Source organism: Schistocerca gregaria, chromosome 3, assembly GCF_023897955.1.
Source record: "Schistocerca gregaria isolate iqSchGreg1 chromosome 3, iqSchGreg1.2, whole genome shotgun sequence".
NCBI classification, from domain to species: domain Eukaryota; kingdom Metazoa; phylum Arthropoda; class Insecta; order Orthoptera; family Acrididae; genus Schistocerca; species Schistocerca gregaria.
Genome location: NC_064922.1, coordinates 80,652,874 through 81,806,306, shown reverse-complemented (window position 1 = coordinate 81,806,306; position 1,153,433 = coordinate 80,652,874). Strand labels below are relative to the sequence as shown.

The 1,153,433-nt window shown below is 44.7% G+C and overlaps 1 protein-coding gene and 2 non-coding genes across 3 annotated transcripts; 1 reads left to right on the top strand and 2 right to left on the bottom strand.

The window, feature by feature from the left end:
• Window positions 1-290,137: 290,137 nt before the first annotated feature.
• LOC126354208 (transient receptor potential-gamma protein) lies at window positions 290,138-1,137,888 on the bottom strand. Its single transcript, XM_050003666.1, has 24 exons — window positions 1,137,674-1,137,888; window positions 1,050,039-1,050,321; window positions 1,047,967-1,048,040; window positions 1,046,021-1,046,201; window positions 1,007,892-1,008,034; window positions 692,257-692,458; window positions 646,668-646,838; window positions 613,567-613,801; window positions 596,106-596,264; window positions 539,394-539,533; window positions 537,004-537,134; window positions 514,313-514,446; window positions 496,437-496,572; window positions 493,989-494,184; window positions 469,472-469,666; window positions 435,327-435,368; window positions 428,713-428,896; window positions 425,823-425,959; window positions 425,563-425,747; window positions 390,662-390,949; window positions 390,499-390,574; window positions 382,042-382,134; window positions 381,922-381,987; window positions 290,138-296,312 (listed from the first exon to the last, which is right to left on the bottom strand). Exons 1-24 carry the CDS (start codon window positions 1,137,886-1,137,888, stop codon window positions 296,064-296,066), a joined length of 3,915 nt encoding a protein of 1,304 aa, XP_049859623.1. The 3' UTR covers window positions 290,138-296,063.
• Trnap-ugg (transfer RNA proline (anticodon UGG)) lies at window positions 527,636-527,707 on the bottom strand. Its single transcript has one exon. It is a non-coding gene; the product is annotated as a tRNA-Pro (tRNA).
• Window positions 698,273-698,346, top strand: Trnaa-agc (transfer RNA alanine (anticodon AGC)). The gene has a single exon. It is a non-coding gene; the product is annotated as a tRNA-Ala (tRNA).
• Window positions 1,137,889-1,153,433: the final 15,545 nt, after the last annotated feature.

The following is a 1,153,433-nucleotide window of genomic DNA, read 5'->3' as shown; positions in this document are numbered from 1 at the left end:
TTGTTTTCACTGCAAGTCAACCTCCAACAATTATTGTATCATCAGTTGCTTCGTTGTCTTCATGCGAGAACCATTCACAGCCAAAACCTGGACAATCCGGTAAGGTAAGATCATTTCAGAAGTCTTGGTTGATCAAATATACATGGCTAGTATATGAAGCATCTACCGAAAAAGTTTTGTGGGAAACCTGCAGAGAGGCATATTCTAAGAACCTATTAAAATTTTCTTCAAGAAAAAAAGGCATTTACTTCCTTAGGGTTTTATAAGTGGAAAAAGGCTTTGGAAAAATTCCGTCTTCACAAAAATATGTTTATGCGTAAAGGTGTTCCTAAACTAAACTAAACTCTATCTCTCATCGAAGTGTGGCCTCCCAACTGAATGAACAGTTAGATAACGATATGAAGAAAGGCCGTTTAGCTCTTGAGACAATTTTTACTACTATGCAATTTCTATGCTGACAGGGACTAAAAATTAGAGGGCACAAACATGTAAACACAAATTTGTCTCAATTGTTGGAACTCCGAAAGAATAACATACCTGATTGCTTAGGGCGTTCGGGGTATAAGTGGACATCCCACGATAATCAAAACGAGATCATTGATCTACAAGGAAAGTCTGTGCTGAGAAAGGTATTGGCGTCAATCAAGAAGACTGAACATTTTTCTGTTATCAGAATGAGATTTTCACTCTGCAGCGGAGTGTGCACTGATATGAAATTCTTCGCAGTATCCTCTCTTTCAGGAGAGCTAGTTCTGCAAGGTTCGCAGGAGAGCTTCTGTAAAGTTTGGAAGGTAGGAGACGAGATAGTGGCAGAAGTAAAGCTCTGAGGACAGGGCGCGAGTCATGCTTCAGTAGCTCAGATGGTAGAGCACTTGCCCGCGAAAGGCAAAGGTCCCGAGTTCGAGTCTCGGTCGGGCACACAGTTTTAATATGACAGGAAATTTCATTTTTCTATTATGTTTGACTTAACATGTAATCCTAGGATTTATGAACAAGTGTAATTCTGTATTTGTATTGTCAAAGATTCCTTAATCATCAATACAGACTGTATTGGCTTGCACGATACCCCGAACACTGAATCACAAGCTTTGTTTAGCATTTTAAAAGACGTTTTGTTAGTCTTGATTTGTCAATGGATAACTTAGGACGACAGTGCCTCGAATATGAGAGGTAAGTTGATAGGACTAAAAAAGTTAGTTTTGGATGTACAACGAAAAGCACGTTATTGTACACTGCACTGCTCACAGTTTAGAGTAGACAGTTCTAGACATCCTCCGCCATCTTAAGTCTATCAGGGATATTATGGCTTTAACCAAGGGCTTAATAAACATCATAAAGGAATCAAACAAATGGATGGGACTTTTCAGAAGCATACGCTGTGAGAATGCCAATGACCAAGCTGGTGTACGATCCCTTTGCCCGATTCTATGGACTACGCGAGCTTGAGAATATTGATAAACTTGGAAGAACTTGAAACATTTTCTGCAGAGGACAAAACAGAGGCAGGTTACAAATGTGCAGGCTCCCTTGAGTCCATGTTACAATTAAAGACTTATTTCTTTTTACTTCTTTATTGCCATGCAATGAACTCAGATGAGGGCATTAAATTTTTTCATTAACATCCTCTACTAAGTGTTGCTGATCTGGAAAGAATATATGAGGGTTTGATTTGTATGTTTAATGGAAAGCGTGATCATTTTAAACACTTTTGGGAATTGTGTTTAAAAGAAAAACCTTCACAAGCTGATGAGCCTTTGCTTCATTGGAATCCAAGTATACCTAAGAAATATGAAAAAAACAAAGCCAGCTCACCTCGCATGGTCAAAACCCCAAAGGAATACTACAAAGCTATTTACATTGAAGTTTGTGAAACCAGGGCCGGCGCAAGCCCAAGTGCCGCCCTGTGCGAGCTGCTAAATTGCCCCCCCCCCCCCCCAATTTTTTTCTTTTACAAAACGTTTGTGGAATTTTATTTAAACAAATCTGTAAGAAATGTATGCAATCAATCGCAATTTTTGTTTTTACTTTACAGCTCTACCTAGGTTTCGGCCACTGAGTGGCCAGCTTTTAATATGTCCTTACATCTAAACAGTCATGTTGACAGTTACGGTATAGAAGTAAACGTAACTCAAAGCATTGAGAATAGTCACACTATGCCTGGAATCTATGTAGATCTGGGGAAAAAAATTACGATTGATTGGTGACATTGTCTATAGATTTGTACAAAACAGATGCTCGGCACCAGCTAAAAAATGGAGCCAAACATAATTGAAGAAATCTAGCTAATTTTAATAAGCCTTGTGAAGTTACAAAAATGTTCAGATGTGTGTGAAATCATATGGGACTTAACCTTTAAGGTCATCAGTCCCTAAGCTTACAACTTCTTAACCTAAATTATCCTAAGGGCGCACGCACGCGCTCTCTCTCTCTCTCTCTCTCTCTCTCTCTCTCTCTCTCTCTCTCTCTCTCTCACACACACACACACACACACACACACACACACCATTGGCTGTGAACAGATAATGTATTCAACGGAAAACAAAATATATTTACAATTTGACGATAATTTGGTTTGAACAATAATATTTACAATAACTATTTAATGTTGAACAAAATAAGAAACAACACAGTAAATAACCAAGACACTGCTCATAATATAAAAATTAAAAAAAAAGTACTAGATAAGTCGAACCACTTTGGATTTTGCTTGTGCAAACTCTTTCACACGATCTGTGTAATTTAAGTCCTCTGCAAGCTCGTGTTCAATCGAGATTGTTGCAAGATCATTCAAACGAGTTAGGCTCATCGTTGATCGGAGGTATGTCTTTATCAATTTCAGCTGTGAGAAACTCCTCTCTCCACTCCAAACTGTCACTGGGAGTGTTAGGAGAATTCTCAGAGCAATGTAAACATTATGATCTTGCAAAATCGCTGCGAGGTTTCTACACTTTGTGTACAGGCTGTCAGGTTGTGCTTTCTACGTCTCACCGATGTCGTAGAGAAAATCAAAATAATCACAATGAGATTTCAGTTGACTGACTATCTTATCCAAAGATATGGTTACTATATCTAATAGCTAATAGCAGAATTCAATCCTGTAACGTTTTGTTGGGTCATCTATTGTCTTATCTCTTCCTTCATAGGTAAAGTATATTGACTTCTTACTTTGTCGGCAGGAAACATCCGTGGTAACGTTAGATCATCTAGCTATAATTCTGTAGCCAAGTCTTTGGAACCAGTCTTTGAAGGACACAAACTTTTCTTCTGTTCTGCAGGTGTCAAAATATGCTTCGTTTTTTCAAGCATTTCCACGGCCTCAGAAATATTTATGTCAGTGGCCTGGAGGGTATAACTGACTACACTGATGTGAAGCAGAACGTCATACCAGATTACCAGAGAAGTGAGAAAGCTGTAACTTTTTATATGATTCGCAAGTGACGCTGCTCCGTGAGCGGTCATGCCATCGAAGTCTTTTGATATCTGAACCAGTGCATTATAAACACCCCCAATTTGAAACCTCATCGATGCGACTTTCCCACCTAGTATCACTAAGTGGCTTCAGCGACAGGTTAGGCAGATACTTCAAGACATCCCAACGTCTAACTGAGAACGAGAAGAACTCATGCAAGCTATTCACTGTCTAAAACATGGAAACAGCGTATTTAGAAGACAAAGCAGCATCGTTTACAACAAGGTTCAATGAGTGATTGCTACATGGTAGATAAAATGCTCTCTTGTTCATGTCTGGAGACCAGACTTACTTCGTTTCATGTTTGCTCAATTGTCGTATCCTTGCCCTCTCATATTACACAATAGGATTTTTTTATCTTCCGAAAACTTGAGCACGACCTGTGTCAAAATGGAGCTTGAAGTGTCGGGCACTGGAAGGAATCCCAGGAAATGCTCCCGAATTCGGACATCGTATATCCCAAAACGTCCCACAACTGTCATCTGCTCAACTTTTGAAATATCTGGTGTGCAATCCAGAATTATACTGTAATACTTTGCATATTTCACCATTAATAGTGTGTTGTTGGTTATAGATGATCCAATAAGGTGCATTATTTCATACTGTGTTTGTTTTCCAAGATAATGATTACCCTTGTTCTCACCTTGCTTTGCTCTGTGCAGGTGCTCCATCACAGTGTCGAACTTTTCGAATAATTCAACGAGTTTAAAGAAGTTTTCATTGTCAGGCTGAAAGAGTGTATCTCAAAGGCAGACATTGCCGACCCAGGAAATGAATTATTGCTATTAAGCGCTCAAGAACATTTTTCCAATGTTCGCTTTCAGTATTCAGACTCCTTTGATGATGGGCGTCGACAGTTTGTGACTTTTTCAGTCCCTTTGAAAACACGATCCACGTTTTATGTGCATTCAAATGCTCGGTAGACTTCCCGTGACTTTCGAGATGCGAAGCAAGGTGCCGCCAGCCGCTTATACCGTTCTTTGCAAATTTTTTCTGTAGATGACGAAAAACGTTTGCAACATAAGCCGAACACAGTTTCCTTGTTCTTTGAGTACACCAACCAATGTCTATCTGCTTTCCTAAATTCTTCAAAGAATAGCTGTAGTGCACAGGGCTGAAACGCCGGTTGTCCGCGTTTTAGGACATTCTTCAGCTTCCTTAATGCGCTCGGGAGGACCTCGAATGACCAAAGACGTTCGAATGCAGTCGGTAATACACTACTGGCCATTAAAATTGCTACACCACGAAGGAATGCAGACGATAAAAAGGTATTCGTTGGACAAAAATATTATACTAGAACTGCCCTGTGATTACATTTTCACGCAATTTAGGTACACAGATCCTGAGAAATCAGTACCCAGAACAACCACCTCTGGCCGTAATAACGACCTTGATAACGCCTGGGAATTGAGTCAGAGCTTGGATGACGTGTACAGGTACAGCTGCCCATGCAGCTTCAACACGATACCACAGTTCATCAAGAGTAGTGACTGGTGTATTGTGACGAGCCAGTTGCTCGGCCACCATTGACCAGACGTTTTTAGTTGGAGAGAGATCTGGAGAATGTTCTGGCCAGGGCAACAGTCGAACATTTTCTGTATCCAGGAAAGCCCATACAGGACCTACAACATGCAGTCGTGCATCATCCTGCTGAAATGTAGGGTTTCGCAGGAATCGAATGAAGGACACAGCCGCGGGTCCTGACACATCTGAAATGTAACGTCCACTGTTCAAAGTGCCGTCAATGCGAATGCGAACAAGAGGTGACCCTGGATTCACCCGAAAAAAAAAAAATGACATTTTTCCATTCGTGAACGCAGGTTCGTCGTTGAGTACACCATTGCAAGCGCTCCTGCCTGGGGTGCAGCGTCAAGTGTAACCGTAGCCATGGTCACCGAGTTTATAGTCCATGCTGCTGCAAACTTCGTCGAACTGTTCGTGCAGATGGTTGTCTTGCAAACGTCCCCATCTGTTGACTCAGGGATCGAGACGTGGCTGTACGATCCGTTGCAGCCATGTGGATAAGATGCCTGTCATCTCGACTGCTAGTGATACGAGGCCGTTGGAATCCAGCACGGTGTTCCGTATTACCCTCCTGGACCCACCGATTCCATATTCTGCTAACAGTCATTGGATCTCGACCAACGCGAGCAACAATGTCGCGATACGATTAACCGCAATCGCGATAGGCTACAATCCGACCTTTATCAAAGTCGGAAACGTGATGGTACGCATTTCTCCTCCTTACACGAGGCATCACACCGACATTTCACCAGGCAACGCTGGTCAACTACTGTTTGTGCATAAAAAATCGGTTGGAAACTTTCCTCATGGCAGCAAGTTGTAGGTGTCGCCACCGGCGCCAACCTTGTGTGAATGATCTGAAAAGCTAATCATTTGCATATCACAGCGTCTTCTTCCTGTCGGTCAAATTTCGCGTCTGTAACACGTCATCTTCGTGGTGCAGCAATTTTAATGGCTAGTTGTGTAATTTCGGCCATCTTCCGGGGATCTGAGTCAATTATGCCTTCCAGGTTAGGCTCGTCTTCAGTCCCTTCTGCTGTGGTGAGTATCTCGGCTGATCTTCCTCTGGTATTTTCCGAATCGGGTCGCCTAATTTCAGTCCTGCCTGATGTTTTAGTCTGGTTGCTTTCGTAACAAAGCAAGTCTTGAGTCCAGCCGAGGTCTGTTGATCATGTTGTGGATGGCCCACTATCAGCATTGCTACTGTATGCGGTGGTCGTAGTACTGTGTTCGTCAACTTCTAGGTCATATCCGGAAGATAAAAATGTAGTTACAGTAGCTACACCAGTTTCAGTAATTTCAGGATGTATTTTTCCACCCTCACCACTGCTAGGTCGTTCTCTCTTTGGCATGAAATATCGTTATAGTGCATCCTTTTGCTTCTTATCGTCACCTTCCTTCAGCGCCCGCCTTTTCCTATATTCACTGCCAGACAGTCTTTTTCTAACGTCGGTCATGTTTCGATCCAGCCTGTAAAGAACGATTACGTGAAACTAACTGTTGATGTCAGTGTACTAACTTTATTTGCAACACACTTTGCAGACAATTTCTTGATATTCCACTGCACGTAAACGGAAGATTATATTACTGTTGGATACACTGGTCAGCAGATGAAGTCGCAATAATTGAGCCGCGTGAAATTGAATTTCAGGCGGAATTTCACTACAGACGTAGGTGAAATGGTCAAAGAGTAGGGCGGAAAACAACGGGGAGAGGAAGAATAAGAATAAGGAGATGGAGTAAGATAATAATGCAATAAATACACACCCGTGCATCGATGGGTACTAATGCTAGTCGAAATATATTAACTCACTGCACAGCAGTTGTTCATTTCAAAGAACTGACACTCGACATCTGTCGTAATTTCCACATGTCACTTCTTTCATGTCTGATTATGGAATAAGGGGTAACAAATTAGTCGTCGCAGTATCACTTCACTTTTCTTCGCTTTATTTTGATTCTAGCTATTTGGACGACACGTGCTTATTTGCCGACTTGCCAATTTTTGAAGTAACAGATCATAAGAAAAATAAATTTTCCTATTCTGGAACCTTGAAGGAGAAAAATTCTAAATTATGAGTAACGTGCACGCGCAATACTAATTGTATGTTATATGAAAAGCCCTTACCTATTACATCCGAAGTTGCATCAATTCGGACGCACTAATTCTTCTGTTCTTACGAAATGCAATGAAAGTGCTTCTGACCAGTCCTGACTCCCTCGGCCAACTGCCGAAACGAATTCTGTAGTTTTCGTTGTAGAGAACGCAGCAATACCTATTGCCTTGAAAGGCGAAGTGGTGACGCAGCATTGCCAGAAACTAGGTCACGTGACGAGGTACAATGAGGCTACGGTTAAACAAGCGCCCAAGAATAAGAATAAGCAAAAAGCTCACAATAAGTATGTGGCCGATGATATGGATAAATGTACTATCAGGCAGCAATTTCTATGGCATTACGAACAATAGAAAGAAATACGAACTTTACGAAAACTGCACAACTTTTGTCAAACAGAAATGAGCTTCAGAGCTAGCGAGGAAACGCTTAGAAGCAATGTTCTGTCCGTGGATTTTCGTTTTAGGTGTCAAAATTAACGTTTTGTTTTGTGCGGACGAGAGGTCAGTGTTGCTAAAATACCATACTTTCTCAAGTTTTCATCAGAATCAAAGCGACCAGTAGTTTACTAAGATGAAACATGTATTCACACACATTATACAGTAAATAAATGTTGGCAAAGAGATAGTGTGCGATTAGTATTGTCAAACAAAAGTGTCGGTCAGAGTTTAATTGTTGTTCATGCAGGCGGAGACAGGTGTTTCATGGCTCAAAAACCAAAACGGCCGACTATCACTCAGAAATGGATAGCAAAAATTTTCAAAAATACATCGAAACCCAACTTACGCCAGGCTTATTAGCAATGTCTTCATCCCTTGTAATTACTCGTAGCGTATTTACCCATTCGGAATACTTCTATCGATTGTAGGTGTTGGATATATTTGACTGTAGTAATGTTCAACCATTTTTTTCCCATAATGCGGGAAGAATAAAACAATCGGAAACTGCCATTGAAGGGCTTAGCAAAATTGCTTCAGGCTTAACATGTAACCGCAGTATCGAACGTTGCATTTCGTCTTCTGCAAATTTAGTTGTGAGTTAACGCACGACGCGTAACAGGGTGGCAGCGCACCACTCATAAGCATACTGGCGTGTACGCCAGACAGCTTCCCCCTCTCTCTCCCACCGGTGTAAACACGACGGTGCTGCCACAGTGGCGAGGAAGAATTAGTCCTCCTCCCTCCCCTTGTTCAGCAGGGGCGGCCGGCAGGTACTCGAGGCGCCACGTCACAGTTCCCGAAGACGCTACGTCCGAGGTTTGGTTCCAAATCCCCTCTTGGTCATGATGTTGAGTTTGTCCTAAAGAAAAGGGGGGCCGGCAGGTTTGCCGCCTCGTGCGGCTGCACGTTTTGCACGTGCCTTGCGCCGGCCCTGTGTGAAACGGTGCAATCTTGCATTGCTGAGCGGTTTGCTTCAACTGGACTCACACAGGTCATTGCAGATGAACAAGAGTGCTTGCTTTTAACAAACAGAGGTGAAACAAATTTCGAAAAATCAACTGAGTTTGTCAAAAATGACCTAGACATTGAGAGACTGCGCTTACACTTTAATATGTTACCGGTGGCTGATATCACTAATAAAAAGCAACTGGTCTTAAAAAACATACATGATGCAAGAAAGTACATTACACAAGAGCCAGCAGGTGTAGAAATGTTATGTGAAACAGTGAAATGCATTAAGCTTCACCAAGTAGTTCCAATTACGACAGTAAAAGCAGACCGCTCATTTAGCGCCCTTAGACGTCTGAAGTCGTATCTCCGATCAACAATGGCACAGAAACAATTGAACAACTTGGCTGTGCTTCATGTCCACATAGATGTTTTGGATGAATTGGATATCTGACCAGTCATGAACATATTCAGTAATGCAGTCAGACGGTCGACATCTGCACCTTTCTAAAGATGGTTCAAATGGCTCTGAGCACTATGGGACTCAACTGATGTGGTCATCAGTCCCCTAGAACTGAGAACTACTTAAACCTAACTAACCTAAGGACATCACACACAGCCATGGTCGAGGCAGGATTCGAACCTGCAACCGTAGCAGCAGCGCGGCTCCGAACTGGATCGCCTAGAACCGCACGGCCACCGCGGCCGGCCTTTCTAAAGACACTGTAGCCTTAATAAAGGCATTTACAGTAATATTAAAAATCTTTATAAAATAGAGAATAAAATACATACATAATGTTAAGTTTTCAGTTTCGAAATATTAGTACTATTTAGTATGGTATTACTATAGTAGTTATTTTCAAATACTTAAATATTTTTATGGTGTAAGACCCAATTAAAACCCGTTATTTATATACTTTTTGACTGAAAGTATACTGTATTAACTTTATTAACTGTATTAAAGCATTAGCTTTGAGATTTGTTTTTATTTTACGAGTCCTGAGCGTTATTCAAAGTAAGTTTAAATGAGCTATTTCACTAATTAATTAGAGTGCCATTACTGTGCGACAGTATTATTATATGTTTTATTGTTTTAATGCTAGCTTAGAATTTATTTAAATATAATTTCAGTTTTTTCAGAGCTATATATTCACTGCTCTGTAATAGTCTACAAGAATAATTATTAGTGGAAATTAAACTAGCTTTTTACGAAAATACCGTGGTTGTTTGTTTTGTTTCTTTTTTTCAAAGCCAAAAGGTGTCGCGCTTGTCGAGTTTCCCGGAGTGTTGAGAGTCCAGTTTCCGGGGTTCTAATGTTGATCATATGACTAAAGTGCTTAAAAAAGTTTAAAACTCACTATTTTTCATCTAAAATTTAGAAAATTTCCCGGGGCAAGACCACCAGTACTCCCCCAACATTTTTTATAAGTCGCCGTCCCTGATCGTTCTTGACTGTACTGTTCAGCTTGGCTTCGCTCCACGTGAAACGAAATCCAATGAGTTTCAAGCAAACGAGGAGTAATACATAGTGTAATGTTTACATCAGGTTTATTCGTATAATGAACGGAGTATAGCGACCAACGCATTTTGGGCGCACTATATAACAATGCCGGCGTGGCTGAGCCGACTTTTCTTTCTTTTAAGTTTAATTTTAAAATGCAAGGCCTGGTCGCATCTGGAAAGGAAATTAGGACGTAGCTCGGTAGAAGAATGAAAAACTTGTGACTTCCGCATATTAGAACTTTTACTTAACACAATACAGAGATAACTCGATTACATGCGCCTCTCTCGCACAAGCTCATAAGACCGACAGATACCGAGATGGATGACAGACAAATCAGGTACATAAAATTTTTACACTTCAATAATCTTACTCAGATAATCATACCTCCCTACAACATCGTTGCTGCACGGGGACGACTCGAATATTTGTTTATATGTGTAGGCCATTTAAAGAAACTACTCAACTGCCCCACCCCCTCCCCCCTCATACAGCGGCGTCATCCATATCACTGGACGTCGATGCACAGTGGTGGTACAAAAAAAGGTTCAAATGGCTCTGAGCACTGTGGGACTTAACATCTGAGGTCATTAGTCCCCTAGAACTTAGAACTACTTAAACCTAACTAACCTAAGGACATCACACACAGCCATGCCCGAGGCAGGATTCGAACCTGCGACCGTAGCAGTCGCACGGTTCCGGACTGCGCGCCTAGAACCGCGAGACCGTGGTGGTACATCAAGCTATTTGTACCTTTTCTGCACTTTTAAACTCTTGGCTTTTAAATCCTATGCCTGTTACTACGTCTTTTATAGTGTTGTCCCTTTTAGTTGCTGTTTTAACCTTGTGCCTCGCGGTGCATTCCTAACTTAGTCTGGGCGCTAATGGGCCAAGTTTTCTTCCGGAACGTATCATTACAAAATATAATGAGAGGGTTAGTTTTGATTAACGTAAACTTTACAAATTACCTTTACTACTATTCACAAAAAAAATTAAGCAGTGCGTCAACAGGCGGAATTGAATTCAGTCGGTAGTTTGATTATTGGAATCTAACTGCTGCTGGTGCAGCATTGTCCAGCGCGTGCATCTCACGTGACGTGTGCTGTGCGCGCATTGAGTTTGTTAACGCTGCAGTCAAATTGAACTCTAAATTTGGGAGCTACAGTATTCACTCCAAGTCAATAAAAGTGTTCATCCCGCCCGCATCTCGTGGTCGTGCGGTAGCGTTCTCGCTTCCCTCGCCCGGGTTCCCAGGTTCGATTCCCGGCGGGGTCAGGGATTTTCTCTGCCTCGTGATGGCTGGGTGTTGTGTGATGTCCTTAGGTTAGTTAGGTTTAAGTAGTTCTAGGGGACTGATGACCATAGATGTTAAGTCCCATAGTGCTCAGAGCCATTTTTTTGTTCATCCCGTTACTGCAACGTGGTGCGCTAAGGCTTGTGCGTAGTGGAACCATCGATACTGTGGCGAGGAGGTTCATCGTTAATGGCCGAGGCATTTGTTCCTGTCGTAATCAAAAGTTTTCAGTCCTTGAACCAAGTTGACGCTATCAACTTCTTGAAGACACTTGAACGTGTTAAAAGTAAATCTCTAGTGCCTCTGCTCGTTTCCATGCCCCCTCTGTGTCAGATTGTCTCGTCGATACAAGAGTCCATCGAGGATAAAAACGTTTTACACGGGAACCACGAAATTACAGGTTTCAAAACTTCACAAAATGTTCGTACCACATTTACACTTATTAATTCACATATGTAGTCCTGGAAAAAATATTCATCCTTACATAGTCTTTACATTTAATCATTGCTACGATAAGCTAAGTATTTACATTTTAAAATACGCTGACACGCCATTTTAGCGTATTTCTTACACTTTAAACATACATTTTCATATTGCATTTATATTTCCTTACATGCATGTTATACAAAATTTTATATAAACACTGTACAGAAATTACACATACAAATTAGGAATACCTCTTGTGATTATATGTCGCATAACATCTTTCAGTTTTTACGCGATTACTTTTATCACATTTTACTATCGGGCCTTTTGATTGTTCATTTGTGAGCAATCTGCATTCATAGTTTCATCTTACTCTGATATTACACACTTCGTCGTTTTTTCAGTCTCATTTTCCCGTATTGACAAAATATTAGCTTACTACATTATCACATGATGTGCACCTAACGCCAGTATCCATCGTTACAGATGCGAAGGAAGAAAAGCTTCGCGAAAGGCCAGCTCAACTCCGCTTAGCTACGCCTCTGAAAGTGTACTAGAATGTGCCTAGTGGTCTACAGGAGATATTATGGACAGCAAGGAGAGTGTTCAGTCTAACTCTACCATCACGAGGGAACTGCCCGCTCAGGGGGCTCGCCGCTCTTTGGCAGGTTTGTGCTTGGCTACCAGAACTTTTCCCCTTCCGTGTTGTATGTCTATCATCTTGCTATTCTTTTTCCCCTCCCTAGGAAAACATGTCTGGGATATTATTGGGAATGTTCTGCATTCTGTCGCTGACCTGCGAACAGTCTCAACTTTCTTTTTGGCTCGCGTTTCCCTTCTTTGTTTCCTTTCTCTTCTCGTTCCTCCATTTCGGCATTTGAGGATCTTCTTTCTTTCTTCTTCTTCTTCTTCTTCTTCTTCTTCTTCTTCCTCCCTGTGCATTCGTTAAGGCTGGCCCACGCGTCTGAAGCATAAAAGGTGACTGGATAACGCGTAATTCCCAGTCCCGCGTCGACAGGTAGGATTCGCACGTACCCCCTGGTACAAGCCAGGCCTAGGGAAGGGTGATTACCTGAGATGTAACCTTCCCAGATTGCCCATTGGTCCCTCCGTCAGGTGTTCAGGAGGTGTGACCTGAGGTGTGAACAATCACCAAAGGCCACCTTGTGAAGGAGACTCCCAATTGGAAGGAGCACGCCACCAGAGATGCTCGCAATCGTGGGGATTTCCTCATGATGAGTCAATCGCCCTCTCCATCGATGTCGACGAAACGTAATGAGGCTACTGATTTGAAGACCTTTCCCACTGTACGACAGACAGTCCTTCGCAATCCGTTTATTATTCAGAAAGGTGTTGATGCCATTGCAGGCTCTGTGAAATCTTGCTCCAATTTACGGGGATGGCTTCTGATTCTCAAACACTATTGCTGCCTCGCTTCTCCACAGCTACCATGTTCGTGTCGAGGTGCATAGAGTTTTGACTTCTTCCCGTGGTGTAATTTACACCAGGCTGCTTGACGGTCTAACCAATGCTGAAATACAATCTTACCTCTCCGATCAGGGTATTATTGCTGTCCATTGTGTAACGGAAAAGGTCGATTCCACCTTGATGCTCACTCGCACTCTTTTCCTCACTTCTGATAGGGTGGTGCTGCCATCCAAGATTAAAGTACCCTATGAAATAATCACAGTCTGGCCGTACATTCCGAATCCAATGCGCTGCTACCAGTGTTATTGGTTCAGTCACACTAGAACGTCTTGTCGACACCCAGCCACATGCGTAACCTCTGGCAGGGATGCTCACGAGGGCGAATGTCCACCTCCTTCTCCCCACTCTATCAACTGCGATGGCGGCCATGCCGCCGCCTCCTGGGATTATCTGGTGTATCTAGATGAGCACGCTGTTCCAGAAATTTTGGTAAAGGAAACAGTGCCTTATCCAGTAGCTTGCAAGATACTGGCTAGTCACAGACCCTGCGTTTTCCGGTCTGGCACTTATAGTTCAGTTCTTCTTACCCCTCGCTCCATGAAGGACATGGCCACACAGACATGCAACAACAAATTTGGCTCTGAGGTTGTGAAGTCGCCCAGTGTCAAGGTAGCATCGCCGTCCCCCCGTCCCACTGTGCAACAAACTGTCAAACTCTTTCCTAAAGGGGCGAAGCTACCCACTACACAATCGACAGGCAGGAAAAGACAGAAGGAGTATTCCTGAGAAGACTTCCTCCATCCTTCCAGCCAAACAACACCCAAGTCTTCCTCTAATCAGAAGTCCGCTAAAGACAAATGGTCTTCTCCTTCACCAACTCGAATATCCTGCTTGATGGTGTCACCACGTGGTCTCGCCAGTGAACGCCACCGACCGTTTTTCAGCGTTGTACTCCACAGACTGACTGCACAAGCACGCCAGTGCTTTTGTGGATCCCATGGAGCAGGATCCTCCTGCTTCTGTGCCATGTAGTAGCGACTCTCCACCGGCTCTCCCTCGGCAGCCACCGAATTGACACCCCTACATGTCCTCCTCTTCATGACTGTCCTCCAATGGAACATTCGTGGCCTTCGGTCCCACAAAGAGGATTTATGGATGCTTCTAGCATCGCAGCATCCCTTTCTACTCTGCGTTCAGGAAACGAAATTGCGCCCTCAGGACTGCTTCGAGCTTTCACATTACTTACCAATTCGTTTTGACCTTCCCCCTGAGGTCCGCATCCCATCTCATAGGTGCGTTATGCTGTTCATAAGGGACGACCTTAATAACCAACCCATCTCCCTGACTACCAGCCTTCAAGTTGTTGCCGTTCGCCTTTTCCTTCCGCATCTGACTTTCTCACTCTGTACCATTCATCTACCTCCATCCTTCGATGTCACCAGGGCAGACTTCCTTCAGCTTATTGGGCAGCTACCTCCCCCATTTTTGCTCCTTGGTGACTTTAATGCACATAATCCCCTTTGGGGTTCTCACAGGTCCTGCCAGAGAGGTGCCCTCTTGGCTGATCTTCTTAACCAGCTTAACCTCTTCTGCCTTAACACTGGAGCACCCACTTTCCTTTCTGACTCCTCGCACATCTATTCCCATTTGGTCCTATCCTTTTGCACTGCACAGCTTCCCCATCATCCTTAGTGGTCCGTTCTTTCTGATGCCTACTCGAGCGATCATTTCCTGTGTGCTCCTCTCCATCTGCTGACTCCTACCCCATCCACATGCATGCCCAAATGACAGGTTACTAAGGCTGACAGGCAACTTTACTCCTCCCTGTTGACCTCCACAGAAAAAGATTTCCTCAGTTGTGATAACCAGGTGGACTACCTCTCCAACGTTATCCTTACTGCTGCAGAACATTCCATTCCCCGCTCATCTTGTTTACCACATCCTGTCCCAGTCCCTTGGTGGACTGAGACATGCCACGATGCAATTCACGCTTGGAGACAAGCTTTCCGCGTTTTTAACCGCCACCTTACGCTGGAAAACTGCATTAATAATAAACAGATGCGTGAAAAGTTACGTCGAGAAAGAGCTATTTGGATTTCATTCACTAGATCTTTTAACAGTTCCATACCTCCCTCTGTCATGTGGGCCAGCCTCTGATGGCTCTCTGGAACCAAGCTGCATTCCCCCATTTCTGGCCTGACAGTAGTTGCTAATTGTATCGTGGATCCTGTTGCTACCTCCAACACCTTGGGCCGCCATTTTTCGGAAATTCCGAGCTCTTCCCACTATCACTCTGCCTTCATCCATAGGAAACGAGTGGAGGAGGCTCGGGCGATAATCCTTCTCTTCCGAATCGCGAGTGCTACAATGCCGCCTTCACTATGAGGGAACTAGATTATGCTCTCAATTGATCTCGGTCCTCCGCCCCAGGGCCAGACGCTATCCACATTCAGATGTTGCAGAACCTCTCTCTTGCAGGCAATTACTTTCTGCATAACACATACAAAAGCATCTGGGATGAGGGCTCATTTCCTGGATGCTGGCGTGAAGCCACCGTCATACCCATACCTAAATGTGGTAAGGACAAAAACCTTCCTTCTAGCTACCGCCCCATGTCTCTTACAGCTGTGTTTGCAAGGTGATGGTACGCATAATTCATGCCCAGCTGGTGTGGTGGCTCGAGTCTCGCCATTTACTCACGAATGCACAGTGTGGATTTCGAGTGCGGTGTTCTGCAATTGTCCATCTCGTTACTTTGTCCACTCATGTCATGAATGGTTTTCTGTGGAAATCCCAGACTGTGTTTCGATTTGGAGAAGGCCTACAACACCTGCTGGAGAACTGGTATCCTCTGTACTCTTTACACTTTACACGTGGGGCTTCTGTGGGCGCCTGCCCTGTTTTTTTTTTTTTTTTGCATTTTTTTGAATTTTCAAGGTGCATGTGGGTTCTGCCTAGTCGGACACCTTTATTCAGGAAAATCCTATGCCTCAGCGTTCCGCCGTGAGTATCATCCTCTTTGCTATTACCACTAACCCTATCATGGCCTGTCTCCCACCAGACGTCTCCTGCTCCCTTTTTGTCGATGATTTTGCCATCTATGGCATTTCTCCACAGACCTGTCTCACTGAATGGCGTCTTCAGCGCTGCCTTGATCGCCTTCACTCCTGGAGCATTGACAATGGCTTTAGCTTTTCCACTGACAGAACTATCTGTATGAATTCTGGCACCGCAAATGGTTTCTCTCACCATCTCTACATCTTGCGCCTGTTGCCCTTACATTCATTGACACTACGAAATTCTGGGCGTCATACTTGATAGGAAACTCTCTTGGTCCTCTCATGTTCCCTACGTGGCAGCCCACTGTATACAGTCCCTCAATGTCCTACATGTCATCAATGGTACTTCTTGGTTTGCCGATCGAACCACCCTCCTCCTTTTGTACCGGTCACTTGTCCGTTCGAAACTCGACTATAGGTGCTTTTTTTGTTTATGTGTCTGCACGCCCATCCCTTTTACGCCGTCTCAACACTATCCATCATCATGACATCCATTTGGTCACTGGCACCTTTTACACCAGCTCAGTTGCGAGTCTGTATGTTGAAGCTGCTAAATACCACTGTCCTACGGCCGTGACTTTCTCCTTAGCTGGTATGCATACTGTTTGTCTGCCATGAGTTGCCACCCTACCTATACCTCCTCCTTTGGTGATTAATTAGATCATCAGTATGGGGCTCGTCCCTCTTCTGTTACCTTCTGGAGTCCACTTTCGCCAAGCTATGCCGGCTTAACTTCACGCTACCAGCAACTTTCCCCATGGGTGTGAACCCTTCACCATCTTGTCTTCGTGAAGTGGCCATGTTAACCTTGGCCTTCATTCACTTCCTAAGGACACTACTCCAGCCTCGATCTATCGCCTTCAGTTTCACGATCTTTGCATGGTACTTAGCAATAGTACTTTTGTATACACTGATGGCTCTTTGACTGATAGTGGAGTCAGGTGTGCCTTCATCATTGGCAGCTGTGTCTTTTGATATGGGCTTCCGGCACACTCCTCAGTATTTACATCCGAGCTTTTCACCTTGTATCAGGCCACGGAGTACACCTGGTGGCATGGCCTTCCCAATTGTGTCCTCTGCTCAGACTCACTCAGCACCCTCCAATGTGTCTGTGTGCTGTACACTGCTCATACCTTAGTGCAGTGGGTCCAGGAAAACTGTCCCTTGCTCACTCTTGGTGGAGCCAATGTCATGTATCTGTAGGTCCCTGGTCATGTTGGTCTGCTGGGAAACGAGACTGCTGACGCTGTTGCCAAATCTGCAGTCCTCTATTCCCTCCGATGATCTCTGCCTTGCCGTCTGTCAGGAGGTGGTGTCCCTTTGGCATCACCAATGGTCCTCCCATCACAGGAATAAGCTTCAGCTTATTAAGCATCTCCCGTCGCCTTGGAGGACCTCCGCGGCCCTCCCGCCAGGAGGAGGTTACTTTAACTCGGCTGCGTATTGGGCACTGCCATTTTAGTCATCTTCAGTTGCTCAGTGCCGCTGCCCCACCACTTTGTACGCATTGTGCCCAAATTTTAACTGTCCTCCACTTCCTCCTGGAATTCCCTTTTTTACCAGTTTATGTTCCAGCTTGGGTTTGCCATCTGATTTATCAGCCGTTTTAGAGAACGACACGTGGGCTGTCGACTGCGTTTTGCGGTTTATTCGCCGAAGCAATATGGCGAAGGTTATTTAATTTTTAGTTTTGAACTTCCTTTTTTTTAAACCCTTTCTCCACAGGCCTTTTTGAGCTGTCTCCTATTCAGTCCATTGGGATTGACATGTAGTCGTTTCCTTCATCTCTGTGTTTGTGTTCTATAGTTTTGACTTGGCACGTATGACTAAGTTGTTTTTTGCACAATAAAACAAAACAAAACAAACGACGCAATTACTGAGTGCATCATTGCATGATTGTCTACTGGTGTTAATCCACCTACTTCGTGATTACTATCTACTGATACGTTCTGACATTACACTCCCTGTGGGTCCAGGGGTTAGAATAGGCCTGAGGTATTCCTGCCTGTCGTAAGAGGCGACTAAAAGGAGTCCACACCTTTCAGTTTTTATGTGACGGTTCCCTGTCGGGTTTTACCTCCATTCTTGAAAATTTTCCCGAAGAGCGTGCCAACTGGGGAAGATGCCTTGTATGGTGCGTTGTGTCCATCGTGCATTGAAATATTTAGCCAACTTTCTCGCCATCGCATTTCAGTCCCACTCATTCTCCATCTCTTGGGCCAGGAGGCCTTCCTGGGAGCATTTTCCACTGTGCACTATCGCTTTCTGCATCGACGATGACTATGAACTTCTTTGCGCCTGATTTCCAGCAAGGTAGCCAGTCCACCGTGGTGGCACCAACCACGTTGGTTGTAGCCTCCTGACCACACAGGGATCGCTCTGCTGATGCCTGTGTGTATGCCAAGGGGTAGATGCCCATCTGGGACTCCTGGCAATGGCCATCCTACTAGGTGGCCTTTGCTGTGGCTGGATGGTGCCCGTGTGGAGGGCCCCTCATCAGACTGGGTGGCAACAGGGTGGATGGCACATGATGAAGCATAGTCCATCATTTCTTGCTGGTGGTGAAACACCACCAGTCTCTAAGCGTTCATGAGCTCAATTCAACGCACAGAAGTACGACGCCAAATCGTTCCCCTCCATGGTCACACCATGGGAGGAACATCAGGCAAAGGACGGCAGCAGATCTTGTTCGCCCCAGTAGCTTGTTTGTTTGAGAGCTGATGGGGACTCTTTCATGACAATGAAACATCAGTTTTTTGTTGAGCATATAGAGCAATGGTTGGGGAGGTGGAAAGCTTGTCCAAAATGAGATCTTGGTTAGTCTTGATCAAAACAGCATCCTCTGCCCAGTCATGTGCGTTACTTGCTTGTGACAATTTGGGGGATGTTTCTGTAACCATCATGCCCGATAAGAACTTAAATATGGTCCAGGGTATCATATTTCACAGGGACCTTCTTCAGCAATCTGACGATGAGCTGCGCGCCAATTTAGAGCGGCGAGGTGTACATTTCGTCCAGAGTGTCCATCGGGGTCCGAGGGATAATCAGGTTGCTATTCTTTGCTTCCGTGCATGATACATTGTCTGAGAAGGTCTAGGTGATGGTCTACCGCTGTGATGTAAATCCCTATATCCCTCACCCAATGTGGTGCTTTAAGTGCTGCAAGTTCGGCCATATGTCTTCCCGCTGTACTTCCAGTGTTGCGTGCCGAGATGTAGGCACCCGTCACATCCCAATACTCCATGTGCCCCGCCTCCCATCTGTGTCAACTGCGGAGAGCACCATTCGCCTTGCTCGCCTGACTGCAGGATTATCCAAAAAGAAATGAAAATCGTGGAGTAGAAGACCGTTGACCAACTGACCCACACTGAGGCTAAGAGAAAATTTGAACGCCTGCATCCTGTGTGTACGACATCGTCTTACGCTGCTGTTACAACAGTTCTGTCACAATGAGCTCCAACAAAGCCAGTCACCCCTCAGAGCCGGGAGACCACACCTGCACTCTTGATGGTCGGGGACATTTCCCATCCTGTTGCTCCTGCACCACCTACTTCGGAAGCAACACCCCCTCAACCATCGGGGACGTCCATCCCCACTTCTAAGCCATAGAAGCGTAAGTCTTCCTCGGCTTCTCTCGCTAGGAAGTCGTCTCTTGGGTCACTCCCTTCCCAGGTTTCTGCTAGCGGCAAAGATGATAGTCACCAGTGGCTGAAGAGCCCAAAAGCAGCTGGTTGTAGGGCTTCACTCTCATCCTCAGTCCCAGAGATTGAACCAGTGAAGTCCTACCAGGCAGGGAAACCCAAGGAGCAGGGAAAGAAACCCAAAAAGAAAGCCCCTAACAACCAAGGAAATTGCGTCTGAGGATGGGTGGAGATTTCGGCGTCCGCTGAGGACCTAGATCTCATCAGACCCTCAGATACAATGGATATAGGCTACTCAGGCAACATTGGTTGCAGCAGGTGACTCTTAGGCGTACCTCATTGAATGTTCCATGCCATCCCAGTTTCACGATGACGTCATCCTCCAGTTGAATTGCGGCGGTTTTTTTCACTGCCTGGCTGAGCTACAGCAAAGGTTAAGTTTTACACCTGCTATCTGCATTGCCCTCCAGGAAACCTGGTTTTCAGCAATGTGGACTACAATCGAGTGTCAGGTGGATTTTGCATTTAAGTCCCAAACTCGGTCTGTAGTGAACCTGTGCCCCTTCAAACCCCTCTAGAAGCTGTGGCTGTCAGAATAAGGACGATGCAGGAAATAACTGTCTGCAGTGTATATCTTCCTGCAGATGGTGCAGTACACCTGAATGTATTAGCTGCTGATCGATCAACTCCCTAAACCTTTCCTACTTTTTGGAGATTTCAGTACCCATAACTCCTTGTGGGGTGGCTGCATGCTTATTGGCCGAGGCAGAGATGTCGAAACTTCACTGTTTCAGTTCGACGTTTGCCACTTAAATTCTGGGTCAGCCACACATTTCATTGTGGCTCATAGTAGTTACTCAGCCATTGATTTATCAATTTGCAGCCTAGGACTTCTCCCATCTATCCACTGGAGAGCACATGACGACCTGTGTAGTAGTGGCCACTTCCCCATCTTCCTGTCACTGCTCCAGTGTCAGGCCCACGGACGTCTACCCAGATGGGCTTTAAACAAAGTGGACTGGGAAACATTCACCTCTGCTGTCACCGCTGAATTTCCCCCACACGGTAACATCGATATCATGGTTGAGCAGGCGACTACAACAACTGTTCCTGCGGCAGAAAACGCGATCCTTCGTTCTTAGGGTGCCCGAGGCATAAGGCAGTCCCTTGGTGTTCGCTGGAAGTCGCTGAAGCAATTAAAGAGCGGCGTAAGCAGCACCCTTCCCTGGAGCACCTCATAGCCTTTAAACGGCTCCGTGCCCTTGTTTGCCAACTTATCAAACGACGGAATCAGGAGTGTTGGGAGAGAGACGTCTCGACCATTGGGTGCCATACATCATGTTCCCAACAACAACGTGTGTTAACTACCGACGCAAACGTGATTGCCAAGCACTTTGCTCAGCACTTAGCTCGAGCCTCTGCATCGCAGAACCCCTCCCCCCCCCCCCCCCCCCCCCAGCCTTCTGCATTTTCAAACACCGGCTGGAAGCGAACGTCCTCTCATTCATTACACACCACACTGAATCCTATAACGCCCCATTTACAGAGTGGGAGCTCCTCAGCGTCCTTCCAACACAGCTCCTGTGCCTGACCGGATCCACAGCCAGATGATTACACATGTCTCATCTGACTACAAGCGGACATCTCGTCGTCTTGAACCGGATCTGGTGCAATGGCGTCTTTCCACAGCAATGGCGGGAGAGCACCATCATTCTGGTGCTCAAACCCAGTAAAAACCCGCTTGATGTGGATAGCCATCGGCCCATCAGCCTTGCCAACGTTCTTTGTAAGCTGCTGGAATGTATGGTATGTTGGTGGTTGGGTTGGGTCCTGGGGTCATACGGCCTACTGGCTCCATGTCAAGGCGGCTTCTGCCAGGTTCGCCCTACCTCTGATAATCTTGTGTCTCTCGAGTCTGCCATCCGAATAGCCTTTTCCAGACACCAACACCTGGTTTCCGTCGTTTTTGACTTATGTAATGCATACGACACGAATTGGCGACATCATATCCTTGCCGCATTGTATGAGTAGGATCTCCAGGGACCACACCCGTTTTTCATCCAAAACTTCCTGTCGCTCAGTACTTCCTGTGTCCAGGTTGGTGACTCCATATCCAGTCTAATGGGGTCCCACAGGGCTCTGTATTAAGTGCCTCTCATTTTTTTAGTGGCCATTAACAGTCTAGCAGCAACTGTGGGCCCTCCATCTCACCTTCTCTGTATGCAGACGACACCTGCATTTTGACCTGCTGCTCCAGTACTGGTGTTGCTGAGCGTCGCCTACAAGGAACCATCCACAAGGCGCAGTCATGGGCTGTAGCCCATAGCTTCGAGTTTTCAGCCGCAAAGTCGTGTGTCATGCACTCTGTCGGCGTCGTACTGTTCATCCGGGCCCATAACTTTACCTTCATGACGATCCACTCATTGTAGTGCAGTCGCATCGATTCTTAGGACTCGTTTTCAGCTCTCAGTCGAATTGGGTTCCTCTTTCTTCGTCAGCTTGCAGCACCTCAATGCTGTACATTGCCTGAGCAACAGTAATTGGGGTGAAGATTGATCTACGCTGCTGCGGCTCTACAGAGCCCTTGTCCAATATCGAAATTACTATGGGAATGTGGTTTATGATTCGGCAGCGCCATGATCGTTGCATTTACTCGACTTTATGCATCACTGTGGAGTTCAACTAGTGACAGGATCTTCTACTACGAGTCCAGTGACCAGTGAACTGGTGGAGGCTGGGGTCCCTCCATTGCAGATCAGACGTGCACAACTGCTCGCCACTTACGCTGCTCACATTCATAGTTCTCCTGAGCATCCGGATTACCGTCTCCTTTTCCCGTCTGCGGTACTCCATCTCCCGCATCGGTGGCCCAGGTCAGGGCTAACGATTGCAGTTCGCTTGAGATCCTTTCTCTCCGAACTGGAATCCTTCCCTTTACCACCTCTACGCCTCCGTGTGGTACGCTTTGGCCGCAACTTCGTCTGGACCTTTCAAGTGACCCTAAGGACTCCGTTAACCCTGCGGCTCTCCACTGTCACTTCCTCTCGATTCTCGACGTGTTCCAGGGCTCTGAAATGGTTTGCACCGACGGCTCGATGACAGATGGTCGCGTTGGCTCTGCATACATTCACGGCGGTCATATTGAACAGCATTCTTTCCCAATGGCTGCAGTGTATTCACTGCAGAGCTGGTGGCCATTCCTTGTGCACTTCCGTTTATGCCACGTGGAGTCTTTTATTTTATGCACTGGCTTCCTGAGCAGCCTGAAAACTATTGACGAGTGCTACCCTCGTCATCATTTGGTAGCGTCCATCCAGGAGTCCATCTCTGCCCTGGAACGGTCCAGTGCTTCAATTGTGTTTGTCTGGAACCCTGGTCACATCAGAATCCCAGGAAATGAACTTGCTGACAGGCAGGCCAAACAGGCTACACAGAAACTACTTCTGGAGATGGGCATCCCCGCAACTGACGTGCATTCATTATTACGCAAAGTTTTTTAGCTGTGGGAGACGGAATGGTAAAATCTCAGTACGGACAACAAACTGCGACTCATTAAGGGGACCACGAATGTGTGAAAGTCTTCGGTGTGGGTCTCTTGGAGGGACTCCGTGGTTCTCTGCCAGCTCCGCATTGGCCATGCGTGGGCGACCCACGGCCACCTCCCTCACCGTGAAGACCCACCTCAGTGTCGGTGAGGCGCTCGGTTGACAATGGCCCATATTCTTTTGCTGTGTCCTTCGTTTTCTGCCCTGCGACTTCATCTCCGGTTGCCGAACTCGTTATCATTCATTTTACTAGACAACTTCTCGTTGGCTGATTTGGTTTTACGTTTTATCCGTGAGGGTAGGTTTTTTGTCATTCGATCTGAGTTTTGGCGCATGTCCTTTGTCCCTCTGTATCCTCCACTCTAGTGCTTTTAGGGTGGAGGTTTTAACGTGTTTCACGATGGCTGGCTTTCCCTTTTTACACTACTGGACATTAAAATTGCTACACCACGAAGATGACGTGCTACACACGCGAAATTTAACCGACAGGAAGAAGATGCTGTGATGTACAAATGATTAGCTTTTCAGAGCATTCACACAAGGTTGGCGCCGGTGGCGATATCTACAACGTGCTGACATGAGGAAAGTTTCCAACTGATTTCTCATGCGCAAACAGCAGTTGACCGGCGTTGCCTGGTGAAACGTTGGAGGTATGCGTACCATCACGTTTCAAATGTTCAAATGTGTGTGAAATCTTATGGGACTTAACTGCCAAGGTCATCAGTCCCAAAGCTTACACACTACCTAACTTAAATTATCCTAAGGACAAACACACACACACACCCATGCCCGAGGGAGGAATCTAACGTCCGCTGGGACCAGCCTCACAGTCATCACGTTTCTGACATAGACCAAGGTCGGATTGCAGCCTACCGCGGTTGCGGTTTATCGTATGGCGACATTGCTGCTCGCGTTGGTCGAGATCCAATGACTGTTAGGAGAACATGGAATCGGTGGGTTCAGGAGGGTAATACGGTACGCCGTGCTGGATCCCAACGGCCTCGTATCACTAGCAGTCGAGATGACAGGCATCTTATCCGCATGGCTGTAACTGATCGTACAGCCACGTTTCGATCCCTGAGTCAACAGATGGGGACGTTTGCAAGACAACAATCATCTGCACGAACAGTTCGACGACGTTTGTAGCAACATGGACTATCAGCTCGGTGACCATGGCTACGGTTACCCTTGACGGTGCATCACACACTGGAGCGCCTGCGATGGTGTACTCAACGACGAACCTGGGTGCACGAATGGCATATCGTCATTTTTCGGATGAATCCAGGTTCTGTTTACAGCCTCATGATGGTCGCATCCGTGTTTGGCGACATCGCGGTGAACGCACATTGGAAGCGTGTATTCGTTTTCGCCATACTGACGTATCACCCGGCGTATGGTATGGGGTACCATTGGTTACATGTCTCGGTCGCCTCTTTTTCGCGATGACACGCTTTGAACAGTGGACGTTACATTTCAGATGTGTTACGACCCGTGGCTCTACCCTTCATTCGATCCCTGCGAAACCCTACATTTCAGCAGCACGATGCACGACCGCACGTTGCAGGTCCTGTACGGGCCTTTCTGGATACAGAAAATGTTCGACTGCTGCCCTGGCCAGCACATTCTCCAGATCTCTCACTAATTGAAAACGTCGGGTCAATGGTAACCGAGCAACTGACTCGTCACAATACGGCAGTCACTACTCTCGATGAACTGTGGTATCGTGTTGAAGCTGCATGGGCAGCTGTACCTGTACACGCCATCCAAGCCCTGTTTGACTGAATGCCGAGGCGTATCAAGGCCCTTATTACGGCCAGAGATGGTTGTTCTGGGTACTGATTTCTCAGGATCTGTGCACCCAAACTGCGTGAAAATGTAATCACATGTCAGTTCTAGTATAATACATTTGTCCAATGAATACCCGTTTACCGTCTGTATTTCTTCTTGGTGTAGCAATTTTAATGGACAGTAGTGTATTTTCGTGGTCGGCCAGCGACTGTAATCTGCTTCCTTGTATTTCTGTCTTCTAACTGTTTCTTGCATCTCTCTGTTGTTTTCTTATCCTTGTTCGTTGCCTTTCCTTCGTTCTTGTGGTCTTTCCTTTCGTTCCGTTTTGTGTTACACGTCTCGTCTGTTTTATTCTCACACTTGTGGCATTGTTTTATTAGGAACAAGGGACCGAGACCTCGTAGTTTGATCCCCTTCCTCCACTTTTAAACCAACCAATCTGACATTACAGTATCGTGTTATACAAGTGTCGTCATCGACTGCACTCCCGTATCAGTGACTTTTATTTCCTTTGCTATATATTACTCTTGTGTATTGTGTTGTTTCACGACGTCTTTGTGAGAATTGTGTCAGTGAACAAGTGTAAAGCAATGCTGAGGAAACTTGTGTTCGTGTGCAAGTGTACTTCAATAACTCCTGCTTGGTGCCCTTCTCAGTAACATGGACCTGTAATGCTTGGTCTAATCACTTTTCATTTCGTTGCACAAGACTGTAGTTTAACCTCTTTGTACATCTGATTTACTGTAGTTTTTTTTCATGGACACATTCACACACATTTTTTCATACATATAATTACTTATTTTCGCTGTGGTCCTTATTGTTTGTTCCAAACACCTAACTATTGTGTTTTCTATTTTACACAGGACGTGACTCTGCGTCGTTCGCTGGATGGACACTTAAATACTGAGTGCATAGTTGCTCACCAGCTACTAATGCACTAAATTCCAATATACATATGTTCATTTTCTATAAGTTCATTCTTTACCGATTTTTTTAAGTTGTAAGGGTGCACGTGTTCGTACTGCGATTGTCGTTTTGACTTGTCTTTCTGCACCTAGAAAGAAAAGTGTCGTCGTAGGCGAGGTAGTAGATTCAAGACTTGTTTATATTCCCTCATTCCTCATGTAGGTATCCCCTTGGTGTAGCGTGTAAATAGCCATTCACATAAACGTAAATAACTTGCACATAGTATCATAGTGTGTTGCTAGTTCTCTGTAGATAGAGTGTACTTTGTCCTTTGTATATATATCCCTTAGCTTAGTTCTTCCTAATTTCCTCATCTTAGTTTAGTTATGTTTTGTAGACTTTTCATTTATCTAAATGCAAATTGCTTGGCGTTTCTTTTCTGGCGGCGATCCCTCGGCCTACGGCGCTTCTACAGCTGTGCACCTTGCGGCTACTCGCCGTGCGGGTATACCTGCCCCAAGGCACGTAGAGGCGCCCAGTGCGAACGAGAGGAATGACTCGCGGGCACGTGATGCCTAAGAGGTACGCTGCCGCACGCATGCCTCTCCTTGCGTGTTTGGCAAGCACAGCGGCGTGGCGACGAGCCGCAAGGCGCCAAAGTGTAAACGCACCTTCACGCTGTACTGCGCGCATGCACCGGCTTGCACCACTCGTTGGGTGTAACGAGTTGCACGCAGGTAGTGTATAGTTAAAGCTTCGTCGTTATGTGAGTGCCGTAGTCGCGTATGAAATGAAAAAGTGTTGGTAGCTGTACGGGTTGCGGCGACAAAATAAAAAGACAAAATAAAAAAAAGGAAAAAGAAACGTGTTTGGATCCGTGACTGCATAAAGAAAAGAAGTCAGCTTGGACGCTCACCGATCTTGCTGAAACAAGTTCTAGTCTAAGACACTAAGTTTTCTTAATAATCTGTACTACAGTTTGTAAAGGAGAAGTACTGCAGTGACGTTTTAAATAAATAAATATTGAACAATTAATATTGAATGAATTTCCAGATGTCTATAGCCTTTTCCCTTGTCAACTCCCTCCCTCCCTCTCTCTCTTTCCAAGCATTATTCCCGACTTGCGGAGTCTGCTGTTTTGCTACATCTCCTCCATTTCTTTCTGTCGTTTATATCTTCTGGTCTTAAGCCAGCAACGTGCATGTCTCTTTGCCGGTCTTGCTGGTGGTCTTGTTCCTCCTGGGTTGATGTAGAGAGATGCTTTTGCAACTGAATTGTCTTGGTTTCTCATGACGTTGCCGTAACAGCGGAGACAGGCTTCCTTCGCTTTGTCTGTGATCGGTGCGACACCAAACCTTTGCCGGACGTCTGTATTTTTTATGTGGTCACATCGTGTCAGCTGCATGGACAATCGAAGCCTCTTCATCTCCACGGTGTGTAACATTTCCTCCTGTTGTTTCGTCATAGAGCGACACTTAGTCCCATACATTGCTGCTGGGAGTACCATGGTCTTATATACTTTTGCCTTTAGCTACTGAGGTATCTTTTTATCGCAGAGGACTCCAGTGACCTGTCTCCACTTGAGCGAAGCTACATTCACCTTCATCCTTAAAAAATAATCAGCCAACTCTATCCGTGGAATTTTAGCCTTGTAGATGTGGGCTGTTCCGCAGCTAAATGTTTCACATGTCTGCGTTTCTCTTAATTCATTTGTGCATATACTCGTATAATTTTAATTGAATGGATTTTGCCCTGCAGCTCAGTTATTGCCTATGAATTCATGTTCAGATCGCGAATGAGAGTCTCAAGCGCAGCAACAAGTCAGAGCTTGTTTCTGTAGTCAACGTCATTAAAATGCTACAAATACCCATGCATAACATTGATACCCAAAAAGCGAAGCATTTCCTCCGTTCCCCACTTAATATTTCAGTTTGTTTACTCTCTACCGACACACCTAACCACAATATTCATCCAACTACAGTAGCGTCGCCAAGTTGAAGCAAGCCGAAAATGTGTAGTTTCACCAAAGAGTTGCGCACGCGCAGTGGTCGGTTGCTTCAGTTGCGTGCAATCAAGTAGTGTAAACTGGGCTTTGAAAGCAGATTCCCACCACCATGCGGCAACGCAACGGCAGCGGCAGCGGCAACGGCAGCGGCAGCGACTAACGTTTCCCGCCGTGCCCCGAAGGCACGCGGAGTTGGCGTTCCCATCTGGAAGCGGCAGGTGATAGCGGTAGCCAATGACAGACAGCTGCTGAGATATGTGTGGGGAGCCACTGAAAGGCGTTTCAACGTGCACATTCGAGACGGGTCCATTCGTCAATATGGCTCGTAACGGTGACTTAGAATCTGCAGTTGCAGTACACATACACTCCTGGAAATGGAAAAAAGAACACATTGACACCGGTGTGTCAGACCCACCATACTTGAACCGGACACTGCGAGAGGGCTGTACAAGCAATGATCACAGGCACGGCACACCGGTCACACCAGGAATGGCGCTAGCTGCGCAGCATTTGTGCACCGCCGCCGTCAGTGTCAGCCAGTTTGCCGTGGCATACGGAGCTTCATCGCAGTCTTTAACACTGGTAGCATGCCGCGACAGCGTGGACGTGAACCGTATGTGCAGTTGACGGACTTTGAGCGAGGGCGTATAGTGGGCATGCGGGAGGCCGGGTGGACGTACCGCCGAATTGCTCAACACGTGGGGCGTGAGGTCTCCACAGTACATCGATGTTGTCGCCAGTGGTCGGCGGAAGGTGCACGTGACCGTCGACCTGGGACCAGACCGCAGCGACGCACGGATGCACGCCAAGACCGTAGGATCCTACGCAGTGCCGTAGGGGACTGCACCGCCACTTCCCAGCAAATTAGGGACACTGTTGCTCCTGGGGTATCGGCGAGGATCATTCGCAACCGTCTCCATGAAGCTGGGCTACGGTCCCGCACACCGTTAGGCCGTCTTCCGCTCACGCCCCAACATCGTGCAGCCCGCCTCCAGTGGTGTCGCGACAGGCGTGAATGGAGTGACGAATGGAGACGTGTCGTCTTCAGCGATGAGAGTCGCTTCTGCCTTGGTGCCAATGATGGTCGTATGCGTGTTTGGCGCCGTGCAGGTGAGCGCCACAATCAGGACTGCATACGACCGAGGCACACAGGCCAACACCATTCCTAGGCCGCCAAGGAAACTTGCTGTTCCAACATGACTATGCACGTCCGCATGTATCCCGTGCCACCCAACGTGCTCTAGAAGGTGTAAGTCAACTACCCTGGCCAGCAAGATCTCCGGATCTGTCCCCCATTGAGCATGTTTGGGACTGGATGAAACGTCGTCTCACGCGGTCTGCACGTCCAGCACGAACGCTGGTCCAACTGAGGCGCCAGGTGGAAATGGCATGGCAAGCCGTTCCACAGGACTACATCCAGCATCTCTACAATCGTCTCCATGGGAGAATAGCAGCCTGCATCGCTGCGAAAGGTGGATATACACTGTACTAGTGCCGACATTGTGCATGCTCTGTTGCCTGTGTCTATGTGCCTGTGGTTCTGTCAGTGTGATCATGTGATGTATCTGACCCCAGGAATGTGTCAATAAAGTTTCCCCTTCCTGGGACAATGAATTCACGGTGTTCTTATTTCAATTTCCAGGAGTGTATTTCAACCACTCGGCACAATCACTAAAATACCATCACAATACTCATCTCCATATCCCATTAACGTTATCACAGCAAAAATAGACATAAAACCACAGCCACCCACCGTAGTGGTACAAGCTGTCATGTCTACAAACACCACAAATGAACAGTTTGGAAGGGTGTACGATGATATAAAGAAAATTGTTCAGATTGCTAAAGGAGCAAAAATTTAACATGTAATGAAAGACTGCAATTTGGTTGCAGGGATAGGAAGATGAAATAGTAGAACATGGGCAAGGGGGAACGAGTGAAAGGGGGAGACGTCTGGAAAATTTTACATGGAGCGTGATTTAATCATGGCTAACAGTTTGTTCAAGACCCACGAAAGGAGGATGTGTACGTGGAATACAGTAGACTTTTCGAAATCAGATTTTAAATCCCAAGACATTTCGAGGTACAGATGCAGTCTGACGATAATTTATTGCAGACTGCAACGAAAGAGACAGCTACATGCAGCGAATTAAGAAATGAAACCTGAAGAAGTTAAGACACATAATTAGTCGACAACCATAAAAGGGATCATTAGGCAACGATTGATTGAAATAGAGGGAGGAATACACTACAAGACGAATGGGAACCTATGAGAAAAAAGTACTGAGAGCAGCAGAAGATAACAATGGGGGAAGAGGTACAGTAGAAACTCTTGCATAACATACTACGACAGTACTGGGCACTACTCGCTGTAGACTGAATGGTTAGCTCGAGCCCCCGTGTGCTATGGCACCAATATGTACATTTGTTGTACTCAACACTCAGCTTAATTGACCTGCTCAGAGATGTGGCTGGTCTCAATGTTTAGCTATGTTTTGCGTCATAGTGTCCCAGTTCACACCTGTCATAAACTCAGCTTTCAAACTAACATTAAAAAACAATGCAGGCAGGTATCGCGGTGAAATTGAAAAATATTGAGTCACTCACGTTGGTCCACAATTTGAACAAGCACTTTATTTCTATTTTTCCATGAAAGTCTTCAATATAGTCACTAAACACTTAAAATGCAGTCTGAGGGGCTTTTACGTAAGGGTGGCCGTTAGTAACTGATGCTACAATACTTAACTATAAAATCCGTATGTCGCAATCACGGTACTCGACAGTCTGTTCACTGTTCACAAACGACACTGTTTTCTTCTGTCCTGGTCCATTATATTGCGCTCAACTTAATCGTTTTCGAACGTCACTACATACATACTTGTCCCCGAGTGTGGATTCCTACCCACTGCTACCCCCAGATGGGCAAAACGTCGGGCTCTTAGCGTCGATCAAACTTCACTGCCGCTGTCCTCAAAGATGGCCGCCCTATGCACCCTCGAAGCAAATTCCTAACTCAAAACAATTACGAATATTCTAAAACGAAACACAAAAACACACATGCTACATTGAAAAATATGGAAATTTCCAGTTTTGTATCTGCCACCGTTTTTTCACAAATAATTTTCTTGTGGCGTGATTTTGCTTTTCCCGGATTTTTGATACCAAAAATAAACAAACAAATAAAAATACTTAATTACTCACCTATATCTTTAAACTTTAGAATGCTGCCGCTAGTTTCGTCTTTTTAAATTTTATTTATTACCAAAAACACAGTATCTCTGTATCGAATCCCATATTTCGACATCTCATTCAAAAATAGTACATATTCTGCTAAATCGCCTATGATTGCTCGATGCGGCTCTACTAGTTGCATCCGTAAACACCTTGTTCATGTTAACCGGCCAAAGCATTGCCGAGATATTAGCTTTTGAACTTTCATAAATTTACAATTTTTAAGACAACAATAACTTTTAGACTATTATATATTTTTGTGGCGCGTCTAGATGATTTAGCTTTACATATTTTTCTCTCCGTGAGTGCCAACTCGCATCTCCATGTCACTCTTAGTTTAGTTTTTATCAATTTTTCTCTGGCATATAAATTTATCCAATCGCGAAAACACGGCCATACACGCCCCTGCCAAGCTTATGCTCGGGTTTTTCCGCCACCACGTAAACGCTAGCCACTCGCCAGGGCCCCGTAGCAACCGCCAGCCACGTGCTCTGCGGCGGGAAACTGCCGCTGTAATCTCCCCCGCACAGCTTGTACGGTCACAAGACGATATGTTGACTACAGTTAATAACAGGAGAAAATATAAAACAGGAGTAAATCGAGTAGGCAATAAGAAATGGAGACGTCTAAAAAATTACACTGACAGAAAGTACAAAGTCGTAAATCAGCAAAGGCTTTTCAGTTGTATTTGGAAAAGAGAGATGGTGCATGTAGGAAAATTAAATTAAAAAAAAAGCAAAGCTTTGGAGCAGAGATAAGCAACTATACGAATATCAACAGCTCAGATGGCAAGCCAGAACTAAGCAGGTAAGAGAAGGCTGAAGGAATGTGTGCATGGGGCGGCGGTGTCTATTGGTCTGTTGTGTATACAAACTAAACTAAGTACAATGTTAGGATCCTATGAAATTTGTGAATACGTGATGCAGTACTGATCATACAACTTATCTCAGTAGATAACTGAAAAAAGGAAACCCTGCGTTTATGGCATTTGTAGATTTAGAGAAAGCTTTTGAGAATCTTGTCTGAAATACACTCTTGGAAGCTCTGGAGATATCAGCGATAAACACAGGGACTCAATATTATTTACAGCTTGTACAGAAACCAGACTGTAATTGTAAAACTTCAAGGATTTGAAAGGGAAGCAGTAATTGAGAAGATTGAGGTAAAGCAGATGTAAAATATAGACTCGTAATAGCAAGAAAAGCATTCCTGAAAAAGGAAATTTGTTGATACCCATTATAAATGTAATTGTTGGGAAGTATTTTGTGAAGTTAGACTTGTATGTAAGTGAAATGTGGACACTAAACACATCTGTCAAGAAGGCAGTGGATGCTTTCGAAATGTGGTGCTGAAGGAAAATGCTGGCTATTGGGTATGTATATCGTATAATTTAACTAATGAAGACATGCTGAATCAAACTGAGGAGAAAAAGGAAATTGTGGCACAACTTGTCTAAAATAAGAGGCTGGTTGACAGGACATATTATGAGGCATCAAGTTTGGTGACGGGAACAAAAATGTTAGCAGATTCGAATGGATGTAAGATGCTATAGTTAGGTAAAGATGAAGAGGCTTACACATAATAGACTACGGTGGAACGCTGTATCAACACAGTCTTCTAACTGAAGACCGCAACAAATAAACTGACGAACTGTGTTAGTCTTAACCAAACCCTGCTGCTGCCAGGAGCACCTTTGATTAACCATGTCAGTTGTGCATTTATTTGCAGATTATTCTTTAAGTAGCAGCTAGTGCGTATCACTTGTGAAGTATTTGTGTATACTTTCCTCTTACTGCACACAGTTTTATATTAGGAAAAAAGTTCCAGAGTCTCCAGACACTAAAGACAGTGTACAGTATATTATATTTGGCACTTTATGCCAAGGTGTTTCACAAGGATGCGATCAAGTTTGGAAATAGAAACTGACTTATCACAGGATATTATATCGTGCCTGTAAAGAATATTTTAGCGATGCTTAGGGAATAATTGGCAAGTTGGTATTATACATGTCGTTCTAAAGTATTCTAAATGTTGCAAACAAACAAAGTGTCTGACGGCGAAATGACATAATTAATACTTGTTGATACGTAGCAGTTACGTCTTATGACATACCAGCAAAATAGTTTCCGTTTAATCAATGTAGGTCTACATAGGATATTGTAAATATTAACGTGTTTCATGTCGCTGTGCTACCCATTTCACACGATGTTCAATGGTTTTAAAATGATGATCGGCGGCATCAGTTCGACCTGGGCAAACCGCGCCGCTGAGGGCATTTCCGTGGCAACCACGGCGCTGCCCCGTGCTCTGACTCGCGGCTGCACCAGTGGAAACCGGCCTTGCAAGGTAGCTGCCGAACGTACGCACTTGTGTCCCCACATCTATTCGCTACTACATGTGATGCGTCTCATTCGCGTACTGTGTGTTTAAACAGTACAGTGCCAAATTAAAAACATTCTCGCGCACGGCGAGGGTAGTATTTTCTGAGCTTCTCAGCTCCGTAAACATACAATAAACCGCCCCCCCCCCCCCCAGGAGGTCCACAACTCTTGTGGATACGTGCTTGGCGAGCACGGGACCCCCAGCTAGAGCAGCTCTCTTTCCTTTCCGGGCAGCATACCTTCCTTTTCCACATCCTTCCCCATCCCCCATCCTCCCCCCCCCCCCTCACATCCATCTCTTCCCTTCTCCCCTATGGGAGCATGTTTCGTGCCTACGTCCGGAGACGGACACTTGTAACTGTAAGACACACTCTCTTCTTTGCTTTCTATGCTGGAAAGTCTCTGTTTGTCCTCCTCTTTCCCTTGCTTCTTCCCTTTACCCTCTTTTCCGCTCCGCTTGGGCGTTTGAGACCTCCGTTCTCTCCTTTTCTTTGTTCCTCCTTTTCTCTTTCTTTCCTCCCTGTGCGTGTCTGAACGCCGGCCCTCGCGTTTCCACACGTAGCCGGCGACGGGGTAACGCGTAATTCCCCGCCCCGGGTAGACAGGTAGGACACGTACGTACCCCCTGGTAACTGCCAGTCCCAGGGGGCGGTGATTACCTGAGCAGGTACTTCCCGAACATGCCGACTGGTTCCTCCGTCAGATTCTCGGGAGGTGTGACCTGAGGTGTGAACAGTCACCTAATGCGGGAGTCCCCTCAGAGAGGGCCCCCACAAGGAAGGAGCGCGCCATCGGAAACCCCGGTAATCGTGTGGGATACTTCCGCAATGGATTCCTTTACGTCTACCATTTCTGCTCACAAGCAAAGTTAGATGAGTCTCAACCACGGACAATTCTTCCATCAGTACCACAGTTCCTTGTCGTTTCTCGGTCGGACGACGGTCGAAACTTCTCCACAGTCAATCCTTTCATTATTCAGAAGGGTGTCGACGCGATTGCAGGTCCTGTAAAGTCCCGATTACGAAATGGCACCTTGTTCTTAACAGTCAGTGACCTCCAGGCACAAAAATTGCTGCAAACTCCACTGCTACACATCTTCCCTGCCTGGGTGGAAGTGCACTGCACTTTAAATTCGTCACGCAGGGCGATTTATACACGCTCACTCGGCGGATTGTCCAGCGAGGAAATTGAAAACTACCTGCCTGACCAGGGCGTAATGGCTGACAAGGACTGGGTACCAACACGTACTTTCTTCTTCACATCTGACAGAGTTCAACTTCCAACGAACATTAAAGCAGGCTATGAGATAATTTCAGTTCACCCTTACATCCCCAACCCTATGCTTTGGTATCGGTGTCAGTGGTTTAATCTCACCAGCCAGCCATGTCCCAATCCGGCCAAATGCACTACGTGTGGCAATGATGCCCATGAGGGTGCTTGTCCACCTCCATCCTCTCGTTGCCTCAACTGTATGGGTGACCACGCAGCTTCCTCTATAGATTGCCCCATTTTCTAAGATGAACGGCTTATTCAGAGTGAAGGAAAAGGTGTCTATATTTGCTGCTCGTAAGTTATTCGCCAGTCGAAAGCTCACTGTACCTCCAGCAGGTAAATATAGTACTGTCCTTGCATCTCCAAAGCCTACTAAGAAGGTAGTCACGCATTCTTATCATCTCACTTTTAGTGCCACGTTAGTCATATTGGCCAGCGCAAAGATTGCCCATTAAACCTCCCCACTACTACCTGCTCGATCTACAGCTCATCCTTCATCAGCTCCTGCTAAAACACGAGCCCCAAAACCAGACACCTGGACTTCCAAAAAAAGAGCCTACTTGCGAAGATTTTTTATGTACCCAGACTTCACAACCACTGATTACTCCCTCATCTCAACTTCCTGTTTCCAAGAAGGCTCATAAGAAATCAAGTTCCTCTCCTTCTCCGCCATGGCGTGTCTCATCTACAGCGCCACCTGGCGGTAACCACCCTCGGCCGTCTTCCGTGCCACCAAGGCCCACTGCTGGCGACTGGTCTGCTGGCCAATCGCTGGTGCCAGGAGCTGCAGCCCAACAACCTATGGATCAGGATCTTCTGCTGCATGCCGTTCCATGCTGTCGGCTGCCGGCTCTCAGCAGCAACCGTGGTGATTCTTCCCTTTTCTGTCCACCCTATGTCCATTATCCATTGGAATATCTGCGGCATTAGAGCCAATCCGGATCAATTTTCGATCCTCTTACGATACTACTCACCAGTCATCTTCTGTCTTCAGGAAACAAAGCTGCGTCCCCACGATCACTTTGTTTTCCCTCATTTCCAGTCAGTCTGGTTTGATCTCTTCTCTGTTGATGGCACTCCAGCACACAGGCGACTTATGATTCTTCTCCATGATACTGTCCATTATCATCCAATCCACTTAAACAGTTCCTTCCAAGCTGTTGCTGTCTGTCTTTCCCTTTCTGGATACACCTTCTCTCTTTGTACTGTATACATTCCATCATCCACACCGATGGCAAGAGCTGATCTCCTTCTTCTCCTTGGTCAGTTCCCACCTCCCTATTTGGTGGTTGGGGACTTCAATGCCCACCACCCGCTTTGGGGATCTCCACGTCGTTGCCCGCGAGGCTCTCTGTTGATTGAAGTCTTCCACCAATCGGATCTTGTTTGCCTAAACACTGGGGAACCTACATTTTTGTCTGCCTCCACAACAAATTTCTCTCATTTGGACCTTTCAGTCGGTACTGTTCAGCTCTGAATGTTTCGCTCTTGCTGATACACACTTGAGTGACCATTTTCCATGTGTCCTGCCACCTATGCGCCCGAGACTGGAAGTTTGCCCAAGCCGGACACTTTCTTCGTTTCTAGCGACTTTCGATGACCGTCACTTTCCTAGCGTCAACGATCAGGCCACTCATGTTACAAAAGTTTTTCTTACAGCCACGGAACGTTCAACACCTCGCACCTCCGATTTGCCCCGGCGCCCCCCACTTCCTTGGTGGGACGAGGCGTGCCGTTACGCAATACGCGAGCAGAGACGTGCTCTTCGCGTTTTCCGCGACCATCCTACTTTGGCCAACTGTATCCACTATAAGCTGTTACGTGCGTGTTGCCGTCGCGTCATCCGCGATAGCAAGAAGGCAAGATGGGACTTCTTTACTAGCTCTTTTAACACCTTCACTCCCTCCTCGAATTCGGCGGTTATCTGGCGCGCCTAGTTTCTTCCCGATCTCTGGGGTCACCGTCGTGCATGATACCTTAGTGGACCCAGTCGCAATTTCTAACTCACTGGGTCAACACTTTGCTGAGATTTCGAGCTCTTCAAATTACCCACCAGCCTTTCTGCTGAAGAAATTTGCAACGGAAGTGCGACCTCTAGCTTTATCCTCTCAAAATAGCGAAAGCTATAATACTCTTTTCTCCATGCAGGAACTCCAACACGCATTCTCTTCTTCTCGCTCTTCCACCCCAGGACAGGATGGTGTCCACGTCCAAATGTTGCTGCATTTATCATACCATAGTCTGCGTTATCTCCTTCGCCTTTATAATCGAATTTGCACCGACAGTACTTTTCCCAGAAGATGGCGGGAAGCTATCGTCGTTCCTGTTCCGAAACCTGGGAAGAACAAACATCTCCCCTCTAGCTATCGCCCCATTTCTCTCACGAGTAGTGTATGTAAGGTTTTGCAGCGTATGGTGAATTGCCGTTTAGCCTGGTGACTGGAGTCCTGAAGCTTTTTAACACCTGCCCAATGCTGTTTCCGAAAGCATCGTTCTGCAGTTGACTATCTTGTTGCTCTCTCCACTTATATCATGAACAATTTTCTCACGAAACGCCAAAAGGTAGAATAATTTTTTGATCTGGAGGACAGGTATCCTCCACACACTGTTCTCTTGGGGCTTTCGATGTCGGCTACCCCTTTCTATTCGTGAATTTATGACCGAGCGCACATTTAAAGTGCTGGTGAACACAACTCTCTCCCGTGTTTTCTCCCAAGAAAACGGGGTGCCCCAGGGCTCCGTGCTAAGTGTTGCACTCGTACTGTTTGCTATCGCCATAAATTCAATTATAGATTGCCTCCTTCCCGATGTCTCGGGCCCCCTCTTTGTGGACAATTTTGCGATCTACTACAGCTCTCAACGCACCAGCCTTCTTGAACGCCGTCTTCAAGGATGTCTCGATCCCCTCCAACCTTGGAGCATCGAAACCGTCGTATGGAGTTTCTTCAGCCTTCTCTACGTCTAGACCCTGTCGACCTTCCGTTCGCGGACGTCGCTAAATTCTTGGGACTTATGTTTGACGGAACACTGTGCTGGTCTTCCCCCTTTTACTATCTTTCGGCTCGCTGTCTGCGATCCGTCAACACCCTCCGTGTTCTGAATGGTACCTCCTGGGGAACGGATTTAGTGGTCCTTCTCCGCCTATGTCGCGCCTTAGTGCGGTCGAAACTGGACTATGGAAGCATAGCTTACTCCTATGCTCAGCCGTCTATTCTTTGGCGTCTCGACTCTGTCCACCATCGTGGATTACGTTTATCGTCTGGAGCTTTTTGCACCATCCCTGTGGAAAGCCTTTATGCTGAGACTGCTGAACCTCCGTTGTCCAGCCAGCCAGCTGTCCTGAGTCGTTATTCTAGCCATCTGTCTTCCATGCCTGCTAATCTGGCCCATGACATTTTTTTCGACGCCTCTTTGGATTTAGGGTATGCAGGCCGCCTTTCCTCTCTACTACCACCAGGAGTCCGCTACTGTCAACTGCTACATTCTCTTTCCTTCCACTTTCCTAAAACCTTCTTGACAACTGGGGTACAGCACCGCCTTGGTTCCACCCCCTGACCTGCCTGCTCTGTGACCTTTGTCACCTTCCCAAGGATGGTACCCCTTCTCTCATTTATCGTCGGGCATTTTCTGCTCTATGCGAACAAATGAAGGATGCCACATTTATTTACACTGGCGGCTCAAAAACATCATTTAGTGTTGGGAGTGCCTATATTGTTGACGACACCCCTAATAGATTTCGGCTTCCCGACCAGTGTTCGGTTTTTACTGCGGAGCTTTACTCTGTTTTCCAGGCTGTCCAATACATGCGTTGCTATCAGCGGATACAGTATATTATATGCTCAGATTCGCTCAGCTCTCTCCTCAGTCTCCAAGCTCTTTACCCTGTCCACCCTCTGGTCCACCGGATTCAGGACTGCCTCCACTTGCTCCACTTGGGGGGCGTCTCTGTGGCATTCCTCTGGATCCCAGGACACGTTGGTATCTGTGGAAACGAGGCGGCCGATATAGCGGCCAAAGCTGCAGTCTCACTTCTTCAGCGTGCTGTTCGCATGGTTCCCTTCGACGATCTACAGTGTGTTTTCTGTCGTCGTGTTGCTCTTTTATGGAACATACATTGGTATACACTTCCCAGTTATAAATTACGGGACGTGAAAGCTCTTCCCTGTGCTTGGACCACCTCCTCCGGAACTCGACGTCGGGAGGAGGCAATTTTAACTAGACTCAGGATAGGGCGCTGTCTTCTTAGCCATCGACATCTTTTAAGTGGCGGTCCTCCCCCGCATTCTCCCCACTGCTCTCAACTGTGGACGGTGAGACACCTTTTACTTCAGTGCCCCTATTTTACTGCGCTACTCGCCCGTTTACAGCTGTCGCCTGATATATCTTCCATTTTAGCGTCCTCGAGTTTATCAGTGTCAGCGAGATGACGTCGGTCATTTGAAGCTCTTTTTTGGGGAAAACAACCACCAGTTCCATAGTGGTTTTCTAAGCTTTCCGTCAGCATTTAGTTTCCCCACATTTTGAGTTTCGCACCCATTACTGCCGATTTTATATATATATCCCAAAGCCACAGAACAGGAGCTAATGACCGTAGCAGTTTTGGACCCTAAAACCATAACAAAAAAATGCAATAAAATCTTATGTAACTAAAACTTACATAACTTACATCCTAGTAAGGCAACACACATGACATAGCCAAAAACGAACTCCTTCCTTAATACTAAACATCAACCGTAATACGTATATTCAAGTGGACAGTAGGTCATCTCTTATATACACTTATATACGTTCCTCCGAACCGTGCTTGATCAGAGTCAGATTCTGTTTAGTGTCCACGAAAATCTTTGTGTGGGTAGAGCCCTTTTTCGTTACCACGGTTTAAGTCTGTTAACTTATAGGCTCCTGGGTGAGGGATTTTTGAAATGAGAAATGGCAGTTGCCACTTGCGATTCAACTTACCACACCTACACCATTTTGGATGGGCCCTAAGGCCCACACGGTATTCTACAGTATGTCCTACTTTCTTATAATGCACTTGTGTTCTGTACTCTGCCTTTTTTCAGTGCTCACCAGTGTCCGACGTATTTTGTCCTCATCCGTTATTTCCGTCCTAGGAACCATGGGTAGTGGTTTTTCCCAATCGTGATGGTGGTGCTGGTGGTAAGTTACTATGGGACCAAACTGCTGTGGTCATCGGTCTCTTTCCCAATCGCCTATTGTCTTTCGTCAAACAGCAATTCCGTAGGTGCAAACCTGGTTGAGCTATGTGGGAGAATGGAATAACGTTTTCGATCCACCATGTGTGTTAGCGAGGGGTGCAAGTACGGATAAACCTATTAAATTCCTTAAATAGCTTCTTTATGGCACTAGCCTCTGAATGAAACTTGGATACAGCTACATGCTTAATGCTGGGAGTGTTCATGGACTCTTTCCAATGGTTACCTGTAAAGTATGACGTGTTGTCCATCAACAGTAATCCCAGCTTGCCTACTCCGTGTAGAAAATCCGTCGTAATTCTTCTGATGATGGAGCTCATAGTCACTGATCGCTCAGCACACAATTTGATTAACGTACAGAAAACTTCTCATAGTGCAAAAACATATCGTACATCTCGTTTCCCTTGCAGGTACGGTCCAGCTGTGTCCAATGAAGCTATCTGCAAAGTTGCTTTCAAGCAATATCGGGTGTTGTACAATTAGTTTTGACTTAGCTCAGCCTTCTGACACACAGCACATATCCGAATTGTCTGCCAAACTTTTCGTCTTAATTTGGATAGTAACAATAAGTGCTTATCTTACTAAGGTATTAGTTACACTATAGTGTCCCCAGACATTGTGAGTATATATAACAGAATTGTTAACGTGATTCTCTGGTAGCCGGCCGATGTGGCCGAGCGGTTCTAGGCGCTTCAGTCTGGAAACGCACGACCGCTACGGTCGCAGTTTCGAATCCTGCATGAACGTGTGTGAATCCTTGGGTTAGTTAGGTTTACGTAGTTCTAAGTTCTAGGGCACTGATGACCTCAGATGTTAAGTCCCATAGTGCTCAGAGCCATTTGAACCATTTTCTGGTAAATACACACAAACATCACTGGCTCTGCTCCAAGTGGTGTCGGTGAAACAGCACAACTTGGTAAATCATAACTTTTTTTTCACCTGTCATTATTGTTCTGCAGCAGTTTTAGCCTTAACTTTCGCCAGCTGGGATCCTTCTGTTGTAGTTACTCTTTTACACAATCTAACGTAGTATGGCTGTTGTGTTTTATCTTTCATCATCGGAACCCTGATTACTGAATTCCAATAATTCGTCTAGACCTTGTGGAAGCCTCGATAAGGCATCCGCAATTACGTTTTTGTGACCTTTGAGACACACAATTTAAAAATTCGATTCCTGTAAATACCACAACCACCAAGCGATCCTCCTGTGTAAGAGTCTACAAGTCAGAAGGAAGGACAAAGACTGATGGTCGCAATACACCTAGGTAATCTTTCCCCACAGGTAATATTCGGACTTTTTGAAGGCCCATATTTCAGCGAGCCATTCCAATTCAGTCATGAGATATGCTCGTTGAGCTTCAGATAGGTTCCTACCAGAAAAACTAATTAGCTTGGAGGTAAGGTCCCCACTCGTATTAGTAATTTGAAAAAAAAAAGCTCCAATACAAGTGTCTTATAGCAACGAGCTTCTTAGGGTCTGGAAGTATGCCTTGAGGTGATATTACGTGTTCCTTACTGCAATGTGACTCCATTAGGGTGTGACCTCGTATTCTAAAATCCTATAAAAGGCTTGAGCCAAGCCTTAAGTGTTCTGACCATGTGAGTTAGCAATCAGTAAAACATCAACATACACATTGCAGTTCAGGTTCTAAGATTCTATCTAAAGCAGAAATAAATACGCCAGCACTGACGTTTAAACCAAAAGGGAGAACACAGAACTCGGGGCATCTGCCGTCACATGGAAAAGCATACTTAACGGCTATCTTCATGTACTGCGATTTGCCCTTATGCGGCCCTGAGATCTATTATGGTGAAATATGAAATTTTAGAACGTGATCTTCTAGGTTGTCAGGCTGCATCCTGACAGGGACAATAATTTTATTTATTGCTCGTGCGTCGAGCACGAGGCAGGCCCTACCGTCTGATAAGTAATGGCCAGAATGGGGCTACATCTCTTTCCTTACAGCCTCCTCCTCGGCCTATGGTATAGGCTAAAAAGAAAAGCAGACGGTTTTGCTTGTATATACCTCCATTTAGTATTTGTGTCCATTGATTACACCAGTGCGTCGTTCAAAAAGATGAGCATAGCGCATTATAAGTTCCTGCAGTTCTTCCTTTGGTTCTCCTGTAAGACACGCAGACTCACTCACCTTGGTGGGCACGATCTGAGGGCCTATTTTCTCTTCCTGTGATTGCTCAATTAGTTGTGCATTTATAAATATGACGATAGGATAGAAGAATTGTATTCGACGTCAGCAGTGTGTTTTGGTTTGCTTTCGTTCACAACGAAATGACATTTCCCTTTACCAATGTCAGTTTCTGCTTGATACTTTTTAAAGGTGTCCATGCCAATAAGGCAGTTTACTATTAGCCTTTCAGCCGCAAGCAAATCCACAGTAAAGAGAAGGTATCAATTTGAAGAGGAATCCATGCCTGCAAGTTTATGCCTCTAGACCTGATATAAGCTGTTTGTATTTCACAATTTTGTACTGCAAGCATGGTATGTGTCCTCGTTTTTGTAATTGGTCAAAGAGACGCCTCGAAATTATATTCGTGTTACTCTAGTGTCCTGTACTATGAGTACCCTTAAACCAAGTGTTTGTGCATCGAATGGAGGCCAATCGCGACGAGTTCGAGTTTCCCAGATCACCATGAGCACGGACCACCTTGTTAGGGTAATCTCATGTTCTGGTTGCGCCAGTTAGTATCTTGCGCGACTCTCGATTCGAAATTTCGCTGCGCTAACGACCACAATCTATTGCTTATGACCTGTAGATTAAAACTGAAGAAACTGCAAAAAGGTGGAAATTTAAGGAGATGGGACCTGGATAAACTGAAAGAACCAGAGGTTGTACAGAGTTTCAGGGAGAGCATAAGGGAACAATTGACAGGAATGGAGGAAAGAAATACAGTAGAAGAAGAATGGGTAGCTTTGAGGGATGAAGTAGTGAAGGCAGCACAGGATCAGGTAGGTAAAAAGACGAGGACTAGCAGAAATCCTTGGGTAACAGAAGAAAAATTGAATGTAATTGATGAAAGGAGAAAATATAGAAATGCAGTAAATGAAGCAGGCAAAAAGGAATACAAACGTCTCAAAAATGAGATCGACAGGAAGTGCAATATGGCTAAGCAGGGATGGCTAGAGGACAAATGTAAGGATGTAGAGGCTTATATCACTAGGGGTAAGATAGATACTGCCTACAGGAAAATTAAAGAGACTTTTGGAGGTAAGAGAACCACTTGTATGAACATGAAGAGCTCAGATGGAAACCCAGTTCTAAGCAAAGAAGGGAAAGCAGAAAGGTGGAAGGAGTATATAGAGGGTCTATAGAAGAGCGATGTACTTGAGGACAATATTATGGAAATGGAAGAGGATGTAGGTGAAGATGAAATGGGAGGTACGATACTGCGTGAAGAGTTTGACAGAGCACTGATAGACCTGAGTCGAAACAAGGCCCCGGGAGTAGACAACATTCCATTGGAACTACTGACAGCCTTGGGAGAGCCAATCCTGACCATCTGGTGAGCAAGATGTATGAGACAGGCGAAATTCCCTCAGACTTCAAGAAGAATATAATAATTCCAATCCCAAAGAAAGCAAGTGTTGACCGATGTGAAAATTACCGAACTATCAGTTTAATAAGTCACAGCTGCAAAATACTAACACGAATTCTTTACAGACGAATGGAAAAACTAGTAGAAGCCGACCTCGGGGAAGATCAGTTTGGATTCCGTAGAAATGTTGGAACACGTGAGGCGATACTGACCCTACGACTTATCTTAGAAGCTAGATTAAGGAAGGGCAAACCTACGTTTGTAGCATTTGTAGACTTAGAGAAAGGTTTTGACAATGTTGACTGGAATACTCTCTTTCAAATTCTGAAGGTGACAGGGGTAAAATACAGGGAGCGAAAGGCTATTTACAATTTGTACAGAAACCAGATGGCAGTTATAAGAGTTGAGGGACATGAAAGGGAAGCAGTGGTTGGGAAGGGAGTGAGACAGGGTTGAAGTCTCTCCCCGATGTTATTCAATCTGTATATTGAGCAAGCAGTGAAGGAAACAAAAGAAAAATTTGGAGTAGGTATTAAAATTCATGGAGAAGAAATAAAAACTTTGAGGTTTGCCGATGACATCGTAATTCTGTCAGAGACAGCACAGGACTTGGAAGAGCAGTTGAACGGAAAGGACAGTGTCTTGAAAGGAGGATATAAAATGAACATCAACAAAAGCGAAGCGAGGATAATGGAATGTAGTCGAATTAAGTCGAGTGATGCTGAGTTAATTAGATTAGGAAATGAGACACTTAAAGTAGTAAAGGAGTCTTGCTATTTGGGGAGCAAAATAACTGATGATGGTCGAAGTAGAGAGGATATAAAATGTAGACTGGCAATGGCAAGGAAAGCGTTTCTGAAGAAGAGAAATTTGTTAACATCGAGCATAGATTTAAGTGTCAGGAAGTCGTTTCTGAAAGTATTTGTATGGAGTATAGCCATGTATGGAAGTGAAACATGGACGATAAATAGTTTGGACAAGAAGAGAATAGAAGCTTTCGAAATGTGGTGCTAAAGAAGAATGCTGAAGATTAGATGGGTGGATCACGTAACTAATGAGGAAGTATTGAATAGGATTGGGGAGAAGTTCGTTTCACAACTTGACCAGAAGAAGGGATCGGTTGGTAGGACATGTTCTGAGGCATCAAGGGATCACCAATTTAGTATTGGAGGGCAGCGTGGAGGGTAAAAATCGTAGAGGGAGACCAAGAGATGACTACACTAAGCAGATTCAGAAGGATGTGGGTTGCAGTAGGTACTGGGAGATGAAGAAGCTTGCACAGGATAGAGTAGCATGGAGAGCTGCACCAAACCAGTCTCAGGACTGAAGACCACAACAACAACAGCCGCTATTCCAGACGTAATGTTGAGTGTATCGATTAGACCCAGGCGGCGCGGCGGATTATCATGTTGCCCGGTTGCGTTCTGCCCCTGCAACTGCCCGTTCGGGTCCTGCCGCCTGTCGGCAGCTCATTCTGCTTTTGCTGACCATAACCTCTCTGGCCATTAAATCCTGACCGACTGAAATCTGTCCGTTGTTATTTTTATATCGTCGCTTGAATTTTGCTCCTTTTCCGTTACCATATTGGTTGAAGTTGTTGCTGTTGCGAGGGTATATGCCTGCCAACCGCGATAGTTGTTAGTGCCATTCCCGGTGTGTTGTTCGTTAGTACGTACAAGGTCTGCCTGCACACTATCACTTTGTAGTTGTGCACGTATCTCTTCGAAATAAGATCTACGGAATCGAGAATTGGGAGAGAATTCTCTATAACGTGCTCGGGAGTGGTCATTAATTTCTCACATATGTTAGCCTGTAGGCGGCTTTTCTAATTTTTAGGTCATCTCCACGTGATATCTGGTTTTTAGAGTAACGGGTTTTCTTTACGAGGGTCACTCCAAAAGAAATGCACACTATTTTTGTAAAACAGTTTTCATTCTGCATGTGTGAAAGTTTTACAGTGTGAAGATGCATCCTTCCCGCTTATTTTCAAACTTAGTTCAACCTATTCCCGTGAGTGGCGCCGTCACAGCATGTCTTCGAGATGGCTGCTACACTCGACGTTCGTTAGAAACAACGTACTGTCATAGAATTCCTGTGCTGTGAAAACGAGACGGTGGGAAACATCCTCAAGAGACTGAACAAGGTGTATGGAGATGCTGCTGTCGATTGCAGTACAGTTAGTCGGAGGGCTAGCAGGTTACGTGATGAAAGCCGGCACGGTAATATTGAGGATTGTCCCCGCAGTGGCAGGCCTCGTACTGCACACACTCCAGACAATGTGCAGAGAGTTAACGAATTGGTGATTGCTGACAGACGCATCACAGTGAACGAATTGTAGCGCTACATTTGGATGGGGGAAGGAAGTGTTTGCAGAATACTGAAAGTGTTGGCGTTAAAAAAGGTTTGTGCCAGGTGGGGTCCCAGGATGTTGACAGTGGCTCACAAAGAAACAAGAAAAACGGTATGCAGTCAACTTTTGGAACAGTACTAGAATGGCGGACATGAATTTCTTGGAAGAATTGTGATAGGTGATGAAACATGGCTCAATCATTTTTCACCAGAGACGAAGAGGCAATCAATGGAGTGGCATCATGTAAATTCATCCAAGAAAAAAAAATTCAAACCGACGCCTCCAACTGGAAAAGTTATGGCTACGGTGTTTTTCGATTCCGAAGGACTCCTGCTTGTTGGACATCATGACAAGTGGAACCACCATAAATTCTGATGCATATGTGACGTCACTGAAGAAACGTCAAGCTCGACTCAGCCGTGTTCGACCACATCGGCAAAACCAAGATGTTTTGCTGTTGCACGACAATGCATGGCGACATGTCAGTCGAAAAACCATGGGAGCGATCACAAAACTCGGGTGGACAACACTGAAACACCCGCCTTACAGTCCTGACCTGGCTCCATGTGACTATCATCTCTTTGGAAAACTGAAAGACACTCTTCGTGGAACAAGGTTTGAAGATGATGACTCCCTTGTGCACACTGCCAAGCAGTGGCTCCAACAGGTTGGTCCAGAATTTAATAGTGTGCATTTCTTTTGGAGTGACCCGCGTAGATACTTCTCGAAGTATCTTCTGAGCCCTCCGTCTTTACAGCTGAATGGTGCCAGGTTAAACATTTCGCGCCTCACTCTCTCTTGTAGCACGATGGACCAGAACTCGTTTAAGAATACCGTTTCGAACTGTTCGTACGTGTGATATTTTTGCCCCGTGTCAGTGGCCCACCTGTGTATAACCTATCATAAAGCGTATCTTCTGCTATTCGGTCCAATTCCTTGGGAAAACGTTCCGAAAGGCTCTTGTGAACACGACTGCGTTTGTTTGCTTACCTTAGGAAGAAAAACTCGGAAATTGCCTGTGTCGTAATAAGCCTTCAACCATGAGCAAAGTAGAAAGGCATGCAGCACTGCCCGTTGCGGGAGTGGCATTGTTTTAATGTATCGGTTCGTATTCCGAATACCTCTGCGTGACAGAGACACAGGGACACTGCACTAAGTTGGCTGCATGTTACAGTTGTATTCTATTTCACCTCACATGTGCGGATGGACGTTGCGATTATCTATCTTGTATGCTGATACCTGATAACTGCTGCCTCTCCTTTTCAATGTTACTGACGATGTTAGTCCGCGATTTTTCCTCAACTGCTTGCAACTTCTGATCAATTTCAGTTCTGCCTTATGTACCTTCGTTGCTTCCTCGAACACATCTACATCACCCTTGTGTTGCTAGACTACCTTCTGCGCCAGGGTACTGCCATGATCTAGGATACCAGCCTCAGCTCTATCCCTTATTTCCTCAATATGTTTATCTATCCGTTCTTGCTCCTTTCTCATGAAATGTGTGTTTAAACTGGTGCTATTTAGTTGCAATACAGGTTTCGCACCTGTTCAGGTAACATTGTAAGCCGTTTGTACTACAGCAAGGGTACCTACGAGTGTATTTATATTCTGGCACAGTAGTGACTCCTCCTGCTGCGGTTTTGCCTTAACTTCAGATATCTCTTTCACCTTTCCCACAAACTGTTTCCGTGTCTTGCCCACTGGTGACATTTCTTGGCTTCAGTTATCTGTATCTTCTGACAAATCACTAAGCAATTGTGTTTTTAGGTCTTTCCCCCATACAAAAGTTTACCCAATAATCCGTTTTAAAAGATCAGCTAGCAAATCTTTTGCCAAGTCATTGAACTGTTGTGTTACGTCGGTTTTGAAAGCATCAAGAATGTGTTTATGCTGTTCAAATAATTCCTTTCGTGTATGCGTCTATTGTTTTGAAAACTCATTAAATTTTCATTTAGTTGTTTTGAAAAATCGTTGAATTTGTCATCAATACTTTGCTTTAGTGTTCGATTTTGCTCATTAATTTGTTTCATTTTGTTGTTTTGAAAAATCATTGAAGCTTTGTTTGAATAACAGTTATAAAATTTGCACCGTGGTCAGGGATTTCGGTGTGAGCGGCGCACTCTGTTCAGTCACGTTTGCATTAGGCGTAAGTGTGGCAGGCAAAGAATGATTTAATTAAGTCCGAGCTGCTGCGCCTTACATTTTCACCAGGGGAAAAAATACTCCCTGGACAAAATTAGGACCCTGTCTCATCTATTGTCATCATTGTATCATTTCGAATGATCGTAACATTATCATGTGTCCATTTTAATTGAAAAATGTAATTGGTCCTCACTGCGAACGCCATTTTCAGTTTTGATTTAACTTGTTGCCACGTCCATTTCGGCGACAATGTGCCCATTGTGTGTACTCATTTATTGATATTTATACGAAATGACAAAATAAATGAATATTTTTGAAAATGAAATATTCTGTTTGTAACAGTGAGAATACCGAAACCTATCAAAATACAATGTTGGCGTAACTCAATTGTACGCATACATTTATAGCGCTGAAATTAATTTTCTGTTCAAATGTGTACATATTTTACGAAAAAACAGAGAAAGACTACAGTTAGTATAATAGAAAATGTACAAATTTATATAATTATTTTACGTTTTTACAAACGTGCAAGCTCTCCCTATGGCAACGTCCTACTGTGGGTCGCTAGATATATTGGTGAGGGGGAGAGATAATTTGGATTGTCCAGATGTGCATTAATTATGCTAATGAACGTCTAGCCGCACAAGGAATTGTTTGCCCAGAACGTACGCGGGTGCGTGCTAAAAACGTTGTGGTAATTCTGAAACATTACTTAAATGTTAGTTCCTTTAGGTTTTGGTGTACGGCTTTTCTCCCCAACGATGTACGCGTGGCTGCGGCGGCTTTTCTTTCTTTGAGTTGACAATGTCTCCGAAGAGCTGAATTTTAAAGTGCAACAACTCTATTACATACATGTTTCTCGCACCAGGTCAGAAGACCAACAGACACATAGATTGGTGAAAAAAGACAAATGATGTACATAGAAACTACTAAGTTTTACCCTTCAACTATCTTACCTAATCATAACTCCGTACAATATATGTGCCACATGAGGATAGCTCGAATATTTATACTGTATGTGTAGGCCATTTAAAGAAACTACACAGCTGGTGCCTGGTTTGGCAAGCTTTTCGAATGGCTGTGAGCATTTGTGGGGCACAATGGGTGATGAGGTATGGTGTGTTGTGACTGTAGAAAATTTTAATTTTTATTCTTGCTTTTGTGACCATAATAAGAGTCCAGGCTCCATAGGCAAACAGCCATCTGACATTAAGAAATAGTCCACCAGGGCGTACGGACAAGATAAGCGGCGGAGGCTGCCAAGTACGGCTTGTTGATCAAATGACTTAGTGTTTGATTTCCTGCCAGAGAAAGCACCACGAATCAAACTTGCGCAAAGGAAGACGCAAACACCTGGGCGATAATACAGCAACAAAGAGTGTCAGTCACGTGCGGAAAAGACTCGTGTGGAGCCAAATTAAGTAGTGTGCAGCTAGAAACGAAAGTGTCGTGTGGAACCGAAGGCATTCTTGTGCAATCGGATCACTTAGAAACGAAAGGGTCATGTCAAACAAATTAACTCGTATGCCCCCAAGTACATGAGAAACGAAATAAGAGGCCAGGCAGCGGAATAGCTAGAATCAGAGATTCAGATGCACATTCAGAGCCAGTGCCGGCAGTTTGGAGATTCTGCAGAGAGACGCCAGCGGGGCCGAGTAGGCCAGTAGCAGCCAATACAACTGATTGAGACTTCAACTACGAGAAGACGGTGATAAACTCTGGTGGACACTCAGGAACTGCAGGTCAAGTAGGACTTTTGGAGTTTCATTGGAATATTGTTGAACAGGGGCTGTCAGTCTTTGTCTCAATTACGTAGAGAGATTTCAGTGCTAACCAAGAACAAGTGATTGCTTTTTACTTGTTTCTTATATGTACCGGCAATTAGCTCTGAAGTAGCAAGTCCGAATAAATAGACGAAATCTTACTAAGGGGTTTATGGTCCACCACCTCACATAAGTATATGTGAGAATGAACTTGATAGAAACTAATCAGTTTTTTCTGCCTATTGCAATTATGTAACCTATTTTCAGGAAACTCATTTGCTTCAAACCAAGGAGATTCTCCCCCTCCCATATAAAGGTTGACAGCAATTTATAACCAACCCATTGTCGTTAACGTCCCGATTGCGCTGCGCAGTTCGCACTTAAGGCCTGGCCGGACGGAATGCGGCCCGGCCGTCCGGCCTGTGGCCTCGAACCGCAGCCGGCAGGCCGCACTGTTGAATCGCTCGTTACTGTACGGCGGCGGTCACACAGAGTGCGGCTGTGACGCACCGGCAGCCGGCCTGACGCACCGGCCGCCGCCGGGTTGTCACACATTACAGATTCGCCGCAAGCCGGAGCGGCTGCTTGCCGCTGTTGGCGCACGCAGCTTTCCACAGTGTAACAGCTGACGCATCAAGAGTCGCTGCCTGTGTGGCGTCCCTGGCCCTGACTGGCCCGGCCTCCTGCTGCGCCGTCCGCCTCAGCGCAGGCCGGGTTCTGTCTGGCCAGGCCTTTACTTCATTCTGGTATAGTGAGGCTGTGCCTGGACGCAACAGATGTGACACACTGTTCTTTTCTTAAGACTTCCGGCTCTTGAGGAAGATGGTGGGCCTCTTTATTATTGGTCGTTCAGACACAACACAGTGGAAGTGTGTGCCCACACCTCTCTGCTGTGTCATATGGTGGTGCATTGTTGCCATACACTTCCACCAACTCAGCATAGATTATTGTGTCATTCAGACGCAGAAAATGAATTACGACACAATACTCCACTTCATAAAAAGGCTGCACAGTTTTGTTTAGGCTCTTATAGTGGCATGCAGTGGTACTGTGGCTTGAGGATTTCACTGTGAACCAGGGCTGCAAATGTGGTTCAAATGGCTCTGAGCACTATGGGACTTAACATCTGAGGTAATCAGTTCCCTAGACTTAGAGCTACTTAAACCTAACTAACCTAAGGAGAGCACACACATCCATGCCCGAGGCAGGATTCGAACCTGCGACCGTAGCAGCAGCGCGGTTCCGGACTGAAGCGCCTAGAACCGTTCGGTCACAGCAGCCGACGCTACAAATTTGCCTACAAAAAAAAAGTGTAAATTTGTTTTGCCAAGGTGACAATTCTAATTTTGGCTACTATTCGTACAACGGTAGAAAAATTAATAATCTAGTGTCAGTCTTAAGGTCCGTGTTGTATAAGTGAACGTGTGTATTTTTTAATAATAAAAGAGCAAGAGCTCAGAAGCAAGTCTAAGTAGTGTTTCCTGTTACGTATTTCTATGCCCCACACATCAGTCTGCGATAGGTGACTAATTTACCTTTGTTTACATACAGGAATTTCCGTTATTCTAATTCGTAGGTCTGATAGTAAGTGGCCTTCCACACGTGCATATTCATAACATCTTGAAGCATGTGTTGCAGTACACTTAATCATTGTTATTATATTGATTCAAAATAAAGGAGACAATGTAGCTTTTGCAAAACATAGATTTACATTATTTGATACTTTTCACCTTTGTAGACATGACTGCATGCTACTGTATGAAATGAGTTCCGTATGTGAAATAATATTGACGTAGCTGTGCAGAAGTAGTAACGTCTTCGTAAAAGTGATTGGTTATTACCTTCCTTGCAAGCCATTAAAGTGTGAGGTACGTACGAGCCATGTCTTAACAACTATGAAAAGTGGGTTAGCGGGCACAAAACACAGCAAAAAAATGTTAAAGTGTGTGTGTTCTAAAATGTTGTCTTAATAGTAAGTTTTAGAATCAATGGAAATGAGATGAAATGCCTATATACTAAAAGTATCAAATATTCTCACTCAACCTAGGAACATGTCTGTAAGAAAACTGGCCCTCACCTAACGCTGAATGGATCGATTTTAAAGAAACAACCTGCAGGTTTATGTGGGAAAACAATTGCAAGCCCGTACACCATAACACACAACTACTTGGTAATACAGTTTTGTTTCTCCACTATTGATGTAAACACTTCTTAAAACAAACTAGTATTCAAGGTGCAAGTACTGACATTTTGTGACCTCTTCGAATACACACTGGACTCTTATTTGGGAGGACGCCAATGAGTCCCGTCCCGCAGTCCTTACAGAGGTTTTCCGTAATGTCCCGAAGTCGATTTAGGCGTATGCCAGAATGGTTCCTTCGAAACGGCACTGCCAGTTCCACCACCACCCTTCCTCAATCTGAGCTTGTGTTCTGTCCTCATGACATTGTTGCCGACGAAACATGTTCTAGGCAACGAGTATAAAAATGGATGTGGCACCTTATAAAGAAGAAAAGATTTTATCCTGTAGTGATACTGATATTTCATTGCATCAAAGTACATCAGAGTGTAGTACATCAGAGTGTAGTAATTTGATAAGTGTTGCGCAAATGAATAACAAAGATACATTATTGGAATTATTTTCCACATTCGGCAGAATGTTTGAAAACTACCGCAATGTACCTAACTGCTCATTGGTTATTTTAAAAAAAATACTGGTTCAGTGATTGTTACACCAACTGGAGTTGTACTCTTTTGTACAGCGTATTTTTTGTTGACCGTGTGTGACAAGTTAAGGCCGTGTGTTGGATGTGAAATCAGAATTCTGTACCAGTAGCTGTCTGCCCCTGGCAGTGCACCACCAACAACGTAACCTTTGAAGTCCTTCAGTTGATTTAGAACGTGTAGCTGCCGGCACGCTGGCCTTGGAAAATGGGAGGTATTCTGGTTGCTGGCATTGTCTAGTTTAAAAACTTTTCACATATAATTAATCACATCAGATGTTTGTAATTAAGTTTTGCACTCAAAATGGTGTCTCCTTTAGGCTGACCAGACATCCTAGTATTGCTGGGACAGTCTCGTTTTTCACATAAATGTTCCAGTGTATCGAGAAAATAATTCGGAACTTATAACTGCCCTAGTTTTGAATCGAGAAACGAAATGTGTGCAATAATTTTTCTCATTTAATGAAATATTTGTCTAAACAAATTTCCTAGAAGAAGAATATTATAGAAATATATATTTCCACAACATATACTGCATTTGGTTTAACCCATCTTATGCCTACAGGAAGCAACTGTTACCTATTTCCCACCTTCCACCTAATGTCCCTCAGATAACCAAACCAGAACCAGAGGAGGTGTAAAGGAGCATTACTTAAAGCATTGCTCCTAATGGGAACTGCAGCCGCATGAAAAGTTACTTTTGTGAAGAATGTGGGGAGACGGCGTGTGTTAGCAGTACTTATTGAATAAATTGTTTGGCGTGTATGCACGATTATCCTAACAACCTGCAATCAAAAGAAAGGGAGGCGCATTGTTGGGAAAACTTCACTCACTCAAGGACAGTATTCCAACTCTACTGTTTCTTGGAACAACTGACAACAGTTCTGGCTTAAAAGTGAAAGGCGGCACATGATCCACTGTGTGAACAAAGTTAGTACATTCTATTGTTAAAGTTAGTACGGTCTACAGGGTGTACATAAAGTGTAGGAACACTTTCAATTATTTATTTCACAAGAACCAAACATTGTACAGATGTCATACATGTGTCTTTTTTTTCATGTATGCCGCCACAGCGTAGGTTCGTAATTTGCCGATAGTCAGCGCTAGCCGCAAACATGGCGAGTTCAGGTGCGGATTGAGCTTTCTGTGTGTTGAGTTCGACAAAAACTAGTGCGCTACAGCTGTTCAACGGATGCTTAGAACCAAGTACGGTAAGAAGCCACCACCAAGGAAGGCCATTTACCAGTGGCACAACAAATTCGTTACGACGGGTTGTTTGTGCCCGTTAAAGAGGAGTGGACGTCCCAGTGTGAGTGAATGTGGAGCGCGTACAAGAGACATTCATGACTCCAAAGCAATCGATGCGTCGTGCATCCTGTGAACTCGAAACGGTTCCAATGGCAGTGTGGAAAATGACGACAACAAAGGCAAGCGTGTTGAGTTTTGTTTGCAGTGGCAACAACTGAATGACGATGGCATCGTTGATCGCTTACTTTTTAGCGACGAAGCCATTTTTCACACTAATGGGAAAGTGAACTGGCATAATTGTCAAATCTGAGGTACAAAGCATCCACACGAATGCACTGAATTAGAGCGTGGTTCCCCAAAGGTCCCTTGTTACGTCGAAAACTGTACTGGAAATTCCTACTTAGACATGTTGCAGCAATGGCTGAGGCCTCAAATGTAATCGTCCTCTTCACCTTTAAGCGGGATGGGTCTCCATCCCATTTTCATCGTGAAGTTCGTGGTTACCTGAACACGGAGCCGCCGCATCAGTGGATCGGCCGTGCCACAGAAGGGGACAGCTGTTCCGCCACAGAAGGGGACAGCTGTTCCATGAAATGGCCTCCCCAATCACCAGATCTCACTCCATGTGACTTTTTTTCTGTGGGAAGACATGAAAGATCTGGTGTATGTACCGCCTCTACCACGCGATGTAGCAGAGCTCCGGGAGAGAATACGGGAAGCGACTGCCACAGTCGACGATGCCATGCTGGACGGGTATGGCAAGAATTCGATTGACGTTTGCTGGGTCACTCATGGTCTGCATATCGAATCGGAGTTTCTCTTCAAAATGCAATATGTATGACATCTGTACCATGTTTAGTTCTTGTGAAAAAGATAATTGAAAGTGTCTCAGGACTTCATGTACACGCTGTATTGGTTATGCTCTTCACGGGTACGCTGCTGGATATTATCGTCTTTACTACACGATATTTCGGCGGTCTATCTGGCCGCTATCTTCAGGTGCGATCGCTGAGTACACAGTCACGCCGGAACTGAATGAACATATTTTTTTTTTCTTTATTGATTTTCGATTCCTCCCAGAGGAGGAGGAGGAGGGGGGGGGGGGTGGCAGCAGCGTAGTATGTGCTCTGCAGCTTACAGAAGAGTTGAAAACATAACGAAGAGACAACAAAACAATAAAAACAGGCGATAAAACGGCGACTGATAAAACTGTAACATGGCGAAAAGTATGCTGATTAAAACACACAGTAATTAGATAGGCACAATTAAAAATCACAGACAATATGGTTTCTGTCCGCAAGACATAAAAAAAAAATACCCACCGAGCGACAGTATGGTGTCCGTTCGCAACACTTGTAAGCGGGACGCACCACACTGAACACTCACATAAACACTGCAGGACACGAATGCTGATGGGGGGTGGGAGGAGGGGGAAGGAAATTAACATCAGAGACGGCGGCTCCTTTATACCCAGGATCCAGGCCACTGCTCCTGCGCGAGAAGCGAAGAACTGCTAATTAAGATGTAGCGGGTGGAAAACCAGACCGTTGTTGTTGTATATCAGATAAAATAGGATTCCATATCTTGCTTAAAGGAAAACCTTTGTCTCTATTAATGTCATCAGATATATTTCGATGGATTCCTTGAGCACACAATCCCAGTAACGAGAAGCCGGAGCAATAATCTGCGTCTCATTAAACGACATGTTATGCTCTTCATTGAGACAATGTTCGGCGACGGCTATTAGACGCCGGGAAAATCTACGGAATCACATATTACGTTCCAGTGGCGACCACTGAGGCATTCCATTGGCGGTGCCACAAAAACTTGGTTTAGTAGAATCGAGCGTATTACGGAATTTTATCAATAATTCATGTATTTCATAAGATGTTATATCAAACAAAACGTATAGAGAAACAGAAATAAGCACATATTACAACAGCGCCCTTCTTATGCACAGTATGATTTTGATATTTTCCTGGAGAATATGATATCAACCGTTTGTATAAGAAAGAGAGAGAGAGTGGTTCCTTGAACTATCTTTTTCGCCTGTCTGCGTGAGATATAAAACGCAATACTAACTCCGAAGCTCTTTGCCGCACACACAAATGCACGCGCGCTCACACCTATCAGCAGAACAATTCTTCAGTGCTCGCAGGGTACGTGCGATCAGTTTTACGTAGCAGTAGGTTTGCAAGAGATACCGAAGGAGATCGAGCCTGAACTAACACGATAACGACATTGCCAATCTCAGCTGACAATCGCGCTCTAGCCGTTAGGCTAGGCGCAAATTGAGAAGCGTGCAGCACGTGTGACGTGACACGACACTAGAGTGCGACACGCGCGGGTCCAGCGCATATTGTGAGCCGTACACCATACTTCGCACGCGCTGACTGGCGACCCTCTGCGCTGACTGAACCGAAGCGCACGCAAACTCTTATCCTTCTCAAACGATTTTACAGAAACTATTCTCTGAAAATATATGATTTTTGCCTTACTTGTAGCGTTATATGTCAACTTCGTGGCAAGTGACCATCACCTCGCTAATGACCATTCTTACTGCGATGTACACATTTTAATAAGACATTACTCAAAACTCAAAAAGTGTGCAACGAAAATTAGGGGTCGCTATGATTTTGCGTTTGGTGCGAATTACTCCATATGCTGCTGCGTATGAAATTTAGCTAATATGCTGAATTTTTGTTTAGACTTGGGAGGAGATCTCTACCTGCCTCCGATCTCGAGAAAATGGATCCCATGTAGCGTGCTCACTTCCGATCTCACGCCCGCGAGAATGAAAAACTCGCAACATCTCTCGTATCTCCTATAACGCTCGAGACATCGAAACGAATGTTTGGCGAATGATAGCACACAAGGAGGAGAGTGTTTTGCCAATTATTAAACACACGGAACTTTCTTATCTATGGCAACATATCACTACTTATACTTCTCTTTTTATTTATTTTACTCCAGTGACTGTAATTTTTTGAGAGATATCGACAGCTAGCGAAACAAGAGCTTCCTTGTATGAAAATAAACATGAAATTTCTTCTTTTATGTTACTGCAAACCGATACTATGAGGTTTTTCGTAAGCTATTGAGCTCTGTAATTGCCAATTACGTTTTTAACGAGGCCCTACGTTTCGGAATTCTGTCTCATTAGCTGCTGTGAGATGAGTTTGGCAAATTACATTGTGACAAAGGAAGTACAATTAAACCAGTCACCAAGAAAAATGTGGCCTTTACTCATAAATGGTGATGCTTCTTCGAATGAGAAAAGGTTAACAACTCACACAAAGACAGATTGACAATTCTGTTGGAATTTTGGTGGAATCCCCGTAACCCATCGTATTTTTAACACTGAGCGACTGGAATGGAAACTTACCAAAGGATTTTATTCCTTCTGTTGATCTGAGCAGTATTAGAATAATGACGAGCGGTCCTTCAGGCGGAATGATAGGCACATGCCAGATACTGTTTACTCACCTAGGGCTTGCCAAACTGACAATGCGTGATCGCGAATAAAATAGTTGTTATTGAGCCCGCATCTCGTGGTCGTGCGGTAGCGTTCTAGGTTCCCACGCCCGGGTTCGATTCCCGGCGGGGTCGGGGATTTTCTCTGCCTCGTGATGGCTGGGTGTTGTGTGATGTCCTTAGGTTAGTTAGGTTTAAGTAGCTCTAAGTTCTAGGGGACTGATGACCATAGATGTTAAGTCCCATCGTGCTCAGAGCCAGCCAGTTGTTATTAGGAAAAATAAACAATTGATCTGTCGCACAGCACAATGGTCAGTGTATTGTCAGCAGCGAAGGATAAAGCGCGTGACAGGAATGCACAAGTTAGCCATGAAATGGAGTTCGAAAAACATTGTCATGAAAGTAGATCTGCCTTTGTCAGCAACCACTTCAACAAATTAAATGTATCTAATCATAACACTCTTTTAGGATATTCCTACTTACGTAATAATACCGACCACTTTCTTCATTTGTGTAGCCTGTTCTTGTATAATTAGTTTATTAATGCTGATAATTCCACTGCAACAATTGATATGCTCTTTCTCATCACAGCGAACCAATTAAAACATTGTTATTTGTGACTGCTTTTCGACTGTTTCTAGCTTGCAGTGGAAATGTGATGTTCATATGCATTTAGTACAGTGTGCCGTATTACATTATTACATTTATATCAGAGTAATCACAGTGAAACTTCTATAATTAAGATCTTGGACGCTTTTTACCACAAGAGCAAAGGGATCCTGTGGAGATTATCCCTCTCTAAATTTTTGTAACAGATCGTACAGATACACTAGCTTACTAGGCAGCGAGAATATAACCTTGCTTTACTTTCCTTCCTTGATTCTTAATCACATAATTTTATAATATTCCTTGCTTCCTTATTCACTACCTTCTGTCCCTTCTTGCGATCTGAAAACATCACGGAGGCATATGGTACAATTCCAGCGGCCAATGGCTATCAGTTACTGAAGTACACATTTTTCTTGAAAACAAAACAAAATTGTGCAGATATAAACAACAGAAAAGTATAACGTGCTAACAAAGAAAGGTGGAGCGTTTGAATGGCGAAAAAACGAAACACTATCCATGTTGTTGTTGTGGTCTTCAGTCCTGAGATTGGTTTGATGTAGCTCTCCATGCTACTCTATCCTGTGCAAGCTTCTTCATCTCCCAGTACCCACTGCAACCCACATCCTTCTGAATCTGCTTAGTGTAGTCATCTCTTGGTCTCCCTATACGATTTTTACCCTCCACGGTGCCCTTCAATACTAAATTGGTGATCCCTTGATGCCTCAGAACATGTCCCACCAACCGATCCCTTCTTCTGGTCAAGTTGTGTCACAAACTTCTCTTCTCCGCAATCCTATTCAATACTTCCTCATTAGTTATGTGATCTACCCATCTAATCATCAGTATTCTTCTGTAGAACCACATTTCGAAAGCTTCTATTCTCTTCTTGTCCAAACTATTTATCGTCCATGTTTCACTTCCATACATGGCTACACTCCATACAAATACTTTCAGAAATGACTTCCTGACACTTAAATCTATACACGACGTAAACAAATTTCTCTTCTTCAGAAACGCTTTCCTTGCCATTGCCAGCCTACATATTATATCCTCTCTACTTCGACCATCATCAGTTATTTTGCTCCCCAAATAGCAAAACTCCTTTACTACTTTAAGTGTCTCATTTCCTAATCTAATTCCCTCAGCATCACCCGACTTAATTCGACTACATTCCATTATCCTCGTTTTGCTTTTGTTGATGTTCATCTTACATCCTCCTTTCAAGACACTATCCATTCTGTTCAACTGTTCTTCCAAGTCCTTTGCTGTTTCTGACAGAATTACAATGTCATCGGTGAACCTCAAAGTTTTTCTTTCTTCTCCATGGATTTTAATACCTACTCCAAATTTTTCTTTTGTTTCCTTTACTGCTTGCTCAATATACAGATTGAATAACATAGGGGAGAGACTGCAACCCTGTTTCACTCCCTTCCCAACTAATGTTTCCCTTTCATGCTCCTCAACTATTATAACTGCCAGAGATAAGTCGTAGGGTCAGTATTGCCTCACGTGTTCCAACGTTTCTACGGAATCCAAACTGATCTTACCAGAGGTCGGCTTCTACTAGTTTTCCTTTGGTCTGTAAAGAATTCGCGGTAGTATTTTGCAGCTGTGACTTATTAAACTGATTGTTCGGTAATTTTCACATCTGTCAACACCTGCATTCTTTGGGATTGGAATTATTATATTCTTCTTGAAGTCTGAGGGTATTTCACCTGTCTCATACATCTTGCTCACCAGATGGTAGAGTTTTGTCAGGACTAGCTCTCCCAAGGCCGTCAGTAGTTCCAATGGAATGTTGTCTACTCTGTGGTCCTTGTTTCGACTCAGGTCTTTCAGTGCTCTGTCAAACTCTACACGCAGTATCGTATCTCCCATTTCATGTTCATCTACATCCTCTTCCATTTCCGTAATATCGTCCCCAAGTACGTCGCCCTTGTGTAGACCCTCTATATACTCCATCCACCTTTCTGCTTTCCCTTCTTTGCTTACAACTAGATTTCCATTTGAGCGCTTAATATTCATACAAGTGGTCCTCTTTTCCCCAAAGGTCTCTTTAATTTTCCTGTAGGCAGTATCTATCTTACCCCTAGTGAGATAAGCCTCTACATCCTTACATTTGTCCTCTAGCCATCGCTGCTTAGCCATATTGCACTTCCCGTTGATCTCATTTTTGAGACGTCTGTATTCCTTTTTGCCTGCTTCATTTACTGCATTTTTATATTTTCTTCTTTCATCAATTAAATTCAATATTTCTTCTGTTACCCAAGGATTTCTACTAGCCCTCCTCTTTTTACCTTCTTGATCCTCTGCTGCCTTTACTACTTCATCCCTCAGAGCTACCCATTCTTCTTCTACTGTATTTCTTTCCCCCATTCCTGTCAATGGTTGCCTTATGCTCTCCCTGAATCTCTGTACAACCTCTGGTTCTTTCAGTTTATCCAGGTCCCATCTCTTTAAAGTCCCAGCTTTTTGCAGTTTCTTCAGTTCTAATCTGCAGCTCAAAACCAATAGATTGTGGTCAGAGCCCACATCTGCTCCTGGAAATGTCTTACAATTTAAAACCTGGTTCCTAAATCTCTGTCTTACCATTATATAATCTATCTGATACCTTCTAGTATCTCCAGCATTCTTCCATGTGTACAACCTTCTTTCATGACTCTTGGACCAAGTGTTAGCTATGATTAAGTTGTGCTCTGTGAAAAATTCTACCAGGCGGCTTCCTCTTTCATTTCTTAGCCCCTAACCATTTTCACCTATTACGTTTCCTTCTCTCCCTTTTCCAACTACCGAATTCCAGTCACCCATGACTATTAAATTTTCATCTCCCTTCACTATCTGAATAATTTCTTTGATTTGATCAAACATTTCATCAATTTCTTCGTCATCTGCAGAGCTAGTTGGCGTATAAACCTGTACTACTGTAGTAGGTGTGGGCTTCGTATCTATCTTGGCCACAATAATGCGTTCACTATGCTGTTTGAAGTAGCTTACCCGCATTCCTATTTTCCTATTCATTATTAAACCTACTCCTGCATTACCCCTATTTGATTTTGTGTTTATAACCATGTAGTCACCTGACCAGAAGTCTTGTTCCTCCTGCCACCGAACTCCACTAATTCCCACTATATCTAACTTTAACCTATCCATTTCCCTTTTTAAATTTTCTAACCTACCTGCCCGATTAAGGGACCTGACATTCCACGCTCCGATCCGTAGTACGCCAGTTTTCTTTATTCTGATAACGACACCCTCTTGAGTAGTCGCCGCCCGGAGATCCGAATGGGGGACTATTTTACCTCCGGAATATGTTACCCAAGAGGACGCCATCATTATTTAATCATACAGTAAAGCTGCATGCCCTCGGGAAAAATTACGGCCGTAGTTTCCCCTTGCTTTCAGCCGTTCGCAGTACCAGCACAGCAAGGCCGTTTTGGTTATTGTTACAAGGCCAGATCAGTCAATCATCCAGACTGTTGCCCCTGCAACTACTGAAAAGGCTGCTGCCCCTCTTCAGGAACCATACGTTTGTCTGGCCTCTCAACAGATACCCCTCCGTTGTGGTTGCACCTACGGTACGGCTATCTGTATCGCTGAGGCACGCAAGCCCTCCCCAGCCTCCCCCCCCCCCCCCCTCCAACGGCATGGTCCATGGTTCATGGGGCAATAAAATTCAGTACACAGTAAGGCAAAATTTATCGTATTAGCAATACGACCACTGCTGATATGCGCCGTTCCTACACTCGTGGAAATTGAAATAAGAACACCGTGAATTCATTGTCCCAGGAAGGGGAAACTTTATTGACACATTCCTGGGGTCAGATACATCACATGATCACACTGACAGAACCACAGGCACATTGACACAGGCAACAGAGCATGCACAATGTCGGCACTAGTACAGTGTATATCCACCTTTCGCAGCAATGCAGGCTGCTATTCTCCCATGGAGACGATCGTAGAGATGCTGGATGTAGTCCCATCCAGTCCCAAACATGCTCAATGGGGGACAGATCCCGAGATCTTGCTGGCCAGGGTAGTTGACTTACACCTTCTAGAGCACGTTGGGTGGCACGGGATACATGCGGACGTGCATTGTCCTGTTGGAACAGCAAGTTCCCTTGCCGGTCTAGGAATGGTAGAACGATGGGTTCGATGACGGTTTGGATGTACCGTGCACTATTCAGTGTCCCCTCGACGATCACCAAGGTGTACGGCCAGTGTAGGAGATCGCTCCCCACACCATGATGCCGGGTGTTGGCCCTGTGTGCCTCGGTCGTATGCAGTCCTGATTGTGGCGCTCACCTGCACAGCGCCAAACAAGCATACGACCATCATTGGCACCAAGGCAGAAGCGACTCTCATCGCTGAAGACGACACGTCTCCATTCGTCCCTCCATTCACGCCTGTCGCGACACCACTGGAGGCGGGCTGCATGATGTTGGGGCGTGAGCGGAAGACGGCCTAACGGTGTGCGGGACCGTAGCCCAGCTTCATGGAGACGGTTGCGAATGGTCCTCGCCGATACCCCAGGAGTAACAGTGTCCCTAATTTGCTGGGAAGTGGCGGTGCGGTCCCCTACGGCACTGCGTAGGATCCTACGGTCTTGGCGTGCATCCGTGCGTCGCTGCGGTCCGGTCCCAGGTCGACGGTCACGTGCACCTTCCGCCGACCACTGGCGACAACATCGATGTACTGTGGAGACCTCACGCCCCACGTGTTGAGCAATTCGGCGGTATGTCCACCCGGCCTCCCGCATGCCCACTATACGCCCTCGCTCAAAGTCCGTCAACTGCACATACGGTTCACGTCCACGCTGTCGCGGCATGCTACCAGTGTTAAAGACTGCGATGGAGCTCCGTATGCCACGGCAAACTGGCTGACGCTGACGGCGGCGGTGCACAAATGCTGCGCAGCTAGCGCCATTCGACGGCCAACACCGCGGTTCCTGGTGTGTCCGCTGTGCCGTGCGTGTGATCATTGCTTGTACAGCCCTCTCGCAGAGTCCGGAGCTAGTATGGTCGGTCTGACACACCGGTGTCAATGTGTTCTTTTTTTCCATTTCCAGGAGTGTAGTTGCTTATCTCTGCTCCAAAGCTTTGCTTTTTTTTTAATTTAATTTTCCTACATGCACCATCTATCTTTTCCAAATCCAACTGAAAAGCCTTTGCTGATTTACGACTTTGCACTTTCTGTCAGTGTAATTTTTTAGACATCTGCATTTCTTATTGCCTACTCAATTTACTCTTGTTTTATATTTTCTCCTGTTATTACCTGTAGTCAACATATCGTGTTGTGACCGTACAAGCTGTGCGGGGGAGATTACAGCGGCAGTTTCCCGCCGCAGAGCACGTGGCTGGCGGTTGCTACGGGGCGTGGCGAGTGGCTAGCGTTTACGCGGTGGCGGAAAAACCCGAGCATAAGCTTGGCAGGGGCGTGTAGGCCGTGTTTTCGCGATTGGAGAAATTTATATGCCTGGTGTGTCCGCTGTGCCGTGCGTGTGATCATTGCTTGTACAGTCCTCTCGCAGTGTCCGGAGCAAGTATGGTGGGTCTGACACACCGGTGTCAATGTGTTCTGTTTTCCATTTCCAGGAGTGTATGTGAGCATATGGCTGGGCTACTTTTCCGCTCCCCTCCTCAAATTTCCCACGATGTTAGCGAGGCAAGCGCGACGCGCGGTGCTAGAAACTGTGCCTCAACCACAACGCCGCGCGACCTGGCGCAGGCGCGTGTCGCGTCCCAGTCGCGTCGCGTCGCAATTTGCGCGGTCCCATTTGAACCTGTGATGTTACAAAAACGCGGGCTGCGTTGCGTCGCGCCACACGCGCTTTAATTTGCGCCTAGCCTTCGCAGCGCGCGTGTTTGTAACATCACAGGTTCAAATGGGACCGCGCAAATTGCGACACGACGCGACTGGGACGCGACACGCGCCTGCGCCAGGTCGCGCGGCGTTGTGGTTGAGGCACAGTTTCTCGCACCGCGCGTCACGCCTGCCTCGCTAGCACCGTGGGGAAGTCTGAGGCGGGGAGCGGAAAAGTAGCCCAGCCATATGCTCACATCGGAACAGCGCATATGAGCAGTTGTAGTATTGCCCATACGATAAATTTTGCCTTACTGTGTACTAAATTTTATTGCCTTTGGGTAGCGTTTCGTTTTTCGCCATTTAAACGCTCCAACTTTCTTCGTTAGTACGTTACACTTTTCTGTTATTTATATCTGTATAGTTTTGTGTTGTTTTTATTCTGTCAAGAAAAAGGCATACTTCAGTAACTGATGAGCCATTCGCCACTAGAATTGCATCATATGACTCCGCGAGCAAGGAATATTATAAAATCATGTGATTAAGAATCAAGGCAGGAAAGTAAAACAAGGTTATCTTCTCGATGCCTAGTAAGCTAGCGTATCTGTACGACGTGTTACAAAAATTCAGAAAGGGAAAATCTCCACAGGTGTGATCCCTTTGTACTTCTGGTAAAAAGCGTCCAAGATCTGAAGTATAGAAGTTTCACTGTGATTACTCTGATATGGATGTAATAATGTAATACGACACACCGTACTACATGCATGTGAACAACATATTTCCACTGCAAGCTAGAAACAGTCGAAAAGCAGTCACAAATAACAATGTTTTAATTGGTTCGCCATGATGAGAAACAGCATATCAATTGTTGCATGGACATTATCAGCATTAATAAACTAATTATACAAGAACAGTTTACACAAATGAAGAAAGTGGTCGGTATTATTACGTAAGTAGGAATATCCTAAAAGAGTGTTATGATTAGATACATTTAATTCGTTGAAATGTGCTGCTGACAAAGGCAGATCTACTTTCATGACAATGTTTTTCGAACTCCATCTCATAAGGCACACATGGCTAACTTGTGCAATCCTGTCACGCGCATTATCCTTCGCTGCTGACAATACACTGACCATTGTGTTGTGCGACAGATCAATTGTTTATTTTTCTCAATAACAACTATTATATTAGCGATAACGCATTGTCAGTTTGGCAATCCCTAAGTGAGTAACCAGTATCTGGCATGTGCCTATCATTCCGCCTGAAGAAACGCTCGTCATTATTTTAATACTGCTCCGATCAAGAGAAGAAATAAAGTCGTTTGGTTAATTTACATTCTAGTCGTTCAGTGTTAAAAAAAACCATGTGTTACGGGGATTCCACCAACATACCAACAGAATTTTCATATGTTTTTGTGTGAGTTGTTAACTTTTCTCATTCGAAGAAGCATCACCATTTATGAGTAAAGGCCACATTTCTCTTGGTGACTGGTTTAATTGTACTTCCTTTGCCACAATGTAATTGCCAAACTCATCACAGAGCAGCTTTTGAGACAGAATTCCGAAACGGAGGGCCTCATTAAACAAGTAACTGGCAACCACAGAGCTCAATAGCTTAGGAAAAACCTTATAGTATGGGTTTGCAGTAACATAAAAGAAGAAATTTCATGTTTATTTTCATACTAGGAAGCTCTTGTTTCGCTAACTCTCGATAACTCTTAAAAAATTACTGTCCCTAGAGTGAAATAAATAAAAAATGAAGTATAAGTAGTGATATGTTGTAAGAGATAAGAAAGTTCCTTGTATTCAATAATTGGCAAAACACTCTCCTCCTTGTGTGCTATCATTCGCCAAACTTTCGTTTCGATGGTTCAAATGGCTCTGAGCACTATGGCACTTAACATCTGAGGTCATCAGTCCCCTAGAACTTAGAACTACTTAAACCTAACTAACCTAAGGACATCACACACATCCATGCCCGAGACAGGATTCGAACCTGCGACCGTAGCGGTCGCGCGATTCCAGACTATAGCGCATAGAACCTTTTGGCCACCCTGGCCGGCTCGTATCGATGTCTCGAACGGTTTAGGAGATATGAGAGATGTTGCGAGTATTTCATTCGCGGGCGCGAGATCGGAAGTTAGCGCTCTACATGGGATCCATTTTCTCGAGATCGGAGGCAGATAGAGATCTCGTCCCAAGTCTAAACAAAAATTCAGCATGTTAGCTAAATTTCATACGCAGCAACATATGGTGTAATACGCATCAAACCCAAAATCATAGCGACCCCTAATTTTCGTTGCCAACTTTTTGAGTTTTGAGTAATGTCTTATTAAAATGTGTACATTGCAATAAGAATGGTCATTAGCGATGTGATGGTCACTTGCCACGAAGTTGACATATAACGCTACAAGTAAGGCAAAAATTATATATTTTCAGAGAATAGTTTCTGTAAAAATCGTTTGAGAAATATAAGAGTTTGCGTGCGCTTCGGTTCAGTCAGCGCAGAGCGTCGCCAGTCAGCGCGTGGAAGTATGGTGTACGGCTCACAATATGCGCTGGACCCGCGCGACCCGTGCGTGTCGCGCTCTAGTGTCGTGTCACGTCACACGTGCTGTACGCGTCTCAATTTGCGCCTAGCCTTACGGAATGATTTATGTGGCCCGCTTTGCTTTGAGTTGTGCTTGCTGATTGTTTCCTTTTCTTATTTTGTAAAGAGTGCAGAGAGCAATCTAGCTGTGTCACGGGGTTCGAATGCGACTCTCACAACACCAGATGGAATGAGCCATCCATATGTTCTATGTTACCAGGACATAGGCTGCCATCCCTGTGAGAGGGAGGGCTGACTTGTCCCCCCATTCCCCTCCACTCTCCTCGACAGTCAGAACTCCTCGTTTGTTTTACTTCGCGGCCGACTGCCAGAGAAGTGTTTGCTACAAAATGAGTGCCACAACGAGAAATAATAGAGCGTGTATAAATTATTCCAACTTGTAATCTGGATTTTGCGAAGAAAATTTAATTAAACTATCAATATTTAAAACTAAAAAGTCACCAAAAGCAGGAACTACATGACTTTGGGAAGACAGCTTCAAAATAATTAATAGGAACGGTACTGGAAATCCATTCGTCGCTTCTTCTTGTTGACAAATACATCTGTCACTCTCAAATTGAAATCTTCAATGTTACACACTAATGACTTTTCACAGGATAGCTTGCCTAAGGCGCTCAGTCGATCCTCTTTCACGGTGTTTCGTAAGAACATTTTAATTCTCTTGAGTACTGAAGAGCACTTCTCAGCCTCTGATGTCGAGATAGGAGTCGTGATTAGCAGATTCAAAACGTAACAGTCTCGTCGAATGTGTCATGAAGTTCATCCTCTAGAATCAGCAAAAGAAACGGAACTGTGCCAGAAACTGCTCTCAACACAGACTTAGCATAGAAGACTTGCAGCCCACTCTTCAACTACCTTTTTTCTAGAAATGTATCTGCGTCTGTAATTTCAAGGTATCTGTCTGAAAAATTTGTGTTGTATTTGTGAAAGTGATTTACATCAAACGAGTTGGCTGAAATGAGGTGTATAGTTAACTGAAAACAATTTTATTTCAAAAATCGCACACTTCCAGAGCATCTGTTTTTTTATGTCCATCAAGATTCCGTGGCTTCTTAGAGGGCATTGTTTCGTCGTTTTCGAAACTAATCTCGTTAAGGATGGAGTCGATGTCGTCTCTGATATTTAGCATTACCGCTTCAAAGTTCTGGATGTCTTGGTTTGTTTTGGTCGGTTCGGTTATCTTCTTCGGAAACTGATTAAAAAGTACGTCTGTATGAGGAACTGTCTTATAGAAAAATGATAGCCAGAAAATGAATTCGTTACCTTGCAGTTGTTGTTTGTATGAACCAGCCTTTTTAATAATAGTGTTTCCAAAAACATCTTTTACTGCTCGCGAATGGTAATTCCACATCGAACCAGCCTTTTTAATAATAGTGTTTCAGTGTAATAAGATATTACCTGTTTCCAAAACATCTTTTACTGCCCGCGAATGGTAATTACATATCGTGACACACACACAGGACAAGCTTTTTAGAATAATGCTATGCAACAATTGTGCCGAGTTAGAAAAGAAAGATGACATACCAGATAGATGGGCAAAAAAGACGCGGGATTTGCGATTAACACAGGCTGCCGTAGACGTAACAAGGTTGAACTGCTGCACATAACACTGAATGTAGTTTTCATCTGGGTACTTGTCTTTAATTAATTTCTGAAACCCCGTTCGACTTGCCATTCATGACATATTATTACAACATAATCGGCATGTTTTATTTCTTTACGAACTTCATCAAGGTTCACTTCCAACATGCATTGCAATAGTTTGTTCTGAACAGTCTTAGAAATGCCTTTAAACACTGATGCTTGGTTGAAATGAATTAGCTCACGAAAAACCCCCTTATTTTGAGAGGCATCGTCGCCCCTGAGAGCCAGTTCCAAAGCACCGCAAAACCGAATATAGTTTACAATTAAATTCAGTATATACACACATCAAAGAAAGTTTTGCATCTCCCCAGTTCACATAATGCCTGAAGACGAAGACAGACGTTGACTGTGGATATTGTATCACGGACACAGTCCCTTTGACTGTGCAGGAATGTCACTAAACCTGCCCAAAGATGTAAACAACCATGCATGAGCAGCGCCTATTAGACGGAGGGGTCCGACAGCTGATCAGGCACACGGCTCGTGTTATCTGTAGTTCAACCATGCCTAGACGGTCAATACCGCAGTTCGATCACGTCCGCATTGTTACTTTGTGCCAGGAAGGGCTCTCAACAAGGGAAGTGTCCAGGTGCCTCAGAGCGAACCAAAGCGATGTTGTTCGGACATGGGGGAGATAGACAGGAACTGTCGATAACATGCCTCGCTCAGGCCGCCAAAGGGCTACTACTGAAGTGGATGACCGCTACCTACGGATTATGGCTCGGAGGAACCCTTACAGCGATGCCACCATGTTGAATAATGCTTTTCGTTCAGCCCCAGGACGTCGTGTTATGACTCAAACTGTGCGCAATAGGCTGCATGATGCGCAACTCTACTCCTGAGGTCCATGGCGACGTCCATCTTTGCAACCATGACAACACGCAGGGCGGTACAGATGGGCCCAACAACATGCCGAATAGACCGCTCTTCACCAATAAGTGTCGCATATGCTTTCAATCAGACAATCGTGGGAGACGTGATTGGAGGCAACCCAGTCAGGCTGAACGCCTTAGACACACTATCCAGCTAGTGCAGCAAAGTGGATGTTCCCTGCTGTTTTGGGGTGGCATTATGTGGGGCCGACGTACGCCGCTGGTGGCCATGGAAGGCGCCGTACGATACGTGAATGCCATCCTCCGACCGATAATGAAACCGTATCGACAGCATATTGGCGAGTCATTCGTCTTCATGGACAACAGTTAACGCCCCCATAGCGCACATCTTGTGACTGACTTCCTCCAGGATAACAACATCGCTCGACTGGAATGGCCAGCATGCTCTCCAGACATGAACCCTATTGAACATGCCTGGGATAGATTGTAAAGGACTGTTAATGGACAACGTGACCCACCAACCACTCTGAGGGATCCAAGCCGAATCGCCATTGAGGAGTGGGTTGGGTTGTATGGGGGAGGGGACCAGACAGCAAGGTCATCGGTCTCATCAGATTAGGGAAGGACGAGGAAGGAAGTCGGCAGTACCCTTTCAAAGGAATCATCCCAGCATTTGCCTGGAGCGATTTAGGGAAATCACGGAAAACTTAAATCAGGATGGCCGGATGCGGGATTGAACCGTGGTCCTCCCGAATGCGAGTCCAGTGTGCTAGCCGCAGAGCCACCTCGCTCGGTGAGGAGTGGGACTATCTGGACCAGCAGTGCCTTGATGAACTTTTGGATGGTCTGCCTTGACAAATGCAGGCATGCATCAATGCCAATGGACGTACTACTGGGTATTAGAGGTATCGGGGTGTGCAGCAATCTGGACAACCACCGCTGAAGGTCTCGCTGTATGGTGGTACAACGTGCACTGTGTGGTTTTCATGAGCAATAAAAAGGACAGAAATGATGTTTGTGTTCATCTCTATTCCAATTTTCTGTACATGTTACGGAACTACCGGAACCGAGCTGATGCAAAACTTTTTTTGACGTGTGTATATATTCTTTTCTACATGTTTGTTGTGGATGTCAATTGTTTATATTGCGAATCTAATTTCTGTTGAATGTTGGTTTTGCCTAGAGATGAAAGACCAAGTACATTACTCATGTGTCACTTTGACATTTCATGTACTTTCATTTTATACAATATATGCCTCATGAACCATGGACCTTGCCGTTGGTGGGGAGGCTTGCGTGCCTCAGCGATACAGATGGCCGTACTGTAGGTGCAACACAACTGAGGGGTATCTGTTGAGAGGCCAGACAAACGTGTGGTTCCTGAAGAGGGGCAGCAGCCTTTTCAGTAGTTGCAGGGGCAACAGTCTGGATGACTGACTGATTTCGCCCTGTAACACTAACCAAAACGGCCTTGCTGTGCTGGTACTGCGAACGGCTGAAAGCAAGGGGAAACACCAGCCCTAATTTTTCCCAAGGGCATGCAGCTTTACTGTATGGTTGAATGATGATGGCGTCTACTTGGGTAAAATATTCCGGAGGTAAAACAGTCCCCCATTTGGATCTCCGGGCCGCGACTACTCAAGAGGATGTCGTTATCAGGAGAAAGAAAACTCGCATTCTACAGATCGGAGTGTGGAATGTCAAATCCCTTAATTGGGCAGGTAGGTTAGATGTAGTGGGAATTCAAAAATGGTTCAAATGGCTCTGAGCACTATGGGACTTAACATCTGTGGTCATCAGTCCCCTAGAACTTAGAACTACTTAAACCTAACTAACCTAAGGACATCACACACATCCATGCCCGAGGCAGGATTCGAACCTGCGACCGTAGCAGTCACGCGGTTCCGGACTGAGCGCCTTAACCGCGAGACCGCCATGGCCGGCATAGTGGGAATTAGTGAAGTTCGGTAGCAGGAGGAACAAGACTTCTGGTCGGGTGAATACAGGGTTATAAATACAAAATCAAACAGGGGTAATGCAGGAGTAGGTTTAATAATGAATAATAAAATAGAAGTGCGGGTAAGCTACTACAAACAGCATAGTGAACGCATTATTGTGGCCAAGACAGACACGAAGCCCACACCTACTACATTAGTACAAGTTTATATGCCACCTAGCTCTGTAGATGATGAAGAAATTGATGAAATGTATGATGAGATAAAAGAAATTATTCAAGTAGTGAAGGAGACGAAAATTTAATAGTCATGGGTGACTGGAATTCGTCAGTAGGAAAAGAGAGAGAAGAAAACATAGTAGGTGATTATGGATTGGGGATAAGAAATGAAAGAGGAAGCCGCCAGGTAGAATTTTGCACAGAGCATAACTTAATCATAGCTAACACTTGGTTCAAGAGTCATGAAAGAAGGTTGTACACATGGAAGAATGCTGGAGATACTAGAAGGTATCAGATAGATTATATAATGATAAGACAGAGATTTAGGAACCAGTTTTTAAATTGTAAGACATTTCCAGGGGCAGATGTGGGCTCTGACCACAATCTATTGGTTATGAGCTGTAGATTAAAACTGAAGAAACTGCAAAAAGGTGGGAATTTAAGGAGATGGGACCTGGATAAACTGAAAGAACCAGAGGTTGAACAGAGATTCAGGGAGAGCATAAGGCAACAATTGTCACAAATGGGGGAAAGAAATACAGTAGAAGAAGAATAGGTAGCTTTGAGGGATGAAGTAGTAAAGGCAGCAGAGGATCAAGTAGGTAAAAAGAGGAGGGCTAGTAGAAATCCTTGGGTAACAGAAGAAATATTGAATTTAATTGATGAAAGGAGAAAATATGACAATGCAGTAAATGAAATAGGCAAAAAGAAATACAAACGCCTCAAAAATGAGATCGTCAGGAAGTGCAAAATGGCTAAACAGGGATGGCTAGAGGACAAATGTAAGGATGTAGAGGGTTACCTCACTACGTGTAAGATAGATACTGCCTACTGGAAAATTAAAGAGAGCTTTGGAGAAAAGAGAACCACTTGTATGAATATCAAGAGCTCAGATGGAAACCCAGCTCTAAGCAAAGAAGGGAAAGCAGAAAAGTGGAAGGAGTATATAGAGGGACCATACAAGGGCGACGTAGTTGAGGACAATATTCTGGAAATGGATGAGAATGTAGATGAAGACAAAATGGGAGATACAATACTGCGTGAAGAGTTTGACAGAGCACTGAAAGACCTCAGTCGAAACAAGGCCCCGGGAGTATGCAACATTCCATTGGAACTACTGACAGCCTTGGGAGAGCCAGTCCTGACAAAACTCTACCATCTGGTGAGCAAGATGTATGAGACAGGCGAAATACCCTCAGACTTCAAGAAGAATATAATAACTCCAATCCCAAGGAATGAAGGTATTGACAGATGTGAAAATTACCGAACAATCAGTTTAATAAGTCACAGCTGCAAAATACTAACGCGAATTCTTTACAGACCAATGGAAAAACTAGTAGAAGCCAATCTTGGGGAAGATCAGTTTGGATTCCGTAGAAATATTGGAACACGTGAGGTAATACTGACCTTACTATTTATCTTAGAAGAAAGATTAAGGAAAGGCAAACCTACATTTCTAGCATTTGTAGACTTAGAGAAAGCTTTTCACAATGTTGCCTGGAATACTCTCTTTCAAATTCTAATGGTGGCAAGGGTAAAATACAGGGAACGAAAGGCTATTTACAATTTGTACAGAAACCAAGTGGCAGTTATAAGAGTCGAGGGGCATGAAAGGGAAGCAGTGGTTGAGAATGTAGTGAGACAGGGTTGTAGCCTCTCCCCGATGTTATTCAATCTGTATATTGAGCAAGCAGTGAAGGAAACAAAAGAAAAATTCAGAGTAGGTATTAAAATCCATGGAGAAGAAATAAAAACTTTGAGGTTCACCGATGACATTGTAATTCTGTCAGAGACAGCAAAGGACTTGGAAGAGCAGTTGAACGGAATGGACAGTGTCTTGAAAGGGGGATATAAGATGAACATCAACAAAAGCAAAGCGAGGATAATGGAATGTAGTCGAATTAAGTCATGTGATGCTCAGAGAATTTAATTAGGAAATGCGACATTTAAAGTAGTAACGGACTTTTGCTATTTGGGAAGCAAAGTAACTGATGATGGTCGAAGTAGAGAGGACATAAAATGTAGACAGGGAATGGCAAGAAAAGTGTTTCTGAAGGAGAGAAATTTGTTAACACCGAGTAGAGATTTAAGTGTCAGGAAGTCGTTTCTGAAAGTATTTGTATGGAGTGTAGCCATGTATGGAAGTGAAACGTGGACGATAAACAGTTTGGACAAGAAGAGAATAGAAGCTTTTTAAATGTGGTGCTACAGAAGAATGCTGATGATTAGTAGATCACATAACTAATGAGGGGGTATTAAATAAAATTGGGGAGAAGAGGAGTTTGTGGTACAACTTGACAAGAAGAAGGGACCGATTGGTAGGACATGTTCTGAGGCATCAAGGGATCACAAATTTAGCCTTGGAGGGCAGTGTGAAGGGTAAAAATCATAGAGGGAGACCAAGAGCTGACTACACTAAGCAGATTCAGAAGGACGTAGGTTGCAGTAAGTACTGGGAGATGAAGAAGCTTGCACAGGATAGAGTAGCATGGAGAGCTGTATAAAACCAGTCTCAGGACTGAAGACCACAACATCAACAACATGCCCAATATGAGTTAGTCTGGTACTAAGCGATGAACATCTTCCCCAAATAACACACAAGGAAAAGAAAAAACACCGTTGCTTTCTTCACAGCCACAAATCAATTTGTTCTTTTGGTAAATTGCTGCTGCAAATTCAGATTGAGGAGGGGCCTACCTAGTGTTTTTTCTCTGAATTTTTGCACTGTGAGTCCTGTCGCTAAATAGCATTTTTAATTACTCATTTATTTTGTTCATGTTTGCTATTTTCACAGTCAACTGAATTTTCCCCTACAAATAACACTGTGCACGCAGCTATGTACAGTCAGTTACCTGATCTTACAATAACGACAACATGTTTGTACAGAACTGTATTACACGAACACAACGAATATAAACAGAAATACTATAATGTTGTTTGGAAAACACATGTTCAACAGGTGTTGAATATGTTAGTCTTTTTTGTTCTGTACCAATAGCCCTGTTGTTGTGTTAGTTTCAAAATCTATGGGCATAATTGTATTCAAATCATATGCAGCTATTTATAACAATATTTAAGTGTCTTATTTCTGCATTCGTTTTAATTAAGCATTAATTTGCGTTTAGGAATGCATAAAGATTGTAAAACTGGATTACAAGAAGATTGCGCCCCCCCCCCCCCATGTATTTTAACATGATCGCTAGATGGGAGATCATGCTTCTGTAGGTTCTTCACTTTACTGCTCTCTGGTGGAAGGGACGTAAAGCGCTGAGACGGACCAGCTGTGGAAACCGACAGCCGAGCCTTTCACACTGCTCTTACGAGGCCAGACGGTGCCAATCTGCAGTTGGCTCCAGGCTTCATACATCTACCACGAGAGGGTGCATGGCAAAACGCACCTCTTCAAATCAGAAACTGTATACTTCAAAGCGATGTTTTATGCGCAATTCGCATAGATTTCTCTTCTCTCCTATTTCATACACGTAGTGCCACGGCACAGCTGCACTACCACGTACCACTGGTACGTTCTACTGTTTGTAGCAATAGCTCGCGTCATGTAAGGACAACACAAACCCAAAAGCATGTAAGTTATTTTGGAATAAAACTTTACAATGCTCTGCCAGCGTGCATGAAGGAAATAATAGATGAAGTTAAATTTGAGACTGAGCTTAAAAATTACCTTTTAAGCAAAACTTTCTATTACGTAGATGAGTACTTTGATTGTGTGTAAATTTACTGCCAAAAGTTTTAATTTAAATGTCTCAATTTGTACTTTTAAAAAATGCCTTGAAAGTGGTATTACATTATTATGTCTATTGTAGTTGTACTAGTATGATAACTTTGTTGTGACAATTCCTACATCATGTAAATGATTTACAGGAAGATAATAAACTGAAATGTAATGTTGGAAAGCGACCCTATTGTCAGCCGTTCTGCGCATCCCCCACAATTAACTGCTAGTAGCCAGTAAGATTCATTCTCTTTCCGAGCGGCCAGACGCATTTCCAGATGAAAATGTCATGTGACAGCAATAAACGTGAAGTTCCTCACAGGCAACTTTAGTTAAACTGCGTGCCTATGGAGTATGTATCGTCTGAGTCATGCTACTGGTTTCGTGATTTCCTGTCAGAAAGATGTGGCAACGTAGCATGTAGTAATCGAAAGAAAAAAAAAAGTGTGTGAAATCTTATGGGACGTAACTGCGAAGGTCATCTGTCCCTAAGCTTACACACTATTTAACCTAAATTATCCTACGGACAAACACACACGCCCATGCCCCAGGGAGGACTCGAACCTCCGCCGGGACCAGCCGCCCAGTCCATGGCTGCAGCGCCTGAGACCGCTCGGCTAATCCCCGGGGGGCATTCGACAGAAAATCATCGAGTAAAACAGAAGTGATATATCTGGCGTTTGCAAGGAAGTGTTATAGGCGCTCCTCTGTTCCTGATCTAATAAACGATTTAGGAGACAATCTGAGCTCAGTCTGTGTCTTGCTGCTGCAGGCAACTGCATTAAACGCTGCCAACATGCCATACCGGAGGTATCGTCGTACCCGCACAACAGTCTACAAAACCATAGAAAACATTGAACTTACAACTTCAGGAGACAAGAAAAATCGCATTCCTGTGAAGAGTGTTGCAGCCCACGCGCTCGTCGATGGATCTTGTGTATTTATGGGGTGACCACTTAATTTTAGCTTGGACATAAATGATGCGTTCTCACATGGAAATGGAGGGATCAACGTTGCCATGGTAAGAGATGGTAGCGGAGTTCCTAGTGTACCTGGTCTTGAAAGTTTTAATGATAGAGATGTAATGCCTGTCGTACTTATCATATGTTTGAAATTGGTAGTAAAGATTTTGGTAAATCAGCTTATGACTCAACATCTGCACTTGTCTTGTATACTCGTAGCAAAAGAAAAATTAATCAAACTGAATCTGTATTTATTTGGGTTAAAGGTAAAGGTGTATGTGAATATTTAAAATTTGTTGCTGATTGAAACAAGTGACACAGAAGCAAATGGTTCAAATGGTTCTGAGCACTATGGGACTTAACAGCTGAGGTCATCAGTGCCCTAGAACTTAGAACTATTAAAACCTCACCAACCTAAGGACATCACACACATCCATGCCCGAGGCATGATTCGAACCTGCGACTGTAGCGGTCGCGCGGTTCCAGACTGAAGCGCCTAGAACCGCTCGGCCAACCAGGCCGGCTGACACAGAAGCAGCATGAAGCACGTCAGTTATAAGATGCACAATGAAGAGGAGGAGGTAGTTCTACAGTGTATTACGTTGATGAAACATCGGTGAATCACAGTCATTCCAGGAATAACTGCTGGAAAATGAGTGATGGTACTCGCGGTGTTAAGATTCCCTTAGGAAAAGGTTCTAGGATACGTACTCTGACTTGCTTCCTGAGAGTAAACTTGTATTTAGATGTAAGTAAAACAGTAGTGACTACTATTCGGAAATCAATGCTGTCACTTTCAAGAAATGATTCACTCAACAATTCTTGCCATCCTAGCTCCGAGGTCATTCTTTGTAATTAATGTGCCAATTATCATTCAGCTGTTACAGAGAAATGGTCTAGTACGAGCACCAGGAAAGGGGATATTGTGCTCTGGATAAAAAATAAAAATATTCCGGACAATATAAGGCAGACTCGTGCTGACCTCTTCCATCTCGTTAATTTTAAACGTCACGCGACAGAATGTACAAATTTGACTTTCTTGCGTGTGAATGTGGTCACACAGTGTTGCGTTTACCCACAGTATAATCTGACAGAATTAATTTTCGCACAGGTTACAAGCTATGCGGAGAAAAAACAAAACATTCAAGACAACAGACACTGAAAGGCTTGTGCTTGAAGCAACAGACAGCATCCGACTTCAGCGTGCATCATGTGAAAAAGTTTCAGAAATAAGACTTTCACAGGGAGGTGAAGATGGATAAAAACCATGAATGTATCATCCTAAATTTGCAATCAGATGGTTCGGACATTGACATAGATAGTAGATGGTATTACAATGTAAACTCTGATACAAAGGAATGATCTTTCTTGGCCGGCAGTTGTGGCCGAGCGGTTCTAGGCGCTACAGTCTGGAACCGCGCGACCGCTTCGGTCGCAGGTTCGAATCCTGCCTCGGGAATGGTTCAAATGGCTGTAAGCACTATGGGACTTTACATCTATGGCCATCAGTCCCCTAGAACTTAAAACTACTTAAATCTAACTAACCTAAGGACATCACACAACACCCAAGGGTTTTTTTTTGTGCTATTTACATCCATCATCCAGTGTCACCAGAGCAAACTTCCTCCAGCTTATTGGGCAACTCCCTCACCTCCTTTTGCTGCGCACCATCCCCTTCGGAGTTCTCCTAGAACGTGTCAGAGAGGTGCCCTCTTGGCTCACCTTCTCTGTACACAGGAACAACCATATTACTTTCAGACTCCATGCACACCTGTTATCATTCGAATGTTTTGTTCTGTAGTGCCCAGCTTGCCCATCATCTCAAGTGGTCCATTCTCTCTGACATGTACTCGAGCAACTATTTCCCATGTGCTATCCATCTACTGATTCCTACCCTACCTGCATGCACACCCAAACGGAAGCTTTCTAAGGCCAGCTGGAGGCTTTACTCCTTCCCTGCGACCTTCAATGAACCCCATTTCCCAAGTTGTGGTGACAAGATAGATAACTTTACAAACGTTACCCTTACTACTGCAGAATGTTCCATTCCTCGCTGTTCTTCTGTGCTGCACTGTGCTCTTGGTGGGCTGAGGCGTGCTGCAATGCAATTTTGTGTGCAGACACATGCTCTCCGCGTTTTTGACAGTCATCTTACAAATGACAAACTGCATTAGTTACAAACAGTTGGGTGCTCAGTGTTGTCACATTCTTCGTGATATCAAAAAAAGCTAGTTCTTTTAACAGTTACACCCCTCTTTCATTATATGGGGCAATCTCCGATCAAGATCTATTCCCCAATTTCTGGCCTGAGAGTGACAGGTGATGTCATGGTGGACCCTATTGCCATCTCCAAAATCTTAGGCCGCTATTTTGATGAGATTTCGAGCTCCTCCCAGTATCACCCACCCTCGCTCCCTTCCTTCATCGGAAATGAGTGGAGGATACCCTTCTCTGCTTAGAATAGCGAGTGCTACAGTGTTGTCTTTACTCTGAGGGAGCTAGCTTGTGCTCTTGCTTCATCCCGATCCTCTGCCCCAGGGCCGGATGATGTTAACGTACAGATGTTACAGAACCTTTGTCCTGCAGGCAAGCATTTCTTCTTTCATACGTACAATCACATCTGGGTGGAAGGCATTCCCAGGTGCTGGTGTGAAGCCACTGTCATACCCATACCAAGGCCTGGTAAGGACAAACGCCTTCCTTTTAGTTATTACGCCATTTCTCTCACCAGCTGTGTTTGCAAGGTGATGAAACATATTATTATGCCCAGCTGGTATGGTGTCTAGTCTCGCAGTTTACTAACAACTGCATAGTGTGGGTTCAGAGTGCACTGTTTTGCAATTGGCCATCTTGTCACTTCATCAACTCATGAATGGTTTTCTGTGAAAATACCAGGCTGTGGCCACTTTTTTCAATTTGGAGAAAGCCTACAATACCTGCTGGAGGACTGATATCCTCTACACTTGGAGCTTCCATGGTGGCATGCCTTATTTTCTTCAGGAATTTGTAAAGACAGTTTTCAAGGTACATGTGGGTTCTGCTTGCCAGACACCTTCATCTAGGAAAACGGTGTGCCTCAGGGTTCTGTCCTAAGTGTCGTCCTCTTTGTTATTACCATTAATCCTCCTGCTGGGCATCTCCAGTTCCTTTTTCGTTGACGATGTTGCCATCTATAGCACTTCTCCATGGACTTGTCTCCTTGAGTGGCGTCCTCAGTGATGTCTCTATCGTCTTCTAGTCATGGAGCATAGACAATGGCTTTCACTTTTTCACTGACAAACAGTTTGAATTTATGGCATCACAGTTTGTTTCTTCCATCGTCTTTTCATCTTGGACCTATTGCTCTTTCATTTGTTGGAAATATGATAGGAATCTTCCTAGGTCCTCCATGAATTTTACCTGATCGACTGTATTCAGTTCATCAGTGCCCTGTGTGTCCTCACCAATACTTCCTGGGGAGTGAATCGGACAACTCTCCTTTGTTTGTACCGGTCCTTTGTCTGTTAAACTCGACTACGGGTGTTTCACTTATGCAGATACATTGTCCATCTTACATGTGGCCTCAATACGATCCACCATTGTGGCATCCGTTTGGCCACTGGTGCCTTTTACAATAGCCTGGTTGAGAAGTCTTTGCAGAAGCTGCTGAACTACCGCTGTCATACTGCTCAGCAGGCACGCATGCAATTTATGCTGTGCATGGCCACCTTCCTATGCTTCCTCCTTCCAATGAATCTTTTGATCATCAGTATGGGGCGCGTCCTTTTCCTCTGTTACCTCATGGAGTTCGCTTTTGGTTCTTACTTCAGCAGCTTAACTTTAAGCTACCTATCCCTTTCCCAATGGGTGTGAACCTTCACCATCCTGGCTTCACACAGTGGCCCATGTTCATCTTGAACTTCATTGGCTTCCTACGGAAACTGCTCCATATTTGATCTATCACTGTAAGTTTCTTGACCTTTGCACGGAATGTAGTGATAGTACCTTTGTGTACACTAATGGCTCTTGCACTGACCACACTGTTGGGCATGCCTTCGTCATTGGCACCGACGATTTTCAGTAACGCTGCTGAGTACAGCAGAGCTCTTAGCCATGCATTACATGGCTCAGGCCATGCATTACATCAGCAACACAAGTTTTTAAATTGTGTTATTTGCTCTGATTATCTGAGTGCCCTTCAGAAGGTCTGTGTGCTGTACGCAGTCCATCCCATAGTGCAGTGGGTCCAGGAAAGCTTTCACTTGCTCACTCTTGATGGAGCCACTGTTGATGTTTATGTGGATCCCTGGTCATGTCAGTCTGACAGGAAATAAGACTACAGTCCTCGTGCCTCAGCCTGTCCCCCTCTGAGGATGTGTGTTGCCATTTGTCTACAGGTGGTGTCATTTTCACATTGCCACTGGTCATCTCTTCATGGGAACAAGCTCTGGCGAATTAAACTTTTCCCATTGGCTTAGGTGACTACCTACCGTCCCTCTTGCAGTGAGATCACTTTAGTTAGGTTGTGTATTGGCCACTGCCTATTTAGCCATTGCCATGTAAGTGGTGCTATCCCACCACTTTGTGCTCATTGTCCTGCTGAATCTTTGACAGTTCACTCTTTCCTTACAGAACACTTGTTTTTTTTTTTTTTTTTTTTTTTTAAAAAAACTTGTTCTTATTTGTGTTTGCTGCCTTTAAGCGAATGTCATGCAGGCCGCCAATCATGTTTTACTTTTTATAAATCATAGTGATATGGCGAAGCACATTTAATCTTTAGTTGAAGACGTGTTTGTTAAGGTTTATTTTATTGATCTTTCTCAAAGTACCTGTTTTTAGCTGTCTTTCTTCCATCAATTGGGCTTAATGTGTAGTTGCTTTTAACTCTAGTTTTACAGTTCTGACATGACCCTAGTTGCTTTTGCACACTAAAACAAAACAAAAGATCCTGTCTTTTACTTGTCAGTATTTTCCACATATTTTCGTCCTCATGAATTCTGCTGAAAATCTTATTTCTTACTTTATCAGTCCACCTAATTCTCAAAATACTTCTATAGCATCACACCTCAAGTCCTTAGATTCTCTTCTTTTCCAGGTGTTTCACAGCCTATGTTTCACTTCCATACAATGCTGTGCTCCAAATGTTCAGTCTGAAAAATATCTTCATCAAATAGTGATGGGTTTGATAGTAGTAGACTTGTTTTGGGCTGGAATGCCCTTTATGCCTGTGGTGGTCTGCATCTGTCCATCATATGTTACTTTGCTTCTAAAATAGCAGAGTTCACTTTGTATGCTCTGTGGTTCCCTATTTTGATATTAAGTTTCACTAACTTCATTTCTGCTACTTCTCATTACCTTAGTCTTTCTTCAATTTGCTCTCAGTCCATAATCTATGCTCAGTAGACAGTTCATTCCATTCAGTACTGACAAGAATTCTTCCTTGCTTGCACTGGATGGTAGACACACATGTTACTGCACAATATAGTGAATGTGTATGGTAAAGGTAGAAAAATGGGTGTCGAATTTCAAATACACAGGTATACAGATACGTCAGACAATGCCTATCTGGTGCTTAGTCTTTCCAAAAGCAAAACTGGTCATCGCTTAAGATGAGACCTGATTGTTTTACATATTTTATACTGTGTAAATTATCTCCAGGAACACTGAAATGGGAATGTAACAGCTCTTATAGATATCAAACGATACATGTTACTGAGTAGCAACTGTAGACACTGTGATGTTACTAGAGTGAATTGTACCATTTTTTATATTTCTTCAGATAGTTTACACTGAAGCAAGAACCCATTCAAAGTACGTAGTGACGAATCCACCGGGGCAGAGAAAAGGCAGAGTGCAAGATTTCGATAAGATTATTCTGTTACAAGGGGGTATTTTTGCTTACATCTATTGGAATTAATACAGTTGTGAGTATTGGAAAAGATTGAATAATACCCTAGGTAATTTTTTTGGCACTTGCCATGATTTTTCCCTGTGTTCATTGCTAAGGGTTTGTGAATTAGAAGTGACCATGTTTTGTATCTGGTAAAAATGGGGAACACCTTCGACTGTCAAGTAAAATTTGATACAGCTTTACTGCAGTGGAGTTTGCGCCGCCACCTCGCGGTTTTTGCGCCGCCACCTCGCGGTTTTTGCGCCGCCACCTCGCGGGGTTTGCGCCGCCACCTCGCTGGGTTTGCGCCGCCACCTCGCGGGGTTTGCGCCGCCACCTCGCGGGGTTTAAGTTCTTGAATGACCCCAAACCCAGCATTGTGCATACATAAACTTTATATTTCTTAGTGCTTATAGTCAAACTGCAGTAAATTTCTGATCTTTGTGTGAAAGTCAGATAGTGCTAGTACTCAGTTTATCAATGTATGTATGGTAAAGATAAGACATGTTTGTAAGGAATGGAATTCAAAATGGTAGTTGCCTATTCATGTTTAGCTTTTCTCCAGTAGCTAGAAAAGAATGGGATGCTGCAGTGATGTGGCATTAAGGGGGTCGTCGTTAAAACCCCATGTGACCATTTAGATTAAGGTTACCTGAACCACTTCAGGCAAGCACTGGTACAGTTCCTTTTAAGAACACACTGCAGGTTTCATTGTCGAATCAGAGTTTGTGTTCTGTGTTTAATGAACTTGTTGCCAACTGGACATTAAACCCTGATCTCCCTTCCTTTCTTTTCCTAAATAGCTTAAGGTAAATACCAGACGATTTATTAGGGAACGATACAACTGGTTTACTTCCCATTGTCATCCAGTCACCTTTTACTTGATATTTAAAGATTTTAAATACTAATCTTCCTTTTATTTTAAGTGATCGGTAACTCTGCTGTAATATTTAAAAATTTAATCATCCACTCATAACCGTTTTCTACAGCTGTAAGTAAAACTGCTGCTGAAAAATAGTATTATATGAAAACAGTATGGATCACTCCAGCGTACTATGTTACAATATCCATTGGTATTAATAACCTTAGTTACCCGACTGTTGCTGATACCGCTGACAATGTGTCCTATATAATAAACACTGGAAATTTTCTCACAGCCATGTAACTCTATGTGATACCTACATTCATTATGCTGTTGTAAGGCCATTACAAGTTCTGGAAGTCAGGGAATTTCAAACATATCGGGGAAATTTGTAAAAACACTGGAAAAATCTCGTTTTTGTCTCAGAAGATGAAATGATTTGTTTACTGAGATGTCACACATTGTCATCGGCTGGGTGCAGCTGAGTACGTGAGCTGCTTCCCTACTTCCTCATTCTTACTGCTTCTTCCCATTGTACCACAGCTTGCAGTCAGTGCTGCCACCACTTCTTATTTCTAGCCTTGCAGCTGCCAGCGAGAGGCAGGGAGGTATGAGGAGTGGTTCGTTTGGATCTGATTCTCAGAGACTGTTGATGCAGTGGCCGGAGACAGCGGCCATGTGTGCAAGAGTTGTATCTGAATGATTGTGTGAATGTGTGTGCGCTCTCATTTTCTGACAAAGGCTATGGCCAAAAATTTAGTTGCGAGAGTGAGATTGTCTTTTCTGTGTGCCTGTCTGGAGCTCAGTAATCACCTTTATGGTGAATTGCTACCTACCCTCATTACTATTAACCTTCAGAGTATTCACACAAGTTATCTATTGCTCGGATTGATCACTGCAGTCTCATTTCATTGCCATCGTGTCTGTGAGATGTAAATAGCTGGCAACGCCAATGGGCTTCCATGATGGGGCCATTTCTGTGGGTATCTCTAACGGATTGGGCCTGCCAATCTGAAGCCCATAATTTCCCACTAATTTGCAGACCCTGCCTGTCGCATCTAGTCTCGTAGATCAGCATGCAGGTCAGGTCCGTTTGTGTGTGGCATAATTTGGCAGATTTTCATGGTTTATCCATGGACTCAGCACTGCAGTTCTCCTTGCTAGACCAGAAGCCACTGGAAATGGATTTCAGGAATTGTGACTGCCTCACAGCAAGAACATAGTACAGTTCGGTGTTTTACGGCCATTTTATTTATTCTAGTACATTTTGGCACTTTGGAAGTAGTCTACATATTAGAACATATGGATGATAAGAGGAAGAAAATTGTGGCAGTTTGTACACTGTTTTCACGATTTTATGAAAGGAAAACCACATAGTGTCTTCAAAATAATAAACATAACACAGTGGGCAATATCCGACAATAACAAACATAGTAAAACCAACATTTTATTGGCTGTCAATTATAATGTTGGTTTACAAAAATTTTCCCTGACTTATACACTTCTTTCTGAGGTTACTTCTGAATTTATTTTAAATCTTGTCTTGCGACTCCAATATGTATTTTTGTCACCACATGTGTTTAGTTTTATTGAAATGAAATAACATTAGTGGTATATATACACACACAATTTGGCTCACTTTCTCCATTTAAAATCAGTTCATTGCAAAAGATGTTGAGTTAGTACTTAAGATTTTTACTCACATGTTTGGAAATACGAAGTCTACTTACATCTTCACTTAACCTTGAGATCACAAAATTTGTCCCTCTAGGGGCCAACAGCTCTTCTGTGAGTACGTGTGTGGACGAACAGGTCCTTGAGCTGTTGCAGCTTTTGTTCTTTTCTGGGCTCCTTTCCCTTTCTCCTTTTTCCTTTCCCTTTCTCCTTTTTCCTTTCCCTTTCTCCTTTTTCCTTGCCCTTTCTCCTTTTTCCTTGCCCTTTCTCCTTTTTCCTTTCCCTTTCTACTTTTTCCTTTCCCTTTGGACCTTCCTTTTCTTTCTTGGTGGTGGTCTTTATGTCAGCATGGTTATTCTCATGAGTTTGCTCTGTCTTGTGATTTTGGTTGGTTGTATTTCCTCCTCCTTTTTCGCTTTTCTTTTGTGGTCCCCGTCAGGGGTTTGACCTCCATCTCCAAATTGGAAATCTGTAGTGTGAGCCAGTTGCGGAAGAACTACCTCCCTAGCATCTTCGGTATGGGTTCCTCTCCCCTTCCTCCTCAGCTTCTTTGTCTCAGCTGGACTCTGACCACACAATAATCCAGTGGAATTGCAGTGGACAGTATCGCCACCTGCCAGAAATAAAATGCTTTGTTTCATCTTACTCTTCATTCTCTCTTGCTGTTCAAGAAACTCACTTTCATGATGTTTAGTGTTATTGGGTGTTCTGTTGAAACTATGCCGGACCTGGGATAGCATCTGGAGGTGTCTGCACTTTGGTTCACACAGATTTCATTAGTGACTGGATTTCCCTTCGTGGGTTTTGCATTTTTGTCGTGAATTCATAGTACACCCTGATCCAGAACTTTATGTAGGCGACCAGCTCCTAGATGTTGCAGCACATTTGTTTCTTGGGCCTTTTTTTTAATACGAAAAGCTGATGTGGCTGCCCCATGTTCGCTTCTTGAGGACTACATGCATGCAGAAGCGTAGTGCCCTCTGCCTCCTGGCCCTCGCATCTTGGGGTGCAGACGGTGCTACTCTTCTCCATATTTACCATGTTCTGGTCTTGTTTAGACTAGATTATGGCTCTGGGGCTCCTTCCACTCTGAAAATAATTGGCCCTGCTCACAATTGTGGGATGTGTGTGGCCACTGGTATCTTTCTCACTAGTTCCGTTTCCCCCTGTGGGTCCGGGGGTAAGAATAGGCCCGTGGTATTCCTGCCTGTCGTAAGAGGTGACTAAAAGGAGCTCAACTGTTTTGGCCTTTAATGTGATGGTTCCCATTGGGGTTTGACCTCCATTTTTCCAAATTCAACAGAAATACGAGCCTTTTGGGGAAGAACACCTTACGTGGTGCACCATCAGTCCTCTGTGCCCTAAGACCTTGTCACTCTTTATCGTCTTGGCGTCGTCACTGCACCCTCCATCTCTCATTTTGGGCATACACCCCTGATGGTTTGTGTATGTTACATCACTAGTATGTCCCTATCTACACCCACGATACCTATGGACTTCCCATGGCACCCGAAATCCAGCACGGTAGCCAGCCTGTTGTGGTGGGGTCATCATGTACCCTCTATGTTGTAGCCCCCTGACAACACAGGGATCGTACTGCCGATGCCTGAGCTGACACCTCCCCATGTAATCCAAGGAGTAGATGCTTGTCTCTCGGGGGCATTAGGACTCCCGGCAACGGCCATCCTGCCAGGTGGCCTTTGCTGTGGCTGGGTGGCGCCCGTGGGGAGAGCCCCTGGTTGGAGTGGGTGGCATCGGGGTGGATACTCCGCAATGAAGCGGATGAAGTCTCAATTTTTAACGCTGTGGCATATAACCCCAAATTGTTGCCTTCCCTCGCCACGTCCTGGGAGGGTCGTCGGGCTGCGGACAGACAGAAGCCGTATTCGCCACAATACCTTGTGTGCAGCAGAACTGATGGTGATTCGTTTTTGGGGACTAAGCCTCTGTTCTTTGTGACCCATCTTGAAGATAAGTTTGGGAAAGTGGCGTCTATTTCCAAAATGCGGAGTGAGGCCATTTTGATACAAGCATCTTCAGCTGCACAGTCAAGGGCATTACTCACCTGTGAGAAGCTTGGTGACATCCCCGTCAACGTCACTCCCCACAAGTCACTAAATTTGGTCCAGGGGATTATCTTTCATAAAGTTCTTCTGCTACAGTCTGATGACGAGCTACGGGAGAACCTGGCACGACGAGGGGTACACTTCGTTCGTCGTGTCTTTAGGGGACCCAAAGACAATAGGATCGCTACCGGTGCTTTCATCCTGGCCTTTGAGGGCGACTGCCTGCCCGAGAAGGTCAAGGTCATGATCTACTGGTGATATGTCAAGCCCTTTGTCCCGCCCCCTATGCGATGCTTCCAGTGCTGGAAATTCGGACACATGTCTTCCAGATGCACTGCCAGCCCCACGTGTCTAGATTGTGGACAACCTTCGCATCCCAATTCTCCGTGTGCTCCGCCTCCTACCCGCATTAACTGTGGGGAGCATCATTCTCCCTGCTCGCCAAACTGTGCAGTCTACCAATGAGAGCGGAAGATACAAGAAATTAAGACCCTGGACCGTTTAACTTATGAAGAGGCCAGGAAGAAATTAGAACGGCTCAACCCCACACCTGTGTTGAGGAGTTATGCTGCTGTAACACTGCTGCCACCAGTTCCTGCAAAGACTCCTTCCACGTTACACCTGCCCCACCACAGGTGGGGACCACGCTCTCTTCCACTGCTCCCAAAACACCCGGGAGGAATGCAAACGGCTTTCTTTTGCTTCTCGCCACCCTGAGGCGCATAACACCCCGTTTAGTTTGTGGGAACTCCAAAGCGCCCTGGCGCAGTGCCCCGATACAGCCTCTGGGCCAGACGGCATCCACAATCAGATGCTCAAACATCTGTCCCTGGACTGTCAGCGATGTGTTCTTGCCATCTTCAACCGCATATGGGGCAATGGTGTCTTTCCGACACAGTGGCGAGAAAGTACCATCATTCCGGTGCTGAAGCCTGGTAAGGACCCGCTTAATGTGGATAGCTATTGGCCCATCAGCTTGACAAATACTCTGTGCAAGCTCCTGGAACGTCTGGTGAGTCGACGGCTGTGTTGGCTGCTCGAGTCTTGGGGTCTTCTGGCTCCGTGCCAGAGCGGCTTCCTTCAGGGCCGTTCCACCGCCAATACTTTGGTCTTCCTTGAGTCTGCAATCCGCACTGCATTTTCCAGGCGCCAACACCTCATCTCCGTCTTTTTCGACCTCTCCAGAGCATGTGACACGACATGCAGGCACCATATTTTCGCCACGTTCCACAGGGCTCTGTATTGAGCATGCCCCTCTTCCTTGTGGCCATTAATGGTGGCCTTGCAGCAGCAGTAGGGTCGTCTGTCTCACCCACGTTATATGCTGACGATTACTGCATCTTTTTCAGCTCCTCCACCATTGGTGTTGCAGAATGTAGGTTGCAGGGAGCCATACGCAAGGTGCAGGCATGGGCCCTAGCCCATGGGTTTCAATTTTCTGCTACGAAGACTTGTGTCATGCACTTTTGTCGGCGTCGAACTGCCCATCCCCACCTTGAGCTCTATCTTCAGGATGCCATGCTCAGGGTTGTTGACACTTACCGTTTTCTGGGATTGCTGTTTGATGCCCAGCTTACGTGGCTTCCACATATTCGTCAGCTCAAGCGTCAGTGCTGGCAGCATCTGAATGCCCTCCGCTGCCTCAGCAACACAACTTGGGGTGCAGATCGTAATACGCTGCTGCAGCTCTACAAAGCCCTCGTGCTGTCCCGACTCTACTATGGGAGTGGGGTGTATGGCTCAGTGTTGCCTTCAGCATTGCAACTGCTGGACCCTGTTCACCATTGTGGGGTTCGATAGGCAACAGGAGCATTCCGCACCAGCCCTGTTCATAGCCTCCTTGCTGAGGCTGGTGTTCCTCCGCTTCGTATTCGGCGTCTACAACTGTTAGCGAACTATGCTGCCCATGTCCGTTGTTTGCCCCGTCACCCTAACTACCGTCTCCTTTTCGCTAATATGGCAGTCCATATCCCACACCAGTGGCCACGATCAGGCCATACAATTGGGATCCGTGTTTGGTCGCTCCTCTGTGAACTCGAGTGTTTGCCTCTTCCGTCTGCTTAGCAGGTCCGCCAACATACACCACCTTGTTGTATTCGTCGGCCGCAGCTTCGGCTGGAACTTTCCCGATGGCCAAAGGATTCGGTTCCTCCTGCAGTCTTGCGCCGCCATTTCCTTGCTCTCCTCGGTGCATACCATGACTCTGAGGTTATCTATACCGATGGCTCGATGGTCGATGGCCGTGTGGGGTACGCTTACACTCATGCGGACTATGTCGACGAGCGCTCCTTGCCGGAAGGCTGCAGTGTTTACACCGCAGAACTGACAACCATTTTTCGTGCCCTTGAGCCTATTAGTACCAGTACTGGAGAGTCATTCGTCATTTGCAGTGACTCGCTCAGTAGTCTGCAGGCTCTTGGCCAGTGCTACCCACGCCATCCCATTGTTGGTGCCATCCAGGGGTCCATTCACACTCTTCTACATCTACATGACTACTCTGCAATTCACATTTAAGTGCTTGGCAGAGGGTTCATCGAACCACAATCATACTATCTCTCTACTATTCCACTCCCGAACAGCGAGCGGGAAAAACGAACACCTAAACCTTTCTGTTCGAGCTCTGATTTCTCTTATTTTATTTTGATGATCATTCCTACCTATGTAGGTTGGGCTCAACAAAATATTTTCGCATTCGGAAGAGAAAGTTGGTGACTGAAATTTCGTAAAAAGGTCTCGCCGCGACGAAAAACGTCTATGCTGTAATGACTTCCATCCCAACTCGTGTATCATATCTGCCACACTCTCTCCCCTATAACGCGATAATACAAAACGAGCTGCCCTTCTTTGCACCCTCTCGATGTCCTCCGTCAATCCCACCTGGTAAGGATCCCACACCGCGCAGCAATATTCTAACAGAGGACGAACGAGTGTAGTGTAAGCTGTCTCTTTAGTGGACTTGTTGCATCTTCTAAGTGTCCTGCCAATGAAACGCAACCTTTGGCTCGCCTTCCCGACAATATTATCTATGTGGTCCTTCCAACTGAAGTTGTTTGTAATTTTAACACCCAGGTACTTAGTTGAATTGACAGCCTTGAGAATTGTACTATTTATCGAGTAATCGAATTCCAACGGATTTCTTTTGGAACTCATGTGGATCATCTCACACTTTTCGTTATTTAGCGTCAACTGCCACCTGACACACCATACAGCAATCTTTTCTAAATCGCTTTGCAGCTGATACTGGTCTTCGGATGACCTTACTAGACGGTAAATTACAGCATCATCTGCGAACAACCTAAGAGAACTGCTCAGATTGTCACCCAGGTCATTTATATAGATCAGGAACAGTAGAGGTCCCAGGACGCTTCCCTGGGGAACACCTGATATCACTTCAGTTTTACTCGATGATTTGCCGTCTATTACTACGAACTGCGACCTTCCTGACAGGAAATCACGAATCCAGTCGCACAACTGAGACGATACCCCATAGCTCCGCAGCTTGATTAGAAGTCGCTTGTGAGGAACGGTGTCAAAAGCTTTCCGGAAATCTAGAAATACGGAATCAACTTGAGATCCCCTGTCGATAGCGGCCATTACTTCGTGCGAATAAAGAGCTAGCTGCGTTGCACAAGAGCGATGTTTTCTGAAGCCATGCTGATTACGTGTCAATAGATCGTTCCCTTCGAGGTGATTCATAATGTTTGAATACAGTATATGCTCCAAAACCCTACTGCAAACCGACGTCAATGATATAGGTCTGTAGTTAAATGGATTACTCCTACTACCCTTCTTGAACACTGGTGCGACCTGCGCAATTTTCCAATCTGTAGGTACAGATCTATCGGTGAGCGAGCGGTTGTATATGAGTGCTAAGTAGGGAGCTATAGTATCAGCGTAATCTGAAAGGAACCTAATCGGTATACAATCTGGACCTGAAGACTTGCCCGTATCAAGCGATTTGAGTTGCTTCGCAACCCCTAAGGTATCTACTTCTAAGAAACTCATGCTAGCAGATGTTCGTGTTTCAAATTCTGGAATATTCCATTCGTCTTCCCTGGTGAAGGAATTTCGGAAAACTGCGTTCAATAACTCCGCTTTAGCGGCGCAGTCGTCGATAACAGTACCATCGGCACTGCGCAGCGAAGGTATTGACTGCGTCTTGCCGCTTGTGTACTTTACATACGACCAGAATTTCTTCGGATTTTCTACCAAATTTCTTGAACAGCATGGTCGTTCGGTGGTGTTCATATGGACCCCGGGCCACAATGGAATCGCGGGAAACGAACTTGCCGACGAGATAGCCGAAGAGGCAACCTGCAAACAGACGTTGGAGATCGGCCAACCGGCAATTGATCTCTGAAAGATTTTGCACCGTCGAGTCTTTGGGATGTGGGGAGACGAATGGCGCACCTAATAAGCTGCGGCAGGTAAAGAAGACCACGACTGTGTGGGGTTCCTCCATGCGGGCCTCTCGCAGGAATTCTGTTGTTCTGTGTAGGCTCCGCATTGGTCACTCTTGGCTGACGCATGGTCATCCGCTGCGTCGAGAGGACCCCCCCTAATTGTCGCTGTGGTGCAACCATGACAGTGGTGCATCTGTTGTTAGAATGTCCTCTTAACTGCTCTCAGGTATGCTTTTAATCTCCAGGGTGATTTATCATGTCTTTTAGGTGACAATGTCTCTATGGCAGATCGGGATTTACATTTTATTCACGCAAGCGGCTTTTATAGCTCCATTTAATTTTATTACGTCACCCTCTTTTGAGCTGTACTTTTAATTAGTTTTGTGTTGTAATTCAACTCATTCCTAATCTTTTAGGTGGAGGTTTTAACGTGTTGCAGAGTGGCTGGCTCATCCTATTATATTCGTGATCAGCCAGCTATGATCCTCTGCTGTACAGTTTTAATTCTTTGTGCCTTTCTTCTCTATGTTGTTTTTGTTGCTGTGCTCTGTTTTCTGTTTCTTTATTATTGACCGTGGGGATTTTCTTCCCTTGGAATTTTTATCTTGTGCTTCGAATGACAAATGGATGGTTTCACTGTGCTCTGTGTGTTTATGAAACAAGGGACTGATGACCTATGCAGTTTGGTCCGTTTAATCCTCAACCAACCAACCAACTAGTTCCGTTGACAGTCCCTGCGCAGAAGCAGGGATTCCCTGTCTACAATACAATGAAGTCAACTTCTGGTTTCTTATGCAATCACCATTCACAGATTCCCTGTCCATCCTGTGCCCTCTTCTCTTTGCAAACGAGGGACGTCTCCTTCCTGATCACCACCCATGAGAGGATTGCCGGTTGGAATGTGTCTCACTTCCCTCTCTCAGGATCTCCATCTCTGTTCTCAGGATCTCCATCTCTGTTCACTGAAACGTGCCCGGTGTATTTCCTCTCACACCCTCCTTGGATGGTACCTAGATCACAGATTAGGACCGACCTATTCCAGGGTCCTGAGATCTTTGTCGCCCACATGGTCTTCCTGCGTAAGTTCCATCCTTGCAAAGTTTCAGGGTGCTACCATCTCCTACACTGGTGGTTCTGATATGATAGATAAAGCAGAATATACCTTCACGTCTCCACTGACTTAGAACACCATTTATTCCCGGAATCATATAATATGTTCACAGCAGAGCTGCTAGCTGTTACCAGGGCCCTCCATTTTGTTACTCAGGCCTCCCTCCACAGTGTTTTAATATGTACCGACTCATTGAGCAACTTGCTACTCTCGTCATCCTTTGGTCTCTGCTATCCATGACCTCTCCTCCCTAGTCCATGCCACTTACTCAGCTTTCTCTTGGTCCAAAGTCATGTGGATATCAAGGAATGAACTGGCTTACCATTTGGTTAAATAAGCTAGTACCCACCCTCCATTCCCTTTCATGGCTCTACCTGTGGATATGTAGATCTACGTCATATCTCTCTTTTCCCAAAAGTGGAATGACATCTGGTGTGCTGCTGGTTGAGTAATAAACTCCAGTCAGGGAGACTACTGCACTTTGGTGCTCTTCCTTCTGTTCCTCTCAGGTATAGTCCACTGCTTTATACCATCTACACATTGGTCATACCAGGCTCATGCATTATTTCCTCCTGTGTAATGAACCACCCCCACAATATGGTTGTCAAGCCAGACTCATAGTATCCCACATATTGATATTGGTTGAATGTTCCCTTCTTTTAGCCCTTCGTTCTAATTCTTAATTTTAATGTTAGCAGTCAATTCACGGATGGTTGAAGTGGTCCTCAGTTTCCTCTGTGAAAATGGTTATTTCCAGATATATTTGTAAGGTTTTGTTCTACTCTTGGAGCAGAGGCAGTGTGATTGTGTTTGGGACCTCTCTTCATGTTTTCCGGGTCCACTCCCCCATGGAAAGACCACTCTTTTTTTTTTTTTTTAGTTTTTAGATTTGGTCTTATCTTTCATGCATTTTACTGTCTGTGTTTTGTTTTATATTTGATCCCCTGGCTGGATCCATCTATGTTTAGTGGACCCTCTTTCCTCTGAGTAACTTTGGATTTGTGGGACTGATGATCTTGCCATTTAGTCCCATAAACCCTCTCAGTTAATTAATTAATCAATCAATCAATCAGTCTCAAAATTTGTCAAGGAAAATGCTAAAACGTGTGGAAATGAGGAAATTTCACTTGGGCAAACTTGTGACAACCTTGATACAATACCATCATCACCCAACATACAGACTGACTGTAAGCAAGCTCGTCACCATTGGCATAGCCATTTATTTTGCTAAATGTAAAGTCATCTTGCAAAGTATCGTTACACTTATCATTTCCAGTATTTGATACCCTGTACATTATCTGAGCATTCTCTCGCAGTTTTTCCGTAATTGTAGGACCTATCTTCCCCACCACCTCAGTTACTAGTGGAGTTGTGCTCTGATTCACACCATACACAAATAAGTTAAGAGCAAGAGGTGTCTCTTGCACTGAGTGTACATTCTGATTATTTGACCTTTTTGTACAGTCAACTGTTCCAGCTGCAGTAATTTCCTTGTGCTTTAATATGCTCTCCTCCATAAAATATACCCCAAAATGATTACTGTAGTTCCAATATCTGACACTTTTATAAGCTAACAGTTTTGTTTCCTTTGATGTGGAAGGTTTTTTCAGTCCATAGCTATACACATCTTTACTATGAATTCTGAGCACAACTAGGCAAATAACTGACTTAAAACATACTTACCTAATAGCTGCCTTGTTCATATTGTCTTGGCATTGATTTATAACAGTCTGTCAAATGCAACGAAGCAAATCATCTACAGTAAAGTTTTCTAGAAATCTGCATCGTTTTCCCCCAGTGCTGATTCAGTGGAGAGCTTGGTCATAGAAGTCTACATTTTGACTTTTTAGGAATGGTTCCATCTTGAGATTCATCTAATTGTTCTGGGAGTTCATACCACACAATGATCTTTTTTCTTCTTCTTCATTTTAGGGTAGAGGAAGTAGTCAATGGGTGCCATGCTAAGAGAATACTGGAGGTGAGGCAAAATTGTATAAATCCAAAGTAGTAATGTGTGTGACTGTCACGCAGTTTTTCTGCAACACTTCGTCTGGACAGGTTCCGTAACATTAGATTTTTGTAATATGCCCTTGTGATGGTTTGCTCCTTCATGGGCATAATGTGTTATAGTTGTACACAGCAGTCCCAAAAAAGACAACTTCACCTTGCCCAATGATGGATGGGTCTTTGCCTTTTTCAGCAGTGGTGAACCCACATATTCACATTCCTGCAATGCTTCTGTGTCTCCCGATCATACAGATGCAGCTAGCATTTGTCAGCCGTGATCAAGTGGCTGAAGATGCCATCCAGATCGCCCTTACATAGCTGCAATATTTCCGCTGTGTATTAGTTGGGAATAACTATAATTTGGATTGTCCAGATGTGCAGCAATTATGCTAATGCATGTCTAGCCGCACTAGGACTTGTATGTCAGGAACTCATACAGGTATAGATGCGTGCATGTTAAGAACGTTGTGGCAGTTCTGAAATGTTAATTCCTTTAGTGTTTGGTGTTACAGAAGGTACAGCCAAACATTCAGGAAACATTCCTCACACACAAATAAAGAAAAGATGATATGTGGACATGTGTCCAGAAACACTTAATTTCCATGTTAGAGCCCATTTTAGTTTCGTCAGTACTTCCTCAATTCACCGCCAGTTGGCCCAATTGAAGGAAGGTAATGTTGACTTCGGTGCTTGGGTTGACGTGCGACTCATTGCTCTACAGTACTAGCATCAAACACATCAGTACGTAGCATCAACAGGTTAGTGTTCTTCACGAACGTGGTTTTGCAGTCAGTTCTATGTTTACAAATGCGGAGTTGGCAGATGCACATTTGATGTATTGATTAGCACGGGGCAATAGCCATGATGCGGTACATTTGTATCCAGACAGATTTCCAGAACGGAGGTGTCCCAACAGGGAGACGTTCGAAGCAATTGATCGGCGTCTTAGGGAGCACGGAACATTCGAGCCTATGACTCGCGAGTGGGGAAGACCAAGAACGACGGGACACGTGCAATGGACGAGGCAATTCTTCGTGCAGTTGACGATAACCCTAATGTCAGAGTCAGAGAAGGTAACGTTGACCACGTCACTGCATGGAGAGTGCTACGGGAAAACCAGTTGTTTCCGTACAATGTACAGCGTGTGCAGGCACTATCAGCAGCTGATTGGCCTCCACGGGTACACTTCTGTGAGTGGTTCATCCAGCAATGTGTCAATCCTCATATCAGTGCAAATGTTCTCTTTACGGATGAGGCTTCATTCCAAAGTGATCAAATTGTAAATTTTCGCAATCAACATGTGTGGGCTGACGAGAATCCGCACGCAGTTGTGCAATCACTTCATCAACACAGATTTTCTGTGAACGTTTGGGCAGGCATTGTTGGTGATGTCTTGATTGGGCCCCATGTACTTCCACCTACGCTCAATGGAGCATGTTATCATGATTTCATACGGGATACTCTACCTGTGCTGTTAGAACATGCATCTTTACAAGTACGACACAACATGTGGTTCATGCGTGATGGGGCTCCTGCACATTTCAGTCAGTGTTCGTACGCTTCTCAACAGATTCGGTGACCAATGGATTGGTAGAGTCGGACCAATTCCATGGCCTCCACGCTCTCCTGACCTCAACCCTCTTGACTTTCATTTATGGGGGCATTTGAAAGCTCTTGTCTACGCAACCTCGGTACCAAATGTAGAGACTCTTCTTGCTCGTATTGTGGATGGCTGTGATACAATACGCCATTCTCTAGGGCTGCATCAGCGCATCAGGGATTCCATGCGACGGAGGGTGGATGCAGGGTATCCTCGCTAACGGAGGACATTTTGAACATTTCCTGTAACAAAGTGTTTCAAGTCCCGCTTTTGCTGTGTGTTTCCATTCCATGATTAATGTGATTTGAAGAGAAGTAATAAAATGAGCTCTAACATGGAAAGTAAGCGTTTCCGGACAAATGTCCACATAACATATTTTCTTTCTTCGTGTGTGAGGAAAATTTTCCAGTAAGTTTGGCGGTACCTTTTTGTAACATGTATGCTTTACTTGTAACTTCATATATCAGATTCATTGTGATGTGCCCATCATTTAGTTAATGGTCATACTTACTGGGATATTTACGTAGAAAACCGAGCGAGGTGGCGCAGTGGTTAGCACACGGGAATCACATTCGGGAGGACGATGGTTCAATCCCATCTCCGGCCATCCTGATTTAGGTTTTCCGTGATTTCCCTAAATCGTTTCAGGCAAATGCTGGGATGATGCCTTTAAAAGGGCATAGCCGATTTCCTTACCAATCCTTCCCTAACCTGAGCTTGCACTCTGTCTCTAATGACCTCGCTGTCGACGGGACGTTAAACACTAACAACCACCACAACCTCCACCACCACCACCACCACCACCACCACCACCACCACCACTTAAGTAGAAATAAACACTGCACGAAAATAAAAAAAAAAACTATGCAATGGAAAATAGTGGTCGAGATGATTTGCGTCTGGTGCAATATTATGTAATATGTTCCCGCGTATGAAATTTAGCTAACATGTGGAATTTTTCTTTAGTTGTGGTTGGAGGTCTCTATCGCCAAACTCTAGAAAATTGACCTGATGTAACGCACTCATTTGCGACTGCACCGTGGCAGCGGTAAAGCCAGAGTGAAATACCCACAACATTCGTCATATTTCATAAACTGTTTGAGATATTGACATGAGATTTTGGCAGATGTAGCTGTCTGCTTATTATGCAAAACTTCATTACCTTCCACTAACTACAGACTTTCCCGATGGAAGAAAGTAATTTTTATGGCCATCGATAGTGTGGTTGAGGAGACTCCAACACTTATCAATAACACGTGTCAACAATAAACACAGAAGCCGATAACACAACCGACAACCAAACATCGTAGGCTTCGAAATTCAAGGAGGGTGTGGGAGTATAGAAGCATTCCACCACAACTGGCCTTCGAGAGCGAGTTAGAAAATTTTTGCGGTTTCTGAGAAACCCCACCTTGAGTTAAGGGATAATACTATGTTAGGTGAGAACGAGAGCATCTTCTGCATTCTGCCTGGTCACCTACGAAGCATGAGGTAGTGCTGGAATATTATTTCGTTCTTTTTAAAAAGTAAATGACATTCCAAGCTATATTCTTTCTCTTGCTTGTCTCTTCCTACACCTGAACTGCAACTGCGCCTGTCATTGCAGGTTGGTTGGACCAGCTGGCTGCCCAATACTGTCTTAAGTTAAATGCATCTGTAATGCTGCGCCTCCCATGTTCCATGGTCCTTGCCATGGACCTTGCCGTTCGTGGGAAGGCCTTCATGACTCAGCGATACAGAAAGCCGTAACGTAGGTGCAACCACAACAAGGTGTGTCTGTTGAGAGGCCAGACAAACGAGTCGTTCCTGAAGAGGGGCAGCAGCCTTTTCAATAGTAGCAGGGGGCTAAATTCTGGATGATTGACTGATGTGGCCTTGTAACAATAACCAAAACGGCCTTGCTGTGCTGGTACTGCGAACGGCTGAAAGCAAGGGGAAACTACGGCCGTAATTTTTCCCGAGGGCATGTATCTTTACTGTATGGTAAAATGATGATGGCGTCCTCTTTGGTAAAATATTACAGACGTAAAATAGTCCCACATTCGGATCTCCGGGTAGGGACTACTCAGGAGGACGTCGTTATGAGGAGAATGAAAACTGGCGTTCTACGGATCAGAGCGTGGAATGTCATATCCCTTAGTAGGGCAGGCAGGTTAGAAAATTTAAAAAGGGGAAATGGATAGGTTAAAGCTAGATATAGTGGGAACTAGCGAATTTCAGTGACAGGAGGAAAAAGATCTCAGGTCAGGTGAATACAGGAGTATAAATACAAAATCAAATAGGGGTAATGCAAGAGTAGCTTTAATAAGGATAAAAAAGGAGTGCGGGGAGCTACTATGGACAGCATAGTGATGCATTATTGTAGCAAAGATAAAGAGGAAGCCCACGCGTACCACAGTAGTAAAAGTTTATATGTCAACTAGTTCCACAGATAACGAAGAGATTGAAGAAATGTATGATGAGATAAAAGAAATTATTCAGGCTGTCAAGGGAGACGAAAACTTAAGTCATCAGGGACTGGAATTCGATAGTAGGAAAAGGAAGATAAGGAAAAATAGGTGAATATGGAATGGGGGTAAGCAATGAAAGAGGAAGGTGCCTGTTTGAATTTTGCATAAAGCATAACTTAACACTGGCTAATACAGTTTAAGAATCATGAAAGAATGTATAAGTGGAAGAGGTCTGGAGACACTGAAGGGTTTCTGATAGATTATATAATTGGTAAAACACAGATTTAGGAACCAGGTTTTACATTGTAAGAGGAAGATGTTGACTCTGGCCACAATATATTGATTATGAACTGTAAATTAAAACTGAAGAAACTGCAAAAAGGTGGAAATATGAGATGAGACCTGATAAACTGAAACGACCAGAGGTTGTAGAGAGTTTCAGGGAGAGCGTTAGGGGACGATTGACTAACACGGGGGAAAGAAATACAGAACAAACACAATGGTTAGCTTTGAGAGGTGAAATGGTGCAGGGAACAGAGGATCAAGTAGTTAGAAAGACGAGGGCTAACAGAAGATAAATTGGGTAACAGAACATAACAGAAGATAAATTGAATTTAATTGATGAAAGGAGAAAATATAAAAAAATTGTAAATGAGGCAGGCGAAAACGAATACAAACGTCACAAAAATGAGATCAACAGGAAGTGCAAAATGGCTAAACAGGGATGGCTAGAGGACAAATGTAAGGACATAGAGGCTCGTCTCATCTCACAAGGGGTGAGGTAGATACTGCCTACAGGAAAATTAAAGAGACCTTTGGAGAAAAGAGGACGACTTGTAAGAATATCAAGAGTTCAGAAGGCAAACCAGTTCTAAGCAAAGAAGGGAAGGCAGAAAGGTGGAAAGAGTATATAGAGGGTGATGTACTTGAGGGCAATATTATGGAAATGGGCATAGATGAAGATGAAATGGGAGATACAATACTGTGTGAAGGGTCTGACAGAGCACTAAAAGACTGAAGTTGAAACAAGGTCCCGGGAGTAGACAACATTCCATTGGAATTACTGATAGCCTTGGGAGAGCCAGACCTGACAAAACTCTACCATCTGCTGAGCAAGATGTCTGAGACAGGTGAAATGCCCTCAGACTTCAAGAAGAATATAATAATTCCAATCCCAAATGAACAAGTGTTGACAGTTGTCAAAACCACCGAAATACCTGTTTAATAAACCATATCTGCAAAATAATACCGCGAATTCTTTACAGACGAATGGAAAAACTGGTAGAAGCCAACCTTGGGGAAGATCAGTTTGGACTCCATAGAAATGTTGGAACATGTGAGCCAATACTGACGCTACGACTTATCTTAGATCAAGGAACGGCAACCCTACGTTTCTAGCATTTGTAGACTTTAGAGAAAGCTTTTGACAGTGTTGACTGAAATACTCTTTCCAATTCTAAAGGTGGCAGGGGTAAAATACAGGGAGCGGAAGGCTATTTACAATTTGTACAGAATCCAGATGGCTGTTATTAGAGTTGAGGGGCATGAAAGGAAAGCAGTGGTTGGGAAGGGAGTGAGACTGGGCTGTAGCCTATCCCCGATGTTATTCAATCTGTATATTGAGCAAGCATTAAAGGAAACAAAAGAAAAATTCGCAGTACCCGTAGGAATTAAATTCCATGGAGAAGACAAAAAAAATTGAGGGTCTCCGTTGACATTGTAATTGTGGAGACACAGCGAAGGACCTGGAAGAGCAGTAGAATGGACAGGGTCTTGAAAGGAGGATATAAGATGAACATCAACAAAAGCAAAACGAGGATAATGGAGTGTAGTCGAATTAAGTTGGGTGATGCTGAGGCAATTAGATTAGGAAATGAGACGGTTAAAGTAGTAAAGGATTTATTGCTATTTGGGGAGCAAAATAACTGATGATGGTCGAAGTAGAGAGGATATAAAATGTAGACTGGCAATGGCAAGAAAAGCGTTCCTGAAGAAGAGAAATTTAACATCAAGTATAGGTTCTAGTTTCAGGAGGTCTTTTAGAAAAGCATTTCTATGGGTGTAGCTATGTATGGAAATGAAACACGAACGATAAATTGTTTGGACAAGAATAGAAACTTTCGAAACGTGGTGTTACAGAACGATACTGAAGATTAGATGGGTAGATCGTGTAGTTAATGATGAGGTACTGAATAGAATTGGGGAGAAGAGTAATGTGAAGCACAACTTTACTACAAGAAGGGATCGGTTGGTAGGACACGTTCTGAGGCATCAAGAGATCATCAATTTAGTAATAGAGGGAGACCAAGGCATTAATAAACTAAACAGATTGAGAAGGATGTAGGTAGCAGTAGTTACTAGGAGATGAAAACGCTTGTGCAGGGTAGAGTAGCATGGAGAGCTACATCAAACCAGTCTCTGGACTGAAAACCTCAACAACAAAGCCATGGTCCCGCATTATCGCTCAGTTTATGTGCGTGTAACACAGCAGAAAATGTCTCCTTATGATCACACTCAAAGGCGCCGACTCCATGGGGCCTGAGCCCTCTCAAAAAATCGTTTGGGTGGGCGGAATCCTCCCAATAATTTGAGAAAATTATTAGTTACATTATGCTTTATAAAACCACAAAATTATGTTGGAATTTATTATTTTCCTTGTTTGACGACATTTACCTTATAAAATACATTCAGTAATGAGTTAAAATAAGTAATTTTTGTTGTAGTAAGCAGGTTAACTGAAAACGAGTAGTGTGAATCATGATAGTGTTACGGTGGTGGGGCCACACCTGGAATTTGTCTCGGTGCGCGAATCTTCAGGTCAGGTAAAGTCTGGCGCCGGCAGGTCATCAAAAGGACTGGAACAGAAGTGACTGGACCGCTCCGCCTAGCGTCGCCTTGGCACTTCGAGATATTACAACGCCGCAGCTATATAAAGCCCACCCTGCTGTCGCAGTCATTCAGTGTGGATAGTTTCGTTCAGTGCATGCTGCAGACGTGTTTAGTGTTCTGACTTCAGTGTCTATTGGACTATTTTATATGACTATATTTTAGTCGTTTACTGTAGTCTCTTAGTGTACTGTGAATTAAGTTTGCAATGGATAAATTTGTTACCAAAAAAGTGTGCTTGGAAGTTGTTTTCACTGCAAGTCAACCTCCAACAATTATTGTATCATCAGTTGCTTCGTTGTCTTCATGCGAGAACCATTCACAGCCAAAACCTGGACAATCCGGTAAGGTAAGATCATTTCAGAAGTCTTGGTTGATCAAATATACATGGCTAGTATATGAAACATCTACCGAAAAAGTTTTGTGGGAAACCTGCAGAGAGGCATATTCTAAGAACCTATTAAAATTTTCTTCAAGAAAAAAAGGCATTTACTTCCTTAGGGTTTTATAAGTGGAAAAAGGCTTTGGAAAAATTCCGTCTTCATAAAAATATGTTTATGCGTAAAGGTGTTCCTAAACTAAACTAAACTCTATCTCTCATCGAAGTGTGGCCTCCCAACTGAATGAACAGTTAGATAACGATATGAAGAAAGGCCGTTTAGCTCTTGAGACAATTTTTACTACTATGCAATTTCTATGCTGACAGGGACTAAAAATTAGAGGGCACAAACATGTAAACACAAATTTGTCTCAATTGTTGGAACTCCGAAAGAATAACATACCTGATTGCTTAGGGCGTTCGGGGTATAAGTGGACATCCCACGATAATCAAAACGAGATCATTGATCTACAAGGAAAGTCTGTGCTGAGAAAGGTATTGGCGTCAATCAAGAAGACTGAACATTTTTCTGTTATCAGAATGAGATTTTCACTCTGCAGCGGAGTGTGCACTGATATGAAATTCTTCGCAGTATCCTCTCTTTCAGGAGAGCTAGTTCTGCAAGGTTCGCAGGAGAGCTTCTGTATAGTTTGGAAGGTAGGAGACGAGATAGTGGCAGAAGTAAAGCTCTGAGGACAGGGCGCGAGTCATGCTTCAGTAGCTCAGATGGTAGAGCACTTGCCCGCGAAAGGCAAAGGTCCCGAGTTCGAGTCTCGGTCGGGCACACAGTTTTAATATGACAGGAAATTTCATTTATCTATTATGTTTGACTTAACATGTAATCCTAGGATTTATGAACAAGTGTAATTCTGTATTTGTATTATCAAAGATTCCTTAATCATCAATACAGACTGTATTGGCTTGCACGAGACCCCGAACACTGAATCACAAGCTTTGTTTAGCATTTTAAAAGACGTTTTGTTAGTCTTGATTTGTCAATGGATAACTTAGGACGACAGTGCCTCGAATATGAGAGGTAAGTTGATAGGACTAAAAAAGTTAGTTTTGGATGTACAACGAAAAGCACGTTATTGTACACTGCACTGCTCACAGTTTAGAGTAGACAGTTCTAGACATCCTCCGCCATCTTAAGTCTATCAGGGATATTATGGCTTTAACCAAGGGCTTAATAAACATCATAAAGGAATCAAACAAATGGATGGGACTTTTCAGAAGCATACGCTGTGAGAATGCCAATGACCAAGCTGGTGTACGACCCCTTTGCCCGATTCTATGGACTACGCGAGCTTGAGAATATTGATAAACTTGGAAGAACTTGAAACATTTTCTGCAGAGGACAAAACAGAGGCAGGTTACAAATGTGCAGGCTCCCTTGAGTCCATGTTACAATTAAAGACTTATTTCTTTTTACTTCTTTTTTGCCATGCAATGAACTCAGATGAGGGCATTAAATTTTTTCATTAACATCCTCTACTAAGTGTTGCTGATCTGGAAAGAATATATGAGGGTTTGATTTGTATGTTTAATGGAAAGTGTGATCATTTTAAACACTTTTGGGAATTGTGTTTAATAGAAAAACCTTCACAAGCTGATGATCCTTTGCTTCATTGGAATCCAAGTATACCTAAGAAATATGAAAAAAACAAAGCCAGCTCACCTCGCATGGTCAAAACCCCAAAGGAATACTACAAAGCTATTTACATTGAAGTTTGTGAAACCAGGGCCTGCGCAAGCCCAAGTGCCGCCCTGTGCGAGCTGCTAAATTGCCCCCCCCCCCATTTTTTTCTTTTACAAAACGTTTGTGGAATTTTATTTAAACAAATCTGTAAGAAATGTCTGCAATCAATCGCAATTTTTGTTTTTACTTTACAGCTCTACCTAGGTTTCGGCCACTGAGTGGCCAGCTTTTAATATGTCCTTACATCTAAACAGTCATGTTGACAGTTACGGTATAGAAGTAAACGTAACTCAAAGCATTGAGAATAGTCACACTATGCCTGGAATCTATGTAGATCTGGGGAAAAAAATTACGATTGATTGGTGACATTGTCTATAGATTTGTACAAAACAGATGCTCGGCACCAGCTAAAAAATGGAGCCAAACATAATTGAAGAAATCTAGCTAATTTTAATAAGCCTTGTGAAGTTACAAAAATGTTCAGATGTGTGTGAAATCATATGGGACTTAACCTTTAAGGTCATCAGTCCCTAAGCTTACAACTTCTTAACCTAAATTATCCTAAGGGCGCACGCACGCGCGCGCTTCTCTCTCTCTCTCTCTCTCTCTCTCTCTCTCTCTCTCTCTCTCTCACACACACACACACACACACACACACACACACACACACACCATTGGCTGTGAACAGATAATGTATTCAACGGAAAACAAAATATATTTACAATTTGACGATAATTTGGTTTGAACAATAATTTTTACAATAACTATTTAATGTTGAACAAAATAAGAAACAACACAGTAAATAACCAAGACACTGCTCATAATATAAAAATTAAAAAAAAAGTACTAGATAAGTCGAACCACCTTGGATTTTGCTTCTGCAAACTCTTTCACACGATCTGTGTAATTTAAGTCCTCTGCAAGCTTGTGTTCAATCGAGATTGTTGCAAGATCATTCAAACGAGTTAGGCTCATCGTTGATCGGAGGTATGTCTTTATCAATTTCAGCTGTGAGAAACTCCTCTCTCCACTCCAAACTGTCACTGGGAGTGTTAGGAGAATTCTCAGAGCAATGTAAACATTATGATCTTGCAAAATCGCTGCGAGGTTTCTACACTTTGTGTACAGGCTGTCAGGTTGTGCTTTCTACGTCTCACCGATGTCGTAGAGAAAATCAAAATAATCACAATGAGATTTCAGTTGACTGACTATCTTATCCAAAGATATGGTTACTATATCTAATAGCTAATAGCAGAATTCAATCCTGTAACGTTTTGTTGGGTCATCTATTGTCTTATCTCTTCCTTCATAGGTAAAGTATATTGACTTCTTACTTTGTCGGCAGGAAACATCCGTGGTAACGTTAGATCATCTAGCTATAATTCTGTAGCCAAGTCTTTGGAACCAGTCTTTGAAGGACACAAACTTTTCTTCTGTTCTGCAGGTGTCAAAATATGCTTCGTTTTTTCAAGCATTTCCACGGCCTCAGAAATATTTATGTCAGTGGCCTGGAGGGTATAACTGACTACACTGATGTGAAGCAGAACGTCATACCAGATTACCAGAGAAGTGAGAAAGCTGTAACTTTTTATATGATTCGCAAGTGACGCTGCTCCGTGAGCGGTCATGCCATCGAAGTCTTTTGATATCTGAACCAGTGCATTATAAACACCCCCAATTTGAAACCTCATCGATGCGACTTTCCCACCTAGTATCACTAAGTGGCTTCAGCGACAGGTTAGGCAGATACTTCAAGACATCCCAACGTCTAACTGAGAACGAGAAGAACTCATGCAAGCTATTCACTGTCTAAAACATGGAAACAGCGTATTTAGAAGACAAAGCAGCATCGTTTACAACAAGGTTCAATGAGTGATTGCTACATGGTAGATAAAATGCTCTCTTGTTCATGTCTGGAGACCAGACTTACTTCGTTTCATGTTTGCTCAATTGTCGTATCCTTGCCCTCTCATATTACACAATAGGATTTTTTTATCTTCCGAAAACTTGAGCACGACCTGTGTCAAAATGGAGCTTGAAGTGTCGGGCACTGGAAGGAATCCCAGGAAATGCTCCCGAATTCGGACATCGTATATCCCAAAACGTTCCACAACTGTCATCTGCTCAACTTTTGAAATATCTGGTGTGCAATCCAGAATTATACTGTAATACTTTGCATATTTCACCATTAATAGTGTGTTGTTGGTTATAGATGATCCAATAAGGTGCATTATTTCATACTGTGTTTGTTTTCCAAGATAATGATTACCCTTGTTCTCACCTTGCTTTGTTCTGTGCAGGTGCTCCATCACAGTGTCGAACTTTTCGAATAATTCAACGAGTTTAAAGAAGTTTTCATTGTCAGGCTGAAAGAGTGTATCTCAAAGGCAGACATTGCCGACCCAGGAAATGAATTATTGCTATTAAGCGCTCAAGAACATTTTTCCAATGTTCGCTTTCAGTATTCAGACTCCTTTGATGATGGGCGTCGACAGTTTGTGACTTTTTCAGTCCCTTTGAAAACATGATCCACGTTTTATGTGAATTCAAATGCTCGGTAGACTTCCCGTGACTTTCGAGATGCGAAGCAAGGTGCCGCCAGTCGCTTATACCGTTCTTTGCAAATTTTTTCTGTAGATGACGAAAAACGTTTGCAACATAAGCCGAACACAGTTTCCTTGTTCTTTGAGTACACCAACCAATGTCTATCTGCTTTCCTAAATTCTTCAAAGAATAGCTGTAGTGCACAGGGCTGAAACGCCGGTTGTCCGCGTTTTAGGACATTCTTCAGCTTCCTTAATGCGCTCGGGAGGACCTCGAATGACCAAAGACGTTCGAATGCAGTCGGTAATACACTACTGGCCATTAACATTGCAACACCACGAAGGAATGCAGACGATAAAAGGGTATTCGTTGGACAAAAATATTATACTAGAACTGCCCTGTGATTACATTTTCACGCAATTTAGGTACACAGATCCTGAGAAATCAGTACCCAGAACAACCACCTCTGGCCGTAATAACGACCTTGATAACGCCTGGGAATTGAGTCAGAGCTTGGATGACGTGTACAGGTACAGCTGCCCATGCAGCTTCAACACGATACCACAGTTCATCAAGAGTAGTGACTGGTGTATTGTGACGAGCCAGTTGCTCGGCCACCATTGACCAGACGTTTTTAGTTGGAGAGAGATCTGGAGAATGTTCTGGCCAGGGCAACAGTCGAACATTTTCTGTATCCAGGAAAGCCCATACAGGACCTACAACATGCAGTCGTGCATCATCCTGCTGAAATGTAGGGTTTCGCAGGGATCGAATGAAGGACACAGCCACGGGTCCTGACACATCTGAAATGTAACGTCCACTGTTCAAAGTGCCGTCAATGCGAATGCGAACAAGAGGTGATCCTGGATTCACCCGAAAAAAAAAAATGACATTTTTCCATTCGTGAACGCAGGTTCGTAGTTGAGTACACCATTGCAAGCGCTCCTGCCTGGGGTGCAGCGTCAAGTGTAACCGTAGCCATGGTCACCGAGTTTATAGTCCATGCTGCTGCAAACGTCGTCGAACTGTTCGTGCAGATGGTTGTCTTGCAAACGTCCCCATCTGTTGACTCAGGGATCGAGACGTGGCTGTACGATCCGTTGCAGCCATGTGGATAAGATGCCTGTCATCTCGACTGCTAGTGATACGAGGCCGTTGGAATCCAGCACGGTGTTCCGTATTACCCTCCTGGACCCACCGATTCCATATTCTGCTAACAGTCATTGGATCTCGACCAACGCGAGCAACAATGTCGCGATACGATTAACCGCAATCGCGATAGGCTACAATCCGACCTTTATCAAAGTCGGAAACGTGATGGTACGCATTTCTCCTCCTTACACGAGGCATCACACCGACATTTCACCAGGCAACGCTGGTCAACTACGGTTTGTGCATAAAAAATCGGTTGGAAACTTTCCTCATGGCAGCAAGTTGTAGGTGTCGCCACCGGCGCCAACCTTGTGTGAATGATCTGAAAAGCTAATCATTTGCATATCACAGCGTCTTCTTCCTGTCGGTCAAATTTCGCGTCTGTAACACGTCATCTTCGTGGTGCAGCAATTTTAATGGCTAGTTGTGTAATTTCGGCCATCTTCCGGGGATCTGAGTCAATTATGCCTTCCAGGTTAGGCTCGTCTTCAATCCCTTCTGCTGTGGTGAGTATCTCGGCTGATCTTCCTCTGGTATTTTCCGAATCGGGTCGCCTAATTTCAGTCCTGCCTGATGTTTTAGTCTGGGAGCTTTCGTAACAAAGCAAGTCTTGAGTCCAGCCGAGGTCTGTTGATCATGTTGTGGATGGCCCACTATCAGCATTGCTACTGTATGCGGTGGTCGTAGTACTGTGTTCGTCAACTTCTAGGTCATATCCGGAAGATAAAAATGTAGTTGCAGTAGCTACACCAGTTTCAGTAATTTCAGGATGTATTTTTCCACCCTCACCACTGCTAGGTCGTTCTCTCTTTGGCATGAAATATCGTTATAGTGCATCCTTTTGCTTCTTATCGTCACCTTCCTTCAGCGCCCGCCTTTTCCTATATTCACTGCCAGACAGTCTTTTTCTAACGTCGGTCATGTTTCGATCCAGCCTGTAAAGAACGATTACGTGAAACTAACTGTTGATGTCAGTGTACTAACTTTATTTGCAACACACTTTGCAGACAATTTCTTGATATTCCACTGCACGTAAACGGAAGATTATATTACTGTTGGATACACTGGTCAGCAGATGAAGTCGCAATAATTGAGCCGCGTGAAATTGAATTTCAGGCGGAATTTCACTACAGACGCAGGTGAAATGGTCAAAGAGTAGGGCGGAAAACAACGGGGAGAGGAAGAATAAGAATAAGGAGATGGAGTAAGATAATAATGCAATAAATACACACCCGTGCATCGATGGGTACTAATGCTAGTCGAAATATATTAACTCACTGCACAGCAGTTGTTCATTTCAAAGAACTGACACTCGACATCTGTCGTAATTTCCACATGTCACTTCTTTTATGTCTGATTATGGAATAAGGGGTAACAAATTAGTCGTCGCAGTATCACTTCACTTTTCTTCGCTTTATTTTGATTCTAGCTATTTGGACGACACGTGCTTATTTGCCGACTTGCCAATTTTTGAAGTAACAGATCATAAGAAAAATAAATTTTCCTATTCTGGAACCTTGAAGGAGAAAAATTCTAAATTATGAGTAACGTGCATGCGCAATACTAATTGTATGTTATATGAAAAGCCCTTACCTATTACATCCGAAGTTGCATCAATTCGGACGCACTAATTCTTCTGTTCTTACGAAATGCAATGAAAGTGCTTCTGACCAGTCCTGACTCCCTCGGCCAACTGCCGAAACGAATTCTGTAGTTTTCGTTGTAGAGAACGCAGCAATACCTATTGCCTTGAAAGGCGAAGTGGTGACGCAGCATTGCCAGAAACTAGGTCACGTGACGAGGTACAATGAGGCTACGGTTAAACAAGCGCCCAAGAATAAGAATAAGCAAAAAGCTCACAATAAGTATGTGGCCGATGATATGGATAAATGTACTATCAGGCAGCAATTTCTATGGCATTACGAACAATAGAAAGAAATACGAACTTTACGAAAACTGCACAACTTTTGTCAAACAGAAATGAGCTTCAGAGCTAGCGAGGAAACGCTTAGAAGCAATGTTCTGTCCGTGGATTTTCGTTTTAGGTGTCAAAATTAACGTTTTGTTTTGTGCGGACGAGAGGTCAGTGTTGCTAAAATACCATACTTTCTCAAGTTTTCATCAGAATCAAAGCGACCAGTAGTTTACTAAGATGAAACATGTATTCACACACATTATACAGTAAATAAATGTTGGCAAAGAGATAGTGTGCGATTAGTATTGTCAAACAAAAGTGTCGGTCAGAGTTTAATTGTTGTTCATGCAGGCGGAGACAGGTGTTTCATGGCTCAAAAACCAAAACGGCCGACTATCACTCAGAAATGGATAGCAAAAATTTTCAAAAATACATCGAAATCCAACTTACGCCAGGCTTATTAGCAATGTCTTCATCCCTTGTAATTACTCGTAGCGTATTTACCCATTCGGAATACTTCTATCGATTGTAGGTGTTGGATATATTTGACTGTAGTAATGTTCAACCATTTTTTTCCCATAATGCGGGAAGAATAAAACAATCGGAAACTGCCATTGAAGGGCTTAGCAAAATTGCTTCAGGCTTAACATGTAACCGCAGTATCGAACGTTGCATTTCGTCTTCTGCAAATTTAGTTGTGAGTAAACGCACGACGCGTAACAGGGTGGCAGCGCACCACTCATAAGCATACTGGCGTGTACGCCAGACAGCTTCCCCCTCTCTGTCCCACCGGTGTAAACACGACGGTGTTGCCACAGTGGCGAGGAAGAATTAGTCCTCCTCCCTCCCCTTGTTCAGCAGGGGCGGCCGGCAGGTACTCGAGGCGCCACGTCACAGTTCCCGAAGACGCTACCTCCGAGGTTTGGTTCCAAATCCCCTCTTGGTCATGATGTTGAGTTTGTCCTAAAGAAAAGGGGGGCCGGCAGGTTTGCAGCCTCGTGCGGCTGCACGTTTTGCACGTGCCTTGCGCCGGCCCTGTGTGAAACGGTGCAATCTTGCATTGCTGAGCGGTTTGCTTCAACTGGACTCACACAGGTCATTGCAGATGAACAAGAGTGCTTGCTTTTAACAAACAGAGGTGAAACAAATTTCGAAAAATCAACTGAGTTTGTCAAAAATGACCTAGACATTGAGAGACTGCGCTTACACTTTAATATGTTACCGGTGGCTGATATCACTAATAAAAAGCAACTGGTCTTAAAAAACATACATGATGCAAGAAAGTACATTACACAAGAGCCAGCAGGTGTAGAAATGTTATGTGAAACAGTGAAATGCATTAAGCTTCACCAAGTAGTTCCAATTACGACAGTAAAAGCAGACCGCTCATTTAGCGCCCTTAGACGTCTGAAGTCGTATCTCCGATCAACAATGGCACAGAAACAATTGAACAACTTGGCTGTGCTTCATGTCCGCATAGATGTTTTGGATGAATTGGATATCTGACCAGTCATGAACATATTCAGTAATGCAGTCAGACAGTCGACATCTGCACCTTTCTAAAGATGGTTCAAATGGCTCTGAGCACTATGGGACTCAACTGCTGTGGTCATCAGTCCCCTAGAACTGAGAACTACTTAAACCTAACTAACCTAAGGACATCACACACAGCCATGCCCGAGGCAGGATTCGAACCTGCGACCGTAGCAGTCGCACGGTTCCGGACTGCGCGCCTAGAACCGCGAGACCGTGGTGGTACATCAAGCTATTTGTACCTTTTCTGCACTTTTAAACTCTTGGCTTTTAAATCCTATGCCTGTTACTACGTCTTTTATAGTGTTGTCCCTTTTAGTTGCTGTTTTAACCTTGTGCCTCGCGGTGCAATCCTAACTTAGTCTGGGCGCTAATGGGCCAAGTTTTCTTCCGGAACGTATCATTACAAAATATAATGAGAGGGTTAGTTTTGATTAACGTAAACTTTACAAATTACCTTTACTACTATTCACAAAAAAAATTAAGCAGTGCGTCAACAGGCGGAATTGAATTCAGTCGGTAGTTTGATTATTGGAATCTAACTGCTGCTGGTGCAGCATTGTCCAGCGCGTGCATCTCACGTGACGTGTGCTGTGCGCGCATTGAGTTTGTTAACGCTGCAGTCAAATTGAACTCTAAATTTGGGAGCTACAGTATTCACTCCAAGTCAATAAAAGTGTTCATCCCGCCCGCATCTCGTGGTCGTGCGGTAGCGTTCTCGCTTCCCTCGCCCGGGTTCCCAGGTTCGATTCCCGGCGTGGTCAGGGATTTTCTCTGCCTCGTGATGGCTGGGTGTTGTGTGATGTCCTTAGGTTAGTTAGGTTTAAGTAGTTCTAGGGGACTGATGACCATAGATGTTAAGTCCCATAGTGCTCAGAGCCATTTTTTTGTTCATCCCGTTACTGCAACGTGGTGCGCTAAGGCTTGTGCGTAGTGGAACCATCGATACTGTGGCGAGGAGGTTCATCGTTAATGGCCGAGGCATTTGTTCCTGTCGTAATCAAAAGTTTTCAGTCCTTGAACCAAGTTGACGCTATCAACTTCTTGAAGACACTTGAACGTGTTAAAAGTAAATCTCTAGTGCCTCTGCTCGTTTCCATGCCCCCTCTGTGTCAGATTGTCTCGTCGATACAAGAGTCCATCGAAATTACAGGTTTCAAAACTTCACAAAATGTTCGTACCACATTTACACTTATTAATTCACATATGTAGTCCTGGAAAAAATATTCATCCTTACATAGTCTTTACATTTAATCATTGCTACGATAAGCTAAGTATTTACATTTTAAAATACGCTGACACGCCATTTTAGCGTATTTCTTACACTTTAAACATACATTTTCATATTGCATTTATATTTCCTTACATGCATGTTATACAAAATTTTATATAAACACTGTACAGAAATTACACATACAAATTAGGAATACCTCTTGTGATTATATGTCGCATAACATCTTTCAGTTTTTACGCGATTACTTTTATCACATTTTACTATCGGGCATTACCCTTTTGATTGTTCATTTGTGAGCAATCTGCATTCATAGTTTCATCTTACTCTGATATTACACACTTCGTCGTTTTTTCAGTCTCATTTTCCCGTATTGACAAAATATTAGCTTACTACATTATCACATGATGTGCACCTAACGCCAGTATCCATCGTTACAGATGCGAAGGAAGAAAAGCTTCGCGAAAGGCCAGCTCAACTCCGCTTAGCTACGCCTCTGAAAGTGTACTAGAATGTGCCTAGTGGTCTACAGGAGATATTATGGACAGCAAGGAGAGTGTTCAGTCTAACTCTACCATCACGAGGGAACTGCCCGCTCAGGGGGCTCGCCGCTCTTTGGCAGGTTTGTGCTTGGCTACCAGAACTTTTCCCCTTCCGTGTTGTATGTCTATCATCTTGCTATTCTTTTTCCCCTCCCTAGGAAAACATGTCTGGGATATTATTGGGAATGTTCTGCATTCTGTCGCTGACCTGCGAACAGTCTCAACTTTCTTTTTGGCTCGCGTTTCCCCTTCTTTGTTTCCTTTCTCTTCTCGTTCCTCCATTTCGGCATTTGAGGATCTTCTTTCTTTCTTCTTCTTCTTCTTCTTCTTCTTCTTCCTCCCTGTGCATTCGTTAAGGCTGGCCCACGCGTCTGAAGCATAAAAGGTGACTGGATAACGCGTAATTCCCAGTCCCGCGTCGACAGGTAGGATTCGCACGTACCCCCTGGTACAAGCCAGGCCTAGGGAAGGGTGATTACCTGAGATGTAACCTTCCCAGATTGCCCATTGGTCCCTCCGTCAGGTGTTCAGGAGGTGTGACCTGAGGTGTGAACAATCACCAAAGGCCACCTTGTGAAGGAGACTCCCAATTGGAAGGAGCACGCCACCAGAGATGCTCGCAATCGTGGGGATTTCCTCATGATGAGTCAATCGCCCTCTCCATCGATGTCGACGAAACGTAATGAGGCTACTGATTTGAAGACCTTTCCCACTGTACGACAGACAGTCCTTCGCAATCCGTTTATTATTCAGAAAGGTGTTGATGCCATTGCAGGCTCTGTGAAATCTTGCTCCAATTTACGGGGATGGCTTCTGATTCTCAAACACTATTGCTGCCTCGCTTCTCCACAGCTACCATGTTCGTGTCGAGGTGCATAGAGTTTTGAATTCTTTCCGTGGTGTAATTTACACCAGGCTGCTTGACGGTCTAACCAATGCTGAAATACAATCTTACCTCTCCGATCAGGGTATTATTGCTGTCCATTGTGTAACGGAAAAGGTCGATTCCACCTTGATGCTCACTCGCACTCTTTTCCTCACTTCTGATAGGGTGGTGCTGCCATCCAAGATTAAAGTACCCTATGAAATAATCACAGTCTGGCCGTACATTCCGAATCCAATGCGCTGCTACCAGTGTTATTGGTTCAGTCACACTAGAACGTCTTGTCGACACCCAGCCACATGCGTAACCTCTGGCAGGGATGCTCACGAGGGCGAATGTCCACCTCCTTCTCCCCACTCTATCAACTGCGATGGCGGCCATGCCGCCGCCTCCTGGGATTATCTGGTGTATCTAGATGAGCAGGCTGTTCCAGAAATTTTGGTAAAGGAAACAGTGCCTTATCCAGTAGCTTGCAAGATACTGGCTAGTCACAGACCCCGCGTTTTCCGGTCTGGCACTTATAGTTCAGTTCTTCTTACCCCTCGCTCCATGAAGGACAGGGCCACACAGACATGCAACAACAAATTTGGCTCTGAGGTTGTGAAGTCGCCCAGTGTCAAGGTAGCATCGCCGTCCCCCCGTCCCACTGTGCAACAAACTGTCAAACTCTTTCCTAAAGGGGCGAAGCTACCCACTACACAATCGACAGGCAGGAAAAGACAGAAGGAGTATTCCTGAGAAGACTTCCTCCATCCTTCCAGCCAAACAACACCCAAGTCTTCCTCTAATCAGAAGTCCGCTAAAGACAAATGGTCTTCTCCTTCACCAACTCGAATATCCTGCTTGATGGTGTCACCACGTGGTCTCTTACCCTGGCCAGCCTCTATCTCGCCAGTGAACGCCACCGACCGTTTTTCAGCGTTGTACTCCACAGACTGGCTGCACAAGCACGCCAGTGCTTCTGTGGACCCCATGGAGCAGGATCCTCCTGCTTCTGTGCCATGTAGTAGCGACTCTCCACCGGCTCTCCCTCGGCAGCCACCGAATTGACACCCCTACATGTCCTCCTCTTCATGACTGTCCTCCAATGGAACGTTCGTGGCCTTCGGTCCCACAAAGAGGATTTATGGATGCTTCTAGCATCGCAGCATCCCTTTCTACTCTGCGTTCAGGAAACGAAATTGCGCCCTCAGGACTGCTTTGAGCTTTCACATTACTTACCAATTCGTTTTGACCTTCCCCCTGAGGTCCGCATCCCATCTCATAGGTGCGTTATGCTGTTCATAAGGGACGACCTTAATAACCAACCCATCTCCCTGACTACCAGCCTTCAAGTTGTTGCCGTTCGCCTTTTCCTTCCGCATCTGACTTTCTCACTCTGTACCATTCATCTACCTCCATCCTTTGATGTCACCAGGGCAGACTTCCTTCAGCTTATTGGGCAGCTACCTCCCCCATTTTTGCTCCTTGGTGACTTTAATGCACATAATCCCCTTTGGGGTTCTCACAGGTCCTGCCAGAGAGGTGCCCTCTTGGCCGATCTTCTTAACCAGCTTAACCTCTTCTGCCTTAACACTGGAGCACCCACTTTCCTTTCTGACTCCTCGCACATCTATTCCCATTTGGTCCTATCCTTTTGCACTGCTCAGCTTCCCCATCATCCTTAGTGGTCCGTTCTTTCTGATGCCTACTCGAGCGATCATTTCCTGTGTGCTCATCTCCATCTGCTGACTCCTACCCCATCCACATGCATGTCCAAATGACAGGTTACTAAGCCTGACAGGCAACTTTACTCCTCTCTTTTGACCTCCACAGAAAAAGATTTCCTCAGTTGTGATAACCAGGTGGACTACCTCTCCAACGTTATCCTTACTGCTGCAGAACATTCCATTCCCCGCTCATCCTGTTTACCACATTCTGTCCCAGTCCCTTGGTGGACTGAGACATGCCACGATGCAATTCACGCTTGGAGACAAGCTTTCCGCGTTTTTAACCGCCACCTTACGCTGGAAAACTGCATTAATAATAAACAGATGCGTGAAAAGTTACGTCGAGAAAGAGCTATTTGGATTTCATTCACTAGTTCTTTTAACAGTTCCATACCTCCCTCTGTCATGTGGGCCAGCCTCTGATGGCTCTCTGGAACCAAGCTGCATTCCCCCATTTCTGGCCTGACAGTAGTTGCTAATTGTATCGTGGATCCTGTTGCTACCTCCAACACCTTGGGCCGCCATTTTTCGGAAATTTCGAGCTCTTCCCACTATCACTCTGCCTTCATCCATAGGAAACGAGTGGAGGAGGCTCGGGCGATAATCTTTCTCTTCCGAATCGCGAGTGCTACAATGCCGCCTTCACTATGAGGGAACTAAATTATGCTCTCAATTGATCTCGGTCCTCTGCCCCAGGGCCAGACGCTATCCACATTCAGATGATGCAGAACCTCTCTCTTGCAGGCAATTACTTTCTGCATAACACATACAAAAGCATCCAGGATGAGGGCTCATTTCCTGGATGCTGGCGTGAAGCCACCGTCATACCCATACCTAAATGTGGTAAGGACAAAAACCTTCCTTCTAGCTACCGCCCCATGTCTCTTACAGCTGTGTTTGCAAGGTGATGGTACGCATGATTCATGCCCAGCTGGTGTGGTGGCTCGAGTCTCGCCATTTACTCACGAATGCACAGTGTGGATTTCGAGTGCGGTGTTCTGCAGTTGTCCATCTCGTTACTTTGTCCACTCATGTCATGAATGGTTTTCTGTGGAAATCCCAGACTGTGTTTCGATTTGGAGAAGGCCTACAACACCTGCTGGAGAACTGGTATCCTCTGTACTCTTTACACGTGGGGCTTCTGTGGGCGCCTGCCCTGTTTTTTTTTTTTTTTTTGCATTTTTTTGAATTTTCAAGGTGCATGTGGGTTCTGCCTAGTCGGACACCTTTATTCAGGAAAATCCTATGCCTCAGCGTTCCGCCGTGAGTATCATCCTCTTTGCTATTACCACTAACCCTATCATGGCCTGTCTCCCACCAGACGTATCCCGCTCCCTTTTTGTCGATGATTTTGCCATCTATGGCATTTCTCCACAGACCTGTCTCACTGAATGGCGTCTTCAGCGCTGCCTTGATCGCCTTCACTCCTGGAGCATTGACAATGGCTTTAGCTTTTCCACTGACAGAACTATCTGTATGAATTCTAGCACCGCAATTGGTTTCTCTCACCATCTCTACATCTTGCGCCTGTTGCCCTTACATTCATTGACACTACGAAATTCTGGGCGTCATGCTTGATAGGAAACTCTCTTGGTCCTCTCATGTTCGCTACGTGGCAGCCCACTGTATACAGTCCCTCAATGTCCTAAATGTCATCAATGGTACTTCTTGGGTTGCCGATCGAACCACCCTCCTCCTTTTGTACTGGTCACTTGTCCGTTCGAAACTCGACTACAGGTGCTTTTTTTGTTTATGTGTCTGCACGCCCATCCCTTTTACGCCGTCTCAACACTATCCATCATCATGACATCCATTTGGCCACTGGCACCTTTTACACCAGCTCAGTTGAGAGTCTGTATGTTGAAGCTGCTAAATACCACTGTCATACGCCTGTGACTTTCTCCTTAGCTGGTATGCATACTGTTTGTCTGCCATGAGTTGCCACCCTACCTATACCTCCTCCTTTGGTGATTAATTAGATCATCAGTATTGGGCTCTTCCCTCTTCTGTTACCTTCTGGAGTCCACTTTCGCCAAGCTATGCCGGCTTAACTTCACGCTACCAGCAACTTTCCCCATGGGTGTGAACCCTTCACCATCTTGTCTTCGTGAAGTGGCCATTTTAACCTTGGCCTTCATTCACTTCCTAAGGACACTACTCCAGCCTCGATCTATCGCCTTCAGTTTCACGATCTTTGCATGGTACTTAGCAATAGTACTTTTGTATACACTGATGGCTCTTTGACTGATATTGGAGTCAGGTGTGCCTTCATCATTGGCAGCTGTGTCTTTTGATATGGGCTTCCGGCACACTCCTCAGTATTTACATCCGAGCTTTTCACCTTGTATCAGGCCACGGAGTACACCTGGTGGCATGGCCTTCCCAATTGTGTCCTCGATCTATCGCCTTCAGTTTCACGATCTTTGCATGGTACTTAGCAATAGTACTTTTGTATACACTGATGGCTCTTTGACTGATAGTGGAGTCAGGTGTGCCTTCATCATTGGCAGCTGTGTCTTTTGATATGGGCTTCCGGCACACTCCTCAGTATTTACATCCGAGCTTTTCACCTTGTATCAGGCCACAGAGTACACCTGGTGGCATGGCCTTCCCAATTGTGTCCTCTGCTCAGACTCACTCAGAACCCTCCAATGTCTCTGTGTGCTGTACACTGCTCATACCTTAGTGCAGCGGGTCCAGGAAAACTGTCCCTTGCTCACTCTTGGTGGAGCCAATGTCATGTATCTGTAGGTCCCTGGTCATGTTGGTCTGCTGGGAAACGAGACTGCTGACGCTGTTGCCAAATCTGCAGTCCTCTATTCCCTCCGATGATCTCTGCCTTGCCGTCTGTCAGGAGGTGGTGTCCCGTTGGCATCACCAATGGTCCTCCCGTCACAGGAATAAGCTTCAGCTTATTAAGCATCTCCCGTCGCCTTGGAGGACCTCCGCGGCCCTCCCGCCAGGAGGAGGTTACTTTAACTCGGCTGCGTATTGGGCACTGCCATTTTAGCCATCTTCAGTTGCTCAGTGCCGCTGCCCCACCACTTTGTACGCATTGTGCCCAAATTTTAACTGTCCTCCACTTCCTCCTGGAATTCCCTTTTTTACCAGTTTATGTTCCAGCTTGGGTTTGCCATCTGATTTATCAGCCGTTTTAGAGAATGACACGTGGGCTGTCGACTGCGTTTTGCGGTTTATCCGCCGAAGCAATATGGCGAAGGTTATTTAATTTTTAGTTTTGAACTTCCTTTTTTTTTAAACCCTTTCTCCACAGGCCTTTTTGAGCTGTCTCCTATTCAGTCCATTGGGATTGACATGTAGTCGTTTCCTTCATCTCTGTATTTGTGTTCTATAGTTTTGACTTGGCACGTATGACTAAATTGTTTTTTGCACAATAAAACAAAACAAAACAAACGACGCAATTACTGAGTGCATCATTGCATGATTGTCTACTGGTGTTAATCCACCTACTTCGTGATTACTATCTACTGATACGTTCTGACATTACACTCCCTGTGGGTCCAGGGGTTAGAATAGGCCTGAGGTATTCCTGCCTGTCGTAAGAGGCGACTAAAAGGAGTCCACACCTTTCAGTTTTTATGTGACGGTTCCCTGTCGGGTTTTACCTCCATTCTTGAAAATTTTCCCGAAGAGCGTGCCAACTGGGGAAGATGCCTTGTATGGTGCGTTGTGTCCATCGTGCATTGAAATATTTAGCCAACTTTCTCGCCATCGCATTTCAGTCCCACTCATTCTCCATCTCTTGGGCCAGGAGGCCTTCCTGGGAGCATTTTCCACTGTGCACTATCGCTTTCTGCATCGACAATGACTATGAACTTCTTTGCGCCTGATTTCCAGCAACGTAGTCAGTCCACCGTGGTGGCACCAACCCCGTTGGTTGTAGCCTCCTGACCACACAGGGATCGCTCTGCTGATGCCTGTGCTGTTAAGCCCCATGTATGCCAAGGGGTAGATGCCCATCTGGGACTCCTGGCAATGGCCATCCTATCAGGTGGCCTTTGCTGTGGCTGGGTGGTGCCCGTGTGGAGGGCCCCTCATTAGACTGGGTGGCATCAGGGTGGATGGCACATGATGAAGCATAGTCCATCATTTCTTGCTGGTGGTGAAACACCACCAGTCTCTAAGCGTTCATGAGCTCAATTAAACGCACAGAAGTACGACGCCAAATCGTTCCCCTCCATGGTCACACCATGGGAGGAACATCAGGCAAAGGACAGCAGCAGATCTTGTTCGCCCAAGTAGCTTGTTTGTTTGAGAGCTGATGGGGACTCTTTCATGACAATGAAACCTCAGTTTTTTGTTGAGCATATAGAGGAATGGTTGGGGAGGTGGAAGGCTTGTCCAAAATGAGATCTTGGTTAGTCTTGATCAAAACAGCATCCTCTGCCCAGTCATGTGCGTTACTTGCTTGTGACAATTTGGGGGATGTTTCTGTAACCATCATGCCCGATAAGAACTTAAATATGGTCCAGCAATCTGACGATGAGCTGCGCGCCAATTTAGAGCGGCGAGGTGTACATTTCGTCCAGAGTGTCCATCGGGGTCCGAGGGATAATCAGGTTGCTATTCTTTGCCTTCATCTTGGCTTCCGTGTGCGATACATTGTCTGAGAAGGTCTAGGTGATGGTCTACCGCTGTGATGTAAATCCCTATATCCCTCACCCAATGTGGTGCTTTAAGTGCTGCAAGTTCGGCCATATGTCTTCCCGCTGTACTTCCAGTGTTGCGTGCCGAGATGTGGGCACCCGTCACATCCCAATACTCCATGTGCCCCGCCTCCCATCTGTGTCAACTGCAGAGAGCACCATTCGCCTTGCTCGCCTGACTGCAGGATTATCCAAAAAGAAATGAAAATCGTGGAGTAGAAGACTGTGGACCAACTGACCCACACTGAGGCTAAGAGAAAATTTGAACGCCTGCATCCTATGTGTATGACATCGTCTTACGCTGCTGTTACAACAGTTCTGTCACAATGAGCTCCAACAAAGCCAGTCACCTCTCAGAGCCAGGAGACCACACCTGGACTCTTGATGGTCGGGGACATTTCCCATCCTGTTGCTCCTGCACCACCTACTTCGGAAGCAACACCCCCTCAACCATCGGGGACGTCCATCCCCACTTCTAAGCCATAGAAGCGTAAGTCTTCCTCGGCTTCTCTCGCTAGGAAGTCGTCTCTTGGGTCACTCCCTTCCCAGGTTTCTGCTAGTGGCAACGATGACAGCCACCAGTGCCTGAAGAGCCCAAAAGCAGCTGGTTGTAGGGCTTCACTCTCATCCTCAGTCCCAGAGATTGAACCAGTGAAGTCCTACCAGGCAGGGAAACCCAAGGAGCAGGGAAAGAAACCCAAAAATAAAGCCCCTAAGAACCAAGGAAATTGCGTCTGAGGATGGGTGGAGATTTCGGCGTCCGCTGAGGACCTAGATCTCATCAGACCCTCAGATACAATGGATATAGGCTACTCAGGCAACATTGGTTGCAGCAGGTGACTCTTAGGCGTACCTCATTGAATGTTCCATGCCATCCCAGTTTCATGATGACGTCATCCTCCAGTTGAATTGCGGCGGTTTTTTTCACTGCCCGGCTGAGCTACAGCAAAGGTTAAGCTTTACACCTGCTATCTGCATTGCCCTCCAGGAAACCTGGTTTTCAGCAATGTGGACCCCTGCTCTGACTATAATCGAGTATCAGGCGGAGTTTGCATTTAAGTCCCAAACTCGGTCTGTAGTGAACCTGTGCCCCTTCAAACCCCTCTTGAAGCTGTGGCTGTCAGAATAAGGACGATGCAGGAAATAACTGTCTGCAGTGTATATCTTCCTCCAGATGGTGCAGTACACCTGAATGTATCAGCTGCTGATCCATCAACTCCCTAAACCTTTCCTACTTTTTGGAGATTTCAGTACCCATAACTCCTTGTGGGGTGGCTGCATGCTTATTGGCCGAGGCAGAGATGTCGAAACTTCACTGTCTCAGTTCGACGTCTGCCTCTTAAATTCTGGGTCAGCCACACATTTCATTGTGGCTCATAGTAGTTACTCAGCCATTGATTTATCAATTTGCAGCCTAGGACTTCTCCCATCTATCCACTGGAGCACATGACGACCTGTGTAGTAGTGGCCACTTCCCCATCTTCCTGTCACTGCTCCAGTGTCAGGCCCACAGACGCCTACCCAGATGGGCTTTAAACAAAGTGGACTGGGAAACTTTCACCTCTGCTGTCTCCGCTGAATTTCCCCCACACGGTAACATCGATATCATGGTTGAGCAGGCGACTACAACAACTGTTCCTGTGGCAGAAAACGCGATCCCTCGTTCTTAGGGTGCCCGAGGCATAAGGCAGTCCCTTGGTGTTCGCTGGAAGTCGCTGAAGCAATTAAAGAGCGTCGGCGATATCCATAGCGGCGTAAGCAGCACCCTTCCCTGGAGCACCTCATAGCCTTTAAACGGCTCCGTGCCCTTGTTTGCCAACTTATCAAACGACAGAATCAGGAGTGTTGGAAGAGAGACGTCTCGACCATTGGGTGCCATACATCACGTTCCCAACAACAACGTGTGTTAACTACCGACGCAAACGTGATTGCCAAGCACTTTGCTGAGCACTTAGCTCGAGCCTCTGCATCGCATAACCCCGCCCCCCCCCCCCCCAGCCTTTCGCATTTTCAAACACCAGCTGGAAGCGAACGTCCTCTCATTCATTACACACCACACTGCATCCTATAACGCCCCATTTACAGAGTGGGAGCTCCTCAGCGGCCTTGCACATTGCCCCAACACAGCTCCTGGGCCTGACCGGATCCACAGCCAGATGATTACACATGTATCATCTGACTACAAGCAACATCTCGTCGTCTTCAACCGGATCTGGTGCAATGGCGTCTTTCCACCGCAATGGCGGGAGAGCACCATCATTCTGGTGCTCAAACCCAGTAAAAACCCGCTTGATGTGGATAGCTATCGGCCCATCAGCCTTGCCAACGTTCTTTGTAAGCTGCTGGAATGTATGGTATGTTGGTGGTTGGGTTGGGTCCTGGGGTCATATGGCCTACAGGCTCCATGTCAGGGCGGCTTCCGCCAGGTTCGCCCTACCTCTGATAATCTTGTGTCTCTCGAGTCTGCCATCCGAATAGCCTTTTCCAGACACCAACACCTGGTTTCTGTCGTTTTTGACTTATGTAATGCATACGACACGAATTGGCGACATCATATCCTTGTCGCATTGTATGAGTGGGATCTCCAGCGACCACTCCCGTTTTTTATCCAAAACTTCCTGTCGCTCCGTACTTCCTGTGTCCAGGTTGGTGACTCCATATCCAGGAGAATGGGGTCCCACAGGGCTCTGTATTAAGTGTCTCTCATTTTCTTAGTGGCCATTAACAGTCTAGCAGCAACTGTGGGCCCTCCATCTCACCTTCTCTGTATGCAGACGACACCTGCATTTTGATCTGCTGCTCCAGTACTGGTGTTGCTGAGCGTCGCCTACACGGAGCCATCCACAAGGCGCAGTCATGGGCTCTAGCCCATAGCTTCGAGTTTTCAGCCACAAAGTCGTGTGTCATGCACTCTGTCGGCGTCGTACTGTTCATCCAGGCCCATAACTTTACCTTCATGACGATCCACTCATTGTAGTGCAGTCGCATCGATTCTTAGGACTCGTTTTCAGCTCTCAATCGAATTGGGTTCCTCTTTCTTCGTCAGCTTGCAGCACCTCAGTGCTGTACATTGTCTGAGCTACATTAATTGGGGTGAAGATTGATCTACGCTGCTGCGGCTCTACAGAGCCCTTGTCCAATATCGAATTTACTATGGGAATGTGGTTTATGGTTCGGCAGCGCCATGAGCGTTGCATTTACTCGACTTTATGCATCACTGTGGAGTTCAACTAGTGACAGGATCTTCTACTACGAGTCCAGTGACCAGTGTACTGGTGGAGGCTGGGGTCCCTCCATTGCAGATCAGACGTGCACAACTGCTCGCCACTTACGCTGCTCACATTCATAGTTCTCCTGAGCATCCGAATTACCGTCTCCTTTTCCCGTCTGCGGTACTCCATCTCCCGCATTGGTGGCCCAGGTCAGGGCTAACGATTGCAGTTCGCTTGAGATCCTTTCTCTCCGAACTGGAATCCTTCCCTTTACCACCTCTACGCCTCTGTGTGGTACGCCTTGGCCGCAACTTCGTCTGGACCTTTCAAGTGGCCCTAAGGACTCCGTTAACCCTGCGGCTCTCCACTGTCACTTCCTCTCGATTCTCGATGTGTTCCAGGGCTCTGAAATGGTTTGCACCGACGGCTCGATGACAGATGGTCGCGTTGGCTTTGCGTACATTCACGGCGGCCATATTGAACAGCATTCTTTCCCAATGGCTGCAGTGTATTCACTGCAGAGCTGGTGGCCATTCCTTGTGCACTTCCGTTTATGCCATGTGGAGTCTTTTATTTTATGCACTGGCTTCCTGAGCAGCCTGAAAACTATCGACGAGTGCTACCCTCGGCATCATTTGGTAGCATCCATCGAGGAGTCCATCTCTGCCCTGGAACGGTCCAGTCCTTCAATTGTGTTTGTCTGGAACCCTGGTCACATCAGAATCCCAGGAAATGAACTTACTGACAGGCAGGCCAAACAGGCTACACAGAAACTACTTCTGGAGATGGGCATCCCCGCAACTGACGTGCATTCATTATTACGCAAAGTTTTTTAGCTGTGGGAGACGGAATGGTAAAATCTCAGTACGGACAACAAACTGCGACTCATTAAGGGGACCACGAATGTGTGAAAGTCTTCGGTGTGGGTCTCTTGGAGGGACTCCGTGGTTCTCTGCCAGCTCCGCATTGGCCATGCATGGGCGACCCACGGCCACCTCCCTCACTGTGAAGACCCACCTCAGTGTCGGTGAGGCGCTCGGTTGACAATGGCCCATATTCTTTTGCTGTGTCCTTCTTTTTCTGCCCTGCGACTTCATCTCCGGTTGCCGAACTCGTTATCATTCATTTTACTAGACAACATCTCGTTGGCTGATTTGGTTTTACGTTTTATCCGTGAGGGTGGGTTTTGTCATTCGATCTGAGTTTTGGCGCATGTCCTTTGTCCCTCTGTATCCTCCACTCTAGTGCTTTTAGGGTGGAGGTTTTAACGTGTTTCAGGATGGCTGGCTTTCCCTTTTTACACTACTGGACATTAAAATTGCTACACCACGAAGATGACGTGCTACACACGCGAAATTTAACCGACAGGAAGAAGATGCTGTGATGTACAAATGATTAGCTTTTCAGAGCATTCACACAAGGTTGGCGCCGGTGGCGATACCTACTACGTGCTGACATGAGGAAATTTTTCAACTGATTTCTGATACACAAACAGCAGTTGACCGGCGTTGCCTGGTGAAACGTTGGAGGTATGCGTACCATCACGTTTCAAATATTCAAATGTGTGTGAAATCTTATGGGACTTAACTGCCAAGGTCATCAGTCCCAAAGCTGACACACTACCTAACTTAAATTATCCTAAGAACAAACACACCCACACACCCATGCCCGAGGGAGGAATCTAACGTCCGCTGGGACCAGCCTCACAGTCATCACGTTTCTGACATAGACCAAGGTCGGATTGCAGCCTACCGCGGTTGCGGTTTATCGTATGGCGACATTGCTGCTCGCGTTGGTCGAGATCCAATGACTGTTAGCAGAACATGGAATCGGTGGGTTCAGGAGGGTAATACGGTACGCCGTGCTGGATCCCAACGGCCTCGTATCACTAGCAGTCGAGATGACAGGCATCTTATCCGCATGGCTGTAACTGATCGTACAGCCACGTCTCGATCCCTGAGTCAACAGATGGGGACGTTTGCAAGACAACAATCATCTGCACGAACAGTTCGACGACGTTTGTAGCAGCATGGACTATCAGCTCGGTGACCATGGCTACGGTTATCCTTGACGGTGCATCACACACTGGAGCGCCTGCGATGGTGTACTCATCGACGAACCTGGGTGCACGAATGGCATATCGTCATTTTTCGGATGAATCCAGGTTCTCTTTACAGCCTCATGATGGTCGCATCCGTGTTTGGCGACATCGCGGTGAACGCACATTGGAAGCGTGTATTCGTTTTCGCCATACTGACGTATCACCCGGCGTGATGGTATGGGGTACCATTGGTTACATATCTCGGTCGCCTCTTTTTCGCGATAACACGCTTTGAACAGTGGACGTTACATTTCAGATGTGTTATGACCCGTGGCTCTACCCTTCATTCGATCCCTGCGAAACCCTACATTTCAGCAGGACGATGCACGACCGCATGTTGCAGGTCCTGTACGGGCCTTTCTGGATACAGAAAATCTTCGACTGCTGCCCTGGCCAGCACATTCTCCAGATCTCTCACTAATTGAAAACGTCTGGTCAATGGTAGCCGAGCAACTGACTTGTCACAATACGACAGTCACTACTCTCGATGAACTGTGGTATCGTGTTGAAGCTGCATGGGCAGCTGTACCTGTACATGCCATCCAAGCTCTGTTTGACTCAATGCCCAAGCGTTATCAAGGTCGTTATTACGGCCAGAGGTGGTTGTTCTGAGTGCTGATTTCTCAGGATCTATGCACCCAAATTGTGTGAAAATGTAATCACATGTCAGTTCTAGTATAACACATTAGTCCAATGAATACCCGTTTACCGTCTGTATTTCTTCTTGGTGTAGCAATTTTAATGGACAGTAGTGTATTTTCGTGGTCGGCCAGCGACTGTAATCTGCTTCCTTGTATTACTGTCTTCTAACTGTTTCTTGCATCTCTCTGTTGTTTTCTTATCCTTGTTCGTTGCCTTTCCTTCGTTCTTGTGGTCTTTCCTTTCGTTCCGTTTTGTGTTACACGTCTCGTCTGTTTTATTCTCACACTTGTGGCATTGTTTTATTAGGAACAAGGGACCGAGACCTCGTAGTTTGATCCCCTTCCTCCACTTTTAAACCAACCAATCTGACATTACAGTATCGTGTTATACAAGTGTCGTCATCGACTGCACTGCCGTATCAGTGACTTTTATTTCCTTTGCTATATACACTCCTGGAAATTGAAATAAGAACACCGTGAATTCATTGTCCCAGGAAGGGGAAACGTTATTGACACATTCCTGGGGTCAGATACATCACATGATCACACTGACAGAACCACAGGCACATAGACACAGGCAACAGAGCATGCACAATGTCGGCACTAGTACAGTGTATATCCACCTTTCGGAGCAATGCAGGCTGCTATTCTCCCATGGAGACGATCGTAGAGATGCTGGATGTAGTCCTGTGGAACGGCTTGCCATGCCATTTCCACCTGGCGCCTCAGTTGGACCAGCGTTCGTGCTGGACGTGCAGACCGCATGAGACGACGCTTCATCCAGTCCCAAACATGCTCAATGGGGGACAGATCCGGAGATCTTGCTGGCCAGGGTAGTTGACTTACACCTTCTAGAGCACGTTGGGTGGCACGGGATACATGCGGACGTGCATTGTCCTGTTGGAACAGCAAGTTCCCTTGCCGGTCTAGGAATGGTAGAACGATGGGTTCGATGACGGTTTGGATGTACCGTGCACTATTCAGTGTCCCCTCGACGATCACCAGAGGTGTACGGCCAGTGTAGGAGATAGCTCCCAACACCATGATGCCGGGTGTTGGCCCTGTGTGCCTCGGTCGTATGCAGTCCTGACTGTGGCGCTCACCTGCACGGCGCCAAACACGCATACGACCATCATTGGCACCAAGGCAGAAGCGACTCTCATCGCTGAAGACGACACGTCTCCATTCGTCCCTCCATTCGCGCCTGTCGCGACACCACTGGAGGCGGGCTGCACGATGTTGGGGCGTGAGCGGAAGACGGCCTAACGGTGTGCGGGACCGTAGCCCAGCTTCATGGAGACGGTTGCGAATGGTCCTCGCCGATACCCCAGGAGCAACAGTGTCCCTAATTTGCTGGGAAGTGGCGGTGCGGTCCCCTACGGCACTGTGTAGGATCCTACGGTCTTGGCGTGCACCCGAGCGTCGCTGCGGTCCGGTCCCAGGTCGACGGGCACGTGCACCTTCCGCCGACCACTGGCGACAACATCGATGTACTGTGGAGACCTCACGCCCCATGTGTTGAGCAATTCGGCGGTATGTCCACTCGGCCTCCCGCATGCCCACTATACGCCCTCGCTCTAAGTCCGTCAACTGCACATACGGTTCACGTCCACGCTGTCGCGGCATGCTACCAGTGTTAAAGACTGCGATGGAGCTCCGTATGCCACGGAAAACTGGCTGACACTGACGGCGGCGGTGCACAAATGCTGCGCAGCTAGCGCCATTCGACGGCCAACACTGCGATTCCTGGTGTGTCCACTGTGCCGTGCGTGTGATCATTGCTTGTACAGCCCTCTCGCAGTGTCCGGAGCAAGTATGGTGGGTCTGACACATCGGTGTCAATGTGTTCTTTTTTCCATTTCCAGGAGTGTATTACTCTTGTGTATTGTGTTGTTTCACGACGTCTTTGTGAGAATTGTGTCAGTGAACAAGTGTAAAGCAATGCTGAGGAAACTTGTGTTCGTGTGCAAGCGTACTTCAATAACTCCTGCTTGGTGCCCTTCTCAGTAACATGGACCTGTAATGCTTGGTCTAATCAGTTTTCATTTCGTTGCACAAGACCTAAGTTTAACCTCTTTGTACATCTGATTTACTGTAGTTTTTTTTCATGGACACATTCACACACATTTTTTCATACATATAATTACTTATTTTCGCTGCTGTCCTTATTGTTTGTTTCAAACACCTAACTATTGTGTTTTCTATTTTACACAGGACCTGACTCTGCGTCGTTCGCTGGATGGTCACTTAAATACTGAGTGCATAGTTGCTCACCAGCTACTAATGCACTAAATTCCAATATTCATATGTTCAGTTTCTATAAGTTCATTCTTTACCGATTTTTTTAAGTTGTAAGGGTGCACGTGTTCGTACTGCGATTGTCGTTTTGACTTGTCTTTCTGCACCTAGAAAGAAAAGTGTCGTCGTAGGCGAGGTAGTATATTCAAGACTTGTTTATATTCCCTCATTCCTCATGTAGGTATCCCCCTTGGTGTAGCGTGTAAATAGCCATTCACATAAATGTAAATAACTTGCACATAGTATCATAGTGTGTTGCTAGTTCTCTGTAGATAGAGTGTACTTTGTCCTTTGTATATATATCCCTTAGCTTAGTTCTTCCTAATTTCCTCATCTTAGTTTAGTTATGTTTTGTAGACTTTTCGTTTATCTAAATGCAAATTGCTTGGCGTTTCTTTTCTGGCGGCGATCCCTCGGCCTATGGCGCTTCTACAGCTGTGCACCTTGCGGCTACTCGCCGTGCGGGTATACCTGCCCCAAGGCACGTAGAGGCGCCCAGTGCGAACGAGAGGAATGACTCGCGGGCACGTGATGCCTAAGAGGTACGCCGCCGCACGCATGCCTCTCCTTGCGTGTTTGGCAAGCACAGCGGCGTGGCGACGAGCCGCAAGGCGCCAAAGTGTAAACGCACCTTTACGCTGTACTGTGCGCATGCACCGGCTTGCACCACTCGTTGGGTGTAACGAGTTGCACGCAGGTAGTGTATAGTTAAAGCTTCGTCGTTATGTGAGTGCCGTAGTCGCGTATGAAATGAAAAAGTGTTGGGAGCTGTACGGGTTGCGGTGAGAGTTAATCTCGGTTTGCATTAAATCGCTGTAAAAGACAAAATAAAAAAAAGGAAAAAGAAACGTGTTTGGATCCGTGACTGCATAAAAAAAAGAAGTCAGCTTGGACGCTCACCGATCTTGCTGAAACAAGTTGTAGTCTAAGACACTAAGTTTTCTTATTAATCTGTACTACAGTTTGTAAAGGAGAAGTACTGCAGTGACGTTTTAAATAAATGAATATTGAATAATTAATATTGAATGAATTTCCAGATCTCTATAGCCTTTTCCCTTGTCAACTCCCCCCCTCTCTCTTTCCAAGCATTATTCCCGACTTGCGGAGTCTGATGTTGTGCTACATCTCCTCCATTTCTTCCTGTCGTTTATATCTTCTGGTCTTAAGCCAACAACGTGCATGTCTCTTTGCCGGTCTTGCTGGTGGTCTTGTTCCTCCTGGGTTGATGTGGAGCGATGCTTTTGCAACTGAATTGTCTTGGTTTCTCATGACGTTGCCATAACAGCGAAGACAGGCTTCCTTCGCTTTGTCTGTGATCGGTGCGACACCAAACCTTTGCCGGACGTCTGTATTTTTTATGTGGTCACATCGTGTCAGCCGCATGGACAATCGAAGCCTCTTCATCTCCACGGTGTGTAACATTTGCTCCTATTGTTTCGTCATAGAGCGACACTTAGTCCCATACATTGCTGCTGGGAGTACCATGGTCTTATATACTTTTGCCTTTATCTACTGAGGTATCTTTTTATCGCAGAGGACTCCAGTGACCTGTCTCCACTTGAGCCAAGCTACATTCACCTTCATCCTTAAAAAATAATCAGCCAACTCTAACAGTGGAATTTTAGCCTTGTAGATGTGGGCTGTTCCTCAGCTAGATGTTTCACTTGTCTGCGTTTCTCTTAATTCATTTGTGCATATACTCCTATAATTTTAATTGAATGGATTTTGCCCTGCAGCTCAGGTATTGCCTATGAATTCATGTTCAGATCGCGTATGAGAGTCTCAAGCGCAGCAACAAGTCAGAGCTTGTTTCTGTAGTCAACGTCATTAAAATGCTACAAATACCCATGCATAACATTGATACCCAGAAAGCGAAGCATTTCCTTCGTTCCCCACTTAATATTTCAGTTTGTTTACCCTCTACCGACACTCCTAACCACAATATTCATCCAACTACAGTAGCGTCGCCAAGTTGAAGCAAGCCGAAAATGTGTAGTTTCACCAAAGAGTTGCGCACGCGCAGTGGTCGGTTGCTTCAGTTGCGTGCAATGGAGTAGTGTAAACTGGGCTTTGAAAGCAGATTCCCACCACCAGTGCGGCAACGCAACGGCAGCGGCAGCGACTAACGTTTCCCGCCGTGCCCCGAAGGCACGCGGAGTTGGCGTTCCCATCTGGAAGCGGCAGGTGATAGCGGTAGCCAATGACAGACAGCTGCTGAGATATGTGTGGGGAGCCACTGAAAGGCGTTTCAACGTGCACATTCGAGACGGGTCCATTCGTCAATATGGCTCGTAACGGTGACTTAGAATCTGCAGTTGCAGTACACATATTTCAACCACTCGGCACAATCACTGAAATAGCATCACAATACTCATCTACATATCTAAACTCCCATTAACGTTATCACAGCAAAAATAGACATAAAACCACAGCCACCCACCGTAGTGGTACAAGCTGTCATGTCTACAAACACCACAGATGAACAGTTTGGAAGGGTGTACGGTGATATAAAGAAAATTGTTCAGATTGCTAAAGGAGCAAAAATTTAACATGTAATGAAAGACTGGAATTTGGTAGCAGGGATAGGAAGATGAAATAGTAGAACATGGGCAAGGGGGAAGGAGTGAAAGGGGGAGACGTCTGGAAAATTTTGCATGGAGCGTGATTTAATCATGGCTAACAGTTTGTTCAAGACTCACGAAAGGAGGATGTGTACGTGGAATACAGTAGGCTTTTCGAAATCAGATTTTAAATTCCAAGACATTTCGAGGTACAGATGCAGTCTGACCATAATTTATTGCAGACTGCAACGAAAGAGACAGCTACATGTAGCGAATTAAGAAATGAAACCTGAAGAAGTTAAGACACATAATTAGTCGACAACCATAAAAGGGATCATTAGGCAACGATTGATTGAAATAGAGGGAGGAATACACTACAAGACGAATGGGAACCTGTGAGAAAAAAGTACTGAGAGCAGCAGAAGATAACAATGGAGGAAAAGGTACGGTAGAAACCCTTGCATAACATACTACGACAGTACTGGGCACTACTCGCTGTAGACTGAATGGTTAGCTCGAGCCCCCGTGTGCTATGGCACCAATATGTATATTTGTTGTACTCAACACTCAGCTTAATTGAGCTGCTCAGAGATGTGGCTGGTCTCAATGTTTAGCTATGTTTTTCGTCATAGTGTCCCAGTTCACACCTGTCATAATCTCAATTTTCAAACTAAAATTAAAAAACAATGCAGGCAGGTATCGCGGTGAAATTTAAAAATATTGAGTCACTCACGTTGATTCACAATTTGAACAAGCACTTTATTTCTATTTTTCCATGAAAGTCTTAATATAGTCACTAAACACTTAAAATGCAGTCTGAGGCGCTTTTACGTAAGGGTGGCCGTTAGTAACTGATGCTACAACACTTAACTATAAAATTCGTATGTCGCAATCACGGTACTCGACAGTCTGTTCACAGTTCACAAACTACACTGTTTTCTTCTGTCCTGGTCTATTATATTGCGCTCAACTTAATCGTTTTCGAACGTCACTACATACATACTTGTCCCCGAGTGTGGATTCCTACCCACTGCTACCCCCAGATGGGCAAAACGTCGGACTCCTAGCGTCGATCAAACTTCACTGCCGCTGTCCTCAAAGATGGCCGCCCTATGCACCCTCGAAGCACATTCCTAACTCAAAACAATTACGAATATTCTAAAACGAAACACAAAAACACACATGCTACTTTGAAAACTATGGAAATTTCCAGTTTTGTATCTGCCACCATTTTTTCACAAATAATTTTCTTGTGGCGTGATTTTGCTTTTCCCGGATTTTGGATACCAAAAATAAACAAACAAATAAAAATATTTACTTAATTACTCACCTATCTCTTTAAACTTTAGAATGCTGCCGCTAGTTTCGTCTTTTTAAATTTTATTTATTACCAAAAACACAGTATCTCTGTATCGAATCCCATATTTCGACATCTCATTCAAAAATAGTACATATTCTGCTAAATCGCCTATGATTGCTCGATGCGGCTCTACTAGTTGCATCCGTAAACACCTTGTTCACATTAATCGGCCAAAGCATTGCCGAGATATTAGCTTTTGATCTTTCATAAATTTACAATTTTTAAGACAACAATAACTTTTAGACTATTATATATTTTTGTGGCGCGTCTAGATGATTTAGCTTTACATATTTTTCTCTCCGTGAGTACCAACTCGCATCTCCATATCACTCTTAGTTTTGTTTTTATCAATTTTTCTCTGGCATATAAATTTCTCCAATCGCGAAAACACGGCCTACACGCCCCTGCCATGATAATGCTCGGGTTTTTCCGCCACCGCGTAAACGCTAGCCACTCGCCACGGCCCCGTAGCAACCGCCAGCCACGTGCTCTGCGGCGGGAAACTGCCGCTGTAATCTCCCCCGCACAGCTTGTACGGTCACAAGACGATATGTTGACTACACGTAATAACAGGAGAACATATAAAACAAGAGTAAATTGAGTAGGCAATAAGAAATGCAGATGTCTAAAAAATTACACTGACAGAAAGTGCAAAGTCGTAAATCAGCAAAGGCTTTTCAGTTGGATTTGGAAAAGATAGATGGTGCATGTAGGAAAATTAAATTTAAAAAAAAAGCAAAGCTTTGGAGCAGAGATAAGCAACTACACTCCTGGAAATGGAAAAAAGAACACATTGACACCGGTGTGTCAGACCCACCATACTTGCTCCGGACACTGCGAGAGGGCTGTACAAGCAATGATCACACGCACGGCACAGCGGACACACCAGGAACCGCAGTGTTGGCCGTCGAATGGCGCTAGCTGCGCAGCATTTGTGCACCGCCGCCGTCAGCGTCATCCAGTTTGCCGTGGCATACGGAGCTCCATCGCAGTCTTTAACACTGGTAGCATGCCGCGACAGCGTGGACGTGAACCGTATGTGCAGTTGACGGACTTTGAGCGAGGTCGTATAGTGGGCATGCGGGAGGCCGGGTGGACATACCGCCGAATTGCTCAACACGTGGGGCGTGAGGTCTCCACAGTACATCGATGTTGTCGCCAGTGGTCGGCGGAAGGTGCACGTGCCCGTCGACCTGGTACCGGACAGCAGCGACGCACGGATGCACGCCAAGACCGTAGGATCCTACGCAGTGCCGTAGGGGACCGCACCGCCACTTCCCAGCAAATTAGGGACACTGTTGCTCCTGGGGTATCGGCGAGGACCATTCGCAACCGTCTCCATAAAGCTGGGCTATGGTCCCGCACACCGTTAGGCCGTCTTCCGCTCACGCCCCAACATCGTGCAGCCCGCCTCCAGTGGTGTCGCGACAGGCGTGAATGGAGGGACGAATGGAGACGTGTCGTCTTCAGCGATGAGAGTCGCTTCTGCCTTGGTGCCAATGTGGTCGTATGCGTGTTTGGCGCCGTGCAGGTGAGCGCCACAATTAGGACTGCATACGATCGAGGCACACAGGGCCAACACCCGGCATCATGGTGTGGGGGAGCGATCTCCTACACTGGCCGTACACCTCTGGTGATCGTCGAGGGGACACTGAATAGTGCACGGTACATCCAAACCGTCATCGAACCCATCGTTCTACCATTCCTAGACCGGCAATGGAACTTGCTGTTCCAACAGGACAATGCACGTCCGCATGTATCCCGTGCCACCCAACGTGCTCTAGAAGGTGTAAGTCAACTACCCTGGCCAGCAAGATCTCCGGATCTGTCCCCCATTGAGCATGTTTGGGACTGGATGAAGCGTCGTCTCACGCGGTCTGCACGTCCAGCACGAACGCTGGTCCAACTGAGGTGCCAGGTGGAAATAGCATGGCAAGCCGTTCCACAGGACTACATCCAGCATCTCTACGATCGTCTCCATGGGAGAATAGCAGCCTGCATTGCTCCGAAAGGTGGATATACACTGTACTAGTGCCGACATTGTGCATGCTCTGTTGTCTGTGTGTATGTGCCTGTGGTTCTGTCAGTGTGATCATGTGATGTATCTGACCGCAGGAATGTGTCAATAAAGTTTCCCCTTCCTGGGACAATGAATTCACGGTGTTCTTATTTCAATTTCCAGGACTGTATACGAATATCAACAGCTCAGATGGCAAGCCAGAACTAAGCAGGTAAGAGAAGGCTGAAGGAATGTGTGCATGGGGCGGCGGTGTCTATTGGTCTGTTGTGTATACAAACTAAACTAAGTACAATGTTAGGATCCTATGAAATGTGTGAATACGTGACGCATTACTGATCATACAACTTATATTAATAGATAACTGAAAAAAGGAAATCCTGCGTTTATGGCATTTGTAGATTTAGAGAAAACTTTTGAGAATCTTGTCTGAAATACACTCTTGGAAGCTCTGGAGATATCAGCGATAAACACAGGGACTCAATATTATTTACAGCTTGTACAGAAACCAGACTGTAATTGTAAAACTTCAAGGATTTGAAAGGGAAGCAGTAATTGAGAAGATTGAGGTAAAGCAGATGTAAAATATAGACTCGTAATAGCAAGAAAAGCATTCCTGAAAAAGGAAATTTGTTGATACCCATTATAAATGTAATTGTTGGGAAGTATTTTGTGAAGTTAGACTTGTATGTAAGTGAAATGTGGACACTAAACACATCTGTCAAGAAGGCAGTGGATGCTTTCGAAATGTGGTGCTGAAGGAAAATGCTGGCTATTGGGTATGTATATCGTATAATTTAACTAATGAAGACATGCTGAATCAAACTGAGGAGAAAAAGGAAATTATGGCACAACGTGTCTAAAATAAGAGGCTGGTTGACAGGACATATTATGAGGCATCAAGTTTGGTGACGGGAGCAAAAATGTTAGCAGATTCGAATGGATGTAGGATGCTATAGTTAGGTAAAGATGAAGAGGCTTACACATAATAGACTACGGTGGAACGCTGTATCAACACAGTCTTCTAACTGAAGACCGCAACAAATAAACTGACGAACTGTGTTATTCTTAACCAAACCTGCTGCCAGGAGCACCTTTGATTAACCATGTCAGTTGTGCATTTATTTGCAGATTATTCTTTAAGTAGCAGCTAGTACGTATCACTTGTGAAGTATTTGTGTATACTTTCCTCTTACTGCACACAGTTTTATATTAGGAAAAAAGTTCCAGAGTCTCCAGACACTAAAGACAGTGTACAGGATATTATATTTGGCACTTTATGCCAAGGTGTTTCACAAGGATGCGATCAAGTTTGGTAATAGAAACTGACTTATCACAGGATATTATATCGTGCCTGTAAAGAATATTTTAGCGATGCTGTAGGGAATAATTGGCAAGTTGGTATCATACATGTCGTTCTAAAGTATTCTAAATGTTGCAAACAAACAAAGTGTCTGACGGCGAAATGACATAATTAATACTTGTTGATACGTAGCAGTTACGTCTTATGGCATACCAGGAAAATATTTTCCGTTTAATCAATGTAGGTCTACATAGGATATTGTAAATATTAACGTGTTTCATGTCGCTGTGCTACTCATTTCACACGATGTTCAATGGTTTTAAAATGATGATCGGCGGCATCAGTTCGACCTGGGCAAACCGCGCCGCTGAGGGCATTTCCGTGACAACCACGTCGCTGCCGCCGTGCTTTGACTCGCGGCTGCACCAGTGGAAACCTGCCTTGCAAGGTAGCTGCCGAACGTGCGCACTTGTGTCCCCACATCTATTCGCTACTACATGTGATGCGTCTCATTCGCGTACTGTGTGTTTAAACAGTACAGTGCCAAATTAAAGACATTCTCGCGCTCGGCGAGGGTAGTATTTTCTGAGCTTCTCAGCTCCGTAAACATACAATAAACCGCCCCCCCCCTCCCCCAGGAGGTCCACAGCTCTTGTGGATACGTGCTTGGCGAGCACGGGACCCCCAGCTAGAGCAGCTCTCTTTCCTTTCCGGGCAGCATACCTTCCTTTTCCACATCCTTCCCCATCCCCCAACCTCCCCCCCCCCTCACAACCTTCTCTTCCCTTCTCCCCTATGGGAGCATGTTTCGTGCCTATGTCCGAAGACGGACACTTGTAACTGTAAGACACTCTCTCTTCTTTGCTTTCTATGCTGGAAAGTCTCTGTTTCTCCTCCTCTTTTCCTTGCTTCTTCTCTTTACCCTCTTTTCCGCTCCGCTGCGGCGTTTGAGACCTCCGTTCTCTGCTTTTCTTTGTTCCTCCTTTTCTCTTTCTTTCCTCCCTGTGCGTGTCTGAACGCCGGCCCTCGCGTTTCCACGCGTAGCCGGTGACGGGGTAACGCATAATTCCCCGCCCCGGGTAGACAGGTAGGACACGTACGTACCCCCTGGTAACTGCCAGGCCCAGGGGGCGGTGATTACCCGAGCAGGTACTTCCCGAACATGCCGACTGGTCCCTCCGTCAGATACTCGGGAGGTGTGACCTGAGGTGTGAACAGTCACCTAAGGCGGGAGTCCCCTCAGAGAGGGCCCCCACAAGGAGGGAGCGCGCCATCGGAAACCTCGGTAATCGTGGGGGATACTTCCGCAATGGATTCCTTTACGTCTACCATTTCTGCTCACAAGCAAAGTTAGATGAGTCTCAACCACGGACAATTCTTCCATCAGTACCACAGTTCCTTGTCGTTTCTCGGTCGGACGACGGTCGAAACTTCTCCACAGTCAATCCTTTCATTATTCAGAAGGATGTCGAAGCAATTGCAGGTCCTGTAAAGTCCCGATTACGAAATGGCATCTTGTTCTTAACAGTCAGTGACCTCCAGGCACAAAAATTGCTGCAAACTCCACTGCTACACACCTTCCCTGCCTGGGTGGAAGTGCACTGCACTTTAAATTCGTCACGCAGGGTGATTTATACACGCTCACACGTCGGATTGTCCAACGAGGAAATTGAAACTACCTGCCTGACCAGGGCGTAATGGCTGACAAGGACTGGGTACCAACACGTACTATCTTCTTCACATCTGACAGAGTTCAACTTCCAACGAACATTAAAGCAGGCTATGAGATAATTTCAGTTCACCCTTACATCCCCAACCCTATGCTTTGGTATCGGTGTCAGTGGTTTAATCATACCAGCCAGCCATGTCCCAATCCGGCCAAATGCACTACGTGTGGCAAGGATGCCCATGAGGGTGCTTGTCCACCTCCATCCTCTCGTTGCACCAACTGTATGGGTGACCACGCAGCTTCCTCTATAGATTGCCCCATTTTCTAAGATGAACGGCTTATTCAGGAAATCAGAGTGAAGGAAAAGGTGTCTATATTTGCTGCTAGTAAGTTATTCGCCAGTCTAAAGCTCACTGTACCTCCAGCAGGTAAATATAGTACTGTCCTTGCATCTCCAAAGCCTACTAAGAAGGTAGTCACGCATTCTCATCATCTCACTTTTAGTGCCACGTTAGTCATATCAGCGAGCGCAAAGATTGCCCATTAAACCTCCCCATTACTACCTGCTCGATCTACGGCTCACCCTTCATCAGCTCCTGCTAAAACACGAGCCCCAAAACCAGACACCTGGACTTCCAAAACAGAGCCTACTTGCGAAGATTTTTTATGTACCCAGACTTCACAACCACTGATTACTCCCTCATATCAACTTCCTGTTTCCCAGAAGGCTCATAAGAAATCAAGTTCCTCTCCTTCTCCGCCATGGCGTGTCTCATCTACAGCGCCACCTGGCGGTAACCACCCTCGACCGTCTTCCGTGCCACCAAGGCCCACTGCTGGCGACTGGTCTGCTGGCCAATCGCTGGTGCCAGGAGCTGCAGCCCAACAACCTATGGATCAGGATCTTCTGCTGCATGCCGTTCCATGCTGTCGGCTGCCGGCTCTCAGCAGCAACCGTAGTGATTCTTCCCTTTTCTGTCCACCCTATGTCCATTATCCATTGGAATATCCGCGGCATTAGAGCCAATCCGGATCAATTTTCGATCCTCTTACGATACTACTCACCAGTCATCTTCTGTCTTCAGGAAACAAAGCTGCGTCCCCACGATCACTTTGTTTTCCCTCACTTCCAGTCAGTCTGGTTTGATCTCTTGTCTGTTGATGGCACTCCAGCACACAGGCGACTTATGATTCTTCTCCATGATACTGTCAATTATCATTCAATCCACTTAAACAGTTCCTTCCAAGCTGTTGCTGTCTGTCTTTCCCTTTCTGGATACACCTTCTCTCTTTGTACTGTATACAATCCATCATCCACACCGATGGCAAGAGCTGATCTCCTTCTTCTCCTTGGTCAGTTCCCACCTCCCTATTTGGTGGTTGGGGACTTCAATGCCCACCACCCGCTTTGGGGATCTCCACGTCGTTGCCTGCGAGGCTCTCTGTTGATTGAAGTCTTCCACCAATCGGATCTTGTTTGCCTAAACACTGGGGAACCTACATTTTTGTCTGCCTCCACAACAAATTTCTTTCATTTGGACCTTTCAGTCGGTACTGTTCAGCTCTGAATGTTTCGCTCTTGCTGATACACACTTGAGTGACCATTTTCCATGTGTCCTGCCATCTATGCGCCCGAGACTGGAAGTTTGCCCAAGCCGGACACTTTCTTCGTTTCTAGCGACTTTCGATGACCGTCACTTTCCTAGCGTCAACGATCAGGCCACTCATGTTACAAAAGTTATTCTTACAGCCACGGAACGTTCAATATCTCGCACCTCCGATTTGCCCCGGCGCCCCCCAGTTCCTTGGTGGGACGAGGCGTGCCGTTACGCAATACGCGAGCAGAGACGTGCTCTTCGCGTTTTCCGCGACCATCCTACTTTGGCCAACTGTATCCACTATAAGCTGTTACGTGCGTGTTGCCGTCGCGTCATCCGCGATAGCAAGAAGGTAAGATGGGACCTCTTTACTAGCTCTTTTAACACCTTCACTCCCTCCTCGAATTCGGCAATTATCTGGCGCGCCTAGTTTCTTCCCGATCTCTGGGGTCACCGTCGTGCATGATACCTTAGTGGACCCAGTCGCAATTTCTAACTCACTGGGTCAACACTTTGCTGAGATTTCGAGCTCTTCAAATTACCCACCAGCCTTTCTGCTGAAGAAATTTGCAACGGAAGTGCGACCTCTAGCTTTATCCTCTCAAAATAGCGAAAGCTATAATACTCTTTTCTCCATGCAGGAACTCCAACACGCATTCTCTTCTTCTCGCTCTTCCACCCCAGGACAGGATGGTGTCCACGTCCAAATGTTGCTGCATTTATCATACCATAGTCTGCGTTATCTCCTTCGCCTTTATAATCGAATTTGGACCGACAGTACTTTTCCCAGAAGATGGCGGGAAGCTATCGTCGTTCCTGTTCCGAAACCTGGGAAGAACAAACATCTCCCCTCTAGCTATCGCCCCATTTCTCTCACGAGTAGTGTATGTAAGGTTTTGCAGCGTATGGTGAATTTCCGTTTAGCCTGGTGACTGGAGTCCTGAAGCTTTTTAACACCTGCCCAATGCTGTTTCCGAAAGCATCGTTCTGCAGTTGACCATCTTGTTGCTCTCTCCACTTATATCATGAACAATTTTCTCACGAAACGCCAAAAGGTAGAATAATTTTTTGATCTGGAGGACAGGTATCCTCCACACACTGTTCTCTTGGGGCTTTCGATGTCGGCTACCCCTTTCTATTCGTGAATTTATGACCGAGCGCACATTTAAAGTGCTGGTGAACACAACTCTCTCCCGTGTTTTCTCCCAAGAAAACGGGGTGCCCCAGGGCTCCGTGCTAAGTGTTGCACTCGTACTGTTTGCTATCGCCATAAATTCAATTATAGATTGTCTCCTTCCCGATGTCTCGGGCCCCCTCTTTGTGGACAATTTTGCGATCTACTACAGCTCTCAACGCACCAGCCTTCTTGAACGACGTCTTCAAGAATATCTCGATCCCCTCCAACCTTGGACCATCGAAACCGTCGTATGGAGTTTCTTCAGCCTTCCCTACGTCTAGACCCTGTCGACCTTCCGTTCGCGGAAGTCGCTAAATTCTTGGGACTTATGTTTGACGGAACACTGTGCTGGTCTTCCCCCTTTTACTATCTTTCGGCTCGCTGTCTGCGATCCGTCAACACCCTCCGTGTTCTGAATGGTACCTCCTGGGGAACGGATTTAGTGGTCCTTCTCCGCCTATGTCGCGCCTTAGTGCGGTCGAAACTGGACTATGGAAGCATAGCTTACTCCTATGCTCCGCCGTCTATTCTTTGGGGTCTCGACTCTGTCCACCATCGTGGATTACGTTTATCGGCTGGAGCTTTTTGCACCAGCCCTGTGGAAAGCCTTTATGCTGAGACTGCTGAACCTCCGTTGTCCAGTCAGCCAGCTGTCCTGAGTCGTTATTCTAGCCATCTGTCTTCCATGCCTGCTAATCTGGCCCATGACATTTTTTTCGACGCCTCTTTGGATTTAGGGTATGCAGGCCGCCTTTCCTCCCTACTACCACCAGGAGTCCGCTACTGTCAACTGCTACATTCTCTTTCCTTCCACTTTCCTAAAACCTTCTTGACAACTGGGTGACAGCACCGCCTTGGTTCCACCCCCGGACCTGCCCGCTCTGTGACCTTTGTCAGCTTCCCAAGGATGGTACCCCTTCTCTCGTTTATCGTCGGGCATTTTCTGCTCTATGCGAACAAATGAAGGATGCCACATTTATTTACACTGGCGGCTCAAAAACATCATTTAGTGTTGGGAGTGCCTATATTGTTGACGACACCCCTAATAGATTTCGGCTTCCCGACCAGTGTTCGGTTTTTACTGCGGAGCTTTACTCTGTTTTCCAGGCTGTCCAATACATGCGTTGCTATCAGCGGATACAGTATATTATATGCCCAGATTCGCTCAGCTCTCTCCTCAGTCTCCAAGCTCTTTACCCTGTCCACCCTCTGGTCCACCGGATTCAGGACTGCCTACACTTGCTCCACTTGGGGGGCGTCTCTGTGGCATTCCTCTGGATCCCAGGACACGTTGGTATCTGTGGAAACGAGGCGGCCGATATAACGGCCAAAGCTGCAGTCTCTCTTCTTCAGAGTGCTGTTCGCATGGTTCCCTTCGACGATCTACAGAGTGTTTTCTGTCGTCGTGTTGCTCTTTTATGGAACGTACATTGGTATACACTTCCCAGTTATAAATTGCGGGACGTGAAAGCTCTTCCCTGTACTTGGACCTCCTCCTCCCGAACTCGTCGTCGGGAGGAGGCAATTTTAACTAGACTCAGGATAGGGCGCTGTCTTCTTAGCCATCGACATCTTTTAAGTGGCGGTCCTCCCCCGCATTCTCCCCACTGCTCTCAACTGTGGACGGTGAGACACCTTTTACTTCAGTGCCCCTATTTTACTGCGCTACTCGCCCGTTTACAGCTGTCGCCTGATATATCTTCCATTTTAGCGTCCTCGAGTTTATCAGTGTCAGCGAGATGACGTCGGTCATTTGAAGCTCTTTTTTGGGGAAAACAACCCCCAGTTCCATAGTGGTTTTCTAAGCTTTCCGTCAGTATTTAGTTTCCCCACATTTTGAGTTTCGCACCCATTACTGCCGATTTTATATATATATCCCAAAGCCACAGAACAGGCGCTAATGACCGTAGCAGTTTTGGATCCTAAAACCATAACAAAAAAATGCAATAAAATCTTATGTAACTAAAACTTACATCCTAGTAAGGCAACCACATGACATAGCCAAAAACGAACTCCTTCCTTAATACTAAACATCAACCGTAATACGTATATTCAAGTGGACAGTAGGTCATCTCTTATATACACTTATATACGTTCCTCCGAACCGTGCTTGATCAGAGTCAGATTCTGTTTAGTGTCCACGAAAATCTTTGTGTGGGTAGAGCCATTTTTCGTTACCACGGTTTAAGTCTGTTAACTTATAGGCTCCTGGGTGAGGGATTTTTGAAATGAGAAATGGCAGTTGCCACTTGCGATTCAACTTACCACACCTACACCATTTTGGATGGGCCCTAAGGCCCACACGGTACTCTACAGTATGTCCTACTTTCTTATCATGCACTTGTGTTCTGTACTCTGCCTTTTTTCAGTGCTCACCAGTGTCCGACGTATTTTCTCCTCATCCGTTATTTCCGTCCTAGGAACCATGGGTAGTGGTTTTTCCCAATCGTGATGGAGGTGCTGGTGGTAAGTTACTATGGGACCAAACTGCTGTGGTCATCGGTCACTTTCCCAATCGCCTATTGTCTTTCGTCAAACAGCAATTCCGTAGGTGCAAACCTGGTTGAGCTATGTGGGAGAATGGAATAACGTTTTTGATCCACCATGTGTGTGTTAGCGAGGGGTGCAAGTAAGGATAAACCTATTAAATTCCTTAAATAGCTTCTTTATGGCACTAGCCTCTGAATGAAACTTGGATACAGCTACATGCTTAATGCTGGGAGTGTTCATGGACTCTTTCCAATGGTTACCTGTAAAGTATGACGTGTTGTCCATCAACAGTAATCCCCCTACTCCGTGTAGAAAATCCGTCGTAATTCTTCTGATGATGGAGCTCATAGTCACTGATCGCTCAGCACACAATTTGATTAACGTACAGAAAACTTCTCATAGTGCAAAAACATATCGTACATCTCGTTTCCCTTGCAGGTACGGTCCAGCTGCGTCCTATGAAGCTATCTGCAAAGTTGATTTCAAGCAATATCGGGTGTTGTACAATTAGTTTTGACTTAGCTCAGCCTTCTGACACACAGCACATATCCGAATTGTCTGCCAAACTTTTCGTCTTAATTTGGATAGTAACAATAAGTGCTTATCTTACTAAGGTATTAGTTACACTATAGTGTCCCCAGACATTGTGAGTATATATAACAGAATTGTTAACGTGATTCTCTGGTAGCCGGCCGATGTGGCCGAGCGGTTCTAGGCGCTTCAGTCTGGAACCGCACGACCGCTACGGTCGCAGTTTCGAATCCTGCCTCGGGCATGGACGTGTGTGATATCCTTGGGTTAGTTAGGTTTACGTAGTTCTAAGTTCTAGGGGACTGATGACCTCAGATGTTAAGTCCCATAGTGCTCAGAGCCATTTGAACCATTTTCTGGTAAATACACACAAACATCACTGGCTCTGCTCCAAGTGGTGTCGGTGAAACAGCACACCTCGGTAAATCATAACTTTTTTTCCACCTGTCATTATTGTTCTGCAGCAGTTTTAGCCTTAACTTTCACCAGCTGGGATCCTTCTGTTGTAGTTACTCTTTTACACAATCTAACGTAGTATGGCTGTTGTGTTTTATCTTTCATCATCGGAACCCTGATTACTGAATTCCAATAATTCGTCTAGACCTTGTGGAAGCCTCGATAAGGCATCCGCAATTACGTTTTTGTGACCTTCGAGACACACAATTTAAAAATTCGATTCCTGTAAATACCACAACCACCAAGCGATCCTCCTGTGTATGAGTCTACAAGTCAGAAGGAAGGACAAAGACTGATGGTCGCAATACACCTAGGTAATCTTTCCCCACATGTAATATTCGGACTTTTTGAAGGCCCATATTTCAGCGAGCCATTCCAATTCAGTCATGGGATATGCTCGTTGAGCTTCAGATAGGTTCATACCGGAAAAACTAATTAGCTTGGAGGTAAGGTCCCCACTCGTGTTAGTAATTTGAAAAAAAAAAAGCTCCAATACAAGTGTCTTATAGCATCGAGCTTCTTAGGGTCTGGAAGTATGTCTTGAGGTGATATTACGTGTTACTTACTGCAATGTGACTCCATTAGGGTGTGACCTCGTATTCTAAAATCCTATAAAACGCTTGAGCCAAGCCTTAAGTGTTCTGACCATGTGAGGTAGCAATCAGTAAAACATCAACATACACATTGCAGTTCAGGTTCTAAGATTCTATCTAAAGCAGAAATAAATACGCCAGCACTGACGTTTAAACCAAAAGGGAGAACACAGAACTCGGGGCATCTGCCGTCACATGGAAAAGCATACTTAACGGCTATCTTCATGTACTGCGATTTGCCCTTATGCGGCCCTGAGATCTATTATGGTGAAATATGAAATTTTAGAACGTGATCTTCTAGTTTGTCAGGCTGCATCCTGACAGGGACAATAATTTTATTTATTGCTCGTGCGTCGAGCACGAGGCAGACCCTACCGTCTGATAAGTAATGGCCAGAATGGGGCTACATCTCTTTCCTTACAGCCTCCTCCTCGGCCTATAGTATAGGCTAAAAAGAAAAGCAGACGGTTTTGCTTGTATATACCTCCATTTAGTATTTGTGTCCATTGAATACACCAGGGAGTCGTTCAAAAAGATGAGCATAGCGCATTATAAGTTCCTGCAGTTCTTCCTTTGGTTCTCCTGTAAGACACGCAGACTCACTCACCTTGGTGGGCACGATCTGAGGGCCTATTTTCTCTACCTGTGATTGCTCAATTAGTTGTGCATTTATAAATATGACGATAGGATAGAAGAATTGTATTCGACGTCAGCAGTGTGTTTTGGTTTGCTTTCGTTCACAACGAAATGACATTTCCCTTTACCAATGTCAGTTTCTGCTTGATACTTTTTAAAGGTGTCCATGCCAATAAGGCAGTTTACTATTAGCCTTTCAGCCGCAAGCAAATCCACAGTAAAGAGAAGGTATCAATTTGAAGAGGAATCCATGCCTGCAAGTTTATGCCTCTAGACCTGATATAAGCTGTTTGTATTTCACAATTTTGTACTGCAAGCATGGTATGTGTCCTCGTTTTTGTAATTGGTCAAAGAGACGCCTCGAAATTATATTCGTGTTACTCTAGTGTCCTGTACTATGAGTACCCATAAAACAAGTGTTTGTGCATCGAATGGAGGCCAATCGCGACGAGTTCGAGTTTCCCAGATCACCATGAGCACGGACCACCTTGTTAGGGTAATCTCATGTTCTGGTTGCGCCAGTTAGTATCTTGCGCGACTCTCGATTCGAAATTTCGCTGCGCTAACGACCACAATCTATTGCTTATGACCTGTAGATTAAAACTGAAGAAACTGCAAAAAGGTGGGAATTTAAGGAGATGGGACTTGGATAAACTGAAAGAACCAGAGGTTGTACAGAGTTTCAGGGAATGGAGGAAAGAAATGGAGGAAAGAAATACAGTAGAAGAAGAATGGGTAGCTTTGAGGGATGAAGTAGTGAAGGCAGCAGAGGATCAAGTAGGTAAAAAGACGAGGACTAGTAGAAATCCTTGGGTAACAGAAGAAAAATTGAATGTAATTGATGAAAGGAGAAAATATAGAAATGCAGTAAATGAAGCAGGCAAAAAGGAATACAAACGTCTCAAAAATGAGATCGACAGGAAGTGCAATACGGCTAAGCAGGGATGGCTAGAGGACAAATGTAAGAATGTAGAGGCTTATCTCACTAGGGGTAAGATAGATACTGCCTACAGGAAAATTAAAGAGACTTTTGGAGATAAGAGAACCACTTGTATGAACATGAAGAGCTCAGATGGAAACCCAGTTCTAAGCAAAGAAGGGAAAGCAGAAAGGTGGAAGGAGTATATAGAGGGTCTATACAAGGGCGATGTACTTGAGGACAATATTATGGAAATGGAAGAGGATGTAGGTGAAGATGAAATGGGAGGTACGATACTACGTGAAGAGTTTGACAGAGCACTGATAGACCTGAGTCGAAACAAGGCCCCGGGAGTAGACAACATTCCATTGGAACTACTGACAGCCTTGGGAGAGCCAGTCCTGACCATCTGGTGAGCAAGATGTATGAGACAGGCGAAATTCCCTCAGACTTCAAGAAGAATATAATAATTCCAATCCCAAAGAAAGCAAGTGTTGACCGATGTGAAAATTACCGAACTATCAGTTTAATAAGTCACAGCTGCAAAATACTAACGCGAATTCTTTACAGACGAATGGAAAAACTAGTAGAAGCCGACCTCGGGGAAGATCAGTTTGGATTCCGTAGAAATGTTGGAACTCGTGAGGCAATACTGACCCTACGACTTATCTTAGAAGCTAGATTAAGGAAGGGCAAACCTACGTTTCTAGCATTTGTAGACTTAGAGAAAGGTTTTGACAATGTTGACTGGAATACTCTCTTTCAAATTCTGAAGGTGGCAGGGGTAAAATACAGGGAGCGAAAGGCTATTTACAATTTGTACAGAAACCAGATGGCAGTTATAAGAGTTGAGGGACATGAAAGGGAAGCAGTGGTTGGGAAGGGAGTGAGACAGGGTTGAAGTCTCTCCCCGATGTTATTCAATGTGTATATTGAGCAAGCAGTGAAGGAAACAAAAGAAAAATTCAGAGTAGGTATTAAAATCCATGGAGAAGAAATAAAAACTTTGAGGTTTGCCGATGACATCGAAATCCTGTCAGGACTTGGAAGAGCAGTTGAACGGAAAGGACAGTGTCTTGAAAGGAGGATATAAAATGAACATCAACAAAAGCGAAGCGAGGATAATGGAATGTAGTCGAATTAAGTCGAGTGATGCTGAGTGAATTAGATTAGGAAATGAGACACTTAAAGTAGTAAAGGAGTTTTGCTATTTGGGGAGCAAAATAACTGATGATGGTCGAAGTAGAGAGGATATAAAATGTAGACTGGCAATGGCAAGGAAAGCGTTTCTGAAGAAGAGAAATTTGTTAACATCGAGCATAGATTTAAGTGTCAGCAAGTCGTTTTTGAAAGTATTTGTATGGAGTATAGCCATGTATGGAAGTGAAACATGGACGATAAATAGTTTGGACAAGAAGAGAATAGAAGCTTTCGAAATGTGGTGCTACAGAAGAATGCTGAAGATTAGATGGGTGGATCACATAACTAATGAGGAAGTATTGAATAGGATTGGGGAGAAGTTTGTTTCACAACTTGACCAGAAGAAGGGATCGGTTGGTAGGACATGTTCTGAGGCATCAAGGGATCTCCAATTTAGTATTGGAGGGCAGCGTGGAGGGTAAAAATCGTAGAGGGAGACCAAGAGATGACTACACTAAGCAGATTCAGAAGGATGTGGGCTGCAGTAGGTACTGGGAGATGAAGAAGCTTGCACAGGATAGAGTAGCATGGAGAGCTGCACCAAACCAGTCTCAGGACTGAAGACCACAACAACAACAGCCGCTATTCCAGACGTAATGTTGAGTGTATCGATTAGAGCCAGGCGGCGCGGCGGATTATCATGTTGCCCGGTTGCGTTCTGCCCCTGCAACTGCCCGTTCGGGTCCTGCCGCCTGTCGGCAGCTCATTCTGCTTTTGCTGACCATAACCTCTCTGGCCCTTAAATCCTGACCGACTGAAATCTGTCCGTTGTTATTTTTATATCGTCGCTTGAATTTTGCTCCTTTTCCGTTACCGTATTGGTTGAAGTTGTTGCTGTTGCGAGGGTATATGCCTGCCAACCGCGATAGTTGTTAGTGCCATTCCCGGTGTGTTGTTCGTTAGTACGTACAAGGTCTGCCTGCACACTATCACTTTGTATTTGTGCACGTATCTCTTCGAAATAAGATCTACGGAATCGAGAATTGGGAGAGAATTATCTTTAACGTGCTCGGGAGTGGTCATTAATTTCTCACATATGTTAGCCTGTAGTCGGCTTTTCTAATTTTTAGGTCATCTCCACGTGATATCTGGTTTTTAGAGTAACGGGTTTTCTTTACGAGGGTCACTCCAAAAGAAATGCACACTATTTTTGTAAAACAGTTTTCATTCTGCATGTGTGAAAGTTTTACAGTGTGAAGATGCATCCTTCCCGCTTATTTTCAAACTTAGTTCAACCTATTCCCGTGAGTGGCGCCGTCACAGCATGTCTTCGAGATGGCTGCTACACTCGACGTTCGTTAGAAACAACGTACTGTCATAGAATTCCTGTGCTGTGAAAACGAGACGGTGGGAAACATCCTCAAGAGGCTGAACAAGGTGTATGGAGATGCTGCTGTCGATTGCAGTACAGTTAGTCGGAGGGCTAGCAGGTTACGTGATGAAAGCCGGCACGGTAATATTGAGGATTGTCCCCGCAGTGGCAGGCCTCGTACTGCACACACTCCAGACAATGTGCAGAGAGTTAACGAATTGGTGATTGCTGACAGACGCATCACAGTGAACGAATTGTAGCGCTACATTTGGATGGGGGAAGGAAGTGTTTGCAGAATACAGAAAGTGTTGGCGTTAAAAAAGGTTAGTGCCAGGTGGGGTCCCAGGATGTTGACAGTGGCTCACAAAGAAACAAGAAAAACGGTATGCAGTCAACTTTTGGAACAGTACTAGAATGGCGGACATGAATTTCTTGGAAGAATTGTGATAGGTGATGAAACATGGCTCAATCATTTTTCACCAGAGACGAAGAGGCAATCAATGGAGTGGCATCATGTAAATTCATCCAAGAAAAAAAAATTCAAACCGACGCCTCCAACTGGAAAAGTTATGGCTACGGTGTTTTTCGATTCCGAAGGACTCCTGCTTGTTGGACATCATGACAAGTGGAACCACCATAAATTCTGATGCATATGTGACGTCACTGAAGCTCGACTCAGCCGTGTTCGGCCACATCGGCAAAACCAAGATGTTTTGCTGTTGCACGACAATGCATGGCGACATGTCAGTCGAAAAACCTTGGGAGCGATCACAAAACTCGGGTGGACAACACTGAAACACCCGCCTTACAGTCCTGACCTGGCTCCATGTGACTATCATCTCTTTGGAAAACTGAAAGACACTCTTCGTGGAACAAGGTTTGAAGATGATGACTCCCTTGTGCACACTGCCAAGCAGTGGCTCCAACAGGTTGGTCCAGAATTTAATAGTGTGCATTTCTTTTGGAGTGACCCGCGTAGATACTTCTCGAAGTATCTTCTGATCCCTCCGTCTTTACAGCTGAATGGTGCCAGGTTAAACATTTCGCGCCTCACTCTCTCTTGTTGCACGATGGACCAGAACTCGTTTAAGAATACCGTTTCGAACTGTTCGTACGTGTGATATTTTTGCCCCGTGTCAGTGGCCCACCTGTGTATAACCTATCATAAAGCGTATCTTCTGCTATTCGGTCCAATTCCTTGGGAAAACGTTCCGAAAGGCTCTTGTGAACACGACTGCGTTTGTTTGCTTACCTTAGGAAGAAAAACTCGGAAATTGCCTGTGTCGTAATAAGCCTTCAACCATGAGCAAAGTAGAAAGGCATGCAGCACTGCCCGTTGCGGGCGTGGCATTGTTTTAATGTATCGGATCGTATTCCGAATACCTCTGCGTGACAGAGACACAGGGACACTGCACTAAGTTGGCTGCATGTTACAGTTGTATTCTATTTCACCTCACATGTGCGGATGGACGTTGCGATTATCTATCTTGTATGCTGATACCTGATAACTGCTGCCTCTCCTTTTCAATGTTACTGACGATGTTAGTCCGCGATTTTTCCTCAACTGCTTGCAACTTCTGATCTATTTCAGTTCTGCCTTATGTACCTTCGTTGCTTCCTTGTGTTGCTAGACTACCTTCTGCGCCAGGGTACTGCCATGATCTAGGATACCAGCCTCAGCTCTATCCCTTATTTCCTCAATATGTTTATCTATCCGTTCTTGCTCCTTTCTCATGAAATGTGTGTTTAAACTGGTGCTATTTAGTAGCAACACAGGTTTCGTACCTGTTCAGGTAACATTGTAAGCCGTTTGCACTACATCAAGGGTACCTACGAGTGTATTTATATTCTGGCACAGTAGTGACTCCTCCTGCCGCGGTTTTGCCTTAACTTCAGATATCTCTTTCACCTTTCCCACAAACTGTGTCCGTGTCTTGCCCACTGGTGACATTTCTTGGCTTCAGTTATCTGTATCTTCTGACAAATCACTAAGCAATTGTGTTTTTAGGTCTTTCCCCCATACAAAAGTTTACCCAATAATCCATTTAAAAGATCAGCTAGCAAATCTTTTGCCAAGTCATTGAACTGTTGTGTTACGTCGGTTTTGAAAGCATCAAGAATTTGTTTATGCTGTTCAAATAATTCCTTTCGTGTATGCGTCTATTGTTTTGAAAACTCATTAAATTTTCATTTAGTTGTTTTGAAAAATCGTTGAATTTTTCATCAATACTTTGCTTTAGTGTTCGATTTTGCTCATTAATTTGTTTCATTTTGTTGTTTTGAAAAATCATTGAAGTTTTGTTTGAATAACAGTTATAACATTTGCACCGTGGTCAGGGATTTCGGCGTGAGCGGTGCACTCTGTCCAGTCACGTTTGCATTAGGCGTAAGTGTGGCAGGCAAAGAATGATTGAATAAGTCCGAGCTGTTGCGCCTTACATTTTCACCAGGGGAAAAAATACTCCCTGGACAAAATTAGGACCCTGTCTCATCTATTGTCATCATTGTATCATTTCGAATGATCGTAACATTATCATGTGTCCATTTTAATTGAAAAATGTAATTGGTCCTCACTGCGAACGCCATTTTCAGTTTTGATTTAACTTGTTGCCACGTCCATTTCGGCGACAATGTGCCCATTGTGTGTACTCATTTATTGATATTTATACGAAATGACAAAATAAATGAATATTTTTGAAAATGAAATATTCTGTTTGTAACAGTGAGAATACCGAAACCTATCAAAATACAATGTTGGCGTAACTCAATTGTACTCATACATTTATAGCGCTAAAATTAATTTTCTGTTCAAATGTGTACATATTTTACGAAAAAACAGAGAAAGACTACAGTTAGTATAATAGAAAATGTACAAATTTATATAATTATTTTACGTTTTTACAAACGTGCAAGCTCTACCTATGGCAACGTCGTACTGTGGGTCGCTAGATATATTGGTGAGGGGGAGAGATAATTTGGATTGTCCAGATGTGCATTAATTATGCTAATGAACGTCTAGCCGCACAAGGAATTGTTTGCCCAGAACGTACGCGGGTGCGTGCTAAAAACGTTGTGGTAATTCTGAAACATTACTTAAATGTTAGTTCCTTTAGGTTTTGGTGTACGGCTTTTCTCCCCAACGATGTACGAGTGCCTGCGGCGGCTTTTCTTTCTTTGAGTTGACAATGTCTCCGAAGAGCTGAATTTTAAAGTGCAACAACTCTATTACATACATGTTTGTCGCACCAGGTCAGAAGACCAACAGACACATAGATTGGTGAAAAAAGACAAATGATGTACATAGAAACTACTAAGTTTTACCCTTCAACTATCTTACCTAATCATAACTCCGTACAATATATGTGCCACATGAGGATAGCTCGAATATTTATACTATATGTGTAGGCCATTTAAAGAAACTACACAGCTGGTGCCTGGTTTGGCAAGCTTTTCGAATGGCTGTGAGCATTTGTGGGGCACAATGGGTGATGAGGTATGGTGTGTTGTGACTGTAGAAAATTTTAATTTTTATTCTTGCTTTTGTGACCATAATAAGAGTCCAGGCTCCATAGGCAAACAGCCAGCTGACATTAAGAAATAGTCCACCAGGGCGTACGGACAAGATAAGCGGCGGAGGCTGCCAAGTACGGCTTGTTGATCAAATAACTTGCGCAATGGAAGACACCTGGGCGATAATACAGCAAGAAAGAGTGTCAGTCACGTGCGGAAAAGACTCGTGTGGAGCCAAATTAAGTTGTGTGCAGCTAGAAACGAAAGTGTCGTGTGGAACCGAAGGCATTCTTGTGCAATCGGATCACTTAGAAACGAAAGGGTCATGTCAAACAAATTAACTCGTATGCACCCAAGTACATGAGAAACGAAATAAGAGGCCAGGCAGCGGAATAGCTAGAATCAGAGATTCAGATGCAGATTCAGAGCCAGTGCCGGCAGTTTGGAGACTGCAGCGAGACACCAGCGGGGCTGAGCAGGCCCCTAGCAGCCGATACAGCTGATAAAGACTTCAACTACGAGAAGACGGTGATAGACTCTGGTGGACACTCAGGAACTGCAGGTCAAGTAGGACTTTTAGAGTTTCATTGGAATAGTGTTGAACAGAGGCTGTCAGTCTTTGTCTCAATTACGTAGAGAGATTTCAGTGCTAACCAAGAACAAGTGATTGCTTTTTACTTGTTTCTTATATGTACCGGCAATTAGCTCTGAAGTAGCAAGTCCGAATAAATAGACGAAATCTTACTAAGGGGTTTATGGTCCAACACCTCACATAAGTATATGTGAGAATGAACTTGATAGAAACTAATCAGTTTTTTCTGCCTATTGCAATTATGTAACCTATTTTCAGGAAACTCATTTGCTTCAAACCAAGGAGATTTTCCCCCTCCCATATAAAGGCTGACAGCAATTTATAACCAACCCATTGTCGTTAACGTCCCGATTGCGCTGCGCAGTTCGCACTTAAGGCCTGGCCGGACGGAATGCGGCCCGGCCGTCCGGCCTGTGGCCTTGAACCGCAGCCGGCAGGCCGCACTGTTGAATCGCTCGTTACTGTACGGCGGCGGTCACACAGAGTGCGGCTCTGACGCACCGGCATACGGCCTGCCGGACCGGCCGCCGCCGGGTTGTCACACATTACAGATTCGCCGCAAGCCGGAGCGGCTGCTTGCCGCTGTTGGCGCACGCAACTGCTCTGTGGTCACACTGGAAGCAGCGGCGAGAGGCGGGTTTTGTCTTGCAGCTCGTAGTGCATGAATCATGGACACAGAAAGACTTATATAGGAGGTGAGACAATACAACTTTTTTGTAAGATACCGGCGATCATGATTCGGAGGTAGAATACTTAAGCCCCCGATATAATCTTGAAAGAAATCTGATTTCTCAGAAATAGTGTTGTCACTGTGACGTCCTTAATTCCCAATATCAACTACTGTAACCTCGTAGTATGGATCAACGATCGCCAGGAGATCCAGGGAAAAGAATTGTTTGTAACAGAAGAACTGGTATCCAGTATCCTTCGGGCCTTTTAACCTGATATGCTTTACGTCTAAGCTTCCAAGGCAGTTCAGAAACCCCCAAAGTTCTAGAAATCCTTCTTCAGATTTCTTACACATCACTGTTGTAAGAGTAAGTAAATTCTTGGGTTGTAGAACAGTCCATATTGCGTGGCACACTTGTTTCACAATTTCTGAGACTGTTGAACGTCCTAACCGAAAAGAAAAAGCTATCGTCTGGTAACTGTCGACTGTAGTCAAGTATCTGGAAAAGATTAAAATAAGTTATGCCAATCGAACGAATAGATAAGTTAACGACCAAATATATGCTCGTTTAAATTTAATGACAATGTTATGAATACAATGAAACAAAACAATCTATTAAGTAGAAAGTTCTCTCTAGCAGGACATACGGAATTAGACGCTACTATCATTTGCTTTATTCGTAAATAAATTTACCACTCCACTCGTAACTACGTTGTGGGATAGCACTTTCTTCCTCCGAACCTTTCATATGATACAGCAAAACTGAAATGGAATAATTTATATGACTTCTATTTGAAGCACAAAGAGCCCACAAACGTTAAAACTTACCTCAAACAAATGGCTTGTCTGTGCCTTGTATCAATTGGCTTTGTTGTGCACTTCTCGGTGCTTACCTTTTTGTCAGGCGATGCAGTTCCTCGAAACATTCTCGCGACATACGAAAATATTTGAAGAACCTATCTTCGTCAGACTCTAGATCAATACACAGACGATGGTATTCTCCTAAGCTTTCTCTCTTGCTATTAATGTCGTGCACCCAACATCTCATCTTGGTGCCATTTCGTATCCCTAGTGCGAGCTACTCACTTCTTCCTTTCTCTTTTTTTTTTTTTTAAAAAAAAAGAAAAACTCGGACACAGATAACGTGTCCCGCTTTCAAATCGTCTAACGCCAAGACAATCGCGCTACGCATGCAAGCTTAATAATGGGATCCGGCCCCTTCCACAGTGTAACAGCTGACGCATCAAGAGTCGCTGCCTGTGTGGCGTCCCTGGCCCTGACTGGCCCGGCCTCCTGCTGCGCCGTCCGTCTCAGCGCAGGCCGGGTTCTGCCTTTACTTCATTCTGGTATAGTGAGGCTGTGCCTGGACGCAACAGATGTGACACACTGTTCTTTTCTTAAGACTTCCGGCTCTTCAGAAAGATGGTCGGCCTCTTTATTATTGGTCGTTCAGACACAGCACAGTGGAAGTGTGTGCCCACACGTCTCTGCTGTGTCATATGGTGGTGTGCATTGTTGCCATACACTTCCACCAACTCAGCATAGATTATTGTGTCATTCAGACGCAGAAAATGAATTACGACACAATACTCCACTTCATAAAAAGGCTGCACAGTTTTGTTTAGGCTCTTATAGTGGCATGCAGTGGTACTGTGGCTTGAGGATTTCACTGTGAACCAGGGCTGCTAATGTGGTTCAAATGGCTCTGAGCACTATGGGACTTAACATCTGAGGTCATCAGTTCCCTAGACTTAGAGCTACTTAAACCTAACTAACCTAAGGAGAGTACACACATCCATGCCCGAGGCAGGATTGGAACCTGCGACCGTAGCAGCAGCGCAGTTCCGGACTGAAGCGCCTAGAACCGTTCGGACACAGCAGCCGGCGCTACAAATTTGCCTAAAAAAGAAGTGTAAATTTGTTTTGCCAAGGTGACAATTCTAATTTTGGCTACTATTCGTACAACGGTAGAAAAATTAATAATCTAGTATCAGTCTTAAGGTCCGTGTTGTATAAGTGAACGTGTGTATTTTTTAATAATAAAAGAGCAAGAGCTCAGAAGCAAGTCTAAGTAGTGTTTCCTGTTACGTATTTCTATGCTCCACACATCAGTCTGCGATAGGTGACTAATTTACCTCTGTTTACATACAGGAATTTCCGTTATTCTAATTCGTAGGTCTGATAGTAAGTGGCCTTCCACACCTGCATATTCATAACATCTTCAAGCATGTGTTGCAGTACAATTAATCATTGTTATTATATTGATTCAAAATAAAGGAGACAATGTAGCTTTTGCAAAACATAGATTTACATTATTTGATACTTTTCACCTTTGTAGACATGACTGCATGCTACTGTATGAAATGAGTTCCGTATGTGAAAGAATATTGACGTAGCTGTGCAGAAGTAGTAATGTCTTCGTAAAAGTGATTGGTTATTACCTTCCTTGCAAGCCATTAAAGTGTAAAGTACGTACGAGCCTTGTCTTAACAACTATGAAAAGTGGGTTAGCGGGCACAAAACACAGCAAAAAAATGTTAAAAGTGTGTGTGTTCTAAAATGTTGTCTTAATAGTAAGTTTTAGAATCAATGGAAATGAGATGAAATGCCTATATACTAAAAGTATCAAATATTCTCACTCAACCTAGGAACATGTCTGTAAGAAATCTGGCCCTCACCTAACGCTGAATGGATCGATTTTAAAGAAACAACCTGCAGGTTTAGGTGGGAAAACAATTGCAAGTCCGTACACCATAACACACAACTACTTGGTAATACAGTTTTGTTTCTCCACTATTGATGTAAACACTTCTTAAAACAAACTAGTATTGAAGGTGCAAGTACTGACATTTTGTGACCTCTTCGAATACACACTGGACTCTTATTTGGGAGGACGCTAATGAGTCCCGTCCAGCAGTCCTTACAGAGGTTTTCCGTAATGTCCCGAAGTCGATTTACGCGTATGCCAGAATGGTTCCTTCGAAACGGCACTGCCAGTTCCACCACCACCCTTCCTCAATCTGAGCTTGTGTTCTGTCCTCATGACACTGTTGTCGACGAAACATGTTCTAGGCAACGAGTAGAAAAATGGATGTGGCACCTTATAAAGAAGAAAAGATTTTATCCTGTAGTGATACCGATATTTCATTGCATCAAAGTACATCAGAGTGTAGTAATTTGATAAGTGTTGCACGAATGAATAACAAACATAGATTATTGGAACAATTTTCCACATTCGGCAGAATGTTTGAAAACTACCGCAATGTACCTAACTGCTCATTGGTTATTTTTAAAAAAATACTGGTTCAATGATTGTTACACCAACTGGAGTTGTACTCTTTTGTACAACGTATTCTTTGTTGACCGTGTGAGACAAGTTAAGGCCGTGTGTTGGATGTGAAATCAGAATTCTGTACCAGTAGCTGTCTGCCCCTGGCAGTGCACCACCAACAACGTAACCTCTGAAGTCCTTAAGTTGATTTAGAAGGTGTAGCTGCCGGCACGCTGGCCTTGGAAAATGGGAGGTACTCTGGTTGCTGGCATTGTCTAGTTTACAAACTTTTCACATACAATTAATCACATCAGATGTTTGTAATTAAGTTTTGCACTCAAAATGGTGTCTCCTTTAGGCTGACCAGACATCCTAGTATTGCTGGGACAGTCACGTTTTTCACATAAATGTCCCAGTGTATCGAGAAAATCATTCGGAACTTATAACTGCCGTAGTTTTGAATCGAGAAACGAAATGGGTGCAATAATTTTTCTCATTTAATGAAATATTTGTCTAAACAAATTTCCTAGGAGAAGAATATTATACAAATATATATTTCCACAACATATACTGCATTTGGTTTAACCCATCTTATGCCTACAGGACGCAGCTGTTACCTATCTCCCACCTTCCACCTAATGTCCCTCAGATAAGCAAAACCAGAACCAGAGGAGGTGTAAAGGAGCATTACTTAAAGCATTGCTCCTAATGGGAACTGCAGCCGCATGAAAAGTTAATTTTGTGAAGAATGTGGGGAGACAGCGTGTGTTAGCAGTACTTATTGAATAAATTGTTTGGCGTGTATGCATCCTAACAACCTGCAATCAAAAGAAAGGGAGGCGCATTGTTGGTAAAACTTCACTCACTCAAGGACAGTATTCCAACTCTACTGTTTCTTGTAACAACTGACAACGGTTCTGGCTTAAAAGTGAAAGGCGGCACATGATCAACTGTGTGAACAAAGTTAGTACATTCTATTGTTAAAGTTAGTACGGTCTACAGGGTGTACATAAAGTGTGGGAACACTTTCAGTTATTTATTTCACAAGAACCAAACATTCTACAGATGTCATACATGTGTCTTTTTTTTCATGTATGCCGCGACAGTGTAGGTTCGTAATTTGCCGATAGTCAGCGCTAGCCGCAAACATGGCGAGTTCAGGTGCGGATTGAGCTTTCTGTGTGTTGAGTTCGACAAAAACTAGTGCGCTACAGCTGTTCAACGGATGCTTAGAACCAAGTACGGTAAGAAGCCACCAACAAGGAAGGCCATTTACCAGTGGCACAACAAATTCGTTACGACGGGTTGTTTGTGCCCGTCAAAGAGGAGTGGACGTCCCAGTGTGAGTGAATGTGGAGCGCGTACAAGAGACATTCATGACTCCAAAGCAATCGATGCGTCGTGCATCCTGTGAACTCGAAACGGTTCCAATGGCAGTGTGGAAAATGACGACAACAAAGGCAAGCGTGTTGAGTTTTGTTTGCAGTGGCAACAACTGAATGACGATGGCATCGTTGATCGCTTACTTTTTAGCGACGAAGCCATTTTTCACACTAATGGGAAAGTGAACTGGCATAATTGTCAAATCTGAGGTACAAAGCATCCACACGAATGCACTGAATTAGAGCGTGGTTCCCCAAAGGTCCCTTGTTACGTCGAAAACTGTACTGGAAATTCCTACTTAGACATGTTGCAGCAATGTCTGAGGCCTCAAATGTAATCGTCCTCTTCACCTTTAAGCGGGATGGGTCTCCATCCCATTTTCATCGTGAAGTTCGTGGTTACCTGAACACGGAGCCGCCGCATCAGTGGATCGGCCGTGCCACAGAAGGGGACAGCTGTTCCGCCACAGAAGGGGACAGCTGTTCCATGAAATGGCCTCCCCAATCACCAGATCTCACTCCATGTGACTTTTTTTCTGTGGGAAGACATGAAAGATCTGGTGTATGTACCGCCTCTACCACGCGATGTAGCAGAGCTCCGGGAGAGAATACGGGAAGCGACTGCCACAGTCGACGATGCCATGCTGGACGGGTATGGCAAGAATTCGATTGACGTTTGCTGGGTCACTCATGGTCTGCATATCGAATCGGAGTTTCTCTTCAAAATGCAATATGTATGACATCTGTACCATGTTTAGTTCTTGTGAAAAAGATAATTGAAAGTGTCTCAGGACTTCATGTACACGCTGTATTGGTTATGCTCTTCACGGGTACGCTGCTGGATATTATCGTCTTTACTACACGATATTTCGGCGGTCTATCTGGCCGCTATTTCAGGTGCGATCGCTGAGTACACAGTCACGCCGGAACTGAATGAACATTTTTTTTTTCTTTATTGATTTTCGATTCCTCCCAGAGGAGGAGGAGGAGGGGGGAGGGGGGTAGCAGCAGCGTAGTATGTGTTCTGCAGCTTACAGAAGAGTTGAAAACATAACGAAGAGACAACAAAACAATAAAAACAGGCGATAAAACGGCGACTGATAAAACTGTAACATGGCGAAAAGTATGCTGATTAAAACACACAGAAATTAGATAGGCACAATTAAAAACCACAGACAGTATGGTTTCTGTCCGCAAGACATAAAAAAAACACCCACCGAGCGACAGTATGGTGTCCGTTCGCAACACTTGTAAGCGGGACGCACCACACTGAACACTCACATAAACACTGCAGGACACGAATGCTGATGGGGGGTGGGAGGAGGGGGAAGGAAATTAGCATCAGAGACGGCGGCTCCTTTATACCCCGGATCCAGGCCACTGCTCCTGCGCGAGAAGCGAGAAGCGAAGAACTGCTAATAAGATGTAGCGGGTGGAAAACCACACCGTTGCTGTTGTATATCAGATAAAATAGGATTCCATATCTTGCTTAAAGGAAAACCTTTGTCTCTATTAATGTCATCAGATATATTTCGATGGATTCCTTGAGCACACAATCCCAGTAACGAGAAGCCGGAGCAATAATCTGCGTCTCATTAAACGACATGTTATGCTCTTCATTGAGACAGTGTTCGGCGACGGCTATTAGACGCCGGGAAAATCTACGGAATCACATATTACGTTCCAGTGGCGACCACTGAGGCATTCCATTGGCGGTGTCACAAAAACTTGGTTTAGTAGAATCGAGCGTATTACGGAATTTTATCAATAATTCATGTATTTCATAAGATGTTATATCAACAAAACGTATAGGGAAACAGAAAAAAGCACATATTACAACAGCGCCCTTCTTATGTACAGTAAGATTTTGATATATTCCTGGAGAATATGATATCAAGCGTTTGTATAAGAAAGAGAGAAAGTGGTCGCTTGAACTATCTTTTTCGCCTGTCTGCGCGAGATATAAAACGCAATACTAACTCCGAAGCTCTTTGCCGCACACACAAATGCACGCGCGCTCACACCTATCAGCAGAACAATTCTTCAGTGCTCGCAGGGTACGTGCGATCAGTTTTACGTAGCAGTAGGTTTGCAAGAGATACCGAAGGAGATCGAGCCTGTACTAACACGATAACGACATTGCCAATCTCAGCTGACAATCGCGCTCTAGCCGTTAGGCTAGGCGCAAATTGAGAAGCGTGCAGCACGTGTGACGTGACACGACACTAGAGTGCGACACGCACGGGTCGCGCGGGTCCAGCGCATATTGTGAGCCGTACACCATACTTCGCACGCGCTGACTGGCGACCCTCTGCGCTGACTGAACCGAAGCGCACGCAAACTCTTATCTTTCTCAAACGATTTTACAGAAACTATTCTCTGAAAATATATGATTTTTCCCTTACTTGTAGCGTTATATGTCAGCTTCTTGCCCATCACCTCGCTAATGACCATTCTTATTGTGATGTACACATTTTAGTAAGACACTACGCAAAACTCAAAAAGTTTGCAACGAAAATTAGGGGTCGCTATGATTTTGCGTTTGGTGCGTATTACTCCATATGCTGCTGCGTATGAAATTTAGCTAACATGCTGAATTTTTGTTTAGACTTGGGAGGAGATCTCTACCTGCCTCCGATCTCGAGAAAATGGATCCCATGTAGCGTGCTCACTTCCGATCTCACGCCCGCGAATGAAATACTCGCAACATCTCTCGTATCTCCTAAAACGCTCGAGACATCGAAACGAATGTTTGGCGAATGATAGCACACAAGGAGGAGAGTGTTTTGCCAATTATTAAACACACGGAACTTTCTTATCTATGGTAACATATCACTACTTATACTTCTCTTTTTATTTATTTTACTCCAGTGACTGTAATTTTTTGAGAGATATCGACAGCTAGCGAAACAAGAGCTTCCTAGTATGAAAATAAACATGAAATTTCTTCTTTTATGTTACTGCAAACCGATACTATGAGGTTTTTCGTAAGCTATTGAGCTCTGTAATTGCCAATTACGTGTTTAATGAGGCCCTACGTTTCGAAATTCTGTCTCATTATCTGCTGTGAGATGAGTTTGGCAAATTACATTGTGACAAAGGAAGTAGAATTAAACCAGTCACCAAGAAAAATGTGGCCTTTACTCATAAATGGTGATGCTTCTTCGAATGAGAAAAGGTTAACAACTCACACAAAAACAGATTGACAATTCTGTTGGAATTTTGGTGGAATCCCGGTAACCCATCGTATTTTTAACACTGAGCGACTGGAATGGAAACTTACCAAAGGATTTTATTCCTTCTGTTGATCTGAGCAGTATTAAAATAATGACGAGCGTTCCTTCAGGCGGAATGATAGGCACATGCCAGATACTGTTTACTCACCTAGGGCTTGCCAAACTGACAATGGGTGATCGCGAATAAAATAGTTGTTATTGAGCCTGCATCTCGTGGTCGTGTGGTAACGTTCTAGATTCCCACGCCCGGGTTCCCGGGTTCGATTCCCGGCGGGGTTGGGGATTTTCTCTGTCTCGTGATGGCTGGGTGTTGTGTGATGTCCTTAGGTTAGTTAGGTTTAAGTAGCTCTAAGTTCTAGGGGACTGATGACCATAGATGTTAAGTCCCATCGTGCTCAGAGCCAGCCAGTTGTTATTGAGAAAAATAAACAATTGATCAGTCGCATAACACAATGGTCAGTGTATTGTCAGCAGCGAAGGATAATGCGCGTGACAGGAATGCACAAGTTAGCCATGTGTGCCTTATGAGATGGAGTTCGAAAAACAATGTCATGAAAGTAGATCTGCCTTTGTCAGCAACCATTTCAACAAATTAAATGTATCTAATCATAACACTCTTTTAGGATATTCCTACTTACGTAATAATACCGACCATTTTCTTCATTTGTGTAGCCTGTTCTTGTATAATTAGTTTATTAATGTTGATAATTCCCCTGCAACAACTGATATGATCTTTCTCATCACAGCGAACCAATTAAAATATTGTTATTTGTGACTGCTTTTCGACTGTTTCTAGCTTGCAGTGGAAATGTGATGTTCACATGCATGTAGTACAGTGTGTCGTATTACATTATTACATTTATATCAGAGTAATCACAGTGAAACTTCTATACTTCAGATCTTGGACGCTTTTTACCAGAAGCACAAAGGGATCACACCTGTGGAGATTATCCCTCTCTAAATTTTTGTAACAGATCGTACAGATACACTACCTTACTAGGCAGCGAGAATATAAACTTGCTTTACTTTCGTTCCTTGATTCTTAATCACATAATTTTATAATATTCCTTGCTTCCTTATTCACTACCCTCTGTCCCTTCTTGCGATCTGAAAACATCACGGAGGCATATGGTGAAATTCCAGCGCCAATGGCTCATCAGTTACTGAAGTATACATTTTTCTTGAAAACAAAACAAAACTATGCAGATATAAACAACAGAAAAGTATCACGTGCTAACGAAGAAAGCTGGAGCGTTTAAATGGCGAAAAAACGAAACACTATCCATGTTGTTGTTGTGGTCTTCAGTCTTGAGACTGGTTTGATGTAGCTCTCCATGCTACTCTATCCTGTGCAAGCTTCTTCATCTCCCAGTACCCACTGCAACCCACATCCTTCTGAATCTGCTTAGTGTAGTCAGCTCTTGGTCTCCCTATGCGATTTTTACCCTCCACGGTGCCTTTCAATACTAAATTGGTGATCCCTTGATGCCTCAGAACATGTCCTACCAACCGATCCCTTCTTCTGATCAAGTAGTGCCACAAACTTCTCTTCTCCCCAATCCTATTCAATACTTCCTCATTAGTTATGTGATCTACCCATCTAATCATCACTATTCTTCCGTAGCACCACATTTCGAAAGCTTCTATTCTCTTCTTGTCCAAACTATTTATCGTCCATGTTTCACTTCCATATATGGCTACACTCCATACAAATACTTTCAGAAATGACTTCCTGACACTTAAATCTATACACGATGTTAACAAATTTCTCTTCTTCAGAAACGCTTTCCTTGCCATTGCCAGCCTACATATTATATCCTCTCTACTTCAACCATCATCAGTTATTTTGCTCCCCAAATAGCAAAACTCCTTTACTACTTTAAGTGTCTCATTTCCTAATCTAATTCACTCAGCATCACCCGACTTAATTCGACTACATTCCATTATCCTCGTTTTGCTTTTGTTGATGTTCATCTTACATCCTCCTTTCAAAACACTATCCATTCCGTTCAACTGCTCTTCCAAGTCCTTTGCTGTCTCTGACAGAATTACAATGTCATCGGTGACCCTCAAAGTTTTTATTTCCTCTCCATGGATTTTAATACCTACTCCAAATTTTTCTTTTGTTTCCTTTACTGCTTGCTCAATATACAGATTGAATAACATCGGGGAGAGACTGCAACCCTGTCTCACTCCCTTCCCAACCACTGTTTCCTTTTCATGCTCCTCAACTATTATAACTGCCATCTGGTTTCTGTACAAATTGTAAATAGCCTTTCGCTCCCTGTATTTTACCCCTGCCACCTTTAGAATTTGAAACAGAGTATTCCAGTCAACATTGTCAAAAGCTTTCTCTAAGTCTACAAATGCTAGAAACATAGGTTTGCCCTTAATCATGCTTCTAAGATAAGTCGTAGGGTCAGTATTGCCTCACGTGTTCCAACGTTTCTACGGAATCCAAACTGATCTTCCCCGAGGTCGGCTTCTACTAGTTTTCCTTTGGTCTGTAAAGAATTCGCGGTAGTATTTTGCACCTGTGACTTATTAAACTGATTGTTCGGTAATTTTCACATCTGTCAACACCTTCATTCTTTGGGAATGGAATTATTATATTCTTCTTGAAGTCTGAGGGTATTTCGCCTGTCTCATACTTCTTGCTCACCAGATGGTAGTGTCTTGTCAGGACTAGCTCTCCCAAGGCCGTCAGTAGTTCCAATGGAATGTTATCTACTCTGGGGCCCTTGTTTCGACTCAGGTCTTTCAGTGCTCTGTCAAACTCTTCACGCAGTATCGTATCTCCCATTTCATCTTCATCTACATCCTCTTCCATTCCCGTAATATCGTCCCCAAGTACGTCGCCCTTGTGTAGACCCTCTATATACTCCTTCCACCTTTCTGCTTTCCCTTCTTTGGTTAGAACTGGGTTTCCATCTGAGCTTTTGATGTTCATACAAGTGGTTCCCTTATCTCCTAAGGTCTCTTTAATTTTCCTGTAGGCAGTATCTATCTTACCCCTAGTGAGATAAGCCTCTACATCCTTACATTTGTCCTCTAGCCATCCCTGCTTAGCCATATTGCACTTCCTGTCGATCTCATTTTTGAGACGTCTGTATTCCTTTTTGCCTGCTTCATTTACTGCATTTTTATATTTTTATCTTTCATCAGTTAAACTCAACATTTCTTCTGTTACCCAAGGATTTCTACTAGCCCTCCTCTTTTTACCTACTTGATCCTCTGCTACCTTCACTACTTCATCCCTCAGACCTACCCATTCTTCTTCTACTGTATTTCTTTCCCCCGTTTGTGACAATTGTTGCCTTATGCTCTCCCTGAATCTCTGTACAACCTCGGGTTCTTTTAGGTTATCCGTGTCCCATCTCCTTAAATTCCCACCTTTTTGCAGTTTCTTCAGTTCTAATCTGCAGGTCATAACCAATAGATTGTGATCAGAGTCCACATCTGCCCCTGTAAATGTCTTACAATTTAAAACCTGGTTCCTAAATCTCTGTCTTACCATTATATAATCTATATGATACCTTTTAGTATCTCCAGGCTTCTTCCATGTATACAGCCTTCTTTTATGATTCTTGAACCAAGTGTTACCTGTGATTAAGTTGTGCTCTGTGCAAAATTCTACCACGCGACTTCCTCTTTCATTTCTTTGGCCCAGTCCATATTCACCTACTACGTTTCCTTCTCTCCCTTTTCCAACTACCGAATTCCAGTGACCCATGACTATTAAATTTTCATCTCCCTTCCCTATCTGAATAATTTCTTTTATTTCATCATACATTTCTTCAATTTCTTCGTCATCTGCAGAGCTAGTTGGCATATAAACTTGTACTACTGTAGTAGGTATGGGCTTCGTATCTATCTTGGGCACAATTATGCGTTCACTATGCTGTTTGTAGTAGCTTACCCGCACTCCTATTTTCCTATTCATTATTAAACCTACTCCTGCCTTACCCCTATTTGATTTTGTGTTTATAACCCTGTAGTCATCTGACCAGAAGTCTTGTTCCTCCTGCCACCGAACTCCACTAATTCCCACTATATCTAACTTTAACCTATCCATTTCCCTTTTTAAATTTTCTAACCTACCTGCCCGATTAAGGGACCTGACATTCCACGCTCCGATCCGTAGAACGCCTGTTTTCTTTATTCTGATAACGACATCCTCTTGAGTAGTCGCCGCCCGGAGATCCGAATGGGGGACTATTTTACCTCCGGAACATGTTACCCAAGAGAACGCCATCATCATTTAATCATACAGTAAAGCTGCATGCCCACGGGAAAAATTACGGCCGTAGTTTCCCCTTGCTTATAGCCGTTCGCAGTACCAGCACAGCAAGGCCGTTTTGGTTATTGTTACAAGGCCAGATCAGTCAATCATCCAGACTGTTGCCCCTGCAACTACTGAAAAGGCTGCTGCCCCTCTTCAGGAACCACACGTTTGTCTGGCCTCTCAACAGATACCCTACCGTTGTGGTTGCACCTACGGTACGGCTATCTGTATCGCTGAGGCACGCAAGCCCTCCCCAGTCTCCCCCCCCCCCCCCCCCCCCCCCCACCAACGGCAAGGTCCATGGTTCATGGGGCAATAGAATTCAGTACACAGTAAGGAGTTTTTCGCCATTTAAACGCTCCAACTTTCTTCGTTAGTACGTTATACTTTTCTGTTATTTATATCTGTATAGTTGTTTTTCTTCTGTCAAGAAAAAGGCATATTTCAGTAACTGATGAGCCATTCGCCACTAGAATTGCATCATATGACTCCGCGATGTTTTCACATCGGAAGAAGGGAGAGAGGATAGTGAATAAAGAAGCAAGGAATATTATAAAATCATGTGATTAATAATCAAGGCAGGAAAGTAAAACAAGGTTATCTTCTCGATGCCTAGTAAGCTAGCGTATCTGTACGACGTGTTACAAAAATTCAGAAAGGGAAAATCTCCACAGGTGTGATCCCTTTGTGCTTCTGGTAAAAAACGTCCAAGATCTGAAGTATAGAAGTTTCACTGTGATTACTCTGATATGGATGTAATGATGTAATACGACTCACCGTACTACATGCATGTGAACAACATATTTCCACTGCAAGCTAGAAACAGTCGAAAAGCAGTCACAAATAACAATGTTTTAATTGGTTCGCCGTGATGAGAAACAGCATATCAATTGTTGCATGGACATTATCAACATTAATAAACTAATTATACAAGAACAGGCTACACAAATGAAGGAAATGGTCGGTATTATTACGTAAGTAGGAATATCCTAAAAGAGTGTTATGATTAGATACATTTAATTTGTTGAAATGTCCTGCTGACAAAGGCAGATCTACTTTCATGACAATGTTTTTCGAACTCCATCTCATAAGGCACACATGGCTAACTTGTGCAATCCTGTCACGCGCATTATCCTTCGCTGCTGACAATACACTGACCATTGTGTTGTGCGACAGACCAATTGTTTATTTTTCTCAATAACAACTATTTTATTTGCGATAACGCATTGTCAGTTTGGCAAGACCTAGGTGAGTAACCAGTATCTGGCATTTGCCTGTCATTCCGCCTGAAGAAACGCTCGTCATTATTTTAATACTGCTCCGATCAAGAGAAGAAATAAAATCGTTTGGTTAGTTTACATTCTAGTCGTTCAGTGTTAAAAAAAACCATGTGTTACGGGGATTCCACCAACATTGCAACAGAATTGCCATATGTTTTTGTGTGAGTTGTTAACTTTTCTCATTCGAAGAAGCATCACCATTTATGAGTATAGGCCACATTTCTCTTGGTGACTGGTTTAATTGTATTTCCTTTGTCACAATGTAATTGCCAAACTCATCACGCAGCAGCTATTGAGACGGAATTCCGAAACGGAGGGCCTCATTAAACAAGAAACTGGCAACCACAGAGCTCAATAGCTTAGGGAAAACCTTATAGTGTCGGTTTGCAGTAACATAAAAGAAGAAATTTCATGTTTATTTTCATACTAGGAAGCTCTTTTTTCGCTAACTCTCGATAACTCTTAAAAATTACAGTCTCTAGAGTGAAATAAATAAAAAATGAAGTATAAGTAGTGATATGTTGTAATAGATAAGAAAGTTCCTTGTATTTAATAATTGGCAAAACACTCTCCTCCTTGTGTGCGTGCTATCATTCGCCAAACTTTCGTTTCGATGGTTCAAATGGCTCTGAGCACTATGGGACTTAACATCTGAGGTCATCAGTCCCCTAGAATTTAGAACTACTTAAACCTAACTAACCTAAGGACATCACACACATCCATGCCCGAGACAGGATTCGAACCTGCGACCGTAGCGGTCGCGCTATTCCAGACTATAGCGCATAGAACCTTTTGGCCACCCTGGCCGGCTCGTATCGATGTCTCGAACGGTTTAGGAGATATGAGAGATGTTGCGAGTATTTCATTCGCGGGCGTGAGATCGGAAGTTAGCGCTCTACATGGGATCCATTTTCTCGAGATCGGAGGCAGATAGAGATCTCATCCCAAGTCTAAACAAAAATTCAGCATGTTAGCTAAATTTCATACGCAGCAACATATGGTGTAATACGCATCAAACCCAAAATCATAGCGACCCCTAATTTTCGTTGCAAACTTTTTGAGTTTTGAGTAATGTCTTATTAAAATGTGTACATCGCAATAAGAATGGTCATTAGCGATGTGATGGTCACTTGCCACGAAGTTGACATATAACGCTACAAGTAAGGCAAAAATCATATATTTTCAGAGAATAGTTTCTGTAAAATCGTTTGAGAAAGATAAGAGTTTGCGTGCGCTTCGGTTCAGTCAGCGCAGAGGGTCGCCAGTCAGCGCGTGCGAAGTATGGTGTACGGCTCACAATATGCGCTGGACCCGCGCGACCCGTGTGTGTCGCGCTCTAGTGTCGTGTCACGTCACACGTGCTGTACGCGTCTCAATTTGCGCCTAGCCTTACGGAATGATTTATGTGGCCCGCTTTGCTTTGAGTTGTGCTTGCTGATTGTTTCCTTTTCTTATTTTGTAAAGAGTGCAGAGAGCAATCTAGCTGTGTCACGGGGTTCGAATGCGACTCTCACAACACCAGATGGAATGAGCCATCCATATGTTCTATGTTACCAGGACATAGGCTGCCATCCCTGTGAAAGGGACGGCTGACTTGTCCCCCCATTCCCCTCCACTCTCCTCGACAGTCAGAACTCCTCGTTTGTTTTACTTCGCGGCCGACTGCCAGAGAAGTGTTTGCTACAAAATGAGTGCCACTACGAGAAATAATAGAGCGTGTATAAATTATTCCAACTTGTAACCTGGATTTTGCGAAGAAAATTTAATTAAACTATCAATATTTAAAACTAAAAAGTCACCAAAAGCAGGAACTACATGACTTTGGGAAGACAGCTTCAAAATAATTAATAGGAACGGTACTGGAAATCCATTCGTCGCTTCTTCTTGTTGACAAATACATCTGTCACTCTCAAATTGAAATCTTCAATGTTACACACTAATGACTTTTCACAGGATAGCTTGCCTAAGGCGCTCAGTCGATCCTCTTTCACGGTGTTTCGTAGGAACATTTTAATTCTCTTGAGTACTGAAGAGCACTTCTCAGCCTCTGATGTCGAGATAGGAGTCGTGATTAGCAGATTCAAAACGTAACAGTCTCGTCGAATGTGTCATGAAGTTCATCCTCTAGAATCAGCAAAAGAAACGGAACTGTGCCAGAAACTGCTCTCAACACAGACTTAGCATAGAAGACTTGCAGCCCACTCTTCAACTACCTTTTTTCTAGAAATGTATCTGCGTCTGTAATTTCAAGGTATCTGTCTGAAAAATTTGTGTTGTATTTGTGAAAGTGATTTACATCAAACGAGTTGGCTGAAATGAGGTGTATAGTTAACTGAAAACAATTTTATTTCAAAAATCGCACACTTCCAGAGCATCTGTTTTTTTTATGTCCATCAAGATTCCGTGGCTTCTTAGAGGGCATTGTTTCGTCGTTTTCGAAACTAATCTCGTTAAGGATGGAGTCGATGTCGTCTCTGATATTTAGCATTACCGCTTCAAAGTTCTGGATGTCTTGGTTTGTTTTGGTCGGTTCGGTTATCTTCTTCGGAAACTGATTAAAAAGTACGTCTGTATGAGGAACTGTCTTATAGAAAAATGATAGCCAGAAAATGAATTCGTTACCTTGCAGTTGTTGTTTGTATGAACCAGCCTTTTTAATAATAGTGTTTCCAAAAGCATCTTTTACTGCTCGCGAATGGTAATTCCACATCGAACCAGCCTTTTTAATAATAGTGTTTCAGTGTAATAAGATATTACCTGTTTCCAAAACATCTTTTACTGCCCGCGAATGGTAATTACATATCGTGACACACACACAGGACAAGCTTTTTAGAATAATGCTATGCAACAATTGTGCCGAGTTAGAAAAGAAAGATGACATACCAGATAGATATAGATGGGCAAAAAAGACGCGGGCTTTGCGATTAACACAGGCTGCCGTAGACGTAACAAGGTTGAACTGCTGCACATAACACTGAATGTAGTTTTCATCTGGGTACTTGTCTTTAATTAATTTCTGAACCCCGTTCGACTTGCCATTCATGACATTTGCATCGTCGTAACTTTGAGCTATTAGTTTTGCTCGATCACTGCCGATTAATGGCTCAATTTCTTTCAGAATACTCTCAGCTGTAGTATCAGCATTCTGACTTTCTGGATTAACAACGTTCCACAACCTTTCGACAGCTTTTCCCTCAAGAACATAACACAAAACAATAACCAATTGAAATTCGCAAGACACACATGTGCTTTCGTCTGCGATTATTACAACATAATCGGCATGTTTTATTTCTTTACGAACTTCATCAAGGTTCACTTCCAACATGCATTGCAATAGTTTGTTCTGAACAGTCTTAGAAATGCCTTTAAACACTGATGCTTGGTTGAAATGAATTAGCTCACGAAAAACCCCCTTATTTTGAGAGGCATCGTCGCCCCTGAGAGCCAGTTCCAAAGCACCGCAAAACCGAATATAGTTTACAATTAAATTCAGTATATACACACATCAAAGAAAGTTTTGCATCTCCCCAGTTCACATAATGCCTGAAGACGAAGACAGACGTTGACTGTGGATATTGTATCACGGACACAGTCCCTTTGACTGTGCAGGAATGTCAGTAAACCTGCCCAAAGATGTAAACAACCATGCATGAGCAGCGCCTATTAGACGGAGGGGTCCGACAGCTGATCAGGCACACGGCTCGTGTTTTCTGTAGTTCAACCATGCCTAGACGGTCAATACCGCAGTTCGATCACGTCCGCATTGTTACTTTGTGCCAGGAAGGGCTCTCAACAAGGGAAGTGTCCAGGTGCCTCAGAGCGAACCAAAGCGATGTTGTTCGGACATGGGGGAGATAGACAGGAACTGTCGATAACATGCCTCGCTCAGGCCGCCAAAGGGCTACTACTGAAGTGGATGACCGCTACCTACGGATTATGGCTCGGAGGAACCCTTACAGCGATGCCACCATGTTGAATAATGCTTTTCGTTCAGCCCCAGGACGTCGTGTTATGACTCAAACTGTGCGCAATAGGCTGCATGATGCGCAACTCTACTCCTGAGGTCCATGGCGACGTCCATCTTTGCAACCATGACAACACGCAGGGCGGTACAGATGGGCCCAACAACATGCCGAATAGACCGCTCTTCACCAATAAGTGTCGCATATGCTTTCAATCAGACAATCGTGGGAGACGTGATTGGAGGCAACCCAGTCAGGCTGAACGCCTTAGACACACTGTCCAGCTAGTGCAGCAAAGTGGATGTTCCCTGCTGTTTTGGGGTGGCATTATGTGGGGCCGACGTACGCCGCTGGTGGCCATGGAAGGCGCCGTACGATACGTGAATGCCATCCTCCGACCGATAATGAAACCGTATCGACAGCATATTGGCGAGTCATTCGTCTTCATGGACAACAGTTAACGCCCCCATAGTGCACATCTTGTGACTGACTTCCTCCAGGATAACAACATCGCTCGACTGGAATGGCCAGCATGCCCTCCAGACATGAACCCTATTGAACATGCCTGGGATAGATTGTAAAGGACTGTTAATGGACAACGTGACCCACCAACCACTTTGAGGGATCCAAGCCGAATCGCCATTGAGGAGTGGGTTGGGTTGTATGGGGGAGGAGACCAGACAGCAAGGTCATCGGTCTCATCAGATTAGGGAAGGACGAGGAAGGAAGTCGGCAGTACCCTTTCAAAGGAATCATCCCAGCATTTGCCTGGAGCGATTTAGGGAAATCACGGAAAACTTAAATCAGGATGGCCGGATGCGGGATTGAACCGTGGTCCTCCCGAATGCGAGTCCAGTGTGCTAGCCGCAGAGCCACCTCGCTCGGTGAGGAGTGGGACTATCTGGACCAGCAGTGCCTTGATGAACTTTTGGATGGTCTGCCTTGACAAATGCAGGCATGCATCAATGCCAATGGACGTACTACTGGGTATTAGAGGTATCGGGGTGTGCAGCAATCTGGACAACCACCGCTGAAGGTCTCGCTGTATGGTGGTACAACATGCAATGTGTGGTTTTCATGAGCAATAAAAAGGACAGAAATGATGTTTGTGTTCATCTCTATTCCAATTTTCTGTACATGTTACGGAACTACCGGAACCGAGCTGATGCAAAACTTTTTTTGACGTGTGTATATATTCTTTTCTACATGTTTGTTGTGGATGTCAATTGTTTATATTGCGAATCTAATTTCTGTTGAATGTTGGTTTTGCCTAGAGATGAAAGACCAAGTACATTACTCATGTGTCACTTTGACATTTCATGTACTTTCATTTTATACAATATATGCCTCATGAACCATGGACCTTGCCGTTGGTGGGGAGGCTTGCGTGCCTCAGCGATACAGATGGCCGTACTGTAGGTGCAACACAACTGAGGGGTATCTGTTGAGAGGCCAGACAAACGTGTGGTTCCTGAAGAGGGGCAGCAGCCTTTTCAGTAGTTGCAGGGGCAACAGTCTGGATGACTGACTGATTTCGCCCTGTAACACTAACCAAAACGGCCTTGCTGTGCTGGTACTGCGAACGGCTGAAAGCAAGGGGAAACACCAGCCCTAATTTTTCCCAAGGGCATGCAGCTTTACTGTATGGTTGAATGATGATGGCGTCTACTTGGGTAAAATATTCCGGAGATAAAACAGTCCCCCATTTGGATCTCCGGGCCGCGACTACTCAAGAGGATGTCGTTATCAGGAGAAAGAAAACTCGCATTCTACAGATCGGAGTGTGGAATGTCAAATCCCTTAATTGGGCAGGTAGGTTAGATGTAGTGGGAATTCAAAAATGGTTCAAATGGCTCTGAGCACTATGGGACTTAACATCTGTGGTCATCAGTCCCCTAGAACTTAGAACTACTTAAACCTAACTAACCTAAGGACATCACACACATCCATGCCCGAGGCAGGATTCGAACCTGCGACCGTAGCAGTCAAGCGGTTGCGGACTGAGCGCCTTAACCGCGAGACCGCCATGGCCGGCATAGTGGGAATTAGTGAAGTTCGGTAGCAGGAGGAACAAGACTTCTGGTCGGGTGAATACAGGGTTATAAATACAAAATCAAACAGGGATAATGCAGGAGTAGGTTTAATAATGAATAATAAAATAGGAGTGCGGGTAAGCTACTACAAACAGCATAGTGAACGCATTATTGTGGCCAAGACAGACACGAAGCCCACACCTACTACAATAGTACAAGTTTATATGCCACCTAGCTCTGTAGATGATGAAGAAATTGATGATATGTATGATGAGATAAAAGAAATTATTCAAGTAGTGAAGGAGACGAAAATTTAATAGTCATGGGTGACTGGAATTTGTCAGTAGGAAAAGAGAGAGAAGAAAACATAGTAGGTGATTATGGATTGGGGATAAGAAATGAAAGAGGAAGCCGTCTGGTAGAATTTTGCACAGAGCATAACGTAATCATAGCTAACACTTGGTTCAAGAGTCATGAAAGAAGGTTGTACACATGAAAGAATGCTGGAAATACTAGAAGGTATAAGATAGATTATATAATGATAAGACAGAGATTTAGGAACCAGTTTTTAAATTGTAAGACATTTCCAGGGGCAGATGTGGGCTCTGACCACAATCTATTGGTTATGAGCTGTAGATTAAAACTGAAGAAACTGCAAAAAGGTGGGAATTTAAGGAGATGGGACCTGGATAAACTGAAAGAACCAGAGGTTGTACAGAGATTCAGGGAGAGCATAAGGCAACAATTGTCACAAATGGGGGAAAGAAATACAGTAGAAGAAGAATGGGTAACTCTGAGGGATGAAGTAGTAAAGGCAGCAGAGGATCAAGTAGGTAAAAAGAGGAGGGCTAGTAGAAATCCTTGGGTAACAGAAGAAATATTGAATTTAATTGATGAAAGGAGAAAATATAACAATGCAGTAAATGAAGTAGGCAAAAAGAAATACAAGCGCCTCAAAAATGAGATCGACAGGAAGTGCAAAATGGCTAAACAGAGATGGCTAGAGGACAAATGTAAGGATGTAGAGGGTTACCTCACTACGTGTAAGATAGATACTGCCTACTGGAAAATTAAAGAGAGCTTTGGAGAAAAGAGAACCACTTGTATGAATATCAAGAGCTCAGATGGAAACCCAGCTCTAAGCAAAGAAGGGAAAGCAGAAAAGTGGAAGGAGTATATAGAGGGACCATACAAGGGCGACGTAGTTGAGGACAATATTCTGGAAATGGATGAGAATGTAGATGAAGACAAAATGGGAGATACAATACTGCGTGAAGAGTTTGACAGAGCACTGAAAGACCTCAGTCGAAACAAGGCCCCGGGAGTATGCAACATTCCATTGGAACTACTGACAGCCTTGGGAGAGCCAGTCCTGACAAAACTCTACCATCTGGTGAGCAAGATGTATGAGACAGGCGAAATACCCTCAGACTTCAAGAAGAATATAATAACTCCAATCCCAAGGAATGAAGGTATTGACAGATGTGAAAATTACCGAACAATCAGTTTAATAAGTCACAGCTGCAAAATACTAACGCGAATTCTTTACAGACCAATGGAAAAACTAGTAGAAGCCAATCTTGGGGAAGATCAGTTTGGATTCCGTAGAAATATTGGAACACGTGAGGCAATACTGACCTTACTATTTATCTTAGAAGAAAGATTAAGGAAAGGCAAACCTACATTTCTAGCATTTGTAGACTTAGAGAAAGCTTTTGACAATGTTGCCTGGAATACTCTCTTTCAAATTCTAATGGTGGCAAGGGTAAAATACAGGGAACGAAAGGCTATTTACAATTTGTACAGAAACCAAGTGGCAGTTATAAGAGTCGAGGGGCATGAAAGGGAAGCAGTGGTTGAGAATGTAGTGAGACAGGGTTGTAGCCTCTCCCCGATGTTATTCAATCTGTATATTGAGCAAGCAGTGAAGGAAACAAAAGAAAAATTCAGAGTAGGTATTAAAATCCATGGAGAAGAAATAAAAACTTTGAGGTTCACCGATGACATTGTAATTCTGTCAGAGACAGCAAAGGACTTGGAAGAGCAGTTGAACGGAATGGACAGTGTCTTGAAAGGGGGATATAAGATGAACATCAACAAAAGCAAAGCGAGGATAATGGAATGTAGTCGAATTAAGTCATGTGATGCTCAGAGAATTTAATTAGGAAATGCGACATTTAAAGTAGTAACGGACTTTTGCTATTTGAGAAGCAAAGTAACTGATGATGGTCGAAGTAGAGAGGACATAAAATGTAGACAGGGAATGGCAAGAAAAGTGTTTCTGAAGGAGAGAAATTTGTTAACACCGAGTAGAGATTTAAGTGTCAGGAAGTCGTTTCTGAAAGTATTTGTATGGAGTGTAGCCATGTATGGAAGTGAAACGTGGACGATAAACAGTTTGGACAAGAAGAGAATAGAAGCTTTTTAAATGTGGTGCTACAGAAGAATGCTGATGATTAGTAGATCACATAACTAATGAGGGGGTATTAAATAAAATTGGGGAGAAGAGGAGTTTGTGGCACAACTTGACAAGAAGAAGGGACCGATTGGTAGGACATGTTCTGAGGCATCAAGGGATCACAAATTTAGCCTTGGAGGGCAGTGTGAAGGGTAAAAATCATAGAGGGAGACCAAGAGCTGACTACACTAAGCAGATTCAGAAGGACGTAGGTTGCAGTAAGTACTGGGAGATGAAGAAGCTTGCACAGGATAGAGTAGCATGGAGAGCTGTATAAAACCAGTCTCAGGACTGAAGACCACAACATCAACAACATGCCCAATATGAGTTAGTCTGGTACTAAGCGATGAACATCTTCCCCAAATAACACACAAGGAAAAGAAAAAACACCGTTGCTTTCTTCACAGCCACAAATCCATTTGTTCTTTTGGTAAATTGCTGCTGAAAATTCAGATTGAGGAGGGGCCTACCTAGTGTTTTTTCTCTGAATTTTTGCACTGTGAGTCCTGTCGCTAAATAGCATTTTTAATAACTCATTTATTTTGTTAATGTTTGCTATTTTCACAGTCAACTGAATTTTCCCCTACAAATAACACTGTGCACGCAGCTATGTACAGTCAGTTACCTGATCTTACAATAACGACAACATGTTTGTACAGAACTGTATTACACGAACACAACGAATATAAACAGAAATACTATAATGTTGTTTGGAAAACACATGTTCAACAGGTGTTGAATATGTTAGTCTTTTTTGTTCTGTACCAATAGCCCTGTTGTTGTGTTAGTTTCAAAATCTATGGGCATAATTGTATTCAAATTATATGCAGCTATTTATAACAATATTTAAGTGTGTTATTTCTGTATTCGTTTTAATTAAGCATTAATTTGCGTTTAGGAATGCATAAAGATTGTAAAACTGGATTACAAGAAGATTGCGCCCCCCATGTATTTTAACATGATCGCTAGATGGGAGATCATGCTTCTATAGGTTCTTCACTTTACTGCTCTCTGGTGGAAGGGACGTAAAGCGTTGAGACGGACCAGCTGTGGAAACCGACAGCCGAGCCTTTCACACTGCTCTTACGAGGCCAGACGGTGCCAATCTGCAGTTGGCTCCAGGCTTCATACATCTACCACGAGAGGGTGCATGGCAAAACGCACCTCTTCAAATCAGAAACTGTATACTTCAAAGCGATGTTTTATGCGCAATTCGCATAGATTTCTCTTCTCTCCTATTTCATACACGTAGTGCCACGGCACAGCTGCACTACCACAGAAGCCGCCCCTGGTACGTTCTACTGTTTGTAGCAATAGCTCGCGTCATGTAAGGACAACACAAACCCAAAAGCATGTAAGTTATTTTGGAATAAAACTTTACAATGCTCTGCCAGTGTACATGAAGGAAATAATAGATGAAGTAAAATTTGAGACTGAGCTTAAAAATTACCGTTTAAGCAAAACGTTCTATTACGTAGATGAGTACTTTGATTGTGTGTAAATTTACTGCCAAAAATTTTAATTTATATGTCTCAATTTGTACTTTTAAAAAATGCCTTGAAAGTGGTATTACATTATTATGTCTATTGTACTTGTACTAGTATGATAACTTTGTTGTGACAATTCCTACATCATGTAAATGATTTACAGGAAGATAATAAACTGAAATGTAATGTTGGAAAGCGACCCTATTGTCAGCCGTTCTGCGCATCCCCCACCATTAACTGCTAGTAGCCAGTAAGATTAATTCTCTTTCCGAGCGGCCAGACGCATTTCCAGATGGAAATGTCATGTGACAGCAATAAACGTGAAGTTCCTCACAGGCAACTTTAGTTAAACTGCGTGCCTATGGAGTATGTATCGTCTGAGTCATGGTACTGGTTTCGTGATTTCCTGTCAGAAAGATGTGGCAACGTAGCATGTAGTAATCGAAAGAAAAAAAAAGTGTGTGAAATCTTATGGGACGTAACTGCGAAGGTCATCTGTCCCTAAACTTACACACTATTTAACCTAAATTATCCTACGGACAAACACACACGCCCATGCCCCAGGGAGGACTCGAACCTCCGCCGGGACCAGCCGCCCAGTCCATGGCTGCAGCGCCTGAGACCGCTCGGCTAATCCCGTGGGGCATTCGACAGAAAATCATCGAGTAAAACAGAAGTGATATATCTGGCGTTTGCAAGGAAGTGTTATAGGCGATCCTCTGTTCCTGATCTAATAAACGATTTAGGAGACAATCTGAGCTCAGTCTGTGTCTTGCTGCTGCAGGCAACTGCATTAAACGCTGCCAACATGCCATACCGGAGGTATCGTCGTACCCGCACAACAGTCTACAAAGCCATAGAAAACATTGAACTTACAACTTCAGGAGACAAGAAAAATCGCATTCCTGTGAAGAGTGTTGCAGCCCACGCGCTCGTCGATGGATCTTGTGTATTTATGGGGTGACCACTTAATTTTAGCTTGGACATAAATGATGCGTTCTCACATGGAAATGGATGGATCAACGTTGCCATGGTAAGAGATGGTAGCGGAGTTCCTAGTGTACCTGGTCTTGAAAGTTTTAATGATAGAGATGTAATGCCTGTCGTACTTATCATATGTTTGAAATTGGTAGTAAAGATTTTGGTGAATCAGCTTATGACTCAACATCTGCACTTGTCTTGTATACTCGTAGCAAAAGAAAAATTAATCAAAATGAATCTGTATTTATTTGGGTTAAAGGTAAAGGTGTATGTGAATATTTAAAATTTGTTGCTGATTGAAAGAAGTGACACAGAAGCAAATGGTTCAAATGGTTCTGAGCACTATGGGACTTAACAGCTGATGTCATCAGTGCCCTAGAACTTAGAACTATTAAAACCTCACCAACCTAAGGACATCACACACATCCATGCCCGAGGCAGGATTCGAACCTGCGACTGTAGCGGTCGCGCGGTTCCAGACTGAAGCGCCTAGAACCGCTCGGCCAACCAGGCCGGCTGACACAGAAGCAGCATGAAGCACGTCAGTTATAAGATGCACAATGAAGAGGAGGAGGTAGTTCTACAGTGTATTACGTTGATGAAACATCGGCGACTCACAGTCATTCCAGGAATAACTGCTGGAAAATGAGTGATGGTACTGGCGGTGTTAAGATTCCCTTAGGAAAAGGTTCTAGGATACGTATTCTGACTTGCTTCCTGAGAGTAAACTTGTATTTAGATGTAAGTAAAACAGTAGTGTCTACTATTCGGAAATCAATGCTGTCACTTTCAAGAAGTGATTCACTCAACAATTCTTGCCATCCTAGCTCCGAGGTCATTCTTTGTAATTAATGTGCCAATTATCATTCAGCTGTTACAGAGAAATGGTCTAGTACGAGCACCAGGAAAGGGGATATTGTGCTCCGTATAAAAAATAAAAATATTCCGGACAATATAAGGCAGACTCGTGCTGACCTCTTCCATCTCGTTAATTTTAAACGTCACGCGACAGAATGTACAAATTTGACTTTCTTGCGTGTGAATGTGGTCACACAGTGTTGCGTTTACCCACATATTGCTGTCAGTATAATCTGACAGAATTAATTTGCGCACAGGTTACAAGCTATGCGGAGAAAAAACAAAACATTCAAGACAACAGACACTGAAAGGCTTGTGCTTGAAGCAACAGACAGCATCCGACTTCAGCGTAGGCACACTGTGTGCATCATGTGAAAAAGTTTCAGAAATAAGACTTTCACAGAGAGGTGAAGATGGATAAAAACCATGAATGTATCATCCTAAATTTGCAATCAGATGGTTCGGACATTGACATAGATAGTAGATGGTATTACAATGTAAACTCTGATACAAAGGAATGATCTTTCTTGGCCGGCAGTTGTGGCCGAGCGGTTCTAGGCGCTACAGTCTGGAACCGCGCGACCGCTTCGGTCGCAGGTTCGAATCCTGCCTCGGGAATGGTTCAAATGGCTGTAAGCACTATGGGACTTTACATCTATGGCCATCAGTCCTCTAGAACTTAAAACTACTTAAATCTAACTAACCTAAGGACATCACACAACACCCAAGGGCATGGTTGTGTGTGATGTCCTTAGATTAGTTAGGTTTAAGTAGTTCTAAGTTCTAGGGGACTGATGACCTTATATGTTAACTCCCATAGTGCTCAGAGCCATTTGAACCATTTGATCTTCCTTGGTTTTAAAGTCTCACGATTTCAAAACGTTTTTGTCAATATATCAGTTGCGTACACTGTACATGAGAACTTCCTAGCTTTCATTGGTTGGGAATATGTAGCCTGTGAAGTTCAGACTATAATGTTCAACACATTGCCCAAGGAGAAGTTAAGCTTTTCCCAGCCTGTTGTGTTACATGCGAGAATGCGGCTGGTTAAACTCGTCGAGGACTCCAGTATTTGGACATGTAAGGGCCTGTCATTTTCATGGTACGAATTGGAAAATACCTTAAAATGAAAGGGAGGTTTACCTTTCGAGATATCGGTGGTTTTCGACGTTACCGGTCAGCATTCCGTCGAGTTATTGAGAGAACACAGTTGTCAGTTTGTTCTATGGATCCAAAATGCGTCCTCCCACTGTAATGTCGAAACTGATAATGCCTGTTGACACCGAAAAATATAACATACTGACAATTTTTACGACAGTCTTTTCCACTAGTGTTTTTTACACATACTGATTTACACTGAACAGCAGTGAAACACACCCACATACGAGGATGATAAACATGTAAAATGTTACATGGAGTAAAAGCAGTTTTCAAACAAATATAATCATTTCGGTTTAAGCTTGAAGTTAATTTTGTTACGTATTACATTTTTACTTATAATACAGTCCAAATCGCAATAAATGGCAATTATTGCAACTATTTTCGATAATCTTGTCGTTACACAATGGTCGTTTTGTGAAAAATCGTTCTTGACGCCTTCACAAAGCTATATCAGCCGTTCACGCCTTCCGACGTCACACAGATAATTGTTGTGGAGCCGTGGACACTAAGCTCAACACTCATGTAGACGAATGATCGAAATCGGTTTGAAAATGTGTTATTCCCTCGTATCTGAACGTACAAGACGATGTGCCAAAGGCAAACGAACCAGATGGTTGCCCACAGGAGCACAGTTCGACAACACGGACTTGGTTTGCCCGCTCTCTGCTGCCACGTATGCTCTAACCTCATCCCCTACACGGCTTCCCTCTCGCTCCGCCTCTATGCGCGGAAGCGCCGTCTTACGTAAAGCGGGCTATAGTGAATGCCAATATTAAATTAAGAAAGTGTGGTGTCTGGTGACAATGCCCAAGCAGAAGCGTTCATTTAATCAAATATTAAAGAATGAGTTTCCGTTTTTAAAAGTAAGTGCCATAAACGATAAAACTGAGCGTATAGTATGCAGATCAGTGTTTTCAATAGGTAGCAGGAGATCAGTGTTTTCAATAGGTAGCAGCAGAAGTGACACAAACGATCACGTCCAAAAATAAAGTACAGGGAAGCGTTGTCGGCATCTAGAAGTAGTAAGAACATGAATTGTATAAAAGAAACAGTCCAGGAATGCCCGAATTAAAACTGGCAGCTGAAGATGGTACGTTTGCGTATCGTGCCATCTATCAAAATCGTAGCTTTCGATGAAACGACTTCTCTGATTCCCAAGCTTTTCAACAGGCCTAAATATTGTGTTAGAACTAAAAGTGAAGCAGTTGTTGTTAACTGTTTGCCACTCATGCTCTTCCAGTAATAGCAAACAAATTACAAAAAGTAAAATTTGTTTTCATAATGGCTGATGCATCAGATCACAAAGCAATGAAAACGATGCCATAGTGGGTTGATAATACATTCCTGGTTTTGGCATAAAAGAAAATTTTTGAATATTAGCGATGTTCCAAATGAAACAGGTGATACACAGATTCAGCGTATTGAGAAAATTTTGACCAAATGTAGTTTAATGGATAAATTTATTGCATTCTCGGCAGACAACGCAAATACCAATTTTGAAGGAGCCAGCTGTAATGGAACACAGAATGCCTGAAGAAACTTTAAGCAAAATTAAACAAAACACTTTTTGGTGTGGTGGTTCATGGTGTGGGTTACTGTAGTCATTTCGTAGTTCATGAACCACGGGCAACGTATGAGTGGCCAAGTAAGTGGTCCTGACAGTCGGGATACCAGTTACTTTGGAAGAAGGCTGGGCATCTCGGACATATTCTGAGTCGTGGTCACCTTTGTGCTCATACGGCAAAGACTACCAAATCCACCGGTTAGTTCCTCAACCGTTAGGGGTAAAACCCAATCGGACTCGGGGCAAGTAAGGCTAGCAACCTGTTTCCCTGGTACTTTAAATACGATGCTGGCAACAATCAGAGCAAAATGCCTCGGACCTTTGGAGGTGACGGAGTCCCACCTCTAACTGACAAACCAGGGACTCCTAAGACACCACTTGGCAAACAAATGGTAATGAGATGGGGAGCTTTTAATATCAATGGGGGCTACTCAGGGAAGAAGGTAAAGCTGGCAGAGGCTGCAAGTAAGATGGGGCTGGACGTTTTAGCTGTTAGTGACATTCGGTTAAGGGGTGAGAAAGAAGAGGAAGTGGGAGAATACAAGGTCTACCTGTCAGGAGTCAAAGCAGGAAAGAAATGGAACCCAGCGTAGTTGCAATAAGGTATGTAAACGAACGACTGATGTGGATAGATTTGACAGTGTCTAGCAAGAAAATGAGGATTGTGTCAGTATATTCGCATTGTGAAGGGCAGATCAAGATAAGATGGATAGTTATTATGAGGCACTCAGTGATGTAGTTGTTAGAGTAAAGGACAAGGACAGTGTTCTGCTCATGGGGGATTTTAATGCCAGGATTGAAAATCGAACAGAAGGGTATGAAAAGGTTATGGGTAAATTTGGAGAGGATATGGAGGCCAACAGGAACGGGAAACAACTCCTGGATTTCTGTGCCAGTATGGGCTTAGTAATCACAAACTCCTTTTTTTTAAACATAAGAACATTTGCCTATATACTTGGGAAGGCAGGGGAACCAGATCTGTCATTGACTATATAATAACAGATCACAATTCAGAAAGGCTGTGAGGGACACACGTGTATTCAGGGGATTCTTTGATGACACTGATCATTATTTAATCTGCAGTGAAATTGGGATTGTGAGACCGAAAGTGCAGGAGGTCAGGTCCATATGTAGGAGGATAAGAGTGGAGAAACTTCAGGATAAGGAAATTAGACACAAGTACATGACAGCAATCTCATAAAGGTACCAGTTAGTTGAAAGTAGTCAATTACAGTCATTGGAAAAGGAATGGACAAGGTACAGGGACACAGAACTAGAAGTGGCTAAAGAATGTCTTGGAACAGTAGTGTGTAAAAGTAGGATGAAGCAAACAGCTTGATGGAATGACACAATCAAGGAAGCCTGTAAAAGGAAAAAGAAGGCATATCAAAAATGGCTACAAACTATAGCTCAGGTAGACAGAGAAAGTTATGCTGAAGAAAGAAACAAAGCCAAACAGATAATTGCAGCATCCAAGAAGAAATCTTGGGAAGACTTTGGAAACAGGTTGGAGACTATGGGTCAAGTTGCTGGAAAACCATTCTGGAGTGTAATTAGCAGTCTTCGAAAGGGAGGTAAGAAGGAAATGACAAGTATTTTGCAGAGGTCAGGAAAACTGCTGGGGAATCCTGTGGATGCCTTGGGCAGATGGAGGGAATGTTTTGAAGAGTTGCTCAATGTAGGTGAAAATACGATCAGTAATGTTTCAGATTTTGAGGTAGAATGGGATAGGAATGATGATGGAAATAGGATCACATTTGAGGAAGTGGAGAAAATGGTCAGTAGATTGCAGTGCAATAAAGCAGCTGGGGTGGAGGAAATTAAGTCAGAACTCGAAATACGGTGGAATGGCAGGTCTTAAATGGCTACTCAGGATAACTGAAATGGCTTGGCAGTCGGGACAGATTCCATCAGACTGGACAAAAGCAGTAATCACACCAATCTTTAAACATGGAAACAGAAAAGATTGTAACAACTACAGAGGTATCTCTTTAATCAGCGTTATGGGTAAAATCTTCTCAGGTATTGTTGAAAGGAAAGTGCGAGTATCAGTTGAGGACCAATTGGATGAATATCAGTGTGGGTTTAGGCCTCTCAGAGGTTGTCAGGACCAGATCTTTAGCTTACGCCAAATAATGGAGAAGTGTTATTAGTGGAACAGGAAACTGTATCTATGCTTTATAGATCTAGAAAAGGCATATGACCGGGTTCCTAAGAGGAAGTTATTGTCTGTTCTACGAGATCATGGAATAGAAGTCAAACTTTTGCAAGCAATTAAAGGTCTTTACATGGATAGTCAGGCAGCAGTAAGAGTTGACGGTAAATTGAGTTAATGGTTCAGAGTAGTTTCAGGGGTAAGACAAGGCTACAACCTGTCTCCACTATTGTTCGTATTATTTATGGATCATAGACTGGCTGGGTGAGATCAAGACATGTGAACACAAAATAAGCAGTCTTGCATATGCGGATGACTTAGTTGTGATGGCAGATTCGATTGAAAGTTTGCAAAGTTATATTTCAGAGCTAGATCAGAAATGTAAGGACTATAGTATGAAGATTAGCATCTCCAAAACGAAAGTAATGTCAGTGGGAAAGAAATATAAGCGGATTGAGTGCCAAATAGGAGGAACAAAGTTAGAACAGGTGGACGGTTTCAAGTACTTAGGATACATATTCTCACAGGATGGCAACACAGTGAAAGAACTGGAAGCAAGGTGTAGCAAAGCCAATGCAGTTAGCGCTCAGCTACGATCTACTCTCTTCTGTAAATAGGAAGTCAGTACCAAGACTAAGTTATCTGTGCACCGTTCAATCTTTCGACCAACTTTGTTGTATCGGAGCGAAAGCTGGGTGGATTCAGGTTACCTTATCAACAAGGTTGAGGTTACGGATATGAAAGTAGCTAGGATGATTGCAGGTACTAGTAGATGGTAACAATGGCAGGAGGGTGTCCACAATGAGGAAGTCAAAGAAAAACTGGTAATGAACTCTATAGATGTAGCAGTCAGGGCGAACAGGATTAGATGGTGGGGTCATGTTACACGCATGGGAGAAGCAAGGTTACCCAAGAGACTCATGGATTCAGCAGTAGAGGGTAGGAGGAGTCGGAGCAGACCAAGGAGAAGGTACCTGGATTCGGTTAGGAATGATTTTGACGTAATAGGTTTAACATAAGAAGAGGCACCAATGTTAGCACTGAATAGGGGAACATGGAGGAATTTTATAAGGGGGCTATGCTCCAGACTGAACGCTGAAAGGCATAATCAGTCTTAAATGATGATGATGATGACTTTTTGGTGTTGGCTGTGGTGCTCATGTTTTGCACAATAGTGTTCACTCGGCAGCAGATGTGTGCCAACTGATGTTAAGGTAAGTTTGTTCAAAAATTGCAGATACATTGATACATAGAGTTTTGGGACCCATGCCTTAAACGAATTCTGTGAGTTCTGGTATTAAATATCCATGTTAAGACACAGAAAAACACGTTGGATGCCTCTTCTTCCTGCAGAGAGTCCTGAAAACGGCCGTGTTAGTTTTGATACAGTCAAAGGCAAATCTTAGGATGAAATGTATAATTTGTATATGATTACTGATTACTAATATTACATGGTTTTTAGGATTAATAAATTTTACCTGCTTAAGATAGTGACTAAATGTTCGATAAAATATATTCAGGCTATTGTACAGGGTGTATGCATTCCAGGAAAACCACGAAAAAACACGGGAATTTTTTCATCCGGGAAAACCGTGTGAATTTTTTAGTCTTCTGGTACTCACATAGTAACACATTTTTCTGTCTGATGTCAGCAGCCGGAATGTGACACAAGATAGGTAACCAGTGTGTGGGAATAGTTCGTACTGACCTACTGACAGTGTGCATAGATTGGTTAAGTTGTGCATCCATGGTTTTCATATATGGACTACTAAGCCACACACATGAACAGTAGACCTAATCTGCTGTTGAGTGTACCAGTCTGAGTGCAGTTACTCAAAGTAACTCAACTCGGACACAGAGCTTATGGAGAATGTTGTTTCTGCTTTTGATCTTAGTAGATGTTCGTGCCAAAGGCAAATGCCCTGTGTAACACAATCCCAAGGCATTTTCAATCAATGGTATGATGAAGTCTGTACCCTTCAAATAGACATAAAGGGTTCTGTGTGCCAGTCTATTAGACAGATGAAAACTTGAAATTTCTGTGTTATTTGAGTTAGTTTGTAACCGCCATTTATGGATGTTTTAGCTCAAGATGTCAAGATCAGAAGTAGGATTTCTTCAGTTGTTTACAATTATTGTGTTGGGTGGCTATTACCCAGTCATCTATATAGCCAAATTTTAAGCGCTGTATTGAAGAAATATTAGATACATATAAATTAAACAAGGGAGGAGTGAGGACAGAGTCATGTGTAAAGCCATTATTCAATACCTTTGGACATTAAGTGTCTTTTTTGTAGTTAAAGCAAATGACTTTCAAAGCTAACATTTTGTTGATTAGTTTTGTTGTTCATCTGCATGGAATAAGTTGTAATACTTTGACACAAATATCTAAAGCCAAGAAGCAGAGGCAGGCAAATAAAGCCAAAGATGTCCTGGCTAAAGTGAATATCACAAGACATGAATAACTAGTGAAATTCTATTATTCTGCTAGTTGAAGCATGGAACATGAGTCTGGAAGTGGTAGGGGAGCCAGAAAATCTGAAAAGAGAAGTTTGAAGGCTCAGTCTAGATATAATTGTAGTTAGTGAAGTGAAACTGGAAGAAGGTAAATTCATGTGACCAGAAATGTTTGTCACAAGAAGAAAAGTAGGGCAGAGAAGTAGCTACTGTAAGGACAGCAGACACAAATATCTGAAGCCAACAAAAATAGCTCAGTTATATCTGCCAATGTCACAACCAGAAGAGGAAGAGCTAAAGTATATGAAGATGTGCATATGTATGGGCCATAAAAAATCTATTAATCATGAATGATTGGAATGCTGTAGCTAGGGAAGGCAGAGTTACAGGTGAATATGAGCTTGGCGATAGAAATGACAGAGTAAACTGACAAATTCAATTAGTCCATAAAGTTTAGCTATTAACTGCGCAAAACTCACAAGGCAACGTGAAAAAGCATGGGAACATGGGAAGATTCTAGCTCATTACTTTGTGGGGGGGACAGATTCCAGAATCAAACACCGGATTGCAGGGTGTATTTAGGGGCAGATATAGACTCAAATCATTATTAATTGATCACAGTTAAGTAATGATGAAGTATAGACTGAAGTTTAAGAGAATTGTCTGGGAGAATCACTGGGAAATGCCACAGCGATACTAAGAAGAAGAATGTGTATTTCAAGTTCTTTGAGGCAATAAATAGCGTGATAATGAATACCACAATAGGCATGTCACTTGAAGACGACTGGACATATATGAAAAGAACAGTCACAGAAGTTGGACAAACAAATTTAGGTTACAAGGGAGGTAGTTGTGAAGAAACCTTCAGTAATAGAAGAAATACATCAATTGTGAAAGAAGGAAGTACAAAATGTGAAGGGAAAGATGTACATATGTCAATATCAGTGCCTTACATGTAAAATAAATAGGAAAGCAGGGAAGTCAAGGCAAAACAACTCCAGAGAAAATGTGAAATGGTTATTTGAAGGACTGATTCTGCATATTAAAAATGCAGAGCAACCTTTGATTAAATTAAAAGCAAAGGCATCAACATGAAGAGTGCAAAATAAATCCCACTGTTGAAGTCAGAGGCATGAGCTGATAGGTGTAAAGAGTACAAGGCCACTACATGGGGTAGGGTGTGTCTGATGACATGATAAAAGAAGAGTTAGAAGACATAGATGATCCAGTGGTCAAGTAAGACTTTATGAAAACTTCAGGAGACCTGCAATCAAATAAGGCTAGAGAAATAAATAACATTCCATTGTAAGTGTCAAACTCATGGGGTGGGGTTGACAACCAGACAGCTGTTACAACTGCTCAGTAGAATATGAGTGCAGATACATACATTCAAATGCACACATTCTGAAGGTAGTAAGGGGAATTGGGTGCAAGAAGTATCATAGTATCACCTTAGCATGACATGCTTCCAAGTTGCTGACAAGAGTAATGTACAGAAGAATGATAAAGAAATTTGAGGATCTGTTAGGTAACAAAATGTTTGATGTTAGGATACGTACAGGCACCAAGCAAACAATCCAGACATTACACTTGATAATGGAAATGAGACTTCAGAAAAATCAAGACATATTCATAGGATTTCTGACACTGTAAAATGGCGTGAAATGTTTGAAAGTCTTATGCAAATAAGTGTAACCAATAGGGAAAGGTGGGTAATATGCAATATATACAAGAACAAAGAAGGGAAAAATAGGACTGGAAGATCAAAATCAAAGTGCTTGGATTAGAAAGAGGAAAACACACTATTAAATTTACATATTAAAGCAGCAATAACAGAAATAAAAGGAAAAATTCAGGAGTGAGATTCAAATTCATGGTGAAAGAATATCTGATAAGATTTGATGCTGAACAAAAATGAAATTAGTGATAAATCTGACATCAAATCCGGGGACAATGAAGTAGGTGAAGTGAAGTAGCTTTGCTGTCTCGGAAGCAAGATGACGCCTATTGAATGAAGCACCAAGGACAAAAAGGAGACTACCACAGGGTACCACTGGTCAAAAGAAGCCTCCTAGTATCAAATATTAGACTTAACTTAAGGGAATGTATGTGTAACTGGTCCAAAGTTTTGAAACTTTTTTTTGTCACCATATAATTCTGTAGCATGTTAGAAATATTGTGTCCAATTTTCAAAGTTTAATTCAAGCTACAAATGATTGAAAATCAATTTTGTTTTAACCTGTGGTTATCACATAGGATTGGTTGGAGATAATACACACTGTCTTGAATATGCATTTATTAATCACTGATACTTAACAGACATTGCAGTAGTACAAGTTATGCGTCGAAAGTCAAGACTAGAACAAAGCAGTCCAAAGAGCAAAACAAAAGTCACAAAGATAGGTCCTTAGCCAGATTACACATAGTGTTCACGAGTGGCTTGTGGTCTGTATAGATAATGAAAGGTCACGCCTCGAGATCGCTATGGAAATGTTTAATCGCCTCTTTCACAGTGAGGAGCTCACAGTTAAAAGCCAACCACTTGCACTCGATCTTAGTCAGTTTCTTGGAAAAGCAGCAGATGCATTGGGTGGAATCGGCGGTGTGTTGTTGTAAAACGGCACCCACAACTGAGTCACTGGCATCAGTCGTGATCGAGACATGGGCCTCAGGGTCAGGGTGGGCGAGTGTGACGGCTTTGGCGAGGGCAGTTTAAAGGTTACCAAAAGCATCGAGCATGGGTTTGGTCCAATCCAGCTTCCTTTTCTCAATGGTGTTTTTCCCGGAGAGAGCGCCGGTGAGGGCCACTTGGACGGAGGCAGCTTGAGTAGTAAGGCCACGGTAAAAGCTTGCCATACCCAGAAAGTGAGGAAGCTGAGCATAATCCTCAGGGAGAGGAAGATCAAGTATGGTTTCGACACGAGAACTCATCTATCGGAGGCTGTCGGCAGAGACAATGTGGCCTAGGAAGGTAACTGATGTGGAACACAGTTGAGATTTATCACGGTTGTTCACCACACTGTTGACAGCAAGTGTCGAACAGACTGCATTGAGATGAACTTGATGCTCTTCAGCGAAGGAGGAAAAGATCAGTATATCATCTAAGTAAGCAGAGAGTGCAAAATGGAATCAATGAACCGCTGCCACGCCTGTGCAGCATTTTTCAATCCATAAGGCATGTAACAGTATTCAAGTAGGCCAAAGTGTGTGACAATGGCCATCTTCGGAGCAACTGGTGGATGCATAGGGATCTGATGATATGACTTGGAACACTCTAAAATGGAGAAACAATTAGAACCACGGAGTCATTGAGTGAAATCCTGGATATGTGGGATTGGGTAGTTATCAACAATGGTGGAAGCATTAAGGGACCTGTAGTCTCCGCACATGCATAATAAGCTGCTGTCCTTTTTTGGAACAAGGTGAATAGGTGAAGACCAGTTGCTGTCGGAGGGATGGAGGACACCCAAAGCTGACAGATCCTGAACGACCTCCTTCACGAACAGAAGTTTGGAAGTGTTAAGGCACCTGGCCTTATAACAAACAGGTGGGCCATTGGTGGTGCGAATCCTATTACAAGTGCCATTACTGTTGGCTGATAATCGTGTAGGAGGGTGAGCAATAGGGGTCGAGAAGCTTTTTGCAGATGACGTCGGTTCACTGACCTCGGTGAACCGGTGCGGCATAGGCGGGGCGTCGGCTGAAGTCGGCGATGAAAGATGTGATGCAGGAGTGGAGCATGCAGATGTGTCTTGTAGATTCGTCCACAGTGGTGGGAAAACAATAGCAGGTGGTGCAATGAACGATACAGGGGTAGATTGTTGAGAAGACGCTGTAGAGGCGCGTGATGGACCACCTCGTTGCGCGTCTGCAGATAGGCGATGTATGGTGTGCTGTGCATGTGACAATTCAACTGAGAAAGAGGCAATGCGGGGGCATAAGGCATTGTTCTGGGTGTGGAGTTCATCGATTTGTGAGTGCACATCTGACAGGTCAGAGAGCTGTGTAGTAATGTGCTCAATCAGAGATGCACGTGTGGTAAGGAGGAAGAGAGCAAAGTCGTGCTGAACTTTGAACTGTATAGCCAGACGCATGGAGGAGTGCAGCGGCCTGCAGGTCTGCTGAAAGTTCTTAATGGTGTAGAAAATCCAACCCGATCACAGGTTCATCCACATCGGCAACGTTGAAGGTCCAAGAGTAGGTGTGAACCAGTGAGAGATGAAGCGACATCTTGATGGAGCCACGGATCACAATAGGAGAACAATCGGTGGCGATTGAGGCAAGGGTAGAAGGTGATAGTGTGTTGGCAGTGTGCTCGGCCAGGATTATTCTAACATTGTCGGCAGTGCCGACGAGAAAGCAGATGCCCGTTGGTATGTCCGTGGCAGAGTGGCATCGCATTGCTGAAGCGAATGGTGCAATGTCGGATGATAGGCGCTGTGAAGGAACGTGGTGTGATGTGGTGCATAAACGTGCTCACTGGTCTCATTTGGATAGGGGCAAGGCAGACGGCAGTTGTGGGTGGCGTCTCCGTAAGTAGTGTGGAACCGGCACAGTGGGTAGGCTGGTTGGTGGGGCGGTGCGGTGTGGGAGAGGTCCACAGCTGACTGCGTCAGGGCCGGTAACTGATCGGGTTGCCGGTTAGGTGAAGTCGGCGGCTGTTGGGAGCCCACTAGCAGTACCTCCTGTAGGCCACTGGGTGGCAGCTCCTGAGTGGCAGCTGAGGTGCCATGGCAAGCGTGCTTGCCTCTGCTGATAAGGCGCAAAACCGGAGGTGCAGGCATGCCAACTGAGAGTGGTGGAGATGCCGTTTGTGGCAGGCAGTGTCGGTGATGAATGCTAGCATAAGGCTGATCCACCGTGCGTAAACAAACCTGTAGTGGGTCAGTGATGTGACAGTGGAAGTTGCAGATCCGAAGGCATCTTCACCATCTGCGACATCCAAAGTGCGGTGTCAGTAATGCTCAATTGTCGACTAATGCACGTAGGCACCGCCAAAGCTGCGAAGGGGTGTGGGTCATCAAAGTTGTTGTTGTGAATAATGTGGTGGATAGCCTGCGCCAGAAAGCGGGGAATGCGCTCGATACATTGTGCTTACACCGTCGAATATTTCTGCAAGGCAGGTGGTGAGAGAATCGAGTCACTGACGAGGTCCACATGAGTGTGGAGGTTGCTCACCAGGCAGACAAAACGGGTGTCGTCATTCGAAAGGCTGTGAATTTTCAGCAGGTGATCCACAAAGATGAACCAAGTCTTTGAGTTATCTTTTTGCAAAGCAGGTAGCTTAGGAAACTTGCTGGGTAACACATGGTGAGGCAGCACTGGCAGATGGTGATTGGTGCTAGCAGAGCAGGATGTCTCCGACACCTGAAGTGTGTTAGCGGGGAACGGTGCATTGGCCGAGGTCTGTTTGGGGTGGTGGCTGCATACAGCACACAGTGCAGAGAGAGTGGGTGTAAAAGTTGGCACGGTGTGTCCAATCTGCAAGTCCAATGAAGAAAACGGCACAAGTGTAATGGCCGGTGCCATTGCAACTGTGGGCAGGAGGTGCTAGCAAAGAAGCCACGGGGTGGCTGACCCGGTAACTGGTATAGGCGTCACAACGAGCGCTGTTATGAAAGTGAGCGAAAGGCATATTAAAATGTGCTACGCCATGCATAGAAATGTTTGATTCACAGTTCCGGAACTTCGTCGGCATGTCAAACCATCCTGAAGGTAATGACGTAGATGAAGGATAAACCACAATGTCTTTAACTGGAAGGTCATCCATGTTGTCGTTAGGCGGCGTGCACTGTCCATGTTGTTGCTGTTGTTGTGCTGCCACGCTAACCACCTAGCTGGTTAAGGTTAGGTGGCTGCTGGCATGGCTGGGCGTAAATAATTGTTCAGTTTTAACCAAATTAGAAGTAGGTACACTTGTCCACTCATGGTTCCAAGCATAGTTAATGGGACCCGTTACACTTGCACTGAAAGACACCGGTATACCCATTGTGGTGTAAACAGTGTGGACTGGCACATGAAGTTCATAAACGATAAAAACAAACACAAAATAACTCTTGATGAGCCAATGACGGTGTCGGGGTCACCACTGTGGTTATCACATAGGATCAGTTGGAAATAACATACACTAAGTATCAAATAGGCATTTATTAATCACTGATACATAATAAACATGGCAGTAGTACAAGTTATGCACCAAAAGACAAGACTAGAACAAAGCAGTCCAAAGAACAAAAGTCACAAAGATAGGACACTCTCTGCCAGAGATGCCACGAACCCAAGTCCAGTGCCATATCCCCTCACTACATGACCCAGTCCTTGTTGGTGGTATTTTATTATTTCCTGTCATCGGAGAATACATCTGTAGTACAGAAGACTGTGAGCTCTTTTCTAAATAAATTAATTGAAATGTACTAAGAAATGCACACATGATGGAACACGAAAAATCTGAACAAAAGCTTTATTAACTGCATGTTGAAGACATGCTCAAAGACAAATTTTACCTATGTACTATTGTTAAAATTTCCTCATATGATGCTCATCTGGTGTTCAGTGATGGTAACACCGAAAGAATCAGGATCCTTATAAGATCAATGATGTGTGTGTTGCTAATTATGATATTTCAGTGAAGGATATTGCCAAAAGGCCACATGAGAAGGATCAGACTAAGAGAAAAGAACTATGCAATGACCAAATAAATCAAATGTACAGTTTGTGGCCAACATTAAGATACTTTATTCTGCATTTCCCAGAACTTACAATTTTCAATTTTTTTGCCGAGCCTTGCAAATTAAAAAGTGATATTTGCTACAGACTTTTCATATATTATAACAAAACTTCCTGTTGCATAAATTTTTTTAAAGTGTAGTATTGTCAAATAAATTTACATTTTTCTGAAATAATAATTGCTGTGTATCATACACATAAATTTAATAAAATGCGGGAATTCTAAGACTTAAATTAAAAACAATGGATCACAGATTTGTTTAGCTAATTACTAGGAATAACCTACCACATATTGACAGTGATAAGTAAAGTAATCTTAGAGGATATGTTCCTGATGCAATAGTATGTGTTCTGAAACTATCCAACAAAAACCTGATCGAATTATTTGACAAGAAAGTTGAAAAAAATCCATATCATAGCCACAATTCTCATTGCTCCTCATATTTTATCACTGGTTCTGTCTGAGGTTCAATGACCATATACAGATCAATATTTTCAAAAGCTTTCTCTAAATCTACAAATGCTTTTATGGTTTAATTCAACAATGGAAAATCCAGGATGGAATGTGACAAGGTAACTATATTATGAAAAATTTTCTGGCAGTTTTTTCGTTGCGTCTATCTGTGACTCAACATCTCTGTTATTATGGTGAGTAGCAAGAATCCTTTTCAGCCTAGATTCTAAGATAATTTCTAGGGTCAGTATTGTCTCTTGTGTTCCAACATCTCTGTGAAACCCAAACTGATCTTCACTGAGGTCAGCCTCTTCCAGTTTTTACATTCTTTTATAAATAATCTGTTCAGTATTTTGAAAGCATGACTTATTTGACTGGTGGTTGGGTAAAAATGATACATGCCAGCACCTGTCCTCTTTGGATTTGGGTTTATTATATTCAACGTGAAGTCTGAGGGTATTTAACCTGTCTCATATATCTCAGACACGTCCACCCCAGTAGCTGAGTGGTCAGCGCGACAGAATGTCAATCCTAAGGGCCCGGGTTCGATTGTCGGCCGGGTCGGACATTTTCTCTGCTCAGGGACTGGGTGTTGTGTTGTCTTAATCATCATCATTTCATCCCCCATCGATGCACAAATTGCCAAAGTGGAATCAAATCGAAAGACTTGCACCTGACGAACAGTCTGCCTGACGGGAGGCCCTAGTCACACGACATTGTTTCTCAGACACTAGATGGAGTAGTTTTGTCATGGATGACACTCCCAAGAATATAATAAACTACAGGGGACTTAGTTTGACTTGGGTCCTTTTTGAACTATGCTGGAGCTTCTATTTTTGAATGAGTTTACTATTTCCTTGATTTGAAATTTGGGGAGGGAAGGGGGTGCTGATGGGAGAGAGTACATCACTTAATTTTATGGGAGTTACTTCCTCAGTAAGTCTAATCTTAGTTCGTACTGAAATTTTATTGTTACTGATTGGTTCAGAATTTGCATTTGCTCTGACTGTAACCACATTGTAATCAATGAATTTAAAGTTACTTGATAAGTTTATTCAAACAATTCTTTCCCATTTAGAAAATGTGAGACCAAGACAAGAGACATGAAGACAATCACGCAATATTCTGCCCTTCATACAAAGCCTCTAATGGGACCAATTGCTAATCCAGTCTGAGACTTTAATTATATACAGGAAAACATAGATCTTTGATAAGGAAAGCATTCAAATACGTAATATGTCAGAGACACAAATTAGGCAAAATGCAAAGATTTATTCAAATAAGAAATGGGCTTAGCATGTTGGGATATTCTACAAAACCAGTGACAAAATGAAGTGTTGAGTACTTTCAGTTATAAGACAATAGGGTGAAATAAGACTGTGGCCTGTAGTTGAAGAAGTGTCATGATGATCTCTCCATTGGCAAAAGATTCCGGAATAGTCCCCCATTTGGATCTCCGGGAGGGGACTGCCAAGGGGGAGGTTACATGAGAAAAAGATTGAATAATCAGCGAAAGGATAATGTTCTATGAGTTGGGGCGTGGAATGTCAGAAGCTTGAACATGGTAGGGAAACTAGAAAATCTGAAAAGGGAAATGCAGAGGCTCAGTCTAGATATAGTAGGGGTCAGTGAAGTGAAGTGGAACGAAGACAAGGATTTCTGGTCAGATGAATATCGGGTAATATTAACAGCAGCAGAAAATGGTATAACAGGTGTAGGATTTGTTATGAATAGGAAGGTAGGACAGAGAGTCTGTTACTGTGAACAGTTCAGTGACTGGGTAGTTCTAATCAGAATCGACAGCAGACCAACACCGACAACGATAGTTCATGCATACATGCTGACGTCGCAAGCTGAAGATGAACAGATAGAGAAAGTGTATGAGGATATTGAAAGGGTAATACAGTATGTAAAGGGGGACGAAAATCTAATAGTAATGGGCCACTGGAATGCAGTTGTAGGGGAAGGAGTAGATGAAAACGTTACAGGAGAATATGGGCTTGGGACAAGGAATGAAAGAGGAGAAAGGCTAATTGAGTTCTGTAACAAGTTTCAGCTAGTAATAGCGAATACCCTGTTCAAGAATCACAAGAGGAGGAGGTATACTTGGAAAAGGTCGGGAGATGCGGGAAGATTTCAATTAGATTACATCATGGTCAGACAGAAATTCTGAAATCAGATACTGGATTGTAAGGCGTACCCAGGAGCAGATATAGACTCAGATCACAATATAGTAGTGATGAAGAGTAGGCTGAAGTTCAAGACATTAGTCAGGAAGAATCAATACGCTAAGAAGTGGGATACGGAAGTTCTAAGGAATGATGAGATACGTTTGAAGTTCTCTAACGCTATAGATACAGCAATAAGGAATAGCGCAGTAGGCAACACAGTTGAAGAGGAATGGACGTCTCTAAAAAGGGCCATCACAGACGTTGGGCTGGAAAACATAGGTACAAAGAAGGTAGCTGCGAAGAAACCATGGGTAACAGAAGAAATACTTCAGTTGATTGATGACAGGAGAAAGTACAAACATGTTCCGGGAAAATCAGGAATACAGAAATACAAGTCGCTGAGGAAAATGGCTGCAGGAAAAATGTGAAGACATCGAAAAAGATATGATTGTTGGAAGGACAGACTCAGCATACAGGAAAGTTAAAACAACCTTTGGTGACATTAAAAGCAATGGTGGTAACATTAAGAGTGCAATGGGAATTCCACTGTTAAATGCAGAGGAGAGAGTAGATAGGTGGAAAGAATACATTGAAAGCCTTTATGAGGGTGAAGATTTGTCTGATGTGATGGAAGAAGAAACAGGAGTCGATTTAGAAGGGGATCCAGTATTAGAATCGGAATTTAAAAGAGCTTTGGAGGACTTATGGTCAAATAAGGCAGAAGGGATAGATAACATTCCATCAGAATTTCTAAAATCATTAGGGGAAGTAGCAAACGACTATTCATGTTGGTGTGTAGAATATATGAGTCTGGCAACATACGATCTGACTTTCGGAAAAGCATCATCCACACAATTCCAAAGACGGCAAGAGCTGACAAGTGTGAGAATTATCGCACAATGAGCTTAACAGCTCATGCATCGAAGCTGCTTACAAGAATAGTATACAGAAATGGGAAAGAAAATTGAGAATGTGCTAGGTGATGATCAGTTTGGCTTTAGGAAAAGTAAAGACACGATAGAGGCAATTCTGACGTTACGGCTAATAATGGAAGCAAGGCTAAAGAAAAATCAAGACACGTTCATAGGATTTGTCGACCTGGAAAAAGCGTTCGACAATATAAAATGGTGTAAGCTGTTCAAGACTCTGAAAAAAGTAGGGGTAAGGTATAGGGAGAGACGGGTCATATACAATATGTACAACAACCAAGAGGGAATAATAAGAGAGGACGATCAAGAATGAAGTGCTCGTATTAAGAAGGGAGTAAGACAAGGCTGTAGCCTTTCGCCCCAACTCTTCAATCTGTACATCGAGGAAGCAATGATGGAAATAAAAGAAAGGTTCAGGAGTGGAATTAAAATACAAGATGAAAGGATATCAATGATACGATTCGCTGATGACATTGCTATCCTGAGTGAAAGTGAAGAAGAATTAAATGATCTGCTGAACGGAATGAACAGTCTAATGAGTACACAGGATGGTTTGAGAGTAAATCGGAGAAAGACGAAGGTAATGAGAAGTAGTAGAAATGAGAACAGCGAGAAACTTAACATCAGATTGATGGTCACGAAGTCAATGAAGTTAAGGAATTCTGCTACCTAGGCAGTAAAATAACCAATGACGGACGGAGCAAGGAGGACATCAAAAGCAGACTCGCTATGGCAAAAAAGGCATTTCTGCCCAAGAGAAATCTACTGATATCAAATACCGGCCTTAATTTGAGGAAGAAATTTCTGAGGATGTACGTCTGGAGTACAGCATTCTATGGTAGTGAAACAAGGACTGTGGGAAAACCGGAACAGAAGAGAATCGAAGCATTTGAGATGTGGTGCTATAGACGAATGTTGAAAATTAGGTGGACTGATAAGGTAAGGAATGAGGAGGTTGTACGCAGAATCGGAGAGGAAAGGAATATGTGGAAAACACTGATAAGAAGAAGGGACAGGATGACAGGACATCTGCTAAGACATAAGGGAATGACTTCCATGGTACAAGAGGGAGCTGTAGAGGGCAAAAACTGTAGAGGAAGACAGAGATTGGAATACGTCAAACAAATAATTGAGGATGTAGGTTGCAAGTGCTACTCTGAGATGAAGAGGTTAGCACAGGAAAGGAATTCGTGGCGGGCCAAATCAAACCAGTCAGTAGACTGATGGGGGGGGGGGGGAAAGAGGACTGTGGATTCTTTGCACACACAGACAAAAATTATTTCTGCAAAGCTATGTCCACACAATGCCTCTTACCTCACACACACACACACACACACACACACACACACACACACACACACACACACACTTGGCAATAAAAGTGCACGTTAAAAAATCAACAGAATTCCTATACTGTACTGTATGTATACATGCTCTTGTGTCCACATGTCAACAGAATTCCTATACTGTACTGTATGTATATATGCTCTTGTGTCCACATGTTGCCTCATTGGAAGTACAGTCTGCCTTACAATCTCTCTTTGTGTGGCAGTTTCTGCTGAATTTCTTGGATAAAAGTGGCCGAAAAGTGAACAGCTGGGTGACCAAGGGGAAAATAGTATCTAAATAAGATAGATGCCACACGGCATGAAATATAAAGTGACAGTAATGTTCTGTTTGCAAATTTCAGAAGAATGTCTTGGCAAGATTTTGTTTTTCTGCTTTGGGAACTTACTGATAATACCTCCACACAAGATACTGTTATGTATAGTGAAATGTCTTAGTTTTAAGGCTGGAAAAAACACTATAGAACAACTCCTACAACTGTTTAAGCTATCTGCTTTGCATTTTGGAACAAAGCATTGCAGTGATTAGTTCTATAAATTGAAAATAGTCGAGAGATGTGGTTAGCAGAACTGTTCATAACTGTTACAGGCTTGTCATCTTAATTATAGAGTCCTGGGAAGTTACTAAAAATTACAGAGTAGACATTTTATAATTTGATGTTTTAAAAAATCAGAAAAAGTACTGCTTACTTTTTGCTAATCATATGCTGCTATAATGTGTTATAGATTTTAATGATTTTCTTCCTGAGTATGTAGTATGCCTGTACAAATGATTTGTTCACCACACTTATTAAAGTCAATTATTCTGATTGTATCAAAGTTCTGCGCATATCAGCTTAAAGGATAGTGACAGAAGTACTTACTAACCAAGTGACATCACAAGTTCAAGGCATTTGTCTATAAGCTGTTGCACTTTTTTTTTAACCATGTGATGTCACTAGACGCACAGTTCATCTGTTTATCCATACTTAAATAATCACCGAGCGAGGTGGCGCAGTGGTTAGCACACTGGACTCGCATTCGGGAGGACGACGGTTCAATTCCATCTCCAGCCATCCTGATTTAGGTTTTCCGTGATTTCCCTAAATTGTTTCAGGCAAATGCCGGGATGGTTCCTTTGAAAGGGCACGGCCAATTTCCTTCCCAATCCTTCCCTAACCCGAGCTGGCGCTCCGTCTCTAATGACCTCGTTGTCGACAGGACGTTAAACACTAACCACCACCACCACTTAAATAATCCACGCTGTGTTGACATTTTTACAGTAATGTCTCTCTCCTTCAATTGTGCTGTGAGTAGATTATTATAGACCAATGAAATTTTTGGTTAATTTGTGACATTGGTGGTTTTATTCATATTCTTAGAATTAAAAAATGCTGTATATATAGTGTTAACAGCTAAGGGTTTTTAGTTGTTTTGTGAATAATGCAAGGAGTTAGACTTCTTTTGTTCCTTCAGCAACTGTTAATAATTCCATAAAAACAAACCTGGTACAAATGATACTGTGAAATTGAACAGTGCAAATTATATTAGTAATATGAGCAGAGACTATTTACCTTATGTCTAGTCAAGCCCATTCTTTGCACTGGGGATATCACATCTCAAATTTACATTTGAATAATCTTTAAAAATGGAGATCCATATGGTTAGTCTTTGTCTCTGTTCATCTGTAAATTTCAGTGTGAGTTCTTCAAGGTCAGCAATCATTGCATATAAATCACCTTATAGTATAACAAACAGTGGAAAATCCAGGATGGACCATAGCAATATTATGAAAAGGGTAGTTGCTACTTACCAATTAGTGGAGATGCTGAGTTGCAGATAGGCACAAGAAAAAGACTGTCAGAAATTAGCTTTCAGCCAACAAGGCCTTCATTGAAAGTAGTCAACACACACACACACACACACACACACACACACACACACACACATGCTCACATAAATGCAACCCACAGACATGTGGCCACAGTCTGTGGCAACTGAAGTCAGACTTGTAGCGTAACAACAACAGTGTACAAAACAGAACACACACTGGCCCCAGCTAATCACAAGGGAGTGTCATCTTGCAAACAATGCTTCCCCCAAGGGGCTCATGGTTCTTTCATGAGTTTCATGAGTTTGTGTGCAGTGCACATGGAGCCCCAAGCTATTGCGACCCAATCTTCCTTTTCTGATTGCATTTTCTTCCCCGTGCTCCTCCTTCTCTGCCCTCGATCCTTCCCCACTGCTGACCTCCTTCCTTTCTCTCAGTGGTCTTCCTTACGTTGACCTGGATATCCACCTAGTTTTGTGGATACCTTCTGATTTTGTTGCACTTGCCTTTTCTATTTCATTCTTCCATTGTGACATGTTTGGTTCCACTTTGGGGTTTGGCCCCCACTACCAAATTTTCTCTCTTTAGTGTGAGTCATGTGGCAAAGAACGCCCTCATTAGTTATTCCTCTTGCTGTGTGGTTAGGTGCAACATCATGGACTACGCGGTCCCTCCAGCTGGAGGTTCTAGTCCTCCCTCAGGCATGGGTGTGTGTGTTGTTCTTTGCATAAGTTAGTTTAAGTAGTGCATAAGTCTAGGGACAGATGACCTCAGCAGTTTGGTCCCTTAGGAATTCACATACATTTGAACATGTGATTCCTCTCCTCTCCCATTCCCCTTCTCCTCTTCCTTCCCCACTGTAGCTTCCCTCCAACCCACTAGGTCACCAGCATATGTCAGTCCATGTGGTGGGGCCATTGTGCATCCATCTCGCTGAACCCCCTGACAACACACAGGTCATATTTCTGATACGTGAGCTACTACCATCCCATGTGTGCCAAGAAATGCTTGCTTCTCATTCTGGAGCATCAAACTGTCTAGCAATGGCTGCTGTGCCAGACGGCCCTTGCTGTGGCTGGGTGGTGTCCTTGAGAAGAGGGCCTGATCAGAGTGGGTACTATCAGGGTAAATAATTCACATATGAAATGTATTAAGCTTCACAAAACTGGCTGTTCTTCTGTGCTCATGTCTTTGGTTGGCAATGCTGCTTCTTATGACCTTGTAACCTTCCCTTCCCTGGCTACACCCTAGAATAAGGGGCAGGCGTGGGGTGAAACATGTTCCTCACTACCTGGTCTGGTCTGCACAAGGACTGCTGGAGACATGTTCACCACTATCACCAATCCATTATTTTTTGTGCAAAACATCAAAGACAGGTTTGGAGAAGTCTTTCAGTAACATCTAGTTGGGTGCGCTCTTGCTCAGAATTTCTTCCACCACCCAGTCTGCAGCCCTTCATACTTCTTATCATCTTGGCAACATCCTAATATCCATTACTCCTCACCAGTCTTTGAATATGGTTCAGGGAGGTATTTTTGATAAGAACCTCATCCTTCAAACAAATTATGAGCTTCAGACCAAACTGAACAAAAGATCTGTTACCAAAGACTGGGAAGTGGCACAGGTCACACCAATATTCAAGAAAGGTAGTTTGAGTAATCCACTAAATTACAGGCCAATATCATTAACGTTGTTATGCAGCAAGATTTTGGAACATATACTGTGTTCTAACATTATGAATTACGTCGAAGAAAATGGGCTATTGACACTCAGTCAACATGAATTCAGAAAACATCATTATTGGGAAACACAACTAGCTCTTTACTCACATGAAGTGTTGTGTGCTATTCATAAAGGGATTTCAGATTGATTCCACATTTCTGGATTTCCGGAAAGCTTTTGTCACTGTACCACACAAGCGGCTTGAAGTGAAATTGTGTGCTTATGAAATATCTTCTCAGTTATGTGACTGGATTCGTGATTCCCTGTCCAAGAGGTCACAGTTTGTAGTATTGATGGCAAGTCATCAAGTAAAATAGAAGTGATTTCTGCCTGGAGAAATGTCACAGTTCTTCAGCTCCCATCAGTGATGGGGCTCTGTCTCGGGACCACTTCCTCCACCATCTCCCAGGCCAGAGACTTGCTACCACAAATTGGCCATGGGAACCACCGTCTACACACCCGAAGGCCACCTGCTTTTGCAGCTCAAGATCTTGTAGAAGTCTTCTCTCCCTCCAAGCCCTGGCTGTGTCGACCTATGAAATTGTAGAATAAGAAACATAAGCCCCAGAACAAGGCCACCCAGTGCCTCCAGAGGTGCCACCTCCTCACCTCACAAACTGAGTCTTACCTCTTATTCATGGATGTCATCCCATCCTTGGTGGTGATGGATTGTGACTTGGTGGCATGATTGGCTCCAGCCTGTTTGCCTTCCATTTTTATCCCTGTTCTGTGCTTATTCAAGGGGACCATAGTGGACACTATCATCACCTTGCAGAGTTGCAATCTCATATTTCCTTTTGTCAGTATCTTGTGTCATTCTCCAGGAATCTCATTTTTTTGAGACTACACTCATCAACTCTTCATGGGTTCCGTGCTTTCTGTCTGAACTGAGTCGGCCCTTTTACGACTTCCAATGGTGTTTGCACAGTGGTCCTTATGGATGTTGTTATCACATGGATCTCCCTTCATACTGTATTGGAAGCAGTTGCTGTCTGGGTCCAGTTGGAATCTTCTGTTGCAGTTTGGAATCTCTGTTTCCCTTCTGACAGGTCATCTACAGCTGCTGCTGTAACTGCTCTCATTCAGCAACTCCCCATCCCTTCTTCCTCCTTGGGGATTTTAATGCCCATTACCCTTTGTCAGGCAGTGCTTTTTCCTGTAGCCAAGTGCTCCTCACTGACTAATTTCTTGCGGACCATGACATGTACTTTCTTAATGATGGTTTTCTACTTATTTTAGTGCTGTATATGGCACTTTTTCTGCCATTGATCTTTTGCTCACTTCCTCTCCCTTTTTCCCACCCTTATACTGGTTGCCACATGATGAACCCTATGACAGTGACTACCATTGATTCTCTCATTCCCTTCCCACCTCCAGATGCTGGGCTTTCCATAATGTTGATTGGCCTTTGCATACCTCCCAGGTTGTATTGAGGAAGTCACTTGTGATCTATTTGATAAGATAATTCGTGCTGCCGGCTTTGCCATTCCCAACTCAACAGACCCTGTTTGCCATTGGCCAGTTCCATGGTGGAGTACAACTTTTGCCACTGCCACCCACAGTCACTGTTGTACCTTGTGGCATCTGTCTACATTACTTTCTCTCTTCCCTAGGTTATTCTGTTCCTTCGTCACTGGTGCGGGCTACACTCTGCACCTCCAAGGTTGTCAGCAGCAGTCTTCTGTTATGGGCCTTGCCTTTCCAGGTAGTCTTTGTCAGATTCATCAGTTCTCATAGAACACCTCACAACCCATTTTGTGTCAGTATCAGCATCAGCCTCCTATCCAGCTGCCTTCCTCCTCCGGAGACAGTGGGCTCGAGCTTTTCACTTCACCCCTGTAATGTGGAATCCTACAGTGAACCTTTTACTGAATGGAACTTCTTTTGGCTGTCTTTTCCTCCAATGATTCAGCTCCTGGTCCTGATTCCATCCATAGCCAATTGATTCACCACCTCAGTCTTCCACAGTGACAATATCTCCTCCCCTCTCAATGGATAGAAAGTATTGTGGTTTCTGTCCTTAAGCCCAACAAGGATCTGTTGTCCCTGATAGTTACTGGGCCGTTAGTCTGACCAGTGCACCCTGTGAGTTATGTGAAGGGATGGTGGCTTGTCAACTCAGTTGGGTCCTCAAATCTCAGGACCTTTAATCTTCTTAACGGTGCAGCTTTGAGCAGGGACAGTCTCCAATGGATCATCTGCTTCAGTTGGAAACTGTAGTTCTGCAGACCTGCCCTCAGTGCTGCCATCTTGTCACAGTTTTCTTTGATTGTGGTAAGGCATATGATACATCTTGGCATCATCACATCGTACTTATGCTCCATGATTGAGGTCATAGGTGCCCCCTACCAATTTTTATTCACAGAAATGTACCACCCTCAACTTAAGTGGAGAGAATTGAAAACCAAGCCAGTGTGTGCATGTGGAAGCATACCAGATGACACTCAGGGACTGTTGTTCCACAGAGGTCACCGAATGGGTGCTAGCCCAAATACAGAAATCATCCACATACATAATCATATGGAAATCTACCTCAAATGAATGTCCTTCCCTACCTTGCTCACTCCTCTTGGGACACAGATCGTTCGACTTTTCTCTGCCTTTATCAGATATTAGTTGTGTCATCTGGACTACAGTTGTCAAGTTTGTGGGTCAGCTGTCCCTTCCACACTGCTTGTCTTGAACCCAGTGAATCATTGTTTTCTCTGACCCCAGCAGGGGCCTTTTGGCAGCCTTACATTACTCTTTTTTTGCTAAGTTGTGGGCCGACTCTTGAGAGCTACACCCTCCACCCCTTCCATTCTCCCTCCCCGTTCATTTAATAAGCTTCATGCAATAACACAGACTCTCACCTCATGGCACTCTTCCCTCTGTGTCTCCTGGTGGGTATCTACCTTCCTCTGCTGTCTGCATATAAACTGTACTAGGTTGACTCAAGACTTTTTACCCTGCAATGAGCCTCCCTCCCCCTTTGTAATTTGAGGTTCCCTCCTCACAGTGATCCATATTTTCTTGGACTGCCCATGGCTTTTGGCCCTTTGCACTAAATATGCCTTCCCACTTTCCTTGTCCCGGGTGCTTGCAGCTAACGCTCGCATGTTGCACATGTATTTGGTTTTCTTCATGAAAGTGGTTTGTCCTCCCAGCTTTAAGGCCTTCAATTTCCCTTTGCAGTTTGAGTCCCTCAGTTAGCAGTGGCACTGGTTATGGAGGCCTTGGCCTTGACTCTACACGGCTGGGTCCTCCATCCCTCCCCCCTTCTGACTATGTTTTATGTGGTCTTTTGTGCCATTTTATTGTCCTGAAATTCTTGTTACCTATTTGTTTGTCCATTTTCCCATCCTGTTAACTACACTGTGATGTTTGCGTTTGTTCCTTGGTTTCTGCCACCTGTAATGAACCATCCTCCTCCAACATTAACTTTTTTTATATAGTAACGGATGCCATGTAAACTATCAATTCTTGCACTGGTTAAAATTATCTCAGCTGTTTCACTAAAGGAATTAATATGATTTTGTCAGGCTAAAATGTATAAAAAAGAAATTAAAGTGTTACAATTAATATGTACTTCTTTTAAAAGTAATTGAAATTACAAAATTTGTGCGATACTTAAAATTCATATTATTAATCGTGCAATATAATGCTAATTATTAAATTTGTTTCTGGATTTATTTATGAATTAATGATATATTTTAATGATGATTGATCTTTTGTTTTGTAAATTCTTTTGCTTTGTAAACTCTTTGGAATTGTGTGAGTGCCACAAAATGTAAGTAGTGGCAGGCATGCCTCAGATGGAAATGCACGTATTTTGCTGAACTTGTTGACAATGATGTAATTACTGTTTTTTTTTTTTAATGTGGAAATTATAAAGTCGGCACGATTTGATGCGAGCATGTACTGCTAGGATCTGGGCCAGGATGACAACAGGCACGAGGATGTAGAGTGGAGGCCGATGTGAGCATCTGTTGCCAGGCTCTGGATAACGTGACAGCAGGGGCGACACGGTGGATCAGTGGCCGATGTGAGTGTCTATTGCCACGACCTTGGCCAGGTTAGCACCACGCATGAGGAGGTGTAGCAGTTTGCTGGTGTGAGTTTCTATAGCCAGGACCTGGGCCAGTGTGGCACCAGGCGCAAGGAGGTTGTGTGGATGCTGATATTTATGTCTATCGCCAGGTCCTTGGCGAGGATGGAAGCAGGTGGGAGGAGGTGGCCCGGTGGCCAATGTATGTGTCTAATGCCAAGACCTGGTCCAGGGTGGCAGCAGGATCGTGGAAATGTACCATAGCTGATGAGAGTGTCTATTGCCAGAACATGGGCCATGGTGGCAGCAGGAGCAATTTGGTGGCACGGAAGCCAATGTGAGATTCTAATGCCATGACCTGGGCCAGGGTGGCAGCCGGTGTGGGGAGATGGTACAGTAGCCGATATAGCGCCTATTCCGAGGACCTGGGACAGGGTGGCAGCAGGTGTAAGGAGGTGGAGTGGTGGCCAATGGGAGCATCTATTGCCAGGACATGGGCCAGGGTAGCAGCAGGTGGAGCGGTGGTTAATGTGAAAGTCTATTGCCAAGACCTGGGTCAGAGTAGCAGAACGCGTGAGGAGGTGGAGCAATGGCTGATGTGAGTGTCTATTGCCAGGATTAGGTAGGATTTTCTTGAATATAAATGATGAGGTAAGATAATGGAAAATAAATTATGAGGTAAGAAATATGTGAAGATATAAGTACAGAAAGCATGCTTTAATAGCACTTTTTTGTGTGTGAACAAATGTTGAAATAAGAGGAAAAATCTATGGAAAGAAGTTTTGGTTTGGACTGCAGCACCAAATGTTACACTGAAGACAAACCCTGTCCTTTCCTTTTGTGTATGTGCGGATGGATATGTGTGTGTGTGCGAGTGTACACCTGTCCTTTTTTCCCCTTAAGGTAAGTCTTTCCGCTCCCGGGATTAGAATGACTCCTTACCCTCTTCCTTAAAACCCACATCCTTTCGTCTTTCCCTCTCCTTCCCTCTTTCCTGAAGAAGCAACTGTTGGTTGCGAAAGCTTGAATTTTGTGTGTATGTTTGTGTTTGTTTGTGTATCTATCGACCTGCCAGTGCTTTTGTTTGGTAAGTCACATCAACTTTGTTTTTAGATATACTAATGTTTTCTGTATTATTGTGTCTTTAATAATATTTTCTGTACCTTTGTAATTGTATTTTCCTGTTATAAAATTGTAATTGACACCAGTTCATCAAATTAAGTAACTTGTAATCACTCATTTGAGTGCACACATTTCTGTTGGTCATATTATATGCACAATATGTGAAATGTTGCGACTGTTAGTGTAATTCAGCAAGAGACTGGTTAACAGCATTGCTGGTTGTAAGGACAATTCCAAAAGCTTTCTGAGTGCATAAGTAGTGAATTATGGACTTGCTATATTGTCCGCAAAACTCTTCGATGGAGATTGTGCACCTGCACAGCCGCAACAGATGGCTGCTGGCCATCTCTACAAGGACTGCAAGGGTCTGCACCTTTGATGGCCCACCGATATCATACTCTCTACCAGGACTACAGTGGGTCTGCTCTGTGATGATCTACCTACCAATATTCTTCAAAAATTCGAATGACTCTGTTGTGGCCCATTACCTGTTTGCAAGTCAAGAGTCAGCACTGTCTTTCCATTGGAAGGACAACACTAATTTTTCAAGACTGCATGGAAATCCTCTATTTCTATGTGCATACTCTTTTACTGCTCAGACTTTGAGAAAAAAAGAAAAGAAAACTGTAGTTACTATTGTGATGAATGATCTGGACTGTCTTTATGAGAACAAATTTTGCTTTGGGCCAACATTACCATCAATAAGTGTGTGCGTTTGATATCTTTGTTATTGTAATTATGAAAAATTTTATCAAATTATTGTTGGCCACTGTCCAAAACAATTTGTAAAATTTTTTGTGGGGAGCATGGGGGCTATGTAAGTAGGCTGTTTAGGTTTTTATGTTGGTAATGCCATGTAGCGCTCTGTATGAAAATCACTCACTGTGCTGTGTGTAGCCTGTGCCTGGTTTGTATTGTTGGAATATTTACTATTGAAGTGTTGGGTAGCAGAATGTGAACAGTGTGTAGCGTTGCACAGTTGGAAGTTAGCCACCAGCAGTGGTGGATGTGGGGAGAGATATGACAGAATTTTAAGAGCGGACGATCTGAATGTGAGTCCGCCGGAAAGAGTAAATTTTTAATACTGGATGTTATGAAGTGATTTTATATATATAGACTTTTGAACATTATTAAGGTAAATAAATTGATCGGTCTCTATCAAAATCTTTCATTTGCTGATTATGCCTATCAGTAGTTAGTACCTTCAGTAGTTAGAACCCTTTATTTAGCTGGCAGTAGTGGCACTCGCTGTATTGCAGTAGTTTGAGTAACGAAGATTTTTGTGAGGTAAGTGATTCATGAAAGGTATAGGTTATTGTTAGTCAGGGCCATTCTTTTGTAGGAAGTTTTGAAAGTCAGATTGCGTTGCGCTAAAAATATTGTGTGTCAGTTTAGTGTTGATCACATTAAGTAAAGAGAGTAATGACTAAGTATGTCCAGTTTGACTCCACTGTTTGAAAATCAAATAACGTAGAGCTTTATCATCACAGTAATACATTAATTTTTCAAAGGGTATGTTTCAAGTTGTGTGCAGGTGGCACTGTGGCCGATGTGAGCATCTATCACCAGGACTTGGGGACAAGATGGCAGCAGGCACGGGAGGTGGAGCGGTCAATGTTGTGACTGTCTATTGCCAGAACCTGGTCAACGGGAAGTAAGAGTCTGCTGTGAGGACCTGGGCAGGTTTGCAGCAGTTGTGTGGAGGTGGCACAGTGGCCAATGTGAGCGTCTACATCTAAATCTACATCTACATCTACATCCATACTCTGCAAGCCACCTGACCGTGTGTGGCGGAGGGTACCTTGAGTACCTCTATCGGTTCTCCCTTCTATTCCAGTCTCGCATTGTTTGTGGAAGGAAGGATTGTCGGTATGCTTCTGTGTGGACTCTAATCTCTCTGATTTTATCCTCATGATCTCTTCCTGAGATATACATAGGAGGGAGCAATACACTGCTTGACTCTTCAGTGAAGGTATGTTCTCAAAACTTTAACAAAAGCCCATACCGAGCTACTCAGCATCTCTCCTGCAGAGGCTTCCACTGGAGTTTATCTATCATCTCCGTAATGCTTTCACAATTACTAAATGATCCTGTAACAAAGCACACTGCCCTCCAATGGATCTTCTCTATCTCTTCTATCAACCATATCTGGTACTGATCTCACACTGCTGAACAGTATTCAGGCAGTGGGCGAGCAAGCATACTGTAACCTACTTCCTTTGTTTTCGGATAACATTTCGTTAAGATTCTTCCAATGAATCTCAGTCTGGCATCTGCTTTACCAAAGATCAACTTTATGTGATCATTGCATTTGAAATCACTCCTAATGAGTACTTCCCCCATGAACCATGGACCTTGCCATTGGTGGGGAGGCTTGCGTGCCTCAGCCGTACAGATAGCCGTACCGTAGGTACAACTACAATGGAGGGGTATCTGTTGAGAGGCCAGACAAACGTGTGGTTCCTGAAGAGGGGCAGCAGCCTTTTCAGTAGTTGCAAGGGCAACAGTCTGGATGATTGACTGATTTGGCCTTCTAACAATAACCAGAACGCCCTTGCTGTGCTGGTACTGCGAATGGCTGAAAGCAAGGGGAAACTATGGCCGTAATTTTTCCCGAGGGCATATAGCTTTGCTGTATGATTGAATGATGATGGCATCCTCTTGAGTTAAATATTCCGGAGGTAAAATAGTCCCCCATTTGGATCTCCGGGCGGGGACTACTCAAGAGGAGGTCATTATCAGGAGAAAGACAACTGGCGTTCTGCGCATCGGAGCATGGTATGTCAGATCCCTTAATCAGGCAGGTAGGTTAGAAAATTTAAAAAGGGAAATGGATAGGTTAAAGTTAGATATAGTTGGAATTAGTGAAGTTCGGTGGCAGGAGGAACAAGTCTTCTGGTCAGGTGACTACAGGGTTATAAACACAAAATCAAATAGGGGTACTGCAGGAGTAGGTTTAATAACGAATAGGAAAATAGGAATGCGGGTAAGCTACAACAAACAGCACAGTGAACACATTATTGTGGCCAAGATAGATACATAGCTCACACCTACTACAGTAGTACAATTTTATATGCCAACTAGCTCTGCAGATGACGAAGAAATTGAAGAAATGTATGATGAAATAAAATAAATTATGCAGATAGTGAAGGGAGACGAAAATTTAATAGTCATGGGTGACTGGAATTGCAGTGTAGGAAAAGGGAGAGAAGGAAACATAGTAGGTGAATATGAATTGGGGCTAAGAAATGAAAGAGGAAGCCACCTGGTAGAATTTTGCACAGAGCACAACTTAATCATAGCTAACACTTTGTTCAAGAATCATGAAAGAAGGTTGTATACATGGAAGAATGCTGGAGATACTAGAAGGTATCACATAGATTATATAATGGTAAGACAGAGATTTAGGAACCAGGTTTTAAATTGTAAGATATTCCAGGGGCAGATGTGGACTCTGACCACAATTTATTGGTTATGAACTGTAAATTAAAACTGAAGAAACTGCAAAAAGGTGGGAATTTAAGGAGATGGGACCTGGATAAACTGAAAATCCCAGAGCTTGTTCAGAGTTTCAGGGAGAGCATAAGGGAACAATTGACAGGAATGGGGGAAAGAAATACAGTAGAAGAAGAATGGGTAGCTTTGAGGGAAGAAGTAGTGAAGGCAGCATAGAATCAAGTAGGTAAAAGGCAAGAGCTAGTAGAAATCCTTGGGTAACAGAAGAAATATTGAATTTAATTGATGAAAGGAGAAAATATAAAAATGCAGTAAATGAAGCAGGCAAAAATGAATACAAACGTCTCAAAAATGAGATCGACATGAAGTGGAAAATGGCTAAGCAGGGATGGCTAGAGGACAAATGTAAGGATGTACAGGCTTATCTCACTAGGGGTAAGACAGATACTGCCTACAGGAAAATTAAAGAGACCTTTGGAGATAAGAGAACCACTTGTATGGACATCAAGAGTAATTGGAAACCCAGTTCTAAGCAAAGAAGGGAAAGCAGAAAGGTGGAAGGAGTATATTGAGGGTCTATACAAGGGCGATGTACTTGAGCACAATATTATGGAAATGGAAGAGGATGTAGATGAAGATGAAATGGGAAATAAGATACTGCATGAAGAGGTTGACAGAGCACTGAAAGACCTGAGTCGAAACAAGGCCCCTGGAGCAGACAACATTTCATTGAAACTACTGACCGCCTTGGGAGAGCCAGTCCTGACAAAACTCTACCATCTGGTGAGCAAGATGTATGAGACAGGCAAAATACCCTCAGACTTCAAGAAGAATAGAATAATTCCAATCCTAAAGAAAGCAAGTGTTGATCGATGTGAAAATTACTGAACTATCAGTTTAATAAGTCACAGCTGCAAAATACTAACACGAATTCTTTACAGACGAATGGAAAAACTAGTAGAAGCCGACCTCGGGGAAGATCAGTTTGGATTCCGTAGAAATACTGGAACACGTGAGGCAATACTGACCTTATGAAGAAAGATTAAGGAAAGGCAAACCTACGTTTCTAGCATTTGTAGACTTAGAGAAAGCTTTTGACAATGTTGACTGGAATACTCTCTTTCAGATTCTGAAGGTGGCAGGGGTAAAATATAGGGAGCGAAAGGCTATTTACAATTTGTACAGAAACCAGATGGCAGTTATAAGAGTCGAGGGACATGAAAGGGAAGCAGTGGTTGGGAAGGGAGTGAGACAGGGTTGTAGCCTCTCCCCAATGTTATTCAATCTGTATATTGAGCAAGCAGTAAAGGAAACAAAAGAAAAATTTGGAGTAGGTATTAAAATCCATGGAGAAGGAATACCAACTTTGAGGTTCGCCGATGACATTGTAATTCTCTCAGAGACAGCAAAGGACTTGGAAGAGCAGTTGAATGGAATGTACAGTGTCTTGAAAGGAGGATGTAAGATGAACATCAACAAAAGCAAAACGAGGATAATGGAATGTAGTCAAATTAAGGCGGGTGATGCTGAGGGAATTAGATCACGAAATGAGACACTGAAAGTAATAAGGGGATTTAGCTATTTGGGGAGCAAAATAACTGATGAAGGTCGAAGTAGAGAGTATATAAAATGTAGACTGGCAATGGCAAGGAAAGTGTTTCTGAAGAAGAGAAATTTGTTTACATTGAGTCTAGATTTAAGTGTCAAGAAGTCATTTCTGAAAGTGTAGCCATGTATAGAAGTGAAACATGGACGATAAATAGTTTGGACAAGAAGAGAATAGAAGCTTTTGAAATGTGGTGCTACAGAAGAATGCTGAAGATTATATGGGTGGATCACATAACTAATGAGGAAGTATTGAACAGGATTGGGGAGAAGTTTGTTTCACAACTTGACCAGAAGAAGGCATCGGTTAGTAGGACATGTTCTGAGGCATCAAGGGATCACCAATTTAGTATTGGAGGGCAGCGTGGAGGGTAAAAATCGTAGAGGGAGACCAAGAGATGAATACACCAAGCAGATTCAGAAGGATGTAGGTTGCAGTAGGTACTGGGAGATGAAGAAGCTTGAACAGGATAGAGTAGCATGAAGAGCTGCATCAGACCAGTCTCAGGACTGAAGACCACAACAACAACAACACCTAATGAGTACTCCCAGATAATTTATGGAACTAACTGCTTCCAGTTCCTGACCTGCTATTTTGCTAATTATGCCTATCACTAATTAATGCCTTCAGTAGCCAGGATTTGGGTCATGGTGGCATCAAATGTGGGGAGATGGTGTGATGGCAGATATGAGCGACCATTGCCAGGGCTTTCGCCAGGTGGGCAATGGGTGTGGGGTGGTGTAGCAGTAGGCAATGTGATCGTCTATTGTCAGGATCTGGGCCAGTGTAGCAATAGGCGTGAGGAGGTGTAGCGGTGGGTGGCTTATGAGTGTGTCTACTGCCAGTGCTCGGGACCAGGTTGGCAGCAGGCACGAGGAGGTGGAGCGTTCCCCGATGTGAGTGTCTACAGCCACTATCTGGGCGAGGGTAGCAGCATTCTCGAGGAAATAAATCGGAGGCCGATGGAGTGTCAATTGCCAGGACCTGGGCCAGGGTGGCAGCAGGCGCAAGGAGGTAGCGTTGTTACTGATATGTGTGTCTATTGCCAGGTCCTTGGCCAGGGTGGCAGGGCGGGAGGAGGTGGCGCAGTGGCCGATGTGAGTGTTTACTGCCAGGACTTGGGCCTGGGTGGAAGGAAGTGTGGGGAGGTGGTGTGGTGGCAGATGTGAGCGCCGTTAGCTGGGCTTGATCCAGGTTGGCAGCTGGTGTAGGGAGATGGAGCAGTGGCCAGTTTCAGCAATTATTGCCAGTAGGTGGGCTAGGGTGGCAGCAGGCACGAAGAGATTGCGTGGTTGCCAATGTGTGTGTGTGGGTGTATTGCCAGATCCTTGGCCGGGTTGGAAGGAGGCAGGAGTGGGTAGTGCGGTGGCTGATGTTAGTGTTTATTTCCAGGACCTGGGTCTGGGTGGAAGCAGGTGTGGTGAGTTGGAGTGGGGACCAATGTCAGCATCTATTGCCAGGACCTGTGTCAGGGTAGCAGAAGGCAATAGGAGGTGGAGCGGTGGCTGACGAGAATGTCTATTGCCAGGAACTGGGGCGGGTTGGCAGAAAGCGCAAGGAGATTGCGTGGCTGCCGATGTGAGCGTCTATTGCCAGGTCCTGGGCCAGGGTGGCAGCAGGCAATATGAGGTGGAGTGGTGGCTAATGTGAGCGTCTACTTCCAGGATCTGGGCAAGGGTGGGAGCAGGAGCGAGGAGGTAGAATGTTGGCCGATGTGAGTGTCTATTGCCAAGGCCTGGGCCAGTGTGGTAGCAAGTGCGACGAGGTGGTTTGATGGCCAATGTGAGTGTTTATTGTCAGGACGTGGGCCAGGGTGGCAGCAGGTGTGGGGAGGTTGAATGATGGGAAATGTGAGCGACCAGTGCCAGGGCCTGGGCCAGGGTGGCAACAGGTGTGGGGAGGTCCAGCAGCGGCCAGTGTGAGTATCTATTATGAGGACCTGGGCCAGGGTGCCAGCAGGCACGAGGATGTTGCATGTTTGCTGATATGTGTGTGTGTATATCGCTAGGTCCTTGGCCAGGGTTGAAGTAGGAAGGAGTAGGTGGTGCAGTGGCTGATGTTAGTGTTTATTTCGAGGACCTGGGTCTGGGTGAGTGCAGGTGTGGTGACATGGCGTGGTGGCACCTGTGAGCGTCAATTGCCAGGGCCTGGGCCAGGGTGGCAGCTGGTGTGGTGAGGTGAAATGATGGCCAATGTCAGCGTTTATTGCCAGGACCTGGGCGAGGGTAGCAGATGGTGTATGGAGGTGGAGCACTGGCTTATGTGAGTGTCTATTGCCAGGACATGGGCAAGAGTGGCAGCAGGAGCAAAGAGGTGGTACGGACGCTGACGTGAGATTCTATTGCCATGACCTGGGCCAGGGTGTCAGCCTTCACGAGCAGTTGGAGCAGTGACCAATGTTATCGTCTACTGCGAGTACCTCGGCTGGGTGGCGGCAGTTGTGTGGAGGTGGCATTGGTGCCAATGTGAGCGTCTATTGCCATGATGGCAGCAGGCACAGGCCACGGTGATGTGAGGATCAACTGTCAGGATCTGAGCCAGGGTGGCAACTGACGTGAGGAGGTTGCGTTGTTGCCAATGTGTGTGTGTATCACCAGATCCTTGACAAGGGTGGTAGCATACAGTAGTAGGTCACACGGTGGCCGATGTTAGTTAGTGTTTATTGCCAGGACCTTGGTCTGTTTGAAAGTAGTTGGGCGGAGGTGGCGAAGTGGCAGATGTGAGCGTCTATTGCCAGGGCCTGGGGCAGTGTGGCAGCAGGTCTGGGGAGATGCAGCAGTGGCGAATGTCAGCGGCTATTGCTAGGACGTGGGCCAGGGTAGCAGAAGGTGCAAGGAAGTGCAGTAATGGCTGATGTGAGTGTCTATAGCCAGGTCCTTGTCCAGGGTGGCAGCAGGTGGGAGGAGGTGGCATGGTAGAAGATGTGAGTACTTATTCCGAGGACCTGGGCCAGTGCGGCAGCAGGTGTGGGGATGTGGAGCTGTGGCCAATGTGAGCATCTATTGCCAGGATGTGGGTCAGGGTGGCAGCAGGTGTGGAGAGGTGGAGTGGTGGCCAATGTGAAAGTCTATTGCCAGGACCTGGGCCAGGGTAGCAGAATGCACGAGGAGGTGGGGCAATGGCTGATAGGAGTTTCTATTGCCAGGCTTAAGTAGGATTTTCTTGGAAATATATGATGAGGTAAGATAATGGAAAATAAATTATGGGGTAAGAAATATGTGAATATATAAATACAGATAGCAGGCTTTAATAGGATTTTTTGTGTTTGAACAGATGTTGAAATAAGAGGAAAGATCTATGGAATGAAGTTTTGGTTTGTACTGCAGTACCAAATGTTATACTGAAAACAAATCCTGTCCTTTCCTTTTGTGTTTTTCTGCTATGTGTTTGTGTACCCTTTTGTATTTGTGTTTTTCCTGTCTTTATGTGCTTACCTAACAAGATTTATGTTTTGGAATTTTTCTAATACTAAGAAGGGAACCTCCCCATTGCACCCTCCTCAGATTTAGTTATAAGTTGGCACAGTGGATATTCCTCGATAAACTGAACACAGATCAATCGAGAAAACAGGGCTACGCTCCCTCCCAGAGGCTGGGAGGCCTGTTGCGACAAAAATGCATAAGTACTCACACTACGTGCTCCGTCAATAGGGCCCGTCGCCTAGAAGCAGTGTTGTGCCGCGACCTAGGTTTTTGAGGTGCAGGGGCCTTTGGCAGAGTGCAAGCAGCTACAGAAACGGGAACCGATTCTGGACGAAGCGAAAGGGGGGCAGTACGCACTCGGACAGGTTCAGACGCCGATGTCACCGTCACATCAGACACTTTCTGTGACGACACAAGTACACGTTCGACAGGAATAGAATCGGACAGGTCAGACTGTACGTGTTCCTCAACACGAGAAGCATCCTTTTGAACAATGACAGCGTCTGAGGAGACCGCGTTCGCCACTACGTCAGAAACAACAACCGTACCGGAGTGGGTTATGAACCCGCCATTGTCGACTCGGACAGAATGTCCGACTGTGGAAAAGAAGCAATAGCAACATCAGCAGACTGAGACACGACCGGCACGACCGAAGCGGCATCGACGAGAGGGACAACAGGAGTTACATCCATTGCAACAGGGGTGTCAACAGGGCGGGCAGGCGAATTGGGTGCACCTAATGCAACCCCCTCCCACATCGTCTGTGCGTCACTGAGTGGCAACTGTACCGGACCCCTACAATGCGGACAATGCTGTCGAAAGTGGTCCGTTTCATTACAGTAGGAACAAGTTTGCGGTTGTTCACTATATGTAATAAAACCACGATGACTGCACAATCATTCTAACACTGCAAATACCGTTTTTGACCTGAAAAGGGTGCGCAGACGGCCACTTTTCTTTAATAACTGACAACACAGTTCCATAAGGGCCACGACAACGCGAGATAGTCTCGTTCTTAACCTCAAATGGAAGGATGAATACACGCAAATTGCTAACACCAAAGCCTGCATTCGAGATGTTAACATTACTAACACTTCCGTCTGCATGTTTAAATTTCCGGACACCATCATTTACGTTCACTATACTGTCACAAAGGTCGGAATTACTCAACTTTACAAACAGAGCATTAAAAACGTATCCAATTGCAAACCGAGTACATTACTGTCAGTTAATTTTAAATCATTGATTAGCCAATGGTGAATTTCAAACGCGGACGGACGAGTTACACTGCGATCAATTTCACACTGAATGTTGTTTTCACGATCTTTGGAATCCCTTAATACTCACAGTTCTGATGAAAACAGGTCCTTGGCCAGAGGGCAAAGGATGTGGGGTGGTTTAGCAGTGGCCAATATGATGGTCTATTGCCAGGGCAGCAGTAGACGTGAGGAGGTGTAGCGGTAGCTGATGACGGTGTCTATTGCCAGGCCTTCGGCCAGGATGGCAGAAGGTGCGAGGATGTCGCGTGGATGCCGATTTGAGCGTCTATCGCCAGGTCCTGGGCCAGGGTGGCAGCAGGCGTGAAGAGATGGCGCGGTGGCCGATGTGTGCAGCTATTACCAGGACCTGGGTTAGGGTGGCAGCTGGCACAAGCAGGTGGAGCAGTGGCCAATGTGAGTGTCTGTTGCGAGGACCTGTGCAGGGCGGCAGCAGTTGTGTGGAGATGGCACAGTGGCCGATGTGAGCGTCTATTGCCAGGACTCGGGGCCAGGTTGGCAGCAGGCACGGCGAGGTAGCGTGGTGGCTAATGTGAGCGTCCACAGCCAGTTTCTGGGCGAGCTTAGCAGCATTCTCGAGGAGATAGATTGGAGTTTGATGTGAGTGTCTATCACCTGGACCTGGGCCAGTGCGGCAGCTGGGGCAACGAGGTGGAGCAGTGGACGATGTGAGTGTTTATTGCCAGGACCTGAGCCAGAGTGGCAGTAGGCATGAGTAGGTTTCGTGGTTGCCAATGTTTCTATCGTGAGGTAATAGGCCAGGGTGCAGCAGGCGTGAAGAGGTGGTGCGATGGCCGATGCGAACATTTATTGCCAGGACTGAAGCCAGGGTGGCAGCAGGCGTCAGGAGGTTTTGTGGTTGCCAATGTGTGTGCCTATCGCAGGTCCTTGGCCAGCGTTGCAGAATGTGGGAGAAGGTAGTGCGGTGGCCGATGTGAGTGTTTACTGCCAAATCCTGGGCCTGGGTGGAAGCACGTATATGGAGGTGGCAAATATGAACGTCAATTGCCAGGGCCTGGGCCAGAGTGGCAACAGGTTCGAAGAGGTGAAGTGTTGGCTGATGTGAGCATCTATTGTCAGGACCTGGGTCACCCTATAAGCAGGCACGAAGAATTGAGGCCAATTTGAGCATTTACTGCCAAGACACGGTGCAGGGTGGCAGCAGGTGAGAGGAGATAGAGCAGTGGCTGATACAAGTGTCTACTGCCAAGACCTGGGCTAGGACGACAGCATGTGTGAGGAGGTGGCGCTGTGTACGATGTCACCGTCTCTTGCCATTACCTGGCGCAGGGTGGCAGCAGTCATTATTAGGTGGAGTGGTGGCAGATGTGAGCGTCTATTGCCAGGACCTGTGCCAGGGTGGCAGCAGGCGCACAGAGGTCGTATGTTGGCCAATGTGAGCATCTATTGCCCGACCCTGGGCGAGGGAAGCAGCAAGTGTGGGGTGGTGGCATGGTGGCAGATATGAGCATCTATTGCCACAGCGTCATCCAGGGTGGCAGCTGGTGTAGGGGGGTGGAACAGTGGCCAATGTGAGCATCTATCAAGACCTGGTCCAGTGTTGCAGCAGATGTGAAGACGGGGCATGGTGACCGTAGTGAGCAATTATTGTCAGGACCTGGGCGAGGGTGGCAGAAGGTGTGAGGAGTTTGCGTTGTTGCTGATATGTGTGTCTACCATCTCGTCCTTGACCAGTGTGGCAGCAGGAGCAAGGAGGTGGCATGGGGGCTGATGTGAGTTTCTTTTGCCATGACCTTGACCCGAGTGGCCGCTGGTGTGGGGTGTTGCCACATTAGCCAATGTGAGCGCCTATTCTGAGGACCTGGGCCAGGGCGGCAGCAGGCCATACGAGGTGGAGTGATGTGAGTGAATATTGCCAGAACCTGGCCCATGGTGTCAGCAGGATGGTTGAGGTGGTGCGGTGGCCAAGATTGGCGTCTATTGACTGTATTTGAGCCAGTGTGGCAGCAGGTATGAGGATATGAAGTGAAGGACAATGTGAGCCTCTATTGCCAGGACCTGTGCCATGATGGTTTCAGGCGTGACGAGATGGCGCACTGTCTGATGTAAGCATCTATTGCCAGGACGTTGGGCCAATGTGGCAGAATGCGCAAGGAGGTGGCACAGTGGTTGAAATGATCTTCTATTGCCAGGATCTGAGCCAGGGCGGTAGCAGGCTCGAGGAGGCGGAGAGATGGCTGTGTGCATCTATTGTGATGACCTAGGCCAGCAGGGATGAAGAAAGCTAGTGGAGGCCAATTCGAGCGTCTATTGCCAGTCTGTGGGCCTGGGTGGCAACAGGTGTGGTGAAGTGGAGCGATGGCTAAAGTGAGCGTCTGTTGCCATGAGCTGGGGCATGATAATAGAAGGTGCATGTAGATGGAGCCATGGCTAATGTGAGTGTCTATTGCCAGGACCTGGGCCAGTGTAGCAGAATGAATGAGGAGGTGGAGTGGTGGCTAATGTGGGTGTCTATTGCCATGCTTAGGTAGGATTTTCTAGGAAATAAATTATGAGGTAAGATAATGGAAAATAAATTACGAGGTAAGAAATATGTAAACATATAAATACAGATAGCATGTTTTAATTGGATTTTTTTGTGTGTGAACAAATGATGAAACAAGAGGAAAGATCTATGGAATGAAGTTTTAGTTTGGACTGTAGTACCAAATGTTACACTGAAAACAAACCCTGTCCTTTCCTTTTGTGTTATTCTGTTATGTGTTTGTGTACCCTTGTGTATTTGTGTTTTTCCTCTATGTGTTTAGCTAACAGGATTTATGTTGTAGAATTTTTCTACTACTAAGCTACATTCATATGATGAGGAATACTGTTATCTTCAAATATAATTTGTGTTAATAATATGTTATTACTTTGTAAAGATGCTTAGACATTAATTTTGAATGCAATTCTGATCTTTTATGTATTTACCTATGTCATAATTCCTGTAACACTGATGTGTATGTTTATTTCTATACTTTTGTAAAGCCTGTATTACTACAAACGTTATCCGTATCATTATATTTTTAATGATGTTTTCTGTACTTTCGTAATTGTATTCTCATGTTATAAAATTGTAATTGACACCAGTTCATCAAATTCAGTAACTTGTAAGCTTTCATTTCAGTGCACACATTTATGTTGGTCATAATATATGCACAATATGTGAGACGTTGGGACTGTTAGTGTTTGCACATGTGTTAATAATACAGCAAGAGACTGGTTAACAGCATTGCTCATTCTAAGGACAATTCCAAAAAATCTGTGAGTGCATAAGTAGTGGTTTATGGACTTGCTATATTGTCCGCAAGACTCTTCGATGGTGATTGTGCATCTGCACAGCGGCAATAGATGGCTGCTGGCCGTCTCTACAAGGACTGCAGTGAGTCTGCACGTTTGATGGCCCATTAAGACCATACTCTCTTGTAGGAATACAGTGGATTTGCTCTGTGTGGACTGAAATACCAATATTCTTAAAAAATTTGAATGATTCTGTTGTGGGTTTGCTCTGTTATGGCCAATTACTGGTCTGCATGTCGAGTCAGCACTGTCTTTCTGTTGGAAGGACAACACAGTAGTAGGGGTATGATAGATACTGCCTACAGGGAACGTAAAGAGACCTTTGGAGAAAAGAGAACCACTTGAATGAAAGTTAAGAGCTCAGATGGAAACCCAGTTCTAATCAAAGAGGGGAAAGCAGAAAGATGGAAGGAATATATAGAGGGTCTATACAAGGACAATGTACTTGAGGACAATATTATGGAAATGGAAGAGGACGTAGATGAAGATGAAATGAGAGATTTGATACTGCCTGAAGAGTTTGGCAGAGCACTGAAAGACCTGAGTCGAAACAGGGCCCCCGGGGTAGACAACATTCCATTAGAACTATTGATGACCTTGGAAGAGTCAGTCCTGACAAAACTCTACCATCTGGTGAGCAAGATGTATGAGACAGGCGAAATACCCTCAGACGTCAAGAAGAAAATAATAATTCCAATCCCAAAGAAAGCAGTTGTTGACAGATGAGAAAATTACCGAACTATCAGTTTAATAAGTCACAACTGCAAAATACTAACACGAATTCTTTACAGACGAATGGAAAAACTAGTAGAAGCTGACCTCGGGCAAGATCAGTTTGGATTCCGTAGAAATATTGGAACACGAGAGGCAATACTGACACTACGACTTATCTTAGAAGCTAGATTAAGGAAAGGCAAACCTACGTTTCTAGCATTTGTAGACTTAGAGAAAGCTTTTGACAATGTTGACTCGAATACTCTCTTTCAGATTCTGAAGGTGGCAGGGGTAAAATACAGGGAGCGAAAGGCAATTTACAATTTGTATAGGAACCAAATGGCAGTTATAAGAGTTGAGGGGCATGAAAGAGAAGCACTGGTTGGAAATGTAGTGAGACAGGTTTGTAGCCTCTCCCCTATGTTATTCAATCTTTATATTGAGCAAGCAGTAAAGGAAACAGAAGAAAAATTTGGAGTAGGTATTAAAATCCATGGAGAAGAAATAAAAACTTTGAGATTCGTCGATGACATTGTAATTCTGTCAGAGACAGCAAAGGACTTGTAAGAGCAGTTGCACGGAATGGATAGCGTCTTGAAAGGAGGATATAAGATGAACATCAACAAAAGCAAAATGAGGATAATGGAATGTAGTTGAATTAAGTCGGGAGATGCTGAGGGTATTAGATTAGGAAATGAGACACTAAAAGTAGTAAAGGAGTTTTGCTATTTGGGGAGCAAAATAACTGATGATGGTCGAAGTAGAGAGGATATAAAATGTAGACTGGCAATGACAAGGAAAGCGTTTCTGAAGAAGAGAAATTTGTTAACATGGAGTATAGATTTAAGTGTCAGGAAGTCATTTCTGAAAGTATTTGTATGGAGTATAGCCATGTATGGAAGTGAAACATGGAAGATAAATAGTTTGGACAAGAACAGAATAGAAGCTTTCGAAATGTGGTGCTACAGAAGAATGCTGAAAATTAGTTGGGGGAGATCACATAACTAATGAGTAGGTGCTGAATAGAGTTGGGGAGAAGAGAAGTTTGTGTCATAACTTGACTAGAAGAAGGGATCGGTTGGTAGGTCATGTTCTGAGGCATCAAGGGATCACCAATTTAGTATTGCAGGGCAGCATGGAGGGTAAAAATCGTAGAGGGAAACCAAGAGATGAATACACCTAGCAGATTCAGAAGGATGTAGGTTGCAGTAGGTACTGGGAGATGAAGAAGCTTGCACAAGATAAAGTAGCACGGAGAGCTGCATCAGACCAGTCTCAGGACTGAAGACCACAACAACAACAACAAGTGATTCATGGAAGGCATAGGTTGTTGTTAGTCAGGGCGATACTTTTGTAGGGATTTTTGAAAGTCAATTGCGTTGTGCTAAAATTTTTGTGTGGCAGTTTAGTGTTGATCAGAATAAGTAAAGAGAGTACGTCCAGTGTTGATCAGCTGTTTGAACATCAAATAATGTAGCACAGTAACTCAGTAAGTTTTCAAAGGGTATGTTTCAAGTTGTGTGGAGGTGGCACAATGGCCGATGTGAGTGTCTATTGCCAGGACTCAGGGCCAGGATGCCAGCAGGCACAAAGAGATGGAGCGGTGGCTCATGTGAGTGTCTACTGCCTGCATCTGGAACAGGGTGGCAGGACGTGTAGCGGTTGCTGATTTGAGCGTCTATTGCCAGGACCTGTGCCAGTGTGGCAACAGGGGCGACGAGATGGAGCGGTGTACGATCTGATTGTTTATTGCCAGGACCTGGGCCATGATGGCAGTAGGTGTGGGCACGTGGAGTGGTGGCCAGTGTTACTGTCTATTGCCAGGTCATGGTCCAGGGTGGCAGTATGCGAGAGGAGGTGCAGCAGTTGCTGATGTGTGTGTCTATTGTCAAGACCTTGGCCAAGGTGACAGCAGGTGCGGCGGTTAGGAGATTGCCAGTGTGTGTGTCTATATCGAGGTCTTGGACCAGGACTGCAGATGGTGTGCGGAGGAGGCATGGTGGTCGATGTGAGCATCTCTTGTGAGGACCTGGTCAGGGTTGCAGCAGTTGTGTGGAGGTGGCACAGTGGCTGATGTTTGCGTCTATTGCCAGGAGTCGGAGCCAGGATGGCAGCAGGCACAACGAGATAGAGCAGTGGCTGATGTGAGCGTCTACTGCCTGGATTTGGAATAGGGTGGCAGCAGGCACGAGGAGGTAGAGTTTAGGCCGATGTGAGGCTTGTTTCCAGGACATGATCCAGTGTGGCAGAAGGGTGACACGTTGGAGCGGTCGCCGTTTGAGTTTATATTGCCAGGAAGTGGACCAAGGTGGCAGCAGCTGTCGGGAGGTGACGTGATGTCAGATGTGAGCGACCATAGCCAGCCCTGGGCCATGCGGGCAGCAATTGTGGGGAACTGTAGCAGTGGCTATTGTGCTTGTCTATTTCCTGGACCTGGGTTAGGCTAACAGTAGGCGTGAGGAGGTGTAGCGGTGGTCAATGTGAGCGTCTACTGCCAGGACTCAGGACCAGGGTAGCAGCAAGCGCGAGGCGGTAGTGTGGTTGCTGATGTGAGTGCCTATCACTATGTCTTGGGCCTTGGTGGCAGCAGACATGAGGAGGTGGCGTGGGACCTGGGATAGGGTGGCAGCCGGCATGAGCAGGTGGAGCAGTGGCCAACGAGATCACCTATTGCGAGGACCTGGTCCAGGGTGACAGCAGGTGTGGGGAGGTTGCGTGATTACAGATGTGAGCGACCATTGCCAGGGTCTTGGCCAGGGTGGCAGCAGGTGTGGGGAGCTGGGGCAGTGGCCAGTGTCAGCGTCTATTGACAGTACCTGGGTCAGGGTAACAGAAGGTGCGATGATGTGGAGTGGAGGCTGATGTTTGCATCTATTGCCAGGACTTGAGCCAAGGTGGCAGAATGCGTGATGAGGTGCCACAGTTGTTGATATGACCATCTATTGCCAGGACCTGAGCAAGGGTGGCAGCAGGTGAGAGGAGGTGGAGCGGTAGCTGATTTAATTGTCTACTGCCAAGACCTGGGCTAGGGCGACAGCATGTGTGAGGAGGAGGTGCTGTGTCTGATGTGAACACCTCTTGCCATTACCTGGACCAGGGTGGCGTCAGTCACGATTAGTTGGCATCTATTGCTAGGTCCTGGGTCTCCTGCCAATCTGTATGAGGTCCAGGCGATAAACAATTTCATGATCCGCCGCGCCACCTCCTCCCCACTGCTGCCACCCTGGCCCAGGATTGGGCAATATTCGCTCACATCGGCCTCCACTCAGTCTCCTCGAACTTCCTACCACCCTTGCCCAGATCGTAGCTGTAAACGCTCACAGCAGCCACTGCTCCACTGTGTCGTGCCATCTGCCAACCTGGCAGGGGCGACACAGTCGATTGGTGGCCAATGTTAGTGTTTATTGCCAGGACTCGGTGCCAAGTTGGCAGCAGATGCAATGAGGTGGAGCGGTAGCTGATGTGTGCATCTACAGCCAGGGCGAGGGTGGCAGCAAGCTCGAGGAAGTAGATTGGAGGCGGTTGTGAGCATCTATTGCAAGGACCTGGGCCAGTATCGCAGCAGGGGCAACGAAGTGGAGCAGTGGCTGATGTGAGTGTTTACTGCCAGGTCCTGGTCCAGGGTGGCAGTAGGTGTGAAGAGTTGGCGCTGTGGCCATTGTGAGCACTGAAAATAGACGCTCACATTGGCCATCGCGCCACCTCCTCTTGCCTGATGCCACATTGGCCAAGGACCTGGTGATAGACACATACATCGGCAACCACACAACCTCCTCGAGCCTACTGCCACCCTGTACCAGGACCAGGCGATAAACACTCTCATCAGCTACCGCGCCACCTCCCGCTTGCTGCCACCCTGGCCCAGGACCAGGCCATAGACACACACTTGGCAACCAGGCAACCTACTCTTGTCTCCTGCAACCCTGGCCCAAGTAGCTACGCTACAGATCAGTTTGCAAATAAAAACTTTATTTATGAAAATAAACAGTACAATCACCAACAAACTTTACATATTCACATACACCTTTTCCTTTAACCCAAATAAATACAGACTCATTTGCAGATAGTTTCCTCCTGTTACGAGTATATAACGACAATGCAGAAGGTGAGACATATGCTGATTTACCAAAATCCTTATTAGCTAGTTCTGAAATATGGTAAGTACAAAAAGCAATAATGTCTCTGTCCACAAAACTTTCAAGTCCTGGAACATTTGGTACTCCTGTACCTCCTTGAACAATGGCTACGGTAAACCATCCTTTGCCATGACCAAATGAATCATTTATATCTAAACTAAAATTAAGCCTGCAACTGCAGAAAACAGTACAATCACCAACAAACTTTACATATTCACATACACCTTTACCTTTTACCCAAATGAATTGAGATGACCTGGGCCTGCGTAGAAAGGACGGCACAGTGGTCAATTGGAGAGTCTTTTGTGAGGACCTGGATAGGGTGGCAGCAGTTGCGTAGAGGTTGCCAGGGTAGCGTCCGGGATAACGCGCCGCTGGCAGCCAGAAATATTCTAAGTCCGAATCAAGGTCACGCGTGTTCGGACTTGTATATGTCACGCTGCTGCTGCTGCACAGGCAATCGCATTGAACACTCCCAAGATGCTGTACAGAAGATGCCGCCGCCGTTCTAAACAGACAGTCTACAAGACCATCGAGAACATCGAATTTGCTACAACTGCTGGAGACAAGAAGAATCGTATTCCAGTTAAGTCTGTCGCTGCTCAAGCCCTGCTGGACGGCCATTCTGTTTTCTGTGGTTGCAGACTTAATTTTAGTTTAGATATAAATGATTCATTTGGTCATGGTAATGGATGGTTTACCGTAGCCATTGTTCGTGGTGGTACAGGAGTACCAAACGTTCCTGGACTTGAACATTTTGTGGACAGAGACATTATTTCTTTTCGCACATACCATTGTACTGTATATTTTCATAAATAAATTCTTTCTATTCAAACTGATCTGTAGCGTAGCTACGTACTGGTTGATTGTGGCAGCAGGAGTGAGGAGGTGTACCGTGGCTGACGTGAGTGTTTATTGAGATGACCTGGGCCTGCGTGGAAAGGACGGCACAGTGGTCAATTGGAGAGTCTTTTGTGAGGACCTGGATAGGATGGCAGCAGTTGCGTAGAGGTTGCCAGGGTAGCAACAGGCGCGAGGAGGTATAGTGGTGGCTGTTGTGAGTGTCTTTTGCCCATACCTGGGCTTGCGTGGAAGCAGGTATGAGGAGGTACTGTGGTGAAAGATGTGAACGTCTATTGCCAGGACAGGAGCCAGAGTGGCAGCAGTCGTGAGGAGGTAGTGTAGTTGCTGATGTGAGCGTCTATCACCAGGTCCTTTGCCAGGATGGCAGCAGTAGTGAGGAAGTGGAGCTTTGGCTGAAGTAACTGGCTATTGACAAGACCTAGGTCAGGATGGCATCAGGCACAAAGGCGCTGTTGCCGATGTGAGCATCTATTGTGAGGACCTGGGTCAGGGTGGCAGCAGGTGGGAGGAGGTGACCTGCTGGCCGAGATGAGCCTCTATTGCCAGTTCCTGGTCCAGGATGGCAGAAGGAGCAAGAAGGTGCAGCGTGATTGATGTGAGTGTCCATTGCCAGGACCTGGGCCTGTGTGGAATCAGGTATCTGGAGGTCACATGATGGCAGATATGACTTGGCAGGACCTAGGCCAATGTGGCAGTAGGAGCAAGGAAATGGCATGGGCGCTGATGTGAGTTTCTATTGCCATTACTTGGGCCAGGGTGGCACCCGGTGTGGGGAGGTGGTGCGGTAAAGGATGTGAGCACCTATTCCGAGGACACCTGGCCAGAGCGGCAGCAGGCAAGATGAGGTGGAGTGGTGGCTGATGTAAGCGAATATTGCCAGGACCTAGCCCAGGGTGGCATCAGGATGAAGGAGGTGGCGCAGTGGCTAATGTTAGCGTCTATTGACAGTATTTAGGCCAGCGTGGCAGCAGGTAAGAGGAGGTGATGTAGAGACCAATGTGAGCCTCTATTGCCAGTACTTGAGCAAGGGTTGTAGGAGCCGCGATGAGGTGGCGCGGTGGCTGTTGTAAGCATCTATTGCCAAGACCTGAGCCAGGGAGACAGCAGTTGTGAGGAGGTTGCGCAGTGGCTGGTGTGAACATCTATTGCCAGAACCTGGACCATGGTGGCAGCATGCGTGAGGAGGTGGCACAGTGGTTGATATTATAGTCTATTGCCAGAACCTGGGCCAAGGTGGAAGCACGCACGAAGAGTTTGAGTGGAGGCCAATTTGAGCGTCTATTGCCAGGACATAGGCCAGGGTGGCAGCAGTCATGATTAGGTGGAGTGGTGGCTGATGTCTGCTGCCAGGACCTTCTAACAATACCACCTCTTGCAAAGTAGATTAGAAATCAAGTTAATAATGTTGCTCACTCATCATATGTTTGCTTTATTGGGCAACAACAAAACTATTGACTTTGGATGGTATTGTCAGAATCGAAATGATGAGGTCACCGTAAATGAGTCATTAAGTTGGCATTTATCTTGAATGCATTCCCACGTAGATTTCGTCGAAGTTGTTATGGCTCATCTTGTTGATTCTAGGGTGATTCCACTTTGCCTGCTAGAAGGCCCGGATCTGTGTTTTAGCAATATTTGAAGATCTAACAAATGTGTTTTTCAGGAAATTCTTAATGATCAAACAATCCCTGACTGGAACAATGGGATGATAGAAATAATTTTTGACTTGTGTTCACAGTCCACATTTTTAATAAACTTCCTGTAAATTCACATATACTACTTCTTAATTGTCACATCATCAAGAAAACAGTTATGCATCGATTTTCACATATTTAATTTCCACTTTAACCAAACACAAGACTTGACTGTTCTTTTACTAAGTGAAATAACAACATTACTTCTGCAAAGTGAAACAAAGACTGCTTTGTGCGCATTCATGGCAAAATGATTACAAGTAAGTCAAAGATTATGACAGTCTCACAGAAATGAATGTACACAAGAACTATATCACTGTAATATATTGATACATCGGAGTATGTATACATTAATAAAACCAAATGTGAATATTGTCACAAAAATATGTCTGTTACTTCGCAGAAAAGTAGTTCGATATTATTGGTATCGAGAACTGGAATTGAAGTGCTGTAAAGGTCACGTAAATAAAGAACCATTACAATACCCTATACCCTCCCCCCCCCCCCCCCCCTTCCACACACAAATACACCATTCCATGCACAAGCTGCATGGAGTTGTGTGTCCCAAAAAACAAAGGTATTAAAAGAAATTATTCTCTAATTGGTAATAAGTTGCAATAAGTATTATGAAAATAATGATTTTTGGAAATGTTCAGTGTACCTACAAAACTATTCAACAGCCATTATATACACACACAAAACATTAGAAATGATAATAGTACATCAATTTAGATCAGTCTGTCATTCAATAATCCACAATATTTTGCATGTAAAACAAAGTCAATAAATTATTCATTTTTAATCCTTTCCTCACAAATCCTATTCTTTTAATTTTTTCCCAACATAATTGTTTGACTGTACACATCTCCAATCCTTTAAAAATATCACACACTATCCATTTCACGACTATCAATCTTGCTCTCATGGTCTAGTCTCTCTTCGATAGGTAGGTCAATAAATCCTTTCTTTCCTATAGTTCCTTTTTCTGCTAGTGTGTTATATTGGTTACTCAGGCAGTTAGTCTGAAATTATTACATGAGTCTTAATTCTTAGTTCATTTAAACTTTCTATACAAATATACATACTATACATGATAAAATTATATCACTATGAACTGTTGAACCTTTGTAGAAATTCATAGAGACAGAATGGAAAATCCCAACATTACAAAGATTTGTTACTCACACACGCAAATTCTATATACTACAACACATCATATGAAATTGATCATTTCAAAATATTACTTCAGAAATTTTTTTACTTATTCTATAATCTACTCTTTAACAAACTAAACAAGATAATCTTAGTTCTATGTAAAATTACCAAAATATTATTTAATGATGACATGTCAATGGCAAGTTATCATATTTTTTTTAAATAAAATTACTTCCATAGCCCACTTATCCAAGGTCCAATCACAAACCTCATTCACTTAAAGACAGACTCTCAGTTTCTCTGCCCTCTCATTATTAATTCTCATCAGCAATATGTGACAAAATTTGAACAACTGTCTATCATTCTTATGTTCCCATCACACACAGTCTCTTCATTATGTCACAGTGCCAGGATGGAAACAGGTGTGGGGAGGTGGCATGATGGCAGATGTGAGTGACAATTGCCAGGGCCTGGGCCAGGGTAGCAGCAGGTGTGGGGAGGTGGAGTGGTGGCCAATGTCAGCGTCTATTGCCAAGAACTGTGCCAGGGTAGCAGAAAGCGCAAGGAGGTGGAGCAGTGATCAAAGTGAGTGTTTTTTGCCATGACCTGGCCTAGGATGGCAGCAGGAGAAAGGAGGTTGCGTGGTTGCTGATGTGAGTATCTATCGCCCTGTCCTGGGCCAAGGTGGCAGCAGACATGAGGAGGAGGCGTGGTGGCTGATGTGACGATCTACTGCCAGGACGTTGCAGCCAGCACGAACAGGTGGAGCAGTGGCCGATGTGAGCATGTATTGCAAGGACCTGGGCATGGTGGAAGCAGTTGTGTGGAGGTGGCACAGTGGCCGATGTGAACGTCTACTGCCAGTACTTGGGGCCCTTGTAGCCATAGGGCGAGGAGGTGTAGTGCTGTCCAATGTGCATGCCTATTGCCAGGACCTGGGCCGGCGTGGAAGCAGGTGTGGGGAGGTGGCACGGTCACTGATTTGAGCGTCTATTGCCAGGACCTGTGCCAGGGTGGCAGCAGGAGCAAGGAGGTGGCACGGTGGCCAATGTGAGTTTCTATTGCCATGACCTGGGACAGGGTAGCAACCAGTGTGGGGAGGTGGTGTGGTGGCAGATTTGAGCATTAATTGCCAGGGCCTGGGCCGTGGTGGTAGCAGGTGTGAACAGGTGGCGTGGTTGACGATGTGAGCATCTATTACCAGGACCTGGGTTAGGGTGGCAGCCGGCACAAGCAGGTGGAGCAGTGGCCAATGTAAGCGTCTATTTCCAGAACTCAGGCCAGGGTGACTTGAGGCACGAAGAGGTGGAGTGTTGGCTGATGTGAGCGTCTACAGCCACTATCTGGACGAGGATGGCAGCATTTCTGAGGAGGTAGGTTGGAGGCCGATGTGAGTGTCCATTGTAGGGACTTGGGCTAGGGTAGCAGTAGGTGAGAGGCTGTGTAGTGGGTACTGATGTGAGTGTCTATTGCCAGGATCTGGGCCAAGGTGGCAGGAGGAGTGAGGAGGTTGCGTGATTGCTGATGTGTGTGTCTATATCGAGGTCCTGGACCAGGATGGTAGCAGGTGTGAGGGGGTGCCGCAGTGGCAGAAATGACCATCTACTTCCTGGAGCTGGGTTAGGATGGCAGCCGGCATGAGTGGGTAGAGCAGTGGCCAATGTGAGCATCTATTGTGAGGACCTGTGCAGGATGGTACCAATTGTGTGAAGATGGCACGATGGCTGATGTGAGCATCTATTGCCAGGACTCGAGGCCAGGTTGCCAGTAGGCAAGGAGAGGTGGAGTGGTCTCTGATGTCACTGCTTATTGCCAGGACCAGGGCCAGGACGGCATCAGGTGCTAGGAGGTGGAGCAGTGGGCAATATGAGCATTTATTGCCAGGAACTTGGCTAGGGTAGCCGTAGGTGTGAGGAGTTGTAGCAGTGGCCGATGTGAGCATTTATTACCATGACCTGGGCCAGGGTGGCAGCATGCGTGAGGAAGTGGCACAGTCGTTGATTTGATCATCTATTGCCAGAACCTGGGCCAGGGAGGCAGCAGGCTCAAAGAGGTGGAACGGTAAAAGCAGGCACGAAGAGTTGCAGTGGAGGCCAATTTGAGCGTCTGTTGAGAGGGTGGCAGCAGCTGAGAGGAGGTGGAGGGATGGCTGATATATATGTCTACTGGCAAGACCTGGGATGGGGTGACAGCATGTGTGAGGAGGTGATGCTCTGTCTGATGTAACAGTCTCTGCCCATTCCTGGACCAGGGTGGCAGCAGTCAGGGGCAACGAGGTGGAGTTGTGGCTTATGTAAACGACTATTGCCAGGACCGTGCCAGGGTGGCAACTGGCACAAGGAGGTTGTATGTTAGCCGATGTTAGCATCTACTGCCCGGACTTGGGAGAGGAAGGCAGCATGTGTGGGGAGGTGGAATGGTGGCAGATGTGAGCATCTATTGACGGGCTGATCCAGGATGGCAGCTGGTGTAGGGAAGTGGAGAAGTAGCCAATTTGAGCTTCTATTGCCAGGACCTGGTCCAGGGTAGTGAAGTTGCACAAAGCTGGAATGATGGCTGATGTGAGTGTCTATAGTGCATACCAGGGCCTGCATGGAAGCAGCTGTGGGAAGGTGGCATGGTGGCAGATTTTTTTGTTAAATCGTCAATGTAAGGGTGTGACTGTTACAGTAAACTGGCAGTGGTGCATTACTCACCCTTAGAGATGTCGGCATTGGTCGTTAGGGGAGATTTATGAAAATGAATTTCCTACCAGTGTTACTCTTGTAGCGTGTAAGTTAAAAGTATTTCTGCATTGGAATAGTAGAGCCAATTTATACAAGAAGAATACTATGTTGTACCTCAAAATCTACATTGTACCTCAAGAATTATATTGTACCTCAAGAACTATATTGTATTTGTGTTAACTGAATAACCAAGGAAATAAAATTCATCACCATACGTGTTTTTTGTTGTTACTATTTACAAGAGCCCTATTCCCTATTGCATTACGTATGTACATAAAGGCTGTGCAGGTCATAATGAAATTAGTTTTGCTCAAGATGAGTGCTATTAAGGAGATGAAGTTGAAGATAACAAAATAAATAGAATGGTTGCATGGAATTAAGCCTATCCTGCAGCACGAATTGTGTTATGGGAGCAGGAGGCATGTGACCATGTCTGCTTCCAAAGATATATAGCAGACTTTTCCAAAATGATATCTCCCATGCTTGAAGAAAACCACAGACATAGCCTGTGGTTAAAACTGTACACTATCAAAGTGGGAAAAGGGTTGAAAAAACAACACAGAGGTTGTGCGGTAAAAATTCATCCAGTGGAATTATATGCTAACTACTGTGGACCATTATACATCAATAAACCAGTTTACTTCATATCTAAACATTTGCCAGTCATCTAGTCACTAAGAACACTAGCATGACACAATTCCCATAACAATCTTTGATGGGTGTTTCCAGAGCAAGCCTTATCTGTTATGTTTTGATAATGATCATATTTCTGGAAATGTACCAAGTCCTCTCTACAACCCATATAAGCTTGTAATAGAAATTGTGAAATGCCCTGTATATAGGGCAATCTATAGATTTTATGTTTTGCTTGCAGTGATGAGTTTGAAACCACTTGAATTTCAAACTGTCATTACAGTGAATAGTTTAATTGCAGTACTGCAACTATTAACAGCAGTACACTAGATTACGAACCAGTATTGTCTTATTGACTCTACATTCTTAAAATCATTTTTCACAAATTACTGTATCATAGGACAGACATAATTTCACTACCTCTTCATATTGGTTTACGGCAATGACTAAAACAAAAAAGTGAGATTGTAAAACACCATAACAACTATCACAATGTGTCTATAATAAAATCACCCGAAAATTGTGCAGCTTGTCTTGCACAGAGATATTTTGTTGTAAAATTACCACAAGGAGCTAAATGCACATTAATAAAACAAACTTAGAACAGCACTTTGTGGTCACCTTACAACAGATTGCATTTGTGTAAAATGTATGTGACAATACTAAAAATGAGCCAGCTGGAAGAATGGTGTGGTGTTTCTGACAAAAAGAACCACAATGCCATTTATTTATATATATACACTCCTGGAAATTGAAATAAGAACAACGTGAATTCATTGTCCCAGGAAGGGGAAACTTTATTGACACATTCCTGGGGTCAGATACATCACATGATCACACTGACAGAACCACAAGCACATAGACACAGGCAACAGAGCATGCACAATGTCAGCACTAGTACAGTGTATATCCACCTTTCGCAGCAATGCAGGCTGCTATTCTCCCATGGAGACGATCGTAGAGATGCTGGATGTAGTCCTGTGGAACGGCTTGCCATGCCATTTCCACCTGGTGCCTCAGTTGGACCAGCGTTCGTACTGGACGTGCAGAGCGCGTGAGATGACGCTTCATCCAGTCCCAAACATGCTCAATGGGGGACAGATCCAGAGATCTTGCTGGCCAGGGTAGTTGACTTACACCTTCAAGAACACATTGGGTGGCACGGGATACATGCGGACGTGCATTGTCCTGTTGGAACAGCAAGTTCCCTTGCTGGTCTAGGAATGGTAGAACGATGGGTTCGATGACGGTTTGGATGTACCGTGCACTATTCAGTGTCCCCTCGACGATCAACAGAGGTGTACGGCCAGTGTAGGAGATCGCTCCCCGCACCATGATGCCGGGTGTTGGCTCTGTGTGCCTCTGTCGTTTGCAGTCCTGATTGTGGCGCTCACCTGCATGGTGAAAAACACGCATACGACCATCATTGGCACCAAGGCAGAAGCGACTCTCATCGCTGAAGATGACACGTCTCCATTCGTCCCTACATTCACGCCTGTCGCGACACCACTGGAGGCAGGCTGCACAATGTTGGGGCGTGAGCGGAAGACGGCCTAACGGTGTGCGGGACCGTAGCCCAGCTTCGTGGAGACGGTTGCGAATGGTCCTCGCCGATACCCCAGGAGCAACAGTGTCCCTAATTTGCTGGGAAGTGGTGGTGTGGTCCCCTACGGCACTGTGTAGGATCCTACGGTCTTGGCGTGCATCCGTGCGTCGCTGCGGTCTGGTCCCAGGTCGGCGGGCACGTGCACCTTCCGCCGACCACTGGCGACAACATCGATGTACTGTGGAGACCTCACGCCCCACGTGTTGGGCAATTCGGCGGTACGTCCACCCGGCCTCCCACATGCCCACTATACGCCCTCGCTCAAAGTCCGTCAACTGCACATACGGTTCACGTCCACGCTGTCGCGGCATGCTACCAGTGTTAAAGACTGCGATGGAGCTCCGTATGCCACGGCAAACTGGATGACACTGACGGCGGCGGTGCACAAATGCTGCGCAGCTAGCGCCATTCGACGGCCAACACCGCGGTTCCTGGTGTGTCCGCTGTGCCGTGCGTGAGATCATTGCTTGTACAGCCCTCTCGCAGTGTCCGGAGCAAGTATGGTGGGTCTGACACACTGGTGTCAATGTGTTCTTTCTTCCATTTCCAGGAGTATATATATAACTATTTTGGTTAAATATTCATAGTTAATTGACATCTGTAATACAATGGGCAATGTGTATATTGAAATAAGAAACTGGAGTAAGTGATGGGATTACTTTACTTGGTACATAACTATATTGGCGGGTGGGTATCCCAAGTATCAACAGCTTATGACGGAAAGCTCTTTGGTTAAATTCTCCGGAGCTAAAATAATCCCCCATTCGGATCTCCGGGCAGGGACAACTAAAGAGATACCAAAATCCAAAAGCATTAATGTAAGAAGGATAGCAACATGGAACATCAACTCACTTCTTAAATGTGGTAAACTGGAAAACTTGAAAATGGAAATGAAACGAATGGATATTGATGTACTGGAAGTCTCTGAGATGGCCAAACGCTCGCGACTTTTGGTCAGGGGATTACAGAATCATACACACTGGAACAGCACAAGACAATCCCGGGATTGCAGGAGTGGGAATTATCCTCAATAAAGAGATGGAGTTAAGAGTAAAAGGATTTGTTCAACACAGTGAGACGATAATTTATGTCTGATTGGAAACTAAACCAAGAGACACAATCATAATCCAGGTATACATGCCAACTATGAGGCACAAGGATGATGAAATCGACATGATGTATGACCACCTTGAAGAAGTAATTGGCAGAATTAAAGGAGCTGAAAACCTTGTCATCATGGGAGATATGAATGCCGTTGTTGGGAAAGGTAAAGAAGATGATGTGGCAGGGAATTTTGGATTAGGATTAAGAAATGAAAGAGGGGATAAACTTGTAGAATTCTGCCAAAGAAATAAACTTTGCATTACAAATACCTTCTTTAATCATCATCCAAGAAGAAGATATACTTGTAAAATGGCTGGTGACATTAACAGATATCAAATTGACTTCAAATTAGTGAAGCAAAGATTTAAAAACCAAGTTTAAGGACAGCAGTTCATATCCAGGCTGTGATGTGGAAAGTGACCACATACTTGTTGTGATGAAGACTGAACCAAAATTCAAGAACATTAAAAAAAAGAAGTACATATAAATGGGATTTGATAAACCTGAAAAACGAAAATACCCTGATGCACTATCAACTAGAAACAGACAAGAAAACAAATACACAGGGCTGCAATGACATACAAAGCAGCTGGGAAAAAATAAAAACTGGTATTTTAGAAGCAGCAGAAGAAGTAATAGGAAAAGAAAGGACAGAGAAAAGGAAGGAATGGATCACTAATGACCTACTAAATATGATGGAAGAAAGAAGGAAATTAAAAAATACCTTGATGATCTCTGTATTTCAGTTGAGGAAATATCGACAAAGCCTATAAATGTGTGAGGCATTGCTTTGGAGACAGAAGAAACAAGTGTAGGGCTGTGATGGATGAAAATGCCAATATGTTGGATGACAATGATGAAGTTGCAAGAAGATGGAAACAATATATAGGAAAACTGTACAGCAGACCAGACCTGTCTGAAAACATCATGGAAGAAGAAACAGAAGTAGATGCACACAACATAGGTGAACCTATATCAAAGGAAGGGTTTGAACTAGCTCTGAAAAAATTGAAAAACAACAAATCGCCTGGTATAGACAATATCTCAGCCGAACCTCTGAAATCTGGAGGAGCAAAACTGAATCAGGAGTTGTATAGTCTTGTTTTCAACACGTATGAGCAGGGTAAAATTCCTACAGACTTTGAGAAATTCATTATGATCCCCATTCCAAAGAAGGCAAATGCTACAAGATGTGAAAATTATAGGACGCTCAGCCTAGTTACTCACGTCTCTAAAATATTAACCTCAATTATCCTAAAACGCATAGAACAAAAAGTCGAAGCTACACTCTCCGAAGACCAGTTTCGATTCCGGAAAGATAGAGGAACCAAAGAAGCAATATTTGCTCTAAAACTAATAATAGAGAAACGACTAGATAAGAACCTGAAAACATACATAGCTTTCATAGATGTAGAGAAAGCCTTTGATAATGTTGAATGGAATAAGATGTTTGAGGTACTCAAAAAAAGTAGGAATAGACCATAAAGATAGAAAAATGATATGGAACCTGTACAAAAACGAGACAGCAGTTGTCCGTGGACGGACAAAACAAGAAGAGGTGCAGATACGGAAAGGTGTCCGACAAGGTTGTGCGCTATCCCCTGTTATCTTTAACGTATACATTGTAGAGGTGCTGAAAAAAGTAAGGGAAAATTCACAAACAGGTGTAGTAATTCGCGGCCAACGAATAGATATGATAAGATATGCCGATGATATAGCTGTCCTGGCTGAAAGTGAAGATCTTGTGGTCCTACTGAATAGAATGGATAAAGTTATGGGTGAAGAATATAATATGAGAATTAATAAAGCAAAAACAAAAGTAATGGCATGCGACAAAGAAGATGAAGTGAAAGTCGAAGTTCATGTAAGCAATGAATTGCTTGAACAATTTGATAAATTTACTTATCTGGGCAGTAATATTACCAGAGATGGAAGGAGCAAGGCAGAAGTGAGAAGTAGAATAGCTCAAGCAAAGGCTGCTTTTAACAAGAAGAAAAACATATTAACATCTAAGAGCATCAGCCTTGAAATCAGGAAAAGATTTTTGAAATCATATGTGTGGAGTGTGGCATGCTATGGGTGTGAAACATGGACTCTCAGGAAAGAGGAAGACCAGAAGCTAAATTCTTTTGAAATGTGGTGCTATTGACGCATGCTCAAAATAAAATGTATTGACAAAGTCACAAACGAAGTGGTTCTGGAAAGAGCAGGTGAGAAGAGAATCTTCTGGAGTTTCATTATTAAAAGAAGAGTGCAATTTACTGGCCATCTATTAAGACATAAAGGACTCCTGAACACAATCATAGAGGGATATGTCGAGGGAAAAAGACCAAGAGGAAGACCATGACTGAGGTACATGGATCAAATAGTGAAAGATGTGGGATGTAACACCCATAAAGAAATGAAGAGAAAAGCTGAAAGACACACAGAATGGAGACAAGCTGCCATTGTAGCTGTTGCAAACCAATCCTTGGATTGACCACTACAGAAGAACTATATTGCCTGCATATCGATTTAAAATACATTGCAGTACCAGTATCATTTGAGTCTACCACAGCTTCTCTGCAGCAGTACTATTGCAAGTCAGAGCAGCAGTACTGTTGTAAAACAGAAGCAGAGAATGATGTTTAAATCACAAATACTTACATAAACAGTGTTCTTCTCTTAAACACATTATGACGACTTATGAGCAAAACACACACACACACACACACACACACACACACACACACACACACACACACACACACACACACACACACACAAAAGAGAGAGAGAGAGCCAATTCGATAAATAGACCAGCTCTTGCTGCATGGCTCACAACATGTTAGGATTTTCACATCCTCCACAGAATGTTCTGTCCTAATTTTCGTTTTGGTATTCTCCTGACATATGGCACTGACAAAATTACTTTATTCTACCAACCAAGAATGTCCAGCCTGGTGCAAACATCTCTTGTTGTCATAGATAGTTTTAAAGACCAATCAAAACATTTATCACAACCATTCTGCCAACCACCTGCCCAGAGTACATTGAGCAAGTATGACACACTGGGTACAGTGAACTGTGCCAAGAGAGGTGCTCCATGGGAGAGTTAAATGTGTTTTCATTATTTTTATATGCATCAACAATATCCTAAGAACAGAACTGATACTAAATACCTAATTAATCAAAACAAATCACAAATAGAAATGAATAAATGTTAAACAGGCAATTATACACAACACCAAGGAACAGTTAAGAGTGATTACAACAAATAGTATCAGCATTTAACACATAAACAGTAAGCAAATAATTATAAAATACAACTGCTATGTCATTATGTAACATATATCAGGAACAGTTATTAATATCTCACTGAACAATTGTAAGTTATGAACTACATAGTCCAGTATATGCATAGTCATTGAGAATGTAAAAAGGGCTAAAGCAACTGAACTTTTATTCTTGTCTTAAATGTGTGTTGCTAATAAAATTACAATGATCTTTGTTTAACTCACAACAATTATTTATGTGGAAGACAAGTGTCAGTTGTTACACAAAGCTGTATCATTCTACTTTTTGTACAATGGATTATGAATTAATTACATACTACACAACAGAAAGTGTAGCTGCGATCATAAAATATTCTCATGACTACAAAATAAAAGCAATTACAATGAACAAGTTGGTGGTGCTGAAATACAAAAGAAGAATTAAACAGGATTAAAAATAACTGAATTTTATAGGTCTTACATGTATTGGCAACAAACTGAAAGCAGGGTGTGTTGAATTTGCTACATATCTTGACAATAATAGAAAAAGTGCCAAAGCTTACATAAGGTTATAATAGATGAAACAGTGGGTAACCGATTAAAAAATTACATGGAATACAAGAAGGTAAAATTTACAAAGAAGAAGTTATACGAACATAACAGAGAATTGCAAGATATATGAAAGTACATAAAAAATGTTAAGTTAATGTTACACTAATTTTTGTATTTATGACTTTATTGGCATATGTAAAACTTAATCATCAACTGGGTGACCAAATGATATACTGGGAAACCACTTGATGCAATAACTGCAGCATCTCTGCATTTGAGCAGACTTTTTACACTGTTTATACCACTTAAAAGCTACATATAATACTTTAAATATCCACTGTTTAGGTCATGTAGTACCAATATTAGATTATTTATTTCATGTTCCGTAGACCTCGTATTGTGAGCACGTCACATGAGATGTGGAACAAGTCAAACACACAAAACAACAAACATGTAACTTGTTTTCCATTGTTTAAACGGAATTTTGGATTTACTATTATTTATATTTACACAACTGACAAAAAAGAAAAATAAATGAAAAAAAAATTATCTGCAGATGAGAGGTGGAGGATGTATCTTGCTTGGCAACTTGAGAACTGCTGGTCATTAAACTGTCACTGTCCTTAAGGTGCCCATTCTAATATGTCTTACTGGCTGGCTCATGAAACAGCAGGGAGGGACTTCCACATTTGAGGTGGTGGCCTACTACTTCCATCTTAAACTATATTTCTTCTTAGCTGACTACCTGCAAGTCACACAAAAGTAACAGTCAGCTGGTACTTAAGATTGCATTCACCCAAACAGTCACCATGATGCTATGATGTGCCGTGAATAAATACAGAGGGGAAGTGTGGTCGATATGCCACAGTGTGTACATGGTGATAACCATGAACTATTCTTTGTATATTTGTCGCCTCTGGCCCTCTCTATAGGGTGCCTAGGAAGTTGTTTTCTTGGATAGCTAGACAAAAATTAAAGCAAATCTTGTTAATGGAGTTTATTACAGTAAATTAAATATTTACAGCAATGGGTCATTGTAGGTGCATGGTGAAAGACCCCAGATATGTTAAAGTTTATACATATATATATACACACACATATATATATATATATGAACATGATTTTGTTTCACTCTCTCATATGTAGAAGGATGGTTAAGATGTATGCTCAAATTAGGAAGTATTATGGGTGTTATGTATTATATGTGAGTTTAATAAGAGAATACTTAACAACAGTATTAAGTATTATTATTGAAAAGAAGTGGAGCCAAGTAAGGAGGATTTTCTTCATGTTTTGACATTCACTAGTGTCTTTGAATTCAGCTGCCTTCATCCACAATTGTAATGTAAGAGAGGAAGATGAATAGCGTAAATTCATACATGCAGAACATTTCTAATAATGCAATTGCACTATACTTTAAATAATTTTTTTTCAATTTTTTACCCAGCCAGGAATCGAACCCAGGTCCCCTAGGAAAGCAGTCCATCACGCCAGGACCTGTGCCAGTAGGCAGTAGGGACGAGCAGGTTGCGTGGTTGCCAATGTGTGTCGTCTATCGCCAGGTCCTTGGTCGGTGTGACAGAATGCAGGAGGAGGTGATGCGGTGGCCAATGTGAGTGTTTACTGCCTGGACGTGGGCCTCAATGGAAGCAGATGTGGGGAGGTGGTATGGTGGCAGATGCGAGTGTCAGTTGCCAGGGCCTGGGCCAGGGTGTCAGCATTTGCGAGGAGGTGGCACAGTGGTTGATATGATCATCTCTTGCTATTACCTGGGCCAGGGTGGCAGCAGTCATGATTAGGTGGAGTGGTGGCTGATGTGAGCGTCTATTGCCAGGAGCAGTGTCAGGGTAGCAGCAGGCGAAAGGAGGTTGTATGTTGGCCAATGTGAGCATCTATTGCCCGGACCTGGGCGAGGGAAGCAGCAGGTGTGGGGTGGTGGCCTGGTGGCAGATGTGAGCATCTATTGCCACGGCGTCGTGGTCCAGGGTGGCAGCTGGTGTAGGGAGGTAAAGCAGAGGCAAATGTGAGCTTCTATTCCCAGTACCTGGTCCAGGGTAGCAACACGTGTGAGGTGGTGGAGCGGTAGCTGATGTAAGTGTGTATAGCCAGGACCTAGGTCTGGATGGAAGCAGGTGTGGGGAGGTGGCATGGTGGCAGATGTGAGCATAAATTGCCATGGTCTATTGCCAGGAGCTGTGTCAGGGTAGCAGCAGGCGAAAGGAGGTTGTATGTTGGCCAATGTGAGCATCTATTGCCTGGACCTGGGCGAGGGAAGCAGCAGGGGCCAGGGTGGCACCATGTGTGTGGGTTGGAGCGGTGGTCAATGTCAGCTTCTATTGCCAGAACCTGTGTCAGGGTAGCAGAAGGTGCAAGGAGGTGGAGCAGTGGCTGATGTAAGTGTCTATTGCCAGGACTTGGGGCAGGCTGACAACAGGCAAGACGAGGTGGAGCAGTGGCTGATGTGAGCGTCTACGGCCAGGATCTGGAACAGGGCAGCAGCAGGAGCGACGAGGTAGAGTGGAGGCCGATGTGAGCGTCTATTGCAAGGGCCTGGGCCAGTGAGGTAGGAGGGGCGATGCGGTGGATCCTTGGCCAATGTTAGTGTTTATTCCCAGGAGCTGGTCCAGGGTGGCAGCAGGTACAAGGAGGTTGTGTGGTTGCTGATGTGAGTGTGTATCGCCTTGTACTTGGCCTGGGTGGAAGCAGGCACGATTAGGTGGCACGGTGGTTGATGTTAGTGTTTATTGCCAGGACCTGGGTCTGTTTGGAAGCAGGTGAGGGGAGGTGGCATGGTGGCAGATGTGAGCGTCAATTTCCAGGGCCATGGTGGCAGCAGTTGTCAGGAGGTGCAGTGGTGGCCAATGTCAGTGTCTATTGCCAGAACCTGGACCAGGGTATCAGAAGGTGCAAGAAGGTGGAGCAGTGGCTGATGTGAGTGTTTAGTGCCAGGAATTGGACCATGGAGGCAGACAGGAGTTGCTAATGCCATGACCTGGGACAGCGTGGCAGCCGGTATGGGGAGGTGGCATGGTAGCCGATGTTAGCACCTATTCCGAGGACCTGGGCCAGGGTGGCAGCAGGTGTGGGGAGGTGGAGTGGTGGCCAATGTGAGCGTCTACTGCCAGGACCTGGGTTAGGGTGGCAGCCGGCACGAGCAGGTAGAGCTGTGGGCAATGTGAGTGTCTAGAGGACTTGGCAGGGTGGCATCAGTTGTGTGGAGGTGTCACAGTGACCAATATTAGCGTCTATTGCAAGGACTCATAGCCAGGTTGGCAGCAGGCGTGATGAGGTGGAGCAGTTCCTGATGTGAGCGTCTACTGCCAGGATCCGGGCCAGGGTGGCAGCAGGCTCGAGGACGTAGAGTGGGGGGGGGGGGGGGGCATGTGAGCATCTATTGCCTGCTCCTGGGCCAGGGTGGCAGCAGGTGTGAAGAGGTGGCACGGTGGCCCTGTTAAGCATTTATTGGCAGGACCTGGGCCAGGGCGGCAGCAAGTGCGAGGAGGTTGCGTGGTTGCCGATGTGTGTGTCCACTGCGAAGTCCTTGACCAGTGTGGCAGCAGGAGCAAGGAGTTGGCACGGGGGCCGATGTGATTTTCTGTTGCCATGACCTGGACCTGGGTGGCAGCAGGTGGGAGGATGAGGCCCGGTTGCCAATGTGAGCATCTAATGCTAGGACATAGTGGAGGGTGGCAGCAGGAGCGAGGATGTGTAGCGTAGCTGATATGTATGTCTATTGCCGGGACCTGGGCCAGGGTGGCAGCAGTAGTGGGTGTGTGGATGGATATATGTGTGTGTGTGTGCGAGTGTACTCCTGACCTTTTTTTCCCCAAGGGAAGTCTTTCCGCTCCCGGGATTGGAATGACTCCTTACCCTCTCCCTTAAAACCCACATCCTTTCGTCTTTCCCTCTCCTTCCTGAAGAGGCAACCATCGGTTGCGAGGGCTAGTGGTTCACTGTGTGTGTTTTGTTCATTGTGCCTGTCTGCCGGCGCTTTTGCAACCGATGGTTGCTTCTTCAGGAAGGAGAGGGAAAGACGAAAGGATGTGGGTTTTAAGGGAGAAAGCTAGTAATTCTGTGTGTGTGTTTGTGCGTTTTGTTCATTGTGCCTGTCTGCTGGCGCTTTCTCGCTTGGTAAGTCTTGGAATCTTTGTTTTTAATATATTTTTCCCATGTGGAAGTTTCTTTCTATTATATATATATATATATATACAGGGTGATTCAAAATGCATGTAAATATTTTAAGGGTGTATTTGTGAGGTAAATATAAGACAAAAATGTTCTATACAATTTTTGCTATACTTGGCTTATTACAGAGTTATGAACAAAACATGATAATACATTCAATACAACGTAAAGTATTTACTTCCCAGAGTTCACAGTTTAATTACAGTGCATTTGGACTAAAAACGCAAACTGGTAAATAAACGTGACGTAACAAACTGAAACAATTCCTCGCGAATACTGTATTACTTTAGTTCCTGTTGATTGAACTAAATCAATGCAAAATAACTAAGGAAAATACGTGAAGAATTTACAGACTGTACTGTACTGTATTTGCACAAATCTTAATGCAATTCATGTTCAAAATGCTGTCCCTGAACTTGCAGACAGACCCGCGCTCGTCGCCGCAATGATCTCTGCACATTACACAGTCCGTTCAACTCTCCACGAATAATTTCACAACCACCTTCAATTCTTTGTTGTAGCACTTCTCTGTTCGGTACTCCAGAAGAATGCACCAATGTCTTTAGTCGGCCCCATAAATAAAGGTCTAAAGGGTTCAGGTCAGGTGATCTGGCTGGCCAAGCAATTGGTCCTCCGCGACCTATCCATCGATGTGGATACGCATCATTGAGGTACGCCCTTATGTTGCGGCTGTAATGGGCAGGAGCACCATCGTGCATAAACCACAAGGTGGCTCGTGTTGCAAGAGGGACATCCTGTAACAATCCAGGCAATTCCCCCTCCAAAAATTCGCGGTAAGCGTGCCCAGTCAGCCTTGGAGGTAGAACATGAGGTCCGAGTAAGTCATTCCCCACAATACCACACCAAATGTTTATGGAGAATTGATGTTGATATCCACGCACAATTCTCGCGCCAGGATTCTCGACAGCCCACTGGTGCATATTATGCGAATTGATTACACCCGAATGAGTAAACATGGCCTCATCTGGGAATAATATCCGCCGAATGAACATTGGATCATTCAAATGACGCTCTTGTAACCACTGGCAGAATTGCTGACGGCGAGGATAGTCTGCAGGTGTCAATTCGTGCACTTTGTGCAGGTGAAATGGATGCAACTGTTGTCTCCGAAGCAGCCGCCATACAGTAGATTGTGGAAGTCGTACAGCTGCACTAATTTGTCTCGTACTGATGGCTGGATCTTGGTCTACCAGGTCCAAAACATGTTCCTCGACGTTCACTGCATGCTCAAGTGGTCGACCTGAATGTGGCCCAGGGCGAATGCCATACTCCCGCATACGTCTGTCCACAGATACAAACGTCTGATGACTTGGTAACCGTCGTCTTGGAAACAGCTCACTGTACCTTCGTCTTGCTGCAAGTGCGTTTCCATCTGCTGCACCATACACAAGGTGCATATCAGCATACTCACTGTTTGAGTACATCATGTGCACGAAACCTGTAGCCTTCCGACGATGACTGAACGACAGGAAGTACGTTGCTGTTACCAACAACATCAGCGCCATCTTCTGTACAGTAGGAGTAAACAGCAATTGCAAACACAAACAAACACTAATCATGCAGTTTCGAATCAACTGTTGGGAGATACGTATGTGCATTACGTACCAGAATATGGCATCCTGCTGCTTGCACTGACGTCGTTTTGATACGGACATCACTTTCGTATTTTAACGATAACTCTGGAATTAAACGTTTATGGAAAAACATTTATAGAACATTTTTGTCTTATATTTACCTCACAAATACACCCTTAAAATATTTATATATATATATATATATATATATATATATATATATATATATATATATATATATATATATATATAAACAAAGATGATGTGACTTACCAAACGAAAGTGCTGGCAGATCAATAGACACACAAACAAACACAAACATACAAACACACAAAATTCAAGCTTTCGCAACCAACGGTTGCTTCATCAGGAAAGAGGGAAGGAGAGGGAAATATGAAAGAATGTGGCTTTTAAGGGGCAGGGTAAGGAGTCATTCCAATCCTGGGACCTGAAAGACTTACCTTTTGGGGGCACACACACACATATCCATCCGCACATACACAGACACAAGCAGACATTTGTAAAGGCAAAGAGTTTGGGCAGAGATGTCAGTCGAGGTGGAAGTACAGAGGCAAAGATGTTGTTGAAAGACAGGTGAGGTATGAGCGGCGGCAAATTGAAATTAGCGGAGATTGAGGCCTTGCAGATAATGAGAAGAGAGGATATACTGAAGGGCAGGTTCCCATCTCTGGAGTTCTGACAGGTTGTGTTAGTGGGAAGTACCAAGAAAATCCGGACAGCGTAACACTGTGCCAAGATGTGCTGGCCATGCACCAAGGCATGTTTAGCCACAGGGTGATCTTCATTACCAACAAACACTGTCTGCCTGTGTCCATTCATGCGAATAGACAGTTTGTTGCTGGTCATTCCCACATAGAAAGCATCACAGTGTAGGCAGGTCAGTTGGTAAATCATGTGGGTGCTTTCACACATGGCTCTGCCTTTGATCGTGTACACCTTCCGGGTTACAGGACTGGAGCAGGTGGCGGTGGGAGGGTGCGTGGGACTGGTTTTACACGGGCGTGGTTACAAGGGTAGGAGCCAGAGGGTAGGGAAGGTGGTATTGGGATTTCCTAGGGATGAACTAAGAGGTTACGAAGGTTAGATAGACAGAAAGACACTCTTGGCGGAGTGGGGAGGATTTCATGAAGGACGGATCTCATTTCAGGGCAGGATTTGAGGAAGTCATATCCCTGCTGGAGAGCCACATTCAGAGTCTGATCCAGTCGCGGAAAGTATCCTGTCACAAGTGGGGCACTTTTGGGGTTCTTCTGTGGGAGGTCCTGGGTTTGAGGGGATGAGGAAGTGGCTCTGGTTATTTGCTTTTGTACCAGGTCGGGAGGGTAGTTGCGGGATGCGAAAGCTGTTTTCAGATTGTTGGTGTAATGGTTCAGGGATTCCGGACTGGAACAGATTTGTTTGCCACGAAGACCTAGGCTGTAGGGAAGGGACCGTTTGATGTGGAATGGGTGGCAGCTGTCATAATGGAGGTACTGTTGCTTGTTGGTGGGTCTGATGTGGACGGACGTGTGAAGCTGGCCACTGGACAGGTGAAGGTCAACGTCAAGGAGAGTGGCATGGGATTTGGAGTAGGACCAGGTGAATCTGATGGAACCAAAGGAGCTGAGGTTGGAGAGGAAATTCTGGGGTTCTTCTTCACTGTGAGTCCAGATCATGAAGATGTCATCAATAAATCTGTACCAAACTTTGGGTTGGCAGGCCTGGGTAACCAAGAAGGCTTCCTCTAAGCGACCCATGAATAGGTTGGGGTACGAGGGGGCCGTCCTCGTACCCATGGCTGCTCCCTTTATTTGTTGGTATATCTGGCATTTGAAAGTGACAGAAAAGATTTCGAAATGCAACAGTGACAATAACAAACGTAACTGTTGGGTTCAAATTCATGATATGAATATAATAGAGGGAAACATTCCACATTTCGAAATCTTTTCTGTCATCTTTTTTTTTTTCTTTCTGTTTTTGCAAGTATTTTCACTTTGTATTCACCTTCTCATTTTTACCGAATCTACCATACAATTTTATCCCGCCTATATGTACTCAATAATACGTAACCAACTTCCAAACGATAAACAAAAGTTTTTTTCCGCTTTCAACACTACCGCTGCTATAAAATCCATCGTTTACAGTTCACAAACAGTTCTTTTCACCTATCAAACAGCCATTTCGGCTAGTTCCAATAACTTTCGCTTTTTTTCCATTTCCGTTTTCCCCACATCACTGCTCATTATTAGCCGCTTCCCACAGGTTTTAACGCCATTATTTCTTCGGCAGACAATTGTTAGCCTCATTTTGAGAATCTGTCACCACAGAACCACTCCTTTAATACATTTACACGCAGTGTTTTCGAAATTTTCCCGTATTGTCCACCCTTTAACGTGTTTTGGCGGTAACACAACCACCTAACCTTTGTGCATATCGTTGTCTACCAACCCAAGTTCACCACAGGATCAACATAGCCCAGCATTAACCACACTTCATCGCCTTTTTCACACCAGATCTCAGTTGCTTTCTCGTTCACCTTTATCTCTTCCCATATACTTTTATTTTCATTTTCATTTCAGCCTCATGTTACACTTTCCACCTTCTAATACCATGTCACCGTCACAACATCCCCAGAACGACCCCATTAAGTGTTATTGACATTCACTCTGCAAACATGCCTTCGCCATAGCCAGATTGCGCTCCCATACTTTAATTTCTCAGGCTTGTCTGCCATTTGACGTTACCCCCAAAGGCCTCACACTTAAAGTTCCCATCTCTGGCTCTAACCCATCTTTGCATCAGTCCCTATACCAATTCCAAACTGAACAATCCATTGCCCTCACCCACCTAATCCTTTACCTACACATCAACTCAGCCAATGAACACACCTGTCAACTCCTATCCTTAATAAAAGTCCTCAATCTTCCCTCTCCCACACCCACACCAGCTGTTCAGAGCATCCTCCTACAGGCCAACCGCAAATTAGAACAGCACGCCACACTCCACCTCAAAAAACTATCCAATCTACTGGTTTTCCAACTCCGGAAAGGCAACTCACTCACCCTTCACAACCTTTCCAGCAAATCTCAACCTCCTCTCATTGCACACTGACCCTGTCTCTCCCATCAACTCAATCTACCACTTCCGGCTCCACTCCCCCCAAAATCTCAAAATTCCAATCAACACAATCTGGAACCACAACACAATAATCCAGTAGTTAACCTTTCCTCCAAACCTCTCTCCCAATCCGAAACCTCTGTTCTACCCAAAGGCCTCACCTTCACCTCCACACCCAGATTCAACCAAACAGCCCTTGTCAAAGATTTACTGTCCTACACCCATACTGTCTGCTGGAAATATCACTTTGCCACGAAGAAAAATGATCCTAGTCCTTCTCCTAATGATCCAACTCCCCAAGACACTATCCAAATTGAACCCTGCCTGGAACAGTTCCGTCCTCCGCCACAGCGGGACCCACCTCCTCTTCCTCAAAATTACCCTCTCCAAACCTTCCAGGAATTTCTGACTTCCAGCCTTGCCTCTCAATCCTTCTTAAAAAACCTTAATCCTACTCCCAACATCACCACTGCTAAAGCCCAAGCTATCCATGATATGAAGGCTGTCCGATCCATCGTTATTCTTCCGGCAGACAAGGGTTCCATGACCGTGGTACTTGATCGTCAGGAGTATGTGGCTGAGGAACTGCATCAGCTTTCAGACAACACTACATACAAAGTTTGCCAAGGTAATCCCATTCCTGATGTCCAGGCGGAGCTTCAAGGAATCCTCAGAACCTTAGGCCCCCTACAAAATCTTTCACCTGACTCCATCAACCTCCTGACCCCACCAACACCCCGCACCCCTTCCTTCTACCTTGTTCCTAAAATTCACAAACCCAATCATCCCGGCCGCCCCATTGTAGCTGGTTACCAAACCCCCACAGAATGTATCTCTCCCTACGTAGATCAACACCTTCAACCCATTACATGCAGTCTCCCATCCTTCATCAAAGACACCAACCACTTTCTCGAACGCCTGGAATCCTTACCCAGTCTGTTACCCCTGGAAACCATCCTTGTAACCATTGATGCCACTTCCTTATACACAAATATTTTGCGCTAATATTATATCCCGTGAATGAAATGCGAACAGCCAAACCACACACGAATAGTGACAAAGTCAAATTCCTATGAATCCCAAGTCCTTGTAACATTATGTGATTGCCTTATCATTTTAAATCATTCACTAATCGAGCAGTCGCTCGGCAACAGCTACAGTTAGCAAATAATGTTGCGAGAATGTAAAAGGTGAACGACCTGTGACGTAACTTGTTTATTGTCGAAGCGCCGTCAGAGATGCAGTAAGTTATTGACTTTGAAAACCGCGGCGCGAAAAACGGACAGAAGAAGAACACTTTTACACATTTCTTTTCTTATGTACGAGATATTCTCGATGAACAGTTACTCATTCTTCTCCTGTCTCTTGTAACTTGTGTCGGACGCACGTGTCTTGCCGCCGTATTATTATCGTTAAAAATAATATTATTTTAGTGTAAAGTAAAGTGAAATACTAAAAGTGCAATACTGCATAGCAGTAAATTTATTGTGCGACGTGTATGTGAAAACGTCAAAGGAATCATTGTCAGTACCAGAAGAGAAGTGCCAGTCAAAAACGGCATCCATGTTAAATCTTTCATTGCAGTGTAAGTTCTTCTATTAATTGCCATAAATTCAGATTTAAATGTAATTGGTGTATGGACTATTTATTTAGTGTAGAATCTACGTCTCACTCCTTCATGAAGTTATTTAATTTTCTTTATGTTTCTGCCAAATACAGAGTTCACAGTCACGAATTCTTTCGTCGAAATCGGACGGAAGTTGTATGCGGCGAAATATTTTCTCCGCGCCACATTCTACTGGTAAATGCATGATAAACTACGGTCCCTTCGGAAATTCATGTTGAGCTATCCAAGAGTAATTATATTTTGAATAGGCATTTACTCTCCTCTGCAATGCAACTTCCGACTGATCAGACGATCCAACAAGAGGTTGCAACTTCCGACTGATCAGACGATCCAACAAGAGGTAGCCGCACACGGTCGGCGTTCGCAAATATATTTCCACCGCTGATTATAGCTATATGTTGCAGCATAAAAGAAACATATTGTTATAATTAGCGACTACGAATGGGGACGTTTATAACGTATGTTTATGTATACACATTACGTAAACATATCGTTATAATTGGCGCCCGAACAGAAAAAAAACTCAAAGGAATAAAAATTTATATAAGATACGCATTGTGGGAATATTCATAAAGAATTGTAGCTAATCTTGTGCTTTTTATTTGTTACATGGCATCAAACACCATCCAAGTAAGTTTCCATTGAGCGAAAGAAACGAGATATTCCGAGTAAATTACGGAAGAGTGATTTTTTTTGGAACAGAATTTGTGCGAAAATCTACTTGCAACGCCCAAGGCAGTCATCAGCAACGTACGTTAAAATTTCGTTAGCCATAGCCAAGCTTCCTTAATTTCATCCGACATTAATCAATTTGTGAGGATCTTTAGTAGTTGCAGTAAAAATTTGCTTTGATTCAGTAGATTGCATTTAGTAGATTGGTAATTTCTTTACGTGTTGTTTAAATTCCATTGTTGTGTACTGCATATCACTTGTTTTTAAATGTCCGCTGCCCGTTCACGCATCTGACCAGCCTTAGTTTTCAGTTATTTTGACCAGTGTGCAGCCATACTTTCTTTTCGGTCCAGAATAGTCTCTTGTTCTCGTGAAGTGCAACTCCCGACATTCCGATCTTGTGACGTAGCAGTGACAACCGACTCGCAACCTATAAATTATCTCTGTCGACAGCTGACGGCCGTAGCTCAAACGAACTTTATTGACTTACTGTTTGTAAATAAGTGAGCTATGGCAGACGATAAAACGTCATCGCTAGATTCAAATGAACAGAACGAAACGAGTGAAGTGTCACGTCGCTTACGGTCCCGCAGGGTAATTAGTAGGGCTGAGACACCAACCGAAACAATTGTAGAAAGCGAAGTGGGAAATCTTATGGACTTTGGTGCCTCACACCATAATGTTACCTGTACTGAACTAAACAATGCCAGCATAGTTTCTGCCATTAGTACTCGTAGCCATATACCGGTTACAAAGGAGGCTGGTGAAAGCAATTCAGGGGTAGTGAGAGACGATGTATTCAAACAGCTAGTGAGTCAAATAAGTCAAATGATGCAGGACGCAAATCGCCAAATGAAAGACGAAAATAGACAAATGTTAGCCTCGCTTGAAGGTAAACTTTCTACAGTAATTGAAGATAAATTTTCTACAGTAAGCGAAGAAATAAAAACTGTTAGAGAAAATGTAGCCAAAGAAGTAGCAAAGCAAGTTAAGGATGCTGTTTCTCAAATGCGAAGTGGAATAATTTTCGAACTAAATGACACTTTAGCTACCATGCAAAGCGAGACAGCTGACATCCGAAACGCAACCAAGAATCTTGACTCCACCGTAACCACGGTTAATCACAGATTAGACAGAGTAATTACGCGGGTAGAAAAACTAACCGAGGGAATGTCAAACTTGACTCTGGAAACTGAAACGAAAGTAAAGGAGAGGCTAGATAGTCATGAGAGAGAATTTAGAGAAAAGTATGAGAACTGGATTTCTGGAAAGGACAAATTTGTTGAAGATAAAATTAACAAAGACCTAGTAGAGACTGTGAAAGCAATCACTCTTGGTATCTTGTCAGCTAAGCTCCGGAGATACCGTAATGTCTGAACTCGGTAGCATTAGGCGTACCCTTCAGCAAGAATTACCAAAGTGGAAGCAAGAGGTAACGGAACAGCTAAATAGCCTGAAGGCACAAGTGAGTAGTAGTTTCCGAATACAGAGACCGAATTATCCTAACTCGTTAGCCTCAGAGGAAGAAGATGAATTATTTCGGCAATTCCGAGTACCTGTTGTATCTAATGAACACACTTCACCACCACATATTCCAGTTAGTCACCGAAACCAAGAATCTGATTCAGTAGTAAAAATGATGAAGGAAGAAAGCATGATAAAGCATCGAGTTTTTCAAACCTTTAACCCGGAAAAACGAAATATCCACCCAATTGTTTTTCTTCGTGGATTCTCTGGCATTTTTCCAAATTCGTGGTCTGACAGACAGCGTATCCAATTTGTTACCGGATATATAGGTGGCGAATCGGCAATATGGGGAACCGAAACGTATGAGGAATTTGAGAACTGTTTCCTCAGCAAATTTTGGAGCGAAGGTGTTCAGAAGCGCCTTCGTAAAGAAGTCTATAATGCAGAACAATTCTACCCCAGGAATAGTAGCCTGAGAAAGTACTTCGAAAAATATATTGGCAAAATCAGGTATTGGGATAACCCTATCAATAGTAAAGATGTAATTATGATTCTCAAGTCTAAATTACCCATTTCGATTCGTGAAAAGCTGATAGACATACCACATGATGATCCAGATACCTTTCTGTCGATATTAGATTCTCTAGACCTGATCTATGAGGACATGAGAGCTAACAAACGGCGGATTACTTCGCACAATTCTTGACCACAACATTACGAGAGTAACGGCTATGAAAAGCCAGGGAACGGTTACAAAAATAGTAACGATTGGCAAAACGGAAATAAAGGCAATGGGTATCCGCACAAAAGGAATAGACATAATCAACACAACCGATTCAATCCCGTGTATAACACGACTGGTAACCAGTACGGCAATCAACCGTACAAGCAGAAGTTTGGAAATAGTTTCAGTCAAAAAGGTTGGCAACAGCAGAGCGGATCGCAATGGAATGCACCGTACTCGCGCAGCCAACACTCAAATTACGAGCAGCAACAAACAGCTGATAACGCCCACTCATACCAATACACCTCCGCGCCTGGTAAAAATCAAGCGCAGGGAATATACAGAAACACCCAGTTTAACGGCAAACCACAGTGTGAAGGTGGATTTCACAGTAACAATTCCGGAAATAATAATAGTAATAAAAATCATCAGACCCCGCGAAGGCATTACAATCCCCCTGTATTTTTCGCAAACGCGGAAGACAGTAACACGTATTGGACACCAGAACAAACGCAGCAACATTTTGACACAAGGTTTGTGCAGAACAGTAATTTTGTTCCTCAGTGTTCTCACAATGTCAGATTGGTCGAACTTTCTAATGATGAAGGCCAATCAAAACCACACAAGCAGGAAAACTAAGTTCAGCATCTGAAAGCTCCCTAAGTGATGCTGTGAGACAGAATGGGGGCGACCACTTCGACGGAGAGACTAACCATAACGTACTTCTACTGAGATACAATGACGGGATTGACATGAGACAAGAATTATTACAAGAGGAAGAGACGACTGACGGTGATGAACCGATATATGACCAAGTTCAAGCTATGACAAAACTTCCTATAGCCGGAATTTTGACGACTGTAATCCTAGATACAGGTGCAAATATTAATGCTATATCCTTATGTTTCTATAAGCAAATTAGTACATTAATCAAAATTCCAACATTACCCGTCCAAGGATGTTCAATAACAGGCGCCATCGGCTCCCAGACACAAAAGGTCAGTATACAAGCTTGGGTACCACTGGAGATTCGATCAATACCCATAAAATGTATTTTCCTCGTTGTCAAGAATTTGGCAGTGCCATGTCTCTTGGGAATGGATTTTCTACGACGATATAGAGCCCGAATAGATCTTTATATAGGCATTTGCACACTGTTAGTACAGCAAACAGAAGTTGCACTGGAGTTAGTGAAAGAAAGAGTAAAAAACTTTGGCACTTGTAATAGCATTAGATTACAAAGGATAGGCAGAAAACCTCCTTGTCGTAATCATTTCAATTTGTTTTATGGTAACTGTGATACATTTAATGATACAATAACAGACAGTGCCTTACCCTCTCAGCAGGAAATAACCAATAAGACTACAGAATCAACAGTTATCCGAACCTCAGCGACAGGAATTATTCAGTTTGTTGTCACACTATATCAACGTGTTTTCAAAGCGACACGGTATTATAAAAGACTATGAATATACTATGGAAGTGGTACCGCACCAAACTTTCTGTCGCTCGACATATCCCATACCGTATGCAAGAAGGGAAGCAGTTCGTAATGAAATTAAGAAAATGCTGAACTGGAAAGTCATAGAGTATTCTAATTCGCCATATAGTAGCCCCTTGTTGACGATTTTGAAACAGGATAACACCGTACGACTCGTACTTGACGCACGAAACATAAATAAAATTGTTGTGCCAGTACGAACGAGACCTGAAGCGATTGAAGAACACCTTCAGAGATTTTATGGAATTAAATATTTGAGTAGCATAGATTTGAAAATGTCATTTTGGCAAGTGAGACTAAATCCTAACTCACGAAAGTATACGGCATTTATCTTCGCCGGCAGATCCTATCAATTTCAGGTCATGCCTTTTGGATTGAATGTTAGTTCTGGAGTATTCATCTCTGCCTTAGATCATGTTCTTGGTCCAGATCTTATTGATGAAGTCACTCTCTACGTTGATGATCTTTAATTGCCACTAAAACCTGGGAGGGCCACGTTGAACTAATATAGAAAGTGTTTCATCGATTCCTGGAATACGGAGTCACCGCCAACTTGCAAAAGTCACACTTTGGCCGAGCCGAAATCAAATTCTTAGGACACGTCATTTCATCTGACGGATCCGTCCTGATCCGGCTAAGCTAAGTGTAATTAAAAATTTTCCTATCCCATCTTCAAACATTCTTCACAAGATTTTTACCAAAGCAAGTAATGAACAACCCTGATTTATTGAAACTGTTAAAGAAAAATACTCAGTGGAATTGGACTAACGACTGTCAGAAGGCATTCCTTGATATCAAGGAAGCTTTGTTAAATAGCAACATTCTTTATCATCCAGATATGGAAAAGGAATTTTGTGTGTCATCTGACGCAAGTTTTCAGGGATTAGGTGCATGTCTCTTCCAGATCCATGAAACCAATGGAAAACCAGACATCAGAGTTATTAGTTTTGCTAGTAGGGTTCTTACAGACACTGAACGATCCTATTCTGTTACTGAGTTGGAAGCTCTTGCAGTAGTTTGGGCTTTCAAGAGATTCAACTACTACATCAATGGCAAGAAAATCAAAGTCTATTCTGATCATCAGGCTCTTAGTTTTCTTCTGACGTGTAAACTCCTACATCCCCGCTTAACGAGGTGGTGTCTTTTCTTACAGGAATATGACTTCGAAATAATCTACATAAAAGGCAAAGATAACATTATTGCGGATGCTCTATCTCGCATGCCTGAAGGCTCTTCGGACAGTACTGAACTTTTGGAACAAATGTCAAATTACAGAATTCTTTTGATGAAGGATCCAATAAATCGGAAATATTTTCTTGATCTTTGTAACCAGATTGTACAATTGCAGGAAACTGATCCAAAATGGAGAGGTGTGAAACAGATCCTCGAAACTAATCCTACCCATCGCATGTGCAAATATTACAAATTGCATAATCAAGTTCTTTTCCACCGAACATCACTGTCATCAGAAAATTGGCTAGTATGCATTCCGCAGGAATATGTAGAACACTTACTCTGGTATACACATATTTCGTGGGGACACTTTGGTCCAGAAAAGTGTAAGCGTAAAATAGCAAAGTACTGTTACATCCCTAACCTTCATAGCAGAATTCACAAACTCTTGAAACACTGTATCACTTGTCAAAAAGCAAAACCTTTTAATCTTTCGAATGTACTACCTTTGAATCCTATTATCACAGAGAAACCTAGACAAATAGTAGGCATAGATTTGGCAGGACCCCTCCTACGAGGTCGTGGAGGACTAAGGTACCTTGTAGCTGTCATTGATTTATTTACCAAACATTTGAGGTTGTACGCTATGACATCTGCAAACACTCAACTAATCATCAGTCGTTTAGAACGTGACTACTTTCCTAGATTCCGAAAACCTGAATCAATTCTCTCAGACAATGGGTCTAACTTTGTCTGCAAAAGATGGAGACTTTTCCTTGCTAGTCATCAAATTAGGCAAACCCTTGTCTCCAAGTTTAGACCGCAGTCGAACCCGACTGAGCGGGTGTTCAAGGAGTTTAATCGTTTTATTCGTACTTGTATACCAAATCAGCAGACTCGCTGGGTTGACTTTGTGTCACCTTTCGAGGAAATTGTGAATAATCTACCACACCTGTCTACTGGTTTCACTCCGAGTGAGTTGATGTCTTCTGACCAAGAGAAAAATGAATGCGTCAATTCAATTCCTAAATGTAACAACACAAGCGCTAGTTTAGACGCCAGAATAAGACAAGCTCTAACAACGTTGACCACCCAAGCCAATTTACGCAAGAAGGCGTATGACAAACATATTAATAAGGTGTTAACTTATAAAGTAGGCGAAAAGGTCTTGCTAAAAACACACTTTAAACCATCGTTGCTCTTACGCAAAAATCGAAAATGGCAAAGTCTTTTTGAGGGACCTTACGAGATCCTTCGTACACCGCACACAGGTTGTTATCTGATTTCTGATCCCGCAAATGGAAAAATAAAAGGGTTATATCATCAGTCTGATCTTAAAGAATATCATGTTGCAGAATAAGTCAAAAGGAAAGCTTTATAATGGGAAGAGAAGGTTAGCCGCTAGTGACTAAGTGACAACTGATATGACTTCGTAAAAAATGCTTAGAATAAATTACACGACAGTGAGTCTGTCTTGCTATACAGCAGAGAATTTAAAATATGTTATCTTGAGCCATAATTTAAGTACAGGAAAGCTGAAAGTGATCAACTCCAAGAACTCTAGTTTTTGAGATTTAGTCTTAAGGAGATAATATTTAAGAGAAAAATGAAATATAAAGCGAAGGACGTGCGTAACAAGACGGCTTCTGCGATATGAAATGCCAAACAAGTGAAAATAAAACATAGTATGTAAGAAATTTTTTTTAAGTTCAGGGAGCAATGATCGAGAAATGAAATTTGTTTTCGTCAAGGACAAGGGTCGCTTGACAATTATTGGTTCCTGATCCCACTAAAAAGGAAAACAAGTAACTAGTTTCTAAGTCAGCTATGTCTAGATTAAATTCTAATGTACATAGAAATCCGGAACAGGTTCATCTCTGCATTAAAATAACGTAATGTTTACGAAGCATGTGAGTTACTTGTAAGTACCAACATGACCACGAAAGCGCTATCCTTCAGCTAGGTAAACAAAGTAGCATTAATAGTAATTGCAATACGCAGGTCAGATACATTCAAAGCCATAAGTGAAATAAATACCAAGTACAAGAGCGTAAGTGACAAGGCCAAAGCAATGATGACTTAAGGTCATATATAGAGGTCAATGCTGTGTAGCGCAAGCAGGCGTCAACGCGAGAATAAGACCGCCGGCAAAACAACGCAACTAGTTCTTAAGCGCAGCGCTTAGGCAGACGTACGGCGCAAAGAAAAATTAATTTCTAAGTCATAAGGAACAAGGAGTTGTTTGCTAGATTTCTTCTTCTATGTACTATTATACATATGCCTTTCTTCTGAATTTGTGTAAATATCCAAACCTGCCTAAACCCGTCCCGTAGACTTGACGTCACAGATTGAGAAATGCGGTTGACGTGGAAGGCTGGTTTGGCATACGATTTTCAAAAGGAAACGCGTGAACGAAATAGGGAAAAGCTAGTTTTGAAATGTCTTTATTTTTCCTTTCAAAGTCAATCCGAGACGCAAACCGAGATCGCGATAAGGAATTTGAATATTTTCTTGAATGGTGTTCTGTTCTCATGAGAGAGGGCGATCAAATGTGACTGGTCCTCACATCTAGTAAAAAGAGAATTTTTGTTGAAATGACAGTGATAACTTTAATAAATCTAATGAATAGAAAGAACGATTCAAATGAATTAAAATAACAATAATAATAATTGCCAACAGATCGGAGAAACTAATGTAGTGTGACTGTGAACTAAAAGCATAATTAGTCTTAGAGAAAGATGATGAACAATGTAAAGCGAAATGTTATAGATAGTTACCAACAAAGTAACAGAAATTGAAATGGACATGATAATCAAAGCTTTCAACCAGCAACCTTCAAAGTGAGACAAACTATTTGATTATAAACTGTAAAAAAATTGTGTACATAGTAGCGTATAAGTGAAGGCTTAAATGCTGTGGAAGTCTGCCACAGAGACGAAGCAATGCATCGTTGTTATAAGTAAGTGATAATTTCATTCACGATGAAGATAAAAAGTGTTAAACGTGCAGATAGGCCGACGGACAATGACAGGACGGTTGTGTAACCGAAGGCGGTGACGTGATTACGTGCAGTGCATCGGAAACCATGTGTGTTAGCTGCTTTGCAAATTGCGAGCGCTAGCCTACCTTAAAATCTTCAAAATCGGCTGGAAAATGTGGAGGTAGGGATGGTTTCAATGGAGTCTCTGTCCCTGGTAATCCTCGTCCCTCCGCACCAGCTCAGCAAACCACAAAATACCACAACGCCATCGACGCAACGTGTTCACTGAACCGTGCACGGAAAAGCTGAAATACCGCCAGGAGGCTAGTGAGCGCCTCTAGTTGCGTTTCAGCTCTAACAATCAGCCAGTGCCAACGTCTATCGACGCAACAAACGCGTTAAATTTAAAGTGATGTACTAGCACAATTCTCCCGCTGCAGTTCGACGAAACGGACTTTCGATGAAAGCTGCTCCCAAAATAAAAGACTCTTATATGAGTTCACAACATATCACATACTATGCTAATGTTATATCCCGTGAATGAAATGCGAACAGCCAAACCACAAGCGAATAGTGACAAAGTCAAATTCCTATGAATCCCAAGTCCTAAAATTAGATTTAAGCTTAGTTCTTAGACTAATGGGTATTAATATTTTTTGTTACATGTAACGTGTGTACGTAACGTGCGAGTGAGACTCGCCCACCAGAGCTGATGAAAAGTTTTCTACTCGGAGAACTCAAAGGAGCGATCCAACTTCTCAAGGGATAAGCTTCACCTGGAGCAGAATCAAATTTTAACTTACCTGTCAAATACACAAACAATGAAAGCGTAAAAATCATGACAACTAGTGAGCAATGGAAAATGGACACGTGTGAGAAATTCCATGTGCGAGAATTATATGTGTATAAAAATGGACACTTGTGAGAAATTCCATGTGTGAGAATTGTGTGTGTATTAAACGATGAATCCTGTGTGTTTTCTTTCAGGAACAAAGAGCCTATGAGCTCTGGACAATGACTTGAGGCCACAAAGACGGTCGTTATGAACTCTGTAAAAAAAGACTGTAATGAGTATAATGTATAATCTCCATTGTAAACTTTGTAGATTTATTGTCTTAGTTTTAAATTTTTTTTGCGTATCTTTACCTTAAGAATTGTCTTAGTCTATGAATGAGAGATCACCATATTTGTGTAATCCTAATAATCAAATGACAGCAACACTATGTTAGATCAATGTAAATCTGTAAAGTACTCAATCCCATAATGTTAACGGCGACATGTGAATCTTGGTAATCTCCTTGATTTCCAAGATTCCCATGGAAGACAATGTAACATTATGTGATTGCCTTATCATTTTAAATCATTCACTAATCGAGCAGTCGCTCGGCAACAGCTACAGTCAGCAAATAATGTTGCGAGAATGTAAAAGGTGAACGACCTGTGACGTAACTTGTTTATTGTCGAAGCGCCGTCAGAGATGCAGTGAGTTATTGACTTTGAAAACCGCGGCGCGAAAAATGGACAGAAGAAGAACACTTTTACACATTTCTTTTCTTATGTACGAGATATTCTCGATGAACAGTTACTCATTCTTCTCTTGTCTCTTGTAACTTGTGTCGGACGCGTATGTCTCGCCGCCGTATTATTATCGTTAAAAATAATATTATTTTAGTGTAAAGTAAAGTGCAATACTGCATAGCAGTAAATTTATTGTGCGACGTGTATGTGGAAACGTCAAAGGAATTATTTTTATTACGAGCAGAGAAGAGCCAGTCAAAACGGCATCCATGTTAAATCTTTCATTGCAGTGTAAGTTCTTCTATTAATTGCCATAAATTCAGATTTAAATGTAATTGGTGTATGGACTATTTATTTAGTGTAGAATCTATGTCTCACTCCTTCATGAAGTTATTTAATTTTCTTTATGTTTCTGCCAAATAGACAGTTCACAGTCACGAATTCTTTCGTCGAAATCGGACGGAAGTTGTATGTGGCGAAATACACTCCTGGAAATGGAAAAAAGAACACATTGACACCGGTGTGTCAGACCCACCATACTTGCTCCGGACACTGCGAGAGGGCTGTACAAGCGATGATCACACGCACGGCACAGCGGACACACCAGGAACCGCAGTGTTGGCCGTCGAATGGCGCTAGCTGCGCAGCATTTCTGCACCGCCGCCGTTAGTGTCATCCAGTTTGCCGTGGCATACGGAGCTCCATCGCAGTCTTTAACACTGGTAGCATGCCGCGACAGCGTGGACGTGAACATTATGTGCAGTTGACGGACTTTGAGCGAGGGCGTATAGTGGGCATGCGGGAGGCCGGGTGGACGTACCGCCGAATTGCTCAACACGTGGGGCGTGAGGTCTCCACAGTACATCGATGTTGTCGCCAGTGGTCGGCGGAAGGTGCACGTGCCCGTCGACCTGGGACCGGACCGCAGCGACGCACGGATGCACGCCAAGACCGTAGGATCCTACGCAGTGCCGTAGGGGACCGCACCGCCACTTTCCAGCAAATTAGGGACACTGTTGCTCCTAGGGTATCGGCGAGGACCATTCGCAACCGTCTCCATGAAGCTGGGCTACGGTCCCGCACACCGTTAGGCCGTCTTCGGCTCACGCCCCAACATCGTGCAGCCCGCCTCCAGTGGTGTCGCGACAGGCGTGAATGGAGGGACGAATGGAGACGTGTCGTCTTCAGCGATGAGAGTCGCTTCTGCCTTGGTGCCAATGATGGTCGTATGCGTGTTTGGCGCCGTGCAGGTGAGCGCCACAATCAGGACTGCATACGACCGAGGCACACAGGGCCAACACCCGGCATCATGGTGTGGGGAGCGAACTCCTACACTGGCCGTACACCTCTGCTGATCGTCGAGGGGACATTGAATAGTGCACGGTACATCCAAACCGTCATCGAATCCATCGTTCTACCATTCCTAGACCGGCAAGGGAACTTGCTGTTCCAACAGGACAATGCACGTCCGCATGTATCCCGCGCTACCCAACGTGCTCTAGAAGGTGTAAGTCAACTACCCTGGCCAGCAAGATATCCGGATCTGTCCCCCATTGAGCATGTTTGGGACTGGATGAAGCGTCGTCTCACGCGGTCTGCACGTCCAGCACGAACGCTGGTCCAACTGAGGCGCCAGGTGGAAATGGCATGGCAAGCCGTTCCACAGGACTACATCCAGCACCTCTACGATCGTCTCTATGGGAGAATAGCAGCCTGCATTGCTGCGAAAGGTGGATATACACTGTACTAGTGCCAACATTGCGCATGCTCTGTTGCCTGTGTCTATGTGCCTGTGGTTCTGTCAGTGTGATGATGTGATGTATCTGACCCCAGGAATGTGTCAATAAAGTTTCCCCTTCCTGGGACAATGAATTCACGGTGTTCTTATTTCAATTTCCAGGAGTGTATTTTCTCCGCGCCACATTCTACTGGTAAATGCATGATAAACTACGGTCCCTTAGGAAATTCATGTTGAGCTATCCAAAAGTAATTATATTTTGAATAGGCATTTACTCTCCTCTGCAATGCAACTTCCGACTGATCAGACGATCCAACAAGAGGCAGCCGCACAATATATTTCCACCGCTGATTATAGCTATATGTTGCAGCACAAAAGAAACATATTGTTATAATTAGCGACTACGCACGGGGACGTTTATAACGTATGTTTATGTATACACATTACGTAAACATATTGTTATAACGTCCAGGGCATCGCCAATGGAGCACTTCCTTTCACGCTGGTCACCTGCCACTCTACCTAAAACCTCTTTCCTCATTACCTTAGCCAGCTTCATCCTGACCCACAACTTCTCTACTTTCGAAGGCCAGACTTACCAACAATTAAAGGGAACAGCAATGGGTACGAGGATGGCCCCCTCGTACGTCAACCTATTCAGGGGTCGCTTAGAGGAAGCCTTCTTGGTTACCCAGGTCAGCCAACACACAGTTTGATCCAGATTTATTGATGACATCTTCATGATCTGGACTCACAGTAAAGAAGAACCCCAGAATTTCCTCTCCAACCTGAACTCCTTTGGTTCCATCAGATTCACATGGTCCTACTCTAAATCCCATGCCACTCTCCTTGACATTGACCTCCACCTGTCCAAAGGCCAGCGTCCCTCCACATCAGACCCACCAACAAGCAACAGTACCTCCATTATGACAGCTACCACCCATTCCACATCAAACAGTCCCTTCCCTACAGCCTAGGTCTTCGTGGCAAACAAATCTGCTCCAGTTCGGAATCCCTGAAACATTACACCAACAATCTGAAAACAGCTTTCGCATCCCGCAACTACCCTCCCGACCTGGTACAAAAGCAAATAACCAGAGCTACTTCCTTATCTCCTCAAACCCAGAACCTCCCACAGAAGAACCCAAAAAGTGCCCCACTTCTGACAGGATACTTTCCGCTACTGGATCAGACTCTGAATGTGGCTCTCCAGCAGGGATATGACTTCCTCAAATCCTGCCCTGAAATGATATCCATCCTTCATGAAATCCTCCCCACTCCACCAAGAGTGTCTTTCCGCCCTAACATCTTAGTTCATCCCTATGAAATCCCCAAACCACCTTCCCTACCCTCTGGCTCCTACCCTTGTAACCACCCCCGGTGTAAAACCAGTCCCATGCACCCTCCCACCACCACCTGCTCCAGTCCTGTAACCAGGAAGGTGTACATGATCAAAGGCAGAGGCATGTGTGAAAGCACCCACGTGATTTACCAACTGACCTGCCTACACTGTGATGCTTTCTATGTGGGAATGACCAGCAACAAACTGTCCATTTGCATAAATAGACACAGGCAGAAAGTGTTTGTTGGCAATGAGGATCACCCTCTGGTTAAACATGCCTTGGTGCACGGCCAGCACATCTTGGCTCAGTGTTACACCGTCCGAGTTATCTGGATACTTACCACCAACACCATCCTATCCGAACTCCGGAGATGGGAACTTTCCCTTCAGTATATCCTCTCTTCTCGATATCCGCCAGGCATCAATCTCTGCTAATTTCAATTTGCCACCACTCATACCTCACCTGTCTTTCAACACTATCTTTGCCTCTGTACTTCCACCTCGACTGACATCTCTGACCGAACTATTTGCCTTTACAAATGTCTGTTTGTGTCTGTGTATGTGCGGATGGATATGTGTGTGTGTGCGAGTGTATACCTGTCCTTCTTTCCCCTAAGTGTGTGTGTGTGCGAATGTAACCTGTACTTCTTTCCCCCTAAGGTAAGTCTTTCCACTCCTGGGATTGGAATGACTCCTTACCCTCTCCCTTAAAAACCACATCCTTTCATCTTTCCCTCTCCTTCCCTCTTTCCTGATGAAGCAACCTTAGGTTGCAAAAGTTCGAATTTTGTGTGTATGTTTGTGTTTGTTTGTGTGCCTATCGACCTGCCAGCACCTTCGTTTGGTATATAAAATTACCGATTTTATTAGATCTTATAGTAATGCTCATAAAAATTTTAAAATTTTCAACCAGTGTGGATTATATTTTAAAAAATTAGTGAGCAAAAAATTTGACAATGTGAATTTTTTCCCATTCTAACTCCCCTTAGTGTTAAGGGGCACCAGTGTATCTCTAATCATAGGCAAGTGCAATGTGGTAGGAGGAATTCCCTGTCCATGAATTATACGATCTAAGTAGTTCAGTTTTTGATCTAGGTAGTTCAGTTCTTCCTGCACGACAGAGCACTTTTCTCTATTGCACTTCAGGCCAGCTACAGAAAGAATGCAAAACAAGCAGTCTAAATTTGCTACATGTTCATCAGGTGTTCAATCCTATGGCTGAAATATCATCCAAATAGTTTATACAAGAAGGGACTTCTGTTGTTAACTGTTCCAGGAACCACTGAAAAACTGCAGAAACTGAAGCACTCCCAGACTGTAGTATTCTGAACTGGGAAAAAACCTAAGTGAGCATTCATCACAAAGTACTGCTTGCACTATTCATCTAGTGGTAACTATAAATACGCCTCATGCAAATTCAGTCTTTGAAAAGTATCTACCCTGTCCTAGTTCATCCATCACTTCCACCAGACATGGAAGAGAAAAAGAATCCACAACAATTGGTGGCACTATTGTTCCTTTAAAATTGACACACAGATGTAAACCACCTGATGGCTACTTTTTAATAATATCTCTACCTATCGCTTGTGCCAGTCATGAATTCAAGTGTTGCTGTTTATGCTCCTTTCCAGCTGCCTGGCCAGCCACCCAGAAACACATCCTCTGGCAAACCCAGGGTATCCTGGTCATTAGTAAAGATCGTCAGACTTACGCAGCAATCTCTTAATGCCTTTCAGTCTTGTAGCCATACCAGTTATTATCCTGCGTTCTCCACTGCCGCAAGACTAAAATCTCTCCTAGTCCTCATACCATGATTATGACACATAAACTTTGGTTCATCCCTGTCAGAAACAGCTTGTGATACTCTGTGCCACAACCAGTCTCAGTAGTTTCAATCTGCTATCATTCTATGCTCATGTCTTAGACCTACCGGGCTGTCGTAGCTAACAGTAGACATAGTTATGCCCGATGTTAATCTTTCTGTCCATTTAACCTACTCCCACAATACTAGTCTTAGGTCTTTTATGTGATATCTGCCTAAAGTAACTGATGTGTTACCACACACACACAGCTTTCTAATGTTACCCAACAATTCTCAAACTCGACTTTTAAGAGTCCATTAACAAATTATTTGCTAAAGAAGATGGACAAATCACTCTTGATCAGACAATTGTGCATCTCATTGAGTGGAATGATAAATATTACATGCACTGAGTGGAATGATAAAGATTACATGCACTGAGTGTTATTCCCAGTGCTACAACTGACTCTCTAACTCGAATCCTTGTTTGCTTTATTGTAGGATCTTGTATGCCCATGGCTATCGTAAATATTTTAAGGCATTACCTTAGCCATTACCTGAGCAACAGCCATTGGGTGAATATCATGCTTAATACCTAGTCATACATCAGGTGTGGACCTCCAGGTTGTGAAGATGTGGAAATTAGTGGTCTGTGTTGTAACAGTGATGCTCCCCGTAAATGGTCAAATTTCCTGTTTTGGCATGAGGTCATGCTGGGTCACTGTAGTGGATAATTGTGTATTAAAGATTATTTGTATTTGAACATTAAAAGTCATGCATATCAGGCAGAATGGTTATTTGCCATTTTTATTAAGAAACATAAATGAATATACATTTTTATAAACCACATTCACAGATATTACCTAATTGTCTTCATTTGTTGAACAAAGCCAATTATGTGGCATGTTTGTTAATAACCATGCTCTGTTGCTTTTAAATAGCTGTGCACACTGAATTCTCCCTGGGCTCTCCACTGATGTGACCCCCCGGGGGCTCAACATTCATTTGCTGGGTTCCTTAGCTGAGGACTGGTAAGTGCCACTAGCCCGTCACTGTAAGCTTTGGGCATTCTTCAGGGATCACCATGCAGCTCAGTGCTGGAATGTTGTGTGTTTCAGAGACCCGGGGTCTTGGCTTCACCACCTGGACTGTGAGGAAGCTACACACCTCTATAAAGAAACAACTTAAGTTCAAAGTGAGCTACGTGCTGAATCCCTAGGGAATGGTCTCATCAAACAACTGCTCCTGCAGGACAGGTGTACCGTCAGGTTGTACCTACACCCACTCTTCAAAGAGAGCTCATTTGGTTAGTCCTCCCAAGTAATGGTCTCAGAATCATAGTGAAGAGCACTTTTGTACCATAACACATTCATTGTAATCAAGAGAATGGGAGGAACCATTGAGATGGTTCCCCTTTCTGTTTTCACAAGACATTGAAGGGTATTGCTGGGTCCTAAAAAAAAGTGTCAAATGACTCCATAGTGGAACACTACTAGATCAAACTACTAATTCAGACCAAGTATTTAAGCTTCTGGGATGTAAGACCTTAGGTGACTACCCACTCAAAACTGAGTTGCATAACACCCTTAACTTTTGTAAGCTGCTCTTATAAAATAGAGATGGATGATGCAGAGTTATGTGAGGAATGGAAAAATATGGGTGTCATGGAAGTCTAGAACTATATGAGGAGAGTCAATGGCACACTGGAAAAATCTGCAACATTTATTCTAACTTTTAGCACTCCAGAATTACCTGAGTATGTACTCGCATGCTATATCCATCTTAAGTTTCAACTGTTTGTTATTAACCCATTACAAAATTTGGCAATACCACTATGTGCTGCAATGGGAAGGCTATGTGTGGAAATTGTGAAATCTCAGCTCACAAATCAGGCAATTCTTGTACACTTCCTCCAAAATGTATACACTGCTCTGGGATCACCCAGTACAGAGCAGAAAGTGTGAGGTATACAATGAGGAAAGGAAAGTTCAGGAGTTGAAAGTCACAAGGTGCATACCTTGTGGTGAAGCTAAAAATTCTTTCAAAGCTATGCAATCTTTGGTTTTTGCTATTTCATTTGCACTGCCCTTAAGAAGGCAATTGCCGTGTGTGATGCTTTCACACAAACTCGGACCACAGACTCAAGTATGAGCACATGCACCTGCCAGTGTACCTGTGTGGGGGGGTGGGGGGTGGGGGAGCTACACTTGAACCAGAAATCATTTAGAAGCCATTGGCAGTGGGCCTACAACCTAAGCCACATACTGCTGCCCACCATCAGAAGCCTACTAAGCAATTACCTCAGCTCAAGCAACCAGCTTGTCCAATAAGTGCGGAAAAATGTCCCTCAAAAAGTAGTTCAAAGTCAACGAAAGTGGCATTTAAACCTTCAGATCAGTGATCTGTCTTCCTCTCAGATGTAGACTTTATTGTTGAGGATATGGATTTCTACTTGGAGAAACTGGAGAATCGGGCACTGGCCTCCCAGGTAAATCATCATCACCTCTGAGGGAGAAAAATGAGGCCAACCATTGCTAATCAATGGCTCTCACAGAGAGTTCTGTGTTGCAGTGGAATTTAAATGAATACCAATCACATTTGGAAGAATTACATCTCCTGGTCCACGAGAAACTGTTCTGCATCTTCTTGCAAGAAACTAATTTTAAAGACACCAACACACCTGGATTGAGGAATTACCACCCCTACAGGAAGGACAATATTACTGGAGACAGGGCTAAAGAGGGAGTGGCTGTTTCCATTAATGACAAATGCCGCTCCTTTCCTGTCCCTCTTACCACAGCCATACGAGCAGTTGCTGTGAAAGTTCTAGCACCATTAACATCACAGTGTTCCCTTTATATCTTCCACCTGATGATCCTTTGGATGCAGACACTCTGATGGAACTCTTCCACGCATTTCCATGACCATTCCCCCTTGTTGGGAATTTCAATGCACAAAATGTGTTGTGAGGCTCAGCTACCACTTGCTCCATGGATTGAATTACTGAGCAACTCATTCATTCTAAGAATATCTGCCTTTTGAACTCGGGTCAGATGACACAGTTTTCCATGGATACGGGGTCTTTTCAGCCACTGACCTTTGTTTTTGCTCCCCAGCTATTGCAGACTTAGTTCGGTGGTAAGTGGTTTCAGATTTACGTTCTAGTGACCACTTCCCAGTGCTGATGTGTCTTCCAACTCAGACAGTGGTCGACAGAAGGACACTAAGATGAATGATTCAAAGGGCAAATTAATTGCAGCACAGTTCTCAGACCATTTTTGGTCCATATCACTTGTGAGATCCAACTGGCTGCTCCAGAGTCCATCCTCCGGTCTAGCAACCACTTCAATGACGGCCTGTACCTTGGTGGAGTGACAACTGTCACTTGGCAATCAAAGCCAGATGAATAGCTCTGCTGAACTTCAAACACAATCCACCCACAGAAAACCTTAATGCCTTCAAATCTGCAAGAGCACACGTGAGGCAAGTGATAAAAGAATGAAAGAGGGATTTCTGGAAGGAATTCATGACATCCATTAACTGATCCACTTCCAATGCACAAATTGGGGAATTAATAGGGTGTATTTCAGGGAAGAACAGCACACATCGCCTTACAGCCTTATAAAGAAATGGGGTCTTGGTGGACATGCCTCAAGTTATGGCTCAGGTTTTAGCTGAATGCTTTTTTACAGTCACTGCATCATCTAGATAAGTTCCCACACTTCAGGTGTTCTGTAGGACTGCAGAGATGAGAAAGCTCAATTTCTTCTTGCATAGGTAGGAAGTCTACAACCTTCTATTCTCCATGTGGGAACAGGAATCAGCTCTGTCTGTAGCTAGAGACACTGCTCCAGGACCTGATGAGATTCATTCTGCCATTCTCCATCATCTGTGCCCTGAAGCAAAAGGACAGCTCCTCTCTTGTTTCAGTTAGATATGGAATGATGGACAGTACTCCATGACTTGGAAGGAGGCAATATTAATTCCATTATAGAAACCAGGCAAGGACCATTGTGCTCCTAACAGTTACTGGTTGTATGGGTTAGACTCTTGAATGCATAGTCAACTGTTGCCTCGATTGGCTGCTTGAATCCTGAGGTCACCTGAGCCACTCCCAGTGTAGAGATGGTGATACAGGACTCCTTCTTACACAAAAAAATGGTTTGTGTGCTTTTTGACGTCAGAAAAGCATATGACACTACCTGGAGGCACAAAACCCTTCACTAACTTCTTGAGTGGGGACTACATGGACGTCTGCCACACCTTATCCAATCCTTCTTCGAGGACCAGTGCTTTTGATATCATGTTAGTGATGCTTCATATGAATGATATGTTCAAGAGAATAGCCTCCCCCCCCCCCCCCCCCCCAGGCAGTCACATGGCTTGCCATTACTGTCAATGGCATTGCCCCTGCAGCCAGGAGCCCTGTCCAATGCTATTGTTTGTAGATGATTTCACATTCTTCTTCTCTTCCTCTGATCTTATAATGACAAAGAGGCAGCTACAGCTGAACATCAGGAGGCTGGGCCAAGACTGGTTTTTGGTTCTCACCAGAGAAGACTAAATGTGTCAATATTAACTGTGCCTGTTCAAGTTTTAATCAACCAGTGCTCACATGAGGGGACAATATTTTACATTTTCAGGAAAGTGTGCACTTTTTGGGATTATTATTTGACTCAAAATTAATGTGGCTCCCACACCTGAAAGACCTATGAACAAACGGCTTCCAGTCTTTGAATATTTTGAATTGCCTGAGAGGAAAATCATGGAGAGCTGACAGGTCTTGCCTCCTGCAGTTTTATATGGCATTTGTTAAATCATGTTTAGATTATGGCAGCATGGTCTATGGATCAGCCCCTGAACCACCACTCTGGATCAGTGATGTATCCTTTTGGCTCAGCAGGCACTGAAAATCTGTGTCACATCAGTCATTGACAGTTTGTGCTGTGTTCCAACCCAACTTTGAATGGCTGTTCAGGAACTGGCCCCCTGCGACCAAGTTATTCTGGATACATGCTACTGACCATCTCAAGGATCTGCATCTGTCAGATCTACGAATACACAGCCAAGGATGGAACATGTTGTCTCTTTGTTGTCTTCAGATGCCCAAAGTGATTTTAAGCTTGATGCGACACAAGAAAACTCATACTTCAGATTATGTTTTCATGAGTGGGTTTTCTTCCATTTTATTGTTGTTTGCACAGGTGGATCACAGCAAGAGAATGTCCTTGGAAATGCAGAGAAAACAGGTACGGAGACTGTTTAATATTGTGAGACGTAAAGTACAATGGGCTAAATATCGCGAGGCCCTTGTCAGTTACAATCTTGCAATAAGACAAGCAAAGGAGGCATCCTGGAAGGCATTCTGTGAGGAAGTGGAAGGCATGGCTGCACAAGCCAGACTTCACAAGATTCTCACTAGAATACCAAGTAATCCAGGAGGTACATTGAGGAAGAAGGATGGGGAATATACCAAGACAGCACATGAGATGCTGGAATTGCTCCTTGAAACTCACTTTCCTCAATATGCTCTGCCTGATAACACAGACCAGTATGTGACCCCAGAGAGACAACGGTTCTCAGACACTCAAAGAGAGGACTGGGAATCGGGTAAGGAGTGTGTGAACTTCAACAAAATCCAGTCGGCAGTAGGAACATTCCAGCCATTCAAGTCACCTGACCCAGATGGAATTTTTCCAGCTCTCATGCAACAGGCACGAGGAAAGCTTATAAGAACCCTATGCAGGCTATTTAGGGTTAGCTTAGCAGTAGAAATCATTCCCAATGTTTGCAGGGCAGTGAAGGTTGTCTTCATTCCAAAGCCAAGGAGAATTGATCATACCAAGGTCAAGGATATGAGACCAATCTGTCTGTCCTCCTTCATTCTCAAAACATTGGAATAACTGGTTAATGTATACGTTTGGGAGAGGAGGGTCCCTCTACACATGAACCAACACGCATACGAACAAGGTAACCATGTGAGACAGCTCTCAACCAACTTGTCGGGAAGGTGGAAAAAGCAGTTCACTTCCAAGAAACAGCCCTCTGCATCTTCCTGGATATCAAGGGGGCCTTTAGTAACACAACCTTCGATTCCATGGTAAGGGCAGCAGAGGTGCATGACCTGGGGACCACTAGATGTAGGTGGACCAGAGCCATGCTTAGTGGAAGGCAGGTAGAGGCTACCATGATGAATGAAAAGATGGTAATTAAGACCACTAGAGGCTGTCCACAAGGAGGAGATTTGTCTCCTCTATTGTGGAATCTAGTAGTAAACGAACTCATTGAGGAACTAAATTCCAGACAATGCTTCTGCCAAGGATACGCAGATGACCTTGTCACAATAATACTTGGCAGATTCACTGACACAGTCAGGAATATGGCACAAGGAGGGTTGGACATTGTGCAAAAATGGTGCATTAAACAGGATCTGAGAGTTAGTCCTAAGAAGACTGCTGTGGTGCCATTTACAAAGAGACATATTCAGCATGCAAGTTGGAATCTAAAGCTCTTCGATGAAACTCTATCTGTGAAGGGGACAGTGAAATATCTAGGTGTAACCTTGGATGAGAAGCTAACTTGGACCCCTCATATTAAGAGTATCTGCTCCAAGGCAAAACACACCTTAGTGAGTACTAGGACGGCTTGTGGCAAAAACTGGGGCCTGAGCCCCAGGGGTACGCACTGGATATACACCACAGTGGTTAAACCTAGGATTTCTTGTGGGGCCGTAGTGTGGTGGAAGAAGGTAGAATAGCGGGTTGCTGCTAAAGAACTTGCTAAGGGGCAGAGATCGGCCTGCTTAGCCATAATGGGTGGAATTAGCAGCACACCAACTGCTGGAATGGAAGCCATGCTGGATATGCCTCCACTTCACCTTTGGGTTAAGATGGAGGCAGCAGCTGGGGCATACAGACTTAAAACTGGCCAAAACTGGGTCTCATTCGGATATCCAGAATCACATCCTAACATAGTGAGTGAGGTAAATATAGGTAAGGCTGGGGAAATGCCTGCTAACTATATGATAACTCCGAACTGCTTCAACAAGCAATACAACAGAATAATTGGAAGTAGGGAGCAGTGGGAGAAAACAGTTTGACACCATATGGGGGACATCATTTGGTGCACCGATGGGTCAAAAACAGATCAAGGCATTGGGGCAGGGTTGTACGGGGTTCTGCCAAGACTGCAGAGCAGCATCTCTCTAGGGAAACTGGCCTCTGTATTTCAAATCGAAATTACTGCAATCAGGGCATGTGTGGAGGAAAATATGAGTAGGTGCTACAATGACCATAGCATCTATATCTATTCAGGCAGCCCTGAAATAATTGGCAGCTCCTGCAACAAGATCTAGATTGTTGCTGATTGCCACAGGGCTCTGGTGGAGCTAGGGGGAAGCAATAGGGTGTACCCAGTGTGGGTCCCTGGATCTGTGGCAATGAACAAGCCAACAGATTGGCTAGGATGGGGGCAACAACTCCATTTATTGGACTGGAACCTGTCTTGACAATCACCAAAGCAAGCAGTAAAGGAAACAAAAGAAAAATTCGGAGTAGGTATTAAAATCCATGGAGAAGAAATAAAAACTTTGAGGTTTGCCGATGACATTGTAATTCTGTCAGACAGCAAAGGACTTGGAAGAGCAGTTGAACAGAATGGATAGTGTCTTGAAAGGAGGATATAAGATGAACATCAACAAAAGCAAAACGAGGATAATGGAATGTAGTCGAATCAAGTCAGGTGATGCTGAGGGAATTAGATTAGGAAATGAGACACTTAAGGTAGTAAAGGAGGTTTGCTATTTGAGGAGAAAAATAACTGATGATGGTCAAAGTAGAGAGGATATAAAATATAGACTGGCAATGGCAAGGAAAGCGTTTCTGAAGAAGAGAAATTTGTTAACAGCGAGTATAGATTTACGTGTCAGGAAGTTGTTTCTGAAAGTATTTGTATGGAGTGTAGCCATGAATGGAAGTGAAACATGGACGATAAATAGTTTGGACAAGAAAAGAATAGAAGCTTTCGAAATGTGGTGCTACAGAAGAATGCTGAAGATTAGATGGGTAGATCACATAACTAATGAGGAGGTATTGAATAGAATAGGGGAGAAGAGAAGTTTGTGGCACAACTTGACTAGAAGAAGGGATTGGTTGGTAGGACATGTTCTGAGGCATCAAGGGATCACCAATTTAGTATTGGAGGGCAGCGTGGAGGGTAAAAATCATAGAGGGAGACCAAGAGATGATTACACTAAACAGCTTCAGAAGGATGTAGGTTGCAGTAGGTACTGGGAGATGAAGTGGCTTGCATAGGATAGAGTAGCATGGAGAGCTGCATCAAACCAGTCTCAGGACTGAAGACCACAACAACAACAACAACAACATGATCAAATTAGAACTATGGAACTGGCTTAGGAAACAGCATGTAGGATACTGGACCAAGGTCCATAAACAAAAACATGGTAAGGTAATAATGCCCAAGCCATGTTTTAAAAGAAATTCTGTAATCCTGGGATTGAACAGGAAAGAGATCAAACTCATGACTGGACTGATGAGTGGCCACGGGAACTTCAAAAAACACCTATACACATTGGGTATAATGGAAGAGGACCCTAAATGTAGGATCTGTGATGAGGGTGAAGAAACTGCATCCCACCTAATGTTTGAATGCATGGCATTGGAGAGTAAAAGATACAGAATATTCGGGACAACTAGACCTGAAGAAATTGTGTCTAACAAAAACTAGTAGAGGGACTCCTTGCACTATTTAAGGGCACTGGTTGGCTATACTAGATATACAGGGAGCAATACCGCACAACTAATCTAGTTTCGGTGTGGGCATTGGCGGGTTAGACCTAAGCTGTTTTAGCTCGCCTGTTAAAATCAAATCAAATCAAGAGAATGTCCTTGTTTGTTCTGCTGTTATCACTGTTAGGATTTTCAAAGTGCATCTTCTTGAACACATTACAAATTATTATGCGGGTTATATGGGATTATGATGGCACTGGGGAGGATTCACAGATATCACTGTGCTAGGTGTCTTGTCTGTTGCCACTCACTTAGTGCACTACAAACACTTCACCAAATGTATCCAGTAGATCAGATTGAACCAGCTTATCCATGACTCCTTACAGTGGCTCCAACACTGTGACAAGGAGGTGGTAGTTTGCTGGGTACCTGGCCACAGCAGGATACAGGGAAATAACACAGCCAACAAAGCAGCCAGGGAAGCACGTTGTCTGTCAATTTTCCACCCCGTTCCACATCATCATCTCATTTTTGGACAGGTACATCATGCATCAGTGGGAGACTGAATGCTTGCAAGTGACAGAAAACAAAATGTGGTCACTCAAATTGCCCACACAGACAAGGCGGACTTTGTTTCAGCCTCACGGCTGGAAGGAGGTTCTTCTTTCCAGGCTGCACATCAGACATAGCCCATTAACACATGGCTTCCTTTCTAGCAAAAGGATCCACCACTCTGTTGAGGTTTGTGGTGTGCCACTTTCAATTTTGGCAACATGTGTCTTATATACTGATATCAGGGCTGTCCTCAGACTCGACGGCGATCTTCGCTCCATTCGCAATGATACTGATTCCAGTGTTACAAGAGTGGTGAAATTTTTTGAAATGTTGGACCTCATCCCTAAATTGGTGGGGAAAGGAGGGAGACTTAAGTGCATTATAAACTTCTCTGCATGTGGGATAGTCTTCATCCCCAACTACGAGACTGGCAAGCTGACTTGTCATCAGGGCACTGATGATCTTGGTATTGTGTGCCTCTCACCTAAAATCATCATCCACTGATATGAGCCCCATTGTTGACTATAACAGTCACCTGTAATCTGTGAGGCCAACTCACTAAGCCTGTTGCCCCCCCCCCCCCCCCCCCACCCTTCAACCCACCCCCCTACAGCAGCACCAGTCCAGTCAATTTCCTGCTGTGTGGTGCACTGCTCAGCCACGGTCCAACTGACCCTCTTTACTACGCTGCCATCCAGCAGCTTTGACAGCAGTTGCTCTCACTTCGACAGTGTTGCATCAGCAAACACACATCGAGATCTAACTTGCAAGGCCAATTCTCGCCAATTTTGTTTAATTCTGTAACAAGTACTATGTGGCTATTGATCTACACAAATAATAGAACCAAATTAATCAGTTTAAACAATTTAATCAGTTTAAACAACTATCACAAATGATTTGTAAACCATGCCCCACCCCCAAGGTCCTACATTACCGTAAATGTTGGCAGAGCTTCCATGGGAGTCATTTAAATTTGAATTTAATTTTATAATTTTTAACTCATTTTCAGGATCTGTATAACAGCTTTGATGGAAGGGGGATGAAATGTGTGTGGTGTGCAGTTTAATTGAGAGAAAAGTGGTTTTTCAAATTTTTCTTGAATTTTTCATTTTAAGTATATGTCATATGAAAATATGACATAGAGTACAGCCTTTTTGGTAAGACTGTGGCTTAGCCTGAGTTGATACAGTACCAGATGTTTTGCATGACACCCACACTCAGTCCATGTGAGTATCGATCCACAATAACACTGCTGACAAGGAACATTATGTTTCAGTACCACTGACAGAGGAATGCCCACTGAAGCACCATCTGCCCATCAGCAGGATGACTGCAGGGTGGGGTGTGGTCACGTGGGGTGCACCGGACAAGTTGGTGAGGGTGTGTTAGTATTGAGAACGTTGTATTGCTTGACAGCTCGGTCCGCAACTGGATATGTCCACTAGTTCTCCCTTTTGGGGCACAGTGCCTCCCAGTTTAAGTGCAACAGCATCCTGTTATCATAGCAAGTTTGAGTTTAATATACCCCTCAGGCAAAGGCTTTTCGAGAAATAAAACCTCCACTGGTGACTGGAATGAGGTCTTCTCCCAACACCACCGGACACTTGCTTTCTGCTCATTTTCCACCATGACCAACTCCAGCATGTACAATACTTAAATGATATAAGAGAAAAACTACAATGAGTAGGAATTTTTGTAAGGAAAAAGAAGCAAAATTCAGAAAACACTTGAGACAAGTATGTGCTCTCTCCTCAGTTATATTCAGTGGTTACATCCAGAAAAGTCTTGACCAAGTTTGCGAAACAACTCCTGAGGGATCAGAATTAATGGACAGAAGATAAACATACTGTGTTATGCAGATGATATTGCTGTATTCATGGAAACGAAATAAAATCTAGGGAAGGTCTTCAGCACAATGAAAATGAGCTTCCGTGTAGATTAATACTGCGCACTAGACTGAGACTCAAACTAAGGACCTTTGACTCTCTAGGGCAAGTGCTGTACCAACTGAGCTACCAAGCACAACTCATGACCCTTCATCACAGCTTTACTGCTGCCGGTAGCTCATCTCCTACCTTCCGAACTTCACAGAAGCTCTTCTGCAAGTCTTGGAAGATTAGCACTCCTGGAAGAAAGGGTTTCCTTAACCTCATTGGCCCAGGGAAAGCTGAAATGTGGCAGGAATATGTAGCAGGACTATGCAAGAGAAATTAACTTGTAGGCAGTGTTACAGAAACTGTGTAATATTAAATGAATATGAGATAGGAGATATGATGCTGTAAGAAAAGTTTGGCAGAACACTGAAAAACCTGACTCAAAGTAAACCCCCTGGAGAAGAGTAATTTGCTCATAATTATTGAAATTCATGGGTGAGACAGCCATGATAAAACTATTTCAACTGATGCACATCAGTATGAAGTAGGGTAGACTGCTACTCACCATGTAGATATGATGTTGAGCGACAGTCATCTACAACTGAAAGTTAACTGTTGGGTATTATTAAGCTATCAGATAAAGTTCTTCATCAGAGATAGAAACACACACACACACACACACACACACACACACACACACACACACACACACACACACACACACACAATAATTCCAATTCCAAAAAAGATAGTGCTGACAGGTGTATTACAAAACTTTCAGTTTATTTATCATCTAACTTCTTGAAATGCTAAAAATATGTAATGGTATATAAAGATAACAAAAGTATGTGGAGTATAACATAAATATAATACAAAAGTTTACAAATGAACATCTAGTGTATTTATGTAATGCATCAACTGGGGTTGCCAGCAGGAAGCCTTCTGGTTTACCATCATAATGATGTTTCAGAGTATTCTTTTTTTAATGTGTCTAATGGTCCGTAGTACTCTGCAGTTGCAAAGTGGGAACAGCTGCTTACCTCACTGGAGAAAAATTTAATACCACAAAATACTGATATGATTTTTTTTACAGAAAAATGGAAAAAGCTTGTAGAGTCTGACCTTGGGAAAGATCAGTTTGGGTTCTGGAGAAATATAGGAACTGTTGAGATAAAATTGCCCTACAACTTATCTTAGAAAAACCACCAAAGAAAGGAAAACCTATGTTTACAGCATATGTAGTTTAGAGAAAGCTTGTGGCAGTGCTGACTGCACTTCACGCTTTGAAATTCTGAAAGCAGCTGGGGTAAAATACCTAGAGCAAAAGATTATCTATAACTTACAGACACCAGACTGCAGAGTAGAGGAACTTGAATGGGAAGTAGTAGTTCAGAAGGGAGTGAAACAGGATTGTAGCCCATCATAAATTGGCAGAAGTAAAATAGATGAGAATGTCATAAAGATAGGCGTAGCAATAAAGTAGATTAAATAAAACTGAGTTGATGAACCTTTGCCTACTCCGAGCCATGTTTTCAGGCTATAAGTGTAAAACAGTATTCAAATAGGCTGGACGGTATAATGATGGCTCTTTTGGGAATGTTGTCTTTGAACATAGGAATGTGGTGGTATCGTTTTGATTTTCGACACCCGTTAAGCAGTTGGTGAAGCCCTGAATGTGAAGGATGGGATAATTGTTCATAGTAGGATGGGCATTAAGTTCCTGATAGTCAATAGACAACCAAACAAACCATCCTAAATCATAATGTGAATGGGAAAAGAACTGTTACTGTCTGAAGGGTATGCAATGCTCACACCCAAAAACTCATTAATAACCGCTTTAGCATGACAATTTGTTTTAGTGAGGTGTTTGGTTTTGTAACATGTGGGAGTACCTTCTGTCATCATTACCTTGTGGCAAATACTGTTAGTAATAGCACTTAGTTGTGCAGCTCAAGTATGTGAGATAGGAACACAATTATCATCTCACAAAAGGGTTGGCGTGAGGAAGAAAAATGCTTTGAGGAAGGATGCCACTGACCTTAGCTTGTTGAGGTGCAGGCCACAACAGAGGGCATGATGGTGGTATGTGTCAGCTGTGAACCGGTGAGGCTATTGAGTCTGTGTGTAGCACGTGCCAATTTCTGTGACGTGTCATCGACAGGGATGTGAGCTCAGCATGACATCAATCTTGGCACTTTGAGTAGTGAGCTCAATCTGTGTGTTGGTGAGGTGAGTCATTAGTGTTGCACACTTTTATAGAGCTGGGAGAAGCTGATCAGATCTCAAGGAAGATATAGCAGCAGAAGGATGAAAGAAGTCTGGTATGTGAGTGCACGTTGCATGGTGAATCAGGCATGCTGTTTGCAGGTTTTTTAGAAAGTCAGTACTAAGAACTTGATCACTGACATCTGTGACATGAAATTTTCAAATGAACTGTATCTGTAGCAAAAGCTGGAGCCAGAGTTCCACTGCACCACGAACACAGATATGCGAGCTGTTAGCTGTGCCAAGAGGAAGTTTCACAGAAATTAACTGAGTGGGAGAATAAGAGGATGGGATGACCCTGGTGTCTGGAGCAGACAAGAAAGTTCATGTTACTGTAGTGGTCTAAGATGCATGTTACGATTACCATATTTGATGACTGTTGTCCGAAGCAGCACCCTGCAGGAGCGTTGTGAGCTGTGGCACCTAGACCAGCCTGTGCATAGAGTTTGTGTAGGTGCAGGGAGGGTGGGAATTTCTCTTTGTGTCACCGAAGGCAACGTTGAACCCTCAGAGTTGGTATTCTGGGTATGGGGTATGGCGGTCATCATCTGCACCATCTGTTGTGCTGTGTTGTGATTCACTTGTCTACCTGGGCAGCGAGTTGGCAGGACTCATTGACACATGGCAGGTCATCTCTCGCACAGCCTTTACCCGCCAAGCGCAACAGTGGAGCATGGGGAGTCGATGAAGTGCTGCCAACTTTTTCATTCACAGAAGTGTTTGTAGTTTGAAGTAGCTGCCTGTGTCTGATAATTGTGTAGGCATGGTCTGCTATCTGAAAATTGCCCTCCAAAGGGTCACTGGAGTGAGAGGGGAGCTGCAGTTGAAGTTAGTATGGAAGTTTGATGAGCTGTTATGTCCAGAATGCAATGTCAGATATGACTTCAGGTCCCATTTGTACACACTGGTGCCTCCACAGCTGAGAAGGCGATCTTATGCTGATGTGTTCTTCATGGGTTGTGCAGTGTTTAGCTTCTGTCAGAGGATGCAGTAGACATTTGATGTGACTTGCCTTTGTCGTAGCATACTGGAGCTGTGCTGGTGGTCTCAGCAGGATGCCACTGATAAGATCTGCATGATCATGTAAGTGACCAACTAAGCAAATAAACTGAGCATCATCATCAGGACCCCATACAAATCTGGCAGGATGTCAATCAGGGTGAACCAAGCCTCAGCTTTTTTTTTTTTTTTTCAAGGCAATTTAGGAAATCTTCTCATTGGAGCATGTCGCATAGCATGTGTTGCACAACACAACAAGCGTTGATGACAAAGCTACTGGCATGGACAGAATGACTGTGGTCACTGATGGATGAGGTTGTAATGCAGAAGGCCAGACAGTACCTTGCATCACGAATCTGGAATAACTGATCAGCATCTGTTGTGGGTAACATGCTGATGGATGTGGTAGGTGTATCGAGATGAAAGGTTGTGGGATGAATTTCTGTTTCAAAAAGCATAAGCCACAATCTGGGGCAGCAAACAGAATGTGGTAGCCACCTTATGCCGTCGTTTGGAGGAGAGCTGTAGCATGCACGTCCCGACATTGTCATCCAGATGAGGTTAAGTTCATTGCATGAAGACCAGTGTGAAAAGTGGATTCATAATCAAGAGAATTTGGTGCTTGCACTGTTGACATTGCCTGTGCATCACAGTCAAAGCCTGACATGTAGGAATGAAAAGCAGGATCCAAAGCATTACATAACAGGCAATCAGTTGTCTGTTGGCCAGTAACGAGTAATGGTAACACTTGAAACACAATGAATAATTTACAAAAAAATCCGAATTCAGGGTCGCCACTTGAATTTTCTCTTTCTATGCTCAATGGTGATAAGAAAAGGCACCACATTCGATACAGAATTCCTTTTATCGTCACAGAAACACAACATGTAATTAGAAGCACATGCAATAGTTAACACATGAGAGCAGAGAGTACAGTTAAAGATCATAGCTTAACATAGGAGTAGTCTGTTTGATTATCAACAGTCACCACAACTCCTATGACTTAAATTTTTAGGTAATGTCTTACTGAAAAATAAACTATTTCTGAAAAATAAAGTATTACAGAATATGGTATAAGAAATCATTAGAAACAATTAAACACTGGTACCGTATTTACTCGAATCTAAGCCGCACTCGAATCTAAGCCGCACCTAAAAAATAAGGCTCGAAATAAAGGGAAAAAAAATTTCCCGAATCTAAACCGCACCTGAGATTTGAGACTCGAAATTCAAGGAGAGAGAAGAGTTTTAGGCAGCACCTCCAAATAAACAAAGTTGGTCCATTGTAATATGAGACACAATTTAGGTGGAATGAATGACGATACAGCTACAGTAGTTTGGTTCTAGTCGTAAGCTGAGCAGTTAAGCTTTACCAGGTAGCCAATGCTATGCGTCAGGCGCTCCTTCCGTATTTATACGGGTACCCTTCCTTTTTCACGTGCTTCGTCTGGTTTGAATCGATTGCTAATTTTGCTTAAGTCTGATAAGTGCCGTTTTCTTTGTTATAGGTGTTTACGTCACTCTAAGCTGAAAATGCATTACTGTAGTGTGTCATGCATAGTTTGAAGCATTCTGATAGTGCGTGTTTACGGCCTGTCGCCGCTCGCGGCATGGCTTGCTTATGTGCGCGCTACCGCCGCTTACAATTAAGAAAACAAGAGAGAGTGATCGTCTCATTAGCGAAACAATGGCAAGAGACTGCTATTTGTTGTTACTTACACTGCTGCTTTCTTTGATAATGATTAACAAGAACGAAATAATAGACTGCGTATGATAGAACATGTTCTGAACGAGAGTGGCGAAAATTATTCTCCGTTTGAAAATCTTTGCGGCGGCTTCTTTAGTACATCAAATTCTGCACAGAAATTAGCCATCTTAGATTTAAAAATCTAGTCAGTTGCCGTGCTTCATTTCTGACTGTCTCATAAGACAGGCATAAGAATAATACGAATATAAACATTACACGATTCCTATATTCTTTCGCGTTTGCTGTTGTCTCACTCTACTTTCGTAGTTTATTAGGCGGACAGGTTTTTAATGAGATAGCAGCAAACACGAAAGAATACATGGCAAAAAATTTATATTCGTATTATTCTTATGTTGGATTACTGTATGTGATTCACATTTCATCAGGTTCCTGTTAGCAACCATCTTTTCTCACAGGTAGGAAAAAATTCAGAACGTAGAGTTGGCCTTATTAGCAAACATCCCAGTCTTGCCAGTCGGATTTTCGTAGTACATTGAAATTCTGCTACATTCGAAGATGAACAATACGGAATTTGTATTTACTCCGTTGGATAATGTATGACAATGCAGTGGTCAAAACTCGGGGCGGCGAAAAAAAACTCGTCCTCCACCTATTTTTTTAAATTTATTTACTGAAGCAGATGTTTTGGCGCCAGTATTTATCTTTGTGCCTACAAAGCATGCCTGTATAGCGCTACGTATATTCGACGGCACAAGTTAGTTGTGGCGGCACCTACCAACATTTTTAAGAACTTCCGCTTGCTTTGCACTCGATTCTAAGCCGCAGGCGGTTTTTTGGATTACAAAAACGGGAAAAAAGTGCGGCTTAGATTCGAGTAAATACGGTAACTCCAGGTTGGAATATCAACAATGTAGGAAAAGACAGATTGCTACTTACCATAAAATTGACAGATTAAGCTGCACACATGCACAATTAAAAGTTACACTCACGCAAACTTCTGGCCACAGGCTTAATCAGAAAAAGAAAGAAGCACACACCATTCATTCACAAAAGCAAGCACATTTCATGCATACAACCACCAACTGTGGCAACCTGGACCAGACTGACAGCATTCTGATGCAAGCACATTTCATGCATACAACCACCAACTGTTGCAACCTGGACCAGACTGACAGCATTCTGATGATGTCTGTGGCTGAAAGCTTATGTGTAAGTGTCTTTCAGTTGTGCCTGCCTGCAACTTAATGTGTTATCTTCATGGTAAGTAGCATCTTATCTTTTCCTACATTATAAAAAAAATTCATTAATTCATTCATTTCATATAAGCCATCTTTGGTCCATGTTATTTCAACTGTCTTGCTTTATGAGTTCTGATGTTTGCCCAGTGTTCCTGCATTCATTCTCAGTGTTGCTCCTTTGTCTCCTGGGTCCAAGCTTTTCCTGTTTTTAGTTTTGGCTTTTCTTGGAAACCCTGTGATGCCATGAGTTTCTCCTCGAATGAAACATACTCCAAGATGTCATCATGGGTGATCCCCACTTCTTTAAGATCTTTCTCCACCTCTGTGAACCAGGCCCATTTTGTTTTCTTCTCTTGAAAGTAGGTGAGCATACAACTGGTGAATCTTTCACAGCTCATTGGGGTCATATATCCATAAAACATAAATCTTCTGAAAATAATTAATAATTTTTCAAAACTTTAAAATACAAGCTACATGATTAGATACCAATATTTCCAGAAGGAAGGTGTAAGCACCCCCTTCCCATCCACCAACTATTGTGAGGGTTAATAAGTTCCATGGAATTCTCTGTCTGTGGCTTATTGTCCAGCTCAAAGAGTGACACAATGTTCACACTATTATGAGAAGCGCACTTAGCAATGTGCCTTACGTCGTCAATTATAGAACTGAGGTTACAGTCCAAACTGTTACCTGCACCCCTTACTGTACGTAGATTATCTTCTTGTCCATTATGTTTCACTAAGTCTAAAACACAGGTGACATAATTGAGCAATGTGGCTTATGCCATCAATTATAGAACTGAGGCTACAGTTCAAACTACATACCTTACTGAAAGTAGGTGTGATGTATATATCTGTTCATGTTCTGCTAATTCACAGATTCACAGTGTGTTTGTCTGATATATCCACCCTGTGACTAGTCGCTAGTGTGAATAACTGTCATAGTACGTGAGCTTCATCCATTAGATGGCAGCTCTATTCATGCAACAAAGTATCTTTTGTGCAGTTGCTGAGTCATACGTGTCACCACACACTACACCTTCCTCGCCTTGTGCATTCTCATTCTTTCCTACCCCCCCGCCCCCCCCCCCCCCCCCCAATCCCACGCTCCTCCTCCACACCCCGCCGCTTCAGTAATCAGTAATCGATATTCAATAATCAGTGTCACCACTGCAATGGGCGTATACTCTTTACACTTGGGTTTCTATGTGCTTATATGGGTGAACCTACAGGTATGTGTGTTTACTAGAAAGAAGAACAAGAGCTTGAAAATTAGTGATAACTGTTTCTATTAAATATTAAATGTTTCTGTGCCCAATTCACCATGGGTAAGTGGTTGCCTTTCCCTTATTTTACATATTTTTCCATCCATGAATTTCGATATTCATTAAAAGAAAGGTAACATCTAATGCATTTTGTGATAAAATTTTCAAAATGATAATTATTTAGTGCAACATGTTGCATAATTTAAATGTATCTAATCTTTTAAGCTTAAAAGTAACGGCAGTTTAGTTATTGTGCTGGAAGAATATGTGACTAAATTTGTAAATTATTTGGGGGCATACTAGGTGCAAAATTTATTACACAGAGCAGCCACCTCTTCCAGCAACAGTGGCTCTAAACTGGCTGGGCATCAAATCAAACTGAGAGAAGGAGGCATGTCATCCCACCTTGCTTCAACTCTGTGGCAGGGTTCATCAGTCATAATAGCTGACACGTGTCAGCAATTGACAACCAGACAGCTTTGCCAGGTGAGAGAAGTGGCAATGTGCTCGCCGGTGCAACAGTCAAATACCCTCAGCACTGGGGTCACTCAGAACAGCACAAATGACACAGAGTCTCGAGATATTTCTTCAAAAGGTAATGTCGTAGAGTCCTCGATGATAGGGATGGCCACCACCCTTAACACGTCCGAGCACTAGTTAGATTATCAGCTGTGTTAACTGGATCCGATCACACTTTGTAACCAGTGGCATCTCATACGTTGTGCCGAGTGTTGGAACTGTACAAAATGACAAATGCAATCTGACAGTGTTTGTTCTCCTCGGAACCTCCACACATAGATATATTCATTGTGATGTTTGATGCAGAATTGAGTCCCACCTGAAAAGATGACACTTCACCTCTTCCATGTCCACTGTTATCGTTATCAGGTGCAGTGCCTCTCTCTGCTGACACTGAGAGAAGCCACAAAACTGGTCGCTGTCCAGACGGTCTGTGCTGCTCCAGAAGTCATCCCATTGTCCGTGTGGATATTTGCCTTGTTGCAAACGAGCCCATTGCCTAACTTGTGGTACCAGATGGTTGTAATTAAAGTGCAGCTACTCACAGACATCCAGTGTTGGCTGTAATTATTGTATGGCAGCAAAACTAGAGCATTAATGTGGAACCAAATTACGCTGGAAAAAAATTTGTTACACTTTCAGCTGTCAGGTGCAAACCTGGCACTGTACATTGTTTGCGTGAAGGTATGACACCTAAACTGTCATTTGACAAGTCATAAGATGAGTGAACAGTATGGCTGTCGAGAAGAGAGATCGTGCACTGTTAGTGAAACTGCTTTGTGTGAACAGAAGTAATTAGAGTAGTGCATTGTAGAGTATTGCTGACTGTAAGGTCTGAGGAGAGGCCCAATGTCTTTAAATGCTTTAAATAACATGATAATTAAATCTGAAAACAGGTGAGCTTAGTGTGAGACCTGGTAGACGAAGGCGTCCTGTTCCGGTGGAAATTTTTGACAAGGTTGCTGTTGATGTAGCTGATCGTGTAGCATGTGTCCTGGGTAGCACTAGTATTTGTGCAATCTCACGTGAATCCATCCTGTGATCAACAGTACAGAAAGTTTTGTGATCTATTTTACTCTAGTACCTGTACAAGACCTAGATGATGCAGCAATTGGAACCTCACAATCATTAGCAACATTCTGAAATTGATTTCCGATTTCTGGCACAGACTGAAGTTGATAACATGTGGCTGGGCAATATTCTATTAGGGACGAGGCACATTTTATTCTAAAGGGTGCAGTGACTAAAAAGAACTGCCAAATTTGGGGTACTATTGAACCATGCATTGTGCACAATGAGCCATTGCAGTCACCGTATGTGACTGTGTTGTGTGGGTTCACAAGCATCTGTGGTCTTGGTCCATTTTCCTTTGAAGAGAATGCACTCAGATGGCCTGTCAGGTGCACTGTGATGTCTGCACATTTTTGAGACCCACTTATACAGCATGTGTTGAAGGAGTGCAACTGTGTCAAAACCACTGTTTTTGTCAAGATGAGGCAACACCTCATGTTATCTTTCCACAGAAGGATCTGTTGAATGCAACCTTGCATGAACATGTTATCTCCAGGGGTTTTCCAGGTGCAAGATCTGAATCCAGGTGGATTTTGGCTCTGGGGATGTCTAAAAGAGACACATTTGGTCTCTACCTGATCTGAAGGCCAATATACAGGAAAACATTGTTCAGATTCCACTGGAACTGCTGTGAGAAACTGCTGAACAAATTATGTAAGTGGCAGTTAGTAATAAAGTCAACATTATACGTGTCTCACTTGTTTTATGTTTTCTGCCCACTTTTCTTTCTTAATTTATTACATATGGAAATATTTATGTATGATTTTCTTGCATTCACAGCACCAAACTTGCACCCCACAGTTAGAATTGTAACTAATTATTTTCAGCATAAACTGGATCCAAATTAATGCATTAGAATACCTACCAAGTTTTGTTGTCATATCATAATTTCAGGTCACTCTGCCCCTCTGTGAGTAGCTTGACTTACAATTATAATCAACTGGTATGTGACACGGCCATATGATCCTGAACAGCTGAGCAAATGATACATCTGTCCTATTGGACACTAGTCACAATGGGCTGTTAAGATCCTGTGTGGCATGAAGTATGGCCCTTCTGAAGCCATAGCTTCTATATTTACATGAGTCGTGGGATCCAAACTGACATGACAAACAATATCGTGAAGCAATAAGCCATTGTTTTAATAGGCCAGAATCCTACTGCAGTGGAATTCTAGTGTACTGGTGAACATTTCTACTAGTTAAATGAGACATATCAATGTCTTTTCACACCATGAAAATTAGAATGCTAACTCACTGCAATCTTTCCTTATATACAGAACATAGGTGGCATTACTCCTAATTACTTTGTGCATTTGTGATGAAATCCTCATCATTTCAATGTAGTACACTTCATGCCAATTTGACATTTGTTTTTGCTTCCTTCATAGTGTTGTAATTTTGATGGCTGTGAGTGTATATAATATCAGACAACAATTTAGTTTCTGTCTAAAACTAAAGAAGTAAGGAAATGGAGCACACAGTTCCTTAAACACCAGTCATGTTTGTGAAAAAAATATCACATTACAATGTGTTTCAATAATTATTATGTTGTTTTTTAATTTCACATACATTTATAGAATCAATTTACTTCCATCATTAGTATACTGTACATGTATACTTTTATTTCAGTCATAGGTTCAGGAAAGGCTTCATATTTACACAAATAAGTGGTGATTAAATTTGATAGATGAATCACTCCATACAAATTTCTTAAATATTGTGAATACCCTATAGACACCTAGTCTTTAATGAGATTATTCTTAGCAATAGCATGATAAAAATCAGTATGCAAGCAGGTGATGTTTCTCATAAAAGAAAGGGATTCTGTGCTGCACAACACCCATTTTCCAAAAGTGTGTGTCATTGAATGAAAACACAGGAATAGATGTGATTTCTTTTATTTTCCATAGCAAACACATTACTTGTAGAAGCCTTAAAATGTTGGCGCACACAATGATCAAAGTTGTGCTTTCATTCACCGAAATTTTTCATTAACTGTGTATAAAAGCTAAAGTCAGATGAAATGAATAAATATGAATCTTTATTTGCACAAACATTATAGTATTTAATATCCTTTGAGCTATATTACAATGTTCTCTGTGATAACTACAACAAGTTATCTGTCTACAGACTTCAGAATTAGCACTCTATCACTAATTGTCTGTTGTTATGATAAAATATTTTAAATAGTATAGTAGGACTAAATTTCCCAAGTTTGGTTGCTACTCCAGATTCAATTTTGGAGTTATTTGTAATAACAATGTGTTATGCCACGATATAATACATGTGTCTATATTGTGTGACATGATATAATAAGGCCTCTTCTGTCATTTAATGAGTATATCACTAAAACAAACTATATACAAAAGTTAGTTCTAATCATGCATACTGTTAACTTTTATCTCTGGTTATAAAGGTATTCATTAGACGTGACAATGGTCCCCTACCTTTATATGTATGTAACACATAGTAATAAAAGTATTTCTTCTTTGGACATTTCAGACTCACATTTGTGTGAGAATTGCTGATATCAGTTCAAACTGTAATTAAACATCTAAAGCAATATTTTACACATAAAACACAGAGTCCTGAACATAGGCCTATTTCACACCTAGCTTCTTTTTAGTGAGACATACAGAGATATTAGCGTAAAATAAATCTATTACTATTTGATTCCACTGGAATTGATACAATAATCAGCAAGGCTCCATAAGCCCCTCTCTGCACAATCACAATCACTTGTTATGCACAAAATAATGAAATCCTGGCACAGTGATAACATGAAACTGAGTAATATGAGTAGAAACTTTGTATGCAACTGAACCAACTTGGGAATTTCTACATTAAGAGTTGATGAAATAGAACTTCCCCGTGAGAGATGTACACTTCATTAACAGAACTGAAGATACACATTCAGTATAAAGGTTCAACATAAAACAAAACAAACTCTTTTTTGTTCAAGAACAAACATAAGCTCAGTATAAACCCAAATCAAGAAAAAACAAGGTATGCCAAATCCTGTTTTTATGATCTGACAAGAAGATATTTGAATACCAGATGTTGCAATTATAAGAAAACATGTCTTGGTTGCAAGTGTGAATTGTAATGTTCAGAGTAATTATAACATTCTGAGATGAAATGGATAATTTTAAGTTGATGTTTTCAAGTGGTATGAAATGAAAGCAGAAAACACAAACACACACACAAAATTTCTAGCTTTCGCAGCCGAGGGTTGCTTCTTCAGGAAAGAGGGAAGGAGAGGGAAAGACGAAAAGATGTGGGTTTTAAGGGAGAGGGTAAGGAGTCATTTAAATCCCGGGAGTGGAAAGACTTACCTTGGGGGGAAAAAAGAACAGGTGTACACTCGCACACACACACATATCCATCCACACATACACAGACACAAGCAGACATTTGTAAAGGCAAAGAGTTCGGGCAGAGATGTCAGTCGAGGCGGAAGTACAGTGGCAAAGAAGTTGTTGAAAGACAGGTGAGGTATGAGCGGCGGCAACTTGAAATTAGCGGAGGTTGAGGCCTAGCGGATATCGAGAAGGGAGGATATACTGAAGGGAAAGTTCCCATCTCCGGAGTTCGGATAGGTTGGTGATGGTGGTAAGTATCCAGATAACCCGGACAGTGTAACACTGAGCCAAGATGTGCTGGCCGTGCACCAAGGCATGTTTAGCCACAGGGTGATCCTCATTACCAACAAACACTGTCTGCCTGTGTCCATTCATGCGAATGGACAGTTTGTTGCTGGTCATTCCCACATAGAAAGCTTCACAGTGTAGGTAGGTCAGTTGGTAAATCACGTGGGTGCTTTCACACGTGGCTCTGCCTTTGATCGTGTACACCTTCCGGGTTACAGGACTGGAGTAGGTAGTGGTGGGAGGGTGCATAGGACAGGTTTTACACCAGGGGTGGTTACAAGGGTAGGAGCCAGAGGGTAGGGAAAGGTGGTTTGGGGATTTCGTAGGGATGAACCAAGAGGTTACGAAGGTTAGGTGGATGACGGAAAGACACTCTTGGTGGAGTGGGGAGGATTTCATGAAGGATGGATCTCATTTCGGGGCAGGATTTGAGGAAGTCGTATCCCTGCTGGAGAGCCACATTCAGAGTTGATCCAGTCCCAGGAAGTATCCTGTCACAAGTGGGGCACTTTTAGGGTTCTTCTGTGAGAGGTTCTGGGTTTGAGGGGATGAGGAAGTGGCTCTGGTTATTTGCTTCTGTACCAGGTCGGGAGGGTAGTTGCGGGATGCAAAAGCTGTTTTCAGGTTGTTGGTGTAATGGTTCAGGGATTCAGGACTGGAGCAGATTCGTTTGCCACGAAGGCCTAGGCTGTAGGGAAGGGACCGTTTGATATGGAATGGGTGGCAGCTGTCATAATGGAGGTACTGTTGCTTGTTGGTGGGTTTGATGTGGACGGATGTGTGAAGCTGGCCATTGGACAGATAGAGGTCAATGTCAAGGAAAGTGGCATGGGATTTGGAGTAGGACCAGGTGAAACTGATGGAACCAAAGGAGTTGAGGTTGGAGAGGAAATTCAGGAGTTGTTCTTCACTGTGAGTCCAGATCATGAAGATTTCGTCAATAAATCTGTACCAAACTTTGGGTTGGCAGGCTTGGGTAACCAAGAAGGCTTCCTCTAAGCGACCCGTAAATTGGTTAGCATACGAGGTGGCCATCCTGGTACCCATGGCTGTTCCCTTTAATTGTTGGTATGTCTGGCCTTCAAGAGTGAAGAAGTTGTGGGTCAGGATGAAGCTGGCTAAGGTGACGAGGAAAGAGGTTTTAGGTAGGGTGGCAGGTGATCGGCGTGAAAGGAAATGCTCGATTGCAGCGAGGCCCCGGACGTGCGGGATATTTGTGTATAGGGAAGTGGCATCAATGGTTACAAGGATGGTTTCCGGGGGTAACAGACTGGGTAAGGGTTCCAGGCGTTCGAGAAAGTGGTTGGTGTCTTTGATGAAGGATGGGAGACTGCATGTAATGGATTGAAGGTGTTGATCTACGTAGGCAGAGATACATTCTGCGGGGGCTTGGTAACCAGCTACAATGGGGCGGCCGGGATGTTTGGGTTTCTGAATTTTAGGAAGTAGGTAGAAGGTAGGAGTGCGAGGTGGCGGTGGTCGTCAGGAGTTTGATGGAGTCAGGTGAAAGGTTTTGTAGGGGGCCTAAGGTTCTGAGGATTCCTTGAAGCTCCGCCTGGACATCAGGAATGAGGTTACCTTGGCAAACTTTGTATGCAGAGTTGTCTGAAAGCTGACGCAGTCCCTCTGCCATATACTCCCGACGATCAAGCACCACAGCCGTGGAACCCTTGTCAGCCGGAAGAATGATGATGGATTGGTCAGCTTTCAGATCACGGATAGCCTGGGCTTTGGCTGTGGTGATGTTGGGAGTAGGATTAAGGTTTTTTAAGAAAGATTGAGAGGCAAGGCTGGGAGTGAGAAATTCCTGGAAAGTTTGGAGAGGGTGATTTTGAGGAAGAGGAGGTGGGTTCCTTTGTGATGGAGGACGGAACTGTTCCAGGCAGGGTTCAATCTGGATAGTGTCTTGGGGAGTTGGATCATTAGGAGTGGGATCAGGATTATTTTTCTTCGAGGGAAAGTGATATTTTTTTCTTCACTTTGCCACGAAGAAAAATAATCCTGACCCCACTCCTAATGATCCAACTCCCCAAGACACTATCCAAATTGAACTCTGCCTGGAACAGTTCCGTCCTCCATCACAAAGGGACCCACCTCCTCTTCCTCAAAATCACCCTCTCCAAACTTTCCAGGAATTTCTCACTCCCAGCCTTGCCTCTCAATCTTTCTTAAAAAACCTTAATCCTACTCCCAACATCACCACAGCCAAAGCCCAGGCTATCCGTGATCTGAAAGCTGACCAATCCATCATCATTCTTCCGGCTGACAAGGGTTCCACAGCTGTGGTGCTTGATCGTCGGGAGTATATGGCTGAGGGACTGCGTCAGCTTTCAGACAACTCTGCATACAAAGTTTGCCAAGGTAACCTCATTCCTGATGTCCAGGCGGAGCTTCAAGGAATCCTCAGAACCTTAGGCCCCCTACAAAATCTTTCACCTGACTCCATCAAACTCCTGACGACCACCGCCACCTCGCACTCCTACCTTCTACCTACTTCCTAAAATTCAGAAACCCAAACATCCCGGCCGCCCCATTGTAGCTGGTTACCAAGCCCCCGCAGAATGTATCTCTGCCTACGTAGATCAACACCTTCAATCCATTACATGCAGTCTCCCATCCTTCATCAAAGACACCAACCACTTTCTCGAACGTCTGGAACCCTTACCCAGTCTGTTACCCCCGGAAATCATCCTTGTAACCATTGATGCCACTTCCCTATACACAAATATCCCGCACGTCCGGGGCCTCGCTGCAATCGAGCATTTCCTTTCACGCCGATCACCTGCCACCCTACCTAAAACCTCTTTCCTCGTCACCTTAGCCAGCTTCATCCTGACCCACAACTTCTTCACTCTTGAAGGCCAGACATACCAATAATTAAAGGGAACAGCCATGGGTACCAGGATGGCCACCTCGTATGCTAACCAATTTACGGGTCGCTTAGAGGAAGCCTTCTTGGTTACCCAAGCCTGCCAACCCAAAGTTTGGTACAGATTTATTGACGAAATCTTCATGATCTGGACTCACAGTGAAGAACAAATCCTGAATTTCCACTCCAACCTCAACTCCTTTGGTTCCATCAGTTTCACCTGGTCCTACTCCAAATCCCATGCCACTTTCCTTGACGTTGACCTCCATCTGTCCAATAGCCAGCTTCACACATCCGTCCACATCAAACCCACCAACAAGCAACAGTACCTCCATTATGACAGCTGCCATCCATTCCATATCAAACGGTTTCTTCCCTACAGCCTAGGCCTTCGTGGCAAACGAATCTGCTCCAGTCCTGAATCCCTGAACCATTACACCAACAACCTGAAAACAGCTTTCGCATCCCACAACTACCCTCCCGACCTGGTACAGAAGCAAATAACCAGAGCCACTTCCTCATCCCCTCAAACCCAGAACCTCTCACAGAAGAACCCTAAAAGTGCCCCACTTGTGACAGGATACTTCCCGGGACTGGATCAGACTCTGAATTTGGCTCTCCAGCAGGGATACGACTTCCTCAAATCCTGCCCCGAAATGAGATCCATCCTTCATGAAATCCTCCCCACTCCACCAAGAGTGTCTTTCCGTCATCCACCTAACCTTCGTAACCTCTTGGTTCATCCCTATGAAATCCCCAAACCACGTTCCCTACCCTCTGGCTCCTACCCTTGTAACCGCCCCCGGTGTAAAACCTGTCCTATGCACCCTCCCACCACCACCTACTCCAGTCCTGTAACCCGGAAGGTGTACACGATCAAAGGCAGAGCCACATGTGAAAGCACCCACGTGATTTACCATTTGACCTGCCTACACTGTGAAGCTTTCTATATGGGAATGACCAGCAACAAACTGTCCATTCGCATGAATGGACAGAGGCAGACAGTGTTTGTTGGTAATGAGGATCACCCTGTGGCTAAACATGCCTTGGTGCACGGCCAGCACATCTTGGCACAGTGTTACACCATCCGGGTTATCTGGATACTTACCACCAACACCAACCTATCCGAATTCCAGAGATGGGAACTTTCCCTTCAGTATATCCTCTCTTCTCGATATCCACCAGGCCTCAACCTCCACTAATTTCAAGTTGCCGCCGCTCATACCTCACCTGTCTTTCAACAACTTCTTTGCCTCTGTACTTCCGCCTCGACTGACATCTCTGCCCGAACTCTTTGCCTTTACAAATGTCTGCTTGTGTCTGTGTATGTGCGGATAGATATGTGTGTGTGTACAAGTGTACACCTGTTCTTTTTTCCCCCCAAGGTAAGTCTATCAGTTCCCGGGATTGGAATGACTCCTTACCCTCTCCCTTAAAACCGAAAGCTCGAATTTTGTGTGTATGTTTGTGTTTGTTTGTGTGACTATCGACCTGCCAGCGCTTTTGTTTGGTAAGTCACATCATCAATAATCATTGAGTATGGGTGAGAATAACTGTAAAAAATGTATTATAGTGCTAGAGCTACAGAGGAGAACTTGTATAGTAGATCAGAAAATTATTTTTGGATAAAAAAAAAAAAGTGGGAGAGAGGGGGAGGGAGGGAGGGAGGGAGAGAGAGAGAGAGAGAGAGAGAGAGAGAGAGAGAGAGAGAGAGAGAGAGAGAGAGAGAGAGATTAAACCACAAAATTAGTTCATCTTAAGCAGATTATAAGTATGAAATCTAGTCATGAGATTTGCTTTGCCGTTTTTTTAAGCAACTTTGTGTTTTTCTTTTAGAATACACAAATTGAGGAATTTTTAAAATTGTTGTTATCACTTGTCTTTAAGTAATGCATGTATTCTGTCTAGGTCTCAACACTATTCTTAAGATATATTTATATTTTATCCTTGGTTCATGTAAAAAAAGAAAAAAAATGGAAGAAAAGTATAGAAAAACTATATATCACAGAGAGTTCTCATTTCGTTATAGAGAAACACATGATCAAAGTGTTTAAAGTACATGGAATACTGAAGAATAAATTGTACATTATTGAAACATCAAAAGGTCAAAAAACTGAAACACTACGAGACACTGTCTGTGTGCACCAATGGGCTGCAGCAAGAATTCCATTGAACAATACTGTAACTTTTCCCTTGGTTTTCCACAACTGCAAGTTTCTTTTTTGCCATGAGAAGGAAACAGTGTGGTTTCTGTTTATTTACACGTTTTTTTATTAACTGTAGTGGGAGCTGCATTTTCTGTAAATAATTATGTTAAGAATTAACAAGGTGTCTGAATATGGTTATATGTTTTTATATGGTAATGTAGCTTTGTAAGATTTTGTAACATAAAATGAACACAAAAACAGTACTTTGAGAAATTATCATGTGGCATTTCAAAGGAACATAAAAATATCATTGCAGTTTCACAATGTTCTTTTCGAAATGGGAAGTAGATTGTGCAGCACTTATTCATTTATAAGCCATTATTATAAGAACTTAGAAAGATAATCGGTACAGTAGTAATTTTGGAAGCTATGACAAAGAGTAACATAAATGCTGATTAAAGCTCCTAGATATACAATGCTTAAAGAAATATGTTCAGCTAAGGATTGTTGATTCAGAAAGCAACCACTTTTTAAAAAAAATTTAATTTTTTGCTGTAACCAGTTTTAGGCTATCATGTCCATCTTCAAATGACTTCATCTGTTTTACAACAGTATTATATTTGTCAGCAGCACATTGTCCACTCCTGTACCACCTAAGGATATAAACAAATTCAGCCATTTCATGAAGTGCACGGTAATCAGAATAAAATGCAGTCTTTTTAAAAGTATTTGTTGCTGGTTGCATTCTCCATCAACAATTCTTAGTTGAATAATGACCTTGGAGTTCAGAAAGGTCCAGCATGGATAAAATAGCATTGATATATTAAAATTTTCATTACTGTGAAAATACTTAAAAAGACGTTAATTTATTCATACAGAGCTTGTACATTCCTTCATCTAGGGTGGAAGAGGCATAGGTGGGGGAAGGTTTGGCAGTAGGGTAAGGCAGCCCATTCACTTCACAACCCAAAGCCTGACTGACGAACCTGTGCCTGTTTCATCCCTGAAGAAGGAAGAAACAGGTTCCAAAAGTTGGGTAGTTTTTTGATTCTGCTCCTGAGTTTTTCTGTTCACACATATGTTGAATCTCACCTCATACAGATAAATACTGACTTTCTGTTTCCTTGTAATTTCATAGTTTTCTCTACTGGTTTTTCCTTTCAGTACATGTATTTGTACACTAATAAGGTTTCCTGTATTTTTTGAAAATCATCTTATCATGACTGTTCATGATGCTTGTTATAATTATTACAGTACAAAGTGGAAACATGTTGTTTGGAACTGTGCTTTCATTGGTAACAGTGTTCTTGATACGACAATAATTACTTGCTGTAAAATATTCCAAAACTGAAAGTGAGCATTTTGAAAGCTGTAAGAGGGTAACTGTAAGAAGAACACAAATAAACTAACATACATAATGTTTCGTCTTCTCTTCAATTAAAATTGTAGATTTGTCCTCTACAGATCATCAGTATGTCTGATAAAATTGCACCGATGTATGAGAAGGATGATCTCAACTGTCTCATATTGAACTATCTCAGATGTGAAATAATTATTCAAAACTCATTAAGTATATTTTTATATTAAAAACAAAGATTCCAAGATTTACCAAGCGGGAAAGTGATTTTTAATTTTTTTAAACATGAATGATGTTTTGTTGTGTTCTATTTTTTGTGTTACAGTTTTCAGAAAATGATATTTTTCTTTACATGGACAAAATCTGTACTTGAAACATTATGTTCTGCAATTATATGACATATGTATGCAAATAGTGATTAGAGAATTCAAGTTATTTCACAATCCAGTAATACAATCTTTTATATAATTAAAATCATTTGCAATGATGAAGAGTGATGTTGAACCATTTATTACATTCACTGAAGTTAGTAATGGAAGAAAGTGTAGCTGGAAAAAACTGTGTAGTCTGTATATTGCTAATATCTTGTGAATTGGGAGACCTAACAATGGAAAGTCCAGGTTCAAATAACAATTATGTAGAAATGATAAAGTGCTGCTTACCACATAGAGGAGATGAGTCGCAGACAGGCATGGTGGACAAGACTGCTAAAATATTAACGCCTTTGGACAATGTCCTCCTTCCGCAATAGAAAACATACACACAGTCACACAGATGCACTCACATTTGCTTGTGTGAATGTGTGTGTATTTTTGACTGCAGAAGAAGGACTTGGTCCAAAAACTTTCATATTGTAGCACTCTTTTCCCCTGTGTCATCTGTGGTTCTGTGCCTTCTTTATATGGTAAGTAGCAATACATCCTTTCCATGTTGTTGTTGAATTGGAAGACCTGATACAAAGAATTTGTGAAATACTGATAATGTCTTTCTTTTGATTCAGATGGAAACAGGTAAAAATAAGAAAGTTATGGAACTAGAGTTTAACGGTTAAAATTAAACTACTAGTTTTCTGTCTCCAGAAAAAGACACACCTCATGTTGCAACTAGTCAGGAGCAGATGTGTTGGATAACTGGTGGCATCAATGACTGAAGAACCACTAGTGCTCAGGAGTATGTAGATAATTAAATTACATTATCTGTGTGTTACTTTCACTACAAATATTTTACCACAAGATGGATCTATCAAAGGATTAGCTAATTTTTCTCTTAAGAAGAATACTGAACAGAATTTACAGCTAGTAATAAAAATACTGCCCTGCTGAAAATGTGTTCTCCATCACTCTAGTCTAAAATTCAATAATTTCTGCAGTCAACCAACAGTTTTTTAATCAAAATTCTGATAGGTGGTTTATAGCATGAAGCATATGTCCAATAAGCATGGTACTTCACTGCATATTTATTTTTAATTGCTACCCCGTTCCAGTTTCTTGGTGTTAATGTGCAGAATCTGTGTATTTACAGATCATACCATGAAAAGTCGGATGTTATACAGTTATTTTACTAGCAGCTTATTACATCTTATTCCCCATGTGCATTAACCCATGTACAACTTAAAGCTGACAATAAATGAACATCATAGTAAATTTTTGCCCTTTTCTGGCTAAAGTAATTGTTGATAAGGTATGTGTTTTTTAAGAAATAAAAAGTGATAATTGCTATAAACTGAATGAATAGTGGTTTGAAACAGGTCTGATTTTATATTTCCAAAGGTGTGTACTGATTTATTCAAGATGATGGGGAATAATTATTATTTGCATAAAAGAATGCACATAATGTACAACGATGAACAATCACTTTTCATTCGCTTCTTTGAGACTTAGTACACTCCCCAGTCTCTGTTTTGAAAAATATAATAAGAAAAAATTGCCACTGGAAAAAAATCTCAATAATAACTTATACTGAAATATCTCTGAACTCACTAACAATAGAAATGCTGTGTGGCTAGGGCCTCCCGTCAGGTAGACCGTTCTCCTGGTGTAAGTAAGTCTTTCAAGTTGATGCCACTTTGGCGACTTGCATGTCGATGGGGATGAAATGATGAAGATAAGGACAGCACAACACCCACTCCCTGAGTAGAGAAAATCTCTGACCCACCTGGGAATCAAACTCTAGCCGTTAGGTATGACATTCCAGCGTGCTGACCACTCAGCTGCCAAGGGCGGACTCTGAACTCAACTTATAAAGTATATTAGATTTGGTGGCACATAATTCATTTCCGACATCTGGAATGAGGGTTTCTTCATTTTCTGCTCCTACATGACAGGCAGTATGTTCTTCAAGAGTCTAGTTCTGCATTCACATCTATAAGATTTCCTTATTGTGGAGCTGTATTTTAAACTTTACAACCATATTAGTGAATGTTATGAGTATTAATCTTGCTTGTGAAAGCTAACATTATGGGGTATTTATTGCAGTTACAGTTAGAGGAGACACTGACGAATTCTGAAGAAGTTTTTTGTGATTTCTTTCCTGGACTGATCATGGTCTTTCTGTCTTTTACTTTCCTGTGTCGTCAAATATTAATATTGTTGCAAGCTTAAGGAGACTAGCTATTTTCACAGTCTAGTCATATTGAACAGAATTTAAAACTAACAATAAAAATACTGGGCAGCCAAAAACGTGACCAACATTTATAAGAAATGATAAACATTAACAGAATTTGTGATTTTCTTCTAAGAATTTAAGGATTTTCTGAAAAGACATGGAAGTAATAAAATCTGCATATTATTGAGAATTAATGGGCTACTATAAACCATTGCATAAAACAATTAAGCTACCTGATATCATCTGTAAACTTATAATGTCATAACTGAAATTTATGGCCTGCACGTTTTCGAAACGAGATCGACTGTAGTACGAGGTATCATGAGGGAAATACTTGGCCAAAGTACATATTTAAAATATTGTGAGGCTGACATGAGATGTGTTCTGACTTCTGCTATTTATTGATTCCTACCAGTGGCTTTCAGACAATAGATTTTCCAATGTAAATGCATGATGTAGCTTCTCCTAATACTTCCACTCTTGAGTGTTCTTTTCCTAACATTGTTAACTAGTGTTAGTACAAAAGTGTTGCTTCCAGAAACACATTCTCATCCTTCTCACACTCACATCCTTCTGCAAGTAATGTCAAATGATATCTTAGTCAATAAACACTGAGAGTATCAAAAATATCATTTAAAATTTTATTCAATACATTTAATAATTTGTTGGAGATGCTTCGAGAATTTCTCAGGGAAATGTGAGAGAGTCAGCAAAATGTAGGTAAATAAAGTTTTCCGTAATGACTTTATGTTAATGTGTTTTCAGAGGAGAATAAACTGCTTCCTTACAATAAAAATAATCCACAGATGGCACATGAAATTTATGTAGTATGATTATGAATAGTTCATCACTAAACCTTGGATACTTTGTCACACTTACCCTTCACTGAGTTTCTATTTATAAGACTACAATATAGGTTGCTGTTTTAGTTCCAGTTGCTATCTGAGAACTGTGTACATTACTAGGAAAATAATGCAAAAGACTATCTGCCGTCTGAGAGAGATGACAGATGCTAATGGGCTCCTGACTCTTTATGCTTTGGTCTCACACAGCGTCAAGAGATTATCAAATGGAGATAAACCACACTCAATGCCTAAATTGACATTTTTAGGCAAAACACTATTATAGTTTTCAGATTATGTCTTTGAGCATGTTCACTTTTGGGTGACAGTGCAGAGTGAGTGATAATACAGAGCATCATAGCATTTTTGTTCCCACATAACTGAGGAAGTGTGGAGTTCCTGCACTTTTTATAGGATCTGTATATTAAGATTACACTCTTGAGCATCAAGCAGAGGAAAGTGTACCACAATTCTTATACAGCCCTTTCTGCATGCTACAGTTACTTTAGGCCAGCAGGAGGGCAGAGAGCAGCACATGACACTTCTAATTCAAGATATCACCATCCTCAGACCACAGATGTGTCACTGCTTACTGTTCAGCCACTCAGAGGAGAAAGACAACCAGTTCAGAGCTGGGTAGCAGTGCACAGATGTTGTATGTTTGTGCAGTGCTACCACCATTACGGACCAGCCGTAATGCAGCTCACAGCCAACCAGCTGAGCCGTCGTGTCCACTGAGTGGTTGGATTCCTGGCAGGTGCGGCAGTGCTGCCACCACCACAGAGCCATTGCGTGGCAGCTTAGTCACTCCCTGTTGCTGCTGCTGCTGCTCGCCAGAAATGACAGTAGTGTCTGTCTCTGTTGTTGATGTCGCCGTTGTAGTTGAGCTTGATGACACCTGTGGTTCTTGACATTGCTGTTGTGCATCCTGGTGGAAATTTGCACTCTGATCCTGAAACACAACATATATTATATTCTCTCTATAATATTGTTTGGGAGTGGAAGTCATGTGATAAAGAAGTAAGATTTGTATAACGGCAAATACCAAGTAACTGATTCCAAAATTGAAGCTAAAACAATGTTTTCTATCGACACTTTAATACAAAAATAATTTCTTCTGAAGTCTTCAGTTACATCTTGTAACCCAATCTAGCCAATAATATCATAAGAAACATACAATATCATTGGATATCAATGTTTTGAGTTTGATAAGAATAATTTTGATATTTATACAGCAATAAAAATGAATTATTCCATACTTAAGTATTTGTATCCTGCATATAGAAAATAAAGTTAAAGCATGTCACTTGCGTTCATGTAAACCTATTTTATTCACGGGTTTAAAGTTGTTCCTGCAGTCATTATTGATACTGTTATAAAAACTTTTAATTCTACATGAAATTGCTGTTCTTGTTCGTTATAGGGAGATAAAGAGACTTGGTGGGAATGTGTTGCGGAATGGACACTCTTTACAGAAGTGTCATTGCAAAGGGACCTGATCTTGTTTTATAGCAGCTATACAGTTCTATGAAATACAGGGAAAAGCCATAGTCACCGCAATATACAGACCACCTACTGGGGATACAGAAATATTCACTATTCAATTAGAAACACTGCTTAACATTCTTTTCACTGAAAGAGCCACTGTAGTTGTCTGTGGGGATTTCAGCATAAATCTTATGAATGAAAGTAGGCTAAAAAAACAATTCCTAAATCTATTATGTAGTTTCAATCTGTTTCCACACATACATGAACTCACAAGAATAACATATAATACAAATAGTCTTATAGATAATATATTTTCAAATGTACGATTCACAGAAGTGGAAGTAACAAATACTGATTTAGGATTACGTATCAGACCATAATGCTCTTGTCCTCAAAATTCCTTCAATGCCACTGGAAGAAAAAAAGGTGCACTTCAGATATAAAAGAAAATATTCCACTGAAAACTGTGTTGACTTAACGAATATCCTAACTAGTGAGTCGTGGGCAGTTGTGCTGTCCCTAATCAATAAAAATGATGTGTATATCAAACAATGGAAAATCCAGGATGGAATGTAACAATATTAGAGAAGGAAAGTTGCTACTCACCATAAAGCAGAGATGCTGAGTCGCAATAGGCACAACAAAAAGATTCACACAATTATAGCTTTCGGCCATTAACACTAGAACTCCGGCTGGGTCACTCGTGACCCACTTGATAATTCTTTTGTTTGTCACTCTTTTGTATTATTGCCTAGAGTGTTACATTTCTGTGACTTTTTATGAAATAAGGTAATTAGTGATTATATTTCATTTCACATTTTATGGTGAAAACATAAAAGAGAAATACGAAGATTCGCCTAGAACTGTGGAAGGGTCAGTTCTGACCCGACGGCGCAGTCGCTATAACAATCGCATTTTTCATGTAGCTTCATGCCTGTTGTTAGTGTGTGTTTGTTCAATCACAAAACTCGTTTTTACTTCACTTCCAGCTGATGTTCCAGTTTTCAGCAGGGGATGATAGGGAGAGAGGTTCAAACAAGTCTGACTTGTATGCAGATATTGCGCACCCAGAGTTTTGTACCATGAAAATGGGTTTAGTAGTGGATTCTGTCTGTGTAGATAGTGATTGTAACTTATGAATATATTATGTCCAAATTCCTATGGACAGAAGAGGACATTATAAATGCTCTAAATGAGATTTTAGATAATGAATCTGAGGGCAAACCGCTGGAGACTTTATGTGAAGAAGAATTTCCATCACCAATAGTTCCGGATTCTTCATCAGAACACAATGTTACTCCTGAGAGGGTTCTATTGAATGCTGATGCGATAGGTATGCTTGTTTATGTGTTTGTTTTATGATAATTTTTGTTTATGTATATGTTGAGTAGACACTAATTTCAATTGCCACACTTATGTTTATACTTTCTACATCTACATCTACATCCCTGAGTACCTCTATCGGTTCTCCCTTCTATTCCAGTCTCGTATTGTTCGCGGAAAGAAGGATTGTCGGTATGCTTCTGTGTGGGCTCTAATCTCTCTGATTTTATCCTCATGGTCTCTTCACAAGACTTTGTTTCGTGTTGAATTTTTACAAGTTATATATTACATTTATGAAGGTGTTTTTTTATTCTAATATTACACAATATATTCAATATTAAATCGCATTCTAATACGTATAACTACTATTACAGGAGCAGCTGCCACAAAGACTAAGTCAACTGAAGGAAGTGGACGTCCTTAAGGTCTACATCTACATCTACATTTATACTTCGCAAGCCACCCAACGGTGTGTGGCGGAGGGCACTTTATGTGCCACTGTCATTACCTCCCTTTTCTGTTCCAGTCGCGTATGGTTTGCACGAAGAACGACTGTCTGAAAACCTCCGTGCACACTCGAATCTCTCTAATTTTACATTCGTGATCTCCTTGGGAGGTATAAGTAGGAGGAAGCAATATATTCGATACCTCATCCAGAAACACACCCTCTCAAAACCTGGTGAGCAAGCTACACCGTGATGCAGAGTGCCTCTCTTGCAGAGTCTCACACTTGAGTTTGCTAAACATCTCCGTAACGCTATCATGGTTACCAAATAACCCTGTGACAAAACGCACCGCTCTTCTTTGGATCTTCTCTATCTCCTCCGTCAACCCGATCTGGAACGGATCCCACACTGATGAGCAATACTCATATAGGTTGAACGAGTGTTTTGTAAGCCATCTCCTTTGTTGATGGACTGCATTTTCTAAGGACTCTCCCAATGAATCTCAACCTGGTGGGCAACAAAATGCCCAGGGTTCTGGACTACGTCAGTTTCCTCCAGGTAGCGGCACCTGATGGGACAACCTGGAAAGTTGGTGTAATAGGTCACTGTTCAGCTGGAAGATATGGACAACAGAATGTTTTCAAAGATAGGACAGGACCACCTCCACATGCAAAACGAAACATGAAAGAGACCTGTTAAAGTGCATGGTATCTAATGATAAACGACAAAATGTTGAAACATATTGTAAAATGTACAGAAACTGAAACAAGTCATGTACTGAGCTCAGATGAGTAGACTATAAAAATTGAAGAACTGGAAGCTTTTATAGCTATATTGTACAATCCATGGTGCTATTGGAGGTAAGAGCTTAGAACTAGACACATTGTGGTCAGTGAAGTGGGGAAATAATTGTGTGAAATCAACAATGGTTCGTGACAGATTCAGAGAGATAATGCGTTATCTCAGATTTGACCTTAGATCCACAAGATCAGAACGACTAAGAGAAGACAAGTTTGCTTTGTTATCAGAAATCTGGAATGAGTTCATTGTGAATGCACAGTCTAGCTACATACCGGGTCCATATATAACAATCGACGAACAGCTTTTTCCTTCAAAGTGCCGTTGCAGATTCACGCAGTTTATGGCCTCACAACCGAACAAATACGAGCAAAAGTATTGGATGGTGGTAGATAAAGACTCAAAATATATTGTGAATGCTATCCTTTATCTAGGAAAGGATGACACTAGGTGGAGTGATGAGTGTCTTGGTGACTTTGTTGTAAAAAAAATTGCTGCAACCTTACCTCAACAAAGGAATAAATGCCACATGTGACAATTTTTTAACCTCCTTAGCGCTCTCTGAGACACTGAAAGCTAAATCTATGAGTCTTGTGGACACAATAAATCAATATCGAAGGGAAATACCAGTCTGTATCAAGAAGGCAAGAGAACAGTTATACAGCACAGTATTGTTGTAAAAAGATGATACCACACTGACTGTTCATCAGGGTAAGAGTAACAAGAATGTTCTGATTCTGAGCACTATGCATCCTTATGTGACGATTGTGGATGGTATAAAAAAAGAAGCCATATACGGTTACATTTTATTACTGCTCTAAATATGGAGTGGACGCGGTCGACCAAATGGCTCTCAAATACTCTATCAAAGCACCATTGAGACGTTGGCCTGTTCACACATTTTACAACTCGCTGGATTTGGCTGGGATAAATGCGTAGGTATTGTTCAGTTCTCTAAATGATAAAAAATTGAAATGCAGGGATTTCATCCTGCAGCTGGGGGAGGAGCTTGCTGAGAAGTACACAGCGACTAGAAAGACTAGTGTCCCTGTCAGATCTGAAGATATTCCTGACAGACAAAAAAAGTGAACACATTGCCTTGTAAAGTCTAACTGTGAAGGAAACAAATCATTTGTAAAGTGTCACATCTGCAAGAAAACTGTGAGCAACAAATGTACATCAAAAAACTATTATTTGTGTTCATTATGTAACGGTAGCCAGCAAAAACACTCAGCAAATACATATAAGTTTTAAAATGTAAAATTATAATTTGTGTAAGCCTTGTTTATTTTTGTTGATTTCATTCTAAATTTCCTAGTGCTTCTAACAATAGATTCATTGGCAGTAACAATAACCCATTGACATAGGGGAAATAAAGGAAAAGATCGTGGGTCATTAGTGACCCAGCTACGGTTCTAGGTATGTCCAAATATCAGTGGTTCTAGTGTTAAGGCCACTGTCAACAATAGACACACACACACACACACACACACACACACACACACACACACACACTCACACACAAATGCAACTTGCACACATGTCTGCAGTCTCAGATAACTGTGTGTGTTTCCTTTTCAAATGAAGCATATAACACTTTTTCTTCAATTTTTATGGGATATTTTGAAATGCACTTTCCAAAGAAGCTATCAAGAATCACATCACATCACAATACAAAGTCCAGTTCTTTGATCACAGCTGGCATCAAAACTTCTTGTGGAACTCTAAAGAGATGAAATTCAAAATTGAAGACATCTAAAGATCCACAGTTCATAGAATATGTTAAGAACTACAAGAGGGTATATTGAAAAGTAATTAACAAGGCAGAATTTATGAGTAATGACAACTGAATAAGACAGTCTGATAACAAATTAAAAGCCATACGGCGTATTGTGAAGACTGAAACAGGAAAGAGATGCGAGGACTAGGATATCATTCTCAAAAATATAGAAAATGTCAATATTAAAAAACAATATTTGCCAAATTACATCAACAATTATTTCATAAGTGCAACAACGTTATTAAGCTTGAAATTTAGAAACCAAGGAAAACCTGAATTTCCAAAAGCTGCTTGTAGCATGAGGATAGATCCAACAGATGAAGTGTTCAAAGTAATAAAGAGCTTGAAACCTAAAATGTCAGCAGGAGTAGATGAGATGCCTGTTTATATCATAACAATGACAGCTGCACTTTGCAAGGCACTTGGCATACATATCCAACTTATCATTTAGTGAAGTAGTGTTTCTGGAAAGAATGAAAATGTCAAAAGTGAAACCATTATTCAAAAACAGTGACAAGCATAAGGTAGAAAACTATTGCCCAATATCCCTCCTTCCAGCATTTTCCAAAATAGTAGAAAAATTAATGAAGCACAGAATCAACAAGTATCCAAATGACCGTAAGTTGCTAAATAGAAATCAGCATAGCTTCCAGGTAGGCAAAAACAGAAACAGCACTAATGTACTACACTGAACAAATAATCAAAAATATAGAAAAAGACAACAACGCAGTAGGAATAAATTTAGATCTCTCCAAAGCATTTGACACTATCAATCATGGCATTCTTTTAGGAAAACTGGAAGCATTAGGAATTCATGGAACAGGGAAAAAAGTGGTTTGAATCATACCTACGAAACAGACCAGAACACAGATTGTAGGACTGATGTCAGATTACTCCAACCACAAAATAAATTTAGTATCAGATGAAAAAAAAATGGAAATAGGAGTGCAGCAAGGCAGTATTTTAGGTCCCTTAATGTTCCTTGTCTACATAAATGACTTCCACACCTCATATGGAGCAGCAAAGGCCATACTATTTGCAGACAACACTAGTGTGATAATAGGTGAACCAAAGCAAATTCTGCAAACATCTGCTGATCAAGTAATAAAAAATGTCCACACTTGGTTCAAAGCAAACCATTTGACATTAAATGCAAATAAAACAAATTATACACAGTTTGGGAAAAATGTCAAAATGTAAATCTTGATCTGTTGTTGGGTGACAAGGCCACAGACAGAGTGGTATCAACAAAATTGCTGGGGATTCATGTAAATGAAAATCTTAATTTTAATGACCATGTAATGAAACTTGTGCAGAAACTTAACTCAGCCTGTTTTGGTCTTAGAATTATTGGAAATGTCTTTAATGAAGAGGGTGCCAGGATGGCATATTTTGGCTATTTTCAGTCTATTGAAACATATGGAATAATATTTTGGGGTTCCACCACTTGCCATCTAAAACAAATGTTTCTGTTACAGAAGAGGGCTATCCAAATAAAAACACACAGTCATCCACAGATATGATGCAAACCCTTATTCAACAAGCTTAAAGTTATAACAATACCTTCCATACATATATACAAATATGTGTTAGGGCCCATCTTGCAGACTTTCAGACAAATGCTGATTTGCCGAACTACAATACTCGAAATAGCACACACTCCATACTCAGTGAACAAAAAGCACACACAGATAAAGGCATGTGAGCCATACTGGTAGAGAACTCTACAACATACTTCCAGCCAGCATCAGGAAGTTAGAAGATGAAAACAGATTCAAAGTAGATTTTAAAGAATTTCTACTTGAACAATGTTTTCACTTGTTAAATGACTATTTAGGCCAATAAATAATTCTGATAATGTTTATATTAAGGTAAAACTGAAAACACTGTCTTACATCCCGTAAATTTTCTGTTAATTTATATATCTGATGGACAGCTACTGAGTGTGGTAAAATCTTTACTGAATAATTGAAGCAAATATGCGAGCTTCCTGTTCAAGGAAGAAAAAAGTAAAGCCTTACGGCAAACAGACTATGCAGTAAAAATATTGTTAGTATACATGTATAAAAAGTTCTATTACTGTGTCTTGTATGACCAAGTATTATTCTTTGTACATTTTTGTACAGTTTTGTATGTATTATTCTTTGTACTATTTAATGTAAAATTTTGTATGTTCCTTTTGCACAAATTGTTTCCCATAAATTTCAAGTACTTTTGGACAACATCAATACAATATTTATTGTCTGTGAATGGATAAATAAATGAACAAAAAATACAGTACTGCTCAAGGCAGAAGTATTATATATTGCTAGAAGTGAGTGTGGAAATACTGAAAACTGTATCTATTTCAAAGTTCAGTAATAACATTTTTTGGAATAACCATCAGAAGTTACCTGAATAACAATCTTTTGACCATTTAATGTTGTTTGGTACAAGGGCAATGACTTGGAACTATCAACATACTCCATGGAAGACAAGAGACCAACAATGAACAAACAAAATAAGCACTAATTTTGAACTATAGATGTGATATGGGCCTTAGTGCAAACTAACAACATAGTAATGGTCAACATCATTTGAAGACATATAACTGAACAGGCATTACTGAAGAACCCAGTACAATCTACACTTGTGTGTAAATAATTAGGGTTTCATCTGTCCTAATTTTTACAGGACATTAATTTTTTTGTTAAGAAACTGTCATAGTGTCCCTGATGACTTTTTGGGAACAGTGAAATGTCTCAGATTTTCAGTATTGTATTGTGCCTTTTTTACCTTTAAATGATCTCGTGATCTGACAGGATGTTTTCTTTCATAATAATAGACAGTTTTCCTGACATTAAGTACAATGTTTTCTTTCATCTCATCATATATTTCTCCAATCTCTTCTTCATTTGCAGAGCTAAATGGAACACAAACTTGTACTTCTAATCATTAAGGATGACAAAAATTTAATAGATCAGAGGGTTCTGGAATTTGACAGCAGGAAAAGAAAGAGAAGGAAAAACAGTAGGTGAGTAGGGACTGGGAAGGAATGAAAGAAGCAGTAACCTGGTAGAATTCTGGACAGAGCATAATTCAATCATCACAAACACTTGGTTTCAGACTCATGAAAGACTGTATACATGGAAGAGACCTGGAGACACTGGAAGATTTCAAAGCCGGCCGGTGTGGCTGAGTGGTTCTAGGCGCTTCAGTCTGGAACTGCATGACCGCTATGCTCTCAAGTTCGAATCCTGCCTCGGGCATGGATGTGTGTGATGACCTTAGGTTAGTTAGGTTTAAGTAGTAGTTCTAAGTTCTAGGGGACTGATGACCTCAAATGTTAAGTCCCATAGTGCTCAGAGCCATTTGAACCAAGATTTCAAACTGATTACATAATGGTAAGATAGAGATTTTGGAACCAGATTTTAAATTGTAAGACATTTCCAGGGACAGATGTGGACTGTGATAAAAATTTATTGATTATGAACTGTAAACTGAAGAAATTGCAAAAAGGCAGAAAATTAAAGGGATAGGACCTGGACAAACCGAAAGAACCAGAAGTTGTGGTTAGTTTCAATGAGAGCATTAGGCAATGATTGATGAGAACAGGGGAAAGGAACACAGTCGAAATGAAATGGTTAGCTTTGAGAGATGAAATGGTGAAGACAGCAGAGGATCAAGTGAGTACAAAGATAAGGCCTAGTAGAAATCCTTAGATAATGTAGTAAATACTGAATGTAATTGATGAACAGAGAAAATTTTAAAATGCCACGAAAGAAGTAGGTGGAAGGGAGTACAGACATTTAAAAAAATAAGATAGACAAGGAGTGCAAAATAGCTAATCAGGAATGGCTAGAGGACAAATGTAAGCATTTAGAAGCATGTTTCATTTGGGGAAAGAGGGATAATGCCTACAGGAAAATTAAAAAGACCTCTAGAGAAAATATAAGCAGCTGTATTAATATTAAGAGGTCTGATGGAAAACCAGCTCCAAACAAAGAAGGGAAAGATGAGAGATGGAAAGATTATGTAGAAGGTCTGTACAAGGTAGATGTTCTTGAAGTTAATATTACAGAGAGGGAAGAGGATGTAGATGAAAATGAGATTGGAGATATAATACTGCTAAAAGAAATTGACAGAGCACTGAAAGACCTAAGTCAATACAATGCCCGGGTTTCAACAAAATTCCGTCAGAGCCTTTGGAGAGCCATCCATGATGAAACTCTTCCATCTGGTGTGCAAGATGTATGGGACAGGTAATATATTCTCAGATGTCAAGAAGAATATAGTAATTCCAATTGCAAAGAAAACATGTGCTGACAGGTGTGAATATTACTGAAATATCAGTGTAATAAGTCATGGTTGTAAAATATCAACATTAATCCCTTACAGAATGGAAAAACTGATAGAAGCTAATATTGGGGAAAATGAGCTTGGATTCTGGAGAAGGCATACTCAAGGCAATGCTGACCATATGACTTCTCTTAGAGGATAGCTTAAGAAAAGGCAAACTTACATTTATAGCACTTGTAGACTTAGAGAAAGCTTTTGACAACGTTGGCTTGAATAATCTCTTTTAAGTTTTGAAGGCAGCAGGGGTGAAGTACAGGGAGCAAAAGGATATTTACAACTTACACAGAAACAAGATGGCAGGTAGAAGAGCCAACGATCATGAAAGGGAAGCCGTGGTCGAGAAGGGAGTGAGACAGGTTTATATACTATCCCCAATGGTATTCAATCTGTACATTGAGCAAGCAGTAAAGGAAACCACAGAAAAATTTGGAGGACGACTTAAAGCACAGGGAAAATAAATAAAAACTTTGTGTGATGATGAGATTGTAATTCTACCAGAGACAGCAAAGGACTTGGAAGAGCAGTTCAGTGGAGTGGACACTGTCTTTAAAGAATGAGATTTTCACTCTGCAGCAGAGTGTGCACTGATATGAAACTTCCTGGCAGATTAAAACTGTGTGCCGGACCGAGACTCGAGTTGTGATTGGGTAGCTCAGTTGGTAGAGCACTTGCCCGTGAAAGGAAAAGGTTCTGAGTTCGAGTCTCGGTCCGTCACACAGTTTTAATCTGCCAGGGAGTTTAATATCAGTGCACACTCTGCTGCAGAGTGAAAATCTCATTCTGGAAAATCCTCCAGGCTGTGGCTAAGTCATGTCTCCGCAGTATCCTTTCTTTCAGGAGTCCTAGTTCTGCAAGGTTCGCAGAAGATCTTCTGTAAAGTCTGGAATGTAGGAGATGAGGTACTGGCAGAAGTAAAGCTGTGAGGATGGGACGTAAGTCATGCTTGGGTAGCTCAGTTGATAGAGCACTTGCCTGCGAAAGGCAAGGTCCCGAGTTTGAGTCTCAGTCCGGCACACAGTTTTAATCTGCCAGGAAGTTTCAAGAATATAAGATTCATTCAATAAAAGATTCATAAATAAGATTCATTCAATAAAAGCAAAACAAGGATAATGAAATGTTGAATTAAAACTGGTGATGCCGAGAGAATTAGATTGGGAAACAAGACACTTAAGGTAGTAGGTGAGTTTTGTTACTTTGGTAGCAAAATAACTGATAATGTAAAATGTACACTGGTCTTTCTGAAAAGAGAAATTTGTGAACATTGAATATAGATTTAAGTGATAAAAAGTCTTTTCTAAAAGTATTTGTGTGGGATGTAGCTATGTAAGGAAGTGAAACATAGATGATAAACAGCTTAGACAGAAAAGAGAATAGAAGCATTTGAAATGTGGTGTTACAGAAGAATTCTGAAGAATAATGAGTTACTGAACAGAATTGGGGATATAAGAAATTTGTGGCACAACATGTAAAGACATATGGATCGGTCGATAGGACACATTCTGAGATATCATAAGATCACCAATTTAATATTGGAGAGAAGTGCAGGGGATAAGAATTGTACAGGCAGACTAAGAGATGAACATGGTAAGCAGATTCAGAAGGATGTGGGTTGCAGTAGTTATTCAGAGATGAAGAGGCTTGCTCAGAATAGGGTAGCATGGAGAGCTGCGTCCAACCAGTCTTTGTACTGAAGACCACAACAACAATTAAAGTGTTGTGTCAATTTGAGGAGCATAACACTTCATTATCTCAAAAACTGCTGTATGTCATGCTTTGATTCAGAATATGATATGAATATTTTTGAAAACTCATGGGTGCCATGGTTGCATCAACAGTGTGAGATGAGATGTTCAGATTTTGGTGTTCAGTTGCCACAACAGTATTGTTGTTCATGAGTAATATATCTTGTAATTGTATAATCAGTGCTTGTACTAAAGCTGTAACTGTTTATCGATGAAACTGTTGCAGACATGGGAAAACATCTTTCAGTGCAAGAAGCCACTGTGATACATAACCAAATTTTAGGATTATGGGTGATGTCACTGATAAATGGTAATTGGAAGCACTGCTCAACAAGAGGTTTTTGTACTCTCAAATGAAAAAGAAAACATGTGTCATGAATACAGCTCAGTGGAAAGAAAATACATAAAACTGACTGTTTGAAGTGCTTCGGTTTGCACATTGATCAGAACATGAATTGGAAATCATATATTACAGATCATCTTAAATTAGTGTTATATGTAACTTGCTGAGTACTCAGCATTGCCCAGGTATGTATGTATTCCAATTCCATTAGCCTATCTCCTCCTCCTTCCCTCCTTCTTTCTCTCCATCTCTCTGCCCTATCCTCACTGTCCATCTCCTTCATCCCAACCCACACTCCCACACTCCATGTCCATCTCCACCTGCCCCCCACTTTGTCCATCTGGTACTCTTCCCTCTCTCTGTCCACCTGCTCCTCCCCATTTCTTGTCATCCACTCCTTCCCCTCTGTCCATCTGCTCCTTCCCCCTTGGTCCATCTCCTCCTCCCCCTCTAAGTCAATCTTCTCCTGCCCCTCTATCTTCTCATGACCCCCTGTCTCCTACTCCACCCTCCATCTTCTTCTCTCTCTCCCCACCTATTCCTCCTCCTCTCTCAGTCCATCTCCTCTATCCTGCCTCTGACCATTTCTCCTCCTCCCTCCCCCTGTCCATCTCCTATCTCATTCTCCCTGTCTGTCTGTGAACTCCTTGTCTTTCCTTTCTCTGTCCACTTCCCTCCCTAACTTTTCTGTCCATCTCCCCCTCCCTTCTCTGTGTTTGTCCATCTCCCCCTCCCCAATTCTCTCTCCAAGTTATCTGGCTCACCCAATTGGAGGTTTCTGTTCTTACCCCCAAAGTACCAAGTTTGGTTGAAAATGATCCCTGGGTTTAGGAGGAGTTTTTTTTACCCATGGCTTTGCCAATGTATGCACATGTCACATATATTTAACATATTTCACACATATTTGCACACAAATTTCATCTGTATCTCTAGAAAATTCCAACCTACATGTTGTTTTTCATGCATTCCAATGTTTATGATGTGATATGTCGTGATCTAAGTGTTGTACAATGATATAACATTGTAAGTAAATTCAGCGGTGTATGTGAATACTATCTGTAAAGTGTGCTGTGAATACAGTTGGTAGCAAAGAAGTAATATATTAAAACAACATGTCTGATGTGGCAGTTTTACTGCATGAAAAGATTTAGAGTAGTAAGTGAAAAACTCTTTTCCTTTCATCATTCTGAGTGGAGTTTATAAAGTGAGAAAAAGTATCATGAAGATTTGAAATTATGTGTAAAGTTTGTTGTAAGCCATTAACAGGTCTCATTCTCAAATACTGGATGAATGAGGAATTGGTATTACCATGTCATTGGTTGTAGTTCCTTTTCACCCACACCCCCAGCCCTTGATTGTTTGGTGGTTCTTACCCCAGCAATTCTTTCCAGAAAGCAAGTAATATGTGTACCAACTTTGGCTGAAATCTGTCCAGTGGCTTAGGAACAGATGTGGAACATACATACATACATACATACAGCACTACAATTATTGTAACCTGTTTGGTTGGCCACAGGGCATGATGGGAATTAGAATGCACATGGATAATATTGTGTACATAGTTCCGCGTAGTCAGCGCTTACACAACTTTCCCACTAGAGCGCACCCCGCTAAGCACAACAGCGCAGGCACAGCGCTCGTCTGTCTCCGCACTACGAGATGGCACTGCCTAATAGACGGACCAAATTCTGCTTTTGCTGATCCGTGTATTAGTATGTAACGTTTACATGTTGAATAAAGCGTGTGCATGCTCTAGTTTCTAACTAGTTAGCTAATAATTAATTGTTGGCCAGTATATAAATACATACATTTTTATAATATGTATATATGTGTGGACAGCTGATTTTGGTGATGAAACTGTTAGAATATTAGCGTACTTTGTATCCATCCATTCACTGATGTCTTATGAAATAATTGTTTGGGGTATTTCCATGCATAGACACTAAGTACCCACTACATAGAAACAATATCTGGTGTTGATCCTCAACTGTTTAAAAGATTAACAATATTATAAAAAGGATAGTTGCTACTCACCATATAGCGGAGATGCTGATTCGCAGATAGGCACGACAAAAAGACTGTTACAAAATAAGATTTTGGCCAACAAGGCCATTGTCAAAAATTAACAAACACAGACAACACACACACACACACACACACACACACACACACACACAAAATGTAACTCATACACACATGAGCACAGTCTCTGGCAGCTGAAGCCAGACTACGAGCAACAGCAGTACGTGACAAGAGAGGCAACTGGGTGGGGGTAAGAAGGAGGCTAGGGTGGGGACAAGGAGGGATAGGAGCGTAGGGGTGGGGCTTGTAAAGTGCTGCTGGGGAGCCTGCAGGGATGAGGTAGGGAGGGGAAAAGGCAGCAATGTGCAGTTGGCAATGTTAGATGGTGGGCAGGGGAGGAAGGGAGGGGAAACAGAAAATGAGAGAAGTAAAAAGACTGGGTGCATTGGTGGAACAGAGGGCTGTTTAGTACTGGAACAGCAACAGGGAAGGAGCTAGATTGGTGAGGAGAATGACTAACAAAGGTTGATGGCAGGAGGGTTATGGCAAAACATAGATGTACTGCAGGGAGAGTTCCCACCTCTGCAATTCAGAAAAGTGATGGTGGAAAGGATCCATGTGGCACACACTGTGAAGCAGTCTTTGAAATGAAAAATGTTGTGTTGGGTGGCATGCTCAGCATCATTGTGGTCCAGTTGTTTCTTGGCCACAGTATGTCAGTGGCCATTTATGTGGACAGACAGCTTGTTGGTTGTCATGCCCACATAGAATGCAGAACAGTGATTGCAGTTTAGCTTGTAGATCACATTACTGGTTTCACAGGTAGCCCTGGTGTTGATGGGTTAGGTGATGTATATGACCAGATTGGGGTAAATGATGATGGGAGGATGTACGGGACAGGTCTTGCATCTAGGTCTGTTACAATGATATGAGCCATGAGGGAGGGGTTGGGAGCAGGTGTTGTGTAGGAATGAACAAGGACATTTCTCATTTCAGGGCATGAGGGCATGATGAGAGGTAGTCAAAGCCCTAGCCAAGAATGTAATGCAGTTGCTCCAGTCCTTTAATGCTCCTCTGTGGTCCAATGGTGGGACTTTAGGAGGAGGTGGGTGGCTTGACAGATAAGCACGGGAGATTAATTTTTGTACAAGTTGGGAGGGTAGTTACAATCTGTAAAGGCCTCAGTGAGACCCTCAGTATATTTCAAGAGGGACTGCTCATCACTGCAGGCTAGGCTGTATGGGAGGTACTTCTTGGTACGGAAGGGGTGGCAGCTGTTGAAGTGGAGGTACTGCTGGTGGTTGGTGGGTTTGATAGGAATGGAGGTGCTGATGTGGAGATCAAAATCTACTAAGGTAGCTTGTTGGGTTGAGTAGCACTAAGTAAAGCAAATTGCGAAGACGGGTTGAGGTTCTGTAGGAATGTGGATGGGTTGTCCTCACCCTCTATCCACTTCACAAAGATTCCATTAGTGTATCTGAACCAGGTGATGGATTTAGGATTCTGGGTGACTCGCTGAAGTGTCAGAACATTGATGCTGTTGATGACCTCTTGAATGGCTGTTTTCAGCTCAGCAATGGTTTTGGGTTTATATCCTCACCCACAATTACTTCTCCTCTGAATGCATTACCTACATTACCTGCAAACAAATCTGGCGTATGGCTATGAGAACCAGTGTGGCACTATCCCATGCCAACCTATTCACGGGCCATTTAGAGGAATCCTTCCTAGTCACCCAGAATCCTAAACCCCTCACCTGCAATCTGGATCAGGGGTGAGGACACCTTGTCCACATTCCTCCAGATCCTCAACACCATCTCCCCCATTTACTTCACCTGGTCCTACTCAACCCAACAAGCCATCTTTCTAGATGTTGACCTCCACTTCAAAGATGGATACATCAGTACCTCTGTCCAAATCAAACCTACCAACCACCAGCAATACACCCACTTTGACAGCTACCATCGGTTCCATACCAAGAAGTCCTTTCCATACAGTCTTGCCACCCTTGGCTGTCACATCTGCTGTGATGTGGGATCACTCTCAAAATACACCGAGGGTCTCACTGAAGCCTTTACAGATTGTAATTATCCTTCCAACCTTGTACAAAAACAAATCTTCTGTGTTTTATCTTTCCAGTCAGCCAACACCTCCCGAAGTCCCACCATCTGGTCACAGAGGAGTATTCCCCTCATAACTCAGTATCACCCAGGACAGTAGCAACTGAATTACATTCTCTGCCATGGTTTTGACTAGCTCTCATTGTGTCTTGAAATGAGAAATGTCCTGCCTGCTATCCTCCTCACCCCCAAAAGTGGTAATACACGGTCCACCATACCTACACAATATCCTCAATAATCCCTACACAACCCCTGCTGCAACCCCTTGCCTCATGGCTCATATCGCTGTAATTGACCTAGATACAAGACCGGCCCGTATATTCTCCCACCACCACCTACTCCTATCTGCTCACAAACATCACCTAACTCATCAACACCCGAGCTGCCTGTGAAACCAGTAATGTGATCTACAAGCTAAACTGCAACCACTGTACTGCATTCTATGTGGTTATGACAACCAACAAGCTATGTGTCCACATGTATGGGCACTGACAAACTGTGGCCAAGAAACAACTGGACTACCTTGATACTGAGCACGTCACTCAACATGACATTCTTCATTTCAATGACTGCTTCACATCCTGTGCCATAAGGATAATTCCCACCAGCAGCAGCCTTTCTGAATTATACAGGTGGGAGATCTTCTTGCAATATATCTTACATTTCCATAACCCTCCTGGTCTCAACTTCCATTAGTCATTGCCTTCACACATCTAGCCCCTTTGACGTTCCCAAGCCAGCACTAAACAGCCCTTTATTCTACCAATGCACCCAGTGCACCCAGTCTCTTTACTTCTCTCCTTTTTCACTACACCCCCCTCTTTCTCCCCCTTCCACCTACCGTCTCACCTACTGACGGCACGTAGTTTCCCTACCCGCTCTCCACCTTGTCGCTGCATGCTCCCCAGCAGCACTTTACTGTCCGCCACCCCTACCCTGCTATCTTTCCCCCTCCCCACCCCAGACTTCTCCTTGGTGCCTACCCAGTTGTCTCTTCCATGATGCACTGCTGCTGCTGCTCGTTGTCTGGCTTCAGCTGCATGAGATAGTGGTCATGTGTGTGTGAGCTGCAGGTGTGTACGTGTGTGTGTGTGTGTGTGTGTGTGTGTGTGTGTGTGCGCACTATATGGTGAGTAGCAACTGTTGTTTTCATAATATTGTTACATTCCATCACGGATTTTCCATTGTTCAAAAAATTAGTCATTCTAACAACAACCTCACAATAAATTTGTTGTTGTATGACATCTGTTGTCAAGAATCAGGCACAATCCGAAAATAAGAGCAGAATTCAGAAATGCAACACATGGCAATAGAAGAGCCTGCTCTACCTAAAACTTACTCTCACATGGAAAGAAATAATGCACGCAGCCATAAATATATTTGACCACCTTCCTTGTGAATTAAAGATGTAACAAAAGTTTTAGAAAAAAACCAAAATAACTTTTTCATGACAACTCCTTTTACCTCATAGATGAATTTTGGAATAGAGAGTATCTGTGTAGTTGGGTTACATTTATAAAATTTTGTAATAGATCAAGGTTTGTAAAAAAAAAGTAGCAAATGTGTTAATGGTCAGCATGCAGCAGCCATGTTTTTGTAGAGAAAATGTAGGTTTACAAACCTACTGAGACGTTTCTCTTCACACCATAAATAATGCAAAAAGATGCACTAAACTAAACTGAACTGCAATTGTGTCATTTACAAGTTTACTTGATTAATGGTCAATTCTTCCAATCAAGAGGATTCATATTGGTGCCTTTATGTGTTAGGCTTTATGATCCAAATAAACATATCATAATTTGAGTTTGGGGTTTGGCAGATTTTTAGGTGAAAGTGTCAAGCATTTGACTTTCTATATCTTAGTTGTCCAGGAAAGGTTCAGTGATGAGAAAATGGTAGTAACAGTTTCATCTGTCAATACAAATACCAGTTATGGAGAGAAAAAAAGCAAATGCAAAAATTATTTTCATCATAAACTGCAAGCAAATCTACCAACATTTCTATATTTATGATCCACATATTGTGAATTCACTCAAATACAATACAAGAGACAACCCCTCTTGCCATCTACTGAAAGATGTATAGATGTTTTTCAAGCTTTAGTTTCAATTTGTATTCTCTAAGGAAGCACTCTCTCACCCTGAAGACTTCAGGACTCTCTCCATCATCTACCAGTTCCTTTAAAGCCAATTATGTACCTCCTCTAACAGTAATTTCCTTATTAATAATACATGGTGACATTAGATTAGATATATTTTTTGTTACATAGGATGTGGAAGGCCTGATAAAACAAGAACACACAACACTTGTTTACAAAGAAAAACAGAGATGCTAATAGATGTGAAATAAGTTAAGAGACCATAAATATTTTCATTTAAGAAGTTTTAGCATACTTCTGTACAGTGAGGTGCAGATGAAATCAGATAGAACAGAATGTGTTACTTTATATAAGTAACTATTTATACTTCCGGAGGTCCTCCTAAGAAATTTGTATACAGAGTAGGAGTTGTCCACCAATAAATCCTTTAGGCTCCTATTCAAATGAACTTAATTAGCAGTTAACCTTTTTTGTGGCTGCCACAGTGGAAAGGCACTGAAAATGTATGTCTCTGAATAAAGTACACCTTCATGGACCAAAGTACATGGACTTTAAATCTTTATGAAGATTATTCTCATTTCTAGTACTTATGCCATGAACTATGCAGTTTTATTGAAAAACTGACAAATTTCACTCAAAAATAAATACTTAAGCAATTAGTAGTCAGTATACCCAGTGTGTTGAATGGGATTCTGCAGGGCATTCTTGAGTTAACACCACAAATAATTCACATTACATGCTTTTGGACTGTGAAAACTTTTTTTTGGCTTGTACCTCAAAAAACTGATCCCATATATCATTATGGAAATGAAGTAATATTGCCTTTTTTAAAAATTTTATATCATCTTATTACATATCAGTATGTAAAATAAGGGGAAGGCAACCACTCCTGTATCACAGATCAATGTGTGGAGCACAGCAATGTGTGGGGGGATAGTAGATGTACCGATAATGGTTTCAACATTGTCCATCAACAGACAGCATAGTGGCCTAGCTACCAGACTGCCATCTGTGTCCATGCATTAATAGGTAATTCTCACAATCATTAGGATGCAAATGAGTCAAGCAAGTTGGCAACAATGACACAGAGACATGCTTGTGCTTCCTACAGCCAACTGAATGAGTTTGCCACACAAGCTAGAGGTACTGCATCAGTTGTACAACAAAGGTGGTATCAGTGGTCACGTGAACATTCTCACACCTGAAGATGAGCTTCTGGAGATCCAAGCAGCACAGACACCCTCCAGGAATATCATACTGTAAGAGCAGCAGTGGCAGGTCATACAGCTACCACAGTACAGTTAAGAGGAGTTGTAAGCCCAGATCCCAGATGTGTCAACATGAATGGTTGTGAACTGGTTATTAGCATTGAGACAGTGGGCACACACACATCATCTACTCTCACCTCAATGTTGGTGCAGTGTCCGTCCTGTCCGTTCTGTCCACCTGTGACACTGGCAGCCCACATGACCAAACAGAGATACAGGCTGCCTTCATCACAAGAGTGAAACCAAAGCAGATGTTTATGGAATGAATGAGGCCAATGCTGGAGATGAAAACACAGCCTTTTGTCTCATATGATGGTCACCAGGGCCCACTACCTGAGCACCATGGACAGCAGCTCCAGAGGTTGCAATCAACAAGTGATCAAAAATAGTGCAAGAAGATCCATCCACAAACTGGCCTTATAAGCCAGTGCACCACTTGGCAGAAGGCAATTTGACATCCCACCCAGACTTGTAGGAATCTGCCATCCCAGCCACAACATCATTGTGCCTCATCTGCTGCTACTCCCAGATCATTTGGAATGGTAGCTTCAGACTGTGACTCAAGAGTGTCATGTAACAGTGATCCGGCCTCCCTGGACAGCTTTGTGGTAATGCTATGGTAACTACTACCTAGTAATTTTGTTTCTGTCCCTTCTTGTGTGCATTCTCGAGTGAGAGACTCACAAGGAAAACATTTTATTTTTTTGTTCTTCTGTTATAAGATCCAAAGTGGGATCCCTAATTGTTTCTTGCTTGAATTGTATTTTGTTGCACGTACTTTATTGACAATGGCAATGTTCTTGTTTATTGGTTTGTCACAATCAAACAGCTTGAGGAATATCTTTCGTGTTTTGTACCTGCTACCACAGATACAGCAATCATTGTGCATGGCTCTACTGGTGCTGTCAGAGGATCGCAGGAATGGTCCATCATGGTCTTCAGCAATGAAAGCAGATTCTGCCTGCATGCAAGTGATGGCCATTTGCCTGTACAATGATGACCTGGTGAGTGCTGTCTTATAGCCTGCATTTGTCCAAGACACACTGGCGCCACCCAATGTCTCACAGTTTGGGGTGGGATAAGCTACAACTTTTAGGGAGAGACAGGACATATGCAGTATGTCAATATGTACAACAGCCCAGAGGGAATAATAAGAGTGGATGACCAAGAATGAAGTGCTCATATTAAAAAGGGTGTAAGACAAGGATGTAGTCTTGCACCCCTACTGTTCAATCTGTACATCGAGGAAGCAATTATGGAAATAAAAGAAAGGTTCTGTAGTGGAATTAAAATTCAGGATGTAAGGAGATCAATGATATGACTCACTGATGACATTGCTGTCCTGAGTGAAAGTGAAGGAGGATTACATGATCTGCTGAATGGAATGAACACTCTAATCAGTACAGAGTATGGATTGAGAGTAAACTGAAGAATGGCAAAGGTAATGAGATGTAGTAGAAATGAGAACAGTGAGAAACTTAATATCAGGATTGATGGTCACAAAGAAGAGGAAGTTAAGGAATTCTGCTACCTCAGCAGTAAAATAACGAGTGATGGATGGAACAAGTAGGACATCAAAAGCAGATTAGCAATGGCAAAAAGGGCATTCCTGGCAAAGAGAAGTCCACTAATATCAAATATTGGTCTTAATTTGAGGAAGAAATGTCTGAGAATGTATGTCTAGAGTACAGCATTGTATGGTAGTGAAACATGGACTGTGGGAAGATCGGAACAGAAAAGAATCGAAGAATTTGAGATGTGGTGCTACAGACAAATGTTGAAAATTAGGTGGACTGATAGGGCAATGAATGAGGAGGTTCTGTTCAAAATCGGCGAGGAAAGGAATATGTAGAAAACACTGATAAGGAGAAGGGATAGGTGATTGGACATCTGTTAAGACAAGGGGGAATGACTTCAATGGTACTAGAGGGAACTTAGAAGGCAAAAACTGTAGAGGAAGACATAGATTGGAATACATCCTGCAACTAATAGAGGAAACAGGTTGCAAGTGCTACTCTGAGATGATGAGGTTAGCACAGGAGAAAAATTTATGGTGGGCCGCATCAAACCAGCCAGAAGACTGATGACCCCCACCCCACCCCCACAAAAAGGGGCTACAGCTCTGTTTCACTATGTGCAGCATGTTGTTAGACCCATTCTTTTGCCATTCTTGCAACAGGGTGGTGATGTTTTATTTCCAACAGGATAATTCTCACCCATACACTGCCGGTGAAACACAATGTGCTCTGCAACATGGGCAACATCTTCCACAGCCAGCACGATCTCCAGACTTGTCTCCAATTAAGCACGTGTGGGATACAATGGACAAGAAATGATTTGTGCGACTCGTCAACCAACAACCCTTACAGAATTACATGAAAAGGGTCAAGCAGGGATTACGTAACATATACCAGTACAGTATTTGCCAACTGTATCATTGACTGGATGTCAGAGAGGGTGCCAGCATGCTGTCATTGGATTGAAGTCGACGTCAATTTCCAGGTGTACTAATTTTTTTCCTGACAGTGTATATTGGGTTGAAACCTCTTACAAGTTCAAAGCTGTGTGTAGTGTATCTTTTAAAAGATTATTGACAGTGATCTGGCTTGGAACGATTTACTACTGTCCATGAAAATTTCACTAACTGAAATATCTAAAAGTACTCTTAATTTCCTATTTATTGCAATGATTGTTGCAACTAAAACAAAGTCACTATATGCTAAAGTTATTGATGACATGTCATTAATATATACAAGAAAAAGTAAGGTCCCTAACATGGACTCTTTTGTGTTAGTACACCCAATTTTTTCCCAAATGCATGATGACTGACAAGTTAATACAAGACTCTTTCCTTGACAACCTTTGTTTCCTACTAAAGAGATAGAATTTGAACAATTATGTGGCATTTCCTGTTACACTGTAATATTTTTATTTGGTTAAAAGGCCGTTTTCATTTACAAATCTTGGGATCTACAGACCACTAAGCTGAACTTGCTGTCTGAGCTCTGTCAGGGAAACAATTGTAGCAATAAATCTGCAAAAATATCATTTTCAAGCAATTTATATTTAAATGTCTAAAACAGAAGATTTAAAGTTTATTATTTAATTTTTATAGAATTTTCAGCACTAACAGTTTATGATTTAATGAATCACTGAGAATAAAAATGAAAAGAATTGAAATCATTAAGGTATTCTACAATATTCAATTAAAGTCACTGTTGTTGTTGTTGTCTTCAGTCCTGAGACTGGTTTGATGCAGCTCTCCATGCTACTCTATCCTGTGCAAGCTGCTTCATCTCCCAGTACCTACTGCAACCTACATCCTTCTGAATCTGCTTAGTGTACTCATCTCTCGGTCTCCCTCTACGATTTTTACCCTCCACGCTGCCCTCCAATGCTAAATTGGTGATCCCTTGATGCCTCAAAACATGTCCTACCAACCGATCCCTTCTCCTAGTCAAGTTTTGCCACAAACTTCTCTTCTCCCCAATCCTATTCAATACCTCCTCATTAGTTACGTGATCTATCCACCTTATCTTCAGTATTTTTCTGTAGCACCACATTTCAAAAGCTTCTATTCTCTTCTTGTCCAAACTAGTTATCGTCCATGTTTCACTTCCATACATGGCTACACTCCAAACAAATACTTTCAGAAACGACTTCCTGATACATAAATCTATATTCGATGTTAACAAATTTCTCTTCTTCAGAAACGCTTTCCTTGCCATTGTCAGTCTACATTTTATATCCTCTCTACTTCGACCATCATCAGTTATTTTGCTCCCCAGATAGCAAAACTCCTTTACTACTTTAAGCGTCTCATTTCCTAATCTAATTCCCTCAGCATCACCCGATTTAATTTGACTACATTCCATTATCCTCGTTTTGCTTTTGTTGATGTTCATCTTATATCCTCCTTTCAAGACACTGTCCATTCCGTTCAACTGCTCTTCCAAGTCCTTTGCCGTCTCTGAAAGAATTACAATGTCATTGGCAAACCTCAAAGTTTTTACTTCTTCTCCATGAATTTTAATACCTACTCCAAATTTTTCTTTTGTTTCCTTTACAGCTTGCTCAATATACAGATTGAATAACATCGGGGAGAGGCTACAACCCTGTCTCACTCCTTTCCCAACCACTGCTTCCCTTTCATGTCCCTCGACTCTTTATAACTGTCATCTTGTTTCTGTACAAATTGTAAATAGTCTTTCGCTCCCTGTATTTTACCCCTGCCACCTTTAGAATTTGAAAGAGAGTATTCCAGTCAACATTGTCAAAAGCTTTCTCTAAGTCTACAAATGCTAGAAACGTAGGTTTGCCTTTTCTTAATCTTTCTTCTAAGATAAGTCGTAGGGTCAGTATTGCCTCACGTGTTCCTACATTTCTACGAAATCCAAACTGATCCTCCCCAAGGTCCGCATCTACCAGTTTTTCCATTCGTCTGTAAAGAATTCGCGTTAGTATTTTGCAGCTGTGACTTATTAAACTGATAGTTCGGTAATTTTCACATCTGTCAACACCTGCTTTCTTTGGGATTGGAATTATTATATTCTTCTTGAAGTCTGAGGGTATTTCGCCTGTCTCATACATCTTGCTCACCAGCTGGTAGAGTTTTGTCATGACTGGCTCTCCCAAGGCCATCAGTAGTTCTAATGCGATGTTGTCTACACCGGGGGCCTTGTTTCGACTCAGGTCTTTCAGTGCTCTGTCAAACTCTTCACGCAGTATCGTATCTCCCATTTCGTCTTCATCTACATCCTCTTCCATTTCCATAATATTGTCCTCAGGTACATCGCCCTTGTATAAACCTTCTATATACTCCTTCCACCTTTCTGCCTTCCCTTCTTTGCTTAGAACTGAGTTGCCATCTGAGCTCTTGATATACACACACGTGGTTCTCTTCTCTCCAAAGGTCTCTTTAATTTTCCTGTAGGCAGTATCTATCTTACCCCTAGTGAGATAAGCTTCTACATCCTTACATTTGTCCTCTATCCATCCCTGTTTAGCCATTTTGCACTTCCTGTCGATCTCATTTTTGAGACGTTTGTATTCCTTTTTGCCTGCTTCATTTACTGCATTTTTATATTTTCTCCTTTCATCAATTAAATTCAATATTTCTTCTGTTAACCAAGGATTTCTAGCAGCCCTCGTCTTTTTACCTACTTTATCCTCTGCTGCCTTCACTACTTCATCCCTCAGAGCTACGCATTCTTCTTCTACTGTATTTCTTTCCCCCATTGCTGTCAATTGTTCCCTTATGCTCTCCCTGAAACTCTGTACAACCTCTGGTTCTTTCAGTTTATCCAGGTCCCATCTCCTTAATTTCCCACATTTTTGCAGTTTCTTCAGTTTTAATCTACAGGTCATAACCAATAGATTGTGGTCAGAGTCCACATCTGCCCCTGGAAATGTCTTACAACTTAAAACCTGGTTCCTAAATCTCTGTCTTACCATTATATAATCTATCTGATACCTTTTAGTATCTCCAGGGTTCTTCCATGTATACAACCTTCTTTCATGATTCTTAAACCAAATGTTAGCTATGATTAAGTTGTGCTCTGTGCAAAATTCTACCAGGCGGCTTCCTCTTTCATTTCTTAGCCCCAATCCATATTCACCTACTATGTTTCCTTCTCTCCCTTTTCCTACACTCGAATTCCAGTCACCCATTACTATTAAATTTTCGTCTCCCTTCACTATCTGAATAATTTCTTTTATTTCATCGTACATTTCTTCAATTTCTTCATCATATGCAGAGCTAGTTGGCATATAAACTTGTACTACTGTAGTAGGTGTGGGCTTCGTATCTATCTTGGCCACAATAATGCGTTCACTATGCTGTTTGTAGTAGCTTACCCGCATTCCTATTTTTTTTATTCATTATTAAACCTACTCCTGCATTACCCCTATTTGATTTTGTATTTATAACCCTGTAGTCACCTGACCAGAAGTCTTGTTCCTCCTGCCACCGAATTTCACTAATTCCCACTATATCTAACTTTAACCTATCCATTTCCCTTTTTAAATTTTCTAATCTACCTGCCCGATTAAGGGATCTGACATTCCACGCTCCAATCCGTAGAACGCCAGTTTTCTTTCTCCTGATAACGACATCATCTTGAGTAGTCCCCGCACGGAGATCTGAATGGGGGACTATTTTACCTCCGGAATATTTTACCCAAGAGGACGCCATCATCATTTAATCATACAGTAAAGCTGCATATCCTCAGGAAAAATTACGGCTGTAGTTTCCCCTTGCTTTCAGCCGTTCGCAGTACCAGCACAGCAAGGCCGTTTTGGTTAATGTTGCAAGGCCAGATCAGTCAATCATTTAGACTGTTGCCCCTGTAACTACTGAAAAGGCTGCTGCCCCTCTTCAGGAACCACATGTTTGTCTGGCCTCTCAATAGATACCCCTCCGTTGTGGTTGCACCTACGGTACGGCCATCTGTATTGCTGAGGCACGCAAGCCTCCCCACCAATGGCAAGGTCCATGATTCATGGGGGGATCACTATGAGCAACAAAATCCTACATTAAAAAGTTGACATTCTTAGTCATCCAAAACCAATATTTCTATTTTAAAATTAATGTTACATGCATAACAGAACATGTCTGTGAGGTAATTACTAGATAACTAAAGTCCTAACAGCCAAGCAAATTTTACATACATTTAATTCAAATACAATACTTTTCTAAACAGTGAGTCTTAAAATGGAAGTTTCACATAACCTTACTGGTTAACTGGCTTGTACCTGCACTTCATACTAATTACATTACTCATATCATTTTCATAACTTGTCTGAAAATATCACATTCAGTACTGAACAAAGGCAAATTATGGGCATGTCTTCTAACATGGAGATTCAAAATTAGTCTTAGATCAACTTTCAGTTTAAAAATTACTTTTCTTTGGAGCTATATGCAACCGCAAATGACAAGTACATTCTTAGAACAACCTTGATATTGTGAATATAATATTTGCTATTTTTTAGTCCAAAAGGAAGGAGTTGTTCTGAATAATTAAACAATGGAAAGTCTAGAATGGAATAATAACAACCCTGCTATCCCTCCTTCTCCCCTCCCCAGTGTCTCCTCCTTACTCCCACCACCCACCTCAGCACATTGCTACTCATGTCAGATGCAGTCGCAGTTTGCAGTCAGGTCTCAGTACCTGGAAGCAACACTTGTGTGTATGTCTGTGTGTGTGTGTGTGTGTGTGTGTGTGTGTGTGTGTGTGTGTGTGTGTGTGTGTGTGTGTTTCTAGTTTAGAAGGACTTTTTTGTCTGAAAGCTTAAATATTTACTAGTCTTTTTCATTGTACTTGCATGTGATTCAATGCCTCCTCTGTACAATGTTGTCCTAAATAATTCCTTTTCATCTTCCTCATAATGTTATTGCAACTCATGGAAGAAAGCCTCGAACTAGTTCATTATTTAGTTAATGTTGGAATCATTGTTATACGTCTCAATTAACTTTTGATTTACTGCAATTACCTCTTCATTGGAAACTGTTTCTCACTTGCTGAGAAACTAAGATGGGAATTTAATAATGAAAACTCCAGGTGTGAATATCAACAATGTAGGAAAAGATGATTGCTGCTTACCATAAGGAAGAGACATTAGGCTGCAGAAGGCACAATTAAAAGCCACTTTATGAAGCTTTCGGCCACAGCTAAACATTTTATTACATAAAAGGTTTGTATATTTCCCATTAAATGATTGTGGTGATAAACATTTTTATTTTTTCAAGAATAATAGCATCTACATAAAGAACATATTTTAGATTTATTATGTCTTGATTCTTCTTCAGGTGTTAGAGGTTTCATTTCTTCTGTTTCAGAATAAATTCTTCCTCTTTCTTCAACATCTTTTTTAATACATTCTGTACATTTTATGAGAGTTTGGTTCTCTGTATATGACAGGATGGTTCTCTATATATGACAGGATCTTTACAATCTCTATTAATATATTTAATATAATAAATAGAACATTTGGTGCGTGTTTTTGATAGTTTGTAGTAGGAAATTCATCATTTAATGTTAATGCTATTAGAATTATCTTTTTGTTGCTAAGTTTATATGTTTTTTGTAATAGCTCCTCACAAAAACTACTATGAAAATCATACTCTGCTAGTATGGGATATGTTTGAAATAATTTAAATATTTTTATCAATTTTGGATTTGGTTTACAATGAAGCAAACTTTCCAAATTTGCATAAATAACAAAAACAACTGTCTCTGCAGGTTGATGATTTAAAAAAATTATATATTTGCCTTTTTTGGTAACTCTTCTTTTAGGGGTTTATAAACTGTACAATATTTGGCGTGGTTATCTAATTTTTACTAATTATTGAAATGTAATAAACACAACTGTAAATAAACTTCTATTCTTTGTTGTGTAATTTGGGTTGAAACAAGTCTAGATAAACCTTTTGTCCAATAACAGTGAAAGTTCCTCCTCCTTTAAAATATAATAAATTTACATGATTTTTTCTTACATTTTGTAGTTTTTTTAATCAAAAGAATAATCATTAATTGATATATTAATTTTAGTCTCAGTTTTTGGAGTATTATAAACCATAATTGAAAATTCAAGATTTTCAAGTTTTTGATCAATATCAAGACCTACATTCTTATATTTACTAACTCCTTGTGGTTGTTTGTTTGCAGGAAATAATGCAGCTTTTATAGTCCATTATTCCTTGTTTTTAATGTTAATATAAACTTTCTGATCACAGACTATTTTCCTTCATTAAAATGTGATTTGGGTTGTTGTTATTTGCAGTGATTATAATACTCAAATCACATGTACAGTCAATATCTCTTTTTTTTTGTTATTGGAGAATAAAAATCATTAAATATCAAGAGCTGGTCGCATGATCGAAAATGTTCTGTTCTTGGCTGAAGTTCTGGTGATGTCACAGAAAAGGAGTAAGACGAAGCTATATGTGTGTTACTACAGTGTTAGCCAAAGTTACTGTGTTTTTATGTACTTTTTCTGCAAATAGTTTAGCTGTTTAGCTATGGAAAATGCATTTACAACTTTTAAGTAACAATAGAAAGGAATTTTGTGGATGCTGATTGTGGGAAACTTATGAAAATTGATGCATTTATGCTCCACTCATTTAGGGCAGTGATATGTGCAAGGATGAACACTCTTTTGCCTGCTCCATGGAGCATCATTAAACCCACTCAAAACCACAGAAACGTGGAACTTTGGGTCTGTATCTCATATCTAGATTGTTGACTATCAGTCATGAATTATGACTCAAGCATAATAAAATTATTCTTGGTAAATTTTAGTGCTGATTGCTGGTATACAAGGAATGCAGCAGAAGTGCCACAAGCAGCATGCACTCTGTGGTGCAACGGATAGTATATGTGACTACGGATATGAAGAAAAGAAATTAGGGTTCTATAAATGGATCTATTTTGCTTACAGACACTTACCTTTTCTTGGAAAGTGTTGCTAGTAGTGAAGATATCATCATACTACCACAGTACGAGGTGTGGGACGATGAGAATTTGTATGTGGAGAGATATAAAGCAATTACAACATGCAGGTAACACAAATGTAAGGCCTGTACTGTTTGTAAGTGTAAACTAATGTCATGTCTGAAGCAGACTTAACTTCATTTATGTAAGATGATGAAGGCTCAAAAGCTTGGACAATAAGGATCCTATGTGTGCAGTGTGAAGGGAAAAAAAACTAATAAAGTAAGAAGTGTTTGGCCACATTAACAAGAAAATATCTTTTTGAACGTGACGTGTGAACAGCTATTGCATATGTAACCACATGTAAAAAACAAGGATAACACAATAATACTCTGTTTGTAATTGGTGTGGTGAAGTTTTGTAATTATGGCTTGGTTTTCATATGAAAGGATTAGCCATTTGTTTTATAAATAAGTTAAAATATTGTTGCAGGCTAAATTTGAACCAGCAACCTATGGATATCATCTTTTAATATTCGACAGTCCACTGCTCCACCAACCAAGCTACCAATGGTGTGGAAGTAAATGGGTATAATGATAATTATTACTGAAAGTTTAATTTTGTCTACTGATGATATCCTTCTTTGTAGCTGTGGGAAAATGTATTTGGGAGGTAAATTAATAGAGTAAGACATTTTTGATTAAGTAAGGGAAATTGGGTACGGTGTGGTGGTATTTTGTTGGTACAGTGCAACCAATTTTTCTGCACCTTCTCATTCTCTGAAATACTCAAAAACAATTTCTCAAGAGCTTTTTGAAAGTATTTATACAGTGTGGTACTACACAGCATTTTGGAATCCATTTACCAAATTCCATAACAAGACATCACTGTGAATCAGCTTTACGACAGTAGGAGCAGTGAGCTAGTCAGTGATGTCATAGGAATCACACGACTCGAATGGAGTGTTTTAGCAGGCTTTCAAATTATTTGAATTTCATTCCCATTTTCATAAAAGAATACTGAAATTCCAGAACGAAAAATGCATTTTATGAGCATAAAATGATATGATTGAGCATTCAAGACAATTTCCAGAAAACAGAAAAATCTCCTATTCAGTACAAGAAGAGCCTCTTAATGAACATATCTATTAATTTCTAATTGAAAACCTGTAAGTCTGTTTAATGTCCACCCTGATCCTCATGCTTGAAATTGAGACATTCATGATGTAATTTATCTTTTTACCTCTTTTTAATTTTTTAATTAATTATCTTCCATTTATAATTGGATATTTTGTGTCAGAAACATAATCCCCATGATTCTTTTATCTGCTTGCTACTCACAACATAAGAGAAAATTAAGTTTCAGTCCATGATGAATTTTTAGTCTACCTTAGAATATTTTCACAATTTTGGCTTTGAGACACTCAGAAAGAAATTTGGATTACGCAAGTTTAGACTATTTTTGGAATTTAGAATTTGTAATCTGTTCACAAACGCTTTATTACTTCTTTTTCCTTTTTTTCCCCAAATACATTAGTAGAAAATGCAGATATTTCTTCGAATTTTTTAGATTCTTCAGTTTCAAAAATTTTGACATTGCTTTAAATTTCAGAATAAGGTAATGTTTCCAATTTTTTATCTTAATATTATCATCTTTAATAGTAAGAGCAATTAAATCAACTTTTCTTAATTTATAATATCCATTTAAACTACTTCCCTTACGATAATCATGAAGTTAACTTGTGATCTGTCTCTGTTTAGTGTCGATTCATAAGAAATAATTTTTATAATGTTTAAAAAAACATGAAAGTAATTGGGGTAAACTCGATTTTTTAACATAAGATTTCTTATTTACAATTATTACATTTGGTCTCAAGTTTGGAAAGAATTCTTCTTTTTTAAAAAAGATCTTTGCTTCAGTGACTGAAAAAATCTTTTGTCCCTTTTTAAAAGGCTCAGAATGCTCAGGGGCATGCATCTTGCGTGGCGCACATGGCGGGCATGGGTCCCCAAGCTGGGTCTGGCATTGCTTCCACTTACTTGTGCCAGGCTCCTCACTTTCATCTATCCTATCTGACCTCTCTTGGTCAACTCTTGTTCTTTTCTGACCCCACTAGTTTTACTTATGGAGGCCTAGGGTGTCTTTTATTTTCAAGCCCTTTAATGGTCGTCGTCTTCCTGGCAGATTTCTTCAACTGTCTATTTTTTCCGTCTTCATAATTTCATATTGGCACCTTTCAGCCTTCATCTTCACCTTTCTGAATAACATTCAGAACTGTAATTCAAGGATTTATCCTAACAACAAGATGACACCTTAGACAGCCGACAATGAACAGTCTTTTGAAGAATAATACCGCTGACTGCAACCATAAATTGCAGGAAAGACAGCATTCAGATTCGGTGGGCTGTCATTCAGAAGATAATGATGGATCAGTGCATCTAGAAACTCAACAGTCGGTACAAACCAAAAACATCAAAGGATTAAACCTAAACAAATCCCATTCTTCTCGACACTCAATGTTAACTCTCATTGCCAAGCTGGAAAATTAAAAATCATAACTGATATCATGAAGAAATACAAAATTGTAATCATGGCTCTTCAATAAATCTGAAACAATGATCAAGACCCTACGGAATCACAGGGATACCAACTTTATAAAGTCATGAAAAACTGCCCACAATTTGGCAATGGATTTCTTATAGATCTCAAAATTAGCGACTTGACATAGAATTCAAATCTCAGCCACCCAGACTAGCAACTAACTTTGAAATCTGCAAATAAGACATATATAATTATCAATGCACAGAAAAATAATACTCTGAAGGACTAAGAAGAAACACAGAAATTTTGGAACCTCTTGGATCAAGACTTAACCAACATTCCTCCATCAAACATAAAAATTCTCCTTCGTGAGTTCAACACTCAACTGAGGCAAGAAAGAAGATGCAGGGATACAATTGGAAAATGGCCAGCACATACATTGACTATTAAAAATGGTCAAAGGTTAATTGAAACTTGTAGAAACCATAACCTGGTCTCAAAATCAACGTGTTTTAAAAGGGAATCTCACAAATTAAAAACCTCAAAACACCCTGATTTCCAAAAAGGCGAATGGCAACTGGACCATGAATGCACGGATAAATTTCAGCATCGAGAAATCTATGTCAAAGTCTTAAGGGGTGAAGACATGGTCAGACCACTACGTTGTGAAGATCAAAATAAAATTAACACCAATGGTAAGGAAAAGATCTCAGAAAAAAACTAAAAGAAAATTTGACCCAACCATCTTAACAAAAAGAAAAAGAGGAATACACTAGGACAACAGGTGAAGGATCTATCAACAATAATATTCTAGAAGAATTAACCACAAAATTAAAATCCTTAGCAGAAGAGTTGGCTCCAATACATCCCAGGAAGAAACATGAGTGGTGGAATGAAGAATGTGACCAGGCATTAGAAAGAAGACACCAAGCTTGGATAAAGCATCAAGCCCAAAAGTCTGAAGAATCTCATCTAGAACTAACTAAGCAAAGAAAGTCAAGCCATAAAATCATCAGACAGACAAAATGGAAACATCTTAAAAATACCCTAGAAAAGATAGAAGAGAACTTCCAGAACAAACGGTCAAGAGATTATTACAAAACCTTTGGGAGTTATCTTAAAAAGTACGAGTCCCCAACATTGATGCAGAGAGATAAGTCAGGAAAGTTGGCGCATAGTAATCAAGAAAATGTAGAGATCCTTGCAGAGACTTTCAACAAACTTTTAAACTGTGACGACCCACTGGAAACATTTCAAGTAGACACTGAAGTACCTATTATAGCCACCCCAGAGCACCAGAAGCAAGTAGTCCAATCTTCAAAGAGAAAGTGAACATGGAATGACTCAAGTGGTTCATTGTGGCCAATCACGTTAATAATAATAAGACACTCTCAGATCTTTCCTTAAAAGATTTAAAAATATTTTATTTTGAAAATTTTTAGATCTTTGCTTCAAGGGTTGGAAATAATATTTTATTTTCAAAACTCCCAAATCTTAGCTTAAACCTTTATGGATGTAAAAAATATTTTATTTATTTTTTAAAAGTTTTAGATCTCTGTTCATGGGTCAGAAAGAAGATTGCATTTTTAAAAGTCTATAATCTTTGTTTAAAAAAATTAAAAATATTTTTTTAATAAGTTTTAGATCTTTGCTTTAAGAGTTGAAAGAATATTTTATTTTTAAAAGTCTCAGATCTTTGCTTAAAAGATTTAAAAAATATTTTATTTTTAAAGTATTAAATCTTTGGTTCAAGAGTTGAAAGAATATTTTATTTTTAAAATTCTTAGAAATTAGAACTTTATCCTTCAAGGACTTAAAATATTTTTTATTTCTTTTTTATTTTTTGTGCAGGAAATCCTGCATAGGCAACACATTCACAGTCAGGGACAACTACAGAGGCAGCACGGTTCAATATTTCTGCAGGATACTTCCGAATACATGTCGAGTCTACGCTACGTGGAGTTACTGCACTGTGTCGTGCGAAAAGGGGTCTGACACGATCTCAGGAGGACCTCGGTGACTTTTATCACGTAAGTGTTATACCACTGGTGCGCAAAATGTAAGGACCTAGATTCGTCTGAAAACACTATCTGATGCCATTCCTGTACCCAGTGACGTCGTTCCATCCACCATCGGTCAAAGGTAGACTGAGAAGTGAATGATGCGCACGTAAGATACGGACTGTTACCCCCGATAGTTTACGATGTGCTATAGTGTTCCACTGTTGCGCCATAGCTGAGGAGGATGCAGATCTGTCCTGCAATGCTATCCGAATGAGGTGTCGACCTGCTCGGGGGTCGTCTGGATTGAACGACCTGACCGACCATTCGTGTCGTACAGTTTTCCACCAAGTATTTGCCCACACCTGTCGGACTGCTGAAACACTTCATCACACACTAGCAGCAATTTCCTGGACTGAGGCATCACGATCTGTGGTCCCAATGATGTGCCTTATTTCAAACTCACTGATTTGACAGTACAGTTCCACAGGCATCTGCAATGCATCCTGCACTTCTACTCAAGTCACACTGATCCATTACCTTCAGTTTATACTGACAACAAGAGCTGCAGGCACATCTTACCAGTAGGCGGTGTCGAGCTGCGATATCGATGTCGATCTCGAACCCATTTGCTGCCACCGTTCAAATACTAATCATTTCTTCAGAACATGCTATGTACATAGCCTCGTGGTAGGGCATTCCATTCCTCCGACAGCTGCCGGACGGTCTTTCGTGCATCTGGGCGTGCTGCAGTACATCTCCCCAATGTATTCTGGATGGGCTCGATGCATTTAAGTCGGGGATGGGGCAGGTCAGTCAAACCCTTTGTATAATTTCATATATGAAATCTATTGTAAAGAATTTTAGCAAGTAATACTAACTTGATTCACGAAAGCAATAATATTACGACTACGCGTGAGTCGCGATGATTCTGGCGGAGTCATCGCTCCTCATGTGGGAAGCAATGTAATATTATTGGATTTTAGATACTTTGCATATGAGATATTTGTCATAAAAGAAAAGAACAGCCAACGAGCGGTAGTAAAGATACTAAGCATCAGAGCGCGAGAGTAAAGAGAAGAAACTTTTTTTTTTAATGTGCGCCTATACCAAGACGCGCGTCCCGCGTTTAAATTCTCTAAATAAATAAACACTTTGACCCGCTGGGAGCAGATATTTAAAATCATTGCCGCAGCGCTTGATAGCAAGAAGCTGCGGAACAGAAGAAAGAACAATCTATCTTTTGTTAAGAAACGTTCTAGAGACTTCATTATCCCTTGTACTTTTGATCGCCGACACGTTAAGACGAACTACATAGCATTGCTACAAGCTGTGTTCTTATTTTGTGTGAAACTATGTGAAACGACTAAAAACATTTCGGTAACTCGGGTGTGGATACAATGTACTTTTACCCACACGCATGGACATTTAATTTTAACGGATTGACAAAGCAGCGATTATGGGACTGCACCATTTACAAAAGAAATATCAGATATAAGTGATGCATTTATTGTGTGTTTGTCAACGTGTAGTAGTTTAAAGCCAATTTGTTCAAAATATATTAATATTTTACGATGCAGTAATTTTCTTCTTATTCTTTTTATTTCACTAACCAAAATGATTTTCAAATTGTAAATGACCTTTGTTACAGGTTTGCTCTTTATCGCGGTGTCTCGACTGTATTTGGGAGACCGGTAATGTGTTCAACTTCCGATTTGTTAATCTTGCTCTTAAGAAATTCCACTAATTTGCTTTCATTTCCGCTTTTATTTTCAAATAGGTCCCTTAGGTATTGCTTGAATGCAATCTGGTTCAAAAGGTCAATTATTCGTGTAATCAATCCGTAAGTCTCCTGAACACAATCGAGAACCGACGCGTCGGTGATCAATTAATTATCTCTCTGTCTCTTAAATTCGTACTAAAAAACGCCACACAGGATAGCCGTAAGTACGCAATCCAGCGTTAGGTTGCATTTTGTCAGTAAATATTACCAACCAACAATTACAGCATCACTAATATTAATAAGCAAATTCCTAACGCCAGATATGGCGCCCAAACAGGGACTTCACTAAAAACTAATGTGTTCTTTTATTTTTCACGCAACCAACTGGGGGAAGTTTGGAAGCGAGTGGCAGAAAAATCAGTGAAAGAAAAAAAAATCGCAGTACGAAACTACAACAGCCGTAAATTGCAGAGCTCAAGACAACGAAAAGTGAGTACGACTTTTCATTACGTTTGAAGCTCTGCATACCAAGTATTCAATCGGCTAATGAGAATTCCTTCTCTACGCTTTGTTCCTTTTCCTTTCGCTCTCTAAATCCCAAATTTCCGTTTCCTTTTTCCAATTGAACAGTCTCTTTCATATCATTTCGCTTAAAATAGTTAGAAATAGTTAGTCAAAATTTCCATTGTTGTATATTTTAGTTTATCAAAACGGCCGCTATCTATACCAGTGGTGTTTCAGTGGTGTATAAGTGTTCTTCATTTATTTTATCTCTCCAGTTGCCAAATTGGCATCTTCGTGTGCTAGATTTTCAATTGTTCATAACGCGCAAGAAACATCTGAAAAATCAGGCGCGCGTGACAAGTGAAAATCATAATTATAAATTATCTTTTCTGGCTCGTGTGGTGTAACAAGACTAAATTTAAGGTGGCAGATGAGCAACCCAGACAACTTAGACCGTGCGCAGGTGTAAACAAACTTGAATCTCGTAGTGAAGGAACAACAGACGACGAAGAGGTGTTGGCGCCACACTCCGCGTGAATGCTCGTTGTCAGATGTACTAAAATTGTTTGCTGATGTGAAAATCAGTTATGAAGCACACATGGGACAGTTAACAAATGCAAGTGACAATACTGAAATGCAGATCAGATAGTTAACACAAAAAGGTGATGATATTGAAATGCAGATCAGTCAGTTAACAAACAAAGATGACAATATTGAAATACAGATCAGTCGGTTAACAAACAAAAGTGACAATATTGAAGTTCACATGGGTAATCTTAGAAGCCAAATAGCGGAAGTTGATGCCAGACTGAAATGCGAATGACCAATATAAATTCTGTTATTACCGACATCCATACACAAATCAAAAGTTCGAATGACACCATGGAGGAAAAAATTGAAGACATTACCACTGCTTACGCAAGCGAGCTAAACGCAAGCGTACATGCAAAAATAGACAGTGTTCTTTCCATGGTGGATTCCGCCGATACCAACATTGGTACCGGCCTGAGTGGCTGAGCGGTTCTAGGCTCTTCAGTCTGGAACAGAGCGACCACTACGGTCGCAGGTTCGAATCCTGCCTCGGGCATGGGTGTGTGTGATGTCCTTAGGTTAGTTAGGTTTATGTAGTTCTAAGTTCTAGCGGACTGATGACCTTAGATGTTAAGTCCCATAGTGCTGAGAGCCATTTGAACCAACATTGGTAGAAAGTTTACAGATTTGCAGACCCAAGTCGATGTGTGTAAATCATCAGCCAGTGACTCTTTGAAACATTACAATGATGTTTCAAAACGATAGGGCAACGGACTGAAGGTGTCAGCCACATTGGAGAGCGAGTAGAAAACCTTGCTCAGCGAATATCCGATGTCACTATTGACAAGAGGATCTAAGATGTCGCCGCAGGAATAAGCACCACACTTAATGGGGAATTTGAAAAGTGGATACAATCCAAGGAACAGCACGTTGAAAGTAAGGTACACTCTGACCTAAAAGGGGCAGTTAAATCCGCCACAGTAGATATCCTAACCGCTCCGGTGCTTCTGTTGACACTTTAACCAGTGAATTAGGCGAAATCAGACGAGCCTTCAGCCACGATCTTCCGGAATGGAAGCAACGGCTGACCAATGACATAGATCTACTGAAAAGGTAAGTTATAGAACTGCAAGGTGACAATCAAATTGACTATTCACTACCGCCAGAACAAGATACTCGTCAACATCCCGAGTATCAGGTACAATTCTCACCAACAGTAAACAGTACGCGTGATAAAGTTTCAACGTCGCATAGTCATACCGATCAACTGATATTCGTTGAACTAACGTGAGATGAGAGTGTGCTGAAACACAGTTTTTCAGCCTTTTATACCTGAAAAACGAAATATACATCTCATGGTATTTCTAAAATCATTCACCGGTGCTTTTCCAGAATCATGGAACGACAGACAGCGAATATAGTTTATATTAGGATATGTAGACAGAGAAGGATCAATTTGGCGTACTGAAATAATAGACAAATGTCACACCTGCGCAGATTTCGAAAGGCATTTTGTTAATAAATTCTGGAGTTCTGGTATACAGCAAAGGCTCTGAAAGGAGGTCTACAACGCCGAACCTTTCAACACCAAGGGAGGAGATTTGAGGCGTTATTTCGAAAAATACGTAGAATTCAGTATTGGGACACGCCCTTTGAACCAAAGATGTCATCATGATCTTAAAGTCAAAACTTCCTGTGTCAATAAGGGAAAAATTAGTTAATGTGAGTGAAGAGGACCAGGAAGCTTTTCTTTCCGTTCTTGACAATTTCGATTTGATCAGTGAGGATGTGCGTGCGAGTGCGCGGAATAATTACAATGATGGACCGCCCGCTTCGCAACAGCACGTAGCAGACTGTGCCAACGGAATGTCGTACCAACATAACACGGGACAACCAAACGCTCAGCCTTAACAGCAATCATAATAATTTCAACTGCCGCAATGGAAAACAACATAGTAAATATCCAAACAAGAATACATACAACCCGATTTATCAAAACACACAGCGACAATACGGTAACTCACCGGTAATTACCAGCATCCGAACAACAGGAAATAAAATGGAAATCGTCACAAGGGAAAGAAATGAAATAATTATAACGGGCCACAACAGTACAGTCAGCCAAGTCACTTCACTCCCTCACATCAAAGAAATTCTTTACAGCCTCAAAATGCGACATTTTCTCACCAACCCAACCAACAGTTCAGGAACAATAATCAGGACAATCCGTCGCATGCTTTTATTAATACCGCCAGTCGTAATAGCCAAGGAAACCCGACCATTTTTTACACACCGGCGAACCAAGCATCAAACGCGATGTCGAGTAACACACAATTAAGTGATGCACGGTTCGTATGGGATACGAACGCAAGTTTTCAGCCTGCCATGATATAAAATACTAATCAAGTAAAAATAAGTGACATTTAAACTCCACTCAACTCGGAAAACCATTAGCAGCTTCTTTCTGACTCCACAGGGAAGCTGCGGAACAAATGGGGAGCAACTTCATTAAAAGACATATCAACGTAATTAGATACGAAGAAGACAGCGACTTACGGGACTACCTGTTAGACGAAAAGAACACGTTCGACAACGACGACTTATGGGAGAACCAAGCACAGGCGTCAACTCTGATTCACATCTCTGATATACCAATCATTCTCATTATTGACACAGGTGCTAATATCAGTCCTATGTCTAAGTGTGTATACAAAAAGGTGTGCTCATCATCATCATCATCATTTAAGACTGATTACGCCTTTCAGCGTTCAGTCTGGAGCATAGCCCCCTTATGAAATTCCTCCATGATCCCCTATTCAGTGCTAATATTGGTGCCTCTTCTGATGTTAAACCTGTTACTTCAAAATCATTCTTAACCGAATCCAAGTACCTTCTCCTTGGTCTGCCCCGACTCCTCCTACGCTCTACTGCTGAACCCATGAGTCTCCTGGGTAACCTTGCTTCTCCCATGCGTGTAACATGACCCCACCATCTAAGCCTGTTCATCCTGACTGCTACATCTACAGAGTTCATTCCCAGTTTCTCTTCCTCATTGTGGACACCCTCCTGCCATTGTTCCCATCTACTGGTACCTGCAATCATCCTAGCTACTTTCATATCCGTAACTTGAACTTTGTTGATAAAGTAACCTGAATCCACCCAGCTTTCGCTCCCATACCACAAAGTTGGTCGAAAGATTGAACGGTGCACAGATAACTTAGTCTTGGTACTGACTTCCGCCTTGCAGAAGAGATTAGATCGTAGCTGAGCGCTCACTGCATTAGCTTTGCTACACCTCGCTTGCAGTTCTTTCACTTTGTTGCCATCCTGTGAGAATATGCATCCTAAGTACTTGAAACTGTCCACCTGTTCTAACTTTGTTGCTCCTATTTGGCACTCAATCCGTGTATATTTCTTTCCCACTGACATTACTTTCGTTTTGGAGATGCTAATCTTCATACCATAGTTCTTACATTTCTGATCTAGCTCTGAAATATTACTTTGCAAACTTTCAATCGAATCTGCCATCACAACTAAGGCATCCGCATATGCAAGACTGCTTATTTTGTGTTCGCATGTCTTGATCTCACCCAGCCAGTCTATTGTTTTCAACATATGATCCATAAATAATATGAACAACAGTGGAGACAGGTTGCAGCCTTGTCTTACCCCTGAAACTACTCTGAACCATGAACTCAATTTACCGTCAACTCTAACTGCTGCCTGACTATCCATATAAAGACCTTTAATTGCTTGCAAAAGTTTGCCTCCTATTCCATAATCTCGTAGAACAGACAATAACTTCCTTCTAGGAACCCGGTCATATGCCTTTTCTAGATCTATAAAGCATAGATACAGTTCCCTGTTCCACTCATAACGCTTCTCCATTATTTGCTGTATGCTAAAGATCTGGTCCTGACAACCTCTAAGAGGCCTAAACCAACACTGATTTTCATCCAATTTGTCCTCAACTAATACTCGCACTTTCCTTTCAACAGTACCTGAGAAGATTTTACCCACAACGCTGATTAAAGAGATACCTCTGTAGTTGTTACAATCTTTTCTGTTTCCATGTTTAAAGATTGGTGTGATTACTGCTTTTGTCCAGTCTGATGGAACCTGTCCCGACTCGACTCCCAGGCCATTTCAATTATCCTGTGTAGCTATTTAAGACCTGACGTTCCACTCTATTTGATGAGTTCCGACTTAATTTCATCCACCCCAGCTGCTTTATTGCACTGCAATTTATTGACCATTTTCTCCTATTCCTCAAATGTGATCCTCTTTGCATCATCATTCCTATCCCATTCTACCTCGAAATCTGAAACATTGCTGATCGTATTTTCACCTACATTGAGCAACTCTTCAAAATATTCCCTCCTTCTGCTCAAGGCATCCACAGGATTCCCCAGCAGTTTTCCTGACCTGTCCAAAATACTTGTCATTTCCTTCTTACCTGCCTTTCGAAGACTGCTAATTACACTCCAGAATGATTTTCCAACAGCTTGACCCATAGTCTCCAACCTGTTTCCAAAGTCTTCCCAAGATTTCTTCTTGGATGCTGCAATTACCTGTTCGGCTTTGTTTCTTTCTTCAACATAACTTTCTCTGTCTACCTGAGTTCTAGTATGTAGCCATTTTTGATACGCCAACTTTTTCCTTTTACAAGCTGCCTTGACTGTGTCATTCCACCAAGCTGTTTGCTTCATCCTACTTTTACACACTACTGTTCCAAGACATTCTTTAGCCACTTCTAGTACTGTGTCCCTGTACCTTGTCCATTCCTTTTCCAATGACTGTAATTGACTACATTCAACTAACTGGTACCTTTCTGAGATCGCTATTATGTACTTGTGCCTGATTTCCTTATCCTGAAGTTTCTCCACTCTTATTCTCCTACGTATGGACCTGACCTCCTGCACTTTCGGTCTCACAATCCCAATTTCACTGCAGATTAAATAATCAGTGTCATCAACGAATCCCCTGAATACACGTTTGTCCCTCACAGCCTTCCTGAATTCCTGATCTGTTATTATATAGTCAATGACAGATATGGTTCCTCTGCCTTCCCAAGTATACCGGTGAATGTTCTTATGTTTAAAAATGGAGTTTGTGATTACTAAGCCCATACTGGCACAGACATCCAAGAGTGGTTTCCCGTTCCTATTGGTCTCCATATCCTCTCCAAATTTACCCATAACCTTTTCATACCCCTCTGTTCGATTTCCAATCCTGGCATTAAAATCACCCATGAGCAGAACACTGTCCTTGTCCTTTACTCTAACAACTACATCACTGAGTGCCTCATAAAAACTATCCATCTTATCTTGATCTGTCCCTCCACAATGCGACTATACTGACCCAATCCTAATTTTCTTGCTAGACACTGTCAAATCTATCCACATCAGTCGTTCGTTTACATACCTTACTGCAACTACGCTGGGTTCCATTTATTTCCTGATGTAAAGCCCTACACCCCATTGTGCTAAACCTGCTTTGACTCCTGACAGGTAGACCTTGTATTCTTCCACTTCCTCTTCTTTCTCACCCCTTACCCGAATGTCACTAACAGCTACAACGTCCAGCCCCATCTTACTTGCAGCCTCTGCCAGCTCTACCTTCTTCCCAGAGTAGCCCCCATTGATATTAATAGCTCCCCATCTCATTACCATTCGTTTGCCAAGTCGTATCTTAGGAGTCCGTGGTTTGTCAGTTAGAGGTGGGACTCCGTCACCTCCAAAGGTCCGAGGCATTTTGCACTGATTGTTGCCAGCATCATATTTAAAGAATCGGGGAAGCAGGTTGCTAGCCTTACTTGCCCCGAGTCCCGTAACAAAAATTCATCCACTCCCTGTACAAGGATGTACTGTATCCGGAGCAGAAGGATCCTTAGTACAGAAGGTTAGCTTGCAGGTACAAGCAGCGATACAATTAGAATCCGACTGTATACAGTGCACATTTTTAGAAGTAAAGAACCTGCCTGTGCAATGTTTGTTAGGAATGGACTTCCTAAGAAAAAATCGTGCCATCATTGATTTAGGTGAAGGTAAGCGCACGCTAAGACTATACGATGAAACACTCGTCATACATCTGATGAGAACCAAAGTCAGGATAACCAGCCTAGAATGTAAAGTGAGAATACGCAGACTCTCTGACAGGCAACATTACTACCGTGCGATTGACGAGTTCAGCGACGTCAACAATGACACTGACTTCTTACCAACTGCCGACGAGTTACGCGTAAATATTATGGAAACAGAAGGACTCAATGACAGACAGAAATATGAACTACATGACTTATCATCAAAAGTTGTGAACATATTTTCCAGAAAACATGGTATCATAGCAGACTATGAATTTAACATCAAAGTGAAACCCCATGATACTTTTTGTAAAACAACCGCAGTCCCGTAAAGAAGCCGTCAGACAAGAAATGCGTAAAATGCTTAAGTGGAAAATAATAGAACCGTCCGCCTCTCCTTACAGTAGCCCGTTATTATCTATTTTCAAACACGATGGAAGCTTCAGTCTTGTCTTGGACACAAGGAATAATAATAAAATCATCATACACGTATGCACAAGACCTGAAGCTCTGGAGGAACAACTACAAAAATTCCATGGTGTGAAATTCTTATCCTCAATTGACCTCCGCGGTAGCTATTGGCAGGTGAAATTATCCTCATCGTCTAGGAAGTACACAGCCTTCATCTTTGCCGGCAGATCCTATCATTTTCGTGAAGTACCTTTCGGTCCCAACATTAGTTATGGTGTTTTCATTGCAGCACTTGATCATGTGCTAGGTCCAGAGTTACTTGACCAAATCACCGTCTATGTTGATGATTTACTAATAGCAACGACTTCCTGGGAAGAACATTTAACTCTACTACAAAAGATCTTCCAAAGATTCTCTGAATCCGACGTTACCGCAAATTTACAAAAATCCAAATTCGCCGAGAAAGAAGTCAAGTTTTTAGGAGATATAATTTCTTCGGAAGGGATCTCTCCTGATCCCAGCAAGTTAAAAGCAATAGAAAATTTACCTGTACCTTGCACTAAAAGGCAACTAAAAGGTTTCATTGGATTAGCTTTATTCTTCCGTCGCTTCATTTCGAATCAATTAATGAACAATCCAGCGTTGTTAAATTTGCTCAAGAAAAACGTCCACTGGACGTGGACTTCTGAATGTCAAAAAGCCTTTGACAAAATCAAGAGGCTCTTTTAAAAAGTAGCATTTTAAGTCATCCAAACATGGGTCTAGATCTCTGCATTTCTTGCGATGAATCGTTTCAAGGATTAGGTGTGTGTTTATTTCAAACAGACAAAACTGATGGCCAGGAGGAAATCAAAATAATCAGATTTGCGGGTCGGGTCTTAACCGAATGTGGGAGATCATATTCGGTAACCGAATTAGAAGGGTTAGCCGTTCTGTGGGCTTTTCGCCGCTTTAATTACTACATTTATGGACACAAAATCTGAGTATACTCAGATCATCAAGCGCTGAGCTTTTTACTCTGTTGAACACTGAATCATACTCGGCTTATCCGATAGTGTCTGTTTTTACAAGAATACGATTTTGAAATTATTTACGTAAAGAATAACATTGTTGCTGATGCATTGTCACGTATGCCGGAAGGATTACCGGAACCTATTGAGCAAATAGAACCGATTTCTAATTACAAAATACTTCTTATGAAAGATCCCCTGCATCGAAGTTACCTTCTTCGTCTTTGCCGTCAAATGAACACTCTTCAAGACACAGATCGCAATTGGCTAGGAATCAAATAGCTTCTTCAAAATAACCCTAATCACTCGTTGTCAAAATATTTGAGGTACACAATGGAGTTTTGTTCCATCGAACTTCTCTTTTGACAGGGAGATGGTGTCTCTGTATCTCTGGAGATTATGTTGAACATCTCATCTGGAACACTCACCTGTCCTGGAGTCTCTACGGCCCAGAGAAATGTAAACGCAAAATTCAGCATACTGCTTTGTACCTAATGTTCACAAGAAGGTTCACTAACTATTAAGAAATTGGTCCATTTGTCAAAAGGCAAAATCTTTCAACCTAACAAATGCCTTGCCTTTGAACCCGATACGTACAGAAAGACCAAACCAAATCGTCAGTTTGTATTATGCAGGTCCACTTCCTCAGGGAAGAGGGGGTGTGAAGTATCTGGTTGTATTGTTAGATCTTTTTACCAAACATGTAAGACTCTATGCAATGAAGTCATCTAATATACTTCCACTCCTCAGGCGAATTGAGAAGGACTATTTTCCTCGCTTTGGCAAACCTGAAGCCATGTTGTCTGATAACACATCAACTTTTATAGGGAAACGATGTCGAAATTTTCTTGCAACCAACATCAGACAAATTTTGATATCCCGGTACCGACCACAGAGTAATCCCACAGGTAGAATATTCAAAGAGTTCAATCGTTTTATACGAATTTATATTCCAAACCAGCAGACACGGTGGATTTATTTCGTCACACCCTTTGAAGAGATTGTTTATATTTTACCTCACACATCAACTGGTTTCACACCATCAGAACTAGTTTCTAAACGACTAGAAAGAAATGAATGGGTAGACCCCATTCCGAAATTACAACAGCCTGAAGTAATCTTAGACGACAAGTTAAGACAAGCTCTCGTATCTTTAATCATTCATGCCAACGTAAGAAAAAAGGCGCATGACAAACACATTAGCAAAGTCTTATCGTATCGTATAAATGAACGAGTGCTATTAAAGACCCACTTCAAACCATCTTTGATTCATCATAAGAATCGCAAGTGGCAGCACTTGTATGAAGGACCATGTATTATACTGAGAAAGCCGCACATTGGTTGCTGTCTGTTAGCTGACCCTGTATCTGCACGAATGAAAGGGTTGTATCACCATGCAGACTTACAGGAATACCGAGTCAACCATTGAAGAGATCAGCTAAGTTAAGATGCTAAGTAAGATATAAGTGTGAAGTACAAGTGTACATTACATAAGAATAATGCACAGGACTAACACCCTGTAGACCTGCCTCCGCAAGAGAAGTAATTTATGTGAGCACCAGAAAAAAAATCCATTTATTGTAGGAGAGTAAGATTTGCCTTAGATGTAAGTTAGTTTTAAGTTAATTGAGCCATGAACGGCCACGGCCAGAGAGCTGACAAATAAATAATATAGTAGGGGCAGCTTTTCCTCAAGTCTGTCGATTCTTTGTGAGCAGAGCATCGGCAGAGTTGAGGAAAAGCTGGAGGACGGCACTAGAAGAAAGAGACACGAAAATTAGCAGGACAAAGTCAGAATATTTAGCACTGAAGGATGTACAGATGAGGTCTTGCAAGATCCAGGATGATGAGCTGAAATCAGCGGTAAGGCCAGCTTTGATGTACGGGGCAGAGACATGGCCAATCACAGTAGCTAAAAGGAAAGGAAGATGGAAGTGGCCGAAATGAGGATGCTGAGGTGGATGTGTGGGGTAACAAGGAAGGACAGGATTAGAAATGAATTTGATACAGGAGCTGTGTAAGTGGGACCCGTGGGGAAGAAGATACAAGAGAGCACACTAAGGTGGTACGGACACTTACAGAGAAAAGGGGAAGAGTATATTGGAAACAGATCCTTCCAGCTGATCTTCGGTCTTCCTCTCCTTCTCGCTCCTTCAGTCTTGAAGGAGCGAGAAGGAGAGGAAGAGCGAAGATGAGGTGGAAGGATAAGATATCCAGGGACCTAAGGGAGAAAAGATGGGAGAACGAAGAGTCAATGGATAGAGTACTATGGAGGAGAAGGATCCAGAAGAGCAACGCCGACCCTGCGTGACGTGGGACAAGAGGACGATAAAAAAGAAGAAGAAGAAGAAGTAGGGACGTGCTAAGTGCCACCTACTACCATTAGTTTTAAGTATAGCAAAGCTCTCTCCTCTTGACTGAAATAAATTGAAATGATCATTCGGACCAGAATGATTGCTCGTAAATAAAAGTTGATTAAGGTCGCTTACTCTTATGAGGAAAATGTTATGTTATGTATAAGGAGTGTTTGACATCAATTTTTATGGGACCTGTGAAGAGCAGCAGACAAAGGTAGTAGCAGCTTAGCATATAAGACTCAAGTAAATCAATAACGATGCAGGTTGCAGGAAGACGTGCGCAACTCAATTATATTTATTACAGTAATGAGAAAACCGTATGTGTTCATAAGAATTTTACGGCTTAGTGCGGATGAAATACTTACAAAGATCATTCATAAGTAAACTAATTTAGTACCAGAAGCATCTATTTCAGGTCCTCGAGATACGACGACTGTTTCTTTTTTTTCAGAACAGAAAATAGCTATCAGCCTCTGTTCACTGCTAATGCATGGTGTAAGCAATTTTAGATATGTATAGACTATAGAGAAATGCTGGAGAGCTGGATCAGACGATACTGAGACTACTATATCGATTTAATTACGCTATCTACTTGTCATGAAAAACTTGGGTGGTAATGCACTATTTATGTTAGTCTCATCATTTCATATGTCATTAACATTGTGTCTTCAAATCGCTTCACTCCATAAAAGTCTACTGTGTTTTCCTCTAATCAGTATCCTTACCTTCCTACCTTACCCAGTAGAGAAGTGAATTTTACGGACTGATTGCATGCTGATACATACAGACTGTACGTATGGATGGTCGTGACACTTTGGTTGTAGACAGGCTATGCTTATTTTCCGCGAACTGCTAATTCAATTAAGATTTGTTGTTTGCAGTTGCACGATAGGGAACACCAAGCTTCTCAATTTCTCTAATGGAAACTTGAACATGAACTGTTCACCACGTGAACGAAGCCACATTGATTATGTCTTCAAATTAACGACGTAATTAACAGAGAGAAAATAAAAGAGCTGAACTTGAGAAAATAGTAATTACTGTAAAAAGAAAAGAATAACAAGATTTCGATCAAGGTGTAAACCTAAAGTGCCTTGGAAGCACAAACTATAAATAAGAGACACGTTTTTTAGTCAGGCCTTGTAGTCACAGAGACAAATTTTTCTTTGTAAATAATTTTTAGACACAATTTGTATACCGAATGTTAACTGTACTTTGTGGTAATAATGCAGTCATCAATTTATGGACACGTGAGAATCGGCCATTGACAAGCAATTAAAGGACACGTATGTGCTGCGGCGTGTGAACCGACTATAGACAAGCGATAAACGGATACGAGCAAAAGTGGTGCGTGTGAACTTTAACATGACGACCAAATACATGTGGGCACGAAATAATCATAACGTATGAACTTAAAGGGTGATAACTTTATGGACACGTGTGAAATTGCGCGTGTGAAGTAATGTTACAAGTACTTGCACCACGAAACCACGATGTAGAAAGCCGAACGGTACAAGTAGTAAGTGTTGGACTTCCCGCAACCGGTACTGTACGCCTTTCCACGGACACATTCTTCACCACAGCTGCGGGAGTAGCCACGTTTCGCTGCTTCCGTAATAAGACTGTAAAAACTCGCAAACGGCTAGCAGACACCAAACGTTCTGCCTCTCGCAGAACATTGCTACTAACGTGGTGAAGCCGTCAAGTTACTATCGCGCGGGCGCCAAATATGTTGGGAGTACTTTCAATATCAAATCTGATAAAGCCATTAGTTAAGCACTTATGTACCTTATAAAATCAGCAAGACACTAATCTGAAAAGTCTTAAACTCGACTTTGACAATTCCCACCGAATATATAGACCAGGCCAAGTAATGACGAATACATGTCGATCCAAATAAAACCAGAAAAATAAATAAATACGAGAACTAAGCACTCCTAAGAGAATGAGACCTTAAGTACATAAACAATTGTTATCCTTACCTAATCCACTTTTCTTTGAGACTAAGTTATTAGTAAGTATTCACATTCTAGTACAGATTTTCTCTGTGCTTTTCATGTACGAGAACATGAATGGAAGGTCGAACATGTGACAAGTGAAACACGGCACCAAGCGGCACAACACGTTGCAGAACCAGTCTTCCAGTTTCTGATCGACGACGCATTTCCAACGCACCCTCACATCCAGACAACCACTTCAATCTCCATAGTGAAAGTGATGCCTTACTTTTCCTCTACCGTGAAAGTTCAATCAATTTCCCTCACTCAAGTGCAGTGCTACCATTTATACCCGAAGGTCTACCACTCCCAGTGCAAGTCAGGTGTAGTGAACCTTTTTTATTTGCAGGTTATGAAAGCCACAAATCGGTAAAGTGCTACGTGTTTACTGCAAGAAATCTTCGTCGAAACCACGATCAAAAATTTTCCTGCAATATCTAATTGTAAAACAAGAATGTCAATTATTTATAATATATTTTTCCAAGAGTGGGCACTGCAGCCACACTTCCTACAAAGTCAAATAATTCATTTCTTTCTTATTTTTTAATATTTATAATGCCATGTATAATGTATCTATGTATATGTGTCTTTATCCTAATTTCATTGTCTCTTAACGCGAAATGAACATTTGTTATCTTTATATAATGCGTTAGTAAGAATACGGCTCAATCACAAGTTACCATCAGTTTCAGATGTACGAATACATTTACCTGTTATTCTTTATGTCAACCACTTTGTCTAATGCCATATATCTGACGGAGTCATCGCCTCTCACGCGGGTAGCAATGTAATATTATTGGATTTTAGATACTTTGCATATGAAATATTTGTCATAAAAGAAAAGGACAGCCAACGAGCGGTAGTTCGTAAAGATACTAAGCATGAGAGCGCGAGAGTAAAGAGAAGAAACTTTTTTTTTTAATGTGCGCCTATACCAAGACGCGCGTCCCGCGTTTAAATTCTCTAAATAAATAAACACTTTGACCCGCTGGGCGCAGATATTTAAAATCATTGCCGCAGCGCTTGATAGCAAGAAGCTGCGAAACAGAAGAAAGAACAGTCTATCTTTTGTTAAGAAACGTTCTAGAGACTTCATTATCCCTTGTACTTTTGATCGCCGACACGTTAAGACGAACTACATAGCACTGCTACAAGCTGTGTTTTTATTTTGTGTGAAACTATGTGAAACGACGAAAAACATTTCGGTAACTCGGGTGTGGATTCAATGTACTTTTACCCACACGCATGGACATTTAATTATAACGGACTGACAAAGCAGCGATTATGGGACTGCGCCATTTACAAAAGAAATATCAGATGTAAGTCATGCATTTATTGTGTGTTTGTCAATGTGTAGTAGTTTAAAGCCAATTTGTTCAAAATATATTAATATTTTACGATGCAGTAATTTTCTTCTTATTCTTTTTCTTTCACTAACCAAAATGATGTTCAAATTGTAAATGACCTTTGTTACAGGTTTGCTCTTTATCGCGGTGTCTCGATTGTATTTGGGAGACCGGTAATGTGTTCAAATTCCGATTTGTTAATCTTTCTCTTAAGATATTCCACGAATTTGCTTTCATTTCCGCTTTTATTTTCAAATAGGTCTATTAGGTATTGCTTGAATGCAATCTGGTTCAAAAGGTCAATTATTCGCGTAATCAATCCGTAAGTCTCCTGAACACAATCGAGAACCGACGTGTCGGTGATCAATTAATTATCTCTCTCTCTCTTTTAAATTCGTACTAAAAAACGCCACACAGGATAGCCGTAAGTATGCAATCCAGCTTTAGGTTGCATTTTGTCAGTAAATATTACCAACCAACAATTACAGCATCACTAATATTAATAAGCAAGTTCCTAACGCCAGAAGCACTCTGATTACATGTAGACCGAGACATGACGTTCCTCTTTGACGGAAACAATACGTAGTGAAAGCAGCTTACACTTTATCTCCCGTATGGGAACAGTTTCACAGTCTCCAAGTAGTGAAGGGTCAGGATGAAGATTCAAAAGGGTAAGAATTAATCAGTGACACAAAACTAAACTCTACTTACCATGGGAATAATACCGTTGCTTCCAATGTAAAATACCTTAGAAATCCATATTCTGTTACCAAAACCGTCCTACTCGGTCTGACACCTAACACAGCATTGCCGTGGACCGAGGCCAAATTACAGGCTAGCCTTTGTAAATGAGAACCGGCGATGAAAGTGACAATATTGAAGTTCACATGGGTAATCTTAGAAGCCAAGTAGCGGAAGTTGATGCCAGACTGAAATGACTAATATAAATTTTGTTATTACCGACATCCATACACAAATCAAAAGTTCGAATGACACCATGGAGGAAAAAATTGAAGACATTACCACTGCTTACGCAAGCGAGCTAAACGCAAGCGTACATGCAAAAATAGACAGTGTTCTTTCCATGGTGGATTCCGCCAATACCAACATTGGTACCGGCCGGAGTGGCTGAGCGGTTCTAGGCGCTTCAGTCTGCAACAGAGCGACCACTACGGTCGCAGGTTCGAATCCTGCCTCGGGTATGGATGTGTGTGATGGCCTTAGGTTAGTTAGGTTTAAATAGTTCTAAGTTCTAGGGGACTGATGACCTCAGATGTTAAGTCCCATAGTGCTGAGAGCCATTTGAACCAACATTGGTAGAAAGTTTACAGATTTGCAGACCCAAGTCGATGTGTGTAAATCATCAGCCAGTGACTCTTTGAAACATTACAATGATGTTTCAAAACGATAGGGCAACGGACTGAAGGTGTCAGCCACATTGGAGAGCGAGTAGAAAACCTTGCTCAGCGAATATCCGATGTCACTATTGACAAGAGGATCTAAGATGTCGCCGCAGGAATAAGCACCACACTTAATGGGGAATTTGAAAAGTGGATACAATCCAAGGAACAGCACGTTGAAAGTAAGGTACACTCTGACCTAAAAGGGGCAGTTAAATCCGCCACAGTAGATATCCTAACCGCTCCGGTGCTTCTGTTGACACTTTAACCAGTGAATTAGGCGAAATCAGACGAGCCTTCAGCCACGATCTTCCGGAATGGAAGCAACGGCTGACCAATGACATAGATCTACTGAAAAGGTAAGTTATAGAACTGCAAGGTGACAATCAAATTGACTATTCACTACCGCCAGAACAAGATACTCGTCAACATCCCGAGTATCAGGTACAATTCTCACCAACAGTAAACAGTACGCGTGATAAAGTTTCAACGTCGCATAGTCATACCGATCAACTGATATTCGTTGAACTAACGTGAGATGAGAGTGTGCTGAAACACAGTTTTTCAGCCTTTTATACCTGAAAAACGAAATATACATCTCATGGTATTTCTAAAATCATTCACCGGTGCTTTTCCAGAATCATGGAACGACAGACAGCGAATATAGTTTATATTAGGATATGTAGACAGAGAAGGATCAATTTGGCGTACTGAAATAATAGACAAATGTCACACCTGCGCAGATTTCGAAAGGCATTTTGTTAATAAATTCTGGAGTTCTGGTATACAGCAAAGGCTCTGAAAGGAGGTCTACAACGCCGAACCTTTCAACACCAAGGGAGGAGATTTGAGGCGTTATTTCGAAAAATACGTAGAATTCAGTATTGGGACACGCCCTTTGAACCAAAGATGTCATCATGATCTTAAAGTCAAAACTTCCTGTGTCAATAAGGGAAAAATTAGTTAATGTGAGTGAAGAGGACCAGGAAGCTTTTCTTTCCGTTCTTGACAATTTCGATTTGATCAGTGAGGATGTGCGTGCGAGTGCGCGGAATAATTACAATGATGGACCGCCCGCTTCGCAACAGCACGTAGCAGACTGTGCCAACGGAATGTCGTACCAACATAACACGGGACAACCAAACGCTTAGCCTTAACAGCAATCATAATAATTTCAACTGCCGCAATGGAAAACAACATAGTAAATATCCAAACAAGAATACATACAACCCGATTTATCAAAACACACAGCGACAATACGGTAACTCACCGGTAATTACCAGCATCCGAACAACAGGAAATAAAATGGAAATCGTCACAAACCCACACCTGTCGGACTGCTGAAACACTTCATCACACACGAGCAGCAATTTCCTGGACTGAGGCATCACGATCTGTGGTGCCAATGATGTGCCTTCTTTCAAACTCACTGATTTGACAGTACAGTTCCACAGGCATCTGCAATGCATCCTGCACTTCTACTCAAGTCACACTGATCCATTACCTTCAGTTTGTACTGACAACAAGAGCCGGCCGCGGTGGTCTCGCGGTTCTAGGCGCGCAGTCTGGAACCGTGCGACTGCTACGGTCGCAGGTTCGAATCCTGCGTCGGGCATGGATGTGTGTGATGTCCTTAGGTTAGTTAGGTTTAAGTAGTTTTAAGCTCTAGGGGACTGATGACCACAGCAGTTGAGTCCTATAGTGCTCAGAGCCATTTTTTTGACAACAGGAGCTGCAGGCACATCTTACCAGTAGGCGGTGTCGAGCTGCGATATCGATGTCGATCTCGAACCCATTTGCTGCCACCGTTCAAATACTAATCATTTCTTCAGAACATGCTACGTACATAGCCTCGTGGTAGGGCATTCCATTCCTCCGACAGCTGCCGGACGGTCTTTCGTGCATCTGGGCGTGCTGCAGTACATCTCCCCAATGTATTCTGGATGGGCTCGATGCATTTAAGTCGGGGATGGGGCAGGTCAGTCAACCCCTTTGTATAATTTCATATATGAAATCTATTGTAAAGAATTTTAGCAAGTAATACTAACTTGATTCACGAAAGCAATAATATTACGACTACGCGTGAGGCGCGATGATCCTGACGGAGTCATCGCTCCTCACGCGGGAAGCAATGTAATATTATTGGATTTTAGATACTTTGCATATGAGATATTTGTCATAAAAGAAAAGGACAGCCAACGAGCGGTAGTTCGTAAAGATGCTGAGCATCACAGCGCGAGAGTAAAGAGACGAAGTATTTTTTTTTTTTTTTTAAATGTGCGCCTATACCAAGATGCACGTCCAGCGTTTAAATACACTTTGACCGACTGGGCGCAGATATTTAAAATCGTTGCCGCAGCGCTTGATAGCAGGAAGCTGCGAAACAGAAGAAAAAACACCAGTACTTCGTCTCCTATCTTCCAAACTTTGCAGAAGCTCTCCAGCGAACCCTGCAGTACTAGCACTCCTGAAAGAAAGGATATTGCAGAGACATGGCTTAGCCACAGCCTGGGGGTTGTTTCTAGAATGAAATTTTCACTCTACAGCGGAGTGTGCGCTGATATGAAACTTCCTGGCAGATTAAAACTGTGTGCCGGACCGAGACTCGAACTCGTGACCTTTGCCTTTCGCGGGCAAGTGCTCTACCGACTTTTTTTAAAAAAATTTTGTTCGTTATTGATCGTTGTGTTTATTCGTTTCGGACGTAGCAGGACATCCTGTTCAAGTTCGGTGCTTGATCCTTCCACTCGGTTTTTGTATTATAGAGGCCAACCGGCTCTCTCACCGAACACGCTGAGCTACCGTGCCGGGTACAGACTGAGCTACCCAAGCACGACTCACGGCCCGTCCTCACAGCTTTAATTCCGCCAGTAACTCGTCTCTTACCTTCCAAACATTACAGAAGCTCTCCTGCGAACCTCAGTCGGTAGAGCACTTGTCCGCGAAAGGCAAAGGTCCCGAGTTCGAGTCTCGGTCCGGCACACAGTTTTAATCTGCAAGGAAATTTCATATCAGCGCACACTCTGCTGTAGAGTGAAAATTTCACTCTAGAGAAGAAAGAACAATCTATCTTTTGTTAAGAAACATTCTAGAGACTTCATTATCCCTTGTAATTTTGATCGCCGACACGTTAAGACGAACTACATAGCATTGCTACAAGCTATGTTTTTATTTTGTGTGAAACTATGTGAAACGACGAAAAACATTTCGGTAACTCGGGTGTGGATACAATGTACTTTTACCCACACGTATGGACACTTAATTTTAAGAAGGAACGGGCTGACAAAGCAGCGATTATGGGACTGCGCCATTTACAAAAGACATGTCAGATGAAAGTCATGCATTTATTGTGTGTTTGTCAATGTGCAGAAGTTGAAAGGCAATTTGTTCAAAATATATTAATATTTTACGATGCAGTAATTTTCTTCTTATTCTTTTCTTTCACTAATCGAAAATGATGATCAAATTGTAAATGAGTTTTGTTACAGGTTCGCTCTTTATGGCGATGTCTCAATTGTGTTCAACTTCCGATCTGTTAATCTCTCTCTTAAGAAATTCCACTAATTTGCTTTTATTTTCGTTTTTATATTCAAATAGGTCCCTTAGGTATTTTCATCGAAGATTCTGATTGCGTGAAGGCAATCCGGGTCAAAAGGTCAGTTATTCGCGTAATCAATCCGTACGTCTCCTGAACACAATCGAGAACCGACGCGTCGGTGATCAATTAATAATCTCTCTCTCTTTTAAAGTCGTAGTAAAAAACGGCCACACAGGATAGCCGTAAGTACGCAATCTAGCGTTAAGTTGTATTTTGTCAGTAAATATTACCAACCAACAATTACAGCATCACTAATATTAATAAGCAAGTTCCTAACGCCAGAAGCACTCTGATTACATGTAGACCGAGACATGACGTTCCTCTTTGACGGAAACAATACGTAGTGAAAGCAGCTTACACTTTATCTCCCGTATGGGAACAGTTTCACAGTCTCCAAGTAGTGAAATGTCAGGATGAAGATTCAGAAGGGTAAGAATTAATCAGTGACACAAAACTAAACTCTATTTACCATGGGAATAATACCGTTTGCTTCCAATGCAAAATACCTCAGTAAGCCATATTCTTTTACCAAAACCGCCCTACTCGGTCTGACACCTAACACAGCATTGCCGTGGACCGAGGCCAAATTACAGGCGAGCCTTTGTAAATGAGAACCGTCGATGAAAGCTGGAAGGAAAGGAGGCGGTTCGCGCTGTCTGAGGGGCTGGGCGCTCACCGCAGCCAGCCGTCTGCTCCCAACTCACTGGCCGGTTCCAGGCTCAGCGCTTGGCTACCGTGTCACAGGGAACAAACATGCTGCTGAGTGAACAGGAGAGAAAGAAGGGAACACAATATGAAAGATGTGTACGACAAAAAGTCATTAACGTGGATAATTTCATACTATGTTTCCGCATTTGTTGGAAATTTATACACTTTTTCTACATGTACATCTACATCCATACTCCGCAAGCCACCTGACGGTGTGTGGTGGAGGGTACCCTGAGTACGTCTATCGGTCCTCCCTTCTATTACAGTCTCGTATTGTTCGTGGAAAGAAGGATTGTCGGTATGCTTCTGTGTGGGCTCTAATCTCTCTCATTTTATCCTGATGGTCTCTTCGCGAGATATACGTAGGAGGCAGCAATATACTGCTTGACTCCTCGGTGAAGGTATGTTCTCGAAACTTCAACAAAAGCCCGTACCGAGCCACTGAGCGTCTCTTCTGCAGAGTCTTCCACTGGAGTTTATCTATCATCTCCGTAGCGCTTTCGCGATTACTAAATGATCCTGTAACGATGCGCGCTGCTCTCCGTTGGATGTTCTCTATCTCTTCTATCAACCCTATCTGGTACGGATCCCACACTGCTGAGCAGTATTCAAGCAGTGGGCGAACGAGCGTACTGTAGCCTACTTCCTTTGGTTTCGGATTGCATAGTATTCTTCCTATGAATCTCAGTCTGGCATCTGCTTTACCGATGGTCAACTTTATATGATCATTCCATTTTAAATCACTCCTAATGCGTACTCCCAGATAATTTATGGAATTAACTGCTTCCAGTTGCTGACGTGCTATTTTGTAGCTAAATGATGTATTCGCAGCACATTACACTTGTCTACATTGAGATTCAATTGCCATTCCCTGCACCATGCGTCAATTCGCTGCAGATCCTCCTGCATTTCAGTAAAATTTTCCATTGTTACAACCTCTCGATACACCACAGCATCATCTGCAAAAAGCCTCAGTGGACTTCCGATGTCATCCACAAGGTCATTTGTGTATATTGTGAATATCAACGGTCCTATAACACTCCCCTGCGGCACACCCGAAATCACTCTCACTTCTCTCCATTGAGAATGACATGCTGCGTTCTATTATCTAGAAACTCTTCAATCCAATCACACAATTGGTCTGATAGTCCAAATGCTCTTACTTTGTTCATTAAACGACTGTGGGGAACTGTATCGAACACCTTGCGGAAGTCAAGAAACACGTTTCTATGGCCCTCTGAGACTCGTGGATGAATAGCGCGAACTGGGTTTCACACGACCGTCTTTTTCGAAACCCATACTGATTCCTACAGAGTAGATTTCTAGTCTCCAGAAAAGTCATTATACGCGAACATAATACGTGTTACAAAATTCTACAACTGATCGACGTTAGAGATATAGGTCTATAGTTCTGCACATCTGTTCGACGTCCCTTCTTGAAAACGAGGATGACCTGTGCCCTTTTCCAACCCTTTGGAACGCTACGCTCTTCTAGAGACCTACGGTACACCGCTGCAAGAAGGGGAGCAAGTTCCTTCGCGTACTCTGAGTAAAATCGAACTGGTATCCCATCAGGTCCAGCGGCCTCTTTTGAGCGATTTTAATTGTTACTGTATCCCTCTGTCGTCTATTTTGATATCTACCATTTTGTCATCTGCGCGACAATCTAGAGAAGGAACTACAGTGCAGTCTTCCTCTGTGAAACAGCTTTGGAAAAAGACATTTAGTATTTCGGCCTTTGGTCTGTCATCCTCTGTTTCAGTACCATTTTGGTCACTGAGTTCAAAAATGGTTCAAATGGCTCTGAGCACTATGGGACTTAACATCTATGGTCATCAGTCCCCTAGGACTTAGAACTACTTAAACCTAACTAACCTAAGGACATCACACAACACCCAGTCATCACGGGTCACAGAGTATCTGGACGTTTTGTTTTGATCCACCTACCGCTTTGACATAAGACCAAAATTGTTTAAGATTTTCAGCCAAGTCAGTACATAGAACTTTACTTTCGAATTCATTGAACGCCTCTCGCATAGCCCTCCTCGCATTACATTTCGCTTCGCGTAATTTTTGTTTGTCTGCATGGCTTTGCTTTGTTTATGTTTGCTGTGAAGTTCCCTTTGCTTCCGCAGCAGTTTTCTAGCTCGGTTGTTGTACTACGGTGGCTCTTTTCCATCTCTTACGATGGAATACCAATTGTAGCTTCAAAACTGCCTATATAGCGAAAAATTTCACACAGCCTTTCAGCCCGTATTTCACTCCCCTAAGAGGTCGAACATGCAAAAATCCCTTCTTAAACAACTACGATCTTGCTTGGCACATACTCATCTAACGCATATTGTACGATGGTTTTGAACTTTGTCCACTGGTCCTCAACACTATCTGTACTTGAGACAAAACTTTTGTGTTGAGCCGTCAAGTACTCTGTAATCTCCTTTTTGTCACTTTTGCTAAACAGAAAAATCTTCCTACCTTTTTTAATATTTCTATTTACTGCTGAAATCATCGATGCAGTAACCGCTTTATGATCGCTGATTCCCTGTTCTGCGTTAACTGTTTCAAATAGTTCGGGTCTGTTTGTCACCAGAAGGTCTAACATGTTATCGCCACGAGTCGGTTCTCTGTTTAACTGCTCAAAGTAGTTTTCAGATAAAGCACTTAAAAAAATTTCACTGGGTTCTTTGTCCCTGCCACGCGTTATGAACGATTGAGTCTCCCAGTCTACATCCGGCAAATTAAAATCTCCACCCAAAACTATAACATGGTGGGGAAATCAACTCGAAATATTTTCCAAATTATCCTTCAAGTGCTCAGCCACAACAGATGCTGAGCCAGGGGGCCTATAGAGACATCCAATTACCATGTCTGAGCCTGCTTTAACTGTGACCTTCACCCAAATTATTTCACATTTTGGATCTCCGAAAATTTCCTTCGATACTATTGCGCTTCTTATCGCTATAAACACGCCTCTCCCTTCACTGTCCAGCCTGTCTGTGCGGTATACATTCCAATCTGCGTTTAGGATTTCATTACTGTTTACGTCTGGTTTCAGCCAACTTTCTGTCCCTGGTACTATATGGGCGTTGTGACCGTTTATTAATGAGAGCAGTTATGGGACTTTTCTATAGACGCTCCTGCAGTTTACTGTTGTTGTTGTCGTCTTCAGTCCTGAGACTGGTTTGATGCAGCTCTCCATGCTAATCTATCCTGTGCAAGCTCCTTCATCTCCCAGTACTTACTGCAACCTACATCCTTCTGAATCTGCTTAGTGTATTCATCTCTTGGTCTCCCTCTACGATTTTTACCCTCCACGCTGCCCTCCAATGCTAAATTTGTGATCCCTTGATGCCTCAAAACATGTCCTACCAACCGATCCCTTCTTCTAGTCAAGTTGTGCCACAAACTTCTCTCCTCCCCTGTCCTAATCAATACCTCCTCATTTGTTACGTGATCTACCCACCTAATATTCAACATTCTTCTGTAGCACCACATTTCGAAAGCTTCTATTCTCTTCTTGTCCAAACTATTTATCGACCATGTTTCACTTCCATACATGGCTACACTCCATACAACTACTTTCAGAAATGACTTCCTGACACTTAAATCTATACTCGATGTTAACAAATTTCACTTCTTCAGAAACGGTTTCGTTGTCATTGCCATTCTACATTTTATATACTCTCTATTTCGACAAGCATCAGTTATTTTGCTCCCCAAATAGCAAAACTCCTTTACCACTTTAAGTGTCTCATTTCCTAATCTAATTCCCTCAGCATCACCCGACTTAATTCGACTACATTCCATTATCCTTCTTTTGCTTTTGTTGATGTTCATCTTATATTCTCCTTTCAAGACACTGTCCATTCCATTCAACTGCTCTTCCAAATCCTTTGCTGTCTCTGACAGAATTACAGTGTCATCAGCGAACCTTAAAGTTTTTATTTCTTCTCCCTGGATTTTAATACCTACTCCAAATTTTTCTTTTGTTTCCTTTACTGCTTGCTCAATATACAGATTGAATAATAGAGGGGAGAAGCTACAACCCTGTCTCACTCTCTTCCCAACCACTGCTTCCCTTTCATGCCCCTCGACTCTTATAACTGCCATCTGGTTTCTGTACAAATTGTAAATAGCCTTTCGCTCCCTGTATTTTACCCATGCCACCTTCAGATTTTGAAAGAGAGTATTCCAGTCAACATTGTCGAAAGCTTTCTCTAAGTCTACAAATGCTAGAAACGTAGGTTTGCCTTTCCTTAATCTTTCTTCTAAGATAAGTCGTAAGGTCAGTATTGCCTCACGTGTTCCAACATTTCTACGGAATCCAAACTGATCTTCCCCGAGGTCGGCTTCTACCAGTTTTTCCATTCGTCTGTAAATAATTCGTGTTAGTATTTTGCAGTCGTGACTTATTAAACTGATAGTTCGGTAATTTTCACATCTGTCAGCACCTGCTTTCTTTGGGATTGGAATTATTATATTCTTCTTGAAGTCTGGGGGTATTTCGCCTGTTTCATACATCTTGCTCACCAGATGGTAGAGTTTTGTCAGGACTGGCTCTCCCAAGATCGTCAGTAGTTCCAATGGAATGTTGTCTACTCCTGGGGCCTTGTTTCGACTCGGGTCTTTCAGTGCTCTGTCAAACTCTTCACGCAGTATCGTATCTCCCATTTCATCTTCATCTACATCCTCTTCCATTTTCATAATATTGTCCTCAAGTACATCGCCCTTGTATAGACCCTCTATATACTCCTTCCACCTTTCTGCTGTCCCCTCTTTGCTTAGAACTGGGTTTCCATCTGAGCTCTTGATATTCATACAAGTGGCTCTCTTTTCTCCAAAGGTCTCTTTAATTGTCCTGTAGGCAGTATCTATCTTACCCCTAGTGAGATAAGCCTCCACATCCTTACATTTGTCCTCTAGCCATCCCTGCTTAGCCATTTTGCTCTTCCTGTCAGTCACATTTTTTATACTTTTGCGTACCTTTTTGCCTCCTTCATTTATTGCATTTTTATATTTTCTCCTTTCATCAATTAATTCAATATTTCTTCTGTTACCCTAGGATTTCTACTAACCCTCGTCTTTTTACCTACTTGATCCTCTTCTGCCTTCACTACTTCATCCCTCAAAGCTACCCATTCTTCTTCTACTGTATTTCTTTCCCCCATTCCTGTCAATTGTTCCCTTATGCTCTCCCTGAAACTCTGTACATCCTCTGGTTCTTCCAGTTTATCCAGGTCCCATCTCCTTAAATTCCCATCTTTTTGCAGTTTCTTCAGTTTTAATGTACAGGTCATAACCAATAGATTGTGGTCAGAGTCCACATCTGCCCCTGGAAATGTCTTACAATTTAAAACCTGGTTCCTAAACCTCTGCCTTACCATTATATGATCTATCTGATACCTTTGTGTATCTCCAGGGTTCTTCCATGTATACAACCTTCTTTCATGATTCTTAAACCAAGTGTTAGCTATGATTAAGTTGTGGTCTATGCAAAATTCTACTAGGCGGCTTCCTCTTTCATTTCGTAGCCCCAATCTATATCCACCTACTACGTTTCCTTCTCTCCCTTTTCCTACACTCGAATTCCAGTCACCCATGACTATTAAATTTTCATCTCCCTTCACTATCTGAATAATTTCTTTTGTTTCATCATACATTTCTTCAATTTCTTCGTCGTCTGTGGAGCTAGTTGGCATATAAACTTGCATTACTGTAAGAGGTGTGGGCTTCGTATCTATCTTGGCCACAATAATGCGTTCACTATGCTGTTTGTAGTAGCTTTCCCCCATTCCTATTTTCCTCTGAATTATTAAACCCACTCCTGCATTACCCCTATTTGATTTTGTATTTATAACCCTGTAGTCACCTGACCAGATGTCTTGTTCCTCCTGCCACCGAACTTCACTAATTCCCACTATATCTAACTCTACATCCTTACATTTGTCCTCTAGCCATGCCTGCTTAACGATTTTGCACTTTCTGTCGATCTCATTTTTGAGACGTTTATATTACTTTTTGCCTGCTTCATTTACTGCATTTTTACATTTTCTCCTTTCATCAATTAAATTTCGTATCTCTTCCGTTACCCAAGGATTTCTACTAGCTCTCGTCTTTTTACCTACTTGATCCTCTACTGCCTTCACTACTTTATCCCTCAGAGCTACCCATTCGTCTTCTACTGTATTTCTTTCCCCCATTCCTGTCAGTTGTTCCCTTATGCTCTCTCTGAAAATTAACACATTAATATTGTTATTCCCTGTTGCATTTTGCCTACTCCTACCTTGCCGCGTCTCAGGAGGCGTCTTGTCGGGCCTAGGGAGGGAATTCTCTAACCTAAAAAAGCCACATGTGCACTTCACACGTACTCCGCTACCCTTGTAGCCGCTTCCGACGTGTAGTGCACGCCTGACCTATTCAGGGGGACTCTACATTTCCCCACCCGATAGCGGAGGTAGAGAAATTTGCACCCCAGATCTCCGCAGAATCGTCTGAGCCTCTGGTTTAAGCCTTGCACTCGGCTCCAAACCGGAGGACCGCGATCTGGGAACCATATTATCGAAAGGTTCGTGAGAATATTACGGCCGCCTTGACTTACTTACGCAGAGATGTAACCACACAAAAGCCATCATCCGTCTGGCGTGAGGTCAGTCGCTTGACGGCGCGTTTCGGCGCGGGCCCGCACGTTACCGGCGGGCCGTAAGGCACGGGACCTCGCACTGGGGCGTATCGCTTCCAGTCGGGCGTGCCGCGGCAGTCCTCACAGGGGAAGTGATGCGCCTCTCACAGCCTCTCCTTCCCAAGTGGCTCTTTCCGTCTTCCCGTGGTGCCAGATGTCAAGCTCGGCTTCCGCCTTGCGACAAAAGGGAGAGCTGCGACCCAACCCGATGCGAAAGCGAAGGGTGCGTGGCACAGGGGGAGCTGTGTCAGGGGACCGAACACCAGTCCCTCTCTGTTCGCAGGGCACAGGCCATCAGGTGCTCTGCATGCCGGAGACCTCGTTTGTCGGTGCGGGATCGCGGCGCGACTCGGCAAGTGTGCTTCGCCGCGCCCCTGGGTAACCGGGACGTGTTCTGCCAAACCCAGGAGGTGGTGACATCGCCTGGGCTAGGTTGATAGGTCCAGACCGCCGAACGACTGGGCGACCGACCCACCACCTGAATAGGAGTGGGTCCTTGGCCGAGAGGTGGAAGCTCGGGCTAGTAGGCGGCGAAGGGCGAGAGGGGCATCCGCCTCTCCGGAGGGCGGGGTGCACTTGCCGAGAAGCGTCGAGTGAAATCGACGATGACGGAGCCACCGAAGGGGACCAGTGTGCTGGCAACGGCGCGCTGAACCCTGCAGTTCGAAGAGTGTCCTTGGCCTTGGGGCGAGGCCAGTGGGCGAACTGCAACAGTCCACCCCCATGCCAGAGGAGCCGGTCCGGGGTAAGAGACGGGCTCCCAATCTTTTTTCACTCGTCTACAAACATGGCTGACGAAGAGACGAGTGACTCGTGTGCGACTTCGAGGGCGAGTATGCCTACTGTCCCCACCTCACAGGAGGAAATGGGACATGAAGATGAAAATGTATATGACAGACACTGTCGAATAAGCCAAATTTTGGACTCAAGTATAAAGAATGGAAAAATAAGCCAGGCCGCGCTCCTGGCAATAAAGAACGAGCTCGCTGCCTGGGCTATTGCCAACACAAAGCTTGAGGGGCGTCTCGAAGAGTTAGAGAAAGAAAATACAAGACTTAGACAACAACAACCGGTCAAGGCATGGGCTGGAGTGGTGGCGCAAGCCGCCACGAAGGCCCAATCAACTAAAGAAAAAAAGAAGATCTCCAAGAAACCAGACACGGCAGTCTTTCTAAAGCCCCTGCCTGGACAAACCATCAAAAAAGTGAAAGAGATCTTCACAACTACTATCGACCCAGAAAGAGACAAGATTAAAATTAATAAACTAAAAGCCACAAAAAATGTTGTAGTTGTAGATCTTGCCACGGAGAAAGACAGGGACAAAATATTAAAAAACTCAAAATTGAACAAAGACATTAAATGCGAACCACCCAGGAAAAGAAATCCTTTGGTAATACTGTATGACGTACCTGTAGCATTAACAGAAAGCGATATATATGAAACCATGTATAATCAAAACTTTGAGGACATTGAATGGGAAACGTTCAAGAACGAATTCAAACTGCGTTTCAAAACGGGACCTCGGGAACGTGATGTTGTCCATCACGTAGCCGAGGTCTCTGGCAAGATGTGGCGCAAGCTAACCGCTATGGGGAAAATATACATTGGTTTCCACGCAATTAATGTTGGAGATTATTTAGTAGTCCCCCGTTACCACAACTGTGGCGATTTGGACCATGTCCATAAACACTGCGAGAGGAAGCCGGCCTGCTCCAAGTGTCGGGCAGAGGACCACACAAGGAAAAGTTGTAATAAGAATACAACCTGCATTCCATGTACAAAAAGGGGAAGAAAACCCTGCAATACCACGGGTAGGAACTGCCCTACGTACAGGATGCTAGAACAAAGATTAATTTCTCGAACAGACTATGGCTGAGGCTATACCTGAAATCAGGAAGCCAAAAAGGAAATCCCCAAGCAAGAGGCTGAGGAACGCTCTGAGGGCGAACAAAGTTAAAGAATTCATACAAAAAACCACGCAGTCGCGATCTCTGGTGATAACTAAGAAAGACGTGTGCATACAAACTGACCCATGTGAAGAAGATGCTCCCTCTCCTCCCTGCTGGGAACCTAGGTCGAATCAAGATCACTCTCGACCACAAAGGCATCCTGTGCTTGGGAGTTGACTGTCCCACAACAAAGAAATAGTAACCGAACATGTCCAATGTAAGCAAGTGACCAGTACAACCCCATCCTCAGACCCACCTTCCCAGGGAGGAATGGGAATTGATCCCTTACGAGTATACCCCAACCTGGGGCACGCACTGCAACTATCCAGATTGGAGGAGCCGGCAATCCTCACCACTGCACTAAGACATGTGGTACGCGTCGGCCACGAGTATGGCAGAGACGTCACCTTTCCAGTAATGGAGGCTGTAGACAGAATCCAGCTCAAGACAATGAATCTCCCCACCGACTTCGGGGCCCTGCGAGACCTAGTCAAAAAGGTATTTGAAAGAAGGAATGAAAAATTTGACATAAATGAATTATATCACCAATCAGTAACAGTAGCCCACGACTGCCCCAAAAACTGGCCAGAATCACATATTCACACCTATTTCCCACGTGAGCCAATTAAACGTGGGTCAGATCAACACCCACAATAGTAAGCTAGTCCTGCAGGAACTCCGGAGGGTGGTGGAAGAGAAGAGTCTAGATGTACTCAGTTTGGAGGAACCGTACTCCCAAGCGGGGCGGATCCCATTCATGGCTGCCAACTGGCAAATAATACACTCTGATACAGAGCCAAAAGCTGCAGTGGTAATCATCAATAGAACATATAGACCCACCGTACTTGCGCAATATTCTGGCGAACATTGCAATGTTGTGGAATTGCAAACACCTACAGGTGTGATATACATCACCAACATATACTTCCAGTATGGAAGAGAAATAGACGAGTTCTTGGAGACACTCATACAAGTTGCCACGGCATGGCAGGGACGCAGGATGCTCGTAACGGCGGACATAAATGCAAAGTTCCCCCTGTGGTTCAGTGGCACACAAGACGAACGAGGGCTCAAGGCCGAAGAGGCAATCATGGCACTGCAACTGGTGGTTGCCAATCAGCAAGGGAACCCCCCGACCTATTCCGGCGGGGGGGGGGGGGGGGGGGGAGAAGGCACCAATATTGATGTTACATTAGTGACACCAAACCTTACAACAAAAGTCGCTAATTGGAAAGTATGGGACAGAGCAACCACCAGCGATCACAACCTAATAACTTTTACTATTGGAGAAAGGGAGTGCCACTGGGACTTGGGGTGGGAGCTGCAGCTCAGTTATAATAAGACTAACTGGAACCGTCTTGCGGAAGAGTCCAACATTCCGGCATTGCTGGAGGGTGATGAAAACGTACGCCGAAGAACTGGTACAAGCGATCACCAGGGCAGTGTGTGCTGCTGTACCAACCAGGAGGAGAGCCGTTGCGGCCACCCCCACACCATGGTCGGTCGAATTAGGACAGATGCGGCAGGCTGTAAAGAGGGCAAGGAGGTACTACCAGCGGAGTGTCGTCTGGGGAGAAAAACAAAGATGGTTGCGGATCTATAGAGAAAGCAAGGATCAATTTCAGCAGGAGCTTAGGGCAGTAAGGATCAGAAGCTGGGAAAATTACGTAAAAAGCCAATTGGCTGCAGACCTTTGGGGCGTCCCGTACAAACTAGTACGGGAAAAAATAGGAATACCTATGGTGCTATCCACTGTCAGGGACGGGGACCGGATGACGGGCACATCGCAGGAAAGTGCTGAGGCCCTCCTTGTTACCTGACGATGAGGAGGAAAACGACACAGAAGAGCAGAAAAGAACAAGGAGAGAAGACCTAAGGGACTATGGCAATAACATCGGAACTTACCCCTTCTCTGAAGAAGAGGTTGCTGCCCAGGCCAAGGCCCTCAAAAGGGGAAAAGCTCCTGGCCCAGACGGCATTACTGCGGAAGTGGTGCAATTCCTTGCCCCCCAGCTCGTAGCTCCTCTCACTAAGTTATATAACGATTGCCTGAGACTCGGGAAATTTCCAGCAATATGGAAAAAGGCAAACATAATCATTATCAAAAAGGGTCCAGAGAAAGATCCCACCGAACTCAAGTCATATAGACCCATCTGCCTATTAGACTCACTGGGAAAACTTTTTGAGAGGCTACTGGCAAACAGACTGACAGCACACCGTACGCTGTGCGGGATGAGTGACAGACAATTCGGCTTCCGGTCTGGGCGTTCCGCGTCTGACGCAATCGCCGTGGCCGCCGAGGTCTGTGCCTCCACCCCGCACAAGTATGTCGTCGGCATCATGGTGGACATCAGTGGCGCCTTCGACAACCTGTGGTGGCCCTCACTCTTTTCCTGCCTACGGGAAAAGAACTGCCCAGGGCTACTATACGGCTGTCTGAGGAGCTATTGTGCAGACAGGGAGGTCTGGCTATCGGCCCCTAGCGGCATAGTCAGGAAGACTGTGACCAAAGGATGTCCTCAAGGCTCTGTCCTAAGACATCTCTTTTGGGACATCAACATGGAGCCATTACTGGAAGACCTGAAGAACAGTGACGATGTTCTGGAGGTCATAGCATACGCAGACGACCTTCTCCTGTTGGTCGGCGGCCGAAGCCGCGAGGACTTAGAGCCCAAGGCAGAGAGAGCCATAAACATACTTACAACATGGTGTCACAAAACCAAAATGACGATTGCGCCTAGTAAGTCTACATACCTACTTCTTAAAGGCCAATTGGTCAGGAATCCAACAGTGAGAATCAATGGCACACCAGTTCTTCGGCGCCGCGAGGCCCGTTATCTGGGTGTAATCATCGATGAGAGGTGGAACTTTGCATCACATATTGATACCGCATCCCAAAAATCCCTGGCATTACTGAACAACCTCATTGGAATTGGTCACAAACGATTTCACCTCCCACCAAACCTAATCAAATTATACCATAATAGCATCTTGACTTCAATACTAGGATACGGATCAGGGGTCAGGGCACACAGACTCACGAGGGTCATGCCTGCCATGGCCGTAATAAGAGTGCAGCGGAACATCCTCCTACGTTCAGCAGGGGCCTACAGGACTACACCTGGATAAGCGCTTTTAGTGCTAATGGGGATATGTCCACTGGACATAAAAATTCGTGAGCAGGCCGCCTGGTACTGGATGAAGAAGGAAAACCGGGTCAAAATTAGGGAAATACTTGGGGTCTAACGCTGCAGGTAGCATTAAGTCCTTAGATTAAGTAGCTTAGAACCTCATAGCGGTCAAGTTATAGTATTAACAATAGTAAAATTACCTGTAGTGTAGCGTAGTGTAGTTAGTGTAGAATAAAAAAGCTGCAATTCCTTGTATCATTATTAGGACCCACTAATGTAGTTAGGTAGTGGGTTATTATGTGTAATACAATAACTGAATAAAGAATTTAAAAAAAAGCCATCATCCAGAAAGTGTATAAGGAAATACTTACATTTACATAAAGTATGCAAGTTTATTTTAAACTGATAACTACGAGGGGTACTCAATAAGTAATGCAACACATATTTTTCTGAAAGCAGGTTGCTTTTATTTAGGATTCCAGTACCCCATACTATTTACTACCCTTGTGGCTATAAAAACCTATTTTTTAATATAACCTCCGTTCAATGCGACGGCCTTACACCACCTTACTGGGAAGGCCTGTATGTCCGCACGGTACTCCTTTACAAGTCGACGTCGAAGCCGCCGTCGTGCTGCATCAATAGTCTCGTAATAGTCCACATACTGCTTTCCGTGGAGCGCATCCTTCACTGGGCCAGACAGATGCAAGGTGCGAAATCAGGGCTGCAGGGTGGACGAGGAAGAAAAGTCCAGTGGAGTGTTGTGAGCTCCTTGCGCGTATGAACACTTATGAGAGGCCTTGCATTGTCACGGAGAAGGAGAAATTAGTTTACATTTTTGTGGCGACGAATACGCCGAAGTCGTTCTCCATTTTCCTGAGGGTAGCACAATATTCTTCCGAGTTGATCGTTGCACCGTGATGGACCACATCAAACAGAATGATCCCTTCAGAGTCCCCGACGACCGCCGCCTTCACTTTAGCAGCTGTCCTCGTATATTATACTTCAGCGAAGAACAACTCATTTGATTCAGTTGACTCTAAATACAAGTCATCTATTACAGTTATATTTTTCTGAAATGGGTGGGGGCAGATTTCGACTTATGTGGGTGCTACATGAAGTAACTTGGCATATCCTTCGAAACGCATTTTGCAGCCTCATTTGTACTCCAGCTATCACGCCGAACACCTTTATCTTGGTTTCAATTTCGTCTCCAAATGGGAAAATTTACTTTGTTTAATCACTTAGATTCTTCTCGGTTTCCAAATATTCTTGCGCAACAGAATCTGCCAATTCATCTTCTTTCTTCGCGGTTGCGGTCTCTCTTATTTTCTGAAGGGCTTCAACTTGAAGAAGAGAAAATACTACTCGATTCTTCGTCATTCCAAAGAGTAATCTTTCGTCCATTGCCATTCTTTACACTAGTCACAAAATTTAAAGAACCAAGAACTTGAGTGTTTTCTTCATTATCGTACCAATCTATAGTCGGATAGTGTTTCTTCGATGATAGCTGTACTCTGCGCGAGTACGATTAAGAAGTGGTTTGTAATTTGTTGACCAGAGCGGTATGGATTTGGCCGTCCAGTGGGCGCCTGCGCCCTGATAAGTGCCGAGCCGGGGCAGTCACAGCGCGGAATCTGCCTGTGACGTCAGGCGCCCGTTTTGTCGTTGCCCCTCAGTTCACTTGCAGCAATTTAAATTGTCCTCTTAAGATTCCCGCCTAACCACACACTAGCAAATCGCCACATATTCGAAAAGAAACAAGGAAATACTTGTGACAAGGAATAATATGAACGTTATTGCTGCTGGTTTCACTCGCAGTAATTTAAGCTGTCCTCTTAGGTTCCTGCCTAACCCCACACTCGGAAATCGCCACGTACTCGGAAGTAAAAAGCCAGATATTTGTGAAAAGGCAGAATATGAATTTTATTGCTGTTCGTTCCAGTAATTAAAATTGTACTCTTAGGTTCCTGCCCAACCACTCACTCTGTAATCGCTAAATATTTATTCCATCCTACGTCCTCATCCAGACTGAACGTAAGTAACATCAAGTATTGCAGAACATACTTGTATTACATTCATAAGAAAGTTGCAGAATGTGTTACCAACGCTAACATGAAAAATACTTGCATGTGATTTTTTAATTTTCTCTATTTTCATTTATTTATTTATTTATGTTTTACAAGAGCATTAACGGATCAGGTCGTGTCGTGGCAGAGGCAGTGTGGGCATGTGTCGCAACCCCAGGCCTGGCCACAATGTCTCCTCCCTCCCTTTCCTGGGGATGTTGTCCAAGGGATGAAATGGTGTTTTTTATTTTTATTTTACGTTTTTTGGTCTTTTGTAGGTGCAAAGCACAACATACAGAAACTAAAGGTGCCATTCAACACAGCCAAACGTAAAACGGCTCCCAGCCGCGTCTTTATTTAAAGAACTCGCTAACAAAGAAAAACGGGACCCTGCAACGGTTCACGGCTTCTCGGTGACTTAAAAACAATGTATCGTCCCCTGAGCAGGTCACGTTTCACTTCTCGCACCCGTAACACCTCAGCTAGTCGGAGAGTAGTGGGATGCGAACACACAATTTCCGACTTGAGAAACCATAACGTTATCCTTTACTCATGCGATGTCTGTCTCCTGTCTTGGTTATGATATTCTCTCATTGAAGGCTTATATCGTTAATGCATTACTAAGTGACATTTAATGATAATGGTGACACGTTTGTGATACATTTTCATGCTCCGTTACTATGAAACGGCATACTGCGAAATATATATAACAAGTGTGTTTCGTGCTGAATTTGTAAATTATTGGCGATAATAACTCATTCCTGAGAGAGTAGAAGAGATTAACCGTCGGTAAACCTTGAGCAACAATTTATTATAGCAATAATTTTGATAAATCACTCCAAGAATGACGTGTTTTCGAAATCGCCGGTACGCCTGCATAAGTCTTGTGAGAGGTTCGCATCGAACGCCAACGCACGTCGAGAGCCGATCGTGCGGAAGAAACAGCTCACAATATGCTTTGCTAATAACAATTTTTTTTGAGCACTGTGGGACTTAACATCTATGGTCATCAGTCCACTAGAACTTAGAACTACTTAAACCTAACGAACCTAAGGACATCACACAACACACAGTCATCACGAGGCACAGAAAATCCCGTACCCCGCCGGGAATCGAACCCGGGAACACTGGTGCGGGAAGCGAGAACGCTACCGCACGACCACGAGCTGCGGACTGCAAATAATAAATTTGGGAGATTCTGCCTCCCCGTCATAGTGGTTCAGTCACATTAATACTGTTCTACAGTGAGAGCAGTTCTGTGTTCAAAGTTACCAAGGGTCAATTTTCTTTTTTAAATACGTAAGTTGCCTCCAAGTAGCAGCTGGTTCGGAGTCCACGTTAACCTCGACGCAAGTAGGGAATTACCTTCAGCAATGATGCAGCTGTCAAAATTTAAGACTGAAATGCCTAACGCCAAAGGATATCCTCCATAATGTCAACCAATTACAAATATCACTGAAGAACTGGATCGGTGTGTCTGAAGTTGTCCCAGTACCGTCAGTTTATTAGTAAGAATTATTGAACCTGACCTCTGAACACGCTTTAGAGATTTTCAATCTCACCAGGGAGAGAGATTGGTGGCAGTACGACTTAGTTGCCGTGAGACATCAAGGAAGTCATCAGTCACATCTAATGCTAAGTTTAACTTCTCATTTCGTTTCTGTCTACATGATCGGTATAGCATTTATGCTGAAAATAGGCGCCCAAAGAGGTTTCTTCTCAAATGCCAGTCCCAAGTGACTGTACTGAGCTGACAATATTTGCAAATGGTTCTTCATATCAGTAAAATGCAATCATTTGACAGTCAACACATTGTAACATTTGCAGGAGTTACCAAATCGTGATGAATACTGGAGTGAACGACTCTGTTTTCGAGGGGACTGGGATGCAGATTCTGAACTACCTGGAAAAATAACCTATGGCATGTTAATGCCCTTCTGCCTGTGTCAAGGCAGACTACTTTTCTTAAACACTTTGTCATTAGTCATGCCTTAAGCTTTTAGGATTGTGATGGGTAATTTTAATAAAACTCTGGATTTTGCTCGTATGTTACTGGTCGGCCGTCCGTGGTGGCCGAGCGGTTCTAGGCGCTACAGTCTGGAACTGCGCCACCGCTACGGTCGCAGGTTCGAATCCTGCCTCGGGCACGGATGTGTGTAATGTCCTTAGGTTAGTTAGGTTTAAGTAGTTCTGAGTTCTAGGGGACTGATGACCTCAGAAATTAAGTCCAATAGTGCTCAGAGCCATTTTTTTTCTGTAACTGGTCGTCAATGTCTGTCTTTAATTTTAACAACTGAATCATATCTGAATACACTTTCCTACTTGTATTGAGTTTACCGTGGACTTCGTTCCACGCTGCTACTTGGGGACAATTTTCACATTAAAAAAAATTGAATAAATAATCGATGCTCAGTAGTTTCGTACACGGGACTTCTTTCACCATACAACTTTATTTCACTGACTGTGCCACTGTCGCCGGCCAGTGTGGCCGAGCGGTTCTAGGCGCTTCAGTCTGGAACCGCGCGACCGCAACGGTCACAGGTTCGAATCTTGCCTCGGACATGGATGTGTGTGCTGCCCTTAGGTTAGTTAGGTTTAACTTGTTCTAAGTTCTAGAGGACTGATGATCTCACATGTTAAGTCCCATAGTGCTCAGAGCCATCTGAACCATCATCTGTGCCACTGTCACAGTGATACATTTAGTCTTAAAATTACCATGTACAAAAAGATTGCGAGCTCCTTTTTTCCAAAAGTTTGCAGGTCCACAATTCCAAAGAAAATAAAGACATCAGAATTTTCAAAATTGAGGATATAACGATCTGCTCATCTAATTCGTCTGGAAAAATGGCTGCTGCAGTTTAGCGTCTCAAACGATCGCAAAAGTCGATAAGCGCTCCCTGTGATCTTCGACACAGCATGTAGTACAACTCAGCCGTGCTGAACTACCTCTGACATGGGAAACTACGTAGCTGGCCGGCTCGGCTCTGTGAACCGGCAGAGCACCCGAGCCGGACAAACTGCAATCTTTCTCGAATGACTGTTCTGTGAAAAAATCAATTAGCGTTTGGTGCGTGTTAGCTCATACGTTGCTGTGTGTAAAACGTAGCTAACATACTGAATGTTTCTTTAAACTATGAAGGATATTGCTGCGTGTTACCTGTCTCCAAAAAATGGAGACCAGTAAGAAGGGTTGGCTAGAACAGTTACTACAAAAGTTGAGCACACTGACCATAAATTAAATTAACTGGCACAAGAAATAACGACGACGACAGGAAGCAAATGAAAATGAAAATAAGATATCGCAAGTGACTGCATCTTTGTCTGACATGATTATTATCGACTTAGTATTCTAATGTAATTATTAATTCATCAACTGACGGAGATAAATCCACATGGGATTGAACTATCAGCTGATGTAAGGTGAGTGTAATTACGAGTGTGAACAACGGCTGTTCAAATATACAATTTATCAAAGGACACGGCAGAATTTTTGGTGAAGTACAAAGTGTAATCAGACACTGAAGGCTCTCAATAACTGTATATAAATGGTGTCGTAACTCACTTCAAAATTGAAGTGCACGGGGTGGGTATGTGTGAAAGGAAGATATGCTGACAGTGAGGGTAAAAAACGTCTACGTTACATTCACACTCATGATAAAGGATTTACAGAGACAGAATCTACATCTACATGATTAATCTGCAATTCCCAGTTAAGTGCTTGCACAGGATTCGTCGAACCGCCTTCAAGATATTTCTCTACTGCACCACTCTCGAAAGGCGAGCGCGAAAAACAAGGGCTTAAATCTTTCCGTGCGAGCTCTGATTTCTCTTATTTTATCATCATCATTCCTCCCTACGCAGTGGGTGCCAACAGAATATTTTCGCAATAGAAGAAGAAAGCTGGTGATTGAAATTTCAAGAGGACATCTTGCCGCAGCGAAAAATACATTTGTTTTAATGGTTGCCACCCCAATTCACGCTGGCCGTTGGGACCGAGCGGTTCTAAGCGCTTTAGTCCGAAACTGCGCTGCTACTACGGTCGCAGGTTCGAATCCTGCCTTGGGCATGGATGTGTGTGATGTCCTTAGGTTAGTTAGGTTTAAGTAGTTCTAAGTCTAGGGGACTGATGACCTCAGATGTTAAGTCCCATACTGCCTAGAGCCATTTGAACCATTTTTGAACCCAATTCACGTATGCGGATCCCATAAAGCATAGCAGTATTACAGAAGAGGGCAGACAGGCTAGGTGTTAGCAGTCTATTTAGTATATCTGTTGCACTTTCTAAGTGTTCTGCCAGTAAATCGTAAGCTTTGGTTTGCTTTCCCCGAAACGTTATCTATGTGATCCTTCTAATTACAGTTACTCATAATTCTAATCCTTAAGTACTCAGACGAATTTACGGCCCTTATTTCTATGTGCTTTATTGCGTAACGGAAATTTAGCAGATTTCTTTTAGTACTCGTGTGGATGACTTACACTTTTCATCATTTAAACTGCCATTTTTTTTAACATGTAGGTGTTTGTCTAACTCATTTTGCAATTGGTCTTCATCACTTGATGACTTTACAAGATGGTAGATGACAGCATCATCTGCAAACACTTTAAGAGGCCTGCTCAGATTGTCTTCTCTGGGGTTTATCTAGATCAGGAACAGCAGAGGGCCTTCCTTTGGGAACGTCATATTGCTTCTGTTTTACTCGGTGACTTTCTGTCAATTACCGCGAAATGTGACCTTTCTGGCAGGAATTAACAAATCAAGGCGCACAACTGAGACGATACTCTATAAGCGTTCAATTTGATTAGTAGACTCTTGTGAGGAACCGTGTCAAAAGCCTTCTGAAAATCTAAAACGATGGAATCAATTTGATATCTCCTTCGTGAGAATAAGGATCGTTCTAGGATCTTAATCAAAATTATTCACCTACTCACACGGAGTTCTAGCCTTAACTTATTTAGGGTCGGTATGGCTCATTGTCTGACTAGTCTTGCTCGTGTGGATGCCTGCAAACGAAGACCCTACAAAATGTGGTAACAAAAATCATTCAACTTCAGACGCAAATATACAGGGTGAGTCACTAACTATTGCCACCAAGAATAACTCCGAAAGTATGACAGTAGCTGAAACGATTGTGGGACAAATGTTGCATGGGACAAGGGGGCATAATATGACGTTGGTCTTTTATTGCTAGGTGGGGTTGCGTCAGAGATATGAAGGTCAACTTTTTTTTAATGGGATGCTGTAGTTTGGTAATTATTTTCTGATAGCGGCTATCGAGACGAATCCAATGATGTGTAACAGTAAGATCTTTGAAGAACAACGAACGTGAAAAAGGTGGCATGAACATCTATTTAGAGAAGGTATTCCAAGTGATGACCATTGGTATCAGTGCAATGCTGCAATCTTCTTTTCATGGATTGAGTGGCATTCCTTATCACATCGACACGTACTGAAGCACATGATCTGACAGTTCTCTCTCGTATATCGTGCAAATAGTAAATATTCGCCGAATTCGGCGTATCCATCTAACGTGCCATTGGCATGTAAACACCATTCGACGGTTTCGCAATACAACACTAATAGGAACGGTAAGACTAAAGTCGGTGTCATATTCGATGGCGGCTCAGTTGAGAGCCGTTCGGCGCATCGCCCTCTTCTAGCGACTGGCAGCCAATAACATTCATCCTCTTTGCGAGCTGCTAGACAGCGACGGTCTCGCTCTTACATGCTGCACAGTTGCCGTACTTTGCAACAACCGAATTATTCATTCAGCTGTCAGGTTTTATTGTATTCTTCTTTTTATTGTTGCAGTATATGTGTGAGATTAAAAAAAATTAAAAAAAGCCCAGGTGATGACAATAAATGTGGAGTGCTTCACAAGCAAGCGAGAGGGTTTATTTACCGCATTTATAACTTTTTCAAACATGAATTTGAAAGCAGATCTGCTACTGTCAACATTTGAAGACACAAGAATGGACTCCAGAACTGTGTGGCGTCGACAAGAGAACTGCAATGAGAATTGTAAATGAAAGTGTCAGAGCTGTAGAAACCGTAGAAAAAGTTGGTTTCGTGTCACCTGGAGAACATCGAAATCGCAAGGAACTTGTAGCACAAATGGATGGTTTTCTTCATGTAAATAATGAGTGAGCCCGTTGCCATCACCCAGTAGTGGACAGGTGGTACACTTCTTTACCACCGGCATCCATATACCGTTTAATTTCACGCCCTCCTCCTTACGATTGAAATTATTAGGGTGTTTTGCGATTTCGATTGCCTCCCTGTAGAGCCTTTCGTAATATCCGCCTGTGGCCGCTAGTACTTGCATCTCCTCGAAACGAATATGGTGGTTCCCTGGCTGGAAAGCATGTCCCGCAACAGCTGATCGTTCCGTTTCTCCTCTTCTGCAACTGCCCTTGTGCTCTTCCAAACGTTCTTAAACCGTTCTTTTAGTGGTACCCACATACACATCTCTACAGCTACACTGGATCCTATACACTCCAGCTTTTTCCAATGGTTTGCGGGCGTCCTTGGCAGGCTTATGGTATTCCTTTATCTTCCTGGTGGGCTTGTAAATTACAGTGATATTCCACTTCGTCAAGATCCTCCCTATTCTTTCCGTTACATTTTTAACAAACGGCAGGAAAACCTTAGATTTGTCGTAGCTTGTACGTCACTATGATTTCTCCGAGGCTGTCTCAACGCGCGTTTTATTTCGGCGGACGAATATCCGTTCTTCATTAGTGCATTGTGGCGATGTTCCATCTCAGTTTCGAGCAACTCAGGTTCACAAATATTTTTAGCTCTGTCCGCTAACGTCTGAACCGCTTCTGTTGTGGATGGTGGTTCGAATCCCGGTGCAAATAACGGTCCGTGTGCGTGGGTTTGCGGTATACTGAGTGGCCCAAACTACTATTTTCGTTTCTAAAAACAAGTACATCGAGGAAATGTAATTTGCCGTCTACCTCCTCCTCCATTGTAAACTGAATTCTGGAGTTTCACTATTCAGACCTTCGTGGAACCAACTTAGTTCCTCCCTGCCATGTCTCCACAGCACAAACGTGTCATCCACGTATCGGAACCATACATTTGGTTTTTTGCTGGCAGTACCTAAGGCCTGTTCTCTGAATTCCTCCATAAAAAAGTTTGCAATTACGGGACTTAGTGGGCTTCCCATAGGCACGCCATCCGTTTGCTCATAAAACTGTTCATTCCATTTGAAGTATGTGGTCGTCAAACAACACTTAAACAGTTCTGAAATATCGGCAGGAAAAATTCGATCCAGCTGTTCCAGTACATCATTAAGTGGAACCATGGTAAACAGCGACACCACATCGAAGCTGACCAATGTGTCCTCCGGCTGGACCACTATGCCATGCAATCTGCTGATGTCATAATGGACATGGCATTTCCGGCCGTGAAAGTCTACATTTTAGTATTACACTTAATTACAGTCAAACGCATCAGCACACACACCTTATACACATTTTTCAAACTGCTATTGAGTAGAAGCAAATATAATGATTTTAGTTTGTGATTGAAGTTGATTTTGTTGTGTATTAAATTTTTACATATAATACAGTTCAAATCGCAATAAATGATAATTATTGCAAGCAGTTTCAATGATCTTGTCGTTAGACGACTGTTATTTTGAAAAAAAAATTGTCCTTCACGTCTTCACATAGCTGTGTCAGCTGTTTTCCCCTCCCGACGTCATGCAGAGTAAATCTTTGGAGCAGTGGTCGCAATGTCGTCAAGACGTGAATTAATATTTCTCTGACGACGATTGGTCGAAATTAGTTTTCCCCTCATATATGTGAACGTATAATACGATGCACCATAGGCAAATGAGTCTGACAGTTGTTCGCAGCAACGCAGTTCAGCAACGTGGACTTTGTTTGCCCCGCTCTCTGCTGCAGCGCATGAGCAGTTCTCATCCCTTCACTGCTCCGCCTCTATGCGCGGAAGCGTCGTCTTACGTGAGGCGAGCTATAGTGTAGTCGAATCAAGCAAATGTGAATAATGTACTCCTTCGAGGAACAAATCGATACACTTCTCATTTACGGAGAATGCCAACGAAACTCAGTGAGAGCTAGAGACTTATACGCTGAGAGATATCCTCATATGTACTCACCCCACATGCCATGCAACTGGATCTTTAACGCATCGGAAACTTATTGAGCAACGGAAAGTTACTAATGAGGAAACGAAAAATTGGTACTCTTGCAACTGTGGTTCGACATCCCTGTGTTATTTCACGTCAAATCTCAAGGGAATCTGGCATGAGCCAGAGTAGTGTTGTTCGTGTTCTGCATCGCCATAAATATCATCCTTACTATATCAGTGTCCACCAAGAATTAACTGGTACGGATTGTATGCGTTGCATTGAATTCTGCCGATGGGTTCAACTTCAGATTCAGAGGGACGACACATTTATGAATTTGATTTTATATACTGATGAGGCTGCATTCACGAACCATGGATATATTAATTTGCATAGCATGCATTACTGGGCAACTGAAAATCCATGTCGGCGGCGGCAAGTTGCACACCAATGACCGTGGTCGGTGAATGTATGGTGTGGGATTCTGGACGACAGAATTATAGGCCCCTATTTTATCGAAGGAAATCTTAAGGGCAGGAAGTACACCACATTCCTGCAAGAAACATTAGGTCTGTTATTGGAAGAAATACCTTTAGGAACAAGGAACAGAATGTGGTATCAACAGGATGGGTTTCCGGCACATTTTTCGCCGATGGCTAGAACTAAGTTGCAGAGACAATTCCCAAATTGTTGGATTGGATGCGAAAGAGATGTGCCATGACTGGCTCGTTCGCCAGACTTGATGCCTCTCGTTTTTTTCTTGTGGGAATTCATAAAGGACATTGTTTATAAAGACATTCCAACTACACCTGAAGATATGCGAGAGAGTTGTCAGAAGAATGTAGCACTGCATTGATACCACTGGTCATCACTTTGAACACCCTCTGTAAATGGACGTTCATGCCGCCTTTGTGACCTTTGTTGACCTTAAAGTCCTTACTGTCACACATCATTGGATTCGTCTCGATAGCCGCTATCAGAAAATAAGTACCAAACTATAGCACCCCATTTCAAAAAACAGTTAACCTTGGTATCTCTGACGGGAGGGACCCCACCTAGCAACAAAAAACCAACGTCATATTATCACCCCGTTGTCCCATGCAACTTTTGTTCCACAAACTTTTCAGCTCCTATCATACTTTTGGAGTTATTCTTGGTGCCAATAGTTAGTCACTTACGCTGTATATTATCCACTGTTCACATGCGTAGATATCTTAGCTGAAAAATTTATATTGAAGTACCTGCCCTTTGTCAGAGTGGTTGGAGCCACACGGCTACGTAGTGGACCAAGGCATAGGATCCATCTCACAAAAAAAGTTAAAAGATGTTATCGAAATCTAAGGAAATTAACAGGTAAAAGCACGCCGTTATCACCCCGTCTATATATGCATCTGCGTCATTACTCTAGTATACACAATTAAGTGCCTGGCAGAGGGTTCAATGAACCACCTAGAAGCTTTGTCTCTGCTGTTCCCCTCTCGAACGGTGCGCGGAAAAATGAGCACTTAAATTTTTCTGTGCGAGCTCTGATTTCTCTTATTTTATCGTGATAATGTAGGTGGGCGCCAACAGAATGTTTTCGCAATCGGAGGAGAAAACTGGTGATTGAAATTTCATTAGAAGATCCCGTCGCAACGAAAAACGCCTTTGTTTTAGTGATTGCCACTCCAATTTACGTATCATGTCTGCGGCACTATCTCCCCTATTTCGCGATGATACAAAACGAGCCGTCTTCTTTGAATTTTTTCAGTATCATCCGCCAGTCCCACCTGATACGGATCCCACACCGGACAGCAGTACTCCAGAATGGGGCGGACAAGTGTAGTGTAAGAAGTCTCTTTAGTAGATCTGTTGCACCTTCTAAGTGTTCTGCCAATGAAACCCAGTTTTTGGTTTGCTCTACCCACAACATTATGTATGTGATCGTTCCAACTTAGGTTATTTATAATTGTAATGCCAAAGTATTTAGTTGAATTTACAGCATTCAGATTTGTGTGACTTACCGCATAAAGGAAATTCAGCGGATTTCTTTTAATACTCATGTGAATAACTTCACAACTATCTTCATTGAGGATCAATTACCACTTTTCGCGCCACACAGATATACAGGGTGATTCAAAAATAATACCACAACTTTAGGAATTTAAAACTCTGCAACGACAAAAGGCAGAGCTAAGCACTATCTGTCAGCGAATTAAGGGAGCTATAAAGTTTCATTTAGTTGTACATTTGTTCGCTTGAGGCACTGTTGACTAGGCGTCAGCGTCAGTTGATGCTAAGATGGCGACCGCTCAACAGAAAGCTTTTTGTGTTATTGAGTACGGCAGAAGTGAATCGACGACAGTTGCTCAGCGTGCATTTCGAACGAAGTATGGTGTTAAACCTCCTGATAGGTGGTGTATTAAACGTTGGTATAAACAGTTTACAGAGAATAGGTGTTTGTACAAAGGGCAAAGTTCTAGACGGCCGAGAACGAGTGATAAAAATGTAGCACGCATCCAGCAAGCATTTGTTCGCAGCCCAGGAAAATCGACTCTCAGAGCTAGCAGAGAGCTGCAAATTCCACAATCAACTGTATGGAGAGTCCTACGAAAAAGGTTAGTTATGAAACCTGAACGTCAACTACCCGAGGCGATGGATCGGCCGCCAGGCAGCCCGTGACAGAGCACTTCATCACTGGCCTCCAAGAAGCCCTGATCTTACCCCCTGCGATTTTTTCTTCTGGGGGTATGTTAAGGATATGGTGTTTCGGCCACCTCTCCTAGCCACCATTGATGATTTGAAACGAGAAATAACAGCAGCTATCCAAACTGTTACGCCTGATATGCTACAGAGAGTGTGGATCGAGTTGGAGTATCGGGTTGATATTGCTCGAGTGTCTGGAGGGGGCCATATTGAACATCTCTGAACTTGCTTTTGAGTGAAAAAAAACCTTTTTAAATACTCTTTGTAATGATGTATAACAGAACGTTATATTATGTTTCTTTCATTAAATACACATTTTTAAAGTTGTGATATTCCTTTTTGAATCACCCTGTATTATCTAAATCATTTTGCCATTTGTTTTGGTCATCTGATGACTTTACAAGACGGTAAATGACACCATCATCTGCAAATAATCTAAGAGGGCTACTCAGATAGTATCCTATGTCGTTATATAGATCAGGAACAATAAGAGGGCCTATAACACTTCCTTGGTGAACGCCGGATATTACTTATGTTTTACTCGATGACTTTCCGTCTATTACTATGACCTGTGACCTTTCTGACAGGAAATCACGAATCCAGTCGCACAACTGAGGCGATATTCCATAGGCACACAGTTTGGTTAGAAGACGCTTGTGAGGAACGGTGTCGAAAGCCTTCTGAATATCTAAAAATATAGAGTCAATTTGACATCCCCAGTCGACAGCACTCATTACTTCATGAGTATAAAGAGCTAGTCGTGTTTCGCAAGAACAATATTTTCTGAATCCGTGCTGACTGTGTGTCAGTAAATCGTTTTCTTCGAGGTACTTCGTATAACGCTTCCGTGCGCAGAATGTGATGAAGGCACAATTTAATTAGGCACGTCCAATTGGTTCGAAAGGAGCACAAAAGACTCTTTAGAAAACAAATTCCGAACCGTCCCAGCAATACCCTAAGTAAAACAGGCCAGAAAAAGGACGTATTAGTAAAATTAACTACAATACATCTCTAACTTAAAATGTGAGGTTAGGCTTAACCGCAACTGTTATTGACACTGTAGTCTAATAAATATGTAATGCACTAAATCGACTGTGAGAAAGCTGACTGGCAAAGACGTTATCTGAGAGATTCTATGATAATTATATCGTCGACTCGGAATATTACTCTCTTTGTGGTTTACTCGTAACTAAGGGTAACTAGAGTTTTCTGTTCGCTTCTTTTGATGTTATATGGAGATTGTACAAGAGACGCAATAAACCGTTATTATTTCATGAGAACAAAGGTGAGCGTCATTATTAGTATTTTTGGAAGTATTGAAACAGCAGAATTGTTTCAGATTGAATGCAACGTGTACGGAAAGAGACGTGGACAACAGCAGTCGAACCTGCAATCTCATGTATGAATAGTTGCTAAAAATATCCAGGCGTCTCTCCCAAGAGTCTTCATACGCGCAACAAACAGTAATTCCTTTAACAGTACGATCAGAGACAATTTTATCACGTTGTTACGACTTTTTACTGCGAGCATAATACATCGACAACAGACACACAAAAAAAATAGACAAACACATGAAAGAATCTAACACAACACTAAATGAAACAACAAGCATACTGTAACCAGTCACTGTTTATTTATCTCCATGACGCATTTCAGAGGTTTAAACCTCCATTTTCAGGTGGATTTACATTTGTTAGTATGACATTTGTGGAACTTGTAGCACTGTCTCCAGTGGTGACAGGTTACTTTCACTGTCGTAACACATCACACGTACACTGTCATATTCTGTACACAAAACGCCATATTTGTTTACAGAATATGACAGTGTATGTGTGACGTGTTACGACAGTGAATATAACCTGTGATTACTGGAGACAGTGCCACAAGTTACGCCAAAAAATCGTAACACAGCACACACAAATGTCATACTAACAAATGTAAATACACCTGGCGATGGAGTTCGAAACCTTTGAAACGCGTCGTGGAGATAAATAAACAATGACTGGTTACAGTACACATGTTGTTTCATTTAAATACAATACACCTTACTCTGATACTTCACCGTTCAACCTGATTACACGGTCACAGAGTCCGTCCATTCCCTTAGCCAGCCAGAAACCGAATGACGAAAATGGCGCGGAACTCCCTAACGAGGTGACTTAGTTGACGCCACCGATGTCGTATTATACAACCTACAATGTTATACCTCGCCTTCAAAAACCACGCTCGAGTACACTATGTGATCACAAGTATCCGGACACCCCTAGAAACATTCGTTTTTCATATTAGGTGCATTGTGCTGCCACCTACTGCCGGGTACTCCATATCGGCGACCTCAGTAGTCATTAGACATCGTGGGAGAGCACAATGAGGCCCTCCGCGGTACTCACGGACTTCGAACGTGGTCAGCTGATTAGGTGTCACTTGACTCATACGTCTGTACGCGAGATTTCCGCACCCTTAATCATCCCTAGGTCCACTGTTTCCGATGTGATAGTGGCGTGGAAACGTGAAGGGACACGTACAGCACAAAAGCGTACAGGCCGACCTCGTCTGTTGACTGACAGACACCGCCGACAGTTGAAGAAGGTCGTAATAGGCAGACATCTATCCAGACCATCAAACAGAAATTCCGAACTACATCAGGATCCACTGCAAGTACTATGACAGTTAGGCGAGAGGTAAGAAAACTTTGATTTCAAGGTCAAGCGGTTGCTCAAGAGGAAAAACGTTGTGTGGAGTGACGAATCACGGTACACAATGTGGCGATCCGATGGCAGGGTATGGGTATGGCGAATGCCCGGTGGACGTCATCTGTCAGCATGTGTAGTGTCAACAGTGAAATTCGGAGGCAGTGGTGTTATTGTGTGGTCGTGTAATTCATGGAGGGGACTTGCAACCCTTGTCGTTTTGCGTGGCACAATCACAGCATAGACCTACGTTGATGTTTTAAGCACCTTCTCGCTTCCCACTGTTGAAGAGCAATTCGGGGATGGCGATTGCACCTGTCAACACGTTCGAGCACTTGTTCATAATGCACGGCCTGTGGCGGAGTGGTTACACGACATAACATCCCTGTAATGGACTGGCTTGACCACAGTCCTGACCTGAATCCTATAAAACAGCTTTGGTATGTTTTAGAACTCCGACTTCGTGCCAGGCCTCACCATCCGACATCGATACCTCTCCTCAGTGCAGCACTCCGTGTAGAATGTGCTTCCATTCCCCTAGAAACCTTCCAGCACCTGATTGAACGTATGCCTGCAAGAGTGGAAGCTGTCATTAAGTCTAAGGGCGAGCCAACACTATATTGTATTCCAGCATTACCGGATACTTTTGATCAGATAGTGTACGTATTTGGATGCTCTCGCTAACTACGCGGAAACCACTACTTCTGCAGAAAAAATGGACAAGACGCTTTTTGCAGCAATTTCAATCTAGTTAAATACAAGAGTTCGTAGTTTTCGAGTTATTCGAGAAAACCATTCAAAATTCACTGCCCCACCCAGTCACACCGGTCGGGATTTATAATACGTTGCTGATGGCAACTCCCTCCTACCACTGTATAAACATTTGCGACTGCACGAATTATTTCGCACAGTCGATCCTTTTTGGTCTTCATTGACTGGTCTTAGTACGGCACTGGCTTAGTCGAGCACACACAAATTGTAAAATTGCCTTATGTCTAAATTTTACTTAACAATTTTATGAATTTTAACAGCGCAAAGTGAACATTTACGTCGTTCTGTTTGTCAGGCTTTCTGACTACGAAATTACATTGCTTGTAAAAGTTAAATTTGCATCCAATGGTGAGCGTAATTATTTTTTGCATAACGTTTACGAAAGTCGCTTTTGTTTCATTATCCTCACTGGCACGTTTAAGTAAATAATTTTAACGAAACAGCAGACTATGCTGGTGTAATTACCCAAAAGGTCGAATATCAGGGACAGTTCGTGTAGTCGGAAATGTTTGTGCAATTGTAGAGGTGAATGACACGATCCTGACTGGTGAGCGACGAGTGCGGGGCTGAAGGTGCGCTTAGAGGTCATTTTGTACGTTTTTCTCGAATAACTCGAGAACCGTGGGCTCCGGAGAAAAAGTTTCCTCGTACAAGACTTAACTACATGAAATTGCCTAAAAGAAGGTCCTATTCATTTTTTTCCCCTGTGGCACTAGCAGTTTGCGCATGGCGAGCGAGAAAATATGAAACCTCGAGCGTGGTTTTTGAAGGCGAGGCATAGCACTGCGGGCTGCATAGAACGACATAATTAGCGGAACTGAATCCCTCCGACTAAAGGACGTACGTAGTGAACAACATCGGTAGTTCCGTGAAGCTTTTCGCGGGTGACGCTCTTGTATACAGAGTAGTCGCAAGACTAGACAACTGTAGCGAGATACCGGAAGACCTGCAGAGGGTGACGCTCGGTGCAGGGAGTGACAAGTGAGGCTCACCATAGAGAAGTACAGAGAACTGCACGTAAATAGGCAGAAAGAACCGTTATTGTACGATTACACGATTGCACGGTATTCACTGAAGGAACTCACATGTACCTATATTAAAGCTGTGGAGGCGTGCGCGTGGAGCGATTTGAACTAGGGAGATCACACAAAACGAATCACACGAAGGGCAGAGGGCAGACTGAGATTCACTGGAAGAATCGTCAGGAAGTGGAATACTCCGACGAAGGGGCAATGTTACAAATCCGTTTCGGTCAATACTTTACTACTGTTCGTTAATTTGGGATACATATGAGATGTGATTGGCAGAGAAAAGAGAAAGGATTCGAAGAAAAGCGGAGCACGAAAACGTCACGCAGATGCTCAGCTAACTGTATTGAGAGACGATACAAGGAGAGGGTTCTGCATCACGGTGTGGTCTGCTGTGAGACTTCCTACCAGGATGTTCTCCTCCGTAGCGCAGCGGTAGCGTTACCGCCCACCACGCAGGGGGCCCGGGTTCGATGCCCGGCAGGGGACTGGGTGTTGTGTGTCCTTCATCATCATTGACTCGCAAGTCGCCGATGTGGCGTCACCTAGAAAGGACTTGCAATACGGCGGCCGAACTCACCCGAATGGGGCCTCCAGGCCAGCAATGCCATACGACCATTTAATTTTTTTTTCCTTACTAGAGTCAGCCAGTACATCACATCCTCCCGTGTACATCTCCAAAAAAGACCGCGAACGCAAAACCAGGAAGAGTCGAAGTCACACGGCGGGTTACCGGGGACCGTTGCTCCCGCGAGCCATGCGCGACTCGGAAAGGAAAAGGGCGAGCGGCGGTGGTACACGAAGTACTCTCCGCCACACACCGTGGACGTAGATGCAGACATAGACTGGTGTCAGGGAGAGCCCCACGAGACTTTGGTCGGCACAGAGTTTCCCACCGGCCTGCTGCGTGAGTTTAGTCAGAGTGGCGCCACTGGAGCTTTCGGACTGCTGCGTAAGGCTGTGGACTTGCCTCCTCCGTGCTGTGATGACACACTCTGAATGCTGCTCCACCAGCAGGACTGCTGCACCTGCTGTGGGAGCTGAGATTTCAGCGGCGGTGGCAGTGCACGGGCGGCGTTGCACTCTGATTTGTTCGCTCGTATTGTGTTTTACTGCAATAAGAGGGGTTGTTTCACAGACACTACATAAGTGAGGCAGGGTTCTTAAAGAATGTGGAGCCAGTCCCCAAAATAAAAATTGGGTCGAGTAACAATGCAGAAGGTTAACTAATCCTCGATAATGTCAGAAAGGATAGACTGCAGCTACTCGTTTTCTTTACCGTCATCTTTTTACATATTTTGTTACGATATAAATTATCTTTATTATTTCAGAACATAATTTATCATTAACTTCTGAAGGATCTGCCTCGTCACTGCAACCACGCTCTTATATTTTGTTCTGTGGTTCTTATTTCTCGATGATTTTCCATTCGATTACCCTCGGTAGATATTCTCGTACTTTCTCTGTCCTTTGCTCGATTTTCTTTTCCAAATTTTTTCCTCGCAATTTATTTTTTGAAAGCTTATCATTTCAGTGTGGCCAGAAATAAGTCACTGTGAAAGTTTACGAATAAAGAACGCTAGCGACTTCAAAGGCAGACAAAAGTGACTATTGTAACACCAGAGAAGGCCGAAGTAAGAATTCTCGATACTGGAAGTTCGCGTCAGCACAAAAATGGTTCAAATGGCTCTAAGTACTATGGGACTTAACATGTGAGGTCGTCAGTTCCACAGACTCAGAACTACTTAAACCTAACTAACCTAAGGACGTCACACACACCCGTGCCCGAGGCAGGATTCGAACCTGCGATCGTAGCAACAGAGCGGTTCCGGACTGAAACGCCTAGAACCGCTCTTCTCACAGCGGCCGGCTGTGTCAGGACAGCTCGAAGAAGGCGCGGACTGCCTAGCCGCCCTGTGCAGAATACAAACTGGTACCGTCAGGACGGTTTGAACTGGGTTGACTCGCAGAAACAGCGTGCCGCCACAGCGCAGCAACAACGAGGGACACGGTGAAGCAGTGAAGGAGAAGAGACGCGCCAGTGCTACTCACGTGACGCACGAGTCGCGCATCGCCCGTCGTCGTCGTCGTCGTCGGCGGCGGCGGCGGCTGCTGCAGGTGGAGGCGGTGGGGGTGGGTGTGGTGCGCGGGCGGCGGTGCGGGTAGCGCGGCCTCGCAGGAGCGCGTCGGCACGCTGGACGCCCTCTGCAGCTGCAGCTGGCGCCGGCCGCAGCACGGCGACAGTGCGCTCGCACCCGCGGGCACCTGCAAACCGAACCCACCACGGCCTGTCTACACACGAGCTACCACGTATCCTTCACCACTGACATGGTGCAGCCACCACCTCCTGCAGGTCCCCAATTACACGCTGCCACGTATCTAGCGCTATACCCCTCCCCCCCCCCCCCCTCTTCAATCCAAATCCCCTCCCCCCGAAAAATCCCAGCTGCCCCTTCACCGCATCCCTTTGATTCCACCTTCGGTGAGGCAACAGTTTCGAGATAAACGGCTCGCAGTTTCCGTCTCTGGGCCGTGGCGGTTTGTATCGATAGTGTCTGTCCACTGTTGTCAGTGGTAGTTACCCAGCAACGAGTTGGGATGCGTGCGACGAGACGGTGCAGCCTGTCTGCCCGTGACGTTTTAGGGGGCCCTCGACGCATTTTGCTATTCGTTCTGTTTCGGCATCAGGACTGGAGTGGAGAGGCGAGGCAGCGCCTACTGGCATTTAGGGGCCGGGGAGAAACGGAGATGCTGCCACGACTGCGTTGTGTGGAGACACGTCGAGAGCACCGGCCACCAGCCACTGGGAGGCACAGCCTGCGTGGACTGCTGCGGAGTACGTATGTCAGCTACCGTCACCAGTGGGACTACCATTGGCGAGCGCATTTCTCAACATTTGCTTCCGACATTTTCGTGTTTTGCAAACCGAGCCTATTCACACTCATCCTGGCCACTGTTATTTTGGGTTCGAGCTTCGTTACTCGCTGACACGGATGTCTCTGATATTGTGTTAGGTGCCTGCCCCTGTTTTGACTTCTCGTTACAATAGAGCCCTCTGAGCGTGGATTAATACAGGCATGTTCTGTGAGCTCGGTAAACTAATTAATTTTATCTTACGTTTATTCTGTAAATCAATATCGTAATTATATTTATTTTGCCGAGTGTTTCCCGTGGGTTAATCACCCTTTCACGTAATAGTTAAGATAATTCTGGGGCTTAGTAGTGGACGCAGGTGTTCGCCCTTTTTAAACTGTTGTGTTGCTTTTTGATTTTTGCCAGGGTCTCAGGTAACGCGCACGCCCAATACAGGTGCCTGGGGCCGGCTCCTTCTTGTGTGCGTCATCCCAAGTCTTCTAAACGTGTTTGGTGTCTCTTTGTTATGATGCGTTTTTTTTAAAATTCTAAGCCTTTTAGCAACTACTAGTGTTTCTTATGTGAACAATGCAGCGCTGGTCTGAGTAAATCAAATATTGGTTTCTTTTGGGGAACGAAGTTTTTTCGGGCCAGCAACTTCCGCTCGGAGCTCCCCGCTCTCTACATTCAGTGTCTATGACTCTCTTCCAACTACTCATGGTCGACCTATCCAATTAACACACCAAAATACCGCAGACTGTGAACTGACACAAACACTTCACCTACTAACCACCCAACAGAAAGCCCACAATCGACCAGAACCACTAAAGTGAGTAACAAACCAAACAATACGATAGCATTCATCTAACAACCTCCACTCTACAAGTCTTGATCCGTGCTACGCCAATGTAGGCTGAATATCTGTTGTATCGAAGTTCTCTCTCTCTCTCTCTCTCTCTCTCTCTCTCTCTCTCTCTCTCTCTCTCTCTCTTTCTCTCCAAACTCTCATCTCATTTTCCATACCCGTTTACCGTCCTGTACACGAATCATTTACTAGCTAATCACTTTTTCTACCGTTATCGCATACAGTGAACACCTCTGTATATCCAATACGCCCCACGCAAACTCTGCTCCAACTATGCCATTACTTCCTGTCTTATTTCCAATCCTCGAATACTGGCACAGTTATACAAACACATTACATCATCACTCCAACTCACATTGTGCAGAGTGTGAAATGCCCTCCTACTTGTAGTACTTGACAGCCTGACGTTGATGAGAACAGGGTTCCACATGCCACACGCAGTTGATATTGTGAGGTGGGCAGCTGCGGATTAAAGGAAGTGTTCGGCCCACTCTGACTGACAGCAGAGGACCACTGCCAACCGCTCATAAGCCACTCAGGATGCGGGGGTGGATGGTGCATCACCCCGCAATGTGCGTCCAGACAACGTGACAACGACGCGGGAGTTGGCACGGTGTACAGTGGTGGCTTTCCGAAGCGAGACTGGAACGTTTCGCACCCTGTACGTAAACCGACAGGGTCGATCGTCTGCTGGCTGAGATTTCAAACTGAGTCCACCAAACATAGAGACGATACAGCAGGACACTTTGGCGGAGAATGAAAATAAAAGTGCAGAGCACGGGCAGCCTCGAGACCGGTAGGATCATTATGGCGGCGCTGTCGGAGTTCACGTAGTGGGACTCTGAGTCGTAGAGAGATGAGATTTCGTTCTCAGGTGAATCGATCGTCCCTCGAGAGATTTTCATACATCACGTTAGATGATTTACACCCCTTTTCCCATAACGTATTCTGACTTTAATTTCTGAAGAGATGTCAGCCGAGTTTCATACTAGTAGCCTCATCACTACACTCGTTCTGGTATCTGGTGTCAGCTTTTGAAATTCTGATTTTCCATTCTGTGTCGAATGGTCTTCCTTGTAATGTGATGCTCGAATCTTTAAGCATCCAATTTTGTTTCCCTTATCGGACCTTAGGTTGCAAATATAGCACTGTGCGGTCTACTTGCTGCAGACAACAGATACTGTGAGTGCGTCAGGAGGTACCGAGTATTCGCACCCGGCTGGGACGCTAGCCTTTCCCGGACCAGTGGGCAGTGTACTCATGTTGAGAGCGCTTAGGTAGGAGATGGTTGACGAAGAACAAGTGAAGTCGGACTCAACGCCATCTACACGCCGAAGTATGGGGATGAGAGCTGCTGGCCTCCAACCGACAGCCGAGTGACTCCGAGAGAGAGTTGGCAGGAGACTGACGCGTTTTCTGACACCGTACCAGTCCCCCGCGTTTGCACATAACACTGACTCCATCAAGTGGCGAGATAAAGCGGGTAATATCCCTCTCCTTTCCACCTATCCAGTTACTGAGTCTTGCGTGTGTCCAGTCACATTGGTCCCAATTACTTTTGTGTTCATAATTATGAAAGATTATGGTAAACGTAAATGTATCCCTGCTTTGTTAATTTTCATTTGAACACATACCACGGCTAACACAATCCATATCCTCCCCTTCCCACCTTTCTTGATCTGTCTACTAATTAAAGTAACTGATGACCTGAAATATGCCAACGACAGCCGAAAGGCAACAATATTGACGCTACTGGACTTCAGCAAAGCTTTTGACACTGTTAACTTTGACATAGTGCTCAGAAAAACGCAACAGCTTAATTTCTCAGATAGTGCAATGAGATGGTTTGAAAGGTACTTAAAAGTCAGACAGCAATGTGTTGTCTGTGTAAATGAAAAATCTTCCTGGAAACATGTGTCCCCGGGAGTGCCACAAGCATCAGTGTTAGGACCACTTTCACTTTCTTTATATGTCAACGATATTTCGTCGGTTCTGTCCTCCTGTAAATATCACTTCTATGCCGACGACCTCCAGCTCTACCTAAGCGTTAGGCCCGAAGATATAAACACTGCAATCGCTCAAATGAATGATGATCTGTCTTCAGTAGTGACATGGGCGAAAAAACTGGGGCTTAAACAAAATGCAAAAAAAGGCACAAGTAATCTTAATAGCGCATCAGAAATTAATAAGTTCAGATTTCCGCGAACGGCTGCCTCCTATTCTGCTCGTCAGTATTGCAACACCAAATGAGAAAACAGTGAAGAACTTGGTTGTAACTTTGGATGAGCATCTCAACTGGGCGGAGAATACAGTCGCAGTGTGGAGGAAGACGTCCGCTTGTCTCTATGCTTTCAGAAAGTTTCGGAACGTATTTTCACAGGGCCTGAAACGCCAGCTCGTGCAAGCACTCGTTCTACCGAACCTCCACTACTGTGATGTAATTCAACAAGGCATGAGTAGAGAAAACAACCGACGGCTAGCACTAACAATGAATGTCTGTGTGCGTTACACCTGGAACATACGCCGATATGATCATGTTAGTGCTTCATACTTCCAGCTAGCGTGGCTGCGGCCGGACAAATTGCGAGACTACCACACACTACGTCTACTTCGCCGACTCCTCGTCGTACATGCACCGCAGTATCTTGCTTCAGAGATTAAACACCTTTCATGCCATCATAATCGAAACACGAGGTCACTCTTATTTGGTATCCTAACTGTGCCCACTCTCAAAACAAAAACTTTTGCAAACTCCTTCTCAGTTGCCGCTGTCCGCCTCTGGAACAAACTGCCCCTTACCTTGCGCAAAATTCAATCCCCTGCTGTTTTTAAGAAGAAGTTGAAGCATTTACTACTGTCATCCTAATAACGTTTTCCACAAAATTAATGTACAAGGCCAATCCTGTCCTCTGTCAAATAGCAAAGCTAGTGCCTCCTGTCTTGCTCCTTTCTCTTCTTCCTCTTCATCTATGTCTGTTAACCACGCAATCTCCTTTTCCTTTATATTTCCTTGATTATGTTTCATCATGTCTCTCTACTCTTCTCCTCCCTTCACCATCAGTCTCCCCCATACTCCCTGCTGCTAGCACTCCTATCTAAAATATGCCTCTTTCATAATGTCTAATTATAACAGTACTTATCATCTACGAATATAAACTCTACATGTATGTATTTTTCCAAGTGTGCCTTTGTAATTGTTTATTTCACTTTTTGAACCAGATGTGGTTTAACATGACTACCAAAATATATGAATGTAAAATAATTAGAATACCTGGATAGATATAACAGAGGGTCTGATGGCCCTAATCTTACCAGGTTAAATAAATAAATAAATAAATCTTCCTTCTTCACTACCAACTACCATCCCAAATAACAACTGTCCAGCTCCATTTCCAACTCCCACCTTATGCCATCAGTATCTCTCAAACTTTGATCCAAATTATCGCTTCCCATTGTAGGTCCTTGCTGTTTTATGAAAGTGAAGTACTTAATCACTTTTTTACAAAACCATAAACATAACTTGTTTTAAATAAATAAAAAAGGTGTGAATATTATATCCTTTTTTATACTTTAACTCTATTTCTAATGTTAATGTTTGTGCCTGAAGACTGGCATACTGCTCCACTGCCACCCCACCTTCACCTATTACGGGCGAGCAAGACAATGCGTCGTGCCTCACTGCAGAGAAAATTTGTACATTTGAATGGGTAAGTCTTCTGCACCCTCCTTTCAGTCTCGACTTGGCTGTGGAAGAAATGCTGCAACGTTACTGCTGTGAGATGCTGGATGAATTCTATCGCAAGGTAATTTTTAGGTCTACAGAACAGCGTAAAGGAGTTTGCAAAGGAATCTGGACTACAATTAAGTGACACGAAAGTGTTCTGATTAGGTGCCGTGTACAGTTCGGATGAAAAATTATGTCTAATACGCTGAAGCACCAAAGAAACTGATAGCGTATTCAGATACAGAGATATGTAAACAGACAGAATACTGCGCTGCGGTCAGCAACACCTATATAAGACAACAACTGTCTGGTGCAGTTGTTAGATCGGTTACTGTCGCTACAATGGCAAGTTATCGTTATTTAAGTGCGTTTGAACACGGTGCTATAGTCGGCGCACGAGCGATGGGACACAGCCTCTCCGAGGTAACACTAAGTGGGGATTTTCCCATACGAGTATTCCACGAGAGTACCGTGAATATCAGAAATCCGGTAAAACATCAAATCTCCGACATCGTTGAGAGCAGAAAAAGATCCTGCAAGAACAGGACCGACGACGACTGAAGAGAATCGTACAACGTGACAGAAGTGCAACGCTTGCGCAGATTGCTGCAAATTTGAATACTGGGCCATCAACAAGTGTCAGCGAGCGAACCTTTACGAGCATATCTGGGATGCCTTGCAATGTGCTGTTCAGAAGAGATCTCCACCCCCTCGTAGTCTTACGGATTTACGGACAGCCCTGCAGGATTCGTTGAGTCAGTTCCTTTCAGCACTACTTCTGACATTAGTCGAGTCCATGCCACTTCGTGTTGCGACACTTCTGCTTGCTCGCAGGGGCCCTACACGATATTAGGCAAGTGTACCAGTTTCTGTGGCTCTTCAGTGTACTTGCAGAACATGCGTCCTGCCGACGTGCCTCAGATGGGCGCCCTCACTGTAGTCTACCCTCTGCACAGCAGTGGACGACAGTCTCTCTCAACTGCAGCTCCCGGGACAGTTCTGCAAACGAGTTGTTTGCGAGATAATTGCGACTTTATGGCTTCCAGCACCTACGGACGTCATTTGGTATAAAGAGTGCGTGCCAGTCTGTGGTGGGTCTGTCCTTACATTTTGATGCCGTGGAGTTGCAAGCAGATTGGACACGGTCAGAGTCCCACTGACGCCAGCTGCGGCAGTACGGAACGTTACAGTGATGGCGAGCGTGTGGGTTGACGGCAACGCGCGGGGCTCGCAGTCGTGCCCTGCCCGAAGCACACCGCCTCCGAGAAACTGACTGCGCTTCAAGATGCGGTGCTGGAAGAAGTCAAACACTCTCCAGGAGACTTGCCACACAAATTCCTGGAATGAGCCACCTGCGACGAGTTCAGTGTCTTCGGCGGGCTGTCAGAGTTGGTGTATGATGGAACGCAAATGCGGTGGGCGAGGAGGACCTGCACCGTGGCCTCCAACTTGTAGTGCATGCGCCTCCAGCTAACGCTGTCAAAGAATGGGAGCAGAGACTTGTCAGTGCTTGTCAAGAGTTTTAAAATGAACCAGGCCCGTTTGAAAGGGTTCAAAACTGATTGCGGCAACGGATGCAGGACTGCATCTGGTTACAAGGACGACACTCAACAGTTGCATTACAGTCATGTAAGTGTTGTCGTGCTCATTCAAAGTGCGTCCACTTACAATACAGTATCTTTAACATCTTTTCTTACTGTTTTACAGTAATTTTACGTTTTCCTAACTCGGACGACGTTTGAACAGAATGAAGTCAGTGGTTCCCGGTAGGCAGTAAATCGCAATTACCTCGCAAATTGTTTGTTTGTGGAGCTATTTTAACTGAGACTTTTATTTCTAGTATTGTATACGTTGAACTGTGTCGTTTACGCCATTAATTCTGATACACCCTGAATGTAGTGCCGTTATGTTTGTTAGAAGAGGCAAATAAGGAAGCACAAGTCTCAGTAAATAGTGTGTTTTAGAAGGTACCAGGAACCGCTACTTATTCCAAGTGCGCAATGCAGAGAATGCAGAAAGAGAGCGGAAACACAGCTAGCAGTGCTCTCTCAGATTCTACTACTTCATAAAGATGCTGAAGCAGGAGAAGAGAACTCTTTTTATATTGTCGGAAATGTTTTCGTGGAAATGAGATATAGTTTCACATGACATGTTCTTTATTGGTTAAATGTTCGAGAGGAGTGAAAACAAAACTCTTTATAAACGACACAATGGGTTTTTGTCAGAATCCTCATGGGCAAACGAAGAATGCACAAAAGAATTATCAGAACAATCAGCGTGACGTCTAGTTTTGCAAAAAAAAATATTTCAGCGCTTTAGGGTAATCACGTCGGTTAAGATAAACAGAGTCTCTTGAGGGTAGATTGAAATATTTCGCGAAGAGGTGCTGCTAGCTGTTCCAATGAAGAGTCAAAAAGTTCATCTCTTCGAAGCCCAACTATTTTGAGCACAAAAGATTAGATTGGTGTGATACTTAAACTGTCAAAATTGTTTCCTTCGAATCAAATAGTAAGTTCACGACATTACGAGAAAAGGAAACCTTAGTAAAGCAGATCTGTCAATAAGGCCATGCTCTCTGAACGAATGTTGAAAAAAAAAAAAAAAAAAAAAAAAAACCAAACTGATCAAATATTTTGTGAAATTATTTGTCTAAAAGTAGGACATAAAACAGATAGAGAAATATTTTACACGCTTTTGAATGATGCTCAGTATTAATGTACAGTACATGAGGTACATCAAATGCTCCTCTAACCAGTTCTGTTTCTTACTTTTAGACAATTCGCTCACAAAACATTTGGCTGACTTTTTTTCAATTGTTTTACAATGTCAGTATCATAATCAGCAATGTTATTCTCTACACTATATTTTTATATTTTTTGTCAGACGAGAAACCATAGACTCGGTGCGACTATCCTGGTAATATTAGTGGACACCGTTTGCAAATTCACTAGTTGTAGCTTTGAAGCTGTGCGCGCTAAGCACCTCTGTGGCTGCTTCAGCTGAACAACTGCTGCAGTGGCCTTTCGTAAGAGAGCCTGCACCAAAGGCGTTGTCCCTCCCCTCCAGCGCTGCCTGTGCGGCTGCGGACCGAGTTATTCTGTGCTCACAGCGCCGACGTCACTCAGAGTGTCCCTCGTTACGTACGAGTTCAGACAGTGGATCGAAAGTTCCAGAAAGCGGGCCTCACCTCGACAGCATCGATGGCGCGCGACGCGGAGAACTTCTTCCTCTTGCGCTTGAGAGCGGCGAGGGGCCCGCCCCCGCTGCCTCCTCCGTTGGTGCTGGAGCTGTTGTGGTGCGGCTGCTGGTGCTGCAGGTGGTGGTGGTGGTGGTGGTGGTGCTGGAAGGGCAGCGCGTGGTGCAGGCCCTCGCTGAGGCTGGGGTTGGAGTCGGACGGCGACTCCGTGGAGGCAGGGCTGGCGCTGTTGGCCACCCCGGCGGCCGCCACCGTGCACGCGCCGTGGCCGTGTCCGTGGCCGTGGCCGTGGCCGTGCTGCGGGCAGCCCTGGCTGTGGCAGCCGCACACAGAGTCCTCGGAGCGGCTGCGGCCGATCAGCCGGCTCACACGGCCCGAGCGCGCCGCCTCGATCAGCGTGCCCCAGCGCCGCTTGTGCGACGACGACCGCTTCATGTGGAACCTGCCGGCACGTCGAGGCACCCGATACAGGGGCTCAGCCTGGAGTGCACAGTTCGGGACTGGACTGGACATGAGAGTAAACTGGACTGGAAGGGAGTGGGCTGGACGAGAGCGCATTGGACTAGTCCAGGGACTGGACAGGACTGGAATGGAGAGGACAAGACTGGATTGGAAGGTACTGGATTGGACTTGACTAGAAGGAGCTGCGTGTGACTAATTAAAATGAGGAACAGATTGTCGACATTCTTACACAAACAAAATTCATGTATTAATTATAATTTTAATAACGAACAGCCTCAGTTGCACCGTTTATCTAGAATTTACCTAGGTTTCAGGCGGAATAACCCAACCTTCTTCAGAATAACAGTATCTACCGTTTGTCCATAGTGGACTGAAACCCAGGTAAATTCTAGGTAAACGGTGCAACTGAGGCTGTTCATTATTAAAATTAAAATTAATATTTATACAGTTGCTGACAGGTCCGCGAAATGTTGAAGATATTTAGATTCATGTATACAGTATGTAAGTTCAGACGTTTTGAAATGAGTTTTTCTATCACCGTGAACAGCGTGGCACTGCGGCAGACTGTAGTTCACACATTGAACATCACACTCCAACTAATTCTAATGAGAGTGTAGCACCTGAAACTTATCAGTGCTGTACACAGTAGCGTCGTACCTTCCAAACCTATTCACGCTGTTTATCTGTGGCCAGGGCAACTTTGCTGTCCCAGGCTGATTACAAGCACTTACATCTGATCAGACAGTGGCAGAATGGGAACTGTCATAATATCTGCATTTTCAAGATTCCCTACGTATATATGTGAAATGACAACAATGGAATATTTTTCGAGAGACAGTATAGAAAATATCTTGAATTAAACATTTTAAATTATGTGTAAGAAATTTCCACGAAAATTGATTTATTATCAGCACCAGCGTAGCAGTAACTCTTCATTGTACATACGATTAACAGAAGGGACTTTGGGTTTTGTATTTGCGACAATGTGTCGGAACCTGTATCACGATCAAAATCTCTCCATCTAATAAATATTTCGTTAAAAGTTATGTAAAATGTTAAATGACATGTGTAAGAACTGATGCTGCGTCTGACAAAGTGAATTCACCCTTGTGCTGGTATGACGTGCCAGCAAAGATTCAGTTCTTCTTTATAATCATTGGAGCTTGCACATCTGCAGCTACTGTTGCATTTCCACCTCACTCAGTGCTCTCTGAATTAAGTAAGTGTGGGCTGAAAAGAAAATTACTCAAAGTCTAGTTTTTCGTGGAACCATTTCTGCAAGGAACACCTCTTGCTCTATATAAGCAAGAATGACTAATATGCCTCAGTCCCTTTTTGTAGTTGTGAAAGTATAAAAGTAACTAAAGTGTTTTGCACATTGCCAAAAAGTAAATATTGGAAACTGTTGAGATAATTGACTTTATGTAGTAACAGTGAATAGTTATTTGATACAATCAGTACCAGTAAATTCGAATAGAAGTTTTTACAAGTGTAGATGGAAGACTGTGGTTTATCCCTATAGCAATACTTAAACAACTCTAATTACAACATCCAACTCACAGACCAGAACTGACAACCAACTGTGGCAGTTAAGCCACACACTCTGCGAGTCTTAAGACTATACGTGTTTTACATCGTAATTCGATATGTGACCACGGCCAACTTGATATATGCTGAAGTTTAAACTCGTATGGAGACTAACGACAAAATACAGAAACTAAGCCACTTGAACTGACGTAAGATATATCGGACATTAGCTTCACTACAGTTCAGAATTGTCCTACCGTCCCCAACATGAAGTGCTAATAACAACCGCTGACATATTAATAAGAGATAAACTATCACCACTGCACTAACATAACAACACACTTCATCTCCAGTCGGATACCCAAGTGACTGCCCTACTTAACAACTTCCAAAACCAGTGACCCCCGGATGAACGTAATCTGGAAACCCCCTGAAGAACAAACAATTAGTGAAACTTGGTGATAAAACAACAAATATGAGCACCATGCCTAGAGAGATATTAGAAAAAATTGATGAACTAAGCCCACTCAATTCCGTATGCGCTGCAATATAACCACAAGCAGTGTCACTCTTAAGCTATTTACTAACACGCAGTTTAGGGAAATAGTTGCAACGAAAGGCACACCCTTCAACGCACATGCTTATATGGGAGTCGTACGCACTCCTCATGAATATTACTAACACCGATGGGATTCTACGTGGTACAATGACAACGACGTGTCATCACAACGCAAGCTAATCGGCGCAGCACTTAAAACAACATAAATATTTAAAGAACAACTAGAGTAACGCTAACCACAACTTTGCAGATGCCAGACGAAATCCACACAGCGGAAAGCTCGTCAGCACAGCAACGTATCACCAAGATAGTGAGAAGTGACATGCCACTCATTTCAACAACACTATCAGTGAGCTTAATATTCGTATTTTATGTCATAATCTCGGTGTTCCCCAGTGCTACTTTTGATATGTGTGGTTTAAAATTCTTTTACATGAGGAAATTTTGCGCAGACTTCATATAACTGCATGTGTGACCTGCAGAGACCTTCTCCCCGAGAGGACATAGTGGAGGCTACGGAGAAGCGGGAGAGAGATGGACAGCGGGCCATAAATTTGAGTCCAGCGACCTGGTAGTGCGAGCGATTCTGAGAAGCAGCATTCTCACGCTAGAAGCTGGGACGATACGGTCGGAGCGGCTGCAGCGCATCTTTAGGCGAGACAGCACTGGGAGTCACCAGGTTCTTTTCATGGGCCCGACTGTCTGGCAAGTTTAACAGCCTTCTTTCATAAAATGGAAATGGGCGGCCTGGAAAGATTAGATCTCTCTGTAAATGAGGGATCGTGGTCCCGTGTAGGTAGACATTTTATTGTCCAAGTATGGCCACGCTTACAGTAAGAACGACACGTCCCTAGACTAAAATCTTTTCTCAGACAAGAGAGATTTTGAGTCGCTGATTGGCTGCTCTCAGGATATACAAAGCAAGGGATTGCTCCCTCGGGATGGGAACCCTCGTGCCGCGTGTGGCTTGGCTACCAGACCAACAGAATAGTCGAGAGGGGACATTCGATGAGTAGAGGATAGTTCGATTGGTTTGTACAATGTGGAGGCGGTTTCGTTTTTGTTAATTCGGCAGCTGTAGGAAGGCTCGGTGGAAAGTGGTTGCGATTCTTTGTCTTCTTCGTCTTCTGGTGCTCCCGTGGTGGAGAACTTGAGGTCTTTCCCCAGTGGATGAGACTTGTCGTCTGTAACTTGCAGTCGACTGAGAGCCAGTTGCAGTTTCCAGCTGTGCCGAAAGTGGAACTGCCTATCGTCTCGGACATGTCGTGTGTCGCGAGGGAGAACTTGTTCGTCCTGAGTACGTACCATCGTGCCTATGAGTGAAATGGTTTGGCGAGACCGGCGCTCTGACAGGGAAGTTCCCGGCAGCCGGTGCAGTTTGCAGACTTTGGTGGACGCGCCGGAAGACAGCGGCTTGCGCAGTGCGCCACTCGTTGCCAGCAGCGAGCCGCTTTCTGCTGACGCAGAATCAAAGCGATAGGCTGAAGCGTTGCTGCACCGGCGTAGGGTTCAAATGGTTCAAATGGCTCTCAGCACTATGGGACTTGACAGCTGTGGTCACCAGTCCCCTAGAACTTAGAACTACGTAAACCTAACTAACCTAAGGACATCACATACATCCGTGCCCGAGGCAGGATTCGAACCTGAGATCGTAGCAGTCGCACGGTTCCGGACTGCGCGCCTAGAACCGCGAGACCACCGCGGCCGGCACCGGCGCAGGTTTGATGAGTCATGTTCACGGCTCCCTGTTCATAGTTTGTGGTATACTCGGTCGTAGCTGATTCCATTTGAATAGAACTGAGCCACACAGTAGATTCACGTAAACAAGATGAGATTGTGTTGTGAAAGGGAGAAAATTTGTGTACCTTGCACCCCAGTAATTGCTTTGCCAATCATGGTTCAAATGGCTCTGAGCACTATGGGACTTAACATCTGAGGTCATCAGTCCCCTAGAACTTAGAACTGCTTAAACCTAACTAACCTAAGCACATCACTCACACATCCATGCCCGAGGCAGGATTCGAGCCTGCGCCCGGAGCGGTCGCGCGGTTCCAGACTGAAGCGAATAGAACGGCTCGCTCACAACGGCCGGCTGCCAATCATGTACTGTCCTTCCTCTGACATGTGTATGTCATTTATCAGCTCGTTGTAGTTATAAAAGGACTAATAAAAAACCTGGCATTATTTTTGTAAACTTAAACAAGCCGATTCTCATTCATAATCCCTCAACTATTCAGTGTATTTTTAATTTTTTTTTTTGTGGTGATATATGAGTACATCAGAAATTCGAGATTCAATCTTATTAAATTGATTTCAGTTCTGTACGTGACAGCAGACATAGGTAACAAAAGTGCCATGAGCAAATTCACTAACGTCGTGTAAAAACGTTAAAGGTGCAGCTCACAATTTCAATGTTATTCAGACGATGATACTTTTTTTACTTAAAGATAATAAGATATAGCATCACTCGGATATATATTTATGATTAAAGCAAGCAACTGATAAATTCCTAGCTCCTGCTCCTATTCAAGTAACAACAGCTAACACCAATGGAAAACATAAAATCATCGAACTTTCAAATATCGACATCCACAAGCTAACCGACGTAATGAACGATCTCTGACTGCGCAACCGCATCGCATTACAGCGTTTCTTCTGAGGGTTATTGTATTATTCTGTGTTGTTTGTTGTTTTTTTTTTTACATTCTGGTTACTGCTTACTAGGGACTTCTTTACTGTTGTGAAGGTAATTTCACAAAATCAATAGCGAATGTGATGTAAGGAGCCGCGTAAATCATGATAACATTATTACTCTACGAGCCACTGAACATGTGGATCCATTACACCAAAATAGTCTGAATGTATCGCTGAGTAACCTTTGAAACATTGTCGGCGGAGTTGTGATTCAGCCTGTAGAAGTGTATTTGTCGCGTATGCAACATATTGCTATGTCTTTCACTTCTTTAGAGACAAACAGGGTGTATTTATTGGTACATAAAAACCCCCGTTGGCAAAACCAGATAGTTTTCCTGGACTTTGATATGAGGACTGTGACGCGATTTTACGAAACAGTCACGCTGTTAGAAAACGTTTACAGCATTTCATATTTTGCTACTTTTGTACGTGCGTGCCCGGCGAATCCGGCGAGCGGCGGGCGACAACCTCCTGCTGCAGCTCGCTGGGGTCGATCCGATAACAGGGCGTGGCGCGCGCCCAGAACCTGGCGATAGGCAGACACTGATCGAGAGTATAGACGAAACAGCAGCCATATACCGCGAGAAGCACGTCACCAAAAATTACATTCCACCAATTTATTTCCATAGTTAAAAATATCAATATCGAAATCCTTTGAGTACACGAGCATGACTACAGGTGTGTTAGCTATCCGACACACTGCCGGCCTTTGAAATTGCAACAGCAGGTGACGGCAGCAAATACCGAAACACTTACTTGCTTGTCTGAAAGAACAGACGTTGCTGAGAGCTGTTGAATAATTTCAGATTTATTCGCTGGCTGCGAATTCTTTGACATCTGATGTATTACGTATAGGTGTACTACAGTACCTATTAGTGACATATGGCAAGTCATGCCAGACCAGGACTCTAACCCAGAATTCCCGCATTAAGCAGCAAATCTGGATCCGAGTCCCTCTCCGGAACATATTTTCACATGTCACTAATAGGTAGTATGTGTATAGCTTGTACAAGTGATGTTCAAAATGGGTCAAATGGCTCTGAGCACTATGGGACTTAACTTCTGAGATCATCAGTCCCCTAGAACTTAGAACTACTTAAACCTAAGTAACCTAAGGGCATCACACACATCCATGCCCGAAGCGGGATTCGAACCTGCGACCGTGGCGGTCGCGCGGTGCCAGACTGTATCGCCTAGAACCGCTCGGCCACTCTGGCCGGCTACAACTGATGTCAAAGAGTTCGCAGTCAGTGAATAAATTTCGAAATTACCAATTTTACGCATGTCCCATAGTGCGAAGAATACATTATTAGGACTAATAGTTTCTGCGAAGTAAGCAAGAGAATATGAAAATATCATGTGGTTTATGAAGGTCAGATATAAGTCTGCCACATCCATAAAACAAAATCGGTAGGGCAGCTGAATCACGCCGTATAGCAGCGTGAAATATTTGTCATTTCAAAACAAAGCATTTCTGTGCTTAGTCCTGAAACAGAGGAATACTTAAGGGAGGTCTCAGTTATGATGTGAAGGTTAATTAAGTTTCAATTTGTCATTTATATTTCATTTTAAAAAACAAATATTTATTCAACTTCGTGAGGGTCTATACACCCTAAGACACAAAAAAAGGCCTCTTGGCCGGGCAAAGTGACGTACAACATACAACACTGTTATTGCTAGCTGTAAGAGGAAGGGCAGAGACGTTTAACTTTCAGCTGAACGCTGGTGCCACCAAACTTGGAATTTGTTAATGTAAAGTCCAGAAACATGGCTACCTACCAAGTAGGAGAAGGGGAGGAATCTGAATGTGGCTGGCTAGAGGCACCATGGCAGTGTAGAGCCAAAGCCTGTAAACTGCGCGGGGATTGGTGGGCCAACTCAGGGAAGGAAGAAATAGTACGCCATTACTAGCCTCCAGAAACGCATGTTTTTATATTCAGACGGAGTTCTCCCTCAGACCGCTGGGACTGCAGCTCCGTGCACCTCACCGCTGGCCTCGGGTAGGCTCTGACAAGTCTGCTTCTCTCACTTGGAGTGCTACTCTCAAAGTTTCTACTGAAAATGCTGCTAGTGTTTGCTGCTTGTCTTAGCGCTCAGACACTGAATTCTGTTGCGCAACCGGTTGCCTCTTCAGCTTTATCCAAATGTTTAGAACAGCTTTCAGTGCAGCATCTGGCCTGATGGTAAATAAACAGTGTTAACCGGACCCTGATATCCTCGAGTCTTGTGCTGCGAACGTCCAGTCGAGTCTGAAAATCCGCGCCTCTCGTAGGTGCCTCGTGACAGTGTTTCGTGGTGACCCACGCAATGAACCGGACTTTCCTGGACGTTTGTCCTAACTGCTGACTTCTGACTCCTGTCTTCCCTCCATCCTCTATTACGGTGCGCGTCACTTACGACAGCGGCCGAGTTTAGGTTGGTTCTGCGCGTCTGACGTCACAAAACACAGTCAGCCAATGAACAGAGCTCGAGTGTAGTGCAGAGCACGGACGAGTGTTTTCAGTTTTAGAAACGTTCAGTCATAAAGAAAGTAAATGAACAAAAGCAATGTCTTGATAGCAGACTTTCTTTTATAGAAAGTTTGGAAAAAGCATTCTTTATACCAATTGCTTCATATTCTATTAATTAATTAATTAAAACAAACAAGCAGTAAGCCTCCTAATTCAGGCGACAGCAAGGAAATTCATTCTCACTAACCGCTTTTTCGCAACAAAGAACAGCGGTAATTGTTTATTTCCTATTGTACTTCGACGAAACGTGAGTAATTCATAATCATACCAACAGTGTTTGTCGGTATTTTGAGTGAGTGTTTAAAGTACTTCAGTATTTCTGTTGAATGATGAGCTGCGTTAGCGTAATGGTTAAGGTGTTTATCTGCCAAGCAAAAGTTTCTAAGTTCAAAGCTTCTTCTATGCTAGTATTTTCTTTATTTAAAAACAATATCGAAGTATGCCGGCACGGTAGCTCAGCGTGTTCGGTCAGAGAGCCGGTTGGCCTCTGCAATTAAAAAAAAAAAAAAAAAAAAACCTGAGTGGAAGGATCAACCACCGAACTTGGACAGGATGTTTTGCGACGTCCGCAACGACCAAACACAAAGAACAAAATGAAAAAAAAAGAAAAAAGAAAGAAAAAAATAATAATAAAGCTGAACGCCTTTTTTTTTAAAAAAAAGTGTCTTACTTCATGAATTTTATTCGTTTGAATGTAATTTTTTGAAATTTTTAGTGACAACTAAAATCGACCATACGGAAAGTATACGCTGTAGACTTTCACCTCTGGAAACTCATCAAAATTTCGTGCAGTGATTTACTACATTTAATGCTGCGTTGAATATCGAAACAAAATTAACTCATTTATGGGGGGAAGGTATCAGTCAAGAAGATGTGTAAAAATCAAATTTTTGGGCTAAATAGTTTTTGTGAAATCGAATGATAAGTGTGTCAAAGCAGTCGGAAGACCATGTGTCTGCACAGGCGAGCAGTGGAATGCGGGGAGCACGTTTCTGTAGCAGTGAAACGGTTAATGCGTCCGTGGTGGCTTTACTTCATAAACTGCGCGCTCCCCCCTAAACGGAAGTTTGCGAACTATACTGTACTATACTATGGCGCTGCTTTTCTTGGCGCGTGCAACTGGCAATGCAGCAATCTCCCGCGTCTGGGCGGGCATGCCCGAGCCGCCAACATAAAAGAATTGAACTGTAGAACACGTGAGGTGGGCTAACGGATTATTGACTTGCTCAATTTCTGAAGCTCTTTCTCTTGAATAAATTACCCAATATTTCTGAAATTGTAATCACTCGTTTGTGTGTACATGCACATTATATGTTCCGATTTCCGTCCCATTTTGCTAATTCCATTATACGTGCAGTAACAAATTTGACCACAGTAATGTTACTTGTGAGATGTTTCTTTAGAATATATGCATTTTTTCCTTCTCAATGGCCGGACGGTGTGGCCGAGCGGTTCTAGGCGCTTCAGTCTGGAACCGTGCAACCGCTACAGGTCGCAGGTTCGAATCCTGCCTCGGGCACGGATGTGTGTGATGTCCTTAGCTTAGTTAGGTTTAAGTAGTTCTAAGTTCTAGGGGACTGATGACCTCAGAAGTTAAATCCCATAGTGTTCAGACCCTTTTGAACTACTTGGTATTTAACTGTAGCAAACTGGACCAAAATCAACGCGATCTTTGTGCGTCGTCAGCGTACCTTAGCACTGAAGTAGTACAGTCCTGCAGCACTCAAGTTACTGTATGAAAATTATCAAATGCGAAAAGCCTTCAAGTACCGATATGTAGCTTCTGTCATTTTATTACACCAAATCGTAGCAAAGGCGATGTTTTTTCGTCAGACAATGTGCCGGTAATCATAGCACGAATGTTACAATGTAAAAAAATATAAAACCGGACCAGTGAGGGTAGGAGCCGCACTCTTGGTGCTTCGTACAGACTTATGTACGTGTACACAACACATACTAAACATTTCGTTTATCTCTATGGTTGGTGCAGTTCTTTCTATTGGACGCCAGTTCGTAGCTAACATATTCCAGTTATCCAATTGGATGACGGGGACCTACCATTTAACGTGGAACCTGAACCACGTATATTTCTGACGACTCCTCATATCGTTGAGAAGTGAACTCAAAGTTAAAACGAAGGCCGAAAAATCCGTGATCCGACCTTGATCTGATCCCGTGATCTCGCAGTTTCGGGGAAAGTCCGTAGTTCGTGTACAAGTTGTGACGAGTGAGTTAGCGAATATCAAAATATGTAACATAAATAACAGTATCTTTTGATTGCATTGACTTGGAAGCTTAAACTGTTCGCGCCGCCAAGGAACCGAAGACCTTAGTACTGTACAAACTGCAACTGGATACCTGTCCCTACCCCTTTCTCAGAAAAAGGGGTTTAAGAAGTCGAACAGACCGACGGCAGACTCGTCCCACACTGAAGCGCCAAAGAAACTGATACGGCCATGCGTATTCAAATACCGATATCTAAGCAGGCAGAATACGGCGCTGAGGTCGGCAACGTCTATGTAAGACAACAAGTGTCTGGCGCAGTTGTTAGATCGGTTACTGCTGCTACAGTCGAGATTGAAGTGAGTTTCACCGTATACAGTCGGCGCACGAGCGATGGGGCACAGAATCTCCGACTATTTGACGAGTGTACGGACGGAAAAAGATCCTGCAAGAACGGAAGCAATGACGAGAATAGTTCAGCGTGGCACAAGTGCAACCCTCCCGCAAACTGCTGCAGATTTAAGTGCTGGGTCGCAAACAAGTGTCAGCGTGCGAACCATTCAACGAAACATCACCAATATGGGCTTTCGGAGCCGAAAGCCCACTCGTGTACCTTTGATGACTGCATGATACAAAGCTTAATGTCTCGCCTGGTCCCATCAACACCGACATTGGACTGTGGATGGCTGCAAACGTGTTGCCTGGTCGACGAGTTTCGTTTCAGATGGTATCGAACGGATGGACGTGTAGGGGTGTGGAGACAACCTCAGGAACCCATGAACCTACATGTCAGCAGGAGACTGTTCAGGCTAGTAGAGGCTCTCTACTGGTATGGGGCGCATGCAGTTGGAATGATATGGGACCCCTGATACGTCTACATACGACCTGAACACGTGACACCTACGTAAGCATCCTGTCTGATCACCTACATCCATTCCTGTCCATAGTGCATTCCGACGGACTTGCGCATTGGCAGCAGGACGTTGCGACACCCCACACGTCCAGAATTGCTACAGAGTGGCTCCAGGAACACTTTTCTGAGTTAAACACTCCGCAGACATGAACATTACTGAAAATCGTCAGGTGAAACTTCCGGGCTGAGAGGCCGTGGTCGATGTATAAAATTTTTACCTGACGTTTCGAAAAATCGGCCGTAGCTGAGCATGTTTTTCGAGATGGGAATCACGAAATTAAATTTAATAAGACAAGCGTTGTAGCACGAAATCCCATTATCATGCGCGCATGTGTAGAGAAGCAATAGAAATTCACAAACACCATAACAATTTTACTAGAAAAGAGGAAGTTTTAAAGTTGTACAAAATATGCATGTCGACGTTGCGCCAGTAGAATGACAATCGGTTACTCTTAACAGAGAATGATGACGCCTTCCAAAGATAGGCATACGGTCGTCATCACGTGATGAATGGCGGTGCCCTCTATGTGCTCTATAAATGCGAGAGTACCTGCAGCCTCAGTGGAAGCAGCCGGATGACCTCAGAAGATGTCTCCCACAGATGGAAACGAAACGTCAGGTAGAAATTTTATACATCGACCACGGCCTCTCAGCCCGAAAGTTTCAACCGAAGACAACACCGGCTGTGAAAGCCTACATTGAGACAAATTGCTGGTAGGTGGTTTCGCTTGGCTGTTTCAGTCCTGATTTCATCCGCAGAATTCGATGATAATAAACGACTCTACTGGGAGGAAGTGTCAGTTTTGGTTCGGCAACTGGGGGGACAGCGCTAGAAGGAAGCACAACAACTGTGTACGCTTACTTTCCTGCTACGCTGCCGGGACACCGCGCCAGTGCCCAAGTTTCTGAAGGCGAGGAGAATGTTTCACTCGGCGCAAGCGCACCGTATTTACAACCACATGGAACTAGCGATGCTGTTGTTGTTGTTGTTGTGGCCTTCAGTCCTGAGACTGGTTTGATGCAGCTCTCCATGCTACTCTATCCTGTTCAAGCTTCTTCATCTCCTAGTACCTACTGCAACCTACATCCTTCTGAATCTGCTAAGTGTAGTCATCTCTTGGTCTCCCTCTACGATTTTTACCCCCCACACTGCCCTCCAATACGAAATTGGTGATCCCTTGATGCCTCAGAACATGTCCTACCAACCGATCCCTTCTTCTCGTCAAGTTGTGCCACAAACTTCTCTTCTCCCCAATCCGATTCAATACTTCCTCATTAGTTATATGATCTACCCATCTAATCTTCAGCATTCTTCTGTAGCACCACATTTCAAAAGCTTCTATTCTCTTCTTGTCCAAACTATTTATCGTCCATGATTCACTTCCATACATAGCTACACTCCATACAAAAACTTTCAGAAATGACTTCCTGACACTTAAATCGATACTCGATGTTAGCAAATTTCTCTTCTTCAGAAACGCTTTCCTTGCCATTGTCAGTCTACATTTTATATCCTCTCTACTTCGACCATCATCAGTTATTTTGCTCCCCAAATAGCAAAACTCCTTTACTACTTTAAGTGTCTCATTTCCTAATCTAATTCCCTCAGCATCAACCGAATTAATTTGACTACATTCCATTATCCTCGTTTTGCTTTTGTTGATGATCATCTTATATCCTCCTTTCAAGACACTATCCATTCCGTTCAACTGCTCTTCCAAGTTCTTTGCTGTCTCTGACAGAATTACAATGTCATCGGCGAACCTCAAAGTTTTTATTTCTTCTCCATGGACTTTAATACCTACTCCGAATTTTTATTTTGTTTCCTTCAGTGCTTGCTCAGTATACAGATTGAATAACATCGGGGAGAGACTACAGCCCTGTCTCACTCCCTTCCCAACCACTGCTTCTCTTTCATGTCCATCGACTCTTATAACTGCCATCTGATTTCTGTACAAATTGTAAATAGCCTTTCGCTCCCCGTATTTTACCCCTGCTACCTTCAGAATATGAAAGAGAGTATTCCAGTCAACATTGTCAAAAGCTTTCTCTAAGTCTACAAATGCTAGAAACGTAGGTTTGCCCTTCCTTAATCTAGCTTCTAAGATAAGTCGTAGGGTCAGTATTGCCTCACGTGTTCCAACATTTCTACGGAATCCAAACTGATTTTCTCCGAGGTCGGCTTCTACTAGTTTTACCATTCGTCTGTAAAGAATTCGCGTTAGTATTTTGCAGCTGTGACTTATTAAACTGATAGTTCGGTAATTTTCACATGTGTCAACACCTGCTTTCTTTGGGATTGGAATTATTATATTCTTCTTGAAGTCTGAGGGTATTTCGCCTGTCTCATACATCTTGCTCACCAGATGGTAGAGTTTTGTCAGGACTGGCTCTCCCAAGGCCGTCAGTAGTTTCAATGGAATGTTGTCTACTCCGGGGGGCTTGTTTCGACTCAGGTCTTTCAGCGCTCTGTCGAACTCTTCACGCAGTATCGTATCTCCCATTTCATGTTCATCTACATCCCCTTCCATTTCCATAATATTGTCCTCAAGTACATCGCCCTTGTATAGACCCTCTATATACTCCTTCCACCTTTCTGCTTTCCCTTCTTGCTAGCGATGCTACGGGAACGAATTCACCAGACGCGGCGAGAACTAGCGGAAACTAGCAGTAAGCTGTTATATCTCCATGTATACAGGGTGTTACAAAAAGGTACGGCCAAACTTTCAGGAAACATTCCTCACACACAAAGAAAGAAAATATGTTATGTGGACATGTGTCCGGAAACGCTTACTTTCCATGTATGAGCTCATTTTATTACTTCTCTTCAAATCACATGGAATGGAAACACACAGCAACAGCGGGACTTCAAACACTTTGTTAGAGGAAATGTTCAAAATGTCCTCCGTTAGCGAGGATACATGCATCCACCCTCCGTTGCGTGGAATCCCTGATGCTCTGACGTAGCCCTGGAGAATGGCGTATTGTATCACAGCCGTCCACAATACGAGCACGAAGAGTCTCTACATTTGGTATCGGGGTTGCGTAGACAAGAGCTTTCAAATGCCCCCATAAATGAAAGTGAAAAGGGTTGAGGTCAGGAGAGCGTGGAGGCCACGGAATTGGTCCGCCTCTACCAATCCATCGGTCACCGAATCTGTTGTTGAGAAGCGTACGAACACTTGGACTGAAATGTGCTGGAGCTCCATCGTGCATGAACCACATGTTGTGTAGCACTTGTAAAGACACATGTTCTAGCAGCACAGGTAGAGTATCCCGTATGAAATGATGATAACGTGCTGCATTGAGCGTAGGTGGAAGAACATGGGTCCCAATCAAAAAAATGGCTCTGAGCACTATGGGTCTCAACTGCTGTTGTCATAAGGCCCCTAGAACTTAGAACTACTTAAACCTAACTAACGTAAGGACATCACACACAGCCATGCCTGAGGCAGTATTCGAACCTGCGACCGTAGCAGTCGCGCGGTTCCGGACTGAGCGCCTAGAACCGCTAGACCACCGCGGCCGGCTGGGGCCCAATCGAGACATCACCAACAATGCCTGCCCAAACGTTCACAGAAAATCTGTGTTGATGATGTGATTGCACAATTGCGTGCGGATTCTTGTCATCCCACACAAGTTGACTGTGAAAATTTACAATTTGATCACATTGGAATTAGGCGTCATCCGTAAAGAGAACATTTGCACTGTAAAGAGGAGTCACACATTGCCGGATGAACCATTCGCAGAAGTGTACCCGTGGAGGCCAATCAGCTGCTGATAGTGCCTGCACACGCTGTACATGGTACGGAAACAACTGGTTCTCCCGTAGCACTCTCCATACAGTGACGTGGTCAACGTTACCTTGTACAGCAGCAACTTCTCTGACGCTGACATTAGGGTTATCGTCAACTGCACGAAGAATTGCCTCGTCCATTGCAGGTGTCCCCGTCGTTCTAGGTCTTCCCCAGTCGCGAGTCATAGGCTGGAATGTTCCGTGCTCCCTACAACGCCGATCATTTGTTTCGAACGTCTTCCTGTCGGAACACCTTCGTTCTGGAAATCTGTCTCCATACAAACGTACCGCGCCACGGCTATTGCCCCGTGCTAATCAACACATCAAATGGGCATCTGCCAACTCCGCATTTGTAAACATTGCACTGACTGCAAAACCACGTTCGTGATGAACACTAACCTGTTGATGCTACGTACTGATGTGCTTGATGCTAGTACTGTAGAGCAATGAGTCGCATGTCAACACAAACACCAAAGTCAACATTACCTCCCTTCAATTGGGCCCACTGGCGGTGAATCGAGGAAGTACAGCACATACTGACGAAACTGAAATGAGCTCTAACATGGAAAGTAAGCGTTTCTGGACACATGTCCACATAACATCTTTTCTTTATTTGTGTGTGAGGCATGTTTCATGGATGTTTGGCCGTACCTGTTTGTAACACCCTGTATATCAGTAACATAATGCAGTGTTATGACTGGAATAAGTTGGACTGCCTAACGATCAGGACCAAGGGGCTCAGTGCACAAATGGCAACTACTGGGCAGAAGAGGAACTTCGATGGCCTACAGAAAGACAGAGGTGAGGCATCAGTCGCTGGCAACTCTCGAACTGTGATTAATATGTCTGGGAGGGAATTAACAAAAGAGGAACATTCAGTTCTATCGAAAGGAGGCAACTTTGCAATCACGCCACTAAAGGTTGCCACGGAGGACATTATAGCGAATGTGGAGGCAGGAATCCGTTTGTTATCATCACATTCCGCGGATGAAATCAGAAATGAAACGGCCAGAATATTACGCCAAGCGAAACCACCTACCAGCGATTTGTCTCAAGCGGAAAGGAGGGCACTGAGGGAGATCAACGCGGATAAGAGCATTATTGTACTTGCAGCTGATAAAGGAAATGCTACGGTTTTGCTGAACACCGAAGATTATCACAAGAACATTAGTGACCTTTTGGATCCCGCTACGTACAAATAGCTTCAGAAGGATCCTACAACCAAACTTTTGAGAAACACCAATCAACTGGTGAAACAATCGTCTCTTTCTTCCGATGATAAAAAAACAACTCTGTAAAACGGAAGCTTATCCACCCAGACTTTATGGATTCCCAAAAGTACATAAACCACAGGTACAGTTGCGACCGACTGTGAGTGCCATAGGATCTCCAACACAAGAGGTGGCCAGATATCTCGCCTCCTTGCTGCAACCACACATCGGCAGAACGGACAGGTACATTAAAAACTCGGCGCATTTTATTGAAAAGCTGAGGGAGATTAACGTCACCCGCAGTGATATTCTTGTTAGCTTCGATATAGTGTCATTGTTTACCACGGTGCCTGTAAACGAAGCTACACCCCTGGAAATTGAAATAAGAACACGGTGAATTCAATGTCCCAGGAAGGGGAAACTTTATTGACACATTCCTGGGGTCAGATACATCACAGTATCACACTGACAGAACCACAGGCACATAGACACAGGCAACAGAGCATGCACAATGTCGGCACTAGTACAGTGTATATCCACCTTTCGCAGCAATGCAGCCTGCTATTCTCCCATGGAGACGATCGTAGAGATGCTGGATGTAGTCCTGTGGAACGGCTTGCCATGCCATTTCCACCTGCCGCCTCAGTTGGACCAGCGTTCGTGCTGGACGTGCAGACCGCGTGAGACGACGCTTCATCCAGTCCCAAACATGCTCAATGGGGGACAGATCCGGAGATCTTGCTGGCCAGGGTAGTTGACTTACACCTTCTAGAGCACGTTGGGTGGCACGGGATACATGCGGACGTGCATTGTCCTGTTGGAACAGCAAGTTCCCTTGCCGGTCTAGGAATGGTAGAACGATGGGTTCGATGACGGTTTGGATGTACCGTGCACTATTCAGTGTCCCCTCGACGATCACCAGAGGTGTTAAAGACTGCGATGGAGCTCCGTATGCCACGGCAAACTGGCTGACACTGACGGCGGCGGTGCACAAATGCTGCGCAGCTAGCGCCATTCGACGGCCAACAGCGCGGTTCCTGGTGTGTCCGCTGTGCCGTGCGTGTGATCATTGCTTGTACAGCTCTCTCGCAGTGTCCGGAGCAAGTATGGTGGGTCTGACACACCGGTGTCAATGTGTTCTTTTTTTCCATTTCCAGGAGTGTAGAATGTTATCCCGTCTGTGAAGACCTTTATGTGAGAATTCGAAAAAAATAGACGAAACTGATATTTCCACTCTGCGATTACCGATGTCAGTGATGTAACAGATTCCGAATCATCCCTATAATTTACCAAGTCAACTGTTTCTCATGTCTAGAGAACCAGCAAACGTGTCTTCCACCTGTCCTCAACCTGCTACATGCACACACCACAATCGATGTCCTCTCAACTGAATAAAGACATGAAACGTGAAAGAACATTCAACCAAACAATTTATATGGGAGGAAATAATGGTCCAGCGCAAACACATGTCCATCTTGAATCTTCTCAGATTTCCACGCGGTCATGAAAGCTACCCAACACATACTAAGTATTAGTTCGCTATTTGGCCGTCTACAGGATGATACGGTTAAGTCAGCTACACTCCTACACTCCTAACAGACCTTTCCATTCAGACTGCTCCTACCGTCAACGGGGAACGAGAATCATCCCCACACAGGTCAACAGCGCTGCACCCCAAGCACCCCTAAACAGTAGACAGAATTGGGGAAGCAGTCAATTTTATTTTCCTCCAAGGCAACATTATACTGTATGTCTATTGAGATACCAGTGAGACACTCGTCTTGGCTACTGTATTTGACGCTTTTCAGGAAGACAGAACTCCCTCTAAACTTACATATATCTGCGTTGAACGATGACAAAGAGTGGATGGGGTGATCGATTGAGATGGAACTGTAATGAGGTTCGATTTAATGGTAGACTGGTGATGAATTGTAGAGAGAGAGAAGTTGTTTTAGGTCAATGTTTCCACTGTTCTGTCAGGATGCATCAGTCGCATACCATAGCCTGAGTTCGAGTTGTATACAGCCACGTGTTCTGTATGTTATTTAAAGCACTGTCTAGTTGCGATCATTAATGATAAACCTGACGGTCATCAGAGGACTTCCATCTCAAGGTTGATGAAACGTGAGACATTCCTCTAAACGAACTATGATTTATCGATGTACTCCATCCCACCCATCTCATCTTGTGTGTAAAATCGTGACTTCAGCTTCTTAACTAAGTTTGCGAAAGGTGCTTGTGAGGCACTTCCATCCTCGTGTATAAATTTGCATGACAGATGTGCTGTTTACAGAGTTAATGGCGAAATAACTTGCAATTTTCACATGTCGGACGCTGCTGCTACGCTGTTTCCTTGTAAGATGTATTCCCCATTAGTAACAATAATTTTATATAGGTCTGATGCAGGGATAGTATAATTTCTAAAGCGTGATTGGGTGTGAACAGTAGACGCTATACATCTATCAGAAGGTATAATATGTCCGTATCACACAAAGCCAATGTTTTAAGGAAGTAGTTTTTTCGTTTTACGGTTCAATAACATAGTTTATTGTAGAGAAACCGGGAAGAAGGATGTATCTCAAGCGCTTGATATTTCTTACATTGGAATATGAACAGCGCTACATTCCATACGACTGATAGGACAGAAACGCAAGTGATCTAACATTCTAGCCTGTTTTAAGTGCGGAACATTGTAGCCTTAGGAGTGCATGTGTTTATGTTCTGTCTTACCAGTATCTTCCAGGTGTTGATCCTTGACTGTGGAATAATACTTTAAAATCTATAGCTTCGTTGATTTACGTAAAAATTCTTCGAACTGCATCCATCTGGAGCTCCATTTTTCATAAAAATCACCTGTTTCTTGTTCTTCTTCACTGTCTGCTATTACATCACAACACTTTCAAATATGTTACTGTACATCGATAAGTAGAACTAACCTCCTCGACATGGGCTCATCTCAAGAAATCATTTGCACTTGGATGGGCGAGTGCTCGGCAAGCTCCATTCATTCACGAGATGTGGAATGCAGTGGTCTACTTCTCGTCGATAGCAAATTAAATCGGTAATGGTGCTGCAGGGCGGGTTGGTCAATGGCAGTGCGAGGGGGGTCTTTCAGTATCTAGTTTTACCCTAAGACTGCGAGGATGCTCTGTGACTCTCATCAGCATAGAGACAGAGTACTGTGCTCAAAGTGTTAGAAATATGTAGAGCACTGTTTGATATTCTTTGATGATGGATGTGTTCGAGAATTGACAGTGCAGGGACGTACTACACACTTGTTTGAGTTGGAGAAAGAGTTTTGGTAGAGGGACAACACCAAAACAGTGATCACGTACATGACTGCAATATGAAGAATCAGTTTAAATGGAATGTGGAGCCATTAGCTATTCCATCACTGTGACAGATGAGTTTAAATACAGAGTCGTCAACCACTTTTGGACAGCAGTTTGGAAACTCTCCATAACGCAGTCAAACTCTTTTATTTAAAATCATCCAGTGTGTGTGGCATGGTATGGTAGGTGCAGTAACAACATAATTTACTCTGTGTGACATCTAGTTTTCTGTGAGGGGCAATGAATCAGAACGTGTTAATGTCAGTTTAGAACCTGACATAGACCTCAAAGTCGCGAAAGAAAATGAAAATATATGGCAGTGTACAAAGTGTGTTACAGCAGAAAAAAAAATGTTTCAAACAATGACACAGGGGCACAGAGAGCATCTCTTGTGACTTACAGTATAGTCTGTGGGATATGGTCATCCTCCTGCAGAATAGGTGATGAAACTTTAAACTGGTCTGTGCGATCACTACCTGTATATTTAACAGGAATGTCACATGTGTTCGAAGCTGGCGTGCATGTGGTATTTGTTTTCGATATATGGGATGAGAGAGATGTGGTAAAAATCTTATCGAGTTCTCTGTCGGATGAAGTTAGTGGAGCTTTTATAGTTCGTAATTTTTCTCTGTTGGATGGTACAGAATAACGACGATAGAATGTTTGGGCGATAGACATGAATGGACGCTGAGGGATGCGGACCCATCTGCTTGCAGTTTGGAGAAGCACCACAATGCAGTAGCAAAATCGACGTCCTTCCCCCAGCTCCCGTACTGTCTTCTATACCGCCTCATTTTGCAGGTGCACGCTTCGTTTCAGTCAAATGGTCAAAATACAGTTCTGTCATAGTAACTCAGCTTTGCCTGTTTCTACATGGTTTGCAGTAGATGGTAGATATCGCTATCTCCGACTTCTACTCAGTTCCGACTTACATTGGAACAATGACATGCGCAAAGCTGCAGGGACGGTAGCGCAGAGCTTGAGGGGTAGAAATCAAATGTTTGTGAATTCCTAAGGGACCAAACAGCTGAGGTCATCAGTGCCTAGTTGCACACACTACTTAAACTAAAACCAACTTATGCTAAAACAACACATACGCCCATGTCCAAAGGAGGACTCGAACTTTTGGTGGGACAGGCTGCACAGTCCGTGACATGGCTCCTCAAACCGGGCGGCCACAAAGCGCAGCTCTGAGGGGTAGTTGCAAGATACATAGGGGCTACCTAAAACCATGTTGGAATTTTACTGTACCAGATAGGTTCAGGGAAGGTGGCTCGTTACGAGGTATGAGTGTGCCAGAAATATGATTCACTGGTGGCTGTAGTTATTAGTGGACTTCTCCGTAGGATCCAACACAGGGAATTGTATGTTGTTGAATGGAAAGACTTTATTCCAAGTCATAGACATCATTTCTACCAAAAGCGCAGCACTAGAGATCTGAAAAGCTAGTGTACATTTCTTACGATCTCAGTCATCATACCATCTACTACTCTGTCTGATCCTTCTCAATCAATCCTCGCCTATATATCAGCGGCGGCGACAGGGAGTTGCAAATACTGGTTTCATACCACACTCCTTAGCCGAATCGCTTTCAAAACGTGGTGATTTTACTACAAGGTTGCACCACTGGCGACGTGTTGGTCTTACACTATACACTCCGGCGATCACCGCCTATATTCAGTGCCATGGTATTTGTCTGGAAAGAACCACTTCATTCAGAGGTAATGCCATACGTAGATTTCTAAAGCCAGTATAGCTTTCAACATGGATAATTTTAGAACCAAGACCGCCTGTGATGGTAATATGGTTGTGTTTTTTAACATCTGACGATTTGTAAGACGAGTACGCCTCTCTTTCTAAGACACAGTGGTACCACCCATCATTGACTCTCGGTGAGTATTATTTCATATCGCCGGAAATCATTTATTGGCGAAGTATTATACTTAGTAGTAGGGGATGCGGTATAACTTCACCTTGAGCACCAGGCTTATAACGTAGGAGTCTGTGTTCCGACATGTGCAAAGGAAATTACTATGTCTAGTCGTAGGGAAGGTATGGATCTGACATGGAAGACTGTGATAACAAAGGGGGCAGTATGTAAAATCTGAAGAATAATAGAGATATTTCTATTTCCAGAGCCACAGCCGTCAGCAGGGTGTATTTCCGATACTTGATTCGTTGTCGAATTTTGTTCAATTGAGACTGCAATCATAACATTCAATTATAAGTATAGTGATCAAATATATATATATATATATATATATATATATATATATATATATATATATATATATGACCGATTTCCTAGGGGTGCTTGGCGTGTAGCGCTAGTGACCAATGTGGGGATGATTCTCTGACTAAACTGTATCGTCCTCTAGATGGCCGATTAGTGAACTAATATTTAGTATGTGTTGGGTAGCTTTCGTGATCACGTGGAAATCTGAGAAGATTCAAGATGGACATGTGTTTGCGCTGGACCATTATTCCCTCCCATGTAAATTGTTTGGTTGACTGCTTCTTTTCATTGTACGTCTTTGATTAGTCGAGAGGACATCGATTGTTATGTGTGCATCTAGCAGGTGAAAGACAGGTGGAAGACATGTTTGCTGGTTCTCTAGACATGAGAAACACCTTAGTTGACTTTGTAAATTATAGGGATGATTCGGAATCTGTTACATCACTGACATCGGTAACCGCAGAATAAAAATATCACTTTTCCCTACTTTTTCGATTTCTCCCATAAAGGTCTTCGCAGACGGGATAAGTTTCTAGTTACTCTGTAGTTTACAGCACGCTCCACCTAGCTGAAGTTTACGGTTTCTAGAGAAATAATTTCCAGTCTATATCTTCGGAATTGTGCCGTGCAAGTGATGCTGCTATGCAAGCGATATTGCTGTGGGCTTGATATCGACAAGTACTGCGAAAATAGGATGATATTCTAGCAAAATATACGAAATTACATATGTTCTTGTGATCCCAGAGTCTGAAGATGTGTGTAGAAAAGCAAGCAAGCAAGCAGGTACGGATCGGAAATAGTAACACGTTTGTGCCGAGGTGAAAACGAGCCCGTCTTTGCACGACAGTTCTGAGAGTGACTTCGATCCACTGAGGGTGTAATGGTCGCACGTTGGGAGTGGTTGACCATCCAACTGCGTTGGAAATACCTAGTCCCACGAGTATACATACGGGGCGTCTGCGTATGCTGTGTGTCTTTGTGGTATATGTACGAATGATGTAAAACTGGTGGTTTTCTATGGCACAGGATACGAATTGTGAGTGTACTACATCGACAAGGTATGTAGTAATATAGCTGGGTTGGAGATTGGTTTTACGCTCTAATATTCGAGGTCCTGTCATCAGACGGAGAGCAGTGTAATTGTAAGTAATAGTCTTTCCGTGTTTAACGTTATGTAGGGGACTTCCCAAGGTTTAATTGTCCGTGCAATATGGCGATCTGTGTAAAATAGTTTTTTGCTGCTGAGAATGTTGTCTGCAGAAAAAAAAGCTGGATGGTGACATCAGTAATTCGGTGGGTAAATTTGATAATTTGTTTGAACTACATGCCATCTATTTTGCCGACCAATAGGATGCTGAGAATTGAGAAAAACTTCACCATACAATGCAAGAATACCGACTTTATTAATTTGAATAATTTTTTTATATCAATGTGGTGTTAGCGGTACAACAGTTAAGGGGATGGTGTGTGTGAGCGGGTGACATTGGAGCAGAACAGCAAGTTAAATGCAGAACAATACCTTAATTTGCATAACTTTTATGTAAAATGCAGTACAATAGTTCAAGGGGTGGGTGACAGAGAAGAATGCTCCAGAAATAGTGTTCAAAAGCATGTGAAATTCGAAAAGTGTATCAGAAAATGGTGGGAGGACATAACTAATTACTTAATTTGGTATACAAGGGGGGGTACTATAGTTTAAGGAAACTGAGGTGACATGGAAAACCACTTAACAGAACAATAGGTTAGATGCCGACAAAGGCCCAAACATCAGGTTAAGACACCAAAATACAGTGCTGAACCATACATTATCAACAGGTTTGCCACATGTAATTGCTTCTTATAAGACCTACATGTTTCCAAACAGCAAAGAAAGATGAGCAAGAGAAATCCAATACCACAAACTGATTTTTTTGTATAAATAAACATCATACCCTTGAATGTCCTGTTATGAGATTCTTCCTCTCCACCACCACCAGATGGCCATCATGGATTGCATCATGTAATGGACGATAGAGGCCTCTGGTGGCAGTACTGTGTACTAGGTCAGTTGGACTCTGGACCTTGGGGAGAACACACTTGGTGGCGGTACTACCTGTAATTGTTTAAATAAGGACTGCAAAAAAGACTTATGTGCAGCACAGGCAGAGTCCTTTTCCTGCCTATCCCTAGGAAGAGGTGGTCATCAGATGACTTAGGTTAGTGGAGGTAGCAGTTGTGTGTTGCATTGTCCAGGTTTTCTTTGGGGGGGGGGGGGAGGGATTTACCAGTGGGTGAAAGGTTAATTAATTGATGAATTTCATAAAGTAGTCAATCAAACTGATAAGAGTGAGAGGAGCTATTCCAATAACTTGGACCTGGAAGTGTGTTGGGGATGGGGGAGGGGGGGGGGGACAGTAGGATAAGTGCCGTTCAATCAAATGGAACTGGGGGTAACAATAATAGGTTAAGTACCTGTCAATCAAAGGAGAACAATAGGTTTGCCCACGAGTGCTTACCTGCCCCTGATGTAAGCAACCTACACTAAAATATGTGCCACAACGTAACTTTTCCCAATACTTCTATCGACGACTCAAGGCTTTTGCTTTTTGATGAGTGTGGTCTTCTGTAATCCATAAGTATTTACTCTCTACCAGAAATAACTTTCTTTGGGCAGAGTATATGCTATGTAGTAATTTCCTGGCAGATTAAAACCGTTAGCCAGACACGAACGTTGCTCATTAGTGAAAAGCTAAAACGTTATTTCTATTTTCCTGAAATAATAACTAGTAACAGCCACCAATGCAATGCACTTAGTTTTGTGCTGAAATCTTGATTCTGTGTAATCGACTTATCATATGTGGAAGAAGCTTGCAGTTATACACGAATAATGCTTACAAAGACATCTTTTCCACGTAGGAAAACTTTTGACATTTATTGAAATAACAGTTTCTACCGAAAACCACAGACAAATGTGTGCATTAGATGTGCAACATTCGTCCATTTGGTCACTAGCGCGGCTAGGTGGGATGTATCAGGCGAACCGGGTGGCTTGTCCGGCGCTGTTTGCACATCATCTGCTCCTCAGCGCGCATGCGCCGGACTACCTCGCATCACCTCTCAGTTTTACCATCATAATCGGGACACACGGTCACACTTTTCTACTGTTCTAGCCGTATGCATCCAAAAAACAGGAACACTCGCAAACGCCTTGTCCAACGCTGATGTCAGCCCCTCGAACAAGCTACCCTGCACGCTGCGCGTAATACAAGTCCTGTTGCGTGTAATAAAAAACTGGAGCATTTCCTTTTTGTCAACATCACAACTTTACCACAAAAATTTTACATTTTCTGTCAGTTTACCTCTGTTCATTAATGTGGGGGCTATTCCTTGTTCATAGGCTACATTTGATTAAGGTAGGCAGTTTTATTATATATATTGCAGCTATTTAACAATATAAGATGAGTGAAAGATGTCTTGGAAAATTATATGAAAAATTATCAGAAAAAGATTTGTAACACTATTAGTGGATATCTCTGTGGAATTAATGTTACTCAAAACTGGTATGACAAGAGAAATAATTTTTGCAGTGAAATGAAATGATCGTATGGCATTTAAGGCCAGGATATCCCCCTTCGGGGTTCGGCCGCCGTATTGCAAGTCTTTTTATTTGACGCCACTTCAGCGACTTGCCGGGAATCGAACCTGGGGCCCCTTGCATGGTAGGAGGTAACGCTGCCGCTGCACTACGAAGGTGGACATTTTTGCAGTAATTAAAGCACTTTTAAGCAAAGATAGACAGTGAATAGCCCATTTTTCTTTATACGGAGATACAAGCAAAGTCTATAATCAATAATAAAATTTGTATAAGCCAAAAATTGGTAAGCGAAAATTCAGTAGTTTTTTTATGTGGTTGTAAAGAAAATCTTACATGTGTAACTGAATTTCTTACTATCGCAAGTGCTGTTTTCTTTGAATTGCAGCGTTGTTGTTGCTGTCTTGAGTCCGAAGACTGGTATGATGCAGCTCTCCATACTCCTCTACCCTACTCTACATCTTCGAGCAACTACTGCAGCCTAAACCCTTCTGAGTTTGTTTGCGTATTCATCTTTTTGTCTGCCTCCATCTACGATTTTTACTTCCCACACTTACCTCCAATACTAAATTGGAGACCCCTTGATGTCTGAGAAGGTGTCCTATCAAAAGATCCCTGTGCCACAAATACCTTTGCTCCCCAATTCTCTTCAGTGCCTCCTTATTAGTCATGTGATCTACGTAACTAATCATCAACATTCTTCTGTAGCACTACAGTTTGAAAGTTTCTACGAGAGGGTAGCAGAAAAACCGGAATTATTTTTTAAAAGCTATATATTTTCAAACTGTTTACAAAACAACAAATACATTTGCGACACCGGTGCTTCCACTGTTCGAAACATATGTTGTAGTCATCTTTAGAAATGGTGAACAGCTCCTCCCTCGGATTTTTCTTGACTTCTTCAACGTTGTCAAACCGGTGTCCTTCCATGCCCCTTTTCATGTGTAAAAATAAACGTAAGCGACACAATGCCAGGTCAGGCGAGTAAGGAGCATGGGGCAGTGGAACCATACCATTTTTAGCCATAAACTGTCTAACAGAGATGGCTGTGTATGCAGGTGGTGGAAGAACCAGTCTCCCGTCTGCCACAGATCGGGTCTTTTCTGAGGCTGAACCGAGCTCAAAGATAACCCACTAATCTCTGACAGTTGATCAATTGTCTGTCAACGGTCTGTGAGCACAAGCGCTCCAATTCTTTCGATATTTTCGTCTATTTGGGCAGCTGATAGACGTGCAGAACAAAGTTTATCATCAATCGACATGTCGCCATTTTCAAATCGAGCAAACTACTCGTACACTTGAATTTTTCCCATAGCGTCCTCTTGGTACGCTGTTTTCAACATTAAAACAGTTTCAACAGCATCTTTACTGAGTAGAAAACAGAATTTCACAGCTGCACGTTGTTCACTTAAACTTGCCATCATAAAAAAGGAAACAAGAACAAAACTGCGCTAGCAAAAACAATCACTGCAGACGAATGGAACAAGCCAACATGGGCGGCACTGAACCTGCAATAAGTTAAGTTATACACGCCTAGCGGCAGAAATGCGTACTACACAAGCTTCACCCACAACAATGTTATTCTCTTTTATTTCTTTCTTGGGTACTCACTCGTATTCTCTTTTTGTCGAAACTGTTTATCGTCGATGTTTGACTTACATACACTCCAGATAAATACTTTCAGAAAATACTTCCTGACATTTAAATCTATATTCGATGTTAACAAATTACTCTTCTTCAGAAATTCTTTTCTCGCCATTGCCAGTCTACATTTTGTGTCCTCTCTACTCAGGTCATCGACAGTTATTTTGCTGCCCAAATAGCAAAACTAATCTACAACTTTTTCCAAATCTAATTCCCATAGCGTCACCTGATTCCATTATCCTTGTTTTGCTTTTTGCGATGTTCGTCTTATATCCTTCTTTCAAGACAATGGCCATTCCGTTCAACTGACGAAATATCGTTTAGTTCCGGGGCCTTGTTTCGACTTAGATCTTTCAGAGCTCTGTCATATTCTTCTCGCAGTATTATATCTCCCACGTCATCTTTATCTACGTCCACTTTCGTTTCTACAACATTCCTTTCAAGTTTATCTCCCTTGTATGGACCCTCGTCACACTCCTTGCAACTTTCTGCTTTCCCTTCTTTCCTTAAGACTGGTTTTCTACCTGAACTCTTTATATTCGCAGAGCTGCTTTCCCTTTCCCCTTTCCCCTTTCTTTAATTCTCCTTTAGGTGGTATCTGTAGTCTTGCTAGTGAAATCATTTTTTAAAAGTTTATACTCCCTTTGGCCTCGTTCATTTGCCGCATTTTTATTTTTCTCTTTTTATAAATTAATTCAATCTCTCTTGTGTTATCCAAGGATATATACTAGGCCTTCTCTTTTTTACGTATTTGATCCTCTACTGCCTTCACTGTTTCATATCTTGAGGCTACCAATTCGTCTTGTACTTATTCCTTTCCCCCAGTCTTGTTAACTGTTGCCTAAGGCTCTGAAACTTTCAGCAACCACTGGTTCTTTCAATTTATTTAAGTCCCATTTCCTCGATTTCCTATCTTTTTCCAATGTCTTCAGTTTTAATGTACAATTCATCAACAATAAATTGTGGTCAGAGTCTACATCTGCTGCTGGAAGTGTAGTATATGATGAAAATATAAGTGATGGAATTTTCGTGTACGGACGATTTCTTGACTTACGCATTGGTAAGTTTGAGGAGCTGGAAACCAATGAACGGACTCCAGGCTAGGAAAACGGACACCAGAGAGAGAGCAATCATACAGCGCTGAGGTTGCAAGAGGTAAGCAGTAACGGTGCAGGGCTGCGAACAGCAAACGCTCCGGGCGTTTGTCACAGGGAGTAGTTCAGAGAGTTAACTGGTAACTTCAAAAACGACCTAAACGCAACTGTAACGTGACACGGTAGATGGCACCCTCTTTAGCGAAGCAGCTAGCTTGATGTTTGCTGCCTAAAACAGCGACGTCAGTGGAGTCGTAGAGGCTACGGTGAGATTGTAGACGAGAAAAACGAGAGGGAAGTCTCCTGCTTTAGCGTGAAGGCAAGTGACGAAAAACGCTGTTTTCTCTATCCATGTTGGGAACGGTAGCGCAATTTAGCTTTCTGGTGAACGCTGTTGCCACGAAACTTGGAGTTTGTTAGAGTGTTAGGGAACGTCCCTATGCAGAGAGTGGGAAAGGAGAAGGTGATTGGCCAGAGGCAGCACGGAGGAGAAGAGCCCAATGTCAGATTGTCCAATGTCTGTAAAATGGCGGTAGGTTGGCGGACGAGTGTAGACAGGGCGAAATACTGCGCCGCCACACCCTTTAAAATCCGAAGTTTCCCTCGTCGAAACCGCTGCGCAGCCAGGTCCGTGCCGCTCGTAACCATTCTGGGGTGAGCTGCGACGAGCCTCGTTCTCTCACTCGGAGCGCTGCTCACATGTTCGTACTTTATGATGCTGTTAGTGAGTGCTGTTTCTCTCAGCTCTCATCTCACAGACTCAGACACTCATTTCTGTTGCGCAAACAGTAGAGTCCTTCGCCTTTTCCGATGCGTGGGAACGGCCTCGTTGTACGAAGTATGTAGTTTGAATGCGGTAGAAGATTGTTAATCAGACATGCGAGTCTGCCGCGCGCCCCGCTACCAATTTCCTCGTCGAGTCAAAAAATCGGCACCTTCCGTAGGCGTCCAGCGACGGTGTTTGGCGTTGACCTGAGCCATCAGTGGAAACTTGACTTCCTGGATTTAACTCTTATCAGGCCTGTAATTGCAGACTGACCTGATACTCCCTTCTTCCCTCTGTCCTATACTAGAAAATAAGAAAATAAATCTCGCGAATGCAATCAGTCTAACATTCACCCCAAATATACTTTTTTGTGGAAATAATATTATTGTAATGTACTATATTCACATTTGAGCTGCTGGCGCCTATATTTCTTATCAACTGCATGTGCGGAGCCGAGGCAGTGGGCGAAGGCAGGCGGCAGGCTACCTGGGCGGCTAGGCTACCTGGGCGGCTAGGCTGGGCTGCAAGGCTACCTGGGCGGCTAGCCTACCTGGGCGGCTAGGCTACCTGGGCGGCTAGGCTGGGCTGCAAGGCTACCTGGGCGGCTAGGCTACCTGGGCGGCTAGGCTACTTGGGTAGCTAGGTTAACAGGGTAGCTAGGCTACCTGGGCGGCTAGGCTACCAGGGCGGCTAGGCTACCTGAGCGGCTAGGCTACCTGGGCGGCTAGGCTGGGCTGCAAGGCTACCTGGGCGGCTAGGCTACCTGGGCGGCTAGGCTACTTGGGTAGCTAAGCTAACAGGGTAGCTAGGCTACCTGGCCGGCTAGGCTACCTGGGCGGCTAGGCTACCTGGGCAGCTAGGCTGGGCTGCAAGGCTACCTGGGCGGCTAGGCTACCTGGACGGCTAGGCTACTTGGGTAGCTAGGCTAACAGGGTAGGTAGGCTACCTGGGCGGCTAGGCTACCTGGGCGGCTAGGCTGGACTGCAAGGCTACCTGGGCGGCTAGGCTACCTGGGCGGCTAGGCTACTTGGGTAGCTAGGCTAACAGGGTAGCAAGGCTACCTGGGCAGCTAGGCTACCTGGGCAAGTAGGGTACCTGGGCGGCTAGGCTGAGCTGCAAGGCTACCTGGGCGGCTAGGCTACCTGGGTGGCTAGGCTACTTGGGTAGCTAGGCTAACAGAGTAGCTAGGCTACCTGGGCGGCTAGGCTACCTGGGCGGCTAGGCTAACTGGGCGGCTAGGCTGGGCTGCAAGGCTACCTGGGCGGCTAGGCTACCTGGGCAGCTAGGCTACTTGGGTAGCCAGGCTAACAGGGTAGCTAGGCTACCTGGGCGGCTAGGCTACCTGGGCGGCTAGGCTACCTGGGCGGCTAGGCTGGGCTGCAAGGCTACCTGGGCGGCTAGGCTACCTGGGCGGCTAGGCTACTTGGGTAGCTAGGCTAACAGGGTAGCTAGGCTACCTGGGCAGCTAGGCTACCTGGGCGGCTAGGCTACCTGGGCGGCTAGGCTACTTGGGTAGCTAGGCTATCAGGGTAGCTAGGCTACCTGGGCGGCTAGGCTACCTGGGCGGCTAGGCTACCTGGGTGGCTAGGCTGGGCTGCAAGGCTACCTGGGCAGCTAGGCTACCTGGGTGGCTAGGCTACTTGGGTAGCTAGGCTAACAGGGTAGCTAGGCTACCTGGGCGGCTAGGCTACCTGGGCAGCTAGGCTACCTGGGCGGCTAGGCTACCTGGGTGGCTAGGCTACCTGGGTGGCTAGGCTACCTGGGCTGCTAGGCTACCTGTGCGGCTAGGCTGGGCTGCAAGGCTACCTGGGCGGCTAGGCTACCTGGGTGGCTAGGCTACTTGGGTAGCTAGGCTAACAGGGTAGCTAGGCTACCTGGGCAGCTAGGCTACCTGGGCAGCTAGGCTACCTGGGCGGCTAGGCTACCTGGGTGGCTAGGCTACCTGGGCGGCTAGGCTACCTGGGCTTCTAGGCTACCTGGGCGTCTAGGTACCTGGGCGGCTTGGCTACCTGGGTGGCTAGGCTACCTGGACGGCTAGGCTACCTGGGCGGCTAGGTTACTTGGGCGGCTAGGCTACCTGGGCAGCTAGGCTACCTGGGCGGCTGGGCTACATGGGTGGCTAGGCTACCTGGGCGCCTAGGCTACCTGGGCGCCTGGCTACCTGGATGGCTAGGCTACCTGGGCGGCTAGGCTACCTGGGCGGCTAGGCTACGTGGGTGGCTAGGCTACGTCGGTGGCTAGGCTACCTAGGCAGACTGACCTGTACCCCCTTTTTTCCCTCTATCCTATACTAGAAAATAAGAAAATAAATCTCGCGAATGCAATCAGTCTAACATTCACCCCAAATATACTTTTTTGTGGAAATAATATTATTGTAATGTACTATATTTACATTTGAGCTGCTGGCGCCTATATTTCTTATCAAGTGCATGTGCGGAGCCGAGGCAGTGTGCGAAGGCAGGCGGCTGGCTACCTGGGTGGCTAGGCTACCTGGGCGGCTAGGCTGGGCTGCAAGGCTACCTGGGCAGCTAGGCTACCTGGGCAGCTAGGCTACCTGTGCGGCTAGGCTGGGCTGCAAGGCTACCTGGGCGGCTAGGCTACCTGGGTGGCTAGGCTACTTGGGTAGCTAGGCTAACAGAGTAGCTAGGCTACCTGGGCGGCTACGCTACCTGGGCGGCTAGGCTACCTTGGCGGCTAGGCTACTTGGGTAGCTAGGCTATCAGGGTAGCTAGGCTACCTGGGCGGCTAGGCTACCTGGGCGGCTAGGCTACCTGGGTGGCTAGGCTGGGCTGCAAGGCTACCTGGGCAGCTAGGCTACCTGGGTGGCTAGGCTACTTGGGTAGCTAGGCTAACAGGGTAGCTAGGCTACCTGGGCGGCTAAGCTACCTGGGCGGCTAGGCTACCTGGGCGGCTAGGCTGGGCTGCAAGGCTACCTGGGCGGCTAGGCTACCTGGGTGGCTAGGCTACTTGGGTAGCTAGGCTAACAGGGTAGCTAGGCTACCTGGGCGGCTAGGCTACCTGGGCAGCTAGGCTACCTGGGCGGCTAGGCTACCTGGGTGGCTAGGCTACTTGGGTAGCTAGGCTAACAGGGTAGCTAGGCTACCTGGGCGGCTAGGCTACCTGGGCAGCTAGGCTACCTGGGCGGCTAGGCTACCTGGGTGTCTAGGTACCTGGGCGGCTAGGCTACCTGTGCTTCTAGGCTACCTGGACATCTAGGTTTCTGGGCGGCTTGGCTACCTGGGTGGTTAGGCTACCTGGACGGCTAGGCTACCTGGGCGGCTAGGTTACTTGGGCGGCTAGGCTACCTGGGCAGCTAGGCTACCTGGGCGGCTGGGCTACATGGGTGGCTAGGCTACCTGGGCGGCTAGGCTACCTGGGCGGCTAGGCTACGTGGGTGGCTAGGCTACGTCGGTGGCTAGGCTACCTAGGCAGACTGACCTGTACCCCCTTTTTTCCCTCTATCCTATACTAGAAAATAAGAAAATAAATCTCGCGAATGCAATCAGTCTAACATTCACCCCATATATACTTTTTTGTGGAAATAATATTATTGTAATGTACTATATTTACATTTGAGCTGCTGGCGCCTATATTTCTTATCAAGTGCGTGTGCGGAGCCGAGGCAGTGCGCGAAGGCAGGCGGCTGGCTACCTGGGTGGCTAGGCTACCTGGGCGGCTAGGCTGGGCCGCAAGGCTACCTGGGCGGCTAGGCTACCTGGGCAGCTAGGCTACCTGTGCGGATAGGCTGGGCTGCAAGGCTACCTGGGCGGCTAGGCTACCTGGGTGGCTAGGCTACTTGGGTAGCTAGGCTAACAGAGTAGCTAGGCTACCTGGGCGGCTAGGCTACCTGGGCGGCTAGGCTACCTGGGCGGCTAGGCTACTTGGGTAGCTAGGCTAACAGGGTAGCTAGGCTACCTGGGCGGCTAGGCTACCTGGGCGGCTAGGCTACCTGGGTGGCTAGGCTGGGCTGCAAGGCTACCTGGGCGGCTAGGCTACCTGGGTGGCTAGGCTACTTGGGTAGCTAGGCTAACAGGGTAGCTAGGCTACCTGGGCGGCTAGGCTACCTGGGCGGCTAGGCTACCTGGGCGGCTAGGCTGGGCTGCAAGGCTACCTGGGTGGCTAGGCTACCTGGGTGGCTAGGCTACTTGGGTAGCTAGGCTAACAGGGTAACTAGGCTACCTGGGCGGCTAGGCTACCTGGGCGGCTAGGCTACTTGGGTAGCTAGGCTAACAGGGTAGCTAGGCTACCTGGGTGGCTAGGCTGGGCTGCAAGGCTACCTGGGCAGCTAGGCTACCTGGGTGGCTAGGCTACTTGGGTAGCTAGGCTAACAGGGTAGCTAGGCTACCTGGGCGGCTAAGCTACCTGGGCGGCTAGGCTACCTGGGCGGCTAGGCTGGGCTGCAAGGCTACCTGGGCGGCTAGGCTACCTGGGTGGCTAGGCTACTTGGGTAGCTAGGCTAACAGGGTAGCTAGGCTACCTGGGCGGCTAGGCTACCTGGGCAGCTAGGCTACCTGGGCGGCTAGGCTACCTGGGTGGCTAGGCTACTTGGGTAGCTAGGCTAACAGGGTAGCTAGGCTACCTGGGCGGCTAGGCTACCTGGGCAGCTAGGCTACCTGGGCGGCTAGGCTACCTGGGTGTCTAGGTACCTGGGCGGCTAGGCTACCTGTGCTTCTAGGCTACCTGGACATCTAGGTTTCTGGGCGGCTTGGCTACCTGGGTGGTTAGGCTACCTGGACGGCTAGGCTACCTGGGCGGCTAGGTTACTTGGGCGGCTAGGCTACCTGGGCAGCTAGGCTACCTGGGCGGCTGGGCTACATGGGTGGCTAGGCTACCTGGGCGGCTAGGCTACCTGGGCGGCTAGGCTACGTGGGTGGCTAGGCTACGTCGGTGGCTAGGCTACCTAGGCAGACTGACCTGTACCCCCTTTTTTCCCTCTATCCTATACTAGAAAATAAGAAAATAAATCTCGCGAATGCAATCAGTCTAACATTCACCCCATATATACTTTTTTGTGGAAATAATATTATTGTAATGTACTATATTTACATTTGAGCTGCTGGCGCCTATATTTCTTATCAAGTGCGTGTGCGGAGCCGAGGCAGTGCGCGAAGGCAGGCGGCTGGCTACCTGGGTGGCTAGGCTACCTGGGCGGCTAGGCTGGGCCGCAAGGCTACCTGGGCGGCTAGGCTACCTGGGCAGCTAGGCTACCTGTGCGGATAGGCTGGGCTGCAAGGCTACCTGGGCGGCTAGGCTACCTGGGTGGCTAGGCTACTTGGGTAGCTAGGCTAACAGAGTAGCTAGGCTACCTGGGCGGCTAGGCTACCTGGGCGGCTAGGCTACCTGGGCGGCTAGGCTACTTGGGTAGCTAGGCTAACAGGGTAGCTAGGCTACCTGGGCAGCTAGGCTACCTGGGCGGCTAGGCTACCTGGGTGGCTAGGCTGGGCTGCAAGGCTACCTGGGCGGCTAGGCTACCTGGGTGGCTAGGCTACTTGGGTAGCTAGGCTAACAGGGTAGCTAGGCTACCTGGGCGGCTAGGCTACCTGGGCGGCTAGGCTACTTGGGTAGCTAGGCTAACAGGGTAGCTAGGCTACCTGGGCGGCTAGGCTACCTGGGCGGCTAGGCTACCTGGGCAGCTAGGCTACCTGGGCGGCTAGGCTACCTGGGTGGCTAGGCTACCTGGGGGGCTAGGCTACCTGGGCTGCTAGGCTACCTGGGCGTGTAGGTACCTGGGCGGCTGGGCTACCTGGGTGGCTACGCTACCTGGACGGCTAGGCTACCTGGGCGGCTAGGTTACTTGGGCTACTAGGCTACCTGGGCAGATAGGCTACCTGGGCAGCTGGGCTACATGGGTGGCTAGGCTACCTGGGCGCCTAGGCTACCTGGGCGCCTGGCTACCTGGATGGCTAGGCTACCTGGGTGGCTAGGCTACCTGGGCGACTAGGCTACCTGGGCGGCTAGGCTACCTGGGTGGCTAGGCTACCTGGGCGGCTAGGTTACTTGGGCGGCTAGGCTACTTGGGCAGCTAAGCTACCTGGGCAGCTGGGCTACATGGGTGGCTAGGCTACCTGGGCAGCTAGGCTACCTGGGCGCCTGGCTACCTGGATGGCTAGGCTACCTGGGCGGCTAGGCTACCTGGGCGGCTAGTCTACCTGTGCGGCTAGGCTACCTGGGCGGCTAGGCTACCTGGGAGGCTAGGCTACGTGGGTGGCTAGGCTACTTGGGTGGCTAGGCTACCTAGGCAGACTGACCTGTACCCCCTTTTTTCCCTCTATCCTATACTAGAAAATAAGAAAATAAATCTCGCGAATGCAATCAGTCTAACATTCACCCCAAATATACTTTTTTGTGGAAATAATATTATTGTAATGTACTATTTTTCTTTTACATTTGAGCTGCTGGCGCCTATATTTCTTATCAAGTGCATGTGCGGAGCCGAGGCAGAGCGCGGAGGCAGGCGGCTGGCTACCTGGGCAGCTAGGCTACCTGGACCGCTAGGCTACCTGGGCGGCTAGGCTACCTGGGCGCGAAGCGTGCCAGCACGCGGTGGTGGTCTCCGTTGTGGGCGTCCGCGGAGGTGGCGGACAGGCCGGGCGAGAGCAGCCCGGCGGCGCTGTGGTGCGGCGACTTCTTGGGCGTCGAGCCGGCGAAGATGGCCGACGTGGTCGAGCCGAAGAGGTCGTGCAGGTGCGCGGGCAGCGCGTGCTCGTGGCCGTGGCCGTGCGCCGCCCCCGCGCCTGCCCCCGGCGCCGCCCCCGCCGCCGCGGCCGCCGCCGCCACCGACTGGTGGTGCGCCAGGCTGGCCATCAGCTCCGCCACCGAGCCGAGCGGCGCGCCCGACGTCTGTGGCGCCGGCGCGATGTTAAAGCCCTTCATCAGGCGGCGCTCCTTCTGCCGGTTCTTCTTGCCGCCCGAGCCTGCGAAGCGGCCGCGCGCACTAGAGTAGGTCGCCGCCTCCACGACTACATTTCTACACTCACTCTACTTATTTCTGCATTTCGAGAGAGAGATTCTGCGATGTCACAAACCTCTGGGACGACGGAGAAGGATAAATGTATTCGTACGGTGCAGCCGATTCGAGTCCGCTAACGACCGAGTCGGAGGGCACGGGCGAAAACTTCCACCTCAGCCTCTCACAGAGCTGAGACTGAGGGACCCAACTTCGGAAACTTCGACATCGCCTTCAGAGTTGCCGCTGAACGCGCTCCAATACCCTCAGGCTACTTCCCCTGTTGACGGACTAGCAACGGCGCGCGTAACTTGATGTCACAAAAAATTGTTCAAATGGCTCTAAGCACTATGAGACTCAACTGCTGCGGTCATCAGTCCCCTAGAACTTAGAACTACTTAAACCTAACCAACCTAAGGACATCACACAAATCCATGCCCGAGGCAGGATTCGAACCTGCGATCGTAGCAGTCGCACGGTTCCGGACTGCGCGCCTGGAACCGCGAGACCACCGCGGCCGGCTTGATGTCACAGAGACCGAAAATTCTAAGTCTACATTACAGCAAAAATGAATTCTATTTACCTGCACAAGTTTCGCAAGGTGCTACACTTACGACACTAGTTCAAAATGGCGTCCCCCTGCGTCAAAGGAGGTGTGGCATAGTCGTGCGAGGTTCCGTCGTAACCGATCCGATGCCCCACTGTCGTCTGAAGTGTCGCTGACAGCGATACTTCTCTCTTTACAGTCTCGACAGTTTCGACGAGGGTGCCGTTCGGAAGACTTTTCGCGTGGGTCCACAAGAAGAAATCGACTAGGATGAGATCAGGTGAACATTTTGGCTGGAAACAGGACCTCCTTTACTCATCCACTTTTCAGGGAATGTCTGATCCAGGTATACACGAAACGAGGTGGGGCTGCACCGTGTTGGATCCACATCCGTTGACGAGTAACGAGTGGGATATATTCCAGGAACCCGGGTAGTATATATCTGATGAACACTGGGTACGCTTGTGCATTTAAGTGCGCAGGAAGAACCAAAGCGACTAGTACACGATCACTGACTATGCCTGTCAACACATTCAGTGATAACCTGTACTGCTGGCTCTTCACGACTATACTGAACAGACTCTCGTCGGCCCAAACAGGACTATTCCACTTCTTAGCATTCCGTCTCCGGTGAAACGGGCTTCATCCGTGAAAAGCGCATACGCAGAGAAATGAAGATCGGCTGTAAGGTCCTGCAAGAATCACTGGCTGGACAAGACATGAGATCGGAAGTCATCGGGACTCAAAGCGTACATTTACTGTGCACGGGGGGCGTGTAGCTGCAATTCCCGTAACACTTGCCGCAAGAGGCTCAGAGAGACATTCGTTTCACGTGCACGTGATCGAGTGCTGATTGCAGGCACCTCATCCGCTCCCACAATTCCGTGTACTCGGTCGGCCATCTCCAGCGTTGTACTGTGGTACCGACTGCTCTGTTTTACTTAATCGTCGGAACAGTCTCAGAATATGGTGTGAGGCGAATGCCTTGTAGGCGAATTATGTATAACAGTTTCGCTTGTCTGTTGTTTCCATTCGCTTACCTATACATAAAAATCGTGTCTGCAAGTTCAGTCACCGGGCAGGTTCGCCCTGATCGACGTTAGTATTTCAACCTGTAAAGACAGACTGCAGTCTATAACACTACATACACTGTATACCAGGATTGCTCTCGTCAGATCACAGTACGCCATCTGCATCGGATTAACTGAGTTATTAGCCCAACCTCTACAGTTAGGTGGTCGTCGGAACTGCCTACCCTACAATCTCAGCAAAACGGTACAGCTACGCGTATTGCACTATCAGAGGTAATAGAAAGATTTTGGCTTATAACTTTCCACTCGGTCATTTCCGTGCTACGTTCCTTTATCTGAATCGATGCATTTACCCTTCTCCATCGGCTGTGAAAGTGTAACATCATCACGGTATCACTCTGTATAAGGGGCATTCAAAAAGGAGCTCTAAAATAGAAACCACAGAAGATATCACTGCCTACGGAAGATGTTGTGGCTCCTATAAGAGCGCAGGGGCGTCCCTCAGACTTGCCTCTAGCGGCACGGGAGCGTGCACTCAGTGACGACACACCGAGCAGCTGCACGCCTCCACTGACCGCCGCACTCAGTTGCGGGGCCTCGAAGAAGAGCAAATGGCTGTACTGAGTTTCCTTACCACGCGAAACTGAAATTCATCGAAGAATGGTACAACTGTACGGATGGCACTGTACGTGCTTTGCAATTCCGACCTCCGGGGCATTGGCTGCCTCCATAAGCCGCCGGCCTTCAGTAATGAAGGTCCCACCTGCTGGCCATTGCAGTGGCTGACGTTCCAGGTGGTCCTACACCGGCCAACGCCTTCCTTCAGTGAATCGCTTGTGACACGCCTTGACCCTCGCAACGGACACGCAGTGCTCTTCGCACACATGTGCCACTGTTCGATGAATTTCCGTTCCCCACACTCCATCCGCTGCCGGAAACGCACTACTGGCCTTTGACCCTCTCAGGGTTTTCAGCACTACTGAGCACTGAAGGAGAGTTTGGGCCATCGGTGCTCTTATAGGGCCACACCTTCTTCCGTAGGCAATGGTATTACGATTCCTTCAGCAGTATTTATTTCACAACCTCCGGCTCGTTTCTCTTACGTTTCGCCTGGCTAAATCAGAGGAAGCGAGGCCGACTCACCAGTGCCCATGCCGGCGGCCGTGGACGTGTTCATGCCGGAGTTCTTGAGTATCTCGATGAGCTCGCAGCGGAAGGCCGAGATGTCCTGCTTGATCTCGTTGACGTCGTCCTCGGTGACGCCCTCGTTCTCCGCCTTGCGCTGCTCCACCGTCACGTAGCGCCGCACCAGGTTGCGCATTATGCTCTGCGCACACCAAAACTGGGCCAGTCAGCTGGCCCGCACACGCACGCACGCACGCACACACACACACTTACAGGCGCACGTACGAGCTGAATAGTCTTATTAGAAGGAAAGTAGTACGCTTACATGAAACTTCATCTAATCTCTTTCAGAGTACTACCTTGGCTACCACTGAACTTATCCCAGAGTTGAATCTACGACTCGGAACATTTGCGGGGAAGGATTCCTTTGGAAGTGCGCTCATCTGCTCTGTCGTGGCCCCCTGAATGTCAACAGTGGTGTCAACACGATTCCCTTAAAGGACGGTTTTAATTTCTGGGAAGAGCCAGAAGTCGCACGGCGACTAAGACGGATGTGTGGACAGAAAGACACGAACTCTTCTCCCTGCAGAAGAACTTGTGAATCAAAAGCGAAGTGTGGTACAGCAGGTTGTATAATTAATGCTCCAGGCAAATGCCGGGATGGTTCATTTGAAAAGAGAACAGCCGATTTGCTTCTCCATTCCCTTGCTAATACCAGCTTGTCCTCCGTCTCTGATGGCCGTGCTGTCGACAGGACGTAAATTCTAATCTCCCTTCCTTCATGTTTTAAGTAGTTTCTTAGTAATGTCTCACAGGATGTCAGGTCACACACACCACTTAAAAACTGTAACTATCCCATCTGATTTTTTGAGCAGCTTTCTGTACCTAGTATTTTACCGTGTGAACTCCACTGATCTTTTAGGAGTACTTCGAAACTCTGTCCTTTTGTTACGAATACTCTGGCAATTAACCACTAGGACTATAATCATTCCATCTGTGGGCAGCATTTCTTTGGATCTCACACAGATGCCTCAGTCCACCAGCATCCACATCCACGTAGATACTCCGCAAACCACTGTACGATGCGTGTCGGAGGGCACCTTCTACCAATGCTAGTCATTTCCTTTCCTGTTCCAATCGCAAACAGAGCGAGGGAAAAACGACTGTCTGTATGCTTCCAAGTGAGCCCTAATTTCTCGTATCTTATCTTCGCGGTCCTTAAGTGGAATGTACACTCCTAGAAATTGAAATAAGAACACCGTGAATTTATTGTCCCAGGAAGGGGAAACTTTATTGACACATTCGTGGGGTCAGATACATCACATGATCACACTGACAGAACCACAGGCACATAGACACAGGCAACAGAGCATGCACAATGTCGGCACTAGTACAGTGTATATCCACCTTTCGCAGCAATGCAGCCTGCTATTCTCCCATGGAGACGATCGTAGAGATGCTGGATGTAGTCCTGTGGAACGGCTTGCCATGCCATTTCCACCTGGCGCCTCAGTTGGGCCAGCGTTCGTGCTGGACGTGCAGACCGCGTGAGACGACGCTTCATCCAGTCCCAAACATGCTCAATGGGTGATAGATCCGGAGATCCTGCTGGCCAGGGTAGTTGACTTACACCTTCTAGAGCACGTTGGGTGGTACGGGATACATGCGGACGTGCATTGACCTGTTGGAACAGCAAGTTCCCTTGCCGGTCTAGGAATGGTAGAACGATGGGTTCGATGACGGTTTGGATGTACCGTGCACTATTCAGTGTCCCCTCGACGATCACCAGAGGTGTACGGCCAGTGTAGGAGATCGCTCCCCACACCATGATGCCGGGTGTTGGCCCTGTGTGCCCCGGTCGTATGCAGTCCTGATAGTGGCGCTCACCTGCACGGCGCCAAACACGCATACGTCCATCATTGGCACCAAGGCAGAAGCGACTCTCATCGCTGAAGACGACACATCTCCATTCGTCCATCCATTCACGCCTGTCGCGACACCACTGGAGGCGGGCTGCACGATGTCGGGGCGTGAGCGGAAGACGGCCTAACGGTGTGCGGGACCGTAGCCCAGTTTCATGGAGACGGTTACGAATGGTCCTAATTTGCTGGGAAGTGGCGGTGCGGTCCCCTACGGCACTGCGTATGATCCTACGGTCTTGGCGTGCATCCGTGCGTCGCTGCGGTCCGGTCCCAGGTCGACGGGCACGTGCACCTTCCACCGACCACTGGCGACAACATCGATGTACTATGGAGACCTCACGCCCCACGTGTTGAGCAATTCGGCGGTACGTACACCCGGCCTCCCGCATGCCCACTATACGCCCTCGCTCAAAGTCCGTCAACTGCACATACGGTTCACGTCCACGCTGTCGCGGCGTGCTACCAGTGTTAAAGATTGCGATGGAGCTCCGTATGCTACGGCAAACTGGCTGACACTGACGGCGGCGGTGCACAAATGCTGTGCAGCTAGCGCCATTCGACGGCCAACACCGCAGTTCCTGGTGTGTCCGCTGTGCCATGCGTGTGATCATTGCTTGTACAGCCCTCTCGCAGTGTCCGGAGCAAGTATGGTGGGTCTGACACACCGGTGTCAATGTGTTCTTTTTTTCATTTCCAGGAGTGTATGTTGGCGTCAGCAGAATGGTTTAGCAGTCAGCTTCAAATGCCGTTTCTCTAAATTTTCTAAACTGTCTTCCTCGAAAAGAACTTCGCCTATTGAGTTTCCGAAGCATCTTATCTTCGTAACATTTACGTGTTATTCCAACCTATAAGTAACTACTCTATATGCCTGCCTCTGACCTGCTTCATTATCTTCCTTCAATCCTACCTGTTACGGATCGCAAACACTCGACCAGTACTCAAGAATAGGTCGCACCAGCGTCCTGTGTGCGCTCTCCTCTACAGTGAATACTCTTTCCTACAAAATTCTCCGAATAAACCGAAAACGACCATTCGCCTTCCCTACCACAGTTCTCATATGCTTGTTCCACCTCATATCGCTTTTCAGCCTCACGGCCAGGTATTTAAACGACTCGACTGTGTCGAGCAGGACACTAATAATGCCAAAACCGAACATTATAAACACATCAAAAAAAGTTTTGCATCACCCCGGATCCAAGAACTCCTGAAGATAGATGTTGACTGTGGATATTGTCTCACAGACGCAGTCCTTTTGAGTGTTCAGAGATGTCACCCGCCCAAAGATGTAAACAACCATGCACGAGTAACACATATTAGACGGAGATGGTCCGACAGGCGATCAGCTCCAGTCATTCCACCAGGAAGGAGGTACACGGCTCGTATTGTCTGTATTTCAACCACGAATAGACAGTCCCTACCGCAGTTCGATCGCGTCCGCATTGTTACTTTGTGCCAGGGAGAGCTCTAGGGGTCTCAGAGTGAACCAAAACGACGTTGTTCGGACATGGAGGACATACAGAGAGACAGAAACTGTCGATGACATGCCTCGCTCAGGCCGCCCAAGGGCTGCTACTGCAGTGGATGACCGCTACCTGCGGATGATGTCTCAGAGGAGCCCTGGCAGTAGCGCCACCATGTTTTCGTGCAGCCACAGGACGTCGTGTTACGACTCAAACTGTGGGCAATAGGCTCCATGATGCCCAACTTCACCCTCCCCCCCCCCCCCCCCCCACGTCCATGACGAGGTCCATTTTTGCAACCACGACACCATGCAGCGCGGTACATGTCGAATGGACCCCTCAGGATTGGCATCACGTTCTCTTCACCGATGAGTGTCGCATATGTCTTCAATCAGACAATGGCCAGAGACGTGTTTATAGGCACCCCGGTCAGGCTGAACGCCTTAGACACACTGTCCAGCGAGTGCAGCAAGGTGGAGGTTCCCTGCTGTTTTGGGGTGGCGTTATGTGGGGCCGACGTACACCGGTGGTGGTCATGGAAGGCACCGTAACGGCTGTACGGTACGTGAATGCCATCCTCCGACTGATAGTGGAACCAGATCGGCACCACATTGGCGAGGCACCCGTCTTCATGGACGACAATTCGCACCCCCTCGTGCACATCTTGTGAATGACTTCTTTCAGGGTAACGACATCGCTCGACAAGAGTGGCCAGCATGTTCTACAGACATGAACCCAATCGAACATGCCTGGAATAGATTAAAATGACTATTTTTTGGACGACGTGACATACGAATTTCTCGGAGGGATCTACACCGAATCGCCGTTGAGAAGTGGGACAATGTGGAACTACAGTGTCTTGATGAACTAGTGGACAGTATGCCACAACGAATACAGGCATGCATCAATGCAAGAGGACATGCTACTGGATATTAGAGGTACCGGTGTGTTCAGCAATCTGAAGGTCTCACTGTATGGTGGTACAACATGCAATGTGTTGTTTTCATGAGCAATAGAAATGGCTGAAGTGATGTTTATGTTGCTCTCTATTCCAATTTTCTGTACAGGTTCCGGAACTCTCTGAACCGAGGTGATGCAAAACTTTTTTGATTTGTGTAGGTTTGATCTTCCGACTCATCCACATTGAATTACATTTTTGCACATTAAGGGCTAACTGCCATTCACCTCACCAACTGGAAATTTTGTCTAAGTCGTCTTGTATTTTCCTACAGTCACTCAACTTCTACACCTTACCGTATACCACGCGATCATCAGCAACCAACTGCAGATTGCTGCCGCCCTGTCCGCCAAATCTACTCTGTCTAGCACAAACACTCTCCTTGACTAATTTATTAACGTCCGTAATTACAGTTGTTGTAATGAGACGATGATCGCCAATCCCCGTTTCCATACTGACGCTGTCGATAAGATTCTTTCTATTCGTAGCGACAAGGTCTAAGATATTTTCATTGCTTGTGGGCTTCTGAGCTAGCTGCTCAAGAGATGTGTCAGACAACTTCATAGGTATTTCGCACGACTGGCTGTTTGTACATCCCCCCTGCAATGAATCGATAGACATCCGAGTCTATACTCGGTAGGTTGAAGTCGTCTCCAGCTGTATTTCATGATTTCCTGCACATGTCGTTATTTGGACGGTGAAGAGTCTGGGTGGCAGCGTCTGGCGTGTAGTGCACACCTGACCTATTTAGGGGGAGAAAGCGCTGCCTAGCTTCTAAGTCTCTGGTTTAAGCCTTCCACTCGAAGTAGTACCAGAGAACTACGATCATTTCTCGTGAGAATGCTGGAAACTATGAACTTGGCTGAAAATCCTTGAACAAGGCTGATATCAACCTTTTTTGGCAGCCACCGACATGATCGAATCCCAGACGACAGACATCGTGTGTTTCAACGTGAGCATTTCTACATTTTTCCCTCAACGGCTGCCGGAATGAAAGCTCTTTTGCGTTTTGAATACACACTAATGCCACCTGCTGTTCCTTGCTATCGCTCGGTGCCATTTCCCCGAGGGGCATCATTATCCGTCGTACAATACGATGAACAGAGGCGCACTCTTTTGCGCCTGTCTCCCTTGACTCAGTAAACAGCACACTTCCCGACATGGGCTCTGTTTCAGTTTGAGTGGAGACAGCACTTCGAATTTATTGGTTTGGGGGGGAGGGATGCGTAAAGACACTTTCTCGCTGGTTATTGACTCATCTGTACGGGGCCCCTAGTGGACGAGTAGTGACAGAACCTGCACTTTCGTCGGAGAAGACAGAATCCACGAGGGAGCACAGTACTTGAGCTACGTTTAGAATCCCTGGTACGTGGCTCTTGGTAGCCATCCAACCTCACACATTTGTGGCAGGTTCCCATCGTAAGACAGCAGTGAAGTCGATTTCCAGCTGTTTATGAACGTCAACTAACTCATCCTGCACAGAGAACAGCATTCACAAAGGGGCTACGTTATGGATTGTACAAGGTTTTACAGAACGGTAAATAAATAACTTCGAAGCAAGCTTGCTGACACTCGTTTAATTTCTACGTTTGATATAGTGTCTTGGAACTCTACTCCATTAACCGCCTGCAAGCGATACACTCCCGTCAGCTGACAAAGGTACTGGTCCATATTATGACGTCATGCGCTGCCCGTCTCACCTGCCTGTGCCCTTAGCTACTGCCTTTCTGAAATATATTTACCAGTGAGCGATGCTGGGACGGAGTGCGCAAGATAGCCGGGCACGGTGTGCAGGGAGTGAGAGGGGGGATCAGCGCTGTACAAAACTCTCGAAATTATCCTGCAGTATGAGCGGGCAACGGAGACGCGTATCGTGCCAGCAGTCTACGTTGTGGGTTTCGTTACTCGCGCCGCTCCCTGAGCTTCCCAGCAGGCGCACACAGAAATCTGGTCACTTTCTGCGTTCCTCGGCTGCGCACACCAGTGCAGGAACGGATGCGTGGACCGTATCACAGCAGCAAGGAAACTAATGCGGATTACCACCGTCAGGTGGCTTGCGGAGTATGGACGTAGATGTAGATGTAGATGAGCCGTATGGTTACTCTTACACTGACAACAGAGAAAGCTGTGTTTTTGTGAAAGCATGGACAACGTTTGACTTGCTTTTGCAGTTGAATAAGATGCCTTGTTGTAGAGACCCGAAGCAGAATGCTAGGGCAGAAGTGCTGAAGGAGCTACGAGGCAGTGGTGGAGTAGAGTGGAGTAGAACAGAGTTGCGTGTGAGACACTTACCTGGTATCGGAAGTCCCTCTCGCTCGCTTGCTTCACCTTCCGCTGCAAAGGAACAACCATCAGATCATCAGACATGCAGATTATCAGACTAATAAACGAACGATAGTAGCCTTCTACTATGAGGAATGTCCAGACATGCATGGTATAAAAAGAAAACTAATCCACATTAATAATTAATAGATGTATCAAGTTCATTTAGATTCTGTTACTTTTTCTGAGGTTAATATAATAAATTTTGCAGGCTGTGCCTATTAACATTTTTGTGAGACTTCTGAAGTAAACTGTATTGATGTATACAAATTTCTGTTTTTTCCACATGAAACTGAATATTGCCAAAAAAAATACGTCAGTAATTTTATAGCACCGTTTTTTCTTAGTTATAATAAAAATGTAGATATACAGGAGATATAAAATAACAAAAAAAATCTGTGCATAAGCTGAAAATGTTTACTAAAACATAGTATAAAAATACACACTAGTATTGAAGTTTTATTTCACAAAGATTATCACTACACAAATAAAATTATTGTTTCAGAATGTATGCCCTAATATAAAGTTTTAAAAAAATTACTTTTATTAATAATTAACTTCATTAAGAGTCGTTTCAATATTTAACGAACATTTGTGAATCCTAGCAAAGCAGTTTCTATTGAAGGCAAGATCACATCAATAGAAAGTGAGTCGTGATTTGAAGCGGATTGTGTTCGCAACTATATTGCAAATGGTCGTAAAGTTTCTGTATTGGAAATGTTTCTACAAGTTGATTTGTCGTGTTTTATTTTATAGCTGTCTAGACGTGGAAATTTTAACAAGCACTCGCTTGTAAAATTAATAGTTCAGTGAAACTAAAGGAAATTTGTCCAACTGTATATGAATTGTTATGTTTCATGTAACAGCAACTACAATTGCATCTATTTTCCTCTTATTTGTTGTAATTGTAAACTTAGTATCTTCACAGTATTTATTTTAAATGTCACTGAAAAAGATCCAACTGTTTTTCATAACTGACTGAAATCTGTGAAACCTACAACTGATAATTCTTTGTTAAAGTTGGTGTCATAGTTCCGTGTAATTTGTGCTGGTGACTGGTTTAGAACGTAGCCGTTCATTTTAAAACCAGACGTGTATTAGAAGTATTCACCAAAGCAAAATTCCACTGACATTGTATGTGGTTAACATTCACACAATACACAGTCATACAAAACATATTCATTACATGTGTGATACAATCAGCAGATGAAAATGGCACTGATAGAATGCACCACAAACAAGCTAACGATGCCAGTTTCATCTGCTGAATGTTGAGGCTGTGATGAGATTACTCTATATGCGATGTATGACTATGTATTGTGTGGACGTCGCCCAAGTATGTCAGTTGAATTTTGCTTTGGTAGACACTTTTAGCGCAGTCTGGTTTGGAAGGAGGAGGAGATGAGTGTTGAACGTCCCGTCGACAACGAGGTCATTAGGGGCGGAGCATAAGCTCGGTTTAGGGAGGGATGGAGAAGGAAAGCGGCCGTACCCTTTCGAAGGAACCCTCCGGGCATTTGCCTTAATCGATTTAGGGAAATCGCGGGAAACCTAAAGCAGGATGGCCGGACACGGGTTTGAAGCGTCGTCCTCTCGAACGCGAGTTCAGTGTGCTGACCACTGCACTACCCGCTCGGTGTCTGTGGAAACGAACGCGTACGTTCTAAAGTAGTCACCATTGTAAATCACTCGCTATTGTGTCAGAAATTTAAACAAAGATTTACCAGTGGTAGGTTGCCGGTCGTTTCCCAACAACATGTTGGATCTACATAAGACTGTCATTGATCCGTATGAACTATTATTTATTAAGAAAATTGGATAGAGTCATTAAACGGAAAGTTAACAGGCTGTACAGGGACGGTACGTTCCAAGATGGTTTAGGAAATAAGGTCGAAAATGCGTGCTTACTGAAGTTGCTAAACTTCGACACTGGATATAAAACATTTATTTCTTATTTCTGTGTTGTTTCAGGGGGCTGTTATTGAACTTGCTTGAAAATGAAGCTCCTGTCCTCTCCCGAGGAATATATACAGTGAGACATGCACAGTGTGTGACAATGGCCACACGCAGGAAAAGTGGGCTCCCCGGGTTGCGGGATACGCCAGTCACCGCACCAGCAACGACAGGCAGAGAGAGGGAGAGGGAGGGAGGCTGCTGGAGGCGAGGGGGCGGCCGTGGTGGGGGCGGCGCGGAACGGCACAGAGCGGGCTCTGGTGGCGGCGGAGGCGGAGGGCGGGGGCGCCTCTGGTTGTGCGGCCCCCGAAATAAATATACTTACTTACTACTTGGCGCTACAGCCTACGCCTTGCCCTCTCTGATGATCACAGCCCAACCCTGACGGTTTTCTGCTCGTTTCCGCCATCTCCTGACTCCAGTCTTTCTCAAATCATCTTCCACATCCTCCAGCCATCGCTTTCGGGGTCCCTCTTTGGTCCTTTTGCCACCTGGATTTTTGACAGCTCGATCCTCTGACATTCGTCCGCAGCTCGTGGTCGTGCGGTAGCGTTCTGGCTTCCCGGGCCCGGGTTCGATTCCCGGCGGGGTCAGGGATTTTCTCTGCCTCGTGATGACTGGGTGTTGTGTGATGTCCTTAGGTTGGTAAGGTTTAAGTAGTTCTAAGTTCTAGGGGACTGATGACCATAGATGTTAAGTTCCATGGTGCTCAGAGCCATTTGAACCAGCCTCTGACATTCGCTCTACATGGCTCAGCCATCTCAATCTGTTACACTTAATTTCAGTCACCGAGTCAGGATTTCTCTACAGTTCTTCCAATTCCTTATCCTCCATTGCCCCGCCTCATACACGGCTCCAAAAATCTTCCTTAGTATTTTCCTCTCCCATCTTCTCGAGAGCTCTTCTTCTGCTACAGTCATTGTCCGCGTTTCTGAGCCATACATTACCACCGGTCTTATGACTGCTCGATAGACAGTCACCTTCCTCTTTCTGCTCGTGCTACGTGACTAAATGATCTCGATCAGGGCCCAGTAAGCTCTATTTTCTGCAACAATCCTAGATTTTATTCCTTTTCTTATCCTGCTATCCTCCATAACCGGTACTCCCAGGTATTGGAACTTCTCACATCTGTCATAATTACCTCTGTTCAACTTAATATATTTCTCTTTAACAACAGCATTTTTCCTGCAATAAGTCCCAACTGTTCTGCCTCCTGTTCCAGTCTGCCAAATCCTTCTCCATTTCTTTCAAACTTCTAAACAAAGTGCACACATCATCAGTATAAGCTAGATTTTGGTACATACGATTAAACAGAGCGCCACCTCCGTTATCAGTCTCTACCATTTGCATCACTCTCTTCGGCACTGTGTTGAAGAGTAGCGTGGATAGTACACCATCCTGCCTTAAACCTCAGTTGACCTCAAATTCTTTAGAAAGTTTTCCTTCTACTTTTAGCTGGCATTTCGTGCTGGTGAGGGCCATTTGTATCATTCTGATAAGCTTACTTGGGAAACACAACAGCATTAAGGTGCATTTCGCTTTCTCCTTTTAACACTATCATAGGCCTGTTTAAAGTCTAGAAAAAGTTGGTGTACATCAACATTGTATTCATATCACTGTTTCATTGTTTGCCTTGTAATGAAGATTGTTGATCTGAACCGTCGAAAACCGCATTGGTAGCCTCCGAGTATTTCTTCTGTAATTGGTGTCAGTATCATAGCAATGACTTTGGCTAATACTTTGTACACCGCTCTGACTAAAGCAATATCGCGATAATTTTCACAGTTAGCTTTGTCCATCTTCTTATGAATCGGGCCTATAATGGCCCCGTTCCACTGGTCTGGCATCTCTTCTACATTTACATCTACATCCATACTCCGCAAGCCACCTGACGGTGTGTGGCAGAGGGTACCTTGAGTACCTCTATCGGTTCTCCCTTCTATTCCAGTCTCATATTGTTCGTGGAAAGAAGGATTGTCAGTATGCTTCTGTGTGGGCTCTAATCTCTCTCATTTTATCCTCATGGTCTCTTCGCGAGATATACGTAGGAGGCAACAAAATACTGCTTGACTCCTCGGTGAAGGTATGTTCTCGAAACTTCAACAAAAGCCCGTACCGAGCTACTGAGCGTCTCTTCTGCAGAGTCTTCCACTGGAGTTTATCTATCATCTCCGTAGCGCTTTCGCGATTACTAAATGATCCTGTAACGATGCGGGCTGCTCTCCGTTGGATGTTCTCTATCACTTCTATCAACCCTATCTGGTACGTATCCCACACTGCAGAACAGTATTCAAGCAGTGGGCGAACAAGCGTACTGTAGCCTACTTCCTTTGGTTTCGGATTGCATTTCCTTAGGATACTTCCAATGAATCTCAGTCTGGCATCTGCTTTACCGACGATCAACTTTATATGATCATTCCATTTTAAATCAATCCTAATGCGTACTCCCAGATAATTTATGGAATTAACGGCTTCCAGTTGCTGACCTGCTATTTTGTAGCTAAATGATAATGGATCTTTCTTTCTATGTATTCGCAGCACGTAACACTTGTCTACATTGAGATTGAATTGCCATTCCCTGCACCATGCATCAATTCGCTGCAGATCCTCCTACATTTCAGTACAATTTTCCATTGTTACATCCTCTCGATACACCACAGCATCATCTGCAAAAAGCCACAGTGAACTTCCGATTTCATCCACAAGGTCATTTATGTATATTGTGAATAGCAACGGTCCTATGACACTCCCCTGCGGCACACCTGAAATCACTCTTACTTCGGAAGACTTCTCTCCATTGAGAATGACATGTTGCGTTCTGTTATCTAGAAATTCTTCAATCCAATCACACAATTGATCTGACAGTCCATATACCCTTACTTTGTTCATTAAACGACTGTGGGGAACTGTATCGAACGCCTTGCGGAAGTCAAGAAACACGGCATCTACCTGTGAACCCGTGTCTATGGCCCTCTGAGTCTCGTGGATGAACAGCGCGAGCTGGGTTTCACACGACCGTCTTGTTCGAAACCCATGCTGATTCCTACAGAGTAGATTTCTAGTCTCCAGAAAAGTCATTATACTCGAACATAATACGTGTTCCAAAATTCTACAACTGATCGACGTTAGAGATATAGGTCTATAGTTCTGCACATCTGTTCGACGTCCCTTCTTGAAAACGGGGATGACCTGTGCCCTTTTCCAACCCTTTGGAACGCTACGCTCTTCTAGAGACCTACGGTACACAGCTGCAAGAAGGGGAGCAAGTTCCTTCGCGTACTCCGTGTAAAATCGAACTGGTATCACATCAGGTACAGCGGCCTCTTTTGAGCGATTTTAATTGTTTCTGTATTCCTCTGACGTCTATTTTGATATCTACCATTTTGTCATCTGCGCGACAATCTAGAGAAGGAACTACAGTGTAGTCTTCCTCTGTGAAACAGCTTTGGAAAAAGACATTTAGTATTTCGGCCTTTAGTTGTCATCCTCTGTTTGAGTACCATTTTGGTCACAGAGTTCAAAAATGGTTCAAATGGCTCTGAGCACTATAGGACTTAACATCTATGGTCATCAGTCCCCTAGGACTTAGAACTACTTAAACTAACTAACCTAAGGACATCACACAACACCCAGTCATCACGGGTCACAGAGTATCTGGAGGTTTGGTTTGGTCCACCTATCGCTTTCACATAAGACCAAAATTGTTTAAGATTTTCTGCCAAGTCAGTACATAGAACTTTACTTTCGAATTCATTGAACGCCTCTCGCATAGCCCTCCTCACATTACATTTCGCTTCGCGTAATTTTTGTTTGTCTGCAAGGCTTTGGCTATGTTTATGTTTGCTGTGAAGTTCCCTTTGCTTCCGCAGCAGTTTTCTAACTCGGTTGTTGTACCACGTTGGCTCTTTTCCATCTCTTACGATGGAATACCAATTGTAGCTTCAAAACTGCCTATATAGCGAAAAATTTCACAAAGCCTTTCAGCCCGTATTTCACTCCCCTGAGAGGTCGAACATGCAAAAATCCCTTGTTAAACAACTACTCCAGTAAAAGAGCAACAATCTCCGTAAATTTCAAGTGTCTATACTCAGTGGTTTGGGCTGGGCGACAATGAGTCAGTTAGCCAGCCAGCCGGAACACTACTTTTTATAGAGGGTGAAAAGTGTTTAAACCGACAGACTCTGGGAGGTTGTAAGGGCCATCAAAACAAATATTTTTCCTTAATGTCATTTTTTCCTACGAGGATTATTTAAACCGTTGGAGGCCGTATTATGCTCTTCAGTTGATAGAGGCCGTATTATGATCTTCAGTAGTTAGAGGTCAGTTGTAGGCAACTGCTGTCTACCAGTGTAGTAGTGCATTGTCTCTGTTTACTAATGGAGCGATACACCTGGAGTGAGTACACTGATATGGTTGGTGCGTACTACATAGTGCACCACAACGGACGAGCTGTAGAGCGGGTTTATAAACAACAATATCGTAATCGCCGTATCCCGCATCATACGACCTGTGTATCAACGTCTGCGTGAGACCGGGTCACTTAGCAGATTACCTGGACAAGGACGCCGTCGCATGGTAGGAACGCTGCAATTTGAGGAAGCTGTCTTGCAGCATGTGGAGCGGGATCCTTGAATCAGCACTCGTGCAATTGCATGTCACATGGGGACGAATCAGACCAATGTAAGAACAGTCTTTCGAGAGCAATTGTTACGTCCATTTCACTTACAGCGTGTCCACAACCTGCAACCAGTTGATTATCCACCCAGAGCACAGTTTTCGCAGTGGCAGCTAGAACAGTGTGAAATGCATCCTACGTTGCCATCCTCGGTGTTGTTTACCGATGAAGCAACGTGATGGAGTCTTCAACATGCACAATTCGCATGTCTGGAGTGAGGATAAGCCACATGCCACAGTTACTAGCGCACATCAAGTGCGGTTCTTCGTTAATGTGTGGGTCGGTGTTGTTGGAGACTGTTTAATTGGACCGTATCTGCTACCTAGTTGTTGTCTCTTGGTCATAAAAAATGGAAAAGTGTTTGTTGGTTTAATTAATTTGTCGCCGGAGAAATCTTCCTCTACCGGTTTAAATACTCCTCATAGGAAAAAACGACATTAGGGAAAAATATTTGTTTTGATGTCCCCTACAACCTGCCAGAGTTTGTCGGTTTAAATACTTTTAACCCTGTATACAGAAATAAAAAGCACACAAGGTAGAAATTCCGAAGTAATCGAGGATTATTCAAAACATAAAAAAACAACACAAACAAAAAGAGAAAGAACAATAGGTCCCAGGAATTAGCCAGTGAGGAGACCTCGCGGTTCTGGGCTAACACCTTCTGAACAGGCCTCGAAGGCCCAACGGCAGCGACCGACCGTCGAGCCATCCTGAGGCGAAGGGCGTCACCGGAGCAGCACGTTGGCCAGCACGCCGCTCTCCTGGCCGGTGCCGCCGCTTCTCAGTCAAGTAGCTCCTCAGTTGTCATCACAAGGGCTGAGTGCGACCCACCGGCACTTCGCAGACTGACGCAGAGCCGAGCCCGGCAGCGCTTAAATTCGGTGATGTCACGGGAGCCGGTGTTACCGTTGGGGCAAGACCATTGGCTCTCATTCCAGTTACAGCACGCAGTCTACTACAGGTCTGCTACGCCGAGAAGTCTAGTGGGTGGTTGGGTAAGCAATCAGCAAATCAGTCACAGCTAGGGCACCGAGGGACAGGACCATGGCAGTGACGTCACTGACCCACGTAATGAAGGGATATAGCAAAACATAGAAAAATAACACAAACAAGGGAAAGAACGCTGCGCTTCAGGGATAACCCTGAGAGGAGACTTAGTGGCTCTGTGCTAATGGGATTGTAGTACGTCATCGCTAACCTTCTGCTGCATTATTCTATTGGATTCAATAAGAAAATCCGAGCAGCTTCACTCATTCCATTTCCAGCATATTATCTACGAGAAGTTCCCTGTTACGCTGAGCAACCCAGTACGTGGTTGGGTCAACAAACACAGATCAGCGAAGCAATCTGACCTTAGGATCCGAGGCTCAGAGGCTTGGCGCTAACTTAGTCAGTGTGAAACGTCACTGACCCAAGTAATGAAGGGTATATGTTATGCACATAGTTCCGCTAAGTCAGCGCGTGCACAACTTTCCACATAGAGCGCGCCTTGCTAAGCACAACAGAGCAGGAGCAGCGCTCGTCCGTCTCCGCACTACGAGATGGCGCTGAGACGGACCAAATTCTGCTTTGGCCGATCCGCGTATTAATATGTAACGCAGCCAATGAGATTGCTGCTAACGTAGAACCTTTTCTCCTCGCGGATCACACTCGCGCAGTGATAGCTGAACGCGCGAGGTATTATGACGAGTGTACAGACCTCCTATTAGTCAGTCTGCATTAGTCTGTAGTCAAGTTTCAGTCTGCCCCTATAAGATTACCATATTCCTGTACATAGCCATGAAGATAAATGTATAGACACTTTGTCAAGTATCAGAGATATGTGAGAATAAAATTAACATATCAAGACCAAAGGAACTTCAGAATGTCAATTGTAAACAGCATCCAGAATTAAGTTACGTAATTTCTACGTTTTTTTATTATTTTAATAAATGTATGTGAAAACTAATCAAGTTCTGTTTAAAGTTGGTCATCATCAAGTGCCCCGATAGTGTCGATGTCGGCGAAGGGTGTGGTGATGTACTTGGAGGCGTGTCCAAAAGTCCGCCGGATCGACGATGTCGTCCCGGAAGAGGTAGTTGACAGCCATGCCACTGATCCATGTGACGGCGTGACACTTAGCCGGTGGAAAGTAGGTCGTGTCAGGATATATCATCATAGTAGGAGAAACGTGATGTGGTGGTACTCGGAGGTAGAAAGCCACAATCTTCTGTACGAGGGTCCAGACAGCTGCTGCTGGCCCACACTCAAAAAGATGTAAATCTGTATCTTCGACATTGCATTTGAGGCACAGGGGTGAGTCCACCAGTGCAATACGATGCAGTTTCTGTCTTGTAGTATACTTGCCATTGACGAGAAGGTACCACATAGAGGTGGTGTCAGTGGTGTGATATGGTTGGTGGATCGTTTTCCAAACTGTAGGCCATGAAACCTGAGGTTGACGTGTTTCGGCGGGGCTGCGTGGTGGAGACTTTCGGAGAAGGCGGTAGATGTCGCGGGTGGTCGTCTTCCTGGTCCTGGGGAGCTCGGTGCATATGTAGCTGTACTCCAAAAAGAAACGGCCGATATGTGACATCGGAGGTTTGATGTGTGCCAAAGATGTCGGTGGGCGTCTCGAAACAGGTGCGAGCTCGGTGGTCAACATTTGAGTAAAACTAGCATTTTGGCTCTTCCATAACCGGAGCATGGTATTGGTGTAAAGTGCCGTAGTCCTGGCTCTCACATTAACCAGATCGAGGCCACCATCCCGCTTCGGTAAGGTGAGAACTTCATACTGGACTTTGAAGATGTGTCCAGAACAAATGAAATAGCCGAAAGCCGCCTGCGCCATTGTCGCAGTGATGGGCAGAATCTGCGCTATATGGGGTATCCGGGCTGCCAGATGGGTATTGACGAAGGTAACTCTCTGGCACATATACAGCGGGCGTAGTATGTGATTTTGTATGTTGGCCCGGATGCGTTGCAGCAGCGCCCGATAATTGATCGCCGAGGTGCGGCGAATGTCTCGCGTGTACACCAACCCGAGACAGCGAAGGGTGTCCTCCAGTTGAAATGGGACTACGCTGTCTGCGGGAAGGCCGCGGCCGATCTTCATGGCGCATTATTTTGCCACGTTCATAGCACTCCCTGCCCCTGCACTGTAACGGGTAACCCACTGCATCGCAGCTTGTACGTCGGCCGCTGAACGTACGACGAGGGCCAAGTCGTCCGCGTAAGCTCGGCAGCGGAACATATGATCCCGGAGTGGAATACCTGTCAAACGTCGCCGTAATCCGCAAATGAGTGGTTCCATCGCAATGGCATAAAGCACCATCGACAAGGGGCAACCCTGCCGTACTGAGTGTTCACTCCGTATAGGTTCTGTAAGTCTGCCGTTGATGAGAAGTCTGGACGTTGCTCCACGAAGGAGCCGCATAATCACTTGCGTGAACGTCGGGGGAATTGCCATTCGGTTCATCACTGCGTTGAAGAATCCATGATTGACGTGGTCAAACGCTTGCTTGAAGTCGATGGAGATTAAAGCGCCTGGCAGTCGTGAGTGTGTTGCCACAGCGATCAAATCTCGATATTCACTGAGGGCTCTCTGTATATTACGATCGCCGCCTAAAGATGTTTGTTCGTGGGAAACAATGTCTCGTAAGACATGTTTGAGTCGCACTGCTAGAAGGCGTGTGAAAATCTTGAAGTCGGAATTGAGTAACGTGATCGGCCGATAACTGAGGAGTCGTGTTCCTCCTGCGGGTTTCGGGACTGGTACAAGTAAGCCTTCCATGAACATTGGTGGCGGGTTCGCCGCGCCGGACAAAAGTTCCCAGTACATGTCCCTACATCGTGGCATCATCAAATCTTGGAAGGTTCTGTAAAATTCGACAGGTAAACCATCCGGGCCGGGAGATCGATTCAGAGACCCTTGGCCACAGCGCCTTGGACGTCGTCGGTGGTCACTTCAGAAGTCAGGAGGGTTGTAGCTGCTGCGTTTAGAGTACCAAGTGTCTCCTGGCCAACCTCAGCAATGGCCTCTGCACCGGCAGGTACCTCTTGATAGAAAAGTCTATAGTGCGTTGTGAATGCATCCGCAATGGTAGCTTGCGAAGTCAGCCGGCGTCCATCAGGTAAGTCTACAGTTGTCATTAAAGCCTGTCGGCGTCGACGAACATTTTGAATAATATGATGCATAGAAGGTTCTTCACCGTTAATACTATCTTGGCTGCGTGCTCGTATAATAGCTCCCTCTAGACGGCATCTGGTCAAGGTTAAAATCTTTGCCTTAATGCGTTGAGCTTCTTTTAGACGATCCGGGGATGGAGGTTGATCCATGAGTTCGCGTAGAGCGCTATAGTACAAATCAGTTGTATGGTGATTCCACCTGGCTTTGGCTCTTCCATAGTGTGTCAATGTGCGTCGGATGGCCGGTTTGGCGCACAGCAACCACCACTGCAGTGTGGTCTCGTAACGCATAATTCGTTCAACACAGGTGTGCCACGTGTCGGTGACCTGTCGTCGACATTCAGGGTCCCGCAGTAGCGCGACATTGAGTTTCCAAGGTCCTGCACTGCGCCATATAGATTGTCGACGTAGGTTCATGGTACAGATGTAGATGTCATGATCCTAGAAGGCAGACGGCCAACGCTCCGCGTCGAGGACAACTGATTTTAGAGCGTGAGAGATGTATATTCTATCAAGTCGGCTGGCGGAGTGGCTCGTAATGTGAGTATACCCCGGGCGGTCGCCGTGTACCACTCGCCAATTGTCAAGGAGACGAAGGCGGCGGACGAGGAAGCGAAGTTCCGGACATGTGGTGAAATGGGGGGTACTGGTCTGTGCGCTCGAGAACACAGTTGAAATCTCCACCTACGATGAGATGATCGTATCGGCCGAGGAATAAAGGTGTGATATCTTCTGCGTAGAACTGGGAGCGATCCCTCCGTTTATCAGTGCCCGATGGGGCGCAGAGAAGTATGATTTTGAGTCCTTCAACTGTTATGGCCACCCCTCGCGCTGTTGGGAGGTATGCGACATCGGAAACTGCAATTCCTTCTCGAAGGAGGATGGCTGCGCCTGTGTGTTCCATAGCTGCAGGGGCGGCGTACGTCTCATATCCATAACACCCAACCCAAGCTGCTCTCCTCAGTTCTTGTAACAGGGCGATGTCGATGTCCGCTGCTCTTAGCGTGTCACGGAGCAGTTGAAGTTTAGCGTGGAAGCCGATATTATTAGTATTGATAGTAGCTATTCGGTACTCCTGATGGGAGATCCGTGCTGCCGATAGGTTCGTAGCTGGTGAAGATTGTTGTGGTGGATACTGGAAGTCCATAGAAGTCGCAGGAGTCGCCGTAGAAACTTCCACCATTTTAGTGTTGGTCTAACGGAGGAACAGATCTCATTTCCGCGTCAGATGGAGGTGCGAAATCCGTGTCATCCGCCCATGAAAAATGTCCGACAGGTTTGGCATCGGCGAGAGGTGGCAGCGCCGGCCGAGTCGGCTCAGTTGCGTCGGTGACAACAGGCGTGCTATGTTCCATGGCTTCTGGGCGCGGGCGATCTCTGTTGGACGGTTCACCGTCTTGTGGATGACGCGTCTCCGTGGCAGAGGAGAAAGTGTTAACGTGTTCTCCGTCAGAGTGATGTGCCATCTCTTCGTCCTGCGGAGGGGGCTCAATGGTCGATTCTGATGTCTTGCGGCGTTTTTTTCGTCGTTTGGGCGACTTCTGCTTTCGGAAATGAGTTTCGGTGTCTGGGGAAGGAAGAGATTCATGTCGTTCTGGTACAAAAGCCGCGGGTGCTATGATGCGGTCGTCATTCTCCAGAACACTCTCATTGGTATCCTTGAGATCTTCTAGCGTGGGTGTGTCCAGCTGTTGGACATGTTCACGGGCGGCATCGCCGGTGTCAAGGTGCTGGGACGCCTCCGGGTGTATCGGGCCAGAGAGACGCTCATGAACGGCGTCTTGTGTGGGCTGGGCGTGCAGTGTCGCCGCATAGGTGGCTGAAAGGGTGGTCGTGGTTCTGTCGGTGTTGGTATCGTCGGGCCTTAGTTGTGTGATGCGGCGTTGCAGGCATTCATTACGGACGTGGCCTTCTTTGCCACAACCGGAACATGTTCGAGGTTGTCCGTCGTAAATGACCACTGCACGGCAGCCGCCGATAGAAATATACAATGGAACGTGCCGTTTGAGATCGATTCGGACTTGTCTCACACCATTAAGCACCGGATACGTCGTAAACTGTGCCCATGTCTCGGCTACGTGGCTCTGGACTTTTCCGAACGGGCTTAGCGCCGCGATGACTTCATCTTCATTCACCTCGAAGGGCAGTTCGAATACACGGATCGTGTGAAGGCCAAGTCCTGCATGGTCGACATCCACAGGCCCGACGTTTCCGTCGGCGTGCCGAAATTTTAGTCCATGTCGCGTCCTTTGAATAATCTCATGGCAGGCAGCGTCGGAAGTCACCTTAACATAAACGACGCTGCTAATGATCGATAGGTGTATGCCGATGAGTTCGTCACGGGGGATCTTCACGTCTTCGCGTAGGAAGCGTTCGACGGCCAGTGCTTTGGGTCGTGCGTATTCATTTGAGAAGGTGAACGTAAGAGTGTTGTTCCTGTAAGAGTTGGCCATTAGAGCGTGTTCACTGAGAAGCGCTGTGACGAGGAAGTAAACAAAACACTTCACGCGCAGCGGCGTGGACGGCCGAGCGCGGTGCGCACTGCTGCCCTGGCGAACGCAGACTGCCTACCAGCTGAGCTACCGAGGCACGACTCACGGCCGTTCCTCACAGCTTTACCTCTGCCAGTATCTCGTCCCCTACCTTCCAAACTTTACAGAAGCTCTTCTGCGAACCTTGCAGAACTAGCACTCCTGAAAGAAAGGATATTGCGGAGACATGACTTACCCACAGCCTGGGGGATGTTTCCAGAATGAGATTTTCACTCTGCAGCGGAGTGAGGAAGGTAGGAGACGAGATACTGGCAGAGGTAAAGCTGTGAGGACCGGGCGTGAGTCGTGCTTCGGTAGCTCAGATGACAGAGCACTTGCCCGCGAAAGGCAAATGTCCCGAGTTGGAGTCTCGGTCGGGCACACAGTTTTAATCTGCCAGGAAGTTTCGGCATTTCTATCGTCTGACCTAACGGCAGAAGATAAACACGCCACGATAAGACCAAGAGACATATAGCTGACACTCGGCTATTTCGCTAGAGCGACAAGTCAACTAATCTGATGGTGTGTGTACCGAAGGTCTTACAGTACGCACACCACAGTATACCGTAACTGACCCATGTAATGAAGGGTATACCAAAACACAGAAAAAAGGCAAAAAACGCTGTGTCCTAGTGATCACCCTTTCAGGAGATCTTGTGGCTCTGGGCTGATGGCACCGTAGTGCATCACTGTTCACCATCTGCAGAAGTTCAACAACAAACCCAAAGCAGCGTCTCTCACTTCAGTTCCAGCACGTAATCTACGATACGTTCCCTGTTAAGACGAGCAATCGAGTGGGTCGTTGAATAAGGCATTCCAGATCAACGAACCAATCAGTGTTGGCGCTCCAGGGCTGAGAGCCTCGGCAGTAACGTGGTCAGTGTGAAACGGCACTGATCTAAGTGGTGAAGTGATGAAAACGCGGAGGAAAGTTCAGCGAATGATACTACTCAAGTGGTAAACACTCCACCAACGCTTTGCGTGGTCGAGAATGCTTTTCGATTCAGGGGAGCCTGCGCCTGGCATTGTTCTCCCACACGACTTCTTGCACCTTTTGTCCAGCCCGAGGGCTCTTCGGCGCCGTGTGTGGCAACCAGAGGCCTTTTTCCATCTGTTACGACTTCTTTTGGAGATAAGCGTCTGCCGCTTCTACAAGGTGAGGGACACAGGAAACAAACTTTTGCCGCACAAAGGGCCTCTGAATTTCTCGGACTCAGTTTCGAGGCCGCGGACATTAGTCGGAGAACGTCAGTTGGTGTAAAGATGTGTGACGCCAGACTGCAGCGCTGGATTGTATGCTTTTCGGTAGTAGGGGAGGGTTTCATTTTGTCGTTGGAGGCTGGAAAAGGCACACCACGCCTGGCGCGATTCTCTGTTGGAGGGAGTGTTTGCAATTGGCGACTGGCACCTATCGGCGGCAAGGAATGGGCTGGGTTGAGGTGAGCACCACGAGTGAATCAGATCGTGGCAGGAGACGAGTGTCCGAGTCCTTGCCGATTCGGCACAGCTGCTGACTAGAGGCGGCTGCAGCACCGATTCCCGCACAGGCGCTGACGACCCCGGCACGCCTCGGCGCAGCACGCCCGTACCTACAGTGGACACGAATAAGCAGCACGGGCAGAGCGCTTCGACTTGATTTCACACTTGTGGAATCCAGGACGATCGCCCGTGTCATCTCCTTTTTCACTGGTAATGAACGCGTGGACTTCTGGGATCTAGTCACCAAACCACTGTTCTGATCGGAAATTACAGGAGTAAAACATTGTCTTTATCGCTGAGCTTCGGGAGAGATTAAATTCTTAAGAGGGAAACACGTAATTTAACTGATATGGGAACGACACTGCTTTCCATTTAATCTTCATGCAGAGTTAGACATCTTTTCCATTATTCATTTTATGTATTGATCCCATAAGTCTATTCATGAATAAATGTGAGTATTGAATGTAATCATTGTTTCTGCTCGATTCCTTCATCTACTTTAAGTTGTAGGCTTTTAATCTGTGTCCTGGAAGATATAAGCAATGAGTTCAGAATCGAAATCAACACTCTACTCCAGTCAGATAGCGTTAGTCAGAGTGAAATTTTATACAAATTCTCCACTATAAGAGCTATTCCCAGGGCCCTAATATTAGCGTTATCTATTCAAATTTGCACAGAAAAATTTAAAGGTTAGTTCTTAAAGAGGTGGCCTGAACAAATTAAGTTTTGGAGGGTTAGGAAATTCACACTGTGTGCTTCTGCAACCTTTCGAAGTATGAACAAAATTTACACAACCGTAAATTTGCATGCATCAGTCAATCAGGCTAACAATAAGGAACCAGGTGTTCAATCAGGCTAACAATAAGGAACCAGGTGTAAGAGATGTATTGTAGTAGAAATTGCGAGACTCTGCCTATAAGATTTCAATGCACAAATCGACGCAGAGAGATAATTACAAAATATTGTTGGAAGAAATGCTGCTTGCCATAAAACGAAGAGAAATAGGAAGGGAATCGTAGTGTTTTGCTAGCCATTCAATCTAATCCTGAAATTAACGGCGTTCAAACACTTACCCAGGAAACAGAAAACTTGCACATCCCCAAATCCAACCATAGGTCAGTTCCAAATGAATCACGTCGCTACCGCTATGAAAGTACATCGACAGATCTAGACTGGCAAAATTATGAGAAATGCTATCCTCGACCCAGATTGCCATGTTCCAAATATGAAGATTTAGTTTCTGACAAGGAACGCTAAGAAGGTCCAACCGACAAAAATGAGCGGGATGGACACCGTTAAGCTCAGATCTAGCAAAGAGTTCTCTCAGAAGCTGGAGTTCCAAGAGCTACGTAAATGTGAGCAGGTGCAAGAAGGATTGATGAAGGCAGCTAACAAAGCAGTCCCACCAACAAAACCAAATAAAGATCCACGGTAAATACGCGAATGTGATTTGGTTTCGTGACAAATGTAGCTTGCATATCAGAATTGAACGAAATATGTCGGCTGGGAGGAAAGACGCCATGAAAACTGTCTGCGGGGGAAAACGTGCTCACGACGAGGACCAACTACTGCAGATTGAGGAAAAGTTGAAGAAGAACAACATTTGAGACTTGTACACGACTTTCAGACGAAATATCAGCAAGTACAATTCAAGGGCCCCATATCTGCCTGGCCATAACGAAGGAGAAAGAAAAAATTGTAAACACTACACCTAGATTAGAACAAAAAACTTATCGATAGCAAGTTGGTTCTGGGACAGCTTACATCGCAAGAAAAGAGCCCGGTCACGTACTGTTTCCTGTTCACGGTTCTAAAATGCTCAATACTCAGTTGTCCCTTGCAACAGACGCTTGCGGTCGCTAACATACCAACTGTGATTACGTTGACTGCATTGTTTTTTTCTCTTTGCGGGGTGATTATTTTATGCGACAGAATGTCCGCAAGTACACTACTGTTTGTGGAAATTGCAGCACCAGGAAGGAATCGCAAGAATTCAATTAATTTAATACCACAGGTTAGGTACAGGACAAGTAAGAAATGAGCACGTTTTTAAGTCTGTACACGTGTCCTTTGAGCCCCACTACTCAGTATGTCGTGCGGCCACCATGCGCTGTAATTAGAGCTTCTATACGCCGTGGCATTGAGTCAGTGAGGTCCTGAATACGTTCCTGGTGGATTTCCCTCCACGCGGTTTGTATCCAGGCCCAAAAACCCGTGACAGCAGTTACTGGAGCACCGTGACGCACCAGCTGCCGACCAACCATATCCCAGACGTGTTCGATGGGCGATAGGCATGGTACCCGTCACTCTTCGAAGAAGGCCTGTACATTCCTCGCAATATGTGGCAGGGCACTGTCCTGTTGAAATGTGGCCTGCGGAGATACCTAAAGCAGGGGGAGTACCTCCGGCTCCACAACCCCTGTTGGGTACCAGCTGCTGTTCAAAACGTACGAGGGGAAACCGGTAGTTATAACCAATGGCGCCCCAAACCGTCCAACTTGGTGTTTGCCCGCTATGTTTGCTCCGCAATGTATCCCTCCAGGTTGCGCTCAGGACGGTACCGCCGGACACGTATGCAGCCATCACTGTAGGACGCATTTGAAATCCAGTGACGGGGTTCACTTGCCCATTGCAGTGGGAGGAGCTTGTGGTTTCTGGACAATAGAAGCCGACATAATGGCATGTGTGCAACCAGTCCAACCTGCAGCAGACGGCGACGAACTGTCGGTGCACACAAGTTGACACCTGTTGCAGTACTCCAGAGACGAGTCAACACTGTGATTAAAGCTGTACGGTCATTAATGGGCATGCGGACAAGAAGACGGTCATCCCGTGCTGTGCTAATGTTCCGTGGTCCAGTTCCCGCTCGTCGCTGCGTACGACCTTCCTCTATCCACTGCTTCCACACACACATCACTGTGGGAGCCGAAATGTCACGGTATGACAACTCCGTTTCCCGAAGACCGATCATTGTGATCCGTTCGAACTCGCTCACATGCCGATGTGGCTCCCTTTGACGTCGACGAGGCATACTTGCACTCAGTGTATTGTTTCCACCTTTCCGGATTGTGTCATTTGCAGGATAATTATAAGGAAATGCTGACCCAATTAGGCAATACTTCCATATGATCGGAACACTCTTCAGGTATAAGTATATGGGAAATAACGGCCATAAGGAACAGAAATGAATAGGACATTGCACTTTTAGAAGATTACTGATAAACGTCTCGAGTCTGTCAGATCGTTTATCTATGGCTAACGCTACGAACCGAAATGAGACGGAACGAAAGCGTCAAGACAGGAAAAGCGAAGGGGTACGGCGGACTGAACTGTTGGGAGACGTCTGGGCAGGTGTGCGGCCGTCACGTCCACAAAAGAGAACAAAATTGGGAGTCTTTATCAGGCAGGCAGAACAAGAGATAGCGAAGCAACTGAGCGACATACCGCTACCATCGGCGCAACGAGTACCGAAGTGTCGCGCCGTTATTGAAGGAGTTTCAGTGATTCAAATGGTTCATATGGCTGTGAGCACTATGCGACTTAACTTCTGAGGTCATCAGTCGCCTAGAACTGTGAACTAATTAAAGCAGCGCCTAGAACCGCACGGCCACTCCGGCCGGCAGTTTCAGTGAGAATCCCGGGGGAGAGGCGATACTGTTCTCGTGTTGGCTGAAGTTAGAGAATCCACATCTGAGGAGGACTGAGCCCCATTCTGTATTTGCAAAATAAGTCACAGGATATAGTGCCATCTGATTCGGACTAGATGTGAGCACAGAGGCTGACTGCAGCTGCAGCGGCAGCGTACTGACGCGAGCGACACGACGCTCACACTCGTGTTGTTTACAGGCAGGCCGGACTACACCTGCCACTGCTCAGTCAGTCAGCGCGGGGCGGAGAGAACAGCGTGCGGCGTGAGGCCAGCAGCGCGTTGCCGACCACGGTGGTCCGGAGTAGCGGGCTAAAACTGTCCTGGCCAGTGGGTGTACGTGTGCGGATGGGCAGGAAAAGGCGCGGAAAAATGAAACTATATTAGATCATAAAACGTAATAGTGTGAACCTATAGCACGTCTGAACACATGCTTAAAATAATCTAAAAACAAAAAAAATTGTGCTCCTGTTTCTAGTTACTCGGATGAGGACACATAATATTTCTACGAGTGCCTGAAACAAACCTGCGAAAAAAGGTGGCATTGCTTTTATAAATTAGCAATTGGTGACTTCAATGCCAATATTGCACCGTACAAGAAAGAAGATTCTGGCAGTGGAAAATATGGAACAGGAGAAAGAAGTGACAGAGGTGAGAGATTGATTCACTTTGCAGACTGTGTGAAAACACCTATTATGACCACGTTCTTCAAGAAGCATCCTAGTCGCAAATGGACTTGGAGGGGTCCTACCTGCAAGGTGACCGCACAAAGCTGTGACTCCTGCACTGTTGGAACGTGCGGACACTCTCATTTGAGGCGACGGACGGATCAGAGTGAAACACCCTGCTGCACAACTGAACGTCTCTGTTGGTAGTGTCGACACACTCGTCCACCGTTTGGGGTACTCGAAGGTGTGTGCACGCCAATTTCCATGCCGCATAACGCAAGACCACAAAGACGAACGAAGGATCGTCTATGAGGAGTTGCTTGCACATTACATGGCTGATTATGGCAATTCTTGGTCGAACATCGTCACAGGCGAACCGGAAATAAAACAGCAGTGGCGCCACAGCACCTCAAATCCGCACCCTCAGACGGTACAGCCGTGGCGACGGCCTGCCGGCACTCTGGGGGGCTTGTCCTGGCCCATGTCCTCAAGTACGTACTGCTGCCCAGAGGGACATCAGGGAACGACTTCGGTGTGTTCGTCGCCGCGAAAGTGCCAGCGAATTTGTCCGACTCCGTGGCAACGCAAGACATCGCACAAGTCTGCGCACCCGAGAGCAGCTCACAAAACTCCACTGGACTGTCCTCCCTCATCCACACTGCAGCCAGGATATCGCACCTTCCCACTTCCATCTGTCTGGCTCTCTAAAGTATGCACTCTGCGGGAAGCAGTGCGTGGATGATGAGGACGTTATCGATGCAGCAAGACGATGTCTGCGGCTACCGTGTGGGAATACAGGCTTTCCGCGTAAGGAGGCCTAAAGTCGTGACACTGAACGGAGATAATGTTGAAAAATAGGGTTCTGTAGCCAAAAAAAGGTGAGGAATAATATGGCGTATCGGAATGCTTAATAAAACCAACATGCTTTCAGAAAATACACATGTGTTTCATTACTTATTGAACGCCCCTCGTACCAAAAGTGATCATCGATCAATAACACAAATTAATAATATAAAAGATTTCTTATTTAATTGTGTGGCTAGGGCACCCCGTCGGACAGACCATTCGCCGGGTGCCGGTCTTTCAATTTGACGTCACTTAGGCGACCTGCAGTCGATGAAGATGATAGGGTGATGATGATGATGATGATAGCACAACACCCAGTCCTTGGGCGGAGAAAATTCCCCGACCCAGCGGGGAATCGAACCCAGGCCCAGAGGATTGACAATCCGTCACGATAACCATTCACCTACCGGGTGCGGACATATAAAAGATGAAAGACTCAAACTAATTAAAGGAAAAGGAACCTAAAAAATCTCGAAGAATGGAAAGAGGAATTTCAAGAAAAAATTGGGATAATATTAGTAATAGAATATAAAGCAGGAGAAATAACAGATGTACTAATCACAACAGCTGAAAAAGTGTGTGGCTTGAGCAAATCGCAAAACCAACCAAAGAAGCTAACAAATAAAAAGATTTGTTTGATGGAATGAAAAGATAAATTCGATGGACAAGTGACGAAAAATTAAAGCAGAAACAGACACAGAAAAACGAGAATATACAACGCTCTGAGAAAGACCATGAAAGAAGATACGTTAAAAGGCCATGAAAGAAGACATGAAGAAGTATGAAGAAGATACGTTAAAAGTCAGTCTTAAAGATAAAAAAAAGCTAGTTTAATGATGGCCAAACGGAAGCTTACGAAAAGTAACAGGTAATAGAGTAAAACGGAAAATAGATATGGATGCTTCCGTTTACCAAATCCCAGAAATACTCCCATCTAAAACCAAGCATGCTACAGACAACCTGAAAACAGGAACTGCGAGAGGCAGTGGTCACATCTCGATTGATATTTTAAAGCTGATGGCTGAAGAATGTATAAGGCATTTAGGTAAAATATTTTCAGGTTGTTTACTCAGTGGAAAATTGCCAAGAAGTTGGAATAAGGCCAAAATAATCCTAATATGTACGAAAGGTAGTACTAAATATGTAAGGAACTATCATCCTATCATCCTCCTGTACACACTGTAAAAAGTTTTTCTAGAATCTTGTCTAGCACAGTGAGCACTATGCTTGCCCTGGCTCAATCCACTAAGCAAACTGGGTACCGTGCGGTGTTCAGTATAACTGACCATATCCCGAATCTACGTGAAACAATCGGGAAGACAAAAGAGTACCAACTACCTCTTTGCCACGCCTTTATAGCCTTCGAAAAGGCATTTGATTCTATCAGTGATCCAGGTGTGTATGAGGCACTACTAGAAGAAGAAATAGAACAGTTTATATAACATATAGAAAACCTCCACAGCGCTTGCGAGTGTTGTTGAAGAAACCAGTAAATTTCCCAGTGAAAATGGTGAAAACAAGGTGATTCTATATTTAAAAAATTATTTTCAGCATTCTAGAGAAATCGATGCCTAAACTGGATCGGAAAACAAAGGGGAAGGGATTTAAATCGGCCGCCCGCCCTCAGGATCTCAATTCGTCAGCGCACCTAACGATGGCGACATGTCTGATCGCCGAAATATTGTGCCCGTTGGACACTATGAAACAGCAGTATACCCGTGGACTGTTCGAGCAAAGGGAATGAAAATTCTGGGACAGAGATTAAATAACCCAACGTTTGCGGATGTTGTTGTTATGTTTGCAAATAGTATAGAAGAATTTAAAATATTGATCAGTGAAGTAATATTAGTTTTCTCTGAAGTTAGTCTAAAAATGAACTATGATAAAACCAAGATCACGATGAATGAATGGCTACCACAGGGAACTATAACAAATTTGTTGCACATGCGCATCTGCAAAGGGTCTCAGAATATGTCTATCTGGGTCAGCTTACCCCTAAATATAAAAGGAGACCAAAACCCAGAAATATTTTGACGAATTTATTTAGGCTGGCAAGCTTACGGGAGATACTCTTCGGTTTTGAAATCTAAGATGTCGGCTGAGCAGAATAAAACAGTTTTTGAGCGGTGTATACTGCCAGTAATAACTTATGGCTGTGAGACATGGACGTGAAATGAGTGCATTGTTAGAAAGCTATTAGTAACCCAAAGAGGAATGGAAAGATCATGTTGGTTTAGTGAACAGCTGGTATCAGACAGACAATAAAACTCAGTGACATAATAGAGAGAGTCGATACTCTGGAGCTCATATAGCCCGAAGAGAAGCTGGCAGGTTGTCAAAACAAGTGACAGATTGGAGCCCAGTATACCGAAAAAAACCAAGAGGAAGACCACTGTACATATGGACAGAGACTTAAGAAAGACAGCTGGAGAGAACTGCTAACAGCGAGCTCGGTTAGAAAAGAATGAACCCGCAGGAATCCTTCGTTGCATGCCGACTCAAAGAGGCTACATCACAAAGTGATCGAAATTTGTGTCTCCAAAAGTTTTTTTTACATATTTTTTGTCTACGGATTCAACAGAGACGAATGGATGCCAAGCCAGCAGTTGGTCAGCTGCACCTCACGCATCCACATTCTCTGGAGATGATGACCAGGACACGACGAAATGGCTGAAAGGATTCGACCGAGTCACCGGATACAAAGGATGCGACGTTATGATGTGTTTCGGTGACAAGTACTTTCACTTGAACGGTACAGAACAACTGTGATTCGAGAACAACGAAAAGAAGCTCAATAGCCAGATAAATTCCATGGCAATCTGAGGAAAACTCTTGGCGACGATCAGCAGCAAGTCCGCTTAGCAGAAAAAAATTAATGAACAGGGCACAGTGTCTTGGGTTAACTGCACTGTCCCGCATACCGATTGTTTCTGGCTCTATGCGGCTTTGTGAATCTAAATACGACAGAACCTGATAAAATTTCACACTTTATGAAAAGAGCTGCAGATGACATATCCGAAGTTTTTCTGGTAAAGGATGTCACAACAACCGAGAAGTACGTAAACCTATGTCAGTAGAGAGAGACCACCGTTGCCTCGCCTTTCTCATACGCCAGGTAATGAGACAAAAGATACAACATTGTAGGACAACCGGAGCTGTCGAATCCAGTAAGCAAGAGATAGCAGCCACTAATATGAGCCGCTACGTCAGAGGGAGGCTACAGAGAATATTTATGAAGAGGTGTATCGGTCTTTTGCACCAGCATCAGCCCCCAAAGTAATGAGCCGGGAGAACAGACTCGGCCATCTCGGACCTTGACAAACCGACTCTCGAGCCCAGTAGGAGGGCAGACATTTTGAGGATAGAGGATAAAACGCGGGCGTGTTTCCACTGCGGACGTCCTGGAAGCGCCGTGTGCCACTGCAGAGAAAGGAGAGTTTCCGACGACTGCTACGTCACTAGACGTCTGTCATCACAACAGTTCTACTGGCGCCGGTCAACTCTCATTGACGCCATCGTCAACGGCCAACTGTCCGGGAGCTGGTCAACTCAGGAGTTTCTTTTCCTGTAATGTTGAATGCTTATCACGGTCAGATGCAGACGAATATGTTCTGTGATGCAAAAACCGATTGTGCTGGAAGTCGCAAATGGGAACAGCCGATGTGAACATGTGTTGTAAGAAAACCTATCAATGAGATAACATAGCCCTTCGAAGTTGCCACTTTAACAGAATGTATTGGATGTGTTATTCTCGGTGGAACTTCTTGCAGGCATCACAAGCAGTCATAGACTGTGGAAGATCAGAGCCCCAGATTGATGAGGCGGTGGATGGTTGTTTGCCGTGGAAGACGACGTTGTCTCGCCATCATCAGTGGTCGACTTCCAGTCATCAGTTGGAAGTTTTGTTAAAGAGTAAAATTTTTGTCGATTGCAAAAAATTACACAGGTCACAAAATAAATCTACGTGTCAGCAACGATCATAAGCGTTGTATGTGCTCAGGGAGTACTTTCGATTGCTTGCCTGGCATCGTCCTCCGCTGCCTCTACAGACAACGCAGGGAAGGAATTAGCATCGAACTGCGAATAGCATGTGGCCCCGCGGAGGGACAACGCCACTGGGTGATAGCCATTTTGCTTCAGTTTCCGGACAGAGGAAATGATCCATGGTAAAAAATATGTCAACACCGTGAATCATCTACCATTGAACCAATGCTCAAACATAACGTCGCCAGCTGAATGACGGATAATGCAGGAGGAATTGGAGACCATGCAGCTAGATGATACCACTGTTCTTGTCCTATTCTGTTGTGGTCCTCGCGAAGAAGAGGAATGGGACATGGAGTTTCTGCGTCGACTACCGACGATTGAACAAAATCACTAAGATGTCCATCCATTGCCGCACACTGATGGCATCCTAGACAGTTTGAAAGGATCAGAGTATCTTTCAACTATGAACATAGAGGGAGGCTATTGGGTAATCGAGGTCAATGAGGTTGACAGGAAAAGATCACTTCTCATGACCTCTATGAGTTTAAAGGTATACTGTTAGGACTGTGATACACTCGAGTCACCTTCGAACGTCCGTTAAACAATCTGTTTTGTGCCCTTAAATGAACAGCGCGTCTTTGCTATTTGGATGACATTGTTGTTCTCTGCGAGACGTTTGAAGGACGTTTAAGCTTCCTGACAACCCCATTGGAGTGTTTTTGGACTGCAGATCTCCGCCGGAGTCCGAAATAGCACCCCCTCCTCGCGCAAGAAATAATCACCTTGGGGTACCTAATTAATGGCACATTCACGATGTAAAAAGTTTTTTTTATGTGACTTAACTGATAAGGTCATCAGTCCCTAAGCTTACACACTACTTAACCTAAATTATCCTAAGGACAAACACACACACCGATGCGCGAAGGCCGGCCGGAGTGGCCGATCGGTTCTAGGCGCTTTAGTCTGGAACCGCGCGACCGCTACGGTCGCAGGTACGAATCCTGCCTCGGGCATTGGTGTGTGTGATGTCCTTAGGTTAATTAGGTTTAAGTAGTTTTAAGTTCTATGTGACTGATGACATCAGATGTTAAGTCCCATAGTGCTCAGAGCCATTTTTGAACCATGCCCGAAAAAAATTTTCTTGGTACGCTCTCATAATACTGGTGATTCATAAAGGACTTTTGTAACATTGCATGTCCCTTGAAAGAATTATTGCTGGTAGTCGTTACATTTTCCTGTAACAACGCGCAAGGAAGATCTTTCCTTGTTCTTAAAGTGAGGGTAACATCTTCTCCAATTCTAATATTGTATGACTAGAATGCCGAGAGAGAGAAATTCATGCTAATGCTAGCGGTTATGGATAGGGTGTCTTCTAGCACAAATTCAGGAAGATGCTGAGAAAGTGACAGCTTATGCTTCCAAACTACTCTCCAAGTCTGAAACGAAGTACTATAGAACTGAGAAAGAGTACCTTTCAATTGTTTCGGCCATCATCAAGTTCCGACCATATTTAGTTGGCAAACCGTTCACCACTGTGACAGACCACCATTCTCCGTGCTGCCTGACTAGCCCGAAGGATCCATCGGTCGACTGGCGAAGTGGACTCTGAGGATTCACGGGTGCGACGTCACAGTGACATACAAAAACCGTTACAAACACAAGGGTGCCAACTGCCCTTTCAAGTAGTCCTCTGGCAGAAAAGCAGTGTGGGTGAAATTTTAGTCATCATCGCTGCCGCATTAAACGAAATTCCTATCAAACAGAAGGAAGGTCACTGACGCATCGGAAAAGGAGGAAACGATCAAAGGAGAATTCTTGGTAATAAATGGATTATTGTACAAGAGGGACTATGACCCCATGTGGCGCAAATGACCGCCCGTCGTCGCAGCTCATCTACAGCCAGATATCGTGAAGTGTTTCCGTGATGCTTCAACATCCGGTCGCCTGGGATTCGTGAAGACGTAAGACAGAATCAGATGCAGGCATCACTGACCAAGTCCCCACCGTAAGGAACGCACGTGGCACAGTTACCTGCAGAGCAGCCCTCAGCAATCGCACCTGCAGCAGCACCATTCCACCGAACTGGAACCACACCTCATGGGGATGTCCCCAAAAGCGACAAAGGCACTCCTATCTCACCTGCTATGCTGTCACCAAAGCTATGCCGACTGATGAAGCTCCGAAAATTCTTAAGTTCCTTGTAGTAGACACGGCTCATCGTATAAAAGTTTCGTCGTCGAAACTAGTATCAGAGATTTCATGTTGTTGCATCACCCACAGTACGGCATCTGCCTACCACTCACAGACGAATGGCCTCACAGAACGTTTTAATAAGGCGTTGCAGATATTCTCTCTATGTACTCTGAAGTCGCACAGAGCGGTTTGCACACAATACTGCGTATCGTGTCTTTCGCTTAAAACACAGCGAAATAAGATATTACACACTTATACCATTCTTTCTGCTGCACGATTACGAGACAATGGATACACCGTTCTCGTTTCTGTGAGAACCGCAAAAGTTACTAAAGCGCTACTTTCGGCCGTATCGTATCCTTCGTTGGTTGTCGAACGTCAAATTTGAAGTCGAGGATTATGACCCTTCATAAGGGAGACAAAAATGCAGCGTCGTCGTTCGTGTTCTCCATATGAAGCCCTACTACAGTATAGAGGCGCAGACAGACGGTGGCAGGTTCAACGAAACTGAAAACCCACCCGACGACTGCCAAGTTTCGACAAAACGCTCATCACGGGGAACAGGATATAACAACACTACCAGAACTCGACAATCGGCCAGTGCCGTCCTACAGAACAGTATCCGCCAGATCTAGCTAGATCCAGTGTGATGTAGTGGGCTATAATGAGAACTTCTGAAACAGCTGGTCTCTGTTCGACATCTACACTTACAAACGTACTCCGTAAGCCACCGTACAGGACGTAGCGGAGGATGCGGCGACCCTCTGCTAGTCATTGCTTTTGCTGTTCAACTGGGGAGGGATATACTACTGTCTACTTGCCTCCGTATGACCACTGACTTCTCGTGCCTTACCTTAGTGATCCTTAGGCGAAACATATGTTGGCAGCAGTAGAATCGTTCTGCAGTCGGCTTCAAATGCCGGTTCTCTAAATTTTCTCAATAGTGTTCCTCGAAAAGAGAGTCGCGTTCCCTCCACGAATTCCCGTTTGAGTTACCGAAGCAGCTCCACGACGCTGCGTGTTGTTCGAACCTACTGGGAACAAATAGAGCAGGCCGCCTCTGAATTGTTTCGATATCTTCCTTTAGTCCAAGCTGGTGCGTATCTAAAACACTCGAGGAGTACTCCAGAACACGTCCCACTTGCGTCTACATTACAAATGAATCACACGTTACCAGAATTCAACAAAAAATGGAAATCGACCACTAGCCTTGTCCATCACAATGCTCATATGCTCGTTCCATTTCATATCACTTTGCAGCGTTACGCCTAGATATTTAAACGACGTGACTGTGTCGAGGAGGGCACTGCTAATGCTGTATCTGAATATTATTGGTTTGTTCTCCCTACTCATCCACATTAACTTATATTTTTCTCAAGTTACAGCTAGTTTCCATTCGTCACACCAACTAGAAATGTTGTCTAATTCATCTTGTATCTTCGTACAGTCACTCAACTTGGACACCTTGCCGTACACCACAGGGTCATCAGCAAACAACCGCAGACTGCTACCCATCCTGTGCTCCGGATCATTTACGTGTTCAGAAAATAGCAGCGGTCCCCTCACCCTTCCCTGGGGCACGCTTGACGATATTCTCGTCTCTGATTGACATTCGTCGTCGAAGACAGCATAGTTACTTAAGAAGTCTTCGAGCCACTCATATATCTGAGAACTTAACTCCACATGCTCGTACCTCCGTTAACGGCCTGTAGTGGGACAACGTGTCAAAAAATTTCCGCAGGTCTAGAAATATGGACTGTTACTCATCAGTAGGTCGTCTTACAGTATGTGAGAAAATGGTAAGCTAGGTTTCGCACGATAGATGCTTTCTAAAACAGTGCTTATTGCTGGACGTACGGTTTGCGGTCTCTAGTATCCGTATTAAATTCGAACTCTAAATATCTTCAATCATTCTGCACCACACCGTTATTGGTGATAGTGGTCTGTAATTTTGTGGGTAAGTCCTCTTACCCTTGTATACAGGAGTCACCTGCGCCTTTTCCAGTCACTTGGGACTGCGCTCTGGACGAGAGATTCGCGACAAACGCGTCTCACGTGGGGGGTCCGTGCCGCAGAGAACGCTCAGTAAAACCGCCCTGGCGACTTACTTGTCTTCAGTTGTTTCCGTTGTTTCTCTATACCAGGGACACTGCGCGACGGTCAAGCGACGGTGTGTTTGTCCGATACTCCGGCGTGATCGATTTATTAAACGCGAAAGTTCAAGCTTCCACCCAAGACTGGCCAACGAGTGACTGGATGGAAGACTTAGGCCTGCTTAGCGATTACGCATAGGACCAGAATTTCTTCGGGTTCTCGGCCAGAACTTTTGCTGAAATATGACGGTGGTATTTGTTGTATACATCTTTTCACAGACGCAAGTTTCTCTACTAACCTTTACTTGGTTTCATTTGCGTGTTCTCTTCTGAAACGACAGTGTACGATTCTTTGCTTCTTTAGCATTTTCCGATTTTCGTTAGTAAACTAGGTGGGTCTTTTCTGTCCTTAATACACTCATTAGGCACATTAGTATTCAGAGAACGAAACCCCATATGTTTAAGCTCTGCCTATATTTCCTCTACGTCCATCACACTGGAACTAAGCAATGTCAGTTTTCTGTGTGTGATGCTAACAAACACCTGTGGCATAATGCTTTTGTTTAACTGTGTGTTACTTCCAAATTACATTTGGTTTCCTCTGACTAAGCACTTTGTGTATAACTCTACAGTTGACGCTGGTAGACTCAGATGATACCTCTGTCAGAAATTAAGGCCTCCATTTGTGACACCGTAAAAAACGATAGCGTACGTCTTCTTTCACACTGCTGTTTTATTAGCTATTTTTTAAGCCATGTGAGATTAATTTTTTAGGTTTCTCTGTTAGCCGTATTCATTTATTCTTGGCGGGCTGTAGTGTCATGCAGTTGTGTATTATTTAGGTTCTTACAACGGTTGTATTAGATGATGGTCGCATTGTGCAGTTGAGGCGGCGTTCGCTGACGTTTGCCTGCCGACTAGCCTTCCAGGCTGGTTCGCAGCTTTTTGTGATGTTACTCAGCCGTTGTCAGTCGTCTGACTGCGAAAGTCGCCGGGCTGTCGACTGTATTCCGCTGAAAGTGCTCGTGCAAATAATTCTGTGTGTACGTTTGTCAGTGGAAAAGAGACTGTATGTTTGTTGTGCGTTAGCGTGCGTTTAAGCGTCTACCGCGTACTGTTTAATGATGCGATGTGTCGAATAGCGTAATCCACTTTACCATCGCTCAGTTTTTCGCTGTATGTAATTACTTTATGGATGCGGCTGCTCCCTTCTGTTGTTGTTACTGCTTTGTTTCAATATTTGGAAGTTTGGTTATAAGCCTTTGGGACGTAAGCGCGTACTAACAGGCTGTGTAACAATACACCACTCTCGGAACACAGGAGTAAGGAATAGGAGAGGTGTGGCCGTGCACTACTAGGAGTAGAATCAAAACAAGTTAACTGATCTGAAGAAATCACAGGGAGACTCCTACTAGCGCTGTCGTTTTATTCAACACGCCATGTTGTAGCTGGCCTTCATAAACCACGCGCGAGATTTTTATATTCTCTCGCTTACTAAGCGCAAACTACTAGTCCTACATAAAAACTGAGTAAGACCTGTTTGGAGGAAATTTAACGTAGATAAAGTCTGTAATGAGATACGTTTCCGGTAGAGGGAGTAAGTTTCGAGTTATTCAAGAAAATTGAAGAAATGTTAGCCCCAAACGCACTCCCGCTCCCATACTTAGCCCCCACTGCTGAGGATATATAGTATGTCGTTCGTGGCACACCCTCCTAACACTGTACAAATATTTGTGACTGCAGAAATTATATGTCACATTCGATCTTTCTACGTTTTCATTGAGTGGTCTTATTACGTCACTGACTTAGTCAAACACTTACAATTGTAAAATTGACGTTTGCGTAAATTTTACTTAACAGTTTTCTGAATTTTAACGGCGTAAAATGTACAGTTACAACGTTGTATTCTTCAGGCCTTCTGACTACGAAACTGCTGTGCTGGTAAAGGTTAAGCTTGGATCGAACTGTCAACTTAGTTAGTTTTAACGTGTCGTTTACAAAAGTCGTTTTTTGTTCATTACCATCGTGGACACGTTTAAACTAATAATTTTAACGAAGTACCCGACTATGTTAGTGGCGTAATAGCCCAATCAATGGAGACCAAAAACAGTTGAATATGGGGAGTAGTTCGCGCAGTCGGAAATTTTTGTACAGTGATAGGAGGAGCAAGTGCCACGAACAACACTGAAAATTCCGACTGATGAGGGGTAAGTGTGGGGTGGAGTTGCGTTTGAAGATAACTTTTGTTCGTTTCTCTTCAATAAGTATAAAACCGTGACCTGCAGCGTAAACTTACACCAGTACAAAATCTTAACTACACTACATTTCCTACAAAAAGGTCCTACTAATTTTTTTCTGCGCGTAGCGAGCGAGGGAATATGAAAGTGTCGAGCGTGGTTTATGAAGGCCAGCTGTAACATTGAGGATTGCGTAAAACGACAGTAGTAGGGACAGTTGAGCCGACCTGTGTAATGAACTCGCGTGGGGGAGGGGGGGGGGGGGGGGGAATCGGGACTGTACGGAGTGTAAGCGCTTGCCAGTGAAATCGATACAAGCACATATATAACAAAGAAACATGGAGAACAGGCAGTAGATAAAAGAGGCTGATAGCAGTTGGATGTCTGAAGACTCCAACCAGATAATTAATTTGTGCAGGTGTTCTACGAAGTCTTCAAGGTACCCACGAACTTCTTTGTTGGGCAGTCGTGTAAAATGTCCTCCAGATTTTGTTCCTGTGTTCCGCACTCGCTTTGGTCATCGTCGATGACTCCCCATTTGTGTGGTGACTGCGTAGCCAGCTCTGATACGGCTGAAGGAGCGCCATAGCTTTCCTGGACCTGTTGGATGGTCAGACCTGTTCCACCCAACTTCTTACGACTATGGAAGGACGTCCACTGATTTCTCCATTCCGTTCTTAGACTGTAGCTTTCTGGGTGAATTAGCTAATGATTACTAGACTAGTTCTGTACATTCTAATCGAATGCTTGGTAAGATTTTCATTATTTCACGAACAGCTACGCGTCTGGATCGTCTGAATGTCATCCAGTCACGTGTTACTGCTTGTTGTCGTCGGACATTTGGAGAGGCAGTGTTGGCGTAACAACTGTGGCAAGATGTGTACGGGCGTTTTGTTGCGAGGTCGTTTCGACTACGCTGCACAAGTTTCGCTGGGAAGGCCTTAAACACCTTCCACACACCTTCGATCCCTCTCCATGCGACTTCCATATTTTTGGAGCCCTTAAGAAGACATTCGTGGCCGTCGATTTGTTTCGGACGAAGAGGTGTGCGCTTGGGTACAATCATGCAACCGTAGGCACCCACATACATTTGTGCCTAAGGCATTAACCATCTTGTCTCACGGATGAATGAATCAACAGCTATGGCGATTACTTTTGAAATAATGAACAGTTCACCTACTGGTTCTTCATGTGAGTCGTTGTCATTTGCCTGAGCCTTACACACAGGCACAGCCAAGATTCCGTAAGTATCAGAATTTCAATTGCATCTACGGAATGGTTACAGGCGCTGAGAAGTCCATGGACTAAGAACCCGGGGAAGGTCACAGCGTGTGTGAAAATCATGTCGCTTGAAATTTTCGAGGTCGCTTATTTATTCATGTAAGAAAAACAATTCCCGTAATCAGTCAGCATCATTGTGTATGCCTCATGAGGCACCGAGTGAGGAAAGGTGACTGCGTTAGTTGACGGAGCTGAGGTAGCGAGAGTCACACCGACGGAAGAAGAGTGTTATACCGCGAAGCTCCAGTCTGACATTTATCAAATTCTGTGGAACTACGGGTAGGAAAACGTCCAACTTTTACCAACCTGTGTCCTTCACCAACGTTAGTGCGAAGCACGAGCGTCACGAGCACGAACACACTCTTTCATTCTCTGTGGCACGGAAGCAAAATGCCTGCAAATGTCATTTTGAGGAATTTATTGCCATTCCTGTAACACGGCTAATGTAGACTGCTGGCTGGCGGCTGACAAGAAAGTGTTCGTTTCCTCATCGCATCCCAGACCTGCTCTGTGGATGACAAATCAGGCAACTGGTCAGGCCAGTGAATTCCTCAAGGTGTTTGTGGCGTGAGATGTTCCATTTCCCTACTGGGAAATGCCATCTGGTACCGTTGTCATTAAAGGTATGCTAATTGGGTTTGTCATTCTTGTCACATACCGGTGAGCATTCAGCCTCGTTTCAGCAGTTACCAAATTCCTGGTGCCGTATACAATAACTCCCCACACCGGGATTCCGCAAGTTGTAGAGGTAGGGGTCTCGACAGTCGCTGTTTCCTGTGACCTTCCAGCAAGCCATCTGTGGACATGTTGGCGAAGACCAACCAGAAGCGAGACTCATTGCTGAACATGACACAATGCTACTCAATGTCTCAGTTAAGTCGAGACTGCAAGTTTCTGTGGTATGATGTCAGCGGTATACGACATTTGGTAATTTGATATCTCAACGCAGCTTCTACTAATTTATTCCCGAGTGTTCGTGGCGACTCCGTCAGCATTTCAGCTGTTCCCATCTCTCTTGTTGTTAGAGGCAGTCTAAGAATCTCTGGTTTTCTCGTGGTGTACTATTTCTGGAAGTATCTGAGCCTTCCTTCCTTAACATACTGTTGTTCCGAATCCATCTCATCAGAACTGGTTCTGCAGTCACTGCACTACAGGGAACTGTCTATGCGATCTGTCGGTGTGATGTTCCCATGTCCCTTACGCCAATGATTTAATCTTTTTCAGACTTTGACAAATGGTATCAAACTGTACATTCACGTTGTCTAGCCATGCTGTTTTAGATTGTCCGACAAACAAACACCTTCTGAACTGGCCTCGAAGGCCGAAGGGTACCGACCAATGGCCATACCATCCTCAGCCCACAGGCAGATACGGAGGGACACGTGGTCAGCACACTGCTCTCCCAGCCGCTGTCGAATAGCTCCTGGATTGGCCTAACGAGGGCTGACAGCACCCCACTTGCAGACCCAGACAGTGACCCATCCAAGCGCTAACCAAGCTCAGAGCAGCTAACTTCAGTTATCTGACGGGAATCGACGTAACCGCTGCAGCAAGGCCGTTGCCTGTTTGCAGTGCATACCTGAAAAATTCCGGTGATTTTGGATACACCCAGTAGCCATCGTGCACTCACACCATACATCATCTACGGGAGTGGCTTTCTTCTGCATCGAAAATATTATTGTATAAGGAAGGTATCTTAATAAACATGTCCCACAGCCTGGGAAGTACTGGAGTGTCAGGTCTGAAGTGTTCATTTTGTATCACTTACCGTTGACATCTGATTAGAAATGATCAACCACTACCGTGAAATGGTGGAGAAGCGTGCGTGTGTAGGTGTTGTCGTGCCACATATTTGCCCAGAAACGTGCTTGACAGCCATTGTCCACTATTTTGGACCACTGTAAGGGAATGTGGTAAAGATTGTAACTAACTGTTAAGCTAGTTTTATAATTTGATGATTCATATTTTGTTAATTAAAGTAACATGTAAAAAATTTAAATAATATTCGTTCCATGACAATGAGATACGGTTCCTAACTATCTTGTAAGAATTACTCGATCAGAGTGGTATCAACACTCAGCCACCGACATGTCTCCAATATGTACAAGTGCAATGAGCGGACGGTGATCTAAAGTGAGAGCAACAACTGATGAGCAAACTATGTGTACACTGAAGTAGGTTGCGACGAAAATTCACTTGACTGGATAGCAAGACGTAGTGGATATCAGTGTGCACAGTAGATGGACTACACCAGATGACGTGTTTCACAAATGATTACAAAACGATACCATTCTGAGACGACTGCATAAGAACCAGGCCACTAGGAATACAGCAGAGGCAGCCACTGCGCAGTACTCACCCGGATGGTGCGCATGTGCTCCTTCTTGGCGGCGCGGGAGTGCCCGCAGAGGCGGCGCTGCACCCACTGGATCAAGTACCAGACGCTCTTGGGGGTGGGCACGATGTTGAAGGGCGGCGGCACCGTGCCGCCCTCTTCGAAGTACGAGATCCACAGCTTACTCCGCGCGAACTTCCACTCCACGTCGGCCCGCTCCTGGCAAACGAGGGCGCACACGGCGCACCGCAAGTGTCAATGGGGTCCAGGCTTAGGAAGGGGACAGAGAGAGCAGGGTGGAGGCGAGGAGGACACTGCAGCGGTGGTGGGCCGGCACAGGCAGTAAGGTGCGCTAACGGAGACAATGGCAGGAGAGGGACAACCAGTCGAAGGAAGACTCAGAAAGCACGAAAAGGAGTGATGGTAGTGGGTAGGTCAGGAGGACAAGTGGTACAAGGAGGACACGCCGACAGTGTCGAGTCAGGTGGCGGGCGGTGGGAGACAAGGAGACAGGACAGGGAGCTGTTCGAGGGACAGCTGTTTTAGAGGACACAGTGTCAGTAGTATTCCATGTGGCAGGAAGGGCAGCCAAATGTAGCGTGAAACTCCAGCAGGGCATGCTGCACGAAAAACAGGGCATGCTACAGGGGTTAGCACGAGGGTGAGGGGGGGGGGGCAGGGAGGTGTGCGAGTTAATGGCAGGAGGGACAGCGAACGTGGCTGGCGGTAAGGGCACGGCGCTGATAGGTGAGCCCTGTGTAGAGCCAGTCACAGTGGCTCCCATCAGTGTACTGTAGGCTCTAGATGTGCTCAAACTCCTGTCATATGCCTTCTTCATAAACCACTCATCATACAAAAGGCCAGGTTTACACGAACGTTACGATGACGCTGTCTTCACAGGTACGAACTTCCACTTCTGTTTACGCACTTTTTGACACGAGGCAACTGAGAGGTGGAAATATTCCTATTCCAAATTTCAGTACTGTTTGGTTAGGAATATGTAATATTGAATTAAAGGATGTATGTCACACGTGCCTATATAGAAAACAAAAACAATTTGGGAACTGAAGAACTATGTCTTGTGTAGTATTCATTGCTTTCAAATCAATGTCACAGCAGTGCTTACGTATGAATGATGTAATTCTAATTTCCGACTACTTCAATATGGGAGTGATGCCATTTGATAAGTTCATACAGAAGATAATCTACACAAAGACAATGATAAGAGTATGTACCTGACCAGTGAAAATGTTTACTGTCACTGTGAGATCATAAAATCTAACTCAAAGTGTCTTTCTAACAATGTGCTAAACAAATTTTATGATTGTACTGCATAATTTTATTCGCTACTATATAGTGTACTGTGTTGCAATCTCATATGTTGATAGTAATGAGTCACATAGTGAAACTGGAATGATATAAGACTATAATTTAACTTTTGACTGGAGTTCTACTACAGGCCACTGCCCAATTTTGCTTCATTAACATAGCTGTGCTCCAGCTGAGGTGTGGGGACCAGCAGTATGCCTCATTCCCAGCCACTATGCAGTCATACTAGTGGCGAGTCACTGGCGTCATCTAATGTTGCCCTGTGTTGCACCTCAGTAATAGGGCGGTGGCCATTACCAGTGGCAGGCTAGTGGCGCTACTCTGTGCCACACCAATGTGGCAGCTCGTCGTTAAGGGGCTGCCGTCAGCAATTGTGATATACTGGCACGACACTGTGCCGTACGACGGTGCTCATCACTGCTAGAGAGGCCACCATTACCAGTTATCTGTTGTGGCACACCTCCTTATTGGGAGGCCACCTCCACCGTCACAGTTGGTGTCACTGGAGCCATACTACACCGTGCCATTGCATAACTCATTACTTGGGAGGCCACCACAAAACTGGCGCCAAGTCACACTGCATCATGGTGTGCTTCAATGATTGGCAGATGGCCATCATTCCACATTACTAGCCTCATTATATGGTTGTAATGACCTGGTAAAACCCCCAAGCATTATGTATTCTCATTCGTAAAGCGTTGACCTACAAAATTGGCAGGCTGGTGTCATTTAGATGGAACATGTTAAATGTCGATTTTATGACGAGTTCGTAAGATTACCAGTTAAGCAGCTGAATCGGCAAAAGTGGAATACTGTGGAACACTGGGCAGCTCAGAAGAGCGCCATGTCATTAGTAGTATCGTACTGCCCGACACAAAATGGCATGCAGTGTTCAGCAGATGTCCAAGGTAGCACCACGATGAAGTTGCAACAACATCAAACAGCAGTGGGTAGGTTGACATGAGCAGGGAGACAGGTACAGGGGTTAGGGGACAGTGAGCAAGGGGAAGGGGGAGGGGACAGGGTGAGAGGGCAGGGCAGGGGCAGGGGGTAGAGGCAGTGATGCAGGGCAGAGGCAGTGGGGCAGCAGAAGAGGGTGGTAAGGAGCAGGGGCAGGAGGTAGGGGCAGGAGCAGTGGTATCTGGGAAGGGGCACAGGGCCTCAGGCAGGGGCAAGAGTAGAGGCAGGGACAGAGGCAGTAGGACAGGGGGAGTGGGGAGGAGGTTAGGGGGAGAGACGAAGGGGGATGGGACACAGTAGTGGATGAGGGGGAAGCGAGCAGGGGGCAGGGGCAGACAGAGGGGCAGGGGTAGTAGAAAGGGGGCAGGTGCAGCAGCAGGGTGGAAGAGGTAGGGGAAAGAAGTCAGGGGGCAGGGGGCACACACAGGGGGACAGGACCAGGGGCTGCAGTAGAGGCAGTGGGATAGAGGTAGGGGGGAGGATGGGGCAGAGGGAGTAGGGTGCAGCAGCACAGGAGTCAATGCAGGGGGAAGTGGGCAGGGTGCAAGGGTAGAAACAGAGGGGCAGGGGTAGTAGAAAGGGGGCAGGTGCAGCAGCAGGGTGGAAGAGGTAGGGGAAAGAAGTCAGGGGGCAGGGGGCACACACAGGGGGACAGGACCAGGGGCTGGGGTAGAGGCAGTGGGACAGAGGTAGGGGGGAGGATGGGGCAGAGGGAGTAGGGTGCAGCAGCACAGGAGTCAATGCAGGGGGAAGTGGGCAGGGTGCAAGGGTAGAAACAGAGGGGCAGGGGTAGTAGAAAGGGGGCAGGTGCAGCAGCAGGGTGGCAGAGGTAGGGGAAAGAAGTCAGGGGGCAGGGGGCACACACAGGGGGACAGGACCAGGGGCTGGGGTAGAGGCAGTGGGACAGAGGTAGGGGGGAGGATGGGGCAGAGGGAGTAGGGTGCAGCAGCACAGGAGTCAATGCAGGGGGAAGTGGGCAGGGTGCAAGGGTAGAAACAGAGGGGCAGGGGTAGTAGAAAGGGGGCAGGTGCAGCAGCAGGGTGGCAGAGGTAGGGGAAAGAAGTCAGGGGGCAGGGGGCACACACAGGGGGACAGGACCAGGGGCTGGGGTAGAGGCAGTGGGACAGAGGTAGGGGGGAGGATGGGGCAGAGGGAGTAGGGTGCAGCAGCACAGGAGTCAATGCAGGGGGAAGTGGGCAGGGTGCAAGGGTAGAAACAGAGGGGCAGGGGTAGTAGAAAGGGGGCAGGTGCAGCAGCAGGGTGGAAGAGGTAGGGGAAAGAAGTCAGGGGGCAGGGGGCACACACAGGGGGACAGGACCAGGGGCTGGGGTAGAGGCAGTGGGACAGAGGTAGGGGGGAGGATGGGGCAGAGGGAGTAGGGTGCAGCAGCACAGGAGTCAATGCAGGGGGAAGTGGGCAGGGTGCAAGGGTAGAAACAGAGGGGCAGGGGTAGTAGAAAGGGGGCAGGTGCAGCAGCAGGGTGGCAGAGGTAGGGGAAAGAAGTCAGGGGGCAGGGGGCACACACAGGGGGACAGGACCAGGGGCTGGGGTAGAGGCAGTGGGACAGAGGTAGGGGGGAGGATGGGGCAGAGGGAGTAGGGTGCAGCAGCACAGGAGTCAATGCAGGGGGAAGTGGGCAGGGTGCAAGGGTAGAAACAGAGGGGCAGGGGTAGTAGAAAGGGGGCAGGTGCAGCAGCAGGGTGGAAGAGGTAGGGGAAAGAAGTCAGGGGGCAGGGGGCACACACAGGGGGACAGGACCAGGGGCTGGGGTAGAGGCAGTGGGACAGAGGTAGGGGGGAGGATGGGGCAGAGGGAGTAGGGTGCAGCAGCACAGGAGTCAATGCAGGGGGAAGTGGGCAGGGTGCAAGGGTAGAAACAGAGGGGCAGGGGTAGTAGAAAGGGGGCAGGTGCAGCAGCAGGGTGGCAGAGGTAGGGGAAAGAAGTCAGGGGGCAGGGGGCACACACAGGGGGACAGGACCAGGGGCTGGGGTAGAGGCAGTGGGACAGAGGTAGGGGGGAGGATGGGGCAGAGGGAGTAGGGTGCAGCAGCACAGGAGTCAATGCAGGGGGAAGTGGGCCGGGTGCAAGGGTAGAAACAGAGGGGCAGGGGTAGTAGAAAGGGGGCAGGTGCAGCAGCAGGGTGGCAGAGGTAGGGGAAAGAAGTCAGGGGGCAGGGGGCACACACAGGGGGACAGGACCAGGGGCTGGGGTAGAGGCAGTGGGACAGAGGTAGGGGGGAGGATGGGGCAGAGGGAGTAGGGTGCAGCAGCACAGGAGTCAATGCAGGGGGAAGTGGGCAGGGTGCAAGGGTAGAAACAGAGGGGCAGGGGTAGTAGAAAGGGGGCAGGTGCAGCAGCAGGGTGGAAGAGGTAGGGGAAAGAAGTCAGGGGGCAGGGGGCACACACAGGGGGACAGGACCAGGGGCTGGGGTAGAGGCAGTGGGACAGAGGTAGGGGGGAGGATGGGGCAGAGGGAGTAGGGTGCAGCAGCACAGGAGTCAATGCAGGGGGAAGTGGGCAGGGTGCAAGGGTAGAAACAGAGGGGCAGGGGTAGTAGAAAGGGGGCAGGTGCAGCAGCAGGGTGGAAGAGGTAGGGGAAAGAAGTCAGGGGGCAGGGGGCACACACAGGGGGACAGGACCAGGGGCTGGGGTAGAGGCAGTGGGACAGAGGTAGGGGGGAGGATGGGGCAGAGGGAGTAGGGTGCAGCAGCACAGGAGTCAATGCAGGGGGAAGTGGGCAGGGTGCAAGGGTAGAAACAGAGGGGCAGGGGTAGTAGAAAGGGGGCAGGTGCAGCAGCAGGGTGGAAGAGGTAGGGGAAAGAAGTCAGGGGGCAGGGGGCACACACAGGGGGACAGGACCAGGGGCTGGGGTAGAGGCAGTGGGACAGAGGTAGGGGGGAGGATGGGGCAGAGGGAGTAGGGTGAAGCAGCACAGGAGTCAATGCAGGGGGAAGTGGGCAGGGTGCAAGGGTAGAAACAGAGGGGCAGGGGTAGTAGAAAGGGGGCAGGTGCAGCAGCAGGGTGGAAGAGGTAGGGGAAAGAAGTCAGGGGGCAGGGGGCACACACAGGGGGACAGGACCAGGGGCTGGGGTAGAGGCAGTGGGACAGAGGTAGGGGGGAGGATGGGGCAGAGGGAGTAGGGTGCAGCAGCACAGGAGTCAATGCAGGGGGAAGTGGGCAGGGTGCAAGGGTAGAAACAGAGGGGCAGGGGTAGTAGAAAGGGGCAGGTGCAGCAGCAGGGTGGCAGAGGTAGGGGAAAGAAGTCAGGGGGCAGGGGGCACACACAGGGGGACAGGACCAGGGGCTGGGGTAGAGGCAGTGGGACAGAGGTAGGGGGGAGGATGGGGCAGAGGGATTAGGGTGCAGCAGCACAGGAGTCAATGCAGGGGAAGTGGGCAGGGTGCAAGGGTAGAAACAGAGGGGCAGGGGTAGTAGAAAGGGGGCAGGTGCAGCAGCAGGGTGGCAGAGGTAGGGGAAAGAAGTCAGGGGGCAGGGGGCACACACAGGGGGACAGGACCAGGGGCTGGGGTAGAGGCAGTGGGACAGAGGTAGTGGGGAGGATGGGGCAGAGGGATTAGGGTGCAGCAGCACAGGAGTCAATGCAGGGGGAAGTGGGCAGGGTGCAAGGGTAGAAACAGAGGGGCAGGGGTAGTAGAAAGGGGGCAGGTGCAGCAGCAGGGTGGCAGAGGTAGGGGAAAGAAGTCAGGGGGCAGGGGGCACACACAGGGGGACAGGACCAGGGGCTGGGGTAGAGGCAGTGGGACAGAGGTAGGGGGGAGGATGGGGCAGAGGGAGTAGGGTGCAGCAGCACAGGAGTCAATGCAGGGGGAAGTGGGCAGGGTGCAAGGGTAGAAACAGAGGGGCAGGGGTAGTAGAAAGGGGGCAGGTGCAGCAGCATGGTGGCAGAGGTAGGGGAAAGAAGTCAGGGGGCAGGGGGCACACACAGGGGGACAGGACCAGGGGCTGGGGTAGAGGCAGTGGGACAGAGGTAGGGGGGAGGATGGGGCAGAGGGAGTAGGGTGCAGCAGCACAGGAGTCAATGCAGGGGGAAGTGGGCAGGGTGCAAGGGTAGAAACAGAGGGGCAGGGGTAGTAGAAAGGGGGCAGGTGCAGCAGCAGGGTGGCAGAGGTAGGGGAAAGAAGTCAGGGAGCAGGGGGCACACACAGGGGGACAGGACCAGGGGCTGGGGTAGAGGCAGTGGGACAGAGGTAGGGGGGAGGATGGGGCAGAGGGAGTAGGGTGCAGCAGCACAGGAGTCAATGCAGGGGAAGTGGGCAGGGTGCAAGGGTAGAAACAGAGGGGCAGGGGTAGTAGAAAGGGGGCAGGTGCAGCAGCAGGGTGGCAGAGGTAGGGGAAAGAAGTCAGGGGGCAGGGGGCACACACAGGGGGACAGGACCAGGGGCTGGGGTAGAGGCAGTGGGACAGAGGTAGGGGGGAGGATGGGGCAGAGGGAGTAGGGTGCAGCAGCACAGGAGTCAATGCAGGGGGAAGTGGGCAGGGTGCAAGGGTAGAAACAGAGGGGCAGGGGTAGTAGAAAGGGGGCAGGTGCAGCAGCAGGGTGGAAGAGGTAGGGGAAAGAAGTCAGGGGGCAGGGGGCACACACAGGGGGACAGGCCCAGGGGCTGGGGTAGAGGCAGTGGGACAGAGGTAGGGGGGAGGATGGGGCAGAGGGAGTAGGGTGCAGCAGCACAGGAGTCAATGCAGGGGGAAGTGGGCAGGGTGCAAGGGTAGAAACAGAGGGGCAGGGGTAGTAGAAAGGGGGCAGGTGCAGCAGCAGGGTGGCAGAGGTAGGGGAAAGAAGTCAGGGGGCAGGGGGCACACACAGGGGGACAGGACCAGGGGCTGGGGTAGAGGCAGTGGGACAGAGGTAGGGGGGAGGATGGGGCAGAGGGATTAGGGTGCAGCAGCACAGGAGTCAATGCAGGGGGAAGTGGGCCGGGTGCAAGGGTAGAAACAGAGGGGCAGGGGTAGTAGAAAGGGGGCAGGTGCAGCAGCAGGGTGGCAGAGGTAGGGGAAAGAAGTCAGGGGGCAGGGGGCACACACAGGGGGACAGGACCAGGGGCTGGGGTAGAGGCAGTGGGACAGAGGTAGGGGGGAGGATGGGGCAGAGGGAGTAGGGTGCAGCAGCACAGGAGTCAATGCAGGGGGAAGTGGGCAGGGTGCAAGGGTAGAAACAGAGGGGCAGGGGTAGTAGAAAGGGGGCAGGTGCAGCAGCATGGTGGCAGAGGTAGGGGAAAGAAGTCAGGGGGCAGGGGGCACACACAGGGGGACAGGACCAGGGGCTGGGGTAGAGGCAGTGGGACAGAGGTAGGGGGGAGGATGGGGCAGAGGGAGTAGGGTGCAGCAGCACAGGAGTCAATGCAGGGGAAGTGGGCAGGGTGCAAGGGTAGAAACAGAGGGGCAGGGGTAGTAGAAAGGGGGCAGGTGCAGCAGCAGGGTGGCAGAGGTAGGGGAAAGAAGTCAGGGGGCAGGGGGCACACACAGGGGGACAGGACCAGGGGCTGGGGTAGAGGCAGTGGGACAGAGGTAGGGGGGAGGATGGGGCAGAGGGAGTAGGGTGCAGCAGCACAGGAGTCAATGCAGGGGAAGTGGGCAGGGTGCAAGGGTAGAAACAGAGGGGCAGGGGTAGTAGAAAGGGGGCAGGTGCAGCAGCAGGGTGGCAGAGGTAGGGGAAAGAAGTCAGGGGGCAGGGGGCACACACAGGGGGACAGGACCAGGGGCTGGGGTAGAGGCAGTGGGACAGAGGTAGGGGGGAGGATGGGGCAGAGGGAGTAGGGTGCAGCAGCACAGGAGTCAATGCAGGGGGAAGTGGGCAGGGTGCAAGGGTAGAAACAGAGGGGCAGGGGTAGTAGAAAGGGGGCAGGTGCAGCAGCAGGGTGGAAGAGGTAGGGGAAAGAAGTCAGGGGGCAGGGGGCACACACAGGGGGACAGGACCAGGGGCTGGGGTAGAGGCAGTGGGACAGAGGTAGGGGGGAGGATGGGGCAGAGGGAGTAGGGTGCAGCAGCACAGGAGTCAATGCAGGGGGAAGTGGGCAGGGTGCAAGGGTAGAAACAGAGGGGCAGGGGTAGTAGAAAGGGGGCAGGTGCAGCAGCACGGTGGCAGAGGTAGGGGAAAGAAGTCAGGGGGCAGGGGGCACACACAGGGGGACAGGACCAGGGGCTGGGGTAGAGGCAGTGGGACAGAGGTAGGGGGGAGGATGGGGCAGAGGGAGTAGGGTGCAGCAGCACAGGAGTCAATGCAGGGGGAAGTGGGCAGGGTGCAAGGGTAGAAACAGAGGGGCAGGGGTAGTAGAAAGGGGGCAGGTGCAGCAGCAGGGTGGAAGAGGTAGGGGAAAGAAGTCAGGGGGCAGGGGGCACACACAGGGGGACAGGACCAGGGGCTGGGGTAGAGGCAGTGGGACAGAGGTAGGGGGGAGGATGGGGCAGAGGGAGTAGGGTGCAGCAGCACAGGAGTCAATGCAGGGGGAAGTGGGCAGGGTGCAAGGGTAGAAACAGAGGGGCAGGGGTAGTAGAAAGGGGGCAGGTGCAGCAGCAGGGTGGAAGAGGTAGGGGAAAGAAGTCAGGGGGCAGGGGGCACACACAGGGGGACAGGACCAGGGGCTGGGGTAGAGGCAGTGGGACAGAGGTAGGGGGGAGGATGGGGCAGAGGGAGTAGGGTGCAGCAGCACAGGAGTCAATGCAGGGGGAAGTGGGCAGGGTGCAAGGGTAGAAACAGAGGGGCAGGGGTAGTAGAAAGGGGGCAGGTGCAGCAGCAGGGTGGCAGAGGTAGGGGAAAGAAGTCAGGGGGCAGGGGGCACACACAGGGGGACAGGACCAGGGGCTGGGGTAGAGGCAGTGGGACAGAGGTAGGGGGGAGGATGGGGCAGAGGGAGTAGGGTGCAGCAGCACAGGAGTCAATGCAGGGGGAAGTGGGCAGGGTGCAAGGGTAGAAACTGAGGGGCAGGGGTAGTAGAAAGGGGGCAGGTGCAGCAGCAGGGTGGAAGAGGTAGGGGAAAGAAGTCAGGGGGCAGGGGGCACACACAGGGGGACAGGACCAGGGGCTGGGGTAGAGGCAGTGGGACAGAGGTAGGGGGGAGGATGGGGCAGAGGGAGTAGGGTGCAGCAGCACAGGAGTCAATGCAGGGGGAAGTGGGCAGGGTGCAAGGGTAGAAACTGAGGGGCAGGGGTAGTAGAAAGGGGGCAGGTGCAGCAGCAGGGTGGAAGAGGTAGGGGAAAGAAGGCAGGGGGCAGGGGGCACAGACAAGGGGACAGGACCAGGGGCTGGGGTAGAGGCAGTGGGACAGAGGTAGGGGGGAGGATGGGGCAGAGGGAGTAGGGTGCAGCAGCACAGGAGTCAATGCAGGGGGAAGTGGGCAGGGTGCAAGGGTAGAAACAGAGGGGCAGGGGTAGTAGAAAGGGGGCAGGTGCAGCAGCAGGGTGGAAGAGGTAGGGGAAAGAAGTCAGGGGGCAGGGGGCACACACAGGGGGACAGGACCAGGGGCTGGGGTAGAGGCAGTGGGACAGAGGTAGGGGGGAGGATGGGGCAGAGGGAGTAGGGTGCAGCAGCACAGGAGTCAATGCAGGGGGAAGTGGGCAGGGTGCAAGGGTAGAAACAGAGGGGCAGGGGTAGTAGAAAGGGGGCAGGTGCAGCAGCAGGGTGGCAGAGGTAGGGGAAAGAAGTCAGGGGGCAGGGGGCACACACAGGGGGACAGGACCAGGGGCTGGGGTAGAGGCAGTGGGACAGAGGTAGGGGGGAGGATGGGGCAGAGGGAGTAGGGTGCAGCAGCACAGGAGTCAATGCAGGGGAAGTGGGCAGGGTGCAAGGGTAGAAACAGAGGGGCAGGGGTAGTAGAAAGGGGGCAGGTGCAGCAGCAGGGTGGAAGAGGTAGGGGAAAGAAGTCAGGGGGCAGGGGGCACACACAGGGGGACAGGACCAGGGGCTGGAGTAGAGGCAGTGGGATAGAGGTAGGGGGGAGGATGGGGCAGAGGGAGTAGGGTGCAGCAGCACAGGAGTCAATGCAGGGGGATGTGGGCAGGGTGCAAGGGTAGAAACGGAGGGGCAGGGGTAGTAGAAAGGGGGCAGGTGCAGCAGCAGGGTGGCAGAGGTAGGGGAAAGATGTCAGGGGGCAGGGGGCACACACAGGGGGACAGGACCAGGGGCTGGGGTAGAGGCAGTGGGACAGAGGTAGGGGGGAGGATGGGGCAGAGGGAGTAGGGTGAAGCAGCACAGGAGTCAATGCAGGGGGAAGTGGGCAGGGTGCAAGGGTAGAAACAGAGGGGCAGGGGTAGTAGAAAGGGGGCAGGTGCAGCAGCAGGGTGGAAGAGGTAGGGGAAAGAAGTTAGGGGGCAGGGGGCACACACAGGGGGACAGGACCAGGGGCTGGGGTAGAGGCAGTGGGACAGAGGTAGGGGGGAGGATGGGGCAGAGGGAGTAGGGTGAAGCAGCACAGGAGTCAATGCAGGGGGAAGTGGGCAGGGTGCAAGGGTAGAAACAGAGGGGCAGGGGTAGTAGAAAGGGGGCAGGTGCAGCAGCAGGGTGGCAGAGGTAGGGGAAAGAAGTCAGGGGGCAGGGGGCACACACAGGGGGACAGGACCAGGGGCTGGGGTAGAGGCAGTGGGACAGAGGTAGGGGGGAGGATGGGGCAGAGGGAGTAGGGTGAAGCAGCACAGGAGTCAATGCAGGGGGAAGTGGGCAGGGTGCAAGGGTAGAAACAGAGGGGCAGGGGTAGTAGAAAGGGGGCAGGTGCAGCAGCAGGGTGGCAGAGGTAGGGGAAAGAAGTCAGGGGGCAGGGGGCACACACAGGGGGACAGGACCAGGGGCTGGGGTAGAGGCAGTGGGACAGAGGTAGGGGGGAGGATGGGGCAGGGGGAGTAGGGTGAAGCAGCACAGGAGTCAATGCAGGGGGAAGTGGGCAGGGTGCAAGGGTAGAAACAGAGGGGCAGGGGTAGTAGAAAGGGGGCAGGTGCAGCAGCAGGGTGGAAGAGGTAGGGGAAAGAAGTCAGGGGGCAGGGGGCACACACAGGGGGACAGGACCAGGGGCTGGGGTAGAGGCAGTGGGACAGAGGTAGGGGGGAGGATGGGGCAGAGGGAGTAGGGTGCAGCAGCACAGGAGTCAATGCAGGGGGAAGTGGGCAGGGTGCAAGGGTAGAAACAGAGGGGCAGGGGTAGTAGAAAGGGGGCAGGTGCAGCAGCAGGGTGGAAGAGGTAGGGGAAAGAAGTCAGGGGGCAGGGGGCACACACAGGGGGACAGGACCAGGGGCTGGGGTAGAGGCAGTGGGACAGAGGTAGGGGGGAGGATGGGGCAGAGGGAGTAGGGTGCAGCAGCACAGGAGTCAATGCAGGGGAAGTGGGCAGGGTGCAAGGGTAGAAACAGAGGGGCAGGGGTAGTAGAAAGGGGGCAGGTGCAGCAGCAGGGTGGCAGAGGTAGGGGAAAGAAGTCAGGGGGCAGGGGGCACACACAGGGGGACAGGACCAGGGGCTGGGGTAGAGGCAGTGGGACAGAGGTAGGGGGGAGGATGGGGCAGAGGGAGTAGGGTGCAGCAGCACAGGAGTCAATGCAGGGGGAAGTGGGCAGGGTGCAAGGGTAGAAACAGAGGGGCAGGGGTAGTAGAAAGGGGGCAGGTGCAGCAGCAGGGTGGAAGAGGTAGGGGAAAGAAGTCAGGGGGCAGGGGGCACACACAGGGGGACAGGCCCAGGGGCTGGGGTAGAGGCAGTGGGACAGAGGTAGGGGGGAGGATGGGGCAGAGGGAGTAGGGTGCAGCAGCAGAGGAGTCAATGCAGGGGGAAGTGGGCAGGGTGCAAGGGTAGAAACAGAGGGGCAGGGGTAGTAGAAAGGGGGCAGGTGCAGCAGCAGGGTGGAAGAGGTAGGGGAAAGAAGTCAGGGGGCAGGGGGCACACACAGGGGGACAGGACCAGGGGCTGGGGTAGAGGCAGTGGGACAGAGGTAGGGGGGAGGATGGGGCAGAGGGACTAGGGTGCAGCAGCACAGGAGTCAATGCAGGGGGAAGTGGGCAGGGTGCAAGGGTAGAAACAGAGGGGCAGGGGTAGTAGAAAGGGGGCAGGTGCAGCAGCAGGGTGGAAGAGGTAGGGGAAAGAAGTCAGGGGGCAGGGGGCACACACAGGGGGACAGGACCAGGGGCTGGGGTAGAGGCAGTGGGACAGAGGTAGGGGGGAGGATGGGGCAGAGGGACTAGGGTGCAGCAGCACAGGAGTCAATGCAGGGGGAAGTGGGCAGGGTGCAAGGGTAGAAACAGAGGGGCAGGGGTAGTAGAAAGGGGGCAGGTGCAGCAGCAGGGTGGCAGAGGTAGGGGAAAGAAGTCAGGGGGCAGGGGGCACACACAGGGGGACAGGACCAGGGGCTGGGGTAGAGGCAGTGGGACAGAGGTAGGGGGGAGGATGGGGCAGAGGGAGTAGGGTGCAGCAGCACAGGAGTCAATGCAGGGGGAAGTGGGCAGGGTGCAAGGGTAGAAACAGAGGGGCAGGGGTAGTAGAAAGGGGGCAGGTGCAGCAGCAGGGTGGAAGAGGTAGGGGAAAGAAGTCAGGGGGCAGGGGGCACACACAGGGGGACAGGACCAGGGGCTGGGGTAGAGGCAGTGGGACAGAGGTAGGGGGGAGGATGGGGCAGAGGGAGTAGGGTGCAGCAGCACAGGAGTCAATGCAGGGGGAAGTGGGCAGGGTGCAAGGGTAGAAACAGAGGGGCAGGGGTAGTAGAAAGGGGGCAGGTGCAGCAGCAGGGTGGAAGAGGTAGGGGAAAGAAGTCAGGGGGCAGGGGGCACACACAGGGGGACAGGACCAGGGGCTGGGGTAGAGGCAGTGGGACAGAGGTAGGGGGGAGGATGGGGCAGAGGGAGTAGGGTGCAGCAGCACAGGAGTCAATGCAGGGGGAAGTGGGCAGGGTGCAAGGGTAGAAACAGAGGGGCAGGGGTAGTAGAAAGGGGGCAGGTGCAGCAGCAGGGTGGCAGAGGTAGGGGAAAGAAGTCAGGGGGCAGGGGGCACACACAGGGGGACAGGACCAGGGGCTGGGGTAGAGGCAGTGGGACAGAGGTAGGGGGGAGGATGGGGCAGAGGGAGTAGGGTGCAGCAGCACAGGAGTCAATGCAGGGGGAAGTGGGCAGGGTGCAAGGGTAGAAACTGAGGGGCAGGGGTAGTAGAAAGGGGGCAGGTGCAGCAGCAGGGTGGAAGAGGTAGGGGAAAGAAGTCAGGGGGCAGGGGGCACACACAGGGGGACAGGACCAGGGGCTGGGGTAGAGGCAGTGGGACAGAGGTAGGGGGGAGGATGGGGCAGAGGGAGTAGGGTGCAGCAGCACAGGAGTCAATGCAGGGGGAAGTGGGCAGGGTGCAAGGGTAGAAACTGAGGGGCAGGGGTAGTAGAAAGGGGGCAGGTGCAGCAGCAGGGTGGAAGAGGTAGGGGAAAGAAGTCAGGGGGCAGGGGGCACACACAAGGGGACAGGACCAGGGGCTGGGGTAGAGGCAGTGGGACAGAGGTAGGGGGGAGGATGGGGCAGAGGGAGTAGGGTGCAGCAGCACAGGAGTCAATGCAGGGGGAAGTGGGCAGGGTGCAAGGGTAGAAACAGAGGGGCAGGGGTAGTAGAAAGGGGGCAGGTGCAGCAGCAGGGTGGAAGAGGTAGGGGAAAGAAGTCAGGGGGCAGGGGGCACACACAGGGGGACAGGACCAGGGGCTGGGGTGGAGGCAGTGGGACAGAGGTAGGGGGGAGGATGGGGCAGAGGGAGTAGGGTGCAGCAGCACAGGAGTCAATGCAGGGGGAAGTGGGCAGGGTGCAAGGGTAGAAACAGAGGGGCAGGGGTAGTAGAAAGGGGGCAGGTGCAGCAGCAGGGTGGCAGAGGTAGGGGAAAGAAGTCAGGGGGCAGGGGGCACACACAGGGGGACAGGACCAGGGGCTGGGGTAGAGGCAGTGGGACAGAGGTAGGGGGGAGGATGGGGCAGAGGGAGTAGGGTGCAGCAGCACAGGAGTCAATGCAGGGGAAGTGGGCAGGGTGCAAGGGTAGAAACAGAGGGGCAGGGGTAGTAGAAAGGGGGCAGGTGCAGCAGCAGGGTGGAAGAGGTAGGGGAAAGAAGTCAGGGGGCAGGGGGCACACACAGGGGGACAGGACCAGGGGCTGGAGTAGAGGCAGTGGGATAGAGGTAGGGGGGAGGATGGGGCAGAGGGAGTAGGGTGCAGCAGCACAGGAGTCAATGCAGGGGGATGTGGGCAGGGTGCAAGGGTAGAAACAGAGGGGCAGGGGTAGTAGAAAGGGGGCAGGTGCAGCAGCAGGGTGGCAGAGGTAGGGGAAAGAAGTCAGGGGGCAGGGGGCACACACAGGGGGACAGGACCAGGGGCTGGGGTAGAGGCAGTGGGACAGAGGTAGGGGGGAGGATGGGGCAGAGGGAGTAGGGTGAAGCAGCACAGGAGTCAATGCAGGGGGAAGTGGGCAGGGTGCAAGGGTAGAAACAGAGGGGCAGGGGTAGTAGAAAGGGGGCAGGTGCAGCAGCAGGGTGGAAGAGGTAGGGGAAAGAAGTTAGGGGGCAGGGGGCACACACAGGGGGACAGGACCAGGGGCTGGGGTAGAGGCAGTGGGACAGAGGTAGGGGGGAGGATGGGGCAGAGGGAGTAGGGTGAAGCAGCACAGGAGTCAATGCAGGGGGAAGTGGGCAGGGTGCAAGGGTAGAAACAGAGGGGCAGGGGTAGTAGAAAGGGGGCAGGTGCAGCAGCAGGGTGGCAGAGGTAGGGGAAAGAAGTCAGGGGGCAGGGGGCACACACAGGGGGCAGGACCAGGGGCTGGGGTAGAGGCAGTGGGACAGAGGTAGGGGGGAGGATGGGGCAGAGGGAGTAGGGTGAAGCAGCACAGGAGTCAATGCAGGGGGAAGTGGGCAGGGTGCAAGGGTAGAAACAGAGGGGCAGGGGTAGTAGAAAAGGGGGCAGGTGCAGCAGCAGGGTGGCAGAGGTAGGGGAAAGAAGTCAGGGGGCAGGGGGCACACACAGGGGGACAGGACCAGGGGCTGGGGTAGAGGCAGTGGGACAGAGGTAGGGGGGAGGATGGGGCAGAGGGAGTAGGGTGAAGCAGCACAGGAGTCAATGCAGGGGGAAGTGGGCAGGGTGCAAGGGTAGAAACAGAGGGGCAGGGGTAGTAGAAAGGGGGCAGGTGCAGCAGCAGGGTGGAAGAGGTAGGGGAAAGAAGTCAGGGGGCAGGGGGCACACACAGGGGGACAGGACCAGGGGCTGGGGTAGAGGCAGTGGGACAGAGGTAGGGGGGAGGATGGGGCAGAGGGAGTAGGGTGCAGCAGCACAGGAGTCAATGCAGGGGGAAGTGGGCAGGGTGCAAGGGTAGAAACAGAGGGGCAGGGGTAGTAGAAAGGGGGCAGGTGCAGCAGCAGGGTGGAAGAGGTAGGGGAAAGAAGTCAGGGGGCAGGGGGCACACACAGGGGGACAGGACCAGGGGCTGGGGTAGAGGCAGTGGGACAGAGGTAGGGGGGAGGATGGGGCAGAGGGAGTAGGGTGCAGCAGCACAGGAGTCAATGCAGGGGGAAGTGGGCAGGGTGCAAGGGTAGAAACGGAGGGGCAGGGGTAGTAGAAAGGGGGCAGGTGCAGCAGCAGGGTGGCAGAGGTAGGGGAAAGAAGTCAGGGGGCAGGGGGCACACACAGGGGGACAGGACCAGGGGCTGGGGTAGAGGCAGTGGGACAGAGGTAGGGGGGAGGATGGGGCAGAGGGAGTAGGGTGAAGCAGCACAGGAGTCAATGCAGGGGGAAGTGGGCAGGGTGCAAGGGTAGAAACAGAGGGGCAGGGGTAGTAGAAAGGGGGCAGGTGCAGCAGCAGGGTGGAAGAGGTAGGGGAAAGAAGTCAGGGGGCAGGGGGCACACACAGGGGGACAGGACCAGGGGCTGGGGTAGAGGCAGTGGGACAGAGGTAGGGGGGAGGATGGGGCAGAGGGAGTAGGGTGCAGCAGCACAGGAGTCAATGCAGGGGGAAGTGGGCAGGGTGCAAGGGTAGAAACAGAGGGGCAGGGGTAGTAGAAAGGGGGCAGGTGCAGCAGCAGGGTGGAAGAGGTAGGGGAAAGAAGTCAGGGGGCAGGGGGCACACACAGGGGGACAGGACCAGGGGCTGGGGTAGAGGCAGTGGGACAGAGGTAGGGGGGAGGATGGGGCAGAGGGAGTAGGGTGCAGCAGCACAGGAGTCAATGCAGAGGGAAGTGGGCAGGGTGCAAGGGTAGAAACGGAGGGGCAGGGGTAGTAGAAAGGGGGCAGGTGCAGCAGCAGGGTGGCAGAGGTAGGGGAAAGAAGTCAGGGGGCAGGGGGCACACACAGGGGGACAGGACCAGGGGCTGGGGTAGAGGCAGTGGGACAGAGGTAGGGGGGAGGATGGGGCAGAGGGAGTAGGGTGCAGCAGCACAGGAGTCAATGCAGGGGGAAGTGGGCAGGGTGCAAGGGTAGAAACAGAGGGGCAGGGGTAGTAGAAAGGAGGTAGGTGCAGCAGCAGGGTGGAAGAGGTAGGGGAAAGAAGTCAGGGGGCAGGGGGCACACACAGGGGGACAGGACCAGGGGCTGGGGTAGAGGCAGTGGGACAGAGGTAGGGGGGAGGATGGGGCAGAGGGAGTAGGGTGCAGCAGCACAGGAGTCAATGCAGGGGGAAGTGGGCAGGGTGCAAGGGTAGAAACGGAGGGGCAGGGGTAGTAGAAAGGGGGCAGGTGCAGCAGCAGGGTGGCAGAGGTAGGGGAAAGAAGTCAGGGGGCAGGGGGCACACACAGGGGGACAGGACCAGGGGCTGGGGTAGAGGCAGTGGGACAGAGGTAGGGGGGAGGATGGGGCAGAGGGAGTAGGGTGCAGCAGCACAGGAGTCAATGCAGGGGGAAGTGGGCAGGGTGCAAGGGTAGAAACAGAGGGGCAGGGGTAGTAGAAAGGGGGCAGGTGCAGCAGCAGGGTGGAAGAGGTAGGGGAAAGAAGTCAGGGGGCAGGGGGCACACACAGGGGGACAGGACCAGGGGCTGGGGTAGAGGCAGTGGGACAGAGGTAGGGGGGAGGATGGGGCAGAGGGAGTAGGGTGCAGCAGCACAGGAGTCAATGCAGGGGGAAGTGGGCAGGGTGCAAGGGTAGAAACAGAGGGGCAGGGGTAGTAGAAAGGGGGCAGGTGCAGCAGCAGGGTGGAAGAGGTAGGGGAAAGAAGTCAGGGGGCAGGGGGCACACACAGGGGGACAGGACCAGGGGCTGGGGTAGAGGCAGTGGGACAGAGGTAGGGGGGAGGATGGGGCAGAGGGAGTAGGGTGCAGCAGCACAGGAGTCAATGCAGGGGGAAGTGGGCAGGGTGCAAGGGTAGAAACAGAGGGGCAGGGGTAGTAGAAAGGGGGCAGGTGCAGCAGCAGGGTGGCAGAGGTAGGGGAAAGAAGTCAGGGGGCAGGGGGCACACACAGGGGGACAGGACCAGGGGCTGGGGTAGAGGCAGTGGGACAGAGGTAGGGGGGAGGATGGGGCAGAGGGAGTAGGGTGCAGCAGCACAGGAGTCAATGCAGGGGAAGTGGGCAGGGTGCAAGGGTAGAAACAGAGGGGCAGGGGTAGTAGAAAGGGGGCAGGTGCAGCAGCAGGGTGGAAGAGGTAGGGGAAAGAAGTCAGGGGGCAGGGGGCACACACAGGGGGACAGGACCAGGGGCTGGAGTATTGGCAGTGGGATAGAGGTAGGGGGGAGGATGGGGCAGAGGGAGTAGGGTGCAGCAGCACAGGAGTCAATGCAGGGGGATGTGGGCAGGGTGCAAGGGTAGAAACGGAGGGGCAGGGGTAGTAGAAAGGGGGCAGGTGCAGCAGCAGGGTGGCAGAGGTAGGGGAAAGAAGTCAGGGGGCAGGGGGCACACACAGGGGGACAGGACCAGGGGCTGGGGTAGAGGCAGTGGGACAGAGGTAGGGGGGAGGATGGGGCAGAGGGAGTAGGGTGAAGCAGCACAGGAGTCAATGCAGGGGGAAGTGGGCAGGGTGCAAGGGTAGAAACAGAGGGGCAGGGGTAGTAGAAAGGGGGCAGGTGCAGCAGCAGGGTGGAAGAGGTAGGGGAAAGAAGTTAGGGGGCAGGGGGCACACACAGGGGGACAGGACCAGGGGCTGGGGTAGAGGCAGTGGGACAGAGGTAGGGGGGAGGATGGGGCAGAGGGAGTAGGGTGAAGCAGCACAGGAGTCAATGCAGGGGGAAGTGGGCAGGGTGCAAGGGTAGAAACAGAGGGGCAGGGGTAGTAGAAAGGGGGCAGGTGCAGCAGCAGGGTGGCAGAGGTAGGGGAAAGAAGTCAGGGGGCAGGGGGCACACACAGGGGGACAGGACCAGGGGCTGGGGTAGAGGCAGTGGGACAGAGGTAGGGGGGAGGATGGGGCAGAGGGAGTAGGGTGAAGCAGCACAGGAGTCAATGCAGGGGGAAGTGGGCAGGGTGCAAGGGTAGAAACAGAGGGGCAGGGGTAGTAGAAAGGGGGCAGGTGCAGCAGCAGGGTGGCAGAGGTAGGGGAAAGAAGTCAGGGGGCAGGGGGCACACACAGGGGGACAGGACCAGGGGCTGGGGTAGAGGCAGTGGGACAGAGGTAGGGGGGAGGATGGGGCAGGGGGAGTAGGGTGAAGCAGCACAGGAGTCAATGCAGGGGGAAGTGGGCAGGGTGCAAGGGTAGAAACAGAGGGGCAGGGGTAGTAGAAAGGGGGCAGGTGCAGCAGCAGGGTGGAAGAGGTAGGGGAAAGAAGTCAGGGGGCAGGGGGCACACACAGGGGGACAGGACCAGGGGCTGGGGTAGAGGCAGTGGGACAGAGGTAGGGGGGAGGATGGGGCAGAGGGAGTAGGGTGCAGCAGCACAGGAGTCAATGCAGGGGGAAGTGGGCAGGGTGCAAGGGTAGAAACAGAGGGGCAGGGGTAGTAGAAAGGGGGCAGGTGCAGCAGCAGGGTGGAAGAGGTAGGGGAAAGAAGTCAGGGGGCAGGGGGCACACACAGGGGGACAGGACCAGGGGCTGGGGTAGAGGCAGTGGGACAGAGGTAGGGGGGAGGATGGGGCAGAGGGAGTAGGGTGCAGCAGCACAGGAGTCAATGCAGGGGGAAGTGGGCAGGGTGCAAGGGTAGAAACGGAGGGGCAGGGGTAGTAGAAAGGGGGCAGGTGCAGCAGCAGGGTGGCAGAGGTAGGGGAAAGAAGTCAGGGGGCAGGGGGCACACACAGGGGGACAGGACCAGGGGCTGGGGTAGAGGCAGTGGGACAGAGGTAGGGGGGAGGATGGGGCAGAGGGAGTAGGGTGAAGCAGCACAGGAGTCAATGCAGGGGGAAGTGGGCAGGGTGCAAGGGTAGAAACAGAGGGGCAGGGGTAGTAGAAAGGGGGCAGGTGCAGCAGCAGGGTGGAAGAGGTAGGGGAAAGAAGTCAGGGGGCAGGGGGCACACACAGGGGGACAGGACCAGGGGCTGGGGTAGAGGCAGTGGGACAGAGGTAGGGGGGAGGATGGGGCAGAGGGAGTAGGGTGCAGCAGCACAGGAGTCAATGCAGGGGGAAGTGGGCAGGGTGCAAGGGTAGAAACAGAGGGGCAGGGGTAGTAGAAAGGGGGCAGGTGCAGCAGCAGGGTGGAAGAGGTAGGGGAAAGAAGTCAGGGGGCAGGGGGCACACACAGGGGGACAGGACCAGGGGCTGGGGTAGAGGCAGTGGGACAGAGGTAGGGGGGAGGATGGGGCAGAGGGAGTAGGGTGCAGCAGCACAGGAGTCAATGCAGGGGGAAGTGGGCAGGGTGCAAGGGTAGAAACGGAGGGGCAGGGGTAGTAGAAAGGGGGCAGGTGCAGCAGCAGGGTGGCAGAGGTAGGGGAAAGAAGTCAGGGGGCAGGGGGCACACACAGGGGGACAGGACCAGGGGCTGGGGTAGAGGCAGTGGGACAGAGGTAGGGGGGAGGATGGGGCAGAGGGAGTAGGGTGCAGCAGCACAGGAGTCAATGCAGGGGGAAGTGGGCAGGGTGCAAGGGTAGAAACAGAGGGGCAGGGGTAGTAGAAAGGAGGTAGGTGCAGCAGCAGGGTGGAAGAGGTAGGGGAAAGAAGTCAGGGGGCAGGGGGCACACACAGGGGGACAGGACCAGGGGCTGGGGTAGAGGCAGTGGGACAGAGGTAGGGGGGAGGATGGGGCAGAGGGAGTAGGGTGCAGCAGCACAGGAGTCAATGCAGGGGGAAGTGGGCAGGGTGCAAGGGTAGAAACTGAGGGGCAGGGGTAGTAGAAAGGGGGCAGGTGCAGCAGCAGGGTGGCAGAGGTAGGGGAAAGAAGTCAGGGGGCAGGGGGCACACACAGGGGGACAGGACCAGGGGCTGGGGTAGAGGCAGTGGGACAGAGGTAGGGGGGAGGATGGGGCAGAGGGAGTAGGGTGCAGCAGCACAGGAGTCAATGCAGGGGGAAGTGGGCAGGGTGCAAGGGTAGAAACAGAGGGGCAGGGGTAGTAGAAAGGGGGCAGGTGCAGCAGCAGGGTGGAAGAGGTAGGGGAAAGAAGTCAGGGGGCAGGGGGCACACACAGGGGGACAGGACCAGGGGCTGGGGTAGAGGCAGTGGGACAGAGGTAGGGGGGAGGATGGGGCAGAGGGAGTAGGGTGCAGCAGCACAGGAGTCAATGCAGGGGGAAGTGGGCAGGGTGCAAGGGTAGAAACAGAGGGGCAGGGGTAGTAGAAAGGGGGCAGGTGCAGCAGCAGGGTGGAAGAGGTAGGGGAAAGAAGTCAGGGGGCAGGGGGCACACACAGGGGGACAGGACCAGGGGCTGGGGTAGAGGCAGTGGGACAGAGGTAGGGGGGAGGATGGGGCAGAGGGAGCAGGGTGCAGCAGCACAGGAGTCAATGCAGGGGGAAGTGGGCAGGGTGCAAGGGTAGAAACAGAGGGGCAGGGGTAGTAGAAAGGGGGCAGGTGCAGCAGCAGGGTGGAAGAGGTAGGGGAAAGAAGTCAGGGGGCACACACAGGGGGACAGGACCAGGGGCTGGGGTAGAGGCAGTGGGACAGAGGTAGGGGGGAGGATGGGGCAGAGGGAGCAGGGTGCAGCAGCACAGGAGTCAATGCAGGGGGAAGTGGGCAGGGTGCAAGGGTAGAAACAGAGGGGCAGGGGTAGTAGAAAGGGGGCAGGTGCAGCAGCAGGGTGGAAGAGGTAGGGGAAAGAAGTCAGGGGGCACACACAGGGGGACAGGACCAGGGGCTGGGGTAGAGGCAGTGGGACAGAGGTAGGGGGGAGGATGGGGCAGAGGGAGCAGGGTGCAGCAGCACAGGAGTCAATGCAGGGGGAAGTGGGCAGGGTGCAAGGGTAGAAACAGAGGGGCAGGGGTAGTAGAAAGGGGGCAGATGCAGCAGCAGGGTGGAAGAGGTAGGGGAAAGAAGTCAGGGGGCACACACAGGGGGACAGGACCAGGGGCTGGGGTAGAGGCAGTGGGACAGAGGTAGGGGGGAGGATGGGGCAGAGGGAGTAGGGTGCAGCAGCACAGGAGTCAATGCAGGGGGAAGTGGGCAGGGTGCAAGGGTAGAAACAGAGGGACAGGGGTAGGGGAAAGAAGCAGGAGGCTGGAAGCACAGGCACATGGCAGAGGCAGGGGAAGGGGAAGAGGACAGGGTCCTGAGGTAGGGGCACTGGGGCAGGAGTCGGCAGGCAGTGGGGTAGAGGGAGAGGGAAGGGGCAGAGGGCATGGGAAGGAGGCAGGGCGAAGGGCGGTGGGGCACAGGGCAGGGTGGGTGACAGGGTGCAGCTGGGGAAATGGGGCTAGGGCAATGGGGTAGGGAAGGGCTGAGGGAGCAGGGGCAGGGGACAGGGCAGGGGGAAGGGTGATATGTGCCTGACTTGGGTGCTGTTCATAAAGGAATCTTTGCTGTCCTTGCATTTAACTATTCACATTATGTACATTAATATCAAACTTCAAGCAGGGCAGAAAAGCGCCATTGTGGAACTACAGACGTGAAATGGAAATCAAAGTATAATTAAAATTACAGTGTGTGCTATATGACTCGGCCCTCACCTGCATTGTGATGTATTAGGGGAGGGACAGCCGTAATGGTGGCAATTCCGTTCCAAGAGGTAGTTGCAGTTCAACAGCTGAAGCCTACGCACAAGCAGTACTTCTAAGCTGCAGCTAGCGAGTCTACAAACGATTGCATTAACTGTTATGTTACTAAGACCAATAATCTACCAAGTCAATTGTCCGTGGGTAGGATACTCAATAAGCAAATCGGCACACGAACAACTGAGACATGCGCTTCTAATGGACGAAGCGTGCAGCTCAGCATGTGACGACAAACTGAGGTGGCCACTCACTATAAGGAAGCTGTGGCTCGCCCGGCAGTTAAAGTGGGAATGCACGAAGACCGAGTTATTCTGCGCGACCTCTGACTACTGGCTGACACTTGATTTGGCACCTCGGAAGCGACTTCCTCCAATCACAGAGTGCTCTCAGCATCATCCTCCAACTGTCCAGCATTGCTAATATTGTCGAGGGAGCACCAGTTCATTTCGGCATATCCACGATGACGCGCTTCCTCCCTCAGGTTATATGGCAATTGTTTATTTGGCGTCTACCACCTTGCTCCGGCCTTAGTATAGAATTATCTTACTCCACCATGTAGCCTATGTGCTACAGTGAAGCATTCCAGAGACTAAGTGCCACTACATTCGTTGACTTTTTGGATGCTACAACTGCAGCGCTTTTCCCATGCTACTAATTTACGTACAAACCTGTCTTGTTATTAAAGAGGTTCGCAAAGTAAAAACTCTCACAGAAGACACCTTGCAGCCTATTTCACAAGATGCATGCGGATTTGCACCCATGGCATCTCAGGGGCAAGCTCACCTATCTCAAGACATGTAACCGTACGAATATCCACCCACAAAACAGATTTATCAAGCGAAATAAGCCATTAATTAAATCCATTACCTACTTATTTAAGTAACTCTTTAACGGAAGAATGTGTGCCCCTATTAATTTGTTATCACGAACCGTATGAGACGAAAAATGTGTAAACTTGCTATGGAAAATAACGGATACAAGTGCTCCCCTGGCCTGCATGTGACGTGTTCAGGATGTGGCTGTTCAGTAACTTCTTCATTACAGACCTGCAGCAGCTACCAGGACTCGTACAGTAACTGCATGGATGGAGACTCCCAACGATAGTATCCAGATTCTGATTGTATTTTTGCAACAATATTTAGCCCCTGAGTGCACCACATGAGGAAACATGCACTCTTATGTTATTATCATTATCAATGCACAGTCATGTTCCTAACCTGTGCTACAGGTTCATGTCAACCACATATATCTATACTGATTTTATTTTCATTATTATCATTATATAATACTAATAATGTCTTTCGTTTATCTCTTAACTACTAATTGTTACTGCCAACTTCCCTGGTTATATTTACTTCAGTAGTAATACATAGCTCCATATGACAGTTTTTAATTGTCATAGCTACTAATTAAAGTGCCATAATTGGCCAATTACGCACAATGCATTTAATGTACAGAAAGCACGAATAAAACACAACTAAATAGTAGTATATAATGACAAAAGAAGGAAAAAGTAAACAGCAGCACACCTGAACAAAACATTTTTCCAACTTAGTGGGTATTGAGACACTATGATCTGCTTAAGAAACAAAATCATTCTTGCAGTAACCAAATGAGAGACGAAACACTTGTCGTTTTTGCCTTATTTCGAAGGTCCACGGTATTTGTGTACAGTTCTTCATCATAGCCTGGTGAAACTAATACGAACTTATCGAATTCCTCTGATCGAGTGCATGAAATGAGTAGGACCTTCTGTTGCTGTCATAATAGGCAAACATGTTATACGAGCGGAACTCTCAGGAAACTGTATTGCAGACCTTGCACATCGCTCTCCCTCGAATCATACCAATTGTCACAGTCCGAGACACTGATAACTCGAAGGAAAGGCGACCTTCAGTATGTATTCCCCAGACTGAAAATGACTAAACTGCACTTAGTACAACGCTGACGATCCACCGTCCCTGTGAACTGCCAGCGCTGTGAGAGCTGCCATCACGCCCACACTCCACTACTGCTCGAGAGACCAGCGTGCCGCGCACCGCACCACAAGTCTTACAGTGTCGGACCAGATCTACTGCAGACACCTAGCGAGGGCTATGCTGTGCGCTTTGTGTTCAGGCGTGTGCGTGCCACGTTCCACTGGCTAGCAGTGAGAAGCAGCTGTAGACTGGAGAAGAGAGGGGGAGGGGATAGAGAGAGAGAGAGAGAGAGAGAGGAAAGACAGAGAGAGAGAGAGAGAGGTGAGGCTCAAACATAGTGCGGGACTTACAGAACTTACGGAAATGAGCTGGTAGGAGTGGTTCATCATGGCGATGAGCAGGTTGAGCAGCACCACGATGTTGATGACGGAGTACGTGCCGAACATGAGCATCCCCCAAAAGCGCGTGAAGCTCTTGATGCCGGCCAGCTCGAAGTTGTCGAGGTCGACCAGGCCAAACACGGCCCAGAAAAGCGTTTGCGTCGTCTCGAACAGGCTGCGGGCACATCACAGCCAGGCTTACGAGTACAACTGAGCACGTTGTGCAGCCAATTTTGTATACGTAGATACTTCATCTGCTGTTAATGGTTAAAGTCACAGTGTAGAACTGACACCAAAGTACCACAGAGATTGTGCCCCATTCCCGTTAGGACTGTGGCCATGAAAAATAAAAGTCAGAGATTATGTTCACAAAACCACTGTATTCCAGACAGTCTCCCTCCCGCGTAAAATCGTTGTAGAAGTTTTGAAACAATCACTATAGTCTTTTTTGGAAATGCATTTAGTATTTCAGTGCAGTTTTTTTGGATGTCATTAATTATGTCTTAATAGTGTCCTTCTTTTGGGGAACAACCAGAAGTTAGCTGGTGCCAAATTCGGCGAATGCTGAGGGTGATCCAGGGCTTTGATCCATTATCTGGCTAAAAACAAGGGCACAATCTTCGCTTTGCGTGCTGGGTGCCGTCATGATAGAGCAACCAGGAGCACGTCTCCTCTCGATATTCGGGTCGAATTACACGAGCTCTTGCCCACGAACACTGGAGGCCTCAAAGAACTTGATGTGGCCTCACTGCACCACTGCGACGAGTGTGGCACATACTGTTGCCTTCGCGGCCAGGATGCCTGCTGCAGCAATGTCAACGCCTTCATTTTGAAGTTCTAAGGATCGTAACGCCACAGCTTGCCACGAGATAGCATTGCAATTATTAATTTCACACAAGCCGTCCTAACGGGACTGGGAAACACTATCTAGCGTTGTCACCATTTGACCACGTTGCCAGTCCTGTCAGGGTAAACCAGTAACAATCCCATTGTTTAAAGACTCCAACTCCCATGTATAAAACTTTTTAGTCGTTTTGATGCAACTCAATGTTTACTTTGTTATATCTCCTGAACTATAAGCTGTGCGATTATATAATTTCGCAGCCCATTCAGTGGTTTGCGTGGATACTGCCTGCAAAATATGTTACGCATTGTCCCAGTAGTAAAGAAATAACAAATTAAGACAACACGCCTGATGCCGGAGTTTTACTTACAAACAACGAAAATATGGCAAGCGATAGATTTTTTCCTTTCATTTATTTGAAGGAGGCATCAGCGAGAAAAAGTTTTGTAAAAGTTTTCGATTCTGTGTTAAGGCATCAGCGAGAAAAAGTTTTGTAAAAGTTTTCGATTCTGTGTTAAGTTTTTTCGAAGGCTCTGAATACTCTCATTCTCATACACTGGATGAATACAATCTGCGTAAATTGCGCGCTGTGAGCTATGCCGCCCAAGATACATACACAGCTGCTAACTTAAGACTTATTGTGTTAAATCTTTAACATAGGATTATACCTCTTAATAAGCAGATTAAGACAGCATTTTAAATTTTAGAATTTGGTCAATAATTATATGAAATACTGAAAATCAAAATAGTTGTTGCTGCTGGAAGCCGTTAGGTTGGCAACCTGTAATAGTGACCAGGTGACCGTTTTGGACGTTTAGTAATATAGATAATGGGTGTGCACAGCGCCTAATGGCCAGTGAGTACTGTGTAGGACCACAAATATGACGGTGTGCGCGCCTGAGCCAATAATAACAGTGGCCCGAACAGACTGAAACGGGCGTTGTTGTCGGTCTACATGTCGCTAGCTGGTGGGACGGTTCAATGTCCGGGTAGAGGGGCGTTCAGATGCAACAGGCGACCATGTTGGAGTGTGAAGAAAACCACATATGTCGTCAGCGGTCTGATGAACTGTCTGGGTACCTACAAGAAAGGAGGATTCGCAAATTGTAAGCCAAGAACGTCATGGCTTCTGCTCTTGGCGTACGGACACAAGTGTAACGGTCAATGCAACAACCTGCGCCGCACTGCACGATCTGTCGAAATCTAGCAACAGGTGCCATCCTACGTGTAGGCTGTTGATGGCACCATGCATTGCCACTGGCGTCGTACCCGCAAGAGCTGCGCCACATCTGTAAGGCAGGAACTCCTCACTAATGGCGTTGCGCCTTTCGGAGCAAAGAATCTCGATGTAGCACGACTCCTGATTGCCATCACCTACAATTGCAACGGACCCGATTACAGGTGGGGACCGATGGCCTCAGTAGTTTGGTCCCATAGGACCTTACCACCAGTTACAGGTGATAAAGTTGCCATTGTTTAGGCCAGAAGCACCGGTGTTATCCACAGCGTTATGTTGAGCAGAACAGATCGGAAGAACGCACACACACACATATATATATATATGGGATATACGAGTTACTCACTTGGCGAACCGGCGCCAAACCACGCAGGCGTCGGGGTCCTTGGGGTCCATGGAACCTGGGGGAGGGGATGTGGCTGTTCCATTGGGGCAGCGCTGCTTCTCCATGTCAGCGTAGTACCACAGCAACTGGTTCAGCCCTGCAGCAGACACATCCATTACTAGCTACAATCCACAAACATATAGAGCCACTGGGCAGCGCTGTTTATCCCGGCCTGTGGAGTATCACAGCAGCTGCTTCTGTCTTGTGGCAGACAAATCTACCACTACCGACAACCGACAAAAATATGAAGGCGTGGGACAACACTGCTTCTCGATGTTGACCAGCTGGTTGAGCCCTGCAACAGACAGACCTACAACCTCTTAGCATAATATGCCCATGCCCACGTCCACATTATCAGTGCCTCGTGGGGATCTTTCCACCAGACCTTCACAGTCATCGTGGAAACCAGGAAGTAAAATCTTAGGTTTAGCCTGAACAGCGTCGAGCTAGACTTCTTCCCTAGTGATTCCAGTCTTGAATGTGTTCTGCAGTCACCAGTCAATCTCAGAAATTGTCACATACAACTCTGATGTTGTTAATAATCTCGAAAAGCGGTTTTTGCCCAACGTACTTGAAGAAATTGAATTCCTGAACTACTGAAATTTTATCCAAATGAAAGGAGTAGATACATAGAATTCGTTTCTGTTCGGTAGTTACTGGTTAGTAGCGTACCACTGCAGGGTTGGGCACAGATGAATATCATACCTCAGTGTCAAGTTAAGAAAGACTTCAGGAAACTCTACCCACACACCCAATGCAACTGAACTTGGTATCTTCAGGTCAACACAGGGAACCCTCTGCCCCCATCCCCCATGGAAACCGACGTCTTGGGCAATTGTGTGAGGTTCAGGATGCAACCTAATACTCTGTCACGTCTCTCAGTAAATTGCAGTTGGTTCTGGGACCAGACACAGGTCACACTCCCTGCTCTGATCTTGGCCAATAAGTATCCGGGAAACCGCTCCTCTCTCCCTGTTTCTTTTGTCTCTACATCAATAGTTAAACATTTAAATTGGCGGGTTTACGCCCCCCCCCCCGTCACCCTCCAATTCCACCGCACTCACTAGAGCAGTTGCGTGAGTTTCGTCGTTCGAGGTCTGTATACTGTAGCAAAAGGATCATTAGTTTCCTACTTAAAAAACGGTGGCAAATATAAACGTTATTTGCGCTGTGAGACACATATTCATTAAAGGGTGTGTCTGAATTCCTACAAATGAATTACAGTAGGTCATGGCATTCTGCAAAAAATAGCGATAATATAAACGTAATTTACGATATAAGACACACTGACTTTACGGTATGTGATTACATTGCTATAAATTAATGTCGTCTTGACATTTTCTGTAAGCCATCCCACCTCTCATTGTAATTTTCTATAACTTAACCGATTTTCTCCTACAACTCACGTTTCCATTGTAAGATATACATAAATATATGACTTTACATGTTTAAAAATTACCACAGCACATTATTTTAACAAAATGCTCTGATATCTAGCTTTAAACAACGTACGAAACGCATTATTTAACAATAAATACAATCCTGTCTGTACCTTCCGCAAACACACTAACATATAACCATACCCCTCTATTGCTAAGAATTGATAGAAGTGACACATACAGGTAGATAGAATTATTACTCCCTGACGTGGCATCGAAACAAGCACCTTCCGATACATAGTCGAGGACAGCTACCTGCGCTGCTGTGGCTGGGAACAGTTAATGGTAAAGTATCGGTCTGTTCTGTGCAGCAACACAGCAAGACAAGTGCAGACGTGCCCCATAGTGCAGTGTGAATATTGTGTGCGTTTCCATATCATCCGTTAGCATGTGTGTGTGATGAGAGAGCAACATGTAGGAGGCATCTTCTACTCTAGTCACGATTAGAAGCTGCAACTGAACGTACAGAACAGAGAAAGTACAGTGGAAACTCGATTAACCGTCATCTTCGGGACCGTGGTCGTGACGGTTCAGCGAGTAGACGGATAATAGAAACACTGTGTCCTCCAAAAATGACCTCAATCAATTATTTTATGTATAAACACATATCACTCTCACAGTAATATAATAATATTTCGTCATCTACAGAGCTAGTTGGCATATAAACTTGTACTACTGTAGTAGGTGTGGGCTTCGTATCTATCTTGGCCACAATAATGCGTTCACTATGCTGTTTGTAGTAGCTTAGCCGCATTCCTATTTTTTTTGTTCATTATTAAACCTACTCCTGCATTACCCCTATTTGATTTTGTGTTTATAACCCTGTAGTCACCTGACCAGAAGTCTTGTTCCTCCTGCCACCGAACTTCACTGATTCCCACTATACCTAACTTTAACCTATCCATTTCCCTTTTTAAATTTTCTAACCTACCTGCCCGATTAAGGGATCTGACATTCCACGCTCCGATCCGTAGAACACCAGTTTTCTTTCTCCTGATAACGACATCCTCTTGAGTAGTCCTCGCCCGGAGATCCGAATGGGGACTATTTTACCTCCGGAATATTTTACCCAAGAGGACGCCATCATCATTTAATCATACAGTAAAACTGCATGTCCTCGGGAAAAATTACGGCTGTAGTTTGCAATTGCTTTCAGCCGTTCGCAGTACCAGCACAGCAAGGCCGTTTTGGTTATTGTTACAAGGCCAGATCAGTCAATCATCCAGACTGTTTCACCTGCAACTACTGAAAATGCTGCTGCCCCTCTTCAGGAACCACACGTTGTGGTTGAACCTACGGTACGTCCTGTATCGCTGAGGCACGCAAGCCTCTCCACCAACGGCAAGGTGCATGGTTCATGGGGGGAGGGGTTGAATGTTAATAAGGTTTAATTGTGAAGCAGACGGGAAGTTTTCGGTTTTGAGGTATTAATATTTTCAAATTAAACATTAAATTTTTTTTGGTTTCAGCAGTAAGTCCAACTTGACGACATAAAACATCTTTGAATTCGAGTTACTGTGTCTGATGTTTTTGAAGAGGCATACTTGAGATTGCCTTGGCATTCCTTCTGGAGTCACTTCATCGGAGAATTAGTGAGGTCCATTTTCTATTGACAACATGTGGTGCATGAACACACTCCCTTTAACGTCGAATTTGCAATACACTTTACCTTGGTTCTCTACATGCAACTCAAAGTTATTATACTCAGTTAGAAGGGGCGCTTTCTGTGCATCACTGTTGTGCAAAAAATTTAACCAGTCACATATTTTCACAAGAACTTCACCTTTGTCAGTTCCAACCATCAAAGCGGAGTTAACATTCCAATGCAATCAAGCTTGTCTAACGAAGAGGAGACATAAGTTATTTCAAACTTTTTTTAAAAAATGTTTAAAGTCCTATCAAAAGCAATTTTTTGTAGCTTACTGGCATGAATGACACAGTGATTTTCTTGTTTTTCTTTTGGAAAATTCTCCATACGAAGTAAACGATCAAGATGATGATATTGTTTTGTCCAACCCAATTGTCGGCATGGATAAACATCGTTTCTTCTCCTAAACTGTTATTTTCTATATGATGATGAAAACGGCTACCTTTTGTTGTTCTGGCACTATCAGGAATAAGATATTTCATTTGTTTATTTGTGGTGTTGCACGTAACATCCAAAATACCAACTTCAAACAGCAATAAGAAAAAGAAGAAAAAAGATAGGACCTCTTGGTATGTACACTTGTGCCATGTCGGAACGGTAATGTAAAGAAGTTTTCGCGCCATTTGCAAAGTTTTCTCTAGTTTTATTTATGGTATCGTTATAATATATCGACTCCTTGTCTCTTCAGGAACGAAAGCCATTTGTGCACCAAATGTTAATTGCTTTCGGCACAAAGCACATAAATCTGTTCTGGGTTGAAAACTACGATATCAGAGCAAAATTCACTCCAAATCTCAGAAAATATCTTCGAATGTACAGTTTTTTGCAATACGTCATTTGTAAAAGACAATTTTTAAGTTTTCGAGGTTTTCGTTTGAGTCACTAGGAGGTTTTACATGTGTCTGGAATACTGCTCTGCTTTCGTCGGCCAATATAATAGCGTGCTGATCTAGGTAATTGTTCAGAAACTTTACCATAAATTCATTGTTTGAAAAACGTGATACAGTGTTTTTCAGTTTCTCCGTATTTCCATGCACTTCTACCATGAAGCCTGAGTGTTATACACTTTAGTATGACGTTTCACCCTTTTAATTCTGATCTGATGACCAAACATATAGGTGGTTTTCGAGACCATCCTACCTTTTGACATGTAAGTGGTTCGTGTACTTTCGCTTTTTGCCTTTTTTTCCTTCGATCTATATGTGAATGTAAATCTGAGGTCAGGCAGCGAAGCTGACCTAAAATCAATTGAGCTACTGTATTAACATTGCCATGGTAATGATTGATTTCAGCGCATTCATAACGTATTTGCAAAAAGTCAGTGGCAGGAAATAACTGACAACAATTTTCCTTACAATCACGGCCAGTTTCTAGAAAACTCACTACAAGGTTGTGATCGTTTTCAGCATGAAAGCATTCAACTAAATCAGTACAGTTATTAACTGTGACACGTTACTCCCACCATCATTCTCAGCAATTTCCTCATGAACATCATGACTTACTTCCATTTCAGCTGCAGCATTGTCAATGTTAACTAGACTGCAGAAGTTATTTACTGAAAGTTCATCCACATTTGGAATGTATTTTAGCAAAGAAGTTTCTGAAAGGTTAACTGATCATTCTTGTTCAGGTAGGTCTCCATCTTCGCTTGATTCGTCAGTGCTTAGACTTCTTTCCGAAAAATAATCTGCACACACGTTGTAGCCTTTATCACTATTAATACTATAATTATCGATACTATCTCATTTAATATAACTAAAACGTTATCTTTACTCACTTCTCTCACACACATCAGTCAATCACAGGTAGACATGTAAAATTTTGCAGTCACTTTTAATTTTAACTGTATTGTTGCGCTGATGGATATGCAGTTGTCTGAATTGTTACCAATATTCTTTTACTGAAGCTAGATACATTACGGTAAACGTTTAAAATAAATAACCACTCATAGTAGCTAACTCTTGAAAAGAAATGAGCAGAGCAAGAGTTTGAATATCAGCAATATTACTGACTTGTAAACTTACGAAAGAAAAGGAACGTGTAGTTGGAGCAGACACTATCGTGCCAGGTACCTTTCTTCTATTGAGAGAAACCAGTAATACACTCCTGGAAATTGAAATAAGAACACCGTGAATTCATTGTCCCAGGAAGGGGAAACTTTATTGACACATTCCTGGGGTCAGATATATCACATGATCACACTGACAGAACCACAGGCACATAGACACAGGCAACAGAGCATGCACAATGTCGGCACTAGTACAGTGTATATCCACCTTTCGCAGCAATGCAGCCTGCTATTCTCCCATGGAGACGATCGTAGAGATGCTGGATGTAGTCCTGTGGAACGGCTTGCCATGCCATTTCCACCTGGCGCCTCAGTTGGGCCAGCGTTCGTGCTGGACGTGCAGACCGCGTGAGACGACGCTTCATCCAGTCCCAAACATGCTCAATGGGGGACAGATCCGGAGATCTTGCTGGCCAGGGTAGTTGACTTACACCTTCTAGAGCACGTTGGGTGGCACGGGATACATGCGGATGTGCATTGTCCTGTTGGAACAACAAGTTCCCTTGCCGGTCTAGGAATGGTAGAACGATGGGTTCGATGACGGTTTGGATGTAACGTGCACTATTCAGTGTCCCCTCGACGATCACCAGAGGTGTACTGCCAGTGTAGGAGATCGCTCCTCACACCATGATGCCGGGTGTTGGCCCTGTGTGCCTCGGTCGTATGCAGTCCTGATTGTGGCGCTCACCTGCACGGCGCCAAACACGCATACGACCATCATTGGCACAAAGGCAGAAGCGACTCTCATCGCTGAAGACGACAAGTCTCCATTCGTCCCTCCATTCACGCCTGTCGCGACACCACTGGAGGCGGGCTGCACGATGTTGGGGCGTGAGCGGAAGACGGCCTAACGGTGTGCGGGACCGTAGCCCAGCTTCATGGAGACGGTTGCGAATGGTCCTCGCCGATACCCCAGGAGTAACAGTGTCCCTAATTTGCTGGGAAGTGGCGGTGCGGTCCCCTACGGCACTGCGTAGGATCCTACGGTCTTGGCGTGCATCTGTGCGTCGCTGCGGTCCGGTCCCAGGTCGACGGGCACGTGCACCTTCCGCCGACCACTGGCGACAACATCGATGTACTGTGGAGACCTCACGCCCCACATGTTGAGCAATTCGGCGGTACGTTCACCCGGCCTCCCGCATACCCACTATACGCCCTCGCTCAAAGTCCGTCAACTGCACATACGGTTCACGTCCACGCTGTCGCGGCATGCTACCAGTGTTAAAGACTGCGATGGAGCTCCGTATGCCACGGCAAACTGGCTGACACTGACGGCGGCGGTGCACAAATGCTGCGCAGCTAGCGCCATTCGACTACCAACACCACGGTTCCTGGTGTGTCCACTGTGCCGTGCGTGTGATTATTGTTTGTACAGCCCTCTCGCAGTGTCCGGAGCAAGTATGGTGGGTCTGACACACCGTTGTCAATGTGTTCTTTTTTCCATTTCCAGGAGTGTAGTTGCCTCATTTGAAGCTAGGATTCAGGAGATACTATTTTTGAAAATGATGCGCATTAGTCAAGAGTTTTAATGAAAAGGAACCTCTTGTCGGCCCGTGTTTTTTCTCCATAAGCGACGAGAGGTACCTTTTCCTAGGCTCGACTTTCTCTACTTTAACGACGCATTTGAGTGTTTCATGTATTAGAAATTGTTTTATTTTCAATTGTAGCTTGTGGAGGACAAAGTAAAGTTGATCTCAAAGAAGAAACTGCACCATACGTCCTAAATTATTTGCTGGATGTATTCCAATCTGTGTCTTCCTCTAGCCAGTTTACCCTCTACAGCACCATCTGGTACCGTGGAAATTATCTGCTGATGCCTCAACTTAACAGATGGCCTATCATTCTGACCCTTCTTCTTTTCAGTGGTTTCCTGATGTTTCTCTCCTCGCTGAATCTGCGGAGAACCTTATCCATGCACACAATTTTCAACATTCGTCTGTAGCACCACATCTCAAAGATGGCGGTTTTCTTCTGCTCTGGTTTTCCCACAGTCCACGTATCACTATCATACAATGGTGTTCTGCACACGCACATTCCCAGATGTTTCTCCCTATGTTTGATACCAGCAGACTTCTCTTTGCCAGGAATGCCTTTCTCGCTAGTGCCAGTCTGCCTTTCATGTCCTCTTCTCTCCTTCGGTCATCGGTATTTTGCTGTCTATCTAGCAGAATTCCTTCGTGATCAGCAACTGTAATGTTAAGTTCCTCGGTTTCTGCTACTTCTCATTGATCTTTCCTCGATTTACTATCAATCAATATTCTGTACTCGTTAGACCGTTCATTCCATTCAACACGTCCTGCAATTCTTCTTACCTTCACTGAGGATAGGAATGTTATCAGTGAATCTTATCACTGATATCCTTTCAGCCTGAATTTTAATCCCACTCTTGAACCTTTCTTTTATTCTTCTCATTATTTCTTCGAAGTATAGATTGAACGGTAGGGGCTACAGACCATATCCCTGTCTCACACCCCCTCTGCATTTAACAGTGGAATTACCTCTGAACTCTCAATATTACCGCGCTTCCTGTTAATTTCACCAAAGGTTGTTTTGACTTTTCTATCTGAATCCGTCTTTCCGACAATCATTTCTTTTCCGATTTCTTCACATTTTTCATGCAGCCGTTTTGTCTTAGCTTCCCTGCACTTCCTATTTATTACGTTCCTAACTCACTTGTATTTCTGAATTTCTGAATTTCCCTTAACATTTTCGTTCTTGCTTCTTTCGACGATCAGCTGAAGTATTTCATCTATTATCCGTGGTTTCTTCGCAGTTACCTTCCTTGTACGTGCGGTTTTCTTTCCAATTTCTGTGACTGCCCTCTCTAGAGATGTCCATTTATTATCAACATTAGTTCCTACGGAACTACTCATTATTGCAGTATCTATAACCTAAGAAAACTTCAGGCGTATCTCCTCATTCCTTAGCACTTCCGTATCCCAGATCTTTGCCCATTGATTCTTCCTGACTAATCTCTGAAACTTCAGCCTACTCTTCATCATTAATAAATTGTTGTCTCATTCAATGTCTGCTCGTGGGTACGCCTTGCAATCCAACATCTGATCTTGCCCATTGTAAATAGGATACCTAGCATCCCATACATCGGGAATATATCACAGGCGGTAGCAAATATTCTCAAAAATCACAAAGTAAAAGTTGGGTTTAATACATCAAATAAGCTACAAGAAAAACTAACACATAATATAGAGTGTAATCATGATCCTTACTCAGACTCTGAATGCCCTGTGTTCTGTCTAGGGCAAACAGACCGAAATTTCAACATCACGGACACAAAGGTCATTCAGACCTACGCACACAACAGGCGCACATCCACAATACTGGACGCCCATTTGGAAAAGTAGAGAAAAATGTCAAAGTACTCCATCGGCTAAATAAAGGGCATGAAATGGACTTATTAGAAGAATTGGAGATATACACAAATTAGAGAAAACAAGAAGACAAAATGATAACGAATAACTAGAAAGTGAATCGGCGAATTTCTTTAGATACTTTGACAGTAACTTAAAAAAGTAGTAACACACAGAAATAAACACCACAGTAAAAAAGATGTAAGCAAATCCATATTGTTAAGATAAATACCTTCTGCACAAAAGCATCTCTGTGGAGGACGTGTATGGAGGACGTGTAACATTATCTCTGTCAACTACATCCAAAAACATCTTTGTGACTGTTTTTTGTGAAAGTTATTCTCGATGTATACTGTTCACTGAAAGTTGTGAGTGATGTTTAACATGTATCAAACTCTGCACAAATGGATCATAAGAAAACCATAAGTTCCAAATTTCGCCACTAACTACATACAAAAATCGATAACAAACTAAAAAGTTGCGCGTTTTTTGTATATTACAGTAAAGTCAACAAACCCAGCAGAATCTCACACATCGAAAACATTACGAAATAATGGCATACCGGTAATGCAAAAAACTACACACTTGAAAATGGAAATGATTTTCCGGAACATAAATAAAAGAAAATCGTGACAGGTAGCAGAAAGTTATTCATAAACAAACCTAACTCTAATATCTGATTTCGGAATCTCTGCCTGCCCATGATCCCATATCTCCCGGCCATTTCCAAGTATACCTCCCTCTTTTGTGATTCTTGAACAGAGTATTAGCTATTACTAACTGATATTTGTTGCAGAACTCAATTAGTCTTTCTCCTCTCTCTCGTTTCTACTACCAAGCCCGTATTCTCCGTAAGCCTTTCTCCTACTTTCTCCCCTATAACCACATTCCAATCCTCCATGACTATTACATTTCCATCTCCCTTTACACACTGAATTATTCGTTCAGTATCCTTTATCTCTTCGTCGTCTGCTTGCGATGTCGGCGTGTATACATGAACTACTGCTGTCGGTGTTAGTCTCCTGTAGATTCTGATTCTGATGAGAACGAACTTATCACTGGATTGCACACAGTAGCTCACTCTGTGTCCTACCTTTGCGTTCACAATGTATCCTACACCCCTTATACCATTTTCTGCTGCTGTTGATATAACGCTATACTCGTTTGACCAAAAATCCTTGTCTTCCTCCTATTTCACTTCACTGATCCTCACTATATATAGATTACGCCTTGGTTTATGGATAATGCCTTTGATTAGTTACCAAAACTCCCTCATCCCCCGTTTCGAACCCGGCCAAGGCTTAGATTTTAAATAAAAGTCATCAGCAATGGCAGCCAAATATTTCACCCTCATTCAGCCAACGGCCTTGTCAAAGAGGGCGGAGGAGCAGACAGAGGTTCAGAGCGCTCTCTTATCCTTGGGGTGGGAAACTGCCCCTAAAGGCGAAGAATCAGCAATGAGCAACGGCATGGGGATGCAGAGGGCAGTGGAAACCACTGAATTATAGACACGTAATGTGTACCCACATAACATGTGGCCTAAGACTGAAAAAGTGTCATGATGACTCTCCATTGGCAAAAGACTCCGGAAAATTTCCCCCTTCGGATCTCCGGGAGAGGAGTGCCAAGTGGGAGGTGAACATGAGGAGAAGAAGACTGAATAGCCAACGAAAGGATAACGTCCTATGGGTCGGGGGGTGGAATCCCAGAAGTTTGAACGTTGTAGGAAAGCTGGAAAATGAGAAAAGGGAAATGGATGGCTCCATCTAGATATACTGGTGGATCAGTGAAGCGAAAGAGACACTAAACAACAAACAAAACAGTTTCCCTTCTGTTCTGCTGCTGGTTGAGTCGTGCCATATGACGGTTAGTTACTGACACGTGACCACAGGCGTTGCCGACACGTGACTTTGCAGGGGTTTCCCGTTTTAATGGTCACCGAGACAGTAGAGTTCTGGTCGCTGCCCCACAGACGAGGATTTCCTGAGCAGGGGGGAGGCCCCTGGCGTAGTGGTTCAGATCACGGAAGTGTGACCCAGCCAGCTGCCACGTAGATCTCGCGTGGACGGTTACATCAGGGACTCCATTTTGCAGTTTTTTGTATTTTTGTATTAAAGTTATTTTCAGTCCTATTTCCTTCCTATGCCTGTGGTGGTTATTGTTTACATTGTACGTTTGGCAATGTGTTGTGAGTGTACATACTACGATTATTCCATCGTTGCTGTTTACAAATAGACTATCCTATAGCGTTAGACTCTTCTAAGGGATCCTCATACTGACGTCACACACTAATAATGTAGTGATAATGTAGACTTTGCACGTATTTGTTGCAGTGTGTTATTTATTTAACTCGAGAAGTAGGCGCATTTTTAAAAATATCAGGCTGTGGTTGTTGTTTAACACGTAATAACTCTTAATTGTTCAGTATCGTATTTAGGTGTGTGTCTCTGTAATATCGAGGGAGAATTAACAAAATAGTAACGAACTGTAAATAGCAATAAAGGGATGTGGTCATACGTCAGTATGCATTGAGCCTTGAGCAGCCGCTGGTGAAGTATCAGTGCAGCGGTAGTGCAGCAGCAGTGCAGTAGCGAGTCGCATATTTAGCTTTCATATTTGTTTTCCGAGTGTTTGTGCACTTGCATATTTAATTACATAGAACCCTTGCGTATTCTCGTATTGGAGAGGAGTAATATTGGGTATTGATACCTGTAGAGTATAAATTCGCGGAGTCGTTAGTCAGTTATTTGTTTTCGACAGCCAGTGCTTTCTGTTTATTTCGTAGAGCCAGTTAGCAGCAGACAGAGGCCAGTGCAGTTTCATCTGTGCTTGCGGAGTGACGTGTGCGAGCAGCAGTAGCAGAAACTAGTCGTATATTCAGGTTTTCGTATTAGTTCTGCAGGTTTAATTCAAATTACTGTGTGGGTTTGTGTCATGGCGTGGTGAAATTTTTCGAATCTTTGCGTATTTTAGAATTAGAAAGAGATAGTATCAAATTTTAATAACGGTAGAGTGTAACATCGCGTAGGCGGTTGTCATTTGTGGATCGGGGTCCTTTGGTTTGGGTCCTTTGGTTTGGAGCCGAGTGGAGGGTCTCAACCAGAGGCTTCGTCTACTCTGTGACGGTCTTGGCTGCAAATTTCTAAACTTGCGCTATTGGGTGGGGAATTGTAGGACGCCTCAAGATAGGTCAGGGGTGTACTACACAAAGGAAGCGGCTACTCGAGTAGCAGAGTATTTGTGGCGTGCACGTGTTTTATTTTTATTTATTTATTTATTTTTAGGCTAGGCAGTAGTGCGAGGTGTCCTGATGAACACTGACCTGTCGACGTGCAGGCAGGGAAATCAGGACGCGATCAGTGTAAAGGCACTTCAGCTATCAAGATATTAGCAGTAAATTTTCAGAGTGTTCGGAATAAAGTTTCTGAATTTACTGCCCTCCAGGAAGCGTGTGACGCGCAAATTATTCTCGGGACTGAGACCTGGCTGAACCATGAGATAGGAAGGTCTAAAATATTTAGTGAGGGTTGGAACGTGTATCGGAAAGACAATTGCAGTTGACAAAATTATTGTGTCTACTGAGGTCAAAGTAGACTGTGATTGTGAAGTTATGTGGACAAGTTTAACAGGGCTATGAGAAATAAAGTTAATTTTTGGGTGTTATTACCGGCCACCAGGTTCCACCGTGACAGTTCTAGAATCATTCAAACGGAGTCTACACTCTATATCGCAGAAGTACCCGGATGATGCTATATTAGTCAGAGGCAACTTCAACCTACCTAGTATAGACTAGGATGTCTATGGATTAATTAGAGGTGGTACAGACAAGCCGTCGTATGAATTACTTTTGAACACATTATCCGAAAATTGTCTTGAGCAGCTAAATCGACAGCCAACGCGTAATGGAAATATTTTAGATCTGGTAGCCACGAACAGACCAGACCTCATCGACGGTGTCAGTGTTGAGACAGGGATTAGTGATCATGATGCTGTCATTACGACTATGGTTACGAAAGTTAAAAAGTCGGTCAAGGAGGCTAGGAGAGTATTCTTACTAGAAAGAGTAGGTAAGCAGTTGTTAGCATCCCACTTAGTAAATGAATCGACTTCATTTACTTCCGGTACGATGGACGTGAAAGAATTATGGGCAAACTTTAAACACATTGTAGATCACGCATTGGAGAAGTATGTGCCGAAAAAGTGGGTTACGGTCGGAAAAGACGCACCGTGGTTTAACAGCGCAATTCAGAGAATACTCAGGAAGCAAAGACAATTGCACTCGCGGCACAAGAAAGATCGGGAGAATGAGGACAGGCAAAAGTCAGTAGAGATTCGTGCTGCTGTAAAAACAGCGATGCGCGAAGCATACAACCACTACCACCGTCTTACCTTATCAAAATACATTGCTGCAAACCCATGGAAATTCTGGTCTTACGTTAGCTGGTCGCTCACTGATCAGTCTGGCCTGCCAACGGAAGACAGCAAAACGAAAGTTGAAATTTTAAATTTAGCATTTGAGAAATCTTTCACGCAGGAGGACCGTACAAACAGGCCGCCGTTTGACTCTCGTACAAATTCCCGTATGGAGGACATAGCGATAGACATCCATGGGGTTGCGAAGCAGCTGAATGGGTTAAAAATAAATAAATCGCCAGGTCCTGATGGGACTCCAATTCGGTTTTACAGAGAGCACTCTACTGTATTGGCTCCTTACTTAGCTTGCATTTATCGCAATCTCTTGCCCAACGTAAAGTCCCGAGCGACTGGAAAAAAGCGCAGGTGACGCCTGTATAAGAAGGGTAGAAGGACGGATCCTCAAAATTACAGACGAGTATCCTTCACATCGGTTTGTTGCAGGATTCTCGAACTTATTCTCAGTTCGAATATAATGAATTTCCTTGAGACAGGGAAGCTGCTGTCCATGCATCATCAGGGCTTTAGAAAGCATCGCTCCTGCGAAACGCACATGATATCTTGCGAACCACGGATGAAGGGTATCAGGCGGATGCCATATTCCTTGACTTCCGGAAAGCGTTTGACTCGTTGCCAACTGCAGACTCTTAACTAAGGTACGAGCATATGTGATTGGTTCCCAAATAAGATCGAAGACTTCTTAATTAATAGAACCCAGTACGTTGTCCTCGATGGTGCGTGTTCATCGGAGGTGAGGGTATCATTTGGAGTGCCCCAGGGAAGTGTGGTAGGTCTGCTGTTGTATTCTATCTACATAAATGATCTTTTGGATAGGATGGATAGCAATGTGCGGCTGTTTGCTAATGATGCTCTGGTTTACGGGAAGGTGTCGTCGTTGAGTGACTGTAGGAGGATACAAGATGACTTGGACAGCATTTGTGACTGGTGTAAAGAATGGCAGCTAACTCTAAAGTAGACAACTGTAAAGTGATGCAGATGAATAGGATAAAGAATCCCGTAATGTTTGAATACTCCATTACTAGTGTAGTGCTTCACACAGTCACGTCGATGAAATATTTGGGCGTAACACTGCAGGTCTTCGGTCCTGAGACTCGTTTGTTGCAGCTCTCCATGCTTTTCTATCCTGTGCAAGCTTCTTCATCTCCCAGTACGTACCGCAACCTACGTCTTTCTGAATCAGCTTAGTGTATTCATCTCTTGGTCTCCCTCTACGAATTTTACCCTCCACGCTGCCCTCCAATGCTAAATTGGTGATCCCTTGATGCCTCAGAACATGTCCTACCAACCGATCCCTTCTTCTAGTCAAGTTGTGCCACAAACTTCTCCCCAACCCTATTCAATACTTCCTCATTAGTTATGTGATCTACCCATCTAATCTTCAGCATTCTACTGTAGCACCACATTTCAAAAGCTTCTATTCTCTTCTTGTCCAAACTATTTATCGTCCATGTTTCACTTCCATACATGGCTACACTCCGTACAAATACTTTCAGAAATGACTTCCTGACACTGAAATCTATACTCGATGTTAACAAATTACTCTTCTTCAGAAATGCTTCCCTTGCCAATGCCAGTCCACATTTTATATCCTCTCTATTTCGACCATCATCAGTTATTTTGCTCCCAAAATAGCAAAATTCCTTTACTACTTTAAGTGTCTATTTTCCTAATCTAATTCCCTCAGCATCACCCGAATTCCAGTCAACCATGACTATTAAATTTTCACCTCCCTTCACAATCTGAATAATTTCTTTTATTTAATCATACATTTCTTTAATTTCTTCGTCATCTGCAGAGCTAGTTGGCATATAAACGTGTACTATTGTAGTAGGCGTGGCCTTCGTATCTATCTTGGCCACAATAATGCGTTGACTATGCTGTTTTTAGTAACTTAACCGCATTCTTATTTTCCTATTCATTATTAAACCTACTCCTGCATTACCCCTATTTGATTTTGTGTTTATAACCCTGTAGTCACCTGACCAGAAGTCTTGTTCCTCCTGCCACCGAACTTCACTAATTCCCACTATATCTAACTTTAACCTATCCATTTCCCTTTTTAAATTTTCTAACCTACCTGCCCGATTAAGGGATCTGAAATTGCACGCTCCGATCAGTAGAACGCCAGTTTTTTTTCTCCTGATAACGACGCCCTCTTGAGTAGTCCCCGCCCGGAGATCCGAATGGGGACTATTTTACCTCCGGAATATTTTACCCAAGAGGACGGCATCATCATTTAATCATACAGTAAAGCTGCATGCCCTCGGGAAAAATTACGGTTGTCGTTTCCCCTTGCTTTCAGCCGTTCGCAGTACCAAAACAGCAAGGCCGTTTTGGTTATTGTTACAAGGCCAGATCAGTGAATCATGCGGACTGTTGCCCTTGCAACTATTGAAAAGGCTGCTGCCCCTCTTCAGGAACCACACGTTTGTCTGGCCTCGCAACATATACCCCTCCGTTGTGGTTGCACCTACGGTACGTCCTGTATTGCTAAGGCACGCAAGCCTCCCCACCAAGGGCAAGGTCCATGGGTCATGGGGGAGGGGGGGTGGTGACCGCTTATAAAACACTAATACAACCTATTCTTGAGTACTGATCGAGCGTTTGGGATCCATATCAGGTCGGATTGAGGGAGGACATAGAAGCAATTCAGAGGCGGGCTGCTATATTTGTTACTGGTAGGTTTTATCATCATATGAGTGTTTCGGAAGTGGTTCAGGAACTCGGGTGGGAGTCTCTAGAGGAAAGGAGGCGTTCTTTTCGTGAATCGCTACTGAGGAAATTTAGAGAACCAGTATTTGAGGCTGACTGCAGTACAATTTTACTGCCGCCAACTTACATTTCGCGGAAAGACCACAAAGATAAGAAAAGAGAGATTAGGGCTCGTACGGAAGCATATAGGCAGTCATTTTTCCCTCGTTCTGTTTGGGAGTGGAACAGGGAGAGAAGATGCTACTTGTGGTACGAGGTACCCTCCGTCACGCACCGTATAGTGGAGTATGTATATAGATGTAGATCCTTGCAGCTCGCAGAAGGTAAAAGCAGGAATGTATTCGTTGTTAAATAATGCATTGTGAAAATTGTTTAATGTAGGATATTGGCATATTTGTTTGAAATAACGTGTTCTGGTATTGTTAAACATTTAAAATCTCGTATTTCTAAATATATTAGACTGGAAATGTGGGTAATTGGAGGAAAAAGTCGGTAAAATTATTGTGAATTAGAATGGGAGGTGTGACTGCTTACAGAAAATGTCATGACATCATTTAATTATAGTAATTCAGCCACCCACCGTTATGTGAAAGTGGCTTTCTTTGTAAATTAGAATATTTTCCACCGTTTCTTGAGCAGGATAACTTTGCTGCTGACGATTCCTCTTCTCGATATGGTGCAAAGACCTCGAATGACGAATGGCACGCAACCACTCTAGTGAGAAAAGGGGGAGGGGGAGAAGGCACCCACCACTTTAATGTATTCCTGTCGGTCTAGAGAGAAAGGCGGGAAGGATCGCAGGAGGAGCTTCCCAACTCCCTACTGGGCAGTACAGGCTGCATCCTGTACCTACGTAATGCAGTAGCCCGATGTGTGGGGATTCCGAGGGGGCAGGTTGTGCGCCTCTTCGGCGTTCAGTCCGCAGCTCGTGGCATCGCGGTCGCGTACTCCCTCCCCAGCACGGGGTCCCGGGTTCGATTCCCGGCGGGGTCAGGGACTTTCACCTGCCTCGAGATGACTGGGTGTTTGTGTTGTTCTCATAATTTCATCATCATTCACGAAAGTGGTGAGATTGGACTGAGCAAAGGTTTGGAATTTGTACGGGCGCTGATAACCGCGCAGTTGAGCACCCCACAAACGAAACATCATCATCAGCATCTTCAGCGTGACCTTGCTTCAGGTGCACGGGTAGAGCTCCTCGAAGTCTGTTCTTATCACTAGAATGGACAAGGTAAGATCGTTATCTGCGCCAGGACCCGCAGTGCTATCCTACTGCAGTTCCCGTAACTGACGTTCCAGCCTAGCTGCAGGTATGGATCTAATTTCGTAGAAGAATGACACGAGCGCTTCTCCTGTGCCGTACTTACCACAAATATGTTCGTTTTGGAAATGGAGTTAGAATGACGCTGCTTTTATCGACGTCATATACTGCAAAAAAATCTTGTGTTGTAGTTCTTTTTGTCAAAAGTGCCTATGTAAGAATGTTTTACATCGTGCTGGAACATCAACGGGTTGTAGTTGTTACAAATGAAGAGTATCAGTCCAATCTGCATTAATTTAAATTTTGCGGGTGGCTACCTCTTTCAGACCAGTTTCTATACCACGTGAGGGAGCGTCAGTGTGTAGAGGCGCCGTGTGGGTGGCCGCAGTCGGCGGTGGTGTGGACACAGCTGCTGCTCGAGATGGTTGTTATACAACGGAAACCGGTAACCACCAGCAAAATTAAAATTAGTGCAAACTGGTCCGATTCATTTTATTTACAAAGAACGTCCTGACTTGTGGCACCATTGCCCCTCTATTAATATTTGTGACAGAGTCAGATTGGTGATCAGTCAACTCGCGTAAGAAAATAAAATAATTGCATCTCGTTATTCCGGTAGGAACAGAATATTCATCTTAGTCTTCATGCGTATTTTATATCATCGGCGGCAACAGGTACTGGAGATGTACTTGGTCTTCATCTTTGTGCATCTGTGCCACTAGTCCGTGGGCTACAAAGGTGTCTACCTTGGTTGTTGTCTCTCTTTTGTTTGCCTTATCTAAAATTCATATTGCAATTTAAAATATCTCTAATCTAGCCGCAACAATCAGTCACGGGCAGTCTTCGTAGAAATGTCTGCTAGTAATGTGACCGTATTTCAGCATCGTAGAAAGAGATAATCACTTACCGCAAGAGAAGGCGAAGAGTACTAAAACGTAGAGGAAGAAAAACTTCATGATGTCCAGCACCATGCGACTCAGGGAGACCTGCAGGGGTCCCAGGTACGGGTTGACGGAGAATATGTACACCAGCTTCAGAGAGCTGCAAACAAGAAAACAGGACGGTGTCTTAATGTGCTGCAGCCAAGCCGTGGTTATCAAAGTGCTGTAGCTTAACACTCGATGCTAAACAACATATAACATTTATCTGTGTCAGCCATATTTTCCTATATGCCCACGACAGGAGATTTGAAACCTAGTTGCCAAGTGGACGAGTAGAATGTTGCAGGTGTACGTCTACCAAATGCTGCATTGTTTTGTAACTTTCCTCACTATCTTTACATGATTCTGTATACGTTTGCTGGTTTGCGCTACCCTCGGAAATGATTTTTTTCAGTTATGTTCGCTTTTTGAGCTTTCTGTACAGGTGGAGAAGTAGAGCGCCATTCAAAGATATAGTGGCAACAGCAATTGAGATATTCATACCTCATAAATTGGTAAGAGATGGAACGGATCCCCCGTGGTACACAAAAAAGGTTCGAATGCTGTTGCAGAGGCAACGGAAAAACCATGCGAAGTTCAGAAGGACGCGAAATCCTGAAGATGGGCTAAAATTTACAGACGCGCGGAATTTGGCACGTACTTCGATGCGAGATGCCTTTAATAGGTTCCACAACGAAACATTGTCTCGAAATTTGGTAGAAAATCCGAAGAAATTCTGGTCGTATGTAAAGTACACAAGCGGCAAGACGCAGTCAATACCTTCGCTGCGCAGTGCCGATGGTACTGTTATCGACGACTGTGCCGCTAAAGCGGAGTTATTGAACGCAGTTTTCCGAAATTCTTTCACCAGGGAAGACGAATGGAATATTCCAGAATTTGAAAGACGAACATCTGCTAGCATGAGTTTCTTAGAAGTAGATACCTGAGGGGTTGCGAAGCAACTCAAATCGCTTGATACGGGCAAGTCTTCAGGTCCAGATTGTATACCAATTAGGTTCCTTTCAGATTACGCTGATACTATAGCTCCCTACTTAGCACTCATATACAACCGCTCGCTCACCGATAGATCTGTACCTACAGATTGGAAAATTGCGCAGGTCGCACCAGTGTTCAAGAAGGGTAGTAGGAGTAATCCATTTAACTACAGACCTATATCATTGACGTCGGTTTGCAGTAGGGTTTTGGAGCATATATGTATTCAAACATTATGAATCACCTCGAAGGGAACGATCTATTGACACGTAATCAGCATGGCTTCAGAAAACATCGCTCTTGTGCAACGCAGCTAGCTCTTTATTCGCACGAAGTAATGGCCGCTATCGACAGGGGATCTCAAGTTGATTCCGTATTTCTAGATTTCCGGAAAGCTTTTGACACCGTTCCTCACAAGCGACTTCTAATCAAGCTGCGGAGCTATGGGGTATCGTCTCAGTTGTGCGACTGGATTCGTGATTTCCTGTCAGGAAGGTCGCAGTTCGTAGTAATAGACGGCAAATCATCGAGTAAAACTGAAGTGATATCAGGTGTTCCCCAGGGAAGCGTCCTGGGACCTCTACTGTTCCTGATCTATATAAATGACCTGGGTGACAATCTGAGCAGTTCTCTTAGACTGTTCGCAGATGATGCTGTAATTTACCGTCTAGTAAGGTCATCCGAAGACCAGTATCAGCTTCAAAGCGATTTAGAAAAGATTGCTGTATGATGTGTCAGGTGGCAGTTGACGCTAAATAACGAAAAGTGTGAGATGATCCACATGAGTTCCAAAAGAAATCCGTTGGAATTCGATTACTCGATAAATAGTACAATTCTCAAGACTGTCAATTCAACTAAGTACCTGGGTGTTAAAATTACAAACAACTTCAGCTGGAAGGACCACATAGATAATATTGTCGGGAAGGCGAGCCAAAGGTTGCGTTTCATTGGCAGGGCACTTAGAAGATGCAACAAGTCCACTGAAGAGACAGCTTACACTACACTCGTTCGTCCTCTGTTAGAATATTGCTGCGCGGTGTGGGATCCTTACCAGGTGGGATTGACGGAGGACATCGAAAGGGTGCAAAAAAGGGCAGCTCGTTTTGTATTATCGCGTTATAGGGGAGAGAGTGTGGCAGATATGATACACGAGTTGGGATGGAAGTCATTACAGCATAGACATTTTTCGTCGCGGCGAGACCTTTTTACGAAATTTCAGTCACCAACTTTCTCTTCCGAATGCGAAAATATTTTGTTGAGCCCAACCTACATAGGTAGGAATGATCATCAAAATAAAATAAGAGAAATCAGAGCTCGAACAGAAAGGTTTAGGTGTTCGTTTTTCCCGCTCGCTGTTCGGGAGTGGAATAGTAGAGAGATAGTATGATTGTGGTTCGATGAACCCTCTGCCAAGCACTTAAATGTGAATTGCAGAGTAGTCATGTAGATGTAGATGTAGACATGTAGATGTATCTCTTTTCAAATAACCCGGGCTCTGGCTCTAGGCGCCGAACACAGCCGTGGGAAGGCACTGTTCCGACGGCGACCTGGGTTTGCATCCCGCTTCCGAACGCGGACTAGGGTGCCTCAGGGGGTAGGTGTCAGAGGGGAGCGGGGCGTACGGAGGCAATGCCTGGGAGCGTCGTACTCGTATACGAGGCTCCATCCTACAACCACCTGACCCGAGCCACCCTGCCGGACGCAGAAACTTGGCCACGCTCTCCTGGAGAGAGCCAGGGGTGTTCAATCTCCGAACAATACGGAATTCTCGTGTTTCCTTACCAGTTCACGCGTAGCTGCGAGTGAAACAACTATTCACTGTGCGTTGTATCTGTTATTTAGCTTGTTCTATAGTGAATTTTGGGGCTCAAGTAATAAGTGAATAGGTAAGTTAGTAAATCAAGTAATTTACTTGTTCCCAGAACATTTCAATTTACGCAAGGTTTGAAACAGAAAAAGTACAACTCGAGAGGCTACGTAGACCGACTTTAACAATTTCGCTGACAGTTTAAGCGAAAAGTCGTCAATTCAATAGAAAAGTTAACTCCGACCTGTACAGCAAGGATGAAAGGCTGTGTAGTGGTGATGTGAAAAGCGTCTTATTCTGTTTCTCTTTTTACTATTTGTAGGAGATATTTTGTCGACTAAACACCGAGTCTGTGACATTCAACATCTCCGTGACAAAACTAGAAAACACAAACTTTCTTCGGTCTATGCAATAACGTTTTGAATCTGGCAAGTGTAGGCAATGTAAATGTACCTACCCAATTAGACATTGGATAAGCAGTTCCGTAGCATTACACAACCAAAAAGTTACCGCAAGTACACTCACGTTCAGAAAACACTGAGCACCTTGAACGACTAGAGACAGGACGTTCGTATTCACAGGACAGGTACGTCAGTATGTCCTGCAAGAACCACGTCCGCCCGGGGATTCGAGGTGAACATCAATATTGCCGCGCAACGCCACCTGCCGGTTAGATACGCCTGCGCCTCACGTTGTTGTCACTTGAGCAAATGTGCAGGATGCCTTGTTGACGTATGCGAGAACAGTACCGTCAAATCACTGAGTCTGAAAGGGGCACATTACTGGAGAACAGTACCGTCAAATCACGTTACTGGTATCAGGGAATGTGATGCATCCATATCGTTAACTGCTGCTCGTGTGGGACGATGTGCTTCGGCAGTGCAACGGATCTGCGTAGAATTCTTCACGAAAGGACGTAGAACATGACGAGATGGGTGAGGCTCCCTGCCCCCTAGAAGATCGACGCCTCATTGGAATGGCACTGCAGGACAGATCTGCGTCCTCCTCGCCTCTGGCGCAGTAGTGGAGCAGTGTGACACACTGTACATCATCTGTTGCCGTTTACTATGCCACGGGCAACGTACGCGTCGACCACTTCTCCGCCTACCTTTTGCCGGCCGCGGTGACCGTGCGGTTCTAGGCACTACAGTCTGGAACCGCGGGACCGCTACGGTCGCAGGTTCGAATCCTGCCTCGGGCATGGATGTGTGAGATGTCCTTAGGTTAGTTACGTTTAAGTAGTTCTAAGTTCTAGGGGACTGATGACCTCAGAAGTTAAGTCCCATAGTGCTCAGAGCCATTTGAACCATTTTTTTTTCCTGCCTACCTTTGACGAATGTGCAGGAACGTGCTAGACGTCAATGGTCTATGGAAAGATACCACTGGGGATAGCAATGGCATCAGATAGTGTTTTCAGACGAATCAAGGTTCAGTTGGTTTGAAAACGATGACCCCATTTTGGTTGACAGACAGGGAGCGGCATCACAGTGATTGCATTCGTAAAAAAACATACAGCACCAACTCAAAGCCTTATGGTGTGGGGTGCTACTGGGTACAAGCACAAACCGCAGTTGGTGTGTGTCCAGGGCACTGTGACCAATGTGACCTACGTGAATGACATCCTGCCAGCCGTAGCCGTACCCTTCCTGCACAACAGCCCAGACGCCATTTTTTTTTAGCAAGACAATGCACCACCATATTTTGCTCCATGAACACGTGCCTTGTCAGTATCACAGGACGACAGGCTTTTGCCATGGCCCGCCACATCACCAGACTTGTCGCCAATCGAAAATGTGTGGGATATGGTGAAACAATGGGTGCACCGTTGTGACCCAGTGTCAACCACCACAGATGACCTCGGAGCCATGTGAATGCATCATGGATGGCTATACCATGGGATACAATTAGAGCTTTGTACGCGTCGATGCCATCATACACTACTAGCCATTAAAATTGCTACACCACGAAGATGACGTGCAACACACGCGAAATTTAACCGACAGTAAGAAGATGCTGTGATATGCAAATGATTAGCTTTTTAGAGCATTCACACAAGGTTGGCGCCGGTGCCGACACTTACAACGTGCTGACATGACGAAAGTTTCCAACCGATTTCTCATACACAAACAGCAGTTGATCGGCGTTGTTGTGATGCCTCGTGTAAGGAGGAGAAATGCGTATCATCACGTTCCCGACTTTAATAATGTCCGAATTGTAGCCTATCGCTATTGAGGTTTATCGTATCGCGACATTGCTGCTCGCGTTGGTCGAGATCCAATGTCTGTTATCAGAATATGGAATCGGTGCGTTCAGGAGGGTAATACGGAACGCCGTGCTGGATCCCAACGGCCTCGTATCACCAGCAGTCGAGATGACAGGCATCTTATCAGCATGGCTGTAATGGATCGTGCAGCCACGTCTCGATCCCTTAGTCAACAGATTGGGACGTTTGCACGAACAGTTTGACGACGTTTGCACCAGCATGGACTATCAGCTCGGAGACCATGGCTACGGTTACCCTTGACACTGCATCACTGACAGGAATGCCTGCGATAGTGTACTCAACGACGAACCTTGGTGCACGAATGGAAAAAGTCATTTTTTCGGATGAATCTAGATTCTGTTTACACCACCATGATGGTCGCATCCGTGTTTGGAGACATCGCGGTAAACGCACATTGGAAGCGTGTATTCGTCATTGCCATACTGGCGTATCACCCGGCGTGATGGTGTGGGGTGCCATTGGTTACACGTCTTGGTCACCTCTTGTTCACATTGACGGCACTTTGAACAGTGGACGTTACATTTCAGATGTGTTACGACCCGTGGCTCTACCCTTCATTCCATCCCTGCGAAACCCTACATTTCAGCAGGATAATGCACGATCGCATGTTGCTGGTGCTGCACGGGCCTTTCTGCATACAGAAAATGTTCGACTGCTGCCCTGGCCAGCACATTCTCCAGATCTCTCACCAACTGAAATCGTCTGGTCAATGGTGGCCGAGCAACTGGCTCGTCACAATACTTCAGTCACTACTCTTGATGAACTGATGTATCGTGTTGAAGCTGCATAAGCAGCAAGCTCTGTTTTACTGAATGCCCAGGCGTATCAAGGCCGTTATTGCGGCCAGAGGTGGTCGTTCTGGGTACTGATTTCTCAGGATCTATGCACCTAAATTGCGTGAAAATGTAATCAAATGTCTGTTTTAGTATAATACTCGTTTATAATCTGCATTTCTTCTTGGTGTGGCAATTTTAATGGCCAGTAGTGTATATGGAACAGCAAGTTGACAAGGTACATGGCGCACCCTGTCCCTACTGAGCAACAGAGCACATACTTAAGAGAGGTGACTAAAACGCTAATCAGTTCTGCAGAGCATACTAATGTACATGTCCTGTGAATCTGAACTTCCTATCTGTGTTCTGTTTTTTCTGAACATGAGTGTATATACGTAGTAAATATAATTAGTAACTGTATACGTTTCTATGGAGCGTTGGATCTTGCCCTCAGACATAATGAGATAGAATCGTCTTCCAGTCCCAGTGCTCTTCGCTCCTTGATTAATTTTTTGTGCACAATTAGACGCTATATTAAATTCGCATTTGAAAAAAGTACAGTATAAAATGCAGTTCTATAACCATAGAGAATGACCTCCTGCACTGCATGCTTCAAGTCTGCCAGGAGGAAATTAGAAAGGAAATTAAGGGCGCAGAGTTTCTGGCTGTGATGTAGCCTGCGTTTTACAGGTAGTTATAGTACACAGGTACAGCATTAATGAAAGACTAGTTTAAAGATTTTGGAACTTCGTAGCACCAGAAAACCGTGATGCATATTGTTTGGCAATTTGCATTATAGAGCAGGTAAACCACCACTTGGCGAATTACCCACACAAACTAACAGCACAAACATATGACGGTGCAGCATTCATGTGTGGCTCGCCACGTGGAGTGCAAGCTCTGGCTAAGAAAGCGCTCTCCAGTGCTTCATACATTCACTGGTGTGTTCACCAGTTGAATCTCAAGCTGACAGTCGCTGGAGTTGTCAAAAATGTGCGAATATTTTTCACTGAACTTCAGGGGCATCGCAGCTTCTTTCTAGTATTCCCAGAAAAAATAGCAATTCTCAGAAACAATAGTGTGAAAAGGACTGCCAAGTTCAGTGTCTACTCGACGGAATTTCCAGTCAAGGAGAGTTAATACTGTTTTCGAATATAGGGAAGATATTATCAAGAACATGAATAGAATGAGCAATGAGGAAAAAACCGTGTAATGAAAACACCATCCTGCAAAACTGTGGCTTAGTAAAATCAGCTGACAGCTTTTCACCGTGAAATTACAAAAATTAGGGAAGGACTGAGCGAAAATTCAACAGATTTGTACGAGTATAATAAAGCACGTGAAACTGGAGATAGAGGAGTGATGTGTAATATACTGTAGAAGGCAAAAAGAAGTACGTGATGTTATAATTTACGAAGAAAAATTTCAATCTCGTAGGCTTTTTTTGCTTGAGGTTAAGAGTTGTTAGGTGGCTGGGAGACTATTCCCATAGACCGCCGCCAGAAAATGTTGCTGGGCACAGCATAGTAGCCACAGTAAAGACGCTTGGCGACCGTAGCCTGCAGTTATTGAGCAATGGGAGCGTGGGAGGAAACACGTGAGCTTTTGGTACACGGGAGCCAAGTGCGGATTCCAGAACGGAGACACTATTTGCTATCGTCCCCCAGCCTGGCAAATAGTCCCTCTTCAACTCTCCATACCTACTACTTAATTCGGCTGTGTTAGCCCTTGAGACAGTGGCGCCCAATGTATTCTGACCTACATAACAAATCATCCAACGTATTCGACAAATTCCTCCCCACTACAAAGTCCCGACCCCTCACATCTTGCACAACTAGTGTCAGAATCTGAAACTGACACACCTTACGGTCCAGAAACAACGCCTTCTTTTGCATCTGGATGCGGTAACGTACATTTTGACACGTTATGAGGGTGAGGGGTTGTGTGAGCAGCTCGGCCGTGTGTGGTGTAGGTCTATGATGCCGCAGGGTGCTGCGTATTCGTCTGTGTCGAAGGAATTTTGCCTCGGCGAAGCTCAAATTGAGACGCGTATAGCACGTGCGGCATGTGGCGTTCGGCACGTGCCTTTCTGGTCCTGCGCATATTGAGTCGCATACACCGGCTGGCGACGTTCTTCGCTGACAGAATCGAAGCGCGTGAACACGCAAATCTTCCTCAAACAATTTTACAGAGACTATTCAGTAGAAATGACTGATTTTGCCTCGGCTGAAGCGTTATACTTCAGCTTGATAGCGGAGTGCCATCGTGTCGCTAATGGTCATACTTATTGTGATATACACATTTTAATAAGACACTACACAAAATCGGAAAAGTTTGCAATGGAAGGACGGGTCGCTACGATTTTGCGTTTGGTGCGTATTACACCATATGTTGCTGCGTATGAAATTTAGCTCACATATTGAATGTTTTCTTTAGACTTGCGAGCCGGTCTCTATCTGTCTCCGATCTGGAGGAAATGAACCCTATGTACCTCGTTCACTCCGGATCTCACTCCTGCAAAAATGATATAATCACACTGTCCGTCACATCCCCTAAACCGCACGAGACATCGAAAGGAGATTTTGCAGTACGATAGCACACAACGAGGAAAACATGTTGCTAGTTCGTAAAAACATGGAACTTCCTTATCTACGTCGATACATCAGAGGTCATACTTACTATTTGATTTATTTCAATCGAATGACTGTAATTTACTGAATGTTATCGACAGCTAATGAAACAAGAGTTTCCTAGCATGAAAACAAACATGAAATTTCTTCTCTTATGTTACAGAACACCGACACAGTGAGGTTTATTGTAAGCTATTGAGCTCGCTGGTCGCCTGTTACTTGTTCAGTGAGACAATCTATTTCAGAATTCTGTCGCAATAACTGCTGCAAGATGAGTTTGTGCAAATTATACGGTGTTTTGGTGAAGGAAGTAGAAGTTAAGCTGTCAACAAGAGAAATGTGGTCTTTACTCATAAATGGTGATGCTTCTTAGATTGAGGAAAGGTTAACAATTCACACAAAATTAAATTGACAACTCTGTTGCAGATTTGATTGAATCTCCGTAACCCATAGTATTTTTGACACTGAACGACTGGAGTGGAAACTTACCGAGGGATTTTATTGCTTATCATCATCTGAGGAGTATTAAAATAATGATGAGCATTTCGTTCAGGCCGAATGCCAGGCACATGCCACGTACTGGCTACTCACCTATGGCTTGCCAAACTGGCAGTGAGTGATTCACGAATAAAATAGTTGTTACTGAGAAAAATAAACAAGAGATCCGTTGCACAACACAATGGTGAGTGCATTGTCAGTTGTTGTTGTTGTTGTGATCTTCAGTCCTAAGACTGGTTTGATGCAACTCTCCATGCTACTCTATCCTGTGCAAGCTTATTCATCTCCCAGTACCTACTGCAACCTTCATACTTCTGAATCTGTTTAGTGTATTCATCTCTTGGTCTCCCTCTACGATTTTTACCCTTCACGCTGCCCTCCAATACTAAATTGTAATCCCTCGATGTCTCAGAACATGTCCTACCAACCGATCCCTTCTTCTAGTTAAGTTGCGCCACAAGTTCCTCTTCTCCCCAATTCTATTCAGTAACTCGTCATTATTATGCGATCTACCCATCTAATTTTCAGCATTCTTTTGTAGCACCACATTTCGAAAGCTTCTATTCTCTTCTTGTCCAAACTATTTATCGTCCATGTTTCACTTGCATTGTCAGTAGCTGAGAATAATGCACGTGACACGAATGCGAAAGCTAGCCAGGTGTGCCTTGTGAGCGGGAGGACATCTTCTGAGGCATCAGGGGATCACAAATTTAGCATTGGAGGGCAGCGTGGAGGGTAAGAATCGTAGAGGGAGACCAAGAGATGAATACACTAAGCAGATTCAGAAGGATGTAGCTTGCAGTAAGTACTGGGAGATGAAGAAGCTTGCACAGGATAGATTAGCGTGGAGAGCTGCATCAAACCAGTCTCCGGACTGAAGAGCACAACAACAACAACAACATTTTTGTGGAAATATTTTACATTTTACCGCTACATACTTCCTAGAACCACTTTGAAGTAAAGAAAGACACTACACATATATTTTTCCAGAGGTGGTACTATGTGACGGGTAAACATAATTGTTTATATGCGAGGTGTCTGACCAACAATCCCACGAACACATATACATCAACTGGAGCCACTTTCACTATTATGCTGCCCTATTGCACATCGACATCACCCTAGATACAAGACCACCTAATGACTTGCTCTAATCAGTGTTAGACTCACTAACTTGGATGCCTAAGTTAGAGACGAGCGCAGTTCCAGCCATCGTTCTGTCTCCTACTAAATCAATGGCCACTTGAAATGCTCTACAGGAGACAACTACAATGCAGCTAAGACCTTGAGACGAGGACCAACTGTCCTTGTTCAACTGTAACAATGAGCATACATCAAACACTTGTATCAGTAGTGTCTCTGTCACCGAACTGTTTCAGTCTTCTCGTAGATGACGGTCTACTGTTCCAGCAGTAGCTCCTGCCACTGACAACTGTCTAGGTTTCAGTGCATCGAGGATTTCTTGGTACTGACTGGGTACAGCTTGCAAATTGACTATCCACTGACTACTGCCTTTCAATGGCCTTTTCCACTTGGGTATCGTGTCTTGCATCCGCTTTCCCTTTGTTACTAACTGGTTTTTCTGGCTTTTCGAATAATCTGTCTCTGTGTGTCCATGCTGATTTCCATCCAACAGGCAGCGCTCCTGGTCGAAACTGTGGTACGGTGAGCCTGCCCCGACCTTCGCTGTCTCAAGGTGCCTCATCGTCTCCAAACTTCGTGCCCACCTTCTTTGGGTCAAGTAGAGAACGCAGGCATGGCTGCCCACAGGTTGCAGCCGAATATGATTTATAGCTGAAACAGTCTCTGGTCATTGTAAGGGATCCGTGATCCCACGAACATAGATGCTAGTATCCGACACCCAGGTCGATAGTAGACAGGAGTCGATTGTCAAGCGCTGCAGGAGGCAGTGAGACCTATTGTCGAGTGCGTACTAGTACTAGAGAGTATCGAGCGAGTGGTGAGGCAGAGGCGGGCAAGAATGGTGGTCGAGTGAGTTGTTTAACGGTAAAATTCACCGGAGTATGGCGAGTGAGCACGTCCCCCTGATCGCCGTGGGGTTGACCCTCACTAATACCGATTCGCGAGAGATATGAAACGGAAAGTGACAAGTGCTGAATTACGTGTTTCGTGTCAACCGCGTCGGCCAGCAACAACCATGGATTGCAGTGAGGATTGTTGTGAATGTTAACCATCATCACTGCGTGTGACGAAGTAATTAAAATCAGCAACCAATAAAAGATATAACTGTGATTAGATGTGTAAGGCGAAGGTAGCAACTGCCTCAGAATTTGTGTGTTATTATAGAAAATACAATACAGTTTGTACATCGCAACCTTCGTAGTCCTTAATAATAGACAAACTTTCAATCATTCCACTATTCAGTCTCAGAATAGCCGCACTCGGTTGGAATATCCCCGAAACCACAGCAGGAAAATCGATAGCCTTTCATCCATTAAGCACACGGTCATTTAATCATAATAATTAACTGTTTGGCGGCTACGATAGTTTACACAAAATCCAATTAGGAAATTTAAACGGGGGTGTTTCATCATGACACCTAAAGAGAGCAAGTAATGAGTTCTTTGACGCATCCTCCTACTGAGAAACACACATCTAGAAAATAGCAGTTTCATTTGTTATTGCTATATAGATGTATTTTTTGATTCTTCAGTACTTTTTTCAGTAATGCAAATTAAAATTGGATATCAGCCTAACAGCAGCATCTACCACAGAACAATGAAAATAAACACACACACACACATAATGATTCAAAATACTTTATATAGATAATAAATGTAATTGAGGAATAAACGAAAATATGAAGTATCCACATTAAATCACACGTCATTGTGTAACATTCTACGTCAAAAAGTACATTAAATTGATACCTTATCAAAAGAAATACTTTGGGGATTAAATCAAAGTGCCAGAAGGCAATGAATAATTATAAATTAAAAAAGAAAGATAATTCCCACAATATACTACTTCCAATCAACGTTCAAGTGACATGCATCTACCAAATGCAGTGTTCTGCATAGACTAAAACTCTCCAAAAAGAGACCACTAAAACATACTTTCTTAAAATAATCATATCTGTAAAAATTACGACTACTATGATGAATAATGTTTGCAATGTATTATACTGAAAATATCCTCGTAGTAAGAATGTCAGGACCCATGTCTTGCATGCTTTGCTCAGTATCATACTAACAATGTGAACAAATGTATACATATAAAAAAGAGAAACATTTATATCTTACATCTAACAAAATAAGCTTCCTCCTGTCAGTAGTATTGGTCCCTGTGACTGCATTCAGAACCGACGGCAACGTCAAGGACAGTGTCTTTGGCCAATAACAATACTGTATTCACATGTCATCTTGGAATCACATCACATCAGAGATTTTAACAGCCACAGTACCCAATGGAAGTATAAGGAAAGTGATGAAAATGGTGAAGCACTATGGGACTTAACATCTGAGGTCATCAGTCCCCTAGACTTATAACTACCTAATTAACCTAAGGACATCACACACATCCATGCCCGAGGCAGGATTCGAAACTGCGACCGTAGCAGCAGCGCGGTTCCGGACTGAAGCTCCTACAACCGCAACCGCTCGGTAACATGGTAAGTGCAGTAAAGAAGGCAGTTCCTTGAGGGCGGGGGCGAAACACGGTCTTGTCACTGTGAGAGACACAGGGGTGAGCGAGTGTGCCGGGACTAACCTCAGTTCACTGCCGCTAGTGCCACGTCATCATCATAACACGGCTGAGCGTACCATACAAAGAATTGCGTCATAATCTAAGAGTGAAATTAAAAACCGAAATATCTTTCCCTAACCTGTTAGTAGACGCTTCAGTATACTACTGTTAAAATTGCTAAATCTCGGAATGACCAGACGTATAAGTTAATTGTTAGTAGCGGTCCACGCGTGAATGCGAGTCGCTCCAATTGCTTATGCTTTTGCTACTATAATAACGGAACGTAAGGAGTTCAACTGCGAGAAGACGACCTCAGCTGTTTCTCCCAGCAGGAAAGACATGTCTCCGTTTTGGGTGCTGCATGCGCATGCATTTAACAAACGTGCATGCGGTGTACTAGTTCCTGGGAAACGAATAGAATCGTTGTACGTGCCAGTCTTTGCGTATATATATAAGTAAGCGAAGACGGCTTAATCCTGTCACGTAGATTGCTTTCCACAAGACGCACTTTCCAGTCTCATGGACCGGTGGCCTGACATGCAGTTTGTCCTGTTGCATGGCTTACATTCAGACACTCGCAAGTTTATCGTAGTGCTTGGTTGTCGCGAAAGTGAAAAGTAGGACCTGTCCGGGATTTGAACCCGGGACCTCATGCACCCAAAGCAGGAATCATACCCCTAGACCAACAGGCCGCACAAGGAAGCAGGTGTGGACCCCGCCACCTACTGGGATGTTATTTTAAGAAAAAAATACGTAGCGGTAAATAATGAAGCTAAAAAACTAACAACTGTTCAGAATGTACAAATATACGTCACAATTAAAAGTTACAAGTCTCAACGTGATCGGTGCAATTTTTCGTGAAAATCGGTGTATCAACGAAAATTTGATGGTGCTAAATGTTAGACTCAGAAAGATAAGAATTTGTACGTAGCCTCAGTTACATATAAAAACATTAATTACGCGTCTCCATTAAGCTACCTCTATTAGTTTTCAAATTATTTACTAAAAACCAAATTTGGAATTGAAACGTCCCTATTTATCATATTAAGTGTCATTTGTAATTGCTACAGAAAGTTCTAATTACAACAGTCGATTACATTAAGGAAATAATTAAGGAAATAACACATCCGTAGCAAGTTTCAAGGCTTTAGTGTAAATAACGCTCAATAGAAGAACTCTTAAAGAGGTAGTTCAGAGGTCATGTTTTACTGTCGGTTCCGGGATACTATTATTTTTATCAAGAATATTATCATGTTTGTGCACGTGAACTTTTCTGAATATGTTAATCAGTTAGAAGTCTAAAGCTTTATTTGTAGTCTTAGTTCCTGATCCTGCTAAGTTAACAGTAAGCAGGAAGATTCTCTGTCAGTGAGCCCTGAAACAATGCGGACTTGCAGACTGGAAATTATGATCACTATGTACTCCATCGCTTTGTGGCTGACCGCAAAAATAGTTTTCAGGCTCTCGAAACGGTGAAGAAGATTATTTAACCCGCCGCACCACAACCGGACCCAATATATTCCAGACTGCAATGAAAATAATGAGCAACAGTATGATGAATTTTCCGGAAACAGCACATAAAGCGATACAGCCATAAGTACTAGGTGGATAGTAACTATTGAGTCACTCAGTTTTCAAACATAAAGTAGTGAAGCATGGCCATTGCTAAGGAAATTGGATGAAAGCAAAATTAAAGTAAGGGACGACACTCAAACATCAGCTCATAGAACTGCGTCACAATTACTGTCCACATCAAGAGCACCGAGGGCTAAAACTTGTAGCAGGTACATCAGACGCAGAACTCAAATTGCCCAAAAAGAACATAATGAACAATCTAACTTCTCAAGAACTTTCTCTGTATCTGAAATTCCTGCTGCACTTAAAACTCTAAAACCTTGAAAGGCAATAGGAAATGACGGAATTCAGCCAGAATTTTTCCTGCATAGTGAGAGCTCTACAAAAAGAAGACTGACGGATTTCTTCTCTGACACTATGATATCTGGTTCAGTCCCACAAAAAACGAAGCACTCAAAAATCATAGCAACACCAAAGCCCAGCAAGGCATCAGACCAGCCTAAGAACTATCGACGTGTCGTGCTGTTGAGCACTATTTATAAGTTGCTTGAGGAATTATGTACAGTCAGATTATTCCCGTGATCTCTCAGAACCTTCCTACTGAACAAACTGGATTCCGATCAGGATGAAGCTACACTGATCAAGTCTTATCCTCAAAAACATTTATTGAAGCAGGATATTGATTAGGATAGAAGCAACGGACGGCAGGAACAACGAAGATGTAGGAGAATGCAACGAAAGTCCACAACGTAAGTGAGGCAGTGTCTTCTGAGAGAGAGAAGTGGAAGGAAATGGGTGGTCTGCTTCGTCTGCACGAAACATCTGTTGCTTCGCAGATCCAAGTGCAGCCTGGTATATAAATTATAACTTGTCCCGTGCAAACAGGCAACAAAACTAATTGACAACATGTTAACTGGAAGGACATTTACAGCAACTATCCCTTCAACCCACACAAACCAACCAACAGCAACTACAGGAAAAGACACTAGCTGTCCAAAAGTATTGAATAATGGCTTACCACAAGCATCTGTTCTTGCTCCTCTCCTGTTTAATTTATATACGATATTCCTGAAACATTGTCCAGGACGTTTGGCTATGCCAACGATTGGGATATAGTTAACCAACAAAAAACCTTTGAAAGAACTGAAGAAATACTAACTTCTGATTTAGAAATTTTAGACCAATATTTGCATAAATGTAGATTACAACCAAAATTGAATAAAACAGAAGCGTTTTCCTTTGCCCGACAGAGTGCCACACAGAGCCCTTGATGTATGTTTTGAGGGAGACAAACTTCATCGTATGATGCATCGAAAACACCTTGGGATCATGTTAGATAGGACACTTTCTTTTCAGAAGCACTTGAAACGAACGTCTGCCAAGTTCAAAAGCAGAAACAAGGTGTGTGGCTGTCGCTGAGGGCCGTCAGCAGGCACTGGGACCGTTGTGGTCAGCAGCAGGGCCTGCCTGGCTTAACGGTCGACACGTGAAGAAGGCAGCACTGTCACTGGCTCCATACGGTCTGCTCTCACATAATGGTTACCTATCTTGAGCCACATTCCATCTCCTGACCATAAAAGAGCTCGGTATCCATATGCAGGATGTATCACTTAAAACTTGCACCGCAAATATTGCGGAAACACAAAGTGTTATTGATGTGCGGGTATCACAGAATGAATTTATATTTAGGGGCTAGTATTATTAGCCAATCAATAGATAGTAGTAACACTTAGACAGTGTATTTTTTCAAGCATACACTTTTTTAATGGAACGTTGCCTATTGACATTAATAATCTAGAATCCTGCAAAAACGCTATTGACATTCTAATTTATCCAACTTTTAGTTTGTTGATGTCAATATGCATTGTTCCATTTAAATAAACATATGTTTCCACAAAAAATACACTTCCTCAGTGTCATCACAATTTGTTGGTTGGCTGACTAGCCCATGACTACCAATCCATTCTGTGAAAAACGTACGTCAATAACACCTTTCCTTTCGGCAACATGTTTGGTCCAACTTTTAAGTGATTCACCTTTTATGTGACTGAGGAACAATGAAGATGTAAGACAATGCAACGGAAGCTCACAACATAACTGAGGCAGTGTCTTCTGAAGCGACAGAGGTGGAAGGAAATGGCTGGTCCGTTTCGTCTGCATCTAATCGATTGAGCCAGCCTAGTGTGTCATCAGCGAGATTAGTAGGAATGGAATATAAATTATGTATATTGCTCGAGGCTATTGAGAATGATCCCATATACAAACCAGAGTATTGAGAAAATGTACAGACAGAGTAACGGTGAGGAAGTTTGGAGTACTGCAACTAAAGACTTGTTGCTTAGGCAGGAGGCACATTCGATTGAAATGAGAAAACTAGAGCAAATTCCCATCTTACAGCAACATGGTAGTGAAGTGTAACGTCGAAACTTAGGAAGATTTGTGAAAAAGAGCAGACTGATCCACGGATGCATGATGAACAGAAAGTTCTCTCTCACCATCAACAGACGAATCTTTTAATTGTGAGTAATACATATCCGACAGAAAATTCCGTCTTTAGTGTCTACGTTAAAGGAATACACCTGGAAGTTTGGGTTGAACAATTTAACAGTTTTATCGACAGTTTGTCGCCTTCATGAGACTGACACAGTGCATGGGCTTTATGTGCAACTACCTCAATTACGAAGCAGTGACGAAAATACGTCTAAAAGCATATGAGGAATTTAGAAGCTCGGTTTTCGATACTTACTGACGCAGACAAAAGTAGGAAAGAATCGGATAGAAATAATAGAGAGCAACAGACTCTGGGAGACTCTTGTTCCTATAACCCAGTAAAATTTTTGGAAGAGGTGATCAGTAAAGATCAGTTTATTGACGCCACATTTAGTCTCTCAGAGAGCATAAGGTAAGTTATCGGTAGCTTACCCATGAACTGCATGTGATAACCTTTTATTGGGTTTGGGATGGTTGATACAGAGCAGAAATGCTAATCCCACCTCAAGACAGGTGCCACACCTGTTGAGTGGGATATGGGAGCTACGATACAACTTGAACCGGTGGTGAGGGTAACTTTCCGCTATTTATACATCAGACAATTGGCCTAGAGGAGTGGAGGGAACAAAAATTATGGTTATTAAGGTACTGGTAATAGCTTCTGACAGTCATGTCGTTATGGTGGGTAATATATTAGACGTATGAAAACATAACTTATGAGCACAACTGGCTTCTTGGAGAAGGAAGAGGGACAAGACAGTAATTTAAAGGACGTCTTATATAAACTTCTAGGTGTTAAATAAATACCTAACAGGAGCACAGTTGGATGGTTTGTTTGCATTAAGATAAGAGCAGAAGTGGACTCCTGGGTGGCTGAGGACAGGGGAGGTGGCAACTTCAAAGAAGTACTAAATAAATATCAAAGACTTAAACAAATAACTCATAAAGCACAAGTGAACGGTATGTTTGCTTAAGGAGGCTAGGCCAAGCCGCTGACCTGTTTACATAAGAGAACAATGGATCCCTTTGCCCCAGGGAGGGTTGCAGCTTACCTTGAGACTGAGGGTAGGGGGGTGATGTTGACACGTAAAATACGGCCAGAGGACGACAGCATTGAGGGGGTACAAAGTGGAGAAGAGCTCCCACTGTTCCCCTACTGGAGAGTGCTTGCCTGTGTGGAGGCAAGTGGGGCACCCTACCGAGAGAAGTTCGGTGCTCAGCCCACAGTACCATCACGACACAGGAATGTGACACGTAGCCTGCACCTGTCTGCATCGTCAGTGGGGCGCTGCCTGCTGTGGCATACACTACTGTATTGCAGAATCACTGTGTCAGCTTCCTGAATCCACAAACACTGACAGCAACAGGCACTCTGGCGCCAGCTCCATAGTGTCTGCTGGAGGAACGCATAAAATTTCCCCAGAGCATCCGAAAGTGCGATGGGGCTGAGTTCTGTGGGAAAAATACATCGAGAGATGTAATGTGGAATCCTGAGAACTGAGGGCATTTCTAAACACGAACCGTTATGTGTCATTTGTGCTAGAGCTCGACGTAGTGCTGTGAATGAGACAAATTCATCTGATAATATACACTTCAAAAAAAGTTTTGCATCACATCGATTCCAGGAGTTCCGAAACCTGTACAGAAAACTGCAATAGAGATCAGCAGAAACATCATTTTTCGCCCATTTTGTTGCTCATGAAAACGACACACGGCATGTTGTATCACCATACAACGAGACCTTCAGAGGTGGTGGTCCAGATTGCTGTACACACCGGTACCTCTAATACCCAGTAGCAAGTCCTCTTGCATTGATGCATGCCTGTATTCGTCGTGGCATACTATCCACTTCATCAAGGCATTGTCGGTCCAGATTGCCCCACACCTCAACGGTGATTCGGCGTAGATCCTTCAGTACCGTTGGTGGATCACGTCGTCCGTAAATAGCCCTTTTCAATCTATCCCAGGCATGATCGATAGGGTTCATGTCTGGAGAACATGCTGGCCACTCTAGTCGAACGATGTCGTTATCTTTAAGGAAGTCATTCACAAGCTGTGCATTATGGGGGCGCGCATGAAGACGAATGCCCCGCCAACATGTTGCGGATATGGTTGCATTATCGGTCAGAGGTTGCATTCGCATATCGTACAGCCTTCCATGACCACCAGCAGCATACGTCAGCCCCACATAATGCAACCCTAAAACAGTAGGGAACCTCCACCTTGGCTTGCACTCACTGGACAGTGTGTCTAAGACGTTCAGCCTGACTGAGTTCCCTCCAAACACATCTCCGACGATTGTCTGGATGAAGGCATATGCGACACTCATCGGAGAAGAGAACGTGAAGCCAATCCTGAGAGGTCCATTCGGCATGTTGTTGAGTCCATCTGTACCGCGCTGCATGGTGTCGTGGTTGCAAAGATGGAGGTCGCCACGGATGTAGGGAGTGAAGTTGCGCACAGTTTGAATCGTAACACGACGTCCTGTGGCTCCACGAAATGCGTTGCTGTTAGTGTTCCTCCGAAACGTAATCACTAGCTAGTGGTCATCTACTGCAGTAATAGCCTTTGGGCGGCCTGAGCGAGGACTGTCATCGACAGTTCCTGTCTCTCTGTATCTCCTCCGTGTCCGAACAAAATCACTTTGGTTCACTCCGAGGCGCCTAGTCACTTGCCTTGTTGAAGGCCCTTCCTGGCACAAAGTAACAATGCGGACGCGAAGGAACCGCGGTATTGACCGTCTAGGCACGGTTGAACTGCGGACAACATGAGCCGTGCATCTCCTTCCTGGTGAGGTGACTGGAACTGATCGGCTGTCTGATCCCCTCCGTCTAATAGGCGCTGCTCATGCAGGGTTGTTTACATCTTTGGGCGGGTTTAGTGACATCTTTGAACAGTGAAAGGGACTGATACAATATACACAGTCAACGTTTATCTTCAGGAGTTCTGGGAACCTGGGTGATGTAAAACTTTTTTATGTGAATTTCATTACGACAATATTAATGTGGAGTTTGCAGGGCTACTCCGCTCACTCAGCTGATGTGTGAGATATTGAATTTCTGTTTCTTTTTATTCACTGGAATTCGCACATCCCTGAATAATACCATTTGGGGGAACTGCGCATTGTTTCTGAGACTAGGTATGGTAATAGAACTTCCCGATACCAAAAAATGATGTTGACAGTTGCCTACTGATACTGAGTAGTAATTCTGGAAATGCAGGGTGGATATCTGGAGATGCACTGTTCGTAGACACGTTGCGGGTTGTGTAGGAGGCCTTTGGCGCTGACTAGGCGCTGCCCTGCACCATCCACCTGACTACAGTTCAATTCTTTTATGCTGGCGGCTCGCGCATGCCCCCCAGACGCGGGAGATTGCTGCGTTGCCAGTTGTACGCGCCAAGAGAAGCGACGCCATAGTATACTATAGTTCGCAAACTAACTTTTTTTCCGTTATTGATCGTTGTGTTTGGTCGTTGCGGACGTCGCAAGACATCTAGTTCAAGTTCGGTGGTTGATCCTTCCACTCAGTTTTTTATTACAGAGGCCAACCGGCTCTCTTACCGAATGCGCTGAGCTGCCGTGCCGGCTAATTTAGGGAGGGCAGCGCGCAGTTGATGGAGTAAAGCCACCACGGCAACGTTAACCCTTTCGCTGCTACAGAGACGTGCTCCCTGCATTTCGTCATCACTGCACTGCTCGCCTGTGCAGACACATTGTGTTCCCACTGCTTTTACACACTTATCATTCGATTTAACAAAAATTATTTGGCCCAAAAATTTGATTTTTACGCATCTTCTTGACTGATACCTTCCCCCCCCCCATAAATGACTTAATTTTGTTTCGATGTTCAACGCAGTTATTGTGCAGCATTAAATGTAATGAACCATTGCAGGAAATTCTGAAGAGTTTGGAGAGGTAAAAGTCCATAGCATATTTTGTCTCCTCCATTGCCAAGTCACCTCTCGTAGTTTTGTGCTGTGGTAACATAATATTCAACGTTTGTGTCGGCTGATCAGTGTTTTGGTAAATAAATGCTGTTTGTGTGTGCCACACACAAAAATTATGTTTGACATAGCTCAGAGCACTTCACTGATAGACGATATAGTCAAGTCCTAATGTTTTTTAAGTCCACAGTTTTGTTTAATGTATTTTGTCTACTTCTTTTTGATTGATTGAAGTGCTTTAAAATAAAGCCAAATGTGCCCGGTGTAAATAAAACTTTTATTACAGTCACGAAAGACGGAATATTTCTCAATATTACATTGTAAGTAGGCTGTTTAGGTTTATGTATTGGTAACGCCGCCGCCACGTAGCGCTCTGTATAAAAATCACTGGCTGTGTCGTGTGCAGTCTGTGGCTGGTTTGCATTGTTGTCTGCCATTGAAGTGTTGGGCAGCGGCAGCTGGATGCTAACAGCGCGTAGCGTTGCGCAGTTGGAGGTGAGCCTCCAGCAGTGGTGGACGTGGGGAGAGAGATGGCGGAGTTTTGAAATTTGTAAGAATTGGTGTCATGAACTGATATATATATTATGACTATAAAGGTAAATACATTGTTTGTTCTCTATTAAAATCTTTCATTTGCTAACTGTGCCTATCAGTAGTTAGTGACTTCCGTAGTTTGATTTTAGTTAGCTGGCAGTAGTGGCGCTCGCTGTATTGCAGTAGTTCGAGTAACGAAGATTTTTGTGAGGTAAGTGATTTGTGAAACATATAGGTTAATGTTAGTCAGGGCCATTCTCTTGTAGGGATTATTGAAAGTCAGATTGCGTTACGCTAAAAAGTATTGTGTGTCAGGTTAAGCACAGTCGTGTATAAATTTTTCTAGGGGGACGTTTCATAACATAAGAAACGTATGTGGTACTTAAATTAAATGAGATATTGTTATACAGTAAATTTTATACCATACGGAAAGTATGCGCTATGGACTTTTACCTCTACAAACTCTTCAAAATTTTCTGCAATGGTTTATTACATTTAATGCTGCACAATAACTGCGTTGAACATCGAAACAAATTTAAGTCATTTATGGGGGGAAGGTATCAGTCAAGAAGATGTGTAAAAATCAAATTTTTGCGCCAAATAATTTTTGTTAAATCGAATGGTAAGTGTTTAAAAGCAGTCGGAACATGATGTGTCTGCACATGCGAGCAGTGCAGTGATGACGAAATCGCGCACAATGCAGAATGTGGGGAGCACGTCTCTGTAGCAGCGAAAGGGTTAACGAAGAGACAAAGCGCTAGAAATTTCAAAAAATTACATTCAAATGAATGAAATTCATGAAGTAAGACACTTCAGATTGTTTTTAAATAAAGAAAATATTAAGCATCTCTCAAGGTTTGAAGTCATAACCCTTCGTTTAGCAGCCAACACCTTCACCATTACGCTAACGCAGCTCGTGCGGCAATAAAACTCCTTGAGGACTCTAAAATGTCACACAAAATACCGACAAACAATGTTGGTATGACTATGAATTACTCACGCTTTGTCGAAGTACAATAGGAAATAGACAATTACCACTGTTCTTTATTGCGAAAAAGCGGTTCGTGAGATTGATACGAACGCCTTTCCTTGCTATTGCCTGAATTAGGAGGCTTATTGCTTGGTTTAATTAATTAATAGAATATGAAGCAATTGGTGTACAGAATGCTTTTTCCAAACTTTCTATAAAGGATCGTCTGCTATCAAAACATCGCTTTTGTTCTATTACTTTATTTATGACTGAACGTTTCTAAAACTGAAGACACTCGTCCGTGCTCTGCACTGCAGTCGAGCTGTGGCAACGTCTTTCTCTGTCCATTGGCTGACTGTGTTTTGTGACGTCAGATGCGCAGGACGAACCTAAACTCGGCCGCCTTTATAAATGAGGCGCACTATAGCGCCGGCTCCCTTCAGGGAGGTGTTCCGGCAGAGCGGCGGGGCTCACCTGAAGATGTTGGCGGCGGAGAAGAGGCCCTCGGCGATGAGCATGGGGTCCCACGTGTCCCACTCCTCGCGCGGCAGGTCGCGCGGCGCTGGACCCTCCGTCTCCCTGCGGAGCGCCAGCTCCTTCTGCACCTGCCACCACACATGCACACGCATTACCGCCACCCGCAGGCGAACAATGCCCTATCTACACATTAGTCCCGAAAGGACGGTAACAACAAATGTAGTCCATCACATCGTCAATATCTGTGTACGGAATTGGACGTCTTTGCTGCGCCTTTTGAGGACGCCTGCTAACCAGTTGTATACAATACTAATACAAAGTAATTACTACAGCAAAGCTGTATTTGTGATAGTGAACAAATGATATTGTGAGGTGTAACCAGAAAATCAGTTCTGTAATTAATACAAACAAAAGAAGCATAGATACAACAAATATATTTATTGGATGTAAACTATCGATCTTAAACTATTTTTTTACACTGTCCCAACATTCCGCAGGTCTTCGTATATGTAGTCAGCTATGTAGTCGATTGTGTGGTTCATGTTCTCTGAGCTTGTTGTCGTCGCTGAAATTTTGACGATCTAGGAGCACTTTTGGGTCGAAAAGGCGATGGAAGTCGCTAGAGGTTGTACAAACGGTGGTCAAACTGGCTACATTCAAATTTAATCTCACAACCTGCGGGATTTTAAATCGTCTTCGCCATTCTAAACAAGCACTCTAAAGCATCAACATTGCACACAGAAATAAAATTGTCTCATCTCCTTCTCCAGTCAAAGCAACTACTGCACATGCTCCAAAGTGTACCTGCAGCAACAGCACAGAAAGAAAGGCAAATCGAACTTACTTGTTACATGTACATCACATATTGAAGACATTAGAAAACAAAAAGTATTTTTTACCAGACAATCAATATATACAACCAAACATACAACTAAAAATTAATTACAACATACTCTGTAAATAATATTAAAAAAAACCAAACCACTCTGTGATTAATAATATACTTCCAGAGATTATGTTACTGGAAAATTACTTCTCCTTGGATCAGTGCATGTTTCCTGTCAGAGTGGTACTGACTCAGTTATTGACACAGAAGAAAACGGAACTGCTCAGAGAATGTAATGAAGTCAGCAGAAAGGTTGTGAGTAAAGAGAGGACGTTAGGTGCCATGTGTCGAATGAGTCGCGAACAAATAGTTTCTGAAATTAACTAGGGCTGTAAGGTTTCGTTGTTGTATTAAGCTGCCAGGTCTCATAAATGAACAACTGAGTAACTAACATACAAGGCGCCTGTAACGGATCACTTTATTCCTGTGAACTTTCGTTACGGGCAGATACGTGCTGAAGCTACGCCTCACATGCAGAGCAGAGTAGAGTAGGCGAAAGTGACTTACTGCCGTTACGACTGGTGAACGACCAAAGGCGTATTGCGACGATGCTTTAATCGAATCGATTGATTTCATTTCGTCTTTATAAACATTGCCGGTAATATACAGATATTGAAAAAGATACTAGCAGAGGAAGACAGGTATCTCCTGCTTTCTCGAGTTTATAGTGACTATTACTCAGTTTTTTAAGAGACGAATTGTATCGTCATTTTTTCTCTTTTCCGTCTTTCCTTAGTTGCTTCATTTATGTTCCGTTTATGTACCTAAACGAAAGGCAGTTTGTTTATTGCCATACGCGTTTCGCTTCTTTTATTTGCGAAGTATCTTCAGTGGCGATTTCCAGCGTCGGTAGCCCAGGTCTGTGGTCCTGGAGATATGTTCATTAGTCCTTGCGCTCCAGCTGGGCGATTTACTGCTTTTATTTACCCACATTTTTTACAACGCATCGCTTACAACACCTACACTTTTCATTTTGTGTTCAACATGCTGATACGCATAAAAAGAGAACACGACACCAAATCAGAATAAAATTAATAAACCAGTGCAATTAGTGGAGGTGTGGAAGGAAGGAGCCAGTGAAGTTTTACGATGCAATCAGATGATCTCCTTGAAGAAACTAGGCAGCATAAAAATCTGATGCGACAACTTTGAGTAACAAAGTCATACTTTACTTCGGACAAAGCTGAATCCTAGACCTTCATCTAAATGTTCGGTAGTGGAAAATGAAATAAAAGCAAACTCAGATAACAGTATAATTAAAGTACTTACAATCCAGTACACGTTGTAAGAAAGGCGCAGAGAAATGTCGGAGCCCACGTTGTACCTGGTCGCATGCAGAGAAGGCGCACTGTGTCTATGTGCTGTACATATTAGTATGTGGTGCAGGTAGACCGTACATACGCCAGGCGCGGCGTGCATAGCAGTATGCGGGATAGACGCACAGTGTGTGGAGCAGGTGCGGGGTGGCTGGTAGCCCGTGGGGCGGGCCGCTCTGGTGTACCTGGTAGTAGGCTACGACGCGCAGCGCCACCGTGGCCACGTACAGCGAGTTGGTCACGAAGTCGATCACGTTCCACATGTCGTTGGCGTACTCCTCGAGGCCCACGTCCCACAGCTGCTTCACCTCACTCCAGATGAGTCCTGCACAGCACAACACAACACAACAAGGGTTACACACGTGCCCGTGCCGCGACCTGCTGACTCGCCATTTGCATTTGCCTTTCACGATCTTTTATCTGGTCCTTCTGTTTCACCCAGCGCATTAAATGACAAAATAACTCACTGATGCACTTTCAGCTTGTGACTGATCATCTCACCGAGGTCAGGTGTGACCCAGTGGCCGGCTATACTGAACACAGTTACACTGGAGTCCTGGGACTGCGCCACTGAGGAATCTATTGAGAGTCGAACCGGGGACCACCTGATGAACCACAATGCTGCCTATAACTTCAGCGAAGTACGGGAGTGAGCACTTGGTTCTGTAAGGACAAGGAACGAGACTTTGTTCAATCGTAGAGGTGTGAATGCTGGGATGGATTGAGGCACAACCGCCCACCACCGTCCTGGTAGCGGACCGCGGCGGGAACACAGCAGGTAGGCGGAGAGGGCAGAGGCGGTGGATGGGCCACCAGCGCGCCTTCCTCTGGCCACACGACTCATTACTGGAGGACAATGAACAGAACTACAGCAAGTGGGCGGTTCTAAAGTGATTTCGAGAGATCTCAGCACACACCACCGAGCATGGCGCTGTAGAGACAGGAACAGATTCTGGAAAAAATTGACGCAGTGAAATTACTAAAGCTGATCGATTAGTCGGCGAACTGCAGCAGTACATCTAGTTGGGGAGAGTCAGTTGTTGGCCTACCTGCCTGGCTGCTGTAATGGCACGTTGCACAGTGCGTGTCCCGCTGCTATCGGACCACCTAAAGCTGCTACATAAGCTTTCACGGCCGGAACGGTCCACCGAAATTCGTTATAACATGTATATGTGGGATATACGGAAAGCTGACTAGAAGGCGTACAAGAAAAACGTGGAAGACAAACATATATGTAATTGCGGATACACGTGGCGCTGTAGGAACGTATACTACTTTTACAGAGGTCATCATCAAGGAAGTCCACGGCGCAAAAGCGAACGTCTCACGTTCTAGAAGAACCTTCAAGGCCGTGTTGGAAGGCAGAAAGCCAGGACGCAAAGCCAATGAGGAAAAGAGGCACTAAGGCGATACAAGCAATACACCACATTAGTAAATCATCACGAAGTTAAATGTGCTATAGCAAATGCCAAACGTACCCTGGGTTAAAAGCTAAGAAGAAACTGGAGAAAATTATGTTGGACTTTCTTTTTTAAAGAAATACCACTTGCATAAATTTGGCGGAAAATTAAACGCTCCGCCAATAGAGGGATGCCGTGCCAGAGGGAGCGCTGCAGAAAGTGGCTCCTGCCGAGGCGGAACCAATTTGGGTCTGGAAGAGGAAGGGCCTCAGACGAAGTTCTAATGCTTTTAACAACCGACATTCGCAAATCCCTACGCGAAAATAAATACTTACTGCAGATTTTCACAGATTTAATAAATGGCTATGACAATGTATCACTACCGATATCAACACATTTCCTTATTAGCTACGATGTGCTCAGAAGATTTGCTCAAATCTACAACTACTATTATCACATCGACAGATCATGATTAAAAATTGCCCACAAACAAAGGGACCGAGGATGACGAGTACTGGCTTGCCGCAATACTCTATTTTGTCGTCAATGGTTTTCAATATTTATAAATTATTTAGTGGGCGATCACACTAAGATCTCGCAATTTGCTGACAGACTCTACATTTTTGCACCGAGACATTAGGACAACTGATGGAGAATTTCCAGTCTTGGCTCGTATTAATTCACTGTCTATATCGCCCAGGAAGACCTCACTTTGTGTATTCTCTGGACAAAGATGTACTGGACTGAATCAAATGAAACTAGGCCCATATACATTATCAGTCGACAAAACTATCAAATATTTGACTTGGAAATAGGTCACAAACTGATATGAATTCTACATGTTGGAAGAGTAAAACAGAAATGCGATGCGAAACGTCAGTAAATATTCCACGAACAGTTACAGGTGTTGCCCCGGGGGAGCCGGGGGGGCGGTGGGAGAGGGGGGGGGCGGAGGGGGGGCGGGTGCCTCCAATGTGGCTCTACGTATTTACAGAGCACTTAATCGTTCCTACCTGGACTGTACATGCGTTTGCAATGCATCTGCAAGCACTTCCACCCTAATTGTTGTTGTTGTGATCTTCAGTCCGAAGATGGGTTTGATGTAGCTCTCCACGCTACTCTATCCTGTGCAAGCCTCTTCATCTCCGATTAACTACTGCAACCTGCATCCTTCTAAGTCTACTTACTGTATTTCTCTTTGTGTCCCATGCTTCCCTCCAATACTAAACTGGTGATCCATTGGTGTCTCAGAATGTGCCGTATCAACCGTTTTGTCTCCCCAATTCTTTTAAGTACCTCCTCATTAGCTACGCGCTTCTAGTCTACAACATCCTTACGCAACACCACATTTCTAACGTTTCTATTCCGTTTTTGTCTGTCTCCCGTTCATGTTTCACTTCCATACATTGCTAGCCGGCAGGTGGTGGCCGAGTGCTTCTAGGCGCTTCAGTCTGGAACCGCGCGACCGCTACGGTCGCAGGTTCGAATCCTGCCTCGGGCATGGATGTGTGTGATGTCCTTAGGTTAGTTAGCTTTAAGTAGTTCTAAGTTCTAGGGGACTGATGACCTGAGCACCCATAGTGCTCGGAGCCATTTGAACCATACATTGCTACGCTTCACACAAATACTTTCAGAAAAGATTTTCTAACACTTTAATCTATATTCGAAGTTAACAAATTTCTCTCCTTCAGAAATGTTCCCCTTGCCGTTGCCAGTCTACATTTTATATCCTCTCTACCTCTGCGCCGGCCGCTGTGGCAGAGCGGTTCTAGACGCTTCAGTCCGGAACCGCGCTGCTGCTACGGCCGCAGGTTCGAATCCTGCCTCCGACATGGATGTGTGTGATGTCCTTAGGTTAGTTAGGTTTAACTAGTTCTACGTTCTAGTGGACTGATGACTTCAGATTTTATGTCCCATAGTGCTTAGAGCCATTTGAACCATCCTTTGCTGTCTCTGACAGAACTACAATCTCATCGGTAAACCTTAAAGTATTTATTTCTTTTCCCTGAACTGTAACTACTACTGAAAATTTTTGTTTGATTTCCTTAACTGCTTGTTCCATGTACAGATCGAATAATATTGGGCATAGGTTAGAGCCCTGTCTCACTCCCTTCTCAACTACTGCTCTCCTTTCATGCTCCTCGACTCTTACTACCAACGTCCGTTTTCTGTACACACAAAATGCAGAATAAACTGCTCCGCATCTGTGTCGGTGCAATGAAATCGACGCAAACAATTACACTGTTATGGGAGACATTAAAAGCCCCATTACACCTCCGACTGCATTATCTTCGTCGAAATTCATGCTAACATATAGCCAGTTTACGAGAACGTTGGTTATATCGAATATTCGTACGGTGGCGATCGACTGTTTTATCAGATGCTGTTGAATCATCAAAAAGGCGCCGACATATGTTCTAGATTACTTTGAAATTGAAGAGCTCAGCACGAAGTGATACGCGCTACGGATCTACCATGTTACAACTTCCTCAAATCAAAGCGAACATTGTGACACCATATGTCTTAGGACATATAACAGATCCTAGAATAATATATACAGATGTTGCCAAAATTGCAAATAGCACCGAGTGTGCATTCATAGACTAGACAAGAGATGCTTCGTGACCCTATAAATTACTTGTAGAAATATCTTTTATGACGGCGGAGCTAGTAGTCGTTTAGAGGCAATTACGTACACAGAAAACTGCATTCAGGACAAAGTTATTAACTTAACCCATTCGCGAACGATAATCTTGAAAAATCTGTTTACCTAGTGACACAACAATCTAATTGTTTATGGAATTATACAACAAGACAGTATGCTGCAAAATCAGCAAAGTGAAGCCAGACCAACGCTGAACAAGGCGCAGCGTCAGGAGTAGCATGTTGTCCAACGGTGGCGCACATTGACTTCGTACAGCGACTTAAGAGGACGATGAGAATGAGGTGGGCCGAGGAACGGAGCACACGAATCGACCACGAAGGGAAATATACAGAGCAGTAAGACCTGCGGTCCTGTTAATACATTGGTACGCGAAGCACACGCTGTCAGGAGCGTCTTACCCTTCCATTGCGCGAATGAAATTCAATAACGGTCGTTTTAAAGACTACTTACATCACCTGAGACTGATCGAGAATCTTCTTTGCAGTTGTATAGAAGAAGAAGAAGACATGAAGCACATAATATTAGGTCAGAGAGGTTAGGTGGGACAATAAATAAAGTGTCAAGTGGCACAGGAGCCTCCTCTGGGCGTTACCACGTCTTAAGAACAAAAGAGGTTAGGGTGTGTCAACTCATATACACAGCTCTCCAGAAAGAAGGAGCGCCCGTATGAAATGCTACGTCAGGGAGGGGAGGAAAGGGAGGGGGGAGGAGGAGGGGTAGGAGGAGGAGGGAGGGGCAGCCAGAGGGGGCGGACGGGAGGAGGAGAACCGCACGGACTCAATACATCGGAACACAAAAAATCAAATGTTTTTGTAAACACTTATTTAGTAGAAAATAATACACTTTCTGTTATAGCAGACTTTCATGTAATTACATACGTAGATAACCGTAGTGTATACACACCAACAATTTGTACATGGATAACAGTCAAAAGTAACAGTTGTTAGTGATATGTATAAGTTATGGTTGCTTGTATCGTCATCAAACCATAATCCAATAAATAAATAAATAAATAAGGATGGATAGCCGAGCATTTGTGTACCCTGTACGTCACCAGCCACATTATTTTGTTAGCGATCAGTGGGTCGTATCTGCGCAACAGTTCAGAATTACTGTCAGTTCCAGTCAGTCGAGGGGGCTCCCCAGCCGTTCGAGGGTAGAGCGGGAAGCTAGGCCGCTACACGCGTCTCTGCGTGCTCTACTTAATCTAATCATGTTCACAGCCTTTCAGCTGTACAAAACGTCTGAAGGATATTGAAAATGGGGATGGTCTCCTGGGTCAGATGTCTATAAGGTAAGACACAAATGAGAAGTGATAAATGCGTGTCTGTCGATGTGTGGTACTCACTTCAGTCGCTATTTAATTCGTGATACGCAGCCCCAAGACAAAGAAAATTTATGTAGTGACCCTTCTGGCCTATCGACCGTTTTTAATGGTTGCTTGACGCCAGACCACCGAAGGTAAGCCATCAGCGTTCGACTTAAAGAAGGTAGGAACAGATTCGATGAGGGAAAAGCGGCTAAAGGGGAGCCACAAACATAGAAACCATCAAACATATTTTATGCATAAATACATTATATATTCGCTACAAATACATTATACACTCCGCCAAAGCCGGTCCCAAGCCCAGTTGAAGAAAGAGGAGGGGGAGGAGTAACACCTTGTCAAGAAACCTAGGTTCGCCTGCCCCGGGTGATAGTGCCCGGTGAGGGTTCCTTGTCACATGGTCAGTCGCATGGCTGGGAATTCCATGGTGACGCTGTGTCGATGAAGGAGACACGCCGGGAGATGGCAGGCCAAGTTTTTCTGCCACCTTTACGATATGAAAGAGACTATTCCAGTCAACATCGTCAAAAGCTTTCTGTAACTCTAGAAATGCTGGAAACGTAGGTTTGCCGTTCCATAATCTATTTTCTAAGATAAGTCGTAGGGTCAGTATTGCCTCACATGTTCCAACATTTCTACGGAATCCAAACTGATCTTCCTCGAGGTCGGCTTCTACCAGTTTTTCCATTCGTCTGTAAACAATTCGCGTTAGTATTTTGCAGCTGTGACTTATTAAACTGATAGTTCGGTAATTTTCACATCTGTCAACACTTGCTTTCTTTGGGATTGGAATTATTATATTCTTCTTGAAATCTAAGGGGAATTTCGCGTGCCTCATACCTCGCTCACCAGATGGTAGGGTTTTGTCAGGACTGGCTTTCCCAAGGCCGTCAGTAGTTCCAACGGAATGTTGTCTACTCCCGGGTCTCTGTTCCGACTCACGTCTTTCAATGCTCTGTCAAACCCTTGACGCATTATTGCATCTAACATTTCATCTTCATCTACCTCCTCTTCCATTTCCATAATATTGTCCTCAAGTACATAGCCCTTGTATAGACCCTCTATATACTCCTTCCACCTTTCTACTTTCCTTTCTTTGCTTAGAACTGGGTTTCCATTTGAGCTCTTGATATTTATGCAAGTGGTTCTCTTTTCTCCAAAGGTCTCTTTAAATTTCCTGCAGGCAGTATCTATCTTACCCCAGTGAGATAAGCCTGTACATCCTTAATTTGTCCTCTAGCCATCCCTGCTTAGCCATTTTGCACTTCCTGTCGATCTCATTTTTGAGACGTTAGTATTCCTTTCTGCCAGCTTCATTTACTGCGTTTTTATATTTTCTCCTTTCATCAATTGAATTCAGTATCTATTCTGATATCCATGGATTTTTACTAGCCCTCGTCTTTTTACCTACTTGATCCTCTGCTGCCTTCACTATTTCATTCCTCAAAGCCACCCATTCTTCTTCTACTGCTATTTCTTTCCCCCATTCGTGTCAATTGTTCCCTTATGCTCTCCTGAAACTCTGTACAACCTCTGGTTTAGTCAGTTTATCCAGGTACCGTCTCCTTATCTTCCCACCTTTTTACAGTGTCTTCAGTTTTAATCTACAGTTCATAACCAATAGATTTTGGTCAGAGTCCACATCTGCCCCTAGAAATGTCTTACAATTTAAAACCTGGTTCCTAAATCTCTGTCTTACTATTATGTAATCTATCTGATACCTTTTAGTATCTGCAGGGTTCTTTCGTGGTTCTTAAACCAAGTGTTAGCTATGATTAAGTTATGCTCTGCACAAAATTCTACCAGGCGGCTTCCTCTTTCATTTCTTAGCCCCAATCCATATTCACCTAATATGTTTCCTTCTCTCCCTTTTCCTACTCTTGAATTCCAGTCACGCATGACTATTAAATTTTCGTCTCCCTTCACTACCTGAATAATTTCTTTTATCTCATTATCCACTTCATCAATTTCTTTATCATCTGCAGAGCTACTTGGCATATAAACTTGTACTACTGTAATAGGCATGGGCTTCGTGTCTATCTCGGCCACAATAATGCGTTTACTATGCTGTTTGTAGTAGCTTACCCGCACTCCTATTTTTTATTCATTATTAACCTACTCCTGCATTACCCCTATTTGATTTTGTATTTATAACCCTGTATTCACCTGACCTGAAGAGGTCAGTGAATATGTCTACCTTGGCCAGATTATAAATATGAAGGGAGACATAAGGCCAGAAATCTATCGACGCATCAAGCTTGGCTGGCAAGCATTTGGAAAGAATTCAAAAGTATTCAAATCAAAAGTGCCAGTAAATTTGAAGAAAGCAGGATTTGTCAATGCATTCTTCCTGTGATGACGTATGGCTTCGAGACATGGACACTGAACTCATTTTCAAAAGGGAAACTTAGGACAGCACAGAGAGCCACGGAGAGATCAATGCTGGACTATACAAGAAAGGACAGGAAAAGGGCAGATGACATCCGGTCTGTGACGAAGGTTAATGACATCTTAGAGGCAGTAGGTTCCTTGAAATGGCAGTGGGCTGGCCACGTCGCAAGAAGAAAAGACAACAGATGGACGAAGCTAGTGGAGTCCGAGAGAGCACCTAAGGCCTAGAGGAAGACCACCAGAGAGGTGGGACAAAGGCATCAAGAAGATCGCTGGTAACACCTGGCAGAGAACTGCCCAAGACCGTCCCACTTGGAGAAGACTGCTGAAAGCCTACCTGAATCCACGACTCGAAGCGGCCACATCATTGAATGATTGAATTGGCTGATGATGATGATGATGATTCACCTGACCAGAAGTCTTGTTCCTCCTGCCACCGAACTTCACTAATTCCCACTATATCTAACTTTAACCTATTCATTTCCCTTTTTAAATTTTCGAACCTACCTACCCGATTAAGGGATCTGACATTGCACGCTCCGATCCGTAGAACGCCAATTTTCTTTCTCCTCATAACGACGTCCTCTTGAGTAGTCTCCGCCCGGAGTTCGGAATGGGGGTCTATTTTTGCCCCGGAATATTTTACCCAAGAAGACGCCATCATTATTTAACTGTACAGTAAAGCTGCATGCCCTCGGGAAAAATTACGGCTGTAGTTTCCCCTTGCTTTCAGTCGTTCGCAGTACTCGCAAAGCAAGGCCGTTTTGGTTGGTGTTACAAGGCCACATCAGTCAGTCATCCAGACTGTTTCCCTGCAACTACTGAAAAGGCTGCTGCCCCTTTTCAGGAACCACACGTTTGTCTGGCCTCTCAACAGATACCCCTCCGTTGTGGATGCTCCTACGGTACGGCCATCTGTATCGTTGAGGCAAGCAAGCTTCCCCACCAAAGGCAAGGTCCATCATGGGGGGAAAAACATGTACATTACCATTATTTGCATGACGATTCTGATGATGTAATCAGATTTTCAATATCTTTATTAGTTTAAAGTTTAGTATCTGACTGTAAATTATACAGGTAACAATCAGAAACTAATTTCCAAAATCAAAACGGTTCATCCGATTTCATCGCTCGACATGTCTTTAGAAAGATACTATTGTAACCTTAACTGGTATAAATTACAGCCATGTAACTTGAACAGTACATGAGTTGTTAGAGGTTAAAGTGGCCGATTACTGTCGATCGCGTCAGGCCATAAGCACCTCACAGTGACACGTAAAAACGGTAGAAGCACGCTTGTAAATATATTTATTCGTGTACGTGTTGGTTTATATCCGATATATACTATTCATGAAGAAATTGGTTAAATATTTACTGTGTTTTAGAAAGCACAGAGACATTAGGCTACTGGCCTACTTTTTGTTCTATTCTTATGATATATGTTTATATAACCCCTCCATGAACCAAAGACCTTGCCGTTGGTGGGGGGGGGGGGGGGGGGGGCTTGTCTGCCTCAACGATACAGATAGCCGTACCGTAGGTGCAACCACAACGGCAGGGTACCTATTGAGAGAACAGACAAACGTGTGGTTCCTGAAGAGGGGCAGCAGCCTTTTCAGTAGTTGCAGGGGCATCAGTCTGGATGATTGACTGATCTGGCCCTGTAACACTAACCCAAACCGCCTTGCTGTTTTGGTACTGTGAACGGCTGAAAGCAGGGGGAAACTACAACCGTAATTTTTCCCGAGGGCATGCAGCTTTACTGTATGATTAAATGATGATGGCGTCCTCTTGGGTAAAATATTCCGGAGATAAAATAGTCCCCATTCGGATCTCCGGGCGGGAACTACTCAGGAGGACGTCGTAATCAGGAGAAAGAAAACTGGTGTTCTACGGATCGGAGCGTGCAATGTCAGATCCCTTAATTGGGCAGGTAGGTTAGAAAATTTAAAAAGGGAAATGGATAGGTTAAAGTTAGATATAGTGGGAATTAGTGAAGTTCGGTGGCAGCAGTAACAAGACTTTTGGTCAGGTGAATACAGGGTTATAAATACAAGATCAAATAGGGGTAATGCAGGAGTAAGTTTAATAATGAAAAAAAATAGGAGTGCGGGTAAGCTACTACAAACAGCATAGTGAACGCATTATTGTGGCCAAGATAGACACGAAGCCCATGCCTACTACAGTAGTACAAGTTTATATGCCAACTAGCTCTGCAGGTGATGAAGAAATTAATAACATGTATGATGATATAAAAGAAATTATTCAGGTAGTGAAGGGAGACGAAAATTTAATAGTCATGGGTGAATGGAATTCACAGTAGGAAAAGGAAGAGAAGGAAACGTAGTAAGTGAATATGGATTGGGGAAGAAAATGAAACAGGAAACCGCCTGGTAGAATTTTGCACAGAGCATAACTTAATCATTGCTAACACTTGGTTCAAGAATCATGAGAGAACGATATATACATGGAAGAACCCTGGAGATACAAGAAGTTTTCAGATAGATTATATAATGGTAAGACAGAGATTTAGGAACCAGGTTTTAAAATTGTAAGACATTTCCAGGGACAGCTGTGGACTCTGACCACAATCTATTGGTTATGAACTGTAGATTAAAACTTAAGAAACTGCAAAGAGGTGGGAAGTTAAGGAGATGGGACCTGGGTAAACTGACTAAACCAGAGGTTGTACAGAATTTCAGGGAGAGCATAAGGGAACAATTGACAGGCATGTGAGAAAGAAATACAGTAGAAAAATGGGTAGCTTTGAGGAATGAAATAGTGAAGGCAGCAAAGGATCAAGTAGGTAAAACGACGAGGGCTAGTAAAAATCCTTGGATATCAGTATAGATACTGAATTTAATTGATGAAAGGAGAAAATACAAAAATGCAGTAAGTGAAGCAGGCAAAAAGGAATACAAACGTCTCAAAAATGAGATCGACAGGAAGTGCAAAATGGCTAAGCAGGGGTGGCTAGAGGACAAATGTAAGGATGTCGTGGCTTATCTCATGAGGGGTAAGATTGATACTGCTTACAGGAAAATTAAAGTGACCTTTGGATAAAAGAGAGCCACTTGCATGAATATCAAGAGCTCAGATGGAAACCCGGTGTTCTAAGCAAAGAAGGAAAAGCAGTAAGGTGGAAGGAGTATATAGAGGGTCTATACAAGGGCGATGTACTTGAGGACAATATTATGAAAATGGAAGAGGAGGTAGATGAAGATGAAATGGGAGATATGATACTACGTTAGGTGTTTGACAGAGCACTGAAAGACCTATGTCGAAACAAGGCCCCGGGAGTAGACAACATTCCAATAGAACTACTGACAGCCTTGGGAGAGCCAGTCCTGACAAAACTGTACTATCTGGTGAACAAGATGTAGGAGACAGGCGAAATAGCCTCAGACCTCAAGAAGAATATAATAATTCCAATCTCAAAGAAAGCAGGTGTTGACAGATGTGAAAATTACCGAACTATTAGTTTAATAAGTCACAGCTTCAAAATACTAAGGCGAATTCTTTACAGACGAATGGAAAAACTGGTAGATGCCAACCTCGGGGAAGATCAGTTTGGATTCCGTAGAAATGTTGGAACACGTGAGGCAATACCGACCCTACGACTTATCTTAGAAGAAAGATTAAGGAACGCAAACCTACGTTTCTAGCATTTGTAGACTTAGAGAAAGCTTTTGACAATGTTGACTGGAATACCTTCTTTCAAATTCTGAAGGTGGCAGGGGTAAAATACAGGGAGCAAAAGGCTATGCACATTTTGTACAGAAAGCAAATGGCAGTTATAAGAGTGAAGGGGCATGAAAGAGAATCAGTCGTTAGGAAGGGAGTGAGACAGGGTTGTAGCCTCTCCCCGATGCTATTCAATCTGTATCTTGAGCAAGCAGTAAAGGAAACAAAAGAAAAGTTCGGAGTAGGTATTAAAATCCAGGGAGAAGAAATAAAAACTTTGAGGTTCGCCGATGAGACTTGGAAGAGCAGTTGAACGGAATGGACCGTGTCTTGAAAGGAGGATATAATATGAGCACAACAAAAGCAAAACGAGGATAATGGAATGTAGTCGAATTAAGTCGGGTGATGCTGAGAGAATTAGATTAGGAAATGAGACACTTAGAGTAGTAAAGGAGTTTTGCTATTTGGGGTGTAAAATAACTGATGATGGTCGAAGTAGAGAGGATATAAAATGTAGACTAGCAAAAAAATAAATAAATAAATAAATAAATGGTTCAAATGGCTCTGAACACTATGGGACTCAACTGCTGTGGTCATTAGTCCTCTAGAACTTAGAACTACTTAAACCTAACTAACCTAAGGACATCACACAAATCCATGCCCGAGGCAGAATTCGAACCTGCGACCGTAGCAGTCGCACGGTTCCGGACTGCGCGCCTAGAACCGCGAGACCACCGCGGCCGGCCTGTAGACTAGCAATGGCAAGGAAAGCGTTTCTGAAGAAGAGAAATTTGTTAACATCGAGTATTGATTTAAGTGTCAGGAAGTCGTTTCTGAAAGTATTTGTATGGAGTGTAGCCATGTATGGAAGTGAAACATGGACGATAACTAGTTTGGACAAGAATAGAATAGAAGTTTTCGAAATGTGGTGCTATAGAAGAATGCTGAAGATTAGATGGGTGGATCACATAACTAATGAGGAGGTGTTGAATAGGGTAGGGGAGAAGAGAAGTTTGTGGCACAACTTGACTAGAAGAAGAGATCGGTTGGTAGGACATGTTCTGAGGCATCAAGGGATCACCAATTTAATACTGGAGGGCAGCGTGGAGGGTAAAAATCGTAGAGGGAGACCAAGAGATGAATAGACTAAGCAGATCACCGAGCGAGGTGGCGCAGTGGTTAGTACACTGGACTCGCCTTCGGGAGGACGACGGTTCAATCCCGTCTCCGGCCATCCTGATTTAGGTTTTCCGTGATTTCCCGAAATCGTTTCAGGCAAATGCCAGGATGGTTCCTTTGAAACGGCACGGCCGATTTCCTTCCCGATCCTTCCTTAACCCGAGCTTGCGCTCCGTCTCTAATGACCTCGTTGTCGTCGAGACGTTAAACACTAACCACCACCACCACCACCACCACTAAGCAGATCCAGAAGGACGTAGGCTGCAGTAGATACTGGGAGATGAAGAAGCTTGCACAGGACAGAGTAGCATGGAGAGCTGCATCAAATGAGTCTCAGGACCTAAGACCACAACAACAACAACATGTTTATTTAATTTGTTTATGTGTCTAATAATGTGTGTTTGAGCGTGTTTATGGTCCAGCTGTAGGAATATTTATTTAATTTCAAGTTATTTAAATTGTTAATCGAGTATTTCGAATGTGTTTCATTATGTTTGTGTGGGTGCTTGAAGACATGGCGTAGCGCTCTAGCCAATCACAGCACTACGAAGATAAGGTTAGAGAGATTAGGGCCCGTACGGAGGCATGTAGACTGTCGTTTTTCCCGTCACTCTATTTGCGAGAGGGGGGGAATATGACTAGTAGTGGTACAGAGTACCCTCTGGTTTGCGGAATATGCATTGGGTTGGCGCATAACTTCGTAGCATATTCCGTAAGTTTAACAAACACAATAGATACACCTAACACAAACTTGAGTCATCAATAACACACAGGGTGTACCAAAAAGAATCATGCGATTAAAAAAAATCATAACTATTGTGTTGTTTGAGATACGTACGTGAACAACTTACCGTTCGAAAGAGCAAACTAGAGCTTTACATGGTTCCCGCTAGGTAGCAACAGTGCGCGCCCGGGACAACAGAAAACGTTTTGTGTTCTGAGTTTTGCGAAGTGCGCGTCGGTAACAACTGTTCAGCGTGACATTAGTACTAGGTATGGTGTGGATCCTCCAACAGTACAGAGCATTAGACGACGGCAAGAACAGTTCCGAGAGAGAGGTTGTTTGTGTAAAGGCAAATCGCCGGGCCATCCCCGAGTGTCTAACAGAATGCACCCGCTATAGTTTCACAACGAGTCTGTATAAATCCGTTCGCCGTGCAGCTCGACAGTTCAACATGCCCCCGATGTCCGTCTGGCGTGTGCTGCTTCGACGTTTACACACGAAACCACACAAAATTCAGCTGCTGCATACTCTTCGTTAAGGTGACAAACAACAGCGTGTTGAGTTCTGTAATTTCGTTATTGGCAAGATGGAGGATGACAGTTTTCTTGTACGCTTAAGTATTTAGTGACGAGGCAACATTCCATTTAAATGGAAAGGTGGACGTCATAATGCGAGAATGTAGGGTACGGAACAACTACATGAAGTTGTACAACATGAGAGGGACTCTTCAAAATTTAATGTGTTTTGTGCAGTTTCACGGGAAAAGGTGCGTGGTCCATTTTTCTTTGCTGGAAACACTGTCACAGGAACCAGATATCTCGATATGGTTGGGAACTTTCTTTCCCCACAGTTGGAGACTGATTCGAACGACTTGATTTATCAACAGGACGGGGCACCGCCGCACTGGCGTACGGGAATTTTTAAATCAAAGGACTACTGAACGATGGATCGGTCGCACTGGCCCAAATGATTCTGCCTTAGATTACCGGCCTCCGAGATCACAGGACCTGGCTGTGTGTGATTAGTTCTTGTGGGTTTTTATAAAAGACTCCGTTTATGTGCCTCCGTTACCAACAACAATGAATGAACTAAGACATCGCATAACAGCAGCTGTGGAAGCTGTAATTGAAGACACGCTCGCTGCAGTGTGCAAACAGTTTGAATACCGCGTTGACATTTGCCGTGCATTTCAAGGGCGGCATATTGAACACCTATGAAAAGGTATGAAAAATAACTTTTTGAGTTTCCCGTTCATCAAAAAATAAAATTCATTGTATATGTTTTTAGTGTCGGAAGTATAGACGTGTTAAATCGAATGGTTGTTTTTGAAACAGCCTGTATATTCCTTGACTTTTTACAACGGTCTGCCAACGTTGATAGACCCGGAAGGTAAAAATTAGAGAGGATCGGGCTCACAGGGGGACCATTCTTATCAAGAAACATTCGGAACTGGAGCAGACACGAAACTGGGTTAATACTACACTCTCGTCGAGTACTGATCTGTGTAGAAATTTTCAGGGGCTCAAGCTCACCCGGAAATGATAGTGGTAAACAAAGTACCCTCTGCCAACCACCGGATAAGAAAGCGAGTTAATGTTGCATTGTCGTCACGTACTGAGGTACGTCGAAAGTTTCAGATGACCAGCACACCGATAAGTTGCTTTAAAATCAACTGCAAAATTTGCACGGAACAAACTGACAAGAAAGCGTCCTGATACCAACGTGTTGAAATGAAAAACGCTTTACTCTTTGTTCGGTCTATATACAGGGTGTTACAAAAAGGTACGGCCAAACTTTCAGGAAACATTCCTCACACACAAGTAAAGAGAAGATGTTATGTGAACATGTGTCCGGAAACGCTTAATTTCCATGTTAGTGCTCATTTTAGTTTCTTCCACCTCCGCTCAATGGAGCACGTTATCATGATTTCATACGCTGCTAGAACATGTGCCTTTACAAGTACGACACAACATGTGGTTCGTGCACGATGGAGCTCCTGCACATTTCAGTCGAAGTGTTCGTACGCTTATCAACAACAGATTCGGTGACCGATGGATTGGTAGAGGCGGACCAATTCCATGGGTTAGACTCTCTCCTGACCTCAACCCTCTTGACTTTCATTTATGGTGGCATTTGAAAGCTCTTGTCTACGCAACCTCGGTATCAAATGTAGAGATTCTTCGTGCTCGTATTGTGGACGGCTGTGATACAATACGCCATTCTCCAGGGCTGCATCAGCGCATCAGGGATTCCGTGCGACGGAGGGTGGATGCATGTATCCTCGCTAACGGAGGACATTTTGAACATTTCCAGTAACAAAGTGTTTGAAGTCACGCCGGTGCGTTCTGTTGCTGTGTGTTTCCATTCCACGATTAATGTGATTTGAAGAGAAGTAATAAAATGAGCTCTAACATGGAAAGTAAGCGTTTCCGGACACATGTCCACGTAACATATTTTCTTTCTTTGTGTGTGAGGAATGTTTCCTGAAAGTTTGGCCGTACCTTTTTGTAACACCCTGTATACCGTTCCCTACTACGCTCGGAGGCGTGTACCACTCAAAAGTTGGCTGACAAATGTTATATACGAGTGTTTGATTTGAGCACTATGCTGGAGTAGAGCTTCGGTTTCCGAAGTTTTTACAAGACGGCTGTTCCGCTCGCCGCTTCTTGCAGAATACTGTTTACGAAGGACAGCGACAGGCGATGCTTTGCGCCGCCCTGCGAGCCGCCGTGGCCGGGGCGCCCCTCCGCCAGCGGGTGTTTTGTTTTAACGGCCTCGCGGAATCCGCCCCCGCTGACAGCCCGCATGCAAATTGCCTCGTTACACTCGCGGCTCACTCTGCCGGATTGGGCGGTGGAGGCGGGGTGGGTGTTCAGAGCGCAGCGGGATAACTCGGCAGGTCTGCACGGCCCGTCCAGCAGAAACAACGAACTGAAGGAGTGGATCACTGATTTCAGTCTGTTGTACGAGTGTGGAGCATGTTTTACATGGAGACCAGCGCTGAAGATTGTAAGAATTGCCCCCCCCCCCCCCCCACTTGTTATAAGCCTCTGGAAATGTCTCAGTTGAGCCAGTTAAGTCGGTACAGTATGGTGTGTGAGGCGTACAGTATGAGTGGCCGTGCTTTTTCATCCAAGTTTTGCGGAGGTTAAGACAATCTGTCCCCAGACTCTCTTAGTGAATCGTCGCGTAGAATTCTTTCTTTCTGTCTTGCCGAGCACCTCTCGATGTACTGTATACAGAGGCAGCATCAGCGCCGTCAGATTCTCTGTGAAGAGTAATTCTAGTTTCCGCGATTTTGAGTGATGAAGCCGGAAGCTATATTATTCTGAATAATGTTGAAAAGAAATTCCGTTATGATAATTTACTGAACACCATAAAGTGCTAATATAGACACAATTATTGATGATTAACTGAAAACTAAAAATTTCCCGAGTGCAGAACCAAATCGGAAGGCATCCTATCGGGGACTGGCGACTAAGGCGCGGAGCCCGTGCTCTCCCCACGTACTCCGCTGCTGACGTAACGGCCGTCCTCTTGTCCAGACACAGCGCCTCACTCCACCTCCAGCCAGCCAGCCAGCCAGCGTGCGAACTGGAATCTTACTCCCGACTGCGTGGCGCTTTGCAGTACCGCTTTACTCTCTCAATACTACGTGACATCTGCAGACGAGGTACAGCACTGTAAAGTCAGAAAATAAGGAAATAAAATGTGACTTGAACAGAAGGGGTACCTTACGAGTTCCCGATTTCAAAAGTAAATATCTTGAATACTAACATCGATATACGAGTGCGACAAAAGGTGTGATTATACAGAAGTTTCCGAATAGTTCGAAAAAGATGCTAATGCTTTGCACAGTAAGCTGTGCAGCTAGTACCGTATCAGTGAGCGTAACTGAAATCGCCCTCTTCAATTAGTCTTTGCAGTAACATCACAATCTTTTCGACATGTCCTCAGCTTGCAGTACTGGGGCCGCAAACTAACACGGTATCTTAACGAAAATGGATTATTATGCTCATCCAGTGTGCTGGGATGGTTCGGGTAGACAGCGTCTTTCAATGTCCTCCACAACAGGTAGTCACAGGGAGACGGACTGGCCGAATATGGACGACAGTCCAACGCAGTTACTCTTCCCGAAGTATTCATCAACAAAGCGAAACACCTGTTTGATGCAATGTGGTCTAGCCCCGTCTCGCATGGACCACTCTGTGCCTGGTCGATACTCCAACGCCAGCTGTGTGGCAACAAACTGTTCCAAAATTGCAACGTAAGGATCACTGGAGATAGTTTCTCGCATGAAAAATGGGCCAACAATGCATCTGATGCGTATTGTAGCCCAAACAATAACTTCGGGAGAATTCAGTGATTTCCCTTTACACAATGGAGGTATTCGGAACCCCTGAATTGACAGTTATCACTCATTGGGAGAATCTGGATCGCAAAATTCAGCCCTCTGTCTGACAGCTTTTTATTTTAGACGGAAACGTGTGTGGGCTCTATGTCAATATTTTCTGCATGCTGGATCGCTTTAAATCAGTCCCTGCTGCACTTTTTCGATTTTGCTGTATAATTCCAGAAACGGTGACGACATCTTCAGGAGTAAGTGTGGTTTTTCAGGGTCCAGCATCCCCCGCTAGATTGTCGGCCACGCTGCCAGTCCTTTACAATTTGGTGAAGAGCTTCTGAATGGTTTCTGAATCGGATACTTTTAGAATATTAAATCGCATTTGAAAACGGCGCCTTGTTACTGTAGAACAGAAAAACACGCTGTTGAGTGGAATGCATCTTCCTTCGGTCCGCTAACCTCCTTTCACTTTTCAAATGTCGAAATGATCGCTCTGTGCTGTAGCGCACTATTTATGTGTTCTATGCATTGCGACTACAGAGCCATCGGTTAGAAGCTTTTGAAACTAAGTATTTCGAAATTTCTGTATAACCTCTGTGCAAAATTCTTACAGCTTCCACAATAAACATACCGTTTGTTGAACTCGTCTGTCCATCTTAGTTTTCGAGGTATTTAATTATGAAATCGGGAACTCCTTCGTGAGTTCTAGAAGACGTTCGATACGGACCCACAATGTCGTCTAAACAATAAAATACTAACATGTGATTCGGTTGAAGAGTTCCTAGCAAAGAGAATACAACTTGTCTGTTATAATGGAGAGGAATCTGTAGACCTAAAGGTCACATGCGTAGCATCGCAAGGAAGTGTTAGAGACATTACATTTGACAATATTTGTATAAATTAACTAGTGGATAATGCCAGAAGATTCATGAGGCTTTTCGTGGATAATGATGTTGTACGCAGTTGCCTCTGTACATAATGAAATATATTATCCATAAATAAGTGGAAAGACTTATTACTGCATGATTACAGCATTGTACAACAATCACTGTAAGCAGTCAGATTCATTAAACATTTGGGAGTATGCATACAGAGCGATTTAAGGTGGAGTTATCTTACAAAGTTAATCGCAGATAAGGGAGTGCCAGACTGACATTCACTGAAGGAAGTCCCGCGAAATGTAGTCCATCCACGGAATCCTCCTTTGACCTACGCCTGAATACTGCTTGTCAGTCTGTCATCCGTACCAGATAGTTTTGATAGAGAAAACACAAAAGATCCAAAGAAGAGCAACACTTTTCGTCATTCATTTAGTAAACGCGTTAATGTAGCTCCAGCAGCAGACGCTACAACGACATGTGATGGATGCTGACGATGTGCGGAAGAATGGAAAAACTGGCAAAGCCATCTCAGGGAGGATGGTTTGCGTTCCGGTGAAATGATGAGAGGCAATACTGACCCTACGTCGTATCCTAAAAGATAGGCTGAAGACAGGCAAACCTATTTTGATAGCAATTGTAGATTCAGAAGCTTTTCAAAATATTAAACTGAGTACAGGGTTGGAAATTTTGAAGGCAATATGGAGAAAATACAGGGATTGAATAGTTATTTACTACCTGTGCGGAGACGAGACTGCACTTAAAGCGTCGGCGGACATGAAATGCAAGCTTTAGTTGTGGGGAGAGTGAGAAAGTATTGTAGCGTATGTTCTACGTTTTTCTACCAACACACTGAGCAAGCTGTAAATGTAGTCAAGGTAAGTTTGGGAAGGGAAATAATGTTGAAGAAATAAAAATCTTAAGGGTTGCTAATGACATTGTAATTCAGTCAGAGACTGCAAAGCACAAGCAAGAACAGTTGAACATAATGCATAGTGCATTGAAGCAGATGTTATAAGATAGACATCAAAAACAGTAAAACAAAGGTAATGCAGTATAGTCGAATTAAATCAGGTGACGGAATTCGTAAAATGCGTAAGTGTTGCCTCTATCGTCACGTATTTTACCAAATAATGCAGCCTATTTAACTTCGTGACGCATAATTTGAGAAGATCCACTGTGCGCTGCACCCAGTGGGTATATAGGTGCACAACAGTCGTGTTTGGCCACAGCTTACGGACCACCACGTGCCGCTACATGCGTCACTAAGCTTATCAGCCGCGGGCCAGTAGCCCCACAGTATTGGTGCCAACGTGGATGAGTTTCCCCCAGCCACGGTACGTAAATCATCATGGAGTGCACGGAGGGGCCACGAACCTAAAAATACTCCCATATGCATACTCAGGTAATCAAGTAGATGGCTTCCGTGGGAATTTTTTGCCTGAATCATTGAGGAGGAGCTGGAGTTTTCTGTTCGATAGGGAAGGTCAAGGAATTTGAATCCGAGACATCGCAACATCATCTGAGTTACCCATTTAAGCCATACAACCTGGAACTGGAGAAGTGCGATAGGTTCTGGGTACAGTCCTGAAAATCGTGAGCAGCAGTGCTACCTACGTGTCTTCAACAACTGTCAGCTGTGGTCTCTAAACCCAGCTTTCCCCACAACTCGTAGGAACACTTCCCTTATCCTACGATCCCTTAGGGAGGGAAAGATGGAGGCAAGCTCGAGTACCGAGCACCGAGCGGCCTTTGGCCTTCCTTCTCGATCTTCAAGCGGTTCCAGTGACGTTCTCGGCTCGGCTGGAGAATGCCGGATGGCTGACCAGAGGCAGACGTCCTGTGGAAAATGTGCAGCAGCTGGTAAGCGTTGCTGAGATGTAAAGGAGGGAGTGGGGTGGAGTGCTGGCTGCCTGCTGCCTCCGCCACCGGCGCGCCGGCTGCAGCTTCCGGCGCCGCCGCCTGCCTTGCCGATGCCAGCCTGCTACATGCATATTCATATGCGGCGGCCGCCACGCCTCACAGTAATGCAATTTCGGAGAATCTGCTCGTTGTCAGCTCGAGGGCTGCTTCCGATCACCTCTGTCCGGCCCGCGGCGTCACAGTGCTTAAATGCGGGCACAGTCCAAATAATACATCGGAGAATAGTCCTTTCCGATCGTAGAATGAAGGCATTCGCGACCGGATGACAAAGCTGCCGGTAAACCTCACATCCCGAAAGGTCTACCAGCAGCAATAGTCCTTTCTCACCACCAGCTTCGACTTTTACTACAGAATAATAGCCCGGAATCAATGCTGTAACTGAAGAGGTATTTGGCTCTTGTTATTTTTAATGCAGTAACTGGAGAGGTAATTAGCTCTTGTTATTTTTAATACAGTGACGGTCACATCTTTCAGTGTTCATAAATACACAACAGACGTTATAGTTTCTTCACGACACATTGCTGTGATCTCCAGTACAAACACTGTATCGATAATACTCTCCGTGCTACTCTTCTCCGTGCAAGTGTTTCATCTCTGCAGACGTAGTAGTTTTATTCATCCGAGGATCATTTTTACGGGTCCTGGAGATGTCGTGATGTTACGGTTTGTAGTTTCCGTAATCTTCAGTCCAGTGCGAGCCTCTGCACCTCCGCAAGACCACTACAACCTGCTCCCTCCTCGAGCCCTGCTCTCCCTCAACAGACCACACACTTTCTTCCATTAATCAAATTGGCGATGCCTTCATGCCTCGAGACTTGTCCTACCAACATCTCTCTTCTTTTACTCACATTGTGCAATTAATTTCTTTTCTCCCCAATTTAATCTATACCTCTTCGTTAGTTCGTCAATGCACCCTTAAAATTTCAGCATTCTTCTGTAACAGACCATTTCAAACTCTACTATCGTTTTCGTGTCCGTACTGTCTATCATATAAGTTTCAGTTAAATATCGGATGTCACATCAAGCAAATACATTCAGAAAGACCTTGTACTTAAATCTGTTTTCGGCGTTACCTTATGATTGTTCTTCAGGAACTCTTTCCTTGCCATTTCGAGTCTACATTTATACCCTTTTTACTTGTGCTTCCACCATTTATTTCACAGCCCAAATATCAAAACTCATCTATTGGTTACAGTATCTTATTCCATAATTTAATTCCTTGAGTAACACATTCCCACGACCGTTTATATCCTTTTTTAACTTCCATGATGTAATCCATTTTTTGGTGCGCGATCATTCAGGCTCGGCATGTGCTCATTCTTTGGAAATGTTTTGATCGCTAAATACTTTACTTATGACGTGTTTCGAGCAATCATCATCAGATGACTGTGGCCAAAATTAACAAGAAAGATAAAATTAGAAATGCTTGTATATGAATACTATAAGACCAGTGTAACATCAAGAACGAAAGTACACATAGGGTATAGGTACTTACAATATACTTACGAAAGCTCATACACGTGACGAGCACAAGAAAAACCGAGAGGGGTGGCGGAGTGTTTAGCAGACTGAACTGGCATTCGGGAGGACATAGGTTCAAACCCGAGTCTGGCCATCCTGATTTAGGTTTTGCGTGATTTTTCTAAATCGTTTTAGGCAAATGATGAGATGGTTCCTTTGAAAGGGAACGGCAGATTTCCTTCCCTGTTCCTCCGTGCTTGTGCTCCGTCTCTAATGACCTCGTTGTCGACAGGACGTTAAACACCAGTACAAGATGAATGTAGACTACCACGTGCAATTGCCGTTAGCCGTTACTCTGTGACGTCGCATGCCAGACTGGAGGCCGGAGAATAATGCTCCAGTGAGTGTGACCCGTGACAAATTAACAGCAGATACTGAACGGACATGCAGAAGGGTGGCGTGGGTGGTGACAGACCTGATGGAACAGTCCACGTGTGTAGTACTGCTGCTTCACGGTGGCCAGGCGACTGGGGGGGAGGGGGGGCGGGTTGCTTGACAAATTTTTTGTGCTCTATTTAGCCGTACGGTTTTACATACACTCCTGGAAATTGAAATAAGAACACCGTGAATTCATTGTTCCAGGAAGGGGAAACTTTATTGACACATTTCTGGAGTCAGATACATCACATGATCACACTGACAGAACCACAGGCACATAGACACAGGCAACAGAGCATGCACAATGTCGCCACTAGTACAGTGTATATCCACCTTTCGCAGCAATGCAGGCTGCTATTCTCCCATGGAGACGATCCTAGAGATGCTGGATGTAGTCCTGTGGAACGGCTTGCCATGCCATTTCCACCTGGCGCCTCAGTTGGACCAGCGTTCGTGCTGGACGTGCAGACCGCGTGAGACGACGCTTCATCAAGTCCCAAACATGCTCAATGGGGGACAGATCCGGAGATCTTGCTGGCCAGGGTAGTTGACTTACACCTTCTAGAGCACGTTGGGTGGCACGGGATACATGCGGACGTGCATTGTCCTGTTGCAACAGCAAGTTCCCTTGCCGGTCTAGGAATGGTAGAACGATGGGTTCGATGACGGTTTGGATGTACCGTGCACTATTCAGTGTCCCCTCGACGATCACCAGAGGTGTACGGCCAGTGTAGGAGATCGCTCCCCACACCATGATGCCGGGTGTTGGCCCTGTGTGCCTCGGTCGTAAGCAGTCCTGATTGTGGCACTTACCTGCACGGCGCCAAACACGCATACGACCGTCATTGGCACCAAGGCAGAAGCGACTCTCATCGCTGAAGACGACACGTCTCCATTCGTCCCTCCATTCACGCCTGTCGCGACACCACTGGAGGCGGGCTGCACGATGTTGGGGCGTGAGCGGAAGACGGCCTAACTGTGTGCGGGACCGTAACCCAGCTTCATGGAGACGTTTGCGAATGGTCCTCGCCGATACCCCAGGAGCAACAGTGTCCCTAATTTGCTGGGAAGTGGCGGTGCGGTCCCCTACGGCACTGCATAGGATCCTACGGTCTTGGCGTGCATCCGTGCGTCGCTGCGGTCCGGTCCCAGGTCGACGGGCACGTGCACCTTCCGCCGACCACTGGCGACAACATCGATGTACTGTGGAGACCTCACGCCCCACGTGTTGAGCAATTCGGCGGTACGTCCAGCCGGCCTCCCGCATGCCCACTATACGCCCTCGCCCAAAGTCCGTCAACTGCACATACGGTTCACGTCCACGCTGTCGCGGCATTTACCAGTGTTAAAGACTGCGATGGAGCTCCGTATGCCTCGGCAAACTGGCTGACACTGACGGCGGCGGTGCACAAATGCTGCGCAGCTAGCGCCATTCGACGGCCAACACCGCGGTTCCTGGTGTGTCCGCTGTGCCGTGCGTGTGATCATTGATTGTACAGCCCTCTCGCAGTGTCCGGAGCAAGTATGGTGGGTCTGACACACCGGTGTCAATGTGTTTTTTTTTCCATTTCCAGGAGTGTATATTTAGATGCGGGTTTTATTTTTGCATTATTTACGCACGCATTTTATTTATTTCAAATTTATGCAATGGCTGGTTATTACACAGTTTGATCCTTTATCTGGGATTTTATTTCTTCTTTGTTGTTCATGATGTCTTGATCTGGTCCTTCCTGTTGTAGAACTCGATGTTTTATTTCATTTACGTGGACCGGTGTTTCTTCGTTTTGCACTAGGGCCAGCATTGACAGTGTTAATCCTGGAAAGATTTTAGTAATGTTTTGGGCTATACTTCTGATTGGGTGCGTGCACTTCTATTTCCGTTTCCTGATCTTTTTCGGTTTGTTCATTAGTAACCATTCGAAATCCGGCCTATTTGATACGGTGCGTTTGCCATGTTTTGCTCTGAGGATGACTGGCTGCACTGTTTCCGCTTCGTGCTCTTCTTCTCCCGGTGTGATGTTGTTCAGCCTGATGAACTTGTGAGCAACCTCTTGCGGGCAGAGTACGTTTTGTCGGATGTGGTGCGCCGTATAGAGGTTCTGTACGTGTGGACTGCTGTTCTGTTCTGTTCTACTGCCACACCCTTCGAGGTGAATACTAAAGATGTTGCTCAACTACAGTCCCATAAGGTAAGAAGCAAAGTTGAACGAAGGAAGAAGAGATGGCTAAAGCAATATGTTGAGGGCGGAATCAACAAAGAATGTTTCAATTGTTGACCATGACGGTGATTTGAGTCTGTTCTGCCGCTCGCACAGACTTCGTAATTGAAGCACTCGGAAGTTGTTAAGTTGAGGTTTTTGAGAAATCCAGTTTGTAGCATAACATATATCCAGATGAGCAGTTCTACACTGTCCAGTCGTATTAACGTGAACATCTGTCAAAATCGTGATCTGCCAACGTTTGGAGCGCGGACTGCTGCGAGACGAGCAGGAGTGTCAGTGAGGTTCCCGAAGGCAGCGACAGGGGCGCCCACTCCAGCTGCACTCTGTTCCTCTGCTGACGATCCACAGCCTGAGCAGCCGGGTCCAGGTGGTGCCACAGATTGTCGATTGGGTTTAAACCCAAGGTGTTTGGCGGCCCGGAGGGTGCGGTTAACCCATCCTGGTGCTCTCAGAACTACGTACGTGACCCGTTGCATTGTCCTGCTGCTAGGTGTCACCGTCCGAGGAAAAAAATTCTTGTAAAGGTGTACACGGTCCCCAAGGATAGATGCATACGTGCGTCGATCCATTGTGGGTTCTTGAATGACGAGATCATCCAGAGAACGAAAACGTTTCCCAGACCAATGCGCTCCCTTCTCTGGCCAAGGCTCTTCCGAAGATTCCAGCACGGTGTTTGCTTTCAAACGTTTCACTCTGCATACTCCAACGAGCATCTGTTCGATGGAGCATAAAACGTGGTTCATCTGAAAAGGCAACGTGTCGCCACTAGGTGGAACTCCAGTAGCGGCACTGGCGGGGAAGTTTAAGCCTCGGTTGTCGACGAACAGAAGTCGCACGAATGCGTGAGGCAGGCGCCTGCTGCGGAGACCCGCACGGAGCGACGTCCTGGGAACGGTCGTTGAGGGGACGCCATGGGTAGCCCGCTGGTTCACCTGGGCGGTCAGTCGCTCGACGGCTGACGGCTGCTCGTCTCCGCAGCCGTCTTTCGCCCCCCGTTTAACCCTAGAACGCCTAAGGGGCGGGGGAGGTTCGTTGAACCCACAATTTTTTTTTATGTCCACTGCTTTTGCCCAAGTAACTTTCATACTACATATTTCCTTTGAGTTATTGTTTGTTGGCTATTTTATGAAACGCTGGTGTCAATATATTTTATAGAAAATTCCTGCTCTGAAAGAAAAAATAAATAAACTTATTATGGGTCCAACAACCCCCCCCCCCCCCTTTTAGGCTTCCATGCTACAGAAAATTTTCCTTAGTAGTATTTCGTATTTCTCATCTCTACAACAATGCAAGTTAGTTTCTTGTTGGTTGGTATTCTTGATATTCACAACAATCTGTTAACTTTCAGAGGAAGTGATTGTTGATGTCAGTCAGCTGTTATTTATCTTGTAAACTTACAGTGAGTTAGTGCAGTTCCGAACACGTAGGGCTCCAGTAAGTTTGGTGTCCTACACAGCAAAAACAAAACCAAGTAAAAACTTACTGATGTTGTCAACAATGCACCGAGATAAAGGCACTGTTGGAGGAGAGAAGAATAAAACCGAGATAAATGCATATTATAATTCCACTAAAGGTGGAACTGATACCATTGATCAAATGGTGCATATGTACACCTGCAAGAGGGAAACAAAGAGATGGCCTGTATTCTACTTTCTCATCGACATTTGTGCTATCAATGCAACCACCATATTCATCCAGCAACATCCAAGATGAAATGAAAAGAAACACAACAAACGGAAACTTTATCTTCCGCAAGTTGGGATGGCACTAGTGAAATTGCAGGTAAAAGAAAGAAGTAATGTGATGCGAATACATAGAAAGATAGGTCCCTTATCATTTAGCTACAAAATAGCAGGTCAGCAACTGGAAGCAGTTAATTCCATAAATTATCTTGGGAGTACGCATTAGGAGTGATTTAAAATGGAATGATCATATAAAGTTGATCGTCGGTAAAGCAGATGCCAGACTGAGATTCATTGGAAGAATCCTAAGGAAATGCAATCCGACAACAAAGGAAGTAGGTTACAGTACGCTTGTTCGCCCACTGCTTGAATACTGCTCAGCAGTGTGGGATCCGCACCAGATAGGGTTGATAGAAGAGATAGAGAAGATCCAACGGAGAGCAGCGTGCTTCGTTACAAGATCATTTAGTAATCGCGAAAGCGTTACGGAGATGATAGATAAACTCCAGTGGAAGACTCTGCAGGAGAGACGCTCAGTAGCTCGGTACGGGCTTTTGTTGAAGTTTCGAGAACATATCTTAACCGAAGAGTCAAGCAGTATATTGCTCCCTCATACGTATATCTCGCGAAGAGACCATGCGGATAAAATCAGAGAGACTAGCGCCCACACAGAAGCATACCGACAATCCTTCCTTCCACGTACAATACGAGACTGGAATAGAAGGGAGAAACGATAGAGGTACTCAGGGTACCCTCCGCCACACACCGTCAGGTGGCTTGCGGAGTATGGATGTGGATGTAGATGTAGATGCCAATGCAAGAGGGTTATCTAACCAAATTGTTCCATCAGCGGAGACTATTCTACAAAATAAAATCAAAGAAGTGACATCAGAAGCACGTCAGCCTCCTGCAGGAGTAGGTCGGTGCCATTCTTGTGTAAGAAATGCTAAAACAAAGAAGCAGAAGGACAACAATCTAAGTAAAGCAAAACAGTATTGTGGACACTGTCATAAACATGTGTGTAACACACATTCAGAAAAAAATTGTGAAGTGTGTCTCTTGCCTTGGAGTTGAGACTCAGAGTAGTCTATTGTATATGAACACATCTTTATTTTGTATTGTAATATGTGAATTTTTTATTCACTCAATCCAATATTCATAACAATTAAGAACATTTATAAACCGATGCCTTAGTTAACATACATAAACCATTTTGAAAGTTGTAATTTTTCGTCAGTAAACTTATTTAATACCTGTGGGCCCACCGAACCCCCCCCCCCATTATGCATCCAAGTTAGAAAAAAAGGCTTGGGCGTCCTAGGGTTAATCTACGGCCCACAGTGCTCCACATTTTTCTCGGCGCCGGTTTTGGATAGCGCCATTTTTCCACGCACAGTATGTTTTAACCACGGTGGCACGCGAACATTTTACAAACTTAGCATTTCAGAAATGCTTCACCGCTTGTCCCGAAAGCCAATGATGGCGTACTTTTCGACGCGAGACACATCTCTCCCTTTGCACACTGCATCCCGCGTCCTCCCCACACGCTTTCTATACCCTCCACTGCTGGTGCTGGCACCGGCCGTCTGTGAGTGGTTACTGCACGCTGATGTAGACAATAGGCGGTCACTATACAGATTTAGTCTTTATTTATTTTTGTGTAGTATAGGTGTCAGCAGTGCAGATTATATTGGTTGCACTAGCTGCTGGTCACAATGTTCAAGTTCATCTGTGGATTCAATAGCTGTGGTTTTAGTGCTTAAATATTCGAATCTGATGTTTCCCACGTTCAAGTTTCTTGATTCAGTGACAGTTTTACTTTCCCTTTCTTTCGGTTCTTACATAGCTGTTAGATGTACCTCGTGGCAGGTTGCCGCTAAATGTGCTGTCCTCAATTTCGATATCGCTGGAGTTGTAACTACCTGTGATGTCCATATCGTGAGATCCGGAATGAAGGCACCGCAATGACTGATAAATGTCTGCTACTCATTTTACAGTTCGATGAGATTATCGTTCAAAGTAGTTACAAGATGTTTTCCATTTTTGTTGTTTCGTTTATCACCAGATATTAGGGATATCTCATCCAAGTCGCCGGCGATTATAGCTGGCCCAAGTGAGCACGTGTAATCAATCGCGATTAATGGCAGCTCCTCGGTAGCAGGTACCGTGTATTGTTGCAAAGGAGAGAGGTCTCTCGTGTCGCGCTGTGATGTTTAGTGCAAATGCTTCATGGATATTTGCATTTTCCGGCAGGCTGCGTCTTGTTGCAGCTACGTGTTTTGTATGAAAGTTGGCAACGTCTATACTTCAGCATCTCCCATGGCCTGTTTTGCGTTGGTAGAGTCGGTGACAGAGTTAGCTACGAAGACTCTCTCCCCTACAATTGCATCTCGTTTCTCTATTGCTAGTAATGGCAATTTCTTTTTCTATTATTAGATCTTCGAGGAATTACTTTCTCGCGCAGAAACCTAAAGACTTTACAAGACACATAGTCGAACTATCTTGCTAAGACACGAATATACAGATCGGTCGCTGGTTTCTGTTGTTCCGTGTTCGGTTAGGTCTCCTTATGTGTCGGCTTTCTACTGTACCTGTGGACGTTGTTTCAGAGGTACGTGATTCCAATGTCGCAGAGACTTTTTAGAGACTGCCGCATCTTCTACACTACATCAGTTGAGGGGGTAAGAGTTTGGACGGCTATCCTTTGTGTAGTGCACAGCGCATTCTTAAAGTGGTGAGCAAGTAATTGGTCAATTGTTTATTTGTGGTCCGAGATGATTCGTGATATTTTAGTACATCTTTCAGACAGATACAAGATGATGCGCACTGAGTTTTCCATATTTTATCCCCGTGCTTTTAGTTCGTCTTCCATTTCAGTAATAGTGTTATCATGATATACCTTGGTTATTACAAAGCCGAAAGTGAGACGTCCGTTTTCTATACTGTTTGCAGTTTTCTTCGTGATTTGAGTGTTTTTATGTACGCATCAGGTCGTGAATATCACCAAAGGTCTCGGTGTGTGGAGCACTGACACTTCTTCCTGCATTGCATGAACATTACGTGGTGTTCTAGAGGACCTACAAGGCGTCCATGATTAAAGTTCCAGTTCCCCAATTTAGAATGACATCAACTTTGGACGACATATTAATGACGCATACGGAAACGTCATGAAGAAAAAGAATAGATCAATAGACGGCGCAGTAAGCGTCAGAATACGGCGAGCAACACACGCCTGGCACACGGCTGTTCCTCAGTATGCGCCCGAGACCCCCAAAATGAGTGTCCCCATGAAGGAGCGCGCCCGGCTGGTAAAACCTCTTTTACAAGAACTGTGACTGCGCGCCAGGAGCCCTGCAGAGCTTCCTGACACTCGAGGATATGAAAGAAGACATTGGTCCGATGTCTGCTAAGTATCTGGAGAAAATGATTACAAAATACATTGGTGTCCACAATTAAAGCAACAAACGGAAATTTTGCAAGGGTGCGTTTATTTTGCCACAAAACAGTACAAGCAAATGACATTACAGTAGAAACAATGTAAAGAATGAAGTACGCAAACAACTGCAACACGCATAACAGTAGAGAAAAGTGTTCTTCGTGTTTTCTAACTCAACTGATTTGCAGGCAATTCCGACAACGGGTCACTGTGTTCAGTATCGTGTGTGACCATCTCTGGCATCAATACTGACCTGTTGTCATGGTACCTGACGGCAGTTAAACCTTGCCGGTTGATACAATTTGATGCACAGGTTTTCGAGTGGTCAACATAATCCTCGCCCAGTCATTGCGGTTCCTCCCCGATATTCGTCTCTTTCCACAACGTTTGGCTACCAGAACAGTGTTCGACCATGCAGGTGGCGAGTTGACGATTCCACCCTAGAGTTTCCGTTCTGCGGAAACGCTTCAGAGGTAGACATACGTCAGGACTGCAACAATGAAGGCCACTCTGATGACGCCTTCTGCACAGCGTTTGCCTCGCTACACCGCGAGGTCAGATGCCTTAGCCGCGCAGCACCACGGAGATGCGGTCGTACCCTTACAGCCAAATAGCAGTTCTCTCTTTCTGATGCCACGCGTGGTCGGCCCTGCCCTGGTCTTCAGGATACAGTTTCGGTCTCTATAAATAGTCGCCACGTCCGAGAAACAACGTAACGATTCACATTAAGCCACCGGGCCGCACCAGTTTGCGAATATCCTGTCTCCGTTCCCCTTATGACTCTCCACCGCAGAAAATCTAGTAGACGTCTTTCCTCTGCCATCGTGCACCGTCTGTGACTGTGAACACAGCAATCGTGGATGTGGGACTTCCAGACAAACACTACCCCTTTAACGGGTGCGCTGAAGTCATCGTTGGCGTGGTTGTCCTACGATCGGGACACCATCTTCGTGCAGGATACGGTCGTACGGACATCTTTTGGCAGTTTGTAAGATTAATATCGCAAATTAGACACAGGACGGAGAAATAGCGGTTTGTTGCTTTAATTTTGGGCACCAGAGTACGAAAAGACAGGTTGTTTTGAAGCGCAATGTGACAGAGGCAGGGAAGCAATTGACGATGTCTGTGGAAGATGTGGCCAGAGCATTGAACGAGAGGTCGAGCGGTGGTGTGCAGACGTGGAGTGCACGAGGAATTCCATGAAATTGGACATGCCTACGAGCACCGGGCATAAAATCCTAGGAAATATCCTGCACTGCTGTCTATGCAAAATTATTCATGCTCAGGGGTTGCTTCCTGCTAACCTGGCAGCAACAGAAACGGATTTGATCTGAAATTTCTTGCTCTCATACAAGTGGACAATCAGTAGCCGTGGAACAATTTGTGGACACACGAAGTCCATTCACATCTCCAAGGACATGTCAGTACGCAGAATTGCAGAATATGGGCAACGGAAAATCCGCACGCACATCAAGTGGCATTATTTCATTTCGCAAAGCTGACTGTGTTCTGCGAGTTGATGGCATCATTCACGGTAGGGCCGTACGTTTTCGAGGAAATGAGTCCTTCGAGTCTTGCTACCCGTGCCGTCACTGTTAAACGCTATAAGAGTCTTTTGCACACCAATGGCACTCCGACCCTTCAGTGGCGTGGATGTTGGGGTAGGGTCAGTTTTATGCAAGATGGTAATCATCTGTACATTCCACAGCCAGTGAAGCGGCAACTGCAGAGGTATTTAGGAAATACTGGAATCATCAGCTGTCATTTCCCTTAATCCGTGTGGCTTCTGGCTGTGTTCACTATTCCAATTACGAACGTAGTTGAATCGAAGGCAAGCATTACGCAACGCACTCTGAACGTGACCTCCGCGACATGCTGTTTCTTGATTGCAACTTGTGGCAGAAAATGGTGGACAGCATACTGTAGATGTCTTGCGCCAGTCCCCCGACAACTGGGAAAGTGATGTCATTTTGATTTTTATGCGGTTTTTGGTCTCTTAGATACTTAAAGCCGGATGTCATTTCGCTTGTCCTCAGGACAATTAAAACCCGATTTTTCTTATCCGATGTGGGACGACCTTCCTGTGATTCCAAGGCTGTCGTTACCCGTGCGGATAGCGGAACGTGCAAATGTTACCCAAGCCGTCGTATTGCGATTCATACCACATTTATGTTAAGACGCTTACAGCGCCATATACTGGTAATATTTTTTCCTGGCCTTTTTCCACTACGTAAATAGCAGTGGTTCTCTTTCTGTAGTGTTTTGTAACTGGAACTACAATTATGAAGACCCTGTAGATAATCTATAACAATTATTGTTAGTTCCATGTTTATTGCAACGTTTGTTATATCGCCATAATTTACTATCGACGCGCTGGAATTGCGTTATAGTGAGTAAATCTTTTAGCATAGAAAAACAAACAACAGTTTTCCGAGACGTTCGTCTGCAGTGTGTTCCCGTATGGCTGTGAAAGCCCCTCCACTGTTGAAGGCAGACAGAAGCGATGGAAATGTTACTCCAGAGAAGGCTAACGTGGACCAGCTAGACAGAAAGAGAAACCAATGGCAATATTCTGATGGATACCGATGAGCAGAGAAACTTAGTAGTAACTATCGAAAGAAGCGACGGAGAATTTTTTGGGCTTTTACTGAGACGTTATCTAAAGCACTAAACGATTATGCACACCTTCTGTGCGTTGCGGGTTGCCTGTCTTACGGTTGTCAGGGGCACCAAAAGTTTATTTTCCGTATTTTCTACAGTATTGATCAAATTAAAAAGGTGAAGTACTGTTATAATCTACTCATTAAGAGATATATCGCGCGTTAGAGGTGGAACACAGTAAGACATGTATTACAGTTAGGAACTGTGAGTATGTCTTGGCGCGCTGTGACCATGAGCGGGCTGTGTTTCAGAATGAGAGCGTTTAGCGGTTTCCAACTACTTTTCACATAGTAGCACAGGTTTTCGAAACTTTTTCTCGCTGACACCCCCTACAAAATAGTGAAAGGAAAAACGTTTATCACGTACTACTTCATGCAGTACAACTTCAGCACCAGACATGACGTTTTATTACTTCTTCACTACCAACTCTATTCGCAACACATGTTGCAGACTGTATGCACCGGCAAAGTTTCATCATTGTACGATACACGGTACAGGAGATATGACGTCATAAACGTTGAAGCGGTTTTGTACACGGAAGAATGATTACCTTTAAGTTTCCGAAAGACGGACTGGAAGGAAAAGTTTGAAAAAGGCGACCAAGGGGAGACCAAGCAAGATTTCTTGAAAGGTACAAAGCAGCAAATTAATCAGGAAATAAATAGGAAAACAGAACTCAGGGGAGAATGATTGCAGCTATGATACACCGAAGAGCTAATATAGTGTAGGGCCCAAAGAGCACGCAGACGTGCCACAGCACGACGTGGCATGGACTCGACTAACGTCTGAAGTAGTGCTGGAGGGAGCTCACACCACGAATCCTGCAGGGCCGTCCATAAATCCGCAACATTACAAGGGGGTGGGGATCTCTTCTGAACAGCACGTTGCAAGGCATCCCAGATATGCTCAAGAATGTTCATATATGTGGAGTTTAGTTGCCAGCGGAAGTGTTTAAACTCAGAAGAGTGTTCCTGGAGCCACTATGTAGCAATGCTGGATGAGTGGGGTGTCGCATTGTCCTGCTGGAATTGTCCAAGTCCGTCGGAATGCACAATGGCATGGATGGATGCAGGTGATCAGACAGGATCGTTACGCACGTATCACGTGTCAGAGTCGTATCTAGACGTATCATTCCAACTGCTCGTACCCCCCCCCCCCCCCCACGATTACAGAGCCCCCACCAGCTTGAACAGTCCCCTGCTCACATGCAGGGTCCATTGATTCATGAGGATGTCTGCATACCCCTACACATCCATCCGCTAGACACAATCTGAAACGAGCCTCGCCCGTTCAGGCAACGTCTTTCCAGTTATCTACTGTCCAATGTCGGTGTTGACGGGTTCACTCGAGGCGACAAGTTTTGTGTACTCATCAAGAGTAGACGAGTGGGAGTTCGGCTCCGAAAGCCCATATTGATGATCTTTCGTTGAATGGTTCGCACGATGACACTTGCTGATGGCACAGGATTGAGATCTCTAGCAATGTGCGGAAGGATTGCACTTCTGTCACGTAAAATGATTCTCTTCAGTCGTCGTTGGTCCCGTTCTTGCAGGATAGTTCTGCGGTCGGAGATTTGCTGTTTTACCGGATTTCTGATATTCATGGAAATAGTCGTAAGGGTAAATCGCCACTTTATCGCTACCTCTGAGGTGCTGTGTCCCATCGCTCGTGCGCCTACTATAACACCACGTTCAAACTCATTTAAATCTTGATAACCTGCCATTGTAGCAGCAGTACGCGACCTAACAACTGCGCCAGACACGTGTTGTGTTATATAGGCGTTGCAGATCACAGCGCCATATTCTACCTGTTTACATATCTCTGTATTTGATTACAGATGCCTATACCAGTTTCTTTGGCGCTTCAGTGTATATCGTGTCTAGAATTCGCGATTTGTGACCTTTTTTGTTTTTTGCTATCGTTTTGGCCTGCCATGTACCACGAAGATTTTTATCTCTTCCTTGATTGTGTTTTCCTCTTTTGCCAGTAGATTTTCATTTTGGCTGACTGTGCTTCTTTTCTCTGTTTTGACAATTTGCAGGCAGGACGTAGAACTGGCGTAGTAAGGAAAATAAAGTTTTTCGTAATTTTGACTTCTTCTCTGGAAACTTATCGATCCTAAATGTCATCAAATGAAATTTCAGCTTCCGGTAAATCCTTTTTAACTTGGCGTGCCCATTTTGAATACGATTTTATTTTTGAGATTGATGAATGTATGCGATGAGAGTAGTATGTGTATGTTCATTCAGGGACGCTTTGAAGACGTATACACGCAAGGAGGACGCTTACTACACCGCACCGTACCCATCTGAGTCATCGCGCTCTGGCCGTGGTCCAAGGTCGGGCAGCCGTCCAGATGAGTCGGTTACGTACACACACACACACAATATCTTAGAATTAATCATTAGTACTTAGTACACTCTCCCAAATATGAAAGTTTCCGTAGTTGAACGTTTCAGAAGAACTCTAAACAGTCTTATGCTCAGAAAATTTACTTCTCAGAGCTCCTTTACATTGATTAATACTGTACAAGGATTCGTAAAGCAATATAATCACACGAAACACAGGACAATTAAAATGCAGCCAGCGGAGGTGCATAATAAAATCAAAATGATCGATCCACGCCCTCAGAACTTAAAATTGGCGATTATGTCAGCATTAGCAAACAGAAGACAGTCTTTGACCAAGGATACACTGTATACTGGTCAACGGAAATTTTCAGAATACATGAAGTGCAGTTTCTCACATGCAGATATTGGTGGTACGTCTTCCATTTCTGAAATTTGTGAGCTCGCAGGCGAGCTCCTACCTGCTACCTTTTTAGTTTAGTTCCCATTACTGCAAGGGGTGAGGAATCTTGGCTGCTACATTTCGCTCCAGTTCTCCTTGCCGCCGCCACTCTTCTGGTAAAGTCGAAGGACAGCGACAGACTTGACCAATCGTGGTACACAGGACGTTGTACACAGAACGAACTGTCTCCATGGTACTTAAACCGAACTTTGTTAGTGGTTGACCGATCGACCTATTTCCGTGGTACACAAATCGAACTAACCTACACTTGCATAACACACTGAAAAAAAGACACACGCAAGGTATTCTTTTTTCACCTCAACCGGCCTAAACCGACTCTTTCAATACTTTAACTGATAATTTGTAAGAAAGTGAAGTCCACAACATTCCCATATTAAATTATGCAACTTTTAACCTCTTGTATACACACACACACACACACACACACACACACACAGAGAGAGAGAGAGAGAAAACTGTGATTGTAAACATTGTGTGTGTGTGTGTGTGTGTGTGTGTGTGTGTGTGTGTGTGTGCGTAACCGACTCATGTGGGCGGCTGTCCGACCTTGGACCACGGCCAGAGCGCGATGACTCGGTGCGCTGTAGTGAGCGTCCTCGTTGCGTGTATACGTCTTCAAAGTGTTCCGGAACCAACATATATTACTGATGAGTAAGTCTTTGCGGGTTCATTCATTCCAGATGACCAAAAAATATCATTCTCATGCTGGTAACAATGTCTTCTGTATGTTCGTGTAATTCACAGTTGTGTCTTCCGCCAAATTTTCCGGTCTTTTATTTCAAGCTTTCGTAGTGGTCCTTTCTTCGTCATGTTTAAACATTCTGATGCATACAAAGCTGACGGTCTAATTAAGGTTTTATAATGACAAAGTTTTAGGTTTAAAGACAGGCTTTTGCTTTGCACAAATGAAAAGCACATTGTAGTTTAGAACACCTACTTTCTACAGTTGCATTTTCTGAGCCGTCAGGTGTAATTACTTCTCAAAGATATTTAAATTTATTCGAGTGCTTCATTTTCTCTTGTATTTCAAAATGATGAGGAGCGTGTTTGAGGTTTGTGATGAACTCAGTTTTGTTAAAAGCTATTTATAGGCCAGTCTTAACAGCAATTCATGGTAGGCTGGACACTTGAACTCTAGCTTCGTCAATATTATTTGCAATGAGTGACAGATCATCAGCAAAAGCCAAACAGTTTCCACTGAGACCATTTCTTTTGCGTGCAATTTGAATCCTATAAGCTGGCGGTACTGTTGTTTTCCACTCTCTGACTATCTTTTCCAGGACATAGTTGAAAAGCAATGGAGAGAGCAGGCCACCTTGTCTCACCCCTGTAAAGATTTCAAATTGTTCTGATAGTTCGCCTCTGAAATTGATCTTTGACACTGTGTTATTTAAAGTGGCGCTTATCAGATTGATTGTTTCCCTATCTATACCAAATTCGGCAAGGGTGTTCTTTATTGTTTCTCGATCAATTGAGTCATACGCTTTTTGAAAGTCGACAAAAGTCACAACAAACGTTATTGATCTTGATTTGGCGTATGATATAACCGATTTCAGTTTATGGATCTGCTCTGCACAGGATCTTTATGTCCTGAAAGAAGATTGATATTCGCCCAGTTGTTGATCTAAGGCTGATTCAGTTCTGTTTCAAAACAGTCCGCTAAAGACCTTGTACGTCGTTGATACCAAAGAGAATCCTCTGAAGTTATTCAGATCACTCTCATCGCCTTTTTTATGAAGTGAGTGAGTAATTGCTACGGTCCAGTCTGGAGGCAGAGTTTCAGTTTTGCAAATCTTCAGTATGATATCATGGAGATGTTTTATTGTATTATGATCCGCATATTTCCACGTTTCAGCCAAGATGCAATCCTCACCTCCAGATTTGTTATTTTTCAACCCTTGTATAGTTTTCATGATTTCATCTAATTTGGGAGGGGGACTATCTGCAGGAGGAACAGTAGGATAGAGATCAAGCTATTCATTTGGATTTTCAGCATTCAGTAGGGATGAAAAGTAATTTCCAAAAGCGGCAGCACATAATTTGTCATTCAAATTTAGTTTTCCATCGAGTCCTCATATATAACGTAAGAGGTTTAAACTTCCATATTTGTGATTTAAAGGCTTTATAAAATTCCCGAATGTGATGTCTTCTAAAATTCGCTTCTATGGTTCAAATGGCTCTGAGCACTATGGGACTTAACTTCTGAGGTCAGCAGTCCCCTAGAACTTAGAACTACTTAAACCTAATTAACCTAAGGACAGCACACACATCCATGTACATCCATGCCCGAGGCAGGATTCGAACCTGCGACCGCAGTGGTCTCGCGGTTCCAGACTGTAGCGCCTAGAACCGTTCGGCCACCCCGGCCGGCGCTTGGGGGAGGGGGGAGGGGACGAAAGATAGCAGGGGAACTCTCGGTTATTCTATACTTCTTGAGGACAGGTTTACTAAAAGGGATAAGAGCATTTACTGTAGACCTGGACACATCTTGAGGAGACTGGAGTAAATGAGACGTATTTGTTTCGTGAGTCTCCTGTACTGGACCAACTGACCAGTTACCTGAGCTCCGTCCACGCTATGCAGCGCATGGTTAATTCACTCTGTAGAATTAAAGAGGCACGAATCGTCTCCTATCTTCTGTATGTTCCTGCATTTCAGAGTGTAAACATCTCTTGCATTTGTTCGTAAGAACTTAAGAAATAATAACTGGAGACACTGATTTACTTAATGTTTTATTCATCAATATAAGGTACTATCTTTTAATTTGTTATATACAGTTTATTATATTTCAGTATAGGAAGGAGATCAGTTCGGTGACGTGTGGATTCGCCTGTCATCTGGCGCGCCATTACATGCCGATTTGCACGACGTAGAAAAAGTTGCACCTTGCAATTTTCATTTGTTCAACGACGACAGATTTTCGACTAAATGTGATGAAAATCATTTTGCCGCATTATATTTCACACAAACACAGTCCACAGTGATGAGGCTGCCATGCTCGGTGTCAACGACTCTGAGTGTGGCGGACACCCGCGTACGCGACGCACCGGCGCTGTTCCTTTTAATTGTGCTCTCCATACCTCGTTCTTTTGTTGCGGTGGTCACACTGACACGTCCCGGCTTCCGAACATTTAGGCTTCGGCAGAATGCAACATCAGCATTTTAGTCTAAATTCTAAATTATTTTCCATTCATATTCGGATGATTTACACTGGCTATGCCGCGACAGAACAAAATAAGTTTCATGTACTAGAAATGTAAAAAACAAACTTTGTCTTGTCATACTATTATCATTCTTTTTCGTGGAAAATAATCCAGGAAATGCAAAGAGAAATAATGTAACGGATCAGTTACAAAAAAGAACATAAAAACGACCATTGTATAGAACAAGAGAGTGCGGATAATTGAATAATAATTGTAAATTCGATGTCTACACTACGCTGTAGCCGGCCGCTATGGCAGAGCGGTTCTAGGCGCTTCAATCCGGAACCGCGCTGCTGCTGCTGCTGCAGGTTCGAGTTCTGCCTCGGGCATGGATGTGTGTGGTGTCCTTAGGTTAGGTTTAAGTAGTTCTAAGTCTAGGGGACTGATGGCCTCAGATGTTAAGTCCCATAGTGCTTAGAGCCATTTGGACCATTTGAACTACGCTGTAAAAAAACAGGTTTGAATTTTCTGCGAACTTGTCTTTGCTTTTGTAGCTGCTTTCTGACACGGTTGTCGAACAATGGCGGAACTTTCCTATACCTCGCAACGTTTCTTGCCACATACCTGTCTAAAGTTCACTCTTTAACTTTGTCCATTGGTGCTCAGTATTGTCAATGCCGGAGATGGCAGATCAGGCAATCTGAAAACTTTATCTTGTCGCTGTTGCTAACTATCTGATTTCCATTTTCTGTGGCTCTTGCTAACCAGGTATATCTTACTAAGATCCTTGATATTCCTTTTTACAGTCGCATTCAGTGTTGCCTTAAGAACCTTATGATCATCGATGAGCTGTTCTACGGAATCCAAAATGTCGAGCCTGTCGGTGACGAGAAGATCTAACACGTTGCCTTTACGAGTCTGTTCTGATTAGCTGCTCAAGGTCATTTCCGGATAACGCATAACAACATAACGAGTCTCGGGAGAACAACGAGAGTGCTGTGCAACATGACAAATTGTTAATTGATTCTCAGCCCGAGTAAACGCAAACAGAAAGCTAGAACGCTGGAAATAATTTTCGCTGAGCAGGTACTGGGAAAATTAGCGCGAGGGAGCGACCGCGTTGTGACCTCACGGCACAGGACAGCCTCGCTGCTCCGCAGGTAGCTGGAGTGCCGTGAGCAGCGTACAGCGTCGACTAACGAGACACAGCGCGGGTTTCAATAACCTGAAATGAGGCCAGGAACACTGGTACAGTAAACGTGAGAGTCAACGGAAAGCTAAAGGAAGCGAGACAAGCATACTCGTTAGCTTGTAAGATATGTACCAAGCAACCGTACCTGTTTCACGAGAGCACATAGCGAGGGACCGACACAGCCTTTTAAGAGACTGCAGCACAATAAGGAGGACACACTCGGTCATTACAAACTGAGCTTTGCCATACAGCCTCACGCTAAGTCCCTTTAAATACACCAGCTCTCCAGCTCTTGTCACGAGTTGATCAGTGGGATCGGTAGCATTCACACTAATAGTATTCCATTCCATGGTTCCGATACTGTGGTGAATCTATGTCCTAGATGCTTCAGCACAGTCTATGACCCACTCAAAGGCGTGCCCAAGATGATGGCCTCCACCGGATGAACTTCACACTGCTCACCGCCTGCCACATACTGATGCAGAGACTGTCTTCCGGTAACGCCACATTGCAGAGTGCTAGCAATACTAGACTTCAACCCAGAAGCCATGTGCTAGGGTAAGGGCAGGGCTAGCACACTTTTGATATCAAATTGATATGCAAATTAATGAAATTGATCAATTAATTACCCTGAAACCGCACCCGCCACCCTCACCCCCCACCCCTGAATGACGTAACGTGTTTTCCTCAGCATGCACGTGGGTCCCCGACCCCTCTGCTGCCCCACCACTCCCCATCCCATTCCACCGCCTATCCCATTGGCGGGAATTTCTAACTTTGGCGAGAATTTCGAATTTTGGTTGAAATTTCTCTGTCCCAGGACAGTGCTGACGTCACACCCCATTCCCACCCAGGAATTGGCGGGAAATTAAAGTGGCAGAGACCTTTCTCGGACTTGAATCCTGGCTGGTCTTTCTGTACACAAAGCAGATGCGCACTCCCCACCCCCACACCTCCCCTCCCCCAACCCTTTCACCAAATACATGGAAACTGTGCAGATGGAGGAGAGGAAGGTTAGGTTAGAGTGCTTAGTTTATTTTGGTTGGGAAACTGAAGTGAAGATCTGTCCTGATTACATAATTAATACGTCCTAATTACACAACTATATGCATAACGCTACAGAAGAAGCACCTAATATCGCAAGACGCGTCAAAAAGTGACAATGCCATATAACTGGTGTCATCCAGCTTGGAAAAGACTTACACTACCACCCGAAAGCAGTGGCAGACGTACTCAGGCTCTACCCTTCACCTACAAGGTGGCTGGAGTGGAAGGTACTGTCTTCATTTTTAGTGGAAATAGTGCTCAATTGACGAGAAGCTGGTGTTGGACAGAGAGAAGTTTAATAAGTATATTACCTGAAAGCGAACAGCTGAGGACTGTATCTATCGCTGTTTGTCGTTAAAGAGTTCGCTACACACACCCTCCCATATATTTCTCGACGACCACCTTGCAGACCAGGCAATCGAAGCCAATTCACACCACCACAACTGATGGAAAATACGTCACTGTTATGATTACACATCGAATTTTCGTGAAAAAAAACTTGCGCTCATAATCAGTGGGTCATAATGCAACACATGAACTCGGGAAAATTGTCAGCCTGAAAGATTGCATTTGGAAAGAGGGGTAGAAGTTGCATTTGTGTCCTCCTCAGTGGCTGCTCACGAACTAACCATCTTAGCGGCAGTCTTACCCTCCCCCACCCCTACCTCCATCACCCCTTCCCTTACTCTCCTCACAACGGGCAGGGATAGAGGTATGTTCTATCTTGTTACTGATACTGCACAAAGAGACACTTACGGTGGCATTTATGTACTGTCTCCAGCCTGCATAAATCAGTCACAGATAGACAAATGACAAGAGCAGGACGCTTCATGCAGTCTGTTAAACGTATTTCTGGCAAAGACTGGACTTCGCTGGAACATCAACGAAATTCCAGAGAACTCTCCAGCTCGCTTTATCAGACACCAGGTGCTTGGAGTACAACCAGCTGCCAGCACACCCCTCACAGTTTCTCACCACCATTCCGCCGACAGACGAGTGGGTGTGTCGCATGTGGCACCCAGCCCGGCTTGAGGTGAAGGTGCAGGCACACACAGAAGGCTGTAATGTCAACTAAACAATGTGAGGTAAGTGAGGCCCCCGGCTCGCTACACCCCGCCACGCCACGCCCACTCGCGCTGCCCCCTGGTCGGTGCTCAGCTGTGTCTGACCACACACAGCGGCCACGCCTCCAGTAGGCCAGCCACTCTGCGAGAGGACATTTCATTGCAACAGTTCTATTTAATCTCAACACATATCTCATAATTGAGCACCTGTTAAAAAGCAAAACACAATCGCGACGATAATAAATGTACTCTTTCCACGAAGATAGGAGCAGTCCATGTTCTTTTAGTTTTATGAGCAAAATCGTTACAGTTCTTATGTTCGACGGCAGGATACAATTCACATCTCATTATTTGGCGACATTCAATGAAGTGAGAAAAACTACAGCCACGCCGCCAATTGGAGAAGACCAGACTGCAGAGGTCGCTCTATACACCCCCCCATACGCGTCCACCTTGCATAAAACAAGGGGAAAAGACTTCCACTTTTGCTGCAAAAACTATCAATCACTGCAGAATGTCTTCGTTACTTCGAAACAGGCATCGTAGTAAAGAAAAAGCGAGAGTTTAAAGTCCGAAGAAAACACATCTATCTCATGTTCAAATCGGTGTTTGTAAATCAACTGTCATGCACGTGTGTATTACAAACATTTCAGTAGCGTGAAATAACATTACAGGATATAGCCTTGCAAGCTATTTGCCCACATGTCGGAAAAAACACAACCAATTTACTTTCGACAACAAATAGCTATAATGGAAGAGGACATTGACGTTTTGTACGCTACGGCAGGTCCTGTTTTACCAGTGCAATGCTATATCACAATCGTATTTACAAAACGCATCATGAGAGCCTATCTTGAAATAGACCGTCCTATAAGATTTCACCACGTCTCTCTGTCTTCAGGTACACTGTAACAAATTCCGTGTGCATGCTTCCATTTTAGCTCCATAACTCGTCTCAAGCGACTTGCCTGTAAACACTATCATACAGCAGACAATCATTCACAATTGCAGCATATTCCTGTGTTCCAGTTTTGTAAGTAGCTTGGTTATAAAAACCTGTTTCATACAATCTACTCACATTTTGGAAAAACATCATTTTTATGTTCACACAAAACTATAATTCAAGTGGTACATGCTTTGTAATTAAAGGTTATAAAGTATGAAATAACGCAAGACTTGCAGTAGCACATCTACTTTTAAATATACATTCACGATGATAATAATATGAATATGTTTCCACGAGAATAGATACAGCCGATTTCTGTTAGGAGCGACAGGGTGCCTTGGTTTGTTATTATTACTGGAGAATATGGTTGATATTTTTATGAAACATCGGTAACGTAACTTGCGTCGAAGATGTTATACTCTTAAACACGACGAATTTAAATGTGCTTGCATCCCATACAGAATCGTTTTGCGAAGAGTTCTCCGCTACTGGCGGCGCTGTAGCACTGTCGAAAATAACTCACAAGTGGCTTAAATCGAGACTTCATGATCGGTAATATGTCTACATGTTTGTGTGTACAGCTCTCAGCGGAGACGGTTGCGGTTCGAAAGCAATAAATAACGCTGCCGGAGATGTGCACTTTGGTACGGAGACGGCAAACTCTCACGTTCCAGCATGCTAAGTGCAGTTGAACACTGTCAACTAACGAATAACTTATTACTAGGATAAAAAAATTCCCAAAATCTTCCGTTTTCAGATGTCCCGACATGTCTGTGGAGACGTATTAAAATTGGAAGGTATAAAAAAATGTAGCGAAGCTCATCTGGTAATCAATAAGAACTTATACTTATGGGGAAAAAGTATCAGCACAGCAGCAGAAATCAACTCTGTACATACGTCAACTCACTGTTGCAGATCCCTACACGATAGAGTGAAAGTCAAATGAATGTGTAGAATTGCGCCAGGTTTCGAGTTTACATCGAGTGCATCGCTACATGAGTCTGCAGACAAGCTCTCTGATGCGTCGCAGCAGGACACGGATTTGTTTCCAGAATACGAGTTTCCAATCCGTACCACTCGCTGAGCACGAGGCAGGTCTTACTATAGTTATCTCGATCTTCCCGTTGAAAATGCATGCATGTGGGTCTTCGGGAAGAAGTAAATTCTTAGGAGTTTTTGTTAGGCTGATGTATAGGACATGCAAATATCCTTGTATAAAATCAAATAACGCATGGGTATGCCAGCAATACATACGGAAAACTAGCGAAAAGATATGAAAAAATGACATAAAATCGGCAAAAATCGACGAAAACTTGGTATAATTGCAACAACTTTATGGAAAATAAGTGAAATTGAGGAAAATGCAGCGAAATATGTAAAATCGCGAAAAACCGTTGCAAAATTACGTAAATTGACTGAGAATACAATAAAATTTGGGAAAAATCCCATAAAATGTGGGGAACTGAGGTGGATTGGTGGTAAGCAGACACTCAAGATCGAGATGTTCAAGAATTATGCTCGGGCCGCATTTAGGTTATAACCCTTCCCCTTGTAAAGTACGTGGGTTTTCCTATCACATACTTCAACAGAAGTGATATAAGTATTACACAGAGGCACTGCATTAAAGCAGGCTTAACATAATTATCCCAATCCTTAACTGTGTTCTGCCCCATGCAGTGGACTATACATTTATCGAATTACTGCTGATTCTCACAAACATAGTCAAGGACGGCGAGAAGACCCAATGCGTTTATCAGACTTTAGCCATTCCCTGGTGTGTTCTTTAGGAGGGTTGACAAATGCCACATATATCTGTTTTAATAATGTGAGGAGGGTATACTCTAGAAACGTGGTGTTACGACGAAATTTCTGCATTATCCTATACATGAGCAAAACTACCCAACATCACGCCAGGCTCCTGTGTGCAAGAGAAATACTACCAGAACCACGGTGATTCTACTGTAAACAACAGTAAGACTGTTACACCTCCTCTGCCTACAGATCGTTGTGCTTACTCCCTCGTACGCAGTTGCTGCTCCTTCATCTGCATTTTTGTTCAGAGGAACGTGGGTGATAGCTTAATGTATCTACTATCGACAATATTCATGTCGTTTTTTTCCTCGCTCTGTTTCCTAGTGAGACATAACCGCATTTGTTAAAGCTCCTGCTACCACCAATAATAAACACGAGTGACACAGCTAGTGTGATTGAAGGCACATACGTTTCTCATTTAAAAAGACTTATGGAAATGAAGCTCCATGATTCTTGACAGAGCGTAGGGGAACGATCCATTAATTTCCTAAAAGAGATAACAGCAGTTTCCTGACTTTGTTGTAGTTGGTTTACAAGCAGCTCGAGCGTTGGATATAGACTGACAATTCCTTCCTAGGACACCAGAATAGTGTAGAAGAAGTAGTGGATGGGCGTCACAGGGTATTCTCGCATTCGTAGGATAAAGTCAGAGATTCTCACATCCCTCCCACATTGTTCTTGACCATTCCTCCCTGTAACACGTCGCCAATTTAATCTGCAACTGACTAGAAGTATGAGAGTGCAATCCCATCACTCTCCACGTCTCGTGAAGGAACAGAGCGAGCTGTGTTCGTAACTGCTATTCAGCGAAGGCTGTTCCACACCAGCCTTACCCACAACACCCGTCCAAATGCACGAGATCTCTCCAGATGTGTGCATGTCGAAGAGGGTTGCACCCCTTACCGGTGCATATCGGACGTGAGTGTTGCGGTGACGTAAAGCACGATTTATACATGATGGAGGTCTAGATGGCTGTGGGTTGAAATATTTGGTATTAATCAACTGTGCTATCAATTCTGAAGCATTATTCCGATGTCTGAAGTCAGTACCAGAAAGGTACTTTTGTTGTCATCGGCTTTCTGGCTGGTTTGATGCTGCCCACTTCTCATTACCTTCGTCTTTCTTCGATTTACTCTCAATCCATACTGCGTAGTCATTATACTGTTCATTCCGTCAAGCAGATCATGTAATTCTTCTTCACTTTCACTCAAGATAGCAATGTCATCAGTGAATCGTATCATTGATATCCGTTCAGCTAAAATTTTAATTCCACTCCTGAACCTTTCTGTTGTTGTACATATTGTATATGACCCGTCTCTCCCTATAGCTTACTCCTACTTTTTTTCAGAAATTCGAACATCTTGCATTATTTTACATTGTCGAACGCTTTTTCCAGGTCGACAAATCCTATGAACGTGCCTTGATTTTTCTTTAGTCCTGCTTCTATTATGAATTGCAACGTCAGTACTGTCTCTCTCGTCCCTTTACCTTTCCTAAAGCCAAACTGATCATCATCTAGCGCATCATCAATTTTTTTCCATTCTTCTGTATATTATTCTTGTAAGCAATTTGGATGCATGAGCTGTTAAGCCGATTGTGCGATAATTCTCGCACTTGTCAGCTCTTGCCGTCTTCGGAATTGTGTGGATGATGCTTTCCCTAAAGTGAGATGGTATGTCGCCAGACTCTTACATTCTACACACCAACGTGAATACTCGTTTTGTTGCCACTTCCACCAATGATTTTAGAAATTCTGATGGAATGTGATCTACCCATTCTGCCTTATTTGATCTTAAGTCCCCCAAAGCTCTTTTAAATTCTGATTCTAATACTGGATCCCCTATCTCTTTTAAATCGACTCTTGTGTCTTCTTCTATCACATCAGACAAATGTTTCCCCTAATAGGGGCTTTCAATGTATTCTTTCCACCTAGGCGCTCTCTCCTCTCCATTTAACAGTGGAATTCCCATTGCACTCTTAATGTTATCACCCTTGCTTTTAATGTCACCTAAGGTTGTTTTGACTTTCCTGTATGCTGAGTCTGTCCTACCAACAGTCATTTCTTTTTCAATGTCTTCACATTTTTCCTGCAGCCATTTCATCTTAGCTTCCCTGCACTTCCTATTGAGTTTCCCGGAAAATTTTTGTACGTCCACTTTTCATCGATCAATTGAAGTATTTCTTCTGTTACCATGGATTCTTCGCAGTTACCTTCTTTGTACCTATGTTTTCCTTCCCAACTTCTGTGATGGCCCTTTTTAGAGATGTCCATTCCTCTACAACTGTACTGCCTACTGTGCTCTTCCTTATTGCTGTATCCATAGCCTTGGAAAACTTCAACTGTATCTCTTCATTCCGTCGTACATCCGTATCCCACTTCTTTGCGTATTGATTCTTCCTAACCAATGTCTTAAACTTCAGCCTACACTGCATCACCACTATATTGTGATCTGAGTCTGTATCTGCTCCTGTGTACACCTTACAATCCAGTATCAGATTTCGGAGTCGCTGTCTGGCCATGATGTAATCTAACTGAAGTCTTCCCGTACCACCCGGCCTTTTCCAAGTATACCTCCTCCTCTTGTGATTCTTGAGAGGAATGATAGTAGACTATAAACAAACAGTCCTATGGCAACTCAGTTCTGCACCTAAAAATGCTATAGTGTTAAAGCCATATGGTTTCCAAGGTATTAGTCACGCGGTATGCAACGCTCTTCATTCTTTAACGCACGATATATTTGTCCAACATCAGACATACAGTCACCCTGCAAGTTTCCTACTCTAATCGGCCGTAGTCGAAAATTCTGCACTGTAATCGATGTTCTGAAAATATCTAGATAACGTAATTGCATCGGTATAGGACGCTGTCTGTTACATATTGAGTACATGACCAAATAAACGTTCTGTACAATCATATACCTGCATTCACAATCTAGTATATAGAACTTGCAAAATTGTGGAGGAGTGATTCAGCCATGATACAGAAATTGGGAAGCATTGTGTCAATAACTGGCGTTGAAACTATGGAACGTCTGGTACATTGATCGCACCATCAACTGCAGTGTACTTACAGTACATCGTCCGATATCAACGGTCTCTTTCTCATCCCATTCATTCACCGGTACACTTTTGATTACTATATACTGATTGACTGATAGCATTTGGTTGAGATGGAGAGAACCTTGACGGAACACTGGATATGTGTTTCTTATCGTTGTGGAGCATGGGATTAAATAACCTTCAGAGAGTTGTTTGGAATCATTCCTCAGCGGTGAAGACTCGTCCTATTTTCGTATAATGTGATGCCCACCAAATTTGTTTTCACCAATACGTTAACAGTACCACTTTTTGTTTCTACTATCTCGTGCGTGTTGTGAGCAGCACCTTCCAGTAATCAGATACGTGACTGCAAAATGAAGAAGCAGTGTTCTTCGAAATGGAACACGGATACATCTTCTACCTGTCACCGTGGAAGATAAGATTAACTGTATAGGACAGCTGTGGGAAACGCTCTACAATGCAGCAAACTCTTCCACTTTCCACATGTTCCGATGTCTTGCACAATTTTTGTTAATGAGAAACATCGCCACTGAATTTTATTTCCAGTGTACTGTGCGATGTGGCAAGTATATGGTTTACACCATGCAGAGTTCAGCTTTCTGAGAGAGCAAATGGATCGAAACATGTTAATCTGGGTTTAGCACCAGACACAGACCTGAAAGTCATGGTAGAAAAACAAAGTGATTGGCGGTGTACAAAGCTGTAGTCATTTACTGTTAGACGCATTACAGATGAGAAAACAATCTCTCAAACTGTTTATGAGTGAACAATACAGGATTCCTCAAGTGACAAAACTTTATGCAAGCGACTTCGACCAATGGTCACCTCCTCTGATGGTGCAATACACGTACACTCCTGGAAATGGAAAAAAGAACACATTGACACCGGTGTGTCAGACCCACCATACGTGCTCCGGACACCGCGAGAGGACTGTACAAGCAATGATCACACGCACGGCACAGCGGACACACCAAGAACCGCGGTGTTGGCCGTCGAATGGCGCTAGCTGCGCAGCATTTGTGCACCGCCGCCGTCAGTGTCAGCCAGTTTGCCGTGGCATACGGAGCTCCATCGCAGTCTTTAACACTGGTAGCACGCCGCGACAGCGTGGACGTGAACCGTATGTGCAGCTGACGGACTTTGAGCGAGGGCGTATAGTGGGCATGCGGGAGGCCGGGTGGACGTACCGCCGAATTGCTCAACACGTGGAACGTGAGGTCTCCACAGTACATCGATGTTGTCGCCAGTGGTCGGCGGAAGGTGCACGTGACCGTGACCTGGGACCGGACCGCAGCGACGCACGGATGCACGCCAAGACCGTAGGATCCTACGCAGTGCCGTAGGGGACCGCACCGCCACTTCCCAACAAATTAGGGACACTGTTGCTCCTGGGGTATCGGCGAGGACCATTCGCAACCGTCTCCATGAAGCTGGGCTACGCTCCCGCACACCATTAGGCCGTCTTCCGCTCACGCCCCAACATCGTGCAGCCCGCCTCCAGTGGTGTCGCGACAGGCGTGAATGGAGGGACGAATGGAGATGTGTCGTCTTCAGCGATGAGAGTCGCTTCTGCCTTGGTGCCAATGATGGTCGTATGCGTGTTTGGCGCCGTGCAGGTGAGCGCCACAATCAGGACTGCATACGACCGAGGCACACAGGGCCAACACCCGGCATCATAGTGTGGGGAGCGATCTCCTACACTGGCCGTACACCTCTGGTGATCGTCGAGGGGACACTGAATAGTGCACGGTACATCCAAACCGTCATCGAACCCATCGTTCTACCATTCCTAGAGCGGCAAGGGAACTTGCTGTTCCAACAGAACAATGCACGTCCGCATGTATCCCGTGCCACCCAACGTGCTCTAGAAGGTGTAAGACAACTACCCTGGCCAGCAAGATCTTCGGATCTGTCCCCCATTGAGCATGTTTGGGACTGGATGAAGCGTCGTCTCACGCGGTCTGCACGTCCAACACGAACGCTGGTCCAACTGAGGCGCCAGGTGGAAATGGCATGGCAAGCCGTTCCACAGGACTACATCCAGCATCTCTACGATCGTCTCCATGGGAGAATAGCAGCCTGCATTGCTGCGAAAGGTGGATATACACTGTACTAGTGCCGACATTGTGCATGCTCTGTTGCCTGTGTCTATGTGCCTGTGGTTCTGTCAGTGTGATCATGTGATGTATCTGACCCCAGGAGTGTGTCAATAAAGTTTCCTCTTCCTGGACAATGAATTCACGGTGTTCTTATTTCAATTTCCAGGAGTGTATATGTAATATACTCTATGTCAATACGCAGACGGTTTTTGTTTTTCGATATATCTGAAGGTGCCGTGAAATTTATAGGAGGTTCTAATGCAAGGAGTGCTATAACTGGTTAAAGTTTGGTTACACATAGTTCTCTCAAAACCACACCGATTTTGATCATAAAGTGAATAGAAACCGGCTTTACCTGTTCGCGAGGAAACATGGCTTTTTATTACTATGCGTGTTTAAAAATAGGTGCGGTACCGCAAGTTCTGTGCTATTTCACACTTCATATCTTTTACTTGTAAAGTATACATCACTTGAATTATAGCTCGTTGTTGAACCGAGATATCATAGTGTTTTTTCCGACACGACAGTAAATTGTGTGAAGCAGGTAGTGATGGTTACATTGCTTACAAGACCAGAACCCAGGAATCTGCTGCTGTTGCGAGTGATTGTTTGCTGTATGTTAGAAACGTTTCAGGAAGGTCGATTGAGAGGAATTATGGAGCAAAAATGTCAATTGTAAGTATGCAGACAGTAATTGTTTTCGGTGTACTGGAAGGCAGAGAGATGTGGAAGATCTTATAGGAGGTTCTATTACAAGACAGGTTTTGTAAACGCCAGTGTGATATAACATCTCATTCGTAAAGCGGAACGTACCACGGTACACAGAAGAGCAGCGCCAGCCTGAATCTTATTTTCTTATTGTCGAACGTAAAATGATTGTGTTTTTTCCAACACGTGAGCAAATAGCGTGAACGGCTGTATGTTGTAATGTTATTTCACGTGTCTGAAATGTTCGTAATACACACGTGTACGACAGTTTACTTACAGACATTGATTTGGAAAATAGAGACGCTCTCAGCTTGTGTAATTTGTCCATTAAGCTGAAAGAGACTGCTTATTATAGATGTGTTTTCTTTGGAGTTTAAATTCTGGCTTTTTCTTTACTATGATGACGGTTTCGAAGTAACGAGTACATTCTGCAGTAATTGATAGTTGTCGCAGCAAAGCAGTGGAAGTTTTTTTTTCTCTTGTTTTATGCAGGGTGGACACATACTCGGGGTGTATAGATCGACCTATGCAGTCTGGTCTTCTGTAATTGGCTGCGTGTCTGTAGTTTTTTACACTTCATTGAACGTCCCCAAATAATGATATGTGAATTGTATCTTGCCGTCGAACATAAAAACTACGAAGATTTTGCTCATAAAACTAAAAGAACATGGACTGCTACCATCTTCGTAGAAAAAGTAGATTTATTGTCGTCGCGATTGTGTTTTTAACGGGTGCTCAGTTATAGGAGACAACTGTTACAATGAAATGTCTTCTCATAGAGTGGCTGGCATACTGGAGCCGCTAGAGGTGTGGCTACCCAGTGTGCTCACAGACACAGCTGGGCAGTTAGAATTTCGTTGTTATTCCAAGGAGGTCAACTCCTTTCCACAAATACGTTTAATAGCCTGCATGAAGCGACCTGTTCTTGTCTTTTGTCTATCTGTGGCTGATTTATGCAGACTGGAGACAATCAATATATCAATGCCACCAGAAGGATCTTTTTTGGACCATCAGTGAGCTATGGTAAGGAGAGTGAGTGATGAGGGGTTGGGGGGGGGGGAGACTAAGACTGCCGCTAAGATGGTTAGTTTGTGAGTGCCCACTGTTGATGACACAAATGCAACTGTCACCCCTCTCTCCTATGCAATCTTTTGGGCTGACAATTTGTCACCGTACACGTGTTGTATTACGACCCATTTATTTTGTTCTCATGACAATTAGATGTGTAATTAGAGCAATGAAGAATTTTCCATCAGTTGTGGTAGCGTGTATTGGCTTCGTTTACCTGGGCTGCTGGGTGATTGTCAAGCAATGCAGGGGAAGGCGTCTGTAGCGAACTCTGGCGTCAAACCGCGATAGACCCAGTCCTCAGATGTATACTTATTAAACTCCCATCTGTCCAACACCAGCATCTCGTCGGTTCAACACCTATTCCCATAAAAAACAAAGACAGCACCTTCCACTCTAACCTCATTCCCGCCAGCTTATAGGTCAGTTCGTCTGCCACCAGTTTGGAGTGTTGCTGTAAAATCTTTCCCCAGTAGTACGGCGCTGTCCATTTGAGAGCTGTGATGCGATTTTAGGTGCTCATTGTGCAGCGCTATGCATATAGTTGTGTAGTTATGGCTGAACTTTATGATTTGTTACGTAATTATGACTGGTCTTTAATTCTGGATACCAACAAAATTAAGCAAAGTACACTAACCTAACCTTCCTCTTCTGCAATTGGGCATTTTCCATGTTTTGAGGGGTGCACTTCCACTTTCTGTCCAGGAGGATAAGTATTTGACTCCCATAAAGGGCACCGCCATTTTTAATTTCCTGGTAACTCTCAGGAGTGGTGTGGGGGTGGGATACAAAAATTCCCGCCAAAATTTAAATTCCCCACAACATTTCAAATTCCGACCAAAAGGGTAGGTGGGGAGGGGATAGGGCCGTCGGGAGTGAGGTGACAAAACAATTAATTTTATTCTCCGCTGAATCACAGATTAATTTTTGAGGCCATTACAATGTATTATTGCAGAAATTGGTAAGTCAAGTCGTAATATCATGAACTGAAACAGTTAGGTTCAAATGGTTCAAAGGGCTCTGAGCACTATGCGACTTAACTTCTGAGGTCATCAGTCGCCTAGAACTTAGAACTAATTAAACCTAACTAAGCTAAGGACATCACATATATCCATGCCCGAGGCAGGATTCGAACCTGCGACCGTGGCGGTCGCGCGGTTCCAGACTGTAGTGCCTAGAACCGCACGGCCACTGCGGCCGACAAACGGTTCAGAACTGATAACTTTGTATTATGAGAGGTTTGACAACGCTGTCTCATCAATTCACCTAAGAAATAAACAGTGGAATGTAAAAGTTAACAAATGTGAAATGCACTCAGTTTGCATGTAAACATTGTTAAGTCCCTAGTAATGCATTTGTAAGAATAAAGTTACTCAAGAAGTATTTGAAAAGAAAGACTTATCTGAATTAAAAATCTTATTTAGGAGACGTTACTGAAACTTTACTGCATAATTTCTCAAAACAACTAGCTAGTTCCTTACCCCTGTTTCCAGGTGAGGTATTAATATTAGTATTGTGACTCAAGGAATTCAATTGGTACTTCGAAACGAAATGATTATTTTGAGCAGTGTCATTGGAGTTTACTAACATTACTTGTCGCCAACGGCCTCGCCACAGCGGTAACACCGGTTCCCGTCAGGAGAACGCAGTTCAGTGGTGTCGGGCTCAGGAAGCACTCGCAGGAGTGACCGTCCTAGTCTGCCGAGCGCTGTCGGAAGGCGGGGTGCGCTGGCTACACTGAGCTCTCGCGAGGCCAATTCGAGAACTAGTTGACCGGGAGGTGACGGCTCACTGTCAACAGTCGGCTGGCGGGGTGCCCTGGCTACACTGAACTCTCGCGAGGCCAATTCGAGAACTAGTTGACCGGGAGGTGACGGCTCACTATCAACAGTCGGCAGGCGGGGTGTGCTGGCTGCACTGAGCTCTCACGAGGCCAATTCGAGAACTAGTTGCCCGGGAGGTGACGACTCACTGTCAACAGTCGGCAGGCGGGGTGCGCTGGCTACACTGAGCTCTCGCGAGTCCAATTCGAGAACTAGTTGACCGGGAGGTGACGGCTCACTGTCAACAGTCGGCAGGCGGGGTGCGCTGGCTACACTGAGCTCTCGCGATGCCAATTCGCGAACTAGTTGACCGGGAGGTGACGGCTCACTGTCAACAGTCGGCTGGCGGGGTGCCCTGGCTACACTGAGCTCTCGCGAGGCCAATTCGAGAACTAGTTGACCGGGAGGTGACGGCTCACTGTCAACAGTCGGCAAGCGGGTTGCGCTGGCTATACTGAGCTCTCATGAGGCCAATTCGAGAACTAGTTGACCGGGAGGTGACGGCTAACTGTCAACAGTCGGCAGGCGGGGTGCGCTGGCTACACTGAGCTCTCGCGAGGCCAATTCAAGAACTAGTTGACCGGGAGGTGACGGCTCACTGTCAACAGTCGGCAGGCGGGGTGCCCTGGCTACACTGAGCTCTCGCGAGGCCAATTCGAGAACTAGTTGACCGGGAGGTGACGGCTCACTATCAACAGTCGGCTGGCGGGGTGTGCTGGCTGCACTGAGCTCTCACGAGGCCAATTCGAGAACTAGTTGACCGGGAGGTGACGACTCACTGTCAACAGTCGGCAGGCGGGGTGCGCTGGCTACACTGAGCTCTCGCGAGTCCAATTCGAGAACTAGTTGACCGGGAGGTGACGGCTCACTGTCAACAGTCGGCAGGCGGGGTGCGCTGGCTACACTGAGCTCTCGCGAGGCCAATTCGCGAACTAGTTGACCGGGAGGTGACGGCTCACTGTCAACAGTCGGCTGGCGGGGTGCCCTGGCTACACTGAGCTCTCGCGAGGCCAATTCGAGAACTAGTTGACCGGGAGGTAACGGCTCACTGTCAACAGTCGGCAAGCGGGTTGTGCTGGCTACACTGAGCTCTCATGAGGCCAATTCGAGAACTAGTTGACCGGGAGGTGACGGCTAACTGTCAACAGTCGGCAGGCGGGGTGCGCTGGCTACACTGAGCTCTCGCGAGGCCAATTCAAGAACTAGTTGACCGGGAGGTGACGGCTCACTGTCAACAGTCGGCAAGCGGGTTGCGCTGGCTACACTGAGCTCTGATGAGACCAATTCGAGAACTAGTTGACCGGGAGGTGACGGCTCACTGTCAACAGTCGGCTGGCGGGGTGCCCTGGCTACACTGAGCTCTCGCGAGGCCAATTCGAGAACTAGTTGACCGGGAGGTGACGGCTCATTGTTAACAGTCGGCAGGCGGGGTGCGCTGGCTACACTGAGCTCTCGCGAGGCCAATTCGAGAACTAGTTGACCGGGAGGTGATGGCTCACTGTCAACAGTCGGCAGGCGGGGTGCCCTGGCTACACTGAACTCTCGCGAGTCCAATTCGAGAACTAGTTGACCGGGAGGTGATGGCTCACTATCAACAGTCGGCAGGCGGGGTGTGCTGGCTGCACTGAGCTCTCACGAGGCCAATTCGAGAACTAGTTGACCGGGAGGTGACGGCTCACTGTCAACAGTCGGCAGGCGGGGTGCACTGGCTACAATGAGCTCTCGCGAGGCCAATTCGCGAACTAGTTGACCGGGAGGTGACGGCTCACCGTCAACAGTCGGCAGGCGGGGTGCGCTGGTTACACTGAGCTCTCGCGAGGCCAATTCGAGAACTAGTTGACCGGGAGGTGACGGCTCACTGTCAACAGTCGGCAGGCGGGGTGCGCTGGCTACACTGAGCTCTCGCGATGCCAATTCGAGAACTACTTGACCGGGAGGTGACGGCTCACTGTCAACAGTCGGCAAGCGGGTTGCGCTGGCTACACTGAGCTCTCATGAGGCCAATTCGAGAACTAGTTGACCGGGAGGTGACGGCTTACTGTCAACAGTCGGCAGGCGGGGTGCGCTGGCTACAATGAGCTCTCGCGAGGCCAATTCAAGAACTAGTTGACCGGGAGGTGACGGCTCACTGTCTACAGTTGGCAGGCGGTTTGCGCTGGCTACACTGAGCTCTCATGAGACCAATTCGAGAACTAGTTGACCGGGAGGTGACGGCTCACTGTCAACAGTCGGCTGGCGGGGTGCCCTGGCTACACTGAGATCTCGCGAGGCCAATTCGAGAACTAGTTGACCGGGAGGTGACGGCTCACTGTCAACAGTCGGCAGGCGGGGTGCGCTGGCTGCACTGAGCTCTCGCGAGGCCAATTCGAGAACTAGTTGACCGGGAGGTGACGGCTCACTGTTAACAGTTGGCAGGCGGTGTGTGCTGGCTACACTGAGCTCTCGCGAGGCCAATTCGAGAACTAGTTGACCGGGAGGTGACGGCTCACTGTCAACAGTCAGCTGGCGGGGTGCGCTGGCTACACTGAGCTCTCGCGAGGCCAATTCGAGAACTAGTTGACCGGGAGGTGACGGCTCACTGTCAACAGTCGGCAGGCGGGGTGCACTGGCTACAAAGAGCTGTCGCGAGGCCAATTCGAGAACTAGTTGACTGGGAGGTGACGGCTCACTGTCAACAGTCGGCAGGCGGGGTGCGCTGGCTACACTGAGCTCTCGCGAGTCCAATTCGAGAACTAGTTGACCGGGAGGTGACGGCTCACTGTCAACAGTCGGCAGGCGGGGTGCGCTGGCTACACTGAGTTCTCGCGAGGCCAATTCGAGAACTAGTTGACCTGGAGGTGACGGCTCACTGTCAACCGTCAGGAGAGCAGTGTGCTCACCACAAGGTCCTCCGTATCTGCATCTACTGTAGTCTTCAGCTGAGGATGACACGGCGGTCGGCCGAAACTTCTAGGCCTTGCGTGGCTCGTTCGGGTGGGGTACAGAGATGAATGTTATATGTCACTAAAATAGCTTTCCACTTCATCACGTAGTTCTGATAACATCTTGTGATAGAGTCACCACAGTAATTTGACACTATTGTAATATCTACATGATATTTTCGGTATTATGGTGACTTAAAAATTAGAAACGCTTCTTTTGTGCACCCAGAACAATAAGGTGGTGTGGATCGGGGTGTCTGAATGCATTTCTGCCGCTTCTTGTAGTTAGGTTCTACGTAAGTGGAGCTGCGACAGATGTTTTTTTTTTTTTTTTTTTTTTATCAATCACCAGCTTAGTGCCCGCTGTTTCGCAAGGCCAAAGTCGCACTGTTGTTCCGAACGTGCTTCTGATGGTTCTTTCATAGATTATTTCATACCCTAACACATTTCTTCATATTAAGCGAGAAGTGAAATAACTATTTACATAGATTTAGGTTTAAATTTTTTAAATATAATGGTATATTTTCTTAAGGCTTTTTATCCCCTGTTTCACCCCTTTGGGGGTGGCATTTTGAACTATCAGTTCTTAAACGATGCCCGTCTCCAAATGACAAGTTTCTGTCCATAGGGGTGTGGGCTGGGTGGTGATGAGCCAGTCAGCGAGCACTCTGTCAGCGTCGCCCGTGCCGCTTGGCTGCGCTCGACTCGTTGGCTTGCAGAGAAAGAGGCGTAAGAGAGAGAGAGGGAGAGAGGGAGAGTGAGTAGTTACCAGAGTGTGAGTACTCACCGCAGACCCAGGCGAGGATCATGCACTCTACGACGGAGGGCGGGCCGCCCCGCATCGCCGTCACGTCGACGTGGCGCGGCTGCGGCCGCCGGTCGGTGTCGTTGCCGAACCAGTCGCCGATGACAGACTCGATGCGCTGCGACGCCAGGATCAGCAGGACTGCGGGCATGCGTCACTGCTCAGCACTCACACACACTCCTCACCTACACACGTCTATTCCCTACATTTTTTTTCTCGTATCGTCCACAGCATCTGTACATCCAAATCCGGGCGACGTCAGGTACTCAGCTACTAAGGTGCAAAGCTTCAAAGGTGGCTTTCATTTGTGACATTCATTTTGCAGATTATTCTGCATATTTGTAGTAAATAAACCCATATAATGGTTAATTAGTCTTACTAGGTGGATTAGAAAAAGATACGTGACGATTAGACACATGTCTGAAATAGTACGGGCTTTGGTAATGATAATATTTAGTTGCATGCTGCAGGTGTAAGCAAAGTGGATTTGCCAGTGGAGGCGGGGAGGCGAAGGCCGGTGAGCGCCGAAAGAGCATTGTGCAGGGGCCGGGGGTCCCAGGGGATGCGGCCACTGACCTGCAAGCATCAACAGGAACGCCGCCGGGTGCCAGGTGAGAGAGGGAGGGGAAATGGCGAGCAGACAGAGAGCGTCCAACTTCCGGGCTGGCGCCGCTCGGTTGCGCGATATTTTAGCGGCAAATGGGCTGAGCTCTCGTTGGGCAGTTCTTAGGGAAGTGCAGGAGACGCTGAGGGTCAACGCCCGCTCGTCGGGATTGGCTGATAGAGTTTGGCGGCATTAACATTAAGAGCTGAGAGCCAATGTTACCACTGTAATATATCTAAGAACAGTGTACAATTTGTTTAATTTGTTTTCAGTCATAATTTGTTCAATATGATCTTATTTCTATCGTGAGATAATTTACAATAAATACAACTTATTTACAATATCGCTTTTGATTCAGTAATCAAGGTAGTTAGCCGTCACTGTCACATTAATATATTTGATTCATGTTTAATATCGGCAACTACCCCAATAGGAAGTCTTCCAAGCTCATTCCAGCAATGTGGACCACATTTAAAACAATTTTAACAAACCTTATCGTATTACTAATCTCTGTCTATAAAGGTCATGGGCGGAGAATGGGGCTGCTTGCAGACAAAAATCCTACACCGAGAAATCATTCAATTTCACGAAAAAAAAAAGCTGCTTCAAAAGGAACTCAAAATGTTCTCACAATAGAGCAAGAAATATTCTGGAGATAAAACGTCCTTCAGATTTCTCTGGCCCTCCCTCCCCCCCTCCCCCACTCCAACCTCCCCACACACGCGCGCGCACACACACACACACACACACATACACACACACACACACACACACACATACACACAGAGTTGTTATCAACAGGAGACGAGCTTTATTTCTGTGCTACTGCTGCTCAAACTGTTAACGCGATCGAACAGGCCCAAGATTTGTCTATATGTATCAGAGTTCGACACGGTGTACGTTAATCGAACAGTCACACGACTTCTCCCTCTGTGGGTGCATAAAGTTTTGCGGGAAACCACGGACTGTCACAACAACAAAATTGCTCTCTGCTTCACATTTATCAGTTTGATGGAAAATGAGGACGAGGTGGCAAGACCGTTGTATAAAATGCAAATTCCTTAAGTATTTCATCAAACTGCCTGCCGGCTTCTGTCTCACATTCTTCGGCCGAAGTCTGTGCTATTATTTATCTGACTTATTGCCAGCACGAGTGGCTGGCATTGTCAGACTTTCACCCGCAGCAGTGCTTTGTTCCTAGAGCTTAGGGTACAATATTAGCTGTGACTGAGTGGAGGCAGGTCCAATGTCTCGTGACTTCATTAAGCTGCTCATCGGTCCCCTCGTGTGGGCGCCGTTTACATACGCACGCCCGCAACATTCCACCAACAGAGTGCACACCATCGAGTGCAGCACAGCGTAGCACACCGTGTGAAGCTCAATCGCTGTCGACCCAAGTTTCTTACATAACTCAATGCACTGCTCTATGAATGTCAAGAACCGGGCCAGAGTGATTCCTACATACACTCCTGGAAATGGAAAAAAGAACACATTGACACCGGTGTGTCAGACCCACCATACTCGCTCCGGACACTGCGAGAGGGCTGTACAAGCAATGATCACACGCACGGCACAGCGGACACAACAGAAACCGCGGTGTTGACCGTCGAATGGCGCTAGCTGCGCAGCATTTGTGCACCGCCGCCGTCAGTGTCAGCCAGTTTGCCGTGGCATACGGAGCTCCATCGCAGTCTTTAACACTGGTAGCATGCCGCGACAGCGTGGACGTGAACCGTATGTGCAGTTGACGGACTTTGAGCGAGGGCTTATAGTGGGCACGCGGGAGGCCGGGTGGACGTACCGCCGAATTGCTCAACACGTGGGGCGTGAGGTCTCCACAGTACATCGATGTTGTCGCCAGTGGTCGGCGGAAGGTGCACGTGCCCGTCGACCTGGGACCAGACCGCAGCGACGCACAGATGCACTCCAAGACCGTAGGATCCTACGCAGTGCCGTAGGGGACTGCACCGCCACTTCCCAGCAAATTATTGACACTGTTGCTCCTGGGGTATCGGCGAGGACCATTCGCAACCGTCTCCATGAAGCTGGGCTACGGTCCCGCACACCGTTAGGCCGTCATCCGCTCACGCCCCACCATCGTGCAGCCCGCCTCCAGTGGTGTCGCGACAGGCGTGAATGGAGGGACGAATGGAGACGTGTCGTCTTCAGCGATGAGAGTCGCTTCTGCCTTGGTGCCAATGATGGTCGTATGCGTGTTTGGCGCCGTGCAGGTGACCGCCACAATCAGCACTGCATACGACCGAGGCACACAGGGCAAACAGCCGGCATCATGGTGTGGGGAGCGATCTCCTACACTGGCCGTACACCTCTGGTGATAGTCGAGGGGACACTGAATAGTGCACGGTACATCCAAACTGTTATCGAACCCATCGTTCTACCATTCCTAGACCGGCAAGGGAACTTGCTGTTCCAACAGGACAATGCACGTCCGCATGTATCCCGTGCCACCCACCGTGCTCTAGAAGGTGTAAGTCAACTACCCTGGCCAGCAAGATCTCCGGATCTGTCCCCCATTGAGCATGTTTGGGACTGGATGAAGCGTCGTCTCACGCGGTCTGCACGTCCAGCACGAACGCTGGTCCAACTGAGGCGCCAGGTGGAAATGGCATGGCAAGCCGTTCCACAGGACTACATCCAGCATCTCTACGATCGTCTCCATTGGAGAATAGCAGCCTGCGTTGCTGCGAAAGGTGGATATACACTGTACTAGTGCCGACATTGTGCATGCTCTGTTGCCTGTGTCTATGTGCCTGTGGTTCTGTCAGTGTGATCATCTGATGTATCTGACCCCAGGAATGTGTCAATAAAGTTTCCCCTTCCTGGGACAATGAATTCACGGTGTTCTTATTTCAATTTCCAGGAGTGTATATTGGACTGTAGCTGTGCCGTACTTCGATTCCGTCGAAACTTCGGTGCAGGACGTTCTTTTTGGGTTTTTATTGTTTCTGAACAGTTCGAAGAAAAACTGAGTCTCATTTCGAATAGGCACTTCACTCTTACAACTATAGTTGGTGGTGACGTCAGTCTAGCCTCGACATTCTGACGAAAATACACGTTTAATGCCGGTGGTAGGCATTCAGTGTCATCCGAAATCTTATTAAACGCTTTTTCAGAACATTATTTTGAACACTTAGCTCAGGACTCCACTCTGAGTGTAAACGGTAGCTAAAACATACTTACCAACAAGTAATACTGACCAGATATGGACGGATATATGACGGATTCGGAGACTGGTGACCACAAGGCTGTTGCAGCTAGACTGAGTACCGTAACAGCCAAACCAACCAAAAGTAAACGCAAAATACATCTGTTTAAAAAGGCATGTAAAAGTTCGCTAGACACCTTCGTAAGAGATAGTCTCCACTCCTTGTAATCTGACTATGTAAGCGTACAGGAGACGTGGTTTAAATTCAAAGAAGTAGTATGTACGGCAATTGAAAGATATATACCAAATAAATTAATAGGAGATGGTACTGATCGCCCACGGTATAAAAAACAAATCAGAACACTGTTCCAGAAGCACCAAAAAAACTAGGCCAAATTAAAGGAAAAAGAAAAACGCTCAATACCCAATATCGGCCGTGTTCTACAGAAGCTCCGAATCTGGCACGAACTTCAATACAAAATGCTTTTAATAGTTTCCATAACGAAATTTTGTCTCGAAATCTGGCATAAAACCCAACGAGATTCTGCTTGTACGTAAACTAAGTCACTGGCAAGACGCAGTCAACACCTTCACGGTGCAATAGCAATGGTGGTGTTATGGATGACACTGTTAATAGAGCACAATTACTAAACAGTTTCCCGAAATTCATTCATAAAATAAGACGAAGTAAATATTCCAGAATTCGAATCAAAAACAACTTCCAACGTGAGTAACTTGTAAGTGGATATCCTCGCTGTAGTAAATCATTTAAGACACTTAAAAATGCAAGGCCAGAACGAAAACAAGGCGGGTTCTTTCAGAGTATGCTGATAAGTACTACGCAGTCATATACAACCGCTCGCTCATAGGAAGATCCGTACGCAAAATGTGGAAAGTTGCACAAGCCACACCAATAACAGAGACAGGAAATTGGACTAATCCGATTAATTACAGACCCATATCAGTAACATCGATTTGCAGCAGAATTTTGGAAAATATGCTATACTCGAACAATACAATTATAATATAATTATAGCCAACAAAACGAGTTTATGACAAATAATCAAAATGGATTCAGAAAATATCGTTCTTGTAAAACTCCACTAGCTCTTTATTACACGGGGCAATGACTGCTACAGACAGGGGATATCAAATCATTCCATTTTCTTACCTTTCTAGTAGGCTTTTGACACAGTTCGTCACAAGCGACATCTAATCAAACTGCGTGCCCATGGAGTACCATTTCTGTATCTATATTTACATGCATCTACATGGATACTCTGCCAGACACTTTTAATGTTATTTTCAGAGGGTTCATCGAACCACCTTCACAATAATTCTCTCTTATTCCAATCGCGTACAGCGCAAGGAAGAAACAAACACCTATATTTCTGTGCGAGCTCTGATTTCTATTATTTTATTATCATGATCGTTTCTCCCTATGTTAAGTAAACGCCAGCAAAATATTTTCACATTCGGAGGTGATTGTTATTTCGTGAGAATATTCTGTCGCAAACGCCTTTGTTTTAATGATGTCCACCCCAAATCCAGTATCATTTCTGTGACACTCACCTCTATTCCGCGATACTAAGAAACGTGCTGTCCTTTTTTGAACTTCAGTCCTATCTGATAAGGATCCAACATCGCGCAGCAGTATTCCGATAGAGGACGGACAAGCATAGTGTAGGCAGTCTCTTTAGTAGATCTGTTACATTTTCCAAGTGTCCTGCCAATAACACACAGTTTTTGGTTAGGTTTCCCCAGAACATTTTCTAAGTGTTCCTCCCAATTTAAGTTGTTCTAATTGTAATTGCTAGGTATTTAGTTGAATTTACGGCCTTTAGATATGACTGATTTATCGTCTAACCTCATGTGGATGACCGCACACTTTTCGTTATTTATGGTCAATTGCCAATTTTTGCATCGTACAGATATCTTTTCTAAATAGTTTTGCAATTTGTTTTGATCTTCTTATGACTTTGATAATCGATAAACGACAGCGTCATCTGCAAACAACCTAAGACGGCTGTTCATATTGTCTCCTAAATCGTTTATATAGATAAAGAACAGCAATGGCCTATAACACTGCCTTGGGGGACCCCAGAAATCACTTCTGTTTTACTCGATAACTTTCCGTCAGTTAATACGAACTGTGACCTCTCTGACAGGAAATCACAAATCCAGCCACATAATTCAGACGATATTCCACAGACACGCAATTTCACTACAAGCCGTTTGTGTGGTACAGTGTAAAAAGCCTTCTGGAAATCTAGAAATACGGAATCAATTTGAAATCCATTGTCATAGCACTCAATATTTATGAGACTAAAGAGCTAATTGTGTTTCACAACAACGATGTTATCTAAACCCGTGTTGACTATGCGTCAATAGACCGTTTTGTTCGAGCTAACTCATAATTTTCGAATACAATATATGTTCCAAAATCCTGCTGCATATTGACCTGAATGATATAGGCCTGTAATTTAGTGGATTACTCCTACTACCTATCTTGAATATTGGTATGACCAATGAAACTTTCCAGTCTTTGGGTACGGATCTTTCGTCGAGCGGACGGTTGCATATGATTGTTAAGTATGAAGCTCAGCTCAGTCGTCTGTTAATTTATTTGGTATAAATCTTTCAACTGCTGTCGATACTATTTATTTTAATTCAAGCCACATCTGGTCTCTTAGAGCGACAGAAGCGACCGACAGCGAACGACAGCTTCAGGCGACAAAACACAACCGGTGATGTAGTTACGGAGGTGTCTTACGTGGGCGACATCCGCGGCGTTGCCTGTTCTTTGCTACAACTGGCGACGTTTGAATTCAAACGTGGCTGACTCTCGTCGCTGCAGCACGCGCGACAGGGACAGCTACAGCCACGTGTATTCTATCATCCGATTTTAAGAAAACTATTCGGGGAAAAAATTTGATCCGTCCGCATGTTATAGCTTGATATCTTTGCTCGATAATGGTGTGAATTTATTTTTGTTATTCGTCATAGTTACTGTGCTGCACGAAACTGAGGACATAGCTGCACGAAATTTTTAAGAATTTGCAGAGCTAAAATCATACTGTGTAAACTATCTGTATAGTTCATTTAAGGCCATACATTGTTGCGTGTTAAATGTAACTAATATATCTAAATTGTATTTAAAGTTGAGACCGGATTGGTATCTCTTTTTGTTCCATCCGCGGTCGGGTCGCCCGCGGCGAGACGGAATCATTCCAGCGCTCCTGGAATCAAGTGGTTGTACAAATCGTCGTATCTCATAAACGGTTCAAGATATCTAAAGGACAGTTTTTGGAAATGACAGCACTCAAGAATGACTATTTTATCATATGATTAACACTCGATACGTTTTTGTAAACGAAAACAAGACTCCCTATAAACTACACCATGCGGTTTTGTCCGGTTTTTCATAGCCAAACAAAGTGGGAGAACCAGGCAGACGGGGTATCAAAGAGACCAGCGTGAGGTCTATTTTTGCGTGAAAACATTTAACTGTTTGAAAGTAATCAGGGTAATTAAGGAAGATTTATTAACGATTTCAGGAATAATTGAAATACCAGATGATCAAGAAGTCAGTATAGATTTGAAAACTTAATAAAACAGGGAATAATGTAGATAGAGAGGTAAAAGTTGACACACATGCTTGGAATGACTTGGGGTTTTATTAGAACCAAAGAAACAAAGTTCAGAAAATGCCCGATAGATGGCGCTGGACAGCAAAACGTCTATCGTGTATAAAAGGAGCTGTAATGAGAGAATCAGATGAGCCAGCTGTCGCAGCATGTTGACGTTACCTGAAAAGGCGCTTTTAGTGAAGCTGTATTAACAGAATGGGGAATGTGTTAGTTCAGCTTACGATCCTATCACCATAGGAAGGGGATTCGAACGGGTAAAGGTCCGTTGACGAATGCAGCTGTGGCGAGAATGATTTCGAAGTTCGAAGCCACGGGTTGTTTAGACGATAGACCCCGTAGTGGCCGACCGAGCACAAGGCGTAATGCTGCTGAGACAGTTCAGGAAGAAATGGAGGCTGTAGTGGGTTCGTCTATGCACGGGGAAGTCAGCAGTCATTCAGTCGCACGTCGCACCGGCATTCCATACACTACTGATGGTTGGCACTGAGGCGTACCCTCCGATGCTATCCGCACAAAATCCATCGGCATCATGAACTGTGTTACCTGTCGATTTAGTGAACTGGAGGGCATTTGCGGTGTAGGTGTTTCAAAACATGGCGGAAGATGACGATTGGTCGAGTAACGTGTTGTGGACCGACGAAGCTCATTTCACGCTCCGAGGGTCTGTCAACGCCCACAACTGCAGAATTTGGGCTACCGAAAATCCTAGAACTGTCGTGGAAACTCCATTGCACGACGAGAAAGTCACGGTATGGGTTGGATTTACCACATCTACCGTTATCGGGCCTTTTTTCTTCGAGGAAATGCGTGATTTTGGTTTTGTAACTGCTACCGTGACAGGTGAGAGGTGCACCGATATGTTACAGAATCGCATCATCCCCAACCTGGCTGATAAACACCTGCTGTAACGTACGATGTTTATGCAGGATGGCGCTCCACCCCATATTGCTAGACACGTGAAATATCTCTTGCGAGCGTCGTTTGGTGGTGATCGTGTGCTCAGCCGCCACTTTCGTCATGCTTGGCCTCCCAGGACTCCAGACCTCAGTCCGTGCGATGATTGGCTTTGGGGTTACCTGAAGTCGTTAGTGTATCGTGATCGACCGACATCCCTAGGGATGCTGAAAGACAACATCCGACACCAATGCCTCACCATAACTCCCGACATGCTTTACAATGCTGTTAACAACATTATTCCTCGACTACAGCTATTGTTGAGGAATGATGGTGGACATATTGAGCATTTCCTGTAAAGAACATCATCTTTGCTTTGTCTTACTTTGTTCTGCTAATTATTGCTATTCTGGTCAGATGAAGCGCCATTTGTCGGACATGTTTTGAACTTTTGTAGTTTTTTAGTTCTAATAAAACCCCATGTCATACCAAGCAAGAGAGTCGATTTGTATCTATCTACATGATTCCGTGATTTATTCAGTTTTCAAATGTATACTGACTTTTTGATGACCCGGTATTTCACGAAAAGCTGCTACCAAGCTGTGTAAATGAAATGTCAAAAAGTTCATCTGTTCACGGCCTAGCTATTTCGCACATAAATTGATACAGTGGTGCGGTACGCAAATGTCAAAGAGGCTTCCTTCGAATCTAGTACCACAGTTAGGATTTTCGAGAACAGAAGACGTCAGGAAGACAAACGAGGAGTCAGAAAGATCATGCTTTGTGAATAACGCTTGACAATAAAGAACGAAAGAAATCGGTCAAATAGTTTGTGAAATGATTTGTGTAAAAGAAAGATATAGACCAGAAAAACGTTCTACGTACCTTTGAATGATGCTCTAAATCATGAGCGGAAAATGAGGTGCATCAAACGTTTCCCTAATATTTTTTATTTCATACTTTAGACAAATCATTTCATAAAACGTTTAACTTTCTTTTCAAAAATTTCTTATCCTTCACTTTTACATACTATCTATATTAACTGAAACGCTTGGCCTTGACACTGGCTGCTGATGAATCACGTTCGGAACGTCACTTGTCCGTAAAATTTCATCGTTATTCATTTTTACTAGGAATTTAATTTGTGTGATATACTGGGATAGGTGCGTATACAGTTAAAGAGGAAGTACTTTGGCACGACCTTATAAATACTTAGTGACGCAGTGTAAACAGTATACACAAAACTTAGCATACAGAATTGTAGCTCAGTCAGTTAAAATATATGAGGTCACTGGGATTGAACCCACGACCCCTTTCCTACAAGTAGTTACAAACTGGTAACGCTATCGTTACACCACAGCTCACTTCCTATTAGCGCTCTTCGTTCTTGTTATTTACGGTAGTCTGTCAATCTTCCGCATTTATCAGCTGTTAAAAGTTCTTGATCATGTAATATTTGTCTGTACTTTATTGGTGAGATAGTCGAATGCTCCTCTGCTCATTCATGTATAATTGAAGAATTGTCTGGTGATGTTCGTCTCTTGTAAACTTCATGCACAGCATTCCTTTTCGCTATATTTTTGTAAGCAAAGCTATGTAGCCTTATTCTCGAGCTAGAGTATTCTACAGTTTAGGAGCGCCGTTTTAAAAGAAACAGCCATCTTGTAGTACGATACGGTCGCTCGCACGCAGGGCACCCGACTTTTGAGCCCTGTACTGCTGCTAATCGCGTATCGAGACGTCGCTCGCTGTCGACCGCTGGACACGGAAGGAGTGGAGACTGTCTATCACAAAGGCTTCCAGTGACATTGTATCCGCTTTTTTGAATATGTACATTTTTCGTTTATTTTTAGGGGATTTGGGGATTACGATATTCAGTTTCGCTATGGCAAACCTAGGTTCACTAAACCCTGTATCCGTTTCGATGGTTGTTATTAGTTCAGGATTATTTGTTGCTAAGAGGTCAAGTGTGTTTTTTCCAACCGTTTACTATTCACTTGGGCTCATGAACTAATTGCTCGAAGTAATTTTCAGAGAATGCATTTAGCACAATTTCGGATGATCTTTTATGCGTACCTCCGTATTTAAACATGTATTTTCGCCAACACATCGATGGTAAATTAAAGTCACCACTAACTATATAATTGTATGAGCCGGGTACCTGCTTGAAATTACTCTCAAGTTTTCGTTGAATCTTTCATCTGAATTGGAAGGTCGGTAAAATGATCCACTTATTATTTTATTCCGGTTGGCAAGAATGACCTCTGTCCATACTAACTCACAGGAACTATCTACTTCAATTTCGCGAACAGATAAACTACTTCTAACAGCAACAAACACGCCACCCCCAACTGTGATTTTGGCCTGTCCTTTCGGGACACTTCTAGATTTTTGCAAAAATTTTTGCTTGTCTCCGGCTTTAGCCGGCTTTCAGTGGCTATAACGATTTGAGAATCAGTGCTTTCAATTAGCGCTTGGAGCTATGGTATTTTCCCAACACAGCTACGACAACTTACAAGTGTTTTACTGATGGTTCCTGTATCTACGTTCTTCCTGTGTTCGGCCTGCAACCTTTGAGACTGAAAACCTTTTTCCGTTTTCCCGAGACCCTCTAACACAAAAGTTCGCCCAATCTATGCCACACAGCCCCTGCTACCCGTGTAGCCGACTCCTGTGTGTAGTGGACACCTGACCTATTCAGCGGAACCCGAAACCCACCCACCTCATGGGGCAAGTCGAGGAATCTGCAGTCTGTATGGTCGCTTGACCCTCTGGTGCAGACCCTCCACTCGGCTCTGTCGACTATGCTGCGAATGGCCAGCTCTCCCTTCATCTTGCAAGCAAGACTGGCAGCCTTTACCGCTCCCGTTAGCCGCTCAGTAGTATAACAGGATTCGTGCTTTCCTGTCAGACGGTCACAGTTCGTAATAAATGACGGAACCTATCGAGTAAAAGAGAAGTAATAGCTGGGATTCCGCAGAGAAGTGTTACAGCTCTCTGCCGCTCCTGATCTACATGAACTATTATTTAGTGGACAATCTGAGCAGTCGCCTCGGGCTGTTTGCAGGTGATGCTCTCATTTGCCGTCTTGTAAAGTAATAGGTGATCAAAACGAATGGTGCAAAAATAATGAAAAGTGTAAAGTCATCCACAAGAGTACTAGAAGGTATCCGCTAAATTTCGGTTACAAGACAAATCACACAAACCTAAAAACTACAAATTCAACTAAATACTAGGGATTACAGCTACAAATAACTTAAATTGAAATTATCACATAGATAGTGTTGCAGGAATAGCAAACCAGGGACTACGATTTGGCAGTACACTTAGAAAATACACTCCTGGAAATTGAAATAAGAACACCGTGAATTCATTGTTCCAGGAAGGGGAAACTTTATTGACACATTCCTGGGGTCAGATACATCACATGATCACACTGACAGAACCACAGGCACATAGACACAGGCAACAGAGCATGCACAATGCCGGCACTAGTACAGTGTATATCCACCTTTCGCAGCAATGCAGGCTGCTATTCTCCCATGGAGACGATTGTAGGGATGCTGGATGTAGTCCTGAGGAACGGCTTGCCATGCCATTTCCACCTGGCGCCTCAGTTGGACCAGCGTTCGTGCTGGACGTGCAGACCGCGTGAGACGACGCTTCATCCAGTCCCAAACATGCTCAATGGGGGACAGATCCGGAGATCTTGCTGGCCAGGGTAGTTGACTTACACCTTCTAGAGCACGTTGGGTGGCACGGGATACACGTGGACGTGCATTGTCCTGTTGGAACAGCAAGTTCCCTTGCTGGTCTAGGAATGGTAGAACGATGGGTTCGATGACGGTTTGGATGTACCGTGCACTATTCAGTGTCCCCTCGACGATCACCAGAGGTGTACGGCCAGTGTAGGAGATCGCTCCCCACACCATGATGCCTGGTGTTGGCCCTGTGTGCCTCGGTCGTATGCAGTCCTGATTGTGGCGCTCACCTGCACGGCGCCAAACACGCATACGACCATCATTGGCACCAAGGCAGAAGCTACTCTCATCGCTGAAGACGACACGTCTCCATACGTCCCTCCATTCACGCCTGTTGCGACAGCACTGGAGGCGGGCTGCACGATGTTGGGGCGTGAGCGGATGACGGCCTAACGGTGTGCGGGACCGCAGCCCAGCTTCATGGAGACGGCTGGGAATGGTCCTCGCCGATACCCCAGGAGCAACGGTGTCCCTAATTGGCTGGGAAGTGGCGGTGCTGTCCCCTACGGCACTGCGTAGGATCCTACGGTCTTGGCGTGCATCCGTGCGTCGCTGCGGTCCGGTCCCCACGTGTTGAGCAATTCGGCGATACGTCCACCCGGCCTCCCGCATGCCCACTATACGCCCTTGCTCAAAGTCCGTCAACTGCACATACGGTTCACGTCCACGCTGTCGCGGCATGCTACCAGTGTTAAAGACTGCGATGGAGCTCCGTATGCCACGGCAAACTGGCTGACACTGACGGCGGCGGTGCACAAATGCTGCGCAGCTAGCGCCATTCGACGGCCAACACCGCGGTTCCTGGTGTGTCCGCTGTGCCGTGCGTGTGATCATTGCTTGTACAGCCCTCTCGCAGTGTCCGGAGCAAGTATGGTGGGTCTGACACACCGGTGTCAATGTGTTCTTTTTTCCATTTCCAGGAGTGTATAACATGTCTGGTCAAGGAGACAGTTTACACTGCTTTTGTCCGCCCCTTCTGGAGTACTGCTATGGTGGTGTGAGATCTGCATCGTCTAGGATTCGCAGAGAACATGGAAAAAGTTCGAAGAAGGGCAGCTCGCTGTGTATTATCGCGAAAAGCCATATATACGATAGACGAATCGTGGTGGTTGTCAAACAAAGGCGTTTTTCGATGCGGCGGGCCATTCACATCAAATTTCAATAACCAATTTTATCCTCAATAATGTGAAAACATTTTGTTGGCGCCCATTTACATAGGGAGAAGTGATCTGTCGTAATAAAATCAGAGAAATCAGAGCGCGCTTGGAATGATTTAAGTATTAGCTTCCCCACGCACTGTTCAAGATTAGAACGGCATAGAAGGTGATTCGATGAACCCTCTGCCGAGCACTTAATTGTGAATTCAGAGTTATCATGCATATGTAGATGAACCCCTGAGGAAGGTTGTTATTTAGAGTCCTCCATCTGATAGCTTGTTCATTCACCAACACCTTAAAGTGCCTTTGAGAGAGCATGCTGTTCATTAGTAATGTCACCTTTTGATATGGACCGATTTCAATAAACTTCGACATCATTGCCTCCCTCCATAAGTGTCAAAGCTGACATAAGAGCCACAAAAACTGTAGTCGGATACAGAACCCGCTGAATCCAGCTTCTGTTAGATTTATCAATGAAACGATCTGATAGCACCAACTGCTCTGTTTCCTAAAGCCAGCTTGTTCGACAGGGGTGATGTGCTCAGTGGACTACAGAATGCGATTTAAAGAAAGCCTTTCTAGTAGCGATACTGGTCAATAGAGAGAAGAACCGGTTCCGTCTTAGCCTGCTTGAGAAGCTTTTTCCGGTCCTCAGAATCTCACTGAAAAGTTCAGTGAGCCACAATTTTATTTTAAGTTCCGATGGATTTAAGACTGTCTGAATGTACGCCATCATAACAAACAGCTTTATTTACTTTAGCATATCCAAGGCTACATCAAGTTCCTCAATGCACAAGCCATGAGTGGGCTGGATGTGGTTTTAGATGGGACCTCTTTATGTACCATTCATTTTTCTAGTTTCGTATCTGTGCCTCGTATATTTTAGTTTTCTAAATCGTCGTCGTCATGGATGCAACAGAGGTGGCAATCATGTGTGTGACTGTGATTTACAGCCATGAATCTGTACCAATACGTTTTATAAGGTTCCAGACTTTCCAACTAGGATGTGTACAGCTGAATCCTGCCGTCGTTGTCTGCCGCTTCCCTTTCCTGTACTTGTTGAGATTCTTAATATTTAGCATATAACTCATTGCTTTCTTGAGACCACCGGAGATGTACTCCTTCCGAAAACCACGTGGAGCACATCGGGTTAATCGTCCCACAGATCTTTCATAACTGAATGAAACTGGGGGAATACATTGAACGGTACTATGAAGTCCTCTTTGAAACAGTTCCCAGTTCGCAAGTTGAAAATTCCATCGAGACTGAGGGACGCAGGTGACACTAAAAGAATTTCACTCCCATGATCAATTATGACTGACCTATTCTTGTTGTGTGAGAAAAACTTTATGACTTTTCTTTGTGTGGTGTCGTTACGTCTAAATTTAGATGTTGTTGTGGTCTTCAGTTCTGAGACTTGCTTGACGAAGCTCTCCATGCTACTCTACCCTGTGCAAGCTTCTTCATCTCCCAGTACCTACTGCAACTTACGTCCTTCTGAATCTGTTTAGTGTATTCATCTCTTGGTCTCCCTTTACGATTTTTACCCTCCATGCTGCTCTCAAATACTAAACTGATGATCCCTTGATGCCTCAGAACATGTCCTACCAACCGATCCCTTCTTCTTGTCAACTTGTGCCACAAACTCCTCCCCAATTCTATTCAATACCTCCTTATTGGTTACGCGATCTACCCATCTAATCTTCAGCATTCTTCTGTAGCACCACATTTTTAAAGCTTCTATTCTCTTCTTGTCTAAACTATTTATAGTCCACGTTTCACTTCCATACATGGCTACACTCCATAGAAATACTTTCAGAAACGACTTCCTAACACTTAAATCTATACTCGATGTTAACAAATTTCTCTTTTTCAGAAACGCTTTCCTTGCCATTGCCAGTCTACATTTTATATCCTCTCTACTTCGACCATCATGTCATTTGGCTCCCCAAATGCACAACTCACGAGAATAATCGTTCAGCTGACTACCAGATCAGAATGTTCTTGGATCTCTAACGTTTACACGTGCATCCATTTTTCAATAGCTCCGTCGCTGTTGTGTACTAAAACATGTCTACAGCAATTTGGGTGGAACAAATTAAAACCAATATGCGTATTTATGGTGTCTGCTTAAACTGTGTGATCTAGAGTTTCTAATGGTCCTCAAACATAAATAATTTGAAGGTCAATAGTTTTGCCTTCGACTGCCAGCTTTATTTCCCATCGCTACGGATGTGATCTAGAGTGCAGCTTGCTTAAGTATCACAAAAAATTGGTATTACCTGGTATTAGAAACATTTAAGGTGATTGTTAAGGAATGATTGTTTTTAATTTAATATTACGGCAAAAGAAAAGAAAATATTTCATCTCGGTAGTTAAGGCTATAATGATATACGTGTGGGTAGCAGAGGAACAATTCGAAAGAAGCGCGCACAATAAAATACCTTGTAAGAAACTTACCAATTTTTACCGTATTTGAAACAAGCGGCAAACGTTAGAATGAAATGAGGAAGGAAGTTAATTGGAAACTCAGTAGCTAAGAAATGAAACAGAACGCATATAATTAGATCGAAGCTTATTCATGTGACTGAACTGTGTCAGTGACAATGGAAGGCTCCAGCTAAGCCCTAGATGTCCCAACACTGCTCGAACCTTATTCAAAGACTTGCAGTGTCTCTTCAGTGAGCTGCTGTGTGCAGGGATGAGGGTGGTAAGGGTTCGCGATACCAGTCTATACGAACACTACGTACATTCCTCATTTGCAACTGAATGAAGATCAAACATTAGACTCCCACACAATTTTCGACGCACACTCTGGGTTTGAAATTTGTATGTGAGTTCAATGACGGACACAGCCAGTGGGCAGCATAAATCATTGACTGAAATACAAATCATTTAAGAAAAAAACTGAAGAAATGGTCGGACAAATCAACGAATTATCCTGGTGTAGAGCACTGAAGTCTCTGTCATAAATTTTTCTCCTTCTCTAATTTTAGAAGCACATATTAAATATTCCATAATGGAACACTTCAGAATAATTGTTCAATTCTGTTTTATTTTCATATTTCTAGTTTCAGTTAAATTTGTTATGTTAATTTTCAGAGGAACTGTTAGTCCTTGTCGTCTGTCTTCTGACTGATCCGATGCGGTCTCGCACGACTTACTCTCCTGTGGCGACATACTCAAACTGCTCAAGCATTTCATATATTTTTACCCTCTACAGCTCCCTCTACTACGATGTGAGTTATTCCATGATGTGCTAACACATATCCTATCATTACGGCCGCTCTACCTTTCATTGTTTTCCACATATTACTTCCTGGACGATTGTTCGAAGAACCTCCTCTTTCATTACCTTATCAGTTCACCCAGTTTTCAACAACTTTGTGCAGCACCACATGTGGAAAGTTTCGTTTCTCTTCTTTTCCGTTTTTCCCACGGTCCACGATTGACTTCCAGCTGCTGCCATGCTTCTTTTACGTGTAACTCAGGAAATGTCGCGCCCCTCGCCTTGCGCCCAGCCACAGCAGGACGGGCGTCGCCGTCGACCCGTGTTGCGAGGCAGGTTTGACGCTACGGCCCGCGGCCACGCGCCCGTGAGTGCCGACCAGTGCTGTGTCCCGACAGCGGATAAGGGTACACCCAATTCTTTGGAGTATGTCCTACAACCAATACAGGATGTAACCGCTTCTGTGGTATGAAAACAGGAACTTACCCCACCGTGCTCCAAAACTTAAAAACCAGTTCGTCAACGAGTGAATTATGCTTAATAATCTACTCTCGTCATTTTGAAATTGACTGCAGTAGTAACGAGTACTGTAATCGTGACTGAAATGTGGCACCTATTTAATTCTAGGATAAGAGTTATCACATTTAGATTGTGTTCTGTAGTTTTGCAGACTTAGTAGTTTCTACTCCGTGTCTTTTATCGTCTGAGTAGACAGACTATTCAAAAGAGTTTCTGGATTGAGTCTGACGAGGCAGACCTGTCACCACGATATTTCTGCTGAGAACCGATCAGCCACGTTCAAGCGGAACGTAGGCGAGTGACTGTCAGTCGAAATATCGTCGCAACGTCTCCTCCACCCCGACAGCAATTCCGAACCTTCGAGGAATGTTCATTACGGCGGATTAGGCTATTGTTATAGGGTGTGGATTGTATGAGTTACGCGTGCGGATTGTTGTCAAAATGTTCGTGGCGAGATACTTACAGAGGAAGGTGAAGTAGGAGGCGGAGTGGCAGATGAACTTGATGAAGGGCTTGCGCATCGTCTGGCCGAAGCGCGAGTGCGGCGCCACGACGTACATGAAGGAGAAGAGCGGGAAAAGGATGCCGATGCGGACGATCTCGAGCGCCTGCAGCACCATGTTCTTGCGCCGGAAGCCGGGCAGCCCCTCGTACCAGATGGACGCCAGCAGCTGCTGCACGTTCGGGTGCGCTACGAACTGCAACAGGGCGCCACAGCTACTGTCGCCCGATTAAGTGGGCAACACCGTTATCCTAAAGCATTAAAATTTACATCGTATATTCTAAAGCAAAACCTGAACGGAGGTTCGAGTCCTCCGTCGGGCATAAGTGTCTGTGTTTGTCCTTAGGATAATTTAGGTTCAGTAATGTGTAAGCTTAGGGACTGATGACCTTAGCAGTTAAGTCCGATAAGATTTCACACAACACACAAAACCTGAACGGCATTCACGACCGCGGTAGGTTTACGATCCAAGTGGAGACAGACGGTACGTTCGCCGAAAAAAACCAATGTCCACCACCTCCGTATTGTGTACAGAAAACCCAGACCCACGGGTCGGCATCTGGACGCTCCCAGCGATCACCATTCGGCACAAAAACCTTGGTTTCTGTCACTGTTCAGGCCCCGAGCAAAAATACGACAGTTCGTGAGTACTGTGAAGGGTGACCTAGGCTTTAGAATGCCTGTCACTTACAGTGTGGCTATACTACTTCAGGCAAACAGTACGCGCTGTGGAGCAACGCTAGACACAAGACGAGAGTGCTACGCTATCCTGAAAAATCAGCCGTCGCAGAGCACGCTCTAGAAAATCGACACTGGATTATGTTCGACGAAAGAACTGTCACGATGAGGACGATAGAACTTTGGTACGGAATTATAGAAAAAACTGAGAAAAAAACCAAATCCGAAAACATCAGTAAGGACGGCGATCTGCAGCTCAGCACAGCCTGGGATGTCGCCGTCACTAGGTCGAAGTGGATGTGGCAGACGGTACCGTATCTGGCGAGGAAGTGCACGTCAGTGACTTTACAGCCAGCAGTGAGGATATATAACGGTAAGCCCACGATAGCACTCGTTTACCATTTAACAATGGTCAATGAGGGCTCAGTAGAGAGTCCGTGGGATTTTAACCACCTCAAATGGCTGGAAGCCTGAGAAGAAAAGCAAACTAAATAAGGTAGAGCACAAGAAAATTTCAGTTCGAGGCGACTTTTAACTTTTCAAAATGGTAAGCAATAGCTGTGGTATCAAACATCGATACCACCCCACGGTTGTGTTGAAGCTGGTAACATGTGACAGTGGTCAGGGGGGATCTGGCAGATCCAATGGTGCGCACCTGCCGCACCACACCTCCCGCGCACTCGCAGGCTCTCGGCTTCGATAATGTCGTCCGTGCGTATTAAAGCGACCCTCACCCTTGCTGACACTGTGACGGCTGGACAATGTTTCTTGCTGCATTATTTGTAACGAATCTTTGTTCGCTCGGAAAAATACGAGTTAAGTGAATCTTGTGTTAGGTGTCTTATCTCGTTCGCTAATTATTTCTGTTCCTATTCAACTTTCCTATGACGACAGTTGCCACTCCACTTTTGTAGCCCACATCTTCTTACCGTCGTGTACGAAGTTGTACACACCGACAGAAAACAGCGCCAGCAACTCCTGTCGACGGCACGTCCATGTGCTCGAAATGTATTAAGGGCTGGGCACTTGCAGTAGAAGTCGCGTAGCAGCTGGGATGACCTTCGTAGAGGACTGCCAGGGCGTCTCCACAAGGTGACCTGACTCCCAGAAGTGAAATCAGTGTGCAGAAGCGATTCCAGCCTGCTCCCACTGTGGAAAGGCGGGCAAGTGTGGTCCAGCAGGGCAGGGCAGGGCTTCGTTTGCTCCCGCTGGTCGCTCCGTGCGGCCCGGCACACGCCTGCGGCCTGAGACCAGGCAGTGAACAAAAGCACACTGAGTAGTTGGGCGAGGCGTCTGTCATCGTCGCAACGAGGTCACGCCAACATTTCTGATCCCACGTGTACCAGCCGGCACCACACAGCAATGACTCCTGCAATGTTGGAACGTGCGAACACTCATTCGAGTTGATCGACGGATAACTACCAAACACTTGACTCCACGACTAGATGTCCGTGTTGGTAACGCTGACACAGTCGTCCACCAGTTGAGTGACCGTTGGGTTCTTCGCTGCCCAACAAAAGACGATAAAGAGCAAGGAATGTCCACATGTGTTACAAGGCTGATCGTAGCAAAGTTTTGTCGAACATCGGCACAGGCGATGAAACTTGGGTACATCACTTCGAACTGGAAACGAAAAGTCAATCCGTGGAATGGCGCCACACCACACGTCCACCAGGCGAAACGTTCAAAGTAGCACCCCCAGCCGGTGGTAAAGTGACGACGACGCTGTCCTGCCACTCTGAAGGGGTTATTCTGCTCCCCTTTCAAGGTGCAACGACCAACTCTGAAGTGTACTGTGCTACCATCAGGAAACTGAAGAAGCGACTGCGGCACATCCGTCGCCACAAAAATGCAATCCGTCTCCGTGACCACACCAGGTGTCAAACAAGTCTGTGCTCCCGAGCAGAGCTCTCAGAATTTCCTTGTACTGTTCTTTCTCACTTCCCGACTTCATTTGGGCCAAATAGATGGAAGGATGCCCTTCGTGGGAACCAGGACGTGCAGCGAGACGCCGGCTCCGACGTCGACCTGTGGGGTGGTGCCAGGTGGAAACACAGCCGTACAGGCCTCCCGGTCAGGTGGCGTAAGGCTGCCGCACTGAACTGAGATTATGTCGAAAAGTAAGATTCTGTAGCCAAAAGAATAATATGGTGTACTGGAATCCTGAACAAGACCAACCCGCTTTGAGAAACAGAAATGTGTGGCTTCATCTATTGAACGCCCCCCGTAATACGTAGGCGCTGCAGTAATGCAGTAGCCATTACATAGTTAATGTTTAGTTGTCCATTCAATTAGTTAGTTTATATAGGACAGGGTAAATAATGAACCAGTTTATGAGCCATTGTGGGAACTACCTATAATTCGGAGAAGGCATTTTCATGAGACATTTAAACCTGTATGACATGTTTGTTTAAATTCCACTGTCATAGACGCATCGTAAAAAGTGTGTTTATATTGGACAGATTACGGGAAGAAGCTGTTGTTCATATATTATTTTTACATCCTGTAGTTTTCACCACATAGTGACTAACGTTAAGACTAGTATTTGAGAAAACTGTAATCATTGGTAACTAAGTCATCAGTATTGCAGTCTTACGAAATGTTGACAATAGTAATGATCTTTTACAAACAATTTAGTTTCGTGACGGAGGAATAATTGAACACTTTTGCTTCTGCCCCTCAGAAAATTGCAAAAAATGGTTCAAATGGCTCTGAGTACAATGGGCCTTAACTCCTGAGCTCATCAGTCCCCTAGAACTTGGAACTACTTAAACCTAACAAACCTAAGGACATCACACACATCCATGCCTGAGGCAGGATTCGAACCTGCGACCGTAGCGGTCGCGCGGTTCCAGATTGTAGCGACTAGAACCGCTCGGCCACTCAGGCCGGCCAGAAAATTGCATTTTATCCCTCAGGGGGTAACTACCCCCATGATGGGAACCGCTGGGGTGCTGGAAAGGAGGTAGTCTCGGTTCAGGTTTTGTTGGGTACTATGAGAAAGGACGGATTCGAAGACGTTGCTGAAGAGAGGTAGGTGGAGTGGCAGTACGAGGTATCAGTAGAGGTATGGGGAAAAGTAGGATTTTGGAGACTTTCTACAGTTCAGGATAGTAACCTGCGGAAACGATAATGGTATAAATGCAAAGGAGGCTAGAAAGGAAAGGGGTATATGCAAGGTGTCCATAGATGATACAGTCATGACTGGGGGATGTGTCGCGTTTTCTGTGAAGAACTAGTTTTATGTCACATACTGCGACTGGGTTGTTTAATTCTGTTTGAGGTATCAAACAATGGTGTTGCATCTCAGGTGGTCACAACAGTAATTAGTACACTAGGAAGCTGGAACAGACCAGGGAGTTCGGCACACTATTGAATACCAATAGATAATGCTATAATTGAATGATCGGAGACGTTCACTTATTCCATGAGAAGCAGTCATGTAGAACATACAGGCATTTCCAGTGCTTCTATAAAGTCTTTGTTAATTCAAAGTAAACTATCTTTCTAGCTGTGCTTATTTCCACAGACCTAAATAATTATGGCGTCGGCAATGGCTGTTCCATGGAGTTATTCTGTCATACTGAGGAGACCATCTACACTGACAAAGTGACCTTCGAGTACTGTCGTCGGCGTCATTTATTGCAATGCCAGAGAGGGCACTGATGTGGTAGTGTAGTGTATCATGTAGTGTAGTATAATGTATCATGTTTGTGGCACCTCTCGGGGTCTGCAGATGCTGACATTTGTGCTGCCACGCTTTTGACGGCCAGCACATGGTGTGTCTTGCGATGACACCACAAACTGGAACTCACCCCTTCGAAAGGAATTACTCCTCCTTAGAAGGGAAAGTATACGAACAAACTCACAGCACAGCCACGGACGCCCACATGGCTCCCTCCTCTGCCGACCTGTTTATGGACCATCTAAAGGAGGTCTTCCTAGGCTCATAAAACGCCAAGCACCTAGTCCGGTTCATGTTCATCGATGATATCTTCATGATCTGGACACAGGTCCGAGACACGCTATCTTTCTTTCACAAGGTCGACACTTTGTCTTCTGTCCACTTCACCTGTACCTCCTCAACCCAGTGTGCCACCTCAACCCAGTGTCCCACCTTCCTTGACGCTGACCTCCTTTCTGATGAGACCATCCACATCTCTGTCCACATCATATCCACCTACCATCAACAGTACCAGCATTTCGAAAGGTGTCACCCCTTTCGCACAAAAAATTCCTCCTATACAGCCTGGCCATACGGGAATGGCATATGTGCATTGTCAAGAACTCTCTTGCGCAGTATGCCTTCATAGAGAGTCTCTGGTCGCCAGACACTCTGCTAACAGATTTACCATACCATTTGCCCTCAAACACCAAATCTCGCACCACCTGAAGAGCCACCCGCAAAGGAATGCCCCCTTTATCCTTACAATACATTCTCCGTTTCCGAAATTATCCCAGCATCAACCTACGATAACATACTGCCCCCACACCCTCAGCCCTGCCACCTCCCCCCATTCTCTTCTCAACAGATGCACCTGCCCACCTTTCCGCACTCCCCTCATGTTTCGTTCTGCTCTTGCCAGTTCCCTGATGCTGCGCCTGTTGGCAATCCCTGCACACACCGTCAGACAAGAAGTGCTCCTGCCTCCTCCCACCTCCCCCCTCCAGGCTGCAGCCGGATTCTTGACCGAGCTGCCAGTGAGCCTCACGTGTACTTGCTTCTGTGAATGAATGATTTGTTTCAGTCTCACCTTCTCTTTCTTTTTCTGACTAAGGCTGTGGCTTAAAGCTAATGTGTAAGTGCATTTTAAATGTCCCTGCATGCAACTTAACGTGTTATCTTTATGGTAAGTGGCAATCACCTTTTCCTTCCACTGTTGATATTCCCACCTGGAATTTCCATTGTCGTTTCAGGTATGTTGTCCAAGAACTGGAAGCTGGGAGACAGTGGTATTTGTGCGTTCGTGGATGGTAGGAAAGAGGGAGTAATCAAAGGGAGAGTCTAGACGATGTCAGATAGGTAGGATGCAAAGTGGTAAGCTTTCCTCTGGTTGTCAGGTAACATAAGTTTGATGTAGAGGAGTGGGTAATGAGGGATGGAATGGTTGCCAGTGAGTCAGCGGAATGCATGTTAATGGGGAGTGTAGAATTGAGTCTGTTGCATGTCTGGTGCCAGTCTCGGTGTTTTCTAGCATCGTGTAGATTTCTAACGCGTGTCTGTATTTGCCAGTGGCGAGCGAGTAGCATCCTGGTCCCGAATCCTTAGGGAGACCCATCATAAACGGCGCAGTTCGCGGAGAAAGACTGTGGCTTGAAGGGGAAGGGGCAGGGGGGGGGGGGGGACGATGAGGATACATCGCCGGTGCAGGGATATGGCGTCCAACGAGGTCTGCTGCAGGAAGGACGTGGAACGGGGCTCATCGCCATGTCGCTAGGAGGTGAGGGGGTGGCTTTCAGTCCAGGTCCAGATGAACACGACTAAAAGTTAATTTTGAAGTAGTTTATTACCGAAAAATTGTATACTTGTGCAAAACTATTTTGGATAAGTAGTTTTCTAATCCCTATAAAGTTAAACGTTTCTGTTTCTCTATACAACAAGTAAATTCAGTAACTTCGACGTGACCCGTTTGCTCGCCGCTCGCTACGGCGGTAAGAGGCGGGTATCGCGCTGGTCGGTAGCAGCCACCGACTGCGCGCTTCGTAACCTGACCCGCTAGCCACTGCGGTCATCTTCCTCCGGGGACGTCGTGTGTCGCTCACTGCCTTGTTAGCAGGCGCCTGACAGATGGCCACAGCCGCCCCAGGCAGGAGGGCGTGCGCCACAGGCGGGCCGCGGCTAGCTTCTTTGCTGTCACGTGACCCACATCACCGCCTGTACGATTCGCTAGTCTCCACGGACGACGCTAGGGACTGGAAACGCGCCTCGGTGTACTGCTTGCTGACAAATTCCACCCATTATACATGTACAAACGCTCTCGGTCGTAATGTAAAATACTTTTCGTTGTAGGCTACAACAAGACGACACGAACGTGCCGAAACCGGTACTGTGTGATGACAGAAATACACTCCTGGAAATGGAAAAAAGGAACACATTGACACCGGTGTGTCAGACCCACCATACTTGCTCCGGACACTGCGAGAGGGCTGTACAAGCAATGATCACACGCACGGCACAGCGGACACACCAGAAACCGCGGTGTTGGCCGTCGAATGGCGCTAGCTGCGGAGCATTTGTGCACCGCCGCCGTCAGTGTCAGCCAGTTTGCCGTGGCATACGGAGCTCCATCGCAGTCTTTAACACTGGTAGCATGCCGCGACGGCGTGGACATGAACCGTATGTGCAGTTGACGGACTTTGAGCAAGGGCGTATAGTGGGCATGCGGGAGGCCGGGTGGACGTACCGCCGAATTGCTCAACACGTGGGGCGTGAGGTCTCCACAGTACATCGATGTTGTCGCCAGTGGTCGGCGGAAGGTGCACGTGCCCGTCGACCTGGGACCGGACCGCACCGACGCACGGATGCACGACAAGACCGTAGGATCCTACGCAGTGCCGTAGGGGACCGCACCGCCACTTCCCAGCAAATTAGGGACACTGTTGCTCCTGGGGTATCGGCGAGGACCATTCGCAACCGTCTCTATGAAGCTGGGCTACGGTCCCTCACACCGTTAGGCCGTCTTCCGCTCACGACCCAACATCGTGCAGCCCGCCTCCAGTGGTGTCGCGACAGGCGTGAATGGAGGGACGAATGGAAACGTGTCGTCTTCAGCGATGAGAGTCGCTTCTGCCTTGGTGCCAATGATGGTCGTATGCGTGTTTGGCGCCTTTCAGGTGAGCGCCACAATCAGGACTGCATACGACCGAGGCACACAGGGCCTACACCAGGCATCATGGTGTGGGGAGCGATCTCCTACACTGGCCGTACACCTCTGGTGATCGTCGAGGGGACACTGAATAGTGGACGGTACATCCAAACCGTCATCGAACCCATCGTTCTACCATTCCTAGACCGGCAAGGGAACTTGCTGTTCCAACAGGACAATGCACGTCCGCATGTATCCCGTGCCACCCAACGTGCTCTAGAAGGTGTAAGTCAACTACCCTGGCCAGCAAGATCTCCGGATCTGTCCCCCATTGAGCACGTTTGGGACTTGATGAAGCGTCGTCTCACGCGGTCTGCACGTCCAGCACGAACGCTGGTCCAACTGAGGCGCCAGGTGGAAATGGCATAGCAAGCCGTTCCACAGGACTACATCCAGCATCTCTACGATCGTCTCCATGGGAGAATAGCAGCCTGCATTGCTGCGGAAGGTGGATATACACTGTACTAGTGCCGACATTGTGCATGCTCTGTTGCCTGTGTCTATGTGCCTGTGGTTCTGTCAGTGTGATCATGTGATGTATCTGACCCCAGGAATGTGTCAGTAAAGTTTCCCCTTCCTGGGACAATGAATTCACGGTGTTCTTATTTCAATTTCCAGGAGTGTACAATGCGATTGACACTGCGACTGAAACTACTGGTTTACTGTTTCCATTGACAATGTACATTATTTTCACTACGCGTTTCAGAGATTTAACCTCCATCATTAGATAGACTTACAAGAATAACAAAGAAATTTGTACATTGTGTCCACGACTTTGGGATAAATTGTCTCGCAGGGCAATGTGGCCGAGCGGTTTTAGGCGCTACATTCTGGAGCTGCGCGACCGCTACGGTCGCAGGTTCGAATCCTGCCTCGGGCATGGATGTGTGTGGTGATCTTAGGTTAGTTAGGTTTAAGTAGTTCTAAGTTCTAGGGGACTGATGACCTCAGAAGTTAAGTCCCATAGTGCTCAGAGCCATTTGAACCATTTTGAAATTGCCTCACGGGCTGCTTTTCTTCTGCGGTGTTTACATGCAATACCTCATACATTTCGTAAACACTAAAGTGTCTCCGCCTGGTCTTCTGAACGACTTTTCTTTAAATGTGAAGAAACATTAGTTAATGCGGATGAACAGGGCAGACGTTCGTGCAATGTTTCAATACAGCGCTGCTTGACTCAGTCAGCAGCATGTACTGGAACGAGGACATAGTTCTAGAGAAGGCAAACGGCGAAAAAGTACCGTCTCCCAGGCTCTGAACAGTGGCTCCGCTACTAGTTTTCTACATCTAGAGCGCACAGTTTAAAAGCTGGCTCGTTGTGGAACATCAGGACAAAATTTCTACGATTTGGTGTCTGAGGAATGGATAGAGTTTACCTCTGCCTTTGCAACGATTCGGAATCTGATTACGCACGACGGCTCTCCAGTTTTCCAGAGCAGCGACATCAAAGGAATAAATGAGGAGCAGAGGAAAACAGAAAGAGAAACGCGGGCTTTGTGCTCTGCGCTCCGAAATGCTTAGAGGATATTTTATTCAGTAGCGCGGAGACCTCGGCGCAAGTGGAACCACAAACCCGGCTTTTGTTCGCGTCAGATAGCGAAGGAGGGTCGGATTGACTGTAACGATACTCGAGGAAGCCGTCTCAAGTCCTGAAATAGTGCAAGAAATTAAAAAAGAAATCATTAAGCTATCTACACAGTATCATTCGAAAAACTGTATAATGATCGCAGGACCAGTCTAGGAGCTGCTTTCCTCGGTGAATATAATTACAACAACAAAGCGTCAAAGAAAAGATGAAATCTTGAATGTTCTAAACAAAAGCAGATCATTCTAGCAATTCTTCCAGACACTAATAATAGTTATTACTAGCAACATCCACCGTCTTCAACAGCAGAACATATCTGTTTTCACGAAATCATTCACTAGAGTAGTAAAATGATCAGAAAGAGTTCATGTACTTGTTGTGATGAAATGAATGAAGAAAATTTGTGAATGTAGAAGATGAGGTCAGCAAATTTACAGAGACTGCCTACACTAGACTACTGAAACCGGAATTAAATTACAAAGAGAATAAATAAATACTTGGAGGTTTTGTGATGACATTGTAATTCTGACAGGAACAGAAAATGACTAGTAACAGCAGTTCAACTGAATGGATAGTGTCTTGAAAAGTGACACAGAACATAAGTAGCAATACAAATGAAGCAAGGGAGCAAGTAGTCGAATTAATGAAGCGATACTCAGTTAATTAAACTAGGAAATGAAACACTAAAATCACTACACGTGTTTTGCTATTTGGGCAATAAAATAACTGACGAAGGCAGAGAGGATATCAAATCCAGATTGGTAACTAGAGAAATAGCGTTTCCGAATAAGATCAATTCATTAACATCTAACGTAAATATGTGTTAAGAAGTCTTTTCTGAAGTTATTCGCCTAAAGTGTAGTATCGTACGGAAATGAAGCGTGGATGATCAGCAGCTCCGACAAGAAGAGAATAAAAGCTTATCAAATGTGCTGCTACAAGAAATGTTGAAAATAAAATGGGTAAACAAAGCAACTAATGAGAAGTCTTAATTTGGTACTCTGCATCTCGGAGAGATGACAAATATGTTATATTAAGCCGGCCGGTGTGGCTGAGCGGTTGTAGGCGCTACAGACTGGAACCGCGCGACCGGTATGGTCGCAGGTTCGAATTCTGCCTCGGGCATTAATGTTTATGATGTGCTTCGGTTAGTTAAGTTTAGGTAGTTCTAAGTTCTAGGGGACTGATGACCTCAGAAGTAAAGTCCCATAGTGCTCAGAGCCATTTGAACCATATTTGTTATAATAATCAACGTGTATTTGATGCGGGCACGTTCCCAATAAGCCCCCTTCTTTTTAGCGCACGCCAGAGACGATGTTTGGTAATGGTCATCTAATATAATTACATGCTTTATGTATACACACATGTACACAATCTGCGTGACAAGAAAATGAAGCACCGAGAAGGGGAGGGCGAACGAAAGGAGAGTTTACGGGTTGAGAGGGTGTGTGATGTTGTTGCAGTGGTTACAGCATCGAGTGAAGTTTACAACGGACTTGGCAGTGTGAGCCCAGCTTTCGGTACGACTTAGCAGCCCCTCTGGGCAGTACGCATGTTGTGATTCGTTTCCGAAGGGCCTCACCGCTGTTGCAAATGTTCCCTTATATCCTGGGCGCTGGCACTGGGACGGAATTGGCATCGGAACTGGTCCCATGCACGCTCAATCGTGGACACATGTGGAGATCTTCCTGGCCACAGGGGCATCGTGTCGTCTGTTGACGAATACTGCCCTGTTGGAAAACGGCATCACGACACTGTAGTATGATGGGTAATGCACGAGTCATCAGGATGTTCGGCACGTGGCCTTGTCGCATCAGAGTTCCCTCATCACTGCCAGCCGTGACCAGAAGACACGCCTCATGTCTCCCCACACTGTGACGACAGGTGTGGTATCGCTGTGACTCTCCCTAGGTCTCCGACTTTGGTCATCCGAGGTAATACAGAACCACTGTACATTACTGAACAAACTGCTACGCTATTCATCAGTTGTCCGTGCTTCCCAGTCTTGGCACCACTCCGACGGAAGCCATTGGTTCTCTGATGTCAACGGCAGCTTACACATGGAACAGTAATTCTCTGGTCCAATTACTGTTAGTCTCCGACTAGTGGTGCCAGATGACATAGAACGTTGAAGGGAGTTTTACTTGTAGTTTTGGAGGACCTAGAGTGTGCTTGGCGCGTAATACAGCGACACTCTCTCGTGGTGGCCAGGTGTGCCCGACCAGCACCTTGAAGATAAATATGCCTATCCTCATGTTTCCATGTAGGCCACTGTCATGTCCGAAGGCTCTACAAATCTGGATTCTGCACGATTCCACAAGGAGACTCCTTTCAAACTCTGTTATGTGCCCAAAACGCGGTCTCACTCGAGTTTGGGTCATCAGTATTTTATATCGTTTACACATCGACGCACTCTGATAGCCTAGATGCCGGTCAAAGAACTGAAACTATAATCATTTATATACCCGTCGATGGGGGTTATATATGAACGACACTCTTGTACCCAGAGAGAAATGGAGCTCTAATTATTTACACACCGCCGGCTGCTGTGACCGAGCGGTTCTAGGCGCTTCAGCCTGGATTCGCGCTGCTGCTACGGTCGCAGGTCGAATCCTGCCTCGGACATGGATGTGTGTGATATACTTAGGTTAGTTAGGTTTAAGTAGTTCTAAGTCTAGGGGACTGATGACCTCAGATGTTAAGTCCCATAGTGGTCGATTAGTTGCCAATTTTGTACAGTTTTGTTTATTCTACCTTTATGTAGCAATTCTCCAAAGATCACGTTTTACACATACTGCCGGAAAAAGTTCCAACACCCCGAAAGCGTCGTACAAGATGAACGAAAGTTGGTAGGCGTCTTTGTACATCTGAAAGATGATACGTATTTAAATTTCACGCCCGTCACTTAGCAGCGGGGCTAGCAGCACCACTAGGCGGATGAAAACCAGCCTTGCTTCAAACACACGCTGTAGCGACCGTGACCGTAGGTTGCTTTTGAGAGTAAGCGAGAAGCAGTCAGTCGAGAATGTCTCACTATGTGAAACTGGATGTTCCTGAGGCGACACTGCTGAATGACTTGGCAGGACTGTCGCCACTGGCAGCGGTGTTAAGATTGCATATGGTACGTTGTTATTAAGTGTGCTTTGGACGTGGGGATCGCTTGGATACTTGCATGCTAATGAGAAACTTAAGTGTTGCAAATTCAACATGGCCTAGCAAACTGTACTCAGTGCAGAGTGAATTAAGATAAGTTGGGTGGCCAAGTAATACGAACCAAACCGACGTGTTTCCCTGCAGAAGACTACGTTAGAAGCATAGCTGCATCTTGACAAGAGAGAATGACGGTCTCTTGAGTCTAAGAGAAATCACGACTCTTTTTGATGATCTGCTGGCTATTCTCCCGCTGATTGACTCACAGGTTTCTGGCTAGGCATGCCTGCTTATGGCGTAGCGGCCTCCGGACTGGGAACTTCACCTATACAGGGAGCTGGGATGCAGTCAGCATCGGCCTGCTGGGGGACTTTGGCCGACGGTCTGCGTGCTGCCTACGACCTGGCGGGGACAGGCGCGCCCTCGCGGTCTCTTAGCCACCTAGACGTCGGCAGCCTAGTCGGAGTAGAGCAGGCTTGACTACGGCATTGGTTGGTTGTGGTTGGATTGGTTGGTTGGTTGTGGGATTAAAGGGACCAGACTGCTATGACTACGGCATTGCTACATGGCAGACAGACATCTGGTGTTGCTACTGCACCCAAGCGCACGACATGGGGCCACGAGCAAGTGCTGTGGAGCTGCAGGAGGAGCTGGCAGAGCTGCGCTAGTTCATCCCTGGCGGCACAATCGACGTCGTCCGCTGGTCGGCTTCTCGGCATCATGACAGCTGCTGCCCACTATTCAGGGCAATTGACGTCACAGGCGGATTGGGTATTCGGCGTATTCTGTGGTCGGCTGCGGTCGCAAGCACACAGCAAGGTCGTGAGGAGGCTCGTGTGCTGTGTAAGGCTGGTTGTATAAACGCCTGTCAGTACTTCCAATGTCTGACTGTACGCCCCAGCCTAAATCTGCCCTGTCCCTCATCATTTCTCTCACCAATCCTGATGCATAGCGGCCCAGAATATGACAGTTCGTTAAAGCTGGTGCCAGCTTTGTCACAGGTTTTGTCAGGAAGTGTTCGTCCAACGACTAAACGCTACGGTTTGATGAGAGAAGTTATATTTGGATAACTCTTGACACCTAAACACTGTGATTTAGTTTTGAACACTAAGACCGACAGTTATGTAAGAGAAGTGGTTCCTGGCATCTCTCCAGTTCGGCAATATCGGCTCAGCACAAGGCGGTAACGTAGGTCTGACTTTGTTTATGTTCAGTTCAGTATTTGTACTCAGTTATTAGACCCCAATTTGTGGAATACTGCATATAGTATGTTTAAGGTTATGTTTCCAAAGTCATAAGGACATTCTGACTTATTACTGTTCATGGATAACGGCAGACCCAACGACCTACTACCAGTAAGTTGTCAGTTTCCCAGTCTTGCAGGATACAAATTGCTGTGCACTAAAGCTGTACGAACCGCATGTTTTACGAATAGATGTGCTGCTCATTTGGCTCACGATTGTCCATACTGTACATGCTTGAACAAGTAATTTATAAGAATTTTTTCTAGTGTATTAGTGGGTTATTTATTTCTGGTATCAATTAAACTACAGTACGCAAAATGGGAGAAACACGTACTGTGGAGTCTTTTGCTGCTCTAACGGCGGAAATGGGGATGTAAACAGAGAAAGATTTTCGCCAAAACCAGGAGCACGAAGTCCTCTCTCATCGATTTGGAAGCTGGTCAGGTTCAGTCACAGTCTGAACCACAGTTCATCATCATCTTGGGCAGCTTCCAGCCTCTGCATTGAACATAGGCCCCTCCATCGTCTTCTGTCTTGCCACCATCTTTCCGTCTTCACCTTTCGTCTGGACGCATTCCTCTGCTCCTTTCAGCCATCTGTCTCTGGGTCTTCCTCTTGGTCTCTTTCCTCCAAATTTCATCTCATGTATCCTCCTCCTCCATTCTCTTAACGTGTCCATACCATCTCATCCTTGACTTCTCTGTATCCTCCTGTAATGGTTCCACCTTCATTAACTCTCTGATCCTCTCATTTCTTTACCTGTCTATCTTTGTCACTCCAATACTGTTTCTCAAGAATTTCATCTCACTAGCTTCTACTTTGCTTTTCTCTCTTCCTTTCGTAACCCAGTTTTCTGATGGACATAGTATGACTGGTATATAACCTTTTTACTGATTTGGGGTACATCCTTGCTCCATATCAGGCTTCTGGCACTCGTCCGAAATGCTTCTGCTTTTCTGCCCCGGTCGTTTATTTCTCTATTTTTTTCCATCTTCCTGTATCAGGAATCCTAGGTACTTTATGCTCTCCACTCCCCCCAATCGTTCCCCACCAATTGATTTTCCCGTAGTTCCTCTCTCCTTTCTTGTTGTAATAATCATCTCACTCTTACTTATACTAAATTTCATCCCACATTCTTTTACTGTTCGTTCCCATACGTCCAACTGCTCTTGTACTGTCTCCTCCTTATTCCCCCAAACCATCAGATCATCTGCAAGCACCATAGCTTTCATCCTCCTTTCACCAATTACTTGTGCTACTGTACTCATTGTATCATCCATCGCTACAATGATGAGTAATGGTGAAAGTGCACTTCCCTGCCTCAAGCCGTTCCTCTGTTCAATCCAAGCTAATCTCTCTCCTCCCACTTTCACACAGTTCACACTTCCATGATACATTTCCCTTACCCTCCAAATAATCTGTTCTGCTACTCCTCTGTTCTCCAGGGCTTTCCACACTTTGCTTCTACGCACACTATCGTACGATTTTTCAGTGTGCAGGAAGGTCATCAGTAGATCCATTCCATATTCACAGCGCTGTTCCTGTAGTTGTCTTGCAGCAAAAATTAGATCCACCGTGGAATTTCCTGTTCTGAAGCCATGTTGCTCTTCTGTCATACTTCCTTCTAATTTTGCCGCAATTCGTGCTTCCAAAATTTTCTCTAAAATCTTTGCACAATGACTCATCAATGTTACCCCCGATAGTTCTTGCACTCTTTTCTATTTCCCTTCGTAAAGACCGGAACAATCATTTCCTTCTTCCAGTCTTCTGGGATCATCTTCAGTCTTCACACAATTTTCATTACTCGATATAGCCATTGTGTCCCCACCATCTCTACACTTAGCTCATCCAGACCTGGTGACTTCCCGCCCTTCATCTTGTCCAATGCCTCTTCCACTTGTCCCAATGTAAGGTCTTTTTCTATTTGCTGTTTCACATCTTTTTTTCTTCTCGGCTTGTTCCTCCTCATCCTGGTCTCCATTTGGGTTCAGCAGTTCTTCAAACTACTCCTTCCACATATTGAGTTCCCCCAGAGTGAAGTTAGTCTGTTGTAGCCACTCGAAGTATTAGAGGAAGAAAACTCCGGTAACTTATCACTATATTCCAATACACTGTATGCCAACAGCACACAGTACACCAATTTATAGGAAACTGTGTTATATAGTGAGGAGTGAATTGAACAGCAACTACGAGACGGGAGCATAGAGCCTGATGTAGTGCACAAACACTGAGTGTACGTAAAAGCCACAACGTATCAACAACTCGAACTCTGATTCTACTGGATTCAAAACTCAAGTGCACCCCCTAACACATGAAAACCGTCCAGATGCGAGAGAGGAAGGCTAGGTTAATGTACGTTATTTATTTTGGTCGGGAAACTGACGCAAATATCGATCCAAATTACGTAATTAGTCGCAAAGATCAGTCATAATTACACAACTATATGTATAGCGCCACACCAGGGCGGCATAAAATAGCAATAAAGCTCAAAAACCTAACGATACCATACAACTGGTGTTATCCTGCTGGGAAAAAATTTCGCAATATCCCTCGAAACATCAACAGAAACACTCAAACACTACCCTACACCTTCAAGCTAGGAAGAAAAAGGCTGACGTTTAAGGTACTATCTTTATTTTTTTGGTGGGAAATACGTTCAACAGACTAGATGCTGGTGTTGGACAGAGAGGAGTTTAAAAAGTATATTACCTGCAAGCATACAGCGCTGTTTGGCGTCAGAGTTCACTACACACGCCTAGTAAAAATCACCCTAAGACCCAACTAACCGAAGCCAATACACGCTATCACAGGAGATGGAAAAAATGAGCAAGGAAATGCAGTTCGAAAGGAAGAATTGGCTGCTACAGCTCGGGGCCCCCTGCGCGCCGCGCACTAACTTACGAAAGAACCGCGACGGTGAGGAGATGTGCGTTCATCCGTGACATCCATAGCACTGCGGACTGGCGCTTAGGTTGATGCCGTGTTCCTTGCTTTCGGGAAGTCATTTGATACCTTCCCGCATTGCCGCAATGAGAGCTCACCGAGGATTAGACAAGATTTGCGACTGGATTATGCACTTCCTTGCAGACAGAACTCAACACATCATTCTTAACGGAACAAAATCGACAGATGTGTGATTTCCGGAGTACCCCAAGAAAGTGGGACAGCACCGTTACTGTTTACAATGTGTATAAATAATTCAGTAGAAGTGTCTGAAGTTCTTTAAGACTATTTGCAGACGATGCGATTGTCTATAAGAAAACAGCAGCAACAGAATACAGTATCGATTTAGAAAATGAGCTGCAGAGGATTGATGAGTGGTGCAGGCTATGGCAGTTGACCCAGAACGTAAATAAATGTAACGCATTGCTCATACTTAAGAATGGCATCACTGTACAACTACGCTACTGATGCCTCACTGTTGGAAACAGTAATTATTATAAAATATGTAGGAGTAACTACAATCCAGAGCGACCCAAGTGGAATGACCATATAAAACAGGTAGTAAGAATAGCGGTTTACAGACTGAAATTCATAGGAAGACTCTTAAGGAAATGTAACTCATCCAAGAAAGAAGTGTTCGACCGATTCTTGAGTATTGTTCATTAATATGGTAAGCTTACCAGGTAGGACTGACAGAAGAAATAGAGAACGGTCAACGAACAGCGGCGTGTTTCGTCATGGCACCGTTTAGCCGGCGCGAGAGCGGTGCAAACATGTTCAACAAACCCAATTGACAGACGTTCCAGCAGAGGCGTTATGCGTCACGGAGAGGTTTACTATTGAAATTTTGGGGGTACTTTCTGGGAAGAGTCGGACATACTTCTCGCCTAATGATAACGACGAGAAAATTCGAGGAATTAGCGACAATACAGGGGCTTGTCGACAGTCGTCCTCCCGCACTCAATTCGTGAGTGGAACAGGTCGAGGGGGGGGGGGGGGTTAGTAAGCTGCAGGTACTACAAGTACCCTAAGCCACATCCTATGGCTTCCAGTGTATGATGTAGATGTAGACATCAGTTTGGATTGCGGAGAAATGAAGGAACACGCGAAGCAATACCGACTCTACGAGTTCTCTTAGAAGATAGGTTAAGGAAAGGCATACATACCTTTATCGCAGATTTCGAGAAAATTTTTGAAGATGTTGACTGGAATACTTTCTTTGAAAATCTGAAGGTAGCAGGGGTAAAACACAGGGAGCGATAGGTTATTTACGACTTGTGCAGGAATCGGGAGGCATTACAACAGCGAGGGGCATGAAAGAGAAGCAATGATTAAGCAGCTAGTGGGATAGGATTGTAACCTATCCCACATATCATTGACTCTGTACGCTGAGCAAGCAGTAAAGGAAAACTAAGAAAAATTTGGAGTAAGGATTGATGTCAAGAGACAATAAATAAAAACTTTAATGTTTCCTGGTGGCGTTGTAATTCTGTGAGAGAGAGCAAAGGGCTCTGAAGAGCAGTTGAACGGAATGGGCAGCGTCTTAAACGGAGGATATAAGATGAACATCAACAAAAGTAAAATGAGGAAAATGGAATGTAGTCGTATTAAATCGTGTGATGCTAAGGGTAGTAGATTAGAAAACGAGACACTAAAAGTGGTAGGTGAGTCATTTTTATTTTGGCAGCAAAATAACTTGTTATGGCAGAAGTAGAGAGCACGTAAAATGTAAATTGGTGTTCGTGAAGAAGAGAAATTTGTCAATATTGGATTTAAGTGTCGGGAAGTCTTTTCAGAAGGTACTTGTTTGGAGTGTAGCCTTGTACGTACGTGCAACATGAATGATAAACAGTTAACACAAGAAGAGAACAGAGGCTTTTGAAATTTGGTGCTCTGGAAGAATGTTGAAGATGAGATAGGTAGATGGCGCAACTTATTACGAGGTAGTCAGGAGAAATAGGGAGACAAGAAATTTAAGGCAAAACCTGACTAAATGACGGGATCGGTTGTCTTATGCCTTTCCTTATCACGGCTTTTATGAAGATGTTAATAAATACAATACACTAAACATTATTTCGGTTTATTTCCAGTGTAGGTAACACAAAGAAAAAAACCTAGTTTCCATAGGTAAATCCGAACTGAGGGCCCTTCGACTACTGATCTGTACCATTTTCAGTGTGCCAACCGAGGCCCAGGAACAATGCTAACATAAATGCCTCGTGCCACGCCCGTAATATATATGACAGAGAGAAGGGAGGGGGGGGGGGGGGAGTGAGAGAGAGAGAGAGAGAGAGAGAGAGAGAGATATGGTCACTACTAACCTACTTGAAAAACTGAAAACTAATAAGGATGTAAGCATCGCGCCTGTACACACTTTATACATATAAATATTTAACGTGGGCAACTTCCTGACGAAGTAGAAAGATTCAGTAAAAAGAAAACATCATTTGAAAATTCGGACAAGTTAGCTCCGCTGAAAGCTATCTGCAGATATCTACATACGACTTAAAAGTGATATGATAATAAAATAGAAGTAAATGCCTTCCGACAAAAATATCTAGCACTTTTCAAAATAGTGCTAGAAGATCTTTGTTGCGAAGAACTGTCAGACACCAAATATCAGAGTTTTCTTGGGCGTATTTTACGGGTACTGAGTCGAAGTTGGAATGCCTAAGTGGAGTGTCAGTCAGTTCGGAGATCGGAGGAAGGTGAAGGAGCGCATCACCTCTAATATGAAAGTGCTAAGTAGGGCGTTGTGTATTCAAAGCCAGCCTTCGGATTGTGGGCAACTCCTTAGGAAGTAACGACTGGATTCATGTTAGAGGAATTGAGAACACCGTTGTCGAGAACATACCGGATCTATTACACTTTTGAAAGCGAGAACTCCTTCGACTGATAGTATTGGACGTGAGACAGAAGAGAAATGTGACGACAGACAGTACTACACTGTTAGAAATAGATTTTCTCTTTGTACAAACATAAAACACCATGAACACCTGTTTCCGACAAGAAAACACGCTGAGCACTAATGTGGATACCCGACGGCACTCGCTTTAGACAGTGGGCCCCGATCGCTTAGCCAGTACGAGTTTCGATCTCGTCTGGCGGGGCACACACGCGGCTGGCTATAAAGGGCCTGCGTCCCTTGTGGCAACGCTACGCATTGTGTGTTCAGGAGTGGCGCGCGGCCCGCGGCCCGCTAAACCCCGAGCATTCCGAACAATGGGCCAGTCGACATGAAAGGGGACCGCAACAAGCAAACCACTTCTGCTGTACGACTCGTCTCTGCTGAGGCGGACACAATACAGCAAGCACGTCTACACAGGATACAGTCCTCTAGGAGGTACCCTTTTAGTTTTCAGTGACATTCGTGTTCTAAATACTCAGAGAATTAAATAGGTACACTGCACTTGCACGGGAATCTTTCCTAACAATTCAAAAGTTTCATTAAAGAAAAACGTCTCGTATGGTGAAACATTCTCATCAGGGCACGCTTCGAAACCTTTATGTTCCGCCCGGTTGCCGTAAATCACTCCAACATTGAGCCAGTTTCTACCTCGTTACAAATCAGGTATCAGAAAACCTACGTTAGATTCCGAACGTCGAAGACCGCGTGGACCGTCTGTTTGACGAACAAGTCCGGAGCTGCATTTTACTGTGAATCTGTTGGCTTCACTTTTCAACACAAAGGAAAGTGCGCTCTGCTATCCCAGCGAGGGGGGGGGGGGGGGGGGCGAGACATTGCGAAGTCACACAGCCGATTATTGCATAACGCTTTCAGCACGCAAGGAGAAGAAACTGAAGGCTCATGAACGTATGATCGCTATTACAATAACTGTTATTGTGAAGTATTACTACAGACAGTAAATTACCCGTAGATCTTGCCGAAAGCCCACAAGCAATTCCTGTATTGTTTTGGAAGCCTTGCCCTGGGTGTCCGTGTGTTCGCATCCGACTAGGCCGTTCGGTCCGTGACGGGAGGAAGAGCAGAGAAGCAAACGGACAACACACAAAACGTCCTGAATAACCCGAAGCGGGCTGCGTTGGGGGGGCTCGGCAACAAGCTGGACAGGTGAGTGCGGCGCGGCCCGTCTGTGAGCTGCAGGTCGTCGGCGTCCGAAACAAGTTCTGACATCACTCGTCACTTCAACAGCCACAAGAAGACTAAATGTTGTAAGGGCAAGATTCTGGTGAGTGGTCAACTTGGCTTTAAGCGAGGAAAATCCAGCAGAGTTTGTATACAGGGTGGTCCATTGCTCGTGACCGGGTCAAATATCTCATAAAATAAGCGTCAAACGAAAAAAATACATAGAACGAAACTTGTCTAGCTTGAAGGGGGAAACCAGATGGCGCTGTCGTTGGCCCGCTAGATGGCGCTGCCATGGGTCAAACAGGTATCAAGTGCGTTTTCTTTAAATACGATCCCCCATTTTTTATTACATAATCGAGTAGTACGTAAAGAAATATGTATGTTTTAGTTGGACCACTTTTTTCGCTTTGTGATAGATTGCGCTGTAATAGTCACAAACATACTGTTCACAATATTAGACTAACAGTTGGTAACAGGTAGGTTTTTTAAATTAAAATACACAATGTAGGTACGTTTCAACATTTTATTTCGGTTGTTCCAATGTGATACATGTACCTTTGTGAACTTACAATTTCTGAGAACGCATGCTGTTACAGTGTGATTACCTGTAAATACCACATTAATGCAGTAAATGCTCAACATGATGTCCGTCAACCTCAATGCATTTGGCCATACGTGTAACGACATTCCTCTCAACAGCGAGTAGTTCGCCTGCCGTAATGTCCGCACATGCATTGACAACGTGCTGACGCATGTTGTCAGGCGTTGTCGGTGGGTCACGATAGCAAATATCCTTCAACTTTCCCCACAGAAAGAAACCCTGGGACGTCAGATCTGGTGAACGTGCGAGCCATGGTATGGTGCTTCGACGAGCAATCCACCTGTCATGAAATATGCTATTCAATACCGCTTCAACAGCACGCGAGCTATGTGCCGGACATCCACACATTGGAAGTAACTCGCCATTCTCTCATGCGGTGAAACATCTTGTAGTAACATCGGTAGAACATTACGTAGAAAATCAGCATACATTGCACCATTTAGATTGCCATCGATAAAATGGGGGCCAATTATCCTTCCTCCCATAATGCCGCACCACACATTAACCCGCCAAGGTCGCTGATGTTCCACTTGTAGCAGCCATCGTGGATTTTCCGTTGCCCAATAGTGCATACATATTACGCCGGTTTACGTTACCGCTGTTGGTGAATGACGCTTCGTCGCTAAATAGAGCGCGTGGAAAAAATCTGTCATCGTCCCGTTATTTCTCTTGTGCCCAGTGGCAGAACTGTACACGACGTTCAAAGTCCTCGCCATGCAATTCCTGGTGCACAGAAATATGGTACGGTTGCTATCGATGTTGATGTAGTATTCTCAACACCGACGTTTTTGAGATTCCAGATTCTCGCGCAATTTCTCCGCTGCTCATATGCGGATTAGCCGCGACAGCAGCTAAAACACCTACTTGGGCATCATCATTTGTTGCAGGTCGTGGTTGACGTTTCACATGTGGCTGAACACCTCCTGTCTCCTTAAATAACGTAACTATCCGGTGTACGGTCCAGACATTTGGATGATGTCGTCCAGGATACCGAGCAGCATACATAGCAGATGCCCGTTGAGCATTTTGATCACAATAGCCATACATCAACACGATATCGACCTTTTCCGCAATTGGTAAACGGTCCATTTTAACACGGTTAATGTATCACGAAGCAAATACCGTCTGCATTGGCGGAATGTTACGTGATACCACGTACTTATACGTTTGTGATTATTACAGTTCCATCCATCACAAAGCGAAAGAAGTGGTTCAACTAAAACATTAATATTTCCTTACGTACTATACGAATACGTAGTAAAACTGGGGTTCCTATTTCAAAAAAACGCAGTTGATATTCGTTTGACCTGTGTCAGCGCCATCTAGAGGGCTAAACATAGCGCCATCTGGTTTCCGCCTTCAAGCTAGACGAGTTTCGTTCTTTGTAGTTTTTTCGCTTGAAGCTTATTCCGTGAGATATTTGGCGCGATCACTATCAATGGACTACCCTGTATTCTGTATGACCCAATTAATTCTAAATTCCTATATTGCAAGCTTCATAGGTGAGTGGTTACTACATCTGTATCATACTCCACAAGCCACCTAATGGTGTGTGGCAGAGGATACTTTTTGTGCAACTAACTGATCCCGCCAACCTCGTTCCACTCGCGAATAGCGCGCGGGAAGCGGTAACCCTCTGTAATGGTAATTTTAATTTTAACAATCAACAGCCTCAGTTGCAGCGTTTACCTAGAATTTACGTAGATTTCAAAATGTTCAAATGTGTGTGAAGTCTTATTAGACTTAACTGCTAAGATCATCATCAGTCCCTAAGCTTAGACACTGCTTAACCTAAATTATCCTAAGGACAAACACACACACCCATGCCCGAGAGAGGACTCGAACCTCCACCGGGACCAGCCGCACAGTCCATGACTGCAGCGCCTTAGACCGCTCGGCTAATCACGCGCGGCACGTAGGTTTCAGTCGGGATAACCCAACCTTCTTCAGAATCACAGTAACTACTGTTTGTCCATAGTGGATATCGTCAGGCTAAAACTACGAATCCATAAATTATCGCCAGACTATAAAACTTACCTGGAACTGCTTCGGCCCCACGTCGCGACCGTGATGCGCCTGCCACGAGTGCTGTACTGGAACTGAGTCGATATAACTGTGAGATAAACATTGAGGTGAAAATAGCCATGGGATACCTCTAACATCCTGTCGGACTTACTCTTCTACCCGTCAAACTCGATGTGTCATGGGCTCAACATTGAGCCATGCTGCCTCTATAGCCATCCACAACTGCGAAAGTGTTCCGCTCCAGGATTTTGTGCACGAACTGACCTCTCGATTATGTCCCATAAATGTTCCGTGGGGCTCGCGCTGGGCAACCTGCGTGGCTTAATCTTTGCCTCGCACTGTCAAGAGTGTTTTTCAAACAGTTGTGGCCCAGTGACATGGCACAGTGTCATCCATAAAAATTCCATCGTTATTTGGGAACACAAAGTCCATGAATGGCTGCAAATGGTATCCACGTAGCCAAACAACCATTTCCAGTTAGCGATCGGTTCAGTTGGACCAGTGGACCTAGTAAACACAGCCCATACTATAATGGAGCCACCACCAACTCGCACAGTGCCCCATTCACAACTTACGTTCATTGTTTCGTGGGGTCTACGATGCACTCGAACCCTACCATCAGCACTTACTAACTAGAGTTGGGACTCATCTGACCGGGCCACGGTTTTCCAGCCGTCTGGGGTCCAAACGGTGCGGTCACGACTCCACGACAGGCGCTGCAGTTGATAACATGCTGTTAGCAACGCCACTCCTGTAGGTGGTTTGCTGCCACAGCCCATTAACGCCAAATTTCGTCGCACTGACCAGCCGGATACTTTCGTCGTGCGTTTTATATTGATTTCTATGGTTATTTCTCGCAATATTGCTCGTCTGTTAGCACTGACAACTCTACGCAAATGCCGCTGCTGTAGGTCGGTAAGTGAAGGCTGTTGCCGCTGCGTTGTCCGTGGTGAGACGTGGTGCCAGATTTTGTATTCTCCGCACACTGTTGATGCTCTGGATCCTGGAATATTGAATTCCCTAACGATTTCGGAAAGGGAATGTCCCGTAGCTCCAACTACCATTCCGAGTACAAATTTTGGTAATTCCCGTCGTGCGGACAGAATCACGTCGGAAACCTAATATGGGCGACTTGAGCCACCGCACTACCCTTTTATAGACCTTGTGTACGCGAAACTGCTGCCGTATGTGTACGTGCATGGCCTGTGACTTGTCACCTCAGTGTACGGATGCGTCGCATTGGATCCGGTGACGTGGCATGAACAGGGCCTACGACATTAATTACAGGCTCCAGGATGACGGATAAAGGCAGCCTAGAGCTCTCGATAGTAAACGAATGGCAGCGTGGGTGGGGCAGCGAATTTGGTAAAACTACCACAGTTGTGCGATACTCACTGGTATCAGCTGAGGACTATAGTAAAAAAAAAACAACAACTACATGAATGGCCGTAGCCTGTTGCCACAAAACCTGTCGTAAACTGCCCACCAACACTACAAGTATAACTCTCAACTAGTCAGGGGTCCCGAGCACAAGATATCACTTTGTCGACTTGTAGCAGACGTTAGGGAACAAATTCCCACCAGATATGTGTACCTTCTTCTAAGACACCTAGGACCACGTCCATCGTGGACGTAACTGCAAAGAGGGTTTCGAAAATAGTGCTTCTTCATGACCTCTTGCAAATGACTAATCTTAGTTGTTTAAATGTTATCAGCAGGGAATCGGTTGTGTTGTACACTGTTGTATAATTACTGTGTAGAATTAGAATAGGGGAAATGAAGACTCGAGCAGTGGTACACATGTAACAGATGCTGAATACAGAGTAGGTAAGATTTAATGTACTTAGGTCAGGAGGCACGAAGAGAGATTGGGAAAACTATAATTATTTCCGAATCAACGATAAAAACCTGAATAGTACGGAATTAAAAATAAAAAAATTAAAAAATAACATTCTTTTAGTTGGTTGTGGGCATCGTTTTCGTCTCATTTTCATTGATTTCATTTCCCTGTCTCATTATGCTATGTTAAAAGTTTAGTTTTTTTGCAAATGACTTTCTGATTACAGTTTGAAGGATTAATGGCTGGCAGTGTATACTGCCGTGTTGAGCACGGAGCTGACGATACCTGTGAGAGAGTGCCTCAGGCAGGTGGCGCCGCTGAAGGGTTGGTTGGTTGATTGGGGTTGGAGGGACCAAACGGCAAGGTCATCAGTCCCTTGTTTCAAATGTGGTCTGGCATCTGAGAAAAGTCAGACCGATAAAAAGGAAAAGGCTAAAAAACGCAAAAGTGCAGTCGTGTCGTCAATGGCAAAAACAAAATGAGGGAAGTCAGCAAGAGAGCAACCCCAAGGCTACGCTAGAGGCAGGAAATATCCCACCTCTGAAGCAGCAGAGGCAAGACCACCTGCTATTTAAAAGCGTTCAACCGCTAGAATGTAGAAGTGCGTATGGGAAAAGGAGACTAACCAATTCTAAAAAGTGATAAGAACAGAGTAAAAGGGAAAGAAAAGAGGATCTTCGCCAGGGAAGGGAGTTGGGAATCTCCAAACACAGCTTACAGTGGGAGACACCCCAACGCTCACCGCCCTGCCCCAACACCAAAATGCGATTAAAAACCTTAAAACAGAATAAAAACCACTTTTATGGAGGAAACTGAGAGCCAATTCGACCATCCGGGAATCGTCAGCCAACATTAAAGGTAAAGTGCGGGGAAGTCTATACTTAGTGCGCAGAGCCAAGAGAAGGTGGCATTCCACCAAAATGCGGGCTACTGACTGGAAGGCTCCACAACCACAAAGTGTGGGTGGCTCATTGCGCCAAAGAAAATCATGGGTCAGCCTGGTATGGCCGATGCGGAGACGACACAGGGTGGTTGACGCCTTTCGGGAGAGGAAGAACTCCATGGAACTGGTGTCACTTTAATTGCACGAAGTTTTTCAGACAGGGAGGTAGCCTCCCAAGAGTTGACCCATGATTGTGCGAAGTGGGATTTCATGTGACGCCGTAAATCCGCTGCAGGAGGGGTTACAGAGAGGGGGTGGGGGTGGGGGTAAGTGACTGCTCCCACATCCAAATGATCAGCAAGCTCATTACCTGGGATACCCACATGGCCAGGGACCCAAAGGAAGTCAACGGAAGAAGCAGCGCGGTGAAGATCAGCGAGATGGTCATGTATGGCCGAGACCAAGGGATGGCGGGAGAAACACCTGTCAATAGCCAGAAGGCTACTCATTGAGTCCATACATTACAAAACGCGGTTGAGTTTAATAATGGTAAGGGCCTGGAAAATTGCAATCAATTCCGCATTAAACACCCCACATTGAGGTAGCAGGAGATGATTTTCCGTGCCAACAGAGGACGTGAAGGCATATCCCACATGATCAGCAGATTTAGAGTCATCGGTGTAAAAAGCAACAGCATCCCGAAACTCTCATAAAATTCGGTGGAAAAAACAACGGAACACCATCAGGGGAATGGAATCTTTCGGACCTCGACGGAGATCGATGAGATTTCGGGGCCGAGGAATTGACTAAAAGGGGGGGGGGTGTTGAGGAAGGAGCGTGGAAGACAGGACAAAGAAGGAAACTGAAAATCACGGCGAAGAGAGGCAAGGTGGAGCCCAACCGGTAACCCTGTCTGAGGGCGGGAATCAGGTGGGTGACGTCCATGGTCTGGGAACAGGATAGAATAGGGAGTATGAGTGGGAGAGAAATCGACAGCGATTGCATAAGAAACCAGAAGCTGGGACCGCCAAACAGAAAGTGGGGGATCCCAGCTTCAACCAGGAGACTATCAACAGGGGTAGTAGGGAAGGCACCAGTGGCCAAACGGATATGATGATGGTGAACAAGATCCAGGAGATGAAGTGTGGAAGGAGCAGCCGAACCATAAACTTGACCATAGTCCAAGCGAGACAGCACTAAAACCCGATAAAGGCAAAGAAGGATGGAGGGGTCCGCACCCAAAGAGGTGTGCGAAAGGAAGCGAAGGACATCGAGTTTACGGAAACATCCTACCTTCAGAAGTCTTGACATGAGGCAGCAAGTAAGCTTGTTGTCGAAAAGAAGACGCAGGAAACGAAACTGTGGAACCACAGGTAATCATCGTGCATCGACATAAGAGCTCCTGATCTAGATGGATCGTAGTACGGCGGCAGAAGTGGACCACCCACGATTTTAAAGGAGAGAATTGAAACCCGTGTGCGAGGGTCCATGCAGAGGAAGGCCGTATAGCTCCCTGGACCTGCCGGTCTGCAGAGGCCATCAAAGAGGAACTAACCCAAATGCAGAGATAATCCAAATACAGAGCAGGGTGACCAAAGGATCGACAGAGGCCACAAGTCCATAGACAGCAATGAGGAAAAGAAGGACACTCAAGACAGAACCCTGTGGGATGCCCGTCTCCTGGGTCCGTGGAGAACCAAAAACAGTTCCAACCTGAACCCTGAGCAACCGATGGAACAGGAACTGGCGGATACAAATCGGGAGTGGGCCCTGAAGACCCCACTAATAAAGTGTAAGTAAGATGTGATGGCGCTAAGCCGTGTCATAGGCCTTGCGAGGATCGAAAAATACTGCAACCAAATGGCGGCGCTGAGAAAAAGCCTGCCGAACTGCGGATTCCAAGCGAAGCAAATGATTGATGGAAGACCTTCCCTCTGGGAATCCACACTGGTAAAAGGACAATAGATCCCGAGATTCGAGGACACATTGAGCCAACGGACTACCATCTGTTCAAGTAACTTGCAAACAACATTTGTCAGACTAATTGGCTTATAGCTTTCGATAAACAGGGGGTTCTTACCAGGCTTAAGGACAGGAACCACGATGCTATCCCTCCACTGAGAAGGGAAGTCACCCTGGAGCCAAATACGGTTAAACACCTGGAGCACTGAGATGTCGAAACAGTTGGTTATGAATAGAGTCTCGGCCAGGGGCCACATCATGAGAAGAAGAAAATGCAGAAAGAAGTTCCCATTCAGTAAAAGGTACGTTTTAAGATTCTGACTGATGAGGGGTAAAACATAAGGCGGAAGCTTCGGCCAGCTGTTTCTGGTGAAGGAAAGCAGCCGGATAGGCGGCTGATGCTGTTGCAAAATGGGTCGCAAGATTTTCCGCGAGAAACAGTGGGTCCATGCAAAGGCCATCCGGGATGTGGAGGCGCGGGAGGGTGGACTGCCGATGGCAACCTTGGAGAGAGCGAAGTGCAACCCGTACACGTGACAGGTGACAGGTGACAAGTGACAGTAGAACTGAGGGAAGAAACAAAGCTTTCGCAACACATCTGTTTGCTCTGTTTGATTAAGTAACGGGCTTTAGCGCGAAGGTGTTTAAAGGCAATAATGTTGGCAACGGATGGGTGCCTCTTAAGGTGTTGCAAAGCTCGACGGCGATCACGGATGACAATGGAAATGGCCGTACTCCACCACGGGACTTGCCGGCGACGAAATGGTCCAGATGAGAGCGGTACAGCAAGGCTAGCAGCGCGAAAAATCGCGGCAGACACGTCACGTAGGACGTCATCAATACAACCCGACAGAGAGGGAGAAAACATGACCTGTGCAGTATATAGAGGCCAATCGGCGCGTTGGAAAGACCGACGAGGTAACCCGTCCATCGGAGAGTGGGAAGGGAGTGAGGGAATCAACGGGAAATGGTCACTATCAGAAAAGTCATCGTGTGGCGACCAGTGAAATGAAGGGAGGAGGGAGGGAGAAGAAAGAGAAAGATCAATGGCCGAAAGGTACCATGACTGGCACTGAAATTAGTAGGGAAGCCATCATTAACAAGGCACAAGTCGTCTGCAAGAAACTGGTCCATGAGAAGACCTCGTCTAGATGGAAATGTACTGCCGCACAAGAGATGATGAGCATTAATATCCCCAAGAAGGAGGAAGGCAGGAGGAAGTTGCTGAAGTAGGGCAGCTAAGGCAGCAGGTGTAAGAGTCCTGTCAGAAGGGAGATAAAGATTGCAAACCGCGACCTCAGAGTCCAGGTGGACCCTAACAGCAACCGCTTCCAATGTAGTTTCAAGAGGAATCCACATGCTAGCAATGTCCATATGGACCAACGTACAAATGCCACCAGAGGCCTGCAGGGGACCGATCCGATTTCGACAGAAAACGTAGAAACCACAGAGGGTCGGTGAGCGATCATGAGTAAAATGAGATTTGGCCTGGAAGCTGCCGGGAAGCGGTATCCCGGGAGGGGTGCCCTTGACCGGCAGACGCCGAAGAAGTGGGACACTTCTGTGGCCTTGGAGGGGGAGTGGCACCCGGAGGAGAGGGTGTGGGAGCCGCAGGGGGAGGGGAGGAGCAGAGGGGTTCGGGATTGAGGTAGGGAAGGGGGAGGAATGGGTGAAGATGTAACTAAAGCATAACTAGATGGCATGGACATAGGGTGAAGACTTGCGTACTTCTTACAAGCACAGCTTAGGTTAAATGATCAAAGGACTTATACTACTGTATCTTCTGTTCCTTCTTATAAACTGGACAACTGGTGAACGTGGAGAATGATTGCCGTGACAATTAACACACACAGTAGGGGGAACACAGGAACTCCCCTCATGGGGTGGACGTCCACAGTCACCACAGAGAGAGGGCTGCAAACAGCAGGAAGACATGTGTCCAAAACGTAAGCACTTAAAACGCGTAGGTGGTGGGATGTACGGCTTCACCTCACATCGATAAACCTTCAAAGGCCAGGATAAATGCACCAGTATCAACACGATTGTCCTTCAGACCCTTCTGAACACGTCGAACAAAGTGGACATCCCACTGTCCGAAATTGTCCCGAAGTTCCTCATCAGTTTGAAGGATGAGGTCCCTGTGAAAAATCACACCTTGAACCATATTTAGAGACTGGTGGGGGGTGATGGACACAGGAAATGTATCAGGATGGTTACAGGTACGAAGGGCCGCAAACTGGGCAGCTGAAGCAGTTTTGATCGACAACGAATCCGACCGCATATTGCTCAGAGAGTCCACTTCGCCGAACTTGTCTTCAACGTGTTCCCAAAAAATAAAGGCTTGGTGTCGGTGAAAGTATCCCCATCAGACCTGGTAGTGGGGGAAACGAGATAGTGGGGGAAAGGTTTCGCCCCTAGCCGACGGGCCTGACCCTCCTCCTAGGGGGTAGCCACGGAAGGGAAGGCAGTAGGGGCAAGAAAAGCAGCACTATAAAAATCAGTTCCACACGGAGACACAGCAGCAGAAGAATGGCCAGAGTTCTGGACCTGTATGCGTTTCATTTGCATAGCGTCCGCCCTGATACCACCCACTCTGATCAGGGGCTCTCCCCACGGGCGCCACCCAGCGACAGCAATGGCCCTCTGGCACAGTGGCCATTGCCGGGAGTTCTGATGCTCCACGACGACGAGCAACCACTCCTAGGCTTACATGAGGAGGTCACAGCTCATGTATCAGAAGCGTGATCCCCGTGTGTTCAGGGGGCGACCCCACCACACGGGCTGGCCGCCATGTATCAGACAACGATGTGAAGGGAAAAGTGGAATGAACTAGGAGGGCACACGTCGGAGACACTAGGTAAGGTGCTCTTCCCCAAATGGCTCACACTATGGAACAGAAATTTAGTAATGGAGGTCAAAGGGAATGCCCAAAGGATGAGGTGATTAGCAATTTGAAAACCAACATAAGCAGGAGGATACCGGGACCAACATAAACAAGGACACCAAGAGAGGAAGAGGAGAGGGCTAAGGGGAAGGACCAAGGAGAGGAAAGGAGGGGAAGGGCTTGTGGAGACGCGAGTGTTTGAAGCTGCCGCCATTACGTCGTGGTGCTCACCAGGGCACCTTCCGCCTCTTTCGCATCAGTGTATTTTTCAAGGGAACAAATTGGAAATCGTTCTATAAACTTCTCGAGCTTCTGTAAATATTTACTGACATGTTTGCTAATGTTCTAGAATACTATCAAATGTTCAAGAGTACAACTTTGAAACGGCACATACCGCAGTGATCCGCCGTCTGTCAAAATAGTCTTTGCCGGTGAGTTGTGAAACGCAGTAAAGATAGTTATGGGAGCAACTCATCGAAAAACTGTATCCGATTACAGGGATACATAAACAAAGATTGATTGTGTGATGAGCAAACAGTTACAGCAACATAAAACCGAACAAGTGCGAATGGGAGTCTGACTGTGAGGGTACACAGAGGCTGCTGACAACCCCCTGAGGCCCAGTGGCCTGGTGCCAGTGCTACTGGGCGCCACTTCTGGGACTTGCAAGTACCTGACCTGCCCCAGTTATGTGAGTGGGGAAACGGACTCCACTTTTACGTGGAATACGAACCACGTGTTGTTTCCAGCCAAGTCTCACTTCGTTGATAGGTGAAACCTAGGTTACAATGAAGACTGAAAAATCTGTGGTCCGATCGATAATCGATCCCGCGACCTCTAGGGATACAGGCATGCACGTTATCGCTAAACCACCAGGCACGTCATGTACGTAGACAGTTCATCTATTAGACACAAAGGACACAAGGGAATTACAGGCATTGGTTGCGTGCGGGCGTTGATTGCAGTCAGTGGGGGAATATGTCTAATTTCTTTGTGTCTTAATTCATAACGCTTTCTGGATCGAAGAATGATGTTTGTTCTTTCGGACATATCTGAAAGAAGAACACCATATATGCATATAATGAAGGCCAGACGGCCAATGAATTCTTCAGTGCAGATGTAGAACAGGCTCAAATTCTTACGGAAATTGGCGAAATGCCTCGAGTAATGAGGCATGTGGCACTACGTCAGCAGTGTGGGGACAAGTCGACACTTTGGGCTTGACGGCAGGTTTTGCACGGTTAGACTGTGGAGTTGCATCCATCACTAAGTCCGGATCACCAAGGGATCGCAGACGTTTTTATTTGACATAAATTTGAACTTCCACCCGTTCCTGGAAGAAAGAGATCTCAATAGAGGGACAGACAGACGAGCAAGCAATGCGAAAAAAATTGTTAATTAGAATTACTAATAAACAGTTTTTGGATTTTTTCGTTTACTTATACGGCGTAACATTGCCTCTTGTCGAATTTCACGATTCAAGTTGAAGGTCAAGTACAGTGTACGTTTTTGTGAGTGAGTTTGCTACTACAGGAATAACGGATGTAACCGTACCTTTTGACTGCGTTAACTGCCAAGCTTAAGTTTTTCACAACGCTGGGGGACCGTAGACCTTAGTATCGGAAATAAATTTGAACTTGACACCCGTAACCACTCGAGAGCAAAAGGCGTCCTAACAGACGGACGGACTACAAAGTGATTCTATTATTTTACGGAACCGGAAAAATCATAGTTCAGCAAACAAACCAGCGAATACAAAACACGATACCAGAAAGATCTCATATCCAATGAAGAAGAAATATTTAAACCAATTTACACGACGATCAACCGAGACGAAACCGCACACTTGCCAACGGAATTACAGAATTCGCTTCACGTTCCCTTACATTATCGCAAAAAACCTTCTAGACGATCACACAGGAGGGGAAATACTGTCCGGAAAGGGAAAGGACAGTTAAGTATTCATATCACCAACTCGACTCATTTCAACTAACTTACCATCAAGTTTCAAATGTTTCCTTAACTGAAAGGGTAGTCTTAACTGTCGTGAAGTGAATTTAAAAGAATCTCTCACGGACGATATATGTTGCGTAATCCTGTGCAGCACAAACGCCAAATTTATTCGTGTTCGTAATTCGAGTAGTTTATAAGAATATACTAGTACAATGAATAAATTAAATGCTACGAAAACGAGGTGGTTAAGAGTTCATTTTTTTCCAATACGGAAAACAAACGGAGAAAAGTGAGTCCTTTTCAGCTGGTAACTACAGGAATAAAGTTAACGCGTGCGTGATGAGAGCGAGCACATTACCTTCTTCTGGCGCAGCTTGATGGCGAGCTTGAGGCGGTTGAGGTGCATGCGCTCGCCGTGCTCGAAGGCGGGGCCCGTGGGGTCGTGGTTGAGCAGCACCTCCAGCTCGTAGCTGCTGCGCGTGTGGTCCAGCAGCGCCGTCGCGAAGTCCTGGCACTGCTTGCGCAGCTCCTGCCAGCACAGCGGGGGCACCGTGCAGTCAGCCTCTAGCCACTTCATATTATACACTACCGGCCATTGCAATTGCTACACCAAGGAGAAATGCAGATGCACAAATATATTATACTAGAACTGACATTTTCACGCAATTTGGGTGCATAGATCCTGAGAAATCAGTACCCAGAACAACCACCTCTGGCGGTCGTAACAGTCTTGATACGCCTGGGCATTGATCAAACAGATCATGGATAGCGTGTACAGGTACAGCTGCCGATGCAGCTTCAACACGATACCACAGTTCATCAAGAGTAGTATCTGGCGTATTATGACGAGCCAGTTGCTTGGCCACCATTGACCAGACGTTTTCTATTGATGGCAGATCTGGAGAATGTGCTGGCCAAGGCGGTCCGTACAGGACCTGCAACATGCGGTCGTGCATTATCCTGCTGAAATGTAGGGTTTCGCAAACAACGAAGGAAGGGTACAGCCACGGGTTGTAACGCATCTGAAATGCAACGTCCGCTGTTCAAAGTGCCGTCAATGCGAACAAGAGGTGACCGAGACATGTAACCGATGGCACCCCATACCATCACGCCGGGTGATACGGCAGTATGGTGATGGCGAATACACGCTTCCTATGTGCGTTGGCCGCGATTTCTACAAACACGGATGCGACCATCATGATGCTGTAAACAGAACCTGGATTCGTAGATAAAATTACGTTTTGCCATTCGTGCACCCAGGTTCGTCGTTGAGTACACCATCTCAGGCGCTCCTGTCTGTTATGCAGCGTCATGGGTAACCGCAGCCATGGTCTCCGAGCTGATAGTCCAGGCTGATGAAAACGTCGTCGAACTGTTCGTGCAGATATTTGTTGTCTTGCAAACGTCCCCATCTGCTGACTCAGGGATCGAGACTTGGCTGCACGATCCGTTACAGCCATGCGGATAAGATGCCTGTCATTTCGACTGCTAGTGATACGAGGTCGTTGGGATTCAGTGGGATCCAGCACAGCGTTCCGTGTTACCCTCCTGAATCCACCTATTCCATGTTCTGTTAAAAGTCACTGGATCTGGACCAACGCGAGCAGCAATGTCGCGATACGATAAACCGTAATCGCGATAGGCTACAATTCGACCTTTACAAAAGTCGGAAACGTGATGGTACGCATTTCTCCTCCTTTCACGAGGCATCACAACAACGTTTCAGCAGGCAACGTCCTTCAACTGCTGTTTGTCTATGAGAAATCGGTTGAAAACTTTCCTCGTGTCAGCACGTTGTAGGTGTCGCCACCGGCGCCAATCTTGTGTGAATGCTCTGAAAAGCTAATCATTTGCATATAACAGCATCTTTTTCCTGTCGGTTAAATTTCGCGTCTGTAGCACGTCCTCTTCGTGGTGTAGCAATTTCAATGGGCAGTATCGTATTTCCTTCAGGAGCATTATGTACTTCACTAGAAAAACGGTGCCAACTGAAGACAGAGAGCACAAAAATGCGCTGCGTAAGGCTGGGGCAGCCGTAACAGAGGTATAGCGGTGGGATAGCGTCACCTAGCCGCATCGGGAAATTGGAAACTGCATTTATGCAGGTAGGAAGCTCTGAACGTCATTTCTAGTGGCAATAAACTGGAAACTACGTGTTTGGTGGCAGTAAACGGGAGTGCATATTTCGTGCCAATAAACTGGAAACTGCATGTCTGGCGGCAAGAAAATGGAAAGTGCACGTCTGCTCACTTGATACAGCGAACTGCGTCTCTGAAGACACTGAATTGGAAACTCTGTATCTGACAGGAAACTGGAATCTACATGCCGACCGGAGTGGCCGAGCGGTTCTAGGCACTACAGTCCGGAACCGCATGGCCGTTACGGTCGCAGGTTCGAATCCTGCCTCGGGCATGGATGTGTGTGATGTCCTTAGGTTAGTTAGTATGAAGTAGTTCTAAGTTCTACGGGACTGATGACCACAGCAGTTAAGTCCCATACTGCTCAGAGCCATTTAAACTTTTTTTTTTTTTTTTTTTTTTTTTTTTTTTTTTTTTTTTTTTTTTTGAATCTACATGTCTGGTGGCAAAGAACTGGTAACTACATGTCGCTGGCAGGACACAGGAAACTGAATATCTGGTGCGAATAAATAGGAAACAGCATTTTAGGCGTCAGGAAATTGGAAAATCCGTGCCAAGTAGCAGGAAACTGAAAGCTACATGCCTGGTGACAGAAAACTGGAAACTAATGTTTTGTGGCACAAACTGGAAACAGGACATGTGGTTGCTCCAATTGGGAGGTTCATTTCGGATGGCAGGAAACTGAAAAAAACATCATATGTGGAGACAAGGAACTGGAAACCACCCTCCCTAATGAAATTTGTAATAAATAAACCATCACAATTTGAGAAAATTAGTGGTGTGGGGGTAACAACACTCTCGAAGAAGTGACCTTTGGTACTCATCACTAAGGCTGTCAATGGCTGTGAAGTAACTTCAGTAGCAATCCACAAACGTCTTTCTGCTTTTGGCCAATAACATAAATTGTCTGAAAGAGTGAAAGGCAATTTTAAGTGCCATGTGAAATAGCTTCTTCTAAGCCACTCTTATTCTGTAAACGATTTTTTAAAATTCTTCTAAGAATAAAGATATTAGTCTATAGTATTGCTCACGTAACAAATGATATATTCAACGTTTTTCACGCGTATTGACTTATGTTTACGAATCTCAAATATTAACGGAATTCGTAAAAGGGATTATCAGAACTGTACAGAGACAAGAAAAAAAGGATGCTACTCCTGAATCAACTGGAACGTAAAAGAACTAATGAAACTCGAGCAAGACGGAAGTTAGTAACGTAATACCGCAGGTTAAGAAAACGAAATGGAAATTTGCAGGTTTGGGTGACAAAATGATGGGAGGTGTACGAGAGCGGCCGACGAGTGGAGCCTGGAAGGGACGGGGAGAGGTTCAGGGAGGGCGGGTGGGAGGGAGGGAGGGAGGGAGGGAGGCGGGCCGCTTCATTTTGCAGACTCTGCAGCAAAAATTATTGCTCGACTTGAAGAATTTATATCTGACCAGAGACTGAAATAGCTGCGTATTATTGTTGCTGTTATTATATTTAAAATTAAAAATAAACAAGAGTCACAGCTCTCTTGTTGTTAGCAGTCGGCCCAAAATCGGTCATTGTGCAATGCTGAACGGCGCAGCGTCGGAGTGTCTGTGACGGTGATCTTCCACTGGGTAACTGATTAGGCCACTGCAGCAGGTGGCGTCGTCATCCTACACACAGGCCGACGGCAGCACCTGCGGCGGCAGCAAACGGGCGTCACCAGAAGAAAGGGGGGGGGGGGGAGGACAGGGTGGGCCCATGGGGGGCAGGGGGGGCAAGGGGTCGCAGGGGGGGCATGGGGTCGCAGGGGGGGCAGGGGGGCGCATGGTGGGGCAGGGGGGCGCATGTGAGGGCAGGGGGTCACATGGGGGGGCAGGCGGGGTGGCAGGGCGCAGGTGGGGTGGCAGGGGTGGCAGGAGGGGCAGAGGGGGCAGGGGGGGGGCAGGGGGGGCAGGGGGGGCAGGGGGGGCAGGGGGGGCAGTCAAGTTGGCGGTCGGATGCTGCCGACTCCCAGCGAGTAGTAACGACGTCGTGCTGCCCAGTCGACGTCACACAGCCCAAATCAGTGAAGGGACTTCCGCCCAAGCCTCAGCGGTATCAGATCTGTGACGAGTGTCCACGATATTGTGTGTTTCAGTGACTGTAGGGAAGCCACAGTACACCCATTCTGAGCTATCAGTTCTCCGTTCAGTAATTGTGGCTCATTTAGTGTGTTCTGAGCCGGAAGTCCACGTTTGCAATTTCATAGCTACAACCGAGCCAGGCGAGCAGAGACATGTTTTGTTGTAATTAATAATATATTACTTATCTGGAGTGTTCTAATTAACTGTATTATTACTAGCCACGTCATTGTCCGTGTAACTGGACACAAGAGACGTGAAGAACGCGCCGACAAGATGGATGTAGTGAGCACACACACGCAGCATTCTCATCCCATCGTATTTCACGCAGATAAACTCGCGGAGACAGCTCTGTATGAACTAGGTGTGTGTCTCCTTGTGGCAACAGATGCGAGTGCAAAATCCTCTCTGTGTCACAGTGGACAGACTGACGAACGAGGTGAGATACCAGACGACGCAGTACAGGAACTAGAGACCTCTTTCTTTATTCTTTCTTTTTTTTTAAGTCTAGATGGCCAGCCGAGTACGTTAGAGTATGGTTTCTTAGATGTCGATAGTTGACACATACTACACTATCAATAGAATTTTTAGAATCTGTACGTATTTCGATTAACTAACGACAGTTTCGTACAGCTATTTCAAATGAAAAGTAACTTTCTAAGAATTTCTTATTCTTTTATATAATACAAGACATACAAATTTTGTTTTATAGAAAGTAAGGTACTAAATACTTTCTTTAGTCCCGTCTCTCATTCATTCTTTCTCCTGTCTTGAGGAAAACTCTCTCATCAGGAAGTGAAGTCTCTGGACAGCACAAATATTTAGTGTGGCCGTTACATACAATGTACTTTTAGATTTTGCTCGTTATTCTAATACGCAGGCCTGCTTGTCTATTACAGGTTTTCTAAATACTGGCATACTACAATTGTGGAATCCTCTACAAGTGTCACGTTATCGACTTTACGCTGTTCCCAATACGGAAAAGAAAGAAAGATCATCCTATTTCAAACTGGTATACGTATCAGGAGACTTGTTAGAACTGCTCATGGGTGCATCTGTTTCAGATATTATTTCTTTGTGTTGATGCGATGATTACAGTATACTCTTTGTGAAGTAACTGTGCAGCGTTGCCTGGCTCTTGGAATGCCCTGGAAGCAAGCTTTTTAAACCAAGAATTCAATTATGTCGCAAGCACATTAAAAGACCGCGTGTTAAATGGTCACAGTCTTCCGCTGACTGATTTAATAAAGGAAACCACAACACTTAGTGCTCCATTAATTGTTAAGTTGCTTTCAAAGTCTGAAAACTTTGCAAAAGAAACCGAATAAGAGATATAATTATGGAGCAGTTAGGTCTGACTCCCCTGAAATTATTGTTATTGCTACTTGAAAAGCTTCAAAAGACTTCTCTTGCACAGCTCAGTAATTTTCTGCTGTGGACGAAGGTGTTGCTTTTGAACTTTCATTCATAGCAATCGCAAGCTCACTTGGTACTTCAGAATTCTTTTGAGCATGGAGTTTGAACAGTTCCATCGAATCAGCACCTCTTTTATCAGTTTCAGTTCTTTTTTGAGCATTGCCCTGTTTGTTTTTGGTTAGTATAGTGTTGTGAAAGAAAGTCACAGTAGCTTTCATTTTCCATAAAATTTTGGTCTCGTACTATTTAGGTGGTACAGTGGGCAAACCACGCTGAATGTGGAATCTTTAAGACTGCAGCAGTTGTTTACATAGCTGCAGCGTTGTCTGTAACCACTACTACTGGCTTATCACAAATATTATATTCTAGAAAGATCTGATTGATTACCAGAAAAATGTAACGTTAAATGCCAATACGTCCGAAAATTTGCATATTATTCCAAAAAATTTCTTTCTTTCAATGTCTTATTCTCTGAAAAATTACTTTGCTATATAAAAAATAAGTCTTTTAAAAATGGGGCTAATACAGTATTTGTCGATGTCAATTTGAGCTTTAACGTCTTAGAAGTACGGGGAAAACAGGAGGAGGAGGAGGAGGAGGAGGAGGAGGAAGAAGAAGGAGACGAAGAAGAGGGGTGCGGGAGGGAAGTGCCAACTGGTCTGTATGCTTGCTGATGAACTGCAGCAGATATGAAACAAACTGCGCACGGGAGTATCAAGGTTCGGTGAAAGCGCATTATTCAAGAGACCGGGGGTGGCTTCGTCGCTCATTATGTTGTTTCTCATTGAAGTTGACACTCAGTACGAAACACTCTACGGCTGCTACATAGCTGAGGTCGGCAGCACCCGTAATCTTAACGCAGCGGGCATGAAGTACAAGTTTTCTTGGAGTTTCGCCCTTCACTGAGGGAAGCGCTCGGAGCGGCACAAAGAGCACAATAGTAACGAAGGGTAAGGGAAGGTGTGCGGCACTATCGCCCATCATACCATGTATTCCTGTAACATACCCGGGCCGCTCAAAGTCTGCGCTTGAGAGATCTTGCTAGATAGCGTTTCGCCGGCTTCACTATAGTCACGATACAACAGCTTCCTTTACACTATAACTGAGCGTTTCCCACCACCATTGGAAAGACAGCAATACAGAAATTGTAACGCCACGACCAGTGGAGCATAGTAAACCGGTATGAAAGGCAATACCTACATTATTTAACGTAGCAAATAAACCACCGCACATGTACCTGAAGGGAGAACCGCCAAGACGCCATAATAGAACGTTACAAACCAATAAACCTGTTTCGCAGCAGCAAAGAAATCAATTCCACAATTGTTGCTGCATCTGAGTCACAAACAGAACATATTCGCGTTTGAAGCAAAAGTAATTACATTTACAAAGTCGAATTTGCATCAGAAAGTCGAATAGTCTAAGAATGGTCGAATCATTAGACTCCATAAAAACATTTTTACGTGTCAAGGGAAGTGCTTATCACGATAAGAACAGACGACAACAGAAATACATGCTTCTCGGGCATGAAATGTCTTCTTGTATTTCCTGTTGTCAGCGAAGTAGGCTGGAGTTTCTCTCAAATTTAAAGGTGTTTCTTAATGAACAAACAATAGCTTAAGACACTGAAAGAGTGAATTTCGGATGTTTTTACATTTATTTCGCGATAGTTCCTGACCTTTGGTAATTTAGTAATGCATGGAACACGAAAATATAATTATTTCTTTACTTAATGAGAAAAATAATCCGGTGACGAGCGAAAAATACTCATCGTTTCATATCGGCATCATTCAGAACACTTCGTGGCGACAGTGCTCTTTGTCTCACTGGCGCCAGCGACAGCGATTCGACAGTTGTGGCACTGTGTTTGCGTGAAAAAAGTCCGGCAGCAGTAGCCGACAGCGACAGACGCAGCAACAGGTAAGTAAACCGCTTTTGTCACATTTACGAGTTCCTAACCAGGAGCTAATTTTACTTTAATAGTTTAGATTCTTGAGTTTCTGCGTATAAATTTAAAATGTAAGCCACAGTTGTTGTGTTTTAATTTGCGTCAGAAAGTAAATCTGATTTTGTGGTATATTACTAGTTCTTTATCGGGGGCAAATTATTTAGTTTCACCTGAGTGCTTCGGTAGTTCGGTTCTTGAATATATGAGTACTACTTGAAAGTTCCTGCGTTTTCCTCAGGGTCTACAGTAGAGTTGCCCAGCACGTTCCGACAGTCCGTTTATCTGCATAGTTTAGTTTTCCACGGTCTCTGGTATGGACAGGGACTGCGATTGTTGTGTGCAGATGCGAGCGGAGTTGGTGACACTTCGCTCTCAGCTTCAGGCTGTGATGGCTTCGGTTACACGGCTTGAGGCTGCAGTGGATGGGCACCACAGTTGTGAGCTGGCAGTGGGGATCCAACGGACGTCCAGCACGTCAAGAGTCCTGCGATCGGTTGTCACCGGTGGCCAACCCAGCTACTGCTCCGACTGAGGCTGACCCCTCACCTGTGGTCGAGTGGGAGGCGTAGCAGGCGGCGAAAGACTTCCCAGGCGGCCGCACGTAAGGCCTCTCCGGTTTGTCTGACAAACAGGCTCCAGGTGCTGTCTGTGGCTGACACTATCGCTGAGCCAGATGCTGTCGCCTGTCCTGTTTCAGAGGAAACCACTCAACCTACAAGGTCCTGGCAATTGCAGAGGATGGGACTATTGGTAGTTGGGAGTTCCGACGTTAGGCACGTTATGGAGCCCCTTAGGGACTTTGCTGACAAGGAGGGTAAGAAAACCAATGTGCAATCCGTGTGTGTACCGGGTCGAGTCATACCAGATGTGGGAAGGGTCCTACCGGATGCCATGAAGAGCACAGGGTGCAGCCAACTACAGGTGGTTGCTCAAGTCAGTACCAATGATGTGTGTTGCTTTGGATCAGAACAGATTCTCTCTGGTTTCGAGCGGCTAACAGAAGTGGTAAAGGCTGCCAGTGTTGCTTGCAAGATGAAAGCAGAGCTGACCACTTGCAGCATAGTCGACAAGACCGATTGCGGACCTGTGCTACAGAGCCGAGTGGAGGATCTGAATCAGTGGCTCAGACGGTTCTGCGACCGTGTAGGTTGCAGATTCCTTGACTTGTGCCAAAGGATGGTTGGGTTTCGGGTTTCGCTGAGTAGGCCAGGTGTCCACTATACTCAGGACTGCAGTACCTGTATGCAGTTCGGAGATGTACCGTAATGCAGTAGCGAAATCCTCGTACTTAAATTGGAATGATCTCATGTACAATGCTGCAGATTCCTCGATTTGCACCAAAGGTCGTTGGGTTTCGGGTTCTGCTGAATAGGTCACGGATAGCAGGGGCTGTGTGGCGTGGACTGGGCGGTTTTTTAGGTTAGAGGGTCCGGGAAAACACAAGAGGGGCTTCAGTCATAAAGGGTGCAGGCTGAACACAGGAAGAACATAGACACAGGTGGCGTGTTTGTTGCTGCTGGAAGTAGTTTAGCTTGTTGCTAAATTGAAGTAGATTCTTCCTGTGAGTTAGTATGGACAGAGGTCATTGTTGGCAACCGGAATAAAATAATAATGGGATCCTTTTACCGACCTCCCAGTTCAGATGACGCAGTTGCTGAAAGGTTCAAAGAAAACTTGAATTTGATTTCAAACACGTACCTGACTCTTACGATAATAGTTTGTGGTGACTTTAATTTACTCTTGATATGTTGGCGAAAATACATGTTTAATATCGGAGGTACGCATAAAACATCATCCGAAATTGTGCTAAACACATTCTCTGAAAATTATTTCGAGCGGTTAGTTAATGAGCCCACGTGAATTGTAAACGGTTGTGAAAACACACTTCACCTCTTAGCAACAAGTAATCCTGAGTTAGTAACCAGCATCAAAACCGATCTAGGGATCAGTGAACACAGGGGAGTCGCAGCGAGACTGGGTATTGCAATCCCCAAATACTCCAAAAATAAGCGAAAATTATACCTATTCAAAAAACCGATAAAAATTTACTTGACGCCTTCCTGAGAGACAATCTCCACTTATTACAAATTAATAATACAAGTGTAGACAAGATGGGGCTTAAATTCAAAGAAATAGTATCGGTAGCAATTGAGAGGTTTATACGAAATAAACTAACAATCGAAGGAGCTGATTCTCCTTGGAACACAAAACGGGTTGGAACACTATTGCAGAAACAACGAAACAAACATGCCTAATTTAAACAGACGACAATCCCCTACATTGGCGATCCTTTACAGAACCTTGAAACTTAGGAGTTCCATGCGAGACGCCTATGACAGTTTCCACAACGAAACTTTGTCACGAAACCTGGCAGAAAATCCAAAGAGATTCTGGTCGTATGTGAAGTATGTTAGCGGCAAGAAAATCAGTGCCTTCTCTGCCAATGGAGATACTATTTAAGACAGTGTTGCCAAAGCAGATTTACAAAACACAGCCTGCCGAAATGCCTTCACAAAAGAAGACGAAGTAAATACTCCAGAATTCGTATCGAGAACAGCTGCCAACATGTGTAACGTAGAAGTAAATAAAAGCAAGTCTTCTGGTCCAGACTGTATACAAATTAGGTTCCTTTCGGAGTATGCTTATGCATTAGCTCCATAGTTAATAATCATACACAACCGTTCGCTCAACGAAAGATCCGTACCCAAAGACTGGAAAGTTGCAGGTCACACCAATATTCAAGAAAGGTAGTAGGAGTAATCCACTAAATTACAGGCCCATATCGTTAACGTCGATATGCAGCAGGATTTTAGAACATATATTGTGTTCGAACATTCTAAATTACCTCGAAGGAAACGGTCTATTGACACACAGTCAACATGGGTTTAGAAAACATCGTTTCTGTGAAACACAACTACCTCCTTATTCACATACTGACGTGAAGTGCTGAGTGGTATTGATAAGGGATTTCAGATCGATTCCGTATTCCTGGATTTCCAGAAGGCTTCTGACACTGTACCACACAAGCGTCTCGTACTAAAATTGCGTGGTTATGGAATATTGTCTCAGTTATGTGACTGGATATGCGATTTCCAGTCAGTCAGGTCACAGTTCGTTTTAATTGACGGAAAGTTAACGAGTAAAAGAGATCTGATTTCAGGCGTTCCCCAAGGTAGTGTCATAGGCCCTTTGCTGTTCCTTACCTATATAAACGATTTGGGAGACAATCTGAGCAGCCGTCTTCGGTTGTTTGCAGATGACGCTATCGTTTATCGACTAATAAAGTCATCAGAAGATCAAAACGAACTGCAAAACGATTTAGAAAAGATATGTCAATGGTGCGAAAAGTGGCAGTTGACCCGTGTTTGGGTACTGAGGAAAAACAGTGTGTTGGATAACTGGCGGACCTCACATCCTACAGAGATTAGTTTTGTGTCACATCCATTAAAACATTTACATTTCGTTCGAATTACTTATAAATATGCATTGCAATACTGTCAAAACTAATATCATGTAAATACAGTTGCATATTTTAACGATTTTGTCCAGCTACCATACAAATAAACTTGACACTAGACAGGTTGAGATTTTACTACATTCAATTTTGTGGTAACTGGTGCATCTTTGAAGGAACAAGCTCAGTTAATCGAACACAACACAGTCAGCCAACATATGAACGATATTTGTTATTCTACGAAAGGTAAAGTGGCATAGGGTCGTTAGGATTTCATCGATGTCTTGTATTTTCGAATCACCTTATTCGTTAACATGTACAGTTGAAGACACCTGTAAGCACGATGAGGACTGAGAACCAGAAAAGGACAGTAGCGAGTGTGTAATTCATAACGATAGTACTCGTATTTATTTTAAAATTGGTTACGCAGTACAGTCAGAAACGCTCAACAAATATTTAAAATGTCGTTTTACATCTACTAACTGTTTTGTATTGCAACAGACTTATTTACATTTGTATTTCTTGTTACACGTAAGTATGCACATACATTTGAAGATTACTATCTTCATAATGCTTATTCATGAATCCATGTTATTTACATTGCAATTGACGAGATACGCACTAAGATATCTATCATCATTAGGAGCAAAATTACAAAATTCCGTCTCACACGTTATCCCTCCCCCCTCCCTCCCCCACAGAGGCCAACCTATTAACAATAAACGTTTATAGAGACGCCACCATATTTGATATTGATTAAATACCTCCACACAACCTATTTCCTCTGCACTCCACACGCCATGGAGGTAACAGAGTCCGCCAGTTTATCGCGCTCCAATTAGAGCAGATTTGGATTATAAGCGATATGACTATCGATTGTGAAAGAAGTCTATTGATCGTGTATCTTATCAGAAGAAAGAAAACTGGCGTTCTACGGATCGGAGCGTGGAATGTCAGATCCCTTGATCGGGCAGGTATGTTAGAAAATTTAAAAGGGGAAATGGATAGGTTGAAGTTAGATATAGTGCGAATTAGTGAAGTTCGGTGGCAGGAGGAACAAGACTTCTGGTCAGGAGAATACAGGGTTATAAATACAAAATCAAATAGGGGTAATGCAGGAGCAGGTTTAATAATGAATAAAAAATAGGAGTGCGGGTAAGCTACCACCAACAGGATTGTGAACGCTTTATTGTGGCCAAGATAGATACGAAGCCCACACCTACTACAGTAGTACAAGTTTATATGCCAACTAGCTCTGCAAATGGCGAAGAAATTGAAGAAATGTATGATGAGATAAAAGAAATTATTCAGATAGTGAAGGGAGACGAAAATTTAATAGTCATGGGTGACTGGAATTCTAGAGTAGGAAAAGGGAGAGAGGGAAACATAGTAGGTGAATATGGGAGAGAAATGAAAAGGGAAGCCGTCTGGTAGAATTTTGCACAGAGCATAACTTAGTCATAGCTAAAACTTGGTTCAAGAATTATGAAAGAACATTATATACATGGAAGAACCCTGGAGATACTAGACGGTTTCAGATAGACTATAAAATGGTAAGACAGATTTAGGAACCAGGTTTTAAATTGTATAACATTTCCTGGGGTAACAGGAGAAATATTTCATGTAATTGATGAAAGGAGAAAATATAAAAACGCAGTAAATGAAGCAGGCAAAAGGGAATACAAACGTCTCAAAAATGAGATCGACAGGAAGTGCAAAATGGCTAAGCAGGGGTAAGATAGATACTGCTTACAGGAAAGTTAAAGAGACCTTTGGAAAAAAGAGAGCCACTTGTATCAATATCAAGAGCTCAGATGGAAACCCAGTTCTAAGCAAAGAAGGGAAATCAGAAAGGTGGAAGGAGTATATAGAGGGTCTATACAAGGGCGAGGTACCTGAGGGCAATATTATGGAAATAAAAGAGGATGTAGATGAAGATGAAATGGGAGATACGACACTGCATGAAGAGTTTGACAGAGCACTGAGAGACCTGAGTCGAAACATTCCATTAGAACTACTGACGGCCTTGGGAGAGCCAGTCCTGACATAATCACCTACTGGTGAGCAAGATGTATGAGACAGGCGAAATACCCTCAGACTTCAAGAAGAATATAATAATTCCAATCCCAAAGAAAGCAAGTGTTGACAGTTGTGAAAATTACCGAACTGTCAGTTTAATAAGTCACAACTGCAAAATACTAACGCGAATTCTTTACAGACTAATGGAAAAACTCGTAGAAGCCGACCTCGGGGAAGATCAGTTTGGATTCCGCAGAAATGTTGGAACACATGAGGCAATACTGACCCGACGACTTATCTTAGAAAATAGATTAAGGAAAGGCAAACCTATATTTCTAGCATTTGTGGACTTAGAGGAAGCTTTTGACAATGTTGACTGGAATACTCTCTTTCAAATTCTGAAGGTGGCAGTGGTAAAATACAGGGAGTTAAAGGCTATTTACAATTTATACAGAAACCAGATGGCAGTTATAAGAGTCGAGGGGCATGAAAGGGAAGCAGCGGTTGGGAAGAGAGTGAGACATAGTTTTAGCCTGTCCCCGATGTTATTCAATCTGTATATTGAGCAAGCAGTGAAGGAAATAAAAGAAAAATTCGGAGTAGCTATTAAAGTCCATGGAGAAGAAATAAAAACGTTGCGGTTCGCCGATGACATTGTAATTATGTCAGAAACAGCAAAGGACTTGGAAGAGCAGTTTAATGGAATGGACAGTGTCTTGAAAGGAGGACATAAGATGAATATAAACAAGAGGAAAACGAGGATAATGGAATGTAGTCGAAGTAAGTCGGGTGATGCTGAGGGAATTAGATTAGGAAATGAGACACTTAAATTAGTAAAGGATTTATTGCTATTTGGGGAGCAAAGTAACTGATGATGGTCGAAGTAGAGAGGATATAAAATGTAGAGTGGCAATGGCAAGGAAAGCGTTTCCGAAGAAGAGAAATTTGTTAACATCGAGTATAAATTTAAGTATCAGGAAGTCGTTTCTGAAAGTATTTGTAGGGAGTTTAGCCATGTATGGAAGTGAAACATGGACGATAAATAGTTTGGACAAGAAGAGAATAGAGGCTTTCGCAATGTGGTGCTACAGAAGAATGCTGAAGATTAGATAGATAGATCACATAACTAATGAGGAGGTATTGAATAGAATTGGGGAAGAGGAGTTTGTGGCACAACTTGACAAGAAGAAAGGATCAGTTGGTAGGACATGTTCTGAGGCATCAAGAGATCACAAATTTAGCATTGGAGGGTAGCGTGGAGGATAAAAATCGTAGAGGGAGATCAAGAGATGAATACACTAAGCAGATTCAGAAGGATGTAGGTTGCAGTACGTACTGGGAGATGAAGAAGCTTGCACAGGATAGAGTAGCATGGAGAGCTGCATCAAACCAGTTTTAGGACTGAAGACCACAACAACAAGAACAACAATATCAACAACATCGATTGTATAGATAGTTGAGACGCTATCGACAGCTGATAGTTTATCGATGTTTAAGTAACACTATATTAGAGAGACGAGCTTGTGTAGCCACTAACATAGACGTCACTTTAGCAAATTGTATGGCAGTCCAGTGACCAATATGCAGTTGTCATCAAAGTTGTAACTGCCAGTAACAGAGGGCCACAAGCAGAGGAAATCATGACTGTGTCAGACGTCTAGAAAACGGATTGGGATGGTTACACTGGAGCGTTTCCAATGGAATCGCTTCCGTTTCATCTAGACTTGTTGCGCAGTTACTGTATCTAAGTAAATGCTAAAAAGTCAGGCTACAATCCCTTGGAGCCCAGAATTTCCACGCTGAGGTGAAGGGTAAGATCAAGAAGGAGATCTTTTCAACTTGCCTTAGAGCGGTCAGAGCGCGCTGCCATGGTGCATAAATAGAGGGCAATTCAGATGCCTGCAAAACATTGCTTCAGGAAACTAAAAGAACATGCTATAAATAGTTCCTGCCAAGGTAACTGTAATTTGACTTATGGAGAAGACCTTACAACCCACTGACTGAAAAGGGTAAGGAACCTACTGTCATGTCTAGAATTTGTAATGAGGATGGCTCAAAGACTTGCTGATGAGAACATTAATACTGAAATATACGCACAACTTAGAAGTGCACAGACTAACGAATAGGGCAATCAGATGTTAGTGATACTTCTTGCTCACGAAGTTGCTATAGCAATCTGGTTCGGACAGCGTTTACCCTGAGATCGTGCGGATTGTAGGTTCATTGATGGTGCTATATTTGACAGCAGTACTAAACGAGGTGTTGCAGACAGGTAGGATCCCGGCGATATGGAAAAATGCTAGTGCAGCAGTGATTAAAAAGTGGCAGGATAAAGACCAGGAATCACCTGTTCACTTCTAACGTCTTTGTCAAAGTTCAGAAGAGTCTGCTTTGTGACCAGTTGCAGGCGCATAGGGAGCCCCCGGCTATAAACTACTGTCAATGTGGCTTCAGAAGAGGGAAGTGTATAGATGATACGGTTAATACAGCTTTTCTGATAGTAGAAAATTCGACAGCGCTCATGATCGACATCACAGAGTATTCGATATTCTTTGGTGGCCTGGGACGTTTGGAAGCCTCCGAGATGTCGGTGCCCCTAATGTCTGCCTAAGAGCTTTATAAGTTATTTTAGTGGATGAAGCGTCCAATGGCTTGTGGAGCCGAGTAAGGTAATCAAAAAGATTACCAAGGCCTGCCCTTAAGGCTCCGTAAGTGGTCCATTATTCTGACATCTTAGTACTAAACCCCTACTACATCTGTTAGACAGAGCAGACGCTATTGTAGTTGTTTGTGGATACACAGATGACATCCTAATAGTTGTGTCTGCAGACTCCAGGGCGAGACTTTAAGGAGAAGAGCAGGAAAAAAAATACTAATGATGTGCTTGGTCAGTTGCAGCATTGGTGTAAGGGCAACAAACTGACTGTAGCAGTTCATAAAACTACATACATACTTCTGAAGGGACGACTTTCTCTTGCCAGAAATACCTCCCTGAGGCATGACGGAATGCCTGTAATACGTTGCGCCGTTTGTACGAGTAGATATTTAGGCATTATTTTAGGCTAGAAAAGAAACTTTCTGCAAGATATGAAGTCTGTTACTCAGAAAGCGGCTAAAATCACGCGTAAGACTGCCCGTGCTGCCACTGCCGCCTTCAAATTGCCCTTGCATGTGGTGCATGAAGCTGCCTTCAAATTCCCCTTGCATGTGGTGCATGAAGCTGCCTTCAAATTGCCCTTGCATGTGGTGCATGAAGCTGCCTTCAAATTCCCCTTGCATGTGGTGCATGAAGCTGCCTTCAAATTCCCCTTGCATGTGGTGTATGAAGCTGCCTTCAAATTCCCCTTGCATGTGGTGCATGAAGCTGCCTTCAAATTCCCCTTGCATGTGGTGCATGAAGCTGCCTTCAAATTCCCCTTGCATGTGGTGCATGACGCTGCCTTCAAATTCCCCTTGCATGTGGTGCATGAAGCTGCCTTCAAATTCCCCTTGCATGTGGTGCATGAAGCTGCCTTCAAATTCCCCTTGCATGTGGTGCATGAAGCTGCCTTCAAATTCCCCTTGCATGTGGTGCATGAAGCTGCCTTCAAATTCCCCTTGCATGTGGTGTATGAAGCTGCCTTCAAATTCCCCTTGCATGTGGTGCATGAAGCTGCCTTCAAATTCCCCTTGCATGTGGTGTATGAAGATGCCTTCAAATTCCCCTTGCATGTGGTGCATGAAGCTGCCTTCAACGCCACTGTGGGCTTCGCTCTCAGCGCCTGGACGCATCGCCTTCCGCTAGGCACCTACAAGTGTGGGTGTACAAAAAAATATTGCGGAGCATACTTCCGAGGCTCCCCGGTGACTTTCGCACTACACCTGTCGAGGTATTACTGGTGATTCTCGGGATATGTCCGATGGATATCGTTGTACGTTACAGGACAACGCTGCATCGGTTGCGGCGTGGCCAATATGATCTTGTGTACGAGATCACTGAAACTCATCGAACTCATAAAAGACGTTTATAAGCCTCGAATGAATGGCTGTCTGACAGGGACACTAAAAGCACAGCAAGGCGGATTTACAACGTATCCCCAAGTGTCAGAGACAGGCTCTAAGCCGGCCGTAGTGGCCATGCGGTTCTAGGCGCTTTAGTCTGGAACCGAGCGACCGCTACGGTCGCAGGTTCGAACCCTGCGTCGGGCATGGGTGTGTGCGATGTCCTTAGGTTAGTTAAGTTTAATTAGTTCTAAGTTCTAGGCGACTGATGACCTCTGAAGTTAAGTCGCATAGTGGTCAGAGCCATTTGAACCATTTTCAACAGGCTTTAACTGCGCGACATAGACCCTATTCGAGTTACGGTGCGTCTATTAACACATCATAATCCATATCCCAAACCCTTGCACCGAGTGCGCTGTAGTAACGCACCAATTTGTCAATGTGGACAGGAAGACATCGCTGATCCTTTCGTTTTCAATTACTCCTTTTTTCAGGTACAAATACACTGCAGACAATTTGAATGAGATTTGAAAAAAAATTTAGTGACCAGTACGCATGTACTACAGTGTATATAATTGCCTATGGAACATGTAAAAGGTAACTGCTTAACTTTCTAAGATCAAGTTCACGCTTTAAATATCAAAATGACGTTAAAGATCACAAGAAGCATTTTAAAAAGATGGGAATGAAAGAAAGAAAGACTGCTACCGCCTATACAGGTAAGCGTAGACTCGAGGATTGCCAAGGAATGCAGATACCAGTGTAGAATAGTGTAACAACGATGGATTTAGAACTATGCTGAAACGGCCGCCAAATCACGCAGGGGTAACAGGTGATTAGGATTGTGGAAAGGCCCAAGGGATTCATTTCATTACTTTTAATTTATTACCATTTATTTCACAAGTACACTTTTGAAAGAAATTTGCTTCGCGGCTGAGGCCTCCAAACAGATCCTTTAGAAAAATTTCAATTTTGAAGAGACATGACACACAGTTAAATTTACGAATAAGACAAATCGCATACATATATGAGATTAGCATGCGGAGCGGTTGAAGGCCGCCGGATTAAATCTTCACAATTCCAAATATACAATAATGAGTACTGAAGGCAGAAGGCGACAATGTTTTAAGATGCTAACAGGGCTGGTGGCCCACAAGGTGCACAGAAAGAGATAAACAAACGCAATAAGATGGCTGACGGCTGCAAGTTAAATTTTGCAAATTAAGGAAATATATATTACAACAATCGGTAAAACAATACATGAAGTTTAAAAATTTTCTTTTTGCAACACCAAAGGCGGAAGGCCCACAATAACTCTTAAAATCGTTCAGAGGAAATTACAATAACCTTTGAAGAGCAGAAAGCGATAATGTTTGGACTTGAAAGAAACTCTGAGGCCCTCAATTAACCTTGCATAATTGAAAATATAAAATACAGTAAAGCCCCAAAACACCTTTTAAAATAAATTGCAACAAGATGAACACTGCCAAAGAATAATTAAGGGAGGAGCACTCAGGAGCCTCCAGGGGATCGGTCTGCCCTCCTTCACTTTGGCTAGACAGGCGTTGAGCCCAACTACACTCGATTTGTCCGAACCCAACCAAGGGACAGTCGCGGATCGACCGACCAACCGCTTGCTTGGCACGACGGAGTACACTAGAATTCAAGGCCCCAAAAAAAGTTACAAGTGTCACTATGACCATACAAACGCGTATGTGAACTGAGCTGCCAAAACTACACACCATATTCGGCAGCAACAATCGGTGAGGAAAAGACACTGCCTGAAAATTACGTTAGCGGCCAGGGCAAGTAACCAGAACACTAACGGCCACAAGGCAGAAAATTCTGCTGGTCCACTTGACTATGGATAAATTAATTTAATCAATTCCACCTGACGGCGGCTACATCGAACACTTCACTCGTTGTTGCCCACAGGAAAACCTCCACAACAGCAACGCCGGAACCAACAACGTAATGCTCAAAACCACTTAACCTCCACGTCCTGGGTCGGTGAGCGACGATGCTCGTACCGATAGGACAGCTCCAGACAGACTATGTTCTCCGACCAACCGACCGACCAACAACCCACCAAAGGTTCGTGGCGGCAACGGTCGGGAGGGCGACGTCCACTCAGGGCTCACTGCTGCTGCGAGCCGGCGACTGGCTGCCCGGGCTGCGCTACAGGCGCGTTGCAACTGACTGCCAGGGCCCAATTCAAGACCCGAACTGCCGCCTTGAACTCTGCTCCTCACACGTTCCTACTGACTCGCCTCAGAATGCCGACAACATCTAAAATAGTCGTCAGTGGAATTAAGACGTGACCTGCACGAAGACCTGAACGATACCAGTCACAAAGCACGCACGAAGACAAATCGGGAGTCATTGTGCACACGCACACCTGGCAGGTCCGGACTGCGCTCCAGACACGTTACTACTGACTGGCAGCCCGGAGTCGCGGCGCGAACTCCCTATTCGAACTGGCTTACAACAGACAACGACCGGGAAGTAATAGCAGTCGAGCAAAGATACTACGAGAGGGGATATATCGATACGTGTTGCTAACGCCGCTCACGGTCAGACAAAGCGGCAACTCAGTGACAGTAGTAATTTAAATTAACATGGTAAGGTGGAAGTACGTTAAAATCAGGGTGTAAAATACATTATGGCGGGAACACGAGCCACTCACGTCTCATAGGTGTAGTTGTAGATAGTCGGCAACCCTCCAGCTATTCTGTGACTGCCAGAAACACTTCCCAGATATGTGTTACGGTGAAAATTGGATCTTCCTGCCCGAAAACCTGGCTCGTACACTTCAATAAAATCTTGAGCAAAAGAATTCACCTTCTTATGAATTACTAACGAGAGCGCTTTGTGTGGTACACTGAGCAGAGAAATACCACTGTAGCTGTGAGTCATCAGTTTTCTGCCTGGCTTGATACGGCCCCCACGAATTCCTCTCCTGTGGCACCCTCTTCATCTCAGAGAAGTATTCAGTTACTTGTTGTGTGTATTAGAATATTCGAATCCCTGTCTTCCTCTATAGATTTTACCCTCTACAGATCCCTCCAGTACCTCGGAGGTTGTTCCCTGATGCCTTAGCACATGTCCTATCATCTTGTCCCTTCTCCTTGTCAGTGTTTTCCATATATTCCTTCCCTCTCCGTTTTTGCGACGAACATCCTCAGTTCTTCTCAGTCAACATGACTTTCAACATTCTTCTGTAGCATCACATCTCAAATGCTTCGATTCTCTTTTGTTGCGGTTTTTCCACAAGCCGTGTTTCACTATGATACATTGCTGTACTCCAACTTACATTCTCAAAAAAAAATTCCTCAGATTGAGGGGAATGTTTGATACCAGTGGGCTTCTCTTGTCCAGGAATGCTCTCTTTGGATGCGGTAATCTGCTTTTTATGTCCCCCTTGCTTATATTCTCAATGGTAATTTTACTTCCAAAGCAGCAGAATTCTTTAATTTCGTCTACATCACGGTCCACAACTGTGGTGCTAAGTTTCTTGTTATTCTCGTTTCTGGGGCATCTCAGAACCTTTGTCTTTTTCCAGTTCACTCTCAATCCATATTCTATACTCATCAGACTGTTCATTCCATCTAACAGATCCTGTACTTCTTCTTCATCTTCGCTGAGGATAGCAATATCATTGGCGAATCCTATCATTGATATCCTGTCACCCTGAATTTGAATCCCACTCTAGAACTTTTTTTATTTCCTGCATTGCTTCTTCAATTTACAGATTGAACAGTAGGGGCGAAATAATGCATCCCTGGCGTACACCCTTTTTAATCTAAGCATCTGGTTCCTTGTCTTGCACGCTTACTATTCCCTCTTTGTTTTTGTATAAGTATTGTATGTTACTTACTTCTATTTTTCTCGTAACTTGGATCATCTTGCACCATTTCACTTTGTCGATTAGCTTTCCTAGGTTGACATATCCAGTGAACGTGTCTCGATCTTTCTTAAGTCTTGCTTCCGTTGTCAAGAACAACGTAAGAAGTGCCTTCGTACGTCCTCTACCTTTCCTAAAGCTAAAATGATGGTTATGTAATACATCCTCAGTTTTCTTTTGCATGCTTCTGTGCATTATTCATGTCAGCAGCATCAGTACATGGGCTATTAACCTGATTGTACGAGAGTTTTCGCATGTACGTGCCCTTGCTACCTTCGGAATGTGTGGATAATATTTTTCCGAAAGTCTGATGTACGTCGCTGGTCTCATAGATTCTACATACCAACGACAATAGTCTTTTAGTTGCCACTTTCTCCAGCGATTTTAGAAAGTCAAATGGAATGTTATCCATTCCTTCTACCTTATTTGATATCAGGTCTTCTAGAGCTCTTTTAAATTCTAATACTGGATCTCCTGTGTTATCTCTATCAACTTCAGTTTCTTCTTCTAGTACAGCGTCCTCATAAAGCCCTTTAAGGTAGTCTTTCCATCTATCTGGTCTCTCTTCTGCATGAACCTGCATACGTACGATTTACTGTGGGTATGACACTGCACTACAGCCCTTCACTTGCCTTGTCAAACGGGCACTCGCCACAAATCCTCTTTCATATTCGCGCCTTGCACTCTCTCCGCGTCCTCCATTAAATGTTACTGATCTGTTCTCACGTAAAATACCAGAATATGTGATAGTTGATAAAAAATTTCGGTATAGAAAAAACAATAATATGATCACGTGGTGGCTCCTGGATGTGTGTAACGCTACTGAAACTGTGATCATAGCAACACAGTGGACTGGATGCAGAACACGACGTGGCAGGATGGTATCAGGACACGAGTGACGCTGCGAGATTCGGCACAGCTCCCATCGGGAGAGGGTCTTACGCCGATCCTACCCACCCTGTGAGACCTGAGTTTCTTCTGGCGTATACAACTTTCAAATAACTTCCGGGAATTCAGCCAGGTAACACTTTCAGCGTCCGCCGATATTTCGGCGGGAAAACACCCAGCCATTTTCAAGGCAAACTGCAACGGACAGACGGCGTACATGCAAATTTAAAACGATGTGAAATGTTTTCCGACCTCCATCTACAATTAGAACACTTTTGAGTTCCGTTAACGATGATCTTGGATTGCGTAAGGTGGGTGTATATCGTATTCCCTGTAGCTGCAGCATGGTAGATATCGGTCCAACTATCAGGACCGTGGAGGACCGATGTACTGAGCATAAACGGCCCACACGATTACAGCAGCCAAATAGATCTGTTATTGCCGAACATTGCTTGGATACTGGTCACCTCATGTTATATTATAACACCGAGATATTGGTATGTACGTCCAGCTATTGGGACAGCGTTATTAGGGAGGCAGTCGAGATTAAATTAGCGAGCAACCCCGTTAACAGGGATGGAGGTTTCTGTTTAAACTCTGTTTGGAATACGGCTCTCTCCCTTGTCAAACAACAGAGGGACAGAGTCAGTGCTACCTCACCTGCGAATTCATAGTCTCACCATCGATACCTCTGACTTTGGTCATCTTTGATGGCACTAGTGATCAGTGTGTGTGTTATCTTTCCTGCTTCAGTCCGAGAACCGAGGTTTTAAATTTGCATGTACGCCGCCTGTCCATTGCAGTATGCCTTGAAAATAGCGGGGTGTTCTCCCGCCGAAATGTCGGCGGTCGCTGAAAGTGTTACCTGGCTGAATTCCCGGAAGTTATTTGAAACTACCCACCCTGTCGAACAGACAGATGACAACGGCCGAAATCTGGGCAAATATTACTGGACCTTAGGTTTAAATATGGAGTTAACACGTGTCGCCTACCGTTGACGCCGCACCACAAACAACAGACACTCGAGTGCTGTTGAGGGGGAATCAACTTCGACACTGAGTTCCATCGTGTGGTGTTCGGCAATGAGTTTCGCTTCGCTTAGTGGCGGCCACAGCAACGTCAACGCGTCTCTAGGCGAGCGAAGTCACGGAAAGCTGTGACTGTCGGCAGCCTCGTATCTCTCCAGCTCCTGCAGCCATGGTGTGAGGAGCTGTCAAGTGTGGCACCAAAACTGATGTGCTAATTACTGAAGAATGACAGAATGTCACAAGAGTTTAAGTCCCGTTGTTGTATCCTCGACGAGCAGGGTTTCTAATAATATATCCCAGCACTATTCCGTGGCATCATATGTGAAAAGCATCTGTTCTCTTCTTGTCGGAAAGGTATACAAAAGATTTCACTTTTTCAGAAATGGTCATCTTGATATTGCCAAACTGCGATTCACGTCCTCTCTACTTTGAGATCAGCATTTCCAACCTCAGAAGACAAAACTACGGCCTTTTATACTTAAAATTATCGTTTTTATCTGAAATTTTCGTACACTGAAAATCTTAAAACACGGAAACAACAATGCTGATAGTATGAGATACACAATATTTGTTTTCAGTCGCGAATAGCTAAGTCTTCATCTCTTAAAATTTTTATTCATAAAACTTGCGAATTACGAACCGGAACATGTATAATCCTATGCATTAATCTACGTTCAGAATCTGATAGCCGACCGGAGTGGCCGAGCGGTTCTAGGCGCTACAGTCTGGAACGGTGCGACCGCTACGGTCGCAGGTCCGAATCCTGCCTCGGGCATGGATGTGTGTGATGTCCTTAGGTTAGTTAGGTTTAAGTAGTTCTAAGTTCTGGGGTACTGATGACCTCAGAAGTTAAGTCCCACAGTGCTCAGAGCCATTCGAACCAAGAACCAGATAACCTCGAAAGATTTTCTGCAAGGAACATTCGCTAAGCCCGATCGAAAAGTAGCGCTGCGTACGTTATATAATTGCAGATAGTAATATAATTAAACGCACCTTAGTAAGCATCGTTATGGAACTCCACATGACGAAATCGGCATCACTCTCCCGATGAGATTCCTTCAACTTAGCATAAATGTCGGACGCATTCACTGATGGGGTCATTGTACTGACTGGTTCGAACTGTACACAGTTCTTGACACGCTGGGAAGTGAATGTTACTGCGCTGACTGTACCCGAATGTAATTTATTTCTCAACGGCTTTTTCACTAGATGCATTTTCGAAAAGACTTGCTCACAATCGACACTAGTGTAAACAGTCTTTCTTCTTCCCACTTGGAAGAGAAAAATAATGCAGTGCAGTCCATTGTTCTAGAACACGTGAAACAACCGACAACACAGATAATCATCTTCTGAGGTTCTATATTACACAGCTTTCGGAATCCAACACGAAAGGCAACAGTTGCATGAGCCCTATTGTATTTGCACCACTAATTTTCTCCTGATGGACACAATCCATGATATGGCTTATCATCAGTAGAGGACTTATAAAAGAATGTCGCCCCAACATCTCTGCTCATTGCCTCCAGACTTTCTTTCTGAACTATGCTTAAGGGGACCACACCATGCCTTTCTAACCCAAGTTAATTTAGGCAAGTATTTGACCCATACCTGAAAAACTATTTGATGCAGGACCTTAATATTTTTACTATATGTTACATGATGCTAATAGAGGCAGCTGTACTAAAATCTACCTTATCCATTTTATAGTTTTTAAGAAATACCTTTTTTTAATTTATTACCAAAAAATGTTAAGTTTTTTCTGCAGAAAATATTTTTGTGACCTTCCTAATGGGGAAATATTAATGAATATAATAACAGAGGTGGCTTTTTATGTTATGCAGAGTCTCTGAAAACTTCATTCATTTATCTTTGATAGTTACTGATATAATGGGGCATTGTTGTTCTTGTTCTTGTTGTTGTGGTCTTCAGTCCTGAGACTGGTTTGATGCAGAACTCCATGCTACTCTATCCTGTGCAAGCTTCTTCATCTTCCAGTACTTACTGCAACCTACATCCTTCTGAATCTGCTTAGTGTATTTATCTCTTGGTCTCCCTCTACGATTTTTATCCTCCATGCTGCCATCCAATACTAAATTGGTGATCCCTTGCTGCCTCAGAACATGTCCTACCAACCGATCCTTTCTTCTTGTCAAGTTGTGCCACAAACTCCTCTTCTCCCCAATCCTATTCAATACCTCCTCATTAGTTATGTGGTCTACCTATCTAATCTTCAGCATTCTTCTGTAGCACCACATTGCGAAAGCTTCTATTCTCTTCTTGTCCAAACTATTTATCGTCCATGTTTCACTTCCATACATGGCTACACTTCATACAAATACTTTCAGAAACGACTTCCTGACACTTAAATCTATAATCGATGTTAATGAATTTCTCTTCTTCAGAAACGCTTTCCTTGCCATTGCCAGTCTACATTTTATATCCTATCTACTTCGACAATCATCATTTTGCACCCCAAATAGCAAAACTCCTTTACTACTTTAAGTGTCTCATTTCCTGATCTAATTCCCTCAGCATCACCAGACTTACTTCGACTACATTCCATTATCCTCGTTTTGCTTTTGTTGATGTTCATCTTATATCCTCTTTTCAAGACACTGTACATCCCGTTCAACAGCTCTTCCAAGTCCTTTGCTGTTTCTGACAGAATTACAATGTCATCGGCGAACCTCAAAGTTTTTATTTTTTCTCTATGGATTTTAATACCTATTTGAATTTTTCTTTTGTTTCCTTTACTGCTTGCTCAATATACAGACTGAATAACATGGAGGAGAGGCTAGAACCCTGTCTCACTCACTTCCCAACCACTGCTTCCCTTTCATGGCCCTTGACTCTTATAACTGCCATCTGGTTTCTGTATAAATTGTTAATAGCCTTTCACTCCCTGTATTTTACCCCTGCCACATTCAGAATTTGAGAGAGAGTATTCCAGTCAACATTGTCAAAAGAAACAAATGCTAGAAACGTAAGTTTGCCTTTTCTTAACCTTTCTTCTAACGTGAGTCGTAAGGTCAGCATTTTCTCACATGTTCCAATATTTCCACGGAATCCAAACTGATCTTCACCGAGGACGGCTTCTACCAGTTTTTCCATTCGTCTGTAAAGAATACGCGTTAGTATTTTGCAGCTGTGACTTATTATTCTGATAGTTCGGTAATTTTCACATCTGTCAACACCTGCTTTCCTTGGGACTTGAATTATTATATTCTTCTTAAACTCTGAGGGAATTTGCCCTGTCTCATACATCTTGCTCACCACATGGTAGAGATTTGTCTGGACTGGCTCTCCCAAGGATGTCAGTAGTTCTAATGGAAGGCTGTCTAATCCCGGTGCCTTGTCATACTCTTCACGCAGTATCATATCTCCCATTTCATCTTCATCTACATCCTCTTTTATTTCCATAATATTGTCCTCAAGTACATCGCCCTTGTATAGACCTTCTATATACTCCTTCCACCTCTCTGCTTTCCCTTCTTTGCTTAGAACTGGGTTTCCATCTGAGCTCTTGATATTGATACAAGTGGCTCTCTTTTCTCCAAAGGTCTCTCTAATTTTCCTGTAGGCAGTATCTACCTTACCCCAAGTTAGATAAGTATTTCATCCCTCAAAGCTACCCATTCTTCTTCTACTGTATTTCTTTCCCCCTTTCCTGTCAATTATTCCCTTATGCTCTTCCTGAAACTCTGTACAACCTCTGGTTTAGTGAGTTTATCCAGGTCCAATCTCCTTAAATTCCCCACTTTTTGAAGTTTCTTCAGTTTTAATCAACAGTTCATAACCAATAGATTGTGGTCAGAGTCCACATCTGCCCCTGGAAATGTCTTACAGTTTAAAACCTGGTTCCTAAATGTCTGTCTTACCATTATATAATCTATCTGAAACCTGTCAGTATCTACAGGGTTCTTCCATGTATATAACCTTCTTTTATGATTCTTGAAGCAAGTTTTAGCTATGATTTAGTTATGCTCTGTGCAAAATTCTAGCAGACGGCTTCCTCTTTCATTTATTACCCCAAATCCATATTCACCTACTATGTTTCCTTCTCTCGCTTTTCCTACTCTCTAATCCAGTCACGCATGACTATTAAATTTTCGTCTCCCTTCACTACCTGAATAATTTCTTTTATCTCATCATACATTTGATCAATTTCTTCATCACCTGCAGAGCTAGTTGGCATATGAACTTGTACTACTGTAGTTGGAGTGGGCTTCGTTTCTATCTTGGCCATAATAATGCGTCCACAATGCTCTTCGTAGTAGCTTATCCGCACTCCTGTTTTTTTTTATTCATTATTAAACCTACTCCTACATTACCCCTATTTGATTTTGTGTTTATAACCCTGTACTCACCTGACCAGAAGTCTTGTTCCTCCTGCCACCGAGCTTCACTAATTCCCACTATATCAAACTTTAACCTATCCATTTCCCTTTTTAAATTTTCTAACCTACCTGCCCGATTAAGTGATCTGACATTCCACGCTCCGATCCGTAGAACGCCAGTTTTCTTTCTCCAGATAACGACGTCCTCCTCAGTAGTCCCCGCCCGGAGATCCGAATGGGGGACTATTTTACCTCCGGAATATTTTACCCCAGATGACGCCATCATCATTTCATCATACTGTAAAGCTGCATGCCCTCGGGAAAAGTTACGACTGTAGTTTCCCCTTGCTTTCAGCCGTTCGTAGTACCAACACAGCAAGGCCGTTTTCATTAGTGTTACAAGGCCAGATCAGTCAATCATGCAGACTGTTGCTACTGAAAAGACTGCTGCCACTCCTCAGGAACCACACGTTTGTGTTGCCTCTCAACAGATACCCCTCCGTTGTGGTTGCACCTACGGTATGGCAATCTGTATCGCTGAGGCACGCAAGCCTCCCCACCAACGGCAAGGTCCATGGTTCATGGGGAGCGTTTCATCATATCCCACACTTTTTCGATTGAGGACATGTCTGGCGATCTGGCGGGCCAGAGCAAAGGCCTGACATACTGTGGCACGAAGAAGGGACGTGTTGGTGCAGCAACATGTGGTCGCGCATTGTCTCGCTGAAAAATGGCGTCTGGGGCATTGTGCAGAAAGGATATAGCCACGGGATGCAGGGTGTCATTAACGTACGTCATACTGGTCACAGCGTCGTGGACACGCACCAACTGCGATCTGTGGTTGTACCCAATAGCACCTCACCCCATAACGCCTTCAATTGGCGCTCTGTGTCTTGTCCGAGTGCAGTCACTGTGATGCTGCTCCCACTGTCTGCGATGAATCAGAATGCGGTCATAATTTTCAAACAAGTAGATCCAGAATTCGTTCGAAACCACTACCCGATGCCATTCCTGTCCACAATAACGTCGTTCCATATACAATCGCCGTCAAATATAGGCGGAGAAGTGGACGGCGTGCATGTAAGCCGTGCCGTTATAAATGGCGGAGGGGATGTCTCGCCTCATACTGTACTATGTGTTCCACTGTTGCTCCACAGCAGAGGAGGACGCAGACGAGTCCTGCAATGTCATTCTAATGAAGTGCCTATTTCTCGGGGGGAGGGGGGGGGGGGTATGAGATGCGACCTGAGCCACCTCGTCGTGTTCTGCTGCGGCCTTCCGTGAACCATTCTGCACACACCTGTTGCACTGCTGAAGCACCTTCGTCCCACACGAGCAGTTTCCCGGACTGATACACCACATTCTGTTACGCCAATGATGCGCCCTCTTTCAAATTCGGTTCTCGCATAAGTCTGTGAGGCGTCCTGTACGTCTGCTCAAGCCGCACTGATCCATTATCTTCAGTTTACGTCGACAACAAGACCCGTAGGTACATTTTACCGGTAGGTGGTGGTGTAGACCTTGAAAGCGCGGGCCGACGTCGTTCAAATGCTAATTAGTTATAAGTTGGCACAGTGGATATGCCTTGAAAAACTGAACACAGATCAATCGAGAAAACAGGAAGAAGCAAAACATACAAACTGAGTAGTCCATGCGCAAGATAGGCAACATCAAGGAGAGTGTGAACTCAGGAGGGCTGTGGTTCCGTGGTTAGCGTGAGTAGCTGCGAAACGAGAGGTCCTTGGTTCTAGTCTTCCCTCGAGTGGAAAGTGTACGTTCTTTATTTTCGCAAAGTTATGATCTGTCCGTTCGTTCATTGACGTCTCTGTTCACTGTAATAACTTTAGTGTCTGTGTTTTCCCACCGCACCGCAAAACCGTGCGATTAGTAGACGAAAGGACGTGCCTCTCCAATGGGTATGAAAAAATTTGATCGCAAACTCATAGGTCAACCGATTCCTCCACAGGAAACCACGTCTGATATATTCTATACGACACTGGTGACGGCATGTGCGTCACATGACACGAATATGTTGTCGACCCACCTAATTAGAACACTTGGCGAATGGGTAAAAAGATTCTTCTACCTTGCCCGATTTAGGTTTTCTTGTGGATCTGATAATCACTCCCAAAAAAGTGACGAAAACATAAAAGTTTATCACACTTTGATAATTGATACACGATCACGTAAACAATACTGCTCTGTGTACCTGTGCAGCTTCGCAAAATCATAGAATCGTTTCACAAAGTATTTCATTTGCCGAAAACCAAACACATCTAACGGTTGCAAAAGAGGTGTAAAACCTGGAGGAATGGTACTCACGTCTACCCCCACACTAAAATTGTACAATGCCTGATCCTTCTGTCCTGTATAGCTGTCAAGGAGTAAGGCAAAATCTTTGTCCACGTAAGGAGCAATCACAAGTTCATTAATGTCTTTTCTCCATTTTTCCTCACGCACTGCAATTCTCAATGACGTTCGACATTTGCGCAGGTACCATATTCACCTGTTGCTGAACTTGAGGTCCAAATACACCATTTTTTTTCCTGCAAACATAAATAAAATATAGGTAAAAAAATCCTGCTTTGTTCAGAGCATATTGTATGGTATAACAATGTGAAGTGGCATGCAGCTGGTCTACAGTACATTCCGTGTCGCCTTCTCCAATTAACGATAACGTGCGGGTCGATTTCATTTCATAGTTAAATCCGGACTGATCTGTGTTGATAATATATGCGTCTTCATACTGTTGGAATCTGACGTTAGTTTCTATAACAAACGTCTTGGAATACTCTAAAGTTCTTCCAGTTTATTCGCGTAGCTCTTGCTTACATATTTCGTAATCTTCCAGGTCGTAATTTTGTATTTTCTTTCGAACGTGACGAGCCAATGGGATGAAGCTTTGAAGTCCAGGCCGATTTGTTTAGCGTAATGCAATCCCCAAATCTGTAGGTCTGTATCATGCACTGCACTTAATTCATTTCTGGCTTTAATAAATTGTCGATATATATGGTTTCCTAGTTCACTGATCTTCGGGTTCCACCTCCTTCCAAGACTTCTATGCTATATTTAATTGTTTTTTTTCTCCATCCCTTTAAATTTCTTAAATTTATTTGTTACTTCACTCCATAATATATATTTGGGTCTTTTAATTGGTTTGGACAGTAACCTGTATTGGAGCATTTCCTTCACGTAACCCAAAGAAATTCTAGGCGCTTCAGTCCGGAACCGCGTGACTCCTACGGTCGCAAGTTCGAATCCTGCCTCGGGCATGGATGTGTGTGATGTCCTTAGGTTAGTTAGGTTTAAGTAGTTTTAAGTTCTAGGGGACTGATGCCCTCAGAAGTTAAGTCGCATAGTGCTCAGAGGCCCCCCCCCCCCCCCCACCCCAAAGAAATACCATCAGATTGAAGTCGCAGTATTTCCTCTTCGTGTTCTTCGTATGGATCGTCAAGAATCCCAGCATCTGGTACATACAGTCCCGCAGCAATCAGCAAGGTATCGCCATCACCACACGTACTGTTTATCAACAAATATAGGAAATAATCATACAAATGTTCGATAATCGTTCGATCCCGTGAGGAACTTTCCGATTCTTTACAGTTTGGAAAATATTCATTGACCTTGTTATTAAAGTCGCTAGCTATATTTGCTGGATTCATATTGCCCACGGAATACATCTCATGTATTTAATGATCTCTAGTCCAAAGTAGCGAACAGTCAATGCCAGCCAGGGAACCTCGTTAGCGCTGTAGTCGACTGACGTCGTGTGTTTCGATGTTTGTTTAGTTGTAGCGACCCAATACTACTGCGCAGTTACCTCGCATCGGACGGAAAGATAATAATTGTCTGAAAATAAAAAAATTAAACTTTTCGCTCGAGGGAAGACTTGAACCGACGACGTCTCATTCCGAAGCTGCTCACGCTGACCACGGGACCACGGCGCTGCTGAGCTCCCACTCTCCTTGATGTAGCATATCTTGCGCATGGACTACTCAGTTTCTATATTATGCTTTTTTTTCATAGTCCACACAACTTCTTCCTATTTTCTCGATTGATCTGTGTTCAGTTTTTCAAGGCCTATCCACTGTGCCAACTTATAACTAAATCTGAGTGGGGTGCGACGGCGAGGTTCCCTTGTCAGCAACGTTTGCGTATCGGTTTTGCCAGGGTACAGAACCTTCGGTAGAACAGAAATATTCAGCAAACTGATCTCTCGTGTGTGTTCCTTTCACGGTCCCTCTTGTCCCCTGGGCCGGAATGCTGTCCTAAGGACACGATAACGTGTCTTCAAAGTTGTACCCATCGTTTTCCCGCACAGAGTTGTGCGGTACACAAATGGCTTTAAAAGTGATGTCAAACAAATCGGTAGCCATTTATTGGCTAAAATACCTAATGCACACTCCACGTACCTCCTGGCAGTCGATAAACGGTAGCTAAAAATTCTTTTAATGTTAGTCATATCCTTACCAGGGTATGGTCTCAGAACGTTTTCACACAGAGCAAAGGCTTAATCTGCCAGAAACACATATGGCAGTAATCGACCAGATGTATCGTTCGGTAAGGAGGCTGGTGGTGGTAACGGTAAATTGTTGGAATAGAGTTTCTTGCCAAAATTAGTACTTTTCAGGATGTCTGAATCTCCCTCGTGTCCAAAGGTCCCAACATCTATATATCTGAAGCAGTAATTTGCCTCAGCTACTGCTATTAAAACTATTGAAAAATACTTCTTGTAGTTAAAAGTATTCACTACTCGATCCCCATGGATTGATCACTCTAATATGCTTACCATCAATACATCCCACGCAATGTGGATTTTTTTTTAAACTGTAAACTAATATTCAGTCAGTCTTCTGCAGTTAATTGTTTCATATATTGGCCTTGCATTGTTTCCCAGATTGCTGGGCATGTCTCTCGAATAATTTTTGAAATTGTTGAACGTCAAAGTAGAAACTGGAAGTGTAGAGATCAGATGAAATTGCCAGTTCGAGATACCTACAATGAAACATTGATAATGGGTTAAAAGTAGAACCAATATTTATATTAAATGTTTTTTTTAGGGAATGATGTGAAAAAAAGTGGAAGAGCATTAAGGATTGCTTACAAAAATGTGAAAATGCACGATGGCAAAAGTGGAGATTCAGCAAAACTCAGGAAACATTACATTCATCACTAACAGTTGTCATTTCTCGAATCTTTATGTGTAGAAAGAGAGTGCGTATTCCGTATTTATAATGTTCGTGCATTTTTAAGTTCCAGATGAGCCATGCATGGCAAAGAAATTATAAAATTTCACTGTGGACAATTACAGTTTTTTCTTTATACCACAGGACATCTGGGAATATGGCTGTCGATCTAACAGAAAGTACGCAAGACGCTGACAACAACACTGCACAAAAAGAAGCAAACACGACACCTGAAATACAACATCCTACATCCAAAGCCTCTCCCCATGCTCGCACAGCTCAAAGGGAGAAAGAAAGTCCATTTCCGAAGAAACGAAAACAGGACGAATTTGAAAAAAAGTTGGGCGTTTTGGAAACGAGATTGCAACAACCACATACAAAGGAACCTAGAACTAATGATACAGATGAAATGTTCTTACTTTCGCAAATGCCCCTTATTAAGAACTTTATCCCAGCTGACAAGATGGATTTTCAGTTGGAATATTTACAATTGGTTCAGTCCTACACACATTCACAGCCGTCTACAATTACATCTGGCAGTGACCAAAAATCATCTCAGCCCACAAGTAGCACACCTAAAATGATCATCGAGGAAAAATCAGAAGATTCAATCCTGTCCTTTTATGCATTGTAAACAAATAATACAACAGGTAATATAACTTCACTTACCTCAGAGTAATTGATAGTTTTTCTTCGGCCCTTATACAATCACATAGTCGAGTGTTTCTTCCAGTAAAATCATTCGACACATTAGACGACAGAGTTTCGTATGACTTAATAGACATCCTGTAGCACTCAAATAGCTTTTCAAGGTTTTCTTTAAGTTTGTAGTGTAGCAGATTGAATGTTCCCCTCTCTGATCTTTCCTCAATTATTGAATGAGTCCAAAAACGTCTTTTTTGTCTACGCTGTCTCCATAGAATCAATAACAATGGAGCACATATTATTGTTGCAGATTGCTTACTTAATACATTCATTTCTCAATGCTGCGATGTTCCCCAGGCAGGTCTGAAACACTACTGAGCCATATATGGCCACATTCACGTCTTTGGTTGCTAGGTCGCGTTGCTCTGAAAGAAGCTATATACACGGTCGAATGTGGCCACCACGAGGCGACTTTTGAAGCTGCTTCTTTAGACGCTGGGCGTCCAGCTTCTAAAAACGCAAGTGTGGCCGTAGCCTTAGGGGAGTGTAACTCGGGTAATAAAGATAATGGAGCGTAGTCGAATTAAATCAGGCGATGCTGCGGGCATTAGATTTTGAAACGAGATACGAGGTTTGCTGTTTGGGCAATGAAATAACTGGCAGAGAGGATATAGAACGTAGTCTGGCAATTGAAAGAAAAGGGTATCTGAAGAAGAGAAATTTGTTAACGTGGACTATAGATTTAAGTATTAGGAAGTCTTTTCTGAAGATATTTGTATGGAGTGCAGCCATGTATGGAAGTGAAACGTGGACGATAAACAGTTCAGACAAGGAGAGAACACAAACTTTTGAAACATGATGCTATAGAAGAGTGGATGGGTAGATTACGTAATTAATGAGGAGGTACTGAATAGAATTAATGAGAAAAGAAGTTTGTGGCACAATCTGACTAGAAGAAGAGATCGGTTGACACGACACATTCTGAGACATTAAGTGATCATGAGTGAAGTGTGTGGAGTAAAAATTGTAGATGTTACTGCAAGAGATGAGAGCAGTAACAAGTTAAGAGTGATGTAGACTGCAGCAGTTATTCTGTGATGAAGAGGTCTGCACAGGTACAACAGCGTAACGGAAGAGCAAGAACAACAACAGGCTGAATTGTCACAGAGACGGATAAGAGTAAAATACAGGCAGCTACAATGATGTTTGTGCAAACAGTGAAGAATGAAGAAATGAGAGAAGAACTGAATGTTGAAAGCATAAACAACGCAACAGAGAAATATAGAAACAAGTGGAAAGAGCACCTGAGGAGAATACGAGAAGAAAGGCTGACAAAAGAACTGTGGAAGCACAGTCCGCTAGCAAGAAGAAGCCCTCGTACGCTGAAAATAATATGCGGCTCGAGAACAGCCTTTGAATTTTCAAAGCCGGGAGATTTAGTCAGCCTGCTCGACGAAGTGGAGATTGTATTTATGTTTATAGCGAAGTAACGTGAAGTGCTGTGGTCAAAAACATATACGGGTTGTTCTACGAGAAATGGTCAATGTTCAGGGATACGACAGGAGCGATGGTTGGAAGGAAAAGAGCACAGGAAACGTGGGTTCTGAAATGCGTCCTTTAACAGCTACGAACACTTTTCCATCGTTTGTACTGTGAGTGTCCGCCTGCACAGCACGGCGCGGCAGGACGGCCTACGACGGAGTCCGTACTCGAGTGCTCGGCGGGTCGGAGGTTTCCTCCGCTCGGGGACTGCGTGTTGTTTTGTCTTCGTCGTCTTTCCTCCCCGTCGACACGCCGAAGTGGCGTCAGCAGGTGGCCGGGCTCTGTCACGTGTTCTACTAGACAAGGGCTCATTGCTCTTAAGGTATGCACTTTAGAGACCATGCTTACTAGACAGTTTTTCTTCATTTGGTCCACACTACGAACTCCGAAAATATGGAAACCGATCAGGTTGCATTGAAAGAGATTTGTTTCACAGTATCGAGGATGCAGAAGTGTTTATAGCTCTTAGGGTATACATTTTAGAGCTTATGTTATTTGCAGCTTCTTGCTTCGAACGATCGTTTCTGTCGGATCACTGAATATTAACCACTCCCTGTGGGACACTATATCATTCGTGTACGTAGTTTCCAATACATCTGCGTAGAATTAACTTCAGAAATATGCATGCACATGTTTTTCTTTGAGTACTACGGGGTCTCGTTATGCTTTGGATATACCAGATTATGGAAACGTTTGTGTCATCGTTGTTAATTGCTGTGGAAATTATTCCTTGGTCCGCCTATGACCATAGGTGTTCACTACGAAACGCAAGAGGAGGGAACGCGACAACCACCCTGAAATGTGGCGTACCGAGTCTGTATTGATTAGAGAACCTGTAACATTATGTGATTGCCTTATCATTTTAAATCATTCACTAATCGAGCAGTCGCTCGGCAACAGCTACAGTTAGCAAATAATGTTGCGAGAATGTAAAAGGTGAACGACCTTTGACGTAACTTGTTTATTGTCGAAGCGCCGTCAGAGATGCAGTGAGTTACTGACTTTGAAAACCGCGGCGCGAAAAACGGACAGAGGAAATACACTTCTACACATTTCTTTTTTTATGTATGAGATATTCTCGATGAACAGTTACTCATTCTTCTCTTGTCTCTTGTAACTTATGTCGGGTGCGCATGTCTTGCCGCCGTATTATTATTATCGTTAAAATAAGAATATTTTAGTGTAAAGTAAAAGTGCAATACTAAAAGTGCAATACTGCACAGCAGTAAATTTATTGTGCAACGTGTATGTGAAAATGTCAAAGGAATTAGTGTCTTTACGAGAAGAGAAGTGCCAGTCAAAACGGCATCCATGTTAAAATTCTTCATTGTAGTGTAAGTTCATCTATTAATTGCCATAAATTCAGATTTAAATGGAATTGGTGTATGGACTATTTATTTAATATAGAATGTATGTCTCACTCCTTCATGAAGTTATTTAATTTTCTTTATGTTTCTGCCAAATAGAGAGTCCACAGTCACGAATTCTTTCGTCGAAATCGGACGGAAGTCGTATGCGGCGAAATATTTTCTCCGCGCCACATTCTACTGGTAAATGCATGATAAACTACGGTCCCTTAGGAAATTCACGTTGAGCTATCCAAAAGTAATTATATTTTGAGTAGGCATTTACTCTCCTCTGCAATGCAACTCCCGACTGATCAGACGATCCAACAAGAGGCAGCCGCACACGGTCGGCGTTTGCAAATATATTTCCACCGCTGATTATAGCTATATATTGCAGCACAAAAGAAACATATTATTATAATTAGCAACTACGAACGGGGACATTTATAACTGTATGTTTATGTATACACATTACGTAAACATATCGTTATAAACCGTCGTACACTGCTAGAAGTGAGTACATAGCCGTCAACACTACTGCAATAAAATAAGTCTTTGTGGCACCGAGAAAATTTAGGTTCACAAATGATTCAAATGGCTCTGAGGACTATGGGACTTAACTTCAGAGGTTATCAGTCCTCTGAGAACTACTTAAACCTAACTAACCTAAGGACATCACACACATCCATGCCCGAGGCAGGATTCGAACCTGCGACCGTAGCGGTCGCGCGGTTCCAGGCTGTAGCGCCTAGAACCGTTCGGTCACTCCGGCCGGCAGAAAATTTAGGTCTCGTGGCGTAAGTGTTTAAACTGATTAACCCATTTATATAAAAAGTGACAACTTTAGAATCTTTTCTCCGCCGCCCCTTGGATAAATGGAGATGCCGATGCCTGTGGCATGGGAATGCACAGTCTGCCTACATACAGCTTTTTTTGTCCTGAGCTCTTTCCGAAAACTGGTACACATCCCATCTCCATTTTTGATTTGTTTTGTTATAGACGTAACAACAACATCAGGTGGAGCACATCTGCTGGCAAGCCGGCCGTGGTCGCCAAGCGGTTCTAGGCTCTTCAGTCTGGAACCATGTGACCGCTACGTTCGCAGGTTCGAAAGTTGCCTCGGGTGAGGATGTGTGTGATGTCCTTAGGTTAGTTAGGTTTAAGTAGTTCTAAGTTCTAGGGGACTGATGACCTCAGATGTTAAGTCACATAGTGCTCAGAGCCATTTTGTCTGCTGAATGTATGTAGCAACTTAGCTGTGTGGCGTGTGAGGTGCACTAGAAGGCAGCGCTGTGGTCGCCAGTAGAAGCCCAGCCCCCAGCTACTCGCAGCTGGCTGTGGCTGGTAGCGTGCTACTGCTCGGTAGTGCACTAGTAGGCAGCGCCGTGGTCGCCAATAGGAGCCCAGCCCCCAGCTACTCGCAGCTGGCTGTGGCTGGTAGCGTGCTACTCCTCAGTAGTGCACTAGTAGGCAGCGCCGTGGTCGCCAATAGGAGCCCAGCCCCCAGCTACTCGCAGCTGGCTGTGGCTGGTAGCGTGCTACTCCTCAGCAGTGCACTAGTAGGCAGCGCCGTAGTCGCCAATAGGAGCCCAGCCCCCAGCTACTCGCAGCTGGCTGTGGCTGGTAGCGTGCTACTCCTCAGTAGTGCACTAGTAGGCAGCGCCGTGGTCGCCAATAGGAGCCCAGCCCCCAGCTACTCGCAGCTGGCTGTGGCTGGTAGCGTGCTACTGCTCAGTAGTGCACTAGTAGGCAGCGCCGTGGTCGCCAATAGGAGCCCAGCCCCCAGCTACTCGCAGCTGGCTGTGGCTGGTAGCGTGCTACTCCTCAGTAGTGCACTAGTAGGCAGCGCCGTGGTCGCCAATAGGAGCCCAGCCCCCAGCTACTCGCAGCTGGCTGTGGCTGGTAGCGTGCTACTCCTCAGTAGTGCACTAGTAGGCAGCGCCGTAGTCGCCAATAGGAGCCCAGCCCCCAGCTACTCGCAGCTGGCTGTGGCTGGTAGCGTGCTACTCCTCAGTAGTGCACTAGTAGGCAGCGCCGTGGTCGCCAATAGGAGCCCAGCCCCCAGCTACTCGCAGCTGGCTGTGGCTGGTAGCGTGCTACTCCTCAGTAGTGCACTAGTAGGCAGCGCCGTAGTCGCCAATAGGAGCCCAGCCCCCAGCTACTCGCAGCTGGCTGTGGCTGGTAGCGTGCTACTCCTCAGTAGTGCAGTAGTGCACTAGTAGGCAGCGCCGTGGTCGCCAATAGGAGCCCAGCCCCCAGCTACTCGCAGCTGGCTGTGGCTGGTAGCGTGCTACTGCTCAGTAGTGCACTAGTAGGCAGCGCCGTGGTCGCCAATAGGAGCCCAGCCCCCAGCTACTCGCAGCTGGCTGTGGCTGGTAGCGTGCTACTCCTCAGTAGTGCACTAGTAGGCAGCGCCGTGGTCGCCAATAGGAGCCCAGCCCCCAGCTACTCGCAGCTGGCTGTGGCTGGTAGCGTGCTACTCCTCAGTAGTGCACTAGTAGGCAGCGCCGTAGTCGCCAATAGGAGCCCAGCCCCCAGCTACTCGCAGCTGGCTGTGGCTGGTAGCGTGCTACTCCTCAGTAGTGCACTAGTAGGCAGCGCCGTGGTCGCCAATAGGAGCCCAGCCCCCAGCTACTCGCAGCTGGCTGTGGCTGGTAGCGTGCTACTGCTCAGTAGTGCACTAGTAGGCAGCGCCGTGGTCGCCAATAGGAGCCCAGCCCCCAGCTACTCGCAGCTGGCTGTGGCTGGTAGCGTGCTACTCCTCAGTAGTGCACTAGTAGGCAGCGCCGTGGTCGCCAGTAGAAGCCCAGCCCCCAGCTACTCGCAGCTGGCTGTGGCTGGTAGCGTGCTACTCCTCAGTAGTGCACTAGTAGGCAGCGCCGTGGTCGCCAATAGGAGCCCAGCCCCCAGCTACTCGCAGCTGGCTGTGGCTGGTAGCGTGCTACTCCTCAGTAGTGCACTAGTAGGCAGCGCCGTAGTCGCCAATAGGAGCCCAGCCCCCAGCTACTCGCAGCTGGCTGTGGCTGGTAGCGTGCTACTCCTCAGTAGTGCACTAGTAGGCAGCGCCGTGGTCGCCAGTAGAAGCCCAACCCCCAGCTACTTGCAGCTGGCTGTGGCTGGTAGCGTGCTACTCCTCAGTAGTGCACTAGTAGGCAGCGCCGTAGTCGCCAATAGGAGCCCAGCCCCCAGCTACTCGCAGCTGGCTGTGGCTGGTAGCGTGCTACTCCTCAGTAGTGCACTAGTAGGCAGCGCCGTGGTCGCCAATAGGAGCCCAGCCCCCAGCTACTCGCAGCTGGCTGTGGCTGGTAGCGTGCTACTCCTCAGTAGTGCACTAGTAGGCAGCGCCGTAGTCGCCAATAGGAGCCCAGCCCCCAGCTACTCGCAGCTGGCTGTGGCTGGTAGCGTGCTACTCCTCAGTAGTGCACTAGTAGGCAGCGCCGTGGTCGCCAATAGGAGCCCAGCCCCCAGCTACTCGCAGCTGGCTGTGGCTGGTAGCGTGCTACTCCTCAGTAGTGCACTAGTAGGCAGCGCCGTGGTCGCCAATAGGAGCCCAGCCCCCAGCTACTCGCAGCTGGCTGTGGCTGGTAGCGTGCTACTGCTCAGTAGTGCACTAGTAGGCAGCGCCGTAGTCGCCAATAGAGCCCAGCCCCCAGCTACTCGCAGCTGGCTGTGGCTGGTAGCGTGCTACTCCTCAGTAGTGCACTAGTAGGCAGCGCCGTGGTCGCCAATAGGAGCCCAGCCCCCAGCTACTCGCAGCTGGCTGTGGCTGGTAGCGTGCTACTCCTCAGTAGTGCACTAGTAGGCAGCGCCGTAGTCGCCAATAGGAGCCCAGCCCCCAGCTACTCGCAGCTGGCTGTGGCTGGTAGCGTGCTACTCCTCAGTAGTGCACTAGTAGGCAGCGCCGTGGTCGCCAATAGGAGCCCAGCCCCCAGCTACTCGCAGCTGGCTGTGGCTGGTAGCGTGCTACTCCTCAGTAGTGCACTAGTAGGCAGCGCCGTAGTCGCCAATAGGAGCCCAGCCCCCAGCTACTCGCAGCTGGCTGTGGCTGGTAGCGTGCTACTCCTCAGTAGTGCACTAGTAGGCAGCGCCGTGGTCGCCAATAGGAGCCCAGCCCCCAGCTACTCGCAGCTGGCTGTGGCTGGTAGCGTGCTACTCCTCAGTAGTGCACTAGTAGGCAGCGCCATGGTCGCCAATAGGAGCCCAGCCCCCAGCTACTCGCAGCTGGCTGTGGCTGGTAGCGTGCTACTCCTCAGTAGTGCACTAGTAGGCAGCGCCGTGGTCGCCAGTAGAAGCCCAGCCCCCAGCTACTCGCAGCTGGCTGTGGCTGGTAGCGTGATACTCCTCAGTAGTGCACTAGTAGGCATCGCCGTAGTCGCCAATAGGAGCCCAGCCCCCAGCTACTCGCAGCTGGCTGTGGCTGGTAGCGTGCTACTGCTCAGTAGTGCACTAGTAGGCAGCGCCGTGGTCGCCAATAGGAGCCCAGCCCCCAGCTACTCGCAGCTGGCTGTGGCTGGTAGCGTGCTACTCCTCAGTAGTGCACTAGTAGGCAGCGCCGTAGTCGCCAATAGGAGCCCAGCCCCCAGCTACTCGCAGCTGGCTGTGGCTGGTAGCGTGCTACTCCTCAGTAGTGCACTAGTAGGCAGCGCCGTGGTCGCCAATAGGAGCCCAGCCCCCAGCTACTCGCAGCTGGCTGTGGCTGGTAGCGTGCTACTCCTCAGTAGTGCACTAGTAGGCAGCGCCGTGGTCGCCAATAGGAGCCCAGCCCCCAGCTACTCGCAGCTGGCTGTGGCTGGTAGCGTGCTACTCCTCAGTAGTGCACTAGTAGGCAGCGCCGTGGTCGCCAATAGGAGCCCAGCCCCCAGCTACTCGCAGCTGGCTGTGGCTGGTAGCGTGCTACTCCTCAGTAGTGCACTAGTAGGCAGCGCCGTAGTCGCCAATAGGAGCCCAGCCCCCAGCTACTCGCAGCTGGCTGTGGCTGGTAGCGTGCTACTCCTCAGTAGTGCACTAGTAGGCAGCGCCGTGGTCGCCAATAGGAGCCCAGCCCCCAGCTACTCGCAGCTGGCTGTGGCTGGTAGCGTGCTACTCCTCAGTAGTGCACTAGTAGGCAGCGCCGTAGTCGCCAATAGGAGCCCAGCCCCCAGCTACTCGCAGCTGGCTGTGGCTGGTAGCGTGCTACTCCTCAGTAGTGCACTAGTAGGCAGCGCCGTGGTCGCCAATAGGAGCCCAGCCCCCAGCTACTCGCAGCTGGCTGTGGCTGGTAGCGTGCTACTCCTCAGTAGTGCACTAGTAGGCAGCGCCGTGGTCGCCAATAGGAGCCCAGCCCCCAGCTACTCGCAGCTGGCTGTGGCTGGTAGCGTGCTACTCCTCAGTAGTGCACTAGTAGGCAGCGCCGTAGTCGCCAATAGGAGCCCAGCCCCCAGCTACTCGCAGCTGGCTGTGGCTGGTAGCGTGCTACTCCTCAGTAGTGCACTAGTAGGCAGCGCCGTGGTCGCCAATAGGAGCCCAGCCCCCAGCTACTCGCAGCTGGCTGTGGCTGGTAGCGTGCTACTCCTCAGTAGTGCACTAGTAGGCAGCGCCGTGGTCGCCAATAGGAGCCCAGCCCCCAGCTACTCGCAGCTGGCTGTGGCTGGTAGCGTGCTACTCCGATGCCTCGTTGTGAAACAAAACAATATACTTCCGGAAGGAAATTTACACTTTGCAGCGAAGTGTGCTCTGATATGAATCTTTCTGACAGATTAAAACTGTGTGCCGTACCGAGACTCGAACTCGGGACCTTTGCCTTTCGCGAGCATCTCCTTATATTTTGTGTGTGTGGGGGCGGGGGGGGGGTGCACCTCATTCCTCCCCTTCAAACCCGCCTTGCAATTTCCAACCTCGCCTTCTTCGGCGTCGGCTTCAGCTGCCTTTCAAATGAATATTGGCATTTAGTCGCCATGTAACGCTTATTTCGTCTTTCATGAGACGCTGCATTTTCTAATGTGCTTCTTGTAATCTCCGAATTAGGAATTTAAAAACGAGTTATAGGGTCACTTAAACTTTTATTAGACACTCTTAAATACACACAACCCAAATAAATATCATCCTCTTAACTGAGAAAGTTGCGACGAAGTACACATTTTAAAATGGATAGGCTGCATTGTTTGTAATTCTGTCTACATGTTTAATGTATGATGTGATACTAAACTCAGTTACTTCTATTTCGTTATTATTATCTCGTCTATGTTTTTTCTGAACATTACAACGATGTGAAAAACGAGGTAAACTAAAAAAAATACGAAAAATCAATTCTTCCATAATGCAACACAAATTGCGATCAAACATTTGTCGTTGCTGTGTTATACAATTGCAAATATTAAAAAATAGCATATATCCCCTTATTTTTTTTCTCACGAACAATTTGTCACGTTGCGTGGTAAAACACAGTCAATAGTCTTCGTCTTATTTGTTATCTGCTGTCAGAATGTAATGGCTCGCATGTCCTTTGAGGCACTCGATGGCATATCTTTTCGTGTTCTGATATGCAGTTCCACCTGAACGTAAAAAGTCTGCTGGTGTGATACTGGTTGGTCTGTCCTAGATATTCAAGCTAACTTCTGCCTAATCGTTGGGCAGATGCCTTTTACCTTTGCACACACTGACCTGTGTTCCACAGTATGCAGTGAGCTGCGAGAAGCACACAGCGGAGACCTGTGAGGGGGGCGGCGTGAAGTATGCAGCTGTGAACTGACGCTGTCACTTGCGATCATTGCCGTAATCGGGGTAGGCGATTTCTGCCTAGTTAGCTCGCGGCCACGGTTCTCAGGCTAGCAGGCAGCCTTGTGTACACGTGACCCGCTGCACACCGCACCCGGCTCCAGTTGTCGCGTGCCCATCGGATACAAGGGATATGTATCCGCACACATGAATGTAGAACGGAAAATGTCGTTGCAGATAAACTTTTAGTTGTCACACGCCATTGAATACAGGGAACCTGTAGGCATCGGACCACGCAATATTACTCGTGACTTCCCGTAACTCGAGAAAACTGAATTAATATACTAGCGGAAAAATGCTCCCGTCCCAGCCCAAAAAATGCGAATATGTTCCTGTCTGTTGAAAAGGCTCTGACACAAAAGTGGGCTACCAGCTGCCTCATTCTACCTTTAAATACTTTCCCAAAAATTTTGGCACGCCTCAAGCCGGATTTTACGTGTAAAAATATGGTAACTTCGAACCTCTGTATCTCGGAAATGGACAATAATATGAAGAAAATTTTTAAGGTTGTTCTAGAACTGGGTCTTGGAAATACAACGTAAAAATTACAGAAATTTCCTGTGCGTAGCCCTCTCGGAGTCTTACGCTGGATTTTGGTCCGCTGGTGACGGCGGAACTGATGGAGCTCATGAAAGTCCCATTAAGGCCACCGTAAACCACATCAAATACAAGAAGAAGCAATCACCGATTTGCTCCATTTGCCTAAGCAGAAGGAAGCGTGTAATATTCATACTTTGACCCTGTGCTGTAGGGTAGCGACATTAAGATTATTCTGTTGAATATAAAAGTGGTTCCCAGCTCAAGGGCTGTCCAAACCACTTGAACCTACCTTTCTGTCACCAATAGAACCCGAGATACAAGTAGCAGAAAATCCTATTGTAATGCGCGGCGTGTTGGAACGTATTAGATATGCATACTGTGGCATGCATACAGATTCAGCAGCCACTTCAAACGACTACTCAGAAATTCTGATATTTCTGATATCACATCTAGTATGTGAAACACTAATATCACCAATACTGCCATCACAACGTGTGACTTGTAAACTGCTTCCACACGACTTTACTCCTTTGTCACAAAGTTCTGCCTTCTCCATTTTGAGAAAACGAACACTTTTGACACTTGACATATGGATTCATATAAAATCGTCCCAACTCAGTTTTAATTCTTGTTCGAGGAACTTTTCAACTTGAAAGGAAGCCGTTCTAACATTATTTCCATCGAAAGTTAACTTTCCTTCTCGGCTGTTCTGCTACTCAGACGGTTCCAAACACAAGCAGTTGTGAGCCCCAAAGGCACAGACTCGCCGAGTTGCGAGCGAGGTTGGCCGCAGCGCACCGGCGCAGGCATCCGCCAGCTGCGGCTGAGTCGAACCGCCCACGCACGACTCGCGAGCCGTCCTCACAGCTGCACTTCCGCCCGTTCAGATCAAATGCTGCTGCAGTAACTGCCTTCTCCTAACTCAGGTCCGCACTTGCCACGAATTTCTTAAATGATCTGTGCCCTTTTAGTCCACTCTTTCACTGATGTTAATTTGGACACTGGCGAACGTCGAATACCATCCATTGACTGTTTGTTTACAAAAATTCTGCGACGCCAGAAACAGCCACACTGCCGTGCCGCACACTTTGTAGCCAGCCCCTTGAACCAGCACGCCTGTCCCTGTGTGACGTAGTTTTAACCGGGAAACATGCCACCACACCAGTCGTCCTCGTCAGTGCATTTTAATAATACATATTTCGTTTATGACTACTTTACTTCACTTTGCACAAGTTCACAGAATTTATCTCGTACAAGTTCTGCTGTGACCTAACTTAGGTTTCACTCAGAAGGAGACCGTGCGTACTTATCAATTCCGATTTTGCCCGAATTTATAGTATATGCGAGGTTTGGCCAGAAATGAAAGTAGCAGAACTGGAAACTCCGGATGGCCAAGTGTTTAGAGAATAGCATTTTTGGCCCTCGTCGGGAGGCATCAGCAATTTGTCATAGTGTGCTTTCCAGGCAGTGTGGGGCATAAAGGTAAGAGCACAGACTGGCAATCCGAGGGTCGTGGGTTGAGTTCACAATCCTTTTTTTATTCAATTATTACTTTACACTGCAAATAAACCGAGGTAATGATCAATATATTTTAGTTATTAACATTTTCATAAAAGACATGAAAAGAAAAAGACAAGGAAAGTCTGGGACTGGAAATAAATTTTGGGGAAGGGATTATATATACAAGAACTTCGTACAAAAAAGTAGACACTGTAACCGCTCTTAAGAGAGTGGTAATCAGAAACGAATGTTAGATTAAATTATGTAATACGAAATGACCCGAGAGCCAAAAAACGGTATTTGTATTTCGAGGTAATAGTTAGTTATAATTTTACAAAGAGTAGACATTTGAAATAGAGTAACACAAAGTAGCACAAACGGAATCCAAGCAAGACATAACAGATCTGCGTTTTGTTCTGAGTATAATATATAAACCAATGCGCAGCATTGTTAGCTCTCTCGAGTCTTTGTTTTCAATGGTGCACGTTCGCAGTCTTCTGTGGTAGTCAGAAGTTAGGGATTATAATCCTAATTAAATATCATTCTAGTAACTGGATTAGACATCGGTGGGGTGGATAATAGAGCATTTTGAGATATTGGGACAGAAAATAGTTGAACCTTATGCTAATACGTTGTCAAGGCGATTCCGCTAATAAACGAAAAGTGAAATACTTTGCACGTGAAGAAGACTAAATTTGTGCTGAACGGACACTGAAAGAACTCGAACTTATCGTGCCGTGAGAATTAAGAAGCTTTCACACTGTAAAGCCAGAGACTTATTTATGATTTATCAGATATTAATGGTAAAGGAGAGTTCATGGGAAATCATAGCTTTGGTGATAGGAATGCGAATGAATGTGGTACGGACCGAAACTATACACGCTAGGATCAAGTCCTTCTTCATTGATTTTTGTTGCAAAGAGCTGCAGAGGAACAGGTGCTACTTACGCGCATCGACAACTTAAGAATAAAATTTGTTTTTACAGCAAAGGGAGGTTGTATAACGTCCGGTAGACACAGGCAGTGGGCACTTGGAAGTGGATGTACACAGTGTACTAGAGCAACCAATGGAAACTAGTAAGGGAGAGTACTTTGTGGTACTGATGAACCAGCTGATGCGGGTAAACAGAAAGTTCAGCAAGGACACACACACTGTAGCAGAGAGCAGCAGCAGCAGAATCCTGCTCGCGCCCTCTGGCGGCGAGCGACACGCAGCACTGCGCCCACGTACCTGGTACTCGCATTTGAACTCGTGCTCCATGAAGCTGAGGCGGCGCAGCTCCCAGGACAGCTCGAAGGCGGTGAGGATGGGGTCCTTGGAGGAGAGCGCGATGAGCGAGGGGCTGGCCAGCGCGCGGTACGCGTTGATGCGCGACCGGGAGTGGCGCAGGGAGTCCTCCTGGCGCGAAACCACGCACTCGTCGCAGCCGCACCTGCGGGCCGCCCACACTGGCACACAGCTCGCAAGCAGCATGTCTCCCTCTGCGACGCCTCACTTTCAAATTAGCCCTACAACCTCCCTCTGCAGTTGTGCGAAAGCGAAGCTCCCTGCGACCTCGGGTTCGGCGACACATCCGACATCACGGGGTCGACACACCCGAAAAAAAAAGGTTCGAGCTCAAAAAGTTGATGTGAGATACAAGATGGGTTAGTGATGTCACACTGACACCAAATTTCAGCCACTCCGTGGACACAACACCACTGAAAGCGGTTAGCCTTCTTTGCAGTGTAGACCGTTCGCTATTTTTGCTCTAGTATACGAGGTGGAAAGACCGGGGATCGATGAAAATCGTTTGACGAAATTTGAGTCCTTCCACAGCCGTTGAGGTCGCCTGCCTTTAGGTGCTAGTGCAGCCGCTCAGCTACAGGTACCTTTTTAACGTGCCCTGCAAACATATGTGGGTGGCACAGAGAGTGTTGCCGAAGTCGGAGGTCTCGGAGGGACTCTTTGGCATTTTATTCGCGAACGTGTCAATGTTGCACCCGTCCGTGATCACGCCACAGGAGAGTGCAAAACAGGACGGCTGAAAAATCATTTGCTGCTTCGGATCACGTTCAGTTTTCCTCGAATGGTATTCACCTGTTCCTAGTGGTAACACACTGGACGGTAACAGGAAAAGCTGCGGTCGCACTACACTTCAAAGGGATGACATCACGTTCCACGGGGTTGCTGTCCCCTTTCCTTAGAGTAGAGTCGAATCCTCCGGGACAATGTCAGCACTGTAGGAAATTGTCAAGAACGTGGTCCTATTGCTCATCGCACTGCCGAATGTCGTTATCGACTGCAAATGTGTGGTACTCGAGAGGTGCCTTCATAGACGCCCTCTGTTCTATCCCCTGAAGGCTTTTCGTGTCGATTCTGGGTGTGGGCGCCTCTGAATTGTTTTCGTCGATTATCCGCAACAAAACCGCACGATTTCAACTCTGGACGTGGCGGCTGTGACCTCCATCAGACATCAGGCATCAAAACAAGGGCTGAAATGTGGGTTAGGGAGACGACCGTTCAGTCACGTGACATGCCGAAGGTGGGGTTGGTGAAATTTGGTGCCAGAGTGACATCACTAAGCTGACAGTTCCTCCACAGCTGCAACCCCTCGCTGTTTCAAGCGCCGCCGGGCCACGGCACGGTGAAGATGCAGGCGGCCTCGCTTTTGCGCAATTGCAGAGGAAGGTTGCAGGCACCTTTGAGACAAATTTCAAACTGATGCCTCACATTGGGAAATAATTACGGGCTTTCGAAAAAGTGTTTTTTTTGTGTGCAATCTATCTTACACTAAAGTCACACTATAGAGTAAGACTACTGAAGCCGGTAAGCGGTCGAACATAGGGATAGTATGTTTCAGTATCCTCCCCACCCATAAAACCATGATTCAACCTGTCGTGTTGCCTAGATGTCCCTTACACTAACGCCTTACAAATTATGCAAGTTCACTTTGCTTTAAGCACGTATTTACTTTGTCCCACAGCTTTACCGCTCCATCAAAACCGCACACCTCATCGCCAATAATCAGTCCGTCTTTGTATCTCATACCGTTCATAAACGCGACTCCAATACTCCTTACAGCTAGGTGACAGAATCTAATGGGGTGCCACCTAACATCGGGCCGGACCTCTTTTTTCCTGGCGCAGTGCAGCAACTCGACGAACGTGGACTCATCGGCTCGTTGAGAGACACCCACAGAAATACTGAGCCATAACTGCGAAAGTGTTGCCGGTGCACGGTTTTATGCACTAAATCATCTCTAAATTATGTCCCATCAATTTTTGATGAAATTAATGTCGGGCGAAGTGTGTGGCCAAATCATTCATTCGAAATGCCAGAATCTACTTCACATCAATCGCAACACAATTGTGGTCCGGTTACACGCAGCACTGCCGTCCCTAACTGTTCCATCGTCGTTTCGAAACATCGAGTCCGTGGGTGGCTGCGAGTGGCCTCCAAGTAGCCGAACACTCCCCAGTCAGTGGTCGGCTCAGTTGGACTAGAGCAGCCACTTCACACAGACCACAGTGCTTCGTTGACAACCTGGATCAACCTACCACCACCTGTCACAAAGACCACAGTGCTTCGTTGACAACCTGGATCCAATCTACCACCACCTGTCACACAGACCACAATGCTTCGTTGAAGACCTGGATCCAACCTACCACCACCTGTCACACAGACCACAGTGCTTCGTTGACAACCTGGATCCAACGTACCACCACCTGTCACACATACCACAGTGCTTCGTTGACAACCTGGATCCAACCTACCACCACCTGTCACACAGACCACAGTGCTTCGTTGACAACCTGGATCCAACCTACCACCACCTGTCACACATACCACAGTGCTTCGTTGACAACCTGGATCCAACCTACCACTACCTGTCACACAGACCACAGTGCTTCGTTGACAACCTGGATCCAACGTACCACCACCTGTCACACTGACAACAGTGCTTCGTTGACAACCTGGATCCAACCTACCACCACCTGTCACACAGACCACAGTGCTTCGTTGACAACCTGGATCCAACGTACCACCACCTGTCACACAGACCACAGTGCTTCGTTGACAACCTGGATCCAACTTACCACCACCTGTCACACAGACCACAGCGCTTCCTTGTCAACCTGGATCCAACCTACCACCACTTGTCACACAGACCACAGTGCTTCGTTGACAACCTGGATCCAACCTACCACCACCTGTCACACAGACCACAGTGCTTCGTTGACAACCTGGATCCAACCTACCACCACCTGTCACTAACTGCAAGCGGGACTCATCTGACCAGACGACGGTTTTCCAGCCGTCTGTGTTCGACCAGTGTGGTCGCGAGCCTAGATAGGCGCTGCGTGCGAGCTCGCGCTGTTAGAAAAGGTCGTCTGCTGTCCTAACGGATACGTTCGCGGTACGTCCTACGTTGATTTCTACGGTTACTTCACGCACTGTTGCTTGTCCTAGCATTTAAATCTCTACTCGAACGCCGCAGCCCTCGGTCATCGAGTGGAAGCCGTCGACGACTTCGTTGTCCGTGGTGAGGCGTGACGCCTCAGATTTCATATCCTCTGCCTACTCTTGACACTGTGGATCTAGGTATATTGAATTTCCTAAGGACGTGCTAAGTAGAACGTCCTATGCGTACAGCTACAACTACCATTCCGCGTTCTAACTATCGATTGTCGTCGTGCAGCCATAACCACGTAGGAAAGCATGTCAGACGAATCATCTGAGTACAAACGAGAGATACGCCAATGCTCTGCCGATATACCACCACATGTATATGTGCACATCGCTATCCCCTGAATTTCGTCACCTGAGTGTGTGTTGTAGGTTTAGAATCCATGATGGTTACTGAGCTTTCCACTGGCGTCACGTGCCAAAAAATGGTTCAAATGGCTCTGAGCACTATGGGACTTAACATGTATGGTCATCAGTCCCCTAGAACTTAGAACTACTTAAACCTAACTAACCTAAGGACAGCACACAACACCCAGTCATCACGAGGCAGAGAAAATCCCTGAACCCGCCGGGAATCGAAACCGGGAACCCGGCCGTGGGAAGCGAGAACGCTACCACACGAGCGCGAGCTGCGGACGTCACGTGGCACTTGTACTATGTGCAAAATGGTGTTTCAGCTACAAATAATCTGCCATATCTTGCTGATATCGCAACCTGCCATTCTCAGTTTGTGACCGAAGAGGTGCCTTGTCCTGAGTTTAAAACGATGTGTTAGGAACGAGTGCGCGTTTATTTAAACAGGCAGTAGGCTGCGAGCAGCGGACACGCGGTGGGTGCACCGCGCGGGCGTGGCGACGAGGGACTAGCGAGGCGCACGCGTTGGTGAGGGCGGCTGGCGTCACGGGACGGGCCAGCTCACTGACGGCTTCGCCCACGTGCTCCGACACCCACCTACTAATGACGCTGAAACACCGTGCAGCGATCAGTGCTGTCTAACTGGCAGTCTTTGCTGCGCTGCACACACAACCGTCACACATATCCATACCCACACACGATTTAAGAGGGCACGATCCTCCTTTCCTCACAGAGCACTCGGCTGATTACATTCATTGTAAGACAGGATTTGTGTCCTAACTGACAGCACAGAGAAATATATTTCATTTTTAAAGAGAATCACCGAGAGCATCACGCTATGCTTCGTGTAATCACTAAGACTCGTGGAGGCGCCACTTTCTCAAACCGTGCGTCTCACTCAGGCTGTTCATTCCGATGATCATATATTTCAGCTGGTAATGAAAAAGGGGAATTCCAATAAGATTATTTGGATTCGGTGGAGAAATTCAGTAAACAACACTGCCTGACACAACGGCGTTCTCGAGCAAACAAAGGCACGGCCGTAACAGATGCGGAGTATGGCCACAAGATGAGTTTTTGGAACGAGTTTCTAGAGTGTATGTCTGGAGACATCCTCTCTGGATCCTGCATTCTACTACACTGCACCACGACTTCCATAGGACACCGTGCTCAAACCGACATATGTGAACACTGCACTCTTAAACGATGTTGACCGGCTGTTTTCGTTCACAGGTGGGATTTATGGGGGACTTCCCCGAAGTGGATACACCGATGCAAATAATCCGCAAACGGGTGAACAGTTGAATAAGACAAAGTTCAGAGATTTAAGTCGCACGATGTATTTAGATGTAAACCACGTATACGGATAAACCACGCAACAAACACTACCTGTTGGTTACTACGGCTGTCTATTGAAAACGTGGTCGGATGGGGTAATTTATAATCTGTGGTGGGAGATTCTGATATGGGATATATTTTGAAGGTACACTTAGCGTATTCTAATAATATGAGTGATGTGCACAGCGATTTGCCCATATGTGCACAACAGTGTGTCCTGTGAAATGATATAGCGACGGTACGGGTCACATACGGGGAAATTAACTGACGTGAGTTACTTCGGCAAAGAACAGGGCGCGGAACGTGGCAACCAGAAGCTGGAAATAGCGAAGCTGGTCCGTTCTTCACGTGACACTGGCGTGAGCATCTGAGGAAGTGGTGGCGACACCGCGAGCACGTGACGAGGCGTCGCAGGTCGGCCTCGACGGTGAAGCAGCACCAGGGGCGACCTGTGGCAGGTCTTTCCACTCAGCCCACATTGCTGAATATGGCCCCAGGGACATCCGTTTGCGTTCCCTTTTCCACCTAATGATTTCGCCGATTACAGTTGCAGTGGGCACGAGATCACAGATCACCTACATTCTGCCTCGGATATATGTAAAACTGGAATGAGATTTTCACTCTGCAGCGGAGTGTGCGCTGATATGAAACTTCCTGGCAGATTAAAACTGTGTGCCCGACCGAGACTCGAACTCGGGACCTTTGCCTTTCGCGGGCAAGTGCTCTACCAGTTGAGCTACCGAAGCACGACTCACGTCCGGTACTCACAGCTTTACTTCTGCCGGTATCCGTCTCCTACCTTCCAAACTTGCCCGCGAAAGGCAAAGGTCCCGAGTTCGAGTCTCGGTCGGGCACACAGTTTTATTCTGCCAGGAAGTTTATATCAGCGCACACTCCGCTGCAGAGTGAAAAACTCATTCTGGAAACATCCCCCAGGCTGTGGCTAAGCCATGCCTCCACAGTATCCTTTCTTTCAGGAGTGCTAGTTCTGCAAGGTTCCCAGAAGAGCTTCTGTAAAGTTTGGAAGGTAGGAGACGGATACTGGCAGAAGTAAAGCTGTGAGTACCGGACGTGAGTCGTGCTTCGGTAGCTCAATTGGTGTGGGGGTGGGCGTAGCTCAGACGGTAGAGCGCTCGCTTAGCGTGCGAGAGGTTCTGGGATCGATACCCAGCGCCTCCAGAATGAAATGCCGGCACGGTAGCTCAGCGTGTTCGGTCAGAGAGCCGGTTGGCTTCTGTAATAAAAAAAACTGAGTGGAAGGATCAACCACCGAACTTGAACAGGATGTCTTGCGACGTCCGCAACGACCAAAACACAACGATTAAAAAAAAAAAAAAAATTGGTAGAGCACTTGCCCGCGAAAGGCAAAGGTCCCGAGTTCGAGTTTCGGTCGGGCACACAGTTTTTTCTGCCAGGAAGTTTCATATGTAAAACTATCTGCAGGTCAGATAAATCACGATTCTTGTTATACCAGGTCGAAGGTCGTGTCCAGAGATGCAGTTGGCTACGTAACACGTGGTGACTGTTGGAGCAACATTACTCTTTGGGGCCTGTAGCAGTAACTGTAGGTTACGTGGACTACGTGTACGTTACTGCAGATCACGTGGGCCTTTCCGGGCTGGATGTCTCGCCTGACAGTGGTGCCACCTGCCAGTGGGATACGTATCGGTGTCGTGGGACCAGAATCCTGTTCCAGTGGTTTGAGGGCCGTGACAGTGCCCTGACGCTGTTACCTCGGTCGCCGCAGTCGCGGGACCTCAGCCCTACGGCGCTCTCCTGGGATGGCCACCGGATGGCCACCGGATCCGCGAGCATGTGCTACCGGTCCTTCATTTACGGCGACTTCGCGACCAGTGGCTAGACATCCGGGACCGTATCCCTCGACAAACCTACCGAGGGCTCGTCGAATCGGTGCTATTCAGAATCGCTACGGCTCTCCGTCCCAAAGGTGTACTGACGCAGATGATCATTGCATTGGGTCGTCAGTGTAATTATCGTACGAGTTGACCAGGAGCTTATGTCAACTACAGATGTTAGGCACAGAAACTTAGGCGTATAATTTTGTGCCTCCCCCTCTCGCAAGTTGCTTCTGAAAGACAAGTAAAATTAAAATGTATGTGATGTCTGACGGATGCCAAAAGAACAACGACATAGCAAACAACTTCTGTAGAAGGATAAAATATGCAGTGAGAGCAATCGTACACATAAACAAACAAGAAAATATTTTCTGGGTCTTTCTCTTAGGGAAACAGCGATCTCGGGAATGTCAATAGCATTTTGTTGAAAACAGTCTTGACTGCATAAATATTTTGTTCAAAGTGGTAAAGTGGTGACCGGTTTGGATCTGTTGCACTTCGACCATCTTCAGACTTCGTACTCCAGGACGGGCCTGCTCAGCCTGCTCGACCGGCCCAGCTCAAGTCACCGTCGTGGAGTACAAAGTCTGAAGATGGTATAAGTGCAACAGATCCAAACCGGTCTCCACTTTAAACAAAATATTTATGCAGTTAAGACTGTTTTCAGCAAAATTTTATCACCGAACGAGAAAGTTAAGTCTGTAGCATACTATTCAATGGGAATTTAATTAGTCACAGAGAAAATTAGAGGTTTAGAAGTGAATAACAGCGTAATGGACCAAACAGCCAGTCGTGCACGGAACTTCATCGCAGAGTGATGTGTATGTGCGGTGCATAGTGTTTTTGCATGTAGGGCTCTTTAAGATTGAGTAAGCCATGGAAGGGCTTATCTGAGGAACTTTGTAAGCTGCCAGACAACGAACTGTGGAAACAATTAGAAAGCCATTTGACACGAGTCAGTATACCGATTTATTTACTCGAAGCTCAGACATGACACGAATATCTAATGCTTTTAGTTAGAGATGTAGGTATGCAGATAGAAATTTAGAGATGTGTTTGAAAGTTCCCCAGATTCTACCCTGCCTGGTCTACTTCTACGGGTGGGACCAGCTGCACATGCGTTGATAGCTGTAGTAACGTAACTGTTTAGTGAGATGTTGCTAAGCTACAGCATACAAGTTGCTTGTGTTACATTGGCACAAGATGTGTAACGTTGCCGGAGCGGCTGGCCGCAGACCTGCGAGCAGTGGTCGCTCACAGCGAGGACTGCAGCCGCGTTCGCCTGGCCGGCAGACTGCAGCCAGCTGGCCCAGGTGGCGGCGCCGCTAAGCGGGCTCCCTCACAGCAGGTGCCGCCGCGCCGTGAGCGAACTTGGAACGGGCCGCGAGCTCTCTGACTTGAGCCCGCACGTCACGAACTCCGTCCGTTTTCCGTACAGAGCCCAACAAGTTTGAGAGCCTTGTGCATTGCCAACCACCAGTGAAGTAACGGATATAGTACGGCTGCCTACTGAGAAAATTCTTCGTTATTTTCGCGGTATTTCGAGGGGAACGGAGAAATTCTCGATCGTCAGTGTGGCGGAACTTGCAAGCCGTGCCCTCCACGGTACACCGCTCGGAAGAGGGCCAGAGCGCGCGAGCGAGAGAGAGACGCCCCTGGTGTAAGGACCTCCCTCTGCTCCCTCCTGACCTCGGTGTTGGACGCACCCGCTGCCTGGCACAGCTTTCGGTGTCGGCGACGTGCCAGTCCAGCCGAGCTGCGGCGCGGCGCTGTGAGGGTTTGCGTCGCCTGATGCTCCGTGCAGACCTCAGTTTACGTAATTATCCAGGAACGGGCGTTGTTTCCTCGTTTCGACTTCACTGCAGCAGTTGCGAATCAGTCTAGCGTTTGTGAGGTGCTCAGACTTGAGAGTACTCCCCTGCAGCTGTCTGCCACACGAAATCCAGGTACTTCCGACACATATAAAGATGACCAGTAGTCCCGAATAATCTCGTACTGCCAACCGATGTCAGTAATTTTTGCGTTCTTGTAACCTATTAATGTTGACCTCATACCCAACAATTTGTAATTGCACTGAGTAATGAAATATTTTAAATCAGTACGAATCACTTCAGTTACATCTTTTCTTCCTTGCAGCTAACAGATGAGGCGGCCCGACCATTAATAAATATCGTCACTACATTTCTACATTTGTAAACTGTGGTCTTGTAATGGCGGTGTTTTCTCCTTGCAAAACAGGATGCCGTTATAGAGACAGTCGGAAGTGGAAGGAGACTGATTGTAATTATTTCGTTTTGGGTACGTGACCGTCACTTGCAAGAGGAGCACACGTGGCGAATCAGGCGCTAGGTATGACGGGACTCGGCCCAGTGGACTGCTGCTAGCGCCACGTCGCCGTAACGCGTCTGTTCGTAGCCTACAAGTACTGCACCATAATTTGAGAATGAAATTTAAAAACAAAAGTTGCTTTGCTAAACTTTGCCATCATGTGGTTCACTGTATTAACGTTTACATTGTCAAATCTCAGAGTGATCAGATGAATACCTTTCTCTAAACACATCGCTTCAAGAAAAAAAAATAAAGGGCGCTAAGTAATAAAGCTAGCAAGCGAAAAATTCGTCATAATGTGCAAATGTATGTCAAAACTGACTGGTACAAGTCTCAACTTCATTAGAGCAATATTTTGGTCAGAATCCACGTTTTTAAGAAAAATTGAAACCCCGGTAAATAGCAGAGCTATAACAAGCTTCAAAACGTTGATGTAAATAACAATCAATAGATGGTCTCTTAAAGTTCTAGTTGACAGATCATGTTCTACTGTCAGTTTCGTTCTAACAATGCTAGACAGCAACGTTTAAATGCTTGAGAGCTAAAACTTTTTCTGTGATTAAAGCCTACTTAACTACATTCATACAAAAATGACGAAAATTCTAAATTAATACACAACAATGTTATAAAATATTACGTCACCGAGAAAGCTGCTACCGGAGCACAGAGTGAATGACAGCAGATGAGTGCGCCCGTATGTAAAGACCGCTTTAGAGGCAGAGTCTTCAGATGCGCACGTTCCTGCCACTCGCCTGCTACGAGACCGGAGCTTGGACTACCAAATGGCGGCTCAAGTTCAATGCGGGGAAGAGCCAAGCAGTGGTGTTTACGCGCAGGCGCATTCCCGATGCGCTGCAGCGAGTGCGGATCTTGGGACGCCCCATTCCGTGGTTTCGCACTGGAAAATACCTCGGAGTCACCTCGGATCGGCGCCTGACCGGGGACCACTCAGCCGGGAGCCGAGGGGACGAGCGCTACGGTGGTGCGCTTGCTGTACCCTCTGCCCAACCCCACGGCTACTGTGTCAGCGCACGGCGCCGTCTCGCGGTACTTCGCACTCATCAGGTCGATGTTGGAGTATGCGTTCGTGGCGTGCGGAAACGCGGCACACACTCATCTGCAGACACTGCAACGCGTGCAGAATAAAGCCCTCCGGCTGTGGGGCTTCATTTGGTACGAGGCAGCTTCACGGCATCGCGGGAATCCCGACGCTGAAGCGACGCTTCCGCGAGCTGGCGACGAAATTCTACGCGTCGGTGAGGACATCCAGAAACCCGCTGGTCAGTGGATTGGGAAACCAACTTCACTGACGCCCAGCCACCAGATGGTCGGACCTGCTCCTGGAACGATAACCGGGCAGCAAGAGAAGAAGAATGCAACCGAGAAGACGAGCTAAAAAGAGAAGAAAATGAATATAGTATGGTTCACCGAAGCAGGAACGGCAGACTCTTCTGTGTGTCACGAAGCTAGCAAGCATTCTCTTCAATTCGCATTCAGCTACTGTACGGTCCGCATCAGTCAAACGCCGGCTTACGCGCTGTTTCGGGTGACGTCACAGCCAGACTGCAACTAAACTCATGTTACCGGTACAAACAGGCGATGACTGTACAACGCCCTGGATCCCTTGGATTGCGCTGAAGTGACTGTTTGTGTGCCGCCCGTAATGTTAACAAAAACCGCGTGGTACGTGGTGATAAGTATTTTCACATTTGTAGTAAGCAATTAACTTTGATTATCAGAAGTCAGGGCGGAAGACCATTTAATGGGAACTTGCCGTAGAGGTCGCCTCTAAACTACTCGTTGTGCTGTTTAGGATAGTGACATCAAATTTATTATCAGTATTATCATTAGGAATATTACTATCCTGTGCGTGTGAAAGCTGATCAAATATATCTATCAATTACAACTCAAAATTTCATTTATAATCGTAATTCCTGATATAGCTCATTAAATAGAGAATAGAAATATTTCTTTCTGTGGAGTGGACAAGAATGTGGACTTGCAGACTGGAAACAACGGTGAGTATGTCCTCCATCACTTTCGGGCTGACCACAGAAATAGTTTTCAGGCTCTCATAACAGAGGGCGCCGCCGCCCACAGACAGAGCAGCTTAAGTGATCTTTCGTCGCCAGTTTTTTTTCTTTTTTTGTGGTGTTATTTTGCCTACAGTGTGTTGAGTTGGCAAGTGTGCCGGGGCTGTCCAACTCGAAACGTACGAAGCATCGAAGAACTTCACACAGCGATTGTCACGGCCGGTGACGAGGACGGCGCAGCCTGCGACACCAGCTCTGCCCTGGTCAGCCACCCTCTGCTCAAATATTACTTCAACAGCTAGTATGCTCACCAAAACCTGACAACAATAAGAAATGTAAGTAAGCTGCAGGTAAATGTCGTGTGACGAGGGCCTACCGTCGGATAGACCGTTCGCCGGGTGCAAGTCTTTCGATGTGACGCCACTTCGGCGACTTGTTAGTCGATGGAGATGAAATGATGATGATTAGGACAACACGACAACCAGTCCCTGAGCGGAGAAAATCTCCGACCCACCCGGGAAACGAACCCGGGCCGTTAGGTGTGACATTCCGTCGCGCTGACCACTCAACTACCGGCGGCAGACAGCTGCAGCTCCCAATGCTAAAATGACTTCCCCTGAGTGCTCGGGTTGTATGTTATGTTGTGCGGTATGCGTAGAGGAATTCTGCCGTTTAGTCGATCTAATTCAATCTGCAAGTTCTCTTGAACCATCGCAAACGCTCTAGATATTCCAAAAGTTTTCATCACTGGTGCTTTTTCGTAATTCAGCAAATAGGAAGTTTATTAACGTCGGTCAACATACACTTTTAGTTACACAGAACTTACAGAGCACGGAAGTTGGATAACACCTTTAGTATAGAGTGTAGTAATCTACGATGAAAACTCCGGTAGTAATGTCTGGCGAGTTCCTGAGGAACGCAGTGTGCCGATCTGCTTTGCACTCCACGGACTCAAACAACACCCAGCTATACTTTCACATCTGAGCTTACATCTACGTCTAATCATACTCCTTGTCACACGATGCACGCATAAAGCGTGTAAAACGGCGTCAGTATTCACTAGGAAAACGCCAAGGTCAAGACCCTGTCCCTAACCCACAATTAGATGTATTTTAGTCAACCTAAAGCATATCTCCTCAGTTGTGTGTGAAATCTTATGGGACTTAACTGCTAAGGTCATCAGTCCCTAAGCTTACACACTACTTAACCTAAATTATGCTAACACACACACCCATGCCCGAGGGAGGACTCGAATCTCCGCCGAGACCAACCGCACAGTCCATGACTGCAACGCCGCAGACCGCTCGGCTAATTCCGCGCCGCATCTCCTCAGTTAACTTCACTTAGGCACCATTCATTGAATAACCTATTCTTACACACACACTAGAACGCCTTGGCCCTCAGTTGTTTATTATTTAGGAAGACCAGCGCAACAGGAGCAAAGCATACGAAACACAGCATCCAAGTAAATGATGTGAACGGTGAACGTTGCCCCTCTAAATCGTCGTGATCAAGTGTCTCGAGCTGGTAGTGTCGTTTCCTGACCAGGTCGTTCGCCAATCCGCAGCCGGCACCTCTCTCAACGTGACTTTTGATTTCAATACAATGTACGCACAATCTACTGTATACTACGAAAATAAAGTAACATTCCAAATGATTTGGAGGCAGACACACTCTCCTTGTGTACTTGCCTTCAAGCAAGGTAACACTTTCTCTTTTATACGACTAGGCCATACAGAAACTAAATGGACAGCTGAGATTCGCAGACCCAGTTTTTGGTCGAAACGTGTTTTTCAACAGCTCAGGACTTACTGAACCACCCCCCTCCCCCTCACCCCTCCCTAGCGACCCTTCCCGTCGCCAGCAAGTCCGCGATCATGTTCTATGCGTTCCATCCGGCTCTGTCGCACACAATGAGCGACTCTGGCCTTTGAATCTTTGGCTCGCATCTCTGCGCGCCTGGCCGATAATTTCCATCTCTGAACCAGCGTTAACATCAGTTTTGGAGTGCATCCACAGCACCTGACATTAAGTTTTGTTGTCTCCTTTATATGCGTTCCGTTCGATTACAACACGTGGATAAGAAAATATGTGAAAAATAGCCAACAAATTAGTAGAACGAGTCATCAAATTTTATATTTAGAATAGTTGACGACAAGCACTAGCTGGATATCAAATGAAGCGCACAGGAAGAAAGGCTGGAATGCGTTCAGTACAATGCACACACAGAGTTTTGAAAACTAAAATCCCCGTGTTATGTTCACTGTTCAGTATGTCACTAGTTTTCAGCTTTCAGCTGTGGAGCATAGGCTTTTAATACGAAAACCATTTACAAAATGGATGGAGCTCAACGAGCGATACAGAGGTGCATAATGGAAATTACAAAGAGTAATTAAGAAGTAAGTTACACATTATTATGGCATATCAATTAGTTTTTATTGAGTAGTGTAAAACACTTGAAAGTGACACTGATTACTGACACTATTTTTGGACATAGACATCAAGTCTGCGTAAAAACCGGTCGGAATATTGTACCAACCGTCAAATTCCCAGACGGCAGAAATCTCAGCATTGGTCGCGGGGCCATGGAGAATCGCTGCGTGAACTTCCACGTCGTTGGAGTACATCTCTGTCCGATTGTAGTACACTTACATCGATATTACTGAGAGTTTCGAGAGGACTCTCAACAACGGGTATATATCAGTTTTGAGTAATTGTTAGTGAGTTCTGTTCTGTGGGTGCGGTCATAGAATAAAGACAGATGTAAATCCTATTTAACGTTTCGTTAGTAAAAGTCGCCCTCCTCCTGAGGTGTTCATCCCCGAGTGCCCGGTAAGCGTCATCTGCGGCCATCGTCACACAGTTTCTACCATTAGTTGACTACGACTAAATCTCACATTACGTTTGATATGTACACTGCAAGAATTTCACGGTGAATCTGTGGGCAAATTAGACGTTTTTCTTACAAAATTCTTAGTATTTCGTACTTGAAGTGTGCAGTGTGTTTCCAGTTGCTCTACCATTTCAATTGCACACTGTGGTGCAACTGTTATTCATGCCGCAGCAGAACTGTGCTTGCAGCAAATTCGGAACTTGTACCCTCTCATGGCAGCCCACCACCCTCTTTGTGCGATGGTCTTAACGTGGGACGACGCGTGTAGCTTATTGTATTGTTCCGCCGCCCTAGGAGAGGCCCAAAACAAACAACAGCGAGCAGACTGTAGAGGATAACGTCATTATGTATGACACCGATGAAAACGTATCAGAAGGAGGCGGGGGTGTAATAGACAAGGGAGCGGGCGGTGGAACTGTCAAGCGAGGTGACTTTTGGATTCCGAGAGGTAACGACAGACTGACGTGGGAAGTGTAGAGATGGCCCAGAAAAAATGCAGGAGCGCAACGTGGACGCCTGAGGACCGTAACGAATGGCCGGACGTAGAACTCGGCAGTGGATGTCGAATGCCGGATTTGTTTCCCATACTTGCAAACCATACGCCGTGCAGTGGTAGGGCGCACAAACGCAGAGCTGCTGTTTAAGCCGCAATGACGTCAGTATGGTCAAGGAGACCAGAGAGACCGGAAAAGCACGTGGTTTTCGTGCTGACGTCATTTCATTAGTTCCACGCCGTGCCGCTAGAGGGCAGAATTGCCCTCTCAGTCGGCAAATTGATCGCAACACCCGCAATCTCATATACCGTGATTGGTCAGTTTGCATTACAGGTGAGGTCAGAGTGTCACAAATAACATGCCTGGATAAAAATTCAGCATTTGGTTTTCCAATGAGAAGGTGCGCGAAAGCGAACCCGCCAACCACCCTCAAAAAAAAAAAAAAAAAAAAAGAATAATGCGATGGAATGGCTACGTAAGTAATAAACCAACGTGAGACGGCGTTTCTAACTAGCCATTATAGAGCCACATCTACATCTACGTCCAGAAGCTGAGATTAATACCTCTGATAACGAAATCAAAACAATTTGTAATATTATTACAAGAGAGACAAGACAACCACCATCTAAGCGAATGGAAACTTGATAAACAACAAGCCGGAAGTCGAAAACATTTTGAATAATCATTTTTTAAATGTTTTAGAGAAAATAGGATCTTAATGTTCATTAGAAGAAGCAAGGCAGTTAATAGAAGAGGCCTCACCCACACCATTTGATACAACTGAAATTCCACCCACCTCTCCTACTGAAATGAGGAAGATAATAAACTCTCTCAAGAATAAAAGCTGACATGGAATTGATGGCATTTCCAGCAGGACAATAAAACCTTGTTCCCAAGAAATAAGTGGGATTCTTACCCACATATGTAATAGCCCTCTGAAGCAGGGTATTTTCCCAGATAGACTGAAGTATGCCATTGTTAAATCACTGCATAAAAAAGAGGATACGTCTGATGTCAACAACTACCGTCCAATCTCTCTTCTGACTGCCTTATCCAGAATTCTTGAAAAAGTAATGTATTGTAGAACAGCTTCACACCTTTGTAAAAATAAAGTTTTAACAAAATGTCTGTTTGGTTTCCAGAAGGGTTTTTCAACTGAACTATGGAAATATTAAATGCTCTGAGTAGCCGGAAGTCACCTGTCGGGATTTTTTGTGATCTATCCAAGGCTTTTGATTGTGTAAATCATGAAATACTTCTAGATAAGCTCAAGTACTGTGGTATGAATGGGACAGTTCTCAAATGATTTAAATCATACCTAACTGGAAGAGTGCAGAAAGTTGAAATAAACAGTTCACATAATATGCAAAAATCTGGTGATTTCTCAAACTGGGGAACAATCAAGAATGGGGTGCCGCAAGGTTCGGTCTTGGGTCCTCTGCTGTTCTTAATATATATTAATGACTTGCCATTCTATATTCACGAAGATGCAAAGCTGGTACTTTTTTCCGATGATACGAGTATAGCTATCACACCCGACAGACAAGAATTAACTGGTGAAATTGTTAACGATGTTTTTCAGAAAATCATTAAGTGGTTTTCTGCAAATGGGCTCTCATTAAACTTTGACAAAACACAGTATACACAGTTCCACACAGTAAATGGAATGACCCTATTAATAAATATAGACGTCGATCAGAAATCGGTAGCTAAGGTTAAATGTTCAAAATTTCTAGGTGTATGCATTGATGAGGGGTTTAACTGGAAAAAACACACTGAGGATCTGCTGAAACGTTTGAGTTCAGCTACTTATGCTATTAGGGTCATTGCAAATTTTGGCGATATACATCTGAGTAAATTAGCTTACCACGCCTATTTTCATTCTTTGCTTTCGTATGGTATCATGTTCTGGGGTAACTCATCATTGAGTAAAAGAGTGTTGATTGCACAAAAGCGTGTAATCAGAATAATTGCTGGAGCTCATCCAAGATCATCCTGCAGACACTTATTTAAAGAGCTAGAAATCTTCACTGTAGCCTCACAATATATATATATATATATATATATATATATATATATATATATATATATATATATATATATATATATTCACTTATGAAATTTGTTATTAACAATCCGAACGAATTCAAAAGTAATAGCAGTGTACATGGCTACAACACTAGGAGAAAGGATGATCTTCACTACTCAAGGCTAAATCTAACTTTGGCTCAGAAGGGGGTAAATTATGGTGCCACAAAAGTCTTTGGTCACTTACCTAATAGCATCAAAAGTCTGACAGATAAGCATATAGCATTTAAAAGGAAATTAAAAGAATTTCTTAATGGCAACCCCTTCTACTTATTAGATGGATTTTTGGATATAGTAAGTGGGTAATTTCCCAACCCCCACAAAAAAATTAAAATTATTGAGTGTCATGTAATATTTTGTCTGATGTAATATCTTGTATAGACTCCTTTTATTAACATGACACGTTCCACATCTAATCTAATCTCTAATCTTATCTAACCTACAGCATTACTCTGCACCCACAATTAAGTGCCTGGAAAAGGTTTCTTCGAACCACCTTCGGACTATTTCTCCACTGTTCCTTTCTGCAAGAGCGAGCGGGAGAAATGAACACTTAAATCTTTTGGGACGAACTGCGATTTATTTTAGTGCGTTAATCATTTCTCCGTCTCCAGCTTGGCGACAGCAAAAAGATTAACTTTTCAATACGAGGAATTACCAAAAATATTACCAACAGTGCTCACTGCGAGACTGAACGGACATGTGGTGCGCTAAGAGAAGGACGTAAGTGGAGCAGAAACGGGCGGGAAATCATTCTAGTGACGATACAGGCCGAAGAAGGCAAAGTCCGCTGACGCAAGTGACTTTGACAGAGGGCAGGTCTCGTAGCTCGACTCAAACGGCGAAGGCTATTCATGTGCCACTGTCCACAGTGGCTAAAGGGCGATGAAAAATGGTTCTCGACGCCCCACTGAACGTCAGAGGCTAGCCTGCTCAGTTAAGTACACTGGTCGGCCAAGGCATCATTACCGCCTGCCTGCCTAATAGCCGGAATGCCTCCTGTGGCACGGGTAACAGCGGCCGGCGAGGGCGTGCCAGAGAAGCACTGAGGCCTTGGCAGGGAGCCGCCATCACGTTCGTACACCTGCTTCCCAGGGTGTTGAGCTCTAAAGCCAAGTTGACTCATATCCCACGTGTGTTCCATCAGATTCAGACCTGGAGAGTTGCGGGACCAGCAAATCAATTGGAATTCGCCATTGTGTTCCTCGAACCACACGCCTGGCCTTGCGCAGTTATCTTATTGAGAAACCCCCTTGACGTCGGGAAACATGATCGTCATGAAGGGGTGTCTGTGGGCTGCACGATATTCCTTATCGTCAAGGTGCCTCGTAAGAGGTCCACTGCTCCAATAGAAGCCGATGTGAATGTTGTCCAGACCATAATGGAGCTGCCGCCACTTTGTCTCAGGCCCGCAGCAGGTGCGTAGGACCTGTTCGCCTGCAAGACGACGGACGCGCGTCCTTCCATGAGCATGATGTAGAAGCTATCAATTGTCATCAGGCCACGCAATTACAAGGGTCGCTCGAATAGTGGGATGACGCGGCTCTGGGTGGAGTTTTGATATCAAACTGATATGCAAATTATTTAAATTGATCAAGTAAGTATCCCTCACCCCACACTCCAACCGGTACGTGACTGCATATGTTTTCCCCAGCTCGCTCCCTACCACTCCCCAGCCCTGCCTCTCCATCTATCCTATAGGCGGGAATTTCTAGTTTTGGCAGTAATTTCGAATTTTGGCGGGAATTTCGAATTTTGCGGGAATTTCGAATTTTGGCGTGAAATTAAAAAAAAAAAATAGTCGGAATTTCAAAAATTGTGGGAATTTGTTTGTACCAAGCGTGTGCTGACGCCCCACCCCACCCCTCACTCGGAAACTGGCTGGAAATTGAAAATATTGGTGCTCTTTCTGAGACTCGCGGCCCGGTCCTTCTGGATGGAAAACCCAAGTGCGGCCCCCAACAAAGGGAAGCTGTCAGATGCGTGAGAGGAAGGTTAGGTTTGTGTACTTTATTTATTTTGTGTGGGAAACTGAAGTAAAGATAGGTCCTAATTACGCAATTAATCATAGAGATCGGTCTTAATTACACAACTATATCCACAGCGCTACACATGGAGCACCTAAAATCGCAATGCAGCTCAAAAATTGATAATGTCATACAATTGGTGCTATCCTGCTGGGAAAAAGTTTCACAATGCCACTCGAAGCTAATGTCGGACATACTGAAACGCTACATAGGATGACACTTCACCCACAAGACGGATAGAAAAAGGCTGCAGTGTAAGGTACTATCTTTATTCCTTTTAGGAATTGAGTTCAGTTGATGAGATGCGGGTGTTGGACAGAGAGGAATTTGAATAAATGCATTACCTCCAAGCGTATAGCTGAGGACTGTGTCTATCGCTGTTTGACATCTGAGTTCGCTACAGACGTCTTCCACTGCACTGCTCGACAATCACCCTGCAGCCCAGGTAATGGAAATTCAGGAATGCCAATACATGCTTCCACAAATGATGGAAAGTGCTTCACTCTTCTAATTACACATCGAAACTGTTGTGGAAAAAGCAGCACTCGTAAAAAATGGGTCATAATGCAAGACATGTACTAGGGATTGGGAAAATTCATCGTCCCAAAAGACTGAATCAGGGGACAGGGGCGGCAATTGCGCGTGTGCTCTCTTCGATGTGCGGTCACAAACCAGCCAACTTAGAGTCAGAGTTACCTCACACCTAGCACCCCTCATCCCTCTCTCCCCATCGTAGGCAGAGATACGGGCTTGTTCTACCTCGTCAGTGATGGACCACAAAGAGATCCCTCTGGTGGCAGTGATTACTGTTTCCGGTCTGCGGAACTCAGTCACAGCAGATGTACGCCTCCTGAAAACTGTTAAACATATTTCTCAGGAAGACTGGACACTCCCCCCCCCCCCCCCCTCCGCTCCACTTTCCAGAACAACAACAAAATTCCAGAGATCACTTTTTCAAATGAACAGCTGCTACCACTTCTAGCACCCACCCAGCAAGCTGACAGCACCTTCGCCCAGCAGAGCAGGTGGCCGGATGGCCCACGGAGTTGGTCAGTGCTTATGATGCCAACATACAGAATAGGCCACATTATGCTGGCAAGTCACAGAACAAAGCGAGATAAGATCACGACTACCCCAACGACAAGCTGTTCATAAGACGTGACTGCCTATGGAACACACCCCCACTCCGTCAGTATACTACCTCCGCAAAATTCATATAGCTTTTTATGTTCGACTAGAGGATACAATTCACATCTCTCTGCTGCCCAACCTGCCTCCCATTATTTTGCGACATCCATCCAAGTGCAGAAAAAACTGCAGCACTGACATTGATTACAGATGACCAATCACCAGAGGTCGGTACCCTTCCACCATTTTGATGCGAAATATACCGATCACTACAGAATGTTGTTTCAAAACTGTCATCAGAGTAAAGGAAACGCGAGAATTTAAATTCCAAAGTAAAAGCGTCTATGTTAAGCAATTTATTTCAGGTTGGTGGACAAAGTTACATGACTAGAGAACGTCGCTCGCATTCGCATCAGTGACTATAAATAAATTGTCACGCACATGTATATCAAAAACATTCCACGTATGTGAAACAACCAGTTGCCCACATGTTGGAAGAAACAAAATCATTTTACGTGCGATGACAAGAAGCTAGAATTCAAGAAGACTTAGTTGTTTTACCAATGTGTTTCTACATCGCATTATCGTTTACGAAACGTAAAGAAACAAAATTGTGAGAGCATGCCCTGCTACAGAATCTCCTAATATCACCTAGTGGAGAACCCTGTTAGATTCCACCGATACATAAAAGACAAATACAATATGCATGCTGACGTCTGACATCGTTTGCTCCTTAACTTGGCTCTTGCGACCTTCAGATGCCACCAATAAATCGAAAACAAATACTGTATGTACGCTGACATCTGACATTTTTTGCTCCATAACTTGCCTCTAGCGACCTTAAGATACCACCAATACATCGAAAATTATAGTGTATGTATGCTGACATTTGACATTTTTTGCTCCATAACTCGGCTTTAGCGGCTGTGTGTAAAGTTCCGGTCACCCAACAGACCACCACGAACAGCGGCAGCATATTCAAGAGTTGTAGTTTCATAAGCAGTTTGGTCATCACAGAACAGCCTGTTTCATGTAATCTACTCAGATTCCGGCAAAAAGTCTATCATTTCTAGGTTCCACAACGAGCTATAATTCAAGCAGTGTCTACTTTATAATTAGGAGCTATGTAGTATGAAATAACACAGGAGTGGCGATAAAACGTATTTGGAAACACACAATCGTTAAAGTAATAATAAAGAAAAACATGATTCTATGAGAATAGATATAGTCAATTACTATAGTTTTACACGCAAAATCGGTGTAGTCTGAGACCATTCCTCATTTTCAAATTACCAGTTGTCATGTATGGGGCCGTTTCATCTTTTTCTGACATATGAAATACTGATACAGATCATCTCAGGAAACAAGCGTCAAACGAAAAAACTAAAAACAACAAAACTTGTCTAGTTTGAAGGGCGAAACCAGATGGCACTATGGTTGGTCTGCTAGGTGGCGCTGTCATAGGTCAAACAGATATCAACTGCGTTTTCTTAAATAGGAACCCCCATTTTTTGTTACATATTCGTGTAGTACGTAAAGACCACTATTTCGCTTTTTGATAGATAGCGCTGTAATAGTCACAAACATATGGCTCACAATTTTAGACGAACAGATGGTGACAGGTAGGTTTTTTAAAGTAAAATACCGAACCTAGATACGTGTGAACATTTTATTTCGGTTGTACCAATGTGATACATGTATCTTTCTGAGCTTATCATTTCTTAGAACGTATGCTGTTACAGCGTGATTACGTGTAGGTACCACATTAATGCAATAAATGCTCAAAATGACGTCCGTCAACCTCAATACATTTGGCAATACGTGTAACGACATTCCTCTCAACAGCGAGTAGTTCGCCAGCCGTAATGTTCGCACATGCATTGACAATGTGCTGACGCATGTTGTCAAGCGTTGTCGGTGGATCACGATAGCAAATATCCTTCAACTTTCCCCACAGAAAGAAATCCGGGGACGGCAGATCTGGTGAACGTACGGGCCATGCTATGGCGCTTAGACGACCAATCCACCTGTCATGAAATATGCTCGCTTCAACAGCACGCGAGCTATGTGCCGGACAAACATATAGATTGCCATCGATAAAATGGGGGCCAATTATCCTTCCTCCCATAATGCCTCCACCTTACATTAACCCGCCAAGGTCGCTGATGTTCCACTTGTCGCAGCCATCTTGGATTTTCCATTGCCCAATAGTGCATATTAAGCCGGTTTACATTACCGCTGTGGGTGAATGGCGCTTCGTCGCTAAATAGGACGCGTGCAAAAAATCTGTCATCGTCCCGTAATTTCTCTTGTGTCCAGTGGCAGACCTGTACACGACGTTCAAATCATGGAAAATCTTGTATAATGACGAAAAATTGATGGTAAGTACTTAAAATTGAGGGAAATCACGCAATTCCTGGTGCATAGAAGTATGGTACGGGTGCAATCAATGTTGATGTAGCATTCTGAACATCGAGTTTTTTTTACATTTCCGATTCTCGCGCAATTTGTCTGCTACTGATGTGCGGATTAGCCACGACAGCAGCTAAAACAACAACTTGGGCATCATCATTTGTTGAAGGTCGTGGTTGACGTTTCACATGTGGTTGAACACCTCCTGGTTCTTTAAATAACGTAACTATCCGATGAACGGTCCAGACATTTGGATGATGTCGATCAGGATACCGAACAGCATACACAGCACACGCCCGTTGGGCATTTTGATCACAATAGCCATACATTAACACGATATCGACCTATTCCCCAATTGGTAAACGGTCCATTTTAACACGCGTAATGTATCACGAAGCAAATACCTTCCGTACTGGCGGAATGTTACGTGATACCACGTACTTATACGTTTGTGACTATTACATCGCTATCCATCACAAAGCGAAAAAAGTGGTCCAACTAAAACATTAATATTTCTTTACGTACTACACGGGTAAGTAATAAAAATGGGGGTTCCTCTTTAAAAAAAACTCAGTTGATATCCGTTTGACCTATGGCAGCGCCATCCAGCGGGCCAAGCATAGCGCTATCTGGGTTCCCCCTTCAAGCTAGACGAGTTTCGTTGTTTGTATTTTTTTGCGTTTGATTCTTATTTCTTGAGATATTTGGCCCGGTCACTACCAATGGACCACCCTGTATACAGTCACTTATTATTTTCGAGAGAACTCCTCATTGTTGTTTTGTAGCATTCAGAGTAGATAAAAAATTATAAACTAATTGCGTCCAAACTTTAACCAGTCATAGCAATGTTTGTAATAGAACCTCCTATAGGATTTTACCACATCTCTCTCTTCCAACATCTCGAAAAATAACTACCGGTTCATGTGTTGACATAGGGCGTATTACGTGCAGACATACTAGTCCACTGGAGCAGGTGACCAGTGATTGAAGTCGCCTGTACAGACCTGTGTAAGGTTTTGTCGCCTCTACTGGAGGGAGAACGTACCCCACAAACCATCAGTTACAAAAGAGGACTCTTGTGCTGCTCTTTTATAAACAGTTTGATACAGTGTTTTTCATCAGTAACAATCAGTAACACATTCAAGCAGTGTATGACTACAGCTTTCTACGCCCCCATACATTTTTTTTCTACCATAATTTCTAGGTCTGTGCCATATGCTACACTGACATTAACATGTTTTGATCGACTGGCTTTCGCAGAAAGCTGGACATTGCACACTGTAAAGTATGGTGCTCCCACAACGCACAGGGTGGTAGAAATAAAACACAGAGGTGATGTTTCTCATAGTTGGAAGACATCACATCATATGAAAAGTGGAAGAGTTTGCGATATTGTGGAGCGTTTCAAAACAGGTATTTGAGGGTGATCCCTATACAGTTAACCTCATCTTCCCCAGTGATGGAGCAGCAGATATCTAGGTATTCTCTTTCGAAGAGCATTGTTTCCTCATTTTGCAGTCATTTACATGATCACTATTCTGGTGTTAACCATTAGGCCTACTAGACGTCGCTGTTCATAAGACACATTGGGTAATAGAAACAAAAAAAGGTACTGTTATCTTATTGGTGAAAAATATGTGGAAAACATATGGAAATAGGACGCGTCTGCATCATTGAGGAACGCCTCCAAACAAGTGTCTGAAGGCCATGACCTCTACATTTAACGCCATGTTTCACAGTCAAGGCTCTATCCATCTCAACCATGTCGTGTCAATCAATCATTATGTGGTCATCAACAGTGCACCAGTGGAAGGATGAGATGGAAAAAGACACTGTCGATAAGGAACAATGTACTGTAACAAGCAATGCAGTTGATAGTGTGATCAGTTTTAGCAATTTACCAGTTGCTCTGTAATTTCAACGCCTGCCAGCGACACAGCAGAATGCTTCCCAGTTTCTGTATCGTCGCTAAATCACCCTCCACTACTCTGCAAGCACCATATGCTAGGCTAAAAATGGAGAGATACGACGGTGCAATATGTCCATTCAGTCATATACATCAGAGAGTACTAGACATCATCCTATGCCAATGCAGTTAGGTTATCTACGTATTTCTAGCACATCGATCATAGTGCATAATTTGCGACTAAGACTGGCTATTCTTTCCCTGTGTGTATGAGAGTGACAGAATATTTTCGCATTCATAGGATAAAGTCGGAGATTGACAAATTCCCCCACATTGGCTTTGACCAAACCTTCCTGCAACACAGTCGCTGATTTAATCTGCAACTGACCAGAAATAGGAGGATACTATACCAGCTGCATTCCTCGTCTCATGAAGGAACAGAGTGAGCAGTGTCCATAACCGTTGTTCAGTGAAGACACATTGAGTTACCATCAGCAGCCAAAGGAGATGTAACAGTCTTATTGCTGTTTCCGATAGCATCACCACAGTCCTGGTAGCATTCCTCTTGCACACTGAAATCCTGTTCTGATGTTAGATAGTTTTGCTCGTGTGTAGGATAATATACCAATTTCGTCCTACCACCACATCTCTGAGCACACCGTCCTAACACTATCAAGTCTGATAAATGTGGCACCAGTCCACTCTCCGACAGTACACTCTAGGGAATGGCCTATGTGTGTTAAACACATTCATTCTTTTCCTCAATACTTACAGAATAACAGTGGTTGTGACAGTCAAACATAATTTGATTGTATCTATATTCGACCTAATGAGTGAGGAAACACAGTTCTGGATTGGGTAGTGGGTGTTACAGGGGAGGGGGTTAAAACTAAATGCAGCTACGGCATAATTTTTCACTTTTTCTCAGTCTTGAGCATCGGGGTACCCCCCAGCCCACCTCAGTTCTCCGAATTTCATGGTAACTCTTCTATAACCTTATGTATTCTCAGGCAATTTACATAGTTTTGCAAGTTTTCCGCGATTTTACATATTTCGTCGTATTTCCCTCAATTTTAAGTACTTACCGTCAATTTTTCGTCATTATACAAGATTTTCCATGATTTTTACTGATTTTATATCTTTATCATATTTTTCTGTATGTGTATGGTCACATTGCTAGCATACAAACGCGTTGTGTGATTTTATATGAGGATATTAGCGTTTTTTTTTTTTTTACAGCTGGCTACAAAAAACCCTAAAAATTCCCCTCCTTCTGATGATCTACATGACTGCATTTTGGATATGAAGATCGTGGAAAGTATAGTGAGACTCGCTTCATTCCTGGATGAGGCTCACCAAGTGGTGAAGATTGGAAACTCGAAGTCTGGAAACAATTCCGTGTACTGGTATGACACATCAGAGAGCTTGTCTACAGACTCATGTAGCGATGCGCTTCATGGAAACTCAAAGTCTGACACAGTTGTACATGTTCATTTGACTTCCACTCTACCAAGTAGGGATCTGCAACGGGGAGCTGACATGTGTACAGAGTTGAATTCTGCTGCTCCATATTTTCCCCTTAAATATGTGCTCCTATTGCTTACCAGAGGAGCTTTGCTACTTTTATTTATACCTCCCAATGCTGTATGTTCCCACAGCCCTGCCACACATTTACAAACCGTAGATATTGGCTATTTTTTGTCCTAGTAATAAATTATTCGTTAGTTGACAGTGTGCAAATGTATCCCGTAGCCCAGGATAGTCCAGAGTTAATGTTCAGATGTGGATCCACCCCCTGTTATATCCGTAACACTGTTTAAAGGTGGATGCATATTGCACTACATCTCGGATAGGGTTCAAAGGTGTATCCACTACACACTGCATCTGGAACAGTATCTCGACAGTGATCGAAAATGCGGTACATCTGGGTGGGACATGTTTCAAAGGTGGTTTCACCATGCATTATACTTGGAACAGCCTCTAGAGTATGATCCGCAATGCGGTGCATCTGGGATAGGGTATCGACGAACCAGAGGACTGGGTCAAGTTTATGAGCGCCATCCACGAGATACGTGTAGACATAGACATGCAGAAAGTAGAGGAAATGCACTGCATCTGTAGAACTTCTGGTTGAGACTGACTAGGTGTATTCAAGTACACTGCTGTCCAACAAATGTACCGTTCTATCTTGTATATAAGAATAATGAAGAACGGTCTTAATCCTTCCAACGGACACTCTGCACACAAAATAGTGGAATGGGAATGATTATGTGTCGTCATTGAGGGTCTTTAACAGTAGAAAAGGAGGCGTGTTAGGCTCAGCAGGATGCCTTAGTTTGTTGACTACTGGAGAATCTAGAAAATATTGTTACGAATTATCGGTAAAAAATTTTTCATTGAAGACGTTATGATCTTTAGCAGGATGCATGTAAATGTACCTACATCCGCTACAGATCGTTTTGCGAAGAGTTTTTCGCTATTTGCAGCGCTTCAGCCCTCTCGAAAAGAACATACAAGTGATTGAAATCGAGACTTCGCGATTGGTAAAGTGCTCACAGAATCTCAACATATGTCAGCGGCAGACGGTTGATGTCCGAATGTGCAACTCGCTCACTGTTCTTCTATATATTATACTGCCAGGGAGATGCACTCTGTAGGTAGGGAGAAGGGAAGCAGGGTGCTAAGTGCAGTCGATACACTGTCAACTAACGAATAACTTGTTACTATGAAAAAAGAATGCCCAAAATCTACAGATTGTAGACATTATGATAAAGCTGTGGGGAAGTATCAGAGTAGGAAGGTATAAGCAAATGTAGCAAAGCTCATCTGTAAGCAATGAGAGCATATACTTAAGGGACAAAAACATCAGAGCAACAGCACAAATCAACTCTGTACACATGTAAATTCCCTGTTGCAGACCTCACACGATGGAGAGGCAGTCAGATGAATGTTTTTTGAAGGACATCATCTTTCCGCCATTGACTTAAAGCCATAATATCAGCACTTGATAATGGCCTAGGGCCGAACTGCAGTAGTGTAATAAAAACTTATAACAGTCACCAGCGGAAAGATGATGTCCTTCAAAAAAAAATTTCTGGCTTTGAATCCCAACTACAACAAGTTTATTCAAATGAATGTGTAGAACTGCGACAGTCTTTGATCAAGTGCATCGCTACACGAGTCTGCAGACAAGCTCAATGGTGTGTCGAAGCAGTACACGGATGTGCTTCCAGACTTCGAGTTTCCAACCTGCACCACACATTGAGCCTCATCTAGATATAAGGTAAGTGTTACTATACTTTTCATGCTATTCCTATCCAAAATGCATGCATGTAGATAATTGGGAAGCATTTTTTAGCAGGCTGGTGTATAAGACACTCAAATATCCTCGTATAAAATCAGACAACGCAAGTAGTGGGGCAACAAAAACGTCAGGGAGCTTTGTTAGTGGGAACTGCCTACATCAGAGGCAAGTATTCATTCAGGGGCAAGAAACCTCCACCTATTCCCTTACCCCCCTTACCCCCCCCCCCCCCACACTATCACCACCACCCCTCCCCCTCGTCCTCCCCCATCTCTCTGGGAACCCCCTCCACTGATACAAGCACACATTTGATATCAGTTTGACTAATTAATTAAAATGATAAATCACATTATTCCTCCCCATTTGGGTAACCCGAGCCCTCTATCTCCCATCTGGGTTGGTTTGGGTTGTTTAGGAGAGGAGACCAGACAGCGAGGTCATCAGTCTCATCAGATTAAGGAAGAAGAGGGAAGCAAGTCGGCCATGCCCTTTCAAAGGAACCATCCCAGCATTTGGCTGAAGCGATTTAGGGAAATCACGGAAAGCCTAAATCAGGATGGCCGGATGCGGGATTGAACCGTCGTCCTCCCATCTGGAAATTGGCTGGAAAAAGACGTCATTGGTTGGCCATTTGGTGGGAAATCGATTCCATTGTATGGAATATTGTTGAAACTATTGAGACAATGTGTGGCGTATTGTTTATTTATACAATTTATGGGATACAAGGCAGTGTATGGAATGCAGTTTATTTATTTAGTTAAAGAATTTGTCTGGTAATTGATTGCAATATATAGAATATTATTTAAACAATGAAGACAATATGTGGACTTCATGGATACAAGGCAGTGTGTGGAATGTAGTTTATTTATTTAGTTGAAGAATTTCTTGGGAAATCAACTGCAGTGTATGGAATGCTGTTTATTAAACAATTACAGGATACAAGGTGTTGTATGGACTGTAGATTATTTTCGAAATCGGCAGGAAAACTATTTCATTGTGTAATATCTTAACAACTGCAGCGGTTTTTTATTCTGATTGTGCACGGAACGCTGAGTGGGATCAGATTATATTTGCTGCCGGGACAGTGATGCTAAGGCTCCTATTTTTTATTTTTCTCACTTTTTGAAGCACACTGGTGTCTAAGTACAGATGGGAAAATCAGAACAATTACATATATAAAAGTTCATGACATATTTCTAAACCCACCGCCACTTTCTGCAGACGGACAAATTACTAGAATCTCAGTGGAAACCTATTTTGTACAGAACGAGAAACATACATACACATTGTACTGATAATGAATCCTTGGAAGAGGGGTCTGCAGATCATGAATGGAGTGGAGTGCAGTATAGCAGCCACCATCTGGGGTCTCCCGGTGCGCGTGTCAAGGTCAGAACTGCAGAATTTCCTAATTACCGATCACGTTACTAAATACCACCGACCACAGGTCATCACATATCGGCCTCCTTTGATCTCGTGGCCCCCAAACAAAGCATCAGGTGGCAGCGTTCTTTTGATCGGCAAATTCCGGACTCGCTCCCTGTCTCTGTCTTTCTCAAGAGGCCCCTCCCTCTTTGTCTGTGCGAACCAACGTCCCAAAATACGCAGATGGTGTTTTTCATCTCTCCTCAGAATACAGTGTTGCTATTGGCTAATGCTGGAGACAAAGGGAGAGCCAACGCAATTTCAGTATCAAAATAGAGTCAAATAAGTCATTTGCACTACCTTATCATATTAATTATTTAACAATTAACAGCAGGTAAATACATCGCTTTCAGCATTCACCTCCACCTTAGGATATGTCAAGTAACGAAATCACACATAGATCGTAGCACAAAAGTATCCAAAGTCTTGCACGCACAAACGTTTGAGAGCACAAAAACCCTTTTCCACCACAACGTTTCCACTGAATGTATCTGGCGACAAAAATCTAACCGATGACGCAAAGTAGCGATCGCGAGCGCGAGGCACGCGCCGTTCGCTACCGGCTACCGGAGACACGTACACCTGCGCAGGCCCTCTCTGCCCGCACCAAACGCATGCGTGGTCGCAATACAAGTCTCACAAACAATAAATTTGTCAACAGGGAATTTGACGTTGCGATTCGGTTTTTGAAAGTGCTACGGAATTCCTAACCTGGAAGGAGGAAGGAGTCAACCAGGTGATAGGATAGCATCAACAGCAACAAAAACAACAACGAATACCTCTACGATGTATTTAGAAGTATTAAACGTGACACACTAAAGCCACGATGCAGGCCTTAGCAGCAGATGCCACAGCTAGACGTCGGAGATCGCTGAAACACTCGCACACTCCGTGCGCTCGTGTCCCGACGTAGTGCGCCAACCACCTCACACGCCGCTGGCCAATCTACATCTACATCTACTTCTACATGACTACTCTGCAATTCACATTTAAGTGCTTGGCAGAGGGTTCATCGAACCACAATCATACTATCTCTCTACTATTCCACTCCCGAACAGCGAGCGGGATTACGAACACCCAAACCTTTCTGTTCGAGCTCTGATTTCTCTTATTTTATTTTGATGATCATTCCTACCTATGTAGGTTGGGCTCAACAAAATATTTTCGCATTCGGAAGAGAAAGTTGGTGACTGAAATTTCGTAAAAAGGTCTCGCCGCGACGAAAAACGTCTATGCTTTAATGACTTCCATCCCAACTCGTGTATCATATCTGCCACACTCTCTTCCCTATAACGTGATAATACAAAACGAGCTGCCCTTTTTTGCACCCTTTCGATGTCCTCCGTCAATCCCACCTGGTAAGGATCCCACACCGCGCAGCAATATTCTAACAGAGGACGAACGAGTGTAGTGTAAGCTGTCTCTTTAGTGGACTTGTTGCATCTTCTAAGTGTCCTGCCAATGAAACGCAACCTTTGGCTCGCCTTCCCGACAATATTATCTATGTGGTCCTTCCAACGGAGGTTGTTCGTAATTTTAACACCCAGGTACTTAGTTGAATTGACAGCCTTGAGAATTGTACTATTTATCGAGTAATCGAATTCCAACGGATTTCTTTTGGAACTCATGTGGATCATCTCACACTTTTCGTTATTTAGCGTCAACTGCCACCTGACACACCATACAGCAATCTTTTCTAAATCGCTTTGCAACTGATACTGGTTTTCGGATGACCTTACTAGACGGTAAATTACAGCATCATGTGCGAACAGTCTAAGAGAACTGCTCAGATTGTCACCCAGGTCATTTATATAGATCAGGAACAGTAGAGGTCCCAGGACGCTTCCCTGGGGAACACCTGATATCACTTCAGTTTTACTCGATGATTTGCCGTCTATTACTACGAACTGCGACCTTCCTGACAGGAAATCACGAATCCAGTCGCACAACTGAGACGATACCCCATAGCTCCGCAGCTTGATTAGAAGTCCATTATGAGGAACGGTGTCAAAAGCTTTCCGGAAATCTAGAAATACGGAATCAACTTGAGATCCCCTGTCGATAGCGGCAATTACTTCGTGCGAATAAAGAACTAGCTGCGTTGCACAAGAGCGATGTTTTCTGAAACGTGCTGATTACGTGTCAATAGATCGTTTCCTTCGAGGTGATTCATAATGTTTGAATACAATATATGCTCCAAAACCCTACTGCAAACCGACGTCAATGATATAGGTCTGTAGTTAGATGGATTACTCCTACTACCCTTCTTAAACACTGGTGCGACCTGCGCAATTTTCCAGTCTGTAGGTACAGATCTATCGGTGAGCGAGCCGTTGTATATGAGTGCTAAGTAGGGAGCTATAGTATCGGCGTAATCTGAAAGGAACCTAATCGGTATACAATCTGTACCTGAAGACTTGCCCATATCAAGCGATTTGAGTTGCTTCGCAACCCCTAAGGTATCTACTTCTAAGAAACTCATGCTAGCACATGTTCGTGTTTCAAATTCTGGAATATTCCATTCGTCTTCCCTGGTGAAGGAATTTCGGAAAACTGCGTTTAATAACTCCGCTTTAGCGGCACAGTCGTCGATAACAGTACCATCGGCACTGCGCAGCGAAGGTATTGACTGCCTCTTGCCGCTTGTGTACTTTACATACGACCAGAATTTCTTCGGATTTTCTACCAAATTTAGAGACAATGTTTCGTTGTGGAACCTATTAAAGGCATCTCGCATCGAAGTACGTGCGAAATTTCGCGCGTCTGTAAATTTTAGCCCATCTTCGGGATTTCGCGTTCTTCTGAACTTCGCATGCTTTTTCCGTTGCCTCTGCAACAGCGTTCAGACCTTTTTTGTGTACCACGGGGGATCCGTTCCATCTCTTACCAATTTATGAGGTATGAATATCTCAATTGCTGTTGCTACTATATCTTTGAATTTGAGCCACATCTCGTCTACATTCGCATAGTCAGTTCGGTAGGAATGGAAATTGTCTTTTAGGAAGACTTCTAGTGGCACTTTATTAGCTTTTTTAAATAAAATTATTTTGCGTTTGTTTCTGATGGTTTTGGAAGAAATGGTATTGAGCCTAGCTACAATGACCTTGTGATCACTAATCCCTGTATCCGTCATGATGCTCTCTATCAGCTCTGGATCGTTTGTGGCTAAGAGGTCAAGTGTGTTTTCGCAACCATTTACAATTCGCGTGGGTTCGTGGACTAACTGCTCGAAATAATTTTCGGAGAAAGCATTTAGGACAATCTCGGAAGACGTTTTCTGCCTACCACCGCTTTTGAACAAGTATTTTTGCCAACATACTGAGGGTAGGTTGAAGTCCCCACCAACTATAACCGTATGAGTGGGGTATTTATTTGTTACGAGACTCAAACTTTCTCTGAACTGTTCCGCAACTGTATCATCGAAGTCTGGGGGTCGGTAGAAGGAGCCAATTATTAACTTAATTCGGCTGTTAAGTATAACCTCCACCCACACCAATTCGCACGGAGTATCTACTTCGACTTCACTACAAGATAAACCACTACTGACAGACACAAACACTCCACCACCAATTCTGCCTAATCTATCTTTCCTGGACACCGTCTGAGACTTCGTAAAAATTTCTGCAGGACTTATTTCAGGCTTTAGCCAGCTTTCTGTACCTATAACGATATCAGCTTCTGTGCTTTCTATTAGCCCTTGAAGCTCAGGGACTTTTCCAGCGCAACTACAACAATTTACAACTATAATTCCGACTATTCCTTGATCCAAGCACGTCCTGTAATTGCCAAGCACCCTTTGACATTGCAGCCCATCCTGCACTTTCCCGAGGCCTTCTAACCTAAAAAACCGCCCAGTCCACGCCACACAGCCTCCGCTACCCGTGTAGCCGCCAGCTGAGTGTAGTGAACTCCTGACCTATCCAGCGGAACCCGAAACCCCACCACCCTATAGCGCAAGTCGAGGAATCTGCAGCCAGTACGGTCGCAAAACCGTCTGAGCCTCTGATTCAGACCCTCCACCCGGCTCTGCACCAAAGGTCCGCAGTCGGTTCTGTCAACGATGCTGCAGATGGTGAGCTCTGCCTTCATCTCGTAAGCAAGACCGGCAGCCTTCACCAAATCAGATAGCCGCTGGAATCCAGAGAGAATTTCCTGATCCAAAGCGACGCACGTCATTAGTGCCGACATGTGCCACCACCTGCAGCTGGCTGCACCCTGTGCTCTTCATGGCATCCGGAAGGACCCTTTCCACATCAGGAATGACTCCTCCCGGAATGCACACGGAGTGCACACTGGATTTCTTCCCCTCCTTAGCCGCCGTATCCCTAAGGGGCCCCATTACGCGCCTAACATTGGAGCTCCCAACTACCAGTAAGCCCACCGTCTGCGATTGCCCGGACCTTGAAGGCTGAGAATGATCCTCTGAAACAGGGCAGGCAGCTGCATCTGGCTCAGCCAGAGACAGTGCCTGAAACCGGTTTGTCAGACTCACCGGGGAGGCTTTCTGATCAGCCTCCGGGGACGCCTTTCGCTGCCTGCCTTGGAACGACCTCCCAATCAACCACAGGCGAGGGCTCAGCCCCACTGCGGGCAGCAACCGGGGCAACCACAGCGGCAGACCGATCTGGGGACAGACGGGACGAGGTTGACATCCCCGTGATACCCAAGTCCGGCTCCCCACAGTGGTGCCCATTGGGAACAGCCTCAAGCTGCGCGACCGAAGTCAGCGCCGATTGCAGCTGTGAGCGAAGGGATGCCAAGTCAGCCCTCATCCGAACACAGCAATCGCAGTCCCTGTCCATTCTAATCGATGTTGAACAACAGTTACCGAAACACGAGTCCGTGCCTAGATAACGCAAGCGAAACACGCAAAGAATGTATCAACTAACCTGTACAAATGCCTAACGACTGCGCTACAATATGCTGAATTTACGATTACAGTAACTAAAACTCGAAATTGCACCTCCTATACGAAACTCACACGCAATTTAAATAAGAATCTACGAAGTAAACACTAAAGCGCGATGCTACAACTGTCAAATACTATAATACGCCCGAAGTATATGAATTAAACAATGCAAGTACCCAAAAACACGCAAAGAAATTAATTAAACTATCTAACAAACAAGTAGGCTAGGGTTATACGACTTGCTGCTGCAGCTGCTTATCCAACGGCGGCAGGGAGCACACTGCTTAGAGATCAGTGAAACCTACCGCCGTGATCGCATCTACAGTCATTGACGCGGGTGTATGCCAGAGTGCACCACCCCCGGCCACGGAGGGCATCCAGGGATTGGAGTGGTAGCGATTCGGAGGTTATCCGAACGTCGAGTGCAAACTACCCATCATTTTGAATCTTCCCTCAAGCAACACACGCGTCCACTTCCAGCACACTGGGCACTTTGCAGCTCTCGGTGCTCGGACAAGATCAGGCAGGTCACAGACTGGGCCCATCGGCAACATGCAGTTGCCGTAGCCCTGCCCACAGGGAAGGTGCACAGCGAAACAAACACCGCCAGCCATGATGCACTGCGAAAGAAACAGCCGTGGCTCGGATGTGTACAGTAGTTCTAGTCCTTTCGCGGCTAGTGACGTACCTGTATGCCCGGCAGGTAGAGGCCAGACGGCTACGGGTGTAGACGTACGCCCAGCGGGTGGGAAGTCCAGACAGCTACGGATATTCGTGTACGCCCGGCAGGCGGAAAACCCAGAAGGCTAATGGCTTTCATATACGTCCGAGCTCGGAAGCAGGTAAACGTACACAACAGAACGGCTTCTCGCTGTTGTCTGCATTTCTGACAGCAGTGTCATTATCTGGCCTTCTTTGTAATGTAGGAAAGCGCTTCAGTTTTCACCTCCCCTGGGCCCTTTCTGCTTACGAGCCTAACATTCATTCGGCCAGTCCTTTTTTCGCCAGCGTCGCTTGTGTTGCCTTTGCCATGTCGGGGCACAATTTATCGGACAAGGAAATCATGGATATTCTTATGAATAGCAGCGACGAAGATTGTAGTCATGCTTCGGAGCTTTCTTGCGACGAAGGGTTGGATGCGTGTGGACGTATTGCTGAATCATCGACATCACGAACAAGAGATTCTTCCTCTGAAGAAGAAGTAAGTGGAACTTCGTCAAGAAGAAGAAGGTATGACTGGGCGGTGAATCGTCCAGTGACGAAATGACCGTTTTACCGGCCGCTGTGGCCGAGCGGTTCTAGGCGCTTCAGTCTGGAACTGCGCAACTGCTACGGTCGCAGGTTCGAATCCTGCCTCGGGCATGGATGTGAGTGATGTCCTTAGGTTAGTTAGGTTTAAGTAGTTCCAAGTTCTAGAGGACTGATGACCTCAGATGTTAAGTCCCATAGTGCTCAGAGCCATTTGAACCATTTTTTGACAATGTTTTGTGAACGCATTTAGCGGGTTAAAAGCAGACTTCAAAGAGTCAGAAAGTCATCTAGACATTCTTTGTTTCTTCATGTCCATAGAATTCGCGTCTGTCATCTGTACACGGGTCAACAATTGTTATAAATTTATTTCTGAGAAAATAACGACAGTACCCAGGAGATTAGCACGCTGGAAGCATATAGAACCAAGAGAATTTTATTGCTTCCTAGCCTGTTGTCTGCTTATGCCTAGAAGTAAAAACTTAGAAATAAATGAATATTGATCGACAGATTATTTGCTTCAAATATCAACATTTTCTAACATAATGGCCCGGGATCGGTACCAGCTAACCATGCGTCTATTGCACTTCAGTGACAATTCTACCGAAATCTCAAGATATTCTGGTAAAAATACGTCTCATTGTAGATCACACATAAAATAAATTCCGCGAGGCAGTAGCATCCTTTGAAAATAACGAAACTTTTGAAGGGAAGGCTTTCATTTAAGCAGTACACACCGAATAAACCTAGTTGTTTTGGCATTAAAACTATGCCGGCCGGGGTGGCCGAGCGGTTCTACGCGCTACAGTCTGGAACCGCGCGACCGCTGCGGTCGAGGTTCGAATCCTGCCTCGGCCATGGCTGTGTATAATGTCCTTAGCTTAGTTAGGTTTAAGTAGTCCTAAGTTCTAGAGGACTGATGACCACAGCAGTTAAGTCCCATAGTGCTCCGAGTTATTTGAACCATTAAAATTGTCGTCGTTTGTGGCGTAAAAACCAATTATATTTGGATTATATTGGAAAATCAGGTGATGTTGTTGACAGTTTCTTATTGCCATATCACAACAAAGGTCATACAATTTATGTAGACATTTGGTATTCGAGCCCCGAATTATTCCTGTGGCTCCGTGATAAATGTAAAAACGCTGTCGGAACAGTACGCAAAAACAGGAAACATCTACCATCATTGCCAGACAAGCTGAGAAATGGGGACATACAGTTCAAGTCCTGTGGAACATTAATAGCACTAAATTGGATGCACAAGAAAGTAATATGGATGCTTTCCACAGTAAATAGACTAGAGTTTGAGGAGATAGGGAGAAAAGAACATAGAACCGGCCAAAAGAAATTGTAACCTACCTGTGTTGTCACCTGTAGTAAGTCAGTGAGTGTAGTTGATAAGACAAACGTGCTATTATCTTCGTACAGTGCATCCGACAGACAGTGCAGTGATACAAGTCATTATTCTTTCATTTGACTGACTTGTGTGTGCTTAATGCAAAAACTATTTTTGAAATATAAAAGCAACATAAGGTACCACTAGCGAAGTAACACTTGGAAATAATCAGTCAATTGTTTGATAAATTTCATAGTCAAACGTGTGGAAATGCAATCCGACGGACAGTCAAAGAAGAAAGCCCTTTTCGGCTGCAGAATAAAGAGGGACATTAACCATGCTCGTAGCAACGGAGAGGAAGGACATTCCCCAGAGGCACTGTGTAGTATGTACTGCTCATTCACACCGAAAAATGACACGCGTAAGATGCAAAAAGTCTGATGCTGTTCTCTGCATGGTGCCATGTTTCGAAAAATATCACACACTAAAGAAATATTAGTTAATGTGTACGTTTCGAGTAAATGAAACTAAAAATTAAAATTAAAAAGTAAATAAAAGGTTTTTGAGTCAGCCAGCGGCAGTCCAAAGCCTACGTCAAAAATGAGGATGGAAAACCACTAAAGTGAACCGCACTGAACGTGGCGAGCTGAAAAAGAAAACAGCGAGCATGAAGAAGGTAGATGTCTTACTGAAGAGAATCGACTTTAGGCTTTAATTACAAACGAAGCCACGGACCTATCACAAAATGTGTTATCCAGATATATTCTTTGTTTACAGATACACGACAAAATTTGGTTCTAAATTTCTGTAATTACTTTTCTAATTAAGATAGCATCAAGACTTGTCCGAGATTTGAGCGTCTTCGCTATGCACTATTCACTTTAAAACTATATATCTTGAAACACATTCATTCGATGTTAATGAAATTTAAATATGTTGTAGCCACATCATGAACGGTGTAAGTTGCACGTTGCAGGAATTACTATTTAAAAAGTTCCCATAATTTACCTAAACTAACTGGTTTTGAACCCGTAATAAACATACAGCTGAAAGTGTTGGTTAGTCTCGAAGCTATCTGTCGTGATAGTCAAAAACTGTAACCACTGCCACCACACAGGGTGTACTGTTTTGAGGGAGAACGTTACTGAACAGTGGCTGTGTGCGCGCCGGAAGCCCGCAGTGGCAGCAGCTGCAGCGACCACAGGGCTGACAGCTAGGTCCGCCGCCCGCCAGCCAGGCGTTTCGTCCCGTCAGCCGGCCGGGCAGGAAGGACACTCCGCCCTTGTTACCGCGAAAGGGTAAGCAATTCCACCCTGACATACACACACGAGTTTAAAAATTCCACTTTGCTCAATCCCATATGGCAATGTTGTTTACCATATACTTAGAATTTCTCACGTGAAATGTACATTGCCCCCTTTTATACGAGTAATTTTCGAAGACAGAAGAAATCGAGCCATACACGCTTTTCACATCGCTAAAGTAGTGTTACTTGCTGTGAAAATCCTGTAGCAATATGGCATAGACTACATCTCCTCTAAATATTTTCTCATCAGATACGAAAAAAAATTCTTATCTGTTACATCATGTATCACAGAACTAGAAAATTAAACACATTTTTTGGCTCACGATGGAGTGCTAAGATCGCTACTTTCGAACTCTCTCTTAAGGCAATCAAATGCCTCGCCACATATGAAGTATCTTAAATAACAGCACAGGGAAGCTGTAAATATCAGGTTTATACTACGTATCACTTTACAAATTCGGGATTACGTCTGCTTTTATTATGATGGTTGTCTCCCTGTGTCGGTGGAGGAGACTGAAATATCGTTACAAGACAGCGCTGCAACGAAAAAAAATCGCCTGTTTATCGCTCCAAGTCAAGAATCACATCCATGTTGCCCTAGCCGTCGCTTCCATCCACCAGGGAGCACCTCTCTGATATCAGATTGATAGGCTAATTAATACAATTGATCATGATAGTCACTAAGCATGTCGAGTAATTTTTTTTCAGCAGTCGGACTACAATCACCAGGTAGTTCAAATGGGAATCCCTGAAGGAAAGACGATGTTCTTTTCGAGGAACAACAGTGAGAACCGACAGCTGCAGCTGACCACACAAGGCTTCCGCTACTGGCAACATTTATTTTGCGTAAAGACTGCGGGATTAAAAACAGGATCACAACGACTACACTACTGGCCATTAAAACTGCCACACCACGAAGGTGACGTGCTACAGACGCGAAATTTAACCGACAGGAAGAAGACGTGTGATATGCAAACGATTAGCTTTTCAGAGCATTCACACAAGCTTCTCGCCGGTGACGACACCTACAACGTGCTGACATGAGGAAAGTTTCCAGCCGATTTCTCATACACAAACAGCAGTTGACCGGCGTTGCCTCGTGTAAGGAGGAGAAATCCGTACCATCACGTTTCCGACTTTGATGAAGGTCGGATTGTAGCCTATCGCGATTGCCGTTTATCGTATCGCGACATTGCTGCTCGCGTTGGTCGAGATCCAATGATTGTTATCAGAATATGGAATCGGTGTGTTCAGAAGGGTAATACGGAACGCCGTGCTGGATGCCAACGGCCTCGTATCACTAGCAGTCGAAATGACAGGCATATTATCCGCATGGCTGTAACGGATCGTGCAGCCACGTCTCGATCCTTGAGTCAACATATGGGGACGTTTGCAAGACAACAACGATCTGCACGAACAGTTCGACGACGTTTGCAGCAGCATGGACTATCAGCTTAGAGACCACGGCTGCGGTTACCCTTGACGTTGCATCACAAACAGGAGCGCCCCGATGGTGTACTCAACTACCAGCCTGGGTGCACGAATGGCAAAACGTCATTTTTTCGGATGAATCCAGGTTCTGTTTACAACATCATGATGGCTGCATCCATGTTTGGCGACATCGCGGTGTACGCACATTGGAAGCGTGTATTCGTCATCGCCATATTGGCGTATCACCCGGCGTGATGGTATGGGCTGCAATTGGTTACAAATCTCGGTCACCTCTTGTTAGCACTGACGGCACTTTGAACAGTGGGCGTTACATTTCAGATGTGTTACGACTCGTGGCTCTACCCTTCACTCGACCCCTGCGAAACTCTACATTTCAGAAGGATAATACACGACCGCATGTTGCAGGTCCTGTACGGCCCTTTCTGGATACCGTACAGAAAATGTTCGACTGCTGCCCTGGCCAGCACATTCTCCAGATCTCTCACCAATTGAAAACGTGTGGTCAATGGTGGCCGAGTAATTGGCTCGTCACAATACGCTAGTCACTACTGTTGATGAACTGTGGTATCGTGTTGAACCTGCATGTGCAGCTGTACCTGTGCACGCCATCCAAGATCTGTTTGACTCAATGCCCAGGCGTATCAAGGCCGTTATTACGGCAAGAGGTGGTTGTTCTGTGCACTGATTTCTCAGGATCTATGCACCCAAATTGCGTGAAAACACCCAAATTGCGTGAAAATATAATCACATGTCAGTTCTAGTATAATATATTTGTCCAATGAATGCCCTTTTATCACCTGCATTTCTTCTTGCTGAAGCAATTTTAATGGCCAGTAGTGTATGTTACTGTCACTTTCCATAAAAAGCTGTCTTGGTCCTACAGGCACAAACAAGAGTCGCCGATAGGGTTTTGCTTTCTTGTAAAAATGCTGTCTGCGATTTGGAATCAAGTCTATCCATTCAACCACACACTCACATACTTGCGTTGGATACTGTGGAGATGTCTTTTAATGATTACAATTGGCGAATCATAACACTAAACGAGTCAACTTTTTCGAACCTGTCTGTTACAGCAAAAACTCCAGCGCGGTTTCCTAGACAGTCCCTCTGTGTCTTGTAAATGCTGCTCAGTCTCTGCCAGCCCTCTCTGCAGCTTCGTCCGTGTCGGAACTGCAAGGAAGTCAGAGAGCGCTGAACTAAGACCTTCTGCATCCCGTGGAGAAACGAGGTGAGCTAAGCTGATTTGATAGGACCACGTTTTGACCACTCGGTGGAAATGCGAAGTTTTTGTAGCTCCACCAAACATGTATAGCCTAAATTATCCTAAGGACAAACTAACACATCCATGCCCGAGGGAGGACTCGAACCTCCACCGGGACCAGCCTCACTGCAGCGCCTTAGACCGCTCGGCTAGCAATACAAACACTACATATGTTTCCAGAGGTGTATTACGCCTGGTGATTACGAAGTTCAAGGACGATTACGGTTTGGAAATTATGATACGTTGATAACAGCCCTATAAAATGATCGTCGACAGCCAAAAACCCATACGAAGAAACAGTGACCTCTCACGACGCAATAAACACGACGATCAGTAGCCAGAGGAAATGTAACAGTTTTACCGCAATTTACCACCGCTCCTGGTAACCTTCCTCTTTCTCACAGAAGTCGAAGTCCGATGCTAGGATGTGTTGCTCATGTGTTGCTCATGTGTAGGATAATACTGCTGTTTCGCCTTGACATCGCGTCTCTAGTATGCCTCCTCTCCACAATTAAGCTATGTATATATAGCATTTTTCTAAGTACTCTTTTCATGGTATTTGCCCCTAAATTTATGTTTTGTTAGTCAGTTTTTGATATTTAACTAGATTTTAGCGATTTTATATATTTCACCGAATTTCCCTCTATTTTTACGTATCTCACATAAATTTTTCGTGATTATACACGGTCTTCCTCCAATTTTACCGTTTTTATGTCATCTTCCATATTTTTCCACAGTATTCTATATGTTAATGGTCATATTGATGAGATACCTACGTGCTGTTTGTTTTTCTACTAGAATATTTGCGCATCTTATACACCAACCTATTAAAAATTCTAATACTAAAATTTCTAATTCTAATGCTGGGAAGTTTCCTGGGGAATGGCAGCCCATTCTTCACGGAGTGCTGCAATGAGGAGAGGTATCGATGTCGGTCGGTCGATGAGGCCAGTCACGAAGTCGGCGCTCCAAATCCTCCCAAAGGCGTTCTACAGGTTCAGATCAGGACTGTGTGCAGGCCAGTCCATTACAAGGATCCAGAAATATCGGCCCATGTATGGTGATTAGAGTCGTCACTCCTGGAAATTACTTGGTAAAGCATCTGAAAACGTACAGGGAGATCAGTACCTGTACAAACCAGGTTAAGGTGAGCAGGCGGCCGGTGTGGCCGTGCGGTTCTAGGCGCTTCAGTCTGAAACCGCGTGACCGCTACGGTGGCAGGTTCGAATCCTGCCTCGGGCATGGATGTGTATGATGTCCTTAGGTTAGTTATGTTTAATTAGTTCTAAGTGATAGACGACTGATGAGCTCAGAAGTTAAGTCGCATACTGCTCAGAGACATTTGAACCATTTTTTAAGGTGAGCAGTTCTGGGGAGTTTTACTTTAAGGGTGTGAGATTGACGTGTCCACACTGAGTCCGTCCTATCAGTTTATACTACGCGATACCGCTGATATCGCACTGAGGGACGTAGGCTCTGTGGAGCGCGAAATCTATGAAATGGCGCGCCACAGGCCCAGGGAGGGCAGTCGGTTGTTGCTGGCAGCTGTTCTGGACGGCGGCGTGGACAAGTTGCGAGCTACGGCCGTGGAGTGGGCTCGGCCAGGACAAGCGTGTGTGCTTCCGTGTCTTCCAGCAGGACGTCGCTGTACGTACGGACAACCGATAACTGGGTCAGCTGCACTTGGGACTTGGCTGACACGCTAACTTTGTTAAACATATTCAGAGTGTTGATTGCAGCAGTTTCAATTTTTTGTCAGTAATTTCAAATAGTAACTGTGTTGTGTGCTGACGGTTCAGGAACCTTTTGCTTAACTGTGAAGTATCTGAGGTCAGCAGGAGAGATGTCATTTCGATATTGTGGCCTGACCATTCTGTGTCTGTCCCAGGGGTAAAAGTCGCACTCAAAACAAACCTGTACTGGTTGTAAAAAGAATGAAAACCATTTCTATTTGTAAATGGGGTATGTTGATTTCTGTAGCTTTTCCAAAAAAAATTTACTAGGAGTTTTGGGTAAGGTTGACTGCTATGTTTTTGGCCTAAAAGTGTCTAGCTGGAATTCTGTAGTAATTGATGAATTTTATTTTGTCATGACCTGTGAATTGTAATTAGCAATTTTGAGAACCTCCTGCTAAGTTCTAGTTAACGATGTTACAACCAGTGTTGGTTAAGCTATCTTTGCTCAGGAGTAACTTGTTTTGAACATCGTTTCATGATGAGAGTTGTTCTCTCGAATTTTAGCCCTGTGCCAGATTTTATTGAATTTTTTTTTTAATTGTTAAAGTGAATGCCTGTTTTTGTATATTTGCTTAAAACTAATTCAAAGTGAATGTTTATTAGTTATCGGTATGATGAATACCATTAAATGATTGAAGTTATTGTAAAATTCCAGTATAAATTAGGTGTCTTTGTGTTTGTAGCAATTAAGTACCAATGAATAAAAACAAAAACATGCCATGAAGGGATTGTATTTTTGAAAATTTTGGTCTAGCGCCTTTGTCCTGTGTGTATGTGTATGTGTGTGTATGTGTGTGTGTGTGTGTGCGCGCGCGTGTGTGTGTGTGTGTGTGTGTGTGTGTGTGTGTGTGTGTGACCGATCTAGTGCAAAACGCCTCCAACAGAGCACGTCCCAACCGCCAGCCCTCACCCCCTTCCTCCCCACTCCTCCTAGAAAATATCGGCCAGAAGAATTCTCAGTTTCTCAGTCTGTGCTGGAGAGGAAAGATCTCACCACATGAAATTCAAATCAATTTCAATAACATATTGTTGCATATTCGCTATTTAATCAGTTTGCGGGAGACAGGTCTCCCCCTCTCGGGTATACCTCATGTCCGCACCGCATACTCCCACTTGCCATGATATAATAGCTGTAAGCACTGAGGAATGAAATGAAGTGCGGTATAGTCGCCGCCATTTCGAGTCATCCGTACGGGTGTCTGTCGTCTTGGCGCCGCCACGGAGGTCAAAATCCGCCCAGTGCCCTAATTTACAGATCACAACACTAAATACTACTGACCATGGCCTGCATGTCTGCCCCATGGATCTTGTGGTCCCATTTGCGCTATCCTACCAAATTATTTGCTAACGACTTATGCGAGTGAAATGGATCGCCTGAAGCACATCCTTCTTCATATTTTTTTAATTTATTTTTGTTACAGCCTTCTATGGGCTACGTTTACACCACTTCCATCACTTTCTAAAGTTCTCCTCCTTCTTCTTTCGCCAGAACTCCTTCATCCGCTGGCTCCCTCGTGCACGTTCTTCTGCCCAGAGTACTCTGTTCTTGCTCGTTTTCTCCTCGAACAAATCCTTCACCTCCGCAACCTTTTTCCTAAAGATCTGCCTGTTCACAATTTCTTCTGCCATGATCCCGCATTTTTCTAGACCACAAGGCACTTCTTTCACCCGTGCAACTTGTGTCTTCCAATTCTCCTGAAAGAGAAGAATCTTGTTGGCGAGCCTCTCTGATTCCATTCTTTTAATATGTCCATGGAAAGACAGTCTTCTTTTCTTCATTATGGTGGTGATATTTTCAAATCGTTGATAAAGTTCTTGATTCTATCTTAGGCGGAAAGTAAATATTTTTATGGATCCAAGAATCTTTCTTAGGAATTTCCTTTCTTTCTTTTCCAAGTCTGAATGTCCCTTCCTGGATATTGTCTCAGATGCATATAAGCATTCAGGTTTGAGGACTGTGCTGTAGTGTCGGAATTTGGGCAGGTATGAAAGTGACTTAGAGTTGTATGTGTTCTGACACAATTTGAATGGTGTTTCCATTTTCCTGACCGCTTCTTCAATTGCTGCCTTTTCATTGTTGTTTGGAGTCAAAATCTTGAACCTCTGAACTGTTTTGATGTCCTCATTGTCCAGACTGGATCAGTGGCATTTATGTTCATATACTGTGACTTCTCAACAGTCCTTCCTTCACTACTGTTTCCTTAAGGATTTCAATCTGTTTAGTTGCAATTTACAGATTATCTCCTAAATACACTATTGAGCCGTAGTGAGATGGCGCCAGTGTTATATTGTTCATGTATCGTTGAGATCGACTGAGGTTGAGCTAAGCTATCTTTGCTCTTCGCGTATCTTATCTTCCGGGTTAGTGGGCGAAGCGAGTTGGTCGTTCGCCTTCGACGGGTAACCCTCGAGAACTCGCTACATTCGCTGGGAGACGAGTGTCAACGGCTGGCGAACGAGAGTGATGACCGTTATATGTTGTGGTGTGAAGTAGGTCGGGCGATTTGACGACATGGGCAGCTTGGAGATACAAGTTCTGTGACTTCGCTGGGAACAAAATTTGAAGTGTAGCGGTGAAGCTGTGGAACCCGTTCCTTCGTATTCTGTACGTGATATGTGTAAGTGGTCGTAATTGTGTTTTGTTGGCGACGGACTAAGAGGCATTTAAATTTTATTATTATCATGAGACTTTCATAGTCGAACTTTACGATGGTGTGGAAGAGTTCAGTTGGCGTAGTTAAATGGTGGCCGTTATCTGAAAGCTTTCTTAGAATTTTCATTAGTGCTCTGTGTTTCTTGTAATCAAATGATTTTATATTGGCGTTTTCAAAGCCTGCACTTTATTAATACGGATGTCCATGTGTAAAATTCTGAAGGTCAAAGTTGCGAATTTGTCAGTGGTGTAACGTGTTCCCTTACACGCTTACCCATATATCGAGTCCAAGATACTGCCGAGTGTTTGTATATTTCAGAGTTATTGGAATGTCTCTGTGATTCGCGCAAAAAACTTTGATTGTGCCGGCGCCTTGGCGGGGATTGAAATGTCATCCGAGGTCTAGGCTTGGCAGTGTTTGTGAACATGGTCACTACCGGGAGTTATTCACATACCGCCTTACAAAGATTATTATTTATCTTTATTTCGCCAAGGCGGTTTATGCTGGTAGATATATAAATATATAAATTCCATAGCATCTGCTGAGTTCCTTGCGCAGCTCTTTCTAGTAGTCTTTTATTAACACGTATGAGCACTCGAACATTCAAACATTCATTTTTAAAGATCAGTGTTTCTGTTGTAGTTTCTTATGTAAGTGGTTCTGTCATGTTACGTAATTGGATCTTAGCTTGTCACAAGTGTTGAAGTGTCATTAAGTCACCCTTTATAGGTAACTGATTTCATTGTATGTATTTTGAGGGCAACCCTATGTCGGAATTTGAATTTCTGGAGTTCGTCAGTAATTCTGTTTTATTAATGAGGAAAAATAAACCAAGGGGGTATTAGCGCCCGGCAGCATTAAGTTCGCAATTGAAATTTTAACAAGTGCTTCTTTAACGGATTGAAATAGTAAGTTTATAAGCGTTTATAACTAGCTCTGTAGATGACGAAGAAATAGAAAAAATGTATGATGAGATAAAAGGAATTATTCAGATAGTGATGGGAGACGAAAATTTAATAGTCATGAGTGAAACCGGCCGCGGTGGTCTAGCGGTTCTACGCGCTCAGTCCGGAACCGCGCGAATGCTACGGTCGCAGGTTCGAATCCTGCCACGGGCATGGATGTGTGTGATGTCCTTAGGTTAGTTAGGTTTAAGTACTTCTAAGTTCTAGGGGACTGATGCCCTCAGAAGTTAAGTCGCATAGTGCTCAGAGCCATTTTAGTCATGGGTGACTGGAATTCGATAGTGGGAAAAGGAAGAGAAGGAAACGTAGAAGGTGATGGGGTAAGTAATGAAAGAGGAACCTGCCTGGTAGAATTTTGCACAAAGCGTGACTTAATCATAGCTCGCACTTGGTTCAAGAATCATAAAAGAAGGTTGTACACATGGAAGAAGCCTGGAGATACTGACAGGTTTCAGATAGATTATGTAATGGTTAGACAGAGATTTAGAAACCAGGTTTTAAATTGTAAGACATTTCCAGGGGCAGATGTGGACTCTGACCACAATCTATTGGTTATTTACTGTAGATTAAAACTGAAGAAACTGCAAAAAGGTGGGAATTTAAGGAGATGGGACCTGGATAAACTGAAAGAACCAGAGGTTGTACAGAGTTTCAGGGAGAGCATAAGGGAACAGTTGACAAGAATGGGGAAAATAAATACAGTAGAAGAAGAATGGGTAGCTTTCAGGGATGAAGTAGTGAAGGCAGCAGAGGATTAAATAGGTAAAAAGACGAGGACTAGTAGAAATCCTTGAGTGACAGAAGAAATATTGAATTTAATTGTTGAAAGGAGAAAATATAAAAAAGCAGTAAATGAAGCAGGCAAAAAGTAATACAAACGTCTCAAAAATGAGATCGACAGGAAGTGCAACATGTAAGGATGTAGAGGCTTATCTCACGAGGGGTAAGATAGATACTGCCTACAGGAAAATTAAAGAGACCTTTGGAGAAAAGAGAACCACTTGCATGAACATCAAGAGCTCAGATGGAAACCCAGTTCTACGCAAAGAAGGGAAAGCATGAAGGTGGAAGGAGTATATAGAGAGTCTATACAAGGTCGAGCTACTTGAAGGCAATATTATAGAAATGGAAGAGGATGTAGATGAAGATGAAATGGGCGATACGATACTGTGTGAAGAGTTTGACAGAGCACTGAAAGACCTGAGTCGTAACAAGGCCCCGGGAGTAGACACCATTCCATTAGAACTACTGACAGCCTTGGGAGAGCCAGTCCTGACAAAACTCTACCATCTGGTGAGCAAAATATATGAGACAGGCGAAATACGCTCTGACTTCAAGAAGAATATAATAATTCCAATCCTAAAGAAAGCAGGTATTGGTAAATGTGAAAATTACCGAACTATCAGTTTATAAGTCACGGCTGCAAAATACTAACGGCAATTCTTTAAAGACGAATGGAAAACCTGATAGAAGCCGACCTCCGGGAAGATCAGTTTGGATTCCGTAGAAATACTGGAACACCCGAGGTAATACTGCCCCTACAACTTATCTTAGAAGCTAGATTAAGAAAAGGCAAACCTACGTTTCTAGCATTTGTACACTTACAGAAAGCTTTTGATAATGTTGACTGGAATACTCTCTTTCAAATTCTAAAGGTGGCAGGGGTAAAATACAGGGAGCGAAAGGCTATTTACAATTTGTACAGAAACCAGATGGCAGTTATAAGAGTCGAGGGGCATGAAAGGGAAGCAGTGGTTGGGAAGGGAATGAGACAGGGTTGTAGCCTATCCCCGATGTTATTCAATCTGTATATGGAGCAAGCAGTAAAGGAAGCAAAAGAAAAATTCGGAGTACGAATTAAAATCCTTGGAGAAGAAAAAAAAAACTTTGAGGTTCGCCGATGACATTGTAATTCTGTCAGAGACAGTTAAGGACCTGGAAGAGCAGTTGAACGAAATGGACAGTGTCTTGAAAGGAGGATATAAAATGAATATCAACAAAAGAAAAACGAGGATAATGGAAAGTAGTCGAATTAAATCGGGTGATCCTGAGGGAATTAGATTAGGGAATGAGTCACTTAAAGTAGTAAAAGAGTTTTGCTATTTGGGGAGAAAAAAAAACTGATGATGGTCGAAGTAGAGAGGATATAAAATGTAGACTGGCAATGGCAAGGAATATGTTTCTGAAGAAAAGAATTTGTTAAAATCAAGTACAGATTTAAGTGCCAGGAAGTCGTATCTGAATGTATTTGTATGGAGTCGAGCCATGTATGGAAGTGAAACGTGGACGTTAAATAGTTTAGACAAGAAGAGAATAGAAACTTTCGAAAGTGGTGCTACAGAAGAATACTGATGATTAGATGGGTAGATCACTTTACTAATGAGGAGATATTGAATAGTATTGGGGAGAAGAGAAGTTTGTGGCACAATTTGACTAGAAGAAGGGATCGGTTGGTAGGACATGTTCTGAGGCATCAAGGGATCACAAAGTTAGTATTGGAGGGCAGCGTGGAGGGTAAAAATCGTAGAGGGAGACCAAGAGATGAATACATTAAGCAGATTCAGAAGGATGTAGGCTGCAGTAGGTACTGGGAGATGAAGAAGCTTGCACAGGATAGAGTAGCATGGAGAGCTGCATCGAACCAGTCCCTGGACTGAAGACCACAACAACAACAACATCCACAAGGTGCTTGCTGATAGCTTTGGGGTCAAACCAGGCCTTGCGATTCTACATGCATATGTTTATTACTCTACATTTGGTAGTTATTCATATTAAACAATATATTGCTTCCAAGTCAACTTTATCTCGTATTCCTCTTGCTGTCACATACCTGTTCCCGTGTACAAGACTTTTCCTGCACCCGGTTTCGTATGGTGACCCACATACGATACTCTGAACCTGCCACCCTTGAACTGACCTTCAGACACCGCCCTGGAGTGAATCAATCCATCTCTGTACTCTCTGCCAGTCGTAACGCATGGTGCATCTTCTTCCAAACCAGTTCCCAGCTGTAACACGTAAGGATCCACTTTTTACACTGCTGTAGCCGTGACATTTGGTGGATTCATCTTTGAATGCTACCCTGATCATGAGACGCGGCGGAGCTGCCCTTGAACCCTCCCGCTGATGTAACACATGCTGGATCACCTATGAGCTCTATCCTGATCGTGTGTTGAACCCACCCTGTGCCAGGGGTGCCCTCTCCCCACATGACACCGATAGAGGCACACACAGATATAGAAAAACAGCGCTGTATACTGACAACTGCAATTTTGGAAAACGGGGCGAGAGGTGATGTCATTATCACATTAGCAGAAGTGACACAAAATTAATGGAAAATACTTAGGAACTGGGGGAACGTAAGCAAAATGGCAGCATTCAGGTGTTCACAGCACTGTTCTTTCAGATGCGCCAGAAGTAAGAACTGATAAGGAATCCTGGGCAATGCTGTCACGTTTTCAAGCATTTTAGACAAGCAAAAACTCCTGTCAACTCGAACACTTTCTTCAGAAAGGGTAGCAATTAGACAAAATGGTCTGTAAGTTTCTGGAAGCATTTGTCCCAATTCATTTTCAATCATTTCGTAATTGACAGAAGGAAATGTTTCACTTTGCACGAAAACAAAATACACCCTCCAATTCTATACGCAACTACTACTGACTGAAGAACGCACCTTATGTTTGTCATAATGACTCCACACCGTCTGCAGGGATACACCATAGTTGACCATCTGAGTAGTATCGTCTAGTTTGAGGAAGAGCAGTTTATCACAATGTGCAGACCTTGTTTCCAGTATTATCCTATACCACGAAATACACACATTTCTATTTTGACATCAGTGGATTGCCAATGAATTCATCTACCATTTCAACTCTATTCATGGAAGCTTCAGCCTGAGAATTAGTCGAGCGTTTCGTGGGACGAGCGTTTCGTGGAATTTAAAAAGTCTACCAATTACTTTGGTTTCTTACGGTCTTCAGGTCAGCTATGTACCCTGAGACAGCAATGTTGTGAAACTGTGCACCACTGAGTTTTTTTCTGAAAAAAGGTGAAAAGCAGTTCAGTCTTTGAAAATTTGATTGAATAAAGAGAAAGTAAAAATTCAGACGCCACTTTTGAAAAAGCATATGTTTTTCTTGTAGTTGTTGCACTAGAGTCTGGACGGTCAATTATTTCTTTTAATCCCTCAATTAGCACAGGGCGGTTTTCGTGATTGGCTGATATTATCCTGAAATAAGAGATCCATCTCGTTTCACTGTCAAAAGGATTCCGTTTATCAATAATACTGTTGAGAACTGGTGTGCGTTTGGCAGACCGGTGGAAGAAAGCAGGAAATACTCTGACGCTTGAAAGAATCCTTACTGCTTTTACACAAGACCAGTTCTGATGCAAAACTTAACCAACGTGCAAGACAGTGAGTAAAGGCAACTGGGAGCACAGTTTGACCGACCTTAGCTTGCAGACCTTTTAATTCTCCGGCCAGAACGGAGGCAGCATCACAGGCCGTGGCCACCAGCTTGTTCTTCATATCGTAATTCCGAAACAGGCCGCTCAGCGCACTGAATAAAGCAGCAGCAGCAGCAGCAGCTGTTCTAGTTTCACCAACATCATGAAAATGAAGAAAATGTTCTTGAATGTTTCCGTTGGAGATCAGTAGTCACGATTAGTCTGCAACATTTCTTTTTTCATCTACAATGGAGGCACAAAATGAGGTTCTATCCAAACTTCAATGTAGATATTTACAATCTCCCCATTTACACATCCCAATACTTCGTTCTGTATTGTTTCTGAAAATCCCTCGAAATAGCTCATTTTCTTCCAGTAAGCTTTCTGATTTTTGTTTCTGGGATTCCGAGAATCTTCTGTCTAATCATAACCTCTGAAACCTAGCTCCTACTTACACAAAAGTATTGCGAAGACAATTAGAATTTTCTTGCTGTCTCTGTTACCTTCCACTTCATTGTTGTCCCTGGTTTACATAAGATTGTAATGTTCATTAAGTACCTCTGAAATACTAAATACTTGTTTGGATACTTCCTTACATGAAATAAAACTGCGTACAAGACATTAAAAAGGAAACACTTCGTTATATTTATTTGGTTGGAAACTGGCTTTCGGTTTTTCAGGCGATCTGCAGGTGACAACTTGTGGCCTGAGAAGCCGAAAGCTGGTTCATGACCAAATAAATATAATTTTGCAGAACATTAGGAAGTGTTTTTTCTTTTTAATATAGTTATCATATTCTGCCGAACACAGTCGGAAAATTCAGTTACTTTTTCTTAGAAGATCATTAGAAGAACCATTCATACCACGCTCAGCCTCTAGGCCGATTGTCCGAGTCATTGAAACACTCAGCGGACCGTAAAGTTTTTCTCGTGCTTTCGTCAGCCTTTTGTACGGCTAGCATATAGCCATTTGTGCTGATCATACCGTGAACTTCGGAATACATATGTTTTCATCTTAACTTTCTGAAGAAGGTGTAACTCCAGTGTTGGACACACATTCTCCAAAATTTCATGTCGTTCAGTTTCATATCCCCTTGAAACCAACATCCCCTGCAAGGCGGTGAACCTCGAGAGATGGCACCACGGCTATGGGCCTCCTGCACGGCCACGGTGGCCTGCTTCCCCTCTTCTGTCACGGTTACCGTGGCAACGGAGCGTTTACAGGCTCGCCATACGCTTTGCGCGACCCTCTACCTCATGTTGGGGCTAAGCTGTCGCGTTTGGGTTTGTTTGCTGGCGCTGCTGGTCTAGAAGAAATAACATAGGCTAACGTGTTTCGCACTCACTGCTACCACTTCTACAACAGAAAAGTGAGCAGGTCCAGCTTCCTTTACCCTCTCCGGTCATCCAAACACTGTACGCTGCCGCTGCCTGGCAGTTGTGCCTCTGATCGACTGACTCCCAGCAGCCGGCAGTTGTTGCCGCTCTGTGAGGCCGGCGTATTCGCTAAAATTTCTGCCGTGCCTCTTGAGGTCGAATTCCATGGGAGAAACGCACTTGTGCCACTACCCTTACATTTTACATACTCTTAATTCAAGTTGAAGGACAAAATTTTCGTCGGTATGAGGATACAGGCGCTGACGGTATTTTCAAAAAGTTCCAGAATATCGTGAAAGTAACACAATACAGTGAAATGTAATCAGTTTGGGCCGCCTCCACAGCCAAATGGTTAGTGTTGCTGCCTTCGGTGTGACAAAATCTGGTTCGATACCCTGTACGTCCAGAGGTGTTTTTCTGAGGTAGGGAGATCTAGCACGGGGACCACTCAGCTCTCGACAGCTCAGATAAGGAACTGCTCGAATAAATAAGCAGCATCAGCATTCTTCTAACACCAGTAACAACAATAACTCTCGTAATAATGAATTTAATGACAGTAACTCTCGTGACAACGAAAGCAAAAAAGATACACAGGTTGAGGCGCATAAACAAGCGGTGAACAACATGAAGGACGTTCAAGTATGTAATGATAACCAGGAAGTAACTAATTATATTAAGTCTGAACTGAAAAACACACATGGTGAACAAGTACATAATCATAAAAAGAACCATCAAGCCAAAGTGCATCTGAATTGAGCTTAAAGCTCAGTAGACTTGAGCAAAGGGATACCTGCAAACTGCACAAAGATTAGTTATACGATTAGCACGTGAGAATGTTTTGCTCCATTTGCTTCCCCACAACGAAGTAGACGGCTGGGACAAGCTTTCAGACAGAAAACCTGCCCACTCGTGCGAATGAGCGGACGGCGCTCTGATCTCATCAGTAAGAAAATGTACAACGGCGTAGTCAGGGGTCGTCGGGAAAGTGTCCTTTGATCTAGAGCAGACGGGTGTGAAGTGCTACGTGATTACAGGGCAGCCGTGAAGACCAGGCAGCGCAATGCTGCGAAGAGTGGAATTGTAAGTGCGGAACTCCACAGGCTGGCCCAACAGCTTAATGCTGATGTCATGTACATTCAAGAACCCTACTATAGAAATGGGTAATTAAGATGTTGTCCCTCTCCACCTGAAGAACTTAGGTAACAAGAGAAAGAGAGGCTATGGCTGCTACAGTGATAATGGACACCAAGTGCCAGACTACGAAAATCTCACAGTCGTGCAATGGACAAGTTGTAACAGCAGAAATCATCAAAGGTACAGGCAGTTGTGTACTGGCGTCACCGTATGCCCCATTCTCCTGTACAATTCAACCATACACAGAGATGGTACAAAATATGGCAGTTTACTCAAGAGGAAAGAAGATTATCATTGCATCCGACGTCAATGCCAAATCCACGTTTTGGCATTGTGGTCGGACTGATGACTGACGTAGATAATAGTATACAACTACGGGAATACAGACTTCAGCTAATATTACAAACTGGCGACATGCAGGTCAGGTCACGTGTCCCACGACCGTAGATCACTGCTCGTAGCGCAGTCCGAACACGGCTAGTTTATGAGCGGATTTTGTGTTTATGTTATTGTTCGATATATAAAACTATTTCATTTCATTTAGGAATTACGAGTCTGTATCCGAAATTCGGAAATTTATGAAGACAACGGCTTTGCAGACGTGACTGTCCACCTCTGTAGCTAGGAGGTCTAGGTGTGTCACTGTCCTGAGGAGACTGCGGGTTCAATTTGCCACTGTGCTGTGCGTTTCTCCTGGGTGGGAGGAGAGGCCCGCTGAGCAGCTGCTGGAGTGACAAACAGTGGCTACGGCTACGGCCTAACCCCGCGCCCCGCGCCACCCTGTGCGACACCCTGGCTGACGGCGACCTGCCGCCCTGCCGGTCCTCAGCGACTGCACAGCGACAGCGTCTCAGTCGCATTCCCTCACCTCCTGCTTCGAATGAGAAGTTTAAAATACAGCGTGGGAGTGGTTTGAAGCCAGAGATGTTGAGATTATCTCACAGAAGCTATCCTGCTCGAAACTAGTTATCCCACTAGGGGAAGGGGTTTGACTTTCAGTAAACGTGAGCAATGTTGGTAACAATTTCTGAAAAGAAAATGAAAAGCTAAAGCTGGAGTTCCAGACACCTTCTGATACGTACAAGATTCCTACAAATCAAACACTTCCGAGGATTTTACGCTGCAGTCTACATACTTTTATCTGAAACAGTTATTTTGTGCCTTGTATCTTACGATGGGTAGATCACATAACTAATGAGGAGGTATTGAACAGAATTGGGGAGAAGAGGAGTTTGTGGCACAATTTGACAAGAAGAAGGATTCGGTTGGTAGAGCATATCCTGAGGCATCGAGGGATCACCAGTTGAGTACTGGAAGGCAGCGTGGAGGGTAAAAATCGTAGAGGGAGACCAAGAGATGAATACACTAAGCATATTCAGAACGATGTAGGTTGCAGTAAGTACTGGGAGATGTAGAAGCTTGCACAGGATAGGTTAGCATGGAGAGCTGCATCAAACCAGTCTTAGGACTGAAGACCACAACAACAACAACATCCTACGATTCTGGTTTTAAATCTTTTTTAGAAGTCTCTTGTTGTATAGTTTCAGAAATCCTTTTGTATTCCTTTTGATTAATACTTTTCATGTTCTCTTTTGACTCTCCTGATGTATCTCGTGGTATACTATTTACTTGTTCTCACTTGCTTTACCGCACGCATCATTCCACCTTGGATGGTGTCTCTTCTTTTACATTAGAGGAATTCTCTCTTTTCCTTTACTGATTACGTTGCGTTCGAATTCTTTCCGAGTCGTTTGTATCTTTTCCCGCCATTTCTCTCTGATCCTCGAATTTAATTTTTCACATTGAGCGTCGGCGCCAGCGTTGTCTTACTAATTCTATTTAGTGTCAGTCTGATTTTGGAGACATAATGATGGCTGCCCTTTTTATGTCTTGTACCTGCATCGTGCCTTTGTGGTTCTCATGTCTTACTGCTACACGGTTGATTTAGTATTCTCAAAAAGAGGACTAGCGATCTGCAGGTCTTCTCTTATTGTCTTTCTTGAAGTGAGCTGACATTCTCCTCATATTGTGTTGGTAACGTAACGCGACTGGTATTGTCAGCAGTAGCAGTGACAGGAGTAATAGCAGTACTAGTTAGTGTTATCTAATGATCAGGTACTGTTCGCCTTTTAATGATTACAAGATACATTACCATTATCTTCATTATTATTGTTATTATTATTATTCTACAGCCACTGTCATTATGTACTGTCTTTGTCCTGTGTACAATGATGAACCAAAACACTATGGCGATCTACTTAAATGAGTGTTGGTGCACCTTTGGAATGCAAAATAGAGGTGATTCTGAGTGGCGTGGATTGGCAAGTCCTAGGTAGGTTTCCGGACGTGTATCGTAGCAGATGTCCGCCACACACCTGATGCAGTTTCACGTTGCTTTGGGGCACAGAGCAGGCGATCGACAGTGTAGCTGCACCACCGTTTAGGATAGGGAAAGTTAGTTTTGTGCACTAGTTAGAGCCAGATGCGGGCCGCATTGCAGTAAGTTACGCATACCAGCAGTTGCGAAGGCAAGTAGAGGTCACAGGGGCTTAGAACTGCCGGAGACGGCGCACACAGCAGTTTCCGTGGCGCAAGTCACAGGAAGAAGAGGGACACTGGCCAACCTAAGTGTTACGCGTACGTGACACGAAGCGGCACGCTTGACAGAGTCGCACAGCCGAGTATAAATTGGTGCCGTTTTCTAACGAGATTCATTCGAGAGTGGCAGCTCTCCTGCACGGCGGGGCGTGCCACACCACCGGGCTACACGCAGCAACAAATGGGGCACCAATGTCCCAGTCCACGGCAGGTCATTGGTCCGACGCGGTGTCCGCAGCCTGCCAGGGTGGTTCACTCTTCGGCTCATTTCCGTAGCCACTCGTCTCGGCTCCCGAAACAATCCGGAGACTTACGAGACGAGGGCCGCAGATTCGGACGCCGGAACGGTGGCGGTCATTGCCGCTGCGTTCCCACCTACGCCAGCCGAGGAAGGAGCAGCAGCGGGGTGGCCTGTGGCACCCAGAGGAGTGGCGCGAAGTCAGCGGCGACGGTGGCCAACGAGTCGTAATCAGAACTCTGCAGCTGGCTTACGAGGCCGGCTCCACACAGCATTGTATTACTCTGGCCACTGAAGTGCTTCCTCAGGATTGCAGGGCCCTGTGATGCAGATCGAGAGGAACGAGGGCACTGTAGCTAAAGAACAATAAATCATTCGCAAAGTTCTCGCCGAGTTTTAATAAGCCACATTTGGGGTCTGATACCACAACATTTGGGCGGACATCGTCTGTCCAGTACGACGTTCGAGCCCACCGCCTGCAGTACATCACGAGATGTGGTGAGTGTTGACAAAATTGTTCTTTATGAGTGTTGAATGTTTTCTTTCCTTTTTGTGTTTTCGAGTATGGTTCCTGGCAAGCCACATTTTCAGATGTTCGCGTGGCCATTGTATATTTTGTTCTCAGAGTAAGTGTTAGTATGTTTAGAGAGTAACATTGTTTTATGGCGTTTAATCACTTTTGGTGTAAATTTGAGTACGATGTTCCTGAGTATGATGATACAAAGTTGTAGGAAGTCAGGGTATTCTTGTACTTAGTTGTTTTCTTTCAGGACAAACTGAGAACGAAAGCTACACAATGGCACAGCCAAGGATTCGAGATGTGTCGAAACCAGAAGCTGTACGGACTTTAATGGAAAAGATAGCACGATTGACAGTGGACAATACGCAGTTTTGAAATGAATTAACACCTATAAGTCAGCGGGAAACTGCATCTGATCTGTCGTTGTTGCCTAGGGCGCAGGAGATTGATCCAGGTGCCTTGAGTATGATTATTCCGTTTTCTGGCAAGGTATCTGAGGATGTGTGTTCGTTTGTGGTTGGTTTGATGAGCAGTTGTTACATATAGCCAAGATTAGATTAATGGGTGAAGCAAAAACATATGTAAGGTGCTCTGAGGCCTTAAGGAAGGCAGGACAGTTTAAGCAGTTAAAGGAAGGGTTTTCACAAAGTTTCAAAAAACAGAGTAGCGCTCGGTACTTTAGGAAGAGGTTAAGTACAATGACAAAGAGACAGGGGGAGACAGTGGAGAAATTTGCAGACAGGAAAAGGGAAATTAATAAGTATACTTACGAGTTGGGTCAGAGCGATGAAGCGAATAGTTCTGTTGCAGGAGGCCGAGCAAAGGGCACTTGATGTATTTTTGAGAGGGTTACTGGTGCAGGACGGTTTTCGTGATTGGCTGATATTATCCTGAAATAAGAGATCCATCTCGTTTCACTGTCAAAAGGATTCCGTTTATCAATAATACTGTTGAGAACTGGTGTGCGTTTGGCAGACCGGTGGAAGAAAGCAGGAAATACTCTGACGCGTGAAAGAATCCTTACTGCTTTTACACAAGACCAGTTCTGCTGCAAAGGTTAACCAACGTGCAAGACAGTGAGGAAAGACAACTGGGAGCACAGTTTGACCGACCTTAGCTTGCAGGCCTTTTAATTCTCCGGCCAGAACGGAGGCAGCATCACAGGCCGTGGCCACCAGCTTGTTCTTCATATCGTAATTCCGAAACAGGCCGCTCAGCGCACTGAGTAAAGCAGCAGCAGCAGCTGTTCTAGTTTCACCAACATCATGAAAATGAAGAAAATGTTCTTGAATGTTTCCGTTGGAGTTCAGTGGTCACGATTAGTCTGCAACATTTCTTGCTTCATCTACAATGGAGGCATAGAATGAGGTTATATCCAAACTTCAATGTGCATATTTACAATCTCCCCATTTACACATCCCAATACTTCGTTCTGTATTGTTTCTGAAAATCCCTCGAAATAGCTCATTTTCTTCCAGTAAGTTTTCTGATTTTTGTTTCTGGGATTCCGAGAATCTTCTGTCTAATCATAACCTCTGAAACCTAGCTCCTACTTACACAAAAGACTTACGAAGACAATTAGAATTTTCTTGCTGTCTCTGTTACCTTCCACTTCATTGTTGTCCCTGATTTACATAAGTTTGTAATGTTCATTATGTACCTCTGAAATACTAAAAACTTGTTTGGATACTTCCTTACATGAAATAAAACTACGTACAAGACATTAAAAAGGAAACACTTCGTAATCTGCTGCAAAGTTATATTTATTAGGTTGGAAACTGGCTTTCGGTTTTTCAGGCGATCTGCAGGTGACAACTTGTGGCCTGAGAAGCCGAAAGCTGGTTCATGACCAAATAAATATAATTTTGCAGAACATTAGGAAGTGTTTTTTCTTTTTAATATAGTTATCATATTCTGCCAAACACAGTCGGAAAATTCAGTTACTTTTTCTTAGAAGATCATTAGAAGAACCATTCATACCACGCTCAGCCTCTAGGCCGATTGCCCGAGTCATTGAAACACTCAGCGGACCGTAAAGTTTTTCTCGTGCTTTCGTCAGCCTTTTGTACGGCTAGCATATAGCCATTTGTGCTGATCATACCGTGAACTTCGGAATACATATGTTTTCATCTTACCTTTCTGAAGAAGGTGTAACTCCAGTGTTGGACACACATTCTTCAAAATTTCATGTCGTTCAGTTTCATATCCCCTTGAAACCAACATCTCCTGCAAGGCGGTGAACCTCGAGAGATGGCACCACGGCTATGGGCCTCCTGCACGCCACGGTGGCCTGCTTCCCCTCTTCTGTCACGGTTACCGTGGCAACCGAGCGTTTACAGGCTCGCCATACGCTTTGCGCGACCCTCTACCTAAGGTTGGGGCTAAGCTGTCGCGTTTGGGTTTGTTTGCTGGCGCTGCTGGTCTAGAAGAAATAACATAGGCTAACGTGTTTGGCGCTCACTGCTACCACTTCTACAACAGAAAAGTGAGCAGGTTCAGCTTCCTTTACCCTCTCCGGTCATCCAAACACTGTACGCTGCCGCTGCCTGGCAGTTGTGCCTCTGATCGACTGACTCCCAGCAGCCGGCAGTTGTTGCCGCTCTGTGAGGCCGGCGTATTCGCTAAAATTCCTGCCGTGCCTCTTGAGGTCGAATTCAATGGGAGAAACGCACTTGTGCCACTACCCTTACATTTTACATACTCTTAATTTAAGTCGAAGGACAAAATTTTCGTCGGTATGAGGATACAGGCGCTGACGGTATTTTCAAAAAGTTCCAGAATATCGTGAAAGTAACACAATACAGTGAAATGTAATCAGTTTGGGCCGCCTCCACAGCCAAATGGTTAGTGTTGCTGCCTTCGGTGTGACAAAATCTGGTTCGATACCCTGTACGTCCAGAGGTGTTTTTCTGAGGTAGGGAGATCTAGCACGGGGACCACTCAGCTCTCGACAGCTCAGATAAGGAACTGCTCGAATAAATAAGCAGCATCAGCATTCTTCTAACACCAGTAACAACAATAACTCTCGTAATAATGAATTTAATGACAGTAACTCTCGTGACAACGAAAGCAAAAAAGATACACAGGTTGAGGCGCATAAACAAGCGGTGAACAACATGAAGGACGTTCAAGTATGTAATGATAACCAGAAAGTAACTAATTATATTAAGTCTGAACTGAAAAACACACATGGTGAACAAGTACATAATCATAAAAAGAACCATCAAGCCAAAGTGCATCTGAATTGAGCTTAAAGCTCAGTAGACTCGAGCAAAGGGATACCTGCAAACTGCACAAAGATTAGTTATACGATTAACACGTGAGAATGTTTTGCTCCATTTGCTTCCCCACAACGAAGTAGACGGCTGGGACAAGCTTTCAGACAGAAAACCTGCCCACTGGTGCGAATGAGCTTACTGATCTCCTGAGACAGGTCTGCGAACGGCGCTCTGATCTCATCAGTAAGAAAATGTACAACGACGTAGTCAGGGGTCGTGGGCAAAGTGTGCTTTGATCCAGATCAGACGAGTGTGAAGTGCTACGTGCACACAGGGCAGCCGTGAAGACGATGCAGCGCAATGCTGTGAAGAGTAGAATTGTAAGTGCGGAACTCCCCAGGCTGGCCCAACAGCTTAATGCTGATGTCATGTGCATTCAAGAACCCTACTATAGAAATGGGTAAATAAGATGTTGTCCCTCTCCACCTGAAGAACTTAGGTAACAAGAGACAGAGAGGCTATGGCTGCTACAGTGATAATGGACACCAAGTGCCAGACTACGAAAATCGCACAGTCGTGCAATGGACATGTTGTAACAGCAGAAATCATCAAAGGTACAGGCAGTTGTGTACTGGCGTCAACGTATGCCCCATTCTCCTGTACAATTCAACCATACACAGAGATGGTACAAAATATGGCACTTTACTCAAGAGGGAAGAAGATTATCATTGCATCCGACGTCAATGCCAGATCCACCTTTTGACATTGTGGTCGGACTGATGACTGACGTAGATAATAGTATACAACTACGGGAATACAGACTTCAGCTAATATTACAAACTGGCGACCTGCAGGTCAGGTCACGTGTCCCACGACCGTAGATCACTGCTCGCAGCGCCTCTGAGGCAGTCCGAACACGGCTAGTTTATGAGCGGATTTTGTGTTTATGTTATTGTTCGATATATAAAACTATTTCATTTCATTTAGGAATTACGAGTCTGTATCCGAAATTCGGAAATTTATGAAGACAACGGCTTTGCAGACGTGACTGTCCACCTCTGTAGCTAGGAGGTCTAGGTGTGTCACTGTCCTGAGGAGACTGCGGGTTCAATTTGCCACTGTGCTGTGCGTTTCTCCTGGGTGGGAGGAGAGGCCTGCTGAGCAGCTGCTGGAGTGACAAACAGTGGCTACGGCTACGGCCTAACCCCGCGCCCCGCGCCACCCTGTGCGACACCCTGGCTGACGGCGACCTGCCGCCCTGCCGGTCCTCAGCGGCTGCACAGCGACAGCGTCTCAGTCGCATTCCCTCACCTCCTGCTTCGAATGAGAAGTTTAAAATACAGCGTGGGAGTGGTTTGAAGCCAGAGATGTTGAGATTATCTCACAGAAGCTATCCTGCTCGAAACTAGTTATCCCACTAGGGAAAGGGGTTTGACTTTCAGTAAACGTGAGCAATGTTGGCAACAATTTCTGAAAAGAAAATGAAAAGCTGAAGCTGGAATTCCAGACACCTTCTGATACGTACAAGATTCCTACAAATCAAACACTTCCGAGGATTTTACGCTGCAGTCTACATACTTTTATCTGAAACAGTTATTTTGTGCCTTGTATCTTACGATGGGTAGATCACATAACTAATGAGGAGGTATTGAACAGAATTGGGGAGAAGAGGAGTTTGTGGCACAATTTGACAAGAAGAAGGATTCGGTTGGTAGAGCATATCCTGAGGCATCGAGGGATCACCAGTTGAGTACTGGAAGGCAGCGTGGAGGGTAAAAATCGTAGAGGGAGACCAAGAGATGAATACACTAAGCATATTCAGAACGATGTAGGTTGCAGTAAGTACTGGGAGATGTAGAAGCTTGCACAGGATAGGTTAGCATGGAGAGCTGCATCAAACCAGTCTTAGGACTGAAGACCACAACAACAACAACATCCTACGATTCTGGTTTTAAATCTTTTTTAGAAGTCTCTTGTTGTATAGTTTCAGAAATCCTTTTGTATTCCTTTTGATTAATACTTTTCATGTTCTCTTTTGACTCTCCTGATGTATCTCGTGGTATACTATTTACTTGTTCTCACTTGCTTTACCGCACGCATCATTCCACCTTGGATGGTGTCTCTTCTTTTACATTAGAGGAATTCTCTCTTTTCCTTTACTGATTACGTTGCGTTCGAATTCTTTCCGAGTCGTTTGTATCTTTTCCCGCCATTTCTCTCTGATCCTCGAATTTAATTTTTCACATTGAGCGTCGGCGCCAGCGTTGTCTTACTAATTCTATTTAGTGTCAGTCTGATTTTGGAGACATAATGATGGCTGCCCTTTTTATGTCTTGTACCTGCATCGTGCCTTTGTGGTTCTCATGTCTTACTGCTACACGGTTGATTTAGTATTCTCAAAAAGAGGACTAGCGATCTGCAGGTCTTCTCTTATTGTCTTTCTTGAAGTGAGCTGACATTCTCCTCATATTGTGTTGGTAACGTAACGCGACTGGTATTGTCAGCAGTAGCAGTGACAGGAGTAATAGCAGTACTAGTTAGTGTTATCTAATGATCAGGTACTGTTCGCCTTTTAATGATTACAAGATACATTACCATTATCTTCATTATTATTGTTATTATTATTATTCTACAGCCACTGTCATTATGTACTGTCTTTGTCCTGTGTACAATGATGAACCAAAACACTATGGCGATCTACTTAAATGAGTGTTGGTGCACCTTTGGAATGCAAAATAGAGGTGATTCTGAGTGGCGTGGATTGGCAAGTCCTAGGTAGGTTTCCGGACGTGTATCGTAGCAGATGTCCGCCACACACCTGATGCAGTTTCACGTTGCTTTGGGGCACAGAGCAGGCGATCGACAGTGTAGCTGCACCACCGTTTAGGATAGGGAAAGTTAGTTTTGTGCACTAGTTAGAGCCAGATGCGGGCCGCATTGCAGTAAGTTACGCATACCAGCAGTTGCGAAGGCAAGTAGAGGTCACAGGGGCGTAGAACTGCCGGAGACGGCGCACACAGCAGTTTCCGTGGCGCAAGTCACAGGAAGAAGAGGGACACTGGCCAACCTAAGTGTTACGCGTACGTGACACGAAGCGGCACGCTTGACAGAGTCGCACAGCCGAGTATAAATTGGTGCCGTTTTCTAACGAGATTCATTCGAGAGTGGCAGCTCTCCTGCACGGCGGGGCGTGCCACACCACCGGGCTACACGTAGCAACAGATGGGGCACCAGTGTCCCAGTCCACGGCAGGTCATTGGTCCGACGCGGTGTCCGCAGCCTGCCAGGGTGGTCCACTCTTCGTCTCACTACCGCAGCCTCCCGTCTCGGCTCCCGAGACACGCCGGAGACTTACGAGACGAGGGCCGCAGATTCGGACGCCGGAACGGGGGCGGTCGTTGCCGTTGCGTTCCCACCTACGCCAGCCGAGGAAGGAGCAGCAGCGGGGTGGCCTGCGGCACCCAGAGGAGTGGCGCGAAGTCAGCGGCGACGGTGGCCAACGAGTCGTATCAGAACTTTGCAGCTGGCTTACGAGGCCGGCTCCACACAGCGTTGTATTACCCTGGCCACGGAAGTGCTTCCTCAGGATTGCAGGGCCCTGTGACGCAGATCGAGAGGAACGAGGGCACTGTAGCTAAAGAACAATAAATCATTCGGAAAGTTCTCGGCGAGTTTTAATAAGCCACATTTGGGGTCTGATACCACAACATTTGGGCGGACATCGTCTGTCCAGTACGACGTTCGAGCCTACCGCCTGCAGTACATCACGAGATGTGGTGAGTGTTGACAAAATTGTTCTTTATGAGTGTTGAATGTTTTCTTTCTTTTTTGTGTTTTCGAGTATGGTTCCTGGCAACCCACATTTTCAGATGTTCGCGTGGCCATTGTATATTTTGTTCTCAGAGTAAGTGTTAGTATGTTTAGAGAGTAACATTGTTTTGTGGCGTTTAATCACTTTTGGTGTAAATTTGAGTACGATGTTCCTGAGTATGATGATACAGAGTTGTAGGAAGTCAGGTTATTCTTGTACTTAGTTGTTTTGTTTCAGGACAAACTGAGAACGAAAGCTACACAATGGCACAGCCAAGGATTCGAGATGTGTCGAAACCAGAAGCTGTACGGACTTTAATGGAAAAGATAGCACGATTGACAGTGGACAATACGCAGTTTTGAAATGAATTAACACCTAGAAGTCAGCGGGAAACTGCATCTGATCTGTCTTTGTTGCCTAGGGCGCAGGAGATTGATCCAGATGCCTTGAGTCTGATTATTCCGTTTTCTGGCAAGGTATCTGAGGATGTGTGTTCGTTTGTGGTTGGTTTGATGAGCAGTTGTTACATATAGCCATGATTACATTAATGGGTGAAGCAAAAAAATATGTAAGGTGCTCTGAGGCCTTAAGGAAGGCAGGACAGTTTAAGCAGTTAAAGGAAGGGTTTCCACAAAGTTTCAAAAAACAGAGTAGCGCTCGGTACTTTAGGAAGAGGTTAAGTACAATGACAAAGAGACAGGGGGAGACAGTGGAGAAATTTGCAGACAGGAAAAGCGAAATTAATAAGTATACTTACGAGTTGGGTCAGAGCGATGAAGCGAATAGTTCTGTTGCAAGAGGCCGAGCAAAGGGCACTTGATGTATTTTTGAGAGGGTTACTGGCGCATATGTCACTGAAAGTGCGTGAAGGGAATCCGAATGATTCTTATTTGGCCATTCTGCTGGCAGTTCAATGTGACAATATAGACATGGCAACAAGGGTACGCGAGAGGCAAACAGTATTTGCAGCGAGTATAAGATGTTATAAGTGTGGCCGTACGGGAAATGTGCAGAGGCAATGTACCCAGCCACCGAGGAACAGAGGAAGGAGAAGTGGAAATAGGAGAGGTGGACAACCTTTAAATGGCAGAGGGGGCCCAAGACTCACCTAAGGCAGCTCCCGTTAAATTTGAATGCTACGAATACGTATGCAGAGGTGGAATGTTCAGTGGTAGGGTCCGTAGGAACTAAAAAGTTTCAGTGGCTACTAAGAATATAATGGGACGAAGGAAGTTAGACCCACTACATTATAGGTTGCGTGGAGTGGAGGATAAGGAGGTCACGCCTTTGGGGTCGGTGACGGTTGACTTTCTCATAGGGGAAGTCCGATTTAATGCATGCATGGAGGTGATACCATGGGTAAACGAGGGCTGCGACATGATCCTTGGAGTATATTTCTTGCATCAACATCATGCCAAAATTGACCTTGTACAACGAACTGTGGCACTTGGTGGAATGTTATTCCCGCTAGGGGAAACTGTTGCCAATGCAGAGCTGTCGCGAGAGGCGTTTAACGTAATGAACAAACCAATTGAAAGGCGTACATTAGCATTAAGGCTTAATTCGCACGAGTGTGTAGTGGCACCGGGAAGTCGCTTTGGGTAAGTCGAATCTACCTTTGGGTACATTATGTGTTATTGTACCATTGAAGGGTAATGAATTTTTGGATTCACTGTGTTGTTCTGTGAAACGTACTGTTGGACGCGTACAGGAGGGGAATGGCGGGCGAGTAGTTCTCCTGAACGTGGATAATTTTAGCGCTGTAGACGCGAATTTGAGAAAGGCAGTTGTAGTAGCAAATTCGGATGTGCCAGATGACGAAGACTGGTGTTCGTGAGGTAGGCAAAGCGATCAACCACTAACTGCCGATAGAAATGTACTGCGTGACAAAATTAAGCATTTGAAAGGAGGAGAAAGAGAGCATTTGGAAGAATTATTGTGGGAATTTAAGGATTTATTTTTTTCCACAAGGGCCGTTGCCAGCAACTCCATTAGTTCAACACAGGATACCGTCAGGGAATAAAACACATGTTTACCGTAAACCGTACAGAATAGCGAGGTATTTGCAGCCGATTGTGAAGGATTTCATCGATCGACAGCCAACTCCCTCCGGCGAGCTACCGAGGCCTCGTTGCTTCCACGCCACGATGCGTTGGCGCCGTTGTCCGAGCCGAAGGTGGACGTACCGGCTAGTAGGTAAGTGGCCATAATGTTCCGGCTGACGAGTGTAATTACCCGTGCACCACCACTGAATTCTGTCGTTACATTTGTCACAAATCGTCTGCTTCGGAGAGCAGGCTAGCCTCTGTCGTTCTACGATGTCGCTGTCACTGTACTCGGACCACTTCGTAAGTGAACTTTTTATACGCAAAGCTTTTTGTTAAACCGACAGAGAATTTTCGGTAGGAACCGACGTGACTGGAGCGGCGCCTCGGCAGAGACTTTTGTGTGCCGCTGGGCGGCGAGTAGAGGTGAATTACGCGGCGAGGCGCCACCTACTGGCGGCCCGCATTGTGGCGGCCGCCATTGTCTGCCCCTCTGGAGGGCATCGAGTGGCTGCGTGACGTGGCGTGACGTGACGGGCCCCGCAGCCCCCCCCCCCCCCCCTCACCCCTGCCGTGTTAATTAACACCGGCCGGTAGCTGCCAGGCGCAGCGCTCCGACACGATACGCCGGTATCGGCCGGATCGTTCGGAAGTCGCTTTTTGCGCAAGGAAGACCGGATTGTCTCTCCACAAGGTTTCCAAACTAGGCTCCACATCTCAGCTAACTGAACAGCTGACAGCGGTAATACATTCGAGACAAAAATAAGCCGGCCAGGGTGGCCGAGCGGTTCTAGGCGCTACAGTCTGGAACCTCGTGACCGCTACGGTCGCAGGTTCGAATCCTGCCTCCGGCATGGATGTGTGTGATGTCCTTAGGTTAGGTTTAAGTAGTTCTAAGTTCTACGGGACTGACGACCTCAGAAGTTAAGTCCCATAGTGCTCAGAGCCATTTCAACCATTTATTTTCGACAAAAATAAGGAGAAATGCGTTTCACCAGTGAGCAAACGATGGCGTCAATTGTTGTTGTCGTTTTCATTCCGAAGTATGGGGCGATTCGACCCTCCATGTCAATATGTCTTGGGCAAGCCTCTTTACCTCTCAGTAACTACCGCAAAATTCGGCCGCCTGAGCCAGCTCACTGCACTCGATCCCGCGCCCGGGTTCCCGGGTTCAAAAAAAATGGTTCAAATGGCTCTGATCCGATTTAACATCTGAGGTCACCAGTCGCCTAGAACTTAGAACTAATTAAACCTAACTAACCTAAGGACATCACACACATTCAGGTCCGAAGCAGGATTCGAACCTGCGACCGTAGCGGTCGCTCGTTTCCAGACTGTAGCGCCTAGAACCGCACAGCCACTCCGGCCGGCTTCCCGGGTTCGATTCCCGGCGGGGTCAGGGATTTTCTCTGCCTCGTGATGACTGGGTGTTGTGTGATGTCCTTAGGTTAGTTAGGTTTAAGTAGTTGTAAGTTCTAGGGGACTGATGACCATAGATGTTAAGTCCCATAGTGCTCAGAGCCACTTGAACCACTTGATCTGCACTCGAGCCTCGCCCTGCCCTCCCTGCGTAATACCCTTGCCTCCCCACCTTCCCCATTCTTTCCACTGTCAAATTTCTGATTCCTCACAGCCTCAGGACATGTTCTCTGGTTAGCCAAGTAGTGCCACAAATTTCTTTTTTCCTCAGTTCGTTTCATTAACTCCTCGTCAGTCTGTGTTCACCATTGTTCTGTAGCACCATATTTCGAAACATGCTGTTCTCTTCCAATCTCAACTGTTAACTGACGACATTCCACCTCTGTAAAAGAACGCACACAACAACGGTCGCACTTACGTTCTTTAGCAAATTTGTCTCTTCCAGAGTTGTACTTCTTGTAACTCCCAGTCGACTTATTCTGTCGTAGTGCTTCTCGAAAAGAACGTTGTCTTTCCTCGAGGGATCCCCATTTAAGTACCCGCAAGCAGCTCCGTAATACTTGTGTGTTGTTCGAACCTGCCGTTAACAAATCTGGTAGCCTGTCTCTGAACTGCTTCGATTTCTCCCTCTCTATCTGACCTGGTACGGATTCCAAATAGTTGACCAGTACTCAAAAATAGGTCGCACGAGCGCCCTGTTTGAGGTATCCTTCGCAGATGAACCACTCTTCCTTAAAATTCTCCCAGTGAACCAAAGTCCACCAGTCGCCTTCCCTACCACACTTATCATATTATCGTTCCACCTCATATCGCTTTGCAGCGTCGCCCGCAGATATTTAATAGTCTTCACTCTGTATAGCAGGAGACTGGTAATACTGTATCCGAATATTATAGGTTTGTTTTTCCTACACATCTACAATAATTTACATTTTTCCACATATAGATCTAGCTGCTATTCATGACGTTAATTAGAAATTTTATCTTAGTCATCTTTTATCTTCGTACAGTCACTCAACTTCGACACCTTGCCGTACACCACTGAATCATCCTGTCCGCCAAATCATTTATGTATGTTGAGAGAAACAGCGGTCGTATCACGTTTCCTTGGGCTACTCCTGACGATATCGTGGTCTCTAGTGAAGACTAGCCGTCGAAGACAACATACTGCGTTCTGTTACTGAAGAAGAAACTTATTCCACATGCTCGTATCTTAGTCAACAGGGGGCACCGTGTGAGATGCTTCCCGGAAATCAAGAAATTTCGAATCTACCTGTTTACCTTCGCAGTATGTCAAGTGAGAAAAGGGCAAGATGAATTTCGGTCTACCGATGCTTTCCAAAACTATGCTGATTTGTGGACAAAAGCTTCGCAGTCTCAAGAACATTTATTTTATTCGAACTCCATAGTTATGGATACTCATACGTAATTTTGCGGGTTCGTACATTTACCCTTACACAGAGAAGTCATCTGCGCTTTTTTCCCAGTCGCTTGGGACTTTGTGTTGGGCCAGAGATTGGCGATCAACGGAGGCTAGGTAAGGGTCGAATGCTGGGGGGAACCGTTTGAAATTTGGAAATTTGTGGCAAGATTTTATGGGACCAAACTGCTGAGGTCATCGGTCCCTAAGCTTAAACACTACTTGATCTAACTTAAACTAACTTACGCTGTGGGCAACACACACACCCGTGCCCGAGGGAGGACTCGAACCTCCGACGGGGGAGCCACACAGGCCGTGACAAGGCGCCCTACATCACGCGGGTACCCTGCGCGGTGCTGTTTGAGAAACCTAATTGCGATCCCATCCGGAACTGGGGATTTATTTGCTTTCAAATCTTCCAGTTGTTTCTCCACGCCAGGGATGCGTATTACGACGGCGTCCATATGGAAGTCTTTCCGATGGTCAAATGACGGTATGTTTGTACGATTCTGCTGCGTGAACGATTTGTCTACTAGTTGTAGAAAGTTTTCGATCATTGTATTTTATCGATGATTTGCTGAGAATTTCAAACAATGCCATTTACTATACTTTGAAATTCCGACAAATGAACAATTTATTTCCTTGTTTGTGAGAACAGGGACCATTATCCAGATTACACACCTGAATAAAACAGTTTATTGGGAGACTTTTGTGGTGTCATCGCCAGACACCACACTTGCCAGGTGGTAGCCTCTAAATCGGCCGCGGTCCGGTAGTATACGTCGGACCCGCGTGTCGCCACTATCAGTGATTGCAGACCGAGCGCCGCCACACGGCAGGCCTAGAGAGACTTCCTGGCGCTCGCCCCGGTTGTGCAGCCGACTTTGCTGGCGCTGGTTCACTGACAAATTGCACTCTCATTTGCCGAGACGATAGTTGGCATGGCCTTCAGCTGCGTTATTTGCTGCGACCTGGCAGGGTGCCAGTATCCGTACTATTGATGTTGTGAATCGTGTGCCGAAGAGATCGACGTTCTCCATGGATGGATTAAAGTTAAGTATTTCGCCGGCTACGTCCGTTTTTCTCAATTCTAATTCCCTTGTCATATTCCAAACCTCACGCTGGCCTGCGTGAGCTGGGACGCGTGTATTTCGGGCTCCTTTAGAAAAACACTGTTGGCTCTCTTGCCAACCACAACATCTTTTAAGATAAATGTAACAGGAATAAAATAGCTTTGTAATACATCTCCATTAGCAGACGCAGACCAAACAGTCTGTTTCATGTTCATAAATTACCTGCCTCAGGTACAAGGACAGGACAAAAATATGGAGTCACAGCGAGAAATGCACGTTCCAACATAAAAGCAGGAGCTAGCCGAGCATGCAGGTTGCGTTCTAGTGCTCGGCAGCGAACCGCACCCGTGTGCTCTGTCTGTCGTCAGTGCGTTGCAAGTGTCGGGCGCGCTCAGAGCGGTCTGAATTTAAACGTGGACAGATTTTTTGTGCTCATATGGCCGGTACTAGAAATGGCAAAACACTTCTTTCTTTCGGGGTTGGTTCACTGGAAATCGTTCCTATTTGGCCATCGTTCATTTTTACTCGCTCACCGTTCCTTTTTTCTAACTGTTCATACTTTATGAACTTTACACAGCTCGCTTCTACGTGGAATGGACCCCAACTGTGGGTGACGTGGGGAGGGGAGGGGGGTTGGGGGGGGGGGGGGTAGCAAGACCTCTCAGAAAGCATCACACTAGCGGCGCGAATGGCCAGTGGGTTGCAAGCCCAAGTATGAGGGTGCCAGCCACCTGAAAGCAAGTGCGGACAACGGAGCCTGTTTGTGACACAGCGCAGACCACCTCTGTCGTCGTTCACACTCAGGGAAGCTTGTAGTCTTAGCAAGCAGAATGCTTTGTTTTTCAGTTCGTTTACGAATAACAATATAAAGTTTTGAGGGCATTACTAGCACGAGGTAACTGGAAGTAAACTGTCATCTGTCAAATCAAAATTAATAGTTTCCTTTTACAGTCTGCGGATGTGTAAAATAGCCACATATCACAGTGACATTCAAGTGAAGATAGCAACAAAAGAGCTTTGTCTGAGTAACGGCACCAGCTACATAAATATGCAAGATCATCATCGGAACTTAATATGTGTAAAGAAAAACCTTGACGAAGCAGCACATGTCATTACTTCGAAGATCTTTACAATCGAAAAGCCTACCAGTTTTTGACCAGTCAATAGTTGACAAGGATGGCAACATTCACGCGTGTGATCAGTCATCAATCTCTGAGACAGAGAAGTACTGAGTGAGCACAGGGAGCATAAAAAATAAAATAAAATAATACAAGAGTGACATGAATATGAAATTCAACAGATCAGTACACTGCGTATTAATGTACTTAAAAAATAAATTGTAAACTCAAAAATATTTGAAAATAAAAGAAAATATTAAGAACTAGTTCAATGCTAATAATTTAACGTATATTTCCGTCTTTTAACTTACTACGGAAAAGGGCAGGAAAAAGTTGTCACTGAATCTCATGTTGATTGACTTTTTAGTTAAACCATTAGTGTCTGTCACAACAGCATAAAATACGGCAACTTTTAAAGGTCTGTTGTGATTGAAAACATTTTGAAAATGATCTCTTTTTTGTATCTTGCGAGCATAATGAAGGGATTACATTGACAGTTTTTTATTTAACTGCAAACTCTCCCCGAAGAACCATCACATGTACTACATCATCGTGCTCTAAGGGGATCCATCACGCAAAGTTAATGGCTAAAGCCATGTATATATTAAAAAGTTTGTTCCGTGATGAAACTGACTGAAGAATCGATATGGTTCCCGTGCCCTGTTCTTCCGCCTACATCCTCTGATGAAAAATGAGATCTACACTGAATCGTGAGAAAAGTATGCAAGGATTGAAGAACGGAATGATCAAATCGCAAAAAATATGAATAATGGGACTGAAAAGTTCGTTTCTGAAAATGAATATTTAAATACATGTTTCATAAGACAGAGTCTTCACAGTGACATGAAAATGAAGATGCACCTAGTTCCTGTATTAAACGTTGTAAATTATGCGCTGACACAAACGTCACGGTCACGGAACACGGTAATAAATAATTAACACAAGATACATACACTTCAGGTTGTGTCTGAATATCCCTATAAACTCGAACGACACCGAGGCATAAACTAGGAATGGAGGAACCATAGCCACCGTCACGTTGGTGGTGCCACCGCCTACAGACGGCAGCTGGTAACACCAGCAGTGGAAGGTATACGGATCGTGCCCGGGGCACGCGAAAAGCAGTGCAGTCGTTGTCGTAATGCGGAAGCGGGGCGATTTATTGCACGTACAAAGGACATTATCGTTGGCTTTCGGCCCATGGGTGGAAGAAGCATTCCGAAATAGACACGTTTGTAAGCTGTCCAAGTGCCGACGTGATTAAAAAAATCGAAAATTGTTAATTTGCAAGTAGGGTTCCGTACCACAGTCTGTAAAAACGAAACCCTTGAAGGATCACGAACTAATAGTTTTGAGATTTTGTTCTTCACTTTCACTGTAAAACTCTGTTTCTTGCCAAATTTCATGATTCTAGATCAACGGGAAGTACCCTGCAGGTTCTGATGAGTGTAAAATTCTGTGACACGAACGGTCATATCTTTTTATTTCATTAACTTCGAAGGTGGGAATTTAAGGAGATGGGACCTGGAAAACTGACTAAACCAGAGGTTGTACAGAGTTTCAGGGAGAGCATAAGGGAACAATTGACAAGAATGGGGAAAATAAATACAGTAGAAGACGAATGGGAAGCTTTGAGGGATGAAGTAGTGAAGGCAGCAGGGGATCAAGTAGGTAAAAAGACGAGGGCTAGTAGAAATCCTTGGGAGACAGAAGAAATACTGAATTTAATTGATGAAAGGAGAAAATACACTCCTGGAAATGGAAAAAAGAACACATTGACACCGGTGTGTCAGACCCACCATACTTGCTCCGGACACGGCGAGAGGGCTGTACAAGCAATGATCACACACACGGCACAGCGGACACACCAGGAACCGCGGTGTTGGCCGTCGAATGGCGCTAGCTGCGCAGCATTTGTGCACCGCCGCCGTCAGTGTCAGCCAGTTTGCCGTGGCATACGGAGCTCCTTCGCAGTCTTTAACACTGGTAGCATGCCGCGACAGCGTGGACGTGAACCGTATGTGCAGTTGACGGACTTTGAGCGAGGGCGTATAGTGGGCACGCGGGAGGCCGGGTGGACGTACCACGGAATTGCTCAACACGTGGGGCATGAGGTCTCCACAGTACATCGATGTTGTCACCTGTGGTCGGCGGAAGGTGCACGTGCCCGTCGACCTGGGACCGGACCGCAGCGACGCACGGATGCACGCCAAGACCGTAAAATCCTACGCAGTGCCGTAGGGTACCGCACCGCCACTTCCCAGCAAATTAGGGACACTGTTGCTCCTGGGGTATCGGCGAGGACCATTCGCAACCGTCTCCATGAAGCTGGGCTACGGTCCCGCAAACCGTTAGGCCGTCTTCCGCTCACGCCCCAACATCGTGCAGCCTGCCTCCAGTGGTGTCGCGACAGGCGTGAATGGAGGGACGAATGGAGACGTGTCGTCTTCAGCGATGAGAGTCGCTTCTGCCTTGGTGCCAATGATGGTCGTATGCGTGTTTGGCGCTGTGCAGGTGAGCGCCACAATCAGGACTACATACGTCCGAGGCACACAGGGCCAACACCCGGCATCATGGTGTGGGGAGCGATCTCCTACACTGGCCGTACACCTCTGGTGATCGTCGAGGGGACACTGAATAGTGCACGGTACATCCAAACCGTCATCGAACCCATCGTTCTACCATTCCTAGACCGGCAAGGGAACTTGCTGTTCCAACAGGACAATGCACGTCTCATGTACCCCGTGCCACCCAACGTGCTCTAGAAGGTGTAAGTTAACTACCCTGGCCAGCAAGATCTCCGGATCTGTCCCCCATTGAGCATGTTTGGGACTGGATGAAGCGTCGTCTCACGCGGTCTGCACGTCCAGCACGAACGCTGGTCCAACTGAGGTGCCAGGTGGAAATAGCATGGCAAGCCGTTCCACAGGACTACATCCAGCATCTCTACGATCGTCTCCATGGGAGAATAGCAGCCTGCATTGCTGCGAAAGGTGGATATACACTGTACTAGTGCCGACATTGTGCATGCTCTGTTGCCTGTGTCTATGTGCCTGTGGTTCTGTCAGTGTGATCATGTGATGTATCTGACCCCATGAATGTGTCAATAAAGTTTCCCCTTCCTGGGACAATGAATTCACGGTGTTCTTATTTCAATTTCCAGGAGTGTATAAAAACGCAGTAAACGAAGCAGGCAAAAAGGAATACAAACGTCTCAAAAATGAGATCAACAGGAAGTGCAAAATGGCTAAGCAGGGGTGGCTAGAGGGCAAATGTAAGGATGTAGAGGCTTATATCACTAGGGGTAATAGATACAGCCTACAGGAAAATTAAAGACACCTTTGGAGAAAAGGGAATCATTTGTATGAACATCAAGAGCTCATATGAAAACCCAGTTCTAACCAAAGAAGGGAAAGCAGAAAGGTGGAATGAGTATATAGAGGGCCTAAGCAATGGGATATACTTGAGGACAATATTATGGAAATTTAAGAAGATGAAGATGAAATGGGAGATATGATACTGCGTGAAGAGTTTGACAGAGCTCTGAAAGACCTAAGTCGGAACAAGGCCCCGGGAGTAGAAAACATTCCATTACAACTACTGACAGCCTTGGGAGAGCCAGTCCTGACAAAACTCTACCATCTGGTGAGAAAAATGTATAAGATAGCCGAAATACCCTCACACTTCAAGAAGAATATAAAAATTCCAATCCCAAAGAACGCAGGAGTTGACAGATGTGAAAATTACCGAACTATCAGCTTAATAAGTCACGGATGCAAAATACTAACGCGAATTCTTTACAGACGAATGGAAAATCTGGTAGAAGCCGACCTCGGGGAAGATCAGTTTGGATTCCGTAGAAATATGGGAACACGTGATGCAATACTCACCCTACGACTTATCTTAGAAGAAAGATTAAGGAAAGGCAAACCCACATTTCTAGCATTTGTAGACTTGGAGAAAGCTTTTGACAATGTTGACTGGAATACCCTCGTTCAAATTCTAAAGGTGCCAAGGGTAAAATACAGGGGGCGAAAGGCTATTTACAATATGTACAGAAAGCAGATGGCAGTTATAAGAGTGGAGGGATATGAAGGGGAAGTAGTGGTTGGGAAGGGAGTGAGACAGGGTTGTAGCCTCTCCCCGATGTTATTCGATCTGTATATTGAGCAAGCAGTAAAGGAACCAGAAGAAAAATTCGGAGTATGTATTAAAATCCATGGAAACGAAATAAAAAACTGTAAGGTTCGCCGGTGACATTGTAATTCTGTCAGAGACAGCAAAGGACCAGGGAGAGCAGTTGCACGGAATGGACAGTGTCTTGACAGGAGGACATAAGATGATCATCAACAAAAGCAAAACGAGGATAATGGAATGTAGTCGAATTACGTCGGGTGATGCTGAGGGAATTAGATTAGGAAATGAGACACTTAAAGTAGTAAAGGAGTTTTGCTATTTGGGGAGAAAAATAACTGATGATGGTCGAAGTAGAGAGGATATACAATGTGACTGGCAATGGAAAGGAAAGCGTTTCTGAAGAAGAGAAATTTGTTAACACCGAGTATAGATTTAAATGTCAGGAAATCGTTTCTGAAAATATTTGTATGGAGTGTAGCCATGTACGTTAGTGAAACATGGACGATAACTAGTTTGGACAAGAAGAGAATAGAAGATTTCGAAATGTGGTGCTACAGAAGAATGCTGAAGATTAGACAGGTAGATCACATAACTAATGAGGAGGTACTGAATACAATTGGGGAAGAGTTTGTGGCCCAATTTGTGTAGAAGAAGGGATCGGTTGGTAGGACATATTTAGCATTGGAGGGCAGTGTGGAGGGTAGAAATCGTAGAGGGATACCAAGAGATGAATACACTAAGCAGATTCAGAAGGATGTAGGCTGCAGTAGGTACTGGGAGATGAAGAAGCTTGCACAGGCTAGAGTAGCATGGAGAGCAGCCTCAAACCAGTCTCAGGACTGAAGACCACAACAGCAACAACAATTTCGAAGGTTAAATTTTTTACACCGCTAAGGGGTGACAGACCTCAGTATGCCTACTTCATACGTCTACCCGTTGCTGAGAAAAAGGTGTCTTAGCAGTTGTCGAACATACAGACAGACAGATTTTTAAAAAAATCGTAAATTTGTAATTAGGATTCCATATCTCAGTCGATAAATACGAAACCCTTAAAGTATCACAAATTAACATTTTTTGGATTCGTAATGTACTGTAATACTTTGCTACAATTGACAAAAAAATTGTCAGTTGTTACCCTTAACTGTCTGTCTGTCTGTAGGTCTGTTAAGGCCCATTTTCTCAAAACCGGTAGTCATATCAAGCTGAAATTTATGCACATTCTAAAGTGTACGGTCGCTTTGCCGTACATCATCATGTCTTTCCTTCCGTGCCTCACTGTTTGTTGAAACGTGGGGATGTCGGAGCGACAGTTTTGATGAGATGTGCAGCGTGGACGGTCTGTCAGTACTTAACGCATTCCACGTAGAAGGTTCAACGCGTTTGTCCGTCAGAATCTAAAAGGTTCTATAACAAATGGATCATGTAAAAGGCATTGATTAAAAAACGCGACCGCTGTAAAGGGCCATTATGAGCGTGGACGTTTCGAAATGCTCGAGGTACGGTTGCCTGCAGTTCAAAGGCCAGCTCTTGTTAATCTAACCAATGTTGCCGTACAGCGCAGACAGGGCTATATACGATAACAATAACGACGATTATATTCATCGTCTGAGTGTTGTAGGATATGTCAACACAGATTTTAAAATCAAGCCCCAAAATGGCATTTTACTCTATTTCGCCTCCAACGACTTGTTACCATTATTAATACACGAAGGCACTACATGAGATAACACAATTATCGACAACGTTTTTTCCAATTCTGACACACAGTGCAGTACTTCCACTCATCACTTATAAATCTAATACAAATTTAATACTTAAGTTGATCATTTTAATTTAATTTTCGATTTTAAAACGAGCTGCTAAACCCGCGTTTGATCACAGTCTGTCTCAGTTGAGTGAAGATAACACCGGAAACTCCTGTCTTGTAAATACCTAATCACTTTCGCCTTATATGTATCAACATTGTACTTATACATTTCGAAGACGGGTGTTTTTATTTTTTAAATTTTTTTGTGAGTGGGGCTATTTGTTATTAAAACATGTACTTGTAGTTTGTGCAGGAATTAATTCTCTGGACGTCGGAGAAATAAATCTGGGGACAAGCGGCTGGTGCGGATTCGCGGTGAGGGCGGAAAGCCTGGCGACGAACGCGGCTAGAGTACTTCCCGTGTCACCTAACGTTCGCTTCTTCGTGTCTGTGTTCCTTGTACCAGTACTATTTGTCTGTCCAGTTTATGTGGTATCCCTCGCTGATTCTTCCTGACGATTCTTTTAATCTTTCGTCTGTTCTTCATCATTACTGAACTGTGTTGTGAATCTATATTTACATGCTGCTGCGTCTATCTTACAATCCGATATCGGATTTTGGAATCTCCGTCTCACGATGACGTAATCCATCTGGTACTTTTCCGTGTGTTCAGCCCTGTTCCAATCGCCTACTTTTGTGGTTATTGAACAGTACTTTTCTGTTAGAAAGTGGAATTAATTACTGAACACGTGGGGGATTTCGCTTCTCTTTCCTACTACCGAGCCCATATTCTCCGTAACTACGTCTTCTACTCGTACTTCTCCCGCTGCTACAGAGTTCCAGTCCCCTATGATTAATAGAATGTCGTCTGGCTTCACGTATTGATTTACCCATCCGACGGCTTCATATACTGCCTCTACCTCTTCATGAACTGGTCCTGAAGTCGGCTTGTACACCCGAGCTATTGTTGTTGGCGTTTGTTTGTTTTAAATTCTGATGACAACAATCGTATTGCTTAAATGTAATAAGCCCTGCTCATGTTATATCATTATTACCGAGCGAGGTGACGCATTGGTTATCACACTGGACTCGCATTCCGGAGGAAGATGGTTCACTCCCGCGTCCGGGCATCCTGATTTAGATTTTCCGTGGTTTCCCAAAATCGGTTCAGGCAAATGCCGGGATGGTTCTTTTGAAAGGGCGCGGCCGACTTCCTTCCCCATCCTTCCCTAGTGCGATGAGACAGATGACCTCGCAGTTTGGTCTCCTTCCCAAATCAATTCAACCCCTTATCTTCCTGTCTGTTCACTTCAATGAATGCTGTGCTGAGCATTCGCACTACTCTTTCCATATTCTCTACTTTCCCTGGACGTCTATGGTTGCTAAACGTGGCCTAGTATCTCCACCAATAGTATAGATGACAGGGCTGTAGAAAATTGTGCACATTTTATGTTCACGGCCCTGTCCAACTGAGCACAGGAGGAATTATTTGTCATGATGTATTATCTGGGACTGAAAGTTGCCTCGATCTCTGTTTCTAGTACTCAAGATACTGGAAAGCATAGGAACGTTTTCGTTGCCAGCAAAGTAGGTCAATTACGTGTCGTTCAGATTAAATAAATACTCGTCATCGTATTGTGTCACATCGTAGCCTTTTTCATCCTTGGCTCCACAGACGTATTAAATTTCTTATATGACGTTTTCTTCCTTATGAGCACATTTTTAACGGAAACAAGTGCTTTATCTGATTTCGGTCTGTTAGCCCATATCGAGTAATATCACAAAAAATTACGATATTTTCTTCCATTTGTCAACTTGTAACGTTATTTCACAACACGTCGATCTTCTGGAAAGATTAGCAAGTGTTGCACAGGATTTGAACGTGTGACCCGCTCGCCATCTTCAGGCAGACGGCGTCGTCGGCGGCGGGGGAGGCTGGCAAAGCGGCATACAGTATAGTGAATGTCTCGCTGCAGTAGCCAGACCGAAGTGATAGAGTGGGACGTCATCGGAGATTACGTTTTCTCGAGCATCCCCCTAGCGAGCCGAGCAGACCTGGTCGCGATGCATATGCAGGGTGAACATTAATAAAATTGGCAAACTGCAGGGTCAGATTGCTGACAGGAAATGGAGGGAAAAAAGTCCTACGAACGTGTGTCCGGAAAGGCCTGGTTGGCACAGTGGATGGTCCTGTCGAATGACAGTTCCGCTGACAACGGGCTGTGTGTTATTTATGTGTTGTGGGCTGCGTGGTTGACGCAGCGTACTGTAAGCGGCACGAGGGTTGGTTCGGTAGTCATGTCGCAAATACGCAGAGTGGTGTTTGTGTACAGCGATACTTACAGTTAAGTCCCTATAAGAAAGACGTGAAGCGTCAAGCAAAGAAAGAGAATAAAAAGAAAGTAAAAAAGGACATACAGAAAGCAGACGAGGAGAAGAAAGATGGTAAAAGTAAATTTGGTCTTTTTGGCGACAACGATGAAAACACAAGTGCAATACTGCGAAGAACGATTTCCGCTTTCGAGACCGGCAGAACAGCGGAGGAAGTTGCAAACGTGCTGCCTATGGACTCGCCAAGTCTGCACACGAGTTGAGGAGCACAATTTGACTTTGATTCGTGAAAATTGTACTTCGAATCATATTTCACAATGAAATACATTTAGTTCTTCGTTGAAAGTTTTCTATCCCTTACTTTTGAGATTAAAGTGAAGTAGCCACTTTGTGAAAAATGAATAAAGAACTTATTTCGTATCTAAAGTTTTTAAATTATTCTATATTACAATTTTTTGGTTATGGATTATAATCTCTGATGACCATATCTTTCCGCTTATTGCTACCCAGCTTTAAAAATAGGAATACCTCAGACTGGCCACATCTCCCAGCTCTCTCCACTATTACTTGAACGTCGGCGAATACTTTGTACACGTGCGTCTAAAACTGCAGGATTAGTACAAGTAGTGTAAGGGGCGTTCAAAAAGTAACCAGCCGGAGGCATAACTACAGAAACCAGTACCTGTATGTTTGGCTCTAAGACACTTGTCCCACTGTGACACAAGGCGGTGAATATCAGTCTCATAAAATTCCCGGGGCTGCGATGTGATGCAGTTCCGCACGTACAGCTGGACGCCGTCGTCCCAGGCGAACCGTTCGCCCCTCAGAGCCTTTTTAAGGGGACCAAAAAGGCGTAATCGTAGGGATAGAGGTCCGGGGTGGCCGACAACCTCCCATTTGAATTTCTGCAGGAGTGCCGCGGCTGTGTTGCCCATATGAAGCTTTGCATTGTCTTGGAGCAGAATGACCCCCATAGGTGAGATTGGCTGGTCGTTTTGATTTAATCGCTTGGCGAATGGTGGTCAAGGTTTGCGAGTAACGCTATACATTCATTATTGTCCCGTGATGCAGGAAGTGAATCTGAGGGGCGAACGGTTCACCTCGCACGACAACGTGCGGCTGTACGTCCGGAACTGGTTAACATCGCAGTCCTGGGGGTTTTATGAGACAGCCAGTCACTGCCTTGTGTCACAGGGGGGCAAGTTTCTCAACAGACAGGGTCAATACTTCTGTAATTATGCCGCTGGCTCGTTTCTTTTTGAGCGCCCCTTATACATATATATATGAAAACTAAGTTACTCAGCGTATTAAATTCCTCTCTATTCAATCTTAACGCTTTAAAAGACTCACATCACTAATTGCTGCAAGTCAGTCGTGGACTACAGCATCATCAAATTAACACTCTGAGATATTTGAGAGCAAAAGCTCTATCTCGAATATAGATGAAATAATTTTGTGAAGCAAATGTGTTTGTTCTTTTGACTTTGTCGATACGAATTTAAAAAAGCTAACACACATTGATGAAGAAAACGTAATAAGTCAGTGAACATGTACGTACAGAAATTAGTTAAGTACTACAATGACGTGAATTAATATAACAGAAAGGTAAGTGTATGAATTACTGTTCTTTGGTTTATTTATCTTTAAAACACATGTTTGCCATGAATCTTCAGAATGGTAAGTCGGAAATGTTCTCAAAACATAAACACACTGTAAACAATGGCAATAATATACATTAAATGGTCCCCTAACGCAGTTGATAAAACGCAATTACGGACGTGGGATGCTATTAGAGAAACGGTTAGCTTGGTGTACGAAGTGGACGAGCATAACTGCATGGAACAAGGGTAGTAGGAATAATTCGCACAAACTTTCAGTACTAAACATGCTAGGATACTAAACAAAAGCAACCAAAGCCAGTGGGGGATGAACTGGGAGTATACAGGCATGTTACTGGGCAGATGCCGTAGTGACAAAAAAAAAAAATGCATTCATGTGTATAAATAAAAAATGAGAAATAACTCATTACACGTGTTGGTACTCGTTCCGCCCGTAATTTCACACATTACAATATGGAACATAATGTTAAAAACAACAGACCGGTAGACGGTACGGTCTTCTCACCACAACAACGTTCAGTATTTCAAGGAAATTCCTAACTCAGAAAAAATACCCACAGTCAGTAGAAGAGGGACGCAAAATAACTGAGACGTGACCATAGACAGAGGGCAAGCTCAAAGTCCTGTTATTTCGAGAATGAAAACAGGTTAAATAAGGAATGGTAATTCCTGAGAGGCTAAATCTATAGATCTATAGGCAGATATGGTTGCACCTCATCACAGACAAGGTCCTTCACAGAAATCAGAATTCTCTATATAAAATTTGAAAACATAGAACCAAAAATACAGGGTGTAAAGAATATAAGCGCAGTTATCGCACCTTACAATTTACACACATAAATGTATTGGTATTTTTGTTTTCTGCATCGAACAATCTTCCCACAAACATGTTATAAACATTACAATCCGGTGACTTCTGCATGGTCGTAACTGAATCTGTAAGTGGACTCCACCTGTCAGTGCAGGCTAACTGTTTCAGCACCTGGACTGCTGCCCAGGTAAAAACAAGCGTTAACGGCTTACTCTGGCCACATGCACTTCTAGGTATTAACCAACCTAAAACATATAACTGTAATGGCTATAATTATTAGTCTGCAAATTACGTAAGCAAAGATGTAATGTTGTTCAATAAACTGTCCTCAAAAACCAACACAAATATCTGCATTTATATCCCTTACATCTTGTATAATTCAGAGTAATCTACTGAATTACGTTTCCTATCGAAACAGAATGAAATCCGCTACATGTTGAAATGCATCGAACCATTGTCTAACCTCAAAGCACAGCGGTAGGCTAGGGAGAGCCCCTCTTACGCTCGTGTTTCCCAGAAGCAGAGAGTCTGGCCGTTCAAGAATTTCGGCTGTGTGCAGCCTCAGGGTGGCAGACAACCGTTAAACAGCAACAGGAAATGCTCAGTGGCGTTCACAAGGACAGGGTGCAGTGCTACACCCAACCGTCAAAATACCGCTAAGGTGGCAAATCCTTTGGCGTACGGTGGTTAGCTGTCTTGTTCACAGCGTAACTTTTAAAACAGATTTATCCACTCGTTCAGTCACTCAGAAGGATATACGGGTAGGGAAGTGGATTAAATAGGTTCCGTTACATAAAGAAAAATAAAAAAATAAACGGATTTTCCCGCACATCCTTCCTCTACAGTCTCACCACTGCAGTAAAAGACTGAGACGCAATGCAACTCACATGTTAAGAACACCCCTGAAATTTAGAAATTAACCTTGTGTACCGGGACTTACAGTATCACTTCATAGTACTGAGTGGATACACCTGCTCCTCTTCGAGGGGACACTGGAAATAATTGCGAAATTCTGTACATGCTGCCAAATTATCGGCGCCATTATCAGTCAGGTGATCAGTTCAAGTTGTTGCAAAAACCTGTCCCATGCACGCGGGACACCCGAGCGTGTTAGCCGGTGTGTGACGTACCTCTTTCTGTCATGGCTCCTGTTCTGTGTATAGTACTCCGTTCCCCTGAGTCACTACCCACAGGCCACAGGCTTCACTAACAAGCAAATCCCCCTGCGGCTGTTTGGCTCTTTGCCTCCCACACAGCCTCACTTTATCCTCAAAACGGAGGGAGGCAAGGGCTACGAGTCTAGCACTAGACGGAGGCGACTGCCGCCCTTAAAGGGAGAGTGGCTCTCGGAGTGCTCCACCTCCTCTCCCTGTGGACCTTCATTCCTTCTCTCTCTCTCTCTCCCCTCCCCTCCCCTCTACCCCCACTTTTCCTCTCGCTAGGCGCCTCTATACAAGCTTTAAAAATAACATCCCAGTCCCATGCCCTCTCCAAGGCACTCAGCGCGTAACTCAATTCGACTTATCTCTTCCATTATCCGCGTCTGCTTTCTGTTACAACGACTCGTTTATCCCCATCTCTTAACTCCTGATGAAATCTTGGCCCTGTTTCTTTAGCCGTATTTCTTGCGAATGGTAATGGAACGAAGATGGAATACGGTAAATAAATAAACAACTGTGAGGACTGCAGCTTATTCCGGCGGTGCAATGTGGCAACGATACATGTTTGCTTAAACAGTGCAGCACACACTTACGTAGCCGTCCCTACGGGGTACAACGTTTCCTGAGACAACAGATTATGGTTGCTTCAAAAACATTGCCACTATCGACGTGCATAACAAAGTGTGTTTGTCCATGTAGAGTTTCGTTGATATTGAACGTGAAACCTGTTTTCTTCACTGCAAGCAAATCACTGTGGCTGTCGATGTACGAGCTGCTGTGTTATGAATAGTAGATATTTTATACGTCACTTCCCTCAATAACTAAAAGTGAAATTAGATTTTAGATCTAGAAAAGATTGATACTGTGAATGACGTATAAAATCAAACACTTACTGCGTAATTGCTTCTAGAACCAGGGTGTCAGTCACAATAATTTCTCCATGGTGATATATTGCCAGACTATGGAGAACTGCTTGAAATTATTAAACTTTCGGAAAAAAAGTTTCGGCTGCAAGATGAACGCACCTGAGAAAAATGGTCCTTTTCTGCCAGGGAGCTAGATGATGCATGCCTGTGATTCTGCTACGCACCTCGGTGGCTGTGAAAGTAAACACCAACCTCGCCGCCCACTCTGCGGAATAGCACTGTACGACTTGCCAGAGTATGTGTGAAGCAGCCACGGAGTGGGAACAGAAAGCAGCCAGAAAGGTTTCTCCAAAGAAGAAGCCTAAGGTTGATACACGCACTCAGAGCATATCAACCTTCTTTTGATCTCTATTTCTGAAGTAAAAACAGTGTTAATGAAATTAATGTATCAGTAATATCGAGGCAGGTTTGCAAATTGCTATTTTGTCAAAGACTGAGATGGGTCACAATGTCGCAGAGTAAGGGAAAAGGTTACTTCTCACGAGAACTAACTAACATGTAGGTGCGTAGAAATTTGTAACCATGTCTTCTGAGTACTCGACAGTACAATTCAGTTTTTCACAGTATGTTGTTATCACAGATGTATACTTTTTTTTTTAATCAGACTCTTTCACGAATAGTGCTTCGTGCGTCCTTCACAGAACAGTACTAACAATTCACTTATTCAGCGAATGCTTCCTCTTCGTATTTTAATATTCTCGTGCACAGAAAAGTAAAATACTTGGTTCACAATGGACAGAGTTTGTGTTTAGGTCATGCACAAACAACGTTGACTTTCTGTTTCAGTCTCTCTTTATTTGTTTCACTTATTTACTTAACGATTTTGTAATAAACCATGACGATTATGCTATAAACCAGAATGCTCTTTCTTCCATCTAACTACGGTCTCTTCATATTTTACAGTGCATTACTTAGGACACGTCTGTCATATGGGGTCTTAAATCAAATGATGGATCCAACATATAAATTTAATTATGACGTACATTCTGAAATTAATAGCAGCTGTAGCAGAAACGACACACATTGTCAGTTCGTTTATGAAAAGAAGATTAATAAAGACTAATTAGATACAGGTACTTTTAGAATTTGAGATGTGGCAGTAATAGATGTGGGAGAGCGAGAGAAAGGAGATTGTGAGAGAACGCAAGTAATAGAGACAGGCGCGAAGAGAGAGGGCAGCGACTCACTGAGAGCAGGAATTTTTGTAGGTTCCAGCTCATTTTATTCTAAGAAAAGAATGACTTAAATAAAAAAAAATCCTTTAGGAGTTCGCGATTTACGTCCCTTTTTCTACAGAAAAAATAACACAGGAACCAGAAAAGTATCTTAATATCCTATTTTCTTTTAACTCATTCACCTAAATTTAATAAGAAGTAAGTGTTTGTATAGAGTGATGGTGAATAAGGCCGACAGATCTCTGACTGGAAATGGTGGAAAGGTCCTAAGAACATGTGTCCAGAAATCCATCGTCGCCACGGTAGAGGGGGCTGAAAATGATAGTTCCTCTAACCGCGTGCCGCGTGTTGCTTGCCCGTTGCAGGTGAGAGGGAGACAAACAGTTGTACCGTCGCTCACACCACGTTGGCGGGCCACTTCTCCGGAAACTGCACCAGGGTTCGTTCCAGACCTGCCGTACAGACAGTCCGCCGCCTCCCGCACGTTCGTGTGTCTGAAAGGACTGGCGCCCAAAAATGGCTTGAAATGTGGTGCGACGCGTTTGGTGTCTATAGGGGTACTTGTTTTAACATAGCTGTGCTGCCGCTCGACCATTTGCTTAGCCCCTCACAAACACCATTCTGTTGCTCACAGTAGGCTGCGTCTGTCACGCAACTTGCAACGTACAAAGAACACAGAGAGCGTGGTCAGAGGAACTCTCATTCGTCAGGGCCATCTAGTGTGGCAACGACGCATTTCTGGACTCGTGTTCGTAGGACCATTTTTCTTTCATTTCCAATCATGGCCTCCATCAGTGTAGTTTGACGCTTTTTTTAATTTTCACCCCTAGGCACTCAGAGTGTCGTTCATTTGGCTTTGAAACGAAGGGGAAAATCAAAGATGTTTTTATACAAAATTAGTAGTATACATAAGGGGACATAAGAGAGAGACCGTAATTCGTCCTTAAAATGCCATTCTCTATGTTTTTTCACGGTCAAATTATTTTTAGAAAATGGTGTATGTTATTCTATGGAAATGGCATTCAATTTTGAGTATAAAAGTTACCTACTAAGGGTTATAGGTGATGTGATATTGGACAATTAAGACAGCAAATGGTTTTTAGCCACTGTACTTCTCTCTGTGCATTTTTGTTTTGTTATTGTTATTCAATGTTGGAAATTCATTTGTTTGAGTAACCTGGTTTCCTGATCTTTTATTTGTATTCCCATAACTATATTCATTTGTTTACAGGTTCGTTGGCGTCAGTACGAGTTTATCCACAAGCCTCATAAGAACATTACCTACTGCTCTCAGTGAATTCCACTTCTTTTTCTAATCGTAGACTTTCAGTACACGGTTAATGAAAGAATCGTTACATTTATGGTGAAGCTCGTAAGACTGCAAGAGCAGCTTGCAACCTATACGGAGAATTTTATCCCGAATGGAGACAACCATGTGCAAAAAATTTTCAGTGCTTATTCTCTGAGACGAGGTATCACACTAAGGAAATATAATCAAAGAAGGACTGTCACTGAGTCACCGTATTAGGTGCAGTTACCGCTAATCACGTTAAGTTCTCGTCAGCTGGCGTAAGATTCGGCAATTTCGCAAAGGAACGTTCTTCGAATACTTAAGCGTAATAAATCCTATTCATATCACATTAGCCTACTTCAGGCCCCGTGATTTCCAGAAGCGTGTTGAATTTTACCTACGGACTGTAGTATAAATTGAAAACGGTACGTTTTCGAACATTTTATTTTTTAGCGAGACCACATTCCTCAATCATGCTGAAGGGAACAGACTTAATATGCACTGCTGACTAGTGGAAGGTCTGAGATGGTTATGGGACGTTGAGCATCAAAGGCAGTGGAGCGTGAATGACTGGTGTGGAATTCTGCGATTACGTATCATTTGTTCGCACCTCATTGAAGGTAAACTGAGGTAAACTGACTAGCTGGAAATACGGAAAGTTTTTGGACCAAGAACGTCAAACGTTGCTTGAAGATGTGCCCCTTGTGGAATGGGGTGCTATGTGGTATCAACAGGATGGTTTCCGATCTCATTACGCAGCTATAGCACGAGAAATACTAAACAGAGATTAGTCTAATCGATGGATAGAACGTAGAGGGCCTGTGTATTGGCCTGCTCGCTCTCTGGATCTCACATCTCCCGACTTTCTCTTACGGAATACATTAAAGACAAAGTTTATAAAGAAATGCCAACCACGACTGAAAATTTATGTCAACAAATTAGAAATTTCTGTGCATGAATAAGCAAATAAATGTTGAGGCATGTTCAACTATCTTTTGAAGAATGTTTTCGGAAATGCTTCGAACGTAATTGTCAAAACTTTGAGCATTTACTAAATTGAAATTATGATTACACAGTATAAGTACTGTTCGCATTGTTTACAAAAGGATGCCAGTCAAATTGTGTGAAAATCATTTTCTGTCTTCTTTGTCCAACATCATATCACCTATCATCCCTAGCACATTAATGTACTACAAGTTTCATACTCAAATCTGAATGCCCTTTCAATTTCGGTAGCAGAATATACGCAATCTCATTTTCTAAAAGTAATGTGACCTTGAAAAAACATTGAGAATGGCATTTAAGGGCGAGTTACAGTTACTCTCTTATGTCCTCCTATGAATACTATTGCACATGATGAAACATGGCAAGTTCTGGAAATGGAATGTTTCAGTTGACGAAAACTGTCACAAATAATTCACAAATCTGGTTCACCTAAACAAATTTCTAGGAAGGAAAGTGTTTTGGTTGACATGAGGAAGTGAAAATAATCTTTGATTGTAACGTAATGCCATGTCACCTACCTAACATTTTTAGGTTTATTTCTTATTTAGTTACCAGCCTTTATTCAAAGTGTGGTTTTCTTTTATCAGTTGCAATGCAGTTAACGTAACCTGTGGTCAGAGGAAAGATGAACAGGCGGGGTAAATTTATAGCCACTTCATAGTTTTTCCAGCATTTTTGTCATTATTGTCTGGTAAAAGTTGCTATATATTGTGGTATGCATTCTGGTGTTGTTTCCATTATTTTCTTTTGGTGGCCTTCTATAGAAACAATGGTAAAGATGGAAAGTGACAAAATATTTCTGAAAATCTTAAAATGTGTTGAAAATATATTTTTTATGTGAATTGGTCTAGCTTCTTCTTCAGCATCTGAGAATAGTACAAAAGTCTCAACTGTGTTATTTCATTGCGATACATCAAATTGACTGTACTTAAAGGGTGACAGTATAACATCCGTAACTGTTTATGTAGCGATCATATTGGAGTTTTGAGCTCAGCTCCCTCGATTACAGAAAAATAGTAATGAATTAGGGACGGGTCTGTCTTTTTGGGAGTACAAACGACAGTCGCAGATGCGTGAGAGACGTAAACTTGCGGAGTGAAATTTATGTCAAAGCCACGGCAACACAAATGGACGCATTATTTACAAACGTACAGGAGAGCACGTGAGTAAACACTGGAAAAATACAAAACACAACCCATAAATATACAAACTACACGAAATCGTTCGCTATACCTAAGCTTCAGAAAACTTTCATCGATGTTCACAGCTTCAGCTCAGCTGCACAAGAGCAAGTTTGATACATAAAAACAAACTTGTCTCAGTTAACGACTAGAAAAATACTACAACGGTAAGGCCACGAATGGGCATATGCCAAGAATTTTACCAGAACATATATTTTAAAATTTGGACAGTGAACAAAACAAAAAATTCAATGCAGACGATTTTCTAACACGCTTAATGTTTGCAGATGACATGGTGTACTGTGGCTGTTTATGGCTGTTAGCCACAAGACACACACAATGTAAAATAAAAGATAAATTGGACGTCCAATTTAAATAACAACTGCGGTGCAACATGTTTTGATGGTAAACCAAAACAGCAATTTGTTTACTTGCAAAAAGCCAGACCCAACCTTAATCCATTATTGTGAGAAAATAAACCGCCTACAGCCCTCGTTATAATTTTATTTATTTTGTTGCAATCAGTTTCGCCGCTCCAATACGCCATCTTCATGCTGTAGTTGATGCGGAATGGGTTGACACAGACACTGACAGTTGGCAGTTGTTGATCAGAGTGCTGACATCTAAGTTTTCAGATAATCTGCGTGACCAGCTATGCTGGCTACTGATGCGATACACATAGGCATCGTGTCAATCAACTACAGCCTGAAGATGGCGCACTGAACCTGCGAAACTGGTTGCTACAAAACAAACAAAATCATAAGGACGGCTGTAGACGTTTCTTTTTTTTCCCTCACAATAGTAAACGGCCATCGTCCCAAAGACCTCCCGCCGAAAGGATGGATATACAAAATGGAATCCACTATCGTCTTTGTAACCACAGTAGTGCACATGGAGCAATAAACTTGGTCACAAGGAAATTAAAATTGAACTGTGCTGCAGTTTTCAAAAAATTTGAATACTGCGCTAAAGGAACCCCATTTCACGGCACCGGACGTGAAAATGTAACAGTTGTTGTGCAATAATGATCTTCAGGTGGGCGGGGAGGCGGGGGGGGGGGGGGGGGGGGGGGGAGAGCGCATCGCCGTCTGCACGAACCCCTCGGAACTGAGGCCGCACCAACGACGGGCCCAGCGCAGGTGCCGGCGAAGGCTGTGAGACAGAGAGCGCCGCGTGTAACTGAGCAGCCCCGAGAACTTACGCCGAAGGAGAGCGTTCTGAAGCCGTTACCGTCACCAGGGGATGGCGGAAATTCGATCGGGAGGGTGGAAGGGGTGGGGGAAGCGATTCCGAGCCGAGCCGTCAACTTCCTGCGAGGCTGGAACGGCGAATGTTGGAGCAGAGTTAGCCGAGTGCAGCGACGGCAGAGGGGCCCTGGTCGTAACGGTGGAGGCGGGCCCCGTGGGCTGGGCAGATGTGGGCCACCGGGCCCTGCGTCAGTGGAGCCGCAGGCAGCCAACGACCCGGCACTGCCTGAGTACGGGAACAGTGGCGGAAAGACTGAGCACCTAACATACTGCTAGCATTTACACAGAACACTAAGAACGAAGTATCACTAAACTGAGATCACACTTGCGAGATGTCAGTCCCCGCAATCGATCCTGCAGGGAAATTCGAGCCACAATTTCTGTAGAACTCTGTTGCGACCTTTGAAAGTTCAGCTTTCTAATTTCCGTGCTCACCGGTTGTCCGTCAACCACCCCGCCACACTGCAATCGGCTGGTTCCCTAGCCACAAGCACGGCACAACGGAGTTACAACTGAGCCCAACTATTCTCCGGACCTGAGAGGGAGGTTACAACAGGGAGTGGACACATTCGTCCAACGTGTTTTGAAATCGTATTCTACACAAAAAATAGTGAATAATAAAACAGATATTATTTAAACAATATTACCCTATTTATATTCTACACTCGTGCTCATAAATTAAGGATAATGTTGATACATGGTGGAACAATGCTCTGGTGGGCGGTTTGTGGGTTTAAACCACCTCGGGGTATGACCGTGCGGTACATTTCACCTGCTGTCGTCGCTCGGTGGCGCTGGCAGCAGTCCACATACGCAGAGATGTGTTGGTGCATGTCAGGATACGGTGCAGCGAATAAGTGTGCAGACGTTTTCAGACGTGCTAGTGGCTCAAAGAACACATATTGATGACGTTATGAAGGGTAGACTGGAGGCTGGTAGACTGTAGGTTGGTCGAAAACAGCAGGTCGCAGCACGGGCCCTCCGTGTGCCACAAAGTGTGATTTCCAGATTGTGGCAACGATTCCGGCAGACAGGAAACGTATCCAGGCGCTACAGTACGGAATGTCCACAGTCTACAACACCACAAGAACACCGATATCTCACCAACAGTGTCCGCAGACAGCCACAGAGTACTGCAGGTAGCCTTGCTTGGGACCTTGCTACAGCCACTGGAACAGTTGTCGCCAGACACATAGTCTACGGACGACTGAACAGACATGGTTTATTCGCCTGGAGACAGTGCATTCCACTGACCCCTGGTCACACGAGAGCCCTTAAAGCCTGGTGTCAAGAAAACAGTACATGGCCATTGCAACAGTGGTTCCAGGTTATGTTCACCAGGTATAGTCCGAACGATGATTATCGCCGGGTTTTCATACCAACCCCTTAGTGTCCTTGAAAGGGACCTGTATGGAGGTCGTCGTTTGATGGTGTGGGGTGGGATTATGATTGTTGTATGTACACCCCTGGATGTCTTTGACAGAGGAACTGTAACACGTCAGGTGTATCGGGACGCCTTTTTGCACCAGTACGTCCGCCTTTTCAGGATGATGGATGATAACGCACGGCGCCACGGAGCTGCGATCATGGAGGAGTACCTTGAAACAGAAGCTATCAGGCGAATGGAGTGGCCTGCCTCTTCTCGAGACCTAAACCCCATCGAGCACGTCTGAGATGCTCTCGGTCGACGTATTGCTGCACGTCTTCAAACCCCTACTAAACTTCAGGAGCTCCGACAGGCACTGGTGCAAGAATGGGAGGCTATATCCCAGCAGCTGCTTGGCCACCTGATCCACAGTATGCCAACCCAATGTGCGGCCTGTGTACATGTCCACAGTGATCATATCCCATAATGATGTTGGGTTACATCATCAGGAAACAGTGGCGTTTTGTAGCACATGTGTTTCGGTACGGTTTTCTCAACTTATCACCAATAATGTGGACTTACAGATCTGTGTCATGTGTGTTCCCTATGTGCCTGTGCTATTAGCTCCAGTTTTGTGTAGTGGCACGTTGTGTGGCACCACATTCTGCAATTATCCTTAATTTATGAGCACGAGTGTGCATCTATACCGTCGCGTCAATATCGAAATGAACAAACCAAAGGAAGCGAAAAATTATTACTGAATATAGTTAATGACTTTTGATTTACAACGTGGTCACGCCAATAACGTTGAAGAATAGCGCATCTTCTGCAAGTGTATTTCATTTGAACCGTGTCACTTTTAAAATACAAACAAAATAATGCATAACAGCAGTTTGTGATGAAATAGCGCTACGATGCTCCTTTAACGAAACACTGATCCTTTTCATTTATTTGCACCACGTTTAAAAAAACGCAACATAGAAAGGTTCGACGCCGAGGCATCTTCGTCACCAGTCGTACGCTCTGACACGCTGAACGAAGCATGCTAACAATGTCAAAAACCTCTTACTCACTCCACTGTACCCTACAGTGTGGTTAAGCGAGCAGTTAACTTTTCGCTACTGGAGACAGTGTATACGGCAAACTATTTACCGTACGGGTACCCATCTTCACAGGAGTGATGTTCAGACTGTGAGCTACATTAGCAGTAGTGTGAGTGCCGTTAGGCGCCTGCACTGGTACGGCGAGGCAAGACGGAAACGCAGACACCGGTGTGCATTACAGCTGCAGGCGCATAACATGGGGTTGGTCAAGGTGAGCAAAACTGTTTTATCGAAGGAACAGGAATAGCGCTGGTCCCCTTCGCGGAATCGACTAATTAAAGGAATACGGAGAGCTCTTCTTTACGCACCGGAGTTCAAAGTAAATGGTGATTTGCGTTTTCTCTGCTGGGAGAAGCTGACGGAAAATTGCACCACAAATTGTGGAAGAAGCTAGTGTTGGCACGGGTGAGAGTGGTGGAGGCGGCGTGCGACACCAAGCAGTGCAGGAGCCGTGGAGCGGAGCAGCCTCTCGTGGGGGTCGAGGCCGTCGTGAATGGAGACCGACGAATGTACACGGGAAATACTGCTCTCTGATGTGGGAATTAAAATGTCTTACTGTCGACGGTTTATTCGTTAACACTCTTCCGCACGGACTTGTATCACTCGTTTTCACGGGGTCCTTTCACGTGGCGAAAGTTTAATTATAACTGGCGCGTACATGGCGCCGGGCCAGCCAGCGGCCGCACTGGGGCCGAGAGCGAGTCAGCCGGTGCGTGCGAGCAGTCGCCGTGTGCACAGAGAGTCGTAACTGCGTAAAAATAGAGTTACGGCCCAACTTTGGGACCGGGGTCGGTTCCTGGGCCTTGTACCTTTTTTCTCCTCGAAACAGAAGGTGAGGTTGGCGATGTTTCCTTCTAAGACGCTGTATGGAATTGCACAGTTACTTACAGAAAGTGTTGGAGAAGGCGAAGACAGCATTACGGGTGGGTCTTTTGGAAACGGAGATAGCAAACGAGAAGGCAGTTGCGCCGCAGTAGTGTCTGGAGTCCTCGTGAAGCAAAAAATGGTTCAAGTGGCTCTGAGCACTATGGGACTTAACATCTTAGGTCATCAGTTCCCTGGAACTTAGAATTTCTTAAACCTAACTAACCTAAGGACATCACACACGTCCATGCCCGAGGCAGGATTCGAAACTGCGGCCGTAATAGTCCCGCGGTTCCTGACTGCAGCGCCTAGAACCGCACGGCCATCGCGGCCGGCCCTCGTGAAGCAGCCACAGTGACAGACACGAAGCAAAACCAGGGACGCGGTACTACGACCGTAGCGGTTTCATACGGCTCGTACGAAACTGTGACACAAATAGTTTGCGAGCTTCAAAGTGAATCTTACGAAAACTTAGTTCTCGGTGAACCCTCGCAGTGAACTCAGAGAAACTCTACGCGGCCAAGACTTTCAGCTGCTGTGCCGCTGCAGTTGTATGTTTCGCGTAGGAACCGTGGGAGAAGCACACAATAGCTCAGTCCTCGTACAGGGGCATCTGGACAGTAGATTTCGTCTCTCTCAGCGGAGAGGTGGTCCACAGAAACGACGAGATGTAGCCTCGGTCACGCACTGCACAGGGGCCCGTAGCTCGGGATGTGGGTGGCGGAGGCGGGAAGGAGGTGGCGGGCGCGTGGCAACGCCTCGTGTCACGTGGAGAAAACACGCTAACTCGTGGTCTGTAACAGTCGTAGAAATAGATCTGCGGACATGGTGCCACTTCCCCAGGAGAGGCGTTACCGACCCTACAGCGAATGAGTACGTAAAACTAATTAGCAGAGGGGATGTAAGTTATAAAACGACACTGAAAAGTGGTGCGTGCCTTGTAAGCTTCGAGGGCACTATCCTGTTTGTCACAAAGCGCCACATCAAATATTCGTGCTGTGTCGTATGTCGCGTAATCCAACCACATGCCTTAACGGTCTCAAGAGTTTCGTGTAACCTGATTTTTATATACGTATGTTAATGAGTAGCTGAGAGGGCAGTTGAGACGTTTGTGCACCATCGGAGCCGCAGTAGCGGCTTGGCGACACCCGGAGTCCACCGACAGCGCGACCGCGACCGCGGGACAGACACAGTGCGCGACGCTCTGCTCTGAACGCCGACAGGGAAACCTTCACTGGTCGACCGCCACCACTCTTCTGGACTGCTGCACTACCAAATAGGTCCAAATAAAATTTTTCTGCCTCGCTCTGACCGTCTAGACAGAGAGAAAAGTTTCACTACTTCTCGGTCTTTAGTACAAGTCCTTTGGCAAACTGACTACGATCAGCAAGTTCCGCCTTCTCGCCGTTAGACTGGAAAAGGTACTCCGCTAAGTACTTGACACACCGCCTCCACTTGGACTCAACAATATATACGCAGGAAGAACAAATCTTGAATACTGTTTAAAAGCCCTGGGAAGAAGTCACACGCAAACACCACAGAAGCAAATAGGGAGTGCCCCAGGAAGAGCGGAAGGACCGCTGTTTTTCTCGGTATACATAAATGATTTGGCGGACCGAGTGGTTATTTGCTGATGATACCGCGGTGCACGGTAAGGAGTCGACGTTGAGTGGCTGTAGAAACCTACAAGACGTCTTAGACAAAATTTCTAGTTGTTATGATGAATGGCAGCTACCTGTAAATATGACATGGAACGACCGTGTCAGAACTGTGGTAGGGAACGCGAACTGGCGACTTCGGTTTATTGGCTCAGTTTTAGGAAAGAACGGTTCGCCTGTAAGGAAAACCACGTGTAGGACGCTTGTGTGACCCATTATTCAGAACTGCACGAGTGTTTGGGATCCGGACCAAGTGGGATAGAAGGGAGACATAGAAGCAAGTCAGAGGCGGGCTGCTAGATTTATTACCGGTGACTTCGGACAACATACAAGTGTTACGCAGATGCTTCGGAAACCCAAATGGGGATCCGTGGAGGGAAGGCGACGTTCTTTTCGAGAAACACTACTGAGAAAATTTAGATAACCGGCATTTGAAGCTGACTTCCAAACTATTCTACTGCCACCAATATACATTGCGCTTGTAGTGGTACAGCGTACCCTCCGCCATACACCGTACGATGACCTTTGGAGTATCTATGTAGATGTAAATGCAGATGTCATCAGTTTCAACTATATCTGGCCAACTGTCTCTCGTTCACTGAACACGACTTCCAGGCAACTACTGGCTCCCCTATCCGACAAGAAGTCTCTTATCTGCCGTTCACTAAGTAACAATGGGCATGAGATTGATTGAAATTCTATGCTGACGAACGTGATGGTCGTGTGGACTCCCTTAAGCTCCCCAGGCTGCCTTTCAGCCGGTCGAGCTCATAAGTACATGCAGACATTTCTTTCGGCCATTTGCGACTCCCACTGACGGCACCGCTCTGAAGGATGCTGCTACCTGCAAGCGCTTTAGTAAATTCTGTTCCAGACACGCGCTACCGGCGCTACCGTGGGTGAGTCTCTGTCTCTTAACCCAGCACAGCGAGCCCGGCCGCAGACCACACGGGAGCATTACGGAAGGGTCAGATGCTGCACAAACCCTCAACCTGACCGGTCAGCCCGGCCAGCGGAACGGCCCAAGTCGTGTGCGACAGCTCGGGGGCAGGCCACGGCCTCGGCCAGCACACAGGAAGACGCACAGCTGAGCTCTCCGACAGGCCGCCAAGAGGATCCGCGCCTACTCTAAACCACAGCTCCGACAAGAAGTGGCGGCGCGTGCAGCACCAGCCCAGCGCACACGGAGCAACGTCGCTGAGGTGACCACTCGAGCAGCTCAACTCTTGGGCAGTGAACGACACCACTTTTCGACTTCTCTTGTATTGCGATATTTAGCAAATTCAGTGCGATTCTAACCTTTTGCTACGACTTTGTGATACGTACAAAATTTTCCAATACTTTAGGAGACTGCCGTACTTTAACTTTGTCGAATTTTTATTAACAGCGAATGTCGCACAAACTTTCGATCGTACTTCGCCGCTTCTCGGACGATCGAGGGTGCGTCGCAGTTGGCATATTTCTGAGAACGGAGCAGAGGACGTTAACCGATACTTACACAATACTTGTTCACGAACTTTGATTAAATACTATCCGGCACAGACCTTTTGGGGAGTCTCCACTCCAAATACCGAGTGAATTAAAGTATAACGAATGCAATAATATTTTCACAATCAAAGGTTAACTGCTGTTGATATACTGGTTTGAGGCAGCTCTCAATGGCACCCTATCCTGTCCAAGCCTCTTTACCTTCGAGTAACGACTTCAACCTACGTCCTTCTGAATCTGCTTTGCGTATCCATCTCTTGGCCTCCCTCTACGATTTTTACCCTCCACGCTTCCCTCCAACACTCAACTGGCCCTCCCTTAATGACTCAGAACACGTCCTACCAACCGAACCCTTTTTCTAATCAAGTTGTACCACAAATTCCTCTTTCCCCAAATTCTATTTAGTACCTCCTCATTATTTACGAGATCTACCCCGTCTAATCTTCAGCATTCTTCTGTAGCACTGCATTTCAATGGCTTCTATTCTCTTCTTGTCTAAACTGTTTATCCCCCATGTTCCACTTCAACACATGGCTACACTCCACGCAAATACTTTCAAAAAAAATATTTAAATCTATACTCAATGTTAACAAATTTCTCTTCTTCAGAAACGCCTTCCTTGCCATAGCCAGTCTACATTTTATACCCCCTCATCAGTTATTTTGCCGCCAAAATAGCAAAACGCATCTGCTACTTCCTAATCTAATTCCTTCATCATCATCTTTTCTTGATATCATGTTACATCCTCCATTAAACACGTTGTCCACTCGTTCAGTTGGCCTTCCAAGTCATTTGCTGCCTCTGATATAATTACAATGTCATCGGCAAACCTTAAACTTTCCATTTATTCTCACTGGAGTTTAATTCCTATTCCAAATTTTTTCTTGGTTTCCTTCACCGCTTGTTAAATATACAGATTGCACAACATCAGGGATACATTACAACCCTGTCTCCTTCCCTTCCTAACCAATGCTTCCCACTCATGCCCCTCGATTCGTATAACTGTCATCTAGTTTCTGCGCACGTAGTTCAAATGTTCAAATGTGTGTGAAATCTTATGGGACTTAACTGCTAAGGTCATCAGTCCCTAAGCTTACACACACACACACACAACCATGCCCGGGGGAGGACTCGAACCTCCGCCGGGATGAGCCGCACAGTCCATAACTGCAGCGCAAGTAGTAAATAGAATTTCGTTTCCTGTATTTTAGCCCTGCTACCTTCAAAAGTTGAAAGAGACTATTCCAGTCAACATTGTCCAAATCGTTCTCAGAGTCCACAAATGCTACAAGCTTACGTTTGCCTTTCCTCAATCTCTCTTCTAATTTAACTCATAGGGTCAGCATTCTTAAACTTGTGCCACCATTTCACTGGAAACCAAAGTGATTTTCCCTGATGTCACTTTCTACCAGTTTTTTTATTCTCTTGTAAATAATTCGTATTAGTATGTTGCAATCATGACTTATTAAAACGATAGTTCGGTAATTTTCACACTTGCCAGCAATGCTTTCTTTGGAAATGGAATTATTATATTCTTATTGATTTCTGGGAGTATTTCGCCTGTCTCATACATCTTGCTCACTTGATGGAAGAGTTTTGTCACGTCTGGCTCTCCAAAGCCTATCAGTAGTTCTAGCGGTCTGCTCTCAGAGCCTTCTTTCTACTCAGGTCTTTCACTGCTCTGTCAAACTGTTCCTGCAGTATCGTATCTCCCGTCTCATCTTCGTCCTCTTCCATTTCCTTAGTGTTGCCCGCCAGTACGTCGCCCTTGTATAGACCCTCTATGTACTCCTCCAACATTTCCGCTTTCCCTGCTTTACTAAGATCTGGTTTTCCATCTGACCTCTTGATATTCGTACAAGTTGTTCTCTTTTGTCCAAAGGTCTCTTTAATTTTCCTGTAGGCGGCATCTGTCTTCCCCCTAGTCATATGTGCTTTTACAGCCTTAAATTTTTCCTCTAGTCATCCCACATAGATACTTTGCACTTCTTGTCGATCTCATCTTTGAGACGTTTGTATTCCTTTCCGCTTGCTTTATTTACTCTTTTTTTTTAAATTTTCTCCTTTCATCAGTTAAACTGAGTATCTCTTGTGTTACTCAAAGATTTCTACTAGCCCTCGTCTTTTTACCTACTTGATCCACTACTGCCTTCACTATTTCATTTCTCAAATCTACCCCCGTTCTTCTTCTACTGTATTCCTTTTCCCTGTTCTTGTCAATTGTTCACTAATGTTCTCTGTGAAACTCTCTATAACCTCTTGTTCCTTCAGTTTATCAAGTTCCTATCTCCTTAAATCTCCATCTCCTTTTTGCAGTTACTTCAGTTTTAATCTACAGTTTATAACCAATAATTTGTAGTCAGAGTCCACATCTGCCATTGGAAACGTCTTCTAACTTAAAACCTGGTTCCTAAATCTCTGTTTACCCTTATATAATCAATATGAATCCTTCCGATGTGTCCATGTCCCTTCCATGTACACGACCTCCTTTCATGATTCTTAAACCAAGTATTGGCGATTATTAGCTTATGCTCTATGCAAAAGTCTGCCAGGCGCGTTCTTCTTTCATCCCTTACTTTCAGTCCATGTTATGTACTACTGTTCCTTCTCGTCCTTTTCCTACTACCGAATTCCCCAACACTATTAAATTTTCGTCTTCCATAACTATCTGAATAAATTCTTTTATCTCGTCATACATTTCTTCAATCTCTTCGTCATCTGCGGAGCTAGAAGGCATATAAACGTTTACTACAGTGGTAAGTCTGGGCTTCGTGTCTATCTTTGCTGCAATAATGCATTCACTATGCTGTTCGTGGTCCTATTTTGTTATTAATTATTAAAATTATCCCTGCATTATTCCTATTTGATTTTGTATTTATAACCCTGTATTCACTTGACCAGAAGTCCTGTTTCTCCTTCCACCGAAATTCACTAATTAACCTCTCGATTTCCCCTTTTTAAATTTTCTAACCTACGTGCCCGATTAAGGGATCTGACACACCACGCTCCGATCCTTCGAACGCGTTTTGTTTCTCCTGATAACGGCGTCCTCCTGAGTAGTCGCCGCCCGGAGGTCCGAACGGGGACTATTTTATCTCAGGAATACTATACCCAAGAGGATGCCATCATCATTTAATCATATAGTAGAGCTACATGTCCTTGGGAAAAATTACGGCTGTATTTTCCCCTTGCTATTCGCCGTACCAGAACGGCAAGGCCATTTTGGTTTATGTTCAGTCAATCATCCAGACTGTTGACCCTGCAGCTACTGAAAAGGCTGCTGCTCCTCTTCAGAAACTACACGTTTGTCTGGCCTCTCAACAGACACCCCTCCTTTGTGTTTGCACCTACGGTACGGCTATTTGTACCGCTGTGACACGCAAGACTTCCCACCGACGGGAAGATCGATTATTCATGGGTGGTTTAATCTGGTATACGACTGCAAATAAACTCCTGGTATTTGTTGTGCACGTGTTACGCGCGTCGCAACGTCGTACCACTGCTGTGCCATCCACCTGGGATGAAAGAAATGAGACAAATACAATGTAGCATCGCACCTTTGCCCAGAGCCTCGATCATATTGGATTGTTGCTGCGTTATTGACAGTGGAGGTCAACTTACAACTTCTAGCCTCCCACCCAGTCACTCAAATAGCCCAGGTTTCACTGCCGTATAACGTTTAAGTGTTGCTCGCTCCCTCCCGCCAGAGGTTCGAGTCCTCCCTCGGGTATGGATGTGTTGTCCATAACGTAAGTTAGTTTAAGTAGTGTGTAAGTCTAGGGACCGACGACCTCAGCAGTTTGGTCCCTTAGGAGTTCAAACACATCTGAACATTTTTGGACACTTGAGTGTCTTCCTGATGTACTCGTATCTTGCCATCTTTTCTGTGGCATAGTGCGTTCATCTGTAGTTTTGAGGGAGCAGTGATATCACAGTAAATTCCCAGCCACTCTACCACTTAGTTTCATTAAGGGGAGCCAGAACGATCCATCTCCTCCATGTTAATTTTAGCAAATAGAAGGAATATTTTTTCTAAAACCATTAAAGATATTGCACTGAAATTTGTACTACATGTTTAGTGAATATTTTTCTACAAAGTTATAATGCCATGTTAAGGAATATTTATTGGGTTTTGTTTTACATTTTTTTAAACGGATGCTTATTTTTTTCTCTAAAATTTTGCACTTTTTCTTCTGTAACTCTTGAATTATAGAATATTTTTTACAATTTGTTATAAAAATGAAGGGAAAGAAGTAAACAAGGTATACTGTTAGCAGTTTTTGAGAAAATGTTCCTCAAAGATGAAAATTGTAAAGTTAAGGGACATGGCTTCCAAAGTTTATTAGTACATTCCTGCCCCATCATCATCATTATCATCATCATCATCATCATCATCATCATTTAAGACTGATTATCCCTTTCAGCGTTCAGTCTGGAGCATAGCCCCCTTATAAAATTCCTCCATGATCCCCTATTCCGCGCTAACATTGGTGCCTCTTCTGATGTTAAGCCTATTACTTCAAAATCATTCTTAACCGAATCCAGGTACCTTCTTCTTGGTCTGCCCTGACTCCTCCTACCATCTACTGCTGAACCCATGAGTCTCTTGGGTAACCTTGCTTCTCCCACGCGTGTAACATGACCCCACCATCTAAGCCTCTTCGCCCTGACTGCAACATCTATAGAGTTCATTCCCAGTTTTTCTATGATTTCCTCATTGTGGACATCCTGCTGCCATTGTTCCCATCTACTAGTACCTGCAATCATCCTAGCTACTTTCATATCCGTAACCTCAACCTTATTGATAAGGTACCCTGAATCCATCCAGCTTTCGCTCCCATTCAACAAAGTTGGTCGAAAGATTTAACGGTGCACAGATAACTTAGTCTCGGTACTGACTTCCTTCTTGCAGAAGGGAGTAGATCGTAGCTGAGCACTCACTGCATTAGCTTTGCTACACCTCGCTTCCAGTTATTTCACTATGTTGCCATCCTGTGAGAATATGCATCCTAAGTACTTGAAACCGTCCACCTGTTCTAACTTTGCCCCTCCTATTTGGCACTCAATCCGTTTATATCTCTTTCTCACTGACATTACTTTCGTTTTGGAGACGCTAATCTTCATACCATAGTCCTTACATTTCTGATCTAGCTCTGATTGGTAGTTACACCATGAGTCATATGATGGATTATCAGCATCCTCTTCTTTTTCCAGTGTTAGTTTCCTTTTCACTAATCTTTTTTTTTCCTTTTGGTGCATGTTGTAGGCTTTTGTCTCTTCTTCCTGCACCTCTTAATCTTTCTTCAGCAATTAGGCGAATTGTGGAAATGGTGTTGTGTCCTGGTTGGAAACCTAAACGTTTCAGCACATCACATTTGATAATGTTTCCTTCATTGTATGTTGCCACTGCGTCATGCACTCCAAAATGCAATGTTTCTATCAGTGCAAAACTTTTTTGGGAATCCTAATACAAATTAAATTATTTACATTTCATTTGAATTTGTGTTTTCCCATGTAAACACTTTTCCAATAAACTTGGCTGTGGTAAATCTCTGAGTATGGGCTTAATTACATCAATTACAGCATTTGGAAAACTGTTTCTATGGGCATATTCCTTTCCTGATTGGTACTTACACCATGAGTCATCACCTGTCAGGCACAGTGCATGTTGTGGGTGCTCATTTGTTGATGCAGTATAAAAAGTAATGCCCATGCTGCTCTCCTCACATGCTCAGTGCTTCTTGTATTTTGTTTAATTGCACACGCATAATACCTCTGCAATCTATCAATAGCTTCATCTGTCAATCTTCCTCATCCTCCAAGGGTCTTGCCATCACTAAGCTTCTGGGACCCTAATGTCTGCTTTAATTTGCACAAGCCCCTATGCGCTTCTACATATGTCCAATGCACTCCTTTTTTTAATGTGAATTTCATTGTCATAAGGTTTGAGTTCCTCTACAGCTTTATATCCCTTAGAATCACCATCTCCTAGATAGTTAGTGAATTGTACATTATATCACTTCTGCGAACTGGAAAAAATTGCTTTCACTCCCCCTACTTCCATCGCCCCACTCGTGCCGTCAAAATTTGCTTCACAACTTCATTATGTTCGTCCTTCTTATTGCCCTTACATGTACAATGTTTTGAGAGGATAGCAGCATCAATTACTTTGTAACTGTCTCCACTGGTAGCTGTCACAACTCCATTTAGAGTTTTATGACCTCTACGTTGCCATGATCCATCTAAAGCAAGAGTTAATTCTCTACAATTCCCGTTATCTGTCACAGCTTCTTCAAGTTCTTTCTTCATTGTTGCTTGAACAATATCTTCAGCAGAAGATACCACCAATTCATTATAAAATTCAAACTTGGTTGGTGGTTTTGGCAAGTTCATAATTCCCTGCAGCACTGCCCTTGGCAATGCAAGGCAAGCCATACACTAGCCTAACATTTATATCATACACCTTCTTTCCACTATTACCACTACGAGGAATACTGTTAGAATTAGAAAATGAAACTTCTACAGCACTTTTGTTACACTTCAATAACATTTTACATTCCAAACCAATGTGTGAAGTTATTTTCAATTCCAGTCCTCTCTTTTTGCAAACTTGACATAATACGCTATGTTTCAGAATATTAGTGAGCAAGGAAATATTAATTATTTATTCACATCATTACTGTCACTTTCATAGTTTTCAAATTTTTCTTTGCTATCACAAAGTTTCTTGCTGGAAATAGTTCTATCACATTCATTTGGAGTAGTCGGTGAAGCAGTCTGAGCGGCATCTCAGTTCGAAACAACAAAAGATTTCTTCTTCCACTCATTGTGCCTTTTCTTAAACACTTGATTGCTGAAACGGAGCATATACCAAACACGTATAACAGGTATGAGCAAAATTCGTTAATACGTAAAACTGAACAGCCAAATAACACAAAGCAAAACTCCATAAGTCAACACATACGGTATAGTATTTACGTTTACCAATTTGAACGGCCACTTGTCGCAGAGATAAAGCCATATAATGTTGGAAAACAAAACACTGTCTAATTCCGCAAAGACATCCTGATTGCAGCCATCTAGCGGCGCCGTCAGAGGTGACGCACCAAGTCGCTACAAGCGTTTACGCGGCCCGTCCACTTTGCAGCGATAAAAAACACACTTAGAAATCAATTAAAAGGGTGAAACTTGATTTGTTTCATTCAGAAAACTCCATTAATTTTATAATGAAACAAACCAGAAACGTTAATTTTGTCATTTTCATCGTTCCGGCTCCCCTTTAATTGTTTAATAACAATTTTTTCCCAGTGTTTTGTTGTGGGAAGCCTTTATTCTCTACTCGATCAAACACTGTATTCTTCAATGGTCTCCTGCGACACCACGTTTCAGGGGCTTCTAATCGTTCCGTTTTTCCTTATGTTATTGTCCACGGTTGGTAGGCCGGAGTGGCCGAGCGGTTCTAGGCGCTAGAGTCAGGAACCGCGCGACTGCTACGGTCGCAGGTTCGAATCCTGCCTCGGGCATGGATGCATGTGATGTCCTTAGGTTAGTTAGATTTAAGTAGTTCTAAGTTCTAGTGGACTGATGACCCCAGAAGTTAAGTCCCACAGTGCTCAGAGCCATCTGCCCACGGTTCCACAAGAGCTGTGGCTTGTATATAGCTTTTCATGAAACTTTGTTTCAGTCCTCAGAACTACATTTTCGCATGTTCACAGCTGTTTCCATTTTGAGAAAGTGCAGTCGTTAATACTATGTCTTCCCTGCATCTTCCTTCTTTACCTATTCTAGTACAAAAATTCGACCAACTCTTCGAGAGTCTCTTGTCCAACTCTAGTATTCAGCCATCCAAGTAACTACCCCACATGAATGAAATTGTAAAAATTAACGAACTTCATATCCGCTTCAAACCGGGAGTTTGCGACAGACGTTGAACAGTCTGAGTGACGCAAGACGCGCTATGCTCGCTGGCGTGTGCCAATGCTGCGAGGGAGCACGCCAGTCTTCATTGCGAGGGGCCTAACTCAACTCACATTTAAAGCGATACAAATTCACATACGTTTATCGAGGTCAAAAACTTACATGCACGTACTGTCGTATGAGCCACAGTTGAGTATGTGGCTGGAATTGCCTCAGGTTCGTGCGAGCTGTACCGCTCCGTCGTCATTCAACTTATCCTTCTCTCCGAAAAATCGGCATTGCTAAGCATCCTTATTTCCCCTCCCTATCAAACGGTTATGACGATGTAAACTTTAATTCTAAAAAAATGCAGGTTACGATATGGGAGCACCTCCTCGGGAGACTGCCTTCCATTTAGGTGGGCCGCTAGTGTGCTGACGTCAGTCCGTTGTCTGTGCGACCGCAGTCGCAAAGAGGGCGACGCTTCGCGCGCGAGGCAAATGAATCCAAGTTGGTAGCGTGTGATGCTGCCTGAACGACGCTTTTCCCATGTCCGCTTCGAACGTTTTCAATATTCAGAAAACAGCATTTATTTGCATCTAAGTCTCCAGCAGTTCTTTCTGTCGTCTTTTAACCGAAAAAGTAGCCACCATTTGCTTCTTTTCGATGAAGTAGGAACCCAACACAACACATTTGTACTTAGAATTAATAAAAACATATTTAAGGTTCACTATAATATTCAAATCGATGATTTTTGGTTCCATATTAACGATAGCTTAGACAACTGTAGACAAAACATTCTCATTAGACATGAAAAGAAATTAAACAAACTGCAATGCCTTCTGCCTGTAAAATCTTGTAATCTTCCTAGTTTTTTTTTAAACTGATTATAAATTCTATGAGAGGGTTTTTAATAAAACTACCATTAATTTTACAAAATCTGAGATGTCGCTAGTCGAAAAAGGCTTAAAATATATCTACATCTTCGTCTACATCCATACTCCGCAAGCCGCCTGATGGTGTGTGGCGGAGAGTACCTTGAGTACCTCTATCGGTTTTCCCTTCTATTCCAGTCTCATATTGTTCGTGGAAAGGAAGGTTGTCGGTATGCCTCTGTGTGGGCTCTAATCTCCCTGATTTTATCATGGTCTCTTCGCGAGATATACGTAGGAGGGAGCAACATACTGCTTGACTCCTCGGTGAAGGTACGTTCTCGAAACCTCAACAAAAGCGCGTACCGAGCTACTGAGCGTCTGTCTTGCAGAGACTTCCACTGGAGTTCATCTATCATCTCCGTAACGCTTTCGCAATTACTAAATGATCCTGTAACGAAGCGCGCTGCTCTCCGTCTGATCTTCTCTATCTCTTCTATCAAATCTATCTGGTACAGATCCCACCCACATCGATGAGCAGTATTCAAGCACTGGGCGAACAAGTATTATCTAACCTAAATATATTAGAAAATTTTCTTGTTGATTTTAAATCAGGCATAGACAGTGTAAAAATGTACAGTTACCGCCAGACTAGAGCAGCACATGATGTTCGTAATATTGTCAGCAAAACCTAACCAGTTCTCATAATACTGATAATTTAAACCATGATGTGATTACATGTACTTATATTCTTTATGTAATTTATGGAAGTAATCCTACCAACTGTATATTGTTTCTATTCATGTCATCATGTTTTTAGGTATTCCATGTAACTTTATTCTGTCGAAGGCTGCCTTAGTGCCATCGAAATCGTGCTCAATTGACAAAATGTTGTGCTGTATATACGTTCTGTAATTAAATAGCATACGATTGCTGGCTCACAGCCAATCAAATGTTTAAAATTTCAAGGTGTATAGTATTTCATCTTGCCTTTGCTTTACTTTTAATTACTTTAAGCGATAATTATTTATTTATTCATCTGTAGAAGAATATCCACGGTCCATTCACATTGATGTGAGCACCATGCATGTCCGACGTCAACGCGGAATAGCCATCCAGAGGCAACATAAGGCAGCAGTGGAGGACATATGAAGTGTGTCGTTGTCGTAGTGTGGAAATGGGCAATTCATCTGACGTCAAAAAGGGCATGATCTTTGGCTTTCGGGCCAGAACGAAAACACTCTTTCAAGGGCTAAGTTTGGAAACTGTTCGCATACTGCCGTGGTTAAAGATTAGTCTGCGTCGCAAAATGGCGCTGTCCGTTATCCAGAGCCCAGGCGGCTGTGGTGTAGCGCTGGTCATAGAAGGCGAGTGTGAATGGCTGCTGCGGAGACACGCACGGCACGGCTAAACAGACGAGCAACTTGAGCCCTGCTATCTCCCAACTATGCCTTTCGTGAACTTCGCTGTTTCTCCGTGTTTGGTTTCCCGCCCTTGTCACGGTTACGTCGTGGTTCTTCTTCCTTAGACGTGTGGTAGCAGTGATGTGTATCAATGTTTGCGCAGTGTACCATCTTTGGTTTGGTGTATATAGTTTCCGGCAATGAGGTCTGGAGGGAGTCGGTTGATTGCTGCGGACCAGGGAGGATATCTCCGCGCGGTGTAGTCGGCTGGGGCCGCTGGCAGTCCATGCACAGTGTCTGAGCCTGTGTGGAGCTGTCCAATAGCTACGAGCTTCGTGGTTCGCAGCTATGTTGACTGACTAGGATTTGCGTGCACCAGTGGAATTTTTTGTCTTTTGGCCGTTAGTGGTCTGGTTACCTGCCCTGGGCACGGACGTAAATTCAGAGCGAGTTAACTGTTACCATGTTTCAAATTCAAGTGTACCAGCGGAGTTTTCTGCCTAGTTGCCGTTATTGTTCCGGTTACCTGCCCTGGCCCCTAACGTAATTTCAGGCAGCGTTCCTTCCTCGCCTGTTGTCGCTGTCCAACATGGTGTGTAATTTTGACAGCTAATACATACTACATTGTGGATTATCACGTTTGTAACATTGCCGGTTGTGGTTCTCATGTACTGATTGACGGGAAGCAAGTTGTTGTGTCGCTCGGTCCGTGGCTGCCCCCTGGTTGGGTTCCGATGGATCAAGTGTAGTTGGGCTCACCACCTGTCTCGCCTAAGTGAACGAGGGCAGACCGAAATCCCTGGAGGCCTTCTGAGTGCCACCGGTGTTTAACTATCTGTTGTCAGCTATTTTAAATTTTAGGCTTATGGTTGGTTGTTTGTTTCTTAAAATTGTGCAAAATTAATTTTTAAATTTATCTTTCAAGCTTTAACACTTCAGCCTTCTGCCCTTAAAGATTATGGTAATATATTTTGAAATTTTGAAGTTTAATTGTGGCCCTGAGCCATTGGTATTGCACCTTGTATGTGTTGCTTTTTTAAATTATTTTATTGCTGTCTTAATTGGATTTTAATCTAGTTGATTTTTAAGATTTCTTGTTAAACATGGTAGGATTGTGCCTTTAAAGGTCTATGGTAAAATATTCTGAAGTTTTTTGTGGCCCTCAGCCAGTTGTGTTACACCTTCCATATGTTGCCTTTGGGTTTTAAATTATTTTATTGCTATCTTAATTGAATTTTGAGTTTTTTTAAAGATTTCTTGTTGGCCTTCTGCCTTTAAAGGTCTAGGGTAATATATTGTAAAATTTTGGAAATTAATTCTGGCCCTCAGCCATTTGTATTATTGTTTTGAATTATTCTATTTCTATCTTAATTGGATTTTTATCTTCTCAAGATTTCTGGTTGGAGGAATTCAGCCGTGAAAGAGTTGCTAAATTACAATAAATGAGGATTAGAGGCAGAAACTGAACTCAATCCTTGGCCCTTTCCACAATCCTGTTACTTGTTCTGCCAGCGGGTACAGCTGGCGTGTCACAACTGTTCACTAACGGACCGCCCGGATGAACGGAGGATGCAGCGACAGGCAGCGTCTGGCGTCTGCTCAAACAACTTGGATCGCTGGGTAGGCGCCTCCGCAGCAGGCGCCCGGCTCATGCTTCCGTGCGACTGCGGCTCACCGGCGACGAAGGCTCCAGTTTCCAGGCGAACACAGCAGCTGGAAATCCAGGAAGTGGTGACAGGTGGAATTTTCAGATGAATCACGTTTCATTTTCCTTCGCACAGATTGCAACAGCCTGCAATTACCGCCGGGGAGTTCCAGGCCTCAGGACGGAACGTTACGGTCTGGGGAACGTTTACGTGGTATTCAGTAGGCGACCTCGAGATTCTGGAAGGCGCAATGGATCAACAGAGGTATGCACCTGTCCTTGGGGACCATGACCACCCCTAGATACGGTGTGTTGTTCCTCAGCGCGACAGAGTCTACCAGCAGCACAGTCACACTCGTCACACAGTTCAAAGCGTACACCGCAGAGCACCAGGCTGAGTCTACTGTGCGTGACCAGCTGCTGAATTCACGGGGTTTATACCAAAGCCTTTTATCATTAGTGTTTGCCAACACCTGCATGTATTAAATTTATTCTTGACCGTTTTCATATTTCAACCATCATCGACTGTAAGAAAAATTATAAAATTTTTTGGTTTAGAATATTTTTGTTACAGTTGATGATGGTTGAAATTACGGAAACCAAAATTTCATACACATTCCTGAAGGCGGACAAAAATGCTTTTCTATAAATAATCTCAGTGGCGTTCTTCCTGCACGCCTCCCAGTGACCAGCGCCGCTACTGAGGCTCCTGACAGCCGGTCACTTCAGTGTGAGTGGACAGCACACTTGGTATGACGTCGTCAACATTTTGCACAGTGCTTCTTATACACACATCAAAAAGAGCTTTGCATCACTCCGGTTCCCGCAATTCATGAAGAGAGACGTTGACCGTGGGTATTGTGCCACAGAGACAGTCCCTTTGACTCTTCAGAGATGTCACTAAACCCGCCCAAAAATGTAAACAACCATGCATCAGCTGCGCCTATTAGACGGAGGGGCCTGACAGCTGATCAGTTCCAGTCATTCCACTAAAGAGGAGGTACACGGCTCGTGTTGTCTTTAGTTCGGCCGTGCCTAGACGGTCAGTACCGCGTTTCAATCGCGTCCGCATTAGTACTTTGTGCCAGGAAGGTCTCTCAATAAGGGAAGTGTCCAGGCGTCTCGGAGTGAACCAGAGCGATGTTGTTCGGTCATCTAGGAGATACAGAGAGACAGGAACTCTCGATGACATACCTCGCTCAGGCCGCTCAAGGGCTACGGATTGTGGCTCGGAGGAACCCTGAGAGCAACGCCACCATGTTGAATAACGCTTTTCGTGCGGCTAGAGGACGTCGTGTTACGACTCGAACTGTGCGCAATAGGCTGCATCACGCGCAACCTCACTCCCGACGTCCACGGCGAGGTCCATTTTTGCACCCATGACACCATGCAGCGTGGTACGGATGGGCCCAACAACATGCCGAATGGACCGCTCAGGATTGGCATCACGCTCTCTTCACCGATGAGTCTCGCATATGCCTTGAACCACACAATTGTCGGAGACGTGTTTGGAGGCAACCCGATCAGGCTTAACGCCTTAGACACACTCTGCAGCGAGTGCAGCATGGTGGAGGTTCCCTGCCGTTTTGGGGTGGCATTATGTGGGGCCGATGTACGCCGCTGGTGGTCACGGAAGGTGCGGTAACGGCTGTACGATACGTGAATGCCATCCTCCGATCGATAGTGCAGCATACTGGTGAGGCATTCGTCTTCACAGACCACAATTGGCACCCGCATCGAGCACTTCTTGTGAATGACTTCCTTCAGGATAACGCCATCGCTCGACTAGAGTGACCAGCGTGTTCTCCAGACAACTACGCTAGAAAGAAAGGATATGAAATGCACTGTTGCATAACATGCGCTTAACGAACGCTAAAACTCGCGATTTACGACAACAGCAGCACGTGTCGGAATTTTTCTACCGAAGTGCTTGCGTCTCGATTGATATTCCGCCACGTCGGCGAGCCACCTGGAAACCGCGCCGCGCCGAGCACGTGGACATACACGCGGTGTTGGGAGGAGGGCTGCAGTGGGAGGGGGCGTAGGCGCCGGGGAGGGGGCTCTCCGAGCGTGACCCCCCCCCCCCCCCCCCCTGCAGGCCGATCGGCGAGGAAGCGCCGCCTGTTGTCACACCGCCGACCCGAGGGAGGGCTGTGGCACGTGCCTCGACCCGCCGATGACTTGCGTCTACCAGCGAGATCTGCCGGCGGCGTACTGCCTGCGACCAGTATCGACTCATTTTGCTTTGTATAAAGTGGAGTTGAAGCGTTTTGTATTCATGGTTCGCTATGGCCTTATTCGGTACGGAAACCTTGTAGACTTCGCTATTGACATGTTTAAAGGGGATTGTGTTCTTTAATATTACGAGTATACAATTTTTTCTATTCATTACTGTCATTAAGACACCTCCACGTCAACTTGCGTTACCATATGAATCTCAGTAGCTGTGGTTTTTTCCAGCACCGCTTGCTGTAATTCGTATCTAACGTCTTTGGTACTGAATATTTTGCTTAGCCCTATTTTGACTATATTCTTTTTCTTAACATCTGGTGATAACTGATGTGGACGATATTATTTTTTTGAAGAATCTAAGTGAACTTGATATAATAATGCACAATAAGTAATTTTTTAAAGAAAGGCCTTGATACGCATGGGCATTGAGTCAAACAGAGCTTGGATGCCGTGCACAGGTACAGCTGCACATGCAGCTTCAACACGATACCATAGTTCATCAGCAGTAGTGACTGGCGTATTGTGACGAGCCAGTTGCTCAGCCAACATTGGCCACGCGTTTTCAATTGGTGAGAGATCTGGAGAATGTGCTGGCCAGGACAGCAGTCGAACGTTTTCTGTATCCAGTAGGCCCGTACAGGACGTGCAACATGCAGTCGTGCATTATCCTGCTGAAATGTAGGGTTTTGCAGGGATCGAAGGATAGAAACCACGGGTCGTAACACATCTGAAATGTAACGTCCACTGTTGAAAGTGCCGTCAATGCGAACAAGAGGTGACCGAGACGTGTAACCAATGGCCCCCCATAGCATCACGCCGGCTGATGACGAATACACGCTTCCAATGTGCGTTCACACGATGTCGCCAAACACGGATGCAACCATCATGATGCTGTAAACCTAACCTGGATTCAACCGAAAAAATGACGTTTTGCCATTCGTGCACCCAGGCTGGTCGTTGAGTACACCATCCGGGCGCTCCTGTTTGTGATGCAGCGTCAAGGGTAACCGCAGCCATGGTCTCAGAGCTGATAGGCCATGCTGCTGCAAATGTCATCGAACTGTTCGTGCAGATGGTTGTTGTCTTGCAAACGTCCCCATCTGTTGACTCAGGGATCGAGATGTAGCTGCACGATCCGTTGCAGCCATGCGGATAAGATGCCTGTCATCTCGACTGCTAGGGATACGAGGCCGTTAAGATCGAGCACGGCGTTCCGTATTACCCTTCTGAACGCACCAATTCCATATTCTGCTAACAGCCATTGGATCTCGACCAACGCGAGCAGCAATGTCGCGATACGATAAACTACAATCGCGATAGGCTACAATCCGACCTTCATCAAAGTCGGAAACGTGATAGCACGCATTTCTCCTCCTTACACGAGGCATTACAACAAAGTTTCACCAGGCAACGCCGGTCAACTGCTGTTTGTGTAAGAGAAATCGGTTGCAGGTGTCGCCACCGGCGCCAACCTTGTGTGAATGCTCTGAAAAGCCAATCATTTGCATATCACAGCATCTTCTTTCTGTCGATTACATTTCGCGTCTGTAGCACGTCATCTTTGTGGTGTAGCGATTTTAATGGTCAGTAGTGTAATTTATTGAGTATTCATTTTTACTTAGAGATATTCACATTAAATGTTGAAAATATCCCCCCTGTTGTTCAATACACAATTCAATTCGTCTAATCATGTTTCCAAACACAAGCTGTAACATTTCTTCTGTAACAGAAGCAGTGAAAGTGGATACTCCAGTTTTGAATTCATCGATGGATTTCGGACAGTTTTTATAGACAGTTGCTGTCACTGCACCCCAGAAGAAAAAGTCAGGTGGTGTTAGGTCAGGCGATCGTTGAGGCCAGAGTTCCTGTGAAATTATGCGATCACCAAAAACATCAGCAAGCAATCACATTGAAACGTGAGCTTTATGCGCGGTTGCACCATCTTGTTGAAAATAACCGTTCAGTATTTCACTAAACACAAGTTCTCCTATGAATGGGTATAGAATATCACTGCAGTATCGTTGCTCGCTTATTGTTTCGTTGAAAAATGTGGGACCCACAATCCGACGTCTAGAAATTGCAATCCAAACTCCTGTTGTCACAGAATGAAGTGGTTCCTCATGAATACATAATGGATTTTCCGTACTCCTCATACGAGAATTTAGCGAGTTCATGTACCCGGATAAAGGAAACCACACCTCATCAGTGAAAAACGTGGCATTAAGAATATCCGTTCCATTTTGCTGAACGAAATTTTGGAATCATTGACAATAATGCAGTCTGTTGCCATGATCAGTATTTTTAGTTTTTGCACGACTGTCACTTTGTATTGGAAAAGTTCTAATTTTGCTTATAGCTGTGTGGGCCGGTCCGACACTAGCATCGATTTCCTGGGCGAGTCTTCTTACTGGCTAGTTCAGACTCGTGGTCATTTTATCGGAAATATCGGGCAGTTTGTCCTCAGACAAAGCGCCAGGACGACCACTTCTCGGTGCATCTGTCACTGAACCCACAGTATCGCGATGTGGGAGTGTTTTCTCCGGGAAAACTGAATTAAATGTTTGACGAACTGAAACTGCGTATTTAATGCCAGCTTTGAACACTTGTTCGAATAAAAAGACGCGTTCTTCAATGGTTAGCACTTTAACAGTGGCAAAAACGAAACAAACGAACAAAGGAACTAAACATTCCCGTCAACACGTCAACGACACACACCAACGATACTACTGACGCTGGCTGAGATAAACGAAACAGCGGAATGTTGGGAGAGTCCACCTGAAGGGAAGGAACCCAGGCAGGCGAACAATCACACGGCACGTGCGGCTAACAACATACGCCACTGCGGAGAGACTTTTTGAACACCCCGTACATAGCGCCATAAATTGGAGATGCATAGGGTATTTTAATTGTGGCATTGATAAATGGTTGGTTTGAGAATTCAAAAAAAAATGGTTCAAATGCCTCTGAGCACTATGGGACTCAACTGCTGTGGTCATCAGTCCCCTTAAACCTAACTAACCTAAGGACATCACACACATTCATGGCCGAGGCAGGATTCGAACCTGCGACCGTAGCAGTCGCACGATTCCGGACGGCGCGCCTAGAACCGCGAGACCACCGCGGCCGGCTCTGAGAATTCAATTTGGTAGACAAATGTGTGCCTCCTGAAGCGGGGCGGCAGCCATTTCAGTAGTTGAAGCGTAAGCAGCTTACACTGTTCACTGATCTGGCTTTATAACGTCAATTAAAACGGCCCTGCTAGGTCGGCACTGCGAATAGCTGAAAGCAAGGGGAGACTGTAGCCGTCATTTTTCCCAAGGGCATCCGGCACTACTGTATGGTTAAACGATAGTGGCGTCCTCTTGGCTAAAATATTCCAGAAGTAAAATACTCCCATCTTCGCATCTCTGGGCAGGGACTACTCAGAAGAGTGTCGTCATTAGGAGAAACAAAACTGGTGTTTCACGGATCGGAGTGTGGAATGTTGGAACCATTAACTGGGTAAGGAGGTTAAAAATGAAAAAAAGTTAGATATAGAGGGAATTAGGAAATTCGATGGCAGCAGGAACAAAGGGTTTTGGAGAGGTGAATAGGGGTTATATGTAGAAAGTCATTCAGCTTAACGCATGAGTGGTTTTAATAATGAATGACAAAATAGGAATGTGGGAAAGCTATCATGAACAGCGTAGCAAACGCATTATTGTAGCCAAGATAACACGAAGCCCGCACTTACCACAGTAGTACAGGTTTATATGCCAAGTAGTTCCGCAGATGATGAAGAGGTTGATGAAATGTTTGACGAGGTAAAAGAAATTATTCGGATAATTAAGATAGACGGAAATTTTAATTGCGATGGAAGACTGGAAATCGACAGTAGGAGAAGGAAGAGAAGGAAAAATTGTAGTCGAATATGGGCTGGGGGAAAGGAATGAAAGAGGAAGCCGCTTGGTAGAATTTTGTGCGGAGCCGAATTTAATAAGGTAACACTCGGTTTAGGAATAATGAAAGAAAGTTGTATACACGGAAAAGTCGTGGAGACACCGGAAGGTTTCAGGCTGATTATAATATGGTAAGAGACAGACTTCGGAAACATGTTTTACGTTATGACATTTCCTGGGACATATGTGGACGCTGACCACAATTTATAGTTTATGGACTGCGAGTCCTGGATACGGTGAAACAAGCAGAGGTGGGTGAGCGATTCGGAGGGAGCAATTAGGCAATAGTTGACTGTAAGGGGGGGAAAGGAATACAACAGGAGACGATAATGGGAGTTTTAAGAGTTGGAGATGAAATAGTGAAGACAGCAGAGGACCAAATAGGTAAAAAGACAAGCCTAGTAGAAACCATTGGATAAGACAGGAAATACTGTATTTAATTGATGAAGTAAGGAAATATAACAATGCAGTCAATGAAGCATCGAAAGGGAGTACAGACGTTTAAAAAATGAGACTGATAGGAGTAGGAATACGGGGCTGGTACGAGGGCAGATAACAATCTTATCACACCCAGTGCTGTATTACACATCCAGTGTCAGGTTACACACTTGGTGTCATCGCTTTCTCCACACCCTCGCGCCCAGGGAAACAATGGGAATTGATCAAGTTCACTCAGGGGAGTCACCCAGGCAATTGTGCTACTTATATTCAAGGACATGTGACATAAAAATGGCGTGAGCCGCAGCCACCCCTCCCCCCCCCCCCCCCCCCCCCCGCCACTCTCAGCCTCCAAGCACGAATGAGGTCTATGTACGCCCTGAACAGCATCATTTTTTGTAACTGGATCACTTGTGTGGGAGGGGTTACTCTGCAGCTGCAGAGCACAGGGAGAGTATCAGGCTGTGTCTATGTGTTAATAACAAATTACGGTATGTTATGTCACTTGTGTTCTGTCTGTTAATAACAATAACAGAGCCGACACCCACAGAGATATGCAAGTGCTCTCATTTCTACATATTGTTCCTGTTTTTCATACTTTCCCTGATGTTACGTATTTATCGCCTATTTTTATATTTTATAACTGAAGACATCCTGGAACATTGAGAGAGGTTGTAGGTGTTGTCTATATACTTACAGTAAATTGCATCTATTTGTTAGTAACAGTTTAGTACTACGTGGCACCACCTACACAGATATATGAACATTCTCAGTTTTACGTATTTTCAAAAAATTTTCGTACTTTCCACAATTTCACCCATTTTCCACAATGATCCTATTTTATAACCGGATGCACTCTGGAGCATATGGAGAGGTTTTGTCTACTTGTACGTAATAAATCTCACAACACAAGGTCTATTTGCGAATAAGAGTATTACGTGGCGCCATTAGAGACGTAACATAGGCACTCTTAGTTTTACCCATTTTCGGTATTTTTGTCAATTTTGCGTATTTTACCGAATTTCCACAATTTTAGGTATTTTGGTTCAAATGGCTCTGAGCACTATGCCACTTAACTTCTGAGGTCATCAGTCACCAAGAACTCAGAACTAATTGAACCTAACTAACCTAAGGAAATCACATGCATCCATGCTCGAAGCAGGATTCGAACCTGCGACCGTAGCCATCGCTCGGCTCCAGACTGTAGCGCCTAGAACCGCACGGCCACTCAAGCCGGCTTTAGGTATTTTGTCCAATGACGTAAGACAGTTTCCGACAACGCGTCGATGTCATGACGCTCTCTCAGGCAATTAGATATCACCGTCACTGAGGCACACCTCCCAATCTGGGACACCCTGGAGATTGGCTCCATAGGGATAGACCTAGTCTGTTCGTTGAAATAAAATTCCCTCAATTGAGGTCTATTTGATTAATATGTTGAGACACCAGGAGATGCCACACCCGAACAGATGATATATAAGTGCTCCCACTTTTACATATTTTCCATAATTTTGCGCATTGCACCCAATTACGAGCGTTTTGGGTCACCATCGTGTCATGCCGTGTCACCACGACGAGTCGCAGTTTCGCGTCACGCCGCTTCACGTCACGACATCGCACTGCCCCGCGTCATAATGTTGTCAGCTTTGGCCCCGATATATCATTGCTTAGCCACCATTTCTTTACTAGTGTGATCTCAAAGTGTTTGAAACTTCATGGAGAATTCTGTATGCCTAAGATAATGTATACGCTACATCACACTACGTTACCAGATCATGGGACGTCATAGTAAAATTTGAAGCCCACAAGCAGAGATACTTCATGTGTAGCACAGTGCTACAAAAATACTTCTCTAGAGAGCGTCGTCCGGTATTTACGACAACTCGATCGATAATCATGTCGGCTACTGGACGGTAGATCATCCGCCCCCCTCCCCTTTCGCTCTCCCACGTATGGGTGCGTAGACGCGGATGAATATAATTGCGGACACGACGCCCAGCAATTACCGACGAACTTGCAGTTGACGAATAACATTTCCGTTGTATCAGGGCTGGACGAGACATCTGGCCCTCGCGGTAATAAAGGCAAACAGGTTCCAAATCGTAGGTGGACATATCAAAGGCTGGTACACACTTAGGTTACGAGGATCTTTCTCCTACATTCACGGCACGGACCCTCTCGCACGATCGCGGCCACTGGGTCGAGAACGGGGGTACCACTCATGCCTGCCCAACACTACGCCAGACCATCGCTCCAGAAATGCTAGAGAAATTTACACAATGTATATATAGTCTCCTCTGACCTAGCTCATTCGACCAGGGAGAGGAGGTCTCGCCACAGCAGAAACCTGTCGTAACTTGTGACGCTTCTGTAGATGACCTCTGCGTCAAGCACTCCCCCTACCCGCTCCTCTGTACAATCTCTGTTGAACACCTAGAAAAACCACTTCTGTCTCCAACTGACCTGTTTTTGAAACTAGCGTGGGTGACTCCATTTTCAGCTAGGCGGCCTCCTAGGTGGAATGAAGACTTGTAACAAAATAAACGCTACAAAATATAAGCGACGTTACTATAAGCCTCGTATACTAACCACGGGAAATTCTGGGTACGTTATGGAAATTTGACCAGCCGAATTCCAAAGGCACACGGAGCCCTGTAAGCACACTGTTGTATTTGCTACGAGGATCTATCTGTGCATTAACAGTGAGCAAATCGCAAACGATAGCAGGACTGGTGCAACAGACGTATACGCCTTCCCCCTCTCCCCCCCCCCCCCCCCCCCCCCCCCATACATAAAATCCATACCTGGTGAATCGGGGAAAAAATTTAGCGACCAAATACAATTCTAGGAGCTCATCAACGGTAGGCTAGGTCTGCCAGACATGTAACTTTGGCAATATTACATGAGTATAAGACGCGTTAATAGACGAGAATTAATCATACACGACATCGCCTCATGCGAACCAGGCAGAGAAATGATCACACTGCAGCAGAAAAAATAAACCCTTCCTACATACACTCCTGGAAATGGAAAAAAGAACACATTGACACCGGTGTGTCAGACCCACCGTACTTGCTCCGGACACTGCGAGAGGGCAGTACAAGCAATGATCACACGCACGGCACAGCGGATACACCAGGAACCGCGGTGTTGGCCGTCGAATGGCGCTAGCTGCGCAGCATTTGTGCACCGCCGCCGTCAGCGTCAGCCAGTTTGCCGTGGCATACGGAGCTCCATCGCAGTCTTTAACACTGGTAGCATGCCGCGACAGCGTGGACGTGAACCGTATGTGCAGTTGACGGACTTTGAGCGAGGGCGTATAGTGGGCATGCGGGAGGCCGGGTGGACGTACCGCCGAATTGCTCAACACGTGGGGGCGTGAGGTCTCCACAGTACATCGATGTTGTCGCCAGTGGTCGGCGGAAGGTGCACGTGCCCGTCGACCTGAGACCGGACCGCAGCGACGCACGGATGCACGCCAAGACCATAGGATCCTACGCAGTGCCGTAGGGGACCGCACCGCCACTTCCCAGCAAATTAGGGACACTGATGCTCCTGGGGTATCGGCGAGGACCATTCGCAACCGTCTCCATGAAGCTGGGCTACGGTCCCGCACACCGTTAGGCCGTCTTCCGCTCACGCCCCAACATCGTGCAGCCCGCCTCCAGTGGTGTCGCGACAGGCGTGAATGGAGCGACGAATGGAGACGTGTCGTCTTCAGCGATGAGAGTCGCTTCTGCCTTGGTGCCAATGATGGTCGTATGCGTGTTTGGCGCCGTGCAGGTGTGCGCCACAATCAGGACTGCATACGACCGAGGCACACAGGGCCAACACCCGGCATCATGGTGTGGGGAGCGATCTCCTACACTGGCCGTACACCTCTGGTGATCGTCGAGGGGACACTGAATAGTGCACGGTACATCCAAACCGTCATCGAACCCATCGTTCTACCATTCCTAGACCGGCAAGGGAACTTGCTGTTCCAACAGGACAATGCACGTCCGCATGTATCCCGTGCCTCCCAACGTGCTCTAGAAGGTGTAAGTCAACTACCCTGGCCAGCAAGATCTCCGGATCTGTCCCCCATTGAGCATGTTTGGGACTGGATGAAGCGTCGTCTCACGCGGTCTGCACGTCCAGCACGAACGCTGGTCCAACTGAGGCGCCAGGTGGAAATGGCATGGCAAGCCGTTCCACAGGACTACATTCAGCATCTCTACGATCGTCTCCATGGGAGAATAGCAGCCTGCATTGCTGCGAAAGGTAGATATTCACTGTACTAGTGCCGACATTGTGCGTGCTCAGTTGCCTGTGTCTATGTGCCTGTGGTTCTGTCAGTGTGATCATGTGATGTATCTGACCCCAGGAATGTGTCAATAAAGTTTCCCCTTCCTGGGACAATGAATTCACGGTGTTCTTATTTCAATTTCCAGGAGTGTATAAAGTCATGGATGGACATCACAATACCGTAAAGTGCAACATTTATTTATGGCGAGAAGATGTGTGTCTCTGTCAACTCAGGACCGTGACTCCTGCTGAAGCCTCTGTGAGCATGCAAACAGGTCTGGGAATAATGATTAACCTTCGGCCGTGCAACACATTACGTGCCCGCCAGTCGTGGGGAAGCGCCAAGTAAAAGCCAGAAAAATCGTATGCAACGAGAGATGGGAGAATCACCGACCTGTGGCTGGCCTAACGGTTAGCAACATACTCGAACGCCTTCGCCTGATAACTGGCGCCGCCTCTTAACACGAACGCCCCAAAGACCACTAGAAAGAAACCCGATCCGTGGATCGCCCACATGCCGCCGGTATGAGAGGAAGCCGACCACTGGTAATGTTGACAGTTTGCACCACCTACCAAAGACCTGTTGCAACCAGTGGAATAGAAAGGTCGAAAATTAATTACTACACCTTGTAAGGTGTCAGGCAAATCAAACACCTTCCATGATAACCCTGACATGATAAGCAAATCCAGTAGTATGTCACATAGCTCCGAATAAATCGTGACATTAAATTAATCAAAGTAATACGCGTAACGAGTGAGCAAATGGAATACCACAGACTAACACAAGAATGCCTAAATGCATGTCATACCTTCCCACCGTAAGACAGACGCAGTTCCGAGGGGAGAAACGAGAACAGAAGCCGAGAGCAGAACCGTGTTAAGTTAGAAAGCCCTACGATAAGGGACGGACACCCAAGTATCCAGCTAACCGTTAGGACCACCCCCCAGACCATGTTAAAAGCTAGAACCTTAGCGTGAGACTTTTTCGCTTCTCTGTTACGTCAGGACCACCCCCCCCCCCCCCCCCCAGCCCATGTTAAAAGATAGAGCACTCCAGAAGAACAGTATAGACCTTACGATAACGCTAAAAGGACCACACCAGCTGCAAGTTTTAGCGTGAGACTTTTTCGCGTCTCTGTTACGTTGCAAACTTTAAAAACATTGCCCCACCACGAAAAGTATGTTTCTCATTGGATATAATGGTTCAAATGGCTCTGAGCACTATGGGACTTAACAGCTGTGGTCATCAGTCCTGTAGAACTTAGAACTACTTAAACCTAACTAAGCTAAGGACATCACACACATCCATGCCCGAGGCAGGAATCGAACTTGCGACGGTATCAGTCGCACGGTTCCGGACTGCGCGCCTAGAACCGCGAGACCACCGCGGCCGGCCTCATTGGATGTACAGAATTTTTGTAGGCGGAGCTTAAGGTTAACATTGAGACCCTGATTGGTCAGATGAAAACACAGCCAGATAGTTTTTTTTTAACCAACTTCGGTAAATTGTAGTCAGGAGAAGTTAGGACTGAGTTGCTCCTGAGACAGCGAGGTGAGCGGGGCTGTGCTGCGCGCCGCCCCCTGACGAACACCGACAAGGTAGTGAACGCACGCCATGCCGCATAACAGCGCATAAAGCTTCACTCAGAACTGCAGAAGTCTCATCTGTTACACCCCCTTTTTGCGTAATACTAGTATCGATCGTCAATTAAAGCTCATGGTGTTCACATTTGCCACTTGAAGTAAAAATCTGAAACGCGATGATTTTTCGGTTATATAGTTATTGAGAAGCCACATCAGCCACTGTAATTTACGACAAGTTAGAATAGTAATTAAAGATAATTGAGGGTCACTGTAAACCATTTTGATAGTTTTCTCTCTTGTGAAACTTAATTTAAACCTAGATTATAGATGTAATATGGCATAGGTCATCCTTTGATCCTTTGTAGAACTTGGAAACCCATTCAGGGACTATTCGTTCACATTTTTGTTGAACGCTGTTGGTTTTTACCATCCTGTATTAAAACATTGCCTTTGATCAATAGTGCAATTTATAAACGATGTTTTGTGAGTAGAATAAAATTTCCATTGGTAAACTTAACAGCTTTTTCGACGTTATTTTACCAGCTAACTAAAAATAGGAAAGCCATGAACCCCTTTCACTAAATTTAGTTAGTATTAAGATTCTTTTACAGGGAGTGCAGTGGAGCTGACGCTGAAATCAGTAAGTATTTGGTTATATCATCGCTCGTCTCACTGAACTCTTCTGAATTTTACATGTCATGTGTGGTCTGGCGTCTCCTTACCAGCAACAGGTCCCATGTTCAAACTAGTAAATTTCCTAAAAACACGCTCAGAGCGTCGTTGTGCGACAGTGGTAGGGAGACACGATATAGAACAAACAGACACCACGCAGAATGTTAGAACATGTCAGCTGCTGCATACCGTGTTAGTAACAAAAAAAAAACATTATTTAGTAGCAAACACAGTCCATGCCTGTACGGGCTACAATAACATCAGCATGTATTGGGCATTAATATTCTATCACGAATCCTCCTTTTACATATCGTAAGGCCGCGCGGGATTAGCCGAGCGGTCTGGGGCGCTGTAGTCATGGACTGTGCGGCTGATCCGGGCGGAGGTTCGAGTCCTCCCTCGGGCATGGGTGTGTGTGTATGTCCTTAGGATAATTTAGGTTAAGTAGTGTGTAAGCTTAGAGACTGATGACCTTAGCAGTTAAGTCCCATAAGATTTCACACACATTTTGAACATATCGTAAGCGCCCCGACAAAACAATGTCGTTAATGATGACGCTTAATTAAGTTAATATCGGAGCCCATTGCTTCTGGGATGAACAATAGCAGACTTTGCCTTCACAGCGAGACTTTATTAAGTCAGTTACACTAAGAAAACCAGCCTGACACAAATATGCAGTAACTTGTGTCATGTGCGCCATCGTTACGGGGACCATTAAAAAAATGTGTTCTGCAAAGTATGTAGTACAATCGACGTATCACATAACAGACTCAGACGCTGTTTCCTACAAAGAAGGTGGAAGAGTTATGATCGACCATTTCGTTTTGCTGTTGACAAACGTCGTAGCACTGACCCTTTTAGTCAGTGTAACACATTTTATGAAAGACCACTATAGGTCCTGATGGTTTCTTTCTTAAGCAAAGAACCGAACTATTGCATCCTACCATCACCGAATAATTCATTTAAACTACAGCCTTCCACACCATGTACACATCCAATAAAAAATGTAACACTTATGTATTGTAATTTTTGGGAGTCATAAATCCTTCACCATCTTAACTGGGTAGGTAGGTTAGGAAATTTAAAAAGGGAAATGGATATGTTGAAATTATATATAATGGGAATAAGCCAAGTTCGGCGACAGAAGGAACAAATTGCAGGTCTTGTAAAATTCATGGAAAAGAAGTAATTAAATGGATCCTTTTTTTCTAATATGATCACAGAAGGAATACCGTCATGAAACTGTAATCACACGTAACTGCAGTGTTAAAAATGTTCCGCATCGACTGCAGGGCAGTGCACGCCCGCCCCGACCACTTCCGCACTCCCCCGTGCGCGGACGGCTCCACGCCCGCTCGGCGCCCAGCTGCTGTTGGCTGCCGCGCTGCCTGCCGACTCGTGCGACGCTCCGACCAGATATTCCGATTATCCCCGAACAAAGGTGTCAGGTGCCGGCAACCTCGTCACATTCATACCTCAGAAACTCCTGAGAAAAGACATGCTCTCCCTCCCTCCCCTCTCCCTCTCAAGTGCAGCCTATGAAAACACACACAGCTCAAGACGTCATCCCCATCCTCCCTTCCATGCACCTCCCCTGCACCTCTTGGCCCTCGTGCAGACATAGTGTTGGTTCTCGCACTTCCACTGCAATGGAAATCTGTAGTGGATGGAACAAAGATATTTGAGAATCAGTAGGTAGTGTCTCTTGTGCGCCACACAGCCTTCGTCCTGAACCAAGTACGGGATAATTTTTCTGGTTAGATTGTTTAGTACATCAAGTCACCTCAAACAGTATATTCTACAGTTGCAGTGCACTTGCTCTGTTTTCTGCATGTGTGTAACTGTGCTTGTGTCATATGGTTCCCACGATCCAGACAACTGTAACACCCTCATAAAGCCTCTACGTGTTTCTTTGTTATAGAAGGAAGTAGTTTTATCATCTTACAGTTTGTCACCAGACTGCGAGGGATAGAAACTTTATAGGGTGGAAATAAGTCAGATGTTAGACATACATGTCCAGCAGTAGAGTAACAAGAGGATTGCACTCTGCAAGAGTAAGATTTCCGAAACCACATGGCTTTAATATTATAGCATATTTAAGTGCAGAACAGTGTAGCCTTAGCAGTGCATATGTATACGTTGATACTACCATTTATCTCCTTGCAATTCCTTCTTGGTACTGACCCCTGACACTAGTAAAACACTTTAGAATTGATAGCACAGTTGATTTATGTATTGTGCTTCAAAATTCATCCGTCTGGTGTTCCATCATGCATAAACAACACATTTGTTCTTAACACCATCTGTTATACCATCACAGCAATCTTAAATCGAATATACACTGATAAGGGTTGTTAACCTCCTAAACAAGCACACATCTGCAGAGATCTAGTGCTCTTGGATGGTTGCTATGAGTAAGATTGGTGTGGAACAGTCTTTGCTGAACGGCAGTTACGGACGTGGAATGTAGAGGGTGTAGTACCCTCCTACACCTGGTGACACACAAATTAAATCGGCGACAGTGTTGTAGGGAGGGACAGTCAAAGATAATGTGAGGAGATCTTCCAATATCCAACATTATCCTAAGAATGCGAGAATACTATGTGACTCCCATCCACATAGCGAACGACTGATAATCATAATCGTAAATTATGCACTATTACCAAAGTGCTACACATCTGTAGATAACCTAACTGTATCAGTATAGGGTGATGTCTAGTATACTTTGATGTATATGTTCGAGATTTAACCATGAATGAACGTACAGCACAGTCATCTCTCTACAAATATATGTTAACTAAAAGTTCAGTCTTGATCATAACACTTATGTCTCAATAACATAGGTGACCGGTTTCGGTTATATTTATATAACCAGGGCTTCCTTGGAGGATGGCAGGCGGAGATCTCCTCAGCTGCTACGAAGTCAATATAACCGAAACCGGTCACCTATATTATTCAGACATAAGTGTTGTGATAATGCTCTATTGATCACTGTTTCCAAAAATGTTTACCAAAATTGTACATCTCTGTTCCATCGCAATCAAACTTATGGTACACACAAAGTGGTGGAGTGTTAGTTTGGTGATGATATAGAAACTGGGAAGCATGCTGCTTGTCATTGGTCGATACTGAAATTTCTGAAAAACAGGTAAGATTGCTAAAATTCATCGCATTATCAACTGTGGTGCTTATTACACTAAACTGACACATCTTTCCTCTGGTGAGCTGTTGATGGCCACATAGTGATTGTCTGACACCACTTGTCTGAGATGGAGAGAGAGCACTTGTGGGAGCAATGCCTTCCAGGGATAGCCAGCACCAGAAAACTGATCCTGTACATCGCTGCAGTATAAGGAATCAATGCTCTTGGTCTCTTCATAATGGAGCAACTAGACATGGCTACTCACTGTGCAAGACGAGATTAAATTTTGAGGTCGTCAGATTCCTCGATTTGCATTAAAAGGTCGTTGGGTTTCGGGTTCTGCTGAATACGTCACGGGTAGCAGGGGCTGTGTGGCGTGGACTGCGCGGTTTATTAGATTAGAGGGTCTCGGGAAGACACAAGAAGGGATTCAGTCACAAAGGGTGCAGGCTAAACACAGGAAGAACGTAGATACAGCAGCCATTGGTATGTTGTTGTTGTTGTCTTCAGTCCTGAGACTGGTTTGATGCAGCTCTCCATGCTACTCTATGCTGTGCAAGCTTCTTCATCTTCCAGTACCTACTGCAACCCACATCCTTCTGAATCTGCTTAGTGTATTCGTCTCTTGGTCTCCCTCTACGATTTTTACCCTCCACGCTGCCCTCCAATACTAAATTGGTGATCCCTTGATGCCTCAGAACATGTCCTACCAACCGATCCCTTCTTCTGGTCAACTTGCGCCACAAACTTCTCTTCCCCCCAATCCTATCCAATACTTCCTCACTATCATCACTAGTTATGTGATCTACCCATCTAATCTTCAGCATTCTTCTGTAGCACCACATTTCGAAAGCTTCTATTCTCTTCTTGTCCAAACTATTTATCGTCCATGATTCACTTCCATACATGGCTACACTCCATACAAATACTTTCAGAAATGACTTCCTGACACTTAAATCTATACTCGATGTTAACAAATTTCTCTTATCCGGAAACGCTTTCCTTGCCATTGCCAGTCCACATTTTATATCCTCTCTACTTCGACCATCATCAGTTACTTTGCTCCCCAAATAGCAAAACTCCTTTACTACTATAAGTGTCTCATTTCCTAATCTAATTCCCTTAGCATCACCCGACTTAATTCGACTGCATTCCATTATTCTCGTTTTGCTTTTGTTGATGTTCATCTTATATACTCCTCTCAAGACACTGTCCATTCCATTCAACTGCTCCTCCAAGTCCTTTGCTGTCTCTGACAGAATTACAATGTCATAGGCGAACCTCAAAGTTTTTATTTCTTCTCCATGGATTTTAATACCTACTCCGAATTTTTCTTTTGTTTCCTTTACTGCTTGCTCAAAATACAGATTGAATAACATCGGGGAGAGGCTCCAACCCTGTCTTACACCCTTCCCAACCACTGCTTCCCTTTCATGTCCCTCGACTCTTATGACTGCCATCTGGTTTCTGTACAAATTGTAAATAGTCTTTCGCTCCCTATGTTTTACCCCTGCCACCTTCAGAATTTGAAAGAGCGTATTCCAGTCAACATTGTCAAAAGCTCTCTCTAAGTCTACAAATGCTAGAAACGTAGGTTTGCCTTTCCTTAATCTTTCTTCTAAGATAAATCGTAAGATCAGTATTGCCTTACGTGTTCCAGCTGTGGCTTATTAAACTGATTGTTCGGTAATTTTCACATCTGTCAACCCCTCCTTTTTTTGGGATTGGAATTATTATATTCTTCTTGAAGGGTATTTTGCCTGTTTCATATACCTTGCTCACCAGATGGTAGAGTTTTGTCAGGACTGGCTCTCGTATCTCCCATTTCATCTTCATCTACATCCTCTTCCATTTCCATAATATTGTCCTCAAGTACATCGCCCTTGTATAGACCCTCTATATACTCCTTCCACCTTTCTGCTTTCCCTTTTTCGCTTAGAACTGGGTTCCCATCTGAGCTCTTGATGTTCATACAAGTAGTTCTCTTATCTCCAAAGGTCTCTTTAATTTTCCTGTAGGCAGTATCTATCTTACCCATAGTGAGATAAGCCTCTACATCCTTACATTTGTCCTCTAGCCATGCCTGCTTAGCCATTTTGCACTTCCTGTCGATCTCATTTTTGAGACGTTAGTATTCCTTTTAGTCTGCTTCATTTATTGCATTTTTATATTTTCTCGTTTCATCAATTAAATTCAATATTTCTTCTACTAGCCCTCGTCTTTTTACCTACTTGATCCTCTGCTGCCTTCACTACTTCATCCCTCAAAGCTACCCATTCTTCTTCTACTGTATTTCTTTCCCCCATTCCTGTCAATTGTTCCCTTATGCTCTCCCTGAAACTCTGTACAACCTCTGGTTCTTTCAGTTACCCAGGTCCCATCTCCTTAAATTAGCACCTTTTTGCCGTTTCTTCAGTTTTAATCTACAGGTCATAACCAATAGATTGTGGTCAGAGTCCACATCTGCCCCTGGAAATGTCTTATAATTTAAAACCTGGTTCCTAAATCTCTGTCTTACCATTATATAATCGATCTGATACCTTTTAGTATCTCCAGGATTCTTCCATGTATACAACCTTCTTTTATGATTCTTGAACCAAGTGTTAGCTATGATTAAGTTGTGCTCTGTGCACATTTCTACCACCCGGTTTCCTCCATTTCTTATCCCCAATTCATATCCACCTACTAGGGTTCCTTCTCTCCCTTTTCCTACATTCGAATTCCAGTCACACAGGACTATTAAATTTTCACCTCCCTTCACTATCTGAATAATTTCTTTTATTTCATCATACATTTCTTCAATTTCTTCGTCATCTGCAGAGCTAGTTGGCATATAAACTTGTACTACTGTAGTAGGTGTGGGCTTCGTATCTATCTGGGCCACAATATTGCGTTCACTATGCTGTTTGTAGTAGCTTACCCGCATTCCTATTTTCCTATTCATTATTAAACCTACTCCTGCATTACCTCTATTTGATTTTGTGTTTATAACCCTGTAGTCAAACTGACCAGAAGTCTTGTTCCTCCTGCCATCGAACTTCACTAATTCCCACTATATCTAACTTTAACCTATCCATTTCCCGTTTTAAATTTTCTAACCTACCTGCCCGATTAAGGGATCTGACATTCCACGCTCCGATCCGTAGAACGCCAGTTTTCTTTCTCCTGATAACGACATCCTCCTGAGTAGTCCCCGCCCGGAGATCCGAATGGGGGACTATTTTACCTCCGGAATATTTTACCCAAGAGGACGCCATCATCATTTAATCATACAGTAAAGCTACATGCCCTCGGGAAAAATTACAGCCGTAGTTTCCCCTTGATTTCAGCCGGTCGCAGTACCAGCACAGCGAGGCTGTTTTGGTTTGTGTTACAAGGCCAGATCAGTCATTCATTCAGACTGTTGCCCTTGCAAGTACTGAAAAGGCTGCTGCCCCTCTTCAGGAACCACACGTTTGTCTTGCCTCTCAACAGATACCCCTCCGTTGTGGTTGTACCTACGGTATGGCTATCTGTATCGCTGAGGCACGCAAGCCTCCCCACCGACGGCAAGGTCCATGGTTCATGGGGGGTACCATTGGTATAACAGTTGTTAATTGTCGTAGCTGTGTTAGGAAAGTAACAGAGCTCCAAGTGCTACTACAAAGCACTGATGCTCAAATCGTTATAGGCACTCAAAGCTGGCTAAAGCCGGATGTAAGCTCAGCCGAAATTTTTGTAAAGAACCTAACGGTGTTCCGCAATGATAGGCTAAACACGCTTGGCGGTGGCGTGTTTGTTGCTGTTAGAAGTAGTTTAACTTATCGCGAAATTGAAGCAGATACTTCCTGTGAGTTAGTATGGGCAGATGTAATTGTTGGCAACCGGAATATTATAATAACTGGATCCTTCTACTGACCTCCCAATTCAGATGATACAGTTGCTGAAAGGTTCAAAGAAAAGTTGAGTTTGATTTCAAAACACCTACCCGACTCATACAGTAATAGTTGGTGGTGACTTTAACTTACTCTCGATATGTTGGCGAAAATATATGTTTAATTCCGGAGGTACGCATAAAATATCACCCGAAATTGTTCTAAAGGCATTGTTTGAAAATTATTTCGTGCAGTTAGATCATCAGCCCACGCGAATAGTAAACGGTTGTGAAAACACACTTGGCCTCTTAGCAACAATTAATCATGAGTTAATAACGAGCATCAAAACCGAGTCAGGCATTCGTGAACACATGGTTGTCATAACGAGATTGAATATTTTAATCCCCAAATCCTCGAAAAATAAGCGAAAAATATACCTATTCAAAAGAGCAGATAAAAATTCACTTGACTCCTTCCTGAGAGACAATCTCCATTCATTCCAAATTAATAATATAAGTGTAGACCAGAAGTGGCTTAGATTCAAAGAAATAGTAGCGGCAGCAATTGATAGGTTTATACCAAATAAATGAACAAACGACGTTAGCTGATCCTCCTTGGTATACAAAACGGGTTAGAACACTGTTGCAGAAACTACGAAACAAACATGCCAAATTTAAACAGACGTAAAGTCTCCAAGATTGGCGATCTTTTACAGAAGCTCGAAATTTAGCGCGGATTTCAGTGCGAGATGCTTATAACAGTTTCCACAATGAAACTTAGTTTCGAAACCTGGGACGAAATCCAAAGAGATTCTGGTCGTATGTGAAATATGTTAGCGGCAAGAAACAATCAATGCCTTCTCTGCGCGATAGCAATGGAAATTCTATCGAAGACAGTGCTGCCGAAGCAGAGTTACTAAACATAGCCTTCCGAAATGCCTTCACAAAAGAAGACGAAGTAAATATTCCATAATTAGAATCGAAAACAGCTGCCAACATGAGTAACGTAAATGTAAATATCCTCGGAGTAGTGAAGCAGTTCAAATCACTTAATCAAAGCAAGTCTTCTGGTCCAGACTGTATACCAATTAGGTTTCTTTAGTGGTGTGCTGATGCATTAGCTCCATTATTAACAATCATATACAACCGTTCGCTCGACGAAAGATCCGTACCCAAAGACTGGAAAATTGCACACCTCACGCCAATACTCAAGAAAGGTAGTAGGAGTAATCCATTAAATTACGGGCAGGATTTTGGAACATAACGTTTTGTATTATCGGGAAATATGGGAGAGAGTGTCACAGAAATTTGGGCTAGACATCATTAAAACAAAAGGCGTTTTTCGTTGCGACGGAATCTTCTCACGAAATTCCAATCACCAATTTTTTCCTCGAATGCAAAAATATTTTGTTGACACCGACCTACAAAGGGAGAAACGACCACCATGGAAAAATAAGGGAAATCATAGCTCGCAAGAAAAGAAGTGGGTGTTCATTCTTTCCGCGCGCTATACGAGATTGGAATAATAGAGAATTGTGAAGGTTGTTAGATGTACCCTCTGCCAGGCACTTAAATGTGACTTGCAGAGTATCGAGGTAGATGTAGATGATAAACTCCTTCTCAGAAAGCGATTGTTATCGGTGTGGAATAAACAGTGCTCGAGGACATATAAAATCAAATGCACTAATTTATTCCAAGATTTCACGAGTACCATGGTATAATGCGGAAAAAACATACAGGAATTTCACGACAGTTATACTACGTCTGAACTTTCATCACTGGAAGTTCAACAAACGCCTCTATCGGCTCAACCTAAGCTCCATCCCTCTATGTATTTGCGGAGAGGAAGAAGATCCGAAATATATATTTCTGCAATGTCCTCGGAACAGATATCACATTAACATCCTTTCAAATAATCTTCGAGCTCTTGGTCATCAGTTCCCAAGTAGTCTCCAGACCTTATTAGAATAGAATGATACAGCAACATAGAAAACTCCATACGACTTCATCAAATGCCAACAATAAGTTATAGCTCGCCGGACTGCTTACCTAATGGTCTTGGTAGTTAGAATGCCAGGCGATGGTCACACCCCGAAGCAAGGAAAATCGCGGGAAGATATGTCACTTGGGTTGTCTCCGCTAACCTAAGTCACCCCACTGCCTCTTCCTCCTATGAAGTGGCGCCACGTTTGAATTTTGGCTGTAAACATAGCTCACTTGGCGTTTCACTGCTAGCGTAAGAGAATGGCGCGAAAGAAAGGACACTTGTACTAACCTCAGTCGCCCAACTGCCACCTCATCCTAAGGATTCGTGGGAAAAAGGACTTGGAGATATGTCTCTATTATTGAAACAATTTCAAGCATGTGTGTTCGCCACGAGGTCCAGAGCCCAAATGACTTAGTACATATCGCCACCACCCGAGGGCGCTCTCATGACGTCAGGTGATGACCTTCTGGGGCGGGGGAAATGGCGGGAACCAATAGGAACCCTTAATCCAATCATGTGTTCGATTTCAGCCTGTAGGATTGAAATATCTGTTGACGTCATTGTAGGAGATATATGTGAGGTTCAGCACCTATGGGGCCTCAATCTTGTTCAGTCAGTCAGCAGCAGAAGAAGAAGAACATGAACCACTACGAAGCATCAATAGCAATCGCACTCCAGTACAGGAGGACATATAGAACAGGATTAAAAGGAAAAGTAAGTATTCCGTATCACATTATTGTCTCAGGTTAGTCTTATTACTATTATTATTCAAAGTTTTCACTTATTGGTCCATATCTAATGCTTCATCATCAATATTCAACAGGGTCAAGCGCCAACATGCCTAGCTCTGCTGCAGCCATCTTGCTGAGATCTACAGTAACAGCCTCCAGCGTTTCTGGACCAGTAGCGGCCTCATGGGATCCGGTAGCGCACATAGCCCACTTGCTGGAGCAGGACAAGGAGTTGCTGCTGAGTGACCCACTCATCGATTTATCTGATGAGGACACGCGACCTGCACGTGAAACATCGAATGCTGTTGCTGGCGGTGTTAAACAACAACAATGTGGAGGTCAGTATTGGTCGCCAACATATCACCCACCCCAGCAGAACATCCCTTTGATAGCGCACCCACAGAGTGCACATACTGTGGGTAAGAAGAAGGCGTCGAGTGCACCTACACTTTTCACCTCCACATAGAATTTAACTCCCAGAGGATAGAAACGTGTGAACATTGCTGTAGAAGTGCATCATGTCTGGGGGATGCATGCTAGAATGGAGATTGAAAATGTATCCAAATGTGTTAAAGTGCCAATTTCAGAGTTCGACGGGGATGAAATATGTGCCCCAGAGCGCTACATCTATCAGCAAATGACTACGGAATATTATCCAACTCATTCTCCACCAGAAATTCGCCTTACTCGTGTGACACTTTGTGTTACAAGACTTTATGATGACCGTGCATTATGCATGAAATTCACAAAGATTCTAATCATCTGATTACACACAAACTAGCCGGCTTCCAATATATGCTAACAAACTGAACAAAAACCCCCTCACTGAAAACAACTACAAGAATGAATTGCAGACAATCAGACAAATAACAGTAGAAAATGGATATGACACAAACATTACAGAAAAACTAAACCAAAAAATTAAAACAAAATTAAAAAAGACACCTAACACACAAAAGCAAAAGCCTCCTCATCAACTTACAAACAAACAGAACCCACACATGAGCACACATGAACAAGAAACACCTACAATGACAAAATAGGTGGTTCACTCTCACTTATAACAACAACGTAATCCACAGAATAGGCAACATACTCAAAAAACAAGGGGTAAAAATAGCCTACACGACAGACTGTGGTGTCACCGCCAGACACCACACTTGCTAGGTGATAGCCTTTAAATCGGCCGCGGTCCGGTAGTATACGTCGGACCCGCGTGTCGTCACTATCAGTGATTGCAGACCGAGCGCCGACACACGGCACGTCTAGAGAGACTTCCTAGCACTCGCCCAATTGTACAGCCGACTTTGCTAGCGATGGTTCACTGACTTCTACGCTCTCATTTGCCGAGACGATAGTTAGCATAGCCTTCAGCTACGTTATTTGCTACGACCTAGCAAGGCTCCAGTATCCGTACTATTGATATTGTGATACATGTACCATAAAGAGCGACGCTCTCTATTAATGGATTAAAGTTTAGTATTCCACCAGCTACGTCCGTTTTTCTCAATTCTAATTCCCTTGTCATCTTCCAGACCTCCCGCCAGCCTGCGTGAGCTAAAACGCGTGCATTTTGGCCTCCTTTAGTTATACAGGTTGGCTCTCCTGCCAACCACAACACAGACAACACAACACAGTGAAAACGATGGACAACCAACACAAGCACAAACAAACACAACACATCTGGTATCTACCAACTAACGTGTTAGGACTGCAAAGCAGTTTATATGTGGCAGACAAGCAGAAACTTTAATACCAGGTACACAGAACACAGAAGAGCATTAAAATGTAACAGCTGTCATTCCACATTTGCTGAACACCTGATGGACAAGAAACATAACCCAACAAACATCAATACTGGTTTGAAAATTCTCAAATGCAGCAACAGACCTCCACAAAAACTAATAATTGAAGAAAATTATCAGACACAAAAAGTCATAGTGGAGGGCAAACAAGTGATAAATGAATACACAGCTCTCTGCAATGGAACTCTGTTCTCTGCCCTCAAAGAATTATTAGACAAGCCAACCTATAGAGCTCTCATCGCCCCCCCCCCTTCACCACCACCACCACAGCACCGCAGCCGCCCCCCCCCCCCTCCACACACACACACACACAAACACACACACACACACACACACACACACAAATTTCACAGACACCCCTGAATCATTCAGAACAATCACAAGGAACATCTTCAGTTGTTCCACTGTCAGCCATTTGTTTTTACACCTTCAACTGTTCCATTATGTCGGTTTTTACAGCTGGTAAACAGTGAAATAGTGACATTGACATTTACAGTGGCAACTCAATATATAGTGTTTACCACTGATGAAGACGAGGAAAAAGAAAATGTAAGAGAAACATAATGTAAATAGACACACACACACACACACACACACACACACACACATATATATATATATATATATATATATATATATATATATATATATATATATATATAATTAATTTCAGGCATAGAAATAACAATTTTCAAATCGTAATTTTGGCTTAAACAATTTATCTACTTTAAGTTGTAAGTGGTTGCAGATTACTAACTATGGAACAAAAAAGTCGCTGTTGAAACACAACACATCAGAAATACCACACCATGTAGTAAAAAAGGTATGAATTAATAATTTGCGTGTTTTTCCAAATATCTGCAATTACGATTTAAAAACTAATAGTTACATGTATACGAATAGTAAAGAACATTCTTTATCTTTAACAGATGAAAAATAAAAGCCTACTGAAGATGCTGCAACTGCAGTGAAACATGTTTCGGTTAAAAAACAAAATTGTGGTTTCCTAAAGGCGGATCCTATCCAAAAACGTATGTAAAGACAACCTGAATTTAAAAGACATTTCCCAGGCACATGCCGGACCGGACATGTCATTGAATAACTTTGTAAATATATGTGCAGATCGCTGGAATCATTCACTGTATGGCTTTCTCGTTATTGATAATACAAAAAAAACTGACCGACGGTAGGTACAAGCGAAATTTTCAAGAGTATTTGCATATATAGCACGGTAATAAACGTTAGCACATCAGTCTAAGCTACACTATGGACAAATTCGTGCGTATGTCCACCTCTCAACCCGAGAGGATGGGTGTACACAGACAGAACAATCGCCTGTACTTGGTTACGAAAATTCAGGCTATGGCGCATAAAGTTGCAGGTATGCGCAGGGAACTAGAGACGTGTTACCAGACTCTTCTGAGAATGGTGAATGCATTAAATCAGTAAGAAAGTAACTGACTTAAATGAAAAGGTCGACGCTATTTAGGAGAAAATAGATGTAGACTTCCTTGTTGTTGAGAAGCGCGATCAGGATCATAGTAAGAGGAGGAAGAAAATGACCAGATATATAGAGCCTCACGCCGCGGAGATCTCTGATTAGCGTACATCGAGATGTCGATGAAGCAGAAAGTGTTTCAGGCGCGTAAAGCAGTTCGTGAGAAATTAATCCTGCTGAGGTTAGGGCATATGGATCGACAGCTCTCACAAAAACAAAAGCCCATGATAACGAGGGTGTTGCCATTGATGAATTTATTATTCGTCACAACCCAGGTCAGACAGATAGAACATTCGGCATGCTGGGTGCCCATCCTATAACTATAACTGAAGACGAAATATAGATCGCTGATAGACGATTTTACAGAACACCCGGCTTAACGAATCTTATTTTCCTAAGACCTACCAAAAAACCCATAAATTATTCAGCTAATGATAGGGAAACGTACCGTGAAATACTGCACATGACTGGTGTACACAAGATCACACGAAGTCTAAGCAACAAGAAATATAAAACTATTATAAAACCAATACTTGAAGGCGAAAACAACAACCGCGGCGGCAGCGGTGGTGGTATTGACATTGAGCATAAAACAGTGAACAATCGAATCCCTTAGTATATATATTATGACGACCCCATCAAACTATTAGATCGACTACGGCGGTTCATGGCATCAGCTGCTGCAGGTAATACAGCTGATTCGAATGAGATTGTTTCGATAATCCCGGAGCTTCGAACGAGAGGTATCATCGAATGAGTATAGAGACGGTAGTTCGAGAACTGCACAAGTCAGCACGCAAAACATACGCTCGCATGCATGTCGTGATTAAAGGGCTGAGTGACCTGTGGCAAGCTGTTCTTGTAGATATAAGGCAATATTCACATGGGAATAATGGATTCAAATACATTTTAATGGTTATTGATACATACTCCAAGTATGCCTGGGCACTACCTGTCAAAACAAAAACCGGTCGAAATGTCGCTGATGTTTTTGAGCGTTTGCTACAGACAGCAACGAATCGATGCCCAGACAACCTCCAAACTGATCATGGTGGGGAGTTCTACAATAGTGGTAATGCATCACCACTCGATATTCACTCACCTGAAGACGAGTATCGTGAGGCGCCTGAACAGAACAATAAAAGGTCGAATGTGGAAGCGTTTTAACCTTTGCGGCTCATACAAATGGACAGAAATCCTCCCAGAAATAATTGCTCAGTGTAACAGAACCAAATATAGCACAATAAAAATGAGACCAATCGATGTTCGTGATAATGGACTCATGGATACCGTATACAATCGCATTAAGATGCTGGATCCACGCAAACAAAAATTTAATGTAGGTGATTTGGTGTGTATCTCAAAACACAAGACAGCATTTGAGGAATCATACCTACCGAACTGGTCAACTGAGATTTTTATAGTTTGAAAGGTGCAACCAACGAATCCTAGAACTTATATATTAAAGGACAGTAAAGGTGAAGATATTGCAGGCTCCTTCTACACTGAGGAGATTAAGAAAAGCTCAAAACCGCATGGAGAGAGTCATAAGACGTCGGGGAAATAAGGCACTAGTCAAATGGCTTGGTTTTCTTGCTACAAAAAACAGTTGGACTGATGCCGACGATTTGATATATAATGGGCGTGCATTGACCGCAACCACCACAGTAGCGTAACGCGAGCTCTAGAAGACACATTAGAGGAGGCGGTGGTATTCTAGACAAACTACCCGTGGGATTACACATCCCTGGGTATAAGTACTATGGACCTGGGACAAAACTTCAGAAACGCTTGGCGCGAAGTGATGAGAGAGTCAATCTGCTCGACGAAGCTTGTATGGAACATGACATTGCATACGCTGCAAATAAAGATCTATGAAGTCGTCACATTGCAGATAGGATTTTAGCTGCTAAGACTAAGGCGATACGGAGAAGAAAGGATATTGGTATAGGTCAACGCACCGCAGCATTTGCAGTTGACAAAACCATTCGTGGAAAAATCAAGCTGGGTTTAGGAGTGACGAATTTCAAGCGAGTTATGAACGCTCCACGTTGCGCACTAAACAAGAAGAAGTACAAGAGCATGAAGGACTGTTTGAAGAATTGTATCCTGACAGCGATGTATGCAGCTAGAAACGCAATGAATCAGAAAGATGCGGGAAGAAGAAGAAGAAGAAGTAGGGGATCGGTTAAAGAACCAATACCCAAGACATCCGGCGGTTTTATTCCTTTTCTCACCCTGGCCCTCTGTGCGCTCTAGGAGGTAGGTTCCCCCGCCGGTGGTGGTGCAGCTATTGCTCAGACGGTGAAGAACGCGCAGAACTCCGAAGCACAGTTAAAAGAGACGAGAAGACATGACCACCTGATGGAAGCCGCAGCCATCGGAAAAGGACTATAGTTGAAACCGTACAGGAAAAAAATTAAAAAAAAAAAACCATTAGCGGTCCTACCAGATCGACCACTCACAAGTACAGACCTTCTTAGGTTTGTTAGGGATAAATTCAAGATACCAAGGTTCCAAGATACATTACCGAAGACTGTGTGGAAAACTGGTGAATGCGGCATTGCGAATTTAGATGTTTCTGGAGGCCGCGGCGCGCACTGGGTGGCATACGTTACGAAGACGCGGATACCGTCTACTATTTCGACTCATTTGGTGACCTGCAGCCACCAGACGAATTATAATACTTCACTCATGGACGACATGTGCTCTACAATTATTGACGCTATCAGGACTTTAATACTCACCTCTGTGGACACCTATTTATCATTTTTCTCTTGACGTCCAAAAAGAAGAAGAAGAAGAAGAAGAAGCACGCTATATAAGAAGGAGGTTTAAATATTCACTCATCAGTTGAGGTTCAGATGCAATGTCGTACACTTTGACGTTAAAGGGACGATCATCTGTATTGCGTGCTATTACTTCCCACCAATTGACCTAAGCATTGGTCAATGGAGTGTTGCATTGATTGGACTGGAGACGTACAACAGCATCCCGAATATCACTAACAATAAACTGCATATCGATATTAATGGTGAAAAAGATATTGTGAAATAGAACCGGGTGCATACGACATCGTCGATTTAAACGAAGTCTTAAAAGACTCAGGAAAAGGTATTGAACTAAGTGCAAACATCAATACACTTACATCTGAAATAAGGACTGTAAATACAATGATTGACTTTAAACAGAACGTTTTAATAGGACGCCTGCTGGGTTTCACAAAAGGACTGATTTTGAAGAAGGATCCAAGTAAATTTTACAAGTCGAATCAGACAGTGGACATACTCCCAGTCAACACAATCCGGGTCGAGTGTAACATTGCAAAGAACTCCTATCTCAATGATAGTCTCATTCACACCATTTACGGATTCTTCCCCTCAGTTGCAACGGGGTATAAGATTGTTGAGATCCTTGCCAATGCAATATACCTTCCAGTGACAGCTCAGACATTGGACTATTTGGAGCTGCGTATTATTGACCAGAATAACCAACTTGTTGACTTTCGTGGTGAGAAAATTATTGTATGATAACATCTAAGACAGGATGGGCGTACGGTATAAAACAAGTGCACGGAATCCACAGCGTGCCACTTTGCTACTGAACAGCAAACTGATAACACCTGCGAACTATAAGTTTCTTAAATCGGTTGGTCTCAAGCCTCACAATGACGTTATCACTCAATAAAACCAGTCTAGTAGAGTATGATGATAGAATTATACGTCAGGAATACTTCTCTCATTAACCTTACGCTTCAACCACGTTTAACAAGAATGATGAAATTAGGATTGTCATCCAGCACAAAGACGCACCCAAGATTTCGTGCAAGAGTTTCATATATCTAGAGGGATCATTCAAGAAAATAGAATGCAGCTATGCAGTGGGATCCAAGCTGACACGTAACGCTTTAGCATTCCTGTTCCAAGGGATACGCTATGAACTCAATGGATCTGAGATCGATCATAAACGCAATATATGCATAACATCAACCCTTAAAACATACGTCTCGGCATCACCAGCATATTTACATAGTTCAGAAAATGCAGGATGGTTCATAGACGAGCAGTTGAAGAGTACAAACGATTTGCTGCATGCATACCTCTAAAGCCGGTCGAAGTGGCCAAGCGGTTCTAGGTGCTACAGCCTGGAAACTGCGCGACCGCTACTGTCTCAGGTTCTAGTCCTGCCTCGGGCATGGATGTGTGTGATGTCCTTAGGTTAGTTAGGTGTAAGTAGTTCTAAGTTCTAGGGGACTGATGACCTTAGAAGTTAAGTCCCATAGTGCTCAGAGCCATTTGAACCATATCTCTGAAAATGCTTATGGGGAACTTGACATGAGACAGATTATTACGAACACTAAACAGGAGCTCATTCCGGTGCTGAGTGCGACGGACAATGACTCATACATTCAAGCAGCTCAAGAGGAGACTATGATCACCATCACGAAGGTAATATGGAAAATGACTCACATCAGTGTATCTGACGAGGAGCATTTGAAGCTTTCAAAAGTCCTGAATTAAGGTACATTTCTGTCACTGACATTTCGCTCAACGGAGATTTTCGAGTACCCAGTGTTAACGACAGCGAGCAGACAAACACGGGCTATTAAAACCTCCAGCCGTCTAGAGACACCCAGATTCATTATACTTGCCAGAAGAGGTAATAGAGGAAATGATTCCACCGATTTCGATAACTGCAAGTTAACTAATACCAAAGTCTACCTCAGTTCAGAATTCTACCCATATTACTATTTACATCTGCAGTGGAATCAAAATGTATACAGCCTGGCGTATGACATGTATGCAAGGTTTCGCCATACTAACTATGAAATTGCTGAGGGAGGTGTATACTCGGTCCACGTAAGTTCAAAGAGCTTTCACCAGTCACTGAAATAGACTGCTCTAAACAGAATGAGACAATTAAGTCTACACCTATGATGTGCAAATTGAATTTGAATCATCGACAAACTACCCAGAACACACTGCCGCGTATGATTTAGTTCTACATGATCATGTAAGCAACTACTGTCTGCTCACAGGTGTTGTGCAGTGAGCTGTATAAATGAATAGGTCCTGCGCCGCCCTAGAGCATTCAACGATAACGTGTCACAGAGAGAACATCATTGCGGACGCTCAAGGCTTCTATGACGGTGAGCGTAGGCAGTTCGTATTTAAAGATTTCGCGTTTGTAGCGTACACAGAGGATTATGGAATAATAGACACATTCGCTGCAAATATTGAATCACGAATACCCTTCAAGCAAGTGAGGTGTCCTAAGACAAGAAAGAGCCCAAAGTGGTTAACGCATTTCTAACATGGAATTCACTGGGATGATCCTGGCATACCCTATAAAGATATTATGACTACTCTTAAATTATGCGATCACATGGTCACCATCGTCTACATGAAGGGAAAGGAGAAGATCTCTTGGATGCGATGAATTTTTAAATTTGCTGCTATTCAAGACCTGGAATTCTACGGCTGTTCATCTATCCATCAACTCAAGAACAGGTATCAAAGAACTATTGTATCTGAAAATGAAAATGTAAAATTACTTTTAAGTTGGATGAGAAGTAAATAATGTTTTTCTTCCATAACAATGTTTGTATTGTTTTTTTTTCTTTGACTCCCACGTCCTTAGCAAGTAAGTTTATTGGCGATACTCTACCAGAATTCATCTATAAGTGCATTCCACTGGAACTGTCTGAGTCACCTACCGTGGCCTTTGCACGCTTTCACTTGATGAATAGGGCTATCTACGATATTAATAGACGCGCTTTCACAATCCGCGCATCTCGCCTGCAAGGAAGCAACTGAAAGTGTGTGCTGAGGGCGATATGTCATGTAGCCGTGAGTGCAATGATAAAGTGAGAACTCTAGCTGAAATAGTGTTTTAAAGCAACATGCTTTACAGACATGTGCTGTGCAATGCGGATGTAACCGCCCATTGTACTGAAATACGTTATGATAAATTCATAAATCTCAATGAAGCAGTGTTTTAAAGTAACATGCCTTATAGACATGTGCTGTGCAATGCGGATGTAACCGCCCATTGTACAGAAATACATTTATCATTTTTAATCAAAAGAATGATGATTGAGGGTTGAAATAATAACATTGGTCATTTCAACAATAAAATAAGTGAATTAAGTTAATTTATTATTAAATTCAGATTTTTAACATTGTTTACAAAATATCAGTTTACAGATATGTCATTCAGATTTTACATTATATCAGTTTAAGATACATGATTCAGATTTACATTTTTTGACTAAAAATATCATCCTTCTGCTGTCTGGAGATACGTGATTCAGATTTACATTAGATCAGTTTACAGAATCATTATTCAGAGTTGCATTTTTTGGGAGAGATATTAACATTCAGCTGTTTACATATACATAACTGAGATAGAAACTAATTAGACTATCTTAAAAGCTAAATACTACCACTAGTGAAGTTCCACCTGAAACAGAAAGCACTTTTAAGTAAAGGCGAATGTATTTCTTTGAAGTTGGTGACTCTAGACATTTTCCACTACCAGAAGTGAGTGGCCATATATTTCTGAAGAGGGAGGCGCTAAACATTTTCCACTACCACAAGCAAGTGAACATATATACCAACTATTTAATTAGGTGGAACTCACATTCTTAAAACTAGTTCTGACTGGATGGCTAACAGTAGGTGAAACTTACAAACTAAAATTATATATATATATATATATATATATATATATATATATATATATATATATATATATTGGTTTTTGTTGATGTATTAACTAGTAATAGAGATGAAAAATATTTACATACAGACTTTTTCTTAATATTTTTCCAGTTTTTAATTTTTTTTCGTTTTTATGTTCCTTTTTCTCTTTGGAAAATTATTTTGTACTAATGAATACATATTTTTAGAGACATAAGCTTAACACAGGCTCCCACACTCATTCACACACTCAGACATATACAGAAGCACGCAGACTGATACACACCACACCCACCGTGCAACACACTCATCTAATATTTACACTATGATAAAAGATCCATACTATTCGATGCATCACACCATTCACACGCTCATTCTCTCTCTATCTATCAACCAGTCTCCCACCCCTACGTTCGCTTCAAGTAAACAGTGTGAGTAAGATTCAAATGGTTCAAATGGCTCTGAGCACTATGGGACTTAACAGCTATGGTCCCCTAGAACTTAGAACTGCTTAAACCTAACTAACCTAAGGACAGCACACAACACTCAGTCACCACGAGGCCGAGAAAATCCCTGACCCCACCGGGAATCGAACCCGGGAACCCGTGTGCGGGAAGCGTGAACGCTACCGCACGACCACGAGCTGCGGACTGTGTGAGTAAGCGAGGGTTTTTACTCCATCCTCACAAACGACACTTTTTCTCGTCATGAGGAGACAATCCGACTTCAGACTGCAGCACAATGTACACCTCGTGAGCTCGTGATCGGATGGAAGTATGCTGAACCATGTGTGGATGAGCGCCTTGAATGCTGCGACCATACAGGCACTGCAAATAGTCTTCAACCATAAGAACTCGAGATGTCCCGCATCTAACACCCTTTGCCCGCCTCTGGGCGCTCCTGTCTATTGTACGATATGCATACAATTGATCAGATTGAGATCCCACGAACTCTAGAACTGGTAAACCATTTGCCTCGTCATTCATGAGAACCTTCTCGTTTTGAGGAACAGCACCATAAACATTATCAGCCTCATAAGAAGGTGTGTCGAATTCTTTACCCCTGCATCTAATTACTTCATATGGATCGCAGTTCTTGATCCAGTAGATAAAGCTGTCTGTATCCATATGAAGCAACTTTGGTTCTACGAAATGAGGTTTCGCAGACTTTTAGTGGGTGAGTTACATGTAGAATTTGGAGATATCCAATATGCACATCCCCAAATATATAGGCTTCATAAATTCTAGTGCAGAAAGTTTTCATTGAAGATGGTAGCATTCTTAAAATTTGGCCTGGCTATACACTTCCTCACGCCATAACATCCTTCCCATGTGGTTCTAATCAAAATATCGCGTTCATTTCTTACATTCTGCATAGGGTTCTCGAAAATGGAATTATTCATTAATTTATAAAAATCTTTTTCAAAATCATTACTCACGACAGCCCTCTTTTCAGTATTTAGTTCAATACACTCCTTCAGCCAGGGGGATTGCTTGAAGGAGATTGCTCAGGTGATTCTAATACGCTTCATCGCTAATCTGAGGCACTGCTGGGGGTTACAATAGTGAATAATGTATGTCTCATTATCTCCAACAGTAGCCAACAGTTTAGTGATGGTGCTTCCTCGCGGAATTTGTTGCTCTGGATATAACGCCAAGTCTCTCCATGAAAATTATTTGGATATGTGATGTCTGCCTCAAGCACATACCCTACATCAGAATCGGCCACAAGACCCATTATTTGTCCACCTGATCCCCTCAGTTCGTTTTCGGGCAGCCATCGAAATCCACCAACAGGCAGTGGCTGCATCATGGCGTGCCCGTATGAGTTGTTCACATCTAAGCACATAATGGAACTAGAATCAATGGATGCATTAAACTCGACACCCGTCTGCAGGTTATTTTCCTTCGCACGCCTGTGAACGCATTTACAATTTCTCCCATGGATCACTCAGTCAAAAAATAGAAGAAGCATTCTAGCATCAGTCAAAAGTTAAATGCTGCACCCCGTTTTTTGAGCATAGCATCCCAGGACAACCCAGGTGCTGTATAATAAAAGGCGGGGTCCAGAGAGTATGTGGCCGTACATACACTCGGGAACTTTTCGAAAACATCTAAAAAAAACACACGTCCGTGTTCATGTATAGTCTTGCACATTCTCCCAAATTGGGGATGTTGAATTCCCGCAAGACATTCACTGCATGCTCATAATCCGCTTTAGTTACGGCATCGCCTGTGAGAGTACTGGTAAGTGCAGATATGTCGGGAGGCCTGGTTTGCCATACTAGCAACATACTTGTGTGGGAAAACTCCTTTCCTAGTAGCATGTTGGAGCTTTTTCTCTTCGAGATACGCAAGTAGAGTGATATACAGATGATTCAGAGGTAAAGTTACAACGAGTTTCTGAAGTCTGCATAAAACGAAAGAGTCAAGGAAGCGGAGCGCAATTTTTGGCGTCATTCGTTTTGAGAAAGAAATGTACTTCTCAACCCTTTCAGAGAGGACACTGGCCTGATCATTCTTCTTACCGAAATTAGCCAAGAGTTCAACAAGAAAATGAGGGTCACTCAAATTATGAAAAAAGACGGGTATGTGTCTAGATAACTAGAACTTCAAATTGCATGTTTTGTGAGCACTGCAGAACTTACCCGTAATATGACACTGGTCCCTACGAGGTGTTTGCGCTTCTCTATCTAAGACTAGCCCACAAATATGACAATTAACCGCCTTTTCATACAACTCATCATCTTCCTTTGATTTGGTCATGGGAATGTTGTTGCTGTAGAGCTTATCAACTTCCCAAGAATGTTTTAGAAGCTCATTGAGACGACAAAACGCCGGCTCTTTCCATACATAAGACAGATAGCGGTTAAGTTTAGAATCATATTCACATACAACTTGGAATGCTGCCGCATAAGATACGTGTTTTTGTGTGAAGTTTCTATGTGAGGCTAAGGGGCTCCCTTCACAACGAATAATAGGAGCCAGCAGGCGTTCAAAGACGGTGTACACTATAAAAGGACATCGCTGCTCGTGGTGAGCATTTTGAAATTTAATGAAGTTATTTTCCTCGCTGAGCATAATCACACGTACCGGGTCGTTGAAAGCACAATCTAATAGATGTATCGCTAATCACTCTTCACATGAAAAATAATTCAGAGACCTTAAACAAATACGTTGTTTATGCTGCTTGTTACTTAATTCAGAGGAAAGGAGCCGGGACATATATTTTGATCCAGACATAGTGATAATTATCACCTTCAGAGAAGAGCAGCATATTTAAATGCAGCTCTCGCTCACCTGGAAATTTTGAGAAACGAAGGGGGCCGACCAAGGTGTGGCCGGCTTGTGAGGCCGAGCGGTTCTAGGCGCTACAGTCTGGAACCGCGCCTCCGCTACGGTCGCAGGTTCAAATCTTGCCTCGGGCATGGATGTGTGTGATGACCTTATGTTAGTTAGGTTTAAGTAGTTCTAAGTTCTAAGGGACTGATGACCTCACATGTTGTCCCAACGTCTACAGAGCCATTTGAACCATTTTTGATGTCGAGGTGTGGTATACAGCTGAGCGCTTTAGCGGACCTGCGTACTTCCATCTCCGAAAATCGGGCCATAATAACGCTCGAGGTGGATTATCGATACCACTCAGCAATTTAAGTGCTCCGACAAATAACGCCATCATCATCCCATATACAGGGTTGTCCATTGATCGTGTCCGGGCCAAATATCTCACGAAATAAGCGTCAACCGAAAAAACTACAAAGAACGAAACTTGTCTAGCTTGAAGAGGGAAACCAGATTGCGCTATTGTTCACCCGTAGATGGCACTGCCATAGGTCAAACGGATATCAACTGCGTTTTTTAAAAATAGGAACCTGCATTTTTTATTACATATTCGTGTAGCACGTACAGAAATATGAATGTTTCAGTTGGACCACTTTTTTCGCTTTGTGATAGATGACGCTCAATAGTCACAAACGTGTAAGTACGTGGTATCACGTAACATTCTGCCTGTGCAGACGCTATTTGCTTCCTTAAAATGGACCGTTTACCAATTGCGGAAAGGTCGATATTGTGTTCATGTATGGCTATTGTGATCAAAATGCCCAACGGGCGTGTGCTGCTCGGTATCCTGGACGACATCTTCCAAGTGTCCGGACCGTTCGCCCTATAGCTACGTTATTTAAGGAAACGGGAAGTGTTCAGCCACATGTGAAACGTCAACCACGACCTGCAACAAATGATGGTGCCCAAGTAGGTGTTTTAACTGCTGGCGCGGCTAATCCGCACATCAGTAGCAGACAAATTGCGCGAGAATCGGGAATTTCAGAAACATCGGTGTTGAGAATGCTACATCAACATCCATTGCACCCCTACCATATTTCTATGCACCAGGAACTGCAGGGCGACGACTCTGAACGTCGTGTACAGTTCTGCCACTGGGTACAAGAGAAATTACGGGACGATGACAGATTTTTTACACGCGTTCTATTTATCGACGAAGCGTCATTGACCAACAGCGGTAAAATAAACCGGCATAATATGCACTATTGGGCAACGGAAAATCCACGATGGCTGTGACAAGTGGAACATCAGCGATCTTGGCGGGTTAATGTATGGTGCGGCCCCCATTTTATCGATGGCAATCTAAATGGTGAATATACGCTGATTTCCTACGGAATGTTCTACCGATGCTACTACAAGATGTTTCAGTGCATGGCGGAATGGCGATGTACTTCCAACATGATGGATATCCGGCACATAGCTCGCGTGCGATTGAAGCGTTACTGAATAGCATATTTCATGACAGGTGGATTGGTCGTCGAAGCACGACACCATGGCCCGCAGGTTCATCGGATCTGACGTCCCCGGATTTCTTTCTGTGGGGAAAGTTGAAGGATATTTGCTATCGTGATGCGCCTACAACGCCTGACAACATGCGTCAGCGCATTGTCAATACATGTGCGAACATTACGGAAGAGTAATGTCGTTAGACGTATTGCGAAATGCATTTAGGTTGACCGACATCATTTTGATCATTTATTGCATTATGTTGTATTTACGTGTAATCACACTGTAACAACATGCGTTCTCAGACATGATAAGTTAACAAAGGTACATGCATCACATTGGAACAACCGAAATAAAATGTTGAAACGTACCTACGTTCTGTATTTTAATTTAAAATACCTACCTGTTACCAACTGTTCGTCTAAAATTGTGAGCCATATGTTTGTCACTATTACAGCGCCTTGTATCACAAAACGAAAAAAGTGGTGCAACTAAAACATACATATTTCTTTACGTACTACACGAAAATGTAATAAAAAATGGGGGTTCCTATTTAAGAAAAACCCAGTTGATATCCGTTTGACCTATGGCAGCGCCATCTAGCGGGCCAACCATAGCGCCGTCTGGTTTCCCTCTTCAAGCTAGACATGTTTCGTTGTTTGTAGTTTTTTCGTTTGACGCTTTTTCCGTGAGATATTTGGCCCAGTCATGATGAATGGACCACCCTGTGTAGCGTCACGTGGATGTTTAGGGCGGGGGGGGGGGGGGGGGGGTGACTCAACTCGCAGCATAATATTGCACTGCGCTTAATGGCACTAAATCTCGGATCGTCTAGAACTTTGTGGAGCTCGGTCTCCATGACAGGGAGGCACGCCTCTAAAAACCCGACAGGGACGCGGTGCCTCCCTTCCAGATTCTCAACCCTCATGAAAGAGATGCGCCCCTGAAAAGCCCTAGCAACTGCTCATTATTCTGGGTGGGTCATTGCGCCATTACTCTGATCCACTTCACGATCAGTACAGGATAATCACTATCACTATTAGTACTACAACTAGGTGTCCAGCAGGTCAAAGATGGCGCGTCGTCTGTAGGGAGGGGTAGGCGGATGGGCACACGCAGCGGGGCTGAGCTGGTTGAGGGGGAGGCGCCGATGGCAGGCTGCGGCGATGGCCCGGCCCCTGCCGTGTAGTGCCTCCATTACCGGCCGCTGGGGTGGGAGACCGGTGCACCTGCTGTTGTGCTTCTTCTCCCGCCGCCTGCGTTGCCAGTGGTCGCCAAAGGGCTTGGGGGGGGGGGGGGGGGGGGGAGGCGCTGCGGCTGCCGCCTCTCACGCAGCTCTGGTGGGGGCGCAGCGTGCCTCTGTGGTTGTGCGCCCCGATTCCCGCCCCCTCAACCACTGCTCTCGGTCTTCAGCACACGCCGTGTGGCATACCTGTAACATAAGAAAAAAATTACTTAAATGATGTAGATTTAAAAGAGCAATAATTAGTAACACTAAATAACGGTAATTATTTGCTGTAATGATAAAGTTCAAAAAACTTACCTTCTCCACTTTTGCTCCATGGCTTTCAGCAACTCACCGGCACATTCACTTAGGTCTCCCATCCAATCGGGAATACTCACCTTCTCCTCCAAAAGGCCCATAATATGACGCCGTACGTTCTTTCTCTCTATCTCTCTCTCTCTCTCTCTCTCTCTTTTTTACTTTTTTACAAATGTACTTACATTCGTGGTGTGCTTGAGGCGCCTCCATCTCTAGCTGCTAGTCTAGCTCAGTCAGCATTTGCGGGATGTAATCTAGAAACAACGAAAAGACTGAGTATAATATATGATATGGAAGAAAATTCTGCAGCAAACACATACATACAAGCAATCACTTAAAGGGCTCAGCAGTATGCGGTCCAAAAGCAGATATAACATAGAGACACTGAACACATAGACACACACACACAACAATCTGTTAAAGGACGCAGCATTCTGTATAGAGTGCAGTCCAAAACAGATGTAAGTCGCACACAGTGAGTTAAAGGATGCAACAGTCAGTGGACTGTGGCTGACAGATATCTGAACACTGAAGCTGTACTTACCAGGTTGCTGAACGTCGTCGACTCGGCAGCGCTCGCCGCCGCCGCTGCCACTGTCGATGCTGCTGGCGGATCCTGCTCGCTTCATCGCGGAAGATACAGTTTAGTGATGTTAAAGGCACTGGAACAAGCACAGGAGCAGAGCGAGGCTGAGTTGGCTCGCGGTTTGGTTTACGTAGGTTTTATGACGTCGAATCACGTGACGAATCGCGAAAGGTTTGCACTCCTGTCACGTTGGACGATTTCTTCAGTCGTCGTTGGTCCCGTTCGTGTAGGATCATTTTCTGGTCACAGTGATGTCGGAGATTCTATGTTTTACCACATTTCTCATATTCATGATACACTCGTGAAATGCTCGTACGGGAAAATCCCCACTTCATCGCTACGTCGTGTGTATCTTACATAGGCGTTGCCGACTGCAACGCCGTATTCTGCCTCTTTACATATTATGCCTCTTTACACTGTAAGTAGGCTGTTTATGTGTTTGTATGTTGGCAGCGCTATGTTGCGCTCTGCATTAATAACTCTGACAGCGCTGTGCGCACTCTGTAAGAGACTCTGTGGCTGGTCGGACTCGCAGTTGGAGGTGAACGGCCAGCAGCGATGGAAGTTGGGAGTGAGCAGTCAGCAGTGATTAAGGTTTAGAGGTTAATAATTATCAGTGTTGGAGATTTGCAGTATTAGCGCGAGCGGACGGTCTGAATGTGTCCCCGTCATGGAGATTTATTACCGATGGTTATATATATATATTTTTTTTTGAACTGGTTGTCGCTTGATAAATGTATAATCTGCTAAATACATTGTTTGCTCTGCAACAAAATCTTTCTTTTCTAACCACATGCCGATTAGTAGTTAGAGCCTTCAGTAGTTAGAATCTTGCCCTGGCAATTCTACAGTTATAGCTGGTATAGGTTATATGAATTCTGTATTCTGCAAGTTCAACCAGTATAGCCTAAGCACAGGCATACTTACGTAGTTAAATATCTCAGTATATCTTTGTACTTACTGTTTATGCTGTCTGTTGTTAGGAATAAAAGTCGGTTTATAATTAAGTACATGCACTTAAGATACAGACGACTTTCGATGTATTCTGCTTCTGTATTTAGTGTTTCTTTTTGCTGTAAAAGTCTTTAGGAAGTTGCCTGTTCAAAAGCAAGGAATGTGGTGTACCCATAAATTGAAAATGAAGTAAAAACAGTGTCTCAGTCGCTATTTTTAATAAATTATTAGTGGGAATTTGAAGTCAATTCAAGGAATGTTACTATTAGGGAATATAGTAGGCTTTCGACTTTACAGTGAACCTAGACAGGAAAAATGAATGAGTACATGAATGGATTAACAGGCCATCACAAAATGCAAAGGGAGAGACTGCGAAAACATGTAAAAAAATAAAAAATACTTGTGGATTTTACAAATTCTTACTTTCTGAGTCTGGAATTTCAGATACATGCCAGTGGCCTACACAGCAGTCTTATAGATACACAGCTAAAGTACTTGAAAGCAATTGTGTGCTCATGTTTAGCCTAATAGGTAGCACATAAGTGCCAATGTATTAGTTCATCATATTGTCAGTTTTTATGTAAGCTATGAACTGATATATTGAATAGGAAATAGCAGCTTAAATACAAAAGCAAAACAGCGTCTATCTGATAAAAAGCACTACCTTTAAGTATTTCATCTAAAGGTTACACAGTATGACAATTACTTTGTATTATTCTGTTACTGTTTCACAGTTGCTTCTATGGATTACACCTGTGTGAGTTTGGTGTCATCATGCTTTCTTGTGTCCGAGGTGCGTGTGCGTGGGGGGCGAGGGGGGAGGGCAATAGAGCTAGACATTAAACAAAAATCCCACTCCTCTGGTGAATATTTGAGCTTCAAGGCTAAATTATAAATAAAAAAAATATCACTGTTGTTGAATTATGCTACAAACATTAGTCAATGTTTGTAATTATTGATGGGGCAAGTACTTTCTTCATTTCACCATCTCTTTAAGAGCTTGTTGCTATGACATGTAACTGCATGTGTTTTGATATTGTAGTGTTCCTGTTTTATAGAGTTACTGTGCCATGGCCACATTTATCACTTTAGTATGCTTCTCATTTTAGTTGGGAGTCTATTTTTATTTTAGAACTAGAAACTAACTTTATATTCATAAATTGTTTTCACACTATTAATATTGTCATCACATTCAATTGTAAGCACCTTTTTCATTTTTTATTCATTTTTAATTACAGGTATGTCATGTTCACTTCCACAAGGATGATGTTATTTGGGAAACACAAATTGTGGATGAAAGGACGGGTCAGTTACTAAGAGCCCCCCTTCTCAAACCACGTTCGAGACCAGATGCAGTTCCATCACTAATCCCAAACTGTCCTTCCTACCTTTCAAAGGAAGAAAGTAGACGTGAAGGGCCAGAGGAGAAAAAGCAAAGGCTTGAAAATGAGCAGTTAGCTGCAGCATTACAATATAGTTAAACATCACAGAAGGACTATGAAAACACTTTCAGCTTCAGTTCTTTATAAGAGTTGGTGTTGCATACGAAGGAAGTGGATTTGCCCAACGAGTGGAGTGTGATCGAAAAAAACAGTGATTTTGTTTGTTTTTTAAAGATAATAAGAAAACCAGCACCATTAATCACACATAGATAGTAATTTAAATGTTTCATTGTTTAAGAAAGATGTACAAATTAAGACATTAGGAAAAAGATCTTTTCCTGTAATTGTAACCAATATCCATGAAATTGTTAGTGTACTGCAGGAGTTTTCAGACACAGATTGTGGGCACTCAGAAACTTGTATAGATAGTATTGTAGAGATAGTGAAAGACAGCCTAGGAGTGCTGAAAGACAGTTTACAGGAGAGTGAAAAGGAGATGGTAGACTTTATATATGAACAAGTTAGTCCCATAAATGTCAAGAAATTCAATCATAGGTTTAGTTTTACATTTATGATACTGTGTTGTTTGCTATTTTCAGTTTCATCTCAGGCTTACAATTTTTTATGTAGCAGCTCATTAATGAAAATGCCACATCCAAGCACTCTGCGTAGGATCTGCAGCAAATTTAATGTGAATCCATCTCACGAAAGGCTTGGGGGAAGTAATTTCCTGTTCTATGTAAGACAGAAATTTCAATACTTGAACAGCGATGATGTCAATGTTGTTTTGAGTGTAGATGAAATTCATCTAAATTCTTATTTGGAATATAAAGGAGGCAGTGTTTTGGGCATGTCATATAACTCAGAATGTGCTGAAAATTCAGCGTTTGTATTTATGTTGCCGAGTGTCAAGTCTTTGTACAGGGATGTTGTTCACAATTTACCGGTGAAAACCATTTCATCTAATGCATTATACGATGTGCTACTGGCCCTAATAAATGGCCTTGAACTAATAGGCTATAGGGTTTTCGTGTGGTAACTGACAACAACAAAATCAATAGCATGACCATGTCCATGTTTTCTCTGGATAAATCTGTTAATATAGTTTTTAAACATCCATCTGATCCTAATCGTCCACTTTTCTTTTTAATTGATGCCATACACATTGTTAAATGCATCAGAAATGTGTGGCTGAACCAAAAGAATGATGGTAAAGATATGTTTCATCCTCAGTTTCCAGTTAGAAAAGAAGTGGAAGAAAATAAGTTTTCTGTAGCTTCTTTTAAAACACTGAAACAGATTTATGACATAGATTCCAGTTCTTTAGTAAAATATTGTCACACATTGTCTCTCAAATCACTCTGCCCTACATTTTTAGAAAAACTGAGCATGAAACTAGTGCTGTAGATATTCAATCGACATGTGTCAGAGGGCCTCGAGGTAGCTAGTGATAAATTTGATTTGAGACATGCACCATCAAGAACAGAATACATTCGAATAATAACAAAATGGTTTGATGTCATGAATGAGAAATCAGTGTTTAAAGGGAAACATAAACAGAATCCTTATATGGATCCGTTGACAACTGATAGTGTTTCTATGCAATTTTTGCTAGATTTTCTAGACTGGCTTGATGTGTGGAAAGCAAAGGGTTTGTCAAGTGGGTTTCTCACAAAAGAAACATTTTTTGCTATTCAGCATACAACATATGACGTTGTAGAGATTGCTTGATACTGTACTGAAGAGCTAGGTATGAGCTATTTACTGAGAGCCACGCTACAAACAGATGTGCTTGAGCGGCGTTTTGGAAAGTATAGACAGCTTGCAGGTTCCCAATACAATGTTTCAGTGACACAAGACTATGAAGCAGAAAAGAAGCTTCGCATTCAAAGTGTAATGCCCTTAGTTTTATGTTCTCCTTCCTATGTCAATATCACAGTAGGGGCCATAAAATTTTTTATGTTTTCTGAAGTTGAAGAAGCAGACACATTAGACATAGAAGTCAGTGTAACTGTAGACGATGTTCTTTCAGTGAAAGATATTGCAACGTCTTTAACTTTCATTACAGGCTACTGTGTTCATGCAGTGATTAAGAAGCTGAAATGGAAGAGTTGCCTTAATGAAATTGTGATTGAAAAGGAGTTGCTAATAAACGAACATTTTAATTTGATACAGATACTTGATCATGGAGGACTAAAATACCCATCAGACACTATTTTAAATATGATTGTCTACACTTATATTATCATCAGCAAATTTCTCAAAGAACATGAAAGAGGTTTTCTTGCCTGTACGAATCAACGTGCTATTGCCTGTGCAGTTGCTCATGCTACTCCTCAAGAAAACGACTTTTTATTATTTGATGGGGTATGCTGCAATGGACATTCATCCCAGGCAATAATGAAAAGTGTTGTTTGGGTTGGTGTCAATATATTTTTAAACAACTACTGTAAAAAGGTTAATGGAAAAAAATTCAAAAAACACTCAGCGAAAACTGCAAGCTCTTACAACATAATTTTGAAATCTTTATCTTAGATTCTTTTTAAATCATTAATACAAAACCTGTCATCAGTAATATTGCCATATCAACAGATGCCTCTTAAGCTGAACTAATTAGGTTAATCTGAAACTAGTCAAACTTACCAAATTGCAACTTATGGCTGAGAGTTTATATAAATATTTTAATATACAGCTGCTAACTGCTATCAACACTAATAGCTTAACTTGAAATTTTTATCAAAGAAATTAATCTTTAATATAAAGAATCTTACACTGATTCTTTCTCAGTTGAAGTTGGGTGGTGAATGATACATACAGGAGGGAGGGGAAGGGGTGTGACAGGCAGAGAGGACCAATAGTAATCTTTTTATAGTATGTGAAACCTAAAAATCAATTCACTTGGTTTTCCGAGTTTGACTTAAACCACTTCTTTGCTGCACACATTACTCATAGTATTTCTAATTTGTGTAATAAAGTTATGTGGCCCAACATGGCACATGCCTTTGACAAAGACAAGACAATGCCATTTTGATCACCTTCCTTTATTATTTTGATAAAAACACAAACTGTGCTATAGCAGACTCCACTTTTTTTTGCAAACAAGGTTAGTTTGTTTTGGTGATAAATGGAAGACAAGAGCAAAATTGCTCTGTAGTTCTCTACATTCTCTGCAACACTTTTCTTTGTATACTGAAGTTATTACTTTAGCTTGTGAAACATGTGAGAAATCTGCCAACTTGTAATGATTCATTAATTGTTACTGTTGAAAAAACTACTATAGTATTTATGCATTCTTTAGGTAGACAATCTTCGATTTCACATAGTGTTTGTAATGTTCCTCTGTCTTCTACTACTGTCACTGTTATGAGTGCAGATGTGCATGCTGTGACAATTGCCTCTCTTTTTCTGAGTTTACTACTTTCTCTGCAGCTGTTATAACTGCTGTTCTCTCAAGATTTTCTTATGTAGATCTTGTTTGTATATATTTTACTACCATTTCAAATGGAGAAGCTGGTAGGGGAGGGCTTTGCAGTACTTTCATGGCCTTCTTTGTGTATAATGATTGGCAGGTCTCCTCATCTAATAGTAATGTAATTGTGGAACAGCTCTCACTTCTGTTACAAGCACTATTGAGTGCCACTAATCCTCAGGTTGACTAATTACTGAGCTCTTTAAATAGATGCTTGCTCTGTGCCATTAAGTGCCTTCTTGTTAACTCATCTTTGCTGAGGAAGAAAATATCTGAGGTGGACTCTCAGGTACACCCTTCTGTTGGCTTTTTGAATATATTTGTTTATAAAAGAATATTCAAAAAGCTTAAGCCTGTCAAAATTGCTTTTCACTCACCTAATGTAGTTAATGTAACCAGATCATATTCTAACACCACTTGACACATTTTTGCAACTTACAGATGGTAATTACTTGCATTTTACAGGGTGACCTAATATAATGTCCATATGCATCGCCATTTTTCTACCACAGTGCTTTCATATGCATTCTTCCTACACAAAACTTTATGGTGCAGTGTTTTATTTGCATTCTTTTAGTGTCCCACTTACTTAAAGACCTTACATTACTACCCTGGAGACTATTAAATAGCAATTTAATAAGTAATGTTGTTCAAAATTTATCATTATTATTCCTAAAATTATGAAACTTAAGTATCAAGAATGTGCTTATTGTTAATGTTTGGACTTGGTGTCCATGAGTCTTAATTATTTTGTCCCTACATAGTATTCATGCTGTACATCTATAATTTTCTGTTGTGAACCACTATAATCAAACATTTTTCTCATTCCATGTGTTAGTGATTATCGACAAGAGTGTATGGAAGATAAATAAAAGAAATAAATAAATTCATTCATACACAGAATTTTTTTACTTCATTTGCATTCATTCATATCAGCATGGTTAGTAGATAAAACCAGTATATATATATATATATATATATATATATATATATATATATATATATATATATATATATATTGGAATGATGATCTATTAAAGTATTTCAACTAAATAGAGCTGAACCACCACCCCCACCCCTTTCCCCCAACTTATGGAAGGATGAAGTATCTAAGCCACTGGTGAGTGCAGCCCAAATGTGATACCAAACGAAGGTAAGTGTTGATTTTTCACAATTATTTCATCACAGGTCACATCATATAATAAAACTTCTTATCAGATGAAATGAAAGTTTACTTCGTAGTTGAAATTTATTTATGTTCAATTAATGCAAACAGTTTGTTTCAAAGTATATATTTCTTAGTACAGAAAAATTCTTTCTTCAAAGGTATTCAGTTTAGAGCAGTGAAATTCTAATCTGGTAATCTGCATTTTGAGATCTCATGTAATTTCAATACATAATGGAAATTTAGTTAACTTACTGAGAAAACAGAATTCATTGAAATTTGTATTGGCATACCAAAACTTTATGGCGATACCATTACATACTCATCTTGGGTCAGTGAGATTTTCTTAATGGAAAGAAAGTTTTTTAGGGAAAGGTGCACAAACTGAGAAGACACATCATATCATTCATTAGAACTGCATGTCACTTAAAAACTATTAACAGGAGAAATGTCTTTCAATTTTTTAAAAAAAGCATGAATACAAGGTTGCTCAAATGGTGGACTAAAACATATGTAGAACATGTCTTTCAGGGGAGTGTTAGTTTTTGAAACGACTCATACAATTGCTTATTACCAGTGCCTCTCTGTGGGGGGTGTTATAATTCGAACACTATTTACCCAATTTTCGTGTTTTAATTCACAGGTATATCATCCAATCAGGTTTTAAAATGGATTTTGCTACACGAGGAATAAACAGCGGCAATAATAGTGTCCGTAAAATGTTAGCTGCCAGTGTGCTACTTTGAAAAATGCCGTCCACATTATTAGACCTGCGTCAAAGTGATGCAATATTTAACTTAAACAACAAAACAAAAACCCTAATAGAAAGCCCGCGAGAGCATATGAGAATCTTTCGCGGGTGGCTTTCAATCAAAATTTTTGTCATTAAAAATCTTCTTACACAGGAACTGCAAAACTGGTGAATGGAGGTCAGCCATAAAAGATGAATGTATACCGTTGCAGACGTTTAGATTGGCCTTTTCGAGATTTACAATTTATACTACAGCACTTACAGTTTAGGAATGGTATTGGAAAAGAGCACACTGGTGGCAAACACTTGCACTTTGTGTAGCTGACGTTCTCTGAACGGCTAACAAGACTGTCATCAAACAAGTCGTGACAATCCCCATTAAAGCAACTTTAAAATAAACTACAATGAAATGGGTCGATTCATTTGGGAGTTTTGATACCTCAGATAGTGAAAGTATGCAGAAATAAGTTATAGACAAAAGAACTGGGTCATTTAAGAAAGGAAATCTTGTAATTCATGAGAGAGGTATGTCAGATTTCCTTACGAATTTTCCTCGTGCGGTTCTCTTAACAGTCTATTGCTGTCCCCAAACGGACTGCGAGCACCGGCACCAGACTACGTGCGTGACGTCACTGAGCGGGCGCGCAGGCTTTCCTCTGCAGGGGGTGCTGGCTGTGGTCGGGCGATGCCACCGTGGCCCCGCTGCAGCCTACGGCTCGCTTCGTTACCAACAGTCGAATGGGGAAGGCTCTCGGCTTGTGAACTCAAGCCATCAGATGTGGCCCATTCACTGGCTGTCAGACTTCAAAGACACACACCTCGCTCTCGATGTTATGTTCAGATTTGCTCTCCTTAATATTGCACTGTCGTTGAGGTAGTCATTTTCGTTGCTACCATGGCTATTAATCTGGTTTTGACTGTGGTTATTACTGTGCCTGTTTTTCTACCGAATTTCAAAAGATGCTCACGGATTCACGTTTTTGAAAACTAGTATTAGCGTAAGGCTCACCGGCCACTTGACCATCTTCTTCTTCTGTGCGAATGCACAAACAGTGCCCGAACTCTTACGGGAATCGGCAACGCGCCACGAGTAATGAGTATAATGGGCGGGGGCACTACGAATGTAGTGCGGGACAATACGTTGAGAATGTGGGTTTCGCGGGAGGCGTGACAGAGATAAATCCCTGCAGTTGCGCTATCCTCTGTGTCCTCGGTGGCTCAGATGGATAGAGCGTCTGCCATGTAAGCAGGAGATCCCGGGTTTGAGTCCCGGTCTGGGCACACATTTTCATCTGTCCCCATTGACGTATGTCAACGCCTGTAAGCAGCTAAGGGTGTTCATTTCATTGTAGAGTTAGCATTTCCCACGGATTTTACTAATCATTTCAATAATCTGAACTTGCGTTTGCAAGGGAAGCAACGCTCTTTTTTCGGACATGTTTGCGGCTATTAAGTTTCATAGTCGATTTAAAGTTTTTAAATATCTATAGCCAGACGTTATATTCTTCAATTTCACAGTGTTAGAAGTGACCTTCAGGAATTAGCGGAACTGATGACGCATTAGTTTGGCCCCTTTTTTCCACAAACCGACCAACCGACGAGGAAGAAGTCTGCGGATTATTTCTGTATCTTCCTTTGCTCGCTGTTTGGTTGCTTAGTGGATACAGAACCGAGGAACTGATGCCATTCAAGAACAGAGAATTCAAAAAAAAAAAAAAAAAAAAAAAAAAAAAAAAAAAAAAAAAAAAGGTTCAAATGGCTCTGAGCATTATGGGACTTAACATCTGAGGTCATGAGTGCCCTAGAACTTAGAACTACTTAAACCAACCTAAGGACATCACACACATCCATGCCCGAGGCATGATTCGAACCTGCGACCGTAGCAGTCGCCCGGTTCCGGACTGTAGCGCCTAGAATCGTTAGGCCACCGCGGGCGGCCAACAGAGAATTCAGATATTTAGTCTACAGCTCATAGCAAATGGTAAAAATCATACATAACTGTGTTGCCGCAGTTGCAGCGTCAGTCGCTAAATGTAGATCTGAACGTAGAAATGTATACAGATACAAAAACAGTGCACGAATGTTCATACTTGAGTGCCGCGCGTAGTGGCCGCGCGGTCTAGGGGGTCACGTCACAGATTGCGCGGGCCCTCCCGCCGATGGTTCGAGTCCTTCTGTGTGTGTGTGTGTGTTGTTCCTGGCATGTTAGTTTAAGTAGTGGTAAGTCTAGGGACTGGTGACCTCAGCAGTCTGGTCCCATAGGAATTCACACACAAGTAAACCCACCGTTGGAGCTTCGCAGAAGGCATACCGGTGCTGGCTTCTCTTTGGCAGCGGCGCAATCGCTCGTGGGCGGTGGTGGCTGTTGGAAATGCGGCGGCACAACTGACGACACACTTACTCGAAGGTGCAGCCAGCCGCGTACAGCCTGATACCGTATTTACAAAATCATGTTTTTCGGGCTATCCTGAGTAGAAAAATATGCAGAAAATTTTCAAGTCGTGGCAAAAGATCAGTATCCAAAACTGCGGAGTTTTTTTCGGATCAACATACATCTGTCAACGTACATCTGCTCAGAGTAATGCAGTGAGCGATGACTCGTTGGAACATTAGCTTCCCTTTTCTGCAAACCAGATTTAAATAGATATTGCAGAATTTGTCAGGATCGAGTTAAATAAATCTAAAGTGAACATTTCAATGTCTCTTTAACTAAGAGCGAGAATCTGAGGTAAGTAACGACATAAAAGTCCAAGTTTTAGAAGTTTACGTTTGATGATGCTTCCGTATACGGAATAGACTGGGATCACTATGCGCGAGGATTGACAAGTCGCCCCGGCAGTCGGCCGGTGCTGCTGCGTCATGGGTCGCGCTGGGCCCTGCCTCGCGACGCCGTAGCCCGAGGCGAGCTGGAGGGCAGAGGCACTCACTGGAGGGCAGCCGCGCTTCCCCAGGCCGGCAGTGAGTTATCACCTGTCACCTCCGCACGCTCTGTACCTCCTCGCCACATCCACCAGCGAACCACCCTTCCACATCACAGCATTACCACTGTAGCAGCGTGCCTCGTGTCAGACCAAACGACGTGCTAAGGGAAACTAGTTTTGTAGGGAGCGTTAATTCGTTTTCTTACTATCCAGAAACACACCAATACCGTACTCTGTGACACACAGTGTTTGGTTTATTTGGGTGATTCCTTTTATGTGCTACAATTTCGTGAAGTCTTGCAACTCAGTTTCCTTTACGCTTTTAATTTTGTCAGTTGACTGATCGGCAGCACATTTGGTCTTTGAAGGTGTTCTTCATTAAGAAATAAATGAGTAGAGTGATGTCAGTGATGTTATCTCAGTTCGACAGGTATTACGAGATGTACAAGAAAATACAAAACGTTTATGGGAACTCGAGGAGGAATAAGTCAAGTGCCAACCCATTAAGAGTACGCGTTAAGCGATAAGTCCCAAATTCACCCCCCCCCACCCCCCCCCCCCCACCCCGCCTCCACCCACACCCCTGGCAAACCATCGATTTACCATGGCTGTCCTGTGTAAAAGCGCGTGCATATGTTGATGGTACATGCAGACGATGCGACTGGTCTTTACAGCTACAGGGAAGAAATGCTTTGTCGGTAATACGGATAAGAGACTTAGGTGTCGCCGTTATTAAAGTAAGACAAGGACTTCATGTCCGAATAGCTCCATCCGTTTTTATTATTTTGCTTCGTGTGCCACTTAGGGACATATTTACACAGGGTTAACACAGACAGCCAGACGATGGGAGCTTCACTCCCGAAACACGTTGCTGAGGATTATCTCTGAAACATTTGTTGTTGTATGCTAAAGTAACTGTAACGATTTTGCAAATTAGATACGGTTAGAGACTTCTGTAGGTGTTGTAACCTATTACATTCACAGACGAGGGCGTTCACAATAATTACTAAACAGTGAAAGTAATAGTGATAAATTTGTTTCTCCAACAGGATCCAAAAAATATGTAAAAGGAGGGAGAACGAAATGTCAATAGCATGATTGACGATCAAGAAGACATCAGTGGATGATCAGAGAATACAGAAATACGACGGAAACAGGGAGTTTTATGGCAGAGACCTGTGTGACGTTGAGGGATATCCTGTCTTAGTGTCGTAGGATAGTTTCTGTGGTTTGGTCTCTTCTCGCTATATGTAGCTTAGACTGTAGTTGCTTCATGTAGAGCAATGCGAGTAGTGAGAGACGTAATTGACTAGCATTTTATTTCATTAAGGAGATAATAGCATATAATTTTAAAACCACCAAGGGTCCCACGAGAAAGACCCACATATGTTTATATACATTCTTTTAATACTACTGAATGGTTATAATTAAAATGCAACAACTCACGGAGGTCCAATGTGGGCTCTAATTGTCGCAGAGCAGCTAAACTTCCTGGATATGACAACGTGTCAATGAGGGACCGAATTACACTGTAGAAAATCAGTTCCAATTTTGCGCAACATGAGCAAATCTGGCGGAATGCAATGTTTGTATGACGATAAGACATCCACGGTGCCATCTGACAAGCTGTAACGTGGGTGATCAGAATGTCTACCGAGAAAACAAACAGTGTGCTGTTAGAGAAAGTGTGTTAACGAAGTCAATAGCAGTGCTGCACGAGAGAGTGCTATTCCGGTGGACGTTATTAACAATGTTGCTGCTGCTGGCGTAACTGACCACACCGTGCACCGTCCCATGCTGAACAGGAGGTTTTGCGATCTATCTTACACTGGTACCCGTGCAAGACTCAGACTGCGCAGGATCCGAAACCCCATGATCAGTAGCAACGCTCTGAATTTGCTGTTCTGCCTCTGGCACGGATCGAAGTTGATGATATGTGACCGAGCAGCATTCAGTGGAGCGACGAGACACATTTTACAGTATAGGATCCAGTGAACCGCGGAACTGCAGATTTTGGGGTACTGTTTAACCACGTGTTTATTTAACAAAGTAAGAGCATATGGACTATCAGACCAATAATGTGATTGGTTTGAAGAGTTCCTAGATAACAGAACGCAGCATGTCATTCTCAATGGAGAGAAGTTTTCCGAAGTAAGAGTGATCTCAGGTGTACCGCAGGGAAGTGTCGTAGAACCGTTGCTATTCACAATATACATAAATGACCTTGTGAACAACATGAGAAGTTCACTGAGGCTTTTTGCGGGTGATGCTGTGGTATATCGAGAGGTTGTAACAATGGAAAATTATACTGAAATGCAGGAGGATCTGCAGCGAATTGACGCATGGTTCAGGGAATGCCAATTGAATCTCAGTGTAGACAAGTGTAATGTGCTGCGAATACATAGAAAAGATAGATCCCTTAGCTACAAAATAGCAGGTCAGCAACTGGAAGCAGTTAATTCCATAAATTGTCTGGGCGTACGCATTAGGAGTGATTTAAAATGGAATGATTATATAAAGTTGATCGTCGGTAAAGAAGATGCCAGACTGAGATTCATTGGAAGAATCCTAAGGAAATACAATCCGAAAACAAAGGAAGTAGGTTACAGTACGCTTGTTCGCCCACTACTTGAATACTGCTCATTAGTGTGGGATCCGTACCAGATAGGGTTGATAGAAGAGATAGAGAAGATCCAACGGATAGCAGCGCGCTTCGTTACAGGATCATTTAGTAATCGCGAAAGCGTTACGGAGATGATAGATAAACTCCAGTGGAAGACTCTGCAGGAGAGACGCTCAGTAGCTCAGTACGGGCTTTTGTTGAAGTTTCGAGAACATACCTCCACCGAAGAGTCAGGCAGTATATTGCTCCCTCCTACGTATATCTCGTGAAGAGGCCATGAGGATAAAATCAGAGAGAGTAGAGCCCACACAGAAGCATACCGACAAACCTTCTTTCCACGGACAATACGAGATTGGAATAGAAGGGAGAACCGATAGAGGTACTCAAGGTACCCTCCGCCACACACCGGCACATGGCTTGCGGAGTATGGATGTAGATATAGATGTAGATACGTGGAGCTGTTCTATGACAGTGAGGTGGATTCACAAGGACCGTTATTCTCGGTACGTTCTTCTTTCGGGAATACACGCAGGCGGCCTGTTAAATGTACTGTTACGTCTGCACGTTATCGAGACCTCCTTGTCCAGCAAGTTATTCCTGTTTCAAAAGACTGCAACCGTGTGGAAACGACTGTTTTCATTTAACACTTCGTGTCGCTCGCCCATAGAAAGCTCTGCTTAATGCAAACTTCCACGAACGTGCTATCTCCACGGGTTTTCGAGATGCGTGGGCTGCAACATCACCTGATCTGAGTCCGTGTGACTTTTGGCAAAGGAACGTGTTCAGAAGGGACACCTGATCTGAAGGCCAGAATTCATCAGAACTCCTGTGAGCAACAATTGGTCACGTCGTTTCGCGGACGTAGTATTTCGTCGACGTCCCCTGTGCTCATACCGAAAAAATTGTGTAAGCAGTGGTTAATAACGAAATCAACATTATTCCCTTCTCACTTGTTTGACCATTTCTGCCCCACGTCCCGTTCCTAGTCCTTTACTCGTGGAAACATTTCTATACGTCTTTCGTGCATTCACAGTGCCAGATTTGCACCTGGTGGCCAAAACTGGAACTACTGTTTTCCAGCTTAAATTGATTCTGCGTGATACGTTAGCATATCTACCGAGTGTATCTGCCATATGGCAATCACAGCCCGTACCGGACCTGTGTGAACAGCTGCACCATGATTATATAGCCACCAGATACTATGGCTGTATGCCTTCCCCAGCCGCGGTCGTCTCGGCGGCTGGGGCGCGGCGCAGGCGGCCTCCGTACTGGGCTGCAGACACCACGAGGTCCGGACGCCGTGACGTCGTCGTCACAGCTGAACAGCAGACACTGGTGTTGTTGTTGTTGTGGTCTTCAGTCCTCAGACTGGTTTGATGCAGCTCTCCATGCTATTCTATCCTGTGCAAGCTTCATCATCTCCCAGTACCTACTCCAACCTACATCCTTCTGAATCTGTTTAGCGTATTCATCTCTTGGTCTCCCTCAAAGATTTTTCCCTCCACGCTGCCAAATGCTAAATTTGTGATCCCTTGATGCCTCAGAACATGTCCTACCAACCGGTCCCTTCTTCTTGTCAAGTTGTGCCACAAACTTCTCTTCTCCCCAATTCTATTCAATACTTCCTCATTAGTAATGTGATCTACCCATCTACTCTTCAGCATTCTTCTGTAGCACCACATTTCGAAAGCTTCTATTCTCTTTTTGTTTTGTTTCACTTCCATACATGACCACACTCCATACAAGTATTTTCAGAAACGACTTGCTGACACTTAAATCTATACTCGATGTTAACAAATTTCTCTTCTTCAGAAACTACATTTTATATACTACTTCGACCATCATCACTTATTTTGCTCCCCAAATAGGAAAACTCCTCTACTACTTCAATTAAGTGTCTCATTTCCTAATCTAATTCCATCAGCATCACCCGACTCAATTCGACTACATTCCATTATCCTCGTTTTGCTTTTCTTGATGTTCGTCTTATATCCTCTTTTCAAGACACTGTCCACTCCGTTCAACTGCTCTTCCAAGTCCTTTGCTGTCTCTGACAGAATTACATTTTCTTCTTCACGGATTTCAATTCCTACTCCGAATTTTTCTTTTGTTTCCTATACTGCTTGCTCAATATACAGATTGAATAACACCGGGGATGCACTACACTCCTGCCTCACTCACTTCCCAACCGCTGATTCCCTTTCATGCCCCTCGACTCTTATAACTGCCATCTTGTTTCTGTTCAAATTGTAAATATCCTTTCGCTCCCTGAATTTAGCCCTGCCACTAGTATTCCAGTCAACATTGTCAAAAGGTTTCTCTAAGTCTACAAATGCTAGAAACGTAGGTTCTTACTTTCCTTAATCTTTCTTCTAAGATAAGTCGTGAGGTCAGTATTGGCTCACGTGTTCCAGATACTGGTAGCGATGCGAGAAACAAACGGAGGCCGCTGCCCGCCGCTGCCTTCCTCTGACAGTCACCCTGGCCCGCCGTGTGGATACAGTGATACTGTAGAAGCCACACTTATCTCCTACAATGTTGCTAGTGCAATGACTCCAATACAAATCCATTCCTAGTCCTTCTTGCACTGAGCTCCGTAATTCCAGACCTGTGTGACTGTGCCTTCGAACCAGTTACCGTGTAGGTTTGCTCGAATAGAACTCTGGAATGTTCATTTTCTCACGCGGGCAATGAAACAACTGTGGGTAGGTCTTCTTCTACAGGACACGTCACAGGATGGATATTTGTTAGTTGTGTATACTCGTTATAAACGCAATGACGATTCCACAACTTCATTTCTACAACTGTGCGAGTTCGTAATGTTTTTGAAACACCGTGTACAACGTACTTTTCCTTAGAGACTTCCTGCTCTTCGTATAAGATTTTTAACCCTTAAATTGCTATTAAATTACTTAAACGTAAAACCAATGTGCCAATAGTTTCATCCTTTTTTTTTTAAGTCCGCAACTCGTGGTCTAGTGGCTAGCTTTGCTGCCTCTCGATCACGGGGTCTCGGGTTCGATTCCCAGCCGGGATGGGCACTTTTCTCTGCCCGGAGACTGGGTGTTTGTGCTGTCGTCATCATTTCATCGTGATAATTCGTGACAGTGGCTAGAGTGAACTGTGTAAAAAAAATGGACTGTGTAAAAATTGGAACTGTGTACGGGCGCTGATGACCATGCAGTTGAGCGCCCCACGAACCATACATTGTCATTTATTTAAGATTTGTCTTCTAAGGCTTACTGTTATGAAAATTATAAACAGCCGACCAGCTGCAATGGATAAAGAATTCTTTACCTAGGTTTCAACAAATTTAAATTTGTCTTCTTCAGAAGGTGGCAATTTTACGTTAGCAAGGACTAATGTACCATCGCCGTTTTTACAAATGTCGGCGTAGATCCATTTGTCAAAATTAAAATGTAGCCCTAGAAATAGGGTTTGTCACGTAAATATAAATTAGTACATGGATCTTGCAGAGCTCACAACCGTTTCGGGAAGGGAATTTCATATAGGGTGCGGAAGGTATTTTTTATATTTTTTTATTTAGATAGTTATCAATGTGCGAACAGCCATACTTAATCAAGCCTGGAAAACTAAAACAGAATGAAGACACCATCGAAGATAGTAAAAAAAAAAAAAAAGAAAAAAACATGAAAATAAAGCTACCACTTCGTAGTTAGGCTTCCCAGTGACTGCGCTCACTGATAAAGATAGTTCAATGTATGATCGTTTGCAGTTCGTTCTGACATCATATACCACTGCCTGGAACAATCCAACTACATGGCGGGCTGTGAAAGGCACTCCATAGGTAGTTTGCGAAGCATTGTCGACATCTGGTATGCCCGGCAATAGCATGATGTCTTTCTTGCAAATAGAGCCAGAAGTAAAGTAAATTCTTGTGTCCGTCATGACGGAGGTAATGGACCGTATGACCACGTATCCAGGTGACGGAGTTTGTTCGAGTCTTGGGGTAAAATGTCTCATCCGGAAACAATAACGTGCGTGCAGATATATGCTCCGGCTAACACCCAAGAGATAAACCACCATCTGCCGCAGTAGGTGCCAAACTGGCTCTGCCTCTTCAAAGTTGAGGCGGTGCTCGTCAGAATCTACTGTATTACAACCCACACAGTTGGGAGATTCTGCCATGTGGATGTTGTAGAGACGTTCTTGTGTTACAAGCTTCCCATTAACGACTACGTACCATTGGGAAACAACATCGGAATCAAGCATGGAATCGTGTACAGTCTTCCACATCACGCGCCACCGTACGTCAGGATATTTTTGTTCGACCACATTTAGGGGGTGGCGTTGGAGCATGTCGTGATATAGGCGTCGGTTGTGGCCATTCGTGGTGTCGTGAACGCTACACTGGAATAACTTTGTTCTAAATAGAAACGTCCATATAAAGAGGGCGCTGGGATGTTCTGTAGCGGCACCGGCGCTCTTGGTGAAGCAGGTCGTAGCGCCGTCAGAAGCAAACTCGTGAGGCTTATAGGACAACGGGGCAGCAGACATAAATGTGAGCTGTCGTGGTCGGTAACTAGGCCACCTTTTTCCTTGGGGAGGGTAAGAGATGCGTATCTGATGTTCAGTAACATACCAGCGCTGACGAAGTATCCCAGTGCTGCCATAATGTTACGCGCCAAGGGGTTCGGAATGGGTAGCGTCTGCGCGACATGCGATATGCGGGACGCAAGGCATACATTGGCATAGTGCGCCCGGTGAGCCGCCCAGAGTGGCCGAGCGGTTCTAGGCGCATAGCGCTACGGTCGCAGGTTCGAATCCTCTCTCGGGCATGGATGTGTGTGACGTCCTCAGGTTAGTTAGGTTTACGTAGTTCTAAGTTCTAGGGGACTGATGACCTCAGAAGTTAAGTCTCATAGTGCTCTGTGCACATCTGGCGGCTGGCGGCCGGCGGCCGAGTACGCACGCACGGCCTCGCTACTATGCTCAGTACATATTTTTCTTGAGTAGCATCCAATATATTTTCAATCTCTTTCTTCCAGCAATCTTGATAGCAAAATTACAATTATTCAATGCGGCTATTCGGCACGGAGAAGTTCCTAGAAGTCCTCTCTTCACACCAGAGAGAATATTACAAAGAGTAATTATGAGCTCATGGAATAGTAATAGTACTGTACTCCTTTGCGCATCGATTCTGCGAGTATATACATGATTAAGTAGGAAACGTAATTCACTCATAGAATTGTGCTGGGATAATTAGTAGAATATAAAGAGATATTACAAGAAAATTCTGTACTTGCGCCAATGCAACTTTATGTCTGATGCGAATGACAACACATATCGCTCGTTTTTAATGTCGGTAGCATTATTTCAATTATTTTTTCCAGTGGGTTAATTTCACAACTAACGTTTACATTCCCACAACTTACGAGCAAAAGTGGCCCTCCTAAGCTACGTTTATGCAACTCTGATCTTTATTACCACAATTAATGATCAAAAAATGGCGGCCTCACCCATCGCTCTCTTGTAGTACGTTCCTATTGGTCCTTCACCCCCTCACCTATTCGGGTAACCGGCATCCTGAGACGGACTCAGCACCTATGCTCCGTATGCTACCGAGTAAACAGCAGCGGCAGCAATCTTGCTTTCACAGTGTGCACCAGAGTATTGCAGACAGTGGCATTTGCGGCGAGCACCCTGCGTTCTATCGCCGTTTACTGTTTTTGGGCAATTCGTTGCACTTCTGTCGTTTTTTCCCACCACTTGGAAAATACTTACTTTGCAGGAAGACAGATGTAAATGTTAAGCAATTACCATAGTGCGGTATTTTAAAGAATACAGCGATGTCAGATGTAAAACAACAGGCACAGTGCGATATTTTTAACAGATAAAGCAATAGCCTACGTCTAATAGTTAGCGCAGTCCGATATCTCCGGTTACACAGTTACAAGTCCATGTTTCACTGTAAGAAACTTAGTGCTATGATAATAAGAACATTGGCACCCTAAGAAGAGTTGGGCACTATAAGTGATGGCGTGAACGTCTCTGCACTGTAAACAATTTGCTACCATCACCAACGGGGACAGAAAATAGGACAGCTGTGCACAAGCAGAACGAGGGCCGGCCCTCAAACCGCCGACACTTCCTACAGGCAAAGCGTGCCACCGCGGCCACTGCAACCACACTCGTCCCGTCGCTGCCACTGTTCCTCCACGTCTAAGGACGGTGTCAGCAGGAGTAGCAGAACTACCTGATCTGCCAGTGCCGGTTGCTGGGCCCCTGCAGCCTCTCACCCCCGCCCCCAGTGTGCAGATATGCGAGGTGCTACGCCACTGTCGATTGCTCCACCCAAGCCTTAATGAGATCTATAAATAAATATTATGATGATTAAAAGAGTAATGATATCTTCGACCGCTTCCTAATGTAATTCTCTTAGAAAATAATTTTCTCTTGACACATCTGATGAGCAATGTGAAGGAAACAAATAGAAACTACACATGACCTACGATACCCAGTTTTGAGATGCAGGACAATTCTACCGTTTTATCGTAAGGGTTGGACATTGGACAGCAGTTGTCCACGGTGTGTATCCTAACCTCCAGCTCTTAACAACAAGTTCCTATACCATTTGACAACAAATACATCAGTTCCATGTGACACAAAGCCTTTAAGGTTTTCCAGAGGTATCTGACTTTGATTGCAAAATTCGCGACCCACTACAGTTCGGCAATTGGAGTGTTTTGTCATCATTCCGTCAGAATGATCTTCGATGAAAGAATCGACAGTGAGCTGACACAGTTCGTGCAGATTACACAGAGCGTGTCTCCCAGGAGGCATCAGCGGTGTTTTCCTTCGCTGCCACTGCCACGCGCCCCTGTTCCATTCACGAACGGCGTGTGTAAAGAATGTCTGTCAGCGAACCCTACGCAATTACTTATTGTAGTCAGTTTGCGAGACACATCCGTGATGCTCTGATCGCTTGGAGACGTGTTTTGTAGGCCGCTTCTTTGCGGACGACGGGCGTCATTCGCAACATTCTTTCCACGAACCTCAGCTTTGCACCTGATTGACGTACAACTTGCACTACACTATAATTCTACATTAGCTCGGTCCTGTTAATTGCTTCTTGCTGATTCCAGTGCATTAATACCGGCAGCGTATAAAATCAAACAGTAATGGGTCTCTCCACCTCATTATATACGATATTTTACATTTATTTACAAGCAGTCCCTACAATAATTGTCGACCGTGTGCAGGTCTTAGTGTACATCACCACAGCCTACTGCGCTGCATCCATACTATAGAGAGAACAGTACTGTGGGTGAACAGTCAACATCTAAACACATATTCAGCAAGCCACTGTACAGTCTACAGTGAGGTCTATATCGTAACAGAGTTATCGTTTTTCTCTCCTATTCCACACACGTACTGATCGAGTAAAAATGATTGTTTGCACACTTCTGTACTTGTGATTTCTACACCAGTTTTCATTCCAACGGTGAGGTTATAGGGGAATAGTTCTCCAGACTAATGATCAAAGAAGCCTTGCTATTGTCCCCTCAGTCATACTATGCATAAGGTAGTGTCTTCATGATACTGGATTTCCACTACATCGGTGCACCCCAACACGAACAGTGTGCGAACTCGCCCAGCCCTTCACCTGTATCACAGCTCACAGTGTACGCAGACTGTCTGATTAAGTCTAGCCACTTACACACTATGATTTTCCGGAGTTTAAACACGATCCTATGGAAGAAATGCAACAGCTTTCGAAGACTATCCTGGTGTCTGTATGGGGAATATACGGAGAACACTTTCACAACAGATTCATGCTACCTTATGGTGGGTGGCGGAAAGTACATTAGTACCCGCCCTCCTCCATCAACGTGGAAAGACTTGCTGTGAGTAAACATCTGTAATTCCTCGTTCGAGTGATTTTGCGAGACTTCTATGCAGGGAAGTAATACACTGAAGAGCCAAAAGAAACTGATACACCTGCCTAATATCGTCTAGAGCCCCCGCGAACTCGCAGAAGTGCCGCAACACGACGTGGCATGGACTACACTAATGTCTGAAGTACTGCTGAAGGGTATTGACACCATGAACCCTGCAGGGCTGTCTATAAATACGTAAGAGCAGGAGGTGGTGGAGAGCTCTTCTGAACAGCACGCTACTCAATAATGCTCATGTCTGGACATATAGGTGGCCAGCGAAAGCGTTTAAACTCAGAAGAGTGTTCCTGGAGCCACTCTGTAGCAATTCTGGACGTGTGGGGTGTCGCATTGTCCTGCTGGAATTGTCGGAATGCATAATGAACATGAATGGATGCATGTGATCAGACAGGCACATGTCACCTGTCAGAGTCGAATCTAGACGTATCAGTGGCCCCATATCACTCCAACTGCACACACTGAACCCCATTAACTAGCTTCCACCAACTTGAATTGTCCCCCGCTAATATCTAGGGTAAATGGATTCATGAGATTGTCTCCATATCCATACACGTCCATCCACTCGATACGTGTTGACGGGCCCAGGTGAGTCGTAAAGCTTTGTTTCGTGCAGCCATCAAGGATACACGAGTAGGCCTTCGGCTCCAAAAGCCCATATCGATGATTCTCGTTGAATGGTTCACACTCTGACACATGTTGATGGCCCAGCATTGAAATCTGCAGCAGTCTGCGGAAGGATTGCACTTCAGTCACGCTGAACCATTCTCCTCAGTCGTCGTCGGTCCCGTCCTTGCAGGATCTTTTTCCTGCCGTAGTGATGATGGAGATTTGAAGTTTTACCAGATACGTGATATTCACGGCACACTCCTGAAATAGTTGTACGGGGAAATGCCCACTTCATCGCTACCCCGGAGATGCAGTGTCCCGTCGCTCGTGCGCCAACTACAACACCACGTTCAAACTCACTTAAATCTTGATACTTGCCATTGTAGCAGCAGTAACCGATCTAACAACTGCACCAGACACTTGTTATCTAACAAAGGTGTTGCCGACCGCGGCTCCGTATCCTATCTGTTTACATATCTCTGTATTTGAAAACGCATGCCTATATCAGTTTCTTTGGCGCTTCAGTGTACATCACCTGCAACACACAGTCCAGGATTTTTTCTCCACAAAAGAAGCCTGTCCGTGATGCACAACGCCTCCCTCATAGTATCTACTAACGTAGCTCGTTGTTGACAATTTCCACAATATGCTGGTGCTGACTAAATTCTCAGCTTCTTTTTAATCCGACATAGCAAAAGTCTCGGACCGATGAGAAATAGTCATTAAAAGACTGGTCTAACACGTGTTCCATAACGAACTTCATTAATGGTTGATGAAATACTAATACTACTGCTCTAGCTGTAATGTAATTCTACAGTGCACGGTTCCGAATCCTATGCAGGTACAGCAATTACATTCTTTATCATACTACGTCTCCCCCCATGAACCATGGACCTTGCCGTTGGTGGGGAGGCTTGCGTGCCTCAGCGATTCAGATAGCCGTACCGTAGGTACAACCACAACAGACGGGTATCTGTTGAGAGGCCAGACAAACGTGTGGCTCCTGAGGAGGGGCAGCAGCCTTTTCAGTGGTTGCTAGGGCAGCAGTCTGGATGATTGATTGGTCTGGCCTTGTAACAATTACCAAAACGGCCTTGCTGTGCTGGTACTGCGAACGGCTGAAAGGAAGGGGAAACTACGGCCGTAATGTTTCCCGAGGGCATGCAGCTTTACTGTATGATTAAATGATGATGGCGTCCTCTTGGGTAAAATATTCCGGAGGTAAAATAGTCACCCATTCGGATCTCCGGGTGGGGACTACTCAGGAGGATGTCGATGTCATGAGAAAGAAAACTGGCGTTCTACGGATTGGAGCGTGGATGTCAGATCCTTTAGGATAGAAAATTTAAAAAGGGAAATGGATAGGTTAAGGTTAGATATAGTGGGAATTAGTGAAGTTCGGTGGCAGGAGGAACAAGACTTCAGGTCAGGTGAGTACAGGGTTGTTGTTGTTGTTGTGGTCTTCAGTCCTGAGACTGGTTTGATGCAGGTCTCCATGCTACTCTACACTGTGCAAGGTTCTTCATCTCCCAGTACCTACTGCAACCTACATCCTTCTGAATCTGCTTAGTGTATTCACCTCTTGGTCTCCCACTATGATTTTTACCCTCCACGCTGCCCTCCAATACTAAATTGGTGATCCCCTGATGCCTCAGAACATGCCCCACCAACCGATCCCTTCTACTGGTCAAGTTGTGCCACAAACGTCTCTTCTCCCCAATCCTATTCAATACTTCCTCATTAGTTATGTGATATACCCATCTAATCTTCAGCATTCTTCTGTACAGAGTTATAAACACAAAATCAAATAGGGGTAAAGCAGGAGTAGGTTTAATAATGAATAGGAAAATAGGAATGCGGGTAATCTACTACAAGAGCCTGGTGAACGCATTATTGTGGCCAAGATAAATACGAAGCCCACACCTACTACAGTAGTACAAGTTTATATGCCAACTAGCTCTGCAGATGACGAAGAAATTGAAGAAATGTATGATGAAATAAAAGAAATTATTCAGATAGTGAAGGGAGACGAAAATTTAATAGTCATGGGTGACTGGAATTCGAGTGTAGGAAAAGGGAGAGAAGGAAACGTAGTAGGTGAATATGGATTGCGGCTAAAAAATGAAAGAGGAAACCGCCTGGTAGAATTTTGCACAGAGCACAACTTAATCATAGCTAACACTTGGTTTAAGAATCATGAAAGAAGGCTGTATACATAGAAGAACCATGGAGATACTAAAAGGTATCAGACCGATTATATAATGGTAAGACAGTGATTTAGGAACCAGGTTTTAAATTGTAAGACATTTCCAGAGGCAGATGTGGACTCTGACCACAATCTATTGGTTATGAACTGTAGAAACTGCAAAAAGGTGGGAATTTAAGGAGATGGGACCTGGATAAACTGACTGAACCAGAGTTTCAGGGAGAGCATAAGGAAACAATCGACAGGAATGGGGGAAAGAAATACAGTAGAAGAAGAATGGGTAGCTTTGAGGGATGAAGTAGTGAAGGCAGCAGAGGATCAAGTAGGTAAAAAGACGAGGGCTAGTAGAAATCCCTGCGTAACGGAAGAAATATTGAATTTAATTGATGAAAGGAGAAAATATAAAAATGCAGTAAATGAAGCAGCCAAAAAGGAATACAGATGTCTAAGAAATGAGATCGACAGGAAGTGCAAAATGGCTAAGCAGGCATGGCTAGAGGACAAATGTAAGGATGTAGAGGCTTATCTCACTAGGGGTAAGATAGATACTGCCTACAGGAAAATTAAAGAGGCCTTTGGAGATAAGGGAACTACTTGTATGAACATCAAGAGCTCAGATGGAAACCCAGTTCTAAGCAAAGAAGGGAAAGCAGAAAGGTGGAAGGAGTATGTAGAGGGTCTATACAAGGGCGATGTACTTGAGGGCAATATTATGGAAATGGAAGTGTATGTAGATGATGATGAAATGGAAGGTATGATACTGCGTGAAGAGTTTGACAGAGCACTGAAAGGCCTAAGTCGAAACAAGGCCTCGGGAGTAGACAACATTCCATTGGAACTACTGACGGCCTTGGGAGAGCCAGTCCTGACAAAACTCTACCATCTGGTGAGAAATATGTATGAAACAGGCGAAATACCCTCAGCCTTCAAGAAGAAGATAATAATTCCAATCCCAAAGAAAGCAGGTGTTGACAGATGTGAAAATTACCGAACAATCAGTTTAATAAGCCACAGCTGCAAAATACTAACACGAATTCTTTACAGACGAATGGAAAAACTAGTAGAAGCTGACGTCGGGGAAGATCAGTTTGGATTCCGTAGAAATACTGGAACACGTGAGGCAATACTGACCCTACGACTTATCTTAGAAGAAAGATTAAGGAAAGGCAAACCTACGTTTCTAGCATTTGTAGACTTAGAGAAAGCTTTTGACAATGTTGACTGGAATACTCTCTTTCAAAATCTAAAGGTGGCAGGGGTAAAATACAGGGGAGGGGGGGGGGGGGGGGGGGAAGGCAATTTACAATTTGTACAGAAACCAAATGGCATTTATAAGAGTCGAGGGAGATGAAAGGGAAGCAGTGGTTGGGAATGGAGTAAGAAAGGGTTGTAGCCTCTCCCCGATGTTATTCAATCTGCATATTGAGCAAGCAGTAAAGGAAACAAAAGTAAAATTCGCAGTATATATTAAAATCCATGGAGAAGAAATAAAACATTTGAGGTTCGCCGATGACATTGTAATTCTGTCAGAGACAGCAAAGGACGTGGAAGAGCAGTTGAATGGAATGGGCAGTGTCTTGAAAAGAGGATATAAGATGAATATCAACAAAACCAAAACAAGGATAATGGAATGTAGTCGAAGTAAGTCTAGTGATGCTGAGGGAATTAGATTAGGAAATGAGACACTTAAGGTAGTAAAGGAGTTTTGCTATTTGGGGAGCAAAGTAACTGATAATGGTCGAAGTAGAGAGGATATAAAATGTAGACTGGCAATGGGAAGGAAAGCGTTTCTGAAGAAGAGAAATTTGTTGGCATCGAATATAGATTTAAGTGTCAGGAAGTCATTTCTGAAAGTATTTCTATGGAGTGTAGCCATGTATGGAAGTGAAACATGGACTATAAATAGGTTGGTCAAGAAGAGACTAGAAGCTTTCGAAATGTGGTGCTACAGAAGAATGCTGAAGAGTAGATGGGTAGATCACATAACTAATCAAGAAGTATTGAATCGGATTGGAGAGAAGAGAAGTTGTGGCACGACTTGACGAGAAGAAGGGATTGGTTGGTAGGACATGTTCTGAGGCATCAAGGGATCACCAATTTAGTATTGGAGGGCAGCGTGGAGGGTAAAAATCGTAGAGGGAGACCAAGAGATGAATACACTAAGCAGATTCAGAAGGATGTAGTTTGCAGTAGGTACTGGGAGTTGAAGAACCTTGCACTGGATAGAGTAGCATGGAGAGCTGCATCAAACCAGTCTCAGGACTGAAGACCACAACAACAACATCATACTACGTAGAAGGCTGGTCGTATATGACGCAGTTGTCTATAAGAAGACGAAGATAGTAGTGGCAGTACACTGCAGAGGATTACAGAGGATCAGATACTGGCACAGACAGATTTGGAGGACTGCACGTGAGATATTGTGCATACATAGGGGAAGAAATTCAGTGCCGTTCCGCTACACTATCGCTCGATACAGTAGGTAATGCATAACCGATCTTTAGTGGAGTCGGTACGTAAGGTTGAAGTCCATGTGGGGCTGAGAGAAATCATCCACGAAACATGTATTTTCGGAAAACACTGATAAAATCGCACAACGTAGTTGCCTTTGGCTGACCTGCGCATCAGCAACATGTGGCTGCTGCGGTCGTATACCCTGTCCGCTTAATACGAATGTGTAACAGAAGAAAGCTCACCAAAAAGGCGGCATATTTTCCGTGAAACATAAGGGAAATTTTGGCATCCATAATACTACTACCATGTACCCTTTGCCAATCACTGTACAGCGGATTGCGGAGTATTTTTTTCGATATAGGATATCCATAAATGATGCATTGTATACAAGAATGCTGTTGTGAACTGGAAGAATACCTGGAGGGATCCGTGACTGCTAATGTAGCCAAATGTAAATAAATGTAACTATTGTAACTAAATCGGCCTACAGTTTATTTACGGTACAATCACACTATCACTCGAAATATTAAACACCTAGGAATAACCATCTCGACCGGTCTAAAGCAAAAGCATACATTGGGCTTTGATTTATTTGCAGAAATTTTAAGCGAACGTAGTTCATAACTCGTGAGAGAAGCAGGCTATAAAACACTTGATAGACCGATCTTTTACACGTATCTTTCTTTGCTTGTGAGCAAAGGACTCTCACCAGGAAGAATTAGGAAAAGGGTTGAGCGTTGAGCCGGCGGCAGAATACTACGGAAACGAGCTTCCGCCGTAGATGCTGTCTATCAGTGAGGCGTTGGGCATCATGCAGAGGTTTTTATTGTGGAGGCACAATCCTGGAGACGTTGTTGCGGGTGGTATATTACTTCCTTTCACATACGTCTCGCAAAATGCCCGTAATGTGGAACTACTACAGCCATTCTTTCTACGCGAGTGGAGCAGAATGCGTGTTAATATACTCTCGACTGCACGTGACATGCGAATGTTACGTACCTGATTCCTTACTACTGTGACTGTATAGCCACTAGAAATGTCTCAGGTAATTCTTCTATGGAAAGCTGTTTAAGATCCTCGAGACATATGTAGGTGTCCAGACACCTTTAGACGCATAAAAGGGGACTATACAGCTCACTGTCATGCAAGTAGAGTTGGGGGGAGGGGGGGGGGGGTGGAGGAGGTGAGTTTGCACATTGTCAATGAGCTAATGTAGACGGAAAAATGTTTACCATATGGATCTGCAACTTTATAGGAGCTATGTTGAGATTTTGCACTGCGAGATTTGCATTACCAGTGGCGTTAGTGCCATAACTTGCCATTAGGCGCCGCTACTGGTAGGGCGATATAGGGCTGAAACTCGTGCATCACTGTGCATTACAGCTGCAGACAGTCAACATGGATTTAGACAAGGTGAGCAGATCTACTCGTAAAGCTGTTCTGTCAAAACAACAGCAGTTGTGCTGGTGCTCTTCGCCAGCATTGACGCATTAATAGTAAGGTCCTCCTCCCGCACCGGGGTCGAAGAACGTGATTCGGAAGTTGGAATTAATTGGCAATTTGGGGATTGCTCCTCGGAGATTTGAAGCCCTGTGATTTCTGGCTGTGGGGTTATCTGTGGGACAGGGTTTATCAGCGGGGCTCTGGCACACGGTGGTGGTTGAAGCTGGGCATAGCGTCGTAGGTAGCCAGCCCGACACCTGAGGTGTTTCGGCCAGCAGCTGAGCAACGCCTAGTCACGCTGAGCGACGTTTCTAAAGTGGAACGTAAATATGGTACGTCTCTTGCAGAAATTGAAATGTGTTTCTATTCGCGGTTTATTCTATATTTCTCTTTCGCATACCCTTACAAACGTTTTCGCAGAGTTTCATTGTCCTACCATTGCTCTTTTTCACGGTTATCCTTTCAAATAATTACAACCACCCTGCATCTGATATAGTAGAAACTGGATACCATGGAAATACTACACTAAGTGTTGTATAATTGAAGGTTCAGTAGCGAGGCTTCTTTGCTCATTGCTCTGGAGTACTATCCAGTCATTTTCTCGCCACCAAGAAAACTATATCTGGTATCTGGTATAGCGAAAATAAAAGAGACTAGAATAAATACAGAGGCACGAAGAGAATAAATAATATGTGAATGTGGAATAGACTGTAGCGATCTACAGGGAGTCCTGAATAGTATTGTAGCACTGATACGTTGTGATGCCCACCCACTGAAAACGTCGGGGCAAAGTTGCTGCTAGTCCAGCCCTCTGACAAAGTGAGAGTGCCCTAATAAATTTTAACCATTACTTTTGATAACAGATTTAGCTTTTCTTTTAGATTACGACTCGACTCATATGCGTCATGGGCTGATCAGCGCAGTAGTTTACAAGTCGAATTACTTAGTTGCCGATTAAATCCTATCAAATTAATTGTCCCCGAGAATTAGGGACTTCCGTAGACTTGCTATCGACACGACTCCCAGATCGTGAAGAGATTATAATTTTCTGACGCCTGAGATAATTAATGCAGAACTGGTACAATATGGCGTATAACTAGAGGGCTATTAGCCGTTGGTTCGAATTTCAGTTCTTCTTCGCCGGCGGTGGAGCTACCTGTACACACACCCCGCCCGCCTTTATTGCGGCAGACCCGATATTCCCGGGCGACCCAACTGAGAGGGCGCCGACACTGCCGCCAAGGGCCCGTACGAATGCGCGAGAGGCGCGTCTTTTACGTCGGAACTGGACAGTGCGGCCGGGTCTTGGGACACTAAAGTAACCCCCCGCCAGTCGGTGTTAGTGCGTGCTCAGCAGGTGCAACTCCGTGAGCGTCCGTCATTACGCACAGACGTGCACGTCGGTTGCGTCGACACAGTACGGCCTGCTCACCAGTTTCCGCGCGTTACTCGGTAAAAATTCCGACGCTGCGCGATAATGTGTACAAAGAAAGGATGGTGCGGGGATCGTATCGTGTTTCCGTGAAAGAGTTTTCAGCCGCCTCTGGCCTGGACTTCTAGTTGATCTCTTGGCGCACTCTCTCTTAATGCAATGACTGGACCATTCAATATTATATTCGTAATTTTTACCTGACCTGCGGAAAGACGAGACCTGCCAGTTTCTTAATTTTGTTGGCGACCACTGAGCGTTATTGACGTGTAACAGGGGCCTCGGCTCAATACACCAGCTCTGTCTGTTTCTTTTACTTGAGCTGTGGGTTGCCCCTGTGGTGTCTTTCTTTATGAATTAATAACTGAAAGCCAACTAAACGTGACGGACACGATCGTGGCGGCAGAAGAATCGCACGTGAGATTTAATTTCGCCAGCTATAAGGGGAACAAGAAAAACAGAAAGGGAAATTAATGAGTCAGCCATTATTTATTAAGCTTCGCAAATCACACAGTATCTACGATTGGTGTAGCAGTTGGCATAAAATCAATACAATAAATTGCATATAAAGAGGTGAAAGGGGCCAGTACTACCCGATTACGCTATTTGTAATAAACCATTGGAATCAGTAACAAGAATATAACATCGTTGAGCCTAGATCGAGCTAATGTCGACTGATTGCATCACGAAAGTTACATGTGTATGAGATATAATCGTGCGGTTCGTTGAAGAATGTTATAGAAATGGTGTTCGTGATGCACGAAGAAGCGGCTTATAAAATACCTTTACGAGCTATCACACCGTTGTACATGTGTCTTGCAAATTACCACAATGAGAAATTCCGTGCGGTCTTTGACATATTTCTTCCGCACGTCATTTGCGAGTGGCGCAGAGAAAGACAGAAATAGCACCAGGGCGAACCACACCTGATGACTCTTAGGAGCGACACATGATATCTTCGGTCGTTATGATAGTGAAACTTAAATGAAGTGAGAGGTTCCTGCCGTAGTTGAAATGTCAGTTCGCGGTCGATACATTCTCCGACGATCAGTCTGTCACAATGAAGAAAGAATACGACAGCCGTCAAACTATAATCGAACGTGATTTTCGTTAACGAATAAGGTCAGATACCTCTCGAATACTTGAAAGGCACTGTATCACGTAGAACATACGGTCCATTCGGTATAGGATAGTATACCAACGTGCTGTTAAGGTACTGGAATGGTTTACTCTTCTGGGGACCTAGCACAGGGTGAAAAGTATTTAAATCGACAAACTCTGGAAGGAAGTAGGGGACATCAAACAAATATTTTTACCTTATGTCATTTTTTCCTATGAAGAGTGTTTAAACCGCTAGAGGAAGATTTCTCTGGCAGCAAATTAATGAAACCAACAAACACTTTTCCATTTTTTTATGACCAAGAGACAACACATTAACACAACCCAATTTTAGTTACAGTACATTTTCAAAAATGACTCCATTGACACGCAAATAAAGTTTACACCGTCGGATCATGTTCTATCTGACACAGAGAAAACCCCGGGTGTATGCAGAATGGTTCCTGCTGCTGCTTCTATCGGAGCAACCACATCTTCTTCTGACGCAACAGGAGTTGCGTAAACAAGGTTGCGCATCTCTCCCCACACAAAAAAAGTCCAGAGGGGACATATCTGGGGATCGAGCAGGCCATGGTACAGGACCAAGTCTGCTAATTCACGTTTCTGGGAACCGTCGGTCCAGGAATCGACGCACACGACTACTGAAATGTGCCGGCGCCCCGTCAGGAACCACATGCGTTGTCGTGTAGGGAGCGGGACGTCTTCCAGCAATTCTGGCAACGCACTGGCGAGAAAATTGTAATAGTGCCTGTCATTTAATGGCCTAGGTAGGAGATATGGCCAAATTAAACAGTCCCCAACAACACCGATCTACATATTAACGAAGAAACCCACTTCATGGGCGATAGTAACTGTGGCGTGTGGATTATCCTCACTCGAAACATGCGAATTGTGCATGTTGAAGACACCATCACGCCCGAACGTTGCTTCATCGGTAAACAACACAGAAGATCGAAATGTTGGATGCTTTTCAGACTGTTCCAGGTACCACTGCGAAAACTGTGCTCTGGGTGGATAATCAACTGGTTCCAGGTTGTGGCCACGCTGCAAGTGAAATGCACGTAACAATTGCTCTTGAAGGACTGCTCTTACATTGTTCTGATTCGTCCCCATGTTACGTGCAATTGCACGAGTGCTGATTGAAGGATGCCGCTTCACATGCTGTAAGACAGCTTCCTCAAATTGCAGCGTTCTTACCGTGCGACGGCGTCCCTGTCCAGGTAATCTGCTAAATGACCCGGTCTCACACAGACATTGGTACACAGCAGCAAAGGTCGTATGATGCAGGATACGGCGATTAGGATATTGATAAACCCGCTGGCAGCTCGTCCGCTGTGGTGCGCTACGGAGTACGCACCAACCATATCAGTGAACTCACTCCAGGTGTATCGCTCCATTAGTAAACAGAGACAATGCACTACTACACTGGTGGACAGCAGTTGCCTACAACTGAAGAGCGTATTACGCCCTCTAACAACTGAAGATCGTAATACGGCCTTTAACAACTGAAGAACGTAATACAGCCTTCACCTGTTTAAGTAATCCTCATAGGAAAAAACGACATTAGGGAAAAATATTTGTTTTGATGTCCCCTACAGCCTCCCAGAGTTTGTCTGTTTAAATACTTTTCACCCTGTATATGAATTTTAGAGAGTTGCCTTCGAGTGTTCTTCGGTATGATAAAGCGATGGAATGGCTCTGCTGCTCAGAATCGTGTGTGGTAGCTTCTGCGTTATATCTATTTGTTTAGTACGTATTGTGCTTTAGGTTTGTCGAGAAAAGATGATATTTTAAAGGAATTATAGAAGGAAGTGGCCGAAACCGTCGTAATACGTATGTATTGATGAATGTCACAAAGAGCTGGCTAGAAGACCGGACAGTGGCGCAGCAGCTCGGTTACCTGCCTCCCGGGTGTCGGCTGAGTGGTCTCCCTGCGGCGGCGGCAGCTATTGGCAGGTCGTACAATGGACCGCCCCTCCCCGTCTACGCCGCCGTCTCTCGCCAGCGTGTTCGCCGCAGCTGCCTCCGGGCGGCACACTATTGCACTCATCTCCGAGGTGCCGGCTGCGGTCCTTTAGCCGGGGAAACAGATTCGGCGGAGCGCGGTGCGTCGAGTGTACACGTCAAACCACGCCGCTTTGTGCAACAACGGAAAAGTTCCACCCAGAGGCGGTGCACCAGAGACAAAGGTTCGCTCGTACCGGCAGTGTTCGGACGGCGGTTCTCTATTTCCATTTTTACTGAGACGCGTGCGTCCACACTGGGGCACTGCGACGCACCTCCAGGCTGGCAATTATTGAACTATATGAAAAAAATCGTAAATTAGTTACAAACTGCGGCATGCATACACTTTATTGAACATGTAAGCATCACTACAGGTATTCGGATTTTGATTATGACATGTTCGATATGCGTACCATCATTGGCGATAAGGTGGTGCAGACGAATAGCGAAATTCTACATCATCCGCTGAAGTGCCGGAACAGCGATGCTGTCGATCACCTCCCCAATCGCTGTTTTCAGCTCAGCAACGGTTTTGGGGTTATTCCTTTCCCCACAAAGAGGAGTCGCATGTGTTCTGATCTAGATGGCGACCAATCGGGACCCGTGCCACTGGCCGTGGCCTCTGGGTACCCCAGCGCGAGAATGCGGTCCTCACAGCGGTCCTCCAGGACATCAGACACTGTGATGCTTCGATAGGGTCGATTTCCGTATTCCACGAACCACATCTTTGCGAAAGCAGGAAAACTGTAGATAATTCATATTAAATCATCTTCCAAAACCTCCACGTATCCATCGGTAGTAACTGTGCCACCGAGGAATATAACACTTATTATTCCGTGATTGGACACTGCACACCATACATTCGCCCGTCTAGCGTGAAGAGACTTTTCGATCGCAAAATGCGGGTTCTCAGTCCCCTATATGCGCCAATTTTGCTTATCAACAAGCCCGCCCAAATGAAAGAGGGCTTCGTCGCCAAACCAAACCACACAATTCACATCATACCCCACGGCCAACCGTGCAGTTTGAACGTCCCAACACAAACCGTTCAGAAGTTACCTTCCTTCTCAATCTGCTTAGTGTAATCATCTCTTGGTCTCCCTCTACGATTTTTACCCTCCCAGCTGCCCTCCAATACTAAATTGGTGATCCTTCGATGCCTCAGAACATGTCCTACCAATCGATCCCCTCTTCTAGCCAAGTTGTGCCGCAAATTTCTCTTCTCCCCAATTCTGTTCGATACCTCGTCATTACTTATGTGATCTACCTATCTAATCTTCACCATTCTTCTGTAGCACCACATTTCGAAAGCTTCTATTCTCTTCTTGTCCAAACTATTTGTCGTCCATGTTTCACGTCCATACATGACTACAATTCATGCAAGTACTTCCAGAAAAGACTTCCTCACACTTAAATCTATACTCGATGTTAACAACTTTCTCTTCTTCAGAAACGACATTTTATATACTACTTCAATCATCATCAGTTAATTTGCTCCCCAGATAGTAAAACTTCTTTACTACACTAAGTGTCTCATTACCTAACCTAATTCCCTCAGCATCGCACAACTTAATTCGATTACATTCCATTATCCTCGTTTTGCTTTTGTCGATGTTCATCTTAATCCTCCTTTCAAGACACTGTCCTGTCCGTTCGTTTTTCCACGTCCTTTGCTCTCTCTAGCAAAATTACAATGTCAACGGTAAACATCAAAGTTATTATTTCTTCTCTGTGGATTTTGTTTCCTTTAGTGCTTGCTCAATATACAGACTGAATAACATCTGTGATAGGCTACAACTCTCTCTCACTCCCTTCCCAACCACTGCTTGCCTTTCATGCCACTCGACTCTTATTACTGCCATTTGGTTTCTGTACAAATTGTAAATAGCAATCCGCTGCTTGTACTTTACCCCTGCCAACTTCAGAATTTGAAAGAGAGTATTCTAGTCAACATTGCCAAAAGCCTACTTTAAGTCTACAAATTCTATAAACGTAGGTTTGCCTTTCCGTAATATAAGTCGAAGGGTCAGTATTGCCTCCCGTGCTCCAACATTTCTACGAAATCCAAATTGATCTTCCACCAGGTCGGCTTCTACTAGTTTTTCCATTCGTCTGTCAAGAATTCGCGTTAGTGCGTATTTTGCAGCCGTGACTTATTAAACTAATAGTTCGGTAATTTTCACATCTGTCAACACCTGATTTCTTTGGGATTGGAATTAAAACATTCTTCTTGGGGTCTGTGGGTATTTCGCCTCTCTTATAATCCTTGCTCACCAGATTGTAGAATTTTATCTGGACTGGCTCTCAAAAGGCTATCAGTAGTTCTAATGGGATATTGTGTACTCCCGGTGCCTGTCAAAGTCTTCACGCGGTATCATATCTCCCATTTCATCTTCATCTGCATCCTCTTCCATTTCCATAATATTGTCCTCAAGTAGCTCGCCCTTGTATAGACCCTCTATATGCTCGTTCCACCTTTCTTTCCACTTTCCCTTCTTTGCTTAGAACTAGGTTTCCCTCAGACCTGTTGATATTCATACAAGTGGTTGGTTCTCTTTTCCCCAAAGGACTCTTTAATTTTCCTGTAGGCAGTATCTATCTTATCCCTAGTGAGATATGTATCTCCATCCTTACATTTGTCCTCTAGCCATCCCTACTTAGCCATTTTACACTTCCTGTCGATCTCATTTTTGAGACGTTTGTGTTACTTTTTGCCTGCTTCATCTACTGCAATCTTTTATTTTCTACTTTCATCAAACTGAATTAAATACAATATATCTACTGTTACCCAAGGATTTCTACTAGCCCTCGTTTTTTTTACCTACTTAATCCTACGCTGCCTTCACTATTCCATCCCTCAAAGCTACCCATTCTTCTTCTACTATATTTCTTTCCCTCTCTCCTGTGAAGCGTTCCCTAACGCTCTCTCTGAATCTCTGCACAACCTCTGGTTTAGTCTGTTTATCCCGGTCCCATCTCCTTAAATTCCCACCTTTTTGTACTTTCTTCAGTTTTAATCCACAATTCATAACCAATAGATTGTGGTCAGAGTCCACATCTGCCACTGGAAAGGTCTTAAAATTTAAAACCTGGATCCTAAATCTCTGTCTTACCATTATATAATCTGTCTGAAATCTTCCAGTATCTCCAGGCCTCTTACATGTATACAACCTACTTTTATGATTCTTGAACCAGGTGTTAGCTATGATTAAGTGATGCCCTGGGCAAAATTCTACCAGGTTGCTTCCACTTTCATTCCTTACCTCCATTCCATATTCACCTATTACTTTTCGTTCTCTTCCTTTTCCTACTATCGAATTCCAGTCTCACACGAGAATTAAATTTTTATATCCCTTCACTATATGAATAATTTCTTTTATCTTATAACACATTTCTTCAATATCTTGGTCATCTGCAGTGCTAGTTGGCTTATAAACTTGTAGTACTGTGGCAGGCGTAGGCTTCGCTTTCTATCTTGGCCATAATAATGCCTTCACTATGCTGTTCGTAGTAGCTTACCCGCACTCCTGTTTTTTTTTAATTCATTATTAATCCTACTCCTGCATTACACCTATTTGATTTTGTATATTTGTAGCCTCTCCCCGATGCTATTCAATCTGTGTATTTAGCAAGCAGTAAAGGAAACAAAAGAAAATTATGGAGTAGGTATTAAAATCCATGGAGAAGAAATAAAAATTATAAGGTTCGCCGATGACATTGTAATTCTGTCAGAGACAGCAAAGGACCTGGAAGAGCACTTGAACGGAATAGACAGTGTGTTGAAATGAGGATATAAGATGAACATCAACAAAAGAAAAACGAGGATAGTGGTATGTAGTCGTATTAAATCGGGTGATGCTGAGGGAATTAGATTAGGAATTGAGACATTTAAAGTAGTAAAGGAGTTTTGCTATTTGGGGAGCAAAATAACTGATGATGGTGGAAGTAGAGAGGATACAAAATCTAGACTGGCTATGGCAAAGAAAGCTTTTCTGAAGAAGAGAAATTTGTTGGCATCGAATATAGATTTAAGTGTCAGGAAGTCGTTTCTGAAAGTATTTGTATAGAGTGTAGCCATATATGGAAGTGAAACATGGACGATAAATAGTTTAGACAAGAAAAGAAGAGAAGCTTTCGAAATGTGGTGCTACAGAAGAATGCTGAAGATTAGATGGGTACATCGCATAACTTATGAGTAGAGCCATCTGTTTTTCGCAAAGCAATAAAATTTCACGATATTTTACACATTTTTTTGAAAACGCGAAACTATTTACTTTTAAGCCAAATCGCAAAATAATTGAGTAAACTTTGCAAAATCTAGTCATTTGACCTTAACTGCGGAACATCGATTGGAGTTATGGTACACCATTTTGATAAGCATAATATATCGGATTTTCCACAGACAGTCTACACTGTTCTGGATGTTCTAGCGGTGTATTCAGTATTGCGTGTTGGAAATCTTTGTGGATCGCCGATGCATTGAGAGTGGTATTTTACGTTCTATTGTAGTGCAACAGATGACTAATATGGTAGTGACAGTTTTCGACCGAGAAAAGGAATTTTCGTCTGAAGGATTATACGTTTTCGACAAAAGATACTGGCTGTCTCTGAGCACTACGAAACTTAACATTTGAGGTCATCAGTCCCCTAGAAATTGGAACTACTCATACCTAAGGACATCACACACATCCATGCCCGAGGCAGGATTCGACCCTGCGACCGTAGCGGACGCGTGGTTCCAAACTGAAGCCGTCACTACTCCTATCTGTGGCAACCTCCTCTGTCCCTCTCTCTGGCACTCCACTCTCCATTCTCTGCTCATTTCCTCCTTCCCTTTGTCTGTCAACCTCTCTGCCTTTCTCGCCCTCCCCCTGCCCCTGTGCAGCTTATCCCCTTTCCCTTCTCTATACATCGTCTCCTCTCACCCTCTCTGTCCATTCCCCCTCACTACTCCTATCTGTGGCCACCTCCTCTGTCCCTCTGTCTCTCACTCCACTCCCCTCTCTCTGCTCATTTCCTCCTTCCCTTTGTATGTAAATCTCTCTGAAGGTCTCGCTCTCCCCCTGCCTCTGTGCAGCTTATCCCCTTTCCTTTCCCTGTCCATTGTCTCCTCTCCCTCCCCCCCCCCCCCCTGTATATTATCCTCGCTACTAGTATTTGTGGCCACCTCCTCTGCCTCTCTCTCTCTCTCTCTGTCACTCCACACTCCTTTCTCTGCTAATTTACTCCTTCCCTTTGTCTGTCCATCTCTCTGCCTGTCTCGCCGTCCACCTGCCTCTGTGCAGCTTATACCCTTTCCTTTCTCTGTCCATCGTCTCCTCTCCCCCCTCACCATCCATTCCCCCTCACTACTCATATCTGTGGCCACCTCCTCTGTCCCTCTCTCTGTCACTCCACTCCCCTTTCTCTGCTCATTTACTCCTTCCCGTTGACTGTCCATCTCTCGGCCAGTCTCGATTTCCCCTTAGCGGTGTGCTGCTTATTCCGTTTCCATTCTCTGTCCATCGTCTCCTCTCCCCACTCTCTGACAATTCCTCCTCACTACTCCTATCTGTGGCCACCTCCTCTGTCCCTCTCTCTGTCACTTCACTCTCCTTTCTCTGCTCATTTACTCCTTCCCGTTGACTGTGCATCTCTCTGTCAGTCTTGTTTCCCCTTGCCGCTGTGCAGCTTATTCCGTTTCCTTTCTCTGTCCATCGACTCCTCTCCCCCCTCTCTGTCCAATCCCCCACACTACTCCTATCTGTGGCCACCTCTTCTGTCCCTCTCTCTGTCACACCACTCCCTTTTCCCTGCTCATTTACTCCTTCCCTTTGAAAGTCCATCTCTCTGCCTGTCTCGCCCTCCACCTGCCTCTGTGCAGCCTATCCCCTTTCCTTTCTCTGTCCATCGTCTCCTCTCCTCCCTCTCTATCCATCCCCCATCACTGCTCTTATATGTGGCCACCTATTCTGTCCCTCTCTCTATGACCCCACTCCCTTTTCTCGGCTCATTTACTCCTTCCTTTGTCAGCACATCTCTGTGCATGTCTCACCCTTCCCCTGCCTCTGTGCAGCTTATCCTCTTTCCTTTCTCTATCCAACGTCTCCTCTCTTAGCTCTCTGTGTATTCTGCCTCACTACTCCTATCTGTGGCCACTTCCTCTGTCAGTCTCTCTGTCACTCCACTATCCTTTCTCTGCTGATTTACTCCTTTCTTTTGTCTGTCCATCTCTCTGCCTGTCTCGCACTCCCCCTGCCTCTGTGCAGCTTATCCCCTATTCTTTCTCTGTCCATTGTCTCCGATCCCCCCTCTCTGTCCATTCCCTATCACTAGTCATATCTGTGGCTACCTCCTCTGTCCCTCTCTCTGTGACTCCACTCCACTTTACTCATTTACTAATTCCCTTTGTCAGTCCATCTCTCTGCCTTTCTCGCCCTCTCCCATCATCTGTGCAGCTTATCCCCTTTCCTTTTTATGTCCATCGTCTCCTCTCTCCTGTCATTGTTAATTCCCCCTCACTACTGCTATCTGTGGCCACCTCCTCTGCCCCTCTTTCTGTCACTTCACTCCCCTTTCTCCACTCACTTACAGCTTCCCTTTGTCTGTCCATCTCCCTGCCTGTCTCGCTATCCCCCTGCCTCTGTGCAGCTTATCCCCTTTCCTTTCTATGTCCATCGTCTCCTCTCCGCCCTCTCTATCCATCCCCCCTCACTGCTCTTATATGTGGCCACCTATTCTGTCCCTCTCTCTGTCACCCCACTCCCTTTTCTCGGCTCATTTACTCCTTCCTTTGTCAGTACATCTCTGTGCATGTCTCACCCTCCCCCTGCCTCTGTGCAGCTTATACCCTTTCCTTTCTCTGTCTATTGTCTCCTCTCCCCCCTCACCATTCATTTCCCCTCACTACTCATATCTGTGGCCACCTCCTTTGTCCCTCTCTCTGTCACTCCACTCCCCTTTCTCAGCTCATTTACTCCTTCCCATTGACTGTCCATCTCTCTGCCAGTCTCGCTTTCCCCTTAGCGGTGTGCTGCTTATTCCATTTCCATTCTCTGTCCATCGTCTCCTCTCCCCTCCCTGACAATTCCTCCTCACTACTCCTATCTGTGGCCACCTCCTCTGTCCCTCTCTCTGTCACTCCACTCTCCTTTCTCTGTTCATTTACTCCTTCCCGTTGACTGTCCATCTCTCTGCCAGTCTCGTTTCCCCTTGCCACTGTGCAGCTTATTCCGTTTCCTTTCTCTGTCCATCGACTCCTCTCCCCCCCTCTCTGTCCAATCCCCCACACTACTCCTATCTGTGGCCACCTCTTCTGTCCCTCTCTCTGTCACACCACTCCCTTTTCCCTGCTCATTTACTCCTTCCCTTTGAAAGTCCATCTCTCTGCCTGTCTCGCCCTCCACCTGCCTCTGTGCAGCCTATCCCCTTTCCTTTCTCTGTCCATCGTCTCCTCTCCTCCCTCTCTATCCATGCCCCCTCACTGCTCTTATATGTGGCCACCTATTCTGTCCCTCTCTCTATCACCCCACTCCCTTTTCTCGGCTCATTTACTCCTTCCTTTGTCAGTACATCTCTGTGCATGTCTCACCCTCCCCCTACCTCCGTGCAGCTTATCCTCTTTCCTTTCTCTATCCAACGTCTCCTCTCTTAGCTCTCTGTGTATTCTGCCTCACTACTCCTATCTGTGGCCACTTCCTCTGTCAGTCTCTCTGTCACTCCACTATCCTTTCTCTGCTGATTTACTCCTTTCTTTTGTCTGTCCATCTCTCTGCCTGTCTCGCACTCCCCCTGCCTCTGTGCAGCTTATCCCCTATTCTTTCTCTGTCCATTGTCTCCGATCCCCCCTCTCTGTCCATTCCCTATCACTAGTCGTATCTGTGGCTACCTCCTCTGTCCCTCTCTCTGTGACTCCACTCCACTTTACTCATTTACTAATTCCCTTTGTCAGTCCATCTCTCTGCCTTTCTCGCCCTCCCCCATCATCTGTGCAGCTTATCCCCTTTCCTTTTTATGTCCATCGTCTCCTCTCTCCTGTCATTGTTAATTCCCCCTCACTACTGCTATCTGTGGCCACCTCCTCTGCCCCTCTTTCTGTCACTTCACTCCCCTTTCTCCGCTCACTTACAGCTTCCCTTTGTCTGTCCATCTCCCTGCCTGTCTCGCCATCCCCCTGCTTCTGTGCAGCTTATCCCCTTTCCTTTCTCTGTCCATCGTCTCCTCTCCCCGTTCTCTGTCCATTACCCTCACGACTCCTATCGGTGGCCACCTCCGCTGCATTCTTTCTGTCACTCCACTAACGTTTCTCCGCTCATTTACTCCTTCCTTTTGTCTGTCCATCTCTCTGCCTGTCTCGCGCTCCCTTTGTGCAGCTTATCCCCTTTCATTTCTCTGTCCATCGTCTCCTGTCTCCCCTCTATGTCCATTCCCACTTACTACTCCTATCTGTGGCCACCTCCTCTGTCCCTCTCCCTGCCGCTCCACACCCCTTTCTGTGCTCATTTCCTCCTTCCCTTTGTCTGTCAATCTCTTTATCTGTCTAGCCCACCACATGCCTCTATGCACATTGTCCCGTTTCCTTTTTTTGTCCATCATCTCCTCTCCACGAGCCCTGTCCATTCTCCCTCACTACTTCTATCTGTGTCCACCTCCTCTGTCCCTCTCTCTATCACTCCACTCCCCTTTCTCTGATCATTTCCTCTTTCCCTTTGTGTGCCCACCGCTGTGCCTGTCTCACCCTCCCCCAGCCCTGTTCAGCTTATCTCCTTTCATTTCTCTGTCTATCGTCTCCTCTCCCCGTCTCTGCCCAATACCCGTCACTACTCCTATCTGTGGCCACCTCCTCTGTCCCTCTCTCTGTCACACCACTCCCATTTCTCTGCTCATTTACTAGTTCCCTTTGTCTGTCCATCTCTCTGCCTGTCTCGCCCTGACCTCTGTGCAGCTTATGCCCTTTCCTTTCTCTGACCATCGTCTCCTCTCCTCGCTCCCTGTCCATTGCGCCTCACTACTTGTATCTGTGGCCACCTCCTCGGTCCCTCTCTCTATCACTTCACTCCTCTTTCTCTGATCATTTCCTCCCTCCCTGTGTCATTCCACCACTCTGCCTGATCACCCTCCCCCACCCTCTGTGCAGCTTACCCCCTTTCCTTTCTCTGTTCATCGTCTCCTCTCCCCCCTCTATGCCCATGCAACGTCACTACTCCTATCTGTGGCCACCTCCTATGTCACTTTCTGTCACTCCTCTCCCCTTTCTATGTTCGTTTACTCCTTCCCATTGTATTTCCATCTCTCTGCCTGTCTAGCACTCCCTCTGCATCTCTGCAGCTTATCCCCTTTAGTTTCTGTGTCCATCGTCTCCTCTCTTCCCTCTCTCTCCATTTCCCCCCACTACTCCTAACTGTGGCTACCACATCTGTCCTTCTCACTGTCACTCAACTCCCCTTTGTCTGCTCACTTACTCCTTCCTTTTGTCTGTCCATCTTTCTGCCAGTCTCGCCATACCCCTTCCTTTGTGAACCTTATCCCCTTTCCTTTCTCTGTCCATTTCCTTTCCTTCCTCTCAGTCCATTCCCCGTCACTACTCCAATTAATTGCCAACTCCTCTGTCCCGCTCCCTGTTACTCCACCCTCCTTTCTCTGCTCATTTACTCCTTCCCTTTGTCTGTACATCTCTCTCCCTGTCTCACCCTCCCCCTGAAGCTGTGCAGCTTATCCCCTTTAATTTCTCTGTCCATCGTCTCCTCTCTCCCTCTGTCCATTCCCCCTCTTTACTCCTATCGGTGGCCACCTCCTCTGTCTCTCTCTGTGTCACTCCACTCCACATTCTCCGCTCATTTACTCCTTCTCTTTGTCTGTCCATCTCCATGCCTGTCTCACCCTCCCCTTCCCTCTTTGCAGCCTATCACTTTTCCTTTCTCTGTCCATCGTCTCCTCTCCCTCTCTCTGTATATTACCCCTCGCTACTCTAATCTGTGGCCACCTCCTGTCTCTCTGTCACGCCACTCCCCTTTTTCTGCTCATTTACTCTTTTCCTTTGTCTGTCCATCTCTCTGATAGTCTCGCCCCCACTCCCCTGACTCTGTGCAGCTTGTCCCTTTTACTTTCTCTGTCCATCGTCTCCTCTCTTCCCTCTCTGTCCGTTCCCCCTCACTACTCCTATTTGTGGCCTCCTTTGTCCCAATCTCTGTCACTCCATTCCCCCTTCTCTGTTCAATTACTCCTTCTCTTTGTCTGTTCATCTCTCTGCCTGCATCGATCTCCCCCTGCCTCAGTTAAGCTCATCCCTCTTTCTTTTCTGTCCATCGTCTCCTCTCCCCCTCCCTGTCCATTCCCCCTCACTACTCCTATCTGTGGCCACCATCTCTATCCCTCTGTCACTCCACTCCCCTTTCTCTGCTCATTTACTCCTTCCCTTTGTCTGTCCATCTCTCTGCCTGTCTAGGCCTCCCACTGCCACAGTGCAGCTTATCCCCTTTCCTTTCTCTGTCCATTGTTTCCTTTTCCCCTGTCTGTCCATTCCCACTTACTACTCCTATCAATGGCTACCTCCTCTGTCCTTCTCTCTATCACTCTACTCCCCTTTTTCTGCTCATTTACTCCTTCGCTTTGTCTCTCCATCTCTCTGCCTGTCTAGCCCCCCACCCCCTTCACCACAGTGCAGCTTATCCCCTTTACTTTCTCTGTGCATCGTCTCCTCTCCCTCCTCTCTTTCCATTCCCCCTTACTACTCCTATCTGTGGCCAGCTCCTCTCTCTCTGTGACACCACTCCTCTTTCTCTGCTAATTTACTCATTCAATTTGTCTGTCCATCTTTCTGACTGACTCGCTCTCCCCCTGCCTCTGTGCAGCTTATCCCTTTACTGTCTCTGTCCATCTTCTCCTCTTCCCCCTCTCTGTCCATTCCCCATAACTACTCCTATTTGTAGCCACCTCCTCTGTCCCCTCACTCTCCTCCTACTGCTCATATACTCCTTCCCTTTGTTTGTCCATCTCTCTGCCTGTCTCGGCCTCCTCCTGCCTCAGTTCAGCTAATCCACTTTTGTTTTCTCTATCCATCGTCCCCTCTCTCCCTCCCTGTCCATTCCCACTCACTACTCCTATCTGTGGCCACCACCTCTGTCCCTCTCTTTGTCACTCCACTCCCCTGTCTCTGCTAATTTACTCCTTCCCTTCGTCTGTCCATCTCTCTGCCTGTCTTGCCCTCCCCCTGCATCTGTGCAGCTTATTCCCTTTACTTATTCTGTAAATCGTCACCTTTCCCGCGTCTCTGTCCGATCCCCCTCACTACCCCTAGCTGTGACCACCTCCTCTGTCCCTCTCTCTGTCACTCTGCTCTCCTTTCTCTGCTCGTTTACTCCTTCCCTTTGACTGTCCATCTCTCTGCCAGTCTCGCCTCCCTCTGCCTCAGTGCAGCTTATCCCCTTTCCTTCCTCAGTCCATCGTCACCTCTCCCCCCTTTCTGTCCATTCCTTCTTACTGCCTCTATTTGTGGCCACCTCCTCTGTCCCTCTCTCTGTCACTCCACTCCACTTTCTCTGCTCATTTACTCCTTCCATTTATCTGTCTAACTCTCTATCTGTCTCAGCCCCCCATCCTCTGTGCAGCTTATACCCTTCCCTTTCTCTGTCCATCGTCTCCTATCTCCCCTCTCTGTCCATTTCCACTCACTACACTATCTGTGACCACTTCATCCGTCCCTCTCGCTGCCACACCACTCCTCTTCCTCTGCTCATTTGCTCCTTCCCTTAGTCTGTCCCTCTCTCTGCCTGTCTCGGCCTCCTCCTGCCACAGTACAGCCTATCCCCTTTCCTTTCTCTGTCCATTGTCTCCTTTCCCCCCTCTATGTCGATTCCCCCTACTACTCCTATCTGTGGCTACCTCCTCTGTCCCTCTCTCTGTCACTCTACTCCCCTTTCTCTGCTCATTTACTACTTCGCTTTGTCTGTCCATCTCTCTGCCTGTCTAGGCCTGCGACTGCCACGGTGAAGTTTATCCCCTTTGCTTTCTCTGTCCATCATCTCCTCTCCCCCCTCTCTTTCCAATCCCCCTCTATACTCCTATCTGTGGCCACCTCCTCTGTCCCTCTCTCTGTCACAAACCACCTTCTCTGCTCATATGCTCCTTCCCCTTGTTTGTCCATCTCTCTGCCTGTCTCGGCCTCCTCCTGCCTCAGTGCAGCTTATCCCTTTTCCTTTCTCTGTCCATTGTTTCCTTTCCCCCTGTCTGTCCATTACCATTTACTACCCCTATCTGTGGCTACCTCCTCTGTCCTTCTCTCTGTCACTCTACTCCTCTTTCTCTGCTCGTTTACTCCTTCGCTTTGTCTGTCCATCTCTCTGCCTGTCTAGCCCCCCCTCCCTGCCACAGTGCAGCTTATCCCCTCTTTACTTTCTCTGTGCATCGTCTCCTCTCCCCCTCGCTTTCCATTCCCCATCACTACTCCTATCTGTGGCCACCTCCTCTGTCCCTGTTCTACTGCTCATATACTCCTTCCCTTTGTTTGTCCATCTCTCTGCCTGTCTCGGCCTCCTCCTGCCTCAGTGCAGGTTATCTCTTTCCTTTCTCTGTCCTTATCTCCTCTTTCCCCTGTCCGTCCAATTCCCCTCACTAATCCTATCTGTGGCTACTTCCTCTGTAATTCTTTCTGTCACTCCATTCCCCCTTCTCTGCTCATTTACTCCTTCTTTTTGCCTGTTCATCTCTCTGACTGCCTAGCCCTCCCCGTGCCTCAGTTCAGCTAATCCACTTTTGTTTTCTCTATCCATCGTCCCCTCTCTCCCTCCCTGTCCATTCCCACTCACTACTCCTATCTGTGGCCACCACCTCTGTCCCTCTCTTTGTCACTCCACTCCCCTGTCTCTGCTAATTTACTCCTTCCCTTCGTCTGTCCATCTCTCTGCCTGTCTTGCCCTCCCCCTGCATCTGTGCAGCTTATTCCCTTTACTTATTCTGTAAATCGTCACCTTTCCCGCGTCTCTGTCCGATCCCCCTCACTACCCCTAGCTGTGACCACCTCCTCTGTCCCTCTCTCTGTCACTCTGCTCTCCTTTCTCTGCTCGTTTACTCCTTCCCTTTGACTGTCCATCTCTCTGCCAGTCTCGCCTCCCTCTGCCTCAGTGCAGCTTATCCCCTTTCCTTCCTCAGTCCATCGTCACCTCTCCCCCCTTTCTGTCCATTCCTTCTTACTGCCTCTATTTGTGGCCACCTCCTCTGTCCCTCTCTCTGTCACTCCACTCCACTTTCTCTGCTCATTTACTCCTTCCATTTATCTGTCTAACTCTCTATCTGTCTCAGCCCCCCATCCTCTGTGCAGCTTATACCCTTCCCTTTCTCTGTCCATCGTCTCCTATCTCCCCTCTCTGTCCATTTCCACTCACTACACTATCTGTGACCACTTCATCCGTCCCTCTCGCTGCCACACCACTCCTCTTCCTCTGCTCATTTGCTCCTTCCCTTAGTCTGTCCCTCTCTCTGCCTGTCTCGGCCTCCTCCTGCCACAGTACAGCCTATCCCCTTTCCTTTCTCTGTCCATTGTCTCCTTTCCCCCCTCTATGTCGATTCCCCCTACTACTCCTATCTGTGGCTACCTCCTCTGTCCCTCTCTCTGTCACTCTACTCCCCTTTCTCTGCTCATTTACTACTTCGCTTTGTCTGTCCATCTCTCTGCCTGTCTAGGCCTGCGACTGCCACGGTGAAGTTTATCCCCTTTGCTTTCTCTGTCCATCATCTCCTCTCCCCCCTCTCTTTCCAATCCCCCTCTATACTCCTATCTGTGGCCACCTCCTCTGTCCCTCTCTCTGTCACAAACCACCTTCTCTGCTCATATGCTCCTTCCCCTTGTTTGTCCATCTCTCTGCCTGTCTCGGCCTCCTCCTGCCTCAGTGCAGCTTATCCCTTTTCCTTTCTCTGTCCATTGTTTCCTTTCCCCCTGTCTGTCCATTACCATTTACTACCCCTATCTGTGGCTACCTCCTCTGTCCTTCTCTCTGTCACTCTACTCCTCTTTCTCTGCTCGTTTACTCCTTCGCTTTGTCTGTCCATCTCTCTGCCTGTCTAGCCCCCCCTCCCTGCCACAGTGCAGCTTATCCCCTCTTTACTTTCTCTGTGCATCGTCTCCTCTCCCCCTCGCTTTCCATTCCCCATCACTACTCCTATCTGTGGCCACCTCCTCTGTCCCTGTTCTACTGCTCATATACTCCTTCCCTTTGTTTGTCCATCTCTCTGCCTGTCTCGGCCTCCTCCTGCCTCAGTGCAGGTTATCTCTTTCCTTTCTCTGTCCTTATCTCCTCTTTCCCCTGTCCGTCCAATTCCCCTCACTAATCCTATCTGTGGCTACTTCCTCTGTAATTCTTTCTGTCACTCCATTCCCCCTTCTCTGCTCATTTACTCCTTCTTTTTGCCTGTTCATCTCTCTGACTGCCTAGCCCTCCCCGTGCCTCAGTTCAGCTAATCCACTTTTGTTTTCTCTATCCATCGTCCCCTCTCTCCCTCCCTGTCCATTCCCACTCACTACTCCTATCTGTGGCCACCACCTCTGTCCCTCTCTTTGTCACTCCACTCCCCTGTCTCTGCTAATTTACTCCTTCCCTTCGTCTGTCCATCTCTCTGCCTGTCTCGCCCTCCCCTGCCTCTGTGCAGCTTATCCTCTTTACTTACACTGCCCAGCGTCTCCTTTCGCCCCTCTGTCCATTCCCCTTCACTACTCCTATCTGTGGCCACCTTCTTTGTCCCTCTCTCTGTCACTCCACTCTCCTTTCTCTGCTCATATTCTCCTTCCCTTTGTTTGTCCATCTCTCTGCATGTCTCGGCCTCCTCCTGCCTCAGTGCAGGTTATGTCTTTCCTTTCTCTGTCCATTGTCTTCTCTTTCCCCTGTATGTCCATTCCCCCTCACTAATCATATCTGTGGCTACCTCCTCTGTAATTCTCTCCGTCACTCCATTCCCCCTTCTCTTCTCATTTACTCCTTCTCTTTATCTGTTCATCTCTCTGCCTGCTTCGCCCTCCCCCTGCCTCAGTTCAGCTAATCCCCCATTCTTTTCTCTGTCCATTGTCTCCTGTACCCTCCCTGTCCATTCCCCATCACTACTCCTATCTGTGGCCACCACCTCTGTCCCCCTCTCTCTGTCACTCCACTCCCCTTTCTATACTCATTTACTCCTTCCCTTTGTCTGTCCATCTCTGCCTGTCTCGCCCTCCCCTGCCACTGTGCAGCTTATCCCCTTTACTTACACTGTCATCATCTCCTCTCCCCCGTCTCTTTCCATTCCCCCCTCTATACTCCTATCTGTGGCCACCTCCTCTGTCCCTCTCTCTGTCACTCCACTCCCTTTTCTCTGCTCAATTACTTCTTCCCTGTCCATCTCTCTGCCTGTCTCTGCCTCCTCCTGCCTGTGTGAAGTTTATCCCCTTTTCTTTCTCTGTCCATCGTCTCCTCTCCCCCCTCTCTGTCCATTCCCCCTCACTACTCCTATTTGTGGCAACCTCCTCTGTCTGTATCTCTGTCACTCCAGTCCCCTTCCTCTGCTCATTTACTTATTTCCTTTGTCTGTCCATCTCTCTGCCTGCCTCGCCCCCCTTCTGCCTGTGTGCAACTTATCCATTTTACTTTCTCTGTCCATCATCTTCTCTCCTCCCTCTGTCCATTCCTCCTCACTACTCCTATCTGTGACCACTTCCTCAGTCCCTCTCTCTGTCACTCCACTCTCCTTTCTCTGCTCATTTCCTCCTACCCTTTGTCTGTCCACGTCTCTGCCTGTCTCGCCCTCCCCTTGCCTCTGTGCAGCGTAGCCCCTTTCCTTTCTCTGTCCATCGTCTCCTCTCCCCCTCTCTGTCCATTCTCCCTCACTACCCATATCTGTGGCCACCTCCTCTGTCCCGCTCGCTCTCTGTCCATCTCCTCGTCCTCCCTTTTCTTCCCACTTTATCACCCTCACCTCAGTAGAGGGTTGGTGGTTCTTACCAATATAGTATTTCTTTCCAAACTGTAGCTAATACGTATACCAATTTTGATTGCCAAGATTTTAAACATGTCTGAAACAGCAACTGTTGATATTCTTCATATTAAGTGTTAACAGCGAAAGCAGTTGCACGATAATCATGTTGTACAAATGGAGATGATGTCTTAATTATTGAAGACGCCTGTGGCACAATTGTTTTATTAATCACCATTGCAGGATGTAATGTTAGGCTTTTTTACTTCTGCTGAAGGTATATTTATATATACCGAAACCTTGGTCAAGGATTTTAATAAATCTTTATCCTGCAACTGTTTAGGCTGTCATCACTTACCGTGAAGGAAATTTGATTGAAATTGTTTCAGGTATTTGGGATGCGCTTTGCCCGTTCACGTTCATCGCGAATATATTTCACAGATATGTAAAAAATTTGTACAGATATATCACCTACGTGTCTAGCCACTTTCGCCTTGCAGTTCACTGTCTCTGAAATGTGTTGTGTCTAGATTTACTAGCAAAGAGCAATAAATTATAACGCCATGTACGATGCGGCAGTTACGCAGCTCAGTGTTTATGACGTCATATCTCCTGAACCAAGTGTTGTGAATTATGTAATTTTTCTGGCACTTACAGTGGCATACGTGAATACGGTGTGAAAAATATGCCAAAAATTAAGTTCATTGTAAAGAAATAAAAAATAAAAACGTCATGATTCGTGTGGCAATTTTACTGTATGAATCGCGAAGATGTAGCAAGCCATAAACTTTTTTCCTGTCATCATTTCAATTTACTAAAGGTTTGAAATTATGTGTAAAGCTGTTTCAAGTCTCTTAGTTCCCTCAGTCTCTAATACTCGATGTTTACAGGTGGGGGTAGTGTGTTGTCATGGGCTACACTGCCTTGTTCCCCAGCCATCACCCCTTGATTGATTGACTTCATTAAATATTCCATTCTCGCTTCCCATTTTAATTTTTCCTCGTTCTGATTAATTCCACAAGCACCATATCTTCGGGGACATTGTCCCGGTCAGCGTTGTTAGACCCCTATTGTCATCGCTGGACTTTCTCGTCGGAGGAAACGACAAGGCACCGCTACGTGACACAGCCCTCAAACAACAAGAGCTCACTGCAGGTCGGGACGGGGCGACTGGCAAGCAGTCAGCAAAATGCTGGGTGAACCGTGAAGTGCGCCCAGACCGAGGTATGGCGGCAGCAGGCACGAGGTAGGCCCAATGAAGTTCCGCCAGCCCGTGGCACTCAAACTGCAGGTGTCAAATCGACTGAAAATAAAATGTTTTCAAATATTAATGAAATGTACTTATTGGAACTAATAAAAGATTGTGTCACAAAATCACAGCTTGATGAGAACGTTCCACACCTTTTCCAGTAGCTACAATAATTGTTAAACGAAAGTAAGTCACTTTGTAGAATGGTAATGGGCGACTGAAAAATTGGTGAAATCCATGAAAACTAATTCAACAGGTAACTTCATAATGATATATGATATGATTATGAGTTTGAATTGGCTGAGAAGAACTGAATGTAGATCCTGACCATATTTAGCAAGAAAAACGCAGATAGAAAATATAAATGCAAAGTACCGAAAGGAATTAAAAGTGATAGACATTTAATATGTTGTGGTAAAGAACAGGCAAACAGTGTGGAAACCAGTTTTGCGAGCACAGGTGGGCTCTAGGAAAGAACTAACCCCATAAAGCATAAATCCAGTTTCCTCGATTCAAAGAAATTAAGTGTAAAGCAAGAAGAATAACAATTAAAACTAATAGATAGGTTTCAGACTCAGAGAGGAGGCAGTGCGTGAAAGCCACGACTGACAGTTGCTGGGACGTTGCGAATGTGGACTCAGGGCGGGGGAGAGTCCGGCACGAGTGGTTTCTAACAAAGGAGGACGACGCGAGAGAAACAAGGGGGGGGGGGGGGGGGGGGGGGTATGTCGGTAACGTCTGAGTTCTGTCGCGTAGTGCAGTTTTAGCGCCCAGTCCGCTATGTTCCTAAACTTATTGCCGTCCAGGTACGTTGTTGCAGAACTGAGAGCTGGCTGAAATTCGAAAGCTCTGAGACACTTAGCGTGGTACGGAACGTACATCGGAAAGACAGTTTAGACGCCGTAGGAGGTATTGTTCATTGGAGTCGACAAAAATGTTGCGGCTATGGAAGTTAAAGTTGCGTCTGATGTGAAGTTATCTGGACGCGTGTAAAACGCGGATGTGAACTCGAGTTAATTATCTGATGGCTTCGCTGGCCACCTAGTTCCGCTGTGATAGTTTTAGAATAAGAAAGACTCCGCTCAGTAACGCAGATATACCCAGGTCATTCAGCATTAGTTGGAGCCAAGTTTAATCTACCGAGTATAGATAGGAACGTCAGTGGAGTAATTGCAGGTGGCACTGACAGCAGACTTCTGAAGTAATTTGCAACACGTTTGAAGAAATCTGCATTGAGCAGATTTGTTTTTGGACAGAGTCTGTCTTAAGAAAAACACAGTTTTATCTTTTCTTCTATTTCCCAGACATGTTTCACCGAAGTTTAAGCATCATAAGTGGGCTTCCATTTTCTTTTGTTACATAAAAAAATGCTCTTTACCACTCGTGTACACATAAAATTTAGTTTTAAAGACAATATTTAGAAATTTGAAGAACAGACAAAATTTATGTATAGGGTGAAACGAAACATTGTAACTACACGTATGGTAACTACCTCTGTCAGTACACGTTAGTTGTGCAGTGCTGTTGATGCAGTGGATAGAGTTTTGGGCTACCATGCAGGAGGTCGATGGTTCGATCCTGGGTTGAGGCAGGTGTTTCTTGTTTGGTAAATGTAGCCCAGGTGGTACGGTATCTGGCATCTTAAACGTCAACAGCAGTTGCAGCGGGTGCTCTACAAAAAAAAACTGTACTTACATACTACAGTCGTAGAAATGGAAGATTGGTGAGTTTTGAAAGAAGCCCTTTTCTCGTTTTGGGCGTGAAATTTATTCGCGCCAGATGCGAAAGCTGTTTTCTTTGTACCCTCCTCCAATGGTCCCATAGATTAGTACCAGCTATTATTGTTGCCTCGTTCTGGTCCATCACATTTCGTTAGGGCCTTACGTTACCAGTTGGACTAGCAGCGTGCTTTGTGAATGATGTCCAGACTCGTTTACTGTTTTAATGTGTTATCACCATGGTCCTGCTAGTTATGCCTTTCAAAGTTGATTCTCGTAACTGCATGCTGCTCAGTACTTATCTCAATGTATTATTATTAATATTATTCTATCGATGGGATGGTGGAAACATCACGTCTATAACCCTTATGGAAACAGTGTAACTCGAAACCGAATATTTCACAATTAGCAGCGTCGGGATGAATCATGCAGGACAATATCTGTCAGAGGGGTGATACGCGTTAGTGGGAAGAGCGCGCAGGACTGACGGCGTGTTTATACTTTGTGCGCTGTCCACCATACAGGGACCAGGTGCGAGCGGAGAAACGCTCACGTATCGGATTTTCTCATTGTAAACCTCTAAACTAGTGTGGCAGATGTATGGCATACACAAACTATGGATATGTGGATTTGCTTCTGGTCGTTGGTGCATCAGATAACCGAGCTGGAGTTTCCGCTCGTGAATACGCTCCTAGATATCCTCATTGACGCCATCCAGATAAAAATGTGTTTCGTCGTCTGGAGCTGTGCCTTAGGGAATCAGATTCTCTCCTTCCACCATCGCGTGACAGAGGTAGTCCACGGTCTCGCCGTACTCCAGCTGCTGGAGGTCATACACCAAGAACATCAGCGAAGTACACGTAGCTTAGTAAGGCAGCTGCGTATCTCGCAACGCACGTCGCTAATGTGTTGCACGAGCATGGGATGCACCGCTATCATTATGCTTTCACGCAACATCTGCATGCAGAAGATCACCATCAGCAGATGAAATTCTGTGAATGGTTCCAACAACAACAGGAAGCCAACGATGACTTCGTGAACACCTTAACATGGTTGGATGAAGCAGCAGAGTGTGTCTTCAATGTGCACAATGCTCCTCAGTGGTGTGAGGATAGCTCGCGCGTCGCCCTCCACTATGGATATCAAGTTCGCTTTGATGTCGGCGTCTGGGCCGGAATATTGGGCGACAGGTGTTTGGGCCCCTACATGTTACCTGACAGGTCGACTGCACGAAGGAACCACGCATCCATTTCAAACTATCTGCATGATGCGCTGGAAGACGTTCCACTAAATGTTCGGCAGAGGATATGGTTCCAACACGATGGTGCATCTCCACACTCTGGAATTAATGTGCGACACTATTTGGACAGAACATTTCCAGGGAAATGGCTCGGACGTGGAGGTTCAGATGTGTGCCACCGCGTTCATCTGACCTAAATCCCCTGGATTTCTTCCTGTGGAGGCACCTGCAATAGCACGCTTACTCTACTCCGCCGACGAGTGTGCAAGAATTGGTGGTACTGCTGCTCTTGTTACTGTGGACTCAGATTTGCTGCGAAGGGTCCAGAGCTGTAAGATCCGGCGGGTTGCGCAATGTTTGGACGTGCAGGGAGGTCGCTTTGAGCATCTGTTGTTCTGAGGACAACGTATTCTGTTATGACCAATAATATGGTCATTATTATTGTCCCTGGTTGCTAATGTCCGACATGTAAGTGCTCATATTACATGTAGTATAAATGACAAGAAGATATTGTGTTATTGTATTGTGCTATCATCTTTAGCGTCTCGAAGTTGATATTGTTTTTGTAGTTATTCTGTCCTATGACAGGTCATTTGTTTCAGCTGTCTATTTCTAATTTGTCTAACCACGTATTTGTTATGTTGAGCGTAACAAAATGTTGTAAATTTAGGGTACATGTGACCTAAGAAACGGTGTATGTTACAGTATGAAATGTAAGAATGAAAATAGCAAATACTACTACTACTACTACTAATAATAATAATAAATAAAAAAAATAAAGGAAACTGCGCTGTAATCAAGGATCGAATTTTAGACCTGCCGCATGACAACCCAAACTCCATCCACTGCAGGAACTGCGCAGCGCTACTGGCATGTGCTGACAGAGGCAGTTGCCACACGTGTGATTGCAGCGCTGCCAGATTGTCACTCTGTAATCTCCTTTTTCTGCCGAATGTACTTTTTTATTGGTGGCATCTCAGGAGTCGCTCTGCGAAGCTCTAGTGCCCGAATTCCGCTTCATCCTTAATAGCTACCACTTGGCATAGTTTTACTGATTTTTTGTGTTTTAGTTCAAAATGGTTCAAATGGCTCTGAGCGCTATGAGACTCAACATCTGAGGTCATGAGTCCCCTAGAACTTAGAATTACTTAAACCTAAGTAACCTAAGGACATGACACACATCCATGCCCGAGACAGGATTCGAACCTGCGACCGTAGCGGTCGCGCGGTTCCAGACTGAGGCGTCTAGAACCTCTCGGCCACCACGGCCTGTTGTGTTTTAGTCCAATTTTTTTCTTTTTTTCACCGTTTCTCATCTGTAACCATATAGACCTTAACGCAGAAATGTATTTTCGTCGAAATCTTAGTACTAAGAATGTTAAGGTTACGATTAGCATTACCTAATTCTATGTGGAAGGCGTGTGTGTGTGTGTGTGTGTGTGTGTGTGTGTGTGTGTGTGTGTGTGTGTGTGTTTGTGTTTGTGTATATGTGTGTGTATGTATGTATGTGTGTGTGTTTATTTGTTTGCAATATACTTCACTTACTTTTTCCGGTTTCGCCGGTGAAGAACCGACTACATAACTTTCACTGTCACTGTTAGCTGGCCGAAGTGGCCGTGCGGTTCTCGGTGCTGCAGTCTGGAGCCGAGCGACCGCTGCGGTCGCAGGTTCGAATCCTGCCTCGGGCATGGGTGTGTGTGATGTCCTTAGGTTAGTTAGGTTTAATTAGTTCTAAGCTCTAGGCGACTGATGACCTCAGACGTTAAGTCGCATAGTGCTCACAGCCATTTGAACCATTTGAACTGTCACTGTTCACAAACTTCGAAAGATAATGGCAAAAACTAGAAAAGTAAGTCAAGCATACTGAAAACACACACACACACACACACACACACACACACACACACACACACACACACCCATACACACACACACACACACACACACACAAACGCTCTCTCGTGCGCGCGCTCGCACAACCTTCCACATAGAATTAGGTAATGTTAGGCCTAACCATAACATTCTTATTCCTAAAATTTCGATGTAAATAACATTTCTACATTAATTTCTATATGGTTGCATATGAAAAACGGTGTTTTTACTACTAAAAACAAAAAAGGAGGAAAACTACATCTTGTGGCAAAAAAAGCTTTCGCTCTTGTTCAGATCTGTAAATACTGTCTTAAAAACTCAAATTTCTATGTTTACGAGTTGTAAAGAGGATTTCTCCTGTGTAATAGAAAGAAAAGTCCGCTGATGATGCTGAAACTTCAGCAAAACATGTTAGTGAAGTAGAAGATAAAACTGTGTTCTGCTCAGGGCGGACCTCCTCCAGAAACAAGTTTACTTGTAAGCAAACGTGGACAGAAGCGTTTCAGCCTCCAGATGATTAACGTCTTGAGCAGCTAGTTCGAGAGTCCACAAGCAATGGAAATATTTTAGATCTTTTAAATATGAACAGGCTTCACCGTATCGAGGGGGTCAGTAAGGAGACATGGATTAGTGATCACGATGTCATCATAGCAACAACGGCTGCTGAAGCTCAAAGGCTGTTGCACTCTCAGTTCAAAAGGCAACGCACTGATGACGATAGGCGAAAGTAGCAGAAATTCGTGCATCTGTAAAAAGATCGATGCGCGAAGCATATAACTACCACCGTCATACCTTAGGAGAGGATCAAGCCGAGAATCCTACGTGAAAACGCTAAGCGTGTCGAAAGCTTCTACCACGCCACTCGTTGAACCGTCTTATGTGAAACGGAAGAAAGCAAAAGAGAAACGGACGCTTTAAATTTCTCGTTTGAAAAACCATTCACGCGGGAGAATCCTACAAATACAGCATCGTTAGAAACTTCCTGGCAGATTAAAACTGTGTGCCGGACCGAGACTCGAACTCGGGATCTTTGCCTTTCGCTGGCAAGTGCTCTACCAACTGAGCTACCCAAGCACGACTCACGGACTGTCCTCACCGCTTTACTTCTGCCAGTACCTCGTCTCCTACGTTCCAAACTTTACAGAAGCTCTCCTGCTAGAGCACTTGCCCGCGAAAGGCAAAGGTCCGGAGTTCGAGTCACGGTCCGGCACACAGTGTTAATCTGCCAGGAAGTTTCATATCAGCGCACACTCCGGTGTAGAGAGAAAATTTCATTCTAGAAACAGTATCGTTTGACCATACGGAGAACACACAACCCGTGGCGCGAAGAGCTGAAAGCAAACAAGTCGCCGAGTTCGGATGGAGTGCCAGGTCGGTTTTTGAAGGAGTGCTCTGCGGCAGTGAAATGGCTGGCATCAGTCAAGGATCTATCGCCCAGAGCAAAGACCCAAGCGAACGAAAGAACAGCGCAGGTGACTCCTGTACACGTGAAGGATAAAATAACGCACTCGTAAAATTACAGACCAGTATCCTTAACATCAGTCTGCTCCAGCTGTCCTGAACGTATTCTGAGTGGAAATGTAGTAAACTTCCTCGAAAAGTTTCTGTCCAGATATCAGATCGGACTTAGAAAGCATCGCTCGTGCGAAACTCTCGCACGACGTAATGCGAACTACGGGTGAAGGGCAACAGGCAGATACCATGTCTCTCTATTTCCGGAAAGAGTTTAGCACGGTGCGTCACTGCAGACTGTTAACGAAGGTACGAGCGTACGCCATAGGTTCCCAGATGTGAGTTGATGAAAGACTTTTTAAGTAACAGGATCTAGTGCGCTGCCCTGGACGATGAGTGTTCATAAGGGACAATGCAGTATCCTGAGAACTTCCCCAGCTAAGTGTGATAGGACCGCTCTTTTTTCTCTATATACGTAAATGATCTGACGACAGGGTGAACAGCAGTCTGTGGTTGTTAGTTGATGATGTTAGTGAATGTGTCGGTGTTGAGTGGCTGTTGGAGGATGCGAGATGACTGTGAGAAATCTGATAGTTGGTGTGACGAATGGCAGTTTTCCCTAGATTTAGAAAATGTTAATTAATGCAGATGAGTAGGAAAAACAGTCGTGTGGTGCTCGAATACGGCGTCACTAGTGTGCTGTCTGACACAGTCGGATCGGTCAAGTATCTGGGAGTAACGTTCAGAGCGGTATGAAATGGAGCGCTGACGCAAGGACGGTAGTAGGGAAGGATACGGTTTCTTGGGAGAATCTTAGGAATGTGTGGATCATCAGTAATGGAGACAGCTCATAGAACACTGGTGCGAGCCATTCTCGAGTACTGCTGGAGTGAGAGATCCACATCCGGTCGGATTAAAGGAGGATATGGAAACGGTGCAGAGGCCGTGCCGTGTGCTAGATTTGTTACCGGCAGGTTCGATCAGTGTGCTAGTATTACTGCGATGCTCTGTAAAGTCGAGCCGCGCCGGATTGGGAATCGCTGGAGAGAAGAGGACTTTATTTCTGCAGAAAACTATTGCGAAAATTTAGAGTAAGACCATTTGAAGCTGACTGCCACCAACGTACATTTCATATGTAGACCACGAGGATAAGATACGAGAAATTAGTGCTGATACGGACACATACAGACAGTCGTTTCTCCCTCGCTCTGTTTACGAGCAGATCAGGAGAGGACACTCATGAGCAGCGGCACAACGTGCGCTTTACGACGGTTTGCGGAGTACGTGGGCTCAGACAGCCACTGCGAGGCGCCCCCGCGGACCTTGCCCGCCGCCGAGGCAGCTGGGCCGATGTTTTCCGTCCGGCGCGCAGCCAGGCAGAGCGGCGCCACTGTGGCGGCCGGCGGACCTCCCCGCCACCCCCACCTACGTTCCGCCCAGCCAGTGTTTGCTTGTCATTATTGCGGAGCGGCGCCGCTGCGAAAACAGCGCGCCTGTCGCCTGTTTGTACGGCCTTCGCGCCTCCCTCAGCCAGATGAAAGCACGTGCTGACTGTCACCGGAAAGGCGCACACGTCGCTTCCGTCGCAGCCGGCCGGTCTTCCCACAAATCACAGCCCACTGTCCTCCGACTATTACCGGTTTAGTAACGAGAATTAACGTAACTGACGCAGCCACGAGTCACGCACTACAATCGGCGTGTGTGATACGATTCGATTCGTGTTGTGTGTCATTCATTTCCTGCATGTGCTCTGGAAACACTGCGTGAGCTGTAGCATCAGGCGGTCGAACTCGTGGACACGGCTGACGTAATTGCTGTTACCTGGAATTCCTCAACCCCGTAACCGTGACGTAGTACCAGCCGCGCCTGCATACATCCCCTTAAATCTCTTTCATGAAAAACTCTTAAAATCCTGACTTCCACTTTTGGTGTAATAGAATACTCGAATCTATCGCACCGATGTTCTTATCGTCCCTAGCGCATAGAGGTGAAGACCTGAAGTAATTATCAAAAATGGCTCTAAGGACTATGGGACTTAACATCAGTCCCCTACACTTACAACTACGTAAACCTAACTAACCTAAGGACATCACACACATCCATACCCGAGGCAGGATTCGAACCTGCGACCGTAGCAGCAGCGCGGTTCCAGACTGAAGCGCCGGCGAAGTAATTATCACTGAGGCATATGAAGTCAACGGATTTAAGATTTTAAGCCCTGTTTTTTTGCCTTATTGGAATACTTTATTACGCGAATGTTTGTTTATTTTATTGCATGTGGACAGCGAGATCGCGCAGTCCCCAACAGCCAATGGTAGCGAGAAGATCTCGCTGGCGACTGTGGCTATCCTCCAGTTTTCGTTGAACACGAATCGGTACAATTGTAATTAAAAAATGAGTCTCTATATATCTCTGATGCAAAAGTAATCGTGCAGTCACGGTCTGTCTGTTGACATGTGCTAGTCAAGTCACGCATATTTGGTGATGACCTATAACAGAAATAAATGCCTTCTGAGTTGAAAGTTAATTTCACAGCATACTTACATTCCAGTGCAAAAACAATTTTATTTTCAAAAGAATTTTTAACGATAGTTAATGTTCAAACACTGGGCAGGCCTCTCGCAGCAGTTTAAATATACGTGTTGGTCGGAAGGTAAATAAAAGAAGCTAACTCTAGAAATACTAGATGCTGCCGCGTGCACTATAAAATGGGGAGGGTTTAGAAAATATTTAGTGTGTCAGCTCAGTCAAAGGAAGTTTATGCGCTAATCTGTTTGTAAAAGTAATCTTATCATGGCATGCCGGTATATGCGGAAGAAAAAAATTATTGGATGGGAGTGGTCGAAGGCTAGTGGTCTACTGAGCTGCTTAGAGAAGTTAAATGTTTGATCGAGAAGAGCGAAGACGCCACGTTTAGAAACAACAGACGTGAGTATAAGGAGGAAGGTAATACATAGCCGACGTAGAATAAAGATAAATATGGCCAGTGTTGTCAAGTTAAAAGACAGACACCTGGGTAACAAGACGTAGCGTGCAACAAGCGAAACCCGTCTTCAAAATGAAGAACTGAGAGGCAAACCAACCTGACACGCTGCGTACCCCCTAACACACGGCAACCTGCAAACCAGCCGCGACCCGCTGGTGGCCGCGCTTCACAGATCGTCTCCCACAAGAGACACGGTCACCTGCAAGCTAAACACCGATCCACGCTCCTTCTACACGTTGGTAAATCTTCTGGATAACAACAACGCGCTGGTCTGCTGTCCACGAAGTCTCTGGCAGCCGCCACGAGAGGCGGCCGGTCTGCCGCAGAAGAGCGCGCTTCCACGACAGCAGTGCTGTATTTTTCCCACACGATCACACGTGGCCCCTAGAAACTCGCACCGTATCCGTGCCCAGCGACGCTCTTTTTGCCCACGGTGCTCTGTCGCATCCTTCCTCACCCAAAGTCAACCTCCCACCGCTGGAGCACCTAGGGGCGAACGCCGTTGCTGTGTGGACGGAAATAGGCGAGCCGACATTTGCTGCGGCCTATCTTCGTCCCAACGTTCAGCTCGTCGACGATTGTTTACACGCTGTCTCGTCCCTGTGGCGACTGAAATGTGAAACATTCTACCTGGCATCCCGATGCCATCAACGCAAAGTCCTCGAGCTACGGCAGCTGGAAGTCTGGGGTCCCACGGGGGCGACCCATACTCCGCTTCACAGCAGCTATTCCAGGATATTACCGTCACCCATAGGGGTCCAGCCTTGGCTCGTGACGGTCAGTGAATTATCATCGGATGGTAGCCCTGTCCGGCCAAAGTTTTTACGAACGAGATGTAAGTGTAGGCGTGTGTACTGGGAAACTAACTGGCCTCAATTCCAGCGTTATTTGAATAACAATGTTGCTTCTATTTTGAAGGTTAAGACACCAGCCCAAATCGACTACGCTGTGGACTGTGTCACGTGCAGAATTCGTAAGGCTGACGAGCTATCCTCCTCCAGTATAGTGAAGGACCGCCGATCGTACGATCCACTGCCTCCTTTGCTTGAAGAACTTAGCCTGCAGAAGAATCGGTCGCGCAAATTTTGACCACGAACAAGCATATCGCCGAAAGTTACACAGACTGGAATGGCCTACGGAAACGTGAGAAGAGGAGCTCTGCTTATTCCTTGTACGGACCAGGGTAAATGGAAGAATCACCGCTCCAGGCGACCCCCCTCCCCCCTCTAAGGGCCTACAGACGATCCTCTCACTATGGTGGAAACGTTTGTTACAGCCTTTGTACAACGGCGACGCTCTTGCGAGAACCACTGACTGTCACACAGAGGCAGTACGAACCTGTGCACGATCGTCATGGCGGCTGATCCTCTTCAACCACATCTAACGACTCACAGCGAAGTGAGGGCTGTTATCAGAAAACCGACTGCAAATAAGACATGCGCTGTGGGCAAGATTTCCAACATACACCTGAAACAACTACCATGTAAATCCTTGGCTGCTTCACACTCGAATTCATAATGGTATAAATAATCACCAAAGAAGACAAAGTAAATATTCCAGAATTGGAACCGAGAACAGCTGCCAACATGTGTAACGTAGAAGTAAATATCCTCGGAGTAGTGAAGCAACTTAAATCACTTAACAAAAGCAAGTCTTCCGGTCCATATTGTATACAAATTAGGTTCCTTTCAGAGTGTGCCGATGTAATAGTTCCATACTTAACAAACATATACAACTGTTCGTTCTACGAAAGATGCGTACCCAAAGACTGGAGAGTTGCACATGTCACACCAATATTCAAGAAAGGTAGTAGGAATAATCCACTAAATTACAGGCTCATATCATTAACGTCGATTCTGGAACATACATTGTGTTCAAACATTATGAATTACCTGGAAGGAAACATTCTATTGACAAACAGTCAACATGGATGTAGGAAACATCGTACTTGAGAAGTAGAACTGGCTCTTTACTGACACAAAGTGTTGAGTGCTATTGTTATGGGGCGATTGCTTTTCACAATATATATAAATGACCTTGTAGATAGTGTCGGAAGTTCCATGCGGCTTTTCGCGGATGATCCAGTAGTATACAGAGAAGTTGCAGCATTAGAAAATTGCAGCGAAATGCAGGAAGATCTGCAGCGGATAGGCACTTGGTGCAGGGAGTGGCAACTGACCCTTAACATAGGCAAAAGTAATGTATTGCAAATACATAGAAAGAAGGATCCTTCATTGTATGATTATATGACACTGGAACAAACACTGGTAGCAGTTACTTCTGTAAAATATCTGGGAGTATGCGTGCGGAATGATTTGATGTGGAATGATCACATAAAATTAATTGTTGGTAAGGCGGGTACCAGTTTGAGATTCATTGGGAGGGTCCTTAGAAAATGTAGTCCATCAACAAAGGAGGTGGCTTACAAAACACTCGTTCGACATATACTTGAGTATTGCTCATCAGTGCGGGATCAGTACCAGATCGGGTAGACAGAGGAGATAGAGAAGATCCAAAGAAAAGTGGCGCGTTTCGTCACAGGGTTATATGGCAAGCGTGATAGCGTTACGGAGATGTTTCGGAAACTCAAGTGGCAGACTGTGAAAGAGAGGCGCTCTGCATCGCGGTTCGAGAGGGTGCGTTTCTGGATGAGGTATCGAATATATTGCTTCCCTCTACTTATACCTCCCGAGGAGATCACGAATGTAAAATTAGAGAGTTTCGAGCGCTCACGGAGGCTTTCCGGCAGTCGTTCTTCCCGCGAACTACTCGCGACTGGAACAGGAAAGGGAGGTAATGACAGTGGCACGTAAAGTGCCCTCCGCCACACACCGGTGGGTGGCTTGCGGAGTATAAATGTAGATATAGACAAGGGGTTTCAAATTGATTCTGTATTTCTGGATTTCCATAAGGCTTTTGACACTGTACCACACAAGAGGCTTGTAGTGAAACTGAGTGCTTATGGAATGTCGTCTCAGTTATGTGACTGGATCCGTGATTTCCTGTCAGAGAAGTCACAGTTCGTAGTAACTGACGGAAAGTCATCAAGTAAAATAGAAGCGATTTCTGACGTTTCCCAAGGCAGTGTTATAGGCCCTTTGCTGTTCCTTATCTACACAAACGATTCAGGAGCTGGCGTCTTGGTTTTTTTTTCAGATGACGCTGTCGTTTTTCATCTAGTAAAGTCACCAAAAGAGCAAAACAAATTGCAAAACGATTTGGAAAATATATCTGTATGGTACTAAAATTGAGAGTTCACCCTAAATAATGAAAAGTATGAGGTCATCCATATGAGTGGTCGAAGGAATCGGTTAAACTTCGGTTACACGATAGATCAGTCAAATCTAAAGGTCGTAGGTAGGATGAGGAATAACACCTTACGGAAGACACCTTTTCAGTTTTGGTGGGTAAAACGAAACTGAGGAGGTGTCTTGCATGAGGCGGAATTCGTCGTCCTATTTTCTTAGCAAGCACTGACATGAGAAGAACTGCAACACCACAAGATGATTACTAAAGGCCGCAAGTTCAACATGTACGTAGGAATTACAGTTACGAACAACTAAAATTTGAAGGAACACATACAATATGTTTTGGGGAAGGCCAACCAAAGATTGTGTTTTATTGGCAGGACACTTAGAAATTGTAACAGATCTACTAAAGAGACTGCGTACACTAAGCTATTCCGTCTTTTTTTAGAACACACTACGCAGTGTGGGATCCTTACCAGAGTACGGATTACGTCCAAAAAGTTCAAAGAAGGGCAGCATAACGACATGAAACAGGATTTATAGTGGACATAATTAAAACAAAGGCGTTTCTCGTTGCGGCGTATCTTCTCATGAAATTTCAGCCTCCAACTTTCTCCTCCGAATTCGAAAATATTTTGTGGACGCCAACCTACATAGTGAGAAACGATCATCATAATAAGTCGGGTAAATCAGAGCTTGCAGGGTGAGATAGGTGATCGTATTTTTTTCGTGCTGTGCGAGACTGGAATTATGGTTCGATGAACTCTCTGCCAGGCACTTAAATGTGAGTTGCAGAGTATCAATGAAGATGTGGATGTAGAAGTTGTCTTCTTAGAAAGTATTTTCCGTAGGCTTGGAAGATTTCTAAGGTGATCCCAACCGCCAAAATGCAGAAGCATCTGACGGTTACTACCGACTATCGATCTGATCAGTCTTCTTATCGGCTTTGCCAAATCGTCTGAGAGGATCATACTCGCCCGCCTTTTGAAGCCCATTTGTCGCCGAAGGAAAGATTCGAGCGGAGCAGTACGGGTTCCAATGTAAGCTCCTTGCTTCTACGCTTGGCGGAAATAGTGACTAAAGCCATGTTGCAGTCTGCTGAGATACCGCTAACGTCTATGACAAAGTTTGTAGGGACCAACTGATCCGCATCCTAAATGAGAACGTCAGTTCGTGACTGTTACCATAAGATTATGATTATTTCTCTCATGGACAGAAGGATGGTTGACACTACAGAGGATGAATCGTCTGACTCACGGAAGGCTAGTGCAGTGCTGCTTCAGGTTCCATGTTGACCCGATCCCATTTAACTTCTACGTTAATGACGTGTCGACTGCTGAAAGGGTCCAAATAGCACAGTGTGCGGCATGTGCGAGTATATGCCAGTATCAGACGCCTTCACATGCAACTGGACGCCACGGTTGTTTGTTGTATGACTAACCAGGTGCAACTTAATCCCACTAAGACGACAACTATCTGCTTTATTAGGAAACGGCCTTTACTTCCTGCTAATCTGGGATTACACGGGCAAAATATCCTTTGGAGTCCGAAAGTAAAGTATCAGGGGGTCACCTTGTATAAAATCTTTTTTCTCCAAAAACGCAGTGAAGCACTTAGAAATAAAGTGTACGGCATGACCGAACGTCTCACGAGTACTGAACCGATCACCACGGCGAATCTTCGGCTCTGCAGAGCGACGGTGCTCTGCACGATCATAAAGAGCAGCCAGGTCTGGGGCTTAGCCAGCGCAACTCAAATCGGCCACCTTCAGGTCCTCCAAAACGAGGTTATCCGGTGAATACTGAGTGCCAGTCAATACATTCACATCGACGACCTACATGCAGAGCTCCTTGTGGAAACCATTATGGCAGCAGCACGTAAACGGTCGACAAAATTACACAACAAGATGTATGTCCTCTAAGATTCCGTACACATCATGTGAACTCTAGGCCGGACTCTTACTCTCCCGCGGCACATGTGTAAGGTGCCACCTTTTCGGTACAATATCATTGTGACTCCATTCCACCGTTCGGAAGTATCTTATGGGGCGACATATAGGCCCTGATAAGTTGACCCAAAAGGTGTATCTGCATCTTCTCACTTTACACTTTGAAGTCAGAATCGTATTCGCAATGGAAATAGTGAACCATCAACCACGCCTCTCTCCACGGAACCGTCATCGGACACTGTGGTGTGATCACCTTCTAATCCGTGCCGAGCTGGGGCAGAGACTTTACTTCCTCAGACTTTCGCCATACACCAACTAAGTGATTAATGTGACCTCCCTACGCTGATACCACATCTACTTGTTAACTCTGGCCTTGCACCTTTCTGTTACTAACTTTGGCCTTCAGCCACTTGATTACTATTGCCTTCCTTGTTGGGACTACGTAAAACTCCTTGGAGGATACTTGTCTTCTTGAATGTTCGACATACGTTTCCTACGCAGTTTATCTGGCATGTGTTTCACTGCACGTCACCCGGCACGGGCCACACCACACACTGGTAAGAACCTATTTTTATAATTTCGTAAGCCCTGTACTGACTACTAGATTAGTGTTTTTTGTAAGTCTTTACTTGTTAACAGAGCTAAGTCTTTGGTAACTGGTAGAGCAATAAGCTACTAAAGTAAAAATGAAATGAGCGATGTGAGTAAAGAAAAGTAATTGCTATTGCAGCGGACTTGGAGAGTCAAAGGAAGATGAGTAATGACGAGAGTTAACTATTCTAAACTGAACATGGCTTTAAGAACTATTTACTATTTGCAAAGACAGTACGAGGGGAAAATGTGTGATAATAAGGTCCAATAATGTTGGGTGTGAAAGGTTTGTATATCATGAGAGGTGGCAGTTTTGTTTGGAATATTTGACATTCTGAGCATATGAGTGATATGTTGGTCTTTGGCTACCAGAGATTGCGTTAGTAGCAGAGGATGACAGAGAGATGGAATCTGCTGCGGGAGACTGTGTCGAGTGATCGGTGATGAGGAACTTTGATGGCGGACGTGCTGAGCAGAGAACGAATTTCACACGCTCTCTGGTGTGACTGAGGACATACAACGATTTTGAGATACGGGAACGAAGCCTTTCACGTCGGCACTGTTGCAGGAAACATTCTCGGACTTCTTGCCGCGTCAATTCAGGGTAGAATCTCGAGCTTTCGACGGTAGTACACTGATGGCTCTCGGACTGACCGTGGTGTCGGGTGTGCCTTCGTCATTGGCGCCGACCATATTCGATGTCGGCTTGCGGAACATTGTTCAGTAATTACTGCAGAGCTCTTCGCCCGCTTATCACGCCACATAGTACATCCAGCGAGACAGGATTTTCAATTGTGTCACATTGTCTGACACTCTTAGTGCCCTTCAGAGCCTCTGTGTACTGTACGCCGCCCACCCCTCAGTGCAACTGGTTCAGGGAAGCTTTCACTTGCTCGCTTTTGAGGTGCTACTGTGATGCTTACATGGGTTTCTGGTCACGTCGGTCTGACGGGAAACGGGGCCGCTGACGCTGCTGCCACGGCTACTGTCCTCGTACCTCGGCCAGCTGGTTCCTTCATTCCCTTAAATGATCTCTGTGTAGCTGTCTTTCAGCAGGTGGTGTCACTCTGGCGCCACCACTGGACTCCCCTTCTGGGTAACAAGCTCCGGGAAATTAAAACCCTCCCGGCCCTTTCGCCGCGAGGAGATCGTTTTAGCTAGCTTGCGTATTGGGCAGTGTCCTTTTAGCCGTTGAGCTGGTGCGCTGCTGGCGCCAGTCTCCACAACCGTGTTGTCCAAAAATCAGTCGATTCTCATCACGATCGTCTGAGTCGATTTTCGGTGCCTGCTTGGCTTCGTATCTATGGCGGATTGCTGTTTAACTGCGGCGCATGCGCTCTCTGGATCTCGAGTTTCAGTATCAGCTGTGTCAGCGACAGCCACGTGTGGCGTCGTGCCTGTGTGCAGCGTCGCGAGTGGCCGAGTCGCTTCGACGAAGGAGCGCGGGCCGCTGCTACTGTGTGTTTAGCCGCGGTAACGCAGATCCGCTGCCGACGGTGATTGGGGTTTCTGGCATATGTGAAGGGCAGATTTCCTTCGTGTCTCTTGCATGTGATTCAGAGTCACTGAACTGGAGTTGTCGAAGTGTTCATCGGTAAGCTCTATTTATGATAATTGAATACCCCTATGCACTGGAAATAATCTTGGCTGTAAACAGTCTTGGCTGTTTCAGTTCCATTTGATCTTGCTGCCTGATATGCTGACGGCATTTAAGGTAGTGTTAGTGACTCACAACCAATAGACATGAAGCCTTGTTTAATTCATACCAAGTAGAAGTTTGTGCCTGGCGTTCAGAAGCGGGCCGAAATTTTACCTAATTCCATTTCTATTTTATTATTTTATTCGTTGTTTTAGAGGTTGTCTAATCAAATCTTAAAGCCACTGTCACGTATGTTAAGTCTGATTAAGGTTCATTTGCGCTGCGTAGAATTAAATGTGTCTTGATAACTGGTTGGATTAATATCCTTGTGTATCTGTTACGTCCGAATGTTGTCTGCCGTTGATGTATTTATGTTTCATATAATTGGCGGTGGTCGACGCGAGCAAGCTACGATCGGGGAATCCGGTAGTAGGTCCGCTATTGTTTTCTATCTACATAAATGATCTTTTGGATAGGTTGGATAACAATGTGCGGCTGTTTGCTGATGATGCTGTGACGGGAAGGTGTCGTCATTGAGTGACTGCAGAAGGATGCCAGATGACTTGGACACGATTTGTGATTGGTGTAAAGAACGACAGCTAACTCTACATATAGATAAATGTAAATTAATGCACATGAATAGGAAAAGGAATCCCATAATGTTTTAATACTCCATTAGTAGTGTAGCGCTTGTCACAGTGACATCGATTAAATATTTGGGCGTAACATTGCAGATCGATATGAAGTGGAACAAGCGTGTAATGGCAGTTGTGGGGTAGGCAGATAGTCGTCTTCGGTTCATTGGTAGAATTTTGGGAAAATTTGGTTCATCTGTAAAGGAGACCACTTATAAAACACTAATACGACCTATTCTTGACTACAGCTCGAGCGTTTGGGATCCCTATCAGGTCGGATTGAGGGAGGACCTAGAAGCAGTTCAGAGGCGGGCTGCTAGATTTGTTACTGGTAGGTTTGATCATCACGCGAGTGTTACAGAAATGTTTCAGGAACTCGGGTGGGAGTCTCTGGAGGAAAGGAGGCGTTCTTTTCGTGAATCGCTACTGAGGAAATTTAGAGAACCAGCATTTGAGGCTGACTGCAGCATAATTTTACTGCCGCCAACTTAAATTTCGCAGAAAGACCACAAAGATAAGAGACATTAGGGCTCGTACGCAGGCATATAGTAAGTCATTTTTCCCTCGTTCTGTTTGGGAGTGGAACAGGGAGAGAAGATGCTAGTTGTGGTACGAGGTACCCTCCGCCACGCACCGTATGGTGAATTGCGGAGAATGTATGTAGATGTAGATGTAGTGAAAATTAAGGACCTGGATCGGTGTCTATGGTTACGATGTTAACGTGCGGCAATTCAAACTTGCCGGTGGAGTGTTGTGGTTTTCCGCAAGCTGACTTGTAGATCAACGTTGAGTACATTTTTATTTCACCTTCTGGTCCGTGCATCTCCTGTATCTGTTAGAACCTTTCGGTTTGCGTACGTCCATCACCAATTTATTGTAAACTTGAGGCGGTGAATGTACACTCCTGGAAATTGAAATAAGAACACCGTGAATTCATTGTCCCAGGAAGGGGAAGGTTTATTGACACATTCCTGGGGTCAGATACATCACATGATCACACTGACAGGACCACAGGGACATAGACACAGGCAACAGAGCATGCACAATGTCGGCACTAGTGCAGTTCAAATGGCTCTGAGCACTATGGGACTCAACTGCTGTGGTCATTAGTCCCCTAGAACTTAGAACTACTTAAACCTAACTAACCTAAGGACAGCACACACATCCATGCCCGAGGCAGGATTCGAACCTGCGACCGTGGCAGTCGCACGGTTCCGGACTGCGCGCCTAGAACCGCGAGACCACCGCGGCCGGCACTAGTGCAGTATATATCCACCTTTCGCAGCAATGCAGGCTGCTATTCTCCCATGGAGACGATCGTAGAGACGCTGGATGTAGTCCTGTGGAACGGCTTGCCATGCCATTTCCACCTGGCGTCTCAGTTGGACCAGCGTTCGTGCTGGACGTGCAGACCGCGTGAGACGACGCTTCATACAGTCCCAAACATGCTCAATGGGGGACAGATCCGGAGATCTTGCTGGCCAGGGTAGGTGACTTACACCTTTTAGAGCACGTTGGGTGGCACGGGATACATGCGGACGTGCATTGTCCTGTTGGAACAGCAAGTTCCCTTGCCGGTCTAGGAATGGTAGAACGATGGGTTCGATGACGGTTTGGATGTACCGTGCACTATTCATGTCCCCCCGACGATCACCAGAGGTGTATGCCAGTGTAGGAGATCGCTCCCAACACCATGATGCCGGGTGTTGGCCCTGTGTGCCTCGGTCGTATGCAGTCCTGATTGTGGCGCTCACCTGCACGGCGCCAAACGCATACGACCATCACTGGCACCAAGGCAGAAGTTACTCTCATCGCTGAAGACGACACGTCTCCATTCGTCCCTCCATTCACGCCTGTCGCGACACCACTGGAGGCGGTCTGCACGATGTTGGGGCGTGAGCGGAAGACGGCCTAACGGTGTGCGGGACCGTAGCCCAGCTTCATGGAGACGGTTGCGAATGGTCCTCGCCGATACCCCAGGAGCAACAGTGTCCCTAATTTGCTGGGAAGTGGCGGTGCGGTCCTCTACGGCACTGCCTAGGATCCTACGGTCTTGGCGTGCATCCGTGCGTCGCTGCGGTCCGGTCCCAGGTCGACCGGCACGTGCACCTTCCGCCGACCACTGGCGACAACATCGATGTACTGTGGAGACCTCACGCCCCACGTGTTGAGCAATTCGGCGGTATGTCCACCCGGCCTCACGCATGCCCACTATACGCCCTCGCTCAAAGTCCGTCAGCTGCACATACGGTTCACGTCCACCCTGTGGCGGCATGCTACCAGTGTTAAAGACTGCGATGGAGCTTCGTATGCCACGGCAAACTGGCTGACACTGACGGCGGCGGTGCACAAATGCTGCGCAGCTAGCGCCATTTGACGGCCAACACCGCGGTTCCTGGTGGGTCCGCTGTGCCGTGCGTGTGATCATTGCTTGTACAGCCCTCTCGCAGTGTCCGGAGCAAGTATGGTGGGTCTGACACACCGGTGTCAATGTGTTCTTTTTTCCATTTCCAGGAGTGTATTACAATCCTGTTAATTTGTCAGAAATTTTATGACCAATTTTGGAAAGATCTGAGCTTATTGGACTTATGTGGAAAATGTTCTTAGCTGGGTCCTGAGTTACATGAAAGCCAGTTTCTTTGTTAGTTGAAGCATGTTTGAAATATGATTAATTGTGGTTTTATGAATATTGTTTTAATTAATCAAAGTTGGCTATGAACATTTCGAAAGGTCTTTATTTGTTGGACTTATGCACCTCCTTAGTTGTGGAAGTATTTTTAGGGTTTTGATGTGAATTATATGAAAGACAGTTTCAATGTAAGTTAAGAAGCTTTTGAGGTTGAGTTATGGCAGTTATATTTAATTAATAACGGTTTTATGAATAATGTTTTATTTAATACAAGTTGGTTAAGCAAATTTTGAAACTTTCTATAATCGTTGCTACTGTTAATTTGATAAGAGCAATATTTTGTAATGAAGAAGTGGGTGGCAACTACAAACTGGTTATGTGTTTAACTTCGATGTGTAGAAAAATTCCCACACTTGATCCGTTACCATTTGTTGACTGATGCACCCCCAACACTCTGCACTCAGGACCCTCAGTTTTTGACGGCTCACCGTTTCCCGATGGAATGATCTTCTTTTTTAACCACTTACGTTTTCATTTATGTTTGGTGTCTGAGTTATCGGCTGCTTTAGCAAACGACGCGCAGGTTGTCCGCCGCGATTTATTTCTATCCATCATAGCAATATGGCAAAGAACGTTTAATGTTCAGCAGGAGCGGCTGGCGATGGTGGAAATCGCCGAAAGCTAAAGAAGTCTGAGAATGTTCTGTACAATGATTCTGAGATGTTGTCATAGAGGGCGTTTTCATAGAGAGAAGGCACCTTTAGGAAAAGTGACATAAACAGAGTTCCTGTTTGCAAGTGCTAGCAGTGTAATTATTGTAGTGTAAAGATTCCATTTTTTTCAACAATGTCTTCGTTTTGGTATCCAGGCCGGATTAGGTGTGATGTGTTCAGAATTTTAATTAGTATTCGTCACGAGAAAAGCAAATTTCGGAACTTAAGTACTACTTGTCTGAATCAGTTTCCATTGTTCATAATAATGCTAAAGATACAATACAGCCCTCAAGTTAATGTGATGTATTTCTGTACTATTAAGGAATCGTAATACCATTTCAATTCACAGCAAACTATTCACTCACTACGTTTACCCTCACGATTAGAATACAAATCGTAAAATTACTGCACTGTCACGTCTTGCAGTACTGTGAGGACAGCTAGTTGCATTTTTGGGAAAGGTAGAAAAAAGAATCTCAATTTGTAGAGCAGCTTAAAGTAAACGACGAGGCAGTTAGCCGCGCTGTGGTTTATTTCAGGAAGATGCAGTTCAACGAGTCATTATCACGCGGTTTAGCAGAAAGCAGAGTTGAGTAATCTGTTATAGGTACGAATTAATGTTAGGATCTAGAGAAACTATCTGAGATATGTAAGGGACTGTATTCACTTGCAAAATTTTCGTATAACTCAGTATTTCCATTTTCCAACAGGGCAGAGTTTCAGCACCCGACGAGTAGCCACAGTGTTGTGTTTCTTTGATGAGGAAGAGGTTCCGTCAACTGGTGATAGCCATTCTTTGTATTTAATTTCATTTACAAATAGCCAGATTCAGTTTAGAGTAATTGGCACCACGGTCAGAGAAAGTAATTTACACAGTTAATATTCCTAATCAAAAGCAGGATAGCAAAGGCTATTCTACATCAGAATACAAAGGTGACGTTGTCATCGGAACTTAGAGCACTTGCTTTTTACATTTCTGGCAGTACACTGAGAGACTGTATTGTTGTAGAAACATAAAAATAAAAATTCATACTATTGCTAAAGTGAACAAGCATTGTAGTAATTGTAAAAAAAAATTCTCTAGTAAGAGGTTTTGTCACACATAATTTCTAACTTGCATTCGAAATGAAGGGAATGGATGAGAAGCAATAATTTTTTAATGTGTTACGTTATTCATAATTGGGAGTCAATTACACAACGCGAAGGGCAAACACATAATAAGTTTCGAAGCAATAGTCTAGATTAACATAAATGTTTGACATTTGGGAGGCATTCACGATGTGGCTAGTATATCTACTGAAAGAGGGAAATATTATTGAAAAGGGTTAATGAGAGTACAGGGGCCGAGGCAATTGAAACTTTGTAAACCTGCAAACCAGTTATTTTATGGAGGCACTGTGGATGCATAAACAGTTATTTTGGGGACTATGTGCGTCCAGGTCGAAGTGGCCGCGTGGAGCTACAGTTAACCATTTCTGCGGTGAGCGAATAATCAAGCTATAGAGATTCAGAAAATGAAGTTTACGTGACACCTTAGTACATTCGGAGAGTGCTCCATACGTCGTTACATAATTAGTTACCACTGTGAAATAGTGAGCTGATCTTTGCCTACTAAGAACGTGCAAACTGCGTGTGCTACTAACTTACTTTGCGCCACAACATATGTTGTTCTGACATCGTAGGCTTTCCCGGCGTCATACGTCTTGGAAGTCTGTTGGGGTTTGCTGCCTGAATCTTATTTCGGCGATCTAACTGTTCGCTGAGAAGTCGGCGGGACTCAGCAGCAGCGTTCTCCTGAAGATGGCGAAGTTGGGTCGCCGAAATATTGAAACGAGTTGATTTTAGGATTCGGCATCAAACTCGAAGAGACTTTCAAAACATGTGTTGTTGCTTAATTAGTTATGATCTGTGGCTCCTTTTGTATAATTTATTTTCAATTGGCGAGCTGCCCAGATGAGGAATTCTTTTTGAGTTTTCTCAATACAGTCTTCCCCAGAATTTGGTTCATTCCCATTCTTTAACGTCATTTGACCTTTTAGAGAGCTTGGCACACTGTTAATTTTATGTGAGTTACTTCAGTCATTAAGAAGAAATAAATATCTGTTACTGTCAGCTCTGACATAGATTTCATGGTCATTCACTATCCTAGAGCTTTTCCCTCGCTAGGCGCCCCACAAATAGCAAATATAACCTGTTGTACCCCCCCATGAACCATGGACCTTGCCGTTGGTGGGGAGGCTTGCGTGCCTCAGCGATACAGATGGCCGTACCGTAGGTACAACCACAACGGAGGGGTATCTGTTGAGAGGCCAGACAAACGTATGGTTCCTGAAGAGGGGCAGCAGCCTTTTCAGTAGTTGCGGGGGCAACAGTCTGGATGATTGACTGATCTGGCCTTGCAACATTAACCAAAACGGCGTTGCTGTGCTGGTACTGCGAACGGCTGAAAGCAAGGGGAAACTACAGCCGTAATTTTTCCCGAGGACATGCAGCTTTACTGTATGATTAAATGATGATGGCATCCTCTTGGGTAAAATATTCCGGAGGTAAAATAGTCTCCCATTCGGATCTCCGGGCGGGGACTACTCAGGAGGATGTCGTTATCAGGAGAAAGAAAACTGGCGTTCTACGGATCGGAGCGTGGAATGTCAGATCCCTTAATCGGGCAGGTAGGTTAGAAAATTTAAAAAGGGAAATGGATAGGTTAAAGTTAGATATAGTGGGAATTAGTGAAGTTCGGTGGCAGGAGGAACAAGACTTCTGGTCAGGTGATTACAGGGTTATAAACACAAAATCAAATAGGGGTAATGCAGGAGTAGGTTTAATAATGAATAGGAAAATAGGAATGCGGGTAAGCTACTACAAACAGCATAGTGAACGCATTATTGTGGCCAAGATAGATACGAAGCCCACACCTACTACAATAGTACAAGTTTATATGTCAACTAGCTCTGCAGATGACGAAGAAATTGAAGAAATGTACGATGAAATAAAAGAAATTATTCAGATAGTGAAGGGAGACGAAAATTTAATAGTAATGGGTGACTGGAATTCGAGTGTAGGAAAAGGGAGAGAAGGAAACATAGTAGGTGAATATGGATTGGGGCTAAAGAGGAAGCCGCCTAGTAGAATTTTGTACAGAGCACAACTTAGTCATAGGTAACACTTGGTTTAAGAATCATGAAAGAAGGTTGTATACGTGGAAGAACCCTGGAGATACTAAAAGGTATCAGATAGATTATATAATGGTAAGACAGAGATTTAGGAACCAGGTTTTAAGTTGTAAGGCATTTCCAGGGGCAGATGTGGACTCTGACCACAATCTATTGGTTATGACCTGTAGATTAAAACTGAAGAAACTGCAAAAATGTGGGAAATTAAGGAGATGGGACCTGGATAAACTGAAAGAACCAGAGGTTGTACAGAGTTTCAGGGAGAGCATTAGGGAACAATTGACAGGAATAGGGGAAAGAAATACAGTAGAAGAAGAATGGGTAGCTCTGAGGGATGAAGTAGTGAAGGCAGCAGAGGATAAAGTAGGTAAAAAGACGAGGGCTGCTAGAAATCCGTGGGTAACAGAAGAAATATTGAATTTAATTGATGAAAGGAGAAAATATAAAAATGCAGTAAATGAAGCAGGCAAAAAGGAATACAAACGTCTCAAAAATGAGATCGACAGGAAGTGCAAAATGGCTAAACAGGGATGGCTAGAGGACAAATGTAAGGATGTAGAAGCTTATCTTACTAGGGGTAAGATAGATACTGCCTACAGGAAAATTAAAGAGACCTTTGGAGAGAAGAGAACCACGTGTATGAATATCAAGAGCTCAGATGGCAACCCAGTTCTAAGCAAAGAAGGGAAGGCAGAAAGGTGGAAGGAGTATATAGAAGGTTTATACAAGGGTGATGTACTTGAGGACAATATTATGGAAATGGAAGAGGATGTAGATGAAGACGAAATGGGTGATACGATACTGCGTGAAGAGTTTGACAGAGCACTGAAAGACCTGAGACGAAACAAGGCCCCCGGAGTAGACAACATTCCATTAGAACTACTGACGGCTTTGGGAGAGCCAGTCATGACCAAACTCTACCAGCTGGTGAGCAAGATGTATGAGACAGGCGAAATACCCTCAGACTTCAAGAAGAATATAATAATTCCAATCCCAAAGAAAGCAGGTGCTGACAGATGTGAAAGTTACCGAACTATCAGTTTAATAAGTCACAGCTGCAAAATACTAACGCGAATTGTTTACAGACGAATGGAAAAACTGGTAGATGCGGACCTCGGGGAGGATCAGTTTGGATTCCGTCGAAATGTTGGAACACGTGAGGCAATACTGACCTTACGACTTATCTTAGAAGAAAGATTAAGAAAAGGCAAACCTACGTTTCTAGCATTTGTAGACTTAGAGAAAGCTTTTGACAATGTTGACTGGAATACTCTTTTTCAAATTCTAAAGGTGGCAGGTGTAAAATACAGGGAGCGAAAGGCTATTTACAATTTGTACAGAAACCAGATGGCAGTCATAAGAGTCGAGGGGCATGAAAGGGAAGCAGTGGTTGGGAAAGGAGTGAGACAGGGTTGTAGCCTCTCCCCGATGTTATTCAATCTGTATATTGAGCAAGCAGTAAAGGAAACAAAAGAAAAATTCGGAGTAGGTATTAAAATTCATGGAGACGAAGTAAAAACTTTGAGGTTCGCCGATGACATTGTAATTCTGTCAGAGACGGCAAAGGACTTGGAAGAGCAGTTGAACGGAATGGACAGTGTCTTGAAAGGGGGATATAAGATGAACATCAACAAAAGCAAAACGAGGATAATGGAATGTAGTCCAATTAAATCGGGTGATGCTGAGGGAATTAGATTAGGAAATGAGACACTTAAAGTAGTAAAGGAGTTTTGCTATTTAGGAAGTAAAATAACTGATGATGGTCGAAGTAGAGAGGATATAAAATGTAGACTGGCAATGGCAAGGAAAGCGTTTCTGAAGAAGAGAAATTTGTTAACATCGAATATAGATTTAATTGTCAGGAAGTCATTTCTGAAAATATTTGTTTGGAGTGTAGCCATGTATGGAAGTGAAACATGGACGATAACTAGTTTGGACAAGAAGAGAATAGAAGCTTTCGAAATGTGGTGCTACAGAAGAATACTGAAGATAAGGTGGATAGATCACGTAACTAATGAGGAGCTATTGAATAGGATTGGGGAGAGGAGAAGTTTGTGGCACAACTTGACTAGAAGAAGGGATCGGTTGGTAGGACATGTTTTGAGGCATCAAGGGATCACAAATTTAGCATTGGAGGGCAGTGTGGAGGGTAAAAATCGTAGAGGGAGACCGAGAGATGAGTACACTAAGCAGATTCAGAAGGATGTAGGTTGCAGTAGGTACTGGGAGATGAAGAAGCTTGCACAGGATAGAGTAGCATGGAGAGCTGCATCAAACCAGTCTCAGGACTGAAGACCACAACAACAACAACAACCTGTTGTATTCCTGAGCTGGTGTCCTCACTGAAACGGTAGTTTAGCTGTGCACTGCTGCCAAACTCAACGACTTGCGCTTGCTCGTCTTGTGTGATTTTGGACCTGTTTATTCCTCAGAGAGAGTTGCTTCGATGGCCCCTTGGAATGTAACTTGGCTTCGTGTTGTTTCGTGATGTTATGGCTAATGATCTTGCGTTAGACAGAAGCCACAACTTTAATGTTTTTTTTTACTTTTTTATTTTAAGACAAACGCTACTGCGCACCGCTGAGAAAAAGAATAGCATACTTATCCATCCAGGAGTAGCATACGTTTCTGAAGGGACATTGATGACGTGAAGCAATGGCTGAGACGATGTGTACGCGAGTGGCTACGTGAGCTGCAATATTCACCGACATTTTAATATCGCAGCGTCCGAGCGACGATTAATTACTATTGCGCCATGTCTGTTGTGAGGGCAGATATGGAAGTTTATCTTTGGTTAGCATACGAGGGCATATAAGGGCTGCAGTTATTAAAACTGCCTCTTTCTTTAGACAGATGTTGAACAGGTAACATCTGAAACTTAAATGTTTATTCTTAAGTTATATTGTGACCGTATTTTAAAATATCAGGAGGCAGGAAGTGATATTTTGTGACAGTGAACGGTCAGAAATGAAATAACTGAAGGATATTTGTTTTCGTAATAGGTTATCACAGTTCACTTAATGAAACTGCTCCTAAAAGTTTAAGTACCTATTATGCTTGTCAGTCTTGAATTTTCTGCAAAGATTTAATTCAGTGGAATGTAACAGAAACTGTTGTTAGCAATTACGAAGTTTTGAGTGCCAGGTTTTGATTACCAGTTTGGTGTTACCTAGATTGGAACGATTCTGAATAGGTTCCTAACCTGTTAACCTTGTGACGCCATTTTAAGCGATGTCAAGTCCGTGCTGTACGCAAACCAGTGTAAAATATTTGCCAATAATAGCTCATTTTACAAATGTAAATATTTTTTACAAATGTTTCTGTAAATCATAACATGTAAGAGCAATTTTGGAGAAAAAAAATAAATAAGCAAATTCACTGAAGATAGCAGAAAAAGTACTGGAACATATCTGGGTGAAAACAGAACTACGGCATAAGGAGGAATTCCTGTCCAATTTTCTTAGCAAGTACGGAAAAAAGAAGAACTGCAACATTCACCAGATGATTACCTCGGAGAAGTACTGGCGCAAGTAGGCATCTTCTCAGAGTGAGAAACACATTTCTGGCTGAGCACGGACACACAGTCGTCCACGGTGCGCGTGCAGGTGGCTGGTTACGGTATGACACTGACACGCACAGCCAACCAGCTGCGTTGTACGGCGCCGTGGAGTTCACTAACAAAACCGTCTGAGGTACTTGTCATACGTAACAACGGCAGCTAATAAGTAAATAAGAGATTGCAACTATGTTTCTATAACATTCTGGAGCTTTCGCTCGTCCCGAGATTTAGTGCCACACGATGGCACGACCTCCAAGAACAGTATGTTGTTGTTGTTGTGTTCAGTCCTGAGACTGGTTTGATGCAGCTCGCCATGCTACTGTATACTGTGCAAGCTTCTTCATCTCCCAGTACCTACTGCAACCTACATCCTACTGAATCTACTTAGTGTATTCATCTCTTGGTCTCCCACTATGATTTTTACCTTCCACGTTGCCATCCAATTTTAAATTAGTGATCCCTCGATGTCTCTGAACATGTCCTACCAACCGATCCCTTCTTCTAGTCAAATTGTGCCACAAGCTCCTCTTCTCGCCAATTCTATTCAATACTTCCTCATTAGTTATGTGATCTACCCATCTAATCCTCAGCATTCTTCTGTAGCACCACATTTCGAAAGCTTCTATTCTCTTCTTGTCTAAGCTATTTATCCTCCACGTTTCACTTCCATACATGGCTACACTCCATACAAATACTTTGAGAAACGACTTCCTGACACTTAAATCTATACTCGATGTTAACAAATTTCTCTTCTTCAGAAACGCCTTCCTTGCCATTGCCAGTCTACATTTTATATCGTCTCTACTTCGACCATCATCAGTTATTTTGCTCCCCAAATAGTAAAACTCCTTTACTACTTTAAGTGTCTCATTTCCTAATCTAATTCCCTCAGCATCACTCGACTTAATTCGACTACATTCCATTATCCTCGTTTTGCTTTTGTCGATGTTCGTCTTATACCCTGCTTTCAAGACACTGTCCATTCCGTCCAACTGCTCTTCCACGTCCTATGCTGTCTCTGACAGAATTACAATGTCATCGGCGTACCTCAAATTTTTTATTTCTCCTCCATGGATTTTAATACCTACTACGAACTTTTCTTTTGTTTCCTTTATTCCTTGCTCAATATACAGATTGAATAACACTGGGGTGAGGCTACAACCCTGTCTCACTCCCTTCCCTTCGTGCTCCTCGACTCTTATGACTGCCATCTGCTTTCTGTACAAATTGTAAATAGCCTTTCGCTCCCTGTATTTTACCCCTGCCACCTTTATAATTTGAAAGAGAATATTCCAGTCAACATTGTCAAAAGCTTTCTCTAAGCTTACAAATGCTAGAAACGTAGGTTTGCCTTTCCTTAATCTTTCTTCTAAGATATGTCGTAAGGTCAGTATTGCCTAACGTGTTCCAACATTTCTGCGGAATATAAACTGATCTTCCCCGAGGTCAGCTTCTACCAGTTTTTCCATTCGTTTGTAAAGAAGTCACGTTAGTATTTTGCAGCTGTGACTTATTAAACTGATAGTTCGGTAATTTTCACATTTGTCAACACCTGCTTTCTTTGGGATTGGAATTATTATTTTCTTCTTGAAGTCTGAGGGAATTTCGCCTGTCTCATACATCTTGCTCACCAGATGGTAGAGTTTTGTCAGTACTGGCTCTCCCAAGGCTGTCAGTATTTCTAATGGAATGTTGTCTACTCCCAGGGCCTTGTTTCGACTTAGACCTTTCAGTGCTCTGTCAAACTCTTCACGCATTATCGTGTCTTCCATTTCATCTTCATCTACCTCCCCTTCTATTTCCATAATATTGTCCTCAAAAACATCGCCCTTGTATAGACCCTCTGTGTATTTCACACACCTTCCTGCTTTCCCTTCTTTGCTTAGAACTGGATTTCTATCTAAGCTCTTGATATTCATACAAGTGGCTCTCTTTTCTCCAAAGGTCTCTTTAACTTTGGTGTAGGCAGTATCTATCTTACCCCTAGTGAGATAACCCTCTACATCCTTACATTTGTCCTCTAGCCATCCCTGCTTAGCCATTTTGCACTTCCTGTCAATACCAGAACAGTATACCTGCTGGAATTTATTCTCGCTATAGGAATTGCAGTCAGTTTATCACGATATGTTTACTTTCTTACGCGTTTCATTTTTTTATTAAATGCTTAATTGTTTCATCTAAAAGTAGAAAGTTGAGCGATTTACTTCAAGTATATTTCGAGATGTTTGGTAGTAACATTTATCCATACAAACTATGTCCCTGCAAATGTTCATATGGGGTTTGCATAGAAATTTGAAGTAAACTGCCAAAGAACTTCTATAGAGTTTTGGTAACAACTTTCCCCCTTTATATATTACATACATATATGTTTCGTGTCGGATTGCGAAATCTTATTTCGACAGTGTGCTTCCAATTGCCTAGAAGGTTGAGTGTGCAATATTTCATTAAGATCGGAATACAACGGTAGATTTGTATGAATTATAAACAAATGGAGACTCTTCTTTATACACATTTGTTGCGTAACAATTGTTCTGCAATTGCTCTAGTGGGCCAACTAACAGGAAAACCATACAAACACTCTCTCTCTCTCTCTCTCTCTCTCTCTCTCTCTCTCTCTCTCTCACACACACACACACACACACACACACACACACATGCACTCGCGCGCACTTGCGCACGCACACACACAGATAAACATACATCACATAATTGCACTCTCATGCATTCTCTGTCACTGTGTTCACTGCCGCCACAAACACAGTAAAGATCCTGAGTGTCGATAAACACTATGAAATTCAGTCACCACAGCTCAAATAGACTAACAGCAAACAAATGAACAGCAAACGCTCCCAATAGCACAATACATAATAGCGACTGAGACCTTGAGTTTTCTGATACAATGCTTAAACACGTTTCAGAAAAATGAAACAAATATACAGATGTCTTGCATGAGGCGAATTTTGTCTCACCAATTCTTATGATCGATCTGTTTTCGCTACATGCGACAGGCAACTCACGACTAACTCACTTACTGACTCTTCAGTAGACCTCGGACTTTTAGGTTCTAAAAATCTTAAATGAGGTCATCATCATCATCATCATCATCATCATCATCTTTTAAGACTGATTATGCCTTTCAGCGTTCAGTCTGGAGCGTAGCCCCACTTATAAAATTCCTCCATGATCCCCTATTCAGTGCCATCATTGGTGCCTCTTCTGATGTTAAACCTATTACTTCAAAATCATTCTTTCGAATCCAGGCACTTTCTCCTTGGTCTGCCCCGACTCCTTCTACCCTCTACTGCTGAACGCATGAGTCTCTTGGGTAACCTTGTTTCTCCCATGCGTGTAACATGACCCCCCATCTAAGCCTCTTCGCCCTGACTGCTACATCTATAGAGTTCATTCCCAGTTTTTCTTTGATTTCCTCATTGTGGACACCCTCCTGCCATTGTTCCCATCCACTAGTACCTGCAATCATCCTAGCTACTTTCATATCCGTAACCTCAACCTTGTTGATAAGGTAACCTGAATCCAGCCAGCTTTCGATCCCATACAACAAAGTTGGTCGAAAGATTGAACGGTGCACAGATAACTTAGTCTTGGTACTGATTTCCTTCTTGCAGAAGAAATTAGATCGTAGCTGAGCGCTCACTGCATTAGCTTTTCTACACCTCGCTTCCAGTTCATCCACTGTGTTGCCATCCTGTGAGAATATGTATCCTAAGTACTTGAAACCGTCCCTATGTTCTAACTTTGTTCCTCCTATTTGGCACTCAATCCGTTTATATTTCTTTCCCACTGACATTACTTTCGTTTTGAAGACGCTAATCTTCATACCATAGTCCTTACATTTCTGATCTAGCTGTGAAATATTACTTTGCAAACTTTCAATCGAATCTGCCATCACAACTAAGCCATCCGCATATGCGAGACTGCTTATTTTGTGTTCACATATCTTAATCTCACCCAGCCAGTTTATAGTTTTCAACATATGATCCATAAATAATATGAACAACAGTGGAGACAGGTTGCAGCCTTGTCTTACCCCTGAAACTACTCTGAACCATGAACTCAATTTACCGTCAACTCTAACTGCTGCCTGACTATCCATGTAAAGACCTTTAATTGCTTGCAAATGTTTGCCTCCTATTCCATAATCTCGTAGAACAGACAATAACTTCCTCCTAGGAACCCGGTCATATGCCTCTTCTAGATCTATAAAGAATAGATGCAATTCTCTGTTCCACTCATAACACTTCTCCATTATTTGCCGTAAGCTAAAGATCTGGTCCTGATAACCTCTAAGAGGCCTAAACCCACACTGATATTCATCCAATTGGTCCTCAACTAATACTCGCACTTTCCTTTCAACAATACCTGAGAAGATTTTACCCACAACGCTGATTAAAGAGACACCTCTGTAGTTGTTACAATCTTTTCTGTTTCCATGTTTAAAGATTGGTGTGATTACTGCTTTTGTCCAGTCTGATGGAACCTGCCCCGACTCCGAGGCCATTTCAATTATCCTGTGTAGTAATTTAAGACCTGACATTCCACTGTATTTGATGAGTTCCGACTTAATTTCATCCTCCCTAGCTGCTTTATTGCACTACAATCTATTGACCATTTCCTCCACTTCCTCAAACGTGATCCTATTTCCATCATCATTCCTATCCCATTATACCTCGAAATCTGAAACATTACTGATCGTATTTTCACCTACATTGAGCAACTCTTCAAAATAATTCCTCCATCTGCCCAAGGCATCCACAGGATTCACCAGCAGTTTTCCTGACCTGTCCAAAATACTTGTTATTTCCTTCTTACCTCCCTTTCGAAGACTGCTAATTACACTCCAGAATGGTTTTCCAGCAGCTTGACCCAAAGTCTCCACCCTGTTTCCAAAGTCTTCTCTAGATTTCTTCTTGGATGTTGCAATTATCTGTTTGGCTTTGTTTCTTTCTTCAACAGAACTTTCTCTGTCTACCTGAGTTCTAGTATGTAGCCATTTTTGATACGCCTTCTTTTTCCTTTTACAGGCTGCCTTGACTGTGTCATTCCACGAATCTGTTTGCTTCATCCTACTTTTACACAATACTGTTCCAAGACATTCTTTAGCTTCTTCTAGTACTGTGTCCCTGTACCTTGTCCATTCCTTTTCCAATGACTGTAACTGACTACATTCAACTAACTGGTACCTTTGTGAGATCGCTGTTATGTACTTGTGCCTGATTTCCTTATCCTGAAGTTTCTCCACTCTTATCCTCCTACATATGGACCTGACCTCCTGCACTTTCTGCCTCACAATCCCAATTTCACTGCAGATTAAAAATGATCAGTGTCACCAAAGAATCCCCTGAATACATGTGTGTCCCTCACAGCCTTCCTGAATTCCTGGTCTGTTATTATATAGTCAATGACAGATCTGGTTCTTCTGCTTTCCCAAGTATACCGGTGAATGTTCTTATGTTTAAAAAAAGGAGTTTGTGATTACTAAGACCATACTGGCACAGAAATCCAAGAGTTGTTTCCCGTTCCTGTTGGCCTCCATATCCTCTCCAAATTTACATAAAACCTTTTCATACCCTTCTGTTCGATTTCCAATCCTGGCGTTAAAATCACCCATGAGCAGAACGCTGTCCTTGTCCTTTACTCTAACAACTACATCACTGAGTTCCTCATAAAAACTATCCATCTTATCTTGATCTGTCCCTTCACAATGCGAATATACTGACACAATCCTAATTTTCTTGCTAGGCACTGTCAAATCTATCCACATCAGTCGTTCGTTTACATACCTTATTGCAACTACGCTGGGTTCCATTTCTTTCCTGATGTAAAGCTCTACACCCCATTGTTCTATTCCTGCTTTGACTCCTGACAGGTAGACCTTGTATTCTCCCACTTCCTCTTCTTTCTCACCCCTTGCCCGAATGTCACTAACAGCTAAATCGTCCAGCCCCATCTTACTTGCAGCCTCTGCCAGCTCTACCTTCTTCCCATTGATATTAATAGCTCCCCATCTCATTACCATTTGTTTGCCAAGTCGTATCTTAGGAGTCCCTGGTTTGTCAGTTAGAGGTGGAACTCCGTCAGCTCCAAAGGTCCGAGGCATTTTGCTCTGATTGTTGCCAGCATCATATTGAAAGTACCAGGGAAGCAGGTTGCTAGCCTTACTTTCCCCGAGTCCCATTGGGTTTTACCCCTAACGGCTGAGGGACTAACTGGTGGATTTGGTAGTCTTTGCCGTATGAGCACAAAGGTGACCACGACTCAGAATATGTCCGAGATGCCCAGCCTTATTCCAAAGTAACTGGTATCCCGACTGTCGGGACCACTTGCTTGGGCACGCATGCGTTGCCCGTGGTTCATAAACTAGCGCATGACTACAGAAACCCACACCATGAACCATGAGGTACCTAAAATAAACTCTATCACTTGCAAAAACAGCTTATAAAAATCAGAAAAAATGAGACCAAAATCTGACATTTTATTGTCTAGAAAGATAAATAGACTGACAAAAATTCCAATTACAAATAATATAATGAGAATTTTTCTCAGTTACAGTCACAGTAAGTAACTAACACTTTCTCCAGATTTTCCGCATCTCTTGAAACTGCATCTCTTGTCTATTAATAGCGTCTTATATGCCGAGAATGAACATTCCACGTCAACAAATGTCACCGGACCATATTTAAATGACGTTATTAGGCACAATGGGCCCACCCGCTCATATTATATTGATTTATCTGGTTGGATGTCAGCCGCTGTGCAGAAGGTGGTCAGTCCTGGATTTTTTTCTTTTAGCACTGTCTTTTAGTTTCATACCAATAGAACCAGGGACCAAATTGATTTCTTCTGTCACTTCTTCTATCAATCGCAGTTACGTGCTGACTGGTTTCCCTGAACACTCTAGAACTTTAATAATAGGGACCAAAAATGCATAATGAAATTTTGTGTGTGCCATGTAGTTGGAAATAGTTATGTCCTTTAGAATATCCTTAGTTGAAGTAATACTCACTGCCTCCACCCACAATTTAAGAACAATGCTCTGAATGCCTTCCAAATGCCCGCCGTAATATTCCACGGCTCTAGCCATGTTCCCCAGCGAGTAAGTATGGGTCCTGGTGGGGGTGGTACATTGGGAAGTTCCTCTCGATATAACTGGATTGTTGTAGGTGCTTCAATAAAAACCTTTATGATGGTTGAAACTAGCTTATTTAGATGTGGAAATTCGCGACGTATCGTCTCAGCTACACGATTCATGGCATGGGCAATACATGTGATATGGAGCAAGGCTGGGTAAAATACTTTCACAATTCAACAGCATCAATCATGTATGCAGCTGCATCAGTGTAGATTACAAGTACTTTATCCTCATCTACACTGTTGGGGAAAAGTAATTTGGGGGCTTTATTAACAAAGATTAGATGGGTAGATCACATAACTAATGAGGAAGTGTTGAATAGGATTGGGGAGAAGAGAAGTTTGTGGCACAACTTGACTAGAAGAAGGGATCGGTTGGTAGGACATGTTCTGAGGCATCAAGGGATCAACAATTTAGTATTGGAGGGCAGCGTGAAGGGTAAAAATCGTAGAGGGAGGCCAAGAGATGAATACACTAAGCAGATTCAGAAGAATGTAGGTTGCACTAGGTACCGGGAGATGAAGAAGCTTGCACAGGACAGAGTAGGAGGGAGAGCTGCATGAAACCAGTCTCAGGACTGAAGACCACGACAACAACAATTAACAAAGTGAGCAATTATTTCCAGGTGTGTTATTTTGCTCCCTGCTGCAGATCGGATGAGGTACAGAGGGAGTGTCAGGATCTAACATTCCAACAATCAAATTAGCCACATGTCGAGCTTGTCTGTCAGTTGTCTCATGAAAAGAGATCCACATGTACGAATGCTCCATATTTTCCCTTACCTTGCTCAATGTATTTTCATACTAAGTATCTATATAGTTCTTTCTGAGTGTAGATGCTGTTGGATCGCTGCTGTGACAGTATTTCTTTAGAACACTTTTGAATTGGCTATTCTACAACTGCACTGAATGGTATGTTCGCTGCAACAACAGCTCGACACAGATGAAGATAAAACTTGTTTTTGTTTGTTGCATTTGGTTTAGTCAGAAACGTTTGTTTCATGTTTGAATTATTTTTTTAAATTTGCCTGATGTTTAATCCCTGCAACATGCTGACTTAAGTGCGACCTCTGTTTAGAGCATACCTAAAAACAAAAATTAATGAGAAATACTTTGTGGGAGAATTTGTGTACAAGATCTACTTAGCAAAATTAACGTACATTTAAGGTTTGCAAACAATATTTTGCATTCTTATGTGTCTGGTCCAAGTTAACTCGGGAAAAACAGTGGCATCACTGTTCTCTGAGTGGGGGTAGCAGGTAAAAGGTTAACAATTTACTTACGTCCTCGTTGCACACATTGCCGAGAATGACCCTTCCGTCTGTAGAGAGAGCAAGAAATTCTTGTAACCACTGACATATCAGAGATGATTTGAAGCTGGCTACTTTCGGCATGTTTGACTTTCCACAAATGCACTGTCGCTGTGAAATATTTCACTATATTCAAGCAGCTGGCTGACCGACTGAATAAGGACAGCGCAGGTGTTTTTAAGACAGGCCGTTCCGACAGGGCAGGAGGGCGCCGGAGGCAGATCACGAGGCTCCCACAGTCCGTGCCGTGCCGGTCCATTTGACGGTCCACGGCGAACAACGGCGCTCTGCGGAGCAGGGCCGGCTGGATAGAACAGCCTGGCTTGTGCCGGCGCCGCCTGACTTAGGCTGGCGTACACGCGCGCAGGCAAACCAGCTACCGCTCAACTACTGTCTCTTAAGTGGCCGGGAAGACCGAAGAGTAGTTTTAGTCTTAAAAAATTTTGACTGGTTTTTTAAAGATTAGATGCAATCAGGTTCTAACATCAAATTAAGTATTTTTAGGATTTTTAAAAATTAGATACAATTAGGTATTTTAGTACTATAAAATTACAATTTTCGATAAAATATTTGCGTGGTTCTTAGCTGGGAGAATGTTAAGTCATAAATAATTCTATTTAATTGAATTCTTAAAATTTAGGTAGAATCAGGTACTAACCTGAAATTAAGCATTTTTAAGCGCTATAAAATTAGCGATTTCGATCATAAATTTTCATAATTCGTGTATGTGCAAGTTTTATTGCCTTTATTTAATGAGGAACAAAATAGGTTTTCACCTAAAATCCGAGGTGTACTCGTCATCGACCAGCCCATACCACTAACGGTAGAAACTTGAAATTTGGAGAGCTTTTTGATCTTATACTGCAGGAGTCGTTTAAGAAGGGATTTTTCGAAATTCAAACCCCAAGGGGCTGAAATAGGGGATGAAAATATGTGGCTATGAAGGTAATTTTTGAAGCTGGAACTGTAAAACTGACACTGTTCTCTGAGTTGACAGTTTACTGTTATAAGCCAAAAATTTTTTAAAAATGTGTTTCAACATTTTTGGTAATTCAAGGACTAAGGGGGCAAAAATAGTGGGTGAAAGTTGTTTTGAAAGTAAATAATTATTAAAATACTACTAAAGCATTTTAAAGCTACATCTATGACCACTAATACTTGATATCTCTGTTAGAAATTAAAATATAGATGTTTCAGTGTTTTTTGTAAATTCAGCCCGTTGTTGTTGTTGTTGTCTTCAGTCCTGTGACTGGTTTGATGCAGCTCTCCATGCTACTCTATCCTGTGCAAGCTTCTTCATCTCCCAGTACCTACTGTAACCTACATCCTTCTGAATATGCTTAGTGTATTCATCTCTTGGTCTCCCTCTACGATTTTTACCCTCCACACTGCCCTCCAATGCTAAATTTGTGATCCCTTGATGCCTCAAAAGATGTCCTACCAACCGACCCCTTCTTCTAGTCAAGTTGTGCCACAAACTTCTCTTCTCCCCAATCGTATTCAATACCTCCTCATTAGTTATGTGATCTATCCACCTTATCTTCAGTATTCTTCTGTAGCACCACATTTCGAAAGCTTCTATTCTCTTCTTCTCCAAAGTAGTTATCGTCCATGTTTCACTTCCATACATGGCTACACTCCAAACAAATACTTTCAGAAACGACAACCTGATACGTAAATCTATATTTCATGTTAACGAATTTCTCTTCTTCAGAAACGCTTTCCTTGCCATTGCCAGTCTACATTTTATATCCTCTCTACTTCGACCATCATCAGTTATTTTACTTCTAAAATAGCAAAACTCCTTTATTACTTTAGGTGTCTCATTTCCTAATCTAATTCCCTCAGCATCACCCGATTTAATTTGACTACATTCCATTATTCTCGTTTTGCTTTTGTTGATGTTCACCTTATATCCTCCTTTCAAGACACTGTCCATTCCGTTCAACTGCTCTTCCAAGTCCTTAGCCGTCTCTGACAGAATTACAATGTCATCGGCGAAACTCAAAGTTTTTACTTCTTCTCCATGAATTTTAATACCTACTCCAAATTTTTCTTTTGTTTCCTTTACTGCTTGTTCAATATACAGATTGAATAACATCGGGGAGAGGCTACACGCCTGTCTCTCTCCTTTCCCAACCACTGCTTCCCTTTCATGCCCCTCGACTCTTATGACTGCCATCTGGTTTCTGTACAAATTGTAAATAGCCTTTCGCTCCCTGTATTTCACCCCTGCCACCTTTAGAATTTGAAAGAGAGTATTACAGTCAACATTGTCAAAAGCTTTCTCTAAGCCTACAAATGCTAGAAACGTAGGTTTGCCTTTTCTTAATCTTTCTTCTAAGATAAGTCGTAAGGACAGTATTGCCTCACGTGTTCCAACATTTCTACGGAATCCAAACTGATCCTCCCCGAGGTCCGCATCTACCAGTTTTTCCATTCGTCTGTAAAGAATTCGCGTTAGTATTATGCAGCTACGACTTATTAAACTGATAGTTCGGTAATTTTCACATCTGTCAGCACCTGCTTTCTTTGGGATTGGAATTATTATATTCTTCTTGAAGTGTGAGGGTATTTCGCCTGTCTCATATATCTTGCTCACCAACTGGTAGAGTTTTGTCATGACTGGCTCTCCCAAGGCCGTCAGCAGTTCTAATGGAATGTTGTCTACTCCGAGGGCCTTGTTTCGACTCAGGTCTTTCAGTGCTTTGTCAAACTCTTCACGCATTATCGTATCTCCCATTTCGTCTTCATCTACATCCCCTTCCCTTTTCCATAATATTGTCCTCAAGTACATCGCCCTTGTATAAACCTTCTATATACTCCTTCCACCTTTCTGCCTTCCCTTCTTTGCTTAGAACTGGGTTGCCATATTCCTACACGTGGTTCTCTTCTCTCCAAAGGTCTCTTTAATTTTCATGTAGGCAGTATCTATCTTACCCTAGTGAGATAAGTTTCTACATCCTTACATTTGCCCTCTAGCCATCTCTGCTTAGCCATTTTGCACTTCCTGTCGATCTCATTTTTGAGACGTTTGTATTCCTTTTTGCCTGCTTCATTTACTGCATTTTTATATTTTCTCCTTTCATCAATTAAATCCAATATTTCTTCTGTTACCCAAGGATTTCAAGCAGCCCTCGTCTTTTTACCTAATTTATCCTCTGCTGCCTTCACTACTTCATCCCTCAGAGCTACCCATTCTTCTTCTACTGTATTTCTTTGCCCTATTCCTGTCAATTGTTCCCTTATGTTCTCCCTGAAACTCTGTACAACCTCTGGTTCTTTCAGTTTATCCAGGTCCCATCTCCTTAATTTCCCACATTTTTGCAGTTTCTTCAGTTTTAATCTACAGGTCATAACCAATAGATTGTGGTCAGAGTCCACATCTGCCCCTGGAAATGTCTTACAACTTAAAACCTGGTTCCTAAATCTCTGTCTTACCATTATATAATCTATCTGATACCTTTTAGTATCTCCAGGGTTCTTCCACGTATACAACCTTCTTTCATGATTCTTAAACCAAGTGTTACCTATGACTAAGTTGTGCTCTGTGCAAAATTCTACCAGGCGGCTTCCTCTTTCATTTCTTAGCCCCAATCCCTTTTCCTACACTCGAATTCCAGTCACCCATGACTATTAAATTTTCGTCTCCCTTCACTATCTGAATAATTTCTTTTATTTCATCATACATTTCTTCAATTTCTTCGTCATCTACAGAGCTAGTTGGCATATAAACTTGTACTACTGTAGTAGGCGTGGGCTTCGTGTCTATCTTGTCCATATTAATGCGTTCACTATGCTGTTTGTAGTAGCTTACCCGCATTCCTATTTTCCTATTCATTATTAAACCTACTCCTGCATTACCCCTATTTGATTTTGTGTTTATAACCCTGTAGTCACCTGACCAGAAGTCTTGTTCCTCCTGCCACCGAACTTCACTAATTCCCACTATATCTAACTTTAACCTATCCATTTCCCTTTTTAAATTTTCTAACCTACCTGCCCGATTAAGGGATCTGACATTCCACGCTCCGGTCTGTAGAACAACAGTTTTCTTTCTCCTGATAACGTCATCCTCTTGAGTAGTCCCCGCCAGGAGATCCCAATGGGGGACTATTTTACCTCCGGAATATTTTACCCAAGAGGAGGTCATCATCATTTAATCATACAGTAAAGCTGCATGTCCTAGGGAAAAATTGCGGTCGTAGTTTCCCCTTGCTTTCAGCCGTTCGCAGTACCAGCACAGCAAGGCCGTTTTGGTTTATGTTGCAAGGCCAGATCAGTCAATCATCCAGACTGTTGCCCCTGCAACTACTGAAAAGGCTGCTGCCCCTCTTCAGGAACCACACGTTTGTCTGGGCTCTCAACATATACCTCTCCGTTGTGGTTACACCTACGGTACGGCCATGTGTATCGCTGAGGCACGCAAGCCTTCCCACCAACGGCAAAGTCCATGGTTCAGGGAGGGATTCAGCCCGTAAGGGTGTGAAACAGGGATGAATATCATCACAAGAACTGAAACAGCAGGGTTAACAAAGACCTCCGACTCCAGCTAAGAGATTCGCTTTTTTGTCAGAGGTACGTTCCTAAAAGACCATCATTCTGTGCCTTAATTAGCGCGAAAAGTTTTGATGATGTTGCAATTTGTGAACACCATAAACATTCGATTACAGAAAAAAAACAAAAAGATATCTGTGCAGTTCGTACAGTCCACGTAAGTGAAGCACCGAGTGCCAAGCTAGTGGTTGCGTACACATGCAGGGTGATTCAGTGGTGATGTTGCAAACTTTCACCGATGACGGGGAAGGCCAAATGCATCAATCTGAGGTGACGTACCGTGACCCGAAAACGACCCAGTCGAAAGTTCTAAGCGAACATCGTTCTGATAGCTCTGTCAGTGGAACTCTTCTGCTGCAAGCTATTCGCTTTCCATATTTTGGTAGGAGGCTGTACGGATTAAGATATGAAAATATTGTGTGGTAAACATGGGCTACAAAGTGTATACATTAAAAGCCATGAGCACGGGGGCATCAGAAGTGATGTGTTTCACAGGAGGAAGTATGAACACTTGTTCACAGCTCGCAATGTATGTACTCTATAGGTCGCACGAAATGTGTATTCAGCAGTAACAGATTATTAGATTATTTAATTTAGCTCACCCTCCCAAGCCGAGCGGACTGAGGAGCCTTGTCACGGTCCGCGCGGCTCCCCCCCCCCCCCCCCCTCTCCTCCCCATCGATATTTCGAGTCCTCCCTCGGGTATGGGTGGGTGTCTCGTGCTTAGCGTAAGTTAGTTTAGGTTAGGTTAAGCAGTGTGTAAGCTTAGGGACCGATGACCTCAGCAGTTTGGTCCCATTAGGCCTAACCACAAATTTCCAACTTTTTTTTACCCTGCCAAGATTGCTTACTCCATACTAACAGATTCGATTAAGAATAAAAAAAAGGAGATATACAGTAAACAGGTTATATTCTTGCACAGTTAACGTAAAGAGTTTGGGTTTTGACTGTTCACTTTCAAAATAAAATATCCGCACATTTTCGTAATCAATATATCTTATGAAAGCAAGTGTACGATGTGCCGGACACCAAAACTCGGAAACGAGTCCCGGCATGATCGAGGGGATTATATAGTTTGATAGCCATCCATCCCCATCCATTGAGGAGGTTACAGTTTTTATCTGATATTAGCGAGCATTCCACAATGTTCTGAACGTTACACAACGATCCGGGATGTTCTGGAATGGTCGAGAATAGTCTGGAACATATGAGAAGGTTAGAGAATGTTCGGCAGGATCCCGTAACATCCTAGATTCCAGAACACTGTCGGATATTGTGGAATGTTCTGGAATACTGCGGACCATTCGAAGCCTTTTTGGTATGTTCTGGGATTCGCACTGGTAGGGCTACTCTTTGGTAGGGGTATATAAAGCAAGATCCGTCGTGGGTTCCAACATTAGTTTCTTATCAGTGACAATGGGACGAACATAATAAATAGTGCACTGACTGAACAAAAACAAACAGTGACGTGTGAGTAGTCGAAATGGCATAGCCACTGAATATAAATGGAAAATAAAGCGTGAAAAATGTGTAAAGTGTATTAGCGTATTTTAATAAAAAGTTGATTTGATTTATAATTTAGACAATGCCCATACTTAAAAGAGGAGCAGACCCTGCCAGTTCCGCTGAAAACGGCGAAGAAACGAAACAAAGAGCGCGAAGCACGTTCCCAACCAACAAGAATGAGCATTGTGAGAAGCAAAGAAGCAGAAGAACAACGAAATGAACAGATCGAAAAATCAAGAATTACGACACAATCTCATAATAAAAGACTGCGAACACAAGCCACCCCTGAAAATGTCAGCCTGCAAGAAGTAAACAGTACAACCTGACAAATGAAGCGTTCCATTACGACCCGAAAAGAATATAACAAACATAAACACATTGTAATCGGAAAAATGGATAACATCTGCTAATTCTGCAACGCCAAAAACTTAAGCAGAAAAACACCAAGATTCTGTTGCATGAATGGAAAATTTCGATTACCATCACTTGAAGCACTCCCCAGGAATTTTGACGTTACATGACCGGGGGAACTCCAGAATCAAAACACTTTCTTCAAAATATAAAAGCGTACAACGCCTACTTCCAAATGACTTCTCGCGGTGTCGCTTCGATCAACACTAGTTGAGAGGAAATCCATCACAAAAAGGGATCATTACTACTATTATGAAACAAAGATCATACATTTCTCAAAGAAAATTTCATTGGAAATGAAGAAACAAATTGATCAACGGTGCACAATACCAGTGGACTGAGACGAGAAATAGATGAACAGAGGATCTTACACGTATACAATCAGCTGATTCACATATTCAAAACAGCACTAGGCCGACTGATTTATGATGACTACAAAGTTATAATTCGAGCCGAAAAAAGTCCACCTGGCGAACACGAACGTCAGTATAATGCACTTCCGATGGACGAAGTCGCCATTGCAATGTGGACACTGAAAACACAATCCGTGGCACAATTATACAATGAAGAAGAGAAGGACTACAACGCATTGCACAGACACACCGATCACATGATGTTATCCAACATCCATTAATATTTTTGCACCGAGAGGTCAGATATAATTTTAATTCCAAACAAATAAAAGCTGAAACAGGCGCAGAAACAAACAAAAAAGTCACATGCAAGGAGTTCTACGTTTGCACTTACTGAGCAGAGACAATGAAACATATAGTCACATTCTCAACACTCGCCATTTATTCCAACAGTTACTGGCACATACGCATGCAAAAACAGAAGCAGGACACATGCTACACAGAAGGTTGAATCACAAGAAACTACGCACGGAACAGTCCCTCCACCTTTGGCACGCAATCAAAAATGACGGAAACAATTACGACATTTGAACAATGCTAATCTTACTCTCATCATACATAAGAAGTCCGAGACACATGTACGAATACATTCAAGAGGCTACGACCTGCATAGGAAAACATTCACATGCAATTGGTCGTGGCCAGAAATCAAAGAACTACTAAGATAATGGCAAGCCCTCCAAATCGACACGACATAACAGCCCGAGTTTTATGACAAAAGCAAATGATGAAACTTCCTGGCAGATTAAAACTGTGTGCCGGGACCTTTGGCTTTAGCGGGCAAGTGCTCTACCGACATTGTTTTTTAAAATCTCGTTTTGTTCGCCTTTTTTCGTTGCGTCTGCTCGGGACGGACATTGTAAGACATCCATTTATGGTCGTTGTTGATCGATTCACTCAGATTTTTTATTACAGAGGGCACATACCCCTCTGACCGAACTCGCTGAGCTACCGTGCCGGCACTGAGCAACCCAAGCACGACTCACGCCCCGTCCTCACAGCTTTAATTCCGCCAGTACATCGTCTCCTGCCTTCCAAACTTTACAGAAACTCTCCTGCGAACCTTGCAGAACTAGCACTCCTGAAAGAAAGGGTATTGCGGAGACATGGCTTAGCCACAGCCTGGGGGTTGTTTCTAGAACGACATTTTCACTCTACAGCGGAGTGTGCGCTGATATGAAACTTCATGGCCGACTAAAACTGTGTGCCGGACTGAGACTCGAACTCGGGACCTTTGCCATTCGCGGGAGGACGGGGAGTGAGTCGTGCTTGGGTAGCTCAGTCGGTAGAGCACTTTCCCGCGAAAGGAAAAGGTCCCGAGTTCGAGTCTCGGTCCGGCACACAGTTTTAATCTGCCAGGAAGTTTCATACCAGTGCACACTCCGCCATAGAGTAAAAATGTCATTCTAAAAGCAAATGATATTCATTGAAGTCATCGAAAAATGCGTGAGTCTTGCTTGGGTAGCTCAGTAGGTAGAGCACTTGCCCGCGAAAGGAAAAGGTCCCGAGTTCGAGTCTCGGTCCGGCACACAGTTTTAATCTGCCAGGAAGTTTCATACCAGTGCACACTCCGCCGTAGAGTAAAAATGTCATTCTCAAAGCAAATGATATTCATTGAAGTCATCGAAAAATGCGTGAGCCGTGCTTGGGTAGCTCAGTCGGTAGAGCACTTGCCCACGAAAGGAAAAGGTCCCGAGTTCGAGTCTCGGTCCGGCACAAAGTTTTTATCTGCCAGGAAGTTTCATACCAGTGCGCCGGCCGGAGTGGCCGTGCAGTTCTAGGCGCTACAGTCTGGAGCCGAGCGACCGCTATGGTCGCAGGTTCGAATCCTGCCTCGGGCATGGGTGTGTGTGATGTCCTTAGGTTAGTTAGGTTGAATTAGTTCTAAGTTCTAGGCGACTGATGACCTCAGAAGTTAAGTCGCATAGTGCTCAGAGCCATTTGAACCAATTGAACCAGTGCACACTCCGCCGTAGAGTGAAAATGACATTCTAAAAGCAAATGATATTTATTGAAGTCATCACAAAATACCACATCTTTGGAATAGTTAGATGCCGGAAACATAAAAATTTTGGTCTTATGTCAAAGCGATAGGTGGTTCAAAAGAAATTTTTCCAGACACCCTGTGACCAAAATGGTACTGAAACAGAGGATGACAGACTATCTATCTATATCCGAATCCTGCTCCAGCAACTGCCGGGTCTGGGTGCTGACACGTCCTCTCCATTTGGCTCGGTCCTCCCACCACTTTTCTTCCTCCACTTGTTGCCAGGTCACACCTGCCATTTTCCACCGTGTTCTTGGGCGCCCTCGAGGTCTTTTCCCATCCATCTTTTGTTCTTCCATAATTTTGGGGAGTCTCTGCCCATGCATCCTCTTAACATGCCCATACCATCTTAATCTCTTTCTTTCAATTTCTTCTCTCATACTTTCTTGTTTGAGGTCCTTTCTAATCTCTACATTCCTTACTCTATCCATTCTTGTTTTTCCCTTAACTGCTCTGAGAAATTTCATTTCCCCTGCTTGCAGTCTGCTCCAGTCCCTTTCTGTCATTGTCCATGTTTCTCCACCATAGGTGACAATAGGGATGTAATAATTCTTATACATAAGGAGTTTTGCTCTTTCTGAAACCTCATTATTCCAAATCAGATGTTTTATTGTTTGGTAGAAATTGCCTCCCTTCTGTAACCTCCTATTAATTTCGTTTGTTATTCTTCCATCCCTAGATATTTCACTCCCTAAATAAGTGAAACTTTCTACCACTTTGAGCGGTTCTCCATACAAGGTAATATTTCCATTGATTCCTTTCTCTCTTCCAAATACCATTACTTCACTCTTATCTTTATTTATTTTTAATCCATACCTTTTCATTATTTCCTTCCACGCATCAAGCTGTAACTGTACATCTACCTCTTTATCACCCCATATTACAATATCATGACAGACTACAGGCCGAAATACAAAATGTTTTTTTCCAAAGCTGTTTCACAGAGGAAGACTGCACTGTAGTTTCTTCTCTAGATTGTCGCACAGATGACAAAATGGTAGATATCGAAACAGATGACAGAGGGATGGGAAAACAATTAAAATCGCTCAAAAGAAGAAAGGCCGCTAGACCTGATGGGATACTAGTCCGATTTTACACAGAGTACGCGAAGGTACTTGCCCCCCTTCTTGCAGCGGTGTACCGTAGATCTCTAGAAAAGCGTAGCGTTCCAAAGGATTGGAAAAGAGCACAGGTCATCCCCGTTTTCAAGAAGGGACGTCGATCAGTTGTAGAATTTTGGAACACGTATTATGTTCGAGTACAATGACTTTTCTGGAGACTAGAAATCTACTCTGTAGGAATAAGCATGGGTTCCGAAAAAGACGGTCGTGTGAAACCCAGCTCGCGCTATTCGTCCACGAGACTCAGAGGGCCATAGACACGGGTTCCCAGGTAGATGCCGTGTTTCTTGACTTCCGCAAGGCGTTCTATATAGTTCCCCACAGTCGTTTAATGAACAAAGTAAGAGCATATGGACTATCAGACCAATTGTGTGATTGGATTCAGGAGTTCCTAGATAACAGAACGCAGCATGTCATTCTCAATGGAAAGAAGTCTTTCGAAGTAAGAGTGATTTCAGGTTGCCGCAGGGGATGTTGTAGAACCGTTGATATTCACTATATTCATAAATGACTTTGTGGATAACATCGGAAGTTCACTGAGGCTTTTTGCGAATGATGCTGTAGTATATCGAGAGGTTGTAACAATGGAAAATTGTACTGAAATGCAGGAGGATCTACAGCGAATTGACGCATGGTGCAGGGAATGGCAATTGAATCTCAATGTAGACAAGTGTAATGTGCTGCGAATACACAGAACGAAAGATCCCTTATCATTTAGCTACAATATAGCAGGTCAGCAACTGGAAGCAGTTAATTCCATAAATTGTCTGGGAGCGGGCACCAGGAGTGATTTAAAATGGAATGATCATATAAAGCTGATCGTCGGTAAAACCAGACTGACATTCATTGGAAGAGTCCTAAGGAAATGCAGTCCGAAAACAAAGGAAGCATGTTACAGTACACTTGTTCGCCCACTGCTTGAATACTGCTCACCAATGTGGGGTCCGTGCCAGATAGGGTTGATAGAAGAGATAGAGAAGATCCAACAGACAGTAGCGCGCTTCGTTACAGGATCATTTAGTAGTCGCGAAAGCGTTACGGAAATGATAGATAAACTCCAGTGGAAGAGTCTGCAAGAGAGACGCTCAGTAGCTCGGTATGGGCTTTTGTTGAAGTTCCGAGAACATACCTTCACCGAGGAGTCAAACAGTATATTGCTCCCTCCTACCATGAGGATAAAATCAGAGAGATTAGAGCCCACACAGAGGCATACCGACAATCTTTCTTTCCATGAACAATACGAGACTGGAATAGAAGGGAGAACTGATGGAGGTACTCAAAGTACCCTCCGCCACACACCATCAGGTGGCTTGCGAAGTATGGATGTAGATGTAGATGTACACGTGGCAAAAACGAGGACTGTCTTCCTCGCATAATCTGAGATGATTACACGACAGAATTCATCCGATTGATATCGTCATAACCACCCAAGCTCAATTCCCAGCCTGCAAGAAGAACTGGAACCGTACGTTATTGTGGTGAAAAATATGAGTCACGGACCATGCGGGCCATGAAACCCCAATTCACCACTTATCATCTATGAGAGATGTAAAAAGAAAGAGAACAAATCCATTCTTGGAGTTGATGGCTACCCAAAATACAGAAGATGACCACCCAGAAACGATTGTTTCACAGAAAAAATACGAATATGAGGCAGCAGCGAAGTGGAAACAGATAATCAGTGGGTAGCGGCACATAAAATATTACTTTCCAAAATGTTTCAGGCACATATAAATGTAGAACACTGCAGTTCAGCGAAATCCTTCGAATATGTCTGTACGTATATGAACAAAGGCAGTGATATGACAGTATTTCATGTAGCCAAAGACAGAAGCGACGGAGCCTCGTATATCAAATGAGAAGTTACATTAACAGTAAGGAAACAGCGTGGGGGATTTTCGGTTTTCGAACGCGAAGCATCTGTGCAGTATCTAGCAGTACATTTGGAGAATGGACACAGAGTTTACTTCAGAAAAGACACCACCAGAAAAATCGGAAGAGAACCACCTCAAAACACAACTGAGTTGTGGATGGCTCATCCTATGCGTTGGATTAAACTTTGGCTGCTCTTTAGTCTCCCGCAGTAATTGCGACTATGCTGCTATCCTCTCTTTCCGCGGATGCCAGCAGCGGTGTGTATCGATATTCGCACCTTGGAGTATCTTTATCGTGGCACTTATATTTTCCAGCTGGTCGGTTGGCGTGGAGCAGCTAGGAAATCTCTGTAGCGCATGGTTTGGCCGGGCCCTCTGGTGACCTCTATGCGGTGTCAGCGTGTGTGGTGCTACTCCGATTGCTACGAGGTTGTGGCCGTTAACGTTCCAGTTACCTGCCCTGTCCGTTGACGTGGCAGTGTATTTTCTCATCGTGTTGTCGTTGTCCAGCACGATGTGTCGTTTGAGAGCTCAATTGTTTGTGGGCGCCAGTACCTTTTACGTTGTTCCATTGAACTCCCTGTTGTGTGCTGGTTGGGTGAAGTGGAGGTTATCTTGTCGGTGGGTCCGTTGAGTGTCTGTCAGTTTAGTTGTTGTCGGATCGACAACGGATGTACCGAATGCCTGTCTCACCTACGTGAGCGTCAGTGTTTGAATTCCAGGCCGACCCTTGGAACTTTTGAGCGGCTTTGGGTGCACTGACTTTTCTTGTTTGTTCTTGTTGTCTGTACTTGTATGGCTTCTAGCCAACTTTTAGATTAAGATTGTTTTGCCCTTAAGGCGTCAGATGGTTTGGGCCTTCAGCCTAACTTAAGAACTATTTTACATAAAGCATTTGGTATTTTAAAAATTAATGTTATTGAGTCTAAAGAGTAGGGCGTTCAGCCGATTTGAATTTAAGTTCCCAGAATGATATTTTCACTCTGCAGCGGAGTGTGCGCTGATATGAAACTTCCTGGCAGATTAAAACTGTGTGCCGGGCCGAAACCTTTGCCTTTTGCGGGCTAGTGCTCTACCAACTGAGCTACGCAAGCATGACTCACGCCCCGTACTCACAGCTTTACTTATGCCACTACCTCGTCTCCTACCTTCCAAACTTTACAGAAGCTCTCCTGCGAACCTAGCAGTCCTGAAACGAAACGGCACGCGGTACTGTGTTTCATGTTTCACGACACCACAAGGTCAGCCGGGTCCAGGGTCGGTCCAGGGTGCAACAGTCAGCATGGCGGCGTCACTGTCCCGCTGAGATAGTTGTCCTTTTAGGACACTATCTGGGCAAGCACCCATGCCAGCAAAAAGTTGGCACGAGCGTAGCCAACCACAAATAATAAAAAACTCGCCTTAGCAACACGATCGATATCTCGGTATATAATGGAGAAAAATTGTAGATCCGTGTATCATGAGCTCAGCTTCTGCAGTTGCCGGATCATCGAAAACAGAGGAAACTACGGTGAGTATACTTCTTCATAATGGATTCTTTGTATAAACTTGTGCCGGGCGCGGTAGTCTAGCGGTCCTAGGCGCTCAGTCCGGAACCGCGCGACTGCTACGGTCGCAGGTTCGAATCCTGCCTCAAGCTTGGATGTGTGTGATGTCCTTAGGTTAGCTAGGTTTAAGTCAGTCTGCCGCCGGCAGTGCTGCGGGGCGGTCACGCGCCAGAGCGCTGCGCACGGTGTGTTTGTGTTTACTTCGGCCGCTGTTAAGTGCCGTTTTCCCTTCTAGAAGACAATGGCGCACAACTATCGGAAGAAGACATTACGTTTCAACTTTTGTTCCGACTTCGCCCGACCCAAGGCCCTGGATGTAGAACGATTTATTCGCGATGAAGTTAAAATACCACCAACGGATCTAATTGGTATCCACTTGTCGATAGTTAGCAGTACCGTCTACGTCAAAATGATCAACGATGTGGCGTGCCACAAGGTGCTTCAAGAGGCAAAACGTGGACTGCGCTTCTGCCATTCCGACGGCAACGTCGGACCCGTTACCGTCGATCACGCAGGTCTCGGCACACGGACGATAAGGATCTTCGAACTGCCGTTCGAACTACCTGCAGACGTCGTCATCGAGGCGCTCCGTCCCTATGGCAACGTTCTGGAACATGTTGCCGAACGATGGGTACAATTTCAGACATATCCCGTATCAAACGGTGTTAGACAGGTCCGCATCGAGTTGCAGAAACGTGCCTTCCTATCTACGTATCGGAGGCTGCCGTGCCATTATAATGTACGACGGCCAACCTCGAACCTGTTCCGGTTGCGGGAAAGAAGGTCACCTACGGTCTGTATGCATTCAACCACGTGTCGCGGAGCTCCCGTTGTCGGAAGCGTCCGTCACAGACACGATGACCGCCCTACCGGTCACTTACGCAGCGGCTCTTGCCACGTCTACAGTTTCGTCCGGTCCGTCGCCCGGTCCTTCCGATGGGCCGATGGGCACGTCCCACCGTCCCAGTCACCTATGGACGGTGCGGACGTCCCACCTGACAACCTTGCCGCCGAACAGGCTCCCGCACCGGCCGCTGAGGAGAACAGTACTTCTTCAGAACACCTGTTTGACAATTTCATTGTACCCACCGACGCCTTCGAACCAGGTCGACGCTCTTCCTTGCTTTCGTCCGACACTGAGGAACACGTGCGCAAACAACGCTCCCCACGTAGGCGCAAACGCCGTCGCCGTTCACCCACGGGCTCTCAAAGCGTCGCCACCCGCGACGACGAAGACGACACCCAACCAGCCGACATTTCCACGCAGAGGTCGGCGGACAACTTTCACGATGAACAAGACGTTTCGCAGGAAGGGACCACTATGGAGGTCGCCACGCACAATGTAACGATCGGTGCGCCGGTTGAGACGCCTGTCTCCCCGCCGACAACTCCAGATCTCTCTCACCACGACGCAATTCCCATGGACATTGGACGGACCCATGGCACAGGAGCATGGGCCGACGAGATTGAGGAAGAGACGGCCCCTTCTCCGGATAAATTGCCTCCGCCGGACAAGGCTGCTTGTTAACATCAAAAGCAAGGCACTGCAGCTGATGGGACGGCACTTCCTGTCGGTGCGCTCCTCTTACTTCCCTTGATGATGGTAGATGCGCGTCCACCACCGGTGAAACAAACGTACCGGTTTGCCACACTGAACATCAACATGATCGGCACTGCACCCAAGCTGCAACTCCTATGTGACGTGCTTCGGGCCTCTGACGTAGACGTCGCCCTTCTTCAGGAAGTACGCGTTGCCACAATACCACCAGTCTACGGCTACGACTCATACACGTCCACATGTGATCAATCAGGGCGTGGAGTGGCTTTCTACATACGCGAAGGAATCCCACTCAAGGACACTACAATCCTTCCCCGTGAAAGAGGCATGGCTGTTACCATCTTCGACACGCGCGTCATCAATATCTACGCTCCGTCTGGCTCCTCGAACCGTCGGCAGCGGTCCACTTTCTTCGGACATGACGTGGCGCCCCTGTTTTCTGGACACTATGATCGCCTTATCATGGGAGGCGATTCCAGCTGTGTCCTCCATCAGCAGGACCAAATGCCTGGTTATTCTTCATGCCCAGCGCTTCTCACCTTAATAGAAGATTTTCATCTAGTTGACGTTTGGGAGAAAATTCATGGCAATACCCCCGGTTTTACCCATTATACAGCACATTCTGCGAGCAGACTGGACCGTTTTATGTCTCTGCCCACCTTGGCAATGACGTCGCCCAAGCTGAACGGTCGCCCCTTGTATTTTCGGACCACTGCACCGTCATTTGCTCTCTGGCTCTGCCACCTCGGTCAGTGTGCCGCAGCAGAGGTTACTGGAAGCTTAATACCTCCCTCCTTAATGATCCACACTGCCGACAATGTATTGCCACTACATGGGCGTCTTGCGAAAGACGCCTTCCGCAGTACACATTCACGTTATATTGGTGGCTCAAATGTGCCAAACCTGCGATCAGAAAGGCCTTCATACAATGTGGCAAGGAACTAGCAGCATGTCATCGAGACACCACAAATTTTCACTACGCCGTCCTCCGTGAGCTCGATGCGCTCCCTCCATCACCTGACATCCATAGGGAACGACAACGTACTAAAGCTCGTCTCCTCTCTCTTCAACGTGCACGACTGCATGGTGTCGTGGTGCGTTCCCGACGACAAGACCTCCTCCACCACGAAACCCCATCCACAATCCATGCCGCATCCGACCATAGTCGTCGACGTCGACTTTTCGTCCCCAAAATCACGACCTGCGATGGTGTTCACCACACAACACAGGCGGCGGTGGTGTCTGCCTTTGCTGAACATTATCGGCAATTTTATGATGATGAACCGATGGCGACTCCCATTCCTGATGATCTCCGTATTTCCCCTGATCACCGTAGCTGAGTCAACGTCCATGATGTCTGCAATCACCGCAGAATAGGTGGTAGATGCGATCAACAAAGGGGCCATGAACAAATCACCCGGACCAAATGGTCTCCCAGTGGAGTTTTACCAGGCGTTTACCACGTTAATGCTTCCTCAGTGGAGGGAAATGGTTCAGGAACTCTTTACTCCGTCCTTCCCAATTCCACCTGAATTCGTCACTGGTATTCTTCTACCTGTGCCTAAACCGAAGGGAGGGTCTCACGTCTCTGCATATCGCCCCCTTACACTACTGAATGCAGACTATAAAATCTATGCACTCCTCTTAGCAGCGCGCATACGCACCGTCTTACCTACGGTCCTTTCACCTGAGCAGACTGCACGTGGTTGTGGAGCCACCTTACAAACAGCCCTAGGAGAATGCCGTGACCTCATTGCACTGGCGTCGGTTAGTCGCCTTCGTGCAGCACTGGTATCCGTCGATTTCACGAGTGCCTTTGATCGCGTTCGACGCCCATTCCTCCTCATGGTGGTGACACGTATGGGGTTCCCATTACATTTTGTCGACGCCATTCGCCGGTTACTACTTCCCGCGGTCTTGATGGTACAAGTCAATGGGAGGCTTGTAGGACCGATTCCTATACGCCGCTCTGTACGTCAAGGATGCCCTATGTCTGCTTTACTATATGCCATTGCACTTGAGCCCCTCATGACTGGACTTACCTCTAGACTGCAGGGCCTCACTTTGCGTGACTACACCTTTCACTGTAGGGCTTATGCGGACGATTTCCTCTTTCTCACCTGCTCCTTCACGGAATTCAATGACGCCATCCAATGGATCCACCAGTATAGACGTCTTTCTGGTAGCATTATTAATGTCCGTAAATCGACTATGGTGCCCATTGGGCGCGGCCTACCGGCTATGGTACCGAACCCACTCCCAGTCAGTACCACCCTTCGTTACTTGGGTATCGAATTTACGAGCTCCACACACCGCACAATGGCCCTGGCATACCGGCGGCTTTTGCAGTCGGTTCGGCACCATGTCCGCGGTCAAGTGCACCGTAACTTAAACCAACGTCTGTCCCATGTCAACATGTATGTAGCCCCTAAACTGGTACACGTCGCCCAGATCCTCCCAATGCCGTTACTCCTTGGCCGCCGCATCCAATCAGCCTTTAGATATTTCGTGTTAGCAGGGGCTCTTTTCAAAGTCTGCTACAACACTCTAACATTGCCTCCTGCAAAAGGTGGCCTCGGACTCATCAACGTGCTGGCACGATCATCTGCACTCTTTGTCCACAGTCTGTTGCGGCACTGGCAGGGGACGATTCCGTCCTTAACACGAAGTCTCTTAGATGTCCTCCGACCAGCTTCTCTCGATCCACCGATCAATGTGGCACCTATTTCTCCATTATTGTACCACGTCGCCAATTGTTTCATAGAACTCAGCTACGTTCGGGCCGATATTCCAGTCACCCGTCCTCCCCTTACAAGAGATTATTATCGTTTGTTTATGCTGTCCAACCCTTGCGACCCCATGGTGCTACAGCGTCCTGACATTAACTGGCGCATGGCGGGTGTTTGCATGCACCCTTTTTACCGTCGTCTGTGTCTGCACTCTGGTATGTTTTAGTCTATGGAAAATTCCCGACTAATAGTCGACTTTATCGCATAGGACTGGCCACCTCCCCACTCTGCCCTGACTGTCAGCTCGAAGACACCGACGAGCACCGTCTTACGTGCCCCCTGAAACAAAACCTATGGCTCCTCATCCAACGAGTCGCGGGCTTTTACCTCCGTGCCCCGCCAACGACGGTAACGCCGGATTTCCTGTTGTTGCCCCAGACTTTTCACTACCCTCTTGCGAAGCACCATACCCTCATCTGGTTTCGAGGACAGGCTTTTTAGAATACCTCTTTCAAAGTGGTCCGCATACAGTCCTTGACTTCTGGTACAAAGTTGTGACCGCACATAGCACCCTCACCCGAAAACCATCTTAACGACAAACTTTTGCCGGTTATCTCCGCAGCGTCTTCCTTGACCCCCCTCAAAGTTGGGGTGTACCATGCCTACCTGTCACATGATGCAACACCCTTATCCACGTTCCCTTGCGTAGACAAAATAAAAAAATAAAAAATAAAAAAAATAAAAAAATAAAAATAAAAAAGGAGGAAGACAGAATATGTTATATTTTGTTGTATTTAATGTTTTTCTCTTTAATTTATTTATTTATTTGTTTGCTTGTTCAGTACAAATTATTTAAAAAAAGAGAAACAAAAAAAAGAAAAAGAAAACAGGATATGTTATATTTTGTTGTATTTCATGTTATTCTAATAATTTGTAAAAAAAAAAGTAGTTCTAAGTTCTTGGGGACTGATGCCCACAGATGTTTTTAAGTCCCATAGTGCCCACAGCCATTTGAATTTGTATAAACTTGCACGTAGTGTCATTTGTGGAAACCTTAATAATGCAATTGATGCATTAGATCTTGGTTTACCACATACTGCTGAAGACGATATTTTGTTAAATTTCCGTTATGACAAACTGAAAGTTATGTTGGCCTCATATCGGTTACCAGAAAGTTATATTTTCAACGAGAGTGTCAATGTACCTATGATTAGCGAAATAATTAATGCTGTTCTTCAAGCAGGTGAAAAAATTAGACTTAATACAGCAATTCCATGGCAAACAATGTGCTTACTTACTATGTGCAGTTTTCTGCAAAGCACATTTTGGCAAAGCAGACTTAAAATTACTGTGCAGTTTTTGACATTTCATTCAAAGAATATATTTGGACAATTTGTGAATTATGCTTGTCTAAATTAACACGAAATTGGCAAAAACAGTCATTACAACGTATTCTTCCAAATATTAAAATTCATTTAATAAGCGAAAGTCCTTATTATTGTTTTGGGGTAATTTCTCCACCTCATTTAAGTTGTTTGCTCTTCAAACGTCAGATTCTGTGGGCCTTCAGCCTAATTAAGGAACTGTTTTAGATGCTTTGCCTCTTAAATTTTGGTTGACATTTAAATAATTTGCTTTCAGCCGTTTTTAAATTAAAGTGGTCTTGCCCTTAAGGCATGAGATTTTACGGCGCATTCAGCAGCTAATTAAGTTCCAAAACTAAAACTGTTTTTTTTTTTTAAATTTTTCTTGGCTCTTCTAATGTTTGACCAAATACAGGCTTGTATGTTCAAGTGTAACTGACAACCGCTTATTTTGGCCCCTTTCCACAACTTAAACTACCTGCCGTCCTGCGGTTTTCTCACTGGTAGCAAAGCGTGGTTGCGCTTCTGCTTGCCGTTATAGTTGCTGTCAGTTGCACTCTTGTTTCGTTTGTGTTCTTTGGCACCATATTGTTTTGGCTGTTACCTGTTTCAGGTGCTTATTATCATGGCAATCAGACAGTGTCCTGAGATCGGCCTGCTAAGAAAGGACCACCTTGTTTACGAGTTGGAAATAAGGCGCCAACTGGTTGAGGGCAGCGTTCCAGAATTGGTAAACCGTTTGCGCGCTGCCGTTCTTCAGCCGGTTGACGTCACGCCGGCGGTGGTGGGTGAGACAGAAGCGGCAACTGAATTTTTGTTTGGGGCTATTAAAGGCCTTGAGGACACTATTTGTCTTTTGGAGGGAACCCAAACTAGTGACAGTCAGCTGGATAGGGTGCGGGCACAGTTGATGCATTTAAGTAATCGGATAGCGGATTTAGACACGTTAGATTTGGAAGACCATCACAAACAATTAACCAGGTTGAAGATAGGGACTTGCGCTGTCAGGGAGAGAGTGAGAGCCAACACGCGGGTGGTACTGTTACAGCCTGTGTCAAGTTAGATGCTATGTTTGCCAAGTTGCTTAATCCTCTGGCCTGTTTGGTTCAAATGGCTCTGAGCACTATGGGACTTAACATCTGAGGTCATCAGTTCCCTAAAACTTAGAACTACTTAAACTTAACTAACCTAAGGAAATCACACACATCCATGCCCAAGGCAGGATTCGAACCTGCAACCGTGCGATCGCGCGGTTCCAGACTGAAGCTCCTAGAACACAACGGCCGGCTTCGATGGTCAGTTCAGGATGAACTTGTTCGGTCTGGTTCAGTATGTAATACCTCATACTCTCTTCGAAGGAGGCCCATACCTGTTTTGGATTTGACGGAGTACATGTTGTTAGAATTGTGGCGAATGAGCCACTCATTTGTTCAGCTGAGGCTTCTTGTCGTGCTAACTACCAGTGGTTATCGTTTTCCAGTAGTTCTAAGCGTTCGATCTAGTTTGAGGACGTACCACATTGCGTGCATTTACAGCGAATGGTCAAAACTCTGTCCTGTTGCAGTAATTCAGGTCGTTCTGTTTCTACAGAGATTGCTGAAGGTGGTGGATATGTCTTTCTCCGACTTCTGCTCAGTTAAGACATAAATTGGACCGATCACATGCGCGAAGGTGTAGAAATGGGATCAGTTGCACGAAGTGTAGGGGGTGACTCAAACCACGTTGGAATTTTTCTGTAGCAACTAGGTTCGGGAAAGGTGACTCGTTTCGAGATATGAGAGTGCCACAAATATGACTGCGTAGTGGTTGTAACCCGATGGAGGTTTGTGTTTGAATGGAGAGAGGTGATTGCAAATGATTGACATGATTTCGAACATATGGCGTAACACTAGAGATCGGAGAAGCTAGTGCACATTTTTCTTCTTACGACCACAGTCAGAACATCGTCTACTACTACTGTTTGTTTTCCTTTTCAAACAGTCATCGCCTGTAACTCGGTGGATATATCGCGGAATCTCTGATATGATGTCGAGACAGAGTGTGTTACAAATACTAAAGAATCACCGCGTACATACCACGATCCTTAGCCGAATCACTTTCAAAATTCAGTGATTTTATCCCTAGGCTCCATTGTATTCCTACGATCACCGTCACGCTATCTGTCCAGGAAGAACCACTTCATTCAGAGGTAATGTCGTACCTCAATTCGTAATGCGGATATAGGTTTTAACATGGATACTTGTGTGCACCTGTAGGACCAAGACTTATTGTGACAGCAATAAGCGCTAGTTGCTGGGATCGGATTTTTCTTTAACATATCACTGATTGTGTGTCTCTTACTAGAACACAGTGGAAGGAATCGAAAGAAGAACTTAAGAGACAAGTATGCCCATTGCAGACTGTTGGTGTACATTTCGGGTCTTTATTTAGTTGAAAGATGATCGAATGTGGTGTGTGGAAGATACGTTTGCCTGTTCTCTGGACATGGGAAAGACCTTAGTTGGCTTGTAAATTATATGGATGATTTGGTGGTCAGAGGAAGCTCGACGTAGCTAAAATTTCGTGCTTGTAGAGAAATGATTTCGAGTCTATATGTCGGGAATTATGTTGCGTTAGTGATCGGGAGGCTACTGCTGTGTACCTGATATCGAGAAGTATAGAGAAAATGGTATATTATTATATTGTGTTCTTGTGATCCCCGAGTCTGGAGATTTGGAAAGCAAAGCGAGCAGGCAAGGAAACAGAGAAGCAGGGGAGACGATCGCGAATTTGTAGAACAGTTCTGAGAGTGACTTCGGATTGCTGATGTAAAAGGGGTAATTTTGCATGGTGAGGGATGTGAACTGAATGCTTACTAGATCGACATGGTACTCCGTGATATGTTGCTGGGATGGTGATGGGTTTCACGCTCCAATATTCTTGCGAGTCTGGTTTGTATTTGATGATCTTTAGACAATTTTGCGAGGTTTAGTTGTCGATGCAAAATGGTGATCAGTGTAAAGTAGTTTATTAACGCTGAATTTGGCGTGTGTAGAAAGAAAGAAAAGGCGGACGGTGCTTCCCTAGGACTGGGGGTGGGAATCATGACATAGAGAAGGTGTCCGTGTGGGCTTACGATAAGTTTTTCAGGTGCTGCACAGATATAAAAGATAACTGCAATGTTGGTCTAAAATGTGTATATACCGTATTGTAAAGGTACTGTGGCTTACACTGTGTAAACTGTGTATATAGCATTGTAAAGATAGTATGGTTTATGCTATGGCATGACGAGAGAGGATGACTGTGTGTCCTATTGTGAGGGACGTCTAGATTGTGCAGGTTCATAACGTTGAGGGTATGAGATAGAGTTTTTAAGTGGAAAATTATATGCGCTATAGATGCTGAAACACAGTCGTCAAGAGGAGAGATCACCTGTACATTGATTGGTGTCAGAATCGAGAAGCAATCGTAATATTTAATTGTAGTTACACTGGTAAATACGTTCCTAGCTTCCAATATTCTTGTGAGTCTGGTACGGTTTTGATAGTATGGAGAGAATTTTACGGGTTTAACTGTCAATGCAATTTAGCAATCTGTGTACAATAACCACTGGAAGTCCGAGAAAGAATAGGTGGATGGTGCTTTGATATGGCGACCTCAGTGTTTCGGCGAGTAAAGTGGATTAGAGCAAATGATATGTTGGATTCATAAAAGTGCTTTGTGCTGGGATATGGGAGCCTCTACGTAGCTGTGCAAACATTTGTGTATGTTGAGAGCAGGATGGGTATCATGTGATGAGGTGGGTATCACGTTAGGCCCGCGAGGAAGACTGCATTGGACGTTATTGTGCGTTACTTTCGTAACGAGGTTCTGTTAGGGCATGAATTTCCGCGCATAAAAGATGAGAGGAGACGATAGCTAGTACAAAAGCACAAGTTAAGTACTTCTGGGGGGCTATGTAATTTACTAGAGTTAGACTTGATTATTATTTTAGATAGCTATGTGAATTGAGTATGAGAGTGATAAAATTGCTAGATGCGTTTACGATGGTATGTAGCTATGCACAGTGAAGCGTCAGTAAAACGTGACGTATGGTCTGCTAGAATCGCTAATTAGAAAGCAGGTCCCGCTGTTGTGGAATGGAATTCTGCAGCTGGAGCGTCTTCGCCGGACTGCAGTTAGAGTGAAGCGAGGAACGCCCCATTCGCGCAGCCCTGCTTGGACAGCACACTCCGTAAATACGCCCCCTGTGCGATCGCGCCCTCAACGGCGCCTACATACGACTTTCGCCTTCGTTCGGCTGCTGCTCACAGCTGCGCTCCCGGCCGATCGCGTCATCATCTGCGTCTAGCCGATAGCAATTTCTCACGTGTGAAGTATGAAAGGAATGTGGCCACCTGCTGGACCCAGCTGGGGGCCGTGCGCGGTTTGAGGTCTGCCGGATGCGTCTCTAATCGCTACCTCCCGTGTACTCTACTGGACGGGGGGTGGCGGACTGTGCTTGATTGAATTATTTTGCTAGCAGGTCTGTAGGCCGTGCTATTCACTGCTTGGACAGTTTACGAGTACTGAGCGTTTCTACACAAGAGTGTGGCGCATTATTTAGGAGGAATCTGAATGTCTGTAATTAAACTATATACGCATGGAGAGCTGCATCAAACCAGTCTTAGGACTGAAGACCACAACAACAACTCAAATTAGGAGTTGTTTGGGTGTTTGCTGACTGTGTATTGACTCCAAGGATAGTGGGAAAATGTGGACGTTCTCATTTGCTCATTGAATATTGAACTTGTAAACTAACTTATTGAATATGGTTAAAATTGAAATGGAATTAAGTACTTAGGTAATTGATAGGTTAGATGAGCGATGTTGATGTGACTTGTGTTCAGTTAAATTGGTTAGCATATTTACAGAAGCCTATGTCTGGCGCGAGTATAAAGGTGCGGTCTTGAGCCTGTGATGTAAGCGGTCGCTCGTGGGCCACTGACGCGGTCCGGTTATAGCGCACGCGAGCGAGAGAGAGAGAGAGCAGACGATCTTGTGTCATCACCCGACTTCACAGTAGTGCCCTCTAATGGCCACGATATGGACTAAGTCAGTTGGGTCTCTGGAGCTCGTGGTGAACACACTGAGTAGGGCCATCTTGGATGACGGTACTTCCGCATCACTTGACGTCACGGTGTCGTCCTCTGGTGGCGAAAATATGAACTAAACCTGTTTGAGTGCAGACCCAGTGGAAAACACAACTGCTTGAAATTGGCTAAATAATAAAGACAAGTCCTTTTTTCCCGCCATTTTCCTTCCTTTGTAGAGATAACAGGGGTGTGGCGAATTATCATGCTCGAATTTGGCGCCATTTTTCTGGGAGTGGGGGGGGGGGGGGGAGACGTGGCACTTTCCTGCCAAAATTATTCAAACTTCCCGCCACAATCAGCCATCTTCATTGACCGTCATCGCTGCTATCTTGCATGATGTTACCGCCGCCATCTTGGATAATAGTACTTTGGACTGGTGCACGGCTTTGTTCCAATACTCGTATGAACCTACACGAATAACAAGCAGGTGCTGTAAGTGTTGGGAGACCACACTCAGAGAAGGGTAACAACATTAAAGGAAACAAAATCCGTATCAGAGCACGAGACTTCCACTGAGACTAAACATTTTTACCTTCGGGAGTCTACCACTGGCTACAACGTGCTCTGCCACTCGAAGAGTAGTCAACATATGTGTACTGTTGCAAGATCTGTTAATATACGCACGCTGTTTAAGCGCTCTCCGAAAGAAATTGATCTTATAGGCTTTCATTGATAATCAGGCTGTGGCTTTCGCTTCAGTGCGTGCCTCCAGCGAGTGGTAATCGCTGTGTAGGCGACTTCTGGTGAATTATTCACAGGGCGAGTGGCTCCAGAGGAGAGACTCTACTAAGATGGAAGGCGTGATCGAGTGCTCCTGTCTACGTCCGCTTCTCCACTGCGAACGCGTTTAAATGAGACGTCGTTGCGCATCGGCGCACCATTAGCACCGAGCAGCTCTTATTTGATGGGGCTATTCATCTCATCTAAATTATTTTGGGGTGTGAAATTCCCTCGCTTTAAGTCGGCATAGTCAGAAAGTTACGGCCAGCGTTTGCACCTTCAGGAGCCCTGAAGTGCAATGACGAGGCACGGTTCAACCTCGGCGTACAAGTTAACGCATAGAATTCACGCATTTGGAGTATCGAAAATCCGCTTCATCTGCACGAGTCTTCCATCCACCCACGTAAAGTCGGTTTTTTTTGTGGTGAATATCACGTAGAGGAATCTTCAAGTTTTCCATTGCACACTGAATAGTGAGCGTTACACAGAGACAACGATACAATTTTCAAAGGATAAATCCGGAGATCTGCAACTGTTCATCTGGCTGTAGTAGCACAGTGACACTACGATTTACGTTGATCACTGTTTTCATAGACCTTTGACTTTCACCATTTTTGGGGAGGATTCCTTAAGAAAGCTCTTTACAAAAGTCGCCGTAACGATAGTTTAAGTGAGTCACTATTGGAATCAGTCGAATCGTACAAGTACTAGGGTCTGGCGATCTGTAGGAATATCACATAGAATGGTGACGTGTGTTCGGTCGTAAACAGCTGGTAGACTTGCGTTAATTGATGAGATATTGAGGTAATGCGGTAAATATATGAAGCATATTACATACAGAACACTTGTACCATCTGTCTTAGAATACTTCCGCTCGTGTGGGGCGCGTACCGCTGACTGATGCTCGGAGACAGACGTTAAATAGCCCACAAAAGCCCACTTACGAAGCTCGAAGAAGCAGTAATAAATGAGAAATCCGGTAACATTCTGCAACTTCCTGCATATCGCTCCCGCAGGGAAACAAACGACAGGCTGTATTAACTACAGTGCGCGTTTAACAATTATTTGCAGAGTACAGCCGTAGATACAGATCGAGCGGTAGCACAGAGTTCTCGAATTGTAAAAAGCAAACGGGCAATACGACACTGGAGTTCTCCCACCAAAGTTAAGACGTGTGCTTAAGTAAAGGCAACGTCTTCTTCAGTTACGTCAAAGGAGTGCTAAGGACCACTTTCGTATCTCGGTCTATTTGGAACAGCCTGCAGCAGTAGAAACCTACGGCGACCCAGAAGGCCGCTCGGCTGCGCACACTTCACGGCTGCGGGGCGCTTCGTGGCTGGAGGACAGGACACGCCGGCCAGCACTGGCCACGCAAACAACACTGACCAAACACTGCGCCCTGTGCGTCGGGCAGGCGTTTCTCGTGGAGCCCTCCAAAATATTCAATGTTTTTTCTGTACAGGCGAAAAATAGTCCGCAGATGGCAACCCACGTCGGAAACGATCGTCCACCGAAGCAACAGACAAAGCCTCTGCAGGCAGTCGTGGCAGTCAGTCGTCACCACTGAATACCAGACAACACAGACAGGTGTATTGCGAGACGTTCCGCCAGCGGTCTGCTGGCGTACAACGTCACGCTTGCTGACAAAGGCGTGGCCCTGCAGCAGGCGACGACACATATAACTACGACGCTCTGTGCCGCCGTAACGTGACGTTTCCAGTCGAAGTTCGTCTGTACTGTTCTGTAACACCCTGAATGTGCAGAAATAAAAAAATTCAGATTTCATTAGTTTAAACTAGTGAGCTCGATAAATCGTGCGGTTGAGCCGCACTGGAAGTTAAAGTTGGAGCTGCCGCCGCTGTGTTGTGGGTGGTCTCTGGCTGGCGTGGAAAGCAGCTGAGAACGTCGAGGGCCCCATACCGGCTCGAGGACGAGCGCCATGCGGTACATCCAGTGGTCTCTGCGTACAACAAGAACGGAACTGTGGCGGTAGGTGGGGGGAGGGGGGGGGGGGCGAGGGGCGAGGTTAAGCTGGGTGTAAAGACGGGGGAAAGTTGAATCGGGATTAGTTCTGGAACTGTATGGTGGCGGTATTTAGGTAAAGCGAAGTATCGATGTGACTTTCTAACAGAGAAACAATTTTTTCGCTACAAAGGAAAACCATACAATCGACGTTTAATATCATACTATGAATGTGTGGGGATCTCCTATTCAGGAAAAAGAAAATAGACTCAAAGCGGAAACTCTTTGCGGTAGCTGTGAAAGAATGTCTCATGAGTCCTGATTATTTCCTCTACTTTACACCGAAATGTACATCATAGTACAGAATAAGCAATCCTGGCAGGGTGAACTACATTAAAAAAATCTGTTACTGCTGAATAAATATATTGTTTCAGCTGTAAAGTGCATACATTAAGAGCTGTGAACACACGTTCATACCTGCTACTGTGAAACGCATCGCTTCTGCTGACCACGTGCTGAGGGCTTTTAACGTATGCACTTTATAGCTCATGTTTGCAACACAATTTTTTAATTTTTTGATCCCAAAATATGGAAAGCAATGAGCTTACATTAGAAGAGGTCCACTGTAAGAGCTATCACAACGATGTTCGCTTGTAACCATCGACTAGGTCGTTTCCGGACCAGGGTCCTTCACATCACGTTGATGCACTTACCCTTTTCCGTCATCACCGAAGGTCACGGAATCATCCTGCGTGTGTACACAGCCACTAACTCACTGCTCGCTGCTTCGATTACGTGGGCTGTTTGGTCCGCACACATATTTTTTCTTTTCCTTTTCTGTAATTGAACTTTTATGGTGTTCGCAAATTGCAACATCACCTGTACTCTTCGCGCTAGTTTCTTTAGGGCCATAGAATCGTGGTCTTCTCCGAACGTAATTATTACAAAGAAGTAAATCTGTTAGCTGGAATCGGCGATCTTTGTTAACGCTGCTGTTTCAGTTCTTGTGGTGATAATGTCACAGAAAATTTCATCCTCTTGCACAAAAATTTCTTCCCCTATTTCACCCCGTTACGGGTTGAACTAACAAAAAACACTGAAACACGTATTTTTTAATTTCTAACAGAGATGTCAAGCACCAGTTGTCATAGGTATAGCTTCAAAAATGCTTTACTAGTAATTTTAGTTGATTTATTCAAAAACTTCAAGATGTCAAAAAATTAACATCGGAACTTTGGTCACGATCTTAGGTTTCCTGGACAATGTACCAGAAACACTAGATGTGGAACATTCTCAGCCCTCAAATTGTACACGGTCTCGCCGGATTTTCTCCGCATCCTGTGTACCTTCACCACGGCTCTCAGATAAGCAGCTTGCTAGTACAAGGCGAGACGTAACCTATACGAAAGCATTAAATGTCCATACCGCAGCAAAGCTTGTTTATATGGGGTGAATCTGCTGCCCTTACCGCTGCTGTTTTATGCAGCCCACAATGTTATTTGGACATAAATAAATCACGCCTGAATTTTCATTCTCCTGCTGGCTATGTGCAAACTAATAGTCCTAAATGACTTTTTGTAGGTAACTGAACATAGTTAAATTTTGTAGTAGGATGTTTTCCCTGGACGCTACGGTTTTCGAGTTATTCAAGAATAAACGTACAAAAAGTGATCTTCCAACGCACTTTCATACTGAACTCATCCCTAACCATTCAGGTTTTCCAGAATGCTGATCTTGGCACTCCCTCTTACCCCTTACAAAAATTTCCGACTACACGAACTGTTCCTGATATTCCACCTTTTTTGGACTCTATTTATTCGGCCATAACGCCACCAGCATTCTCGAGTAGTTCATTAAGATCATTAACTTAAACATACCCGTGACGTTAACGAACGTAAAAAGACTTCTGTAAATGTTGCGGTAAAACTAATAGGTTGACAATTCGATCCAAAATTAATCCTTACAAGCACAGTAGACCAGGAAATGGAGAACCAAAAACGACCGTCGAATGCGGGAAATAATTCGTGCAGTCGCGAATAATGGCACGCTGGTAGGAGGGAGCGCAGTCAACTACACGGTAGGAATCCCGACCAGCGGGAGCTGCGTGTGAGCGTGGGTCTGAGTTTTAACGTCACTTTTGTACCTTTTCCTTGAATAACTCGAAAACTACGACCTCTAGCGAAAACGTATCCTAGTCCAAAATTTAACTTCATTAAATTTCCTACAAAAAAGTACTGATCATTTTTTCTTTGGGACAAAAATGGCACTTTTATTCGGTGAGAATATTAACGCTAAAGTCACCGGGGTTTATGACGGCCCCGGTGCGTTACGTGTTCCCACGTCTCGCCACATGAAGGTGCGTCCACAGACGCTTCTGGTAGTCTAGGTCTCATGGTATCGGAAAGCGTAATACTGCATGGGCCTACTGATATCCAGACCTGTCAACAAGGCACACTCGCAGTTTAACAACATTGTGAGATGTACGCATTCCCCATTTGCGTGTTTTCAGACTGGCTTACCTGTTGCCCTGACTTAAATGCAGTCGAGCACCTGTGGGACCCACTGCGGAGACGTCCACGTGCACCGACGACCATCCAGCAGTTGTCACTAGTGTTGCTGGGGGACTGGAGCTGCTCGCCATCCTCTGAGAGCACGTTCCACAGCACGCATAAACGTCTGTAGCGATCACACGCCCTTTTACGACCAGGTCTCGCCTCTTGTAATGTCCAGAAGATCATAATGAATCGCAGTTATTGTCTTTGAATAAAATTGTTATTTCTGTTCGTTTCGTAGCGGATTTATTTCAGTTATCTTCCTACTATACTGTCGCAGATATTTCTTTGTAGGGATCACTTTTCGTCGACTTGTATTACTTAGCAATGACGCACGATGCGGAAGCCATTTTCTTAACTACAGCACGCCACTGTACTGAGTCATTAAACGATCGATACGTTCCAAGCTGAAAATTGTCAAAGTTTTAGCTGGGTAGGATTCGTTAAGAGAAAAGCTAATTTATTTATTATTTGACTTTTCTTAACCGCGAGAAAACTTTCATTGTTAGACTATAAAAATGCTTTTCTAATCGTCGGTAAAATTTCAGTAATTTAAAACAAGTCAGTACCATTCGTAACAGGTCTCTATAATAGGTAGCCAATTACGCATAGACAGCACTTCGTGGTCAATGAGTCATTCACGTGCCCTCACTTGGGGATCAGGCATGTGTTGGCAGCAAAGTCGTGACTCACTATCCAGTACAGTAACGCAGGCAAGAGCTTGGCACTGCGGTACTAAAGCCGTGATGTAATGGCTACCACACCTGCCTGGCGAGCGAGGTAGACCCATGTTCACATCTTGATTGTACCAAAACTTTTAATTCAGTTATTCAGTTTCTGATACTATCATAAATAAAGTTAAGGCTCAAATGTCTCAAGGATAATTTAATTATATTAGCTTTTTATTTCCGTTTCTGAAACTTTTCGTTGAGGACAGTAATATGTTGTTTAGTTGCGATCAAAGAATGAACAGAAATTTTGGGCAATACGGAACTGATGTTCCTGGTTTATACAATCATTTGTCCAAGGTTTCATCACTGTTGCTTTCTATATCTTTTAACAGAGGAAAATAGTATCTTAACATACGCATTTCTTGGACACCCTATATGTTTCAAACATTACACGTTTTTAGTTATAATATCACAGAGCACATTAAACTCATTTCACATTGGAAACACTTGAGAAAAGTATTTGTTACAAGATTTATAGCCTATTGTAACACAGGCAAATTTTCACCTTGATTAGTGCTCCAAGAAAACTAAAATAAGTTGGTGCTCCTAGGGCTACTATTACTATTTGTTCGTCTTAGTGAGAGCAGTCATCTGCCTAAATTTTTCTGCACTAACTCTGTGCGAAACATACACAGTCTCTCCCACAGAAGAGATGACTGATGTGAAATAAAAGACAGGACATCGTTTATTTGTAATTTCGATGAGTATTTATTCAAAACAGGCTCGTCATGAGTCTATACACAACTGGAAGCGTCGAAAAAATTGTTTGAAACAATTGTGATAGTGATCCATCGAAATTCACCGGAGTACCATGGTCGTAGCCTTTTCATTTCCATATTCAGTTCTCGAAATCTGGCGAATTTGATAAAAGAGTTATTCTGATTTTCTCTGTAGGCTGCTATGCAATAAAGAGAAATAGTCGATTTTGACAGGTATTGAGTAAATAATACAAGTGTCAGATTAAGCAGGGATTTTATTTCCATTACAGATTACAATTTCTTTAGATTTGAAAATTAGGCCTGTTTATGGCAGCAGGGCGCAACTCAAACTTAGAAAACAGCCTACAATTTCCAAATTTATAAAAGTACTTCAACTGATTTCTTCCGGCTAACCAAGCTCATCATGGCAGGTCTCACTGTTAAGGTACGATTTCGTAGCACAAGTCGTAAATACAGTTTATTTTTGCAAATATATTTTCTCAGAACCACATTTTTTGATTTACATTATTATTTCAGACATGTCGTCGAATATTTATACTAACAGGTGTGGAACGCCCTACTTACGTCTCATTGTCATCTAAGTAAATAATTGTAACTCGGTGTGGTCGTGAGTAGTTTCCTTAAATGACCCTTCATGTTCGAAGTATTTTCCGAACACTTCAGTTTTTTGAAACAGTTTTCACCTCACTTCATCATTATCCAGCTTATCAACTTATAAGTTTGAATAGTTTGGTTGGCCACATAGTGTCTGTCGTTTTGGTTATTGTTGTATTCAAAGTGTTTTAAACAGCTGGAAAAAAAAATCTAAGTCGACGGTGCACTCAGGTGGAGAGTAAATGGACGAAGTAACAAAACGTTGCGAACGCCCACCCTGTTGCTGCCACACGCACACAGCATGTTCAGTTGTTGGCGAGTTGCTACTGGCGCTTTCGTTAGTTGAAAGTGTTTATTCGTATAGCCCATCTCCGCGTTTGTCAGAATAACTCTATCATTAGAACCGACACGGTGAGTGAAAGGGACTCGGTATCCGTTCCTCGAAAGGAGCCTGTCGACACGAAGTGGGTCTAGAAACGTGACATAAAACACATACCATCCAGAATGTAAGTAAGTCATATGAACCTGTTCTGAAGTTACACTAATCGTGTCTAAAAGTCAGTCATAAATTTATAATGAACGTGGCAGCACATGCTGGCTGGATTTGTCAAAACTAAAACTGATGACACCCGTCGGTGGGATGTTCACGGAAGCCGTGCACGACACCATGGCACAAGACAACGACGCGTCAAAACTGATTCACAAACACGAAAGCCGAGCGGTCTAAGGCGCTGCAGTCGGACTGTGCGGCTGATCCCGGCGGAGGTTCGAGTCCTCCCTCGGGCATGGGTGTGTGTGTTTGTCCTTAGGATAATCTAGGTGCTACACGTCGCCGTCTCCTCGTTTTCATACAAGTTTCTTCAAGATACACACAATTTCATTTTGCTTGTTAAACTTTTGTTTCTTTTCTTCAACGTGTATTTCAACTACGCACAAAAGTTGTACACGGAAACAATATTTTAATGAGTTGTAATATACCTTAGTCCATCATACACATATCCCATGAGACGATATAATTCAGCTGTATGACGTAGAGTCTGAGTAGTTTACGTATTTGGTAAATCAGAGACACCTCACAGTCAAGTCGCTCTGTCATAGAGATTTAGCGTATTTTACATAACATATAGAGTAGCATGGAGAGCTGCATCAAACCAGTCTCAGGACTGAAGATCACAACAACAACAACAAACCTTAACACTTCAGCTGTTACAGAGAAAGAGAGAGCGAGAGAGAGAGGGCAGTTAACGCTTTTTCTAGCATGCTATTCACATGTGACATTCCTACACAGTGAAGCAATTAGAAGCAAACATATTGTTTCTAGTCTACATTCCCCCATACCATTTCTTTCAACCTTTTTGAAAGAGAAACCTGTTCGCCTTTTCTCTGCATCTGCAGGAGCATTTTTCCCATTCGTTTTCGTCTTGTCCCTGCTGTGCTGCTTTTATAAGTCAGTAAAATTTTGACAGAATGAGATTTTCACTCTGCAGCGGAGTGTGCGCTGATATGAAACTTCCTGGCAAATTAAAACTGTGTGTCGGACCGAGACTCGAACTCGGGACCTTTTCCGTTCGCGGGCAAGTGCTCTTCCGACTTTTTTTTCTTTTTTTCTTTTTTTTTAAATCTCTATCCCAGACGGGAATCGAACCCGGGCCATTAGGATTGTCATTCTGACGCACTGACCACTTTTATTTTTGGGTACAAAATTTGGCAGTTCATAAACACAAAATGTAATGCCTCTACTGCACAAAAAAAGAAAAAAATCTTTTTAAAACAAATCACAAATTTAAAGGAACAGGGATGTTGTTTTTATTTATTTATTTATTTATTTTCAATAAAGATCACTCTTTTAAAAGGAACATGTAGATTATTTCATCGTATATTATGTGCATTACATATTGAGTGGTGAGAGAAGCGTGAGGTTCATTATCAGCTGTCAAATGTGCACACCGACTGCACCCGGCACATCCCAACTGCGTGGGGGGTCAAGGAAGACTGCCTGAAGATATTTGGCAAAGGTTTTCCGATAGTGTGACCATCTATGAACCTCATTGTGGGCTTGCTGCAAGAAATACCAAAAGTCAAGTCGCGACTTGGCAGCATCCCCATAGAGGTACGCGATCGTCCAACCTTTGACCCAGATGATCGACTTTGATTTAGTCGCCGGAAAGTAGTCACTCTCCGGATGTAAGAAGGAAGCAGGGGTAATATGTTGCGGAGTCACACGGAGGTAGCAAGCCACCATCCGTCTTCCTAGGAGCCAACGTCCTCCACCGCGATACAAGTTCAGAGGTGATGGTCGTCATCCACTTGGTGACATTTCGGGCATAGTGGAGTGTCCACTAGTCCAATTGCATGCAGCCGTTGGTTGGTGTTGAACTTGCCACAGGCGACAGAGAACCACAGTGCCCGAACGAAGGTAGGAAAGAATTTTTGGTGCACATGTCTCCAAATCTTCGGCCAATGCAACCTGGGGTGTTTGAGTTCAATGACATTACGACTTATCCGTCGTAGCAGCCAAACATAAAAATCCTTCGCGCATGGCGGTCTCGTGCGCGGAAGCTCGTCTCTGACATAACTAAGTTCCACGATAAATGTTGAGACATGCGCAAAATGTGGCGTAATGTTGTCCACCGCCACCGGAGGTGTGAGGGACGCTGGAACCAGGAGATCCAGTAGGCGGGATGCAAGGGAATCACGTCCGCTACGCCATTGCTTGCACATCGTAGCTAGAAGGAGCGCCGTCTCTCGGCAGTGAACATTCGTAAGTACGAGTCCCCCCTTGTCCGTAGGGAGTGTGAGCGTTTCGTATCGCACCTTGAGGGGCGATCCAATCATCACAAAATAGCCTAGTGCTGATTGAAGTCGACGTCCGAGAGTGAGTGGTAGGGACAGGATCTGCGAAATATGCACCATCCGAGAAACCACATAAGTGTTCAGATACTCGACTCGCTGCAAAGGATCAAGGCGCCGTAGGAGATATTGTCGGACCATGGTACGTGTTGTCTGTAAAATACGTCGGTAGTTAACTGCTGCAGTATGTTTTACAGTTGAGGTAAAGTCTATGCCGAGATAGCGGAATCGTTGCACATAAGGAAACGGACTGATTTCTTCTGGCGTAAGGCCCCTTCCAACCGGCATTGCCGCCGATTTGTTCATGTTCACTGCACTACCCGTCGTCACACTGTGGTCCAACAACAGTTCAAGAACCGTCTTCACCTCTTCCTCAGAACGAACGAGCAGCAGGAGGTCGTCCGCATAAGCACGACATTTGAAGGTGTAGCCCCTAGTTCTATCCCAGAAAGAGAACTGGTCAGCCTCCAAATTAATGGTTCCAACGCTATCGCGAACAGCAGCATCGAAAGAGGGCAGCCCTGACGAATGGATCGTCGAATTTGAATGAGCCCTGCTATACGCCCATTAACCTGTACCAAGGATTGTGCGCCCCCATAAAACCTTCTAATCAGACCAGTAAAACGGTCTGGAAGCCCATTTGTTCCAGTAGAGCATACAGATAGTTGTGGCGCACCTTATCAAAAGCACTGTCAAAATCAACCGCTACCATCGCTGCTTTAAGCCGGCACTCCTCCGCCAGCGCCATCACATGACGGCATTCGCCAGTAGCTGTTTGCACATTCACCGATCCACCCGGTGTCGTCTGTTCTGGACAGAGAACGCTACGAATTAACATACGACATCGGGACGCTAACACCAGTGCAAAGGTCTTATAGCAGGGTGATGGGGCGATAATGTCTGACCGTAGTTCCTGGCTTCTGTTTATGCACTGGCACCAGGAGGCCTTCCATAAAAGCCGGTGGAATAGGCGCATCGGAATTTAACATCTCGTTGTACATTTCCGTCCATCGCGGTGCCATTTCGTTGCGAAATTCTCCATAAAATTCAGCAGGAAGCCCATCAATGCCTGGGGACCGATTCAACACACCTTGTGCGATCGCATCATGTACTTCCTCACAGCTAATGGCTTCCAGTAAGGTTTCCGCGGCTTCCACCGTCAGTGTACGGGAGACATGCGTGGCTATACGGTCGAGGTCATCGACAGGGCTGCTTCTTCCCGATAGACGTGTGGTAATGGTCGACGAATGCAGAGACAATGTCCGCTTGACGCGTCACTCTTCGGTCTTAGCGGGTAATTCATTTCCGTACCAAAACGCGTCGTCGGTGCTTTCGTTCATTCACGACGTGGTGCATGGATGGAATCTCGTGCCATATCGTATCGTGACATCTGGCGCGCGCGCGCGCGCGCGCGCGCGCACCATGGTTCCCTGAAGATGTTTCCGAGCTAAAGTCACTAGTTTAGCTTTTATCCTTTGGCGATCGATCCAGATGTCCTGTCCCGGCGGACCATCATCCAGGTTGCGCAGGGCTGCAAAATAAAAGTCGGTCGTACGGCGGCGCCATTCTGCTATCTCCCTGCTATATGAGATGAACGTGCGGCGAAGCGGCGGTTTACCACAAGTCAGCCACCAATCAAGCTTCGTCGCATAGCTTCCAACCCTTCGCTCGCACTTTGTCCATGTCTCAAGGATCCGTTGACGTCAGTCAGGACCATGTAGATGTTGAATGTTTAGTTTCCACGGGGCCTTACTGTTCCACACCTCTCTACGGGGAAGAAGCACCGTACAGATGTAAGCGCTGTGATCGGAAAATGCCAATGGCCAGCGTTCCGCGTCCTGGACATCATTTGCATGAGAATGTGAGATATAAATGCGATTCAACCTGCTCGCCGAATGACTTGTCACATAGGTGTATCCCGGTGCATCTCGATGTCGTAATTCCCACGTGTCACCAAGTACAAGGTCGTTGACAACGATTCGCAACTCCTGGCTGATGTTTGCTTGCGGCCATTGGTCTTTCTGACTGAGAACACAGTTGAAATCTCCACCAATTATTACACATTCATAACGTCCATGGAATAGTGGAGCAATGTCTTCTGCATAAAATCGTGCCCTCTCCCGCCGCCGATTATTGCCCGACGGTGCATAAAGATGGATGATGCGTGGCCCAAACGTCGTGAAAGCCATTCCCCTGGCCGACGGAAGATAAGACACCTTTTGCCACTGCCACGTAAGCTGCCACCCCACTCCCATTGTGATCTCCATGTGACGAATAGGATTGGTAGCCTGCGATGGATGGGAGTGCAGCTATGTGGACTTCCTGCAGCAAAGCAATATCCACATCAGATGCCCAAATCGTTTCCTTCAGTAGGTGTATTTTGGCCGGTGAACGCACGTCATTTATATTTAACGTCGCAATACGGTTCGCATGGCGTTGAATCCCACTCTGTCGAGGCGCAACAACATCTCCCTGCATCGGCGCTGGTGGTTGAATTAGAAGACGTTCTCTCGCCCCTCTCCCTTCACCTTCAGCAATTATTAGGCCGTCTTCGTGAGTGCCGGCTCCCTCTGTATGACGTCCGGCGCCTCCTCAACATCGTCATACCACATCTTTTCAGGCTGTGATATATTCGTGTCCATAGCCATAGCATCTGTGTCTAGGGACAACTGGCTGTGATTCCTCTTCAGCATCACCACGTCCCGGCACCGTCAATGTGACAGACGGCTGCGGGTCTGATCGAACAGTTCCCATTGCCTCATCCTGTTTCGTAGAGGCTGTTGTGTCGTCTTTGTCCACAGGCACATCGTCGTCGGGGCAAGGGGAGTCATCCCTAGGAGATGTCGTGCGACGACGCCGTTTCCTCCTTTTCGGGGAATGTTGTTTGCGTGATTTTCCTTCCGTGTCCTCAGATTGTAGGGAATCACGGCTGCCCGACAGAAAAGCATCCGTAGGAACTGGAAGTGTTTCGAGTCCCGTCGTTGTACTTGGCGGGAGTTCGGTCGAAACTAATGTTGTCCTCTCAGAGTGCGTTCCAGGCGGAACAGCATCCGTAGTGGCTGGAACTGCTTCGTGTACTAACGGTGTGCTTGGTGGGAGTTCGGTCTCATCTGATGTTGTCGCTGTAGATTGTATGCTCGATGGAGCAGCATCCTCTGTCATCCCGACGTCTGCTACAAGGTTTCGGAGAGTGCCATCTTGATCTTCCACCGGGGCTGTGTCCTTTCGGTCATCAGCGGACGCAGTGAAGGCTTTGGCATAGCTGATCGGTAGTACTGTCATCGCCGGCGACGGCTCCCGCACATCTGAAGGCAGTTGCGTAATCCGCCGTTGCATACAGTTCGCCCTGAGGTGTCCCTCCTGACCACAGCCAGAACATGTACGTGGTTGACCATCGTAAATCACCACCGCCCGACAACCACCAATTGTCAGACACGACGGTACATGCTTCTGAAGATCAATAGTGATCTGTCGTACTCCGTTAAGAACGGGGTACGTGGCGAATTGTGACCAGCGTTCTGCCGTGTGACCATGTACCGTGCCGTATGGCTTAAAAGCCTCGATAACTTCTTCAGCCGGGAGCTCAAATGGCAGCTCAAAAACTCGTATTGTCCGTATACCCAGACCAGCATGTTCTACAGTTACCGTGCCGACATTCCCGTCACTATGGCAAAATCGGAGACCTGCTTTTGTCGCCTGTAGAATTCTCTCACACGCCGCGTCATTTACCATCTTAACATGCACCGTGGGACTAATGATGGACAGGTGAATTCCGACAATATCGTTTGCCGGTATCTTGACTTCCTTTCGAATGAATCGTTCCACCCGCTAAAGCCTTTGGTCGTTGGTAGTCTTTGCAGAAATTGAATCGTAAAGTAGTTTTCCTGTACTTGTTCGCCCTGATCGTCGGTACTAGCCCGCGCGCAGACTAAGTCCACAAGTAAACAAACACTCGCTCACGCCGCACAGGCGGAAGTATCGGACCTCCGCTTCGCACGGCCGCTAGCGCCGAACTGCGACTGAACTACCCAAGCACGACTCACGCCCCGTCCTCACAGCTTTACTTTTGCCAGTACCTCGTCTCCTACCTTCCAAACTTAAGAGAAGCTCTTCTGCGAACCTGCAGGACTAGCACTCCTGAAAGAAAGGATATTGCGGAGACATGGCTTAGCCACAGCCTTCTTTCAGGAGTGCTAGTTCTACAAGGTTCGCAGGAGAGCTTCATTAAAGTTTGTATGGTAGACGAGGTACTGGCAGAAGTAAAGCTGTGAGGACGGGGCGTGAGTGCGCAGTATCGGTTGCTATACTTTTTTTTAATACTTTGCTCACTGATCGCATTTCATTGAAAACGCCTGGCGTATGATACGTACAAACGTTATTGGAAATGTTTTACCGAATTTGCAGTCTTTCCAGTTGTTCATAATTTGTGGCAGACATTTCAGGTTGTTTTTAGACAAACTTAAGGACTTTCTAAGCGCATTTTGTGCCACTGCAGTACCATTTTTGGGCGTATCTGTATAGGCGTGAAGTGCCCATTTATGCAGAGACAGCACGTCATAAAGTTTTATTGGACAAAAATACTGACGTCACTTAAAACTACACTTATACCTCAGATCGGATATGGCGTACATACTACCGTAACTCTGAACCTCTGGATCTCGACAACGGACACAGAAACTGAAAAAAGATTCAAGGTTCCTTGAGAACATTATCCTAAGAAAATGTGATTAATATTTCCGAAAATTTAGCATGAATAAAAAATTTGTTGGTAATTTTAGTACTCAGAAATAATTGTTTTCTACATTTTCTCAGGACCGCGAATGGAGAAAAGGTGCGTTTATAAGCTGGTTAAGGCCCGCTCTAGGCCACACCTAATGTAAAACCGACTTATTCAATTTTCTTGTGCTGGAAAAAGGGCGCAATGTTTCAATTTTAACCCCGTACTATAGGACAGCTACAGTATTCTCGTTCTTTCGATGCCAAAGGCTTCCCAAAACAGTTGACCCCTTATCTCCGTGATTAATACAACCATAGATATGGCGCTCAGACAAATACTATTTTCGCATGCTGCTTTTTTCTTGCGTTAACCACTGTCACTTTCCTTTCCTCTTCTTTTATGTTGGTTACGAAACGGTGTACGATACAGTATAATATGGCAGAATGAAACCGACAAAAAAACAAATACACCTCGATTCAGAATCGAACCCTCGACCTGCAGCTTGCTAACGCAAAACGCTATCCACTGCACCACAGTCAGCCTCAAGACATGGTGGGGGGTCGAAACCGAAGGCCGGACCACGATGCGTGACATCCCCCCCCCCCCCCCCCCCCCCCCCCCCCGCTGCCCCCGCCAGTCACTCTGCTAGTCCCTCACATGGACATGGTGCTAGGTTGTTTTTCTTTATTTCATGTTTTTTATTTTTTTTATTTTCTTTATTTATTTTGGCCGTTATTTGTTTCAAGAAAAGCAAACTTGATAGACATAATTTTGCAATTCTGGCACTCAAAGAGAAACAATTTTTTTCTGTGGGAATAACACAATGAAAGAAGGCTCAAAAAAGGGAAAAAGCATAACTACCCAATTTCTTGATGATTAAAGACAAGGTGCAATATATTTGCAAATAAAACACGATAATGTGGAAGCCTTTATCACTTCCAATGAGCACTGACCACACACTGGCGAAAAACAAGGGGGTCGGGATCGTTATCACACCCGACTACATACTGGGCGCAGTCTCCGATCGGATTGTCTTGGTCCGCGGGAAAGCTGGAAAGTCCGGACACAGAAGTTCAGCCGAGTAAGGAGCTTCTGCTGATCGGGAAGGAAAGCCAGCTGTCGACGAGTCCAGTGCTAGCGTTCTCGTCTGCAAGAGACAAGGGTGTGTAGTAATGTATTAGGTTGATTATATGTGTCATATAGCCGAGTCGAACGAAGACCAATGCGACGGAGGCGTTCCTTGGTCGGGATCAGATTGTGAATATGATTCTATACACGATGAGGCGACTCCCATCGGGAGGATAGGAAAACTAACCTCAAGGTACACTGTTTTCCAGGGCACCAATGGAGCGGCTATTTCAAGTAGGGAGAAGGATCATTGTACTCCCCAACGAGAAAGCAAGGACCTTCTGCTGAGGTGTGTCACTGATAAAAAGTCAACCCCGGAAAACTTATTATAACATAAAATTGATGTACGGGCCACAATTTTGACTTGATCCGGCCAACATCAGCAGCAGAGTCAGACTGGCCTGTTGAAGACAATTAAATAAGTGAGATGTAATAGGATGTGTTACTCGAGTACATGGTAAACCGGTGCGTCGTGTAAACACTACTGAGGCCTTCACTTCATGGGGCAAGACCCAACCCTCCAAGGGGACGGCGCCTCGCAACCACTACATACTGAAGTCGAAACGACCGGTCATTTGCATCAATTTGCTCGCCATCGTCGGGGGAGCGGGAATATTTTGTGAAGGGCCTCGCAACCACTACATACTGAAGTCGAAACGACCGGTCATTTGCATCAATTTGCTCGCCATCGTCGGGGGAGCGGGAATATTTTGTGCAGAATAGTTCACTTTGCTGAAAATGTAGAAAGAAAACTAAGGTAAGTACGTTCGTGTTCACAAATTGGCCCTTGAATTCGATTTGTCACCTCCCGCCAACTGAGTGCAGCCATTGTTATCGGGCACGACTCATGGTAATCCCCAACGATTTTTGGTGAGAAACCATCGTTGGCCATGGAATGAGATTAAAACACTTCTTTGGTAATAGGATACATTTCCGTTTATTAATGAAGTCCCCAGAGAGAGAACAAAAGGAATCCAGTATGTCCATCAGCAGGCGCATGTCATCCATATGACGTAGCAATTCCACGACATTATCCGCGTACGCTCGGACCGAAAAGATTTCTTCTACATAATATCTTCCAGCGATTTAACTGATCAGCAACACGGCGAAGCAGAGGTTCTAAGGACAAGACAAAACCCCATCGGATGGTGATGTGGGGAGTAAGTTGTTCATTTACTACGGCAGATGCGTGAATACTAATAAAAATATTGGATAATACCTCACACGCAGAATGAGTGAGACCGGTCGCCTTGAGCACTTCCATCAAGAATCTGTGACTGACCCTGTCAAATTCCTCATTGAAATCAATAAAAAGCAAGGCTCCAGAGAGACAAGTCGCTGCAGCCACCGAGACAACGTTGCGGAATTCGACTACGAAGGTTAGAATCGTGCGCCCAGGCACAAAGCTTTGGTGGACAACAACAATTTTCTGTAGCGGTATCGACAAAAGGCTATTAACTGGCCGGGCAACACTTTTATAATCGAACGGTAGTGTGACCGGCTGGAATTTATGAATGTTTAAACGTCCGGTTGTCTTCGGAATTAGAACGATTTGAACAATCTTGAAGGGGTCAGGAATCAAAGCTCCCGGATCACCTCGATTACCAGTGACGCATTGGTATTAAGTATAAGAGGCCAAAAATATATCACTCGGAATACCGTCGAGGCCAGACGATTTTTGCGATGACCAATCAACAATTAGCAATAAATCCACACAGAGACTCATCATTTAACCACTCAACTCAGGAGAGGAGCAAATGCATCAGGGAAAAAAGCATCAGTAGCACATACATCACAAACGTCGGTAAAGTAATTATAGACCGCTCTGGAAATGTCACATTGGGATGTCAATATGTGACCATCGATACGAGTAGAGGGTGTGACACATTCTCATTTGCTACCCGCCCGCAACTGGATAAGGTGATACGGAGGATGGAGTGAGATTTTGAGCACAACCTGAGTACTTCCATTTGTTGCTTCTTTAAATGAAGAAGTTTAGCCTTAACGAAGCGGACATCCATACTTTGTAAGGGAACTTGTCTGGCACCGTCATAAATTTGACGATAGACGAAATAACAAAATTCCTCGCCCTCCCACATCTGTAATGCATTAAGGGGGGATGTAATGGATATAGGTCCAAAAAATTGATTTTTCAAAAATATTATGTCCTTGATCTAAACAGTTTAATCTACGTTGTACGTGAATTTTATCGTGATAGCAGCTCTAGAAATGCCTTTAAATTATTAAACTGATTAACTCTGCACTGGCGGCCACTCCCGCCTTTTCTGACATTTGGAAAACTGCTTGCTTCAGCAGAATTTTTGTCAGTGTGAAGGCTACTTTCTTTCGATATCTCTGGCTGACATCTACATCTTCGCCTGAAAACTTTCTTGCATGTGGTTTATTTACATTTTGACAATACTAACACATATTAGTAGGTGGAAAGTTGAATTCGTAAACCTTTACGTGGAAGTCAAGATTTATGCATAATGGGTGGTAGAAAAACTGTGTTAAGGAAACGGAGGCTTCATGGAAATCGGTTTACCAAGACAAAAAAGAGGAAGCAGCTCCAGATAAAGAACACAATCTCTCACCTTCACCTTCGAAATTTGGGACAGGAGAATTGTACAGGTGCTTGAATGATGTTGATATGGATTTTACTGGATTCAGATATTGATTTAGAGCTTTTCTATCAGGCTATATAGATATCGAGAATAGAAAAGTTGGAATGTGTTGGCCACATCCAAAAGAGGCTTGGTGATAGGCTTCGTCGCTTGCTGAGAGAAGAAACGTGAAGTACTTGAGGATGAAAAACCACTAGGAGGCTTACACTGAAATAAATTGATTCTCCTCAGTTATTTTATGGAATTGCTATCATGGAAAACACACATAATTCAGAGGCAATGAGGCGTGCTGTGTGGGCAACTTTTTTCTACAAACTATCCACTGACCAAACACCAATGCACAGTCTGTGTCCGAAAGACGATTGGTGTAAGTTCAACAACAGAAATGAGACGTATTTACACAAACACTCATTACTAGAACCTGTTATGAATGCAATTGAGCCCACATTCAGGTTTCTTGCAAACCCTGATTTATTGAGGAAGTGTCTTTACCCAACGATACAAAATGCAAATGAAAGCCTCAATATTTTAATTTGGATTAGATGCTGAAAATGGATATTCTGTGGACTTGAAGTACTCAAAATAGGTGTCTAGGATGCAGTTTTATGTTACACTACCGGCAATAATGGCAGAATTGAAGTGAAGTGCTGAAGAGTGTTGGTATAGATCCTGGTGTGTTTACAAGAAAAGCATTTTACACCCTCGACGAAAGCAAGGTCAAGAAAGCTAACATATGTTACCTGCAAATACAGGCCAGGCAGATTAGATGAGGAGAAAAGAGAAACGTGGAGAATAAGGAGTATCAGTATGGAGGAATTTAAAATTGAGGTAAGGTTATTATGTGTAGAAGTATACGAAGAAAATCTTTGACTCTCATTTTCTCTGTTTTACATTATTAGAAGCCTATTCTGAAAAAGTATATGTGCTAATGCTATGAAATTTTCAGGGTCTGTTCGCAAAGTGTTGATGTCTCCCTGGAAGTAAAGAACACCAGATTCTGCAATTACATTCTGATTTTTAGATTATTGTATGTAGAAAAAGAAGTGAATTTTTGATGTGCAAAATTAAAAACTCGGTTAATGATACAATTTGTACCATAAATTAATAACTGTAGATCACTGTAGTTCAGCGGTCTTACATCCTTCTCAGGACACTACAATAATATTTTCAGATTAATTGTATAACTATAATTTGAGTTATGGCTTTTTATAAAGAAGATATCGAGAATAGAAAAGTTGGAATGTGTTGGCCACATCCAAAAGAGGCTTGGTGATAGGCTTCGTCGCTTGCTGAGAGAAGAAACGTGAAGTACTTGAGGATGAAAAACCACTAGGAGGCTTACACTGAAATAAATTGATTCTCCTCAGTTATTTTATGGAATTGCTATCATGGAAAACACACATAATTCAGAGGCAATGAGGCGTGCTGTGTGGGCAACTTTTTTCTACAAACTATCCACTGACCAAACACCAATGCACAGTCTGTGTCCGAAAGACGATTGGTGTAAGTTCAACAACAGAAATGAGACGTATTTACACAAACACTCATTACTAGAACCTGTTATGAATGCAATTGAGCCCACATTCAGGTTTCTTGCAAACCCTGATTTATTGAGGAAGTGTCTTTACCCAACGATACAAAATGCAAATGAAAGCCTCAATATTTTAATTTGGATTAGATGCTGAAAATGGATATTCTGTGGACTTGAAGTACTCAAAATAGGTGTCTAGGATGCAGTTTTATGTTACACTACCGGCAATAATGGCAGAATTGAAGTGAAGTGCTGAAGAGTGTTGGTATAGATCCTGGTGTGTTTACAAGAAAAGCATTTTACACCCTCGACGAAAGCAAGGTCAAGAAAGCTAACATATGTTACCTGCAAATACAGGCCAGGCAGATTAGATGAGGAGAAAAGAGAAACGTGGAGAATTGAGGTAAGGTTATTATGTGTAGAAGTATACGAAGAAAATCTTTGACTCTCATTTTCTCTGTTTTACATTATTAGAAGCCTTTTCTGAAAAAGTATATGTGCTAATGCTATGAAATTTTCAGGGTCTGTTCGCAAAGTGTTGATGTCTCCCTGGAAGTAAAGAACACCAGATTCTGCAATTACATTCTGATTTTTAGATTATTGTATGTAGAAAAAGAAGTGAATTTTTGATGTGCAAAATTAAAAACTCGGTTAATGATACAATTTGTACCATAAATTAATAACTGTAGATCACTGTAGTTCAGCGGTCTTACATCCTTCTCAGGACACTACAATAATATTTTCAGATTAATTGTATAACTATAATTTGAGTTATGGCTTTTTATAAAGAAGAAAATAAAAAAATTAAAAATTAAAATTTCTGACAGAATATTAAACCTGTATATTTTGTTATACTTTTCCGCTAAAACACAGCTTTCTGCTTTACACACGCAAAATTTTGTAGTTGCACATTAATAAATATGAAATTTTCCGTTACATCCCCACTTAACGCTTTCCGGAGCAGAGGTTTGGCATGCCCTGATGACCGTTGCATTTCAGAATGAAGAGTCCTGCGCACGCAGGCTAAGGGTCGAAACCTCTCGAACAAAAATCTGGAGGTAAGGACTCTTTAAGAGCATCGAGGAGAAGCGATAAAGGTTTACTGGTTGCTGCACATGGTTTAGAGATATTGTAATGAGTGCAACACGCGGGAATCACGTGTGCCGCAGGCGGCTAAGCTGTCCACGTAGAGAGTCAGGGGACCAGAGCGACCGAGGCGGCTGCTGGCCGTAGCTGTAGAAACGCGTATAGCGACGAGAGCGGGGCACTGACAGGGCAACGCATGCCTTATCTGCGAAGAGCGCACGACATCGTTTAGTTCCTTACTGAAATTAAAGTTATGGGTCTGATCCTCATGATGCAAAACACAATTAAAGTCTCCGACCAACGGAAGTTTCTGCGGAGCTGTACGAAATAAACAAACTACATCCTCTTTGTAAGAACGTGCTCGATCTGTTGAATACACAGATCCTGAAGGGGCATAAACTAGAACTAAAATAAGCTCACAAAAAATACAGCCTGTTCCTCGGCCGTCATTAAGAACTTCGGAATCAGTCAGTATCATTCCCGTCTGTAAAATAACGCAGTACCGGTAGGTAGTTCAGAAGATACGTTAAAGAAAGTAGGAAAGCCGGGAATAGAAAAATGGTGAAATAACACTTCTTGCGAAAGTATCACGTGTGCTCTTGAAGCGCAAATAAATTTTCACTGCGCCGGAATTCTAAGCTCGGAACTAATTCCGTTCACATTCGACGTAAGAATTGAATCTATTAATTACCAAAACTGTGCAGTTGATTACTTGCAAATGACAGTTAACAGTCCATGATAGAATCAATGGAGGAATCTGAATGTAAAGAGGTGGATCCCTACCTTCCATCCTCTTTCTTTTTTCGCGATGATGCGCGCCTAGGTTGTTTGTTGCGGCTGTGCGGGAAGGCGACTGCAGCACGGGCAAATGTGGTCGGTGGGGGGGGGGGGGGTATTACGTGGAAATTCAGTATCAGGTACAGAGGGTACAGTGCACTCTTCCACAGGTGGGCGGTGCGGCTCCTGGGAATCAATGGAAACGAAAACTGAACGTACGTCTTTTACATGTGCCGCTGGCACACTTGTGCCGATCCGGTTCTGATCAGCAGCGGCTTGTGGGATGCCTTGCCTATCCGGGGGCGCAGAAGAAGTGTGCGAATACGTCACAGATTCAGGGATGCCTGGAAAGTCCGGAAGAGGTCTATCCTCACGTGACTTCGAGAAAGCGGCGTCCTTCTCAGGAGACAAGTCAGAGGGAGCACTGGACGCTTTCGAATCTTGTGTAGCAACCGACATGTTGTCATCGCTATCGTCTGGTCTACACTCAGGGAGGGGAGAGGCCTCCTGCACGGGAACCTTTTCAGTAGGGTACAGAGCGAAGTGGAATCGTCTGACTCGTTTCCATCTCGCGTTCGTCTACGCTCGTTTTAAGTGGAGGTAGTGGCGGTGTGCTTGGACCGTCACGCAATGGGTCACGTTCCCCTAAGCAACTTAGTTAGGCACAATGACTGTCGCTTGGGGAACCAGATCCGCTGAAGTTAGCCTTTTACGTCGCTCGCAAGTGGATGTTAAGACCGCGACAAGACGGGGGAAGTTGTACGGAGGTGTCCTCTCTCATTACACTTAAAACAGGCCCTATCTTTTCCTCTGTAAATTATACGCACCCGGTATCCACACACCAGATTTAGTCACGCATGCCACCTATTCTCGATAAGTGTAAACAACAGTAGTATTACTGGCTGGGACACTTATGGATCCTGACAGATTACCACGTGAGATGATCCTTGGAGAGATCTCTATAGCCAAACGATCTGTAGGACGTCCTGTATTGAGGTTCAAGGACTCCTGTAATTATGGTTCATGGTGCTAACACAAAGTCGAATATCACACTAGGTAACACTACTCCGCAAGTCGTAGATAACTTCTGCTATCTTGGATCTACTATCCTGGATCTACTATCTACTGTTGACAATGAAATTGATGCTCGCATTGGAAAAGCTGTGACAACTTTTGGAAAACTCTCTACACGTGTTTGGAAAAACAACAAACTCTCTTTGACCACCAAAATTCTTGTATATCAAACTTGCGTCCTCAGCATCCTTTTCTATTCATCGGAAACATGGACTACCTATGCCAAACAAGAACGTCGCCTTAATGCTTCCCACATGCGGTGCCTGAGATCCATCCTCGGAGTAACGTGGAAGGACCGAGTGACCAACGAAGCAGTGCTATCTAACACTAACTGCAACAGTATTTCAGCTATCTTGAAGCAGAGACGACTCCGCTGGCTGGGACACGTATGGATCCTGACAGATTACCACGTGAGGTGATGCTCGGAGAGATCTCTATAGCCAAAAGACCTGTAGGTCGCCCTGTATTGAGGTTCAAGGACTCCTGTAAACGAGATACGGATAGCTTTGGAATCGACACAAACAGATGGGAGGCACGTGCTAGCATGAGACCAGAGTGGCGTGATGATAAATCATCTGGAATGTCGAAGCATGATGAAGGCTTGTTAGACAGATTAAGGCAGAAAAAGCTTCGCAATGCTACCACTGCTCCTGCCTCAGCAGCCAGATACACTTGTGACAATTGCAGCAAGAGATGCCGTGCTGCCATTGGCTTGACAAGTCATATGAAAAAATGTAACCCATAAACACACAGACAGTGCAACAAGCATCTACCAAGATATCATATCCACGGATTAAACGATGTTAGTGGAGCAGCGTTCCCCGCCGAACATTCCGCATATCCCCAAACGGAAGCAGGCTGGTCTCGATGAGAAGGTGCCGGCACCTTCGGGCGGGTGGTTAAGCACACTAACGTTCGCACACTCCACTCCCGTGATCACGAGAATAAACGAGCTATGGGAGCCAACGCGTTGAGGGACTTGTACGTGCCGCAAAATAAGCCTGCCAACTTGACGCAGGTTTACAAACTTGACGTAAAACACACACCATTCAGAGTCAAAGCGAGCAGTGTGGGTCTGTTGTGAGGTGCCCTTCATCTTGTCTATGAGCGAGTAACGAGTTTCTAACGAATTTGGCTGCACACGGCGCGTACGCCTGTCAGAACTAAAAGTAACGGTGCGTGTGCGTGGAATGTTTCTTGGAGCCGTGGACGACATCACGGCGCAAGATTATGCCGCGTCAAAACTCAATCGCAAACACTAGATGCCGAGAGACAGATAATGATGTGACGCTCACAACGATTCACACGACACTTAGGATTAACAAGGAAGCTCTAGCAGCGCAACGATAGAGGCGGGGAAAGGCAGAATCTGCTCGCCTGGCGTGCGAAGCGGGAATTTTTGAAACACAGCAGTACGCAGACCGATACTGGCATTCCTAGGTACAGCACGCATCTGACTCCTTCACTTCATCGTGTTTCAATACATAGTTGATAATATCATCGAAGAGCGGTTTAACGTTCATTCACCATAGACTGAAGCTCTTCTTAGTGATCCGTATTGCACTGTACAAGCCATGCAGCTTCACGACACTCGCACACATTAAATATGCACCATGCGTTGGGTCTTGATATGTTAACTTCATCGTTTCATCTCCAAACATGTCGACAATTGATAAACTGTTTCTGCCAAAGATATTTACGTCTTAAAGGAATGGTTTGTTCTCGCTTGTCATGCGGTCCTCTACGTATTTTAGCTTACTGTACAGTTGACACACTCCGAATCGCTGAACTGAACCTTTGTATCCTGCCGGACATTCTCAATTTCCAATGTAGCTTCGAAGTTTATGTCACGTGCTAAACCAACAGTATCATGCTTTAATTAATTGACATTCGTAGATTTAGTAGAAAATAAGTACGATGTTCTACACTGCTGAGAACCTTAAAACGTCTCAAAGCAAAGGAGCGGAAGTCAGGTGGATGATGGCTGCCGCAGCCTGCCACGGCAGCTGGATCACGGGTCCGTCATCACCGCCATGCAGTTAGTACTGTTTCTTTATTTTCACGGAGACAAATACTTTATTGTATTAAAAAATTGTTCAGTGGTATAGTAATCTAAGAGTACTTCACTAGGAAAGAAATTTTACTGTTAACGAATGACGGACAAATTACTCAGCTGACGTCTGGTGCTCACTTCAACTTTGTACACAGTTTTTGTGGTGAGACTACGTTTCTCGCAGACTTTTCGTTGCATTTCAAGTACAATATCGTCGCTCTTTAATTTGTATCCCGCCCACACGCATAACAAATTCCAGAGTTTACTGGCTCCTGCGCTGCTACCTGGCCAAGAAGGCTTCAATTCCCTCGTGCACCATTTCTAAGCAATACCTATCGTTTAGAATAGTATTTCGACAGCAACAGCACAAGTTTTTCGAGAGTGGTTGTCTTCTATTCTCATATAAGAAGTGTTGAATTTGAAAAGAATTTTCAATTTTTCCAGCCATTTCCACGAGTAAGTACTAACAGCATTTGGCCATCGCCGTGCGGTCATAAGGTCTTGTAGAAGAATGCTGAGCAAGAACATTCAGAAAAAGATAAATAATATTACAGTGACGCGCACCTGGAGGTGAGAGAAGCGACAGAATATACGTGGCTGCAAGCTTCGTGGAGATATCCCCGATCATTTTCTGCCACTTTTCACGCAGATATTTCCTCAGAAAGTACCGATATTTCCTCAGAAAGTACCAATGGAGTTTATTCATACTGTAGAACTTCGCAAAACTTTCTTTTGTCGAACCGCAAGCGTGGTTGAGGTCAGTGACAAAGCTAGCATAAAAAAGACCAGAAAGCCTTCAAAACGGTAAAAGACAGTTGTCATGAGGCGCAGGTGAACAGGCTCCACTACATTGTGTTTTTGCATAGTATTTGACCACCATAATTCATTTTTCGTGAAAGTTATATTGCTGGATCATCATAATAGGAGTTAAACCAGAAATTAAAATAAAAATGAAAAATGTTAAAACGACAATTGTGAAAACTTACAACCTTTTTGTGTCTATTTCTGCTTTGAGAACTTCGTATTAATAACTGCTACGTACATAGTTTCGCGTAGTCAGCGCGCACACAACTTTCCCACTAGAGCGCGCCCCGCTAAGCACAACAGCGCAGGCGCAGCGCTCGTCCGTCTCCGCACTACGAGATGGCGCTGTCTTAGAGACAGACCAAATTCTGCTTCCGCCGATCCGCGTATTGATATGTAACGCAGCCAATGAGATTGCTGCTAACGTTGGATCTTTTCTCCTCACATATGACACTCGCGCAGTGATACCTGAACGTGCGAGGTATTATAACGAGTGTACAGACCTCCGATTAGTCAGTCTGCATTAGTCTATAGCCAAGTTTCAGTCTGCGCCTACTAAGATTATCATATTCCTGTACATAGCCATTAAGAGAAAGAAGTGAAATTTGTAGACACTTTGTCAAGTATCAGAGATATGTGAGAATAAGATTAACGTACCAAGACCTAAGGAACTTTAGATTGTCAATTGTAAATAGCATCCAGAACCAAGTTAAGTAATTTTTATGCTTGTTATTATTTTAATAGAGGTGTGTGAAAATAAATCAAGTTCTGTTTAAAGTTGGTCACCGTCAATATGCTACTGTAAGTGTGCAAGTGGCATTTCTATCGTCTGACCTAACGGCATAAGATAAACACGCCACGATAAGACCACGAGACATATTGCTGACACTCGCCTACTTCGTTGGAGCGACAAGTCAAATAATCTAATGGTGTGTGTACTGAAGGTCTTACAGTACGCCGGCCGGTGTGGCCGTGCGGTTATAGGCGCTTCAGTCTAGAACCGCGTGACCGCTACGGTGGCAGGTTCTCGGGCATGGATGTGTGTGATGTCCTTAGGTTAGTTAGGTTTAAGTAGTTCTAAGTTCTAGGGGACTGATGACCACAGATGTTAAGTCACATAGTGCTCAGAGACATTTGAACCATCTTACAGTACGCACACCACAGTAACCTAACCCAACTGCACGCCGCCCTCCCCCCGCCTGCTCCAACGGTCCTCCACCGAACGCCCACCCCACCCCACACCGTACGAGCCTGGGTCCTGGACGCTGGACTCCAGCCATGAAGCCTGCCTCTGTTCTGGAGGACGTGCTGCGGTAAAGGACAGATACGGCTGCTTAGGGCGTCTGCTGGCAGCAAAAAGCGTGACAGGAGCCACCTTGCCACCTAGGAAGCGAGATTTCACAGGAAGGTACCACAATTAGATCGACCGAGGAAACTCTCTCCAGTAAAAGGTCCTATTATCACTCAGGTACTGATGTGGAGATGAGCGACCAGTGCCCAAGGTGTACGCACGGGACGCAGGCGTGGATAGGAAATGGAACGTGGAGTGTCGCAGACGTGGATGAAAATGGACGAGCAGCATGCCGTGCTATCGAAGCATTGCAAATGTTAATTACGAAGTAAAGGAGTAGAAAAATGAAAGGGTAGTAATAAATCCATGAAAGAACCTTTACGAGAAGAAGGGACAGCTCTCTGAGACATTTGCTGCAGCACCCAGGATCGCGTACGCTGGCGGCGGTCGGAGCAGTCAGCAGTAGCAGACAGAGACCAGAATATGCAAAACGGACTGTGGAGTGCGCTGTTAAATGGGTGTGAGACGAACAGCACGAGGGAGAAATGAATGAAGACAGCATGAAAACATCTGAAATACTAAGAACCTAAAAACAAGAGAAACAATACGGATTGGATCATATCCAGAATTCAGACATATGTGAGTAATGTGTTGTCCTGATTCCAGAATAACACCAATTTTTCAGCAACAGACATTGCAAAATTGCTTTCAGAAAACTCTTGTATACTAGTTTGAAGCTATGCATCTGGAAACCATGTATCTGTGTTTATGTCCAGCATCTGCTCCTAAGCCAATGGATCGATTTCATCCAAATCAAACAAGCGTGTAGCTCACAGAGAAGTTGTGATATGTGTGAAAAGAATTTTCATCTACACTTTCTGCAGGTTAGGCTCGTTGAGAAGGTAGTACGACAATGTTTTGCAGGGGCTGCGCGGGGGCGAGTAAAATCGAAAAGCAGAGATGAGGTACGAGGAGATGGACAGGAAGCAAGGAAGAAGAGGAAATGGACAGATAGTTAGGGATAGAGTGGGGTGAAGGGAGGAGATTGGCAGGTGGAGTGGGGAGGAGTAGATTGACAGAGAGAGGGGAGAGGATTAGATGGTCAGAGAGAGGGGGAGGAGGCGATGAAAGGGGGTGGGAGGTACGAGGAGATGAAGACACATGGGAGACGATGAGACGGGTAGAAGTACGTGAGATGGACCGGTAGGGCTGGGTAAGACGACACAGGAAGAGAGGCGGTGGGTGGACACAGAGAGATGGGGGCGGGGAGATGGATACACGTATGGTACACGTGTTAAGTGGACCGAGAATACATATACTTTGTTGGCAAGTACTCACAGGTAGCAACGCTTTGGACAGCTTTCAAACGTGAAGCGAAATCCACGACAAAATAAAAAAAATAGCATCAACAGAGCATCAGCAACACTGCAGCTCCATAGAAACGTCCACAAATTCGCCTCACATGACGACGTGAGTCAGGCACACGAGGGCGCGGCGCCCTGCACGCACTGTATTTTGCGTACTGCTATCCTCGACGTCAGTAACGTAGTTGTAGCTACGTAATTCTCTGTGCAAATAGATGGTAATTTCTACACTGTGGTATCGACTTCGTGCGAATGACGAATTTTCGATTGGCACTTCAGAAACAGTTCATATGACTTCACTAACAGTTACACACTGGAATAAATAAACATTCTGAATCTCCGTCATAGCTACATGGGGAGGAGATGTGTGCAATACATGTATTAAAAATATACCCAGGCAAAAGCATGGGGAAAAGGGCTAGCATATACTGAAAAAGAAGAGAGAGGCGGGACAAGGGGACAGGTGGAGAGAGATGGGAGTGTTCGGTGGGCACAGAAAAAGGGAGGAAATTGTCAGAAAGAGCCTTTCAAATCTCGATTGGCCTCCAAACTGCCTGACTTGAAACCCATAGAAAATGTGTGGGACTTTCTGGAACAACGAGTAAATCGCCAATATCAGCATCTCTGCAATCTGACAGTATTCCTCCATCAAATCCTCAGCGAGTGGTTTAACCTGGGGCATACCAGCATAACCCTGTTGACTCACTTCCTAACCGAAGCCAGGCGGCTATGAAGTCCACGGGCGGAATTACACGATGTTAAATGATGTTTGTAATGATTTTTCTAGGGCTCACTAATTCTTTGTCCGGTGAGCTTACCTTAGAACATCGACTAATGAAAGGTAATGTTTGTTTGCAACAGTTGTCGATTCAGAAAAAGCTTTTGACATTGTCGACTGAAATACTCCGTTTGTAATTCTAAAAGTAGCAGGAGCAAAATACAGAAGGAGGAAAGTCAACCACAAGTTGCACAGAAACCAGACTACAGTACTAAAAGGTCGATGGGCATCAAATGGAAGTAGCAGGTGAGAAGAGACTGTAGCCTCTCCTCTATGTTATTGAATCTGTACATTCAGCAAGCAATAAAGGAAACCGAGATGGGATTTGAAAAGGGAATTTAAGTTCATAGCGAAAGAAAACACATAACTGTCAACATTTGCTGACGACATTGTAATACCGTCAGCGACGACAGAGATCTTGGAAGAGCAGCTGAATGGAATCAAAAGCGTCTCCAGAATCGACCGTAAGATGAACATCAGGAAGGACACATTGTGAGACATCAGAGTATCACGAATTTGGTATGGAAGGGAAGTGGGGGAGGTGGTAAAAACTGTAGAGGGACCATCAAAAGATGGATACAGTAAGCAGATTCAGAAGGATGTAGGTTGCAGTAGTTTTTCGAAAATGAAGAGGCTTGTGCAGCATAGACTAGCGTGCAGAAGACAACAACACTACGATGTAGCGGAAATATGTTACTGTATCTCAAAAGAATATATTCATCGTTATCTGGATATAATCTATGGTTTCTTAGTCTCTAAGTTGACTGTTACTATACTGTTCATCTAGCTATTCTCTGCGATTAAATTAAAGGATTTTTGCCCACTGGCAGACGCGTTTCGCTTCTTTTATTTTTGAAGCCTTCTTCACAGTCAGTATTACGTATTTCGCATCTCATCAATGTATCTATGATAGGTACAGAAGATGCATACACATTTCACAAAAAAAAACAGTATTAGCAGTTTCCCCCTCCCGTATCCTCCCTTCCCCTGTAAAGATGAATTGCACAGAGCACAGACAAAAGGCGACAGAAGGAAGTGGCACCACTGTTGACAATTGCAGACATGGTAAACACCGCACGTGTACACACACATCGACAGAGAGAGAGAGTGAAAGTGTGTGAGAGAGAGAGAGAGAGAGAGAGAGAGAGAGAGAGAGATGTGAAAATGTGAATCTAGAGGTGCAAAAGTGCAGACGAGGTAAAAGTTCGATGGCGTCATAGATTTGAAGAAAGAACCACTCGTAGAGACAACTAGAACCTAAAGTGTTAATATGTTGAGTAACTGGCACGGCAGAAGATTGTTTATAAACTAACTATAACCTACAATATACAAATGTGTTTAGAATTTTATTACAAACGATTGAGCGGGCTTCAGAAAAAATCGAAACGAAACGCTTATTGCAAACAGGCAAGTTTTTGTTTAATTTCTCAGCTGCAGCGCCATTCAGTCTATAATATATGGGATGTAGTTGTATTCATTTGGCACAGTCGCTGTCCACTGTCCCGTCACACTCCCGTGACTACGTGTCTCAAGTTTGAATGTGCACCTTTCCTAGCGCGGGCCGCTGCCAGAGGTGTAGGCAGACAGTAAATGAGGACCAGCAGGGTACCGACACGAATGTGGAGCCATGCCGACTTCAGGGTCGTGGCCGGCCGCCCCAGGTTTCTCGCTCGAGGATCCGTGGCGTCAACTGCCCCACCGAGGCGCATCTACGGAGTCGCTTGGTAATTACATCCGGGGAGTCTGGCGGGCGAGGGAGTCCGGCGCTCTTCCATCCGCACACGTACACCGCCACCTGCGTCACACGTTCGCCGGCCGCGGTGGCCGAGCGGTTCTAGGCGCTTCAGTCCGAAACCGCGCGACTGCTACGGTCGCAGGTTCGAATTCTGCCTTGGGCATGGATGTATGTAATGTCCTTAGGTTAGTTAGGTTTAAGTAGTTCTAAGTTCTAGGGGACTGATGAACTCCGATGTTAAGTCCCATAGTGCTCAGAGACATTTGAACCAATTTTTGTCACACGTTCCATTGTCCTGGTCATAAATGCCATCGTGCCGAGGAAAATCAAACTGCTGATATGTGTGCACCTGGTGCATAAGGGTAGATGCCTACTTGCTTTGACCCACTGCGCCTTCCATAATGACTAGACCATACAGTGAATGTCACGAAAACATTTCCCAGACCATAACGCTTGAAACTTCCCCTTTGTATGTGAAGAATGACAGTGCCGGAAAAACTCTTACGTTATTCGATTTTCACACAGTTGAGCAAAAGTGAACGTTGTCAGATCTCTCTTTACTTATTCTGATCATCACTAAAGTGACACACAATATTTTAGGCGCAACGCAGTCTGACTTTCAATAATTCCTGCAAAAGAATGGCCCTGACTAACAATAACATATACCTTTAATGAATCACTTACCTCACAAAAATCTTCGTTATCCCAACTACTGCAATACAGCGAGCGCCAATACTGCCAGCTAAGTAAAAGATTCAAACTACAGAAGGCGCTAACTACTGACAGGCATAGTTAGCAAAAAATCAGTTCATGACATTTAGTCTCACAAATTTCTTTTTTTCTGATGGACACACGTGCAGATCGTCCGCTCACAGTAACCTCTCAAAACTCTGGCATCTCTCCCCCCACATCCACCACTGCTGGCGGCTGGCGGTTCACCTTCCACTGCCCGACGCTACTCGCTGATCACATCCAACTGCCCAGCACTACACACGCGAATATTCCAACATTGAGTGCAAGCAGCCACAGACTGCACACAGCGCAGTCAGTGATTTTCATACAGAGCACTACGTGGCGTTACCAACATTAAAACCTAAACAGCCTACTTACCCGCTTCCTCCTCCGCACTGGACCCTTACGACGATCGTTGCAGGGCGTTTTGGTTTCAGACGTTTCACCTCGTGCAAGGCACGGGCCATCAGCCTGTGCGCAAGATGAGACACAGGTCCGTGAGGTGAGGCAGGGTGACTCACGGTGAGTTTTTGCGAACCACACAGCTGAATGGTCCTGCACACGTTAGAGCGCAGCGTGACGTGACGCAGTTTACTGCGAGGCTCACGGTAGTTCTGGCTGTTGGTAGTTAGAATTGGAGGAAAAGCTACGTGAAGCCGTACATGTTCGCAAAGTTCTGTATGATACAAGCCATGAAGATTACTTGAAAACGAAGCTGAAAGCTCAGAAGTAGGAGGAAGTGGCCAAGGAAACGGACATACGAAATGGCAAGTTGCGTTGTAATTCTTTGTTAACATTCTACATTGTTGTTGTTGTGGTCTTCAGTCCTGAGACTGGTTTCATGCAGCTCTCCATGCTACTCTATCCTGTGCAAGCTTCTTCATCTCCCAGTACCTACTGCAACGTACATCCTTCTGAAACTGCTTGGTGTATTCATCTCTTGGTCTCCCTCTACGATTTTTACCCTCCACGCTGCCCTCCAATACTAAATTGGTGATCCCTTGATGCCTCAGAACATGTCCTACCAACAGGTCCTTCTTCTTGTCAAGTTGTGCCACAAACTCCTCTCCTCCCCAATTCTATTCAGTACCTCCTCATTAGTTATGTGATCTACCCATCTAATCTTCAGAATTCTTCTGTAGCACCACATTTCAAAAGCTTCTAGTCTCTTCTTGACCAACCTATTTATAGTCCATGTTTCACTTCCATACATGGCTACACTCCATACAAATACTTTCATAAAAGACTTCCTGACACTTAAATCTATACTCGATGTTAACAAATTTCTCTTCTTCAGAAACGCCTTCCTTGCCATTGACAGTCTACATTTTATATCCTCTCTACTTCGACCATCATCAGTTATTTTGCTCCCCAACCAGGAAAACTCCTTTACTGCTTTAAGTGTCTCATTTCCTAATCTAATTCCCTCAGCATCACCCGACTTAATTCGACTACATTCCATTATCCTCGTTTTGCTTTTGTTGATGTTCATCTTATATACTCCTCTCAAGACACTGTCCATTCCATTCAACTGCTCTTCCAAGTCCTTTGCTGTCTCTGACAGAATTACAATGTCAGAGGCGAACCTCAAAGTTTTTATTTCTTCTCCATGGATTTTAATACCTACTCCGAATTTTTCTTTTGTTTCCTTTACTGCTTGCTCAATATACAGATTGAATAACATCGGTGAGAGGCTACAACCCTGTCTCACTCCCTTCCCAACCACTACTTCCCTTTCATGCCCCTCGACTCTTATGACTGCCATCTGCTTTCTGTACAAATTGCAAATAGCCTTTCGCTCCCTGTATTTTACCCTTGCCACCTTTAGAATTTGAAAGAGAGTATTCCAGTTAACATTGTCAAAAGCTGGTAGAGTTTTGTCAGGACTGGCTCTCCCAAGGCCATCAGTAATTCCAATGGAATGTTGTCTACTCCGGGGGCCTTGTTTCGACTCAGGTCTTTCAGTACCCTGTCAAACTCTTCACGCAGTACCGTATCTCCCATTTCATCTTCATCTACATCCTCTTCCATTTCCATAATATTGTCCTCAAGTACATCTCCCTCGTATAGACCCTCTATATACTCCTCCCACCTTTCTGCTTTCCCTTCTTTGCTTAGAACTGGGTTGCCATCTGAGCTCTTCATGTTCATACAAGTGGTTCTCTTATCTCCAAAGGTCTCTTTAATTTTCCTGTAGGCAGTATCTATCTTACCCCTAGTGAGATAATCCTCTACATCCTTACATTTGTCCTCTAGCCATGCCTGCTTAGCCATTTTGCACTTCCTGTCGATCTAATTTTTGAAACATTTGTATTCCTTTTTCCCTGCTTCAGTTATTGCATTTTTATATTTTCTTCTGTTACCCAAGGATTTCTACTAGCCCTCGTCTTTTTACCTACTTGATCCTCTGCTGCCTTCACTACTTCATCCCTCAAAGCTACCCATTTTTCTTCTACTGAATTTCTTTCCCCCATTCCTGTCAATTGTTCCCTTATGCTCTCCCTGAAACTCTGTACAACCTCTGGTTCTTTCAGTTTATCCAGGACCCAACTCCTTAAATTCCCACCTATTTGCAGTTTGTTCAGTTTTAATCTACAGGTCATAACCAATAGATTGGAGTCAGAGTCCACATCTGCCCCTGGAAATGTCTTACAATTTAAAACCTGGTTCCTAAATCTCTGTCTCACCATTATATAATCTGTCTGATACCTTTTAGTATCTCCAGGGTTCTTCCATGTATACAACCTTCTTTGATGATTCTCAAACCAAGTGTTAGCTATGATTAAGTTGTGCTTTGTGCAAAATTCTACCAAGCGGCTTCCTCTTTCATTTCTTAGCCCCAATCTATATCCACCTACTACGTTTCCTTCTCTCCCTTTTCCTACACTCGAATTCCAATCACCCATGACTATTAAATTTTCGTCTCCCTTCACTATCTGAATAATTTCTTTTATTTCATCATACATTTCATCATACATTTCTTCAATTCCTTCGTCATCTGCAGAGCTAGTTGGCATATAAACTTGTACTACTGTAGTAGGTGTGGGCTTCGTATCTATCTTGGCCACAATAATGCGTTCACTATGCTGTTTGTAGTAGCTTACCCGCATTCCTATTTTCCTACTCATTATTAAACCTACTCCTGCATTACCCCTATTTAATTTTGTGTTTATAACCCTGTAGTCACGTGACCAAAAGTCTTGTTCCTCCTGTCACCGAACTTCACTAATTCCCACTATATCTAACTTTAACCTATCCATTTCCCTTTTTAAATTTTCTAGCCTAGCGATTAAGGGATCTGACATTCCACGCTCCGGTCCGTAGAACACCAGTTTTCTTTCTACTGATAACGACATCCTCTTGAGTAGTCCCCGCCAGGAGATCCGAATGGGGGACTATGTTACCTCTGGAATATTTTACTCAAGAGGACACCATCATCATTTAATCATACAGTAAAGCTGCATGCCCTCGGGAAAAATTACGGCCTTAGTTTCTCCTTGCTTCACCCGTTCGCAGTACCAGCACAGCAAGGCCGGTTTGGTTATTGTTACAAGGTCAGATCAGTCAATCATCCAGACTGTTGCCCTTGCAACTACTGAAAAGGCTGTTGCCCCTCTTCAGGAACCACACGTTTGTCTGGCCTCTCAACAGATACCACTCCGCTGTGGTTGCACCTACGGTATGGCTATCTGTATCACAGAGACACGCAAGCCTCCCCACCAACGGCAAGGTCCATGGTTCATGGGTTCTACATTGACATTGTTAAAACACTGTAGAAAATTTTCGTGATGTGCTCTGTCCTGGTTAAATGTTTATCACAAACGATGCCTTGGTTCCCTACAGTATCATTCCTTACTAGCGTGTAGCCCTCCATATGTACCAGTGAAAACGGAATAGATGGATGTAACCACGTCTTTCATATAAATATAGAATTGAAACTGTCGTCCAAGTACACACAATATATATGTATATATATAGAATGACACAAAGTTCTATGAGCACTGTTTAAATCTGATTTATTGTTAGGTAGTCCTGATGATTTGTTGTTGGAATGTCCGGATGACTAATAGGATTCTGTTTCTGCTAATGTCTGTACACGAAAATACGGTTTCTGTTAATTGATGATAATGAAATTTGCCCACTTCTCGCTATGTATACAGTAGCCCTGGCGACAGCAAGGGATTTTCTCGCCAGCTACTCTGCCCCTTCTGAATCACGCCATATGGTCCTCCTCGTGTCTTCTTCGGCATGAGAACCTGTAGCCAGTTTCATGAAAGCGATGTAACACACAGATTCGAACTCCAACTCAGAATCGGAATCCGATTCTGAACTTATATCTATTAACATGGCAGAAGTATTCGCCGTTTGTGCCAGAGCCAAAGTTCCTCAGCACACTGCGTATTGATTCTGCGGTCCAACTTGCGATGATTGACGCCGTAACTCACGCTGCCGTGAGGAATTTGGCGTGAGCCCCCCCGCGTCTCACCTTGCGGCCCGCCCATGGCCACTCGCCGCCACTCAGTTGCAGTATTGGCGCACAAACCGCAGCTGCCATCGCCGATGAATAGCGTCAGTACGGATGTACGAACCGACCGTCAGCTTCTCAGGCCCTACGCGGCAACGTTCTCTGAACAGTCGTTGAGTACACTCCTGGAAGTTGAAATAAGAACACCGTGAATTCATTGTCCAAGGAAGGGGAAACTTAATTGACACATTCCTGGGGTCAGATACATCACATGATCACACTGACAGAACCACAGGCACATAGACACAGGCAACAGAGCATGCACAATGTCGGCACTAGTACAGTGTATATCCACCTTTCGCAGCAATGCAGGCTGCTATTCTCCCATGGAGACGATCGTAGAGACGCTGGATGTAGTCCTGTGGAACGGCTTGCCATGCCATTTCCACCTGGCGCCTCAGTTGGACCAGCGTTCGTGCTGGACGTGCAGACGCTTCATCCAGTCCCAAACATGCTCAATGGGGGACAGATCCGGAGATCTTGCTGGCCAGGGTAGTTGACTTACACCTTCTAGAGCACGTTGGGTGGCATGGGATACATGCGGACGTGCATTGTCCTGTTGGAACAGCAAGTTCCCTTGCCGGTCTAGGAATGGTAGAACGATGGGTTCGATATCGGTTTGGATGTACCGTGCACTATTCAGTGTCCCCTCGACGATCACCAGAGGTGTACGGCCAGTGTAGGAGATCGCTCCCCATCCCCACACCATGATGCCGGGTGTTGGCCCTGTGTGCCTCGGTCGTATGCAGTCCTGATTGTGGCGCTCACCTGCACGGCGCCAAACACGCATTCGACCATCATTGGCACCAAGGCAGAAGCAACTCTCATCGCTGAAGACGACACGTCTCCATTCGTCCCTCCATTCACGCCTGTCGCGACAGCACTGGAGGCGGGCTGCACGATGTTGGGGCGTGAGCGGAAGACGGCCTAACGGTGTGCGGGACCGTAGCCCAGCTTCATGGAGACGGTTGCGAATGGTCCTCGCCGATACCCCAGGAGCAACAGTGTCCCTAATTTGCTGGGAAGTGGCGGTGCGGTCCCCTACGGCACTGCGTAGGATCCTACGGTCTTGGCGTGCATCCGTGAATCGCTGCGGTCCGGTCCCAGGTCGACGGGCACGTGCACCTTCCGCCGACCACTGGCAACAACATCGATGTACTGTGGAGACCTCACGCCCCACGTGTTGAGCAATTCGGCGGTACGTCCACCCGGCCTCCCGCATGCCCACTATACGCCCTCGCTCAAAGTCCGGCAACTGCACATACGGTTCACGTCTACGCTGTCGCGGCATGCTACCAGTGTTAAAGACTGCGATGGAGCTCCGTATGCCACGGCGAGCTGACTGACGGCGGTGGTGCACAAATGCTGCGCAGCTAGTGCCATTCGACGGCCAACACCGCGGTTCCTGGTGTGTCCGCTGTGCCGTGCGTGTGATCATTGCTTGTACAGCCCTCTCGCAGTGTCCGGAGCAAGTACGGTGGGTCTGACACACCGGTGTCAATGTGTTCTTTTTTCCATTTCCAGGAGTGTAGATACTGTCGGTAGCCGCTCGGCTCATCTGGTCGGTCAGTTCAACATTTGCACGCCTGTTCGCCAGTACACACCTCCGCAACCGTCGTTCATCGCTGTCGTTCACATCGCGACATACCACAGTTACCTCGGGACCTGGGGGCTGATGACCTTAGCTGTTTAGTCCCCCTTAAACATCCCAACAATCACCACCACCTCGGCGCCGGTTATGAACAGCACCATTTTACCTTTCACAGTCCACGTTAACCACGGCGGCACGAGGTTTGCAGACGCTTTCTGAAATGCTTCCATCCGTGGCCCGAAAGCCAATGATCGTGCCCCTTTTGGAAGCCAGGTAAATCCCTTCCTTTCCGCATAACGACGACGACTGTGGTCTTTTCCGTTACCTTCCTATTACCCCCCACTGCTGCTGCTCCCGCCTGCCACCTCTGCGCGTTTACTGCACCTGACATCGAACAAGGTGGACACCTTTAAGTGTCTGGCCTCGGTGTATTAACAATGGAAATTGCGGGTCTGTGTCTGTTCTAGAACTCATCAAAGTCATTTTTCTGTGAAACTCTGTATTCGTGTGTAGTCGACGTTAAAAGGCTAGCGGATGTGAGCGCAACGGTAAGACCATCGCTGAGGGAACAATCGCGTGGGTCAGACGTTTACCAGCCGCAGACTCACAACGGTCGTACAGGCGGTACTTTTGCCAAAATATGAAGGCTAGCTTGAAACGATTACGTTAGCACATGCGGTACCCTCATAGTTACCCACCTCGAGAAACATATCGATGCACATTCTTCCAACAGTTGTCATCAAACTGTTATTGTTGAGTTTCAATGAACTGATTGAAACACAACGAAATTGAAAGCGTGGCAAACGTCTGGATAATTTGACCACTGGGAAGCTTCCGATACTGGACTACTGCAGGGCAGGTACGTTTCAAACGATGATGCGTATCCACACGTTGCACTTGCCAGCTGTGCATAATGTTCCTGTGCACCGTGCTTTAACTACTTCGTTGTAACCTAGTCTCGTCGTGGAAACTGTTAGCAGCATTTTTCGTGCAAGTCCGGACTAAATTTTTAGATTGAGCAAACCGTTGCCACAACCGAAACCATGTGGGAGATCTTGACCAGCCGACCGTGAATAGGCCGAAGCCTTGAAAGAAAGTCGTCCGGTTAGGACGCTGCTCCGGGAAGAGCAACGCCAGTGCCATCCGTCTATTCGCTTCGCGTCTTTGCGAGCGCGCCTTCTGCCTGCCTCCCAGGACACGTTCCGGCAGCTTCTGACAGCATTCCTCGCCAAATCGTTTATGTGACAATTTCTGAACGAGTAAACAGCACTGTCGAAAGTATGGAATAACCAAAGGTATGACTGCCATGTGGAGATGGCGGGGCGTCCTTTGTATTTCAACTACACCGATATTATTTTCTGAAAACAATTTGTTTCTTGCTCAAACGCAAGATCGTCATCCTTTATTATAAGTGTTCACAGGATCATTTAAACAAACGCCGATAACGACATATTTTGCATAAATGTTGAATCAGACAGGTTCTTACAACGGAAGCAGCTGTGTGATTAAAAACAATCAAAAATTATGTTGCAATACTGGCCGGAAATGCAAATAAAGTCAGACCACATGTGAGTGGCAACAAAAAATCAGGAACTTCACGACGTGATAGTTATGGTACAGTTACAAAAGACAGCACTAGTAAAGAACACGCAATACATATCACGGAATGGATCTGGGATAACTGCAAATGTCGGCGTAGGTACCCTAGGCACAACTAAACAACGTGCGCCACTTAATAGCGTAAAGCCTTTTGTCCAGACTGTATATGAATTACGTTCCTTTCGGACTATACTGACGCAATATCTGCAATTTTAACAAAAGTATACAACGGCTCGTTCAGTGGCATATCGGCGCATAAAGTCCTGCAGGTAGAACTACCTGCTGTTGTAGGACTGCAGGGTCACAGTTCAAATTGCGGCCACCGACATTTGATGAATCTGTTAGCTTGAAACGCAGATTCACAGGCGCATGTGGATCCCTACCTGGATGGGAGGCAGCGAGAAAAGAAGAGCCTACTAACTTACGTCACTTCGACAGGCAGACTGCGGCTTTGTGTCTGACAGGCCTTCAAGACGCTGAAAATCAGTTTTTATCTTTCCTGTATGTTTGGATACTGGCACATCCGGGATATATTATAGTAACGAAGCCTAGAAACACAGGCGGCCCTTGTGACTTCTAAGGGATTGAGACCACTCATTTCTAAGTCATTATCAAATTATCACAAACCAGCTATCATTTTCTCATTAATCATCAGTCACTTATTAGTTACCATCTCTCTACAACATGCCTGGATGGTTAATGGCGCAGCCTCGCTAGCAGCACTGAAGTAAATGGCAACTGGCAACTGTTTCAAACTTTGTCCCAGTGTGGCGACTCCACGTGGTCATAGAGAGGAGACAAATAAAACTGGAAACGCATTTCCGAATAAAAATTGGCAGCTCTGCAAAGTTCAGATTCTTGTGCTATACTATATTCTTACAGGCAGACGCCCTAGTGTCAGCCACATCGGTTTTAGGTGAATTCGCTGTTTCTGACACATTTGCTGTTAAGGTGTCTCATTTTGAGAGTTAACGTTTTGGGAATATTCAGAATTGCTCTCGTAAACGCACATTTTGAGCCACAACGCTACGTCAGTAAGTGCACCACTTCTGAGAGATGTTAATAACATCTGAGAGATGTTATTAGGTGCTAACAATAAATAAAAACAATTTCAAATTGTTAAATAAGTAAAAATAAATTATTTTCTCTTTTTAAGTAAGAATAGATCGTTCATTTTCGCCTGCTTTAATATATCTTCTTGCTATTTACACTTTTCTCTGTTAATCCCCTGAAAAGTTAAAAAAACGGGGCTTCACTTTCTATTTTGTAAAGTAAAAACTAAATGTACACAATAATTTCCACAACCCATAACAGATTCATGTCTTAACAAATTTTGTGAACTTTGGTTGTAAGGATAATGTGACTGTTTTATTGTTACACACATATTAATGTAGCTTGAAATACTTTTGTAAATTTAATATTAAGAACAAAAGAAGGCATACGATTGTAGAAATCGGTTCTGTTACTAATAATGTGCAAAACTTGACTACTCACATACCTGCATTACTTAAACAGAAGTGGAATTCGTCTCGGGTCCTTCCCATAACTACCTACCACTTTTTCGATAAAAGACTCCTCCTCTGATTTTATCCTATCACGATTAACTGACACCATACACAAACAACTGAGTCGATTATCTGCCATGGTAGTTCTTAGCCACGCTTTCACGTGCCTGAGAGTGCTGCAAACAAACATGACGTAGGCCTATACTAACTCATACAGTGTAACCTCCTTCAATTACTCTATTGTGATAATATTTCAAACAAGATTTAAAAATAATTGGAAGAAATGTTTCATCTGACATAAGAAATTGTTACAAATTCTTTCTAATTAAGTAATTACAGTCAGAAAAGTGTTACTGTGGTAATTAAGTACCTGAACGATCTTTCTGCAGACCAGGTGGTTGCCGGTAAGCTAAGGGCTATCGTCAAGGCTGAAGCTACGGCGGGCAAGAATTTGGCTTTGTCCAGCAGATCAGTCAGGCTTAATTCAGCAATATCTCCTTCAAGTACTTTATCGCGTTTCCACATACTGATCCATGTCCGTGCTTCTACAGTGAAGTTATCTAAAGGATCGCCATAAAATCTTTTGATATTTTCAATTATCCTTTTCATATCTAGGTCTCTTTGGGATTTTATTACCTTTGGGTGCAAGCAGAAAATCTCAAAAGAAGCCTTGTTTTCTTCTGAAAACCGTTCTTGCAAGGATTGGACTAGAAAATACAAATATGGAATACAGTGAGATTTTCTGTAGTACTGAGTGATGGATGATTTGAACGATGCATTTGTCGTGCAACTACTCGCGGTTGTCGAATTCCAGTGACATCTATTCCAAGTGCACTATAGAAGCTTTCAGCTCTTTTCATTATCATTTCAAATTCGGCTTCAACATTTTCTCTGTCATCCAATAACATTTTACAATTCCTTGAATGTGTTCTGAAACTTCTAACAAGTTAATGTTTACTGATTGGAGGATATCGGTGACAGGTTCTAGTTTGGCTAAATATTTTGCTATGACTTTTAATGTAACAATAACCGTTGGAGAAGTAAGTGTGCATTAATGTTGCCAGGATTTCTGCCTAGTTTCACGATCTTCTTCTTTATGTTAAATTACTAATGCTTCAACAATTTCTAAAAACTTATCATTAAATTTCCTTATAGACTTATGCTTCTCAGACCAGCGTGTCTCACACAGTTTTTGAAGGTTCCCAACTAGGACTTTCCTTTGCGTGTTCCCCCAGAAAAAAGAAATTCCTTCTTTGATAGTACCAATGGAATTTCTAACCTCTGGTAAGATGTTCAAATCATTCACAACTAAATTAAGTCAATTGCTAGCACAACGATAGAAGCGAGCCTTGGGATATTTCTGAGCAATCATCTTCTGTACTCCGCCAATTTTACCGGCCATCGTACTGCACCCACCATAGCCTTGTCCTACCATTTTATCTAGATTTAAACCCCAAGCAGATAAAAGTAGATATCGTTGTGTTGGAGATATGTTTTGCATCTAACGTTGCTAATGGTGTAAATCCAAGGAAGTCTTCTCTGCCAACATTATTTGCAAGGTCAAAATAACGTGCATATAGAGAAAGTTGTTCTGTGCCTGCAGTATCCATTGTTTCGTCTGCTAAAAATGAACGTGATTCGCTGTTATTAATCAAATCATTTCTTAGTACTTCGGTGCAAACATCAATTAAATCATTTTGGGTTCTATGAGAAACATAGATAGCATTTTTAGGCGCACCCTCAAAATGTTTCCGCAATGTTTCGTCTCCTGACTATACTCTAAATTGTAACAAATCATCAAATACACCATTTGAATTTGTTTTTCCTCTTAAAGGTAAGTCAAGTAATGCACACGGTCTGGAAACCGCGCGACCGCTACGGTTGCAGGTTCGAATCCTGCCTGGGGCATGGATGTGTGTGATGTCCTTAGGTTATGATCATCTTGGTATTGAAGCTCTTTTTCTCCGTGTTTGCTTTAACAATATATATGTTTTTGGATAGGGTCCGCCTTTAGCAAAACACAGTTTTGTTTTATAACCCAAACATGTTTCACTGCAGTTGCAGCATCCTCAGTGGGCTTTTATTTTACATCTGTTAAAGATAAAGAACGTTCTTTGTTGTTTTGTATACATGTAGCTATTAGTTTAAAAAAATGTAATTATAGATATTTGAAAAAACACATAAATTATGAAAATCCATACCTTTTTACCACATGGTGTGGTTTTTCTGACGTCTTGTGTTTCTACAATGACCGACAGTTTGTCATCTGCAACCACTTATACCTTAAAGTAGATAAATTGTTTAAGCCAAAATTACGATTTGAAGAACTATGTTATTATTATGCCTCAAATTCTTTAATTCTGTGTGTGTGTGTGCGCGCGTGTGTGTGTGTGTGTCTATTTACATGGTGTTTCACTTACTCTTTTTTCGTCTTCATCACTGTCAAACACTTAATATTGAGTTGCCACTGCCACTGTCACTGTCACTCACTGTTTCACTGTTTATCAGCTATAAAAACAAAACATGGCTGGCAGTGGAACAGCTGGAGGTGTAAAAACAAGATGGGTGACAGTGGAACAGTTGAAGGTGTTCCTGTCGGCTGTTTTGAACCTTTCAGAGGTGACTGAGATATTTTGTGTGTGTGTGTGTGTGTGTGTGTGTGTGTGTGTGTGTGTGTGTGTGTATGTAAAACGGGGAGACAGAGAGAGAAAGAGAGGGAGAGAGAAAGGGAGAGAGAGAGATTTTAGTCTGTTAATTCTTTGAGGGCAGAGAACAGAGTGCCATTGCAGAGAGCTGTGTATTCATTTATTATGCAGTGAAACATGTTTGGGTTATAAAACAAAACTGTGTTTTGCTAAAGGCGGACCCTATCCAAAAACATATATAATGTCCTTAGGTTAGTTAGGTTTAAGTAGTTCTAAGTTCTAGGGGACTGATGACCTCAGAAATTAAGTCCCATAGTGCTCAGAGCCATTTTAACCATTTTTTAGTAATGCACAAAGCAATACACGATAAAAAAACTGATTTTAACTTTGCACTTACAGGTTGTACAAATTTCGCAAGATTCTCGTTGGTGAGTTTTTTCCACACTTTTAGTTTTGTTTGTCACAACACTAATGAAATTATTTGTCTATTCTACTGCATCTTTATGCCACTCGGAATTCATATACATTTTTACACATTCATGGAACTTTTTGAAATTTGTGAATGGGCGGGTTATGAATTCGGAATGATGACTACCATGCGTTACGCGTGTGCGGAAGAGCACACAAAACTTGCAGAGGGCACCTTTAACTGCTTTAGAATAGACCAGCCACGGATATAATGACAGCCAGTCTGGTCGAAATGTTCTTTTTGTGCTGTCTGTGTCATTCTTACAATTATAAAATTTTTCAGGTTGCCATGGATTCAATAAACTCTTGTACTTTAGGCAATTGTCAGTATCCTTTTGTTTTCAACGTAATTTCCGACATGGGGAACACTGACCAGGACACTACTGCCCTTGTCATCGACGCACTTCAAGCCAGCAGAGGTACTGGCTTGGCTTTATTTTCTCCATCACCACAACTACTCGAATTTTTAATAGTGATGGTTGCGTTTGACTCGCCCTTTTCCTGTGATACCTCATCATAGACAGTATCTTCTTCGACACCTCCACTTTCATTTGTAGTTTTCCTTCGATTATGAGGTACAAAAAACTTACCTATATCGGTCATTTTGCCACTGTATACACTGCGCTTTTACATTCACAACGCACAAACGTCTATGCAAACCACAATCGCGCTCCACTGTCCACTTACAACTCACAATGAATTTACATAACCCTTAACGCGATGGGATGCCGAACCGAGCTGAGCGATGACTAAAGAACAGAAGCTGAAATCGTATCACAGTGGTGGGAGGGAGGGAGGGGTTTTGGTTCAACTATGAAACAGCTCGGTGTCCATTAGACCGCAAGCCAGCAACTTTGAGTTTCGTGCGATCGTTTGGATCGGTTTCTTGCGATGGATGTGGAAATATTTATGCGATATATTCCTATTAGAACATAGCAAGACTCATCTAGAACGTTCCGGAAATAAAGGTAGCTCACGCCACACCACGTTCGTTGACAGTAGTTCCAATGACGAATATTGCCTACTTCTACAGACAAATAGCGATATTAATGGTCACAGAGTACCCTCGAACACTTATTTAGCAAACGAAAAGGAACATAATAAAATACGCTAATTTAAATTAGCGTCTGACAATTGTTAATCATTATTTGAAATTTGAAAGAGTAGAATTTCTCCGAGTGTGTTTTTTTGTGCAACTGTATTGTGTTGCCAGTTAAGGTTTATGAAGAAGTTTGTACTTAGTGAGGTGGGAACAGAAATGATGACATATCAGTACCCCATAAGTCAACATGTTCGAGATGGAACTCTCACCATGGGTACCATTCTTAATGAGACCACGTACACATGTAGTAGTTTGTTGATCGGCAGATTCGCTTTATTTTATTATAGCTTATTAGTAATGCCCAGAGTTTGTTAATGTGTAAACCGTCTTTCCTTATCAGATATGCATTGTTTACAGTTACTAAAATCTCGAATATGCCAGCTATAGATATCTATCTTTAATTTTGTATCTTTCGTCATATAGATACTGTATCGTAGATTGTTTTTGAAGGATGATATCATTTTTTTACGTTCGTGTTTAACGTCCCTTTCTGACACAACTAATTCTTTTAATATGTAAAGAACGAAAATGGGCGTGCCTTCAGGAAAAACGCTTAAATGTGTCTCAAGAATGCATTTGTAAAAGTTAACAATAAAATGGTGGTTCATCTGATTATTCCCATTGTTGCCTCATTTGCTGTTAATTTCTACCACGTGTGGGCGTAGAAATAAAAATATAGATACTTCGTAGGCAATAGCTGTAAGATGGATATGTAACAAATTTCCACATCTTCAACGAACGAGATTTCTTAAAGAAAAACACACAATTTTTAAATTTATCATTATTTTTTAAATTTAGTTCGATTCTGCTTTAAAGTTTTTCATTGCTTTATTTCATCCTGTCATTCTGTTTACATATGTTTTGTATCATTTTTACGCCATTTTATCGATATTTTCCGGTTATTTTAGTGGTAATTTTACAGGTATTTTAAATCATACATAAGTGAGCTCTAAAGTTACAGGTATTTTTCATATTTCGTATTCGTAAACTGAATGAATTCTCACTAGGGGCAACTGACCCCCCCTCCCCGAGAGAGACCTGCCGCGCCGCCACTGGTTCCGCGGCGTCTGAACACTGGGAGTCGGCCTCACGGCCCGGCGGCTCTCTGGACCGCACGCAGCATCGTCCCCGGTCCAGGGACACAGCTCGCGAACAGTCTAAAGTTAACAAAAATATCTACGAAGTCACCTACCTACTTCACTCGTCCGTGTATCAAAATGGGAGTAGTTCTGCGCCGTTTATGATTATCCTTTGATCTCCTTTCTACACTAATATTAGACTAGTATCAATTAATTACACTAAGCGACCACTTACAGCAAGAATTAAAAATCAAAGAAAGTTTCTTATGTTCAATGAAATGTCCACATCTCTATCTGTTAATTTAACTGCTTTCTATAACTACTTAAGTTCATCAGCTGTGTTTCACATTTGCTTTCTAATTAAATACGTGCTCATTATCGACTGTCATTTAAGAGCTAACATAATAAGCTACGGTAAAACACTGTTTGGTCTCTTGTCTGTTTATGAACACGATTTATTAATTTTCAGCATTTACCGTACCTCTATAACGCCGCCCTGCTGGACTATCGACTGTACGTGCGCCCTTCACGCTTACAGTCGCCTTCCTCTCGGTCGGCCACCGCGCCAGCCACGTGCGGCCGGGGCTCGCAGCGGCAGCGCCGTCGCTTCATGTGCAGGCACCTACTTGCCCTCCGACGGGGCTGACCTACCTGACACCAGCTGCAAACTTGCACAGTCCGTTTAATCTTCTATCACCGTACGTCTCTACCTGTGCTATGCCAGGCAATTAGCCAAGTCAGTTACTTGCTGTCGACATATCTCCTCTACTTGTCGATGGCCTGTAATCTACCCAGGCAGTTACACGTCGTCTGCTTTTGTCTATCACTTGCCAGTTACCAATCCAGTTACTTACCTGCGTACTGTCAGCTCTGCTCTCGCCTGATCACTGACAGCTTCCCAGAACCCGCCCAGGCAGTAACCTGCCCTCTCAACTCGTCACTAGGCAGCAGCCCACCTGGCAGCTTTCATCTGGCCTGTCACGACGCCTACGAGAAACACAGGCCGCGGCGCGTACGTCACGAAGGTAGTACTCCGCTTCGCTCGCTCGCTCAAATCGGCAGGCAACTACGTTTCTACACCTGTTAACTCGTGTCTACGAGCGTCCGTACAAACGAAAACTGCATCGTCTACTGGATTCCGCTATTATGGAATCTTACTGTTATTAGTCCTATAATGATGGGAAGTCCATGGCCCTACTCATACTTTGTTACGGCGGTACTGCCAAACAATAAAATAAAGTCATGCTAAAATGATTATTAGTTGCATAAGGCACTAGTTCCAGCAGAAGAGACTAAATGCGCCGGCCGCGGTGGTCTCGCGGTTCTAGGCGCGCATTCCGGAACCGTGCGACTGCTACGGTCGCACGTTCGAACCCTGCCCCAGGCATGGATGTGTGTGATGTCCTTAGGTTAGTTAGGTTTAAGTAGTTCTAAGTTCTAGGGGACTGATGACCACAGCAGTTGAGTCCCATAGTGCTCAGAGCCATTTGAACCATTTTTGAGACTAAATGCTATAAACAACACGACGGCTAGTAGATATCCGTGGATAAGAGAAGAAATATTTAATTTAATTGATGAAAGGAGAAAATATAAAACTGCAGTAAATGAAGCAGGCAAAAAGGAATACAAAAATGAAAACGACAGGAAGTGCAAAGTGGCTAAGCTGGGATGGCTAGAGGACAAATGCAAGTATGTATAGGCTTATCTCACTAGGGGTAAGACAGGTACTCCCTACAGGAAAATTAAAGACCTTTGGAAAAAAGAGAACCACTTGTATGAATATCAAGAGCTAGGCTGGAAACCCATTTCTAAGCAAAGAAGGGAAAGCAGAAGGGTGGAAGGAGTATATAGAGGGTCTACACAAGGGCGATGTACTTGTGGACACTATTATGGAAATGGAAGAGGATGTAGATGAAGATGAAATGGGAGTACGATACTGCGTGAAGAGTTTGACAGAGCACTGAAAGGCCTAAGTCGAAACAAGGCCCTGTGAGTAGACAACATTCCATTACAACTACTGACAGCCTTCGGACAGCCAGGCGTAACAAAACTCTACCATATGGTGAGCAAGATGTAAGAGACAGGCGAAATACCCTCAGACTTCCCGAAGAATATATTAATTCCAATCCCAAAGAAAGCAGATGTTGACAGATGTAAAAATTACTCAACTGTTTAATAAGCCACGGCTGCAAAATACTAACGCGAATTCCTTACAGACGAATGGAAAAAGTGATAGAAGCCGATCTCGGGGCAGATCAGTTTGCATTCCGTAAAAATGTTGGAACAACTGATGCAATACTGATCCTACGACTTATCTTAGAAGAAAGATTAAGGAAAGGCAAACCTACGTTTCTAGCATTTGTAGACTTAGAGAAAGCTTTTGACAATGTTGAGTGGAATACTCTCTTTTAAATTCTGAAGGCGGCAGGGGTAAAATACAGGGAGCGAAGGGCTTTTTACAATTTGTACAGAAACCAATGGCAGTAATAAGAGTAGGGTAGGTATTAAAATCCATGGAGAAGAAATAAAAACTTTGAGGTTCGCCGATGACATCGTAATTCTGTCAGATACAGCAAAGGACTTGGAAGAGCAGTTGAACGGAATGGACAGTGTCTTGAAAGGAGGGTATAAGGTGCGAAAGCAAAACGAGGATAATGGAATGTAGTCGAATTCAGTCGGGTGATGCTGAGGGAATTACATTAGGAAATGAGATACTTAAAGTAGTAAAGGAGTTTTGCTATTTGGGGAGCAAAATGACTGATGATGGTCGAAGTAGAGAGGGTATAAAATGTAGACTGGCAATGGCAAGGAAAGCGTTTCTAAAGAAGAGAAATTTGTTGACATCGAGTATAGATTTAAGTATCAGGCTTGGGGAGAAGTTTGTGGCACAACTTGACGAGAAGAAGGGATCGGTTGATAGGACATGTTCTGAGGCACCAAGGGAACAGAAATTTAGTATTGGAGGGCAGCGTGGAGGGTAAAAATCGTAGAGGGAGACCAAGAGATGAATAGACTAAACAGATACAGAAGGATGTAGCTTTCAGTAGGTACTGGGAGATGACGAAGCTTGCACAGGGTAGGGTAGCATGGAAAGCTAATCAAACCAGTCTCAGGACTGAAGACCACAACAACAACATCGAGTATTGATATAAAATTAAATTTTGCTGAAGTGCTGTTAATCAGTAAGACTTCATAATAGGAGATACCACTGGAAGGTGCAATTCTCGTTAGTACTTACACGCCTAGCTGCGATTTAACATGTTTAGAAACGCATTTTGTCTCCTGAGCTGAGCGAGCGAGCTAGTGACGCACTCGCCGCGGCCTGTCTTTCTCGTGGTCCTCGCACCTGGCTGGCCTGAGTGGGCGAGCGGTTCTAGGCGCTCCAGCCTGGAACCGAGCGACCGCTACGGTCGCAGGGTCGAATACTGCCTCGGGCATGGATGTGTGTGATGTCCTTAGGTTAGTTAGGTTTAATTAGTTCTAAGTTCTAGGCGACTGATGACCTCGGAAGTTAAGTCGCATAGTGGTCAGAGCCATTTGAGCCAGCCTCGCACCTGTCAGCGGTAACGCGCCCGGATGGAGCTCCGCTCTCGTCAGCCCAGCAAGTATACCCAGTATGGAACCATATCATCTCTTAACTTATCTCACGAAAATTGATTTCTAGTATTATTTTGCAACATTTCACGAATGTCGCAATACGGGTTAACATATGGAAACACAACTTCTACTAAAGACGTTGTTGTATGTTGTGTCCCTGACGAAAGTGTGATAGGCTTTCTACCGTTCTTTGTCTACATTATTTAGGGCACCATCTGAGCAGCCATCTTAGATTTTTTCAGATTATACTGTCGTTCACCAGCTAATGAAGTCAACTTCGAAGAACTACACAAATTACAAAATGATTTACCCAATATATCTGAATGGAAGGAAAAGAGACAGTAGACGCTGAACAAAAAAGTAAGAGGTTCCCCACGTGGGCCCTAAAAGTGTATCTTGGGACTGCAGTCACCAACAATTTAGACTGATACAATAGTATAGATAATACTGCAGTGAAGGTGAACTAAATGCAGCGTTTTTTCTCGTAAAGTTTACAAGTTGCAGGAAATTCGCCAGGAAAATATTTTATATTATGCTTGTCAGTATAGGGTTCACACCAAAAGACAGTAAATAAGTTTCATGAATGGCAGTCCGTTTTCTGCTGTTACGAAATAGGGAAGTGAAAAATGCGGCAATCGGAAGTGAGCTAGGAAGGTAATTGCACTCGTTGAGAATAAAATGTTTTCTTGATGCATTTCTGGGTGCTCATTTCGGGTAAAGTAGTTACGTTCAAACATATGAAGTTTTGGCACATACTTAAAATTTCTGTGCGGTATCAGAAATATAGGTATTTAATCGTTATACGACGTAACAGAAATGAGTTTAATTGTATATGATCTATCAAGTTTTCTCAGTGCAGTAGGCTACTAGTGAACTTCTGGGTGTCCTGCCGAGTCGTAGTTTCCATTTTCTGCACAATAGTTCGACGAGCGACCCAGCCGTCCTCTTTAGACTCTAGTTTTACTGCTGTGTATGTGTGTAGTCCCTGATGGGACTCCAAACAGAATGTGAAGCAACAACTCCTCAGAACGACCAGAAACACCCTATTAACCCAATTTTGCAATGTGTAACACAGCTGTCTAGATATTTAGTTGATATTGTAACGTTCAGAACGACATTAGCGTTGTACGTATCGTTTTCCACGAAAAGTTTAGCAACGGTTGATAAATCAACTGTTGCTTCCTTTTGTGAATTTCACGGCTTCAAGAGGTTATATTAATCTCATGATTACTCTGCATAAATCTGTGGCAAATTTAGAATGAAAACGTATCAGCGGACAATCTTAGACTCTGTCGAAAAAGTGCATTTTGCGACTTAGGCGTATAGATTTCACTCCACATCGAGTGTGTCTAAATTCTGAGGAAGGACTCCTTCTTACTCAGACGAGACACTCGTGCAAAAGACAAGCTCTGGCCTCAAAAATTTTGGCCAATATGAATGCCAAAGGTTGGAGTGAAAAATGTAATATTCATTTCAAAGAGAGATTCAAAGAAAAATTTCTGTGTCCACTTCACAAAAAACTTGGCATTATAGAACGTTTTCATAAAGTCTTACCAAAAGATAGTGACGCTGTCAAATATGTGGCGACTAAGTTACCGCAGCTGCCACAACCTAAAGTGAAAGAAAAGATATTTCGTCAGCCATGATATTCGGAAACTAATAAGAGATGAAATTAATAACTTGAATATAACGTATTAATTATTCCGTAAAAGTATTTATTTATTTCGTTATGAACAGGCTTTTGGCTTGTTTTACAAGTGAGTAACGGTACAGGTTACTACGTCATATGGACAAACTGGTGAATGTAAGGAATAACCGAATAAAGGGAGCGGAAGAAAGGTGTCTACGGAATGTGGGTGTGGAGCAGTTGTAGGAAGCTTATTAGCTAATGGTGAGAGGAATAACAACTGGCTGCTACTTTAATAAGGGTGAGTAATGAAACTATGTTTGGTTATTAAGGACCAGGTCATGATTCTTTGGCCAGAATTTCAAGTAATGTTAGTTTTCTCCCTTTAGTTCCTTTACGGACAACATCACATTTCACATTATATGATGGCATTCATTCAAAGCATGTTCAGCAAAGGTGGAATCTTTCTTTCTCAGTCTCCAACTCCTTTCATGCAGTCACTTTAGTGGTTAATAAACACCAATCAAAGAATCCTGACCTGGTGCTTAATAACCAAACACAGTTATTAAAGTAGCAGCCAGTTACTATTCTTCTTACCATTAGGTAATAAGCTTGTTAAAACTGTTCCACACCCACATTGCACAGTCGTATTTCTTCCCCTCCCTTTATTCGGCCTGTTTGTCGCATTCACCAGTTTGTCCATAAGACGTAGTAGCCTGTGTCATTACTCAGTTGTAGAAAATTTCTGTTTTAAAACTCACACAGTTTTGATATATGAATATACTGTAATGTGAGATTCATTAGTTTAAAGTCCCTTAAGGTACTATATCATGCTTGTGTTCTGTATCGATATAGTCATAAAATGTTGCATATCTTTGTACAGCATTCTTTGCACTGCTATGAATTCTCGCCGAAGTTGTGTGGACTACCTGTCCAACATTAAGTTATCTGACGACGGCCTAAGAAGTCAAAAACCGGTTCATGACGAATTAATAAAAATTATTGTGGAACATTAATACGTTTTATTCAAGTTATTAATATGTCAACATTTCCCCAAGAGCCGACGAAATATTCCATAAATACCATCGAAAGATGAAATATTTGTAGACAAAATTAATGAAACCCAAATTTTATCTTATTTTTGTTTTAGGCATGTTGTCAACAAGTATCTTGGAGAGCACAAAGACGAAGAGTACGAGAACATAGTAAGAAACATGCTGGGTCACTTCCAAATACTGGATGCTGCAGCGAGCTCGAATCTGCACTTCCTGGCCTCCCGTGCTACCTGTTACCTAGAGAATCTAGCTGCAGTGAGTGAGCAACAGGGAGAAACAAATGAACAGGGCACCAGGAGGGGTGATGTCAACTTGATATCTGGCTACTGCTGGACTCTGCGATCCGAATGTCCCCAGCCAGTGCACAGAGGAACAAACGATAGAGATACTTACACATCTACGTCTCCACCCACACAGATACTCCGCACCACCGGACAGTGCGTGTTGACTGGTACCCTGTACCACTACTCGCCATTTCGTTTCCTGTTCCACTCCCAGATAGAGCGAGGGAAAAACAACGGTCTTTGTGCCTCCGTAAGAGCCCTAATTTCTTGAATCTTATCTTCGTGGTCCTTACGCGAAATGTATGTTGGCGGCAGTAGAATTGTTCGGCAGCCAGCTTCAAAGACCGGTTCTCTCAATTTTAGCAATAGTAAGAGGGATGGAACTTAAACATTGGCAACTATTTATTCACAACCGATACAAAAGAATTGCATGTTTGCTCCTGTTACTGTCCTTCAAAGCAATCACCAGCGTTTGGTAGAATCCTTGACAGCGATGTGTAGTTTACCATTAGGACACTACTAATACTTTAACCGAACATTACAGGCATGGTTTGCCTACTCATTCGCATTAAGTTACATTTTTCCGTAGTCATCACAGCAACTAGAAATTTTGTCTAAGTCGTTTTATATCTTCCTACAGTCACTCAACTTGGACGCCTCACCGTACACCACAGCACCACCACCAAACAACCGCAGATTACTGCCCACCAAGCCCGCCAAAGCATTTATGTATACAGAGAACTACAGCAGTCGTGTCACACGGTGGTACTCCTAACGATACTCTTTTCTCTGGTGAATATTCGCCGTCGAGGAGAACATACTGGGTTGTACACTTAAGAAGTCTTTTTCGAGCCACTGACTTACCTGTGAACTTATTCCATATGCTCGTACCTTCGTCAACAACCTGCAATGGTGCACTGCGTCAAATGATTTCCGGAAATCTAGAAATATGGAATCTGCCTGTTGCTCTTCATCCATAGTTCAAAGTATATCAGTCTCAAGAACGTTTATTATATTCGAACGGCGAATATGCTCGAGGACCCTACAGCAAACCGAAGTCAGGAAAGAAACATAATACTTCATTATAATATTAGGAGTGACTTATATACAATGTTTTTGATAAAAGTTATTGAATGAGCGTGTTTCGTATCAGTTTTGTGGATCTTCATCATCACTTTGTTGAAAAAGACCTCATGTCATAGAGGGAAACGCTTAGCATTTTTTATCTTCATATATGGAAAAAAACATTAGAATCAACTAAATAATTAAGATAAATCTTTAGAAAGTATAAAATTGTAAACTTGCGTTATTAAATCAATGCCACATCGATGTCCTAAAAGTCTTATCGCGAAATAATACTAATAGTAGGGCCAATAATAAAAATTATCCGAGTCCAAAAGGTGACTAACAGGTGCTTTTTATCAACCATAATTTCTGAAAATGGCGTGGAAGAACTATGAAATGACAGGATTAACAGGGTATTTTAGTGTGAAGCTGAAGGTGTTGGTGACGGAGGAGGCGAATATGGACGTACTGAAATAGACGGAGATGAGTACAGAGAACGTGATGAGATTGAAGAGGATATGACAGTCGATAGTGCAGTGGAAAGAACCTCGAGCTACATCCTTTAAGAACGGTCTCAAACGAGAATGCTTCTACACTAGCGCGCTGCTATGAAGAACCGACGAAGGGGCAACAAATATCTGCAAAAACTGAAACCGATTACTGGAAGCACACATACAGGTAAAGTGTCTTTACGTCTTGACTGCATCTAAGTTACGATATGAGAAATTTTGACTATTCACTGGATTGTTAACCATAATTTCATTGCAATAAAATATGGATTTTAACAATGGGTAACGATTTCAGTTATTTCGGTAATTTGGCTATACAGTTATAGTGGTGACAGGTGGTGGACGTATGCACTGATAGGTCTCACGCACAAAATCGACAATAACATGGGTCAAAGAACTAGAACTCTAAATAATACAGAATCATCTTTCGACTCATGACTGCTGTCTATAAATGTTTCTAGAAACATTTCCAACTAATATTTTTAAGGTTGGTTGGGAGAGTGGTCATCTTCTCGTTTACCAAATAACGAATACTACACCGGCAGGGTTTCCTCTAAGTTAGTGACAACAGAGTAACTGTACAAACGTCGAACCTGAGCAGATTCAGTTGTGGTTAACGCTGGCGTCCAGACGGTAGGTACTCCTACAAACGTGAACAGAGGCGTGGCGGACGTTTGCGAGACGCTTCTCTGCAAGCGGAGCCTCGCCCTGCGATGCTGCACTGGCCGGCAGCAGCTGGTCTGCCACCTGTGGCTCACCTGTTCTCTGTTCCGCGGAGCCCTTCTGGCTTGCAGCTCAGTGCGAGTGACACTGGAGGTAGACGGCCTGCTTTGGGATAGAATTGGTTCTTAAGTGACTCTTCGGACTCTATAATTGCGTTCGCTCTTCACCTTTGTGTTCCGTTCTTCTCTAGTTCTGAGATACTGGCAGCTGGCTACTAGAGATGGGTAGTTCGCGAACGAACTGTTGCAAAGGAACGGTTTTACCAAGATGAACGAAAGGACCGAGGAACGAATTCCAAGGAACGATCGGTTCGTAGTTCACTTCGATCGCGGCGGTCTACTTATAGTTCCCGGGAACGAGGAGCGATCGGTTCATAGTTCACTTCGGTCGCGGCGATCACTTCTGCAGTTCTCGTCCCAGCCTCGGTCGCGTGCTCGTCTCAGTCTCGGTCTCCCTCAGCCGCACTCCTCATTCTTCGCACGACCACGTGACTCAGTTCCACTGACAACTGCTCCTAGTTACTTCAGTATCCAGTCGTTCGTCTCGTTCACTGCGCTCGCCTATTTTACATGTGTTCCAAACGGTTCTTGCACTTGGTTCTGGCTATTCAGCGTCCACCACCGGTAATCAAAAAGTATTTTACAGTTACGGAAATTACATAAAAATTACGTTATATGTAATAGGTACGTCTTTTCAGGTAACAAAAGGGCATATCAGCTCACTTCATTATATTGATGAACAGCAGAAGATATACTCATAAAAAGGCAAGTTTTTTTGTTATTCATATATTTTTTGGTTTTCCTCGATTTGATTTAGCAGCTAACTTTCAATAATTTGCTTAATTTTTAGTGTAAGAAAATTCATATAAAACGATTTTCGTGTATCTTTCATATACAAAACATTACATTTAGGAAGGTCTAATTATTTTTAAGTTTGGTTGTTTCCAATTTCCATGACCTGCTAGTTTGGTTTCTTTGAAAAAAAAAAAAAAAGTGGGTTGTGGGTGATTTTGGCTCAGTAGGAAAAGCGGTGCGCCTCCATTTGAAAAGACGTAGATTGCCGTAAAATTGAATTTACTCATCATCTCAAAAACATTTGTTCAGAAGGAGCTTTCAAACCAAAAACTTTACTACTGCGAACTTTATTATTATTATTATTATTATTATTATTATTGTTGTTGTTAGCATTTACTTTAATAATTCAACATAAAAACCTAATGTTTACTAAGCGTGTGACGCTAATATGAGAAAACCACATTTTATTTTATGCTTCCATAAAGTCATTACTTCGCCTACGAACTCAGAGACAAAGTGAAGTACACACAGGCTGTAAACGATTATTGTTTACAACGTAGCATAGCTATGTAGTGGAAGTCGAAACGAAGAATTTTATACAAGACACTTGTGATCTATTAAGTTCGGAAACAGCCACCAACAAGTTTACAAGACTACATGAGCTAAGCCCATGCGCGTCGCGTGAGATTTTCATATTCTCTCCTCCAGCTCTCTACACATCGTCATCGATTGTTTCGCAATAGTTGCTTGCATTAGCTTGTTATTTCTTCACTGCCTAATTATTACATGTTTGTCTGTTTGTTGTATCTGCTCGTAACGGGCAACACATCGTCCGTAATTGGCGAGCAGTCTGGATTCGGGGCCGGTTTTTCCGTGCGCCACTCTATATTACGAGTATTTCCCTGCGATCAGCCACACAAGGCTACGGTTGGCCAAACGAGAGGTTCTGCAGAATCACAGAAATTATTTCGAAAAGTGTGTAAGAATTCTGTAATGAATAAAACCTCTATTCTCCAGGGGGGAGGCAAGTGGCCCCTCTTGGTGCCCTCCATCTCTCAGTCATCTACACTACTAGTTTTCAGTTTTTCATGAGAACCATATACCAAGCACAAACGAAAGGTAAACGAGTAAAAATGACCTGTTCCCAAAAAAGAACGATCAGCAGTGAACTACGAGGCGCATTCAAGTTCTAAGGCCTCCAATTTTTTTTCTCCGGACTGGAAGGAGATAGATACATGCGCATTGTTTTAAAATGAGGCCGCATTCATTGTCAATACGTCCCAGAGATGGCAGCACCGTACGGCAGACGGAATTTTACCGCCAGCGGCGAGAATGAGAACTGTTTTAAATACTTAAAATGGCGACGTTTTCCTTGCTTGAACAGCGTGCAATCATTCGTTTTCTAAATTTGCGTGGTGTGAAACCAATTGAAATTCATCGACAGTTGAAGGAGACATGTGCTGATGGAGTTATGGATGTGTCGAAAGTGCGTTCATGGGTGCGACAGTTTAATGAAGGCAGAACATCGTGTGACAACAAACCGAAACAACCTCGGGCTTGCACAAGCCGGTCTGACGACCTGATCGAGAAAGTGGAGAGAATTGTTTTGGGGGGTCGCCGAATGACTGTTGAACAGGTCGCCTCCAGAGTTGGCATTTCTGTGGGTTCTGTGCACACAATCCTGCATGACGACCTGAAAATGCGAAAGTGTCATCCAGGTGGGTGCCACGAATGCTGACGGACGACCACATGGCTGCCCGTGTGGCATGTTGGCAAGCAATGTTGACGTGCAACGACAGCATGAATGGGACTTTCTTTTCGTCGGTTGTGACAATGGATGAGACGTGGATACCACTTTTCAATCCAGAAACAAAGCGCCAGTCAGCTCAATGGAAGTACATAGATTCACCGCCACCAAAAAAATTTCGGGTAACCCCCTGTGCTGAAAAAAATGATGGTGTCCATGTTCTGGGACAGCGAGGGCGTAATCCTTACTCATTGCGTTACAAAGGGCAGTACGGTAACAGGTGCATCCTACGACAATGTTTTGAAGAACAAATTCCTTCCTGCACTGCAACAAAAACGTCTGGGAAAGGCTGCACGTGTGCTGCTTCACCAAGACAACGCACCCGCACATCGAGCTAACGTTAAGCAACAGTTTCTTCGTGATAACAACTTTGAAGTGATTCCTCATGCTCCCTACTCACCTGACCTGGCTCCGACTTTTGGCTTTTTCCAACAATGAAAGACACTCTCCATGGCCGCACATTCACCAGCCGTGCTGTTGTTGCCTCAGCGATTTTCCAGAGGTCAAAACAGACTGCTAAAGAAGCCTTCGGCGCTGCCATGGAATCATGGCGTCAGCATTGCGAAAAATGTGTACGTCTGCAGGGCGATTACGTCGAGAAGTAACGCCAGTTTCATCTATTTTGGGTGAGTAGTTAATTAGAAAAAAAATCGGAGGCCTTAGAACTTTAATGCACTTCGTAGTACCCAAGGATGAACGAGTTTGCTCATCTCTACTGGCTACCCACTTTATCACAGGAGTTCAGTATGTAGCATTACGGGTGCAGAGATGAGAATTCTATAACAACTCTGAGTGAGTTCTTCTCTACTGTGTCCTGTTTCGAGGCGAGACATTTGAAAAAGGTTCGTGCTCTGGTGCGTGCCAGTTGGTTCGATTTTTTCAGTGCACGTTCTCGTCTGACCTGATAGTGTAACGATGCGTGACGCGTTAGAAAAATCAATTCTGTCGTTTTCTGAACAACTTTCTCTCTGGGTGTTCCTACCCAGCCTATCAGAACACAAATTCAAGAGCGACTGGAATATGTTGAAAGGGCTTTAAGTTTTGACTATAAAAGAGACATTCCGTGCGTCTATAAGCCTCGAAATTATCCAAGAATTTGACACATCTTCGATAGTGCTTCTAGTTTTTTCTTCATGCACAAGTAGATTTTTATAACAAAAATTCTTTGTGAGATCTGTTTTACATTGTCATAAAGATTATGTAAGAATTTAAGTTTGTAAACTGGTGCACTGTAGACAAACTCAGGCTCGTCATGGTTTTTGGATTTTTTCCTTTTTGACTTGTGAATGTACGGTGCAGCTGGTAGGCTGTGAGCGGGCGATGCGGCGCGCCTACCTGACGTCGTGCGGCATGGGCAGCGTGGCGCCGCGGTCCAGCAGGATCTTGATGATCTCGTAGTTGTCGCGGTGCGCAGACAGGATGAGCGGCGTGATGTCCGGCGTGAAGGTGGCCGTGTCCGGCGGCAGCGCCTCCCAGCTCTGCGGACACACACGGGGCGGGCTACCCTCAGTGCGCTGCGTCTGTACGTGCGTCTAAATGTGCCATCTCACTTTGTAGTACAGTGACACACAGAAGAAGTTAAGCAGGACGCTAAGTTACTTTTGTAAAGACAGACGCAGGTCAAGGATGCTTCTAAGTAGACACGAGCGCCCATACAGATGCCCCCTGCCCTGACTTCCGTAAAGCATTGCGTACAGTTCCGTACTGCAGCCTAACGAACAAAATACCGACTTACGGAATACCAGACCAACTACGTGATTTTACTGAACAAGTCCTAGCAGACACAGCAGGTCATTCTCAATAGAATCAAGTCTCCGGACATAAAACTCACATCGGGCGTACCCGGAGGACGTTTCATAGGTCTATTACTTTTCGCAATGAATATAAATAGTATGGAGACAACACTGGAAGTTCCGTGACGCTTTTCGCTGATGAAACCCTTTGTACACAAGTCACAACGCTAGGATATGGTAGCGGAATACAGGAACGCCTAAATGGGATTTACAACTCCCTTTCTACATAAGAAATGCAACTTATTGCGTGAACGTAGACAAGAAAAACCCTTATTGTATGATTACACGATTGCAAAACAATCACTTTAAGCAATTATTTCCATAAAATATCTAGGAGTATACGTACAACCACATAAAACTAAACGCAGGTGAGGCCTATGTGACACTGACAGCCACTGGAAGAATGCGCAGGACATGTAGCCCGCAAACAAAACACTCTTCCGACCAATTCTTGAATACTATTCCGCAGTAAGGGATCCATACCAGATCCAAACAGTAGCAGCCAGCGCGTTTCGTTACTGACTCGGTTAGTAATCGCGAAAGCCTCAGAGACGAGCGACCAGCTCTAGTGACAAACGCCGTAAGATATGCGTTCTTGGGTTCTTGTTACACTTCCTAGGGCACGCGTTCGCGGAGTGCTCAACATCTATGTTGTTTCCTCCTACGTATACCTCGCTGAGAGACAATGAAGACAAAACCAGAGAGATAGAAGGCCACACGGCGGCTTACCGATAACTATTCGTGAATGGAACACAAAAGATGGGAAGTGACGGTGCGACACGAAGTACCCTCCACCACACACCGCAAGGTGGCTTGTGGAGCTTAGTTGTAAATGAAGATGTACGTCTAAACAAGGTCCCTGGAGTAGACGACATTCCCTCAGAATTATTGAGGTCCTTGCCAGAGTCAATCGTGACAAAAGTATTCCACCCACTTTGCAAGATATGTCATACAGGAGAAATACTGACAGATTACAAGAAGAATGTAATAATTCATATTCCAAAGAGGACAAGCGCAGACACATGTAAATATTATACAACAATCATCTTTACAAGCCTTAGTTGCGAAATACCACAACGAATTATTTACAGAAAAATGGAAAAACTAATATAAACCGAACCTGGGAAAGAACGGTTTCAGTACCGGTGAATAGTAGAAAGATAGGGCCCTACAACTTACCTTACGACTCACGCCGAAGGCTGCACGTTTACACTTATGCATTCATAGACTTACAGAAGGCTGTTAACAATGTAGCCTGGAATACAGTCTATAAGTAAAATACTGGAGAGAAACACTGACTACAAGATGTACGGAAATTGGGCAGCTGTTATACGTAAGACCCGAAGGTCGTGAAGCGGAAGCAGTAGTTAAGAAGCGAGTTAGACTCGTTTGTAGCCTCTCCTCAGTGTTATTCAGTCTATACATTCAGCAGGCAGTAAATGAAGGCACCGAGATATTAGAAAAAGGCATTTATGTTGAGGAAGAACAAATAAAAACTTAGGGGTTTGCCGACGACATTTTAATGCTGTCAGAGATGTCAAATGACTCAGACGAGCAATAATGAATAATATCTAATATGGAGGTAATGAACGGAATTGGCGAAAAAGGAAGTTTATGACACAACTTTACTAAAAAAAACGGATCGGTTAATGGGTTACATAGCGAGGCATCGAGGAGTCGTCAGTTTGAGAATGAAAGAAAGTGTGGTGGCGTACAAACAGAGTACAGTAAGCAGGAGCTACGCAGAACTGAAGAGTCTTGGACAGGAAAGAGTAGCGTGGTGATCCGTATCAAACCTGCCTTGGGAATGAAGCCCACAACAACACAGGGCACTGCGCCTGCTGTGTACGGATGCACAGAGCCGCGGCCACACTTGCCAGGCTCCAGTCTGCTGCCCTAACATGCGACGGCGCTCAGGCACCTGCCCCCACACCAGATGCTCCTCTTATGTCTATGGCCCCACTAGGGAGCCCTGTGCCGTTGGCTTCCAATACACCCAACTCATGGCGGACAGTGGATAGTTGCGAACCTCTGGGCGGGTGGCAAAAACGGGTACTAGCCGCAAGGCCTCACCCTTGTGCCTTAAAGATAGCTTTGAGTCTTGCCACTGCTGTAAATATACGTGAGTCAGTACCGGAGACCTCACCTGTTGGGACTGGGGCCCATCTTCTGAAATGCAGGGAGTGGGCTGTCTGGGCACTGGGAGATCCAACGTTCAGCAGGTGATGGAGCCTCTTAGGGCAACAGCAGGCAAGTCGCGAAGGAAGGCCAATGTCCATTCAGAGTTCGAGATACGGAAAAACTCTCGACTTAGTGCAGCTGCCTACAGACCACGAATGACGCCTGTCGCCTGCGTTCCGGGGTGGTCCTCGGTCGCTACCGGCTGCCAGCTGGTTTGGTGGAAACAACTGGCCTCGCCCGCGGTGGTCCCACAAACGACCGTTGTCTTCTGCTTTGTGCCGAGTGGAAGCCTTAAACCAGAGGCGGAGACAATTCTGTCACGAACGCAGATGCGGATTTCTCGGACTCTGCTATATGATAGAAAATGTTTGGACCTCTCTTCATAGATCGGGTATGCACTACACCCAGGTAGCGCCTACTACAGTAGCAGAGTGTGTGTGTGTCATCAACACGTTGATTTTTTAGGAAATAGAAATCCCGCCATATGTTCATAAGTTACTTCTAATTTCAGTGACAAAATAATGCCAGCTCTTTTAATTACACAGAGCTTGCATATAAATTTGCTGGTCAAGTTATAGCATTACAAGGGGATTTCAGTGTAACAGCTTTGGGTTGACAGACTCAAGCGATTAGTACAGGTGGAAGGAAGGGGGAATGCTTTGAAACTGTTCTCAATGAATTATTCAACAATAATATGAAAAGTTAATCGAAGAAGCGACTCGACAGGGGATCATTTTAGATCTTCCTGATATAAACCGGCTTGTAATTTTCGACTTAATTAACACAGAGCAGGAAATCAGTAATGAAACGCCACTGTGTCATCACAAACTATAGGTGCAAATGGGAATGTTAAGGGAGGTAGGAAGATATTTCTGCTGCCAAGAAGCAGATTTCAGATTATTTGAGCAGTCGACACAAGACTGACACGCTGAGCACGAATTGTAAACGTTCAAGTGCATCGGACAATGTGCATAAGATACACATGAGCTGAGCTAAACTGTGAAGGACGGTAAAGAACCCGCCCTGGTTCGACAGCCGTGTCAAAAGCCTACTCTGAAAGAATAGCGAAATTCAGCACAGATTTTAAAGTAGCCAAAACCTCGTACACAGAAAAACTGACCGATGACAAAATTAGCACAAGGAGAGCAATTTGAACGAATTCGATAGCAAATTTCTATCTACTGATTTGGCAGAAAATCGCAAAAACTTACAGTCAAAGCTAAATCAGTAAATGGATCAAAGCCATAATTCGAGACCGTCGGTGGCCGCAATCACGTCGCATTAGAAGATAACAGAGAAGAGCTGAATAAATAAATTCTTTTTTTCTAAACCAGTTTGAGGAAGATCCTACTGCATTTTTTCCTTTCAGCTGTCGGATAGCTGTCAAAATGATCGGTCCAGTGGGAAAAAAAAAATTAGTGAAGGCACTCAGTTGAAGCACGGTGATTGGATTATGCGTACAGCCATCTCTACCTCTATCTGCAGTTTACCGCCGATCGCTGAAGGATGAAAGCGTTTATAGTGAGTGGATTATCACACAGGTCATTCCCGTTTGCAAGAAGGGTTATCAGACAAATGTAGAGAGTTTATAGAGAATTAAAACTCTATTCCTTTACACAACCATCGATGGTTTGTACACGTGTGAAGTTCGATTGGCATCTGACAATATCTTCAGGGTGAAATACTTTTTTTGTCAGTTAGTGACGAGTTCAAAATATCTGCTATTACCAAATTGTGCATAAACACTTAAGTTAGTGGTCAGCAAGAAAATTTTAAGCTACAACAGTCTCATAACCAATATGACGGATGTAATTTATGTAAATTGAGAATAATTACTAATTTACACCATCATCAGATACAAGTTACTACAATATTATTATGATTAAGGTAACAGCCTGTGCAGACCCTGAATGACACTTGACAAATATATGAGGTCTTTAATAATTATTTATGAGTTATGTTTTTAGATGTAATCTGTAAACGACCTAGACATCAATTATAAACAAATCTCAACGTTAACTGAATTTTCAAAAAAATATAAATGTCATACCGCGGCAATACAGCAAACTAGGAGCTGTTCCAAATGAAGTAGAACAGAATTTAGTATACTCTGAACAGGGTTAGCGAAATTACAAAGATAACTTTATAAGGAACGTCTCTAGAGCCAAACTAATGTATGAAAGGAGATTAGTCAGTGAACTGTAATTGTTGCTCTTGTACCGAATGTTTGCAAATTTCATACATGATAAGCATGTGTTGTAAGTTATAATGCAATTGAAAGAAACAATTTAAAAGAAACTTAATATGTACTGCATAATGGAGGTCGACTATTCGTGAGTAAAGATAATTAAAAAATTTGTATCCCAACTAGAAAGCATATACAACTTGATGTGTATTTATAACAATATTTAATTGCAAAAGATTCATAAAGCTATATTTATAATCCTACTCACTGAATTGCATATTATGATAATAGAATGCATTAGAACCGCAGACAAAACAGAGACACTAATTGACTATCTAACAAATTTTTACATGTCTTCATGTACCACTTCCTGTATATCTGAGTGTCACATTATTTGTTATAAAGAAACATTCACGACATTTCAGAAGCTTTTTTGAAGAATATTTCAAAGAACATGTTTCCCATGCTAGTGTGAGTGTAAGATTGTCTGTGGGATCAAATTATTTTGATACATTATGTCAAAAAGTAGAGGAGAAAAATTAAATATTTCTTGTTCTGTGGCTGAATAAAGGATATGCACTGTCGAGCTATTTTAACAGGTGAACCTAAATCTTACTGCAATGTAATTTTTCATAAAATCAATGAAATACAAAATCAAGCCACAACTACATTGTGGTTATTACAACAAACTACATAAGTGACACCAATTAATACAGCAAGTTTACTTTCTAATAAGCATAAGGAGAAGAAACAGAAATTAAAAAGAGAATAACCAAACACGTGAGAAAATGAAAACTACACACAAAAATGTTAAAAATCAATTGCAAAACCATTTTAAAAGTGGGAGAACGTACTAAATATTCTTTATACAGGCAGTAGATGAAGAGAGGGAAAATTGTTCTAGCACTGCAAAATTTCTTAAGCTGTATATACTGTCAGTAATGACCTGTGAGGAATATTAAACTGTTGAACATGTAATGTAAGAAAATATGCTTAGAGATGAGGGATTTCAGGAGGGGAAGTCTGTGACACACATGATATTCACCAAGATTATTACCAACTTGGTGAAAAATAAAAAAAGAAAAGAATTTTAACCAAGTAAAGTAACAACTGGTTTCAAAATCGTTGTAATGCAACATACCATTTGCCAGCAGTAACTGAAACTATACGAGGCGATGCATGTGGCTGACACCTCATCGTTGATGGATAAAATTTTTTATAAGCCTGCACATGCCTTCGAAAAAAAGTTGTACAGTTTAGTAGTTGTAGTTCTTGTGATTTTCAGTGGAAAGATTGATTTGACGTGGATCTCCTGAGTGGTCTGTCCTCATTTTTGCATAACTAATGCAACTGACATCCATTTAAATCTGGTTAGTGTATTCGAGCATTGGTAGTTTCCTAACATTTTTATTCCTAACAGAATCCTACATTACAGGTTGATAAATCATCAATGCCTCAGCATGTGTCTTACCGACTGCTTATTTCTGTCACAAGGGTTTATTATTTCTGCATTTCAGTTCAGTACCCCATCATTAGTTATTCATTTTACCCACTTAATCTTCAGCATTTTTCTCAGTTCGAATGTTCCTATTATTATTTTGTCTCAGTCACTTAGTGTCCACGCTCCACTTTCAGTCAAGGCTGCATTGAGGCCACATATGTTCAGAAAAAACTAATTAACATATTTATATATATTCGATGTTAAAAAGTTTCTTTTACACAGAAATGCTTTTCTTGCTATTGTCAGAATTTTTTATCATCCTTACTACAGCTTTTTCAGTTTCTTACGGCTCAGATAGTTTTCCACTTTATAAACTAATTGCCCCTGGTTCAGTTCGACAACCCCTTTTGAATTTTATCTATGTTCATCATATAATTTCTTTCATAGAGGTCACTGCTCCTCTAGGGCCGTTGCCATCTATCACAGAATTACAATGACATCGCCAAACCTCAGAGTTTATATTTCTTCTACCTTATCTTTAACTTAGTATCCGAATTTCTCCTTGGTTTAAAATACAGCTTGCCAATTAAACCAACAGGGTAATATCAGGGATAGGATACAAGCCTGCCTCACTCCCTTCTCTACCACTGCTTCCCTTTTTCATGTCCTTTGATTCTTATAGCTGTAGTCTGGTTTCTGTACGAGTTGTAGATAACCTTTCGCGCTCTGTATTTTCCCCTACCACGACCAGAATTTTAATAGTGTAGTCCACTCAACATTATCAAATCTCAAAAATGAGATTGATAGGAAATGCAAAATTGATAAGCAAGGTTGGCTAGCGGGAAAATGTAAGGATGTAGACGCATATCTCAGTAGGGATAAGATAGATACTGCCTACAGGAAAATTAAAGAGACTTTTGGAGAAAAGAGAACCACTTGTATGAATATCAAGAGCTCAGAAGGAAACTCAGTTCTAACCAAAGAAGGAAAAGAAGAAAGGTGGAAGGGGTATATAGAGGGTCTGTACAAGGGGTATGTACTTGAAGACAATGTTATGGAAATGGAAGAGAATGTAGATGATGATGAAATGGAAGATATGATACTGCGTGAAGAGTTTGACAGAGCACTGAAAGGCCTAAGTCGAAACAAGGCCCCGGGAGTAGACAACATTCCATTAGAACTACTGATAGCCTTGGGACAGCCAGTCCAGATAAAATTCTACCATCTGGTGAGCAAGGTTCATATGAGAGGCGAAATACCCACAGACTTCAAAAAGAATATAATAATTCCAATCCCAAAGAAAGCAGTTATTGACAGATGTGAAAATTACCGAACAATCAGTTTAATAAGTCACAGCTGCAAAATACTGGAACTCGTGAGGCAATACTGACCTTACGACTTATCTTAGAAGAAAGATTAAGGAAAGGCAAACCTACGTTTCTAGCATTTGTAGAGTTAGAGAAAGCTTTTGACAATGTTGACTAGAATACTCTCATTCAAACTCTGAAGGTGGCAGGGGTAAAATACAGGGATCGAAAGGCTATTTACAATTTGTACAGAAACCAGATGGCAGTTATAAGAGTCGAGGGCATGAAAGGGAAGCAGTGGTTGGGTAGTGAGTGAGGCAGGATTGTAGTGCATCCCCGATGTAATTCAATCTGTATATTGAGCAAGCAGTAAAGGAAACAAAAGAAAAATTCGGAGTAGGAATTAAGATCCGCGGAGAAGAAGACGTAATTCTGTCAGAGACTGCAAAGGACCTGGACGAGCAACTGAACGAAATGGACAGTGTCCCGAAAGGAGGATATAAGATGAATATCAACAAAAACAAAACGAGGATACTGGAATGTAGTCGAATTAAGTCGTGTGATGCTGAGGGAATTAGGTTAGGAAATGAGACACTTAAAGTAGTAAATGAGTTTTGCTGTCTGGGGAGCAAAATAAGTGATGATGGTCGAGGTAGGGTATAAAATGTAGAATGGCAATGGCAAGGAAAGCGTTTATGAAGAAGAGAAATTTGTTAACATCGAGTATAGCTTGGACAAGAAGAGAATAGAAGCTTTCGAAATGTGGTGTTACAGAAGAACGCTGAAGATTAGATAGGTAGGTCACATAAGTAATGAGGCGGTATTAAAGAGAATTTGGGAGAAGAGAAATTTTTTGGCACAACTTGGCTAGAAGAAGGGATCGGTTGGTAGGACATGTTCTGAGGCATCAAGGGATCACCAATTTAGTATTGGAGGGCATCTTGGACGGTTAAAGTCGTAGAGGGAGACCAAGAGAAGAACACACTACGCAGATTCGGAAGGATGTAGGTTGCAGTAGGTACTGGGAGATGAAGAAGCTTGCACAGGATAGAGTAGCATGGAGAGCTGCATCAAACCAGTCTCTAGACTGAAGATCACAACAACAACAAACGTCAGGATGCCTTTCCCCTGAGATAAGACGAATTGCATGTATTGCGTCACATGTTGTTCTACTTCTCCACAACCCAAACTGATCTTCTGTGAGTTCGTTCTCTGTCAGTTTCGCCAGTCTGGTGTAAATAATTCGAGTCAGTGTTTTGCAACCACAGCTAATTAATCTGATAGTTCTGTAATATTCACACCTGTCAGCACGTTCCATTTTGAAACTGGAATTATTAGACAATTCCTGAATGCTGAGGAGATTTCGCCTGTCTTCTCGCACACCAGGTAGAACAGTTTCTCATATCCGGGCCTACCAAGGGTCAGTTGGGAGGAATGTCGTCTATTCCAGGTTACTTGCCTCATTTTTCTGACATATTCTTTTCTCAAAAATATACCTCCCATCTCGTCTACGTCTACGATCGTTTCATTTTCTATCACATAGATTTAAAGTTTGCTTCTCTTGTTGAGCTTCTATATATTCCTCAAATCTTGCCGTTTTTCGTCTGATAACAGATTTCCATCTGAGTTCTTTATATCCACATAGTTATGTTGCCTGCAAAGTAACTTTATTGTGGAGGCTTAAAATTTAGTTAAAGTTTGATGAGGCGAGCTCGGAACAGAGGGGATGTTAACACGGCGTACGGACGATGCGCAGACCTCGGAGCAGGGCAGGCAGAAACGCCAGCGGCTCACTGTACTACTTAACAGGTCGCTGTCAGCTAAAACGTACGTAACTTCGTGTCCGAACGCAGTTACAAACTCTGACGTAGACAGAAAAAAAACCGAGCTCAGTGACCCACAAACATTATTGAAATTCCCACAGCTAGACTAGGAGAGCCGGCGCGTCCGATAAGTGGAAACACCAGAGCCACTAAGTCGTAGACTCACACTCGACCCGTTAAGCAGAGACGCTTTCGGGACTGGAGAACACATTCTGTCGCTCTGCCACTGGAGCCAGAGGGAATGACAGCCTGCCGATCGTCAGTCAACCGCGACACACCGACCGATGGCGGCCAGCTGGTGCCTACTGACTGCTGACTCCAGCCAGCCGGTGCCTGCCAAAGGCGGCGCCTGCCGTTGCTGCCTACCTGCGCAGCCGGGCAGCTGACACTGGGTCGTAAGGAATGACGTTCGACGTGCCGGCGAGCAGTGTGTGTGCGCGGCCTCGTGGCTCACTTGCGAGCATCTGCTCCTACTCTCAAGACAGCAACCTCTGCTCGACCAGTAAATGTCGTTACATTCAAAGCCGTATCACAGACCTCATGATCACAACGTGATCCCTGCCCCAGGTTTATTCTCTCCGAAGTTATCTCTAATTTTCCTATAGGCGACACCCACCTAGTCACGAATGCATATATAGTTTTGAATTTCTTCTCTATGTGTTTCTACTCAGTTGCTTAGAACTTTCTGTCAACCTAACATTTTAGACGTGTTAACTTTTTCCTGTTTCATTTGCTGCATCGTTATATTTCTTCCTTTTTTAATTAAACTGTGATGTAGTGTGTCATCCGAGGATATTAAACTTGGCCACGTCTTTTTATCTACTTATTCCTCCGCTGTCTTCACCATTCCACCTCTTAACAACTACACATTTGTCTTTCATTGTATTTCCTTCCCCTATTTTCGTCAATTGTTACCTAATGTTCCTTACGAAGGGAACTGAACCGAGACTAATCTCTCTTCTTTTTCCAGTTTCCTCTGCTTCCATATTCAGGTCATAACCAATAAATTATTTCCGGAGTTGACTTATGCCCTTTGAAATGACTAGCAGTTTCAAACCAGATTTCAAAGTGTCTTACCTTTATACATTGAATGCAGCGTCCCGAGTGACTGATTCACTCACTGACTCATCCCGGTCCAGTCCAAACCGCTGACGATACAAACTTGAAATTTGGAGAGGGTGTTGATGTTATATTGCAAGTGTCATTTAAGAAGGGATTATTCGAAAATCCACCCTTAAGGGTTTTAACCAGGGAATGAAACGTTTTTTTGGAAAACTTGAACTTTGGACAAGGTGTTGATCTCATATTTTAGGTGTCATTTAAGAAGGGTTTTTCAAAAATGCACGCCTAAGGGGGTGAAATAGGAGATGACATGTTTTATGAAAATACACCGCTATTAAGGCAATTTCAAAGCCTCTGCGACGAAGTTTGGTATTTGATTTCTCAATCAGAAATAAAAATATGAGTTCTAGCATTTTTGGAAATTTAACCCCGATGGGGTGAAATAGTCAGTGAAAGTTTGTTTTGAGAACAAATAATTATTAAAGAACTACTAAAGTATTTTTGAGGCCAAAATTATGAAAATCGGTATTTTAATTCTGCTTTACAAATAAAAAATACACGTTCGTCTTTTTAGAAATTAAACTAAGAGGGGTGAAATAGGAGATGAGATGTTCTATGAAATGTTACACTATGAACGAATTTTCAGTGCTAAAACTCAATCTGTGCTTGGCTTCACGCTTAAAAATTAAAAATACCTGTTTCACGCACTGAGGATGAAAATTATTAAGAAAATATTTCTCTAAGTAAAAAAGTTTTAAGAGCTAAATCTATGAAAGCTGGTGTTTCACTTCTCGGTTAGATGCACGATTAAAAATAACTTTGGATTTGAGCAACGAGATTCGCTTTTTGTTTAGAAGGAAAACACCATGTTCCTATGCCCTTAATTAGCGTGAAACGTTTTGAGGGTGTTGCACTCTGTGAACAACATAATAATTTGATTAAAGAAAAACAAAAAGAAGTCTGTGCAAACCAAAGAGACTACGCGATCGAAGTGCTGGGATCTAAAAAAGTACGTAATATATGTGGATATATGGTTTATGATACAAACATATTTTGCTATGCAGATTAAAATCTGTAACACCTGAACGTTAGGGACACTTTCACAACTTCATAACAGAAAGAAACCATTCGGACAGCTACATCTATCCAAACATTGAATTTACTTTACAGATTTGTCCATGCAGTCGAGGATATGGGTCTTCGGTTATCATTTTATGCCATTCTTGTAAATCCGTACATCGGACTAGAGGACACTGAGCTGGGTACTACACTGTACGTGTATGAGCTCATCTTGAAGATACTGAGGGAGTGCGTCAGCAGCCACTACCGAGAACTGCGTGACAAATAATCACTCTTCAACGTGTAAAGTGTTGAAATCAGTTTGAGAACTCACGAGTAAATCTTTCAGTTACTGAAAAGAAGGTAGTCAAGTCTGCTCGAAAGACGACGGCACTGAGTTACGAGAAATGTTTAACGTCACGAAAATGAAGGAGATTTTTCCATAGGATTATTCTGTTTTATATCATCAGTTTTGTGAATGAAGACTTTCCGGGTGTATACAGTTGATGAAAAGCCCTCGAATTTCCTAGCCGGGTAGCAGAATTATAAAAGCGCGAGTACTCAGCGAGTTAGATACTCGTCATCTTCTAGCGAAGTTTCGAGATTCTGCGGATGTGCGCGGTCAGTCCCCTGCCGGCTGTGTACAGAAAGGCCGGTGGTCGGGATGGGTGGAGCAGCGCGCCTCTGTCAGAGCACTGCGTGTCTCGCGAGGAGGGCGGCGGCGGCGCTGTCGGCGGGTTGCCGCTGTAGCTGGATCCAGTGCCGCACTCACAAGGAGACGGCAGACCGTGGGGTTGGGGATTTGTCCGAAGTTTTGTGTGGTGAAAGAGGACCGCTAACACCTCACGTGGTTAAAGTATTAGGACGCACTACCCAGAAAATCCCGAGAAGAAAGTTTCTTAGGTGCCGTATGAGTATAAAATGTTTGTTCGTTCCCAAGTCGCCGTTTGGCGTACATGGTTAGCGCTCGTATCCTTGTGCCAGAAGTATCGGGTTCGATTTCTCCTCCCGCAATTTTTTTTTCTTCTTTTGCTTGCAAAATTGCAGCCCATTGTTACAGGAGAATCGTGCAATTAATTCCCGGGAAGACTGTATAAAAATTCATTCTATAATTCACCATCAATTATCGTCACCAATATTCCGACACATGATTCAATATTACTGGTTTGCCTCAAAATTATCAGAAACTCAAAACATTTTTGTAAATATTAATGGGGCATGTTTTTGAACAGATTTATTGCAAACGCCCTATGATTGTAAAAAATCCGCTTTTATATGTTGCGCAAGATGTCGCAAAAATTAATGCTTTGTTTGTTTTTACGATAATTACCACTGCGGTTCTTGTTTATATGTATAAAAATTGAATGTTTCCCAATCGACTTTTTTATTCTGATTAAAAACCCAATGTTTTTTCCTCATATACTTTACAATCAATAATGGGAAATCCACCGCCATGAATTGTGTTGTTGGACATAGAGAAAATAATTTTTATTCCATAATGTATCTAATTTGTTAAAGATAATGTAGGTTTGGGAAACTTTTTGAATAACTGGTGGAATAACAAAAGAAAATGAAAGAGAAGAAAAAAGAAGTGCCAGAGGAGGAATCGAACCGTAGACCTCTGGCGTAATAGTCCGAGCCCTAAACATCTAGGACAGACGAGAGGTCGGCAATTCATTAACATATTATACTCATATGGCACCTAAGAAATTTTGATCGATTTTTCCCGGGACTTTCCGAGTAGTGTGTCTTAATACTTTAACCACGTGAGGTGTTAAAGGTCCTCTTTCACCACACAAAATTTCGGACAAATTCCCGACCTCACGGTCGTGCCATCTCCTTGTCAGTTGCTATCCTTCGTCTGTGTTTACGAGATTCTCGTGAACTCGAAATTCGATGAACACTTTACTGACTCTGTCCCAACAGCTGACTGCTCGGTAGAGTGCCTCGCTGTTCTTGCTCGATGCCGTGTTCTGCTGTGCCGTGTTCTGCTATCGTCGATTTCTCCGTCTTTCCCAGCCGCACATGCCTGATACGTTCCTCGCATCGTTTAGAAATACATCGCTGCGTTTGTTCAATGTACTATTGACCGCATTCACAGAGTGTGATCTGAATTCGTTGTACGTTGAATTTAAGTGAGTCTGTGGCGGCTGTCAGAAGACAGTTTCCTCGTTCGAGACGGACCGGCGTCCGGCGCCGGGACGCTGGAACCGCACCGCAGCCAATGGGACGGGGGGTCCTCCGCAGCAGGGCAGAACAGGCTCGAGGTGGAGGGCGGAGGGTGGTAGGCGTGTTGCAGCGGCAGGGGCCGTGCCCGCCAAGTAGCAGCTCCGGGCGGCGAGTGTCGAAGCGGCGCCCCTCCCAGCCCGTCACAGAGAGGGCGTCCCCAGCGGCCAGTATCGACGTGGCGTGCACCGGCGACCAGGCCCTCGCGCCCACACCGGCGGCACCGACGCTAACCGGCCGGACGAGGCCACGCGAGGGGGACCGGCGTGCGTGACTGCTGGCCGTGAAGCGATTCAGATGAGCTTCGTTCCGCCAAAGGTTCTCAAAAAATGGAGAAGCTCGTCTTCCATCGCAGAATGCACAACAAACTTTTTCATTTGGGACCTGAACATACCCATTAGTCATTACGCTTCACCTTTTCATCAACCGTGGAATGGCGGAGCCGTATCGTGACGAACGCCGTAGCGGGGACAAAACGATTGGAAGATGTGAGAAGCGAAGGGGGCCCATTATCGGAATCTTAGGTACGAGGTAAGGACTCAATAGAAAAAACACTCAAAATCGTACGAATTGTGATCTCAGCCAATGTCGACACCCATTGGAGAATGTAAGGAAACTGGGAAAATCATCCACAACCGTGAGGCAGTAGGATTTGAAGAGGGGACCCGTAAAGACCACACGAATGCGTTCCCACGGCTAGCGCCGAACGGGCCACAGGGACAGAGATGCCGTGGGAGGTGCCTGTTCTGGGGCACACTGCTCACAAGCCGTTAGAAATGGATAATGTAGTCATCAATCCTCGGACAAGAAATGCTTTTCCTAGCTAACAGTTTAGTGCGCGAAACTCCCCGATGAAGAAGGCATAGAGCTGCAGGGTTTAGCGTCTCTTGGAGATAGGTCTTCCTCGGACAAGAGCAAAACACAGGCAAACACAGAGAGGCGGCACGGTAAGGAAAAGTAGTTGGTTGCGCAGGGGGTCCGGAGCCCGCGGCCGCGATGTACCTGGGCAGCCCTGCTGAACGAACCCAACCGTCGGCAGAGGTTCGGGTCGACGACGGTGATCGGCGTGCGCGTGACCTCGTGACTCGGAGATCCTCGACCGCGGCTTGCGTTTCAGCATCGAGGCCGGAGAAAAGCAATTCTTCATGATCAGGACCCATAGGAAGGTCAGACAGGGCGTCCGCGTTGGCATACTGAGACGTAGACCGAAAGTTGATTTCGTGTTCGTAGCGAGACAGGAACGGCGCCCAGTGTTGTAGGCGGTGTGCTACCTTGCGAGGCAAGGCAATGTGAAGATTAAACATGGAAATCAAGGGTTTATTGTCGGTACTAAGGCTGGGGCCGTACAAAAAGACATCTAACTTCTGATGAGCACAGGCTATGGCAGAGCCTCTTTTTGTACCTGAGAGTAAAGACGCTTGTCCAGAGTGAGAGATGCAGCGGCAAAAGCAACAGGTCGTTGAGAGCCGTAAGCACGTCGGCGCCGAGGTCGTTCTGTGAGCTGTCATTCGAGAAAACTATGTGCTGGTCCGCAGAGAACGTAGGGCAGGAAGCAGCTGGGATTTCAGGATGTGAAAGGCACTTGGACTCCAGCGACTGCCCGGCGTTCAGCGCGACCACTGCCGCTGCCTCGTGCAAGCGATCTGTCGTCCTGCGGGGAACGTCTTGTGACCCTACCGCCGACTCCCCCTCACCCGCTACCCTAGAAACTTGAAAAGATCGTGCTACTTGATAAACTTCTCACAACGGGAGGTTTTCACGGAGGAACCTCTTCTGGCGCACTTTGTTGTCCGGAGCTAAACAGAGAACTGCGTCATCATGGCCACGAGTAAAGAACTGACAGTTGGAGCTAAGGCCTCGGAGTTTCGCTGTCCAGTGCCAATATGACTGATTCGGTTTCTTGTGGTATCTTTAGAATTCAACTCGCATCGGTATGACATGCGTTCGTTTGCTTTGGTAGTTGTTGGACAATAAACTGCACGTGTGACCAAAAGTAAGACCTGGCCGTTGTTGTAAAGGGTCTAGCTGACACAGTAATTGATACACCTTAGGTGGAATCCAATGAAAGCAATAAGGCTTTGTACAAATTCCAGTCTATCACGCCGAAGGCGAGAAAATATTCTCTGAGCCTTGTTTCGTAACCTTTAGAATGCTCGGCTGAATCGAGATACGGAGTAAAAGTGGGTAGGAAGACCGGTGGAGCGTTACCGTGTCTGTTAATAGAGGCCGCCAAGTGGTCAGAGACGAATTAAGCTGTTCAGTCAGCGCCGGTAGCACTGCGTCCATAACGACTAAACCTGATGAAACCCAACATAAAGACTGCACTCGTGGAAACCGTTCCAAACTCGGCGCTAATGATGCAGTAAGCAAGTAATACACGAAACCGATGCAAGTAACACCAATATGTCTTGTTCGTACATCTCTGAAGAATGATGCAAATAAGGCTCTCGCGACACTACACGTAAGAAGATGAAAGACTCGTACAGAAGCGGTGCAAACTACAAAACACAGTGAGAGAGAGAGAGTGAGCGCTGGTCCGCGTGTGTTTGGGCACCAGCAGCCAGCAGCCAGCAGCCAGTAGCGTGCGCGGCGAAGACCGTCCTGCGGGCGGCCTCTGGGGGCCAGCCCGGCCCGCGCTCCTACACAGCTGACAGCTGGCGGCTGACGGCTCAGCACACACGCACGGCCTCGCAGCTATGCCCGGAGCTCTCACACTCACACACGCTAGTTGCCGGGTACAGCACAATGAAAAAAAGAAGAAAGAGAAATTCTGTAAAACACAGCTGTTAACATATATACTGGAGTTCAGAGATTTTCCAGCACCAAATGCTGACTGGACGTGTGCTGCAGGATGAGGGGCCCTGTAGTGTGCGCGTTGGCAGACACCTTCCTGTCACTGTAGGCGCGCCTATTTGGTAGAACGTGGACACCCTCGCCTCCGTACGACTCATCGCCTGCTTCGGGCGGGTCTCCGACCTGTCCTACAGCGGGCAGGCACGTCTAAGCCCGAATCACTGGAGCGCTCTCTTAGTTGGGACGTGTCGCGGTAGGAGGTCGAGTAATCCTCAGCCGTTGACAGAAAGTTTTGCACTTCTCCAGAGAATCGGATTATCGTCAGAATCTTTTGGTCCTTCTACAGATCTCATGTTTTCGTGTTCGTCGGTACCGGAGTTACCCAAAAAACTCGTAATTTCCTTAAGATAAATGTGTGGTTGTGGCTTTTCAGAATACGAGTCATCTTACGCCGCATATCGGGCTGTTTTTCGTCAAATTTAGTATGCTTTTTTCGTCATGCTGCTTGCAGATAATTTCTTAAAAACTCAAAGTCACAACTGGGTCATGATAGAACCCTTTTTGATTTTATTCCTCAGAGACTGCTGGACTAATGTTGTGGAATCATAAAACGGATCGAGATATCGAAACAAGATGTCCGATAACTGATAGCAAACTAAGCTGTTAAGTCTTGTTCTAAATGGTCAAATGTGTGTGAATTCCTAAGGGACCAAATTGCAGAGGTCATCGGTCCCTAGACGTACTCACTGCTGGAACTAATTATGCTAAGAACAACACACACATACACACACACACACACACACACACACACACACACACACACACACACGTGCCCGTTGGAGGACTCGGACCTCCGGCGGGAGGGGCCGCGCAGCCCGTGACATGGCGCCTCTAAACACGCGGCTAAGTGTTGTTCTCTGGTTACTACACATCACTTGTCTGTATTACTAATGAGCTGATGCAATCACCCAATTCCTTCTTCAGGTTGCCGTTCTAACACCTGGCAGGCTCCACAAACATTTGATTATTAGTATTTCATGGTTATATTACTGACTGATTTCAAAATTTTAAAATCATACTATAGTCTACCGATTAAGAAGTATAATCTAACATTACGGGTTTAACACAACACGTCAAGTATTAAAAATAGGAACTGTACATCTATCTATTGAGGCGGCGTAACTCATCGTCCGTAAATTGCACAAACCAGTATCTGATATTGAGAGATCTTTACACGATTTCAAAACTTCTTCTCGCTGTCGCCCCCCACAAAATACACGGTCATTTAGCAACAGTTCAACGTAAGGCAAAAACGTTTTAATTTATTACCTCTTTACAATAACTCTGTTCGCAATATAGGTTCGTTTTCCTGATGAGGACACCCTTCTGAGTACCCACCGCCTGCATATCCGAAGGGTAATTACCTCAAGAATATTTTACTCAAGAGGGTACCATCAGCAGGGAGCAGTTTATCAGGGTAGTGGGAAATTTGCAGTTGGAAGAAAAGTAAAGCGTACATTTCAGGTAAACTATCCTCAGTAATCACAAGGAATTTTTCAGGTTCCTAAGACAGAAAAATTAAGAACTGGAGTATATGCGAACTACCTTCCTATCTGCACTATATTTCTTGCGCAGCGATACTGCACCAATGAACTGGAAAACTTAATGCAACAGAATTTTGGAGGTAAGAGTGAAAGCCACTTACAGTAAGGTAAAAATAATATACTAGTATAACGAACAATACGAACAAACAATGAAGTCTTACTGCACCTGAGGAGTTGGCGTATTTATAGCATATGGTGACGGCTAAAGAAATAAAAAAAGACTAAAAACTGCGAGGAGTGTACTACACAGCATTGTTACAAATAAGTTTCAAGTGTGCCTGTATCTGAAAGTTTATAATCTTAGCGTGCGTTACAGTTTTTGATAATGGCCGTGAGACCATTCAGAAACTAAGACGTAGTCGTCGAGTACTGAGTAATGGAAAGACGTGCGTGGGTGATTTTTGTGAGGGCAGGCAGAGCAGAAGCCACAGCGGGAAACAGGGGTGCGGGGCAGCATGTTTTCTGTTTGATTTTAGTGTCCCAACCAATGGAAGTTTGTAGTCGCCATAGAGAATGTTTGCCAACTACACAGAAGTGTAGAAGCGGTCAGTGTGACATTGTAGGCTGTATTCTTTATTGGCTCCACCAGTCTCTTCACAATCTCCAGACCTCGTTCACTGGCAGGTTTACTGCCTTTTCCAGCATACACTTCCATTTTTATTACGCATCGTTCAGTTGCACTACAAAGCATTCTCACTAATATTCCATATTTTCCAGGTTTGTCTTTGAGGAAAACTTTGAAAGGACAACGACCTCTGAAAAGATTCTTCACTTGTATAGTCAGGTCCACTTCTGAAGTACCGTGGGAATATTCCATTCAATACTTCAAATGCTTCACCCAGCGGCGCAAGTTTGTCACGTACACGTCTTTCTGACCTGGTGCCTTTATCATGAAAGCGAAGAAGTTTCAGTAGGTGATTTGCTCTTGTCTTACCCATAGCTCCTCTATAAATCGCTCTTCCCAATAAATTTGACCATAAATCAAATAAAGAAGTATTGGTGTCCCGGTAAACTTCCATTAGAATTAAAATTCCCATCAATGCATGTATTTTAGAATCGATAACAGGAATACATTTTCTCTTTCAGCTTCTTTATTTGTATGGTCAATATTTTCCGAACAAATTCAAGAGTGAAATTTTTTTAAATGATTCACATATGCTTGTTACTTTCCCAGTACTGGCTATTCCTTGACGTTCACGGACTATGTTAGCAAAATCCCTTTTACTATGTCTCGGAGCAGCTGCAAGATACACACTGCCAGAACTTGTAACGTATTTGTTTGCAGCGTTACCTGCATGGTTTGTTTCTTCTTCATTGTCCTCCGCTTCTTCACTGGAATCCTTTTCCACTTCTGTATGGTCTGACTCAAATTCACTTCAATCTGGCAATTCGTCGTCGAGTAACAGTTCTGCAAGAACTTCTGCGTCGTTCAAGCCTCTATAACTCATCTTACAAAATCTACTTTACAATAAATTGTGACAAACTGCTAATAGTAATAATGGCAAATCAACAATGAAAGTGAAACAACAATTAGACGCTCAACAAACCACTGTAAAAGTCATGTTCGAGGTTGCCAACAGAATAAAAGAAAGAAAAACGTACGGGCGAATTTTGCCCATGCTTGGTGGTTGTAGGGAAGATGATCAGAATTACCGTCGCGTGGAGTACCAACCCCGGGCAAATGTGCCCTTGGGCGCAAAATTCCTATTTTGTACTTGCAATTATAAAAATTTAACCATAGAAACGTACAGCATAGTGCATTATAAGGTAACAGAAGAAGACCCAAAAACATATAAGGATATTATCCATGACATTTTTAAAAAATAAAAATGTACGGCCAGTTTTTGCCCGTGCTTGGTGTTTCTAGGGTTAATTATCTTTCGTATGATAACAGATTTTTTGCTTTGGCCGCTTCGTGCATGAGCAGAGCTTTAGCGAACGCTAACTTCTGGGTCTAGCGTCTTCCTAGAGCCAACTGACACTAGCACACTCTAGTGCAAAACTAGAATTAGATAGAGGCAAACAGTATGCCGTTAGACTGCGAGCGCTGCTGCCTCTTTGCAGTATACAACTGACAATCACTTTACACAGAAACTCTAATTTCAGACGACTATCTGCCACTGTTAATTTATTGCCAGTGCTTTCACAGACCATGTTGTTTACATATTTAGTATTCTGTATTAAAACAGTAGTGTTTTTAATGCGTTGTTTTTCGTGGAAGCTATAGTAGTTAAAATGGACAGTTGGTTAAAAAGTGGTTCGTTAAAACGAGAAAGACCTACAGATGAAGATAACCTGACGACAGGTGTATTCGAAATCCCTTCAGCTGTGAAGAAATAGACAAAATCCTAGGCCTCACTAAAGAAGAGCAACATCCACTTGTGGATCTGTTCAGCTGTGGTACGATGATAAACATTTTCATCGGTGATAAAATTACAGACTTCTGGGAATCAGCACGCAAGGACAATACAAAACTTGGAGATAAGCCAATGAAAAAGATCCTTCCATTTGCAACCACATATCGGTGTGTGCAAGTATTTTCTTCTATGTGTTTCATGAAAAACCAATACAGGAATCGGCTAGACATGCTGTCGGATTTCAGAGTGGAAGTTTAAAGTTTGGAACGTAATATTTCAGAAATAATGGACTCAAAGGTCAGATTGAACTCATCTCATTAAGAACTGAAAATTAAAACTAACTGTATGAAATTAGTGTTTTCTAGTTTTTCACACATGTGTACTCAATGCAATCTCAAGTGTAGTACACCTGAAAGACCAATACATTCAGTTTTAATTTTTTCCTGTCATTTTCAGTTCATATTCAATTTTTATTTTTTGAAGGAGTTTGTTGTACTAAATACCCAGATTTGAATACAAAGATTTTGAGCAATAATGGGAAATTTAACAATAACAATGATGGCTAAATTGAAAAAGTCTTAAGCTCAATATTTTTTCAATAATGAACATGTCTGTGTTTTTTCTAAGTACTAAAAATAGAAAACGTATAAAAAGGCTCTTAATGTGGCTTTTATAGGTACTTGATACTGTGATATGACAAGGTACCAATCATGCTCGATGAGGGGGTCCTTGAGTAAATTTTGTTGGGAACCCCTCATCTAGTAGAAAGCGTCGGATACTCTTTAAGGCTATTCGCAGGTGATGCAGTTGTTTGTACCAAAGTAGCAACGCCAGAGGATAGTGAGAATTTGTAGAACGACCTGCAGAGAATTGATGAACGATGTAGACTCTGGCAGTTGACCCTGAGTGTCAATAAGTGTAACATATTGCGCATATATAGGAAAAGGAACCCACTACTGCACAGCTATATTGATGATAAACAGCTAGAGGCAGCGTCTGTCGTAAAATATCTACGCGTAACTATCCATAGCGACCTTAAGTGGAATGACCATATATAACAGTGGAAAAAGCAGACACCAGACTCAGATTCATCGGAATAATCTTGAGTAAATGTAACTTATCCATGAAAGAAGTGGATCATAAGGCGCTAGTTCGCCCGATTCTTGAGTATTTTTCATCTATCTGGGATGCCTATCAGTTAGAGGAGGCAGAGAAGATCCAACGAAGGGTGGCGCGTTTCGTCACGGGATCGTTTAGCTGGCGAGAGAGAGTTACGGAGATGCTAAACAAACTACACTGGCAGACGTTACAAGAGAGACGTTGAGAGGTACGGAGAGATGTACTATTGAAATTTCGGGACAGCACTTTTCAGAAGGAGTCGGACAACATATTACTCCCCCCCCCCCCCCCCCCCCATACATCTTGCTCATTCACCACGAGGAGAAAATTCGAGAAATTAGTGCAGAGCTTACCGACAATCATTCTTCCCACGCACCAGTGATGTAGATGTAGAAAGAGGACTGAACAGCCAGTGTAGGTTCGTGGCGACCTCTTGCGCTCGGTACGCGAAACGTCCGCTACAGGCAGACGAATAAGCAATTCCGAACGACACGAGGATGTGGGAGCCAACATAGGCCGCTGCGTTAAAGATGTGTAATGTGCGGATACATGTAGCTTGCAGATGTTAAAGTGTCAAAGTGTCACGATGACCTAATAGACAGATGAGTCCGTATTAGTCCTCCATTCGGATCTCCGGAAAGGACTGACAAAGGGAGGTCACTGTGAGAATGAGATGAAGATTAACAACCAATCAATGGGTAATACACTACGAGTTGGAGCCTGGACCATCGAAAGTGGCAGAGAATCCAATAAATAAATAAATAAATACTAAAATGTAGACTTTCACGGCCGGAAATATCATGTCCATTATAATTATCCGGGCTGTTATGCCGTGGTCGGTTGATGAATTCTGTGTCAATTCCCAACGTTTCGTCTCCGACTGCGGGAGACATCTTCAAGGGGGTCCGTAGGTCGATAGAAGGTCCAACACACCCACTGGCTCGCTACTGACTGCCGCTAAATTCCGTGTCCGCGCGCTCCCGCGCCAAGGTGTGACGTCCGTGTTTTGAAAACGTCGGTGCAATTGGCTGCTGTCCGCTGCCGTCGATCGCCGTTGCCATCACTCAGTAGTGGACGGGTGGTACACATCTTCTTTAACACCGGCATACATATACCGTTTAATTTAACCCCCTCCTCCTTACGACTGAAATTACTAGGGTGTTTAGCGATTTCGATTGCCTCCCTGTAGAGCCTTTCGTAATATCCGCTTGTGGCCGCTTATACCGTTTGGCATAAATATATATTCTCTATAAGCGTCCCTGAACTGACGCACTAAATCATCCAAATACCAAACGGTATAAGGTATGCTAACAGGTACTTTGATTTTAGGCAAGGCCGTTACAGGTCATTGTGGTACAATTATTAGAACCTCAATAAAATAACCTCAGAAGTCATACCTGAGACGGACAGCCGAAGGCTATCCTAGGAGACGGCCTCACGTGTAGTGAGGTCTCCTGATCAGGGTAGAAACAAATATAGGCCTGTACACAAGTTACCAAAAGAGACATCGCATTGGCATTGTAAATGTTCTAACGAATTTTGTTTGCATTTGAGGTGGTTTTTGTTACTAGCCTTTCGGAAATTAGGAAGAGACCCCGTTCAGCTGCTTCTAGAATCTGCGAGATAGAAAGCAGACTGCGGTTGCCGAGCGTGAACTCTACGGCGTCGCTGCCCTTTGTCAGACGAAAGTTTTGACTCCCAGGGGGCTGCGGTTTACAGCGCGGACCATCAGGTGAATTGCCTGGAAGTTTACTGAATTCAGCTTAATTAGCTGCAAGCTTTCGGAAACGGCACGGGACGATCCAAAGCGAAAACTCATCGCGTGAATGCTCTGGCTGGCAGCGGGTGTGAGCTGGAGGTGCGCGACAGAACTGCTAGCGCTTGGCAGCCGCTGAAGGGCGGCTGTCCGGGGGAGGGAGGGGCGGGGGTGGCTGGAGTCCAGGGCGACACGGCCGGCTGGGGCAGCTGGCAGCTGGGGGAGCCGGCAGCTGGCAGGTGGCCAGCGGACGGCGGCGCAGCTCGGCAGGCGATTCCAGCCGGCGACCGACTTCCTCCGGAGACGGTCACTCTTCTGAGATCAGTACGCCGCTGCGTGGCGGTCACAGTGCAGCCGGTGTTACAGTTACATTCGGAATGTACAGGCTCCAGACGACAATCGGTTAAATCCAAATTAGTTTGTTTTCCGCGGGTGGATCGGCCGATGTCCTCACGCACGAAATACGGACAGTGAGAAACTGATTAGTTAATTGCAGGAGAGAAGAGTTCGTGGCATTGTAAGGACGAAAAGTATCATAATCCCGATACAGTCTGTGGACTGAGTCGCAACTTCATTGGAAACCAAAAGTAAGCATAATCTTCACCGGGAAATTTTGGCGTAAATAACAAGTTCGAGATATAATTTGTTTGAGTGAGAAAGGTAGCTTCTCTTACACTGAAGGTTACTGTAGTGGATCTTTGGGTTGTTGTGGGAAGGCATTAGCTGTCTACGAATTATTATTACTACTTAATGACGCTTTTACGCCAGTAGTGTGGCGATTTTGTTACATGAGATGATTTAAAAATGGAGTGTTCGGTTTTCCACTGCTGAAGTTTTCAGGCCATTAGATTCCAAAATACATATTTGTATTTGTTCCACACACGTATACTGCCTGGCAGTCTCCTAACGTATGCATGTTTCGCTGAATGTATGTGAATTTGTGCAGTGTGTTATAACAATCTTGCTTTTCAGTGTCTCCAGATGTCATCACGAGTTTGTATCAGAACGTTTCTCTCTTTTTTTTTTACGGTTCAACTGGCTCTGAGCACTATGGAATTTAACTTCTGACGTCATCAGTCCCCTAGAACAGAGCTACTTAAACCTATCTAACCTAGGGACATGCCCGAAGCGGTCGCACGGTTCCAGACTGTAGCGCCTAGAACCGCTCGGCCACCCCACCCGGCTTGCTGAGCTATTGCAATAACTGAGAAAAGTGTCTAAAGTAGTTATCACTTCCTTTTCGTGTCAGGCATAGATCACTAACGTGCATTCGACGTCTGTATGGTAGCAAAAGCCATAATGCATCAGTCGTCTCCAAGCATATACGCACACTGGCATTCATCCCGCCCAAGCAGGTTAGACTAGCTGATTACCGCCTGGATTAAACAGATTCCAAGCTACGTAGCCACCTGCAGGCAACGAAAAACTGACGCAGAGATGGGACAGACCGTCACCGAGCTATCGGCGATGGTCTGGCGGCGCCGTCCGGACATCGGTGTCGGCGCCGCTGCGAACGCCGTCTTCAGCGCGGCCGGGTGTTCGCGCGGTTGGAGGCGCCATTCCACTGACTGCGTGGCCCCTACCGCCGGAGGTTCGAGTCTGCCCTCCGGCATGAGTGTGTGTGTTGTTCTTAGCATAAGTTACTTTAAGTTAATTTTAGTAATGTGTAAGTCTCGGGACCAATAACCTGCGCATTTTCGTCCCTTGAGAGTTGACACACATCAAAACAGTTTTTTGAGACGCGCGCGGCGCACATGCTAAGGTTGTGGCCGTGGTGCGCCCGCGCCGTGCCCCACAGCTGTGGCGAGTGTGCCACCTGAACCAGACCCATTCAACCCGTACACGTTCAGCAGCGAAGAACAAACTGGATCACTCCATTATAGTCGAAAAAGGCTAACAAACGGGTTTTACGATCATTCCGAAAACATATACAGCATGTCTTAAAAATGTTTCTGTATTGAAATATATCATTGTGAGACAAGCAACGAACTGCGACCGAATGACGTAAAATACCCACCCGCTTCTACGCACTGTGGAACCTGCCAGTCTCTGTCGGTGGGCTGTACGATAAACACACAAAAAATGATACCGATTAATGGTCGGGATTCCTCAGCGAAATACATCTAATTTTTTTAGATGTGTTGCTAGCATTCACAGATAGTGTATTAATAATTGTGGATAGAGGTGAATACGAATTCGTAGAGTATTTCATAGCAATTACTCTTGACGAAAGTTGGAACAAGAACAGATTAATTTGCCATAATCAATTCCATTAACAGATGTAAGGTGTATGGTTCCTTACCACTCTTTGACAGATGAGATCTGTTTACAAAACAGCGACGTGTTCTTAACAGCTTGTTTTCAGGAGGAATAAAATCAGCAAAATTCTCATATGGTATATTATCGTAAAAAAACTATTAGTACACAATTCTGTATCAATCCTTCGGAAACTGATGTTACCACTGAAGCTACTTACATAACGTTATTCCTGTTTGTGAAGCGATATTCTCGAGGCCTCTGTCCGGAATTACTGTAATAGGAGATCAAATAAACAATTACTGAGAACTACAACAGCCCTATCCACGATTTACTAATGAATGTCTTTCCATATGCTTACCTAAACTGCTCTCGCATTTGATTTCAGATTACCTATTGCAGTCACGATAGACTCGCACGTGTAAAATTTTATCGGCAGCAGTTTTGTTGGTGACGGGTTAGGTAGTTCACTTATGACAAGCTCTAAAGTAAAATGTTTCTCATGACAATTGATTTCATCAGATGAAGATGTTTTCTGCTTTCAGCTAGACTTGATACTTACAAAGCCTCTAAAGTCGTACTTATCAAATTGAGTCCGATTATCGAGCAAAGTGTGTGGCGCGCCATTTGACGGGAGAAAGGAAAAAACAGCGCACTACGCCTCGCGGACGTCGCCTCGCAACGCCACTGGTGCACGCACAAGGGCGAACAAAGGGATTCTCCGCCGAGCACGTTCTCTTCTGTTTGCCGGTGTGGGGCGGGGGGAGGGGGGACCGCCACACCTCGGCGCCGCCAGCGCCATCTGCCTCTGCACTGGGCGCACACCTAAGGAGGGACTCCAGACACGGAGGCAGCGCACAACAGCTTCCCTGTACAGCCACCACGGCGTTAAACAGCGTACACATAAGCGAAGCTGTGAGAAATTACATAACGGAACGCGATTCAGAAAGAGAAAATGAAGATTCCGAGGGTTGCCGAGGACCTTATAATTCTGACAGAGACGCAAAGTCCTTGGCACAGAGTCGCAGAGTCGAATGAAGTAGACACCTTCTTGACAAGAGGTTGTGAGATGAATATGAACAAAAAGTACAAGCGTAACGGAACGTAGCCGAATCGAGTCAGGCGATGCTGAGGAAACTAGGTAACAGCCCCTCGAATTAGCCAACGAGACCTATGTTATTTAGGCGGGATAATAACTAATGAGTCATACAGCCAAGTTTTTTGAAAGAGTTTTACTAAATCGAATAAGTGAAAAGATAGAAAAGGAGCTGAGTGAAGAACAGCATGGGTTTGGGAAAGGAAGACGCACGATTGACCTGATATTTTCTATCCGTCAACTGATGGAAAAAAAGTTGGGAGTGTAACAAAAGGATGATAATGGTTTTTGTAGACATAGAAAAGGCATTTGACTCAGTTGACAAATAAAGACTCTGGGAAGAACTGGAGAATATAGATATAGAAGATGGATACATAGTTATAAAGACAAGGTACAGTGGCCACAATTGTAGAATTAGAACATCATTGGGGAACTCTGAATACTTCGAAATAAGACAAGGACTTAAGCAAGGAAGTATTCTATGTCCTGCGCTTTTTAATGTTGTGATGGAAAGAATGAAAAGGCAGCTAAAGATATAGTAAATGAACAAGACAAAAAGATGATTTTTGCAGATGATTTGGTAATATGGGGTGATAGAGAGGTAGATGTACAGTTACAGCTTGATGCGTGGAAGGAAATAATGAAAAGGTATGGATTAAAAATAAATACAGATAAGAGTGAAGTAATGGTATTTGGAAGAGAGAAAGGAATCAATGGAAATACTACCTTGAATGGAGAACCCATCAAAGTGGTAGAAAGTTTCACTTATTTAGGGAGTGAAATATCTAGGGATGGAAGAATAACTAACGAAATTAATAGGAGGTTACAGAAGGGAGGCAATTGCTACCAAACAATAAAACACCTGATTTGGAATAATGAAGTTCCAGAAAGAGCAAAACTCCTTATGTATAAGAATTATTACATCCCTATTGTCACCTATGGTGGAGAAACACGGACAATGACAGAAAGGGACTGGAGCAGACTGCAAGCAGGGGAAATGAAATTTCTCAGAGCAGTTAAGGGAAAAACAAGAATGGACAGAGTAAAGAATGTAGAGATTAGAAAGGACCTGAAACAAAAAAGTATGAGAGAAGAAATTAAAAGAAATAGATTAAGATGGTATGGGCATGTTAAGAGGATGCATGGGCAGAGGCTCCTCAAAATTATGGAAGAACAAAAGATGGATGGGAAAAGATCTAGAGGGCGCCCAAGAACACGGTAGAAAATGGCAGGTGTGACCTGGCAACAAGTGGAGGAAGAAAAGTGGTGGGAGGACCGAGCCAAATGGAGAGGACTCGTCAGCACCCAGACCCGGCAGTAGCTGGAGCGGGATTCGGATATAGATATATAGAATAACTAATGATGGCAGGAGTAGAGATGATGTAAAACGAAGACTGGTAACAGCAAGAAAAGCATTTCTGAAAAATGGAAGTTTGTAAAAGCCGAATACGAATATAAGTGTTACAAGATCTTCCCTATGAAGTATTTATCTTGCGTGTATCTGTGTACTGACGTCAAAAGTGCAGGGTTAGCAGTTCAGATAAGAATAGTTTTTAAATGTGGTGGTACAGTGGGATGTTGAAGATTAGGTACACAGATCGGATTACTAATCACATGCGACGGAATCGAAATAGAAAGAAGAAAAGTTTATGGGTCGACTGGACAAAAAGAAGGGATCGTTTGACAGGGAACATTCGGGGGCATCGAGGGAGTGTCATTTCGGTAACGAAAGAAAGTGTAGGTGATAAAGTTTTATAGAGGTGGAGCAAGACTTGAGCACAGCAAGCAGGTTGGGGCGGATGTAGGTTACAGGAGTTGTGCAGGAATGGAGAGGATTACACGAGATGGACATACTGTTGACCGTGGGGAGCTCGCACGGCACCACTCCCAGATCGGACACGGTGGCAGCACAGAGGGTTTACAAAGTTGGACACAAAGGCCCACCTACTGCTGGTTGCCGCCGCGTTGCGAGAAGTGTGGCGACTTGCACTCCAGTAAGAAGTGCAAATTTCACCAGGGCTAACCGCCTACGTGTCCAGGCTGCCACGGACCACATGCTGCATCCTGGAAAGGCCGTAGTGAGTTTCAGAAGGCGCTTAAAAAGTATCCGCTGTCGACGCCGAACCCACCCGTGTCTGAGACCACAGGAGGCTGCAACCGGAAGGGCGTCTGACGCAGCTGACCCACTCACCCTCCTCCACGCCCGCCTCGAGACCGGCCACGGCCGGCGTCTCTGATTCGAGCAAGGTGTGGAGTGGGGTTGTTTTGGGGGAAGAGACCAAACAGCGAGGTCATCGGTCTCATCGGGTTAGGGAAGGATGGGGAAGGAAGTCGGCCGTGCCCTTTCAGAGGAACCATCCCGGCATTTGCCTCGGGCGATTTAGGGAAATCAGGCAAAACCTAAGTCCGGATGCGGGATTGCGAGGTGTACTTTTACTTCTACTTTACGGGACTCACAACGCAACACCCACTGCTCTGGGTAGAGAGCGACGCCAGAAAAAGATGCACACGGTGCACTTACGGAAGTTACAACTGTGTTTCTTAGCAGCCGTAATTTATTGTACAAACTCATTGCCACCGTCAGAAAAAAGCAGGTGGAAAACAACAAGCTGTCGAAGATCGTCGTTGTTGTTGTGGTCTTCACTCTGAAGACTGGTTTGATTCAAGCCTCTTCATCTCCGAGAAACTATTGCGGCCTACATCCTCCTGGATCTGCTTACTGTATACATCTCTTGGTGTTCCCTCTACAGTTTTTCCTCCCCACACTTCAGTACTAAACAGGTGGTCTCTTGATGTCTCACAATATGTCCTGTCAACCGATCCCGGGTTGTGCCACAAATTTCTTTCCTGCCCAGTTCTGTTCAGTACCTCCCCATTAGTTACACGACGTACCCATATCATCTTCACCATTCTTCTGTAGCACCACATTTCAAAAGTCTCTATTCTCTTCTTGGCTAAACTGTTTATAGTCCCCGTTTCACTTACATTCAAGACGAAGAGCTTCAGAAAACGAAACAAACTGACACTCATCAGCCGAAACATTATGAGCACCGATCTACTATCGATATAAACCCGGCCACGTGACAACAGCTTCACCTAGGGAGGTACGGCTGCTAGTTGGGCACACACACGGTGCACGTAGCGTGCTATCCGTGTGTAGAATGGGGAATGTGTGCTATCTGTAGGAGTTTGACCGAGGGCAGATTTTGATGGCCCAGAGGCTCAGCACGGGCATTTCGGCAAATGCCGAGAAGTGCTCTGGTATGTTCAACGGGTGTCGAAACCGAGACGTCCTGGGTTTTGGCGGCCATCCCTCATTACACATATCCGACGTCGTAGGCTGGGCAGTCCAAAATAGGACAGGCGACGAACTGTGGCGAAACTAAAATCAAATTTTAACGATGGGCAGGCAACAAGTGTGTCTCAACAGACGATGGACCAAACATTACAAACGATGGGCTCCACCGACGACCAGTACATGTGCCAACGTCAACACCACGACATCGGCAACTAAGACTGAAACGGGCACGTGACCATCGGCAGTGGACGTTGGCAGAACGTCGCAGGGTCTGAAGACTTCCGGTTCGCGAAACCGTCTTCGTCATGCCGATGGGAGGACGCGAATCCGTCGTCTTCTACTGGAACGGCTGCTCGACACCTGTACTGGAGGACGGCGCAATTATGCTCTCGGTAACATTCACGTGTGCACCCGTGGGTCCAGTGGAGCTCGTGACAGCCAAGGAGTATCGTACACAGGTTGTAGAAGACGTACACCCCTTCGTGACGAACGTGTTTCCCAAAGTCAGTGGCATTTTTCAACAACATAATGAGCCATGCCACTAGGCCGCGAGTTTGACGGTGTGGTTTGAGAAACGTAGTGGCTAATTACAATTGATGTGCTGGGCCTCAACTCGCCGCATCTGGGCCCTATCGAAAACATCTGGGATGTGAATGAAGGTGGCGTCAGAGCTCATCGCCCCCCTTCCCCTAAATTAATGGAATTAGGTGACCTGTGTGTGCTGGTGACGTGCCAACACCCCCTGCGACCTACCGAGGCCCCCGTGCTTCCATGCTACAGGGGTCGCCGCTGTCATTGGTGCCGAAGGTGGACATGCAGGCTATTACGTAGGTGGCCGTAAGGTTTTGGATGATCTGTGTATATTCGATGTTAACAAATTTTCTTCTTCAGAAATTCTTTCGTCCTCACTGGCAAGCTGCACTTTATATCGTTTCTACTTTTACCATCATCAGTTTCTTTACTGACCACGTAACAAAACTCATTCACTACTTCCAGTGTCTCGTTCCATAATCTTGTTCCCTTAGCATCGCCTGATTTAATTTGACTAAATTCCGTTATCATTTGCTTCTCTTGATGTTCATATTGTGTCCTACTTTTCTGGCCATTCAATTAAGGGGACATTGTATGTCCTATGCTGCCAATGTTAAATTATCGAATTTTGTGACCCATTATCTTGGAAGCTTTTTAAGACACTGACTTATAAGTTTCCATAATTATAGAATGTCCCTTTCTAGATACACTGAACTAGAATTATTACTAAAATTGTATTGTGGGGCATGTTATCTTTTTTTTCAAACACTCAATTTTTTGACAGAATTTTGTAAATAAATGAACATAAAAAACAGGATACTTTAATTATTCTAGTTCCATATGTTTTGAATCTCACACTTAGCATGTTGTGAAAATTTCATGTCTCTACCATCAGTACTTTTTTTTAGATAACGGTCCATCTACTGCAAAAAATACAGTTCAGAGATATTGAGGTTTAAACCTTTTTTTATTACAAAGTCTTATACAGACTTACATTTCTGCGTCTTTGATGCGCTAGAACTGCCCCGGCCCACAGCCTGTGTCTCCTTCAGCGTCACACCAGGCCAGTGCTCGCCTCCTCCTTTGCTTTCTTTCTTCTTTTGTCAGTTGCTGAGCAGCTAACTCTGCTCCACGTAGACGAACCTCAATCAGTTCCCACAGTCCTTTAGCTGTGTTCTGTCCAAATCTTACACCTAACTTCTCCAGAACCTTCAGTCTTTCACAGTTTCCACCGTTAAAAGTTATTACAGCATCAGAAATTGCTAATTTTAGAGTCATAAGGCCAACAAATTTATTTTTGCGCACACGGCAGCACAAAACATTATTCAAGGACTCATTCACGTTCTGGGTCTTGAAATGTAAACACTTCTTTAGCAGCTCAGGATTTGCCAAATCTCTGTAAAAAGGTTTGATTACCTCCAAAGGAAGAGAATGTTTATGTGTAATTTCATGCAGCGTGATAGAAAATTCAGCTTGCCTATATTTACACCAAGTGTTTGGTGGAAGTGGACACAAAACATGACGTGGCTTTTCATCGGTTGATATTCGATGAAAGGAAGTGCTCCACATAGCTCTTTTCATCTTCTCTAAATTGTCACAGTCATCTCTAACCGCCTTCCCATAATATTCCTGTAATTCATCAATTACTTTGTCCATTAGTCTTCCGGAACATTTTATTGTCTTGCCATCAGACGGTTTTGTGTTACCCAGCTTGGGTTTTAGGTTACGCAGACAAGTTCCAATCCTTTTCTTGACATGTCCTACACACTCAAGATTTGGTATAGGAACACCATGGGGCTTACTGTTTTGTACTGAAATGAAAGTCTTGCTGTCTCCATCACCTAAGTAATTCATATACCTGACACCTCTCTGTTTTTGCCAAAGCTGGAAAATGTTAACTGCTGCTTTTACCTCCATTCTTTCACTTGTGCTGCTTAGGAAGTAATCTGTTCTTCTGGTTCACTGTACAACCTCGGCAGTACTTACTGAGAACTTCAAAATCCAATACTTGTTGCAGATGTAAAACCATTTTTAGAACTAAACCCACGCTTTTTCCTGGATCCATCCACAGAACTGCTGATGTTTGTGCCACTCTCATTTTGTTCAACACTTCTGATGTAGCAGCAACCACTGAATCTTCAGCCACAGCTTTTGCAAAGTCCCCGATTGCTGTTACATATTTCCTATACCTAGGGTTTTGGGAAATTCACCACAGTGCAGAGAACATTACCGGCCCTTGCAGCTTTACCAATGCATCTAAGGTCATAGAACAGTCTCACATTAGTTTCATACAATTCATTACCTGAACACTTTGATGAAGTATGAAATTAATTTTCGTTTTTGCGCTTCTGACATTTAATAATTAATTTAGACACAACACCTATTCTCGCTCCAATATCCTCATGAAGTGTAACTTCACCACAACAAAGACAGTAAGTGACAGTTTCAGAAAGAACTTGTGCAAGAATTTGCAGATCAATAATGACGTTGTCCATAATATCATTACTTATACCACTGTCACCCGTTTCTAAAATTACTTTCCTTTTCGACGCACTAGGGGCGTTCTTACTTCAGAAACATTATCGTGGTTTCCTTCACTACTAGCACACGTGTTTTCAAGTACTTCAGAAGAAAATGCAGGTCTCACATATCTGTTACCCGCAAATTTGCGTTTCTTCAAGTTACTTTTACGCTTAGCCATTTTATTTACATATAAAAAGCAATAGAAGTTAGCTTACTACAAAAATAGCCGATAACCACAGTACTTTCAACGAAAACTAGTATCAGAAACAAAGGACTGATTTGTTTATACGTAATGCCAACTTCTGAGACGTAGTAGTAGGCACAAAACAAAGCAATTCACAGACTATGTAGTTCCCTAGATAAAGCTGCTCAACTGTGGCAGTATATGCGTATCCGTGAAATTTGACAGTCACACGTCAACATTTAAAATATTATTTGAAGGTCTCACAATTGTCTCATTTTAATGTATCACATACCAAAATGTTCAGGAAAGTCCAAAGTATGTTATGGAGAAGAAAACAGAAAATTTCAAATTTCAACGAATTTCACGTACAATGTCCCCTTAACCTGCTTTACCAAGTCATTTGCTGTCTCTGACAGAATTACCATGTTATCGACAAGCCTCAAAAGTTTTAATTTCTTCTGCCTGAACTTTATTTCCTGCTTCAAATTTTTCATTGGTTTTCGTTATTGCTTGCTCGATGTACAGATTTAATAACATCGCGGATAGGCTACAGTCTTGTCTCACTCCCTTCTCAACCACTGCTTCCCCTTCATACCATTCGACTGCTTTCACTCCCAGTATCCTCAGGAGATAATTATATTGCCCGCAACACTAGCAGAACCAGATGGTTCAGACTCATAACACTACAGCGTGCACAACAGAATTCTGTATTTGTATTCGGGGTGCTAACGGTATGCGGAATAAGAAACTCACACTGCAAGACTTCATCACCCGCCAAAAGATTGACATTTTTGTGCTATCTGATACACATCTGAAACCTAAGGAAGTTTTAAACTTCTGTTTATGGTGGGATGTCGCTATCACCGAACGTATATATGTGAGGATGGTACGCCCGTCTGCTAGTACGACCGTCGACCTGCGTCGAGGCCTTCCTCGTCGAGAAGTCTATCTTTCACCATCGCAGGACCGACAGGCGAGTGCCGTTACTGTCCGGACAGAACTACATTTGTTGCTACAGACCTTCACCCCAACGCTCAGCTGATCGATCTCGATTTACGCGCTCTTCTCGTCTCTCAAATGAAGACATTCATCGGTGGCGACTGAAGAGCCAAACACCCCACCACCAGGCACTCCCGTATCACCAAACCCAAATGCCATGAGCTACGTCTTCTGGAACTTTAATTGGATTTGGAAATCTGGAGTCCCGTAGAGCCTACCCTATTCCACACTTGAGTCGCCAACTCCCAGATTTACTCGATACTGCCGTCGAGCACGAGGTCGGGTTGGACTCTCGGCTCGAGACTGTCGGTGAATTATCGTCGAATCATCGCCCTGTTCTCGCAGAGCTGTCACGAACGACATGTTAGTGTTGGCGTGCGTACTGGGAAAAGGAATGGCCTGAATTCCAGCGTTATTTGAACAACGGTGTTGCTTCTACTTTGAAAGTCCAGACACCAGCCCAAATCGATTACGCTGTGGACTGTGTCCCATGTAAAATTCTTAAGGCTGTCCAGCTACCCTCATTCAGTATAGTGGAGGACTACCGAGCCTACGATCCACTGTGTCCTTTGCTTGAAGAACTTCGCTTGCAGAAGAATCGGTCGCGCAAATTTTGGCAACGGTCGAGTACTCCGGCTTACCGCCGACAGTCACAGACTCGAAAGGCGGCTCCGACGTCGGCTGTTGGAATGACGTACGGAGACGTGAGGAGAGAAGCTGCGCTCATTCCTTGTACAGACCAGGAATAACTGGAAGTTGACCAAGAATTTACGGGTTGGCCCCGCTCGTAAGCGACCGCTCCAGGACTCCCAAAGGTTTACAGATGACTCTGTCACTACTGTGGAAACGTTTCTCACAGCCTTTGTGCAACAGACTACGCTCTTTCCAGATCCGCTGCGTGTTGCTCAGAGGGAGTTCGAAATTGTACCTTCCACCTCGTCGACAGGATCATCACGGCGGGTGACCTTTTAAATCATAGTTAACGACACTCAGCTGTTATCAGAAAACTGACTGGGAATAATTCACCCGGTGTGGACAAGATTGGCAACATACACCTGAAGCTCTTACTTGGAAACCCTTGGTGCTCCACACGAATATTTATAACGGTTGTCTTCTTACAGAGTATTTTCCGTGTCTGGGACACTGACCGAGGACATCGGATTGGTCTACAGAGAACTTCACCATTCTCGCAAAAGTGGCAGTTATTTTCTATTTCACGATAGGTTTATTTATGTGTTTATCCGTAAAAATATATCTTACTTTGTAGCCTCTGCAACGACTTTATGATGTACTGTCCTGGCCACTACGTATGCGCTAAGACCCAAAGTACACTCCTGGAAATTGAAATAAGAACACCGAGAATTCATTGTCCCAGGAAGGGGAAACTTTATTGACACATTCCTGGGGTCAGATACATCACATGATCACACTGACAGAACCACAGGCACATAGACACAGGCAACAGAGCATGCACAATGTCGGCACTAGTACAGTGTATATCCACTTTTCGCAGCAATGCAGGCTGCTATTCTCCCATGGAGACGATCGTAGAGATGCTGGATGTAGTTCTGTGGAACGGCTTGCCTTGCCATTTCCACCTGGCGCCTCAGTTGGACCAGCGTTCGTGCTGGACGTGCAGACCGCGTGAGACGACGCTTCATCCAGTCCCAAACATGCTCAATGGGGGACAGATCCGGAGATCTTGCTGGCCAGGGTAGTTGACTTACACCTTTTAGAGCACGTTGGGTGGCACGGGATACATGCGGACGTGCATTGTCCTGTTGGAACAGCAAGTTCCCTTGCCGGTCTAGGAATGGTAGAACGATGGGTTCGATGACGGTTTGGATGTACCGTGCACTATTCAGTGTCCCCTCGACGATCACCAGAGGTGTACGGCCAGTGTAGGAGATCGCTCCCCACACCACGATGCCGGGTGTTGGCCCTGTGTGCCTCGGTCGTATGCAGTCCTGATTGTGGCGCTCACCTGCACGGCGCCAAACACGCATACGACCATCATTGGCACCAAGGCAGAAGCGACTCTCATCGCTGAAGACGACACGTCTCCATTCGTCCCTCCATTCACGCCTGTCGCGACACCACTGGAGGCGGGCTGCACGATGTTGGGGCGTGAGCGGAAGACGGCCTAACGGTGTGCGGGACCGTAGCCCAGCTTCATGGAGACGGTTGCGAATGGTCCTCGCCGATACCCCAGGAGCAACAGTGTCCCTAATTTGCTGGGAAGTGGCGGTGCGGTCCCCTACGGCACTGAGTAGGATCCTACGGTCTTGGCGTGCATCCGTGGGTCGCTGCGGTCCGGTCCCAGGTCGACGGGCACGTGCACCTTCCGCCGACCACTGGCGACAACATCGATGTACTGTGGAGACCTCACGCCCCACGTGTTGAGCAATTCTGCAGTACGTCTACCCGGCCACCCGCATGCCCACTATACGCCCTCGCTCAAAGTCCGTCAACTGCACATACGGTTCACGTCCACGCTGTCGCGGCATGCTACCAGTGTTAAAGACTGCGATGGAGATCCTTATACCACGGCAAACTGGCTGATACTGACGGCGGCTGTTCACAAATGCTGCGCAGCTAGCGCCATTCGACGGCCAACACCGCGGTTCCTGGTGTGTCTGCTGTGCCGTGCGTGTGATCATTGCTTGTACAGCACTCTCGCAGTGTCCGGAGCAAGTATGGTGGGTCTGACACACCGGTGTCAATGTGTTCTTTTTTCCATTTCCAGGAGTGTAGTTTAATGTTAGTAGTTTTGCCTTAGTACCTACAACTAACTATAGGAAATGAAGTTAACATAGTACATTTAACAGACAATTAAACTGATTGAAAATCAAATAAATACTCTTCTGTACCGTTATCTTGTCGTACAAGATCTGTGGTTTGCGAATTTCATTCTACTTTAAGCACGCGGTCCAGTTGTGTCACAGTCGCCAGGGAAGTCATTTGTCGTATCTGCCTCTGAATCGCACAGACATTTTTCTGTGTCTCACCGCATGTGACTCTCTAGGACAGCGTATTTTCTGGGGCAGCGATCACCACCTGCGTAAAGGAGCGCCGGAGGCGGCCTGGAGACCCCGCCAAGGCTGCGTGTAATGGGCGTAGGCGTGGCACGACACTGGCGAAACACGTGGCATTCGGGCTGCCTCGTATTCCCTGACCACTGCCCATTCAGCACGACCTGGGGAACAGCTGCCAAGCTCCTCTGGCCTAGAAGAAAGTCATTCCCTCATAACAGAAACAGAAATTTGCAGACAGGCCAAGTCCGGACACGCTATGGTATGTCACGCATTATGATTTTAAAATCTTCTTTCGTGTGTCTCCGAAAGTGTCTGTTGATGCATCAGTTGGGTTTGTTGGGTTTCTGAATATTGTCTCCTGTATGTCAAATATTTCAATGAAACTATTGTTGTATCATTTCCTCAGTAACCAGTGTTTCAACACTGTGTAAATATTTTCCTTATATAGTCATTTTATTACATTTGCTGGATGATATTTTCATGTTATACGCACTTAGTACTTTGTTCAATTTTTCTACATTCCATTAAAAGCTGTCTTCTGAATCCACTATTATCACCTGGTCGTCTCCTAACAAAATGATCGTAGTGTCACTACAATTGTTGAAGAACGTTCCTTCTGGGTTAATTTCTTGCAATCCTACAGAATTTTGTTTACGTACAGCTTACACGATGAAGGTGAAAGGATATCGGCTCGCTCCAGTTCTTGAGTTATTGCAAAGAAGACAAAAACCGCAGATAACTGATATCAGTGAGCCCTCGGATTCCACAAAATCTAATTTCTGGTTGGTACTGCCTAACATTAGACTGCCACAGGGAAGCTGATACCTCAGACAAACCTGCCGTATAATGTACACAGAGTAGACGACTTCTGTGATTATCTTGTACGTCTTTGATGAGGCCGCTCCCATGTGCCAGGACAGAGACAGCTGTTGCTGACACAGGACGTCTGCAGCTGCTAAGAAAGGCCTAACTTCCCCAGCTACTGACGTGGCCTCGCGCCGGCGGCGGCCCTGTCGCCTGTCCAGGGTACGAGTATTTTGCCTGACTCCAGTAGCAGAGGAAGAACGAGACAGAAACCGACAACATCAACTACAATGCACCACACACTGCTCCGCCGAAAAACTGAACGCTGTACGTGTAGCGAACATACACCTTTTCAATGTACGAGGGGAGTTCAATAAGTAAGGCAATATTTTTTCTCTGCATCAACAAGCTCTCCGTCATGCACGCACTACTTCCATCGGAGTGCATGCTTCATAGCGCCAAACGGATGGAAGTGGTACGTCCTAGATTTGGGCTGCAGCTGGGTGAGGGAGAGCAGTTTTGTGAGCTCCTGTCGGGACCTTGCGTTGTCATGGAGAAGAAGAAGTTCGTTTGTATTTTTGTGGCGACGAAACACACTGAAGCCACTTCTCCAATTTCCTGAGGGCAGCCGAACACACTTCAGAGCTCATCGTTGCACCGAGAGGGAGAACATCGGAGTTTCCCTTGTAGAGTGCCCGAAGATCGTGGCCACGTGAGGTTATGTTTCCAGCGTCTTCGTCGGAGAAGAGGGGCCGTGGCCCCCCTCCGTGGACTGCTCGAAGTGATGAACCCGCGTTGCAGCTTCTGTGATGCTGCTGGAGAAAAAATTATCACGATCAGCCTCAGGCGTGGAAGCAATTCCGCAGAGATGGTCCTCCGTTGCTCTTTAAGATCTCCTGCTGGCGGCGCGGTACTCAGCGGGCACCGCCTTCGAGTACCCTTACTAGTAGTCTGGTAGTCTGCCCGGCTAGCCGCGCGTCTAATGCACTGCTCTCCGGGCGGGAAGGCGTGCCGGTCCCCGCCACCATTCCGCCCGGCGGATTAGTGTCGAGATCCGGTGTGCCGGCCAGTCTGCGGATGGTTTTTAAGGCGGTTTTCCATCTGCCTAGGCGAATGAGGGTCGGTTCCCCTTATTCCGCCTCAGTTACACTACGTCAGCGATTGCAGCGCAAACACTTTCTCCACGTACGCGTAGACCGTCATTACTCTACCGGGCAAACATTTTGGGTTACACTGGTACAATAACGATGGGTTTGGTGTGGGGCGGCAGAGGGGTGAGTGGGCTGTTGTAGCCTGTTGTGAGACTGTGTGCCACTGAGGCTACGGCGGGGACGAAACCTCTCCGTCGTTTCTATGTGCCCAGTTCCATATAATGTAATACAATACATTACGCTAAGTGAGTCTGCACTACAAACAGAGACGTCCAGCTGAGGAGCGAAGTGTCCGACTATGGGTCATCTATCATCTCGAATGAGAGTGTCCCCACGTTATAACATTGCACGAGTCAGAGCTGCTTGCGCCCGACCAGCACGCGAGAGATGGGACGGGTTTGCGCGACCTCGTCACGTTAATGACAGATTTTTTTGTTCAGTGTCAGATTTCCATTGACATTCTGCAAGCGTCTGTGTATATCTGCAATGCTCTGGTTTTCCGCCAAAAGAAACTGAATCAAAGCTCTCTCCTTGGGACCTACCTTCGTTACAGACGCTACCTATTGGAACAACACCAAGTTACAGGGGCCGAAGCGGTAATATTCCACGATGGCCCACAATAAATTCCACATTCTTTCCACAGAAGTCGGCGGAGAAAAAAAATTACTCCTTGAAGATCCCCTTATTACTTTATTTTACAAGCTCACGAAGATATAAAATTTAATGGCAGATTACACCTATTTAGTACACACGAAAATTAAGGTTGCCCTGATCTATCGCATCTGTTTCGGTAATTCAACAAAATGGCACACTGACAGGTAACCTACGTTTTCAGTGCTTCTCCCACATCTTTCTGTGTGTCCTTAAAATTACTGAGTACTTGAGTAGCAGATACAGAAGCCTGCAAAGAGAAATGTGTGAAAATACCGGGTGATAAAAAGGCAGTATAAATTTGAAAACTGAATAAATCAAGGAATAATGTAGATACAGAGGTACAAATTGACACACATGCTTGGAATGACATGGGGTTTTATTAGAAAATACAAAAGTTCAAAAAATGTCCGACAGATGGCGCTTCATCTTATCAATGGTTCAAACGCCTAACTAACCTAAGGACGTCACACAACACCCAGCCATCACGAGGCAGAGAAAATCCCTGACCCCGCCGGGAAACGAACCCGGGAACCCGGGCGTGGGAAGCGAGAACGCTACCGCACGACCACGAGATGCGGGCTCATCTTATCAGAATAGCAATAATTAGCATAACAAAAATGCTGCTCCTCACCTGGAATGCTCACTATGTCCACCACCATTCCTCACAATAGCTGTAGTCGAGGAATAACGTTGTGGGAAGCACTGTAAAGCATGTCCGCAGTGATGGCGAGGCATTGGCATCGGATGTTGTTTTTCAGCATTTCTGGAGATGTCGGTCGATCACGATACACTTGCACTGTAAAGCATGTCCGCAGTGATGGCGAGGCATTGGCATCGGATGTTGTTTTTCAGCATTTCTGGAGATGTCGGTCGATCACGATACACTTGCGACTTCAGGTAACCCCAAAGCCAATAATCGCACGGACCAAAGTCTGGGGACCTGAGGGGCCAAGCATGACGAAAGTGGCGGCTGAGCACACGATCATCACCAAACGACACGCGTAGATCTTTCACGCGTCTAGCAGTATGGGGTGGAGCGCCATCCTGCATAAACATTGTACGTTGCAGCAGGCGTTTATCAGCCGGGTTGGGGATGATGCGATTCCGTAACATGTCGGCGTACCTCTCACCCGTCACGGAAGCAGTTACAGAACTAGAATCACGCTTTTACTCGAAGAAAAAAAGCCCGATAACGGTAGATGTGGCAAATCCAACCCATACCGTGACTTTCTCGTCGTGCAATGGAGTTACCACGACAGTTCTAGGATTTTCGGTAGCCCAAATTCTGCAGTTGTGGGCGTTGAGAGACCCTCGCAGCGTTAAATGAGCTTCGTCGGTCCACAACGCGTTAGTCAACCAATCGTCTTCTTCCGCCATCGTTTGAAACGCCGACACCGCAAATGCCCTCCGCTTCACTAAATGGCAAGGTAACAGTTCATGATGCCGATGGATTTTGTACGGATAGCATCGGAGGGTACCTCTAAGTGCCAACCAAACAGTAGTGTATGGAATGCCGGTGCGACGTGCGACTGCACGAGCGCTGACTTCCCCGTGCATAGACAAACCCACTACAGTCTCCATTTCTTCCTGAACTGTCTCAGCAGCATTACGCATTGTGCTCGGTCGGCCACTACGGGGTCTATCGTCTAAACAACCCGTGGTTTCGAACTTCGAAATCATTCTTGACACAGCTGCATTCGTCAACGTACCTTTACCCGTTCGAATCCCCTTCCTATGGCGATAGGATCGTAACGCTGAACTAGCACATTCTCCATTCTGATAATACAGCTTGACTAAAAGCGCCTTTTCAGGTAACGTCAACATGCTGCGACTGCTGGCGCATCTGCTTCTCTCATTACAGCTCCTTTTATACACGATTGTCATGCTCAGTCGCTGACGTTTTGTTGCCAGCGCCATCTGTCGGACATGTTGTGAACTTTGTTTTTTTTGTTCTAATAAAACCCCAGGTCATTCCAAGTATGTGTGTCAATTTTTACCTCTTTATCTACATTATTCCGTGGTTCATTAAGTTTTCAAGTATATACTGACTTTTTGATCATCCGGTATATAGGTGTGCAATTCTCTCTGTGTGTGTGTGTGTGTGTGTGTGGTCGGTGTCATGGAGAGCAGGAACAGCCGTGCAGCGTGAAGCAGCAGCCGAGCACTACAGACAGAGAGGAGGCAGGTGCGCTGCGGACAGAGTGAGGTGTGGGGCAGCAGGCGCCGGGTGACGCGGCATACTGACACGCGGTGGCTGCGGGCGGGGGGCGCTCAGGCTGCGGCTACTGACGTGTGGCTCGCCGGGCCGGTGCAGCGTCTCCTCGTGGTCCAGCAGCACCTCCACCGCCTCCACGAACTCCTCCGAGATGGCGTGCAGCAGCGCGTCCTTCGTCTCCACCTTGTACTCGATCAGCAGCTCCACCATCTCCAGGTTCTCGTTGTCGATGGCCATGAGCAGCGCGCTGCGGCCCAGCGGGTCCACGCAGTTGATGTTGATGTAGCCCGTCTCCTGCGCCCGCTGCAGCATCCTGCGGACAGACAGACGGCACTCGCTACGCGTGTCGACAGAGAGCGACGCAAAAACGACCGCGTGCACTAGCGATGCCCTTAGTGACTTCTCCGAGTTTTACTATTTTCGTAAACATGTTTGTGATAGCAAAAAGGTTTCATTACTTAAAAGAGACCTCGAGCATCCTTCCACTTTCTGGACTGTGCCAGCAGCGATACGAGGCACTGTCAGGAAAACGCTATATGGAGATCATATTCAGTCACGTCAGTATCAAAGTGTGACCCAGCTGTCTGGTACATTTTTCCGGACTCTGCCACCAATGAGTACAACAGTTGTGAAGCTGCAATCGCATTTTGCCAGAGTTAAAAATATCGAAGATGGCGAGTGGCAGGAAATTCAAACACGTTAGTGGGAAGTTCAAAACAGGGCAGTAGCTGTGTGTATGAAGTGTTAGGAAATTTAGAAACTGGAGGAAAATTTAAAGATCAAAGATGGTGTGTGGTGGGAAATTAAAAAAAAAATGGTGGGAAGCTATAAAAGTCAAAGATGCCATTGTCAGGAAACGTTAAAAATTAAGGGGAAATTTAAGTACATCCAAGATAGTGGGAGTAGCTCAATTTTGCTTTATGCCTCTATCTCTCTCTCTCTCTCTCTCTCTCTCTCTCTCTCTCTCTCTCCCTCTGGCAATCACGGCAAGTATAAAAATGGCACCAAGTTGTATTAAGTCAGTTAAAAGTCAAAGACAAATACGTACTCATATATATATATATATATATATATATATATATATATATATATATATATATATATATATATATATCGTAATAGTAAGGTGGTGTATAACATTAAAATGACTCAGAGGTCAAAGAAATGCATTTTATTTGGCAGTTTACATCAGAATTGGCGATCACGAAATAGACCAAGTTAAGGAATTGTGTTACCCAGGCAGCAAAAGAACCCAAGATGGACGAAGCAAGAAGGCCATAAAAAGCAGAATAGCACTGGCAATAACAGGATTCCTGCCCAAGGAAAGTCTTCTAGTATCAGATATACGCCTTAATTTGACGAAGAACATCTGCAGTTCAGCACTGTGTGGTAGCAAAATATGGTCTGTGCGAAAACTGGGCAGAAGAGAAACGATGCATCTGAGATGCGATGCTCAGCGGAATACTGTACATTTCCTGAGCTAATAAACTGAGGAATGTGGTGGCTCTCTGCAGAATCGGTGAAAAAAGGAATCCCTGCCTAGAAGAAAGGACAGGATGTTAGGACATCTGTAGAAATATCAGGGAATAACTTCCACAGTACTGAAGGGCACTGTACATGGTAAAACTGTACATGAAGACAGAAACTGGAATACTTCCAGCAAATATATGAGTGTGTAGGTTGCGATCGCTACTCCAACCGAAATATTGGCAGAGGAGAGTTATTCGTGTTGTACCTCATCAAATCAGTCAGAAGACTGATGACTGGAAAACAAGGGTCAGAGAAAGAAAAAGCACTATCAGATTGACTTAGAGGTGTCCACCACCACAGTATTGTAGCAGACTTGTAAATAACGGTGGGAAATCCAAGTAGGAGCTTTTCTATAGACAATTACGTATTCATTCATACACATACAGAGGACACGGTTAAATTGTGCTAATATCCCACGCTTGTGCTGCCACAACTGGGGTAGCACTGGAAGAAGAATGACATTTTTGTTATGCACAAGGAAAGTTGCAGCAGAGTTTCTTGTGTGGTCTTCCAAGCGTACAGTACCGCGACCGGCCTGCATAACGGCAGGACACGGCAGGCAGACACACCGCGCGTAAACAAACATCTCGTCTCACCCTGGCCAGCATGTCGGATGTTGGTCAATGTGTGACATTGTGTCACGCACAATTAGCAATAGCAGTGTCACACCATGAACAAAAAGAAGGGGGTACTCTTCCCAGACTAATCTGACCCCCCCCTCAATTTCCAGGAGATTCTCCTCATAAACTCGTTTCGGCATAGGATGGGAGCCGAAATAATTGCAAGAATGTCGCGGACGCAGGACAGTTTGGTAGTTGTGGTGGCAGCTGTAGCCTGGTCACAACTGTACAAGACCCCAAGCCGTCACTAATGATCGCAGGATGGATTTTTAACGCCCAGATGAAGGTTGTGAGTTGTATGTGTTTTGACAAATGAGAGTACGATTTAGTACTTAAAACATATAGAGAGATCATCATTAAGAGAAAACGCATATGTTCTGTCATATGTCGCATGATTTACCCATTGCAGCACGTGTCAAAGCTAGAATGATTCTCCGCAGGTCTGTCTTCCGCTTATATACCGGAAACGTTCCTCTTTGTGCGTGGTCTTCGTACATCTGGTGAAGAACCCTCGTAGGTGTGACTAGAGACGCTCAACACTCAGTGTCATGCGGTGCACGAGGCAAATCACGCGACTTATTGTTCTTAGACTGTCTGGAGAGTGCTTGTTGACGTCCTTGGATAATTCCTAGGCCTGCAGCCTCTTCTCGATCTGCGAGGCAGGATCAAATGTAGCCACTGCCTCCTTCTGTGCGACCACTCCGTGCCCTGAAGCCGTCTGACTGCTTTCGAGTGACTCCCCGACCGCTGCACTAAACAACAAAGACGGCAGTCAGTCTCTTTGGCTACATCTTATGAACCAGGAGGAAATAGCGATGTACCGTCGAAATGTAAAATGGCAACACAACGAGCCAGCTAGCCACGCTGCCGACACAGTAGAGGTAGCGTTGGTTAGTGCGCTTGGGAATTGTCCTGCTGGCGGGCACACTCCTACAGTTCAGTACTAGCAGTCTTGTCACCACTAACTGTCTCGTAACTCCTCTACAGACTAATTTAATGACTGTCACACACTGATGACAAAATCACACCAACTCTTTCGTTTTAAACCAACTATTTCTGATCTCAACCTGTAAAATTACTTGGGTGTGCGCATCGCAGTCGCCTATGCGTACCCTTAACGGCACCCTGCCAGCATCTCCACAACCAGACTGACACACGTAAAGCACTCTCACATGACATGTGTTGTACTTGTAACGACAGGATGCAAATCTTCTGTATGTAACAGCAAAACTGCCACCGTACCCTATGAGCATTTACTCTCTTGCACAGTGACATCACATTCTAACCGTTGTTCTTTGTCTGGCCACACTCGCGACAAGGTATTGATGGAAAATCACGCAGCTTCACTTGAAGGACTTTTAACAAATGCCGTTCATTGGACAATTGGAAGGCAGAGTACTGCGGAACCTTCATAGAGATGGAAGTAACGGCAAGCTGAACAGCTGCCAGAACCCAGAAACCCACTACGGAAGAGCTCGTTCGTCGGCTCTGCGTGACGCGACTGCGGCGAGGAGCAGTGAGACGTCCCGGGGTTGGCAGCACTGCGGTTCGCTGAGGGATGGCCACACAGTGCACATAATTAGAGCTCTTCATTTGGCGACCATTACGGTAATTGGTTTTTAACGGCGGGGAGGGAGGGCGCGATAGAGGGTGTAAATGGTGGCGCGGCTCTGCAAATCTGCTGCGCCTGTCCATTTTGCAAATGTGGCTGGCGAGCGGGGACGGGTGGGTGGGTGGGCTCTCTCTCTCTCCAGTTGCGAATCGATGAGGTGCAGGGTGCGGGAAAAAGATTCTTCAGTTTTTAATTAACAGCAAATGTGTTACCTAACATTTACATACTCCCATAGCGGCGCGTCGTTGCCCCGGCAGTGCTATTTTAGTAGCCATGCAACTCCGGTCTCGTAAACAGGAATCATTTATTAACAAAACTTTTTTTTATTGATGATGATTCTTGTACTGCAACTTCACCGAGCACAGGAGTACCCAATGTTGGTGGACTCGAAAGTTTCGTTGACAGAGGCATTATTGCCTTTCGTACCTATCATATGGCAGAACTTGCTAATAAAGACTTTGGTAAATCTGCGTATATTTCGCCTTCTGCTTTGTCTTTGTACACACATAATAGGAGAAAATTATCTTTAAATGAGTTCACCAAACTGCACTCGCAACTGGAAGGACGAGGGTTCAAAACTCTCATCCGGCCATCCACATTTGTGTTTTTGCTGAATGTTGGGATGGTTCCTCTGCAAGGGCGCGGCCGATTTCGGTCCCCGACCTCACCACAATCCGTCTTGTGGTCTATCTCTAATGACGTCAATGTTCACGGGACGTTGATCTTCTGCATCAATTTCACAAGAATCTTCAACTTTGGTTAAGGACGTGTTGCACTATTGCTGTTGGTGCAAAACTTAAGAAAAACCGGTCCTGCGCTAAACCGACAGTCAGCAGGTGGCCCATCGTCAGTCAGAACAGCAGAAAATACTTGCTGAGTGATAGTCATAGCCAGGAATTTATGATATCGCATTCCTGTGATCGCAGCGTAAGGCGAAGACTTCAGCCGTTAGAGCGTGTCCTCCGTTCAGTGAATGATGTCTCAAGATTACTGAAGACTGTAACATTTTCAGAATGAGTGCATAAAGTGATGACTAACAATTTGATTATCATGCTGCAAATCTCACCACTGTTTGTCTTTTTGTCTTGACACTCACATCCTGAGACCCCCATATCGACGTCCCTTTTAAGAGTGGCAGTGTGGCGTGAACTTAGGACGACGTGTCTGATCCGGCCATATACGCAGACAGTCACCATCTCTCCATCAAATTTCCTTCAAAAGTAAAATAAGAGGATTCCTGATCCATCCGAATATGGTTCTAGTCAGATGGGGCAAGAGCTCACACAGTTAAGTCTGTCATGAATTCTTTGACGTTTAAATCCTCTAGGTGCCAAATTTTTTGTCACTGCCCACACATTCGCAAGATCTCAACAAATGTGACCTTTTTGAGCAGATACCCTATATCGAGGGATTATGTGAACAATTCACACTGTTTCTGCTGTGGTCTTCCCTTTAGAGACTGGTTTGATGCAGCTTTCCATGCTACTTTATCCTGTGCAAGCTCCGAATAACTAATAATTAATTATTGTAAACTGGACCCTTCATATGTTCTTCAGTTATCAAGAGAAAAAACTGACCTGTAAAAGACATTTTTTTAAAAATATGCGAAACAGCAAGACTGAAATTGGCTTGACCTTTTGTTTTGAACAGTGTGGTAGAACAGTGTACCTAAACTAAAAATTGCACGTAAGTCTGTACTTACGGTAAAAATCAGTATTCACTCCACCACGAATTCCACAGTTTCCCCCCCCCCTTTTTTTTTTACATAGAGATCACAATATACTAATTATTTGAGAAAAGTTTCATTTGAATGTCTACTAAAGTTTTTGAGCTACGGAATTTCAAAATACTAGTGAAAACCACTGGCCACTACGTCTAGGTCCCCCTAATCAACAAGAGAGGAGGCGTGACAAGCAAAACGCACAGTTCTGCCCCGTAGAGTACTGTGGCACATACGAAATTTATGCCCGCCAATAAAAAGAGGAATACCACTGGAGCCGCAGTGCAGGGCAAATCATTATTAAGCCGCGGGCTTAACAAGCGAAACAAACCAGACCAGAAGAGTGAAGCTTAAAGTTTCAACACGTCCCTCCTCTCGTGCAGTAGGAGCGTTCACGCACACCTGTATTGCAAAACACAGACCCTAAGCTATAAATTTTTTATTTTAAAAATTTGAACTTGACTGTTTTGAGCCCCATAACAATCAAACAGACTCCTAGCGTACCTGACGCAGCCTCCACTTCCCCTTGCATTTCGTTCCTGTAAAATCTTCGGACTCTCAAACGTGACAGGTCATGGAGTAGGACCTCAAAACTACGAAAGTCGAAACAGTCTCGCAGTACGAAACACTCTAGTTCCGTGTGAACCGACAATGTCCGTTATCGCGTTAGCGAGTCTCAGCAAGTCCACACCAGCAACGAGAAGCTCTTCCCGATACTTGTACAATCTAGAACAATACCGCCTCAACGAAATAATACTGGCTCGGGCTAAATGACCGACAGGTTACCTTGCAGCGGAACTGCCATTTCTCACAAAACTGTTCTCAGTTGAATGAACCACAAATTATATCAGATTATGAAAATTTGCAAATTTTCTAACGATCACTCGCTTTTGTATGCCGTAGAACGCGCTTCCCATCCTAGCAGGGAGGCAGCGACCGTGCGGCGCGCGAGAAACACGTGACACACAGGGAAGCAAGCGCACACATTCTCGCCCCCATACTCCGGGATCGCCGTCACGAGTCTAGAGACACACGTAACTGTCCCAATTGAATCAGTGTACTCAACTGTTATTATACAGTCATTAGTGTAATTAGATTAATTCTTTGGAAATGTTTGAAGAAAGGAATAGTTTTGTCTGATTTACAGTATAAATGTTACCGATGAAATTACTTATATTTCTACAACAGACTTTTATTTTCAGTGTTTCTGAAGCGTTTACAAAATTCCGAGAATATTTATAGATGAATTCTCGAATCGTGAAATTTGATTTCATTTGAGACAAGATACATAAGTTACACGGACTAATGCATCTATATTGCGACAGGAATGAAAACAACTCTATAAAGAAGACGTGTTCCGCAGATTTGATTCGGTTTGTGATTAATTAAAACAAAACATAGAAATTAGGTAATAATAACGTCGTGTGACGAGGGCCTCCCGTCGGGTAAACGGTTCGCCTGGTGCAAGTCTTTCGATTTGATGCCACTTCGGCGTCGATGGGGTTGAAATGATGATTAGGACAACAGAACACCCAGTCCCTGAACGGAGAACATTTCCGACCCAGCCGGGAATCGAACCCGGGTCCTTAGGATTGACATTCTATCACGCTGATCACTTTTTTTTGGAAGGTTTGTTTTTCTGCTTTTTTATTTTTATTTTATTTTATTTTTATACAAATGGATAAAAGGAAGGCCGTTCCTCTTCGGCTACATAAACAGAATAATAGGAAGTCATCCCGTTACGACAAAGGATGCTCCATACTGTAGCCCGCTGCGAAGTTTCGATGACTGTCTTCTCGTTGCTGTGTTGTTTCAGTTGTTCGTTCAGTCTCATGAAAAATAGGAACTGGGAAGAGGTGCTATGGTTATCTTCTCATGTCATCGATAATCCAGCTGCGAGGCGGATTATGGAATGCGCTCCAAATGAAATTAGAAAAATATTGCATATGTTTAGGGTTGTTGACGATTGCACAATGTTGTTCTTTTCGCCATTAGCGAAGAGGTAGTGAACAGCGTGGCCGCTGACCCACGTCACAGAGTTCGTTTTTGCTCTTGGGAAATAAATCTTATCGGGGAAAAGAAGTGATCGGGTAGTTATCCTGTCGGGAGTCGTGCGTGTGAGAAAAGCCAATATCTGACGCACCAAATACCAAACGTCCTTTGCCAACCCGCATTCGAAACGATGTTCATCCGTGTCAATCACTTGGCATGTGGCACACAAGGGTGAATCGGCGAGATGGATGTGATGTAGGCGGGACTGGCACAACTGTTTCCCATTAACAGTTACGTACCATGCAGATTGCACGTCAGTATCAAGGGTGGTGGCATTCACTGCCTGCCACACAGCGCGCCACTTTGTATTGGAGTGTTTGCTTTCAATCACATTCGGCGTCATGTTCATTTGCATGGCAGCATATATCGCCCTCGTCATCATCAAGCGTGTGGGTAGTAGTGCAGTGAGGATGTAGCTTAATTCAAGGAAGAATTGGCTAATGTAGAAGAAAGGTGCTGGGATGTCCGATATCATCACAGGGGGTGCGAGTGAGATTGGTCGTAAGGCTTCCAGTAAGAGACTTGTGAGGCACGTCGGACTTCGTCGCCACAGTTGCAGGTGACAGCTGACGAACAGGGCCTTCGCTCTGTTCTGAACATGAAAAAGGCCTAAACCCCCTCTGCTCCTAGGGAGGGTTAGGGACTCGTAACGAATCTTAAATAACATGCCCGTATTAACAAAGGATCCCAAAACCGCCAACATGCGGTGAACCAGGGTAGGTGGTATGGGGAGTATCTGTGCAAAATGGGGGATGCTTGACGCCAAATAGACGTTAGCATATCGTGTCCGTTGCAGGAGGTCTAGATGTCTCGGACGGTGGTCACTTATTCCTGCTCTCATCTGATTCAATAAACGCCTGTAGTTAAGGGCTGTTGAACGCTTCATGTCAGATGTGAAATCAATGCCAAGACAGTGGATTGTGTCACTAATTCGTAGCGGTGCGACGCTCTCGTCGGGTAGGCCTCTGCCTATAGACAGAGCGTGTGATTTATGGAGATTGAGATGGCTCCCCGATGCCGCGCCGTAGGTCGCCACCCACGCCAGTGCTGCACGAACATCGTCATTACTGCGAAGAAGGAGTACCAGATCATCCGCATAGGCAGTGCAGCAAAAAGTGTGTCCACCAAGGGACATCCCAGTCAGGCGATGTCGGAGGCCGCAGAGGAGTGGTTCCAAGACGAGGGCGTGCAATACCGCCGAAAGAGGGCAGCCTTGTCGCACCGATCGCTGGATCTGTATCGGCGACGTAAGACGGCCATTATATAACACCTTGGACGTCGCGCCGCGTAGGAGACGCATCAGTACAATAATTATGACGTCCGGATACCCCATGTGTCGTAGTACCTCCATCAAAAATGTGTGGTCGACTCTGTCAAAGGCCTGGCTAAAGTCGGGTGAGGCCAAAACTCCTGGCAGTTGGCGAGCTTTGGTTAGCGCGATCATATCTCTATATCGGCACAATGCAGTGCGAATATTATGGTCACCACCTAACGATGCCTGGTCCTGCGACACAACACATCATACTGATCGCTTTAGGCGTGCCGCCAGAAGCCGGATGAAAATCTTCAAGTCACTGTTGGGTAAGGTCAAGGGCCGATAGTCACTGATACTGGATCCGCCTCGTGGATTGTGTATGGGCACAATCAGTCCTTCTAGGAAGGCCCCAGGTATCTGCGTCGTGGGAGAATAAGATCGCGGCAAATATCAGTCCATGCTGGTGCCAGCAATTGTTGATACGTCCGGTAAAATTCCAGAGGAAGGCCATCAGGTCCCGGGGACTTATGAGCAGCCTCCGCCTGTATTGCTTAATGATTTCCTCTTCCGTTACATCTGCAGTCAAATCCGCCGCCGCTGTCGGAGAGATCGAGCCATAAGTGAGTTGAGAGACTTCGGCGATCACCTCTGGGTGATGTCGATTTTCCGAGTACAGCCTAGTGTAGTGAGCATGAAGGGCGTTTCCTATGTCGCGCTGGGTATCAAGGTGTCGTCCGTCTTCCGTCGTGATAGCTTGGATCAGTGTCCTGCGTCGGCGCCGTCGTTCTGCAATGACGTGGTACATAGACGGTTCCTCCTGGGCCACTCTGTGTTGAGTGCGCGCTCTGACGATCGCACCCTCTAGGTGACAACGTGTTAATCTGATGATCTGTGCCTTGGCACGGTTCACCGTCACCTGTCGTGCAGGTGAGTACGGAAGTGTTGTACATTCCATTAAGATGCTGTAGTAAAAGTCCATGGTATGCCTCTTCCATGCTGCAACATCTCGGCCGTAGCCTATCAAGGTCTTCCGGAGGGCTTGTTTGGCGCTGAGTAACCATCACGACAGTGTAGACCGGTAGGTGCCACGCCGGCGGCTACAAGTCCCACGTGTTCTCTATAAGGCGGCGGCATTCCTGAGAAGCTAGGTGGGCGACGTTCAACTTCCAGGGACCACGGCTGTGCCATACCTTCTGGCGGCCGAGGGTAATAGCGCAGATGTAGGCCTCGTGGTCAGAAAAAGCTGTGGGCCAAACTTCGGCAGCTCTTGTCCCCACAGCTATGGAGCGCGAGATGTAAATCTGGTCGATGCGGCTGGAGGATTGGCTGGTGTAGTGAGTAAATCCAGACCGATAGCCACAAACATGTCCCCACGAGTCCACCAATTGAAGGTTATTTATAATTGTCGTAAGTTCTGCAAAGGGAGAATGATATGTTAACTGATCCTTAGGTGCTTGGCTACAGTTGAAGTCCCCTCCCATTATCAAGGCATCCTGACGGCCCATAAAGAGGGGCGTCATTGTATGAGCGAAAAAGGTGGATCGTTCGCGACGCCGACCAGATCCTGACGGTGCATAGATGTTAATAAGTTTGACTCATGGCGTCAGGGAGATACTCGACGTCTTCTGCGGATATACTTTCGCGGAGGAGGATCGCCACACCACTGCCATTGGCAGACGCATGTGAGACCCAAGTCTTGTAGCCATAGGGTCCCTTGAAGTCTGCGACATATACCTCTTGAAGGAGCGCAATGTCGATGTCTGCTGCGTTGAGTACATCTTGTAGCATCGCTAGTTTATGTCGGGCACGTATGTTGTTGTTGTTAATCGTCGCTAGACGGTATGTTTGGTCAGCCAGGTCGGCAACTGGGTTGTGTAGGAGGCCAGGCGTGGGCGGCAGGGGCGGCCCCACAGAGGCTGACGATACAGCCGTAGTCACTGAGGTTGGCTGGTGCTGGGTGCAGCCGAGGGAGCATCTCTGCCTTCGGCATCCTCCTGGTGCTATGGCTCATCCTCGACATCATCCGCCCAAGAATCAGATGCAGCAATTGGTAACTGTTGATTAGTGCTGTCAGTGGAGCGCTTGCACGCATGTTCTGCAGCAGAAGTGATGTTGTCAGACCGAGACTCAGAAATTGTATCCGCCGTAGCATCGTGATGGGAAGGGCGAGTTGTGGTGGCAGAGTCCTGAGTGTCGTCCGACGCCGGATGTTCGTCTGGGTCACACATCCGAAGCAGGCAATCATCTTGCGTTTTCGAGGGGACCGTTGTTTCCGGACATGTTGTTCTGTGTCAGAATGCGGGCGGCAATCATCTGATGCGGTCTCCATTGGCAGGAAGGCAGGGGTCGGGACAATTTCAGTTTCTACTTCTGTCTTCTCTTTAGGCTCGTCTCGGTGGCACAATTGATCACCGTCTTGAGGCAAGTCTGCCGATGACGTCGTAGAGGGGGATATGCTGTCCGCCACACTGTCATCGACCACTGACTGCAGTATGGTTTTACGATGCTGGGCAGGAACAGCTGTTGCGGTTGCAGCCGCTGCATACGTGATGGGGAGTGAAGTAGGCGTCGCCGGGGATGGAACTTCAACAACCGGTGTCTGAATCAGTCGGCGTCGAATGCAGGCCGATCGGACATGTCCTTCCTGGCCACAGCCGGCGCAAGTACGCGGTTGTCCGTCGTACATGACAATGGCTCTGCAGCCGCCATTTACTAGATAGGATGGCACATGCTTAGTCAGTTCAGTCTTAATTTGTCGCACTCCATTTAAGACGGGGTACGTCTCAAACGTTTGCCATTTTTCAGCCAAGTGGCTTAGCACGTTGCCATACGGTTTGAAAGCTGTCATCACAACATCTGGCGGGACTTCGAATGGCAGCTCGAAGGCCCTCAGAGTGCGAAGGCCTAATCCAGCGTGGTCGATCGAGACAGTTCCTATGTGACCATCAGAATGCTTAAATTTAAGTCCACGAGCGTGTCGGCACACAACATCAGTGCACGCCTTTTCATTGATCATTTCGTGTAGACTACACTTTGTGTTATAGAAAAGTCGATCCCAATGACGTCTTGAGGTGCAATATTTAGTTCTTCCCGGATGAAACGTTCAATGTCGAGTGCTCGAGGTCTTGCGTAGTCCGCTTGAAATGTGATCTTAATTGTGGACTTGCGATACGAGTGCGCCATGGCACTACCGAGACACGGACGCGTGACACTCGCCGCAGCGGAAGGTAAACAGGAAACACTGGCGCGCGCGGTGCGCTGACAGGGGGACACAGGCACGGAGACCTTGCCCCACCGCTGCCAACAGCGGACTTGACCACTCAGCTACCGGGGGCGGACGTGAAATTGCGTAGGAGTGTATCAAAGACCGTTACATTTCGTGAACTGACTTTGTAATGATGGTGAGTTATATCATTCCTTGGGTTGGAGTCAGCTTTACTCAAGTGTGAGGAACGGAAGTCGATCGATAAAGTCTGAGGTCAATCTGTTTGGCTTCCAATGTGTATTGTCCTGCACCGTTGATTTCTTAATCAGAAGAATATAAGAATGTGTAGAATTATTAATTGTATAATTCTCACGACGTAAATCGGAATGTAACAAATAAGAAATTCTGAGATACTAGGATGATAAAAAATTTACACCCACATTCGCTTCACAGTGCTTGGAATGTAGAATCTGATGAGAGTTGTTGTGGACTGCGGCGTCCAGTTTGATGAAAATGTCGGTGCCGCTCAAAAAGAATAACAAAAGTTTCCTGGTAGGACAAATGTATGGCTTCTACGGCAGCAAATACAAAACGAAAGTAACACATAATACTGAATAGTAAAATACATCACTCAACTTTGTTAGCGTCGGTTACAGCAATTTTCGAATACAGGTTTAGCCTATCTGTGCCACAGCAATTTTAGGTTTAGCGTATCTGCCCTGTGCTGACTACTTTTTCGTGTACACAAACTATTTAATGTTCTCTGAACTAAAGGCAGGAGAAAATTAATCTTCTGTCTTGATGTAGTATTCGAAGTACAGTTCCAACGTGACGGTACTAAGTCTCTAGGCAGGCTTTCTTTGTCCAAACCACATAATTCTATTCACTGTTCTGATTCTAATTAAGAATAATCACTGTCTATGTATCGACCACTGTATCTCACTGAATAACTTGAAGGCTTGCACACACGACGAACGGTCTGCACGAACTCCATAGCAAGGCGCTGGCTGACTCAAAAACTTGCAGATCACAACTTCCGCTCGTGCACGGTTACTTAGGCGCCCGTCTCTCTTCTTAGGAGTCCGTAGCTCCTGGTCCAGTGGCTAGCGTTGCTGGACATCACACACATCCATGCCTGAGGCAGGATTCGAGCCTGCAACCATAGCGGTCGCACGGTTCCAGACTGTAGCGCCTAGAACCGCTCCGCCACCCCGACGCCGCCCCAGGTTCGATTCCCGGCCGAGTTGGGGATTTTCTCTGCCCGGGGACAGTGTGTTTGTGTTGTCCTCATCATTTCATCACTATCATCATCATTCGTGACAGAGGCTAGATCGGTTTGTGTAAATAAAGTTGACTGTGTAGAAGTTGGGACTTGGTACGGGCGCTGACGACCGCGCAGCTGAGCGCCCCACACACCCAGCATCATCATCATCTCTTCCTGGTGGCCCTGCCACCCCATCGTGTGCGACTGTCGCGGGCGGCGTGGGCGGTCTGCGCGCGGCGACGTTTCGGCTGCGGGCGGACGTCCACAGCACGTGTGCTACCAGCTGCCGCAAACTCTCCTTGTGCAGCATCTCAGTGCACCACAGTTGCTAACACCAACTAGATCTACATCGAGATCTACGTCTATACTCCGCAAAGTAGTTAGCGGTACGTGGCAGAGGGTAGTGTGTGTACCTCTATCTGTCCACGTTTCAGTTCCAGTCGCGAGTCGTTTGTGGAAATTTTATCCTCGGCGTCTTTTCGCGAAATATATTTTGTATCATATTTGTTGGGTCTTCTGCGGACGTACGCTCTCGTAACTTTTAGCAATAGACCACACTGGGTTTCACAACGCCTCTCGTGCAACGTATGCCGCTGGAGTTGGTTGATCATCTCTGTGACGCTTTCGTGCTTACTTAATTAACCTGTAACGAAACGTGCTGCTTTTCTTTGGGTCTTTTCTATTTCGTCTAGAAAGCAAGAACTACGAGAAGTCTACATTCACTTCAAGCTTGGTACACTTCCCTACCTTGTTTCTCTCCGCCGTGGCCGTGTGCGTGCGGCAGTCGTGCCCTCGTCCTGCTCAGTACACCGTTTCCCGCCACTCACGTGACCAACTCTTCCCTTCCCACGAGCCACACTTGGTGTGGACTGGTCGCTGCCCGTATCAAACACCTCAGTACTACTTCTCTTTGTCGAAAGCCGGCTCTTTCACACTCGGACAACATATGCTAAAACTAAGTAGAAAAGTTTTCAGTACGAAACACTTTAAAATTTTGTGACTCTCTTATTATTGACGTGACGTTTCATTAGCTATCATTGGCACTTGTGGACAGACGCTTATGATTATTGTGGAGCTCGTATGCTAAGGATTGACATTGTGGTGGGAACCGTTGTGTAGTTTGAGTCATGTCTTACGCGAGAAGGTTGTTCTAGTGGTAAAGACTCAGAAGCACCTATTGAAACTACTTTTCTTGGGTTACCAAGAGACTCCGGCCGGTCACTAAATGTGAGGACATTCACTGCGCTCTCATTTTCAGCTAATGGCCGCCAGAGAGCAAATTACGCCTCGTTCTCTCGCTATGAAATATGGACGGCAAATACCGTCCTCTGGCGTGGCTCGGCTCCCCGTAATCACTCGCAAATATTTGAGCATCTCGAGGAATTTCATTAACACTCCTAATAAGACCTGTTCTTTGGAGCGTACACCCCTCGGCTGGCGGCTCAACTGACCAAGTTCTCATCTCTGCTGCTCTGCGCTGCTCTTAATCCTCTTTGAGCGATGGCGACGGAAGTGCGCAGAGCAAATTCTTCGCGCTGCTATTTCCAGTTCCGTTGACAGGCCTACACGTACATTCCACAGTATTACTTAGTTCGGCTTCCTCTTTCAAAAAATAGTGTGACCATCTACTTCTCCTGTTCTTTCTTTCTCTTGTTTTGAAACCACCTGGTAACCGACAGCGTTATGTTTAGGAAACATTCAGCTGTTAGGAAATCGCTGAGAAAGGACTTGGAAAAAAAAAGCGGAGGACGAGAAGATGAGAAAAACAGAGAAGTTGAAAAATTCTCTCCGGGGACTTCCTTCATATAGCGCGGAACGTTTCTGCACTTTTGACTTTTTGATAATGAATGTATTTATTAATTTACTTTATCGTTCACCATAACTCATTTGATTTATTTTATTACGTTCATCTTTTGTGAGAAAAATATAATTTGTGATAGGTAAACTACGTAATAAAAAATATTCATTTTATTCAATTTTCTAAGTAATTTAGTATAAAATAGACTTTTTTTATTGAAAATACATTATTTTGACTTCAAAATTGAACTATATCAGGATAATTCAGTAGGTTCTTGAATTCCAACGCTACCGATGTGTGAACTGCCAGCAAATGCTCAAAGGTAGTTTTTAATAACAGAGAGTTCTGAGTCACTTCATTCAAACTAATTGGGAGGAGGGGGGAGGGGGGAATCACAGGCTACAAATCGTTAAGAGTGTAACGACCGTAGTGAATTCTTTTTAAATGATTCGCTTCACTATACATAATATAATAATAATTTTGCTCATAAAACCATGCAGTGCAAGAGAGAGTAATGAATTCAGAGCCATCACTATCGCCAGACATCATCTTTGACTGCGAAGGAATTTAACTGCGACTGTAACTGCTGAGTTTGACTCTTCTTCTAATGATGATACCGGTCATCAATGTGTCAATTAATTAACCATGAATATTGCAAGAGCGACAAATAGTATGAAAAAATTTGTAATATATCTGTAAAGCTTCAGTTATTATCAGTCTGGAAAGTATAACTAACACTGAGTAAATTATGAAATTCTACAAATGCGTAGCTGTACCAACATCGACGTGGGTGAGTGACACCTGGACAGTCACGAAAAAGAAGAAACAACGTATGCGGATGTCTGAAATCCGATTTCTAGGTAGAGTTAAAAATAAAAAAATACGTAGTCGGCGTATAAATACATCTGAAATCTAATTCCTAATAAGAGTTAGCGGTGCAGAATGTCAGACTTACAAAGACTTCAAAACATAACTCTATGGCGCAATAACGAGTGCCGGAGAAAAACGGTTGGTTCCTGTGAGATGGATTAACAGAGATTACCGTGACAGCTAATAAAATATATGATCCAGGGAAAACATAGAACAGAAAGACCGAGATTCCATAACGAGTAACAAGTATCTTTTCTTTTTTTTGTAATTTTATTGTCGTTTCGTGGATTCAAGTAAGTTGAAAATACGAGGTTACATACATACAAATACAGAAAATTTTGATCAAAAACTGGGAGTAAAAACGGAAAAAGATATTTACTATAGTATATAGAAACCAGACAGACAATGCAGGTTACTCGTAAGTACCTGGGGGGGGGGGGGGGGTCAGAAAAGATTACACGAAAACCAGCAGACATACAGAAAATATACAAACATCTGTGGACAGAAAGTCTCTCCAAGTTCTCGCCGTGACAATATCGCCAAGCAGGCCACGTGGGCAAACAGGGCACCCCGCACCGTCGCGGCTGCGGACCGGGAGGCCTCCAGAGCGGGCCGCCGTCGTCGCGGCTTCCCACCCACCACTGCACGCATTCCGTGTTCCGCCTGTATTGACGTTTTCTGCGTCACAAACAGTGCCAATATTGTGCACCTGTAATGTCAGTTAAAAACTACGCTCTATCCGTTCACACGTGCTTATTTTCTGTAAGTATTGTAGTTTTCGTGCAGTCAGCTTCTGATCTACACACCGCATACCGAAGTGGTCTAGGTTACTGCGGAAACTCTTCTACAGAATAAAGAAAACGGTGCTGCAAATATGGTTCTCACCTCAGATTAAAATATGTAGGGTTTAAATTTTTCACTTAGTTTCACAAAACGAGCAAAACTGGACAGTCCTTCCGTTGCAAGGGAAGTTTTAGACAACTGCGAATAGTTTTGTTTGTCGTGTTCAATGACTTAGTAATATTACCCAAAATATATTTGAGGGATGGCATATTTACAATTCCAAGACGTTGCATGAAAACTGCGAACTGGTATCGGGCATCACTCTCACTGTTCATTCAGGGTTTAAGCATAGTCTCTGCGACTACACTAAACTGACCTCAAGTTCAGGATGTTAAAGAAAAATCTACAGTCGAAATATCGTCATACACAAAAGGAAACATATATATTTGTATATATGAAATTGGAAACGTTTTATCTTCACGTCAGAACTCATTTTCTACAACTCTGCATAGCACATTAATCACCAGAAAAAGACACCTACAGAACTTAGTTGCATCTCTGACGAAACCCTTTCTTGCAACGAATGTCCAGAATGTCCTTGAGAGAGAGGAGCAAGCTGCCGTCACAACGATACGCTGGACTCCTGCGTGGGGTTTCGCAGTCTTCCGGAGCACAGGCTCCCAGACCCCCGGTGTAATAGTTTTGTCTCGAGGCGGGGTACTGTAAACGCTCGTGCCACTGGCAACAACGGTCTGTTGCCAGAGTACGTACTGTAACCGTGTATAAGGACTGGCCACCGTCTACTAAAGATGACATACGAAGTGGCTGACACCTGAAAATAAGACGATAACATACTGCTGGATCACCACGGCCGGCCATTGTGGAAGAGCAGTACTAGGCGCTTCAGTCTGGAAACGCGCCACCGCTACGGTCGCAGGTTCGAATCCTGCCTCGGGCATGGTGTTTGTGATGTCCTTACGTTAGTTAAGTTTAAATAGTTCTACGTTCTAGGGGACTGATGACCACAGATGTTAAGTCCCATAGTGCTCAGAGCCATTTCAACCATTTTTGATCACCACGATTGTCGGTACTCCAATGAAACTGTGGTTTGTCAGCCTCGTCTCGACCTTTTCCTCACATCTTATAATGAATGTAGAATCGCATCATCTGTAAAGAATTCAATCGTGAATTCCGCTTTTAATGACAGCATTAAACATGTGTCGTTATCAGACTCAGTAGGTGCTGATTACAACATTCTTTAACCTGTTTGTAGAACAACATTGTTGTGGCTAATAAATGTGAGTGGTTTGTGGAGCTGCGCGTGGTTCTCCCGGAACTGACACAGGCGGGAGGCGGGCCTTCACGACATCGTCGTGGCAGGCGAGCGCTGGCCGACACACGAAGGCTCTGCCGCTCACCGGACACAGTTGGGCAGCAGTAGACGCGTGGTCGCTGTTTCGGCGGAACGTTAGTGCTTCCGAGCAGGAGCGCAGACCGAGGCGAACCATCCCCGTTATCCAGAGCCGAAGAGGAGTGAGTGACTGTTGTTCTGAAGAAAATAATGGTTTAAATGGCTCTGAGCACTATGAGACTTACTATCTGAGGTCATCTGTCACCTAGATCTTAGAACGACTTAAACCTAACTAATCTAAGGGCGTCACACACATCCATGACCGAGGCAGCATTCGAACCTGCGACCGTAGCGCTCGCGTGGTTCCAGACTGAAGCGCCTGGAACCGCTCGGCCACAGAAGCCGGCTGTCTTGAAGAACAGACATTCTACTGGAAGGCATCGGGACACCACACGCTAGTCAAAATAATACAGTCGCGAGAATATCTGTGGGAGTTCCGTGGGAACGTAGACCCTTAAAATTTTTCGTTCCTGTTTCCTGGTATCTTACGAACAGGTCGAACGATCGCCACACAGGGGAATCGGGCCGGCTGGCAGCTGCTTGGTGCAGAAGGTGCCGACTGGTTTGTCCACAGATAACACTGTGGTGGCAGGCAAAATTTCGTTCAAATTTTTTGGTAACTTTTCAGGAAGCAGCCATCTTGTAATCTATATAAAATCGGTGGGAAAAAAGTGTAGGTCGCGATGGTACTAAATCAAAATGACCGGTTTAGGCCTATACTGAAGCCATCTTCAAACAGCATCATCAGCTGAAGTTCACGGTGCGCACGACATCCAGTTGACCTCAGTCACTGAAGCTGCGCAGTTTCTGGAGGTGGTCTAAGACTAGGCCGAAATTGGTCATTTTAATAAAGTACCATCGCCATCTAGAGTATTTTGCCACTGAGTTCAAAAGTTCAGTGTTTGCCGCCGCTGGGAGAGCGTCTCTGGTCTGCCCTACGACTGGTCGCGAGGGAGAGACGTGAGCGCTGCTCCAACTTCTAATGGCAAGCCAGAGAGGTGGCGGCTGGTCAGCCTTATTCTGGTACGGCAAGTGATTTCGCCGTTTGTGTTTTTCTGCTGCGATGGAGCGCGGTGTCTGCAGGCATCGTCGGCGCTGTAAGGTAGTTCCCGCTCCCCCCCCCCCCCGTCCCTCACCCTTCCACCCTTGTCGCCATACGGCAGCACGCGGCCACAGTTAAATCTAGTACGATTATTGGCGTCTTCCTCATGCGCATAGTTGGTTCACCAAGGTGTTTGTTGGTTTCGTGGTGCCTTCCTGCAGCATTTGATCTGGTATGCCAGGGAAAGGAACAAGTTACTTTGTTAGCCCTGGAAGCACTTGTAGAGGGGTTGATTTGATGGAAGAGACCAAACAGCGTGGTCATCGGTTTCATCGGATTATGGAAGGATGGGGAAGGAAGTGAGCTGTGCCCTTTCAAAGGAACCATCTCGGCATTTGCCTGAAGCGATTTAGGGAAATCGTGGAAAACCTAAATCAAGATGGCCGGACACGGGATTGAAACGTCGTCCTCCCAAATGCGAGTCCAGTGTGCTAACCACTGCGCCACCTCACTCGGGCTTAATTCTTGGCGATGGTTAGTTGCAAAACACCAGCTTCTTACAAAACGTGTAATTATATACAATTATGTTCGCTATACCTGGATTACTAATACTTTAAGCAGAGCAGAGTTAAGCAAACATCAGAATGTCTAATATGTTACTGATAACATGCACAAACATCTCACAACTGTAGCAGAAACATAAAGGTCGTTTAAGCTTTCCAGGTGCAAATCAGTTGGATATGGAGACAGAAATGAAGAAGGGGAAAGACTCCTGGAATTGTGAAAGAGAAATGGAATGAAAATAGCAGACAGATGGTTTATGAAGAGAGAAAGTCATCTTATCACCAGATACAGTTAGGATGTAAGAACCAAGAGTGTAATTGATTATATTCTACTAGATAGGGAATGTGGAGAGAAAGTAACAAATGTGAAGGTAATTCTAAGTGTGAGTGCAGATGGAGACCGTAGTTTACTGGTGGGACAATGGAAAATGAATTAGTGTGTGAAAAACAGAAAAAAGATCAAAGTGACGAGCATACAGGATTGGACACGGAAGGAGGGTGAAAGTGCTAAGAAGTATGGAGAATTAATCACACAAAAATGTGCAATTGAATGGAGTTTATTCAAAGCAGGACAAAAAGTATGTGGTAGAATATCTGGAAAGGAAAAAGTTAGAAGAAAAAATGGAGCATGGAGAAAGTGGTGGAAAATTAAAAATGATGAGGACCATGAAAAATATGTAGAGGAAAAGAAGAAGTGCAAAGATAAAGTGCGAAGAGCAAAGGAAAAGGCATGTGAACAGTTTACAAAAAACTTGAAGATGTGAAGAGAAATAAGAATACGTTCTATAAAATTATGAAAAATAAAAGGAAGTCTTCTGAAGTACCAGTAAAGATGGAAATATAGGATGGTACTGTGATTCAAATTCAGGGAATGTAAAAGATCTCTGGAGAGAACATTTTAAGAAACTGTTAAATGCTGAGGAGCTGGTACACGAGGAAACAACAAATAATAGAGAAATTGAGAGAAGTTGGGTAGCAGAATTAGGACAAATTACACGGGAAGAAATGAAAACAGCTGTGAAGAAGACGAATGGGGGGAAAGCCTCAGGACCTGATGAAGTATCGGTGCACATGATGAGAGCAGCAGGTCCAGGGGGAATGCAGTGGGTGTATGGAGTACTGTCAAATGTGTGGAGAAATAGTACAATAACCGACGACTGGAGGAGAGGAGACATTGTTCCATCTTTTAAAAGGCAATAAAAGACTTTATAAAAACTGGAGAGAAATAACCTTTTGAGACATACAGCCAAGATTTTTGAAAGAATTTTACTAAATCGAATAAGTGAAAAGATAGAAAAGGAGCTGAGTAGAGAACAGCAAGGAAGAAAGACTATCGACCTGATATTTTCTATCTGTCAGCTGATGGAAAAAAGTTGGGAGCATAACAAACGGGTGATAATGGTTTTTATAGACATAGAAAAGACATATGACTCAGTTAACAGGGAAAGACTCTGGGGAGGAACGAAGAAGATAAGTATAGAAGATCGATACATTAACGTAATAAAGACATTGTACAAAAGACACAACTGTAGAATTAGAAAACCACTGGGGAACTCTGAATACTTCGAAATAGGACAAGGACTTAAACAAGAAAGTATTCTATCACCTGCAGTTTTTAATGTTCTGATGGAGGGAATGAATAGGGCAGTTAAAGATATAGTAAAAGAAAAAGACAATTGGATGATTTTTGCAGATCATGTAGTAATATGGAGCGATAAAGAGGTAGATGTACAGTTACAACTTGACGTTTGGAAGGAAGTAATGAAAAGGTATGAATTAAAAATAAATAAAGGTAAGAGTGAAGTAATGGTATCTGGAAAAGACAAAGAGATCAACAGGAATGTTACTTTGTATGGAGAGCCCCTCAAAGTGGTAGACAGTTACACTTATTTAGGCAGTGAAATGTCTAGAGATGGAAGAATAACCAACGAAATTAATAGGAGGTTACAAGAGGGAGGCAATTTATATGGAACAATAAAACACCTGATTTGGTATAAGGAAGTTTCAGAAAAAGCAAAACTCCTTATGTATGAGGGTTATTACTACCCTATTGTCACTTATGGAAGAGAAACATGGACAATGACAGAAAGTGACTTGAGCAGACTACAAGCAGAGGAAATGAAATTCCTCAGAGAAATCACGAGAAAAAACAAGAATGGACAGAGTAAAGAATGTAGATATTAGAAAGGACCTTAAACAAGAAAGTATGAGAGAAGAAATCGAAAAAAAGAGTTAAGATGGTATGGGCATGTTAAGAGGATGCATGTGCAGAGGCTTCCTCAAATTATGAAAGAACTAAAGATGGATGAAAAAAAACCCTAGAGGGCGCCCAAGAGCATGGTGAAAAACAGGAGTGAGAATATCTGTGGAAGGAGAGGTGTGACCTGGTAGCAAGGAAGAAAACTTGTGGGGGAGCACTCGTCACCACCCCGACCTGGGAATAGCTGGAGAGGGGTCTGGATACATAGAACATGCACAAACACCTCACAACTGTTGCAAAACATAGTTGTCGTTTAAGCTTTCCACATGCAAATCAGTTGGATTACTGTCACAAGAAACGAAGACAGCACTTCACTTCATATGTTGAGCTTTACAGTGTGACACTTGTACGGATAGGAAACATGTTGGAATTTGTACGGAGAAGCCTGTAGGAAGTTGCTAGGGTGTTTCAGAGGTAGAACACACCTGCCTGTCTGCCAGTACCTGCGATGTATTCTGGGGAAGGCCAAAGCACGTTCCCTGCACCAAGTTATCTGCCCCATCAATAGTTCGTAATGTTCGTAGCTTTCTCCCAGAGATCAGCACTGACTGCCTAGTAGTGTTCCGTGGTTTAGTGCTGAGGTAAAAGATCACCACCAAAGAGAAAATTTATTAATTTACAAAGGGAATCAGTTAGTAGTAGGGCAACAAGGACGCTAGCACATTTTGTTAGTGCAGGTTGCCTACATCAGGGGCAGGTATGCACTCAGGGGCAAAGCTATTGTTCTCCTTTGATCGACAGGTATTTAACCTATTTTTCTCCTTTGATTGCCAGGTACTTAATCTATTGTTCTGCTAAAGGATCCTTCATTTTGATTGACAGGCACTTAACCTATTGTTCCCCCAGCCACCTCCCCCTCCCCCAAACTCCCTCCCTCCTCACTGCTAAAGGTACACTTTCAGGTCTGAGGTACTGGAATAGGCACCCCTATCACTCTTATCAGTTTGATTGACTACTTAATTAAATTGACAAATAATTAACATCTTCTCCTCTGCCTATCCCACCACCCCTCACACCCTCACCCCCGGAAATTAGCGGGAAAAAACTCAGTTGATTTGTCATTTTGAGGAAATCGATGGCTGCGTGTGGAATATTGTTTATTTTAATAATTTAGAAGATTCAAGGCAGTTTATGGAATGTATGGAAATTGGTGGAGAGGAAGGATCTCATAACAGGAAAGTCAAGGGTACATTGTTCATTTAATAATAAGTCAGTTTGTAGGGGTTGGATTTCTCTTGATCATCATTATCTGCTGTTTGGAAACATGTAGGTCTTGTAAGAAGTAACTACATGGAGCAAACACGTTGCATAACCTACTGTTCAGCACTATTCTCTGGGTGTCTGCAGGTTCGAATCCTGCCTTGGGCATGGATATGTGTGATGTCCTTAGGTTAGTTAGGTTTAAGTAATTGTAAGTCTAGGGGACAGCTAACCTTGGATGAATTCCCATAGTGCTTAGAGCCATTTGAACCATTTGGGATCGGCACAAATGCATTACTGTTTCTGCTCTGAACCTGATTCCTTGCTTGCTCTATTTTCCTTACACATCTCTGAGCCATAGCTGGCTTGTGTTCTGCTTTGGTTGCTATTCTGTGATTAATCTCCTACAGTTATCACAATTATACTGTTATCTGCTCTCTCTACGAGTTGAAGCAGCAGCGTGTATCGATATATGCACCCTTGTAGTATCTTTGGCCCTGTGCTTATAGTTTCCAGCTGTGCCATGTGCGGGCAGTTGGTCAGTTGGCATCGAGCAGCGAGGAAGTCTTCATGGCGGGTGTCTGGTCAGGGCCACTGGCGGCGTCCACCCGCAGTCGGAGTATGAGGGCCTGTTCCCATTGCTACGAGGTCTGTGGCTCCCTGATCCTGGACACGAAATTTGAGTCTTTACTTAATCTACCAGCCAGCCCCAACTGTTCACATTGTGTCATTTGAATTTCGTTGTACGCTGTTGGGACATTCCTCTGAGCAACAACGTGTGTTTTCAAATTGGTGAAATTCTAACCACCCACCAGTGGAGCTTTATTATTTTTGAGTTGAGTCCAGCTGAATCTTCTGCCTCATGACCATTAACATTGTGGTTACCTGCTCTGGCCATTGATGTAAAGCCCGGCAGTGTATTTTCCTCGTTGTGTTGTGGCTCTCCAGCACTGCGTGTAATTTGACGGCTGAATGTGTAATTCTTTGTGAGCGCCAATACCTTCTGCATTGTTCCATTGAACTCCTGTTGTATGCTGGTCGGGTGGAGTGGTTTTCCTGTCGCTTGGTTCTTTGACTGTCTGTTGGTTGGGTTGCCGTCAGATTGAGAATTATTGGGCCGACTGTCTGTCTCACTTAAGTGAGCATTAATGTATGAATTCCAGGCCAACCTTCGAAAACTTCTGAGCGCCGTTTGATGTGCTGCCTTTTCTGATTTGTCCTTGTTGTTTGTTTAAGAATGGCTTCTAGCCAATTTAAATTGAAGTTGTTTTGCCCCTAAGGCGTGAGATTGTTTGGGCCTTCAGCCTGATTTAAGGAAATTTTGTGAAATGGCCTTCTACCTCTTAAAATTCAAATTATTTTGTACAATGCCAAATATTTCGTTTTTCTGCCACGACTTCGAGGCCTGTGCCTGGTCATTTAGAAGTTCTGATCCGTGACATTTTGCAGGAAACTTGATGTTGGACGGCGGAAATCATGTTCTTACGGCGGATATCATAACACACCATACATCGGCTGATATTAAATAAAAGATAGTTACAACATAAGGTGGTGGTGGTTAGTGTTTAACGTCCCGTCGACAACGAGGTCATTAGACAAAAGAGCGCAAGCTCGGGTTAGGGAAGGATTGGGAAGGGAATCGGCCGTGCCCTTTCAAAGGAACCATCCCGGCATTTGCCTGAAACGGTTTAGGGAAATCATGGGAAACCTAAATCAGGATGGATGGAGACAGGATACAACACAAGGAAACCCAAAGATTTTTACAGCATTGGCGTAGGTTTCTAAACTATAGTCCAAAAGTGATTCACGAGCTCTACCTTTAGACTTGTCTCTCACACTGATGGAATAACTGATGGCTCTGCATTCCCTTTCGACTGATTCCTCATATTGCACTCATGTACGTGATCAGTGTCTCGGTGATATGCACCCCAGAAGCTGCTGTCCATTCAGCAAAACTCTTTCAACTCAAACAAGCGATATCAGTCAATCATTATGTGGTAATCAACAGCACGCCAGTGCACAGAGGGTATGGGAAAGCCCATCATCAATGTACTCTAATAATGAGCATCATAGTTGATAGTGCAAACAATTTTAGCAATTTTACAGCAACTTCACACAGGCCAATGACGTGACAGTATATTTCCCAAATTTCAGTATCATAGCTAAATAACTCCTTCTCCACACTGCGAGTATTATTGCGAACATGGATAGATGACTGTGCAGCATGTCCAGTCCGAGTCCTCATCCATCTTGAGATGCACCAGTGTCGAGGAGCTTAGCACCCCTTATTGATGTATAGTAACAGATTTCAAAGTGCCGTGATGCAATAGCAGACAACAGTTAAGAAGAACATGAAATGAATGATTTTTCTGCATGATGCAGCTCAAAATGGATGGAGTTCGACACATTTTTAGGTAAATCAATCAAGCTATCAACTCTAAAGTATTGTTCTAGATTCTATGATCGGGATCTGGAAGGTATTGGCAAGAGAGAACATAAACACATGCACTCCTAAAGCTACAATGTTCTGCACTTGCGTTTCCGATCTATCAGTCGTATGTTATGTAGCGTTGTTAATTGGACCAGAGGGGAGTGTCTCATGCGATTTAGTATTGTCTGTGGGGTACGATCGCTCGCCTAGAGTATAGGTGACCAAACTTTAAAGTGGCCTCTGCAGTGCATGTATATTTAAAAGGATCGTGCCACGCAAGTTGTAGTAGAAGCAGCAGTTTGAGGTGTATATTCGGTGAGCGACTGGGTGTACCGTTAGGAATGCTCGGAGGGCTGCACGCTGCACTATTCTGGGGAAGAATTGCGAAATCTCTCTCTCTCTGTCCTGGAGCTGCACTGCAGCTATGTCTCATCATGCGAGCAATGGTGCCTCAGTGATATCTGTATCAGATTAACTCAGTGGAACTTCTATAGTTCTTAATTTTTCTCTGTTTGGTTGTAGAGAATAACGATGATAGTATGTTGGGGTGATAGATTTGAATGGACATGGATCCGTAGTACTTGTATGTAGTTTGTGGATGCGCCACAATGCATGCATTTCCATCGTATGGTCAAAACAGGCTCTGTTTCTACACAGGTTGCAAAAGGTGGTGGGTATGGGTTTCTTCGACCTACTCAGTTCCAATTTAAAATGGAACGATCACATGTGCGAAGCTATAGAAACGGGCGCAGCTGCAAGATGCGTAGGGACTGGCTAAAACCAGGTTGTAATTTTGCAGTGGCAGACAGGTTCGAGGAAGGTGACTCGTTGCGAGATATGAAAGTGCCAGAAATACGATTCACTTGTGGGTGTGATCCGATGCAGATATGTGCTTGAATGGAAAGACTTGAATCGAAATCATGGACATCATTTCTAGCGGATAATGTTTCACTAGAGATCTGAAAAGCCAGTGTACATTTTCCTACGACCTTAATCAGCACATGATCTACTATTACTGTTTGTGTTCGTTCTCAATCAGTTGTAACCTATAACTCAGTGGATATATCGCAGAACCTCTGATATGCTATTGAGACAGAATGCACTACAAATACTATAAAATTAACTAGCTGGGGCGACGTGAGGGAGTCGAAAATACCGCTTACATACCACATTCCTTAGCCAAATCACTTTCAAAATGCGTTAATTTTATCATGAGGTTGCAACGTGGGCTACGTGTTGGTCTGATAACACACATTCCTATGATCACCGTCACGGTATTTGTCCAGAAAAACCACCTCATTCAGAGGTAATGTGGTACCTCAATTTGTAAAGTGGTTATAGCTTTTAACATTGATCCTTGTGTGCAGCTGTAGAACCAACACCGATTGTGATGGTAAAATATAGTAGTAGTAGTCACAAGAAAAACCTAAGAGACATACCCACCCATCTTTGATTTCGGTCAGTATTATTTTGCATCGTGTGGAATCTTATTCGTCAAGTATTATTATTCTTATTAGTGGTGGGGGATGTGTGATATGTTCGCATTTGAGCATCAGGCTTATAATGTATGTTTTTGTGTTCCGATATGTGTATGGGAGATGACTGTGTCCAGTCTCAAGGAAGGTGCAGATATTTCCATTTCCAGAGCCACAGACTTCAGCAGGGTGTATTTACGATACTTCGCTCATTGTCGAATATCGTTCAGTTCAGACCGTGATCGTAACATTTAATTGTAAGTGTAATCAAAAACATATGCGTGACCGGTTTTCTAGATTGATTCCGGGTATCCATGGCCAGTGGTGGGAATGATTCACGTTTCCCGTTAACGGCAGCAGCCGTCCAAATACAGAGGCCTCTTGGATTTAACTTTGCCGTTGTCTAGCCGATCAAACAGCGAACTAATACTTAGCATGTGTTAGGCGGCTTACGTGAACAAATGGAAATCTGAGAAGATTGTGTGTCGAGGTTGGTTGGCGCTGGACCGTTACTCCCTTGTCTGGTTGACTGCTTCTACACATTTCGCGCCTTTATTTATTTGAGGGAAGATCGACTGTGGTGTGTGCACCTGGCGTGTGGCAGACACGAATGCTCATTCTCCAGACATGGGAAATACCTCAGTTGGCTCGTAAATTAGAGGGATGATTTGGAATCTGTTACATCACCGACATCAGTATGCGAGAGTGGAAAGATCAGTTTCCTCTATTTGTTTCTCGTTACTCATTGGCTTACAGCGTGCTGCACCTCGCTAAAGTTTGAAGTTTGTAGAGAAATAATTTACAGTCTATATTCTGAATTATGTTGCTGCCTAGTGCTTGATATGGAGAAGTACCACGAAAATGTTGTAATATTATGGCGAACCATGTGAAAATACGTGGGTTCTTGTAATCCGTGAGTCTGGAGATGAGTGTAGAAAAGCGAGCAAGCGAGGAAGCAGGTTCGAAGCAGAAACAGTAACGTGTTTGTGCCGATCCCGAATTTGTAGAACAGTTCTGAGAGCGACTTCGATGCACTGATGTAAAACTGAGGATTTTGTATGGTGTAGGATAAGAATTATATGTTTACTACATTGACACAGTATGCGGTGACAAATTGCTGGGTTGGAGATCGGTTTCATGAACTAATATTCAATCTCCTGTCCTCAGTGGGAGAGTAGGAGTCCTTACGTATTAGACAATATGTATGGCACTTTGCGAGGTTTAGTTGTCCGTGCAATATGTTGATCAGTGTAAAATAGGTTACTGCCGCTGAAAGCCAAATCAGCCGAAGGAAAAAAGGCTGACGGTGCTTCCCTAGGATTGAGAAGCATCGTGACGTGTAGCCGGTGTGAGTGTAGGCATACCGTAGTTTCTTCGTGCTCTGTACGGATATAAAAGATGACTGCACTGTTTGTATAATATTACTGTGGCTTATGTTGTGTAAAATGTGAATATATATTGCACTGTAAATGTTACATTTCTTTATGTTGTGGCATGACTAGAGACGGTGACTGTCTGTCCTACCATTAGGGAGGTACAGATTCAGCACACCAATGACCACGAGAGACTTTTTATGTGGAAAATTATGTGCGCTATGGATACTGAGATTCGTCCCAGAAGCACGGTGTCAGACTGTAGCAGCAATCCTAATACCTAATTGTAGTTACACAGGTAAATATGTTCCTGGCTTCCAATATTCTTGTGAGTCTCGTATGTATTTGATGATCTGTAGACAACTTTGCGGGTTTAACTATCAATGCAATTTAGCGATCTGTGCAAAATAATTTTACCGCTGAAAGTCCCAGAAATAAAAGGTGGATGGTGCTTCGATACCGGCAGTATCAGTAATTCTGAGGGTAAATTCGATAAGAGCCAATCATAATGCTTGGTTCATTCACATCCTTTGTGCTGGAATATAGGAGCCTCTACACAGCGGAGGGAACGCTTGTGTGTGTTGAAAGCAGGAAGTGTAACACGTGAAGGACTGGGTACCCCGTTAGGTCCGTGAGGAAGACTGCATTCGACGTTATTCTGCGCTATTTTCGTAAACAGGTTCTGTTAGGGCAAGAATTTTCATGCATGCAAGCTGAGACATCAAGAAAGCGATTGTTAACTATTTCTGGGACACTATACAATTTCCACGAGGTCGACTCGGTTCTTATTTTTGACATAGCCATGTGGCTTCAGTATAACAATGGGAAAGTTGCTATATGGGCATGCGATGTTATGTAGCTACTCTGTCATCAACAGTTATGACATGTGCTGCCCGGAGTGTCGTATATGAGGGCTGCATGAGTGCACCTTGGAGTTATGTGACGTCAATACAACAGTGACTGTGTACTCGAAAATAGAGGCAACTTTCACCTGCGACCTGCACCTAGGTGCACAAGTATTTCGACAGGAAATTGTGAGGTCTCGCTGGCTCGTGTGGCTGAGCGGTTCTAGGTGCTACAGTCTGGAACCGCGCGATCGCTATGGTCGCAGGCTCGAATCCTGCCTCAGGCATGGATGTGTGTGAGGTTAGTTAGGTTTAACTAATTCTGTTCTAGGGGACTGATGACCTCAGAAGTTAAGTCCCATAGTGCTCAGAGCCATTTTTTTTGTGAGGTGTCAAGTATGAAAGGGATGTCACTTACTGATGCTTGAGGGCAGCTGTGCGTAGTTTGACAGCTGGCGGCCGTGTCACTTGGTGGGGGCTGCCACTAACCCCCTGTGCAGTCAAGTGGTCAGCGGTTGGTGCGCATTGATTGCATTATTTTGCATGTGGGCCTGTAGGCCGTGCTATGTATTATTTGGACAGTTTATGGTTTCGTGTCTGCACATCTGTGTACTGCATTATGTACTAGCAATTTGTAGGTCTGCACTGAAATTATTTTGGTGTAGTAGTTTGCATGTGTGTAGGCTGTGGAATGCATTACTTCAACAGTCTACAACTAGCAATCGTGTCTGTTATGTTATTTACGAGTAGTTTGTATGTCTTCAGACTGTATTGTGACCCTAAGCAAATCAGGGTTTGTGTTTCGTGTCAGTGTGTTAAATATATTCCATCTATAAATAAATTGTTCCAAAATAAATAAAGCACACCTCTTCCTCTCTTTAGCAGCCCAGTGCAGACTGCACCATTTTCCCACCAATCCCAAGGAAGAGGTGGTGGTCAGGTGGCTTAAGTAAGTGGAGGTGAGCTTTGTTTCCCACAATTTTCTTAGGTTGGTAGGGAAACCCCAAGTGACCTCTCTTTACCAGCAAAATTCAAACTCTGTGCCAGTTGCTAGGTGGCAGTCGGGTGACTGAGGTTAGTCCAAGTCTCCTTTCTTTCGCGCTATTTTCTTAGCTTAGTAGAGATACACGAATTGAACTTTCTTTACTGCCAAAATTCAAACGTGGCGCCAGTTCATAGGAAGAAGTGGTGGTCAGGTGACTTTGGTTAGTGGAGGTAGTCCAAGTGCCCTTTCTTTCCTCCCGTTTTCTTAAGTTCATGCATTATCCTGTTGGAATTTGAACTTCCCGGCAGATTACTGGGAAGGGGAGGGGTAAGGTTAGTGGAGGTAGCCCAAGTGGCCTAACTTCCCACGAGTAGAAATAACCGTGGTGTGATGCATTATCCTGTTGAAATTTGAACTTCCCGATAGGTTTTTGGGGGAGGGGGGGGAAGGCACCTTCCCACCAAAATTTAAACTTCCACCATGGGGTTGTGGCAGGGGGTGTGGCACTTGCGTCGTCAGTGATGTTACAGACACCATCATGGATGACCTACTTTGGGATGACATCCTTTTCTGGGGGTGACCTACAATGGGGTGATGCCCTTACCTGGGGTGACCTACATCCCACCAAAAATCAAACTTCCCATGTGGGTGGTGTGGCAGAGGGTGTGGCCCTGCGTCATCAGTGATGTCATAGACGCCATCCTGGACGACCTACTTTGGGGTAACATTCTTGACTGGGTTGCCCTACTTTGGGGTGACGTCGTTGTTGCCCCACTACTACCATCAGCGTAGAGATAGATCGTAAATTAAGCCCTCTGCTCGAGATGTTAGATATATTTAGAGCGCTGTTTGATATCTTTTGATGATGTTCGTGTTCAAAGTACTGCGCAGTCATCCCTGTACATTCGCAGTGATACTCACAACGTAGAAAGGGGGCAGTTTAGCTATGATACTGAAATTGGGAAATATGCTGTCACATCACTAGTTGGTGTTGAAATTACCGTGAAATTGGAAAATTGTTCACACTATCAACTGTATATCGGCGGTGTCTTTTCCATCCCATCCATCCTCTGACACACTGTTGGCTACCACATAATGATTGTCTGGCAATGCTCCTTTGAGTTGGAGAATGAGTTTTGTGGAGGGTTGACACCTTCTTGGGATGGCTAGCGCAGAAACAGTGATCATGTACATGAGCGCAATTTGCGGAATAGGTTGAAAAGGAACGCAGAGCCATCAGCTATTCCGTCACTGTCACAGATGAGTTCAAATGTAGAGGTTGTCAGTCAGATTCTGACAGCAGTTTGGAGACTCTCCATACGTCACCAAACTCTTCCAATTTCATTATTTTGTAACTGTCTTTTATTTAAAATCATACGGTATGTGTGGCGTGTTATGGTAGCTGCAATGACAATAACAATAACATGATTTACACCATTCGAGGTCTAATTTTCTGTGAGAGGTAATGGATCAGGATGTGTTAATGACAGTTTAGAACCTGACACACAGCATCGAAGTCGTGACGGAAAAATACAAAATGTATGACAGTGTACAAAGCGTGTTAGAGCACAAAGAAAACAATGTTTCAAACAACGACCAAGGGCCACAGGGAGCGTCTCTTGCGACTTACAGTCAGCGGTGAAGTGGACAGGTGGCAGCGGATGGTGCCTGTACACATTGGAGACTTTTTTTTATTAGCGATCTTTGCTTTAAAATATATTCTTGACGACCCATGGGATGCCGTGAATTAAAAAAAAAACTACTCCATACATGTGAAGAAATTGATTTAATTAATTTGCCTAAATTTTTTATATCAATGTGGTGTTAGCAGCACAATAGTTAATGGGAGGGTGTGCGTGAGTGGGTGACATGGAGCAGAACAGCAGGGTATGTGCAGAACACTAGGTTAATTTGCATAATTTTTATGTAAAACGAAGTTCAATAGTGCAAGGGGTGGGTTACAAAGAATAATGCGCCAGAACGCATTCAAAAGCACGCGAAATTCGAAAAGTGTACCAGAAAATGGTGGGAGGACATAACAAATTACTTAATTTGGTATCAAAGACGATACAACAGATTAAGGAAATGGGGGTGACATGGAAAACCACTTAATAGAACAACAGGTTAAGTGCTGACAAAGGTCCAAACATTAGGTTAAGACACCCAGAGTACAGCGCAAAAACATTAGGTTATGCAACATGTTTGCTCCATTTAATTACTTCTTACAAGACCTACATATTTCCAAACAGCGGAGAGTGATGAGCAGGAGAAATCCAACCCCCAAAAACTGAATTTTTTGTAAATAAACAATATACCCATGAATTTCCTGTTATGAGATCCTTTCTCTCCACCAATTTCCATGTATTCCATAAACTGCCATATATCCTCTAAGTTGTTGAAATAAACAATATTCAATACACAGAAATTGAATCTACACTCCTGGAAATGGAAAAAAGAACACATTGACACCGGTGTGTCAGACCCACCATACTTGCTCCGGACACTGCGAGAGGGCTGTACAAGCAATGATCACACGTACGGCACAGCGGACACACCAGGAACCGCGGTGTTGGCCGTCGAATGGCGCTAGCTGCGCAGCATTTGTGCACCGCCGCCGTCAGTGTCAGCCAGTTTGCCGTGGCATACGGAGCTCCATCGCAGTCTTTAACACTGGTAGCATGCCGCGACAGCGTGGACGTGAACCGTATGTGCAGTTGACGGACTTTGAGCGAGGGCGTATAGTGGGCATGCGGGAGGCCGGGTGGACGTACCGCCGAATTGCTCAACACGTGGGGCGTGAGGTCTCCACAGTACATCGATGTTGTCGCCAGTGGTCGGCAGAAGGTGCACGTGCCCGTCGACCTGGGACCGGACCGCAGCGACCCACGGATGCACGCCAAGACCGTAGGATCCTACGCAGTGCCGTAGGGGACCGCACCGCCACTTCCCAGCAAATTAGGGACACTGTTGCTCCTGGGGTATCGGCGAGGACCATTCGCAACCGTCTCCATGAAGCTGGGCTACGGTCCCGCACACCGTTAGGCCGTCTTCCGCTCACACCCCAACATCGTGCAGCCCGCCTCCAGTGGTGTCGCGACAGGCGTGAATGGAGGGACGAATGGAGACGTGTCGTCTTCAGCGATGAGAGTCGCTTCTCCCTTAGTGCCAATGATGGTCGTATGCGTGTTTGGCGCTGTGCAGGTGAGCGCCACAATCAGGACTGCATACGACCGAGGCACACAGGGCCAACACCCGGCATCATGGTGTGGGGAGCGATCTCCTACACTGGCTGTACACCTCTGGTGATCGTCGAGGGGACACTGAATAGTGCACGGTACATCCAAACCGTCATCGAACCCATCGTTCTACCATTCCTAGACCGGCAAGGGAACTTGCTGTTCCAACAGGACAATGCACGTCCGCATGTATCCCGTGCCACCCAACGTGCTCTAGAAGGTGTAAATCAACTACCCTGGCCAGCAAGATCTCCGGATATGTCTCCCATTGAGCATGTTTGGGACTTGATGAAGCGTCGTCTCACGCGGTCTGCACGTCCAGCACGAACGCTGGTCCAACTGAGGCGCCAGGTGGATATGGCATGGCAAGCCGTTCCACAGGACTACATCCAGCATCTCTACGATCGTCTCCATGGGCGAATAGCAGCCTGCATTGCTGCGAAAGATGTATATACACTGTACTAGTGCCGACATTGTGCATGCTCTGTTGCCTGTGTCTATGTGCCTGTGGTTCTGTCAGTGTGATCATGTGATGTATCTGACCCCAGGAATGTGTCAATAAAGTTTCCCCTTCCTGGGATAATGAATTCACGGTGTTCTTATTTCAATTTCCAGGAGTGTATACTTACTAGTAATTCCCCATCATGCCACCTCTGACACTACCGACGGTGCCTGATGCCGCTGCTGAAAATTTCATATGTTGAACCCAAACTGGTAACACGCACGCAAGAAAGGAGCATATTGACGCGCACGAGCGAGAACAAGACGGTCGACTTCACACTACGGTGGTTGACGAAGGAATGAGGACGACTCGGGGCAGAATGGTCTTTACACACCCTCTGCCCCATCAACCCACCACTTCCCTCAGGGAGCCAATAGGAACGCAGCATTGTAGCCCACTATCAGGTGAATGCTGGTCTGAGCGCGCTGGACAGGTCGGTGCCAGTCTGACCACGCTGGACAACTGTGCTGGACTGCGAGCACTGCCTGTGTCCAGCTGGTTGTGGAGTTTTTGCTATTCGACAAAACCGAACGTAAGATTTGGCGATAACTTCACGTTCAGCGTCCTATGTATCTAGAGCTGCCACATTTTCTGACTGACAAACCGGAAAACCTCTCAAATTGAAAATCGGGGGGAAAGTGGGATACTTCTTTTAAGCTTAAAAAGATTGGAAGAAATGCTGCTTTTTGGTTGATAGTGTCGGGCACTAAGAATTATTTCGCAATTGCTGTCGATATTGTTACGTCTAACGTCACTCTTGTTTGCGTCTTCGGAAATATAAAACAGTTTGGAGCTTAGCCTGAAAGTATAGTTCACTGACTGCAAGCACATAGCTGATTTCGCTGCTGTTGCTAATTGCTCCTGTTCGGATGAATTCGAAACAAAGTAACTGCCCAGTTCTTTATGTGCTTTCGGAGTGAATGTATGATTTGCTTATAACTTTCGGATAGCAGCTGGAACCGCTGCGATGTCTTTGAGTGGTCAACACACGCTCCTGTTACATTAACTCAGCTCATGCTATTTGCCTACAGCCCTGACTCATATGTGGGTGACCACGTGCTCTCCGAATTCTGTACAGGCCATACTCATATTTGAGTGATCACGTAGACTAAGCCACAGGGATGGCAGGGGCATAGGTGCCGTCACAAGATGCAGAGGGACTGTCTAAAAGACAGCGCTGGAGTTTCTGTCGTATGAGATCCTTAGCAGATACTTTCGAAAACATTGAATTTTCGAGGTATGAGAGTGCGACGAATATGATTCACCAGTGGCTGTAATCGTTAACAGATGTCTTTAGAGGATCCAACGCAAGCAAGTGGTGGAACAGATGGACTTGATTCCAAATCGCGGACAGCATTTCTACTAGAAAGCTCAACACTATCAGCGGCTCATGTGTTTACCTGTAGACTCAAGCTCACTTTTTTTGCATTGTGATGATCGTGTTTTTAATAGCATGGTCCTTGCGCAAAATGTTTGTGTGGGCTGTAGAATCCCTCTGTGGTCAGTTTGAGATGTCATTTCTCAATAGTGTTCCCATTTGACCTACCTGGTGAATGTATTCCGACTAGAAAAAAACAAAAATGACCCGCCATGCAAAGTGACACTCATGATCAATTTAATTTCAAAATAATGAGGACATACCGCGGTGATCGGTAGTTTTTTTCATTAAAATAAACGAAGTTTTTTTCCTGATTTTACACAGCGTGGGCATGTCCCTGCTGATCATTTGTGATTGGTGGCAGTACATTTCGCTCGACGTCATAAAATAAGTGCAGACGAACGTAAAAAAACTATACGGATTTTGCTCACAAAACTAGATGAAATGGAATTTGTCTATTTTCGTGCAAAGAGGATTTTTATTATCGTCGCGAATGTCTTGTTTTTTAATAGTTGCCTTATAGCAGCCGAGTTGATTTTCAGTGCAGAATGGCGGGCGAGTTCCTTGCGAGATCGTGGCCTCTGTTGGAGGGTCCTACATGAAGTTAAACGAAGGTGTTTTCCATCCCATAGCGAGAGGCGTTGGGGACCTGTCTAGTCTGTGACAGCGGCGCCTCCTGGCCGTTAGGGGCAGCTGCGTCACTATAGTTTAGAGGACTAAGGTGCATTTGGAAAAGCTTCCCTTTTTTCCTATCTGCTTTTGTGTTGGTGAAGGGCGATAGTATGAGGGTAGCCGGCGGCCAACACGAGCCGCGAGGCTGTCGGCAGAGTAGCTCCATCCCGTAGGTTGATTTTCCATGGTTTGTGATTGTACATGCTCAACTGCATTGTTTTAGGATGACGATTTTCCCCAGTAGATGTGATGCATTATGACCCATTCAATACGAGTGCTGTTTTTTTCGTGACAATTTCGAAGTGCTATTATTAACTGTGACACATTATTTTCCATCAGCTGTCATAATGTGTATTGGCTTTGGTTACTTGACTTTAGGGTGATTCTTAGTTGGCGCCTGTAGAGAACTCTGACGTCAAACAGTGACAGATGTTCTATTACCTAACACACATTTCTTAAACTCCTCTCCGTTCACCAGCATCTAGGCAGTGAACGTATTTCCCACCAAAAAGAATAAAGATTGCACCTTACACCTCAGCCTTTTCCAAGATAGATTGTAGGTGTAGGGTAGGGTTTGAGTGTTTCTGGGCTGGTTTCGAGTGATATTGCGAGATTTTTTGCCTAACAGGATAACACCAGTTGTATGCTATCGTCAGCTTTTGCGGAGTATTGCCGCCATTGTGCAGCACTATGCATGTAGTTGTGTAATTAAACACGATCTCTGTGATTAATTGCGTAATTAGGATCGATATTTGCGTAAGTTTTGAGTGGTTTTGCGAGATTTTTTTCCCAGCAGGATAACAACAGTTGTGGTTAGTTTTTACAATTTAAGCCATTCTCGTGCAGCGCTATGCATATGGTTATGTAATGAGGACCTATCTTAGTGATTAATTACGTAATTAGGATGAATACTTAAGTTAGTTTCCCGAGGAAGATAAATAAAGTACACTAACCTAACCTTTCTCTCCCGCATCTGGGAAGTTTCCATGATTTGGGGGGGGTGGGGGGGGAGGGGGAGGGTGCACTTAGCTTTTCCATCCAGTAGAATCAGGCTTCAAGTCGCTCATAAGTAGCGTTTTTTATGTGCACTGTTTTGTACACTGAATTATTTTCGGGCGTTTAAGTGTTGCGGGCATGTTTGCATGCATTATTTCAGTTCAGAAAATGGTTCAAATGGCTCTGAGCTCTATGGAACTTAACATCTGTGGTCATCAGTCCCCTAGAACTTAGAACTACTTAAACCTACCTAACCTAAGGACATCACACACATCCATGCCCGAGGCAGGATTCGAACCTGCGACCGTAACAGTCGCGCGGTTCCGGACTGAGCGCCTAGAACCGCGAGACCACCGCGGCCGACATTATTTCGGTGATCTATGAGTAGTTTGCATGTCAGTGTGCTGTGTACTGGATTATTTCAGTAATTTACGAGTTTTTTGCGTCTCTGCACATCAGCGTAATGCATTATTTACGAGTAGTTTACAGGTCTGTAAACTGTATATTATGACCACAAGCACGTCAGGGTGAGTGTTTTGCATCAGGAAATAAATAAACTAGGTGAAATCCGTCGTTAAATAAGTTGTTCCAAAAATAAATAAAGTACACTCCTTCATTTCTCCAGCAGCCCAGAATAGGCTGATTCCTTTTTACACCAATTTCCCGCTGCAGAACACTGACAGGGTGAGTGTTTTGTATCAGCATGATAAATAAACTAGGTGAAATCCGTCCCTAAATAAATTGTTCCAGAAATCAATAGAGTACCCTCATCCATCTCTCCAGCTCCCAGTACAGGCTGGTTCCAGTTCCTGTCAGTTTTCCCCTCCAGGCCCCCGAGGGGGATGAGGAAGCTGGGTCAGACGTGAAGCTGAGAGAAACACGTGATGTCATCATGATGCTGTGCTCCTATGGACTGAACTGCATGATCACGTGAACTCTTGAACTATGTCAGTTCTTTGGTCTGGTGGATCAGAGGTAGTTATCTTTTGTGTGGTGGGAGCTGAAACGTAGGTTTTTAGAAATGACAGACAATTCCAGCAAAGACAGATGTTTCCATGCATTGTGTAAGTCATCTATAATGTAAAGCATTTATTTGCAGGACCATATTCTTTCTCTTCACATGCTCGCTTCCATTCTTCATCCAGTTAGCTGTGGATGCACTCCTTGGCTGATTGAGTGTACGTAATTCAGCTGTTAAAACTCCCCCTTTCTGGGATCAGCATTTCCTCATGCTCCTTCCACGCTCACAACTCAAAAAGCACTGATATCTCAGCCTCTTGTGGCGGTGACACCGAACTAAGCTGCTACTGCTGTAGGTAGGTAATAAATTTAAACAAATTTCAACAGATTTCAAATTTATACAAATATAAACAAATTATATTCGTATTGAATGGCATCATGAGCTGTCTCAGGAATTTCTCAGGTGTCAAGTATGAAAGAAATGCTGCCACCTCATCCTTGCAGACACCTGCACATGGTTCGGCAGCTGACAGCGTCTGGCGCTTGCCCAATCCTGGGAGAGTGTGCGCTGGCGTCCTGTGTGGCGCGGTGGACAGCGGACGGCAGGCGGTGCGCGCTTCAGGATCGAAATATTTTTAACTGTGTGTAATTATGTGTGATGTGTATTTCATGGCGCAATCGGAATACAAACATAAATGCTGCCAATGTAATTACTTCTCACAACACGTGCATCTTTCCAAACAGCAGAGAATGATGAGCGAGTGAAATCCATACCCCGCAAACAGATTTTTTTTTTATAAAGGAATAATATATCCCTGAATTTTGTTTCATGAAATCCGTCCTCTCCACCACAGAACCGCCAATTTCCAGGTGGAGGAATGGAGGGGAAAAGGCGAGGGGGGGTGGAGGGGGCGAGGATTGGGCGACGGGGCTGGTGATCGATTTCCTGCAAAATTCATTGAATAAATAAATAAACTATATTCCATACACTGCACTGAATCCCCTAAATTGTTTAAATAAACAACGTAGCACATACTGTCTAAATTGTTTAGACAATATTCCACATACAGCAATCGTTTTCCAGACAAATTCTTTAACTAAATAATTATACTATATTCCACACATTGCCATAAATAACTAAACAATTTTCTATACATTGTATACATTTTTAAACAGTATTACATACAGTACAATCGAATTCCCTCCAAATGACCGATAAACTGAGTCTTCGTATGGTCAATTTCCAAGAGGGAGCGTGGGAGAGGAGTGAGTTTTCCAGGGGGAGAGGTTAATTAATTGATAAATTTAATTAAGTACTCAATCAAATTGATAAGAGTGAGAGGGGCTAGTCCAATAACTCAGAACTTAAATTGTACCTGTAGCAGGAAGGGGAAGGGGGGGGGGGGGGGGTTCCTGAGCGGTGGGAGGTGAGGGAGCAATAGGTTAAGTGCCTGACAATGAAAAGAAAGGATTCTTTTAACAGGGCAATAGGTTAAGTACCTGTCAATCAAAGGAGAACAATAGGTTTGCTCCTGAGTGCATATCTGACACGGATGTAGGCAACCCGCTCTAACAAAACGGGCCACTACTTACGTGTTTCATTGTTTTTGGAATTCAGCTCTTTAAGTGGGTGAAGAAGGGGATGAAATGTATTGTGAAACAATTCACTGTGAAAGCATTTTTAAACTGAAATCTACGAAAATTTGTATTTGGCTTCTCCGTTTGAAATATCAAAATTTTTAAGAAACTATTTCGATGTATTAAAAAAAATTTAAGCCTAAATCTATAAAAATTGGTATTTCACTTCTCGGTTAGATATAAAGAAATATGTGTTAAGGTATGAAAGTTTCTACGAAAATATCACTTCAAAAATGAAAAGGCGTGATTAACAAAAACTTTGGACCCCGCTAACAGATTTGCTTTTCCGCCAGACGTAACTCCTGAAAAGACCGTGCTTGTACGTCCTTAATTAGTGTGAAAAGTTTAGACTTTGTTGCAATTTGTAAACAATGTAAAAATTCTATTAAAAAGAAGACAAAAAATCTCTACAGCATACAGTCTACGCGAGCTAAGCAGTGGGCACTAAACTAGGATTTTCATAAAAGACATGAGAAGCAAACACAAAAGTATAATTGCATTTGGAAATAAATTTTCCAAGAAAGGACTGTAATTAAGAGATACAGGTCTTCTCACTCAGTTAGCTCCATTCTGACCTCGGAAGCTCCAGGTGGTGCTCGTCCTGCAGCCGTTGTGGACATCAGTACCTGCGGCTACGGCACTGATTCGTATGCTTGGCTCCGCTGGTACAAGTATTCAGCAAACGGTGGATGGGTACGTGGCAAAGTAAACGAATATAGCTATTACTTCATCAAAATCTGGGAAATTACAACACCCTTACACAAAAAAATTTCACAGATATAAAGAAGCCCTACGTGCAGAGACCCAACTCGTTCTGTTAATTGATTCGTGGGGAAGGCAAAACAAATCCACCAATATACGACGAGATTTTTCAAGATATAGATGTAGTGACACTGTGCACTATTAACGTAATTCCACTCAAGTCACCAGTGCATTCTTCTGATGTCTACTTTTATTACCAAGTAAAGATCTGACGAAACAACTTCAGAACTTCTCAAATCGCGTCCCTATAAGACTGCATCGAAATACATTCCTACTCACTTCCAGCATACTGGATGTCAACAGGCAACAACTTATCATGGTTCAATGAAATTTCAAAACCGTCCAAGTGGCACAGAAGTTTGTTTTCATTTAACTGTTGACCAGTTTCGGACTGTAGTCCATTATCAAGCCATCCACATATGTGATGCCATAATGTTTGTACACTGGCCACATTGCTTGCATGAGTGTCTGAGTGCAAGTCACCATTTGACCATTTGACCATTTGACAGTCCAGTGCTGCGTACAGCAAAACCAGCACTAGACAAGCGTGTGCAAATAGTACCTTGGATTTAGCCAGTCATAAAAGCCATGAGGCCAGCGCACAAACAATATGGTGTTATGGCAGTACTTAACGTGGATGGCTTGATAATGAACTAAAGCCCGAAAGTGGTCATTATTTAGATAAAAACAAACTTCTGTGCAACTTGGTTTTGTAATTTCACTGAAAATACCCTGATGCACCAAAGAAACTGGTAGAGGCGTGCATAGTCAAATATATAGATAAGTAAACGGCGCAATACGGCCTTGAGATTGGCAATACCTATGTAAGACAAGTGCCTGCCGCAGTTCTTAGATCGGGTACTGGTGATACAATGGCAGGTTATCAAGATTTAAGTGAGTTCTCAGAAAGAGATTTAGGGGTTACGCAAGAACGTCTTATAAAAAATTAGACCTCTCTTATTTTATAGTTGATGATTTACTCGTGCTGGGGCGAGGTAAGTAGTGAAGAAGAGTGGATTTTCCCGTACCACCATTTCACGAGTGTACCGTGAATAACAGGAATCCGGTAAAACATCAAATCTCCACTAACATCGATTTTATTGAGAAAATATATACATATAAACACGCCAAAGTGTATGTCTTCTTGATCTTTTTCTGCTTATCCGTTAATGAACGTTGGCGAGCACACGGTGCATCTTTAATCTAACCCACGCTATGTAACAGTAGAACTGTAACTGATATTCCTATCCACTGTTTTAAGTCATGTAACCAAGCACTCTTCTTCACCATTTTTATCTTCTACTATAAACTGTAGAAGCATATATTTGGCGTTGTGTTGTGTATGTACTCGGTATGTAGTTTCTCTTCTTTCAAACGATCATAGGATTTGTCGCTGTTTGCGCATATTTCGCAATAGTTCAGTGCTAGTTACTGTTCCTGCCCACGACATTTTAAGCATTCTCCGGTAAAGCTACATTTGAAAGACCTCTATGTTCCTTGCTAATGTTACACTTACTGTCCATTCTTCCGAACCGTACAGAAGTGCAGAGCATATGTAGCGTCTTATGTCTAGGTTGTTGGGAGAATTTTCTTACATTTTACGGAGGCGTCACGGGCGTGCGACATTTTATCTCCATTTATGTTCCCCAGTCTTCATAGTACTTTTTGTTAATTACTTAAACTTCTCTACTTTTTTTGTTAAGGAGCCACTGAATCGTAAATTTGTATCTGTAAAGGACTCGGGCTGTCGTGTGACAATCATAGAGCTTGTTTTTAGTGTCAATATTCAGATCTAGATTACTGCTGCAATCTTCTATTAGGTTGGCGGGCTGAGAACTAAATTGTGTCCCTTTAGTTAACGCTTTGTTTTTTAGATTTTCTATGAGAAATAAATATTACGAAGGGACCATATGGCACTCGGATGCATATATATTTGATTTCATGAGGTACCGTTGTGCACAGCGACCGTAGTTTATTAGGAAGGAGAGAACACGGCAGTCAGTCGCAATCCCATTAGCTTTAATTTTTCATGTAAACCTAGATTTCTGCTATAAATAGCTATTTTCGATGCATTTTATTTACAGTTCAACAGACTTGCGGCAGTTCATGTCACCACATATTCTTACAGGTGTATAGGGAGATGGACATTGACATCAGTTCCATTTTGCCTGTACACCTGTAAGAATATGTGGTGACGTGAACTGCCGCGCGTCTGTTGAACTGTAACGAAAATGCATCGAAAATAGCTATTTATAGCAGAAATCTAGGTTTAGAATAATAATAAACACTAATGGGATTGCGACTGAGTGCAGCATGCTTCTTCTTCCTTATATACACTCGTGGAAAGGGAAGTTCAGTAAGCAAAATCAGTCGATGCAACTCTAAAAAATTCTTGAGAAATTCGATTTTGAAGGTTTCCTACTGTCTATAGCATGCTAAAGCAGGGTACGTTGTTCTAGGCAAATTGTGTGGCTGTGTGGTTGAATGCTCGCCTACCACATGTGTGGCACGGGTTAATTTCCAGTCCCTACAGAATTTTAAATAAAGGTGCATGTTCCATGAGAGTTGAAAAAGAATTTAATTTGTAATGTAGTATTACATTTAAGTAATATTTTATAAAGGTGGGCTGTTAAGAATGTATATTTGCAGTGAAAAGTGGATTTTTATGTGGAATATGTAATCATAAATATGAAGACATGCATTTCTTCATAAAAATAAAAATTAGATGCCTGTTGGCTAACAAATCTTAAATCTTATATACGTAAGTGAAGCAGGTCTTCTTACTGAACTGAAAAAAAAACCGGAACAAATAACAAACGAAGCTCGAAGCAGGTATTACCAGTGCCTAGCACTGCTGTTTTTTTCTATATTTGTGTGTTTTAACCATTTCGGATAGGTACCTTCTTTAAAAATTTGCATCAATCGGGAATCGAATCTGAAACCAGGCGAACTTTCGACCACAAAGACACAGGGTTGTCAAAAACATCGATCTTGCTTCGGCGTATTAAAGATGGTAAAAAAGGCGCGCCTCTTGTATGTCGTACACTGAAATACATTCTCTTTATGGTAGGTAATTTCCTGTTCTATCATTTAACGTCAGCCGTGGACGCCCACTCTCAAGTCCTGACCGCTCGACCTCCTGCAAACTGGCGGCACGAGGCTTCCATAACAACCTTTTCCACCCCCCCCCCCCTTTTCCCTCACCATATGCAGTACAGCCGATTTTCTCTGGAATTTTTGATGTTTGCACCGAACTATACTGGGGGTCAATGTTTGATTTCTCAGCATCGCGCACCTTAAATACAAAGAAAATTACAAAAATCCGCCCGCTGTGTGGTCTCTTTCTTAAACATATTTTCTGGCAATTTCAAAACTGAGGCGATAAAAGTAAAAAAAAATCCTTTATCAATTAACTTTGTTATTTACGCGCAGTGTACGCTTTTTCTTTGAGCCGATGTCGTCGAACCTAAATCATTGATCGCCTTCAGATACGAAGAGTATCGAGTCCTCGAGCAACCTTCGCAAGGAGTCACGAAAACAGAGCAAACAATGAAATGGAGTTTTTCCTCCAAAGTAGTGGGAAGTTGAGGTAACGATGTTTCAGGTGGATATCGCTGACGCAGCCTTCTCTCCACCTCAGAGGTTCAGCGACCTTGAGATCCAGTGACCGTGACGGTCCAGGGGGAGGAGGCAGCAGCTGGTGCTCGCACTTCAGCACCGGTCGTCGACAGCGGGCAGCGACACAGCAGCGCCACTGGAGAACGAGCACTGTACCGTGGGCTGGACCTGATCACTGGAAATGGTCACATAATCCTCAGCACAGTAGCCGCGGGGCCCTCGGTCTACTACGATAAGTATACGTACATCGTCACCCAACTCCCGCCATGTTTCACTCTCGGGGTATGATGTCGTCCAGAAGCTGGAGAAAGTGCGAAACAAGATACGCCCACTGCTCCAAAACCCAGGTATTGCGGCTTCGGCACCACGTTCTCTCGTTATGAGCATTGGCGCCACTGACGTGTGCTTTGTAATTCCAGCTCGCCCTACACTCGACCGCTCACGCGGTTCCCTTCGCGTCGTTTTGGTGCTGACGGCGTTCGTGACTGCGACATTGACGCGTGTAGTGACTTTAGTAGCTGTCGTGCTCTCAGTTTTCGTGTATTCTTCTTCAACGACTGCCCGTCCCGATCACTCAACACAGACTTCCTCTCGCGATGTGACCAGGCGGACGACATTTTCCCCTTTCCCTGTATGCGGTACAAATTTTCCGATACGGTGCCTTTTGAAACAAATTTCCCACGCTCTCGAATCCACTTAGCTCCGACACAGTACACTCGTATCTTCAGGGAACTCCGTTCTGACAAAGACCGACACTGAGGACACTGCAGAGTCAGACGTCGATAGTCGTCACATACAATAGTGCAACCCCTAGGCTCGGCTAGCATTTGCATTTATGTTCGAGCACGCGTTTCACGCGGTGTTTTCGTTGCTGTCCAATACATGTGCGTACTGTGAAGTGCAGCCTTACGGTTTGGCTCAAAACTGTTCAGCAGCGTGGGAAGTAGCGAGCAAGTATTGTGCTCAATGTGTTTTTGGTGCAGTCGGTTGGGCCGTAGCTGAGGAAAAGGGACTCGACCCTGTTCCGGCTCGTGCACGGCGTGTTGCCAGGGGCGACGGAGGAGAGGCAAGCAAACGGAGAGGAAAAGCTGCGCCGGGCGCCACCGCTCGCCCACGTCGACGAGCGGGGCTCGCCGGCCCAGCAGCTCTGCGCCATGTCGTTAAGGGAGATTAATCGCGGCAGCGACTCCCGTGAAAAGTGGCGCCACTTGCTCGTTGATGTCGCTGCGGGCGCCGGCAGCCGCACGCCAAATTGCGACGTACGACTAAAAGCGGCAGCGGGCGTCACTTCCCGGCTCCGCATTAAGTGAAACGACGCGGCAGCGTTTCCGGCGACGTCATTCCGTCCCGGTAACTCGCGTTGCTGCAAGGAGAGCCGCGAAAGCCGGCCGGCTTCCTGACATTTACTGAAGACGCAACTGCCTGCCGAGTTTCTGCAGTTTGCGTTAATTATAGCACAAATTACAGTGCTGAGTAACCGTGCGAATCAATCGGACTTGCTTCAACATCTCTATCCTAATAGTACGCTACACTGAGGTGACAAAACCCACAGTAAGGCGATGTGCACATATACAGATGGCGGTAGTCTGGAATACACGAGGGAAAGAAGGACAGTGGCAGAGTTGTCATCGGTACTCAGGTGATCCGCGTCAAAAAGTTCTCGACGTGATCGTGGCCGCACGACGAGAATTAACAGACCTCGAACGCGGAATGGCGGTTGGAGCTAGAAGCACGCGGCGTTCCCTTTCGGAAATCGTTAGAGAATTCAGTATTCCGAGATCCACCGTGTCAAGAGAGTGGCGAGAACACGAAATTTCAGGCATTACCTCTCATCACCGACAACGCAGTGGCCGACCGCCTTCACGTAACGACCGAGAGCTGCGGCGTTCGTTTAGAGTTGTCATTGCTAACAGCTGAGTATCGCTGGTGAAATAACTGCAGAAACCAGTGTCTGACGTACGCCGAGCATACCCGCTAGGTCAGTGCGGCGAAATCTGGCGTGAAGGTGCTATGGCAGCAGACGACCGACGCGAGTGCCGTTGCTAAACAGCACGGCATCGCGTGCAGCGCCTCTGCTGGGCTCGTGGCTTCTGTTCGGCCCTAGACCACTTGTCAGAGGAGTCCCGATTTCGGTTGGTAAAGGCTGACGGCAGGGTTCGCGCATGGCGCAGACCGCACGAGGGCACGGGCCCAAGTGCTCAACAAGGCAAGCTGAAGGTGACTCCACAATGGTGTGGGCTGCCTTTACGTGGAATGGACTGGGTTCTCTAGTGCAACTGACCACATCATTGTCTGGACATGGTGTGTCTGGCTGCTTGGAGACCGTTTTGATCCATTCGTGGGTTTCATGTTCCCAAACAGCGAAGGAATACTTATGGACGACAGTGTACTATGTCATCTGGCCACATTTGTGGTGCGTTTCGTCTGAAGTACATTCAGGACATTTCTAATTAGGGGTTTTTCCACTCAGATCACCCGACGTGAATCCCATTGACCACATACGTGACGTAATCGAGAGGTCAGTTCGTACACAACATACTACAGCGGGAGAATCTTAGCAGCTATAGACGGATATAGACGATTTTTACAGATTGTAGCACCATCTGTTACCCAACGAAGAAACTGTTATAAGAAAAATGGTTCAAATGGCTCTGAGCAGCACTATGGGACTTAACTTCTGAGGTCATCAGTCCCCTAGAACTTAGAACTACTTAAACCTAACTAACCCAAGGACATCACACACATCCGTGCCTGAGGCAGCGGTCGCGCGATACGAGACTGTAGCGCCTAGAATCGCTCGGCCACCCCGGCCGGCGTTAAAAGACAAAGTTTATGTATGTTTTCCAGGAGTATCGGAATCCACAACGAAAAATGGACATCAGTTTCATTCTTTAGACGTCTCTGTTTTTTTTTTTCCATTGTTTCATTCGCTACATCTTTATATTGTTCCCGTTCGTCAATGAAATTCAGTATCTCGTTTTTGCCTCAGAATTTCCATCAAACCTTTAAATTTTTATCCATCTGATCTTCTGTTCGCTTCACTTTTTCATGTCTAGAAGCTATCATTTCGTTTTCTATTGTATTCCTCTCCTCTATTGAAGTCGGCAATTGCTTAATGCTCCTTCTGAAACCTTGAACAAACGCTGGTTCCTTCAGTTGCCCAGGTTCCATTGCCTTAATTTCTGACTTTTCCGGTGTTCCTCGGACTCAGTCTGGGAATTATAGCTGATAAATTGTGGTCCGGGTCTACATCTTCCCCTGAAAATGTATTACAGTTGAGTTACTGTTTCAAAAATCTGTGTCGTACCACTAGATAACCATCGTGGAAGCTTCCAGTGTCCCCAGGTCTCTTCCACACGTACAATGAAGTGCCGGGGCGTTAGGGTTTTGATCTGTCCACAATTGTAGCAGAAAATTCCTCTTTCATTTGTTTACCGCATTCCTCGTTTTCCTCCTATTTCTCCTATTACTATTATCGAATTCCAACGCCCATTGACAGTTGAGTACACGACTTCTTTAACTGTCTTAACAATTTCCATTACCTCGTTACGTATTATTTTAGTCTCTTCGTAATCTGCGCAGCCAGCTGGCACATAGGCTAGTACTACTATGGCGGGTGCGAGTTCTGCGTCCATCTTGGTTATGATCATGTGTACACTATGCACTTCAAAACAGCTTAACCTAATTCCTAATTTCTTATTGATTATTACACCGACACCCGCATCACCCCTATTTCAGTTTGTATAATTACTACAGTTTTAGCTCGATCCATTTCCCTTTCTAAAATCTCTACCATACCAGCCTAAGTGATCCATAAGTCCCTGCTACAACCCGAGAATGCCAATTTAGATTTTCCTGTGACGACATGCTTATGCGTAGACCGTGCCCGGAGATCCGAATGGGAGACTCCGGAAAATTTTACCCAAGAATCGCTTATATGCACAGCAGAGCTACACGCCCAGGTGAAAAGTAACAGCCCTAGTGCCCCCTTGCTTTCATCCGTTCGTCGTGCCAGCACAGTGAGGTCACGCTGGCTGAAGGCGAGACAAGTGCGTCACCCAGACTGTTGCTGATAAAACTGTTCTGAAGACTTCAGCCCCTATGGAGGAACCACGAGTTAGCCTGGCCCCACCACGGGGGCAGTATCTGCGGTGTCGCTGAGGCACGAAAGCCAGCAGCCAGCGCACCTCGGCGAAGCCCGTGGTTCGTGGGAGGGGCGTGGCAGGCGTGCGGCTGATGTGTGGCACAAAATCAGCAGGGTAACCCGACCTGCGCTGCTCTGTGGAGTGTAGACGGGTGAGGTTTTGTATGAGTTACAATGCCATTTGTTAGCACCGGACTAATGCGAGAACATTTACGCCAGAATAGCACGAGCTTCATTTATGCAAATTCTGTGAACTGACTATGTAATGGATAGGTAAATTTAAAACGAAAACGAGCACCGCGATCAGCCGCAGAGGACTCAGGCGACAGTGACCGACCTCGGTGCCACCGCCTGCCAGGTTGCGTTATCTGGATCCGGTATGGATCGCAGACCTCGTACGCGCTCTTCTCGCTCGAGTAGCTCGCGCGACTGTCTGCCACCCACTGCAGTTCCCCCACCAGGGAATCTGTCAGCTCCTCGTGCATCTCACATGCGCTGAACGTCCAGCTCTCTAGACCGACGGTTAATTACTGCACAGGTACAATTTATGACTCGTAGTTACGAGTTGCGAATTTCTCAATCTCGACGTATACGCTATAACTCTGGGTCAGGACTCTATTCCCGATGTTGTATAGCAGCATTCTCTTGGTCTGAACCTTAATAATACTGTGCTCAAAACAAATGTAGCATATTTCTTTAGTGTCAGTACTGAAAATAATTTGAAATAAAACTGATTTTGCTGTCTCAGGTATAGACACAAGAAAATAGAAACAAAGAAGATAAACACATTTATACTTAATAAACAGAAAAGTATTATGAAAGGTTCCACTGCAAACGCCACAGTTTCTTCTCACAGTCTCTTGCACAAAATACTGGCCGGCCTTAGTGGCCGAGCGGTTCTAGGCGCTATAGTCTGGAACTGCGCGACCGCTACGGTCGCAGGTTCGAATCCTATCTCGAGCATGGATGTGTGTGATGTCCTTAGGTTAGTTAGGTTTAAGTAGTTCTAAGTTCGAACATGGATGTGTGTGATGTCCTTAGTCTAGTTCGGTTTAAGTAGATCTAAGTTCTAGGGGACTGATGACCTCAGAAGTTAAGTCCCATAGTGCTCAGAGCCATTTGAATAATTTTGGAACAAAATACTGTTTCTGGAGCACTTGATCCTTCTCGTAAATGGAGACACTTCATAATGTGTCCAGGGCAGCCTGTGGAATATTGTCAGAGTCCGTCAGTGTGGTCCCTATGATGTCCTGTAAGGTAAGTCTTAGCACAGGACGATTGTAAGCCGCTCGTTTTAGCACGGCGCATCCGTTCACAAAGCAGCTGTGATGTGGAGAGTACGGACGCCATTCCGTTCGACTGATTCTGTGCTCCACTAGGAAAGTGTCACAACATTGCCGTCCATCTCGCTCCAGCACGTTCACCGAATGGAGCCACAGTGTGTGCCAGGATATCGCGCAGGTACTTCACACCAGTCACCCTCTCACGTGTTGGCACATACGGCGTCTTGCGGCCGTGCGTGATTCCACCCCAAAACGACTGAACCGCCTTGATAAAGACGACGGCCTACGATACAGTTTGCGTGTAAACATTGCCCTCGTTGCCTCCACACATTACTATCAGTATTGCCATGGCGGACAATGATATGGCTCTGACCAGAAGCGTTGTTCGGCCCTGCTTCTGCCTAGTCCAGAAAGAGTGGCTTCATGCCTGTGCGACAGCAGCCCATCTCCGAATCCGAAATTCACTAGAGGATTCTTGAGAGATATTGTGGCACGTGATTCTTGTCCACTGAGCCTGCTTCGTACCGTCTATACAACCATACTTCGCAAGGTATCAGGCGGTGTGTGACGGAGGGTACCTTGAGTACCTCTATCGGTTCTCCCTTCTATTCCAGTCTCGTATTGTTCGTGGAAAGAAGGATTGTCGGTATGCCTCTGTGTGGGCTCTAATCTCTCTGATTTTATCATGGTCTCTTCGCGAGGTATACGTAGGAGGGAGCAATATAGTGCTTGACTCTTCGGTGAAGGTACGTTCTCGAAACTTCAACAAAAGCCCGTACCGAGCTACTGAGTGTCTCTCCTGCAGTCTTACACTCTAGTTTATTTACCAACTCCGTAATGCTTTCGCGATTACTGAATGATCCTGTGTCGAAGCGCGCTGTTCTTCGTTGGATCTTCTCTATCTCTTCTATCAACCCTAACTGGTACGTGCGTGTTGACACATGCACTCCTGCAGCTGTTTGGAACTACCAGGTAAACATGTAGCATCGTGTTAAGGGTTTCTGGTTACTGTTATACGCAGATATCTGCCAGCACAGCTGTCTTTATTCTTCCGCGGTCACTTCGTGTCGCTAGTAAATTGTTCTAGATTCTAGAGACATCACTTTGACTCACAGTGACATTTGCTGCGACGTCCAGTTGTCTCATTCCGTGTTCCACCGGAGTGACTGTACCGTATCGTTATTCGAACCACCCTGAAGGAACACAATGTACTGATATCATAATGTGTTTCTGGATCACAACGTTGACTATTAAAGTACCGGCAAGATACAACGTTTATTTTGACCACTGTATTTGTGTAGTACCGTCACACACGTCTTCCTACCTCAGTATTTGTTTTCGGGGAAAAAAAAATATTCCATTTAGTCTGAATGAAGAGTCCTCCGCTTATCAAGAATTTTTTTTTATAGTTAATGGGCCATCATTGAATACCCGCCAGGGTAGCTGAGAGTGCTAATACGACGCTTCCTGGATACGGGTAGGCGGGCCGTCCGCGGATCGACCCGCCCGGCGGATTAACGACGTGGGCCGGCCGGCTGGCCAGCCTTGATGTGGTATTTCAGGCGGTTTTCCACATCCCGCTAGGTGAATACCGGGTTCGCACTATTCAATCGCTTACACTAGATGCAGACAGCTGGGGTGCATTAATTCCGTCCCGGGAGTTCGTGGTGGCGGCAGGAAGGGCATCCGACCACCTTCTGTAACTAAGAGTGCCAAGTCAATAGTAACACAGCCGACTAAGCGTGGCGCGGGACAAAGGCCCCAAGAAAGGGTGGCGCGGGACAAATGCCCCAAGAAAGAAAGAAAAGTCTATCAGTGAACGGTTTTTAGGTTACAGAATTAGAGCCAAGACTTGGGAGAGAATTTCGGTTAGTTTAATTTTCGGTCTGAAAGAAAACACATTTCCTTCCCCTAAAGAAAAGTCATTTTCGAAAACATCGACAGAGTGTGCGATAAAATTTGACGGGGAACTGCCAAAATAAGCTAAAAAGTTCGGAGAGAGTAAGTGTTGTAATGGCGATGGCAAGGTGGGGTTGAAACCCGTGGAAGGATATAAAAGAAGACGTAACCGAGGTCAGGTCACAGACGTAGCGATTGTAGTGGGCAGTAGCGTGCTACTTGCCGTCACCAGGCGCTGTGGGCACTACGGCCTGCAGGCAATCTTCTGAGGGCACAGGCCGTGAGCTAGCAACCAATTTCACGCCCTCCATTCCCTTTACTCTCTGCAACTCACTCTAGCAGCATTTACCTCTTAACACACGTCCTACAACGTGTCCTTCCACAGCAACAGATCTCAAACGCTTCGATTCCCTCCGTTTCTCGTTAACCCACAAAATTATATAGAAGAAACACTCGCCAGAATCAAAGACAAAACACGAATACACACCCGTCACTTCGTAACAGGCAGAGGAAGGCAACGGGAAACCACCGCGGCTACGACTTTGCCTGGGGCACCAACGCGCGATTCCCGTTGTAATGCTACTTGAGTTACGTAACCATTACGGCAAGTCACCCCAACCTCTCGATACCAGCAATATTCTACTGTGTTTCTGTAAAATAGTTCACATATTTCTGTGACAACATTCAGATTTGATTTCATTAATGTAAAGGTACTTCGATACAGCGATATGTATATATTGCAATGATATTATTCTTACGTGTATTCATCCTTGTGTCACTATGATCTTTGACGTACTTGTAACTCTGATTTTTGGGCACGTTAGCGGTTATTAGAGAGTCAAGATTTGGTCGTCATCTTAAAAAGACGCAAATTGTCGTCAGTTTATGAAATGTGAACTTTAACAGTGAGGAAGCAATTTTCAAGTATGTTTTATATCGTGAAGTGATATTTTGGTACGAGTTACGTGATATTGCAAGAAAAGTCTTAAAAAAGAAGTGTAACTTAAATTCGGAGTGCTGATTACTTTTTTACATCAACATTGCCCTAACTTGCAAAAGTTTAATCTTGAAGAATGGTTTATGAAACACATCTATAAAACTTTTGAATATCGCAGAACAGCACCAAGGCCTCTTTGCATCCGAGCTTGGAATCATCATTACCTAGATTTTCGACGATTGAGCCATGAGTTCACAACGAGAACAGCGAGTGAAACACGAAAAGATGAGTGCCTAGTTTATCCATTATTTCAAGAAACGACTTTATTAACTGTGCTTTAATGACACCTGCCGCATAATATAACTTTGTTGTTGCCCGAAAATGCAATATTTAGCTCGTGAGCAACACTACAATCATAATTAATTTTTGACCTTTGTTGTGGTAGGGTTGTTAGGACGTATCTTCCTGTAACGCTCATTTCCCGAGTATAAGGCTGAGGGTGACGGCACAACGTGATGTCTTTCAGTGTGCGGCATGAAGAAACTTAAAACTGTCTACGGTGCAGTCATAATGGTGTATACGAGCAGCGTATAGCAGAACATGGGGACTTTTATTTAGAAAGAACCACCGACCTTTCCGGACTTCGGACGCGTAACAGGAAGTACCTACCACCAGTCGGTAATATTGTTTGCGAGTCACTGCGGAGTTGCAATTAAAATAAGACAGAAGCACCAGATAACGGGATATTATCACTTTCTAACAACTTTAACGATTTAAGGAATGTATTGTAGCAAAGTCCTCAGGAAGCAAGGATGTTACCTATCCCGCGTTTGACACCTCCCGGCAACGACGTGAGCTGCGAGCCAGCCTGCCGGCGGCGCCAGCCCACCGCTGCTTGGCACTGTAAGCGGATACATAGGCTTAACTATGTTTCCTGAATCAGTGCACCCATTAGTGAAAACGGTACCAAAATCCATACAGTAGTCTTGCGATTACCTTTGTAAGGTGTCAGGCAAATCCAACACCTTCCATGAAAACCCTGACATGATAAGCAAATCCAGTAGTATGTTACATAGCTCCGAATAAATCGTGACATTAAATTAACCAAAGTAATACAAGTAATGAGTGAGCAAATGGAATACCACAGACTAACAGAAGAATGCTTAAATGCATGTCATACCTTCCCACCGTGAGAGAGACGCAGTTCCGAGGGGAGAAACGAGAACAGAAGCCGAGAGCAGAACCGTGTTAAGCTAGAAGATCCTACGATAAGGGACGGACTGGACACCCACGTCGCCAGCTAACCACTAGGACAACGCCAGCTGCATGTTTTAGCGTGAGACTTTTTCGCGTCTTTGTTACGTCAAGGACCACCCCCAGCCCATGTTACAAGCTATAGCCCTCCAGAAAAACAGTATAGATCTTACGATAACACAAAAAGGGCCACACCACCCGCAAGTTTTTGCGTGAGACTTTTTCGCGTCTCTGTTACGTTGCAAACTTTAAAAACATTGCCCCACCACGACAAATATAACGTTTCTCATTGGATAGACAGAATTTTTGTAGGCGGAGCTTAAGGTTAACATTGCGACCCTGATTGGTCAGATGAAAACACAGCCAGATAGTTTTTTTTAAACCAACTTCGGTAAATGGTAGTAAGGAGAAGTCACGAGAGGTTAGTTAGTTCCGAGACGGCGAGCTGGATGGCTGCTGCGCCGGCCGCCGCCCCCCCTGAAGCTGCCTAACCAACGACAAGGGAATGAACGCACGCGATGCCGCATAACAGCGCATAAAGCTTCACTCAGAACTGCAGAAGTCTCATCTGTTACACCCCCTTTTTGCGTAATACTAGTGTCAATCGTTAATTAAAGCTCATGGTGTTCACATTTGCCACTTGAAGTAAAAATATGAAAAGCGATGATTTTTCTGCTATATAGTTAGAAGCCACATCAGCCACTGCAATTTACGACAAGTTAGATAAGTAATTAAAGATAATTGAGGGTCACTGTAGACCATTTTGATAGTTTTCTCTTTTGTGAAACTTAAATTAAACCTAGATTATAGATGTGATATGGCGTAGGTCATCCTTCGATCGACTGTAGAACTTGGAAACCCATTCAGGGAATATTCGTTCACATTTTTGTTGAACGCAGTTGGTTTTTACCATCCTGTATTAAAACATCTCCTTTTATCAATAGTGCAATTTATAAACAATGTTTTGTGAGTAGAATTAAATTTCCAATGGTAAACTTAACTGCTTTTTCGTCATTTTACCAGCTAACTGAAAATAGGAGAGCCTTGAACCCCTTCCACTAAATTTAGTTAGTATCAAGATTCTTTTACAGGGAGTGCAGTGGAGCTGACGCCGAAATCATTAAGTATTTGGTTATATCATCGCTAGTCTCACTGAACTCTTCTGAATTCTACATGTCATGTGTGGTCTGGCGTCTCCTTACCAGCAACAGGTCGCAGGTTCAAACCAGTCAATTCCCTAAAAAAACACGCTCAGAGCGTCGTTGCGCGAAAGTGGTAGGGAGACACGATGTAGAACAAACAAACAGCACCCAGAATGTTAGACCTTAATGTACAGACAGAAACATTGGCGGGAGAATTAAATTTATATAACACGTGTCTCTTCTAAGGGTAATCGAGCACATTTTCTCTGGTGTTTAGGCAGATATTTGCAATGTGTAGCTGGACTTAGACTAAACAAAAAGTGCTCATCACGTTTTTCATGCGACAAACATATTGATTCGTAAAGCGGAATTTTGTGCACCAGTTCGATAGAGGGGCGCGAGATTAGTCTAGTGCGATATTTATTGTATTTATATGTAGTAAGAAAGACAGTAAAACTGGAACTTAAACAGCAGTCCAGTGACGGCTCAGTAGTGTTGCGTGCTTGGCGGTAGCAGACAGCGCTGCCGCTGGTTATTCTTCTTGTTTTAATGTACTCCTTAATACATTGCTATAAAATGAATATCACAATTGACTAATTTTGTGACGCTCTGTCAAATAGGCACGTAGAATTCCGCTTTAAAAATGATTTTGTCCGTAACGGGAAACAAAGGGCCGCTTTCCACAGGTGCTGCGCGTTTTATGGTCACGACGAGCAGTGTTTGTGGGTTGACTGGACCTCCGCGTTGCAGAAACGAAACTGCAAATACCTTCCTGGACACCAGAGCAAGTGCGCCTGGCGGTTGTTAAGAAACGCCCAGTGTGCATGTACACGGTGAACCAGAAGTCCCGACAAACTTTCAGAGATGGTTGCATTTATCAAACCTAGAAAGCAATACCTAGTGAAAATGGGGTCTAAAATGGATACATTAACAAATGTTAGAACATGTTCAGTAGAAGAGATGTGTTGGACAGTAGCAAAGATGGACAAGTGCACAAACGATCCAGTTTAAGACCCATATTTACTAGATATTTCATACTTCCTTTGGTCCATAAGACCATTTCTGAAAGTTTTTAAGTGGACTTCTAGTTCACCCTGTATACAGGGTGAATCGCCTAAAATTTGTAACGCAAATATTGCGGAAATGGAAAGTGCTATTGATGCGCAGTCTTCACACGATGTGTTTCTAGCCAGGGGCTCGTATTGATAGCCAGGTTTTAATAATATTTAGAAAGAGCATTAGAATTTCAGTGGTGTTTGTAGCAGGAGTCTAGTTCGAGCCAATTACGAGGTATGGCCTTTTGGAAGCTTTCCACACCGCCACTTATTTCTACCGGCGCGGTTGTTGGGTACGATGTCGCTAAGTTCGCTTACAGTGTGCTCGTGTGTTCGTCAAGCGCGCTGAGACGTGCTGGTCAATCAGGGTGTGGCAGTTCAAACGGTAGGTCTTGAGAGGTCCATGGGATTCACCGATGCAGAAAAGGCTTCATCGTCATGCTGTATCGAGACTAAAGCCCACAGTGTACAAAGTACTGCAGCATGTCTTCACGAACTGTTTCCAAACCGTCGGATCGGAGGCCGAGGACCTGTAGCTCGGCCGGCCCCTTCTCCGGATTTGCCCCCTATACGCTCTTTTCTTTGACGAAAGCTGAATCTTCCTGTCTACAAGCAGACATCAACAACATCGGATGTTTTGCGGCAATGTATTACTGCAGCCTGCCCCCACATCTCGGTGAAATGCTGCGATGTGTGCAGCAGTCGTCCCATACCAAGACAGAACCGTGTACTGGCGCATGCTGGTCGGCATTTTGAACACAACCTGTGATCGTCAATTACTGTCTCGTTACTTGTCAGACTCCACACAGCTAATGTATGCACTTGTGTTGTTCTTTAGTTCAAATGGTTCAAATGGCTGTAAGCACTATGTGACTTAACATCTGAGGTCATCAGTCCCCTAGAACTCAGAACTACTTAAACCTAACTAACCTAAGGACATCACACACATCCATGCCCGAGGCAGTATTGGAACCTGCGACCGTAGCAGCCGCGTAGTTCCGGACTGAAGCGCTAGTGTGTGCTACCACAGGTATTGTACAACTGTCGGTGTGGGAACTTTTCAAAATACGATGCTTTGCATATGAGTGGTACTACAATCCTGCAACAAACAACATTGACATTCTAATTTATTCTACTTTTAGTCTGTGAGTATGAATAGCCATTGTTTAATTTAAAGAAATACTCTCTCATTATTACAGTCTATTTCTATTATTACAGTCTGTTGATTAGCCAACAATACGAGCCACTGACTATTAATCTAGTCCGTGAAAACCGTACACCAGTAGCACTTTCCGTTTCTACAATACTTGCGGCGCGAATTTTAGGTGATGCACCCTGTAGACACTGAGGTGACGAGAGTCGCTGGTAGCTACGTGCACGCATGCAGATGGCGGTAGTATCGCGTACACAAGCTGGAAAAGGGCAATGAATTGGCGGAGCTGTCTTCGGTACCCACCGCACAACGGGAATTGAAAGACTATGCGCGGAATGGTAGTTGAAGCTAGACGCATCGGACATTCGCTTGCGAAATCGCTAAGGAGTTCAATATTAGGGGATCCGCAGTGTCAAGAGTGTGCCGAGAGTGGAAACTACAGGCCTCACCTCTCACCACGGACAACGCAGTGGCCGACGGCCTCCACCTGATGATGGACAGCAGCGCCGTTTGCAGAGCGTCGTCAGTGCTAACAGGCAAGCAACACTGCGTAAAACGACTACAGAAATACGTGTGGGACGTACGTCCAACTATTCGTTAGGACAGTGTGGCTGTAGCAGCAGCTGCACCAGGCGGCTGCGTTTTCCAGTAGCACTACATCGCCTGCAGTGCCTCTCATCATCATATTGGTTGGACTCCAGACGACGAGAAAACGGTGGGCCGGTTTGATGCTTCCCGATTTGAGTTGGTAAGAGCTCCAGGTAGGGTCCGAGTATGGCGCAGAAACGGTGTACCCCAGTTGTCAACAGGGCAATGTGCAAGCTGATGGTGGCTCCATAATGGTGTGGGCTGTGTTTACACGTAATGGATTGGGTCCTCTAGTCCAACTGAACTCATCAGTGAATGGAAGTGATGTGTTGGGCTTCTTGGAAACCGTTTAGTGCCATTCACGGTCCGAAAGAACGATGGAATTTTTATGGACAACAATGCGCCACGTCTCCGGGCGACTGCTTCGATGAACATTCTGGACAATCCGAGCTGGTGATTTGCCCTCCAGAGCGCCCGACACGAATTCCATCGAACACTTGTGTAAAGTAATCGAGCGGTAAGTTCGTGCACACTGTACTGCAGCGGGATCACCTTCGCAATTACGGACGGCAATAGAGGCAGCACGGCTCATTCTTTCTGCTGGCGACCTCCGACGACTTGTCGAGTCGACGTCTCGTCGAGTTGCTGCAGTACATCGGGAAGAAGGAGGTCACATATCGAGAGGTATTTGGAGTGCACTGTCGCCTGTGTGTAATATACGGGACAGTAGAGTGGCGATTGGACCGCGGAGCGTGCGACACGCTGCGTGCCGTGTCCAGTGAGCCGGCGGCGACTGCACTGCTGACTCACTCCGCCGCTGGGGGGCCACCGACGTATTTACAAAACCCCTTGCGCTCTCGCTAGAATACGCGTCAAAACCTTTCTCTCTTCAGGCAAGAACGTTTAGTAGTCCCCAGAACAGCGTAATTAAGAATAGGCACAGTGTAATGAATCTTGCCTCCTCAGAACTTCCGTACTGCAGTTGAAATGTTCGATTCCGTACAAACTCAGACCTGACTTGAGTTAATTTTTAAACTTAAATTATATATTACACATCTAAAGACAATTTTGCACGTATTTAAATGAGTCAAAAATCACTTTACAGTGAAAATAATGTTACTATGCTTCAGTTTTCATGTAAACAAAATTTCTGTTTTCATTTTTAATTTTTCTAATTTTACTATAGATAATTCAGTCGAGAATTACACAAAGACAGGAAGCTGATAGTTTCCGTATTGTCAAATTTTGTAACATTTATTATTAATTTTTGGGCATATGTATCTTTATACGAATAATTTTTACCAGAAAACATTTTGTAAAATACCTTAGAAGTAATTTCAATCGAGACAGTCATAGTAAAATTGATATGAACCACAACCTGCTCTAAAATGTTCGGGAAGCTATGTGGTAAAAATTTTGGAAATTTTAAGACGTAGTAAGACGTATAGCAATTTTAGGCGCCAAAGGCGCTATAATAGTTTCAGTTTTTGTCTTGACTGGCCACTATAACTATGTGATTTTTAAATGTCGCACAATACGTTTACTAAGAAGTCGTGGTGTAGAAAGTATCAAGAACATATCAATAAATACTAACGTCCTCAAAACAATATTCCAGCGACTTTTATTGGGACAAAGTACCCTGGACCTATTAATTGGAAAGGACAAACAGGAGCCGAACCCTAGACAACGAGACAGCCACAGCAAGATAAATACCGTCTTTCCTCTAGTATAATGTTTCTGCCGTTATGAAATTATATAAACTTTGACAATACTAGAATAGTTAGTTCAACGTAGGATATTTACGTTCTGTACATCTGCGATCATTTCGATAGTAAGGGATATGTAGCATCAAAGAATGTCGTTTCTCTTACAGAAACAGGGTTTGCCAACAGACGCGCAGCACGCCAAGAGCGTACGACGACTTGGCCGGAGAACAGATTGCTTCTCTGCAGCGATCGCCACCGTCTCCAGTACAAAATTCCGCCGTCTGTTCTCGGGACCCAGAAAGCAGCGAGAGGAGGCGCTCGGTGGGTGCCAGTTAGTCGACTTGTGGAATGCGTCCTGCTGATAGTAGCGCAGCGCGAGCGAGATATGCGATTGAAACAAAGGCCCCGACCGAACGAGGCTGAGTTGTTCGGTCTGCAAGGGGCAGGGGCAAGCGGCCGGACTCACGTCCCAAAGAACAGACACGGTTTTGATCCAGCAGCCATTACGAACTGAGGTATTTTTTCTTTTTAGTATGGCCTAGCAAACACCGTTATACGGAGTTGAACAGTCGTGTGCATTAGCTACTTACATAAATTACGTCTACAGCATTAATTTACGCTGTCCTCGAGACCCTCCCCATCCTTCACGTCGTAGAGAAATTAAAACCAGCTGGATGAGTCTGTTAAACTTATAAAACCGGGGTCTACCTAACACAAAATAAAACGAGCATTTCACCCGAAGAGAGTAAAATAAGCACTACAATCCCTGCGGCAGTGTATATATGCACCAATAAAAACATACAACATTATCAGCTGGAGACCACACAAACACGACCGTAAGGAACACTGAAATAGCTATTTTCATTCGGACGCATGCAGCCACGAGGAAAACTGCACTGGCAGTGTCCGAAAACCCGAGGAGATGGCTCGAGAGGTAGTGGGGTTAGTGCACCGAAAGTCAAATCGGCAAGTCGACGCATAGACAAAGAACTGATGCGGTTAATCTCATAAGACGCAGAGTACTAAAATTTATAACAGATTTTATTCCACTCAATGTGAAGACAAATGCAGAATTTATGAACTGCAAAAGCTTATAGACGCAGCAAAATACATTGTCGAAAAATAAGAACTTTGGCCTGTCTCGTTCGGCAGTCAAAATTTCGTTAAATAACCCTACGTCTCAGATGTGTATGGAATCAGAACGCGAGCTTGGCAGATTTTTGTAAGGCTCGGAAAATCGCTATCCCTTCTAAAATGTTAAAGTTGCTGCCCTTACTCTTCAAATATACGATCTGCATACTCTCGTGTATGTCCGTGATCTGACGTCCTGTCTCCGCTGCTTGAAAAGGCGCACGGACGAGTCAGAATTAACGTATTTATGTAATTGTACATGTGAGCAGTTGCGAAAACTCTCGCGAATGCCATTTTAGAAGTAGCCCCCGCACAGACGGACGCGTCCGCCACCCTAATCACCCCCTCCCTTCCCTTCCGCCGAGAAGGTCAGTCGACAGCCGTTCGCCTCACTGTGGACGTTTTTGTAGCACTTAGGTCTGTGGGACTGTGTGTCGGTTTGATGGCGAAGCACTGCCTGTTAACGCGGGCCACTACCTATCGCCAGAGCAGCCAAGTAGGGTTCTGCAAGCACTTGCTATCGCTCACACAAGTCGGACGGACGGTGCACCGCTCGGCCTGTGGATGGATTGTCGACACAATATTTCGACTTCCTACGACCTGCCGTCACCGCCTGTAAGAGCTTCTAGTGAACTTGATATTCGACAAATGTTGCAAAAAGTTTTAGCACTGTCTACTAAAGATGCCCTCAAGGTTCGATGAAGCAACAAAAACTATCATAACACATAATTGAAATGTACATCAACAGGTAGATAATTCTACACATGATTTCTCTGTATTACCTTTTCTAAATGTTGAAACACTGGTATAACATGACATAGAAAATAACTTAAATGGCTTCTATATCCTACCAACTGCCACAGCCGAATTAAAAGATCATTGCAATAATACTGATTAATTTGAATATTGTTTTTCCGTCTTGCCATTTGCAGGCAATGACTTACTCAGTAAAAGTACAAATCTTGGCTTAGTATCTGTAGTCAAGGAAAGTGAGGGATTGCAACAAAACAAATTTCTCAATACTGTCAACTATGTCACTTTGGCGAAGAAATTTAAAAGCGTATATGTAAAAAATACATCTCACATCATCTGTGAACACAGACTAACGTGAGTTGAATTTTGATACATTTAGTGCAAATCCTAATTTACATAATGCATATCCAAATTTCAGTAATGTTTTAGTAACCACGAAAGATTATTTTGAAACGAAGCACTTCAATAATATACAGAAATATACCTTTTCACAACCCACACTACGATCTATGGGCATTGTTTGCTTTTCAAGTACTTTCATGCTCCGATAATGTTGAACATGACATAAAAAAGCCTAGTAACAAGTGTTAGGATAAAAATATTCTGAGCGCAACTTTGATATAAAATTGATTTCCAAATTATTTAAACTGATCAATTAATTACACCTTACCCCATCCACCCCCATCCTCAAATAATGTCATGTGTTTTCCCCAGGCGGCATGTGAGTCCTCGCCCCCTCCCCTCCCCCCCCCCCCTCATGTCAACACACCTTATTGGCGGGAATTCCAAATTTCGGCGGGAATTCCGAATTTTGGTGGGAATTCCGAATTTCGGTGGGAGGTTTGAATTATGGTTGGAATATCTCTGTCTGAGGTCTGTGTCGAAGTCCTAACCCAACCCCACTCGTGAACTGGTGGGAAATTCAAAATGACGGTGCCCTATCTGGGACTTAAACCCTGGTCCTTCTCAATGGAAATCCCAAGTGCACGCCCCCCCCCCTCCCCCAACACATGGAAACTGTACAGATGCAGGAGAGGAAGGCTAGCTTAGTGTAATATTTCGGCAGGAGACCAACCTATCATTTTCAGGGCAAAATTGCGACAGGAGAGCCCTGTGCATGTTGCAGAAGAGTTCCTGAAACATAACACGCAATCACGGACACACACACACACACACACACACACACACACACAGAGAGAGAGACACTGTAAACTCTAGCGCCACTACACCAGCAAAGATGACGTATCCCAGGAATTATCGATAACGGAAGTTACTGAACAATGGGTGAGAAAGGATTAACTCATCTCCCTCTGCTTTTTGACAAGGTGTAGAACAGGATTTCATGCAGAATTTGAGCCGAAACCTCCATTTATGTTTAGAAGTTTACTAGCTAGCTTAATTTCAATTCCTTCCCTAATGTCACTTTCCAAGAGCTGGCAGTGCATGCCAGAATCTCCGTGTCGTTATATTCCTTAGTATGACCAGTGCCAAGATAATGTCCTGTAAACTTATGCTCAGCACATCCGCCCCCGCGGTCCTGGTAAAGGACCAGGTTCAAATTTCTCTGAACACTATGGGACTTAACTTCTGAGGTCATCAGTCCACTAAAACTTAGAAATACGTAAACCTAACTTATCTAAGGACATCACACATATCTATGCCCGAGGCAGGATTCGAACCTGCGACCGTAGAGGTGGCGCGGTTCCAGACTGTTGCGCCTAGAACCGCTCGGCCATCCCGGCCGGCTACGGGACCAGTACATGGCGTGCCACAACTGCAAGCACTACAACAGACACCCGTCTTACAGAAACCAAGATCATCCATAACGGAACGTAAAAGGAGCCCAATCTTAGATAGAGGTCCTAAAAACATTCCACATGATATTTCCGCGAAATACGACCAGTCTTATTGCTCCCAGGGTAAGGCAGGAAGGCCGTAGACCTTGCTGCCGATTCGGTACACGGTTGGTTGATACCGCATCGCACCTCTGATCTGTCTTTCGCTGTATCCGTTCTGGTGAGAAGTAACCTCAAGATGGGTTAAATCGGCTGACAAACTCTCAGGGTCTGAAACAACGTGGATCCTATGACTCACTGCACAAAGTATACATTCACACAGCGGAAATTCTACGTGGAACCCTGCCCTCTCCCTTGTCAAAAAACAGTGGGACAAAGTTACTCACCCATTGTTTAGTGATTTTGACTGTAGATAACTTCTGGCGTCCGTCGTCTCTGTTTGGTGTGGTGGCGCAGTGTTTACACTTTGGGTGTGTGCGTCTGTCTGTGCGTGTTGTCTTTTCACAGACCGAGTTTTTAAATATACTTGTACAGCGTCTTCCTGCTGCAGTTTTACCTTGAAAACGACAGGGTGGACTCCTGTTGAAATATCGGCGGTTGTCCACCGCGTCACTCTGTAGCATTCCCCAACACCAGGTTGACCTACCTAGCTCTTCTTTTCCACATTAGTTTTATGAGTCATACAAGCCAGTTGCATACTGTTCGATTTCATGTTTAATTTTGAATGCACAATATCTTCTTTAGACATCGCGCACTAAAACTAAATGCGATCTCTTTAATTGTCGTTGGAAATCCGCCACAACATTTCCCCAACAAATGTACACGCAACAGCTGTGAAATGTCGTTACGATTTGGTAGGATTGCCAAAAACTTTCAAAAGTAAGGCACTTCCGATTCCATCACAACATGACTTTACACCAAAATCGAGTGTACAGAAAACATTTTGCACTCAAGAGTAAATACAATATGTCATTTCTATTTGTTTATAGTTGTCCTGGAAGAATCGTGAAACTGATGGAATGACATGGAAGGTATACATTGGTCTTGCTGATGCTCGAAAGAAAAGAGACAATGGTAATCTTCTTCTTTTGTTCGTCTGTAGAATAGCTGACGGGTACTCTCATGGGACACCCTGTGACTTTACTTCTTGCTCAAAGAGGCTTAGTCATCAGAGGTACAGCTTAGAAAATTTTGATCCTAGCAATGAAAATTTCCTCGGAATATTAGAGCTCCAGAGACCCAGCTCTTGCAAAATACATTAGCGAAGCCGACAAGAATCTGGAAATGTGCAGTATGCAGAAGAGACATTTTCTTTGAAACAACTGCGATTTATATAGAGCTGCTGCGAAAATGGCTACTACAAGAAACGTGTAATCTGGAAACCGTTTCCAAGTGCGTTATCCATCAACTCTAGTTGTGCCCACCATATCAACGGTGCCGAGAGAAAATGGGAAGTATTACTCATTACTGTTGATACAATTTCTGATTCAGATCATCCTGAACAAACAACATTCATCCTGCGTTATATTCACATCAAGTATGAAATTGATAAGGATGGCATAAATGAACGGCTTTTGGAATTCGTACATTGTCATCAGAAAACGAGGGTTAGTGTTACACATTTAATTTTATCAACACTTCTGAAGCAGTTAACTTTCAGTCAGTGAATGCCGCGGACAATTTTATGACAACCGAAGTCATATCACACGGTCTTATAAACGAGCTCAGACACATTTTGTTAGTCAAACCCGGTTGCAAAATTTTCTCTGTGTGCTTGTAATGGCCTTATATGGAGTACATGCAACCGAGAGTTGTCATGAGCACATATTTTTTTGGGAGTGATTCCTTTACTTTTTTAAGTTGTTCAGTAGCACTCCACAATGATGGGGAAATTCTGAACCAGTGTTGGAAGTTCTTCTACTCCATGTCTGATCCCCGTCAGAGTGCTCGGGCTGACGCTGCAATACCAAATGCAGCTCATTTGGATGAGATTGTCAGTGCTGTTGAAACTCTCTGTAGGTTAAATGTGTCAGCTAGATAAGTTCCGTGACACGGGGTGTTTTGGATTATGTGTTATCATTCAATTTCCAAGTGCGTTATCTATGTCAACGGTGCCATCTCAGAGCCGAGAGAAAATGGGAAGTATTACTCAATTACTGTTGATACAATTCCTGATTCACATCATCCTGTACAAACATCAATCATCCTGAGTTATATTTACATCAAGTAGGAAAGTGGTAAGGATGGCATGGTGGTACGAACTGATTGCACAAGCATGTTACTGTTAGCTGTAAATGCCATACTTCATATTTAGGTGAGACACTTTGAGAGCTTATTAAATGACTTAATATATCTTTCTGAAAAGTGGGACCCCATTCTCTCTGATCTAAAGCTGTTGCCTGTGCAACTGATATCGATCCTGTAGTTCCGGATGTGCGCTCTAAGAAGAGGAAATCATTTCAAATTGATGTCAGGAATGACGCTGCAGATGTGATCTCAAATGCTTCATTCAAGAAATATGTATATTTTGTCGTCACTGATGTATATTATGTCGTTATTGACAATACAGTGTTTATCTTGAAAACCCGATTTGATTCAGTGAAGATTTTAGATGAAACATTTTAGTGTTATGGAAATACTTAAAGACGACTGACGCTCAAGTCCTGAGGCATGCAAGTTATTTATCAGTGAATACCATTATTATGTCACAAGATATTATGTCACAAGAGATTTAGAAGAAATTAAATATTTGGAAACAACTCGTACTTTAGATTATGAATACATTACTTTGGAACCATCAGAACTCTTGGCTAACATACACAAGCTTCAAATTTTAGGCTTGTTTCCGAATGTATGTGGTATGTATGTGAATCTCTTACACTCTTACAGTGACTGCATCCGAAGCAGAAAGGTCTTTCAGCACTCTGTCTCGTGTTAAAAGTTGTGATCTCAGGAAAATCTCACAGATCTGGGAACCTTGGAAACTGAATATAATTTGGCAAGGCAACTACACTTTGATGCTACGATTCGAACATTTCCGGAACGAAAGGCTCGCAAAGGGCGGTTGACAGTGTTACAAGCAAGTCGGTTGTAATGCGCTGCCCGCTGCAGGATTTATGGTGGTTTACACGCGAGTGCACTGATGTCTGGTGAGTGGAACGTGTGGGCACGACTCGGAAAGAGTGGGGACGGAACTCTCCATGCCGCAGCGTCACTGGCACCACACCTCGCAGTTCAGCGGAATACTTAGCCTCTTGGTTTAAAGGGAAATGATGGCAAATTAAACCAATCCAAAAAATGAAATTAAATGGAGCGTACATACATTTTACAGCAAGTCATTATTGAGTAGCACCTGAAGTTTGTAAGTCATATACGTTTTCTGCCTTGGTGTGTAGATCATAGTTAAGCTGTGATCATCTTGGGCTCCTGAGGACCGTCTTTGTCACTACTTTTCAAACCAATTTATTGTTATTCTTTCAGTCACCTGCTCATAGTTCTAGTATTCTTTCTCCATATATTTAACCTTTGCGCACTCATTCACGATTAATTTGACTGGTGTGTTAGTTCTTTGAAAGTTGAGGTGGGAAACTGGAGACATGATTTACGACTATTTTCGTTTCACTACAGTCCAGATAATTTTGACTGTAATAGAACAGTATACAAAGTCGTGATCTTATTGCAGAAACCCGCTCACTACTAACAATAAGTATTGAGAAATCTGAAGTTTTGGTTTCTTTTCCGAACCAAAAATAATTTTGTCATTGCAGAGATTGTTCCACTGCAGTAATAAACTAACGATGATTCGAAGAAAAGCTCAATGCATAACTGGCTAGCTAATGAATTAGTTTTTTAATAATTAACATTAAACTACAAATATTGCTACACTTATACTGTTTTGGCAGACATCATTCAAATTATTTATCAGCTTGAGCAATGTTATATTAAACACACATCACAAAGTTGTTGGAATCAGTACAACCAGCTACTTTATTAGGTCACTATTTGATCATAAAGCGCTGAAGAAGTTATTTTTTTCCTGCCCTTTGTCCATCTGCGTCACTAATGTCATTGTGTTTAATACCAGGTTCAGGAGCTGCAAAATTGCCCAGCAATGCCGGCCGGAGTGGCCGAGCGGTTCCAGGCGCTTCAGTCTGGAACCGCGCGACCACTATGGTCGCAGGTTCGAATCCTGCCTCGGGCCTGGATGTGTGTGGTGTCCTTAGGTTAGTTAGGTGTAAGTAGTTCTAAGTTCTAGGGGACTGATGACCTCAGATGTTAAGTCCCATGGTGTGCAGAGCCATTTGAATTCCCCAGCAGTGACTGTCTTTTTGCGTAATTATATTAGGCCCTTGTTTTTCTTTCCGCTTATTGACAGGTATTAAGATTATTATCTTGTAAGTATATATTTTTCTTATTTAAAGGATGCCGTGTACCATATGCGCGGTTTTCTTTATAAACTGATGCGTGTGCCTCTCTATCACTCAGGGCTTGCATTTTTGGAAGCGAAAACTTTCCAGTTTTAGCAACTTAGCTTTACTTCCCAGACTGTCAGTATTTTTGCCTTTAATGATAGATGCAGGAAGTTTAGATAAATCCTTGGATTCCGCATGTTTCAATACGCGTACCGCATAAAGTGAGTCTTTCTTGTTTCGAACCCTTTTCGATCTTGCTAGTCTGAATATGTTGAGCCAAACTTGGAAGCTATTAACAGGTACAGTCGCGCTCAAAAGTACCCGAACGTCCTGAATTGCATTTCACCTGATTCGCATGCAACCCGCATAACGCAGCTGTCAGGTCCTCTAATCGCTCCTCGTTACAGTCGTTCGACTAATGAAAATGGTTCCAACAAGTCACCGCTAGAATACACTGCTCTGTATCGCAATAACTCAAGATGTAAAGTAATACCACGATACTACAAATAACAGGGAACACCTTATCACAGATAAGATTGTCTTATGGCTTGTAAGCTCACATTTATTGCAATAAATGACATACTTGAAATGTTACTATTCTCATTATTACGTCAGATAGGTAATATACGTAGTAAGTTCTTCGTATTCATGATTTCCTCTTCAAAGCAACATACCGTACTTATTATTTAACATAAAATGGCATTAAAAATTTAGGTTATTCACGAGCAGCTAGTTGACAATATGCATGAACTTCAAATGACACTACGAACCATCTAGTTCTGCATATGGATTCAAACCCAGATCATGCAGACTAAGCAAAGATCTCGTGACTGACGGAAACTAACAGTCATTCCTGACTAGGTGTACCTCGATTTTAGACACTTTCAGTTAGCAAATATCAACTTTAAATTACATAACGTAAGCATTTTTAACTGATGGGATTTCCTACCCAGCATCTATTGTCCCTGTTAACGAACAACGAGAGATGTTAAATATTGCTTCTTCACATGTGACTTACTTGATTGAAATGCCGTGAGCTAAAGCTTTCTGTTGAACAGGGATTCGAACACAGAACCTAATCGAATTGATATCGAAGCACAATCAACTGTGAGATATCGGATTATCTCAGCAGTGGCTAGATGTTTTAAGTGAAATGACGAAACGAAACATTTATTTTTTCTATGTTTGAACTACAAATAATATGACGAAGAGGTCAGCTCTGAATGGGAATCGAACCCCACACATATTGTTGTCGACTACACACAAAGACACGTCAGCTACCGAATTGTACTCCACCAGCAGCTCGGAATAACATCCTTGACTTACAGTTATCTCGCAAATAGTTCTGTGTCGCGCTGGGAGTTCAAATGGTTCAAATGGCCCTGAGCACTATGGGACTCAACATTTGAGGTCATCAGTCCCCTAGAACTTAGAACTACTTAAACCTAACCAACCTAAGGACATCACACACATCCATGCCCGATGCAGGATTCGAACCTGCGATCGTAGCAGTCACGCGGTTCCGAACTGAAGTGCCTAGAACCGCACGGTCACTGCAGCCGGCGCACTGGGAGTCGAAAAGTCAGATATCTTTAGTACTGACAACGAATGAAAATACAGTAAAAATCAAAATTATTATCCACCAGCAGATAGATGTTCTCACGCTAGAGCTTGGTAATTCATAATGAAAACTTTAATGCTGGGCCAGGATTCGAACCCATTCATGTGCAATATGTGGAGATGTAGAGGAGTCTGCAGTTTTGAACAAACAAAAAATTGTTGTCGAGCTGTATTGTCAGGAATAAAACACTTACATTGTTATTTAGTGACAAAAGTTTATTTCAGTAGAATAAAAAGTCTTTCGAAATACAATCTGCCAACCTGTCACAAAAAATAAGATAACAAACACTTTGCACCTCGAGATCTATTGCATCTATGTGCAGTTTTGTGATCATACAAGTAGAATTTAATGAACTGCACAAGAATGTAGAAAAATCTTGGTGCGAATGGAAGCTATAAGACACACGGATAACTAATTATTCGGTGCCACGTAATAATCAGTTTATTTGAAAATTCAGAAGAAACTAAAAATTACGCCCATTAAGACATAAACTAAAGTTCAGATGCGGGAATGTGCAGATCTGCACTCTTTTTATCTTCAGATCTAAACAAATAATGTATACTAACCAGAGCATTCATTGCTTTCGTAAGGTTTCCCTGTTGTTTAGGCTTCTAATGATAAACTGGATCCACACACATGAGTCTGTTTCTTTGTATCCTTCCATCTACTATCCTTGTGTGTTACTGCTCGGTGTTCAAAAAGCAAGATATTATGTCTGCTCCTACTAGGTACGCCCCATGAACCATGGACCTTGCCGTTGGTAGGGAGGCTTGCGTGCCTCAGCGATACAAATGGCCGTACCGTAAGTGCAACCTAGCTCTGAGGATGATGAAAACGGAGGGGTATCTGCTGAGAGGCCAGACAAACGTGTGGTTCCTGAAAAGGGGCAGCAGCCTTTTCAGTAGTTGCAGGGGCAACAGTCTGGATGATTGACTGATCTGGCCTTGTAACATTAACCAAAACGGCCTTGCTGTGCTGGTACTGCGAAAGGCTGAAACCAAGAGGAAACTACAGCCATAACTTTTCCCGAGGGCATGCAGCTTTACTGTATGATTAAATGCTGATGGCGTCCTATTGGGTAAAATATTCCGGAGGTAAAATAGTCCCCCATTCGGATCTCCGGGCGGGGACTACTCAAGAGGATGTCGTTATCAGGAGAAAAAAATACTGGCGTTCTACGGATCAGAGCGTGGAATACAAGATCCTTAATCGGGCAGGTAGGTTAGAAAATTTAAAAAGGGAAATGGATAGGTTAAAGTTAGATATAGTGGGAATTAGTGAAGTTCGGTAGCAGGAGGAACAAGACTTCTGGTCAGGTGACTACAGGGTTATAAACACAAAATCAAATAGGGGTAATGCAGGAGTAGGTTTAATAATGAATAGGAAAATAGGAATGCGGGTAAGCTACTACAAACAGCATAGTGAACGCATTATTGTGGCCAAGATTGATACGAAGTCCACACCTACTATAGTAGTACAAGTTTATATGCCACCTAGCTCTGAGGATGATGAAAAAATTGATGAAATGTATGATGAGATAAAAGAAATTATTCAGGTAGTGAAGGGAGACGAAAATTTAATACTCATGGGTGACTGGAATTCGTCAGTAGGAAAAGGGAGGGAAGGAAACATAGTAGGTGAATATGGATTGGGGGAAGAAATGAAAGAGGAAGCCGTCTGCTAGAATTTTGCAAAGAGCATAACTTAATCATAGCTAATACTTGTTTCACGGATCATAAAAGAAGGTTGTATACATGGAAGAATCCTGGAGATACTAAAAGGTATCAGATAGATTACATAATGGTAAGACAGAGTTTTAGGAATCAAGTTTTAAATTGTAAGACATTTCCAGGGGCAGATGTGGACTCTGACCACAATCTATTGGTTATGAACTGTAGATTAAAACTGAAGAAACTGCAAAAAGTTGCTAAATTAAGGAGATGGGACCTGGATAGACTGAATGAACCAGAGGATGTAGAGTGTTTCAGGGAGAGCATAAGGGAACAATTGACAGGAATGGGGGAAAGAAATACAGTGGAAGAAGAATGGGTAGCTTTGAGGGATAAAGTAGTGAAGGCAGCAGAGGATCAAGTAGGTAAAAAGACGAGGGCTAGTAGAAATCCTTGGGTAACAGAAGAAATATTGAATTTAATTGATGAAAGGAGAAAATATAAAAACGTAGTAAACGAAGCAGGCAAAAAAGAATACAAACGCCTAAAAATGAGATCGACACGAAATGTAAAATGGCTAAGCAGGGATGGCTAGAGGACAAATGTAAGGCTTATCTCACTAGGGGTAAGATAGATACTGCCTACAGGAAAATTAAAGAGAACTTTGGAGAGAAGTGAACCACTTGTATGAATATCAAGAACTCAGATGGAAACCCAGTCCTAAGCAAAGAAGGGAAAGCAGAAAGGTGGAAGGAGTGTATAGAGGGTCTATACAAGGGCGATTTACTTGAGGACAGTAGTATGGAAATGGAAGAGGATGTAGATGAAGGCGAAATGGGAGGTACGATACTGCATGAAGAGTTTGACAGACCACTGATAGACCTGAGTCGAAACAAGGCACCGGGAGTAGAAAACATTCCATTAAAACTACTGACGGCCTTGACAAAACTCTACCATTTGGTGAGTAAGATATATGAGACAGGCGAAATACCCTCAGACTTCAGGAAGAATATAATAATTCCGATCCAAAGAAAGCAGGTGTTGACAGATGTGAAAATTACCGAACTATCAGTTTAATAAGTCACAGCTGCAAAATACTAACGCGAATTCTTTACAGACGAATGGAAAAACTGGTAGAAGCAGGAAGATCAGTTTGGATTCCGTAGAAATACTGGAACACGTGAGGCAATACTAACCTTACGACTTATCTTAGAAGAAAGATTAAGAAAAGGCAAACCTACGTTTCTAGCATTTGTAGACTTAGAGAAAGCTTTTGACAATGTTAACTGGAATACTCTCTTTTAAATTCTGAAGGTGGCAAGGGGAAAATACAGGGAGCATAAGGCTATTTACAATTTGTACAGAAACCAGATGGCAGTTATAAGAGTCGAGGGACATGAAAGAGAAGCTGTGGTTGGGAAGGGAGTGAGACAGTGTTGTAGCCTGTCCCCGATGTTATTCAATCTGTATGTTGAACAAGCAGTAAAGGAAACAAAAGAAAATTTCGGATTAGGTATTAAAATTCATGGAGAAGAAATACAAACTTTGAGGTTCGCCGATGACATTGTAATTCTGTCAGAGACAGCAAAGGACATGGAAGAGCAGTTGAACGGAACGGACAGTGTCTTGAAACGAGTATATAAGATGAACATCAACAAAAGCGAAACGAGGATAATGGAATGCAGTCAAATTAAATCGGGTGATGCTGAGGGAATTAGATTAGGAAATGAGACACTTAAAGTAGCAAAGGAGTTTCGTTATTTGGGGAGCAAAATAACTGTTGATGGTCGAAGTAGAGAGGATATAAAATGTAGAATGGCAATGGCAAGGAAATCGTTTCTGAAGAAGAGAAATTTGTTAACATCGAATATAGATTTAAGTGTCAGCAAGTCGTTTCTGGAAGTGTTTGTATGGAGTGTATCCTTGTATGGAAGTGAAACATGGACGATAACTAGTTTGGACAAGAAGAGAGTAGAAGCTTTCTATATGTGGTGCTACAGAAGAATGCTGAAGATTAGATGGGTAGATCACATAACCAATGTGGAGGTATTGAATAGAATTGGGGAGAAGAGGAGTTTGTGGCACAACTTGACAAAAAGAAGGGACCGGTTGGTAGGACATGTTTTGAGGCATCAAGGGATCACAAATTTAGCATTGGAGGGCAGCGTGGAGGGTAAAAATCGTAGAGGGAGACCAAGAGATGAATACACTAAGCAGATTCAGAAGGATGTAGGTTGCAGTAGGTACTGGGAGATGAAGAAGCTTGCACAGGATAGAGTAGCATGGAGAGCTGCATCAAACCAATCTCAGGACTGAAGACCACAACAACAACAACAACAACAACCTGCGAGGTATTAGAACGAGGTCGCAAGAAGGCTAACGAATCATAATCAAAATACACTGGGACACCAATGTCTGTCGTCAGGGCGTTAAATCGACAGAAATAGTTGGGTATCCTTGCCTGCATCACCGGTATCCCGTTGTCGTCTTCTCGTATTGAGATTTTCACATTACCCTGAACACAAGACGCCGAGATAAATGTGTATTTCTCCGTGATGAAACATCCCACATTTCATTCATCCTGATCCATTCGTTAGATGCATCGGCAGCAATGAGTGATGGATGACGAATAACAATAGTAGTAATAACAAATCAGTAATCAAGGATGTTTACTGCATTGCAGACAACTGTTAACGATAAACAAAATAACCAAGAAAGGAGGAGTGTTTAATTGTCGCACTGCATAGGCTTTCTTACCACTTTGTTACTGAATTCTGTTCTGGTTGCTTACAGACAGAAAAAAGAAGGTTGAACTGGCTGTGAGCACTATGGGACTTAACATCTGGGGTCATCAGCCCCCTAGAACTACTTCAACCTAACTAACCTAGGGACATCACATACATCCATGCCCGAAGCAGGATTCGGACCTCCGACCGTAGCGGTCACGCGGTTCCAGACCGAAGCGCCTAGAGCCGCTCGGCCACACCGGCCGGCGCAGAGAGAAAAGAATCTTGTAGCCATGCACATCACTAGTACAACGAGATATTACCTATCAACTATCCTTGCTTTACACGAGGTTGAAGGCTGTTGTGGCCGAGCGGTTCTAGGTGCTTCAGTCTGGAACCTCGCGACTGCTACGGTCGCAGGTTCGAATCCTCCCTCAGGCGTGGATGTGTGTGATGTCCTTATGTTAGTTGACTTTAAGTAGTTCTACGTTCTAGGGGACTGATGACCTCACAGTCCCATAGGTCCCATAGTGCTCAGACCCATTTGAGCCATCACGAGACGAACAAGGCGTTACCGAGCTGATATTTGAAATACATTTCTGTTTTCTCCCTCTTTTTATTTTTCTTTTCCTTGTTTGAGGAAAGCATCTAGAAGCGCGAGTAATAAGCAAGTTGGCGTATAATCTATTTACAGTTATTTTAATCGAGATACATAATGAAATGATACACATTTACGTGTATTATTGTGTAATTTCAATTATTGACAGTCTATTGGTGAGCTTGCTCGCATTCAGTGGGGTGAAGCCTATCACAGAAGCAAGCAAAACACAAATATTGCTTGCTCCATGCGGAACACAAAATCGAAACCTCGCTGCACTGACGTATTGTCCGATATATTACTCTTCGCTCGCTCTGTGGTAAAGTGCTTGTTGTTGTTGTTGTGGTCTTCAGTCCTGAGACTGGTTTGATGCAGCTCTATCCTGTGCAAGCTTCATCATCTCCCAGTACCTACCGCAACCTACATCCTTCTGAATCTGCTTGGTGTATTCATCTCTTGGTCTCCCTCTACGATTTTTACCCTCCACGCTGCCCTCCAATGCTAAATTTGTGATCCCTTGATGCCTCAAAACATGTCCTACCAACCGGTCCCTTCTTTTTGTCAAGTTGTGCCACAAACTCCTCTTCTCTCCAATTCTATTCAATACCTCCACATTGGTTATGTGATCTACCCATCTAATCTTCAGCATTCTTCTGTAGCACCACATATAGAAAGCTTCTATTCTCGTCTTGTCCAAACTAGTTATCGTCCATGTTTCACTTCCATACAAGGATACACTCCATACAAACACTTCCAGAAACGACTTGCTGACACTTAAATCTATATTCGATGTTAACAAATTTCTCTTCTTCAGAAACGATTTCCTTGCCATTGCCATTCTACATTTTATATCCTCTCTACTTCGACTATCATCAGTTACTTTGCTCCCCAAATAGCAAAACTCCTTTACTACTTCAAGTGTCTCATTTCCCAATCTAATTCCCTCAGCATCACCCGACTTAATTCGACTACATTCCATTATCCTCGTTTTGCTTTTGTTGATGTTCATCTTATATCCCCCTTTCAAGACACTGTCCATTCCATTCAATTGCTCTTCCAAGTCCCTTTCTGTCTCTGACAGAATGACAATGTCATCGCCGAACCTCAAAGTTTTTATTTCTTCTCCATGGATTTTAATACCTACTCCGAATTTTTCTTTTGTTTCCTTTACTGCTTGATCAATACACAGATTGAATAACATTGGGGAGAGGCTACAAACCTGTCTTACTGCCTTCCCAACCACTGCTTCCATTTCATGTTCCTCGACTCTTATAACTAACTTCTGGTTTCTATAAAAATTGTAAATAGCCTTTCGCTCTCTGGATTTTACCCCTACCACCTTTAGAATTTGAAAGAGAGTATTCCAGTCAACATTGTTAAAAGCTTTCTCTAAGTCTACAAATGCTAGAAACGTAGGTTTGCCTTTTCTTAATCTTTCTTCTAAGATAAGTGGTAAGGTCAGTATTGCCTCACGTGTTCCAGTATTTCTACGGAATCCAAACTGATCTCCCCCGACGTCGGCTTCTACTAGTTTTTCCATTCATCTGTAAAGAATTCGTGTTAGTATTTTGCAGCTATGGCTTATTAAACTGATTGTTCGGTAATTTTCACATCTGTCAACACCTGCTTTCCTTGGGATTGGAATTATTATATTTTTCTTGAAGTCTGAGGGTATTTCGCCTGTCTCATACATCTTGCTCACCAGATGGTACAGTTTTGTCAGGACTGGCTCTCCCAAGGCTGTTAGTAGTTCCAATGGAATGTTGTCTACTCCAGGGGCCTTGTTTCGACTCAGGTCTTTCAGTGATCTGTCAGACTCTTCACGCAGTATCGTATCTCCCATTTCGCCTTCATCTACATACTCTTCCATTTCCATAATATTGTCCTCAAGTACATCTCCCTTGTATAGACCCTCTATATACTCCTTCCACCTTTCCACCGACTCTTCTTTGGTTAGAACTGGGTTTCCATCTGAGCTCTTGATGTTCGTACAAATGGTTCTCTTATCTCCAAAGGTCTCTTTAATTTTCCTGTAGGCAGTATCTATCTTACCCCTAGTGAGATAAGCCTCTACATCCTTACATTTGTCTTCTAGCCATCCCTGCTTAGCCATTTTGCACTTCCTGTCGATCTCATTTTTGAGATGTTTGTATTCCTTTTTGCATGCTCCATTTATTGCATTTTTATATTTTCTCCTTTTATCGATTAAATTCAATATTTCTTCTGTTACCCAAGGATTTCTACTAGCCCTCGTCTTTTTACCTACTTGAACCTCTGCTGCCTTCACTACTTTATCCCTCAAAGCTACCCATTCTTCTTCTACTATTGTATTTCTTTCCCCCATTCCTGTCAATTGCTCCCTTATGCTCACTCTGAAACTCTGTACAACCTCTGGTTCTTTCAGTTTATCTAGGTCCCATCTCCTTAAATTCCCACCTTTTTGCAGTTTCTTCAGTTTTCATCTACAGGTCATAACCAATAGATTGTGGTCAGAGTCCACATCTGCCCCTGGAAATAAATGTCTTACAATTTAAAACCTGGTTCGTAAATCTCTGTCTTACCATTATATAATCTATTTGATATCTTTTAGTATCCCCAGGGTTCTTCCATGTATACAACCTTCTTTCATGATTCTTAAACCAAGTGTTAGCTATGACAAAGTTATGCTCTGTGCAAAATTCTACCAGGCGGCTTCCTCTTTCATTTCTTAGCCCCAATCCATATCCACCTACTACGTTTCCTTCTCTCCCTTTTCCTACACTCGAATTCCAGTCACCCATGACTATTAAATTTTCGTCTCCCTTCACTATCTGAATAATTTCTTTTATTTCATCATACATTTCTTCAATTTCTTCGTCATCTGCAGAACTAGTTGGCATATAAACTTGTACTACTGTAGTAGGTGTGGGCTTTGTATCTATCTTGGCCACAATAATGCGTTCACTATGCTGTTTGTAGTAGCTTACCCGCATTCCTATTTTCCTATTCATTATTAAACCTACTCCTGCATTACCCCTATTTGATTTTGTGTTTATAACCCTGTAGTCACCTGACCAGAGGTCTTGTTGCTCCTGCCACCGAACTTCACTTATTCCCACTATATCTAACTTTAACCTGTCCATTTCCCTTTTTAAATTTTCTAACCTACCTGCCCTATTAAGGGATCTGACATTTCACGCTCCGATTCGTAGAACACCAGTTTTCTTTCTCCTGATAACGACATCCTCTTGAGTAGTCCCCGCCCGGAGATCTGAATGGGTGACTATTTTACCTCCGGAATATTTTACCCAAGAGGACGCCATCATCATTTAATCATACAGTAAAGCTGCATGCCCTTGGGAAAAATTACGGCCGTTGTTTCCCCTTGCTTTTACCCGTTCGCAGTACCAGCACAGCAAGGCCGTTCTGGTTATTGTTACAAGACCAGATCAGTCAATCATCCAGACTGTTGCCCTTGCAACTACTGAAAAGGCTGCTGCCCCTCTTCAGGAACCACGCATTTGTTTGGCCTCTCAACAGATAACCCTCCGTTGTGGTTGTACCTACGGTACGGCTATCTGTATCGCTGAGGCACGCAAGCCTCCCTACCACGGCAAGGTCTATGGTTCATGGGGAAGGGGGGGGGGGGTTAAGTGCTTACCTGTGAAAAAGCGTCTGTTATGGTTCGCAGTTCCAGTCTCGCTGAGTGTAACGCTTTTGTGCCTTCTGTCCGTCAACCTCAATACATTTGGCAATACGTGTAACGACATTCCTCTCAACAGCGAGTAGTTCGCCTTCCGCAACGTTCGCACATGCATTGACAATGCGCTGTCGTATGTTACCAGGCGCTGTTGGTGGATCACGATAGCAAATATCCTTCAACTTTCCCCACAGAAATAAATCCGGAGACGTTAGATCCCGTGAACGTGCTTCGACGACCAATCCACCTGTCATGAAATATGCTATTCAGTAACGCTTCAACCGCACGCGAGCTATGTGCCGGACAACCATCATGTTGGAAGTACCTCGCCATTCTGTCATGCAGTGAAACATCTTGTAGTAACATCGGTTGAACATTACGTAGGAAATCAGCATACATTGCACCATTTAGATTGTCATTGATAAAGTGGGGGCCAATTATCCTTCCTCCCATAATGCCGCAGCATACATTAACCCGCCAAGTTCGCTGATGTTACACTAGTCGCATCTATCGTGTATTTTCCTTTGTCCAGTAGTGCATATTACACCGATAACGTTACCGCTGTTGGTGAATAACGCTTCGTCGCTAAATAGAACGCGTGCAGAAAATCTGTCATCGTCCCGTAATTTCTCTTCTGTCCAGTTGCAGAACTGTACACGACGTTCAAACTCGTCGCCACGCTTAATGTATCACGAAGCAAATACCGTCCGCAGTGGCGGCATGTTCCATTATACCACGTACTTATCCGTTCGTGACTATTACAGGGACATCTATCATAAAGCGAAAAAAGTGGTCCATCTAAAACATTTCTATTTCGTTAGGTACTAAACGAATATGCAATAAAAATGGCGGTTGCTGTTTAAAAAAACGAAGTTGATATTGTTTGACCTATGGCAGCGCCATCTAGCGTGAAACGTCCCCTTAGACAAATTTATACAAGACTGGTCTATATGAAACGTCCCCTTAGAGGAATTATACAGGACTGTGCTTAAACTGACACACAATATTTTTGGCGCAACGGAATCTGACTTTCAAAAATCCCTACGAAAGAATGGCCCTGACTAACAATAACCTATACGTTTCACAAATCACTTACCTCACAAAAATCTTCGTTACTCAAGCTACTGCAATACAGTGAGCGCCACTACTGCCAGCTAAATAAAAGATTCAAACTACTGAAGGCACTAACTACTAATAGTCATAGTTAGCGAATGAAAGATTTTAATACAGAACAAACAATGTATTTACCTTAATAGTCATAATATATATATCAGCTCGTGACACCAATTCTTACAAATTTCAAAACTCCGCCATCTCTCTCCACACATCCACCACTGCTGGCGGCTCACCACCAACTGCGCAACGCTACGCGCTGTTAGCATCCAGCTGCCGCTGCCCAACACTACAATGGCAGACAACAATGCAAACCAGCCAGAGACTGCACATGGCACAGCCAGTGATTTTCATACAGAGCGCTATGAGGCGGTGGCGTTACCAATAAAAAAAACCTATACATCCTACTTACAAGCGGACCAACCGAAGCGCCTTCTGGTTTCGCTCTTCAAGCTAGACGAGTTTCCTTCTTTGTAGTTTTTTCGTTTGATGCTTATTTCGTGAGATATTAGACCCGGTCACTACCAGTGGACACCACTGCGTTTTTGCTGGATTTACAAGTATCACAAATAACAATAGGTTTCGTGGAAGTCGAGTTATCGATAAAACAAAAACAAGACGCTAGGGATTTTTTGAATTGTTATTATATCTTTTATTCGTCCAAAAATGTGCTATGGCTTTAATGCCACTGGACTGTGCGAAGATGACAGACAGGTGGTGCGAGTTTGGACTTATCACAATCTTTTTTATACACTTAAAAATCATAGTCAGAAATGTTATGCTGCTACTTGAACATAAAGGTACAGTTGCTGCTGTTCCGACATTTCACCAGACGTTCGCTGGTAGTAATCAACTTCTCAAGTAAAAACAAAATTACGTATTCTAGTCATAATGGGAGGATCCATTTGACGTGGTGAACTCCGACATCAATTCACTTAGGAGGCGAACATCAGGGACGACAGAATCATTTCTTAAACAGCTGCACAACGCCAGGGTTCCACTGGTTCTGCTATAGTGTACGGGCAGGACAGTCAATACGGCTGTAACAAAATGGATACGCAGAACATGCCCTCATCGTCTAGGCTAAGCAGGTCCTCACGTTCTCCTTGTTGCATTATCGACTGCGATGTTGATTACAGTACACCAACTCGTATAGGTGACGTCTTCCCAGCCTTTTCGTCCACGGCAACGCTGTTAATTTACACAAAGTACCGGACGCCTGTGCTTTACAACACTTACACTTCTGCCCCTTAAAATTACTACACCACGAAGATGACGTGCTACAGACACGAAATTTATCCGATAGGAAGAAGATGCTGTGATATGCAAATGATTAGCTTTTCAACGCATTCACACAAGGTTGGCGCCGGTGGTGACACCTACAACGTGCTGACCGATTTCTCATACACAAGCAGCAGTTGACCGGCGTTGCCTGGTGAAACGTTGTTGTGATGCCTCGTGTAAGGAGAAGAAAGGCGTACCATCACGTTTCCGACTTTGATAAAGGTTGGCTTGTAGCCTATCGCGAATTCGCTTTATCGTATCACGACATTGCTGCTCGCGTTGGTCTAGATCCAATGACTGTTAGCAGAATATGGAATCGGTGGATTCAGGACTGTAATACGGAACGCCGTGCTGGATCCCAACGGCCTCGTATCACTAGCAGTCGAGATGACAGGCATACTGTCCGCATGGCTGTAACGGATCGTGCAGCCACATCTCGATCTCTGAGTGAAGAGATGAGGACGTTTGCAAGACAACAACCATCTGCACGAACAGTTCGACAACGTTTGCAGCAGCACGGACTATCAGCTTAGAGACCACGGCTGCGTTTACCCTTGACATTACATCACAGACAGGAGCACCCGCGATGGTGTACTCAACGACGAACCTGGGTGCGCGAATTGGAAAACGTGATTTTTTCCGATGAATCCAAGTTCTGTTTACAGCATCATGATACTCGCATCCGTGTTTGGCGACATCCCGGTGAACGCACATTGGTAGCGTGTATTCGTCATCGCCATACTGGCGTATCATCCGGCGTGACGGTATGGGGTGTCATTGGTTACACCTCTCGGTCACCTCTTGTTCGCATTGACGGCACTTTGAACAGTGGACGTTACATTTCAGATGTGTTACGACGCGTGCCTCTACACGTCATTCGATCCCTGCGAAACCCTACATTTTAGCACGATAATGTACGACCACGTGTTGCAGGTCCTGTACGGGCCTTTCTGGATACAGAAAATGTTCGACTGCTGCCCTGGCCAGTTCTCTCACCAATTTAAAACGTCTGGTCAATGTTGGCTGAGCAACTGGCTCGTCACAATACGCCAGGCACTACTCTTGACGAACTACTCTTGAAGCTGCTTGGGCAGCTGTACCTGTACACGCCATCCAAGCTCTGTTTGACTCAAAGAGGTGGTTGTTCTGGGTCGTGATTTCTCAGGCTCTATGCACCCAAATTACGTGAAAATGTAATCACATGTCAGTTCTAGCATAATATATTAGTCTAATGAATATTCATTTATCATCTGAATTTCTTCTCGGTGTAGCAATTTTAATGGCCAGTGGTGTAGTGCGGCTCGAAAATGCGAGCGAGGAAGCCTCTAGGTAGCGTCTCCTGCCAGCTGTGGCGCGTCGCGCTCACGCCCCCCCCCCCCCCCCCCCCCCCCCCGACTCGCTGCCCTGGAGTGGTGGTGGCGGGTGGCGGCCACTGGGCACACGCAGGGGCTTAGGTTGCGCGACGACGCGCACGTGCGTTACGCATCACTGGCGGCCAGTTGCGCGCCGGACCGCGCCTCGAGGGCACCAGCGTGCGTCTTCTCCCACAGTGGAAGACATGTTCCTCCGATTTAGGTCCACCTAGTTGACAAATGGTCAGTAAACGTGTGGGAAACAACATTTGTCGCCCTCCGATAACACATCTTGCACAAGTCGTCGGCAAATATATTACGGAATGCGGGCAGACGTGAGGTCATCAGCGCTCACCAAACTCGAATACGTGTGGTGTAATGTGCGTTAAGAAAAGGAAAAACCCACCATCGGTTAATCAGTTTGCGGTACGCAAGAGTATCGCTGCACGCAGTCACTCCAATTGGACGTTCTGGAAAAGCTTTCTCAGCAAGTTGCATAGAAAACTTGACCTCGAGTATAGGTTGTCAGTGTTAGTCTGGACCAGTATCAAAGATGGAGAAGGACTACAGCGCAGTTCGTCATTTGTGTTTCTATCCGTTTCTTGCAGTACAGCTGATATTTTATTCCGCAGTTTCGTTGTCCGTCGTGTTAATGCTTTTCACATTACGCTCTATATTCGTAACACACAAAATTACACACAATACATGTGGTGCGCCCATTCGCTGACCTGTTTCGGCCACACCACCTCACTACTTCCTTCTTACCCCTAACGTTCTCGACATCCTCCTAATGCTGGGACTAACGTTACGTACACTTAATACATGACATCAATGCGTAAGTAGTACTAGAGAATAAGAGCGAAAAATTCAAACTGTAAACAGCCGGTCGTCGTGGCCGAGCAGTTCTAGGCGCTACAGTCTAGAACCGCGAGACCGCTACGGTCGCAGGTTCGAATCCTGCCTCAGGCACGGAAGTGTGTGATGTCCTTAGGTTAGTAACGTTTAAGTAGTTCTAAGTTCTTAAGTCCGATAGTGCTCAGAACCATTTTCAAACTGTAAACAACGAACTTGCAATGAATATTTTTCACCTCACACAGTGTCCGCAGCTCGTGTTCTATGGGCGCCGGCACCGTAGCTCAGCGTGTTCGGTTACAGGGTTCGTTCCCCTCTGTAATAAAAAAACTGAGTTAATTGATCAACGATCAACTTGAACAAGCCTCATGGGACGTCCGCCCTGAACAAAGAGATTGAACAATAACGAACACAATGATAAAAAAAAAGTGGCTAACGTTGGCTCTGGATCACGCGGTCCGGGGATCGATTCCCCCCCGGGTTGGGGATTTTTCTATGCCCAGGGACTTGGTGTTTGTGTTGTCATCATCATTCGTGACAGTGGTTAGACTGGACTCGGTAAAAATTGTATCTTTGTACGGGCGCTGATGACATCGCAGTTGAGCCCCTACAAACCAAATATCATATGGCATAGAACGCAGTACATTAACGAACTCAATGGATATGCGTAAGCAGACTCACAAAAAATTAGTTTTTTCTTTCGAAAATGAGCAGTAATAATACTATGTGTGTGTGTGTGTGTGTGTGTGTGTGTGTGTCTGTGTGTGTGTGTGTGTGTGCGGGCGCGCGAGCGCGTACGTGTACTCCAACATGCGTGACAAACACTCAAATGTTCATAAACTATTCTAGTTTTACCACAGATACTGATTCATTTCCTATTGTGTCTAGGTTCAAATAATGGTACGCCTAGTTGTCTGTAATAATGAAAAGTACGTCAAAAGGTAAGAGCTACATTTATAGAAAGAAAAAGCTTAATCGTGTTTTCAAAGTTCATCGGATAATGTGTTTCACAGAAACTTTCCATAGAGCATGACAGCAGTGCAGAATAATTCAAATGTACAACAAACATCTCTTTACCGTCAAAGAAAATGTAGCACATGTAGTTGTGATTCACAATCAATTTTGGATACGCTAAAAGTTTTTCTATTAAAAGAAAATTATGATGAAATAAAGTGAAGAACAATAGAGAAGGAAACGTAAATAAAAATGTAATTATTGCAATTACTAATTTTAAATAAGTTTTTCTATTAAAAGAAAATTATGATGAAATAAAGTGAAGAACTATAGAGAAGGAAACGTAAATAAAAATGTAATTATTGTAATTACTAATTTTATACCTCTCACATTGCGAATACGCAGTGCTTCGCTGTTTTCGTAGAAGAATCGCTACACGCAACACAGCGAGACAGCTTTAATTCACGAAAAAGGAGACAACCAAGTAACGAGGTAATTTACGATATCCGACTTTCGTCTGTTGCATCAACACTTTTTGATGACCGGTCGCTAATAAGTATTTGTCATCGAGATATATTTGGATTTACTTAGGAGTAGAGTCAGAGTGTTACCGTCGCGTCGTTAAGCATCACAAGGTTGCAGACGTTAAGATTTGTAATTACTTACTGGAGCAGGTATTGATACCCTTTACGAGGGATAATTACTCTTCGTAATTTAATACTGGAGAATATGTATTTAAATTGCATTATCGGTAGCGAGTTTGTGCAGCGGCTACGTTTTGCAATCTCGTATTCCATACTGTAGCTGCAGACAGCGGATAAGTAGGTCACTTACTTACGGATTAAAATGTTGCATTACTATACTATACATGTAAATATCCTTACACCCTGACGTCAGTATTCCTATGTCAGACGATTGTGTAGAAGACTGCGTGTACATATAATATGCAAGAAGTTGGTAAGAGAGGAAACACTTGGAAAAGTGAAAGAGCTCACCCTTCGCCTTATATCCCCTCTAAATCAGTCCGTCTTAACAGCAATCAAAATATGTAAGACTGCATGGAGCGGCGGGTGACGCCTGACAATCAACGGCGCAGTAAACATGAAGAGGTGGAAGAGGGGGGGGGGGGGGGGGCGGGTTGCTACTGGACGATGTCTGATTTTCCTCTTCGTTATACATTCTTTTAATTTCATGTTGTTGAATGTTTCGAGAATTCCTTCTGATATTTTTCTTCTTTCAGTTTTGCAGCAGCACGCCATTCCACTTTTATGCCCGTCTCCCTCTCCATGACCGCACACGCAGCACCCCCTTCATCACTCGTAACCTGCTGTGTGTATTACATCATTGGTTGTCACGGACGATCGCTTCCCGTAATAGCTCCTTCTGCTGTTGTTCCAATGGTGCCATTATTTCTAGAACCTACCACAGGGCTTTGTGTCTTCTTGTTTGGATCTTTCCTGTACTCTACTGAAGCACCTTTTCATTTGCAGCTCTGTCTCCAGCTCATCTTCATCATTCACTTGTATCATCAAATCTCCAGGGTTTCTGCAGTCTCTTCTCTTGTTTCCCTACTGTCCAAGTCTCATACCCGCAGAGGTCCACGCTCCAAAGGATGCCTTCATTATCTGTTTCCGTAGTAACAGACTGATGTATTTCCTCAAAGTAAATTCAATTTTGTCCTTCTGTATTCTGGTCACAAATTCTTTCCGTCTTCTATCATTCCTTGTCATCCTGCTTTTCAAATATGTAAATTCCTCCATCACTTCCAACTCCTCCATTCTAATTCTCATTTCTAGAGTTTCACATTCTTCCTCATACTGCTTCCAGAAAATCCTATACATTGTGCTCAGGATGTTCTCTAGATCACCTTTCGTCTCCACGGCTATGGCAGTATCACGTGACGGCCGCTGTCAATCTTCTGTCCATTATTTTCGATTTCCATCTGGACTGTTCCACGTTTTAGCTTACTGGATGTAAGCATTCGTTATAAGAGGATAGGAAGCACATACTTGGCACACGCTTTTTCTGATTCTTGCTTATTTTTCCGTACGATAATTCCTAATAAAAGACACTTCGTTCTCATTGAGTCTGTCTCCTCCATGTCTCTGTGTTTTAGACATTCTTAACATGTCTTGCCAGATGACATTATCAAACACCTTTTCCATGTCTACAAAAGCAATAAACGTCAGTTCATTTTTCTGTAATTGCTTTTCGATAAGCCCCAGTGTCATAATCGCCTCTCTTGTTCGTAATCCTCTCGCGAATCCAACATGATGCTCACTCAGCATGTCACTCACCTTATCTTTGTCAGAATTTTATGTGCATCTGACTTTAGGCTACAGGTTCGGTACTGTTCACATTTTGTAGCTGCCAGCTCCACTATGGGACCCATAATGCATTTCTGGAAAAATGATTGGTATCTCTTCTGTGTTACAGATGTACCTAGTCAGTTTGAGCGGAATCATTTGCATGCTGTCGTCAGCATTCTCGATTTTCTCTGCTGGAATATCATCAGTACCCGTAGATTTTGTCTCCCTTAAGTCTTCAAGAGCTTTCTCAAATTATTGTTGCAGAATGTTGTGTCCTTTGACACCTTCCTCTTCTTCCACCGATTTAAAGGATAAAACAATGCGTTTTTTTCCACTCATTCCTTCCATCTCTTCACCAAGTTTTCATCAAAGAGCATGTTTTCGCATTTGTCTTCTATTGTAAATGAAATTTTTGTGTTGAGTTTATTGAAAGTTTTTTGTGATATACAGCATGTAAGCTATTCTGTCTGGCATACTTTCTTTCATTTGTCTGCACATTTCCTCGAGAAAATCTTCCTTTGCGATCCTTTGGCTTCTAGGTTTCGTTTTGCCAACCCTTTTTTCCGTTGCTTTGTATACACGGGATTTAATTTGTCCCCACTCTTATCTTATTCCACCTTGTTAGAAGTTTTAGCCGTGTTGCATGGTGCATTGCTAGACCCTCAGTTTTCAGTTTATCAGTTTTCAGTTGTTGTTTTATCGTCTTTCTCTACAAGCACTCGAATATAAACGAACTTTTCCACCGGGATCAGGTTGCGCTCACTGTCAGCTGCATTTCATTAAAATGGAGTTGACCTGTTCCGACATTACATCTCCAGCTGCCTTCGAGGTACATCTTCTTCACTTGTGATGTTGGAAAAATGTGTTCGCATGAGGTGATTTGGCCCCGACAAGAACTTAATTAATTTGGCTCCTTTTTCAAGTTTTCTTTCAAACCCATAGTTAGCCACAAAACTCTCTTCTGGTTCTTCACCCAGACTCGATTTAGAGTCCCACATGAGAATCAGGTTTACACCTCGCTTCATTGTCTTACGACATTACTTACTTTTTGATATACGCCATGTGCTTTGTATATTGGCACAGCACGGTGCCCTTTCTTTTAGTTCCACCTTGGACTGGTATCTCCTCAGAGCCATATTACACATATCCTTCCTACGTGAGTGAGTGCTAGACTCACTCCAAGTCCTTCCGCTCCCACTACGTCTCGGTCAGTTCCGGTGTGAATGATTCTGCTTACTGTAGAACGGAAGTCCCCTGACTGGGGGCGTATCTGATCCGCCAAAGATATCGATTTCGTGTCGCTGTTTTATATTTTAGGTTTTGTAGTTCTTTGCTTCGACATTCCAAGTGGCTACATTAAAATTGCGATCCTTGTCTGTTTGTTTTGAAGTCCCACGATTCGATGAGGGGGAGCTGTTTATCTCCGGAAAATTTTGCAGAAGGCACTAGTATAATCTTCTGCTGTTGTCTGGAATATCTAGGGATGTTTAACGTGGTGGTTTCCCCTTACTTCACACACCCGATGCCTTTGACCATCAAATGATTTTTCCGACTTCGGGAATACTAGGGAGTCCTATCCAACAAACAGAGGAGCGATTCTTCGACCGTTTTGAGTAAAGGGGACTTTGCAGCAGAAGATGTCAAAGCCTGATTGTGTTTTGATAACGGCGTCATAAGTCTCGAAAGTCTCCTCGGGTTTGCTGGGGACCCTAAAATCAACTTTAGTCGATATTTCGGCGATCCAGCTGGTCGCCATCTTCAGGAAAATGCTGCTTCTGCTGATGACTCCCGCTGAGAACTGACGCCAGGTTGCAAATCGACGTCCTACATAGGCCAGCGTTCAGTACACGGCGCATGCTCCGCCCATCACGGTTGCTGCCCTCCAAGACAGAGCGGTGGCGCCGCAGTTGGATCGCCGAAATAGCGAGTCAAGTTGATTTTAGTATCCGGCAGCAAACCAGAAGAGACTTTCAAGGGCTGATAGTGTTTTACTTTTCATAACACCACCTGCCGTATGTAGTTTAAATGTAGAAGCCCAAAATTTTCTGTGTTATGAAACATGACTTTTTTCAGTATTGAATCTGAAGGTAATGTGCTCTCTCAGATTGAAACACGTGATCAAAATAATGAACATTCGTGTAGACTGTGTTTCCTTACGGAGTGCCCACAGACGCGGCATCTTTAGTTAGCAGAGATACGGCGCCAGAAAGTGTAGGCGCGCCACCAGCACGGCGCGTCCGTGCAGGGAGGAGAACGACTCGGTGGGTGGTGAGAGCACGGGGGGCGGGCAGGCAGCGAGCCGCGCCGAGCTGAGCCGCGCTGAGCCGAGCTGGGGCGGGCTGAAGCCCGGCCACTTTGGCAGGCGGCGCGCTACACCCCCGCGAATCGATACCGCGGCCGCCTTGCCTTCCATCACGGCGACAGGAGTCGCGGCCGGGCCTCAGACTTTGATCCGCGAGGCCGCCTGCCGCGGCTGCAGTAAAAGCGTCCCACCCAGCCTCAGGGGAAGGAAGACAGGAGCAGGGGGGAGGGAGTGTCTGACCTACCGACCCACACCTCGCCCCGCTTTTCCGAACACATCCAGTCGAAACAGTGTAACGAAATGGTGACAGACTGAGGGGGGCTGTCTTGTCTGCCTTGATGTTATACGGGGGCATGCGAGTGTGTCAGGTGAAATTATTCTTGCCAGTGCCAGAAGTAAAAGCACGAATGCAAACCATCACGCTATTCTCTCTAACTCGATGCTTGTTAGAAAACAAAAGGATAACCCCGAATAGCTAAAGTACACTGAACATTAATCAAAATAACTAAGACAACGGACGACACGATAGGGAAACAAATAAAGACAATAACGTATCGTGAACGTCTATACTTCTGTCTGGTATGATCACTATTCACGTATCATTGTAATATAATTATTTATCAAGTCAAACGTAACTACTTTGTTGGGGTAAATCTGGATACGGCTGAATCATCAGCTGCGGCAAGATGAGAAAAATTACGAGCGCCAACAATGGGCTGAAATTAATTGGTCAAATATGCTATTTATCACAGGGCCCGTGCAAAACTTTCGCTCTTTCATAATTTTAAATAATGATAGTATTTGTAATAAGTGTTAAACCGTGCAATAACGGTAGTTACGCGAAAGAACAGAAAACACCTATAAAAATGAACCGAATGATGTGATATAATAACCACGAATTTATGGTATACCCTTGTATATACATTTCCATGCGTCCAAAAACGTGTTTAGCATTCGGAATGTTTGTCCCGGCTTGTACGACGGTCTGTCAGCAAGGCGACATTACCTAGAACAACTTTAACTCGTCAAACATTTGCAATTGCAGTAAGCACCGTACACCGTAGCAGGAACAGATAAATCACAATACAAGGCGACAATGATAAATATAGAATGAGATTTTCACTCTACAGCAGAGTGTGCACTGGTATGAAACTTCCTGCCAGATTACAACTGTGTGCCGGACCGAGACTCGAACTCGGGACTGTGAAGTTTGGAAGCTAGGAGACGAGGTACTGGCGGAATTAAAGCTGTGAGGACGGGGCGTGAGTCGTGCTTGGGTAGCTCAGTAGGTAGGGCACTTGCCCGCGAAAGGCAAAGGTCCCGTGTTCGAGTCTCGGTCTGGCACACAGTTTTAATCTGCCAGGAAGTTTCAATGATAAATATGTTTGTCGTTTCGGAAAGTATATTCGTGTACGAAAGTGAGCTTCTGCGATGGGCAGGGGTAATGAACTACCGCAGTGGTCATGGTTACCCAGATAACAAGCACTTTAAAACAATTGTAATAAGATAATACGAGTAGGGAGGCTCTCATTCGTGATTAATAACTTCGTAAAATATTGGTATGGAGCTGGGCATCGATGGTGCCCTTTTGCCTATGATAATTGAAAGTCTCTAATAAGTTAAAATTTTCCGCGAATTGTAAGTTTTAACGCAAAATCGTAATGTACTGTCAGAAGCCTGTAAAGAAAAAAAATAACCCTTGTAACGACATCTCACTCATCCCTGTACAATCAGTAGGTGTGTGATGACAGAAAGTGGTGTTGACATAAGAAATAATATGTATGATCAAAGGAGACAGCTCACTTTTTGATGGAAAACAACTGAGACGCGAACGGGATGGGTACATGAGCAGCAAGACACGTTGCTACAAGGGGTAGGCTCTGTCTTGATGCGTTATATTCACAAGCGTTCAATACAGACACAGACGCATGGCTACCCATTGTAACGAATATGCGCACAAGGTAGGTAGCGGGTCAAATTAGTTTTGGCGGGACGAGTCCTCGTGTAATCTCACACTATGTTGCGGCATCACGAGGAACCCGTGCACACTGAAATACACTACGTAGGACAGCGTATAAATCATAACTGCATCCTAATAAAATTTCACACGATCAGAGCAGACATACTGCATAACATTAAAATGTTAAAGAACGATCAGGGCTCACAAAATTCGCTGTCCCTTCACCAGTTCGTAGTGTGCGCAACTTTCTCTCAGACTTCAGTTTCGTCACACACCGGATTTGTCCGGAAACTTCGTGTCGACTCCCCTGTTTGTTAATTTCTGTAAACGCCAGCGACCTAGCAGTTGAGTGTCAAAATTGCGTGATGATGTTAAACGTTGCAGTTTCTGTTGGTAGCACTAATTCTTGTGATTTCAAGATCAAAGTAGCCTTTTTCTTTCTGAATAAAAATCTATTCATTATCTTCTTGAGCAGGTACAGTGATGGGAAAATTTGGATATTTGCCTCTTATAAGCAGGAAGGAAAACGTTACGGTGCGTAAGTTACTTTAAGTTAGATTAAGTAGCATGCAAGCCGATGGACAGATGACCTCAGCATGGGTATAAGTCTCGTGTTAACGTTCATTTTGAGATAAGCTGTTAAAATATATTTTATCATAAATTTGTATTTCTAAGCTCTGTGCCAACATTTTTATCATAAATATTAACCAATCTGAATGAAATTATTGCTGGAAGTTGTCTTGATGTGTTGGGAATTAATGCATTAACATTATCGATAGTGTAATTTCTTTATCATCACATTTATGTACCGATAATGGAAGAAAATTTATTGCTACGTCAACATTTGTACCCATACGTCTCCGCCCACGGCAACGACCAGTCTTGCCATTCAGATTTTTGTTCACCATTTTCAGCGACTGTTTTTGAAGAATGACAATGAGCAGAAATAGCACACTAGTTATGACGAAAATTTGAAAGAAACGCTGAAAACAAACAAGGATGTCGACATGAAGTTTACGGGCAAATCCGGTATGTGACGAAACTGAACTCTGAAAAGAAATTATTAACATTTCTCACAAATTGAATGTACAGAACCGTTGCCCCATGTCTTGTGAATGGCAAGTGAAGTCTATGGTTTGGTTACCAAAAGTTGGTTTTCAAGACTGTTATTAAAATCGTATTAAAAATTCAGAACAGCGAGATGCCGATGTGATAAAAAAAGAAAGCTTTTAAGCAATATGATTGGAGAAAGTGTTCATCATATGAGAGCGATAAACAAGCGTCTCAATAAATTTCCCATCATTTTCACTAACGGTATAAAAATACATTTTTGTTTTCAGGACAAACAGTCAACAAAAGAATTAAAGTCACATCAAATTATCATACTCCTTTCAATTTGCTAAGAGTTGCGCAGTTTCACTGAGTTTCAGGTTATGTTGACAGTATGGAAACTGGGCTACCGCCAGAACTTATACACCTACAGTGTGACGTTCGCGTGATTTGTTTCATAGTAAAATTAGCCTCGTAGCCCTCTGTTCCCTTAACGTAAATTTTCACAACTTCACGAATATGCAGTTGTGATCATGTCGATATTTAGACTTACATGTACATGCTGCTTTCTTGCGAAATGAAGAGAACGACATTCACTCATAGGTCATCGCCAGATATCAGCTTAAGACCATATTTATAGATATGTGACTATTAACGTCAAATACCTTCAGTCTCTATATACTTATCTTTCGGGTGGCACTATGCAATATCATCTATGCAATAAATATATATACTTACATTCACATTGTCAACAACTGTAAGTAAACCTACATTAAGCAGGATGAGGTACTGAAGTCTGAAAGGTACAAGACGAAGTAAAATTCAAAGGCAGTGAATCACATGTAAGAATAGAGTGCGTGCCACAGGCAAGTGGTTCAAGGTTCAAAGTTGGGGGGGGATTGTGATATATAAACAAAGCAATGAGGAATGGGGCAGTATTGCATGGGTGAGATTAGGTTTGTATAGTAATGCTGGCAGGGTGGGGGGGGGGGGGGGGATAGGCAGGGGATGAGGGAGAGGTAGAGAGCAGAAGGCATGTGGGTTTGGAGGTCCAAGGTGGATAGAAAACATGACACTGAGGTCCAAGTGCAATATTTATGAAACATACGATATGTAGGGAAACGCGTAACAATCACAATATGCTTATAAAATTGTAAAAATGGATTTCACTTGTATAAAATATAGTAGTTGCCCCTTAGCAGGAAAAAGCTTCGAATGAAAGCCACTTTGGTGTTACATAGCAGAAATAAATTAGTGTATGTGTACAACCTATCTCAATCACAATAGGTACAGAACTTATTTATTACAATGGCGTTAACTAATTGCAGGGAGATGACGGAATTTCGAGGATATTAAGTTAATCTTGATACAAGAATAGTAGTGAGTTGGAGACGTAGGAAATGTAATACTAGAATGAGGAATTAGACTAGGGGGCTGAATAGGAGGTTAAAATCTATGGAGAGTAGGAAAGGCGTGGAGCAAACGAGCAAACTGTGGTTTGGGGGGGGGGGGGGGGGGAGATTAGAGGATTAAGGGACTAACTGCACCAAAACATTGCACCATTCCAAGCATGCATATGTAACATAGTACATGGATAAAATATATATAACAACTGCGATATGCCTACAAAAATGTAAAAATGCATTATAAATTACATAGTGTGGAGTAATTGCTCCTTATTAGGTAAAAAACACCTTAATAAAATAATTCTGGTTTAACTAAACTGTAATATATCTGTAGACCTTTACTTCGCATCTTATCAGCAATTAGATAAAAACATTAAACATTGTACTCTACTGGTCATTAAAATTGCTACATCACGAAGGTGACTTGCAACAAACGCGAAATTTAACAGACAGGAAGCAGATGCTGTGATATGAAAATGATTAGCTTTTCAGAGCATTCACACAAGGTTGGTGCCGGTGGCGACACCTGCAACGTGTTGACATGAGGAAAGTTTCCAACCGGTTTCTCATACACAAACAGCAGTTGACCGGGATTGCCTGGTGAAAGGCAGGAGCAGAAATGCGTACCATCACGTTTACGACTTTGATAAAGGTCGGATTGTGGCCTATCGCGATTGCGGTTTATCGTATCGTGACAATGCTGCTCACGTTGGTCGAGATCCAATGACTGTTAGCAGAATATGGAATCGGTGGATTCAGGACTGTAATACGGAACGCCGTGCCGGATGCCAACGGCCTCGTATCACTAGCAGCCGAGATGGCAGGCACCTTATCCGCATGGCTGCAACGGATCGTGCAGCCACGTCTCGATGCCTGAGTCAACAGATGGGGACGTTTGCAAGACAATAACCATCTGCACGAACAGTTCGACGACATTTGCAACAGCATGGACTATCAGCTCGGAGACCATGGCTGGGGTTTCCCTTGATGCTGCATCACTGACAGGAGCGCCTACGATGGTGTACTCGACGACGAACCTTGGTGCACGAATGGCAAAACGTGATTTTTTTCGGATGAATCCAGGTTCCGTTTACAGCATCATGATGGACGAATCCGTGTTTGGCGACATCGCGGCGAACGCACATTGGAAGCATGTATTCGTCATCGCTATACTGGCGTATAACCCGGCGTGATGGTATGGGGTGCCATTGGTTACACGTCTCGGTCACCTCTTGTTCGCACTGACGGCACTTTGAACAGTGGACGTTACATAATCAGATGTGTTACAACCTGTGGCTCTACCCTTCATTCGATCCCTGCGAAACCCTACATTTCAGCAGGATAATGCACGACCGCATGTTGCAAGTCATGTAGGGGCCTTTCTGGATACAGAAAATGATCGACTGCTGCCCTGGCCAAATCTTTCACCAATGGCTCGTCAAAATACGCCAGTCACTAGTCTCAATGAACTGTGGTATCGTATTGAAGGTGCATGGGCAGCTGTACCTGTACACGCCATCCAAGTTCTGTTTGACTCACTGCCCAGGCGTATCAAGGCCGTTATTACAGCCAGAGGTGGTTGGTCTGGGTACTGATTTCTCAGGATCTATGCACCCAAACGCGCGTGGAAATGTAATCGCATGTCAGTTCTAGTGTAATATATTTGTCCAATGAATACCCGTTTATCATCTGCATTTCTTCATGGTGTAGCAATTTTAGTGGCCAGTAGTGTATTAGTAGTGATATATGTATTACACTTTGTCATTTTAGTATTCAGTTGTCTTATTACTCATACTCTTTGCTTTCACTATCAATACGTTTTACGGACCGGACATTCTCATCTTTTCTTTACGAACGTAAGTCTGTTTTTGCTACAGATGACGTGCTCCCACAATTATTTACTGAGGTGTTACACTTACTAAATGGTGATTTTACATGTCGCACTTTGTGGGGAGCCAACATTTTTCTTAATTTATGGCCATGACAACATGTTAAGTGTCTTGCAAAATATGTTAAAGATATAAAATATAAATACATATTTCGTAGTTATACACGAACTTACATTCATCGTTTAAGACATTTTACATCTTTTGAAATTTTATGTGGTCTTACTGTATGAAAGTTTTGCTTCTAGCAAATACTTGGAAATGGCCCAAAGGTCAGAACGTGGGTTGTACTTAAGTAAACAATAAAATAGTCAAATGGCGGTGTGTTCTTTTAAAAAACGACACTGGTTGCTCACTGCTGGGATGAGTGTGGGAGCAAAGTCGCACGACCAGCTGTGTTGAACTGATAGTCTTCTTACTGTGCCTGTACCTGCGAAAAGATCGGTAGCCTGGCTCCGTGAGGTGTCTCTCTGTGGAAATGTCACTCTGTGCAAGCCCCTTATGATGAGCAAAGGGACTGATAGAGATGGAGAGAGGAGGGAAGCGAGAGGCCTTATGTGGTGTACTATAGGAATGGAGGAGTTGGATTTGAGGTGAATTCGAATGTCTGGGAGTAGGCTGAGAGAGGGTATGGACTGTGTGTGGGTGTGCAGTTGGCGTTTGTGGAATATTTCGGTGTAGGTACAATTGTACCGGCCGGTGTGGTCGAGCGGCTCTAGGCGCTTTAATCTGGAACCGCGGAACCGCTACAGTCGCAGGTTAGAATCCTGCCTCGGGCATGGATGTGTGTGCTGTCCTTAGGTTAGTTAGGTTTAAGTAGTTCTAAGATCTAGGGGACTGAGGACCTCAGATGTTAAGTCCCATATTGCTCAGAGCCATTTCAACCAATTTTTTGGTACAGTTGTGCTCCAGGTTGAGAAATTAGAGGAAAACTGATTGGGTCGTTGGAGTCGAGTCTGTCGGTAGTGTAAGATTCACGGAGGTGTTCATTATGAGTAAGGGATGGTGAAAATTGTGGACACTGTGGTCACTGGAAAGAATCCATGTTTGGGGGGCGGGGAACGTTGCAAACAGATGTGGAAGGCGAGGTTGAAGTAAATGAGTAAATGAGAACTAAGAATCCAAGTACAAGAGAGTGACAGAAGCTTCATGAATAAATGATTTTTCTGGGAGCTTGCAAGTGAGGAAACTTTTTCCTTTTTTTTCAGTACCCCTCTTTGAAGATAGAAGCGGCGCGACCAGCGCTGCGGATTTGCTAAGCGAAAGATCCCGGGTTAGATTCCTGGACAGTTTCAAGATTTTTCTAAGAATGGGCGCGGCCTGAAAGCCAATAAATTGAGGGAAAAAGGCAAACGTCGTAGCTAACATACGTTGCTGATACAATGGCGCTCCGCGAAAAAAAAAAATTTCTCAACGATCATTGAACGATATGTTACGATATGCTACAGCAGCAAAGGCAACAGTGTGTCGACGGGAAGAGCAATAGGTATTTTGCATGACGAATTGATAATGAAATAATTTTCATCCAGTTGGGTGCAACCAGAAGAGTGGTTGCGGAACTCAACTTGGAAGACGTGGTTGGAACAATTTAAGTGGCCCCACACGTAGTGTACATGAATTACACGAAAGTCAAGGGAAAATATGAAACTGAAATCCTGCCTCAGACAATTAGAGCCCAAATTTTCAGTAATGGCGTCGGCGTGAAATTTGCCTTAGAAAAATGTGCCATACTGCAATCAAAGCAGGAAAAAATCGTGGAAAGCGAATACGTCTGGATACGAAATGGAGAAAATTTTGCTATACCCGTACATCGTGGCGCGATTCAATATCGACAGCCCCCTCTGAGATAGTATGATTGTGGTTCGATGAACTCTCTGCCAAGCACTTAAATGTGAATTGCATAGTAGTCATGTAGATGTAGACTTGCAAATCGTTACGTCTGTTGCGTCCAAGGATATGAGAAGAGGTTGGCGCTATACATTGAGGATATTTGAACGGCAGTCACTGCGTCGTGTCTCGATGAATCTGGAGTGGAAACTGTGAACAATATCATACAATTGGACCGGTCACGGGCCCTCTTTCTTAAGAGGCCACAAAGCTTTCCAGAACTAGATGCATTACTGGCTAATACTGTTCCGCTCTAGCGGTTAGAGGCGTGGCGTTACTAGCAGTAACCCTAGCCTAGTGGTTGAAAGGACTGTAGGTAGCCAGAATCTGTCAGAATGTTGACCAACGGCAGGAGGCGAATGTTTCCGTCGCAAGAAGAGGGTACACGGCCTGAGAGAAAGGAAAGTAGAGACGACGCCAGAAGCTCGCAGATTACTGTGGAGGTCTGTGTAGGTTAATTAAAAGGACTCGACAAGTCGGAGCAGCCACTCAAGTTAATTTGCCTTTCGTGTGTGTCAGGGTGGACATCGACCATCTGTGCTCTCGCTGATTAGCGAATCCTGATATCGTATATTTGCTCACATTTTCAAATTTCCTAAAGTTCAAAAACCTCAAGTTAAGTGCCAGAATGAGAATGCGGCGTCATTCTAGTGGTATGGCGTACCGGACTCTATTAAATGGTCGACAGTGGTCGTGGCTGATTGACTTTACTGTGGTACAGGGTGTGATTTCTTTCAGAGCGCTGGCTGTTTATTGAATTATGTTGACAGAGAAATTATGTTCAAATTTTGTCCAGGGAAGACTTATCCTTTGCTTAGTCATAAATTTCACCAGGGGATATGTTCCGTTACAGAAAAGGGGGTCTGTCTGAGCTCTTGCATTTGGAGCCGGAGTAGATAAGTATCTAGAAGTGTTAACCGATAGCTGAATGCCACGCACAAGATTGAGTACGATATTAAGTTGACTGACAGGATTCTGGTGTGGCAGCCGCCTTATCGATTATCCCTCCTAAAAGGAAAGAACTTTGCAAGATAACTGATCGGCAATTTGCTGAGAGTGTAACCCCTGCCGTCTGCGTGTCCTGCATTTCTAGCGGCTCAGGTCGGCGGTCAGGAGCGCCGTCTGGTGGTTGACCACCGCCAACTGAATCCCAAAGTGGTTTTAGAGTCAGTTCAACTTCCTGCTTTACGTGGTTACTCACGCGGTTTTCGTGTACTCAGAATGTTTTGGTGCTAGATCTGAATCAGGATGCTCATTAAATATCTCTAGCAGAAGAGTCAAATCCCTTCAAGGCGTTCTGTATGGACTAGAATTTGTTTGTATATAACTGTGTCACTTTTGTTTTCTTAGATTGTGCTTTGCGTAACTTAAATTTTTAGTGCGTGTACAATTATTTGAGTAATATTGTTGTTTGTAGCAAGACCTGTGAAGAACACTTAGGTCATCTAAGTCAGGTCTTGTGCCGACAAAGGCACGCGGGGTCAACAGTTAAACAGTGAAAGGTTAGACCAACAAAGAAGTTGTTTTGGCCCTGCACGGGCCCGTTGTCTGCACGACCAACTGACTGTCTTTTACGTACGCTTGTCGTCAGCCTATTTACTCGGATTTGCTTGTTTTTCTAATTACACGCGATCTGTTTTACTTGTCATTGGATATCGGGTGTTAACTGCCTGTTAACCTTTTCTGTAGGCTGCTAAAGCTTAAAATTTGGATTTTATTGTTAAAAGTGACAGTGTTGACCTTATTAAACATTTGTGTTAAGCCTTGGATTTAATGTCAAAGTTTCAGTAAATTTTAAGATTCTTCACTTAAATTTTTTCTTGGACGTTAGTTTAGAGGTTCTGAAATTCTACCACCAGTGGTCTTGCTTCCAAAACAGTAAGTCACCTATAAATTCTGGTCGTAGTTTTTGAGATTTTTTAGGACCTTTTTGACGTGGCCATAAAGTGATTCGTTTTTAACTAAATTTGTTAATAAAATTGTGGAGAAGTATCGTACCTCTCAACATCAATCCCTTAACGCATTTCAAAAACGATTAAGTGCCACCCGCCTACGCATACCTAGGCGTTTTCAGTGGGACAACATCAATTATGGGCATGGAAAAAGAAAACTCAGCAAAGATTCCACCCCAAAGGAAAAAATAAAAAAAACTGAACTCTGCCATTTCGCGATGGGAATTAGTTTCTGGACCGTATCCTTCGTCAGTTAAACAGCAGGTATCGTGAACTGTAGACGGGAGAGGAATGATCTGGACAGGAAAATAAGAAAAAGCGTGACAAATGACCACGCGGCAACATCGACGGGGTATGTGGCAGGCGACTGCAGGTAAGCGGGTCTGACTGACAGACTGTGTGAAAGTGAGCAAGCGCTGTTTCTGACTGTAAACGCCAACAGGAAGCTTCTCAACGTACAGAAAACCGAGGTTCGATACCTGAAATCCGCGCTTCAGCGCCCGACTGACACACGTCGCGGCAAAGTGTTGCAAAGGCGTGTTTCGGAGACCATCGAAGGTAAAGCAGACACGGAAATGATCTGGTCTCGGATGAACAAAATAATACTGATTTTTTTTCTGCACAGAACCAAGCCATCAGAGCTAACGCCATCGGAGCCCAAACCAGTAGAACAATCGACCACAGCTTCAGATGTTGCATTTGATTAATTGCACGGAGGCACAACGTAACGGTAAAAGAGGTCCACTGGACATATCTCAAAATTAGCATATGGCTTTGGCGAAGATCTTGTTTGAACGTAAGCTAGTAAAGCAGTCGTAAACGAACATACCAAATTACTGCGTGACTTGTGACCTCAGACAGATCGACTGCTGGAACACTATACGTACATTAGATATCAAAACTGTGGAGGAAAAGAAAGGGTGAATCATTGATGTTGCCATCTAAAGTTCTAGCAGAATCGATGCGAAACAAGCGGTAAAACTTACCATATACTTAAAAATCCATCAAAACGGCTCTGTCGTAAACCACCGACATTGGTCCCAGGTTCTCAGGACAGTGTGAGCAGCGTCAAAAGATCTCCGCGGGCACTTTCAAACCACTCCCTTTGGTGAATCCATCTGCCAACTATAAAAAGCAGTTTTCTGTGATCTGCGCGTATATACCGTCGATACATGAGGCAGTGTTGTGCGACTAGTGACAAAATACAAAACTCGGCATGGTGGTCTGAATGATACTGTACGATAATCATAAGAAATAAAGCAAGCGTCCACTATCATCTGCTCAAGCTTGTCAGGATACTCGTACGCTGCTTCGACATAGCATTTCCTGCGGAAACCTTTCTCTCATGGATGCAACATGCGTTCAGGAAATGCCACCCGTATGGAACACATTTAGCGAACGAAGTATAATATGTTGCCCAATTCTTAGTGGAACATAATCTCTCGAACTTTCAACAGGAAATCTTACAGTGTTGCAGGATGCTTCTTTTGTAGCGTCTGCCACCGGAGTCTGATGCAACGCCCTCCCACCCAATCAACCACGCGCAGCTCCTCGATGGACCTTACCTCCCTCTTCTCCTAATCGGGACCCAGACATGTGAACAGTACTCAAGAAAAGGTCGGACGAGTGTTTTGCAAGCCACATCTTTCGTGGACGAATTACATTTCCTTCAAATTCTCCCAATGAATCTCAATCTGGCCTCCACTTCTCCTACTATTTATTTGATGTACTCATTCCTCCTGAGGTCACTCCGTGTGGTTACTTCTACATCTCTTACGGTGATTACAGCTTCCTATGACATGTCCCGAATACTGTGCTCATACAGTAGTGAATCTTTTCCCCTATTTATGCACAACACGGTATATTTATTTATACGTTCAGTCCCAGCACTAATCGTCGACCATCTGCAAGTCTTCACTGATTTAACTATAGCCTAGCCCTATATACAGTAGCACCCTCCGCGAATTGCCTCACGGAAACTCCATCGTTATCTTTCACATCAGTAACATAACCTGTAAACAATAGGGTCAGTTGTTGTTGTTGTTGTTGTTGTTGTTGTTGTCGCTGCTGCCGCTGCTGGAGGGCGCTCAACATCGCGATCGTCGGCGCTCGTACGCTGACTGTGTGAGGCGATTGGGGCTTTAGCACAAAAAGTGAGCATGGCCTAAAATACAACATAAGACCAGATACGTTCTCTTGTACTCTTTTTTCCATGAACCCAAGCGACTCCTCTGAACGTGGCCGAGCGGTTTTAGGCGCTACAACCTGGAACTGCGCAACCGCTACGGTCGCAGGTTCGAATCCTGCCTCGGGCATGGATCTGTGTGATATCCTTAGGTTAGTTAGGTTTAAGTAGTTCTAAGTTCTAGGGGACTGATGACCTCAGAAGTTAAGTCCCATAGTGCTCAGAGCCATTTGAACCATTTTCCTCTGAACGGTACAACGGAGAAGCAGTGAAGCCAGACCATTACGAACAATATCTTTTCTGAAACTTCCTGGCAGATTAAAACTGTGTGCCGGACCGAGCCTCAAACTCGGAACCTATGCCTTTCGTGGGCGCGTGCTGTACCAACTGAGCTACCCAAGCACGACTCACATCCCGTCTTCACAGCTGTACTTCTGCCAGTATCTCGTCTCCTACCTTCCAAACTTTACAGAAGCCCTCCTGCGAACCCAGCAGAACTAGCACTCCTGAAAGAAAGGATATTGCGGAAACATGGCTTAGCCACAGCCTGGGGGATGTTTCCAGAAAGATTTTCACTCTGCAGCGGAGTGTACGCTGATACGAGACTTTTTGGCAGATTAAAACTGTGTGCCGGACCGAGACTCGAACTCGGGACCTTTGCCTTTCGCGGGCAAGTGCTCTAAGGTTTGGAAGGTAGGAGACGAGAAGTAAAGCTGTAAGGACTCGGCGTGAGACGTGCTTGGGTAGCTCAGCTGGTAGAGCACTTGCCCGCGAATGGCAAAGGTCCCGAGTTCGAGTCTCGGTCCGGCACACAGTTTTAATCTGCCAGGAATTTTCATATCAGCGTACGCTCCGCTGCAGAGTGAAAATCTCATTCTGGAATATCTGATCTGTACAGCGACTAACATGCAGTTCCAGAATAGAAGATCGGCGGATTATAGAAATAGTAACGGGATGAGCCAGTTGTTCTCTAACATACTAAAAGCGTCCAGCTAAGAGCTTAGGCAAAAGTGAAGACAAAACACAAAATTCTCGCCTAAAATTGAAAGCAGATCTGTCCTGAACCAGCTTGAACACTCATAAAAAACAGTCGGTTAAAATGTAGCGATCCTTAATCAGCACACCACGTGCATCAGAAGCAGGCGGTTCTACACCTCTGAGGTGGGAGCCAGGGCCGAGGGGGCCGTGTGTGTCTTGTACCAAGTCGCGTTAAACAGATTTCATCAATGCGAACTGGGCGGGAAGAGGTGCGCCGTGGTCTCACAGTCGCTTTATTGTCCGTCACGCCCAGCCATTCTTCCTCCCCAAGACGCACGGCAGACCTTCGCAGCAATGACAATGCAGGGCAGAGGAATAGAACAGTCAGTTACGTTCGGAAGGGTGCATGCCTTCTTGGCCGTGGTATCGGCCAACTCATTCGCACGGATAGCCACGTGACCTTTCTTTCTCTGTGCAAGTACCTGATAGTGTCGTAGATGTCCTGGACAGTTTTATCTGCTGGGTACATAGGCTGGATTGTCTGAAACGCACTAAGCGAATCAGAATATATGAGGAATTTGTATCCACGTACATTTTTTATGTGATTTACAGCTTTAAAAATTTCATTGTAACGCACGAGGCAGGAAAAACGAAAGAACAACCAACAGTATTCCCCTCTTGGGAGCCTTCTGTTAGAGTCCCGGTGCTCATTTAAAATTGTAACAACTATATCCTGGAAAACGTAGTCTGGAGTGAACAATTTGTTGCACTCTGTCAAAACTAAAATCATTCAAGGTTTCAGTATCAACCACGGCGGAGCTATGCACCAACTCTCACCACACTCCACCAGGTCCAATAAAAGCTGCTTTGCCCGTTTCATCTCTCGTGGACGAGTGCCACGTAGTCGTTCTAAGGACTCGCAGATATTAATAGCTGCAGGAAAAGCCAGCAAAGTTGGAAACGACCGGAGCTTAAGCGCCTGTTGAACCATAAGGAAGCGCCGCCCAGGAGCTAATGCGGGCAGAAGCATGGTATAGGGCTCCTTGTAAAGGCCTGTGTAGCTAATCTGATACCCTCATGGTGTACGGAGTCCAGCATCTTTAAGTATGTTGATCGCGCCGAGCCACAGACCGTATAACCATAATCAAGACGCGATCGCACGGAACCTTTACAGAACTGCAGCAATCGAGGTCTGTCTGCACCCCAGTTCCTGCCATTCAAGCACTTCACGACATCCAGCGCTTCAATGGCTCGTGTTTTGAGTTCCTTGAGATGTGACAGCCAAGTAAGTTTGTTGTCAAATGAGAGACCCAAAAACCACATCGTCTCCTTCAAATGTAAAACAGTATCTTATAGCCTTATTCCCGGAAGTGTAAAAAGAAAACGATCACGATTAAAATCAATACATACTGTTGTCTCTGGGGGAAATTGAAACCTGTAGGAGTGGACCGTTCTTCCACTCGCTAAAGTGTCGACTGTGACTGTGAATGACGAGAGGAAGATGTGGTACCGGAAGCGGAGCAGAAAACAGGGAAAGCATCAACAAATAACGAGCATTGCAAACGACTCCTCACGGTAGACCATATGCCACTGATCGCAATTGCAAACAAAGTCGTGCTTAAAACGCACGCCAGTGTGATATCATGAACTTGAGGAAATCCATCGGAAAGAGTATTCCTGATTCTGTACCGAAAATACCGTTCAGCAAGATAGGATCGCAGGAAAAACGGGAGGTGGCCCCATTCATGTAGCTGATAAAATGTATTGTGTCTCGACGCAGTGTCATATGCCTTTTCAGTGTCAAAAAAGATGGATATTAAATGCGGTTTCCGCAGGAATGCCTCCTGCATAGTCGCCTCCAGTAGGCTGAGGTTATAAGAAATGGAAAGGTATCTTCTAAATCCACACTGGGAACGACTGAGGAGATTTCGAGATCCGAGAGTCCTGACTAGGCGGGAGTTGATCATCGGCTCTAGCGCCGTTCCTGCGCTGCTGGCAAGAGCGACAACCGACAGATGCCTGTGTGTGTGTGTGTGTGTGTGCGGTCCTTCTCTGGTTTACGGACCATTACGGACTCCCACCAAGGGACAGGATATTACCCACCTCTCAATATCTCATGAAAGAGAGCAAGCAAGATTTCTTTAGACGCAGCGTTAAGGTGCCGTAGAATACCATAATGTATAAAGCCTCGCCCGGGACTGGTTTAGCGAGGTGCAGCTAATGCTGTGTCCAATTGGCACGTGCAGAACGGGAGGTTATACACCTCGTCATTGTTGGAGGTGAAGCGAAACGTCTCCTCTCTGAACTCCTCTCTGAACAGGCGTGGGAACCTGAAATTGGACTCATGGACGA

Coding starts and splice junctions, on each gene's coding strand:
- LOC126354208 (XM_050003666.1), bottom strand. CDS start 1,137,888: ATGGAAGGCAAGGCGGCCGCGGTATCGATTCGCGGGGGTGTAGCGCGC. Junction 494,185..496,436: donor GTTTGGCGCCGGTTCGCCAA/GTGAGTAACTCG, acceptor ATGTGCCCGCAG/CCTGTTCGAGACGACGCAAA. Junction 390,950..425,562: donor CTGGCACGCTTCGCGCCCAG/GTAGCCTAGCCG, acceptor ACGTGCCGGCAG/GTTCCACATGAAGCGGTCGT.